The following is a 1,153,433-nucleotide window of genomic DNA, read 5'->3' on the forward strand; positions in this document are numbered from 1 at the left end:
TCTCTCCAACAGGCTCCAGACTCTGCCTTGGCCAGCCGCCCGGCTGGGTGTTCTGTGGGCCGCGGGTCTCGGCTCTGGTCTCTGGCTGTGGAGCCTCCCTCCTCTCAGCCTGCGGGTCTGCTGCCTCTGAGACCTGGGTCAGCTCCTCTCCAGACCTTGCCCTTCCTTCTGGTCTCCAGGAGCTTCCTGTCCTTCCTCCTCAGTCGGTAATTCCAGGTAAATGTTTTCCAACTTATTTGTAGTATTTTCAGTTTGGCCCTGGGATGGGGTACACGACAGGCCTGCTGATTCAGCTGTCATTTTTCGCTCCGAAAAATATTTACTTAAAAAAAGAAAAGAAACGTAGGCTACATGAAACAAAATGGACAAATCTATAAACCTAAAGTTGAATGAATGAAAAACAAAACATAAAAATTGTGATTACTGTATAATGCTATTTACATCAAGTTCAAAAGGAAGCAAAATTAAACTACATTTTTATAGGGATGCCTGCAAGGGTGGTGAAGAAAAAGCAAGGGTGTAATTACCATACAGACGAGAGAACGGTGTGTCTTCGGTGGGATGAGGGCTTTGTAGCCAGGAGGAGCCTTCTGGGAGGCAAATGATGTTCAATTTCTGGTCTTGGTTTATAGTGACTTGGCTCTCTAACCATTTGTTATGTGTTACCCGTAACATTTATGAACATTTACTTATATTTTGCAATAGAAATCTTTAAAAATTAATATAATTAGACTTCCCAAGGAAACAAATTTTCTGACATGGTTGAGAATTAATTAGCTTTCTACTTATTTGTTAAATGCCAAACAGTTATGTATGTTAATGTATGTCATCTTTTTATTTTATTTATTTAAAAATATATTTTATTGATTTTTTACAGAGAGGAAGGGAGAGGGATAGAGAACTAGAAACATCGATGAGAGAGATATATTGACCAGCTGCCTCCTGCACACCCCCCACTGGGGATGTGCCCTCAAACAAGGTACATGCCCTTGACCAGAATCGAACCTCGGGACCCCTGAGTCCACAGACTGACGCTCTATCCACTGAGCCAAACAGGTTTCGGTGTAGGTCATCTTTTTTTTTTTTTTTTTTTTTTTTTTTTAAATCTTTTTATTGATTTCAGAGACGAAGGGAGAGGGAGAGAGAGATAGGAACATCAATGATGAGAGAGAATCATTAATCAGCTGCCTCCTGCACGCCCCACACTGGGGATCAAGCTTGTAACCCAAGGGATGTGTCCTGATGGGAACTGAATGGTGACCTCCCGGCTCATAGATTGATGTTCAACCACTGAGCAACACTGGCTGGGCTGTATGTTATCTTTCACAATAAAAATATATAATTGTATAATTAGACTAGCAATGAAAACCAGCAATCACCAGACCATCTTACTTCCTAGAGACAGATTTTTTGTTTGCTCTGCATTTAGCCATTCATACATGTCCAAACCAAGATGGCCATTTTTCCTGTTTTTGTGTGTGTGTACTTCACTATTTCTAAATAAGCTTAAAGTATTGTGTCTTTATTTTTCACTTTCATATATTATGAACTACTAGAGGCCCAGTGCAAGAAATTCATGCAGAGAGGGAGGGGGAGGGAGGAGAGAGGCTGTCCCTCAGCCCAACCTGCACCCTCTCCAATCTGGGACCCCTCAAGGGATGTCCGACTGCCCGTTTAGGCTGATCCTGATGGGAACGGGCCTAAACGAGCAGTTGGACATCCCTCTGACAATCTAGGACTGCTGGCTCCCAACTGCTCTCCTACGTGCCTTCCTGATTACCCCTAACCACTTCTGCCTTCCAGCCTGATCAACCCCTAACCACTCCCCTGCTAACCTGATTGCCCCCAACTGCCCTCCCTTGCAGGCCTGGTCCCTCCCAACTGCCCCTGTTGGCCATCTTGTGGTGACCATCTTGTGTCCATTGGGGGCAGCCATCTTTGACCACATGGGGACAGCCATCTTGTGTGTTCGAGTGATGGTCAATTTGCATATTACTCTTTTATTATATAGGATTATGGACTGTCTAAATCCATAAGAGGGGACACGGCTTTCTTATCTACCTTGTTTTCTCTAGGCTCACATGCACTATTTTCCTATTCTCTTCCTCCCTAACTATATTGCTTTTCGCTTGTGTTGATTTAAAACATTATTTGGCATCTACATTATTATGACTATGTAAATATTATTTATAACCAAAATAATTCAACCTAAACTCCTATCAATGTGTTCTATTAGCTTTCCTTTGTTTTTCTTTTTCCCCTAAAGATATCCCTCCAGAATTCCTCATTCTTTTTCCCCAGTTTGGGCCAGAGTTTACATTAGCATGCTTATAAAATATTTTTCAAAGACTTCTACCAGCCATGACTCAGTTAAGTGATACCAGATTTGCTGTCCACTGAAAAAAACTACAAAATTGGACAATATATGAAACAACCCTTTTCAGGCATTGAAAAATGAGCATCACAGAAGAGAATCTCATGAGCCCAGTGTTGCCCCATCATTGTTCTGGCTTTCAGCCTGGAGGTGCTCTTTCTGCTCTGAGCAGGAAGAGACTGAAGTTCAGGCTTTTGAAGTGGTTGGAATTTGTTGTCAGGGTGTCTGAGGAGGGGGAGTTGCCCGGAGAGCAGTACCAAGAAGTCTGCACTCTACTCGCTGTGGGGCTAAGACCAGGCTGCACGGTGTGTGTGTGTGTGTGTGTGTGTGTGTGTGTGTGTGTGTGTGTGTGAGAAACTCCATAACTGAATAGCGATCACCTGCTGAAGTCTGAAAGCCCAATGCTGACACCATGCAGTGCCAGGTGACATTGGGGTTTTAGCCTAAGCAGCGGAGAGGCCACACTGAAAAATTTGGAATGTAATAGAGATTCCAGAAAGGCCGAACCTAAGAGGAAAGTCAACACTCCACAGTGAGGGACATAGCCTAAAAAGAGACCCATTCCAACACAGAATAAAACCAAGGCTGACAAGACCAAAAGTAATTGCCAATAGTTTCCATTTCTGAACAAGTTCAGCACTTGTGTATGAGGAAGGTGCGATTTTCTCTTTCTACCACATGCCATTCACAGTGTTCAGCATATAATAAAACAATCACTAGATACAAAAAGAAATGGGAAAACGTGAGTCATAGTCAATAGAAAAACACAGTTTTTGAAAACTGGTTCCTGGTTACCCAGATGTTGGGATTAATAAGCAATAACTCTCAAGTGACTATTACAATTATACATGTTTATAAATGAGCAAATGAGGACCCTCAACAGAAAAAAAGATCATTTATAAAAAACAAAAACAAACTCTCTCCCCCCCACCCCATTGCCTCCCTCCATCCTGCTCCCACCTTTTCCCTAGCCCTTTGCCACATTGTCTGGTCATGCATTATGCATGTCCTATATAATAAAAGCCCAGTGATCAAAATAGCAGAACGACCAGGATAACCAGAGACCAGAATGACTGTGGCCCCTCACCCCTGCTGGTCCCACCCTTCACCAGGGCCCCCCACCCTGACCCGGGGCCCCCATCAGGGCAGGCCAGGTAGTCCCCACCTGTGTACTGGGCCTCTATCCTATATAATCCTATATAATGAAGAGATAATATGCAAATTGACCATCACTCCAACACACAAGATGGTCGTCCCCACGTGGACACAAGATGGATGCCAGCAAGGGAGGGCAGTTGTGGGTGATCAGGCCTGCAGGGGAAGGCAGTTAAGGACAACAAGACCTGCAGGGGAAGGCAGTTAGGGGTGACCAAACTGGCAGGGAAGGGCAGTTAGGGGCTATCAGGCTGGCAGGGGAGCAGTTAGGTGTCAGAAGTGGTTAGGGGCAATCAGGAAGGCATGCAGGTGAGCAGTTGGGAGCCAGCAGTCCTAGATTGTCAGAGGGATGTCCAACTGTACATTTAGGTCTTTCTTTGAGGAGTTCCAGATTGGAGAGGGTGGGCTGAGGGACACACCAACATGCACGAAATTCGTGCACTGGATGTCTAGTCCTTTATAATAAAAAGGTAATATGCAAATTGACCCTAACAACAGAATGACCAGAACTGCCACTCGACCAGTCACTATGAGGTGCACTGACCACCTCCCAGTCACTTTCCCTGTCCCTTTCCCAAGCCCGATGGGTTGGGGGAGTCAGGGTTGGGTGGCAGGGGACACAGTGGCACCAGGCCAAGGTCCCTGCTCCCCCAGTCACCCCACACACAGAGGGCAACCTGCAGCAAGGGTGGTGCCAGCCAGGGAACAGGAACAACCAAACTCTTGATCCCTTCCCTCAGCCATCAGGCTCCGATTGCCTGATGGCAAACGGGGAACTGGGGTAGGTGGCAGTGGGGGGTGGGGTCGGCTGTGGACAGCCAGGGAAGATGGTCCTGATCGCAAACCAGGCCTAGGGACTGTACCATGCACGAATTTCGTGTGCCAGGCCTCTAGTGTGCATATAAGTTCATTGGTTAATCTCTTCCTGCTTCCCCCACCCCTTCCCTCTGAAATATGCCAGTTTGTCACATGCTTCAAGGTCTATGGATATATTTTGTTTGTTTATTTTGTTCATTAGATTCCACATATAAGTGAGATCATGTGATATTTGTCTTTCTCTGACTGGCTTATTTCACTTAGCATAATGCTCTCCAGGTCCCTTCATGCTGTCTCAAAGGGTAAGAGATCTTTCTTTTTTACAGCTGTACAGTATTCCATTGTGTACATGTAATACTGTAACAGTATTGGTTGTTTTTATCCATTCATTTACTGATGGGCACTTGGGCTATTTCTAGGTCTTCACTTTGCACAATTGCTTTGTGAAAACTACATGAAAATTCTTCGTGAGCCCACGCAAAGCAAGCAAAGTAATTCTCTTTCTAAATTCTCACCCGAGGAGGACATGCTTATTGATTTGAGAGAGGAAGGAAAGAAGAGCTGGAGAGAGAGAGAGAGACAGAGAGAGAGAGAGATAGAGAGAGAGAGAAAGAGAGAGAGAGAGAAAGAGAGAGAGAGATGAGACAGAAACATTGATCATTTTCCTTCTGTAGGGTCTTGACCAGGAATTGAACCCACAACCTTTCAGTGTATGGGATGATGCTCCAACCAATTGAGTCACGTGGCCAGGGCACAATTAAAGTAATTTTGAACAATTATTTGGCTTACTATAAGATGAAAATAGAAAACAAAAAATAATATTCGTGTACAAAATAAACCCAAACACTCAATCACCTAAGCCCTGACATGGTAGGTTCCTGATCTTCAATCGGGTCTAGTAATAATTAATGTCGTTTTTAAACATTCATTTAAAATCTTGCTTGGCGTTGACTTGTATTGACATAACCTTCAAACACATGGTATCTACAGAACGTGTGAAGTGCAATTAGCAAGTTTTGCTTGAAAAAGTTTGTGTTTGGTTTGGTTTTTGTTGCAAAACTAGGGCTAAGAAGATGGCGGATGAAGAGCATATTCGGCACTGCATGCTTTACGAGTTCCAATTAGGAAGAAAAGCAAGTGAGGCTGCAAAAAACATCTGTAGTGCTCTTGGTCAAGATGCAGTTAGCGCCAGAAAATGCCAGCGTTGGTTTGAGAAATTTTGCGAGGGAAATTTTTCGTTAGATGACAAGGTGGTCGAGGCCATGTGTCCAATTTTGATCAAGAAGCTCTTCAAGCTCTTTTGGTGCAAAATCCTCAAATTACCCAACAAGAGCTTGCGACAACTTTAAATTGTTCACAGAAAACAATTTCCAATTAATTGCGTGCACTTGGCAAAGTCCAAAAGTTTGGAAAATGGGTTCCTCATGAGTTGACCAACAACAACCGTAATCAAAGAGTCACAATTTGCAGTTCGCTCCTCTCTTGTCAAAACCGTTTGCCGTTTTTAGAGCAAATTGTTACCGGAGATGAAGAATGGGTGCTGTATGTTAATTTGAAAAGGCGGCCTCAATGGTTGGACAAAAATGAGGCTCCGCAGCCCACGCCAAAACCTGACTTGCATGCGAAAAAAGTGATGTTGTGTGTTTGGTGGAATTTTAAAGGAATTCTTCATTATGAACTTTTACCATCTACCCAAACCATTACAAGTGCAGTGTATAGTGCCCAATTGGAAAGGTTAGCCCAAGCTTTAAGAGAAAAAGAACCCGCGCTGATTAATTGGAAGGGCGTAATTCTTCACCACGATAACGCACGACCGCATACTGCAAGAATCACTGCTAAAAAACTGCGCCAGTTGGAATGGGAAGTTCTCCCTAAACCTGCATATTCTCCTGATATTGCCCCTTCCGATTACCATTTGTTTCGTTCTTTGCAAAACTTTCTTCTTGGAAAAAAATTTAATAATGAATAATGCCTCAAAAATGCATTGACTGAATTTTTTGCATCAAAATCACAAGAATTTTACATCAGAGGGATTAAAATGCTTCCTGAGCGTTGGGCACAAGTAGTAGAAAACAACGGCAACTATAATGTTGATTAAATTTTGTTGTATTGTTTAAATAAATTCGATTTTAAAAAAGTATTAGAAAACGACATTAATTATTACTAGACCTAATATTAATATGATCTTCCATACAAACCAGCTTCATGGTGGCTTCCTGGTGGATGTGAGCGCCTATGGCCACATGAGGGCTGAGCCATGTTTTTGCTCCGCTGACACGCAGAGCCCGGCGGGAGCCCTTTACAGGCGGTGCTCCACCCCTTAGCGGCTAGTGTCGGTGCTAACGGACCACAGGGACCCACTTTCCTCTCGGGATCGACGGGTAGTGGCCCCCCGTGGCAGGTCAACAACTGAGCAACACAGCGTTACAAAGGTTGGCTGTGCCCCATCCATCTGCGGACTGTGGAGTGCTTCTTCCCTCCTCCCCCGATGTGTTCACTCCCTACAGGTTCTTTTGTATAAGAGCCTGCCTGAACCTCACCTGGGAGCCACCTTAGCTCTCCTCAGTCCATGTGCAGGACCATGAGCATGGTCTGAAGTTGAGGCGCCAGAAATGACTTCGGAAAGGCTTCCACCGCAACCAGGATGTGGATGTCTCTGATGGGCCATCCTCGCCTGTTCCTGCCCAGTCCCATTCTCAAAGCATTAACTCTTAAAGCTCCTGATTCTTGAGGGTGATGGCTGGGCAGCCAAGGCCCTGGAGTCCCTGGGTCTCTCTGAGACCACTATGGTCACCTTCGGACAGTGCAAACTTCACAACCTTTGTTTTTATTTACTTTCATCCAGTGTGGGTGAGCTAGGACAGATGGACTCGAAAACGCTGCTTTTAATTATCTTCACAATAATGAGATTCTGCATTTTACACAATTAAATTTTTTAGACTCCACTCATGAACATGATGGTGGAGTTTTACTTGGCATAGCAGAAGCCATTTAGGAATGCACTTGACTCCGTGTGTGTGTGTGTGTGCGCGTGTGTGTGTGTGTGTGTGTTTCCTCTATTTTGAAGAGATGAGTCTAGATTAAAAGTTTTCTTGGATGATTCTGTTCCACTCTTTGGATTTTGGATGGTGAAATTTTAGTCCTCAACCACTCCTTTCTCTTCTGCTTTAAAAACTCCTGTTTTAAACGCTCAATAAAGCCTTGTATTTTAAAACACTTTGTAAAATTTGAAGAAAAAAAAGCGTATGTATCATTTGTTTCAGCCACTTAATTGATATGAGTTCTGGGAATGACAATTCATTTTAACATTAGCTTAATTATGCCAGACATTAGTCAATCATAATTGGCAAAGAAAATATATCATAAAAACATGATGCAGCCTAAGACCAAACAGGATTAATTGTTGGATGAGAATTTGTTCTGTGCTAATAAAAGTTCACAAAAACTATCATAAATAATTACATTATTGGTAATTGCATATGGACTTATAATAATATTTACAAGAAAATACCCAGGCTGTTTGTCCAGGACAAACCCACACACTGTGTTTCCATTGAGACGTCTTTGCCTCACAGCACTGCCAGGAGAGGTATGGGTACTGTATTAACTAACATGCTGTGGGACTCCTTCCTGCTTCTCTTTTGCTGATAGACAGGTCTTGGTTAGCTAAATAGGTCGGAAAGTTCTTTACTTCCAGAGGATAGTAACGTAGCAGCAAGGCAGGTGCACACATGTTCACTGGACGTGGTCACGTTCACACTCATTCTATATTAATGCTAAAAACGTTACAGAAACGTTAACCATCTCCTGCAGGCACAGAGCAGTTTCAGTCAAAGGTTCAAGCTGCTATCTAAGTTATAAGTAACTGAACCCAAACTTTCTGTGTCAGATTATTCACTTCTAAACATGCTTTAAAACCAGCACTCTACCCAACCTGCATTCCTGATAATCTGGGGAGACCAAAATGAAACATAACCAAAAGCATAAATTGCCAGGCATAGTTCTGTAGGGAGACTGCAGCTTACGAAGATGGTGTCAGGCCCTGGGCGGTGGTTCAGTTGGTTGGAGCATTGTCCCATGCACCAAAAGGTTGCAGGTTCAATTCCCGGTCAGGGCACTTACTTAGGTTTTGGGTTTGATCCCCAGTTGGATCTTGTAGGAAAAGGCAACCAAAAGATGTTTCTCTCTCCCTTCCTCTCTCTTTAGAATGGATAAAAATATATCCTTGGGTGAGAATTAAAAAAGAAAAGAAAATAGAAGACAGTGTCATAATAGGGTTGTATGCACCTTTCCCTCCAGGACTTAGGATATAAGAACTTAACTCTCACTATAGAATTTTGCAACAACTCTTCCTGGTGACTTTGGAAAAGCTTAAAATTTTTCACAAAACTGGAATGCACGGGAGAGATCACAGCATGAATAAATTCTGCATAAATCTGATGGGGAGTGAAATAATCAACTCTTCACAGCAGTGAGGCTCCGGAAGTGAAGGTGTGCCTGGGAGATACTATCTGAGGGCGAGGGCGCTCAGCTGAGGAGCATCGTGTTTCCCTCCCCTTGGCTCATGAATGAATCAGCCGGGCGACGAGGATGCCTTCAGAGTCCACTGGTTGAATCCGGTCCTTTACTATTCTCTTCCGTCCTAACCAGGTTTCTGAAATCTAGGGCCCAGTTAATGTGAGTTACTAAGTTTCACTCAGAACTGGCTTGGAATTCAGTGAAACAGGAAAGATAGAGGTGAGATCCCGTAGGTAGGTTCATAATGGTGACAGGTTACCCAGAGAAGACAGTAAAGCAAGATACAGACAGAGGTCCCCAATCCTAATTTGCATGATGATTGGTTGATTAATTAGCTTTAGGTAGCTGCCCCTCTGTGGAACTCAAAACAATTGATTTCAGAGCTTGTCTGGGTGAAAGGATAGAGGGCCAGAGATAGCTTTCAAGGTCTCATGTTGGCATTTCTCCCATCCACTGGCCTCGGGCCGGCCTCGCCCTGGTGGGCCAGGATCCTCACCGGGTGGCCTTTGTCTGCTGGACACCTGCATGTTTGTACTGTCTCAGGCCCTCTGGGTTTTGTTATGCAAAGCTGGTTTATCTGACAGATTAAACTGTGCTCCAGTGTTAACAAATGCAAAGGATGTGTGACCCCCTCCCAAGCAACAGCCCTGAGATTCTACTGCAGCTTTCTGAAGACAACTGACCACACTTCACAGATGTAACTGTGGCCCTAGACGGTTTGCTCAGTGGATAGAGCACTGCCCTGTGGACCAATGGGTCCCCAGTTAGATTGCGGTCAAGGGCACGCACTTTGGTTGCAGGTTCCTCCCCAGCCTGGGCCCTGGTCCATGCTCGTGCAGGAGACAACCAATTGATGTGTTTCTCTCACGTCTATATTTCTCTCTGACTTTCCCTCTCTCTTCCACTTTCCCTAAAAGGCTATGGAAAAATATCATCATATGAGGATTAAAAAAAGAAGAAAAAGATGTAATTGCGATGATGGAGTGTCCAAGGCAGTGGTCAGCAAACTGAGGCTCTAGAGCCACACTCGACTCTGGCCTCTTGATGTGGCTCTCCCACAAAATGCCACGTGCAGGCACGTACATACAGGCAATTGAAACTTCGTGGCCCATGTGCAGGAGTTGGTTTTCAGCCCTCAAAAGAAATTTCAATCATTGTACTGTTGGTATTTGGCTCTGTTGACTAATGAGTTTGCAGAACACTGGTCTAGGGCTTTGGTGAGATTTTGAGTCAAATAGCCCTTAGCACCCATTGACTCCATTCTAATAAACTTCTCCTGGGTATTATGCCCAACCTAGTCACACATTAGAACCAGGTTTTTATACAAATAGACATACACGACTATAAGTCAGGGATTTCACTAAGCCCTAAGTTCCTTGAGGCTGCCGGACTGCAGCAGAAGAGAGGAGGGCCACGGTCTTCCTCTTGTTCCAGTGCTGGACTGCACTTTGAGAAACAAGATGCTGTTTACGAGAATTGGTCCCTCAACACTGCGGAAGAATTGTAGATAAACCAGCTGCCACATGAGATGCACTGATGACTTACGAATCTGAGTACATCAGTCAGCAAAGAGGTGTGTGATCCCAGAGGTGGGAGAGCATCTTTCCAACCAGATCAGGAAGGAAGGCTTCATGGGAGAAGCAGCATTTGAGCTGAAACTTGAAGGTGTAACATTTAGCATGTGGCCATGTCTCGGGCTGGGGAATAAGGGAGACAGGATGACAAGAAGAAAGAACATGTCTACCAACAGCAGACACAAGAAGTGGCGGACTCTCCACGGAAAACCCAGAATTCTTGAGAACGCAGGTGCATGGCAGGGGGTTGCAAAACGGAAAGTAGAGCGGAAAGCTCTGTGCCAGGGCCCATAAAGCCTTCAGGGTCAAAGCAAGGAGTCTTCGGGTTTGTAGGCAGCGGACCACTGTATAATGCAGAGCCCGACTGTCCCCTACTCAAAGCGACACTTTAGAACACGTGATCCGGTAGCCATGCAGGAAAGATTACAAGGACAAAAACTTAGGGGTGGGGGTGGGGGTGGGGAATGGGGGTGTGTGCTCTGAAGATCCAAATTAGGCAGTGGCCATGGGCAGAAGGAAGGAGAGAGACCATCAGAGAACAGTTGTAGGTAGAAGTTATTGAAGCTTGCTGAAACCGGTTTGGCCCAGTGGATAGAGCGTTGGCCTGTGAACTCAAGGGTCCTGGGTTCGATTCCGGTCAAGGGCATGTACCTTGGTTACAGGAACATCCCCGGTAGGGGGTGTGCAAGAGGTGGCTGATTGATGTTTCTTTCTCATTGATGTTTCTGACTTTCTATCCCTCTCCCTTCCTCTCTGTAAAAAAACAATAAAATATATTGTATACATGCATAGAAGTACAACTAATGGACACAAAACTCTGGGGAGGGAGGGTATGTATGGGAGGGGGGACAGTGTTAAAATATGTACACAGATAATAATTTAATAATTTTAAAAAATAAGTTACTGAAGCTTGATAACAAGCATGGATCAAACATGGGTAACAAGGAGCAAGGGAGAATGAGCAGAGACTGGTGATTGGTGAGTATGAAGATTCTGATTTCTGATTTGGACATGTTTTGAGGACATGGCAGACTTTCCAGATAAAGACATCCATCAGGCCATTGGAAATTCCACGTGTGCACTATCCAATCTACACTCTGCAGTTACCCAAAGACCTGTTAAAATGAACCGGCAGCTCAGAATCTCAGCCTGCTATCGATGTGCTCTTCAATGCAAAATAGTAGTCTTCTTTGGAACCAACCTCAATTATAGCATCTTCTGTAGACGATCGAGGCCCATCTGTGCATTGAAAAGGGAATGTGTTTTCATTCTGGCATCATCCCGCCCCACAGCGGCTTGATCTGCTTGCTGAGTGGAGGGTGCAGTCCCAATTTGATGTAAGGAACCCCGCGCTTTGCTCTGCAGACTGGGGTTTTGAATCCTGGTTCTGCTGCATTTTATTTCTCTAAGGCTTTTCCACTGTAGCACGAGGGGCTGGACTAGAGCCCCTTGAAGGCTCTCTTTGCCAGCGGCCTGCTTATCGTGAAAAGGAGAGAGACAGTGGTGGGGCCAGCAGCGCCCATTGAGTCCATGTTCACCTTTTTCAAGCTTGTCACTGTCAGTTGGCCACTCCTCTCACATGTCCCCACTGAAAAGTCAGATCGATATGAGAAATGCCCACAACTCTCTTAAGTTGCCACAATGGTCAAGTCAGTGGGAAGTACAGCGATGAAGTCTTCCAGGAGCTTACACTGAGGCTGATGAGGGCAATAAAAAATGGCCAGGCAGGACAAGGGCAGCAAGCAGTGGGAACACAGCAGGCAGGAGAAGAACGTTTTCTGGAGTTAACTCTAGGGGTGGATGTAAGGGGTGCGGGCAGGTGGGCGCCCTGGATGAGGGCGCACCCTGAAAGAAAGTGAGAAAGACCTCCAGGAGGTCTTTGGGAGCTCACGGGAGATGCAGTGGGACTGCAGGTGGATGCCAGAAAGAAACACCGATTGGTTGCCTTCCTGTACGCCACTGACTGGGGATCGAAGCTGCAGGGTGACACTCCAGTCAGCTGAGCCACCCGCCGGGCACAAATGCCTACTTTTGAAAGGGGAAAGAATGCCACGGAGCTTCTGGACGCTGACTCTGCTGCAGGGTCGAGTAACCGGTGCAGTGGCTTACGCGGGAAGAGTGGTTACAGGAATGAAAATGAGGTCAGATGCCCAAGACTTTGTCCAGAGAGGAAGACTGAGGAAGACAAAAGTCTCCGAGGACTCTCTGGCCGGGAGAATTAGGACACTGGTGCAGATGGTTAAAAGAAGGCGCTGGCTATAGCGGTGTCTGGGCATCTCAGTGAGGTGATTCAGCTGGGCAGCTGGGGGCATGAGATTGCCTGCCCCAAATGATCACACCCAGAGGCACAGATCTGGTAAACGGAGGGAGGAAGCACAGGAATGGAAGAGAAAAGGGATGGAATCCAGGGCAGTGATGGAGGAGCCCAGGGAAGAGGACCTGCTGAGGACGACAGGAGCCCCCAGCCGGCAAAAGGTGGGTGTTGGGACTGTGCCATTGGGTTGACTGTGCCTTTGGACTGTGCCTTTCAGTTTGACCTGGATGTGGACAGTAGACTTCTCTCTCCTCCAGCCTCCTTTTCGCAGGTGGGGAACAAGGCCCGGCAGATGCTCTGATGAACCAGGCCAGCGGGCTCTAGGAACTTTCTGCTGGCTACTCGCTTCATGGCCCACACTGTTACGTCCAACCCGCCCCAAACAAACTATTCATACAAAAAAAAAAAAAATTCAGCCCATGGAGACCCAGAATACTTGAAGTTTCAACCTGGGAGGCTGGAGGGGACGCAGCAGGTATTTTTTGCCTTCAGCCAGAGGGAAGCCAGGTCCTGGGCGGGGCGGGGAGGGCCCGCGGGACCCGCGGGTGTGCTCCGGGAGCGCGCGCTGAGTTGGCCCGCCCATCCCCGCCCTGGTGCGCGTCCCCATCCCAGTGCGCGTCCCCACCCCGATGCGCGCCCCCGCACCGCACACCACCCGCACGTCCCCGCTCCCACATCTCCCGGCGCCCTCCGCAAGCCCCCGCCCGCAGCCTCCGTCCTGATTGCGCGTCCCCGGCCCCGCGCTCCCGCCCTCCCGGTACCCCGCCTCCGGGGCGCGCCCCAGCCGGTAGCCCCCGCCTTGTTTGCGCCCTTGTGCCACGGCGGCGCGCACCGGGGAGCACCGGGCGGCGGAGCAGCCGAGCCGCTGCGGGACCGCGCCGGGCCGGGGGCGCGCGCGCGGGGGCCGCGGGGGCGCGGGCGCGAGGCCGCCCCGCGGGGCCGCGCGGAGGAGGCGCCGGAGGAGGAGCGCTGCCCGCCGGTGCCGCCGCCGCCGCGCTGTGCGGGTCCGGGATCGCTGGAGCGGCCGAGCCGCGGCCTGAGACAAAGAGGCGGGCGCGGCGCGATGGCGGACCGCAGCCTGGAGGGCATGGCGCTGCCGCTGGAGGTGCGGGCGCGGCTGGCGGAGCTGGAGCTGGAGCTGTCGGAAGGTAACAGGCCCAGCCGGGCCCGCCGCGCTGCCGCCGGGAGGCCGCTGCGGGGCGGGCGGGGAGGCGGGCGGGCGCGTGGTCTCGGGGCGCTGGGTCCCCGCGGTGCGGGTCGCGGCCCCCAGCCGGGCCGCTGCTTGTGGCCGCGGGGCTGGCGCTGCGGCGGGGCCCGGGGCGCGGGCTGGAGGGCCGGCCTGGCGGCCCGTGTCCTTGTGCGCGTCCGCGCGCTGCCCCCGCGGCCCAGGCTGGGGACGCCTCGCGCCGCCCGGCCTGCGGTGGGTGCCCCGGCCTGGTTCTGATGCGAAACTTGCCGCTGGTCTTGGGGGTTTGAACCCCGAGATGTGCCAGCCATCCATCCCGGTTTTACTACGGCCCGGCCCGGGGAAGGCTGCGCTACTATTGTTCGTGTTGGGTGTTGTGATGCGAAAAGGGTGGGAGACTCGCTAACCTCCTACCTCTCAGGCCAGGTTCCCCGCCCGGCGCGGCGCGCCTCCCTCGGGTTTGGAATCGGTGACAGATCCGCTGCCGTGATTTCACGGGGTGTTATGGACGGCTTCGTATGTGCTCTTAATGACGGGATCATGTGCTCAACTGTCATAAGTTTAGATCGGGCTTTGCTATGCCTTAAAAAAAAAAGCCACTGAAGTTCCAGAATGATCATGTTTAAATATCTGTTGGGTATTCACCCTGGGAAGGCCACTAACGTGCCGGGGTGGGGTGGGGAGGGGCCGGCTGTCTCGGATTTATATTTGGAGCAGTGCAGCGTGGTGAACTTTGTGTGTGTGTGTGTGTGTGTGTGTGTGTGTGTGTAACGGTTTTGTGAGGGCCGGCAGCCAGAAAGTAAATCCATTCGTGCCAATTTCATCAGCAGGGAGGAGCCGATGTTGACTTTATGCTTTCCTCCTTAACACTTGCAGGGTGCAGGAGGGAATAAAGGAGGGGGTTGTGGCATATAGTGTTAGCCGCCTTCCCGGTTGCCCATGGACTATGTCTCTGTGTCACATCTGGGGTTCTGCAGGGCATCCCAGGGATCTGTCATGTTAAACAGCCCCGTAGCAGAAGGAGGCTGCTTCCTGGACTCAGTGCTGAGCAGACACGGTTGGAAATGTGAAGGCGTCGCTAGTACCCCAGAGGGCCCGGAGGTAGGCCACACAGAGTGGGCCCACAGGGGAACACGGTTGAGATGTACAGCGATGGGTAAAGTGTGTGCCGGGGACGGGGCTCGAGGGGCTGAAGTCTGTGTCAGAGAACATTTGCCGGAGTTATTTGGTTGTGTCGATGCTCACTCACATGGGTTTTCTCCTTCACTCGTCAGCCCCTCGGAGCTCTGGTCTCTCGTCCTCACCGCTGTTGTGTGATTCACAGCACCCATCACTCATGCATCATCCCCAAAATAGCAGTTCTGCTCTGTCTGCATCCTGGGAAGGTCAAGGGTCAGCACCCTATCTCTGTTAGCAAAGGGGAGCGAGCCCCTGAACTCCACAGCACGGCTCCCCTCCCGCTGTCCGCCTGGAGATAAGCTCATACTTGCCTCTCTGAATCTGGGACAGCACTCCGAATGGGCGTCCTGGCCCCCTCCTGGTGCCGGGAGCGCTCCCTTACTGTCCCTTACGAACGTGTCCATGGGGCGCACTCACCTGCTAGAATGACACTCACCTGCCACCAGCTGTCGCTCTGGGAGATGGAGGAATATCTTCCTGCCGCCCAGAGGACGGCAAAGCCACTTTAGAGCAACGTGCGCGCTCAGCCCTGTTCTCTGAACAGATTTTATGAAAGGGCTTAATGAATTTCTTATTGAGTGTCTGGGCAGAGAAAGGGATGTGTGTGTCTGCATTCAGGAAGCGCATTATTGTTTTTCTTTCTGTGTAAACCTTGCTAGGCCTGGCCTGAAGCATGAAAGAATCAGGGGTCTGTGGCATCGGCTGTTACTCAGCTCATGCTCTGCTTTGCTCATGTAGCCTCGGCCCCTCTGTGCCACCCCCGCCCCCTTGTCTTGCTTTGTCCCCGCTGAGATGATCGCTGAGATGATAGAGTTGCTCTTTAAGGTCATTGGGAATTTCAGGTCTTAGAAGCGCATAAGTGGTTTTACGGGACTAAATGAGATGAACCAATTTGTTTCCCAGTGTTGCTTAGGAGAAACCAACGAGTGGAAGGATCGGAAATCTGTATCACTTTACGTTTTGGAACTTAACAGGTGCCCCAGCATACCCACGTCCAAAGTGAAAAGTTAGAACAAGCCTTAATGCTGAATTACTTAAATCTATTGCTTTCACATTTTCTCCTCAACCAGGACTCATGGGGGGAGGATTCTTTAAATTAGGTTTCATGGAAATCTCGGAAAATACTGTGGAAACATGTGGAATTTTCAGCACTTGGTTCCTACGGAGGAGGATGGAAAAAACAGTTCCGTTTCAAGCACATCACCTCGGTTGAAAAAGCAGAGTGGACTGTATTCTCTCAAAGTTCTTAAGTGGCCTGCGGGCGGTGAATGGCTGCTCATTTTGGGTTGTCCTGTCTGCTGGGGGTTGTTATAGATGCTAATACTATTTTATCTTTGGGGGCCGGTGCCTGCAGAACTCAGGGTTTTGCTCTCCTGCTCTGCTGGCTGCCTCCTTGTTCAGCTCCGCTGTTACCGCCCAGTGCCCCCCTCACTGGGGGAAGCCAGCTCCTCTCCCTTCGAACCGCCTCGTCAGCAGCGAACTGCAGCTTTCCAGGGAGATGTGGCCGCAGCCCCTCCCGTGGGCGTTGCTGCGGGGTCAGGGATTGCGGGTCTGCTCAAATACTCGGGACTGAATGTGAGACGGAGAGGAAGCCGGCCAGTGCAGGGTGCCAGGTGGAGTGGCCGACACCCCTTTTCCTAGATCATTCTTTCTTTCCTTCTTTTGGCGTTTGGGATCTTACATTTTCCTTCTTGGCTTTAAGAGGGCCCTCCCCCCATAAGTTCATTAATAAGTGAATAAACATTTGGCTTAAGGGATAACTTTAAATGGGAATACCAAAGTAGAGAGGAAACAGAACTTCTCAGAGACAGACTTGTCTTTAAAACACTCTTTGCTGGTTGACATTGAGCAGTCAGCGTCTCTGTGGACTGAGGATGCTGGTGTCTGGGGCTCTGCGTGCCCGGGCTGGCAGCCGCAGGAGGCCCTCGCCCCAGGAGCGGCTGGGTGCCTCTGCCGGGGGACCCAGGGACGTGGCCTGTGACACACACAGCCTGCGAAAAACTTGTTGTTTGCACAAGAGACGCCTTTACAAAAATACATGGCACGTCAAACCCTTTGTGGCTTTTTAGTTGTTAGGATAACTACTTACCTCCTACCTTCTGCTTATGGGCGTTACTCAGCTCATGCTCTGCTTTGCTGATTAATATGCCACATTACTTTAACTGTTCATTTTATTCCACCAGAGAGTCCAACTTGAACATTTTCTTAGTACGAATCTGCTTGAGGAAGGAGGTGAATTCTAACTTAAATGTCAGCCTTTGGTCAAGGAACCAATAATTAAAAAAAGAAAAAGAAAGAAAGAAAAAGCAGATGAGCAGCGCACAAGCAGCATGCACATTCCTGTCACCAAAGCGTAAGATCTTCAGGAGATGGCATTTGGAAGGCATGGGGACTCAGGGCAGGGGTGGGGGACGTGGAAGACTTGGGAAGTTGTCTGGTTTGGCCCTGCCAAGGCATTAGGGCTGAGTTCATTTAACGTTTGACCAAATACAGGAGGCTAATTTTTAAGTTGACGATTTTGTATGGCCCTCAAATGATGTTATAAATATCCAAATGGCCCTTGGATAAAAAATCCCCTGATGGAGGGGGAGGCATTTTCAGAGCTATCGGGCCCCAGATAACAGACACACTTAGCTCTAAACTCGAGTTCTGCCTCCCCCCCCCCCCCCCCCCCCCACTTTCCAGCCCCTGTTCTTTCCTTGGGGGTCCCTGGAAGTTAACAGCTCTGTGGAAGCTTAAGGCGTAGGACCACCTTCCGAGATCAGTAAGCAAAGACCCAGCTGTCTCTAATGCCACCCAAACTTTGTGTATATTCTCCTCCTTGAAAGGAAACAGTTGATTCTGGAAAACAAGTGTGTAAAAAAATTTTCCCCCCCACAGAGCCTCATTGATAATTTGTTGTAAGTGGGCGAGGAAGAAGGGAAGGGGTCAGCAGAGGGAGGGGAATAGAAGCTGTGGGGCACCCTGAGCCACTCCAGCTGGAACCAGATCTCAGGATAGATACAAAACGTGTGTACTCCGTTTCACCCACCTCACCCATAGCCACAGGTATCAGGGTGAATGTGGCGGAGTACCCGGCCTGATGCATGTAAAATATTGCTACCTGCCTTAAAAGTATTTATAAAACGAAAGCATTGATATGTGTGGGATTTGAAGTGGGTGGACTTGAATTCTACGAGTTTTTCAGAGTTATGGAAATCGTTCCATTTGAAAGTTCTTTTCTCTAAGAATTAATATAGGTGTCAGATTTAGCCAGGAAGCCAAGGAAAGTAAACACACACACACACACACACACACACACACACACACGTTAAGGCATAGATCTGTAACATTGCTCCCAATGCTTGTAGGATATTTGCAGTGCTGTGCTCAAGCTTAGATCTGAACTTTATATGAGGTTAAAGCCTTAACAACAACTCTATTTTGTTTTAGACCGGGCCCACGGGTTTTATATTCTTGTTATGGTTTGAGGCTACAAGCTGTTGGATGCTATGAGTCACTTCTTGTCTTCCTCCTCCCAGCCTTCTTCAAACGGCTTGCCTCTTTTTTTAGAGCTGATTTTTTAAAAAGCAGTGATTTAGGGGATGAGTAGTATAGCATTCTTCTGAATTGCGAAGAGAATGTACCGGATCATCTCGGTTTTGATGTCATGTATGTGGCCTGACTCACCAGTCCAGCTCCTAGTCATATCAACAAGATCATTTCTAATTCTCCTGATAATTACTCAGGCACCTTAAAAAAAGAAAGAAAAAAGCCGGTTCTTGGTGCAGTGACTCGATTTAGTTTTGCTCATCAGTATTTATCCTGAGAATCAGGGACATGTCATCAGCTGTATCTCGGACAGTGTCTCGTGTGACGTGATTGGTTTCCGGCCACTTTTCATTGAGTCGGTGCTCTCCTGGCCCTCCAGCTTCTCTCTCCTACACCTCTCCTTTCACGGTTGCTGACTGTATCTTTCTTTTGTGATTTTTTTGGTGTCCCGGACAAAGGTTGCCTACTCATGTTGCCAGTGCTCTGTCCTTTCTGCTAAGAGCGTCACAAACTGGTCACGTCTCAAAAGAAGTAGTAATTGCACCAGTTTGTTCCTGATGATAATAAATAGGGATCTCAGAGAGGCGAGGCAACCTGGGGTTCCCAGCTGGGTAGGGGCTGGGGCGCAGGAGCCAGTGTGACAAGGAATGGGGTTTCTCACTTCTGAGCATATGGACACTGTCCTTCTGTCTTGTGGTCCCAATTGGGGTATTCATTTTTTAAAATATATTTTTATTGATTCCAGAGAGGAAGGGAGAGGGGGAAGAGAGAGAGAGAGAAACATCAGTGATGAGAAGGAATCATTGATTGGCTACCTCCTGCACACCCCTTACTGGGGATTGAGCCCACAACCCAGGCATATGCTCTGATCGGGAATTGAACTGAGCCCTCCTCGTTCATAGGTTGACGCTCAGCCACTGAGGCACACCAGCCGGGCTGGGTATTCATTCTAATAAGCCTTTGAGACAAATGGAGTGGGAGAATACCGAGATACTGAGTTGTAAAAGTCAAAATTACAACAAGCAGACTTTTCTTTTGGGTGGGGGGAAGGGAGGGTTTGCTATTTAGTTTTTTTGTTTTTGCAATTCTATTGAATTCTGTCTTTTGAATATTCTCTTGATGCCCTTGCCTAGTACCATGGACTCTCAGTGCTGTGTGCACTACCAGTTGAGAGAGTTCTTTACTAACGTGCTATGCACAGTAGGTATGGAAAACGGGAAAAGCTATGCAAGCCTGTGAGGGTGGAGAGTCTCTGATTTATAGTAGGTAAAATAGGCCTTTCTCTCCTGGGCTGCTGGTTTTAAATCTGTTTTCTTTTTGCTTCTTAGGATGGAACTGTTTCTGTGCCCAGTGAAGAGATTGAAGGCCGTGGGCAGATCTAGCTAGTTGTGTCCGCACCAGAGCCAGGGATTCCTTGCACACCCGTCCACAATCATGCACAATTACTGTTATATTTTTACCGAGTTATTGAGTCAAGTCATATACTTTTCTATTTATTAGAAAAAAATTCATCACATGTAAAATTATAAAATAAGCCGAGACTGGTTTGGCTCAGTGGATAGAGCATCAGCCTTCGGACTCATGGGTCCCGGGTTCAATTCCGGTCAAGGGCATGTACCTTGGTTGCAGGCACATCCCCAGTAGGGGGTGTGCAGGAGGCAGCTGGTCGATGTTTTTCTCTCATCGATGTTTCTGACTTTCTATCCCTCTCTCTTCCTCTCTGTAAAAAATCAATAAAATATATTAAAAAAATAAAATTATAAAATAAAAAACCGCCTGTGAACACCTCCCCTCTTCCATACAGGCCATGTCCGGTGCGCAGCCCCAGGCCCCGCCCTGTGCCCCGGGAAGGAGGAGGCAGGCCTCCGCTGTCTGACTCGCTTCTGGACACTTGGTCTTGCCCAGAGGGAACTTTATTCTAAAGTCTCAGGAGTGATTCTGCTTGTGGCCTGACCAAACGTCTTGTAAATGTTGCTTGCCATATTTTAAGAGTTCATCAAACAAACAGAGCTTTAGGGAGTGAAGAAGCCCTTAGTGAACGATCTTCACTATCCCAGGCGTGCCTGGGGATTCACTTAAACAAGAAATCCCGTTTCTTGGCCTGAGCGCTCTCAGGGAAACATGAGCACCTACTTTGAGTCCTGGTTCTATGCCCCGTTCCCCTTTCTCCCCACGCTGAGATTCACTTCCCCCTAAAGATGAAGGTGGCATGGATCCACCCGGACTGCCCGCCGAGGAAGGACCGAGAGACACTTCCCGGGCAGATAGATGTTGTAGGTCAGTTTCCGGAAATGAAAACGGAAATGGGAACGGTTACTAATGCCCCTTACTGGACGTTTCTGGGCCTTGCGAGTAAGGGACTAGAGCATGTGCAGTGTTTCGGGTACCCGTATGTTGACAGAGATTTGGCTTGTAAGTCATCCTTTACGGATGTCAAGAGTATCTCAGAGCAGTTGCAAAGCCTGATACTGTCACGGGACGGGAACAGACGAAACCTCTTGGTTAGCCAAATGCTTAGGAAGGACGGGCTCACTCAGGAGCCGTCGGTTGGAGGGGCTGGGTTCGATGACACTAGGAATGTAAGCTCCAAAACACGCTTTTCACTTGTGGGTGACCCTCTTCTATGCTGCTGGCGTCTCTGAGCCTCCCTGCTTCTTATTTGAGGGGTGTGTGGAGGATACTGAGATTTCTCTGGGCTGGAGGTCTGATCTGCTGAGAAGTCTTCCTGCTTGGCATGCACCAGAGGGTGTGTCTAGGGCCCTGTTGGCCGCACCACCTACAGCATGGTCTTGGTAAGGGAGCTCGTCCCTCCCTGCCTCACTTTCCTGAGTTTTCAGGTGGGCTGTCCCGAGGTCCCGAGAGGCAGTGACTGTCACAGTGCCTGCCTGGGGAATCCCACGTCTGCTCTGAGTCTCCTCCCAGGTGCTGGGATGAGCTTTTTGTACTTCCCACTCCTTGTGTTCCCCCGAACTCCCCACCCCACAGCGTTATTCACAGGATTTGGGGTTACAGTGACTGTAAGAGTGGCCTCAGGAGAAAGGAAGTGGGAAGGTGCCTGCAGGGTGTGGGAAGGAAGCACTTTTACTTCTGAGAGGACTCACTGCACTTAATAACAATTGCCTGGCCACTTACCCTGCTCTGGGGTAATTTCAGAGCTGCCATACCTTTTTAAAGATAAAACGTGCTGCTTCCTGATGGCCTTTTTTGAGCCAATAGGCCTGTTAACCCCCCAACCACATTTTTAGCTCCTTTGCTTTTCAAGAGAAAAGTAGGGGATGTCCTAGCTCAGCTTCTAGTCCAGGTGCATCTTGGAAGGGTGTCCTATTAGGGTCTATTTCAGGTGCATCTGGGAAGGTGTTCTGTTAGGGTCTGCTCCAGGTGCATCTGGGAAGGGTGTCCTATTAGGTTCGGCTGCAGACCACCTTGGATCTCCAGGGAGAGTTGCTGGAGGAGCTGCCTGGGTAGCTTCTGCTGCAGTCCCCCTCCTCCCTCTGCTGACTGACGAGGAAGCACAGAACACCACCAGCTGTGACGCTGACACATCTCCCCCTAGACGTGCGTGACATGTGGCATCAGTGTGTGTGGAGGGAGGCTAGGCTGCCACCTCTTCTCATCATGTCTGATGACGCCTGCCGGTGGGTATGAGCTGCCAGCCACCGGTGGGATGACTGGAGCCTGCAGCAGTTCTCAGAGGCCAGGCTACTTCCTTCCGGAGTGGGGACAGGGGCAGGGGCAGGGGTGTGACCTGGCAGCGTGGCCAGAGGCTCTGACCCCAGCTTGCCAAACACCTCGGATGTCCTGGGGCTTTTATCCTTACCATCCGTCCCTCTGGCAGTCTTCTGCCTTAAGCATCTTTGGGTTTATGACTGGGAGTGGGATCAACTCTTACAAGCTGCTTCTTTTAAAATAAAAACCAGAGATAGAGTTTTAAACCTGCCTCCATGTGAACTTAATGGTATTGCAGAAATTATGGCTTCAATTATCGTATATAATAATGGTATAATATGTGAATTGACCAAATGGTAGAACCACTGGTCGCTATGACACACACTGACCACCAGGGCAGACGCTCAACGAAGGAGCTGCCCCGTGGTGGTCAGTGTGCTCCCACAGGAGGAGCGCCACTTAGCCAGAAGCTGGGCTTATGACTGGCTGGAGCTTTTCCCGCCTCTGCTGCAGGCCGGCATTAAGGAGTGAGGGGCCCCGGACTGCGAGAGGACGCAGGCTGGGCTGAGGGATACCTCCCCTCCCACCCAGTGCACGGATCTCGTGCACCGGGCCTCTAGTGTATAATAACTGACAATGTAAGAGTAACATGAAGTGATAAAGTGGAGCTGGACTTTTATGCTAGATTCTTAAGTGAGCATTATCAGGCTTCAGAAACATATTTTGTTCTTATTTGGGCAAATATAAATGGATGCTTAAAAACTGTTGAGATTTAGTGATATACAGTAATCTTTAAGGATCTATTTAAGCAAGGGTGTGATTCCATTAAGCTTAAGTCATTGACATGTACCCATTTAAAGCCAAGGAAATAACTACCAACTTGCCAGGGTTGAGACTGTTGCTGGTAATACTAATGGGCACTGTAATGGTTCTCCCTGCCCACAAGTTCCCGTGGCAGGGCTGTGGCAGTGCTGTAAAAGTAAGACAGGTGGTGGGTGGGTCTTTTTATTTCATTTTGCTCAGTTCCAGTGAACATAATCTTACTGCAGAGGCCGGGCTTTCTCCACCCACCCCCAGGTTGATGTTAACGGGGCCACATGGGGACCGGCTCCGGGGGCTGGTCTCCCTCTGATACCAGAGTCCAGACTTGGATCATCCTCCTCTCTCAGCTGCTTGAAAAGGAAGTAGAATGCGTTTTTCTTTCCCCCTCCCTCTGTAGATGGTGACAGTTGTTGTTGAGATCTCATGCTGGAGAGGGATTTGTAATGCCTGCTGGTATTTCGGGATTCCCTGTTACTAGGAAGGTCTGGCCCTGGACCCAGGGCAGGAAGCAGCCTTGATTTTGTTTGTTTCCTGGATGGACTTGTTTAGGGTTTGACACCCAAAGGATTCTGGATGAAACGCGCTCTTGTTTAAGGAAAGTGTGTAAGTAACACGGGGGCTTTCCGAAAGTGTTCTGTGTCCTGTGACTGTAGGAGAGCGAGGCCTTGGGGAAGGAAGGTGGGCGGAGGGTGGCAGGGGTGGGGGCCCCTTGGTGCCCCTGCCATTTGGGGCTGATGGAGGCTTCTGGTTGAGAACACTCAGCAGGGACGGGAAGCTCGCACACAGGGCTGCCTGCATCCGTGGGACCGCAGGGCGGTTTTGGTACCCGTGGTTTATTCTTGAGAAATGTGGGATGGAGAGTGACATCTGGAACACGGGCATTCCGTGACAATGAGATGTGAGCTGAACCTTAACAATTGCAGGGCCCCCTGTAGCTTTCCTGTTGATCTTTTTTTCAGTCCTGTAAGAGTATTTTCTCAGGAAATGATGTTCTCTTCTCTGTGCCGACGAGGGGGCTGCGTTTCACATGGCTGGAAAGCCATCCTGGGCATTACAACTGTGGTTTCCTGACACAGTGTCCGTGTCCGGGGTGCGCTGGCCAGCCTTAGGGCTTGGGAGAGGCCTGTTTTCTTTGGATCAAGGATTGGGGGCTCCAGGCTTCTCCTCTGAGACCAGCCCACGGAGCTCTGAGCCAGTCGTGGGCACCTGGGAAAGGGAAGCAGTGGCAGGCTCTCTCCCTCGGCAGTCTGTCCCCAGGTCGAGCAGCAAGTCCGGGAGGAACATGCTGGCTTTTTCTTTCTACTTGGTTGTAAGGGGATGGAGTCTTCTGCGGCACATTTTCTTTTTTTTTTTTTAAAACAAACATATATTTTATTGAATTTTTACAGAGAGAGAGGGAGAGGGATAGAGAGTCAGAAACATCGATGAGAGAGAAACATCAATCAGCTGTCTCCTGCACACTCCCTACTGGGTATGTGCCCACAACCACGCTACATGCCCTTGACCGGAATCCAGCCTGGGGCTTTTGAGTCCGCAGGCCGGTGCTCTATCCACTGAGCCAAACCGGTCAGGGCTGCCGCACATGGTCTTAGCTGGCTGCCTCTAGGACTTTGCCTTTAAAACCCAGTCTGTCCTCTCGGGAGGGTCCGTGGAGCTCACTGTGCCACTCTTCACGTTTTTCTCCTGAATGCTTGAACATTTCCTGTGCTTCTCCTGGAAGATAAGACATAAGAAACGCAACCCCTTGAGCTAACATTTCTTTCTGGATGGCAATCTTTAGAATCAGGAAGCTGGATATGGTACGGGTTTTATCAGACATCTCGATCCTTTTGGTCAAGAGACAGTGCTGTTAATTCTTGGTTGTGTTGTTTCTGGGGAAAATACTCTAGGTGAGTTTCCAGGAATAACCCCTTCAGCGACTCTCCCAGGAAAGAGTGGCTTTTCTCCAGGCTTCCCTGTCACGCTAACCCGGATGGTGGTGACCACCTTCAAGCAGCCGCTCGCCACTCACAGGCAGTCGGTGTTTGATGTGGGCGTGGAGCGCTTTTATGAGCGAAGTGCCCGTTCCGGTCTTCTCTAGCTCCTGCGGGGATGGGCCCACATCTGATCGGTGCACGTGAACCATGCTCGTCTCTGGTCCCCAGAGAACTGGCCTGGTGTCTGTAGGAATGCATGGCGCCTAACTTGGACTTCGGAATCGGACGCTGCAAGTAGACATCTGTGAACAGAGTCTGTCCTCTCTATGGTGGTGGAGGACGCTTACGTATTCTCGTAGCCACCACTCACCGATGGCATTAAGTGTATGACATACATTACCGTTTAGCCCTGATAGCCTGCGTGAAATTACCTTGGTCTCACAATGAAGGGAAGTGTTCAGAGAGCTTGCCCGGTCATCTGCTTTGCCAGTGGAACTCTTCCTGGCGCTGTTGTCACCTGCTTGTCCCATGATTGCCCCCCCCCCTCCCCCCGGAGGCCCACACTCCTGCAGTAAGTTAGGCAGGTCTCAAGTAGGAAACACAATTTTCATTTTTCTTTTTTTAAAAATCCTCATGTGAGGATATTTTTCCATTGATTTTTAGGGAGAATGGGAGAGAGAGAGGGAAAGACAGAGAGAAGCATTGATGTGAGAGAAACACATCAATTGGTTGCCTCCTACACCAGTCCCAACCAGGGCCTGGGCTGGGAAGGAGCCTGCAAGCAAGGTATGTATCCTTGACTGGAATCAAACCTGGGACTCTTTGGTCTTCAGGCCAATGCTCTAGCCTAGGGGTGTCGAACTCAATCAGAGAAGGGGCCAAAATCTAAAATCCAGCCTAAATTGCGGACCGAATGGTTTATTGAACAGTCATAAACTGTCATTGTGATGGAAACGCAGCGGAGTGCAGTGATGACAGCGCGGTGCGGGCCACATTGCAAGGCCTGGCGGGACGGATTTGGCCCGCGGGCCTTGTGTTTGACACATGTGCTCTAGCCACTGAGCCAAACCGGCTAGGGTGGAAATACAATTTTTAAAAGACCAGAGGCCTTGCGCATGAAATTTGTGCATGGGGTGGGGGGGCTCCCTCTCCAATCCGGGACCCCTCGGGGGATGTCTGACTGCCGGTTTAGGCCTAATCCCAGAGATCGGGCCTAGGACATCCCTATCACAATCCTGGACCACTGGCTCCTAATCCTTCATCTGCCTGCTGTCTGGTCACCCCTAACTTCCCCCCTCCTGCTGGCCTAGTTGTCCCTCACTGACCCTTTCTTCCCCCACCAGTTCAATTGCTCCCAACTGCTCCCCCTTACCAGCCTGGTCGCGCCATGCAGCCTGCTTGTTCAGTCATTTAGTCGTCTCTCACTAACCCCCCTGCCGGCCTGGACATGACGGTCAATTTGCACATTACCTCTTTATTATATAGGATGGCATGTTTCATGGTATTTGTGATTTTGTGTGTGTGTGTATTTACATTCCATATACCCTAAATCAGGGGTCCTCAAACTTTTTAAAGTGGGGGCCAGATCACGGTCCCTCAGAGAGCTGGAGTGCCGGACTATATGAACTACTAATTCCTACTGTAACACCTCGGCTGCGCTCACTGCCCAAAAAACCTGGCGGGCCAGATCAGACTCCTCTGCGGGCCGCATGTGGCCCGCGGGCCGTAGTTTGAAGATGCCTGCAATGGTAGAGGTTTCCCACCTGATAGAGCAGTTCCCTGTTTACGAGCCATTACTGGCCAAGCACTCCTTATTTTATCACGCTTCATAGACGCTGATTTTTTTTGCAAATTGAAGGCAAGACCCTCCACCAGCAAAAAGGTGACTCACTATCTCGACGCTCGCTTTATCAGGGTGGTCTGAAACCGGACCCGCGATGGTCCCAAGGTCTGCCTTACAGAATTCTGTGAAGGACACTTTGGGAACCTGTAGTCTCAGAAGAGACCCTCTGTTTTTATAACCATCATCTGCTTAATAAAGTGGCTGGGATTGTGGCTGTCTTTTGTCATCCTGTTTTTTTTTTTTATTTTTAGATCCTCGAGAGGAAGCAATTTCGTGATTACTCAGAATCGTGAAGATAATCTAGTGATTAGAGAACCTAATTGGATAAATCTGATAGTTTTCTTTCCTTTAAGTAAATAAAAAATATCTCAATCCAGGTCAATGTTAGCAGGAATAACTTGTTTTTAAAACAGATAAAGCTTTTTGTGTGACATGTGGCCATCCTGGGACAGGGTCTCTAGAATATTCTAGAACATCCGCCTTTACAAGTGTGTACCCTCCCTATTCCCTGATTATTCATGTTTGCACCCGATTTTTTAACCCACGTTCCCAAGATGGTGGTCACACACATGCGTGTGTGCCGTCTTTTCCTACAACAGGGGCCTTTTGGATATTGTTTTTGGACGGTACGATTTCCCATGTGCTCATCCAGAAAGCATGTAGCTCCTCCCGGTAAAGACAGATGTTCCGGCATCAGGAACCCGAGGACTCTTCCTGTTATATCAAGTAAATAGATCCCAGAACAAAGCCGGTTTTGTGTACTCTGCCTTTACCGTGAACTTGGTTGCAGAAGTGGAGCCAGAGCTTCCCTACCTACATCCTGGAAACCACGTGACCCGCTTCAGCAGAAAACATGGAGCTTCGCTTCTGTAACCGGGTCGTTTTGCATATTTGCGACTGCACCTGCTCTGCAAGCTACAGAAGCCACTCCCTCTGGGCCTCGCCAGGGCCATGGTTGTCCCCATTCATGGAAACAAGATCGTTTGCCAATTTAAGCATTTTAAATCGCAGGCTGCCCCTGGTCTGCATCGTAACCCAATTTTAAAGGAAGGTACAATTTGACGTTCAGTGGATGGTATGAATTTGGTTATCCGTGGCTGGGCCATTACACTGCGCTGTGAATTAGTTTTATTTTTGGATTTGCCCTCATACCATAGAGTGTTCCAGAGGAAGGCGTTAACACTGCTACGTGTAACTTGGACTAACTCTTGGCTTTTCTGAGCTGATAGCCATCATGGTGCATTTAATTTCCATTTCTCACGTGGGCCCTTCGTGGATCACCGTTTCTCCCGTGTTCTTTCCTTCCGATCTCTCCACCCTTTCTTCTATTTTGTCTTCTTTCAGACTCGGAGACCCTCAGCCTGTGATGTGTGGTGGGTCCTGATTGCTCTGAATCTTTCATAACCGTGGGGAGGACTTCTCCTCCACACACACGTCAGTTGCCCGAGGATCACCTGTCTTGGGGACGGTCTGTGGGCGGTTCGAACCCTTTGTCGGTGGGGTTTTGGCTGACCTTGCCTTGCCCTCCTCGGGACTCCACCTGCCCGCGTGTGCCTGTGCCCCGAGCACCTGCTTCATCGCGTAGCGTGCTTAAATAAGTCACACGTCGCCGCACAAGCACCCTCCCCTGGCGTCTGCGTGTGGGCTGTGTGTGGTTGCCGTGGGTGACCCTGAGGAGCCTGGCCTCTGGGAATGCCTCCCAGTGAAGTGGTATAAAACGGGATACCGATTCGAGTGTGATTGTAACTCACGGAGCAGGTGGCCACGATGCTTCCATCTGAACAGCAGCCGGCCTGGGGACACATCAGGTTTGGAGGTGTTTTCTTTTTTTTTTTTTTAATCCTCACGTGAGAATATTTTTCCATTGATTTTTAGGGAGAGTGAGAGAGAGAGGGAAAGACAGAGAGAAACATTGATGTGAGAGAAACACATCAACTGGTTGCCTCCTACACCAGGTTTTGATGGTTCACATGCAGTCAGATGTGGGCCCATCCCTGCAGGAGCAGAGAAGATCGGAACGGGCACTTCGCTTATAAAAGCGCTCCATGTCCACGTAAACACATCTTGTGATACCTTGAGAGCTGTGCTTGCCCCTATTTGTGTTGTATACTCAGAATCTCTACCGCTCCTAAAGGGAGGTATTTGCTAGGGGTAAATACCTGAAGGGGGTCAACTACATTAGCAATAAAAAATGCTCCCTGGAGGTTTACATTGAGTCAGTTTGCCATCTAGTTTGTCCTTTACTATTCATACTAAGTAGCGTCGATGTGTACATGGCTGCACGGCCCCTCCTGGGAGGCAGAGGCTGCTTTTGCCCTCTGAGAGCTTTCGAACGGTCTTTTCTTCCTTAAGCAGGTGTTTCACGTGCCGTTTTTGAGTGAGGCCCCGTGTCCCACGCTGTGGGAGCGGTGACCGTCGCTTCTGCAATTGGAGGAAGACAGGACCTGCGCCGCCGTGGGGAATTCAGCACAGATGGGAGAGACAACTTACGGCGAGGACTCACCACAGCTCCATGTGGGACTGAATGCCAGAGGCGTGACCTCAGCTCGGAGAGCTCCGAGTTTAGAAGAAGGAGTGGCTGGGGGACCGCAGGGCTCCGGGCCTGGGGGCTGGGAGCCGGGCCTGGGGCCTGTGCAGAGGGGCAGAGGCCAGCTGCGCTGGGTGTGGCCTGTCACTCAGTGAGGCCCGGCACTGCTGTCCAGGGCTCTTGTGTTCTGGGTGAGAGTTCTGACCCTTGTCTGGCTGGCTGGCTGGCTGGCTTTGGGCTGAGGCCTGGGGCCTGGGGTCTCGGGCACTGAGTTGAGTGGGACGATGGCATCCGGGCCTTTCCTAGTTTCCAGAGGTGCGCGTGATTGGGGCTTTTCCTTGTGTTCACCTCTGTGTCCATCCCACCCAGTGGAGCAGCTGCGTGAGGGTTGACAATAAACCTTAACGCTATGCTTTTGAGTGGAAAGTAAAGCCCTGCATATGAGGCTGTAACCTTGGAGATGACCTCGTTGAACCTCTTCGCTTCTGGGCAAGCTTACGGAAGCGGGAGGGGCAGGGACTTGCCAAAGGTCACCAGTCAGAGGTCACCTGCCAGCGGCAGAGCCGGGAACAGTCTCTTCTCGCTGCAGGTCCTCTCCCACAAGACCTGGCTTGCTTGCAGGCGCTACAAGGTGGGCAGCGGGGGGATCATTGGCACAGAGCGTCTGCTCCCCAGGTTTTCAGTGTGTGTGCTGCATGTGTGTTGTGTGTACTAGGTGTGTGTTATGTGTGCCATATGTGTGCAAGTTATGTGTGGTATGAGGGTGTGCACAGTGCCTGTGTCCTGTAATCTGTGTGGTTTAGGTCAGGGAGCAGCAGTGTGGGGGTGTTGGCTGAGTTGGGGTGACATGCACCCTGCGAGGCTCCTGCCCTGAGCTCTGACACCCCCCTCAACACCCCCTCCCGCGGCCCCTCCTCTCCAGATGCCTGTGGAGCTTGCGTTTACCTTCCCTCCCAGTTTCCTCTTCTTGCTGAGAACCTTTTTCCTCTTCCTCGCTGGGGCTCAGCGGACATTTAAGCCTCCTGAGGCTGCATGCCTGCCACCCCTCAGTGACCAGTGGTGGCCTCGTGGTGCAAAGAGCTGGCCGTCTGGCCTCAGGGCTGCTCATCCTCCAGCCTCCCTCTGAGGGAGGTGCCAGGGAGGGCTCTTTCCCCAGGGGGCCAGTCTCCCTCCCAGCACCCCCTCCCCTCCTCCCCCTCCTCACTCCTCAGCCACGGTGCCCCTGGGGTGGCAGGATGTGCTGTGACCCGAGAAGGCGCAAACCTTCCTTTATCCAGGCTGTGAGAGAAAGACCCGTTTTCTGAGGTCAGAGAGCACCTCTGCCTGTCTGCCTTCCGGCGAGGAGGAGCAGGCCGTACGTCGTGAGTTTCCCCTTTTCCGGGAGAGAATGAGTCTTCCTCGTGGCGTGCTGTGGCCTCGCTGTGTGGGTGGCAGAATGGTGCCAGCTTCTCGGGCGAGAAGGCTGGGGGCTCCCCCGTGAGAGTGAGCACCCGGCCGCCGGCCGGCAGGGCTCGTGTGGGCCTGGAGGCGAGGCATTTAGCGTCGTCATAGTTGAATGACAGATATTTTTAAGTCTGTAAACTGAAAAAGGGCAGTCAGTGGCTTAGATCTGTCCTTAGAGCACCACTGACCTGTGGCCATGGTCACAGCCCCCTCCCGCCTCTCCGCCTCCCCTGGGCCCCTCTGCAGCCCCTGTTCTGCCGCAGCCCGGCCCACACGTGGCTCACCTCCCGGGAGCGCTGCCGCTCGGTGCCGGCCTGTCTCCCTGAATGCCTGGGGTTTGTCAGCAAATATCAGTCGCTGGCCTCCCACCGCAGAGACTCATTTTTTTTTTAAAATATATTTTTATTGATTTTTTATTTTACAGAGAGGAAGAGAGAGGGACAGAGAGTTAGAAACATTGATGAGAGAGAAATAGCCATCAGCTGCCTCCTACACACCCCCCATCAAGGATGTGCCCGCAACCAAGGTATAATACATGCCCTTGACCGGAATCGAACCTGGGACCCTTGAGTCCGCAGGCCTATGCTCCATCCACTGAGCCAAACTGGTTTCGGCTGAGGAGACTCATTTTGTCACATGTATCACTCTGAGAACGGGACACGTTCTGTGTGAGAAACCTGCTCATTACAGAACACGGTGCCCTATAGTCCCACGTCTGTCAGCAGAAGGCCGTCTGTGCGTGGAGGGCGGACGGAGCCTTCGCGGAGTCCTCCACCCTCCCCTTCCCTGGACACGTTTCCACGGGTGTTTTCAAATAGAGAGCTTTGGCGTTCCGGTAGAACGGAAATTATGACCGACGGCATACAATCCTCTGAAATAATAGTGAGAATGCTGGCAGAGCACACCAAGACAATAATTGGTCATTACAAACAAATTATTTTTATTCATACTGAAATGTTTTCTTGTTCTCTTCCCAGGCCCGGGGAAGGCAGTGTGTGCTCCTTCCCACGTGTTTTTTTTTTTCTTTCCTCTCCCGGGCTCTTCCCTGGGGGCCGAGCTCTCTGTCTGCTCCAGTGTGGGGGTGCAGTGCTCCTCAGGGCTCCGTGTCTGCAGGCACCTGTGGTGGTTGGGGGGGGTTTACCTTTTCTTGGGGAGCAAGATAGCTCTGACTGCACACTTTACAGAAAGCACTGCCCCCGGCCCCGCCCCCTGGCCTCTCCCCTGTGTGGACCCAGCGGAGGGGCACTGAGGCTCGGGCGACCTGGAGCCGCCTGCAGAAGGCCAGGTCTGTCGTCACTGACGTTGCTCTAGAAACTTCCAACAGGTGCGGGCAGGTACTCGGGCCACCACCCTGACCTTAGCTCTGTTTTACCTCCGGACATACGCGTAGAACCAGGGCCAGGTATTGCAATCACCTGGAAGGGTTCTCTGTCCCCAAGGCTGCCTTCGGAATCACAGCCTGCCTGTGGGGGCAGGGGCTGTCCCTGGGCGATGCCAGCGCTGCGCTGCGGGCCAGCCTCTGGGAGCCAGCGGCTCCTCCCCCTCCTTTGAAGTTAATCATTCATTCCTGGTGTCAGTGGAAGAGCAGCAGGAGGCAGGGAAATCTGGCTTAGCCCTGACTCAGGGCTCCCTGCGCATGGCTGTTTGTTACCAGCATTTGGGGGTGGGTAATGGTGTCCTGTGCTGTATTTTCAACTTTCCCTGTTAGCCAGGTGCTAAAGGAATGATGGTTCCTGGAAGGCCAGTTTGAAGAAAACTGAAATTCACAATTACGTTATGTGAACTCCTGTTATTTCAAGTACACACCTGCCCACCCATGACCGCAGAGGAGTGGGGCTGCCCGGAGCTGACCGGCTCGGCCAGGCGGTGCGTCCTGCAGTCTCGGTCCCCTTTCCCGCGGTCTGCCTCCCGTAGTGGCTGCGAGTCCCTGGACAGGTGCTCTGTGAAGACGTGGGAGGAAAAGGTCCCGGTGAGCGACTCCCACCTGGTGGATTACCTGTGCGCAGAGGGTGCTCAAGGTTGTGTGAGTCCCATATCCTGGTAAGATTCACGGCATGTTCCTGGCTTTGGGTTCTGCAAGAGGGAAGCTCAGTTCTTGTTTTTGGTTCAATTGCCTGCCTGTTGCCTGGTTTGGTGAAAGCTGCAGTAGAGGGGAGCACGTCCGGCCGCTGCTGGGGCCGTGGTGTCGACCAGGCCGCGTTTCCCAGGCAGGAAGAGCACACTCTGTAGGACTTCTGTCAGGGGGACTCTGCGTCTCCCCAGCAACTGTGTATGCGGGGTGTGTGTGTGTGTGTGTGTGTGTGTGTGTGTGTGTTTTGAAAAGCTGACTCATATATTAGAGTTTATTTCGTGTTTCTATATGAAGTCTGGAATTGGTAAAAATATTTTCCTAAATAGAAGGTATCATTATTGGACTTGCATATTTACAAATCTTGTTTTAGATTGCATTGTTATTTATTTACCCCGTTCCCTTTTTTTGTTTTGTTTTGTTAAAAAAGGTACGTTTTAGTTATAGAATAAAGCTAGAAATGAAACCAAGGCAAAAATATATAACGTTTATACAGTTAAAATATGTATGTATATGTTACAAATCATCCAGAGTGATAGGAGATAAAAATAAAAATTGAGAGGAACTAGTGGTTCAGAAACGTTGTGTTTATTTCTCTTGTGTCCAGGAAACCTGCATCTTCGAAGCTCTGGTCCCCCCCCCCCCCAGGTCAGCATCCAACCCGCTGGCCACCAGTGGCTGGGGGAGGGGAGATGTTGGTCAAAGGGCACAGGCTTGCAGTTACAAGATGGTAACTACTGGGGATGTACAGTGCGGTCACTACAGTTCTAATTCAGTATTACATGTACTTAAAGTTACTCCGAGTAAATACATTTTTAACATGTATTGTTATGGGAAAACGCATTTCACATAACGAACTTTTCGCATAACAAACTTGCTCCTGGAACGAATTAAGTTCGTTGTGTGAGGCACCACTGTATTAGGCATTCTCAACTCAGGGAGTTAATTAACATGCCCATTGTCCCACATATTTATCTTGATCTTGGGGATCATTTCACAATGTTAATGTATAAAAGGAATCATCAGGGCATGCAATGTAAACATATACAACTAGAGGCCCAGTGTATAAAATTCGTGTGTGTATGGGGGTCCCCCTCAGCCCAGCCTGCACCTTCTCCAGTCCGGGACTGCTGGCTCCTAACGGCTCACCTGTCTGCCAGCCTGATCACCCCTCACTGCCCCCACGGCCGGCCTGATCGCCATTCACCGCCCTTCCTCCCCCCACCAGCCTGGTCACCCCATGCAGCCTCTGTTCAGTCATTTGGTCGTCCCTCGCTATTCCCCCCTCCCTCCCCCCCCCGGTCACCCCATGCAGCCTGCTGTTTGGTCATCAGTCAATGAAGCTGGGGAAAAGCCACTTAGTCCTTTAGGTCTGGTTTCTCCAGACTTAGGCTCCGGGACCCTCTGTGCGTGTGTGGGGGTGGAGAGAGGAGAAGGGGGTGGGAGGAGCTGTCCTATGCATCCTAAGACCTTGAGTGGCATCGTGCTTCCATCTGTTAGGTGCCACTGGTGTCCTCACGCCCTCAGAATCACCCCTGGCGGAGAACTGCTGCCTTCTATGGTGGCACGGTGGGATGTGCAGGTTGGCATCCCCTGATTAATAGCTGTTGCTAATTTTCGCAGATCTAGTCGTGTGATTGAAACATGCCTGAGGGTCGATGTTTGGGTGAGCAGCTCTCCCCTGGGCATCTGCATTCAACCTATCCAGGTGGAAATTGGTGCAATCTTGGTTTTACAAACATGACACCCTTTGGATGCACACGCCCTGAAGTGTGTGTGTAGCTGTGCGGCACGCGGGCCACCAGGCATCTGCAGGCTGCGTGTCCGAGGGCCCTCTGGCTGTCTCGGGGGAGCGGGGCTGTGTCCCACAAAGAATACTCCGGGGAAGGAGACTCTGCAGTCCCTTTATAAAGACTCTTGTGACCTCCCCACCCCTCAAAAAACCCTTTTCCTCAGGGAGCTGTTTTCACACCCTTTTGCTCTCTGTCTGTTGGAGCGGAGGGTGACTCACCGTCACCTGAGTTTAGAGTCTTAGATTTGAAACGTGTATTATTATCGCCCGTACCGTTTTCATGGTTCTGCCCACACCTAATTTGAAAAGCAAAATTAGGCTTAATTAAAAATTTAATTTTTTGGGAGGGGGAGGCAATGGTAAAATATGTACACAGATAATAATTTAATAAAAATTTTTTAAATTTTTAAATTTTTTCCCTACATCAACTTGCTGCAAAACATCCTACTTTATTTTCATGGGATCAGTGACTCTTTTTGGAGTCACATTCATTTGGCTTCCATAGTTTGTTGCAGGCACACCTGGCACCAACAGGCTTCGGAGCAAACACCCTGTTTCCTGATCAGACAGGGCTTGGCTGCCGGGACAGAGCAGCGCCCGGAGGAGGGTGTGCAGGAGGACTCGGCGGCGGCCTGGCTGAGCCTGCCGGGAGGGCTGGGCGCTGCCTGGGGGAGGCGGCTGCCCACCCTGTGGACGCTGCACACTCACGAGCTCTCCTTTCTCAGGAGTTCGCTTTTGTGGCAATGCCACGGCTATCAGGAAAGTTTGTTTTAAAGAATGTGCATTCACTTAATTTAAAAGTATATGGATACTCCATGCAGCTTCTGCAGGAGGAACTGGAGGCCTAGGAAGAATGCAGGTGTGTCACGTATAAGCTCTGTGGGTGACAAAATGTGTGTGAACGTAACGGAGGCCTGGGCGCTGATGTCTTCAGCTGACGGTTGTTGGGGAGCCATGCGAGTTCTTGGAGGGGATCGTGAGCTGATCCGGGCTGTGCTTCTGAGGAGTAGTATGCTAGGGGTCGAGGGGCCGGGGGCGGGTCTAGGAGAGACCAGAACTAGCCCAGAGTGGCACCCGGGGCTGGTGAATGTCCTAGCGCAGGTGGGAGGGGGAAAGAGAGGAGGTGTGTGTGTGTGTGTGTGTGTGTGGTGTGTGTGTGAGTGGTGTGGTGTGTGGTGTGTGTGTGTGTGGGGTGTGTGTGTGTGGTGTGTGTGTGTGTGTGTGAGTGTGAGTGTGTGTATGGTGTGTGTGTGTGTGTGTGTGTGGTGTGTGTGTGAGTGGTGTGGAGTGTGGTGTGTGTGTGTGTGGTGTGTGTGGGGTGTGTGTGTGTGTGAGTGTGTGTGGTGTGTGTGTGTGTGTGTGTGTGGTGTGTGTGTGTGTGTGTGTGTGGGGTGTGTGTGTGTGTGTGTGTGTGTGTGTGAGTGGTGTGGAGTGTGTATGTGTGTGTGTGTGTGTGTGTGTGTGTGTGTGGTGTGTGTGTGTGTGTATGTGTGTGTGTGGCGCGGAGGTGGGCATCCCTGCAGACCAGGATAGAGCTGGTGGAGGGAGAGGCCGGAACGCATGAAGAGTGGGGGCCGGCGGAGCCAGGTCCCCTCGGATGGGATGCACTTGCCCATCGTATCCACGAACGGCTGGTGTGCTAAGTCCGTTCAGAACAAAGGAGCGTTCTGAAGGGCCCTTAACGCTGGAATGTGCCCTGTGCGTCTCGGAACGCCGTGTGCTCTGATGCTGGCTCATTACGGGTGACTCACCCCCAGCGTGTCTCCTGTGGACGCCTGCAGAGCAGCCCGCCAGCGCCAGGGTCCCCACGGTGTCCCCCTGTGCCCAGCGCTGGGCAGGGGGCACCTGCCGCGGAGATTCTGGGTTCCGCTCCGAGTGTGGTTCCTGAGCTGCCTGAGGCCTCAGGGGAGTGGTGATCCACGCCTGAGGGTCTGAGCCGGCAGCCTCCAACGGGGAACGACATGCACCTTGCGTCCGCGCGCTGTGTGCCTGCATTTAGCCCTGGCCTTTCTTCAGTTCTTCACGTGTCCTTTCATCTCCGCTAATAAAGAACAGATATGTGAGCCGTCAGCCCTACAAAGCAGGCTTGGCCTCACGCTCAGTGCTCCAGGTGAAAAAGAGCGAGGGTGAGCCAGGGAGGGGAGGGGAGCCGCTCGGAGGGGGCACTTGACCCCTGTGGTCGCGGGCAAGCCCTTGCTGGGTGGCGGGGCTAAGGGAGAGAGATGTAGAATTTTTACAAACGAGCAGTGGTATGTCCTCATGGAAAATGAAGTCTAGGAATCGTCATGAAATCATTGAATTATTATGCCCACATCATCGTCATTATCATCATGGTACGGGAGTCGGGGGTGAATGGAGCTGCAGAAAGAAAAGAGAAAGGCTGGAAGAACTTGGGGACTGTGGCTTGTGTACTCTGATCCTGGGTGATGTTTTCTCCTTCTGGTTAGGTGCTTCTCAGTGCGTGGGCTGCGCATTTGCAACCTCGTGTTCTTGGGATAGGTTAGCTGTGAAGACGCTGCAATTAGATTCCTGGAAGTTAGTGGCGGGACCTCCTGGTCTCGCTGCACAGGTGATGACTGAGCACCTGCTAGTGACACTTGGCCCTGGGGCTGTTCCTGGTGTGTGGGGAACACCTGGCTTGTGAGGCTGTCAGGTGTGCATTTCTTTTTTTAAAAAATATATATTTTATTGATTTTTTTTTTTTTTACAGAGAGGAAGGGAGAGGGATAGAGAGTTAGAAACATTGATGAGAGAGAAACATCAATCAGCTGCTTCCTGCACACCCCCTACTGGGGATGTGCCTGCAACCAAGGCACATGCCCTTGACTGGAATAGAATCTGGGACCTTTCAGTCCGCAGGCAGATGCTCTATCCACTGAGCCAAACCGGTTAGGGCAGCTGTGCGTTTCTTGAAAGTCTGAAGATGGTTTAGAGGCATCCTCATGGCTCTCTCATGAGTGTTCATGCCCTCATGTCCTTAGCAAAGCAGGCACACACTTAAAAACGTTGTCCTTTCTTTCTCTTGTTTACAGCGCCGTGTCTTTCATTTTCCTTCACGGCAACTTCTGTGAAAATAGGGACGAAGGAAACACAACCTTGGTTTTGGACACGGAGGATGGGCCGGCTCACTGACGTGCCTGGCATCGGTGTGTTTCTGGCTTGGGAGGGACCTCCTGGCGTTCAGTTCTGGGCATCCCCCCGCAGAGCCCTCGGCCCCTCTGGTTCACTCTGCGGTGGGGTTACTTCTGAGGGCTCTTTCTCTTCCTTCAGTGTTGAACAGCTGTGGTTTAGTTTCTGGGGCGATGAAAGGACAGTGAAAGGGCATGGAAAGAACAGGCAGGAAGGGAAAGGATTATCTCATGATTTTAGTCAGGAGGAAATTTCTCCGACGGGGAAAACATTCTCGGACCCCAGGAAGTGAACATTGAATAAGTAGCCCCATGTCACACGGCCGGCTTTTGCATGATTGTTGTTACTGGGGTAGCGGAGAGAATGAGAGCATTCAGTCTGAGTTCAGACCACACATCTGCAGTGACATGGACTGTAACGAGCAGAATTAGTTGAAGAAGTTGGGGTAAGCGGGTCTGGAGGAGGCCTCGTTATTTGAAATGGAGAGATGAGCCCAGCAGAGTGGGCTCACTGATTTCAAGAAGGTTCATTTGGGGGTGTGTGTGTCCCTTTTTATAGAATTGCATGATTGGGCTCCTCTGAGTGTGTGTGCCTACGTGAGTGTGTGCATACGTCTGTGGATGTGATTGTGTGCGCGCACAATGTGTCTGCGTTTCTGGGTATATGTGTGCGGCTGTGTGTGCAAGTGTGCATTCCATTTGTGAAGTCCTCTGTGGAAGGCACACCGCTGAACAGCCTCTGCCTGAATCTACCAGTCTTCTTTCTCTCGGGGAGGGCGTTGTAAGCAGCCCACCGTGGGGTAGAGGTGCCCAAAAGTATAACATACATCTGCCTGCACCGTGGGTGTTAATGTTTTAAGTGGGTGTGGAGGCGTCACAGACATCGTAATGAAAATGACACCATTGCCGAAACCGGTTTGGCTCAGTGGATAGAGCTTAAAGGTCCCAGGTTCGATTCTGGTCAAGGGCATGCACATTGGTTGCGGGCACATCCTGGATTGCGAGAGGGATGTTCGACTGCTGGTAACTGGCAGTCGGACAACCCCTGAGAAGTCCCAGATTGGAAAGGCTGCAGGCCGGGCTGAGGGACAACCTCCCCCCATGCACGAATTTCGTGCACCTGGCCACTAGTAGTATGTAAGAGACTATGATAGCATAATACAGACAGTGTTGCGTACAATAGCTAGTGCAGTGTAGTACAGCTCTGTATAGTGTAGCATAGCGCTGTACAGTACAGCAGAGTGCAATGTGGTACAGTTCTGTGTAGTATAGCATAGTGCATTTCTGAATTGGGAAATTTTAGTCATAGAATCATGACTCTTATTTTTATTTTTTGTTAATCCTCAGTAAGAGGACATTTTTCCCAGAGAGAGAGTGGAAGGGAGGGAGGAAGAGGAAGAGAGAGAGAGAGAGAAAAACATTGATGTGAGAGAAACACATCGATTGATTGTCTCTTACACAAGCCCCAACCGTGGGCAGGGAGGGAACCTGCAACCGAGGTACATGCCCTTGACTGGGAATTGAACCCGTGACCCTTCAGATTGCGGGCCGACGCCCCAACCGTTGAGCAGCACCAGCCAGGGCTCTTATTTTAGTTTGTACCAGATGATGGCTCTGGCAGACTCCTGTCAGATCAGTTGTAAGGACGTAAGGTGCTTAGCCCCGTGCATGATTCCAAGGACTGGGGAATGGACATACGTTTCCTTAAACCCCACCTGTCCATTAAAGGCCCACCTGGCTCAAAAGGTCCTCTCGGATCCCCACGCTCTAATTGTCGTCACGCAGGTTAGATCTTGATGCTCGAAGATGTGGAACCCCCAGAAGTCAGGAATTTGCCTCTTCCTGTTGCCTCCTGCCTGGTGTCCTGGGCAGTTGTAGGCTCTCAGAATACGCTTGCTGACGTTGGGATTTCTGTAGGGTTCTGGGGACGACTCTTCCCCTGTCCCAGTGCAGCTGTCTCTGTGGGAAGCCCGCTGCTGCGATCTGCAGGGCCTGGAATGACCAAGGAATCCGGGAGGGAGCGGCCGGGCACTTGGAATTTCTCAGAGGTCTTAGGCTTCAGGGATGCTCCTCAGTTAAGAGCTCAGCATCCCCAAATGGGTCTGCCCTCCCCGCCCCCCACCCGCATGAAATGTTTAATGCAATTTCCTTCCTCTCTCACTTTGATTAGCTGGCACTTACACATTTTACTCGTCACCTGGCGTTTCTGTTGGCTCAGGACTTGGTTGACTAGTTAGTAGGGAGACTCAGGCATAAGGCTTTTGAGATGGTCAGATAACATGATTCTCAAGCTTATTCTTGCAAAACTTTAGAGCCAAAATAGTGCATCTGAAAAAGCCTGTTTTTCTAGGAGCGGCTCTCAGCGTTGTGGAAACACAGTCCTTGGTGCAAAGGGAGGCTGGGCCTGGGCCGGCTGCTCTTAGGACGTCGAGGTTTATTAATGAACTTTTAAAGGGATTATGTATTTGCCAAGCACGTTGGGGCTTTTTTTCCTCCATCAGGGCTTTGTGGGGTGTGATTACTCCCAGAAAGCAGGCCCCGTCAGCACCCTGTGTACGGCTGAGGGCAGTGGTCGTTTGGCACAAACACCACCTGCTGTCTGCTTCCTCATCGGCTCTGCCTTCCCCCTCGAGGCTCTGCCAGGTCCCTGCTCAGCCAGACCGCTCTCTGAGACGTTGGTTCTGTGGGAAAAGGCACCGCATTCCAAGGGCTCGCAGGGTGAGCGTCTGGACTGGGGGCCGCAGCGCAGCTGCCACCGGGGCTGGGGGGCAGTCAGGGCTGCATCCAGAGTGGAGGGACAGTCCCCTGGGCTCCTAGAGCTGGGTCACCTTGGGCCTCCCATTGGACGTGGGAAGAGGGATGAGGGATGGGCGGGGGAGAAAGGGCTTGCCAAGGGAAGTCGTCATCCAAGGACTAAGGCCTTACCATCTCGTAATTAACTTCCGTACGTCCCCTCCACCCTCCCTCCCTCCCTCCCTCCCTCCCTCCCTCCTTCCTTCCTTTCCTTCCTTTCCTTCTTTTCCTTCCTTTCCTTCCTTTCCTTCCTTTCCTTTCTTTCTTTCTTTTCATAAAACGAGGTCCAGCCCTGACCAGTTTGGCTCAATAGATAGAGCGTCAGCCTGCAGACTCAAGGTTCGATTCCGGTCAAGGGCATGTACCTTGTTGGTTGCAGGCACATCCCCAGTAGGAGGTGTGCAGGAGGCAGCTGATTGATGTTTCTCTCTCAGCAATGTTTCTAACTCTCTATCCCTCTCTGTAAAAAATCAATAAAATATATTAAACAAACAAACAAACAAACAAACAAACAAAATGAGGTCCAGAGGCACAGCGGCTCTATATTCTGTGTCCTCTCCGAGTTGGAGGGGAACTCGGGCTGTGATTTGCATCGACACGGGGGCGCCCCCGCCCTGCCCGGCAGCACTCTGTCCCCATGTCACTCTCACTTTTCATGTCCTGGCCTCCCAGCCATCAGGAGACCGATGCCCTTAAGGGGCCAGCGCCGTCCTGGCCGAGCCATCTGGGCCACAACCGGAGACACTGCCTCATGGAACACTTATCGATATGCGGTGTCCGTTCAGCGGCTCCGTCCCAAAGTGACAAGGGTGTGCGCCCTGCCTCGTAGACAGCGGCTGTGGCATTTTGGACCTTCCCATTTTTGTTGGAAAATGTTAGTCTCCAGACATCCAGATGTTGTCTTCTAACCATAAGTGAGTGGTTTCAATATGAGGAAACATGAAGGATGGTTCTCAGTGACATGCAACCAAATACATCACGGATCTGGACATGTTAGCTTCGAAGGGAGATAGATGCCAGGGGGGGTCCCGCCCACCCTGGGGACACCGCTGCGGCTGGAACGGAAGGCAGGAGGGCACAGGGTTGGAAAGTCAGCTCGCCCCTCGCAGGAGGGCACGGTTCGCCGTTTGTATCAGGAGGGAAGAACTGCGTGGCGACAGCGTGTGCGTGACTGATGGTCAGTGCTGCTGGCAAAGCTTCCACCCCAGGCGTTTTTGTTTAAAAAAAAAAAAAATTGATTTTTTACAGAGAGGAAGGGAGAGAGATAGAGAGTTAGAAACATCGATGAGAGAGAAACATCGATGAGCTGCCTCTTGCACACCCCGTTTCTGGGGATGTGCCCGCAACCAAGGTACATGCCCTTGACCGGAATCGAACCCGGGACCCTTTAGTCCGAAGGCCAACATTCTATCCACTGAGCCAAACCGGTTTCGGCACCACCCAGGGTTTTGATGGGTCCCTATATTCGTCTTTTTGTGGGTTTTACCGTTTGTGGTGAAGGAGTACATTTTTTTTTTCCCACAGCCCCAGGCCAGCATAGCAGACATTGAGCTCCCCCTCAGCGCTCCAGGCCGCCAGCGGCCTGCGGTCCACAGGTGTCAGTGAGGGACAAAGGCACTGTCTCGGGCAGAGGAGGAGGAGGAGGCCCGGAAGCTGGAGGCCTGGGGCAACTTTGACCTGGGCCCGCATCTCCCTTGGGGATGAGCTGTCTTGACTTGTCAGGAAAGGTGACTACCCAACAAGGAGCGCTCTGGTTCTCTCAAGGTCATCCTTTGCCATGAACGTTGTTAATAGGACCTGGACTGTCTGCCTTTTTATTTTCCTTCTAAGAAAAGACCAGCAGCATGCCCCACACTAACGCTCCCCCTGCTCGGGCGTACAGGGTGCGATGGGCGTCAGGATTGCCCGGCCTGGCCGAGGGAGGCGGGGCTGCCGTGGCCTGTCGCAGGGGCTCCCACGGCCCTCGTTCTGCTGGGCACTGAGCATGGGGAGTCGTCCCACACGGCGGCCACCCCCTCTGTCACCTCATCCAGGATGTGAGGCACCTAGAGAATCGTGTGCAGACGTTATGGTGTAGTGTGCAATGAAGAAAGAGCAGAATCTGTGTTTGCATAGCAGAAAAGTGCCCAAGAAAGTAAAGAAACAGGAAAAAAAAAAAGAAAAAAAAAAAGGATCACATCCTTCTGGTACAAATTTTATTAAAAAGAAAGAGGTGAAGTTGGTGAGGGTTCTGTGCTTGTGTGAGTGAAGGCAGGATGCACAGGATTGCAGAGATTTTGCGGTGTTCACACCGGGCAGTGGGATGGCATTGGGAGTGGGTGGGAAGGGGAGTTCATTTTTCTTTTTCTCTTCCTGTTTTAATAAAAATAAAAATGTATTTAATGATTTCAGAGAGGAAGGGACAGGGAGAGAGAGATAGAAACATCAACGATGAGGGAGAATTATAGATCTGCTGCCTCCTGCACGCCCCCTTCTGGGGATGGAGCCTGCAACCCAGACATGTGCCCTTGGCAGGAATCGAACCTGGGACCTTTTCGTCGGCAGACTGACGCTCTATCCACTGAGCCAAGTCTGCTAGGGCCATGAGTTCATTTTTCAAAGTAAATGATAAAGTTCAGTTGGAGCGGTAGGTCGGCCTGGCTGTGGTGACGAGTGGATGCAAACATGTAATGGCTTCCAACGACATCGGTTTGTTTCTTGATCGCAAAGAATTCGGGGGTTCTGGGTCTTGGGCTGGGAGTGGCTGAGGCTCCCCATGTCTGCATCCTGCACCACCCTGGCATGGCAGCCCGGCCATCTCCAGCTGTGACCTCAGCTGAGGAGGCAGGTGCTTGGGAGGGTCGAGGGCCAGAGCTCAGCTGTGCCCGGGAGGAGGCGGCTGGCTGTGCGGTGTGGTCTGGGGTGGAGGAGGAAGTGGGTTTAGACCAGCAGCCAGCTGCCCAGCTGAGGTCTTCGCCATGGGGACCTTTGCTAGCTCTGGACATCCACACTGACCCAGGATTTGAATTTTGTTTATTTTACTTCGTGTGCCAGCTCTTAGAATTCCTAATGGGCATGAGTGCTAACTGCACGTTTCAGTGCTGCTACTATAGTATTCCTCACGAATGTATCGCTCTCTTTTATTCCTCACCCCAAGGGTCCTAAAGGGAGCTTCCTGTAGGCTGTCTTCTTCCTTTGTTAGTCTCCACTCACGCTCTCTCTCCCTGGGGACCAGTCGCCGGGCGTAGGGGTGGCGCCTGGCTTGTCTGGTGCTGCGTGCCCAGGGCTGCTTCTACGGGGAGGCTTGTTCTGTGCCAAGGGTGGTATTTGGAAAACCCCCAGGTTTTAGGATAAGGCAAGTTTTAAGGCCGCGATTTTGTTTAAATCAACTTTTAACTTTTTCCCCCCAGTGGTTTATGTTCTTAGAGTTTACAAGATATACTTTTCCGAGGAAAAAGTTTGCTAAAAACATATCTGATTAGGAAAGCATCGGAACAGAGTTACAGGAAAACGTTTTTTTTTTTTTTTTTTTTTTTTTTTTTTGCGTAAGAGCTTTCGCACAGATACTGACTGTTGTATAGTTTTACCTGCTTCACAGACGTTCTGTGGACTCTTCGACATTTTTACTAATTCCGTCTGTCATTCGGTCCCTTCAGGACTGGTCCGTGCCTCAGGCCCCGGTTCTGGGCCAAGATGCCGGGGCACAGAGAAGAAAGGAGAGACAGACACCGTCTGTGTCTAGGGGGGAGGCTGACTCGTGCGTAATGACACGGTGCTGGTGGTGAGAGGGGCTGGTGGTGAGAGGGGCTGGTGGTGAGAGGGGCTGAGGCTCAGAACCTGGCCGGGCAGCGGGCGGACCCGGACAAGTGGCAGGTGTGGGAAGGGTGAGTTGACTGGCAGGAGGGGCAGGGAGAGGAGGTGGGGGGAGGTGGGGGCTAGCCTGGGAGGGGCCTTCCCTCCAGCTGACCCTGAGCAAGGGGGCTTGTGCCTCCACCCCCAGGGCAGAGAGACAGAGCCAAGAGCAGCAGAGAGTGGCCCGCTGTCTGTTCTCTGCAGGTAAACTGGGATGAGACACCTGACCTCCGGTTTGACCCCAAGTGGGCCCAGAGCGTGGGGGGTTTGCATGGTCTTGCATGAGCCGGCGGGAGCACCTGGGAGCCTGAACTGGGACTGAGCGGAGTCCGGTCTGCAGGTGGACAGCCCCAGCGAGTCCCTGCGCGGCTCCCAGCACATTTCCAGGGACAGGCCTCTCAGGAGCCCCCTGAGTCAGTTCCCACCCTGGGAGGCACGCCCAGAACTGGCTGCGGGGACAGCCGAGCCCAGTGCGTGCACAGAGGCTGCAGCGGTGCGTTGTCGCTGTTCTGTAATTGTGGCCCCAGCCCGGCCCCCGAAGCCACTGCAGGCGCTGTCCAAAGCCAGGCTCCTGCCGCCCCTGAGAGAAGGCGGGCACAGAGGGCCTCCAGGCTGTGTGGGGTGTTCTGAGAGCACTTCTCTCCTGGGGCCGGGGGGAGTGGCACCAAGGGAGAGGGTCTCTGAGCAGCACCTGGAGGCCGGCCCTCCCCTCTCCTCTTCCTCTGCCCCCTGGAAGTGCCCTCCCTGATGGGGAATGCCCCTCGCCAGACAGCTGGAGTTGATGGGAACTGGGACAGTAAATTCTGTCTGGGTTTCCGCTTCCCTCTTGAGGTGCTGGACGTGTGTTAAAGCAACGAAACACTTGCATATCGGTGACGCCGGACGGTCACCTGCCAGGGCACCGTGAGCCCGTGTGCCACCTCACGTCAGATGGCAAGCTGAACGCCGCTCTGCCAGGAAGAGCCTATCCTTTACTTAAAGCAAGTAGAGGACCGTTTGGCAAGGGACTTGGGATTTTTTGGTTTAAACTAAAAATACATTCACTTCCTCTTATAGCACCGCCAGCGTGATACCAGAGTGAGTTATTCATTGAGAAATCGAATTACATCGTGCTGTGTTCCGACTCTGATTTCCCTCTCATTCACGGCATTTGCCAAGACACGACAAACTCTAAATCTGAGGGTTTCTGGGCCACGTGGGAAAACGGAACGTGGGCTCTGTTTTTCTTTAAAGGAGTTGACTCATTTTACATTTATTTATTTATTTTTAAATACGAAGAATTGTTTCCTTCTCTTATCTGAAACTTAATAAAGATAAAAGTGACACACCTGGAGATGCATCTATTGTAATGGACGAGCATTAAGTTACCATGTTCAGTATTTTCTTTCTCCTCTGTCCTTCCCCACCCCCGCCACCATCGTTCATATTCCAGTTTGCTTATTAAAAAAAAATATTATTATGTTCTTAGAGTTTAAAAGATATACTTTTCTGAGGAAATATTTTCTGCTCCCACCTGCTCATGCAAGACGATGCAAACCCCCAATCCTCTGGGCTCAGTTGGGGTCGAACCTGAGGTCAGTTGTCCCATCCCAGTTTACCTGCAGAGGACGGACACTGGGCGGCTCCCTGCTGCTCTTGGCTCTAATATTTAAAAATAAATATTCATAAACTTTCAATACAGTGGTTTTCAACCTAAGGAATAGGATGTCCTTTCAGCAATGGAAAATTCTCAACTGAGTGGGTCTGTGCAAAGTTTGGAAGCAAAAATATTTTAAACTCCCCCTTCTCTGAGTTCTTTGAGAATAGGATTTAGTTAGCTTAATTTCCAATTTAAAATAATTTGACAGTTTAACAAACTCTTACAACCCTATAAAATTCTCTTATGTGTTTGTTTTGTATTTTTCAGCTGCTTGGCTCATGATAAATGCATCATGAATTATTTTAGTAACTAGAGGCCTGGTGCACAAATTTGTGCACAGGTGGGGTTCTTCGGCCTGGCCGGAGATTGGGGCTGATTGGGGCTGTCTTCGCCCAGTCCCAATAGAGGCCAGTGGGGACCGGCCAGCTGTGGGGAGGGACTAGCCACAGGAGGTTGGCTGTAGGAGCACACTGACCACCAGGGAGCATTGAACATCTGCCCCCTGGTGGTCAGTGTGCATCATAGCAGCTGGTCAACCTGTCGTTCAGTTGTTTGGTCATTCGGTCGCTTAGGCTTTTATGTATATAGATTGCTATAAAAATTAATGTGTCTTAACCATGTATCACAAAAGTAACAGCCAAGTAAAAATAAAATTGCACATATTTCTTTTATAACATGGCCTGCCTTTTCTTAGAACATCTAGTGGTACTTTGAGTAGATTCTCCACCCTTCCCGCTGGGTCATGGGTGGCATTGTATTCCCACCCCTACTTGGGCACAGAGACAGGTGGGAAGAGATCTGATGCCCTCACACTTACTAAGAGATACAAGGAAGTGAGTGGGAGTGGCTGGTTGCAAGGACTCTGGGGTGTCCTCAGTGGTATTCCCGGGTTCCAGCTGGGACCGGGGGAGGATAGGAGGTGGTGGTAGCTGGTTTCTCCTGATGAACGTTGAACCCACATACAGCACACGTTTCCTGGAGAAGGAAATGAATATCACTTAAAACTCAACATGTCTCCTTCCACGGTGTATCTGAGTCAGCATGAATGTTAATTCACTTTAATCCGAAACGTAATTATACTATGTGCTACGTTCTAGGAAAAAACCCAGTTGATTTAAAAAAATAAAATCAGAGTGATGGATAGTCTTATGTGCTAGTGACTGGCAGTGTTTCCTAAACTATGGCATTTGTTTTCACCTGTCAGAAACAAAACATTTATGAAACATAGGAAAATAGACGGGAAGACAGTCCTCAACGCCCCCTTGCGAGAGAACCCCGATTGATCTGCAGGAGCCCTTCCTGTTGGTGTTTTCACAGCTCGGTTTTTAATGTGTGACGATCGGGTCACAGACATGTAGCTGCTGACCAGGCCTGGAAGGGCACTTCCCCTGTTAAAAGTAGTTTGTCCATTACGGACAGCTGAGACCGCTTTTTTTTTGTTTACAAATGACTCATCATCCCACCAGGTCACTCATACGTTTTCTAAAATTTCTTGGTCTTATGTACTTAAAACATGTATTTACAAATGGTGAGGACATCATTTCTCGGTGTTGGGGATGGAGAGACAGAGGAGCAGGGCTTGCAGGGAAGCCACGCTGCTCTGAACGCAGTTCTCTGCTGATCCTGAGTCTGGGGTTCCCCCCGCTTCGCTCCCCCCCACACACCTCGTCCCCTCCCCCAGGAAATCACTGCCGTGCCCCCCTCAGGCAGCCCTCAGCTCTGATTAGAGAGGGAACGGGGAGGTGCCAGCCCCCAGGCACGGAGGCTCTGTCCGCTGCTCTCACAGAGGACCGGGTGCCAGGGTTCCCTCCAGAACCACCGCGCGGGCCGCTTCAGCGCCTCTTGGAATCCGGTGTGCGGAGGAGACACTGAGGCCGGCTAGGGTTTGTTTCGTGGGAGGAAACGTGTATCTTCCTCCTGCACGTGTTTAGGATTTCCTCCCTGTTATCATCATCTTCTTCTTCTCCCCCTCCTCTCCCTCCTCCTCCTTTTTAAAAGAGAAAGGATAGTCTTAAAAATATATATTTTATTGATTTTTTACAGAGAGGAAGTGAGAGGGATAGAAAGTTAGAAACATCGATGAGAGAGAAACATCCATCAGCCGCCTCCTGCACACCTCCTACCGGGGATGTGCCAGCAACCAAGTACATGCCCTTGACCGGAATCGAACCTGTGTCTGCTGAGGTGCACCGAGGCTTCCTCCAGACCGCCTCCTTTCTCCTTACATGACGAGGAAGCTTAGAACGTAAGCAGCTGTGTCCTGTAAGACACAGCTCCCCGAGCTGTCTTGCCTGTACGCGGTGTGAGTTGCTACCCTTGTTTGCCCGGCGTCGAGCGGGGACCGTGGGGGGAGCCGTGGCAGTGAGGAGGCAGGCGCGGCCATTCCCATGGTCCGTCTCTCCCTGCTGCTTTCCCGCGAGGCCACCGCCGGGCTGCTTCTCCCTCTCCCAGTTCTGTGACCTCGTTCCAGCTGCAGGGAACCTTCTCCTGTGAATGTCCCCCCCCCCCTCACTCAGAAGCGTGCACACTGAGGTTTAATAAAGCACACGCACCCAGGGAACGTTCTTTTAGCAGTGGAGGTATCGCCACGTGTGACATGACAAACCAGCCAGAATTCAGTCCCCACCGCTGTACTCAGCGGATAGCAGTGGGGGCTGGCAGGCACCCTCACTGCCTCAGGCATATTTATGGGGTGAACTAGGCTTAATGGAAGGCTAGCGAACAAGGCAGACCTTGGAATGGCTTTGGTGATTTAGGGTAAAGATCGCCCACGTCCGCACGTTGCTGTGTGACGTGCAGGGCAGCGTGTAGGGCGGGGCTGTATTTATCCCGGAGGCTCCCACACGGGGCTGTGAAATCCTCTTTACATCCTCTTTAAGTCTCTCCTCCCACTGAGAACCGCGAGGGGATGGAGAGAGCGGAGCGCACACGTGTTTGTGCCGTGTTCCTTTGCTAAACTGGCCTCCCTTGAGCTTACCGAGGAGGGAGGCCTGGCAGGAGGGCCGTGTCTCAGGGCAGGAGCACGGAGGCTTTCTGCGTGACGTGGTGCAGGCGTGCACGCCCCGTGGGCATCGGTGGGTGTGGGTCTGGGAGGGGCCCGGTGCTGCGACACGGGAAGCCATGCTTCCGGATAGAGTTAGAGCCAGCAGAAGGTCCGAAGTAAGAACGGCATTACAGCTGACGGTGTTGGCCAGCCTGTCACCGGGAACATAAATCTGTTCCGTGGAACCTGCGTAGTTATTATTGTGTTTATGGGGTTTGGAGCTTGCCCTGTGGATGTGCGTCGTTTACTGCATGGTTCAGGGTTCTCATCAGAAGTGAAAACTCCTTCTCCCCCTTCCCCGCCATGGCCTGTGAGCCTTTCACCGCCTCCAGGGGGGTCTCATGAGGCCCAGGTTCCAGATCTGCTGGTGCCCTGGCTCCCGGGAGCTGCGCCTGCTGACTCTCCCCCCCAGAGGCCAGGGTCTGAGGTGCCTGGTTACCACACCGGGCCGCAGAAGAACAGAAGTCTTTTCTTAAGATGGGCACGGTGATGCCCTAACCCAGTGGTCGGCAAACGCATTAGTTAACAGAGCCAGATATCAACAGGACAACGATTGAAATTTCTTTTGAGAGCCAAATTTTTAAAATTTAAACTTCTTCTAACACCATTCTTCAAAATAGACTCGCCCAGGCCGTGGTATTTTGTGGAAGAGCCACACTCAAGGGGCCAAAGAGCCGCACGTGGCTCACGAGCTGCTGTTTGCTGACCACGGATCTTGGTAGTTGACCTGCTTCTCTTCGTCGTTACTTGCTCTCCCCTCTCTGTCGTTACGGGCTTTCATGTGCATGGCGGCCCGGTTCGAAGGTGCTGGGATTTCAGTGTCAAAGGTGTTCTCTCGCTGGGAGCTCGTGTGCTGAGGTGTGGTGGGGTGGGTCTCAGAGGCTTCGGGGCAAGACTGCACCCTTGATGTCTCTTCACCAAGCAAGTTCTCCGCGTTTCCTGGGTGCCCCTGACTGCCGGGTGGTCAGGGGCCTGGCCCTTGGGGGAGGGGAGGCTGCCAGAGCCGTGTGCCCACGCCAGGCAGGGCCATGTTCCCGGTGCGCACCTCGATGCCCGCCTGGGACAGCTTCCTGCCATTGCCCCGGGTGAATTCCTGCGATGCTGCTTCTTTGCAAGTGACCTTGGACAAGTGTCTGCACTTACTAGGCCTCGACCTAGTCCGAAAAACAGGCACAATGTGGCTATTTCGAAGGACGTTGGATGAGAAAGCACGCGGCCAGCTGTTTAGCGCCTTGATGACGTCCAGTTGTCATTAACGAGCGAGCCCCCGAGGCGGGTGGCAGTGGACGTGAGTGACACAGACTTGCCAGGAAGCCTTCCCACCACCTCCTGCCCTGGTTTCCATAGCGACCACTCCTGTGCTCTTAACATCCTGGGGGCATCTTTGCTGTTGGGTCAAATTCCATTGTGTTTGTTATGATCCTGGGTACACGTTGGACTTGCAACATAATTATGACTTGGAGAAGTAAGAAGGAGGTTAGGCTGAATTTCTCATACTGTGTGTTGCAATGGAGAGCAGAGCAGCCACAGCCCAGCATGTGATTGCCTGTGGCATCTCTCTGTTGTCGTCACGGTCTCCCAGCAGAGTGAAGCTGGAGGAAGCAAGAGCATTTCTACATAGTGGAAGCCAAACCATGTTAGATCCCCTCAAACCATGTTAGATGCCCTTGTAACTTGAGTGGCATGAGAAGAGTTGCTTATTTATTTATTTAATTTTAAAATCCTCACCCAAGGACATACTTCCATTGATTTTAGAGAGAGGGAGGGGGGGGGAGAGAGAGAGAGAGAGAGAGAGAGAGACAGAGAGAGACAAAAAACTGATGCCAGAGAAACTGATTGGTTGCCTCCTGCCCCTGCCCCGACAGGGATTGCATCTAAAACCTGGGTGTGTGCCCTGACTGGGAATTGAACCTGCCAACATTCAGTGTCCGGACGGTGCTCCAACCATGGCGCCACTCTGGCCAGGGCGAGAAGAACTTTATTTTACAGCAGCAATGAGATGGGTGCTGTGTCTTCCTCCTCATATTTCTGGGGACATGGGAGTCTTCTCACTTAGGCGTTTCCATGGACTCAGGGAGGAGAGCTCAGAATTAGACACGGGCATCACAGGGTAACTTCCAGACAGCCCAAGAAGCCCGGAGAGCACGGGATGCCTGTTCCCTTCCAGTGGCCGGGTCTGTACTGGGGACATTTTGCAGAATTACCCCAAGATTGAGCCAGAATCTGCACAGTAAGCGGCAATGCAGTGCTTCCCACCCGTGTGCTCAGTTGACATTCACTGTGTGTACCCTGGACACTTCCGGCTTCCTGGTTACCTGGGTGAATAAATGCTGGAAACACCAAATGCCCTTACACCCGAAACTCTAATCTCACTGTGTCCATTTTATTACCAAAATGGCATGTAAGGGGAGAGAGGAAATAATTCCTCCCCCTGGAATGTCCCTTTCTTGTGACTTGCAGTCAATGTGCCTTCCCTCCTAGGAGAGGGAGTCTTTAATGCTTTGCCTCAGGTGATCTGTTTATTCCCGTGATGTCTTGTTTTGCAAGTGTTGTGCTTTGGGTTTTAAATATTTAGGCCAAACGGTGGTGCGCGATTGAATTGGCACTATAATGTTACTCGTTGTAAAGCCTTTTGCCTTCCCATTAGGATTATTTATTTCCCTTCTCTCAGGCTCACTGCTGTCGGTGTGAAGAAGCCGTTGTATAGTTAGGATGTCAAATTATGCAGCATTCTCCTACGTGGCGCACGCTCCCTCATACATTTTTGAAATTCGTTTGTTCATCCAGCGTGGATTGAATGCTCCTGTCCTGGTTCCCTAGTCACCCAGTGTTCCCATATGTTTTTAAAGAGTTTTCTTCTGTTGGCTCTGAAATGGGAATGCGTTTAGAATTTGGCGTAGGGATAATTACCCACGATGCATTTACACATCAGCTGTGCTTTCACTTTTACCTTGTGTCCTCAGCCTGGGCACACAGGTGAGTGTGGCGGATGCACACCAGGTCTGCCCCCTGGCCTCAGGGCTGCGTCCCCGCAGTGCCCAGAGTGAAGGGAAGGTCACGTGCTGTCTGCCTTTTCACGTTTCCCTTGTGGAGGGAGGCCTCCTTGGGCAAGAGTGGGTTGTCTCCTGTTAGATTGGTTTCCTCTTGCAGTTAAAGCTCCCTTGTTCAGCCTTGGAGCAGAGAGATAAAGTGAGTGGGACAGCAATTCTGTCCTGAGCAGTGAAAGCAGAGAACGCAGGCATTTCTAATGGGCTGTCTGAGCAGCAACCTGCAGCAAGCCTCGTGGTGGTCGGGGCGGTGAGTGTGGCCAGTGCCCCTGGGGGAACAGGGCTTACCTCTCCAGGGCCGCTTTCTTCCCTGGACTCCGGGCCCTCTGAGAAGCACAGGCAGCAAGTCTTTGGTGAAATGATGGCCTTTTGAACCAGTGCTGACCTTTTCTTACCAAGTCTGGTTGCCTCAAGCATCCAGGAGGGATCTGCATGCCTTCTGGTGATACTGGGATTTATAGGAAATATCCATTGAGTGGCCAGATCATTATGATCTCTGAACGCCACTCAGTGTGTGTGTGTGGTGTGTGTGTGTGTGTGTGAGAGTGAGAGAGAGAGACCCGGTGCATGAATTCGTGCATGGGTGGGGTCCGGCCAACCTGGCCAGGGGGAGGGAACATGGGCAGTTGGCTGGCCTGTCTGCTGGTCAAACTCCTGGTTAAGGGGCAATTTGAATATTAACCTTTTATTATATAGGGCAGTGGTTGGCAAACTCACTAGTCAGCAGAGCCAAATATCAACAGTACGCTGATTGAAATTTCTTTTGAGAGCCAAAATTTTTAAACTTAGACTTCTTCTAATGCCACGTCTTCAAAATAAGACTCGTCCAGGCCGTGGTATTTTGTGGAAGAGCCACACTCAAGGGGCCAAAGAGCCGCATGTGGCTCAAGAGCCGAAGTGTGCTGACCACGGATTTAGGATATACACTGCGTGGCCAGATTATTATGCCTTCAGAGATCATAATAATTTGGCCACTCAGTGTATATTTTCTCTTCATCCACATTCCTGGCTTAAGGTCCCAGAACTCTTGGAATTTCCTGTGTTACGAGTGGGAAAGGTGGTGTTGTTATGTGGATGAGGTGATTTATGAGCAGGCCCCGGGAGAGGGGTGGGCTGGAGGTTGAATCAGTTGCCAGTGGCTAATGGCTTCATCAATCCTGCCTGTGTGATGCAGCCTCCATAGGAACCTAACCGAGGGGGTGTGGAGAGCTTCGGGGAGCATGGCATCCTCAGAGAGGGGTGGGAGACTGGGGGTGGGGGTGTGGGGGAGTAGATGGTTGACAGAGGAAGTAAAGATGACTAAAGGTTAACCATTGTAGATCTATGCGGAGAGAGTTTCCGTACTTTCATTGTAGCATTGTTTCCCCTTGTGAGTATGTTTGAATATTTTCATGATAAAAATGGGGGAATTAAAAGAATTTAATATCAACCTGCACTTTTTTTTTTTTTTTTAGATTAAGGCAGAGTTGAAGTGTTCATGAAGTTTTTTTTTTGTAAATTGTCAGGGTTTTATCTCCTGGGGTCTCCCACACAGTTTTCCTTCTAATCACGTTGTTACTTCATACTTGGTTAAGGGTGTAGGTCATACACAAAAAATACCAGCGGTGGACTGCCTTACAAAAGTGGACACTGGGTTTCAGTGTCACAAAAACTCAAGGTAAACCTGCCTGTTGTGTTTCTGTAACAACAGTCCCCGGGTGCAGACACTGAGAGCTGGGGTTGAGGGTGGGCATCGCTGGAAACTCTGAGCTGCTGAATACCACCCCCCCCCCCCCGCCCCCCCGTCCCCCTTCACATTCCCCTCCCTCCCCCCGCAACTGGGACCAACAACGCAGGCCCTTGTTGCTCTTTCTTAGAACATCTTTTTTTAATCGCATCCGGTGGCATCTGTGCCCCACGTCCTCCACAGACTGTATGTCCAGCTGGAGTGCTGGACACGGCGGGTGTCCCCTGACTGTGCCCTGTGCCGTGACTGAAAGACCCGTCTGGTCGCTGCCCTGCTCCGGCCCCTGTGAGGACTGTGCCTCGCAGGGCCTCTCAGTTTGGGCAGCTCCCACGCTGGCCTTGACGTCGGACTCCAGTGAGGCAGAGGCTGGCCCGTCCAGCTCCTGACACGGCGCTGCCATTCTCCTGACGGCGGCAGGCCCGTGTTGTGGGCCCCCCTCCCACCTCGGAGGGAGGACAGCAGATGCACAGGACGGACACCTCCGTGCCAGCTCAGCTCCTGAGTGCCACGGGCCCCCTGGAGACTAGCCTGGCCAGCTTTGCGATGCAGCTTGAGGACGGGCTGCTTGGCTCTGGCCTGTTTTGTCTGGGGAGGGGGGACCCCCAGCCCCTCAGCCTCTGCGAGGGCCCTGGTCTCTGTTCCTTGTCCCACATGGACATCTGTCCGACCGTCCTTGACGCTGTCCGGTGGTTTCTGTCTGTCGGGGAAGAGCAGAGTTCGTGTAGCAGCCTGGGTGGTAGGTACACTGAGACGAGCTTCTGGGACCTACAGAAACAGGTCTGACGGCTAGGATTCCTTTGCTTTAACGGCCTGTGGAGACCGCTGGGAGAGCAGCGGGTCCTCTGTATTCCAGATGTGTGCATACACTCTTTCTTTTTTTTTGGGCTAACCTTAAGTCAGGAGGGGCCAGCCGGTGTCTGTTCCTTCAGCCTTAGTGGCGATGGCGAGCTGTGATTGCTGTGACTGCCCCGCGTGGCTGAGGCCGGGAGGTGGGTGCCTGCCATGGTCTCCGTACGGCGTGTGCCAAGCCCTGCTACCAGAGAGAATTCCTGGGCAGCCGGAGACGCCGCCCGGGGCCTCCGTCACATGGGCGCGGGCTGTTCCTGGAAAACGGCCTCCGCCTGCCGCCCTCCTCAGGAAGCTGGTGCCCGCCTGACACGGAGGCTTCCGGAGGTGGGTCGCCGAGGACGGACGGTGGATAGGATTTGTCTTCATTGTGAGCAGTGCTGTCAGGCTGCCCTCCGGAAGAACCGGCAGGTGGAGGTGTCCTGAGAATCTCTTTCTAAGGACGTCCAGTGTTCTGTCCCGTCTTCACGGCCGCTGAGCCGTGGTCCCCACGGGAACCGACGCTCGCGTGGTCCCCGCGTCCTCACGGCTGCAGGAAACGGGGAAGGGGAGCGTTTCCACCGAAAGCCTTATCTCCAGGGTCACTCTGAACTTCCTCCAGCTGCTCTCTCTGCGCGCAGAGCCTGCCAGGGCACATGGCACCGCGCAGCGATTGCATAAGGCGGGTTAAAAATAACACACCGGGTAAATCTCAGACTGATACAGTGTCAGGCGAGGCGAGGGGAAGAGGGAGAGGAGGCGCTTCTGTGACTTGCTGTGTGAAGCGGGACTATCTGAAAGGCTGATGGTAGATCCTGATCTTTTCAGTAGCATTTCCTGTGGCCAGCAGCAGCAAGGCCGCCCGGGTCGGAGGCCTCCTGCTCTGTGGAGCTCCGGGGTTCGCCGAGGGACCCGCGGTGGGAAGACTTTCTAGGGGGCTCCCTGGAAGGAGGCCTGGCCACTGGGCCTGTATGGTCGTCCACTCCCTCAGTAGATGAAGCCAGGAGAGAGCACCTTTCACTTAAAAGCAAATGTGAGGGCAAGAGCTGTTTCTGCCTCTGCTTCCCAAGTCCCCGTGCTGGGCACACCACCCCCTGCTCGGAAGGCGAGAATTGTAACTCACCCCGTCCATTGCCAGTTCTTCATTTGCATCGTCATCTCACGTCAGACCGGGCAGAAGCGTTCCGCTGCTACGTGTTTTTAATTACCCACCCCCGCCTTCCCTGAAAACTGTTTCCGTGCTGCTTTATAGCGTGACTTTGTCTCTCTAATGAGTTGTTACTCTTGAAATCCTGTGCTTTTATATACCTCACTCTCTATTCCGATCCATGATGCAGGTTCTTCCCAACTCAAAACTTACATAATCTTTGGTCACACATAACAGTTTCTAAAAGGATTCAAAGTATTGGAATATTGGTTATTGACTATTGGTGGTTTGCTTCCTGGAAAACTACATTTTAAATAGGACATTGAAGTGGGAATGATGCTTTGATTTTGTAAGGATCCATATAAAAATTAAAATGTCTGTATATGATTCTAATTACTAGGCTGTTCACCTGAAACGAATACAAAAAATGATATTGAGTGTAAAAAATCGTATTGTAAAAAATGAAAGTGAAAGTAAAATTAAAAAAAAAAAAAGGAAAGGGAAGTGTAGACGTCCCAAGCTCCTTTGTGGACACTGCCCAGAAGAACACATTTGAAGGCGAAACTCCTTCCCTAAGTGTTAGGTATCGCTTAAGGCCGGGGTCGGCAAACTGCGGCTTGCGAGCCACATGCTGCTCGCGAAACGTGGTTTGCCGCTCTGCTGACCCATGAGTTTGCCGGCCCCTGTCTTAAGGGGTGGGCTGGAGAGTGGGCTTTGTGTGGCGTGAGTGTTTGATGAAGACTTCTCTCAGTGTAAAATTCGTTTTAAAGAGTCTTCAGAGTCCCTGTAAAGGTCTGCTTGTTAACCAGCACTCCAGTAAAAACGTTTTAAGAGCTTTAACACCTCGAGGTGCTAAGTGCCGACTGTCCTGCTCCTAGCAGTTATTACGGTAATTGTTACAACGTGACACATTGAGGCAGTATTAATAACTGTGTGTCACATGTGACCTCAAGTGCCACTCCTTTCTTGTTGTGTTTTGTTCATCCTCACAGACGATATTTCCCCCCCCCCCGTTGCTTTTCCAAGAGTGGGAGGGAGGGAGTGGGAGAGAGAGAAAGAGAAACTTGGATGTGAGAGAGACACATTGACCCGTGGGGAGTGAATCTGCAACCCAGGTATGGGCCCTTGACCGGGAATTGAACCCATGACCCTTTGGTGCATGGGCCCCCTGTGCTCTAACCACCAACCAAGGCTCCAGTTTCACTCTTTTGAAGCAAAATTGAGTCCCTACAGATGATATATTCTTATGTAGACTTAATTAACATGGAGATTGCTACGAAACTATAAACATCCCAGAAGACAGTTAAAAGCCTGGGAAAATACAAGTCCAGGATACTCTCCACGCTCCTTCTAAAAAAGGGGAGAAACAGGCCTGGCCAGCATGGCTCAGTGGTGACTGTCTGACCTATGAACCAGGAGGTCATCTTTCAGTTCCCAGTCAGGGCACATGACCGGGTTTCAGGCTCCACCCCCAGAGTGGAGGCAGCCAACCAGTAATTCTCTTTCATCACTGATGGTCCTCTCTCCCTCTCCCTTCCTCTCTGAAATCAATAAAAATATATTTTGCCGAAACCAGTTTGGCTCAGTGGATAGAGCGTCGGCTTGTGGACTGAAAAGTCCCGGGTTCGATTCTGGTCAAGGGCATGTACCTTGATTGCGGGCATATCCCCAGTAGGGGGTGTACAAGGGGCAGCTGACCGATGACTCTCTCTCATCGATGTTTCTAACTCTATCGCTCTCTCTTCCTCTCTGTAAAAAAATCAATAAATACCGTATTTTTCGGACCATAAGACGCACCAGTTTTTAGAGAAGGGAAATGAAGAAAAAAAGATTCTGAAACAAATAGTGTCCTAAAATATTTTATGTGCATTAAAACCCAACATCACAGTCATAAACACATGTAATCAACCCTGAAAAGTAAATAGCAGCATTTAGAACCATTTTAGAGCCGGGCAAGCACACAGAGACCACACAGAGCCGGGCAAGTAAAAAAACTTTTTTTTTTAAAGTATATGTGTAGGCTATATTTGGACCATAAGACGCAGGGACTTTTTCCCCCCACTTCTGGGGGGAAAAAAGTGCGTCTTATGGTCCGAAAAATACGGTATATTAAAAAAATAAAAAAATAAAAAAATATTAAAAAAAAGGGGGGAGCAATAAATAGAAAGTATCTAAGATATGGCACTTTAAGAACTTATTTGTCATTTTAATACATTAATTAACATAATGTAAACACTTTATTTGCATTAATTTTAATTATTTTGATTAATTTTGTCATACTTGAAATTTAATTATGTGAATTGAAGTAATTCATTTTAATTAGTAATATATCGAGTAAATTTAATTGTTGGTCTGAATTCTTTGAATGAATTACTTTGCCCCCTTAAGAAGACTGAGCATTCTTTGAGGCCAGGAGCCCCTCCTGGTACTTCTGCATTCTCCGCGGCGCCTTTTCCGGAAGGTTTCCGTGGGCTGCGGTGACCCTGCAGCACAGTCCCGCAGGAGGTGGAACATCTGGAACCTTTGCCACAAAACCATCATCTCCACCCTGAGCTCCAAGGCAGCTGACCCACCGTGCCTTGCTTTCTGGGTGTATGTTTATGCATGAAATGAATGGGAACATCTCACCTTATTCTTTTTTTTTTTTTTTTTAAAAATATATTTTATTGATTTTGCACAGAGAGGAAGGGAGAGAGATAGAGAGTTAGAAACATCGATGAGAGAGAGTCATCGATCAGCCGCCTCTTGCACACCCCCTACTGGGGATATGCCCGCAGCCAAGGTACATGCCCTTGAGCGGAATCGAACCCGGGACCTTTCAGTCCAAAAGCCGACGCTCTATCCACTGAGCAAAACTGGTTTCGGCTCACCTTATTCTTAAGGCAGGGTTAAATGCTTATTGTGAACTTCTGCTTTTGATATCAGATATTACATTTTTTCCCAGTCAGATCATCCCCATACGAGGGAGAAATAGCCTGTCAGCTCACTGTGTTCTGGGTCTGGAGCAGATCAAAGAGGTCTTATTAATTATTCATTATGACATTTTACATGTTATTTTACTTTTTATAATTACCAGAGTCTGTATAATTAACCTTTTATTGAGTTGAAGTACTTAACGTTAAGTGGGGCTATAATTACAACTATTAAAAAAAAAGCATATGGAAGAATTTAAAAAAATCTTTAATTAGAAAGAAAATGGTCCCCCCGCCCCCCAGCAGGCCCATAGTGAGATCTTTTTTCTTGTCTGCTAGTGTCTTATAATATTATTTTAACAAGAAAGGCAAACAAGGCAGAAGAGCAGAGCGGCCGGTAATGCTCCGATTGGTGAGTTGTGCAGTGTCATTAGCCGCATGTTTTACCTCTCAGTTAGCGGTTAGCGATGTGGTCGGCGTCGGGGAGCGTCTTTGGTTTGGTAACAGGTTCCTGGAGTGCAGCGATGGTCCCAGCCAGCCTCGTTTTGTGGATGAGGAGGCAGATGGGCATTCGCGAGGCCCCCTGGGGCTGCTGTGAGGAGCCTACGTGCCAGGGATCAGCTCCAGAGGGCAGCTCAGCTGGCACAGGCGCGGTCTCCTCCTCTCTGCTCAGCTCTCTTCCCGTTACGCCGTACATTGGGGAGAATTTAGTCCAAATCTAGTTCAGAGTGGACTGGCCTGGAAATAGCGTCGGAGAATAGAGAGGTGGCTAGCTTTCCGTCAGGTATTCTGTCTTAGCGAATGGCTCGTGACCAGTAGACAGTCCCCTTCCTGTGGGTCTTACACAGGAGCCCTGGGGACGCATGTACCCCCCCTCCTTTTCCCCCCCCTCCTCCTCCTCCTCTTCCTCCTCCTCCCCCTCCTCCTCCTCCTCCTCCTCCTTTTCCTCCTCCTCCTCCAGTGGCGAGGCTAAGCCTGCAGGGCAGTGTGGTACCCGTGCAGTGGGGCTGATGTCACAGGAAGGGGAGCCTGTTTTCCATGGTCAGGCTTCATCCCTCAGGCACAGGTTCCTGCGGGGCCTGTCCTGCAGGTTTCTATGCAGGGCAGCCCCCTCCGCCCGAGCAAAAGGGCAAGGAGGCTGCTCTCAGTGCCCCTGTCTTGGGCTACACTCTCCATTCTTGCAGCCCTGAAGGTGGCTCAGTGCCTTCGAGGCTCTGATCCAGACAGGGACCTAGGCTTTGCTGCTGCCCGTGGAGAAGGGGACAGTCTCAGCCGCCTCGTAGGGTCATTGTGAGAATCCAGCTTCAGGGGCCTGCTGGGAGAGCACCCAGCATGCCGCGGACCGGAGCGCCTTGGCCCCGCGGGTCTCTGCGGTACCGCCGGGCGTCTCCTACAGCCCATTTCCTCCCCATCGTCCTACTGCCCCGCATGCCAAACCTCTCTGTCCCTTCCAGCGATGAGCATCTGGTGCGTCTCTTCAGCCTCGTATCTCATCTGTGCTGCATGGTGGGTGTCCCGTCAGGCCTCCCAAGGAAAGCCCCAGCACCCACAGGCACAGACACAGATTTCTCCTTAAGCCGTCCACAGCCCTCCGAGCCCACGTCCCATGGGTCCGCCTTGCCTGCCTGCCCGTGGCTCCGCGGTTCCAGCTGCAGCAGTCTTGATGCCAGGGCTGGGGGCATGGAGCCATGTCTGAGGACATCTCTCCGCTGTGAGAGAGAATTGCAAGTGGCTTGGAGAACTCCTGGTTCAAGGAGAGGCGTAATTACGTCTGCCTTTACGACAGGAGGACAGAGCCAGAGGAAGGACGGGAGTTTGCTATTGATCTTATTTCCTCTGCATACCTCAGAGGTGAATGGTATCTTGTAACTACAGCATAAGCACGAAAGGGTAATTAACAGATTTGTTCAGGAATGGCCCCAAATGAGAGTTCTGGTGAAAGAACTAAAATGGGGGCTTTGATCCCGACCCACTGTCTTATGTGACCTTGGGCTGCCCTGTCCTTTGTGGGGTTCAGCGTCCCCCGTCTGGCTGGCTCAGCTAGCCTTTCTGAGCGCTCCTGTTTGCTGTGGCACTTGCTCCATCTCTTGTATCCTGTCCTGAACAGGCCAGGGCACAGCACTGAGACTTTGGGGGCAGTGCTGAGCCTGGTTAAGCTGGTGGAGCCACGTGATGGGTTCCAGGTAAAAGGGGAAGTGTGGGATCCCTTAACATGACCCTCATGGTTCAGGGCCCACTCAGGGTCCGGTTTCTGGAGGAAACTAAAATGAAGAGAGAGACTAGAAAAAGAGTTTAATTTGGGATAAATGGGGGGCCAGGTGGGAGTTAACCTTTAGGGGGAGGACTACCACCAAGCTCTGGCCTTCCTATCCCTTTTATTGAGGCTATGGGATACGTCCATCACCCTTAAACAGCTTTGGGAAACACCCGTAGCCCTTAGGCAGGTAATAAGCAGATTATCATTTCAGTAAGGATTTACATGATTACAAGATGGTCCTCAGTTACCATTGTCTCAATTAGATGGGGAGTGGTTGGCTCTGACCTTTCAGAGCTTCAAGGTTGACCAGCCTCTTTCTATTAGTGAGAAAATGATTGGTTTCCAGCAGGGAAGGGAAAATCAAATGTGTGGGAAGGAAAAAGGAACCCAGAGACGGAGCTGAGAAGAGGAGACAGGAAGATGAGCAGTAACCGCTTCTCCAGGTGCTGCAGAACGGGATGGGTGCCCCTCTCCTGCGCTGTCCCCATTCTGTGGGTGGCACCTGCTGTGGGTGCACTTAAGAGAGTTCCATCAGGAGGGCCGGTTCCAGGTGACGCCGGCGTTCTGGGCTGATGGCCCGGCCGTAGGTCCTGGCGGGATTCTGGCACCAGCTGCTCTTCACCAGCTTTGTGGCCTTGGGGGGATTCCTTGGCCTTTCCCTGCCTCCGTTTTCTCATCTGCAAAATGGGGATCCTAGTCAGTATGTCAGTCACAGGGTGGTTATGAAGGCCACAGGTTACTTCAAACAGTGCTTATTAGCACACCACGGGTATTCATAACGTGTTAGCAGTTATGAATGTTTAGTGGATGTGATTGAGGATTGATAGCAGGCTTGTCAAATGGGCCTTGAGTTTGACCTGCTTGGTTAACAGAATGGGAATTTGTGGTTCCTAATTTGTTTTATTGTTTCACTTATCCACAGTTTACTAGCCTTTTGAAAATAATTTTTAAGTAATGCTTTGTTTTGAAATATTTTATTAGATGCATTTTTTCCAGTTTTCCAGACATCTCTTTTGACATGTCTTCACTTGACCCTTTTCAAAGAACTTCGGGGGTATTCTTCACTGTTTTATTTTATTACTGTGTCATGCGGTATTCTTCAATAGTTAATTCTTTTAAATGGAAAGTTTGTCATTAAATATTTTATTATTACATACAATTTCAGGTTAATTTCCTTTTAAAAAGATTTTAGGCACCTGTTTCCCATTTATAGGTAATTAAAGAGATTCAGTACAATTTTGTCGGTGTTGCTTGTATTTCCTCGGACCTCTTAAGAGCTTGTGGTTGTGGGCAGCCTAATGGAAATAGCAGTGTGCATGGCAGGGGTGCATGAGGCCTTGGCTGGCTTAAAACCTTTTGCAGATTTAGGAGTCGTTTTTTTCCTGTTCTTCCCCAAGCCTCCTCATCCTGTTCATTCCTCCTCTGTCCTTTCCCAGCCTTTGGAAACTGTGCCAAACATGTTTGACAAAGCTGGGCTGTCTTATCTGGTGCTGGCAGCTGAGGCCACACAACGGGCTCATGTAGCTTCGCCCACAGGTCCAGGCAGAGCCCAGCCTCAAAACTGCCTTCCCAGCGGAGCGGTGATCACAAACCCTCCTTTTCCCCCTATGAGAGCCAGGCCAGCGAAGAAAGCCCTCGGAGCAGTGTTTAATCTAGGAACCGGCTACTACCAAGTGCCCGTTTTTAGGAGGTATTTAAATTTTGACACACTTTTTCCTCTGTGCTGAAGCTAGTGTGTGGCCGCGGTTCTTAGTCATCGTCATGGGACTTACTGTCAGTTTGACTGGAACTGGCAGATGTGGGAATGCCGCCCTGAGTCCTCGCCAAGCAATTCCACCGGCTGCGTGGCGTGGGGACAAAGGAGGGCTTGTTGTCTGCGGGGTGCAGTGGCGTTCGCGTTGTTTTGTCATTGTTCGTGTAAATAGTGACCAGCTAAGAAGCGGCTGTAATTTAGGTGGACGTATTTTTTATTTTCATAGTTGGCCTCAGGAACCTGGCTCTTAAACCCACGAGACTGACCGAGCAACAGCACCCCCTGCGGCCGCCCTCCCTGGGTGTGTGCCTGGGGGTGGAGCTGGGCTTTTCCGGCTGCTGGTTGTGCTCCCAGAAACCTCGAGTGGGCAAAGGCGGGTGGCTGGCCGGGCCTCGGGGACGCAGGCCTGCCGCGTGCACTGCAGAGAAATTTCCAGGGTGCTGGCGGGGCCTTCGGACTGTGCTGGCTCACTAGAGGCCCAGAGTGTGAAATCGCACGAGATCCAGACCTGCCGTGCTGGTGGGACCCCAGGCCCCGCCTCCGAGCCGCACGGCTCTGACGGGTTGTTTGGCTGTGACCGTTAGGGCATCGCGACCACAGGCCTTTTATAATGTAGGATGGGGACCCAGTGCTCCTGCCCAAATAATGTTGTTTCTGGCTCTGTATTGTCATGGCAACCCACGTGCACCTCCATCTCAGCTCCGTTAGCATTGCCTGTCCTTTCTTTTTGATGCCCACTGAAGGGAATGCTTGCTAAGGGTCTGGTCAGTAAATTCTTTTTAAATAAGTTACTTAGTTACGTATCTTTATGTTTAAAGTATTTATAAATGGGCTTTATATATGTATCTATATCTATCTATCTATCTATCTATCAATCTATCAATCTATCTGTCATCTATCTAAATGGTCTGCGGTGAACGCTGGAGGCCCTATAACACTGTGTGCAGAGCAGGGAAGATGTGCTGGGTGGGTGTTCCTGTCTTCTGCTGGCAGGACAGGCTTCAGCGGGAGTGGATTCGATTCCAACGCACTCAGGGATGCTCGCCTTTTGCCTCCGTGCGCTGCGAAAATGCAATCATGTTAAAATTTAATACAGCGTTCTTTGTGCCCACTAAGTGGAAAGAGCCGTTTTCAAATGGAGCTGAGTAGCCCCATCGATCCCTCCGCTTCTGCCTCGTGTGAGAGCTCTGAGGCTCCCAGGAGCTCCTTCGCGCTGACGATCTCATCTCTCCGCACGCCCCTTTGGAGGAGATGGGCAGGCGCGTTCTCCACTTTGCAGATGTGCAGGCACGACGAGGTTCTTGGGCTCTGGAGAACCTGCTGCTTCACAGTGACGCTGGGATAAAGGAGGGCCGACTGCTCACTCGGAGTGGCTGTTCTTGCTGCAGGTCCCTGAGCCCTCACCTGGGAACTTGTCAGAGTGCAGGTGATTGCTGAAACTATAATAGTTTGGCTCAGTGGATAGAGCACATGTGTCAAACACAAGGCCCGCGGGCCAAATCCGTCCCGCCAGGCCTTGCAATGTGGCCCGCACCGCGCTGTCATCACTGCACTCCACTGCGTTTCCATCACAATGACAGTTTATGACTGTTCAGTAAACCATTCGGCCCGCGATTTAGGCTGGATTTTAGATTTTGGCCCCTTCTCTGATTGAGTTCGACACCCCTAGGATAGAGCATCGGCCTTCGGACTGAAAGGACTCAGGTTCCATTCCGGTCAAGGGCATGTATCCTGGCTGCGTTCACATCCGCAGTGGGGGGGGGGGGGATATGTGTGTAGGAGGCAGCTGATCGATGTTTATCTCTCATCGGTGTTTCTAACTCTCTTTCTCCCTTCCTCTCTGTAAAAAAGTTAATAAAATATATTTAAAAAAAAAAAGAAAAAAAGAAGTGCAGGTGATTGGGCCCCACCCAGCCCTACAGACTCAGAAACTGGGAGGGGACCCTAGAAACCTGTGCTTCACCAGGGGCTCTGCTGCAGGGTAGCATTTGAGAACCACTGTTGTGGGATGGGCCAGTCAGGTTCAGGCCCTCCTGAGAATGGGGTCAGAGGTGGTAGGAACCTGCTGTATCTGCTCTAGCCGTGTGGCTGTGGAAGTTGGAAAGGTAGGGCATAAACCCAGGCAGGGAGAACTATACAGAGCAGCAAGGCCAGACGGTCAGCAAGAGGACGTAGGGGCTCTGGGTCCAGATCCATCCATCTGTCTGTCTGTCCGTCCATCCATCCATCCAAGCAACCCATGATTTAATTACTAACTGCTAGGAGGCAGGCACTATGGTAGAGTTTTGGATTAAAATAATTTAATGAGTGGGTTATTTAAGGGTTTAATACTTAAAAAGGAATGTGTAAGGTTGAGCTATTTCCTGGAGAGAAGCTACTTCACCAAACGTTTTGTGATTAAACGTGATGTCAGCTGTCAAATGAGAGATTTGCCCTTTTATGGAGTGGCTACGTCTTTTTTAATATATTGTATTGATTTTTCACAGAGAGGAAGGGAAAGGGATAGAGAGTTAGAAATATCGATGAAAGAGAAACATTGATCAGCTGCCTCCTGCACACTTCCTACTGGGGATGTGCTTGCAACCAAGGTACATGCCCTTGACCGGAATTGAACCTGGGAGGGACCCTTCAGTCCGCTGGCTGATGTTCTATCCACTGAGCCAGACCAGTTAGGGCAATGGCTGCGTCCTTTTACTCATTCAGTGTGGCAGCCAAATATGATTCCTGGGCTTCACACCTGGAGTTAGTCCTGGGTTCTGTGGGATCAGCAAAGGATTTAAAAGTCTCTGAATATACTGTAGAAAGAGCTCATACAGCTCAGTATCAAACAAACAGTCCAATTAAAAAATGGGTAGAACACTTCAAAGAAAACATACAGATGGCCAATAGATTATTTTTATTTTTATTTTTTAAAAATATATTTTATTGATTTTTCACAGAGGGGAAGAGAGAGAGGGATAGAGAGTTAGAAACATCGATGAGAGAGCACATCGATCAGCTGCCTCTTGCACACGCCTTACTGAGGATGTGCCCACAACCAAGGTACATGCCCTTGACCGGAATCAAACCCGGGACCTTTCAGCCCGCAGGCTGATGCTCTTATCTACTGAGCCAAACCGGTTTTGGCCAATGGACTTATTAAAAGATGCTCAGAAGTCACTAATCATCAGAGAAATGCAAATTAAAACCACAATTAATTATCACCTCACACCTGTCAGAATGGCTATCATCAATAAATCAACAAACAGCAAGTGTTGGTGGGGATGTGGAGAAAAGGGAACCCTAGTGCGCTGTTGGTGGGAATGTAAAACGGTGCAGGCACTATGGAAAATAGTATGGAGGTTGCTCAAAAAAATTAAAATGGAGCTACCAAATGCTCTAGCAATACCACTTCTGAATCTATATCTAAAGGAAATGTAATCAGTACCTTGAAGAGATAGCTGCACCCCATGTTCATTGCAGCACCACTCACAAAGCCATGCTGTGGAAACCACCCAGGTGTCCACTGATAAAGATGATGTGTTATGTTTCTATGATGGAATATTACTCAGCCATAAAAAGAAGGAAATCTTGCTGAAACTGGTTTGGCTCCGTGGAGAGAACGTCGGTCTGCGGACTGAGAGGTCCCAGGTTCAATTTTGGTCAAGGGCATGTACGTTGGTTACGGGCACATACCCAGTGGGCAGTTGGGGGTGACCAGGCTGGCAAGGGAGGGCAGTTACGGACAATCGGGCCAGTGGGGGAACAGTTAGGCATCGATCAGGCTGGCAGGGGAGTGGTTAGGGGTTGATCAGGCTTGCAGGCAGGTGAGTGGTTGGGAGCCAGCAGTCCTGGATTGTGAGGGGGATGTCCCACTGCCTATTTAGACCCAATCCCTCAAGGAGTCCCAGATTGGAGAGGATGCAGGCTGGCTGAGGGACCCTCCCCCTCAAACTCCTGCATGAATTTCATGCACCAGGCCTCTTGTTGGTGTATAAAATCAAAACATCATATACCTTAACAGTACACAGTATTATATGTCAATTACGTCTCAGTAATTGTCTCAATAAATGTCTCCATATAGCTGGAAAAAACCCTTTTGAATTGTTTTGAGGATGGCTCCGGATTCCAGGTTCCCAGCCACAGCCTCTCCTGTCTGCCCACCTGCAGCTCCTGAGGCACCTGGGTTTGACATGTGGCGTAAACTGCTGGGCCCCGACTCACAGGGGCTGCAGGTCCAGGACTCTGGCTGCTGTGCAGGAAGCAGAGCTGTCTTGTCATTGGTCTCATCACCTGCTTAGTTTATAGCGTTTCTTTGGTGATCTGTGGCAGGGAGGAAGCGAGAGCTTCAGATATGATTCTGAGGCCCGGATTCACGCCGACACAGATAATCCCATCTATTTGTTACATTGTGACTTCCAGGCAGTTCACATCCTGAGGCAGCACCGGCCTCACCGGGGAGCTGGAGAGCCCTGGGAAGGGTGTGTGACGTCTCCCTCACCCAGCCAGGGCCACGTGTGCAACGCCACACGAGCAGCGAGTCAGGTGGCAGACTGGGGGTTTGAGCACTGTTTTGGCTTGGTCTTCTAGATTTTTTCTTTGGATATTGTGCAAGAGTAAACAAAAACGAAAGCACAGGGAGAATTTTTAATGATTTTCTCATCTATTAATTTAAAACACACCCTGGAAGCACAGCCTGAGCCCATCAGTGTTGTGTACTTGAACTTTCTTCTCTGGAAGTTGATTGTGGTGTGGGGGGGAAGGGGTGGGCAGGAGCAGGATCCCCCTGCTGCCCTGTGCATCTGGCATCCTCTCCAGTGTCTGCAGCCATCTCTCCCCTGTCCCTTATCTCCAGCCTTAGAGTATCGCAGCAGGTATGGTTTGACATTACCTTAATTGGAATGGGAGCCACTGCACTTCCTTTGACATATAACACTGTGTAAGGTTCAGGTGTGTGGATCTGCCGTTAGGCCTCCCCAGCCGAGGGCCAGTCACCCAACAAACTACACTTAGGACTTGAGTTTTGTCTTGATACAGTAAGGCATTGTAATTCCAAGTCAATATTGGCTGTTTCTTCAGATGGACCTCAAATCCAGAGCTGCTGTTTGAGCAGTCTTTTTGGCTGGTGGGAGGGCATTTTTTTCTTTTCTTGGGCAGTGAGGAGTGAGGAAGAGGGGTGGGTGATGGTAGGAGAAGGAGGGGGAGACACTCCAGGAGTCTGTGTTCGGTAGGCTCATCCAAGAGCCAGAAGTGCAGCTGCTTTTCCTGTCCTGGCAGGTGTCTCAGGAAAGCATTGCGGACAGAAACCCTAAAACAGTGTCTTTTTAAAGAGCATGAACTGAAACGGGATATTGACACTTATGAAGTTCTTTTTTTTTTTTTTTTGTATATTCATTGGACCTTTTTTGATCAAAAGAAGAAACACATACTAAATTATGCTAAGGGAATAGATAATTTTTTAAAAGCAACCAGACTATGGTATTTTTATATATTTTTAAACAACACATTTTGTTTGTGCTGAGACCTGCACTTTCTGAGCAGGAGCCCGGGTCCTGTTGTGGGCTAATGACTTCCTTTCTGGGGCGGGTCAGCCGGTCACTGTGTGTGAGGCCACAGGTGCTCTTTGCCGAGCGGCTTGGGCTGAGCTTCAGTGAGGAGCTAACAATGCTGCGAAGCTAGTGCCATCATCATTCACATTTTACGCAAAGAAAATTGAGGCCAATGGAGCATAGGTAATGTGCCCAAGTGGACCAGGCTCGCCCTGTGGGAGCGTGGAGCTGGGACCTGCATGGCGCCAATGCCAACCCCATGTCTGATTTACTCGCCCACCCTTTTCTCATTTGCTACGGTGCATGGCCTGAGGGGTATCCTGGGGTGTGCAGGGGCATGTGTGTGAGCATGTGTGTGTATGTGCATGTGTACAGGCTGGTGCGCGCACGGGCATGGGTGCCGGGGTGTGCACTGTTGTGTGTGCATGTGTGCCCCGTTTCATAAACCGTTCACAGAGGATGTTTCGTCAGGATGGCTGCTCTCTGGCATTGGATCCATCGATGGCCCTCAGGTCTGTGTGTGCCCATCTACCCGAACCTGATTCTTTATCTCCTTGGCCTCGGCTCCTCAGGGCTGAACACCGGGAGCAGCTACCTGCAATTACAGGAATGTTCACGTGTGTCCCACGTGGGGAAAGAACAAACACAAAAACTGAGACAGTTTGCCAACATGACTGAAGAATTAGCCACTAGATAACCAGTCAGCAAATTATTAGATAAGCCGGAGCATACAAATCAACACAAAACACATTCATTTCCAAACTCAAACAAACTGGAATTGTTTTGAGAGTCGCAGTAGTTTATTGCTAAACTTGGCCATGACTGACACTTTCTACTCTTTTTGCTTAAACGTCAGGGTTGAGGTCGCTACCAGTCAAAAATAGTGAAGCCTCTAAATTTGCTTCTATGCTGTGAGACTCATCATAAGAGTAAAATGTAATAGGTAATTTTTCCCCCTCCATATGTTCACATTTTTCCCCCCCTTCTTTTCGTATTCTGCTCATCACTTCCAGTTATTTATTCAGACTGAAGAGATTTCAGTCTTGTTTTGGAGAAACCGGTTAGTGGTTTTTCTTTTAATAGTTCAGCTCATTTTTAAGTCTAGGGCCCAAATTTACCTAACATGGTCTTTTCTTAAAGTGAAAGGATGCTGTAGACCCAGTGCTCCTTTCTCTATATATTGTGGTCCACTCAATAGGACCCTTGTACACAATTTTGGAAATTGAGACATTCTGTATGCTTTTTTTTGGTGTTTTTTTTTAAAGTTTATTATAGGTTTGCTATAGGAGAAAATGGACCACTTCTTTGCCTATTTACTGTTTTCTTGTGATGTATTTAATGATGAAATGTACTTACAAACTAATTTTATAAATGCATGCTTATAATAAAAATATCATTATAGTTTAAAAGTTAGAAATGCTCTCAAAAAGAAGATGGTAGAAAAAAAGCTAAACAAATTTAATAAGACACAAATAAAATATTTGATGTTATAAAAATATACTGTGGAGAATACATTCGGCCCAGAGTCCAGGTCGAGTTAGAATTCCTATGTAAATAACACTTAGCCATGCGTGACCCTGGTAATAAAGATTGTTGATATAATGGGCTGCATCAGGCTAAAACATTTTTGCACAACAAAGGAAACCATCAACAAAATGGAAAGACAGAACATAATGGGAGAACATAATCTCCAATGAAATATCTGAAAGGGGTTAATATCCAAAATTTGTAGAGAACTCATACAGGTCAACACACACCCACACAAAAAACAAACAGTCCAGTTAAAAAATGGCCAGAAGACCTGAATAGACACTTCTCCAAAGAGGACATATACTAGTAGATGGCCAAAAAAATGAAAAATACGTTCAGCATCAGTAATCGTCAGAGAAATGTAAATAAAAACCACAATGAGATATCACCTAACACCTGTTAAAATGGCTATCAATAAATCAACATACAACAAGTGTGAAAATGTACGATATAGATGATTGGATAAGAATAGGTGTACAGAATCTATACTAATAAAAGGGTAATATGCAAATTTATCCTGATGCCCTCACACTAACAACCGAACAGCAGGCTATGTGGGGTGACCAGGCTTGTAGGAGGGTTAGTGAGGGACAACCAAATGACTGAATAGCCGACAGGGGTGGGGTGAGGCATTTAGAGGTGATCAGGCTGGCAGGCAGATGAGCAGTTAGGAGCTATTGGTCCTGGATTATGAGAGGGATCGGGCCTACACTGGCAGTTGGACATCTCCCAAAGGGTCCCAGATTTTGAGAGGGTACAGGCTGGGCTGTGGGATATTACCCCCTCCTGTCCTCTATGCACAGAATTCGTGCACTGGGCCTCTAATATAAAATAATATTAAATATAAACTATAATTGAGAAAAATAAAATAAAAAATTTTAAAAAAAGTACCTGGGCTGTCTGGAAGGAGCCACACTGCAAACGCAAGGGCAGATGATCATTTTCAGCGATGTCCTTGGTGCCACTCATCCCCGCCCTGGTGAAAGCACAGTGATCTGTCGGGGAGGGGCTGGCCGGGGAGGGGCTGGCCGCTGATCCTGAAGGTGCCCCTTTTCATCCAGTGTCGGCTGCTGCCGAGCCCGCCGCCCCACGGAGCCCTTCACGCAGCAGTGGCGAGCCCTCCCCCTGCAGGGGCGGTGGCTCAGGGTTCACGCCGGGTCTCAGAGTAGGTGGCGTGTGAGTATCCGAGGCTTCCTGCTGGGCACATGCCATGGCCTTTGTTTGCTGTTCCTGAGAGTCATGGAGGATCCCCAGCCTCCTTGTCTTGTGGGGCCAAGGCACGGGCACTGGCTGCCCCAGGGAAGACCTTTTGGTCTCCTCCAGGAACCTGGTGAGCATCCGTCCGATCCACGGACTGCCGATGCCGTCACTGCTGGCTGTCCTTCCCCCCTCAGCTCTGACGTGGCCCTCGCTGCTGGGCCACACACGCAGTGTCCTCCCATGGCGAGAGTCTCCGGGGCGTGCCCATGCGAGGGGTCCTCCGAAGGGCCTGCTGTGCGGTGTCGGGTTGTGTTGCCTGTAGAGATGGAGGCCGTCCTGAATGCTGCTGTCAGACAGAGGTGTGTCTATCGAGTGCCCTTTGGATGTGATACGTGATGGCCCGGGCTCCTGGGCAGAGTGTGGCTTCTGTGGGTGTGCCCCCCTGCAGGCCGTGAGCCCAGGAAAGGCCTCTGGGGCGTGTCTCCGGATGGGCACCGATGGAGTGTGTTTTGTACTCAGGGAAACTGTTGGGCCGTGTGCTCTAGGGGCTGGTAGTTCTCCAAACTGTTCTGTTCCTGAATCATGAGTTATTCCATGAGTTGTTCCAGTGGTAAAACTATTCGATAGTATCCTGTAACAAAGTGGGAGTCTTTTAACTTCGCTGGGAAAACCCTCAAATAAAGGGAACCTGTAATGATGGTTTAAAAATTATTATTCAGTAGTCATGGCTATAAATACATATAATTTATGGCTCTGGCTGTAGAATCAGCTGCATTGTAGCTTAAACTCATTTGGCCTGTGACACAGAGCGCTGGCTGACGGTATTTTTAATGCTGGGTGGGAGTCGCACATCCCTGGGTCTGTTTGAAATGGGAGCAGCAGCTGTGCACAGGGCATCTGAGAAATGTGGGCCGTCAGCTACCCAGCCGGCCGACGTGCCTAGGCGAGGGGCCTGGGAGGAAGCCACGCCAGTGGCAAGGAGTTGGCTCAGCACATGTACCATCTGACTTCACGAACCCACATGTCAGCCAGAGCTCAGCTCAGAGGTCCTCCTTTCCTCGTTCTCACTTCTTAAAGAGTCCTTGTAATTTATAGAAATGAAACATTCAAATACTCAGAACATACACTGAGTGGCCAGATTATTATGATCTCTGAATGCATAATAATCTGGCCATTCAGTGTGTGTGTGTGTGTGTGTGTGTGTGTGCGCGCACACACACACACATATGTACACACACACACACATGTGCATGAATTTGTGCATGGGTGGAGTCCGGCCAGCCTGGCCAGGGGAAGGGGACATGGGCAGTTGGCCGACCTGCTTGCTGGTTGAACTCCTGGTCAAGGGGACAATTTGCATATTAGCCTTATATACAATAATATATGGGATATACACTGAGGGGCCAGATTAGTAAGCCTTCAGAGATCATAATAATCTGGCCACTTAGTGTATATAAGAAAATATTACCAATTAAAAAAAAAAGACATAAAAACTTGACTATTTGGCAAATTTGTAATTTATACATTGAGATTAAATAGTTGAGGGCTTTTGCCGAAACCGATTTGGCTCAGTGGATAGAGCATTGGTCTGCGGACTGAAAGGTCCCAGGTTCAATTCTGGTCAAGGGCATGTACCTTGGTTGTGGGCACATCCCCAGTACGGGGTGTGCAAGAGACAGCTGATCGGTGATTCTCTCTCATCGATGTTTCTAACTCTCTATCCCTCTCTCTTCCTCTCTGTAAAAAATCAATAAAATATAAAATGAAAAAAAAATAGTTGAGGGCTTTGTTTTATTGATGATTTTATTTTATTTTTTTAGCATTTATGAACAAAGTAGATGTCGACAGCATTTTGAAGTAAAGTATTTTGGATTTTTGAAAGCACTTAGACTCGCTGATGTGACGTGGTGCTGGCCTGGATGAGTGCTGGGGAGGGAGGCGCAGTCCCTGGTCCCAAAGCTGGCAAACGGGACCCGCTGCTCTGACCCTATAAGGAGCGCTGTGCTTGAAAGCAAAGGGAATGTCTTCAAAAGTGGGGTTACTACCACTGCACACCCACTAGAAAGGCTGAAATCCACAACCCTGACACCACCAAATGCTGACGAGGATGTGTAGCATTAGGAACTCTCGTCCAAAATGGATCAGCCACTTTGGAAGATGGTGTGTGGTTTCTTACAAAACTAAACTGCTCTAAAAAAGTATTTGAAAAAGTGGGATTAGTGCCGTAGGATGAGCAGGCAAGCCTCCTTGGGAAGGCAGGGCTTCCGGGAAAGGCTGTTTCCTTTGGAAGGCTTGCGTTGCAGAGTGTCCCGCAGAGGAAGGGAGCGTGCTTTATGCAGCAGAGCGGAGGGTGACCGAGCGTGGTCCACGGAGCTGACCACTGCGTGGCCATGAGTCAGTGTGTGGGCTGTTGGGAGTCGGGTGGGGGGGTTGTGGTAGGTGGTGGTGGTGGTGGGTCTGTGTAGAAGGCGGGGATCATGGAGAACATTTGTCAGTAAACCTCGTAGTTCAGATTGCGTTTTGAACAACGTGTATTTTGATGGTGTTCAGGAGTCAACGGGAGGATTTCCATCAGGGAAGCGGCAGATGTGCAGTGGAGTTCCAGCATGTGCTAGGGCTGCGCCTGATCTCTTTCTGTCTTTCCTAAACCCTCTGAGGTAGGCTCAAGTGTTGTCCCCATTTGAGAAACCCTCCTGAGGAGAGTTTACAGCAGGTCTTTAAGGTCTTGTAGCTGGTTAGTGATAGGACTGGTATCTCAGGTGAGGTGATGATCCCAGAGCCTATGGCCTGGTTTGCTGTTGGAGTTACTCTGTCTGGGCATGGACACACAGTGAGGAGGGTCCTTAGGCACGTCAGAGAATAGGCAAGTGACTGAAAGAGCCAGGAGTAGTGAGGATGCATGAAACAAAACACGGAGGAGGCATTAGGAAGGCAAAATGGACCACACTTGATGGCGTCATGGAGAGAGAAATGAGGACAGTCAGGGAGTCTAGGACGAAATACAGATTTTTGGTTTGGACAAGAGGGAACAAGAGCATGGAGGGAGGGGTGATGGGTGTGCTCTTTTGTGGATGTGCTGAGTTTGGGGAACCAGGACTCTCTCAGCAAAGATGGCTCGCTGGTGGCCAGTACACGACAGAAGTCGTTCAGGGGAGAAATGGAGTTACAGGTAACGCATTGTCTCTCCATGGCCCCCACCCACCCAGCCCCCCAGTAGATGCCCCTCCCCCCAGTTGTTTGCTGTTTGGTGCTTCTTGCTAGTGGTCATGGGGGGAGGAGAGGCTGTCCCACCTGTCCTGGCTCACCCTCTGCCCTAGGGTGTAGGGTGAAGTGTGGCTTCTGGGTGATTTGGCCAATTCCTCATGGCAGCCAGCCTCCTCCTGGTATCATGGGCAGGAGACATTTCCCTGGGCAGAAGTGTTTTTCTTTCTCTTTCTCGGGGAGGCAGTGGGTCTTGCCAGTTCCCTCCTGAGATGGTTCTGTGAGGCCAGGAGAGAGGTGCCAAGGGTCTGAGGACGCACATCCCAGCCTTCAGCACTTTGTCACTTAGTGTAGGTGAGATCACACTTTTGTATCCATAGAAACACAGTGAAATGCAGATGCCTAGGCAGCCCCACAGCCTCTCTATGCCTGGGCCTGCGTGTTCCAAAGAATGCCGGGAAGTGATTGTGACCGATGATGAGTGATGAGCCACGTCACTGAGGGGGATCCCCATTTGTAGAATGTCGACTCTGTGGCAGACACAGCGCTATTCCCTTAATGGAGGGTCCGTCAGTCTGACAGTGACAGTGAGGAGCCCCGCATTAGTGGGGAGAGCAGGCTGGATTGCAGGCCCATCGCTGGTCCAGTGTGTGGTCTGCTGTGCTGCTTTGTTCTGCCCAGTGGCCCCCCCCTTCCCCCAAGCAGGACACTTAGGGGAGTCTCCCTGTGCTTGCCAACAACAAGAGGGTAGAGAGACAGGTGTACTCAGGAGAAATATAGATTTATGAGATTTTCCCCGCTAAGACCATAGATTTAAAAATTAATACTAGGAAAGAAAAAAAAATATCTTGTAAGAGAAGGAAATTAATTTGCATTTGACTGAAGACACTCATTGCTTGGATAGTCAGTTTGTTTAGCACATGGGTCCCGCGAACAATATATACAGTTGAGCTGAAGTTTTCATCCGTGCTCATCTGTAATGTAAACAGTAACCCAAAATATCTGCGAAGTTTGCATCAGATTGTGGTCCAGATGACAAACTACTGCTTGATAATTTAATTGATGAAATTGGTACCTGTTTTGGAGCCTAAAGTAGAGAGAACTGAATTCCCCACCCCAAAGTGTCTATAACCTTAGGGGTCAGCTGGTTGGTGGTGGGGGTGTGTGTCACAAGCCCAGGTATTGTTCGGGAACAGAAGTCCCTGTGCTGTTTCTCAGCGGTGTCCTGGAGGACACGGACAGACGGGTGCTGCATGAGGAAGAATCCCTCCGTGAGCTTCTTTCCCTGCACCCTGAGCTCTCACGTGGCCACAGAACATGACTGAGCGGACTCAGTGCAGCCTATCTGCAGGCAAAAAGCAATGAACTTAGACATAAAGCAGCGGTGGCCTTTGGCCCCCAGGTAGCATTCCTTCCAAGAGCCCTCTTGGATAACAGGATGTGAGTCATGGTTCTTGCATAGAGGGTGCTGGAACCTGACGTGTAAGATGCGAATTTTTGACATCAATGCCCGGAACGCTTCAGCGTGGATTGTGGGCTGTGCCTGGATGTTTCCTCCATTGGTAAAATCCGTTGGTGACAGTTTTCCAGCCGAATCAAAAGTTCTGTTGAAGAAAGGACAAAGGAAACCCGGTTCTTGGCTCCACCTGGCCTAGCATCCCAAGTACACTGACATTTTATAAACGTTTATGAATTTGCTGGGGGTGTCCTGTTGAACTTACTGTGGTACTGTGGTATTCCCGCTCCTCCGTCATTGTGGTAAGATGCCGCTGGGGTAGGTTCGATGAGTTAAATGTTTCTGAGGAGACAACACTCTTAGCACAGCCGCCTGTTTCTCTGTTGTGTACAGCGTGGCCTCTGCGGCAGCGTCTGCCAAGTCTCAGGTTTTGCAGAAGTAGCCACGGTGGTGCTTGGTGATTCGACTGAAGACATAAACCACTTGATAACATCTTTTTAACACCACGCAAATGATTTCTCTTGGAAGAAGGCAAATGGCGCACATATACTGAGTGGCCAGATTATTATGATCTCTGAACGCATAATAAGCTGGCCACCCGGTGTAGATTCCTCTTTCGTCACTTGAACATTGGCAGGGGCAGGGGCAGGAAGGAGCCCACCTAGGGGCTGCTCAAATCCTGCACCATGTCACTGTGAAACTCCTACTTATAGCTCACCGAGAAGCACGAGATGTCGTAAAAATCATCTCCTTAATTGTTCGTCTTTGTGAGAGCCTGGAACAGCGTTACCTGCCTATTTTGCAGAGGGTGACAGCTGACTGTCAGTGGGCCAGGCAGGCACCCTGTGTCTTGGTTCTGTCACCCCTGTCCTGCCTGCTACCTGCCCAGGTGGGTGTTATCGCCACTCTGCTGGGACACGGAGCCACTGGAGGCCACATGTATTAGGGCTGGAGACAGAGCTAGGTCTGGCTGGGCTCTTCTCATGGCCCCTGTCGCCTGGCACTGAGGTAACGTTCTCTGTGATCGTGTGCTGACTGACTTTGAAGAACAGAAGAGCTTCTGAGCTTCACGACTTCTCACGTGTAGCCTTTCAAGCTACGATGTCCACGGTGTAGCCTGTAGTCATGGCTATTTTAAATTCAATTGAAATTAAAATTTAATTACATGAATTAAATACAGTCGCCCTTGAAAACATGGGTGCGAACTGTGTGGGTCCACTTATATGTGGATTTTTTTTCAAGTAATACTCTAAATGTACTTTTCCTTATGATCTTCTTAATTACATTTTATTTTCTCTATCCTACTTTGTTGTAAGAATAGACAAAATATGTGGTTAGCAGTAGGCTGTTACTGGTAGTTACATATAAAGTTATAGACAGATTTCCAACTGCACAAGGGGTTGGGGCTCCTAATTACCACATTATTCAAGGGTCAACTATAATTTGAAAAGTAAGTTTATTAATGAAAAGTTTAGTCCTTCAGTCACACTAGCCATCGTTCATGTCTTTGGCTTCTGGGGACCATTGGCTTCTGTCTGGAGAGGGCGGATGTGGGGCGTGCCCATCTTGGGAAGTTCTCGAGGGGCGGAGGAGCTGAGTGGGGCACCCTCCGCTCACTGTTGGCCGTGAAAAGGCCTGGACATGGTGGTGTCTGCAGCTCTGCCGCCTGGGTCTGCACCTGGCACCGAAGGCACGTGCCGGTCGAGACGGCTTCCTGCTGCCCCCACGTGCTTTCTTGGAGTTGGGCCCGCGTGTTGATATCAGGGCGACGTGCGGGCCAGGTGGGGGACTCAGGCAGCTCCTGTGCTTCCCTGGCCAGGCCAGTCTCTGCGAGTCTCCAGTACTGCGTTGGCAGGGAACCCTGGCCCCACCACTGAAAGGGCAGGTCCTTGTTGTGCTGAGCTCAAACTGTGAACACAGGTGGGACTCAACTTTTTGTTTGTTTGTTTGTTTTGTTGATCCTCTCTCAAGGATATTTTCCCATTGATTTTCAGAGAGAGTGGAAGAGAGGGAAAGACAGAGAATATTGATGTGAAAGAAGCACATTGATTGGTTGCCTCCTGCATGTGCTCTGACCAGGGAGGAGCCTGCAACCGAGATACTATATGTTCTCGAACCCAGGACTCTTCAGTCTGCAGGCCAAAGCTCTATCAAATATATATACGTAAATAAAAATGTATTTATTTATGTATATATGTATATATGTATATATATGTATGTGTATATATGTATATGTGTGTATATATATGTATGTGTATATATACATGTATGTGTATATGTGTGTGTGTGTGTGTGTGTGTGTGTGTGTATATATATGTCTTTATTAACTTCAGAGAGTAAGAGAGAGGGAGACAGAGATAGAAACATCATTGATGAGAAAGAGTCATTGATGGGCTGCCTCTTTCACGCCCCCTATTGGAGATTGAGCCTGCGATAGGACGTGTGCCCTGACTGGGAATTGATCCATGACCTCCTGGTTCATGGGGTGATGACACACCAGTGGGCCTCAGCTTTGATTCCTGGCCAAGTGCAGAACATAAATAGTCATCTCTGTTGTTTGTACGACAAAAAGAAGGTGTTGTCACTATTTTTGTTGTTGTTGTTTGTTTTTTAATCAGAATCTTTGTTACAAGTATTCCTTCCCATGACAAGGGAAAAAAATTATTGCACACCATATTCTCCTCCGAGGAGTTCATCGTTCTTGTCTGACGGCACTGGTAGTAAGAGACTTTGAAGAATGTCCAATAGGCAAACAAGGCATAAGTTTTCTGTAAACATATGCGTGAATCTAAACAAATCTGACCTGTTATTCATGTTATGAAATGAAACCTCTCCCAACTTATAGTCCAGGAAAGTGCCAGTCTCACAACTTACACTGTCAGGCACGTGCCACACGTTCTGGCACGCTGGTGGCATCGCCAGCATCAGTGTGAGGTAATGTGTAAAAAGGGTATTTCTGGGGAACAATTTCTCACACACACACCCCCCTCACCTGTGCCTCTTCAAACTGTCAGTGTCAGGCCCCCGGGAGCTCAGGACAGGTGGCCCAGAAGTAAATGCCTGCGACTATGAAGACAGTTTTAGTGTCATTGTCCTGAATAGCACAGGTTTTCTGTTTTGAGGTGATATGATGATTCAGTGGGCAGTTTCAGGATCTCATGGTCAGCCTGCCTGAAGTGTGCTGGTCGTTTCCGAGGGCCAAAGTCCCGTGGCAGAAGCCTGCAGCTCTTCATTTAATCCCGTGGTCGGCAAACCGCGGCTCACGAGCCACATGCGGCTCTTTGGCTTCTTGAGTGTGTGGCTCTTCCATAAAATACCACGGCCTGGGCGAGTCTGTTTGGAAGAAGTGGCGTTAGAAGAAGTTTACGTTTAAAAAATTTGGCTCTCAAAAGAAATTTCAATCGTTGTGCTGTTGTGAGTTTGCCGACCACTGATTTAATCCACATGAAGAGACCCCCAGCTTTTCAGGTGTTCGTGACTGCTGGGGAAACTTTCGGTACCTGTCGGTACATCCAGGTCTGTCGGCACGTCCGCCTCTGCTGTCTTACGCAGCAGAGTTTTAGTGGACACCTGGCCTGTAGTTTGTCTTCCTCAGCATCCCTCTCTTCCAGAGGAAATCTGGAGTGACGTGCAGTCTGCTTTATTCTCAAGGAGCATCCATGGTCTCCACGTTCATAGTGTAATCGGTCTTCCGGCTCTCCATCCTTCTCCTCACTTGCGAAGTTTTCAAAACTTGGTTTTCATACCCTGTTTCAGCATCTTCGGCCTGCGCCCTCGGGGGCCCAGCGTCACGGGGGTGCTTCCTCCTGCAGCGGCTCAGGGGGCATCGGGGTGATCCTGGTTGTCCAAGGAGACACCCTGCACTGGGGACACGAGAGCTCCAGGTTCCTCTCTCAGAACAGGGTCGGAACACACAGGGTGTCTCTTCCTGCCATTTCTGGTGGCTTCTCGTGAGGGAGAGCCGCTGAACGGAATCAGCCATGTGACCTGCCTGAGCGTTCCTCCTGAAGTTCCCGTGTGCGGTGGTGGTGGTGGCGGCGGCAGACAGACCGGGGCAGATGTCCCATCGCTCTTCCCAGCGCTGTGGGAGGCAGGAGTGATAGGAGTGCCCGCAGTCAGGGCTCACGGGGCCCCTCGGGCAGTCCAGGGGCGCTGGCCTCTGCATGGAGCTCAGCCCTGGAGGCTGCAGAGCCTGTTGTCTGAGGAGACGTGTCAGTCAGGGTGACCCTGGGACAATGAGCAGCGGTGTCTCTTCAGCCCTCGCTCTCCTCTGCGGAAGGCAGCCCCCAGCTGATATCCACTCTTCCCGTCACCCTCTCCTTCTGCCTGTCCCACTGAAGGTCAGCGTGGAGTCCTCATGGCTATAAATAAATTACAATATGCAGGTTGTAGATGGTGTCAGTGGCCTGCGAGGAGCTCACCTGTGGAAGCTCTGCTCAGGTGGCCTTGGCTCTGTGCTGGGTGTGTGTGTGTGTGTGTGTGTGTGTGTGCGCGCGCGTGTGTGTGTGTGTGTGCGTGCGTGTGTGTGTGTGTGTGTGTGTGTGTGCGCTTGCGCGAGCTGTGTGGGCTGTTATGCCCAGACTTCGTGATCCCCAAGGACCACCAGGGAGCCGAGTCCGATGTAATAAACAAAAGAGCCTTTTCCATGCTAGCATGGGCTCTGTCCCACTCACGCCGGCAGCATGGCAGAAGAGAGAACGAATTTCGCCCAGTCCAGGGGTTTTACTAGGTCGGTGGTGATGTCACTGCCTCGGCTCACCCTGATTGGGCTGAGTCCAGTTAACTCCGCCCTGCCCCACAGTGGAGTCAGGAGTTCATCCTCGCCCCGCCCTGCCCTCTCCTGGGCACTGCCAGCCTCCTTCAGGGCCTGTGGGCTCCTCGCTGCTTGCAGAGCAGATGGTCTTCCTCCCTCCAGCTTACAGGACACAGCCCAGCCCAGGTCTCTGTTCACAGAGATGGTGCAGCGCTGAGTTGAATTCCTGTGTTGTGCGTTGAGAGGTGGGAGATCCTGGGACCATTGCTGAGCTAGCTTTCCTCAGTAATGTTGGAGTGGCAGAGGATGGTGACTGGGAATGCAATCGTTGGTTTCGGTTACAACCCAGGCTTTCAGGCCATTTCTATGGAGGGCGAGGGAGGAGGGTCTCTGCATAGCGTAGGCCAGAGGGAGGCGGGGTTGGGGGACAGTGTAGGTCATGTGTTTGGTTTGGGATGGGTGAAGGTCAGGTGCACAGGCCTCCCTGGGCCAGTGCTGGGGCCCAAAGGGCTGGTCGCCAGGAGGAGCCTGCTGGTCCCATTTCCAGGGAACAGTTCCTGGGGTGAAGTCCACGCTTCCTGGGAATGCGTGCCGTTGTAATTCAGGAGCACATGGTGCAATGGCTGTAATCGCCTGCTGTGAAGTTCCCATTTCAATCACGTGCTAGAAACTGTGCAGATTATTAGAAGCGGGAAGGACAGAGCCAGCCAGGGGTGGGAACTGACGCAGTTGTTTGCGTGGTCCATGCTTGCCAAGAATCTGAAGCCAGTGGAACCAGTTTGAGGGCTTGGCCTGCTGGCGTCCGCAGCTGTGCCAGCCCCTCCCGGGCCGGCGGGCGCATTCCAGCCGCTCACACTCGGCCCGGATGCCAGGGCGGGCTGGCTATTTATAGGAGTAACACCGCTTTATGTCACCTGTTTGTTGTGGTGTTTTGGTGGGGACACTGAGGCTGGGGGAAGTTACACCGTTCAGTTGTTTTTAACCTCACTTTAGTGGTAAATGGCTTCCCTAGGAGAGGCAGGCACAGATGTAGATGGCAGAGTCAGTGGGACGAGCCACGGGCTGTCCTGGGGCCTAGCCGGGAGAAGAGGTGAATAGGGAGCTTACATATCCCCACTGTTCATGCAAGATATGCCTGACCTATAGAGACTTAAAATTTTTTTTTTATTAAAGCTTTTTTTTTTTTTTTTAAATTGATTTTTTACAGAGAGGAAGAGAGAGGGATAGCGAGTTAGAAACATCGATGAGAAAGAATCATCGATCAGCTGCCTCTTGCACACACCCTCCTGGGGATGTGCCTGCAATCAAGATACATGCCCTTGACCGGAATCGAACCCGGGACCTTTCAGCCCGCAGGCTGGCGCTCTATCCACTGAGCCAAACCGGTTTCGGCCTATAGAGAATTTTTAAGAGTTTATTTGGGCTAAACGGATGGCAGTTTCCAGGAAGCAAGATTTAACTGACCTGAGAAAATGTTCTGGAGTAGGAGTCTTTAGCAGCTTATTTTATACATTATATTTCCAAAGGAGGAACTATAAGGAGGGCTATATGAATCCACTGGTGGTAGATTAGGAAGGTGGGAGAAAGCAAAGCCTCTGGTAGATGGTAAAAAGTAATACAGAGAGAAATATACACTGAGTGGGCAGATTATTATGATCTCTGAATGCATAATAATCTGGCCACTCAGTGTATATTCTATATAATAAAAGGCTAATATGCAACTTGTCCCCTCAATCAGGAGTTCTACCAGCAGGCAGGCCAACTGCCCATGTCCCCTTCCCCTGGCCAGGCTGGCCAGACCCCACCCATGCATGAATGCATGCACTGGGCCTCTAATACACATACACACACACACACACACACACACACACACACACTGAGTGGCCAGATTATTATTCATTCAGAGATCAAAATAAACTGGCCACTCAGTGTATTTTACCTTGGTAGGTACACAATAGTTAATATTGAACCCTTTGAGCACTCAGAGATGGTATTCGGGGAACAAGGTAACATATTCTGGTGTGGTGGCTTTGCCTTTGAGGGGTCTGGAAAAGAAGATTATTTGGACATTCTAAAAATTAAATTTTTTTTAAAAGAAACATTTTATTGATTTTTTTAGAGAGAGAGGAAGGGTTAGGGATAGAGAAACAGCAATGTGAGAGTGAAACATCGATCGGTTGCCTCCTGCATGCTTCCTACCGGGGATCAAGCCCACAGCCTGCCCGGGAATCGCACTGGAAACCTGTTAGTGCAGGAGAATGATGCCCAACCAACCGGGCCCAGCGGCCAGGGCTCTGACATTTTGAAGGAATGTTATCTTAGGTGCACAGAAGGCCGTAGACAGGCTCCTTTAGGTAAAGGTTGACCTTTGCCAGAGAAGCTCCAGGCCTAGGATGTGACTACCTGCCATGCCCCGCTGTTATGAGGGATCTATGTTCACACCACCCTGTGTGCTTACTTTTAATCTCTGAGTGTGTAAGGCCCACCCCGCAGGCCTCCCCTGAGCTGGTCAGGTTTCGCCCACACCGCTGATGCTTTTGCCTGGTGTGGTTTCTTTTACTGGAGGCGGGTGCCAGCTCTGGAGGCATGGGCGATCTGGGGGACCAGTAGCATCCTTTCCAGGAGTCATTTCATAAGCGTACTTGGTAGGTGAGCTGACATTTCTGGATGTTTTTCCCAGCAGGCCCCACTGAGACCTGCCCTGCTCAGGAACAGGGCGTTACAGAATTGGGGGTGCATTGCTGGCTAAGTAGGAGCAGAAATGGCAATGTGTGTTTTCTCTCGTTAGCTTCTGGGACCCCACAGACCCCATGTTTGTCAGCCCTAAACTGTACTGGGGTTGAGAAGCCCCCAAAGGTTCTAGGTCCCTGGGTGTGAGCGGCTGCCAATTTAACCGCCGATGCCCCGCCCTCCTTCCTCAGCCCTGCCCAGACCCGTCCCTCACCTCTTGCCAGGAGCAGGTGTGCTTAGTTTTCTGCACCTGTTCTTTAAAAGTTCCTATGGAATGGATTCAGGACTCTTGTGAACTTTTGTGAAGCTCCTTTGCCATATTTTTTTTTACACCCGTTTCTGTGTAAAGCAAGAGTTCATATTCTTTTATAGATGAGACAGCGCACAACTCATTTTCACTGTCCTAAGCCCAACACGCCTGCCCTTTGTCCCATTACACAGGTGTGTTTCCCTCCAACAAGACCAGGGAGAACATGTGGCTAAAGCATCACTACTGCTGCCCACTAAATGTGCACATCTTCTGGGAAGGGTCAGGCAGTTGCTTGAAATTCTGAATTTAAAGTTTTAAACCAGCAAGTAAGCAGGTAACTTTCAGTAACTGAATTGCGTGTCTCATGTGAGACCTGACTCTTTCTGACTTGGAAGTAGCGTGCACTTTGCTTGTGGGACATTCATTCTTTGCATTTCTGGTTTCGCCTGTGCTCAAAGTGAGGAGCAGATATATATATATGTAAATTGTGATCCTTTCGCCCTAGCTGGTTTGGCTCAGTGGACAGAGTGCCAGCCTGTAGACTGAAGGGTCCAGGGTTCAACTCCAGTCAAGGGCACGTGCCTGGGTTGTGGGCTCGGTCCCCAGCAAGGGGCCTGCAGGAGGCAGCCGATCAATGATTCTCTCATCATTGATATTTCTCTCTCTCCCTCTTCCTTCCTCTCTGAAACAATAAAAATATATATATTTTTAAAAATTGTGATCTTTTCTATTGGGGAGGGATGGAGGGGGTGGGGATCTCTCTCTATAGGGTCACTGATGTGAATAAATAAGGCATAGAAAGACATCATTGTCTCAAGGTTTTTCATGGGACATAGAGCATATAGGGTATGAATGGAACAGTTCACAATTTAGATCTGATTTTTGCAATCAGAAGTCTAAGAAAAGATTTTCCTAGGGGTCTTTCCTCATTTTGGCTTTCCTTGAGTCTCCCACTGACACCCGCCCCCCTCACCCCCCTCAAATCCTTGGAGGATTTTCCATCTTTATATCTTCATTTAAAGATATAGCTAAGCCCAATGCATTGGCTTTAAAAATACCTTCCATTTTATTTTTCATCTGCTTTGAACTGATATATTTGACAATTTACTTGTAAAAAATTAATTGGGTGAATTGATTTATTCTTGGTTGTAACTGATATAATAGATTCCTTAAAATACAAAATAATAACATTCTTTTCCCCTCACCTTCAAAGGAAAAGCTGCTGAAAAGTCCTGAAATTAAAAGAATCATTTGGGTGCCAGTCTAAAGTGACCCCAGTACAAATTCCAGTCACGTGCATCCGAGGTGCTTGGGAAGTCATAGAGAAGTCTGTGGTTCCTCCTCAGGACATAATATTAATAATATTAATTCAACCCAGACTTGTTGAGTGCCAATGGCCACACCTGTTCTAGGAAGTGGGGATCAGCTGTGAATAAGAAACAGCCCTTTGACGGATGACTGGATAAAGATGTGGTTCAGCCCAGCCATCGTGGCTCAGTGGTTGAGCATTGACCTATGAAACAGGAGGTCACCATTAAATTCCTGGTCAGAGCACATGCCTGGTTTGTGAGCTCGATTCCCAGTGTGGGGTGTGCAGGAGGTAGCTGATCAGTGATTCTCTCTCATCATTGATGTTTCTGTCTCTCTTGCTCCCTCTCCCTTCCTCTCTGAAATCAATAAAAAATATATTAAAAAAGATGTGGTGAATGAATACAATGGAATACTACTCAGTCATAAGAAGGCTGAAATAACTGCCACTATTGACAGCATGGGTGGATCTTGAGAATATCATGTTAAGTGAAATAAGTCGGAAAAGGACAAAAAGCATTTAGTTTCACTCATCCCATCTAATAAAAGCCCAGAGACCCAACAGCAGAATGACCAGAACGACCGGTCGATCAGTCGCTATGATGCACAAGGACCACCAGGGGGAAGAGGCTCAATGCAGGAGCTGCCCCCTGGTGGTCAGTGCACTCCCACAGCAGGCCAATCCCTGAAGGTCATGCTCCCCACCAGTGCATGAATCCCATGCACCCGGCCTCTAGTGTGGAATACAAAACTGAAAGCAACAAATACACAAAGAAAACAAATAAACAGAAAAACTCATAGACACAGACAGCAGGATGGTGGTTACCAGAGGGAAAAGGGGTGGGGAAGGATTCAGAGGGTAAAGGAGGTCAAATCCATGGTGATGGGAGGAGACTAGAGAATGGGTGGAGAGCACACAATGCAATAGACACATGATGCACTATAGAAAGGTACACTTGAAACCTATTATTTACCCATGTCACCCCAATAAATTGACAAAAAACACATACAAAAAGGAATAGTCTTGCCTGTATTGGGCTTACTTCTTACCCCGTTGTTGTTTTTTAATGTTAACAGGAAGCGTAAAATGTTTTCCTGTTCAGAAAAAGTAAGGTGAAAGGAAATGTCCAGCTTTCCTATTGCTAAATCCCACCAGGCTCACGGAGGGAATGGTAGGAACTGCTGGTGAGAGGGAGGGCTTGCCAGGGCGGGTGCAGACGCGCAGGGCTTCTTTGGGGACAGTTGCCTGAAGTGAGCAAGGCAGACAGACGCAGTTTGCCCGAGGTGGGAAAAGTAGATAGGACAGCCTTGGGAAGTCTGGCAAAAGGCTTCTCACAATAGGTGAATCCTAGTGACTTGATGTTGGCTGGACGGAAGAAAAGCATTGCCAGTCCTGGGACCTTTGTCTCACCAGTACCTCCATGTCAGCTGGTTCTATCAGTTTTCTGTCCAGGAAGTGTTAGCCGCTTTAATATTAGCTCAAGTTAGAGCCCCCCAGGGAACGCTGGGTTTCTCTCTGCAGATTTGCACTTGTAGGAGTGCCGAGGGAGCAGCTGCCGGACGAGCAGTCTGGGTTCTGCCTGTAATTCGTGCACCAGCAGGATTCGACCAGGTGGCAGCTGAGGTGAGAATTGCACGGGGCTTCAGGTGAGACCCACACCTGCAGTTGGATTTCTCCTCTTATTATGCTCTTAAACCCGTCTGTATCCTATGGGAGTATCAGCATTTCTTATATTTAAGGGGCAGTATGTTTTATTTTTCTAAACGTCAAGGAACATAGAGAGTATCCTGTTAAGTATTTACTCTCAACCGTAAAATGAAAATGGAACGAAATCATTTGAAAGAAAGAAAAGCTATTTTTAGGGGGAATTTAACTTATTGTAAAGATAAAAACGGGTGACATTTTTCTGAACCGAGTTAATTATTACACGGGTGAAGTTTTGAAACGACACAATGGGTGCTATAAAGTCTTTTTGTCTCGATCTAGAAAATTGGCCTTGATGCAGTGTGTTGCCCAGTGTTCACAGTCAGCCTCACTGCTGCCTGCTGGAGCGTATGTGAATGTAAAGATGCCTGGGTCCTCCCCTCTCTGCGTTGCTCTGTAAAAATTCCCACGGCTGAGCGAACAACCTCCCACCAGCTTCCTCCCGATTCCATCGCCAGAAAAACGCTGTCCCCTTGCTAATTCTGGCGTTTGCTTCTGGAGAGTTCATGTGAGGAGAGAAAAGGACACGGTGCTTGAGTAGTGGCTTTCCTTTAGGTGGAAAATGCTAAATATGTTCTAATCGTATTTATCTCCTGGTATTTTTAGCCGTTTCCTACTAAATTTAGAGCCATGAGTCATCGCAGCTCAATGTGTCCTTACCGTTCCCTTTTCGAAGCAACTTTACTTTTGTTTATAGGAGTCTTAACGGCAAAGAGAGATGGTGGAGGAATGATGTTCATGATACGAGGTTAGTTTTCGATTTTGAATGTGTTAAGGTTTTTAGGGGAAGACATTAATCATGAACAAATATAGTGCTGCATATTAATTGTGCCACTGTAACGATAACCATATGAAAGTATTATGTTTTTATATAAGATCGTACGTATGTTGGACATATTTGTGTTGTTATAAAAACGAGAGGCCTGGTGCACGAAATTCGTGCAGGAGTAGGCCTTCCTTCCCCCAGCAGCCGGCACCGGCTTCCCTCTCGCACCCAGGACCCAGGCTTTCCTCGCATCCCGGCTTCATTTAGAAGGACAGGAAGGACATCCGGTCTAATTAGCATATTATGCTTTTATTATTAGTATAGATATGCAGTGTGTTTATTTCTAGAAAGTCTGTTCTGACACCCAGAATTGAAAGCACTAGTATGTTTTTGAGGGGTGTGTATGTGGTGGCTCCTTTTTTAGGTCATGGGGAGGAGACTCACATTTGCTGGTGAGTGAGCATGTGTGTATGTTCTGGTCACACCCTGAGGACGTGGGGTTCGTCACCACAGTGTCCGTCAGCTGTGAGCCCAGCATCCTTCTCCGGACTCACCCTACGGGGCTGCAGTGAGAGTGGTCATCACCACCGAAGAGCCGCATCTTAGTGAGAATGGCCCCCAAAAAAAACAATTTTGGCTTTGTCAGACCTGTAGAATGCTGAGGATCTTAAGATTTTAGGTTTTTCCTTATGCGTTTTGTGGATTATAAGTTGTGATTCTCATCGGAGAGGAGGTCCCGGAGTCTCTGTTGATAAAGTCGTGGCCATGGTGTTACTCCATGACAGTGGAGACGTTGTTACATGGTGTCAGAGGGGTATGCAATTGTGAAGGTCATTTTCACATCTGAACGGGACCCTGGCTGGGGCTTGGTGTGGCCAGCTCCTGGGACACCTGCACGTGCTGCTGACTCTTCGATGTGTCTGGCCGGAGTCCCACCTCTGTCTTCCTCGTAGCTCAGTGAATTATCAGGCCCTCTCTGAAGGCCCAGCCGGTCAGAGGAGAAACCTTCCTGGGTTTGAGTTGTGCAGGACGATCCTGACTATGCCGCCTTCAAGGCCTCCAGGAAGGAACAGAGGTGAGGACGTTCCGGAGCTCCATAAACCGCAAGGACAGACTCGAGTGCCTCTTCCCCCCGACGGAAGAGCCCAGGGGGAGTAAATGGCATGCTCTGTGCTCAGTCAGCCCTCACCAAGCCCGGCGACAGTCTCATAAAGCACATCTGTCATAAATGGTCACCTCTTGGTGCAGCTTTCGTGTGTGTGGGAGAGTGTGGGAGTAGTTCTGGCTGGTTGACAACATAGGAACGTGGTAGTGTTTTTTAAAAAAAGTATTTAAAAGTATGTTTCTATTGATTTTTAGAGATAGAGGAAGGGAGAGGGAAAGAGAGGTAGAGAAACGTCAATGAGAGAGGATCATTGGTCCGCTACCTCCTGCACACCATCTCCTGGGAATTGAGCCCACAACCCTGGCATGTGCCCTGACCAGGAATCAAACTGTGATCTCTGGTTTATGGATTGATGTTCAACCACTGAGCCACACCCACCAGGCAGGTTTTTTTTAAAATGTGTTCTGGTGGCCTGTCAAATAACTGCTCGAAAAACTTCTTGGGTCTCCAGTCTGATTCACTGTGATACAGCTCTCAGCTTTATGCACCCAGATGGAGGCAAACCCAAGGATTCCACAAGCCAGTGATCCAGGGATGTGCATGTGTCTCCCCTGTATTAGGGCGGGCCTGGCTTCTGAGGTTACAGAAACACTGTTCAAGAGCAGTTTTGGGGCTTTGTTATTTTGGGGTGGGGAATAACAAGGAGCCCCCGATTGGTGGGACACTGGTCCGAATGAATGAGAATTTAAAATCCCAGAGTAGAAGCATGGCGGGCAGTGGTGTGATCCCTGCCTAAGGGCCCCGGCAGAGCCTGCTGTTCTCAGGGCCCCGCTGAGTGATGGAGCTCGCCAGCTGATCAATGGCCCTTTGTTGGCTGATAGTCTTCCTCCAGCTGATCTGCAATAGGAGGGTCTGACCACACTTCCTTCCTTATTTACACAGAACTCATTCTGCAGGGACAGCTTAGATGTCGGTTTATATATATATCCACTCGACATTTATTGATGCTTCCCATTGCCAACCACTGCAGCAGGCTCCGGGGTCCCCTGTGAGAGGTGGTCCTGTCTAACACAGCAGAGATGGGGACTCTGAGGAGAGCTGTGGGGTCGGGAAGCGGAGTGATTAGCTTTTCATGGGGGCTTTACAAGGGGCTTATAAAAGGGGCAGTCTTGTGTGAATAACACTTTATGTATTGAGACCAATGCTAAAGGCAGGGCATCTATCGATCTTGTTATCTGTGTTGATGTTCTGTGATTTTTGGTGAGGAATTTGGACTTGAGGAGATTTGCCAGGGAAATCCTGAGTAGCAAACTGAAAGAATGGGAATTCTGGGATCTGGTGAAATTAGATTTGGAGTCATGATTTTTCTCAGATTCCCTCCAAAGCCAGTAGTTGAGAGAGTTTAGAAAACCAATTGTGCTGCCCCTTTTCCATTTTAAGGGAAAAACTTGGCTTGGATGTAAGATGCCCGTGTTTCAGTCCTGATGACTGCTGACACGAGTTCTCACCCTCTGCACCAAGGAAAGGAGGGTGTGGTTCTCAGGTAACATCAGCGCTGGGAGGGCATCCTGTGAGAAGAGAGAACTCACCCCCTCCACACACACACACACACACACACACGGGCACACACGCCAGGTGTCCCCCGTTCTCCCCATTTCTAGACGCCTCAGTGTGCAGTGGTCTGTGGCTTCTGACTTACCTGGGCTTTGTAGTTCTTTTAGATACTGATGATCTAAACCACCCTGATCAGCATCTTTAAACTCTGGCTTTTGTAAGACATTGGCATGAGAATGTATAAGGAAAGTAGCAAGCCAACAGTATGATTGAGAAAACTCAGAGTATATGGCCTGGTCATAAGTGCAAATTTATGTTTTTCTTCCCCCCAGATTTTGGTATTGCTGGTCCCTAACAGGCCAGGAGTAGATCATGCTTGGCCAAGTCATAGTTCTTGCCTTTTTTTTAATTAAAAAAAACACACAAACCAAACAGTATTTTTGTTTATATGGGACAAAAGAATTGAGAAAAATGTGAAGGAAATTCATCTCTGTAATTATGGGGAAATAGTTTTTTATGAATAGTTACTTTAAAAAGGAAAAAGAAACCCCAAATGATAAGATTTTATGTGATAAAGTGGCTGTTTGATTGTATGTGAAGCTTGTTTAGAGTATTAAAATTGGAAGCTCTTTATATTTGATTTAAAATTTTGGAGGTTGTGTATTTGCAAGTGTGCCCACGTGCGGGTGTTGCTTCTACACAGATGTCTGTGTGCATGTATCTCTGTGTGTTGATGTGTACCCATGTACGTGCATATGTGTCAGTGTATGTGCATGTACATGCATGTATGGGCACATGCAGGTTCTTCAAAACACCACACAGCTCTGGAAATATGTTGTGCACTCAGTACTTATTGATTGGCTTATTTTTTTTTTTAATCCTCCCCAAGAATATTTTTGTATTAGTTTTTAGAGAGAGTGGAAGGGAAGGGGAGAGACAGAGAAAAACATCGATCTGAGACATACACATCGATGGGTTGCCTTCCACACACACCCTGATCAGGGCCGGGAATTGAGCCTGCTACCCAGGTATGTGCCCTTGACCGGAATTGAACCCGGGACCCTTCAATCTGACACTCTATCCACTGAGCCAAACAGGCTAGGGCTGGTTGGCTGATTTTTTAAAGTCTTATTGGTTGACATTTTCATGACTGCTTTGTTAGTGATTAATATAGTAGTCATGTGATATGATATTTGGGTTCTGAATTTAAATAGAAATTTACCACAGACATACTTTTTTACTTAGCGTTAGTTGTCAGTAGAATAATGCCCCCCAAAAGATGTCTATGCCCTAATCCCCAGAACCTGTAAATGTCACTGTACGTGGGAGAAGGGACTTTGCAGCTGTGACTAAATTAAGGATCTTGAGAAGGGGAGGCCAAGGGATTATTCTGTGGCCCAGTGTTCATCACGGGGCCCTGAGGAGAGGGGGGAGGGGGAGGGTCAGAGTCAGAGAAGGAGACGTGACATGCGCAGAGGGCCTGGGATGCAGGCACCTTGAGAAGCTGGAAAGGAAAAGGGGGCGGGGCTCCCGGGAGCCTCTGCTCAAGCCTGAGCTGAGCCCAGGGAGACTTCTGAGCTCCAGAGTGAAAAGAGAATAAATGTGTGGGGTGGGAAGCCACCAGATTGGCAATGTGTCACAGCAGCACTGGATACAGCATTTGCAGTGGTTTCCTCTGAGTCTTTTAAAAATGGTTATGTTGTACCAGTCTTTCAAGTGCCCTAAGATATAATGAGCGGGCTGGCAGGAGAGGCTTGTACACTGTGGTGGAAAAGAGAATTGGGCAGAAATAATGAGTCGTCTTTGGATGTTTTATTTGGGCCTTTCAAAAATGACATCTCAGTTCCACAGTCTGATCATGTTAATAGCCTATTGGAATCATGTGTTCTGATCTCTCCAGGAGGCTAGGCTGTTGTGCATTGTGTGTTAAAATAAAAAAATCAAAACTTAGCAGAGATCTAAGCCCCGAATCTGTGTGAACTCATGCTTGAGGATTGGGATACAGAATTCACCTACTTTACTGCTAGGAATGTTACTGTTTCCTAATTTGCTGAACGTTCTTATTTTCCTATGTATTGTACTTTTGTAATAAATAGCGTTCAGGTAGATTTCACACGGTGCTTGACCTGTCACAGCTTAAGTGTGGCCAACAGACATTTTGCCAAGCAAACTGGTGGGGCCAGGCTTTCCCGGGCAGGCTTTGTTTTGTTCTGGGGCAGTGCGGAGGGCAGCTTGTTGGCTGGTTGCTGCTGAGCTAACGGCCTCTAAACATCAGGACTGTCCCCTCTCGCACAGCCTGTGTGGTGCGTCTCATCACCACTGCAGGCAACCCAGTTTGGACAGATGGCTCGGTGCGCCACGCCCAGCTGCCCCCTTGCAGGAGAGGTCCGGCTGAGGCCCTGGGGGGAGCTGTCTTTCCTGAGCCCTGGTTCTGAGTCTTCCTTGTGCTTCCCTGCAGGGCGCTGGCCCACTGGGAAACGGTGGTTCCTGGGGACTGGGTCCCGTGCTGCAGGGCTTGGGGTGCTGTGGTGCCGCAGTGGCAGAAACCGCAGTGGCAGAAACCGGAGATGTGAAGTTAGTGTAAGATGCAGAATCCTGGCGGGAACGTTTGCAGAAGCAGGAATGTGACGTGGGGCCTTGAGAGCTTGGACAGCTCTGGGAGCCGTGGGGATGTGTCCAGACCGCACAAACCTGACCCCCAACACCAGGGCGCTCCCCCGAGCTTGTGTCCTGCCGGACCGGATGACCGAGAAGCCCCCCACACCTTCGCTTGTCACAAAGAACTCGCCTTCCCATAGGACCCAGATCGGATGCCCAGTGCCTGGTGCGCCCGGGACAAGCCCAGACAGACCCTCCGAATTCCCGTCTCTGCCTCGTAAGGGAGTGACGAGCTGCTTTTCCGCTGATCAGTGGAAGCAAAATGCTTGGTGAGCGAATGGGTCCAGCATGTCTCTTCCCCAGACCCTGAAGTCTGAGCCTGCAAGCAGCCCTTGTCAGGGCCCTCCCAGAACTGGCTGCCCCCTCGGTAAACCTCTGACCTGCATCTGGCCAGGCCGCCTCGCCCCCACGCCCCACATCAGGCCCCGCCAGGCTTGCTGTGCATGTGTGCGGTTGTATGAGTGCTGGCCCCACCTTCCCCATCCCTGTCTCCACTGCCACAGGTCCCCACCCACCAGATGGGGAAATTTAGACAAGCTTGTACCTATTAGAAGAGGAAATAGTTAAAGGAAACAACTTGCCAGTCTTTGTGACATGACCTTGTGTGTGTGTGTGTGTGTTTTTTTACATCTAAAGCAGGAATGGTGGTGTTTGAAGCCCGGTTGTAGTTTAAAACTAAAGGCTGAGTGTTCTAAACCTTAGTGCGGCTTCCTTTTCAACGTTTGCCTGATGAGCTGGCAGTTTACTGAGTCTTTGCAGTGGTGATGATGACACTGGTTTGCATTTGCATGGCTGTTTTCTGGGAAGCGACCAAAGCATTGCCATTTAAAACCCGTGTTGTGGACACTCAGGTTGGGATGCGACCATTGGGCTCACGCCCAGCTGGTACACAGACGGGCACTGAAGATGCTCCCGGAGCTCTAGGCCCTTTCCCCTTCCCTGCGCCCACGTCATCTCATGTCATCTTACTGCCTTGCCAGACGGGGGACCAGCACTGCTGCCATGTTTCAGGTGAGGAGAGGAAGGCCAACGAGACGAAGTGTCTAAAGCAAGGCCCCACAGCCACTAACCAGCGGAATCGTGGCGCCTCGGGTGGGGTTCCAGCTGGGCTCTGTGTGTGTGTGGGAGGTTCGCAGAGGAGGGTGGGTCTGCAGCTTTCCTGTTACTGATACAGTGATGGTTCCTTCCCTTCCCGAGGAAGCCCATTCAGGCTTTGGACTGTGCAATTAGTTCCCTTCGTTTCTGCAGCCTGCCTCCAGTTCTGCACCCTGCGTGCTCTGAGATTCTCTGTAGCCCCAAAACACCCCTTTGTTAGCCAAGAGGCCGTGCGCCCTTTATAGCCCCATGCAGGGGACATCTCTCTCCCCGGGAGAGGAGCACAGACCGGATTGTGGCCATTCTTGGCTGCCCCTTAGCCCAAATGCATATGGCGGCACCCTTGTAGCATCCTTCAGCAGGTCTTAGGGGAGTACCTCCACTGAGAAAGTGTTTCCGCCGATGGGCAGTGACCTGGAGCTTCCCACCATGTCCCCGACTGAGCCGGGAGGGGGTGGCACGGCTGGTGAGGCAAATCGTGGTGCAGTCTCCTTGTATGAAGTGTTTTTGCATGAAAAATGTTTAATCACGCTTAAAAACACCAGCCCCTCTTTCATCTCAAAGACCAGGCAACAGCCATCCTCACAATGGCTTCTTAACGGAAGGCTCATCTCTGGGCGAGGAGAACTTGGCCAAGCATGTGATTAGCGTTCGGGGTGCCCTTCTGCCCAGTCTCAGGGCTCCACGAACATGAGTGAAGATTTATGGTTAGAACTAACGGACAGAAAGTGTATGGACTTTTCTCCTTAAAAAATTGTGAGAAGTTTAGAGTTCTTAGAGTAACAAAAGTTTATTTTTATTAGAGTCCCACATTTGGATTCTAAAGATAGGCACGTCATTCTGTGTCGTAAACGCCTCAGCCTGATTCCAGTGGGATGAAAAACTAAAAATACGGAAATTATCTCACAGATCTGTTTGGTGACAGTGATAAAAGGGGCATGGTTAGAAATAACCTCTTGTCTGAAGAGTACTTTTTCTTGTTTTGGGTGGACACTGGGCATTTTCTTGGCTTTTTTCCTGGGTGAAGCCCAAGACAGATGTTCCAGTGACCCAGCCTCTGGTGTCTTTTCCGTTGGCTGTAAAACATGTGTTCTCTGGGTTCTGAAAGCTCAGACCAAGTGCTTCTGGATGATCTCTTGTCTGTTCTCATAAATGCTACTTAACAAGAACTGCACTGTCGATGCTTGAAGCTGAATACCCCTTTTATTATCCAGCAGAAGAAATGGATAACAAGTGTTTTGTGGTAGGGACTTTAAAAATGATCTTAGCCTTTTCCCTGAAATGAAATAGGTAATTATTTGTTGGACTATTCATGTGTTCTAAGGGGAAAAGGAACTAGATCACTCTCTATATACAAGTGAAAAATAAAAAAAAATATGGTTGAGGCTGAATTCATCTGATGTTCTTTTGGAAGATTAGTTTTCGGTAAACTATATTTAGGTTAGTTTCCTAGAGGTTTTTTATTTTTTTTATTTTTTTAAGATATGCTTTTATTGATTTCAGAGAGAGAGAGAGAGAGAGAGAGAGAGAGAGAGAGAGAGAGAGAGAGAGAGAGAGAGAGAGAGGGAGGGAGAAACATCAATGATGAGAGAGAAGCATTGATTGGCTGCCTCCTGCACACCCCCTACTGGGGATGGAGCCCACAACCTGGGCATGTTTCCTGACCAGGAATCAAACAGTGACCTCTTGGTTCATGGGTTGATGCTCAAACACTGAGCCACAGCGCTAGGCCATTTCTTTTATTACAATTTTCACTTGCATTTGATGCTCAGAATCTAAATGTGTTGTTTTGGAACTAGTGACTTATTTTTCTTTAGTATTTGTAAACTCATGTGATTCAAGAAGACAGATGGGAGGTGGGTGGTGATGGGGGCAGGGCACTTGGGTTATAGTCCTTGGTTTACCCTTAGTTGACATTGAATTTTGGGTGCGTGACTTAGGGCACATAGCTGTCAAATGAGGGCCTGGAGCAGATGACTTGGGAGGTTCCTGCAACCCCTTTAGGACCACACTTCACTTTGCCCTTGATGCTCAATTTTAATTAATAACCTACTGGTTCACAGCCCGCTGGGCAGGTGGTTGGTGATGACTGACCAGCAGGTGCCTGGTTCCTCTCTTTACTGTAAAGCCATTGATGTGACTTGGTCTATTCTTGACCTGTTACTGTTCCCTGTAGTTTCACCCTGATCTTAATAATTCTGCAGTTTAATAAAATATATATATTTTATTGATTTTCCACGGAGAGGAAGGAAGAGGGATAGAGAGCCAGAAACATCAATGAGAGAGAAACATCGACCAGCTGCCTCTTGCACACGCCCTGCCGGGGATGTGCCCGCAACCAAGGTACATGCCCTTGACCGGAATCGAACCTGGGACCTTTCAGTCCGCAGGCCAACGCTCTATCCACTGAGCCAAACCGGTTTTTGCCATTCTGCAGTTTTGAATTTGACTTATGAGTAGGAAGAGGTGGCTCGCCAGATAATAAGATAATTGCACTTGGATGAGTTGATGTGTCTTTGAATTCCTTTAACTTCTGATTTTGCTGGGTATTGTGTTCAAATGGGAGGCCTTAGTAAGCCCTTCCCCCATCGCATGTGCGTGGCTGGCTGATCCAGTTCTTTGGGCTCCGAGGAAAGGAGAGGATGTTGGCTCCCCCACACCAGGGGGCGATAGCATGTACCCTGTCCTCCCATGGAGACAAGTCAGGGATGCTGGCTCTCGGTACTCAGTTCACAACCACGAGAGCTTGTGGTTTGCGGAGCCCATTAGGGCTCGTTTGTTCCTTCTTCGCTTGTTTTATTTCTGGGTCCTGGTGTCACAGGGCGTGGGTCTCTTCAGCTTGGGAAGCGAAGGTGAGGGACCCACGTTTGATGCAGGAACTCCATGGCATTGAGAGGTGCCCCGCGGCGGCCCGTCGTGGGGTTTTCTCTATTTTTGATGGAAAGGCGAGTACTCACTGGCTTTGATTTTCCCAGCGGTGGTTTAAATTACTGTGAGTTCACTCAGGAAGTTGAAGATGCCTACAGCCCAACCTGGCATGGCATCAGACATTTGCTCAGCTTCAATGCCGCCACGTGGAGACATCAAGTGAAGATTCTTACACTGGTGTTCTCGCGCTGGAGAGAATGAAAAACGCAAGCAAGCCGTAGCATGGGCTTCCTTTTTGAGCCCCGTACCCATTATTGCTTTGGGTTTGAGAAATAAGTGTGGCTTTACCAGGGAGGATGTGTGACCCCCGTGGGCCCGGGGGTGCTGGACACCAGGGGTCTCCCAGCCTGGAGAATGGGGGCGGGAGGGGGCCGGGGACCCCGGGGCTGCTGTTCTACCGCCCCTGGCTCCCCTGGAAATCCACTCGAGGGATTTCGAGTCGTTTCTCACAAGAAATGTGTCTACTGTGTGAGGGTGGTGGCCATTTGGATTCTGGGAGATAAAGTCCACAGTGTGGTCCTCTATTGATATAAAATTTGAACCCAAAGGTTAGTGCTTGGTTTTGGGGTCTTGTGCTCAGTTTAGGGGTCTGGAGGGAAGGGAGGCTTCAGCTGCCCTGGGGGTGTGGGGGTGAGGGAAGACGTGGGGCAGAGGCTGGTACCAGCATGGGCCTCCTGGAGTAACGCTGCTTTGATGTCTCCCCCCACTTTTTATTTTTTAATGTAAGAACTAAACTCTTCACTCTTTGTTGTTGTTGTTGTTTGTTTGTTAATCCTCACCTGAGGATATTTTTCCATTGATTTTTAGAGAGACTGTAAGAGAGGAAAGGAGGAAGCGAGCGAGCGAGCGAGAGAGAGAGAGAGAGAGAGAGAGAGAGAGAAACATCAACAACGTGAGAGAGACACGTCCATTGGTTGCCTCCTTCACGGGAGGGGAATCGAACTTGCAGCCCAGGCGACCTTGACCAGGAATCAAACCCTCGACCCTTCGGTGTTCGGCTGATGCTCTAACTGCTGAGCAACACTGGCCAGGGCAAAACTCTTTACTCTTTTAAGTTGATTCACGGGGCCTTGTCTGGAAGGTGGCAGTGGAGCTTTCCTCAGGGGTGACTGGCCATCAGACCAGCTTCATTTAGCCTGGCCTTGACAGTGGGTGGGGACAGTGTCCAGAGGAGGACGCCCCCGGCCTGAGTGGGGAAGCATTAATCGTGGGGCTTCGGTGAGAGAGGGAGCTCTGCGGACTCTCTGCCGAGGTGGAGCTGGAGGGAGGGCACCCTGCAGATGGTTGTGTGGGGGAGGGAGCAGTCCCCCTACAGGACACGGGGTGGGTCTGCATCAGTCCTAACTCCTCGTTTCTTCCCTGTGTTTATATATAGAAAGGGGAGGAATTGGGGTCAGTACGTACCTTATGGGTGTAAGGCCTGCCCTCATGTCATCCCAGCTGTTGTCAGTCATTTTATTTATACTCTTCTAACCTTAGGCTTATTTGTTATAAAAATACAGAGAGACATAAATAGTTCAAGGGCATTTAAAGCCTTACATAATTGTGAATAGGCCTAATTTTATGCTGTCTCACGTATTAAGAACACATCAGGAAACAAGTTCACATAACTAGTTTAAAATACCTTTGCTCTTCTCACTTGTGGCAAACATTGATTATTGGTCGATACCTGGTGAGAACGTGTGGCTGATGCAGTTTGCCTCTGTGCCTCCCGCTCACTGGGTGCCTCCTGCCTGAGTGCTGTGCGTAGCCCGGGAGGGAGAGCACCCTGGACCGCAAGGCCACAAGGAAACCTGCAGGTCCCTTCAGAGAAATAGCCACGTGTTTTTGCTTGTATGTGCTGTCTGCACGTTTGTCTGCACACACTGCTCATGTCCTCTGTCACTTTGTGACCTTGTCCTGGGTGGTTCCTTTGTTTCTTCATCAGATGCTGGTGGTGATGGAGCCTGCATTGAGGGGCCTGGGCAAGAGCTGGCACCCATGCAGGTGGAGGCGACCGACACGGCCCTCTGAGGTGCCACTCACACCTCTGTGGAGTCCCTTGTGTCGAGTCAGTTCAGAGTGAGATTTTTTAATTTATTAATCAATTTTAATTTATTAATCAATAATATATATATATTATTGATTTTTTTTACAGAGAGGAAGAGAGAGGGATAGAGAGTTAGAAACACCGATGAGAGAATCATTGATCAGCTGCCTCTTGCACACCCCCCACTGGGATGTGCCTGCAACCAAGATACATGCCCTTGACCAGAATCGATCCTGGGACCTTTTAGTCCGCAGGCCGACGCTCTATCCACTGAGCCAAACCGGTTTCGGCCAGAGTGAGATTTTTTTTTCCACCCAGGGTTTAATCTTCTCCCAAGGAGAAACTGTCTCATTCACCTTTGTATCGCCTAGAGGGAAGTAGTTGTGATAGTTGACTAAATATCTATAGCATAAATGGGTGAGTAAATAGGGGCAGGTGAGAGAGACACATTGAGTGGCTGCCTCCCACACAGCACCCGACAGGAGCACTGGGATAGAACCTGCATCCTAGGAATGTGCCCTTTGACTGAGAATCGAACCCGAGACCACTGAGCAACTGGCCAGGGTAGGGCAGGTAACCTTTAATGTTTCTCAGGTCAGACTTGAATTGCCAGGGCACATTCCTTCCAACCAGGTGGCCTCAGGCCTTCGAAGCTCCGGGTGCCATGAAGCTGTAGTCTGCGATTGCAGGGCTCCGAGCGCTCAGCCTGCCTCAGTTCCACAGAACTTAATTGGAGCTCTTTCTCCATCGCGTTTATTCTGAAGCTCGTCCAGGCAGCAGTTGGTGAAAAAGGCTGAAAAACTTAGGAATTTTCATTGTAATAGTTAGAACTTATGAAGAAACTTTGAATTACATGCAGTCATTGTTTTGCTTTTTTTCCAGCTGTGTTCCTAACAGTGCTGCTAATTATGATTTTTAAGTTGCTGGATTAACAGTCCCCTTTTCAAGCAAACATCTGTGATAGATGAATTCTGTCTAGTGAGTTTCCTTAATGAATGTGAAATATGATTGGCTCTGACCCAGTTGATACCAGTAGCTCTGGTTTGTTTGTTTGTTTGTTTATTTATTTATTTATTTATTTATTTTACTGCTGTAGAGTATTCCACATATGAACATAGCATAATTCATCTGTTTTTATATTGATGGGATTAGAATTATTTGGGGTGTGTGTGTGTGTGTGTGTGTGTGTGTGTGTGTATTCAAGACTTCAGTTTTTCAGGATTTCCTTTTAGAAGATAAGCATGTTGTAATATGATAACCTTACTTGCCATTGAACTCTGATTATGGCCATATAGAAAGACATGTGTTAGTAATAAAATACATAGAACCATTTTCTTGTATTTGGATACCCACAAATATAGAACCTAAAATTATCCAAATGCTCCTTCAGATCTTAAATTTGTAATGTATTTTGTTACTGTTTCTGCCAATTCAGTAAGTTATACAGAAATATGAGAATTTGAAGATACACATTTAGAACAGAAAGAAACAGCATTTTATTAATGACCCCAAATATATGGCTATGGTTGCTTTCTTCTTCTTATATGACCACTATGTATATAACTTCAAATGTGACATTATTTCAATAAAGAAATTTTAAAAATATATTAATTTCTTTATTGATTAAGGTATTGCATATGTGTCCTTATTCCTCCATTTCCCCCTTATACCTTTGTTGTCTGTGTCCATTGATTAGGCTTATATGCATGTATATAAGCCCTTTGGTTGATCTCTGCCCCTTATCCCCACCTTCTCCTAACTCCCCTAGGTTTGATGTTTTGATCGATGCTTCTCTGTCTCTGGATCTATTTTTGTTCATCAGTTTATGTTGTTCATTATATTCCACAAATGAGTGAGATCATTTATTATCTTTCTCTGCCTGGCTTATTTCACTTAGCATTATACTCTCCAGTTCCATTCATGTTGTTGCAAATGGTAAGACCTCCTTTTTTACCACAGCGTAGTATTCCATTGTGTAGATGTAACACCATTTTTTAATCCGCTCATCTGCTGATGAGCACTTAGGCTGTTTCCAAATCTTAGCTATGGTGAATTGTGCTGATATGAACATAGGGGTGCATATATCCTTTCTGATTGGTGTTTCTACTTTCTTGGGATATATTCCTTGAAGTGGGATTACTGGATCAAATGGGAGTTCCATTTTCAGTTTTTTGAGGAAACTCTATACTGTTCTCCACAGTGGTTGTACCAGTCTGCATTCCCACCAGCAGCGCATGAAGGTTCCTTTTTCTCCGCATGGTTGCCATCACTTGTCACTTGTTGAGTTGTTGACGACAGCCATTCTGACAGGTGTGAGATGGTACCGCATTGTTGTTTTGATTTGCATCTCTGATGATTAGTGACTTTGAGCAGGTTTTCATATGTTTCTTGGCTTTCTTTCTGTCTTCTTTTGAAAAGTATCTATTTAGGTCTATTGCCTATTTTTTGATTGGGTTGTTTATCTTCTTTTTGTTAAGTTGTATGAATTCCCTGTAAATGTTGGAGATTAAACCATTATCATTGATAACATTGGCAAATATGTTCTCCCATGCAGTGGGCTTTCTTGTTGTTTTATTGATGGTTTCCTTTGCTGTGCAAAAGCTTTTTATTTTGATGTAGTCCCATTTGTTTATTTTCTCTTTAGCTTCCATTGACCTAGGAGCAGTATCAGTGAAGAAATTGCTTTGGCATATGTCTGAGATTTCTCTGCCAGTGGATTCTTCTAGTATTTTTTATGGTTTTCTGTTGTATGTTTAAGTCCTTGATCCATTTTGAGTTTATTTTTGTGTATGGTGTAAGTTGATGGTCTAGTTTCATTTTTTTGCATTATCTGTCCCATTTTCCCAACACCATTTATTGAAGAGACTATCTTGACTCCATTGTATGTTCATGCCTCCTTTGTCAAATATTAATTGAGCATAGTGGTTTAGGTCAATTTCTGGGTTCTCTATTCTATTCCATTGATCTATATTTCTGTTCTTGTACCAGTATCAGGCAGTTTTGAGAACAGCTTTGTAATACAGCTTGATAACTGGTATTGAGATCCCACCGACTTTGTTCTTCTTTCTCAGGATTGCTGCAGCTATTCATGGTATTTTTTTATTCTAGATGAATTTTTGGAAAGTTCTTTCTAGGTCTGTGAAATATGCCATTGGCATTTTAATGGGAAGTGCTTTGAATTTATAGATTGCTTTGGGTAGTATGGACATTTTGATGATGTCGATTCTACCAGTCCATGAACATGGTATGTTCTTTCATCTTTTTATGTCTTTCTCTATCTCTTTTTTCAGTGTCCTGTAGTTTTTCAAGTATAGGACTTTTACCTCCGTAGTTAAGTTTATTCCTAGGTATCTTAATTGTTTTGGTGCAGTGGTAAATGGGATTGCACCGAGGAGGCATTCTAAGGTGACTAAGGTGTCACTGACCCGCAGTGAAGAAGGGAGAAGGTCGATGGTCCTGGCAGATCCAGAAGGTCCAGAGCTGTTTCCTTCAAGCTCCCCCGGTTCTGCCTGGGCGTTGTGACCATAGAATCTGACTTGACTTTCCTCAGGTGCTTGAGGGTGAACAGGGGTGGGCTGGCCTGCAGGGCAGAAAGCGAGGTTCAGTTCTGGTCCCTGACCTCCTTGCATGGAACTGTGGAGGGCTGGGAATGGGGAGTTTCTGGAAGATTGCTCTGTCCAGACAAGGTTGGGCAGGAGGAAGGGAAAGCTGGCCTGTTTCTCCCTACCCCCTCCTCCTCCAGGATCCAGGAAGGTGAGGAGCCCCTGCTGGCTCAGAGGTGGTCCCTTGGGCACCAGCTCTGAGAAGGACTCCGGAGCAGTGCTGACCAAGTCCTGCCCCTTCTGTGACAGTGAAGCTTTTCTCCATTAAAAAAAAAAAATTATATATATATATATATATATATATATATATATATATATATATATATATATAAACTGACTTCAGAGAGTAAGGGAGAGGGACAGAGAAATAGATACATCAATGAGAGAATCATTGATTGGCTGCCTCCTGCTTGCCCCTAACTGGGGATCAGGCCGGCAACCCAGGCATGTGCCCTGACTGGGAATCAAGTCATGACCTCCAGGTTTATAGGTCTACACCCAACCCCTGAGCCACACCAGCCAGGTGCTTTTCTCTATTTTTAAGTTCATCCTCCTTTAGGGGTCAGATTCTTGAATTTTGTAAGGTTGTCATCCCTTTGGTCAGTTTATCAACCACATGTGAAAAGTCAGGCACAATCTTTGTATTCATACCTGATGTTGATCGCACCAGAAATAGTTTGTTCGTTCTCTCTCTCTCTCTCTCTCTCTCTCTCTCTCTCTCTCTCTCAACTATTTGCAAAGTTAATTCTTTATACAATGAGGATGTGTCATATTGGGCACAAGATACAGCCTGTGGAAATACCATTGGTTTGGGAACCATGTTATTTGGACCTGAGCTGTAAAGATTTATGGTTAAATAAGGAGATAGCTGAAGTCTTTCCCAGCTCAAAGAATTTTATGAATTTTATTGTATTTAGGCCACTTGAGCAGGAAGGAAAAGCTTGCTTAAGGAACATTTCCAGAAATGGGGAATGCCGTGCCAAATTGGGATGAATGTATGACTTTCGCTGGTGGTCCTTTCGAAAGGGATGACACTCTGAATATGTCCATTCTGGCATGATTGTTACTAAAATGTGGCCACACCGTACGGGTTTTGTACAGAGTGGTCGGCAGGTGAGTATGCGAAATTCTCTTCATCTCACCGTCATAAAACGGTGCAGAATGATAGTGTTGGTTGGTGCGTGCTGGTGTGCATCTATATTCCTGTCCTAAGATGGGACTATTTTCTCTCTAATAAATGCTGCCAGATTTTATTCTCATCTGTCAGTAGAATTTCCAGGTTCCTTCTGTTTTTAATTTGATTACTAATACAATCTTTAAAGGCAAGGATGTGGAAGATAACCCGTCGAACTCAGTGGGGCTGAATTTTGCAATAGAAATAGACGATGAGCTCTTTCTGGCTCTGTGTTTGTTTCAAGACAGTAGTGAACTCTCCTCTTGGTTGGTCAGGGTGAGCTCTCTTGTTTAATCTAAATGTGAGTGAATCAAAGCTGGCAAGTGTATTGTTTGATGCACCCCAGGCCGCAAAGTCAGCATAAAAGCTCCTCTGGACAGTCCTAGTTAAAAGGAACGGCAGGGCCTCTGGTCACCTGGGGGTCACCATCAAGGGAAGCTCAGTGTGGGGGCGTTCATGGCTCCAGCCTTTGCAGTTGTCGCTCACAGATCTGTGTGCTTCTAAGAATCTTGTATTTTGAGTTAAAGTTGATTCCACTTGAGGCCATGTACTGTTTAGGACTCTCTTTTTGTACCGTGCGCTAGTTTTATGGACACCCCTATTTAGCACCTTCTTTTGTTCTTGTCCCAATATTCGCGTTTTCTTGTTGCTGGGCTCGCGAGGCCATCCGGGTGAGGGCCACCTGTCCAGGTTAGCGTCTCTCAGTGTGGCTTACGAAGGCATCCTCAGGACCTACCCTTCAGGGAGGGTCTGCTTTTTCTGAAGATCAGATAGCTCATCAGGGTCATTCCCAGTAGGGAAAACACCCTCACTCACTTTTTTTTTTTTTTAATTTAACTTGGTATAAGTTGAATTCTTTTTTTTTTTAATATATATTTTTTATTGATTTTTTACAGAGAGGAAGAGAGAGGAATAGAGAGTTAGAAACATTGATGAGAGAGAATCATCGATCAGCTGCCTCTTGCACATCCCCTACTGGAGATGTGCCCGCAACCAAGACACCACTGAGCCAAATCGGTTTCAGCCTCACTTGCTTTTTTTAAACAAATTCTTTGCCGAAACCGGTTTGGCTCAGCGGTAGAGCATCGGTCTGCGGACTGAAAGGACCCGGGTTCGATTCCGGTCAAGGGCATGTACCTTGGTTGCGGGCACATCCCTGGTAGGCCTGGTAGGGGGTGTGCAGGAGGCAGCTGGTCGATGTTTCTCTCTCATCGACGTTTCTAGCTCTCTATCTCTCTCCCTTCCTCTCTGTAAAAAAATCAATAAAATATATTAAAAAATTCTTTATTGTTAAAGTATTGCATATGTCTCCCCCTCCCCCCCCCCCCCCCCCCCCCCCGTTGACCTCTTCCGGCTATTCCCACCCCCTAGCACATGCCCTCACTCGCCTAGTGTCTGTGTCCATTGGTTATGCTTAGATGTGTGCGTACAAGTCCTTTGGTTGAATTGCACCTTCAAAATATTTATCTTTTAGTTAGTGTTAGTCCAACTCTCTTAATCTGAGGATAGTTTATGTTATAATTTTAATCCAACGGTTTTCGGGAGTTCTTAAGGAATTTGATTCTGTTGTCAAATTGTTGGAGTTTGCTTTGAGATGTGCTGCTTTCCCTCTAAATGTGTTCAGGTGTCCCGGGTGCATTTGCCCGGGAGCCATTACGGCATTTCCCTGCTTTAGGGCTGCGCTGCTCACACCTCCTTCCAAGAAGCGTAGTATCATATAGAGCATTACTAGTTTGCTTTTGCTTCCAGATGGAATCATTTCTTTTTCCCACGAAGAGACATTTACTAAAGTGAGTAGTAAATTATACTCTGCTCAGGATAGAACATGGATCAATAGACAGAATAGAGAGTCCAGAAATAGGTCCACACCAATATGGCCATCGATTTTTGACGAGGTGAAAAGCAATTCAGTGGAAAATGGATAGTCTTTCCAACAAATGGCGCTGGAAGGATTGTGCACCCATATGCAAAAAAGAAAAAGAATGCCTTATACAAAAGTTAACTCTAACTGGATCATATATTAAGTGTAAAATGTAAAACTATTAAACTCTTGGAAGAAAACCTAGAAGAAACTCTTCTGGACAGGAAGTTAGGCAAGCTTTTCTTAGATATGACACCTCGATTCATAAAAGAAAAAAATAAGTGGAGTTCATCTAAATTAAAAACGTCTGCTTTGGAAAATGTCTTTAAGAAAAATGCAGACTTAGTACACCCTGGGGGGGAAAAATTATGAGCCACATCTCCTAGAAAGGAGTTGTATCTGGAATCTATCAGTGTATCAAGTGATCGATTGATTGATTCATCGATTTTGGAATACCTATCAATTCTGGAATATCTATCTATCTATCTATCTATCTATCTATCTATCTATCTATCTATCATCTACCGTATCTATCTCCAAAATCCAATACTAAGGAAACAAACAACCTAATTTAAAAGTGGGCAAAATATTTCAACATACACTTTATTGAAAAGAGTATAAGGGTGGCAAATAAATACATGAAATATTCAACATGACCAGTCCTCCTGAAATGCAAGTTTCAATCATGATGAGATGCTTTTAACATCGATTGGAATGGTTGACAGAAAAAACACCGACGATACCACGTGCTGGCGAGGATGGGAGCGACTGGAACATCACTGGTGGGAAATCAGAAACCAGCAGCCGCTCTGGGAAGCAGCCCGGCAGTTTCTTAAAGTCAGCGCACACTTAGCGTTTGACTCTGCAGTTGGGCTCTGGGTGTTAGCTCTGGGGCAGGGAGAGCTGCTGATGTTCAACCGAAATCTGTACTCAGTGTTTACAGCCGCTCTGTTCAAAGGTGCCCCAAACAGGCAAAGAAACGAGCAAGTGGTGGTACATCCGTACCATGGAATATTGCTCAGCAGTGAGAACAAACGAATTTCCGTGGGCTATCCACCGCAGCCTAGATGCTCCTCAGAGGCATTATGCCGAGTAAAAGAAGCCGGTCTCAAACATTCCGTTCCATAAAATTCCACTTATGGGACATTCTGGAAAAGAAAACCATAGGAATGGAGGACAGATCAGTGGCGGCAGGAGGCACCTCTACTCTCTATTTCTGTGAGCTTAGCTTTTTTTAGATTCTCCATATAAGTGAGAACATAAAATTTTTGCCTTTCTCTGTCTGACTTATTTCACTTTGTATAATACCCTCAAGGTTGGTCCATCCCTGCTGTCACAAGTGGCAGGATTTCTTTCTTTTTCCTGGCTAATAATATTCGTGTGTGTGTGTGTGTGTGTGTGTGTGTGTGGTGTGTTGCAGTGGGGGGGGGGGGGCAATGGACTGAGGAGTTGGATCCGGCCCTCTGAAGCCGGGCCTTCTTTTTAAGGACGGACGGACACACACACACACACACACACACACACACTGTAGCAGTAAATTCGGAGGCGGCTGCAGTTTCCGATTCCTGCTGTTTAGCGAAGGGAGGGAGGGAGGGAGGGAGAGAGAGAGAGAGAGAGGGAGAGAGAGAAATCAGAGTGGATGGAGAGATGAGTTCGCCTGTGATTATCCTGTGAGCGAGAGTAGACATTTCTTTCCCGGCTTCTCCCCTGGCGCAGCGGGTACCGCTGGGTGTGGGTAAGGACAGCCTAGGCCTCATCTCTCCTGTGCCCAGGCTGGAGGCCGGGTGGCATCTGTCCTCCCACCTCCCTTCATGTCAGCCCGCCGCTCCGGGCCAGGCCGGCTGCCGGGCCCAGGCCTCCTCCGGCCACGGGGCGGTGTGGCTGGCGGCCGACGGGGCAGTTACGGAAACAGCCTTCACGCGGGGCCCTCTCCCACCAGAGGCTGCCTGCTTTTAAAGGGCTGGAAATGTCACTTAACTCATTTCAATGTAAAGTGGGTCATTAAATTTTAATGTTTAAATTGATGGCTGTGTTTTATGACCTTTATTTGATTTCCTTCCCCATTGATTTTTCCTTTTCCCATTCAAGAGGCAGCGTTTTGAGGGAGAGAGCGGGATGCAGGCCCCTTCTGAGGATCTGCGGTGAATTCGAGAGCCTTTCACACAGGCAGGGAGACCACCAGGGAGCCTGGGGTGTGTGCGCCGAACAGGAAAACCCTGCCCGGGGCCCTCGTGCTGTCTCTCCCTCCTCTCCTCCGGGAACTGGACGTGAGGGATGACCGGCCTGCCCAGCCCCCCAGCCCCGCTGCCCCCTCCCCTGAGTTCAGTGCCCAGTGGGCATGTCTTTCTGTCCGGGAATGTCGTCACTGACCTGTGTTCCCAGAGCCAGCTGTGCCGGGGACAGGAAGTGTCCTGAAGGGCCTTCCGGCTGGAGGTCAGTCATGCGCTGATTCAGGTGGAAATAGACTAGGGGAGTGTTGTTTTTTTAAATGTATTTTTATTTTTTATTGATTTCAGAGAGGAAGGGAGAGGCAGAGACAGATAGAAACACCAGCGATGAGAGAATCATTGATTGGCTGCCTCCTGCACGCCCCTCACGGGGGATGGAGCCCGCAACCTGGGCATGTGCCCTGACTGGGAATTGAATCATGGCCTCCTGGTTCATAGGTTGACATTCAACCACTAAGCCACACCAGTCGGGCAAGGGGAGTGGTTTTGTGTGTTGCAGTGTGTGGGCTGGGCTGTGTACAGAAGAGGGTGTACGTGTGCTGTGTGGTCTGGGATGTGTACATAAGAGGGTGTACGTGTGCTGTGTGGTCTGGGATGTGTACAGAAGAGGGTGTGCACGTGTGGTGTGTGGTCTGGGATGTGTACATAAGAGGGTGTACGTGTGCTGTGTGGTCTGGGATGTGTACATAAGAGGGTGTACGTGTGCTGTGTGGTCTGGGATGTGTACATAAGAGGGTGTACGTGTGCTGTGTGGTCTGGGATGTGTACATAAGAGGGTGTACGTGTGCTGTGTGGTCTGGGATGTGTACATAAGAGGGTGTACGTGTGCTGTGTGGTCTGGGATGTGTACATAAGAGGATGTGCACGTGTGAGGTGTTGTGTGTGATGTGTACATAAGAGGGTGTGCACGTGTGGTGTGTGGTCTGGGATGTGTACGTAAGAAGGTGTGGTATGTGGTCTGGGACTCGTACATATGAGGGCATGTGCACATGTGAGGTGTGTGTGTGCATGTGTGTGCAGGAGCCCCCCAGATATCTTTCTGAAATACACACATGACTGCCCATGGTGGCTCTGACCAGGCACCTTGGCACCTTGCTGTCCTTAGGGGCAGGTGACAGCTTTCTTCCCTCACTCGGCCTGTCTCTTGCATTCTCCCTGCTCTTGCCATCCTGGCTTCTTGATGGTTGGGTATTCTCAATTTTGAAAAGCTAGAATCAGAGCTCTGTAGCAGTCACTGCAGACCTGCAGGCCTGGAATGAGACCTGTCTGTGTCCTATGGAGAGACCCGCAAAGAGCCAGGCCGGTGGAGGCAGCGGCTGGTGGTGCCTGGCTGTCCCGCAGGATGGCCACGATGGCTGCTCCCCGGCGGCTCCTCTCTGGCCTGTCTACGCAGGCTGGTCAGTGGATGCTGAATTCCAGGCGGGTCATCTCCTATCCCCACTTTCCTTCCCTGGGAAGGCTCTGAGACGCAGAGCCCAGGACAGGGCTCCACCCCAGCTTCCTGTTGGCGCACACGCTCTTGTCCCCATGCACACACATGGCTGGCCCAGGGCACGCCCCTCCCTTGGGCCGGGGGAGGAAGGAGGTTTGAGAGGTGCTGGGGTCTGAACCCAGGGCAGAATGGTTTCTTCCCCGACCTGCTGTTTTCCTGAACATGCTTTTATATTCTAGTCCTGACACTTTTTTTTTTAAATTAGGAAAATCAGGAGTTGAGTTTCTCTTTAAGGAAACATATCCTTTTATACTTGTCTGTTTGCCACCTGAGGGTTCTGTAAGCCCTCAGGCCGCACACAGCCGGCTCTCCGGGACGGATTTGGTGGACAGTTAGGGGGCAACGTGTGGGCTTTGCCGTCCACTCTGAGCCCACAGATTTTGGGGAGCTGACTACTGTAGCAAGTGCAGGACAGTGAAGTGCGCAGTAGCACAGAATGGTACGTTTGTTTATTTTCACAAAATCAGTGGGAAATGTAAAACGCAAACCTGTGTTTCGGGTTTAGGAGGGGCACCTGTTTGTATCGTGAAAAGACATCCAGTCCCCGAATAGAGTTCCAGACTCATGTCCCCAGAAACGGCGTGACTGAGCAAGGGTCAGGGAGCAGGACATGAGGGGGAACCCGTCCACCGATTTCCTAAAACACATGCCCCGTGGAGACTTTCCTGATGAGCCAAAACATTTCCAAAGGACACGTTAAGCCGTGGTTGCTGTTGTTTTAAAGGCTATGGTATGTTTCCTGTTGCTTTAGGAGTAAGTGGCCTGGGGAGGAGGGCGAGGTTCATCCACTTTTCCCTTTTCCTGTCTGAATATTGGACTTCGTTGTTGTTGTTGCTGATAGCTACATGGGCGTGGAGTTGAGAGGAGGCGTTGATAGCCGTGTCCCCTGGAAGCTCCTGTGGAGCGGGCCCCGCTGCTCCGCTCTGCGCACCTGCGTCAGCCAGGCCGGGGCTGCGGTGTGACAAGGTCACCGATGAAGACGGCAGCCAGCCCAGCGCCCCGGTTCCGTGGCTTACTTCCTGGGGCCTATCGGAAAGTGTCCTCTGGAAGGAGCGTCTGGCTGCGGCCATCGGCGTGGGCCCTTGAGATTTCAGTTTTTGGTCCATGACAAAATTGTCAGTGATTTTTTTTTTTTTTTTCCAATTTGATAAATAGGGTGGAATTGGGCTTTTTTAACCTTCATGTTGTGCATTTAGTATGTTTCTACATTAGATGCTTCTCTGTTAATTACAATCATGATGATAATAGTCATAGAAGTTCCTTCCATTAATTGAGAGCTCAATGGGAGCTAAGCATTTGCATACCGTTAACGCGAAGAGAAAGCAGGGAAGGAGGCACTGCTGTCCCCGTGCTACTCTTGTGGAAGGTGGGGCTGAGGTGAATAAGTGTGTCCGGGACCAGGCGGCCCAGCTGAGGGGAGCGGGCCTTCCCTGTCTCTGCTTGCTGCTCTGCAGCACAGCCTCCCCGTCCAGCTGTTCCTTTTCGAACTTCTTACAACACTGTGTATATACTGAAATACGAATATGCAAAACGCTCTAGGGCCGTAGTGGGCAAACTGTGGCTCGCGAGCCGCATGCGGCTCTTTGGCCCCTTGAGTGTGGCTCTTCCACAAAATACCACGGCCTGGCCGAGTCTATTTTGAAGAAGTGGCGTTAGAAGAAGTTTAAGTTTAAAACATTTGGCACTCAAAAGAAATTTCAATCGTTGTCCTGTTGATATTAGGCTCTGTTGACTAATGAGTTTGCCGACCACTGCTCTAGGGGGTTTGCTTATTTAAAAGAATCTTAGTGTAAAAGTTTGGTAATGAGTCCATGTGTAGAATAATGGTCTTTTATCCTCTGTGTAGGTCCTAAGCAATCATTTATCCCACCCAAACTCTTCCTGAATCTTATTCCCAGAGAGAGAGCCTGTAAGTACTAAGGAGAGCGCGGGCTGCCATGCCCCGTGTGCTGTTAGGGGCATGCCAGCCAGGCGACCGTGCCGATGCAGACGCTGTGGAAAGCAAGCTGCCTTACGGGGTATCTAAGCTAATGCTTGTGATTACGTTCCAGAGGAGTGATTTGAACACTTGTAATAAAAATAGGAAAGCATTCATTGCATCTCATACGAAGATTAAATAATTTCCTGGAGTTCCCTCCTTTCTCCGAAGTTCAGGTCTCCCACATGGTTTATGGAAGGACATGGTTTTTTCTTGCCCACCTCCCTCCGGCACATAAATAACACCACCTCCCGAAGCTGCAGCGGACACTTTGCTTATGTTAACCACCGGCAATAAAACAGGCATTCCCTCTATATTGTTTATTTCTTTATGACAAAAATGAGTGAATAATTACTGGCCAGGAAAGTGTGCAGATTTTCAGGTCTTTTTTTAAAAAAAGTATTTAATTTAATTTATTTATTTTTATTAATTTCTCTATTGATTAAGGTATTTTTGTCCTCAACCCCTCATTCCAACCCCCCGCACACTCATGGCCCACCCCCCTATTGTCCTTGACAACTGGTTAGGCTCATATGTGTGCACATAAGTCCTTTGGTTGATTTTTATGTTTTTAATATATTTTGTTGATTTTCTTTTATAGAGATGAAGGGAGAGGGATAGAGAGTTAGAAACATCAGTGAAAGAGGAACATAGACGAGCTGCCTCCTGTGCATCCCCTACCGGGGATGTGCCCGCAACCAAGGTACATGCCCTTGACCAGAATTGAGCTTGGGACCCTCCAGTCTGCAGGCCGATGCTCTTTCCACTGAGCCAAACCAGTTAGGGTAATTGTCAAGTCTGTTGGTATAAACACTGACTTTCTCCCCTGAGCAGGAGGTGCGTGCATTTTCACTCCGCGCCTCGGGCTCCAGTGTTCCTAGCGGGGGCGTGTGGCCCGTGGTGTCTCCGCTGGGTGTGAACAGCCTCTGTAAGGCTGCGGAAGGTTTGCGGAGGAAGGGTTTGCTCTGCACACACGGGTTTTCAGGAATAAAGGATACACTGTTAATACAATGGCACTTTTTCTTTTTTTACTTTCTGGTTCTAAATTTTATTTTTCCAATGGACTTGACTCGTCACTGCACAAGGAAAGGAAACCCACCAAACCTTTTAACTCACAAGACTGTTTCTACACTTGCTTGCATTTTTGCTTTAATGTCTTCTACAGAACTAGGTCCTTCCGGTGTCTCCCCCCCCCCCCCCCCCCCCTGTTTTTTATTTTTATTTTTTAAGGATTCTTGACCTTTTGATCTTGGTGTTGACGATTTTGAGCCTTTAATTTTCTGGTTCAATTTTTGTGCATTTTTGGCTGGAGTATCTCTTATGGATTTATTTACTGGAGCTTTTCAGCTTCCTCATCTTCTTACTCATCATCTTCATCTTCATCATCATCATCCTGCAATCCTCATTCTCTTCATCAGCAAGGTTTACTTTTTCCTCTGGAGCCTTGCCTACCACCTGCCGGGGCAGAACGCTTTCCAGACATACTCAGGAGTTTCACACCCTCCTCCTTGTCATCTTCTGCCTCCGCCCCTTCCTCTACAGCTAGCTATTCAGTGCTGCCCACTGGCACGCACAGGCCCCGGACCACTCGTCAACCCTAAGACCACAGTGGTGTGATCTCAAAGCCACCAGGGAAAACAGTTGCTGAACAGACGTTTTCCAAGTTGCCAGTGTTCCTTTAACTGGACTGCTTTCCTCATTCATGGCCTCTGCCTCAACAATGTGAAGTTCGTCCTTTGCACCAGCCCCTAGACCACATGTGTCAAACACAAGGCCCGCGGGCCAAATCCGTCCCGCCAGGCCTTGCACTGTGGCCCGCACCGCGCTGTCATCACTGCACTCCGCTGCGTTTCCATCACAATGACAGTTTATGACTGTTCAGTAAACCATTCGGCCCGTGATTTAGGCTGGATTTTAGATTTTGGCCCCTTCTCTGATTGAGTTCGACGCCCCTACCCTAGACTGACGGTTTGTAAAGATAATTGGTGCTCATTTTCATCATTATCCCCGTTAAAGGGGTCATCTTTGCCGGCCTTTAGGTCACAACCGAAAAGGCAGTTCTGGGGCCTCAGAGGGCTCATGCCCATGTCCATAGAATCTTCCATGGGGGTGGGGAGGGCGCACTTATGTGAGGGAGAAGGCGGGCGGAGATACATGGCTTCTGTGCTGCAGCACAGGTGCACAGGACGGCACCACATCAGCAACAATGGCACTTTTTCTAACACTTACTTGACAGTATATGTGCCTTTGAAGGAAATACCATGCATTTCTGTGTATGCCATGCTTTGTGGGGGTAAAAGTGGTTACACAGTTTTGTAAATAACAAGATCTAACACAATTACAAGTTGCCTGTGGTAATGTCTGTGAGAATATTATGATTGATAAAACATTGTGTCTTTTTTTAATATGTGGCAAAATGATTTTAAATCCATATTATTTTGTTTACAAAGAAAAACCATACTTTTTTTCTGAAAATAGTAGCTGTGATGTACATCCGAAGTTTTCTCATCTGGAAATGGAAATTTGCTCTCATTCCTTTGCTACTAAATTGTAAGAACTCCTATATACAACGATTTCTTCTTTCTATGGAAATTCTGAGCTCCCAAAAGGATTTTTTTCTTTTTAAAAATATTTTTATTTATTTCAGAGATGAACAGAGGGAGAGAGGGATGGAAGGAGGGAAGAAGGGAGGGAGGGAGGGAGGGAGGGAGACAAAGAAACATCAACGATGAGAAAGAATCATTGATTGGCTGCCTCCTGCATACCTCCTACTGGGGATCGAGCCCACAAGCCAGGCATGTACTCTGACTGGAATCAAACCTGGGACCCTTCAGTCTGCAGGCTGACGCTCCATCCACTGAGCCAAAATAGCTAGGGTCTACAAAGACCTTTCTCATAGCTCTGTTGTATCATTGCAGTGTTTGGTTCCATTTTATTAAACACAAGAACAGGTGAAACATGTGTCCTAGTGAGTCTAAGGACAGACACGTTCACTCAGTTTGGAAACATTGTTCTTCCTAATATAAATTATATAACTGTTGGTTTGCCTCCCATCCCGAGTCACCAGGTTTCCGTGTTGGTAGCGAATGAACTGGCTTTTTACAGAGAGAATGTTCTGTATTGTTTGCATGGGAGCACTTCCAAACAGAATCACCAGGACAGGGACTCTTCCTCAGATTTCCTCCTGGGATGCGGCCTCGTGGGAGCTGGGCTGGGTTTGGTTGGCTCGTTTCTTTCTCCTCAGAAAGTCAAGTCTGCATGCCCCTCCAGGTTGTCCTGTAACCATGGGCACTCTAATAACCAAGTGCCTGCTACACACAATGAATACCTAAGATGTTATGAGATTTTGGGTTTAGGCTGCACTTGGAGCAGCTGAGTTGGAGAGGATTGAATAGGGCAGGTGGGAGGTGAGGGCTTCTGAAGACAGGTTCCATCTCTCCTGCAGTGTGTGTGTTGGGGGGAGGGTGGAGATGGGAGGGAGTTGGGGGCTGGGGCAGCGCTGGCCCAGAGCTCAATACCACAGCCTCAGCCACTGCTCACCGCGCACAGCCTGTCTGCATGGCCTCACTGTTTGTTCACGTGCTCCCTCTCCGTGCTCATTCCACCTACAGGTCCAAATAAAGAACAGAGGACGCCACTACTTGAGTGATAACGTTTTATTTAACTTTATAAAATAAAGACATTAGAATTGTTTTTGTGTGATTCTTCCAGACAGCTATATTCCCATTGTACATGTTTGTATTTACACCATATGTGTACAATCTGTTTTTCCTCATGGTTATCTAAGTATTGCAATTAAGATATCTTTTTTAATCAGCTTAACAATAACCCACAACCGTCAGACCAACTTAGAAATCTTTTTAAAAATAATCTGAAAGTACATTTTTGAAGTACAGCTTTAACGGTTCATGGACAGTTTTCCTTAGGTAACTTTCCTTGTTTGTTTTTTTTGTTTTTGTATTTCCGGAAGCTTGTTTTTATTTATTTGGAGAAGAGTTCATGCCTTTATTTTTCTCTACAATGGCTGCTGTTTTAGTGACTATGGCGTTTATATATTCTGTTGACATACAGCAGTCTCACGTTTAGAAAGTTGTGCTTTACTGTTTAAAAAAAATATAAATGTATGGGCTATTTATCTCTTTACTAGCTTATTTCAATAAAAGAAAAAACGTAAGTGGAGCAGCGCCAGTATTGCATCAGAAAGGCCAGATCTGGTGCGTGGCGGGGCAGCAGGTGCATTCCAGCGGCAGTGGGTGGGCTGTGCCCGCTGACGCAGCCGCTGGGGCGGCAGACGGACGGGCTGCCCTGTGTCTCTTCCCCGGATGCTTGTCTGCGTCTCCGGGAAGTGAAGAATCATCCCACTCAAGAAGTTCATTAGTGACTTGGTTAAATCAGAGGCTTTGTCTCAAAGGCGGAGACATGAGGACAAGTTTCTTCTCTGGAGTCTCAGAAGAACACTGCCTTCTTCGCTGATGAGCCCGCGTGCACCTTCCGGAGGAGGAAAGAGCTGCACTTCTGCCAAGCCAGGCCTCCGCGGAACGCCGGTGCTCACTGTGTTTGTGTCACTAGCCGTGTTCGTCGGAATTCGTTTTTAAAACTCCTGTCTGAATATGTGTGTGTGTATCAGGTGGTACCAGGAATAGGGCTCTGGCAGGCTCTGGTGCAGTACCGTCTGTCTTGCATGAGCAGAGAATAGGGTGAAAACGGTTGTTCTTTGCTGTGTAGTACATGACATTTGGCACCTTGTTGGACCTTTCCGACAGTGAAGGAGCCAGTGCCTTCGCTGGCATTGTGCACGTTCATTTAATCATCACACTCGCTCTATGTAGTCCGTTTTTCTCTAGAGGAGAACACTGGAAAAAAATTTTTTTTAATGTATTTTATTGATTTTTTATAGAGAGGAAGAGAAAGAGATAGAGAGCTAGAAACATCAATGAGAGAGAAACATCGACCAGCTACTGGGGATGTGCCCGCAACCCAGGTACATGCCCTTGACCAGAATCGAACCTGGGACCTTTCAGTCCGCAGACCGACGCTCTATCCATTGAGCCAAACCGGTTTCGGCAGAACACTGAAATTTAATAGTATCTGGGTGACTTGTATAAGCAAAAGAAACTTTACAGTTTATTAGTGTCGTATCAACTATTTCGTTTTCCTTTACTTATCACACCCGTTGTTTATTACCACTTCACGAAATAAATGGGAAGTTGTCACCAATCAGGAAATATCCATCCTCCTACTATTTAATTTTACTCAGAGTCCTGACTACAGTGCGTTCTTCATCATGCCGTAGCAGAATCCTTCCAACGTTGCCAGTACAAACAGTTCAAGATAAACACAGCATCCTCTATGTCAAAATTGAATGTGATACATAAGTTCTATTATGGAAGGATAAGAAAGACATCTAGGATGGAAGGAGAATAGAGAATGTTTACATAAACAGGGAAAATAAGAACTTTGTGCACTTCTCCAAATTTGGGACTTGAGGGGTAGGATGACTCAAACCTGAGCTTATTTGTCTAGTTTTGGATTTTCAAATAAGTGCTTTGAGTTAGCCGTTTATTTGGGAATTTCCCTTTTGACGGACTGCCGCTAGAATAGTCTGATTTGTTGTTTTTGTTTCTCAGGACAAAAGGGCAGGCTGTCTCAGAGGCAAACTTCAGGTTCTGCTTTTGGAGAAACAAGTTGTTTTAAACGATACTTTTTCAGGTCTTCCCTCTTCAAAAATTAAAAAAAAAAATAAATCTTTGGGCTTAGTCTCATCCAAGTTTACTGTGTTATTTTACCACGAACTTACCACTGTTTTAGACTTTTATCATTCATGGTTACTTAATTTTCATATAAGGAAATCTTGTACCAGTTAGAGTTAAGTTTCTCGAAGGCTGAGAGTTATTTTATATTTTCACAAACCACCGGGCCATTTACATATGCCTTGGAAAGACAGCATGGAGTCCTTCCTCTGTGCCAGGAACGGTGCTAGCTGCTTAGTGCAAAGGTGAAGCCACGGTTCATTTGGGAAGCTCTTGCCACAATCAGCGAGTGAGCACATGGACGACTTAGTGTGACCGTGTGTGAAAAATGTGTACAGACTGTTATGGGGACGTAGAAAATGGGATTGACTTGAAATTTACTTTTGCCTTTATTAATTCCTACTTAAAGTCCTGATGCTTTTTTTCCTCTCTTTAAAAAAAGTCATTGCTGATCACTGGTGAATTGGTGATAAACTACATTTATGTCTTTTAAATAATTTCTTCGTTCAGCTTGAGGCCATTCCCCTGTTAAGTGCCAGTAATGGGTCAAAAGATGGGTCAGTTTTACTGTGTCAAAGGATTATTAAACACCACAGGGTGCAGCCGAGCTGGATTTTGCTCATTCATGAAGTGTAAGCTTTTTATCTCCTGCTGGTGGGCACACTCAAGGTGCAGGTGTGATTAGTTCAAACTTAACCTTTTTTCTTTTTTAATCCTCACCCGAGGATATGTTCCTATAGATTTTGAGAGAGAGAAAGGGAAGGGAAAGGAAGGGAAAGGAAAGGGGAGGGAAGAGGAGGGGAGGGGAGGGAAACATCAATCTGTTGCCTCCCATATGGACCCCGACCAAGGACTGAACCCATACGTAGGCATGTGCCCTGACTGGCAATCAAACCCAGAACCTTTTGGGTATGGGACGATGCTCCAACCAACCGATCCACCTGGTGGGGGCCAATTTTAAACATTCTGAGCAATGTCGGAAACGCAAAGATCATAATAAATGAAAATATACGTATACCCCAGTTAGTGAATTAAATATCTTAAATGGAATGTGACGGTCAGTCTCTGTTTGTGACATTCTACACTATCTGTCATCATTTAGTTTCCATATAAGTATTTAGTTTTGCTAAACTGGGGAGAAAAGAGCAAACTGAAATGCACATGTGTGCAGTGGTTTCCGGGGGCTGGCGTTGTGCTGGGTAATTTTCGTGCCAGCTTATTTAATTCTCACACAGCCTTGTGAGGGAGGCTTGTTACTGAAGAAACTGTGCACGAAAAGACTGAGGCTGGAGAGGATAGGGATTCGTGGACAGTCCCAGCCAAACCCGTCCTTACCATTGCTTTCCAACACGCAAACAATTGCCAAAAGACAATTATGATGAAATACAGTTAATACAAAGGTGTGACTTAATCTGTGGTGAATCAGCAATTACTTCACAGCACGGTCATCAGACCGTAATTATGGATAAAAGCCACCTTCTTTGTGTCGTGCATGGAAGTGTCAGGAGGGAGTCCATTCACAGACACTTATAGGCTGTAATGAGGTGCTGGCACATTTGGATTACAATAGCCGAGTTGGGTGGAATCTTTGCCAACAAATGTGTGTAGTAATTTAAAAAATCTCCGTTCATTTTTGTATTAAAAAATTTGAGTTCTCAAGTCATCACAGCCGATGGCAGCAGGGCACACGGCTTGAGAGCGGTGCTGGGAATGGCACCCCTCTTCCAGAAATAGCAACTGAGCTCGGGGAGGGGAATGCTCGACCTGAGGAAAATGCAAAATCATTAAAATTCTAAAGCGTGGCTGGTAAAAATGCTAACTTGGCTCTTCCTGCAGTGGAGCAGTCATGGGTAAGAGAAGATTGCATTTCATTGTTGCATGTTCTGAAAATGGCGCCAGAAGCCGGTGCCCTAAATTGAGTTCTCCCTGCTCTGGAGACCTGCTGGCGCCAAGACCCTGCCTCTGTAGTCAGGTTCGAGGGAAATGCGCCCCGCGGGTCTCCCCGAGCCTCCCCTGAGTCTGGAAGGTGTGACCTCCAGTGCAGTGCTTACAGGTCTGAAATGATAAGTGTGCGTGTACTCAGTGCCGTGACAGCTGCTTTTACCTGCACACACCACCCCGTTGACTGTCTTGTGTGCATCATTCCTCGGGGACTATTTGCTGTTCAAGCCTAGACCCTCCTTCCTTCTCATCTCATGTCCGGTCTGTGAGGCATGTGCTGTTTCCTCATTTTTGATGAGTGCTTGTGCCCATAGGAAGGAGCCTTAACCTACTGAGATCCTTCACTATTGGAAAACCTGGGTCTCTCTGCAGTGGAGCTTGCTGCTTAAACTGCCATAATCAATCAGTCAATCAATTTTCCCCTTAAACTGCCATAATCAATCAATCAACCAACCAACCAACCAACCAACCAACCAATCTCTTTCTCTCTCTGATAGACCTACTTTCAGCCCTAGAAGGCTCCTAAGCACAGTTGGTTACATGTCTTAGTCCCTGGCTCACCCCTTTTGGAGGGGTGGGGCAAAGAAGATATATCGCAAAATTTATCATTCTCTTCTCTTTTTCAAACAAAGCTGCCTTGACCAGCCAAAATTTTCTGCAGTTATATTTAGTGGTTTGGTATTTGCAAACATCAGTTAATATATGACCCTTAAGTCAGAATTTTATTTATTTTATAAAAGCATCACAGCCGAAACCAGTTTGGCTCAGTGGATAGAGCATTGGTCTGCAGACTGAAGGGTCCCAGGTTCGATTCCAGTTAAGGGCATGTACATTGGTTGCAGGCACATCCCCAGTGTGTGTGGGGCTGCAGGAGGCAGCTCATCGATGTTTCTCTCACATCAATGTTTCTAGCTCTCTTTATCCCTCTCCCTTCCTCTCTGTAAAAAAAAAAAAAAAAAAAAAATCAATAAAATATATTTTTTTAAAAAGCATCACAAAGGTCTTGTTAATTAAGTGTTTTACATGTAATTAATAAATTATACTTGTAATACACTTAGGTCATCTTCCAAGTAATTCTCCAAGTTTTAAATTAGTGTTTACAACATTGTGCTCTACAATTTTTCAAGGTAAAGTTGAAAAGGTTACAGTATTGGAGTGAGTCCCTTTAGACCACTCATTTCTATTTTTAAAAAAATGAGATATAATTGACATACAATATTATATTAGTTTTAGGTATACAACATACTGATTTGATATTTGTATATATTATGAGGTGATCACCACAAAAAGCCTAGTTAACATCCATTACCATTCAAAATTAAAGAATATTTATTTTTGCTTTTGATGAGAACTTTTAAGATTTACTCTATTAGCAACTTTCAATCTGCAAATAGTTCACTATACCCATCATGCTGTGATGATATATTTTATAGATGGAAGATTGTACCTTTTGACCCCTTCACCTGTTTCAATCCCTCCACCCACCCCCCTTCACCCCACCCCAGCGTACCAATCTGTTCTCTGTATCTACTATTATATGAGTTTGGTGATTTTGTTTTGATTCCACATATAAGTGAGATCATACAGTATTGGTCTTTGTCTGTCTGACTTATTTCACTTAGCTTAGCACAATACCCTCTAGATCCATCCACGTTGTTGCAAATGGCAAGATTTATTCTTTTTATTATGACTGAGTAATATTCCATTGATGGAATATACACCACATTTTCTTTATTCATCCATTGATGGATGCTTAGCTTGTTACCATGTCTTAGCTATTGCAAATCATGCTGCAATGAACATGGGAGCTGTATCTTTGACATAGTGATGTTATTTTCTTTGGAGCAGTGGTTCTCAACCTTTCTAATGCCGTGACCCTTTAATACAGTTCCTCATGTTGTGGTGATCCCCAACCATAAAATTATTTTCGTTGCTACTTCATAACTGTAATTTTGCTACTGTTATGAATTGTAATGTAATTATCTGTGTTTTCCTATAGTCTTAGGTTCCACAGCAGCGGTTCTCAACCTGAGAACCACTAGCAGGGTCACCTAAGACCATCAGAAAACACAGATATTGCCAAGTTCGATGTCAAAGACCATATCACCAGTACTTTCTTCAAGGAGCTTGATGTATTGGGTTTACAGTTAAGTATTCAATTCAGTTCATTTTGAGTTAATTTTTGTGATAGTGTAAGATAGTTATCCAGTTTCATTCTTGTGATTGTGGCTGTCCAGTTTGTTTCCTCAACATTATTTATGGAGACTATCCTTTCTCCGTTGTATAGTCTTGGATCCTTTGTGGTAAATTAGTTAACCATATAAAAGTGGGTTTATTTTTCAGCTCTCTATTATGTTCCACTGATCAATGAGTCTGTTTTTAAGCCAGCACCATACTGTTTTGATTAGTACAGTTTTACTGTATAGTTTGAAATCAGAAAGCGTGATGCCTCAGCTTTGTTCTTCTTTCTCAACATTGCTTTGACTATTTGGGATCTTTTGTGGTTCCATACAAATTTTAGAATTGTTTGTTCTACGTCTGGGAAGAATTCTCATAGATATTGCATTGAATCTGTAGATTTGTTTATGCAGTATGGATATTTTAGCAATATTAATTCTTGTAATCTATGAGCACAAACACCTTCCATTTTTTTTTTTTATCTCTTTAGTTTTTTCTACCAATGTCCTATAGTTTTCAGAGTACTAGTTCAGTTCTTTTATCTCCTTGGTTAAATTTATTCCTCTTGATGCAACTGTAAATGGGATTTTCTTAATTTCTCTTTCTGATAGTTTATTATTAGTGTATAGAAAAGCAACTGATTTCTGAATATTAATTTTGTGACTTTATTGAATTAATTTGTTAGTTCTAAGTTTTTTTGGTGGCATCTTTATTATTTTCTATATATAAATATCAACTGTAAATAGTGATAGTTTTACTTCTTCTGTTCAAACTTTGATGCCTTTTATTTCTCTTCATGCCTAATTGCTATGGTTAGGACTGTCTGCTCTGCTGAATACAAGTTGTGAACATGGACACCTTGTCCTGTTTCTGATTTTAGAAGGAAAACTTTCAGCTTTTCACCATTGAGTACGGTGTTAGCTGTGGGCTTGTCATGTTCTCTCTATGCCCACTTTGATGATAGGTTTTAACATAAAAGGATATTTCTCTATAAGCCAGGCAAACAGATAGATAATATTAGCTTTTTAGCAGCTAGCATCTTGAACCTTTCTCCTTTGTTTCATGTGTGGAAGCCATTCCCGCCATGATGTGGAAAACAAACAGTTGGCATGTTGAATTTAGTCTTTTCTGTGACAAATAGGATCATATTAAACCAAATAAATTTTTTAAAAAAATATATTTTATTGAGTTTTTACAGAGAGGAAGAGAGAGAGGGATAGAGAGTTAGAAACATCAATGAGAGAGAAACATCAATCAGCTGCCTCTTGGACACCCCCTTCTGGGGATGTGCCCAAAATCAAGGTACATGGTTAAAGCTCTTAACCTGAATCGAACCCCGGGACCCTTCAGACCGCAGGCCAACGCTCTATCCACTGAGCCAAACCGTTTCGGCACCAAATAAGTTTTAATGGCAGACCTGGCACATGTAAAGCATTGGCTGCAGAGAAAGGTAATTGAGCAACGAGGCTTCTACTTTGCTTGCATGAAACCTTTGATCATTGTTGGGATTTCAGCGTATCTGGCTTTGAATGCTTGAAACAATGGTGGGTATACCACTTTCTGTGACTTTTGAGCGCTTGTGTAAACATCTCTGTGGTTAAGCCATGTTTGTGTGTGTGTTTGTTAATAGAGCTTAATAATATTTATATTGAGGCAGATTCTGTCTTTTTAGTTTTAGCATTTTTGAAAAAGAATATGTGTTGCCTTTTCTGTCAGTAGATTAACCAAGCCCTGCATTTGTGGCTCAGTTGGTTGGAGTGTCGTCCTCTACACCAAAAGGTGGCATGTTTGATTCCCATCAGGGTGCATGTGTTAGGCAACCGATTCATGTTTCTCTCTCACATTGATGTTTCTCCCCCCCCCCCGCCCCCCAAATAAAAATTTAAAGAAGAAGATGAAATAAATGCCTGCTGTTCTTTCTTGGACTACAGCCTTTGGAATGGCCCACCGTGGTGCCCAGGCCTGTTTTTCCTGTTCCCCGGGATCAGGCTTGGGTGTGGGATGGGTACTTTAGTTTGCCACATGTCATGTGAGGCTGGCACCTCAGGAATTGTTTTTGTTTCACTGTTACATTATCTGATTTACCCCCCCCCCAACGTACTCTACTGTATTTTCCATTTTAATTTATGTGTCCATAAAACAACAGAATAGTTATTGTCAACAAACAATATGTAGTTTCCTATTTATTCTTGGTTATTTAGTTGAAAAAAGATAGTAGTGGTGTTTATTTTATTAAAATCTGTGATAGGAATTGTGCAGATCTTTATGTAAAATGATCAGTTTATTAGCTATGGTAATAGATATTAATACGTAAAACAGAATGTCTTATGGCTAAAAGGAGTAATTCTCTTTTTTGATGTGAATAAAGACTAAAACTTGTTATTGACCCATGTAGTCAGTAGAAGGTATTATATGACAGAATAAGAAGATTACTTTTTTGTTTATCTGCTGTGAAATTTTCATACATCTCTGCAAGATGTATGAACAACAGAATAAATGTCTCCATGGAGGTAAATTGTCTACCAGGACAGCTGTGCATTTGACTTAAAAAATCCAGAGCATGGCTGCAACCAGTTTGGCTCAGTGGATAGAGCGTCAGCCTGCGGATTGAAAGGTCCCAGGTTCAATTCCAGTCAAGAGCATGTACCTTGGTTGCAGGCACATTCTCAGTAGGGGGTGTGGAGGAGGCAGCTGATTGATGTTTCTCTCTCATTGATGTTTCTAGCTCTCTATCTCTCTCCCTTCCTCTCTATAAAAAATCAATAAAATATATATTTTTAAAAATCCAGGGCATGGGCCAGTTTTCCAGAAAAGGAGTCCAGTTACTTTTGAGTTTTTGATAACAACAGGTCCACAGCATTACTTTGGTAGGAACTTCAGAGAGATATTTTCATGAATAAAATACAATATTTTATCCCTATTCTCGTTGTGACTTTGGTGATGGGTGAAAAGTCTGTCAACGGTGTCTGTCTCTTATAGATTTACTTTGCTTTGTTCAGAAAAAAAGTATTTGAATGCCTACAAGACAGAAGCACTTGGTCATAAACACAATAGTCACATGTGGATGAACTGATCAATCTCATGCTCTACCAATCTAAACGAGAACTGTGTAAATCTAATTATGTTTTAGCTTCTTATTAATATTAAACTTTCCTTATTAGTTATTCCAGCTCCTTCCATACATTGCTGCTCGAAGTCTGCAACGACGGACTCCTGAGCAGGGTTCTGATGTGACGGCTAAAGGCTGGAACCATTTCCCATCTCCCTGGGTGTACGTTCTGGGACTCTGACTTTTGAAAGGATGTGCTCATTTGATAAACACGGGCGTTCTCTGCTATTAAAATGTATGTGCATTTTCCTCGTAGAATGAAAGTGGTACCTTTGTGGCTTGACGACATGGTCCTCTGAAAATATTGTAATCTTCCCGCCTTATTCAGTATGTGAGTGGGATGCCCTGGGTATTGGTGGGAGATCCGACGGGATTTGTGCGCTGAGAGGCGTGTCATGGCTCCTTACGTGGGGTGGGGTAGGTGCTGACTGCGGACCCTCAGGGAGCTGTTTGCTCACCTGGATCGACACCTACAGTAAGGTGACCAGACGTCCCGCTTTTGGCGGGACAGTCCGATTTTTGGAAAGATTTAAAAAATTTTTTTGGACTTTTTTAAAACGCCGAGGGACGCGGGACAAATTGTTAAAAATTGGGACTGTCCCGCCAAAAGCGGGACGTCTGGTCACCTTACCTTAGGTAGGGGTGTCGAACTCAATCAGAGAAGGGGCCAAAATCTAAAATCCAGCCTAAATCGCGGGCCGAATGGTTTACTGAACAGTCATAAACTGTCATTGTAATGGAAACGCAGCGGAGTGCAGTGATGACAGCGCGGTGCGGGCCACATTGCAAGGCCTGTCGGGACGGATTTGGCCTGCGGGCCTTGTGTTTGACACATGTGCCTTAGAGCTTCGGTGTGTTGGGGCTCCTGCTCCCTGTAAAGCCAGAGTCCCCGTTATTGCCACTGGAGTGACCCTGATCGGAAGCTCGTAGGGGCTCCTTTGAAGAGGAGAACCTTAGAGCCTCAGGGTTGACTTCAGGGATTTTAATGATAACGTTGCTGATAGATTGTAAACTGGGAACCAGATGTATACTCCACAATGCTTGCAGCTCTTCTGTAACTTGAACTCCGAGGCAATTTACAGGTTCAATAACAAAACCGTGTAAGCTGTGAAACTGAAATGAGTGTTAGTTTAAATAGTCTTTGGTGAAAACAAAAGCTGCTTCATCTTGCCCCTGGTGGTGGGATGCATGACCGGTTTGTGTTGTTCTCCCCCCCCCCCCCTCCCCCCATCCCCCTTGCCGCCAGCCTTAGCGGGCAAGGCCGTGCTGCTGTGCAGACAGATGTGCACACGCAGCGTGGACATCCTAGGGCACACGTGGTTTCGAGGTGGCTGTCAGGTGGGCTGGAACTTAGTGAGACTAGCTGTAAGAATAATTTACTGCATTGCAAGTAGGATGAAAAAAATTCCTCAGTGAACCTGAAAATAAGCGGGCTAATTGGGACTGAGGAACCAACCCCAGACCAGTGAGAAAGAGGAAGACCGAAATTGGGAAGGCAAAGCAAACGAGGATGGGGAGTGTGTGTGGAAAGTGGGGGGGTTTTCTTCTGTTGGAGCGACCAGTGCTGATGGCTGCGATGCCTGCAGTGCCCTCGGCTCCACCACAGCAGCCTTTGGTGCCCAGCGCCCTCAGGGACTACCGCCTCGGAGGCGGAGGCAGGATTCCTGGTTATACTCCCGCCTTTGTCAGTGGGAGCCGATGAGGGATTGTCAGCGAGGATAAATCTGCTCCATCAGACAGATGCTTGTCGGCACAGTGGTCATTTGTTATGTCCAGCCGGAGAGAAAAGCGCTCCTCCCTTTCCGTCTTTTTATTCTATGATACTCATCGTGGCTGGGTCTAGTGGTTTTTCCATGAGAATGTGAGGGATGGTGACGTCTCTGTTACTCTCCAGAGAGACCGCCTGGCTGCAGATTCTTTGTTTTAAAAATATGTTTTTATTGATTTCAGAGGGAAAGGAGGGGGAGAGAGAGAAATAGAAACATCAGTGATGAGAGAGAATCACTGATTGGCTACCTCCTGCATGCTACCTACTGGGGATCAAACCTACAACCCGGACATGTGCCCTGACTGGTAATTGGGAATGAAATGGTGGCCTCCTGATTCATAGGTCGATGCTCAGTCACTGAGCCAGGCCGGCCAGGCCAGCTTCAGATTCTTGACTTGGTGGAGAAAGTCCTCCGTGTTTGTTGGATTAAGGCAGATCCATTGTGGACAAACTGAGGTGACGTGTGAGGCCTTTTGTCATGCAGGAGTTTTCAGAAACGTCTTATACTGAAAACACAATAGCCTTTATCAAATAAAGCTAAATAGGGGATAATATGTCTTTATTAGAATGCAGTCAACATAATTTTAATCGAATAACGAAACAAATTATTTGTCACTACTGAATTCCTTGTGATCTTCTTTCTTTGAGTGGAAGTATTTTGCTGATGTTACATCAACAATGAGTTGGCTGCTTAGCTTGTGAGGGTGGGTGGGAGATGGATTTATCGAGACAGGTCCCAGCCTCCACAGACTGGAGGCAGCGGGAGGGTGCCTTCTGGGTGAAGTGGTGAATACCGTTAGACGGAAGGGGGTTGCTTTTCGGTTTGGAGAGCCTTCTGCATGAAGTGGTGTTTCATCCGCGTTGACAGATGGTGATGTTTGCGGACGTGGGCTGTGGGAGATGCAGGGTGTGTCTGGGAGTGGCAGTGATTCAGAGTGGCGTGAGGACTGACCCAGCCTGGAGAGCAGTGGACTTACCACTGGGGAGGGTCCCAGGCGTGGGACCAGAAAGGCATCAGCTGGACTTAAGTGTGTGTCACTCGGGACAGAGTACTTTAGATGCTTCAAAACTCAGTTTTGTGTTTTTTTTTTTTTAATCTACAAAATGGGCATAAATAAAACACACCTTAAGAGCAGGAAGATTAATTCAGATGATAAATGGAACTGTTTTCCCTCCCTGGCACATACACACAGAAAAAGCACCAGCCATTGGTGGCAGCCACAGGCTGGATTGGCCATGGAGCCGTGCAGACTGGAGGGGCTTTACCTGGTATGGGGTCTCTGTTCATTGGAGGGACAGCCTCACAGGGGCACTCGGTACCCCCTGGTCTGGGGTGTGCATGGTCAGTTGGAGCTCCTGAAATAACACAGGGACTAGTTGATCACATGTGAAAACAGGTTAAGGTGGAGGATATGCAGAGAAGGTCTGAATCTAGGAAACATTGGGACTTCTGGCTGCCAAGATTATTGATCTGTATATATATGGGCAGATGGTGATGGAGAAACAGCTCAGATTGCTCCATAATGGTAAGTGCAGAAGATTGTGCTGTGATGACATCATTAACTCTAGGTCACCTAGTCAGTGCTTTCTGGGAGTCTTCTCCCCTGCCCAGGCCTGCTGGGCCCCAGGGCGAGGCTTGTGGACTCACCTCCTGTCCTTCCTGTTGGCGTGTGGCTGGCCACTTGGAGACGGCGGCTTACTTAGTCTCTTACAGCCTTCAATGACAAGTCAGCATGTTGCAGCGATACCCAGATTTGAGGAGTGAGTACCAAGTATTCCACCCTGGGTCTGCCATGGAGCTGATGAACGGGTCCCTGGGAGAGCCTACACCATCCTCGGGTGGTGGTTGTTTTGAACTTGACCTTCGAGCCAGTTTATTTTCACACGGGAATGCCAGGGAGCTATTCGCCCGTCACACCTCATTATGTATCTCAAATTGTGTTAACTTCTCCTCTGAATTGCTTCCCTTGTTTTGGCTTTCACAAAGATGACGTCTGTTCTAAGCGCATGACAGTGTGTCTCCACTGAGGGTGTTCAAAAGCATCTCCCCCAAGCCCCGACTGTGTCGGTGACGTTACTGTGTGGACCTGCTCTGTGGCTGGAGCTGGGGCTGGGCCGGCAACTCCCTGTAGAGGGCCAGAGAGCACATGTGTTTTATCTTTGCCAGTGTAGTGGCCTCCCGTACGTACATGTTCTTCCTTGTTGTGGATTTTAAACCCTTTATTTATTTATTTATTTAAAAAAATATTTTATTGATTTTTTTACAGAGAGGAAGGGAGAGGGATAGAGAGCTAGAAACGTCGATGAGAGAGAAACATCGACCAGCTGCCTCTTGCACATTCCCTACTGGGGATGTGCCTGCAACCAAGGTACATGCCCTCGACCGGAATCGAACCCGGGACCTTTCAGTGGGCAGACCGACGCTCTACCACTGAGCCAAACCGGTTTCGGCGGATTTTAAACCCTTTAAAAATGTAAAAATACCTCCTCGCTCACTGAATTTTGTTCAGGGGCCATGGTTTGCAGACCTTCGACGCACTGTCCTCCTGAATCTGTCGTGGATTGCCCCCCCCCCCCCCCCCCCACACACACACACACACACAGGAGCCCTCATCACGACTTCAGCACTCCAGCGAAGAGGCTCTCCCTTTGATGCCGATTACGTTACAGGTCTTTTTTAAAGCTCTCTCTTCCCAGTGTCTCTCAGGAGATGCAGCTGCCAACTCCGCGCTGTCGCAGGTCCAGGGAAACGCAGAAGGCTCCGGGTATTTGTTTCATCACTTCCTGGAGAACAGCTCGGGGACATTTGCAGGAACTCCTGGTAGATCCAGAATCGATGTCGAGAATTTTTTCCTGAACGCGTGTCGCCAGGATGTCATTTCTCATCCCTCTCCACCCCCTAATCCTGTGCGATGGGCTTATCTTCCTGCTGCCGTGTGGATCTGCGAGAGGCTGAAAAATACGCTTTCCCCTCCTAATTTAGAATTCCAGCCCTGATTTCACAAGCGGGTGACTATTCTTACTCTTCTTGAGAGAGCTAAAAAAAGGCCCCCATCAGCACTAAGAAAACAAAGCAATGCCAACAGGCCCTCTGGGTCTCCTCCCCCTCCTCTGTGGCATGCCGCTGACCTGCGCGGGGCTGACCGTGCCCTCCCTCCTGGGCCCTGAGAGTCTTGTTTCCTACACGCTTCCTCTCCCCTCAGCTCGGAGGGCACAGGGTAGCGATGGGGCGTCCCAGCTCACATAAAGAGAGAGAGAGCACTGTCAATACTGATATCTCTGTCCTCAGTAATCCCTGAAGCGCAGGGAGGTGACCCACCGCCCCGGGGCCCTGGGAGTGGTGCGGAGCTGGCCCCAGCCCCACGCCTGAGCCCCCCCCCCCCCCCCCCCCCCCCCATCACGTTGATGCACAAGGCCTGTTAGCCCAGCTGCAGTCTTCCCAGAAATATTCAGATGAGGTAGGAAGAAGCACTTGGGGAGAAAAAACAACCTGCTAATTGTCTGCTGACAACCTGGTAACTGTCCCTGGACGGCTGGCCAGAACGTGGGCCAGCGTTTTGAGTGTCTGCTTTGGTGGGCCTGGGATGGGCCCGTGTATGTGCATTCCCAGCAGGCTCCCAGGCCTCCCTTAGAAACACTGTTCTGGGCTCCGTGCAGCCTGGCATGGGTTAGAGTTGAGCAGAAATTCCACTTAGAATTGTCTTGAATTAGGGCAGTTATCTCACATAGAGATTTAAACCACTGGAAGACCAGATAGCACGTCATGGTTTACGGATTAGGGTTTCTCTAATCTGAGTCTTTTTTTCCCTCCTTTTTTTTGGCAGAGAAGAAAGAATTTATTGGCTGAGCAAAAATATAGGTAGGATAGGGCAGTGGTCGGCAAACTCATTAGTCAACAGAGCCAAATATCAGCAGTACAACGATTGAAATTTCTTTTGAGAGTCAATTTTTTTTTTTTTTTTTAAACTTACACTTCTTCCAATGCCACTTCTTCAAAATAGACTCGCCCAGGCCGTGGTATTTTGTGGAAGAACCATACTCAAGGAGTCAAAGAGCCGAAGTTTGCCAACCACGGGGATAGGGCATAGAAGAAGCAACAGGACAGCCCAGGCTGGGCTGCTATGGCTCACAGGGATGTCAGAGAAAAGGGAGCCTTGGGGACAGGCTCAGGGGGTAAGCCCAGGACAAGCTTCCACTGCCTGTTGCTCCCCTGGTTGGAAGTCTTTTGGGGTCCCTTACAGAGGGGAGAAGGGGGATGAGAATGGCAATAGTGTTTGTCCTGGGTCCTTCATCCTGAGCATATTTCTCTCTCTTGCAAGTGGAAATCTTAGGGGAGGTTTTGGGGAAGGGCTTAATAGTATATGCATCAGCTTTCCAGGTGTGCTCTTTCAGCGTTGTGTGTTCATTGATGGATTGGAGCCAGGGCTGTGGTCATTAGTCACTGCAGCTGGTCCTGAGGCGGCCAAGGTGTCACTTGTCTGGTTTTGCTGCTTTTCTGGGCCTGGAGCTGAAATACAAGGGAGGCCTAGATGTTATCTTCAGGGAGATGTTATCTTCAGGTCTGGGCTGTTTAAACTGAATGACTAGCAATATGAACACCACACCCCATGAGGAGCAATAAGCTAGCGGAGGAAAGGTTACCCTGGGAGTGAGGTTCTTGTTTTCCCAGTTTTGCCCCTGGCTAGGCATCCAGGCTTTCTTTCCTGGTGAGTTTCTGTGCCTGGCCCATCGTCAGTGCTCTGCTCTTTTCTGTCTGACTGCCTATAACACTTCTAGGTTGCTTCGTCTTTTCTAATAATTAATTGACATGAGACAAATTAGTAAGAGAATATAACCAGATTTAATTGCATGTGTATATACAGGATCCCCACATGTATGAAAAGTTCAGAGACAGAAAAGTAAAACGAGGTAGGCAAGACGTCCTGAGCCAAGGAATGAGGCCGGAGGCCCAGAGGCTCGGAGGAGAAGAGTGTCATTTCCCAGGAAGACAGGAAGAGCAGATGCTGAGTCATTGTGTGCGCTCCCTCTTAGGTCGGTGATAGCTCTTATCAGGGGCAAGGCCCCGAGGTAGAAGTTGCTTGTGAGCCTGCAGGGTCTCGATTGCCTTTAGCCCCAAATAATCCACATGTCAAAGGGGCACACCTCAGGCAGGCCTGCTCTGAACCCCTTCAGTCTGTATAGGACACGTCATATGATTATGCAACAAACAGGGTCATTTACCACAAAGTCAGCAACACTAAGAACTTCAGGCTTTTTTTTAATTAAAAAAAATTTTTTTTAAATCATGTTAGTCCCATGCCTTTCTACCAAGACCCAATTCAGTAAATGCCATTTTATAAGTAGACTAGCATGCTTTCTGATGGCCTTGCTTACTTCAGGAGTATATTATTTACTGTGTAAAACAATAAATGAACCTGGCTGGTTGTTCAGTGGTTAGGGCACATGTGTCAAACACAAGGCCCGCGGGCCAAATCCGTCCCGCCAGGCCTTGCAATGTGGCCCGCACTGCGCTGTCATCACTGCACTCCGCTGCGTTTCCATCACAATGACAGTTTATGACTGTTCAGTAAACCATTCGGCCCTTGATTTAGGCTGGATTTTAGATTTTGGCCCCTTCTCTGATTGAGTTCGACACCCCTAGGTTAGGGCATTGGCCCCCGGACCAAAGGGTCTTGGGTTTGAGTCCCCATTAAGGGCACATGCCTCAATTGTAGGTTCCCCAACCCTGGTAGGGACCAGTGCAGGAGGCAACCAATTGATGTCTCTCTCGCGTGCGCGTGCTCTCTCTCTTTCTCTCTCTTTCCCTCTTTCTTTCTCTCTCTCTCTCTCTCTCACCCCTCCTCCTCCCTCTGTCCCACTCTCTCTAGAAATCAATGGAAAAAATATCCTCAGGTGATAATTAAAAAAAAAGTACATCATATAGCTTTCAAATGATCTCACACTAATATTTCTTGAAGTTGAGCTTTGTTAGACGTTGGCAAGAACCAGATGTTAGACTGGTGGGTTAGGACTGGTCTTGGGCTCAGCAGCCTCATTCCTTGAGTTCTGTCTGGGAAAGAATTCAGAGTCCTCTGAGCTGAGTCTCCATTCAGAAACATCATCTGATGGGGCCCTGCCATATGCAGATGGGAGGAGTCCTCTTCCCCACTGGATGCTGTTTGGGTGGAATTCTGACGATATCCCGAGAAAAAGAATTTTCTGAAACTCACCTGGGAAGATGAGAGTGATTTATATTTGCATGGCTTTTTACATCCTTGGGTTTCCAAAGTCCCGTTTCCCTTAGGCCAGTCATAGAAGAAGTGCAACTGGGGTTTCAGTAACGCTAAAAGCAAGCCAGTGTCTACATTTTCTTGGTCCCGTTCAGCATCAGGCTTGTTGTGGTCCATCAGTCTATTGTGTGGGGATCCACATGGCTGGGCAAATGCAGGGGAGCTGGTGCGAAAGAGCCCCACAAGCCCCGAATCAAGCGCAGCATGCCCAGAGAGCCAAGAGCACACCAGAGCAAGCTTCTTTGTTCGGGAATTCTGTGTCCCCAATTGTCATGCGCTTGCTGTGGCCACACCCATTCTGGCCAGTGACCTCTGTGCCCAGGTCTGGCTGACAGAAAGCACCTTCCCTGGTCATGCCCGCTTCACTGGGCCTGTGTCTGTCTTTCCTTGGTCCAGTCCCCCTCCCCCAGGGTTTTGCAGGGAACATGCCTTTAAGTGCCTGGCTTTCCTTTTGCTCCTTTCCTGCTATTAATAACTAGTTAATGACAACAGCATCACAGAGACCCACCGAGCTTTCTCATCTAGGCAGCACACTAATTGTGGTGTCACTATCATCCTGGGTTGTCTGGCGAATCAGTGTTTCTTCAGAGGAGAGATGGAAAGTCATAGGCCACGGCTATATTCCTGTTTGAGCTGTGTGGTATCGTATTAGAGGCATTGTATCTTTAAAGGCAATGCCTCTGAGGAGAGAGAGATAATCAGGGGTCTGAGTTGCAACAAAGAAAGGGTCGCATTGTCTGCTGGCGCTGGCCTGGGAGCCTGGCCGTGGACACGGGCAGGAGAGGTCCCTGCCGTCCTGACCCCTCCACGCTGGCTCCGTTCTTGCTTTTTCTGAATGTGTAAGCTTCGAAATCTAGGTGAATTCAAAAAATAGCAGCTGTGTGTGCTAGCACTGTTTATTTTTAGAATGCTTTTTCAAAGAAAAAGGCAAGCAGGGAAGTTGAAGGACCTAGTTGTATGGCCTGTTGGCTAGTAGTATGTGTATCACAAGAAGAGATTAATAATAGTGCAGCCTTCTAAAGAAAATTGTACGCATTTAAACCACAAATGCGTAAAAAAGTGTATCTGTAAGATTCCTGACAAAGTAAGCTGTTAGTGAATGGTAGTCATTCTTATAGCTTTAAAATGGGCAAAAATTGCTTGATAGTTTTTTAGGTGAGTCCTTCTTTGGACTGAGGATTTTAATATAAAAAAATTCCCCTAAAAGATACTAAGTTTAAAACTTAAAAAAAATATATATATTTTATTGATTTTTTTACAAAGAGGAAGAGAGAGGGATAGAGAGAGAGAAACATCGATGAGAGAGAAAGATCGATCAGCTGCCTCCTGCACACCCTCTCCTGGGGATGTACCTGCAACCAAGGTACATGCTCTTGACCGGAATTGAACCTGGGACCTTTCAGTCCGCAGGCTGACTCTCTATCTACTGAGCCAAACCGGTTTTGGCTAAGTTTAAAACTTTTTATTCCTTAAAATGTGTTTCAATTTTTTTTTTTTTTCCCCCCTGATGTGGTTCAGAATCTTCTTTTCTTCCTTGTAAAATTGCAAAGGCCTCAGGAAGCAGGTCTTCCCGTGCAGGAGTGAGAGGCCAGCCCCCCGGTAGGAGACGAGGTAAGTGCAGGAACGTGCAGCTACAGTATCTCAGAGACAGGCTCTGCTGAATGAGTGTCCATTTCCCGAGTATAAATACGAATCAATAGTTTCTTTCTTCATTCAGATTCAGCAATGTTTTTATTAAGTCATTACACTGGCAAGTACTTCTGAGCAGCGCGCCGAGGTGAAGTGCGTGTCATTCACGTGTTTATTTGCTGTGATGTCCTCCGGTTACACCCCTTTGTTTGTCGCCGTGCCTCAGTCTCAGGTTTAGAATGACTCCATGAGCCTGAAATGTACAAGTGCATTTGATGAGATGCTGTTAGAAACGGGACTTGCATGGAGCAAGTTGAAGAAAACACACAGTTTTTTACTTTATTACTTTACTTTAGCACATGTGGATTCTGTGGTTTTCAGTTCTAGGTGTAATTGGGGTGTAGTCTGTGGAAAATGCCTTCTTTTAAAACTGGAAAAATTTTAACCCTCATAAGCATTGTTTCAAAAGCAGAACCAAGATGGAAAAGAAACCTTCTGGGCTGATTCTAGTTGGAGACGGTTTCACTTCATGTGAAATGTATGTTTCTGGAGAGTCCAAATAGTGACTTGAACAGGTTACTGCTTTGTAGTTTTAGGAGTGATGTTTCCTCCTAAGTGAATTAAAACTGTTGGAGGACAGGGCTCTTTGTATACTACAGAAGTGTACATGCCCTGGCACAGTCAGCACATGACTGTCAAAAAATGGAATTTTATCTATTAGGTAGAGATACAAACACACACACATTTTTATTGATTTCAGAGAGGAAGGAGAGAGAGAGGGATCGAGCCCACAACCTGGGCATGTGCCCTGATCAGGAATCGAACCATTAATAGTACCTCCTGATTCATAGATTGACACTCAACCACTTAGCCATGTTGGCTGGGCTGGTAGAGATTTTATAAGTTACCAGGTAGTCTCCTCACTAGTCTCCTAATGTTTCAGATATATGAAACTGAAATGATAAAAGAGACAAATCACATTTCTTTCTTTCTTTAAAAAGTGAGCCTTTGTTCTTAAAATAACGATTCACTTACAACAATATTTCTTTGCAACTTCGTCAAGAGCACATTCGTCGCATGAGTTCTCAAGTGAGCTCAGTTTTCTGGACAGGGAAATTATTAATTTTGAAGTTTATCTTGATGTCGGTGAAGGGAAATTCTTTCATGTGGATGCCTCTGTATACATGTTTTAACATGTGGAAGTAGTCTTTTTGTGCTTGAGGACCATATCTGTTAGAATCATTATTGAAAACCTCGGGAAAGCAAAAAAGGCTTTTGCCTAACAAAAGATGAAGCCGATTTCCTACGGTACAACCTAATGCTTTTGATGAAAGAGATGTCCTTTTGAACCATACTTCCAGCTTATTGACTATTTTAGAATAATAGCAACCTTGATGATCGGGTTCCTCGGTCTGCAGTCCATTAAAAGCAGCTGTGAGCCGAAACTGGTTTGGCTCAGTGGTAGAGCGTTGGTCTGCAGACTGAAGGGTCCCAGGTTCGATTCCGGTCAAGGGCATGTACGTTGGTTGCGGGCACATCCCCGGTAGGGGTGTGCAAGAGGCAGCTGGTCGATGTTTCTCTCTCCTTGATGTTTCTAACTCTCTATCTCTCTCTATTCCTCTCTGTAAAAAAAAATAAATCAATAAAATATATTTAAAAAAATAAAATAAATAAAAGCAGCTGTGAGAAACAGCACAGACCTGCAGCTGAGCAGTCGGCACCTGGCAGCCAGGGGCACCGCCGAGGCCCCTGTCATGGTGGCTACTGAGCCGGAAGCAGCTCCCACGTGGGGGATGTTGTGCCAAAAGTCCTGGCAGTCTAGATGGGAACAAAGGAGAGCGTCTCTGAGGAGGAGGAGTGTTTATTCACTTCAGAGGTTCCTGCTTCCACAGTGGCTAGGAGCCTGTCTGAGGGGGAACCTCTTCTTATCACACGTCCCACTTCCCAGCAGATGGTCTGTGGGAGGGACCAAAGGCAGGTGTGTGGTCACAGGACTGGGGAGGTGGCCTTCCAGTCTGGCATGAGTCCAAGGACTCAGGAGCTGAGCTGCGGCGTGGGGGCCTGGAAGCAGAAGCCAGACCACCAACTCATCTTCCCTGTGTCAGAGACTCCCGTTGCGATTGCTGGAGGAATCACCTGCAGGAGCAAAGGGAAAAAGAACAAAAGACACCTGGACAAATATGCTGTCATGTTGAATGCGTTTGGGAGCTGTTTTCCTGAGATTTTGGAAAGAGAAGCCTTACCAGGTGCAGGTCTACCAGTAGATGTGTGTATGTGTATGTGTGTGTGTGTGTGTGTGTGTGTGTGTGTGTGCGTGTACACACACTTGTGAGCATATGTGAGAACATCTTGTTGGGGGTATCCCCCACCAGAGCTGACTGCTGGTTCTGTTCCATGAGGCTTTGTTCAGTGGGATCACTGAGTCCCCCTATCCAGTTCGAGGCCCCCGCACCTGCTAGAAAAAGAACAGGCACGAGAAAGCAATAGGAAGTGATTTGTTGTTGACAGTACCATGTGGTAATTAATATTTTCTTAAAATAGCTGCTCACTTTGGAAGTCAGCGGGTTTTCAAGCATGTCAGTTTCGGAGTCTGCAGCCAGGGGGGAAAGTGTACGTTGAAGCCAGCCGGCGGCATTTCAGAGACGGCTTCAGGAAGACGGGCTCACGGGTGTGCTGCCAGGGAGCGGGACACCTGAGAAGCCTGCGTGCTGATCTCTGAAGTGGCTCGAGAGCTTCCATCTTGATTGACTCTTAATTAACAGTGCGGTATTCTCCTTTAAAGATCAGTGTTTACAGGGCTCGCATGTCCCTGGGGGTGTTTTGTTTCTGTTTGTTGCCAGTTTCTGGCACTGAAGGCTGTGTCCTCTAGTCATCCCTGCCTCCCCTGAATGCCGCTCTGTCCTGGCTCCCTCTGTGGCCATGCTCCCTGTGCCCCGGGTCCTTTCCCCACCATTGTTGAGTCTTTTTATTTTTTTATTTTTTTATTAATATATAATATATTTTATTGATTTTTTACAGAGAGGAAGGGAGAGAGAGTTAGAAACATCGGTGAGAGAGAAACATTGACCAGCTGCCTCCTCTACATCCCCCACAGGGGATGTGCCTGCAGCCAAGGTACAAGCCCTTGACCAGAATCGAACCCGGGACCCTTAAGTCCAAAGGCTTACGCTCTGTGCACTGAGCCAAACCGGTTTAGGCTGTTGTGAGTCTTAAGGAAGCCCTTGCTGGTGCCAGGGATGGTAGGAGCTCCCCAACCACATGGTTTGTATGGCTCCTAGTGTGGTAACTGCCAGCTTCTAAAATCAGAGTTTCCCAGGGAAACTTTGCATCAGGCTCAGGGGCAGCCCTGCATGCTGGGTGGGGCCAGGAGAGAACGGGGAGGAGGATTTGGCCAAAGGCAGAGAGGACAGCCTCCAGTTTTCCGTGACTCAGGGTCACGGACTCCTTGGTTGGAGGAGGGGTTATTTCCCCTGGTATGGGCAGGTTTCCCTGCGGCCCGCCTGGCTCCTACCTGCGCAGGGACCGCGGCCACACTCTCCTGTAGAAGGCCTGAGCTGAGCGCAGGCACGCAGGAGGCGCAGGGATGTGGGAGGAGGCCGGTGAGCCTCCTCCGGGCAGTCCTGACTCACCTTGGCTTTCCCAGTCGGAACTGTCCCCAAACTGCCCGGAGGAGGCAGTTTCCCGGCCGCTGGAACCTGCGCAGGAGCCGGTGTGGGGTTGGTAGTCTTTGCTGTTCACACAAAGAATGACGCCAGTTCCCCCGGCCTGTCGGCCTTTCAGAGGGCTAAAGAATTTGGGGCTGTGGGCAGTAGCACTTGCTTTGGTCTAACACGTTCCAGTTAAAAATATAAAAATTCTTGTGGCTGACTCTGTAATTTTACATCAACCCTGCTGAGCACTTAGCTGAGACCCCTGTAATAAAAGACAGATTCAACGAGAGAAAAACAAACAGAAGTTTATTAACATGTGTGCCTCCCGTGCACATGGGAGAGATCTGGGGAAAGCTGACTGACTGAATTCTGGCGGGGCTGAGCACTCAGGCTGCAATACCGGCCTGCAGGAGAAGGGGCGGGGGTGGGGGGGGTGGGTTCTGAGGGGAGTCCGTGGTGTAGCAGAGATGACTGGGTCCTCAGAAGAGCAGACGGGAGGTATGATCAATCAATCGATTGGTTGGTCAGTTGATCGTTTGTGACAAGCTGTCTGGATGTGGTGTCCATGCTGAGCCTCCTCCCAGGTCCTGGGTGGTGAGACTGCTGGGAGGGAATCCACACCTGAGTTGCTTTGGCTGTGTCTGTGTTTAGGCAGATGAGGGGCGTTCAGAGAAAGCCTTCCTTTGGGTCTGCTGTTTTCCACATGCCTTCAGCTCAAAATAATGACTACACCAAAGTGGTCTAAGTACACATTTTGGGATGACTTGTCCTGAACCCCTGAAGTTGTGTTTTGGGGTGGCATGCTCTTCTGCACTCCAATGCCGACTACCTTCAATCAGGAGATGCAGCACTTGCTCTGGGTTTACTCCTCCTGTTGGAAATGCTCTCCAGCGTTGCAGGAATGAGACACTTGGAACTGGGTCGGCAAGGCAAACTTACTTCTGCCCAGAAGGGTGCTCCTGCCAGCTGGAAATCATGGGCAAAAGCACACGGAACAGGAAGTCTGTCCGGGTTTTATTTCCTGACGTGTGGTCTGCCCTGCCCCTCACTCTGAACTCTGACCTGATTGGCCAGGGTTCAGAGCCCGGATTCCCATTATTGCGCGATTGGCTAAGTCAGAGGAAGGGGAAGGTAAGGCAGAACCTAAGATGGCAGTCCTCCTGAGAGCCTGAAGGTCATACCAAGATCGCAGAACCTACGATGGTGATCCCCTGACGAATCTGAAGGTCCTGCCAAAATGGCGGGACCTAAGACGGTGGCAAGCTCCTTTCTTTGGCAGAAAAGATTGCTGGTTCAATCTCACACTGCTTTTCCCTGTCCTTTTCTCCAAGGTTCTCCATCAAGACTAGACTTTCTAGGTCCGGCTTTTTTTTCTGAGTTACACATCATCCCAGTGTTTTTCTTGGTCCAAGACCTCAGACACTTTTCTCATGATTAAAATCATTCACCTAAGACACACGCCTGCCTCAGAACTTCTGATCATCATGGAAAGTATCCAGTGTTACTACACCAAGTCGATACAGTTCTAAAGAAAGGAGACATTTCACCATTTATGAGCTGTGTGGTCGCATAGATGCAAATCCACAGTTCCATTACCTGTCAAGATCTTGAGAGTCTCTTTCAGACTTTGTTGTAAATCACCGGTCTTGTCCCACTGCGTGTGGCTCTCCTTCTTGCAAGGAGATTAAAGACAGGCAAGTGGCTGTGTCAGGGTCACAGACCCGGGCCTCTGTCTCCTTAGAGCCTTCCCTGTACGTCATTGACAAGAGCCTCAACTGCTCACTGGCTGAGTGGACTCTGAGATTTTTCATTATTTTGTTCCAGTGTTGCCTCAATTAACTTAGAAAATATTTACAGAAACAGATAGATTTAGGGCCCTATATCTTTGCATTCCAATGGAATTCTTTATTCGGGAATGCGCTCTGTGGAAGACACCCTGGTCAGTAGAGAGATATTTCATAGTTTCAGAGCTGGAAATGGTGTGACAGTATTCTTGTCATACAAATAGGGATCTGATGATACACCGACGTCGGAAACATGAGTTTTTTCCCGCCTTATCGGGACCACACTTTCGGGTATTAGATTCACGCTGCAGGGACGTGACCTTTCCTTACCCGGCGACGGAGAGTCCGAGGTCGTCTGGTGACAGGTGAACAGCAGCGTGCTGGCCTCACGCCCAGGCCGGACTGGTGCCAGCCTCACCTTGGCTCCAGCATCGCCTCTGCCCCGCATGTGAATCTCGGGGCGCTTTTCATGAACATTTCTGCAACTCTGAGTGTCCTTGCACTACTTGTTCTAAGGGGGTCCCTCCTGGGGCGCCACTTACATTAATTCCTAGCAGATGTCAGTGTTGATCTCTTATTGTCTGCTGTATCTTCTCCCTCTTCCGCATCTTTCCTTCCACCTGGGGAGCTTGCCTCTCTGCTTTGTAAACATTACCCGACTCATGGCGATGTCAATAAATATCGACAAAGGAATTAGTGACCTGGTTATTTTAAGAAAAGAAGAAATTGTGTGTTTTTTGGGAACTCTGTGTACACTCAGGCTGTGTTTTATTAGGCTGTCCTGTTTTGTTTTGTTTTTTAAAATATATATTTTATTGATTTTTTTTTTTAAGAGAGGAAGGGAGAGAGATAGAGAGTTAGAAACATTGATGAGAGAGAAACATCAATCAGCTGCCTCCTGCACACCCCCTACTGGGGATGTGCCCGCAACCAACGTACATGCCCTTGACTGGAATCGAACCCGGGACCCTTTAATCTGCAGGCCAATGCTCTGTCCACTGAGCCAAACCAGTTAGGGCTAGGCTGTCCTGTTTTTGTGGGCTTGCAATCATGGCTGATTATGAATTGAAGATTTCTAAATGCACGTGTGTGTCTTAGTGTGCTTTACGTACGTTGTGTTGTGAGTGAGGAACACTCACTTTCGGAATACTGTAATTAATAGAAGGATGGGGGAAAACGATGTTTCATGGGAAAATACTGCCTTGGAGACCCTCTGTAGAGGGTATCTAAAGAAACACTCCATACATGTTTTTGTAAAAAGCCAAACTAACTCCTGAGAACTTTGAAATTAAGTATAAATAAAAAGTTCCCATAAGAGACATTTCACAAAACATTGTTTACCCCAATGTTCTAAGTAGTTGGAGAATGAGATTCTCTCGAAGGTCACACTGAAGAACTAACTTATCTCAGGATATTAGCACTTGCCACTTCCCATCGTCATCCAGTGCTGGGTGTGATTTGCACACAGACGTTTGATATCTTCAGATCTTACTGTAAGTCTGAACGTGCCAAGAGTCGTCCCACGTCAGTCAGGCAGGTCCAGTCCACACTTTATACTTGAGTGACCACCTTCGTGATTTGTGGTGGGAACTGTTGTGGTGGTGGTCTGGCCCTGGGTGGATGCAGACAGATGGCTGATGGATCCGTGATGATGGAGGCTTGCTTTGAGAGAGCAAAAAAGATTTCTTTGTCTGGTTTGTAGCATCCGATGAAATTCCTCTCTTCCCGGTACCTTGTGACAGATGTTATTGGCCTGAGGATGTGGATCGGTGTTCCCTCCATTCTTACTGTCACGTTGCCGCATGGTCCCGGTCCTGAGCCCTCTGTCGACCCAGGTGCTGCCACCCTTCACCGCCCACCCGGGCAGCGTGGCCCTGGGCAGAGGGCCCAAGGACTCCTTGGACAAAAATGGGATTTCTTGTAAGAAGGCTGCCACAGTTCAGGTCCTTGAAATTATAGACACCTGAAATAGTAAAAAACAAACAAACAAAACATCCTCATGCAAATCAGTATAGCATTTAGTTTGGTAGTTTATGGTCATGTAATTATATCTTCCTTTGCATGTATTTCTGGATAGTCAGATTTTTAGATTTGGAGTTGACTTATCTAAAATTCGGGGAGGGTAAGTGGTTAAATTACTTACGCAGATGGCTGAGGTCTCTTTGCAAGAGAAGAGTAAGTGGAGGGTGCTACTTTTAGGAACTTCTCTGGACCCGCTTCTCTCCTGAGGTGATGAGGGACGGGAATTTCCACCTGAGGTGAGCTCAGTGACTGCGCTGGCCCCCGCCGAGTTCTCACGTGCAGTCTCATGTCTGTTCCATGTGGTATTTTGGTGGCTGTGCCTGGCAACACAGTGCACGACCTTTACAAATTATAGAAACAACACGAGGAAACCACCCTAGTCTGCACACCTTCGGCACTTCACCTCCTCCCTTTAGGCATTTTTATTGCTTTGCTCTGTCACATGTCAGCACAGAAATACAGCTGTGCTGGGATGTCCCCTGTCAGTCACCGCAGTGTCACTGGGGAGGGTTCCACTGTACTCCACCCCTAGGACTTAACCTGTCTCTGTTTCTCTTCTCTTTATCTGTATGCCTCCATCTCTCTGTCTCGCTCCGTGTCTTTCCCCCACCCTGTGTATCCGTCCCCCTTTCTCTCTCTCCCTCTCTCTCTCCCTCTCTGTCTCGCTCTGTGTCTCTCCCTCACCCTGTGAATCTATCCCCCCTTCTCTCTCTCTCTCTCTCTTTCTCTCTCTCTCTCTCTCTCTCTCTCTCTCTCTCTCTCTCTCTCTCTCTGTCTCATTCTGTCTCTCCCCATCCCTCACACTGCAGCAGGGGCCCAGCTTTGGCAGTTTCCACCTGGCCCTTCCCAGCACTTGGATGGGAAACCAGCGGGAAAGGGCCTGGTTACTACAGAAATGCAGGGAATTGAAATAGAACGTGAGCTACTCTGGCATGCTGCTTGGTGTTTCAGTCTGGAGTTTGAAATACTCCTCGTCTGGAGTTTGGTGCCTCCTGTCAGAGCTCCAGTGGTTTCACGAATCTTGGCCTGAACCCACTGGGAACGCTGGCGATTTTCCCACCGAACACTGAGAAGTACTGCAGGATGGACAAAGGACCCACTTAACCATGGCTCTCTGGTAAAAATGCCAGAATCATGCTGAGTAAGTTTTTCAAATCTAAGCACTAGCAGGGCGTGGTTTAAAGAATCTTTATCACTATTTTCTGTTGGGTGCGGGAAACATGACGGGGAGAAGGCACAGCCTCTGTGATGATTGTTACTCTTCACTTAGGGCCTGTGGGTTCCGGGGGGTGGTTTGTTTGGACAGGAATTGCAGCTTATTTTGGGGAAGCTTGAGTCCACATATGACACGAATCAGACGTGAGAAAGCGAGGGGCCAGCTCCCCGCTTTCATTCGTGCTGCCCTCCGGATCCCCCGTTTTATTTTCATTAGTAAAGAAGCTTGGTCGTGCAAGACAGCGTTAGGGGAGGACATACACCACACAGAGGCAGTGGGCTTGCTTACATTTGAGAACGTAACATGCGATGCGTTCAGGAAAGGGCAGGCTTGTGGCTCCAGGTTCTCGCTGGGTGAAGCCAGCATGGGGAGGCCTCCGGAGCCGGCAGAGGGCAGGCAGAGCTGGGAGCCTGGTCCTTTCGGCCACAGGAACAGGGGAGGGTGAGGGTGTCTGAGCAGAGCTGGAGTTGTGAGCCACGTCCTCCTTCCGTGCCCTCCGACTGGGGACAAGCCCTGGGTGTTCCTCCAGCCTTCGCCCCTCATAAGACGTGTCACATGCATCCCCCTGGCAGGTTTCCTCGGCTGGAAGTGGGTTCGCAGGCCTGGAAGCTTCAGAGTTTGTAAAACTGCAGTGAATCCACAGATGTGACACCTTACGCTGTGGAGCTGGAGCAAAAAGAGTGTTTGCACACTGCCTGGGGGCGACCTCCAACCCCATTCCCCATCCCCCTGGGCCCATGTGGCCTCGCCTGTGGCCTCCCCGCAGGCTGCACTGTTCCTTCTCCCTGAAGCAAGACCCCTCCTCTGTGAGCTGATGTCCCTGTCCGCCCTCCCTGCTCTGCTTCCTGCACTGACTGCGTCACGCATCCGCCTGCTTCTCGTTTGTGACCCTATAGACGGAGTATATCCCCTGTTCCAGCAGAGCAGGCTTTCCAGAGCGAGCCGAGCAGGTCTCCTCCTGGCGTGCCCCGAGCCCAAGGCATGTGAGACCCAGGCAGGGGGGTGAGACTGAGCGGGGACCGCCCGGGGAACTTCACCTTTGGAGGTGCCACCTGAGCCCCACACTCCGGATCCAGGCGCACAAGGGGCCGTGCGGAGGGTGGTGTTTTCCATCATCTCTCGAGTGCTGCTCCAAGTGGAGTCTGACCTTTGCAACCTGCTGTGGTCCTCAAGACCGAGCAGGGAATATCTGGGGTGATGAGGACATGCAGGGACTCCATCAGGCATGTAATTACTTCAGCCCCAGGATTTCACACTCCTTTCTCCTGGGGAGTGAGCGCCCCCGTCTTGCCTCCCCGCACCTGTCTCGCTGTCCTGGGGGCGACCTGAGAAGCCCTGGGCAGGACAGAGGCACCAGCCTGTGAAAGGCGCGGCGCCCCCTCCAGGACGGCAGGGAGGGCCGCTGCCTGCTAGCCGCCGGGCTCGGGGGAGCCGCGGGTCTGGGCTCTTCTGGCATCTGCAAGGTGTGGTGTCCCTGCCGTTTCCGGGAAGGTGGGATGGTGGAGGGACAGAGCCAGAATTGAAAGAAAGAGACAGCAACCGGAATAATAACAGAATTGGTTGAGACGATCATCAAGCAGTGTTCTCAGCTCTTGCTGGCCCGGGTGACTTCCAAGGCTGACACTGTGTAGAACCTTGGAATAAGAGTAACTAAGAAAAGAGTGAGTGACAAGAATGTTCCAGAAATGGAAACTCTCCGAAATGGTGTAAACGCCATCGTATAGCTCCGTGCTGCCGGGCACTCCCTTCCTGTGAACCGGACCTGGGGCTGCACCTAGGTGAGGCCAGGGTCCTGGCTCCATCGAGGTCCCCTCAGGACAGTTTCTATCTCTCCCTCTCTGAAATCGGTTTAAAATTATTTAGAAAATACAGCTCTGGCCGAAACCTGAGCTCAGTGGATAGAGAGTCGGCCTGCCGACTGAAAGGTCCCAGGTTCGATTCCGGTCAAGGGCATGTAGCTTGGTTGCGGGCACATCCCCAGTGGGGGTGGGTGGGTGGTGGTGCAGGAGGCAGCTAATCGATGTCTCTCTCTCATTGTTGTTTCTAGCTCTCTATCCCTCTCCCTTCCTCTCTGTGAAAAAGCAATAAAATATATTAAAAAAAGAAAATACAGCTCAAGAGCAGCATTCATTATGAAAGATAACAGAGGATTCATTGACCTCCAGCCCTGCGAAACCACATCTGAGGATGAGGAAGGCACAGGGGTTTCAGCCTGAGTTCCCGCGCTCGCTGTCTGTTCCAGTCCCCTGGGAAAGCTGTCTTCTCCTCTCCCAGGGATCCCCACGGTGAGGCTGTCTGGGGCCAGAGCTGTGCCCACCGGGTGGCCGCCTCCAGGCCCCTAGTGTTGCCGTCTTGGCTTCCCTCTGAGTCAGGGTGGGAGGAGCCTGTGCAGGGTCCTGCTGGCCCTCGGGGCTCCTTCCTGTCTTACAAGGCGTGCGTCTCAGAGTTCTGCCTCCCAGGCCACCTCACCCTGCTCCCTGGACGCCTCTGCTTTTCCTGCTGAGCGGCTCAGAGCACATCTGCTCTTCCCTCCCGGTGGCACGTCAGGGAATGGGACATCTCTCCCGCCTTCCTTCCCTCTCCACACCGAGACTGTCCTCAGCCATTTAGTGTGCAACACGGGTCCCCACACTTCTCCGCCTCAGTCCCTCTTCAGGCACGGCTCCTGCAAGACATGATGACTGAACATTAAGATATTGATACTAGTAAGATACCTCATGTTCAACATCCATTTTCTTTTTTGTTAGAAGGCCGTTGATGGCCCGATGGAGAGCAGCAAAGAGCGTGGACTTCTGAGCCAACTGCAGGCCACGAACCTACGTCACCTGTGTGTGCCCTGGGCCCGTGTCCTTGTCCGTGCAGGGGTCACTGACGGCGCCTGCCTCACAGGGCCGCTGGGAGGAGGCAGGGGCCTGCGTAGATGCCTGGCACATGCTGGACTTCAGGAAAGGCCGCGTGCAGGCAGCGCCAAACCCATCGTCTCCAAAGCCAGGGTCCTCCGAGTTCACGCCTGTTAAGCGCAGAACAAAGTTCCTCCTCGTTTGTCTTTCTTTTTTTTTCTTCACTGTGAACATTTTCCGATTGCCGGTGTGAGTGTGGGAGATCCTTCCCCCATCGGGCTGCGGCCCAGCAGCGAAGATCAGATCACTGGACTGTTTGTAAGGACCGAGCTCACAGCAGCACCGGGAGAAACCCTAGGACAGGACAGAAACCTGCCGTGGAAAAGCCAGCTCCATTGTTGGTCAGTTTTGAGCTTTTCAAAAAGCTGGATGTGGCCAGATAAGCCCAGTTCCGTAACATTTGCTTAGCATTCCTGAGGATTTGTTTGTGTTGCTTTGCCACCCAGCTGTTACTGAGAACTCAGAGGATCAAGACATTTAAAAAAAATAGGCAGAACCATAGTGGCCACCCTTAAACAGTAGACGGTGCCGACCGCAGGGAGCTACAGGGCATGGGATGAGGCTGGACAACTGCAAATGCCCAGTCTGTTCGTGCTCACTGACCTACAAGGCGGGAGTCTCAGAGTTCTGCCTCCCAGGCCACCTCACCCTGCTCCCTGGACCTCTTCGCTTTTCCTGCTGAGCGGCTCCCAGCACGCCTGCTCTTCCCTCCCGGTGGTACGTCAGGGAATGGGACATCTCTCCCGCCTTCCTTCCCTCTCCACACCGAGACTGTCCTCAGCCATTTAGTCCAGGAGAGTGCTTTGCGCACACCTAGTTCTGGGAAAAGGCCGTCAGGCCAGATCAGTTTACTTCCCTCAGTGACCCAGCGGCCGAGCCTCTGCACAGGAGAGGTCGGTCCGGCCAAGCTTCAGCTCGGTGTGTCCGGCAAGACACGCTCGTCGCCAGCACTGCGGGCCGGTGCCTCTGTCCCCTCCTCCCTGGTGACGAGAGTTGAGGGAGGGATCTGCAGGGCTGGCACCGAGCCACCCATGTTCAAACCCTGTGCGTCCAGTCACACGTCCTCGCCTCCTTGGAAGGCATTCTTAGTCCTTTAGAGACGTGTGTGGGCGACGCTCCTCTTACCGGTTCCGCAGCGGTGGATCCCGCGTTGCGCCCCGGGGTGGGATTAAGTCTCTGTGAGTGACAGCCTGGTAAATCAGATCTGTCATGCGTCGTGTAAACACAGTGACCTGCCCATAGGTCCTTGTCACCACATGCCCTTGGGGTCACGAGGCCCCGGCCGTGACCGGTTCATCTCCGTGAGGCAGCGAAGTGCTATAGTCGCTGGATCTCATTGGCAATATGATGAGATTTGTTACTCAAGTAAAGCTCATGAGCTCGGCCGGTGTGGCTCAGTGATTGAGTGTCAGCCTATGAACCAGGAGGTCACAGGTCGATTCCTGGTCAGGGCACATGCCTGGGTTGCAAGCTCAGCCTCCAGTGCAGGAGGCAGCCAGCCAATTGATGATTCTCTCTCCTCATTGATGTTTCTACTGCTCTCTCCCTCTCCCTTGTTCTCTGAAATCAGTTAAAAAATGTATATTAAAAAAAAAATACAGCTCAGGAGCAGCATTCATTGTGACAGATAACAGAGGATTCACTGACCTCCAGCCCTGGGCTGGGAGGAAGGCGAAACCACATCTGAGGACGAGGAGGCCAGGGGGTTTCAGGCTGAGTTCCTGGCCCGTGGGCCCTTCCCGTCGCATGGGAAGGCTGTCCTCTCCTTACCCAGCGGCTGACGACTCAGTGTGAGGGACCCGCTCCGAGCACTCGGGCCAGTGCCTGTGCGGTGGCCTGTTCAAAGAGGACGAGGGATTTCTGTGGAGCTCAGGGCCCCGCTCCAGACACGAGGACTTGGCAGGTCTGAGCAGGTCCAGGGGTCTGCGACCTCACCCGTGTCCGGCTGGTCTTTGCTCAGGAGATCCACAGCCTTTGAGTAAGGTGACCAGACATCCCGCTTTTGGACGTTTTCCCAAATATCAGAACTTTTGGAATCTTTCAAAAAATTGGGACTTTTTTTTAAAACACCGTGGGACGCAGGACAAATTGTTAAAAATCGGGACTGTCCCGCCAAAAGCGGGACGTCTGGTCGCCTTACCTTTGAGTCGCCTGCATCTCCTGAGTCTGCCTCCTCCACCCTCTCTGTCTTCTTGCTCCTGTCACTGCCCCAGCCAGCTCCGCCCGTCTGCGAGACCCTTTCTCCAGGGCGAGGCTTGTCCAGACCCCCCCCCCCCCGGCAGCAGGGGGACGGGCAGGAGGACGGGCGTTGGGGCATTTGTCTGTGCCGTGTGCGTCTCAGGCTGTGGGTAAATCCTGCCCATCACTTGCACCGCAGTCAGTGCGCGTGGTCAGGAGGCGCTCGTTTAGGGACCCTGTGAGCAGCGGAAGTGGCGGCCTGAACCCTCCCGGAGGGACACCGTGGGTGCCGCGCTTTGAACGTTGGCCGTCCTCCGGATAAACGCTGCCTCCGCACAGGGCGGTTGGGTAATTGACTGCAGGACCGCAGCGGGCGGTTTTGTGGTTTGGGGCTCACTCAGCAATTCCTGGAGGAAGCCAAGCAGCAGAACCTGCGTGGTGCGATCTCTGGGAGCGCCCCAGCCCGGCCAGGAACACCAGCGCTGCTTTGTACACGGCTCCGGGCCGGGGCCTCGCAGGGCCGGGTGTCCAGCTGGCCTGGCAGGCCCCCTGAGGAGCCAGAGCAGGACGAGGGGAGAAGAGAGACAGCGGCTGCCAGCGCCCGGTCCCCAGCCCACGGTCCTCAGAGGGACTCTGCGAGCCCTGGACGTGCCTGTGAGGGAGGCCCCTGGCCAGGCCTTCCCGGGCGCCCGGCGCCAGGGCTTGGGGCCAAGGACACATGGTGAGAAGGTTCGTTGAGTAGCGCCGAGCCCGCTGCTGGGAAACGGCCCTCGCTCTGTGTCGGAGGCAAACGCCACCCGAGGAGCTGCAAACGCGGGCTCCCCCTGTGATGGCTGTGCGCCTGGCTTCTCGCCTGGGCCCAGGCCAGCCCTGCGGACGGTTCTGCACAACCTCCCCATGACCTCTGTCCCCAGAACCAGCGGGAGCCCGGCCGACTCGGGATGTCTTGTCACCTCTTCCAAAGTCTCATTTTGAGGAGTGAAGCAGACCACCTGCCGTAATTTATTTTTCGAACACTTACTGTCAGTATATCCAGTTACTTCATGGGCATCAGAATAAGGAAGGACTTTCCCCTCCTGTTTCAAAAGCAAAAGCATAAACAACCCTTTCACTTGGCAGGGTCTTTACTATGTTTCTGAAAAGCCAGCAAGCGCTGTCCCTAAAAAAAAAAATAATAAAGAAAAAAAAAATAGCCCATCTGTTCCGCTGCACAGATCTTATTAAAGTCCCAGCGAAATTTCTGCTCCCTCCATGTGACAGATTGTAGAAAAAAAATTTTTTTTCCAACTAGAACTTCACAGTGCTTTCTTTCTAAATGCCGAATAGGAAGTACGGGTAGCATATTGAAGTTAGCTATCCTTGGTCTTAGTTCTTGGTCTTTCCAGAGCTGCCGTTTGTCCTTGATACAGAATGTGTATCTCCATAGCAACGGGGCGGGGCCACCCAGACGCCAGCACTGCTCCCCAGGTGGTAGGCGTGGCCGTTCTCCAAGGAGAGGAGAGGCCCTCTCCGCATTCCCACCTGCGGCTGTGGGCCTGGAGGGGACACCCTTCGGGGGGTGGGAGGAGGGGGTTCCTGTGCATCACCCTCGTGTCTGGCTGAAGGGGCAGAGGTGCGGAGGCCTGGGCATCGTCGGGTGGTCTGTGAGGGGAGCCCGAACCCCGGGCTGGAGAAACTGGGGTTGACCCTCTGTTGCTCCGCTGAAGAGCGCTTTGGGCTTGATTCTGCCCCTGCACGAACGTGGCTCCGTGTTGATATTGACTCTGTGGCGGGTCGGACAGACGGGTGGAGAGGGGACGTTTCTGTCGCCCACACAAGACAGGCCCGCGCACGTTTCCCAGGGGATGCGCCTGATCCCTGGGGACCAAACTCGTCGGTAACGTGTGTAATGTCCTGGAAGAGATGGAAGTCGGCCCTCGCTCTGTGTCGGCAGGGGCTCCATTCCCCTTGGAAGGGGCTGTGGGCTCAGCAGATACTGTGGGTGTATGTCAGGGCTGATCCTTTGTGACCTGAGAGTGTCTCTCTGGGAGGCAGGAGGATTTCCTTAAAGGGAACCTGCGCTGGGGCAAGACCCTACAGGAGGCGGAGCGCTGGGGCTGGGGCTGGGAACCAAGGTCCCTTCCCTTGAAGAACTCCTTACATTAGGGGTGTCGAACTCAATCAGAGAAGGGGCCAAAATCTAAAATCCAGCCTAAATCGCGGGCCGAATGGTTTACTGAACAGTCATAAACTGTCATTGTGATGGAAACGCAGCGGAGTGCAGTGATGACAGCGCGGTGCGGGCCACATTGCAAGGCCTGGCGGGACGGATTTGGCCCGCGGGCCTTGTGTTTGACACATGTGCCTTACATAATGCAAGCCCTGACTCCTGGCGGGAGGCCCCCCCCCCCCCCCCCCCGTGGCATTGGTGCTGGTGGCCTTGCTGGTGCTGGTGGCAGTGCTGGTGGTGGCGGCGGGGTTTTGAGAAGGTGGGCAGGGTGTCCATGGGGCAGAGGGAAGAGGGCCCCTGAGCCATGACTGTCACCAGGGACGGGAGAAGCCAGGGGTGAGTTGAAGGCCAGGACCTGGGTTGTCTTCCTTTCCTGTCACCAGATGCCCTGTGGGCGTCTATAGCTACTCTGGCGATTCCCCTGAATTTCAAGGGGACCTGTAACTTGTAGGGGAAAGGACTGGGGTTTCATCCCTCTGCGTGTTGTAAGCTAAGAGCAAAGACTTCCAGGAGACAAAGCCGATACAGATCTCATTGTCTTAAAGAGCCTGATTATTTAAAATGGAAAGAAGGTAACATCGACAGGAAACAAAGTATCAGTAGCTTCACTATTAGAAGGTCCAGGACTGCCCTGTTCCCTAGAACTTTCCCCCGCTGTAACTGGGCTATCCCCAGGTGGCTCCTGAGCAGTTGAAATGGGATGAGGAACCAGACTATTTTTTAATTTTAATTTTTAAAATTTTAACTTTATTTCTTTATTAAGGTGTTACATATGTGTCCTCGTTCTTCAGTCCCCCCCCTCCCCCCACACACGCTCATGTCCTCACCCCCCTGTGTCTGTGTCTGTTGGTTAGGCTCATATGCATGCATACAGTCCTTTGGTTGATCTCTCCCCCTTCCCCCCACCCTCCCGTACCTTCCCTAGCAATTTAGACCTTTGTGTACACTAAAGCACAGGACAAATATAGCACTTCCAGGACCAGGGAACAGCAAGCTGGCGGGAGAAAAGGAGGAACCAGACTTTTAATCTTACTTAGTTCCAGTGAACATTAAGTGGCCCCTTGTTGTTCGTGGCTATGGAATGGGACAGCACGGTTCTGGGAGACAAGCCTTTTGTGTGGATAATGCCACAGTAGTAGTCTTGACAGCGGGGGACCCCCCCCCCCCTTTTTTAATTTTAATATATTTTATTGATTTTTTACAGAGAGGAAGGGAGAGAGATAGAGAGCTAGAAACGTCGATGAGAGAGAAACATTGACCAGCTGCCTCTTGCACCCCCACCACCGGGGATGTGCCCACAACCAAGGTACATGCCCTTGACCGGAATCGAACCCGGGACCTTTCAGTGGGCAGACCGACGCTCTACCACTGAGCCAAACCTGTTTCGGCGGGACCCCCTTTTTAAGCAGCATGTTCCCCCACCCAGCGCATGTATCCGTGATGTGTCACTCACAGATGTTCGCTTTTCTGGGTGAATGTCTGCCTGGCTGTGAGCCTCGGGGCTGGGGAGAGGGACAGAGTGAATGGCGATGCCCGGGAGCGCGGGCAGGGCAGCCTCCGTGGGCTCTGGGACAGGCCCTGGAGGGATCACAGGGCACACACTGCCTTTCCTTTGGTGCTGGGTATCTTTTACTACTCTTTCCTTTTCCTTTTCATGTGCCACATCTTGCCTGCCTACAAGCAGAGATAGTTCCTGTGTTAGGCAGGGTTTTTCTCCATATGTGGGTACCATGCATTCTCAACAGGGGCCTTTGCCTGGGGCATCTGAGATCGGCACTGGTTTGTGCCCCTCCAAACGGCCCCGGGAGCTGACTGATCCACAGCTTAGGTGGTGTCCACATTCCCAGGGGATGGGGCTATTAGGAAGTCTAGGAAGGCTCTTAGGGAGTGGGGGCAATCCTGAAAAAGTAACAATCTTACATAGTGATTTTATTGGATGAAGATGGGCTTCTGATGTGGGGGTTGCTAAAGCCATGGCTTGAAGGGTCCTTGATGAGTGCCTTGTCTTCTGTCTTAATAGAAGGGCATTGCGAACAGTTTTTGTTGTTAACTCTGATGAAGTAGAACATACACTCCTTTGTTCCCCATTCACAGCCGAGTGGGGATTGGACCAATGAACCGTGAGGACCTCTCTTTCTAATTTTAAATGATTTTTTCTTGCTCACATTCTGGGGGATGAGAGGAGCTGTGTTTTCTCCCGCCAGCTTGCTGTTCCCTGGTCCCGGAAATGCTATATTTGTCCTGTGCTTTAGTGTACACAAAGGTCTAAATTGCTACATTTCTTTTCACATCGGATATAACATTTTAATTAAGGTGTCACCCGTAAGTCATGCTCAGAGTCCCGGGGTCTGTGCAGCCAGCGGGGGGCAGGGACTCACACGTGTGCCCTGGAGTGAAAGCTGCTCGGGGAATCATGGAAGCAGGTGGGGTGCAGCGGGGAGAAGGGACCCCCTCACCACCACTGTTCCTCATGGGTGGGCCCTGGGCATGGTCGCAGAAGCAGGTGTGATAGCACTTTGTAACTTACAGTCACCAAGCATTCTGCAGATGCTGGCGATGTGTGGACCGTTCTGATGGAGAGATGCTTCCCACCAGGGCGGCTTGGAGCCGAGTTGAAGGGAGAGCAGGTATCTATCTGCAGGTGGAAATGAAAGGCAGGGCTGTGCCAGGTCTGGGGAAGCTGCCGCAGCAAAGCAGGCAGGTACAAGGTGTGGGGTGCTTTAGGGAGTGGGGGTGTGGTTCAGTTGGGGAAGGAGAGGAACAAGGGGATGGAGAGAGAAAAGGGGAGGAACCGGGCGGGGTATGGACATCCCTGCAGAACACACTGGCCTGTGTAAATACTACGTATATTTTACATGGGTCGTATATACATATTTTAGGTGTCATGTAAATGTGAGATTTTTATAGTGTTGAAAGTATTTCTCAGCTCTGGCTAGGTAGGTCAGTTGGTTAGAGCGTCGCCCCGAGATTCCAAAGTTTTATCCCCAGTCAGGGCGTTGTATTGCAAATCGGCGAGCTGGACAAGACACCTAATGAGCCAGTTAGTCAGGAGTCATCTTTATTGCGCGCAGGTTCAGAGCAGATTACTTCTGTCAAATTCTGAACAAACACAGGAGGGAGTGCCTTGTTTTTATACTTTTCGAGCCTCTTTGTTTACAGATATTACAAAGGGCTCTGTGAGTTATTGTTCCCGACAGTTGTAAAAACTTTAAATACATAATGAGTTTGTACTTGGCATAATTATTCTCAGTACTAGTCTATTACAGTGGTCGGCAAACTCATTAGTCAACAGAGCGGCAAACCGCGGCTTCCAAGTTGCATATGACTCACAAGCCGCAGTTTACCGACCACTGGTCTATTACATTGGATGTCTAGCTTACAAGGTCAGACAGTTAAAATTATCTTTTTCTATTATTTAAACTAAAAAACAAAGTTATTTTACAGAACAACAGACTGTCTTAAAGTGACAGAGTTTACAGAACAAGGGATTATCTAACAATAGCAGAGAATTTTAAATAGCAGTTTTCTATACAAGATGGAAGTTACTATGCTTCAAGGGCACATAGAAGAATCTACCAATACATAAATAAGTGGAACAACAAATTAATGTCTCTCTCTTTCTGCCCGCTCTCAAACACCCCTCCCCCCCTCCGCCCCCGGCTTTTCCCCTCTCTCTCAAATCAATCAACAAATAAAAAACAAAGTTTTTCTGGGATACTGCTGGTAGAACATATGTTCATTTTCTATTCTCTGGATCTCAGTTTCCATATATTTGAAATGGTGAAAATAATAATGCCTCAGGTTACTTCGTGAGATAGTAAGAGGCTCAGATTGGATAATCTGCGTGGAAGTGCTTGGTGGCAGGTTGTGGGTCAAGACCACTCTCTGCTTTCAACACCCTCTCTTCCTTAGTGACAAGAACTCTGGTATTTGTTGGGATCTGCAGTCCAGTCACAAAATAGCTGTTTCCCTGTCCCACCTACTTAGACCATATGACAGAGATTTGGCTGATGAGGAAGAAGTGCCGTTTGCCTGTTTTGGGAGTGTGGGCCTCTGTTCTCCCTGTTGGCTGGAGCTCAAGTAGCCGGCTTGGACCGAAGACTAAGGACCTGGCTGGGGAGGGTGGACGGCGAGGAACTCAGGCCCCACAGGGGCTGGTGGGGCCTCCCTAGTGTTACTGCGTGAGCAAGAAACAGACAGGAGTAGTCATATGACCTAGTATCATGAATTTGAAGTCAATACTGGTCTCATTTAATTAAAGCTTGTTAATAAAGTGGAAAATAATTTCGAGAATGGAATTTGAAAATGAAGCTAATGAGTGGTGGTGGAATAAGCGGTAGGAATGGCAAATGGGTTTGATATATTTGTAACTACTTCAGTGTCCCTGGTGCTTCAGTCTGCGCTACAAGTATATAATTCTCTTTGAATTCTTGATTGTAGTAATTTTACTTACATATTATTTCTTATGGATAAGTTACAAATCATTCTCAATTATCTCAATGGCCACAAATGGGATGAGACTGCATTAAGACTTCCCTCTGTTTAATTGATTCTTGGGTTCTTGGCAGTTTGCAATTTTAAACAAGTCTAAATATTAAAATAAAAAATAGTTCTTAATTTTGTAAACTCTTTCTTACCCCCCACATATCACTGAGCTGAAAGATGCAATGCCGGAATGTTCAGGGCCCGTAGTTGTGCTGTGTGTACTTCCCTGGCCTACTTACTTCCTTGGGTCAATTAGCAGTTGTTCAAGTGTGGTCTGTGGGTGCCCCAGATTCTTTCAGAGGACCCTTGACATCATAAAATTACAATAATTCCAAGAAATTACTTGTCTTTCTCACTTTGTGGATATTTACACTGATGGTACATAAGGAATGGTGGTCGAGCAGCGAGCATCTTGGCCTGAATCAAGGTGGTGGCACTGCCCTCTGATGGTTGTTAATGCATTCTTTATCTTCACATACCCATGGGGGTGGGGTGCGGGGAGGTGGTGGAGAGGGAGGCCAGTTTCACTTGGAAATGTACCTGATGAATCAGTAAGCGTTTTTGTTTTACTAAATCTTAGCATCCAGGTAACTTCTCTTTAGTATTCTGAGCTGTGAAGTGGGAAGTATGTGTAAGGTGTGCTGACACACACTGAGGTGTGAGGGTGTCTCACACAAAAGCATCTGAGGAGCTCCACTAACCACTTTTCCCAGGGAGCAGCCTACTTTTATGTAAAGGGGTGACTATTCAGACTAAGGTATTTGTAGATGTTTGCTCAAAATCGAAATGACTTTGATTTAAAAAAAAAAAATCAATTTATATTACTTTCCACAGTGATAAAATTTGAGCTTTCAAATGAGTATTAAAAATTTGGCAATCTTACATCTATTACCATTTCTATTGTGATCAGTGCTGTTTCTGCTACATGTGATTTTTTTTGGATGTTATGTGATGAACTATGCCAGCTTAGTGAGTCAGCATTTTCTAAATGACCCAAGTATATGTTGATCAGAGCCACTCAAAGTTGGAAGAATACCAACGAATTTAAAAGGAATTTAACAGGAAAGGTTGACTGATAAGATTGCAAATTCCAAACAACCTTTAAGGAAGTACCAGTTACTAAATCTGGCAAAAGATCAAAGGAGAATACCAAACATTATCTGAAAACAAAACAAAACCCAAAAACCCAAAACTTAAATACTTCTTCCTTTTCCAATTCTGTATCAGTTGAGGCTAGACTTTCTTCACATATTTCAACCAAATCTACTCAGTCATCAGACTAATACAGAAGCAGATATGAGAATCCTGCTATGTTTTATTAACCCAGATGCTAGAAATGTGCAAAAAATTAGCTCATTGAGAGTATACTGAAAACCACTGAAATGTGCACTTTAAAAGGAGGGACATTGTGTTTTGTCAGTTGAATCAATTAAAAAATACATGAATGAACTTCTTTTAATGTTGATATTTTAGAATGTGGAAGATATTGCATCTAAAACTTGTTTACCATGTCACTTACGTCCAAAAAAATCATGAAAGTCGCTCTGTCCTCATAGCAGCTTACACTGTACTAGAATATTTCAGCCTCTTAGATGCAGCAAGTTACACTGTGGCTCGGCATTAGAACCACTTCTTCAAAATAGACTCGTCCAGGTTGAAAACCGACTTCTGCGCATGGGCCACGAAGTTTCAATCGCACTGTATGTGTGCGTCCGCACGTGGTATTCAAAGAGCCACACTCAAGGGGCCAAAGAGCCGCATGTGGCTCGAGAGCCGCGGTTTGCCGACCACTGTTACAGCCCATATCGTTAATTTCTGCTTAGGTGCAGCTTACTGCTATTCTTCATGCAGAGGGAAAGGACACGTAAACATGAGCTGACTTCCATGCGAAAGAAAATGTCTCTTTCCCAAATGGTCTTTCGCAGAGCGGCAGGACCTGCAGCCATATAGCGCGTTCGTTTCCTCTGCACGGCAGCGTGGGTTGCACTTTGATTTAAGCCTTGTTCTCTCCTGAAAAGTTACCACCGGGGATGCCCATCTCCCAGCACTCGGTATCCACTTCCCCACGGAAATAAGCGAGCACACCTGCACAGTATTCATTACGGAAGGAGCGCGGACCTGGTGAAGGCAGATGTGCTGACAGCCCGGGCACGTGGGAAACGTGACCCCCGAGAAGCTGGGGGGTAGGTTTTCATTTGTAGCAGCTTGTGCGTGCGCGTGCGCAGAAGCCTGGCCAGGGCGCTCTGGAACCTGGGCACGTGTTACCCGTGCACGTGTCGTTAGTTACTGTGGCCGCTGGGGCGTGCGTAAAGCGTGCGTAGGGCGTGCGTGGAGGCCGTGCGTGGGGCGTGCGTAAGGTGTGCTTCCCGCCCTTCATGGTGGTTCGTGAGCTGTCGAGGGCGCACGTGTGGACTGGGCTGCAGGCCCTGCGGCACCTGGTGCTGGGGGCGCGGCTTTGGGCAGCTGCGCGCTCCCGGCGGGCGCGGCCCCAGGTGTCTGTGAGCGCCCTTCGGACCCCCGCTTAGTTTGTCAGGACCCGCAGGTCTTCAGAGAAGTGCAGGCCTCGGGATCCCCGCGCCCGCCCGCTTCAGCGGGGAATGCAGGGCGGTGGCCTGTGTGTGTCATGGAGCGGGGGCTCGCGTTCAGAGCTCTCCCACCCTGGCTGCCGCCGGAACTGTCTTCACGGCCTTTCCACAACCTCATCCCCTGGGACAGCTGTGCTTTTCACCGGCCGACTTCCTGGCCCTCCTGACAGTACGGACGTGCTCTGACCCGCAGGGCCAGTGAGCTCGCTGGTGGGGCTTGAAGAAAAACAAACACCACGCAGGGCTGAGAACCCAAGTGGGAGTGGCCCTGGCCACCGGAGGACAACGACTCCTTTTTTTTTTCTTTCTTTTTCTTAAAAATGACGTATTCTTCCCATTTGGTCCAATGCATGGGAGAGGTTTCCAGGCTGGAGGTTTGGGCGAGAAGCTCAGGCAAAAGCCAGAAACCAGGAGAATGCAGAGGAGCCAGCCCCTCAAAGGCCTCTGGGCTCCAAAGCTCCCAGTCGGGGTTGGGGTTGAGCCTTTCAAAGATACGCAATCCCCCCTTGTGGCCCGCCAGCCTGTGGAGGTGAGTCAGGTGTTGCCCATCTTTGTGATGCATTTCACCTCCTCATTCAGGAAATGGTTCTCTAGGAAGTCACAGAGATGAGGGTCTGGGTAGAACCCAGGCCATGCAGCTCCAAAAGGGCCTGGTTCCGGTTCCTCTCCAACCAAGGCTACGGCAGCTTCCGTCTGAGTTTTGCTCCACTCACCTTGGGAAGGCTTCAGCATGTCCTGGAAGAGACGGTGGCCACCTTGCTGGTTTTGCATCTTAGGAGATGCTCAGAGTCCTTGTGCTTCTCCGTGGCCAACTTGTGGACTGTCCGGCCCACGCCCTCGAGAGCCACATCATTGTGGTCGAAATAGAAGCCAAGAGAGAGGTAGGTGTAGGCGGCCGGCAGATGCAGGTTGGGCCAGGCGGTTGATGGCAGCCTCCATCTCGGTGGAATAATTCTGATGAATTTGGGAGCTCATAGTTGTTCAGCAATAAAGAGTTAAGGTAAAAAACAAAACAAAACACAAACAGTGTTGGCTGGTCCTGGAGGCTGAGGATGGCTGAGGTGGTTCCGAAGGTGGTGACTGGAAAAGCGGTTGGAGGTGGTGGGAGGCTGGAAGAGCAGCCGTCCCTGGGTCTGTTCCACGCTAACACTGTTGAGGCAGGAGACAGACCCGGGCTTTTTCAGGGAAACCGTGTCCACTGGTTTCCTTCCTGTCGCCTGGAAAGATCGTCTCTCCTGTGGGTGAGGAAGCAGCGGTGGTTTTATGAAAACTCACGATTTGGTATGAACTCCCTTTTTGATTTCTTCCTCCTTGCCTGTCCCTTCAAATCTGTCCCCGCTGCTTTTCAGATAAATTAGGATGAAAGTGGATTATGTTAAGCTGTAGTTTAATTATAGCTTAATTGTGCATATTTGTGGGGAAGCCTTGCCGAAATAACCAGCCTCTTCCTGCAGACTCTGTCAGCACAGGTTTTCTTTTCTTTTGGGGCATTTTGTGGCACAGAAATTTTGTTTTGTTTTTAGGAATAAGGACACGTCCTAGTAATTGTAATATAGTTAACCTTGAAACTCACAATGGTTTTTAAATGGTTTGCAGAAAATTTTCAGTTTTAAAAATAAGCAGCTATTTGGTTATCTGTGCGATTGAGAGAGACAGGATTTAACACCCCACATAGATTGTTTTAAAATGTTCTTTGGTGTTTTCACTACTTTTTTTTTAATTGCTTTTAATTAAAATATTAGAATTGTCTTGCATTTTCCGAGCCTGGTTGTTGGCAGTGGGTGGTTTGGGAATTACCGAAATGTTGAGGTGACTTTGGCGGCTGATGGTGGATGAGCTGCTCCTGATGATGCTGTTGATTTGGGGGTTTGCTTTTCCAGTATTAGAGGTAGAACCTGAGGAATTGGCTGCTGTCCATGCTGTGCTCCCAGGAGGAGAAAGGGAGAAAGATCCGTTGTTGAGAGATGGGGAGCCTCTGAGGGAGCACTGGTAGAAGCAGAGAGAGTGGAGGTGTAGTCTTTAGGGAAGCGTTCCCTTCTCTGGGAGCAGATGCAGTGGGGCAGTGGGGCAGGCGCTGCTCACACAGATGGAAGAACGTGTGCGTCCTTCAGGAACGTAGCTCCCTGCCTGGGTTGTCTGCCAGTGTCTTTCCATGTGCGCTGTCCCGAGGTCACAGACCCAGGAGCACAGACTAGACTCACTGCATCAGTCTCACAATTTATAATCAATGTGGAGCACCCATCGAGAAAGCAAGGCCAGAGGTGGGTTAGGTTCACACACCTTGGGTGGTACAGTCAGAGTCCTGCTCTGCTTGGATCCTGGGGTGTGCATTGTTTTGCTGTCCTTCTGAGCAGTTGGGGTTCAGGGCCACAGTTGTTGTCGCCAATTAGCCTAATGAACAGCCTTAGGTGTCGGCAATGGTGGCCGCATGCGTATTAGGTGATTGTTTGTGTTCTGTGTATATCCAGGTGCCTGGTGAATGTTGGTACCTTCTGGTCTTCCCACCTACCCGTCACATTCTACTCACTACATCTATTGGTCCTGTGCCTTCTGTCCGTGTCTAACAGACCTGTGCTCTTTAGCTATTTGTATCTAAAACACCTTCAGAGGTTTTACTGGCGTTTTTCAAGCCACAAGCATATCCATTTATCATAATAGAAGCAAATATTTTCAGATGCCTTACAGAAGGCAAGAAATTGGAAACAGTAGTTATACTTTTTTAAACTTATTTTTTTTATTGTGGTAAAATTTACAGCACATAAAATTTATAGTTATAGCCATTTTTACGTGTACAGCTTAGCAACACTAAGCACATTCATGTTGTTGGGCTACTACCATCACCATCCATCCCCAGCACTTTCTCAACTTCCCAGACCGAAGCTCTGTCTCCATTAAACATGAACTCCATGCCCACCACAGCCTCTTCGCACCTGCCAGGGTATTAATAAGCTTTTCAGGGAGAGAAGGCAGAGGAGGGAGGACTCGGGAGACGTTAGGTCTGAGGAAGCACTTTAGGTTTTCTCCTGTTTCCAGGAGGAGGTGGAGGGAACAGGTGAGCATGTGATGGCAGATCCCTGGGCCTCAGGGCTTGTTTTCCTGAGGGAACCACGTGTCCTGCACCCATGCTCATTGTATGGGGGTGAGGCCGAAGCTTCTGGACTTGCTCTCCATGTAAGTTCCCTTTCCTAGTCCGTGTGGTTTGGCGATGAATTTCTGAGAATCTGAATATACATTTGGTGATTTTAAAAACACACACATCATTTTTATCACTCTCTACTTGTCCTAAACATGAAATGTTTCCTCCTCTGTTTTATTCAAGTTCTGTTTGCAGTGGCTGCTGCTTCTGTTTGACTCGTGGTTATTTCTAAAACTCAAGCTCCCAAAACACTGAAAAATGACAGGGAAGGGATATTCTGAAATATCTGTTGTTAAGCATTTTAAGGTTCATGGTTTTTGTAATACATTTTACATTGTGATTAGCTTTGAAATGATATTTTTGCATATTGCTGGTTTGATTTATCCTATTAATCTATGATATTGCTATATTTAAAAACGATTGGTTATTTCATTTTAAAAACAAAATAGTAGCTGTCTTAGAGCATAATATAATTTCTGTAAGAATTTAGTTTAAAAATTGATGTGTATTAAGTAAGTACAGTGGCAAGATTAGTGCAGTATTTGGACAGTTAAAATGCTCACATTATAGTTTACTTCAAAATAAACGCGTAACACTTATAGGAAAGCAAGCACCTACTGAGTGTCTAGCAGGGGAAGAGCTTCCAAATAGTGTAAGTGATGGAAAGTATTTGTTAATAAAGAATAGCTAGGTTTGTTACACAGAAAGTTTTTGAAAACCTCTATAGTTCCATATCTAAACAAAATTTTTAAAAGTCAAATACAAAGAGAGATTAAAATATGAATATGATTGATTACTGAAAGGTTTGTTCCAATTGGCAAGAAATGCTATAAAACTCTAATAGATGCTCAGAGATGCCATGAAGAAACACTCCACAACTGAGGTAAATATAGATGATTGACAGGAGAACTTTTCTTATTAGCAATCACATAGACTTAAGTGAACAGCAACTTGCTACTTTCTGCACCTGTAAATACAAAAATTTCAAAATATTATCCAGTGCTGTATTGATATAGCTGTTGGTAAAAGTATTGGTACACATACCTTTTGTAAATTTTTTTTTTTTTTTTTTTGTAAATCAGAATTTTATGTGTTTCCTGGGGTTCCTAGACTTACATTTGAGGTTCTTAAGTTAGGGGTGTGTGTGTGTGTGTGTTTCAGGTGATCAAGGTCCCTCCTCACTCCCTGAACCCTCATCGGGGTCAGTCAGACTGAAATAAGGGGCTGAGCTCTTCCAGGTCACCTGGCCGGTGTTTAATAAAGGCTGACTAAGTCTGTTATGCTTGGTGCCCAGGATGAAAGGCTGAATAAGATTCCATGTTGATATCTAGATACTGAAAATTATCTCCTCTTATTACAAAATGAGTGGTTTAATAATGGCATGTGTAATACATCCTGGGAAAAACAAAGAATGAAAAATTGATATGCGTTAACTAAAGATTTTTAAATGGGGCCTTTGAAATACTTGAGAATTGAAAATAGGACCCTGGTCACTCAAGAAGAAGATAGTAGTTTCAAATCTTCACCTTCCTGCTTCAAATTTCACACTCTTTCCCTTTTCTCTCCCTGTAGTAGCTGCATGCTGGGGGGCTGGTTAATTAGTAAAACCTGAGTCATGGATTAGACCTCCACAAATAGTGCATGGCTGCCTCTGCCCCAGCGCCTCTCATAGGGCTTTCACAGCTCCCCAGGGTTAGAATTACAGAATTTGTCACCCATGAGCTCTGTCAGCATCTGTCAGGGTTAAATTGTGTCCTCCCAAAACATGAATTCAGGTCTTGGTACCTGTGAATGTTACCTTACTGAGAAGTAGGGTCTTTGCAGATGATCATCCTAGATTTAGGGTGGGTCCTCAATCCATTTTTTGGTGTCCTTAATTAAAGAAAGAAGAGGGCCTCTTTGACCTTGGTCACAGAAGCAAAATGACTAAGGGTATTACATCTTTCAGAAAGTGCCATAACAAACGAAATGCTGCCATTGTGGCCTGAAAGCCTCCCACCTTCAGAAATCCTCCTGTGGCAAATGTGTCTACCCCCCAAGCTGGAGGGGAAGTGTGACTGGAGGCTGCCACAGCTAATTGACAAAACACCACTTGGATTGGTTGGAAGAGGCAGCAAAAAATGGTGTACCACTGACTCAGGCATGGATTCCACCAAGAAACAATACCTACACCCAAGAGGGCAGTTGATGCAGCATCCCAGTTCATCTTAAGGATTTCAGTGGTTATTCATGCAATGAATGTTCTGGTTTAAAAAAAATAAGAAAGAAAAGGGAAATTTGAGACACAGAAACACAGAGAAAAAGGCCGTAGGAAGATGAGTGATGCAGCTACAAGCCAAGGAATGCCAGATGTTGGAATAAGGAAGAAGGACAGTGCCCATGCCTCTGAAGGGAATATGGCCTTGCCAACATCTTGCTTTTTGTTGTTTTTTAAAAAATATATATATTTTACTGATTTTTTACAGAGAGGAAGGGAGAGGAATAGAGAGTTAGAAATATTAGTGAGAGGGAAACATCGATCAGCTGCCTCCTGCAACACTCCCTACTGGGGATGTGCCCGCAACAAGGTGCATGCCCTTGACTGGAATCGAACATGGGCACAGGTGGACATTCTATCCACTAAGCCAAACAGGTTAGGGCAACATCTTGGTTTTTGACTTCTGGCCTCCAGAGCTATGAGAAACTACGTTTCTGTTACTTAAGTCACTCAGTTTGTGGTAATTTTCATTATGACCCTAGGAAACTAATAATAGCATTCATCTGAAAATATTCTTAGAGGAATGGGAGATAAATGTTAAAAATATGGTACAAACAAAAAATACATATTCACATAGTTTGTATTTTAAGTAAAGAATTTAATTCTAAGAACATACCACCGTAGCAAGTGTGACACAAGATGTCACACTTCCTGAGTGAGCACCAGTGATTCCTTGAGCCAAGACAGGTGCTCTGGTCAGCAGCTAACTTAGTAGGTGAGAGTGAGGTATGAGTCATGTGACCAGAGCCCGCACTGGCCACCAGTGTCTCTGTTATCAGACTAAACGGTTTTACCTTGTAGTTAAAAATTCTAATAAGTTAACAGGAATAAAAGCATTATGAGAATTGTGATCAGCTGTAAAGTCCTGTGGTGGGGTTATTTTGTAAGCACTTGTGTTTGGATGTCCCTTGTCCCTCAAAGCATTAACTCAAGGTAAAATACATAAGAGAACCCATGGGGCATGCAAGGAGGTGCCTGTCATTACAGTGCTGTCACTAAGTGCTGGCCTCATGGTGAGTTTCTTCTATTCTATGAGGAACCCCACACACAGACTCAGTGTTTATTAACTTAATGACCCTCCAGGAATTTAGGTTCAATGATGGCTATAAACTTGGGTTTGGCAGTGCCCATCATGCATGGGACGGTGCCCATCACATCGGATCTCCTCAGCTCATTTGTCATGGCCTTGCTTGCTTTCTCTTCAGTCCTGGCTCCAGCCAAGGGTGGGGTGGTTCTGGGGCAAAATGCTTTACCAGGGGCCAGGCTGCTCATGGTGTGCTGACCTCAGGCAGCGGATTGTGTTCTCAGGAACCCACTACGACAGAAGGAAGGTTTGAGTGATGAGTTGCCTGCCTCCAGTTTGAAGTGGCAGTGAAGGTATGTTGGTAGTCACTTGTAGAATCACTATATTGCTGGGTAATCCCTTGTGTAGACTCTGAGGGGCTTCAGGTGGGATTGTGGGCATGGCTTCCACCTCCCCACCACCAGGAATGGGTTTCTTACTTGTTTTGTAAGAAAGATTATAACTTAAAATTTAGCCAGTGAGAAACCCTGTGACATGAAGTAACTCTGCAGCCACATGGTGCTTTGGTGGAAGATTGGGCCAGGAGTCAAATAGTTGAGATGCTGTCAATCAGCAAAAACACCCGTGTCATATTTCTCTCTCAAGCTTTTCAGAAGCAATGAATGGAAGCTTTCTTTGTTGTTTTGTTTTGTAATTGAGACCCTAAGTAGGGGTCTCTCTCTGAACATGAAGGTCAGTAGGTGTGAGGTTGGCTGGTCAGCGTCACCAGGGTGTCCCGGGGTCCAGGTTCCCCTCACTGCTGCCTCCAGCCACAAGCCCAGCCATAGGAAAGAGGAAGGGGTGGGACGTGCCTGTCCCCAAGAGGGGTCGACATCAGAGCTATGCCTGCAGTTCTCACGTTCCCATGGTTCATTCCTGATCAGGGGCCTCACTGGATCGTTTGAATGTCTATGGGAGTGTGTGCCCAATGAAATTGTGAGGTTTTGTTACTCCCAAGAGAGGAGAATGGTACTGGAGAGGAGTGACTACCATCTCTCCTGCAACATGTCAGTGTTATAGGTCCCTTCCTTCATATTGATCACTAAAGAAGTGGGTGGGGCCCTGGCTGGTGTGGCTCAGGTGGTTGGGCATTCTCTTGTGCACTGAAAGGCTGCTGGTTTGATTCCCAGTAGAGGCACATGCCCGGGTTGCTGGCTAGATCCCCAGAAGGGGAGTGTGCAGGAGGCAGCCAATTGATGTTTTACTCTCACATCCATATTTCTCTTTCTCTCCTTCTCCCTTCCACTCTCTCTAAAAATCATTAAAAAAAAAACAAAACAAAAAAAACACACAAAAAACAACAACAAGTGAGTTTGTACTTCATGGTATATTATTGTTAGAAATGATTTAAAGTGTTTAGTGTAACAAGGCTGAAGTTTCTCTGGGCTTCTCCAGTGTGGCATTTTGTAATTCCACGTGGTTGCATCTCAGGTCTGGTGCAGAAGGGAAGGTATGTTGAACACAGTAGCATAAACAGTGTTTTAAGAGCCTGTCTAACCTGTGGGAAAGTGTATTTTGAAGGACTTGAATACTTCCTTTATTTAATATTAACTCTGTGGCTCAGTAAAGTTGCCTGCGGCCAATTGCAGTATCAACTCACTGGAGGCCTCTAGAGTCTGGTGAAGGGAGCAGGATTGGCCTGTGGAATCTGGTAACTTCACCTGCAATTGATGCAGTGGCTAGATGTTCAGGGAAGCAACTATATTGCTGCTTAAAATTTTCAATGATATGACTTAAACATCAGAATTTCACTACATTTTTTTATTTCACCACCCTTTCAAACCTCTCCCTGTCTTCAGCTGCCACGGATTGTACTGCATTTACCACTAGCATATATGAGGGAGATGGTCAGTTCTGACTCTTTCTTAGCTATTGACATGGAAGCCACAGAGCTAATCAGAAAGATCTCTTTGAGCTATTGGAGCCCATGGAGATCTATATGGTGAAGTCTACATGGCACATTCGGCCATCTTAGTTAAGAAATATCAGTGCTGAAATATCAGTTAAGAAATATAAATGGGCAAAGATGGGGAGGTCTTTTAAGTAGGAAAAAACTGACTGTATTGGTTGCTCTATGTAATTTAGTGACTTTTGACTTGTTAGCCAGTTAGAGTGTTCAGTGGGGGGTCACCCGAGCAGAAGTGAAGTGTCTAGTCTGGATGATCGGGTCTGAGGAGGGGGGTGCCTGCGGCTTCCTCTGAGAAGGGGTGGAGATGCTGTGTCCACCAAAAAAGGACTGCCATGACCCATGAAGGTGCCAGCAGGCAGTGTCTGTCCAGCAGTGGGATCCCAGGCTCTTGATATGAGAGCAGGTAGGGAACTGGCCCTTGGACAAGAATGTTTCAAAAGAGACTCTATTTCTACAAGTAGATGCACTAGATGGCCTCAGGTTACCTTCTGCTTTAAAAAGTGCATTTCATCCTTTAGCCCTGAAATTTCAACACTAAGAGTGATTGATGATTATCTGCATTCCATCCTGTTGGGTTCTAGGCTGCTCCTTTGGAGTCTTGGGGAACCTTGCATTCACCCAATTAGTCTATAAAATAAGTTACAGAATTATAAATAGTTACAGCCCATTCTTTAAATCCTGTCACAGCGTTTGGCACTTGGTGGTTGAGCATAGACTTGTGGTTGAACCCACAAACTTGGATGACCTCTCATAGTTATCAGGGACGGTCACATAATGGGCTGCTTTTTCCCAAACACTCTGTTTTGACATTGGAGGGTAGCCAAGGCTTCGCCACCGAGACCTCCGGATCCTTGGGTCCTGTAGTACCTTCTGTATCCCTGAAGTTCACAGACCTGTGGTCCTCACAGAGGCTGTAACCTGGTTACATCCTGATCTCTCAGAAACCACTCATCAGATCAGGACTTCCTTCCCACAATGCATGGCTTCCTTTGGGCCAGGCCTGCTGTGGGAGCAGCCTCTCTGCTGTCAGCTGGCATCGATCCACCACCTGATCCGAGACATGCTCTTGGGATGGTAGCTTCCTGGGCTGGGGCTCCAGAACATGGGGCCATTGCTCAGTTTCCAGTACGTACAGTGCTCCGTTTCTGTGCAATTATAGTAAAAGCCACTCATTTTATTAATTTACTTATATTTATTACCATGATTTTGAACCCACAGGGACTCTCTACCTCTCCCATTCCTCAAGCACAATGGTTAGCCCCCCTCCAACTGCACAGTCACGTCTCTGCCACCCTGTTCTTCCCCTCTTCCCCCCTTTTCTTTGGCCTCAGGTTATGGTAAGAACAACCATTGTAAAATGGGCACTTTGTGATTCTTCTATAAATAAAGCCAGAATCGCTAGGTGTTTGTCCCTAGGAGTCCGACAGCTATTTTGAATCCGTCCTATAGCAATAGCCAAGGACCTAATAAGCTCATCTCACACCCTACTTGATATCTGAGAAATGCATTCATTTCCAACACCTTCTAATCCATTGTGACAAGTCGTATCTAATCACAGGCAGCAGAGTTTCACCGTGGAATGAAAAACCACAGGAGCAGGTCAGGAATTTCTGGGCTCTCATTTATATGTGGCTATCACTTGGCCTGGCGGATATACCAGCCTCGGCCACAGGGGTCTCTGAAGGTAAGAACCAAATGGCCTGGCATCGTTTGCAAAGCTTTCGCAATAGTGAAGTGTCACACGTATCACAGAGAATGAATAGTTGGTGAGGGCAGGGTGTCAGCATAATGACTGGCCAGCCCTGCAGTGAGTGCTAAATTAGAACTTCTTAGCAAGGAAATGTGGCGACCCCTTCTCTCCCTCTCAGCGAGAACTTCCAGTTTAAAAGAAGAGCAACAAAAGTCTTAAAAGATTTAACTGAAGAGACTAAAGTTATGTGCCCTGGGCTACACGGCTAGGTAATGGAAGAAATTAAGTGGCCAGTAGTTGTCTCTTGAATGCTCTTCCCCACCTACACACTTGTCAACATTTCTTCTTTTGTCAGTGTTTACATTTCTCATATTTCCCCCCTCTTTTTCTATTGGAGTATGTAGTCAGCTACTTGATACCTAAGCATGAGTAAAGTACAGTGTAATCATAGTCTGTGTTGAGAAATAACTTTTGCGTCTTTTAAAGAAAACAAAACAAGTGGTCAGACACCGAAACAATGGGAACACTGATTGTTGTGACAGTGACTGGTCTTTGGACCACCTCTAAGCATTGGCAGGATTTCCTTTTCTCCCCTCTCCTTCATTTCTGCCTCCTTCTGGGATAAAATCGTCCTCCTGCTCTGTAAGTTGGAATTAAAAATTAAGGTTAGTAAGAAAAGAAGTTTTAGTTAAGCAGCATTGTATGTAGACACTGAGGGTGCTTAGCAGAACTGACAGTACGCTGTGGAGGACAGGGAGCAGAGGTGGGGCGTCGGGGGGCCTGGGCCTGGGCAATGGGGCAGTGCCTTTCTGTGATGACAGAAGAGAGGTTGCAGCCACAGAAAACGTGCATTGAGTCTTCCTGCCCCCGCTGCTAGGGAGCTTAGACTCTGATCTCACCGGCCTCAGGGCAGTGCGACTCCTTCCTGTTGGTCTTTCTAAAAGTGTCCCATGACAGGTGTGCACACCTCGGAAGCTGTGAACCACATTTGTGACTGGGTTTCCAGTATTTTAATCGGGTTCCCTGTTCATTTTGAAACATAGGGTGTGCGGCAAGCGGACCACAGCTGAGTAGCATCTGTGCAGGACGTGGTGCAGACTGTGTGGGAGGACCACATCGGGTCGTGTGGCAGTGTCACATATGAGACCCCCAGTGACATTTTTGCAGCTGAGCATTGTTTCTCACCCAGCCCCACCATGGGAAAGTGTCAGCGTTGTGCTTCCCAACCTGGGATATTCATGAAGCCTTGTTGTGGGTCCATAAGCAGGGAGTGGAGTCACATGCGTGGACAGGAGAGGACTCTGGGAGGCTGAAGTTGGGTGTCAGCTGGGTGAGGAATGAGGCATGTGACAGAACCGTCCTGCACCTGGAAATGGTGGCTGTGCCTTAGCTGTGATATGCCGTTAGTATCCAGTCCCACCCCCAGCTCACAGTGTGTATTTACAACAACTCCTGAATCTAAAATGTGAACCACAGTGGGTTTTGATATGAGTAAAATTAAGGTCCACAGTGGATTTCTTATATTTTTATTGTGGTATATATACCTAACATCAAATGTGCAGTTCAGTGATATTGAATGCATTCACACTGTGTGCAACCATGTCTATCATCCATCCCCATATAACTTATTTAATCTTTAAAACTGAAGCTCAATCCCATTAAACAATAAATCCTCATTTCCCACCTTTCAGCCCCTGGCATCCACCACCCTATTTTCTGTCTCTGATTTTTACTGCTCTGTATAACTTATACAAGTAGAATCATATTCTGTGTTTCCCTGAAAATAAGACATCCTCCGAAAATAAGACCTAGCGCATGGAAAGGTAAGACATCCCCTGAAAATAAGACTTAGCGCAACTTTGGGAGAAAAAATTAATATAAGACACTGTCTTATTTTCGGGGAAACGGTAGTATTTGTCTTTTTGTGACTGTCTAATTTCTCTCAGTGTAGTCACCTCAAGGTTCATCCACATTGTAGCATGTGTCAGAATTTCCTTCCTTTCTAAGGCTGAATGATAGTGCACTGCTTGTACATACCAAATTCTGTTATCCATCCATCCATTGATGGACACTTAGATTACTTCCACATATTTGCTACTGTGAATAATGCTGCTATAAACGTGGGTATATACAAATATCTCTTTGGGACCCTGCTCTCAATTCTTTTGGGTATATACCCACAAGTAGAATTGCTGGATCACATATGATGGATTTTATATGGATAAATTCATAGTATGCATGAATTCCATTGTGTTCTTATTTAATGATGGCACTGCTAAGTAAAGGTGTAGATAGCTGGTATGTTAAGGTAAAGTAAGGTGTTGTTACAGAGAAGCTTTGTGATATAGCAGCTTACAGAATAAAGAAGTTCTCTCTTACATAGGGCTGGTGACTGCTCCACGGTTATCCAGGGACCCAGGTTCCAAATCCCTGCTCTGCATGTCCTAAGGCCCCTCCTCCTCTGTGTGATTGAAGGTGGGGGGCTGGCACACCCATTGTCCTGGGATTTGGACCAGAGTAGGACACAGCACTTATACACTCTCATCCCACTCCCTGCAAGAGCGCGTTCCTGTGGCATCTCCTGCTTAACTTGCTCAGTGGGTGAGGAGTGTGATGCAGCCATAGCTCTGCAGGAGCAGCCTCACAGCTGGCAGAGTGAGAAGAAAAAGATCGAGTACACTCTTACACTTCACCTTTTTCTTTAAAAGTGGACATAATTTTCTTACTGACTTGCTTCTGTAAACATGAGAGAACCTGTGGTTCCAGGCTGACTGTTCATTGTATTGAACTGATAACATTTCCTATCCCTCAGCCAACACTCCTGCCGATTTCAGAAATGCCACCGGTTGGCACGCATTACTCATTCTGGTTTAGCCTTTTATACTGGTGTCTACATCAGTATTTACATTCATGTAGTTGTTTGCTATTTTGTGGAAGGTTTGTCATAGAATTCTGTCCTGTAGAAGTTACTGCCAACACATCCTTGTTGTGAATAGAAAGAAGAGGATAAACACCAAGTATTTTTATTCTTTTATTTATTTATTATTACTTGCCCTCAAAAGTCACACTAGAAGTGAAAACATTGATTTGGGGGACAGGTGTGGGATGGATCCACCTCAGAGCAGTAACTCAAAAGGTGCTCCCACAGAATGGAGAGGAAGAGGCACAAAACTTTGGAGAGTAAAAGTTTGCTTTTAGAGTGTAGATTTTGGTGGTCTGATGTGTCTTTTGGAAGCCATCCATGTAGAAATAGTTAAAGCCATGAGTGTAGGTGCATTATTGAAAGCAGAGAATTGAGAGAGGCCTGGCCAGTGTGACACAGTGGTTGAGCATCGACCTATGAACCAGGATGTCATGGTTTGATTTTAGGTCAGGGCACATGCCCAGGTTGCAGGCTTGATCTCCAGTGTGGGGCGTGTAGGAGGCAGCTGGTCAATGATTCTCATCAATTGATGTTTCTATCTCTCTTTCTTTTCCCTTCCTCTCTAAAATCAATAGAGATATTCTTAAAAAAAAAATAGAGAGATAGAATGTGCTTTTATTGTGAAATGCATTATATTTAATAAACTTTTGGGGGGGCAATTTTCTCTCTAAAAATGTCCCAAAACTAATTTTATTAAACTTAATTTTGAATTAAGAAATGGCTTTTTAGTTTCTCAGTGAGTGGAACTGGGTTTATAATGAAGAATATTGTGTAGTTTAACATAGGTGTCACATGTTGGTCCTGAGCTGTAGATGGGCAGGTGCAATTGTATGAAATGTGTTTCACAGTGGTGTAAATAGAAACATCTGGATTATGCATTTAGCAGTGAAGTGTGGCACAGCACCTCCATCTCTTCAAACAACTTTATAAGTAGAAGCTGCTTTGGGTTGTTGGGGACCACGAGGGCTATTTGCACCTTCCATAATAGGAGTTTACCTTGTTCCATGTTCTCCTGAATTTTCTTTATGTTTAACAAGTCACACCACAGATCATTCCTTTCAGGGAAATTCCTTCTCTCATAGGCTTTCCTAAGCTCTACAGTTTCCTCTCTGTCATTTGTCTTTCACTTAATCTCTAAGTTAAAAAAAAATGTAAGATGCCTGGTGTCAGCAATTAAGGAAATTCAGAGCTCCAGGTGTTACAGAGAAATGAGGTGTGGAGCAGGCACATTTCCCTTTGGCCACAGTGACTGCCACAGTGACTGGGCAGTGGCTCACCCGGACCTTCTTGAAAGTGCAGGTTCCTGGGCCCAGCCCTGCTGAATCAGAATCGGGGTCCATCCAGCCTGAGTTCGAGAACCACTGATCTGCACAAGTCGTGTTAGCCCTTGAGTCTGGATTCCTGGAATAAATACTTGACATTCGATAGTTGTGAGAATTAAATATGAGTCGCCTAGTTTATAACAGGTGTTAAGGGTTCACTCCATTTTCCTTTTTCAACTTCTGAAGCCCTTTTAAGGCCTCTTCTACTTTTTTTTTTTTAAATATATTTTATTGAATTTTTACAGAGAGGAAGAGAGAGGGATAGAGAGTTAGAAACATCGATGAGAGAGAATCATCGATCAGCTGCCTCTTGCACACCCCCCACTGGGGATGTGCCTGCAACCAAGGTACATGCCCTTGACCGGAATCAAACCCAGGACCTTTCAGTCTGCAGACTGATGCTCTATCTACTGAGCCAAACCAGTTTTGGCCTCTTCTCCTACGTTTACTTACATCTCCTAGGTAGGCAAGCAAGGTGTCCACTTTCCTGTACAGGTGGAGAAACGCCGTCGGAAGGCCTGTGTGTCGGCCATGGCCCCCTTTACAGTGTCCTGTCTCATTCTGTCAACTCATCTTCCTGTAGTTGGAAAGACCTCTCATATGTCATTTTCTTCAGTAATTGGTATCTCACCTGCACTGTTTCTACTGTTCATCAGAAACCACTTATTTTTATTGATGAGATACACACACACACACACACACACAGTGGTTCAATGTTCCACTTATATATGCATTCATTGGCTGTCTCTTGTATGTGCTCTGACCAGATATCCAACCCACAACCTTGGCATATTGGGATGACAGTCTAACCAATAACATGGCCAGGTCTAGAGCCACTTATTTTCCATCTATTATAGGCTACATAAGCTTTTGTAGTCCCCGGGGAATTCTGTCTCCATTTCCATCAAAAACTGCATCTGAACAGTTGCATGTGTCTCAGTCAAACTCATTTTCTGTTTGAGATTTTAGGAGCTTTAGAAATTGAAAATATAAAAAATGTAATATCATAATATCTTAAATTTGATATAAAATGATCTTTTATCAGAAATACTTTGCATTGGTTTTAAGGCTCATGATTCATTAAGAATGGTTTTATGTATTTTAGACTATCATCTTTCATGAGGATGTCTTGTTTATGACACCAAATCACAGGTTTGTGAAATACTTTTAATATGTTAGTGCCAAGTGATTTTATTCACAATATCCCAGATTTATTCTTGTGCTGCTGAAATGTGATTGTCTTAAATTTTCTATGTGAATTACCTGAATTGCTTCAAACTAATTTGCAAGTCCACCTTCTTATTATTTAAAAATTATTTTTATTGAGACAAATTGACATATATTAGTTTCAGGTGTCCAATATAATTCACTGTATGTGTACCGTATGTTGCAGAATGGTCACCACAATCAGTCTTGTTAACATCTTTCTCTGTACTTAGTTATTTTTTTGTCTTGTGATGAGAACTTTTAAGATCTACTTTCTAGGCATTTTTCAAATATACAACACAGTATTAACTAGTCACAGGGCTACACATTAAATTCCAGGACTTACTTATTTTATAACTGGAAATTTGTCCTTTAATCCCCTTCACCCATTTCACCCATCCCATGCCTCTGGCAACGACCAGTTCTGTTTCTGAATTTGGATTTTTTTTAGATCCCACACATAAGTTAGATCATATGGTTCTTGTCTTTCTCTGTCTGACTTATTTCACTTAGCATGGTAATGCCCTCAAAGGTCTATTTATATTGTTGCAAATAGCAGGATTTTCTTCTTTTTGTGGCTGAGTAATATTTGTGTGTGTGTGTGTGTGTGTGTGTGTGTACGCTTATGTGTACATATTCCTACAATATATATTACATTTCACTTATCATTTATCCATTGATGGACACTTCATTTATTTCTGTCTTGGCTATTATAAATAATGCTACATTGAACATGGGGTTTCAGGTATCTCTTCAATATACCAATTTTATTTCTTTCATATATAAACTCAGAAATGGAATTGCTGGATCCTATGATAGTTCTATTTTTTAATCTTTGTTGTAAGTATTACATATATTCCCTTCTCCCCCCCCTTCCCCCTATTGACCCCTTCTAGCTTATACCCACCCCCTACACCAGGCCTTCACCATACTATTGTCTGTGTCCATTGGTTATGCAGGTATGCATACAAGTTCTTTGATTAATACCTTCCAAGTCACTCATCCTCCCCTGCTTCCCTCTGAGATTTGACAGTCTGTTCCATGCTTCTGTGTCTCTGGATCTATATTGTTCATCGGTTTATTTTGTTCATTGGATTCCACATTTGAGTGAGATTGTGTAATATTTAATTTTCCTCTGACTGGCTTATTTTCCTTAGCATAATACTATCAGGTTCCCCATGCTGTCTCAAAGGGCAAGCGATCCTTCTTTATTCTGCTGCTTAGTATTCCATGGTATAAATGTACCACAGCTTTTTTATCCACTGACCTATTGATGGGCACTTGGGCTGTTTCCAGGTTTGAGCCATTGTAAATTGTGCTGCTATGAACATAGGGGTGCAGATATTCTTTCTGATGGGTGTTTTGCATTTCATAGAATATATTCCTAGAAGTGGGATCACTATGTCAAATGGCAGTTCCATATTTAATTTTTTGAGGAAACTCCATATTGTTTTCCATAATGGCCGCACCAGTCTGCATTCCCGCCAGCAGTGTACTAGGGTTCCTTTTCTGCACATCTTCACCTGCAATTGCTTCTGTTTAGCAATAGGAACTATCAACAAAATGAAATGGGAGCACGCTGTGTAGGAGAACATATTTGCCAATGATACATCTGATAAAGGGTTAATATCCAAAATATATAAGGAATTCACAACTCAACAAAAGGAAGATAATCCAAATTAAAATGGACAAAGATGTAAATAGACACTTCTCCAAGTGGACATACAGATGGCCAAGAGACATGAAAAAAAATGTTACAAATCACTAATCATCAGAGAGATGGAAATTAACATTGAGGCATCACCTCACATCTGTCAGAATGGTTACAGGCAACAGGTAGTTCTATTTTTTATTTTTTTAGCAACCTCTATAGTGTTTACCATAGTGGCTGCATTAGTTTACATTCCTACTAACAGTGCACAGAGTTTTCTTTTCTCCACATTGTTATTTCTTGTCTTTTTTATAATAGTCATTCTAACAGGTGTGAGGTAGCCTCATTGTGTGTTTAGTAATGTTGAGCATCATGTACCTGTTGGCCATTTATATGCCTTTTTTTGGAATAATGTCTATTCAGATCCTTTGCCACTATTGTAATTGGATTGTTTCGTTTTGCTGCTTAGTTGTATGATTTCCTTATATATTTCGGATATTAACCACTTATCAGATATATGATTTATAAATCTTTTCTTCCACTCTGTAGGTCGTCTTTTTATTTTGTTGATGGTTTCCTTTGCTGTGCAGAGAAGCCTTTTGGTTTAATTTAGTCCTACTTGTTTATTTTTGCTTTTGTTACCTTTGCTCTTGGTATCAAATTAAAAAAAAAAATCGTCACCACGACTAATGTCCCCAAGCTCACCCCCCCCCTCCATGTTTCCTTCTAGGGTTTCTATACTTTCAGGTCTTAGTATAAATCTTTAATCATTTTTAGTTAATTTTTGTTTCCGGTGCAAGATAGGCGTCTAGCTTTATTCTTTTGCATGTGGCTGTCCAGTTCTCTTAACATATTCATTGATGGGCCTTTCCTTTCTCCATTGTATAGTTTTAGTTCCTTTGTCGTAAGTTAATTAACCATATTAGGCAAGTTTATTTCTGGGCTTTCTGTTCTGTTCCATTGATCTGTGTGTCTGTTTTTTGCCAATACCAGATGTTCGATTGCTATAGCCTTGTAACATAGCTTCAGATCAGATAGCTTGATGCCTTTGGTTTTGCTCTTTTTTCTCAAAATTGCTTTGTTTATTATTCAGGGTCTTTGTGATTTTATACAAATTTTCTGATTGTTCTGTTTCTTTAAAAAATGCCATTGGAATTTTTATTGGGGCTGCATTGAGTCTGTAGATTGCTTTGTGTGGTAGGGACATTTTAATAATATTGTTCTTGTAATCCATGAACACAGCGTATCTTTCACTTATTTGTGTCTTCTTCAATTTCTTCAGTGTCAATGGTTTTCAGTGTACAGGTCTTTCATCTCATTGGTTAAATTTATTCCTGGGCATTTTATTATTTTTGATATAGTGTAAATGGGATTGTTTTCATAATTTTTGTGATAGGTTCTTATTAGTATGTAAAATATGTTATTTTTCTATATTTTATATTTTGCAATTTACTGGATTCATTTATTCTAGCAATTTTTTGTTGGGTTGTTAGGATTTCTCTATAAAATATCACATCTGCAAATAGAAATAATTAATGTTGAATATCAAATTGGCAGCTTCTAGAATTTCTGAGTAAAAGTAATTGTTTTAATAGACATTTAGAAGGAAAGAGGTAATGCAGTCTGAGTTTTAAAAATAAAACGTTGACACTTCAGAGAATTGTGTTCATTAGAACTTAAATTTTAATCTTCATGTAGAATTGGAGAATAGTAATCTCCTTCGGAGATCTGTTGTCAGCGAGATTAATGTGACTGTCAGATTTTAAAAATGTACGTACTTGTTATGGTTTATTTTCTATGTTATTTGTTTTTATAACATTTCTTCTACATCAAGTCAGATATACATACGAGTTACATTGATTTTACTTTATAATGATGAGAGTAATTGCGAGATTTTCTGTGGTCCCATACTGACTTTTTAGCCTCTCTTTCAAATCTGATTCTGGACTCTGCATTGCCTCGTCCCACATTCTTGGTTTTATACAGCACATTTTAAGTTTTTGGAAACAGAAATTCATCTCCAGCCACTTCTGGTAGCAGTTGGTGGCTCAGAATAGCACCAGATGGGTCCCAGGGGTGTCTGCGGTCCAGCCTCCCTGGGGTACTAGCTACTCCTTCAAGAGCCTCAACCTGGAAATTAAAGACTGGAGAGAGGGTGAGGCTTCCAGTGTCCCAGAGTCACATCTGGGTGAAGGACCAGGAGAGGAGAAGAGAGGAGAGGGAGAGGGAGGGGGAGGGGGAGGGGAAGGGGAAAGGGGAGGGGGAGGGGGAGGGGGAAGGGGAGGGGACCAGTCCCAGGCCTTTGTATCTGGGTGCAGGCAGAGAAAGAGTGTTAAACCCAGTAAGAGACCATTTGGTCCTCTCTGCACTCACAGTCCTGGGAAGGTTAGATTTCTTTGGGTGATGTCTTGATTGAGACTGGCTTTGACAGTGAAGGTGATGTAATGGGCCCCTGAGAGGCCCTGTCACCGTCCTGTGATGTACGTAGTGGTCTGAGTGGCTTGTCCGTCTTCCCACCGAGTGTGGCTCTGGACGGGAGGGACACACCTATTTTGTTAATTGGCACAGCCAGTCCCTGTTGCAGGGGCTGCACTCAGGAGTCACTCACAGGGTGTATCTGTGATTGAATGTTCAGAAGTGGTTCAGATTTTGGGTCTGATTCTATTAAATGGCTCAGTGCTACCTAATTCAGCCCCAGCTCTTTCTCTGGTTTGCCATCCATGCTGCTGCCCCTCCCCCTCCATGTCATCACACAGCTGCAGCAGCCCTGGAACATCCTTCTGAATGTCCTTCGGACAGCTGGCTGTGGGGAAGGCAGAGTGACACCTCAGGATGGCCACGAGTGTGTCCAGTGCTGGTCACTGCAGGCCTAGGTTACCTGGGCCAGAGACCATGGCAGGGGCTGGATCAGAGGATGGGGCTGCAGAGGAGAATGGCTGACAAGGAAATATCTGCCTGTTATTAACAAAGCAGACAAGGAAGTGGTGCTGGTTAGGCAGCTTGAAAAGTCCACAGCTAGCTCTGTGTGCAGAACCTGGGCTCACAGATCCATGTGGATTTTCTGGGGAAAAGATTTGACATGGGAAAAAAAATGAAATAGGTTTTAGACAAACTTAGAGTGGGCCCATCTAAAACGAACTTTTTAAAAAACAGTAATAACTGCTTGCTTGAAGGGCAAGGGAGGATGAGGGAGGGACAGGTTGTTGGAATCAGGCCTTTTTTTTTAATCATCAAAGGAGAGAACAGGGATTTTAGACCACCTTGGGAGGCCTCTCCTGGACAAGAGAAGTAGTCATCATTGTCTCTAGGACAGTTTATAGATCCCTAACTTATTGGATATTTAGTTTCCCACCAAATTCAGTCCTCGAGGGGACAGACTGCTTCTGGACAAAGTGTCACCGAACACTTGAAAAGGTGGGAGCTGCAGACGCAGGCACCTTGCCTAGGCATGGAGAGAGCACCCTCATGCTCCAGACACTGGGCTTCAGGGTCAGACGGAAGTGCTGTTGGGGCACATACAGTTGTCAGTTCTCTGACACCATCACTGGTCTGGGGTGGTCACAGAATTGCTGGGAGCTTGGCCCTGGGGGTGAAAGGAGGACCATTGTTTACGGTCACCTAGAGCTCCAGCCTGTCCCAGTGCTGCCCCTTAGGATCACCTTGAGTTGTATGGGTGGCCTGCTTTGGGAGTCAGTGGACATGCATAATTTCCTTGACCGGTAAAATTCCCTTCCTCTACCCCCAAACTTGGCAGAGATCATGGAGGTCTTGGTGTTGGGTTTGAATTTCTTACAGGATACAGGAGCAGCACAACTTCACTCATGTCATGATGTTATATTTCTTTTCAGTAAAATTGCACTGATGAGGTTTCTAGGTTTCCTTTTGACTTTTAGACGTCATGCAGGTTTATTGTCGAAAAGCATCTGTGAGATGGCTACTGGTTATTAATAAGGTGACCTTTTATATCAGCACAAATGGGGTGCCTTGAGATAAATCCAGTGTAATATAGGTGTATTTGTAAGCTGTCAATCAGAGAAACAGCTGCCTCTCCATTAGTGACAAATTTGTTGGAGTACTGACTCTTTACCAACTCTAATGGACAGTGATGATGGGCATTCGTTGGCACCTTTCAAAAGGCTATAGTTGATTTGTCTGTTTTTGTCCCTCGCAGTCTGGGTATAAGCAGGAATTTTTTTGTCAACATCATCAAACAAGAAGCTTATATTGACTACCTGTTCTCTTGGGCGTGTGCTATAAACAGGCAGAAGTGACCTCTCTGCCCTCGGGCTCAGATCAGGTGTGAAGAGGATGTGGTCTGAGAGTGGAGGGCCATGGAGGAGGAGCGCAGGGTTGTGGTGGGAAGAAATCTTTGCAGAGAAAAACCCAGAGATCCTAGGCCTGCTCAGCCTCTCTTCCTTTTTAATTAATTAATTAACTATTTTTTATTTAGCATCTATGACATGGGAAACATTATATCACTGAGGGATATCCCAGGTTAAGAGGTGTGTTTTTGGTCTTGGAGGTAAAATAATGGTACAGTTGCCTTGGTTGGTGACGTTAGACTTAATACAGCAGATAATGGAGACAAAGGGAGAGGTATTCCAGGGAAAGAGAATGGGCCAGCAAGGTGGGGACATGGCCATGGGAGCGAGAAAGGAACTAAATCCAAGCTGTCGCTGAGAGAGCCATATGGACAGTGGGATGGCAGAATTCAGCATTAGAATGTGTCAGTGGAATCAATCTGCCCAGGCATTTGAATGCCCCACCTCACCTGGATTCTGCATTCTTCTTCTTCTTTTTTTTTTTTTTAAATATATTTTATTGATTTTGTACAGAGAGGAAGGGAGATAGAGAGTTAGAAACATCGATGAGAGAGAGTCATCGATCAGCTGCCTCTTGCACACCCCCTACTGGAGATATGCCCGCAACCAAGATACATGCCCTTGACCGGAATCGAACTCAGTCCCCAAGCCGACGCTCTATCCATTGAGCCAAACCGGTTTCGGCCTGCATTCTTCTTTTAAGATCCCCCAGGTGAGGAAATACACTGGTGGGGGTGAATTACTCCATTTCTGACAAGGGTGTGGACAGCTCATTTCTACCGTTTTCCCGAAAATAAGACAGTGTCTTATATTAATTTTTTCTCCCAAAGTTGCGCTAGGTCTTATTTTCAGGGGATGTCTTATCTTTCCATGCTCTAGGTCTTATTTTCAGAGGAAACACGGTAGGTTGGTGATAGTGCTTTGCAGAGCAGGAATTTGTATGTTTGAATAGAGGGTTCGGGAGCTCAGTGTAGATGACCTGGGATCCAAACCTTGTCAAGGACAGACTGGGTGTGGCCTTGTCCTGTGGTGCCCTCCAGAGGCCCTGTGTGTGTTGTCCTCACCGATTCTAACTGAAACGTGAGAGTCACAGGGTGGTTTGTGCCATGCATGGGGCACATTGAAAACTCCATGCACTTGCTTATTGGAGACCCATGGTGCTTCCTCCTGGGGTTATTTCCTAGAAAAGCGTGTCCTTGTGGGCCAGTGGGCATACTTTCTATTGGCAGAAAATAGCTGGTGGCTTATGTGTCCTTTGTGTCTTGAGTTGCCAAGAAAACCTCTAACACCATAGTCACTGCCCAGTGGGAGGAATTGCCTGTCTCTGGGTGCGCCTCTTCCTCTGATTCCTGTTTCTCTTCTGTTGAGCCCCTGAATTAATGTAATCTGTATTAACTTCAAATATAAATTTGTCCCTGATTTGGGGGGAAATAGGTACATTGATAAGCTTGTATTGCTGTTTAACCTGAAAGGTGAGGGGGTGCTGATAGATTTGGCAGAAAGTAATATATTCAGAGGCATGCATGCAGAGTGACCAAGGCCAGCGTCCCCCGTGTCACTCCGAGTGCACGTGTTTCCCAAATCTGTTTTTCCCTTCCACATTCGAGAGGAGGGTGGCACCTTTGTTCTGTGCTTGAAGGTGTACTTTAAGCCCAAGCCTGACTCATGACCAGCTTGGGGATCTGTAGCTGATTTTAAGTAGGGATAAATGACAGCTTTGAGTTCTGCCTGGCACGTCCAAACACAGAAAATAGAGTCTGACGTTCAAAAATTCCTCCATCTGCTGTGTTGTTGCTAAACTGGGCAGAGTAAATGATGTCTTCACTGGTTTCCAAGGAAAGTGGGTCAGATTATTAAGCTCCCTCTCCTATCCATCAGCAGGTCCTGACATCACTGGGAGGTCTGGGGAGCCCACCTTCACCCTATGGCAACTGCTGCTCACCCCACCGTAAGTGGGCAAGCCCTGGCAGCAGGAGGAACAGACCCACTTCCACAGAGATTTAAGAAAATCGCCCAGTTTTGTCTGAGTTCAGAAGTGGAGCTATTCTGTGGGGTTAGCTTTTTTCCTCCCCGCCCCCCAATTAAAGGAATTAAAATCGTATGTTTTTTTTCTTTTCTTTTTAAAAAAATATATTTTATTGACTTTTTAAAGAGAGGAAGGAAGAGAGAGAGAGTTAGAAACATCGATGAGAGTCATTGGTCAGCTGCCTCTTGCACGCCCCCTGCTGGGGATGTGCCCGCAACCAAGGTACTTGCCCTTGATCGGAATCAAACCCTGGACCCTTCAGTCCGCAGGCTGACGCTTTATCCATTGAGCCAAACCGGTTTCAGCCATCGTATGTTCTTAATGCCATAGCTTTTGTGGCTGAGCTCTGCATGTGAGCCCATCAGTCAGGGCTGTGCTAGTGCAGTGTAGTAGACAGGAGTTTCCTGTATTGATGGTCAGGATTTGTCACCCTATGTAGAGGTGGCGGGAACCTCTATCTGCTGTGCTGAAACCAGAGGAGAAAATTGCTGTATGATCCCTGGGAGGGCGCTTACAGCTTTTTTGAGAGCTAAGTTCTTATTTTTAGATATTTCGACATATTTGAAGCTGCCTCCACTTACCAGGAATCAACGGATGTTTGAAAATCAATCTTGGCATAGAGAGGGATGTGCTTCAGGGGTGTAAATAACTATGCATATGTTAAAATTATCACTCTGAATTACTCTGAGTGTTAACTCTTCTGTTTAGCATTTTTATATCCATTTATGGTTATTCTTTCAGTATCAAAAATTTTAAAGGTTTTGTGATAACTTTAATTATAGACAAATTACTGTTAAAACCCAGCTGCATTTATAACACTTTAAAGAACTAATTGGATTACATCATTTAACTTTTCTTGAGGCATTTTTGCATAGTCACATAATTAATGTTTATCTCATTGCTAGAAATCAGTTCATTTCTTCCTCCCAGATCAGAAACCTGAAATGAAACATTTCTTTGCATTAGATAATATTTAACTATGTGGCAATCAATTTGTGAATGTGAGAATAAGACTGTCTTGTATTTTGGGGGACAATTCTTGCTTAACAGTGATATTACTGAATGTTGAAATCATGGAACAACTAGGGTTGTGTGTTTGGTTTTTTGTTTTTGTTTTTGTTTTTTCATTTTTGGAAATTAGTATTTGCATGCTCACCAGGTGGGAACTGTTGAAAATGTGGACATGAAAAAATTAAATTGCATTCAGTTTGTAGAGAAAGAAGATGTTTAAAAAATTGCTTTTCCGCCACCACAGTGGTTGCTTAGCTACAGAAATGAGGTCATTGCAGGCACTTAGAATCTTATCTCTTTCACTTCCACAGTTGGAAGGCATTCTCTTATGCAAGCACAGCCGTCTGAAATTCCGATGTTTAGGCTCCCAAATATCAGGTCCAGTGGAATAGATGCTAATGTCTGAGAGCATTGGCCTTTATTATGTGGGAGTCTTTACCTAGATGCGGCTGCTAGGAATAGGGGGACTTTGAGCTAAGAGCTCCTGGAACTCAGTTGCTCAGAAAGCGCTGGCGACAAAGCAGCAGCAGTGCCCCTGGGGGTGGGAATCCCAGACTCTTGAGACAAAAGGGAGAGCTGGCACCTTTGAGTTAGTTCCTGGAAGAAGCCACAGTTGGTAGGTCCAGGACAGGGAGTGTGTGGCCCTCGGGCACTCTGGCTTGACCCCCCAGAGCTTGCGCATTTGGTCAGTGATCAGATGTTAGCAGAAACTGCCCCTCAGGGAGATTTTGAAGCTTCAATAGTCGGAGATAGGAAAGAAGCATAGAACTGTGCTGGCTGCGACTTCTTGAGCACCAGCATGTGGGGATCCTTGGCCACTCAGTGTCCTTACCTGGGACAGGGCCTGTTGCATTGGACACATCCAATGAAAACTCGATTTCGTGAGCCTGTCGAGGGAATAATTTGGTGAAGGGAATAAAGTGTGTATTCCTGGTTGGAATATCTGAAAATGATAAAATGTAACAAGCTGTAGTTCTCAGCCTGAGCAGGTTTATTTGGTGGAGGACTCAAGTGTGCATAATTAAAGGGAATGAGACTAACCGAACCATTGCTCTTGCTAATGTGGCCAATATTCATATTATTCCTGCCCACATGAGCAAAGACAAGGTGTCGCTGTGTTCTGACCCTGTTTGTTGTGGCACAAAGGTCAGAACCAGCAATTTAAAATAAATATATATATATATATATATATATATATATATATATATATATATATATATATATATATATATATATTATTGATTTCAGAATGGAAAGGAGAGGTAGATAGAAATATCAGTGATAGAGAATAATTGATTGGCTGCCTCCTGCACGCCCACTACTGGGGACTGAGCCTGCAACCCAGGTTTATCCCTTACTGGGAATCAAACAGTGACCTCTTGGTTCATAGGTCAAGCTAAACCATTGAGCCATGCCGATGGGGCAGAACCAGTTTTAATTGTCCTTATAGTGAATGACTTATGTCTTTGTGCTACATTTGATAATTTTTAGAGCAAGTGTGTGTGTGTGTGTGTGTGTGTGTGTGTGTATGTGTATGTGTATGCTCTGTGCAGGGAGGTGTAAATGGTAGTGTCATAAATGCTTTTTTTCTTCATACTTTTCCGTATGGAGTGTGCAGTAGTAGCACATTAGCTTGTCAAGAGTGTTAATTATTTTATGTTGAATCTAAGATTAGGGTTGTTTGGTAAAAGAAGTTTTCCTTAAAAACAAACAAAAAAAAGCAACAGCACAGAATTTTTCTCACATGTTACTGTTCAGTCTGCCCGCCCCACTTTAGCAGAGCCATTGAAAATTCATTGTGCAGCAGCTGAAGAAGTCACAGGTTTGCCTGTAAGTGCTTGCAGGCAGTAAGGCTCCCTGGGGAATCCCTCACACTGTCATGGTTGCTCCTAAGGATGGCCTGTGGCTAAGGCTCCCTGTGGCTCTCACTGCCCCCTCGTGGCAGGTGGAGCTAAGAGCACATGCTGTTCTGAAGACATTGGGCTTCTGGAACAGCTGTGCATGTGAGAGTAGCAATACAGACTTAAGTGCATCTTAAACTTCTTAGGTGAGCAAGTTGTTGTACATGTGTCTTGGAGGACAGTAGATTTAACTATGCTATGCTTAATATCCAGGAGAAAATACTGGTTTTGATGAAGAAGGCAGGGATGGAAAGAGGGGTTTGTGTTTCGTGCCTCTGTAGGACCAAGGACATCCTGTCTTTCTATGCCACCATCGCTCTTGACAAAGGTTTACTCAGGCAGCCTCAGAGAAAACAGATAATAAGGCTGAATTTAAACCCACTGGCACGCAGAGGTATCTGAAACCTTTCAGCTATTTTTATATCGTATTAAGGTGTGATTGTTTGCTTTCTCATTGGTGTTTTCTCCTTTTCCTTCTAGACTTTTGTCTGTATTTAGTAGAAAAGAATTTGTTCAGTTTACCTTTATTGCTCAAGTGGCTCTAATGTTTAAAATACTAGCCACTTCTTATCTTTGCTGTATCCCCAGGCCTGCCTCAGGGTCCCAGAGCGGAGCAGAGTATTACAGAAAACAGATCTGAGAGGGAAACAGCATTGCTGATGGGCACATGGCTGTACACCTGTGGTTAGAAGTACATGTGTATTCAGGGAAGATAGGAAGTCTAGGAAAGAAGAAAATTGAGTCCAAAAAGCAAGCAAAGCCAGTCAGAGTAGGTTAGAGGTGTTGGAGATGAGGGATATGGGACTCAAGTCTGGTTTATCACTTGGCCTTTCCAAAGCCCGTTTTCCTCATCCCTAGCTTGGTGATACTCACAGGAAGCTTCCCTAATGGATTTTGCTGTTGTCATTGGAGCCTAGTTAAGAATTCAGCAAATATTAGTTACCACTAATGTTTTAAAGATCTTGGAAAATGATTGCTGAAGATGAATCTGTTAGGTAGTTATGCTACTGAATGTTAGAGTGGTCATTTGGCTTCTGATTTGTTCCACACGTTTGCTCACTCATCCTCAGTCTCTCCGCTCCTCAGTACTGGATTAACACGGATGCTTTGCATTGGCTCTTTCTTCTCTTCCTGTTTGCTGTGAATTGAGATTTTTGCCCCAGGAAACATCTTTCCTGTAGATTTGCTGGTGAGGAACATGAGATGCCAGGCCCGCTGAGCCCTGGGCTGGGAGAGAGCCTCCATCCAAGACCACTCTAAATTGGGAATATTGTGGAGTTTGCTGGAATCCAGTCACATCACTCTGCCAATCTTCAGAGCCTCCTCCTAAAAACCTGGCTCCATCCCCTTCCCTATCCTTATCCCCTTTCCCATCCCTATCCCCATCCCCATTCCCATCCCCATCCCCCCAGTTTATCCTTGTGCTGGGTACTGCTTTCTCCTCATAGGTCTGCTCTCCTGTCTTAAACCACTGATTACTAATAAGCTTGATGGACTATGATAACATGCTAATGGCCACTCAAAGGTTAACCTGACTCCCTCCGCCAGTAATAAATTGTCTGAGTTTTACTGTTTTGGGCTTATATCTTCACTCAGAGAAGGAATTACGCTTCTCCTCAGGGTTGTAGGTGATGATCTCTTCTGGTTCATAATCAGCCCATCACTCTACCTCCGCCATCGAATAAAGATGAAACAAGCTCTGGGAGTGTTTGCCTGCAGGGCAGAGTGGTTCTCTTTGAGCCACAACCTTGTCAGACTTTGGGTGGGAGGCATGTGGACAGTGGGGCCACCAGACCTGGGGACCCAAGGGACCCTGGTCATCAAGTTCTGGAGCCTAAACCCAGGAGGGCACTTCTGTGGGGTAATCGTCATGTCAGGACAGTGGAGCAGGTGCCCTGAGAGGAAGGTAGTAAATGGTGGTGCTGCTTCAACCAATCTGTTTCTGGGCTTCGTAGAGCAGACTCTGTAAACTACATTTCTTGCTTTTTGTTACCCTTACAGCTAAATCTAGGGTCAATCTTTAGTTCAGAAGCATAAATAATTCATGGGAATATTTTTCAAATGAATGCATTTCTATATTTAAACTTTTAATTTTACAACAGTTTAGAAAAGTTGTGACAATGGTACAGGTTCCCACAGGGCCCCGCCTGCTGCTCTTGTTAACATCTCACATCATCCTGGCACATTTGTCACAAATGATAAACGCAAACAGGTGCTTATTATTAAGGAAGGACCATACTGTTTCTGAGCTCATTCCCCTAATGACCTTTTTCTGTCTGAAGTGGTCATGTCCTGCAGACTTTTCTTTTTGGTGACTTTGACAGTTTTGAGGATAACTGGTCAGTGTGTTCTAGAACATTCCACAATTGGGATTTGTCTGAAGTTTCTCTCATGACTCGACAGGGTTGTGGGTGTGGGAGGAAGATCGTGGGTGAAGTCCTATTGGGGACATCATGTCAGAGGTGTGGCTGGAGCCGATGGCTCCTGACTTGTGATGTTGGCCCTGATCAGCGGAGGTCGTGCTTGCTGATTTATCCAGGTAGTTCCTCCTCCTTACAAAGTTGAGAGCAGTTTTATTGTAAGATCCAGCAGGTGAGCCTTGAGGTGTCTCCCTAGCTGACCTGCAGACTGTTGTCCACATGCTGACTGCCACGAATGTTTACAACAGCTATATTTGTGAACAGCAGACACAGTTGTATTCATGAAGAGCAAACACTAGCCGAGGATCCTCCACGAATGAGTGAGCCACCCACAGGGAACATGGGACTATTAAGAGAGGCAGAGTGAGCGTCATAACCACACAGAAGCAGGATGGTGGGTCAGTGCATGCTGCTAAATGAAGGAAGCCAGTCTGAAAAGGCCACTTGCTGTGTGTTCACAATGATGTGACATTCAAGGAAGGGTACAACTATAGGGGATATAAATAGATCAGTGCATCTCTGTTCTTTAAAAATGGTCTTTGAAAAAAATAAATGAATGGGGCTAGATCAAACTAAAACGCTTTTAAAAATATATTTTTTATTGATTTTTTTACAGAGAGGAAGTGAGAGGGATAGAGAGCTAGAAACGTCGATGAGAGAGAAACATCGACCAGCTGCCTCTTGCACACCCCCTACCGGGGATGTGCCCACAACCAACGTACATGCCCCTGACCAGAATCGAACCTGGGACCTTTCAGTCCACAGACCGATGCTCTGCCACTGAGCCAAACCGATGTCGGCACTAAAACGCTTTTGCACAGGAAAGGAAACTGACAACCAAAGAGGCAACCAACACGGTGGCAGATGATATTTGCAAACAGTGGTTCCAACAACGGTTTAATTTCCAAAATATGTAAAGAACTCATAAAACTCAACATCAAACAAACAACCCAATCAAAAAAGTAGGCAGAGGACCCAAAAATACACCTCTCTCAAGACATACTAGTACAAATAGCCAATAGGAGTATGAAAAGATGTTCACCCTCACTGGCAATTAGGGAAATGTAAATCAAACTATAATAAGATACCACCTCATACCCATTAGAGTGGCCATTTTCAACAAGACAAACAATAACAAGTGTTGGAGAGGTTGTGGAGAAAAGGGAACCCTCATTCACTGCTGGTGGGAATGTAGACTTGTATAGCCAGGTACTCTGGCAATTCCTCAAAAAATTGAGAATAGATCTACCATACAACCTGGCAATCCCTCTCCTGAGTATATACTAGAAAACTTCGAAATCTTGTATTTGCAAAGATTCATGCACTCCTATGTCCAATGCAACATTATTCACTGTGGCCAAGACAAGGAAACAACCAGAGTAACATGCAATTGAAGACTGGATAAAGAAGGTGTGGTACATATACACAATGGAATATTACTTAGCCATAAGAAAGGATTAAATAGTGCCATTTGCAACAACGTGGGTGGACCTTGAGAATGTTATGCTAAGTGAAATAAGTCAGAAAAGGCTGAGACCATATAATTTCACTCATAATATGTGATATAAAACTGAAACTCGTGAACACAGATAGCAGTGTGGTGATTGCCACAGGGAATGGGAGAAGGGGGTCCTAATATGAGGTGACAGAAAATTTGACTTTGGGTGGTGGGCACATGGTGCAATAGACAGGTCTTGTAACATAGAAACCCACACCTGAAACCTATATGTTTATGTTGACCAGTGTCTCCTCAATAAATTAAAAAAAACAAAAAATAAAAAAAATTAAAGTGGCCTTTTATGTCACTGTTTTATGAGCTTTACCTATGTTTGAGCATGAGGACAGCTGTCAAGGATGGAAGACACTTGAGTTACATTAACAGTGATAACAAGTTAATGGCAGTTTTGTATGTCATGTGGCTTTGGAATATGAGTTAATATTAAGCTCTGAGTAAAATAATAGTCTTTCATTATCTGTTTCCCAAAGACCCTTATTGTCCCAGGAAAGGGCCATGGGCTATTCTGATAATCCCTGGCAACTCTATCTTGTCTCACTCCTATAAGCCTTTATCTTTACTTGGACATTACAATAGCTTACATTATATTTAAAAAATTAAACTCATTATCTCTTCAACTGTCACTTCTTTAAAACAAGGATTGGTCCTATTCCTCATTTGATGCAGCTTGTTTCAGTGCAGCTGCTTTGGTGAAAGCATGGTGCACGGGAGCCTAATCTTCCTCACCCGTTCCCGGGCCAGTGTCCCACACACTTGCGTCTGAGTGTGTGGTTGTGGGACAGCAGGACGCCAAGTACTGCTGAGGAAGAGCATGGTGGATGTGTGTCTGTTCACTCAGGCGGCCGTGTGTAGGGCCAGCAGGAGGAAGTTTGTTTTTTTCTGTAAACAGGAATTTGGGATTCATGAAAACACAGCCCAGGAATCACAGTTTTCCTGGTGGATGGAGTGGCAGAATGTGCATGAGTGTGTTATCCAGCTGTACCAGGGCTGGCGAGGGCAGTGCTCTAGACGCAGGCCTGGCTGCGGTGGTGGAGTCACAGTTGATATCAGCACAGTTGATGCTGGAGAGGTCCCCCAACCTGGGGATGGAGTTTGGTGACCAGCCTGTGGGCGAGGAGAAGGGACAGAGCAGATCATAGTCACTGAGCAGGGCCAGCCCTGGATGCAGGCTCAGTTCCAGTTCCCGCTGCCCTTCCTTCTCACTCGGCCCTGTCGATCTCGGAGCTGCAAAGTGGTCAGACCAGATCTACACTCTGATTCTCATTATTCCATGAGTTGGGGCAGCAACTCTGACCAGGCAGGGTATTGTTGGGTCAGTGGGAGCAGGTGTGGGGTGCCTGCCTCTCAGTCCGGGGCTGTAATGATTACCACCAAAATGCTCAGCAAATGTTGAGGTTAACTGTTGCCCAGGTCCAGCACTCATTCGTTTATTCAGTTGTGACTTCATCACTCACGTAGCCTGCTTCTCATTCACAGAATGGCTTGAGAATCAAAGGAAATTATGGGTGTGAATTCAATAGGATCTTCCAAGCGCTCTTTTTTGGGGACATTGGGAGTGAGGGAGGCTCACCGAGGTCTGGGTGGGGGTGGGGCTTTGCACGTAATGGGGCTGCAGGCACCATGAGGATGGTGTTCATCTGGAGAATAATAGAGAAGTAATGTACTGCTGGTGTTTTACGAAGATGGTTTATTTCAGTGTATCACCCTGCTGTCTTAGGGACCACTTCATGTTGAGTGTAGCTCGGAGCAGATGCATAAATAGCCAAGTCAGGTCTCCCCACACCTGCAGGGAGCTGAGCTGTGGAGGGAGACCCTCACTGGTCATTAGACTAGATCTGACTCTTGAGTCTCAGTGTCCCATGAGTTGAGGCAGCAACTCTGACCAGGCAGGGTATTGTTGGGTCAGTGGGAGCAGGTGTGGGGTGCCTGCCTCTCAGTCTGGGCTGTAGTGATTACCACTAAAATGTTCAACAAATGTTGAGGCTAACTGTTGCCCAGGTCCAGCACTCATTCGTTTATTCAGCATTTATCTAGTGTTCATTGTGGGAACACGCTGGCGAATGAGTCCTGTCCTCACCCTCACTGGCTCTAGTTTTCCTGTCTATAAAATGAGGATAGTAGTGGTACTTTTCATGCAGAGCTTCTGGGAATATAGGTGTGTGCTAATGACTTCATCACTGATGTAGGGTGCAGTGTGTTAAAAGCTTGGTAACACACAGACACTTTTTAAAGTTAATGTTTATATTTCCCTGACATAGGGTGCCTTTCCTTTGCAAATGATTAAAACAAAACTGAGTTTCATCAGGCACTTCAGGGAAAAGCTTTCCTTCCTCGAGGCTGAGTTTGGGGTCGACCAATGGGATCTGACCCTCTGTCCCCCACTCATTATGTTACCTTCCTCTCTCTCTGTCCTGTGAAGTAAAAATACTAACAATTATTGGGATTGTTGTGAGGGTCAGTGAAAACGGCACAGTAAGCGCTCTCAGATTGCTGTCTTTATATTTCGTGTGTATAGAATCTGTCAGGGAAGGAGCATGGTGGAGGGTTCTGGCTTGTGGCTATAAGGCGCTCAGTCAGCTGTGTTTTGATCTGAAATCCCAGGAAATCTAAAATAATCAGTCCTGGATGGTGGTGTTCAATGGTTAGAGCGCCAGCCTGCACATCCAAGAGTCCCGGCCGGATTCCATTCCCAGACCTGGTCAGGAAGCGTACGGGAGGCAACCAATTGATGTCTCTCTATCACCTCAATGTTTCTCTCTCCCGTCCCTCTCTCCCTTCTATTCTCTCTTAAAAAAAAAAAAAAAAAAAAAAAAAAAAAAATCAATGGAAAAAATATCCTCAGGTGAGGATTAAAAAATAAATAAATAAAAAGTAAAATAATCTCAGATGATCGAGATTTAAAGACCGTCGCTTTTGGATAGATTTTTATAACGCTAGCTGTTGGGACAAATCCCAAGATTTTAATGAGCTAACTTAAACTCCTGTGGAACTCCTAGACAGCAGTGGCCTTAGGCGTGTTTGAGGAGCAGGTGCTGGAGGCCTGTGTTTCATCCTCTATCCTCCTGGGTTCAGCCAGCTCCAGAGGGACAGGATGCTCACTTGAAGGATCACCTGTTCCTCGATGCTCTCTTGTCTCACAGCCACACCTGAAGCTGTTTGGCCGGTCACCAGGGAGATTTGATGGCTCTGTAAATGGTCCATAGTACAGAAGATGGAGAGGATACTTCCTGGCGCTCTCACTGTCACTGGTGACTGTTAGGGTTGCAGAAGGAGCCGAGATTCCTTCCCTTTCCAAGGATTCTGCATTTGTGCCCTCAGGGGGCGCTGACTCTCGGGGGTCTGTTTTCTACACACTAGGTGCCTTTCTGGAGTTGAAGCTGTATTTCCCTCCTCTTGTTTCTTTCATGCTCTGCTGTCCACTTCTCAGGAGAACTCTATGACAAAGAAAAAAAACACCTCTATGACGAAGTTTTCCTAAAACCGGCAGCAAGCAGTCACCTGAGATTCACAACCACCCTTCCTTGTTTAATGTTACTTCTCCGTTTCTGCATCTCTGTGGTATCTTCTCGATTGCTGTCTTTTGCCTCTTCATTGCTTATTTATTTTTTGGACATTTAAAATATTTTCACAGACAGTTCTTTGCTATGGGCACTTTTCTCTCCATTTATTTTCCTTTTCTGGGTCTCGCCACTTACAATTTCTCATCATCCATTGATTGCATGGGCATCTTGCTTTCCTCTCAGAAGCACAAATGACTCCAATTGAAGTTTGACCCTAAGAGACGTGATGAGAGGTCCTTGTGCTGAGCACTGCTGAACTCGTGAGTGCATTTCATGACTAGCCATCCAGAATTTAGTGTCACCATGTTCTTCTTGAACTTGTGAAGAATTTACTTCTTCACATCATGCCTGCGGAGGTGTTTTTAGAGGGATGCCTGTAGTTCATGAGTTCCGCCAGGGGCTTGGTGAGCTGAGCCTCTGCAGACGCCCCCAGGGCCTTGGTGGCTAAGCTCAGGTAGTGGGTGTGAGGACGACCACCCTGGTGTCAGGAGAGCTTTTCTTTCTCATGTCCTGAAGCACCATTTTTCTGTGGTATACAGGGCAGTCATCCTGGGCTGGGTTAATGAGGTATTTTAATGCTTTTAGAGTGGGAGTTAAGATTGTCACTGTCTTCTCCCTTTTCTCATGGAGTCACTGGCTCCTGGCACTGCGGCCAACGTGGGGAAGTGTCAGCTGGTTTTCCCGTGAAACTGAGTTTGTAATAGATGTTTTATTAGCAGATTTTAAAAAATTCCTGTATTCCATTAGTATCTTTTCCTTTAAGATGCCAAGAAGTTAGTAAATATACACAATCAAAAGAGAATCACTTTTTAGAATGGGTTTTTAATGTAATTGTTTGTGTGTGCGCGCGCGCGCACACACACACACACACACACACACAGAGGCAGGCAGGCATAGACATACATGCACATACATGAATAATGTAGAGACACACAAACATGCACAGACACACTCATGCACAGACAGGCACACACACTCCCCCATCCCCCCACCCTCGGATTTTAAATGCCTTTTAATTTTAATAGCAAACTTTATAAGACTCCATTGTACCTGAAGGTGGGTCAGCAGAACAGTTTCTGCTGTGGTTTCCTTGAGCTCGGCCTGTGTCCCAGGGAGTCATGGCATTTCATGACTTCATACAACTGTATCTTCCTAAGGTGGTTTGTGTGGCTGTGCACTGAGACCTGTGAGTGTTAGCTCTAGGAATAGGAGTAATAACCCAGGTGTGCTCACCTCAGTAACGATGTTGTGCTGCCACGGCCCCTTTTCGAGATTTCTCACCGATGTTCTCAATTTCCTCGCGCCCACACACTCACTGTTGCAGGTGCTACTTCAAACCTCTGGGATTTTTCTCAGCTTCTTCGATTTTCCTTGAAATAAGTGCCCGTCAGCCCTTGTTACTCTTTATAGTGGTTCCCACAGCTGTGTGTGTGGCGGGCAGAGAGGACAGGCCTAGGTCATCAGTGGGCCGGGCGTCACAAGAGCGAGTGTATGGGGCACAGTTACCGCTGTCCCGGTGCCCAGCACACACAGGGAAGTGTGACACGTGTATTCTGGGCTGAGGATGTGCTGCAGAGTGGTCGGGGGGGAGCAGGAGCAGGGCCCTGATCACCCCCGTGGGACAGAGCTGCGCACCCCAGATGTTCGGGTTTTGTTCCTCTCTCGAGTCCCTAGACGGCTCCTGTGTGTGTGGCGCTATACTCCTCAGAAGGGACGGAGCATTGATGGTGTGTCACTAACACCTTAGTTACGAGGTGCCAACTATTAGTCATTTCTTTTAAAATGTTTCTAATTGGAATCGCTCCTTAAAACACTCCTAACCCCTTCACGGGTCCTCTGTTCAGCACAGTCTCTTCTTTCTCCAGGATCAACACAGATTCAGGGAGGCCCTGGTGCCTGTCCCACCAGAACCCTTCTTCTGAGGCACAAAGGACCATGTTAATCCTCAGGGCCTCTCAGATCACTCATTAAATGATGGATGGATGAGCGAATGAAACCTAGCACCAGTCATTCACGGATCTCACTAACGCATGTACAGTAGGTCCTTGAGTAATGTCATTTCGTTCAACATCTCGTTTTAATGTTGATGAAAAAAAATTTTTTCATCAGGGCCACTGTGTGTGTGTGGTGTGTGCAGGTTCTTCGCACGAGGGTTTTTCTAGGGACCCCGACTTCCTCTCACGTCCCAAAGATGCGCACGTGAGGTGAATGTTGTGTCCACAGTGTCCCCATCTGAGTGTGGGTGTGAGTGGCCCTGCCTTGCAGGGTGTCCTGAGAGGGTGGGCCCCACTTTGTGCCCTGAGTTGCCAGGAGAGGCTCCAGCCTCCCTGAGCCTGAGCTGGGGTAAACAGGCTGGAAAATCGTTACCCTACTTGTTCTTAAATGAATATATAGCTCACATTCATTCCAGTGTTTAATAGTGGCAGTGTTTTGGGTCTTCAGAAGATGGATAATGTTTCTGTGACCAGAAATTTGCAGTAGGAGCTTCACTCGTATTTCTCCAGGATAAACACAGGATTATAGCAGTTCTCCTAGGGGTTCCTTATATAAGATTGCAGTGTCCAAGAACCTGTCAACGACATTAAGCGAGAACTTACTGTGTAAAAGTGGCTCTGAGTGTTAAGAATGCAATAAATAAATATACAAATAAAAGGGACGATGCAAATATAAGCTGTGATACTGTAGTAATTTTGATTTGTTAGATACTTTTACTATGAAGCTGAAAAGAACCAGGTTAGCTGTCACTTTCTGTTACTCAGTCCTTACATAAGCACTCTCCTAAAAAAGAAACATGTATTAAATTATTTAGCTGCAGAATGAAAGGACACAAAATGCCAGGGAAGAAAAATCTCACTCCCATTATCCATAATTCAGATCTCAGAATTTTCAGGGTGTTTTCCTCTGAATCTTTTACTAACTCATCTCTGCAGTAAGTGCTGGTGATGGGATGTCCAGGTCTGATGCAGGGTCATGTTCTGTATTCTTAACAGACCCTCAAGGAGGCTCATTCCTGCAACTGCTTGGCCATAACAAGATGCTGCTCTGCGTCTGGGGGCATTTGAAAGCAGCTCTGACCTCAGAGAACAGGTCACATTGTTTACGGGAGCAAAGATCTCCTGAGGATTGCTTTCCCCTACCCTGTTTGAGTGGGTGGCTCTGTTTTTCCTTGGAGCTTTTGAACCGATTTCTGCTCATCAGTGACTTGATGATGATTTATGCCTGTGCGCCTGGGGTCAGTGTTCTCTGTTGCTCTTTCTTATTCTGCTTAGGCCGGCTGTGGGTGGGTGGAGGCTGGTTTTGGGTGGAGGCTGGGGTGGGTTGTTTGCACACTTCAGCAGGTGAGGGGACCCTAGGGTGACTGTCCTGTTCACACAGTTAAACCAGTTTTATCTGTTAACAGAAAATTGACCTGAGTTGACTTTCTCAGTTAAGTTCAATCAGGAAGCTGGAGTTTTAATTCCTGGATGAAGGAACCATAATGAGAATGTGCCTTTTGACTTGGAATTGAAGTCAGAGTGATGGGGAGCCAGGGAAAGTCCCATATGAGTTTAGACAGAGTTTGTGACAGGCTGCAGGGTTCCTCAGATATGTGAGAATCTGTATAAAAACCACTAGAGGTCTGGCACACAAAATTCAGGCACAGGTGCAGTCCCTAGGCCTGGCCGATGATCAAAGCATGAGGGTCTAGCATGGAAGGCAGGTCCCAGCTGACTTCTGGGCAGCACCTCGGCCCCTGAGCCCCCAAGTGCCCCTCTCCGCCTGAATCACAGCGCCCGGGCACCTATGCGGAGATGTGGTGAGCACGACTGGATACCGTGGACCTGGCTGCAGCATGGGCCTCTGGCCGCCCAGCAGGGACACACGGGAGCCAGGCAGACAGTGCGCTCTCTCTCAGCTGGCCTCACAGACCGCCGCCTGCTCAAACCCATGGGGAGCCCCACCAGCCCCTGCAGACTAGGCACCTGCAGCCCAGCTCACTTGGAAGAGGCTGCGCAAGTGCGGGGTGGGTTCCCAGGGGGCGCCCAGTGCCTGATCATGGGGCTTTTCTGGGGCGCGTGTCCTGGCATCCTGGGGAAGGGTAGCAGGGGAAGTGAGAGTGAGGTTGGCAAACACCTCATTGCACCTTCATCCCCATCACCACCGCCCCCAGGTAGCTGGCAAGAGGTCACAGCCTCCCGCCTGGGCACTGCGAGAGGTGGTCGCTGCCACCCACCCCCATTTCCCCATTCCAGCCTGGGGCCCAGCCCCAATAAGGCTCTCAGGGCCTGCCGGCTGCTGGTCGCTGTCTGCGGGGCAGTGGGTCAGGGCCGTGGGTCAGGGCTGGGCCCCCTGACAAGCTCTCTCAGTGTCTGGCCGTCTGGGGAGCAATCAGTGGGACAATCAGGCACTTGTTTGCACCCACTTTGGGCTAGCACCGCTCACCTGCTCCACCGTCCCCCCAGGGTCCCACTCTCGTCAGGACCCATAAGGGCCGGCAGTGCTCCACTGCCACCCTCTGCCAGAGCTGCGTTGCCAATGCCTGCTATGTTCCACGCCGCCCCTGGTGGTCAGCGCACGTCATAGCCTGCCATTGAACTTCATCCAGGTTGACTGACAGCCTGAGGGGGCAATTTGCATATTAGGCTTTTATATATATATATATATATATATATATATATATATATATATATATATATATATATATATATATATATATATTAGGCTTTTATATATATATATAGGATAGGGGTAAGAACAGACAGACTCTTTTTTGAAATAGAAAGTGTGTTAGAAATGCAACCTAACTTTTCTGTGTAGCGGTCCTTCAAAAGGTAACCCAATTTTCAGTTTAAGAGTAGAGTCAGAGCTGGAGAACTGAATTTCATTGAAGTTGTTTTCCCCGTTATATATCTGAACCATTGTTTCTCTAGGCACTGGCCACGGGCACTGTCTCCTGCTGAGAACATAGGTGGTGCTGTGAGTGAAGAGGACCCGATCCTTCCATGGTTTTTGCCAACTTGTTAAATATGTGACTTTGTCACCCGTGATGCCACTTCTGTTTCTCCATGATAGTAGTTTCATTTTATTTTTAAAATTAACACCTAGTGAAATTGACTTTCTTTTTGGTGTTGGTTCTGTGAATTTTATTATACTTCTTTGCAAGCTGTGTATCCACTTTGTTGCAGTGTCTGTTCAGGTGTTGGCCAATCTTTTAATTGGGATGCTGTCTGTCCTTTGTTAAATAAGGGTTTGAAAATATTTTTCCCAGTGATTAGCTTAGTTTTTTAAGAGTGCCTTTTTCAGAATAGATTTTTAAATTTTGAAAAGTCTATTTTATTATAATTTTTAGTGCCTTATGTTTGTAGTGCCGTGTCTAAGAATTCCTTATCTAACCCAAGTCTTGAGGATTTTACCCCGTGTTTTATTTTCTTCTAAAAGTTGTATAGTTTTATGTTGAGGTCTTTTTCCCCCCAAAAGAGATGTTTAGTTATTCTAGCACCTTATTGAAAAGACTGTCCTTTTCTCTATTGAATTCATTTTGTACCTTTGTGAAAACAATTAGGCCTATTAATATATAGGTCTATTTCTGGACTCTATTCAACTGTACCTTCACCAGTACCACATTGTTTTGATTATTATTGTAATTTAGTGATAAACCTTAGTCAGTCAGTGTGCCCTGATAGGTGACTCATTTGATTGGAGCATAGTCCCATACACCAAAAGGTGGTTTGTTCAATTCCCAGTCAGGGCACATTCCTAGGTTTTGGGTTCATTCCCAGTTGTGGAGCCTCCAGGAGGCAACAGATTGATGTTTCTCTCTCACATTGGTTTCTCTCTGTGTGTCTCTTTCTTTTTCCTCCCCTCATCTCTCCTCTCCTCATTCACATTTCTCCAAAATCAATGAAAACATATTCTTGGGTGAGGATTAAATAAATAAATAAATAAAGTCATTTTACTCCTCCAAGTTTGTTTTATTTATTTATTTTTTAAAGAGAGAAAGAAGGGAGGGAAGGAGGGAGGGAGGAAGGGAAGGAGGGAGGGAGGGAGGGATGGAGAGAGAGAGAGACAGAGAGAGAGAGAGAGAGAGACAGACAGACAGACAGACATTGACAAGAGAGAGAAATATCCTGTTACTTCCTACACATACTCCATACCCGAACTGAACCCACAACATAGGTATGTACCCTGACTGGAAATGGAAACTGCAGTCTTTGGTGTACCAGACAATGCTCCAACTTTATTCTTCTTTGTCAGATTTCTGTAGCTATTCTGGTTCCTTTGACTTTTCACATAACTTTTAGAATTAGCTTATCTCTACAAAAAAAACCTGCTATCATTTTAATTGGAGTTGTTGTGCTAGATCTCTAATTTGCAGAGACTTGACATCTTATGCTGTTTTTCATTTCATGTAAATGACATCTCTTAATTTATATGGATCTTTGATTTTTTTTCATCAAATTTTGTGGTTTTTCAGCATGCAGATTCTACATGATTCAACATGTTTACATGTCTTGTTAGATTTATGCTCAAGTTATTTCTTTTCTCAAATAACTACTTTAAATGATATAGCTTTAAAAATTTTAGTTCCAAATATTCATTGCTAGAATATGTTAATGTGATTTGACTTTGTATGTTATAACCTACCTATATACCATATTTTTCGGACCATAAGACGCTCCGGACCATAAGACGCACCAGTTTTTAGAGAAGGGAAATGAAGAAAAAAAGATTCTGAAACAAATAGTGTCCTAAAATATTTTATGTGCATTAAAACCCAACATCACAGTCATAAACACATGTAATCAACCCTGTAAAGTAAACAGCAGCATTTAGAACCATTTTAGAGCCGGGCAAGCACACAGAGACCACACAGAGCCGGGCAAGTAAAAAAACTTTTTTTTTAAAGTATATGTGTAGGCTATATTTGGACCATAAGACTCAGGGACTTTTTCCCCCCACTTCTGGGGGGAAAAAAGTGCGTCTTATGGTCCGAAAAATACGGTAGTCAGTTATTAGATCTAGGAGTTAATTTTATATTTATTTCCCTTGGGATTTTCTATATAGTTTTTTCTGAATTGGCTGGTTTTTTCCTGTTTTCATTTTCTTTGCTGTTTGTCTCCCCCACCCCCACCCCCTTTCATTTGGTATGGATTTAGTTTACTTTCTCTATTTTCTCAAAGTTAAAGCTTTGATTATTGGCTTGAGAACTTTCTTTTTCAGATATAAACCTTTAATGCCTCATTTTTGTTCAGTTGACAATACTTTTTACTTTGAGAACTCAGTTGTTTTGTGTAGTTCATACAAACCTTGTTTTAGCTAATGATCAAGATGAAAATTCCTGCAGGTTCATAATCCTGCATTTGCTTCATAATATTTTCATGCTGTGTGCCTAGACTGGTGGTTGGCAAACTGCGGCTCGCGAGCCACATGCAGCTCTTTGGCCCCTTGAGTGTGGCTCTTCCACAAAATACCATGGCCTGGGCGAGTCTATTTTGAAGAAGTGGCGTTAGAAGAAGTTTAAGTTTAAAAAATTTGGCTCTCAAAAGAAATTTCAATCTTTGTACTGTTGATATTCGGCTCTGTTGACTAATGAGTTTGCCGACCACTGGCCTATACCTTAAACCACAGTAGATGAACTTGCCAGAGAGATGGTTTGTTGATGATATAAAAATTATTAAGCTGGTAATTCGAATTTAAGTGCCCTGAGGACAGGGCTTTAGGGTTTGTATTGTGCTGTAGCCAAATCCCTAGAGCAGTGCTTGGTATGCAGGAGGCGAGAAGATCTGTTGAATGATGCGTGCTCTGCGTGCTGAATTAAGGATAGGTTCACTCTCATTTGTGCTTTTGCACCCTGGTCTCTTGGCCTATCTGAACTGCTTTGCTCTGCAAGCTGGTCTACAACATGACCATGTTTTTTTTTTTTTCTTTTCACAGTGATTTAGGCTTTGCTTACTCATTTTTTCTTATTTTAAAATGGAAGTGGTTTTTTTGTTTTTGTTTTTGTTTTTTGTTTTTTGTTTTGTTTTGTTTTTTCCTATTTCTGTTTGTATGCGCTCAACTCCCCTCTGGGATACAGTTCCAATACATTGCTACCTTGTAGAAATTAGGAATTACCTGTAAATGCATGTGTCCTTGAGCATCCAGCAGTAATCCATTAATTTCAACCATAAAGCCAAGGTTTTTGTTTCTGGTTCCTTTCTTCTCTAAGTGCGAATCAATGGGTGTAGGATTGTATATGTTATGATTGTATATGTTATGCTTTATTTTTTTTGCCTCTAGAATAGAGTGTATTATTAATAATTGCCACTTGATCATAGTTGAGCAAAAATGTTTAGAAAGCATGTTTCCATAAGTTATAAGTTTGACTGCACTGTTGAGGTTTTTATTCTTTAATTGTGTGGATTCATCAAAATTTCATCACACAGACATGAGGTGCCAGGTTGTCCAGCTGCTTCATTCCTGGCAGTTCAGGGTTGTTTAACCCTCACCAGTGAGTTTGTGCATAGAAGCTTCAGAGTGTTCACCGGAGGAATGTCTGCAGCTCATCGATCTCACAGAAAGAAGTACCAATTATAGAAACGTACCCAGAAAGACCTTTTGCACACGTCTTCTGCAATTTGCTCCTCTTTTTCCCCCTCCTTTAAATTAACTGCAAGCCTTTTCAGGACTGAGTTGTTGTTTTAGAAAGCAGGATTTGTGTGTGTGTGTAATTTGAAGAATAAAAGATTAAAAATTTTAGCATCTATATCTTTTTTAATAAGGATTTTGTCTTTAGAGAGAATCTTTTATTTTTAAATTTTTTATTTTTCAATTGCAGTTTACATTCCATATTATTTTGTATTAGTGTCAGGAGCACAACATAGTGGCTAGACTATCATATACTTTACAGAGTATTTCTGGCACTCACCTGGCACCATACATAGTTATTACAATATTATTGACTGTATTCCCTAGGCTATACTTACATCCCTGTGACTCTTTTTTAATTACCAATTGTAATTATTAATCCCTTCACCCTTTTTACTCAGGCACCCTATCTCCTTTCCCTCTGGCAACAACCATCAGTTTGTTCTCTGTACCTGTGAGTCTGGCTTTATATGTTTGTTCGTTTATTTTCCTCTTTAGATTCCACATATCAGTGAAATCATATAGTATTTGTCTTTCTCTGACTGACTTATTTCACTGAGCATGATACCCTCTAGGTCCATCTATGCTTTTACAAATGGTAACATTTCATTCTTTTTTATGGTCGAGTAATATTCCATTGTATATATGTAGCACATCTTCTTTGCCCAGTCATCTTTATTTATATATATCTCAATTATATATATATTTGATTTTTTTTTTTTTTTTTTTTTTTTTTTTTTTTTTTTTTTTTTACAGAGAGGAAGGGAGAGGGATTAAAAAGTTAGAAACATCAATCAGCTGCCTCCTGCACACCTCCTACTGGGGATGTGCCAGCAACCAAGGTACATGTCCTTGACCGGAATCAAACCTGGGATCCTTGAGTCAACCCGGTCTAATTAGCATATTACCCTTTTATTTGTATAGATTAGAGAAAAATAAATTTTAAAAAACCATTTTGAAATATCACTTCTCACCTATTGGACTGGCTAAAGTAAAAAATAGAAATAACATTAGGTACTGGTGGGAATGTAGGGAAAATGTCCATCCTCGGAATGTCTGTTCCTGCAAAGCCCTGGGATTCCCAGGCATAGATGGCCCATGGGCCATAGAGTCTCTCTGAGCTTCCCTCACCCAAACAAAGGGCCATAGCTGCTGACTTTGAAAGTGTATTTCCAGCTGATAGGATTCAACTAGGTGACTCTGAAGACACTTAAACTCTTAGTGAGAGAGAATGTGCTTCTGACACAGAAAGCTCGTACTTGTAGAAAATCGGGGCTTTCTTGGATTGGGTGTTTGCAGGTTAGCCCCTCCCTAAAGATGATGTGTCTGCGGTCACTCTCCAGCTCTGTTTACAGACAGATTTTCTTGTGTGTAGGTGTTTGCACCGGAGGGAACTCCTGCTTACTCTGCTGCCCACTTCCTCTGATGTCAGAGTGGTTAAGCCATTGATAAACTCTGCCAGTTTCTCCTTCCTCCCTCCGCTTCCCCTCGCAGCCCTGCTCAGAAGAGAAGTGGCTTCGTAATCGTCACACGTGGCTCGCTTTCACACCTTTCCTCTCCCTGCGCCAGTGGAGACATCCTGTCTGCTTGCCATAGGCTGCTCCATAAGACCGTCCGGATACCAGGAATGGCATGGACATCTTTTGTGTGCAGTTTGTCCTTCTTCCTCTTCCACAAATGGCTGTGACCTTCCCGCATGTCCCATTGTGGGATAGAAGGAAAGCCACAGGGCTGGTACCAGCAGGTCTGAGGGACGCCTTTATGGGCCTGCGGGCAAGTGTTGTCTTGCTAGGACTGTCACCTGCTCTGGAAAATGAGGGAGGTGATGATGAGGGAATCTCTAAAACTTAAATGACGTATTTATGTGTAAGGAGCCCAGGAGACCCTGGCTCACTGTAGGTCATTGGTGCTCCTTCCTTTCCCCTCTTACATTTTGTGCTCTTGGCCCCTCCCAGGGCAGAGTACAAAGTCTGATGGTCGCTCCCTATCTATCTGCACATGGGTGCTTTCAGGGAGGGGGGTGAGCCCGCTGGGACCCTTGTCCCATCTCAGCCTTTGGATTTCTAGCTAGAAATAATGCAAGATTCTGTCTATCACCCCTTCCCACTGAGGGATAGACACACATCCAGTAACACCCACTCACTCGCATGGTAGATCTGCTCAGTGGAGAAACACATCACAGAAGTAGCTTTGTTTCATATTTACTAGCGTGTGGACTTCTCAAAAATTATCTTCCTAAAATTGTTTCTTTATTCTTTTTCTTTCTCTTTCTCTTTTTCTTTTTCTTTTTCTTTTTGATAAAAGGAGGGATATCTGAATACCAGGAAATAGTTATACTTGCTTGTTGAAGAGTTTAAATGATGATAGCAGTTTTGCCTGAAACTTGTTTAAATTTTCTAGACTGGTGAGCAAGGCTGACTGCTGGGAGGGTCTCTAGGTGGCTGTTGGGGGGCAGCCTGGGTGGGCACTGCCTGCTGGGTCTGATCATGTAGGACCCCTGGGCGGGGAGGGCGGCATCAGGAGAACTTTCAGACCCCTCTCTCCACCAACAGCACACTCTCCAGCATTTTGAAATTTCAGAAGCTCTATTGGATGCTCCTTTTTAAGCTCTTCAGGCAGTTCGGGCCCCAGGACTCCTGTGCTGGGCGTGTCTTCCCTTTCACAGCAGCAGCTTGTTTTCAAGTCTGCTGTGGGCGGACAGTGTTGGCTCTTTCTCTCCCGTGGTTTAGAATAGAACGACTCCAGACAGGCTGTTTTCTTTAATGCCTTCCACAATGGGAGTTCTTGATACACCAAAGTGAAAAGCTACAGGGGACATTAAAATTTTTTTTTTTTTTTAAGATAAAGCATTAAGTGATAGTATCCAGGAATTTACTGGCTAGAATTACAGTTTTAACCTGTTGGTGAATTTAAATTATTTTTTTTTCCTTCTGGTGATGCCATTAACTAAATGTTTCAAGGAACTTTTTGGTCATTCACAGAAACATAAAAATCCCATTCATGTGAATACGTAGTTGTTAAGAAAATTTCTCCTTCATACCAAGTATTGGAACAAGCCTTGGCGATTTTATAATCAAAGGTTACATGTTTATCCTGGTCACCTTACTTAATATATCCTTATAGGACATAAATTTCTAAGTTTTACTTTAGAAATAGGACGTAAACTCATGCGCGATGAGTACAGCCGTGCAGATAGCGGCAAAGGAAAGCGTCGTCCCTGTGAGTGATGTGAACACTGGCAGGAGAGGGCCTGGCTCCGGAGGGACTCGTGTCCCTGCGGGTGAGTTTGCGCTCAGTCTTCAAAGCACTGAGCAGCCTCTGACAGCTCCGGGCAGGAGGCCAGCTGTCCTCAGTGAGGGCTCAGAGGGCGCGTGTGGGAGAGGTCAGGGGCTGAGACCGGGGCGCTGGGCTGGAGCAGCTGTTTGGATCACGCAAGGAGAGCTGTTGGCCTCTGGCATCAGTGACAGGATGAAAGAGAAGCAGATGGAGGACTTCTCAGGATTAGTGACACTTCTGTAACCTGCCTCTGGCCTCTCCTCTCTAAGGGGCCTTCGCCGTCCTCCCTTCTGGCTTCTAGCTGCACACAACTTGCTGCACACAAGCAAGGCTGCTTTCGTGTGTCTTCCCACAAGCTCGGGGGCCCGAGCCACCCTGAGTGCCTCTTAGTGTCCATCACACTTGAACATATAGTCGATGCTGGCAGGTACTTGGGTTGTTCTACCTGTTCTATGGCTCCTGAGACATTTCATTTTCTCTGTGTGTGATTTTTTTCAATTCTAGTAGAAGGTTTTAGGTGTGTTGTTAATATTTTATCGAGAAATGTGAGCCCCTGAGAAGTCAGCTGTCCTTGTGGGTTTGCCCAGCCTGTGCTTGGGGAGAAAGGTGCCTGGTCTGCCTGCTCTGACTCCCCTGGACAGACTGCCTGCATAGCAGTCTCCTTTCTGCACCAAAGAAATGCTTGTGCAGAGCTGAGGATTGTGCCGCCAGCAGGGGGAGGGACCACGCCTCCAAGGGTATCCCTACACCTTATAAAGCCATTGGCCTTAGGAAAGAAATGCCATGGAGGTTCCCGACGGCCATAAAATTCCAAACATGGAAATGGTTGCTTTGTTATATGAAACATTTGTTCCAGCATTAAATAATTATAAAATAAACTCCTGACACCAGAATGGAAACCATCACCGTTAAGCTGGTCTGTTTACTCTGAACTGATCCTGGCATGGCTGGGGCTCACACGTTATTGGGGGTGGTGATGGGGATGGGGGTGAGGATAGGGGGGCACTCTTCATTGCCTGGAGACACAGGGCTCTGTGTGTTCCTGTCCTGCCAGATCTGTGCAGCCTGTGGCCCTGCACAAACCCCATGGGGCTGAATTGCCAGAAGGCGGCTGAGATGGAAAAACGGGGAGCGTGGTGTCACCTTCACTCTTGTATTCATTGGGCCGGCTTTCCTTTCACTTTTCTCTGACTCAGGCTTTACGCTGAAACTCTGGACTACAATATAAGTAAGAAAAATAATTCTATATGGGGAGGGAAATAAGAATGATCTTTTCTGTCTCAGAGTATGACTTAACCATCTATCTACTGATGGTTTCCCTTTATTGCATTTTCATTTCATTTTATTATTTTTAATCCTCACCCAAGGATATTTTCCTACTGATTTTTAGAGAGAGTGGAAAAGACAGAAATATCCATGTGAGAGAAACACATCGATTGACTGGTTGCCTCTTGCATGAGTCTCAACCAGGGCCCAGGCCGGGGAGGGGCCTGCAACCAAGGTATGTGCCCTTGACTGGAATCGAACCCAAGACCCTTCTATACACTGGCTGATGCTTTGTCCACTGAGCCACGCCAGCTAGCACTGCATTTTAATTTTAATTTTATGATTTGTCTGTAACTCTGTCTTATCTTTGTAACAGGACACATGGTAACTCTTATTTCCACTGATGGAATGGAACTTCTTTGAGGATAACATAAGTTACACTTTTCATAAAGTGGAAAGAAAGTGCTTCAAAAGATTTTATTTTCTCACTGAGGTTACCAACAATTTTTAAATTTAATTTCTGTTATACATCCTTATTTCTAAAATGAAAAGAGTTAAATAAATGGGTGTCTTGAGATTTAAGCATGGAAAATATGCTCTTTGGAATTTTATATGTAAAATAATGGTGTGTGGATCCTGTGATCCATGCCTTCAAACATTAGCAGCTACTTTTCAAGGTGCAAAATTCTGTAGCTGTGGCATGGGGGTGGGGGAGGGTTACCTCTCATTGACAGTGATCTTTTAGCTCAGATTGAGAGAACACTAATTAACCTACTATAAACCCTGGACTTTTCCTTGTAGGATGATAGATGTCAAATGCTTAGAGATGTGGCACGGAGCTGTGGGTCCTCTTTCATAGCCTTTCTTCCTCCTCTTTCCAATTTTACTCTGAAGGCGGTGCTTGCTACAGATCCAAGGTGAGGAGGAGAGAGAAGGTGTAGCCAAAGGATGCTTCTGCCTGAAGTGATGCAAAGTGGAGGGGAACCATGGTGATGCCATGGCATTGGTTGTAGGTCATCCTCACACAGAAACCGGGGATGCATTCTGGGTGGACGGAATTGCGTGTTAAGCCAGCTGACATCTGTTGGTCTGTGTATCTCTATCCATTATCTGTTTTTATCGTATCTATCTTACTTACCTATCTATATCTATCTGTTGTTTACCTATCACTATATTCATCTATCAATCATCTATTCTTTGCATCAGTCAGTCATCTATTATTTACCTATTATCTGACTAGAGCTGTCATCTACATATTAATATATATTTATTGTTTTAGCACAAAAACTTTATCGGTTGCCTCAGAACAATGAGCAATAAGCGCCCCCACTAGAAAGTTTGCTTCTAGAATTTGCAGTGAGTTTGTCAGAGAATCTGTTGACTCTTTTGCTACCAGATGCAAATGTGAACGGTTCTATAGTTAAACAATAACTGGGCGCTTTTTTTTTTTTTTTAAGGCAATGTGTAGTAAGGGCATGTTTAACCCTGATGCTCAAGGCACCTAGTGAACCTGCCCTTAGGGACTGGATCCTTTTGGAAAACACACAGCAAGCTGTTGTAATTTATACTTTAACTAGAGGCCCCGTTTGTTCACCAGTGAGGTCCCTCAGCCTGGCCTGTGGGAATCAGGTCAAAACCAGCTCTCCGGCATCCCCCAAGGGGTCCCAGATTATAAGAGGGCAATTCTTGGGTGAGGCACCCCGGAATTGGCTCCCTCCTCTTTGGTTCTGGGTGTTTCACCTGAGAACCGCAACTGCCAAGTCACCGCAGCTCAGCAGCTCCTGCGTTGAGTGTCTGCCCCTGGTGGTCATTGTGCATCATAGCTACCAGTCAAACGGTTGGACGGTCGCTTAGGTTTTTATATATATAGATAATATAATTGTTACCCATTTCCCCTTCTGCCCTTTCTCAGGTGATCATTAAGCAGTGAGATAATCACCCTGTATTTGTTGTGATTTCGAATGCAGCTTCTGTCCAGTTATTTTCTTGGAAGTCACTGTGTGACACTTGTGTCTGATACTCACTGTGTGACTGCACCATCATCACGTGGTCCTCGTGTGTGAAACAGCAGGGTTTGGTCTGGAGGACACTGACCTATGAAGGTGGCACAACGTGGTTTTAAGGATGAACTATGCATGTTACAAAAATAAGCCATTGGCAGCCATTGAGGCCTCCCGGGGAAAGCAGCACTGGGTCTTGTGCAGAATTCTGTGCCACTGGAGCCTAGATGCTGGGGTGTCGCTGGGCGGAGCCAGATGGGAGGGGGTGACAGCAGGCAGTGGGTGTAAGGTTGTCCCTGAGAGCAGGACGTACTGGCGGCTGGAGCTGGGCAGGACATCCAGAGAAGGCTGACCACATAGTGTTGTCTGGAGTGACAGATTTTGAGTGTGGTTTCAATGGGGACAGTTTTGGATTTGGACAAGCTTTGTTTTCTTTTTCAGATCTAGGCCTCTGAGTGAGAAACATAAGTGCTATTTGTGCCTCAGTTTCTCACCTGTTAAATCAGTTGTTGTAAGAATGAAAAGAGATGATTTAGGAATGGGATATGTAGGACGGGGCCACACTGACATCTTCTCCTTTGAAAGGGATCATGGTTTCTTGGGGAGAGCATTTATTTTCCTATATGCCAAAGGTTTCAACAATTGGAGTTTTCCAAAGTGTGTTTCCTGTGAAGTTGCCATACTCTGAAAATTAAGGGGGGAACCCCCTCATGCTTAAATTTTCATCTGAGAGATTTTTAAAATTTGAGCTGAGTTTTGGGCGTAGAATGAATTGAAATGGGGCTAGTTTGCCAGGGCTCAGATTTGCTGGTGGAATTGTGCACAGATGCTGTGTGATGACAAATCCTGAATGGCCAGTGGGATTGGCTGGGAATGGGTAAATAGTAGTGTGCAGAGAGCCTCTTAGGAGGCTAGTATGAACTAGTTGATGTCCCACTGACATACTCTCACTCACATGTTCCATTACCTGGTCCCTGATTGGTTTTGTCCAGGTGTCCCTCAGATGCAGGGAGCACACTGGTTTTGAATTTGTAAAATGCTGAGCGTGAGCCAAAGTTAGTTAATTTGGAGTACAATTCACATGGAAACTAGCTTCCTGATAGTTTTATTATTTCCAAAGACTGGTCAGGGAAGAACATGGCGGTGAAGGACAGTGAATCTACTGGGGAGATGGGGCAGCTGCCTTTCCAGGAGCCCCTGGGGGCTGGGAGCACAGACCCCGGACTTGGGAGGTTGTTCTAGAGCAGAAAGTTCCTCCTTCTGCAGGTTATTTTATCAGGTTTTTCCTCAAAGCCAGGTGTTTGCCTCTTATTAGCGATGCTACACGATGAGCAGTCAGCTAAAGCAACGATTTTCAACCTTTTTCATCTCATGACACACATAAACTAATTACTACAATTCTGTGGCACACTGAAAAATATATATTTTTTCCTGCTCTGACAAAAAGGTATAATTTAGATTCATTCACACTGTACAGCTATTGTGTTGGATGTTGTCCTTTTTTTATTTGACAATCTAAGGAAAAACAGGTCAGTATCCCTGACCAACTAGTCAGGTATTGGCATGTTTTAAAAATTCGTGTGGCACACTGGTTGAAAGTCGCTAGGCTAGTGAGAAGCCTGTGGTGGGGGTAGGGAGCAAGATGTGAGAGCCATTCCTCAGCCAGCATCTCCATGTGTTCACTGACTGCCTTGTCTTATTTGAAAAGCTAGTACAGTGTGCACATTCATGTCGATATTTGGGTGTTGATATTTTGGACATTTTAAACGAATAAGTTTGATGGGGTCTTTCCAGAAGAACTGAACAGTCCAAGTGCTGATTGGCAAAGGGGTCAGGTGCAGAGTATGGTAGACCCGTGATGGGGGCCCTGCTTCACTTTAGCCTGATCAGCCCACTGACAGCCACTGAGGTGCTCATCATCCGAGAGCAGGATGCGTTTTCTGTATCTCTGTTGTTTATGGTTTGTATTTTAAAAGGAGCCAAATGTTTTTGTGGAGTGGATAAGGCTCTACAATGGGCTGTGAGTTACCTATCAGACATTAAACACTGAGGGGCTTTATGGTCTGATCAAGTTTAGTGAGCATACCTCACTCGAAAAAGCAAATGTGCCAATTTAAGGCTGAGCCATAATAACTTTTTATTTGCTTGCTCTATTTTTATTAAAACGAAGGTTTTTTGTTCTTTTGGGAATGATGGTTTGAAAAGGCTGTTAGGGAAAAATTAGCAGATTCTAAAATGTTCAAGGGGAACATCAGTGTTTTGTGTGCTTTACACTAATATTTGGAAAGGCTGCTGAGAAACATAAAGGTTGTTTTGTCCCATGTGCTCAGCACTGAGGAAGAATGTCAGCATGGTTATCATGGCGCCTGCTCTTCTGCATGGGAAACTCTGGCTTTAACATTTTAATTCTTATTTTACCGATAAGCCAATAAGCACCTTTCTCTCATATTTGGATTTCCATAGGTTCCGTGTTTGTTTGTTGTTGTTGTTTTGTTTTGTTTTTTAACTTAATGTTCCATTTGGTCTAAGTCACTTACTTTCAAAAATAACCTAGCAGTTTTAAGTCCTTGGAACTGACACTTCTGATTAGAAAAAACCTCACTAATGGAGGAAGGTGCTAATCAGTAATGGTTTTAGGCAGCTGTCACTGGCATGGGCCTGCACAAGTCATGGCTGACTAGGTTAATGAGAGCCATGGGGCTGGGGAGGTTCCTGCTCCGGCAATGTGAATACGGTGTGGAGAATCTACTTCTGGGCCCCGTCAGAGCCGAAACCTTGAGAGCAGGGCCTGGGCAAGCATTTTTGTTAGAGGGCAAGGAGAATGACTAAAGTGCTTTCTTTTTAAGTTATAATTATAAGGCAATCAGAAAACGCAGTTGTGACTGTTTGTCTTCTTAGACTCTTTTGCGGGACCAGCCCTACTTATGGAGACCATTCTGAATCTTTCTTTCCTTGTCTTATAGGTGACATCACACAGAAAGGATATGAAAAGAAGAGGTCGAAATTAATTGGCGCCTATCTGCCCCAGCCTCCGAGTACGTACACTTTGATGATATGTCATCTACAATAGTTTAGAGAGTTAACTACAACATGCAAGAGAGAATAGCACGAATCCTTTCTTAGTCCCTGATTTGCATGAAGACTGCGCTCCTGACATGGCACTAGTCACATCTAAGTCCTTTGTATGACTATTGCATGTATATTTTGTGAATATAGGATATGCACATGATATTCTATAAGTGTGCTTAATAATGTTTAGTAAGTATTTCATCTATAGAGAGAAGTTCTATGGTTGATTACTTCAAAATGATAAGATAAGAGAAGTTATGATTTGACCATGATTTTTAGTTTGGGAAGTTAAAAATGATTGCTATTGGTTATAGTTTAATTAATCAAAGGTTTTGTTGAAGTAGTTGGGCCAAATCTAGAAACCTAGAAAATGATATAATATCCTGCCTGGGATTATGAAATCGTGAAGGTTTGTTTTGCTTAGAAATGTGATTGTAAAACATTATGGATTCTTCCCCAAAGCACAAAGTCTGTTTCCCTCTATGTCCATATTTATAGAATCTTTGCATTTGAGCTAGGTTCCGTCCATTTCAAGAAACAGAAAATGATGCCAGGCTGGAGTTCCCACAGCTCAGTTCGGTTTGAGGGTGACCTTGAGATGGCTAGGCTTTGGGAATGGCTTAAAGCTGATGCAGTTAATGCTGTACTAAAGGAGAAATGAAAGCAATATAAATTTTGAAGGTGGTGCCTGAACTCTACATTTTTCACTATTAAAACAATTTTTAAAGCTGCTCTAATGATTCTGCTAGAAAAGGGTTAAGTCTGTGGGGGCACATAGCTCACAGATCGCTGTGCCCTCCTGATCTCCAGGCTGTGACAAACCCAGGCATGGCCTGTTAGCATGGTTAACAGGGTTGCATTCCAGGAAGCTTAATTTGTGTGTTGAGCTTCTGCTGTGTTTGTAGCTTTGTTTTGATTTTGTGTGCTTGCTTTCTTTCCTTGATTCTTAAGAGAGTTAATATAAAGATGGACCTGTTGTATAGCCTGAAGGAGTGAGTGAAAAATAAACCAGTTCTTTGGTTGGCTGATGCCCACATGTGAAAGGCTTTAGGAGTAGGTGTGGGCAGACGAGAAGCTGGTGGTCTCCCCCTTTCCCCTTCTCTCCTCCTCTAGCAGTACTGCGTGGTGATGGCCATCTTCATGGCCTTGATGGTGAGTCCCTTTCAGCAAGTGGCCCCTCCACATCTTGGAGGAAGGCTGGTTGGCTGACTCTGGGCTTTTAACATTGCTGGGTTCTTATTTCTGTGCCTTACCAAACAAGAGTGAAACAGAAGCAGTGCCCAGACGATGGTTCTCCAGCCCCCATGCCAAGAGCTTGGCTGGTTTTGTGGGCTGGGCGCTTAGGGTGGCACCCGTGTTGCATAGTCCCTTTGGTGTTCTTTGTGCTCTTCTGCATGGGGTCGGCAGCTCTGCTCAGCGCTGTAACAAATTTAAAAAAAACTAAAGTTTGAATTAATTAGTTTTTTTTCGACTTGTTACAGCAGCGAACGGAGCTGCGGTGGCCCGGTGTAGACTGCAGCACAGTGAAGGCGCCCCGAGGAGAACGCCACACTCCGGCCACATCGGGGTGTGTGACATCAGAGAAGCCGCTGGCAGGGAGCGGGTGGCCAGCACCGCGGGAAACCGGCCTCTGTTTTACTTTCGTTTCGGTGAGCGCACTTTTCTGAGAGAGAGAGAGAGAGAGAGAGACCCCACGTTTGAAAGACTATCACTCAGCACCATTCTAAACAGAAGTGCAAGGCCTAGTGTCGGGGGAATCCTAGCATTGGGAGTCCTGTGTGTGAGCCCTCATTCTGCAGACGAGGTCACACAAGTTTTCAGGGGGCCATAGTACCTTTGGTTGTAAAGTCACAGAACCTGGGACTACGACTGTTCCACTGACCCAGGGCCAATTAGAATAGAATACGCTGTTTCAACAACTCTATTTTTACAGTTGGGACACTGCTTACAAAATACTTGAGAAAGAGGACTGTACGACAAATTCTAGAAGTCATCTTAAAATTATTGGTCTGCTGCTGACCTTCGTCTCCCAGCCATACACCTCAGCAGAGGGAGAACTAGTGCTCCTGGCCCTGAGACCTGCTGAGGGGAGTGAGAGCTACAGGCCTTCACACTCCTTTGCCCGAAGGGCAGTGTACAGGGTTTGATAGACAAATGAAACCGATTACTGACAGAATGTATTCTTCGAGGTAATGATCCTCAGACGTCAAAACTGTGTTCGTAGTTGATAGTTTGAATACGAGAAGCCCAAAAAGGTGAGTTCAGTGCAACTTTTAGTAGAGTAAGAAGATAAGAATTTGCAAGTTTTAGGCTTGTCTTCGGGGTTTTGCCTCTGAATAAAAGGCATTGTTTGAAAATCATGCACACATAATAAAGAGAAAGCTTAATGTTACAATTGGCCTCAAGGCCTGATCACCCCACTGCGGCTCCTGTTGTTCCCCTCTGAGCTGCTTGCTGACAGATATGAGTGTCCTTGCAGGAGGAATGGAGGCTTTGGTGAGTGGTTGGTGGAGTCAGGCATTAGCTGTGAGGTCCTTCTCACAGTGACAGGAGTCTCACATGCCTGAGTGAAATGTGAGGAAGAGAGAGCCTGCATGGAGACGCTGCTCCATGGACCTCGTGCCCATCCATTCCCACTGGGTACAGTTCAGGGTTTCGTGAATGTACAGTACTTAGACCCGTGCAGCCAAGTGCTAGCAGTTCTTCTCGGTTCTGTGTGAAGATGGTAAACCGAGGCCCCATGGACACAGATAGTGACAGGAGCCAGCTGGGACACCCATCTCCAGAGCATGATGTTGTCACTGGTGCCTTTCCCCGCAGTCCATGTGGGATCTGAAGCTAGGTCAGTGCCTGGCACCTAGAGCTCAGGGGATTTTTATCACGTTATCATCTGAGGGGAACTAATTTTTGTCTCCATGGCTTACCATGATTTTGGACAGTTATCCCACCTCCTTTGGGACACCTCCCCTCCCAGAGACCTCTCTTGATCTGTGTCTGTTGTAGACAATGGGCAGCCTGCAGCTTTCCTGAGAAGTGGTTCTCAAATATGGTATGAATGTGAGATTCTGTGATAGGGAATGAGAGGGACCCCTTCATTACTGCCCCTGGGAGGGGAGTAATTCTGCTTTGGAGCTGTATTTTAAAAATATATATATTTTTGTTGATTTCAGAGAGGAAGGGAGAGGGAGAGAGAGAGACATCACTGATGAGAATCATTGATTGGCTGCCTCCTGCATGCCCTATATTGGGTATCAAGCCCACAGCCTGGGCATGTTCTCTGATGTGGAATCTGTCTGTGGCCTTCTGGTTCATAGGTCAGTATCCAACTACTGAGCCACACTTGCTGGGCTGGAGTTGCATATTTGACTTTTTCTTGTTAGAATGTACCTTTTTAGTCATCTCAGATTTCATTCACTATGAAGTCGGATAAAAATTAATGAAATATCCACACTAATACTTTAGTTTTTTTTTTTTAATATCCTGTTGCTAGTGACCAAAACAAGTTAAAGCTATTCTTGTTTTGTCAAATTTATTTGCTCTTAAAACTTGTGTTTTTAAGCCTGTGTTTCAGCCTATGAAAATAAATGTTGACAGTGTTTGTTGGATATTAGCTTTCTGAGGACAGACATGTAGGGTCCGTGCACAGGCAAGCACTGACCTACCAGTTTGCATAGTGGGGACAAGTGTGAGTGTTAGGACTGTGCACATCTCAGAGGAAGTTCACGACCACCTAGGGACCCAGAAGGGGTCAAGGTTGAAAGTAGTTCCAGGAAGCATGTTTGAATGATCTAGAAAGGTAGCAGTACTGAAAATGAAAGCGAAACATTAAGTGTATGTATGAATCGGTCACTGGGTAATCTGGACCACTCCAAACTGTCCATTTAGGTGTTCTCTCAGAACTTTATTAAGGTGTCAGTAAACTGGTAAAGTGTAAAGCCACCAGACAGGGGAAGGGAAGAAACAGGGACACCTTTCTGTGGTTTGTAAGGTGCCTCCCTAAGCTTGGGAGATGGGGCTCAGACAGAAGACGAAGGTGATGAAATCTCAGGGTGCGGGGAGGCATGGCATCCAATGGGTATCCATGCCCTCCCCACTCCAGTTCTCTGGAGAAGTGGACTAAGAGCCTCTGGATTCAGGGACACCAAGCGATACTGACCCCAGAGGCGCTAAACGAGAACGCACAAGCTGGGGGGAGAGAAGGGCTCCAGCCGTGGATGATGGGTGCTCCTGTGACAGGAGGCCAGAAGTCTAATCTTTGGGCAAATGGAACAGCCAGATAAAAGAATCTACTTGGAATAGATCTGGTGATGCTTCCACCAAAGGAAATAAGCACTGCTTGCAGCTCCTGTAATGGGAATAAAGAAGAAATGGCAAACGTTGACAGAGGAGAAGAGAGAATATAGTGATGACCACAGTGGTGTAAGGGAGAAGTCCATATACTGTTTAGCATGGTCAATTGAGTAGGATTATAAATCCATATTTATAAGTATGAATGTAAATTCAAATAATTATATTTTATCATAAGACTTAATACCATTCTTTGATTTCTGTACATCTATTTGATAAAAATACAAAGTAATTTTTTAAAAGATCATTTAAAAAAAGATTCTTTGTAGATAAGTGGAAGAATTTTGGTGGCTGTAAATGCAGTCATTAAGAACTGTTAATTAATTATGTTAAATGTGCTTGGTAGATGAAAAGTTTACAGCATAGGTATCTTTTTCACAATTCTAGTAACCTGTTTATGTAGGACCCATAACCATGCCATAAAAAATTGAGGTGCAGTTCTGGCCGGATGGCTCAGTTGGTTGGAGAATCATCTGTATACCAAAAGGTTGTTGATTTGATTCCTGGCCAGGCACATACCGTGTTTCCCCGAAAATAAGACATCCTCCGAAAATAAGACCTAGCGCATAGAAAGATAAGACATCCCCTGAAAATAAGACCTAGTGCAACTTTGGGAGAAAAAATTAATATAAGACACTGTCTTATTTTTGGGGAAACAGGGTAGCTAGGTTGCTGCCACCCTTGTTGGGTGTGTACTAGAGGCAACTGATTGATGTTCTCTCTCACACTGTCATGTTTCTCTTTTTCTTTCACTCTCTCTCCCTCCCTCTTTCCCTTCTTTTCTCGGTAAAATCAATAAAAAAGTCTCAGGTGAGCATAAAAAAAGTGAGGTGCAGAAATCGCCTTAAGAGGGATATTAAATACCAGGAACAGATAGCATCACAGGAAACCAGGGACTAAACTCTGTTTTGGTAAATTGCTGTCTCTGGTTTCCTTTCTCTCAAGTATTACGGGTCCTTTTCTGATTAGCAATTAATGTTTAGTGGGTAGTGCTTGGAATTTCTTCATTTCTGAGCTGTAATGATTAATCTTTCCCGTATTTAACATTTATCTATTATATTGTACATTGTGCCTTTACCACTCTACTTCTGAAGTGTGATAGGCATGATGATTGCCAGATTTAGGTCAGCATTTGACCAGTAGCCTTGGAATCATTTTTATCTAACCATGTTAACATTTTTGCTAATTCATCAAAGCTGTAGTGAAATATAATTTGTTCAATTGTTTAGCTTCAAATGGGACAAGATTCCAGAGTTAGAAATTTGGAATGAACAAAGATGGAAGCTTATTCTCAATCCTAGTTATCTGAATTATATTGTTAAGATATCCTATAAGATTTATTTTAAAATTATCTTTAATGATAAATGTAATTTTCTCAAATATTTCCTTACCACTTTTTATATGTTTATTATATAAAGATCATTACTTGATTCTGTGCTTTGGATTTCATTTTCTTTTTTAATCTAAACCCTAAATATTGCAGATGTTACTTGTGGCTTAGTTTGCATTTTTCTCCATGACATTTTAGACGTTTGTGATGTACAGGAGCCTGTGCTGTTTCTAAAGGCTGTTGTGTTGAGTGTGAGTCTTGCCCTGCCCTGGATGCTTCTCCCTTTCCTGGTCACCGTCCATGACATCCTGGCCGGTGCCCACTCTCCTGTGAGCTCTAATTCCGCTGTGGGAATGCAGAGTCAGGGGCTATACTCTACCAAAGTGATTTGCTCCACAAAGTAAATATGCTCCAGCTGCCAAGGCAAGCCTCACCCTACTTTGCTATTTCCCTTAATCCAGGGGTGGATCAAGCTTTGCCGCCAGAGCGCCGGGCTCCCGTTACTCCTTCCTCCTCCTCTCGCTATCACCGCCGAAGGTCCTCAGGGTCAAGAGATGAGCGCTATCGGTCAGGTAAGGCACCAGTGCGGTCTGCAGCAGCCGTGTGTAGATGAGGCAGAAGTATGTGTCTTTGAATGTTCCTGTGATTGGTTGTGGCCCACAGATGGCTGCATCCTTCCTCATACGCAGATATTCTCTCCAGGGTACAAGTTAACATCCAGTAAATGATAATGATTTTTACATTTTAAAAGACAGTGTTTGATAGAATTTGATGAAAATAAAAATAGTAACTTCTCATGAACCAAATTTTATTTTTTAGGATCAGTTTGGTTTTAATTTTTATAATGTTGGTTGCTAGTATGATTTTTATTCTCTTTTAACCTCAATAGTTTTTCAAGTGCAATTTTCAAAAAAGAAATAAATCCTTGAACTTTTGTATGAAGCATCCATTAGATCGTCAAACTTCAGAGGGAATGTGGGGGGATGGGCGGTAAGGGGGAGAGATCAACCAAAGGACTTGTATGCGTGCATATAAGCCTAACCAATGGACACAGACACCAGGGGGGTGAGGGTATGAGTAGGAGGGATGGGGGGATAAGGACACATATGTTATAACTTAATCAATAAAGAAATTAAAAAATTACAGGGTCTTGTGCATGAGTTGGGATAAGAACCTCATAAATACTTACATTGTAAGATGACATGTAAAAGTGAATACCTCTGACTAAAAAAAAATTTTTTTTGTGTACATTCTCTATTGTTTCTTTTGTGTTTTGTGGTGCTGTCTATAAGAGTGCTATCTTGGTAATTCCATTTCATTATAATCATCACCTGAACTTGGCTGGCTTGAATTTATTTCATTTATTTAGCATCAGAAAATTTACAATTAATATTTTAATTACTTTTGAGACATTTTTTCCCCCAACATCTAGATTAAAGTTGCTTTTACCCACTTCCCTATGTATAATTTTTAAAAGAAAATTCGTGGTAAGTGTTGTTGCTGGACACCAGTGTAGGGCACATGTGGATTGTTGAAGATACTGATCCGAATTGGCAAGGTAGTTTCACAGACATCATCTCTCTTAGTTTTATAACAAACAGGTGAAATGCTTATTACTATTCCATGTTACAGAAGAGGAAGCTGAGGCTGTGGCAAATGTGGTAGCTCAGCTAGTTAGTACCAGGGTTGGGTGGGTCTATGTTTCTTGAATCTTTGTGTTAATGGGGGCTCATAAGATAAACCACCACCATTTCCTCTAAGGAGCTGTCTGACTGACTTCCTGGATGAAGGGGTAAGACAGCTTTGATGGTGTCAGGAGTAGCCATCTATACAAGCAAGAAGAATGGGCTGAAAAATGTGGAAATGCCAAGCGCAGCCTCACTGCTGCTCTCCCTGCTTTCTCAGTCCCTCCCAGCCTGGTCAGTACTTGGGGATGGAATGAAGGCAGGAGTTTGTTCCCAAATCCACCTTCTGTTTCTCAGAGGTATTTAACACCCAGCACACATCAAGAACCCATCTTAGCCATTCCAGCATCTCAGAGGCCCTTTCAGATAATTAGGAGAGTAGAGGCATGCACTTGTACGCTGTCAGCTTACTGTGAAATTTTTCCCTTAATTCCTTTGTCTTGATACTGCTGCTAGTTTTATACATGCACATACACACGTAGACACCTACGTAGACACACACGTAGTCTTGCATACAGTAGCCACACCTGTAGACCACATATGATGATGTGTTTACAATCTTTAGTATCTTAAGTTCTTACAGAAGCCAGTCCCCTGCTCTTATTTCCATCCTATAGGTAAGAAATTGGAATTTTAGTCAGGAATGTGATTACTAACGCTACTGCAGTGAGTAACTCATCAAAAGAGGTCACAAATCTAGCTTTGCTTTCCCTGTCAGATGACTTCTTGCCACAAAAATTTTATCTCATGTCCATTTCTAATCTTTAACACTCTGTTAATTTTTATAATTTACAAGGAAATTAAATCCCAACAAGTCTGTCTTTCCTGATGATGGAGGGTGGGGCTTATAGACCCCAATGTTTACACAGCCTTTGATAAGGTGCACTGTGTTTTGCAGGTCCTCCTAGTTACTTAGAGGGTAGATAGGATGGGTAGTCAGATAGTAAAAGTCTGAGAGAGGTTAGCACAGCAGGGATGGTAATTCCTTAGCCTCAGGTATCTGTCAGCTCACCTTTGCACATTACTTCCATCTTTGAGGATGGAAGAGGGGATTTGGAGAGCAGCGCACTGGGAGACGGTGGGGCTACGTAGGAGAATCAAGGGCAACTTCAGGAGTTATTTTTACTAGTCATTAGAAACATGGCCAGCATACCAGTAGTCCTCTGCAAAGGAAGTGGACCCATCTGGGTTCAGCCCACCTCAAGCCCTACATACTTTAGAATTACTCTTAACTCCTCACCCACATCCCTGTGAGCGGGAGGAGCTGTGAGCAAAAGCTGGTAGTGTTAGTTCTTTCTGGTTAGAGCTCCAGACGTGGATGTGAGCATTTGGTACTACTCCCGACCCCCCATCTCTGGCCTACAGATTCTGACAGGCTCCTGACCTTGCAGCTTTGTCTCCTATAGGTGTCTCTCAAGGCACCTGTTTCCCATATGTTCTATATAGTTCTAATTTTCTCCCTTAGTTGCTCTTTCTGCCCAGTCATTGGGAATTTGGGGCTCTAGGCCTAAGGTCAAAGTCTAGCACGACCCCTCCAATGGCCAGTGCGGTCCTGGAGCTCCGTCTCAGCACCCCACACACAAGGAGTGTGAGAAAGTGTCCTTCCTGATCTGCTTAGTGCTAGAGAACAACAGAGAATAAGCCACAGCCTCCCCCTCCTTAGGAGTTCACAGTCTGGGGGGAACCAGACCAGTGGACTGAAGGTTATAATGTGGTAAATGTTCCTGTGCAGTGTGGTCTCTGAGAGGGCTGTTCCCCTCATGCTTAGCTTCTAAATACACAGCTGATGACACACCTGCTCAAGCACCCCAGCAGCTCCCATTGCTCTCAGAGGAAGAATCATGTCCCCATAATGACCCACCGTGTGCGTGGTTTCACTTTCGTTTCTCCATGATCTTTCACGTTATCGCTGCTCTGCAACCTCACTGGTGTCCTGGGTGGTTTTGAGCACACAGACACCTAACTGCTGCAGGGCTACTACACTGTCTGTTGTTCTGCCCCGAATGTTCTTTGCTCATACATACACACTGGTGGTTTCCTTACCTTCATTAGGTTTATGCTCAGGTGCGATTGCTTTTGTGAGGCATTCTCTGACACGATTTCATAGCACCTCACACACGATCCCTATGCTTCCCCATTCTATTCACTTGTATCCATTGCTGCCATCATCCTAACACTTTATCGGTTATCATTTATCAGCCCACCTCCATGTCTATCAAACATCTCTGTCAATAATCTGTCACCCATCTATCTTCTACCTACTTACCTATTTCAGTCATCTGTATGCTTGTATTAATCATCTGCCTACTTGTCAATTAATTTTATTTATCTGATCTATGAACCATCTACCTGCCTACCATAAGAATGTAAGATCTACAAAGACAAGATCTTTGTTCTTTTAATTCATGTATGCCAGTCACATAAAATGTTGCCTAGGTAACAGTTTTGGAAGGGAGGGAGATGAGGGACCATAGCACATTTGGGAGAAAGTAAGAAATTACATACAGAGATTCCTGATGTTAAGGTATCTTGTATACCATGCTTGGGAATTTGAACTTCATCCTGAAGATGGTAGGGAGCCACTTGAAGATTTTAGGCAAAGACATGACAGGAGCAGTCTCGGCATTTAAACATTATTTGGGTAGCCCTGTGGAATATGGATTAGAAGTGGAGGAATTGCAAAGACCCTGAATGCCTGATATTAATGCATGTCTAGGAGGTGAGTCAGTGCTAGTAAGATTTGAGATATGTTTAGAAGATAATAGCAATAGGACCCTAAGGCTGAATTAATGTGAGAGTGTGTGAGGGAGGGAACAAAGGGTGACTCTAGGTGTCCACGTGATACACCTGCATAGATGGTCTCTGGGTCTGTCTTTAGAGAATTAATCCTTTTATTCATAGATTAGAGATGGTGGAATTTGCCTCAGCTATTTACTTATAATACAGTTGTAGAGAATACCTTGAAAAATTGTGTAGACATTTCTTAAAGTGTCATGCAAGACATGGAAAATATTATTACATATATACTATTTTAATTGTAAACATTTTTGAATATTAACTGCTTAATTTATATATGGGATAGGCCTATCCAGAGAATCTTTCCATGTGCTTGTGAATCTCAGCTGGGGATCTCATATTCTCTAATCAATACCAAGCTCCCCCAGGCCACTCAGTATCATGACAACCACCCTAAAGAAAAGCTAAGGAGGACCCATGGATCATTATGCCGACTCACTTGATAGTTTCACTTACCATTTTATTCTCTTCTATCTCCTGTTGTTAAATAATTAAGTCATGAGTGTTCTTATTTTAGACATTTCACTGATACGTTACTTTCTCTTACAGTATGAGCTCTTACATAATCTAAAAAATTGCAGTATAAAATCTTAGCTGATTTCAGTCTGTTGCCAGTGTACATGTTTCAGGACTTTCCAGTTTATTTTCTCCTGAGCCAGCGTGGAAGATTTAAGACATTCAAAAGGGAAAGTTTTGTGGCCCTCAGGAGATTTTTGCTCTTTGAATTTCTTTGACTACTTAACTTGCAGTAGCGTTCCTTTGGTTGCTTCAATAACCAAATTATATCAGCCAAGAAGTGATTCTATTATCTCTTAGTTAATTGACTTAATTAACAGTCAGTTTAGTCAACCGTATAGCCTCAAATTTAATCTCTCCTGGCAACATTTTTCCATTTCACTTCTAAACCTATGGCCTTACATCACGATGAACTCCTACTAGAATTCTTGATAAATTACTTTTTTTGGAAAATTAATTTGATTTGGAAAGTGAATGATGAACCAGTATCTATATATTAGGCACTTTCTTACTTTCACTTGATAAAGTCTAAATTAGAGCTTTAAAAATTCTAGGAATTTTAAAAAATCCCTTTTCTCCCCACCACACACCCTAGAAAAGAAAGCTTTGAGGTTTGTGTTGTGCCTATTCCAACCAAGACCAACTATGATACGGAAGAAAATTAGAACTAAAATTTAGCATACAATCTCCTAATATGTTAAAAAAGATTCTTTTGTCCTTTTATGAACTAAGAAATGGTTTAAAAACCACACCTTATATTTTGCGTGCACACATGGTCAAGGCAGCTGCCTCTCAGTGGTCAGCCACCCTGACCCATCCTCACGCTCATTCCTGGGAGAATTTCATGGAGCCCTGTCTTAGGCTAAGATGGTAAACTGAAGTAGTTCCAGGAATCTCATTACCTTTTAATAATGTCTGTGAGGTCAAACTATTCAGAATAACACTAACACATTGTTTGCCTTTTTTACTCTCATTTTTTCATGAACACACACTGGATTTTTCCAGAGGCTGCATGACATATGGTGATGTTATGATTCTAACAGTTAGTGGAATCTGTGATTGTGAAGTCCTGTGTTTTAAAAGTTTTAAAGTTTACTTTCTAATATAGTAACTGTGCAAATATTAATCCTCCAAGCAAATGCTTTTAAGGGCTTTTGGCATTAGAAGTTTAAAGCATTCTTTGAGTCAAAAAGTTTGAGAACCATTGCTGTGAGGCTTGTAAAAAATGTAATTTATTCTTTAAAAATTGAGAGATAATATGAACTAGAAACTTCTACATCTGAATCCACCCCAAGACTGGTTTTATGCCGCCATGAGTTTAAAATCTGATTCGTGGCAATGCCCAGTTTCTGGGAATAAGGATCTGTGTCCTCATATTCACTCATTCAACAAATGTGCAAATAATTTTGTGTACTGAGTCCAAGTGATATAAAACACATTGTGTTTGCTTTCAAAGAGCTTATTTATCCTATAGTAATTTATTTCTTAATACTATAATTCATTTTCTAGATTGAGGTTTTTCTTTCTCTAATCAACTTGAACTTACTGATTTTAATGTAGTTCCTAACTCTGTAACTTGTGTTCTCTTTGAACAACTCAGTTTTCATAAATTTATTTATTCTAGTGTAAATTAGTAAATAACATTTTCTTACATTAGCATATGAGAGAAGGAAGTACTAAATCAGACTACACACTCAACTAAAGATTCACTGTGAAGGATAGACTCCTGACTACATTGTTTAACATGATGACCAAATCCACATGTAACTTTTCAAAATTTAAACTAATTAAAATTAGATGAAATTTATGGTTTCTTTTGCTTCATTAACCACTTTTTGGGCAAGTGGCTACTAGACTGGGCAGGGCAGATATGGGAGTCACCAGCAAAACAGAAAGCTCTCCTTCACTGTGCTGTTCTAGGGCCGAAGTTGTGTAAGGTAGTGGTGATGGCAGGGGATGCACTTAAGATCAAAAGACATGTTTGTCCAGAACTAATAAAACAAACTAAATCTTGATATCTGTATTTACTCATTTAAAAAGAAATGGCACAGATTTGCATTTTAGAAATGTCAGTGTAGCAGAGCAGAAATATATAGGCTAGATTGGTTGAGTTGGGATGCGTTCCTGGCTGAAATCAGGGGCATGTTAAAGGGGCTGTTATTATATTTTATTTTTAATTATTTTTAGAGAGCCAGGAAGGGAGAGGGAGAGAAACATCAATGTGAGAGAGAAGCACTGATTGGCTGTGTCCTGCATGCTCTGTCCCCCTCCCTCCCAAGGGATTGAGACCTCAACCCAGGCATGTGCCTGACTGGGAATTGAATCAGCAGTATTTCAGTGCACAGGACGAAGTCCAACCAACTGAGACACACTGGCCAGGGTGAGGTTGTTGTATTTTAGGTGAAAAAAATATTCATCAAAATTTGTGTGATGTACCAAAATGGTACTTAGAAGTTGATAGCCTAAAATATTTATATTAAGTAAGCAGAGATCTTGGACATTAAAAAAAAAAAAAAAGGATTTAAATTAAAAGGTAGAAAAGGAAAATCAGTAAATTCTTAGAAGAAAAATTAATAAAGAAAATAAAATGGAGTAGAGGATACAGACTTTTTTTCTATTCCAGCATGTAGTGGAAGCATGGAAGTCATCACAAGAGAAACTCTTAACAAATGGGAAGTTAATAACCTTTTGATTTATTAAAGAACTGAGGTCATTGTGAAAACTGCCACCCCAAAATGGGGATGGGTAATGTAAGCAGAGGTGAAATCTCTAAGAAAAAAATCTAAAGGCAGTGCTGGAAATCAAAAACATCATGATAGAAATGAAGAATAGCTCATCAGTAGACAGAAGGTGGGTAGGTCAGATACTCAGATCTACATAAAGAATACTTGGAGATTAAACAATATACTTTAAAGAACACATGAATTAAGTCATAGAAAATTTTAAAACATCTTGGAAAGGAAATATTTTTTAAAAGGAAAAATATAAGTGATCAAAATGTGAGATGCAGCAAAAGCAATGCTTAAAGGCAAATGTATAACATCGAATGCATATGTTAGAAAAGAAGGAAGTTCTAAAATCTGTAATCAAAGCTTCAACCTCAGGAAACTAGGAAAGTAAGAAGAAATTAAATCCAAAGAAGAAAAGAAAGAAAAGTGGGAGGAGAACGAATGAAATTGAAAATGCAAAATTAATAGTAAAAATGGAAGAAACCAAATGCTGGTTCTTTGAAAAGGTCAATATAATTAATAAACTTCTAACCAGGTTAAGTAATAAAACAATAGAGATGACAGAAATTACTAATATCAGAAATTAAAGCAACCATTACTACTGGTTTATTAGACCATAAAAGGATAACAAAGGAATATTACAAATAACTGTATGCCCACAAATTTGATAACCTAGATGAAATGGACCCCATTCTTTGAAAGACACAATCAACCAAAACACACAAGAAATAGACATCCTTAATAGGCCTATGTCTATTTTGAAAAAAACACTAAAAATTAATAAACAATAAGCTTCCAGAACGACACACAAGACCTAGATGGGTTCACTTGCAAATTCTATCAAACAGCAAAGTAAGATATTATACCCATTCTTTATGAATTCTTCCTACAGATAAAAGCAAAGGGAATACTTCTAATTGATTCTGTGAGGCTAGCATTAACCTAAAACCAAAACTAGAAAAAGACATTACAATAAAGGAAAACTACAGACTAGTATCTCTCATGACAATAATATTTATATATAGATATAAAATTCCTCAACAAAGTATTAGTAAATGAGATCCAATATTGTATACAAGTAATTATGTACTACTACCAAATGGGATTTATTCTAAGTATGCAAGGCTAGTTTCACATTTAAAAATTAATATCCATCACATCAACAAACTAAAAAGAAAAACCACATAATCCCATAAAAATATACCAGAAAACAAACCCCCAAAACATTTGACAAAATCTAACATCCATTGTGATAAAAATCTCTCAGAAAATTAGTAATAAAAGGGAAATTCCTCAATTTGATAAGAAGTGTCTACAAAAAAAAAACCTATGGTTAACATTATACTTACTGGTGAGAAACTAAATTATTTCCCACTAAGATCAGGAACATGGCAAGAATGTTCTCTCTCCTTACTACTCTTCAGCATTACTAGTATACTAGAAGTTCTAGCTAATGTAATAGGACAAGAAGAGAAAAGGAAAAAAGTGTATACAGATTGGGAAGGAAGAAATAAAATTGTCTTTATTCACAGATAACATAATTGGCTTTGTAGAAAATGCCAAAGAATCAAGAAAACTGAAACTAATAAGCAGGTATGGCAAGCTTGTAAGATATAAAGTTAATATATGAAAACCATTCACTTTCTTACATACCAGTAACAAACCATTGGAACTTGAAATTAAGAACACGGTGTCATTTACATTACCATCAAAGAATGAAATACTTAAGTAGAGCTCTTAAAACTATAAAAATAATGAAAGAAATTATAGTTCTAAATAAATGGAGAAAAATTCTGTATGTGTGGCTAGGAAGCCTCAATAAGGCCAACATGTCAGTTCTTCCCAATTTGATCTATAGATTCAATGCAATCCCAGCCAAAATCCCAGCAAGTTATTTTGTAAATATCAACAAACTAAAGTTCATATGGAAAGGTAAAAGAACCAAAATAGGCAATACAATATAGAACAATAAAATTGTAAGACTGACATTACTTGAAGACCTACTAAAAACTAGAAGTAGACAAGACAGTGAGGTATTGGTGAAATATCGGGTCTAGTAATAATTAATGTCGTTTTTAAACATTCGTTTAAAATCTTGCGTGGCGTTGACTTGTATTGACATAACCTTCAAACACGTGGTATCTACAGAACGTGTGAAGTGCAATTAATAAGTTTTGCTTGAAAAAGTTTGTGTTTGGTTTGGTTTTTGTTGCAAAACTAGGGCTAAGAAGATGGCGGATGAAGAGCATATTCGGCACTGCATGCTTTACGAGTTCCAATTAGGAAGAAAAGCAAGTGAGGCTGCAAAAAACATCTGTAGTGCTCTTGGTCAAGATGCAGTTAGTGCCAGAAAATGCCAGCGTTGGTTTGAGAAATTTCGCGAGGGAAATTTTTCGTTAGATGACAAGAGTGGTCGAAGCCGTGTGTCCAGTTTTGATCAAGAAGCTCTTCAAGCTCTTTTGGTGCAAAATCCTCAAATTACCCAACAAGAGCTTGCGACAACTTTAAATTGTTCACAAAAAACAATTTCCAATCAATTGCGTGCACTTGGCAAAGTCCAAAAGTTTGGAAAATGAGTTGACCGACAACAACTGTAATCAAAGAGTCACAATTTGCAGTTCGCGCCTCTCTCGTCAAAACTGTTTGCCGTTTTTAGAGCAAATTATTACCAGAGATGAACAATGGGTGCTGTATGTTAATTTGAAAAGGTGGCCTCAATGGTTGGACAAAAATGAGGCTCTGCAGCCCACGCCAAAACCTGACTTGCATGCGAAAAAAGTGATGTTGTGTGTTTGGTGGAATTTTAAAGGAATTCTTCATTATGAACTTTTACCATTTACCCAAACCATTACAAGTGCAGTGTATAGTGCCCAATTGGAAAGGTTAGCCCAAGCTTTAAGAGAAAAAGAACCCTCGCTGAATAATCGGAAGGGCGTAATTCTTCACCACGATAACGCACGACCGCATACTGCAAGAATCACTGCTGAAAAACTGCGCCAGTTGGAATGGGAAGTTCTCCCTCAACCTGCATATTCTCCTGATATTGCCCCTTCCGATTACCATTTGTTCCGTTCTTTGCAAAACTTTCTTCTTGGAAAAAAATTTAATAATGAAGAATGCCTCAAAAATGCATTGACCGAATTTTTTGCATCAAAATCACAAGAATTTTACAACAGAGGGATTAAAATGCTTCCTGAGCGTTGGGCACAAGTAGTAGAAAACAACGGCAACTATATTGTTGATTAAATTTTGTTGTATTGTTTAAATAAATTCGATTTTAAAAAGGTATTAGAAAACGACATTAATTATTACTAGACCTAATAATAGACTAATCATTGGATCATATTAGCCCAGAAATGGACCCACATAGATATTATAGTCAACTGTTACTTGACAAAGAAACAAAGCAATTCAATGGAGAAATGATCATCTGGATCATAGAACTGGAACAACTGGACATCCACATGTTAAAAAATGAATATACCCTTAGCTAGTTTGGCTCAGTGGATAGAGTATTGGCCTGCAGACTGACAGGTGCCAGGTTTGGTTCCAGTTAAGGGGCATATACCTCAGTCTCTCTTACATCGATGCTTCTCTCTCTCTCCCCTCCCGCCACCCTTTTACACTCTAAAAATCAATGGAAAAATAGCCTGGAGTGAGGATTAATTTTTTTTTAAAAAAAGGATCTAGAACAGATCTTACAGCTTTTATGAAAATTAACCGACAATGGATCATAGACCTAAATGTAAAACAAAAAATTGTAAACATTTTAGAAGATAATATAGGAGAATATCTGTGTGAACTTGGTTTTGGTGATGACTTGTTAATACAACACCAAAAGCCATTAAAGAAAAAATTGGTAAGTTAGACTTCATTAAAATTAGAAACTTCTGTTCTATGAAAGACACAGTAAAGAGAATGGAAAGACAAAGCATAGATTGGGAGAACAATCTTTGTAACACTCATTTTTTTTATTAAGGACTGGCATCCAAAATACACAAAGAACTCTTAAAACTCAGAGTAAGGAAACAAGTAATCCAGTTAAGAAGTGAGCAGAAGAACTGAACAGATAGCTCACCAGAAAAGACCATAAATGGCAAGTAAGCACAGGAGAGATGCTCCACATCATACGTCGTTAGAGAACTGCAAGTTAAAACTACAGTGAGATACCACTGTCAGAATGGCAGAAATCCAGAACACTTAACACCACATGTTTGCAGGGACAGCAACTTAAAAAGGCAGTTTAGTGGTTTCTTATAAAATTAAACATACTCTGATGTACTTGAGGATCCACTCTGTGGAGTATATAATTGTCAGGCCTCTATGCTATGCACCTGAAACTAGTACAGAATAATTTTAATGTAAACTGTAATTGAAAAATTAAAGCCTGGTTGGTATTGCTCAGTGGTTGAGTGTTAACACATGAACCAGAAGGTCACAGTTCAATTCCCAATTAGGGCACATGCATGGGTTGGGAGCTTAATCCCACTATGGGTCATACAGGAGGCAACCACTCATTGACTCTCTTTCATCATTGTTGTCTCTCTCTCTCTCTCTCTCTCTCTCTCTCTCTCTCTCTCTCTCTCTCCCTCCCTCCCTCCCTCCCTCCCTCCCTCCCTCTCTCTCTCCCTCCCTCCCTCTCTCTTAAATCAATTTTAAAAGCTTTTTAAAACTAAATGTGGAACGCATTATAAAACAATAATAATAATAATAGCAGGCAATTAGGACTCACTGATACCTTCAAGAGTATTTACTCTTTGCACTCTGATTTTGGTGTGAAATCCTATCTCATCCTGTATTATTACTGAGACATTTACTGTGATTCTTATTTCTTTGATAGAGGGAGCTAGATTCTTAGAAAGCAATATTTTTCCTTAAAGTTTCTTCTTGTTGTGGTATTCAGCATTGTTTAAAACATAATGTATGTTCAATAAACATATAATGTATGAATGGCAAACAAAACAAAACCATAGACTAGACATACTCTTACGGAAGGATCCAGCAGCTGTACTCCTTGGTATTTACTCAAATGAACATCTAAAAATGTTCACACAAATGTTTAAGCAGCTTTGCCCATAATTGCTAGAATTTGGAAGCAACTAAGATGTCCTTCAAGGTGGATGGATAAATAAACTGGTTCATTAGACAATGGAATATTGTTGAATTATAAAAAGAAATGAGCTACCAAGCCATGAAAAGACATAGACGATCCTAAAATACATATTACTCAGTGAAAGAATCCAGTCTGAAAAGGCTACCTATTATATAATTTCAATTCTATAACATTCTAGAAAAGGTAAAACTGTGGAGACAGTGAGAAGATTGATGGTTGCCAAATGCTCCAGGGAAATGAGGGATAAATAGGTGGAGCCCAGAAGATTTTTAGGACAGTGAACCTATTCAGTATGATCGTGTAATCATGGATATAGCTCATTGTACATTTATTAAAACCACAGAATGTACAACCCCAAGACTGACTCCTAATGTAAACTATAGGCTTTATTTAAGAATGTATTGATATTACTCCTGTTAATTGTTACAAATGTACCACACTAGTGTAAGATGTTAATTATGGACACAACTGTGCATGTGTGAAGACTGGGATGGGGTATATGGGAACACACTATAGTTTCCACTCGATTTTTCTGTAAACCTAAAATTGCCCTAAAAAATAAAGTATATTAATATAAAAATGAAATAAAGGACAATGATCAAATGTAGAGTATCAACAAAAATAAAAGTGATTCTTGGGAAATAGTAAAAATATTGAAAAACCTCCAGTGAGAATAGTGAAGCAAGAAGACAGAAATTAATCATCTGACAGGCATCTTCAAACTACGGCCCGCGGGCCACATGCAGCCCGCAGAGGAGTCTGATCCGGCCCGCCAGGTTCTTTGGGCAGTGAGCGCAGCCGAGGTGTTACAGTAGGAATTAGTAGTTCATATAGTCCGGCCCTCCAGCTCTCTGAGGGACCGTGATCTGGCCCCCACTTTAAAAAGTTTGAGGACCCCTGATAAATATTGAAAAACCTCCAGTGAGAATAGTGAAACAAGAAGACAGAAATGAATCATCTAGGAATGGAACATGACCACAGATACACCAGAGGGAAGGAAAATAATCAGAATCCTGTGAATAACCATATGATAGTAATTTAAAATTTTAAGTAAATGGAGAAATTTCTAATTTAAAAACTTAAAAAATGGAAAGTTTGAGTAATCCTGTGGCCATTAAATAAATGGAAACAATAGCCCTAGCTGGTTTTGCTTAGTAGATAGAGCGTCAGCTGCAGACTGAAAAGTCTGGGTTCGATTCCTGTCACGGACACATGCCTGGGTTGCAGGCTCAGTCCCCAGTAGGGGACGTGCAGGAGGCAGCCAATCAATGATTCTCATCACTGATGTTTCTCTCTCTCCCTCTCCCTTCCTCTCTGAAATCAATAAAATATATTTAAAAACAATAGTTGAAACAAACTTTCTCGTAAAGAATATAAAAGACTCAGAAGGTTTTATACGTAAACTTTCAAGAAATTAACCAGTCTGATTCTATATGAACAATTTCAGATTATGGAAAGAAAGAAGCGAATCTTCCCCAATTCATCCTAGGACAGAGGCCTGTGTTAATAAAAGATAGGAAGTACAGAGAAAGGAAAAGTCCCAGATATTATTTGCATAGGAACCCCCAAACAATCTACAGATTTATGAGAAATGAGGATTTAGTATAATGGCTTGATATAATCTGAACAAAAATTAATCACATTTCTGTACATGAGCAACAAATGAAAATTATAAAAGTTTACATGAAAGAAGACCACAAAAAAAATGGATTCGTTGTAGTAATGGACTGGGAATAATCCTGTCTAGATATCACTCTCCTAATGTACATTTAGTTATAATGAAAACCTCCACCTCATTCTCCGGGAAACTGAAACCGATTATAGAATTGATGTGAAAAACAGAGGCTGAGGATGGGCAAGATGCATTAAAGAGAAAGAAGCTCGTGCAGATGTCATATGTACGATGGCTGAAACTGAAAGCATTAGAAAGAAGCAGACTGACAGACGAATCTTACACAGTTCCATTCGTGTGAAATTCTAGAAAATGTGGAGCAGTAGCAACAGGTGACACGTTAGCACTTCATATGACCTCCAAACATTCAGCAAAACCTGATGCTTGTTCTAAGTAGTCATAATCCTAACATATATAAGCATTATTCATGTCACTATTACATTGCCATAATGTGAGCCAATGCTTATTGAGCATTTACTTTGCACAGGCATGTTCTAAATGCTTTTTATCTAATTTATGTAATATCTCTGTCCCAGGATTCAAGAGTGTCTCACTACTTCATTTCATAGGGGAACAAAATCATTGGCCTTTGTTTTGTAATCAGCTTCTGTTGTCTTTTCTACGTACTTAGTTTATAGCTGTTATAAAATTTTATACCCATTATAGTTCATTAAGGACAAGATTATGAGTTGAAAGTGTTAGTTAAACATAGGATGAGTTTATGGTAAAAAAGAAAGTAGAGATAATTTATGCCTGGAGCAGAGCCTGGCACAGAGGACATTGGATACATATTCATTTACTGGTTGAATAGTGACATTATTCTTCTTCATGGCAACAGCTCTAAAGGCCAGAGACCAAGCAGTGACCCTGAGAGAGGTGGCATGTCTGTGCAGCTACCAGTGATATGAGAGAGAGAGAGAGAGAGAGAGAGAGAGAGAGAGAGAGAGAGAGAGAGAGAGGGAGAAAAGGAGGAAGAGTAGGGGAAGAAGAAGGAAAAGGAGGAGGAAGAGAGGAGGAGAAGGAGGGGAAGGAAGAGAAGAAGTTATTAGAAAGTGGAAAATGTGTGTGCGTGTCTAGAAGTTCATTCTTGGTATCCGATGTCAGCTACACATCACTTCTTGTCAAGGCCTCTTCTGATGGCCCTTCCACAGACTTGCCCATCAGTGTCCTCACAGGTCACAAACTCCTCACATGTAACACTCATCACATCTTATTATCTTGTTGGTTTTCTGGTCTGTGTCCCAAACAGTTCTGTGCACGGGGCGGACTGGGCAAGCAGTAGGTGCTCAGTGGATGAGTGCAGTTGTGCTAGAGCCCCTTTCCATGCACTGCCCCTCCCAGATCTTGCACATCCATGTCACTGCACACTTTTCCTGGAGATTGAGAGGTGGAAGGAATTGAACTAAAGCAACAGAAAGTGAAAAATAAGCGACTGGCATGGCTCCTGATGCCCCATTGCTGATAAGAGTGCTCCTGGAAAACACACCTGGCCTTCTCTTTTTTTTCTCTGTCCTCACTGTTGGACACAGCTCCCCACACCTGTGCTTCTGTGTGCATACTCTGCCCGAACAAAAAAGTGGAGTAACCACAGGAGAAGCCCTGGTGGAAGGAAGGGAGCCTGGGGTGGGAGAGGGCACAGTGCCACCGTCAGGACACAGGAAGCAGGTTCCCACCTAGCTCTTCCTCAGTTTTGTCCATACTTGGCTTTCTTCTCTTGTCTTCTCTGTCAGGCTTGTGGCGATGTTAACAATGCGCAACAGCATAGTAGGGTCCCACAGCACAGTACACAGTGTCTAGGCTGCCGTGTCCCGGCTCTGTCCAGAGCCCAGGAGCACATGGACCCATTGAACCTTTGTAGCCCCCCAGGGGTGAATACTGTCACTGTTCCTCTTTGTGCACATAAGGAAACAGGTGCATGTTGGTTAAGCGATGTGCAGAAAAGCACGGGGAAGAACTGGGATTTGAACCCGGGCAGTCTGGCTCCAGCGCCATAGCCTTAACTGCTCTGCTGCAATGACACAAGGAAAGCTTCCTCAGGGAAAAAGTCTCTTTTATTGACCCACAGCTGTATTTGAAGTTGGACTGTCAGCATACATGTTATTAATTTATGACGTTGTGAGCTCTAGGAAATGGATTGTGGTTTTTGACATCAGAAGGGAGAAGCGAAGGGGCAAGCATCAGTTTTTCTTAAATTTGAACATGTAGTTAGTTATACAAAGATACGCACTTTCTCTTTGGAGCTAACTGTGTCCTGATTATTTTTAATTTTCTTTTCCAAATATACATAGCTTATTGTATGGCAGGATACTGGTTTCTTTCAGAATGGATGAAAGAGCTACATATTTAAAAACACCAAAAAGAAGTTGGAGTTTTCTATTGAGTATTTAAGAACTTATACCTGTTCAAGGAGCTTATGGAGACTTTTTGACACAGGAACCAAAAACGAGGGTCTTGGGAAGAGAAAGGACTGATGTCCCAGTGACTGACCTTTGGGATTTATTTTCAAGGTGCAGACCAGAGACTGCTTCTGGATGTCCTGTTCCATGCACAGGGTCATCAGCATGAGGTCTGCCTTCCAAGTACAGAGCCCCATTCACAGGCTAAACTGTGGTCTGTGCTGTGTGTCTTGTAGGAAGTGTCACTCCCAGAACTCAGGCTGTGGTGCATGAGGATGAGGTGGAAACCACCCAGCAGTCTGATTCCTTCACCACCAAACCCACTGTTGCAGAATAGTCCCAAAGCCGCTGTCTTTAATGAGTGCCTACTGAGGCAGGAAGCTACAGCCTTGCTTGTATATTTTATATCATTCCCTTAGTGACTGATTTTGTTCCCATTTTACAGATGATCAAAATGAGACTTAGATGGATTAAAATATTTCTCCCGTGTCTACAGTTAATAAATGGCAGACCCAGGATTCCAATTTTAAGCCTCGACTCTTCAGGAATATATAGTTACCCCAGAACTATGGGAACATCTTATGTTTCTATGTTAGCTTCCTGACAGAAAGATAATCTCAGCTCACAGAACTAAATGGGTATAAAAACTCTGCACGTTTCTTGGAGGGAACAGTAGGTGGAGAAATTTTCACAATTCCTTTTGGCATCATTCATTCAGTTTTTGTTTTGTTTTTTAAATAAAATTAACACAAGCATCCTATATAATAAGTAGGTAATATGCAAATTGACCATCATGCCCTCACAAGATCGCTGCCTACGACCAGGCCAGCAGGGGATTAGCGAGAGACGACCAAACAACTGAACAGCAGGCTGTGTAGGGTGACCAGGCTGGCAGTGGGGCAGTTGGGGGCGATTAGCCTGGCAGGGGTGGCAGTAAAGGCTGACCAGGCTGGCAGGGGGGCACAGTTGGGAGCAACCAGGCTGGCAGGGAGGGGGCAGTTGGGGGCAACCTGGCTGGCAGCGGGGGTCAATTAGGGGCAACCAGGCTGGTTGTGGGGGGGGCAGTTAGAGGTGATCAGGCTGGCACTGAAGAGGCAGTGAGGGGCGATCAGGCCAGCAGGGGTGGGGTGAGCAGTTAAGGGTGACCAGGCAGGCAGGCAGGTGAGCTATTAGGAGCCACTGGTCTAGGATCGTGAGAGGGATGTCCGACTGCTGATTTAGGGCCCGATCCCAAGGGGTCCCAGATTGGAGAGGGTGCTCTACACGAACTTCATGTACCAGGCCCCTAGTTTTAATTATAAGGACCAAATCATGATCATTAGGAAATAAGGAAAAGAGAATACCAAGTTTGAAGCAAAAGAAGAAAAACTATATAAAGAGGATGCACAACTTCTTAAAATTTTATTTAAGAAAGAGGGGGTATCATTTGCAGTGGTCATATTTATTTTGTTTTAAGCAGGAGAGGTCAAATTACTGTTCTAGGCACTGAGGATAAAGGAGAATGTGTGCGGTGGTGTGTCCCTGCTCCTAACATGATGGGGAGGACAAGGAGAGTGGCAGCCAGTGACTTTCATTTGCCACCATGGAGGAGGGAGCAGGCACGGATGCCTCTCAGTGCTGCAAAGAGGGGAACGAGACCCCTCCCAGGACTGAGCAGGTCATTGGCTCTGTTTAGAAGTTGCCCTTTGTTTTTGCTGTAGAAATCTGATTGCATTTCCCTGGAATTTTTGGAACCCTGTAGAATTTTTACAAAATCCCTGCAGTGATTAAAATAGAACAGAGAGTTGCCTTTTAAAAATAATAATAATAATAATAATAATTAGTTTGGTCATTAAATATAACTTCTTTATATTATGGGTGTTTCTCCAGAAGTTTAATGATTTGCCTAAGATTAGTGTGTATGCTGACTTTGTTTTTCCAAACAGAAATTGCTAGTAGTGCCAAAGCTGTCTAAAAGTAAAAATAATGAGGCTGCATCTTACCTCTCTCTTCTCATCACTGGTTCTTCGTTTTATTTGTAACTCAGATGAACCCATCCCAGAACCATGGGAGATCAGCTGAGTAGTTGCTGGCTGATTTGCATCTCATTGGCTATTAACTAACCAGAGGAAGAAATTTTGTGTAAAAACTGGATCAATCAAATATAATATTATATTAATTATTTCCCTTAAGAAAACTTATAACTGAAAATATTATCTTAAAGCAACTGAGCTGAGACTTGTAGTCATAGTGAATGTCTGTAGGGAAACTTCAGTTTTAACAACTTCTTAAACAGTTTAACTTAAAACAGTTTAATAAAGCACAATGGCAACATAATCCTTAAATTTGTGACATTTACTCCAAATTTTGGAAGTGAGTTTTAAATAATTTTCTTTTGGGGGGAATGGTCAAGTGATGGTATGAACTATTCTTCTCTATTAGCTTTAGATGTTCCCTATCTTGTTTTTTACTGATGTCACAAATTTAAATTTTCGTTTTATTTAATTTAGGTGAGACTCTTCCATTAAGATGATTATAAGTCACGTTAAAGTGGGTTTAGAATTTATATTTTACTTGACTTGAATAATCTTATTAAATTCTGTAATTAAAAAAACTGATATAAGGTTGTAGGATCTGGTTCTGAAGTTGATTTCAAACCAACCCTCCCACATAGTATGATGATAACCCCAAGACACAGTGTTAACAATAATGAGGTGAATGCACTGGAGAGCAACTCCTAAATATAGATAGAAGTGGAAGGACCATGTGAAGGCAAGGCAGAGCAGAAGGAGGATTATATTTATTTGGCTTTTTGCTAGGAAGGTACTCTCCAAATGCCTCCATATGGAACTTTTCAAACCCAAGCTGCAAGCCGTGGTGTTACTGGCTTACTGTGTCAGAAGCAAGACTTTGGGGCTGTCAGAACAGCTGGGCATTAAAAGGGGGATCTGGGTAAGAGTGAGCCACGATGCAGGGAGCCCCATATCTGTGTATAAATTCCATTCAGATTATTAGGGAACCCTGGAACTGTGTGTACCTCCAGGAGACCAATAGACAAAACTGTGGAGGCAGTTCCTGGGACCATTGACACCATTTGAGCATGGACTTTAGATTAGATAATAGTACTATATGTAGTACTATATTTGTTCAGTCTCTTGATTTTGAGAATTTTAAAGAGAATGTCTTTGTCCTTAGGAAGTACATTAAAATATTTAGGTATGTCCTGACCGGTTTGGCTCAATGGATAGAGCGTTGGCCTGTGGACTCAAGAGTCCCAGGTTTGATCCTGGTCACGGGCATATATCTTGATTGCGGGCACATCCCCAGTAGGGGGTGTGCAGGAGGCAGCTGATTGATGTTTCTAACTCTCCCTCTCCCTTCCTCTCTGTAAAAAAAAATCAATAAAATATATTTTAAAAATAGGTATGGGGAGAATGGTATCTAATTTATTTTCAACATAATTAGCAAAAACAACACATAGAAAGTGATGAGGTAAATGTAAACTATTGTGAATGTGGGTAAAACTTTAGGGGAGTTCTCTGTACTGTCCTTGCATATTTTTTGTAATTTTTTTTTTCTGTTCTGCCATTTCATATAGGAGGAGGGCACAAATAAATTCTCCCTCTTCAGATCTTGGCAATTTTAATCTATCCCAAAAGCATATGTAAATTTTTAATTATATCCAAAAAAATTTATAAGTGGGGTCATATGAAACTGAAAATGTTTGATGTGTGAAGAATTCAAGTATTCTCTCCTCCTCATAGATGAGCTCTTTAGTTTTAGGTCATGAATCCAAGTAATCCATTCATCAGTTTTTAGTCTGAGAGTTTAAGAAAGAGTGATTTGAAACTCAGTTTTTTGCCTCCAAGTACTTGGAGTCTGGTTGAGGAGAAAAGAGTGGTGCACACACAAGCTGAACAAAGTATAGCAGAACATGTTCATTGTGTTTGGTACTTGATGTGCTCCATTCGGGGCTGGCGAATGGTTTCGGTAAAGGGCCAGATAACAGGTATTTTCAGCTTTCTGGGCCATCATGTCTCCTATCACATACAGTGGGGAAGCAGACAGTGTGTGTATGTACAGGAAGGGTGTGCTTGTTCCAATAAAACATTATTTACACAAAGAGGAGGCAGGCTGCATGTCCCACAGGTGGTGGTTGGCTGACCCCTACTCTATCTAGCATGTTTACAGGGTGGACTTTTCATAAGAACTGCAGGAATACAATGTGGTCCCTGGTGAAGGGCCTGGGCCCCAGGGGTACTCATACACCTGGGTTCAAATCCTGGCAATGTCACTCACCAGTTTGATAATCTGTTAGAGCTGCTCACTTCCACTTGCTCCTCTGTGACATGGAAATACTGAGAGCCTCTCCTTTGTACGATCGTGTATGTTGTGATTGTGGTTGTGTCTTACCAGACTGCTGCCTTCTTGTCACTCTCCTTCTGCAGCCTTCTTCACAGCAGCCAGAATGATCCCATCAAAATGGAACCAGATCATCTCATTTCTCAGGATCCCCCAGTGCTCCCTGTCTGATTTAGGATTGGAGCCCTGACCCTACTGTGAACCCCTCTCCCAGGGTCCTGTTTGTTCTGCCAGCACTACCCTCACTCTCCGGGGTTAGGGCTTTTCAGTGGGTTTCCCTTCTTCCTGGACCTTCTCTCCTCATCCTGACAGAGTGGCTGGTTCGTTCTTACTGTTCAGATTTCAATGAGAACACTTCCCTGGCCTCACAGTGAAGTAGCCATTCAGTCAATTTGTTTTCCCTGTTTTAATTCTCTGACCTCTTGTCAATGGTCTGTTTCACCCGATGGAAAGTAAGCTAGCATGGCTCAGTTGGTTGGAGTGTCGTTCTCTACAACAAATGGTTGTGGGTTCGATCTTGGTCAGGACACGTACGGAAGACAACCAATCAGCGTTTCTCTCATTGATGTTTCTCTGTCTCTCCCTCTGTCTCTCCCCCTTTCTCTCTCTTTAAAATCAATAAAAAACATATACAGGGTGAGGATTTTTTTAAAAACAAAACAAAGCTGTAAGCTGCGTGATTCATAGCACCTCATCAACCTGATTCTTCACCACTCCTGCCCCGAGGACATGACCTTATAAAGCAGGCAGCCAGTAAATATTTGTGGAGTTAATATAGTAAGTTAACATACACAAAACACCTGACACAGTTCTGAGTTCTTGGTACGTGTAAGCTAAATCATTACTGACTACCATTAGGGTGTACATACCTCCCTTTAACAGTGAAATAAATTATGAGGCTTGAAAATGTGAAGAAATATCTGAAGGTCAAGTCCACTCACCCTAAGAAAATAAAAATCACATAAATTTGCAGCCAGCACTTGTTTATTTATACAGAATCCAGGGTAATAAAATGAATAATTAAAAGTCTACAGCCGAAACCGGTTTGGCTCAGTGGCAGAGCGTTGGTCTGCGGACTGAAAGGTCCCGGGTTCGATTCCGGTCAAGGGCATTTACCTTGGTTGTGGGCACATCCCCGGTAGGGGGTGTGCAGGAGGCAGAAAGTCTATGTTTCTCTCTCATCAACGTTTCTAGCTCTCTATCTCCCTTCCTCTCTGTAAAAAATCAATAAAATATATTTAAAAAAGTCTACAAATGAATTTGCATGTCTTCTTACTGGAGCTTTTAAGCTGGCAAGTTCACATTTTCCCTTTCTTCCCCACCCATCCAGAAACTACTCCACAGGACCAGAGAGAGAGGAGAAAAAGCATGGGCTTTCAGGACATCCCCGAACAATGGAGTAATTGAGCTCTCTTTTTGTTTTAGACGTCCACACAGAAGCTGTTCAGGCAGCGCTTGCGAAACACAAAGAAAGGAAGATGGCAGTGCCTATGCCTTCCAAACGCAGGTCCTTGGTTGTGCAGACCTCGATGGATGCCTACACACCTCCAGGTGAGCGGCAGTCCCACGGCTTAGAATGGCGAGCATGCCTTAGAATTAATTCACTGCCAGCCTTGCAATCACAGTCTTTCTAGCTTTCAAAATAATGGTGCTCTAATTCAGATTTTGTGACCACCAGGTCTAGAAACAGCATATATGTTCTAAATGAAATTTAGAGGGAAATTTACCATACTTTTGTGTGTATCTATATAAATATGTATTTTACACTTTTCATCAAGACTTATAAAAGTATGAAAAACTTAGTCTTATAAGATTTTATTTAATACTTGATATATCGATAGCAAAAGTGTCTAACTGAACATGCACTTTTCTTGTTTAGACAGGTATGTACATATTCTCAAGTCTTTAAAACATAAGTATGTTGTAATTTTGTATTAAGAAACCAAATGAATTGAAAAATTTAGGCTCTTGAATTTTTCTTGGCGGTCATCAAACTTTTCCTTAAACTGCAGACAGTATTTTGGTCTTTGTGGGCCCTCATGAATGGGTATGGTTGTATACCAATAAAACTTTATTTATAAAAATGAGTAGAGGGCCGGTTTGGTTCATAGTCTCCTGATCTATAGTTGAAGGTTATATCCCATTTACATTTATGATTTTAATACTGTTTTTACTTAGTCTTGAGTTTTATGTAACTACTTAAGTTCTGTGTTTCACTCTACTCAAATAATTACAGTCTATAGCTCATAAACTACAAAACCAAAATGAGTCACAGTTAAATCATCCAGGTTATCTATTATAAGCATGAAGAATTGAGCCTCATCTACTTGATGTTTGTTTTTCTGTGATTTTGGTTCTAGCATTATTCATGTCATTGTTGCCAAACCTAAGTTTCTTTTCTACACACCTAAGTTACCTTGCACACTACTTCATACAGTTTTGAATGCCACTATCTTTGTTCACAAGAGAAACTTAAAGTGCAATAAGAATAGCTGAACATATACAACATTTTTGGGGGGGTCTTTGAGGTTTAATCCTTCATTACCCAACCAGTGAGGGTAATGAAGCTCCCACTTTAACTCAGAGATGTGATCAAGTATCTTCAGTCATTCTCCAAACAGCTCTTAAGTATTCAACTTTGCATGCAGTTAAAGGTGAAAGTCTTGGGCTTTATAAGACAAAACATATAAATAATGTATTCCTTAGTCATTGTTTTAAAAATAGTCCAATAAATGTTCTTCATCTCAACAATACAGTATCCTTGGCAAAAATGTATAGGCCAATTTACTTACTTTCCTTTGTTTTTTTATGCTGAGCCTCAATGTAATTTGGGACTATTTATAAATCAGCATAATTAACATGTTCAATTCTGTTTATTTAGTTCATTATAATTTGCCAAAAATTTACAATGGAGTGGAAATGTTTAGTTTTATATGTTATTTGTACAACAAACAGAATGGGTTTACCAACAAAACAACTTAAAATATAATTTTTCTAGCTTAAAATATTTTTTTACCAAATGTTTGGAACTAGGCAGTATTCTGGGAAATGGACATATTTCTGAACTACTTTTTATGAGAAATATTGAGTTTAAAAATGCAAGAAGTTATGTGATTATTCATGTATGTGCTTTTCTTTGTGTTAAATGCATCTTCAGAAATGTTAGTGTCATACATGATGAAAGCCAGAACTTTCAGAAAACAAATCTTGTAGAAATGCCTTTGCAAAATATAAAGGACATTATCAGTCATGTTGTTTTGGGTGTAACATTCGTATTTAATTATTTGACTAGGATTTTCATGTACACCGTATAATATATTTTGTAAACTGTCATTCAGGAGTTCCAGTGATAATGTCACATGAAATAATTGTGTACAGTCATACATGCCTATTTATAACCATACTTGTTTGAACAGAATCTTGGCTCATTTTTCCTCTTTTTGGTAGCTGGTAACTGGTTAGAACTCATTTCATGACAACTGCTCTGAAAGGAATAGTCCTGAAGTTTATATTCTCTGCATGAAATGAGTGGTTGCTGACCAATGACATAGTGTCTGGAAAAGATCTTATTAGGATTATTACACTTTGTGGATCTCAAGCAGCATAGGCCTGAACTGAGAGCAGAGAAACCCATGAGGTGAGCCCCACGAGTCCCAGTTCTCTGCCTGGGGAAAATTTTTAGGCTGTGGCACAGAGATTGGAGCCTGAGCAATCTCTATGGCCATCTTGCTAAGTTGAGGAGAGCTGAGATCCAAGTTCATGGGATATCAAGGAGCTGAAGCTTTCCACAGATCCATCTTAGCAAAAAATAGCTCCATGTCTGTTCAAGGTCAAGAGAATAAACCAATAATCGAAGTAAATGCTAAAGTAAAAGTCAAGGCTTCAGAGTAAGGTAGAATTCAGAGTCTCCTCAACATACCACCCATAGTATCTAGTATTCAATAAATAATCAGTAGGTATGCAAAGAAATAGGAGGTGTAAGCTATGGTCATGGAAAAAGGAATCAATAGAAAACCAACATGAGATGGCTCAGTTTGCTCTCTGTAGCCACTAACCCACTGTCAAGAACACAGTATTGATGGTCTCAATTGTATTTGCTATAAGCATGAAATACAGATTTTGAAGAGTTTATATTGAAAATATGACTGGAATATATTTCATTAACTTCTATATTTATTACATGTTGAAACAATATTTTGAATCTTTTATGTTAAATATATATTTAAGTTAGTTGTATCTGTTCATGTATTTTAAAATGTGGCTGCTAGAAGTTTTAAAATTATGTCTGAGGCTCCCATTACATTTCTGTTGAAAAATACTTGGGTATTTTTGGTATAGAGGAAGATGGGGTTTTCAAATATGATTATAAAAGATTTATTCAGGGAATCAAGTGAAAATATTTCAAAAAAGTAAAGAAAAATATTCTTATTACTTAAGTTGAGCAGAGAAAGGGAAATATTTTTTTTAATTAATGGAAACTCTAAAACTGAAAAAGTATAATACTGAAATGGAATTGCACTGGATTAGTTTAACATCAGATGGATAAAAAGCTAGTCTTTGAACTTTGAAGTCAAGAGAAGTGAACCAAACTTATGAACAGAAAAACAGAAGATTAAAGTTAACAGAACCTCAAGTATTTGTGGAACAGTGTTAACATTAATGTAATTGGAATCCAAGAAGGAAGAAAGTGTGAGAAAAGGGCAGAAAAACTGAAGAAACGAGAGTCAAAAACTTCTTAGTTTGATGTAATAACCACATACAGATTCAGAAATTCAATGAACCCCAAACTAGATAAGTCTAAAAAGAATTAAAACTAAAATTCACAGAAGTCAGGGTGCTGTGAAATCCAAAGATGAAGAGGAAGTCTTAAAAAGTTATCAGAAGAAAACAGATACATTATAGTCTGGAGAATAATTATGATTAATTGCTCATATCTTCATATGAGATATATGATTATGAGTTATCTATATACATAAAAGCCTAAGCGACTGAACGACTGGTCGACCTGTTGCTATCATGTGCACTGGCCACCAAGGGGCAGACACTCAATACAGGAGCTGCCCCCTGATGGTCAGTGTGCTCCCACAGTGGGAGTGCTGCTCAGGTGACTTACCTTTCCAGTGGCTCACCAGCCAGCGGCAGCAACTCACTCTCTCAGTAGCCCTGCAGGTCCAATCTTCAGAGAACAGGCCAGGCACTGATGAACTGACACTCCCAGCATGATCCTGACAGCGCCACCAGCTTCCTGGAAGTTGGGCACTACAGCTGCTTCTCCTTCATAAACTTTCTGCAAGGAAGAAATGATATAAAAGCGGCCAACAGATGACTCCTCACAACCAGCGTGAACGTCAGCGGGACTGACCTGGATCCCACTGCCTACCAGGAGGGTCAGTTGCATCTCAGCTGCCCCATCCCTCTCGGGACAGGTGCCAGATGCAGGGTTCATGGCTGGCGAGTGCCACTATGGCAACACGAGCCTCTCCCCATCAGGACTGACTGGGTGCGAGCCCGTGGCAGGCGCAGTGGGGCTGGGATAAGCAGGAGCAGCAGGCAGGAGTGGCATGCTGTGTTGGACTGCCAATTTCAGTCCAATCCCACAGGCCACGCTGAGGGACCCCCATCTGTGCACAAATTCGTGCGCCAGGTCTCTAGTATGAGAAAAGATTATGAAGACACAAGAAGCCATAAAACAATGGAAAAACATCTTTAATGTCCTAAAAGAAAGGGGAAAAACTGTCAACTCATATCCAGTGAAAATAACCTTTGTAAGCAAGAATGTTAAAGGAAATAAAGTCATAATGAGACCTTGAAAACTGAGAGAACATGGTGCCAGCAGAACTGTTCTACGAACATGCCAGCAATGGCACATTAGCTGATGGGGAAGGATATGAGATGAAAACTTACATCTGCAAAGCGGAAACAATGAATAGCTGAACAAACATGAAATACTATCTTTCCCCCTTATAATTTGCTTAAAAACAATAGTTACACAAAAGACAAGGGCAGGTAAATCTAATTACACTATTGTATGGTTATGACATTTCTGAAGTAGGAAGAAGTTTGTAGTGTCAGGTATAATGAGTAGTTACAATATTGACCCAATGTAGAGCCATCGAGGATGCATATTTTTATGCAACCACTAAAGCATGGGAAGAGATACATATGAGAATATAGGGCATAAAATGAAACTCTTTAAAAGTTGTTAACAGAAAAAAAGTCAGGGGAAATCAACAGAGATAAGAAATAAAAGGAATAAATAGGAAAACAAGTAGTAAAATGTTACTTTAAACACATTTATACCAATGATTATAATAGACTAGAGGCCTGATGCATGAAATTCGAGCACTTGGGGTAGGAGGTTCCTCAGCCCAGACTGTGCCTTCTCACAGTCTGGGAGCCCTGCGATGGATTGCCCTTGCAGAGGGAGACCCTGCCCAGCCGCCACAGCCTGCCAGCCAGTGGCCTGGGCCTCCCTCTGCAGGGTGATCATGTAGATAATTGAGCGCACCCTGCAGAGGGAGGCCTTGCCCACCTGTTACGGCCCACCAGTCTGTGGCCTGGGCCTCCCTCTTAGGGGCAATCATGGTGTCCCTCCCCCTCCCCCCCCAATAGATCAATCGCCCCACTGGCTAGTGGCCTGGACCTCCCTCTGCAGGGTGATGGCCAGACCCCCTACCAATTGCATCACACCCTCCTTGGCTGGCCTGGCACCAGTGGGAATTATAGCATGGTTGTCAAGACTGTCATTCTGCCATTCAGTAGTTCAGTGATTTGCATATTATGCTTTTATTATTATAGATTATTATAGATGTAAATGGACCAAACACCCAAGTAAAAGATAGAGATTGTCAAACTAGGTAAAAAGGAAAAATAAATATTTCTTCTTGTTTTCTAATTGCAATGGCTAATATTTCCAGTATTATGTTGAATAGGAGTGGTGCGAGTGGGCATCCCTTTCTTGTGCCTGTTCTTAGGGAAAATGGTTTCAGTGTTTGCACATTGAGGATGATGTTAGCATGGGTTTATCATATATGGCTTTTTTAATATTGAGGTATGATCCTTCTATTCCCACTTGTTGAGAGTTTTTATCAGGATAGGGTGTTGGATTTTGTCAAACACTTTTTCTGCATCAATTGATATGACTGTGATTTTTATCTCTCAGTTTGTTTATGTGATTTATCCTGTTTATTGATTTGTGGATTTTGTACCATCCTTGCATCCTTGGGATAAATCCTACTTGGTCATGGTATATGATCTTTCAGATGTACTGCTGGATCCAATTTGCTAGAATTTTGTTGAGGATTTTGGCATCTATATTTGTGAGGGATATTAGCCTGTAATTCTCTTTCATTGTGTTGTCTTGATCTGGTTTTGGTATTAGGGTAATGCTGGCTTCATAGAAGGAACTTGGGCATGTTCCTTCCTCTTCAATATTTTGGAATAGTATGAGGAGGATAAATTTTAGTTCTACCTTGAATGTTTGGTAAAACTCCCCTGTGAAGCTGTCTGGCTCTGGGCTTTTGTTTGCTGGAAGTTGTTTTTGTTTTTGTTTTTTATGACTGCTTCAATTTCTTCCATAGTTATTGGCCTAATGAGCTGTTTAGATCCTTCCTGATTGAGTTTTGGAAGGTTATATTTTTCTAGGAATATGTCCATTTCCTCCAGGTTGTTCAGTTTGTTGGAATAGAGTTATTCATAGTATTTTTTAACAATTCTTTGTATTTCGGCAGGGTCTGTTGTTATTTCACCTCTTTCATTTCTGATTTTGTTTATTTGGATCCTCTCTCTCTGCTTCTTGGTGAGCCTGGCCAGAAGTTCACCAATCTTATTTATTCTTTCAGAAAACCCACTCTTGGTTTTGTTGATCTTTTATATTGTTTCTTTGGTCTCTATGTCATTTATCTCCACTCTGATCTTTATTATTTCCTTCCTTCTGCTTACACTGGGCTTTTCTTGTTGCTCTCTTTGTAACTCTTTGAGTTGTAGGGTTAGGTAATTTATTACCATTGTTTTTCTTGTTTTTCTTCTTTTTTTCTTTTTCTTTTTTTTTTCTTTTTTTTTTGCAGTAGGCTTGTAGAGCTGTGAACTTTCCTCTCAAGACTGCTTTCACTGTGTCCCATAGATTTTGGATTGTTGTGTTCTCATTGTCATTCATTGCCATGATGTTTTTTATTTCTCCTTTGAGCTCTCTGGTAACTCAGTCATTGTTTAACAGCATGCTGTTTAGTCTCCATGTGTTTAATTTCTTTGGATTGTTTTTATTGTAGTTGATTTCCAGTTTTATGCCCCTGTGATCTGAGAAGATGCTTGATGTGATTTCTCTCTTCTTGAATTTGAAGAGACTTTGCCTATGACCCACCATATGGTCTATCTTTGAAAATGACCCATGAGAAGAATGCATTCTGTGGCCTTGGAGTTAAATGTTCTGAATATGTCAATTAATTCCATCTGGTCTAGTGAGTCATTTAGGATTGATGTTTCTTTGCTGATTTTTGTTTAGAGGATTGGTCCAATGGTGATAGTGGGGTATTAAAGTCTCCTACTATGATTGTGTTGCTGTCAATCTCCCCCTTGGTATCCTCCAGGAGTGAGTGAGTGAGTGAGTGAGTGTGTGTGTGTGTGTGTGTGTGTGTGTGTGTTTGTGTGTTTTAATGTATTTGGGTGCTCCTGTATTGGGTGCATATATGTTTACCAGGGTTATCTCTTCTTGTTGGATTGCTCCCTTTAGTATTATGAAGTGGCCTTCCTTATCTTTTGTTATGTCCTTCACTTTGAGATCTAATTTGTCAGATATAAGTATTGCTACCCCAGCTTTTTTTTTTTTCTTTCCATTTCCATTCGCCTGAAAAACCTTTTTCCATCCCTTCACCCTCAGTCTCTGTGTGTTTTTTTTTTTCTGAAATGGATTTCTTGTAGACAGCAGATATATGGGTTGTGTTTTCTTTTCTTATCCAGTCTGTTACCCTATATCTTTTGATTGAGGCATTTAATCCATTTACATTTAAAGTTATTATTGACAGGTGTTTATTTGTTGCCATTTTTATTCTTTACCCCTGTGTTCCTTCTTTGCTTCTATTTCTTTCTTTTTTTTCTTTTTTGATGCTTTAGTGAATGGAATTTTAAAAATCTAATTCCCATATTGTTCAGTGCTAGTATATGTATATATAAAGATATCTTGTATCCTGTGACCCTCCTAAAATCATTTCTTAACTCAAGAAGTTTTTGGTATGTTCCTTGGGATTTTCTACATACAGAGATCATATAATCTGTGAATAAAGGTAGTTTTACTGCTAGCTTTCCAATCTGGATGCCTTTAATTTACTTGTTTTGCTTTATCTCACTGTCTAGAACCTTCCAGAGAACATTGAATAGAAGGGGCAAGAAGGGACATCTTTGCCTGACTTTTGAACTTAAGAGAATATATTTAGTCTTTTACCATTAAATTCGGTGCTAGCTGTTGGTTTTCATGGATGCTTTAAATCAGGTTGAGGAAAATGCCTTTTATTTTTTGCTTTGCTGAGAGGTTTTCTCATGAGTAGGTGTTAGCTTTTGTGAAGTACTTTTTCTATGATGTTCAAGTTAACTTGGGATTTTTCTCCTTTTATTAAACTAATATGTATATAACAATACTTCACTTTTGAATGTATAATCCTGGTCACCACTTGGTCATAATGTACTATCCATTTTATATATTGCTTGTGTCTGTTTGCTAATATTTTTTGAGGATTTTTGTGTCTATATCATGTGGAATATCCTGTAGGTTTCTGTATAAAAAGATAGGATGTGGAATGAAAAACTGTCTGTCAAAGGGCATAAAAACCTCTCCGGGGAGATGATAATGTCTGCTGTGGATACATTTCTCCAAAGTCTTAAAAAAAAGTTCTGAGGTTCTGTTATGATGATAATAAAATATTAGCGTATACTCCTTTACAAATATTGTTGTGTTAAAAAAAAAAAAAAGTCTTATGTCTTGATTTAAGATAAACTCTCACTTCTCTTATTCTCATTAAATGATCTAAATCAACTCAGCCATTTTTCCCTCCTGGCACCTCACCTTACTCACCTTATCATTAGGATTCTAGATGTCATGATTACATGGAAGTTTAATAAGCTCACCAGTATATCATTCTTGAAAACCTTGCTACTAAGTGAAAGTTATTAAATAACAAATGTTTTTAATTTTAATGAAAACGTGATTTTTATGTCAATCTAATATATACAATTTTCACAGATAGAAAAATAAATTATTAAAATATTATAAGAAATGAATGTAGACTTCTGATCAAGATGGTGGTGTAGGTAAATGTGGTGCTTGCCTCCTCCCAGAACCACATCAAAATTATGGCTAAGCTACATAACAACCATCACCTGAAATCTGGCTGAATGGAAGTCCTACAACTAGGAAAATAAAGAAGAAGCCACATCAAAACTGTAGGAGGGACAGACATGGAAAGCTGGTTCACACCCATGAATGGTGGATAAAAATTGGGAAGATATCTCGGCTATAGAGGTTCCTCCTTGGGAGCAAGGGTTTGAAGCCCCACACCAGATGTCCCAGCCCAGGATTCTAGTGCCAGGAAGAGAATTCTTCATAACTTCTGGCTGTAAAAACCAATGAGGATTGAGGCTGAGGAAGACAGAGGGCTGCTGAAGTCCCAGGCAGTTCCTCTTAAAAGGTCTGGGCACAGATTTATTTGGAATCACTACCTTTGAGCTCCACCACTGGGCCAGTAGCTTAAAAGGCACTAGAGACATACAGGGAGGAACTGAATTGCCTGGCATCAGGGTGAGAGATAGGGGGTTAATTTTCTGCCAGACAAAAGTGCTGGCAGAGGCCATTGTCTTTTGATGAGCCCTCCACCCACAGAGCAGGCAGGCAGGCAGGCAGGCAAGGCACCATATCTGAGAATTGTCAACCTGGCTCATACTGTTTGACCTGTCTGGTGATTCTCTGAGACTTCATCCCACCCAACTTTTAGGGCCACCCAAGTAGTTTCCAGTGGCTTAGGAATGGCCTGTCGTGGCTCATACTCAGATTTTTCTAAAAACTCTCAAATAAGCAGCATCTGGCCTCAGCATCTCCCTTTCCTCTCACTAAGTGATTTTTAGCACAGTATTAGCAATAGTCTCCCTTGATTCTCAGCTTGGCTGCTCCTGGGCACCTGTAAGCCCAGCACAAATAGCAGCCACCTGCAGGTTACTTTACAAAGCATGCTGGGTGGCCCCCGGGTAGAACACAGTTGGTGGCTGATCTTGCCTGCAACCCCTAGTAGGCCTTAGGACCAATACACCCAGCGAACAGCTAAAGACTATATTGAAGTCTCACCATCCAACCACTTCCATAGGCAACACACTCAAAGAAAGGACTCAGTGGGCACCAGAACTCCATTGAAGTAAGTCCTGCTCTGTGGGATGGGCCCTGCACAGATGATCCTCCACATTCGTTAGAGGTCAGTGGTTACAGTCGGTCCTTTCAGTTGATCAGCCTGCAGGTAAATACCTTCTATTTATGTGCTAACAGCAGTCAAGGCTAAACTACAGTAGGAAGGTGCACACAGAAGGCCCAGCTCCGGTGATCAGAGAGGCTGCCCCACTGGCCCTACAGAACACCTACTAAATAAGGCCCCTCTACCATGACTGGGGCATGAAGTAGCTCTATTTAATACATGGAAACAAACACAAGGAGGCTGCTAAAATGAGGAGACAAAGAAAGATGCCCCAAATAAAAAAACAGAACAAACTTACAGAAAAAGAACTAAACAAAAGGAAGACAAGTAATCTGGACATTATGCAGATTTCAAAATACTGGTTAGAAGGATACTCAGTGAACTTAATGAGACCTTCAACAGCATAAAAAAGGACTGGTCAGAAATGAAGGATACACTAACAAAGAATAATTTACAAGGAATCAACAGAGTAAATGAAGTCAGAATCAAATTAGTGAGTTGAAATATAAGGAAGCAAAAAACACCCCATTAGAACAGCAAAAAGAAAAAAAGAATCCCAGAAATGAGGATAATATAAAGAATCTCTGGGACAGCTTCAAGCATGTGAAAAATAAATAAGTTTACTCACCTGTCGCACAGATACCTCCTCTGGTTCGGAAGATGAAGGCTCCATGCAGGGTGACTCCCAAGGGACAAGCATACAAACATTTGGTGCTGGAAGAAGAGAGAGAGCAAAAAATTGAAAAGCTATTTGAAAAAAAAAAAAGAAAAAAAGGAAAAGAAAACTTCCCTAACTTGGTGAAGGAAATGGATATACAAGTCTAGGAAGTGCAGAGAATACCAAACATGGTGAACACCAAGACACATTATAATTAAAATGCAAAAGATTAAGGACGAAGAGAGAATCTTAAAAGCAGCAAAAGAAAAGCAGTTATTGATATCTATAAGGGAGCTCCCATAAGACTTCACCTGATTTCTCAACAGAAACTTTTGGAATTGGCATGAAATATTCAAAGTGATGAAAAGCAAGGACCTACAATCAAGATTGTATTGGAATTGGCATGAAATATTCAAAGTGATGAAAAGCAAGGACCTACAATCAAGATTACCCAGCAAAAGTATCATTTGGAATTGAAGAACAGGTAAAGAGCTTTCCAGACAAGAACAAGCTAAGAGTTTATCACCATCAAACTAGAATTACATGAAATGTTAAAGGGTATTCTCTAAGAAGAAGAAAAAAGATAAGAATATGAACATTAAAATGGCAATAAATACATATCTATCAACAGCTGAATCTAAACAAAATAAATGAACATGTAGAGCTAAAAGGGACTCATAGATAAAGAGAACATTTTGACCAAGTGGTAGGGAGGTTGGGGGATGTGTGAAAAAAGTGAAAGGACTAAGAAGTACAGATTGGTTACAGGGTAGTCATGAGGATATAAAGTTCAGCATAGGGAATATAGTCAGGTTTATTCTAATAACTATGGGGTCAGATGGGTACGAGATTTATCGGGATGATCACTTAGTAAGTTATATAATGTCCAATGCCAGTAACACCCGGAATTAAGGTAATATGTCAACTGTAATCGAAAAATTAAAATGATTTAAAAAATGAGTGTAAAAATAAGTTTAGTTTGATCATAAAGTGTAATGTGATGATTTATTGTTCTCCCCGAAGGGTCAAGGTTTTGAGCATATAGGTTGTTGGAGAAGGCAGGAGGCATGCTTTGTGAGGTGTGTTCTTCCTCCTCCATCATTTTCTTCACTGACATCTCACCCTTAGTCTTGCACTCAGGCTAAACTTAAAGGCAAATTATATCTCAGAGAACAACATCAGGACTAGAGGGCCACATACATCTCACTTGGAATCCATAAAGGTTCAACATCTCGAAGAAAATGCTGCCCTTGGCTACCTCACTTGATGACTGTATGCAAATATGTTTGACTTCATCCAAGAAGTGGTATTAGTTCAAGAGTGTTCAAAGAAAAAGTCTTTAAACTGTTCATGTGTGCGGTAGGTCTGTTAGTGGTGTTTGGTTGGGATGTGTTTCTTTAATTCTCTGCATATTTACTCATCTGTCACACAGATACCTCCTCTGGTTCGGAAGATGAAGGCTCTGTGCAGGGTGACTCCCAAGGGACACCCACCTCCAGCCAGGGCAGCATCAACATGGAGCACTGGATCAGCCAGGCCATCCATGGCTCCACCACCTCCACAACCTCTTCCTCATCCACCCAAAGTGGGGGCAGCGGTGCCGCCCACAGGCTAGCCGATGTCATGGCCCAGACGCACATAGGTGAGTGCCTGTCACTGTGTGATTCTCATTGTTGTGTGTAAGTGGCCCAGAGTCAGAGTTTGTCTATCTGGGCATCACGACATTAGAATCCCTGCCCTGGAATTCCACAGACTCACTCTGGCTCCTGGTCTGCTTTGTGCTCTGGCTTTACTGTTTTGTGAAACCTTTGTTTTTATTACCATATTTTTTCCATGTATAAGACACTATTTTTTCTCTAAAATAGACTGAAAATCGAGGGGTATCTTATACATGGAAATCAGCCAAGGAGGGAGCCGTGCAGGTGTGTAGCTGCCCATACCTTGTCAGACAGGCTTCCTCCAATCATGAGACTTGTTGTTACTAATATCAGCTGATGCCATAATTGAAGGTGGAGGTGGTGAGTGCACAGATGCAACAGAGACCTGAGCGTTCTGAGCCCATAAAGATATCAAAAAATAAAAAGATAAATACTGGTAAGCTCTTTTCTTACTCTGCAGAATTCAAACTAAATGTAATCAACTATGCAAAAGAGCATAGAAATAGAAATAGAGCTGCAGAGAAGCAATTTGGACCTCCTCCCGCTGAGTATATGATCAGACAGTGGATAAAACAGGAAGAACAACTCCTTAAGATGCCAAAAAAGAAGAAGACCTTAAGAGGAAAACCAGCAAAATGTTTAAATTATTGATTTCTTAATTTTGTGTTGAAAAAAGTTGGGAGGTGTCTTATACACGGAAAAATACGGTATTTCTTACCATCTCAGATGTTTCCTACAGCTAGAATTCAAGAACTTGTTGCTCATAAAGGAGTGCACTCGTTCATTAGGGAAAACCTGCAGCCATATCTGTTTACATGTTTTCTTCTCATTTATGCTAAAATATGCTTCTAAATGAAAAAATTTTTTAAACTTCATGTCATATTTAAAAAAAATGTTTTATTGACTTTTTACAGAGTAAGAGAGAGGTATAGTTAGAAATATCAATGAGAGAGAGTCATTGATCAGCTTCGTCTTGCACACCCCCCACTGGGGATATGCCAGAACCAATATACATGCCCTTGACTGGAATCGAACCTGGGACCTTTCAGTCTGCAGGCCGATGTTCTATCTACTGAGCCAAACTGATTTGGACTAAATAAAAATTTTAATAGTGCTTATAAATAGGGAATATTAAAGTGTGTTTGTCATGACTTTGGAAACCATTTAAGGAATCCTAGGGCTTTAATCACTATGGTTTTCTTCTGTATGTATTTAGATTTTTCTGGTGGTTCATGTCACTTTTTTTTTGTTGTTGTTAATAATCACTCAAGGATACCTTTTCCATTGATTTTTAGAGAAAGTGGAAGGGAGAGAGGGATGGTGGGAGGAGGAGGAGAGAAAGAGAAACATCGATGTGAGACACATTGATCAGTTGCTTCCCACATGTGCTTCTACAGAGGACAGGGACAACTCAAAACCCAGGAATGTGCCCCTGTTTGGGAATTGAACCTGCGATCCTTCAATGTGTGGCCGATACTCTATCCACTGAGCCACACCGGCCAGGGCCATGTCATTTAGCATGTAGGTTCTATGGTGAGTAAGATCCTCTATATTGGAAAAAGCACAGAGTTAGGAAGCATTGACAGATGTTTGGAAATAGTGTGGGAAAGGAGATTAAATAAGAATTATTAGAGTAAAAGAGAGGGATTGTCTGAGCAGTGTGGCTTTCAATTGTGGGTGAGTGAGGTACACGTTTTATTGTCCCCCGCTCCCCCCCCCCCCCTAATGTGTGCATGTCACTCATTTGCCGGGGGAATGAGTCCTTGTCTAATGTAGAAGGGACAAGTATGATGCCCAGATCTGTTCTGATCCATTTTCAGCTGTGGATTATGATTTTTAAACATTTTAGTGGTATCAGAAACGAGACCATGTGCCTACAGGCAGGACACAGGCAACTGCCAGGAGAGTGGGTCTGGCCTGGCCTGGCCTCTCAGGTGAACGGGCTGTCATCTTCAGAAGTCATTTTCCCTGGCTTAGTTTTGTAGTGGGGGTGGCGGGGGGGGAAGAATAGCACTTTCTTTGCTTTGTACCTCTCAGAACTGTTGTGAATAAAAAGGAGAAAATAGAAAAGTTCTTCCAATATTTTAAAGTAACACTCAAATGCAAAGTGGTGTTATTCGATTTCAGTGTTGGATATTTGCAGTAACATGGCCACTGGTTAATGTGCATTATAAATCTCTATTTGAAGTCAATTTAAAAATTAAACAGAAATGTGTGACCATTAAATATTTATAGATAATGAAATGGCTTCCCGTGTGTTTTCGAACGAGAGATGGCCGAGGTCCTGCCTTGGAGTGCATTGGCACCTGCATGGGGTCAGATGTGGAATTCCCGCACCTCTGCCCCTCAGTGCAATCCTGCAGATGTGTGTTGCTCTGACCCAGTTCTCCAGTGAGGTGTCAGAATCTTACCAAGAGAAACATACACTTTTGAACAAATTAATCACTGTATTTCGTTTCCCTTTGTGAATCTGCATGTGAAATGCTGGAGGAAATAATAGTGTGGAGAATTAGTTACCCAGATTGTAAAAGGGTGCATGATTCATCTACATAAGTTCAATGTAACCTAAATATAGCTTGTGAGTGGATGACATTTAAGTAATTTTTATATTGGCACAAGGTAAGTTCCTAGAATATCTGGGATTTTCTGAAAATATAAAAAACATTTTAGAAAGCCGTAGCAAAATAATAAAATAATTTTTTTTTATTCCTGGGGCAAAACAGAAGAAGGTAAAAGTCAGAGAATTGGCAGCATCAAAAGCCTACAAATAAGAAAATATTGTGGGCGTGTGTTTTAAGGAATTTAAGGTAAAATAAACTACCACCTTGTACTTCTAAAACCCCATATGGTGAGGGGCTGGGACAGTGTCTGCAGACACCCCTTTGCCCCTAGTAGGAGAAAAACAAGGAGTTAGGAAGCATCTGTTTCCATATCTTTCTCCTTTTTAATTTTTTTTTTTTTTTTCTGGGACAGAAGGCTCCTTTCCGAAGTTTACCCTTTCACCTTCATTCTGGATTCCAGTTCCTCCCAAACCTGCTAGCTCAATGCTGTGCTCTTTTGCATCTTCGCTCACCCGTGGGTCAGCCTAGCTTTGGATGTTAGTGACCAGCCATCTCCGCCTTTCCAACCTGGCCCACACCTGGTTCTCCTTCCTCCTCTGGCCGGCTCCTCTTCCTACCTTGTCTCTACATTTCATCCTCTCCCAGTTTTCAAGGCTCCCTGCTCCTCCCTAACTCAACACACCTGCAGTTTCTCTGTGAAGTCCTTCACCAGTCCACATCCAAGAGTGCCTCCCAATACTGCCCATCAGTCCTACCCTGTACTCAGGAGCGGACTCACAACCTCCGCTGTGCTTGGCTCCTCTCCTGCCCACCCCCCCATGCCATCTCTGTCCACCTCATGGGTGCCTGGCTCCTCATAGCGTTGCGAGCCTTATTTCCTCCCCCCCCCTCCCCCCACCTCACACACCCCTGTTTCCAGGCCCCTAGGTCCAGGTGCCTGCAGTCCTGTCTGGACCACTTCGGCCCCATGTCCCTCGTTTTGCACTGTTCTGTGTCTTGCAGCCCTGTTGATGGTGTTAGAGCACAGTTCTGATCCTGTCTCTTTTTCCAAAAAGTTGCTTTAGGGATTTTCATCTCTCAAAATTGATTTTGTTTATATGGATTTTGTATTAAAAATCCAAGTAATGACTTTGGACCCACAAATACCCTAACCCTTCACCCACTGTGTGCCCCATTTTGCAGGAATGTCTCACTGACCTACCTGCTCTCACCCTGGTATATATGGGAAGACCCATCTGCTTAGCTCTGCTTTTCCACTGTTTAAATCACATGTGTCAAACACAAGGCCCGCGGGCCAAATCCGTCCCGCCAGGCCTTGCAATGTAGCCCGCACTGCGCTGTCATCACTGCACTCTGCTGCGTTTCCATCACAATGACAGTTTATGACTGTTCAGTAAACCATTCGGCCCGCGATTTAGGCTGGATTTTAGATTTTGGCCCCTTCTCTGATTGAGTTCGACACCCCTAGTTTAAATGCATTTAACTCAGAAAGTGGTAACACGGCCATTTACACTTTTCTGCATGTGAGTTTCAAAGATTCTTTCTTGAGAGGTAAGAGTCCCTCCACAAGAGGAGAAACCACAGAGAAAAAGCCTTTTGGTCTGGGACCAGGGCCTGACCGTCACTGTGTTGCCTTGTCTGTTACTCAGCTCCCTCAGCCACATTGAGGAGTAGCGTTCTCGTTTTGCACTCATTGGTTGATTCATTGGAAGATTGAGGCTTAGACAGTTGATAGGATGCCCAGCAACCAGCTGAGGAGTCAAACTCAAATCTGCCACGTGGCAGAGACAGGGTGACACTCTGCAGCGTTACTCTCTCCTCAACTCTTTGTTCCATTGCTTGTTACAAATGAAAGTGGAGTTCTGCTCAGATAAAATGCAATGAAACTTTGCATATACAATAAAGATTTTGGTGTCCCCATCACAACCCCTCTGCGGGTTTTGTGACAGTTGGAGCATTTTGTCATGAATTTGAGTTTTTGGACAAAAGTCAGGAAGCTGTTGTCTGAAGTTGAAAATTTCTATTCTGACATTAGAACATATATCCTGCAATTCTAAAATGTGTCTCTGTTGCATTCATATATCTTTGAGATTTTCATGGCATAAATGTGGGAGGCAGGCAATTCAAGGTGTGAGAACCTCTGTAATCCCGAGCTCAACTCTGACTCTTAGGACACTGCTGAAAGGGAAATTTCAACACAGAACATCTTAAGCCCTTCTCATTTATTGATGAGATAGAGATAGAGGTAGAGGTAGAGATAGAGATAGATTTGTTGTTCCACTTATTTACGCATTCATTGGTTGATTCTCTTATGTGCCCTGACCAGAGATGGAACCTGCAACCCTAGTATGTCAGGCAAACCTCTGACTACCTGAGTTGCTGGCCCAGGGCCTCTGAGTCCTTTCCTAACCATCTGCAGATTTAGTCTGAGGGTGATTTGTCTGAACATTTGTAAGCAGCTGTGAATCTCCATTATCAGTATCACACTCACATGCTCACACATACACTCAAACTGATACACACTCACATGCGCACTCACACACACATGCTCACAAGGTTACACACCATCACATGCTCACACACACCCTCATGAGTTCACACTCACAAACATCATGCATGCATTCGCACATATGCTCACACATGTAGGAAAAATGAATCAAGGTAAACAGTATATTGTTCTGTCCTGGAGTGGTAGTCCTATATGATAAAAGGCTAATATGTAAATCAACTGAACTGCGGAATGACTTGTCAGTATGAGGCACACTGACCACTAGGGAGCACATGCTCAACTCAGGAGCTGCCCCCTGGTGGTCAGTGTGCTCTGCTCAATCAGAGCACTGCTCAGTCAGAAGCCAGGTTCATAGCTGGCGAGTGTAGCAGCATGGCGGGAGCTTTTCCTGCATCCACAGCCGCACTAAGGATGTCTGGCAGAGGGCCCCTGAGGGCTCCCAGTCTGTGAGAGGGTGCAGGCCGGGCTGAAGGCCGCCCCCCTCCCCTCTCAGGTGCGCAAATTTCATTCATCGGGCCTCTAGTTGAAGGAATATGATAAATCCTCACATGCTGTAATGTCATGTGCCACTTTTGGTCAAGACACTAGTTAGAGTTTCCCTGTGAGGTGCCTTCCATGAGACGCAGTGAAAGTGGAAGTTACTGGTGAAACTGAGGAGGAATGCTTCTCTCCTGATTGGTTGCAGTTGAGAGATGGGTCGTAGCAGCGAACAGTCCAGCCTGATCCCCAGCAGCAGGGCTGATGCTCAACTCCCACCAGGGCTGGCTCTTCCCATCATCCTCTCTGTGTGTTCCTTTTATCATGTGTTGTATTTTGTCAGAATCATGGCTGATGGTTAAACTTTGTTCACCTTCACGTTTTCATCTAGGGAGCTGGTTTTCCACCACCATGTGGAGGGCATAGTCATGTCATCTTAGGAAGCTGGGGCAGCTGGGCAGGCCAGGTGGTATGAGGGCCTGGGTCACAGGTACCTTCTCAGTGACAGCAGTGGTCGAGTTGAGGAAACCTGGGATAGGGCATTCTTAGTGTACAGAAACTTGGGTTCCTTTGAACATGTTACTATGCATCACCAATTAGTGAACCATGAGCATGTTGCTTTTTACATATAAAAACCTATTTTTCTACTTTTCTTCTCTTTATTTGGGGGCTGAAGTTATTTGGGGACATAAAAATAATTAAACATGCCTTAAAAGTGGGGTTTATCACCATGACCCTAAGATTTCAGTTCAAACAGTTAGAATTAAAGAACAATTCTTTCCAGCAGGTATTAGAACTGGAGGCATTTTATCAAGTTGTCAAGTGCTCTTTAATTCATTCTTTGAACTATTCCTGCAGCATTTGCTGAGCAGACAGCGTGGGCTGGGTGTAGGTAACGTCAGACCCTGCGTAGGACACAGGGTGTGACAGTCATTAGAAGTGGAGGAAGCAGCGATTTCCAAGGTCGGTTCAGCAGGGAGACCAGCCAGGACCCTGAAATGGTCATGGCCAAAAACGGCTGTGCAACGGGGTGGATTGCTGGCAAGAGTAACAGACTACAACCCTGTGTGGGGTGGAGGTGGGTGTCAAGGACCGAGGTGGAAACCCTGGTACAGATGGCGCCAGAGTAGCATGCAGATCCTGCCATGAAAGATGGTGGAATTGCACTGCCCTCCTGCCTCCTCGTGTGCCCAGCCTGAACTCCTGGTTCACAGGGAACCATGCCACTGCTGACAACAAACACCACGCAAGGGCAGGTGAAGCCAAACCCATCCCATGGCGGGCAGAGGAGAAGGTGTCACGGATAGTTCTCTGGGCGCTCACAGTGGAGGTGACACTTGATAAGTGGCAGGAAGGATGGCTGCCATTCTCGATTTAAAGTACTGTGAAACTGATCACAGGAACAGTGGGCCTTCTTGCTCAAAAGATACAACCTGCTCTAATGAGGGTTCTTAATCTACTTAGCACTTCTGACACGTGGACTCCACTGGCCTCGTGCCTGGAGCTGGCGAGCATCTTAGACATTCAAACCTGCAGCATCCACCCAGCTCCACTTTTGCTTACCCACTGACAAGTGTTTCCTGAGCATCTTATGTACTGGGCTTTTCTAATACTCCCCCAAAGATAGGTAGCCTCGGTAAAAACTCACTTCCTGATCTTTATGAAAATAAAGCAGGGTACGGTGTGTCACGGCAACATCAGCACGTCCTCTGGCTCCTCACAGGAGCAGCTGCTTGGCTGGTGATCCCAGGGTGACAGCACCCCCTAGGAATGGGGTAGGGGGCAGGAGGGGAGGTGACAACTAAGTAAGTTTGGAAAGCACTTTGAAGTCACCCGGCTGTCACTGTTCCTGCTTTATTATCGTCAGCTATATCGGAATCATTATTTTTCCCAACTTCAGAGTGGAACGTGACAGTATTCCTGCCACCCAGCACAACGACAGATTGGCCGTCCATCATCAGTGATGAAGCTACAGTGTCACTTAAGCACCAGTGAATCTGGATAAAATCGCAATGCAGTGAATGCATGTTATAGCTACTTCCGTTTTAGGTGCTAATTTGAAAGTCTGCTCAGCATAACTCAGCATCTATTGTATTTTCATCTGAAATATGAGGCCCCAGTGAGTGTATTACTTGGCTATGGAGAGTTAGAGCATTTTGCAACATGAAATAAGGTCTATTGGGCAAAAGCATGGGAAGGGGTGATGAGAGGATGAATAGTCTCTGAATCATTGAAGAGGCAATTTGAATGATCCTCTTTTCTCCCTCCTACTTCCCCTTAGTGATCCACCTACTTGTTAAAATTATTTGTAACCCCAAAGCAGTATGCGCGGCCTCCTCGAGGTCATATGTAAAAGCTAGCAGAGCAGCAAAACTTTGAGTCCCTGACAGGCATGTTCCCAGCAGAAGGGACGTTCTGCCTTCTTGTTCCAGCCCTCAGACTGTGAGCAGTGCCCTTTACAGAGGCTGATTGGTGTCCTGTGTTTCCTCTTGTGCTTTTTGTTGGTAATATCACTGTTTATGCAGCCCTCACTTGTGGTGCTGAAGAGGGAGTACCTGAAGGAGGAGGCTTTCCAATGCTGGCTCCCCTTTTTACATACGGCACTAGGAAATAGCTCCCATCATATGGAACCTAATAAGGTTTAACGACTCAAAATTAATACCCTAATATCCATTATTAGGACCCAGGATATAGAAAATGTCCTTGATAGTCTCATTTGACGTGTTTCCCTGAATGCCTTATATAACAAATATTGGGGGAATCTTTTGTAAAGTATATGATGGTCTAACCCTATGCTGTGTACCTGAAACTTAATACAAAATAATACTGAATGTAAAGCACAATTAAAAAATAAACACAAGAACTGTGCTTTCCCCACTGAACATTTAAGTGCTTTATGACACCATTGATGAATGCTGTGGGGAAGGCCTGCTGCACAGCTCACTGCATAACCATCACCAATGCACGTGAGATTGTAAACACATGATTTTTTTTTTTAATCCTCACTTAGGATATGTTTTCATTGATTGATTGTGTGTGTGTGTGTGTGTGTGTGTGTGTGTGTGTGTGTGAGAGAGAGAGAGAGAGAGAGAGAGAGAGAGAGAGAGAGAGAGAGAGAGAGAGAAACATCAATGGGAGAGAGAAACATCAATCTGTTGCCTCCTGTATTCCCCCCAATCGGGGATCAAGCCTACAACCTGTGTATGTGCCCTGACTGCGAATTGCACCTGCAACCTTTCGGTGTACCAGATAATGCTCCAACCAACTGAGCCACCCAGCCAGGGTTTTTGAATGACTGTCCAGTATTATTCATGCTGAAACAAACAAAATTGCTAATATTTTTTGAGTGCTCAGCCTCTATCAAGAAATGTCCTAAGAACTTTACATCTATTAACTCATCTCCCCTGCAAGGAAATCAGAATTATTATTATTTTTTTTTAATCCTCATCCGAGGATATTTTTCCATTTTTTTTTTTTTAGAGAGAGTGGAAGAAAGAAGAAAAGACAGAAATATCAGTGTGAGAGAAACCCATCGATTGGTTGCCTCCTGCACAAGCCCCAACCAGGGCCTGGGCCGGGGAGGAGCCTGCAACCGAGGTATGTGCCCTTGACAAGAATCGAACCCGGAACCCTTTGGTCTGCAAGCTGGCGCTCTATCTACTGAGCCATACCAGCTAGGCTAGAAGTCAGCATTATTATTCCCATTTGATAGGTGAGGAGACTGAGGCACAGAGAAGTTAAGACACTTCCAAGATCTGGAGGAATAGGCAGAGCTGGGATTCAAACCGCAGGCTCTCTGCCTCCAAAGCTTGAGCTCTTAACTGCCACTACCATGACAGACAAGAAAATTACTCTTTGTGAAAAAACATGTAACTTTCAATAACTCTTTTCCTACCTTCTGCTTAAGAACATTATTCTTAACACATTGCAGACGGATCATGAGAATTCTTGTGTTTTCTGTTCTAAGGCTTGTGGCCAACCACGAGAATTCTTTAAAAAGCTATGAGCTTGTAAAAACATGTAATAAATAACTTCAAAATGCAAGGGGTATTTAATTTTAAAGTGTGCCTTTAACATTTATGTAAAACGTTTTTTGTACTTGTTCAATAGAAACTTATTGGCCACTGGATAAAGCTAGCAATTAAACTACTGGTCTGCAATGTGGTAAAATGCTATAGTGATTCATTGACGTGGCTCCTGTTATGACATGTCTGAAATTTTACCTAACTTTGTTTCATTTTGAGCAATACAAATTTTTGTAGTAGACTTTGATTCAGAATTATGGTCTCTTCTCAGGATGTGGCCTTTTTTGAAACCCTGTTGCTTACTTAGCCTTCAGAATAACTCTATCATGATCATCCAAGAACTTATCATTTGCTTCTTTACAGAAAATCACTCTGCACCTCCTGATGTAACCACGTACACCTCAGAGCACTCAATACAAATAGAAAGGCCACAAGGCTCAACGACATCACGGACTGCACCAAAGTATGGCAATGCTGAGCTCATGGAGACTGGCGATGGTAGGTCTCCAGCATTTTCTTCCCTCCTTTGTAAACTCTATTTTTACTAACTTACCTTTGAAACCATAAGGTCAACTCACTGAATCTAATTTATGAAGTTCTTTACACACCACCCAGAGATGGTGGTATAGTCACAGAAAATGCAAACTATCTCCAAGTTGGCAAGAATTACTCCTTGTAGGAAAAAAAAATTATGTTGTTGTAAAAATTTAGTCACGAGAAGGAAAGGAAATTTTATAAGATTCCAGTGTATTTGTTAACGAATAACTAAAGTAGGCTCAGCAATTTACAAATTAGTGTGCAAGTGTTAAGACTATGAATGGTTACTTAGAAGGGCAGGATAAAGTTACGTGTAAACAAATTAATTGACAGCTCTGGGCCAATGGAATGTGTTGGAATTTGGAAGAAAGAGTGGCTTTTTTTTCTTCGTATTGGGAAAATATATTAGTGATTTGATAAACTTCAGCAATGGGGTTCTTCTTTATTCCTCATATCATGGATCTTATATATAGAGCGACCGTTTCTATGACCCTGTCTGAAGCAGCATAGTGAACATGCACTGCATGCATGATTCTGCTTTCCTGCAGCCCCAGTCCTTCCCAGGCTCACAAAGGTTAGCATGGAACCCAGTGGGGACATGAAATGGTGTTTCTGTGGAAGATGGCCAAAGTAGCGTCGATGTGCCATCCATCCAGCTGTGCTATGGCCTGTGCCGCTGTGTGATGCAGAGGTGATGAGGAAGGCCTGGACCCAGTCCCTGATGGGCAGCATGCCTCTCAGCATGGCCAGAGCCCCAAGTCAGTGTGGTTCAGGAGCTCCCAGTAGTGCCTTAGAAGTCACTCCAGTTCGCATGCGATTGACTTCCCTGGGAAACTTTCAGTCTCAATGTTTGCCTTAGTTCTCTGCTAAATTCACGCTATATTAAATGGGTCATTGCTGTTGTTCTAGTCGTTATCAATTTAATAACTATTGTTTTTGATGTCCATAATCCTTACCTGCTCTCCCAGGTAAGTTCGTTCGTATGTTGTCCATTTGAGTCACATATTGTCCAGCCCAGAGTTTTTCAGTGTGATGACCTCTCTTCTCAGAATCATTTGGGGCACTTGTTAAAAAGCAAGTTCTGGGCCATCCCCAAAACCTATGACATCAGAAACTCTGGGCGAGACAAGTCCTAGGTTGATTCTTACACATTCTAAACTGAGCTGGAGAACCAGTGGCCTTGTGAAATGATTTCTGGTTCATCTGAACCAAATTAAGAGAAAATATTTAATGAGAAATATCCTGTTTAGAGACTGAGAAATCTGGGTTGCGTATTTTTACATATTTTCAAAACTATAAAATATAAAATGTCTCAATTCTGAAGGTGTCCATAGAGTAGTTTGAGATTACCAATGAAAATGTTTCTGATTTGATAGAAAAGTTTCCTTGAATTCTATCATATTCATGTCAAAAGCTGAGGTCTGTTTTTATGATACCTGCAATGGAGAAGGAGGGCTCTGCCTCAGTCATTATGGGGAGACCCCCTTCAACTGTGGTTCTTAGACCATGAGAGCAGTGAGCTTCCACACCCATGGCTACCCGGTGCGGTTTCCAAGCACCCCTAAGCGGGAATGAGACTTGCCTGCAGGGAGTGCATTTGAACAGTTAAGAATGCCAACATCTTGGCACTCCTTTTATTCAGAATTTGGGTTATTTATTTTAAATTTTAAAACTTCTTGTCTTTTTCATTAACCATTTCACTTACTCCGTTTTCAAAATGTCATTCATGGTAAGAAATATGTTATTATAACTTGGCATAAATGTTTCTCAGTACATGTGGGTAAATATATGATAGTGTTTTGCATTACACAGAAATTGAATTAGAGACTAATTTCTGTGCTTCTAGAATGTATTGCCTGAATGTTTACTCAGGAGAGAGTGACTGGAACCCTCTGGAGGAACTCGGTGGTAACCTGCGTGGACAGGGCCTGCCAACGCACTTGTAGAAAGCAATCCCCTTGCTTTGGTTAGGAGGTCGGTGTGGGGGCTGACCATGCAGATGCTGCAGTTCACCCAAATTCACTGTCTCCAGCAAAACGTTCTCTTCACCCAGTGAGGCCAGGGATCTCAGGAGAGTCGAGGACTCAGGGAGGGTCTCTCTGCTTCATCAGGTCTCTCACCCCCTTAGAAAGAGGGGGCCAGAGACAGTGTTAGTGAGAAGGTGACAAGCCCTGTTAGGAATTAGAGGTGGGACCAAGCGCAGCCTGTGGTTGGAGCTCTTCCTCACATCGCCAAATCAGGATGGCTCATGGAGCTGTAAATGAGAATTGTTTCTGCTGAGTCTCTATCCTCTTGCGGGTTCCCAGCAGGGTCAGTGTGCTGTGACTGTCCACCCGGTAGAATGTCTCCTCTCTGCACATCGCCGAGGTGACACTTTGAGGGACACTGAGTCTCAAGCCCATCCCTGCTTCTCTCAGCCCTGAGATGGGACCGTAGGTGTGGGTGTCTTGGCCATTTCACTGTGGTGCTTGGATTAAAGCCTGTGGTTCTGTTTTTCAGGAGTGCCGGTAAGTAGCCGGGTATCAGCAAAAATTCAACAGCTTGTCAATACCCTCAAACGACCAAAACGACCACCATTACGAGAATTCTTTGTTGACGACTTTGAAGAATTGTTAGAAGGTAAAAGAACCCTTTTCCACCTTCATTTATTCCAATGTCCTTGTGATCCCATAAACTATAATGGTATTTTTTCTACCACGGCTATTTTCCTTTTTAAGAACAAGACGGAATCTTATCTAGAGACCGTAGGTACTGTTCCTGCGGGGTCCTGTAAAGTACTCAAGTACATCCCACAAGCCAGGCTTCTTTCTAAGGACTCCGTTGTCTTCTAGGAATGTAAGCAAATCATAGAAAACCTTGCCAACAGTGACACAGTGCCCTCTGAATAAGTTTAAGAGGAATGCAGTGAGTGTGCAGCAAGTCCCATTCACTATTGCTCCATAGAAACCCAGGAGTCAGTATCTTAACCCCCAAGTGCTTACAAGCCTTTTAACACAAACCACTTAAAGACAAAGCAAAATACTTACATCAAATGCAAACTCTGTGTGTTCTTGTTCTTTACATCACAAGTAAGATATAGCTGATTTTCTGCCCAGCAGGTGAAAACTGTCAGTCATACACTGGGAGAGAAAAACCTCTTCCAGAAGTGAGAAAAAAGAAACTCAACTTCTCACCTTTCCAAACAGTTAGACAAGTTGTATTTTATTGGGAAGCATTTATTTTTGTTTTACTCAAGAAAATATGGTCTGTGCTCATTGTTGTAGTTGTAGCAAATTTAAATTTACACCTCAGTATTTAAGGGCAAAATATAATTCAGCTCAAAAGATTTGAACTATTTTTTTTTTTTGAGTCCAGAATTACTAGTCTGTGTTGATAATTAATTTAAAAAAAATTTTTATTGATTTCAGAGAGGAAGGGAGAGGGGGAGAGAGAGAAAAACATCAGTGATGAGAGCAAATCATTGATTGGCTGCCTCCCTCAGGCCTTGACAAGGGATTAAGCTTGCAATACAGAAATGAGCCCTGACCAGGAATGAAAGGAACCATGACCTCCTGGATCACAGGTTGACACTCAATCACTGAGCCACACCAGCAGGGCAATAATTGATATTTTTAACATAGTAGTTGTTGCAGTCCTACACTCTAGGCATGTTTAGATACACAGCTTTACTTGCCGTCAGTTTAGAAATGCACCTCACCCAAATTGCCTAGGAAATTGTAAGAAGTATCTTTTTTACATTCATGAGACTAATATGTAGGTCATAGCCCTGATTCTAGGAAAACATGTTTTCTGTGCATTAATAAGTTTAGACCTTAAGTATAAGCCTTCTAGCTCCTTTAAAATGAATAAAATCATGATTGTGCCAATATGAGTGTATTTTTTTTAAAACTTTTTGTGTCCACATGTGTTTAGTTCAACAACCAGATCCGAACCAGCCAAAGCCGGAAGGAGCACAGATGTTAGCTATGCGAGGGGAGCAGCTAGGTGTGGTTACGAATTGGCCCCCGTCTTTAGAAGCTGCATTACAGCGATGGGGAACCATCTCACCAAAGGCCCCGTGCTTGACTACGATGGACACAAATGGGAAACCCTTGTACATCCTCACCTACGGTAATCTTATAAGGCTTGTCTTCCTTCTGTTTGCTTACATACACACCTGCCCCTTTCAGAGTGGCTAGTTTATGTTTGTACTGCTTTTATTTCTGGTCCTGAAATAAATGGAATCTGAAAGGAGATATTTTAGGAAAATTTTTTGGTTTAAATATGAAAATTATTTATTAAATTTTTTTTTTTAGTAAAATCCAGAAATGGTTCCAAAAACTTAGTGATCATCATTCTAACAAGATGTTGGAATGTGTGTGAAATTCTTGATATTTATGGTTTTAGAGGAGATTGATAGTTATTGTGAATCTAAGCTCTTTGACATATACTTCAGAAGAAACAAAATCTGTTTGCAAAATGCTTTTGCAGAAAACAAGAGAAACAAGCTATTCCTTAATTCTTCATTCAGTACAATTAACGCAGTCTATAAATATTTGGAAACAAGTGTACCAGGGGGACCCCCCTCTCTGTGTTCCATAGTTAAGGGGCTGTGGCAAAGCAGGTTGTCATGTTATTTACACACTGTCCGCTGCAGCTTTGAAAAGAAACCAGCTTCATAACTAAAAGACCAAATGACTCTTATTGCATTTGCATGCATAAGGTTAGAGTATCTTTTATTTTTTTAACTTTGAGTTTTATTTGCCCAGCAGTCACTACTGTTCTGTGCATCTTAGGGCCAGATATGGGTGGGCAATTTAGGACAGATGTTTCATAGCCTCCTTTTAATGACTTTGTTGGATAATTCTAAGTGGAAAAAGAGCATTTCACCCATGATGAGACATAAGCTTGATTTTTTTTTTTTTTTAATTATGCTCTTGGTTTCATCCAGGGAAAAAGATAGACTATTCTCCTGTGTGAGCCTCGCCTCTGGCCGGCTTCACCTGTGAAACCGACCGTGTCCTTAGACACTGTTCCTTAGCTGGCTCTTCTGGGCTTACCTGCATACATACTGGGGACTGTATGCCTGCATGAGCGCAGCACTCACTCGTCAGCCACAGGCACTGCTTACGGTGTCTGAAACACTGACTGCACTGGCACAGCCCTAGGTCTTGGGGGCCATGGATGAGTGAGACTAGGTTCTGGGGTGGTAGTCAGCCTTGGAAGCATGGCCCACTTCCTGATGACAGGGAGAATAGAGTAGGGCTGACTTTCCTCATGGATTTGAGGTGTCAGATACAGACCCATGTTATCTGTGAAAATGTGGAGTGCATACATCAACACCTGCTTTTCAATCACGTATACTTTGTCATATTTTAATCATCTATATGAGACATATGTTATGAGTCAATCTTTGTTTTTACTTTGGTAAAAAAGTAAAACACCACATTATAAAAGCAATTTATTTCCAAATGTAAGATTGTAATTTATCAAGATATAAAATGAAAGTGTTTTCCTTTAGAAAAGAAAGGCTTTATCCTATATAATCACATATAATAAAGAGGTAATATGCAAATTGACCATCACTCCAACACACAACTTGGCTGGCCCCAAGAGGGCCCCACAAGATGGCCAGCAGGGGAGGGCAGTTGTGTGTGATCAGGACAGCAGTAGAGGGCAGTTGGGAAGGATCAAGCCTGAAAGTGAGGGCAGTTGGGACAATAGGGCCTACAGGGGAGGGTAATTGGGTTGACCAGGCTGGCAGAGGAGGGCAGTAGGGGGTGACCAGGCCTGCAGGCGAAGGCAGTTGGTGGGGACCAGGCCTGCAGGAGAGGACTGTTTGGGGGGACCAGGCCTACAAAGGAGGGAAGTTGGGAGAGACCAGGCCTGCAAGGGAGGGCAGTTGTGGGGACCAGGCCTGCAGGGGAGGGAAGTTGGGGGCAATCAGGCCTTCTGGGGAGGGAAGTTAGGGGCGACCATGCCTGCAGGGGAGGACAGTTAGGGGTGACCAGGTTGGCAGGGGAGGGCAGTCAGGGTCAACCAGGACAGCAGGGGAAGGCAGTTAGGGGCAATCGGGCCAGCAAGGTCACAGTTAGGCATTGATCAAGCTGTCAGGAGAGTGGTTAGGGGGTGATCAGGCTGGTAGGTGGAAGTGATTAGGAGCAATAAGGCAGGCAAGTGGTTGGGAGCCAGCAGTCCAGGATTGTGAGAAAGATGTCTGGCTGCCCATTTAGGGATCGGGAATCCCTCTCAGAGTCCCAGATTGGATAAGGAGCAGGCTGGGCTGAGGGACACACATACCTGTGCATGAATTTTGTGCACCAGGCCTCTAGTTTAAAATAATTTATTTATTTTGAGACTACAAAATGCTGACATTCAAAACACTCATTCAATAGAAGTAATGTATTTTCTCAAACTTGTTTTTCATTTGTTTATAAACTAAATATTTTTTCTTTTAAATCTTTATTGTTGAAAGTATTATAAAAAACTAAAAAGAAAGATGAAAACTGGAAAATGGGTAGAAACACTAACTAGATTAACATTAAAGATTGATGTTGTTGAAAAGATGCTGAAAAAAGTTTCTTGAATAGAATTGTTCTAATACCAAGTAACTTGGTATAATCGAAGGGCTAGGTCATTTACTGTATGTAGTTTACATTCAGCTCTAAAATGTAGCTTTCTCACAGCCCTCTGGTAGCAGAATTCCCAGGTGAGAAATAGGATCTTCAATAGAAAATATAGATGGTGGGTGAAGGTTGTAAGCAAACTTTAAAAAATCTTATGCTTTCCATTTACCAATATAAATAAAAGAGCATATGAAGAGAACACATGGCGTTCTATCATGCTAAATTAATAAAAGTAAATCATGCTAGGCAATTAACTTCCTTCTATCATGCCTCACTTTGAAAACTTCTCCATTTTCTTCTTTACTTTCTCCCTGGTCTTAGTGAGAGCTCTGCTCATTCATTTTGCTTTGGTCCAGAGTTAGTGTGTCTGTCTCTCTCTCTTCAGGTTATGACTTGACCTTTGTCCCAAATATTTCAAGGGATTTAGATGCTTGAGCTATAAAATCAGTGAGCAACCTTCCTATATGTTTTTGATGTTTTGCATTGTTGGTGTTGTGCTTTTCAAGCTCCCACCTGTTTCTACGTTAAATAGCCACTGTGCTCCTCATGACCTTTGATTGCCCTTTTTCACTTACCTGCCCCCCCATCAGAGTTACACTCTCTGCACAGTGCTTAGTCCTCCCTCAAATCAAAGTAAGGTTAAAATCTATATGTAATAAGAAAGTTTAACATCATTTCAACATCTCTTTTCTACCCAATCATGCACATTGCTGTTTTAGAGCCTCAATATCTGTTTCCCCAGTTAAAACATCTATTTAACTTGCCTTAAATCTGGGGAAATTTCATGTTTTAACTCCCAATTCTTAAATATGCAATAAAGTATTATTAACCGTAGTTGCCATTCTGTACATTACATCCCTGTGACTTATTTATTTTACAATTGGAAGTGTGTGCCTTTTGTCTGCCTCCATTCATTTCGCTTACCTGCCACCCCCATCTCCAGCAAACAAAAGTTTTCTGACTCTATAAGCTTAAGGTTTGTTTGTTTTTTAGATTCCACATATAAGTGAAAACATATGCTATTTGTATATCTCTCTTTGACTTATTTCACCTAGCACAGTGGTCAGCAAATTCATTAGTCAACAGAGCCAAATATCACCATACAACAATTGAAATTTCCTTTGAGAGTCGAAAACCGACTTCTGTGCCTGGGCCACGAAGTTTCAATCGCACTGTAGGTGCGCGCCCACACATGGTATTTTGTGGAATAGCCACACTCAAGGGGCCAAAGAGCCCTGTGTGGCTTTTGAGCTGCAGTTTGCCAACCACTGACCTAGCATAATACCTTCTAGGTCCATCCATGTTGTTGCAAATGGCAAGATTCCATTCTTTTTTATGGCTGAGTAATATTTCAGTGTTTGTATGTACCACATTTTCTTTATCCATTCATTTGTCAATGGATATTTAGATTGTTTCCATACCTTGGCTATTATAAATAATGCTGCAGTGAACATGTGGGTGCATATGTCTCTTTGAGTTAGTGTTTTCCTTTTTTTTGGATAAATTCCCAGAGTGGAATTGCTAGACCATGTGGTAGTTCTATTTTTAACTTTTTAGAAACTTCCATACTGTTTCCCAATGTGGTTGCACCAAATACATCCCTACCAACAATGCACAAGAGTTCTCTTGCATCCACATCCTTGCCATCAATTGTTACCTCCTGTCTAGTAATAGCCATTCTAACAGGTGTGAGGTGATAATTATGTGGTTTTGATTTGCATTACCCTGATGATTAGTGATATTGAGTTCTGTGTGTGTGTGTTTTTAATTCTTTATTGTTTAAAGTATTACATATGTCTCCTTCTTCCCTCTCCCCCGCCCCCATTGACCTATCCCCAACCATTCCCATCTCCCAACATATGCCCTCATCTCCTTATCTGTGTCCGTGAGTTATGTTTATATGCATGCATACAAGTCCTTTGATTGATCTTTCCTCCACTTCCAAGGTTGGACAGTCCATTCGATGCTTCTATGTCTCTGGATCTATTTTTGTTCATCAGTTTATGTTCATTATATTCCACAAATGAGTGAGATCATGTGATATTTACCTTTCTCTGACTGTCTTATTTTGCTTAGCATAATGCTCTCCAGGTCCATCCATGCTGTTGCAAATGGTAAGAGCTCCTTCTTCTTTATAGCAACGTAGTATTCCATTGTGTAGATGTACCACCATTATTCAATCATCTGCTAATGGGCACTTAGGCTGTTTCCAGTTCTTAGCTGCTGTAAATTGTGCTGCTTTGAACATATGGGATGCATATATTCTTTCTGATTGGTGTTTCTGATTTCTTGGGATATATTCCTAGAAGTGGGAGTTCTATTTTTAATTTTTTGAGGAAACTCAGATACCGTTTTTCACAGTGGCTGCACCAGTCTGCATTCCCACCAGCAATGGGTTCCTTTTTCTCCACATCCTTGCCAGCACTTGTCATTTGTTGATTTGTTGATGATAGCCAACAAATAGGTGTGAGATGGTACCTCATTGTCGTTTTGATTTGCATCTCTCGAATGACTAGTGACTTTGAGCATGTTTTCATATGTCTCTTGGCCTTCTGTATGTCTTTTGAAAAGTGTTTATTTAGGTCCTTTGCCCATTTTTTTATTAGATTGTTTTTTTATGGAGTCTTTAGGGATTTCTATGTACAATATCATGTCATCTGCAAATAATGACAGTTTACTTCTTCTTTTCCAATTTGGATGCCTTTTATTTCTTCTTCTTATCTGATTGATATGGATAGCACTTCCAGTACTGTGTTGAACAGGAGTCATGAGAGTGGGCATCCCTGTCTTGTTCCTCTTCTTAGGGGAAATGGTTTTAGTTTTTGCCCATTGAGTATGATGTTGGCTGTAGATTTGTCATAAAAGGCTTTTATTATGTTGAGGTATGATTCCTCTATTCCCAATTTGCTGCGAGTTTTTATCAAGAAAGGGATTTGGATTTTGTCGAATGCTTTTTCTGCATCAGTTGATATGATTATGTGATTTTTGTCTCTCAATTTGTTTATGTGATGTATCACATTTATTGATTTGTAGATATTGTACCATCCTTGGATCCCTGGAATAAATCCAACTTGGTTATAATGTATGTCTTTCTAATGTAATGCTGGATCTGATTTGCTAGAATTTGTTGAGGATTTTAGTATCTATATTGATTAGGGTTATTGGCCTATAATTCTCTTTCTTTGTGATGTCTTTATCTGGTTTGGGGATTAGGGTAATGCTGGCTTTATAGAAAAAGCTTGGAAGTGTTCCTTCCTCTTGAATTTTTTAGAATAGTCTGAGGAGGGTAGGTTTTAATTCTTCTTTGAATGTTTGATAAAACTGCCCTGTGAAGCCATCTGGATCAGAGGAGTTGTTCTATTTCTATGAAAAAATGCTACTGGATTTTGGATAGGGAGTACACTGAATTTGTAGATTGATTTGGATAGCATGGGCATTTTAACAATACAAACAATCTTGGAGATATTGTATCGATAGGTTTAATCCCAAACCACTGCAATAGAGTGACTATTGAAATAAAGTGAGTCACATGAATTTTTTATTTTTCCAGTGTAAGTTATGTTTACACTATACTATAGTCTAGTAAATGTGACATAATATTGTTTAAATAAAAACAATGTGCATACCTTAAATATACATACTTTATTTCTAAAAAGTGCTAACCATCATCTGAACCTTCAGCAAGTCATAATATTTTGCTGGTAGAGGTTAATGCTGATAGAGGGTCAATGCTGATGAAATCTGGGAAGTGCCTGTATTCTTACAATCCATGAGTATAGAATGCATTTTAATTTATTTGTATCCTCAATCTTTTCCACCATTGTCTATGGTTTTCAGTGTTTAGGTCTTTCACTTCTTTGGTTAATAGCACCTTTTTGATGCTATTTTAAGTGGGATTCTTTCTTGATTTCTATTTTTGATAGTTCATTATTAATATATAGAAACACAACAGATTTCTGTGTATTGACTTTGTATTGAGCAGCTTTCTGAACTCATTCTAAAAGGGTTTTTGGTGGAATCTTTAGAGTTTTCTACATATATTAGTAGTCTCTTGTCATCTGCAATTAGTGACAATTTTACTCTTCCTTACCAATTTTATTTATTTTTCTTGCCTAAATGATTCTAGCTAGGTCTTCTAATTCTGGTTGGAGTGGGCATTGTCTTGTTCTTAATCTTAGAGGAAAAGCTTTTAACTTTTCACCATTGAATATGTTAGCTTGTCATATGTGGCCTTTATTATATTGAGTTATATTCTCATATCCATTTTGTTGAGAGTTTTTATCATAAATGGATATTGAATTTTGTCATATTTTTTATGCATGCATTGAGATGATCATATATTTTTTTTATCATTTATTTTGTTAATATGATGAATCACACTGATTAATTTATGAATGTTGAACCATCCTTAGAATAAATGCATTGGTTATAGTGTATGATCCTTTTAATGTATTGTTGAATTTGGTTTGTTAATATTTTGTAAAGGATTTTTATTGCTATGTTCACCAGGGACATTGCCCTAAAATTTTATTTTCTTGTTTCATCCTTGACTGATTTTGGTTCAGGGTAATGTAGCCTCATAAAATAAATTTGAAAGTGTGTTCTCTTCTTCTGGAAGAGTGTGAGAAAGGATTGTGATTATTTGTCTTTGGATATTTGATAGAATTCACCAGTGAAACTGCCTTGTCCTGGACTTTGTTATTTGGGAGATTTTTGATTACTGATTCATTCTCCTTACTAGTAATTGGTCTGTTTAGATTTTGTATTTCTTCATGATTTAGACTTAGAAGGTTGTATGTATCTAGGAATTTTTCCATTTCTTTTTTTTTAAAATATATTTTATTGATTTTCCACAGAGAGGAAGGGAGAGGAATAGAGAGCTAGAAATGTCGATGAGAGAGAAACATCGACCAGCTGCCTCCTACACAACCCCTACTGGAGATGTGCCCACAACCAATATACATGCCCTTGACCAGAATCGAACCCGGGACCCTTCAGTCCGCAGACCGACGCTCTATCCACTGAGCCAAACCGGTTTCAGCAGTTTTTCCATTTCTTATCTATAGTAATAAAAGGGTAATATGCCAATGAGACCAGGAGACTAGACATCTTCCTATCGTCCAACTTCCTTCTGGACAAAGCCACAATGGTGGGGGCTGAGGCAGAGGTGGTTAGGGGCGATCAGGCCAGCAGGGAGGGCAGTTGGGGGCTATGAGGCCGGCAGGGGAGTGGTTAGGTGGCAATCAAGCTGGTAGACAGGCAGGTGATCAGGAGCCAGTGGTCCCAGATTGCGAGAGAATGCAGGCCAGGCTGAAGGACAACCCCCCACCCCAGTGCACAAATTTCGTGCACTGGGCCTTTAGTAGGTTTATAATTAGTTGGCTTATTATTGTTCATTATGGTAGTCTCTTATGATCTTTTGTGTTTCTGTGGGATCAATTTTAATGTCTCCTCTTTCATTTCTGATTTTATTTATTTGAATCCTCTCTTTTTTCTGATGGTGTTTATATTTTTGATAAACCAAATTTTGGTTTTGTTGATATATTCAATTGTCTTTTTAGTCTGTATTTCATTTATTTCTACTCTGCCATTTCCTTCCTTCTACTAACTTTGAGCTTCATTTGATCTTTTTCTTGTTCCTTGATAGGTTGTTTATTTGAAATTTTATTTTTTAAAATAAACAATAGAGATTTATTCAAGGGTCTTAGAGTTTTCAAATAGGAAACACAGCTAGGAAAACAACCAAAAGTGTTCCAACGAAGAAAATTAAAAGTTCTCAGTAAAAAGCACATTTTTTTGAATTATCAGTCCTGCATCCTTAGCCCCCAGATAGTTATCAGCTAGATGTCAGGCAGTCAGGATGATGGATGCCAGGAGGTTGGGTCAGGTCTGGTCTGGTCTGGGTGTGAGTGAGTGAGTGAGTCCTTCAGGAGGTTTCAGGTGACCTGAGTACGAAAGTCCTTCAGTGGGAATCAGAGGGCTATGTGGAGATCCAGATCTATGCACAGGCATTGATGCAGGACGGGAAAGTTCAAAGTTTAAGTCCCTAGGCGAGTAAGAATAAGAACTCCGACTTTCCTCCTACCTCAACCTTCATAATGTTAGTAATTTTAGCAGCTTGTTTAAAAGTAACTCCATTGTATGTATTCCCTATCACCACTCCTTTATCTCCAGATTAGTGTAGTACTGATACTTTCTATTTGAGTGACTTTTACTAAGTCATTTAACTTCCCTGAGACTTAGTTCCTTTTATCTGTACCACCTGGGTTGTCAGACAAACCTTAGAAGTCTGCTGAGGACAAAATGAATACGATAGAGTTCTGTGTAACCTATCTTCATTCTTTCCTCAGTGTATATCAGGGTACATTTTAGTATTTGTTTTTTCCCTTTAAAAAGTTATTATTAAACTGATGTTGCATCTTAAAATTCATATTGTATTAGAATTAGAGAAATACAATAATTCCATAACATAAATTCAGAATAAGGGTTTACTGAGTCAAAGCAGCTTTATGATACTTGATATGTGTATCAAAATGTCTTCTAAAAAGTTTTGCCAGTAACATCAAGAATATGTTGGTGTTATTATTTTCCTACAATTTTGTCAGCGTGTGAGATTTGACTTTTCTCTTGATTTTAAATAGTCTTAATAGGTTCAGATTATTTCTTCATTATATATACATAGTGTTCTTCCCTTCATCCCGGTAATAACATCACGTCCAGCTTCCTCTCCCTAGCAACAATTAGCCTCCTTGCAGTTCCTTCAGCCCAGGAATACTTTAGCCAGGTGGAAACACTTTACACTATAACCAAATGTCTGTGAAGCATTTTCCCATGCCTCATAGAAGTCCTGGAGTAGGTAGATAGGAGACTCAGTGGAATCCTATTTTCTTTTCATTGGCCAGGAAACAGAGGTAACCCAGGAACAGTCAGATGGGAGAGGTGTGGAGTGCAAGATATGAGGAAAGGTCATTGTGGAGCTTCCATGCCCTCTCTTAACATATCACTTCAAATCTCCACGTGTTCACCAACCTGGAAGCTCCTGAAATTTTTCTTATTTCTTAAAGGAGCGGGGCATTTATTGAAAGTAGGCATTTATTGCTATTAATTTTCCTCTTATCACTGCTTTTGCTGCATCCCTAAGTTTTAGATGTTTTATTTCCATTTTCATTAGTCTCAAGGTATTTTTTTTTAATTTCTTTGTTGACCCATTGGTTGATCAGTAGCATATTGTTTAATCTCCACTTATATACCATTGTGATCAGAAAAGATACTTGATATGATATCAGTCTTCTTAAATTTGTTAAGTTTTGTTTTGTGGGCTAAGATGTGGTCTACCCTGGAGAATGTGCCATGTGTACTTGAGAAAATTCTGAGTGCTATTTTTTTAAATGAAATGTTCTATATATATCTTGAGTTCATCTTTACTAATATCTCCTTCAATGTCTGAATGATCTATTCATTGATATCAATGGAGTATTAAAGTTTCCTAATATTAATATATTGCTGTGTATTTCTCCCTTTAGGTCTATTAACATTTTCTTTATATATTTAGATACTCCTATGTTGTGTACATAAATTTTGCAAATGTATTCTCTTGTTGGCTTGACCCCTTTATCATGATGTAACACTCCTCGTCTCTTATTGCAGTCTTTTTTTAATAATCAATTTTGTCTGATATAGGTATTGCTACTCCAACTTTCTTTTAGTTTCTATTTGCATGAAATATTTCTTTTCTATCCCTTTACTTTCAATAGTGTATGCCCTTATATCTATCTGAAGTAACTCTCTTGTAGGAAGCATATAGATGTGTCTTGTTTATTTTTATCCATTCAGCCACTCTGTCTTTTTATTGGAGGATTTAGTCCATTTCATTTTAGGGAATTATTGATGGGCATGTACTTATTGCCATTTGTTCATTGTTTTCTGGCTATTTTGTAGTTCTATTCTTTTCTTCTCTTGCTCTCTTCCTTTGTGATTTGGTAACTTTCTTTATTGGTATGCTTAGATTCCTTTCTCATTATCTTTTACTTATCTCCTGTGGGTTTTTGCTTGCTGGTTACTATAAGGCTTACATGTAACACCTTATATTTATGACACTCTATTTTATAGTTAGGTTGCTTTAGGTTGATAATAACTTAAGTTTGAATGCATTCTGAAGCTCTACATTTTTATTCCCCCATTCCCACATTTTATAATTTTGATGCCACACTTTACATCTTTTCTTTTATATCCCTTAACTTATTATTATAGTAACAGTTATTTTTACTACTTTTGTCTTTTAACCTTCACACTAGCTTTGTAAATGATTAATGTACAACCTTTACTATATATTTACCTTTACCTGTGAGATTTATAGTTTCATAGATTTTGATGTTACTAATGAGTTACCCCCCTTTTGTTTTTAGCTTAAAGCGGTCCCATTAACATTTTTTTGTAAAGATGGTTTAACGCTGATAAACTCTTTTAGCTTTTACTTGTTTGGTAAACTCTATGAGTTCTTCAATTCTAAATGATAAGTTTACTAGATAGAGCATTCTTGATTGGAAGTTTGTTTTCTTCTTTATAAACAAGTCAAGAACTGTTATCTTCTTTAACTGAAATCAGCAACTTTTTCTTTTTAATATGTTTTTATTGATTTTTAGAGGAAGAGGCATAAAGAGATAGAAACATCAATGAGAGAAACTTCATCAATCAGCTGCCTCCTATACACTCCTTATTGGGATTGAGCCAGCAACCCAGGCATATGCCCTGATGGGGAATTGAACCAGTGACCTCTTGGTTCCTGCATTGATGCTCAACCACATGGCGGGACAGCAACTTTTTCTTTTTCTCTTTGAAATATATCAAGTATATTTCTTAAATTTTGCCAAAAGTGTGTTGCCCTTTTCAAACTCTCTATTATAATCTGGCCTTAAATGAATTTATGGTGATATCAACTTCAATGTTCCAAGTTGAGGATGAAGTTGGTGCTGATTGTAATAGATTTGTTCATTTACAACACAACATTTTTCCATTACAAAAAAACCTGATTATAATTATTGTTTATTCAGTTATAATCACTATTATTGTGCACTTTAAAGAGAATTGAGGCACAAAATAATTGTGTTTCCTTAAGAGAAAAAATATTTCCTATGTGATTTACCTTCCTTTTTCTTTCTCTTCCTTCCTCTTCCTTCCTTCCTTCCTTCCTTCCTTTCCTTTCCTTTCCTTTCCTTTCCTTTCCTTTCCTTTCCTTTCCTTTCCTTTCCTTTCCTTTCCTTTCCTTTCCTTTCCTTTCTTTCTTCTTTTTTTGTTTAATCCTCGCCTGAGAATATTTTTTCCATTGATTTTTTAGAGAGAATGGAGGAAGGGAGGAGAGAGAGAGAGAGAGAGAGAGAGAGCGCGCGAGCGTGCGCGCATGCGCGCGCACGCAGGCATATGTGAGAGAGACTGATATATCAGTTGCCTCCCGCATGTGCTCTAACTGGGGCCTGGGATTTCCCGGGTACATGCCCTTGACTAGGAATCAAACCCACAACCCTCCAGTGGAAGGGCCAGTACTCTACCACTGAGCCACACTAGCCAGGGCCCATGAGTGATTTCTAATGGCTAGTATATATATATTTGGGGGGGGGGAGATATAATAACCAAAGAAAATACAAAATAATTGTGAAGTAGCCAGTCTTGACAGAAAGGATTTAGGGAAGGTGGAGCTCGGGGCATGAATAAAACATCATACCGAGTAATTATTTCAAGTGCTCAAGAAGCATGCTAAAATGTATAGCTTCCTCATGACATTAATAAAACAAAGAAACATTTGTTGAGCACATACTGTAAACCAGAAGTGTTCTAGGAAGTAGAAGAATCAAAGATAATGAAACCATTCTCTTTGTCTCACTCACTAGGGTGAGACAATCTGCTAAATCCTGTGGCAGATAAACAGTTTAATATCCTTAATTAAGTTGTTGCAAAATCCAATGTGAAATAAAATAAATTCAGATTTTTAATTCAAAATATATATTGTAAAAAAAACTTTTTAATTTAGCTTTTACATATAAAATAGAAAAAAGATTAAAACAGCTATTTCATTTATAGAAAACAGTTGAAATTGCCCTTAACTTTATTATACTGTTTTTGAATTAATAGAACGTATAACACTTTACTTCTGAAAGTTCCTAGATGCTAAAGTTGTAAAAGATTAAAAAAAAAAAAATGTTTTTTTAATTGAGAGAGAGAGAGAGAGAGAGAGAGAGAGAGAGAGAGAGAGAGAGAGAGAGAGAGAGAGAGAAACATCAATGTGAGATAGAAATGTCGATCAGCTGCCTCCCACACGGGCCCCAACTGGGGACCAAACCTGCAACCTGGGTATGTGAACCCACCATTGTCCAGTGTATGGGAAAATGCTAAAACCAACTGAGCCTCATCAGCCAGGGTTTTAAAAGACCTTTATATGTCCAAGAGCTCATATTAGATTTTTAAAGTCATATTTATTACATCTCAGACCATTTACTATTGCCTGGAGGATGCTGCAGGAAAGTCTGGCACTGGGATGAAGGGATTTAAAATCTGTAAGTTCTTTAAAGCTGGTCATTCTTTTAGAAGTGTTTTATTAATCCTTTGTGTTCATTTTTTTTGGAGTTCAAATCTTTAAAATACTACAAAATATTTACCAGTATCTGTATCTAAGTTCAATGATTACTCTCCTAAAACCCAGAAGCTAAAAATATTTGAAGTTGAGAAACACAGGACTTTGAGGAGAGAGAGGGGTCAGACCTTGTCTTACATACCCTTTACATTCATTACAATCACACAAGACATGACTCATTAACAGAGGAAATGTGTATCATTTTTGCACAACATAAATTAGCAGTAACATGCTGTTACCATGGTCTTTGTCCTGCTTTGCTCCCCAGATATGTTCCCCACAACTTCTGTGATAATTAAAATTCTCAATGGCTTTGCTGTTGGCACTTTACACTCTAAGAGTATTTGTATTTGCAGTGTATTCCAGTGTTCAGGCTTTTCAGCTTTGCTGGTCAGGGTTACTAGCTTTTATTTCCCATTTTGATCTCAGGGACTCTATATAACTTACTGGAAGACTTAACATGAAAAGTAATATTTTCCATATAATTTATGTGCACATTGTACACAGCTGAAAAATCATTTCTCCAATTATTTGTGGCTTTATAATTTGTTTTGATAGGCAAACTCTGGACAAGAAGTATGAAGGTTGCTTACAACATTCTGCATAAATTAGGTACAAAGCAAGAACCAATGGTGCGACCTGGAGATAGGGTAAGTGCAATTTAATTTATTACATCTCCAAAACACATTGTTTTATGTGGAAAAGATGCCCACTGTAATAAAGTTGGAGAGTCCAATGTCACCTAAAACTGGCACTACTAAATAAGACTCTCTTTGAAAAAACAAAACACGCGCAACATATTTTTGTTGATTTTAGAGAGGAAGGGAGTGGAAGATAGAGATAGAAACATCAATAATGAGAGAGAATCACTGATTGACTGTTTCCTGCATGCCCCACACTGGGGATGGAGCCCACAAATCATACATGTTCCTTGACTGGGAATCGAACCCTGACCTCCCAGGTCACAGGTTGATGCTCAATCACTGATCCATGCCGGCCGACCAATAAGACTTTCTTAACATTATGTAACAAATAATTTAATCTTGAACAACTCAATGGGCTTAACTAGAGTACTTCTCACTTTCTATCCATGAGTTTACATGGACTTGAGAAGTTAAGTCTCAAAATCAGATGCAGGCAGAGTACTAGTAAGTGGCATAGTCAGCACTCCTATCCATTTCCGTCTGACCCCAAAGCTGTGTCATATATTGTCTCCTATTTTGAAAAACACTGTACATCTACTTGAGCATACAGGACATTTGTATTTATTATTATTTTTTTTACTTTAGTGAAATCAACAATCTTGGCAGCAAACTCCTAGTACCATTCCTTCCTCACTGTTAAATTTCTTGATATTTGCTGTGTTTCACCGAAAAGCAAATTTTTATTCGTACTGCAATCTGATAAGTTATGGAGGACAGATATTGGTATTTCCATTTCAGGGCTATACTCACAGCAGGTAAAAAAGGATAGTTATTATATGCTTCTACATATATGAAGTACTTTGAGTAGTTAAATTTAGAGATAGAAGAATGATGGTTACCAGGGGCTAGGGGAAGAGCATTGGGAATTATTATTTAATGGGGATAGAGAAGAGCAAAAAGTTCAGCAGATGGATGATGGTAATGGATACACAACAATGTGAATGTATTTAAATCTACAGAATTGTACACTTGAAAGTAGTAGAGATGAACTATGTTATATATAGGGTGTCGTCCCCCCCCCCCAAAAAAAACCCTACCCATACACACGCTTTAAATAATTATAAAGGCAGTGTTTATTAAAATACATTTAATTTTCAAAATTGAGCTATCAGCTGTTACAGTGTATATATTTTACCACAATAAAAATGTTAGTTGTGGGTGGGTATGTATGGGGGGGGAGGGGGGGCAATGGTAAAATATGTACACAGATAATAATTTAATAAAAAATAAAAGATTTAGATATTTTTTAAAAAGTTAGTTATAATATGTCTCCCTTATCTATAACTTGGTTATACTAATACCCTTAGTATTTTAAAAAACTTTTTTTGTAGTATTGCCTGCAGATTCTTGAAGTTCCCTTATAATTAAAAAAATAAATCACGTCTGTTCAGCTAAGAAGTTTATAGCAATATGGGGGGAGGAGAGCACAGTTGATAGAATAAAATATGTAAATGAATTTTTTTGTTGTTAGTGACTGGTTTGTGTTCTATGAGGGGGACTACGTTTCTAAGTTATTCTTTGAAAATTATTTATGTGATGGTGATGTGGCCAAGATGTTGGAGGGGGAGATGGCTGCCCCATCAGGCTGGCAGGGGGTGGAGGCCGGATGCCCCCCAATTACCATTGCCCCCCCCCTCCCATACATACCCACCCACAACTAACATTTTTATTGTGGTAAAATATATACACTGTAACAGCTGATAGCTCAATTTTGAAAATTAAATGTATTTTAATAAACACTGCCTTTATAATTATTTAAAATTATTTAAAATTGAAGAATTTTTTTGTTTCAAAAAATTGTTCCCAATACCACTGGGGTCAAAGTATCTCTTAGGAGCTTAGCTGGCCCCGCCGCCTCCACAGGGTCACCATGGAAACGTGGCTAGGGGAGATGCCTGCATTCCACACTCCACATTCCATATTGCCAGCTGTGAAAGAGGAAGGTTCCAGCTCTATCTGCTGGAGAAGGGAAGGGATGAAGCAGGAGCATCCGGTGCTACGCTGGCAAGGAAGCCTACCAGAATCGGTGGTGAGGATCTGGCTTCGCCGGGGACGGGGCTCCTGACCAAAGGAGGACGACTTCAATCTAATGGAAATGAACAAGGGGACACAGAGGCCCCGAATCCTGAAACTGCCTGAAATACTGAGATCCCGGGAGGTGAAGCTTAGCTCCAATGGCAAGAGAAAAACCATTCAGTTTTCCCTGGTCGCTAATGAAGAGGAAGCCACTGCCCCCAGAAACCAGGATGGCAGTGCCTGCTCCAGGGCCGCAATGCTGCTGAGAGCCAAAGCGCCAGGTAGGCCAGGTAGGGCCTTGATGACTCAGGGAGAGACCATCAGGACCGCCCTGCGGAGGAGGTCGGCCACGCCCACTTGGGCTGAGGCGCCAGTGCCGCCCAAGACCGACCCAGTCAGTATCCAAGTGAGCTGGGACCCACGGGGGTTCTGGACAATGGACACTAGTACTAAACTCAGACCCCAGGAACCAGGAATACTTCCCACAAGGGAGGACTCCAGTAGTCCCCCTCCATCATATTTTCGTTTAGTAAATGATTTTTTGAAGCCAGAGAAACCAACAAAGGCAGCAGTGAGGCTTATAAAAAAGACAGTGGAAGTGATGAAGTTTGATCACCAAATAAGAGAAACTAAAATCCAGCAAAAAATGGTGACGGAGGAAGCTGCATTCCTACTCAATGAAAAGTTACCTGTCCAGGCTGGCACTACAGTCATGCTAGCAAACCTAACTAACAAAGCCAAGGAGTACAGAAGGGAAATTGAAAATCAGTGGCACAACTATGCACAAGAAAGTGGTGAGATCTTATCAACAAAACAAGTATTAGCCTCCAGATATGCAAAACCAACTTCAGAGCTCTGGGGGAAGGAAAAGTTGGAATACAATTTGAAGCGGCAGTTGAAGGCAATGAGGGACATGTGGCAGGTAAGGGAGAAACAGCAGAAAGAATTGCAGACATTACAGGAGAAGCTAAAGAAAGCTCGAGCTAAGACAGCTGCAATGGCCCAAGCCCGATACCTCCAGGAAAAAGCATTTCTGGAGAAGCAACTGGATGAACCAGCCATGGACATGTTGGGAAAGAGAGAAGAAAAGGAACTAAAAAGGAAGGTCCAGGCTTTAGAAGTGGCAGCAGAGAGGCGTGCTTCTGAGTTGCACCGCCTCCAAAAAGAGGAGGAGGAATCACACCAGGAATTAAAACAGCAGCCCCAGAAGTCCTGGGTGGAAAAGACCCCCCAGAGCTGGTTAAAGCTTCAGAAGCAGCATCTGCAAAAGCATTGGTGTGTGAAGCGCATGCCAGAGAATCAAGAACCGCACCCTGTGGCCTCAGGACCACCACAGGTTTCTCCAGAACCACCACAGGTTTCTCCAGAACCACCACAGGTTGCTCTAAAGACCAGAAGAAGAAGCTCTTTCTTAACCACCGAAAGACTCAGTCCACGTTAGTTTCGAAACTGTCACAGGTTCAGTAAGGACTGGAGCAAGTATTCCTAGGTTCTGCATAAACCTGGTTAAGGTTTTTAGACCTCATTACCTCTGAAAATTATCCATCATGATGTGTTAATATGAAGGACTAATAGGTGCATTTTTACATCTGAACTGCTAGATAGTTGTGCTATCAGCTTCCCTTAATTAGGATTTTCTTTAATTAGCTCCAGTTAGTAAACAGGATGTTCCTCAGGTCTTCAGATAACCTAATACTATTTGCCAAACACTCATACATGAAAAGAAGTTGAGGAAACCACCTTGAGAAAGTGAAAGGAAAACAGTTGTGTGATTTATGTCATCTAGCTGAAGCAGATTTCTTTATAAAGCACGTTTAAGGATAGCATCTCAGATTGACTTTATATTGTGCTTTCTGCTCTTCAACCAACCAACATCAGTTTACACTCATTTCCTTTTGGCCAATTCAACACAAAGGCAAAATGTTTTTAAATATTTTTAAAAGAAATTTGTGCTAGTGACCAGGTAGCCCCTTCTATAGTTTGCTTATGAGTGAAAAGGTATTCTTACAACATCAAGATCAATAAATACTAGGCAGAATGACCTTTTATCTGAGGCAGCCCTTACCATTTTAACTTTCAGTGAATTGAGAAGGAAGACAGAGGGGGTGTATATTACCTCAACTCTTTTGAAATATTTTTCTATGAAGAAATACATTTACAATTAATAAGGTGGCTGAATGCCTCTGCTTGTTTTGTCAGTTTGTTTTTAAAGTATCAAAAGAAACATTTTAAATATTTGGATGACTTTTTAGTCTTGTGCCATCTCTTTCTGTAGCAACACCCTAAATTCTAGGATGACAATGTTACTTAATGTTAACTATAGTAAACACTCTAGTTTCAGGTCCCTTATTACATTTTTATACTGTGTGCACTTAATAGTGTATGAAATTACCTTTTGTAGTTAACATGTGTCATATATTTATGCTTATTTAATAGAACTGGGAACAGTATTTTAAATTAGTATAGACTTTATTTTTTTTCATTTATGACATATTGATGGTTAGACCAATGATTTGTTTGAATGCTGAGTTCTAGTACAGAAATATAATCCTATATGTCAACATTGCTTCTCTATGGGGAAATATCAACTATATGTTTTCTGGAAATTATCAGTTATGAAAAACTTCAAAATAACTTTCTTGAACTTTATTTTACTTATGTGTAAAATGAATTCTTTTAAATTGCATTACAAAAAGGACTCTCCCTCAATGTGCCTTTAACTTCTACCTTTAACAATTTTTCTGTTAAATATTATATAATAAAAAAATATTTTGTTATTAAAAAAATAAAGCCTACTTGGATTTCAAATTGTATTTATGTGGCTAGTATCTGGCATGTGTGTGTAAATATTTATTAAATAAGCATATGGGAGCAAAGCATTCAATAATAACTTTCTGTTGCAATAAACAGGATTCTTGGGAAATCATTTTTTGATGAACATTCAGTCCTTAGCATAAAAATTATAGGTACTTTTCATGTGGATGATCCTATTAATGAGGTTTGGGGAATACCTTCTTGGGCTTTGAAAGGGGCATTGAAGTACCTAAGCTGAGTAGGTTTCAGGATGTTGGAGGAGGAGCTGTGGAAGATATAAGACTTATCACATAAGAAGCCTGTCTTTAAGGAACTGGCAGTCTTAACAAAAACAAAATCCAGACATATTGATCATTAGCTTTTCTATAAATTGGAAAGGGATTCAGGTCTCCAAAAGAGATAGTGATTGATACACCTGTGAACTGTTTGGGAAGGAGAGAAAGATCTCTTTCATTTGGGATCTGAGAAGTTTTTTCAGTGAAAAAAAGTAAGGCCGTGAGCTCCAAGGAAGAGCATGTGAAAGAGCTGGGGGTGGGGGAACAATGTGTTGTGCTGAAGAAGACAATCCAGGCACACACACTAGGGTTGAGTGTGGGAACAAGATGGAATCAGCTTAACAAAATTTAAATCTTAGCAAACACTAGGATGGGCTACTGCATCTTGCTTTATTAATGTCTATTCTGAGTCTGTGGATAATTAGGTTCAATGAAATCTCAAAGGAATACATAGAGAATCAAATTAATGGAAACTGTGTGGGTTTATGATATCTTTGGAATCACTGTGAAGAGACCACAAAACAGGGCTTGCAACTGATCAGGTATTGGAGGGAAAAAATGAGAATGATTAAAGTACAAACTTCCCTTCCTTAAAAAATTTTTGAAAAAATATATATATCATTTTTTATTCTAAAAGAGCCTTTGGGTATTTGACCATTTTCTACCCATTATTTTAATATGATTGAGAGCTTATAATGTACAGTTTTATATTCTTTTATTTTACATTAATACATTTCTTCCTATCTTAACACAACTCTGCAAGGTTATATAAATGTCATTATCAGCATAACTTTTAGTGATAGAACAGGGGACTTTAAATCCTAGATCAAGTTGACCTTTCTTTAAGCAGAGCTGGGATGGCAGCTAAACTCAAATCTCGGAAACATAATTGCTGCACAGTCCAGCTCAGAAGGGTGGCACCTTCTTTCTCTGTTCTCTGCTCGTGATGATGACTCCCACCTGCAGAACAGGTAGATTTTAGGGAGAACAGTGTGTAACGGGTCCCTTATGAATGGGTGAGACCATTCGTTTCAGATGGAACTTCAGTGTGTTCTGCTTTTTTATTGCAGTTTGATCAGCTTCCTTAAACATTTTAATCTGCATCTGGGAAAGAAGTCATGCAGCAATGGTAGCCTGGAAGATTTGCAAATATTTAATAGAATATTCTTGCTTCGCCAGATCCAGATCTAAAGACAGATCAACTCTCAGCCTACCAGCTGAGGGCAGAACACCAGAGGCTGATGCACACCTCAGATAGGTTTTAAAAATAATTGGTTGTGCTTTGTGTGCGTAGACATACATTCCTCCTTGAAAATCCTATCGCTGGTAGCCTGCTAAGACAAAGGATTACTATTTAATTAATTCTTTCATAGGATTTCTCAAAATTCTATTAGTAGTACAGATGGCTTTTATTGGCCTTTTAGCTTTTGCCTCTCATTTAGATGATTTTAGTAAACTTCAGGAATTTCATAGAGAAAGAAAATATTCCCAAACTTAATTTTGTTCCCACTGGCCATCCTGTATTACTAAATTGCGAACATGGTCAAATTTAAGATACAGCTTTATCGGTTTGCAGCTGCATCTGAATCCTTTTATGTGACTCTGTCTCTAGATATTAAAATAGAGTGTTTTATACAGCTGTTTATGACAAAACTACTAACTCCTAGTTAGGCCATTTTTTAAAGAAAAAATTGTTTAAGTTTTGGAGTATGCCAGTGCAAAGATGATGCTAGTGCAAAGATGATATGCATGTGCTCAGTCCTGGGATGTATGTGCTTTGAAAACATACCAGACTTATAAGGAAGAATATCGCCGATGCTACGGCAGCATGTGAGAGGGACTCATGTTTAAAACAAAGCAAAGTCCTGGAGAGCATAGTGGAGAATCCAGAAATAGGATTTGATCTGTTACAACTTGGGATCCTAAAGCAGGCTTCTAATGCAAGAGACTAGGACAGGCTACTCCAGAAGGAGCATTGGGGTGGCTGGAGGGCAAGTTAAGTTCAATTAGCTACTCTGCAGACACTAGGATGAGCTCCAGATGAATTTAAGTCAGATGAAATATTTTTTAAATGATAGGTGGTAAAGGAAAAGTTTGACAAATTTACATAACATTAAATGCACCAATAAAAATAAAACTATTATCTCAAGAAGTCTTTGTACCAAATATAAGAGTTAATACTATCAAATATGTTTAGGGCAGTGGTCGACAAACGTATTAGTCAACAGAGCCAAATATCAACAGTACAACGATTGAAATTTCTTTTGAGAGCCAAATTTTTTAAACTTAAACTTCTTCTAACGCCACTTCTTCAAAATAGACTCGCCCAGGCTACGGTATTTTGTGAAGAGCCACACTCAAGGGGCGAAAGAACTGCATGTGGCTCAAGGGCCACAGTTTGCCGACCACGGGTGTAGGGGTATTATCAAAACACTAACAGATAAGTAGGCAAGGGAAATGAAAAGCAGTTCGTATGAGGACATGAACTTATAAGCTATCCCATGGAAAATGGCTCATCACTAAGATACTCTAAGGACTATAAGAAAACATATTGTCATACTATCCATTATTTGGTTATTTGGATGGTAATTTAAATTAACCTGGCTTTTAGAACATTTACCACAAAGCTAAGATGTAGGTTCTAGTGTTCTCGTTTTTCAAATGAGACAACTAGGGCTTAAAGGAGCTAAAATTGTGCCCAAGAGCCCAGAGCTAAACCTGACCCTGGTCTGAATAGAGTCCCATGAGGGTCCAGCTGCCAGCCCAGCACACTGGTGAGGAAGCACCCGCATTCAGCCGTGATTGTGAAGACTCCGAGGAATTTTTCATAACATCAGTGGAAAACAGAACAGTGTGTGCACTATAGTTTCTTCTACCTAAAAATATGTCAACATGGAAGATAACATTAAAAAATGATAGTTGTATTCTGGTACAGTATTATAGAAAACTTGGTAATATGAGTTTCACATGAATTAAAGGAAAGGAATATAATACTTAGTAAAATGTGTCTGCCTAAAATGCATTTTTAAGTATGGCACCTAGTTTTTGTTCCAGCATTTGTTCTTAATGTGAATGTGAACCACATTATCTGTGACGGGTTGCATCCTTTCATGATATCTTCAAAGCCATGTTAACAGTAAGTCCTTCTTCCCTCCCGCTTCCCCCCTCCTCCCTTCCCGCCCTTCAGGTGGCATTGGTGTTCCCCAACAACGACCCTGCTGCATCCATGGTGGCCTTCTACGGCTGCCTGCTGGCTGAGGTCGTTCCTGTGCCCATAGAAGTACCACTCACGAGAAAGGTAAGGCACGCGTTGTTTCATTAAAGCCTGCTAATGGGAATGGCAGGCTCGGCTACGCTGGAACATTCTCTCATGAGGTCAGAAAGTGCTTTTCATCTCAGCAGGGTGTGGATCAAAAGACACGAGAGGTTTTCCTTGTTTCTGAGGCTGTCAGGTTTTCAGCAGTTAGCTCAGTGAAGGGGACAGTAACCTCACACTCAGCTCAGCTGCACTGGTTAGAAGGAGCAGTGTCTCTGAGGCAGAGCTTCTATGCATTGTAACACCACTGAGCCAAGTAATTTGTTAGTAAAGCAAGTTTCTGTGTGTCTTGTTCCTCAGCATCATTACACTGGAAATAGGGTAAGTGACAGATTTTTTATTTTTTATTTTGAGGGTTGGCAGTTGTTGCTTTCATTCAGATGTTTGGACATTATCAAATCCCAGGTTCAGATATAGCTTATGAGATCTTATTCCATAATTAGAATAAGTAGCTAATCTCACTCTTATAATGATAGTGTCCAGTATAAGAAGGAACGTTGTGCTGTCCTGCACACTGGAGTATGTTTTTTCCTCCACGTGAATGACTTGCTCTTCATACTCCAGAGCAATGGTAACTGGAGGGAGAAAGATAGAGGGAGGAAACCCTACAGGGTTGACAGATGGTCTGATGTTGTCCAAGGAGTCACAGCTGCCAGCCATGGAGTGGTCCCCTCTGACACTCAGGCTCTGTGACTTCAGAACATGACGTTGGCTGTCTTAGAGAACTTCTCTTCATTTTAAATAAAAGAAGCATTGGCTCAGGTACAGCTGAGAAGAGGGTAGGACATACATATGAGCATAGGTGATGACATGTTCTGTTCCCACTGGACTTGTCTTAAAATAATGGGCCTAATGTGAACCAAATTTTCTGAATCCTGAATGTTGCTTATTGAACCTGACTTAACAATTAGTCCCATGTACCTTATTTATCCTCTGTTCTAATTCTTGGGGTCAGTGTTCCTGCGATGTTTGACATGGAGAGGAGTGTCCACATGTCTGTGCCAGGACAGGCCTTGAGTGGTCACAGCAAATCTGGAAAAGCCTGCCACTAGTACCCTCTCCAGGTGGCTGAGCTGATCTGGTAAGGCCAGCCATCAGCACAAATCTGTCAGCTGGTGACTCCTTGGACACAATTTCTCCTTCGTGGACACAGGCTCTGCCACGGGCATGCGAATTTGACAGGAAAATAGCAAGACCTTCAGGATGGGGGTCAAATGTGAATATTCTAAGTAGGATAGGCTCTGTGGGCCGCAGGAGTCAACTGACGAGGGCCCACTCAGCATTCACTTCCTCCCCTTGGAATTCTAACACACCGGCCTTTTGTTTGCCTTAGTAAAGGTTTTCAAATACCCCATTAAAATGAATTATCTGTGGAAGGGGTAACATCAATGATAAGTCACATTTTTACAACCTCCTATGATTAGTCCCAGAATCTCTTTCTCAGGAAATCAGAAGTAGTAAGGAGATCATGAGAACCAGGACTTGTTGGGAGGGACATGGGCTGCCCAGGGCAACCATCAGCCAGCCAAAGTGTAAGTGCATGAATGGATGTCACCCACATGGGAGTTTGAGCGCGCGCGTGTGCGTGCGTGTTTCGGGTGAGACTGGATTTGCCAAATGTTGATAGTTATCGGAGCTGGATGAATAGGTTCATGGGCTTTCTTTTTCCTTTTCTCTATATTTGTATGTGTGCTTGGAAGTTTTCATTATAAATAAAAAGTTAGAAACTAATTGGAAAAAATATACATATATATTATTGACAAGTTCATCTTAGTTTTGATAAGTAAAATGTCTTGTGTCCAATTTTTTTGCTCTGCATGGTTCCATGGCCATGAGTCATCTTAAAACACGTGGGTCTGCAGCATTTTGTGTTGACTCGGCCTTCTGTCCATCTCTCCATCATGTCTTTTATTGTTATCTTTTTCACTTCCTGAGAACTAACCAGCCATTAGTTGATGATTTGGGTGGGCAAGAATGGAATTGGATAAATTAACTGTAACTAGTGTTGTGGGGCCACAAATAAAAATGAATTCAAGAGAGAGGCTTACCATGAACTTACCTCTTCTTTATTAAAGAGAGAATCCTTTTTATGGTGTGATTGATGGTTGCTGGTGAGGAGATGGAGATGGGACTGGGGTAGAGGATGGTCAAGTGACATGTCCACATGGCCTGTCCGATGCTTGGGAAGTTACTTGTCAAGCAGTGGTGAGGTGAGACTTCTAGGAAGTGACTTAGTCAACTCTCTACATATTGGAGAAAAATTGAAAGTAGAGAAAGGTATGAATTCGGGTGAGGTCCATTTTTTTTCTTGGCAACTAAAGAATCATAACTGAGGTTTTGTGATGGGAGAGCTGACCATCCTTGATAGCATGGCTCTTCAGAGGAAAGGCCCTAGCCAAGTGGTCGCCCACAGACCAGAGTAACTTCACTCCCAGGAAAAAGGCGCAGAGAACATGTCATGGCAGGAGGGCACACTGGGAAGGGTGTCGTCACATTATCCTGAGTCTGCTGATGGAACATCAGGCCAGGAGGCAGATTGACAAGGCCTGGTCTGAGAGCACCATGTGGCGGCTGTGCAAGGCATGTCCAACCTTCTTGTCCTTGTCCTCAGAGTCCAGGAAGAGACACAGCTTTGACATTGTGTGTTGAGTGTCTCTACATGTGAGGCTCTGCTCTAGGCTCTAAGTTCAAGAGTGTGTTTTTCAGGGGTCTTGGTGCATGAGGAAGATGCCCAGGCTGCCCTGAGAGCCGGTGATGGGGGTCTCATGTCAGTACACTGGGGTGCAGCTGGCAGAGCTGTTCTGTGAAGTTGACATTTGATCGGAGCTCTCAGTAGGAATTGCTCAGATGACAAGGACAAGAAGGTCCTTCCAACAAAGAGGGAGCAGACATGAAATCTGAATTTTGTGCTGAACTGTGGCATCCTGATCCCAGTTACTCCTTCCCATGTGGTCTCTTGTCTCTTCTTCGGTATTTTAGGTGTCTTTTCATGTTTGTGAATCCATTATATTTTAAATCAAATCATGAGCAGATGTTGGAAAGACAGGGTTCAGCGGACATCATGCCTCCTCTGGGAGTGCCAGGATCAGCATGTATGCCCTCGGTATGGGCACCAGCCCTTGGCAGGTCAGGCCAGGTACCTGCTGGCATGCTCGCTCCCAGTCCCTCTTGCTGTAGACAGAGTAAGCAAACTCACACAAAAGAATGCCTTCCTACCACTGATTCTGATCTTGGAATCTGCCTCTCCTCCCTGCTGTGAGATCATGGTGTTTGGCAATGGGATATCCAAATTCACATTGAAGTGACTGGTTATAGTAATTGTGCGTGAAATAGCATTGCTTAAAGGAAACATACTGTGAGCACCCCCGAAAGGGACCATCACTGTTCCCGGGTGCCAAGCCAGTCCCCTCTCTGGTGTTGGGGGTTATGTGTGTACAATCCCATGAAGAGACAGATGTGCTTTTCCCCGGGGGGTTATAGCTACAATAAGAAAAGTAGAAACTGTTCACTTGAAAGACTACAGTTTTAAGATGTCAACTCTGTTGATATTACTCATGAGAAAGCACCACATGGTCTCACGTTTTTCTTAGCGAGGCGCAGACAGGCAGTGTGACAGGTACCCAGGCATCTGGCCCACTGACAGGCTTGCTCGTTGTCCGGGGGTTCAGGCAGAGTCCAGTGGGAATGAACAGAGGTGATGGCTCATCACAGTCATGCAGTTTTGGCTCTAGCAGTGCAGCTCTTACACGGTGTGAGTCACAGCTGGTGTGGCAGGTGGGAGGAAAGAACTCGAAGTGACCTGACTTCTCACAGGGCAGCTGACACAGTAAGCAACAAAACCTACACAGCTGGCGGTTCCTTTGGCCGCCCCACCGGCAGCAGCTGCTCAGACGCCATGTTCCTCCGTCAGAGCTGGTCATTCCGAGGCTCCCAGTGTGCTCAGTGTCACCGGAGTCCATGTCATACTTGTCTAATGCATGTTCTTATTTCTTGAGACAGTGGTGCTCACGGTAGGGAAAGCTGACCAGGTCTCCATTTCTTTGGTAGATGTAATCAAATGTGGCAGAGCCCTTTGCTCTGAGAGTTTAAAATCGGGCAGTCGGTAATTATTCAGTATAAGACATTTTCTTGGACGCTTTCTGTTTCCCCCAATACTTATGCCCTACAGTCGTGGTCCACAGAATTGAGGGTCATTAGTGCCAGCCCCACATTAAGTACTTCCCTGTGCTCTCCTAGTTTTTCGCTCGCAGTAGATGTGTGAGATGGCTCTGCCTTTCGCCCCACGGTGCAGATGAGGGAAGTGAGGCCATGCAGGCTAGCTACCCCATTCAAAGCCACGCAGCTAGCAAGCAGCTGCTTGGGCTCTAACCCCAGTTCTGCAGAGTCTCTAGTCTTTGCCGAAACCATGGGTTGTCCAGGGAGGTTCGTACCATCCCAGAACCCAGGGTGAGGCCTTGTTTTGCCAGGAGTGCCACTGTCATCTCGTCTCCATGCCTCTTCTGTCGCCCTCTCCCAGGACGCAGGAAGCCAGCAGATCGGCTTCCTGCTTGGCAGCTGTGGAGTTACTGTTGCCTTGACCAGCGACGCCTGCCACAAAGGACTGCCGAAGAGCCCGACGGGGGAGATCCCGCAGTTCAAAGGTAAGACAGTGCTGAGTGCCGTGTTGGGAGGCAAGCTCTTCACTGGGAAAAGTGGTACAACATGGAATCAGTTCCAGAGTATACCATTTCCACATGCACATGTCTCAGGCAACACAACACATATTCTCAGCCTCCCCTGTGGCCTGATTTGACTGGCAGAGGCTTTTGCACTGTGGCTGTGGTCCTTGACTTAACAGAAACACCAGAGGTTCCCCCTAGCATGTGGTGGTGTGAAGCATAACCACGAATGGGGAGGTGATGCCACACTCTTTTCTGGGAAATGGTCACCTAAAAAGAATTTGTCCTTTATTTCCAAGGTTGGCCAAAGCTATTATGGTTTGTCACCGAGTCAAAACATCTCTCTAAACCTCCTCGAGACTGGTTTCCACACATCAAAGATGCAAATAATGATACCGCATATATCGAGGTAAGTCTCTGGGCATGGGGCTTTGGGACTGAGTCCCCACGGTTCCCATAGTTACATAGCTCCAGGATCAGGACCTGCAGCCTCTTTCTTACCCAGAAGCGCTGATGGATGTGGATCCTGCTTTGTTCTTTGGTCCCACTCATCCTCACATGGTCATCTCGTTTCAGTATAAGACGTGCAAGGATGGAAGCGTGCTCGGGGTGACCGTGACAAGGATTGCACTGCTGACCCATTGCCAGGCTCTGACACAGGCGTGTGGCTACACAGAAGGTATTTTTTTGGGGGGGCCCCTCTGGGACCCTCCCTACAGGACCCTGACTCCAGACCTTGGCCTGTGAGATGCGTGCTGACCAGCCAAGGGACTGTGTTGTTCCCACAGTAACTATAAGAGACACGTTAAGTTTGCGCCTAACACAAGTGCAAGTTAACTTGAGTTAGGTAGTGTCTCAGCTCTGGCTGCCATTCCAAATCCCACATCCCGGGGCTGGAACAGCAGATGTTTGTTTGTCACAGTGTTGGCTGGAAGTCTGAGATGAGGGCGTCGTCAAGGTTGGTTCCTGATGGTGAGCACCTCTTTCTGGCTTGCAGGCAACACCATCTCTGTGTCCTCACATGGCCTTTCCTTTGTGCACGTGGAGAGAGTGAGAGAGGTGGTGTCTCTTCCTCTTCTCACAAGCCCTGTTGGATCAGGTTCTACCCTTTGACCCTTAGAGGTCCCATCGCCAAATTCAGTCACTCTGGGGTTAGGGCTTCCACCTATGAACTTGAGGGGACCCTACTAAGGCCGTAACAGATCATTAATACCAAATGTATTCATCTCTGGCTGCACTTCAGAAACTCTCTGAAAGCATTAAAAACGTCCCATGTTCGGCTCACCCCTACCAACTGAGTCAAGTTTCTGGGCGTGGGTTCAGTGAGCTCCAGGGGTGGGCTATGCCGTTGAGACCAGTTGTTTTTATGATGTACCAGATGGGGTGGTTATGGAGGCAAGAGCTAGGGTGACCAGAGGAAACTGGTATCAGTCCTGACCTGGGATCCTAGAAGGTCAGACCAGATACCAGTTAACGCTCTGGAGCCTCTGTGACAGGGCCCTGTGGTGGGGATGTGCCCAAGGAGGCTGGTGGCATTGTTGCTCCACTCTAACCTGAAAATGCTTTACTTTTTTCTGTTTTTCTTGTTCCGTTTCTCTCCCCGCACACACCCCCTTTCCTTTTGGTAGTCTCACTAAAAAAAAAAAAAAAAAAAAAAAAAAAAATCACTTAGCTTGTGAGATGTTCTGCTAATTTTTGTCCCTGAACAAGTTTCCAGGACATTTTCACACATTGTCTCTAAATATTACCAGCCTACTCGCCAGTGTTTTCCATTTTAATTTCAACATTCCTTACAAGTCCTGACCCGTTCCCTTGCCCTAAACAGAGGTTCAAGGTTGTCACTCTTGTGGGGTTGGAGAGAGGAAATAATTTATTAATATGTTTTCTCCTTATTTCGATATAAAAATACTTCTTTAACATGGAATAGAGACTGTTTCCTTTGAGCATGTTTATTTTGAAAGCCCCTGGGCCCATCCTTTCTGAAATGGGGTCAGACAGAGTGATGAAACTTTGGCAAGCATCTCCAGAGCAAATACGTAGAAATGGAAGACGGGGCATCAGTTAATGCCTGGGGCTCAGCTCTAGGTGGCCTTGGTCAGAGGTGTAGGCAGCTGGGCCTCCTGCCCTGGCCAAAAGACAGATGTGACTTCAAGAGGAATGTTCATGGTGTCGCAGGCAGCTGGCTCTCCAGCCTGGCTTCCATGTTCCATGTCGTAGTTCCAACCATGTTTTTTTAGCTCCTTTTTCTTACTTCCGCCTTTAAAAAGCCCCTCCCCTCAACTCCTGATTGCTCCCCCATCCTCCCATCCTCCCCTTCCAAAGCCCCTGCCTCCTTTATCACCCAGCCCCACCCCTGAGACTTCTTTGGTGCAGCATACGGTGTTTGCTGGAAACTGCCTGGTCCTCTGGATTTCCTGGGAGAACACGTGACAGAAATGAAAAGAATCCTTTTTAAAAAAGGAAAAAGGCAGGGAAGGGGAAAATCTGTATATAAAAAGGGAAGGAATAAGGTGCTTTAAGTGATAGTGTGAGGAGCTATTGCTGTAAATGTGCATGTTAGAATACTGTCTAGAAACTGAGATTATTAGGAGGAAACCCTCATGTTTCTGGCAGGCTAGCAAGCTGCAGACTTTCTGCAAAGACACTGTGAAATGATCGTATTCCAACATCCGTTGCTACCCCTGATGGGACGCTGGGTTTTCTTTGCCCTTTGTTCTGTACATGTTTTTAGTAAGTAAGAATCTTTTATTCTTTTTATTTGCACAGCTGAAACAATTGTGAATGTGTTGGATTTCAAGAAAGATGTTGGGCTCTGGCATGGAATCCTCACGGTAAGTGTGAAGCTGGGCCCTGCTGTGTCCTCGTTACATATGCATGTCCTCATGTCAGAATTAGAGTTGCAATCTTTATACTTATCATCTATAAGGAAATGTTCTTCCCAGTTATAAGGAAAAGTTGCCATTGTTAGGTGTCTTGAGTTAAAGTAACTTCCAAGAGCCTGGCAAACCCACTGGGTCTCTGCAGCCGCTTGCTTGAGTCACTGAGTCTTCAGTCTCTCTTAGGATCTCCCTCCCCATGGTCAGCACTTACAATTACTCAGCATTGTTATCGGGTGACTTTTGTTGGGGCCACTTGCCCGTACATCTGATTTGGCTATGACATTCTAGTTATTTTTCTTTCTATGAGTCTGTTTATAACTCTTGAGGTGAGCTCCTGTTTCATTATGCTGTGAGGAAACTCCTTTACAGACCTCCCCTTGAGGAAAATTCAGCACACATCACAGAGAACACATTTCTTTATTGCTGCTGCTTCTTGATAAGTGATGGCATTTCAAAGCTGTTGGCACATTTATAGAAACATAAAGCTTATTATTTAACTAAAGGCCTGGTGCACGAATTCCCTCGGCCTGGCTGGTGATCGGGGATGATCAGGTCTGTCTCCCACCCCATCAGGGCCCAGGGCCAATTGGGGCAGCCAGTGGGGGCAGGGGTTGAGGGAGATTGGTGGCTGGCTGAGGGGAGGGGCCGCGGAAAGTTGGTTGGCCAGCTGCAGTAGTGCACTGACCACCAGGAGGCAGCTCCTGTGTTAAGCGTCTGCCCCCTGGTGGTCAGTGCACATCATACAACCAGTCGATCAGTCATTTGGTCCCTTAGGCTTTTATATATAGAAATATATGTTTGGCACTTAAAGTGTGCAGCATAACTGCTTAGACCCTCACTGTGTCTGTTTTATATGTGGTCATTTTTAATCACTCATTTTTTCTTCTTAAGTTTCTTATGCTGAAACTTTGTAACTTTTCTTAAGTAGAAAAATCTAGTTCTTTTTGCACATTTGGTAAAAACATCAGAAAGGAGAATTTGTAGTTTCTTCATAAATCAGAATTTATTAGAACAAAAGCATTTAAGTATCATATAAGACAAAGTTTACAGCTCCAGATCAGCAGCGTCTTTCTGCCATCAAGACAGTTTATTGCGTGACTCCCCAGGTGCCTCACTACCCTGCTGCCCTTCCTTTTATAGCTTTGTGTCTGCAGGACAGTCACCTGAGACGAAGAATCTTTTGTTGCCTGAGTCACTGGAACCTCTGTTTTCCTATTTGTCCAATGGGAATGATGGTTCTGTGTGGGAATAGTAGGCCTGATATTGAGTGAGCACCTGTTTGATAATGTGACAGAGCTGCTGTCCTAGGAATTGTGCTGTCGGCCATGGTCAGCATCCACAGAGGAGAGATTATTGTGCCATCAGAGTTTCTCCTAACAATCTCAGTTTCGAGAGCCCTGCAACAGGTTTGGAGTAGGTCTTATTGATAGTCTTCCACCTACTTACTGTTGTTCTTACTGCTCAGGAATCAGTGGTTTCTACAACTCTGGCTGAGCTTCCAGAATTAGGCCAGCACTTTCCAGAGCTCCTATACCCTCTCTCTCCCCCTCCACCTGCAGGAGCAGAGAGAACCCTCATATGGCAGAGCCTGCAGGGGGTTCTGGCTGGTGTTCCCCTTTGCAGACCCTTAGATGCCAGCTTCTGAGTGCATTAGACTGAATGGTGTCCAGCAGGTGTGTGAGGCCTACAAGTGTAAAGCATGTAGGGACTAATTTTTATTTTTAATTTGCTTTTCCTTTTATTTTTTCAGTTACAGTTGACGTTAAATACTATTTTATGTTAGTTTTAAGTATACGTATAATGGTTAGACATTTATATATTATACAAAGTGATTCCCCCCTCCCAATAAGTCTGGTATTTTAAAAGTTAGTTTTGGTTACTTGTTTTAAAGAAATGAATCCTTTAGGGCTCCCGATTACGTTAGCAAAGCTACATGGCAGACTGAGGGTGATGCAGACATGTTCCTCCTCCTCAACATTTCAGGGTAACATTTAATAAAGGAAATGCATTTTTTGAAAGAAAAGTTAGTATAATACACTAGAAAAAAATCAAGCTTCCAGACTCTAAGAGGACCTTTAAAAATTATCATCCAACTAAAGGTTTTCTAAGACAAGTATTTAGACTTAGATTCTTTAACTGTATCAGGAAAAGCAGGAGCAAAGAGGACTAGATAGCCTTTGAGATACTCACTTCTCGGATTATTCTAAGATGCACTGGCATCAGCTGCTTGCTCACGCTTAGCAGCCCTGGCATTGGGATGAGCCGCAGCCTGTCCTGTCGTGCCCCCCTCTGGAGCCTGGTGTCCATGGGTGGGCCTCTCTGTCTCACCTGGGTCCTTGCCTTCAGAGCGTCATGAACATGATGCACGTGATCAGCATCCCATACTCACTGATGAAGGTGAACCCGCTCTCCTGGATTCAGAAGGTCTGCCAGTACAAAGGTACGTCCCAGGGTGACCCCGTGGGGGGGCCCCCCCTAATTATCATGAGTCCTCCTTTTAACATTTCATGCTCTGGGTGCACATAGTAACTCCCTTTTCTTCTGCTTTTACTTCAGCAAAAGTGGCCTGTGTTAAGTCCAGGGACATGCACTGGGCGCTGGTAGCACACAGGGATCAAAGAGACATCAACCTCTCCTCTCTGCGGATGCTGATCGTGGCCGATGGCGCAAACCCCTGTAAGCACCGGATGCTGCTCAGGCGAGGAAAGGCAGGCAGCAGGATCCTCTTCGCCAGGGTTCATTCTTTGCACTTTGATTTCTTTTCCCAGTCTCTCCCTTAATTAAGGAGTTGTCTCAAAATAATAAACAACACATCTATGCACTGACTACAGGCACATGATGTGCCAGTGGAGAGCATGGAACTTTCAGACGTGGCCCTGTGGCCTCCACTTCTCACTTCTGTAGAGAACGTTGCTTTTTACCTAAAAATCCTTCTCTTTCTTTAGCTTGAAAATGTTACATAAGTCATAAGATTTTCTGAGGATTAAATGAAGTAATCCCTTTATACAATTCCTTGGAATAAAATAAATTCTCAAATGTTAACTACTATTGTTTTATGGTCCATAGTAGTTTTATTGATCAGGAAATTAATTAGTCATTTTTAATGAAATTTCATTATCAAATCCTATAGCAAAAAGTATCTAGGTAAAGTTATAAGCAGTTTCACAGGATACTATTAATATACCTTCAGAAATATTTCAGTCAGTAGCAATAAACCCCAGCTAGCTTGTTGTTTTGTTTGTTTGTTTGTTTGTTTTTTTGTGAGAGGAATATGTAAGCCAGAACAAAGTCAGGGAAAATGAATTGAATGTAAGAAAGTTCTACCTTTGTAAACCATGCAGCGTATATGTCTGTAAATTAAAGCAGCATATATTTTCTTAAAGAATATCTGGTATGCAAAAGTGAACTGGCAAACAATTTTTAGTACTAATTTTACAAATGATTCTTCCATTTACAAAATAACTCCATAAATTGTGAGCTATTTGTCTTTATTGTTGAAAGTGTTACAGTTGTCCCCTCTTTTCCCCCATTGATCCTCTCTACCCCATACTTATTTTCAATTCCCTTTCCCTCCCCCAGATCTTCACCAAACTATTGTCTGTGCCCATGGGTTATGCATATATGTATATAAGTTATTTGGTTAATGTCTCCCCTCCCACTCACTTACCTCCACCTTCCCTCTGAACACACAGTTGAATTTACCTGTTATTCTACAGAGCAACATGTCTTACACAGAGCAAGGTAAACTTGTTCAAGGAAATTATTTAGCTGATAGGTCCCTAGTAATTATACTCGGGTCTCATGATTCAAGTCAATTTGAAGTTTTCTTCTGTTAGTTATGGCAGAGATTTTCAACTGGTGTGCCACAAGAATTTTAAAAATATGTTAACCTGACTGTTTAGTCATGGGCACTGACCTCTTTTCCCATAGATTGTAAATCGAAAAATGACAGTAGCCAACACAACAATAGCCAACCAGTGTAAATAAACCAAAAATGATACTTTTTTCGTCAGATGGGTAAAAAATATATTTTTTGATGTGCCACAGAATTTTAGTAATTAGTTTATATGTACCATGAGATGAAAAAGGTTGGAAATTGCTGAATTAAGATTAGATTTATCCACCCTTTATAACATGCATATTGAAAATGGTAGAGCAAGTCTCAAGAAAGTTCTTGAGAAGGCAAATGCTTTGATACAGCACAGAAGTTGTGTAAATTACTGAGTTCCATAAGTGTGAGAAGTTGTAGTAAGTGTCTTTGCCATGCTGTGAGCCTAACCCCTAACTTCAAAAGCATTTTCTAGGATGGGATATTTTCAATCAATGGCATAGCTGCCGCAGCCTGATTGCCATTCCCTCTTTCACTCCAGGGTCTATTTCTTCCTGCGATGCATTTCTCAATGTCTTCCAAAGCAAAGGCCTGCGCCAGGAGGTCATCTGTCCCTGCGCCAGCTCGCCAGAGGCACTCACTGTGGCCATCCGGAGGTACTGCACACACTTCACATGGCCAGCCTGGGGAAGGTCAGACCACACCACTCCGAAGGGAGACCTGGGATCATAGCAGTTAATCTTAGTGAGGATGCTGGGATGGATTCTTTAAAATGTTTAGGTTCAGTAGCCAGGGAAATAGCCCTCCTTCTGGCAAGTGTCATTCCCGTATGAGTGGAAATCCACTGGGGGCACACTGGCCTCTTGTTCTTGCAGGTTGCTCACTTTTTCATTTGCTCACACTAGACCCAGGTTTACTTTGGGGTGGAACAGAGTCAGTGTTGGGTGAAGTGGAATTTTTGTCACCTGTGCTGTTTTGGGTTTTTTGTTTGTTTGTTTGTTTGTTTGTTTAATATATATATTTTTTTATTTCAGAGAGAAATGGAGAAGAGAGAGATAGAAATAGCAATGAAAAGAGATAATCATTGATCAGCTGTCTCCTCAAGCCCCCCACTGGGGATCGAGCCCACAATCCGAGCCTGTGCCTTTGACCAGAATCAAACCTGGGATCTTTCAGTTCGTAGGCCAAAACTCTATCCACTGAGCCAAACCGGCCAAGGCTGACCTGCAGTTTCTGTGTCATCTTCATTTTTCTTCTCTCTACAATATTACACATACTGCATTTTTAAAACACTGGTTTTCTGAGGTTTGAAGCCACTTGGCGGTACATCTAAGCTATTGAGTCTGTGGTGGGTGTGGGTGGTGGGTGCTCCTGCCCAGCCTCATTGCTCTGTGCCCTGGCTCATGGGTATAGGTCACTGCAGCAGCACCACTGCCTTGAGCGGGGGTAGGGGAACTGGTGAAAACTTGTCCTTCCCATGAGACTACCAGAAAGGCACATGATGGTTGTCAGCCCTCTATTATCCACACTAACAGGAAAAAGGACAGGGAGAGCATCCTCTAGGTATTGGCAGATTGTACCATGCCTGACTTTTCAGTGTCTTTGGGTTCTGTCTCAAGTTAGGTTTCATTTCTTGTCACATAGATGTGCTGCCTTGTAAGAAGGGATGACAGAACTCTCAGGGCACAAAGCACATAAGTCTGCCCTTGATTACTGAAAGGTTGACTTCCCAAAAATACTCACTGGGAGAGTATCCTTAAATGAGAAACCAGGTGCTTTTAGGTATTTGTTAATGTAAAATTAACCAGACCACCTGACAATTGGGATAAGAAATCTAAAATCTTTAAAGTATCAGAAGCATCTAACATTTAAATTGATGAGAAAACATTGCACCATGAGCAGACTCCAATATTCTTTTTTAAAGGATGACTCTATTGCCCTAATCACAGGAGTATCTCCACAAACAACTCATTTCTGTCTGACCTTGGAGTACAGAAAACTTCAGGATTGTCATAGTAAATTTACCTCCACAATGTTCTTCACATGTTGTCCACATATTAGAATGTCTATCACATTTGAACCTAAGATGGGTTACAGGAAGACTTTTGGGCGAGTCCCAGCCGAGGCCCAGCCCTGTGATCAGAGACCTCATTTTCTTTCACCAAAAAATGGGGGCATTGAGCTCAGTAACCTCTTAATTTCCTTTCACCCATAAACTTTTAGGGTTCTATCTACAGTTCTGTGACTTAGCACCATTGCCACAGATAACTCACTAAATGAATGGTTCACACCTGTAGAAAAATCCTATCTAATAAAAGAGTAATATGCAAATTAACCATGACTCCACTATACCAACAAGCCATGCCCACCAGCCAATCAGGAGCTACTATGCAAATTAACACCAACCAAGATGGCCACAGTCACAGAGCCAGCAGGAGGCTTGGATTTCCCCAGCAATGGAAGAACCCAAACTTTCCACACACCCTGGTGGATCCAGGCCTCCACTCAAGGCTACAAAGTTTCAGTTATAAAAGATAAACAAATCCCAACAAAAATGGTGGCAGACATGGAGCTGGAGAGAGCAGGAGGCTTGAGTTACCCCCGGCAATGGAGGAAGCCAAGCTTTCCACACACTCTGGCAGGCCCAACCCTCCACTCAAGGCTTTAAAGTTTCAATTATTGAAGATAAATCTCAACAAAAATGCTGCTGCCACAGAGCTAGCAGAAGGCTTGACTCCACTCAAGGCTACAAAGTTTCAATTATAGAAGTTAATAAATCCCAGATAGAGTCTTCGCTTGGGTCGCCAGGGGAGTGGCCAGCCTGCAAACCACCACAGGCCCCTCTCCCAGGCTGCCCCATGCCCCAAGGGAACCCCCACCCTGATTCAGGACACCCTTCATGGCAAATCAGCCCCCACCCATGCACCAGGCCTCTATCCTGTATAATAAAAAAGTAATATGCAAATCGATTGTCACTTCAACACACAAGATGGCTGCCCCTATATGGTCAAAGATCCTGTCCCCATGTGGACACAAGATGGTCGCCACAAGATGGCCAGCAGGGAAGGGCAGTTGGAAGGGATCAGACCTGCAAAGGAGGACAGTTGGGAGTGATCAAGCCTGCAGGGGAGGGCAGTTAGGGGTGACCAGGCCGGCAGGGAAGGGCAGTTGGCAGGGAACTCAGGTCTGCAGGGGAGAGCAGTTGGGGGAGAAGAGGGGAACCAGGCTTGCAGGGGAGGGCAGTTAGGGTCAAATAGGCTGGCAGGGGAGTAGTTAGGCATCAATCATTCTGGCATGGGAGTGGTTAGGGGTTGATCAGGCTGGCAGGCAGAGGTGGTTAGGGGCAATCAGGAAGTCAGGAAGGCGAGCACTTGGGTGCCAGCAGTCCTGGATTGTGTGAGGGATGTCCCACTGCTCGTTTAGGTCTGATCCTACCAGGATCAAGCCTAAAAGGGCAGTTGGACATCCCTCAAGGGGTTTCACATTGGAGAAGGTGCAGGCTGGGCTGAGGGACACCCCCACTCCCAATGCACAAGTTTCGTGCACTGAGCCTCTAGTCTTAGTAATAAAAGGCTAATATTCAAATGGTCGTTATGCATGATTAGCTTCATCCTCTGCTCACCCGGGCTTGATGGGATGTGAGGCTGTGTTGTGTGTCCCCTGCCCGGTGCGGCTTGATGGGGGTAGGGCCAGCTGGGTCTGGGTTTCATGCGATTTTGAGGCATGAGTGAGTGGGCAGGGACTTGACTCTGGGTCCCAAGGCACACCCAAGACTGACAGGAGGGAGATTTTTTTTTATACATTTTACTAATTTTCTTTCATCTCTGACACCTTTATTATAGAGAAAGGGCAAATAGCAATATTAAAATATTTTCTCTAATTAATTCCCTTTTAATGTGCATGAGTTTCATGAACCAGGCCACTAGTGCAGTTATAATGAAATGATTTACCTATTAGCCTTTTCCTAAAAAATGTATTCTCTGTGACATTAAGATAAGCAGCTTGGATTATGCCAGTTAATTGGCAATGGGAGAAGGGGTAAGCAAATGATTTTAAATCATTTCTCTGTAAATCTTTAGCATTTAAAAAGTATTTCTAAAAATTATTTATTTAAGAAGATGAAAAAATTCAGTACCAAAAGTAGGCAAAGTAAGTAGGTGCTATTGACTGAGTGTACCTCGTGTGGCCCAGGAAGTATTTTCCCGACTGCCAAGAGGGCTCAGAAAGATGTGGTTTGTGTCGGAGTGCTTTTGCATGGGTCCCCTCATCCAAGCCACACCCTCATCTGTGGTTTAGACACCTCCTTTAGTCACCTGCCCTTTGCAGGCTCTGTTCCCCTGGCATGTGGTGACAGTGACTGCACTTACAGAGACAGTGACTTGACACGTGTCTGTGGTGGTCTTGCTCTGAGCTGACCTGAGTGCACATTTGCATCAGCTTTTCACCCCCTGACCACAACCCTGGTGTCATCACACTTCTGCGCTCTGGTCTATTGTTTCCCAAGTGGCTGGTGGGAAAAGTCCAAATGGGGACAGGGCAGTGGATGCAATGACCACAACTCCTTGGGAGCCATCCCGCACGTGGCGCCCTCAGCCGGGATCTTTCCACTAACTTGTTTCACTACTGGCTGAGGACTCTCTAGATTAGGGGTGTCGAACTCAATCAGAGAAGGGGCCAAAATCTAAAATCCAGCCTAAATCGCGGGCCAAATGGTTTACTGAACAGTCATCAACTGTCATTGTGATGGAAACGCAGCGGAGTGCAGTGATGACAGCGCGGTGCGGGCCACATTGCAAGGCCTGGCAGGACGGATTTGGCCTGCGGGCCTTGTGTTTGACACATGTGCTCTAGATGGTTCCTCTGGGGAATAGTTGGTGACATGTGACCCCTTTCAAGTACAACAAGCAGGGGCCATAAAATGTACAGGATACAGGCTGAAAAGGTACAATTTTAGTATGCTAAGGAGAATTAGGATTATAACAATCAAACTAAACCTAAAAATAGGCCCCTGGTCACATCTTACTTTACATTTGTTCCCTTGCCTTGATCTCGTGCCTCAGCCTTCCCAAGACAGTCGTCATATTATTATGCAGGTGATGCGTGTTGGAACCACTGAATGCTGGTGATGCTATGAAAGAGTAATCTTTATAATTAGCTGTTATTTTTCAACTCTGTGGAGGTTCATTTAGGTGACAGGGACTGAAGTTCAGTGACAAATATCTTTAGGAGGGAAATTAATGCTAGGCTCTCATTTAGAATCATTGTCCTTGTTTCTTATGTGTTTATATTTAAGTTATTTCAAGCACATTTGATGAAAATAGCATTCACAATTGATTTTTATCAACATATACCTGTCCAGGCTCTTTCTATAACATGTGAATTTAGGTTTAAATTCCCCATCTCTGAAAGGTTTGGGGCAGAATCAAGCATTTAAACTCATGCAGTACTTTGTGCTAAGGGCTTATTACTTTCTTCCCTGAAACACAGAAGAATTAAAGGGAATTTTCCACATAAAGAGGGCAGACACCAGGCCATTAAGGAAACATAGTTTTGATTCATTGCTTTCATACCGTGTTAAGTGGCGACCAGGAAGCCTCGTCATTCATTGCTCCTCGAGGATTTTGATGTGAGGACTAAATTGACACTTTCTGAAATATCACCATAAAGTCTCATGCTGGAAGCATTGCAATCTCACATTTTGTTTACTACCCATAGGATAATTTTTTTTTTTAAAAGCACACTATTTGGCTATGTTGTTTTATTTTGTTGCAAAGAAAGGCCTGTCAGGGAATAATTACCCCTCGTTAAAGTGAGTCTGCAGAGGGACATTTTAAAGCGAGTCTGCAAAGGGACATTTTCCTTCACGCAGTTGTGTGAGCGTTTATATCCTTGTGTCCTGTGCTTGCCTATCTTCCCGGGGTGGCCTATTCTATGCTGATGGTGAACTTCCCGTAAAGGGCCAGGAGCAGCTGGTTGCTTGCTTTTTGTGCTCTTAATTAGAAAATGATACTCAGTTCATGTCTGTGGTCATCGGTGAAGATAAAACCGCTAATGCATTTCTATTGTTTATGACTTGTGGGACTTTTGGCCTTTTCTGGAATATGTATTACTCAATGATTCTTTTCTGTAAATAAACAAACAAACATATATATGTAAATCAAGTTGATTGGTTACAGGAAAGCTGCTCAGGCAGCCTGACGGCTGTGTGGAGACAGTCATATGCATCAGTCTGTCTTCTCGCGGTGCTTGGGTTTCTTCCAGAGCAGATGGGTTGGTGCCCATGGTTACAGCCACTTGATGCCACTCCTCTTATAAGAATGTCTCTCGCTTACACCGCAGGGAGCATATTGGAAGGTTATGGGGACACAGAGTCAATGGGCACTTCAGGTGTCCTCCCTGGAAAGCGGGCAGGATGCCCAGGTGCTCTGGAGAGTTGGCAGCAGGAACCTGGACACAATCTGGGGAGCAGTCAGCTGGCACCCAGGCTTCCAGGACAATGTGCTCCTCAGATGTGCTGCCAAGGCTGCGTCTGACTGCCAGGCCTGGCCCCTGTCAACATCCCCCTCACGAAGTCTGCCTTCCAGGGAGAAGTGAGGTCAGGCCAGAGAGTAAGTGCTGTTCGTTGTAGGATGGTTGAGGAATTTTAAGAACATGAGGTGGAGAACTTGAAGAAATAAAGGCAGGAGACATGCCTGTTTTCATACCTGTCCTCTTCATAGGTGTCTACATGAGTGTCAGCCAGGCGGTGGCAGGAAACCACATTGTTCCCCAGGTGTTTAATCTGCTTTCTTCTTTCTAACCCTGTTCACAGCCAGGCCAGTGTTTTGTATTTCCTTTTTCCTCTGAAGACTTGTTGTAGAACAACAAATATTGGAGAAATTTTTGGATCCTCCAATGGTGCCTAACTTCTTCAGTAGAATCCCTCCCCCCCCAAAAAAAGGGCAGGGGGGCAAATTTAAAAATGAACATCAGCAAAGTATTTTTTTGGGCTCTAGTTATCTCCTAGATTGCTGTCTGGTTCTGTTTCAGTCTGTAAATAGAGATGATAGAGTCAATTTGTGGTTTACCTACAAGGTATTATTTCAATACCTTAATGCTTTAGCAATGAATAGGTAATAATTATATAAAACATGTACATTTTAATATGTAATTAAAACAATAACTCCAAAAAATAATAAAGATGTATCCCTTTTTACCATTTTCCATTTTGAAACGTCTAGCTTAGTATTTAGAAAGTGGAAGAAAACCCTGAGAAAGGACACCCCAAGGGCAGTTCTATGCCACGTAATCCTGTGCAACACTGGAACTTGACAGTTTCTGCCAGGGGCACAGAAACCAGTGGTCCAGAATAAGAAAAAGTTTACACAAGCCACAGACTTGAAGTGGAATTTTCAAGAATGTTTTTGATCTCTCAAAAAGTCAGACTTTGAGACTTATAACCTTATTTTTTAAAACACAGGAAGATAAAATATATTGTTCGTAATTTTATCTAAAACTTTTGATAAAAGTTGAAAACTCTAACCTCAGAACAGTTTGGAGATGATAATCCTATAAATAAAAATATGACTCAATTAAGTAGCATTAATGAGCAAAGTAACTGTGTTACCCTGTTTAAATGAAGTTCTCCTGTCTGCTTGTATTTAAGGGTTAGTTCTGCTTTGTTTTGTGTTTGAATTGTGTACGGAAGTAATTGGTGGAGAAGGGAGCTGCACCGAGAGCAGACAGCGGGGGAAGTAGCCCTGACTGCTGGCTGGCTGTTCCCAGCCAGTTCCGCCCAGAGCTTCTTCTTGGAAATGGACGAGTAGCCAGGGCAAATGGAAGCACAATTGCAAACAACTTGTATGATAGGATCCCTTTTCTGGCTGGAAAAAAAAATTAAGTATTTCTAAATGGTATATTATGTAAGAAAAAAAATCTAAAAGCTACATACTCAACTGGACAGTGAGAACAGGATGCAGGGCTAATGTTCTTTTTCTGTTCATCTCTTTTTTCTTAAAAGGCATGAATTGCTCTCAACAGAGGAAATTACATGAAAATTAGCTCAAAAGTTGGAGATATGCTGTTTTTGACTTGTGTCTTTCCCTGATCTTAGCTCTCTGTTGCATTTTGAAAGTCTCTGTCACACTAAACATTGAATAGAGTATTAGATCTGCCTCTGCTATTTGTGGTTGCGGAACACCTGAATGACAGCTGCTCTCAGTCTCAATGAACAGACCTCCAGTGTGCTGCTGCTGACAGCAAACACCTGGCCGGGCTAAACACACATTAAGGGCACATAAACAGTCAAGGGAATAACAGGCAGTTGTCAAGATTTCCATTCCTGGACTAATCCAGTAACTGCAGCCACATCTGCAAATGCCAATGACACCGCCATTCACTGAGCTCCCTGCCAGCAGGAAAATAAAAATTCTCTTCCTCTCATCTTACATAGGCAACCTCTGCTTTAGGAGTTCCCATCCGAGGAACATGTGGAGAGCAAAGGAGCTCAGTCTCGGGGAACTGCACGTTCCTCCTCCTCTAACAACAGTATTTATCTTTTAGAGCATTGCTGTAGCATTACAGAATAATACACACAGCTGGGTGTATACACGTGTATACAAATACATATATACGTAATATTCCCACAGAAATACTACTAGCATTGATAACACCGTTAATGCCTGCTGAATTCTGTGTGCCAAGCATACCTCGGGGCTCTGTATTCTGACACTATCAATGCTCACGTGACCCTGTGGCACAGGCACTGCTATTCCCTCCTTTTATGGATGAAACTCTGAGGCCTGAAGGTTAAGGCTGTGCCAAGTTACCAAGCCAGCAAGTGGCCAAGCAAAGCAAGTGGAGGGCCAGACACAGTCCAGGTCACCAGACCCATGACTTGCTGGGCCAGCCTCCGGGACACGGAGGACAGGAGGGGGACATGCGTCTGGAGTCCAGGAGTTCTTCCCATGGCACCCAAGTGCCTGCTTCTCTGGGAAATACATCTGAGCTCCAAACAAACCACTGAAAAGCGGCAGGACCATCAATCTACTTGAGGGAAGAGTCCTCCTTTCTGCCTTTAGCAGCCTGGTCTTCCCTTCTGAACTCAGGGTGCGTCTTACAGGAGATGCCCTGCCACTCCTGTCTGGAGAGTCCTTATAAACAAATGTTAATAGCCTCCGGAAGGAGTCTGGGTGATCAATCGCATGATCATGGACTGGAGCCTATCTCGGCTTGTTTCCTTCCACAGCCTTTTCCACTGTGGCAGGACAGCCGCTAATGACGAGTGCTGATAAAAGTGCCCTTTAGCCCTGGCTGGTGACACTCAGTTGGTTGAGCATCGTCCCATGCACCCAAAGGTTGTGGTTTGATACCCAGTAAGCAAACGATCTATGTTTCACTCTCACATTAATGTTTCTCTCTTCACCCCTCTCCCTTCCTCTCTAAGAAAAAATCAATGAAAATATAAAATAGTGGCCTTTAAAAGATGGGGAGCAGCTGAAGCTGTGTCCTTGTTTTAACAGAAAATTTATTTCAGTGAACACTCCTAAACACAAATTTCAGGAGAAATCCACTCAAATCCAACCAACCGAGCCACTTGGCCAGCGCAGCTCTGCCCTTTTTGGTTGCTACAGAAAAATTCTGTTTCCAGGGTCTTTTATGCTTCTCTTTTTATTGAGATTCTAGAGGCCTAGAGCACGAAATTAATACAGGGGGGAAAAGGGTGGCCCTCAGCTCAGCCTGCACCCTCTCCAAAATGAGATCCCTCCAGGGATGTCCAACTACCAGTTTAGGCCCAATCCCTGCAACTGCTCACAATCTGGGACTGCTGGATCTTGCCTGCCCCTAACCACTCTGCCTGCCAGCCTGATAGCCCCCTAACCGCTCTCCTGCCGGCCTGATTGACACCTAACTGCTCTCCTGCCAGCATGATCATCCCCAACTGCCCTCCCCTGCCAGCCCGATCGCCCCAAACTGCCTTCCCCTGCAGGGCTGAGGGGACTGGAAGGTCTGAGGCTGGATGAGTCTGGATGCTGCAAGGACTGGGTGAGGCTGTGTTGAAGGGATTGGGGGACTCCAGCTGGATGAGGCGCATGGTGCCTGCCACCCCCTGGCGGGCCGGAGGGACTCTGACTGGATGAAGTGGGGCTGAGGGGACTGGGCACCACTATCTTGTGAGGGCATGGCAGTCAATTAACATATTTCCTCTTTATTGGCTGTGGGCTGCCATCTTATGAGGACACGATGATCAAATAGCACATTCCCTCTGTATTAGATAGGATAATTGACATATAACATATACTCCTTTTAAAAATATACTAGTTACTTGATTCAAATGAGATCTCCTTTTGAGAATTTAACTTCACATTTCCTCATTCATACTTTTATGTTTGTGATATTTGGAAGCTAAATAGCAAACTTCTATTTTTATAGTCCAGTCTTTAGATCCTAAAACTATATTAAATATTTGTAGATGGAAAATTACAAAAATACTAATGTGATGTTTATGGAATAATCTTTAGTTTGCAGGGATAAAGCCCATGATCTTGAAAAAAAAATTCATTTGTTTGCCAGTTCAGTTAGACTAACTGCTAGACACTACTGCAGGGGCAGGGAACAGCAGTGACCAGGAGGTGCAGACTGGAGGAGGCAACACAAGAGAATCAGAGGATACCCTCTGGGGTGCTGGGAGCTGGGAGCAGGTGCATATTTAAGCCACCACAGAAGTCAGGGAAGGGGACAGTCATGAAGCCATCTGCGGGAACTTCAGGAAGAGGCCAGGAGGAGTGCAGAAGCCCCCAGGTGGGGCGGGGTGGACTGGGCACTGGAGGAGAGTGAGAGTGGAAATGAGTCCAGGAGGGGCGGGGGCAACCATGGAGCCCAGGGCCCTGGCAAGATGGACCGTGGATGCAGAGAAACCGTACTTTATCCAAACCCCATATCCTGTGACCATAAAGCATATCACAGCATGTCTCTCATCTGAACAGTGTGCCTAAGAACCTGCTGTCCAGAATGGCATAGCATCAACCTCATTTTATATTCTCACACATCGAATTGCATTTGAGCGTACACCGGGCACGCTGAGCTTGGGCTGGATAAGCAGAATCCTCTCACTTACATTCATTGTTATCACCGTGTTCTTAGAATTGTTGCTCTCCCTTTTTAACCATGTCCAAAACCGGAACATGTAATCTTGCAGAGACAGGGTTGGAGAGAGAGAACTGAGCTAGTCAGTATGTGGTGGGTGTATACGGGAGGGGCAGATGCAAACGCCGTGGCGTCTTCACGCTTCTGAGATCCTTTTAAAATTTCTAGAAACCCAGAAGTAGGATTAATGGACACTAACATATCAATAACAGGGCCCTTACAAACTAGGAACCCTGGAAATGTGGCAGCCAGTCCTGCGGGGCCCGGAGTGGCTGCCTGCGGTGTGCATGGATCCTCCTGTGCTTATGATGATGTCATTGCTTCTGCTCTTTCAGGCCCACAGATGACAGCAACCAGCCCCCCGGCCGGGGCGTCCTCTCCATGCACGGGCTGACGTTCGGGGTCATCCGGGTGGACTCGGAAGAAAAGCTGTCTGTACTCACCGTGCAGGACGTGGGCCTCGTGATGCCCGGAGGTGAGGGGGGCCCTGGGCCACAGACACTGCGGGGGTGCAGTCAGCACCCCAGATGTGGAGGGATCATTGGCATCCCCCGCCCCTCTGGCAGGAGTGCTCACAACGATGCTTAATGCCAGTCTCCTCCTGTTTGTTAAGCTTCACTGTTGGTGGTAATGCTGCTCCTCCTGGAAACCCAAAATGTTCAAGAAGCTGACAAAAGGCTTCTATGCTGCCTTGTGCACTCCAACCGGGGTTTCCTCCCCCTGGGGGGCGGGGCTGCTCTGTACCCCCAAGGCCCTGCCGGCTTCTCTGAGGGTCAGACTCTCGTGGGTCACCCTGTCCGACACTATGCAGAACTAGCTAGGTTTGTAGCAGCTGCGTGAAGACTGAGGGATGGGGGCCTGGTTATTTAGTGAAACTTGTTTTAGCAGTAGAGCCCCTTTGAAAAGTCGCAGAAACCCTTTCCACAGTTGAGCAGAGAGGCCCCGGGTGGAAGAGCCCACCGGCTGCACTGGGCTGCTCCTGTGACCCTGTGGGGAAGCACAGGGAGACTGGTTGCTGGCAGGAGAGGGGAGCCCACCCTCTGATCTGCAGAATGCCCTCACCTAGTCCTGCTTCTCACATGCGTCCCTCTCTCAGGACCCTCGCAGTGGAACGGGCTCTTTTTTCAGGTGCAGGTCCCCCTTGCATTTGGACCTCCTCACGAGCCCTCCGTACACAGGAGTGCAGTCTCACCACATAGGGGGATGGTCACATCCAGGGACAGCACGGCCCCTCAGACACATGCGTGCATGGCACTGGAAATGCGGACATAGCTTCCTCACAACCAGCGCACGCTGTAAGCCAGAGGCGCACGCACCCCTGCACTGTCCATGTGGGGCCTGTGTGGACCCTCGCAGGAGCACCCCTAGGGCTCCTCTGCACGGGGCTTCCTGGAGGTCCTTGCCTGAACTTAAAGTCTCCTTCTCCTGGGGCCCTGGTGTCACAGAAGCCTTGCTTACACCTCCAACCATCCACATGCTGTATGTCTGAGGCCCGCTACACACTTCCAGCCTTAGCCAGGCCTCCTGGCTCCTTTCCTTTCTTCCTTTAAAAAAATTACTTTTGAAATATAGATCCCCGTGGTTTAGCTTCAAAAGATTGAGGTTGTACGATGATAAAACTTCCTTTCCAGCAATAATGCTTCCTTTCAGAAATACTCTGGGGCTGTGAGTACACTACCCCCCCTCCCCCCACACACACACACTGATGGACATACATATTTGTTTTTTCTGTTTTTTTTTTCTATTTCACATAAAGACAGAACTATGTGGGTTTTTCCTCTGTCAGTGGCACCTGGTTTACGGCACCCCATCTTGTATTTTAGAGCGTCTTTGTCAGTACGTGAGGAGCTCTCCTTCCTTCCCAGGCAGGCAGGGCACAGTGTTGGAATACATGTAATTTATTCAATATCCCCATCCCCCGTGATTGCCTCTCTTGTGCTGCTGAACCTTGTGCCCTGGATGGCTCGTCAGTGCTTCATCTGCACAGATGTGAGGATGGTCACATGGGAAAGTCCTAGAAACTGAATTTGTTCCCAGGGCTGATGCCCGCATAACTGATAATAGTGGGTCCTCTGGGAAATCCGTGAAGATTAGCATTCTGCCACTCAGGAGGAGTGGGGAAGGGTGGGGAGAGGTGGGACAAGATGTCCCTCTGCCTCCACTTCCTCCTCCCTACTGTGTTACCACACTTTTTTTTTATCTAAGGGTGAAGAATCTTGGGTATAATGTTCTGAAATTTTCTCCCCATGAGTGAGCTATATATCTCCTGCATTTTGTTGACTCCGTTTCTTAGACATGGTACTCCCTGTCACCTTAACTCCAGTACAGGGTGGCGGGGTCAGCCCAGCCATCCTGACACGCGCCCACCTCGCTGAGCCGCCAGCTCCCTAATCAGACCCACTGTGGTGGCCAATCATGGTGTGAGTGTCATGGCAGCGCCGGGCATGCATGCCACAGATGAGAAAGCTAGCATCACTGAATTTCGTGCTGAAATGGTCCGTTTGGAAGTTCTCAACCAATGTTCTGTGAAGGGCCCCGGCTTGACAGGGAATCTGAGGTCAAAGATTACAGTCTTCACAGGAAGCATGCAGCCTCCACCCAGAAGAGCTCGAAAGACTTGGACAAGTGTTTTGTGCTCCTCAGCTGGTGAAGTTGAGGTTGTGTCCTGGAGGCTGCGTGTGTTTTGCTGGTGGTGTGGCTGTGGCTTGTCTGAGTGTCGTCCTCATGTCTGTGCAGAAAAGGCTACTCCCCTTTCATTCGATTTACACATTAAAATTAAAGCAATAGGAATGATCTGCTGACGCCACAATTTTGAAACTTGACATTTTGCTGCAACGTGAAAAATCATGACTCACTTTAGGGAAAACTATCACCTCCCTGTCATGTCAGAGTTGTAACTTTATTCCTATTTATTTGTGTTTCCATTCATATTCATCTCTCTGACTCCATGTATCTCTCTGTAACTCTCTCACTGCCCCCTCCCCCCCTAATGTTTCCTGCACTCCCTGTTCTGCGTCCAGCCATCATGTGCTCCGTGAAGCCGGACGGGATCCCGCAGCTGTGCAGAACGGACGAGATCGGGGAGCTCTGTGTGTGCGCGATTGCTACGGGCACGTCCTACTATGGCCTCTCGGGCATGACCAAGAACACCTTCGAGGTAGGTCTGGAGTGCCATTGCCAGGTGCACAGATGTGAAAGATAAGATGGTAATTAAAAAAAAAAAAACATTTTTAGAGACATTAAAATGGTTGCACTTTCTCCTGCCAGTATCAAAAAAGGGCAAATACAGTTTCTTAAAAATGGGCCTTTTTAATATATTACTGTTTTTATCTTTGCCTGTTTAACAAGAGCACCAGGGACGGTGGTTGTGTGGAGGGACGAGAGCATATGGGGCACAGCCTCGCTGGCAGGGGAGTTAAGGTCCTCCTTCATGGCCTGTCATCCCAGGCCACACTTGGCCAGGTGTGAACAAGTGTACAAGCTAAATAACTATCTCCGCAGCATGAGCAGGCAGGCGTATGTTAGGTGTGTGCGTGTGTGTGTGTGTGTGGTGAGTATATTATGCTGTGAGTGCACATGTGTGTGGGGAGTGCAGCATATACATGGGTGGTGTGTGCACACAGGTGATATGTGAGTTCTGTGCACACACGTGTATCTTTAGCACAGGCACACACACATGTTGGCCTTGTGAGTGAGAGGTTGGGTGCACTCAGCTGCACCTCTATGTCGTCAGAGTTTCTACCATTGCCCAGTGATGCCGACCAGGAGGAGCACACCTGTGATAAGCCTGAGTTGTTTGGGGATAAGTTTCTTAATGTTTAGAACTGTGGTTGTCGAATGAATGCAGATTCACATTTTCAAGACACATCTAAATAAAATCCCCATCTCCTTTTCCGTGCAATTCACCTGCCAGATTTGTAGACAGGTATAGAATCTGAACACATGATTTACTTTCTTTATATTTTTTAAGTGTAGTTCCAATAAGGAAAACTATTTTAATGAATTGGCACATTTCACAACTAAAAGATGCTACATAAAATGCCCCTTGATTCTTTGTTTTTTAAAATATATGTTTTTATTGATTTCAAAGAGGAAGAGAGAGAGAGAGAGAGAGAGAGAGAGAGAGAGAAAAAGAGAGAGATAGAAACATAAATGATGAGAGAGACTCGTTGATAGGCTGCCTCCTGCATGCCTCACACTGGGGATCGAGCCCACAACTGGGCATGTGCCCTGACTGGAAATCAAACCATGACCTCCTGGTTCATGGGTCTACACTCTACCACTGAGCCACACCAGCAGGCCCCATTTATCACTTTTATGCTCTGACTTTGAAAGCAGAATTAGTGTTTATTAGACTATTATTTGTGACCTCTACATGTCACCTCTTAAGAGGCTCAGAAGCCGTGGTAAGGAACCTGCCAAAGGCCCTGCATGTGGACCAGCAGGACCAAATTGTAGGGTGCTGGGTGGGCAGGGGAGGTGCCTTCCAGGTTTGTGCTGTCTGCTGGCAGCAGCTGCCAGGCCTGGATTTCCCAGCCAGGGCCCAGATCAGGAGACACAGCTGAAGAGAAGCAGCCCCATGGGCTCCGAGGAGGAGGGAGGAGGCAGGCACGGCTTGGCACTCACAGCACATGCTTCCCCAGGTGTTCCCTGTGACGAGCTCGGGGGCCCCGGTCAGCGAGTATCCCTTCGTGAGGACAGGCCTGCTGGGCTTCGTCGGTCCCGGGGGACTCGTCTTTGTGGTGGGCAAGATGGATGGGCTCATGGTGGTCAGTGGGCGCAGACACAACGCCGATGACATCGTAGCCACAGCCCTGGCCGTGGAGCCCATGAAGTTTGTCTACAGGGGAAGGTGAGTACACTGTCTGCAGTGAGCACAGTTACACTTTTTATATAAGATTGTATAAATTCCTTAAACTGATGGGACTCTGTGTACTCTTATGTAAAAGGAAGCAACTGGACTTGATGACCTTTGAGATGCCATTGAGTTCTGAAATGTCCAGTTTTATAGAAATTTTCTGAGCCCCATAAATAGATTTTCATTAACTTCTCCAAGTTAAATAAAAATATCCATTTGAGAAACATTATTTTTAGTAAAACAAAAAACAAAAAAACGCAACAGCAAAAAACAGTAACAAAAAAACTATTCAGAGAGTCAAATATTCATCTTGGTGCAGGTCCTTCAAAAAGACCCAATGATGATAGATGAGGGACCAGTTTACACAGAACACTGGCTCCCACGACTCCCCTCCCCCTGACTGTGCCCCTGCCTTGCTGGGCACAGGGTCAGTATTGGTGACTACAGTCCTGTGCTTTGCTAATTTGAAGAAAGTCATCAACTGCGTTAGAACTTTCAGTGCTGCAAGCTAAGGGAATCGGAGCAATGGATATGGATGAGGCATCGCCACTTTTGGGTTATTCTAAACCTCTGTGACAAGTGGTGCTGGTGCTCGTGTCGCCAGTCTCCCATGCTTACGCGGGAGCCTGCACTTCTAGCAGAAAACTTGTTTCATAGACGCAAAATTTCTCCTCATTTGGAGACTATTGCTTCGCAGGTGCAAACACAAGCTGTGAATTGAATGGTTTTCTAAACTTCAGCAGTTCCGATAAATGCACCGAACTCCTTCTGCCGGTGCTGAGAGGCTTGTCACCAAACCTGAGGAATGGCCTTGGGGAATGCAGGCACTTCTAGCTCAAGCTTGGTCAGGCTCCTCCGCCCAGAGCTGCACTCTCGGTAGTGAGTGCCCACGACTCTGCCCTTCTGATGACTTTTCTTAAGCAGCCCTATGTGCCAGGAGCCCCCTCGGCCTCTTTCAGTGGCTGTCAAGCTCCTGACTGCAGACCAGTCCTCCTACGAGCATCTCCGGCCTGTGCTCACTGTGCCTCCCCTCTGTCCCTGCAGAATAGCTGTGTTCTCGGTGACCGTGCTGCATGACGAGAGGATAGTGATCGTGGCCGAGCAGCGGCCCGACTCCACGGAGGAGGACAGCTTCCAGTGGATGAGCCGCGTGCTCCAGGTAGCCCTTCTCCTGCCCTCTCCCAGGCTCAGGGCAGCCTTTGTAGAATTTGTTAGGATATGGCCAACCCTCGTCCACTGTGCTTCTGTCCCTGACTGTCACTCCATTTGGTCAGAAATTGCATCAACCCTGACACATTTGTGGGAGAGTAGGTGTTAGACCAAGATTAGTAATCAGGGTTTGCAAAACTGGCTCCTGCTGTTCACGTGGGGAGGTGAAGAGTGTATATTTTGGAAGTATATTTTTTTTCTCCAGACTTCCTCTCTCAGTGTGTGTGGTATCCCACAATCCCTCCGTAATGATGCAGCTCGGCGAGATTAGGCCCAGCAGCCCCTCTCTGGCCTCCACGCCTCCCACGGGCCCCACCACGGACCGCGCCACAGCGCTGCACGTGCTCCTGGGGCTGTGCACAGTGTTTTGCACAGTCTGCACGGGTGCCTGATGTCTGTTCACGGTACCTGTTCGAACACGGTCTCCTCTTGTGACTTCCAGGCGATCGACAGCATCCATCAGGTCGGGGTTTATTGCTTGGCCTTGGTTCCTGCAAACACCCTCCCCAAGACCCCGCTTGGTGGGATCCATTTGTCAGAAACAAAGCAGCTTTTCCTGGAGGGCTCGCTTCACCCCTGCAATGTCCTGATGTGCCCCCACACTTGTGTCACAAACCTGCCTAAACCTCGACAAAAGCAGCCAGGTATGCCCAGGGGCTGGGAGGGCTCGTGTGGGAGGGCTGGGGGGGTCTCAGGTGGGACTCTGCAGCCCGTAGTGGTGGTGCCACGCCCACTGGGCCTCGTGAACGGAGGCGATTCTCAGCTCTGGAGGAGTGAGCTTGTTCTCCACCAGCAGTGTTTTCTGCAGGCGGGTGGCGGAGTACAGGGCTCTGCTGGGCTGCAGAACCCCTTAGGGCGGGCCAGGGGTGCAGGACATCTGGAGTGAGGGGGTGCCCGTGTCCTGGGCCTCCTTTCTGGGGCATCAGACCTCCATCTGCCATGGCCTCGGGGATGCACAGAATTTCTAGTCACGGTTTCCTCACACACAAATGAGAATAATGCTTCCTTCCGTGTTTCATGGATTCTTTTAAGGATCAGAACAGCTAACAGGTGGGAAAGCATTTGGTATTCTGTGAAGAATTCTGCAAACCGGTTTGTGACATTGTCGTGCGAGTGAGCGTTTGCCTAGTGCTTTGCGGTGTAGGGGACACATAGTTATTTGTCATCTGACTTGCTCCTCCTGGCAATGGAATTGGTCACACTCTTCCAGGTCACACAGGTATCAGTGGAAGGGAATTTATCTCAAGATGGTGCCTCGTGAGGAAGAAGGTCCCGGCATCTGGCTGGGATGTGCAGACAGATGTCAGAGGATGTTGGAGTGATGGAGTGTGTAGCCTGTTTCACATACTAACTCCATCTTGGGGATCACTAGGAGGGGGCGCTCTCTTCTCCTTTCACAAATGAGGAAAATGCCTCACCCACAGCTGTGGGACCAGAGTGCAGTGGAGACAGACCTCGACCCAATGGCCGTTTGCCCACCTGTGGAGTGGCAGTCGGGGCAGACTATGGTGAGGCCCATTGGGTCTTCGCAAGCCGCATGCCCATGTTAGCTACAGGGACCAACTGGACTCAATGTTCATACCTCAAGAGTGAGATTGGGTGAGGCAGGTGGACCCTCGGTTAATGTAAGCAGAGGGGTCTTCCCACAAGGAGAGGGGTCAGGACTTGAGTCCAGGTCTGTGACTGCCCGGGGTCCCTGCAGCAGACGTCTGTGGAGCAGTCAGAAGGCAGCTTCTTCCCTTGGTATTTTGGCCTCTCCTAGGGTAAGGGAATTCTCTCACACAGCCTAGAAAGTCAGTTTGCAGGCACCACTACTTTCTTGTTTTTGTCCTACTTCTGTCTTGTTATTTTCTCATATTCCAGATTTCCTGAACTGATATTCCTCCCTATTTTTCCCCCTCACCTTCATTTCTCCTCTCAGTCCCTGATGTATGTGATTGCTGCAACCAAGCGCAGAGTTGCGCTGACTGAAGTCTTTCTACTTTAAATTCTGTGGGTGCTCTGGCTTCATGTGGGGTGAGCACAGCTCCTCTTTGTCTCCTGTTGTCTCAGGCATGGCCTGCCCTGGGGACGCACTGTCTGGGCGAGGTTGTTTGGGTGTTGAGGATGTTGGGCTCTCCGGGTCCTTGCACACTCCAAGGTGACTGGCACATCTCTGTGGTGCTCACCTTTACTCATCCTCAGACACCCTCGACCCAGTGTCTCCAGGCATGCAAGTGTGGAGGAGGTGGTGGAGCCCCCAGGTCAGCCGTGTGGCAGGAGAATTCAGGACAGATGTCTATGGACGGGGATCACTTGCAAGTGCATGTGATTTCGGAAATAACGGGTTGCAGCTCACCTGCCAGATGTCAAGAAACCTGAAAGGAGAGACGGCCCAGGGGGAAGGCAGCCTTTCCTCAGGAGGGAGGGGGGAAAGGTGACTGAGAGATTTGGGGTGCTCTAACACTACAGCATGGTGAATAGAGCTTATGGGCACTGATAAATGCAGGGAAAGAATTCTGTATTGATATTTGGTATCCCACCTGTTCTTGTTAAATATTTAGAGGTTAGGTAAGTCTGTCTCTTTAAAAAAGCAGTTTTTTAGCAAACATTAAACGGCAGCTGTGAGTTGCCATTCTTTGCTCAGTGGATGATCTGTGGTGTCCCTTAGACAGGTGACATTTCCCCGAGGCCTCCATTTCCATGAATTCAGGAAGGGAAATGGACCCTGATTTCCACAGCACCCTTGGAATAAACATCTATGACTCCAAACGAGCACTCAGCAGCCAACGTGCACATTTAGTGAGGCCCTTTATGGATGAGGGTTATACTAGATGCTTGAAACAGAGCCCCTAAGATGTTGATCATTTGTAGACAGCTTAATTGCCCTTTAACTCAGCCAACAACACTGTTGCTGCAACAGTATCTTAATTGAGTACAAAACTGTTAAAAGACCTTTCACCCATCAGTTAGGCTAGCAACAAAATGATAAAAGCAGCTCCCAGCTCTAAAGTTCCCTGGATGTTTTTTATCAGGACAATGGTGAAACTGGGAGGAATGGCCAGGGGGGAAAACGCTGTCCTCGCACACACCTGCCCTGTCCCCTGCACAAACAGGCCAGGCAGGAATTCAACAGCACAGAGCTGGAGTTACTGGCTTGTAGATTTGTAAATCTGTAAGTGGAAGCGTGGGAAGAGAGCAGGTTTGAGTTCATCTCAATCTTATATGTTTGCATTCTGAGGAGTGAGGTAAGGATGTAGGAGTGTTTTGCACATGCCCCCTCCAGTCAACAAGGGAGAGAGCCTCCGTTCTCCATAAAGGATGAATTTTGCAAATAAAGCAGCAGGAGAACTACTTGTCTCCCTGCAACATTAGGAACATATTGGGTCGGCAGCTAAGTAATTGCGGATTTTTTAAAGAAAATCAAAGACAATTTTTTCATGGAACTAAATAACTTTATTCTGTAATGTATTGCCCATTTTGATCAATGACCTTTTGCCATCTTTCAGGCAGCATCATAATCCCACGTTCAAAAAACTTCTGGTTTTTATTAGCAAAAAACTGAATCAGGTACGATTTGACATCATCATCATTATTGAAATTTTTACCATTCAAGGAGTTTTGTAAAGATCGAAACAAAAAGTAATCAGATGGTGCAAGGTCAGGACTATATGGTGGATGTGGCAAAACATCCCAACCAAGCTCCATTAATTTTTGCCGAGTGACCAAAGATGTGTGTGGCCTTGCATTGTCATGATGGAATACAACACCTTTTCGATTTGTCAATTCGGGCGGCTTTTCTTCAACTGCATTGTTTAATTTCGTTAGTTGTTCAATGTAGACATCAGAATTGATCGTTCGGTTGGGTGGTAAGAGTTCAAAGTAGACAATTCCTTTGTAATCCCACCAAACTGATAACAAAACCTTCTTTTGATGAATATCAGCTTTTGATGTTGTTTGAGTTGGTTCACCTGGCCTGCTCCACGATCTTTTCTGCTTGATATTGTTGTAAACAACCCATTTTTTCATTGCCAGTTATCAGTCGTTTTAAAAATGGATCATTTTCATTACGTTTCTTTAGCAAATCGCAGCTGCTAATGTGTTGCGTTAACTGTGATTCTTTCAGTTCGTGAGGAACCCATGTATCGAGTTTTTGAACATAGCCAAGTTGTTTTAAGTGATTTTCAATGCATGTATGTGATACATGAAGCTTCTCTGCAATCTCACGTGTTGTACTGTGACAGTCCGAATTGATTATTGCTTTGATTAGGGCGTCATCAACTTCAACTGGACGACCAGAGCATTTTTCATCTTTGAGTGAAAAATCACCAGAACGAAATTTGGCAAACCAATTTTGACACTGCCGTTCTTTTAAGGCTTCGTCACCATAAACAGCACATAACTTTTTATGAGCTTGCGATGCGTTTTTCCCTTTGCGGAAATAAAAAAGCAAAATATGACGAAAATGTTCCTTTTGATTTTCCATTTTTCAACGAACGCCAAACGAAAACTACAAAACAGATCAAAAAACTTTTTTTACTGATTAACAGCTGAATAGCCAACTATCAAATAACAAAATGTGTTTTACATTTGTACTACGTCTGCAAACCTAAAAATTCAACTGAAGCCATATATGTGTGGAACCCGCAATTACTTATTTGCCGACCCAATAGAAACTTGTAAGTCTGTGTGCAGAATGAGACACATAAAGTCAGCCGGAGAAGTAAATTCTCAGCGAGGCAAGACTGGACTCAGAAACAGAGAAGCCCTAAATAGGCACTTTGGAATCGTGCTATCCCCGCAGAGCAGTGCTTTTCCAACCGTAGTTTGGATTCTTCAAAAATTATGGAGAAGCCTTCAGTTTAGGCCAGTTTCCAAGTTGGCTTCTTAGGAGAACTGTCCTGCCCAGTCTCCACAGCCAGGAAGAATGCTGGCACTTTGCCGCAGATTCTAAAGCTGGGAAACTGATGACAGCTTTAGAACAGCAAGGCTGTGGACCAGGCGCTTTTTCTGCACAGCAGCTACCTCACTCCAACCACACAGCAGTACCCTCCTTCCAATTCGCACCACACTGCCTGACGTTCTTCTTCATAGTTTCTTTATTGAACGTATTGGAGTACAATTCTGTAATGCATCATCTGGGTACTGTTTTATGTGCTCACCACCCAGTGTCAGGTCTCCTTCCATCACCATTTAGCCCCTTTACCTTCTCCTACATCCCCCACCCCCTTCCCTCTGGCAATCATGTTTTCTGTGTCTATGAGGTGCTTATGTGTTTTGTTTTGCTTAATCCCTTTACCTTTTTCACCTTCCCTCTGACAGCTGTCTGTTCTGTTTCTGTGCATCTTTTTCTATTTTGTTTGTTAGTTTATTTTGTTTGTTAGATTCCACGTATAAGTGACATCATTGGTACTTGTCTTTCTCTGACTAGCTTATTTCACTTAGCAAATACTTTCCAAGTCTATCCACACTATCACAAAGGGTAAGATTTCCTTCCTTTTTTACAGATGAGTAGTATTTCATTAAAAGCTAAGAAATGTAGTTGGTTCCAAACTACCACACATAAAAATGCAAACATATTTAGCTGAATATGTAAGTCATGCTCTATGATTACATGGGAACCAGCACCAAGGCTCTTACAAATTGCAGAAATCTGTGTCATAGGCTGTTCCCCACAGTTCAGTCCTGCCTTGTAGCATCCTGACATCTACCACACAGCTGTGGGAATGTAACTGTTTCATGACAGACCAAATTCTGGACAGCCACGCATCTGCAGAGTGTGTTCAGTTGTTAGAGTGTTCCACTTGGACAGTCATCTAAAGCAGCAGTCGCCAACCTTTCGGACCTCATGGACCACTGGTTGGCGACCACTGATCTACAGGATAGTAGTTACTCACCCCCTGCATTCCTCATCACTCCAGTGAACGCCAGGATGACTGCTGGGGTGGTTGCCATGGAAACAGTGCATGTTATAGACCATGGTTAGTATGGTCACACCCCTCAGCCTAAATTTTAAAACTTGTGTCTTAGCTTCAAGCTAACAGCTGTTTATGTGCAACAAGTGATGCAACATATATCCAGATTTCTAAGCCTGTAGCTTGGCCTTCATCAAAAGTTTAGCAAGATTAGGACTGAGTAGTGGCCTTCAACCTGAATTTTATCAAATCACGGATTAAATGCTAATGCCATCTTTGTTACTTAAAACTCCTTTACCAAACTTATGATAAATATCTCTCACCTTTTCTTTCTCACTTCCCTCTCCTCCTTTCTCTTTCCTCACACACTTGTGTGCTCATACTCATGCACTGTCACACTTGCTCATACACAGCCACATACTGGTACACTCTCACTCACACTGGCATGTTCTCCTGGAACTCTTTAACATTTTCCTAATAAGTGTATGTGTCTTGATTTATATGCACGTGTTTAAGGAAAAGAAACCGTTATGAACAGTATCATTTTCAGAAGACGGAGGTCATTGAGGGTTTCTTGAAGTCAGAAAATGTGGAAGCGGTACTCCAGCTCTTTAAGAAACCTTTTTTCTTTTTTTCTTTTTTTCATTAAGAAATAAAAGGAAAGCTGCCAGAATAGATTTCTGCATTTCTTATCTGAAATCTGTCATAGCCGTGAGAAGCCTGGTGATGGCATTGGTAATGGGCTTGAAGGGAACTGGGACTGCACGGGAGCCTTTGGTTTACTCCACGTGTCTGTGGGCCTGACAGAACTTAACCCTTTCTGTAGATGAAATGCATGGACAAGTGACTGTGTCACATCCTTCAACAGGATTACACCCCGGGTCTATCCCAAGAGGCATTTATTAAAAACAAGGTTTGTTCATTCAGCTCTCCGGGTGTGTAATCGCACCTGGAACCAGACCCACAAGCCAGGAGTCTCACTCTTCAGCAGTGAAATGTGCCATGCTTCATATTCTGTATTTGTCTTGGGTAATGTTTTATCATCACTAATGTGAGGAGACTTGACAAGGAAGCATCCCCTTAACTGGAAAGTAAAGGCCATGGGCTGGGCAGCACTGGGGGAATTTGTGATCATGGCATTTCTTTTTTTTTCTTTTTTCTTTTTTAATATATTTTATTGAATTTTTACAGAGAGGAAGGGAGAGAGATAGAGAGCTAGAAACGTCAATGAGAGAGAAACATCTACCAGCTGCCTCTTGCACACCCCCTAACGGGGATATGCCCGCAACCAATGTACATGCCCTTGACTGGAATCGAATCCGGGACCTTTCAGTCCGCAGACCGACGCTCTACCACTGAGCCAAACCGGTTTCAGCGATCATGGCATTTCTGTCAACCCTTCATTGAGGTTAGACTTGCCATTATCATCACCATCATCATCATCATCATCATCATGACCTTTCTGAACCCCTACTGTAATAAAGTTGTTTTTGAAAGCCACATCTTTGAAAGGATTTCCCTGGAGTAAGCTCTTTACCAAGGTAGGCAGTCATGTTTGGGAGAATTTCACATGTGTTTTTCTCACGCATGTTTCTTTCCAGAAATCGGCCCTGCCTCTGTGATGGTGGGGAACCTGGTCTCTGGGAAGAGGATTGCACAGGCCAGCGGAAGAGACCTGGGTCAGATAGAGGACAATGACCAGGCCCGGAAGGTGAGAGCAGAGGGCCTGCCTTTGCTGGCTCCCCGCCTGTCACCCTGATGCTGAATTACAGGAGCACTGGCTCTGCTTCCTACCTACCTACCTCCGCTTCCTCTTCACCTTGATTCTGCGAGAAAGACCCATATCCTATCTAATAAAAGAATAATATGCAAATTACCCATCACTCTGCCACACCCACCAGCCAGTCAGGATTGAGTATGCAAATTAACTCAACCAAGATGGCTGCGGCCACGGAGTGAACAGGAGGCTTGGGTTTCCCTGGCAATGGAGGAAGCCAAGCTTCCACAGCCTGGCCTGCCTTGGCCTTCGCTCAAGGCTACAGAGTTTCAATTATAGAAGATAAATAAATCCCAACAAAAATGACTGTGGCCATGGAGCAAGCAGGAGGCTTGGCTCCACTCAAGGCTACAAAGTTTCACTTGTAGAAGATAAATAAACCCCAGATACCAGAGTCTACACTTGGGTCGCTGGGGGGAGTGGCCAGCCTACAAACCACCATATGCTCCTCGCTCAGGCGGCCCTACACCTTAAGGGAACCCTACCCTGATCCAGGATACCCTTCAGGGAAAACCAGCTGGCCCCCACCTGTGCACAGACCTCTATCCTATCTAATAAAAGAGTCATATGCAAATTAACCATCACTCCAACACACAAGATGGCTGCCCCCATGTGGATACAAGATGGCCACCACAAGATGGCCAGCAGAGAAGGGCAGTTGGGAGGGACCAGGCCTGCAAAGGAGAGCAGTTGTGGGCAATCAGGCCAGCAGGGGAGGGCAGTTGGGAGGGTCCAGGCCTGAAAGAGAGGACAGTTTAGGGTGAACAAGCCTGCAGGGGAGGGCAGTTAGGGGTGACCAGTCCAGCAGAGGAGGGAAGTTGGGGGCAACCGGGCCTGCAGGGAAGGGCAGTTAGGGGTGACCAGTCCAGCAGAGGAGGGAAGTTGGGGGCAACCGGGCCTGTAGGGAAGGGCAGTTTGGGGGGATGCAGGCCTGCAGGGGAGAACAGTTGGGGAGGACCAGGCCTGTAGGGGAGGGCAGTTAGGGGCAGTCTTCATAACTCTTAAGAGTCACCAAAAGGTGGTCCCACTCTGTATAGCTACCAGGAAGTGTGCCAAAATCAACCATTTGAAATACTGGGACTTTGGAACATATAGAGTGATATTGAAAGCAGTGGCCATCGTGTTTCTCCTTCCGGTACACCTGTTAGTGACGTGGACTGACTGCAGGCCTGGTGCTTCCTGAACCCTGACCTGAGATCTGAGTCAGCACGATGCGCACTGTCTGGGATTTGTGGTGCCTTTGGATGACATAGGCATGGCCATTCTAAACAACACATTTAAGAGAGCTCATGATACCACAAGACAGAGCTGACCGCCCTGCAACCCAGAAACCACATGGCATCTTCAGGATACCCCAGGAGAGGTGTCAGTGTCAGCTGCTCCATCTGTAGGGACGAGGGCGCAGTTCTCCCGTTTTGGGCCCATGTCAAAAACATTCCCATGTCTGAACCCAGTCACAGCAGAGCACTGAGCTTTATGTCCTGCATTTTATGTCCACCATACCTGTCAGCGTCTTCATTCCTCTGTGGAGACACCCCAAAAGTACTCAGACAGACTAGGCCCATTTAAATGTTGAGATGAACCCCCAGTCTAGGGGACCAGTCCTAACGTCCGTGCTTTGTTCCAGTTCCTGTTCCTGTCAGAGGTCCTGCAGTGGAGGGCCCAGACCACGCCCGACCACGTCCTGTACACGCTGCTCAACTGCAGGGTGAGCTGCTGCCGCTGCTCCCTCGGGGCCGCGCCCTCTGCTCTTTCTCATCGTGCTGACCCCATCCCGTCCCTTCAGTCTTATATGAATTCCTCTTAGTTATTTGTTGCAGTTTTGACTGAGACTTTTTCAATTAAGAAGGATTTCTTTTTTGTTTGTTTTTCTGATTTATTTATTTTTTTGCAGGGGGTGAAGGATTGCTTTTAAATATAAGTGTTTATGCATCTCTCTCTCTCTTTCTCTCTCTCTCTCTATATATACACACATATATATGTATGTATATGTATATTTTAGCAATTTTTTGTAATATTTCTCCCCAAAACGAGTTAAATGAGTAATGAATGATTTCTGCAACCAAGAACAATTACAGATCTGTGGGTTATTTACATCTTTATTTTATTATTGAGCTACTTTTTTGTAAGTAAGTTGTGTTTTAATTATATAGATTTTCATTCTTAGGAATGAAACCCATTTCTATTTTATAATGAAAATACTTTAATTAAAGATTTAGTTTTATTTTAACTTTTAAAGTAAAATTAAAATTTACCTTAACTTACTTTAAATTTTGTGACAAGTCTTCCCATCCCCTGACCCCATGTTTAATCACTTGCTGAAGCTAGACACTGGGTCTTTTGGGAAAATGCGTTCACTGGGAATGCCTCAGACCCTAACAGGAGCTTCATTAGAAATAACAGAAAGTCAGATGGGTGAGCTGAAGGTCAAAGCCATGAGCGTGGAGAAAGGGTGGGCCTCTGGCAGAGTTCCTTGAGACGCAGCCCGCTGTTTGCTGAGGCTCTGATGTGGACACACTACATCCTGACCATTCAGGGTGGCATTGGCTCAAGCATCTGCATCCCACCCTCCCCTACACATAGGCACACTTACCATGGCACTCAACCTGCCCAATCATTGCTACCATTACCACTGTAATTTCCACTTACAGCAACCTCCTAGTTGAACATTGTCCAATAGAAATATAATGCAAGCCACACATATAATTTTATATTTTCTAAAGGTAACACTTAAAAAAGGATAAAAGAAACTGATAAAATTTATTTTAAGAATTTTGCTTAATATATCCGAAACATTGTCATTCCAACCCATGACCTACTTCATCGCCAGCACTTGCCTCCTTCTCCCACCCTCTCCCCACCACCCATGGCATTGTAGTTTGTTAACTGAGAACTCTGCTCCTTGATCACAGCTCATTTGAGATGGGGAACCATTAGTTTCTGCCTGAGTAAGGCTTCCTGTTGGCTGCATCTCTGTGCTACACGACAGTGCTCTGGACAGGATTGAGTTGTTTACAAGATTTATAGTTAGGAAGTGAGGATGCAGTTCATTGCAAATCACAGAAAACTTACATTCACATTCTTGGACATTGTTTACATGCAAAAGACCATCTGTTATTTTTTTTAATTTTTTTTTTCATCTTCATTGAAGGAGGAGGATATTTTTTTTATTGATCTTCAGAAAGAGTGTGGGTGGGGAGAGACCATCCATGTGAGAGAGACACATTGATTGGTTGCCTCCCACACTGCCCCAACCAGGCCTGGGGATCGAACCTGCTACCAAGCAAGACATGTGCCCCTGACCAGAATCAAACCCACAGCTCTTTGGTCTGCAGGCCGACTCTCTAACCACTGAGAAAAACTGGCCAACGCTGTTTATTTTTTTAATGGAAACATAAGCCAACTCTTTTTAAAAATATATATTTTATTGATTTCTTTTACAGAGAGGAAGAGAGAGGGATAGAGAGTCAGAAACATCAATGAGAGAGAAACATCCATCAGCTGCCTCCTGAACACCTCCCACTGGAGATGTGCCCACAACCAAGATACATCCCCAAAGAATTGAGTCTGCAGGCCAACGCTCAATCCACTGAGCCAAACTGGTCAGGGCCATAAGCCAACTCTTAATTTTTCTTTTTACTTGTAGCAGCTTCTTTAAAATTTTAAACTATAAATCCTATTTAACTGTTTCTTTAATATTTTTAGTGTAATTTAATTTAATGTAAGACATTAAAATAGTGGCAGATATGCCATCATTGACACTGAGATGTATTGTCTATTAATCTTACTGCCCATAGCAGTTATACTTAAGACCCAGAATCAATAAGTTAATTTTTTTTTTTTAATGTTTACCTATGTTAGGTCAACTGATTATTTTTTTTAAATGTTTCTTGTGAGTACAAGTATATCCAGATGCTGCTTAGGTGCTGTACTCCCTGGCTAGTAGGCAGGGAGGAGGGTCATTGCTGCTGGTTCTGGGACTTGAGGGGGTGATGAATACATTCTAAAACTGACTGTGGTGGTGACACAATGGTGAATGTACTAACAAATACTTAATTGTACATTTTAAATAAATGAGTTGTATGGCATATAAGCTGTATCTCACTAAAGCTTCCCCACTCAGGGTACAATAGCAAACTCGCTGACATGTGTCCAGCTGCATAAGCGAGCGGAGAAGATAGCCGTGATGCTGATGGAGAGAGGGCGCCTGCAAGATGGGGACCACGTGGCTCTCGTCTACCCACCAGGTAAAAAGGCCGGACCAGCAGCTGCATGAAACAGCTTGTGGCACCTGTGGGGGCTTGATGTCTGGAGTTGTATTATCACCGAGAATTGCTTACTTGTCTAGTTCCTGCCACTTGCGGGGGCTACACTGCATGCTGTAGGGCTTTTAGGGGCATAAATGTAGCAATATTTCACAAAGACTCTCATATCTCAACTTGTTTATTAGATATCTGCGGCATTTATTTAATCAATAGTAGTTAAGTTGAGAAATTACAGGAATTAAACTTACAGGCTGCTAAAAGAATAGGCCAAGTGGAAGTTAGTGCTGACACTTAACATAACCCCCAGGAAGAAGAAATACTGTGTCTAAGGTATTTAACCTTTCGACTTTTCCAGGCTAGTATTTCTGCTGATTGGGTTGACAGCCATTAAATGGTTTAGTTTGTTTCAAGCAAAAACTTCTTATTTTCTTCTTGTGTAGGAATAGACCTTATCGCAGCATTTTACGGTTGCCTGTACGCAGGCTGTGTGCCAATTACCGTCCGCCCCCCACACCCACAGAACATAGCAACAACGCTGCCCACCGTGAAGATGATTGTGGAGGTAACACCACCTGGAGTGTCTGGGCGCTTCCTCCTGCCCTGGACCTGAGAGTCCGGCTCTCCCCCAGAGCTGGGCCTTCGGGGGAGGGGCTGGCTGTGGGGTTATGTGGGAGTCTTCAACCCACGTGATGGGGCAGCATGTGGCCTTTGCCCTCAGGGATCTACCGAGTGCTGGAAGCAAGAGCCCAACTTTGCATGGAATTAGGGGCTAGAGGGCAGCCTTGCCTGATACCTAGAGAAAGCAGCTCCCCAGAGTGGGCGTCCCTACAGGCCCACTAGATCTGGTGAAAAACACCCATTTTGTATCATTCTTTTGTCATGTTTATAAATGTCCTATTTGAAAGCATAGGTTTATTTTATTTTTTTTGTGTGTGTCAGGGGGAGTCTAAGAGGGCTAGGAAAGTATTTTCTGTTTGGAGGAGGAACCACAGGAGACATTAGTTTGGAGACCCCACAAATACTTTTTTGTTGTTATGTTGGAGTGCTTTCATGGTCATTATTCCAGTTAGAAAATATGTGGTTTTTGTGGACATATGTGGCATTTCCAGTAGAACAGCCAATGGTGTCAGTAGTGAGGTTAGAAGCTTCTTTCTGAGTCTGATCTTAACACTGGATCCCACTCAGCTATAGACATTTTCAGGGACCTCAGTGCCCACGAGCTCTGTGTGGCGCTTTGTGGTCTGATTCCCGGCTCTCTCGTACCTATGCTGGCCAATGCTCCTCGCAAGGAGCTGTGTCCCTGGTAGTGCAACCTGCTCTGAAAGCCACACAGCCGCAGCATACAGAGCAGACACGTGTGCAGTGAGGATTCACCTGTGGCTTACCTTCCTTCATCCTTTCTATTCTCTGACTCTCAGGTGAGTCGATCGGCCTGTTTAATGACAACACAACTGATCTGTAAATTGTTACGGTCCAGGGAGGCAGCTGCAGCCGTCGATGTCAGGGCATGGCCCCCAATACTGGACACAGGTCAGTCCTCGAACTAGCTAGGTGCAATTCCTTCTCTGCTTTCCCATTACATCAGATGTGCTAATAGCTTTGCTCTGCTCTCCAGATGATTTGCCAAAGAAGCGGCCAGCCCAGATCTACAAACCCTCCAACCCGGACACACTGGCGTACCTGGATTTCAGTGTGTCCACGACTGGAATGCTAGCTGGAGTGAAGGTGAGGGTGCGGTCTGCCCAGTGTGCAGTGAGCTATATAATGTGTGGACACTTCAGTAGTAACCTAAGCTGACTGATTCTTTCCAAATGTTCCAACTTTTTTAAAAATGTAAACACAGCCTGACTAGTCCCTACTGAAAAGCTGCATAGGTTTTTCTTTCCTGCTGATTCTCAAATCCAAATATTATTTGTTATAAAACTGCACAAGAGCTTCTTGATTTTTAAGGGATCAGTTATCACTTGCCAGAGGGCTGCTCACTGCAGCTGCTGGGACCCCTTTGCCTATGTTGTGCCCTCTGAATTAGGGCCCTCCAGGCTCAGGAAGCCCTTTCTCTCTTAGCGCCTCTGGGGTCTGACTGCTGAGTTTGCACAATTTACACCCCAGTTTTTCTTATTGTAGTAAAATACACATAACATAAGTTTACCATCTTAGGCAATTTAAGTGCATAGTCCAGTGGTATTAAATACATTCAAAAGCTGTGTTGCCATCACCCCTGCACATCCCCCTAACTCTTCTTGTAAAACTGAAATTCTCTCCTCACTTAACACTAACTCCCCACCGTGCTCTCTCAAACCCCAGAAAGCACCATTCTTCTTTCTCTCTCTCTGATTTTTATATTCTACACTAGAGGTCTGGTGCACTAATTTATGCACCCATGGGGTCCCTTGGCCTGACCAGCGGTTGGTCCCATTCGGGGCCAGCAGGCTGCAGGGAGGGACCTTGGGAGATTGGCCAGCTGCAGGAGTTGGCTATGGGAGCACACCAGGGGGCAGCTCCTGCCTTGAGCTTCTGCCTGCTGATGGTCAGTGTGTGTCAAAGCTACTGGCCGATAGTCTGGTCATAACAGTTGCTCAGTCTTTTATTTATAGACAGACAGACAGACAGACAGACAGAAAGAGAAAGAAAGAGAGAGGGGGGGGAGGGAGGGAGGGAGGGAGGGAGAGAGAAAGAGAGAGGGAGAGAAAGAAAGAAGAAAGAGAGAGAGAGAGAGAGAGAGAGAGAGAGAGAGAGAGAGAGAGAGAGAGAGAGAGAGAGAGAGAGAAAGAAAGACCTCATATAAGTGGAAGCATATAGTATGTGTCTGGCTTATTTCACTCAACATATTGTCCTCATCCTTGTAATAGCATGTGTCAGAATTCCAATTTTTTTTTTTCAATCCTCACTCAAGGACATGTTTTTTCATTCATTATAGAGAAAAGGAAGGGAGAAAGAGAGAGAAAGGAACATTGATCGGTTGCCGACCAGGGATCGAACCCACAACCTGAGTATGTGCCCTGACTGGGAATTGACCCCATGATCCTTTGATGCATGAGATGACACTCCAACCACTGAGACATACCAGTCAGGGCTGTCAGAATTCCACTTTAAGGCTGAATATTATTCCATTGCATGTTTATACAACATTTTGCTTATCCACTCATAACATCGGTAGACAGTTGCCATGCTTGCATATTTTAGCTGGTGTAACTAATGCTGCTGTGGATATAAATGTGTATATATCTGTTTGAGACACTATTTTCAGTTCATTTGGTATGTATTCAGAAGTAAGAATTGCTGGATCATATGATAATTCTATTTGTAATTATTTGAGGAACAATCATGCTGTTTTCCACAATGTCTGTACCATTTTACCTTCTCACCAGCAGTGCACAAAGGTTCAGCATCCTCACAAACACTTGTTTATTTTAAAAGTGGGCATCTTAATGGGTGAGGTTATATCTGATTATATTTTTTATTTGTATTTTCGTAATGATTATTGGACAGTGAGCATCTTTTTATGCAATTATTGGCCATTTGTGTATCTTCTTTGCAGAGATGTCTAGTCAAGTCTGTTGCCCATTTAAATAAGTTGTTTTGTGGTTGAGTTTTAGAAGTTCTCTATATATTTTGGATATTAATCCCTTACCAGATAAGAAATTTTTAAATATTTTCTCCTGGTCTTTGGGTTGACTTTTTTTTTTTTTTTTAACTCTATAGACAGTGTCTTTTGATGCACAAGATTTTAAATTTTTACTGAGTTCAACGTTGTCTATTTTTTTTGTTGGTGGTAGTGCTTGTGTCTTTGTTGTAATATCAAATAAAATATTGCCAAATCCAATGTCAGAAAGATTTTGTCCCATTCTTTTGTCTAAGAATTTTATTGTTTTAGGTCTTACATTTATGTCTTTGATGCATTTTGTGTTAATTTTATATCCAGTGATAGGTAAGAATCCAGTTTTATTCTTTTACATGAGAATATCCAGTTGTCCCAGAACCATCTGTTAAAAGAAATTGTCCTTTACCCAATGAATGGTCTTGGCACACTTGTGGAAATTTTTGACCATATATAAAAGGGTCTGTTTGGGGACTGTTTTATTCCATTGCGTTATGTGTCTGTCTTTATGCCAGTACCACACTGTTTTGATTATTGTAGCTTTGTGGAAAGTTTTGAAATCAGGAAGTATGGAACTTCCAGCTATGTTCTTTTTCAAGATTGTTTTGGCTATTCAAATTTTACTGCGATTCTATATAAATTTTACAATGAGCTTTTTTTATTTCTGCAAAAAATATTATTGAGATTTTTTTTTTTATAGAAATTGCATTGAATCGCTATTGTTTTAAGGAAGTACTGAGTTGTAATAGGATATGTTTCCATTTATGTCTTCTTTAATTTGTTTCAGGAATGGGCTATAGTGTGCATTGTATAAGTCTTTCACCTCATTGATTAATTAATTCTTAAGTATTTTATTCTTTATGCTATTGTAATGAGAACTGTTTTAATTAACTTTTCAGATTTTTCATTTAGTGTATAGAAATGCAACTGACTTTTTTCCTGGTAATTTGCTGAATTCATTTATTATTTGTGACAATTATTTAGTGACATCTTTAGGGCTTTTTACATATAAGATCATTTCATCTGTGAACAGAGGTATTTTTATTTCCTCCTTTCCAATTTGGATGCCTTTTATTTATTTTTTTCTTACCTAATTGCTTGGCTAAAACTTCTAGTGCTATGTTGAATGTAAAGGGTAAAAGTGGACATCTTTGTCCTGTTTCTCATCTTATAGAGAAAATTCAGTCTTCCACAGTTGGGTATGATATTTGCTGTAGGTTTTCATATATTGCATTTATTATATTGAGGTACTTTCCTTCTATTCCTAGTCTATTGAGTGTTTTTATCATGAAAAGAAGTTTCTTCAGATACTTTCCTGCATCAAATGAGATGATCATGTGTGTTTTATCTCCTTCATACTCTTAATATGAAGTATTAGATTCATTGACTGTCATATGTTGAGCCATCCTTGGCATTCTAGGAATAAAGCCTACTTGGTTATAATGTATAAGCTTTTTATTGTGCTTCTGAATTCCATTTGCTACTATACTCAATTATATGTTGAGGATTTTATCCCAGTGTTCATAAGGCATTTTGATCTATAGTTTTCTAGAAGTGTCTTTGTCTGGTTTTGGTACCAGAGTAATGTTAACCTCATAGAATGATTTAGGAAATGTTCCCTTCTCTTCAATATTTTTGGAAAAGTTTGGGAAAATTTGGTATTAGTTTTTCTTTAATGTTTGGTAGGATCACCTGTGAAGCCATCAGATACAGGGTATTTCTTTGTTGGAATTTTTTTTTTCTTTCTGATTTGATCTTTTTACAAGTTAGAAGTTCATTCAGATTTCACATTACTCGTGATTTAGTCTTAATAAGTTTGATGGTCCTTTTTAAAAATATATATTTTATTGATTTTTCACAGAGAGGAAGAGAGAGAGATAGACAGCTAGAAACATCGCTGAGAGAATCATCAATCAGCTGCCTCTTGCACACTCCCTACTGAGGGTGTGCCCGCAATGAAGGTACATGCCCTTGACCGGAATCAAACCTGGGACCTTTCAGTCCACAGACTGATGTTCTATGCATTGAACCAAACCGGTTTCGGCTGGTCCTTCTTTTTTAAAAAGAAAATATGTTTTGTTATTTCAGAGAGAAGAAAGGAGAGGGAGAGAGAAATAGAAACATTGATTGGCTGCCTCCTGCATGCTCTCTATTGGGGATCGAGCCTGCAAACTGAGCACTGCCCTGACCAGGAATCAAACCTGCAACCTTCTGGTACAAGGGACAATGCTTAACCAACTGAGCCACACTAGCTGGGTTTATATTCCCTCTTGATAGTTTGTGTTTCAAATTTCATGAAATGGAATTTTTTTTATTTCATGTATGTTGTACAGTTTGTTGGTGTATGATTATCTATAGTACTCTCATAATTCTTTTTATTTCTATAGAATCAGTAGTAAATGTCTCAAATTTCATTCCCGATGTTAGCAATGTGGATCTTCTCTCTTTTTTTCTTAGCCCATCTAGCTAGACACTTATCAATTTTGTTGAGTTTTTCAAAGAATCAACTTTTAGTTTTATTGATTATCTCTATTTTTTTATTTTTTATTTGTTTATCCTGCTCTGATTTTTATTATTTCTTCACTCTGCTAGCTTTGAGTTCTTCTTTTCCTTATTTCTAAAGTTGTAAAGTTAGGTTGTTGATGTGAGGTCTTTGTGTGTGTGTGTGTGTGTGTGTGTGTGTGTGTGTGTGTGTGTTTTAATGTAACTGTGTATAGCTATAAGTTTATGTCTGAACATTGCTTTTCCAATGTCCCATAAGTTTTAGTATTGTGTTTTCATTTTTACTTGTGTTTAATTATTTCCTGATTTTCCTTGTGATTTCTTGTTAGATCCATTGGTTGTTTTCTGACTGCATTGTTTGAGTTCCACAAATTTGTGGGCAGTTTTCCTCCTGTTATCCATTCCTAACTTTATCCTGTAGTGAATAGAGAAGATACTTTGTGTATCTATTTTTTTAAAGCTATTGTGACTTAATTTATGGCCTAACATATGGTTTATCTTAGGAAATAATCCAAAGACTCTGGAGAAGAATGTGTATGCTGTTGTAGTTGATTGGGGTTTTCGGTGTGTTCAAGTTTTTTTCCTTTTTTTAAAAAAAAATTATTATGGTGACACTGGTTAACAAAATTATACAGGTTTCAGGTGTACAATTCCACAACACATCTGTACACTATATTGTGTGTTCACCACCCCAAGTCAAGTACCATTTATAGCCCCTATACCTTCCTCCACCTCCCCCACCTCACCTCTCCCTGACAGTCCCCACACCATTGTCTGTGTCCATGAGTTTTTTTCCTCTCACCTTTCACATCCCACAACTCCCTACCCCCAACAGCTGTCAGCCTGCTCGCCAGCTATGGGTCTGTTTGCATTTTACTTGATAGTTCATTTTGCTCATTAGATTCCCCAATATGAGTAAAATCATATGGCACTTGTCTTTCTCTGACTGGCTTGTTTCACTTAGAATAATGCGAGCCAGATCCATTCATGCTGTTGTAAGGGACAAGGTTTTCTTATTTTTTACGGCCAAGTAGTATTCCATTCTGTACATGTACCACAACTTTTTTATATCCTCATCTACTGATGGACACTTGATCTGCTTCCAAATTAACTATTGTAAATAACGCTGCAATGAACATAGAGGTACATATAGTCTTTCAAATTAGTATTCTGGGTTTCTTTGAATATATTTCCAGAAGTGGAATTATAAAGTCATAAGGTAGTTCCATTTTTAATTTTTTCAGATGACTTCATACTGCTTTCCACAGTGGTCGCACCAACCTGCATTCTCACCAAAAGTGCACGAGGATTCCTTCTTACCCACATCCTTGCCAACACTGTTTGTTAATTTATTGATGATAGCCATTCTGACAGGTGTAAGGTGTTACCTCATTTCTCATTGTGGTTTTAATTTACATTTCTCTGGTGATTAATGACTTTAAGCATCTTTTCATATATCTATTGGCTATCTGTATGTCATCTTTGGAAAAGTGTCTGTTCAGGCCCTGTGCCCATTTTTAAATTGGATTGTTTGGTGTTTTGGTGGGGTTTTTTTTTTTTTTAGCATTTTATAAATTTTGGATATTAGTCCCTTATTAGATGTATCGGCAAATATGTTCTGCCATATTGTGGATTATCTTTTTGTTTTGTTGATGGTTTCCTTTGCTGTGCAAAAACTTTTTAGTTTGATATAGTCTCATTTGTTTATTTTGTTTGTTTCCCTTGTCTGAAGAGATGTATCGAAAAAAATATTGCTATGAGAAGTATCTGAGATTTTACTGCTCATATTTTTTTGGTTTTAAGTCTAACATTTTAATTCTTCAATCCATTTTGAGTTTGTACTTGTGAATGGTGCAAGAAAGTTGTCTAGTTTTATTTTTTTGCATGTGTCTGTCTGATATGTCCAAACATGTATATTGAATAGACTATCTTTAGGCTATTGCATGTTTTTGCCTCCTTCATCAAATATTAATCCTATCTAATAAAGAGGGAATATGCTAATTGACCCTCATGCCTCTGCAAAGATGGCGGCACCCACAATCAATAAGAGAGGAATATTCTAATTGACTGACCCACCCTCAAAGATAGTGGCTCCCACAACCAATAAGGAGGGAATGTGCTAATTGACTGTCACACACTCAAAGTTAGCAGTGCCCACAGCCACAAGATGGAGGCATCCAGTCCACTCAGTCCCTCCAGGTTGGCAGGCACGCCCACAGGTGGGTCTGGCCACTCTGTGCGCCTGCCTCTGGAGTCCCTCAGTCCCTTTAACCCCCCAGCTGCCCAGGGCCGGCCTGAGGCACAGGCAAGCCCTGGAGGATGGCTGCCCATCCACCCAGGGCCACCCAAAGCTCAGGTAACCAGGGCCGGCCGAGGCTTGTGCTGCTGGCAGTGGTAGCAGAGGTGTTACTGGGATATCACCTTCCCCTGATCACCGGGTCGCCTCCCACTCCTGAAGGCTCCTGGAGTGTGAGAGGGGGCAGGCTGGGCTGAGGGACTCCTCACCAGTGCATGAATTTTCCTGCACCGGGCTTCTAGTTCATTATAAAGGCATGGGTTTACTTCTGGGCCCTCCATTCTGTTCTCCATTTATCTATATTCTGGTTTTATGTCAGTATCATGCTGTTTTGATTACTATGGCCTTGTAGTATAGCTTGGTATCAGGTAGTGTAATTCCTCTACCTTTGCTCTTTCTCAAATCATTGTAACTATTCTAGGTCTTTTGTGGTTCTATTACTGGAGCATTTGTTCTATAAAATACATCATCGGTACCTTGATAGGAATTGTGTTGAATGTATAGATTGTTTTAGGTAGTATGGGCATTGTAATTATGTTAATTCTTCCTATTCATGAATACAGTATATGCTTCCATTTATCTATATCATCTTCAGTTTTTTTCTTCAGTGCCTTATAATTTTCTGAGTAAAGGTCTTTTACATCTTTGATTAAATTTATTCCTAGGTATTTTATTCTTTTGAAGCAATTGTGAGTGGGATTGTTTTCTTAGTATTCCTTTCTCATATTTTATTATCTATCTATATAAAACCCTAACATGCAAATCAAGCAAACGGCAGAAAGACCAGTTGATATGCCATGCACTGACCACCAGGGAACAGACGCTTAAAGCAGGAGCTGCCCCCAGCCTGCAGGCCCCAACTGGTGAGGGTGGCGGGGCTGGCGAGCAGGTGGCACCAGGCCAGCCCAGGTGGGTGTGAGTGGGGGCCCCAATCACCCCTCTAGTTGCCCCACAGATCAGCCCTAATTGCCAGACAGGCCTAGGGATTCTACCCATGCATGAATTTCATGCACCGGGCCTCTAGTTGATATATTAAAATGCAACTGATATTTGGATATTTATTTTGTATTCTGCTACTTTACTGAATTCATTTATATACAGTATCATGTCACCTGCAAATAATGGCAGTTTTACTTATTCCTTTCAAGTTTGAATGCCCTTTATTTCCTCTTCTTGCCTGATTGCTGTAACTTAGACTTCCAGCTCACTATGTTGAATAAGAATGGTGAAAGCAAACATCCCTGTCATGTGCCCTATCTTAAAGGAAACATTGGTAGTTTTTGCCCAGTAAGTATGATATTGGCTGTAGATTTTTCATAATGGCCATTATTATATTTTCTTTGTATTCCCACTTTCTGGGAGTTTATATTGTAAATGAGTGCAGGATTTTATCACACGCTTTTTTTGCATCTGTTGATAAGATCATGGTGTTTTTCTCCTTTATTTTGTTTATGTGGTGTATCATGTTTATTAATTGCAGATATTGTACCAACCTTACATTCCTGGATTAAATCCCATTTGATTATTATGTATAATCTTTTCATTGTAATACTAGATCCAGTTTGATAATATTGTGTTGAGGATTTCACTATCTATGTTCATAATTTTCTTTCTTATGGTATCTTTATCTGATTTTGGAATTGAGATAAATTCTGGCCTCTTGATTTTTTTGGAATAATTTGAGAAGGATAGGTGTAGTTCTTTGAATGTTTGGTAAGATTTAGCTGTGAAGCTATCTAGTTCTCTAAGAATTTATCTATTTCACTCAGGTTGTCCAATTTGTTTATGAATTTCCCTCTCAAGACTGCTTTTGCTGTGTCCCATAGATTTTGGGTTGTTGTGTTCTCATTTTCATTAGTTTAAAGATATCTTTTGATTTCTTCCTTGATCTCATTTTTGACCCATTCATTATTTTGTAATATGTTATTTACCCTCCATGTCTTTATGTTTTGGTGTTGTACTATGGTACTGTGTTAAGTTCTCTATTTCTTTACTTACCTTATGTCTAATTGGTCTGTCCATTATTGATAGTGGTGTATTAAAGTCTCTTATTATTGTAAAGTTGTCTATTTTCCCCTTCAGTTCTATCTATTTTTGTTTTATATATTTTAATGGTTTTTTTAACCAGGTATATAGATGTTTATAATTGTAATATCTTCTTACTGTATTAAACCTTTTATTAATATATAATGCCCTTTTTTGTCTCTTGTAACCTTTTTTATTTAAAGCCTATTTTTCTGTGTAGCTACCTTTGTTCTCTTTTGGTTACTATTTGCATGAAATATCTTTATCCATCCTTTTACTTTCTATTTGTGTCTTTTACTCTATAATGGATTTCTTGTAGACAGCATATGGTTGGATCATAGTTTTTATCCATTCTGCCAATTTCTGTCTAGATAGTTAATCCATTTACATTTAAAGTAACTACTGATAAGAAGAAACTTCTTTTCATCTTGCAATTTTCCATATGTCTTAATAGTTTTTCTGTTCCTCATTCCCCGAATTTCTTTCTTATTTTGTATTAATTTTTTTCTAGTGAAACATTTGAATTCCTTTCTCATTTCCTTTTGTGTATATTCTATAGCTACTTTTTTTGAGGTTACCCTGGGACTTCCATTTAACATCCTAAAGTTATAACATCCCATTTTGAATTTATAGCAGCTTAACTTCAGTGACATACAAAATTGTTACTGTACAGCTTTATTCCTACCTTCTTCAGTTGTCAATGTCACAATCTTATATCTACAATTTCCTTTAGATGAATCACCCCTAGCCTCTGCACAGGACAGGTCCGCACTCATGGTACTCCTTCCATGGAGTGTGCTCTCCCACACTTTCCTGGTCACTTTCAGTTGGTGTGTGCCCAGGGCGTGGACACTTATTGTAACTTCAGTCAGTCCTGCCTGAGATCAGTCACAGATACATCCTGACAGTAAGCACATGTGGCCTCATCCCGATTCCTTCATGTTCATTAATCCACGCTCAGTGTGTCTTTGAGAGGAGAGCATTAGAGTTTGTTGTTCTTGGCATTGGGAAGGCTAATTCTTTATCCAAGTACAAGCACACCTTCATAAGAATTAGGAATTTTTCTTAAGAGGAGGTCCTAAAGAAGCATTTCATCTTGGGCTCTTGGTTTGTGATGTTGGCAGGTCCAAGATTGGAATGAGTTTCGAGATTGAGCATTCAACTTTTCTAACTGTATTTTCTTAATTTGTGTGTGTTTCTGTCACTCCGTTGAAATCTGTCAATGCTCACTCATCCTTAATATCACAAAGCCCCGGCGTGATGGAGGACCCTTTCTTTGTTCTCTGTGCATCTGTGTACTCACAGATCCTGCTCTCAAGTCTCATCTTTAAATTTCCCACTAGAATGCAAGCTCCTGAAGCATGTTGTATTCTTTTTTTACATCCCAAGTACCTAATACAATGCCTGATACAGAATAAGTGCTCAGTTAACATGTTGGTATTTGCTGTGCTGAACTGAAGAACTTGGTTCTCCAGCTACAGATGGTGCCTGAACAGGAGGGGTTCTGCAAAGGTTTGTTTCAGTTGGCAATTTGAGAATGGGAGGAAGTTTGCTAGACAGGATTTCACTAACTCCTGATCCAGGAGGCAGGAGGTTGAGGAATTTTCATAAATTCGTTTTTTCTTAAATATTGTGGCTTTGAAAGCATGCTAAAAAGAACTACAATACTTCTGTGTTAGGTTCTATAGTAATCTGTGTTACTTGTATGAATTCAGTAAAATGCCCACAGTGAAACCTTCCGGGCAGGGCTTCTCCCCTTAAGGTCGCAGTGGAAGGAGCCTGGCTTTTGTCAACGCATTTCCCTGGAGTTCCTGCCTGATTGTGATGCTCTCACAGTCCCACTCTGGGGAACACAGCAATTCCCATCATCTTGAGGCCTCTTTGGTTAGTGAGAAAGCTTCTGTGAAGACAGTCGATTTATTAGATATATTTTACAATGTTTTAAAATAATTCACATTCTATACTGACCGTAGTGAGACTGCTCCCGGGATTGGAGAAGCTTGTTCCTGTCCCTCGACAGTGGGCTGAGAGTGAATGTTGGCTGCTGTCACATGGTACAGCAGCCGTGTCTCACTGCACAGGTCTGTGCCCTTCAGCAAATGCACCTTCTCTGAGCCTCCCTGAATTGGGGCTTGTTTACCCAGGTGCTCTGCTGGCCCATGCCCCCGGGCAGTGCTCTGATGGGCCTGAAGTGGATGTGAATAAGGTGTAGTCCCTACCCAGAGAAGGGAGTGAGTGGTGACCTCTCCCTACCAAGTTCACAGGCCCATATAGGGTTGCTGAGGGAACCCTTTGTTGGACTAACCTGCTATTCAAATGTAAGACATGGGAATTTAAATTGCTAGAGTTATTGGGCTGAGGACAAGAAAGTCATGTGTGTGTGATTTTCTCATTAAAAATGGGAAGCTAATGAGAAGATAGAAGCCCACTCCCTCCTAACAAAGCCAAAGCGTGGTCACCATTGTCCCTTGCCCTGAGTCACTCTGGGCACTGGTGTCGGGCTCCGTGCACTCAGTGGGCCCTGCTGTCTTGCAGATGTGTCACGCAGCCACCAGTGCCTTCTGCCGATCCATTAAGCTACAGTGTGAGCTCTACCCCTCTAGAGAAGTGGCCATCTGCTTGGACCCTTACTGTGGACTTGGGTTTGTCCTGTGGTGCCTCTGCAGGTGAGTGTCCCTTTAATCTCTTTAAAATAATAAATAAATCATACACCTTCTCTTGCACTCGGTCCCTGTTCTGCCCCTGCTCAGCCAGGCTGTCATGGTGTCATTCTGAGGTATCTGAACCAGTCAGTCTCCATGAAGTTTGCAGAACCAGAGATGGTGGCCTCTGGGGACATTCTGAGAGCTATTTGTCAGGGGCCCATGGTTTCCTAAGCAGAGCACTCCAGGCCTCAGGCTTGCTTCTTTTGCTCTTAAATTCTAGCAAAAATCCCTGGCCTGGAATTTGGATTAAATGAGCTGGTGTGGCAGTTGCTCTCCTCCTTCAACTCCTCCCTGATGCAGGTGGGGGGGAGGGGTCGTGGGAGCGGCGGGGGGCGGGGGAGCTGCCCCTGAGGGATATAGCCCAACCCAAAGCTTGTGCCAGGTATTTATAGATTATACATTATATGTTCCTTGTAGAAATCTGAAAAAATACAAAATACTATGAAGAAGAAAATAAAGCTACCAATAATCATACCACCTACTGATATCAAGAAAAAGTTACAATTAGCACTTGGCATGTAGCCTCTCAGAGCTCATTTTCTAATGCAACATAGCACCTTTTATTATTAACATCCATGAATATATAAAGAACACTACAGTAAATGCCAGTGCCCACCATCCAGCTGCCATCCATGTTACTTCATCCATCTTTCCTTTCTACTGTCCCTTTTCCACGTAGGATATTTTATTTTAATTTTTTAAATATATTTTATTGATTTTTAACAGAGAGAAAGGGAGGGAGATAGAGAGCTAGAAACGTCGATGAGAGAGAGACATCGACCAGCTGCCTCTTGCACACCCCCTACCGGGGTTGTGCCCACAACCAAGGTACATGCCCTTGACCGGAATCGAACCTGGGACCTTTCAGTTTGCAGACTGACGCTCTATCCATGTGGGATATTTTAAAGCAAACACCAAACACCACCTGATTTCGACCATAACCCTTTAAGTTACATGTACAATTTTATAAATGTACATCAACATAGTTATAAAACTGAGATGCTACTATATGAAACTAGTCACAATTTTTGTTTTTTTTTCTTAATAGTCTATAGTAGTCATTTTTTCATGTTTTTAAACACTCTTCTAAAAAAATACTCTTATTCCTTCATAATATTTAATAGTAATAGGTTGGATTAAAATCCAATCCTGTGTTTTTTAAAAACACTGGCATTCTAATTAAAACAATTAAACTTTTTTGAGGGAGCATATAGAATCAAACAATAAAAAATATGTTAATGATTTTTGCTGCCATCTCAAATGCAGTAGCATTGTGGGTAATTTTTTTCTTGGTAAATAGTTCAGAATACACCATACCATCCCAATAGGAGGGCCAAGGTGACCTTAGACATATTAGGCCAACATATTAGGACATATGAGGAAGCTTGTTCTACTACCTTGTAGGACAGCTATCCATTCGCCACTTGGCAAAGGGTAAGCTGAAGCCTGTGAGTGGAGTGCTTCTTGGTCTGGCAGGGTCACCAAGCCTAAATCCCATTCAAGCAACAGAGAAGATGCCTTTGAAGGGAAAGTTTTTGATGGGCATCACAAATAGCATGGGTGGGAGTGTCTTTAAAGGAATTGTGCATAGAGGGTTGCAATAAACTTTTTTTTAACATCTTCCCTGCAAATTCACTCAGAAGTCATGAAATCAGTGTTCTGTTGATTGCCTCTGCAACATGAGAAATAAATGCATAACAACTATGAACCTCTTCATTCTAATATCCTCTGTGGAAACAGATCCCAGTGGGTTTGCTTTAAAAACTGGACCTGGGAGCAGCCACTGAACAGCAGTGAGAATGCACAACATCCATAAATATTGTATGTACATTTTCCTCTGAAGGAAGTTAGGGCTCCTTTGAGAAAGGGCTGATTTCAAGACTGGGACAGGAAGTGCTCACAGAATGAGGGGAAAATGCCAAAAGGACCAAGGAGCCAGCTTAAAGGGGTTCTCACTAGCCAAACTGGGCAGTCTGAGCAACCAAGTAAAGATTGTAATAAATTATAATACTTCAAATAAAACGGAAAATTATCTGACCATCTATACTAGGGGTGTCGAACTCAATCAGAGGAGGGGCCAAAATCTAAAATCCAGCCTAAATCTCGGGCCGAATGGTTTACTGAACAGTCATAAACTGTCATTGTGATGGAAACGCAGCGGAGTGCAGTGATGACAGCTTGGTGCGGGCCACATTGCAAGGCCTGGTGGGACGGATTTGGCCCGCGGGCCTTGTGTTTGACACATGTGATCTATACTAATAAAAGGGTAATATGCTAATTAGACCAAGAGACCTTCTGGACAAAACCATGGTGGCAGGGCCAGTGCACAGGTGGCTAGGGGTGATCAGGCCAGGAGGGAAGGGCAATTGGGGACGAGCAGGCCAACAGGCAGAGTGGTTAGGGGAGATCAGGCAGGCAGGCAGGTGAGCAGTTAGGAGCCAGCAGTCCTGGATTGTGAGAGGGTTGTCTAACCGCCGGATATCCCCTGAGGGGTTCCAGATTGGAGAGGGTGCAGGCTAGGATGAGAGACAGTTCCTCCCGCCCCCTCTGCCCCCTGTGCATGAATTTCATGCACTGGGCCACTAGTTCATGTATAAATAAACAGATTAAAGCTCAATGAGGAATAAGGATTTACATGGTAGCTGTCCATCAGACAGCTATTCTATCTAATAAAAGAGTAATAGGCAAATTAACTGTACCTCCTCTACACCCATAAGGCATGCCCACCAGCCAATCAGGTGCAAGTATGCAAATTAACCCAACCAAGATGGCTGCAGCCACAGAGCAAGCAGGAGGCTTGGTTTCCCCTGCAATGGAGGAAGCTAAGCTTCCTGGCCAGCTGTGGACTCCACTCAAGGCTACAAAGTTTCAATCATAGAAGATAATTCCAACAATAATGGCTGTGGCCACTGAGTGAACAGGAGGCTTGGGTTTCCCCGGTGATGGAGGAAGCCAAGCTTTCCACCTGCCCTAGCCTCCGTTCAAGGTTACAAAGTTTCATTTATAGAAGATAAATCCCAGATACCAGGGCCTCCCGCTTGGGTCACCAGGAGTGTGGCCAGCCTACAAACCACCTCAGGCCCCTCTCCCAGGCCACCCCATGCCCCAAGAGAACCCCCACCCTGATCCAGGACACCTTTCAGGGCAAACCAGCCAACCTCCACCTGTGCACCAAGCCTCTATCCTATCTAATAAAAGAGTAACATGCAAGTCTAACACACAAGATGGCTGCCCCCATGTGGACACAAGATGGCCAACAGGGGAGGGACCAGGTCTGCAAGGAAGGGCAGTTATGGATGATCAGGCTAGCAGGGGAGGGCAGTTGGGAGGGACCAAGCCTTCAAGGGAGGGCAGTTGGGTGCGATCAAGGCTGCAGGGGAGAGGGCAGTTAGAGGTGACCAGGCCAGCAGATGAGGGAAGTTGGGGGCCTGCAGGGAAGGGCATTTGGGGGGGACTCAGGCCTGCAGGGGAGGGCAGTTGGGGGTGACCAGGCCTGCAGGGGAGGGCAGTTAGGGACAATCAGGCTGGCAGGGGAGCAGTTAGGCATCAATCAGGCTGGCAGGGGAGTGGTTAGGGGGTGATCAGGCTGGCAAGCAGAAGTGGTTAGGGGCAATCAGGAAGACAGGCAGGTGAGCAGTTGGGAGCCAGCAGTCCTGGATTGTGAGAGGAATGTCCAACTGCTGGACATCCCTCGAGGGGTCCCAGATTGGAGAGGGTGCAGGCTGAACTGACACACACACACACCGTGCATGAATTTCATGCACCGAGCCTTTAGTCAATTATAAAGGAGAGGAGAGAACTTCACAGTGAAGAAGCCTGAACCAAGAGAACGAGGTGAACTTCGTCCGCAGTGGGACCAGCACCTTTGGTCACTTGGAGACTTGCAGTGAGGAAAACTGCATCAGAGGTGCTTCACCTGAAGCTAATCTTGGAGACATCAGGCACTCAAACTGAGGGACACACAGCAGCTTCATGAATGCCTCTGTTACAGGGTCGGGGAAACACCAAAGGGTCCATCTGGGCAGGGCCTCTTCGTTGTCAGAAATCAGTGGGACAACAGGCAGAATGGGAATAGGGTCTGAGGCTTAGGTGGAAGAAATGTATCAATTAGATTTTTGATGTCTTAATTGGCTAATGAAGGAAAATACACTCATTTATTGGAAATACTCCGTAAAGTATTTGGGGCATGGGGGGGGGGGGGAGGGCATCAGGTCAGTGGCTCATTCTCAAATGATTCAAGGGAGAAGAAATTATTTTACTTGGAACTTTTAATGTTGTGATTGTTTCAGAATTATAATTTGCTATAAATAGTTTTTGTATATCTTTACGCAAAAGTTTCCTTCAGCTAGAAGGTTGTTTATCTGAAAATCGCTGACATAATAGACTTGTTTGAAAAATGTTTTATAAGATCATACATGTTTTAAAAAGCATGTCAGATATTTGATATTCACTGATTAGAAGATTCAATATTGTTAAACTGAAAATTTGCCCCAAATTGGTCAAAAATTCAGTGTAAAATCTGTCAAAAATCTTATTAGGTTTTTGTAGTTGTTGTTGTTATTGGCGGGGGGTGCCAAAAATGACATGATCTTAAAATATAAATAAAGGACCCAAAACAATTTTGGAATAGAATAAAAAAGTTGGAAAAATCAAACTTCTCAATTTCAACACTTACTGGTATAACCATGACAGTGTGGTACTGGCATAAAAAAAATAGATGTATATATATAAAATAATAAATGAAATAGAATTGGGAGTTCAGGAAGTAAGTGTGGTCATTTGATTTTCCAACGAAGGAGCCAGGGTAACTCAATGGGGAAAGGATCATCTTTTCAACAATTGATGCTGGGAAAAGTGGACATCTACATGCAAAAAGATTAAACTTACACCTAACATCATATACATAAAACAGCTCCAAGGGGATCATAGACCTTAATGCTGGGGCAAACCCATAAAACTTTAAGAAAAAAGCATGTAAGTAAATATTTATAATACTAAGTTAGGCAAAGGATTCTTAGGTTTGATATCAAAGGTACAACACATTTCAAAATATTGCTGAATTAGACTCCAACTACAGGACTCTCTTTCACGGCCCGAGTAGAAAGAGTTCCAATTCAAGGTTCAGGTTCTGGAGAAGGGCCACACACACATTAAAAGAGACTTGAAGAAATTCAACTTGGTGATATGGGGGGCCAGGTGGTAGTCCAACTCTAGTGGGAGAACTACTCCCTGCTCTGGCCCTGCCATCCCCTTTTATTGAGGCTTTGGGGAAAACATCTTAGGCAACATAAACAGAAGTTTACATGTAGCCCTTAGGCAGGAAATAACAGAAACTTTCACTGGACAAGGTAGATTCTGCTTCAGCTAACAATATCTCAACTAAAGGTTAGAGCATTTAAGGTTGACCAGCCTTCCTGGCTTCCTGTCAATATCTCTTTTTTAGTGAAACTGATTTGGTTTCCAGCATCCAACAAAATTTAAAACCTTCGCACATTGAAAGACACCATTGGGAAAATGAAAAAGCCCTGGCTGTTGTGGCTTAATTGGCTAGAGCCTTGTCCCATACACCGTAGGACACGTACCCAGGTTGTGGAGTCCATCCCCGGAGCCGATCAGTGTGTTCGTGTGTGTGTGTGTCTGTCTCTCTCTCTCTCTCTCTCTCTCTCTCTCTCTCTATATATATATATATATATATATATGTATGTATATATATATGTGTGTGTGTGTGTGTGTATATATATATATATATATATATCCTCTCCCCTCTCCCTCTGTCTAAAATCAGTAATAAATTTAAAAAAAAAGTTAAAAACCTTTAAAAAAGAGAGAGAAAGAAAGTGAAAAGACAAGCTACAGACTGGGGGGAAATATTTGCAAATCATCTATCTGATCAAGTCCTTCTAACCAGATAAATACAAATTACTAAAACTCATTAATATCCTAAAACTCAATAATATGCAACATGATGTAAAAAATGAGTAACAGATTTGAAGAGACATTTCACCAATATACATAAATGACCAATAAGCACATGAAAATATGTTTCACTATATCTGGAAAATTCAAATGAAAAATTTTGAGATCTTGCTTCGCCCTCATTCGAAGAGCTATAATCTGAAAGACAAAAAATAAGTTGGAGACTTATGTTTCCTGATTTCAAAACTATATTGTAAAAGAAAGGTAACCAAGGATGTCCAGAAATGGGATTCTCCTACATCATTGATGGGAATATAAAATGATGAAACCACAGTTTGCATAGTCTTAGAAATTAAGCATAAATGTACCATATGACCCAGCAGTTTGGCTCCTGGGAATCTACAAGAGAGAAAGGAACCCATGTCCACACAAAGACTTGATAGTTGAAGCGTTCACAGCAGGCTTTTTTTAAAGTGAAAGAGGCCAACAATCCAAATGTCCACTGGTGAGTTTGTAAGCAGTATTTGTCACAGTCATACAATGCAGTACAGCTGCCACATGGATAAACTTCACACACACTGCTGAGTGAAGACAGCCAGACCCCAACGGCCACATGTGATATGATTGTGTCATTATTCCAGTCACATGAAGTGTTCAGAAAAGGCAAATCTATAGAGACAGAAAGGAGAACGATGATTGACTGTGGCGAGGGTTTGAAACAGGATTGACTACCAATGGACACAAGCCAACCTTTAAGGTGATGGAATGTCCTAGAACTGCATCGTAGTGATAATTATGCAACTCTGCAATTTACTACACTTCATTCAAGGCTATGCTTAAAATGGGTGGATTTCATGGTATGCAAATTATAGCTAAACAAGAGTGTCTTATTTTTATTTTAAATACTTTTTATGCATTTCAGAGGAGAGAGAGAGAGAGAGAGAGAGAGAGAGAGAGAGAGAAAGAGAGAGAGAGAGAGAGAGAGGGAGGGAGGGAGGGAGGGAGGGAGAGAGAGAGAGAGAGAGAAACATGAATGATGAGAGAGAATCATTGATCAGCTGCCCCCTACATGCCCTCTACTGGGAATCAAGCCCACAACCCAGGCATGTGCCCTAACCAGGAACCAAATCATGATCTCCTGATTCATAGGTCGATGCTCAATCACTGGGCCACAATGGCCTGGCACAGAGCTATCTTTAAAAAACAAGCAAACAGAAAACAGCCACCTATTGGATTGACTGGCATGTATAGGACAGACACCAGCCTGTCAGTAAGGAGGTTCGCCATGTGACCCAAAGGTGATGCGGGTCCCAGTGAGCAGAGTGGTTGCCTTGCTCATAGTGCCCAAGTCATGATAGTTTTCAATTGTTTATATGTCTTTTCAGGTTAATAATCTGAGACCATTTAATTACAAATTTATATTAGTTACCAAAATGTCTTCTTTTCTCCCCTGGTCAGCCATGTTTTTATTTATATTTTCTTAAATACACTTTATTAGGTAGGTTCACAGCAAAATTGAGTGTAAGGTACAGAGAGAGTCCCTCTATTCCCTAGCCCACATGTGCACAGCTTCCTTCATTATCAATATCTCCCACCAGGTGGTACATTTTTTGCAACCTAGGAACCTATGTTGACACATCACCACCACCCAGAGCCCAACATTTACCTTAGGGTTCACGCTTGGTGGTGTGGAGAACCCAGAAATAGGCCCATATAAATATCATCAATCTTGAACACAGGAGCAAGGCAACACAGTGGAGCAAACAGTCTTTTCCCCAAATGGTGCAAGAACAACTGGACATCCACATGTAAAAACCTGGACCTAGACACAGAACTCATGGCCTTCACAAAAATTAGCTCAAAGTGGATCAGACACCTAAATGTGAAAGATGAAATCATGAAGCTCCTAGAGAAACCCTAGGTGGTCTGGGGTTTGGTGATGAATTTTTAGATATGATACCAAAGATAAAATCATGAAAGAAAGAATCGATAGGCTGGGATTCGTTAAAATTAATAGTATCTGTTCTGCAAAAACAAAACAGGAGAAGGAAAAGATGAGCCACAGACAGGGAGAAATAGCCCCACACTGTCTTTTTAATCATTTTGTTCTTCCTGAAGTTAAGATCTAAACTAAAATAGTTCAGGTTCCAGAAATTCTCAGAAAATACTCATTATAAGCAATTTGCTGTTAAGTAGGTTTGTTTTTCCCCACAGAGGTATTTATAGCCAGTGCCAAGAAATCAGCATTGGTTAATAAATGAAACAATCAACATTTTTTGGACTGGGCAAGGAAAGGGCAAGTAGAATATTCATGAATCAAGTTTTCTGCTTGTCCTCTGTTTTCTTCTTAGTGTTAACTTCTATCCTATTAATATACTTGACATTCTCTAGTCAAGCATAATACCACACACTACACTGATCACCCTTTCATATGCTAATGCTTCTGATCAAGCCAATCATTTCTCCTGAAATTCTTGAGAAAGGTAGTAGGGGATTTGTATTTAATTTTCTTCATTTTGGATCTCCTTATGCCCTAGAATTTATGAAATAAGATGCTGGGAACAATAGGAATATCATCCTAAGATTTTCCTTACATCTTACTTCCTTAAGACATGAGGCTCAAGTGCCATCAAACATGTTTAGTGCCAGCACTGAAGATGAAAAAGTCCTAGGTGTGAAGCAGCAGCTGCCATAAAATCACACAGGGTAATCTAAGGTGGTGGTGGGTTGAACAACATTTGGTGTTAACAAAAATTTACCACATCATTTCTCAGAGAGGTAAGATGCGTGCTTCCTGGTGGGTAATTATGATTCAGGAGATTCATAATGTGCAGGCTTGTTAGATTCAGGCCTGCACATTAGATCTTACACGTTAGATCTTTGACCTGGTATATGATCCCACTTTGGGCCCTGAGAGTGTTCTTTTAATATCCATTCAGCAGAGGTAATTTTTCCGTTATTTTTATTTCTTCCTGCTTCATGCTTCCTTGAGGCTTCTAACTGGAGTTGACACAGCAGCTACTAAGAACGGCTCTAATTCAGTCACACCAGCTGTTAGGGTGCAGGCTGATTCTGCAACCCTGTGTGGCAGGTGACAGAGGAGTGAATGACAGTGCCCACCCACAGGGGAAGAACAAAATAGCAGCTTCCAACAGTCAGTAGTGGGAATTCCCTTCTAGAAGCTTATAGTCAGTGTTCTCAGAGGCGTCCCGCCTCTGGGAACAGGGTCTTATTGGGAGAGAGGAGAATGTTGCTGTGTCTCTTAGCTCTTACAGCCCCTTAGAAAAAAAACTAAGTCTTCAAAGATTGAGACCTCTGTGAGTGGGGGAGGGGGAGCAACATCTGTTGCCCTTGGAGATAAGGAAATGTTTATCTTCAGACTCAAGTATAAAATTCTTGGAAGATTATTTTAAGAATAATACGGTATCCACCAAAAGTAAGAAACAAGACTTGCTGGCGTATGTCAGAATTTTGTGATGTCAATGTATTTGTTGGAATGTTATTTGATCTCTTAAATGCCCTTAATATAAAGTGATCTTGAATGAACTAAATTAATTTCCTAAGGACAACTCTCAGATTATTAAATCCTTTGAAAAGATCACAGGAAAGGTCATTTGCTGTCTTTCCTTTTGACAAAAGTAAATGAAGCTTTGGAATAGAGGAACAAAGAAAGAAAAGAAACTTGCCCCCAACTGTCCTGAAGAATAGCTTTTCTTCTAAGGGCCCTGTTTAAAGTAGATTTTCAAGCCAACTTAATTTCCTTACTTATTTTTAACTACTTTGATTCTATTGTAAACAATTTTGAAATTTTTAATGTCAGATTGACTTCATTCAAGAAGAATTGGCTTTAGATCATGACATAGCAGTTGAGGCTTAATGTGCTCTTTTATCTATCAGAATTTTGTACCTACAAAATCCCTTTTACTTAAATCTTAGAAGATGATTTATCTACAACATTTTATTATAGTACATGACATCTATTCACGTTGATTTATAGTCATAAACCAAAAAAGTAAAACCATTAAAAATGTTGTTTTGGCAAATACCTCAGTATTTTAAAGCCACGCTTGCCCCACCAATTAATGACAGATCAAAATATGTAATTGAACATTTCCCTCATTTCTCTAAATATACTCTCTAATCTAAAGGTAAAATTCAAGAAGACATGTTTTTTCTTTGTTCTATTTGGTGATTTGTTTGGTTTATTCTGAAGCAAAATTTCAAACCTTAAAAATTGAGTGACATACTTTGTCCATTGTGTTGATTTCCTTTCATTTACTCTAGATATCAGTTTCCTAAACCAGCCATAGGCGTGCTTTTTCTCAGCGGCCCTTCAGTAAGTACCTGGGCCGGTTGGTACAAAGCCGAGTCCCAGTACGACTTCACATACAAAAACGGGCAGCACTTGTGATTTGCTAACTCCTGTCCTAAACTTCCAGGCCTTTTACCAAAATCCAGTTCTGTGCTTCCTGCCATGAAAGAGACCCTCACTTGTCTTTGTACCAGGTTTGAGAAACTTCTCAGCATCACGGCTTGTGTGTTTCCAATGCGTGCTCAACATGGCAGTAACTCCGGATCATAACTCTCAGGTTCTTTGTGCTTTTCACAGTGCTTTCATGAGCAGGCTTTCATTTTATGCTTAAATGAGTGGCTGTGACTGTCCCTCTCTGGCACGTGGACGAGGGCCTTTCTCAGGCCCAGGTTGGCCCCTCTTCTGCGTCCTCGCTGACCTCCCCATTTCTCTCTGCAGCGTGTACTCTGGGCACCAGTCCATCCTCATCCCGCCTTCAGAGCTGGAAACCAACCCCGCCTTGTGGCTTCTTGCTGTCAGTCAATACAAAGTCCGAGATACGTTTTGCTCCTATTCAGTGATGGAACTCTGTACCAAGGGGCTGGGCTCACAGACAGAATCCCTCAAGGTAAGCAGCCCTCACCGACCTTTCGGGGCCTGGAGAGCATGTCCCGTGTCCTAGGAAATCGGTGTCCAAGGGCGTGAAGGGCGTTAGGGAAGTTAACCCTTCACAAAAGTCAAGGCTCACAAATTTGTTTTCACATGCAAACCTTGTTTTATAACATGCCTATTTTGGCACTGACACAAAGAGTGCAAGTGTGTCTTACTGACATCATTAATTTCATTAGGTCTTCTTGAAGGTCCTGAATTGCTTTCTTATTTGTTGGTGAATTCAGTTCTTGAGTCCAGGTCATTTTATTCTGACCCTGGTATTCAAGACAAAGATTTGAATTGCGCCACTAGTTTTGTTCCCTTGAAAACCCGGATTTATAGATCTCAATTAATCCTAACCAAAATCTATTTTCACAATTAAGTGAACAGTGGTGTGTGTGTGTGTGTGTGTGTGTGTGTGTGTGTGTGTGTGAGAGAGAGAGAAAGAGAGAGAGAGAGAGAGAGAGAGAGAGAGAGAGAGAGAGAGAGAGAGAGAGAGAATAATAGTATTAGGTCTAGTAATAATGTCGTTTTCTAATACTTTTTAAAATTGAATTTATTTAAACAATACAACAAAATTTAATCAACAATATAGTTGCCGTTGTTTTCTACTACTACTTGTGCCCAACGCTCAGGAAGCATTTTAATCCCTCTGTTATAAAATTCTTGTGATTTCGATGCAAAAAATTCGGTCAATGTCTTTTTGAGGCATTCTTCATTATTAAATTTTTTTCCAAGAAGAAAGTTTTGCAAAGAACGAAACAAATGGTAATTGGAAGGGGCAATATCAGGAGAATATGCAGGTTGAGGGAGAACTTCCCATTCCAACTGGCGCAGTTTTTCAGCAGTGATTCTTGCAGTATGCGGTCGTGCGTTATCGTGGTGAAGAATTACGCCCTTCCAATTAATCAGCGCGGGTTCTTTTTCTCTTAAAGCTTGGGCTAACCTTTCCCAATTGGGCACTATACACTGCACTTGTAATGGTTTGGTTAGATGGTAAAAGTTCATAATGAAGAATTCCTTTAAAATTCCACCAAACACACAACATCACTTTTTTCGCATGCAAGTCAGGTTTTGGCGTGGGCTGCGGAGCCTCATTTTTGTCCAACCATTGAGGCTGCCTTTTCAAATTAATATACAGCACCCATTGTTCATCTCCGGTAACAATTTGCTCTAAAAACGGCAAACGGTTTTGACGAGAGAGGAGCGAACTGCAAATTGTGACTCTTTGATTACTGTTGTTGTCGGTCAACTCATGAGGAACCCATTTTCCAAACTTTTGGACTTTGCCAAGTGCACGCAATTGATTGGAAATTGTTTTCTGTGAACAATTTAAAGTTGTTGCAAGCTCTTGTTGGGTAATTTGAGGATTTTGCACCAAAAGAGCTTGAAGAGCTTCTTGATCAAAATTGGACACACGGCCTCGCCACTCTTGTCATCTAACGAAAAATTTCCCTCGCGAAATTTCTCAAACCAACGCTGGCATTTTCTGGCGCTAACTGCATCTTGACCAAGAGCACTACAGATGTTTGTTTCAGCCTCACTTGCTTTTCTTCCTAATTGGAACTCGTAAAGCATGCAGTGCCGAATATGCTCTTCATCCACCATCTTCTTAGCCCTAGTTTTGCAACAAAAACCAAACCAAACACAAACTTTTTCAAGCAAAACTTGTTAATTGCACTTTACACGTTCTGTAGATACCATGTGTTTGAAGGTTATGTCAATACAAGTCAACGCCAAGCAAGATTTTAAACGAATGTTTAAAAACGACATTAATTATTACTAGACCCGATATTTCCCTCTATTTAAACTAAGGACATTTCAAGAAACATATTTCATAGTAAATTAAGTAGCCTTTATCCAAGTAACTAGTTTTAACTTATATTCCTTCCAACTACTATTTACTGCTGATATGCCCAGGTGTGTGGGTTGCTATGTATAAATCCAGATTATCCTTTGTGCATGTGTGTGTGTGTGTGTGTGTGCAATACAAATAGTAAAGCAATACAATTGTTTTTCCTGAATTTTGTTTTCTTTTTTAGATTTAATGTATTAGAATTGAATAGGAAAATAAAATGCAAGGTAATTTTGATATTAAGTTACATAAATAAATATATAATTACTTGAAGTTATATGTTTATGCAGGAAAATAAATTTATAAAACATAATTATTACTCATGTCCACCTGTATTACATTATGAAATTAATGAGTGCACTTCATCAAATTTCTCTGTAGGTGCATAAATAACCAAAGTGAAATAATACCATAATTGAAGATTTCTGAGTATTCTACATATTGATTCATTTAACCTTTATAATAGCTCTCGGAAATAAAACCCATTCTTGACTTCATTTTTAAAATGAAGAAACTTAAGTGACAGATCAATTAAGCACCCTTTCCAATTTCTTGCATTTAATAAAATTTGGAGCTAAATTTTGAATCTGTGACTCTTAAGTCCACTATTTCAAACCCCTGGCTGCATTGTCTCCCAATCAATACACAAGTAAATCACTTGTATTGCTGAGATTTTAATGTTTCCTGTGTAACTGTATGTGTATAAAATCATGTCTGTATACTAAATGTCAGTGTCCGCGCTACCTTGTGTGTTTCCCTCTTCGGAGTCATGTCAGCACGCGCTCTCGCTCGCTCGCTCGCTCTCTCCCTCTCTCACTCGCACTTTTCCTGTAATTACATCCTTGCAGATGCTTGAAGGGCCGATGGGTGTGCTTATGGCGATTGTTCTTCAGACACACCACTCACCTCATGGCAAGCACAGCCCCTGACTCTCACGAGGCCCCAGTGTATACTGACTCACTAGATTCCTCCTCCTTTGAGCATTGCTGTTTTGCTCAGCTGGCTGAATTTGGTCCAGAATGGAGGTGTACGGACCTTAGAACAGAGATGCCCTTGATGTGAGAATTTATTTGTAACCTTTGAAGTCTCATGGAACACAAAATGTCTTTTGCCCAAACATTTTAGCTTTTCACTCCTGTGTTAAAATAGGTCTTCTCACGCTGGCCAGTGTGGCTCAGTTGGTTGGAGCGTCAATCTGTGCACCTAAGGGTCAAGGGTTCAGTTCTCTATCAGGGCACATACCCAGGTTTTGGGTTTGATCCCCAATCAGGAAGCAAACAGGAGGCAGCCAATTGATGTTTCTCTCTCTCATCCATGTTTCTCTCTCCCTCCCTCCCTCCCTACTTCCCCTTCTTCTCTATCTAAAGCCAATTTTTAGAAAAAGTTTACTCATTTCTCTCCAGTTCCTGTGCATCCATGTCTATAGAAACTTTACAAATGCTTCCTTTATTCCCCAAACCCTGCCCTTTATTTTGTCCAGGACTTTGCTTCTCCTCAGCCTTTCTCCTCCCATTCTTGCTGTTGCTTCTTGCTGTTATTCAAAGCATCTTTGTAACTATATCCTTGATAATCTGTTATCTGTTATCTGTGTGATTTATTTTTCTTTATACATCCTAGACTGTTTCAGTTAATAGCGTGGATCCTTTCGACCCTGGAAATGGACATCTACTGTGTGGATGGGCCTGGTTCCAGAGGTCACGCACCTAAGTACTTGGAAGGCTGACCTCTTACTGCTGCTGCTGTTTCTAGGCACGAGGACTGGACCTCTCCCGCGTGCGGACGTGTGTGGTGGTGGCAGAAGAACGGCCTCGAATAGCACTCACCCAGTCCTTCTCAAAACTGTTCAAAGACCTGGGCCTCCACCCGCGGGCGGTGAGCACCTCGTTTGGCTGTAGAGTGAACCTGGCCATTTGCTTGCAGGTGAGTCTTGTTGATACCAACAGTGCTGAGTGACAGTGTCACTATTGATGACAGGTGTGCAGCTCACCCTGCTTTCCTTGGCCGACGCTTAGCTATGTTTAGAAGATATGACTGGTGCACAGTGTTTCTTCCTTCTTATTTTTTTTTTTATTCTGTATTTGTCACTAACCATTGTTCATAATTAGCATCCCTGGGGCATTTTAACTTTTGTAACAGGCGCACTGTTTGCTTTTTTTTTAGTAAAGTTTCTAAAGGTTTAGCTTTCTAAAGGTTAGGCACTAGACAAATATTTTATTGTGGCAAGAATCCTTGTCTTCTGAAGTACTTAGTCTTGTGTATGTAGACAGTGATTCTGCAGGAATAATTCCAAACATGAAGCAGGTTTGCCAGTTTGCTGCTGTGGTGGCAGTTTAGAACTAACAATTACAGCAGCATTTCTGTGGTATAGTGTGAGGCCGCCTTCCTAAGATAGCCTTGCATTAACCACTGCTAAAAAAAATAGGTGCTTATTTTCTTTCTGTTTTAGTCTGCTACCGAGTATTTTCACTCCTCCTTTCTCTTTCTGAACTGACATGAGGTCCAGTCCGTGGCGTGACTGTGCCGGGTCGGGTGGCCTGAAAGAAAGAAAGAAAAGGGGAAAGGAGTGTAGGAATGTTCTCCCCGGGCCCTTCCCACAACTTCACCCAGGACAAGCTCAGTTTTAGAGTTTGTTCGTCAAACATATTAAAACAATAAAAGCTTGACTCACAGCAGGTACTGGAATGAAGACCAGTTGACACAAGTCACCCTGGTCTCTACACTCCGCCCGCCCACTCTCTCTAAATCCCCAGAGGTGATTGCTCACAACCACGTTGTTGTCCTCATTGAACATTTCCCTGTAATCAGCGAGAAGGGCAGTAAAAACACAGATAATTTTTTTTTGAGTAAGTAAAGAAAATACCTTTAGTCAAAATAAACAGTGAGAAGGTATAGAATGATTGGGACACACAGGAGGCAGTTTTAGGAAGGGCGGCCACGGAGGCTTCTCCAGGAGGTGACGTGGCAGCCGAGTGCCCTGTGACTGAACCAAGTCCAGAATTCAGGCTCAGGTGGCAGCGCGTACAAAGCCACGAGGCTGGTCAGTGAAACGTCCACTTTCTATTCCGATCTTTCAGAAGGTAGAAATGTGTGATTATGGCACCACACACACAGAGCCAGCTGTTCTTTTGATTTTCCCCTGTGGATGGCACCGTCATTCACTCCTACTCTGTCACCTGCCACACAGGGTTGCAGAATCAGCCTGCACCCTACGACTGGTGTGACTGAATTAGAGCCGTTCTCAGTAGCTACTGGGTCAACTCCAGTTAGAAGCCTCAAGGAAGCATGAAGCAGGAAGAAATAAAAAATAAAAATTAATGAAAATTTAAAAAAAAAACAAAAACGGAAAAACTACCTCTGCTGAATGGATATTAAGAGAACACTCTCAGGCATAGCCCAGGTCTGAGGGCAGAAATCCCATGTCTCCTGCTCACTCTGTACTTCTATGGGGCCTGGTGCATAATAAATGTTTTAGAAAGCAATGCCAAAAATACAGGTTAGCCAATCAACAAATAATGCCCATAATTTCATCTACCCAGAGATCATCATTAATCCCTTTATGTAAAATAATAATATTAAAAGGCTAAAATATTCTAAATCTGTACCTAAATATTTAAAGCCATTGAAAAATTTCTCCGTTGTAGCACCAGCTACTAATCCTAGGTGTACCAGTTAATAATGGCAGATTTTATAATAAAAAAACCACACAATAATTTCAAGAGAAATATCAGAAGAGCTTTGTCCATTGCTAGCTACACATTCCCCCATCCGTCAGGTAATTTGTGGATACTGTCCCAATAGAACTTTTCTTGTTTTGAGGCAAACCATTCAGAGAACCAATTTTCCACTTCTTCATATGTTTTGAAGTGCTACTCAGATAGTGTGTGTGCCATCGATCGGAATAAGTGGTAATCTGAAGGAGCAAGGTCTGGTGAATATGGTGGATAGGTTAATATTTCCCAGGCAAGATCTTTTAATGTGTTTTTAACTGGTTTTAAAGTGTGTGGTGGTGCGTTATTATGAAGCAAAATGATTTTGTTGTGTCTTATGGCACATTCTGGTTGTTTCACAATCAAAGCATGGCTGAAATTGATTATTTGTTGTCTGTAGCGATCAGTATTAACGGTTTCACCTGGTTTTAGAAGCTTATGATACACCACACCTTCCTGATCCCACCAAATGCAGAGCATTGTCTTCTTTGCGGTGATTTGGCATTGCAGTTGATGTTGATGGTTGATCTTGATCAACCCATGATTTTGTGTGTGTGGGATTCTCAAAGTAAATCCACTTTTCATCGCCAGTCACAATTCAATGCAAAAAAGACTTTCTTTCGTGCCATCGAAGCAACATTTTACTGATGACTTTTCAGTTTTCCATTTGTCTTTTGTTCAGTTGATGTGGCACCCATTTTACTGATGACTTTTCAGTTTTCCATTTGTCATTTGTTCAGTTAATGTGGCACCCATTTTCCTTCCTTTAAAATATTTCCCATTGCTTGTAAACGATTGGACATTGTTTGCTAAGCAACATTTAATCTTTCTGCAAGTTGTTTTTGAGTTTGGCACGCATCTTCATCTAATAATGCTTGTAATTGTTGGTTTTCAAGTTTTTTTGGTTGACCTAGACATTCTTTGTCTTTCATCTTTGTCATCGAAATCATCACTTTTAAAGCATTTAAACCAGCATTCACAAGTATCTTGAGATGGAGCATGTTCACCATAAACTTCCTGAAGTATATAACTTTCAGAAGCACTTTTCTTCAAAATAAAGTAATGAATTAAAACTTCCCGCAAATGCTCTTTTTTTGGCATGAAATTTGACATTTTTAAGCATAAAAATATCTATAACGTTAACACCTTCAGCAAATTTGATATATGAAGTTTTGAAGCTTGCTGTCAATACAACAAAATAGCATACATATCAGATCACATATATATCAACATATGTGTAACTCCATCTATTGAAAAAAATTCTCATTAACTGGTACACCTAGTATATGTGAAATTGGTGAATGGATGTATTTGTTTTCTGTGGATTTGTTGTTTTATGACCATATTGTTTTCTCAGTCAGATTGTTTGTCATCCTTACTCAGTGGGCCTGCATTTGGCTCCAGGTGTTTTAGCAGCAGCCGCCCTGTTAAAAGGGAGGGGTCTGGACCTCTGTCCAAATAAGGAAGGAAGCTGCATCAGGCGATTCGGAGTTTACAGGTTGTGGTCTCTGGCGGTGTTTTGTGAGGTTGAGGGTACCACCTTCCAGAGGTTGGGAAAGGCTGAGGGAAACCACTGACATGTTTTCATGACTGAGAATGAAACTCATCTGACACATGAGAATGTAAAGCTATACAGAGATAAATTAGGGTGATTTTTTTTTTGCTTTGAAGAATAGTATTCATTGATGGCAGCTGAACCTCTCATGATCCAATCTCAAGCTTCTCTTCCTCCCCCTTTACAATTTGATATGAAACGACAGTGTCTACTATAGAGTCATTCATCTTTCACTTCCTGACACCCCGGCCCCGCTGTTCTGGGCCTGAAATGGGCTGCCGCCATCGTCACGTGGCAGGCACAGCTTCTTTTCCAGCTCTCCTTTCTGATCCCTGCAGCTGGAAGTATTTTCTCCTTCGACTTCCTGTGGCCCTTTGTCTCTCTCACTTTATACTTTCTAGCACGTTTTATAAATGCTTCTATAACTGACTTCCAGCCCTGTGCTCTGTGAAAAGCTGTGAGAGAACTCAGTGTCTCCCAGAGCCAGTCTCTTCTTGAAATGAATCCATTTCTCAGAAGTCCTGAGTGCAGTCCCTGCACCTGCAAATGTGACTCACAGGAGGGAATACCCCTTCCGACAGGCCTCCTGTGTGAAGGGCGCTCATGGCAGCACTGAATTTTCTCAGGAATGAAGCATAGTGAGAATCTCAGCAAATGGAAGTCCACAGTGTCATTTGTCACACTTCCTTGTGAGCAGAAATCAGGGTGTAGTGGTCTTCAAGCTTCCCTCAGCATTGGCATCTCAGACAGCAGGTCTGTGCTGCTCCATAAAAAAGAAAAAAGACATTCACGCTCAGAAAAAAAAAAAAACTGTGTTCTTTAACAAGTGTACTGGACCCTTCAGTTCTAGGCAGCATCCAGCATCTATCCCCACAGCTCATGGCGGGGGAGTTCAGTCATTTCATTGTACAATGAGAGAAACAGGCTCTGAGAAGCGAAGTGAACTTTCCTGATGGACAAAGCAGGAGCTGAGCAGCATAGGACACAGTCTCCCTGCTTGCAGACTATGGGATCCAGGCAGCACAGTGCTTTCAACAAATCCAGCATTTTGCAATTTTGTTTGGTGCCAGTTCTACATGAGTGTCCGATAAAATAACAGCTTTATAAACAAGTTTTTGCAAAATTGAACTGTGTAGCCAGTCTTCTGTATTTAACTGTTTCCTTCCTCTAACATTTTGATTCAAAACTGCTGTTTCTGTGTGAGCTAAATGGAATAATTGAAGAGACACACATCTCTGTGCGGAATGTGCTGTGAAAGGCGGGCTTCCCTCTGCTGGCACTGTTGGCGTGGAGTGGGCGTGTGGGTGCAGGGGCACCCCCAGGAACGGCTTTGTGCCCAAGCCCAGAGCAATGCGGCCATGACTTCATGGCCCCTGCTCTCGTGCTGTTATGTGAAACCCTGGTGTGTGTTTCAAATAAGCAAAATTCATGAAAAATGACAAATACATCATTGCCAGGTACACAAGTGGGCAAATACAGAAATTTAAATTAGACACTCTTAAAGGTAGAAAAATGGAAAGTGGTAGCAGTGTTCGCACAGCTGTTTTTTCAGCCCTTGAGTCCTGGAAACTGGGTGACTTGTTTGCCCATTTATCATTTTGAGACAGGAATGACACATCAATTATTTTGACATGGAGTTCCATGTCAGAGCTTTAGGAATGGACTCCTAAAACAGTGTTGATGCCTTTGACTTTGCATGAACTATTGGTATATTGTAGACTCTGCAGAAGGAAAATGTAAAGTGTGAGCCATTTGTTAAACGTAGGAATGACATTTCCCAGAATCTTTAGCTGTTAAAAATGGCTTTAATTTAAAACAATTTTGATTGGTTGGATTTATGGCAAAAGTGAACATTAGAAAGATCAAATTAATAACTTCTTTTTTTAATATATTTTATTGATTTTGTACAGAGAGGAAGGGAGAGAGATAGAGAGTTAGAAACATCGATGAGAGAGAGTCATCGATCAGCTGCCTCTTGCACACCCCCTACTGGGGATATGCCCGCAACCAAGGTACATGCCCTTGACTGGAATCGAACCCGGGACCTTTCAGTCCCCAAGCCGACGCTCTATCCATTGAGCCAAACCGGTTTCGGCCAAATTAATAACTTCTGAGTTTAATTGGCTTTAACATAAATTTCTCTTAGTACTCTTAAGAAGTGTCACTTGTTTATTAACCTCTGCCTATAGCCACAATTACTCTTCTCAGAGTATAAGCTGAAAGGTCTTTGGTTCTATTAGATTTAGAAATTTACTTCATTGTAACCAAAAAATTAGCATCCTGCTCACCAGCGAAGGGAGAGGGGAATGAGGTCTATTTTCCAAAACAGATTGCATTTTTTGCTTTATTAGGAAAAACCTTTAAGCCAATTGACACAGAAACTTCGTTATTTTGTAGAAAAATAATGATTCGTTTATCTGGAAGGAAAGTTTTATTGTGAAAAGCTGTGTAGAAATAAATCAGTAGTAACAGTAAACCTTAAATCTTGAAACTCATACAATGAAAGAGAAGTACAGCCATTCTGATGAGGCAAGGTAGACTCGTTGATTGTTGAAAAAATTGGAGGCTCAGAGGGCGATGTAAATCTTTAGTAATTCTCAAAATAAAATGAATAGTCTTAATAAGACTTCCATTAATTTGAGTTCTCAATTCATTTTCCCTCCGCTGCTTTCAGAAGAGGGAAGTGAAGGTAAACCAGGTGTTGCTGCGTGTTTATGCTCTAGGCACATGTGTCAAACACAAGGCCCGCGGGCCAAATCCGTCCTGCCAGGCCTTGCAATGTGGCCCGCACCGCGCTGTCATCACTGCACTCCGCTGCGTTTCCATCACAATGACAGTTTATGACTGTTCAGTAAACCATTCGGCCAGCGATTTAGGCTGGATTTTAGATTTTGGCCCCTTCTCTAATTGAGTTCGACACCCCTACTAGGGGATTGGGCACATTCAGCTGAAACTTTCACATCTTCTCCCCCTGGTATATGTTGTCCCAGATCATGAAAATGGACACTGGAGACCAAGGGCCCCCTCTTCTCAATTACCCAGAGTGTCAGTCATTCTACCTGGTAGGCAGCAAGAACCTTTCTGGCAACTTAAATGAGCAGAATCTGTTAGGATGTCATTGGTGTGCCTCAGAAGCACTAGGGCGCTAAGGACCAGATTTAGGGCTGTGCAGCTGGGGATTTGTACCACCAACAGCTGGCCAACCTCCACCATGAGAACATCTGCAGCCTGGTCCGTGTCACGGACACCTCCACTGCCAAGGGCGAGCGTGCTCCCTTGTGCCATGAGTGGATGCAACTAATCAGCAGGCTTGGTTACCTATCCACATGCTGGCTTCCTGGAAACGCGGGACGGAGAGCACTGGATGTTTGTAGTTGCTATAGAGGGACAGAGGCTCTCGTATGCAGCCAGGTTCCAAAAGTGGTAGAGTTCCTCAAATACAGAAAGAGGGTTCAGATGCTTGGTGACCAGAAATGAATGACCATTGGTTACTTCAGCTCATCCTGTTGGCTGCCCAACATTAACACATACTCTTTATGCCATTCTTTTTTTTTTTTTTTTAATATGTTTTTATTGATTTCAGAGAGAGAGGGAAAGAGATAGAAATATCAATGATGTGAAAGAATCATTGATTGGTTGCCTCCTGCACACACCCTACTAAGGATTAAGCCTGCAACCCAGACATATACCCTGACTGGGAATCAAACTATGACCTCCAGGTTCATAGGTCAACAACCACCAAGCCACACTGGCTGGGCTCCTCATCCCATTCTTAACCATCATTGCCCACCAAGAAAAAGACCATGCTAATCTAACTTTTACTAACGAATAATACTAGTACATCCACCCTCTGTTCAAAGAGAACAGCTGAAGCCTCAGCAATTACTGAGACCAGTTTCCAGGTCCAGGGTTCCAGGTAATGACCATTTTACCACAGGTATTGTGTAAGCTGTAGACTTGATTGAAAGTTCTCCACCATGGACAGAAGGGAGAGAAAGAAGGGGCGTATTCCTCATTCCCCCGTATGTTTTGGTTGTCTAATGTGTGCTGGGCACTGGCCATTACCACTTGCAAGCACTTGGCTGGCTCGGCCAGGTGCTAAGTATGCCTGTCCATCTGAATATTGGAAATAGCCCAGGAACAGTTTAGGGTGCTAGTAGGCTATCATCAGATGTCCAGCGCATGTGGAACTCACAAGCTTTACAACCACATGTTCACTTTGGTTTGGGTTATCTCTTGTCACATGACCAAGTGATTCCTTATCAGTCATAGAAAGTTTTCAGCCATGAACCAAGAACAGAAGTGTCCAAGCTTCTCCTTTGTTCCTTTACCTCAGCAGCATCCACAGAAACAGCCGTGATATGTCGTTCTATGGACCAGCAGTCCCTGAAAGGGCAGAGAGTAAAGAGCTTGGGCCTGCAACCACAGGGTCTTTTTACAAAGACCCGGCTCTGCAGAAACATGAAATGTGAATGAATTGGCGGGGCTGTGTTCCTGGAAGATTGCAGCAACAAGAGGGCCTTTACTTTTATTTTTATTTTTTGCTCTGGATTTACTGGCCCTTGTGAAAGTGATTTCTTTAGCCAGTTTGCCAATTCATGGCATGGGCCACCACAGTCCAGCCCAGCAAACAAGTCCAAGTGTTCACTACCCTTGAAGAAAATATAAAAATGTATGAATGAGTGAAATAGAAAGTAGATGAATGGGGGAAATCAAGAAGGTTAAAAGTTGAGTCTTCATCAAAATTAGTAAGTTTGATAAACTTCTAGTGATACTGACCGTTAGGAAGAGAAGAGACATACTAATGATGTCAAGTGTTGGTGAGGATGGGGGCAGTTGGGGGAGCCTTGGACTCCGCTGTTGGATTGGCACAGCTGCTTTGGAGAGCAGCGTGTCAGTTCCTTGTGCATTTGAACATGGACTCACTCTGTAACTTAGCAATTCATTCCAGGATGTTTACCCACGAGATGAAAAGTGTGTTCTCCCAGCAGCCTACACAGGTTTATAGCAGCCTTGTTCATAATCACCAAGAGTTAGGAACAACTTGGAGTCCACTAACTGCGACTGGAAGGGCAGGAGTAGTCTGCCCGTGCAATGAAATGCTATTTAGTCATGGCAAGGAGTAGACTGCTCCTACAGGGAGCAGCATGGAAACCTCTCAGGAACAGTTTGCTGAGTGAAGGAAGCCAGACACAGAAGTCTGCATACCATATAAGTTTTCTAAGGCAACACTGTAGGCACAAGGGTCAGATTACTGCAAAGTGGCAGTACAGGACTTTTGGAGTGATGAAAATTTTCTGTCTTGACTGTCATACTGTATACACTTGTCAAAATCAACTTGTACACTCAAGTGTAAATCTTATTGCATGCAAATTGTGCCTAGAGATATCTGACAGATAAGGAGAGAGGGAACAAGTTACAAGTATTAGAAATAGAGATTCTTGATTAGACAAGATGAAGCAGCAGGGACCAGATTTGCTCTCTCTTCTGAAACAAGCAAAGAGTAGACAAATATATAAAGAAGACACTGGACCCCTAGCAGCACAAAACAGATCCTTGAGAGACAAGCTTAACCTGTGATTTCCTCAGATTGCTGCCATGAGAGAGTGAACTACAGTGCAGGGAGTTGAACTAAGGCAGAGCCCAGTGTGCTCCTTGAGTGGAGGAGATGGAACTGAGGGCTTTACAGCTCACAGAACAGGGTCCCAGAGAGATCTTCCCCAAGTGTCCACAGAGGACCCTCCCCACATACATATCCAGGTAAACACCAGTCAGCATACCCAGATTAAAGCATCATCCTATCTAATAAAAGAGAAACATGCAAATTGACCATCACTCCACTATGCCCAGCCAATTAGAGCAAATATACAAATTAACCCAATTAAGAATGCAGCAGCCACAGAGCTGGAACAAGCAAGAGGCTTGGGTTACCCCTGGTGGTGGAGGAAACCAAGTTTCCTGCCAGCCTTGGCCTCCACTCAAGGCTACAAAGTTTCAATTATAGAAGATAAATAATTCCCAGATACCTGCTTTCAGCCAGCCCTGGTCTCCACTTCCAGCTGACTGGCCTGCAAACCACCACAGGCTCCTTGCCCAGGCTGCCCCACACCCCAAGGGAACTCCCACCCTGACCTGGGACACCCTTCAGGACAAACCAGCCGGCCCCATCCATGCCCCAGGCCTCTATCCTATCTAATAAGAGTAATATGCAGACTGACTGTCACTCCAACACACAAGTTGGCTGCCCCCATGTGGACATGAGATGGGCACCACAAGATGGCAGCAGGAGAGAGCAGTTGAGAGGGACCAGGCCTACAAAGGAGGGGCGATCAAGCCTGTAGGAGAGGGCAGTTAAGGGTGACCAGGCTGATAGAGGAGGGAAGTTGGGGGCAACTGGACCTGCAGGGAAGGGCAGTTGGGGGGTGGGGGGACCCAAGCCTGAAGGGGAGAGCAGTTGGGGGGGACCAGGCCTGCAAGGGAGAGCAGTTGGGGGGGAACCAGGCCTACAAGGGAGAGCAGTTGGGGGTGGGGGGACCAGGCCTACAAGGGAGAGCAGTTGGTGGGGACCAGGCCTGCAGGGGAGGGCAGTTAGGGGTGACCAGGCCTGTAGAGAAGGGCAGTTAGGGGTGACCAGGCCTGTAGGGGAGGGCAGTTAGGGGTGACCAGACCCACAGAGGAGGGAAGCTGGTGGCAACCAGGGCTGCAGGGAAGGGCAACTGAGATTCTGCTTCTCAGCAATTGTCAACAATTTGATTTAAATAAACTCACAAAAATTCTTGAAAGGGAGGGAGGGAGGGAGGAAGGGGGTCGGTTTGGAGGGACTCAGGCCTGCAGGGAAGGGCAGTTGTCGGGGGGACCAGACCAACAGGGGAGAGCAGTTAAGATCAATGAGGCTAGAAGGGGAGGGCAGTTATGAGTGACTGAATCACAGGGGAGGGCATACCAAGAAGCCGGTACATGCCAATCAAAATTGAACAAAACTGACACAGATATGAATTTTAGGTCCAAGGACAATTAAAAGAGTTATTATAACCATATTTCAAATATTCAAAAGTTAAGAAATCTAGAATGTTGAAAAAGCTGAAATTGAACTTCTAGAAGTGAAAACTATAATATGTGAGATGAAAAATAAAATGGATGGAATCAACAGAAGAAAAGATTAGTGAACTTGAACGTAGAAACTTTCTAAAATAAAAACATAGAAAAATAGTTTTAAGAAATGGAAAACTACAAGGGAATTAATATACATATAATTGGAGTCCCCTTTCCCAATAAAAAAAGGAACAAGGGAATTTCAGAAAAAGTACATGAAGAAATATTTAAAGTTGATCAAACTATAAACCTACACATTCCAGAGCTCAGCTACCTCTAACATAACATGAAGAAAACTGATCAGTTAAGTTGTTCAAAACAAATGATACAAGGAAAATCTTAAAAACTGCCAGAAAAAAAAAATTAAGTTATACAGGAACAAAGATAAAGATGACTTAAAATTCTTTATCACAAAATATGTAAGAAAGAAGAAAGCAGAGAACTCTCTTTATATACTGAGAGAAAAATATTGGCAACCTAAAATTTTATATTTAGAGGAAATATTTTTGAAGAGCAAAGGCTAAATAAAAACTTTTTAGCCTCACAAATGCTGTGAATTTACTGCCAGCAGACCCACACAGTGAGAAATCTGAACAGAAATCCTTTAGGCAAAAGGGCAATGAGACTAAATTGAAATCTAGGTCTGCACAAGTAGTGCTGGAAATGGCAACTGCATAGGTCAATTTGGCAATATTTTTTTCTTGCTATTTAAATCTCTTTAGAAGGTAGTTGACTACTTTCATAAAATCTGGAATATATTGTGGGATTTATAAACATGTAAAAGTCAACTATATGAAAACTTCCCAGAGGCAGAGAGGGGAGAAGTAGAAGTATACTATTACTATATACTATTGTAAGGTTCTTATACCATATAGACTGTGATAAATTGATGTATGTCATAATAACCACTAAACTTAAACTTTTTAAAAAATTAAACCTAACACATCTACAGAGGATGTAAAATGGACCTATTAAAATATATTCAGTACAAAAGAAGACTGAAAAAAAGGAGGAAAAATAGGTGGAATGAATTTTAAAAATTACAAAAGATACATCAGTAATCTACTCCATGGGGTTGGATTTTTAAAAAGCAATGCCCAACTATACATAATCTACAACAAACTGAATTTATCTTTTTTTTTTTCTTTTCAACAGACTGAACTTAAAAATAAAGACACAGCTCTGGCTCCGTTGGTTGGAGGGTTGTCCTATTCAGTATTTCAAGAAGGTTGTGGGTTTGATTTCTGATCAGGGCACATATCTGGGTTGTGGGTTCAGTCCCTGGTGGAGATGCATTCAGGAGGCATCTGGTCGATGTCTCTCTTTCTCCCTCTTTCCCTCCTTCTCTCTCCATTCTTTCCTCCTCCTCACTTCCATTCTCTCTCTTTAAAAAAAAAAAAAATTTAATGTATTTATTGACTATTCGTTTTCCTTCCATGGGCTGTTACTCATTTTCTTTGTTTTTACTTTCCTTCCAATCCTTTCTTCAATTATTTGATGATCTTTAAGTTCTTGGGAGCAGTTCTATGCATTAGGGGTTTCCTCATTTAAAGAAAACCTGTTTGCGTTCTTTATTAAAAATTTTGTTAAATAAGCACTCCTAATATGTATCTTGCAATCTCAGATTATTGTACCTTAGGGTTTTTGAAATTTGGAAACACCTACCCCGTATATTCCGGCATATAAGACGACTTTTGAAATGAAAAAAAGTCAACCGAAAATCGGGGGCAAAAGACCAAAATTGCACAAAAATTACCTGCAGATCTTGAAGGCAAAGTAAGTCTTTTCTTTGAAGTGGGGGCTAGTCTTATACAGCGAATATAGGCCTAAACCTATGTTTTAACTGTAAAATTAGGGCATCGTTTTATACGCTGGAAAATACGGTACTTGTTAACTCCTTGTCTTCGTCTCGCATGTGCCCTTGACGATGGAGTGGATGATCTTGCGCCGGTGGCAGTGTGCGTGTCCTCCACACATCTGGAAGTTAGAAAATTAGTTCCTAAACATGCGTATTTTTTCAAGAAACAGCCTTGAGCCATTATAACAAAAATTATGAATTAGCTACTACAGAGAGAATATTGTCTTTTGTTCCAGTTAATAAAGTTCGAGGAATCACAGAGGACACTATTTAAACCACTGCATTTATCATGAGGAGATCCAGTAAAAGCCCTCCTTGCCTTCCAAGTGCATGCACCTTCGCTGGCCCTGTTCTCCGTCCTTGAGGCCTGCCTGTGTCCTAAGCATAAAGCTGCTGAGGGAAAGCAGTCGCTGTAGTTACCACCGAAGGGAGGAACCGAGAGAGGGGGTCCGGTCCAATCATCATTTTACCTCTGGAACCATTGGTTTTTATAGACTCACCTCCAAGTTGAGTGGTGGAAGTTTCTCCATCTGGCTGTGTTTATCACCAAGTTAAGACACCTGTTGTATTGCTGCTTTTGTCACCTCTGGAGTCCCCTGGTCCTGTGACTGTAGGGAGAGGGCTCGGTGGGGCCGTACAAGCACAGCAGCTGAGTCAGTCCAGGGGCCATGGGATGACTTGCGCCCCTCCTGCATTTCTGGGAAAAACAGATGGTATCAAAGGACTTTGCCTGAATTGTTGCCTTCTGGAGTAGGGGTAGAGATGGGTACCAAAATCACAGAAGGTGAAAAGAAAACGGAAGGAGGTGTCTTTGGGGTCAGCAGCCAGGAAGGCTGGACAGGATGCTGAGTAGATCACCTGTGAGCCTGATGTCCTGGTGGTTGGTCCCTTCATGCTGCAGAAGTCCTTTGGCCTCTTTCTTGTACCTGATCTTGCAGGTGAGAAGTTTAGATGTAAAAGCTTCCAGGTTCCCTTCATTACTGTGATAGGAAACTTAGAACTATTTCAGTGAGGAACACTCACCTTTATAATTCATACTCCTTCCTTCTCTCTGAAAAGAAATGAAACTTTAAAAAGGTACCAGGAAATCTAACTACCCAGTCATACCACTCAACTTTATGTGGAAAGAAAGAGAGAAAGAGAAAGTTGCCATGAAAAACAAAAGCATAAGTCCTACGTGGCCAGTGTGTCTCGGGGGCTGAGGGTTGTCTACCTGTGAGCCAGAAGGCCACGGTTCAGAGAAAGCACTTACGTCTGTGTGTCCGTGGCCAGTCATCCATCACTTTATTCTGTTGCTTTGTGGATATGTTGACATCTTTTTAAGATTTTTTTTTTTTTAGTCTTTAATGGTATAGTGATTGATTTTAACAATTTCCATATTTGACATTGATTTTGATCTCCTTTTTTACTTTGTTCCCTGCTTACTGCATTCTCCTCCCTACCCGTTCCTCTTCTTTATCCCACTTTTATTGCTGGGTTGTTTTGTTTCTGTCTGCTGTGTGTCCTTTGTTTTTGGTTTCTGTTGGCCTGGTGTTCTCTCCTTTCTCTTGTTCCCCACCTTCTGCTGCTGCAGCCCCACAGGCTGTGGAAGCTGGCCGAGCAGGTAGGGATTTCCTCTTCATCCACGCCAGCGCTGCCACCCACACCGACCTGTCAGCTTCCCGCAGTGGGACAGACTGGGAGTCGAGTGCATAGTCTGACTGGGGTTTACAGACCACCTGGCAAGAAGACTGCTGCTCAGGGCAGCGTCATTCCTCAGATCTGTCCAAACGTTGTGTGATGAGTACCGTACTTTCATTCATTGTACACCGTTAGTGATTGCCATTTGGAGGCATCTCCATTTTACTTCACATTCTGCTTTTAGTGACCTGTTTTCTGATGTGTTCACTTATTAGATGGCCCTCTATGGTTACGTGTTTTGCATTACTTAGAGCACATGTGTCAAACACAAGGCCCACGGGCCAAATCCGTCCCGCCAGGCCTTGCAATGTGGCCCGCACCGCGCTGTCATCACTGCACTCCGCTGCGTTTCCATCACAATGACAGTTTATGACTGTTCAGTATACCATTCGGCCCGCGATTTAGGCTGGATTTTAGATTTTGGCCCCTTCTCTGATTGAGTTCGACACCCCTAACTTAGAGCATCAAACCACTTCCCCACTCAGCACTGGTCTGGGACACTGCTCCTCTGAATAGTCACAGGTTAGAAAAGATGCTGTTGGCTTGCACTGTAGTAAGCTTCCAGCGAGAGCTCTCTGTCCGGGTGAGATCGCAATGAACCAGGACTGTTCGGTAGGACAGTGTGTCTTTATGAGGGTGTCTTTATTTTTATCTTTTCAAAAACATGCCTTTGGTACAAGATTTACATTCTCTCCTGAAGAATGTTAGTTCTTCAAATAAATTCTGAGGGTGCTCTCATTTCTTGGCAAATTTGTTTTAGGTTCCATTTTTTTCTACCCAGGGTGTTGCGTAGATGTTTGGCTTGTCATGTAGTTTTAGTGATATTGCTCTTACATGGACAGAGCTCACTGGTTAGAGGTCAACTCAGCATATGTTTTGAAGGGAGTTGTAGTGCAAGGTAAGATTCCTGGACCCCTGCGTTAGATAAGTCCGAGTGCTGAGCAGCGGTAAACACACACCTCCTTGGCCTACGTCACAGAGGAAAGTAATCTCCCACAGCTGGAGGGAAACCCAAGACACAAGTAGGACTAAAAGGAAAATATAATTATCTCTGTCTCTTCCTTACTCTGCCCATTCCTGTACATGTTCTCCTTCGGCATCTTGAGCCGTAGGATTTTGGGGTACACCTGGTCAAGTATCCCAGCACATGAAGCTTCATGTCCTGACGGCCTGCTTTGGCAGGCAGATGCCTCAGCAGTTTCAGGCGTCTTTTCTTTGGAAAGATGTGGCGTGCCTCTTTTCTTATCGTGATAAATGCGATTGGCAGTCAAACCGTGTGAACACCCGGTGTTATTCTATTACGTTCCTTTCGGAACTGAGGTTACCAAGCTGAAAGTGAACAGGTATCTTAGAGAGTGGTGGTTCCACTGCTTTTAGATTTTGTTCAGTTTCAGATGTCACCGAAAATATGCTTACTAGCTTGTAGGACACAGACCCAGGCTCCGCCCACACACACACGTGTTGACCTCACTGTGTCCTTGCTTGCAGGGGACGTCAGGACCTGACCCAACCACCGTCTACGTTGACATGCGAGCGCTGAGGCACGACAGGTACGATGCCCTTGTGACGTTTTCCTGGTTTCTAGACGTGCCAGCCCCCGTCTAGAGAGGGAGGGGCAGCAGTGTTTATCTGCCCCAACTATTGTACAAGCGTCTTATAAATACAGCAGCAGAGGTGGGCAAGTCGGCTTGAAGTCAGACCCTCTTCACACTCTGCTTTGTTAACATACCCAGTGACTTTTTGTCTTAGAATGCACATGGAACCCTGGCTGGTGCTTCTCAATGGTTAGTGTGTCGGCCCAAGGACCGAGGGTCACGGGTTCGATTCCCAGTCAAGGACATGTACCTGGGTTGCAGTTTCCATCCCGGCCCCTGTTGGGCACGTTCAGGAGGCAACCAATCAATGTGTCTCTCTCACATAGATGTTTCTCTCTCTCTCTCCCCATTTTCTCTTTCCCTTCTACTCTCTTTAAAAATGATTGGAAAAAATGTCTTCAGGTGAGGATTAAGTAAAACACACACACACACACACACACACACACACACACAAACACACACAGAAATTGGTGCACCATAGCCAGATGTGATCAGAGTTGCTTTTTCTAAGTTTAACCAGAGCACTTGATTCTTTTCTTCAACCATTTCAGTCAGGCACCATTTTGCACCTCATAAAATAACATTTATTTACATGAAGTTTTTTGTGATGAAGTTGCCATGAAAAACAAAAGTATAAGTCAGACGCGGCCAGTGTATCTCAGTGGTTGAGGGTCGACTACCTATGAACCAGGAGGTCAATTCCTAGTCAGGGCACATGCCTGGGTTTTGGGCTCAATCCCCAGTAGGGAGCATGCAGGAGGAAGTTAATCAATTATTCTCTCTCATCATTGATGTTTCTATCTCTCCCTCTCCCTTCCTCTCTGAAATCAATTTAAAAAAATATATGTGTGTGTGTATGTATGCACTTTAAAAATAACACAAGTCAAGTTACCATTCTGTGCAGCTTCCTAGGCAGCCTTGAGCAAGAATGAAGGGTGGTGGAAGATGTAAGTGACCCTCAAGGAACTTGATAGTGCCCAGGGAAATACCAGTTGCCTGCCTGGGCCTGTAGCCCTGTTTTAGGTCCTACTGTGTGAAGGGAATCAAAGAGGTTGGAGGCCATCTGTGGGAGCCCCCTGGGGGGCTGAGGGCCACTCAGAGGCACCTGCTGCACTGCAGCCAAATCCCATCTGAGACATTTTCAAAATTCAGAAACGTAGCTGGGACTAGATCAAGTATCTAATGCCAAATGTAACATCTAGGCTTTAAAACAAACCTACTTTACTCCTTATAAAAACCATTTGAAAATAACTTGGTAACTTCATACGGTGAGCAGTAGCTCCTGAAAGCCCATGTGTGGGTGACATTCTGGCAGTTGTGTGTGGCTGGCCCTCAGTACACAGGCACAAACATGGTAAGACCATGGAGATGAGACTGCTCACCTTCAGGACTTGGAGAGCAGACTGCAGGTTCAAATCCATTTATCTACGAGAATGGTTATCATGAGGGCAGGTGTTTCATTCTGAATTATGACTGACTGTCCTGGAGTATCAGGATGGTCTAGAGCAGGGACTTTGGGAGTTTCTCTTTCCTGGAAAAGGACAGAGCTGCAAAGGACTCCTTCCTAATGATGTTTGGAGCCAGCCTTTGGGCTATTTCAGTGTGGCAAGACTTCCTGTTGAGAAAAGTGAAATAAAATTGGAAACCAGTACAGTGTATAGCGGTGATGTAATAAAATGTCAATATCGGACCAGTATCTGCTCTAGAAAGAGCCAGGGGACATGCGTCCTAGGGCAAGCGTCTTGGTGATTCAAAATTCTTAGGGCCTGGCAAGTCCTAATCCTCTGAAGTGACAGTTCTTTTCTAATCTGTAAATAATTTCCTAAGGCATGTCTCCCTAACGAGGTCACCCTAAATAGGAGTGACAGTCCTTGTGGACGGGGAGTTGCTGTGCAGCTGTGTGTTATAAAAGATAACCATTAGTAACAGCAGCGGTCATTGCAGTTAGTGGTAGTGCTGATTCAACAAGCAGCTCAGCTCCAGCCAGGTCAGACGGCCCCTCCGCAGTCCAGGCCACTCCCCAGACAGCCTTCTGGCCTGCTCCTGTGTCCTCAGAAGCTCAGGCATCTTCCACCAGCACCCCTCCCCCAGCCTTCTGTCACTTAGCAGAGAGCAAGTGGCGGGGAGCTGAGGAGCTGTCAGACACCAAAAATGTTTGCAGTGGGCTCTGATCTTCATCTTCTTCAGTGCTTGGCTCAGAGAAACCAAAGCACCCCAATCCCTGGAGCAGATGTGATGACAACTTCTGTGCTTCCCGTCCCAGAGCACATTCCCCAGGGCACCCAGAGGCACAGTTTCCTCCACTGCCTTCCTTCCTGTGCCTGCACGGGCCCAGCGCCGCCTATCGGTGCTGCCTCTCGCCCTCGCCCTCTTCCTTTCACTCTTTTCCCCACAGCCTGCGATTGGAGGTTCGGATTTGGGCCTACTGACTAGGTGTTTCTGTCTCAGGCGCTGGCCCTGGTGTTGCTCTGGGCGCCAGGGCTGTGCTCAGCGTCCTGCCCTGTCCTGCTGGGCCCTTCTTCTGAAGGCAGCGGGAAACCTCAGAATGGCGCTTTCCCTCTCCGTTAGGCACCACGGCCCAGGCTTCCCGTGTCGGGAGCCTTGCCCACGCCTCTCCTGTTTCTGCACCTGCCTCCACTCTGTTGAAATTCTTGTTCTTTCAAGTACAGCTCACATACTCCTATGATGTTCCCCGGAAAGTACCATCCTGCTTCACATCTCCAGCATCACTTTTGACCAAGTGAACATGCATCAGGCGCGCCTTATGCCGCAGGCTCCGGGACTGATCACTCAGAGTTCAGCTCTCCCCTCCCCTGCAGTCCTTGGCCAAGCTCTGTAACCTCCGTGTCGTCGTGCTCAGAGTGGCCCAGTAAGACCAGGCACCCAGGAGGTGTCAGCAGGGATGGGAGCTGTCCCGGGAGCCCAGGCGGGAGGCTGTGCTCCCCACAATATGTCTTCCCCCTGGAGAACTTGCCTCTCTAACCAAACCAGGTTTCCAGGGGAACAAAAGGGAGCTGGCCCTCTCTCAGGCCCCAGCGGGGTGAGGTAAACCAGGAGAGCCTTTTAAGATAGGGATCCAACTCTCTCGCGTCACTATTCCCATTAAAAAACGGGGCTTTTGTCTTTGTAAGTTGAGCTGTCCAGGCATGCCTCCTTTTATTGCACTTCACAGATGTTGTGTGTTTTTACACATCGAAGGCAAGACCCTCCACCAACAAAAACATTGGGATTCTCTTCACTGTGACACTTACCTTATGTGGGGATTTGGACCCCTGGCCCCACGTCTCCAGTGTCTGCCTGTACTAACCTTCAGTCGCAGGGTTAATTCCTTTCCTGTTGCTTTAGTCCATCCACCTGGGAGCCCAGGGCACGTGCCCAATTACCACTTAATGTAGACACGGTTAGCTTGTCAATACGTGTGCCGTTTCCCTGAGAGGAAAAGATTGTGAGAGACAGACAGTAGGAGGGGACAGGGGACTACTCTTGTCAATGCTTGTGTCAAATTGGTTTTTCAAATTGGTTTGATTTCTACCTGACTTTCTGCTTTGTTTTTAATACTTTTTTTTTTTTGAATCAGTGGGTTTGGTTTTCCCAGTTATCTGCAGGTTGCCATGAAGGACATTTCTGCCTCACATATGAGGACACTTGCTCTGCTTCTGGGCTAAATTTAGTTCCTTTGGACACCAGGGGAAAACGATGAAACTGTTTTGAGACTATTTAGAGGTGACCGTTTTTTAAAGTATTCTCTTTTTAAAATACATTTTTATTAATTTCAGAAGAAGGAAGAGGGGGAGAAAGAGAGAGAAACATCATTGATTGGCTGTCTTATGCATGCCCCCTACTGGGGATTGAGCCTGCAACTGGGCCTGTGCCCTGACCAGGAACTGAACCACTGACCTCTTGGTTCATGGGTCAACGCTCAACCACTGAGCCACACCAGCCAGTTGATTTTGATTTTAAGTGATATCTTTATAAGGCAGGGACTGCATTCCTCAAAAATGTCAATATCATAAAGGCCAAAGGCTTTGGGAATGCTCCTCTTTAATGGAAGATAAGTAGACATGACAACCAAATGCAAAACCTGATGCTCAGCTGGGTCCTGTACTCGAGGGGAAATGCTGTGAAGGCCACTGTTGGACTGATGGACACAGTTGGAATGTAGTCTGCAGGTTAAAGCTTTGGATCAATGCTGAGTCAGTGAAGTTGATAACTTCTGTGTTTATGTAAGAAAATGTCCCTCCTCTTAGGAAAGGAACACATGCCACACCCCTAGTACACACACCCCTTTCTCCTCCCCCATAAACCGGCATCCCCTGCACTCTAAGGGTCCCCATGGGACTTACAAGCAGGGAGCAGGGGGCAGCTGCCAACCCCGATCCTGTCTCTAAGGTCCTTTGCTCTGACGTCTCTCCAAGTAAAACTTAAAAGAAAAGGAGCACTTCGGAGTGAAGAGCCACCATGTATTCCGCTTACCTTCACATGCTCCCCCAGTGTGTGTGTGTAAGAGAGCAAAAGCCAACAGTAAGGCAAATGGAGTAAAATATTAACAATAGGTGAATGTGAGTAAGGACTATTACAGGTGTTCTTTGGATTGTAAGTGTTCTATAATTTTAAAATCACTTTAAAGTAGAATATTTCTTTTAAAAACAATGCACATAAACATATCACATCTGGAAATTATTTTCAGATCTTCTATTCTCAGAAAGGGAAGGAGGTCCCCTCAGTTAGACCTTGGGGGGGGGGGGGGGTAAACAGGAACGAGTTAGAACTGCTGTGGCAGACACAGGTTGGTGTAGACAGAAGAGCTGTGTCTGGTGGGACCTAAGGGGAGAAAAGAGTGCGGGGTCAGGAAGGGACTAGAAGCAAAGCCAGATGTTGAGGAACTCTCCATGTTACCCCTGCACTCTGTGCACGCTCCGTGCCAGAGCTCTCCGTAGAGGAATTCAGGCCACAGCCCTGCACTCTTCCACCTCTGTTAGAAGGGCAGCCCACACGGGACTAGTGTCTCCTTGTGGCAGGTCCACGTTGCTGGGTCGTGCGCTTCACCGTCCAGCAGGAGACTTGACCCACCATGAGGCCCTCACAGGTGAGCACAGCGACCTCCTTCCCAAGAAGACAGTGTGGGCGGGAGGGGTGGAGTGACAGACAGAGGGCCGCCACGCAGAGCAAGGTCAGCATGGGCAGTCATGGGTCACATTGAGTATGTACCCTGGTTAAGATGTGGTCTTCCTTCCAAAACCGAAAATGCAAATCTAACCACAGGAAAAGCATCACATAATCTCACCTGAGGGACATCCCACAAAACACCTCGCCAGATCCCAATCAGACAGGTCGTGAGAAGTAGGGAAAGGCAGAAACGGGCGCAGCCCAGAGGAGCTAAGGAGACACGAAGACCGAACGTCATGTGTGACCCGGAAGAAGGTCTTTAGGCGAGAGCTGGGGAAGTGAGAGTTAGCAATTTAGCATCAGTTTGACTCACTGATTACGACAAACACAGTGTCCTAATGTAAGGTGTGTGTGTGTCATGAAGTAGTGGCTATAGCTGGAGACATGGGAAGCATGTCCATCCAGGTTTTTATGAGTTTACAACTTCTCTAAAGATAAAGATCATTAAGAAAAAGCCAAGGAGGCCTGAAAAAGGTTATTTCTGTAAGAGGTGCTTCTTTTCTTTGTGCCATTTCTCTTCCTGTGGGCGAAGGGCAGTCCACCGTGTGCTGCCAGGGTCTATGGCTCTTCCATTCAGGACCAGCCCTGAGTGATTCCAGCACCCGTCCCAACACCGCTTTCTCACTGACCAGAGAAGTTCCTAATCTGGTCCTCTTGCCCACATTTCAGCTTAGACCCCTCCTCTCTTCCTTTCTTGGAGGCTGAAGGTCTCACAGGGAAGGACAGGAGCCGAGATAAACTCCGAAGGCAGAAAGAAGGCAGAGGAGGCCTGCTGGTCAGAGGCAGACGTGCATTGGGGCGATGCCAGGAGCCCACTCGCTGAAGGGGAACCTGCCTTTGCCTTATTCCCCAGGATTGGCCGGGCCAGGCCCGGGCCAGGCAGAGCCTGCGGGAGGGAGAGAAGGAACAGCTGTGGGCGTCCAGGGCACCAATCCCGGGGTCCATGGACGTTTGTCTCCAGCAGCCTCATTGCATCAGGGGCCCTCTCTGAAGGCATCCCAGTCATAATGCCGCTGCTGGAGCTGATGGCATGCCCCCGTGCCTGACGTGGACAGCAGCAGAGGAGAAGCTTGTCCAGAACAGCCCTCATTTCGAGCTAAGAGTTTGCTCCCCAGCCTGATCACCTGGACTTTGTAGGACATCCAGCCCAACCTCTGGCCAGCTGCCCCCACCTCCCCCCCATGGCAGCAGCCTACACAGAGGCCAGGCTGTTCTCTGGCCCTCTCCCATCCCTTCTGTCCCGCTTTCCTCACCCTTGCCCCCACCCACACATGGTTCTCCCAGCCAGGACAGGCCTCCTGTCCCGTCGCCTTCTCCATCTGCAGCAAATCGCCTACACCCAGAACTCACAGCTGGCCGGCCAGCCACTAGGCAGGCCCGTTCACAGAGCCTGCATGGCCTGGGCCGCAGGCTTCAGTGGTCACCGGCGGTGCTACTTCCTGCAGGCCTCACGTGTAGCTCAAAGTGCTGCTTCTGCGTGTCTGCTGCCGGCTGAAGTTCCACAGTTCTCAGTGTGCTCTGGTGGTAACCCCAGCTCCTCCCCCACTTCCCTGATTCCCACACTTATTACTCAGGAGAAGGAGCTATGTTCATGCAAAGAATAGGGTGTGCTGCTGAATTTCACATCTCGCCTTCCCACATCCCTGTGCACCACCTCCTGCCGACAGCATTTCTCTGTAGTTTCCAAGGACTCAAGCACCTTCTCCTTCACTTCATCTTCTCTAAGGATTGTCTTCTAGGGAGTGGACAGCATCTCAGCCTGGCCGTCCTGTGAAGGAATGTGAAGCCAGTCACAGACGGCTCTGGCTGTGGCAGCACCTGTGTCCTCCGCAGAGCTTACAGCTAAATTACCACCAAACAGCCTTTACGTTGAAAAGAGTTTCTTCCCTGAAGGGAGGTTTGGCTGCTGACCTGGCCGGTCCTCTCTGGCTCAGATGCCCCTGTGCGCGCTGTGCTCTGTGCCGCTGCCCCGGGGCCCGGGGGGCCTGGCGCGGGCAGAGCGGCTCTCAGGGACGCAGGGAGTCCTCGTTCTTTCCGTTCTCTGCAAGTGCCGGTTTACACTTGGTTTCATGCAGGAGCATCTTCCCAGTCATCCTACAGGTTTGGGAAATGGGCTTTACCTGCCTTCTCTGTGGCCTGGATGGGAGGCTTGTACCCTGTCCCGAGGCGCACAGTGGCGCTCTGCCCTCGGACCACTTTTCTGTGACTTCTAACCTCCCTTTGCACTGGACGGTGCGCACACAGTGACCCCCTGCCAGCCAGGCACCGGCTGCCTGAGGCCCAAGGGAGCCGGGGTCCGGGAAAGACTCAGTAACCCCCCCGTTTCTCTTTGTAGAGTCCGCTTAGTAGAGCGAGGATCCCCGCACAGCTTGCCGCTTATGGAGTCAGGGAAAGTAAGTATTCACGGAAGAAATATGCATTTCTGTGTAAGTATGAGCCTCTGTGGATAGGCTTTGAAATTTTAATGTTATTTTATAGAATATTGTTTCCAAAATGTTTTCTTTAATGTAGTATATCAGGGCTAGGTTTGGCCATGAGTACAGAAACTCAAAATAACAGTGTTTTCAAGGAGCTAGAGTTTTTCTCCTCTCACATAAAAGAAACCCTGAAGCCACCAGGGTCTGGCACTTTTGTTCGGCTCTGCAGGGGCTGCAGTGGCTGCTGCACCACCAGCCACGGTCTCCACAGTTCATGAGAAGGAGACACAGGACAAGGAGGAAACCAGTGTGCAGGCCTGAGGGAAGCTCCCGGGCCGCCTCGCTCTTAGATGCCAGTGGCGGGCACGGGGTCACACAGGCACACCGGCTGAAGGAAGGCCGGGAGCACTGTCCTGGCTCTCAATGTCTCTGGCCTGGCTAACAATTGGGGGGCTGGTTACTATGGACGCAGACAAAGAATAGTTATCAGGAGACATCTAGTAGTTCCTGCCACCGTGGTTATGTTTCTTACAGAAATAAAGACAAGGAACATATGTAAACTGAAATGGAGATCTTTTTGGCTGCAATTGTCAGATCTCTTCACCTAATTCTAAAGGCATCTTATTTTGCTTCTGTGCTTTTTGTAAGTCATTTCTAACCACAGGAAGCAGTGCCCCTCCTCCCCGCTCCCCGCAGCCCGGTGGGCCATTACAGACCTGAGCCAGTGTCACCGTGGAGACTCCAGGTGCAGGACAGCTGTTCCGAGAGCTTTTTACCCAGAGCTGCCCGGGTCCAGCCACATGACGTTAAGCAGCTGAACCGAGGCCTGCTGTGTTCTAAATCTGCAGAACCAGTTTTTGCTTCCTCACTTGTGTGGTTTCAGTGAAATTCAAAGCATTTCTAAGCTAAACTTCTATTAAGAAGGAGATGCTTAATATTGACGTTTGATAAAAGATGCTGCCTGCAGGAGGAAACGGGAGGCATATGGAGCAGAGATGGGAGCCACACCGTGTTCTCGTCACTCTGCCCCAGCCTGCTCAGGCCGAGACACGCCCCTCACGCCCGGCCGCCCCAGGGTGGCTTTCCACTCAGTCCTCTGGCAGTGGCTGCCGAATTTCTGAAAACTTCATCCCTGACTCCCTTAATTCTGTGTCTGCTGCAAGCGTTGCCCTCATGTTCACGTGCCACAATGTGAAGTTTAATATTAAGTATGTTTGAAAAAAATAATTAAAATAAATAAATCTTCCTATTTCATGTCCACGGAAAAAGCATCCAAACTTGTAGAGAGTTTTTGTAAGCTATTATTTGAGCCAAAACTGATGACAGTTTCTGGAAAGCAAAATCTCAAATGCTCTAGAGCAGTGGTCAGCAAACTCATTAGTCAACACAGCCAAATATCGACAGTACAAAGATTGAAATTTATTTTTAGAGCCAAATTTTTTAAACTTCTTCTAACACCACTTCTTCAAAATAGACTCGCCCAGGCTGTGGTATTTTGTGGAATAGCCACACTCAAGGGGCAAAAGAGCTGCATGTGGCTGGAAAGCCACAGTTTGCTGACCATGGCTCCAAAGAATGGCAGCTCGCAGCTGCTTTTAGCTGTTTGGGACTCAGGAGGGAACGAAGAAGCATCACGGGTGAGAGAAAGCAAGATGGGGCTGGGCTGCAGGGTGGTTGTAGCTGATGTGCTCCGTGAGGTGGTTACACTACCTCACAGGTGTGCTCACCAGATGCCCAAGAGCAATGAGCGGGCTTGCTCAGGCAAAGACAGGCCTTTTACTGAAGAGCATACGGTGACCACCTGCCCCAGTGGGAGTTTATGATCAGATCACCTGTGAGGTTCCATCTCTAGAAGCACGCTTTGGTCCACATTTTCAAGCATCGGGTTGTGTTAAATTATATTCTTTACCATGTTTCTGTTTTTACGATCACTTTTACACAGGATCTGACATTGTAGTAACAATTACAATGAAATGCAACTACCACGTTTCCCCGAAAATAAGACATCCTCCGAAAATAAGACCTAACACATAGAAAGATAAGACATCCCCTGAAAATAAGACCTAGCGCAACTTTGGGAGAAAAAATTAATATAAGACATTGTCTTATTTTTGGGGAAACGGTATTATGCTGTAATTACATACTGCCGGGGTACATAATTCTTATTTAAAGCCATAGCACTTTCCAGATTCTTTTAGAAAGGAAAGCAGGCAGATGGAATGAAGGCAAGATCAGGTTGGTTGCAGTGTAGGATCTGCCTGTTTTCTGACAGGGATGTTCTTCCCGCATAGATACTTCCGGGTGTTCGGATCATAATCGCCAACCCAGAAACGAAAGGCCCGCTGGGAGACTCACACCTGGGTGAGGTGAGTGCGTGGCTTCCTCTAAGAGACATAGCCTCTGAGACCAGACGGGTCCTGCTGCTGCCCACGGCCTGTCCCCCAGAAAGCCGCTCTCCCACCCCCGCCCTCAGTGCCCGCCCGGTCGCCCTGGGGAAGGCACCCTGACCGACCGGGAGATACGGTGAGCGGAGCTTTAGTGCTTGAAGGAGGCCGGGACAGTCCAGGGTTACAGAGTGGGACTTCCCTAAGGAAGTGGGCTAGTTTCTCTTCAAAGCATGTAGAAAACCCTGTGGGCCCTGTTTCCTCATTTCTCAGCTCGTGCGCTGGTTTCCCACGGGCCCCCTGCGTCAGGGAGTGGCCAGGGCAGCATACCGGGGGCCCCTCTTCAACCTCGGGCGTGGCAGCACCCGCAGGTGCCTGCGAGCGGGGGCCAGCGGCTTCTTCCCCCCGGGGGTCCGTGTGACGCTGGTCTTCGATTGCATAGCCAGCTTCCTCCAGGGAGGACGTGGGGGCATCAGGAAAGGGCCTCCCTGCATCGCACAGATGCACTCCTGGGGTTCCTGCTGTGAGGCGAGCCTGCTCCCCACTTGGTCAGCTCCCTCCTGCCCAGCTGACAGCCCGCTGCAGTGCCACCTGCATGCCCGGCGCTCCCCAGCTGCCACTGTAGCTGATGGTCCCTAGGAGCTCCACCGTCAGCACTGTCCCTGGCGGGCACAGCGACACTTACACGTTGCAGATGAGCAAACAGATCCCTCCCCCATCTCCTCTTCCTGGGCTGCTCTGCGGCCCTCACTCGAGCCCCTGAATCATGCAAAGATTAGAACTGAGAAGACAGTTCTACGCCTTTTACTCCATTCGCCGGGAGAAGATTGGGTTGTGGAGGCTGTTGCCCGTGCTGTTCCCGGGGAGCCCCCGGCAGTCTGGCTGGCTCAGTGCCACGTGTCTGGGGAGGAGCCTTGTCAGAAGCGGGGCAGTTTCCATTCCCGCCTTAGAGGCCGCCTCCTCCTCCGTTCGGCAGCAGCCGCTCCCGGGCCTGCTGTGGGGGCCTGTCCTGGATCGGGGTACCATGTGCTCAGGGCAGTGCTTCTGGCTCCCAGGAACCTGGCTGTTTTTCAGTGTAAATGAGATAACAGAGGCCCAGAACGCACCTGGCTGCCCCGATTCGGGCCGTGTGCACACCTCACGGCACACCGCTGTGTGAGCGTCCAGGAACCTCAGCGACGGAGGGTTTGCTCCAGTGGTTTCCACGGCTCCGCGTCCCCCCACGGTCTCCACTGAGCCAACGCCCCCTTTTCCGTTTTCCCAAATGGCACGCACTCCGGTGTTTTTCTTTCCTGTTCCCACAAGTTAGAGTTTTTCTTAGAGTTTGTCTTGTTCTGTGTTGCTTCCTGCAATATATTTCCAGCAGTATGCAAAACGGATGAAAGGGGAAAAATAAATCATAAAGCTTTTTAATATTTCTCCAGGTTGCTTTTTGTAAACCATCATTAAATTTGAATATGCGTGAGGAAACTGGTACAACTTTGCTCCCTGGTTGTATTTATTTAAAAATCCCTCCGTCAACCTGCTTTGGTGGAAGTCTCGATGGGCGGGGGGTGTGGTTCGCGTAGGCCCAAGCTTGCTGCGCGGCCTCTGTGTCAGTGAACTGCGAGCATCTGTGTCTCCCCAGAACCGAGGGAGGTCCCCGTCGCCTTGTCTTTGCCGTCCAGGGATCCCTCCTCAGGTGACTTACCCAGGCCCGCTCTCCCCTCACAGATCTGGGTCCACAGCGCCCACAACGCCAGCGGCTACTTCACCATCTACGGAGACGAGTCGCTCCAGTCCGATCACTTCAGCTCCAGATTGAGTTTTGGAGACACCCAGACCATCTGGGCCCGGACAGGCTACTTGGGCTTCCTGCGGAGAACTGAGCTCACAGACGCAAACGGAGGTGAGAGTCCAGACGGGTGGGTGAGGGGCCAGGCCCCCCAAACCCTGAGGAATGCCCAAACCCAGAGCAGGAGTTTCCCGGGGTCACTGAGGCTTCCTGAAACCCCTGCCCCACACCCGGGAGCTGTGCTCACGCAGCCAGACTGGCAAGCTTTGGGGGAAAGCCCTGAGACGTTTTGGCATCGCGTTTGGTTGTGAGAAACAGAGGCTGTTTCCCTGAGGATGCTCTGTGGGAAGAGCTCGGCTCGGAGCTCTGAGCTGTGAGCTGGGGGGTGAGCCGACCTCCCTGGAGGCACAGGCACCGCCCGGCCCCCACAGTCATGTCAGAGGCCACGGGAGTGTCGCGTCCATCGGACCTAAATCGGAAAGATCTCTGCACGGACCACTTCTTCAGATTCGCCCTGATGTACTGACTGCCCCGAAGGCGAAGGGGCGTCTCCTGTTTGTGAGGCCGGAGGGGCACCTGCGTGTTGTCCTTCGGGGGGTGCAGGGCTGACGAGGACGCGGCCGTCACAGGCTGAGGCACTCTGTCCTGCACACGGTCAGAAACTCGGGTCCAGAACAGCGGCAGCACCGAGACCCCTGAGACGGCACCAGAGGGAACAGGTACCCGCTGGGCGGGTCCTCACCAGGCCCCGGGCTCGGCACCGGGAGGAGGTGCCGCCCACGGACCGGCTGCAGCGAGGCAGCCGCATCCCACGCGTGGCAGCGGGCCGGAGCTGCCCAGGCAGAGCAGAAGCAGTGCACCTGCCCCTGCGCCTTCCGAGGCCCCGGCGCCACCACGCCTTTCCTGCAGCTCTTGCTCATTCGGGAGTCGTTTCAGTCTTTCTGAGTGGCTTGAGCGGCTTCCGGGGACGCTCACACATCCTTGGTTCCCTGCACAGAGCGCCACGATGCCCTGTACGTGGTGGGAGCCCTGGACGAGGCCATGGAGCTGCGCGGCATGAGGTACCACCCCATCGACATCGAGACCTCCGTCATCCGAGCCCACAAGAGCGTCACGGAGTGGTGAGTGCCCAGCGTCTGCGCACCAGAGCGGGCCGAGTGTCCGCATTGGGAACACGGGTCCTGTCTGAGCTTTGGGACCTAACCCTCTACCGTTCGGGCTGATACCATGGCAGGTCACGCTGGCGTCACACGTTCCCTGGGAATGACCTGCGGGCGGGTTCACATGGGGCTTCGTGCTGGCAGCCTCAGGCCCCGGGGACCGCTCGGCAACCGCCCGTCGTGTCCCGCCCCCGTCCCTTTCCTGCTGCTCCTCCTGTTCACCCCGGGCCTGAGGAGGAGGATGTGACGCCCACGTCACACTGTGTGTCCGGCCACCAGGTCTCTCCCTTCCTCAGCGGCTGGGCCCCTAGCCAGTGACAGCCCAGCCCCTGGTAGACCTCACCTCCGCTGAGTCACCAGTTCCAAATGCCACAGTGACACGACACCAGGGGACACGTAACAGTGTCACCACCGCGGGGGGCTCCCGGCGTGCAGAGCAGCGTTTCGTCACAGGTCAGACGGGCCCGCACCACATGCCTCTGGGGTCACCACTGTCCGTGCAGACCAGGAGGGCGCGGTGCTGTCCCTCTCACTGTTGCCGTACGCTGGTCGTTCTAAACAAAACACGCATTTTTCCTAACAGACGTGCTTTCACTGTTAATGAAACAGCAAATTTCCCCAGATACTTCCTGCCTCCTGGCTGAGTTAGAGCCTTCAGTGTGTCTGGCATGAAAAAGCAGTTACCAGCTGCCCACTGCAGGGCCCTGGCCTGGTGCTGCCCCCGTGCACCCCACCCTGGTGCCCTCCTGGGCCTGGTGCTGCCCCCCGTGTACTCCCTCCCTGGGGCCCTTCTGGCCTCTGTAACCAAGCAGACCATGGGCACAGGGGCAATGACTTTTATTTAAGGTTTGTAAAAGCCCAACCATGTAAGGTTAATTAATGTGCCTTAAAGTGTAAATCACAGACTTGACTCCCACAAACTGGGAGACTGACTGCTCCGGGTGACCCCTTTGGAAGATCCCAGATAAAGCGCTTCTGAGTGAATCTTGACATTGTTGAGGAATTACCCCCCAATCGGTCGGCTCCTGCTGCGTGCAGTCACATAAACGCTGCTAAGTTAGTGTGCCCCCACGTCTGCAGTTGTGACCTCTGAAGTATTCGACCTGAGCTGGGGCCTGCGGGTCGGCTGGTGCAGATGTTCCTCTCTGCCACGCAGAGGCAGGGCAGCACCAGTCAGCCTCGGCTACATCTCACTGTCCAGATTAATGTGGGTCAAGGGCAGGACACAGACCCTGCCCTTAGGGCCACAGTGTGCCCACGGAGGGAGGACCCACGGCTGCACCGGCTCCCCTCAGCACAGTGGGGGGCGGGAGGAGCTGCCGGGCACAGGGATGACAGGGATGGCCTTGGGGCTCAGGCAGGTCGGAGCCGGTGGAGAGGACCTTGGAGGAAACGCCCTGTGCAGCAATGGCCCCTCTCTTCCAGCGCCGTGTTCACCTGGACAAACTTGCTGGTGGTGGTGGTGGAGCTGGACGGGTCGGAGCAGGAGGCCCTGGACCTGGTGCCCCTGGTGACGAACGTGGTGCTGGAGGAGCACTACCTGGTGGTGGGCGTGGTGGTGGTCGTGGACATCGGCGTCATCCCCATCAACTCGCGGGGGGAGAAGCAGCGCATGCACCTGCGCGACGGGTTCCTGGCCGACCAGCTGGACCCCATCTACGTGGCCTACAACATGTAGCCCGCCTCCGGCCCACGTTTCTGGAGAGGGACATTGGTCCTCGGCGCCCCGGGCGGGCGGAGCGGCGGCGGCGTGCGCGGAGGCCGGGCCGGCGGCGGTGGGCGGAGACGCCGGCGCCCGGGCGGCGTGGGCGGATGGACACGTGAGTTACCACCGAGGTTTGCTCAGAAGGACCTCGCATTATGCCTTCAGTTTGTTGGAAAAGCCCATTTCAAAACATTTTTTCTTCTTTTTCTTTCGTTATTGGATAAGTGCTTTTTTCGTAAATGTGGTATTTCGTTAAGCCAAAATAGCAATTAAAAAAATACTCTGCCCTCCAGATGGGTTCTTCTAAACAACCTATGTAGTGTGACAAAGCATTGTTTTCTCTGTTTTAATGTGTCATGAAATCTTAATGACATGGACCTGTTACTAATTTAAGCCATTGCTAGCTCTCATCCTTTAGGACGGTCTGTTGAGGTACGAGAAGACCTTCCCGATAGCACCTTCCGATCAGAGTGTAGCAGCTTTCTCTGTCAGAGTGCGCTGAGACACGGAGGCTGACCACGGCCTTTGGCGTTGGCATAGAAGGAGAAGAAATTATAAATAAGGTGTATTTCAGCAATTATCTTGCAGATATCTTTGTACTAAACTAAAAAGATAAAATAAGTTAACTTCTTCAGATGTAATTATGTACAAACGTTTAATTTATTTTGATCTCTTTAGAAGTATAAAAGAGAAAAAAACATTCAAGAATATTAAAGTCTTGTAATGTTTGCTAATATAAAAAAAGTGTTGTATTATCTTGCGTGGATAGTATCACAACAAATATATATATATATGAGATATAAATTCACTAATGAGCAGAGGAGATTTTAAAGTTTAAAACGCAGAACCTGCCGTTGCATGGTATCCGCTCCCCGGTGCGTAGAGAGGAGAGCTGCTCACCCCCGCGCCGCCCACGGGAGCGGCCAGGCTGCCGGCCCGCCGCGCTCCTTCCTGAGCCAGAGGCCGCAGGCGACGCGGAGAGACCTCCGAGGCGGGAGGGCGGGGCGGCCGGCCGGGCCTGCTCCCTTCGCTGCTGCGAGCGCAGCACGGGTCAGGCGCGGGAGGCGGACGGCCACAGCACTGCTCCCTGAGCTGCAGGAATTCGTTGCACAACGTTTTTCATCATTTTTGTTAGTGTCACCCTTTTCCGGTCCTTGGTACGAACAGGAACGATGCCCTGCGGTCGCTGGCGCCGGCCGCGTTGATTGCCCGCAGACCATGTGGGGAGCGGACAGGGCGCTGAGAACAGCACAGCCAGCTCTCCCGGGCGCCCCGGCCCGCGTGAGCAGAGCCCACAGGGACCCCGCACAGACTGCCCGCCGCTCCCCCCACTCCCCCGGCTGGAGCAGAAGCCGCACAGCTGCCTTCACGCTGCCACCTGTGGATCCCACGTTTCTGATTCCTTCTCGCTGCTGCCTCCCAGGTCTTCTCATTCCCAGGCTCATCTCACCTCCCCACTGCCGGCCCGCCTGTCAGCGGGAGGAGGTGTCAGCTGCCGAGCCTGCCTGCCTTGGTCCTTGGCCCCGGATGGCCCTGCGGTGGCTCTCGTTGCTAGATGTGCATGACTAAGATTGTTGCTGGGCAAAATCTAGATTCTCTTTTCATTTAATCGTAGGCAGTGTCTTTTCTGCCCTTGCTGTTCGCGCCAGCGTCAGCCCTTAGCTAAAAGACAGTTTCGTTTGACTTCTGAGACCCAAGGCTAATTGTTTTTTTAAAAAATTTAAGTGGCATATTTTTTTAAATTTGTCTGCATGTGGGATGCATCCTTCCATCGCCACAAATCGTTTGGCTTTTACGATATTGTTTGACTTCATTGCTGTGTGTGAATATCCCTCCACATGCTTCAGATACACATTCCTACGGTCTCTGCTTCCTACAGGGAGAGCTAACTCATCACCCCCAGAAACAAGACATTTCATACACTCACCCACCTGGTCAGGAAGGGGCTCTAAGGTTCCGGGAGACACACTGAGGACACACAGCCGCAGGATAACCTGTGAGGCCCGGCGGAGGCCAGACACGACCCCCGCCTGCCCCGTCAGCTTCCGGCGACCTCCTGTCGCCTCCGCACGGGAGTTGAGGTCCAGAGGGTGGGGGTTGGGTGGCAGCTCTGTTGTGCAAGAAAAAGGGGACACCGGGCACCACCGCCTCAGCAATAACAAAGGTCGTTCTGCATTAGCAATTGTCCTGTAGATACGCCACTCGTGGGAACCTTACCGGTGTTTGTCTCGTGACCTTGTGCTTTCGAAGTCAGACAGAACCGTGTGATGAGCTTGCACAAAGGAGGGTACACAGTGAACACTGACACACAGACCTGACCCACCAGGGCGGCTTCCTCATGGTGCTTGTTTATTATATATATTTAACCCTGCTTGACACTTTACCCCGGGAAACCGTCCCTTTATCAGTTGAATGTTAGCAGCGTTATTTCATGGAGTGTGATGACTGGTTAGAGAAGTTCATGTACTCAGCCAATCACGGTTTCAAACGGAATTTTTATGTGCGAAGGACGGTGACCTTCTCGTATGTTAAACCACCAGTAAGCTTTGTACATCTGTGATAACGCCTGTTTTATATTCAAATGAACAAATAAAAGCTTTTATTTTTGTTGCTCTGAAAATAGCAGTTTCTTAATGGGTCCCCTGGAAAACTGCCCGGACACCCTCGTGCAGGAAGGAAGTGGCTCCTGCGGGGATGGGAACTGTATCTGACTCTGTTTACATGATGTGTTGCATTACTTCTTAGTACAGATAATCACACTTTGAACAATGTTTAAATTTTGATGTGGGCATTTATTGCTAAAAAAAAAAATTCCTATGGCATACAAATGTTTTGTGAAATGTTTTTTAAAATTCTTTTAAATATATCTAAATATATTTGTTCACATTTTGCTGCAAGTGTACAGATTATTGGTTAATTTCTGGGATAAAGAGCAAGCGTGAGTCCCGAGTGCAGACACTTCCATCAGCTGAATCACAGGGACCTGTGCGTGTCAGGAGGAAGGGCTGGCTGGCTAGTTCGACCCAAATTATCTCTGTCCATTTGACAAGTGAAAGCCCTATCTTCTGCCCAAGATCTGAGAATTCTTAAGGCTTTGTCTTCTGGAAAGCAGTAGTAGGTTAACTGTCTTTCCATCTGCAGGTTATCAAAGGTAAGTTTTACACACATACAAATCAGTACAACTCAAATTTGCACACCGATCACAGGCTTAACCCCTCATATCAGAAATCCACTTGTCCCCCCAACCCACAGCCTTTGTTTAAACGTTTATGTGCTAGTTGGGGTGATGTTTGGGTGTATGGGAGTGAGGGGCTGGCAGACCATCCGGCTGCAGAGTTACATAGACTGTCACCAGGAAGGTCCCAGTGTCTCAGGTGGTGGCCAAACAGTGTTGAGTCAAATACAGACAAGATGACCAAGAGGGGCCCTGCACAGCCCTTCCTGTGCACGCGTGTGTGTGTGTGTGTGTGTGTGAGAGAGCACACGTGCATGTGCCTGGGGGGTGTGAGAGTGCTCTTTGTGGTGCCGTGCTCTGCACCCCCAGCTCGGTGCCGAGTTCTCGGGGCGCAGCCGGCAGCGGTGTGGTTGGCTGGCCGGTGGTCACTCAGTGTCTTAGCCATCCTCCCAGTGTCTCCTCGTTTTGCTTTGTTCCCTCACCTTTACTCGTGTATTAACTGCCTCTTCACCCGTTAGGCTTCCTGCAGGAGAACAGGTGTGTTTTCCGAAAGCCGCCTGCGGGCACCTGGCACGGGGCAGGCACTCGTGACACTGGCCGGACGGAGGGCCGCCTCATGGGTAAGTGGCACCTGGGCTCGCAGCCCCGAGAGGAGGAGGAGGAGGAGAGAACGGACCGATGATGGGAGCTTCTGGGAACGGGAAGAACATGCTTTTCTTCATAATCCAGAAGGTGCCAGTGCTTCCCGGTAGTCATTGCCAGAGGTACTGATTCTACAATAGTAGCTCACGCTGGGGCCCAGCTCTCCATGCCATTTGACAAATGACTGGAAATGCCATCAAGAGGGTCAGGACTGACCGAGGGAGGAACTGGCAGTGACTGATGTGGTTAGCGAACAGAGATGGGAGCCCAGGACAGGTCAGGGTGGAGGGCCACCCAGGCCCCGCTGCCCAGCTCATCCTCAGGAGGGCGCCGTGGGCGCCAGCACTACGTGGCCCCGGGACTGCCCTGGGCCTTGCCGGGCTGCCGAGCTGCTGAAGACAGAAGGAGCGTGTGATGCGGGGGCGAAGGGCCGGTGCCCTCACTCACCTTGCTGAGCCATCGGGGAGTCCCTGACCCAAGTCTGGGCTGCTTTTCCTCAGACCCTCCCCCTGCAGGGGCCGGTGAACCCACCCCCACCGTCCTCAGACCAGCCCTCCTGCTGAGGCTCAGGCCCCGGTGGGGGTAGGTAGCTCAGAAGGTTCTGAAACAGAACCTGAAGTGCCAGCTGAGTGAAAAACAAATTTTTTTTAAATATATATTTTATTGATTTTTTTACAGAGAGGAAGAGAGAGGGATAGAGAGTTAGAAACATTGATGAGAGAGAAACGTTGATCAGCTGCCTCCCACACACCTACTGGGGATGTGCCCGCAACCAAGGTACAGGCCCTTGACCGGAATCGAACCCGGGACCTTTCAGTCCGCAGGCCGACGCTCTATCTACTGAGCCAAACCGGTGAGGACCAAACATGAATTCTGAGGACAAATGTCCTCAACGTCCAGAGCAGCTCCCAGCTGCTGAGGGTGTATGAGGAGCGACGTGAGGTCAGCCCAACCCAGGCCATCGCGTGCAGGTTCACAGACGGGGGCAGGAGCAGGTGCGCGCTGGGCCTGCAGGAGGGGGCGGGGGCCCTGGTCCTCGGCAGCCTGAATAGGCACACCTCACGTGGTCTGTTCAGACATCAAGTCGATGTCCAGGTGTTACCATGACAAATCCTTTGTTTGATCGTGTACAGGGGTGACCTGTGGGACTACTTTTCTGTGGCAAGCTCCTCCCCGCTGCCCCCAATTGTGTAAATGCGCCTCCAGCCCGACCGGGGCCTGGCGGCTCCGATGCTCAGATGAGTCTCTGGGAGCTTAAGGACGTCGGCACTGACAGCACTGAGCTGGGGACGGGCAGGTGCCAGGGCTGCAGGTGGTGGGGGACAAGCTCTTGGCTAAGGAGGGGAAGCTGGCAGCCGGAAGGGGGCGGGCACGTGGGGTGGGCAGGCAGCGGAGTCAGCCGGGGGAAGGAGCTCCCCTGTTCAGCACCTGCCCTTCTGGGACACCCAGCTCACCGTTGTTTTAACAGGGAGGTTTGGGGTAGGTAATCCAGTCGCGGGGTCCGAATGGGGAAACTGTAAAGGTGTGTCCGCTGTGAAGGCGGGTTCCAGTCTTGGCCCGTCCGGATCCCCCGAGCCCATGGCAGTGACCATCCATCCGCACCAGTTCCCGCCGGGCCTGTCCGGGCTTCTGTAAAGGCTCCTGCCTCCGTTCTCCCCCACGAGAACGTGCGTGGAAACGCTGCACTCCGAGTTCTCCAAGCTCACCGCGGCTTCTCCGTGCGCTCGCAGCACGGCCGCCTGCCTGGGGTCACTGTCCGCTCCCGTCCTCGGACACGGCCTTCCCAGCCGCACTGTGGTCAGCCCCCAGCTCCTGTCCTGACCAAAGCCGGTCACTTCATCGAGGGCAGGTGTCTCCATGGGTGGGTTTCTGGCCGGGAGGAGCGGGTTTCCGGGGGGCGGGGGGGGGATGATGAGTCGGGGTGAGGGCTGTGACGTGGACAGATGCTTCAGGGGGTCTCACTGCCGCTTTTCACTGTAACAGCAGCCGCTCACCCACAGGAGTGATGGCTTTAATTTGATTTCTGTTATCACTGAGGCCCGGGGTACGCATGTGCGCTGGCAGGGCCCTCACGGCTGCGGCTGGGCCGCCCCCTCGGCTGGAACAGCTCCCGTTCGAGGGTACAATTTGCTTACTATGCTTTCATGGGAAAGGAAAGGAGGATCGAGTATTTTAACAGCATTTTAGGAAGCATTTGTATTGCTCTTTCTGCAAACTGTTCATGTCTCTTCAACTACTTACTGGGTTGTTCACCTTGTCAGGAAGAGCTGTGAAAGGTTTTAAATGGGGTGTGTGTGTGTGTGTGTGTGTGTGTGTGTGTGTGTGTTAGTGTCTGTTCTGCCCAGCTCACCTGCCCAGGCTCTCTGCCTTTTATTGTCTTTGAGCTACTCTACAGTCTTTAAATTATAGAAAACGGACAATACTCCTTACTTTAGTCCCAGGAACACAGTTTGTTATTGCCCTGTGAATAGACCTGATTCACATCAGTTTGTGAGTTCATTTCAGAATCCCCGTTTTCCGTCCAGGTGCTGTTCTTAGACCCTCCGGTTGAACCTGTCGGAACCTCCTCCTGCTTCCTCATTAGTGAACTTCCTCCGAGGCTGCCACCCACAGCTCCTTTCAAACCACCCCCTCGCTGCTGAGAGCTCTGTCCATTGGAGACATCAGCCCTTCCTCTGGGATGAGCTGAAAATGCTTTCTTCCCGCCCAGGCCCAGCGGCTCCGCTCTGAGCATCAGCCCGTGCACCAAGGGGTCATGGGTTTGACTCCCCATCGGGCACACACCCAGTACCCAGTTCAACCCCTGGTCAGACGCCTATGGGAAACAACCGATTGATGTTTCTCTCTTTCTCTCTCTTTCCTCTCTTTTCTTTTCTTCTCTTGTGTTCTCTTTCTCTCTCTCTCCCCCTGCCTCTCAAAGTCAATTAAAAAAGAATTGTTTGAGAATATACTGTGAGAGTTGAGGGTTTTGTTTTTTTAGGGGAAAGAAGGTGGAGGAAAGAAAGGGGGTGTGTCTCAGATCGAGACCCTTGGAACATGGCTCCTGAACTAAAGGAACTAGCAAATGTCTGAGGAACCAAGCAAGAATGTGTATGAAGGAACCAGTCCTAATTGCTACATCAGTCCGGGGAAAAGATGGATTTGCAAAGAAAAGTTCAATATGGATCTGAGTTGGATGTTTCTAAAAAGCTGGTTTGGTCCGATAGGGCTGGGAGGCAGCTGCCACCCCTAGCTGCACTGTGGGTCTCAGAGCCGCTGGCTTTGGTCTCTGTTGTTTCGAGAGAGAGGAATGAAAGGTGCAAACAGACTCGAGGGAAAAGATCGTTTCCAGGTAGGGACCTGCTGGAGCCCAGGAGCACTGACCGTGCTGATGCCAGGCGCCGGGAGACTCCTTACAGGGCACTGTCTTCCTTCAGTTCCAACAGGAAGGTTTCTGCCACCTTCCTGCTCCTTCCCTCACCCTGTCTTTGAACTCGAATTTTCTATTTCCTGTTCAGGCCCAGGCTCAGGGCAGCCAGGGATCAGGACAAGCAGCGAATGCCTGCGTCTCTCAGGCCCGGGTGAGGCGCTCTCCAGGAGGCAGCTGTGCAGGGCCCTCCGGACACTGCCAGAGACCATTCTTTGTGCCTCTGACCGACTCCCTTCTAAACCCTTGAAAGATCCAAATTGAAATGTCAGAGTGATTTATTTGTTAGCAGAGCCCCCACATTTGGCTTGAGGATCAAGAGCAGGAAGACACTGAAAACAAATCACAAGGTTTATACTGGAGACAAACTAAAAGCGTGTGGTCCACAGTCCCACCTGTCTGGCCCTCCCATTAGTAGGTACTCAGTTTCCGGAATTACTAAAAGGTTATAAGATGATTAATCTTTTCAAATCTTGATGATTCTCTTTAAATGAGCTAGAAAAGACTGGATTCCCATTCTTTTATAAACAGAGAAGATACATTTTATTCGTTTTGTCCAAACCTAATCGGGCCTACTACCAAGGCACTTTTGCCCACAAATGGATGTCTAATTTGTTGTTTAAAAAAGAGGACCAGGAGGAATATCTTTTGCTGCCAAGATCCTGTCACTCCTATTTTCTTCTTGTCCTAAATATAATTTCCCTCAGTCTGTTTTTCTTCTCCTGATCAATAACAAACTTCTCAAGAGTGGTCTTCCCACTCACTCACTCCTTTCTTCTTTCCCTCTGTAGTCCCTTGAGCCTTTTATCACCGTGGCATCACCCTCAACCCCTCTTCCAGTCTGCTGGCTCCTTAACCTTCTCAGCTCTCCCATTACTTGGGAAAAAATTACTTTCCTGTAACCTTTAGCCCTGTTGATTTCTCTAGAGAAGACTTTTATCTTTTTCCCTTTTTAATCCTCCCTGATGCTTTTATTGTAGAGAGGAAGGAGGAGATCAGTGTGAGAGAGGAACATTGATCGATTGCTTCCTGTACGTGTCCTGACCAGGAATCTAACCCAGACCCTTTTTGGTGTCCTGGACAATGCCCCAACCCCACTGAGTCACCTGTCCAGGGCAAGACTTATTTTTCTCATTTTAATTTTAAAATGTTCAGAATACAAATGTGGGGGAAATGGTTCACCCCAAATCAACAATAGGTCCTCAAATGACATTCTCTAGCTAACATCTATTCAAGACTCAGCTTACATATAATTTTTTAAGCCTTTCCTTATTCTTTCCTCTCTTGTGCTATGCTTTCTCAGTATCCTGTAGTCTTGTATGTATTCTTGCTCCCACCTAACTCTGATATATGGGAAGAATGTGGCTTTTAATTAATGCCCTCACTAGAATGTAAACTCTAAAGGGACAGCAAGTATGTCTATTTTGCTCATTATCATATGATCAGCATTGAACACAGATGATATAGCTCAAGTATTTGTGTGTGCGTGCTTTAATGTATTGATTTCAGAGAGGAAGAGGAAGAGAAGCATCAATAATGAGAGAAAAATCATTGATCAGCTGCCTCCTGCACGGAATTGAGCCTGCAGCCTGGGCATCTCTCCTTGACCAGAATCGAACCTGGGACCCTTTACTTTAGTCCACAGACTCGATCCTGTTAGCCAAATCAGATAGGGCTCAAGTACTTGTTACATGAATGAACTGAAAATGTCTATACCGTCTCCTAAATTTCCTTAGCATTCTCCACCTTCAGTTATACTCTGCCTTATTTCTAAATAGGAGCTATTTTTTTGTCTTTGCAAGTCGTTATAAAGCCGCCTGCAGTCTTTAAGGGGCTGTGAGAAGAGCCATGTTAGGAGCATGGACATTGACTTTGAGCAGCTCTGGGTCTCAGCTTCCTTTCCAGCATAAGGTTGAAAAATTGGACGAGATACAGGTTTTCAAATTGAGCCAAACGGAATCTTAGGAAGCTTTTTCAGGGCTGCCTAATTGAAATGCCAACTTAGAACTTGACTGGATTGCTATCCTCTCAAATCCGACTCTGAAACAGACCAGGCTTGAGCCTACCCTCAAAGCTCAAATTCTAATGAAGACCGATTTTTTATTGGCTCCACATATCAAGGTCCTCTAATACACATTTGCTGGTTGAGTATTAACTACAAGGAAGGTGCTGATGAGGACACACACCTGGGGGGGAGGGAGGGGAAGGCTGCTGTCCAATGTGGGGTGGTCACCAGCCGCCTATGTTGGAATATGGCTGGTCCAAGGAGAGGTGTGCTGAGCATGACACACACTGGATTTTGAAGACTTAGTACAAAACAAGAATGTAAACTATTCATTCTATATTAACGTTTTCACCCTTTATTAGAAAATTTAGAATTGCACAGGTGTCCCATATTACATATTTTCACCTGACAGCACTTTTGTGCAGTTTGTTTTGTGACTGTACATACCCTCTAACACCTGGCCTCTGGGGCGTTCCGTGGCCAGCAGAACCAGACATGGAAGCTTATGAGAAAGAGCAGAATTACCCACTCCACTGACCCCAGACCTACGGAGTCAGATTCTGCACTTTAAGGAGATCCCCCAAGTGATCATGTGGGCGTGAATTTGAGGTCTGATAGCACAGTACAGGATGCCATTGTCTCCTTATTCCTCACATTTTTGCTTCTCCAGTTCCATTGGGTCAGGGATTAACCTGAGGGACCAGAGTCCTGGGGGTGGGGAGTCTACAGAGACCTAGGAATCTGTAAAAAAAAAATAAAAAAAAAAATTGTGCAACCCATTTTGTGTGTGTGTGTGTGTGTGTACATGAATTTTTCACGAAATGGTGTATTGATTCTCCTGGCATTTCAATTAGGCAGCCCTGTCATTGTGAAAGGGTGGGCCCGTCAGCAACATTGGGAACTAGTTAGAATGCAAAAGCATGCATCAGGCCAGCAATGTCTGAGCAGCTCTCCTGTGATCCTGCTTCCGCAGTTTGAGAACCACTGCGTTAGATACTGGAGGCAAAAGAGAGGGTCACGCCAGTTCTTGCCCGAGGAGGAGGGTGAAGGAGGGTGATGCTGACGTGAGCGGAGACTGGTCACGTAAACTGGTGGGAGAAGTGGAGTGACGGTGGATTAGATTCTAGATGTATTGAAACTGATGCTACTGGCAAACTTGGTGTTTATGGAATAATTTTCTGCTAAGGATTAAGGAAACAGGCTTTGCAATTAACAACCTGAATGTTTTGAGAACTGGTTGAAGTATTTTGAGTCTTTCTGAAAGCTGAAAAATGTTAAGTTCAACTTAAATGTTTACGTGAATGAATGATTTTCCATACACTGTTTTCATATAAACAGTCACCCATGCACAGCCCACTGTGCATGACCTTCATGTGACAACAGTATTTGGTTTGGTAAAGCGAATTGGACTAAATCACCAATGTATCAAAACCAGCTTTTTTAAATACATTTATTAACCAATGTTAACACATTAAATGAATCTATATATTGCTAGTCAGAGCAGCTTACAAAATGCCAGAATGCATCATAGAACTGGACAGCCACAATGAATAATTACAATGTGCATAGTGGCTAAGCTCAACATCTTGATATAGCTTTATGATTTGCAGAAATATTTTAATAATGATTCCTAAAACAATCCATTGTAATTTTACCTAAAACGTTTACAAAACCAGGCCACAACCTCTTTTTAAATTTTTTTTTACACACAGTTTTCACGCTGTAGTAACTTGGAAATGTGCAACCGTGTCAACGGAGACAAAAAAAAGCCAAAGTAACACAAACCTTACGTCCATGCAGCTATCAGTAAATAGTACACACTCTGGAATGGTTTTACATTGAAAGTATTTCCACAATAACTTGCTCTCATAGGGGTGGATCGAAGTTTTAAAACTTGAAAAACGATCAAGAGAAGGTAAGTGTTCTTGGTTACGATGTCTCAACCAGAGCACAGCACGTGGCAACACTAATCACAGCAACAAGGAAGGACGAGATGCAACCACTGCGCAGGTCGGGGCGGTGTGGAGACGGTGCCAGGCAGTTCCTACGAGCCATTGGGCACCACGGGGCAGCAGCTTGTCAATTAATCTGTGTCACTGCCATTTGCAGCAGCACCAGGACTGGGTGAATGATTATTTCACAAAAGACTTGGTTACATTTTTAACTTTAGAGTGACCCTGACAAACCTAGAGAAAACTTTTTAAAAGGTTTTTCTCCTGATTCTTTCACTTCCATTGTGTGTAATTGCTTTAATAAATATCAAAGGTCTAAATAAATATTTACAAATTATTTCTCTAACCTTAAAAAATAACTAAATGATAAATGGGAATTTGACTTGGTCTAAGCTCAGACTTTGAAAAAACATAAATTGTGATATTTTTTTTCTTAAAAAAAAAAGTAATTTCAGTTTTTCTGGCTGTATTTTATATATCTATGTATAAAAAAAATCATTATTCAACTATCGATCCATTCCTATTGGTAATGCTTCTTCATCCAGACATTCCGCAAAATACAGACTTTTTACAAACCACAGCATCTTTAATACAAGAAAATTAACATGCATTATTCTTCATTCTGTGTACAGTGATGGGGTTCATTAGTAGGCAATGACCCATTACCACAAACATAACGGCTTCTGTGAAACTTAAGTGCTTTCTTTCCTTTTAGCATTAACTTATAATATATGAGGTGACACCAGATAATAGGCAATCGATATTTGGGGAGGGAAGGGAAGCAGTAAATAAATTTGTATGCCCCATCTATAATTTCATGTATGGATTAAGGTAGTTTTTGGCTTATTTTTGTTGTTTATTTTGTTACAAGCACTCATGTTAGGATAAAGATGAAATGTGCAAACTTTAAAATTTAAATATTCATTTTCTCTAAGATCCAGCTCAGTAAAAGATTACCCAGTTCCCTGCAATTTTAAACTACGAGATCAAAGCTAATAATTTGTTATAAAAGTTATATATTGAAAAGAAAATGAAAAACACAATTGGGAAATATTTAAGAAAAAATATGCAGGACTAGCACCTGCTGTGTCAACCCTGTTCCCTAAATTCAATCATATACCCACTGGCATAACCAATAGATAATGCCTTTAAACAGTAAATTAAGCTGAACAAAACCAGCTCAACAAGGTTAAGAAATAAATTTCACATCAAGGTAGTATGTTTTATTTCTGAAACAGTCCTGTAGTTCTTACATTCAGATCTATTTTAAAGGTTTGTTAAACTCAGTGTTCACCAGTTGTTTTTTTTTAAAGATCTGTTGTTTAAAGGTTAAAATCTCTGTAAAACCTAAAAATGTTTTAAAATTTGCTGTAAATGCAACAAATTCTCAATTAAATTTTATTTAAAATAATACCCTCCACTGATGTTACTTTTACCCCCGAAAAATTTCAGAGGGACATTAACAAAAGATTTAAACTGTGCAAAACCTCTTCACGGAAAGTGTTTAAAGGCTGGTGCAAACGGGAAGCAAATTCTAAACAAGTTTGGCTTCTGGGAAACAAAAACCGTTGTGTCTGAGAAGAGCAGGCGGCGCCTCGCGGGCCTCCTCATCTTTTCCGGCGGCAGGTGCGCTTGTGCTCGGCGTGCCAGTGCTCCTGCTGGCACTTGATGGAGCAGTAGGAGGTGTTCCAGCAGCAGTGGTACATGGCCTCCTCCTCGCAGTTGTAGCACTGCAGGAGAAACCATGGCCAGAGTTTACACTGGAGGTTCAACACACAGGACACTGGTGAACATTATAGACTTTTGACATCATGATTTTAAAAATCTTTTTGGCTCAACCTGAAACTCACATCACTGCCAAGAATATCGGAATATGTTTTATGTACCGAGCAGAATGGCAGGAAACAATGGAATGACTGTTAACAAATTCAAGCTTACCTGCACAACAGCTTGTTTTCTCTCTACTGGGTCATTACCATCAGCACACACACACATTTCCTCACAAAGGGCTGGAGAGGACTCTGAGCAGATGGAAGAACAGGAATCTGTCTCCCCACCTGGACGACAACTGCACTGGCAGAATCTGCCGGAAGGTGACTACCGTGGAGCTCTGGAATTTATTGAAGGCTTGCCAACTTCCAGGGGAGACTTGGACAGCACGCTGTGGTTAATTTTGATCAATGTCTGCTCCTAGCAGAGGAGCAGCCGCCCACCATGACGCAGGCAGCTGTGTCCGTGCTCCTGGAGCAGCTGTGAGACCGGATAAAGAGGGCCTGTCCTCCCAAGAGCGGAGACCTATGCTGACTGTCACTTCTGATCACAGAGGGACAGACCGAGGGGAGGTGGATGATGTTTCTCTCATTGTCACGAGCCCCCTCTCTCCAACTGAAGTAACTCCCAGGAAAGTTAAAGGTCCAGGACCTTTTAATTTCCCCTTTTGGGCAGCCAGAAATTAAAGATTAGGACATTCAAAACCAACTGCACAGACAGTGAATTTAATGATGTGCGTGCCCTAAGAGAGGCTCAGAAAAGATACTTAGTTTACACATCAGGCTGATTCTTGGCATAGCCAACAACAGACCCTGAAAAGAGGGAGAAAAAGAATTACAGAGTTACCATATTATTAGATTCAAATGCCCAGTGTTCAATAATCACAAGGAGTACAAACGGAGATGTATGACCATTCAAAGGAAAAAATCAACAGAAACTGTCCATAAAAAAGGCCTAATGGCAGATATACTAGTCAAATACTTTATTAAAGATGCTCCCAGAACTAAAGGAACGTGGAAAAAGTCAAGAAGTGTGAACAAAATTGAACTATCAATTAAAAAAATGTGGAGCTGAATAGTTTATGTACTGAAGTGGAAAAATTCACTAGAGAAATTCAAAAGCAGATTCTAGCAGGCACAAGACAGGACAATGGAAATTAAAAAGTAGAAGGAAGGCCCACCTAGAGTGGCTCAGATGTTTGAACATCAACTGTGTACTGAAAGGTTTGATTCCTGGTCAGGGCACACACCTGGATTGCAGGTTTGATTCCCAGTTGGGGAGTGTAGGGAAGGTAACCAATCCATGTTTCCCTCTCTCCCACTCCCTCAAACACTAACAATAAAATTAAGAAATAAAGCCGAAACCAGTTTGGCTCAGTGGATATAGCGTCTGTCTGCGATCTGAAAGGTCCCAGGTTCGATTCTGGTCAAGGGCATGTACATTGGTTGCGGGCACATCCCTGGTGTGGGGTGTGCAGGAGGCAGCTGGTCGATGTCTCTCTCATCGATGTTTCTAGCTCTCTATCTCCTCTCCCTACCTCTCTGTGAAAAATCAATAAAATGTATTTTTTTTTGAATTAAGTAATAAAAAAAAAAGTAAGAAAGCCCAGTGGTTGAGCATCAACCCAAGAACCAGGAGGTCCTCAGCTGAATTCCCAGTGAGGGCACATGCTTGGGTTGTGGGTTCAATCCCCAGTAGGGGGGCATGCAGAAGACAGCCAATTGATGTCTCGCTCTCTCATTAATGTTTCTCTCTCTCTATGCTTCTGCCTTCTCTCTAAAATAAAAATTAATTTACAAACAAGTATAAGAAAAAGATTGAAGAAATCAAATAGAGCCTATGGAATCCGTTGGGTACCAAGATACGCATTTTGGGGTTCCCGGAAGAAGAAAGAGAAAAGGGCAGGGAGAATATGTGAGGAAATAATGGCCGAGAGCTCCCAGTGTAATTTATTAACAAACATTCAAAAAGCTCAATGGCCCCCAAGAGACCCATACCAATACACATCATCACAACACTTTCAAAGGCCAAAGTTAAAAGAGAATCATGAACTTCCCTAGCTGGGTAGTCATCCTGATAAGCCAAGGTTATGGGTTCAATCCCCGGTCAGGGCACATACAAGAACCAACCAATGAATGCATAAATAAGTGAAGCAACAAATCAATGTTTCTTCTAAAATCAAATAAAAATTAAACAAAAAAAGAGCATCATGAAAGCAGCTAGAGAAGAAAACTGGCACATGTCAAGGATCATCAATATATGATCAGAATTCTCACTAGAAACTTTGGAGGCCAGAAGAAAAAATGGACTGATAGAATCAGGATGCTAAAAGATAAAACTGTAAACAGAGAATCATATATTCAGAAAAATTGTCCTTCAAAGTTAAATTTAAAATTCCCAGATAAACAACAGCTGAGGGAGTTCCAAAGATCTCAGTGAGGGTTACTCCTGGACAAGTGTAAAAGCTAGTGCTGCCGAAACCGGTTTGGCTCAGTGGTAGAGCGTCGGTCTGCAGATTGAAAGATCCTGGGTTCGATTCCGGTCAAGGGCACGTACCTTGGTTGCGGGCACATCCCCGGTAGGGGGTGTGCAGGAGGCAGCTGGTTGATGTTTCTCTCTCATCCATGTTTCTAGCTCTTTATCTCTCTCCTTTCCTCTCTGTAAAAAATCAATTAAAAAAAATAAAATAAAGCTAGTGCTATTGCAACAATGGCTTGTAACTGTACATTTTGTTTTCTAGATGATTAAAAGACTAATACATTTTTAAAAGTGTATTACTGTACATTTTGTAACTCTAAATATTGTTTTCTACATAGTTCAGGAGATTAATGCAGTTAAAAGAGCTGTGTTTTGGGGACACAATGTACAGAGATTTCTGTAATTCTGTGACATTAACAACCTGAAGGGTGGGAACAGAGCTATATAGGAGCAGTTTTTATGTGTGATTGAAGTGAAGCTGAATAAATTCATATTAAGAGTTATAACTTGAGGATGTTATGTGTAATCCCCATAGTGATATAACCACAAAGAGCTATAGAATATACACAAAGGAAAGAAATTTAAACATTTCACTATAAAAACAAAAACAAAACAAAAAACGAAAGACAGGAAATCAAGGATAAAAAGGTATGGGAGTATTGAAAATAAACACAACAATAGACATTCCCCTATCAGTAATCACTTTGAGTTACATGGATTCAACTCTCCAATCAAAAGGCACATATTGGCAGAATGGATAAAAACACAGGACCCAGCTATATGCCGTCTAAGGGAGTCTCACTTGAGACAGGAAGATACAAACAGGCTGAAAAAGGAGGGGAAAAGATGTTCCATGCAAATAGTAATCAAAAGAGAGCAGGTGGCTATACTAATATCAAGCAAAATAGACTTTAAATATTTAAAAAGCTTACAAAAGAGATATAATATATAATTGTATTGTTTTTTATTTGCTGTATTGAATCTTTTATTAATATAAACATTTATGTACCTAATCAAAGACCATCAAGATATATAAAGCAAAAACTGACAGAACTGAAGGGAGAAACAGTTCGGCCATAATAAATAGCTGAGACTTCAACACCCCCCTCACAATAATGGATGAAACAACCGGACAGAAAATAAGGAAGGGACTTAACACAATAAACCAGGCCTAAAAGACTTTCACAGAAGCCTCCCAGCTAGAGCACACATTCTCCTAAGCGCACAGTGGACACTCTCCAGGATGGACCATATGTCAGCTTACCAATTAAGTCTCATATCATGCAGGGTATCTTCTCGGACCATAATAGATCAAGTAAGCAATCAAAAGCAAAACTTGAAAAGTCACAAAACTATGCAAATTAAATATACATTTTTAAACAACGAATGTATCAAAGAAATCACAAAGAAAATTAGAAAACACAATATATAATACTAAAATTTAAGAGACGCAACAAGACAATGCTCAGAAGGAAATTATTAGTTGCAGATACCTACCTTACAAAAAGATCTTAAATCAATAACCTAAAAGTCCACCTTAAAGAACTGGGAAAAACAAACTAAACACAAAGCTAGCAGAAGGAAGGAAATAATAAAGATTAGAGCAGACCTACGGTAAATGGGGGAGAAAAAAAAATCAAACTGAAAGTTGATTCTTCAAAAAAGGTCAAAGAAATTGACAAATCTGGAGCTAGCTGGACTAATAAGAAAGAGGACTCAAATTTAAAAAATCAGAAATGAAAGTGGGGAGCTTACTGATTCCATAGGGGAAAAAGTTAACAATGCACTATTAACAATTATCCAAACCAATTGGATAACCTAGAAAAAATACACAAATTCCTAGAAACAAAACCTACCAAGACTAAATCACAAGCAGAAAATCTGAGAAGACCTGTAACTAGTAAGGGGATAGAATTATTAATTTAAAAAAAAAAAAAAAGTCTCCCAATACAAAAGAATTCTGTACTTGATGTCTTCTAATTCACCAAATTCTTAGTTGGAGAATATCAATTTTCCTCAAATTTTAATCACTGATGGTTGAAATAAAAATCGATTAATGTAATATACCACATCAACATAATGAAGGGAAAAAACAGCACATAATCATTTCAACTGATGATCAAAAGAAAAAGCATCTGACAAAATTCAACATCTTTCCTGAAAAAAACATTCAACAAAACAGGAACAGAAAGAAATTACCTCCACAAAAAAGCCACATGTGAAAAACCCACTGCGAACATCATACTCAGTGGTACAAGTTTTTCCTCTAGATCAGGAACAAGACAAGGAGGAATGCTTTTCACTTCTGTTCAACAGAGTACTGAACATTCTAGCCAGAGCAATGCAGCAAACAAGACATAAAAGCCATACATATTTAAAAAGAAAAAGTAGTTCTATCTTTACATATGATCTAGGATGTAGAAAATCCCAAAGATTTCAGAACAAAGTATCAGATCTAATAAATGAATTCAGCAAAGTAGCAGGATACTAAGTCAATTTACTAAAGTCAGTGATGTTTCTAAAGGAAACCAGAGGCCCAGTGCACGGATTCATGCATGAGTGGAGTCTGGCCAGCCCGGCCTGATGGGGGCCCATCGGGCTGGGCCGGGGGGGGGGAGGGGGCTGTGGGAGGTTGGCTAGGTGGGTGGGGGGCACGATCAGGGCCCAGATCAGGCCAGTTGGCCATCACAGTGCGTGTCATAACTCATTTGGCTTTTATATATATAATGAAAATAATTCTATTTAAAATTGCTCAAAGTAAGAATAAAATACTTAATTTGAATAAAATACTTTGAAATTAACAAGGAGGTGAAAGACTTGTACGATGAAAACTAAAAAATATTGCTGAAATTAAAGACACAAATGGAAACACAGCCCATGTTCACAGATTAAAAGACAACATTTTTAAGATGTCAGTACTGAGAGTGATCTATGTATTCATTGCCAATTCCTATCAAAATCACAATGATATATATATTTTTAAATATATTTTATTGATTTTTTACAGAGAGGAAGGGAGAGGGAGAGCGAGCTAGAAACACCAATGAGAGAGAAACACTGACCAGCTGCCTCCTGCACACCCTGCACCGGGGATGTGCCTGCAACCAAGACGAACCTGGGACCCTTCAGTCCACAGACCTACGTTCTATCCACTGAGCCACACTGGTTTCGGCCCCAATGATATTTTAAAAAAATGTATTTTAATTAATTTCAGAGAAGAAGGGAGGGGGAGAGATAGAAACATTAATGATGAGAATCACTCTAAACTGCCTCCTGCACATCCCACACTGGAGATTGAGTCCTCAACCTAGGCATCTGCCCAGACTAGGAATCAAACTGCCACCTCCTGATTCATAGGACAATGCTCAGCCACTGAGCCATGCTAGCTGGGCACAATGACATTTTTAGTAGAAATAGAAAAGCCCATTCTAATTTTCATGTGGAATCTCAAGAGACCTTGAGAAGCCAAAACAATCATGAAAAAAAAAAAAAAAAAAAAAAAACCAATCTGGAAGACTACCACTTCCTAATTTCAATACTTATTACAAAGTTACATTAATCAAAACTATGTGGTACTGGCCCAAAGACAGACACAGACCAGTGAAATGGAATAGAGAGTCCAGAAATAAACCCCTACATTTTTGATCAAGTGATTTTCGATGAGGGTGCCAAGACCATTTAATGGGGATAAGTCTTTTAACAAATGGTGCTGGAAAGAAACTGAATCTTTATCTAACACATAAAAAATTTAACTTAAAATGTATCAAGAATGAAAATATAAGACCTAAGACAACAAAACTCTTAGAATAAAATATAGCAGCTTCACAACCCCAGATTTAGCAATGATTTCTTGGATATGACACCAAAGGCACATATAACCAAAGGGAAAATAGACAATTAGGACTTCATGAAAATGACCTATAGACTGGAATAAAATGTTTGTGAATCGTATATCTGGTAAGAAATTAATACTAAGAATATTTAGAGAGCTCCAAAACTCAACAACTAAAACCTCAATTCAGAAAGGACAAGGGACCTGAATAGACATTTATCAAAAAAGATTCAGGAATGTCAGTAAGTACATGAAAAGATGCTCAACATATCATCAGGGAAATGCAAATCAAAACTACAATGAGATACCACTTTCTATCCATTTGGATGGCGACCATCCAAGTAAAAAAAAAAAAAAATTGGTGATGTAAAATGGTGCAGCTCCTGTGGAAACAGTATGGAGTTGCCTCAAAAAATTAAAGACAGAATTACTATATGACCCAATAATCACACCCAAAAGAATTAAAAGCAGTGTCTCAAAGAGATATGTATATACCCATGTTTATAGCAGCATTGTTCACAATAGTGAACATGAACATGTGAATAAATAAGCTGAATGTGGTATATATATTTTTCAGCTTAAAAAAAAAAAAAAAAAGGAAAATTCTGCAATATGCTACAACATGGATGAACCTTAAGGACCTTACATGAAAAAGGACAAGTATTATATGCTTTACCACTGAATATGCTATTATTATTAAGGTTATTTATGACCCCAAACCAGTGGTCAGTTCTCAGCCCTCATCTTACTTGGCACTGTTGGGAGATGTTTTGATCGTCACAACTTTGGGGGACAAAGAAGAGGAGGTGGCCTCCAATGGGTTCAGGCAGTTAAACATCCTGTATACACAGGATAGGTCTCTCTTCCATCAATTTTTGGTCCAAATGTTAATAGTACTTCAGTTGAAAATCTGATCTAACCAAAGGGGAGGAAGGAATCTATGCAATTAAGACTGTTTGGATCTGGGAGAAGAAAATGATGCAAGAGTAAAAATTAAGATTTCAAGCTGAGTTGATGAGACTGAGTTTTGGAAATAGATACTTGAAAATACATCCATATAGATATGTAAATTCTATGAAAAGACAGCTGGATAGATATACAGACTGATATAGACAGATGACAGATAGATAGACCTACAGATATATAGATTTGCAGTTGATAGTAAGAGTCTTAGGGCAGGACCCAGGGAGAAGAGCCTGCTATTAGAAAAATACGGACAGCCGTTTTAATTTTTGGAAATAGTTGTAATGAGTCAGATCTGTGTTTTAATCTTGGGCCTGTGTTAGTCATGTAAGTTTGGAGCCAAGTTTATTTAACTTGTATCTTAGTTTCACGATCTTTAAATAACATTTTAAGCAGCACCATCCATTCTCCTAAGTACCCTATTACCTTATGTACTCATTTTATATCTCTCTCTGTCTTTGTGGATATATTGATATCTCTTGTATCTCCTTTTAACATCCATTTTTGGGCATCTGACATACCTACGTTTTGTTCTACAACACTGTAGTCTTTCTGACAATAATGTAAGATTTAATTATAATATAGTAACAATTCTAAATATTTTACCAGTCTACTTGAAATGACATGAGCTGAAGCAGCTTAGAAGGTGAGTCCAGCTCTACCAACCAAGTTTTTACTGTTCAAGCTCATAAGCCTCAATTTCCTCACCTATAAAAACAGGTATAAATCAAAGCTATGTGGTACTGGCATAAAAACAGACCCACAGATCAGTGGAACAGACTGAGAATCCAGAAATAAACCCATGCACATATGATTAACTAATTTAACACAAAGAAGCCAAGAATATAGCTTCTTCAATAAACAGTATTAGGAGACTGGGCAGCCACATGAAAAAAACAAACACACACAAAAAAACCCTGAACCACTATCTTATACCATATACAAAAATCAACTCAAAATAGATTAAAGACTAAAATAAAATGTAAGACCTGAAAAGCATAAACTAGGAAGAGCTCCTAGTTATCAGTCTTGATGATCTTAAAAAATTTTTATTTCACACCAAAGCAAACAAAAATAAACAAATTGGGCCTATTAAACTAAAAACCTCCTGTACAGTGAACAAAACCATCAACAAAATGAAAAGGTAACCTGTGGAATGGAAAAAAATATTTGCAAATCATATATCTGATAAAAGGTTAATATCCAAAATAAGCCATACAACTCAACAGAAAACAAATAATTCAATTAAAACATGGGGAAAGGATTTGAATAAACATTTCTCCAAAGACATACTGATGGCCAACAGATCCAGGAACATGTGCTCCACATCTCTAATAATCAGGGAAATCCTAATCAAAACCACAATGAGATTATCACTTTGCAACTTTTAGAAGGGCTAGTACCAAAAAGAGGTAAGTGCTGGTAAGAATGTGGGGAAAAAGGAACACTTGATGCACTGTTGGTAGGAATGTAAAACGGTGCAAACAGTATGGAGGCTCCTCAAATATTTTAAAACTAGAGGCCCAGTGCACAAATTCTTACACATGTGGGGCCTATCTGGGACAGGCCTTCCGGGAGGAGGAGACAGAGTAGATTGGCCAGCTGGAGGGAGGGGCCGTGGGCGATTGGCTGGTGGGTCCCGCCCCTAATTAGGGTGGGAAGGCCAATTGGGGGGTTCGGTCAGCCATGGGGAGGGTCTGTGGGCAGTAAGCCGGATGGACCTGCCCATGAATGGAGTCGAGGGGACCAAACTGGGGGGGTGTGGGGGGGTTCAGTGGCCCAGGGAGGTTGGCTGGCCAGCCCCACCCGATTGGTGTTGGGGGGTGGGGGGGGGAGAGCAATCAGGGGTGGACCTGGCAGGAGGGTCTGAGGGCTAATTGGGGTGATAGGCACTGATCAAGGGTGGGGCCAACTATGGAGAGGGGCTGTGGGCCAATCGTGGCGGGGTGGGGCCAGCCGGGGGCAGGGACTTTGGGAGGTTAGCCAGGCAGCCCCATCCCCCAATCGGGCAGGATCACTAGCTGCATTGGGTGTCATTGGAACCGGTCGTAATAGCATTCTGGTTACTGGCTTTTTATATATATAGATAGAACTGCCATATGGATATAGAATCCAAAAGGGCAGGTGGAGAAGAAACTGGACCACTATCTTATACTGGTATAGTGTTCGTTGTGGCATATTCACTATAAACATTTTGACAAAACTTGAAAGTGTCTGTCAATGGATGAATAAATAGAAGATAATACACATACCTACACACCACACACACACACACACACACACACAATCGAGTATTATTCAAAGAAAGAAGGAATTCCTGTCATTTGTGACAACGTGGATGGAGCTAGAGAACAGTGTTATGCTAAGTAAAACAAGTCAGACAGAAAAAGGCAAATATGCATGGTATCTATCACTTACATATGGAATCAAATGAATAGGTATAATAGGACCAAATTCACAAATATAAGTGCTATAAATGGCAGTATTGTAATTCTTTATTATAGCGTCCTCTTCCCATTTCCTTGATTGTTTGGTAAACATATGGGGATTTCTTCTCTTAAATCTAGTGTCCACTTTCTGGCTTTCTCTTGTCTTTCCATGAAGGTAAAATTAGACACGGTGTAAGGGTATTGTCCTTGAGCCCACCTTAATTTCCATATAATGGCATTATTCCATTACTCATCTCTTTTTCCTACCAACTTATTTACAAAGACTTTTCTTTATTATATGCTAATTTTCCCTTTTCCTTCTTGCCCAATTTTTGTAATAATCTTTGTTTACTTCCCTCAAGGTAAACATATTAGTACTCATACTTTAAGTCTTTACATGTACTTAAAGACTCTTCAGAACACAGTCTGGATCAAATGAAGAATCACTGAACTTCCTACAGTAATTCATTAAATTTAAAACCAAGTTACAAATGTTTTGGGGGAAGGGGGGGAATCCTCCCCCCCAATTACCTGAGATCTGTGGAGAATTTGTGTGCTCAGAAGTTTCTAATGTACGGTAAGTGGGAGACGAGTCACAAACAGGATGCAATGAAAAATGAACTACTTCTCAGATTCTAACTGGAGTTAGAGACCAGTGAGATGTTACGTAAAAGTAATCAATTTCTTTAATATAACCTAATATATAAATGTTAAGTACTAAATTCTGAAAATCCTTTATTTGCTATTTACATTTCTAATTTCACAATTTAGGTATTACCTATCAGGAGCTAACAGACAAAAGTCAGGGCCAGCCAATTTATCCCAGTAAAATACTTGCACACATAAAAAGGTTATATAAATTAATTGTACTAAATATGTTATAATCTAAATTTAGCAAAATAATCCTAAACAAAACTGTGGGGTCTGAAGTTGAGAAATTATAGGACTTTAAATTTAAAAATTAATTAGCCCTGATTGGGTGGCTCAGCTGGTTGGAGCGACACTGCATACACCAAAAGGTGGTAGGTTCCACTCCTGGTCAGGGCACATACCTAGGTTGTGGGTTTGATCCCTGCTCGAGATGGAAATGGGAGGCAACCAATGTTTCTCTCTTTCTAAAAAATCAATTAAAAAATAACATATCCTTGAGTAAGGATTAGAAAATTAATTAAAGCTGACAATTTCACAGATAATATCTGCATATGCCACATATATCATTCTGAATTGATTTTCATCATACCTGTGGTATATTTTCAACAATCAGATGCTTAAAAAATATATTGATATTTACCCACTGCTTCTTCTTGGTCTGAGAAATTAGTTGTTTGTGCTGTGTTGCTAGCTTCTTGATTTCCTCTACAAACTCTTCTTTACACTTTTCCTTTACTTGTTTACATTTTCTGTCCATCTCACCCTGCATATTGGCAACAGCCTTGTTTACAGCTTGTCTTTTTTCTTCTTCCATTTCAGAACGCAGCTGAAATGAAAAACAAGTTAACCCACACTATGTCAGGTCATAATGTTTTTTTTAAATATATTTTATTGATTTTGTACAGAGAGGAAGGGAGAGAGATAGAGAATTACAAACATCGATGAGAGAGTCATCGATCAGCTGCCTCTTGCACAACCCCTACTGGCGATGTGCCCGCAACCAACGTACATGCCCTTGACCAGTATTGAATCCGGGACCCTTCAGTCCCCAAGCCGACGCTCTATCCATTGAGCCAAACCGGTTTCAGCCAACCCACAATATGTCAGGTCATAATTTACGAAGACCTTAATATATAGTTTCTACTTAAATGATGTACCTCTTCCCTTTATTTCACAAAGAGCTGTGAATATTTAGGTGAGAAATATCTAGGTATTGTTGATTGAAATAGCATAAAAGATATTATATTCCTATTTTTAGTGTCATTTTTAGTTTTAAAAAGCAGCTGTCTGGCTGAGACACTAGTGAAAGCAGCTAAACTGCTACGGGGAAAGACTCCCTCACTATGCCCAGGGGGAAGAGGACAGACACGCTGTGTGGGCTCCTGACCTTTTCCAGAGCTTCTCGTACAACTCTTTCAGTTTCTCGCTTGTGATCAGACTTCATTCGGTCTTTAAAGTCATTGAAAATTTTGGTGTATTTGTCGTGGCACATGCTTTGACACACTCCATCACTGGTGGTCTGGGTGCTTCGATGCAGCATTCTTGGTGAAGAGGCACTTAACTTCTTGGTCTGAGTTGACACTGAAACTTTTTCGATTGGCTGAGGCAATGCGGGGATTTCCTGGCTGGAACTGACTGCTTCAGTTTCAGGCTCTGGTTCCTAAAGGTAAGGAAAGTCCCTCAATGCAAAACTAAACCTTTAGCTCACAGTTCAAAAATAAGCTCTATCAGGATAAAACAGTGATACACATCAACAGCCGTATAAGAAGCTGTCTTTAAAAAACACATGTAATTAACAGAAAGTACACGCTATCAGTTATACTTCGACACACAAATGGGAAAAAATGGGAAAAAACTAAAAACTCATGCAATTAGAGCTACAATGGTTCTAACAATAACTTCATCTACAGTTTCATTACATGTTAATGCTCATTTGATTTTAAAAGACTAAATAAAAATATTTATCATTTTAAATCACTATCAACTTATAGTCACTTTTTGGACTAAATTTATTAACAAATTTCTTAAAATCCTAAACTACTTTTCAATGAACATGTGTTTGGCCTATACCTAAATATACACCTGGATTTAAAACATGCATGAATTACCTACTTTAACAGGTTGAGCTTAACCACAGTTTCCTCCAGTTTTAAAATGCTGGCCTAACTGATGTACTAGACACAATCCTATAAAGATGTAATATGCAAATTGACTATCACTCCAACTCACAAGATGGCCACCCCTATGTGGACATAAGATGGCCAGCAGGGAAGGGCAGTTGGGAGGGACCAGGCCAGCAGGGTAGAGCAGTTAGGGGCAACCAGGCCTGCAGGGGAGGGCAATTGGGAGGGGTGACCAGGCCGGCAGGAGAAGGAAGTTAGGGGCAATCGGGCCGGCAGAGGACAGTTAGGTATCAATCAGGCTGTCAGGGGAGTGGTTAGGGAGCGATCAGGCTGGCAGACAGAAACGGTTAGGGGCAATCAGGAAAGCAGGTAGGCAGGCGAGATGTTGAGAGCCAGCAGTCCTGGATTGTGAGAGGGCAGTCGGACATTCCTCGAGGGGTCCCAGATTAGAGAGGATGCAGGCTGGGCTGAGGGAGGGACACACACACACACACACACACACACACACACACACACACACACCCATGCACAAATTTCATGCACCAGGCCTCTAGTTTATTTAATAATTCTATGATAACATATTAAGAGTTCCAGGAAATGCCAAAACGTGCACACCCACTTAGCCAGATTTGGTCAGTAGTTGCTTAATTGAGGCGGGGGCTTGGCATATGTGTGTTTTTCCAATGACAGTACATGACAGAAAGGTCAGAAGACTGGGTTCAAACTTGTTTGATATTATCTGACTGATGGCAATGCCATTCACAAGTACACATCACAAGCAATTGTCTTGACTGTAACTTTGAAAACGCTTTCTGTGCCAATGCCACCAGGAAACTGCAAGGGGCACAACTTACTTCTTTTTTGGGTTCCACACTTTGATTACGTCGCCCTTTCTTTGCTCTTGGTTCCTGAGTGACCTTTAGCTGTGGGCATCATAAAAGTAACAGAATATTATTCCAGACACTGAAACGCTTCTCTGCTGAAAATACTAGCTATGGACCCACAGGTAGGAAGTAACTCATTCCATTTCACAAAGTCACATTTTACTCATTGCTGCTCTGATATGCAGGGCTTGAAAGAGCTCATGTGCCTTTGGAAGAGCAGCAGTGCACTTAACTCTTCAAACAGGTAGGGTCTGATCAGGGTGTGGTGGCTTAGCTATTTGAAATGGGTTCAATTTCTTTCACAGAGCGAGCACTTTACAAACATTTACACACAAAAAAGGAGAAATGTCAGAGCAGTCTTTACAGTAAGGAGTGTGCATTAACAATGTTCACATTAAAAATAATAACTGATGTGCAGTTTCTATGTGGACACCACTCACTTGCTCATTGCTGGTAGAGGAGATACTAGATTCTGCCTCCTCCTCTCCACGGTCCTCATTCTTAGACTTCCAAAATCTTCCTTCACGAAGGAAACGCTGATGCAGTTCCAGCTCATCACAAGCCTTTTTCCAACCCATACTGCGTTTAACATGCAGCCGATGGACATTGACTGTGATGTCCTGTATGTTTTCAGAAGGAATCCAAGCCCTAGCAATATTTAAAGGTATAGTTAGAAAATTCCAAAATGGTGGTGGACTCCATCCATTGTAAGGTATGGTTTGTGGAAATTCCAATTTACTGACTTGTTAGCTATGGTTTGAATAAAAACTCTTAGCAATCACTGAAGTGTCTCAAATATCTCGGAACTATTTTCTTTAACCAGCTTAACACTGTCAGGGTTTATATATAAATTCTGCATAAGTCCTTTTTAAAATATTCTCTCTTATTGATCTAAATACTGTAAGTTACTTAAAATCTAGCTATTTGCAGATTAAAACAGAATCATTTGAAAATGCCGATATTTTCATGAGATTCATACATATGAGAGCTTCTAAAAAATGTTATTCAGTGAGTTACATTTATATCACGTCCCTACTCATTAGCTGAACCATATTTAGTGAATAGAGAAGTATCTGACTCATTCAGCGATGGAAGTACAGAGCTATGAACACAGCTTCACGTGTCTCTGAATTATGTGTAATATTGATCTAAAACTACAGAATGAAAAATGTATTTGGTTCCATTGGGAAAAAATGATGACAATTTTCCTGGGCACTATCATTAGATTGGACTGAAATAATATTGAGAATGCTCTTTACTGTGTGCTGGCGAAGGCACCACAAAGCATACAATAGTGAGTGAGGCCTATTTGATCTTGAATATTACTGACACCAACAAAGGTATTTTGGTTCACTTTTAAAAGCTGTGGGTTTTTATAGAGATTTCTGTTATAAACAATGCTGACTACCTGTAACAAACTACTGAACTGTGAGAGTATTTTCCCCTTAAATTATCTACTTGTGTCCTGGATATAATAAAATTAATTAATATCTATTCTTAACATGCGACTTAATTCTCAATGTTGTTCATAATACATTCTTTTTAAAATATATTTTTATTGTTGATAATATTACAGATATCTCATTCCCCCTCCCACTTTAATCTCCCTCTTCCCAGCCCCTACACACACCCCCAGGTCTTCACTATCCTATTGCCCGTGTCCATGGGCTATGCATATAAATGTCCTCTTTAATCAACTTCATTAATGTAGGTAATCAGATTTCACTTTTAAAGGTATCAGTGGGTATGTGATCTGATCTACAAAAAAATAACTGAAATGGCAAACAAACACTCCACAATTTAAAGTGTTAATAAACAGACGTACAATCTAATTTGGCTTTATCTATACATCTGTCAAACCTGATTCTTTGAATATATGCAGAATAAAATGGCTCAGGGATTTCATTCTATTTTTTCTTATAGGACCCAATTTTCTGGCTGTGCCACCCCAACCTTCAACTACATGCAGCAGAGTTAGCCTTGACAAGACCTTATCAGCTACTTTCTTATCCTTTTGCAGGCAAAATCTTACAAATCCCACCTACACTCTAAGGCAGTGGTCGAGAAACTGCAGCTCACGAGCCACATGCGGCTCTTTGGCCCCTTGAGTGTGGCTCTTCCACAAAATACCATATGCGCACGCACAGTACAATTGAAACTTCGTGGCCCATGCACAGAAATCGGTTTTCGGCTCTCAAAAGAAATTTCAATCGTTGTACTGTTGATATTTGGCTCTGTTGACTAATGAGTTTGCCGACCACTGGTCTAAGGGATCACAGTCACCTTTCTTTCATAGAACATTACAGCTTACCAAGGTCAAGGAACAAAGTAGCATATTCTGTGTGTACAGAAGGGACTAGTCTGCAACCATTTATTTATTAAAATTTATTTTTCCTACCTACCTACATGTGAAGATATGATGAACTGACAGAAGAATATTTATTGGATCATTACATAACAATGAGAATGTATTTAAATACCATTAAACTTATACACATTTATTAATGAAAACTTGCAGCTGGTAACCCTAATTAGCCATCTGTTCTTGTTGTATAACATGTTGCTTAAATAATTAAAACTAATGATCGTATTTATAAAACTTGATTTCTAATAAAACAAATATTCTAATAATGATAGAGAATCATTTTCAAGGTGTTCCTTCATCAATCCTTCACTTCAAATATTTGTATTGATCACACTATAACTAGGAAAGGAAAAAGACTATATTAATAGTAAAATTGTAGATTTTTTATTTTCTAAAATAAAAGCTTTCGAATCCCATTTGCCCAGAATCATTAGATAAAAATCTTAGAGAAAGTTTTTTTTGGGGGAAAAACTTCTGAAAATAAATTTTATATATAATGAGGTCTTTATGTATAAAAATTTCTTTAAACATTATAAACTCCTATAAGATAGGTAGTACTGAGGCCCCGATTTTACAGTGAGAAAACAAGGCTGAGAGAGACTAAATAACTTGTCTAAGACTAGAGTAGAAAATGATGGTGCAAGGATACAAATCTAACCACTGGACCTTCCCTGGTATCAATTTAGAGATTTCTACAGATCAGTGTTTCTACATAAAGGCTGCCCTAACTCACTGGTTTTGATGGAAAGCTGAAACAAACTGAATATGAGCATGTAACATTGAAAATTACCATTTAATAATCATACAATTCAAACATTCATTTTGTACTGAATTATGGTATTATTTTTTAATGTTTCCTGCCATTAAAGAAGTGTTAGCTAAGTGTGCATCTATCTATGAAAGAACAAAACTTTTTTGGAAATTTACACTATTCACAGGTTTCCTAGAATAAATTTCTACTTAAATTAAATGGAGACTAGGTAAAAATTCACTACGGAAGGAATAAAGTCTCTCATTCTGTAGCTTCTCTTACAGTAATAACAACTACAGAACACTTACCCTCCAGGCATAATAGGAGGAGGACACTTCATGAAATGTAAATTTAAATCCTTGGACAGTAACTTAGATCATGTAGCTGACTTTTGGCACTTTCTCTCTTTAATTTAGTATCTCTGTTAAGTGAACCCCCTACAAATTTCATGTGAATTACTTTTCCTATTGTGGCTTGTTTAGACTCATTAATTAGAGTCATATGACAGTTCACAGTACCTGAATTCACTTTTAGAGTCAATGCTTTTATGACACATTATTTAGGACACTATCTTAGACTTTCTGTGTTCAATGTGCAGTAAAATTTAAGGCCTTAATATCATAATAAAGGAGATAGCTATGGTTTAGCATTTTTGTGTGTCAAATAACTATAACTATACAAAAATAATTTTATAGTAATAAAGAGTTTTTACCCTTAGGATATATATACATATATTATTGTATTATGAAAATGCAAATTTTATGCATTGCTATATACATATCCCTAGGAACAGAAACTTTAAAATCTAGATCGGAAACTGTCTGATAATTCTATGCATATAATTCTTATATATACTTAGACCACAAGATTGAAATTCTATTCTACCACCGAGTTGCTTACTTTTGTCTATGGCTTTTGAAAGATGGTTGAAAGAACCATAAAGTCATTGGAATACTATGAAATGGACACATCTTGAGAACCCTTCCCCTCTCCACTGCCATCAGGAATTCAGTCCCAGCACTAACATGCATCTGAGTTCAACAGTGTCAGTTACTGAATCTATCTTGCTTAGTAAACAATATCTGAAATATACATAAAGACACAATTTACAGAAATCATTGTTAGCTGCCTAGTCAAGTTATGTGCTGATTGTTTCTTAAGAAACTTCATGCTGTTTCTGATAAAGCCACGAAACACTGATAATGGCCAGAATGAATCTTGAGAACTGAGAGCTCAGCTACTACGGTTGCATGTGGGTCGTGATTACCTTTGATGGTGGTGACCGAAGAAGCGGACGTCAACCTGATTGTCCTCCTTCTGCATGACCTTGGCTGGCCAGAATCCAAAACCTTTCATCTTAGCCCAAACCAGTTCATGATTAGGTATCTGCAAATAAAATATTCTACCTTGTCATATTACTTTTGTAAAGTATTAAGTATGTCATTAATACTGAATTAGTTAAGTATAACTTACTATTTTGAAAACATTATAAATACATAGAATTGTTTTCTTTTTTCTGGGATTGACTGACTTTGCCTCCAAGAAAGACACAAAAAACTAAAATGTGCATTCAAGTAGAAATATGGACCTTCATTTCTGAGAAGAGACAAGAACAGTACTCACTATCCTGTAGCACTATGAATGAGGCAGTGGGGGCAAACAGAAGGCCCTCACTGTGTTTCATGAACCTGTTTGAAATGGGAGGATTTTAGGCCCCGATTCAAATCTAACTAATCAGACATTCAAATTTTAAAAACTTCAAATAACTTCTGGAAGACTGAGTGCTCTCAGATGGCCTTTTACATCATATTTTTGGGGCTCCCAGAACACTCACAGGTTTACACATCATCACCCTTCCTGAAATCATCTCAGTTTAGGGGGAATTACACAGCTATTGACATATATAAAGCCTTCCGTTTCTTTTGAAAGAATGAGAAGAAAAGCAAAAATCTATTACATATATTAAGGGACTCAATGTCTTAAGTCCCTTGTTTTAAAGTCAAAATTGGATAACAATCCCAAGTTGTTTGTCCCATCTCTCAATTTTTACACTCATTAAAACCATGTCACATGATATAAACAAACATATTTAGGAAGGATTATAAACTTTAAGCAAACTGGAAATAAGCTTCCTTAGACCATCATACACTTAAGAGGTAGAACACAAAAATCACAAAATGTTACATACGCAAGGATAGCAGAACCAATTGTCAGGACGAGCATTTGACAAATAGAAGCAGTTCTTGCAAAGTTGTAACTCATCCAGCTGAAAAAGAAAAACATCAATTTTAGCCTACAAAAAATAAAGAGCTGCATTAAACTATATAAAATTGATCCACATAAATTAACATTCTTGTTCGTGTACACAAATAGCCTTGAGTTTTGTTCCTAAGCTTAAATTTTAAGTTTTCAGTAATATTGGAAAAGTCTGCCACTTCCCTGTTCAAACTACCCCCACGGTCGCCCACTGCATTTAAAAGAGAAGACAAATTCCTTACAAGGCCCGGCATGTCGGACCTCTGCGTTCCAGCCCCACCGGTACCTTTGGCTCCCTAGCACTTGGATTAAGCAACTTCCTCAGTAAGGTCTTCCTCATCTACCCATATAAAACATCCACTACCAGTAATAGCAGTCCTTACTTTGCTCACTCTCCATTTTAGTCTTTGTTTTCTTTCATAACATTCTTATACAACTTAAACATATTTTGTCTGTTTCTTATTTAAGTATTCCTCTTCAGCATACAGACCCATGAGCAGAAAGCCAGCACCTTGATCACCATTCCATTCCTCCTAACACACTGCCCAGCACACAATAGACACTTAGTAAATATATATTGAATGAATTTTAAAAAGTCAAATTTCAAATGAATGTAAGAAACAAAACTTTTATATTACTGAGACACTTTTGCAAAAACAATATGGTTACAGGTGTTTCAAATAAGTAAGACCATATACACAAAAAACCTTCCCAAAATAATATTTCATTTACTATATAAATATGAACTGTATTGTTTGGTGGTGGTTGTTGTTTTGCCTGTGTAGTATCCTTCGCCCAAAGAAGGTAGCATTTGTTGAGTGTCTCTGCCCCATACAAAACATGTAATAATAGGTGATAATAGGTAATAATAACCTAAGGGTTAATTAAAAAAGAACACCAAAATTTCTTTGTAGAAATTACTTAATAACTAAATCTCCTAGGATGTCTCTGAAAATAGTATGCCAGAATTTTCTGCCTCTATTTGAATTATTTCCCGTGGATATAAAAAATGAAAATAAATTGATATTTAAAGGAAACTGCAAAATTAAAATATGTAAGACCAGTGGAATTGTGAAATAAATTAATTTGGAATATAGAAAGAGTTTAATTATTAGGTATAGAAAGTACCTCATGACAGGTATCTTTATACAGCATCCTTGCTATGTCAGCTTGCTCACTGTCTGCTGTAATTGAAGACAGATATCCATTACCAATAATCTAAAATACAGACTACCAAAATTAACACACATTAAAATTTTCTTTCGACAAAAGTGGATATATACCATTTAAAACAAAATGTGTATTTTTTTAAAAGTTCTGACAGCGAAATTAAATTCTACAGGCAGCTTTAATTTCACATCCAGCACTAATTCTCTAGGTAAAGAGAATTAGTTTTGTTTACCTTCAAATGACAGAATATCAGTGGGAATCAACCAGAATCAATCACAGTGCTTATAAAAAAAACCTTTCAAAACCAAGTTTATAACTAAAACTATAAAAAGTAATACTTTGGTCGAAACCGGTTTGGCTCAGTGGATAGAGCGTTGGCCTGTGAACTAAAAGGATCTGAGTTCTATTCTGGTCAGGGGCATGTACCTTGGTTGTGGGCACATCCCCAGTGGGGGGTGTGCAAGAGGCAGCTGATTGATGATTCTCTCTCATCAATGTTTCTGACTCTCTATCCCTCTCTCTTCCTCTCTGTAAAAAAAAAAAATCAATAAAATATATTTTAAAAAAATGGTTTAAAAAAAAAAAAGTAAGACTGATCATTTAATGTACTAGTGTTTTGCTTTTGGACAGTTAACTCTATAAGCTATAACTACATTACCAAATACTTCTTAAGATTAAACCATAACATTACGTACTGATCATTAAATATTAATTTTAAAATAGTATTTTATTAAAGCTATTTCTCAACATAGAATATAAACGGTATGAAAAAAATGCAAAAGAAAAAGCAAAAAATATTCAACCTCCATAGAAAATCACTGTGTTGTGGAGAAGTAGCTGAGCATCAGCTTTGAACTCTTCATAACTTCGGTATTTCCCTTCATTCACTTTCTGCAGTGATTAAAAAACAAAATGGCAAGAGTTACTAGTAAAAATAATTTTTGCAATATGCTAACATGGTTAGAGTATGGGATGCAGCAGAATTTTTCAGAATAACATCATGGCTACTCCTGTGTCCCACAATGTTGACACACCATATATCAGAGAAACCCACAACTCCAATGCAATTAGAATGTGACAGTATGGTGTGTGTGGCAGATCTGCTGTCTTATAGACACCACTGTCCTTACTACTGATGTACTAGAGTCAACTTGGCATCCTGAACAGCTCCTTCTTTAACGATGATAAAAGGTACTGCTAAGCTTTGTAAACAATTAAAGCTTTGGCCAGTCAGTATCACTGATAAGAACTTAACTATATATTATAACATGGGAGAATAAAAACTGAAGAAAAAAAACAACTGTTAGCCTGTGACATAACTAAAGAAGACACATTTAGAATTCTGAATTGGAACTAAGCACTAATTTACAATCAATCTTCCTAATAAAAGCCTAGGTCCGTGGTTGGCAAACTGTGGCTTGGGAGGCCCCTTGAGTGTGGCTCTTCCACAAAATATCAAGGCCTGGCCGAGACTATTTTGAAGAAGTGGCGTTAAAAGAAGTTTAAAAAATTTGGTTCTCAACAGAAATTTCAATTGTACTGTTGATATTTGGCTGCTGGCTAATGAGTTTGTCGACCATAGGCCTAGGTGATCTTCACGCCTTCATGGCCTCATGCCATCACATGTTGGCTGCACACACAATGGACACGCACAGGTGGGCAGGGAAGGGCTTGACGCTGCATGTGCAGCATGGAGCCTGCTGGGAGTCCTGCCTCCTCTCACTCCACGTGTGGCCAGACCTGTGGGTTTGGCCTTCTCTGCACTGTGCAGGGAAGGTGAGGCCAGCAGGTCCCATGCAGCATGGAGGCCTGGGGATCCATGGCTCCAGGCTACCTCTTTGGGGCAATCCATCGAGGAGCCCCAGATGGGTGGGTGGATGGGGCCTACCTTTTTGGGGCGCTCAATCACAGGGCTCCAGCACTATGACAGGGTACAGGCCAGGCTGGGGTCCCCACCTCCACGCCCCAGTGCACAAATTTCATGCACCGAGCAACTAGTTCTAAATAATAAAAAGGTAATATGCAAATTGACCAACTCACAAGATGGCCAACCCCATGTGGACACAGATAGCTGGCAGGGGAGGGCAGTTGTGGGTGATCAGGCCAGAAGGTGAGGGCAGTTGGGAAGGACCAGGCCTGAAAGGGAAGGCAGTTGGGAGTGATCAAGCCTACAGGGGAGGACAATTAGGGATGTTCAGTCCTGCAGGGGAGGGCAGCTGGAGGCGATCAGGCCTATAGGGGAGGACACTTGGGAGGAACCAGGCCTATAGGGGAGGACAGTTGTGGGGGACCCAGGCCTGCAGGGTAGGGTAGTTGGGGGTGTGACCAGGCCTGCAGGGGAGAGCAGTTGGGGGGGTGACCAGGCCTGCAGGGGAGGGCAGTTGAGAGTGACCAGGCAAGCAGGGAGGGTAGTTGGGGGTGATCAGGCCAGCAGGGAGGGTAGTTGGGGGTGACCAGGCCAGCAGGGAGGGCCGTTGGAGGTGATCAGGCCTACAGGGGAGTGGTAAGGGGGTGATTAGGCTGGCAGGCAGAAGTGGTTAGGGCAATCAGGCAGGTTAGCGGTTGGGGTCAGAGTTCAGTCCAGGATTGTGAGAGGGATCCCAGATTGGAGAGGGTGCAGGCTGAGCTGAGGGACACCCCCACGCCTATGCATAAATTTCATGCACCAGGCCTCTAGTTAAAAAATAAAGGCCCAGGTGTTTCTTTAGGCACCAAAGCAGTATCAGGAATTTTCCTACATTAGAGTGCTATATGTCAAGGATTTCCATAACTGAATTCTCTACAGTTTTGCCTTTAGCTGCCAATGAGAAAGGTTAGGTGGGAAATCTGAGGGGTTTCTGGGATAAGACAAAATTTTTAAAAGGGAGTATGACAAATTAACTCAACAACAAGGAAGCATTTTCTTATCCTGGTGATATTTTTAGGAAATAGGTTTGAAAATTGCTTGGTTTCTAAATACTAAAATGTTAAAGCCTCTAAAGAATAATTAAGATCTGCCCTAACAGGTGTGACTGAGTTGGTTGGGCATAGTCCAGTGCACTGAAAGGTTGCAGTGTTCGATTCCAGCTCAAGGCACATGCACAGGTTCTGGGCTTGATCAGCTTGATCCCCAGGAGGAGGTGTGCAGAAGGCAATGTTTCATTCTCTCTCCCTAAAAATCAATTTAAAAAATTGAGATTGTGAAAAAAAAAATAAAAAAAATGTTATGAACCGACCTTTTTGTTGAAATCCTCCAAAACCCAATTCAATTGCCTTTTTTCAGAAGGCTTCCCCCCAGATCTCCCAGCTGAAGGTAGTTGCCTCCTGTCATGTGCCTCAGGGTTTACTATATTGCGTTCCGGATGCTCATACCCCCTTTGTGATTTGTGAGATATGCACCGAGGCTTGCATTTTGATCTGGGTTGTAGTGAAGCTCCTAGAAGCATAAAAATTCTGTCTTTCTTTCCTTTTCTTACAGTGCTTTTGCTCATGACCAGCACTTGCCAAGCACAGAACCAAGACAACAACCATCTATCTAGTGCCTTCTATGGAGCCATCAGGATCAAACTGGGGATCTGGGACAGTGCCATGCAGGAAAGGGAAGCTGCAGAAGCACCGGCAGGGGCAGGAAGGGCAACTAGTCAACATTCTTTCAGAGGCCTCAGTGTTTAGAAAAAGAGTATGTCTGAGGCTATGAAATCTGCCAATAGTAGGTAAAATTTAAATTGTTTTCATTCTAAGATTTGCCAGAACTCCAAGGTAACAAGCATTATTTACCCTTTCCTTCCCTAGAAATAATACATCTTTAGTCTTTCTCAGGTTCTAAGGGATTAGGAAACCTGTAAGATAATTCCAAATAATTCCTTCCGTCTTCCTATAAGCTTATAGCCAACCATAAGATTTTGAAATTTCAAAATTACACATAAATTACAAAATTAGTAATTCAGCAACCCTAACTAAAAATATATCCTAAGTTCTAGGAAATTTTGTTGCAATTAGTAATGAAATATTAACAAACCCAACAATCCTCAGCAAACATTGATAACATTAAGAATTTTGAGAATAATTATTTGGTTCAAGTTCATTTCATTGTTTCCCAAGACTCTAGATTAGCTCTATGCTCTAATTTTTCCTTGAGAGAAACCCCCAAGTGCTACTGCTAAAACTAGGGACCTGTGTCCAGATGTAAATTCTCTACATCTGTAATATTACATTGACCAGGATTCCATCCATTTGCTTTAACAAACAAGTATCAAGAATTTACAGGTTGCTTAAAACCAGCGGTGTTAAAAGGTCTGGTTGTACCAGAGTGATCACACGAAATTTAAAACAACAGGCACGCGTATGTGGTGGCCACACCTAGCTGGTTTTAGTAAGACACCAAGCAGGCACATCATCCTCAAGAAGGAATGGCACCCACGACCATGCTTGCCTGTGATCTCTCATTCATCTGGGAGCCACAAGGTAAATGGAAAGCAGTATGGAAGGCCTGGCTTTACCTCTTGTATGGTGGGGACGTCGACCGCTGAATGCACCAGCCTCCGGTACATCGGGTGTTTGCTGTCCTTTCCCTTTTTATTAAGGTCTATAGCCTGAAAGGTCATTAAATACAGCAGTTTAAATGCAGCTAGAGAGAGACAGGTAAAGCATCAGTTTCTAAAGAAGTGTACTTTAGAACTTAATAGAGAAATGTACATGCATTATATAGTTAAACATGGCATTCCTTAAGGTTTTGACAGAACAGTTATTTTGGAACATTCCATTTCATTTTAAACACTAGTTATCAATGAAAATGTTCTGATAAACAAATTTTTAAATGTAAATGTTTCTAATCCAATGCAGTTACAGAAATGTCAGTTCTAAAACAAAGACAAAAAAAAAAAAGCTAAAATCCTATTACAGAACTATTTACTGTACAAAAGAATTATGACAAAACTGCTCTATACACATTTCCTTGCCAGTCATTAACTTCCAAAGAGTGAAACAGAGTGAAGTCTAATTGGGAAGACCCCAGGGGCAGGACTCACCCTCTCCTTCATGCGGGAGACAATGAACCTCAGGTATGTGCTCATCTCTTGTTTGTTTGTATTTTTCTTCTTGATGCTCTGTTAAAAAACAGAAGAGGCCAGATATAAAATCTGATCATTTATATGTTATATTCATGTAAAAGACTTATATACATAAAAGATTATAGTCTGTTAGATTTCATTTAAAAAATGCACTATTTCCAATATTTGAAATTTGTATAGCAAAAATAACATGTACTGTAATAAGAATTGGAAAATATCACGATGTACTTGAAATACCTTAGAGAATTATGCATTTGTTTCTTGATATTTTGAAACTTAAACCAATTTTCAGATTAAAAGAAATGACAACAATAATGATAACATAATAATGACATAATATAGAATCACTGATTTTGATATATATTCATATATATTAATGACCAATGGCTGAAGTCCTTTAGGGTGCATTTTAAATTAGCATACATGCATGCTAACTTTCAAAATAACATTATTAAAAATCTCTGTCACTTATGAAATATGTGCAGTAGTGCAGTGGCACACACCTACATATCTGTTTTAAAGTGCTATTGATCTAGTCTATATAAATCCAATTTCTGTTAGTCTGGCCTAAAAGCTAATGAAGTTCTTCAATTTATCACTCAGAAAACCTAACTTCAAATGAAGAAGAAAAAATCCAGGATTCTATTTCTCTAATGTCCTTTCTAGACACCAAAGAAACAAAAACAAACATTCCCATTTCTTTAGCTAAGGTTAAGAAACCACAGCAGACACTGGGTCATAAGCATATGGCACAGCAGAGGACCAAGTAGGTCTGGGCTAACTACTAACAGATGCTTTAACTTTTTCAGGCCACTAGATTATAACTCCCAAAGAAACGTAAATGCAGGAAGTCACCTTTATATGCTTAGTACAGTTAAATTTCACACGTAACTGAGAAGTCTTAGCCAGAGCTTAAGCGAACTGATTATACACACAATGTTAAAATCCTATCCTATATAATAAAGGGGTAATATGCAAACCAATCGAAAGGCGGAACAAACGATCGCTATGACGCGCACTGACCACCAAGGGGCAGACACTCAATGCAGGAACTGTCCCTGGTGGTCAATATGCTCCCACAGGGGGAGCGTTGCTCAGCCACAAGCCAAGCTCGGGCTCATGGCTGGCAAGACCAAAGGTGGTAGTAAGAGCCTCTCCCTCCTCCATGGCAGCGCTAAGGATGTCTGTCAGTCAGACATCCCCCAAGGGCTCCCAGACTGCTAAAGGGCGCATGCCAGGCTGAGGGACACCCCCCCTCAAGTGCACAAATGTCATGCACCAGGCCTCCAGCATATTCTAAAAGCCCAGCGACTGAATGGCGGAACCACCACAAAAAAAAAACGGTCAACCAGTCGCTATGACGCACACTGACCACCAGGGGGATGCAGGGCTGACCAGGATGAGTGGCTGCTCCCGCAGCAGATAGATCCCTGCAGGCCAAGCCCCTCATCAGTGCACGATCCTGTGCACTAGGCCTCTAGTATATAAATAAAACATAGAAAAACATTTTCTTAGCTGGAGACTGTTTCATGGGCTTCACATTTAAAAATCACATTTAGCTGGGACCGGTTTGGCTCAGTGGATAGAGTGTCGGCCTGCGGACTGAAAGGTCCTGGGTTCGATTCCGGTCAAGGGCATGTACCTTGGCTGCGGGCACATCCCCAATAGGGGGTGTGCAAGAGGCAGCTGATTCTTTCTCATCGATGTTTCTAACTCTCTATCCCTCTGTCTTCCTCTCTGTGAAAAATCAATAAAATATATTTTTTAAAAATAAATAAATAAAATAAAATCACATTTAAAGTGACTTGCTCCCTCCACTTTTTGCCTGAATTCTTTGGCAAAATGCACACAGTCAATGGTTCCTTCCTTACCCAGCTTTATGATATGACTCGTGCACACATCTTCTAAATGGAGCTTCTTAAAATGCAGTTGGGCTTTACCTCTGAGCATCTGAGCTAGAATTTCTGGAGGAAAGTCCTATGCTCTCTGTATCTGCTTATTCACTCTGCCATTTGTTAATTCCTAAGGTGTTTGTGACATGACCAAGACCATGCACCAAGGGTGTAGATGTGGAGTTTAAAAGCTAATGACTTTTCTTGGACCCCAAGTTTATAATTTTGGGGGGAGAAGGGCTTTGATGTAGCTTGTGAAGTCTCATTTTTCACAAGATCCCCAGTGATTCTCACACACACAAACATGTGAGAACTATTAATTAGCCCCTACCATAAGCCAGACACAACAGAGAACTAAGCTCAGTTCCTGCATTCTGCAAGTCTCATAGTAGTGTAGAGGGAGTTCTCAGTGGGTCTGATGCACAATCAGCTATTAGCACTTTGGACAAATGATTTTTAGCATGGACACCTTCCCACAAACTGCTTTTTATACTAAATAGTTTGTTAAGCTTTTGGATATAGGAAAGAGAAAAAATAAGAAGGCCAAGAAAGCTGCTTTTTTTCTTACCTCTTAGAAAACCTATTCCCTTTAAAAGAAAGAGTAAAAACAATGCTTCTAGCTACATGCTCTATCACATCAAATATTTTGGGTACAGTACTAAAACTGTTGATCTCAAATATCAATCTGGTCATTAAATCATAAATTTGTATAAGTTCTGATGTAATAGCAATGTACATAGAAGTCTTGCAATATCTGTGGGGCTATGGTTCTTTTGGTAGATAACATATTCTTTAGGGGAAATATACGGCCACCACTTTATATAATGCTAAAGAGTAATGTTCCCTAAATATTGTCTACAGTCACCTGAGCAGTGATTATAATGATGAGTTCCACACTGTATCAACCACAACACAACCCTGGGTCATGGGTTGCTGTATATTTCACATGTACACAGAAATATGTTTTTCTCATACCTGTGCTCTAAACACCAATCTATGAAAATTTACTGTTAGTAGGAGGCTAACCTCTTTTGTTTTTGGAACCTTAAAAAAAAAAAAAAACACCAACTCAATATTTCCCTATGAGCAAAACTGATGCAGGACTAGAATCAGAACATAACTATAGCCAAAAAATCCTAACTACATTGGTCTATCTTTGTAACAAAAACACTGAAAGCACTTTGAATTGGTATGGAAAACCTTATTCTAATTTGCTTAACTTTAGGTAACTTGTGCACTAAATTGTTCTTGTTTAAATAAAGGTCCATTTTCAATTCCTACTTGCTTCCCACAGATAATTTACACAAAATATGGGTGCCATTATCTCACAATGCTTTGGTTTCACCTGTTTAAACACTCTTAAATGAACTGCTAAATTACTGCAACCATGTGCAAGCAGTATTTTTTCTTGTTGGGAAGAACGCAAATGCAGTGTTCAGACTGAGGGCCTTAATTTCACAAATCTAAATGATAAATGTAGGATGATAATCTGTTTTTTTTTTTGTCATGTTTAAGTTTGCTTAAAGTAGCTGGAGTATCTCTTTTCTACTATGTGAATTAAAAGTGGTGATATGAACTTGGAAAAAGGACTATTTCATACAAAATGTTAAAGGAAACACAAGGGATACAAGTAACTTCCATGGCTGAATAGATATGATCTACCCCATCCAATTCCTTCAAAATATTACTTCAGGAGGTCTTCTACCCCACTTAATAAAGTGCTATCCAGATTTATCTATCCCACTCAATGTTGATCAACTATGGCTATTGAATCACTGGGAAAAACAACAATATCCACTTATATAAAGTTGTGGAACAGGCACAATATCTGTGATGGAAAGTAATGAGGCCTTAGCCAGTTTCGCTTAGGGAATAAAGTGTTGGCTCACAGACTGAAGGGTTCCAGCTTCAATTCTGGTTAAGAGCATGTACCTTGGTTGCAGGGAGGTAACGAATCAATGTGTCTCTCTCCCATGGATGTTTCTCTCTCTCTCTCTCAAAACCAATGGAACAAATATCCTCGGCAGAGGATTAACAAACAAAAAAAAAGTAATGAGAACAATAGCTGTGAGGAGGATACAATGATCATGTTCTCTGCCTTGGTGGGACCTGGGTTTACAAGTGTGTGTGCATTAGAAAAAGCCCCACAATGTCAAGGTGCCACCCTAAAGTCAGCTAACACTGCTTAGGGAGGGGCGTGGGCACTCACTGTGCCAGTACCCCAGGTGTTCCTAACAAGTGGCCCTGACTGAGAAGCACCGCCTGGGGTTATTAAAGAGGCTATGTATTTACACAGACAGGTGCAGTGGTTCCAACTGTGAATTTGGCTGCTACACTGAGAAGTGTCCTTCAAAAGTCCTTTTAAAGGGATGCCAGACCTAGTAACTTTCTCTGTCTACTTGCTAAAACAGACAGAAATGCTTCATTCCTATATTTGTTCACTTTGCAGATACTGTACTAAAAACTTTATTGATTTGGGTTGGATAGAAGGATTCACCAAAATGAGTTTCACATCCAAAAAATTAATTCTGTTGAAAACCTCTCCCACTTGTTTATTTTGAACTGCTACCCAATCCATTTTTCTGGTGACAAATGTGGGATTCTATTGCAGACATAGGACAAGAACTGAAATGCACAGAAGCGCTCCGCTGGTGAATGAACAGCTGCCCTGGGGCACAGAGCGCTCTGCCCAGAAGCCTGCTTCCCAGACCACGGGCCAGGGAGCTTCCTCAGCAAACTGAAGCAAACCGAAGAGAGACCCTGAACAGATGCAAAACCTCTCCCATCTATGTGTAGGGATAAAACATTTGCTTAAGATGCTTTCACATTTGCTAAACTTGTATGGGCTTTCTTTCTAGAATTTCCAGTTACAATTCACAGATTTAGTATTTCACACAAGAAATCAACAAAGCATTGCAGCTTCTGCCCCAGAGCTGCATTATAAGACTTCTGGGGATTTCTTAGGTAATCTATAGGAGCTGCCTTACGTGACATTCACAACAGTGTCTCAGGTAGTGTCTGTCAGCCAAACCACGCCCCTTACAGTAGCCTAAGAAAAAGCTATGCTAACAGAAAGTAAAGGGTTCACTTCTAAGGTTAAATGCTGTCTATAACATAACTAAGCAGGCAGCTCTTCACAAGTTTGCCAAACATAGAAGTAATGCTGTACCTACTGTCTACTTACTACAGACTTCAGGACTCATCAGTGTAACAGCGTGCAGTTCAGACCCAGTAAAAGCCCAATAAAGTTCTGGTAACTGCTCATAACACCTAGCAGCACATAGGAGTGATTTGGGCAATATCTGCAAATTATCAAGAAACAAACTTTCCATTTCATGACCAAAATTGTTGCAACCATTTTAAAGGGACAATAATCACGTTGCTGAAGCTGTGTTACAAAGCTGTGTCACATCCACTAATGTGAGATGCTCGTAAGTATATTACAGACAACTGAGGGGCTGCTTTCCTTTACTTTGAGGGGAAAAAATAACAGAAAATCTTGAGCATCTTTCTGAGTAAGGGATTCTTAGGCCAGTTATAAACAACTGCTGGGATACAGCAAATCCAGCGTCTAGTAAGATACCTCAGACAAACCATGAATAAAATGTCACACTCCGTGACTTATGATGTTTCTGGCTGGAAGAAGATATAAGCAACTTTTGATCCACAATGCTTAAGCATCACTAATCAAAGGGATACTCAGGATTAAATGGTCTAGAATTTTTAATATTTTCTAGAGACCCTGCTTTAAATTGTAAAAACATATTTTAGCAGAGGATGAAGTTGTGGAAGTATTATTTCAGTACATCAAATATCCAAAAGGAAAAAAGTGTGAAATTAGAAATCAAGGTATCTTCTCCTTAGATAAATATATTTGTGCTGCTTGAGTTCAATTCAAATCCAAGTGCCCAAGTCTGTAACTAAAGAAAGACAAGCGCCTCACACTTTGGGGGATTCCCAATATCCAGAGTGTCCTTTGGCAGCGGGCTCAACAGGGTTGGCAAACTTCCTCTGTGGAGGGCCAGACAGAAAATATTTTAAGCTTTGAGGACACAAAAGTGTGTCTGTCTCAGTTACTCAATTGCCACAGTGGAGAAGCAGTCATAAATAATGGTACATTCATTCTAATAAAACTTGTGGAAACTAAAATTGGAACTTCTTATAATTTTCACATCACAAAATATTATCCCTCTTTTGATTTTTCTTCAACCATTTAAAAATGTAAGCCCCATTATTAGCTCATGAGCAATTCTAGTACAAAACAGGTGGAGGGCTTGATTTGGCCCATGGACTGTGGTTTGCCAGCTCTTGGCTAGTCTCTTAAGTTCTGGAAAACAGAATCCATAATAATCTACCTAGTTCAATGTTCGTTAGCCAGGGGCCTGTACATTATATAGCACATGGTAAGTGCTAAGTGAACTGAAGGAATGATAGTCATTAGTAACTAATTTCACTGCTTACTACAAAAATATCCCATGCCATTGAACTGACAAGGCCCATCCAAAATGTGAAAGAGTTAATCACACACGCAAGCTCTGTTTGCATATTTTGGCACTCTAAACCATTTTATTTATTTCTGATGTGTCAACCAAATATCACCGTTGGCTCTAACAACCAAAGGCTCATTTAAATGTTAATAAATTCACAAATCTGGAGCACTTGCTGAAAAAACAGATTCCTGAGCCTCAGTCCAGAGGCTGTGTTCTAAACCAGAACACCAGGTGATTCTGGTATAGGTGGCCCTGTAAGTTGGTGGAGAAACACAAATATGCATTTAAATTACCTACATTGTTTGAAGAATTAAAAAACTCCAAGCTCTCCTCTATCTGTACTCACAGAAAAGAATCACAATAAATTTTATCTGCACATAAATTACACATTATTACTGAAATTAGAGGCTCTGAAGTATCTCCATTTGTAATGATTGAATACAAAGAATGCAAACAAACCTCAATGTTTGAGACTTTAAGGGTAGAGCTGGTCTGATGAAGTATCCCAAAGGCCTACCATTTCTCCTCTAATATCACTGTGACCCCAGCAGCCCCATCAATGTCAATCATATTCTAGGACAGTTTTCGAAAAATATACCTACATTCAGTCTTTTTTACTCCCAGCACTGACATTAAAATTAACTCTCCAACATAAGACCTAAAGTTCAGAACACCACACCTACTGCCAGTTTTAATGGTGGAAAACTTGGCTTACTCGCTTCTGCATGGGGTGCACCACACATTTAACCACAGGGAGTCCCTTTAGCTCCATCCCAAATCTCCCACAACCAATCCAGCAACAGCCATTTGCTCTCGGGTTTCTGGCAGTAGTTTTTATTTTGTTTTGCTTTTTTTAAGTTAAAGGATGTAAATTGTTAAACCTCCCTTAACCTGTCATAAATATGTCTCCTTATAGCTAAAAGTTGGAACTCTGAGGATTTCGCAAACTACTATGAGTGTCCTGAGGTGGACACTTGGAGCATCTAGCAAATGCAGCTCCAATAATAAGGTGTTTCCAGACTTGTTTGTTCAGATTTACAAATAGCACTGAATACTACTCCAGCTCTACATATATTTATTGATTTTTACAAAGTCAACTCTTAGCTCTGACTGAACTAAGTTATGACTAAGTTCATATGATAAAATCAGCTTTCAGCTTTATAGCAGCAGTCTAGAGTGACTTACAAAATTAAAGCATCTTTAATTGTACAGGCAACAAAACCAACTGGTATTGTAAAAATATGTATTATTTCTAGATATACTATATTCACATATCCACAAAAAAATTGCTATATACGTGTCATTATGCATGTCAGAAATTTTACCATTCATTATTAAATAGATTTTGGGGATAATTTTAAGTTCCTTTGTAGCATATTACAGGGACTAGAGAAAAGGGACATTCAGGAAAACTTTATGGAATCAAGTTCTTATCTACTTGCTCCTTCCCTTCTACACAATACTAATCTTTAAAGAAAGAGTAAGATTTAAAAAGCAGAGACAGAGTGGCATCCTCAGTGGAATAAGATTTCTACCAGCTAATGGGAATACTTCCTGCCTACCTGTCCACACCTTCCCCTACCACCTAATGGATTTGCAGACAGTAAAAGGAAATTGCGCCCTTTGTTTTATTTTCAGTTCATCAATACTGGAAACACTCAATAAGCTTTCTATTTATCTGATTAAGTTGTAACCATCCTGATATAGAAACTATTCTTTCCTTAATCCCTTAGAGCAGTGGTTCTCAACCTTTCTAATGCCTCAACCCTTTCAGTTCCTCATGTTGTGGTGACCCCCAACCATAAAATTATTTTTGTTGCTAATTTTCCTACTGTTAATGAATCATAATGTAAATATCTGTGTTTTCCGATGATCTTAGGCGACCCTGATAGCGGTTTCTCAACCTGTGATTGAAAACCATTGCTGTAGACTAGGGGTGTCGAACTCAATCAGAGAAGGGGCCAAAATCTAAAATCCAGCCTAAATCGCGGGCCGAATGGTTTACTGAACGGTCATAAACTGTCATTGTGATGGAAATGCAACGGAGTGCAGTGATGACAGCGCGGTGCGGGCCACATTGCAAGGCCTGGCGGGACGGATTTGGTCCGCGGGCCTTGTGTTTGACACATGTGCTGTAGACCATCAGGAAAAAAGATATTTACATTATGATTCATTAAAAGTAGGAAAATTAGCAATTAAAATGATTTTATGGTTGGGGGGTCACCACACCATGAGGAACTAAATTAAAGGATTGCAGCATTAAAAAGGTTGAGAACCACTGCCTTAGAGTTAAAAACAAAATTCTATTAAGATTCTAAACAATCCACCAAATACACATATCACAAAGACCAAACACACCACCACCTAAAACATTTCACACTCATACCCAAGTCTTTCTGACCATAACTTTGCTAAATCATCACAGGAAGGCAATGTACACGATACGGACATTTTTTTCTTGCTTGCTTGGACCCAAGTAGTTTTATAAAGAGACTAGAAAACAATACATAAGATTTTACAGTTTTATAACCCAGATTATTTTTTAAAACCTTTTGCATTTATCAATGTTTCCATTACTTTTTCCTCTAGTCAAGGTAGTGATAAATAGTAAAACTGCTTTATAAATTACTTGATTTAGACAAAGATCTTAAAATTTTCTATTTTGCTAGTACAAAGATGATTATTCAATTGGCTCTAAAAATTATAAAAATATTTATTGTTCATTCCTTTTCAATACTATGATTCCCCACCAATTAAAAAAAAAAAAAAAAAAGGTACACATACCTCAAACATGGCTTCTACTTCTATTTTATTTAAAAATCAAATCTCCATTCCTGATTTGTTAACATGTATTTCGAAGGTAAAGGTACTTATTTTCAAGGTGAAAAAATATGAATAAATTTCACACATTAACAAAGGAAGACTGACCAGAAAGTAAGAACAGTTACAGTCTCAAAATAAATACATAATAAGGAATTTATGTTCAAAATAGTTTCATTTAGCACTTTATCATATTTCATTCTGAACATTAAATGGACATTCTCCTGATTTTGGAATTTTAAAAGAACTATATTGCCAACCTACTCAACAGAATGATAAATGGATTCAGAAGTAAATTTCTATCACCAGTTTCAAGAAATAGTTTTCTTCATGACTTTTTATTTAGCTATCTGAACAAAAGTCATGGTGCAAATGACTCAAAATAGAACTTTACCCAGAACTAAGTCAACATTAGCAAATCAGTAACATTGATAAGTACCCACTTGATAACACTCTAGGTGGCTTTCTAATGGTGATTTAGTCTTGGTTTGGTTTTAGGAGACCAGTTAAATTCCTTTATTTTCAGTTGCCTAATGAGTATACTATATCCCATGTGAAAAAAATACAGTATCTGGGTCTTAACATCAAATTTAAAAGCTAATTTGAAGTGCTTTCTATAGACTTCCTTCTGCATATACTTTTTTAAAAAATTTTATTAAGGTATTATATGTGTACATATTTATTAAATTTCCTGTAAAATATATAGCTTTATTTCAAATATTTTAAAGAGAAAATGTAGTAGAAAATGCTTGGAATAGTTCCAATTAATGTGAAAGTAGCACAATGAGGCACTCTTCCTCAAATCTCTGCAGATGCCTGATAAGAGAATCAGGTGGTACAAGTTGGGAGACCTTTTTGGATTAAATGTAGGATCAACATATACATTTTTAAATTATTAATAAAATTTTTTTCCACATAGATTCTTCTTCATTTCCTTATCTACATTTTCTTGTTCCTCCATTTTATTAATGGGCTAGGCTGATTCACAATACAATTTGTATATTAACACAAGTTAAAAATTTGGGATTCTTAAACACACAAAAAAAATGCCATCTGAAATGTGCGTGTGGGGGTGGGGAAGAGGAATATGACTTACGCTGACTCATTCATATAAGAGTCACAATAAATGGGATGTAAAGTAAACCAAAGGTTGCTACAGGATATAAAAAATTATCATATAAAAATATTATGCTATAAGAGCCTAAGATAAAAACTTCTGGATGGATTTCACTGGAGCAATATTCCACTTTAGATACCCAAATATGTAAGTCGCTGTGGCCTTCCCATTCTAGCCCTTTCTATGTGCTCCAGTAAAGACACACAATATACAAAATCTTGCTCCCTAATGACATATTTTAGTCCACATATAAAATTTTCATATATCTGAACCTAAAGGAGCAGTAATATAAGTCAAAGTTATGAAAACAAAAATCATTTATGTAAGAAACATGAACATGTTAACATGTTAAAAGAGGATAGAAGAAATAGGGGCCCAGGTTCTAAATACTTCTCAAAATTATTAAGCAGGCAAGTGCCAATTATTTTTTGTTTGACTATATATACAATTTATTTTCTCTAAAGTTAACTTTTGACTTTTTATGAGGTATCATAGATTCAGACGTATGCAGCACTACCCGATATTACAGCCATCAACCTATGCACTACACAGTCTTTTTATAGGCATAACGCTGTGTTTGCTGTACAATCTGCTGTGTACATGAGGGAAAGGAGGGGCAGTGCTGATCTATATTCCTCCCTTAGAGTTCCTCCAAATCCTAACTATGGCTTCATAGGGAGGACGAATGCCAGGCCAGTCATGAAGCAGACATTCAGTACCAAAGTACTGAATGCTTCTCTGGGAGTACAAGCATTTAGAACATGCAGTTCTGAAGCACTGTATGATACAATAGGTAGCCACAGCCACATTTGCCAAGTTGAATTCCAATTTCTGGGTCTCGCAATAAACATACATAACTGATAGTTCTTACTGGACAACACAGATAGAGCATTTCCATCCCCACAAAAAGGTCTCCCAGAAAGTGCTGGTCTAAAAAGCAACTTGGTGCTCCAGTCTCAGAGATGGTCCTAGGGTTTCTTTGTAACACATGAACCTGCTTGTATATTTTTAAAAATTTCAAGTAGTCATAACTCAAACAGTATCATAATGTTCACCAGCAAGATTGGAGGCCAGCAAAAATGCAAAACATGCACACACATCCACACATGAATACGTGTATGTATACATGCACATGTACACTTGAATGCACAACAGACATGCATACACAATATGTACACAGGTGCCCCCACCTTCCACACACACACCATGCTTGCAGACATGCACCACAAAGGTATACACACACACACAACAGCTATATGCATGCATATGTGTGTTCATACAGAAATAACACACACACACACACACACACACACACACACCACACACACAAGTGCACATAGGCTTGTGTACACTCCTAGGCCTATCTTCTATAACCACAGCATCAAAGGATAAAATGACTTTGTAGGTTGGAAAATACATTTATGAAAGGAAGCAACATTAAAATAATACAGACACTTGTACTATATCAAATTAGTTTTAAAAAAATAGAAAATACTTTCATGTTGGAATAGATGGGTATAATTTTCTGCAGAACAATTTAGTGATTTTTATCACAAATTTACATTTGCCTATCCCTTAATTTAAGATTTTCACTTCAATGAATTTGTCCTCTGAAGAATAAATTTACTTCTATCCTATGAAATAGATCAGACAGAATTACATAGGTAGAAGTGAATTTATTTTACCTCTTTTTAAAAAATACAATTGATTGCACTGTGTTTTAAAGATATATTCTTTTTTTTTAAATATATTTTATTGATTTTTTTACAGAGAGGAAGGGAGAGAGATAGAGAGCTAGAAACATCGGTGAGAGAGAAACATCGACCAGCTGCCTCTTGCACACCCACTACTGGGGATGTACCGGCAACCAACGTACATGCCCTTGACCAGAATCGAACCTGGGACCTTTCAGTACGCAGACCGACGCTCTACCGCAGAGCCAAACCAGTTTTGGCTAAAGATATATTCTTTAGGCAAATAAAATCTTAAAAGCAATTTTGACTTAAAAATTATTAAGGTTTTTTATTTCCCCCCCCTAGAAAATTCATGGCTGATTCAGTAATATAAAATTCAAATACATCCAAATATAATGAGAAGACTGCTCTTTAGAGTGGAAAGTGAGGGATGACTGAACATAGCAACATGAATGTCCCCTTTGACAGCTAAGTTTCAGTGTGATGTTACTGATCGGACAGGCCAATGGAAGCAATGTAATAAGCACCAGTAGGGCACTGGTTAAATAAATTATGGCACATTATGATACATAAAAGATTGGGACATGGCTTAATAGAAACAAACTGATTCCATCTAGCAATATACATAAAATTATATAGATAAGATACAATGTCTCATAGATATCTGTCCTGCCCTTCCCTCCGAGGATGAGCTCGGAGGGAAGGGCAGGACATATATCTATGAGACATTCACCTATTATGTGACAACATTTCCAGAAATTTTTTTTTTTTAGTCTCTAAATTACTTGAATTTTTTACAACCAAATTAAAATAAATATTTTAAGTCCTTCTCTTCCCCCCGCCCCCCCCCTTTTTTTAAACTAATGACAGTTTTCAGTAACAAGAATGTGAACCAGTGTGGCTCTGAGTGTCAACCCATGAACCTGGAAGTGACAGTTCAAGATCCGGCAAATGCCCAGGTTTCCAGCTCAATTCCTAGTAGGTGGTGTACAGGAGGCAGCAGCTAATCAATGATCCTCTCTCATCAATTGTGTTTCTGTCTCTCCCTCTCCTTCCTTTCTCTGAAATCAATAAAAACATTTTTGAAAAGTGTGAAAAAGAACATGACTCAAATTTTCTTCAAAGCAAAATGCTAATCTGATATTCATAGGCTATTTTTCAATAACAATCTACTACATCTATAAAATAACAGCTTAATTTTTTTTAGAAAGGCAAACATTCCAAAGAAATATCCTGAATTCTGATATTCTTAAGATTAAGAAAACTAATAAAATTATGTAAGTTGAGAAAAATTCCAACCATTACCTTCTTAAAATATTTCAGAAATAGTCAGATATTTGAGATAAAGCTGCTTGAGCTGAAGTAACAATAGCTGATGGCTAAGGAGAGAGAACCTATTCTAAGTGACTTTTGAAAATGAATCCTTACGTGTTCTCTTATTATTTTTTAAATTTTATTTTTAATTAGAATTGACATGTTCAGTGACTTTTTCAATACTGAGGGGCAGAAGTTATGTAAAAAATAAAATAACCTTCTGATTGCCATAAAATATTAGAAATGTTTTAAATTTGAATTTTAGATAACAATGGCTGAAGTTCTATCTATTTGCTAAGCCTTCACTAAAATTTTGTTCTGGGCATCTATTTCAAAATTCCTCATTAGCATATCTAATTAGTCTATATTTTCCCCAAACATTAATTAAAAAGAAAAAAGAAAAGACGTTTTTCTGGTTTGGAACCATAGTCCTTAAATTGCAGTCTCTCAGTTCTCTTAGTCCATGAATATTTAAATCTGGTCAGTCACACGCATGTTAGATTATTTTACAAAATGGCTTTACTTGAAGTTTTGACACTTTGTTAAACAACAACAAAAATCAAGCAAGAAAATTTACCTTAAAGATATTTAAAATTCCATTCAAATTTCAAGATTATTACCTCTTCTCCCAAAAAGAGAAGATAATACTAATCTTTTTCTTGAAAGTAACAATTAAAGTACAATAATTCTAACATAGAAAGCACTACTTCTTTGTAAAGTTTAAAACTCAAGTTAAAACTCACCACCCCATCCCAGAAAAAGGCCTTTTGAGCCTAACCAAAGAGTAGCTCACAGAATATGAAACAAAAGTATTAATAATTTTTAGTTGACTTGCAGCTTCCTTTTCAGTAAATGTAATTATGTTACAATATGAGAATATCTAGACTGACAAAGACAAGTAGAAACCCAGAGGGAAGAAAAGAAAATGAGGATGGAGTAAGCTTAATTCCATTTTGGTTATCATGTTTCTGTGTGAGCCAGTAAAACTCTCTGAAAAAAAATTTTTTTTAAATCATCTGATCAGTAAAGAGTACAGCAAACACATAGAAAATGGAATCTGACAACTAGATGGTAAATTCTAATGGAAGAAATATTTCACATTTTCTTCAGAAGTATACTATTCAATTTCCATTCTTCATGTAAAGAATATGAAACACCAGCAATAAAGTTTAACCCATGCTTAAAAATCCTAGTGTTACTGTTTAAATTCTTCACTATGATAATAAGAACCAAATATTAAATATTAAAAAACTATAGCTATAAAGACACAGGTATATTCAACATTGTACTTCCTAAATTCCTAAGTATTTGGTCAGTGGCCCCATCTCTTTTATATTTTTATACTGTAATTCTTTTTGTTCTTAAGATCTCATTGTTCTTCACTTACTTTAAATTGTTACCAGAAAACAGGAAATATATTTGTTTATAAAATGCACAAATCAAAATAAAATATGAATATTAAATGCAGTTCCTATCCCCCAATTACAATAATTTTTTGTAGATAGATAAATTCTTGGAAGACCTTAAAAAGAAGGTGGTCTATAACTTGAGGCTTGATACTGATATATTCAGTTCTAGGGATTTATCACTACTTATGTAGCATTTAGGCATTTTATTACATCATCATCATCACATTATTTTTTAATACTATCTCAATGGTCTTTTATCTGCCTATGAAATACGTACAGTATGCTGGTAGGATGTGGTACACTTAAAGTAATACAAAACTATAGGTACTAAGAAAAGACTAGAATGTACACTATCTTTTGCTCATCATACTGGCAGAACATGTTTGGCTAAAAACAAAGAAAAATTATGAAGACAAGTATTTTTTTTGAATAACAAATGAATATCTAAGTTATTCCAATATTATAAAATATATTCACAAACAACTCAGTAATCTAGGTTATCTGCATAGTTTCAAATAAGTATCTTAATAATTTTAAGTACAAAATAATAGAGGTTACTACAATCAAGTAAGTCACTGCTAATCACCATCACTGCCACATGTAATGCAGTATTTAGGTATCGCACATCACTCATATACACACACACCACATCCTGCAACCAACAAGCACAGCATGTATAATTTTCAATGGGGATATAATATGAATGAAAATAATTGTGGAAAGTACCTATTTTACCTACCAGCCTATTTCATTTTGCTTTAAATTAGAATTCTTTATATACATACAACTGTCCCATCCATCCACCCTCCAAATGAGTTATAAGCAAGAAAAAAAGTAACCCATGATGTGACAAAAAATAAGGGGGGGGGGGCAATGTTACATGAATAGAAATGGGAAGCAGATACAGAATGTCTCCAACAATGTGCCTTTTGGCTTTGTTTTCTGAGTAGCGAAGAGGAAACAAGTGAACAGACCTTGGTATGGAAGAGTGTTTCTTAATTCCCAAAGACTATTCATTGAAGGAGTCATACAATCCAGAGGCAAGTGTAAAGTAAGGGAAGAGAGTATATTTTTATATGATTATAACTTTCTAAAATCCGAACCCTGAATATGTCATGTGTTCTGTGGTATCCATTTATAAATGATCTATGTTTATATATCATCATTTCAGCAGATAACCCCCACCCTCCAGCACTTTATCCATCAACCTGGCACGACCACCTGGGGTATCTGTGCAGCTATTGTCAATGAACTCCAACCCTCTGACCAGCACATTAAAGCTCATATAGGTACTCACCCTGCAAACTGGGCACTGCCAGTGACTACTGCTGTCTCTAAGCCTGTACTCATCAGACAAACACTTGGAATGATACACACGAAAACACAGGTCACATATCAACACCTCTCCAGGCAAATGGCATTCAAAACAATACCAGTCATGATTTTCTGTTTCCCAGTCCTACAAAAAATACAAAATAATTTCGTATGACATTTTGTCAATATCTGCAATGACTAAGAACAAAATTGAAACTAAAGTCCATCAGAAGTTAGGCATCATAAACAATTTTAGACATTTTAAAACAAGAGGGGAAAATATCTACAAATTTGCTTCTTTAAATTTTAAATCCTTTCCTAAACAATATTAATATTCAAAATATTGATAACAAAACCAGTTCAAAAATAAGTCCAAAGCCAATCGCAGTCTAACATTATCTTCAATTTTAAAAACATAATCTATGGAATGGTTTCTTCAGTAAACTGAATATCCCGGACAAATATCTATACCTTAGTATTTCAAATAAACAAACCTCTGTCTTGTTCTGCTTTTTTAGAAAGATATAGTAAGTACTTAATTAGCTCACTGTGGGAACAGAGAAAATAGTAATAAATGGTGATGCTCACTATTCTTATCTTCTCATCCATGGTATTGGATGCTTTATTGAAAATAACCATTAATCAGAATGTCCATGTTCTGATAGGTTGCCAAAATTTCAGGGTCTGTTGAATTTGGAAAAATAAATTGAAAATGTGAAACTAAAGGTTTAATCACATTCTCCAAAGGACATTGCCATAAAAAAACTTAAAAGGAAGTAGGTTTATTTTCTTACTTGGACTATTCCTGGAAATAAAAGAATATAACTGCAGTAGGTTTTCTTCAACATTTTCTTTTTGTTACACTCTTTTTTGTACAGCCAATACAATTTAAACATAAACAGGAAAATGTTATAAGTTCTCTTAATTTAGAATTTATTATTCATAAATGCCACTCTTAGCTTCTGTCAAAAAATACCTGTTAAGGGTGATGGATTCATTCTTAGCTTTCTTTTGTAGATGTGGTAACTAAGTGAACAATGGTTTAACCCACAACAGTGTAATCAAGGCCACTGCCAATGAGGGTCCTGAATTCCAAACTTGGGTTCTGCTATCATTTGTCTTTTTTATAAATCACTGTTGTTTCTGAAACTGAACTGTTTTCTTATGTCAATTACTCCCCCAATAAATGGGCTTCAAATATAGCACTTGGTTAGCAGGCAGTAACTCCTTTAGCACCTAAGGCTGAAATGTATTAATTACTGCCTAAACATATGACAGGGTTACTATCAACACCTTCAAAAGGGAAGAGAGTTACTAATGTTCCAAAATTCACTTTCAAAGTCATGGCTACAGCACATTAATTAACTTAGCAAAAATGTAAACTTTTTAGTTTACGTTTTGTTCAGAAATCATGGCCTTGACTGACCAAAGCAATAAAGAAAAACATAACCATTTCTAGTTATTTGCTGCAGATGGATATACTCTGTAAACTTACACTGGAGTAATTTTAATCAATCTGCTAAAAAAAAAAAATCATAAGATACTGACTGATGAGACATAAAGCCCTGATGAATGCATGGTAGGGAAAAAAACTTATCTCAGCAAGTTTGACGTAGAGGCACTGCAGAGACACAATATATGTAGTGCTTGGCTGTACTAAACAATAGTCATTGTGTACCCATTTCACAATGTTCATATGTAAGCTGCATTTAATTTTAATATTTATATGAAAATCATTGATAAATTAGGTTTGAATGGAGATAAGATACTCTGCTCTATTTTGAACTAACAGAACTCTGCCAAGTTTAAAACAAAATATTTCAGGGTGTTTTTTTTCATAGTTGTTCAGAAATATCTTAAAGAATTTTGGGGGCTATGTTTAACTCATTATTAACAAAAGAAAGTGGCAACCTTCATCATTTGAAATTTTTTACATTAATTCATCTCCTGCAATTCTTAAAATAGTGGTTACAACGTAAATTAAGAGAAGAAAGCAAGAGTTTAACTTTGGTGCGCAGCTCTAAAGCTCTAGCCTCCCCACTTTACCTCTACCCCTTTTCTATTCCAGTTCTCACCCATCCACCCATAAAATGAGATGAAAATGGATCTTTCCTCATTGGGGTGTTGAGTAGCAGACCAAGTTTTCATAACAATTAAAGAAATAAAATATAATTCAAATGAAGTAAAAGTAGAGAAACATTTGTATATACTATTTACATAATGGCATATGACTAACTCCATTATTGGATATCAAAGGTATGGTCTGGGGACATACGTGCTGTTCATTCTTTTAATCATAGCAATAGCTGTTTAGAATATACAAAACACGCAGAGGTCAAGTTCAAAAGTTATTACATTCTAAACCCAGGGCACACTTTTCTGAGGTATAAATTATATAAGCATGTTTAAGATAGGCAGAGTTGCCTACAATTTCTCTTTTAGTAAATAGAGTTAATTTACATAGTACTCTAATAAAAATGTATGCCCAAAAGCTAAGCCTGTATTTCCTGGACTGTACCAGAGTCAGCAACTATTCTCATACAGCCTGATTAGCAGCATAGTATGTGTAAAGCCACTTCAATACTTGAAGAAAATTTTTAAAAAGCAAACCTATTAGCAAAAAAATCCCCAACTAGAAGCAAAGTAAAGACAATATGGTGTTAATGAACAATTCTAACACGAGTTAACTAAGCTAGCCTAAAGAAAGATAGAAATGTAGTATTTTTTTAAAGCAGATTTAAAGTAAAATAACAGTGCAAAATTAGTTCACCTTGTTTGGGGTTGCTGTCCTGGAGAAAGGCTGCATACTGTAGGCCTTTCAAAATAAAAACAAAATAATCTTGGTCTCTCTACTATAACTTTGCTCAATATCAGGCAATACACAGAGCTAAAGGGATTTCATAGAGGGTCAAACTGTTTTATTTGCTATATGACTTACATTATTTTGCAGATGATATCAACTGATAATCTATGAATGTACTAATCATGAATAAAGACAGTAGCATGCAAATTCAAGAGTCATTACTAGCTTAAAAAGAAACTTTGGATACTAACACAAAAGCTACAAATGGACAGAGAAAATCTTTCTATTTAGAAAGTCATATGCCAGGAAAGCTATCATAATGTTATAAAACATTTTAGTAACAAATAAACTCGGTGCCACTATAAATTTCATTAAGATCATGAATGTGTGTCTTTTTTTATCTAAAACTGATCAACTTTTTTAAGTTGGGAGTGATGAATGTAAACATGGTAAACTCCATACTTAACCATGGTGTGAAACAGACACAGGATGTCTTCAGAACCTACTAGAAAACATTCCAACAGCTAGAAGCAGCCTGCTGCCCTACATCTGTCACCAATTATAGCATTTTATTACTCTGGAGTAAAGACTGGCTCAAATCCTGGCTCTAGCATTCACAGGTTGTGTCATCTAGTGCAGAATACTTAGCTTCTCTGTATATTATTTTCTATCTGTAAAATGAACAAAATAATAGTGCCTGGTATACAGATGTTTTGTAAGGATCAATTAAGTTACTATACTCAGTGAGTTATTAAGATGATCTGCTTGCTATAGTGTACAAAAAAGGAATCGAATCAACAAGTCATAAATGATGTGTAATTGATTATATATGTGTGACTTCTTTAGTACCGTAAGCCCATTATGACAGCTGACTCTCACAATACTTCTATAAGCTAGATGGACCAAGAAATATTAAGTCAGTTTAGAGAAAACACTAAAGCAAGAGAGTTCCTGTGAGAACTGTCTGTAACAAGGGCCTCCTAAACTATAATCCATGCTCATCATATTCTAGAGGTTCTAATTTTTAAAGTGATTCCCTACTTATATGCAATGAGCAAATAACTCTTAAATTATCAAATATTTCTTTGATGTGTTTTAACATAAATATGACATAAAATTTATTCTCTACAATTCAAGGTTTAGTTTAATGCTGTTAATTTAGTTAATCACTGAGAGGTAAGAATGTAATGATTAAGTATTTGCAATAATTTTAAATAAAAATATTACAACACTGCTAGAGAAAAAGAATTTAGACAGGAGGAAAAAAGCTCTCTCTCAATCACACACACGCACGCGCACACACATACACAATCACTAAGCTGAAAAGAATAAAACAGAACAGCATAACCCAAAATATTCTACTGAATAAAATAGACATTCTTTACCACAGCACAATAATAATTTCTAGATGTAAGTACATTGAAGTTTGTACATTGAACCACATCATAACTGGTTTTTCATTAATTAAAAATCACCAAATACTTAATACTTTACTTAGTAAATAAACAATAATTTATGTTTGTCTGAGATAGGTAATGGACCTTTGGAAGAAATGTATAGTTCTGTACATAATTAACATTAAATATAACAAAACATATTTTACTTAAAAAAAAAAAATCAAAGGTACCTCAAGGGGCATCCAGCTTTTTATACTTAGGGTATTAAAAAACATGATTAATTTATGACAACTATAATTTATAACAAGGAAAATGAAAAAAACTAATTTTTTAAAAAAATCTTACTTTACTATATTTATGAAGTGGACTGAGTCAAACTGTTTTGAATTCAGCAGGCTCACAATATTTTTTCAAGAACAAAGCAAGGGGCACTTACTCCCTGCCATGACTGTTTAATGGTGTGATTTTTGAAGAGTAAGACATAACTCCATCCTACCTCTTATCTAAAAGATGAGAGCTTAGCTAAGTTTCAATAGGTACACAAGCCACAGCTTCTTTTACATTGGTGATTCTGAATTAAGATAAGCAGATGATAACAGAGGAAAAAAGTATCTATCTTGCCCCTGAGTAAGTTAAGCTAAATCCATTTATGCCCAATAAAGATGTTAATCTCTTCAAGAAACCATAAAATATGTATTTTTATGAATTATGCTTCTTAAACGGTGTCAAAACCTTAAATTAATATAAAAAGCAAAAATATAGATTGAAATCTACCTTTTCTTTTAGGCTTACTTTAAAAGTAGTCTGAGGTCCTGCTTACTGGTGGGACAAGCTTGATTATATGAAAAGTACTCAAACTGAAGCAGGGCATAATAGTCAAGACTACTATGAGCTCATGTTTACAGCTGCTCTTGCATCTTGCAAAATGAAACTGGTAGAAGGCTTCTAACTGAAAATGCAAGCTGTGGTTCCTACAATGACACATTGTTTTTGAAGTAGTATTAAGTATGAGAAAAGAAATGAGGCCATGAGTTGGAATTTGACAGGTTAAATAAAGGGAGAAGTAGTTTCATAGCAAACATCATTTTTTTAGACTTTTAAATAATCCTCTATTCTGATGATCAAATTGTTTAATGTCAGATCAAAAGTATTTGTCAAGTAATAAGGTAGAGTCATAGCTTTGTGCCAGGAACCGTGAATACATTTGGAAATCATCGAATTAGTATTAACTTCCTCTAATTCAAAATACATTATTTGACAAATAACATTAAATACCTTTGAAAGACCGTTCTACCTTTAGTGAGCCCTTAACTCATAAGAATTAAATTTATTACTAAATGCCAAACTTAATTTAGCCCAAGTAAATGGTAAAATTCTGCCCAAGAAATGTATTTCTTAAGTTGTTAGACTAAAGGACACTTAATACTGTGATCAAATGTGGATTAAATATAGCCATTCATATATATTTATTTCTTTAGAGAAAGCAGATAGTAAACCAATCTATCAGAACTTGTAATTCTTTATTAAAAATCAAAAGAAAAAAAAACTTGATATAACAAAATATTAAATGGTCAGATATCAGAAAGTTTCCTTCTGTGCCCTAGTATACTGGCCTTTTACTAATATAATTTCAAACATTATGAAAACCATCTCTGAAATCATTATTTGGATCTGATTAATGAATATTAATAATACAAATCTGGAAGTCCACAGAAAATTTACAAGAGGCCCCAGGTTCAGCAAGTTTGTAATTTTAAAAATTAGTTGGTACGTATACTTTTCCTTGTTTATTGACTAATGTTTAAGCAAACTATTTAAATTGAGAGTGCCTTCATTTTTAATATTTACATTTTTATTATACTATCTCCAACAAACATTCAAAATATCACCATAAAGATGCTTATCTCTTGCCTAATTTTATCAGTTTTTACAAAAGAATTATCACTTCAATAGGGCTACAAATGGTAGTAGAGACTAACAACTCAACTTGTCTAAAAAGCATTCCAGTCTAAAAGGAATCTCAGTACAATTAAAGCCACCATCCTTGACTTATACAGGTGTCTTCCTCTTGAACAGATTATATATAATTATAACCTATTATTAGAATTAAACTTATAACATTGCTGGATTTAATAAAAATAATTTTGATTAAGCCATAGATATTTTTTCAATTGAACCAAGTTTTAAAAATCAGCATTATGGCAGGGGAGGTAGCAGAGGTGAAATAAAAATGTGACACCAATGAACTCTTTGCTCAACTATAGTTGAGTGACATAAAGAAACTGCACTCTTGCCTACCTAGTCTTTCTTACCATAACGGTGAAAAGAAAGGACAAGGAGAATGTAGCCTCTTTGCTAATACAAGTATCTCTTGAGGATGTAACTTATGGGACTTACCAAGAGAAATCAACTTTTCCACATCTCTGAGATACTATTTTTAGAGGCTATTATAGAAGGAAAAGAAGTGCTTTATACCCACTTTTCAAATAACAGAATTTCCCTGGGTGAAGAATATTTGCAACTTTGAATTAAAAATAACCAAAACATTCTCACATATATACAGATATATAAAGATATATGTAAGTACTACTTGACTTTTTTCTTTTGATATTGAGTCAGTTGACAAGATGAATAATACTATAAACCTTTCAAATTAAAAAGTCAAGTTTTCAGAGGCCACATATTATATATAAGGTAGAGAAACTATAAAGGAAGGTCCTAGACTCAAATGCCAGCCTACAGGGCTATCACTAGCCCAGAGTTCCTTTGTGCAAATCAGAAAAGGTGACCCTTCCCTAAGACAGGTTTTGCTAGAATGAGACACTTACCTGCCATAAATTAGAAAACTGCTGAATAAACATACAAGCATATGATGTCTGAGAACTGAGTGTGACTTCCTAAGTTGTGTAGTTGGCAATTGGCCCCATACAGTAGCTCAGACGCATGGGCCCCACAGCCCATAAACAAAGAGCTGGCAAGTGTGAGATGACTGTGTTGTGCCAAGTGTGACACAGTAATGTGTCCTTCTAGAGTATACTAGGGCATGACAACTGCAGCACATGACAGCCCCTGGGGTAGCCAGGTGATATACCAGCCACAGTTATGAGATACAAATATAATTAATCACTTTATAGTTAAGCCTTAAATACAGATCCAGTGACTGTCTATTATACTAGTACATATAAGACCTTACCTCTTTCTGCTACCTCTGAATTTTTAATATTTGCATATTTTTATAAACTAGGCACAACTTTTATATACTCATTTATACTTACATCATACATGCATAATCAGTATAAAAATGTGAATAAGAACCAACATGAATTAATAAAATCTGTATACTGGTTGGTTGATTTACATATAAGATTTCATCTAGAAAAAAAGAAAAGGATGGTGCTATAAATATATGCAGTAAAGTACATGTAAAAATTAAAAAAAAGAATACATAACCTAATGCAGTGGTAAGCATAACTCATTAACTGCTCATTTAAGTAAATTGAACATGGAAACTTCAAACTGAAGAGGAAGAATGCATGTGGGAAAAGCACAAATCTAAAAAGTAAGAATAACTAAAATCACTTTTTCATTTTTATGGGGGGGGGAAGATCCACAAACCAAAATCCTGTGGATTAAGGTGTACTTACTACTGGTTAATTACTATATAAATCTCAGAAATTATCAGGATAGCATTCTATATTAAATATGTACATTTCCAAATATTTGGGGATTAGAAATTTTATATTAACTGGGTTATTCTGAGTATATAATAAGCTATCAATTATCAATGGCCCTCCTGTTAACCCAGGATATAAACAAATATTATTATGACTTGGCATCTGGAGTTTCTTTACTGGAAACAAAACTGTACTTTTTTATATGGAAGTCAACAGAAAAATTATTCTGATATAAACATTCTTTACTTAAGTTTATAAGAACACTTCTAGTGTGCAAATTAAATGATACCAGAGAAAATAAACACTTTTTTCTTCTAAGTTTTATTTGTAGAAAATGTGAATTTTATTTTCTGAAACTTTGAAGGCATAAATTAAAATGACAAAAACAATGTTAAAACTGAACAAGTTTGTAACTCATAGCTGCCTCTGCGGCCAGCCCTCCACAGGGGATGTGCTATGAGTCTACCGCACAGAGCTGACTACTGAGAAATGTGTTCCTGGCTCACCTGATGTAGAGCCAGAAAGGAAAATACAACTCAAAGGTTTTGGGAAATGTTTCCACAAAGAACCAATTTTAAGATCTTGTGTCATTTTTTATAACATTAAATTTTAGAGAATTCATGATATAAACACTCTCAAAATACTTAATTATGAAATCCATTCCTTTCAGAAATTAAAATAACTCACTCCTATTAAATTTGAAACATATTTTCTTAAATGATATTGTTGCAAAAAGTAGACCTTTAAAATCAAGGTGTTAGAAATATCAAAAACAAATGAGGTAGGAAGATGGAAATTTTACACCAAATCAGTCTTTACATAAGAAAAATATTGTACTTCTTACATGACCCTGAATATAAAATTATATATTACAAAGAAAAATATTAAAGTGTAACTTAATAACTAAGTACAATAGAAATATTAAAAAATTAACTATCTTTACTATGATTTCTGTCAAATGCCACAAAACACACTCAAGTCACAGAAATCAATAAAGACACTAGCCAGAGGCGTCTAACATTTGGAACCTTGTCACCTGCAAACCCTCCTGAAGCATGGCTCTGGGCTCTGCCATCAACCAACCTGAGTAAGGTATGTCCCTGAAAAGCCAGACTATTCCTTCCAAGCTGTCAATACGGCATCAACATTATCCTCCACTGAAACATTTTTTACTAATATTTATTAAAATACTTAGAAGTACCGTGAATTGTGTGTACAATAAAAGGGTTTTGCTTGTTTTGTTTAAATGTTTTAGATTCAAGGTAAACTACACAGAAAAGGCAGGCTCCTTATAAAAGTGAGTTTTCTCCTACTAAAGAAACACAGAGGAAAATATCCACCCTACCAATGTAGGTCCTTAATGTTAGTAAAAAATGTTAAAGAGAAACATTACTAAACTGCTGAAAATGAGTTTCTAAAGGTTGTAGTTAAATACTGTTCAAAAGTTAAAAGTCAGCTTATCCAAATTTATCAAATAAAACATACTTACAATTTCATCTCCTGGCAACCAATATCCTTCTTGTTCAATACCAGCTTTTGAACCTTTGCAGCCCACAGTGAGAGTTTCAACAATAAGACCATCTTTCACAGCCAAGCTCAGCTGACGGGTGGTCTCTTTTGGATGCATACCGTGGACTCGAGACATGTACCTGAACACAGAGAAAAAACAAACTTAAAAATCTTTTAGTATAAAACATAAAAATGCATAGCAGTAAGAAAATAGAGATAATTTACTTCTCTTTCATTATTACTTGTACTTCTCAGAGCCCTGTTGAAAGGACAGGAGTCCTGAATACTTTTTCAATTATCATGGTTATTTTAAACCTCAATCTTATTTTTGTATAGTTAGAGGAATATCTGTTTAAAATAATACCAAACCATCAATACAAATCACTTAACAGGTTTTAGTCTTACATCCCATGTACTTTTAGTCTCTGGAGCAATTACCACTAACATCCACTGTACAGAGTCTAAATTTAGAATTTTATAATCTCCAGCCATAAAACTTTAGAATATAAAATGCTTTTATACAAAACTTAGGAAATGCCAAACAAAACATAGAAATCACATGAGTGGTTCTCAACATCTAAAGAAAACAACAATGCATGTTGTGATTAATAAAGCAAAAACTAATTTTCAATAAATTATAGTCTGGACTGGATCACAAAAGTATACAAGCTCTCCCTGATTTAAGTTATGTGGCATTTTTTTAAATGTAAAAAAATGTAATATTTCAAATATACTTCAGACCATAGAGAATAATACTAAAGATTCCCATGTATTCACCAATAATATCAAACTCATGTTAATATTTTGACATATTTGCTTCATATCTTTCCTTTTTTGTATTTTGTAAGGAAATAAAATGTTATAGATACTGGTGAAATTTGTACCATATTCCATTCCCCGGCAATCAAACCCTTTACCAGTAAACTACTGGAATCAGAGTCTGTTGGGGATCCAAAAACAAAAACACCATGACACAAATCAGGCCAGAGAAACATTCTAAGTTGGAAGAACCAAGGCTAATGCCTACACATCTCAAGAAAATTAAGTAAAACAAGATTTGTATCAACTAATCTGTCATTTAAACATTAGCATTCCAAACAAATCATCACTGAAGAACTCTATAAACTCAATAAGAGGACAAATTTCAACAACAAAAAAGCAGTAAGCCCCATCAATGCTAAGCATTCTGTGTTTGCAGTTTATAGAAGCCTAGAGGCCCAGTGCATGAAATTTGTGCATGGGGTAGGGTCTCTAGGCCTGGCCTGCCATCAGAGATGATCGGGGCCTTCGGACTGCCAGCCGGGGCCTTCCTTTGTTCCATGCCTACCCCTGGTGGTCAGGGCATGTCACAGTTAGCAATCAAACTCCCGGTCTCCTGGTCAAACTCCCAAGAGGCACTTTGCATATTAGCCTTTTATATGAAATAGATAACAAAGTATCTGGTTTCTCTACAAATGCAGTTAACTGAGGGCTGAGAAGAAAGAGACACGAAATTGCGGTGAACCCTACAGGGGCCCTGACAAATCAGATTTGCAGTAATAACCAATGGGATCACAAGATGATGGTGAAGTTAATCTACAAATACTGATTGTCACCTTTGCTGACTAATAATCAAAGGTGATAAATCACATGTATATTTTGATAAACATCAACACTAACAAAAATAATCAACTGTAGTTTTAAATGAGAAAAAAATTAAGCCAAAATGAAAATGTGCTAATGTCCTCCCTGTTCATTGTAGGGAGCTATTAGACATTATCATAGGAATTAAGTATACTATACGAACTTATAAAGACAGCCTTTAGAACGAAAATTCAAAACTTCCAAATTATCTGAAGAACCCCATAAAAAAACACATTATGCAGTAAAATTAAAACAAAAAAAGAAACAATAAAAATAAGCAGCATATTAAATAGGAGAGGACCAAAACCAAGTAAATTTGTCCTTTTAATAAATACAAATTAACCAAACTCAATAATTAAAAACATACTAAATCACAAAACAAAAATTTCACTGTCTACAAGAGACACACTTATAGTGACAGAAATATTTAAAAAGAATAGGCAAAGGTATATCATAAAAATACAACCCAGCCGAAACCGGTTTGGCTCAATGGATAGAACATCGTCAGCTTGGGGACTGAAAGGTCCCGGGTCCAATTCCGGTCAAGGGCATGTACCTTGGTTGCGGGCATATCCCCAGTAGGGGGTGTGCAAGAGGCAGCTGATCAATGACTCTCTCTCATGAATGTTTCTAACTCTGTATCTCTCTCCCTTCCTCTCTGTACAAAATCAATAAAAATATATTTTAAAAAATACAACCCAAATAAATCAGGGATCAACACAGTAACTGGGCAAAAATTGTATATAAAAAAGGCACATAGGGCACAGACAGTTTTAAAGCAAAACCTGTAATAAATAGAGAATGCTAACAGGAATAAAGGATTATGATAGTTTAATTCATTCTCTCTGTTCATAAAAACATTAAGTGAACAAAATTAAGTATGGATATAGGAGACCTTTAATTAAGTTTATTAATTAACAAAACAGATCTAGTTGAATTTATTCTAAAATCCCAAAAGTATCTTCAATAAATCCAAGAAACAGTCATTAAAACGGGGCATAAAATCAGCCCAAAATGACCTTAATAGATTTCAAAATAGACATTTGCTAGTCACTATGAAATAAAACCAGGTATTAATAGCAAAAATTGAAAACTTACATAAACCATTGAATCAGAGAGATTTTAATTACAAAAACAATAATTAAAAAACTAAAGCAGTACTAGTTGAAGAGCAAAAATTATAGAACAATATTAATCCAAGAGGTTCTTCTTAGGAAAGATTTAGAGATTATCATTAGCTAATCTAATCAACGATGAAGAAACAAAGCACAAAAACATACAAACTAAGAAATGTATTAACACCCATATGTAAAAAGGAAATTAAAATACTAGTCATAAGCAACTACTATGTTCAATTCTGTGCAGAAATAGAATTTCTAGTAAAAAATAAATGACCAAACCTTGTCCACAGAAAAAAAATGGAATACTTAAAAAAGACAATTTACAAAGAAACAGAGGATGTTGACTAAGAGCTTTGCCAGAAAAACTCAAGGTAGAAACATATTCACAAGGTAATTCTATCAAACTTTTAATGACCAGACAACTCCAATGTGATTTAAACTCTTCCAAAACATAGTAAAGAAGGAAAGCAAGAAATCTAACATGATAGTGGTAAGAAAACCCCACAAAAAGGCACAGAAAAAGAAAACTAGTGTCCCATAGGAATACTGGTATAAAAAATATCAAATGAAGAATTTAAATTTATAGTACAATGTTAAGTATTAACATAAATTAATAAATGTTAATACATTCAAATATCAAAAGAATGTACTATAACCGAATGTTTAGTTTCAGGGTTTCTAGGAATACTTATTTTAAAAAACCTAGAAATATAATTCATCTCATGTTTTTACTAAATACCTTCTCCACATGTATAGAAATCTTAATGATCTCATTAAGATTTCTATACATGTGGAGAAGGTATTTAGTAAAATTCAACATCCAGCCTCTAATAAATAGGAATGAGTAAACAATACTTAACCAATCAAGAATATTCCAAGATATCTTTTAACATTCTGCCAAAGGTAACCAACATAGGTAAAATAAAGAAATATGGCATAAAATTTGTTTAGAAGTTAAAATTATTTTTGCAGATCACATATCAAGAAAATCAGCTGATGTGCTATTTTAAATAATCAAATAATTTAGTCAATTATTTGTTTGGGTACAAGTTAACATAATAAAAATTAACAACATGCATTATACAAATAAAAAAACTAGTTAGGAGGTTTAAAATAAGACCCAATCATTTACAAAAGTAGTAAGAAAAATAAAATACCCAGTAAAAAATAGAAGAAATGACACAATTTGTGTGAAGAAAAATCTAAAATTTTGACACAAAAGAAGATAAACAAATGGAAAGACATGCCTGTATTTAGATGAAAAACGACAAAATTCAATTGCCTGTAAGATTAAATAAATACCACCACAAAGTAGGCAAGTTGATTCTAAAGTTCTATAGAGATTTAACAAGAACTTTCCAAGACAATTCTTTATGAGTAATATCATATTGAAAAACATTATAGTATCAAAGTAATTAAAATATTGTGGAATTAATTAGTGCATGGAGAACTGACCAATGGAACAAAACAAAAAATTCAGGAGAAGACCCAATTATACATTTCTATTATAATAAAAGTGGAATTTCAAATTATAGGTGAAAAGACTTATCAACTCATGGGAATTGAGACATCGAGCTCACTAACTTGAAAAAAAAAAAGATGGAATCCTACCCTAGTCTGTACCCACAAATAAATGTCAGATTTACTGGAGGATTGGGCTTGACTGGAACTACATCACTGGTGAGATGAATTTAGTAGTACCCCTAGAGAGGCAAGTGTGGTAGTATCACAATTCCTCTCCTAGATATTCATCCTATAGATATACTTAGATATGTCTGAAATAATAGACAAAGTAGGAAATTCATTTTAACATCGTTACTAGCAAGAAAAGATTAGAAACAATCTAAATATGTATCTTAGGGGACTGGCTAATTTATAATATAACCATACCAAGGATTACATAATCATTCATGAAATGGAGCAGTATTATCAATGTTATAGTGACAAAAGTCCAAGGTAGATTATGGTGAAAAAATCATGGTACTAGGGCTAATATTCAAAACTAGAGGTCTGGTACTTGAAATACATGTAGAAGGGGGGGCGGGGAGGTCAGGCAGGGGGAGATGGGTATGTCCCTCAGCCCAGCCTGAACCCTCTCGTAATCAGGGACCCTTTGGGAGATGTCCGACTGTTGGTTTAGGCCCAATCCCACAGGATCATCCATCTTGCAATCCAGGACCACTGGCTCACCTGCCTGCCTGCCTGCCTGATCGCCCCTAACCCTTCTGCCTGCCTACCTGATGACCCCTAACTGCTTGCCTGCCTGCCTGATTGCCCCTAACCACCTCTGTCTCAGCCCCTGCCATAGTGGCTTCATCTGGAAGGATGTCTGGAATGACTTCCAGAAGGTTGTTCAACTGTCCGGTCTAATTAGCATATTACACTTTTACTATTATAGATTATATATAAAGAGAATTCATACAACTTGATAGAAAAACAATAATCTGATTTTAGAAAGGACAGAAGAATAGTTATTTTCCCAAACATGACACAGATGGCTAATAAGTACATGAAAAAATTTTCAACATCACAAATAATCAGGAAAATGCAAATTAAAACCACAATATTACCTCATACCTATTCAAACATCTATCATAAAAAAGACAAGACATTAAGTCTTGTAAAGAATGTGCAGAAAAGGGAGCTCTTCTTCACTGTTATATGGGAATGCAAACTGGTACAGCCACTATGGAAACAATATGAAGGATCCTCAAAAAATTAAAAATAGAACTACCATATGATGCAGCAATTCCACTTCCAGGAGAGAGAGAGAGAGAGAGAGAGAGAAAACTAATTTAAAAAGAGACATGCACCCCATGTTCATTGTGACATTACTTACAAAAGCCAACGTAAGAAAACAACAGAAGTGTCCACTGATTGATAAATGAATAAAGAAAATGTAGTGTCTGTATAATGGAACATTACTCATCCATAAAAATGAAGGAAATCTTGCCATTTGCAACATCATGGATGACCTAGAGGGAATTATAATAAGTTAGAGAAAGATAAATACTACGTTCTCACTTACACATATGTGGAATCTTGAGGAAGGGAGTGGAAAAGGAAGAAAAGAAAAAAACTGAAGCTCAAAGACATAGAGAAAAGATTGGTGGTTGCCAGAGGTAGGGAGGGTAGAAGTGGTGAAACAATTGAAGAGTGTCAAAAGATACAAATTTCCGGCTATAAAGTAACTCATAGGGATGTAAGGTACAGCATGGTGACTACAGCTAATAATCCACTATTGCATATTTCAAAGTTGGTAAGAGAATAGATTAATACAAAAGATCAGAATATCTAGAAGTAGGTCTAAATATACCAGGATCTAAATGCAAAAGGTAAGCATTATAAAAAAAAAAAAAAGGGAAAATATAGATGTAGGTGGCTCCAGGGCAGGCAGCAACATGGTATATGGCAGGAAGCTTGGGGGCCATGGCTGACTGACCTCTGAGTGCCCTCACACCATGTTCTGGGAGCTACGCAAGTGCCAGGGATATTTGAAGTTTGGAAGAGTTTAGTAAAAGGGGAGGCCAGGAAAGACAATAAAAATGTATATAGAAATTTTCTTAAAAAAAGGAAAATGTAACAATATTTAGCAGGTGATAGTGGAATAATTAAATGTCAATCTGGATAAAAATAATTCATATCTACATCACTTAAATTTTGAATGATTAAATATTTAAATGTAACAGAAAGAATTAGGACAAAATATTTATTAGCTATTTGGGGGGAAAATTATAAATTATAACAATGGAAGAAACAAGTAAAAGACAGATTTAAACACAAAATTAAGATTACAAATTCTAAGAATAAGAAAATTAAAACAGGGAATAATTAGCCAAAACCGGTTTAGCTCAATGGATAGAGTGTCGGCTTGGGGACTGAAGGGACCCGGGTTCGATTCTGGTCAAGGGCATGTACCTTGGTTGCGGGCATATCCCCAGTAGGGGGTGTGCAAGAGGCAGCTGATTAATGACACTCTCTCATCGATGTTTCTAACTCTCTCTCTCCCTTCCTCTCTGTACAAAATCAATAAAATATATTAAAAATAAAATAAAATAAAACAGGGAATAATTAGCAAAAAGACATATCAAAAGATAAAAAACATACTATCAACACAGCTGATCTGTCAGAGGTTCATGTGCATGATCTATGATATGAATTCAAACCTTATATGAGCAATGTAAGATGTTTGGTTTAATATTTATTGTGACAGAAATGACCAATCGTGTCAAGTAGTGACTAAATTTGAGGAATTCCTGTTTTTCCCCTACTCTTCTATTCTTTTGGAAAATATATTGATTTTCACCTATTTTTTTAAAAAAGAAGAACTGAGCTGGAGTGCTCTAGATGTTAATGAAGAGTAATTAATGTTCTCTTCCTGAGCACTGCAGGCTAAATATGTCTTAGTGATCACAAATAAATTCTAAAGAACTAAGTGATTTATGTGATAAACCTTGAACATAGCGAAAGATGCCAATCCATTATTTCTCTTCTAAGATCATCAAGTACTCAGCATGTTTACTTCAAGTGAAAATACTTTTATGCTAATAAATCAGGTTATTGTCACTCCATAGTTCGTTCATTCTCTCTCTCTCTCTCTCTTCTTTTTCTTTTCTTTTTTTTTTTTTTTTTTAAACAGGCTGCTTATCCATCAAATAAAGAGGCAAAAATAGCAATTCGTATTTGAGATGCATTTACAGTGACCATCTAATCTATTTTAATTTCACTTAGCATAAATGATGAATAGTATGCAAATGTCTAATACTGAAATGTTACACTGAATGTCTCTGAACTTTTTCAGTAACATTTAATTTTCTCTCATTCCATCCATTTCCTTTTCTGTAATTCTCTTCCCCACATTTCCCCCAGGACACCACTTCCCAACTGCTGCTGAGCACTGAAGTGTATCCAAGCAACAGACTGCAAAATCCTAATTTGTTTAATCTCTCCTGAGATAACTGAGCATGTTCCAAGACCAAAAATATAGAGCTAATAGTGACAACCATTACAGATTTAACATTTTTACAAAAGTAAGAAATCTCATGAGCCATAATTTCCTAAAAGTAATTATCTACCATTAACCCTTATAATAATGATTCATTCTCAGAATTATTTATTACCATTGTTTGAAGAACATTCTGGGAGGTGAGCAAATCAACGAGACACTGTTAAGTATGAGCATGTCCTAGGGGAGAAGAAACCAACACAAAATGTACTGATGTTTTCTACTAACTAGAAAACATACGGACACTGTACTGTCCTCTTGTCAATACAAGTAGCTTCACACTATCATGAAGTCCAGAGGCATTCATTGTGATGGAAATACAACAAACTTAAGTGTGTTTTGAATGATTTGGATAAGGTTAGTACTGCCCCATAATTTCAGAGTATACTTCAAGTTTCATGTTTCAATTTCCTTTATGATTTGGGGCGGTGGGGGGGGGGGGGGGCAGACAAACAATGGCAGAGTAGCATTTTGGCATACTTTTCTTATGTAACTGTAATGTTCTCACTAAAACTGCCTGAAACCTCAGCCTAACTACTCAGACACAGAAGTAGACAGACACTGCCATCTAACATGAGCTTGAAACAAATATCAAGTGGTTAACTTTATTAAAATCCTAGGAATAAATTTCTTTCTGGTTTTAGAACTATTACAAATAGCTATATTTTAACTCAGCAATTAATTCCTTTGTACATTATTATGCAAGTGAGGCTTCCCTTTGTTATTACCTACTAGAAAACGGAAAGCCAGATTTGTAGCATCCTTAGCAAGAATGCTGCTAAGAACTTTATTCCTGACTCGATTTTATGTCCTATACTTTCTTTTCTCTTTTCCCCTACTTCTCATCCCCTTCTAAGATATATTACCTTACTCTACTTACTTACATTTTTTTCTAATTGTCCTTAAAATATTTTTGGAACAAATGAAGGTCTAATAAAATATACTGTGTCTATTTGATAAACATATATGAATACAATGTACCATACATATAAACAATTAAATCCCGTCCACCTTTCACCTTTCCTGAACTGTCTGTTCTACATGTTGTACCAGTATAATTATTGGTAGTGCCCCTTCACTCTTATCCCAGTTACAGGTATTCTTATATTGTATATTTATCTGAATATACATCACCTACATGTGTACATGAAAACACAGTGTAGCTTTTATCCTTAACAGTCCCAAGTGGAAACATTCCAAATGTCCCTTGGCAGATAAATGAATTTTAAAAACTGTTGTATATCCATATGATGCAATACTACCTAGCAATGAAAAGGAATAAACTATAATATATGCAACAAATGAATCTTAAGACATGACGACGAAGAAAAGCTAATCATTAAAAAGATATATGATTCCATTTATATAAAATTCTAAACAAGCAGAATTAATCATTGTGACAGAAAGCAAATTAGTGATTTCCTACTTTATAGATGATTTAATATATACAAATCAATAAATGTGATACACCATAAAATTCATGTTCAATCTCAATAGATGCAAAAAAAAGCCTTCAACAAGATTCAACACCCTTTCAGGATAAAAAATAAAATCAATAAATTGGATATCACCACAAACTCACAGTGAAAAACATAATTAAAGATAATAAGCTCAGAAAAAAAGGCAACTTTTGCCGTAACCGGTGTGGCTCAGTGGCTAGAGCGTCGGCCTAGGGACTTAAGGGTTCCGGGTTTGATCCTGGTCAAGAGCATGTACCTTGGTTGCAAGCACATCCCCAGTAGGGAGTGTGCAGGGGACAGCTAATCGATGCTTCTCTCTCATTGATGTTTCAAACTCTCTTTCCCTTCCTCTCTGTAAAAAAATATCTGTTAGAAAAGAAAAGAAAAGAAGAAAAAGAAAAGAAAAGAAAAGAAAAGAAAAGAAAAGAAAAGAAAAGAAAAGAAAAGAAAAGAAAAGTAAAGAGAAAAGAAAAGAGAAAAGAAAAGAAAAAAGGCAGCTTTCACCACCCGTATTAAGCCAGAGCAATTAGGCAAGAAAATGATATAAAAGGCATCCCAATTGGAGAAGTAGTAAAATTGTCTTTGCAAATGATATTATCATATATGTGGAAAACTGTAAAGACTTCACACAAAAAACTATAGTAACTAATAAGTGGAGCCATCAAAGTAGTACGATACAGTCAATACACAAAAATCAGTTCCATTTTTATAGATGAACAGCCAACAATCTAAAAAGAAATTAAAATAATTTCATTTGCAATAGCATCAAAGAATACAAAACACTTGAATTAAAATGAAAATGTATAAAATCAAAACTATAGAACGTAAAAACAATCTTGAAAAAAGAAAAAGAAAACTTGGAGGATGCCACTTCCTAACTTCAAAACTTACTACAAAGCCACAGTAATCAAAACTAAGTGGTAATGGCCTCAAGATTTTTGTAGAAGAATGGAATAGAGATCCCAGAAATAAAACCTCACATATACATACATTGAAATGATTTTTGACAAGGGGGCCAAGACCACTCAATGGGGAACAGTCTTTTCAACAAATGGTGCTGAGTGCCTGGCCAGTATGGATCAATGGTTGCACCAAGAGGTCACAGCTGGATTCCCAGTAAGAGCACACATGCGGGTTGCAGGCTCCATCCCCAATAGGAGGCAACTGATAAATGATTCTCTCTTATCATTAATGTTTCTATCTCTCTCTCCCTTCTCTGAAATTAGTAATAATATATTTTTTAAAAATAAAGCAAACTTAGAATTTATTTTTTAAAATGGTGCAGGGAAAACTGGATATCTAAGAGCAGTGGAATAGTTAGACCCTGACCTAATATAATATATAAAAATAACGCAAAATTGATTAAAAAAAAAATTTAAAAAATAAAAATAAATGTCAGACCTAACACAATTAAACTCTTAGAAAAGACTAAAGCTCACAACATAGGATTTAGCAATGGTTTCTTGGATATGACATCAAAAGCACAGGCAAAAGAAAAACAGACAAATAGGACTTTGGAAATTAAAATTTTTGTATAGGAGACACTAGTCACGTAGTCAAAAAGCAATTTTTAAGTGGGAAAAAATATTTGCAAATCATCTATTTGATAAGGGATTATTGTCCAGAATATATAGAGAACTCCCAAAACTCAACAATGAACAACCCAATTATGCAAAGGACTTGTATAGACATTTCTCCAAAGAAGATACATAAAAGGCAAATAAACACATGAAAATATACTCACCATCACTATTAAGGTAATGCAAATCAAAACTAAAGTGAGATACCACCTCCCACCCACTAGGATGGCTGCTATCAAAGTAACAGAAAACAGTGTTGATGAGGATAATGAGCAATTGGAACCTCTGTGCAATGTTGAAAAGGTAAAATGGCACAGTGTGGAAAATAATATGGTGACTCCTGAACAAATTAAAAATAGAACTGCCATATGATCCAGGAATTCCACTTCTGGGGATTGACCCAAAAGGATTGAAAATAGGGTCTCCAAGAGATACTTGTACACCATGTTCATAGCAGCATTATTCACAATAGCTAAAAATGGGGAGTAACTGAAGTGTCTACTGACAGATAAATTGGTAAGCAAAATGTGGTACATATGCGAAGCAAAGAAAATTCTGGAATATGCCATAATTTTTAATTACGCCTCAATGGATAAACCTTGAGGACATTATGCTAAGTGAAATAAGCTAGTCACAAGAAGACTAATAATGTACAATTCCACTTCTATGTGGTGCTTAGTCAATAAAGACAAAAAGTAGAATGGTGGTTGTGGTTGCCAGGGGCAGAGTGGGCGGTTATTGTTTAATAGGTAATGAGTTTCAGTTTTACAAGACTAAAAAAGCCCTGGAGATGAATGGTGGTCATGGCTGCACAATTAAATTAATTTAGCATCAATGAGGCTGTGCACTTAATCCATGTTAAAATGTTAAGTTTCATGCTGTGCATTTTACTATTAAAAAAAATGAAAGTAATAATGATCTGCCACTAGGTGCTTTACAGATGGATAGGTATACAACAACTATTTTATTTTTAAATTGTGTTGAACACAAATTAATAAACTTCAAAACCTAAATAGCATCTCTGTGAACACCTCATCAATGAATTTATTTAAAAATTTACAATATACTCTGAAGAACTAGGTTCTTCCTAATTCTAATACTTGTTAGACACATTATTTACTGGGACAAATAATTTACTCAAACAGCCTCAAATTCTTCACTTATAAAATGGTGGTAATTTTAATGTTAGAGAGTTGCTGCTACAATGAAATGAGATAATATGGAAGTACCATGTAAAAAACAAGAGTCAAAGTGTGCAAGGATACAAATTCATTAAATATCAAAAGAAAACATTGAATGGTTAAAAGCTTGAACTAACAAATCAGACAGCTCTATATTCTGTGTGGCCTTAGGTTATTTATTTCACCTGTCCAAGCTTTATCATCTTGGATCAGGAAAATGAAGATGATAACAATAGACCTGAGAGAGTTGCTGTGAAAATTAAATGAGTTAAGTCATGTAAAGCACAGTGCTTGTCACAAAATAACTACTCAGTGTTCTCAAACAGCTCCTTCAGTTAATGCAACTGATTATTAAGAAACCTTTTCTCCATGCCTTGTCCCAGTTTCACGCTAAGATCCAAAGATAGGAAAGATGAATGCCCTGCCCTTGAGAAGTTTATAACCAGCAAAGGAAGCAGAAATTTTTATAATTTGCAAGAGACTGTGATGAATAATAAAATTGAATTTTATACATAGTAATATATGGGCAGAAAACAACGGTACTGAGATTGATTGTAGTGAGAAATGAATCAGTATATCAAAGGAGATATTTGAGTTGGATCTTAAAAGGGTATGTTTATTATGTCCATTAATAAAGGAAGAATACAAAATAAATCATAGAGCACTCAGGTAAATGGGCAGACAAGGGGCATGAAAAGGAAAAAAGAAAATGTGAGGATCTAATAGTGAAGGGCTCTACACAAATGCCCTGTTCAGGTATGTACACTTTATGCTCAATGGGGAAATCAAGAGGATTTTAAGAACACAAAACTAAAATCTAGAAAAATAGCTGATAAAATGTGAGGCTTCAGTTGATTTAAAGGTGTCAGGAACAACTTCCAAGGAGATTTGAATTAAAAGAGGAGCCTGCCTGACAGATGGGTCCAGGAGGACAGGCATCCCAGGCAGTGTGGAAACAGAAGAGCCCAGTGCATGCAGAGTGCAGCACCTTGAGTGGGAAGCAGCAGGAGAATCCATAAGAGAAAGGCAAGTCAATGACACCTGGACAGGAATCTGGCCTTCATGGGCAATAGAAAAAGGCTTTTATAGTGGAACAGTTGATAAGATGGTGTTTTGAAAAATATCTCTGACCCGAATGACAGGGCGAAAAACAGACTAGCAAGACCAGGAAGCTGGAAGTCCAATTAGAAACCTGCAGCCACTGAAGAGGCAGGAAAACCCAGACCAAGAGAGGGAAGAGTAGGCAAACTCAAGAGTCATGTAAGAGGATTATTCAATGTACCTGGGGAGGAAAAATTAGTCCGTTTTACTTTCACCATTTCAAACACATTCCCTTCTTGCTACAGATAAAAAGTAAAGCTGGTACACAGCCTCTCCTAGTCTGGCAATTGCACTTTCATGCCCTTTTCCGTAAAATCCTACAGTCTTTTGCTTCGACTCTCTGCCTCACCAAACCCCATCCAACTTCCAAGGACTAATTCCCACAATGATCCCATTCAAATCTATGCCTTGTCTGTATGTTTCCTTCATAAATCTGCAGAGAAATGTCAAACATAAAAATAGTTACACAACAAACTAAACGAAAAGGAGTGTCACAAGAATATGGGATACTGAAAACACACACACACACACACACAAAAAAAAAAAAAAAATTCACTGTGGAATTGTGAATTATGGTCATTCAGAATCAGTTCTTCTACATAAGGCTATTATGTAAAATAAAATAGTAATGGTAACAACGGTAGTGTACCTGCCAATCAATCAGCAACCATAAAAAGATATGTATAAAATCCATGCAGACTGAAGGGAGAATGTACTTCATAATGCTGTGAAGAATTCTTAGGATTATATATATAGCATATTAACTGGTACTTTTTAAAAACTAATTTATTCCCGAAGAAGTAATTTAGACAATGGCCATTTTCTTCCTCTGGAGTAAATAAAATCTAATGAAGGAACAGAAACTGACAGAGACAAAGCAAAATTATAACTTTAGTAAACAGCTCCTAGAAACTGTGGGTTTCATAAGATTAAATCATAATAAATAAATAATGGGTACCTGGTTGGAACCTACACAGAGGACTTACAGTTTGGGCTTATGTCTGTCTGTAGCGACAGGAAGAACTCCAGGAGAACTCAGAAATCTCAATGCCAAACATGTCACAAGAGGTCAGAGGTCACATTTTCTAATTGGGTTTTGACCCTAAAGTAAGCAATACATGAAATTAATAGATGCCCTAATCTGAACCATTAACTTGAACGGGGCTAGTCTACTGATCCAATGTTAGTCTAATCATACTAGTCACAAATGTGATCACCTCTAGAAGTAAAATCAAAGTTACTCGAGACAGAAAAAAAAAAAACACCAAGGTTCAATTGCTTTTTGCAACCACTGACAAAATAATGAAATGACCTCTTCCAATGACAAAAAATGAGCCAATAATGCTGGTAGAGATAATATAAAATCCATTCTTATTTCAATGTCTGTCTTTAAATAACCTTATAACTAGTCCAAATACTTATGAAACTCAAATACCATATTATAATTATCCAAATTAGATTTTAATAGTTTGTTTGAATTAAAGAGAAAAGTAAATGATGTATGTAACTTATTTTTTTTGTATATTAAAATATAGGTAATGTTTAGAAAAGTAACATGACAATGAGTTAAAAATCATATTGGGAATCTTAGGGATCGAAAGTAAATTACATTTTTGTTTCTGATTTTGTTATATGATGCTTATCTTTTTGCTCCTTGGTTTAAAAACTGTAAAACAAAGGCTAATATCATGATTTTAAGTATAAAAATGTGCTATGAATATTTGCTTTATATAAATGCTAAGTAATCAAATATTTCAAAACTTTAATTTCACAATGCCTATCAAAACATCATAAAATTGATGAATTCCTATCTGCTAATTATAACTTAGCATTTACAGACTTTTAAATTGCTCTTACAAAAAATAAGCCTATGCTTATCTTCACCTAAACTATTATACAGGGTCTTTCTTATGATAAAATGACTCGTTTGTTTCCATTTTGATAATTAAACACCACAGAACATCCTTCAGTTTCTAAGAATGTAAAATTTTTTTACTGAGATGGAAATTTTCACTTATTTAGCTCCAAAACGAAGACATTTAATTTTATACTAATGAAGACATCTATGTAATTTTATATTATCAGTAAATCAACTTACAAAAACAAGCCTTTAGGCCATGGCTGGGTGGCTCAGTTGGTTGTGGGTTTGATTCCCATCAGGGCACATACCCAAGTTAAGGGTTTGATTCCTAGTGTCAGGTTATGTACCAGAGGCAACTGACTGATGTTTCTCTCTCCCTTGCTCTCTTTAGATAAAAAAAAAAGCATATCTTTAGGTGAGAGTTAAAAAGAAGTTTTTAAATCAAAGGGACAACATACCCATAACTAAATGTCAAACTTAATCCCATATATGTATTTTGATTTCAGACCAACTCTTCTGTAAAATTTTCCATTCCCAAAGAGAAGTTGTTAAAGAAGTTTCTCTTAGTTATAATTTAAATACTGTATTTTCCAGCATATAAGACGACCCTCTAATTTTATAGTTAAAACATAGGTTTAGGCCTATATTTGCTGTATACTACCCCCCACTTCCGAGGCAACACCAGTTCTTTTTTTAATTAAATTTTTAAAGACAACCCCCGATTTTCGGTTGACTTTTTTTCGTTTCAAAAGTCGTCTTATACGCCGGAAAATACGGTATTTGAAATATTCAAATCTCAAAAGTAATTCTCTAATTTATAGTACTTTTCTATCATTTTTTAACAAAACACCAGCAGGATTTTTAAAAGAAAATGGTAAAAAGGACTCAAAACTTTTTATTAAAGAGGTGTTATACCCTGGCCAGTGCTTCTCAATAGTCAGAGCATCCACCCAAGCACCAAAGGATTGAGGGTTGGATTCCCAGTAAAGGGCCAGTACTTGTACTGCAGGCTCAATCCCAGGCCCCAGTTGGGGTTTACGTGGGAGGTAACCATTGATGTGTCTCTCTCACATCAGTGTTTCCCTTTCTCTCCCTTCTCCCTTTCTCTCCCTCCCTCCCTAAAAAATTCCAATGAAAAAAAATACATTCAAGTGAGGATTAACACACACAAACAACAAAAAGAGATATAATGAAGCCCAATGGGAGACTACAGCTCTAAGCCCTAAAGTTAGATATTATTTGATTAGGTGGAGGAAACATTTGCAACAGAAAAATTATATTTTGTTACGAAGATAAGGAAATTATTATCAGTCCCCAACTGTTCAAATAATTTTGAGGATCTGAGGCTTTAACTCATGGAATTTCTTTGTAAATGACTATTTCTTGTTAATCCTCACCAGAGGCTATTTTTTCCATTGAATTTTAGAAAAACTGGAAGGGAGGGGGAAAGACAGAGAAAAAAAAGAGAGAGGAAAACATCACACCAGTGCAAGCCTGAAATCAAGGTACAGTCCCTTGACTAGAAAATAACTGGAGACCCTTCAAGTCCTTGGGTCAACGCTCTAAGCACTGAGTCAAACCGGCTAGGGCTCTTTGTAAATTTCAACATGAATCTTAGTATTTTAACTGTCCTGTGTTTGAAGATAATATTGCTATAGACTCTGATGTGTTTAGTGTTATATACAAACATGAAGAATGTTTCTTGGATTTGCTTTTGCCAGAAGTAACTTTTATGGTTTTTAGCTCTGCTTTTAGTGCCTTTACCAACCATCTTACCATTTCTTTTAAGAAAAATCACAAGACTGATGTGAACTGGGAAGACAGTGAAGGTAGGTAGCATAGTTTTTAATCTCTCCCAAATCTGTAAATAAAAGTGGTTGTTTTGTTAAAAATAAGCAAAAACCCTATCCTTAGATAACATAAACAACAGAATTAAGAGGTGAAAAATCCTCTCATGAATCCCAAAACTTGAGCTAGTGAGGGTAAATCTCCAAGAACTATAACCCCAATTAGTATTGACACCTATATTGGGGCACAACAAGAGTATTTAATGAAAGAGTATAACGAATAAAAAAAGCAACAGATAGTCATTAGAAAGTACAGTGGGCCAAATTTGAGAATAGCAGTTAAAACCAGATAGGGTTTTATACACTCCCATTTGCAGGGGAATCATGGTAATTCATGAATTCATGTTAGTGTCTAAGGGGCTGGAGCATAATGGGCCCCATGAATATTCAAACATAATCAGCCAAAGCTGCCTTCCAAGCAAGAATGGGGGCCCATATTATAAAGTAATTGTGAGCAATAATGGTAAAAATATCAAACACTACTAGCTCAGGTAAAAAAAGATCTTCAGGAGGAGGATCCAACATGGCTGCTCGGGTAGACATCTAACCGCAGCAGCACACAATAATTTCAATGGAATACAACTAAAATGTAGAGTGGACATTGCCCAGAGCTACAGGTAGCCGACTGACTGAAAACTCTACAATAGGAAGGAGGGAGAAAACCAGAAGGAAAATCAGAGGAGCTGAAAAAAAGCCTAAGGTACGGAGAAATGCTGCGCGCCCGCACGCACGAGCGCGCTGAGAGGTCGCAGCCAGAGAGGAGGAGAGGGCTGAGTGCTGCCTGGCGTTCCCTAGCAGGAAGGAAATAGAACCCCCAGCCTGGGCTGAACCCCCGAACCGGCAGCGCTGAGCCCCCGTTATGGGCCAGACCCTGGGGACCCAGGCTCTGGCAGGGGGAGACCGGGCTGTGAGGCGGAATCCCGGGGAAACAGCGAAAGGCGGGGCCCCCAGAGACGCGCGCACATTGTGCGCAGAGAAGTGAATGTTGACTCTGATGCTGGATTACCCTAGCCGGAAGAAACAAAGCCTCCGGTGACGCTGAGCCTCAGTCCGGACTGCCCCGAACTCCAGGTCTGGGCCAGCCCCTGGGGACCCAAGCTCAGGCAGAGGGAGACGGGGTGGAGAGGTGCAGTCCTGGGAGAGCAGCGAAAGGCCAAGCCCCTGGAGTCGCCCACACTGTGCGCAGAGGACAGTCTGTTGGCTCTGATCCTGGACTCCCCTAACAGGAGGAAGAAAGCAAGCTCCAGACTGGAAGAACGCGACGAGGAGCAGGAGCTCCTGCTGGAAGCCGGCCAGCCAGGCGCCAGCAAGGAGCGGGCGATGGGGCCCCCAGGGGGGGGGTGCCCCTGAGCCTTCGACCGCTGAGCGCGGGCAACGGAGCCAAGGACAGGGGCTGCTTCCTGGGCGGCGCCGACCCCGGCAACAGGCTGAAGCAGTGCAGGAGCCCGCGGAGAACAAAGGGGTGCCACAGGCCAACCTGCTGAGCTCCCAGGACAAGGAAGAAGAAACCAAAGTTCTCAATGTGAAGAAATCAAGTGAGAGCAAAAGATAGTAAAATTACTTAAGAAAGAATACAAAGAAGATCTTGAAAAATCAAAGACTAAGTCAGAACTCAACTCACCAGCCAACATTGTAACATAAATGCAATTTTTTAAAAAAAGAAAAGAAAAAAAAAGAAAAGGGACAGAATGTTGGAACAGCGGCGGCCAGGCCTAGAGTGGTCAGGCACAAGGCAGTGGCAGCCGGGCCCGGAGCAGCAGCGCCCAGGCCCCAGAACAGCAGCAGCCAGAACCAGAGCATCAACAGTCTGGAGCAGCCAGACCTGGGGCAGTGGCAGCCAGGCCTGAGGCGGAGGCAGCCAAGCCCAGGGTGGCCAGTGCAGGAACACCCAGACCCGGAGTGGCCGGGCTTGGAGAAGCCGGGCCCAGAGCAGCCGGGTTGGGAGCAGCCAGGCCCAGAACAGCAGTAGCCAAGCCCAGAGCATCCAGGCCAGGAGCGGCCAGACTCGGAGCAGCCGGGCCCGGAGCAGCGGTTGCCAGGCTGGGAGCAGCCAGGCCAGAGCAGCCGGGTCTGGTGTGGCCAGGCCCGGAGCAGCGGCTGCCAGGCTGAGAGCAGCCAGGCCCGGAGCAGTGGCTGCCAGGCTGGGTGCGGCCAGGCCCGGAGCAGCCGGGTCTGGTGCGGCCAGGCCTGGAACAGCAACAGCCAAGTCCAGAGCAACTAGGTCGGGAGCGGCAGTGACCAGACCCGGAGCAGCTGGTTGTGGAACGAATCAGAGCAACAGAGGCCAGGCCCAGAGCAGCCTGGCCCGGAGCAGCTCGCTCCTCGTCTGCCCCTGCCCCACGGCTGCCTCTCAGACATGGCTGGAAACTTTTGCGGGAACTTGAGGGTCTGCTAAATCAAGTGATGAAGGCTTAGATCTGGATGTGTTGAGTTAGTATAGGGCTGGGGTTTTAATCTGTGAGTGCCTTGGGTGGGGCCTGGATGAGGCTGGTTGACCTATTTGGAAATGTCTTTTGTGTGAAGTGTATCACTGGGCATGTGGAGGTATTATTGATATAAGAAAATGCTAAGTAACAGATTTACTATCTGAAAAGGGATTTACTATCGGGGAAAGGGAGGGAGGAAGAGACTGAACATAAACTGTGCACCTATGGATGAAGACAATGGGGGAGGGGGAAAGGGAGGGGGCGGAGGGTGGGGTGGGAACCTGGTGGAGGGGGGAAGAAATGAGGAACCTTTGTAATAATATGAACAATAAAGATTAAAAAAAAAAAAAGATCTTCAAAGTAAGGATAATGGGAACAAAATAAAAGCATAGTTCCAGAAAAACAGCAGTGGAAAAGAAAGTGAAGAAGAAGCAGGAAATCATTTGATTGACCATAAAAATTAAAGAAAAGAGAACTTTATAGCCATAAATCTCAAAAAACTATTCTAACCACCTTTCACTGATACAAGTTCAGAAAAATTTATTTCACATCAAAATGACCAGCATGAAAACTGACTAAAGGAGCAGAATAACATCCCTACAATGAAAGCAGGTCTGAGAGATGTGCCAGCAAGACAGATGAAAACTATAACTACTATTTTAATCATGAAAAAAGACACAAAAATTATGCAAGATATAGAGGAAATATGCATTAAAATTAGAAAAACTCAGAAATGAGTTAAACATTAAAAGTAAATTTTAAAAATTACTTCAGCTGTGAAATCTAAATTAGAAGATATACAAGATTGAGCCGAAACCGGTTTGGCTCAGTGGATACGTTGGCCTGCAGACTAAAAGGTCCCAGGCTCGATTCTGGTCAAGGGCAGGTACCTTGGTTGTGGGCACATCCCCATTAGGGGGTGTGCAGGAAGCAGCTGATCGATGTTTCTCTCTCATCGATGTTTCTAACTATCTATCCCTCTCTCTTCCTCTCTGTTAAAAATCAATAAAATATATTTTTTACAAAAGAAGATACACAAGATTGAATATACAGCAGAAAAATGTCATAACTAGAAGTTGCAAAGGAAGAAAATATTGTTAATTGTAAAATGTTAATTGCAGCTTTACCCATAATTATCAGAACTTGGAAGGAACCATGATATACTTCAAGGTAGAAGGATAAATAAACTGAAGTCCATCTATACAATTGAATATTATTCAGCACTGAAAAGAAATGAGTGATCAAGCCATAAAAAAAATAGAGAAAACCCTAAATGCACATCCTATGTAATAAAAGGCTAATATGCAAATCGACCGAACGGCGGAACTATAAAGTCACTATGACGTGCTCTGACCACCAGGGGCAGACGCTCAATGCAGAAGCTGCCCCTGGTGGTCAGTTCACTCTCAAAGGGGGAGCGCCATTCAGTCAGAAGCCAGGCTCATGGCAGACGAGCACAATGGCGGTGACGGGAGCATCTCCCGTTCCAAGGCAGTGCTAAAGATATCCGACGCACTGCTTAGGCCCGCTCCAGGGACCAGGCCTAAGCCATCAGTCGGACATTCCCCGAGGGCTCCCAGGCTATGAGTGGGCGCAGGCTGGGCTAAGGGACTCCCCCTGAGTACACAAATCTCATGCACCAGACCTCTAGTTACTAAGTAAAAAAAAAAAAATCTGAAAAGGCTACAACCTATATGACTTCTACTCTATAATATTCTGGAAAGGAAAAACAATGGAAATAGTAAAATATCAAAGGATGCTAGAGATTGGGAGTAGAAGATGAATAGATGTAACACAGGATTTTTAGGATAATGATTATTCCCTGTGATACTATAATGGTGGGTACATGTTGTTATACATTTGTCCAAACCCACAGAATGTACACAACCAAGAGTAAACCTTAACTTAAAACTATGGACTTTGGGTGATGATGTGTCAATATAGTTCATCCTTTGTAAAAAAAAAAAAAAGTACTGTCTGGTGAGGATGCTAGTAGTAAGGGAAGCTATGTATGTGTGGAGGTAGGGAATATATGGGAAACCTCTATATTTTCTCAATTTTGTTGTAAGCCTAAAACTGCTCTTTAACAAATAGTCTAAAAGCTGAGAAAAAAAAAACTCAATAGAAAATTACAAATATAAAAGATGAAAAAAGAAGATCCAATGCAGTGTAAGAGAAAGTCCCAATTAAAAAATACTAAATAAGTGTGTAATAAAATTTTATGATATATACATAATTTTTAAGTACAGTTTTTCAAGATTTCAAAGTATACATTAATGGGACACTTTGTACCCAAGAAAAACAACCTAGAATATCAACATTGAGGCATATAAATAAAATTATGAGACTTCAAAAAAAAAGAAAAAAACATCTTTGGCAGGGAAGGTAGGAGGGGGGAAGGAGGAGAAGGGGGAGAAGAGATCAGGCAAATGACTTGCATGCATGTATATAAGCATAACTAAAGGATTCAAACAGTAGGGGGGATGGAACATGTGCTGGGGGAGGAGGAGGGCCGGGGAGAGGTCAACGGGGGAGGGGGGAGGGAAGGACACATAAGTAATATTTTCAACTATAAAGTATTTAAGTTTTAAAATGTAGATACCATGCTAATGATATAAGAGATGAAACTAGAAATTGATTTGGGAATATATAAGAAAAGTGAAAACTGAGATTGAAGGCTACTCTGAGGGAAAGGGATCAGAGTACATCAAGTGGAAGGATAAAATGGAGCCCTGGAAGGAGACACTAAAAGAAGAATCATTGCAACTGGAAATAACTCAGAACATTAGCACAAATAGAATCAAAAACAGCCAAGCAAGATTATTTACTAGAAGTGAAGTTTGAGGAAAGAATACTGCATTTACCTACCTTATAGAAATGTCTATAGATTTATAAGGACAAGATATTAAGGAAAAAGCAATGTTGTACTTAAAATGACATTAGATGATTTCCAAATTGTTAAGTCTAAGGAGTCACTAAGAAATGTGTGATGTCATGTTGCTTATATTTATATCAATCTCATGTATCAGGGAGGGAAATTCCTTTTTTCCCCCCTTTTTACAATTCTTCAATAATTAATTACTTCCAATGCTTTCTTTCCTTCTCCATGAAGTGACACCTACTTTAATCATCCAGAAGATCTTCCTTTTAAACCTCAGGCATGCCCTTATGCCTATATTTGGAATTCAACAAGTCGGTTTGTTCAGGAAAGAACCCCAACCTCATAGAACATGGCAAGAACAAGACTCCAAAAGAGATTATTAAAGAAGATTAGTTTGTCACGGGCGCCAGAAATAGGCAATAAGATTCAGCAGCTCAGAGCAAGAAAATTTATTGCTCACAGTACATCAAACATCAGAGGCAATAGCATGGCACTACTGGCTCCCCTAAATCCACGTTTCCTGGGGTAATGCAGTGGACCAAATGTCAGCTACATGTGCAATGGGTTTTACTACAGTGAGAACCTAGGGTAAAGGCTCTGCACTTTTACAGTACGCAGTAAACTAACCACTCTCTTGCCTCCACAGAATAATTACAGTAGTCGCAATGTGTCTCCCTAATCTGCGTAACTGCCTATAAGACTAGCTATAGAAGCTATTCATGGTCAGAGCACAGATAGGCATTGAACAAAGTCACTATAACCAAAATGTGCAAGTACTTAGGGTCCATAGCAGACTGCCTCTGCCAACAAACTGAAATTCAGTATACTTATTAAGCATTTATAAACTATATCGATTTTGTTTAAAAGAAAAAGAAGAAGAGGAGGAGGAGGAGGAGGAAAAATAATCTACAACTAGCCCTGCTGGTGTGTCTCAATGGTTACAGCATTGACCCATACACCAAAAGGTTGCAGGTTTGTTCTGGTCAAGTGCACATAGTTGGGTTGCAGGTTCAATCCTGGGCCCAGTCTGGGCATATGCTGGAGGCAACAATTGATGGGTCTCTCTCACATTAGTATTTTTCTCCCTCCCCCATTCCATTCTCTTAAAAATTTTTTTGAAAAATATTCTTGGGTGAGTATTAACAACAAAAAAGTTAATATTAGATAGTCTGCCAATATGGAAAACAGTATGGAGGCTCCTCAAAAAATCAAAATAGAATTAGCATATGATCCAACAATTTCAATTTTGCATATTTATCCAAGGGAAATAAAATCACTATATCAAAAAGATATCTGCTCCCCTTATTCATAGCACTATTATTAATAACAGAAACATGGAAACAACCTGAGTGTCCAAAGTCTAGATAAAAAGGATATATGGAATTATTATTCAGCCATTTAAAAAAAGAAAATTCTATTATTTTGTGACAATGTAAATGGATCTCGAGGGCAGTATGCTAAGCGAAATAAATTGAGGGGAGAGAGGAGATAAATACTGTGCAACCTCATATGTGGAATCTATAAAAACCAAACTCATAGAGATATATAGAGAACAGATTAGTGGTTGTCAGAGGCAGGGTTTGGGGGCGAACAAAAGGCACAAACTTCTAGCATAAGATAATTTCTGTGGAGTAATAAACAGCATAGTAACTATCTATCTATATAAAAGCCTAAGTGACTGGCTGACCAGCCAACTGGCCATTAGCTATGACGCGCACTAACCACCAGGGGGAAGATGCTCAACACAGGAGCTACCAAGCTGCTGTGACTTGGAAGCTGCAGTTCTCCAGAACCAGAGAGGTGGGAGCCTTATTCCAGGGTGCGTCAACCGAGAACCACCCTCGCACAATCTGGGAACCCTCAAGAAATGTTGGAGCGCTACTTTTGGCCCTATCCCCACAGGCCAGCTGAAGGGCCCCACCAGTGTACGGATCTGTGCACCAGGCCTCTAGTTATTAATAATACTGTACTGTATATTTCAAAAATTGCTATGAGAATAAGTTAAAACAAAGAAAAAATATAACTATATGAAATGATGCATGATAACTGAACTTATTGAGGTGATGATTTTGCAATATAAACATATAACAAATCATTATGTTGTACAATTTAACACAGTGTGGATTATATCTCAATGAAATTGGGGGAAAAGAATGTACTAGAGAAATGAACTTTAAGCCGATACTGGTTTGGCTCAATGGATAGAGCGTCGGCTTGGGGACTGAAAGGTCCCGGGTTCGATTCCGGTCAAGGGCATGTAACTTGGTTGCGGGCATATCCCCAGTGGGGGGTGTGCAAGAGGCAGCTGATCAATGACTCTCTCTCATTGATGTTTCTAACTCTCTATCTCTCTCCCTTCCTCTCTGTACAAAATCAATAAAATATATATATATATAAAAAGAAAAAAAAGGAAATGAACTTTAAATATCAACATAGGGCTAGTGATAAGCATAAAATAGATACTTATAGAAAACTAAATGATGGTTATTAGGAAGAAAGTATATTATGTAATTGCTATATTCTCTGATAGTTTAGAATCAGTACAACTGATTCTAAGAAGCAATTCATATGGTTTCCATGAAACTATTATTTGTTATACTGTTGTTATAATCAAAAGCTTAGTATATAATGTTGGATAAAACAAGTGAGTGATTATTACATGATATTTCAAAATGTTATTATTCATGTCCTTAAGAATATGACTCTTACTGTGTAAGAAAGGACATACAGATTTTAGTTAAAAGAGTTAAGTAAAACCCAACAGACATAAAATCAAGTGGAAAATAACAATATGAATTCATGAAGATAGTTCATGAGATTTTTTTCTTTTATAATTATACTTATTTCCAAAACTCTGTCCATTAGATTCCTAAAGAGACTGACTTAGCATTAATGAGCACAATGAGGGCCAGAAAGTGCTCTTGAAATAAGCTCCAACTGGTCAAAGATGGAAAATTTTGAGCATCAATAAAGATTACATCAGAAATGGACTGAAATATATCAAATGCATAAATTTCAAATAACTCTTTAAAAAAACTAATTGGTTACCATTAGAGAATACGATGTTGAAAACTGGTAAAGAAAGGAAGACAACCCATTATTCTATTTTTTTTTTAAATATATTTTATTGATTTTTTACAGAGGAAGGGAGAGAGATAGAGAGCTAGAAACGTCGATGAGAGAAACATCGACCAGCTGCCTCCTGCACGCCCCCCACCAGGGATGTGCCCGCAACCAACGTACATGCCCTTGACCGGAATTGAACCCGGGACCCTTCAGTCCACAGACCGACACTCTACTGCTGAGCCAAACTGGTTTCAGCCCATTATAATATGTAATTGTATATTCTCTGATAGTTTTTACAATATGAATCAAAAAGTAAGTAATGGGACACTTACGTCCTTAAGTAGAAGTATTCCATTTAAAAAATAAGAAGAATAAAATTAGACTACCATCATTTTTCAATCCTTAATTCTTGTATCAAAGCTACTAACTTCACATATGAGAAACAACAGGCATTAAGGCCTCTTGAGAGGAAAGTAAAATTCCCTCCCTCAGTTTTTTAGATAAATATCAATTTCCATGTAATTCAGAGGAATGAGAAAATCCACCCCAGAGATGCAATAAGCAAAAGTCAGACTATAGGAAACCAAATAGCAAATGAATCAGTTTCTTCAATAAATAAATTACAAAGAAAAACAACAAAAAAGATGAGCAGGAAACCAATAGATTAAAAGTGGCTTAAAAGACATACGAAACCTAAACAAAACAAGAACTAAAAAATAAAAATAAATAAAAAATAAATAAAACACCATATATATGTAAATTACAGTGTTTCAGGTATGCCAAGCTTCCATATATTATGAAGAGCCATGACCTCAAAGCCTAAAACTTTTGAAGTTATGCAGCTTTTATTTTTATAATGGAATCACTCACTAATCATAATACAGAATGAAACATAATAACTACATATGCATTCTATTACTTTACTATAGCCTTCAGTAATTTAAGATTATTTGTAAAGATTAAGATACCTATGTGTTCAGAATTTGCTATAAAGCAGAGCAACTTAATTTAAAATTAGTCTAATGTTGGAAAAGTACCTAAATTTAGCATACAGAATAGGAATATTAGGCTTCAAATCAAAAGACTTGACTTCCTGTCATGGTCCAATGTTTCTTCCTAACTTACCTTGGCAAGTATAATGATAATGAGCAAGCCAAGGCATTAGGCTAGGCCAGTGGTAGGCAAACTGCTGCTCACAAGCCACATGTAGCTCTTTGGCCCCTTGAGTGTGTCTCTTCCACAAAATATCACATGCGAGTGTGCAGTATAGTGTGATTGAAACTTTGTGGCCCATGCGCATAAGTTGCTTTTTGGCTCTCAAAAGAAATTTCAATCGTTGTACTGTTGATATTTGGCTCTGTTAACTAATGAGTTTGCTGACCACTGGGCTAGCCAGTTAGCTAGATAGTTCCTTCCTGGGGCTGATGGTCTGACAGGGAGGTAATTTCACAAGTGATTAATGTTATAAAAAAGAAAAAAGTACAGCATGCTATGAAGCATGCCCCCCTAATAAAAAGAAAAACAGCATACTCTCAAATGAAATGAAGCAGAAAAACACTGGGAACCACTGTTAAACACTTACCCTCTGGTTTATTTAAGTACTTTTCACCTTTGGATAAGTGTAATAAAACAATGACTATATGGTAGGTAAATTAACCCTACCTAATAGAGGGAATATGCTAATTGACCATCACGCTCTCACAAAGATGTGGCACCACAGCCAATAAGGAGGGAATATGCTAATTGACTGCCCCACCCTCAAAGATGGCAGCACCCACAGCCACAAAATGACAGCGCCCAAGTGGCAGGCGTGTGGCAAGGCCAGGTCCACCCCCAGTCTGGTCCAGCCGCTCGCTCTGTATACCTGCTCCAGAATCCCCCAGTCCCCTCAGCCCCCTAGCTTACCAGGATCGGCCTGAGGTACAGGCAAGCCTCGGATGGTGGCTGCACAGCCACCCAGGCTGCCCAAGGCTCAGGTAACCAGGGTCTGCCGAGGCTTGCGCTGCTGGCAGTGGCAGCAGCAGAGGTGTGATGGGGGCATCGCCTTCCCAATTGCTGGGTCATCTCCCATCCCTGAGGGCTCCTGGACTGTGAGAGGGGCAGGCTGGGATGAGGGGGCTGGGGATTTTCATGCACCGGGCCACTAGTTTACTTGTATTTATCTTAAGATCTATGGACCTTAAGATATGAGAAAAAATAAGCCTTGTCATCCCTAACGCTGTACCGATGAAGGAGCAAAGAAAATGTTTATCAACAATCCATAATGCAAAATGAGACGAGGTGTACAATTCTGTTAACAACCCTTATATCTTTTTTATTATAATTTAACATGTGTACATATGTATGGACACACAGATTTTATGATCATCCAAAGACACCTGCATCCACTTCAGTAGGATTAGTTCTCTGACTTCCAGATCAGCAGGTTGGTATAGCCCAGTGGTTGGCAAACTCATTAGTCAACAGAGCCAAATATCAACAGTACAACAACTGAAATTTATTTTGAGAGCCGAAAACCGACTTCTGTGCATGGGCTATGGAATTTCAATTGCACTGTACGTGCGGTATTTTGTGGAAGAGCCACACTCAAGGGGCCAAAGAGCCGCATGTGGCTCATGGCCACAGTTTGCCGACCACTAGTATAGCCTAATAGCAATGTTGAAGGCCAAACTGTGTACATCTCACACTGGGAGATTCCCACAGATTCCTAGAGGCCGTCTTTCTAAAGCTTTTAGAGAAAGATGGCATGGCTTAAAAAGAATAGCATGAAAAAACAGTTCAGTCAGCCTTAAATGACTTCAATTTTAAAAATTAAATCCAAAGAATAGTATTTCATTTCTACTTTCTTCTATAAACAATCTTGATATACATAAACTACATGTTTGTTTTTTTAATAAAAAATTCCCAATTATGGGAAAATACTTTCAGCTTTTAATTCTTTGAGATGTTTTTAAAAATGTTTTTATACCAATATTATTTCACTGTAACTTGCATTTAGTTTCCATGCCTCAAATTAGTTGCTTTATTTAAAAATATAAAGTACTGTAAATTTAATTATTATATGCTACTTATTTTTATTTTTATTTTCCACATAGGTGTTACCCACCTTTTTTCTTCCATTAGCCTACAGGAGTTAAGACTTGTACATAGTAAACTTTAAAATATTCAAAGTGTGAATACAGATAGAGAACAATATATAACATCACCTTCTCCTGTTGCTTCTCTTTCAGCTAACCTTTATAATCTTCTCCACCAGAATGTAGGTAAGAGACAAAAATATATGGTACTCACTTTTGTTGCTTATTAATAAAGGCCAACATAATTAATTAAATGAGCTTTTATTGTTTTCCCTTTTTTACAGATAACATCTAAAAATGTGTGGGAGGAATAAGTATGAAGAAATTCTAACTTACCAAAAACATATTTAAACATTTAAAAAAAAATTTTAGCTTCGTTCCTTTAAAAATACCCAGGAAAACAAATATAATAAAATCAAGTTCTATTTGAAAACTCATAACTAATATTTAACATGAAAATTGAATATTCATAAAGCAGTCTGATTTTTTTCTATACTGAATGTTGGTCTATCAAGATAAATAATAGCATTGGAAACTAGAGGGAAAAGAACTTTCCTTTTATAACTAAGATCTATTTACTATATTTTTAAACTATAGAATAATATCGTTAGACATTCAAATGAAATATTAAATATTCTTGGTTAGTGGGCTATAAACTAAAAAGATGTTATTTACTATAGGTACCATGCTTATCCTTTATGAAAATCAATAATGAACAGTTTTTAGATAGTTTAAATAAAAGTGATTTATTAAAAGCCCTTTAAAAAAAAACATATATAAAGACTTGTTTCAAGAGTTAAATTTTTGATAACTAAAGTAATATTACAAACAGTGAATAATAACATTTATAAAACCTCTAAACACAAGTTGCTTGGGTATGTTTCTGTATTTGTTTTTCTAACAACTATATACTCCTGTAAGGCAAAAAGTGACTAGTACTTTGTAATATATGTTATCATAGTAAACAAGTATTTTTGGATTTTTTATCCCGAAGTCTTATATGAAATTTTACAGAGATATTTTTGTTTAAATTTACTTACTTTGTAATACGGTCAATGTTGGCAATTTGCTTCTGGTTCCGTATAATCTCAATGGCTGCCCAAAGATGCTGGATAGCTTTTGTATCCGCCTGTCGTCTTTTTGTTAAACGTGCCATGACCTGTTAACTGCTTTAGCTGTAGGAATATACAAAAATATAAGGACAAAAAGCATGGATTACAAAATGAATTATAATTAACACTATCAACACCTCTTGAATACTGCTGATTATACTAACATAATATGTAATATGACCAACTTTTTATTTTCTACAATACACATCATCAATTACTTTCATAAAAATTATTATTCACTTCATTACTTAACAATGAAATTTTAAGACCCAAAAATTAAAAATCATCCTAATGACAAATGGTCACCTTATTCCAATATATCAAAATATGCATATTTAAATTTTATTTTAAAATATTAATATTACAACATAAAATTTCATTTTTTGACATTACATTGTGCCTCATCTTACAGATTGATACAAAATGAACTTTAAATACCCTAATTCTTTGGTTCTACAGTTTATTATACTCATGGTTTAAGTTTTCAATTTTATATAGTCTTATTGATAAATGAAAACAACATTCTCTTTCTTTAAAGTAAAACCATAAACAGAGAATATAAGGTAGCTATTTCTGGCAGAGGTGTGAAAGGCTGGGGCAGATACACAAATGTTCATATGTTTGGATTAGTGTTGGTTGTTCATTACATTATTTGGAAACAACATTGCTATTTTACTCAAATTTTAGTATTCTGAGAGAACTAAGGAAAATGGCCACTAATGTATCCTGGAAAGATTTGGGGGGGAGGGGGGAAGGGGGGAAGAGAATGGGGTTGCAGCCTGAATGCCTGTGCTATTACCACAAAAGAGGCATCCCTAGACTCTCAGCAGGGCATAAAGGGACCTGTTTACCTTTGCTTTTAAAAAATGATTGGCTGTTTAAAAGCAAAGATAAAAATAACTGTTATGATTAGATTTATAATGTATCAATATTTAGACATAAAACAGGTTACAATACCATCACAAACGGGAAAGAGACAATAATTACCATCATGTAAATTCTTACACTTTATGTAAAGTGGTTTTATAGTAATTCAAAGGGGACTATGGTAAATTGAGGACACATATTATAATTCCTAGAGCAAGTACTAAAGAATACAAACAGGGCGAAACTGGTTTGGCTCAGTGGATAGAGCATGGGTCTGAGGACTGAAGGGTCCCAGGTTCAATTCTGGACAAGGGCATGTACATTGGTTAAGGGCACATCCCCGGTAGGGGGTGTGCAGGAGGCATCTGGTCGATGTTTCTAGCTCTCTATCCCTCTCCCTTCCTTCCATAAAAAATCAGTAAGATACATATATTTTTTTTAAATAATACAAACAGGAACAATGAACTTTAATTCAACTTATAAAATTTTTTTTTCAAAATATGTGTAAAATTAAGAATAACTTATTTGAAACTACAGGAAATGTGTAACAGCAAAGTTAACACTGAAGAAATAGTATCTAAATAAATAATTTTATATAACATAATCTAACAACCAAAAGAATACAATGAAGGAAAGTAGTAGAAACTCTAAAAGTGATGTCAATTCCTACAAATAGTTAAAATCAAGACTAAAGAATTAAGCAATGCTAAGCTTCAGGAAAACAGATATAAAGTGAAAACCAAAGAATTCTGGGATCTACCTGAACTAACTTACACAGATGAATACATGAGGCCTATTAATGAAGATACATCATAAGGAAGATGCTCATAGTTTTAGGAGCCCAAGAGAACCTTGCAAACCAAATAAGGTGAAAACAATTAATACCTGAACCATATAATAGTACCAAAAACAATATGACCAAGTAGAGCAAGGTTCCTTTAACATACAATTGCTGAAATACTCCTTTTTTAATGAAATCTAAAATAATTCATTCATTTAACTCATCTGTATGCTCTGGGAATACAGCAATAGCAAAACAGACAAATCTTTCTATCATATATAAATATAATTTGAAATTCAGGTGTACATCAATAAAAAGAAAACCTCAGAAAATGAGTTCCTTATATCCTATGTACACAGTCATTTTGTTTCATTAATGTGGCAAACCAAACTTTCAGTCCATCTTTCCTTAATGTATATTACATTACTACAAAACTGAACTCAAAATTCCTAAATATGTCCAAAAACTTCACAGCTTTATCCCTTTGCTTAATAGTTCTACCTAGAATGTTTAACCCTGCCTCTTTATTAAAATTTTCCTTCTTTTTAGAAGTTACTCTAATGCAATTGTTCCTGATCAACTGAATCAAACTCAATTCTCGTATGTATTATAGTGTAATTTGTTTATGCATCTCTTCAAATTTATTGAATGTACAAAATTATAAATTCCTCCCCAAAGAATCCATTAAAGTAAGAAAGACTATATATACTGTTTATTTTTTCATCTGTCTTTAAAGGTGCCTAGCATAATTATAAACATGATAAACTTTTAGTATGAAATTAAATTTTTCCAACTATGCTATACAAATAACAAAGTCCCAGAGTAAGCCTTCATTTACCGTATTTTTCGGACCATAAGACGCACTCCCCCCCCCCCCAGAAGTGGGGGGGAAAAGTCCCTGCGTCTTATGGTCCAAATATAGCCTACACATATACTTTTAAAAAAAAGTTTTTTTACTTGCCCGGCTCTGTGTGGTCTGTGTGTGCTTGCCCGGCTCTAAAATGGTTCTAAATGCTGCTGTTTACTTTACAGGGTTGATTACATGTGTTTATGACTGTGATGTTGGGTTTTAATGCACATAAAATATTTTAGGACACTATTTGTTTCAGAATCTTTTTTTCTTCATTTCCCTTCTCTAAAAACTGGTGCATCTTATGGTCCGGAGCGTCTTATGGTCCGAAAAATACGGTAAGTTAGATCAAAGATTAAAACACCAAAAATAAAGATGAGAAGACTTGTAGAGGTATTTAATACAGTCCTCAATGACAGTGTCCCCTCAGGAGGAGTACTTCCTTCGGGCAATAATTCTCAAGAGGCCTACATTTCAAAAAATAAATACAAAACTCAAAACTTCCAGTAAAGTTTTTCCATTTTCTTTTATTGTAGTAAAATACAACAAATGTAAAACTCCCATCATAACTATTTATTCAATCCTCGCCTGAGGATATGTTTACCAATTTTAGAGAGAGAGGTAGGGAGAGAGAGAAGGGAGAAACATGGCTTGGTTGCCTCCCATATGTGCCATGTCTAGGAAGCAAACCTGTAATTTTGGTGCACAGGACAATACTCCAACTGAGACCCGCAGCTGAAGTGCCATCATAACCATTTTTAAATGTATAATTCAGTGGTATTAAATATTTCACACTGTTGTACAACCATCACCATCCATCCCCATATAACTCATTTCCTCTTGTAAATTTGAAACTTTATTCTGTGATACAATGAATAACTACTGGTTCTCCCCTCCCTTCTTCCCTTGGCAACCACCATTCTTTCTGAATCTATGACTTTTCTACTATAAGTACCTCACAGAAGTGGGTTAGTACAGTGGTTGGCAAACTCATTAGTCAACAGAGCCAATATCAACAGTACAATGATTGAAATTTCTTTTGAGAGCCAAATATTTTCAACTTAAACTTCTAACACCACTTCTTCAAAGTAGACTCACCCAGGCCATGGTATTTTGTGGAAGAGCCACACTCAAGGGGCCAAAGAGCCACATGTGGCTCACAAGCCACAGTTTGCTGACTACGGTCCTAGGGCAATGGAAACTAAGAAGAAAATAAACAAATGGAACTGCATCAAAATTAAAAGCTTCTGCACAACAAAAGAAACCATCAAGGAGACAACAAGAAAGTCCACTGCACGGGAGAATATATTTGCCAATGTTATTTCTGATAGGGGTTTAATCTCCAAAATGTATAGGGAACTCATACAACTTAACAAATAAAAGATAAACAAGCCAATCAAAAAATGGGCAAAGGACCTAGATACCTTTTGAAAGAGAACACACAGAAGGCCAAGATACATATGAAAATATGCTCAAATTCACTAATCATCCGAGAGATGCAAATCAAAACAACAATGAGGTACCATCTCACACCTATCAGAATGGCAACCATCAACAAATCAGGAGAAACCAAGATGGCGGCACAAATATACACCTAAACTGCTGCCTCGCAATTTCAAAACTACAACTAAAGGCAGAATGGACATCACCCAGAATCGCAGAAATGCTGGCAAAGTGGGAATTCTACAACTAGAAGGAAAGAAAAAAGCTCACGAAGAATCAGAGGAGTTGCAAAGGACTGAGGTATGGAAACATGCACCCAGAGAGGAAGGGCGAGAGTGCCTGGCTGGCATTCTCTGACAGGAGGGGAAAGGTAGCCCCAAATGCACTGAAACCCAGTCCGATTAAACTGAACTCAGATTCCAGGAGAAACCCTGTGGACCCATATGGGGGGAGGGAGTCTGGACTGTCAGGAAAGGCACACAGAGACTCGAAGACTCGGGGAAACCACAGCGGGCAGGGGTCTAGAGGCGTGCATGCGGAAAGAAGACTGACTGCTGAGTTTGCCGCTAGCTCTCCCTAGCAGTAGAGAGTTGGAAGCTCCTGACTGCACTGAACCCATTTCCAACTGCACTGAACCCGAGTTCCGGACAAGCCTGGGGGAAACTGGACTGTTAGGCAGAAGCTCAGGGGAGCCGCGGAAGGCAGAGGTCTGGAGGTACACACAAAAGGGCAGGGCTGACGGGAAGCCAAGACTGTCTCCTCAGCCCTGAGACTCCGCCCCATCCAAGCTAAGCATAGAGGCTTTTGCAATGTTGTAAGTCTGGTCCTATAAGGCTACCTCCAGCAGAGGTCTCCTTTCGTAGACACTGCTGATACATATAGCCAATTGACCTGGAGATCAATTCCTCCCAGTGATACCAATATTTAACTACAACAAAGCTGTACACACAGACCACAAAAAGGTGCACCAATAGTGTCTACCTCAGGTGACTGAAGGCTGAGCCACTGGGCTATATAGGAAACCTAGCACACAAAGCTACCCTCTACCAACTCAGGGAAGCCGTGAAAATGCGGAGACAAAGTAACAGATCACAAACTAAAGAAATGGAGGAAAAAAACCACGACTGTATCTAGAATTCAAAACCATGGTTATAAAGTTTTTCAAAAATTTCCTAGAAAAGGCCGATAAATTTAGCCAGACCCTTAAAAATATAAAGGATCAACTAGAAATTAAACATACACTGACTGGGGGGGAGGGGGAGGGGATTATACAGAGACCCAACAGCGGACTAGAGGATCGCAAGAATCAAGTCAAAAATTTGAAATACAAAGAAGCAAAAAACACTCAACCAGGAAAGCAAAAAGGAAAAAGAACCCAAAAAGTTGAAGATAGTGTAAAAAGCCTCTGGGACAACTTCAAGCATACCAACATCAGAATAATGGGGTGCCAGAAGATGAGAGAGAGCAAGATACTGAAAACCTATTTGAAGAAATAATGACTGAAATCTTTCCCCACCTGGTAAAAGAAAAATACTTTCAAGTCCAGGAAGCACGCAGAAACCCAAACAAAAGGAATTCAAAGAGGACCACACCAAGACACATCATAATTAAAATGCCAAGAGCAAAAGACAAAGAGAGAATAAAAGCAGCAAGAGAAAAACAGTTAACTACCTACAAGGGAGCACCCATACAACTGTCAGTTGATTTCTCAACAAAAACTATGCAGGCCAGACAAGAGTGGCAAGAAATATTCAAAGTGATGAATAGCAAGAACCATAAGGAAGATTACCCAGCAAAGCTATCATTCAGAATTGAAGGTCAGAGAAGAGCTTCACAGATAAGTAAAAGCTAAAGGAGTTCATCCCTGCCAAACCAGTATTATATGAAAAGCTGAAAGGTATTCTTTAAGAAGAGGGGGAAAAGAAGAAAGTAAAGATAAAAATTATGAACAGCAAATACATATCAATAAGTGAACCTAAAAATCAAGTGACTTAAAAATCTGAGGAACAGAATAAACTGAATATAATAGAATCAGGGGCATATAAAGGAAGTGGACTGATAATTACCAGTGGAAAGGGGTGGAGGGGGGAAGCAGGAAGAGACTGGACAAAAATCATACACCTATGGATAAGTACAGTGGTGGGGGAAGGTAAGGGCAGAGGGTGGGGTGGGAACCAGGTAGAGGGGAGCTATGGGCAGGAAAAGAAGAAATTACTGTAATAATCTGATCAATAAACATTTATTAAATTTTATAAAAATCAACAAAAGACAAAAGCTGGAGAGGATGCAGAGAAAAAGGAACTTTCTTACACTGCTGTAGGAATGCAGACTGGTGCAGCCACTGTGGAAACCAGTATGGTGTTCCCTCAAAAAATTAAAAATAGAACTTCCATTTGACCCAGTAATCCCACTTCTAGGAATATATCCCAAGAAAACAAAAACACCAGTCAAAAAGGACATATGCACCATGTTCACAGCAGCACAATTTACAATAGCTAAAATCTGGAAAGAGCCTAAGTGCCCATCAGCAGATGAGTGGATTAGAAAACTACTCACATCTATATAATGGAATACTAGCTGCTGTAAAAAAGGAATTCTTACCATTTGCAAAAACATGGATGGAACTGGAGAGCATTATGCTAAGTGAAATAACTCAGAGAAGGATAAATATCACATGATCTCACTTATTAATGGAATATAATGAACAACATAAACTGGGGAGAGATCACAGGAAAAAGGAGACTTATGTAATATTTTAAACAATAAATAATTTTTTTAAAGTTACATTGCAAAAAATATTAACTCTAGTAACCACTGGGGAAAACATCTATTCAAATGGCTTCAACACGCAGCTGTATATACCTCATTTATCAAAACTTCTACCCTGACCTCCTGCCCAATAAACAGTCTAGTGATTCTTATTATCTACAGAGCATTGCTATTTCATTGTTAGTCCAACAAGCTTGTCTATATCAGAGCCCCAAAATCCATATTTTCACTATGTTCAATTAACAAAAATAGTTGGGGTGTTTAATCCATGAGCTCAGTGGAGAGTTGCTGATGTGATTAGAGTGTATATTGAAATTTTGGCCATGGAAATGGTGGATCCTAGAGATGCTCTATAAGAGTAAGTTTAGACCTGGGAAATAGAACATCTTCGCTCAAGGACAGTGGCTTGTTTGCCTCTGTGGAATTTATATGCTGGCGCCATCCCTAAAGTCCAACCTGAGAAGTGCACTCAAGTTTTCCACACTGCTGGTTTCTGATGGTATAAGCACCAGTCTGAGGTTAGAAGATGGAATGAGATGTCCCAGCCCAGTAGTGAGGGGGGGGAAATCAGGGCAAATTCCTCCTCCCATGTTTATACCATCAGCTCCTCTGACTTTCAAGTCTTCAGACTTGAACAAGAACTTCACCACTAGCTCTCCCAAGTCTCCAGCTTGCAAATTATGGGACCTCTTAGCCTCTATAACCACATAGCAAATGTGTGTGTGTCCCCTACTGGTTCTAAGTCTCTAAAGAACCCTAACTAATACAGCTATCGATACTTTACACTAAGTTGATCAAAGTTGCTATGGTAGTCAGTGTTTTTCGCCAAGTATTTCTAATTCTTGTTCCAGGCACTGGCAGGACTGCACTTTCCCCTAATGCTCTAAAATTAGATTTGGCCATGTGACTAGACCTGGCATATGAAATCTGAGTAAAAGGGATTTATATTACTCTATTTTAGAAGATTTAGAAACTCTATAATTTGGTCTGCTTTCTTTTTATTTATGCCATAGGTAATGGGGATGCTGCAGATGGTGGCTGTCATTGTAGGTCCCAGTCATGTATGAGGGATATACCAATGAGCAAGAGTCACTGTTCCTTTTAGCCACTGAGACATGGAGTTCACATGTCATCCCAGCAAAATCTAACTGATCCTATCATAGAAAGTTAAGAAGATCCTATTGGGTTAAGACTTGAACAATGAAAAAGACCTACCCATGCAAAAGGCCACAGTAAAAATTTGATTTAGAGGCAGACAGGACACTGGCTGGAATGTAGAGAGCAAGGACAACCATAGTGTGACAAGAGGCAGAGAGGTAAATTATGATCAGGCCAGGCAGGATCCAAAGGCCAGAGTAACTGGCTTATATTCCCTCATAACTTCAAGCAAGTGAGAGAATTTTAAACTTCAGTGGGGTAGGAGGAGTAACATAATCTGATTGAAGGTTATCCTTAGATTATAGATTTTAAGATGACAGTGCTACCCCCTACTCTAAAAGTAACAAAAACATCTTTGATAAAAAAAAATATTCTACAAAAAATGAAGATAATAGATGGATATAGGAATTTTAAATGTTTTGACCAAACAGAGGAAAATTAAATTTACATACAGAAAAGGTTATAAGAAGCAAGCCACATGCACAGAATTTGAGAAAGATTTGCAAACAGGATGCACCAGATATGGAAGTAATTATATATGTTGAATAAAGGTTATAATTTAATAGCCTCAATAAGCAATTAGGAGTCCTGGATCTGCAGTGCCATCAGATTCAGTCAGACAGCTATCCATTCTTAGCCCTGAGGGAACAGGAGATACAGCTATGAACAAGCTAAGCCAGAGAGACTAGACTGGACCCACCAACAGAGAAGTGGTGATAAACAGACTAGAACAGGGGGTTAGGGAAAGCTACAACATAAACTGTAAATAGCTGGTAATACCTTTGTACTGACAAATTCCAGGGGCCTAACCTTAGGCTCAGGCAAGAGACCAAATAAAACATTCCTAGAGAAATTAAATTAGCCCAGAAAAAGGACTTTTAGACACTGACATTTGAGGGAACCTAAAATCAAACAAACAACAACAACAAAAAAACAAAAAACAAAAAAACAGCCAAATGGCCTCCTGAAATCCCTACAGTAAAGCCCATCTACAGAATTTTCAATTAGTTTTTCAAGGTGCACAAACAGACAAGGTGCACCAGACATTTGAAAACAGCTTCTCAATGAAAAAGAGGTCATATCAAGCAAAAAAAACTAAAAAAAGGGGGTGGGGTGGGGGGGAGGAGTACTCAAATAAAATAAAAACAGTAAAGATATAAACATGTAAGAAAAAATATTGCAACTATGAAATCATAAATAGGATACTATTCACAGGAATAGTCAGAAAAAATTTAAATATAATTGTTAAGGCAATCTCCCCTAGAGAAAAATAAAAAATACAAGAAACACACTATCAGAGACCAGAGAAGAAAACGTCATGTGATAAAATATCTGAATAATAAAAGCTTTAGAAAAAAATTTGGAGGGGAGAGTATTATTCAAGAAAAATTCAAGAAAAGTAACTTGCACTGAATATAGGCAGTTACAGAGAGAAAGGGCCTGTCAAGGGCCCAGCTTGTGAATGAAGAAGGCATAAAGCACACCAACTTAGAATGTCAAAACACCAATTGAAAAAGATGAGTTCCCAGGCTTCTGCAGCGGTGGGAAGAGGTCATAAACCAAGATGTATTGGATTTCTCAACAGCAACGTGGAAGCCAGAAGATGAGTAAATGCCTTGTAAATTATTTCAACCTAAATTTCTGTAACTATTCAAGTTATCAACTAGTGAACACTGAATAAAGAGATTTTCAGTCACATATTAATAGATAACACCAAAATTTATGCCCTTTGCATTCTTTCTCAGGAGAAAATGAATATGAGATCCTGTGTAGTCCAGGAAACACTGAACCCAAGGAAGGAGGCAAATGGAATTCCTGAACCAGGAGCTCAACAGCTGAATCACAGAAAAAGCACTAATGTTCCACCAGACAGGCTATCTATCCTCTAGAAAGTATCTGCTTTTGTTATTAACTTTTTAAAACATTATGAAAAAAGTCAAACATATACAAAAGTAGAATTATATGAACCTTTCATGTTTCAAATAATTAACATTTTGCAACACATTTTAAGGCTAAATTATTTTCCTAAAAATCCCCAAGACCTAGCTAGCAAATGTTCACTATTACACACAGCAATTTATCATTAATATTGGATAGAAAATGACTAAATTATAAAATCAAAAGCTTCATTTTTTAATAATTTATTTTTCAATTACAGTTAACATACATTAATTTCAGGTATACACCTCACTGATTAGGAATTATACAGCTTACTAAGTGATCATCCCAATAGATCTTTTTTTAAATATATTTTATTGATTTTTTTACAGAGAAGGGAGAGGGATAGAGTTAGAAACATCGATGAGAGAGAAATATTAATCAGCTGCTTCCTGCACACTCCCCACTGGGTATGTGCCCGCAACCAAGGTACATGCCCTTGACCAGAATCGAGCCTGGGATCCTTGAGTCCACAGGTTGACGCTCTATCTACTGAGCCAAACCTGTCAGGACAATACCCAGGACAATGTTTTTTAAGTCAGAAATTATGGGGCCTTCTCTTCCTGGTACTGGAACACTGGGTTGGGCGGCCTAGGATCCCTCACTCCTCAGGTGGGACCTCTGCAGCCGAGATATCCCTCCCCATTTTTATCCCATTCTCTAACCCTCCTACCAGTCTCAAAATGGCTTCTTTAAATCCCTAGCTGTAGAAATTCTTTTCAGCTAAATTTCAGGCGGTTCTGTAGTTGTTGTAATTGTGATGTGATTGTCAGAGGATGCAAGCACCCCATTTACCTACACTGCCATCTTGACCAAAAGCCTCAAACAACTCTTTATAATATCCTTCCCTCCCATCTATTACCAAAGCACTGGTATATAATATCAAAGGAATTATTTTTTTTTTTTTTTTAGTTTAGAACCCAAAGTGTCCAAACTTTATTTTCCTTTGCTCTAGTAGGTTTCTTTTTTTTTTTTTTTTCATTTGTAAACAGTCTGTTGCTTTATTTTTTTTTTAATAAGTTTTTATTGTTCATATTATTACAAATGTTCCTTTCCCCCCACCCACCATTGCTCTCCTCCACCAGGTTCCCATCCCACCCTCTGCCCTTTCCCCTCTCCCCATTGTCCTCATCCATAGGTGCACAGTTTATGTTCAGTCTCTTCCCACGCCCCCCTCTCCCCTTTACCCCAAGAATCGTCAGTTCACTCCCCTTCCATACCTCTGATTCTATTATATTCAACAGTTAATATTGTTCATCAGATTTTTTTAATTTCCTTGGTTTTTAGATTCACTTGTTGATAGTTATGTATTTGTTGTTCATAATTTTTATCTTTGTTTACTTTCTCTTCTGAAAGAACCCCCTTCAGCAATTCATATAATTCTGGTTTGGTGGTGATGAACTCCTTTAGCTTTTTTTTATTAGTGAAGCTCTTTATCTGGCCTTCGAGTCTGAGTGATAGCTTTGCTGGGTAGATTATTTTTGGCTGTAGGTTCTTGCTATTCATCACCTTGAATATTTCTTGCCATTCCCTTCTGGCCTGCATGGTTTCTGTTGAGAAGTCAGCTGACAATCGTATAGGTGCTCCTTTGTAGGTTACTACCTTCTTTGCTCTTGCTTCTTTTAATATTCTCTCTTTGTCTTTTGCTCTTGGAATTTTAATAATGATGTGTCTCGGTGTGGTCCTCTTTGGATTCCTTTTGTTTGGAGTTCTGTGCGCTTCCTGGACTTGTAAGTCTAATTCTTTCACCAGGTAGGGGAAGTTTTCTGTCACTATTTCTTTCAGTATGTTTTCCATATCTTGCTCTCTCTCATCTTCTGGGACCCCTATAATTCTGATGTTGGTTTGCTTGAAGTTGTCCCAGAGGTTTCTTACATTATCTTCAATTTTCTGGATTCTCTTGCCTTCTAGCTTCTGTGGAGGAGTGTCTTCTGGCTCTTTATGTTCCAAATCTTTGACTTGATTCTTGCGATCTTCCCTTCTGTTTTTAGGACTCAGTAAAATATTTTTTATTTCAGACAATGTATTCTTTATTTCTTGTTGATCCCTTATCATTTCTTGTTGACTCCTTATTAATTCTAGTTGATCTCTTTTCATATCCTCATAGCCCTTATCCATCTTTTCTAAGAAATTCTTGAAAAAACTTATAAGCGTAGATTTGAACTCTATATCCAGACGCTTTTTGTCCTCCATTTCTTTCGTTTGTGATCTATTTTGTTGTCGCATTTCGCAATTACAGATGGGACGGGGTTTCAGGGTGGAGCCTGCAGCTTTGGCTTCTGTCAAAGGAATTATTATATACTAAATGATATATTATAAACTCTCAAATATCAATGCAAAAATCTGCCCCTACATAACCTAAATATTAAGTATTATTACAGTATTTTTTATGTTTGTTTTAATCCTTACCAGAGGATGTTTTTCATTAATTTTAGAGGGAAAGCAAAGGAGAGGGAGATGGACAAAAAGCGAAGGAGAATCATTAATGTGAGAAACATCAATTGGTTGTCTCCAACCAGGAATCTAAACTGTAACTTGCGTATGTTTCCTAAATGGGAATCAAATCCAAGACCCTTCAGTATACAGGATGACGTTCTAACCAACTGAACCACACTGGCCAGGGATATGTTTGTATTTTTTATTTTACTTTAATCATCTGTGCTTTTAATAAGTAATCATATCCTGGATATTTATGAAAACTCAAGACAAAATAATCACAAATATTCCGTTCAAGTGTAATCTACCAGTCTACTTCCAAATGTATGGTTTACACATTACCTAAAGATTCATGTGAACTAGTTGTTTTGTTTAACCTACATAAGGGCCTTTAAACTAAAGTGTGTATATTTGTGATTATCATAAGAAATTTGTGATTAGTATTAATCACATGAAAAGGTAAAAACATTTTCTAATTAAGTTACATGACTCATGTAAATAAAAAAATAAAAAACAGTAATGCCTAGATTATCCTTTTCAAAAATAGGATGTATAAAATTTTCCAAATAAGTGATTGCTTTAAGCATTAAAAATGTCTTTTAGTAATGTTATTGGAAATCTAACATATAGTAGGCACACCCATACCTGCTTAATATATAGCAAACACATTTTCTTAATAATTCTGGGTCATTATCATATGCAGTGGTACATCAACTCTTCAGTAAGATACACAGGAGCTGTCAGCCCCTACACCAAGATTCTCAACCTCTGGGGTCTTATGAGCCAGATAACTTTGCTATGGGTGGTCCTGTGCACTGTAGGCTGCTAACAGCATTCCTGGCCTCTGACTACCAGGTGCCAATAGTATTCCCCAAGCATGACAATAAAAAATGGCTGAAGACATTGCCAAATGTCCCTTGGGAGAAAGGGGGTCAAACTCACTGGCTGCAAACCAAATGGTCATGCTTTTTATGTGTATTTGATTTTTGTAAATTTCTTTCTCCTCCCTCAGTGTTCACCTCTCAATGGCACAGTAACCTCTTTTAAGTATGCATATTTCTCCAAGAATTCTCTTTTCTTTTAAAATTATTTTAAACAAAATATCAGAATACCTCTTTGGTCATAGTTGAAGAGAGTGGAACTTTTATCTGAATATAGGATATGAGTTTTTGGGTCATGATTATTACAGATATTTAACCAATTCACCAATGCAAATGTCATCCAGAACAGTATGCATTTAGACTACCATTCCACATTTGAGAAGGATTTGGTTATTTTAAATATGTTTACTGATGAGGGAGGGAGGGAGGGAAGGAAAGAGAGAGGGAAGGAGGGAGGGAGGGAGGGAAGCACCAATTGGCTGGATCCTACTTGCCCCCTACTGGGGATCGAACCCACAACATGGTCAAATAGCTCTGACCCAGAATGGACCTCTCAGTGCATGGGACAAAGCTTAACTGAACCACACTGGCCAGGGCAGAATTTGGTTATTTTATTCTCCATGCTATAGTATTGAATTGATATACAGCTCAAAGTTTATGATATCTTTGAAAAGGTATAAATATTTTATTAAATATGTAAAAAAAAAAAACAAAAAACCCTGAAATCTTACAATTATCTTACACATGTAAAGTGTATGGCAACAGTAGACACAAGCAACAGCAAACACTAACAATACCTGCCAGTAAATCTGGCACTTTCTACAACCAAATTGTCAAATACTTGTTATTTTAATAAAATGTCAGTTTCTAAAGTACTTTAGAGTTTTAATTTGGGTAAAATGTTTCCCATAATCTCAGAAAGAGGTGTCAAAAAGTTTAGTTTCACTTCACATTCCTAATCAGTTTGTACTAACAACTTAGGGCAATGTGTTAAGAATTTTAAGATCAGCCCTAAACAATTTGGTTCAATGGATAGAGCATCCCAGGTTCGATTCCGGCCAAGGGCATGTACTTTGGTTGCAGGCACATCCCCAGTGGAGTGTGTGCAGGAGGCAGCTAATCGATGTTTCTCTTTCATGGATGTTTCTCTCTATCCTTCTCCCTTTCTCTCTGTAAAAAAATCAATGAAAAACAATTTTTAAAGAATTTTAAGTAAAGGAGTAAACTTCAGGTAATTGGGAAAGAGGGAAGAGACTGAGTCTCCAGAAAAACTTTAAAAAAAAACAAAAAAAAACTATTAACAATGATTAATAAAGGCATATTGTTTTCTAAAATAATCCCATGTCATCAACATTTAAAATGGCACAGCCTAAGACATGGCTCAACCCTGAAAAGTTGCCAGAATAGCACCGAGAGAGCTCAATTCATCATGCCTCTGGTTAACCTTTATGCAGCTGGCAAATAACTTCCTTCACTTATGACTATATTTCTCAACTTTCTCCCTGTTTTTGAAGGTGGGTGGTCAGAATAATACATGTTACTCTCTAGTCTGAGTAGCAGGTTTCCATAAAAAGGGAGAAAAGAGCGAAAATAATTCACTTGATTAGATTCTGCTTCAGCCTTTTTCCTCTTACAGAATAACTGCCCTCCTCCTAAGTAATATAATATATACAGTATAATACTTGAAGTATAAAATTCTTCTCTAAATATATCAAAACATAACTTTCATATAGAAATATTAACAATGCTAAGCTATCAATACATTTATACTTTATTGTGTGTTCTTAAACTCTATATTTATATTTAAAAAATAGTAACCTAACAAGCTAATACAAATGCTATTTAAGCACATGCAACACTAGTTTTAATCATAATTAAGAGACAGTAAAAGGTATTTCATAGCTCCCAACCCATCAATTCTTTCATTATTCTATGCTGTACTACCCAGGCCATTTAATCAGTCAGCATTTATTTATTGGGTCGGCAACTAGGTAATTGCGGGTTTCACACATATATAGCTTCAGTTGAATTTTTAGGTTTGCAGACGTAGTACAAATGTAAAACACATTTTGTTATTTGATAGTTGGCTATTCAGCTGTTAATCAGTAAAAAAAGTTTTTTGATCTGTTTTGTAGTTTTCGTTTGGCGTTCGTTGAAAAATGGAAAATCAAAAGGAACATTTTCGTCATATTTTGCTTTTTTATTTCCGCAAAGGAAAAACGCATCGCAAGCTCATAAAAAGTTATGTGCTGTTTATGGTGACGAAGCCTTAAAAGAACGGCAGTGTCAAAATTGGTTTGCCAAATTTCGTTCTGGTGATTTTTCACTCAAAGATGAAAAACGCTCTGGTCGTCCAGTTGAAGTTGATGGCGCCCTAATCAAAGCAATAATCAATTCGGACTGTCACAGTACAACACGTGAGATTGCAGAGAAGCTTCATGTATCACATACATGCATTGAAAATCACTTAAAACAACTTGGCTATGTTCAAAAACTCGATACATGGGTTCCTCACGAACTGAAAGAATCACAGTTAACGCAACGCATTAGCAGCTGCGATTTGCTAAAGAAACGTAATGAAAATGATCCATTTTTAAAACGACTGATAACTGGCGTTGAAAAATGGGTTGTTTACAACAATATCAAGCGGAAAAGATCGTGGAGCAGGCCAGGTGAACCAACTCAAACAATATCAAAAGCTGATATTCATCAAAAGAAGGTTTTGTTATCAGTTTGGTGGGATTACAAAGGAATTGTCTACTTTGAACTCTTACCACCCAACCGAACAATCAATTCTGATGTCTACATTGAACAACTAACGAAATTAAACAATGCAGTTGAAGAAAAGCGGCCCGAATTGACAAATCGAAAAGGTGTTGTATTCCATCATGACAATGCAAGGCCACACACATGTTTGGTCACTCGGCAAAAATTAATGGAGCTTGGTTGGGATGTTTTGCCACATCCACCATATAGTCCTGACCTTGCACCATCTGATTACTTTTTGTTTCGATCTTTACAAAACTCCTTGAATGGTAAAAATTTCAATAATGATGATGATGTCAAATCGTACCTGATTCAGTTTTTTGCTAATAAAAACCAGAAGTTTTTTGAACGTGGGATTATGATGCTGCCTGAAAGATGGCAAAAGGTAATTGATCAAAATGGGCAATACATTACAGAATAAAGTTATTTAGTTCCATGAAAAAAATTTTAAAAATCCGCAATTACTTAGTTGCCGACCCAATACATTAAACAATTTTGGTTGCTAGGTGTACATATGCTGGTGGGAGTGCAGAAAGGTACAGAAAAGGTTGTATTCCTTTACCTCAACTTGTAGGATTGTTATAATTTCCCTGAAGAACTGACATTTAACCTGAGGCCTCTAGTATATATAGAATTAGCAAAGTAGAAGTAAAAAAAGATTAAAGGTAGTACAGGAAACAGAAATCAGTTTATGTGAAGTTTCACACACCATTATAAAGGACTTGAGATTTAACCTAATGGCAATGGGAAGTCACTGAAGAATTCAGCAGGTCAGAGGGATTAGACTCCCAACAGCCATTTAGAAGTTTAGTCTGTACCACCCAAGGTAATTCCATCTTTCTAATCACCTGATATCAGGCTCAGCACCTGCTGTATGCCTCAATGAGGGGAAAAAAGTGATAGAGGTACTTTTAGGACAGATGTCCTCAGTGGCCAGCAAACTCATTCATTGGTCAACAGAGCCAATATCAACAGTACGATTAAAATTTATTTTGAGAGCCAAAAACCAACTTCTGCGCATGAGCCACGACATTCAATTGCACTGTATGTGCGCGCCCACATGTGATATTTTGTGGAAGAGCCACACTCAAGGGGCCAAAGAGCCACATGTGGCTCGTAAGCCGCAGTTTGACAACCACTGTCTTAGCTCCTATGAAATGAGTGGTATACAGTATGTATAGCACTGTACACATTAGGTATTATAAAGATACTAGACGCCCGATGCACAAAGATTCATTCAAGAATGGGCCTTCCTTCCCCTGGTTGCTGGCACCACTTTTGCTCCACCTGGAGCCGCATTTCCGCTCCAGCCCAGAGCAGCCTTTCTGCCTTCCCACTCTGCCCAGAGGCCCAGAGCGGATGGGGTGTTGCGGAACACCTGCATCGTCACCATGGTGACAATGCAAACATCCTCCCCCACCTCAGAGCCTGTGTATGCAAATTAACCCTCCAACTTTGTTGGGTTAATTTGCATAGTCACTCCTGATTGGCTGTAGGTATCACAAAGGTACAGTCAATTAGCATGTTACTTTTTTATTCATGTAGATTTAAAAAGTCATTGTTGCCAAGCCGGTTTGGCTCAGTGGTAGAGCGTCGGTCTGCGGACTGAGCGGTCCCGGGTTCAATTTTGGTCAAGGGCATGTGCATTGGTTGCGGGCACATCCCCAGTAGGGGGTGTGCAGGAGGCAGCTGGTCGATGTTTCTCTCTCGTCGACATTTCTAGCTCTCTCTCTCCCTTCCTCCCTGTAAAAAAATCAATAAAATATATTTTAAAAAATAAAAATAAAAATAAATAAAAAAATATATATTTTAAAAAATAAAAATAAAAAAATAAAAAGTCATTGTCAAGGAATTGGGATGATAATTATTGGGGTAAAGTTTAAATAATAAAAGGCAATAGAATAAGAACTAGTTGAGGCAAACTTTTAAATGCTGTACAAGTTTAACCGTGGGCTAAGATGAAAACTGACGGAGATCTCAAATGCCAACTAATTTTAAATTAAATTTAAAGCTGACTTCAGCATTGGGTATGAAATAAGGAGGGGGGAAAAGGATACTTCAACAAAAGTTATATGCCCAGCTACATGGCTCAGTGATTGAGCATTGACCTATGAACCAGGTCACTATTTGATTCCTGGTCAGGGCACATGCCTAGATTGTGGGCTTAATTCCCAGTGCGGGATGTGCAGGAGGCAGTCGATCAATGATTCTCTCTCATCATTGATGTTTCTATCTTCTCCCTCTCCCTTCCCATCTGAAATCAATAAAAATACATACTTAAAAACTTATAATATTTATACAACCAGTACTATTTATGTATTTTAAAAGCCACTTATTAGAAGAATAAACAGAATGACTGGCTAAAACAAAATTTTTACCTAGGGAAATAGGAAATAAGACTAAAAAGTTAGACTGAATCATTCAAAATATTATGAGACCTAGCTGGTGTGACTTAGCTGGCTGGGCACTGTCCTGTGCACAGGAAGGTTGCTGGTCTAATTCCCAGTCAGAGAAAATGCCCAGGTTGGGGGCTCAACCCCCCATAGAGGGTGTGCAGGAGACAGCTAACTGATGTTCCACTCACATTAATGTTTCTCTCTCTCTCTCAAAATCAATTTTTAAAATATATACCAGTATATCACGAATGACAGAATTAAAAATCCATTGGGAGGGAAGGGGGAGAGTGCATGAAGAGAGGTTTACAATTACATCTTACTACCTAGTAGCAACTTCCAGGCCGCAGTGCAGGAAGAGCCTGACAAAGCCTGTAGCCTCCTGAATTGAGGAGACTAAGAGCAGAGACTAGTGGCCAGTTCTGTAGACCCTAAACTTAAATTCTATGAATCAGACTTCAGATCCTCTTCCCTCCCTATTATGATATTCAGGATTATTCTATGAAATTGTACCTCTAGTTAAGAACAAATACTGACTCATCATTGGTACATGTACAAAAATAATAATTTAATAAAAAATATATATTATTAAAAAAAATACTGACTCATAATAGCAAACCTTTTAACATTTCCACTCTATTCCTCAAGGTAAAAATTTAAAAAATATTCTATTTAAAATGCAACCCTAACAGCACTAATTAATGTAATTCTTGAATATATCTGGTAACTTAAAACTGAGAAAATTATGTATATTTCAGAAAAAAATCTGACTTAACACAATTTAAAAACAGATAAAACTTTGTTTTAATCACCTGAGTATAACTAGGAAGAACAGTATAAAGACTGACATCAACTGGAAATCAGCTGTGGATGGCCTGTGCCATATGCTCAGAAAAGCAAATAAAATACGGCTGAGACCTTGTTAGAGATTCCAGCTGAGGCCTCCAAGTCTCTCCCTCCTCCTTGACATCCCATCTGCTATATAAAACTGATGGACACTGCATCAGAGATGAAGAGAAACCAGGTCATTATCAGGCACTTCACAGGAGCCACTCTGATGGCTCAGCATGGGAAGGTGTAGACATTGGTCATCAAAGTGACAGGGCTTCTTCCCTCAAACTCTTCTGGTACTCAGCTCAGACACTGAATCTGTCCCTGCAATACTCATGTCTCTGGGGAACAACCTGAAAGTGGAAATGACACCCTCAATCTGGAGGAATACCAAGGATCACCTGAAATCCAGACGAAGGCCAGGGTTAGCCAGACTGGTAAGGGCCTGAAAAAACTTTGCATGTGGTCTCAACCCTGCCTGCAGACACAACCCACGATGGTTGGCATGACTGTCTAGGGCAGTGGTTAGCAAATTGTGGCTCACAAGCCACATGCGGCTCTTTGGCCCTTGAGTGTGGCTCTTCCACAAAAATACTACATGCGGGCGCACACATACAGGCGCACACGTACAGTGCAATTGAAACTTCGTGGCCCATGCGCAGAAGTTGGTTTTCGGCTCTAAAAAGAAATTTCAATCGTTGTACTGTTGATATTTGGCTCTGTTGACTAATGAATTCGCTGACCACTGGTATTGGGAAAGACATCCAAGTTCTGATACCTGTCAGCATCGAAAGCTTACTCCAACACCAGCAGGAACTTTAGGCCACTGCTCAAATTACAGAAAAGCCCAGAGACAATGGAACTGAGTGGCAGTTTATCTCCTGAATATCATTCTCTTCAGACCTGATGTAGGACTATCAGGAAACCCCAACCAACCTTACCTTTGATATCTACGTTCCAAGACCAGTAGAACTACAATAAAGTAGCATTTTAGAGAAACTAAAAAAGACTCAAGGTTTTCCCCTAGGAAGCATTTATTTTTCAGATCAGCCTGCAGACTAAAGGGTCATGGGTTCGATTCCAGTCAAGGGCAAATGTCTGGGTTATGGGCTCCATCCTCAGTATGGGGTGTGCAGAGGCAGCCGACCAATGATTCTCATCATTGATGTTTCCTCTCTATCCCCCCCTCTCTCTGAAATCAATAAAAATATATCTATAAAAGTAATAAGAAAAAAAAAAAAAACTTCATCGATATTTTTTAAAATATATTTTATTTATTTTTTTACAGAGAGAGAGAGAGAGGAATAGAGTTAGAAACATTGATGAAAGAGAATCATTGATCAGCTGCCTCTTGCATACCCCCTACTGAGGATGTGCCCACAACAAATGTACATGCCCTTGACCAGAATCGAACCTGGGACCTTTCTGTCCGCAGGCCAACGCTCTATTCACTGAGCCAAACTCATTTCTGCAATATTATTCTTAAAAGACAATTTCTGAGACATAGAACAAAAGATCAGAGGGTACATCATTTTCTATAAGTCAAAGGAATATTTTAAAGAAGGCATACATACCACAATATACCTTAAAAAATAAAATTTTGGAAAAAAAAATTTGAAACTCACAAGTTGAAAAAAACTTTTGTGATTTTAAAAAAGAGCCCACACCCATCTCCAGAGATTCTGATTTAATGTTTTTATTAAGGGAAAAATAGTAATTCAGAAGCTCAGTCATGATTGAGAGAGTTGTACTAATGGCACATCAGGTCACTCTTGTTTTCTAATGTATAAGCTAGAACACCAAAGTATTTATTTAAAAGAATAAGATCCAGCCGGGACTGGTTTGGCTCAGTGGATAGAGCATCGGCCTGTGGACTGAAAGGTCCCGAGTTCGATTCCGGTCAAGGGCAGGTACCTTGGTTGCGGGCACATCCCCAGTAGGGGGTGTGCAAGAGGCAGCTGGTCAATGTTACTCTCTCATTGATGTTTCTAACTCTCTGTCCCTCTCAATTCCTCTCTGTGTAAAATCAATAAAATATATATTTAAGTAAATTAATTAATTAATTAGTTAATTAAATAAATAAATAAAATAAAATAAAATAAGATCCAGAATTAAATAAAATAAAATAATAAGATCCAGCCCAGCCGATGTGGCTCAGTGGTTGAGCATCGTTGCCTATAAGCCAGGAAATCACAGTTAGACTCCAGGTCAGGGCATATGCGGGGTTGTGGGTTCGATCCCTGATGTGGGGCATGCAGGAGGCAGCTGATCAATGATTCTCTCTCATCACTGATGTTTCTCTTTCTCCCTCTCCCTTCCTCTCGGAAAAAAAATAAATCCAAATACTACTGCAACTAAGGCTTACAACAGTGTATTTTTCATTAGAATTTGTTTAAAACAGCCGAAACCAGTTTGGCTCAGTGGATAGAGCGTCGGCCTGTGGACTGGAAGGTCCCGGGTTCGATTCCAGACAAGGGCATGTACCTTGGTTGTGGGCACATCCCCAGTGGGGGGTGTGCAAGAAGCAGCTGATCAATGATTCTCTCTCATCAATGTTTCTAGCTCTCATCACTCTCCCTTCCTCTCTGTAAAAAATCAATAAAATATATTAAAAATAAATAACTGTTTAATAAATGAATAAGATCTTAAATCATATTCTACCCATTGTAAAAATATAACATTTTAATGTGATCTTATGAATTGGATCAATTATGAAGTAACTTGAACTATAAAAGTATTTAAAACGGCCGAAACCGGTTTGGCTCAATGGATAGAGCGTCGGCTTGGGGACTGAAAGGTCCCGAGTTCTATTCCGGTCAAGGGCATGAACCTTGATTGTAGGCATATCCCCAGTAGGGGATGTGCAAGAGGCAGCTGATTGATGACTCTCTCTCATCGATGTTTCTAACTATCCCTCTCCCTTCCTCTCTACACAAAATCAATAAAATATATTTACAAGTATTTAAAACAAAACTAGTTTACCTATTATCCTATATATTGATAATAAAAGGGAATATGCAAACTGACTAAATAGCAGAATGACCGGTCGCTATGACGCACACTAACCACCAGGGGTTAGACGCAGGAGCTTCCCCCTAGTGGTCAGTGCACTCCCACAGGGGGGGTGCCACTCAGCCAGAAGCCTCTCCTGCCTCTGTGGCAGCACTAAGGATGTCCAACTGAGGGACCAGCCCCTGCCAAGTGCACAAGTTTCATGCACTGGGCCTCTAGTATTTAAACATTACTTAGTTCACACACAAAAATTAAAAAACTGTACACATTTTCAGGAAAAGACATTTTCCAACTAATGTTTACCAGCACATAATGGGAACTTCTCATCACTGAATAGACAGACATGAATCAATATGATCCCTTATAAATGCTCATATAACAGTATTCCATTGCCGATGTCGTTTTTCTTTAATTTCACATAAAGTCAGGCAAACATTTAGCCATTTATTGAACAGAAAACATACCCAAAAAAATAGAATGAAGATCAACTAACTGTATAGTTACCAGATCCATATAAGTCATATTGTTTATAAAACTGATTTAGAAATTTCCCTACTAAACACATAATGGATACACAAATATTTTTTATTTTACAGACTATTTATATTTCTAAGTAATTTTGATATTAAACACTGTACTGCAATTTCACAATAGAAACTAAATAAATTAGGAGTTTCTAAGTGGAAAAAAATCAACAATAGCAAGCACACACGCACGCGTGCGTGCAAAAAGATCTTTCTTTTAGGCAGTAGATATGTTTAAAACATTAGTTAAGACTTTATCATTCAGACTATACTTCTGGATATCTTCATTTTTATCATTTTACTTCTTGTTACAGGGATTTTGTTATATGAATCACATTCTCTCACAGAACTCCTAGTTCATTCACTTCTCATTAGAGTATGTGTGTGCTAGAAGGGGGTGTTTTATGAGGAGGTGGAACCTTCCATAATTAAAAAAAAGACTGCCATGTTTTAAGATGATCATGTGGGACAGGGTTTGTAAAGAAATTTGCACAGTGACTAAGACATGGTAAACATGTGATGAATATTATCATATACTTATTTTATATAATAAACCTGTGAATAACAAAACATTTCTAAAATCAAGGCCAAAGAAGGACATGTGAAGAACCTTCAGATCACTAGTGATCTTTACAGAATCACTGCACCAAAGCAGATTTAAACTGTTTTGAAAAGTTGACAACACTAGTGCAAGGAAGTAAAGTTATCTAAGTCCTGGCCCGTGCTGCTCAGTGGAAAGACCATCAGCCCATGCGCTGAAGGTTTTCCAGTTCGATTCCTGGTCAACAACATATACACCTGGCTTGTGGTTCACTCCTGCCCCCCGTAAGGGGGTGTGCTGGAAGCAACCAGTGGATGTTTCTCCCTCTCTCTCTTTTCTCCTCCTCGGTCACTCCCTCCTACACTCTCTGAAAGGCAAAGGAAAAAATATCCTCAGGTGAGGATTAACAAAAACAACAAAAAAGTTATCATGCAAAAGATACAGGCAAAAATTCAACTCATATCAGTTATTTTTTTACTTCTCAAAATTCCTAGTACTAGTAAAAATGTTGGTGATGGATTAGTTCCACAATGATCAAATGAAGAGGTGCCAAGCAGTGTTTGTTTAGAAAGTCCATCTGCTTCAAGCAAATATTAAAACATACAACCTGAAGCAGTTACAGATAGGGTGACAGAAGTGTGAAAAGACAAAAATATTTCTTTAAAACCAATGGTGAAAATAAGAATGTTCACACTATGTAGTTCAATTACATATATTCTTCATCAAATATTAATAAGTAATGCTAGGCAGTTGCCAGGGGCTGGAGAGAGGACATGGGGAGTTAAGTGTTTAATGGATATGGAGTTTCTGTTTTATAAGATGAACAGAGTTATGGAGATGAATGGTGGTTATGGCTGCACAGTAATGTTAATGTATTTAATTATCGCTGAACTGTCCACCTGAATAATGTTAAGTTGGCAAATTTTATGTTACGCACATTTTACCAATTTTAAAAAGTTAAAGTAATCATAGAAAGATCCTTAAAATTGCTTCAAGTAAATGAGACCCAAGAAATATAACAAATGTTTATTTTCTAACCTGAGATAACTAAAAAGGAAAAAGAGATTCAGAGGTTTGCTACGACAGTCAAACTCAAACTATTAAGACAATAATTTCAGAGCTTCACACCTTTCCACATTAAAGTCTAAGTAACACTGAATTTGTCTCAAATGAATTTATTCCATAGTCATTTGAGTCGATAACCCTATAGTATTATTACTATTATTTTCCAGACAAGGAAACTGACACCAGGCATGACAAGTTTAAGTAATTTGTCCAAGATCACTTTGCTAATATAAAAGAGGTGAGATTCAAACCCAAGCCATCTAGCCTCCACTTATGCTACTTCTCTAATGGGGGGGAGGGGGGGAATCTACAACGTGAAGTCCAAATTAAGGTTTTCAAACAGTAAAAAGTTTTTAACTATCATTAAGTCTGACTATCCATTTTCTCCTTAATGTTTTTTTCTAGATATACTCTGCTTGTTTTTCCATGTGTAATTCAACTGAAAAATACAGTAAGTAAAAAAATCTGAAGCCAGAGGTTTAGGGCTCTAAGTAGTGTTAGACTGCATTTGATACTTCCATTGGAAATGTTAAAATTCTTAATTAGCTTCATTTAGTTGTCTCAGGTAAGGTATGCATGCCAAAGGTAGAAAGATTTCTATTATAGACTATCTGAACAACCCTTAAAGGAAAAGGGGATAGGGTTACAAAAGGGTGAGAGTTCAAACACACACATGTCAATTCATAGAAACATGCAAGATGACATCCACTTAAAGTACCAAGGTAATGATATCCTAGGAATATTTAATATGAACTAAGGAGCTGAATTTTAACATTTAAATTTATATTGACTTTTCTTTGGAAAGCTGAAGGCACTTATATGCATTTTTTAAACACCGTGTAACAGGTAACTGCAAAAATAAGTCACCCAAGTACAGAATGTAAAAGGGACATTCAGTTTTCATATGAAAAACAACTAGGACAAAAAAAGTACAAGCAAAAAATAAAAATCCTGTTAATCACCAGTAGAGTTAAGAAAAAATTTTATTGACTGTCATAATCACATCCCCTATCTTCTAATCCTTTATTCTCTAACCTGACCATCTTATAAAGAAGAGTCCAACAAAATAATGACTGTACCCAGCACTAATTAGCCAAAGACAAGAAAAGTTACACACCTGTACAAAACTCGTATTTCTTTTTAATCCTTATCCGAAAATGTTTATTATTTTGAGAGAGAGAGAGAGAGAGAGAAACATCAATTGGTTGCCTCCCATAAGCATCTGGACTGGGGTCAAACCCAGAACTTAGATATGTGCCCTGAACTGGGAACCCAAACTAAAACCTTTTGGTTTATGGAAGGACACTCCAACCAACTGAGCCACTCTGCCAGGGCCAAAACTCATATTTTATCTCCTGTTTTGTGTACAAATTAGAATTCCAAATAATCAAAGGTGACTTTGCTAACCAGAAAGCATTGAAATTCCTCAAGTACAACCAAGACTACCTGATACCCTGGTTAACTTCTGACCATTAATTAATAAATGACCCCAAACCCCCAAAAGGTTATGTATGCATCCCATAATCACTATGCTACAACTATTATATCTTTTCAGTTTAAAAGAAAATAAGTAAATGTTGTACTCTGTGCCTTTCAACGGGCAGATTAAATTATTTTCAAGCAAGCTCTTGCCTCCATGGATAGGGCCTACTATAGGATGCAGAACGCCTGGGTGAGGCAGACCAGAGGGCCCAGAACTGACACCTCAGAGTCAGGTGGCCCTCTCCAACCATCAGGCACTGGTCCTTGCACAGGCTACCTGGGTACCCGCTTTAAGCTCACAGACACACTAGAAAGAGATATAGAAACATCAACGAGGAGAGAGAATCATTGATTGGCTACCACCTGCATGTGCCCCACTGGGGATGAAGCGCTCAACCCACACTGAGCCACTCCTGCCAGTTCTCTTCTCCATATTTATGAGTATTTGTTTTGTTTGTTCATTTATTTTGTTCGTTAAATTTCACACCTAAGTGAAAAGTATGGTATTTATTTTTTTCTCTGCTAACTTATTTCACTTAGTATAATACCTTCTAGGCCCGTGTGTGTGTGTGTGTGTGTGTGTGTGTGTGTGTATACACACACACACACACACACACACACGGACATACCATATGTAACACAGGGTATCACATGCCCACACTAGGTACTATTCGGACACCAAACACAACACAGGGCACCATGGTACCACGTGCACACTGGGCACCATGTCCACACTGAGTATCACGAACACGGCATACAACACAGCGGGCACCCTGGACACACCGGGCATGACGAGCAAGACGTGTTAACACCACCAGGTGCCATGCACAATCGGGGACTCTGCGTTCGTGCCCACACTCATTACCACCAGGCACACCCCCGGGGCCAGGCCCACACGGCAAAGCGCCTTCACAGCTGGTCCAGGAGAGGCGTGGGGGGCAGTCCACGCGCAACCTGGGTCCCCGCGACGCTCCAGGAGCCCCCCGCCCGGCACAGGCTCTCTGGACGCCCCTAGAAGCGGTGAACCCCCTCTTTCCCCCTCCACCCCCCCGCAAGCAGTCCCGGGGCCTGAAGGGCCTGCAGAGGCGGCGAACGCAGCGCTGACCCCAACCGCGGGGGACGCGGACTCAGCCTCGCCTGGATCTCGGGGGACCACCAGCCCGGCCTCGGACGTGGCTCCCAAAACACGAACGGCGCCTGCAAACGCCCCCTCCCGCCCTCCTCGCCCTCACAGGGCCGCGTCCTGAGGACCTCAAAGCGCGGCCGCGGGCCCCAAGGCCTGGCCGCTCGAGGAGGGAGGACCAGGAGGGCGACGCTCAGCCGACATCCCGGCTTCCCCGCCCGACTAGGCCCCGCGCCGTCTCCTCGCTCCGGGCCTTCCCCCCGGGCCTTCCCTCCCGGCCCCCCGCAGGCGGAGGGGCGCCGGCGGGACCCCCGCAGGCCCGGGCCCGCCGCACACAAAGCTGCGCGAGCGACTCGGGCCCATTGGCGAGAGGGCGAGCGGCGCTCACACCCGCCCGGAGCGCGGAGAGGCTGCAGCCCGGCCCGGGCTCCACAAAGCTCGGCGCCGACGCCACGGCCGCCCCCGCCCGCCCGCCCGCGCCCCGATCCCCGCGCCCCGGCCCCCGTGCCAGCCGCACAGCCTTCCTACCATTATGCTCCGGCCCAGGCCTCCGCCGCGGCGCCCGCCGCCCTCCCCTCCGCACCGGCCCCGCCGCCGCCGCCGCCTCCCCGCGGGTCTGGGCCGCGGGCGCGGGGGGGCGGGAAAGGGGGGCCGCCGGCCTCCGCCTCCGCCTCCGCCCCCGCGGACTCGCCCTCCCGGCTCTCCCCCGCCCTCCGCCCCGGCTCCGCGGGCCCAGCCTCCGGCCGGCACTCCCCGCCGCCCTCCTTCCGCGCGCCCGGCCTTCCCCTCCCCACGGCGTCTCCCCGGCTCCGCGGGCCGGGCCTCCCCGGCGTCGCCCCGCCGCCGCCCTCCTCCCCGGTTCCCAGGGCCAGGCCGGGCCGCGCGCGCTCCCCGGCGCCTCCCGCCGCCGCCGCCGGCCGCCCGGCGCTTCAGGGCGCCATGTTTACAGCCCGCACCGCGGCGAGCGCGAGCCGGGCCCGGGAGGCGCGGCGGCCGGGGGGTGCCGGCAGGGCCAGGGTTGGGGGGACGCGGAGGCCCCGCCGCCGCACTTACGGGGTCTCCTTGCCGAGCGGCGGGCCCGGGCGGGGCGGGAAGTTGGGGCGCCGCCGCCGCCGGGAAAGTTTCCGTCCTGCGAGGACGCGGCGCTGCTCACATGGCGGCGTGTGCGCGGGCGGGCGGCCGCTCCGGGCCGCCTCCTCCGCCTCCGCCCGCCCCCGGGCTTTATTGTGCGGCGCGGGCCGCGCGGCGCGCTGGGCTCGGGCTCCCTCCCCGGGGCGGCCGGCGGCGCGGTGCACGCCCACACCCACCTTCCCTGCGTCCGGTCCGCCGCGCCGCCGCCGGGGTCGGCTCCAGCATATTCTCCGGCGCCGCACGGGCGCTCGGCGGCCCCACACGTGGAGGCGACGTACGTGCCGGCGCGCGGGCGCGGAGCGGGCGGCGCACAAAGGTCCCGGCCGCATTGTTCCCGCGGCCGCCCCGGCCCGGGGCTTGTTTCACCGCGTGCAGCGAGCCGGACTGCGGAGCCTTTGCGCGAGGCATTCATTTTTTTTGTGGTGGTGGTGGTTGTTGCGTTAACCACATTGGGAAAGTGGTTTTAGGATCTTTGCAATTCTGTCCTCAAAGAGGATGGCGGGGCTAAGTCCCCGTTCTGTACACACACGCACATAGGACTTCGAAAGAGAACAGGGACCACCCATTGTCCGTGAGACAAAAACACTGCAAATGTGCGCCGAAAGGACGAGGCTGGCTTTCTTAGTTTGTCCTTGGAGATTTAACCAGAGGGGATCCCCCAATATATGGTTTAAGAAAGTCTCAGAGATAAGCCTACTTTTGCAGGTTCTACACATTTCCACCACCTCCCTCTCAACAAAACAAAACAAAAACACCTTTCTTTCTCCACTAGGAGTTGGGATGGAAAGCCGATTATCAGCCAAAATTTCTTGCTCTGATTCTCACGGGGCATAGGTACCTGAAAATCACTGGGAAGAGTCTGTCCACGTAATGTTGGGATTATAATCCAATTTATCGATCTTTATTTTTTTTTTCATAGCTGGTCTCTAAGACTCAGAATTTAGAAATAATGGGTGATGTTTGAATAGGTGTTCCATGGTGTACACCAGTCAAAAAAAAAAAAAAGCAGTTATTCAGCCATCGATAGCCCTAGTTCTGATACATCACAAAGAGTTTTTGGTTATCTCAAGGAACATCACAAAATTATTTTATTTTTTCAGATAAATAAAATACAGCAGATGGATTAAAGGGTTTCAGATAAAATCAAGCTAGATAGGTCTGATTTGAGTGCTGGACCAGGAATTCTAACAATAAACAGCTTTAAGCACATCACCCTTTTTTAAAGTCGTCTATAAAACAAGACTGTCTGGCTCCACATGATTTCACTGTGGCAACATCGTCTATGCATAAAAGAAAGCTTACCTTTTAGGGGAAAAGTGACTGCATAACTCTATCTCAGGAAGATGCAAAGTTTGTCCCCTGCTTCCAGCACATACTTCCCCTACTCATTCTTCAGTTTCTGTTCACGTGTTACTCTTTTCCAAAAAGGACCTTTGTGAGCCCCCATTGTAAATTGGCCCTGTCTGTTTTTCTCCATAACACAAAATTGTTTGTAATGATATGTTTACTTTAGCGTTTAGAAACTGATGGGAGAGTTTGTTCTGCATAGCATGTCCAGGCTTCCAATAAACGTGTTAAATGGAGAAATGCCACAGATAAAATTGGTGGTCTCATTGTACTTGACAGAGCACTGTCTAGATATTAGTGTTTTGCCCTTAAATAACCCAATACCCGTAGCTCTGTCACTCAAGCATTGTAGTCCTTCTAAATGCATATTAATTAAAACCACATGTTAATTAGATGATGCTATACTTAGGCTAATAGTTCAAGGCTGTGGAGTAAAGATCTTAGAAATGGCAGTTCCCCAAGCCCTGGGAGAAGCCATGTAATGTTCTTCCTGCTCGCTGGGTGCGTGTGTGTGGGTGTGTTCATAAAACAGAAGAGGTATACATACCTGAGTGTTTTTGAAGCACATTAGTGCACTTTCCTCCTTTGCACATCCATGCATGAAGTCCCTAGGGCATTCATGTACCTTGGAGGGCATTAGGATGGTCAGCGCAAGAATGTACATAGAAGGAAAATTAATATTAAGGTGCTGACACTCCAAATAGGAAATTTTAATCTGCAAGACAATTGGATTGCAAACATAGCTTTGTTGAGAGATAACACAATTCTCTAAATTATTTTCTTTTTCATTTTCAACGTATTTAGAAACAGGTCTGGTGTAGCAGACCACTGACCTTCAGCACTCAGGATCGGACTGAGGATAAAGTTAAAGAAGAAAGGAGACAGAAAGCTGGTAGTGAGGTGTGTAACTACCCATGGTTAGGCACTTTTGCCAAATACTTGGAACTCAGAAATATTTGGCATTCAGAACTAGTTGATGAATTAACGGATGCTGCTCATCACAATGTTATGTAATATCAACAAAATCAAATGGAAATAAGATAAAAATCCAACATTAGAGACTGACAGTCGAAAAGGAATATTAAATTACATATGCATATGATTTCCATTTTGTTAAATATTATTAGGAAGAAAATGACAACAATGTATATTTCTTTGGGTTACAGGCATTTTTTAAAAAAAATCTTTGTTCATAATCAGGTAAAAGATTACTTACTAGTAATTAGCCTACAAGACTGGTTGTTTCCTGTATACAGAACGGTACCATGTAGGTATCCCTTTCTTGAAGGAATATATAACTATAAAATTAAGTCATATAGAATCTTATTTTCCAAAGACTTCTTGATTTGGTATATAGAGAGATTTATGGCTGCAATCTATACATAGTTCACATCCCAAAATTTATATAAAAAGCCCCAAAATATAACTTTTGGGCAATCAAAGCTAATAAAAATAAATGTAAGCTATATGTAGGTAGTTGTCATAGTAGCAGCTCACCACACACATACACACACACACACTCGCACTCACACACTCGCACAAATGTTTACAAATGTATTACTTATCAATGAGGATAAACTGTCCTGTAAAGTGAATTTAAGTAATTATTACCTTCCATTCACTATATTGTCACAAAAACAAGCAATGAAATCTTATCTGTATACTCCTTGTACAAAACAGATAAAGATCAAGGGAGTGTCCTTCAGAGACAGCGCCTGTGACCTCGGAGAAACCCACGGCTCCGTAGCACCCACTCTGGAATCCACCATTCCAAAACAGGAGAATCAGGAAGTAAAGCTGTGTCTGTGTGCCATACTATAAAACGCATAGTTTTGCGCTGTAAGATATTACCACAAATGGCTGTCGGTGAGTGTGAATCCAAAGGTGCCCCCGTGGACTTACACTCACATGCAGGGGCATCCTCTTCCCTCATTCACTTTCAAATGTGTTTCCTGATGTGGGAGAGCAGGAGGGATTCAAACTCATATCCATGGGGATGTGCGGCCCAGTATGAATGTCCTCTCTTATGTGACAGCCCCCCCCCCTTCACTCACTCTTTCTCTCCCCCCCCCTCTCTCTCTCTCACACACACACACACACACACACACACACACACACAGAATAAAAAACCCTGTTTAATAAAAGAAAGAGATTGAAGTGAGCAGTCACTACAGAGTGCATAGTGATAATGCCTCAGAGGTGGATAAAATGTTTCCTAGGACTGCACTTCTGCTTTACAGATTTCTTTTGATTTTATTCCATATCTTTTTTACTTCTGATTAGATTTCCCATAATCTTTTGTATTAGATATTGGTATTTTTAGGTATGAATATAGTTTCCCCCTATTTTCCCTAAAGATAAATTGCTATTCTGGTCTTAAATTGCCATTAATTAGTTTAGCTAGTGTGGCTTAGCTTCCAAGTGTCCAGTCCCCTGTGGATGATGAAAAATCATGTTTTGAAGAACGTTGTGGACCAAACCTTGTAAGGTCAATGGCCCGTTCACCAAAGCTGCCATCCTTTGTGGCTAAGCCTGAAGCACGCACTGTGGCACATTTTAGTTTTAAAAATGCTCCCAGTATAAAGTAAGAGCTCTCTTTTAAGGGAGTGCTGGAGGAAGGCCTGGGCCTGGGCAGGAGGCGCAGGAGGAGCAGGCGCGACTCCCCCACTGCCTGCGTGTCTCCCTCGGACAGTGCTCCTCAGGCAGGCCCGGTCCTCCTGCCCAGACCAGGCATTTCTCCAGCACTCCCTGCCCGGGACTCCTTCAACTCGCCCCTGGTTTTGTCTGTGAATGTACAGTGCCTATGGGAAGGATGACCTACCACACCTGGTAATATGTTCAGAACACTTATTTTATTTTATTTTCCTTTAAAATAAGCCTTCACTGAATATATCAACAAGGTACTGTATTGTGAAGAGTGAATTTGTAGTTAACAAAGTGTGTGATAGGTCTCTTGCAGTCCCTTGTCGGCAAGAACGCATGAGAACAGAAGCAAATCAACATATGATTCAAACAATAAGTCATCATCAGGGGCTTCAGAACGTTTAAAGGAAAGCAACTCATCGTACCAGACAAAAAGGGTGTTTCGAGAGTGTGTCTTTTTCCCTCCACCATGGGATCCCGCCCTTTCCCTGTCTCTCTTCTCTAGCGCTGCACAGCAGAAGAGCAGGGGCTTTGGCATAGACGGAGCATCTGAGTTCAGACTCCAGCTCACTATGAGACCTTGAGTAAGAAGCGATTGCACCTTATGAGCCTCAACTTCCCCAGTTGTTAAGAGCATGGATTTTTGACATCAGACTGCTTGGATTAGAAATCCAACTCCAACATTCTCTGGCTTGATCTTGAATAAGTTATTTACCAATTTGTCTCAGTTTCTTCATCTTTTGTAGAGGGCTCCCTGAGAAGGCACATGGACATCCTTTAAATTGTCAGCTGAGCCGGAGGCAATGGCAGAGCCTGTGTCCCGGTTACACCCTCCCTTTCCCCCCCCCTCCCCCCCCAGGGCTTGGGGGTGTTATGGTACTTACCTTTGTTGGGGTGTCAGCAGGGGCGGGTGTAGATATGTAAATCCAGTAATGCCAGGGCTTAGTTAAGAATGTAAATAAGCTCCTTTGACCCTATAAAATAAACCTGCTGCAGCTCAGCTTCTTGCTTCCCCTCCATCAGAGAGAATGGCGCCCACCTAGCTCCCAGCTTGATGAATCTATTTCTGCCTTTTTGTCTCTTTCTTTCTTTAATTTCTTAACCACCAGCTCCTCCACTCAGGAACCTGACTGTTTCCTTTTCCGTGATGGAGATGGGCACAGAAAACAGAGAAACAGTCCCCCACAGTCTTTAACATAGGAATGACCTATTTCATAGTCGTTGTGAAGATTAAATGACAAAATGCATGTGTAATTCTCATAATAATGCCTGACTGAAATAGTTGTTCAATAATGAACAGCTCCAGTTGCTGTTATCATCTGTAAAATGGGGACAATAGTACCATTGTTGAACACAAATATTAAGTGAGCTAAAGGCTGTAAAATGTGCTCCCCTTTCACCCCAACCTCAAGCCCAGCACACAAGGCAATAAAAGCAGGAAACCTGAAGACAAAAGGATGTGTAGGTGAGTCACTCACCTTCACAGGCCTCTTCAATCCTTTCAGGTCCAACAGCCAAGCCCCAGGACAGATCCAGGGGTTACAGCTGTTTCTCATCCAACTCTGACCTAATTACCACCATCTGGACAGAAGAAATTTAAATATCCGTCTGCGTGGACCACTTTCCCAAACACTGCTTCTGACGAGTCACACAACTTTTGGCAAAAGGCCACCTCTGCAGGCTTCCGTTTTCTCTTTTGCAGGTGAGGGAGGTTTGCTAACTGTGCTTTCCGATTCCCTGAAAGAAGCTCAGAATGTTTGCCGCAGGTTCTCATTTGTTACTACACTAGGTGGCTCAAGTAGTAGGAACTCCAGGGCTGTCCTCACACCCGATCCTGGAATCCTGTTGTCTCTGCCTGTTCTGACTTAACCTGTCCTAAGGTCCTCTGTGAAAACTCCTTTACCAGGTATTCTTCCTGCTTTATGCCCCTTATTTATCTGAACCCCTAGTTTTTCTTCTTCCTTTTTCCTTTCTGGTGGTTTGTTTGCTTGGGTTTAAATGACTCCTGGCCTCTGCGAAAGCATCATCAGACTGATTGGCTGCGGGTAGATTTCTCTCTTCCTCTTCTTCATTTAAAGATTCAAAACACCAGAAAATGCACATTTTCCTTTTTTTTTTTTTATAAAATATATATGTTTTATTGATTTTTTACAAAAAGGGAGAGGGATAGAGAGTTAGAAACATCTATCAGCTGCCTCCTGCACACTCCCTACTGGGGATGTGCCCGCAACCAAGATACATGCCCTTGACAGGAATCAAACCTGGGACCGTTGAGTCCACAGGCCGACGCTCTATCCACTGAGCCAAACCGGTTAGGGCACGTTTTCTTTTTTATATACATTCCCCAACCTCTCATCTGGGATACCTTTCCAACATATTGTCACTTTTTAGGGAGGACAAAACTTAGTCACGTTCTACACACAGGACAATCTTCTGAAGGATTTCATGTAGGAAGTTTACATCAAAAGAGGAGACACCAGCATCACCACTGGTTACTAAGGTTTACTCTCTCAGTGGTGGCAATGAACACGTCTGATCGCATGCCACTGTGAACAGAGAGAGGCCTTCTCCACACCACGGTTTACACAAATTTTTTTTTTTAATATATTTTTATTGATTTTGTACAGAGAAGGGAGAGAGAGATAGTTAGAAACACCGATGAGAGAGAGTCATCGATCAGCTGCCTCTTGCACACCCCCCACTGAGGACATGCCCGCAACCAAGGTACATGCCCCTGACCGGAATCGAACCCGGGACCCCTCAGTCCCCAAGCCGACACTCCATCCATTGAGCCAAACCGGTTTCGGCTACACAAATTCTTTTCTCTCGTTGCCACCTACTGTAGTAACAAATGAAAACCTGCGGTAAACATTCTGAGCTTCTTTCAAATCCAGTACTGTGGAATATGTTATTTAAGATTTTTTTTTTATTCTCCTCCTTCAGCTTCATGATTGGTTATGTTCCTTCCTGCACAAGTTTATATTTACAAAAACATCAATTTTCTACCAGTGACCTTGGAATTGATTCTTGTCCTGAAAGATCCTCTATCTTCTGCCCTAGCTGGTTTGGCTCAGCAGATACAAAATACAGTGCCCCAGGTTCGATTCCAGTCAAGGGCTCATGCCGGGGTTTCAAGCTCCATCCCCAGTAGGGTGTGTGCAGGAGGCAGCCGATCAATGATTCTCTCTCTTCATTGATTTTTTTTTTCTCTCTCTCTTCCTCTCTGAAATCAATAAAAAATATATATTTTTTTAAAAGATCCTCTATTTTCTAATATTTAGAGAAGATTTCTTCCAGATGTGGATAATTGACATAAAATTAAAAGTGACATTCTTTATGTGAGTTTCAGGTTTGTAATACCAATAGAGTTGAGAGAAATTTTAAAAAGCCTTAGGGGACAGAAACATTACAGGTAACAGTTCTAAATAAATAGTTTGTGAGAAAATTGCCTTCCAGAAGTAAATATAAAATATCTTTTTGTATTCTTACTTTCTCTCTGTTAGAATTGCCCAGTGAAATAGCTTAAACAAAGATATAAAACATTTTATTTTATTATTTTATTCATCTTTATTGTTGAGATGTCCTCTTTTTCTCCCCATTGTTTCCCTCCACCTGGTTCCCACCCTGACCCAGGCCTTCACCCTACTGTCTGTCCATAGGTAAAACATATATGCATGTAAGATCTTTGGCTTTCTTCCCTCTGAGATTCATCAGTCTGTTCCATGATCCTATGCCTCTGGTTCTATTTTATACACCAGTTTATTTTGTTCGCTAGATTTCTTGTTCATTTGATTTATATCGATAGATTCAATTGTTGATAGATATGTATTTATTGCCATTTTAATGTTCATATTTTTTATCTTTTTTTCCTTCTTCTTCTTCTTAAAGAATAACCTTTGACATTCCATGTAAAACTGGTTTGGTGGTGATAAACTCGTTTGTCTATTTCTAAATGATAGAATTGAAGGGCAGATAAAGACCTTTGCTGGGTAGAGTAATCATAATTGAAGGTCCTTGCTATTCATCACTTTGAATATGTCTTGCCACTCTCTTCTGGTCTGCAAAGTTTTCTGTTGAGAAATCAGATGACAGTCATATAGGTGCTTTCTTGTAGGTAACTAACTGCTTTTCTCTTTTTAAAAAAAAATTTTTTTTAAAAAAATATTTTATCGATTTTTTTACAGAGAGGAAGGGAGAGAGTTAGAAACATCGATGAGTCATTGATCAGCTGCCTCTTGCACGACCCCTACTGGGGATGTGCCTGCAACCAAGGTACATGCCCTTGACTGGAATTGAACCTGGGACCCTTCAGTCCGCAGGCCGACACTCTATCCACTGAGCCAAACTGGTTTTGGCTAACTGCTTTTCTCTTACTGCTTTTAATATTCTTTCTTTGTCTTTAACCCTTGGCATTTTAATTATGATGTGTCTTGGTATCGACTTCTTTGGGTTCCTCTTGTTTGGGACTCTCTGTACTTCCTGAACTTGTAAGTCTATTTCTTTCACCAGGGAGGGGAACTTTTCTGTCATTATTTCTTCAAATAGGTTGTGAATATCTTGCTCTCTTTCTTTTTCTTCTGGCACCTCCATAATGTGAATGTTGATATGCTTAAAGTTGTCCCAGAGGCTCCTTCCATTTTTGGATTCTTTTTCCTTTTGCTCTTCTGATTGTTTTGTGTGTGTGTGTGGGGGGGGAGGGTATTTTTTGTTGTTTGTTTTTGTTTTTGCTTCCTCATATTGCAAATCACTAATTTGATTTTTGGAATTCTCTACTCTACTGTTCAATCCCTGTAAATGATTTTTTATTTCATTTATGGATGCTTAATTTTTGACTGGTCCTTTTTCATGTCTTTGACATTTTCAGTAAGATCCTTGAAAGTCTCACTAAGTTCCTTGAAGCTCTTTCTTAGTCCATTTAACTTCTCATCAAGATCTTTGAGTAACCTTATACCCATTGTCTTGAACTCTGTATCCTGTAGTTTGCTTGCTTCATTTGTAGCATGTTTCTTTGTCTCTGCATTTTGGCTGCTTCCCTTTGTTTGTTTCTCTGTATTAGGTAGAGCTGCTATTGGAATTGGTAGAGTGGCCTTGTGTAGGAGGTGTCCTGTAGGGCCCAGTTGCTCAGCCTCCCCAGTCACCTGAGCTGGGCACTCTAGGCTGAAAGCATAATTTCCTCTTTCTTTTTAAGTGTACTACAAGTTTCAAACAGGAAGTTCTGCTTCCTCAACAGCTATATATAAAAAGCAATGAATGCATTTTTTTTTTGTTTCTGACCATGGTTGGTTTGCTGCCTCTTGTAGTCAAGACTTTTTCTGCCTCCCTCCTCATTGGGTAAGCCAGTTAGCTTTCACTCACAGTGCCATTCAGGTTGAATGTCCTTTCTTGTTTCATTCATTTCTCATTTTGTTATTTTTATTTTGAAAATTATTCCAGAACCGGGGCAAGGGAGGTAAAAGAAAAAGTGAACCTTCGGACACTTAAAAAAAATAAATATATGTATTTTTAAGGACTGTCAATGAAAGAGAAGGTAGTTGAATCTATAGATTATAAGATTTAGGAGTAAGTATAGAATTTCTTATATATTTACTAATATACCAAATGCTAATAAAACTGTTTTAGTCTGTGCCTCCATTCTAGGTAAATTTATAACTAAAATAAACTCTTGCTATTTATTTTAAATGCATATGTATTTGTTTCTATTTACTATTTAACCAAGAGTTTCTATTAGAGGTACTTAGTTGTTATATGTTAAACACATTTTGGAATCCTTTATATAAACTTGCCGTTATGTCAGCAAGTTCTTACACTCATAACTCCTCCTCCCCCCGCCCCCACTCATACACACAATAGCAACATGGCTAAGTAAGTTATGATTTATGTGTCCTATCTGGTTTGGCTCAGTGGATAGAGCATTGGCTTGTGGACCGAAGGGTCGCAGGTTCGATTCCAGGCAAGGGTGCACACATGCCTTGGTTGTAAACTTAATCCCCAATAGGAGTCATGCAGGAAGCAGCAATCAATGATACTCTCTCATCATTGATGTTTTGTCTGTCTCTCCTTTTCTCTTCCTCTCTGAAATCAATAAAAATATATTTTTTAAAATTATGATTTATGTAACAATTAAGTTGTTGATAAAGGTTATTTTTCTGTTAAGTAAAAAACTAAGATATGCATTACAGAAATGATCATATATAAAAATAACCATACATATTAATAGAAATAAGACAAAAAGAAGGTATGATAAAATGTTAAATATATTTATGTCTGGCAAATAAAACCATATGTGATTTATTTTTCCTTTTTTATATTATTTTTTGACCCTATATTCATTTTATGATTATAAAAGTTATTCTGAAAATAAAATATTTGATAAAAGATTTGCTATATAGTTTTAAATGGTATGCAATAGTAATGATACTATACCTCAAAAGCAGTATACAATACAGTTTTAGAAATTTTATTTTCAATTAAAATATCTATGAAAACATTTATGTAGTCTGTTAAATGGCAAACAAATCTACTGTTCATAGTAGTATTTAAAGCCAGTTTTTAAATCAAATAAATTGAATATTGATACTTTCATATTGTTCAACTTACCAGTATTGATCTTCAGATTCCACTAGTGGGATTTTTTTTTTTTATCACAAATCCTTTTAACATATATTTTTTAACTGATTTAAAAGAGGAAGAAAGAAGGAGAGAGAGAAACATCAATGATGAGAGAGAATCCTTGGCTGTTTCCTATATGCCCCCTCTACTGGGGATCAAATCTGCAACCCAGGCACGTCCCTTAACAGGAATTGAACTGTGGCCTCCGGATTCATAGCGACGCTCAACCACTGAGTCACATTGGCTGGGGTTAATATGTTTTGTTTTGTTTTTTTTAATTCATTTTAGAGAGAGGAAAGGAGAGGAAGAGACATAGATTGAATTGATTGCCTCCAACACACCTCCTACTGGGGATTGAGCCTACAGCCCAGGCAAGTGCCCTGATCCTGAATGAAATTTTGCTCGACCTTTTGGTGCATGGAACCAACCAAGTCACATTGGCTAGGGCTGAGTGGGATGTTTTGAAAAATAAAAGTAAAAGTGAAGCCAGACATTTTTGTTTGTTCTTTAGGAAAATGATAATCCAATAGAATAAGCTGGATTCCAATGAAAAGAAAGTGCTCATAACATTTCATGTAAGTTTCCCCTCAAATTTATCTTCTAGAAATCAGTTCAATAGTTCACTTAATTGAAAATCATAGTGATGTTGAACTGATCCAGCTCATGAAGGTAAAGAATTCTCTGAAGGATGTAGTGAGGAGTTGTAGGTAGAAAGTTCATTTTTTTTTTCTATAGATATACTTTCAATCATTAACCTCTTTCACAATAAAGACCTCTATTCCTAATAAAATGTTTGGAGCTCCCTGTGGTAGGGAGGGAGCTGCTCTCCATGGCAGGAGTTCATTTTATCCTTAACAACTGAGAACTTCTTTACTCATATTTTACTCAAAAGGAAACAGATTTAGAAAGAGGAAATATCTTGCCTAGGTTCTGAGATGGCAAGTGACTGAACTCAGACTTAAATCCAAGATTACCTACTGACAGAATCTGAAGTCTGGGCTATTCCTGATAACTAAGATAACTCACATATATTCACACACACACACACACACACACACACACACACACACACGAAACCTCCCTGTCTTATACTAACATTTCTATTCTTTTAATTAGAACAAATAATGACATTTTAAAATAAAAGCTGCACATTGACTAAACAAAGCCTATGTGAAAAACTCTAAAACAAACAAAGCAAAAGAAACCCAAAATATTGAATTTAAGTGAGTCACCCAAAGTAGAAAATATCTTTCCCTCTAATCACTTACAGTTAGAATTTGCCATTGGGTCCATCTTGGTTATTTTATTTATTTCCTTTAAGACATTTAACATGCTCAGATTCTCCTCTGGCAAGATTAGGTTGATGATAACAGATAAAGAGAAGGGATTCCAAAGTTAAGGTCAGGTATGAGAATTATGGTTATTATATTCTTTTAATGATAATACTTTTTATCAAAACAGTAAAAATTTAGCCTGGATGAAAAGTTTTAAATTGAAATTTAAATTGAATAATTTATTATTGTACTTTTATAAAATCACATTCACCTTTGTGTGTGACTGTGGCAATCTCATTTACATGCTAGACAATTTGGTTCAGATTTAATTTTACAGTTTGCCAATTGCTTTCACTATGCTATAAATAATGAAAAGATTTGTTAAATTTGAGAGTAAAAGTACCCAGCGGGTGTGCTTTAGTGGTTGAGTATCAGCCCATGAATCAAGAGGTTAATGGTTTAATTCCTGGTCAGGGCTCATTCTTGGGCTGCAGGCTCAATCCTCAATAAGGGATATGCAGGAGGCAATCGATCAATATTTCTCTCTCATCATTAATGTTTCTATCCCTCTCCCTTCCTCTCTTTCTAAAATCAGTAACAAAAAAGCAATAAAAGAAGCTAATTTTAAAATTAAATGTGAAGTTAGAAACAACTTAGTACACATCATACATAACCTAACTAAGGAAATTCATCAATATCACATTTTCTTCATCTTTTAAACTTTATCTTATGGTACTAGATTCTTACAAGAAGCTTGCAGTATTCTTACAAGTTGTATAAGTGTACTGCTCCTGCTCTTGTAGTAAAATATGAAGGGTGATCCCACTTGATATATGGGTTTTACAAAATATGCTAAAACTATATAGATTTGTCTACTCTATTTCCTTTTCTTCTTCCCTCCCTCTTTCTCTTTCTTTTACCTCATGTGAATATATTCCTTCTTCCTGTCTGTGGAGTTCATGCTCCTTTTAAACTAGCTAGACCATTGTGATCTTCCCAAAAATAAGTATTTCTAAAATACAAGTCAGAAACATACAATCTAGCAATTAACATCATGCACAATAGAGGTAAACATCTATTGGTCCAGAACTCAGTCCTTTGACCCCTGGAAGGATTGAAGAAATTAGAGTCTTTGATGGCATCACAGACTCTGAAATACCCCTCCCTGGACTTGCTCCGAAGCTGGAGCAGGATGGGAATCAACTGTTTTGAAATATATTTACAAGGTTGAACTGACAAACTTTCTTATTGTCTAGAATTGAGGCAATAAGGGAAGAGAAAGATGCCCAAATGAAAGTCCCATTAGAGCGATAGGAAGAGTCACCAAAGGAAACGAAGAAGTTGGTTCGTGTAGGAGGAAACAGTTCTGTGTGGTGTGATAGGAACAAAAGAAAATGCTTTGATCATAGAGCATGATGTCTTGTGCTAAAAGTTGGTGAGAAGCAGATGGGACATTTAGAGTTTACTGGTGACCTTCATACAAACATTTTCACTATTGAAGTGAGTGAAGTCAATTTGGTGTGGGTTCAGTAATTATTATTACGCTCCTTACTTCAGAAATGAAATTTGAGAGAAAAAGGTCAATATATTTGTGAGTAATCTGCCGAAACCGGTTTGGCTCAGTGGTAGAACGTCGGTCTGCGGACTGAAAGGTCCCGAGTTCGATTCCGGTCAGGGGCATGTACGTTGGCTGCGGCCACATCCCCAGTAGGGGGTGTGCAAGAGGCAGCTGGTCGATGTTTCTCTCTCATCGACATTTCTAGCTCTCTATCTCTCTCCCATCCTCTATGTAAAAAATCAATAAAATATATATATATATATACACACACACACACACACACACACACACACACACACACACACACACATATATATATATATATATATATATATATATATATATATATATATATATTTGTGAGTAATCTATTGTCAAAAGGGCGACTATTGTAAATTATAGAGAAATGTTTTTGTTCAGGGGACTCAGGACTCTGTTCCTGAGATGTTTCAAGTTAATATTTTTATATTCTTCAAATAAAACCACAGTTGAAAGAAAGTAACATTCCATTTGTTTTACCATTACTTCTAATATCCAATTTTGTTTTATTCATATGTCTGCTCTCCTCCATTATTGAAAACAATAGAAAATAATATCTCTTGCCATTCACTAAAGTATAATTGAGATAGCAATTATATAAAAATATCCTATTTAATAAAAGCCTAATGTGCTACGTGTCCGGTTGTTTGGTCATCTGTTCAACCAATCAAAGCATAATATGCTAATGATATGCTAAGGCTGCTCAACCGCTCACTATGGTGTGCACTGACCACCAGGGGGTAGATGCTTCGACTGTTATGTTAGCTTGCTTCTGGGGTCCAGCTGATGAGGACTGAGTGAAATGGGCTGGGCATACCCTGGAGCCCTCCCGTGGCCCCTCTCTTGCTGGCCAACCTCTCGCATCCCCCCGCCCCAGCCCAATTGTGCACCAGTGGAGTCCCTTGGCCTGGCCTACACCCGCTCACAATTCAGGACCCCTCAGGGGATGTCAGAGAACCAGTTTCAGCCTGATCCCACAGGCCAGGTTGAGGGATGCCACTAGTGCACGAATTCGTGCACTGGGCCACTACTATTTAATATATATCAATAATATATTTATAGATAAGTATATATTATTTCTTCACATGAACTGTATATATAACACTTAGATCTCAAAACTAACATAAAAATTGTGTTTTTGTATTTATGAGTTTTAATTTCCTAGGGTAAAAACTTAGATGATTGCTTTTAGAGCATCTTTTATAATTTATGTACCCAACACTATAAATTTCCCTTTAAGCTCTGCTTTTGCTGCAATCCACAAATTTTGATAAGCTGTCTTTTTATTCTCATCTATTTCAAAATATTTTAAAAATATTTCCTGACATTTCTTTTTGAAATGCCAATTTGAGCTTGTACAGACTTTGAGAAATCAATATCCAAGTTCGATATAGGCACTAATCTGGAGAAGTGTCATTCAAATTATAATCCAATACATACCATGTCATATTATTATGTATGCGGGAGTAAAGTACACACTCCGGGTATGACATAACTGTATGGATAACTTGAATATATAACTTGTATTTGGTGTATGTACTGACACAAACTACCCAATAAACAGAAACTTTTGGGATTACTGGGTAAATAATAAGTGCTAAATAAAAATTTATTCATTTAAACATGATAGACAAATGATATTTCATTATTAATATCTGTAAATTTCTGAAATAACGAAGTCTTTAGCTGCAAACTTTTATGGGACATGGGGAAAGACTGGGAGGAAAGGGAATTTCTTTGCATTAAATTCCATGTCATTCTAATACAGAGGCAAACCTCTTAGAGAAAAGTTTAGGTTAAACAATAGCATACCAGACACAGCAAAATGCAATTTTCACCTTGCTTAAATTAATTCAAAATACAACATAAGTGATTTTTTCCCCCCATCCTTGTTTTCCTCCTGTGCAAAAAGAGCACTCAGCAGGGATTGCTAGTGGTTTAACTTGTTGAAAATGAGAGAGCATGAGGAAGGAGTTTTCAGTGTTTAATGCCTCTTCCCTGGAGGAGCATCAGCCCCAAGGTGCTTTCGCCCTCATGTTAAAAAACAAAAACAAAAAACCCCCACAAAAGTGCTTCATAAGACACAGGAGCCACATTTCTGCTAAATTAAACAAAATGCCTGGGGGTGTCATTTTCCAGCTGCTCTAAGCCTGGCATTTTCCTTTCCGGATTTCTGATTAAAATTCTTAACATAGTTGGTTAATGCCTCCTATGTCTCAATAAAACTAAAACTAAAACGCATAAAATGGATGTGCCTAGTACCACAACTGCAGAGAGATAATTACCTAATCGTTTAGTAACACTAAACTCACAAGGACTTCATTCAAATTATGTGGGAGAATAAACTTTAGAGGTTCATTTCAGTGTGTTAAATTGACCTAAAAAATAAAAACAATGATTTTGGAAACTTTACCAGTAGAGAGGGTTGCGTGTGGACTATTCTATCCTCCAAGCATTAAGAGAAATGCTAAAAATGTGCTCACTCATATCCACTCAGTTTATACTGCAGGTGGTGGTGGTGGTGCATTGGTCATGATGTTTGATGAAGTGTTGTTTTCTAGTGTCCCATTACTTCTGATACTTGTTTTAGAGATTTTATTCTGATAATGCTGCATTTCATTATTGGAGTCAGTTATTAATACAGGGAACTCCTCTCTAATTTTAAGGCTTATTTTCATATGGAATTACTCTTTCATTTCTTTGCATTTCAAATTAGTAACATGTCATCTTTCAATGACTGACCTCATGGAATTTAGTTGCCTTTTATATACTTCATATTCTTAAGTGCCTATTATTAATTACTTCAAAAAATTTTTTTTAAATATATTGTATTGATTTTGTACAGAGAGGAAGGGAGAGAGACAGAAAGCCAGAAACATTGATGAGAGGGTCACTGATCAGCTGCCTCTTGCACACCCCCCACTGGGGATATGCCCACAACCAAGGTACATGCCCTTGACCGGAATCGAACCCGGGACCCTTTAGTCCACAGGCCGACGCTCTATCCACTGAGCCAAACCGGTTTCGGCAATTACTTCAAAAATTTCTACCACTTTGTGCGTCAACCTACAAGGTATGCTTTGGTTTTGGTGAGAACACCAACAAGAAACTAGCATGTCTTTGTAGAATTTGTGTAATGTAGTTAAATTTTTGAAGTTTACAGAGGTATTAAAGTTTCTAAAAGATAAATTGTTTAGAATATGTGCGTAGTAATTTGTAATTTTTAAAAAAGAAATTTAAACATTTTTGAAGTTTAATAGACAATTTATTCTTGTGTTCAATTCTATTCCATGGCTGTTCGCCTTCAGCACAAGATCTGGGATGCTGGGGACCGGGGGACCTGTGAAGGGCTCGTCTAATGAGGGTGAGCAGGGTGTGCAGAGAGGGTGTGTGGATGTCCGGGGAGATTTACTGGGTCACAAGAGATGTGCCCATGATTCCATGCTGGGCACAGCACACAGCCACGGGCAGCGTCCCTGGACAGTACTTCCAGGGATTCTCGCTCAGAGCGCCCCATTCACTTATCGAGTTTCCCCAGCCTCGATCTTAGGAAGTACACAAAGTGCCTATTAAAATCTAAGAAAATGAATAAAAGTCCATATTGCATCCTTCATGTAAAATGAGAGGAGAAAATATATATTTTTTTCCTTAAAACTGTCTTTCGGTTTGTTTTTCCCTCACTGGAACTGAAACTGCTCACACCTATAATCCCACTTTCATCAGACATTGCACTTTCTTGAAGGCCTAGGAATTATGCTGTGGATGTAAAAATTACAGAATCTGACCAGGAGTGAGACAGTTATTTGGTCCCATGGTCATTAATGCACCCTCTGCATTTATCCTCAGAAGGACTGGGTTTTATAAAATGTTCACCCCGCTTTTAGTCCTTCCTTCACACCGAGTTTCCCATGGAATGAGACTGAGGACCACACCCCCATGGATGAAGAGACAGTCCCCGGAGAAAGAAGTTGCTACTCCCAGCAAGGGTGGGCTTTCTTCACAGTGTCAGCGATCCTGTCCTCATTTGGATGGGAAGACATCTCACAAAACAGAACCCATATTCAGACATGAAGTTAATGTCTATTAATTTTTACCAAGGCAATTTACTGGTAATTTAAAATGTTAAGTACCACCGAAATGGATTTGGCTCAGTGGATAGACCATTGGCTTGCGGACTGAAAGGTCCCAGGTTCGATTCCGGCCAAGGGCATGTACCTGGGTTGTGGGCACATTCCTGGTGGGGGGAGTGCAGGAGGCAGCTGATCGATGATTCTCTCTCATCGATGTTTCTAACTCTCTATCCCTCTCCTTTCCTCTCTGTAAAAAAATCAATAAAAAATATAGTTAAAAAAATGTTAAGTACCAGTATTCACATCTGTATGACAAGGTCATAGGAAGTATTTAAAAAGTACGTTAGTGGTTGACCTGTGAGCCAGGAGATAATGGTTAGATTCACGGTCAGGGCACGTGTCTGGGTGAAAGGGTCTGTTCGCAGTGTGGGACATGCAGAAAACGGCTAATCAGTGATTCCCTCTCACCATTGATGTTTCTATCCCTCTCTCCCTCTCCCTTCCTCTCTGAAATCAATAAAAAAATATATTTTTAAAAATACTTTAAGAACAGTATAATCCCTAAGTCTGCACGATCACTAAAGTCAGTGAAATATGGTAGTGCTTGTTTCTTCCACAATGTAGAATTTTAATTATTTTCATTGGAATAAGAATAGCAAACATGGCATTAGTGGACATTATCATAAATTTTTTTTTAATCTGATGTATAAAGTTACATAATTCTCTATAGGTTTAAAAATAAAATAACATTATTCTATAAAGTAATAGTTCTAATAACTGAACTTAGATTACTTAGAAACAGGTTAGCATAGCATGACTGACGAAGTATCAAGACTAACGTAAGGTTATGCAGCATAGTTTACTAATTTCAGAAGGGAAAAGCACTTCCCCCATCCAACACTCACCCACAAACCTATTTCAATTGAGGAACATTTCACTTGTGCCATTTCTCTAGAGGAAGTGCTGGCGCTTAAAGTCCAGTGCTAATGAAACACAGGGACAGTCTTTGTTCTAGTCTAGGGACTATTTTCTAAGAATTTGACAATGTTAACGACATGAACTAGAAAGAGATCCCCGTGTTTAAATGAACTCTATCCTGATAAAGAAGTTTTTTCTTATTCTTTTGACAGAAGAGATCAAATAAGAAGCTGCCCGTGATTGTTCTTTGTCCACTTCATCCCGTGTTTTCCTTCGCACCTTCTGTAAGGTTTTGATAGATTACTGTCCTTTATCAGTGTATGGCTCCGTTCCAGGCCTTTGGGGCCAGCGAGACCCCTCCCCCACAGCTCCTGGACGGGGAAGCAGAGTGCAATGCATGCCAAAGAGAACTGGGAAGCGTTTCTCTACTGAAACATATTCTTGTCAATAGATGTGTTTTTAAGAAAGAAGTAAATGTGCTTATCATGTCTGCTGATCTACTTGGGTAAAGTTACATTTTAAGTCCTCCTCAAAAAAGCGTTTAGCCGATCTGCTTAACCCTGGAGACGAACTCAGTAGTAAAATCTCTGCATCTATGGACAGCACATTAGGAGTTTTCTCTCCCAGAAGGCACTATCTCCACATGCCATAAAGAATTCCCTCTTTTGATTCTCTGTGGGTCTTGGTTACGTGGGCTCCAATTGTGACCATTAAACAAACCTCCTTGTGTACTCAGCCTGTATTTTTATGCCTGGCTGGAGGGTATAATGGCCCCATAGTCACTGTGGCCCTGCTGTGTGGTTGCTGGGAGAGTGGATTAGCTATGCCTGTTTTGCTTTTGAATGAATATACCCCTTGGCAAGCCATGTGGCCAAAATAGTTTCTTAGGTGTCAGATGGACAGAACTGGTAGCTCACCCTTACAAACACCCTGTATTCCTATGGGGCCGAGCTTCGGTTTTCACAAATGCACAGTTACAGGGACTGCACTCACAGCAGCTTTGCCTGCTTGCCTTTCTTACTTCCTTTCCTCCTTCTATCTTTTTTATTTTTATTTTTCATTTTTAATCCTTACTCCAGGATATGTTTCCATTGATTTTTAGAGAGAGTGGAAGGGAGGGGAAAAGACAGAGAAGAAACAAGGATGGGTTGACTCCCACACACGCCTTCCACAGATATTCTGAGAAATGCACCCTTAACTGGAATCTAACCCAGTACTGTGCAGTCTGCAGGCTGACGCTCTATCCACTGAACAAAACCGGTTTGGGCTCTTCCTATCTTTTGAAAGAAGAGAAGAATACAGGGACATGTCCACAAAGCTTTATGTTGTTCTATTCCTATCATGTTTCCAGGAAAGTCAAACCAACCAGTTTACATGAATCAGTGAGACCTGACTCTGAATTTTGTGCTGAAATATTATTCCTGAGGCAAGTATTTGCCTGAAGCCTCTTTGCCCCCCTGACTGCCCTACAGTTCTCTCCAGTAGGAATGAGCACATTGAACAAATCTGGGGCCTTTGGAAGCAAAAGGATAATGTGCAGGGGAAGGGCACATGGGAGAGATGGAGTCAGTACCACTCAGACGTGGGCCCACATAACATGTGGGAAAGGAGCCTTCAACATCTGGTCAGTCTAGTCCTTGAAGAAGAAAATACACTTGAATCAGCTCTTTCTCAAGACAATACCCTTCTGGTAAATTAGAGAGAAGGAGAGTTAAAAATTATCAAGGGAAATTAATAGTCAACATCCTTAAAGTGCCCACAGTACCAATTCCAGTAAAGAAGTACTCTAATCAGTGCCCTTGCTGCTGGATGCTGATTTTCAGAGATGTTGATGGGTAGTGGGGGTAGATTCCTTTTCTTTAGCTAAAGGAGGGTATATATTTAATTCAATATATACTATACTGGTTATATCAAATAAGCAAGAAAACTAATTATATATTTATATACAAGAACTATTTCATTTCCCAGTGGGCATGGAAAGGATCAGGTTTTATTTATTTATTAGAGGCCCAGTGCACGAAATTCATGCACTGAGGTTGGGGGGGTGTCTCTCAGCCCAGCCTGCACCCTCTCCAATCTGGGATATCCCTCTCATAATCCGGGACTGCTGGCTTCTAACCATTCACCTGCCTGCCTGCCTGATGCCCCTAACTGCTTCCCTGCAGCCCCAATTGCCCCCAATTACCTTCCCTTGCTGGCTTGATGGCTCCCAGCTTCCCTCCTCTGCCAGCCTATGGCCCCCAACTTCCCTCCCCTACAGACCTGATGGCCTCCAACTGTCCTCCCCTGCCGGCCATCTTATGATGGCCAACTAGTGGTGGCCATTTTGTGGCAGCCATCTTGTGGCAACATGGGGGGTGGCCATCTTATGATGATGTGATGGCATCACGTGAGGCTTTCATTAGTATAGATTGTTATTAAAAGGAAAAGGGGTGGAAATTTAATTTCATCTTTATTTTTCTTTTCTACCTTGAAATATTATTTTTACTTCTTTCTTGCTATATGTATCTGTTCTTTTCTTGACTTCACTCCAGTTTTATGCAGTTGCTTTCTGTTTTTAAAATTTTGTTATTATGTTCTCTCACTCCTTAAAGCCAGTCAGCACTGTGGCTCTCTGATTTTTTGCTTTGCTGTTGAATCTCTTCAAGAGATGAGGTGATGCAGGGTGGAGCATTTATTAAAAAATCTGCAAATTCCCACTGACATTTGCCTTGTCCTGGCACTATCATTCACATATAAAAATGTACCCATCCATCTATACAAACACAAGCTCTCAAGGGAATTTTATACTTCACTAAATGATTAAGTAACTTTTAAAAAATTCAAGCAGGAGAAACCAAGGTGGTGGCATAAGGTAATCACCTAGACTGCAACCTCACACAACAATTTTAAAACCACAACTGGAAGACAGAGTGGACATCATCCAGAACCACTGGAAAGCTGGCTGAGTGGAAATTCTACAACTAGAAGGGAAGAGAAAAGGACACAGACCCAGAGGAACTGTGGAGGTTCGGAGACCCATGCGTATGAAAAGGGCAGGTGGCTGAATATGCGGGTGGCTTACTCACAGTGCACCAAGAGGGTGGGCAGCTAATGCGTGGCTAGCTTTCTCATTCAGGAGTAAAACAAAATCTCCCGATTGCACTGAAATCCAACTCCAGCTGAAACTTTGGGTACCAGGCTCATTCGGGGAGAAACTGCACTTTCTGGCAGCAGGCGAAACTCGAGAGCAGCCTTCTCTCAGAGGTGTGTGCAGCCACTGCTGTGGAACACGGAGACACAGGGCCCTTGTAGGGCTGGACTGACAGGAAACCAAGGCTGTCTGCTGCACCCTGAGACTCTGCCCCATCCAAGCTGAGCACAGAAGCCCTCCCAACGGAGACACTGCTGATTCCCACAGCCAATTGGCCTGGAGGTCAACTCCACTCAGTGATACCAACAACAATCAAGACTTAACTACAACAAGACTGCACACACAGCCCACAAAGGGCTGCACCAAGAGTGTCCACCTCAGATAACTGGGGAGGCTGAGCTACTGGGCCCTGCTGGGACACTTAGCACACAAAGCAACTCCATCAAGTCAGGGAAGCAGCTAAAATGCAGAGACAAAAAGGCAGGTCACAAATGAAGGAAATGGAGGAAAGCAAAAGACTAGATGTATAGTTCAAAACCATGGTTATGCCTAAACTGGTTTGGCTCAGTGGATAGAGCATCGGCCTGTGGACTGAAAGGTCCCAGGTTCGATTCCGGTCAAGGGCATGAACCTTGGTTGTGGGCACATCCCCAGTGGGAGGTGTGCAGGAGGCAGTTGATCAATGTTTCTCTCTCATCGATGTTTCTAACTTTCTATCCCTCTCTCTTCCTCTCTGTAAAAAAAATCAATAAAATATATTAAAATAAACAAACAAGAAAACACCATGGTTATAAGGTTTTTCAAGAATTTCCTAGAAAAGGCTGATAAACTTAAGACCTTTAAGGATATGAAAAAGGACCAACTAGAAATTAAGCATATACTGACTGAAATAAAAAATATTATACCGAGACCTAAAAGCAGACCAGAGGATTGCAAGAATCAAGTTAAAGATTTGGAATACCAAGAAGCAAAAACAAACAAACAAACAAACAAACAAAACAAAACAAAACAAAACAAAAAACACTCCTCCAGAAAAGCAAAAAGAAAAAGAATCCAAAAATTTGAAGATAGTGTAAGAAGCCTCTGGGACAACTTCAAGCATACCAACATCAGAATTATGAGGGTCCCAGAAGATGAGAGAGAGCAAGATACTGAAAATTTATCTGAAGAAATAGTGACAGAAAACTTCCCCCACCTGGTGAAAGAAATACACTTACAAGTCCAGGAAGCGCACAGAACCCCAAACAGAAGGAACCCAAAGAGGACCACACCAAGACACATCATAATTAAAATGCCAAGAGCAAAAGACAAAGAGAGAATATTAAAAGCAGTAAGAAAAAAACAGTTAGTTACCTACAAGGGAGCACCCCTACAATTGTCAGCTGATTTCTCAACAGAAAATGGCAAGAAATATTCAAAGTGACGAACAGCAAGAAACTACAACCAAGATTACTCTACCCAGCAAAGCGATCATTCAGAATTGAAGGTCAGATAAAGAGCTTCACAGATAAGAAAAAGCTAAAGGAGTTCATCGCTGATAAACCAAAATTATATGAAATGCTGAACAGTATTCTTTAAGAAGAGGAAAAAAGAAGAAAAAGATAAAGATAAAAATTATGAACAACAAATACGTATCTATCATCAAGTGAATCTAAAAATCAAGGTAATAAAAAATCTGATGAACAGTATTAACTGGTGAATAAAATAGAATCAGGGGCATAGAAAGGGAGTGGACTGAGAATTCTCAGGGAGAAAGTGAAGTGGGGGGTGTGGGAAGAGACTGAACAAAAAGCATACACACCTATGGATGTGTATAGTGGGGAGGATAAGGACAGAGGGTAGGATAGGAACCTGGTGGAGGGGAGACATGGGGTGGAAAAAGAGAGACAATTGTAATAATCTGAAGAATAAATATTTATTAAATTAAAAAATAATTTAAAAAACTGAAGCAAAGTGCTTTTGTGATGAAAACACACACCCATATTTATCTAGTAGTCGTTGAAAAATAAAAGCAATCTTCTCGCCAAAGTACAAATCCTTCTGCATAAAAATAATTACTAACAACTGAAACAACCCTCCCCCCCTCTTTTTCAAAATTGTTGTGCTTATTTGAACTTGCAGAGCAGCAGTTTAAAAACATCCACATCTGTCATGCAGAGGTCTTAGAAGGCTCATAGAGTTCATGGATGCTTTTTGTTAGAAGGGTCATAGATATTTAAGAGACCACTAAAATGTTAAATTAAACTTCTCCCAGGTTGTCAAGCACATAGTTTTCTCTTACAACCAGATTCCTTTTACCCTTGTTAGTTTAGAATCAGTTATTTGAGATAACGGAAAACTGTATCTGTTTGAGGCTTATGGGACTACATCTGGAATGTGGGAGTCAGGCAGCATAATCCAATTTTCTGGATTGAGCTCAGCACAGGGCAAGCAACACTTCTTTCAAACTCTGAAAGAGAGAAAACCATTCATCTAGTTCTTCCCCAATAATGCCATAAAACTGGTTTTAAATTTACCCATTTTCCTCTATGCTTGGAGGCTTCTCCTCACAGCAGCAAAGGCAAAAAAAAACTCTGCAGTGAAGGAAATGTCCTATGTCTGTGCCATTTGGTGTGGTAGCTACCAGCCATAGATGGCTATTAAGCACTCGACATATAGCCAAGTGCAATTGATGGACTGAATCTTTATTTAATTTAATTTAAAGGATTTGTGGTTGCTATTTGGATAATATACTCTTACAGTTGTTTACTTTTGGTCAGTTAAGAAAATATTGTTCTCCTCAGAAACAGTTTTGTTTTTGTTTTTGGTTTTTTTTTGAGAAATTATAATTCTTATCCCAAAATGAAGAAGGGTAATCTAAGCAGTTATTAAAATGTAACAAATTTTTCTTTAATCTCTATATAGTTTAACTAGAGGCCTGGTGAATGAAATTCGTGCATGGGTGGTGGGGGGAGAATCCCTCAGCCTGGCCTGCAACCACTCCAATCCGGGACCCCTCAGGGGATATCTGACTGCCTTTCGCAATCCAGGATTGCTGGCTCCTAACTGCTCACCTGCCTGCCTGATCGCCCCTAACTGCTCCCCTACTGGCTTGATCGCCCCTAACTGCCTCTGCCTCGTCCTGCACCAAGGACCCAGGATTCCCTCCTCTGGCCGGTAGCAGGCACCCAGGACCCAGGCCAGCTTCACCCAGGCTGGCTGCAGCCCCAGGGGACCATGGGCGGGTGGCTTTGCCTGGACCACAGCTGCAGGAACTGGCACCTGGGATTGCTGGGCGGGTTGCTTGTCCCTCTTCTGGGCCAGGCCACAGGCATAGGCACAGCCACTGGGGCCTGGGACCACAGGGTTTGAGGCTTGTCCCTCTCCCAGCCTGCAGCTTAGCTGGTCCCCATTCCTCTCTCTTGAGCTCATTGTGCTTGGCAGTTCCCATTGTTCTCTCTCTGAGTGTCTGAGCTGTTATCATGTGATGGTGTGAGATTGTGATGACCATTTGCAAATTAGCTCTTTATTATATAGGACTAGAGGCCTGGTGCATGAAATTTGTGCACTGGTGTTGGGGGTCCCTCAGCCTAGCCTGCCCCCTCTCACAGTCTGGGAGCCGTTAGGGGATGTCAGGGGAGAGTGGGTCTAAGCCACAGTCTGGCCTCCCTCTCTGGTGTTGTCTCTGCTCCAGCCCCTCCCCAGACTTGGCCTCTCTGTGGCTACTAGGGCTGGGAGAGGCACACAGTCCCCTCTTGCCCATCTATGTGCACAGCTCCTCCTGAGCTAATCATGATGCAGCCTCCTCCTGAGCCGGTCGTGATGTCTTAGCACATGTGTCAAACACAAGGCCTGCGGACCAAATCTGTCCCGCAATGTGGCCCGCACCGCGCTGTCATCACTGCACTCCGCTGCGTTTCCATCACAATGACAGTTTATGATTGTTCATTGTCTGTTCAGTAAACCATTCAATTTGCATATTACCTCCATATATATATGTAAACTTAAAAACTTCTTATATATAAGTATGATCATAGGAATAGAAAAAATTTAAGCAAACATATACTCCATAGAATATACCTTGTGATACAAGTGATTTAATCATTATTATGTTATAATGCACATGTGTCAAACAAAAGGCCCGCGGGCCAAATCCGTCCCGCCAGGCCTTGCAATGTGGCCCACACCGCGCTGTCATCACTGCACTCCGCTGTGTTTCCATCACAATGACAGTTTATGACTGTTCAGTAAACCATTCGGCCCGTGATTTAGGCTGGATTTTAGATTTTGGCCCCTTCTCTGATTGAGTTCGACACCCCTATACTCCATAGAATATACCTTGTGATACAAGTGATTTAATCATTATTATGTTATAATGGAATGATGTATCTTTATATTCCTGATATTTATTATAAATAAAAAGTAATCTGTCTAGCTAACCTGCTGTTACTTATTTTATCCTAGGGGTCTGGTGCATGAAATTCATGCTTGGGGGTGTGTGTCCCTCAGCCCAGCCTGCACCCTCTTCAATCTGGACATACATCCCTCTCACATCCAGGACTGCTAGCTCCCAACTGCTCGCCTGCCTGCCTTCCTGATTGCCCCTAACTGCTTCTGCCTGCCTCCCTCTCTGGTGTTGCCTAACTGCTCCCCTGCCAACCTGTTTGCCCCTAACTGCCCTCCCCTGTAGGCCTGGGTTCCCCCAACTGCCCTTTCCTGCAGGTCCAGTCACCCTCACCTTCTCTCCTCTGCCGGCCTGGTCACCCCTAACTACCCTCTCTACAGGATTGATCACCCCCAACTGTCCTCCCCTGCAGGCCTGGTCCCTCTCAACTGCCCTTCCCTGCTGGTCATCTTGTGGCGGCCATCTTGTGTCCACATGAGGGCAGTCATCTTTGACCACATGAGGGCAGCCATCTTGTGTGTTGGGGTGATGGTCCTTCTGCATATTACTCTTTTATTAGATATGATAGAAGCCTGGTGCACGGATGGGGGCCAGCTGGTTTGCCCTGAAGGGTGTCTAGGATCAGGGTGTGGGTTCCCTTGGGGTGTGGAGTGGCCTGGGTGAGGAGCCTATAGTGGTTTGCAGCCCAGCCATGCCTTCCAGTGATTCAAGCGAAGGCCCTGGTATCTGGGATTTATTTATCTTCTATAATTGAAAATTTGTAGCGTGGAGTGGAGTCCAGGGCTGGTCAGGGTGTGCAGCAAGCTTAGCTTCCTCCATTGCCAGGGAAACCCAAGCCTCCTGCTCACTTCGTGGCCACAGACATCTTGTTTGGGTTGATTTGCATATTCTCTCCTGATTGGCTGGTGGAAGAGGCTTGTGTGTGTAGTGGAGGTATGGCCAATTTGCATATTACTCTTCTATTAGATAGGATACAACTTTTAGAAGTTGCTAGCTTAGCAGTTTGGTAAGACATGCATATATTTCATATTCCATCAATTCTTCATGAGTTAAGATATTTTTCCTACTATTGCTCTTATCATTTGAAATGAGTTTCTTTTTTTAGTGACCTACTAGGCATTATCAATCTCACTAATTATATTCAGCTGTTGTCCTATAGAGAAATCATTTATTACATTGGAAAAGCTACAGTCTTTCTCCACTGAGTGTAATGTTCATGTTGTTGATGTTTCATACATGATTTTATCATATGCAACTAATTTTCTTTAATATTTTATTGAGTGTTTTCATCATGAAAGGCTTTGAATTTTGTCAAAGTTCTTTCTGCATCAATTGAGATGATCATGGTTTTTTTCCCCACTTTATTCTGTTGAGGTGGTATATTACGTCGATCAATTTTGCATTGATGTTCATAAGGGATGTTGGTCTATAGTTTTCTTTGCTTTTTTTCATTAAAAAAATTTAAAGTATTGTATAATTGGCATACAACATTATATTAGTTTAGGTGTAAAACAAAGTGGTGTGACCTTTATATACCTTATGATATGATCACCTCAATAATCTAGTTAACATAATAGGTAAAAATCTCCATTTATAAAATAAGCTGCAGGGATGAAGTGTGCAGCACAGGAATATAGTAAATCATATGGTTTTCTTTGGTATGAAGGTTACACTGGTCTTATTGAATTAGATAGGAAGTATTTCCTCCTCTTCAATATTTTGGAAAGGTTTGAGAAGATTTGGTATCAGTTCTTTCAAACTTCGGTAGAATTTACCCATGAAGCCATCATGTCCAGGGCTTTTTGTTGTTGGGAGATTTTGATTATTGATTCAATCTCCTGACTAGTTATAGGTTGATTCATTTTTCTTTTTTATTTCATGGTGTTTTTAATATATACATATATATATATATGTATATATATATGTATATATATATCTTTATTTAATATATATATATATATATATCTTTTTATTGATTTCAAAGAGGAAGGGAGAGAGAGCGAGAGATAGAAACATCAATGATGAGAAAAAAATGTTGATTGGCTGCTTCCTGCATGCCCCATACTGGGAATGAAGCTCATATGTGCCCTAATCAGGAATCAGACCATGACCTTCTGTTTCACAGGTTGAAGCTCAACCACTTAGCCACACTGGCCAGGCATGACTTTTCTTCATAGATTTTGGGATTCTAGGGATTTGTTCATTTCATCTAGGTTATCCAATTTCTTGGCATACAATCTTATAATCCTTTTTATTTCTGTAGAATCCATTGTAAATGTCTCTATTCTCATGTAAGATTTTAGCAATTTGAGTCTTCTTTTTTTTTTTTTAGTCCATTGAGCTACGTAGTTTTGTCATTTAAAAAAAAATTTTTTTTTTTAGCTTTTCTAAGAACCACCCTTTGGTTTCATTTATTTTCTCTATTGTCTTTTCTATATTCTATTTTATCTTTATCTTTTGTGGTCTTTATTGTTTCCTTCCTTTTGGAAGCTTTAGGTTTAGTTCTTTTTTGAGTTTCTTAGGTTGTGAAGTTAGATTGTCTGAGATTTTTTTCTTGTTTCTTAATGTAAATGTTTATAGCTAAACATTTTTCCCAGCACCATTTTCACTGTGTCTCATTAGTTGTTTTTTGCTTCACTATTCTCTAAATATTTTCCCTTGTGCCTTTTTTTTATCCATTAAAAGTATATTGCATAATTTCTACAAAATATCTTTTTTTAAACTTTTGTTTTTTATTTCTACTTTATCTCTTTATGGACAAAAAAGATACTTTGCATCATATCTATATTTTTAAACCTATTGAAACTTATTTTGTGGCATAATATATGGTCTATACCTCCAAATATAGTATGTGATATTTATGTTATAATACTACATTATAAACTATCCATTAACAATTCTCTTGAGAAATCAAAAGAATTTTGGATCCACATTTCTCCTTATGTTGCCACATTCTTTTCTGGGGGGAAAAAAAGTTCTGATTCCTCAGACAGGTTTGTTTCTGCAAATATAGCAAGATGAGTTATGGAGTATTTAATATGACAGAATAATACTGAGAAATTCAATGTTGTCTCTTGCTTCCTTGGCTATAGAACACCTGGAAGAAAAGAAAATGGTGCAGTTGGTCTGTCCTTGGAGCATGTTGGATAGCATTTGTTATGAGAAGTTTATGGTGACTAATCAAATACTGTATTATTCAAAACTCCCTAACCCAAGGAACTTATAGATACCATCTATGTAACATGTTTGTTAAATTAATCTGTCAATTAATGGGTTCTTTTTGTAATACAACACAATTGAATGAGATGTTTGAGAAAGATGGAGGACAAGAAACACCTGTGAAATCACAACACAGTGAGCTGACTCAATCAGTCCAGGTAGAAGATACATTTTATGAGCCCAGGACACAACTTTAATTATTGTTTTAAGATTATTCATTTATATGCCTGTCTCTGTGTTGAGTCTGTGATCTCAAGACACAGACGTTATCCTATTCTTCTCTTTTTCGTCTGGCAAACAGTAAATACCAAATTTACAGTATGTCTCCACGAATAACTGAGTGAAAAGATGGATGTTTAGTATATAGTGTGTACAGACTTTCTCATTTAGATAGAGCACCTAGACATAGCAAACATGTTTTGAGTAAGGCCATCAGGTCATGAAACAGTGATGGTCTTTGTAAATGATGTGGGGACTGAAGCTCCAGGAAAACAGCTACTGATGTACTGCATCAGGACTTGCTGTGGGATGTGCACGCAATTCAAAGAGCAGCGGTATGGAAGGACCAGCTCTTTGAGCATCGCACATCGAGCGATCCCTTTGAGGTATCAATCACTTAATGCGAAGCCACTGTCACTGTTTATGTCTTCACGTAAACCTTAGTTTAAAATGGCCACTCTCTCCTAAGTGTGTGGTTCAAGGTAAAGTGCTTCTTCAGGTTCAATTTTTCAAGGCGTAAGAAGGAAAATATGTCCACAGACAAAATAAGGAATCCCTTACCCACTTGTTGAAGTTTTATGGAGAGACTGTGTACAGTAGACACATGATTGCCAAGTTTAGGAAAGACGGCAGAGACCAGAGATAAGATTTCATCCGCTACCATGTGTCTCGAAGGGCCATGCTTAGAAACTTGGGGGACCCGGAATGAGAGAGTTAAGGGTTGAGTGGCCATGGATGCTTAGAAATACTGTGCGAACAGAAGACATGTTTGTGCTATGAGACATTAACCTCAAAAGCAGGCTTCTAAAAAATTAACATTTTCCTGAAAGTTTGGGAAGGTAGGTAGTGTAGATAACTGATGACAACGGAAAATATCATTCCACAACATTAAATAAATAATTAGAACAATTTCCTCTCCTTTTTAATTCCTTTAATTCCCTGGAGTTGTGTGCAATAATTTTTTTCTTTTCCTTCTTAAAATATATGTTTTATTGTTGATAGTATTACAAATAGCTCTTATTTCCCCCCAATAATTTCTTTTCCATCCTCCTGTGACCCCACCTCCCAGGCACACTGAGGCCTGTGTACCTCCCAAGGGACGTGAGGACCCTGATGTCCAAGAGAGGAGCCTGAAGTAGAAATGATTTATTTTTTAAGTAATTGCTTCCTGCCATGGTGGGAAGACAGCAAGAGCACTGGAGGGTGGCTGCAGCCCTGGGCCCTAGGTGGAACCCTCCCACAGCTGTGCAATGGGCTGTCAGTAGCGTGGAATCTGCCTCTCTCCCCACCCAGAATCCGTTCTCCTGCCAAAGTCCAGCACCTCAGCGTTGGGAACTCATCCTGCCTGCTTCCAGTCCAAACAGTCCTGAGGGCTGACCCCACGTCTAACGAAATCTATGTCCCAACTTCTGGGTGCTCTGATGGGATCAATAATGAGGAAGTGACTTAATCCAGGTCAAGGCATTTAAACCTGTGACTTTTCATAAGGGAAGAAGAAACTTTCCCTATTAAAATGGATGGTGAGCCTGGCCAGTGTGGCTCAGTGGTTGAGTGTCGACCTATGAACCAGGAGGTCATGGTTCGATTCCCCGTCAGGGCACATGCCCTGGTTGTGGGCTTGATCCGCAGTAGGGGTCTTGTAGGAGGCAGCCAATCAATAATTCTCTCTCAACATTGATATTTCTATCACTTTCTTCCTCTCCCTTTCTCTCTGAAATCTATAATATATATATATTAGAGGCCCAGTGCATGAAATTTGTGCATTGGGGGTGAGGGGGTATGTCCCTCAGCCTAGCCTGCACCCTCTTCAATCTGGAACCCCTCAAGGAATGTTCGACTGCCCCTTTAGGCCTGATCCTAGTGGGATTCTGCCTAAATGGACAGTCGGACATCCTTCTCACAATCTAGGACTGCTGGCTCCCAACTACTTGCCTGCCTGCCTTCCTGATTACCCCTAACTGCTTCTTCCTGCCAGCCTGATCACCCCCTAATCATTCCCCTGTCAGACTGATCAATGCCTAACTGCTCTCCTGCTGTCCCGATTGTCCCTAACTGTCCTCCCCTACCAGCCTGGTCATCCCAGACTGCCTTTCCCTACAGGCCTGGTACCCCCAACTGCCCTCCCCTTCTGACCTGGTCCTCCCCAACAGCCCTCCCCTGCAGGCCTGGTCCCCTGCAACTGCCCTCCTCTGTCAGCCTGGTCACCCCTAACTGCCTTCCCCTGCAGGCCTAATTGCCCCCAACTGCCCTCCCTTGAAGGCCTGGTCCCTCCAACTTCCCTCCCCTGAAGGCCTGGGTTCCTCCCAACTGCCCTTCCCTTCAGGCCTGATCACCCACAATTGCCCTCCCCTGCTGCCATCTTGTGGCAGCCATTTGTGTCCACATGGGGACAGCCATCATGTGTGTTGGAGTGACGGTCAATTTGCATATATATATAGTATATATACTGAGTGTCCAGATTATTATGCATTCAGAGAGTGTATGTGTGTGTGTGTGTGTGTGTGTATTTTAAAGAAACTTATTTAAATAAATAAATAAATGAATGAATAAATAAATAAATAAATAAATAAATAAAATGAATGGTGAGGGGGGCCAGCCTGGCACTGTTGGCATCTGATAAAGGAGTGAGATTGTGTCGATGAATGGAGCAGCCCAAAGACACTTCGCAGGACCAAAGGTTGGAGAGGGACCAGGTCCCACTGCAAGTGTGAGAATCTGGGCCTGCCAGGTCCAAACCCATCCTTTATAAGTATTAATTTATCCCCACCATTTAACCATTTTATTTTACTTTCGTGTGTCCAGTCTCCTGCAGTCGAATAAGTCCTGGCTGACACATCAGAATCAATAATCCCGAAGACTCCCTCTGCATGGAGTCCTTGCTGGGCAGGACGTGGCTGGGGAGATGAAGACTCAGGGTGGGGTCAGATCTTAGGGCAGCTGCAAATCAGCTATGTCCCCGTTCCTTGTCTGCTCTGGGGAAAAAGCAAAACAGCCCAGAACAAAGAGAGGAGAACCAGCAAGGGGGAGAGGCCCCTGGATGGGTAATTTATCTGTTTGCATTTTCCTTATGTTTAGAGTCTATTTTGACTCTGGCTCCTTAGACCACTCGGCCATCCTGACACATTAGGGTCTATTTTATTAATGCTTATTTTTTAGTAGGAGATTACCCATTTCCTCTAGGCTTCGATTTTGATGCAATAGGCTTCTGTTGCTTTACTTTAATTTTTTCTCTCTTTTAAATTAATTATAACTTGCTATAATTAATGAGTAAATATTGATTCATTATTATGAAATAAAGTCTCTATTTTATTCGGGTTCCCACCACAGTCAAGGTTCAGTTTTAGTTCCGGTGCCTCGATCTGCTAAAGCCCTCACAGATCATCCAATCAGAGAGGTTAGTGCTGACAACTGGGGTGCCTGGCAGCTGGATTGGAGTGGCATGATAGGAAATGAGATCAGGTGAAGAAACTGGGGCCTGATACAGTGTCAAGGCTTGCGGTAAAGGTGGCAGCATAGCTAAATGTGATACATCAAAATTACAATTAAACTCTAAAACAACCATCATTGAGAATGACCCAGTTTAGCTGAACAGAAGTCCTATAACTAAGATATACAGAAACCATCAAGACTGGTAGGAAGGGCGGAGAGGTGGCTCACGTGTGGCAGGTAACTTTGGGAGGGCTATCTCGGCTGCAGAGGTCCCCCGCTGGAGGAGAGAGGGGTCCCAGCACTCCCTCAAGCACTGCAGCCCAGGTGTCCAGCACAGGGAAGAGAAGTCCCTGTAACTTCTGGCTGTGAAACCAGCAGAGATTTCTGCTGAGACAAAGCGCTGCTAGAGACCCAGGCATTCCTCTTAAAGGGCCCACACACAGACTTACTCGGACTCACTCACTCTGAGTTCCAGTGCTGGAGCAGCAGTTTGAAAGGCACCAGAGGCCTCTGGGAAGAACTGGGTTGTCTGGCTTCAGAGTGAGGGCTGGAGGGACAGCTTTCTCCCAGACAAAAGTGCTGGCACAGGCCATTGTTTCTTTGCTGAGTCCTCCCTCACAGAGCCAGCAGATGATTGCCTTATCTGAGTCTCCTTCAACCTAGCTAACACTATTTGCCTTGCCCTGGTCTGGATTCTCATTTTATTTTTTAAAAAAATCTTTATTGTTGAAAGTCTTACTAATGCTCCCCACAACCTCCCTCTTCACCCCCCACCAACCCCCACCCTTGACCCCTGTCAGCTTGCCCCTGCCCTGGGTTCTCATTTTAATGCAGAATGGGCAGAGCACCCTAAAGCAAGAAAATGCTCTTCTCTGCTGCCATCTTGTGTGCATCTTGGGAATAACACCGGAGTGGAAATCACCAGGAAGAGATCTTCTCTATTGTCATCTAGTGGTCATTTTGGGAATAACATCAGAAGTCACTGCTGCCATCTAGTGTGCATCTTATGAACAACAACTGAGTGAGGAAAAGCTCTTTCCAAAGGCTTCTGAGCCCATTGAGGAAGGAATGCGACTTAGGGCCGCGCCACAGATATGATCAGCTGCGCCCTGGAAGGTGCCCACTGGAACGTGGAGTTCTCACGGTGAACCCTGATGCAGAGCTTGGCCCACCACCAACTCCCGTCTTGCCTGGCTTTTACCTATGCATGCCTGCGCCACCCTTCCCTCTTGGCAGAGGTGGTCCTGGGAAAAGGTGGGCGAGGTGAGTCCTGGAGATGGTTTCTGGCTCCAGCCAGCTTGTGAGGGGCAGAGGGGTTCCTGAGGAAAGGCGGAGTAGAGACCTGGGGTGAAATATCCCCGGCGGATCCATGCCCAGGTTGCGCGCTCCATCCCCAGTAAGGGGTCATGTAAAAAGCAGCCGACCAATGATCTCTCACATCACTGTTTCTCTCTCTCCCTTTCCCTTCCTCTCTCTCTAAAACCAATTAAAAAATATTTTTTTAAAAAGAAAAAGATGTTTCTAATAAACTACTTGCAAATTACATTCAGCACAGTATTCTTTCCTTGAATGGAACTGATGTCCATTCTGCAATGTTTAGTGACATCGTTCACAACTCTGTGATAACAATGTTTCTTTATCACAATATGCTTTTAATATGTTTTCATAGATCTTGAATGTATTATGAATCCTATATAATAAAGAGATAATGTGCAGATTGACCCTCATGCCCTCGTACAAGACAGCTGCCCCATGTGGTCAAAGATGGCCACTACAAGACAACCAGCAGGGAGGACAGTTGGGGGTGATTGGGCCTGTAGGAGAAGGCAGTTGGGAGCAACGAGGCTGGCAGAGGAGGGCAGTTGGGGGTGACCAGACCAGTAAGGGAGGACAATTGGGGGCAACCAGGTCAGCAGAGGAGGGCAGTTGGGGGTGATTAGGCTAGCAGGGGAGGGCAGTTGGGGGCAATTGGGCTAACAGGGGGGCAGTTAGGCGTCGATCAGGCTGGCAGGGAAGTGGTTAGGGAATGATCCTGCTGGCAGCTAGGCGAACAGGTGGGAGCCAGCAGTTGCAGATTGTGAGAGGGATATCTGACTGCCACAGGGATTGGGCCTAAACCGGCAGTTGGACATCCCCTGAGGGGTCCCAGATTGGAGAAGATTCAGGCTGGGCTGAGGGACAACCCTCTCCCCCAGTGCACAGATTTCATGCACCGGGCCTCTAGTGTATCAATAATACTCTTTAAACACTAAACACAACAAATTAACAATCTCTATTAGCTTATACTAGCTACCTGTTTACAGAAAGGATCCAATGTACTGGCATGTACTGGATATTTTTTTGTGTGTGAGAGTAAGAGTGTACTATTACATTTATGTTGTTATATATTCAAAATGTAATATACATAGACCAACAGATTAGTCTGAAATTTCACTTTGAAATCAGAGACAGTAATTCTATAAATATAATATAATACTCTTGGTTAATTCAGTGGATTGAAACTTAAGAGAATTTTTTCATTGTTGATTTTATGTAGTAAATTGTTCAAACCCATAGCAGAATTGTATATACAGTGGTATTATAATTCTGCACCTAAATGTACTAAGCCAAAGTGTTACTGGGGAGACAATGCAACCTTGATTCATGTCTTCTAGAAGGACAGATTTCACAAGAGACAAAGTACGGCAAAGATAAGTAAGAATTCATTGGCCACAGCAAGAATATACTCAGGTCGAAACCGGTTTGGCTCAGTGGTAGAGTGTTGGTCTGCGGACTGAAGGGTCCCGGGTTCGATTCCGGTCAAGGGCATGTACCTTGGTTGTGGGCACATCCCCAGTAGGGGGTGTGCAGGAGGCAGCTGGTTGATGTTTCTCTCTCATCGACGTTTCTAGCTCTCTATCTCTCTCCCTTCCTCTCTGTAAAAAATTAATAAAATATATTTTAAAAAATATACTCAGGACAGTGACACAAGGAAGGGCATGGAAGAAGCAACAGGAGGGCCCAGGTGGGGCTGCTTTAGTTCACTAAGTCAGAGAAAAGGGGGCCTTGGAGACAGGTTTGGGGGATGAGCCCAGGACAGGTTGCCGCTGCCCACTGCTCCCCTGGTTGTGAGTCTCCTGGGAGGAAGGGAATGGTGTGGGCATGCTCCTCCGGGGGAGGGCGTACCTAGGTCCTTCATCCTGAGTGTATTTCTCTCTCTCTTGCCGGTGGAAGTCATAGGAAAGGTCTCAGGAGAATGTCTCAATAGAATATGCATCATCTGTTCAGGTGTGCTCTTTCAGGGTCGAGGTCTCCGCTGACTGGTTGGTGCCAGAGCTGGAGTCATTAGTCACTGCAGCTGGTCCTGAGGCAGCCATGGCGTCCCTTGTCTGGTTTTGTTGCTCTTCTGTGCCTGGAGCTGAAATATAACTGGGTCCTAGATGTTACCTTTAGGGAGGGAAAGGTCAGGGGGAGTCTAAGCCATATGACTAGCCACATAAAACGTCAGGGGGTCCAAACTGCATGACTAGCGATGTTAAGGAAGGATAGGTTACCCTGGGGTGAGGTTCTTCATTTTCCCAGTGTGGCCCCTTGCTAGGCATCTGGGGCTTTCCGCCCTGGGAAGTTTCTGTACCAGCCAATCGTCTACTGAATTATCAAATCCGGCCTGTAAGATCTTTTGTGCTAAAAAAAAATTGTTTTGGACAGAAAGGGGCCACATCCTAAACTTGACAAGTTCAGGGAGGCCTATGGGCGGCCTTACAAGCTCAGAGACCAAATAAACACGTAGGACGGTCTGAAATTAAAACTTCTTTAAAAAGATGGTCCCTGGTGATTGTCATGTCCTAAGGCAGTTATTTTTCCCTAACAAATTAAGGTCCATCTTTACCTTAATTAATCCTGTCTGTTATCTTTTTGCATCTAGGGTAACATACTTGCCTTTGTAAAAAAAAAAAAAAAAAAAGTAAATAAATTAAAAAAATCCCCTTTTCCGACACCTCAAACAGCAGAGACAACCAATCCCCTCGTTAACACTGTTATCATGTTACTTGCTGACTGTTAACTATCCTACGCCTACTTCTGTAAAAGAGATATGGGGCCATCGTTTTACTTACTATGCAATCCCAGAGAAACCCTCACATTGCTCTCTCCCACCTCCCTAATCTATCACCAACAGGTTTCATGTAAACAGCTCATGTCTTCCCTTTTGAGTGTAATGTATGAAGCAGGGTGCAGAACTGCCATTTTCTTTTTTCTTTTTGTTATTTTTGTAATGATTTGTTTTATTTATTTAATTATTTAAAGTATTACAAATAGTGGTACATATGTCTCCTTTTCCCCCCCTATTGACTTCACCCCTGCCTCCGCCACCTTTCCCCGCCGCCCCCCCCCCACACACACCCTCACCCCCTCTCCAGTGTCTTGTGTCCATTGTTTATGCTTATATGCATGCAAACAAGTCCTTTGGTTGGTCTCTTACTCTCCCTCCCTCACCCCCCAACTCTGGTGCCTTCCGGCTGTAGTTTGACAGTCTGTTCCATGCTTCTTTGCCTCTGAATCTATTTTTAAGAACTGCCATTTTCTTGAGCATTTTCTCTGTTTGTTAAGGTTTTGCTTCCCGGCAATTATTGTCAAGTTTGGCTCACATAGACTCACAAAAATTCTCCACAGGTTTAAACATTTCTTACATTAACAATGGGAAAGTCACAATTAGGGCCAAATCTCCAAATCCTAAATCAGTTGCAATTGTCCAAGTGAATTCAGCTCTCCCATTAAACATTTTATTTTAAACACTCTCCAAAAGTTTGAGGACCCCAGCTGCTTTGGAACCTGGGAAAGGGGCAAGAGAGCAGGAAGCAGACTTACCTACAGCTCGCTACTCAGCTTCCCAGACACACCCTGACTATGGTTTGCCCTGGTGCCCTTTGGGGTGCTATTTGAGGGACTTATTAGTTTAAAACCATTTGAACGGCTTAAGTGTCTATAAACACAACTGGAGGACCTTTTTCAATTAAATTCAAAATATCGTGGCAGTTAACTGGTTAAATGTTGGACTAAGCAGTTTATATACCGTGTTTCCCCAAAAATAAGACATCCTCCGAAAATAAGAGCTACTTACAGGTTTCCTTCTGAGTGAAATATAAGGCATCCCCCCGAAAATAAGGCCCCCCCAGGCTTTGTCTCAGAATGCTATTGCTAAACATGAGAGATTTGGTTCACTGATTCTAAAAGAAATGGAGTCACAAGAAATTCACCAGGAAATTCAGGAATTGGATTGTTATGATGATGTTTCAGAAGATGACGACATGATTGTCATTGAATAAATGAGTAAATTCTTGATAGTGTAGGATTCACAGTTTGTCTGATTTGTGTTGACAACTACTGTACTACCATACCGTATACAGGTAATAAATTTCCTTTATTTTCATTTAACAATAAATGTGTACCATATTCTTCTTCATGGAAAAATAAGACATCCCCTGAAAATAAGACCTACCACATCTTTGGGAGCAAAAATTAATATAAGACACTGTCTTATTTTCAGGGAAACAGGATAGGTCTCATGAATTTCCTACTCATTTTACTTAAAAAATATATATTTTATTGACTTTTTACAGAGAGGAAGGGAGCTAGAGAGCCAGAAATATCAATGAGAGAGAAATATTGATCAGCTGCCTCCTGCACACCCCCCACAGGGAATGTGTCCACAACCAAGGTACATGCTCTTGACCAGAATTGAACCTGGGACCACTAAGTTCACAGGCTGACGCTCTATCCGCTGAGCCTATCGGTTAGGGCCCTACTCCTCATTTTAAATGATGGTATTTTCTGTCACCTGTTCCTAATACCTCCAAGCCTTTGTTAAACCCTGGGCATACTGTTTAGTCAACTAAAGCATTATCATAATTGAAGACCCATAATAGAAGCAGGCAACATGACTAAATGCTGTACCCCTAATTTTTTAACAAATGAGTTTATGATTTAAATCATCTTCATGCTGTACTTTGAAGTGGATTTTATGGAGGTGACTCAGGTGAAAAAAAGAATAGGGAATAGAGCTGATGCTGTGTTGTGCGCTCAGGTCCCCAGAGAACTAAAGGGTTTATTCAGAGTGCTGCCAGAGGCTATCCCCAGCTGTCAGTCCTCTTGGGAACTTATGGCGGGAGAGCATCCTTGTCCCACTATGGGTCCCCTATGAGCTTGGAATAGTCACCGAGGCCTTCCTGTGACTGTTTGCATAACTCCCAATGCCCAATCTTGCTCCTTTTACTTTCTTCACAGGTGCTGATCCCAGAGCACTCCTTAATGAACTTCATGCATGCTAACACTTTCTCAGATTCAGTAAAAGGGAACTGGACCTACAGCAAAATCATAGCTGCTCTGCTTTTACCTTTTATTCTATCATCTGTCTCTATCTATCTATCTATCTATCTATCTATCTATCTATCTATCTATCTATCATCTATCTATCTATCATCTATCATCTATTTATCATCTATCTATTTTTGGTTAATCCTCACCTGAGAATATTTTCCCATTGATCTTTAAGAGAGAGTGGAAGAGAGAGGGGAACTCAGAGAGAAACATTGAGGTGAGAGAAACACATCGATTGGTAGCCTCCTGCACACAACCCCTTCAGGGCTCAGACTGGGGAGGAGCCTGCAACCTTGGTACGTGCCCTTGATCAGAATCGAACCTGGGACCTTTGGTCTGAAGGTTGACACTATCCACTGAGCCAAACCAGCTAGGGCTGCTTTTATCTTTTATATATAGTGGACAGTCATGTAAGATTACACTTAAAGCAAACTAAACTAAAAACTTTGAAAGTCACTGGTCTCACAATATGAAAAATTATCAGTATGGTTTTGTGCATGGCCAATTTATCCAATTTATTTAATTGTTCCAAATCAACATCTAAGGAGTGTGTTTTTTTCTATGCAATCGTTTCTTCTTAGCCTTTTTGTTTGTGTTTACACATATACTCATGTGATTTTTAAAGATGAAATCCATTAAATAATAAACTCAAGAGTATGTTTAAAAATATTTTTATTGATTTCAGAGAAGGGAGAGGGAGAGATAGAAACATCAATGATAAGAAAGAATCATTGATTGGCTGTCTCCTGCATGCCTCACAATGGGAATCGAGCCCACAACCTGGGTATGTGCCCTGACTGGGAATCAAATGATGACCTCCTGGTTCATAGGCAGATGCTCAACTATGGAGCCACACCAGCCAGTCACGAGTATTTTTGATATTACATAAGTGAAACCAGTAACATATATGACAGAAGCAATCATGACAGACCAGAAAAAGGCCTTCAATAAATTTCACATATTCTCAAATATTTCACCCAATCCTACCTGATCTGCACCCCCAAATTCTTCTCAAGAGTTTGTCTTAAACTAATTTGGAAGTAAATAAATTAATGAATATATAGAATTTTCATTCCTCTGTTGTAAAAGTTCTCACATTAAAAATAGAGCATCACAAGCAAGAATATAATGTAAATTAATGCTCTAAGAAACAACAACAATGCCTAGGAGTGATGGAGTGTTAATTTTAAAAATACATTTATCATGTTTTATTTGTTGTGTTTTTTCAGTATTTTTCATTTGCCATGTAATATTTCTTAAAACTTCCTTAAATTAATCTCAATTAAAAGTTAGTATGGTGGAACTTTGGCAGAAGTATATTCAAAGTCACAGCTAGTAACCTTCCTAGTTTCTGTTGTTGATGTAATGACATTCTGTAGCCAAATCTACACAGAATTCTGGTATTCAGACCAGTCTGAGAACTTCTTGGTTTTGATGCTAAATTTTAGGCCACTTAATTTTCTATTTCTATAAATATTACATAGTAATAATCTTTAATATCTTTTGGGAATGTTGCTATATTAGAAGCATCACAATTATGTCAAAGGAAATGTATTACGTTACCAGCAATTATAATAAAATTTATCTAATTATGAAAAAAAAATAGAGCATCAATTAACTAGCCTCTTGTAATACAAAGGCAAACCAATAACAAAAAAGGTTAATGGTCTTATGATAAAAGCTACTGTATTCTGTACTAGCAAGGAAATTTCCAACTCACTAAGCTGGGAATAGGTTAAATGATAAGATTTAGCTCCTGCTCTGGGTTTTAGCAGGCTCCTGAAGCGCTCACTTAATAATTCTAACTCACACAGCAGTCAGGAAGAAATGCCGCTGGATCCAGAGTTTGATCTCAGTTTGGGTGTTCCTACTACATTACTGCCTGGGAAGCCGCCCACCCCTCAGCCTCGGCTTTCTGCTCCAGCAGGACGGAGGAGGAAAATAAATGAGCTCTGTTCACTCTCAAGGTGTGTTGCTGCTCTGGCAATTTCCAAATTTGACGTGGCAGCAATGAACTGTTAAGTAGAATATGATCTATGCAGTCAGAAGAGAGACTCAGAAGGCAGAGTCTGACAAAATATTACTTATTAGAATAACAAAATACTTTATGTACATGTTATTTAGCATATATTATCTGGGCTACTAACACATTGTAGTAGTGAGATTATTTTGCATACTAAAATAGCAAACTTACTTGAGAATTCTTGCTCACAACGTCTAAGTTTTTTAAAATATTAAAATTTAGTAGATAAAGGTCTATTAAAAATACTGGGAAAAAATATGAAATTTAGGTAGCATCAGTGACCATAAGCATTTTAAATGATCCTTTCTAGAGAAATAGTGATTCCATCAAGTACAACATTGAAAATACATTTTATCAAGGAGAAGGGATTAAGAAGCACAAACTAGCAGCTATAAAAATAGTCACGGGGATATAAAGTCAATTATATTGTAATAACTATGTGTGGTGCCAAATGGGTACCAGATTATCAAGGTGATAACTCCATAAGTATGTGAATGTCTAATCCCTATTTTGAACACCTGAAACTAATATAATATTGTACATTAATGATAATTGGAAAATTAGAAAAAAAAATTCAAAAGAGAATACATTTTCTCCTAAAAAATGTAAGTATATGGTAGCAAATCACATGTGTCAAACACAAGGCCCGCGGGCCAAATCCATCCCGCCAGGCCTTGCAATGTGGCCCGCACCGCGCTGTCATCACTGCACTCCGCTGCGTTTCCATCACAATGACAGTTTATGACTGTTCAGTAAACCATTCGGCCCGCGATTTAGGCTGGATTTTAGATTTTGGCCCCTTCTCTGATTGAGTTCGACACCCCTAATCAAAATGAATAAACATTATAAATGGTAACATGTATTTATTTTCTTTATGTACAATATATACATATATATTTTTGGAGTCAAAGATCTCTACTGTACAACCAGCTCTAGATCTTCTTTGTTGATGCACTATAGGGAGAGCAAGAATACACAAAGTTGATTTGTTCACTTGACAGATAATTTGAACACATATTCTATGCTAGCCATTGAGTTAGGATGCCATTATGAACCAGACAGACATGCCCTTGTGAAGCCGACTGTTTAATAGTCTTATTATTATTATTATTATTTTTACAGAGAGGAAGAGAGAGGAATAAAGAGTTAGAAACATGAATAAGAGAGAATCATCGATCAGCTGCCTCTTACACACCCCCTACTGGGGATGTGCCTGCAACCAAGGTACATGACCTTGACTGGAATCAAACCTGGGACCTTTCAGTCCGCAGGCCGAAGCTCTATCCACTGAGCCAAACCGGTTTCGGCCGACTGTCTAATAATCTTAAGAAGCTGCCACATAAGCTACGGCAACATAGGATGACAAATGCTGATGGGGAAGTACAGGGCTCTCTGGATCTGAAGGAGTCAGAGACATTCTCCTGGAGGACATGCAGTCTTGTGGAGACATTAAAGCTGTGGACCTGCTGCTGGGGAGGGGTTAGCATTCATTCCATACAGGTAAAGCATGTATAGGATTCTGAGTGAGAAAGCATTTCTCTCCCATGGAACTGAAAGATAACTTCAGTATTGCTGAGTCTTGGAAAGGGAAGGTGGTAATGGGAGGAGAGGAAGTATGAAAGAGCCAGTTCAAGAAGGGCCTTGTAAAACATATTAAGGAATAAGGACTTCATCATACGGCAACAGGAAGCCATTGAAAAGATTTAGGCCACGGAGATGAAAGTTATTGTTTGAAAGATTATTCTGACTATAAACTGAAAAAAATGAAGGCAGAGAGACCATTGAGAATTCTGAGACAGCAATGTAGGTGATATGATAATGATGGTATAGTGGGAATGGACAGAAATGAAGAGTACCATTTTAGGAAGTAAAATAGGCAGGACTTGGTGACTGATTTTAATAATGGGCAGGGTGGGAGGGGATTCTGCCATTTGCTGAGATGGAAACAAAAAGAAGGGTTTAGGAGAAGGATACTAATCTCCTTTTTTGAACATACTGAGTTTGAGGTATTAAGGGAAAAGCAAGTACAAATGTTGGGCAAGCAAGAGAATATTTAGATCTGATACTCTGCAGTGCTCTCTGCTGGAGAAGCACACTGGAGAGTTCTCAGTAAGAAGTAGGAACTAAAGCCGTGGGAGCGGTGATGCTGTCCAAGGCAATAGAGTGATGAGAGAATAGGCTGGTGGAAGAAACCCTAAGGAACCCCAAAGTTAAGGAGAGAAATAGGAACTCTCAGTCCAGCAATAATTTTGAAGCCATCATTTGTACATTATTTTATATTCTCCTTGGCCAATTCTATCACCAGAAGTACTAACAGCTATGAAAGTTTTGATTTTTGCCCTTCTTTTACCTGGCAAAGCCATACATTGGCAATGAAAACATTTAAAATTAATCTACAAGCCAAACAAACATCCCTTGGTTGCTCGATACCTAGCGTTGGCTATGCTGAACCTTCTCCTTTACAACAAACCTTTACTCATGCAGCAATCTGCCCTCCGTCCGTTCTGTGACCGTTTCTTAGTTCCTGAGAATCTTTAATGGATTTGCAGCTCAGTGACAGCTAGGAGAGATTTTTCTCTGTTCAAAACATCTGGTCAAACATGTCTGTCAAGAGATGACCCAGGTCCACAATTTCCACATGGAAAAGATCCAAATACATCTTTGGATGGGCCCAGGGAATTTGCCTCAATATAGTTCCTTTTATATTTGTGGGAGTAGAAATGGGAATGTGGCCTCCAGAGTAGCTAATCACTGGTGTGCAGATATATGTTTAACAATTGGCTAGCCAGGAAAAAAGAGCCCTGGTTTGTTGTGTTTGCCAATTTTTCAAGTATAAACTCCACCACCACCACCACCGGCAATCAATGTCACTGAAAACAGAGTAGGGGGAAATGGACACAGTTAACTTTTGCAAGCCAGTGTGAGCTAGCTCAGCACATTACTGGACCCAGAATGATCTGACTGGTGGCCAGGAATGGAAAATTACCTTGTATATACTAGGTATACCAGTTAATAATGTGGATTTTTTTTTAATAGATGGAGTTACACATATGTATGTATGTATGTATGTATGTATGTATATATATATATATATATATATATATGTGTGTGTGTGTGATTTGATATATGTGCTATTTTGTTGTATTGATAGCTTCAAAACTTCAAATTTTCTGAAGGTGTTAACATAGATATTTTTACACTTAAAAAATGTTGAATTTCGTGCCAAAAGGAAGTTTTAATTCATTATTTTGAGGAAAAAGTTATCATATACTTCGGGAAGCTTATGGTGAATGTGTTTCATTTCAAGATACTTGGGAAAGCTGGTTTAAATGCTTTGGAAGTGATGATTTCAATGTGAAAGACAAAAAACGTCCAGCTCAACTGAAAAAGTTTGAAGACCAACAATTACAAGCATTATTGGATGAAGATGCAATGGACTCAAAAACTCAAACTCAAAAACAACTTGCAGAAAGATTAAACATTGTCAGCAAACAATTTCCAATAGTTTTCAAGCAATTGGAAGATTTTAAAGGAAGGAAAATGGGTGCCACATCAATTGAATAAAAGACAAATGAAAAACTGAAGTCATCAGTAAAACACTGGTTCAACGGCACGAAAGAAAGTCTTCTTTGCATCGAATTGTGACTGGTGATGAAAAATGGATTTATTTTGAGAATCCCAAATGCACAAAATCATGGGTTGATCCAAGTCAACCATCAACATCGACTGCAAGGCCAAATTGCTTTGGAAAGAAGATAATGCTCTGCGTTTGGTGGGATCAGGAAGGTGTGGGTGTATTATGAGCTTCTCAATCAGGTGAAACAATTAATACTGATCATTACCAACAACAAATAATCAATTTGAACCACACTTCTGAAATGACCAGAATGTGCCAGAAGACATGGCAAAGTAATTTTGCTTCATGATGATGCACCATTACACACTTCAAAACCCGTTGAAGACACGTTAAAAGATCTTGCCTGGGAAGTATTAACCCACCCGCCATATTCACCAGACCTTGCTCCTTCAGATTACCACTTGTGGACCGATGGCACACCCGTTTTCTGAGCAGCACTTGAAAATATACGAAGAAGTGGAAAATTTGGTCTCTGAATGGTTTGTCTCAAAACAAGAAAAGTTCTATTGGGATGGTATCCACAAATTACCTGACAGATGGGGGAAATGTGTAGCTAGCAATGGACAATACTTTGAATGAAGCACTTCTGATGTTTCTCTTGAAATTATCGTGTTTTCTTTGATTACAAAAATCTGTATTAACTGATACACCTAGTAACAGTTTAAAACATGAAAGGAATAATTCTAATACTGAACTTTTATTCTAATGAAAATTGATTCATTCACTTATATTCAGTTTATTTGTAGATCTTTTGCCTTTGAATTGAAAGCTGGTGGTATGAGTAATGAATCAATAACTTAGCATTTGTCAACTTATATATATATTTTATAAGTTTCTAAAATTGATTTGTATATGAAATAGAAACTGTTGAGAATCATTGTCAATCTACTTCTTTATACCATGAATCAAAGAAATGACTGGTTTCTTTTCATTTTGGAGTATCAGAATACTTTGCATTCTAATATATTTCATAAAAGAAAATATTTTATTTCCATCAAATAAGCAAAGTTTGCCTTTTCCCTATCAAAGCAAACACTTTAATGGTATACTGATGTAACGAATAATATATGCAGAAAAAATAGCAGCAAAATATCTAGTTTCTTTATATAATTTAATATATACACTATTAACACATTGTGCAGAAACAGTATTATTAGTATATTAAATAATTACTATTAAAACTTAACTTTTAAAATAGTTTCAACATGAGGCACTGGTGGAACCAGAGTTGTTATTATGTATACTATGTCTTTTTCACATTCCAAAGGGAAATTAAAATTCCTGGTAGCATAGAGAAGAACGCACTTTTTAATATTTAATGCAGGTATAAAAAATTTCATGGCTTCTATTAATAACTTCACAATTCCACTGTGCACAAATGAAGACAGCTTTTCAAATAATTTACACTTTGCTGAGTTTATAAAAGTGATCATAAAAATATTGCAAGCCCAATAAAAACACAATGGTATAGTATAAAGTCTTTTTTCAAAGTCAAACTTTAAAAGGCCTATATTTATACAAATGTACAATATGTTTTAGTACCTTATGACTGGTATTTTTGTTCAGGATTATCTGATTTTAAAAATCTAACTTGAATATTTTTCATTAATTTTCTGCTTCAGAATAGAAAACACCGAAAACTTATAGAATAAATTAAAAAAACAGGATTGGGCAAAAACTTCACCAAGTGGACTAGTAAACACTTTACATGCTTTAGTTATTGCCCTGCCAAAGATAAAAATGCCCAAATGTTCCATTTTTCTCTTATTTAACTTGAATTTTTAGATAATCATCTTAACTACCTTTTCTTTGTATATATAGAAACTCTTTGAGACAAAAGTGTACAAATTTTAGGTTCTCTGACAAAAATCCAAAATGTTACTAAGCCATTTTTCATTTTCAAAGTGTATTTAAATAAATGCTTATTTCAATACAAAAATCTCAAAATGCTGAATGAAGACCCATTAATAATTCTACTTTAACCTTAGAGGAATATTATTACAATTGGCTGTTAAATTCCATTGAAGCATTTGTTTTTTATTCTGTAATATTGTAATTTCCAATACATATATCAAAGAAATGAACTTACCTCCCTCTCAAAACAATAGTTAAGTATTTCAGCTTTAATACAAATCAAATTTTTTTGGGAAAAAAGTAATTCATTCCAAGATAAATTGATTTTTAAAGTCTTAGAGTAATTTTTATAAAAGAACTATAAAATACAAACTTTGAAAAACAACACTGCAAATGTCTCTCGTAGGAAAAAAATATACAACATGTTAGAAAATATAGCATTACTATGGGGTACAACTAACTATGGATCTGGCTTATGAGACTTTAAAAACTCACAAAAGGTAATTAGCACCAAAATTATCTAAAACTCCAAATGATATACTGAAGTGATTCTAGGCCCACATGTTTCCTTATAAAAAAGTTATATTTAACTTGGGAAGTTTCCCAAGCAATAATAAATATATTATTGTCAATCTGTGGAAGATGTGCTAACTTTACTGATTTTCCTCAAAAACGTTAAGGTAGTGTATAGTAATTATCATATACAATGGTTTGGGCTGAGCAGGGATAATAAAAGTCCAAATTATTTCCCAAATAATATGGGGTTATTTGGTGGGAGTGGGTGGGGAGAAATTGCCCAGGTACAACTTATTTTTAGCGTATTGTTTCATCATTTTTCTCCTAAAACATTTTACTGGAGTTCTTTATAAGATTTATATTGCCCAATTTGAACTGCATATCCTGTTATTTTTCCCTTCTTACTTGGTGGTATTATTTAAGATTTGGCATGGGAATAGAGATATTTAAAAATGGGCACAGATTATAGTATTAACACAAGAATTTTGAATAAGCTACAAGATGTATATTGAACCCTGTTATAATCAAAAGTTGAATTTTATTTTAAACAATATCCACTTATAATTATAAAACAGCACACAATTTGAAAGAAGGCAAGCTTTTTGGCTTTCATGTAGTGAAATATATAACTTCACTAATTATATATATATGGCTACCAAATGTCAATCAACAGCTCATTTGGCCATATTTTAATGTTGTACATAAATAATGACAAGGCAAAGAACAGCAACTAGTCCAAAGGCTTGCAGGCCAAGGAACCACAGCATAGCCCAGAAGAAAATGATGATCACTGGTTCCACAATCCGTTCTCCAAGGTACATCCTCGTAAAGCCCATGTTGATGAGGTTTTTGTTCAGCTCACCAAAAAGTGTTCCCATCTTTTTGTAGTCATCTCCAACAGGATCGCCAGCGTGGTTCTGTGATTCTTCACAATCCTTTAAAGACAAGCAGACAAAACAAAACATAAACATGAAAATGAGAAATAGGTGAAGGTTTTTAAGAATAAAGGCTACCTCATAATTCTTCCAAAGTACTGGAAGTAAGAATTATACTTCTGATGATGATTCAATAAATACTTGGAATGTTCCTTTTGATTGACATATAGAACTGTGTCTGTGTTCACCTTTCGAGAATGTAGAAAGCACTGATTTATTTTCTGTGAAAATCAGTATTGACTGGACTTTCAACTACCAGAACACTGATTCACAAGATGAAGGAAGGACCTGATTAATTTCCATTCATTCTCTAGTTTCCTGGAATTGCACAAAGACAGCTAGCTGCTTACATGAAGAGCCACGTTTGTACTGTTCTTATCAGTGGCCATGATTTCAGAACAACCCTTTCCCAGCAATCTTCTTTTTTGAGACAGGGCCCTGGATTTGCAAGTACCGTATTTTCCGGCGTATAAGACAACCCCCTAATTTTACAGTTAAAACATAGGTTTAGGCCTATATTCGCTGTATAAGACTACCCCCACTTCCGAGGCAATACCAGTTCTTTTTTTAATAAACTGCCTCTCTGACTCTGGCCAATCTGAGCAGGCTTTTTTTCGTTTCAAAAGTCGTTTTATACGCCGGAAAAAGCTTTTTTTTAGTGTGTTTCTTTGACACTGATACTTTAAGGAACCTAGCCTCAGATAATTGGAGCATGTCTTGCTGCTACTATAGAGCAATCCTTAGTCATTACTGCTATGATCTTTCAGCCTTTGCCTCAGCTAAGGAAACTTCGGCATAGGACCTTGCATAGTTCCCTGTCTTAATTCTACAAATGTCTTAAACGCCTCTTATTAATCTCATAGAGAGAAATACATAGTTTACAAACTGAAATAATTATGTACAGTAAGCCCAAAAGTTCACTTAGAAGTCAAGTCTGTTCCCAGAAAATGTCCATTTGTACCCAATTATACATGACAAGAGAAAAATTCTGAGATACCCAGAAATTAACAAGCTGCCTTCTTATCGACACTTGCAGATTTACCTTTCACATGAATAATGATTCTTGAATTGTGTAAATCACCCAGAGCTAGTAAAAATTCAACGTTGTAGTAGGTCTGTGATTGCCAGGGGACTGAGTGGGATAGCTTCTATGTTTGCCCTTCAATCCATGTCATTAAAAGTTTCTCTCTGCTTGACTTTTTGTTAGTCTCTTGTCTTCAAAGAAGCTGATACTTTAACAGCTTAAACCACTTAATTCTTGTTCTTTAAGATCACAGTTGTGGTGAAAGGAACATGCCTGACTTGTGAGCAATAATCATTATGGATTTTCTACCATCCTAGTCTATAGTCACTTTTAATTTAGTTTCCAGGTCAATCACTGGACATGGCTTCTTACTGGCAACATTAGCAGTGGACTTTGTAGGATTAGGCCCCATGATGAACAAAACAGCATGAGATTATATCAAGCACAAGAGAAAATGATGCATGCAAGAGATATAGCAAACACAAGATCTATAAGCTGCTGCTGGTGTAACACAGGCATACTATTTTTTTTTTAATAAGTATAAAGAATACACTCTAAATGATTAAAAAAAAAGTATAGTATAATCCTATATAATAAAGAGGCAATATGCAAATTGACCATCACTCCAACACACAAGATGGCTGCCCCTGTGTGGACACAAGATGGCCAGCATGTGAGGGCAGTTGGGGGTGATCAGGCCTGCAGGGGAGGGCAATTGTAGGTGGTCAAGCCTACAGGGGAGGGCATTTGGAGGAAACCAGGCCTGTAGGAGAGGGCAGTTAAAAGCAATCAGGCTGGCAGGGGAGCAGTTAGGTGTCAATCAGGCTGGTAGGGGAGTGGTTAGGAGGTGTTCAGGCTGGCAGAAGCAGTTAGGGGCAATCAGATAGGTGAGCAGTTGGGAGCCAACAGTCCTGGATTGTGAGAGGAATGTCCAACTGCCTGTTTGGGTTCGGGCCTAAATGGGCAGTCAGACATCCCTTGAGGGGTCCCAGATTGGAGAGGGTGCAGGCTGGGCTGAGGGACGCCCCTCCCCCCCGCACGAATTTTGTACACTGGGCCTCTAGTAAATATATAAACCTGTAACAGAAGTCTTTTATCATTATCAAGTATTATATACTATACCTAGTTGTATGTGCTTTACTGTTATACAACAGGCAGCGCAGTGAGTATATTTACACCAGCACTGCACCACTACATTGTTATGTCCATGATGCAAGTAAATAGGAATTTTCAGCTTCATTATAATCCTACCAGAGGCCCAGGACATGAAATTCATGCAGGGGGGCAGGGTGTCCCTTAGCCCGGCCTGCACACTCTCCTATCAGGAACTCCTCGGACATCTCTCTCATAATCCGGGATCGCTGGCTCTTAACCACTCTTCTGCCTGCCTGCCTGATCGGCCCCTAACTGCCCCCCCTGCCGGCTTGGTTGCCCCCAACTGCACCCTTGCCGTCTAGTTGTTCTCCAAATGCTTTCCCCTGCTGGCCTGATTTTGCCCCCAACTGCCCTCTCCTGCTGACCTGATCTCACCCCCAACTGCCCTCCCACTGCAGGCCTGGTCACCTCTAACTGCCCTCCCCTGCTACCCTATTCGCCTCCAACTGCCCTCCCTGCTGGCCTGTTTGCCTCCAACTGCCCTCCCCTGCCAGCCTTATTGTCCACACTGCCCTCCCCTGCCGGCCACCTTATGATGACGTGGGACGTCCATCTTGTGATGACGTGGGTGGCATCTTGTGATGACATGGCGCAGCGCCACCTAGGCTTTTATTATACAGGATGGGACCACTACTGTATATGTGGTATCTCGTTGGCTGAGACTTTGATATGTGGTACATGACTATAGAATGTGCTCCAGTGATCATAGAAAGGTTGCTTTTATAAATACTATTTTTTGACTATGATTATGGAGAGACAAACATTAAGGAGGAAGGACAATGACAGAAAAAATTTTAATCAGTTTCAGAGGGCTTTTAGACTGAAAAGTCTTCTCCCAAAAAATACTGGAACTTAATCCACTCTACCATCTCACTCAACCTCTCAAAAGAAAGACATTTCTTGAAAAAGATCTTGTTACTTTCATTTAAAAGGGCAGGAGTCTCACATTTGCAAAACACCAACAAGAGAGTTTCATTCTGTAATAGACAAATACATGGAATATATATTAAGAAAGAGATAAAATATTTTAAAAATTTCTTATTTCTTATATATTTAGCCCTTTGGGCTTTCAATTTCTCCTTGCAGTTCAGAGCTCACAGTCTACCATTTTCACTATAACTTTATAGTCACATGATCTCCCCTACTCCCTGACTTACAGTAGCCTCCAATTTCCCTCTTTCTTCTGCTGGGCTAAAAACTGTGCTCAGATGCATTATCCTGGTGTTCTTAGTACTTCTTCCATGATATCAATCCTTTCAGTCCCCTTTTGATAACTGTTCATCCAATTCCTCATATTTATTACTCCAAATCTTTGTCACTTTTTTCTTTTCTACCTCCTAGAGGTATTGCTTTTTCCTTTTAAGGTTAACAACGAATCATAATTCCAAATGCTTCCACCCATACATCTAAGTACAAAAATGTATTTTATACTGTAACACACCTTTTCATTCCTAAAGCAAAAGAAGCAAAATAGAAATCCTGATTAGAACTGGAACACTTGTCTATCAGGCACACTTCCTCTTAAGACAAAGAAAGGCAAAATTATTATAGAATCAGAGATAATAGTCAGAATCTGAAGCACTAAATAAATGAATGATTCTTAAATCACTGGGTCTATCATTGATGCTGCTGTTATGGTTTTTTTCACCATAATCTATTGAAAGAGTCACCCCAACATTTATGACTTTGTGAATATTTTTCTTTTAAGTCAGATTTTAGAATAGAAGTTTTAAGTATGTATCTGGGCCAGTGATTTCCAACTGATGTGCAGCAAGAATTTTTAAAACATACAATAACACAATGGTTGAAAACTGCTGATCTAGGCTAACACTACATAGCTTTATGAAAATTTGAAAATAGCATAAGTTTGCTTATCCTATCTAATAAAAAGGGAATATGCTAATTGACCCTCACAAAGATGGTGGTGCCCACAGCCAATAAGGATGGAATATGCTAATTGCTGCTACACCCTCAAAGATGGCAGTGCCCACAACCACAAGATGGCAGTGTCCCGTCCCCTCAGCCCCACCTGCCTCCGGAGTCCCCCAGTCCCCTCAGCCCCACATCTGCCCAGGGCCAGCGCCAGGGATAACCAAACGATTGAACAAGCAGGCTGCGTGGGGCGACCAGGTCGGCGGGGAGGGTGGGGGGAGCAGTTGGAGATGATCAGGCTGGCAGGGGAGGCATTTGGGGGTGACCAGGTCATTGGGGGGGGGCAGTTGGAGGCAACCAGGTCAGTAGGGGTGGCAGTTGGGGGGTGGTTAGGCTGGCGGGGGGGGGGGGGAACTAGGCTGGCAGAGGGGGATAGTTGGGAATGACCAGGCCGGAGGGGGAATGACCAGATCAGTTAGGAGCAACCAGGCTGGCAGGGAGGGGGCAGTTGGGGACAATCTGGCCGGCAGCGGGGGAAAGTTAGGGGTGACCAGGCCAGAAGAGGGGGGGCAGTTTGGGACGATCAGGCCAGCACACAGAGGCAATGAGGGACAATCAGGTCGGCAGGGAGGGGACAGTTAGGGACGACTAGACAGGCAGGCAAGCAATTAGGAGCCAGTAGTTCAGGATTGTGAGGGTACAGGCTGGGCTGAGGGGACTCCTCCCCCATGCATGAATTTCATGCACCAGGCCTCTAGTGCTATTATATATCTTTCCCCTATCATATTTGAAGAGTTAAAGATTAACATGACTGGTATGTTTAATAGAGCTCTGTAAATATATGAGCCATCCTTGTTAGAATTATGCTGCCTTTAAGGTCTATAGTGGGAATTTTGTCTCAGAGCCAAGTTAACAATACTTAAGAATCTGACAACACGTCAAATAGCTATAAAAACGCCACTCATATAACAATGTTTGGGAGCTGTCTGTTGTGTTCTGCATATTAACAACTTCTTGCTTTATAAATACTGCACTTTTTGTTAAATCTAATGACTTGGCTAATTATTTTCTTTGCAGTTCTGAAATAACCACCATGGTGCAATTCTTATAAAATAAAATGCCTATCAAATTATCAATCTACCATTTGGACAAAGTGGGAGAAAAGTTTAATTGGTTTTCATTATGACACTAAAGAATCTGTAGGAATTTAGTCTTAAAGATAAACAGAACATGTAGGTTTATGATATTTCTTATGGAAAAATGCTTTGAAAAACAATGTATCTATATAAACCTACCTTGTTTTATAATGAAGTATATTAGCTTTTTTTTTTTTTTTAATTTTAGGTAAATGATACAGTGAGAATGACAAGTTTTCTGCCTATTGTAATAGTCGGCAGTACATTATTCTCTCCTCTCAGCATGTTTGCACCTGCATTTTATCTAAGATACGTTGTGCGCTCCCTGAGGCAAACCTGCTCAGTCCTGACTGGCTTGCCAGGCTGACAGCTGCTTACTTCCAGGAAACCGCCCCCTGGTTCTTAGTATGTGTTTCGTCCTCTCAGAGAACCACTGATCTTTGATTACTGAAAGCTCCAACTCTAAGAATTCAGTTCTTGTCTCACATAACAGTCTGGCTTGCAAAGTAAACCCTTTAGTTAACTTAGTTCAATTCAATAAATAATAATTGAATGCATACCATGAGCAAGGTAAGTGCTGTGGGGAATGCAAAATAAATAACTCATACTCCCTGAGTTGCTTAATATAATATATAGGAAAATATACTAGTATGTACTCAAATCACTATATTAAAACATGGCTGCACACTCCGTTACTAGTAAAAATCATCTGTACTTTTATACAAGATTTATAGTTTTATCTTCCTGAGCATTATTTCTCAGCTCAGGAAACCTTTCAGATTTCTACGGTCAACTGTCTGTTCAGCATTTCCTCAGAGCTGTCTTACAGCAGTGGTTCTCAACCTTTTTAATGCTGCGACTCTTTAATACAGTTATATCATAATGTAAATATCTGTGTTTTCCGATGGTCTTAGGTGACCTTACTAGCGGTTTTCAACTTGTGGGTCATGACCCACAGTTTGAGAACCACTGCTGTGGTTGAGCGTCAACCCATGAACCACATGTGCAGGGCTAGACTTTCATTTTTTAAATCCAACTCTGGCCAAGAAAAACATTACTGGTGAAATATATTTAATCTCCTTAGAAAAAATATCCCTATAGTTTAAATTTGACCCCCCCCCCCCCCGTTTTTAAGTGAAATCCCCCAGACTGTTCCATTTATTCAAATAAACTTATTAAACACACACATTCCAAGCATCTGCTCATCACAAAAATGCCATAAGGCAGATGTTATTATACTCTGGGGGTGAAGCAATTTCCCCAAATCAGTCATCCAGCCAGGATTTGAACTCAGGAATCTTCTGACTATAAATTCTGAGCTCTTTCCAATAAACTGCTCTTCAAACCCGTAAATCTCTTAGTGCAAAGGAAATGAACCAGATATTAAAAAGAAAGCAATGTATTTAAACAAATTCCTTATGAGGTGTGATACATAATAGATACTCCTTAAGAAATGTAAATGATGAAATTTGCTAACGGAAATAAGTCCATAATTCATTTTATTTTTCTCTCTCATCTTTCCACAAAGGTTTTGAATTTCCTTGCAGTAGGAACAAATAAATAAAATAGTAATAAAAAATAAACAACTGGAAGAGGGGATAGGTGAGAGAGAATTGAAAAACTTGACTGGGGAAAGATATGCTGTTAACAAAATTGCTAAGACGGAGCCTTCCATTTGGCTCTCCCTTCCTAGGGAGTCAAAGCAGAAGGAGAACACAGGCAAGCAAGCACTTCTCATTTCCTTTAGGCCTGTGCGGTTTCAGCTCAGCGAGCCTTTCATGACTGCCTTGTTTAAAATAACAATCCTACCCCATACCATACTCCCTATCCACCTTCCCTACTTTTATTTTCCCCCTCCCCCCAAAAAAATAACCCATGGATGTTTTGCTCATTTATTCACTGTTTCTCTCTCTCCCTAGTACAGTGCAAGATTAATGAAAGGAGAAATTTGTGGCTGTTTCTGTTTGTGTCTTTGTGTTCCCGCTGCCTAGAGCAGTGCCTGGAAAACAGTATGAGCTCAATAATTTTTTTTTATAAATTAAAGTTATTGGGGTGGCACTGTTTAGTAACATAAGATTTAAGTATACAATTATATAATCACCTACATATTGCATTCTGTGCTCACCACCCAAAGTCTAGTCTCTCTCCATCACAGATATATTTGACTCCCTTTACTCTCTTCATCCTCCCCCAATCCTCTTATCCCTCAATAACATTTTTCAGTGCATGAATGAGAAGCTATCAAGGGCATATGCATATGCTATACAAAAAGTAAGGAACAAATAATAAATACAGAAAATGTCTATAATACAATGACTATAATTAGTTGTTAAAGCAATTCAGATTCAATATAATACAAATGGAGAAAGAAAATACTTCAGCGTATGGCCAGATGGTTAGCACAAATGAATTCTAAAATTTATAACCAAGGATAGAACACACAAATACTGATTTCTAAATAGTTAATAATTCATACTCTGGGAAAATATTATCATCCAAATATGGCTGGATCATTATAGCCTTTTCATTATATTACTATTAAACTATGTATGCATCCATACTGAATAATGAAGAAATACTGTATTTTCTTTAAATTTTCTTCATGTATTTATTATCAATTGTTTTACACAGTTGGTCATGCTAAAATAGTTAATTCTCTCTGAAGAAATCACTTCATTCTCGACCTACTTTAAATTTAAAAGCTTAAACTAAATGTGCTTCTTCACTCCTGTGAAACTCTTGAATAGACGAAGTTGTCTCTGAAACCAATAACCATTCAACATATGAATAAAATATGCTAGAATGATATGAACAAGAAACTGGGATTTGTGTGCTAATGAAAAGTAGACATAGCTATGGAATCTTTGGAGCAGCAATACTTTGTTTTTTGGTAGTTCTTTTAGTATCAGGTTAATTTTAGTCTATAACTCATCAGAAAGAACTTCAATAGAAATCAATCCTTGTTTTTCACATACATATAAATCACATACACATTGAAAGTATATATACAATATTACCCTGAAAGGAGATTAGAATAGAGTTAATATTTTCTAGTAGCATGAGACATTATAAAGTAAGAAATGGAGTACCCTCTAGCCACAAATTAATCTACTCTGTGTGATGATTTTTATAAATTACCTTCTTCATTACTATAAAGAAATTAAGAATAAGCAAAAAATAAAAAATATGGGGTGTCTCATGAACAACAATGCATTGTTTAGAATATTATATATAGCCTTCGTGGCTTTTGAGCTATTTTGCAGGTCTGTAGAAAACTGACAGCAATGCAAAGTAATTCTTATCTATCCACATGTAAACAAATTCTGTTCCAGGAAAGGTTCCCTCCCCTGCCTATGGAAATAGCCAGTAAGTTTCATGTCCATGTGTTAAGTTCATTTCAACATATATTATCTCCATATGCTTTTTTGTTTGTTTGTTTCTTTGATTTTTTTCTTTGAATCAGATGTAACACTTGCTGGGTCCTTCATTAATAATGAGTTAAATAAAATACTTAATGCATGTTCATTTTACATGTAATAAGAGCTATATAACATTACCTCTTTTTGCAAATAATCCTTTATAATCGCCATTATTAAAAATGGCTAATCTGCATTTTAACTTATGTTAATTTCTGGGTTTCATTTATTATCTTCCTATAATATATTCACTTCAAGTACAGTTAAAAACAAAACTGCAAATTTAGAGTAATTACATAGATTAGTAACAGTATTCCACGTCCTATGTCCATTAGCATTCCACCTTCTTGATATTATGGTAGTTTCTAAATACAACATATCAAAGAACACAAACCTCGCCTAAATTCTTACAAATGTCTCACAGGGCTCATCAGTTCAATGGCAACTAAAACCACTAGTTTCTTTGTTGTCGATTCTGATAATATCAATAGAATACACTCCTGTTATATACAAAGTCAACTCTCTAATTTCTGTCATGATAATTTTTTGCCACATTGCTTCAGCAAAAACATCAATTGAGTTTTTACCAACAGTATCACTTTGGATAGATATTCTTACAGGCTCTGTACTACCTCAAAGATACCAGATTAATTGTCTGGAGCATAATGTGATCTCTACTTTCATGAAGATTGTGGTTTAGTGTGAACCTGTGTGAAGGGGTGAATGAGAAGTGGCGGAGAATAAACACATTAACAAACAAATAATTTCAAATAGTGTGAGAGCTATAAGGAAGATAAAACAGAGTAGTGGAAGAGAGGAAGCTGGTGATCTGATGCGCTGCATAGGAAAAATATGGGGAAGAAGTCCTGAGACAGAACTGAGTTGGCTTGCCTTGCGCAGTGATTGTGACTGTGATCCACAATTAGATATATTTTATTTCTGGACCCATATAAACTAAAGTTCCATGGCACGACACTCATACCATCTGTGATACATTCAAACAATTTCTATTCTCTTATGCTATCCACAATCTACTAAGTTGATTTCATGTCCCAACACTAGCTTGGTGATTAAGAACTCAGGCTTTCAGCATGGGTTTAAATCTGAGCTCCACAATTTACTAGCTGTGATACTTTGAGTTATTTAACCTTGCTGTGCTAGATATTAGTATTTACATTGTTAAAGTAGGGCAATACAGTATCTACTCATGAGGTTTGATATCTGATTTCCCTTCAGAAAGACTAAACCAATTTATACTTCTAACTTTAGTTTACTGTTTCTCTAAACCCCACACTATTCATCTTTTTAATCTTTAACAACTTCATAGGTGAAAAATCATTCCTAATAGTTTTAATTTGCTTTTCTTTTCTTTTCTAGTGAGACTGACATGTTTTTCTGCTTATTGGACACTAAATGTAGTTAGTTTCATTTATAATAACACAATGTGCAAAAATATGCTAAATAAAAACTTATAATTATATAAATCTTCACCTAACAACAGCATTATATATTATATAATTTATAACATGTTTACTATTAATTTAAAACTTGTTTGTCAATGCAAAGTTATGGTACCCATTTATACTATTTTCCATTAAACTACATAGAACCAATAAAGAAAAAGAACTTTTTGAGGAAATGGATAAAAAATTAATGAGAATAGCTGAGACCAGTTTGGCTCAATGGATAGAGCGTCGGCTTGGGGACTGAAGGGTCCGGGGTTCGATTCTAGTCAAGGGCATGTACCTTGGTTGCGGGCATATCCCCAGTAGGGGGTGTGCAAGAGGCAGCTGATCGATGACTCTCTCTCATAGATGTTTCTAGCTCTCTATCTCTCTCCCTTTCTCTCTGTATAAAAATCAATAAAATGCATATTTAAAAAATTAATGAGAATATCAGCTAGTTCTTAAATTAGTCTTTGAAATTAGTATAAACCAAACAATATTAAAATTTGTATTTATTTCATTTTAACTAAAAGGATTTAATACTTTAAATCTTAGTTGCAAATATAGACAAATGAAATAACCAAGTTTTCAAAAAGATACATATAACATCAGCCGTATCTATTAAAAGAGCTGCCTAGTGTAGTGGAAGAGTATACCATCTATTTATATGAAAGCCTAAGTGACTGTCGGTTCGCCTGGCAGCTATGAGGCACAATGATCACCAGGGGGCAGACGCTTCCAACAGTAGAGGAGGGAGCCCAATTCCTCGTGGAATTGGCTGTGGGTTGGGTTGCTGCTGGGGCACTGTCGGCCCGAATCTGCTTCACCTGCACTTGGACCCAGAAAGGAGGGAAGAGGGAGCCCCATTCCTTGTGGAATTGTCTGTGGGTTAGGTTGCTGCTGGGGGAAGAGCAGGAAGAGATTAAGTTGTGTGAATATGATCTGTCTCTCAAAGTATCTTATTGTACTATACTCACTCCTTTTTCTGTGATGGGACATGATCCAATGCCTATGTGTTGAGATGAACTGAGGTGAATGACTTGGGCGCCGTGACAAAGTGTTAAGACTACGTAAAGGGAAACTTGAACACAAGCACTGTGATACCTTGACAGTGGATCTGATGTCCCAGATAGCTACTACATGCCTAATGGCAGGTAGTTTGTACAGTGTGGAGACACTGGTCAAAGGGATGATTTATGTCCTGGGCAGAATCTTAGAGATATTTCATACTTCTCACAACAGTGTGCAACTTAAAACCTATGAATTGTTTATTTCTGAACTTTTCCATTTAATATTTTTGGACTGCACTTGACTGAAGATAACTGAAACCATGGATAAGGGGGAACTACTGTATGCTACCTAAAGATGGAATAGCTTATCTACTGAAAGTAGCCAAATCAAACATCTTTCCTGAAAAACAACTTTTCTCAATTCTCAACTTCTAGCAGTGACAAGAGCCTCTTTTGTATGTAATTACCTCTGAAAATCATGGGATAGGGAACTCTGATTGCAATCAGCCTGATGAAATTTGCCAGTCACGAAAAATCTAAGTTAAATTCCCTGCCTCTGTAGATGATCTGCATGTATCTAAGTAAAATTTTGATCAAGAGAATAAAAAACAAAAATAAATTTATTTCTCATTAACTAGAAAAGGGAAAAATATGAAACACAGATGTTAAGAGAAAAAATTATATCAAAGGTAGTATAGTAAAAAAAATCACAAATGAAATTTAATTTTCTTAACATGTGTTCACATATTAAGTATTAATAATTTTATCCTTCATTTTCCAAAAAGTTCAAAACATATTCACCATTTCTCTTTCCTCAAAATTTTGATAAACTATAGTTGTTGCCGTAAGAGACTAGCAACAACAAATAAAGCCAATCACTTCTTTCTATGCCAAGATAAGGCAAAGCTACCAATGAGGTTAAGTGGAAAAAAACACTGGATATGGGGAAAGATTAGATCAGAGGAGAGAAAGTATCTTTTGTTTCAAGTTTATTAGAAATTCAATTTCTCTGCTCAAATAAAACTAATCCTAGATTGTCTTATCAATTCCCTTAAACACACACACACACACACACACACACACACACACACACACAATGAACCAAAACATGACTAGTTGGGACTCAATGTTTTTGCAGATATGTGGCTGCTACTGTAAGATAAGATTGTAACTACAGAGAAGACAGAAACTAAAGACACTGTGGCAAAGGCTTAAAGAAGACTTGAATAAGGATATAGAGTTTCTACTTGGGCCTCTTACGGCAAAGCTAATGTCATGGTACATTGAGCTTTCCCTTTAACATTGCTTTCACACTTACTTTGAATAAGAAATTAAAAATAAATTGGACAGAGGGTGGGTATTCTTTTTCCTAGCCAGGATCAGCGACTTACAAAAAAAAAAAATCAACTGAAATTTTACAAAATGTTGTAATTTTACATTACAAAAAGCAATGTAATGTAGGTTAGCAGGTTAATTTTTAATTTTTTAAAATCCCCACTTGAGGACATGTTTTTATTTTTTAAATTGATTTTGAGAGAGAGAAACATTGATTGGTTGCCTCCTATATGAGCTCCAACCAGGATCAAACCTGCAACCTATATATGTGCCCTGACTGGGTGTTGAACCCATAACCTGTTAGTGTCTGGGGTGATGCTCCAACCAACTGAGCCACCTGGCCAAGGCAGGTTCAATTTTTTTAGATAAATATAAAATACCATATAATTTTTAGATTAGGAAATCTTAATGTGTTTTTCAGTAAATAAATATTCATTCTTGAAATCTGAAAATTACATATATTAAAATTATGGACAAAAAAGGGGCTCAATGGAAAACAATCTCACAGGGTGATCTCATCAAAAATTCCTACCTGGGAAGGTCATGGTGGGTAGTCATGCCCCAGACATATAACTTCTTTATTTTTGCCTATAGCAAGCCCTGTCCAGTTTTTGTGCATCTAGGTTATCACACCTTTGGAATACCCACTTTCAGACCCCTCCTTCTAATACAGGACCACCTTTTTAGACCCTTCCTTCTAAAGCAATGGCCACCCAAAGAGAGAAACTGCAATCCAATCCATGTGTGAACACACTCAAGAGTGTAGCTAGTCTGTAATTTAATCCCCTCTTTTCTTCCACCATCATGTTTTACATTTCCTCTTTAATCTCAAATTTATAAAAAAAATACCGCAAACTTTTTCTCAGAAGCATTTTTTTTTTTCTTTCTGTTAAGATCTTGCTTCTAGGTATATTCTGTTTGGCTCAAATAAGTTACTATAAAAATTCTCTGCCAGTTTAGATAGTCTTACATTACAAAACTCAGTACTATCATGTTTTTGGTTGACAGGAATAAGAAGGGAACCAGGGGATAAGATGAGGTGAAATACCATACTTTTCTGTGTATAAGACGCCCCCCTACTTTTTCAACCCCAAATTAAGAAATCAATATTTTAAACATTTTTCTGGTTTTCCTCTTAAGGCCTTCTTCTTTTTGGCATTGTAAGGAGTTGTTCTTTCTGTTTTCTCCTGATCATATACTAAGGGGGAGGAGGTCCAAATTGTCTCTCCGCAGCTCTACTTCCATGCTCTTTTGCATAGCTGATTACATTCTGTTTGAATTTTGCAGAGTAAGACATTTGTTATCAGTATTTAGCTTTTTATTTTTTGACAGCTTTATGGCTCAGAACACTTGGATCCCTGTTGCATCTGCGCACTCTCCACCTCCACCTCCACCTCCACCTCCAATTACGGCATCAGATGAAGTCAGTAACAATAAGGCTCATGAATGGAGGAAGCCTGTTTGACAAGGTATGGGCAGCTACACACCAGCACTGCTCCTTCGTCAGCTCACTTCTGTGTATAAGATGCTCCTTGATTTTCAGTCTAATGATTTTAGCGTCTTATAAATGGGAAAATATGGCAGGTCTCTAATATTCATTGCTGGCATTTTGTATACAAAATGTCACTGAATTTGCATAAGAACTTTAAGAAGTGAGGAGCATTATACCTATTACAATGATAACATTGAGTCAATAAGGCAATGATTTTCAACTGGTATGACACAAGAATTTTTAAAATATGCAATACCTGACTATTTAGCCAGGGGCACTAATCTCTTTTCCCTTTGATTGTCAAATAAAAAAAAAAATGACAGAAGCCAACACAATAGCTGTCTGGTGTGAATGAATCAAATTCATACCTTTTTTTTTTTGACAGATGGGCTCAAAAAAACCTTTTTTTGGTTGCAAAATTTTAGTAATTAGTTTACATGTGCCATGAGATGGAAAAGATTGAAAATTACTGCTCAAAGGGATTAAGTAATTAGTATGACAAAGCTAATAAAATAGTCAAGTCAGGATTCAAACTTGAAATTGTCATACTCTATAACCTTTTTCATTGTCCCATAATTTCCAGTTTTTCAGAGGAGAGGATGTAGTGGGAAGAAGATGATGTATGGAGGAAAAGAGAAAGTGGCTGAGAAGAAAAAAAGACAGAGAGAATGAGACATTCAATAGAGAGAGATAAAAAGGAGATGAGCAGCAAAAAAGGGACAGAAAATGATCTGAGACAGAGAGCAAAATAGAGAAAGTTGCATGTGAGGAGCTGCTAGAAGAAGGAATGCGAAAAAAGATCAGTTGGTAGACTACCTCTTTGGAATGTAGGCTTCAAGAAAGTACACAATTTTTACATATGCACTGGAATATCTATTAGAGTAATTAGTCTTGACAAGTGAAAGCACTATAACCCTAGTACACTTTGAACAGGGTTCTCAACTTTGGCATTATTATCATTTTGAGCTAGATAATGCTTTGTTGAAGGGAATGTTGTGTGCATTATAGGATGTTTAGCAGTATCCCTAAACCCTACCTATTAGATGCCAGTGCCACCCCAGCAGTCTTAACAATTAAAACCGCTTCAGACATTGCCAAATGTCCCCTATGAGCTACACTGCCCCAGTTAAGAACCATGGATATAATGATTAAAAAATGAACAAAAAATGCCTACCATATGCAAAATTACTCTAGTGACTGGACATCCTTGAGAACAATATGAGATTAAGTTTAGGGCCAAATTCATCTAAACTCATAGCTCTTGTTACACTATTGCTTGCAAGCTGCATTAAAAGGAAGTGTGAACTACAATTTTAAGGAAGAGCAGGAGATTTGTCAGTGACTGTTTACCCATGATGTAGGAGGGCTCTTTCGATATATGAAAAAACACTGTCTTTGGAAATTGGAGACCTTCATTCTGGTCTGCTTTAGTACTACTTAGTTGTAGAACCTAGAACAAGTCTATAATATATCTCTACCTCTATCTCTACTACCTCTATCTCTGCCTCTACCTCTGTCTCTGTATCTGTATCACTTATATCTATATATATCTTCACTGATAGTACAATGAACACAGTGGATTGTCTTGCGTGTCCTTTACTCCCTTGCATGTCCTTTACTCACTAAATGTGGTCCATGGGCATATAGAGCATCACCATCACTTTGGAGCTTGTTAGGTGCTGCTGTAAGCATTTTACATATATTATTATCCCATGTAATTCTCCCAACAATCCTAATGTTCATACAACTATGAGTCCCTTCATATAGACGAAGAAATTGAAGTCTGAAAAGTTAACTTGCTTAAATATCTATGAGCCAGCATTGATCTGAGAGTTCCAGGCATTGTAAAAAGCAAAAAAGAAAAACAAAAACAAAAAACAAAAACAAAACAACAACAAAAAAAGCAATCCCCCCCCAAAAAAAGAACAACCAGAAATGAAGCATTACTATTTGAAAGGAAGCAAAATCAACCTTGTTTATACACTAGATGATTATATACCTAGAAGATGCAAAAATTAAAATTAATAAAATAATTCAGAAAGGTAGCTAATTAAAAATTATATGAGAACCAATAGCTAGAAACCAGGAGCAAAATCATCATGTGGGGGGAAAAAATCCCTTTCATAATACCAACAAAAATGTAAACATTTAATACAGACTTTGTTATTCATAATTAAAGGATTAGAAAACCAGGGAGAAAGTGGATTATTCAATGATTGGGAGAAAAAATAGACTATTAGCTCCATACCTCACTTTATACATTTATCATTCTAAAATGATTATATGCATAGGGTAAAAAAAAATACCCCACATAAACACACACACCAGAGAAAGAGAGAGAGAAAATTAGTGGATATTTAACTAACTGTAGAATTAAAAAGAATGCTCTAAACAAATATATATGTAGACTAGAGGCCTGGTGCATAAAATTCATGCACACGGGGGGAGGGTGTCCCTCAGCCTGGCCTGCACCCTCTCCAATCTGGGACCCCTCCAGGGATGTCCGACTGCTGGTTTAGGCCTGATACCTGCGGGCCTGGTCCCCCCAACTATCCTCCTCTGCCGGCTTGATATCACCTCCAACTGCCCTCCCCTGTTGGACTGATCACCTCTAACCCTCTGCCAGCCTGTTCTCGCCCAAAACTGCCTTTGCCTCAGCCCCCAAAACCATGGCTCTGTCCAGAAGGAAGTTGGACGTCTAGAACAGTGTTTTCCAACCTTTTTTGGGCAAAGGCACACTTGTTTCATGAAAAAAATCACGAGGCACACCACCATTAGAAAATGTTAAAAAATTTAACTCTGTGCCTATATTGACTATATATAAAGTAATTCTCTTGAATAGGAATCAAATAAACACAAAGAAAGTACTTTATAATTACTTTATTATGAAATATTAAGTAAACAAAATAGTGAAAAATTATAAAATTCTTGTCTTGTCTGCACCTACGGCACACCAGGCAACATGTGCCGCGGAACAGCGGTTGAAAAACGCTGGTCTAGAAGATGGCCAGTTGACCAGGTCTAATTAACATATTACCCTTTTATTAGTATAGATACCTTGTATATATATGGAGAGTATTGTGTTTATATGTGAATGTGGGTGATTTGTATGAAATTACCAAAAAAATTCCTTTAGCCTATAAAAGTGTATAGGATTTCTAAATCCAAAACATCATAAACAAAGTTATCAAGTAAACAGCAAGCAGGAAAAATATTTATAATCAACGTGAGATAAGGGATAAATATAATGCTAAAAGGAAAATGGTCAAAGAATATTATCGGTGTGGCTCAGTGGTTGAGCACTGACCTATATAACAAGAGTTCACTGGTTTGACTCCGGATCAGCACACACGCCCAGGCTGTGCGCTCTGTCCTGGGGAGGTGGGGGAGGTGGGAGATGGGAGCCGGGGAACTGGGAGGAGAGCATGTGGGAGGGTGTGTGAGAGGGCATGTGGGAGGCGGATGATCAGGGTTTTTATCAGTGCTTTGCTCTCTCTCTCTTCCTCTGTCTCAAAAATCAATAAAAAACATATTAAAAAGGAAATACAAATGTGTGTATACACACACAGGGATGGGCAAAAGTAGGTTTACAGTTGTGAGTTGTCTTATTATTTATTACTATATTATTGGTTTTGTATTTGTTCTTTCTGTATAAACTGTAATTGTACTTATGCCCATCCCTGTACATGGTTTAGAAAATCTCTGCAGCAATGTCTTACAACAGTAAAATAATTTTAGTAAATTGGCAAAGATTAATTTATTAATTATCCTGTTCTTTGCTGGCATGCATGGCTTTCAATCAGCACTCAAATATGGCAATGATAGAAGTATACATTGCTGTAACCTTTCTTAAATGCAGTGTTTTAGGATGTTCTGAGTGGAGTTTGACTCATTGACCTAGTCCTTTCACTTCTAAGAATCTATTCCGAAGAATAACTGTGAAGATTTACATGCAGACTTTCATGAAAGCAAGCTATCTAATAAAGAGGGAATATGCTAATTGATCATCACTCTGTCACAAAGATGGCTACACCCACAGGTGAGGCCAAGTTCCCATAAAGAGCCTTAAAGAGCAATCAGCAGGGACCTGAGGCCACACCCTCCTTTGCTGACATGGAACCTCAGGGTGCACCCCCCACCCAGCTGGGCTTGACAGGGGACCTCAGATTGTGTCCCCCCACTCAGCTGGGCTTGATGGGGGACCTCAAGGTGCACCCTCAATGCTGGGCTGGGATAACTCAGGCCATGCCCCTACCCAGTGGAGCTTGACAGGAGATCTCAGGCCATGTCCCCCACAAGGCTCACCCCTTACCCCTGTCTGGGCTGGGGGACCTCAGGCCACGCCCCCCATCCTGGCACTGGGCCAGGGGACCTGAGGCTAATTCCCCCCACCCAGCAGGGCTTAACCAGGGTGGGACTGACGGGGTCTGGTTCTAGCCCAATTGGGGGGGGGGGTGGAGGCTGGGTTTGGGTCCCACATGATTTTGAGGTGCATGTGGGTGGGCGGGGACTTGACTCTGAGTCCCGTGGTACATCCCAGACTCTGACAGAAGAAAGATTTTCATATACATTTTACTAATTTTATTTCATCTCTAACACTTCTATTATAGAGAAAGAGCAAATAGCAATATAAAATTATTTCCTCTAATTAATCCTCTTTTAATGTGCACAAATTTTGAGCACTGGTCACTAGTTATTTATAAAAGGAAATTTAAAGCAACTTCAGTGTGCAGTATTGGAGGAATAAACTATTAGGCCACCCTAGATATAATTTTTAAAAAGAATTTTTGATAACATGGAAAAAATGACAAAATATGTAAGTAGATAAAACAAAATACCAAATTCCAATGCTACATTAAAAAAAGTTAAAAAATATATCTCTGTGTATATATACACATGTGCACATACATAAAGATATATTAATGTAGTAGTACCAAACTTTTATATTTTACAACAAAATTCCTCAGTGTGGGATTTCAAATGCTTTTTTCTTCTTTAGATCTTTCTACATTTCTACATTTTCTGAAGTACACATTACTTTTCGAATCATAAAGACCTTAAAGCTGAAGATCTATCTAAGGATAACGGGACCTCTCTATGCTCTAGGTAAGCAAGGCTGTTTTGGGTTTTCAGGCTGTGAACTGCTGCAGCTAAGTGGATGCCACTCACATCACAGACATATAAGAAATGGACCAGAGAAGGTTAGCCTTCCAGCTATGCAACAGGGCAGAGACTCCTGTACAACACGGCCCTCACAGTTATAAACATACTCTCTCATGCACACAATTACCAACACACATGTAGGATAACTGTGCCCTTTCCCTTCAGTTCCTTGGGCATTTGCCTCTCTCCGTAGCTTACTTCTCTGAGAGACCTGACTCCTACTTCTTCTAGAGACTTGGTCCATTCTTTAAAATCCTTCTTCCCTAGAATACCTGATTTTAATCAGGCTTCTTTTGTCAATCATCTTACCTGGAAAAACCTAGGCCAAAAGGGCAGAAAAACCTTAGTTTTTTCTCAGATGGAGTGGCATCTTATGACAAAATGTAAAAAAACCGAGGCTGACAATATCTCAGTTATCAAAGCACCTATATTAATAACAACATTTCAGTATTACATGAAGTAAACACCAAAATACATAGGCACTTTGATCTGGTGTCATAACAACAATGAGCGGAAGATGGACTGTGTAATCAAACCTGATGCAAGAGCCTTCCAGGTTGAGGGAAGGATATGAGCCTTTCAGAAAAAAGAGGAAAGAAAAATCAGCGAGGGAAAGGATGTATGTAGAGGAGCCTTCAGCCTGGGGAAGAAGTCCACTTCATCAACTTATCAGATAAGAGCAAAATTCTGTGAAGGGGCTGACAAAAACCACTGAAGAGCTGGCGGAGCAAAAGGCAGGTGCCTTCCGGAGCCTTTGTGGCACCGCGCGCCCTCGCACAACCCTGACCCAGATAGAAAGAAGCTGCCGCCGCTGCTGTTCCTGCTGCTGCTCCTGCTGCTGCCACCACTGCAGTCAGAGCTCTCCCAATGTCCCCGGGGCCACAAAGACTCTGGGATGCCAAGTGATTGAGTTAAGCAGAAAGGACAGGAAGAAAACAGTCTCTGCCTCATTTCCAGCTAATTAGTTGTGGTTCTGTTTCTGTTTCTATCATTGTTGCTATGGAAAAGTTCACTTAAGTTCGAAAGAACTAGTTTACAAACCAAGTTTTCAAAGATATTCCATTTGTAATGTAAAGTCAGTGTGTCCTTAAAACAAACACACACATATCATCTCCCTAAGGAGAAGCTAAATAAAACACAACTCCCTAGAGTATGTTTTATAGTTGTTAATTTCATTTCTCTTTCCCTCAAATATCTTCATATCTGTAGCTACCTCTATCATTAATGCAGGGCAGTGCATACAAAATTTTAAATTTCATTTACAGGAGCTAACATAAAGCTAGAAAATAAGCTTTTGTAATAATATTACCAAAAAATGATTTATCACAAAAGCTTGCTCCTTGCACCAATGGGTTGGGTTAAACCAAGTTTGTTTATTTTTGACTTCTTGGTAAGGAATTCTTCTTTGGTGCTGATAGAGAAGGAAATGCATATCTCGGGCATTATTTTCAATTACTATGTATGTAGGCTTAGAGTACATAAATCAATCCTGTGATAAAAATAAAAATAACATTTTCAAAGGAGTACAGGAAAATGAATTTCCATGACATGCAACAAAAGAAGCAGGTATGCAAAGTGATATATGTTTTCTAGAAAACGTTTCATTCTTTCGTTTCATTCTTTTTCTTTGTACCATAAGCAGCTCTGGCAAGAGCAGAGCAACTGATAATGTGATATCCACAAAAGCTTACATCAAGTATTTTATTTTTTATTGATTTCAGAGAGAGGAAGGGAGAGGGAGAGAAAGATAGAAACATCAATGATGAGAGATAATCACTGATCGGCTACCCCTTACTGGGGATCAAGCCAGCCACCCAGGCATGGGCCTGACCCAGGATCAAACAGTGACCTCCTGGTTCACTCTCAATCACCGAGCCACACCGGCTGGCCTACATGAGGTATTTTACAATACATGCTCTCTTACAACCATTTGAAAATTTACTTGGGGGACCTCAGCTCAAATGCACCACAAACCCCTACTTCCCCTACTCCCCCTCCTCTGCCTTCCTGTGGCCCTTTTCTTCACTTCTCCAGTTCAACAACTAAGGTAAGGGGAAACTAAGCCCTTTAGCTACTGAGTTACGGTGCAAGTAATGGGGAAAACTATCGGGTCTAGTAATAATTAATGTCGTTTCCAACATTCGTTTAAAATCTTGCTTGGCGTTGACTTGTATTGACATAACCTTCAAACACGTGGTATCTACAGAACGTGTGAAGTGCAATTAACAAGTTTTGCTTGAAAAAGTTTGTGTTTGGTTTGGTTTTTGTTGCAAAACTAGGGCTAAGAAGTTGGCGAATGAAGAGCATATTCGGCACTGCATGCTTTACGAGTTCCAATTAGGAAGAAAAGCAAGTGAGGCTGCAAAAAACATCTGTAGTGCTCTTGGTCAAGATGCAGTTAGTGCCAGAAAATGCCAGCGTTGGTTTGAGAAATTTCGCGAGGGAAATTTTTCGTTAGATGACAAGAGTGGTCGAGGCTGTGTGTCCAATTTTGATCAAGAAGCTCTTCAAGCTCTTTTGGTGCAAAATCCTCAAATTACCCAACAAGAGCTTGCGACAACTTTAAATTGTTCACAAAAAACAATTTCCAATCAATTGCGTGCACTTGGCAAAGTCCAAAAGTTTGGAAAATGGGTTCCTCATGAGTTGACCGACAACAACCGTAATCAAAGAGTCACAATTTGCAGTTTGCTCCTCTCTCGTCAAAACCGTTTGCCGTTTTTAGAGCAAATTGTTACCGGAGATGAAAAATGGGTGCTGTATGTTAATTTGAAAAGGCAGCCTCAATGGTTGGACAAAAATGAGGCTCCGCAGCCCACGCCAAAACCTGATTTGCATGCGAAAAAAGTGATGTGTGTTTGGTGGAATTTTAAAGGAATTCTTCATTATGAACTTTTACCATCTAACCAAACCATTACAAGTGCAGTGTATAGTGCCCAATTGGAAAGGTTAGCCCAAGCTTTAAGAGAAAAAGAACCCGCGCTGATTAATAGGAAGGGCGTAATTCTTCACCAGGATAACGCAGGACCGCATACTGCAAGAATCACTGCTGAAAAACTGCGCCAGTTGGAATGGGAAGTTCTCCCTCAACCTGCATATTCTCCTGATATTGCCCCTTCCGATTACCATTTGTTTCGTTCTTTGCAAAACTTTCTTCTTGGAAAAAAATTTAATAATGAAGAATGCCTCAAAAATGCATGGACCGAATTTTTTGCATCAAAATCACAAGAATTTTACAATAGAGGGATTAAAATGCTTCCTGAGCGTTGGGCACAAATAGTAGAAAACAACGGCAACTATATTGTTGGTTAAATTTTGTTGTATTGTTTAAATAAATTCGATTTTAAAAAGTATTAGGAAACGACATTAATTATTACTAGACCTAATACCAGGGAGAGACTCAGGACGATCTGGCTACCAATGTTTTGCTTTAGTCACCATCTCTTATCTATATATATAAAAGCCTACCGTATTTTCCGGCATATAAGACCGGGCGTATAAGACGACCCCCCAATTTTACAGTTAAAACATAGGTTTAGGCCTATATTCGCTGTATAAGACTACCCCCCACTTCCGAGGCAACACCAGTTCTTTTTTTAGTAGACCGCCTCTCTGACTCTGGCCAATCTGAGCAGGCTTTTTTTCTTTTTGGTATTTAAAATATCAATATTTTAATTAATTCATATATTTTTTAGATGATATTCTTTGGAAAGTCACAATACAGACCAGTGAGTGACATACTCCTTCCAAAACACAAAGTGCTATAGAGCTCAGGAAGAAAGAGTCCATTTCAGGCCAAGTTATTTAAGGAGGCTTCTTGGGTGAGGTGGTATTTGAGCAAAGCTATGAAGGTATGCATGATGTTGTTAAGTAGAGGGTATCAGAGTGTGCTCTGAGGGCAGCAGACAATACCAGTGATCTGCCAAATGTGCAACGTGTCCAGTTTTAGTGGGAGAGAGCCTGGAAAAGTGGGTGATACACTGAAATATCCTTGAGCAGGCTTTTTTTCATTTCAAAAGTCGTCTTATATGCCGGAAAATACGGTAAGTGACCGTTAGGACCAGACAACGGAACTGGCCAGTAGCTATGACACACACTAACCACCAGGGGGGAAGACAATGCACAAGCTGCTCCCACAGCCAACCTCCTGGGGCTGGCCGACTTCCCAATCAGGGCAGCAAGCTGACTGGCCCCAATCAGCCCCATCGCTGGCCAGGCCGAGGGACCCCACCCGTGCACGAATTCATGCACCGGGCCTCTAGTATTGTCCTAAAGATGAAAACTTACCCTTCCACATGGCGAGCAAGCCTAAACGCTAAGACACATTCTGTGTGTGCCACGCACTGTTATGTCTGTTTCCTAAGTAAAATATTGACGCACTAGAAGTCATACGTAATCTCTTAAGTGTATTTAATGATACTGGAGTTGGCGAAACGTTAGGAAAAGCGCAGGTGGAGAAGGAAAATGAGGGGAGACAGGTGCGGATTCTCCCAGCAGTGCAGGCTGCAGGAAAGGCAAATGATGATTTGGATTCCCGTTCCTTAATGCGATTCTGAAGGCTGGCTTATTTCTCATGTTTTTGGACGTCTAATTGTATTTGCTGGTGACAATTCACCCCGCATATGTAATTCAATTTCTTTGATGAAGTTCCTGGCCTAATGTTGAACATATCCCATGTGCTATATAATGCCTTTGGGAAGCAAATTTCCCAATTCTTTTACTTTTAAGGCGAAGTTTAGCTCTTGTGTTCAGGTGAAGGTCTTGCTCTGGGAAAGTCCCCGCCAAGAACGTGAGTGATACCGCTCCTGCGGCCTCTGACAGCGGCGGAGGGAGCCCGCCCACACCTCCCGGCCAGGTGTCGCCCCGCGCCGGATGGGGTCGGGGTCGGGGGGCGGGGGGGGTGCGGCCCTGGAACCCGCGCCGGGCCGCCCGCACCAGGTCGGAAAAGCAGGGTTTCCGAGGCGGCTTCCGGGCAGTGAGCGCCGAGGACACCCCCACGGAGCCCGCAGCCCAGGGCCCTGCGGACCTGCCCCACCAGGCCTGGCCCCCGGCCCCGCGCCGGTCCGTCCAACCGCCCTTCCGGGCCACGCCCTCCGGGGGGGGCGCTCGGAACCGGCCCGCCCGCTCACCTGCCCGCGCTCCTCCTGCGGCCGCCGCCCGCCCCGCCGCGGGCTCGCCCCGGGCTCCGCCTGGGTCCCCGCCGCCGCCGCCACCGCCGCCGGCCCCGCCGGCGCGTCTCCGTCCTCGCCGCGCGCCCCGCCGCCGCCGCCGCAGTCGCTGCCGCCCCCGCCTCCGAGGAGCTGCCGGGCCGAGCACATCCCGCCGCCGCCGGGGCGGCCGCCCGAGGGGCCAGGCGGCCAAGCGCGAGGCGGCGCCACCACCACCACCACCGGAGGGGACCCGCCGGCACCCGGAGCGCTCGCCGCTGACAGCCGTCTCCCCCCTGAGCCGCCGGCCGAGCGGGGAGCTGCAGCTCTGTCCCCGCCCCTCCCCGCCTTCCCGGCCCGGCCCTGCTTTCCCCGCCCCTCCCGGCCCGCCCCGCCCCGCCCCGCTCCTCTCCTCCCGGCCCGCCCCGCCCTTCCCGCCCCGCCCCTCCCTCCCCGCCTCGCTCTACCACTCCCTCCCCGTCACGCCACGCCCCTGCTTCACCGCCCGCCCCGCCCCCGGCCGCCAGGCGGAGCTCCGGGGGCGTGGCCACACGGGGCGGGGTCCATCGGGCTAGTGAGAGAGCAGAGCGAGGGTGCACGTTTTGGCACGAGAGCGGCTGTCTACGTTAGAAGACTGTGAGAGTGTGTGTAAGAGACTGAGATCGTGTGTGTGTGTGTGTGTGTGTGTGTGTGTGTGAGAGAGAGAGAGGAGAGAGAGAGAGAGAGAGAGAGAGAGAGAGAGAGAGAGAGAGAGAGAGAGAGAGAGAGAGAGGGAGACAAGGTTACAATCCAGTGGGGTTCCCTGTTCTTGCCTGACTCCAGGCCTGGGGATGAGGGGTCCTAGAGGGGGATGTGCTGCTGGCTGCCAGGCAGAGTAGCTGTCCATCCTTTCCAAGTGATACTTCTCCCTGTTTGGTTCCCTTTGTCTCCTCTCCGGCATCTTTTTGTTTCTCTTTTGAGTGCTTCCCTGGTGTTTGCTGGTTGTTGGAGCCTTGGGAGCATTTGGTGGTGTAGCTGTCTGCCTTTGTGTGTATTTTAAAAAATATATATTTTATTGATTTTCTACAGAGAAAAAGGGAGAGGGATAGAAAACCAGAAACATTGATCAGAGAGAAACATCAATTAGCTGCCTCCTGCACTCCTCCTACTGGGGATGTGCCCGCAACCAATGCACATGCCCCCGACCGGAATCGAACCTTGAACCTTTTAGTCCACAGGCCGACACTCTATCCACTGAGCCAAACTGGTTTCGGCCTTTGTGTGTATTTTTATAAAAGGGTAAGACTATGTATCGCTCAGTGGGTGATAGGGGGGCCCCAACCAATTTTCAATTCCTTTTCCTTATTACCTGTGACATTGTGACTTATATTAAGTATATATTTGCTCTTCATCCCCATTTCTGGCACAGAACCCTTAAAACCTTGGAATTTCCTAAGGGAGGAGGTTGATAAAGGCACTTTTTGTTATATTAATGAGGTGACTTTTGAAAAGCCCCTAGGCAATATAAGGATGGGAGAACCAACCATGTGATTAGAGGGTTGAAACTTTCAGTCCCATCTCCTGACCTCTGGAGAGTGGGAAAGAGAGGCTGGTTCAGTCACCTGGAGACGGTCGGTCGGGCCTGCATCAACACCATTTGTCCACCAACCAGATGTGAAATACCATGGCTGACATGTACACATAAGGAACTGTTTGACATTGAAATGGGGACTCAAAGAACTGTTGGCCCAGAAAGGAACTCACTACGGACTGATTCATTTGCCTCTCAGCATAACCATTATGGCTTGTCTCAGTTTCGGTCCTTATAAGGGAATTCCTTGTATCACATGATCTAACACATCTAGGGGGAATAATGAACAACATAAATTGATTAACAGAAACAGACCTGGAGACAGAGAAGCAGCGATCAGACTATCAGACCTTAGAGGGAAGGTAAGGGAGGATGGGGGCAAAGGGGAGATCAACCAAAGGACTTGTGTGCATGCATATAAGCCTAACCAGTGGACACAGACAACAGGCGGGGACATACTTGGGGAAGGGTTTGGGATAAAAATGGGGGATGAGGACAATTATGTGATACCATAATCAATAAAGAAAATTTTTTAAAAATCACCTATAGGCAATGATTCAATCAATCATGCCTGTGTCATGAAAGTCAAAGGACCTGGGTTTGGAGAACTCATGGGTTGGTGAACACGTGGAGATGTGGGGAGACTGGCACTCCCAGAGACACCCAAGGAGCTGTGCCCCATTCCACATACTTTACCCGCTACCTCTTCATCTGGCTGTTCATCTGCATTATTTATCATAGCCTTTAGAATAAACTGGTCAAAGTAAGTAAATGTTTCCCTGAGTTTATTACATTTTGAGAACAGACCAAGGACACTCTTTGATCTGATTGCTGTGTCCAGACCCTGACCCCCTCTGGGAGTTTTTCTCAGGAATGCTGACCATTTTCTGGTCCCAGGAATGGACTGAGCTGTTTGTAACATCACAGAAGATTAGCCACCTTGTTAGGGGACTTAGAGCTCCTGAAGCCAGACTGCCGACCCTCCCCTCCCCTTTCCATGTTACACTTGAAGCTCACAGCTGCATGTAGTTATCTCCTCCCTTGCCATATATAATCAGCCAGTTGGCTAGGGCAGTGGTCTGCAAACTGCCGCTCTGTTGACTAATGAGTTTGCCGACCACTGGAGCAGAGCAGGCTTTCCAAGGTGACTGCCTGCTCTCCACATTCTGCTGGCATGATTGGAATAAAGACTCATATATGTTTCAACCTTACCTCTGCATAATTTGGCTCAAGGAGTGACAGCAACCTCAGACTGTTGTGTACAGTATCAAGAGCTCTCCCCTTTCCCCCATATCTTCACCAATACATGTTGTTTGTGGATTTATTGATGGTAGGCATTCTGACAGGTGTGAGGTGATAGCTCACTGTGGTTTTAATTTGCATGTCTCAAATGGTTAGTGACATTGAGCATCTTTTAGTTTGTCTATTGGGCATTTGTCTATTGGCCTCTTTGGAGAAGTGTGTATTCATGTCCTTTGCCTATTTTCTTTAAGATGTGTAGGTTCTTTATACATTTTGGATATTAACCCCTTATAGGATGTATCATTAGGAAATATCATCTTCCGTTTTGTAGACTATTTTTTCGTTTTTTTATTTTTATTTTATTTTATATATTTTATTGATTTTATACAGAGAGGAAGGGAGAGAGATAGAGAGTTAGAAACATCGATGAGAGAGAGTCATCGATCAGCTGCCTCTTGCTCACCCCCTACTGGGGATATGTGTTTTCCCAGGAATAATAAGGTACATGCCCTTGACCGGAATCGAACCAGGGACCCTTCAGTCCCCAAGCCGACGCTCTATCCATTGAGCCAAACCGGTCTCGGCTATTTTTTTTGTTTTGCTGATGGTTTCCTTTGCTGTGCAAAAACTTTTAAGTTTGATGTAGTCACATTCAAAAAAAATTTTTTTTAAGGCACATTAGAAGTTCTCCCTCTTTTGGCATGTGTGTGATAATTTGGTAATCAAGAAGCTGTGCACTCTTCAATCAGGCTAGATAGTGAACAGAAACTCCTTGTGTACATGAGAACTCAAAAGGCACAGAATATATATGAGCGAGCAGGTAGAAGGAGTATATAGACCTTAGCTGTCTTCAACTTAGGGGACAAGTCTTACAGAAGTTCTTAGTTTACACCATTTGGCCTTTTGGCAATTCAGCCTTCCTCCTGATAGTGTAGAAGTGTATTTATTCAGTTACTTAGCAGGTACATAATTATTGAAGAGCAGTAGGCATCTGGCCTAGATCTAGATCCCTAGTCTCTTGAAGCTTCCATTTCATTCTCTATGGAATTCTATCTTGCTTCTCTGGCAAAAACCAAAATCTTTCACCCAAGGGTGATCAGAATCCTTTGATCCCACCCTAGGACAAATGTCAAAGCCTTTGCATTTTCTTAGTATTATCAACCTTTTATTTCGTGAATAAGTTTGTCTTTGAACTGTTATTCTTTTGTTCACAGAACTTTGGTCTTACTTGGAGATTTAGGGAATCACCTCTTTAAAAAAAAAAAATCTAACCGCAGCACTCTGCACAAAAATCCCATTATTTAATTATATGACAGGTTACACAATTTCAGGCACACCTTAAGAGAGGAGAGGGCTGTTTTCACTCTGCTGCACAATATGACTAATATACACATAAAACTATTATTGCCAGTTTCCTATGGGAAATATAGGATTGTTATTATCTAGGCAATTATAACACATTGGTATCAAACTGTTTGTACTTTAGTTGTAGTTTTATTAGTATATTTGCCTTGTGTTTTCCCAGGAATAATAAGTGGCAAGAAACAGATGGAAGTACAAGGAGTGAGTGGTCTTTGTAATGCAAATAGCTCATTTGCAGTAGCTGTGAGAACAGACTTTTAATCTTTTAATTTTACACTTTTAATATCTTATTTTAAATCTTCGACCACTTTTATTTGTACACTGGGGGCCCAGTGCACCAATTCGTGCAACTTGAACTGTGGCGTGTGAGGCTGTAGTGGGCACAGCCCATCCTCTGCACCCTGGCCCAGCCCCTCCCACAGTAGCCCCCAGTCCTCTGTCTGCCGGCAGCCCCACTCCTGCTGCCACTGCTCCCATGTGCTGACAACAGTGTCCCTGCTGACTGTGAGGAGTGATTGGGGCTTGTGCCCGCATCGGGTGCAAGCTGGGCTGGCACCATCAGTGGGATGTGAGTGGTGGCTGCTGCCCTAATTGCCCCTTAGGAGCAGAAGGAGGTGGAGAAGCCCTGAGGGGCAAGCAGAGCTGGCACTGGGTGCCAGTAGCAGGTGCAAGTGGGGCTGGCACGGACAGCAGGTGTGAGCTCTGAGTGGAACCACGGCATGAGGGAACAAAAAATTTTCAGTAACCACCAGAGGCTCTCTCCAATGACAGCGACAGGCGCCCTGCTTTGGTCTGGCGCCCCCGCTCACCTGCTCCACCATCCCACCGCAGCCGATGCCCACCATGTTTTGCGCTCTGCAGCCTGCTGCTGATGCCCGTCATGTTCTGCATGAATCCACTAGTGGTCAGCGCACATCATAGCAACTGGTTGTTTGGTTGTTCCACAGTGTGGTCTACTTGCATTTTAGCCTTTATTATATAAGATCTTCCCAGAGGAAACAAATGAACAAATCAGAGTGATCTGTATTTATTTATTAACATAATCTTAGAAAAACAAATGCAGTTATTTGTGTAAACTATGTCAAACTTCATTTTTCAGTTTGCTTTTTGACATACTATGATGTTATTTTATTATATGATTGCTTTAATTTTTGCTTTTTATGGTGAAATAGGAATTTTTTTAAAATAAATTTTTATTGTTCATATTATTACAAATGTTCCTTCCCCCTCTTCCCACCCCAACCTCTGCCCTTTCCCCACTCCCCATTGTCCTCATCCATAGGTGCACAGTTTATGTTCAGTCTCTTCCCACATCCCCCTCTCCCCTTTTCCTCAAGAATCATCAGTTCACTCCCCTTCCATACCTCTGATTCTATTATATTCACCAGTTAATATTGTTCATCAGATTTTTTTTTAATTTCCTTGGTTTTTAGATTCACTTGTTGATAGTTACATATTTGTTGTTCATAATTTTTATCTTTATTTACTTTCTCTTCTGAAAGAACCCCCTTCAGCAATTCATATAATTCTGGTTTGGTGGTGATGAACTCCTTTAGCTTTTTTTTATTAGTGAAGCTCTTTATCTGGCCTTCGATTCTGAGTGATAGCTTTGCTGGGCAGATTATTTTTGGCTGTAGGTTCTTGCTATTCATCACCTTGAATATTTCTTGCCATTCCCATCTGGCCTGCATGGTTTCGGCTGAGAAATCAGCTGACAATCATATAGGTGCTCCTTTATAGGTAACTACCTGCTTAGCTCTTGCTGCTTTTAATATTCTCTCTTTGTCTTTTGCTCTTGGAATCTTAATTATGATTTGTCTTGGTGTGGTCTTCTTTGGATTCCTTTTGTTTGGAGTTCTGTGTGCTTCCTGGACTTGTAAGTCCAATTCTTTCACCAGGTAGGGGAAGTTTTCTGTCACTATTTCTTTCAGTATGTTTTTGATATCTTGCTCTTTCTCATCTTCTGGGACCCCCATAATTCTGATGTTGGATCGTTTGAAGTTGTCCCAGAGGTTTCTTACATCATCTTCAATTTTCTGAATTCTCTTGCCTTCTAGCTTCTGCAGAGGAGTGTCTTCTGGCTCTTTATGTTCCAAATCTTTTACTTGATTCTTGCGATCTTCTATTCTGTTTTTAGGACTCTGTATAATATTTTTTATTTCAGACAATGTATTCTTTATTTCTTGTTGATCCCTTTTCATATCCTCATAGGTCTCATTTATTTTATCAGCCTTTTCTAGGAAACTCTTGAAAAACCTTATAAGTGTGGTTTTGAACTCTATATCCAGTCGCTTTTTGTCCTCCATTTCTTTCGTTTGTGATCTGTTTGGTTTAGGCATTTTTGCAGGCAGCTTTCCTGATGGGGCGGGGTTTCAGGGTGGAGCCTACAGCCTTGGCTTCCATCCGCCCCGCCCTATGCGGGTCCTTCAGTGCTCGCTGCCGGCGCCTTTGAGAGAAAGGTGCCCTCGATTTTCACCTGCTACCAAACAGTCTAGTCTCGTCTCTCCCCCAATGGGCCCGAAACTGGGGTTCAGTTCAGTTGGAAGTGGAGTTGGAGGTGGTGTTCAGAGCAGTCTGGAGCCCCTGTCTCCTTCCCACCGGGGCAATCCCGCAGCACAGCCGACCGTCCCTTCTCTGCGCGCAATGTGCGTGCCTCCGGGACCACCTTTCGCTGCTCCCCCGGGTTCCGCCTTACAACCCAGCTCCCCCTGTGTGAGCCTGGGTCCCCGGGGTCTGGCCTAGGACTGGGGTTCAGAGCGGTTGGAGCTGGGCCCAGCACAGTCGGAGCGTTTATCTCCTTCCTGGAGGGAACGCCAGCCAGGCACTCAGCCGCCCTCCTCTTTGGCTCCAACCTCTCCATGCACCGCATGTCTCGGTACCTTAGGCTTTTCCAGCTCCTCTGCTCTTCCTTCTGGTTTTCTCCTTGCTTCTTGTTGTAGAATTTCCAGTCAGTCGACTTTCCTGTAGTTCTGGGTAATGTCCATTTTATATTTTAGTTGTATTTTATTGAAATTGTTGCGTGTGGCTGCGGCTAGGTGCCTACCCGAGCAGCCATCTTGGATTCTCGAGATTTATTTCTGAAATAGGAATTTTTAGGAATGAAAAAGGCAGGCTTAGGAAATTTTTAAAATTAAGGAGGTCCATGAAAAAAACAACAAAAAAAAAAAAACAACACAGGGCTATAGAGTTGCAAAAGGTTACATTTCCATAAGATGGGGAGCAGGGAGCCAGCAGAAGTTATATTTCCATAATACAAGAAAGTTGGGGGAGGCAGCAGTTACATTTCCATAAGACAAGGAAGTTGGAAGCCACAGAAATTACATTTCTATTAGACAAGGGGAAGACAGAAGTTATATTTCCATATGATAAGGGAACTGGGAATAGCCAAAGGTCTGTATTTACAAAATAAAGGAGGGCCTCCTGTGTCCCCTGTGAGATTTGACCTTAGAGCTCATGAGTTGCTATAGTGACCAAATCAAAGGGAAATAGTGGCCAATCAGAGGGGATATCGAGGCACAAAAACTGAAGCCTTTATAAAGGAACTTGGCGGGACTCTTCCTTCCAACCCACACGTGGTGTCTGTACTTGTTCTTCAGTAAATTTCCACTTTTGCTATCCCACCTTTCATCCCTGTATTTATTTTTCTATTCAGAGGGACAAAGAGCCGGGGCACAATCCTGCTGAGGGGAATACTGCGTATTCCAGTCCAAAGTTCTCATATCAATGGGTTTTTGAAAAATCTTCTTTGTCTTATCTGTTTAGCAGAGCTGTTGGTGTGAAACATTATTATTATTATTATTATTATTATTATTATTATTATTTTGAGATATTTAGAATCTTAATAAAAATCCCAGGAAAAAGTATGGTTTCTGAATAACATGTGAATCCTAAAGGAAAAGGAACTTATTAAAAGAACCTTTACTTCCTTTAGCATTCCATCTGTTTCAAGAAGCTATATCAGAGAGATGCTGAACCAATACTTGCTCAGTGTTCTCTAGCCTTTCCGGGGAGTCCATTCTGATTCAGAGAAGGAGAAATTTGCTTGTCTTCTTGGAGTTCATTTCTATCCTCTCTGTGAGTAAATTATAAGGATCTTACTGGCTTTAGCAATTCATGAAGTGAGCAGGATGCAATCTAACAGAAAGGAGCGCCAAAGAATTATACAATTCCAAATGGTTTTTTTTTGTGTTTTTTTTTTTAGGCCAAAGTCAGCAGGAAGAAGTTTTACGGGCTATTTGCTGATTGGTTAAAGCAGGGTTACATTTTTTATATGGAGCAAAGGGAAGTCTTGGAGCCGGGTAACTTGTGTTCATTTAGGCAAGCACTGATTGGTTGACTCGGGCCATCCTTTTTTGGAAGAGCTAGCATAGAAACTTTGTTAAGTTTTGAGTTGATAATGTAGGATTTACCACAAGTGACTCCATTTTGAGTATCGTCCATACACTTTAACACTGCTTTATACCCTTTGTCTCTGGTGTGACTTTCTTGTCTCCTTATGCACTGCTGAGTTCTCTCCCTCTGGTAGGAATGCAGATTGAGTTGTGTTTTAGTATAAAAAAAAAAAAAAAAAAAAAAAAAAGTTGCACAGATGATTCTAACTCACTTGGAGAGGGGGAGGGAGGAAGAGAGAGAGAGAGAATGTGGAAATGTAAACAATTATAAAGTACTACTTAATATATATTAGCAATTTTTAAAATGTTGAATAAAACCTAACTTGGACAATGCCTTAGAGAAATGGTTAAACTCAGTTATTGCCAGTAGCGCAGCAAACTGATGACATTCTTCTGTCAGTACATATTTAGAAAATCATACCCAAAATATTCATACCCTTTGGCCCAGTAACCCCAGACCTAGGAGGAAAAGCTGTTTGTATAAAGATGTTCAAGGCAAAACTATGGTGAAAAGTTGAAAGATGCTTAAATGCCCTCCAGGAGGAAATGGCTGGGTAAACTATGGTATACCAATGCAATTAAATGTGTAAGTCTTTAAATGGTAATGATAGAAACATCAACAATGAGAAAGAATCATTGATGGCTGCCTTCTGCATTCCTTCTTCAGTCCACAGGCTGATGCTCTATCCACTGAGCCAAACTGGCTAGGGCAGGATTTGTATCTTTTATCCATGCTGTTCAAAATAATTTAAAATCTGAGAGTCAGTTTAAAGCAACCTTCCAACCATTGTAGGGATCTTTTGTATGACATTCCTGACAGATGATCACCCTCTTTCTGCTTGAAGGCTTCCAACTCTGGGAAACTCATTACTTCATGATGCCACCCGTTCAATGACTGGATATTTCTAATGGTTAGAAAGTTCTTTACATCTATTGGATTGAATCTTTATCCGTATCTCCTCTGCCTATTGGTCCTAATTCTTTTCTGAAGTACAAGAAAACAGATTAATCTTTTCCCCCCTCAAGACAGTTTTTTTTTTAATATTTTTTACAAAGCAATTTTTGTCTTTTATTAGCTTTTATTCTTTCAACTGTTATTTATGGGTAGATTTGTAGAATTTGTGGATTCTGCCATTTGCTATCTGTATCAACATCTTGTGTTAACAGTATCCCAGCTTTTTGTTATTGATCCAACTCTCTCTCACTCTTAGTCTGTGATTTCAGTGAAGATAACTATTCCTGAGTCCAGGAGGAAAGGATATGACCTTTATTAAGTAAGTCAAATGCATTTTACCTTTCCTACCTCTCACAGTGGGCCATAGTGATTGATTCAAGGATGGGCACATGACCCAGGTCAGGCCAATCAGGGCCAATACTCAGTTGTGTGACTTTTGTTTGTATTGTAGGAAAAGCAAAGTCTTGTCTATGGCAGTGTTTCCCAACCTTCTCTCATGATGAGAATCACCTGGTGGAGTTGTTAAAATACAGATTCCCGAATCCCAACTAAGAAGTGCTAAACTAGAATTTTTGAGAACATATAGGTAAAATTGCATACCTAACTTAGTGCTCTGTATATAAAATCTGTCTTAGAGCACTAGTTAAGTATACAATTTTACCTATATGTTCCCCAAAATTCTAGTTTAGCACTTCTTAGTTGGGATCCGGGAATCTGTGTTTTAACAACTCCACCAGGTGATTCTCATCATGAGAGAAGGTTTGGAAACACTGATATGGGATTGGTGGTGTGTGATATGAGCTTAGAACTAACTACAGGAGAACCACCTTATAGGGCCCAAGAATGAAGTCAACCCAGAAGAATACATGACAGATAGATGAGCTTTTTTAGCCAACTACCCCAAAAGTTAAGCTACCCTGTGTGTCCTTTTTCAGTATATCATCATAATCCTGTCTCTTCTCCACCCCACTCCTCTTTTTCTCCTTATAAGCCACCTTGGGTTGGTTTTTAATCACTTACAGTTATAATGGGACAATTTATAAGTTCATTTATAGCTGATTGGGCTATATCTAAGAAGTTAGAATGGCATAAGTTCTAAATTGGTATACAGAAGAAATGAGTAATTCTGCTAGTGTTAGAATGAAGAAATTTGAGGTCATTAAAGTCTTTGGTATTGAATTTCATCATTACTAAAAAGAGCAGGGTGAGTTAGACAATTACAGAAACCTGTTCCTGCTCTAAAATTCTATTATTTCTATATGACTTTTCCTTCAGTTCTGTCCTGTCTTGACTGCTGTCCTTTCCTTTCATTCCTATTGGCCAAGTTGTTCTTATTGGATAGTTTAATTCCCCAAAGCAAAAGGATGGAAGCAATTTTTCTATGCTTCATTTTTCCTTTATCACCCCTCCAATCTTTTAAAAAGATTCTAGTGAACATATAAACTGTCCTATTATAATTATAAGGAATCTATAATTTTAAGACTATGGAATGAAATAACCCATTTTACTCAGTGAAAATTAGGTCTTTTACTCTTTTGTCTCCATCTTTTTTCTTCTTCTTCTTTTTTTTAAATCCTCACCCAGGGATATTTATTTTTCCATTGAGAGAGAGTGTGCAGGGTGTGTGTGTGTGTGTGGGGGGGTACAGGAGGCGGGGAGAAACATTGATGTGAGAGAGACACACAGACTGGTTGCCTCCTGCTGTACCCTGATTAGGGTCAGGGAGTGAACTCACAATCTATGACCCTTTGGTTTGCAGTTTGACACTCCAACCACTTAGCAAAACCCTCCAGGCTCCAGCTTTTTATTTGAAAGATTTGAAACTTTTAGAAAGGTTTCAGAAATAATACACCAACAGAGCTTTCACCTAGATTGTCCAGTTGTTAATATTTTGTTGTAGTTGCTTTCCTATGTATCTTTTCCTGAGTAAGTCTATTACTCTCAATGATTTGAAAGAGTTTATATTAAGAAAACTAAAGACTGCTCAGAGGAGGCTACCCTTACCTGGGAATATTTAGAAGGACCTAGAGAAATGGAGATAGTACAGGGTAGGGATTAACAATCTAGAGCACAAGTGTCAAACACAAGGCCCGCGGGCCAAATCCGTCCCGCCAGGCCTTGCAATGTGGCCCGCACCGCGCTGTCATCACTGCACTCCGCTGCGTTTCCATCACAATGACAGTTTATGACTGTTCAGTAAACCATTCGGCCCGCGATTTAGGCTGGATTTTAGATTTTGGCCCCTTCTCTGATTGAGTTCGACACCCCTAATCTAGAGTGTTAACTTCCCCTGAAGTTAACACTGACTCACTTTTATCTTTAGTTTTCATATTTTCAAAATATGGGTATTATTGGAACCTAATTTCAGACTCAAAACATGCTACATAGTGTTAATATTATGTGAGTAGAGCTCACATGAAATGTGCATGATTTGTCATTGCATATGGGAAGCTTTAGTTATCTCTGCTCTACAAATGAGCTTGGATCTTGAGTTTTCTCACATAGGAAACAAATTAGTGCTTGGCCCAAAAGACAATGCAGAAATCTGAAGAGAAATTTAAAAATATGTGTTTTTGGCTGGGCAAGAGATCAGAGCCCATGCTGAAAGTTTCCAATAGCATCTGCCACTATGGTGCCACTGCCACGAAACCTAGGTGAGAGAAGCAGATGGCTTCATCTCATGCGCCAGTTACTCTTAGTAGCTGCCTGGTACACTGTATGAAATACCTTGTGAGAACTTTGGGGGAAGAATGGCTGCTGCTGTGGCCAAAACTGGTTTGGCTCAGTAGATAGAGCACCAGCCTGCAGACTGAAGGGTCCCCGCTTCGATTCCGGTCAAGGGCATGCACATTGGTTGCGGGCACATCCCAGCAAGGGATGTGCAGTAGGCAGCTGATGGATATTTCTCTCTCATCCATGTTTCTAACTCTCTATCCTTCTCCCTTCCTTTCTGTAAAAAATCAATAAAATATATTAAAAAAAAAGAAAAAGAAAAAAAAAAGAATGGCTGCTGTGTCTGGGAGAGCTGAGCAACAGCACAGATGTCACGTTTGTTATTTTTGATTTAGGTGTGACAGACCAAGAAAGCACATTTCAGGGACGGGGAGTGAACTTGATAACTGGCTAGTAAATACTGGTAAGACTGAGCAGAGAAAAGAAGAAATTGTAGATGGAAATGAAGTATTTCATCAGACCTGTTAGTAAACCAATAATGTGTCTCTATCTGTCCCCACATTTACCACATTGTAGTAACTTCTCTGTTTATGTGTTCCTCTCTCCAATGGGGCCTGTAAGTTTCCAGAGGGAAGATCCACTATTATCCTTTGTGCTTTACACAGTGCCAGGTATGTAGGAGGTGCATAATCAATGTTTGAGCTGATTGAGCTATATCTAAATGTTGACGAGGTTTGAGTTGAAAGTCCTTATTTTATGAAACTCACCACATTTTTATGCTTATTTTGAGGTCTCTGCTTAGTTTTCTATTAAAATATCTTTTATAAGTTATCATCTTGTATTAAGTAAATTTCCGGTAAGAGCAAAAATATGTTTGCCAAACTTAAATTATTGTAGAAAAGTAGCAATAAACCCCTGGTTGCAAAACCTTTCCGAAGAGTTTACTTAGGATAGAATTCAGGTAGCAAATGGAGTCTTGGGAGACCCTAGAGAAGCAAATTTTAGGCCTTCTGTGAATACTAACCAATCCTTTCTGCTTCTGGAACTCATTAAAGTATTTATTAAGACCTCAAGAACAAAATAAAAATTCTATGATTCCTTATTCTTGTAAACATTTAAGTTAAAGGCTGTCCTTAATCATAATTCTGAAGATTTTGTCCAACTTGCAGTTTGCACATTAACTGACTCTCATAAACAAAATGTTTCCTGTTGGATTCAGAGGCTGGAGAGTGATTATTCTGAGCCATGAGAGGAAGAGGGTCAAGAGCTCAGTTTTGACCCCACAGCCTTCTTTTTCTGAACAGAAGTGACCATTCAGCTACTCAATTGAATTTTGACATTACATTTTTATAGTTATAAGAGACAGTGTGCTTGAAAAAGAAAAGTTCTGCTGAAATTTTAAACTTAATTGCAGTGAACAAAGGTCAAAACTATTAGGCATACCCCTAAAGGAATAATTTTGGCATAACAAATACACTATTTAGATTTAACTTGTTCAGTTCATCTGTGAAATATAATTGTCAGGGAAAATAAAATAGAGTCCTACAAATTGCTAGACATATACCTTCAAATAGTTTATATCTTCATATAGCTTCAAATCCTTTAAAGGATTTTCAAATAGTTTTTAACCTTCTGAAAAGGTTAAATATTCAGCCCTCACATAGATTTTCAGAAATCCATTCTATGCACAAGTAGGGGACAGACTCTATTTATTTTCTCCAATAGTTGCCCCTCTTCTCTAATTGTACCTGAATATCTTAAGTTTTTTTTTTCTGGTTTAATGATGTCTTGCTATTTTGTGTCTCTGCCTTTTAATAACCATATCTATCTAGAACATAAATAAGAACAAGAAACTGAGCAAAAAGCCTTCTGAAAAACTGTGAAACCAGCCGAGCCTTATAGTTCTTCCACTCAGAAAAAACAAATGCTGTTTGAGTCCTCATTCAGAGTCTATTTATTCATACTCTATTCACAATTCTAACAATCTTGGTGCAAAAAAGATACCAATGTATTGTTTAAGTTCTATATGCAAGATGATTGTGTATGGGGAGATTAATGTCAAGAAACACAAAGAATATTGAGGTCCTTCTTTGCTGGAAACCAAATCAGTTTCACTAAAAAAGAGTTGTTGACAGGAAGCCAGGAAGGCTGGTCAACAACCTTAATTGCTCTAACCTTTAATAGAGATTTTGTTAGCTGAAGCAGAATCTACCTTGTCCGTGAAAGTTTCTGTTATTTCCTGCCTAAGGGCTACATGTAAATGTTGCTTAAGATGTCTTCCCCAAAGCCTCAATAAAAGGGATGGCAGGGCCAGAGCAGTGGTAGTTCTCCCACTAGAGTTGGACTACCGCCTGGACCCCCAAATCGCCAAATTGAATTTCTTCAAGTCTCTTTTCATTTGTGTGCGGCCCTTCTCCAGAACCTGAACCTTGAATTGGAACTCTTTCTATGCGGGCCATGAAAGAGAGTCCTATACTTCTTATTCTCAGGCACTTAAACCTTAATAAGGCACTATAAGGCATGTTCAGTTGGCCAGTTGGCCATTCAACCAAAGTGTAATATGCTAATGATATGCTAAGAGTGAGTGCCGCTCAGCCAGAAGTTGAGCTTGTGGCTGACAAATGCTGTGGCAGTGGCAGGAGCCTCTCCCACCACTGTGACAGTGCTAAGGATGTCCAACTGACAGCTTAGCCCCACTTCCTGTGGGGACTGAGCCTAAGCTTGCCGTCGGACATCCCCTGAGGGGTCCTGGACTGTGAGGGTGCAGGCCAGGCTGAGTAATGCCCCCTCGCCCCCAGTGCAATAATTTCGTGCATCAGGCCTCTAGTAGGAAATAAAGCTACCTGAATACTAATGGTCAGGCAAGTGTTCTTCCTCTTATACTCCTGGTTCATGAAACTGGCCATGAATGAACATCACCTGGGAAATTTTTTAAAAGCACAGATTTCTGGGCTTCACTTCTGCTCTAGTAAATCAGAATCTGTTCTCTATATTTTTGTGAGGTTTCCCATGTAATTATTTTTTTTTAAAATATGTTTTTATTGATTTCAGAGAGGAAGGGAGAGGGAGGGAGAAAGAGAGAAACATCAATGATGAGAGAGACTCATTGATGGGCTGCCTCCTGCATGTCCCACGCCTTAGCCCAAAACCCAGGCATGTGCCCTGACCGGGAATCAAGCTGTAACCTCCTGGTTCATAGGTGGATGCTCAATCACTGAGCCATGCCAGCCAGGCCCCAGGTGATTCTTATGCATCAACCTAGCACCTAACCTCAGACTAGGGCTAGTAAATCATTATACAATGTGTCTTATCATGAGCCTTAAAAAATATCACATTTAAGAATCAAAGTAAAAAAAAAAAAGAATCAAAATAATGTATCATATTTTCAGAAAGATTTGCAATCAAGAAGGCTAAGTTTGTTTTAAATATATATTAGGTAAAATTCCCAGCTCCCCAGAAAACTCTGCATACCACAATTCATTCACTAATGTTTCTACAGAGACAAGGTTTTAATTTTTATTTACATTCAAGCAATTTATTTTCTTCCTTTCATAACCCCTTTGAAATGGGTTTAATTTCTCAGATCAGTTTCCTTGGTGTGACTGTTTTTAAATATATTTTGCTCCCTTCTCCAGGAGAGGAACTGATATTGGTGGGCATTTGGCTCCACAGCTTTCCACATGCACGAGTGCTCCCCATGCTGGAGCAGGAAGCTGGTCATCATGGGCAGATTTGGGAGCAGAAAAACAGCTACTGTGTGGGTAGTTTGGAAGAAACCTCCCTCTGTTTTTACCCAGCTGGCTTTAAGTTCCTGGATAACAGAGCAAAAACAATCTGCAAGTATTGCCTTTGATTTAATAGGGTTTCTGGCCTGTATTTAAAGATTGTCCTACGTTTTGCACCTATGTTTTGATATGTTTTATGAGATGGTGTATTTCCGGTTTTGGTTTTCTATTAGATACACTTTGTGCAAATAGTTACTATTTTCAGTTTTAATTATTTAATTTGGTACAAATCTAGTGTTCTCTTAAGGGAAGTTTATATTATTTTCAGCTTAATGGCATAACAAATTGGTTATAATTCAGGTGAGTATTTAAGACTTATGTGAACTTAAGTTACACGCTAGGTGAAAGGCACAAAATACGTGTGTGTATTTTTCTAAAATATTTCCTAAAATGTATAGCTTTCAGGTCACCAAGAAAACAGACTAATTTAACATGGACATCTGATGTTGTTATTATTTTTGTTGCTTTGGTAGATAGCAGCACATATTTGCTTAAGAGATTCTCCGTATTGTTGAGTGCTTAAAACCTAATAGGGAATAGAGAGCATTTACACAACTAAGAATACATGTTCTGGATTGAGAAAATGTCAAAATAAGTCAATGGAGCCTGGCCGTGGTGGCTCAGTGGTTGAGGCATAGTTCAGTGGCTCCAGGAGGTCATGGTTTGATTCCCAGTCAGGGTACATGCCCAGGTTGCTGGCTCTATCCCCAGTTGGGGATGTGTGTGTGCAGGAGGCAGCCATCAATGATTCTCTCATCATTGATGTTTCTATCTCTCCATCTCCCTTCCTCTCTCTGAAATCATTAACAGATACATTTTTTAAACAAGCCAATGGAACATTTGTAGGGTCTCCAAAGATTTCGATTCTGTGAAAAAAACAAAACGAAAAACCCACAAACAACCAACAACATCACCAAAAACTTCATTCTGCCTTTTCTTACACCACAATTAGTTGATTCATGTAAGGACAGGAAGGCAACTACAGGTGGATACCCTATGATTGTTTACATTTGTTAATTGCAAATTTTCCTTGACTTTTCATTATATCTCCAGGAAAATGTGCCTTGTAATCGTGCATGTTAACTTACAATATTAGGTTTCAAGATTAAGACAATTAAACCTATAAGGTTGTGTCTTTTAAAGTGGTAGTAGTTGTATGTTTTAAATTAGTAGTAGTATATATATATCGTGCTGATGTATTTTCTCAATTCTGAAGGAAATGGAAAATTTTATAGATATACGAATTATATATATATTTAAATCATATATTAAGATTAAAAAACTTTATGGAAGTTAATTTTAAGTACCACATGTAACAAATGCAGCATAGTTTTTGGTTTGTCTTTTAAAAATTCTTTCAGGTGGGGTCATATCCCTCACAACTGCAGGGATATTTCATATTCATGGACATAGTCCATTATGAAGTATTCCTTAGATAATTGGTCCCAAAGGCGATGAGAGTGACTATTACCACTTATTGTGATGATAAGCAATTAAGTGGTTAAGCAAAAGATGTCTGTTATGACATCTAGAAAATGTGGTATTTTTTATGTCAGGGCTATAAGTAGAATGACAGCTAAGTTCAAAGCAGGGACATTATTTGGTAAATTCATTAGCTGAATTCAGCAGTGAGGAGCTTAGGCTCAGCAATCAGACCATGTTTTAACCTTGATTCTCTCATTCACTAGCAGTGCAATCTCAGTTAAGCATCTAGCTTCTGTTTTCTTTGTCGAGTGGGACTAAGGTACCTACCTCATTGTGATAATTATGTGAGAAAATACATGATGTGCTTAGTTAGTGATGCCAGCACATAATAAATATAAAAGTTAGTTACACGGAGAAAAAGGAACCCTTATGCACTGCTGATGGGAATGCAGACTGGTGCAGCCACTGTGGAGGACAGTATGGAATTTCCTCAAAAAACTAAAAATGGAACTCCCATTTGACCCAGTGATCCCACTTCTAGGAATATATCCCAAGAAACTAGAAACACCAATTGGAAAGGATATATGCACCCCTATATTCATAGCAGCACAACTTACAATAGGTAAGACTTGGAAACAGCCTAGGTGTCAAGCTGTCTGCATCTGCAGTGCCCACGGCAGGCACATTTGGGGGGGAAATGTGCTTCAGCACTTGGGGAAGTTGGGTCTAAGTCTTGCTCCCTGTCTGGGACACCCGCTGTTTGTGGTGTCTCTTCCTTAACCAGGGAGTCACTTTGGGAAATCCGAAGACTCTGGGTCCTCCTCCAGTCTTGTGCCGGCCCAATGCACACTAGGTTCTGGAGACTCAAGGATGTTTGCAGGGCATCTGGGGCCCGGTGGGCCAGCTGGGCCGAGGCCTTCTTGGGCTCCTGTCTGTGCCCTGCATCAGCTTCATCTTCTTGCTGGTTCTCTCCCCAGACGCTGCCGTGGCCTTGGAGGCAGCTCACTTGATGGAGGCCAGATCTACGTCCTGCTGTTCAGTTGATGCTGCACCGCTAGCTACGGGCCATCCGCAGGGAGGGAGACCTGACTTTGGGATTCCACTGCAGGGCTGTTTGAAGACCTGCCGACACTGTGCGTGGGGATGCCTGCCTCTCCCTAGGGGGCAGTGGTCATCTAGGCCTCCTGTTACTTGTGCTGCTAGAGGGAGTAGTGATGGCCCTGCTGGGCTGAGATGTCCAGGTGATGAGATCACAGGGGCTGAGAGTATCCGACAATGTCACCAGCAGAGCAAAGGTAACTCCTTTTAGTGGACTCTGTCCCCAGGACTGTTTATAGCCAAGTCATTTGAAGCAGCAAAGATTGTCATTTCCCCCCCCAGAGTCTACACCAATGAGCAGAGAGCTATAAACCAATGTGGTCAATTGGCTCCCCAGTCTTTGGCTGGCTGCTCCTCAGGATGCTCCATCCCAGCTCTGGGCTCACAGGGCAGCCTCTCTGCATATCAGCTCTGTAAGAGGGTCTCCAGTTTCTCCATCTTCCCAGAACTCCCACCTCCTGCCGGGTTGCTTGTAGGCAAGCAGAGAGTGGAGAGGTGGTAGGGGTGGCTGAGCAGGGATGCAATCCAAGTGGAAGACACCAGGGAAGTGAAGCAGAATTTTTGGATTGGAACCCAGATTCTTGGTCCGCCAAAGTCGAAGAATGAATCCAATGGACAGAGGATAGTATAGTAAAGGGGAAGATTTATTGAAGAACAAGTATAGACTTCCACGTGGGGAGAGGGAAAGAGTCCCACAGAATGGACTCGGGGAAAGGATCCCTATTAGAGACTTTTAATCAATTAAGTTTATTCATCATTTTACAAATATACTTTGATTTTAAAAGTCTCTTTTTTTTTCTAAGCAGGAGGCTTAGGAAATTTTTGCTTAGAAGAATTTCTGATAAAAATCATGTTTAAATTGGATTTGTAGGCTGAAACCGGTTTGGCTCTGTGAATAGAGTGTCGGCCTGTGGACTGAAAGGTCCCAGGTTCGATTCATGTCAGGAGCACGTGCCTTGGTTGCGGGCACATCCCGGTAGGGGGTGTGCAGGAGGCGGCTGGTCGATGTTTCTCTCTTGTCGATGTTTCTAGCTCTCTATCCCTCTCCCTTCCTCTCTGTAAAATATCAATGAAATATATATATATAAAAAAATTGGATTTGTAGGATGATGGAGCTTGAAACTTTTTAAAACCATAAGAAAGCTTATATTCCACCTATGAATTTACTGGTGAGGAGACCGAGTCCTATAGAATTTAACAGTCTTATTCTAATTGAAATGTAAGAGGAAGAAAAAGCTGTAAGTTTGGTTGTTGGTTTTTTTATGGTGGTGGACATTAGTCCCTTATGGAAAGCAGAGAAATTGGATGGTCATCTGGACAATAGAAGTCTGATACATTTAAAAAAATAAATGCTACAAATATTCATGAAGATATTTTCTTTTTAATAGATCTGTTGTCTTTAATAGGTTCTGTTGTCTTTGTGTAATTACTAATGCTCCTTTCACCCTCAAAAGTGTCTCAGTTTAGACAATATATTTTTATGCTTTTTCCAGTTTAATTGCTTTAACACAGGCAGAGGAGTGTGGACTATGAAAAGAATATACCTGCCAAAAAGGACTCCTCATGGTTAATTGGGCTCAAATTCATAACCAGAGTCTCACAGCCACTGTTTACAGAGGTCCCTAATGCACACTGCATTTCAGTGAAAGACCACAGAATGGGCTGTCAAGCCTCCAGCGCTGTGTTCCTGTCAGCTGAGTGGAGCCTTATAAGAGAGCTCCCAGGATCAAAATTTGACCAGTAGGACTGAGACTTTCCCTGTCCAATCATAGCTTCACAGCTATATCCTCATTTACATCTTTACCAACCAATCCTAGCAGGACAGTGCTTTTTAGACCAATCAAACATGACGATTTGGAGCCCTTATTTACATGAGAATGGACCAATCAGGGAACTTCACTTCTGTCTCAGTAAAACTCACTTTCAGTTTCCATTGAAGACTGCATTTCCTGGGCTGTAAAGTCAAGACTTCCTCAGGAGGCTGCCTCTCCTGAGTCACTTCAGAACTGTGCTGTTTCAGGAAAGAGCTGGAAGCCATGTTTTTCCACAACTGAGCTATATCACAATTGAGATGTTTTCAGTGAGTAAAATTTCTCCCCACCACCACACCTGAAATTGGGGCCTCCTATTGTCGTTGAATTGGTAATGGTGATCTATTGGTGATAGTACAACCATCTGGTAATTTGTGAACTGTATAGATAAAAAAATAGACAATATTTTTTTGTTCAAACATTGGAAAATGGCTGAAATTATTGGACAACGCTTTCTTCATCTTCTGAGTATAATTCTTTGGAAGAGGAGTTAATGGCTTAGTAGGAATAAAAAGATCTATTGCCTTGATGGAACTATATGCAAAATGGTGTGTGTGTGTTTACACACACATTTTTCTAGGAAGGATGTCCATATTTTCTGTCAGATTCTCAAAATGTCTATAATACTCAAAAGAATAAGAATCATTACTCCATCATTTCACTCACAAGTTACTGGCCCTTGATGCTCTGTTATAGTTTTTAAACATAAAATCTGTAACAGATAGGAGGGAAATAAGTTCAGATAATGCTCTTATAATTAATATACTTCCATAAATTAAGAATTCTTTAGTGAAAATTATTAAATTGAACCATATGAAATGTTGACATTTCATATGGTTCAATTTCATACTATTCAATTTTCATGAATGTGAAGTGCCTGATATGAGAGCCCATTTACGGGGAGGGAAGAACACAAAAGTGGATTTCTGAAATTCATCTGAGCTAGAGTGATGGAATTCTTATCAACCTTTGACCTGAGAAAATGGCCATTTCATATGTTTTAACTAAAATGATATCACAAGTAAATTCAATTCAATGAACTGTTTTAAGAACCCACTTTTTAAGGAGCTAGTCAAGGAATATAAATATCAATTAGGCATCCTCCATTTTAAAAGAATTTGGAGTAACTTAAATTGGGAAATGACTAGGTTTTTATCCAATGTGACTTAGTAATATTCTGACACAATACTAAAAAAATATGATTCTGATGGGGGAGGCATATTTAATATAATGCACAACAGAATAAAATAAGCAGTAAGCACAGTCTAAAGTAACACTCTGTGAGTACACAGAGGAAAGGCAGGGAAAATTGTGACTTCAGGCACCAAAAAGAGTTGGTAAGCACGTAGTGATCTCTGTGGGTGGACATAGCCTTGAGGAAGTTTATTTGCCCTAGTTTTTTCTTACTGGTTACTCTCCCTTCAGCTCTTGATCAAATTATTTTTCTCCCCAGCCTCATACTTTTTTTTTTTTCTAAGTAGGAAGGGGAAAAGTGGTTTCTTAAGATCAGCACATGCTTTCACTAGGATAGAGTCTAATTATATTTTTAAGTCCAAATATAGTTAAAAGAGTATCGCTGTGTGTCAAGGGAACACTGGTCAGTTGAAGAAGGTTTGCTTTATTCTTGGTTGTTGTTGTGTTTTGTTTTGTTTTTAAATGCCATGATTTTTAAAAATGATAACCACTAGAGAAACAGAAAGTACACTTGCTCAGTTTTAAATAGCTGCCTATCTTGGGAACAGAGTCCCTGGAGAGGGTTGGCAGAAATAGTTTATGCTTCTTATTAGCTGCCTGTATTTTAATTTTGCAGAGAGAAAAACAAAATCTATGTAGCCAATTGGAAGGCCTACGTTGTTAAGTGGATAGACTCCTTCAAAAAATACATAAAAATTTAAATAGTATTATATACACACACACAGAGGGTTAGAATTATATATATTTTTAGCCTTGTGATAAAAAGACACAAGAGAAAAAGGAAAGCATATACTTTTACCCACATTTAATAAATATTCTTGTTAGAAAATAATTATTACTATTTAATTTATTAAACATTAAAGGCATTTGAAAACTTGATTCTAAAGCTAATATCTAGGGCAAATGATGGCAGCATGCAGATGTGGGAGGTCGCCGATCCCAGCTTTCCTATTGCACAGTTGAGGAATTTGGGTCCCAAGAGAGACTAGGTGGCTTGCTACAAGTCTTCTCTTCCATTGGTTATTTAACCCCATGGCCCTTCCACCATCACACTTGTTTTCAAAATTCATGGCAACCAATAATTGTAGTTAGACAGTTTTATAAGAATGTATGAAGCTTGAAATCATTGATTATTACATTCCAAATTTCCATATATCTTAATTATTCCAAGAAAAGGGAGAGAAATTTTTTTTTTTTTCAATACAGGTTCTTTGGATGAATCTCTGTACATGGTAATGAAAGAAGAAGATGGGAGTAAATATTAAAATCTTAGTTTTCAAAATAAATATTGAGATATGGTTTACACAGCATAAAGTTCATTCTATAATGTACAGTTTAATGGTTTTCATTATGTGCACTATATTGTGCACATATTATTGCTGTCTAATTCTAGAACATTTTCATCTCTCCCCACCAAAATCTCATTCATACCCATTAGCAGTCATTCCCTTTTCTCCCTCCCTGCCCAGTCCCTGACATCCACTAATCTACTCTCTGTCACTGTAGATAAAATCACACATAACCTTTTGGTTGTGGCTTCTTTCATTTAGGATAATGTTTTCAAGATTTATCCAGGTTTTAGCACGTATCAATACTTTATTCCTTTTAATGGCAGCATAAGTATTACATTGGATAATTATAGCACATTATTTTAGCTAGTCATTTAATGGACATTTGAATTGTTTCCATTTCTTGGCTATTGTGAATAATGCTACTTATAAACATTTGTGTACAGTTTTTTCATGTGGGGATATACGCTTTCATTTTTTCTTGGTGTAGGAATGAAACTGATGGTCATATGGTGCTCTATGTATAATATGTTGAGAAACTATCAGACTACTTTCCAATGTGACTGCACTATTTTACATTCCTATCAGTGATTCATGACCATTCCAAGTTCTTCATATCTTCCCCAGCACTTGCCATTTTTATTATTACCATCCTAGTAAGTAATTGTTATTTTGATATGCATTTCTTTAATGACTAATGATATTGAACCTTTTTCTTATGCTTGTTGGACATTTGTATATCTCTTTTGGAGAAATGTCTATTTGAATCCTTTGTCTAGTTTTAATATTGCATTATTTTGTTATTGCTGTTGATTTATAAAAGTTTTTTTTTATATAATCTGGATACAAGTCCGTTATCATATATATGAGTTGCAAAATATTCTCCCATTTTGTGGGCTGTCTTTTACTTTCTTAATGATGTCCTTTGAAGTACAAAGGTTTTAGATTTTGATGAGATCCAATTTGTCTATTTTTTATTTTGTCATGTGCTTTTGTTGTCATCTCTAAGAAATCATCACCTAATCCAAAATCATAAAGATTTACCCCTATCTTTTCTTCTAAAAGTTTTACATTTAGATCTATTATTTATTTAGAGTGAATTTTTGTATATTACATAGGATTTCAAATTTATTCTTTTGCCTGTAAATATTCAGTTGCTCCCATAAAATTTATTGAAAAGAGGGAGAGGTCGCAGCCGGAGAGGAGAAGAGGGCTGAGTGCTGCCTGGCGTTCCCTAGCAGGAAGGAAATAAAACCCCCAGCCTGGGCTGAACCCCCGAACCGGCGGCGCTGACCCCCAGTTATGAGCCAGACCCTGGGGACCCAGGCTCCGGTGGGGGAGACGGGGCTGTGAGGCGGAACCCCAAGCGAGCAGCGAAAAGCAGGGCCCCCGGAGTCGCACGCACATTGTGCACAGAGGACTGAATGTTGACTCTGATGCTGGATTACCCTAGCGGGAAGAAACAAAGCCTCCGGCGGCACTGAGCCTCAGTCCGGACTGCTCTGAACCCCAGCCCTGGACCAGACCCTGGGGACCCAGGCTCGGGCAGGGGAAGATGGGGCTGTGAGGCGGAATCCCAGGGGAGTGGTGAAAAGCAGAGCCCCCAGAGTTGCGCGCACTGCGCGCAGAGGACAGTCTGTTGACTGTGATCCTAGACTCCCCTAGCGGGAAGGAGAAAAAAAAAAGCTCCAGACTGGAGGAACGCGATAGGGAGCAGGAGCCCCTGCCGGACACCAGCCAGCCGGGCAACGGAGCCAAGGCCGGGGGCTGCTTCCTGGGAGGCGCTGACCCCGGCAACAGGCTGAAGCAGTGCAGGAGCCCGCGGAGAACAAAGTGGTGCCACAGGCCAACCTGCTGAGCTCCCAGGACAAGGAGGAAGAAACCAAAGTTCTCAATGTGAAGAAATCAAGTGAGAGCAAAAGATAGTAAAATTACTTAAGAAAGAATACAAAGAAGATCTTGAAAAATCAAAGACTAAGTCAGAACTCAACTCACCAGCCAACATTGCAACATAAATGCGTTTAAAAAGAAAAAGAAAAAGAAAAAGGACAGAATGTTGGAACAGCGGTGGCCAGGCCTAGAGTGCCCAGGCACAAAGCAGTGGCAACCGGAGCAGCAACGGCCAGGCTCCAGAGCAGCAGCAGCCAGAACCAGAGCAACAACAGCCAGCACTGGAGCAGCCAGACCTGAGGCGGAGGCAGCCAAGCCCAGGGTGGCCAGTCCAGGAACACCAAGACCCGGAGTGGCCGGACCCGGAGAAGCCGGGCCCAGAGCAGCCGGGTTGGGAGCAGCCAGGCCCAGAACAGCAGTAGCCAAGCCTGGAGCATCCAGGCTGGGAGCTGCCAGGCTGGGAGCAGCCAGGACCAGGGCAGCTGGGCCCAGAGCAGCCGGGTCTGGTGCGGCCAGGCCTGGAGCAGCGGCTGCCAGGCTGGGAGCGGCCAGGCCCGGAGCAGCCAGGTCTTGTGTGGCCAGGCCCGGAGCAGCGGCTGCCAGGCTGGGAGTGGCCAGGCCCGGAGCAGCCGGGTCTAGTGCAGCCAGGCCCAGAGCAACAGCTGCCAGGCTGGGAGCGGCCAGTCCCGGAGTGGCCGGGCCCAGAGCAGCCGGGTCAGGTGCGGCCAGGCCCGAAGCAGCAGCAGCCAGGTCCAGAGCAACTAAGTCGGGAGCGGCGGTGACCAGACCCGGAGCAGCTGGTTGTGGAACGAACCAGAGCAACAGAGTCCAGGCCCGGAGCAGCCAGGCCCGGAACAGCTTGCTTCTCGCCTGCCCCTGCCCCACGGCTGCCCCTTAGACATGGCTGGAAACTTTTGTGGGAACTTGAGGGTCTGCTGAATCAAGTGATGAAGGCTTAGATCTGGATGTGTTGAGTTAGTTTAGGGCTGGGGTGTTGATCTGTCTTTTGTGTGAAATGTCTTTTGTGTGAAATGTCTTTTGTGAAATGTCTTTTGTGTGAAATGTATCATTGGGCATGTGGTGGTATTATTGATATGAGAAAATGCTAAGTAACTGATTTACTATCTGAAAAGGGATTTACTATCGGGGAAAGGGAGGGAGGAAGAGACTGAACATAAACTGCACCTATGGATGAGGACAATGGGGGATGGGGAGGGGGTGGAGGGTGGGGTGGGAACCTGGTGGAGGGAGGAAGAAATGAGGAACCTTTGTAACAATATGAACAATAAAGATTGATTAAAAAATAAATAAATAAAATAAAAATAAATAAAAATAATGTATTTAGCCCCCCCCCCAAAAAAAAAAATTATTGAAAAGATATTCTTCTCAATTGAATAGTCTTAGCACCTATATAAAAAATCAATTGACCATAAATTTCATGGTTTATTTCTGGACTCTCAATTTTTTCCATTACGTAGTTTATATTTCTATTCTTATGGTAATACCACATCATATTGATTACTATAGCTTTATAGTAAATTTTGAAATCAGGAATTGTGAGTCCTCCAATTTTTTGTTTTCAAGAGTGTTTGGTCTATTATTGGGTCCTTTATATTTCCATATGAGTTTTTAAATATATTTTTATTGCCCAGCTGGTGTAGCTCAGTGGTTGAGCATTGACCTATGAACCAGGAAGTCATGGTTTGATTCCCAGTCAGGGCATATACACAGGCTACGGGTTCAATCCCCAGTGTGGGGTGTGCAGGAGGCAGACAATCAATGATTCTCTCTCATCATTGATGTTTCTATCTCTTCCTCCCTCTCTGAAATCAATAAACATACGTTTTAAAAATAAATAAATATATTTTTAATTGATTTCACAGAGTAAAGGAGGGAGGGAGGGGGAGAGAGAGAGAGAGAGAGAGAGAGAGAGAGAGAGAGAGAGAGAGAGAGACATCAATGATGAGAGAGAATCATTGATTGGCTGCCTCCTGCATGACGCCTACTGGGGGGGAGGGAGGGAGGATCAAGCTTGCAATCCAGGCATGTGCCCTTGGCCAGAATCAGACCTGGGACTCTTTAGTCTGCAGGCCAACACTATCTACTGAGCCAAACTGGCTAGGGCTTCATATAAATTTTAAGATCAGCCTCTCAGCTTCTGAAAAAAGAAAAAGACAGCTGGAAATTCTCAATATTTATTGAAGCATAATTTGTTATAAAAACTAACACCACAGTGCAGCTATCATGGCTCAGTCGTTGATCATGGACCTATGAACCAGTAAGTCACAGTTAATTCCCAGTCAGGGGATGCGCAGGGTGGTAGGCTCAATACCCAATAAGGGGCATGCAGGAGGTAGGCACTTGATGATTCTCATCATTGATGTTTCTATCGCTCTCTCCCTCTCTATTCCTCTCTGTTTTGATTATATATAAAACAAAACAAAAACAAAACAAAACAACAATTAGACACCACAGAGACTACAAAGATAAAGCCCACTCCTTAATCTTCAAAGAAAACAGTCTAGGAATAACACAAATGTGTCAATTATCAACTTATTGCCTCTTAGTCCAAATTTGATCTTCAAGTATGCTCTTTGATAATGGACAGAATTCTTTTAAGTACCTCCTCTTGACAGTAAGGATGATGCCAAATTCTCTCAGTAGAGGCTGTTGGAAGGGTAGCTCCTGCTATTTCCAGCTGGTGGAGTGGGTGTCAGAACATTTGCTGGAGCTCTGCTTCAGCCACATGCCCAAAACGTGTGGTCACTAGGTGACCTTGCAGCCTCAGCCTCGCCTGGCAGTAAACTTCCCATGCAACCCCTCCTCCACACAGCAACTGGTGTCCTGAAGGCTTACTGTCCACGTCATTGCCCTCATTCCCTGTGCAGGCTGCCAGAAGCCTGGAGGGTTTTCAAGAGCCATTATTTCCTCTTCCAGCCTCCGTGGCCTGCCTGCTCCCAAGAGCCCCAGCCCTTATGCACACCCAAACCTCTGGTTGCTAATCAGTTATCCTTATGCTACATCCTAGAGGGGAAACCCTTGCTCTCCCAGAAACTCCAATCAGCTCTCACAAGAACAAACCAGTGAGCTATTTTGTTCTCCAGGGATCTGAACTATATTCTTTTCTGAGGTCTGAACCCCAGCCATAGGGAAGGGACCCCTTTGAAACTTCGTTCTCCCTTGGCTACTCTCCCTCATCCAGAGGGTACCATGTAGTTTCCTTATACTTGTTTCTAGATACTCAGTTATCGTAATGTAATAATTATTTATATTACACTAGTGGCCCTGAGCATGAAATTCATGCACGGTGTGTGTGTGTGTGTGTGTGTGTGTGTGTGTGTGTTTGTGTGCGTGTCCCTCAGCCCTGCCTGCACCCTCTCCAATCTGGGACTTCTCAAGGGATGTCCTATTGCTGGTTTAGGTCTTCTTGCAAGCTGGGACTGTTGGCTCCTAACCACTCACCTGCCTGCCTGATTGCCCCTAACCACTCTGCCTACTGGCCTGCTTGCTCCCAATTGCCCCACCTGCCAGCCTGATCACCTACAATTGCCCTCCCCTTTTGGCCCCTATTCACCTCTACCTCAGCCCCACCACCATGACTGTGTCCAGAAGAATGTCTGGAAGGTCTCCCAGTCTAATTAGCATATTATCCTTTTATTAGTATAGATAGAGACGTGGTGCACAGGTGGGGGCCAGCTGGTTTTCCCTGAAGGGTATCCTGGATCAGGGTGGAGGTTCCTCGGGGGGGAGAGTAGACTGGGCAAGGGGTCTGTGGTGGTTTGCAGGCTGGCCACGCCCCCATTGGGGTGGGGGTCTCTACTGGGGATGGTGCTGGCTTGGGTGAGGGGCTGGGGCAGTTTGCAGACGAGCCACACCCTCATGGGGTGATTCCCACTGGGGGTGCATGGCCAGCCTGGGTGAGGGATTGAGGGTTGTTTTTAAGCTGGTCACACCCCCTTCAGGGTGGGGGTCCACACTGGGGTGCCTAGCCAGCCTGGGTGAGGGGCTGATGGCTGTTGGTAGGCTGGCCACACCCCCTTCAGGGAGGGGGTCCTCACTGGGGTGCCTGGCCAGCCTAGGTGAGGGGTTGATGGATGTTTGCAAGCTGACCACACCTCACAGTGGGGACCCTCATCCATGGGGGTATGGCCAGCCTGGATAAGGGGCTGAGGGCCTTTGCAGGTCCCTCCCTTGGTAGCTGGCCCAGGTGACAGCGACCCAAGCCGCCAGTGTGCCTGGGCTGGCTTTGTGTCCTCTGCTCACAGGCCCCTCCTTTAGTGGCTGGCCCGGGTGGCTTCCTCCATCGCCAGGGGCAGCCCAAGCCTCCCACTCACTCTGGCTGGCTCTGTGGCTGCTGCCATCTTAGTCCCACTAATTTGCATACTCACTCCTGATTGGCTGGTGGGTGTCGCGAAGGTACAATCAATTTGCATCTTTCGCCAAAACCTGTTTGGCTCAGTGGGTAGAGCGTCGGCCTGCGGACTGAAAGGTCCCGGGTTCGATTCCGGTCAAGGGCATGTACATTGGTTGGGGGCACATCCCCTGTTGGGGGTGGGCAAGAGGCAGCTAGTCGATGTTTCTCTCTCATCAACGTTTCTAACTCGCTATCCCTCTCAATTCCTCTCTGTGTAAAATCAATAAAAAATATATTTAAAAAAATTTTTGCATCTTTCTCTTTTATTAGTGTAGATGCTCTCTGTTTAACCTACTTATGATTGGGCCTATAGTAATACAACAGATAACATTTGCAAGACAAAATATAGTAAGTATGGAGTGTCTTAAGAGATTTGAACATGATATAAGGATTTGGAACTCAGTCTGTAGATGCGGTCTGGGAAGACTTAATGAGGGAGTGCAATTTTAGATGAACTTTGAAGAATAAGAATTTTATTTGAATTTGCCATTGGAGAGCTTGCATTTTTAAAATGATGACTGCAGATCTGCATTTTAAGGGTAAAGACACTTACAGACTAAATTTTGCTATTTGTCCCAAACAGTTGTTCTTTACTTTTCACCTGCAAGCTCCTCCCCAGTTTTATTACTCATCTGGGTGGAGTTGCTAAAGGTGTTTTAGATGAGCAGAAGAGATGCCTGGGCCTGAATGGATACCTCACCTCAAATGGGAAGTTATTAAATGGCATTGTCTCATTAGAATTACTTAATCAGATGTTTAAAAGAAAGGCTCTGATGGAACATTTAGTATTGTTAGAAAGAAATACCCACAGTCATATGTACCAATTAATTTCCACTCTAGATGTCTTTATACTATTGGATAAATATGGCCTATTTTTTCAAAGGATTCTTCTCTTTGAAGTTGTCATTACAGTGTTTTATTTCCTATGTGAATTCTAAGTCCATAGTAATTTTTATTTCCTTTTTTTTTTTGCTTGCTAAAGGCTTTTAATTTTCTTTCATCTTCTCATAAATATCTAACAAAAATTATAATTTGCAGAGCTCTTCAAAGCATGGTCTGTGGACTAGCAAAACCAGAATCATTTAGGAGCTTATTAGAAAAGCAAATGCTTGGGCCTTGCCTCAGACGTAGTGAATCAAGATCTCTGGGGCTGGGGTGGGGCTGGGTGGAGCTCTGACACAGTATATGTTTTAGCTAGATCTCCAGGTGATTCTCATTCATACTGAAGTTTGCAGAGCAAATATTAACATTACACTTATTGTATTTCAATGGAGACACATTATAAAATTTAAAAAGGTTCTGAAGTCTTAAAAGCCATCTGACCAATTCAGACCAAGAGTGTGTGTCTCCCACATAAGTCCAGGAAGTGCAGAGCCCCAAACAAGAAGAATTCACACCAAGATACATCTTAATTAAAATGGCAAAGGTTAAAGACAGAGAGAAAACAGTTAGTTACCTACAAGTGTACCCTTATAATACTGTTAGCTGATTTCAACAGAAACAGGGAGCACCAAAATATATAAAGCAACTACTAACAGTATTAAAGGGAGACACAGAACAAAACACAACCATAATTGGGGACCTTAATTGACAGCTGTAGGCAGATCATCCAAACAGAAAATCAACAAAGAAATCGGCCTCGCCTTAGCGGGTCTGGCTCAGTGGATAGGGCGTTGGCCTGCGGACTGAAGGGTCCCAGGTTCGATTCTGGCCAAAGGCACATGCCTGGGTTTCGGGCTTAATCCCCCAGTATGGGGCATGCAGGAGGCAGCCAATCAATGATTCTCTCTCATCATTGATGTTTCTATCACTCCCTCTTCCTTCCTCTCTATAACTCAATAATATATATATATATATATATATATATATATATATATATATATATATATATATTTTTTTTTTAAAGAAAAGAAATATTGGCCTCATGATATTTTAGACTAAGTGGATAGAATTTGCAAGAATTTGCATTTACACAGCCTTTCTTCCCAGAGCATCAGATTATGTATTTTTCTCCAGGGCACATGGAACATTCTCAAGGATAGACAATATGTTGGGTCACAAAACTAGCCTCAATAAATTCAAGAAGATTGAAATTATACCAAGTATAATCTCTAACCATATGGTTTGGAATTAGAAATAAACTGCAAAAAGGAAGTAAAAAAAATCCACAAATGTGTGTAGATGAATTAATATACTACTAACAATGATTGGGTCAAAGAATAAATAAAAGGTGAGATCAGGAGAGACATAGAGACAAATGAAAATGACAATGCAATATATCACAACTTCTGGGATGCAGCAAAAGCAGTAGTAAGAGGAAAGTTTATGTCATTATAGCCCTAACTCAAGAAACAAGAGAAACAATCAACTATTATCTCAAAGCAGTGGTTCTCAACCTTTCTAATGCTGTTGTGACCCACAGGTTGAGAAACACTGCTGTAGAGCCTAAGACCATCAGAAAACACAGATATTTACATTATGATTCATAACAGTAGCAAAATTATAGTTATGAAGTAGCAACAAAAATAATTTTATGGTTGGGGTCACCACAACATGAGGAACTGTATTAAAGGATTGAGACATTAGAAAGATTGAAAACCACTGTCTTTTAAATATATATATTTTATTGATTTTTACAGACAGGAAGGGAGAGAGAGAGAAAGTTAGAAACATCGATCAGCTGCCTCCTGCACACCCCCTACTGGGGATGTACCCACAACCAAGGTACATGCCCTTGACTGGAATCGAACCTGAGACCCTTCAGTCCGCAGGCCAACGCTCTATCCACTGAGCCAAACCAGCTAGAGCGAGAACCACTGAATTAAAGAATTAGAAAAAGAAGAGCAAAAGCAATCCCAAGTCAGCAGAAGAGATAATAAAAATTAGAGCAGAACTGAATGAAATAGAGAACAAAAAGATTATACAAAAAATTAATTCAATAAAGAGCTGATTCTTTGAAAAGATTAATGAAATTGACAAACCCCTAACTAGACTCACTAAGGAAAAAAAGAGAAAAGACCCATATAAACAAAATCAGAAATAAAACAGAAGTTACAAAGATATCAAAGATATACAAAAGATCATACTAGAATACTATGAAAGACTATATGCCACCAAATTCAATAATCTAGAAGAAATGGGTAAGTTCCTAGGAATATATAATTGTTCTAGAATGAATCATAAAGGAATGAAAAATCTAAATAGACCAATAAATAGTGAGGAAATTATAACAACCACCAAAAACAACCCCAAAAATAAAAGTTCAGGAGGGACCAGATGGCTTCAATAGTGACTTTATATCTGACAAAATAGAATTCAAGATAACAAAGGTTATAAGAAACAAAGATGGACATTTTATAATGATAAAAGGAAAATTAAATATCAAGAAGATATTCAAAAAAGATTCCATATCTATCCTTTTCAAACTTTTCCAAAAAATTGAAATAGAGGCAATGCTACCTGACATTTTTATGAGGCCTACATAACCCTGACACCAAAACTTGGTAAGGATAATACTAAAAAGAAAACTATAGACCAATATCTCTGATTAGTATGGATGCTAAAAATCTTAACAAAATACTAACAAGTTGAATACAACAACACATTAAAAAATAATATATCATAATCAAGTGGGGTTTATTCCAGGTGCACAAGAATGGTTCAACATATACAAATTGATCAATGTAATACATAACATCAACAAAACACAGTATAAAAATCATATGACCTTATCAATAGATAAAGAGAAAGCATTTGATAAGATACAATACCCATTTATGATCAAAACTCTTGATAAAATGGGCATAGAAGGAAAGAACCTCAATATAATAAAGGGAATATATGATAAACTCTCAGTTAATATTATAGTCAATGGTGAAAAACTGAAATATTTTCCTCTAAAATCAGGAACAAGGCAAGGCAAGGATCCCACTCTTACCACTCTTTTTTTTTTTTTTTTTAAATATATTTTATTGATTTTGTACAGAGAGGAAGGGAGAGTAATAGAGAGTTAGAAACATCGATGAGAGTTATCCATCAGCTGCCTCTTGCACAGCCCCTACTGGGGATGTGCCTGCAACCAAGATACATGCCCTTGGCCAGAATTGAACCTGGGACCCTTCAGTCCCCAAGCCGACGCTCTATCCATTGAGCCAAACCGGTTTTGGCTGTGTGTTTTTTTTTTTTTTTTTTACAGAATTAGAACAAAAAATCCAAACATTTATATAGAACCAAGAAAGACTCTGAATTTTGACAAAACCCAGGAGGACAAAATTCTAAAAAGGGATTGGTAGTGTCAAATAATACAGAGAAGTTTAACAAAACAAAATCAATGCTGAAGAAATGCAGAAGGCTTTTGTTGCAAGAAGCAGAAAATTGAATTTAAACCAGCTTAAAAAAACACACAACTCTGTTTACACACCATTTTCATGAATGGCTTTTCAGGGCTCAGTGTCTTTCTCTGAGATGTTCCAGGCTTTCCCCTCTCCTTGTGGTAGGTTTCCCTTCAGACTGATTTTTCTCATGGCTGCTTACAACCAGTGGGTCCCACTTCTTGGTAAAGAGAGCATTTAGCTTCCCTAACCACTGTTTCAAAGTCTTGACCTTTGCCTCCATTAGATCACTTCTAGACCAGAACTGTAAGGAGAGGGAATGCCTTGGCTTGTAGAAAGAAAGATGGGGAAAATTGATTTTTTAAAAACTCCTCCCAAATTCCATGACTAAATGGTGGGAGAGGAGTTGTGTACCATTTGAGGAAACTACAGTTCCAGGCTTCCATTGTCTTCATGCCTGGCGGCCCACCCCAGCAAAAAGGAATATGCTTCTTTCTTGCTCCTTCCAGGGAAAGTTCCCGGGAAGACTCTCCCTGGGTTCCTCTGCCTTTCCCAAGCAAACCTCAGAGGTAAGGGGGCGGGGCTCTCTGATTGCAAGGCCAGGTTTGTGTGTGGGAGATGGAAAGAGCCAGCACCACCCAAAGCACGTGGAATGCTTTCTCCATAGTTCATTCCAGTTGGCTTGCCTGGTTAATGGAGTGGTACCGCTGTTCTCAAATAGCCTCCATTTTCTGTTCTAGAGAATACTTTTCTTTTTTTTCTTTTTTTTGTATAACACATAAATTTTTATATAATCTGTAGGCTTGGATTTTTTTTTTTTAACCTGATTTCCTTTTATTTTTATGTGAAGGATCAGTGACTTCTTTCTTGGTCACCTGCAAATTCCTCCAGAGCAGACTAACAACATGAAGTGTTTGTGAAGATGTGTGGCATTTGGAACTTACATGCATTGCTGGTGGGAATACAAAAACGGTGTGACTGCTTTGAAGACAGTTTTGGCAATTCCTCAGGCAACAAAAATGTTTTAAAAATTGGGTTGTGAAGGTCATTGCACAACTGTACATTTACTAAAAATCATTACATACTTACAATGGGTGAATTTTATGATATGTAAATTGTAGCTCAATTAAGCTGCTATAAAAAGCTTAAAAATAACACATTCACATCTATATTTCTTATTTTTAAATAAAAGTAATAAGTAAATATTCAGGGGACTTAATCTTTTAGTTTTTAGCTTCTTTCACCTTCTGGCTTTAATTTTTGTTTTTAAGTCCTCACCTGAGGATATTTTTCCATTGATTTTTAGAAAGAGTAGAAGAGAGGGTAAGAGAGAGAAATACAGTAGTGATGTGAGATGAGAGAAACACATCCGATTGGTTGCCTCCTGCACACGGTAGTTCGAGCCTGCAACAGAGGTATGTGCCCCTGATTGCAATTTTCGGTACACAGACTGACGCTCTATCCACTGAGCCAACCTGGCTAGGGCTGGCTTCCATCTTTAGTGAGGAAAAGAAACATTAAATAAGTGTTTCTTTTCTAAAGAAAAAATATATTTATCGGTCTGCAGTTTTAGAAACTATCTACCGAATAAAAATGTTTTCAAGTTATGTTGTAATCCAATGACTGCTTATGAGGAAATTAAATATCACCAAAATATTGATATTGATTCTGGCATGTTTGCCAAAGCAGAAAACATTTTAGTGATATAAAGACATAATTAAGTTAAAACAATTAAACACAAACAGGATTTTCTTTTCTTTTTTATTTATTTATTTTTAAAATATATATTTTATTGACTTTTTACAGAGAGGAAGAGAGAGGGATAGAGAGTTAGAAACACCGATGAGAGAGAATCATCGATTAGCTGCCTCTTGCACACCCCCCCACTGAGTTTGTTCCCGCAACCAAGGTACATGCCCTTGACTGGAATCGAACCCGGGACCTTTCAGTCCACAAGCCGACACTCTATCCATTGAGCCAAACCGGTTTCGGCAAGGATTTTATTTTCAAGGATAACTTTGAAGGTCTTTACCTAATCATTTTTTATGTACTCCTGAGAGGCAATGGGTGAAGATTTATCCCACAACTACAAAAAGATAATAAAAAACTAACATAAACCTACTCCTCCCCATGCAATCACCACATTGTTGTCCAGTGTTCATGAGTTTTCTCTCCCTTTTTTTTTCTTAATCCCTTTCTGTTTTATTTCCCCACCTCCCCCTCTCCCCCCAGCTCCCCCAACACACACACACACACACACACCTCAGTGCTGTCTGCCTGCTCTCTATGGGTCTGATCCTAAGATATGTACGGTGAGACATATTGTGAATTGCTTTTTCTTCCTTTGGCTGTATGAATACTATAAACTTGACACACACACACACAAAAAAAAAAACTTGAGAGAAGAAAATTGGCATATATGTACATGTTTAAAACTACTCTACAGTAATACTATCTTTAATCTTGGAACAATAATATTAGCTAAATGAGGCCAGATCCAGTTCCTATTCCTAGGACATCTGAGTATAATTTACAAATTACACTCACTTCTATGTATCCCCCCTCCTGCTTTCCAAGGCTACGCACTCTCACTCTGATACGACTTTCATGGTGAGAAATTCTAGATTTCTAAATAATGTGCTTATGCTGCTGTTTCTCAATTTGTTCTTTTGCACTTGTTTTTCTTGGCAACCGTCCTAGGGATTCAGAGCAGGGAATGAGGTGATTACCAAATTGTGGGAGTGGAGAAGGCAACAAGAGGGTGAGAGGCAAGGACTGCAGGACAATTGGATCCTGTGGCAACCCATGCCCAGTAAACGGCACACCCCTGAGGCCTGAATAGACAGTGGAATGTGAAAGCTGCCCACTGTAAACACTCTTATCTGCCCAACCTGGTCCCTGGCAGCCACAGCCATAAGGAAATGGCCTTTGTCTCACTTCTGCTTTTCATAAGTCACTGAATCTTATGACATAACTTAAAGTGTATCCAGAGCTGTAACTTCAAGACCTTTTGGGAAATATGGCCATTTTTTAGCTTCCCAGCACTGGTGGTTAAGGAGTATATAGAACGGGTAAGACTCAACCATCATGTCTAGCACACTCTCCTTCTCCCATCCCCCAATGTAGCCACATGACTATTTGAGGCTAAATCACTACTCAGTGTTTACATTATTATGCCTGTTCCCAGCAAGCCACACAGTGTGCCTCATCCCACCTTTTTCTCCTGTACTTTTTTCTGCAGTTAATAATTCCCTCATCTTTTCATTTGCTGGGTTTGCTAAGATTCTCTTCCTATTTTTTAACAAATATTATGTCTCTGCCACACGCCTGACAATAGTATTTTGACTATACTTAATGCACCATGAATGGGGAGAGGAGTGAGTGACAGGTTGGGGTGAATGTCTGGCTGCTGTTCTGAAAATAGGGTAGAAGAAAGAGACAGGAAGTCTCAGCTTTCCGTATTCAGATGTTCACTTAATCCTATTTCCATTTCCCACCCCCACGCCCCAAGTGCAAGAATTTCATGCACCAGGCCTCTAGTAACTAACATTTTGATGGGTTATCAAAATATTAGTTATTTCAAAGGAGAGAATTTAAGATAAAGAAATGGTGGATTAGACATTTGAGGACTGAAAATACAAAAGGGGACATTAAGGTGATAGAAAGATAAGTGCAGACGTCAATGGAAAGAAGGGGACATATGTATTAGTTTCAGATTTCAGAGAGAAAGGAAGAGAGAGAGAGAGAGAGAGATAGAAACATCAATGATGAGAATTATCCATAGGATGCCTCCTACTGGGGATAAAGTCCTAAATCTGGGCTTGTGCCCTGACTGGGAATGACCTTCTAGTTCATAGGTTGACCCTCAACCACTGAGCCACACCTGTCAGCCCTATATGTACAATTTAAAAAGGCTGAACTCATAGAACCAGAGAATAGAATAGTGATTGCTAGAGTGGTGGAGGAAATGGAGAATGTTGGTCAAATTTTAAGATATAAGATAAATGTGCGTTGGGGACTGAATGCACAGCGTGGTGACTATAGTTATTAATTTTGTGTTGTATATATAAACTTTGCTAAAAGATTACATCTTAAGCACATCAAAAATTGATAACTATGTTAGGTGATGGATATGTTAATAACTTGATTGTGGTAATCAGTTCACAGTTAAATCATTATGTTGTACAGCTTCAAAAAATCATGTTGTACAACTTAAACACATATAACTTTCACTTGTCAATCATACCTCAAAAAAGCTGGGAGAAAAAGTTTACAAAGATATTCTCCCATGTTTTTCTGTAACAATCCTCTCTCCCCCTTACTAATTCAATATTCAAATTGGCAATCCATCTTGAATTTATTTTGTATATGGTATGACATAGTGATCAATACATATTAAAAAAAAAAAAAAAAGAAAAGAAAAGAAAAGAAAAAGAAATCAGCCCTAGCTGATTTGGTTCAGTAAGTAGAGTGTTGGCCTGCAGACAGAAGGGTCCCAGGTTTGATTCTGGTCCAGGGAACATGCCCAGGTTGTGGACTCCATCCCCAGTGGAGGGTGTGCAGGAGGCAGCCAATCAAACATTCTCTCTCATCATTGATGTTTCTACCTCTCTATTCCTCTCTGAAATCAATTTTTTAAAAATTAATTAAAAAAAAAATCAAATGGACCCAGTACCAATTGTTGAGAGGAATATCCTTTTCTCACTGCACTTCAGGGTCACTTTTGTGCCCATTTATAGACCTTTTTTCCTTGGTCAGTGTGTTACTTTTGTATTTCTGCCATTAAAAATTACTGTGAGAAGAGAAACCAAGATGGCGTCAGAGGTAAACAACTACACTGCCGCCTCGCACAACAATTTCAAAATTACAACTAAAAGACAAAATGTCTATCACCCAGAGCCATGGGAAAGCTGGTTGAGTGGAAGTTTTACAACAAGATGGAAAGAGAAAGGAGCACAAACGCTGAAAAGCTGAGATATGGAGGCACATGAATTGGGCCGGTGGCGGTAGACTGGGCGTGCGGCTTTTTTTCAACCAGAAGGGAGACAAGTTCCTGTTAACTCTGAAATAAAGTTTCTGGGGACATGCGGGGGACCCAGACGCCTACAGGGAGAAGCTGAACTGTTGGCCATTGGGTCGGAAAGTGAGGGCGACTTTTTTGCAGATGTGTGCCCAGCAATCATTGTTTACTGTGCTGGAGTGTGGGACTTGAAAATGCAGAAAGGCAGAGAAGGCTGGCTGGCAGCCATAACAGTTTGCCACACCAAAGCCTAGTGATGCCCTGAGACCCCATCCAGCCCTGAGACCCCACCCCACACATTCTACAAACCTGCCCAGGCTCCACACAGCGGCTTTTGCATAGAAATGGCCTGCTCTGTGGCAGCTTAACCAAATAAACTGCAGCTCCAGTCAGACTGCTCCAAAACCGCCAAATCCTAAGCAAAGAGTGCCCTGGCCAGCGGGACAGCAACGTGGGAGCAAGGAGACACCTGGAAGGGAATGAGGGAGGACAGGAGACGCGGAGAAATGGAGGCAAGACAGGGTTCTGATCAAGCCTCAAATTTTATTTGTTGCAGCCGCAGTATATGTACACAGGTTATAGGGGGAAGTTGCCGCGGAGACATTGCAGGGCGGGGAGGGTTGTGTATCAGCAGGATGTGTCTGCAGGGGAGGATACAGCAGAGATTCTCCGGGGCGGGGCGAGTTATCACAATAGGTGTGCCTTGCTCAATGGCCAGATATGCTGCTAGGCATTTAGATTGTTTCTAGTTAACTGCCACACCGCAGCTTGTCACATGAGTTCTGGTAAGTCAGAAACTCGGTGTCTAAGATGGAAGTGTCTTTTAAGATGTAGTCACTAATTCTTTTTCGGCTCCCGACAAAAGAGGAGAAAACTGTAGTTCTTGCTGTAGCTTCTGCTGGGTGGCCTCAGACAATAGCTGACCTGCACCTTATTGGAGATCCAGAAACTAGTGTATCTAGTGGTCTGTCTGAGATGACACCAGATTTCAACTACTCTCATAAGGGACACATTCAAGAGGCAAACTAAGCGAGCATCAAAGCCGCACTGGAACAAGTCCTGTCCCATAAACGTGTCTCCAGCACAGCAATTTATTCCATTATAGACATAGCTGGTCCTCACAGCCAATTGGCTTGGAGGTCAATTCCCCTCAGTGACACCAACAACAATCAAGACTTAACTATAACAAGGCTGTTCACACAGTCCACAAAGGGGTGCACCAAGAGTGTCCACCTCAGGTAACTGGGAGGCTGACCCATTGAACCATGACACACCTAACACACAAAGCTACCCTACCAACTCAGGGAAGCAGTGAAAATGAGGAGACAAGGAAACAGATCACAAACGAAAGAAATAGAGGAGAACAAACGACTGGACATAGAGTCAAAACCACAGTTATAAGCTTTTCCAAGATTCTCTCTTTGTCTTTTGCCTTTGGCATTTTAATTATGATGTGTCTTGGTGTGGTCCTCTTTGGATTCCTTTTGTTTGGGATTCTGTGTGCTTCCTGGATTTGTAAGACTATTTCTTTCACCAGGTGGGGGAAGTTTTCAGTCATTATTTCTTCAAATAGGTTTTCAGTGTCTTGCTCTCTCTCTTCTTCTGGCACCCCCATAATTCTGATGTTGGTATGCTTGAAGTTGTCCCAGAGGCTTCTTACCCAGGTCTTACAAACTGTGTGCTCCCAGAAATAATTGGTAACTTTGTAGGGCTGATATGGTTGCCAAATAAAATAAAGGATGCCCAGTTAAATGTGAACTTCAGGCAAACAATGCATTTTTCTTTTCGTATAAATATGTCCCATGCAATAATTGGTACATAATTATACTAAAAAATGTTACTGTTTAATGGGACATCTTTATACTCAAAAATTTTTAAAAGTAAAAAACAACAACATTTAAAGAGTTATTTGTTGTTTATCTGAAATTCAAATCCTACTGGCATCCCATTTATATTTGCCGGATCTGGCAGCCCTGGAATGGCAGGCAAGAACAAAAATCCAGTGAGGTGTGCATGTACTGTTATTGAATCAACAGGCTGTTGAGGATTAGGAATCAGGTCTTGCAGTGAACCTGCTGAGGACCTCCGAGCATCCTTCGCAGGGCACTGCAGAAAATTAAAGTTTTGAGTTAAAGACTTCATGAGATTTGTATTTAGCTGTATTAAGGAGGACAGCAGATGTCAAAGGACGAATATCTCAGACTTCAGTGAGCCGGATATAACTACCTACCTACCGAAGACACTAGAAATGATACATTCTTATTTTTAAGGCCACATTGGATATTCTGCTTCCAGTCCTTTTGGAAAGCAGTTGGGTTTGGATAAGGACAGGTTTACTTCTTGACTGTTTATAGTGAACAGAAATGAAATCTAGAGGGTGTTTTTATTGATCTAGTTTGTAGCACATAATGAATGATTGAGCTTTACAGGCTGAAATACTTCTCTTTTCAATTACCCTAGATGAATGGGAACTACATTATTGTCTTAATGTCATAACTGTACCTACAGAATTACAAATTAGAGTGATCTAGTTAAATTTGAAAAACTTCTCCACCCTAAATTGGGTAATTTCAGGATAAACATCATGTTGGGGGTTGCATTTTCAGTCTGTTCTCTTATTGATCATGCAAACTAGAAAATATCCAGATACCCACAGTATTTATGGGCTCCATATATTACTTTAATTCTTTAAGTAAAATTACCGTATTTTTCGGACCATAAGATGCACTGTTTTTCCCCCAGAAGTGGGGGGAAAAAGTCCCTGCGTCTTATGGTCCAAATATAGCCTACACATATACTTTAAAAAAAAAAGTTTTTTTACTTGCCCGGCTCTGTGTGGTCTCTGTGTGCTTGCCCAGCTCTAAAATGGTTCTAAATGCTGCTGTTTACTTTACAGGGTTGATTACATGTGTTTATGACTGTGATGTTGGGTTTTAATGCACATAAAATATTTTAGGACACTATTTGTTTCAGAATCTTTTTTTCTTCATTTCCCTTCTCTAAAAACTGGTGCATCTTATGGTCCGGAGCGTCTTATGGTCTGAAAAATACGGTACATATTAGAATAATTATCTACTAATACATACCCTATTACATTTAAAAGAAAGGTTTGCGATGATATCTACATATTTTATGAATCGTCACGTAGCGTCAGGCAGAGTTGGTTGCGGAGTGGGTGAGCCGGCTGAAACTTTCTCCTGAAGACCCTGCTCATTGCTGGAGTCCGTCCAAGTTTCTGTTTCCATTATTTTCTTTATTGGGAATTGGGGTCCCACCTGGGCTCTTCTCGGCATTGACTTTTCTAAGCAGTTTTTTCAGGTCTATTTGCCTTTTTCCAGGAGGAATGAAGGCATTGGCAACTCGAGTTGACAACACTTTGGGCTCCAAAACAACCTGTTGTAGGTCAGAGAGGCAACTAATGAATTCCATACCTTTGATGATGGAACAAGCTTTATTCTTCCCTCAAAATTGTATTTTTAAAATTTTACAGTCAGTAGATCTTTAACTGTTTTCTGCATGAGCATTTTTTTTTTTTTAAACAATTCAGACTAAGTGCTTTAGTGAAGTTGGGTTCTGAGCAGCAAAGGTGCTATGGGTGGTGGAGATGAGGCAGAGGAGAAGGTGGAGAGGGTGGGGCTGGCTGGCTGCGGCTGCGTGGGAGGAAGTGCAGCTCAGGATTCTCCAGGGGTGGTTAGAGCACAGGAAGGCACACTTGTAAGTCTACCAGTGGTGTAACAGGTTTGACCACAGGTTGCACAGGAAGAATTTTCTGAGTAGGTCTTCAGCACTTCCTGGAGCTTGCATAATCCATTTTATAAATGCAAACCGTTTTTTTGTTTTTGTTTTAAAGACTATAAAGTGCTTGGTGGCAGAAATGGGATGGAAAGATGGTATCTTTCAATATTTCCAAACTCTGGGCTATGCAGTGCTGGCACCAGTTGCAGGTAGACCATGTTCTGTCTAAAGTTTTACTGTACCTTTCGCCCTCCCCCAAATTATGAGAAAGTTTATTGTAAAAGTTACAGAGAAAGAAGTGAGCCTGGGCTGCATAGGCTCATGAAAGAAGTTACAGAAGCAGAAGAAGGGCCCTCGGAGCCTGGGAGTGGGAAAGGCGAGGCAAAGTGCCTGGGCGGAGAGGAGGGCGAAGGGAAAGAGGTTGCTGGGGAGAGCTAGAGCCTTACTGCACCCTTGATGCTGGGACATTTGCAGTTCCAGGATGACCTTAGCCGGCGTCTGCCAAGTGGTGTATCTATTGAAGAAATAACTACTCTTTCTTCTGAGGGTGGTGCATGGGGAGGTGGGATTAGCTTGGACTGAAAGTGAGAGGTTTTCTTTTTTCTTTTATTTTAAAGATTTTTTCTTTTTCTTTTAGCTTTTTTTTTCTTTGAGGATTCAATGAAGGCATTCTTTTAGTCTAAGATCCTGGGGATTAAATGGAGTCCAGGCAGTGAGTGGCCTCACTCTTGCCAATTAAAAAAAGTTAAAACCTAGCGAAGGGGCCAATCTAGCCATGGCCTCTCCACAATGAAGCCTTAAAAATTTTGTGCCCTGGCTGCATAGCTCAGTTGTAGGTTCAATCTCTGGTTAAGGCACACACAAGGATTAACCAATGAATGCATAAATAAATGGAACAGCAAATTTCTCTCTCTCTCTTTCTCTCTTCCTCTTTCTCTCTCCCTCTGTCCCTGCCTCTTTCTTCCTCTAAAAAGTCATTTTTAAAAGTTTTAGCAACTGACTCTTTCGTTTACTGTGTATGAGAAGGCCTATTTTCTTCCACTCATGCTTGGTTTTATTTTTTTAAAGGAATGCTAATCTGATAGGTAAAATATGTAGTTTCCTCACTTTGATTTCCATTTTTAATTTTTGAAGGAAATTAAGCATTTTTTTATGTTTGTTGTTCATATTTATTTCTGTTGTCATTGGTTTTGTTTTGTTTGTTTATTTTTTTAACACCACTAAGAGAGTTTAACATTTTATGAAGTTAAACTTAGTTCACTTTTATAGCTTTCGTGTTTGAGGTTATGTTTATAACAGCTGTTCTCCTTTCATGATTAAACAATAATCCCTCTTTTTTTTTTCCTGGATATTTTTCGGGTTTTGGTTTGTTATTTTATTTAAATCTTTGGTCTTAAACCTAAATTTATCTTGGCGTAAAGGGTAAAATCATTTTTTGGGGAGAATTCAACAAGGATACTAAAGTCCCCTTTGCTGCCCTTAGGCAACCCCGCTCTTCTCTGTAGTATTTCAAAGAGGGAAGATCTTATACATTAGAAAGCGCCCCTATCTCCACAGGAAGGATAAGACCATGACTGAAGAAATTTCTGTCTCCTGAGGGTTTGATATTCTATATTTGCTATTTTATCACAAGTGTCATAGTTGAAACTCCTTGTAAGTCTATGAGTAGAATAAGACGGAATTTTCAGTCTGTAGATAAGTTCTCTTCGTCAGCATCTCAGTTACAGAAACTAGCCGGAAGCTGCACAGCTTAAAAATACAACCCCACTGTGCATTGGGTCAGGGTCAAAAAATTTCCTTTTAACTTTTTAATTATTTATTCAAAGATGAAAGTTTTGGTCAAATATGTTTTACTAAAAGGAACCATATTTCAGAGATTGATCGTTAGATAAATTTGTAGGAAATGCCATAGGGCTAACCACATGAAGAAATCTTCTTCTTAGCCTTTTTACTTCAATGCAGATTTAAAAAATCATGCAATTAGATTGAGTTCCATAAGACTTGCTTTTGCGAAAATGTTCCTGTGAGCATCTGTGGTAGGAGGATTAAAACCCTAGTTTATCCAAAGGGAAGGTAAATGAGATACAATGACAAGTAACTAGTTTGTTGTTTATTACTCAAAAGGCTCTTTTCTTTTTTGCAATTTTCTTCCTTTGTGAAGACTTACTAAAGTACACTGATACGGGACTTTTGGATTGCGATATGTGGTTTCCTGGGAAGGATGGTTCTCCGGATTCTTTGACCCTAGGCGTTTCTGGATGGAGGAAGATGGGATAGCAAAGGTGGAAATTTATTGAAGAACAAGTACAGACTCCCACGTGGGGAGGGGAGAGTCCCACCCCGTCCCACCCCGTCCCTTCTTCCACTGTTTATAAAGGCTGCAAGTCCCTGTGTCCTGATATCCCCTCTGATTGGCCACTATTCCCCTTTTGATTTGGTCACTATAGCAACTCCTGAGCTCAAAGGTCAAATCTCACTTATGAAGTGTGAGACCCTCCTTCCTCATTGTTTTCCTATTCCCTCTACGCTTTCTTCCTCCTTCTTTATTTTGCAAATATAGACCTTTGGTTACTCCCAGTTTCCTTATCTTAAGGAAATGTAATTTCTCTCAGTTTGTAACCTAGTGTTTTTTCCATGGATCTCTTTCATTTTTATTTATTTTTTAATTTCCTAAACCTGCCTATATCCCCTTAAATTTCCTATTTCAATACTATCATCAGAATTTTTATTATGTGCCCCCTCTGTATTTCATTCACTACTCAGTTCATGAGAGACTATAAACAGAATATGAGGTCCCAAATATGTTGTAAAATCTAAAATAAAAAAGTTTCCTTGAGGACAGACAGTCTGGTATTTTCTCTTGTTACTGGTCCAAAGTCCATGTTCCTGATTCTTTAAAAGCCAAAGCTCAACACGTCTGAGTTTGGAGTGAGGAAAGGTTTACTGATGGAGAAGGCACCAAAGGAGAAGACGGGAGCCCTGGTGGTGCCTGAAATCCATGTTAAGAGAACAGAGTTCAGGGTTCTTTTAGGTCAGGGGTATGGGGAATGGGAAGGGGCTGTTTTTGTAAAACTCAAGCCAAATTCCACCCACGATTAGCATGTCTATGTGCAAGACCCAACTATTTGCCTGAAGGTTATGGGAACAAAGCAGCCTTGAACAAGATTGAGTCAAAGAGAGACTGAGCATTTCATTCTGTTACACTCTGATTTAGTAATCTCTCTACAACAACCCTGAGTGAGTCTTTAAAGCTGGTCTCTCAGTGACAGTAAACTCACTGCCTTACAAGATAGTCTGTGGCATTATTGAATAGTTTTTATTATGGGAAATTTCTTGTTTGAGCATAAATGGACTCAAATTCATGGAAGTGACGGGACATGGAATCACTGTGACTTAGAAGAAATATGTTTAGTCTTAGTACACAATTCCTGGCTTCCAGCTCCCAGGCTCTTGACATTTCCTAAGTGAAGAGTGTGAAAATGGTATATTTTATCATGTTAACGAGGTGACTTTTGGAAAGCACCTCGTTGGGAACTGATTGCCTTGGAACTTTTTGTCTCACTCCAAAACATTCATTCCCAGGGAGGGGAGAGGGTTTGGAGATTGAAATCAATTGTCAATGTCCAGTGATTTAATCAATTATGCCTATGAAATGAATTTTCCATAAAGACCCAAGAGGTGCAGAGAACTTCTGGGTTGGGGAATGCATGCAGGATCTGGTAGCCTGGCTTGCCTGGGGAGGGATGGCAGTGTCATTCCCCTTTCCACATAGCTCACTCTATGCAGCTCTTCCCCATCCTGGCTGTTCCTGAGTATAATAAGCCAATAAACATTTCACAATAAATCAGTGATCTAGTAAGTAGCATGTTTCTCTGATTTCTGTGAGCCATTCTGGCAAATTAATTGAACCCAAGGAGGAGGTTGGGGAAACTTCTGATTTACAGCCAGTCAGTTAGAAGTATAGGTAGCAAAATGGCATTCTGAGTTGAAGGAAGTTGTTGGAATGTCCAATTTGTAGTCAGTTGATCAGAAGCATAGTCTGGGTTTGTGGCTGGCATTTGAAGAGTTTATGTGTTGACAGAAGGAAATCTTATATAGGGCTGAACTCAACCTTTGGAATCTGATGTTATCTGTGCAACAAATTCGCCCAAAATTGGTGTTTTAAAATAATCATTTATTATGCTCAAAGATTCTGTGAACCAGGGATTTGGATAAGGCATAGTTCAAATGGCTTGTCTCTGCTCATAGTCAGGGTCCTCAATTGGGAGGACATAATGGCTGGGTTAACGCAAGGATTAGAGGCAGGCCTCTCCCCTCATTTGTCAGTTAAGTCAATAGTGGTTGTTCCAACTCACCCTCAGGTGGGAATGTATGCACAGGTGACTAGGGTCCCTCAGCCAGAAACTGGACTTATACGGGTTGCCCACAGTTCTTACTAAGTTTGACTGAGCATAAACTAAAAACAAGAGACAAATATTTAAGATGCAAAATGACACTCCTGTTTGAACTACTGTTACTTTTAATAGTCTCTTATTCTATAAAATATAACTTAGTTTTTTAGCTTGAATAATAGAAAAGATAAAGTTAACTGTCTGACCTTGCACGCTAGTCATCTAAAGGGGCTGATATACTATAATAATCCACATATTCTACCAAGTGTTTGTTCATCCAAGGTTACAGATATTTGATTACGATACCAAATTTTAGGACTAGAATCTGGATTCTTTGCCGAAATCAAAGAATGAATCCACGGACAGAAAGTGGTATAGCAAAGATGGAGATGTATTGAAGAATAAGTACAGACTCCCACTTGGGGAGAGGGAAGAGTGTCACAGCGGACTCCCACTGGGTTATTTTCCCCCATGGCTTAAAAAGGCTGCAGATCCTGGTGCCTGATATCCCCTCTGGTCAATATTCACCTTTAAGTTGGTTACTATATTAACTTCTGGGTTCAAAGTTCAAACCTCACATGGGTCATGTGAAATTCTCCCCCATCCCCACTCCTTCCTTTTTGTTTTTCTATTCCCTTTGGGCTTCCTTCCTCTCCTTCTGAATGAAGGGCTTCCTTCTCTTTTAGTAAATATGGACCTTTCTTGGCCACTTCCAGTTTCCTTGTCTTATGGAAATATACCTGTTGCTGCCTCCTTGTCTTATGGAAATGTAACTGTTTCCTTGTGTTATGGAAATGTACCTTCTCCCAGTCTGTGGCTCTGTGTTTTGTCCATGGACCCTAATTCTAAAAAACCTCTAAGCCTGCCTATGTCCCTCTAAAATTTCTGCTTCAGTCCCCCCTCCGATTAGGAAACCCCAACTGCCTTTGGGGACAATGGACGTCGCATCTTTCTGGTTGCTTCCTGCTGACAAAGGGGTCGTAGTTTGGGGCGGCAGTCAGAGTCCCATCGGAAGTGGGTGGTCTAAGGGCCCACGGAAGATGGATGTTGTTAACGAAAAAAAAAAAAAAAAACACCATTGAAACTTGTAAGGAATTTTTGTGTGAGTTTATTTGAGCCTTACTGTCGACACATGCCGGGAAGCAGAACCTCAATGGATTGAGACAATGCTCTGGAGAATGGCTGGTTACATTTCTATATTTATACATTGCAATCAAAGGAAAGGGACGTAGGTGAGTTACATGAAATTCATTGGTGATAGATAGGGAGGTGGGACAGAGCGAAGTGGGGAGGGAACCTCTGGGATAGGGTAAAAGGTTAAATGATGGACATGAGCTTCTTTCACAGAGATGGATACAGGATACTCTAATGTAATTAACAGTTGACAATTAACTTGATAATAATAACAATGAGGAATGTCTCGAGGCCATTTGTTGTGCCCTGAGGGGTCCGGGGTAAAAAGGAAGTTACAAGTTACCCAGACATCTCGCAGATGTGTTATCTTAGATGCGGGAAGGTGGAGGGGATCAGTAAAAGATCAAAGTTGATCTTTGTCAGGTGAAATATCTGGGACATGACTACCTACTATAACCTGTTAGATATTTAATTTTCAGACCATCTTTTGTGGTTATCTTAGGTCTCTAGGTTTGCAAGACTGCCACACAGGCCTTCCCTGAGCTTGTCAGGTTAGCATGTGGCTCTTTTCTTTCACCATGTAGTGGCCTCCATTTGCTGTTCCATGCAGAGGACCAGATGCAGCTTTAGGGCTTCTAAATGGGAGAATATGAAACATAACAAGCAATGTTTAAAGATGTGTAATAATAAGACAGTATAAACCAATGCCTGAGGAAGTGGTTTTGGTTGGTGGTAGTGGTAGAATAGGTTGTCCTATAGACCAAGATTTAACACATCTGAATTGGGCTGCTTGTTTGAGTAAAAGGTCTTTTTTTTTCTTCCTTCTTTTTTTCCTTTTCCTGCTTCGCCCCAGGTGGGGAAGACAATCATACAACTTTAGCTCGTGGTCTTTATGTAAACTTCCCTAGGTTAACATACATGCAACTTTCACAAATTTACACTTTAAAATTAGCTTCAGAATCTTAACATTTTAACCTAGCAGAGCAACCTTTGGATCTGAGTGACACACAAAGCCTACACAGGACAGACAGAGGGCTTTCTATCTTCACAAAGATGATGAGGAGCAAACCAAGCTAGCAATCAGTAACCTAGGGACTATCACAGAGACTCACGATTCAAACCACATGTTCCTCCTGTTCACAAGCAGCTGAGTCCCGGCAAGTTGGAACATTCCTTATCTCCAAACAGACTTAATCATACGTCAACATGAAACATTAACAGAAACATTCCCAGACACAATATTTACAAGTATGCACAATCCACAGGCACTTCACAAGGCACCCCATCAAAAGCAACGTCTCTTGTCCTGGTTTGGGACTGTCCCTCCCCAGAACCTTAGCATTTTCCAATGGACCATTTTGGCCATGTGGCTCTCCCGATTGTCTTACATTCTCCTTGTGTTATTTTTGCTATTTTTTAAAGAAAAACCATCTCAGGGCTACTCTACAGCATCCATGGAGAGGTGGGCTTAGGCCAAGGGCCACCTAAAGTCAGGTGGGGCACCTCCCGTTGGACTAGCCTTTCCTTTACATGGATATAGAAAAGTCCCAGAAACATCCTGTATTTCTGAGGAATGCATCATCTTTCCAAATTTCAAATGGACTGGGAAATAAAACCTGGCTAAAATCTACCACAAGAATGCTCCTGAGAGTGTGTGACTGTTATGCCCAGACTTGGTGATCCCCAAGGACCACCAGGGAGCAGAGTCCGATGCAATAAACAAAAGAGCCTTTTCCATGCTAGCATGGGCTCTGTCCCACTCACGCCAGCAGCATGGCGGAAGAGAGAGCGAATTTCGCCCAGTCCAGGGGTTTTACTCCAGTCGGTGGTGATGTCACTGCCTCGGCTAACCCTGATTGGGCTGGGTTTACAAAATGGAGGATAACTCCGCCCTGCCCCACAGTGGAGTCAGGAGCTCATTCTCGCCCTGCCCTGCCCTCTCATGACCATTTTACAGAATCACAACGAAGGCGAGAGGCGAATTACACAGTAATTAATGAGATAGCTGAACAGCTGTGTCTGGCTCTAATGCTGAATTCTCTGAAAGGCTAAAACTTCTACAGGGATGAAAAACAGTTAGCTGGATCATCCTTTCTCAACTCTTGCCTAGAAAATTTTTCCCAGGACCTTAACCATAAAGGCCTGCACTTAAGATCTTAAGCTTAGTGGGTCTTGGACTGATGAGGCAGTGGTCTTGGCTGGGTACTTTTTGACCTGAGAAAGAAAGCAAGCAGAAAAGGCAGATGATTCTCCAAATAAAACCTGCATGGGATCTGGGCCAGGGGAGTGGACATATGTAATGGGTCAGATATGTGCTGTTCTTGGAACCGTGTCTCAGTTTCTCTCCCTGTTACAGAGTTCCCAAACAATTAAACAATGCAGGAGGAGAGTTTGGAGAGACTCACTTTATTCATCGTGTGATGGGCTTAGAGAAAATGAATTCAAATTCCAAGCAAGGCTACAAGCAGAACTTCCCTTTTTATTAAAGAGTCAGCCCTATGTGCATTTAGTGGTTATCTCGATGCTGGCCTTGAAAACAATACAGTTCTAGCCAATTAAAAAATGCACCTGGCATGGCATTGAGATTATGAGCATATCTAGTCTCTGGCCCACAAGGTCATACAGCTAAGTTTATCTTCCTCATTATTGAAACAGGCTAAAGCAGACTAGAAAGCAAACATTTTAGAATAAGAGGCCATCTAAAAAAAAAAAAGCAGAAAATTTCTAACAGCAGTTTTTTCCAAAATAGGGGTTTTCCTTCTCATCCCAACTGTTTAAGACAGCTGCGAGGACCCAGGATGCTGGGTGACCAACTCTTGTATGCATTTCTTGGATGGGTCAGAATTTAATTACATGTGTTGTTAAAACTCTATTGAGACCATAGAGAGATTCTCTCCCAGCACCACTGCTGTGGATCTTACTCACGTAAGAACATCCAAGAATCCCAGACCGAAGGGAGAATTGTTTCTTGGGTCTTCAGAGCTGGGCAGGGACCCATGCACTCATTTAGTCGATGGCTGGGCTTTGACTTGCAACTGGCCGGAGCCTAATGCTCTAATCCAACCCAGCACCAGTTTATCCTTCCATGGGAGACTTTCTTCTAGCAGCATTCGCCCTAGTGGCTTTTACTTGATTGATCCATGCCTGCTTTGGTTTTGGCCCTGGAGAATACATGTAGAAAGGAGCAGTGAGAGAGAGAGAGAGAGAGAGAGAGAGAGAGAGAGAGAGAGAGAGAGAGATGATACCCACTTTTTTAGACGGCAGTCAAGTTTAAGTGACTGACGGATAGCCATCAGCCTCCAAAATTATACAAGAGACAGAAAAGAGACAGAATCCGTGGTGACTCACCATTCGATGTGAAGAGGGTTGACTAATTTAAAGAGAATTTTCCCGGCCGACGCACCACCTGATACCTAATTTTTGGACTGGAATCCGGATTCTTTGTCCGCAGGAATAGAAGAAAGAATCCACGGACAGAAGGTGTATAGCAAAGATGGAGATTTATTGAGTACAGACTCCCACATGGGAAAAGGGAAGACGGCCACAGAACTGACTCCCAGTGGGGAGCGGGAAAAGTGTCCCACTGGGTTATTTTCCCCCTAAGGCTTATAAAGGCTACAGATCCTGGTGCCTGATATCCTCTCTGATTGGTCAATAGCCCCCTTCAAGTTGGTTACTATAGTAACTCCTGGGCTCAAAGGTTGAACCTCACATGGGACATGTTAGGGCCCTTCCCCCTTTCTTATTGTTTTCCTATTCCCTTTGGGCTTTCTTCCTCTCTACTTCCAGTTTTCTTGTCTTATGTAAATGTAACTGCACCTGGCTTCCTTGTGTTATGGAGATGTACCTTCTCCCAGTCTGCAGCCCTGTGTTTTTCCCTTGGACCCCAATTCTAAAAAATCCCTAAGCCTGCCTATGTCCCCCTAAAATTCCTGCTTCAATTAGATATTATATGTTCTCAAATTTACAAGTTGTATTGATATTACAGGTGTTTGATTAGATATAATATGAATTCAAGGTTACAAGCTATCTTACACAAAGAACTAGAAAGATATAAAAAAGAAAATACTCCCTCCTATATGAGTTCAGAATTTGATAGAGATAATCTGTTCTGAACATGCGCATAATAAAGATGGCTCCTAACTAATTGGCTCATTAGGCATCTTGTCCAGCTGGCCGATTTGCGATACAACAGCATCACTGGTGAGCACAGCAATGGTGGCAAGAGTCTCTCCTGCCTCCATGGCAGCACGAAAGAGCAGCTAGCCAAGTGGTAAGCAGCAGTGAGCAGGCAGTAAGGAGTGAGGGCTCCCAAACTGCAAGAGGAATGTCCGACAGCCTGCTTAGGCTTGGTCCCCCTCCCCCTCCAGTGCATGAATTTTGTGCACTGGGACTCTAGTTTACTATAAAAATTTAGGATTGTAATCTAATTTAAGGTTCTATAGTCCTTCAGCTTAGGCCTGCCTAGGAATGCTTTGCCTTTTCATGATTTCCTAATTCCACCTCCTCTTCCACTTCTCAGTATAATTTCCTGTTTCTCCAAAGAAGAATGGTAAGACACAAGAAAGATTTTATTTGACTGATTTAGTTGTATCTGTCAACAAAGTGAGAGCTACAGTACATTGCGTTTTCTGACTTAGCCTCAAAGTCTTGCAATGTCACTTCTTCCTTGTTTTACTGATTAAAAGAGACTCACACCCCTATTGGTCAAAGGCAGGGGGCAAAGATAAGTGTCTGAAAGATGACATGTATACTATTATTGGCTCTTTTTTCCTCTGGTGGTGTTTTTTCCCCCTGGGAGATCTTTCTGCAAGTAATGCTCACTTATCTCGCTGCTTTTGAGTCCCCCTTTAGCCATAAGTTTCTGACAATATACTTCTCATTCTGGGTATTTGACTTCTTCTGGTTGACCGCTCACATCCCCCTAGGAGACAAGCACCTTTGCACACCATCGCTGGAAGTGTAGATCTTGTCCAGTGCAACCAACCCTCTGCTGTTTATAGTCAGGCTAATCTACTCACAGCTCTGGACTTCTTGCGGCATAGGTAGAGAGCCCAAGCCCGGCCTCCCAATCTTCAGAGGCTGTAGGCCAAGTTCTTTGAGAAGCTCACAGAAGCCCTTCTCTCCCGGATTAAGGTGTGGAAAATATTTTTCCTTCCTCACCCGGTCCCATCCCTTCTATAGTTCCCAGAACTCTTTCCAAAGACATCCCTCAGTTTCAACGTTCATGGAAATGGAGGTAGGAGACTGAGCCGTGTTGATAGAATCAGTTTCACAGTCCTTAGGATGTATTGCTTCAGTGGGCTAGCCACTCAGTTTAGACATTGTCCTCAGACTTTGGGGTCACTGGTGAAACTCCAAGACAAAAAGTCTTATTTAATATGTTGCTACTCTTCAGCCAAGATTAGTCAAGCAGAAATGCCACTTCCCCCATAGCTGTGTTTTGGCTTACCTAAAGTTTAGAGGAAGGATTTTCAGAAGTATTTCAAAGCCAGTGGAGGTTGCATGACATTTTGAGAGAAGTTTGTAAGAAGAAACTGTGAGAGGGGTGGTGGGTGATCTTTATAATCCAAAAGCTCACCTTGCATCCTCTAATTTACTCTGGGTGGTGGGTGATCTTTATAATCCAAAAGGGGTGGTGGTGATCTTTATAATCCAAAAGCTCACCTCGCATCCTCTAATTTACTCTGCCGTGTGGCGAAGGAGCCATTCTAAAGTGAAAACCTATTTGTATAATTCTCCTTTCTATAACTTTATCTTCTTTAAAAGATAAAGCCCAAGTCGTCATGAGAAGTCATTTGAAACATTTTTTTGTGTGCAATATTTGAATATAATCTTAAAATAATGCATACAGGTTCCAAGGAATTTTACGTTTGCCATGGACAACTTGGGCTACAGTCTTCTTCATCCTCATTCTCTCTCTAGTTTTATTTCCTATTCATGTTTTATTTCTTAGGATAACTTAAAGTAGCCAGGATGGACTTGTCTATTAAGCATAATAGGCTCAGTGTAGAGGGCCCATGATACTTTTAGGGTGCCACAGAATTATTTTAAATTAAAAGGAAAAACTGAATATAACAATAATGTTTTAATCAAGTCTGGAGTATATTTGTTGTTATGCTAAAGCAGTAATAAAAACAATTTATATATATATTCAGCATTTTATGAAGGAAGGAGCTTTATGAAAATAAAAGTGCCCAAAGCCCACAAAAGTTATAACACATTGAAAGTAGTTAGCTTTACAGGAAAAAAAAACAACACTTAACTGAATACCATATTAGAAATTCTTCAGAGTTTTATGTTTGTGGGTTTGGTGATCCGTTTCATTCCTGGCTGGGTTATGCAATTTATTCGTCATAAGTTAAAACTAATGTAGAGCATAAAATTCTGAGTAATATTGCTTGGACAATGAATAAATCTTCAGATATGGGTCTAGTGTCTTAATTTGACTTAGAATTTCCTTAATATAAGTTTTTCTTTTATTTAAAAAAATTTTTAAATTTATTTTTCTTATTGTCTAAAGTTTTACATATGTCTCTTTCTCCCCCCGCCCCCCTCCCCCACTGACCCTCCCTCACCCAGCAGGCAAGCCCCCACTGCCCCTGTGTCTATGTCCATTGGTTATGCTAATATGCATGAATATAAGTCCTTTGGTTGCTCTCTAACTCCTCCCCCTCTCCCCCCCTGTAATTTGTCTCTGGATCTATTTTTGTTCATCAACTTCTTTTCTTTTCTTTTTATAAAATTAATATATTATTTTTATTTTGCCCATCAGATTTTTAAAAAAATCTTTATTGTTCATATTATTACAGATGTTCCTCTCCCCCGCCCTCCGTTGCTCCCCTCCACCAGGTTCCCACCCCACCCTCTGCCCTTTCCCCACCCCTCATTGTCCTCATCCATAGGTGCACAGTTTATGTTCAGTCTCTTTCCACATCCCCTTCTCCCCTTTTTCCCAAGGATTGTCAGTTTACTCCCCTTCCATACCTCTGATTCTATTATATTCACCAGTTAATATTGTTCATCAGATTTTTTTTTTAAAAAATTATTTTTGGTTTTTAGATTCACTTGTTGATAGTTACATATTTGTTGTTCATAGTTTTTATCTTTATTTACTTTCTCTTCCAAAAGAACTCCCTTCCGCAATTCATATAATTCTGGTTTGGTGGTGATGAACTCCTTTAGCTTTTTTTTATTGGTGAAGCTCTTTATCTGGCCTTCGATTCTGAGTGATAGCTTTGCTGGGTAGAGTATTTTTGGCTGTAGGTTCTTACTATTCATCACCTTGAATATTTCTTGCCATTCCCATCTGGCCTGCATGGTTTCTGTTGAGAAATCAGCTGACAATCGTATAGGTGCTCCTTTATAGGTAACTACTTGCTTTGCTCTTGCTACTTTTAATATTCTCTCTTTGTCTTTTGCTCTTGGAATTTTAATTATGATTTATCTTGGTGTGGTCTTCTTTGGATTCCTTTTGTTTGGAGTTCTGTGTGCTTCCTGGACTTGTAAGTCTAATTCTTTCACCAGGTGGGGGAAGTTTTCTGTCACTATTTCTTTCAGTATGTTTTTGATATCTTGCTCTTTCTCATCTCCTGGGACCCCCATAATTCTGATGTTGGTTTGCTTGAAGTTGTCCCAGAGTTTTCTTACATTATCTTCAACTTTCTGGATTCTCTTGCCTTCTCGCTTCTGCGGGGGAGTGTCTTCTGGCTCATTATGTTCCAAATCTTTGACTTGATTCTTTCGATCTTCCATTCTGTTTTTAGGACTCTGTATAATATTTTTTATTTCAGACAATGTATTCTTTATTTCTTGTTGATCCCTTATTATTTTTTGTTGAGCCCTTATTATTTCTTGTTGATCCCTTATTATTTCTAGTTGATCCCTTTTCATATCCTCATAGGTCTCGTTTATTTTATCAGCCTTTTCTAGGAGATTCTTGAACAAGCTTATACATGTGGTTTTGAACTCTATATCCAGTTGCTTTTTGTCCTTCATTTTTTTCGTTTGTGATCTATTTCCTTGTCTTGGCATTTTCACAGCTTCCCTGATGGGGCTGAGTTTCAGGGAGCCTATAGCCTTGGCTTCCATCAGCCACTCCCTATGCGGCTCCTGAGTCTCAGTATTCCTCAGGGTCCTTCAGTACTCGCTGCAAGCACCTCTGAGAGAAAGGTGCCCTCGAGTTTTGCCTGCTACCAAACAGTCTAGTCTCTCCCCCAATGGGCCTGGAACTGGGGTTCAGTTCAGTTGGAAGTGGGATTGGAGGTGGCGTTCAGAGCAGTCTGGAGCCCCTGTCTCCTACCTGCCAGGGCAATCCCGTGGCACAGCGAACCGTCCCTTCTCTGTGCGCAATGTACGCACCTCCGGGGGCTCTGTCTTTCCCTGCTCCCCTGGGGTTCTGCCTTACAGCCCAGCTCCCTCTGGATGAGCCTGGGTCCCCAGAATCTGGCCTAGAACTGGGGTTCAGAGCAGTCGGAACTGGAGCTCAGCACAGTCTGGAGCTTTTATCTCCTTCCCGCTAGGGAACACCAGTCAGGCATTCAGCCTCCCCCTCCTCTCTGGCTCCGCCCTCTCTGTGCACGCTGAGTGTCTCCGTACCTTAGGCTTTTACAGCTCCTCTGCTTTTCCTTCTGGTTTTCTTCTTGCTTCTCATTGTAGAATTTCCAGTCAGTCGACTTTCCTGTAGTTCTGGGTAAAGTCCATTTTATATTTTAGTTGTATTTTATTAAAATTGTTGTGTGCGGCTATGGCTAGGTGTTTACCTGTGTAGCCATCTTGGATCCTCTCTTGGCTACCAACTTCTTTTCTTTTTAAAAGGAGTTATTTCATTTGCTATCATTGGCTTTACCTTTATTTTTTAACCAAAACCATGGCACTATCTACTGGTAGTTTAAAGAACAATTCTACTAGGAAACTATGAGTTTATCCTACTAGAATGCAATTTACAAAATGAAGAGACAACATACTACCCTCTTGAGAATTAGTGTCTGTTTTCTTGACTGAGTCCCTTTAAAGTTAGTTTTCTATTGAATCATGATTTCCAAACTCCAGTCCTGTTTTGTTCTTAGATTTGTCTTTTTTAAAAAAAATATATTTTATTGATTTTGTACAGAGAGGAAGGGAGAGAGATAGAGAGTTAGAAACATCAATGAGAGAGAGTCATTGATCAGCTGCCTCTTGCACACCCCCCACTGGGGATATGCCCACAACCAAGGTACATGCCCTTGACTGGAATCGAACCCGGGACCTTTCAGTCCCCAAGCCAACGCTCTATCCATTGAGCCAAACCGGTTTCGGCAGATTTGTCTTTTCAACTGCTAATTGAAAAGGATATCTTTTCAGCCCCAGGTGAAAATCACCAGCTAGATTAAGGATACCTTGTAGAGCTCAGGATGCTCACCTCTGCCTGATCTCTATAGGATGCTTTTCTGTTTCACTTTGTCTTTATTTCTACAAACTGCTTTCTGTGGTCACACCTTATGCTTTTTCTAGTCCAACTCATTTGCCTAATTCTCATATCTATACCTATCTCTTTTTCCATGAAATTTTCTGACCCATTTCTGGCTTTGGACCTTCTTCTTGACTATATGTTGCTCCCCTGGCTGAATGTTTCCTGCCATCAACTCTCAGATGCTGTGTCCTCTTAAGGACCCAGACTGTCAGGATGGACAACCGTCAGTCTACCAGCAGTTCCCACTTATCAGAATCCCTGGGACCCTTGTTAATTAAGAGTCCAGATACCCAGGCCTCTCCCCATGGACTTTGATTCAGTTCAATGTGATGGAGGGCTTGGGAATCTGCATTTTAATAAGTAGCTCAGGAGATTTCTGGTGCAGCTGTTGTGTTTGGAAACAACCAATCCACGGATAAACTACTGTATGCTCTTCTGAGGATACAAAGCTTTGCATCAGGTAGCCCTTGCTAGAAAATTCCTTCTCATCTTTAAAATCCCAGATTAAATATCACCTATTCTTTGGGAATCTCTTTCACTCTCTCTGCCTTCTCTTTTCATTGAGCAAAATTAGTTTCTCATCTGTGCCACTGTACATCAGCAAGAGCCCATTATCACATTGTTAGATTCACAGCCTGAATCCAGATATTTATGACAGAGGAAACTTAGGTGGCAAATGGTATTTAAAACATGGTCCATTGGTCCTGCCTCAGAATCATCTTCGGTGTGTGATCAATGAAAGATTTCTTTCCCAGATCTATTAAATCATAAACTGGGGATACAGTTTGTAATTATGAAACAATGTGAGTCTCTTCTGTCCATGAAAGTTTGAGAATCCTTGCTCTATCAATAGCAGAAATTCAAGACATCGCCTGAAGTGGCCGTCTCTCCATGAACTACATTAATCAGTAAGACAGATGCCAGGAGGTCAGAGTATTCACAACTTTAACAGCACCCAGACCTAGGAGTTGGCTTCAGTTATGTGTGGCAATTAATAGTAGTGGTACTAGTGCTTACCTTTTTTTTTTTTTTTTTTTTTTTGTAACATGGATTTATTCTTAATCAGATTTCCCAATGAAAAAAATTAGATAAAAGAAAATAAGCTGTGACCAACATCTTATTTACTTATTAAACCACAGATCTCCTTAAAAAACCTGAAAATTCCCCAGCCTTTGGAAATGTCAGAATACTAAGTTTAGGAAGGGTTTTTCATAAAACTCTTAGAAGAAAGGATAGGCAGTAAACTCTCTGACATTGCTCTTATTAGTGTTGCTTTTTTCATGATATATCTTCTCTGGCAAGAGACACAAAAGAATAAATAAACAAATGGGACTACATTTAAATAAAAATTTTTTTGCATTGCAAAGGAAACTATCAATAAAACACTGCCTATTGAATGGAAGAAGATATTCATCAATGATATATCCCATAAGGGGTTAATATTCAAAATTTATAAAGAACTTATACATCTTAGCACCAAGAAACACCAAACCATCCAATTAAGATGTGCGTAAAGGATCTGAATAAACATTTTTCCAAAGAGGACATTCAGATGGCCAATAGATATCTGAAAAGATGCTCAACGTCACTAATCATCTGAGAATTGCAAATTGAAACCACAGTGAGATGTCACCTCTCACTCTCAGGATGGCTATCATCAATAAATCCACAAATAAGACAAGTGTGGGTGAGAATGTGGAGCAAAGGGAGTCTTTGTGCACTGTTGATGAATATGCAGATTGGTGCAGCCATTACTGAACACACTATGAAGGGAAAAATTTAAAACACAACTGCTTTATGACCCAGTGATTACATTCTGGGTATTTATCCAAAGAAATCCAAAACACTAATTCTATAGAATACACAAGGTGGGCAAAAGTAAGTCCCAATACTAGTTGAGGTTAGTGCCTTTATTAGTAGCTTAGTGGTGTATAGCTACCCATGAAAAGTGTTTGCTCCAACACTCTGAGCTTATTTTGATGTTGGCCTCACCACAAAAAACGTTCTTTGATTCTATTATATTCACCAGTTAATATTGTTCATCAGATTTTTTTTTTTTTTATATAATAGAATCAGAGGTATGGTAGGGGAGTGGACTGACGATTCTCAGGGGAAAAGGGGATAGGGGGGCGTGGGAAGAGACTGAACATAAACTGTGCACCTATGGATGAGGACAATGGGGGTGGGGAAAGGGCAGAGGGTGGGGTGGGAACCTGGTGGAGGAGAGCAATGGAGGGTGGGAAGGGGGGAATGAGGAACATTTATAAAAATATGAACAATAAAGATTCATTTAAAGAAAAAATAAATAAAATAAATAAAAAAATATAAAAAAAATAAACAAAATAGCAAAAAACAAACAAAAAACAAACAAACAACAACAAAACTGCACACCTACTACTGGGGATTGGGCTCAGAACCCAGGCATGTGCCCTGACCAGGAACCGAACTATGACCTCGATGCTCAACCACTGACCCATAGCAGCCAGGTTCCCTGAAGGGGTTTTAAAGGCTGGGTGTTTAGGGGAGGTCTTAGGGGCAGATCAGTATAATATTTATCAGCTTTATGCAGATGTACCGAAATGAGATTTATTCTCTTAATTTGCCTGTCCTTTGGTGTGGTTGGCAAATGCTACTTAATTGGATTTCTATTATCTGTCTTCCCAAGTAGGGTGACTTAAACTATTTACCCTCTTGTTAGGGAGAAGTGCAAACTATCGATATTTGCTCTTAAGTGTCCTTGGTTTATGGAAGACAGGATTTACTGGATGCTAACTATCTGTTTCAGTTTCTCTATTCCACTTGTCCTGGAATTTTCCTAGCCTTTACTATGCTATAACACTGTTATGCTTGTAAATAGAAACACAAATTCAGATGTTGAAATTGATGAAAACATGTGGTCATAAAGTGGTCATCAATTTAATAAAATTCTAAAGATTGCAAAAAAAACCACAAAAAAACACACACGCTCTTTGGCATATACAGGGTGTCCCCCTAAAATGTATATACACTTTATATACCAAAGTATGTATATAACAGCTGATAGCTCAATTTTGAAAATGAAATTATTTTAATAAACACTGCCTTTATAATTATTCAAAACGTATATATACATTTTTTTTAGGACGCCCTATATACTTTGAAAAACATCAACAGCTCCTGTTTTATTTTCTATTTCCTTAGCTATGCATCTCTTTATCTTAACAACCATTTATAATCTATTTAATTCCCTAAACATTTACAATCTAAACAGTTTGCTGAGTGAGGTATGTCTCTTTTCTTATAGTCAGCATCCTTGCTAAATGTCATTAGGAAGCCTTATCAGTCTGGCCATGAGACCTGACAGTTTCTTGAAAGAAGAAGACTTGAAAGAGGGCTCTGTCTTTTTTGCTTAGTAGCATTACTTTCATAAAACACAATTCAACGCTTTGTCAAAAGTCCAGTTACAAATGTTCAACTAAATGTTTTCCTTCAGTTTTACATTATTATCAGTTTAGAGCATCTTTCCAACTAGTGGCATTTTTAGAAATGAGAATAGCAGATGAATTTAACTGAATCTTAGGAATTTAATTTAAATTTGTTCTATGGTAGAATTATTGGAGGGCCAACCAGGCCTACAACTTAGTACTCATATAAGAAAAAAGTAAGTTCTCATATAAGAAAAAAGGTGCATAATAGAATTAGAAGAGTATTGAAAGAGACAAATATTTAAATTTCTGTGGGAGGAAACAAAAACCATATCTCCTGGGAAAAATGCATGGAAAATTGATTATTAATGGATTTTTAAAATTCCCCACTAGAAATGGGCACTATCATCATATTTTTACACCATATTTATCATCCTTTTATCAGAGAGATTAAATTAAATTATTGAAGCCTGCATTTTAATGTGCAATTGAAATTGGGCTGGCTAAACTTTCTTCTGGTAAAGAAATTTTTTTCTGCCGAAACCGGTTTGGCTCAGTGGATAGAGCGTCGGCCTGCAGACCGAAGGGTTCTGGGTTTGATTCCAGTCAAGGGTAGGTACCTTGGTTGTGGGCACATCCCCAGTAGGGAGTGTGCAAGAGGCAGCTGATTGATGATTCTCTCTCATCTATGTTTCTAACTCTCTATCCCTCTCTATTCCTCTCTGTAAAAAATCAATAAAATATATTAAAAAAAAAAAGAAAGAAAACTTTTTCTGTGACATAGATTAAGAAATTATATTCAGGAATAAAGGTCACTGTGGACGTATAATCTATTTATTACATATTACACTATATAATGTACATAGATGGAAAGGGAAAGGAGATGAGGCAAAGGAAACAAAACAATTGTTTCCGCTCCTTTCTAAGGTGTATTTAATTGAGAAGGGAAAGCTGAGCATCCTCTTTAATGATTGCTTTAATATTTGTTACTTGGCGATCTTCAGAACTTTGGCTACTATGATTTGATAATAAAACATGCTTTGTAACAAGTCTGGTCACCAATTATAACGTGTGGCAGTTCTCTGACATCAGCTGGTGTCCTCCAATTCAACACAACGCTATCTACCTGGAGATAATGTCAGATTCCACAGGGTAAGGGTTTAGTGCAACAAGGCTATCCTCTACCTCAGATGCCAATGAAAATCCCAGGTTGTTAACTGTATTTCTGACCAACCAGCTATACATGAGAGGTTTCCACTATTTTATTAAATAGTAAATAAAAAAAACAAAACCATCTTGACATGTTTAGAGAGAGGGACCATAAAAAAAGGAAAAGTTTCATATTGTAGTATTGTCACTGACACTTCTTTTTTAATAAGAGATCCCACATTTTCATTTTGTACTGGGCTTTGCAAATGATATGGTTTGCCTTGTCTGTAGAACCTGTTACTGGGTGGTTGGGGGTCAATGAATCTTTGGAAGGAGAGGTCCCAGAAACCTCTCTAATGAACACAAGTGGCCTTGATTAAGGTTTTATGGTAGGTGAGGACCCCTGGCTCCACATAGGAAAGTTTGTGAAAAAAGACAGATTCTGGATTCTTTTTTTTTTTTTTTTTTTTTTAACATATTATTATTGATTTCAGAGAGGAAGGAGGAGGGAGACAGAGAGAGACATCAATGATGAGAGAGACATCACTGATTGGCTGCCTCCTGCATGCCCCCACGAGGGATTGAGCCAGAAATCCAGGCATGTGCCCTTGACCAGAATCAAACCCAGGACCCTTCAGTCCATAGGCCAATGTTCTATCCACTAAGCCAAATCAGCTAGGGCCAGACTCTGGATTCTTGACTTTGGATAACCATTAGGTTCTAGAATGAACATACACTCAATTACTTAAAGCCAAGTAGCAGCCAACGTTAACGTGTGAGGAGTGGAAGAACACTCACTATAGAGAAGTGCCCGCCTGTGTGATCTGATGTAGGAGGCAGAAGGAAGCGCCTGCAACTCAGGTCCAGAAGGTGGTTGCTGCGGTCAGACATAAGTTTGGTATTGCAACATTATTCCAGAGAAACTGAAAATTCAGCTCTTTTCTGTAAAAAACTTTAGGTGACTTTTAAGAGTGTGGATCAACAAAACATATCAAAGAGAGATTTTTAAACCAGGGGCTCCTGATTTGCAAGTTCTGGCACAGTATGAAGCAGGCTGTAAACTCCTGTGGACTCAGCCACTCTGGCCTAAGTGTGATGCTTTAGAAAAAGAGATAAAAATAAAAGAATGAGTATCTGTGTATAAAATTAAAGAGCATCCATGTAGAAAACAACAACAACAACAACAACTTACATTCAAGGGTGGAGTTTTGCAGGGACTGGGATTAGAAAGGATTTTGCTGCAGATTAGAGATGACATGTATGTGTCCGTTAGATTTCGAAGGCTGGTTTTTAGCAGTGACATCTTGTGACAGTGAAAGAAACAACAGCTGTGTGAGGCAAGGAACCCTTCTTGTTTTCATCATCAGCCAGGCATTCTACATGAATAAGCCTTTGGGCTCAGAAAGGGAAAAGGTAGGTCAGAAGAGAGAGATAATCAACCTCCTATTAATAAAGCCAGGTAGGTGGAAAGAGATACACAGTGGAAAATACAAGATGAGATCAAATATATACTCCAACCCAGTAATATGGGCTATACAGATTTATGTTTTAATTAAATGCCACAGATATTAAAACAGAGAACTTACATTTAAGTTTCCCTTTTATTTATGGAAATTTAATAGGAAAATTTCAGGAGAGATTAAGAATCGTATCATATAAATTTATAGTAAATGTCTGACTTTATGGCCTAGTATTAACTCATAATAATGTTCAATATTTATTAAACAATACGTTTTAATGGAGTATGGCACTGTCCTAGGCTAAGTATATATATATATCATGTGTCTTATTTGATATTTAAATTCATCATAATTTTTTTTTAAAATATATTTTTATTGATTTTGTACAGAGAGGAAGGGAGAGAGATAGAGAGTTAGAAACATCAATGAGAGAGAGTCATCGATCAGCTGCCTCTTGCACACCCCCTACTGGGGATATGCCCGCAACCAAGGTACATGCCCTTGACCGGAATCGAACCCGGGACCCTTCAGTCCCCAAGCCGACGCTCTATCCATTGAGCCAAACTGGTCTTGGCTCATCATAATTTTTTTTTGAAATTTAACTTAAGGGAATTCAAAGGAATTCTATCTAATAAAAGAGTAATATGCAAATTGACCATCACCCCAACACACAAGATGGCCGCCCCCATGTGGTCAAAGGTGGCCACCACAAGATGGCCAGCAGGGAGGGCAGTTGGGAGGGACCAGGCCTGCAAAGGAGGGAAGTTGAGAGGGACTAGGCCTGCAAGGGAGGGCAGTTGGAGGTGATCAACCCTGCAGGGGAGGATAGTTGGGGAGGACCCAGGCCTGCAGGGGAGAGCAGTTGCGGGGGGAATAGGCCTAAAGGAGAGGGCAGTTGGGGGTGACCAGGCCAGTAGGGGAGGGAAGTTAGGGGTGACTAGGCTGGCAGGGTAGGGAAATTAAGGGCAATCAGGCTGGCAGGGGAGCAGTTAGGCATCAATCAGGCTGGCAGCGGAGTGATTAGGGGGTGATCAAGCTGTCAGACAGAAGTGCTTGGGGGCAATCAGGAAGGCAGGCAGGCAAGCAGTTGGGAGCCAGCAGTCCTGATAGGACTGGGCCTAAATGGGCAGTTGGACATCCCTCAAGGGTCCCACATTGAAGAGGGTGTAGGCTGGGCTGAGGGACAATCCGTCATGCATGAATTTTGTGCATCAGGCCTCTAGTAAAAATATAAAATTCCTATTTATTTACTTATTGCTAGTATATACCAGGTTAGATGCCTGGATATAATAGCAACTCAGATATTTATGCTTTCTATTTTCATGGGCCTTACAATCTACTGGGTGTAAAAAGTATCAAACAAACACTGTACAAATCATTTTTTGTACCACCTGTTATGAAGGAGAAGAATAAAAACTATGAGGCAATAATGTGAAGCTGTAACTTATTCCCCGAGGAAGAGATATTGAAATTGAGATTTGAAGGGTGATAAGTAGGAGGGATACAAAAGAGTTAAGTGTAGAAGTGAGGAGGGAGAAAGAACGCTCTTGTTATCATTCAGGAGTAAAAGGAGTAATTTCCTCTTCCTTTTTTTTGCAGTTCTATCAATGTCAGTAGCTGACAGATAAAATATGTTGTTATGCATGGACAAAGCCTGGAATATTTATAGCTTCCAATACCCCGAGTGGCCAGATTATTATGATCTCTGAATGCATAATAATCTGGCCATTCAGTGTATATTCTATATAATAAAAGGCTAATATGCAAATTGTCCCCTTGACCAAGAGTTTGACCAGCAAGCAGACAGGCCAACCGCACATATACCCTCCCTTTGCCCAGGCTGGTCAGACCCCACCCATGCACAAATTCATGCACCAGGCCTCTAATTACACACACACACACACACACACACACACACACACACACACACAAGAATGTGTGTGTGTGTGTGTGTGGCCAGGTAATCATGTGTTCAGAGATCATGATAATCTGGCCACTCAGTGTATATTGGTACAGCAAAACCTAAGTAAATGGGTTTGTATTTAAATGACTTTTTTTTTCTTGGTTTGCTTTTTTTGTTGGAAAGAGGATCTTAGGTAGAAAGAATTTTTTAAAAATACATTTGTAGAAATGGTAGACTTCCTAGAGAAAGATTTATAATATATCAATTAATATATATTATTACTTCTACTTAGCATGTGCTGAAATTTTATTATGTAAAACTCTCTCTGCAGAGAGGGAGACACATCATTTAAAAAATATATATTTTCATTGTTTTTAGAGAAGAAGAGAGAGAGGGAGAGAGAAACATCATCGATGAGGGGGAATCATTGATTGGATGCCTCCTGCACACTCCCCACTGGGGACTGAGTCACAACACAGGAATGTGCCCTTAACCAGAATGGAACCTGGGACTCTTCAGTCCGCAGGTCGACACTCTATTCACTGAACCAAATTGGCTAGGGCGACATATCATTTTAAAATACGTCTTTATGTGGTTACTTTTCCAAAATATTTAAAAGTTATTTGATTTACAAGAGTTTTCTTTATTCAATATTATTTTGCTTCTCTTTTTACATCCATTTAGTATGAAATGGTGAAAGGAAAAGGAGGAAGAGGAAGTAAAAGAAGAGAAGGAGGAGGAAAAAGAGGAGGAAAGAAGAGAGGTGAATGAGGAAAGAACACAAGTTGCATATATTACAGGTAATTTCTAAGTGTTTATTTATTTATTTTTTTAAAGTATCTAGATTTCTGAATTTTTCACAGTTCACCAAACTTGTTTTAGTTATAATTTGCCATTGACTTTTTATGGAAAAATATAATTACCTTTTTATCATTTGTAAATTTTTAAAGTCAGTGTTTCCTATTTGTATATGATCTTTATTTTTCTGATTTTGTTTCAGTTTTAAATACAGTAATTCTTCCCTCCCCCCAAATGCACATCTTTTAAAATGCTAATTTGAGATATAAGAATATGTAATGTTACCAACACATATGATATGTAAAAATTTTATTGTCTTAAATGTATATTCATTTGTCTCATCCAAAAAATTGAGATTCCTTGTTAATTGTGTTACGCTAGTTTCTTTTTGGAAACAATACTATATAGATACTAATGTACTATTTCACACCTTCTTTCTCTTAAAAAACATACATTCAGAAGTGTGCATAAAACATAAATATATGGCTTAATAAGTTAAAGCAAACACTTATGTAACTACCAACCAAATTAAGAAATAAAATGCTATTTAGCTCCCCCAAAGTCCTTGTGTGCCCTTCTTAATTACTATCCTTTCCAGAAATATGGACTCTCTTGACTTTTTAAAATAGTATTTTTTTGTTGCTGCGATATGTTTCACTCAGCCTAATAGTCACCACTTTAAAGTGTACACTCCAGTTCTTTTTATGTTTACTATGTTGTGTAACCATCATTACTATCTAATTCCAAAACTTTTCCATCTCCTTGCACCAAAAAAATTTTTTGTATATATTAGCAGTTAATCTCAATTCCTACAATCCCACACTATTTTTGGCAACAACTACTCTACTTTCTGTCTCTGTGGAATTGCCCATTCTGAACATTTCATATAAATATTATCAAACATTATGTGGTCCTCTGTGTTTTGCTCCTTTCACTTAGCATGCTTTTAAGATTCAATTGTGTTGTAGCATGCGTCACTACTTTCATTCTTTTGATGACATAATAAGTATTGCATTGTATAAATATAACACGTTTTATTTATTTTTTATTTTATTTTTTTTAAAAAAAATATTTTATTGATTTTTCACAGAGAGGAAGAGAGAGGGATAGAGAGTTAGAAACATCGATGAGAGAGAATCATTGATCAGCTGCCTCTTGCACATCCCCTACTGGGGATGCGCCCGCAACCAAGGTACATGCCCTTGACCGGAATCAAACCCGGGACCTTTCAGTCCCCAGGCCGACGCTCTATCCACTGAGCCAAACCGGTCCCGGCATAACACGTTTTATTTAGCTTGTCATCACCTGATGACCATCTCTGGGTTGTTTCTACTTTTTGGGTATTTTGAATAATACTGCTATGGACAACTTTTGTATAAGCATATGTTTTTAATTCTCTCAGGAACATTCATAGGAGCGGAATTGCTGTTTTTGTTTTTTTCCATCCCCACAATGTTTGGTAGAGAGTCTGGGACGTAGGAATTATCACTAAATAATAGTTCAATTAAATTAAAGTAGATGGCTGTCATGGGTATGGCCAATTGTTGGAGGAAGTCATTAAGAGGATCTGACTACCTTGCCGGGACCGGTTTAGCTCAATGGATAGAGCATCGGCTTGGGGACTGAAGGGACCCGGGTTCGATTCCGGTCAAGGGCATGTACCTTGGTTGCGGGCATATCCCCAGTAGGGGGTGTGCAAGAGGCAACTGATCGATGACTCTCTCTCATTGATGTTTCTAGCTCTCTATCTCTCTCCCTTCCTCTCTGTACAAAATCAATAAAATATATTAAAAAAAAAAAAAAGAGGATCTGACTACCTGTTGACTTGAGAGCTGACCCTGGGCAAACAGAGGCTCCTCCCATTTCCCCTGGCCTTGGAATGCAGGCTCTGCCTACTATTCTCACCCGGACAGTCACTTCAAGGATGCAGCCTTGAGAGAGCACTGTGTTGTTGAAACCATCTGGACTGTAGTCATGCAAAATATTAAAAAATAAGGCCGCTACATAAACTTTTAAGATTCTGGTGCAGAGATACTGTCTTATGGCTGCCCAAGCTAAGTTTCAGATATATTACATTTTCTTGCTTATTAAACCTATAACCTACCGATCTGGAATAGTTTGCCTCTTTCCTTAGTATCACCCTGCCTTTCTCGTATGGGGCCAGTGCCAAATTACACCTGGAGAACTCCCGAGGTTGCCAACCAAGAAATTGCAAACCAGCACCAGATGTGACGATAGAAATGTTCTTGGAGAGAACAATTGAAAAATTCTTAAGTTCTACCTTAAAGATGCAGGCAAGGAAAGGTTGCAAAACCTAAAACATAGAAAAGGGAGGTTGTACAACTATTGGTGCAACAAGGATTTCAGAGCCCAGAGCTAGGACACTATCATAGTGTCAAATTATTTTGAGCAATAGGCTTATTGCCTTGTGTCAAATTCCTTTTGAGCAATAGATTGACTCATGGGGAAATTTCTGGGCACTGGCTTGGCCCTTATTGCAGAATAGGGGTAAAACCCCAGGCGTGCCTTCTTTGGGGCATTTGGACCTGGTGAATCTCATTCTTCTCTGACTGCTGATCACTATGACCACTCTGGGCACAACCTGTGAAGAAGAGAAAGGGAATAATAGTAGACTGAGTGTTTGGTGTTCTCAGATTGATCTTTTTTGTGTGTTCTTATCATATATATATATATATATATATATATATATATATATATATATATGTAAATATAATATTTTTCATGATTTTTAAATATAACTGATTTTCCCACCTTTAGTTTTCATTTACTGTCAGGCCATGATTTGAGATAATAACAGCTGAAGCAAGGTGGGCAAAAATAATGTATGCAATTAATCATCTCTATTTCCTAATATTGAAGTTTGGTCTTAATGTTATTTTTAGAGTAGAACTTCTTATCTTTGGTCCATAAACATGAGTGATTGAGTCCAAGGAAACTGTATGCATAATTATACATGTATATCTTGGGAGAAAGGATTGATAGCTTTTTTCAGAAAAGGAATTTGAGAATAAAAGACTACATATCTCAAGTATCAAAGGAGAAATTATATTTCTTCACTAAATCAATACATTTGTATTGAGAACATAATATGGGACAGGCATTGTTTTAAGTTGGGCTACAGCTGTGAATCAGACAGATTGTTCGTAGAGTCAAATACCTGGCCAATTGACCTAATTTTCCACTTTTCATCCCCCCCACCTCCCCATATTGTAGGCATAATTGAAGTGTCGAATGATTTAGTTTCCTCATTCTAAATAGTCTTGCAGCTTTGAGACTCTGAATGCTTTGAAATAATGGATGTGGTTTGTACAAGGCAGTTCTAATGTTGTTGGAATTTGGCCTTTTGCAGAAGCTCTTGACAGCTGTGAGCATCTTTGTTCTTTTCTTTGCCCGTATCCGGCTGGAGTCCTCCTAGTCCAGTTAGCATTAACTGCCACTGGGTGGAGGTATAGCATAAGGCAAGTAATGTTCCCACAGATTTGAGTAATTTCTCTGCCTTTTACTGTCATTTTGCTTAGCTTATGAGATAAAGACTGTTGATTTCCTGCAGCTTTGAAGTGAAATATTTTATTACCTACCTGGTTATATTCATTGAGTTCTTTTTCAGAGTCTTAAGACATATTTTTAAAAATTAAGAATATTAATTTTGTTTTGATAATTTTATACTATTCTTCAAGATAAGTAGAGAATCCTAGAGTGTCATAAACCAATACCGTTAATTACTGGTGTAGGTGACATGTGCTTTATATAACCTTAATAAATAATGACATGACTTAAGCTCTCCTAAAACTGGGGACCATTCAGTGGTTTCCTGTTGCCTTGAGTGAATTTGCAAAATTGTATATTGAAATATGTCTCAACTTTAACTAGTGTTTATATTCTGATAATTACATCCAGGAAAATTAATGTTATTTTCAATACCATATCAGAAAGTTTTCAATTTATCTGAATATTACATATCAGCTTTCTATCTATCTATCTATCTATCTATCTATCATCTATCTATGTCTATATCTATCATCTATCTCTTTCTATCCACAATATATCTAACTTCTGTAATCACTTTCTACCAAGAAAAAAAATCTCTAAAATCACCTACTAAATAATTAATCCCTTAATTACCAATATTGAACCTAGAATCAGGCTCTTAACCAAAGGATAATATAAGAATAATAGGACCTATAAATAGTGAATTATAATTATATTTATGCCATAATTAATGTAAGATATAGCTCACCAAACATAAGCTTTCCCTCTTAGTATTCTTTCCCTCTGTAGCTTCATTGTTCTCTTCTATTTGCAAGAATGGTGTCTCAGGTCAGATGTACACTGAAGGACTAACCAGCCAATAACAATGTATATTTTTATATTCACCTGATTGAATTAAACTGTGGTTTTGAATTCTGTGGTTTTTGGTTAGAAATAATACCACTCTCAAGGATCCAAGATGGCTGCACAGGTAAACACTTAACCACAGCTGCACACAACAATTTCAATAAAATACAACTAAAATATAAAATGGACATTACCCAGAACTACAGGAAAGTCAACTGACTGGAAATTCTACAACGAGAAGCAAGGAGAAAACCAGAAGAAAGAGCAGAGGAGCTGTACAAGCCTAAGGTATGGAGACACGATAAGGCTGGAGAGGAGGGGGAGGCTGAGTGCCTGGCTGGCGTTTTCTAGCAGGAAGGAGATAAAAGCTCCAGACCGTGCTGAACCCCAGACCCGACAGTGCTGGACCCCAGTTCTAGGCCAGACCCTGGGAACCCAGGCTCAAACAGAAGGAGCCTGGGCTGTGAGGCAGAATATCAGGGAGCGGTGAAAGGCAGAGCCCCCAGAGGCAAACACATTGCGTGCAGAGAAGGGATGGTTGGCTGTGCCACGGTATTGTCCTGGCAAGAAGGAGACAGGGGCTCCAGACTGCTCTGAATGCCACGTCCAACTCCACTTCCAACTGAACTGAACCCCAGTTCCAGGCCCATTGGGGGAGAGACTAGACTGTTTGGTAGCAGGCGAAACTCGAGGGCACCTCACTCTCAGAGGTGCTTGGAGTGAGTATTAAAGGACCCTGAGGAATACTGAGACTCAGGAGCCGCATAGGGTGTGGCTGACGGAAGCCAAGGCTGTAGGCTCCACCCTGAAACTCAGCCCCATCAGGGAAGCTGCGAAAATGCCAAGACAAGGAAATAGATCACAAACGAAAAAAATGAAGGACAAAAAGCGACTGGATATAGAGTTCAAAACCACACGTATAAGCTTGTTCAAGAATCTCCTAGAAAAGGCCGATAAAATAAACAAGACCTATGAGGATATGAAAAGGGATCAACTAGAAATAATAAGGGATCAACAAGAAATAAAGAATACATTGTCTGAAATAAAAAATATTATACAGAGTCCTAAAAACAGAATGGAAGATCGAAAGAATCAAGTCAAAGATTTGGAACATAAAGAGCCAGAAGACACTCCTCCACAGAAGCAAGAAGGCAAGAGAATCCAGAAAGTTGAAGATAATGTAAGAAAACTCTGGGACAACTTCAAGCAAACCAACATCAGAATTATGGGGGTCCCAGAAAATGAGAGAGAGCAAGATATCAAAAACGTACTGAAAGAAATAGTGACAGAAAACTTCCCCACCTGGTGAAAGAATTAGACTTACAAGTCCAGGAAGCACACAGAACTCCAAACAAAAGGAATCCAAAGAAGACCACACCAAGATAAATCATAATTAAAATTCCAAGAGCAAAAGACAAAGAGAGAATATTAAAAGCAGCAAGAGCAAAGCAAGTAGTTACCTATAAAGGAGCATCTATATGATTGTCAGCTGATTTCTCAACAGAAACCATGCAGGCCAGACGGGAATGGCAAGAAATATTCAAGGTGATGAATAGTAAGAACTTACAGCCAAAAATACTCTACCCAGCAAAGCTATCACTCAGAATCGAAGGCCAGATAAAGAGCTTCACCAATAAAAAAAAAGCTAAAGGAGTTCATCACCACCAAACCAGTATTATATGAATTGCAGAAGGGGGTTCTTTTGGAAGAGAAAGTAAATAAAGATAAAAACTATGAACAACAAATACGTAACTATCAATAAGTGAATCTAAAAACCAAAAAGAATTAAAAAAAAATCTGATGACCAATATTAACTGGTGAATATAATAAAATCAGAGGTATGGAAGGAGAGTGAACTGACGATTCTCGGGAAAAGGGGAGATGGGGATATGGGAAGAGACTGAACATAAACTGTGCACCTATGGATGAGGACAATGAGGGGTGGGGAAAGGGCAGAGGGTGGGGTGGGAACCTGGTGGGGGGAAGTAACGGAGGGAGGGAAAATAAAGAGGAACATCTGTAATAATATGAACAATAAAGATTAAAAAAAGAAAAAGAAATAATACCACTCTCTAAAAATTCTTTTAAATCCTGATTTTAGGCTTTCTTTCTGCTCCTTTAATGAATTAGTGATGAGTTTTCAAGAAAACAGTTCAAATAAAACATTTGACACTTATATATACTCTTTACTACTTTGTGATTTGAAGACTTTGATAAAAACCAAAATCAATTTCATGAAACAGCTTAGACAAGTACACAACTTCTTTATTGCAGTTGATTTTTTTAGTTGCTTTCTTTGTAAGAGAGAAAAAGAAATAGCTTCTTAATGTTAAAAGTGGCCATGCGTCCTTCACAATGAATGAGAATAAATTCTCATTTGAAAGGAATGTTTGGAAAATTTAAGAGTTACATATTCTAACTGTAAAATCAGTTCTGTGATTTGTGAGGTAAAATAAAAACACATCTGCCCAACTCACTAATTCTTTTTTGACTGATTCATTCATTTGATGCTAGAAGTAACATTTGGAAAGATAGTACATGTTGTTTTCTGTTTTGTTTTGTTATTGGACAGACCTGATCTTGAACTCTAATTCTAGCTCTTAATTAATCTAATGGCACACAAGAAGGACCTGGAAATCTGTAAATCAGCCCAAGAAATTTATACTTAACTGGAAATACTTGAAACAGCATCACTGATGTATTCTTAAGACAAGAAGTGATATAATAGGAACATAATTCTGTTTGCACTCCTCCAGTGTTCAAAGTGGAGCATTTGATTAGCAGGATATAGGTCATATGCTCATGTCTTGGCTGCCATTGGGCAGAGAAATAGATGATTTCTACCTTTTGCTCTTATAATAAAAGATGGGGATTGTGCATCCTGACAATAATATATATCTTTGGGAATTGCACTCAAAGATGCTGAGTATTAAAAAGATGAATTAATTTCTATGTCCTTGGGTAGCTGATTCATTTTGCATCAGTCATATTGTTCAACATACAGTGGTCATTCATGTGTATGTCTTTATTTCTTAATAAATGAGTGCCCACTCTGTACTAGTCACAGTCCAATGCTCTCAGGCAGCTTAATTCTACTTGGGGAAGTAGATGATGAGCGATGAACATAAAAAATGAACATACTAATTTTAGAGAAATATAACTGCTGAGAAAATAACGAAACAGATAGAGCTAGAAAGGAAGCAGAAGGTAGAAAATACTTTTGTGATGTGTAACTCCAATGGAAAAAAAAATTAAAAACTATTTATGGAACCAATACACGGAACCATAGAAGGGAGAGAACAGTTAGGTAATTACTAAGTCCAGGTGAGATATTCTGAGCTTTGAGCTTCCCGAGGAGAGTGCGCTGTTCTTTCTTTGTCCCTGGAGGTCTAGTCTCTGCCCTTATGAGCCTTGTGGACTAGTCACCGGGGCTCCTTTGCATCTGGCTTTTAACTAGGCTTGGCCAATTGGAGAAGAAAAATCCGGAGATTGGGATGTTGAAGGAGAAAGAGGCTGGAGTATTTATTCCTTATTGCAAATTCCCTACAGCTCTGGGTCATGATGTTGCCTTCCTTTTCCTTGAAGCCACATTCTCTATCAGGTGGCCTCTCTCTCAAAAGTACAACTCTTCTTGGGTTTCAGTAGCACAACTTCCTCATCTTGCTCCTTCAGGACTCCAGCTGTTGTAAGTCCCTGAGAGCTTCACCACATTTTACACCTCTGTAAATAGTTCCTTTATTCAATGTTCTTCAGTCAATCCTTTAAGTGTGCATGAGATTTTTTTTTTATTTTTTATTATTATTATTTTTTTTTTGTGGGCAAGGGACTAGGATTAATATGGTTCGTATGGATGGGAAAGAAGGGATGGATGTGAGAGACATTGGTGGTTAACTAGAAGGTTTGGCAACTGGCTGGGTACGGTGAGGGAGACGGAAAAAGAATGACATAATACATAAAGCATGATATGACTCTACAATAATGTTTGAACCTTCAACTAAGAATTCATTGTAAACCCTGAAAAGTGCAGCTTCAATAATAGAGTAGGGAGAATAGAAGTCAAATTTCCTCTTTCCAAAATTCCTTTTTAGACTACTGCTGTTCAAACAGATTCTTACCTTTTGAGCATCTGTAATTTAAAGTCAGGCAGGGTTGGGAACGTTGGAAAGGAAACAAACATATAGACTTCACAGTTGCTAGACTGAAATATTAGTTGGATTTACATCTTGCTAGAGCTGTGTTCAGTGTGTTTTGTATATTAGTTTGTATATTAGTTTTCTTGCCTGAGCTAGAAAGGTAACCACTTGAGTCTGAGGACATTGTAAGGATCTCATGCTGCTTTGGTGCTCCCACTGTGTTCAGGCAATGCTCAGGACACTGCTCTAAACAGTTCTTGTCTGGGTGTAGGGTCTTATAGCCACTGCAATGCAAACCTCCTAGTGGTGTGATGGTCTGTATAGTGACAGCAGCTATTTATTTGTATAAATTCCTGTCTCTTAACTGGGCTAGGAAGTCTGCGAGGGCAAGAAAGGTGTCTTATTCATCCTTGGATATACAGTGACTTACATTCAGTGTCTGCCACATTTAACTGCATTTGCCTGTTCTGTCCATGTCATGCTTCCTGTCTTCCTGAGCTAATGTTCTTGGCAGAGATTTTCTTCAGCCATGGATGTTGGGGCAGTGAACCCTGGGCTTCTGTTTTCTGTCTGGGTTCATTTGTTATCAACATATCCAGGGGACTCACTAGTGTTTAGTAAATAAAGAGATAATAATGGAAAGGCCACACTGCAATTATTTCCTTTTCCCTTTGGCTATGAATATTGTGGAACAGCCACTAAACTGAAGGTGAACCCAGAAAGAGGATATATTTTTTTCCTCCACTGACTATTAATTTGATAATTAAGAAATGAATTTTGAAAAATTTGTTCAGAAAAAGGATTTTGAAGTGGCCATACATAATGGATGCTATACTTTCATCTTAAAGAGGCCATTTAGAAGTTAGGTATGGGATGCTTTCCATTTAAGAGCTTGCCTCCATAAAGATTCAAAGGATTAAGATTTAAAGATTTAGAACTCCTAGCTAAATTACACATGACTCATAGTCTGAAATGTTTTTCATTAAGAAAAACATTGATCTCATGGGACTAGAACTTCTTTTCTAAGTTGTGTTTTATGCTTTCAAAAACCACCAGGACCCCATTTTATTTTTTCATGTGTAACTTTGTGGTAACAAACTTAAAAACATATCCACACTATTCAAAAATGGCTAATAATCAATAAAAGGACACCTTTAAACCAAGAAAGATGAGGAATAATTGCTTCTCAGTTCTTCCTGGTCCCAAAGAGTACAAATGAATTAGATATGAGTGAGGGAAAAGGCTAAGCCAAAAAACAATACAGCATCAACAAAATCAAAAGAAACACAGAAAAGAAGGCAGATACCTTCATCTAGAAGGAATTGTAGCCTGTACCCTCTAGTGCTCGTCAATGCTGTCAACCAGTTAAATGCTGTCTTGAAGCCAAACCTTGGGAAAATGCGGTTGAATTAGACCGACTATGTTAATTGTCTGCAAGCTTCATGCCTTAGTTCAAGAGAATGGAAATGGTTTAGTCAACTTGGTGTGGTCATTGGGCTCTTAACTGATTTTTAAAAATTTGTCTATTTTTAACTGAACATTTGTTGTCCCAGTCTACAAAACCCAAGAAGCTATAAGTGGAGTTCTTAAATATGTGGACAAAAAGGGGGTTCCATGGAAAGTAACCTCACAAGGTAATCTAATACTAAGTTCCTAACTGGGTAGGTCGTGGTGAAAAGTCATGTCCGAGGCATATAACTTCTTTAGTAAAAAGCTTATCTTTGCCTTTAGCAAGCCTTATCCATTGTTTCAGCACATCTATATTAAGACACCCTTGAAATGCCTCATTTCAGACCCCTCCTTCCAAAGCAAGATGGCACATGATCTTAACTATCCTATAATTAGGTCTGCCTTACTTTCTCCCACCTTCATGTAATTTCCCTTATGTTTCCTCCTTAATTTTAAATGCATAAAAGAAACTGAAAAATTGTCCTCCAGAGCAATTATTTTCAACTTTTTTTTTCATCTCATGGCACACATGAACTAATTACAAAAATTCTGCAGCACACACACACACAAATATATTTTTTTGCTGATCTGACCAAAAATAGGTATAATGTTGATTCATTCAAACCAGATGGCTATTGTTGTAATTTTATTTTATTTGACAATCTAAGGGAAAAGAGGTCAGTGCCCCTGACTAAATAGTCAGGTATTGCATATGTTAAAAATTCTTGCGGCACGCTGGTTGAAAATCTCTGTTCTAAGAGCATTTGAGATCTTGCCTCCTGGCAATTGTTGTCGGTTTGGCTCAAATAAACTTTTATGAAAATTCTCTATAGTTTTTGATGTTTCTTACATCAACAAATATGTGAAAAATTGTTATTTTCTCCCTCCATTTTGTAAAAATAACTCTCATTGAGATTAATGTAATTTTGCACTGGGGAAATCTAGGTTGTCTTTTGGAAATGAATTTTCCCCTCAATGTTTCTATATTTAATCTTTACATAGCATACCATTTATCTTTAACTTTGCTTATAGGAAGTCACTTATATTTTTCTTAAGATACTGAGACTTACCAGATCATAAAGATTCATAGAAAACCATTTGTCAGCTTTTAAAATCCTGGTTTTGATTTGGGAAACTGTTTTCTTTTCCTCGTCTCCATTTTTCATTAAGAGACCAATAAGGCAGCTATCTTATGATTACCATGGTAGGAAGTTTTTTGTTTGTTTGTTTGTTTGTTTTTTAGTTATTTGAAGTTGCACAACCCATAATCCTTTAAAAAAATTTTAATTATCTTAGCGCCATCTTGTGGACTTATTGTGTATATCTGTAAAAAAGCAAACCTATTAAATGTCATAAACAGCACAATGTTTTTGGGTCAAGTTTGTTATGAAAAAAAACTTTAAAGTCCTCTCAATAAAACAGCAAAATTAATTCCTGTATTCTACCACATTACTCAAAAAATTCTAAATATTCCATAGTTATTTTTAAGAGGCAATCCAAAGGTTAACTTGATAAATCTGAGATTATTGTAATAAATAATTCAAACCAAGACCAGCCGTAGAAACAGATGGTGCTTCTGGAAAAACTTAAACATTTTCCACTCTTCAATGAACATAAACCTTCTGCCTGGAGCTGTGCAACTACATGGACTTATGAGCATGCCTGTAAATCTATGTGGTTTCTCTCTCTCTCTCTCTCTCTCTCTCTCTCTCTCTCTCTCTCTCTCTCTCTCTCAAGTCACATTCTTTTAATTTGATGTTTTTCAAGGTATGGAAAGCAGAGGCTAACTGAAAACACAAGAGAACATGTTCTGGTTATTCTCAGTCTGTAGTGCTATCTTTCCTCTTCCTGTGATCGCTTCCTGCTTCTCTGTTTTTCATGTGAGACTGTGTATTCCAATAAAAGGACAAAAGGCATTTTAGCAAGCTTTTATTATACCTAAGCCTGGGTTTAACTCCCTGAACAACTGAATAGGTATATAATCCTGTGGATTTCTTGAGCTGGTGAGTTGAGTCTAGATGGATTATGACTTTGTTTTCTGAGTCTCTTCAAATGATTAGCAACACTTCTGTGGACAATTGTGTTTGAGAGGTAACAATTGGCTTAGATAAATAATATGAAGAAAGGGGAATGTAAATATGAAAAAAAGAAATAGAAAATGAAAGAAGAGAAAATGAAGTGAATACATGTGATAATACTCGGTTTTTAGGTAATTTATTTATGCTGATAAGTTATTTATTTATTTATTTTTTTTACTGAATTTTGACCAAGAAAACTCTCCAAACACAACAAATAGTTGGTAAAGCTGTAAACTTAAGATGTGATTGGTAAAGTTGAGCTTGTCAAGAGCTTATTCTTTTTATTTATTTATTTTTTAAATATATTTATTGATTTTTTTTACAGAGAGGAAGACAGAGGGATAGAGAGTTAGAAACACCGATGAGAGAGAAACATCGATCAGCTGCCTCCTGCACGCCTCCTACTGGGGATATGCCTGCAACCAAGGTACATGCCCTCGACCGGAATCCAACCTGGGACCCCCCAGTCCACAGGCTGACGCTCTATCCACTGAGTCAAACTGGTTAGGGCTCAAGAGCTTATTCTTATGGAGGATAAGTCATTGGCTTATAAAAATTATATTAGAGAAACTTATGAAGTAAAATAAAATATGTAGTTGTTGCCTAATTTATTGGTTTCAACTTTTATTCTTAATTCTATTTAACTGGCCATCTTTCATTTACATGTAATTGAACAAATCATTTCACAAGAAAATGGAAATACACAAATACATTGTCTTAATATTTATATCCCAGGAATATGCTGACATAAAACATTACAGTAGAATTGCCCTGGCCAAGTAGCTCAGTTGGTTAGAGCCGTGGTGGGCGCACTGCATCTTGAGAACCACATACGGCTCTCGAGTCACAGTTTGCCGCTCTGTTGACTAATGAGTTTGCTGACCATTGACCCAATAGCCAAGATTATGGCTTCAATTCCAACTAATAAATACATTAATAAGTGAAACAACAACTCGATCTTTCTCTCTCTCTTTTTCTCTTTCTAAAATCAATCAATAAAAAAATTATAGAAGGGTTCACCAAATGCTGGTCAGGATGTAAAAAAAACTGGAGCACTCACACATTGCTGGCAGTAATGTGAAAATGGGACAGTTACTTTGGAAAACAGCTTAAAAAAACCCACCCAGCTACAATATGACCCAGTATTTGCACTTCCGGCATTTATTTCAGAGAAATAAAGACTTACGTTTGCTCTGGCCTGTGTGGCTCGGCCGGTTGGAGTGTTGTCTATGTGTATGTGGGTTTGATTCTCAGCCAGAGCACCAAATACATTGGTCAATAAAAAAAGGAAAAAACAAAAGAAGTATGTTCCCACAAAAACTGTACGAAATGTTTATAGCAGCTTTGTGCATAATAGCCCCAAATAGTGACAAATCAGACGTCCTTCGACAGGTGAATGCTTAAAAAAACCACGGTACACCCATACCACACTACTCAACAATAAGAACAAACTACTGTTACAGCCAACAACTTTGATGAATCTTCAGAGAATTATGTTGAGTAATAATAATAAAAATCCCATCCTAAAATGTTATGTACTACAATTATACATATTCTGATTGACAAAATGATAGAGATGGATATACTAATTGTCACTGATGTGGGCTAAAGGAAGATCAGAGGAGAGGTGGGTATGGCTATACAAGGGCAACTCAAGAAATACCTGTGGTGACAGAGATTGCTTGTATTTTCACTATATTAATGTCACTATCCTAGTTGTGATATTTGCAAGATATTTCCATTGGGGGAAGGTATGTAAGTGTTATATGAGATCTCTCCCTATGATTAGTATTATTTTTAAGTAGGCGGAGGTTTAATAAGCAGAGGAACTTATTAATAAGACTTGTCTTGAGCAGTCACAAGGTGAGTTAAATATCCGCCCTCTCTATATTATTTCTTACAACTGCATGCGATCTATAATTATTTTGAGATAAAATAAAAGATTAATAAAAAATATAATAAGGGTTACAAAAGGTATCTCAGTGCTAAATTAATGAATGGACACTCAGGATTGTATACTAAACTTTCCTATTTAAATTAAGTCTAATTAATATATGGTGATCAAAGATTTGACTTTGGGTGGCAGGCACATGGTGAAATATACAGTTCTTGTATCATATAAATCTATATTATGAAACCAATATGATTCTATTGACTAATGTCACTCCAATAAATTTAATTTAAAAAATTACGTCTATTATTACTAAAAATCTGCATCATATTTTACAGCATCCTGATTGTGAAAGAGATACAGTTTTATACCTTGGTATCCTTAAAAAATAGTTTTTACTGTATCTTTGTAATAGTTATTTTGTGAAATGGTTTTATTACTATATTTTATATTTGCGTAGTCGAACATTCTTTATTTTTATTGATTGCCTCTTATATGCATCCCAACTGGGGACTGAGCCCGCACCCTGGGTATGTGCCCTGACCAGGAATTGTACTGCCATGTTTGGCATGGGTCGATGCTCCAACCAATCAAGCCACATCGCCCAGCACAAACATTCTTTTAAAAAAATTAAATTTATAGGGGTGACTATTTGTAAAGAGAAAAACAATAGAAAGCAAATTAGTACTTCCTAAGGTAAATTAAAAACAAACTAACAACCCACAAGATTTTATCTTGTATGTATGTTCATCATTACGGCTTGATAATATTGCTTCAATGTTTCCGTAAGTCCAGGTAAAACAGACTGTTCTCCACTGAACTTTTAAAGCTAGTAGTATAGCCTTTTCATATATTGATAGCTATCCACAGTGTCATCACCTTGCGAAAGGCCCACACTGATAATTTTTTTTAATCAAAGTTATAGGAAGAATGATTTTTTTTTTTTTTTTTACTTCGGCAGCTATTTTAAAAGTATATTTGTTTGATTTTTTTTACAGAGAGGAAGAGAGAGGGATAGAGAGTTAGAAACATCAATGAGAGAGAATCATCATCAGCTGCCCCTTGCACATCCCTTACAGGGGATGTGCCCACAACCAAGGTACATGCCCTTGACCGGAATTGAATCTGGGTCCTTTCAGTCCGCAGGCTGATGCTCTATCCACTGAGCCAAACCGATTTTGGCATCTAGCTATTTTATGTAAAATTAAGCTGACTTTACAAGGTAGTAATGAGAGAGCAAAGGAGGTCAAACAATCAGTGTATCTATACCAAATATAAACAGAGAACTAAATGTAAGATATCCAACCAATTCAAGTTACTTGGCCATGCCACTCTGTGTATCTAAAGAAACTGATTTTATTTTATCAAATAATAGCCTGACTAAGTTTTCATAAGCTAAAACACAATCCTCAGTGAGCTTTTAATCTCAGAACTGAAAAAGGATCAAAATATGCTCATAACACCTCAAAGATACTGTAGTGTTTACATATTTATCTGTGTTCTAGTTGGTCGAATATATCCTTCCAACCACGATGCATTTGGTGGCTGTAAGGTCAGCTTAATTTTATTTGGGAAATTAGCTGGTATAAGAAAAGGTTATTTCAACATTATATTTGGATATTAAACAATAAACAGAGAAATATTTATTATTATAGTCTTCTATTGAGGAGGATTTGAAGGCAAGAGAAGAGGTGTCCAAAAATGGCTGAATTAGTTAGACAACTTGGATTTAAAAAATCTTCGGCTAAATTCACTCATTTATTTACAACTAGAGTCCCAATGCATGAAACCTGTGCCAGCACCTTGGCCCCAGCCCCCGCCTGCCACTGCTGCCGCCGGGGCCTCTGTCACCTCTGCTCTGACCCGCGCCTGCTGTGGCTTTGTCTGGAAGGAAGGACGTCCAGAAGGATGTCCTGTCTAATTAGCATATTATACTTTTATTATTATAGATACTTCCCAATTGGCTCCACCCATAGCTAGTGGACAGACTTGATCTTCTTAAAAGTATCTACTCTCTTTTTTTAAAAATTATTTTTTAATGAAAGTTGACATTCAGTCAACTTTATATTTTATATTAGCTTCAGGTGTACAGCACAGTGGTTGGACAATTACATAATTTACAAAGTAATCCCCCTGATATTTTAAGTACCGTGTTTCCCCTAAAATAAAACATCCTCCGAAAATAAGACCTACTTACAGGTTTCCTTCTGAGTGAAATATAAGGCATCCCCCCGAAAATAAGGCCCCCCCAGGCTCTGTCTCAGAATGAAAATTAACTTACCGTAAACTGGTTGCTAGGGCTGCCCTGACTGATCAGATAATGATTCCCACAGGAATAACGACCTATCTCCAGACTCTTGATATTGCAATAAGCAAGCCATTTAAAGACAATTTGCGCATGTTAATTAACGACTACATCGAAAATAGAATGGAGAGTAATCAGCGTGGAAACTTTGTGAAACCTAACCTTCAAGAAGTTGTGACTTGGGTGAAGAATTCATAGGAGAAAATCACTGACAGTTGCACTGCAAGCAGGCTACCTTGACAAGAAGTACTCATTAAAGACAGTACTATTGCTAAACATGAGAGATTTGGCCCACTGATTCTGAAAGAAATGGAGTCACAAGAAATTCACCAGGAAATTCAGGAATTGGATTGTTATGATGAGGTTCCAGAAGATAATGACATGATTGTCATTGAATAAATGAGTAAATTCTTGATACTGTAGGATTCACAGTTTGTCTGGTTTGTGTTGACAACTACCGTACTATCATACCATATACAGGTAATAAATTTCCTTTATTTTCATTTAACAATAAATGTGTACCATATTCTTCTTCATGGAAAAATAAGACATCCCCTGAAAATAAGACCTAGCGCATCTTTGGGAGCAAAAATTAATATAAGACACTGTCTTATTTTCGGGGAAACAGGGTACCTACCTGGTACCATACATAGCTATTACAGTACTAGAGGCTTGATGCATGAAAATTCATGCAAGGGTAGGCCTTCCTTCCCCTGGCTGCTGGCACCAGCTTCCCTCTGGCACCTGGGACCCGGGCTTTGCTCCGGCTGCCACCAGTAGCACCCAGGACCTGGGTTTCTTCCTTTTGGCCGCCACAGCTAGGCACTGGGACCCAGGCTTTGCCACACCCTGGCTTCTTCCGGAAGGATGTCCGGAATGATGCCCATAAGGACGTTCCATCTAATTATCATATTACCTTTTTATTATTATAGATTATTGACTATATTCCCTATGCTGTACTTTTTATCCCTGTGCCTGTTTTGTAACTACCAATTTGTACTTCTTTATTCCTTCACCTTGTTCAGCCAGCCCTCTAACTCCCTCCCCTCTGGCAATTATCAGTTTGTTTTCTAAATCCATGGGTTTATTTCTGTTTGGTTTGTTCATTTTTTTGTTTGTCTTTTAGATTTCACATATAAGTGAAATCAGGTGGTATTTGTCTTTCACTGTCTAACTTATTTCATAACTCTCTAGGTACATATATATTTTTGAATTAGTGTTTTGGGTTTCAGATAGATAGCCAGAAGTGGAATTGCTGGGTCATAGGCAATCCCATTATTTATTTTTTAAAAATTTTTTGAGGAACCTCTAAATTATTTTCCATTGTGATTGCACCAATTTTCATTTTCACCACCAGTGTCCAAGGGTTCACTTTTCTCCACATCCTTGCCAACACTTATTTGTTTTTGATGTATTGATGATAGTTATTCTGACAGGTGTGAGGTACAATTTGGATATTACTTATATACTTATCAGATGTATCATTGGCAAATATTTTCTTCCCTTCATTAGATTTTCTTTTCATTTTGTTGATGCTTTCTTTTGCTGTCCTGAAACTTTTTAGTTTGATGTAGTCCCATTTATTTATTTTTCCTTCTGTTTCCTTTGCCTAGGGGGAAAAATATTGCTAAAAGAAATGTCAGAGAGTTTAATGCTTATGTTTTCTTCTAGGAGTTTTAATGGTTTCAAGTCTTACACTTAAGTCTTTAATCCACTTGAGCTTATTCTTGTATACGGTGCAAGAACGTGGTTCTAATCTCTTGACTACTGACATAAACTCCTTGACAAGTGATTTTGTTTGCTGTGACCTGTGCCTTTGGAAAAGAATACACTGTGGGAACAGTGGTGGCTATAACACTCAGAGCTGTTTTCCTTGTGCTGTGTATTTCTTCACAAATAGTATTACTATACTTCAGATTAGAAAGGAGGACATATATTCAGACATGTCTGTTCTATATGTTTTATCGTGCTCGCCAGATCAAATGATTTAATAATCGTAAGTGCTTAGAATAGTGCCTGTCACATACTAAGTGCTGTATTTCTCAGCCATTATTAATATTAAATTTGTTGTTATTTCTATTATTAGCTTGATTCAATCATTGGTGAATATCTTTCTGCAATGTCAGTATATTTTACTCATTTTCAAGTATATCATTATAATATCAGATAGATATCAAAATAACATTTGAATTTTAATTTCAGTCCTGATGTAGAAGGTAATTAAGACATTTAAAAATATATAGTTTCATTGATTTTAGAGAGAGAGAAATAGAGAGGGAGAGAGTAACAGTAATTGGCTGCCTCCCACATCCTCATTGGGGATTGAGTCTGCAACCAGGGCATGTGTCCTGACTGGGAATCAAACTGATGACCTTTTGGTGCCTGGGACAATGCTCAACCAACTGAGTCATACCAGCCAGGGCCAGGAGGTAATTAAAAAATACTTTTAGCTGAAGCCGGTTTGGCTCAGTGGTAGAGCGTCGGTCTGTGGATTGAAAGGTCCCAGGTTTGATTCCGGGCAAGGGCATGTACATTGGTTGCGGGCACATCCCCTGTAGGGGGAGTGCAAGAGGCAGCTGGTCGATGTTTCTCTCTCATTGACGTTTCTAGTTCTCTATCTCTCTCCCTTTCTCTCTGTAAAAAAATCAATAAAATATATTAAAAAATACTTTTAAATTGTGACAAATAAGACACATACGGAATACTATGCAAAATAAAAATACAGCTTAATGACTTATTGCAAAGTGAATACCTATATACTAGTAACTCATTCAGATCAAGACACAGTACAGGGACTGGTCCGGTTCCGATGGCATGTGGGGCTTGAGATGAGAGCTTCTCTCGCCACCACCAACATGGAGAGTTTGTACCAAGTCCCATTCTTAGTGCTGGAATGCCCCAACCTGAAGCTGAAGAAGCCGCCCTGGGTGCACATGCCCTTGGCCATGATGTTGTACGCTCTGGTGGTGGTGTCTTACTTCCTCATTATAATATCAGATAGATATCAAAATAATTGATTAATCATTTATGATGTTATTGTTGAAACTCCAAGTGTTGACTCCATGACCGATGAACATGGGCACCAAAGACCAGTAGCTTTCTTGGCATACAGAGAAAATGGGCAATATCTAATGGAAGGACTTTCATCCAGCCTCCTGTTTACAATGAGAGATTTCGGTTTCATAATCCTAGACCCATCCAATGCTCCAAACATTCCAAAACTCAATAGATTTCTTCTTCTATTCTTCAGATTCCTCTGTGTCCTATTGAGTTTTTTCATGGCTAGAGTATTCATGAGAATGAAACTGATGGGCCATCTGATACGTTAGTGTGCCTTTTGAGAAGAAATCTGTGGATACTGGATTTATTCTTGTTAATAATGTTTTAAAGGTGGTACCAAATCTCTGCTATGAAATAAAGAATAAAAAGCAGCAGAATAGAAACGTCTAGTAGGAAACATATTAAAACTCGGTCTAGAATATCTTCTTGGTATCAAAAAGACAAGCCTATACAGTGTTTTTTCCTGCTGACCTACACTGATATATTAAGGTTAAGGGGGATTTTTTTTCTCGGTTTTTAATTTAAAGAAAATATATTTCATTTCTACACTAAATAAATAAATAAAGACGTGTTAGATTGTCATCTCCACAGAAGCTCCCTTCCACACTCCTTCCCAATCATTATTCCCTCTATTTCTCTTAAAGTTAGTTAATATCTTGACTAAAATTATAATCATTTCTTTGCTTTTCTTTATAGATGTATTCAAGCATATATTCATAATCCCTGTAGTTTAGTTTTGTCTATTTAAAAAACTTTATGTAGCCGAAACCGGTTTGGCTCAATGGATAGAGCGTCGGCTTGGGGACTGTAAGGTCCCGGGTTCGATTCTGGTCAAGGACATGTACCTTGGTTGCGGGCATATCCCCAGTAGGAGGTGTGCAAGAGGCAGATGATTGATGACTCTCTCTCATTGATGTTTCTAACTCTCTATCTCTCTCCTTTCCTCTCTGTACAAAATCAATAAAATATATTAAAAAAATTAATAAAATAAAAAACTTTATGTAAATTAAACTGACATACATTCTTCTGTATCTGACTTTATCTCAATAGATTTGTTCAAAGAATCATCCATGCTGTTGTCTATGTCTATGTGTAGTTCATTCATTTTCATTGTTGCATAGAGTTCCATTACATAAATATACCATAATTTATCATATCCATTGATTGGCCTTTGCACTTTCCAACTTTTTGATATTATAAATGATACTAGATGACTGGTGCGTGAATTTGTGCACAGGTGGGTTCCCTCGGCCTGGTTGGTGATTGAGGCCAATCAGGGCTGGCTGGCTGAGGGGAAGCACTGCAGGAGGTTGGCCGGCCACAGGAGGTTAGCTGTGGGAGCGTACTGATCACTTGGAAGCAGCTCCTGCATTGAGCGTCTGCCTCCGGGTGGTCAGTGCATGTCATAGCTACTGGCCGATTGTCTGGTCATCCTGGAGTAATGATCATTTAGGCTTTTATATATAAATATATATAGATAGATTGCCATGAACATTCTTGATCATGTCTCTTGAAGCACAAGCACACATATGTATTGCTAATTACATACAAAGAATAAAAATGTTAGATCATATTTATCTTTAAATTTAAAAGATAGTTCTAAACTGTTTTTCCATAGTATTGTTAATGTTACTCCTGCCATAAGTATTAGAATTCCCACTGTTCCACACATTTTCAAATACTAATATTATCAGATATTTTTATTCTGGCCATTCTGGTGGGATATTGTGCTATATCATGGTGGCTTTAATTTTCATTCCCCTTATTTACTAGAGGCCTGGTGCAAGAATTTGTGCACAGGTGAGGTCCTGAGGAGGGAGCAGGCAGGACGTGATCGGCCCTCTGGGCTGGCGGTGGGATGCCTTTGCCAGCCTGGGATCTGGATCCATTCCACTGACATTCACATCGATTGTTGGGAGCCATCTGGTGGCCACTTTTATATTGTTTCTTCCTTGTGGAGCATCTAGGGAGGGGCAACAGTCACAGTGCCCGAGGAGGCTGGTGTTGCTGTTGGAATTGTGCTGGCAGTGCTGGCCCATTGGTGCCTGACCCATTCTCTGGAGATTGGACCTGCAGGATTACTGTGGGAATTAGTGGTTGCCACCAGGCTGGGCCACTAGGATGGGTCAGTCAGCTGAGTGGTGCTCCCGCTGTGAGAGTGCACTGACCATCAGGGCCAGCTCCTGCATTGAGCATTTGCCCCATGATGGTTAGTGCATATCATAGTGACTGGTTGTTCTGGTTGTTTGGTAACTTAGGCATATATATATATATATATATATATATATATATATATATATATATATATATATATGATGTTAAATACTGTTCACATTTATGGGCCATTTAGATATTTTTTTTGTAAAGCACTTCTTTAAGTTTCTTTCTGATATTATGATTATATTGACTTTTTCTCACTAATTTGTTGAGGATCTGAGTCTGCTGCTTGTTTTAATATTATAGTTAACTAGAGGCCCAGTGCATGAAAATTCATGCAGTGGAGGGGAGAGGTCCCTCAGCCCAGCCTGCCCTCTCTCACTGTCTGGGAGCCCTCAGGGGTCAGAGGTGACCCTGCAATCAGGGGAAGGCAATGCCCCCATTACACTTTTGCTGCTGCCAGTGTTGGTAGTGCAAGCCTTGGCAGGCCCTGGTTACCTGACCCTCGGGCCAGCCGTGGGCAGCTGGGGGGCTGAGGGCAGGTCTGGCTGCACCGTGTTCCTGTCGCCCCAGGCTGGGCTGAAAGAACTGGGGGACTCTGGCACTGAAGGGACTGGGTGCCGCCATTTTGTGGCTATGGGTGCAGCCATCTTTGTGGCAGTGTGATGGTCAATTTGCATATGTCTCTTTATTAGATAGGATTATCTTCTCCAGTTTGTGGTTTGATTTTAACTCTCTTCATGATGACTTTTGAGAAACAGAAGTTTTGAACTTTAATGTAGTCCAATTTTGAACACTTTTTTTTTTTCATAACCTTCTATGATTAGACGGGATTTAATGTAGTCCACTTAATCCACCTTTTTAAAAGTGACTTTCTGTTCTTTTAAAGAAGTCTTTCCCTATCCCAAGGTCATAAATATATTCTCTAATATTACCTTCTAAAAGCTATCATAACTTGCCTTTCATATTTTTTTCCATGGCAAGAGGTAAAGGTCAATTTTTACTTTGTCCCCACATAGGCATCCAATTGTCTTAGCACAAATTGTGGAAGAGTTCATCCTTTCCTTGCTCTTCTGCAGTGCCTTATTTGTCAACTGCCCACAGGTTGGTGAATGATTCTTGAATATATGCTTCAATCCATAGGTCTATTTGTCCATCCTTGTGACAATGCCATATTGTTTTAATTACTGTGGTTTTATATAGATCTTGATGTCAGGATAATTTTGGCCTTCATTATTTTCATATACATGTAAAATCATGTTGTCAAATTCAATAAAACAAAATATCTGCTAAGATTTTTTATTGGGATTGTATAAAATCTATAAATGGTTTGGGACTGTACAAATTAACTTCCAATGTAGGATGTTTATCTAAAAAATTAGTATTTATTGTAACTTAATTGGTCAGAAAACAAATTGCAGATTTCAGTCTGTTAAAGTTTATTGAAGTTTGCTTTATGATTTAAAAGAAGGTCAATTTTTATAAATAAGTTATATGTGCTTAGAAAGGATGAATATTCTACAATTGTTTAGTGCAGTGTTCTGTGCCTGTAAATGAGTTCAAGCTTGTTAATTATACTGTTCAAATTTTTTAAATTATCATTGATAGTTTGTCTGTTTATTGTAATAATTACTGAAAGAGATATGTTAGAATCTTCCATTATGATTATAGATTTGTCTAGTTCTTGTAGTAATGCCAACTTTTGTTTTATATATTTGACACTATGCTTTAAATTGAATACAAATTTATTATTATATCTTGCTGAATTGAACTTTTATCATTACAAAATATGATTTTGCCTTGAAATCTACTATGTTTTATCTTTCTATTTATTTATTTTTATTTTAAATTTTTACTGTTGAGAGTATTACTGATATTCCCTTTTTTTATCCATTGCCCACCTCCAACTGGTTCCCACTGTGCCTCCGGCCTTCATCACCCTATTGTCTGTGTTTTATATTAATATAGTCACACTATGCTTCTTTTGTTAGAGTTAAATGACATAATATTTATCATTCTTTTACTTTCAACTTTCTGTATCATTTCTTTAGGTGTGTCTATTATAGAATATAATATTTAAAAATACATTTTTATTGATTTCAGATAGAGGAAGAGAAAAGAAGAGAGAGCTAGAACATTGATGAGAGAGGAACATCAGTGGCTGTCTCCTGCATGCCCCCTGATGGGGATCAAGTCTAAAACCTGGGCATATGCCCTGACTAGGAATGGAACCTGTGATCACCTGGTACACGGGATAATGCATAATCAACTGAGCCACACCTGCCAGGCAATATAATGTTTAAAAAAAATCCATGCTGACAAGTTTTTTCTTTTAACTAGAATTGAGTTTGTTTTTCACTTAATGTAAATACTAGTTAATTTGGGGTTAAACCCAGTTATGTCATACCCACACTAACCTAAAGAAAACTGATACCCATGGATTCCAACTCCTTTCCTTATAGCTCAGTGATACTGTCAGCAGCACTATGCAGCTTTTTAGCCAGAGTCGCCCCTTCTGTGTTTGTCAAATCCCCCAAGAGAGTAAGTAGTTTCAAACGCCAGGCCCATCTCCTCAGTCCTCTACCTCCCCAGATTTTAGTCTAATTTTTTACTATCTTTTGGCCTTCTGATGCTTTGGAGAATATGTTTTTAATATTTTGTTAAACTTTTCTAGCTGAGTGTTTGTCCAAATTGCCTCCTACAATAATGTTTTTAGAATGTGCTCGATATAGTCGTTAGATGCTACCTGAAAATCAGGAGAAATGATATAAAATTGAAATTGTTTTCAGAATTACGGTAATAATAAACCGCTTTTTTCGGTCATGATCCTTTTGCAATCTTAGTGATACAATAGCCCTACTCAAAGACTTGAGGGAGTCTATCCTAGCTCAGAAATACATTTTAAGGTTTCAATATGATGACAGATACAGAAATCAATGTCATAATGTAATCTCAGCAGCCTAAGGAAAATCTGGAGTGCATTGTGCTTATTTTCAGGACAGAAACAACTAATCCCTTATAAATAAAACGTACACTGTGATGTCATATATTTCACTGCTTGAATTATTGCAAGTGGCTCTTTTGTGAGAACCAGTTCTTTACTTTGAAGCCATCTGTCTTTCCTGATTATTTTTAAAAAATTTCCATTATAAAAATTTTCCAAACATTTCATTTGTGTGCATGTGTAACATTATTTGAATAAGAGACCAATAAGTGCTTTGAATTGGATTTACCAATCACTCTTGCCCCAACCCTCTGGTATTTAGCAAAATTTAAATAAAAGTTTTTCTGTTTTTTTTTTTTTAATTCTTTTTAATTAATACATTTTTTCTTCGTCTTCTAGGACACATATTTATTAATGCATAGTTTTAAAATAAGTGTTAACATACCTTACTCTGAAAAAAGGTCAAGTTATGCCTGAGGACTTCCAAAGAAGTTGAATTATATGGAGCAGGGGTGGGGAAGATCTGGCCAGTGGGCTGTATAGGCCTGCAAAATAGTTTGGTCTGGCTTCACCAAGGAGACCGCAGGTGGATGAGTAGTTCAATAAATCTAAAAGCTTTTTTCATGGCAAGATAAATTTATATTAGGTAAATTACATTAAACAAATGATGTTATAAATATTCAAATGGTCCTTGGCAGAAAAAAGGCCCCCCACCCCTGATATAGAGTAACAAAAATATAGGTTGAGTATATATAGTCTACATTTTCTTGAAATGCCCAGCAGTAACTATTAGAGTTATGATACTATTATAGAATGTTTATCAAGATCCCCCAGTGTGAACGACTACTCTGCTGCAATAACCCTGCTTTCCCCTGCAACTGGTTCTTATGCTGTCAGTGTCCCTCATGGGCTCTGGTGAAGTCCACTTTTCCATGATGGAAATGTCGGTTCTTTTCATCAAGGGCTTTGGCGTCAGACAATCTGGATTTCAATGCAGGTTCTGTCATTTGCCATCTTGACTTTGGATTTCTTAAAATTTTAGTTTGTTTTGTTGATATAAGAATGTCCAAATCCATTTTTTTTTGGTAGAGATTTTTTTTTTGCCCCCCTCCCTTCCTCCCACACATCCCCTCCCTCCCCAGAGTTTTGTGTCCATTGGTTGTACTTATATGCATGTATACAAGTCCTTCGGTTGATCTATTATCTCCCCCAGATCCTCCTCCCCTCCCCACTGTAATTTGACAAACTGCTTGTTGCTTTACTATAGAGACAGTAAAGCAACAAGCAGTTTGGTAGAGATTTTTAATAAAAAATTATTTGAGTCAAACAGAGGATACACCTGGAAGCAAAATCTCAGTGGACTAAGATAAATGCTTTGGGAAATAAAAATTTGCAGTTTCTTTTATCCATTTGAGATTAAGGAGGGAGCATAAGATAACATGAGGCAAGGCAGAGGGAATCAGATTATAAGATAGTTAAGGCTATGTACTTTTTTATTGATTTTTTGCAGAGAGAAAGGAAGAGGAATAGAGAGTTAAAACCATCGACGAGTGAGACATATTGATCAACTGGCTCCTGCACACCCCCTACTGGGGATGTGCCTGCAACCAAGGTACGTGCCCTTGACCGGAATCGAACCTGGGACCCTTCAGTCCTCAGGCTGACGCTCTATCTACTGAGCCAAACCAGTTAGGTCAAGGCTACATACTCTTTTTAAAAAATTAAAATTTTATTTACTTATTTATTTATTTTAGAAAGAGAGGAAGAGAGAGGGAGAAAGAGAAAAAAAATCACTTTTGTTGTTCCACTTATTTATGCACTCATTGGTTGATTCTTGCATGTTCCCTGACCAGGAATCAAACCCACAAACCTGGGGTATCAGCACAATGCTTTCTCTAACCAATTGAGCTACCTACCTGGGGCACTATGTGCTCTCTTGAGGGTGGATTATTCAGGGATCAAATTATAGGATAGTTAAGATTATGTGTTTTCTTGCCCAGTTAGACATTGATGATCAGGTCACCCTATGAGGTTGAAACAGTGAACCAACATTGTAGACACAGGCAAGTGTCTGAGACGAAGTAGATGTTCATTTGTGGATAGGTGCCTTTTTTAGATGAGAAATGTTAATCCATGAGTTAAATTTTTTATGTTTAACTGCACATGGATTAGTTAGTAATGCCTGCTAAGGTTCCTTCTGATGAGGTTGGAGAGATCCTTTTATTTTATGTCTTTTTTGATAGACAAAATCTCCATGTAAACCATGGTTTTTGAAGTCTCATCTCCTGGGAATGCACTATGAAATGAATCAATAGTTTATCACTTTCTTTAAGCTGGTTAATAAATCCTTGACAATAATGCAACATGACTCCTCTTCATAAAGTTGATTCAATTGTCCTTCATCCAGATTTATAGAGTGACCAGTAATCCTACATAATAAAAGGCTAATATGCAAATTGACTGAACAGTGGAACGACTGGTCACTATGATGAGCACTGACCAACAGGGGTCAGATGCTCAATGCAGGAGCTGCCCCCTGGTGGTCAGTGTGCTTCCATAGGGGGAGTGCTGCTCAGCCAGAAGCCAGACTCATGGCTGGTGAGCACAGGATGTTGGTGGGAGCTTCTCCTGCCTCCGCGGCAGTGACCCCTTTTCCATTGGGTTTCTTTACTGTGAGAGTAGGAGAATTGCAGGGGCTTATACGTGGAATCATAAACCCCTTTTCAAAGTAATCCTATATAATAAAAGCCTAATATGCTAAGTGTCTGGTCGTCCATTCGACTAATCAAAGCATAATATGCTAATGATATGCTTAGGCTGCTCAACCGCTCACTGACAGCCAAGGGGCAGATAGTTGACTGGTTGACCAGTCACTATGATGTGCACTAACCACCAGGGAGCAGAGAGTTGACTGGTTGGCCAGTCACTATGATGTGCACTGACCACCAGGGGGCAGGTGATCTGATCAGTAGGTTAGCTTGCTACTGAGGCCTGGCCGATCAGGACTGAGCAAGACGGGCTGGACATGCCCTGGAGCCCTCCCACTAGCCAATCTCCTTGGCTGACCAACCTCCTATGTCCCTCCTTGGCCTCGATCGTGCACCACTGGGGTCCCTTGGTCTGGCCTGTGCCTTCTTGCAATCCAGGACCTCTTGGGGAATGTTGGAGAGCCAGTTTCAGCCTGATCCTGTTGGCCAGGCCAAGGGACCCCACTGGTGAATTTGTGCACCAGACCTATAGTCTTATATAACAGGCTTTAATTCTAGCTAGTGCATCAGGTTTTAAAGGATATTGGTGAATATTAGGCAGAGGTAAAGTATCATCAATGATGATTTTGGGAAGAGTGGCTGACTTGATTTTTCCATATCTGTACTGAAAAGATCCCAGAGTTCCATAGGAACATCCTGCAGCAAACATTTCTTCTCAAGATTCGTTTTCTCTTGTCAAGGTTCCATTAAAATTATGATTTGCTCCATTGGTTCAGCAACTATTTCATTTAGTTCTGAAATACATTTTTCCCTTCTTAGAAAAAAACATGTGTGCATCCTGGGTTTCAAGAAAGACCACCTTATCAAATGAACTGTGGCAGATTTGACTAGCAAAAATGTAAATATTGTAACATTCCCTAGCTGAAAGGGATTAAGTTATATATATTTTTTAAAATTAGTAATAATTGCACCTCAAATAAACCTCATTGGCTACGAGATTGCTACTGTGCATAATAATATGTTAATAATAAGTTCTGATTTAAAAACACACATTGTTTGATTGGATATTTCTACTATTTGTAGAGAAGTTTTACTCTGAGGGAGAGGACAACCTCATTAGGCAGGGTCAGGAACAGATAAAGTAGTCCCAGTATTTATGAGGGCCTTAATAGTTTCCTCCTTTTATGGTAATTTCAATTTCTCAGAAAGCTTTGGAAAGGAGAAGGGGAAATCCCTCTTGCAATCCTTGGAGCAGCCCAATGCTTACTTCTGTCTCCTTTCTTTTTTATTTTTTAATTAAAAAAATATATTTTATTGATTTTTCACAGAGAGGAATGTAGAGGGACAGAGAGCTAGAAACATCTATGAGAGAGAAACATCAACCAGCTGCCTCCTGCACTCCCCCCACTGGGGATGTGCCAACAACCAATGTACATGCCCTTGACTGGAATCGAACCCAGGACCCTTCAGTCTACAGGCCGATGCTCTATCCACCGAGCCAAACCGGTTTTGGCTTTGTTTCCTTTCTTATTCTAAATCGCATTTCAATTTTCTACAATCTGTTTTAAGATGACCTGGTTTTTTCACAGTAAAAGCAGACTCTACTTTCCTCTCACTGAAAAGGCCTTTGAAGAGGTCTGACCTGATTTCGTCCATAGTTTTCTTATTTGTTAAAATGGGGAAATCTCTGTGGAGAGTACAGAACAAGAAAACTCAGACAGAATAATTTATACAAATTCCAGAAAACCAATATGAGGCAACCTGGGGCCTGTGTGTTCTCTCAGTTACAGGGTTTATATTGTTGATGAAAAAGGGGTTCTGTGGAAAGTAACTTCTCAGGGTGACCTGAACATAAATTCCTAACAGGGCAGGACATAGTAGGTAGTCATGCCTCAGGCATACAACTTCTTTAGTAAAAGGTTTATCTTTGCCATAAGCAAGCCTTGTTGATTTTTTCCTGTGCACCCAAGTTTACAAAATTTTGAAATGTTCCTCTTAGACCCTTCCTTGTAATACAAGACCACTTTTTCAAACCCCTCCTAAAGGCTGACCACTGTGAAGAGCACATAATCTCAACTAATCTGTAATCCAATGCCCACCTTGCTCTCTTCCACCTTCAGGCAATCTTGGTTATATTTCCTCCTTAATCTCAAATGCATAAAAGCAACTGCAAACTGTTATTCCCTGAAGCATCTTTCTCAGGTTGTTGAGATCTTGCCTTCTAGCATAAAATAAATTGTTATAAAAGTTCTCTACAGGTTTGGCTGGGACCACTTTGGCTCAGTGGATAGAGCATTGGCCTGTGGACTTAGGGGTCCCGAGTTCGATTCCACCAAAGGGCATGTACCTTGGTTGCGGGCACATCCCCAGCGGGGGGGTGTGCAAGAGACAGCTGGTCGATGTTTCTCTCTCATCGACATTTCTAACTCTCTGTCCCTTTCAATTCCTCTCTGTGTAAAATCAATAAAATATATTTTTTAAAAAAGTTCTCTACAGGTTTGGGTGTTCTTACGTCAGCATTAGATAAATATATATAACGGAGCTTTGGGTTTACTTTGCATTTTACTTGGACTAAAAGTTTAAACATGTGATGTATTTGTTTACTCTTTTTTTCTTAAATACTTTTCCTCTTTTCTAAAAAATATATTTTTATTGATTTTTTACAGAGAGGAAGGGAGAGAGACAGAGAGCTAGAAACGTCGATGAGAGAGAAACACCGACCATCTGCGTCTTGCACACCCCCTACCGGAGCTGTGCCCATAACCAACGTATATGCCCCTGACCGGAATCGAACCTGGGACCTTTCAGTCCGCAGACCGACGCTTTACCACTGAGCCAAACTGGTTTCGGCTCTTAACTACTTTTTTCATAAGTTTTATTACTAATGATTACTAATTATATTTATTGTGGGGCAATATGGCAAGGGTTTTATCAGAAAACTCAAGTGGCTACTGGTCTAGAGCAGGGGACCTACATCTTGAGGCCAAATCTGGACCCAAGACTGTATTTGCAAATAGAGTTCTGTCAGAGCACAGACCACTCTCATTTGTTTAAGTACAATATTATCTGGTGCTGCTTTTGTGCTTTAGTTGAGTAGTTGTGATAGAGAATGTAAAGCCTGCAGAGCTTAAAATGTTTAATCTCTGACCCTTAACAGAAAAAGTTCACCATGCAGGGCAGAGGATATGAAATGAAGAAAATCAAGCTAGTTTTATGCTCTTTTAGTGGATCCCTGACAGGTTTTATTCTTTTCCATGTCTGTCTGTCCTTTCTTCCTCTCCCAAGAAGAATACTTAAGATTGAACTCTTCTTCCATGTGCTTCTTCATTTTTCTAGGAAAGAGAATCTGATAGATCATATACCTGAATAAATTTACTATGTGTGACTAATACCTCTTAGGAGCAATTTTGTTAAAAAAAAAAAAAAAAAAGAGGAAAGTTTATTCAATAAAGTGAGCCATTTAATTAGCAGGACTTCAGATTTTTTGGCATCTGGGCCAGAACAATTTTTAAAGCATCAATATCTTGTGTGCCCTGGTTGGGTAGCTCAGATGGTTAGAGCATCGTCCCGATACATGAGGTTGCGATTTCCATACCCAGTCAGGGAACATCCAAGAATCAACCAACGAATGCCTAAATAAATGGAACAGCAAATCTATGTTCCTCTCTCTCTTTCTCTCTCTCTCAAATCAATAATAACGATAAAAATCTTTACATGTTAAGGTAAGTAAATTGTCATTTTGCTTCACTGATCAAGTTTGTTTCTATATGATTTTTATATTTGAGTGTGTGTGTACCTATTGTATATATCTTTATCTCTGTAAGTATATAATATCTATCTATCTATCTATCTATCTATTGTCATCTATCTATATATTTTAGTTCATAGTCCTACTTACTCAATAACTCTTTCCCATGCATCTGAGAACTAGCTTAACAGTATTTTCAGTTGTAGAGATTTTGCTTATAACTAAAGTACTATACACTATAGAGGTCAATAATGTAGTTAATATAGTTATGGTAATTTTATATCATCATCATCATCATCATCATCATCATCATCATCATCATATTGATTTAGATCCCAAATAATCAGCAATTTGTAACAGCTCCAAGTACTTAATACATATTTTATTTAACTCAGAAAATAACTCTTGAGGAGGAAATTATTTTTACAAGCCCCCTATTTTCCAAAGGATAAAGTTGAGATGCTAAGAAGTTAAGTAACTTGCTCAAGGCTACAGGGCTGTTAAGTGGAAGAGTTAGAATTAAATACTGGGGAAATCTGGCTCTCAAGTCCCTCCTGATAGGCATTGTGCTGTGTTATTTACAGACAAATATGTTCAAGATTAATGTTTGTTTACAAAATTTACATTAAAGTGTTCTTTTGAGTAATTATTTCCTTCAAGAAACTTAAAAAAAATTTAATTTACATAAATTAAATAAAAAGAGTTAGAGATAATCTGTTTTATAAAGAGTATCATACTTATAAAATAAATACTGGTCTTCTTTATACACTGGATTATTTTTCTTTTACCATTTTTTTTTATCCTTTTATATTTGATTTACACATGCACCATCTTAATGAAATCCAGAAAAAGAAAATAACATAAAAGTCAGTGTACCTTTGCCAAGGTTAAAATGAATGGCTCTGGGTGTTATCTGTTGAAAGACACAGGAATTTATTGCTGTTCTTCTGGCTGCTTCCTTATCTCTCGGAGAACCTCATAAGTTGGAAATCTGCACAGGTACCTCATATGTTGAGTCATATGCTGAGCTTTTTTCAGTATTGTCCTTCAGCCAAAAAGAATATTGAGTGCTGTGTAAGGATGCAACATAGCCGAGTGAAAAAAAGATTGGATTTGCTCTCTCAAATCTTGGGTTCAAAATCAGATTCCATCACTTACTAGCTTTATAGCCGAGCACAAATCACCCAACATCTGAGTTTCAGTCAACCCACTGGAGAATAAGGGTAATAATACCTATATCAGATAATTATTTCTGAGGATTAGATTATAGAGCAAATGAAACTGTGTTAATTTAATAAACTTTAAATTGCATTTTATTCTCCTTTTAGGGTCTTGATGGGAAGAGCACATATATTTCAAATGAATTTGGGCTTGTAAAATACAAACTATATAGCTCATGATTTTTCTTGTATTATGTTACTTAAATATACACTGAGTGGCCAGATTATTATGATCTCTGAATGCATAATAATCTGGCCACTCACTGTATTTGTATCTCAACTGGGTACCTAAAGTATTCTAGAGTTTTGCTGGAGATCAACCACCTATTTGTCCTGAGCTTTCTATCAGCCAGTGCAAAGGGGAAAACTGATCAAGTGCACAATTTATAGTATCTTTGATATCAAATAAATGAGGTACTCAAGAGAAGTACACTGAATGGCCAGATTATTATGTGTTCAGAAATCATAATAATCTGGCCACTCAGTGTATGTTCTTTCTTTACTTCACTTAAATATATATTTTAGCAGTATCATGCCACATCTGAAAGTGAAAGCGATGAGAAAAATCTTATTGCTTCCATGAGAAGTTTTGTTTCCTTGGACCCCTGAAGCTTCACAGAGTTTCTACTGTTGTTAATTCCTACTGAGTTTATCATAGAAAAAAAAAGTCTAGTTGTTGATTCAGCAGTCCAACTTTATAGTTCAGGAAATCTTTGTTGTTGGACAGAAGCAGGATATTTTGTTGCTAATAATTTTCCTAATAGCTAACTGTGCCAGTTGTGAGGCATTACAAAGCTAAACTGGATATAGTTTCTTTCAGGGAGGGCAATGATTGTGTCTACAGCTAAAGTCTCAACAACAGGTATATTCCAGAGATGCTAAAATATTAACCTTATGTTTTGTGTGTGTGTGTGTGTGTGTGTGTGTGTGTGTGTGTGTGTGTGTGTGTGTGTATGTGTGTGTGTGTTTTCCCCGCTGGAAGCTATAGTAATTTGTAACCATATATTTTTCAGGAATTTGTTTGCATCCAAAAATGGGGAACTCCCAATCAGTTATTACATTTCTTATAATCAGGAGATGAGGAAGTCTGAAATGTTTCCTCTTAGAATTAGCCAAAATACTGAAAGCATACTAGACAAAATTTAGGACTGTAATCTCTGTCTTAAGGATGGCTCCACATAAAATGAGATCATTTTGGCTCATGTTAGACTTAGTAACTCAATTCCTAGTCTTGGATATTTCAGATATTCCTTGTGTCCTGTCTATTTTTATAGTATAAAAGTGATTTTTTAGAAAGATGTATATTGCCTTTTGCAAATATTCCTGCCAGGCAATTCTTTGCCTTTCCATAAATTTAAAGGGACTATAAAAACAGCTTCACACATTTAATAAACAGACTTTACATGGAAATAATTTTATGATTTGTAGTGAGTTAAAGTTTACCTTAAAAAGGTCTATTTTAGGCCGAAACCAGTTTGGCTCAGTGGATAGAGTGTCTACCTGAGGACTGAAAGTTCCCTGGTTCGATTCCGGTCAAGGGCACGTACCTTGGTTGCAGGCATATCCCCAGTAGGTGTGTGCAAGAGGCAGCTGATCGATGATTCTCTCTCATCGATGTTTCTAACTCTCTCTCTCTCTTCCTCTCTGTGAAAAATCAATAATATATATATATATATATATATATATATATATATATATATATATATATATATTAGGTTTGCAAAGAAAACTAATCATTGGGTAATTTAATAGCCCATGGTATGATAATTTAAATAAAAACTATATAATAAAAACAGACATGTAGATTAATGGAACAGACTAGAGAGACCAGAAATAAACTCATGCTTTTAGGTTAATTAATATGTGACAAAGGAGGCAAGATCATACAATGGGATAAAGATAGTCTATCAATAAACAGTGTTGGAAAAATTGGAAAGATGTATGCGGAGAAAACCAAGATTGCGGCAGCACAGGTAAATACCTAAACTGCTGCCTTGCACAACAATTTCAAAACTACAACTAAAAAACAAAACATCTATCACCCAGAAACATGGGAAAGCAGACTGAGTGGAAGTTCTAAACTAGAAGGAAAGAAAAGAGCATTGAGATGTGCACAAGCACTGAAAAGCTGAGGTATAGAGGCACGTGAATCAGGCTGGTGGTGGGTGACTGGGTGCCCTGCTTTTTTCAACCTGAAGGGAGACAAGCTCCTGGTTACTTTGAACTCCAGTTTCTGGGAAGACTGTGGGGATCCAAACTCCTATGGGGAGAAGCTGGACTGTCTGCCATCGGGTCGGAAAGTGAGGGTGACTTTCTTGCAGAGGTGTGCACAGCAAGCATTGTTTACTGCACTGGGGCTTGGAACACAGGGACTTGGAAATGTGGAGATTCAGAGATAGCTGACTGGCAGCCATTGCTGTTTGTCACGTCCTAGCCTAGTGACTCCCTGAGACCCTGCCCCGCACAATCTACAAACTCACCCAAGTTCCACACAGCAGCTTTTGCATATAAATGGCCTGCCCTATTGCAGCTTAACCTAACAAACTGCAGCTCTGGTCAGACAGCTCCAAAACCCCCAAACCGCAAGCAAAGAGGAGAAAACTGTAGTTCTCGCTATAGCTCCTGTTAGGTGGCCTCAGACAATAGCTGACTTGCACCTCATTGATGGTCCAAAAGCTAGTGTATCTAGTGGTCAGTGTGAGACAACACCAGATTTCAACTCCTCACATCCATAAATGACACACACAAGAGGCAGACTTGTGAGCACCAAAGCCCCACTGAAACAAGTCCTGCCCCATAGGTGTGTCTCCAGAACAGCAGTTCTTCCATTATAGACACAGCGGGTCCTCACAGCCAATTGGCTTGGAGGTCAATTCCTCCAAGTGACATCAACAACAATCAAGACTTAACTAAAACAATGCTGTACATACAGTCCACAAAGGGGTGCACCAAGAGTGTTCACCTCAGGTAACTGGGAGGCTGACCCACTGGGCCATATAGGACACCTAGAACACAAAGCCACTCTAGCAACTCAGTGAAAATGTGGAGACAAAGAAACAGATCACAAATGAAAGAAATGGAGGAAAACAAATGACTGGATATAGAGTTCAAAACCATGGTTATAAGGTTTTTTAAGAATTTCCTAGAAAAGCCAATAAATTTAATGAGACCCTCAAGAATATAAAAAAGGACCAACTAGAAATTAAACATATACTGACTGAAAAAAAATTATACAGGGACCCAACAGCAGACTAGAGGAAAGCAAGAATCAAGTCAAAGATTTGAATTACAAGAAAACAAAAAACACTCAACCGGGAAAGCAAAAAGTAAAAAGAATCCAAAAAGTTGAAGATAGTGTAAGAAGTCTCTGGGACAACTTCAAGCATACCAACATCAGAATTATGGGAGTGCCAGAAAAAGAGATCAAGATACTGAAAATCTACTTGAAGAAATAATGTCCAAAAACTTCCCCCACTTGGTGAAAGAAATAGGCTTACAAGTCTAGGAAGTGCACAGAACACCAAACAAAAGGAATCCAAAGAGGACCACACCAAGACACATCATAATTAAAATGCCAAGGGCAAAAGCCAAAGAGAGAATAAAAGCAGCAAGAGAAAAACAGTTAGTTACCTACAAATCAGTTGATTTCTCAACAGAAACTATGCAGGCCAGATGGGAGTGGCAAGAAATATTCAAAGAGATGAATAGCAAGAACCTACCAAGATTATTCTACCCAGTAAAGTTATCACTCAGAATTGAAGGTCAGATAAAGAGCTTCACAGATAAGAAAAAACAAAGGAGTTCATCACCACCAAACCCATATTATATGAGGTATTCTTTAAGAATAGGAAGAAGAAAAAAGTAAAGATAAAAATTATGAACAAGAAATACATATCTATCAACAAATGAATCTAAAAATCAAGTGAATTAAAAATCTGAGAACAGAATAAACTGGTGAATATAACAGAATCAGGGACATAGAAAGGGCATGGATTGATAATTCTCTGGGGGGTACAGGAAGAGACTGGACAAAAATCGTACACCTATGGATGAGGACAGTGGGGGGGAGGAAAGGGCAGAGGGTGGGGTGAGAACTGGGTGGAGAGAAGCTATGGGAGGAAAGAATAGGGACAATTGTAATAATCTGAACAAAAAAGGTTTATTAAATTAAAAAAAAAAAGATACATGCAACTAGATATATGAAACTAGACCACCTCCTTACACCATACATAAGAGTGAACTCAAATCGAATGAAAGACTCACATGTTAGGCTTAAAACCATAAAAATCCTAGAAGAAAACATAGGCAGCAAAATTTCAGACATTTCTCATAGCAATATTTTTTTCTGCTAATCTTGAGCAAGGGAAACAAAAGAAAAAAATCAAACTAAAAAGTTTTTACACAGCAAAGGAAACTATCAACAAAATGAAAAGACAATTCATTAAATGGGAGAAGATACTCATCAAAGATGCATCAGATAAAGAATTACTATACAAAATTTATAAAGATCTTATAAAACTCAAAAGACAAATAATCTAAGTAAGAAATGGGCAAAGGACTTGAATAGACACTTCTTCAAAGATAAGATATAGATGGTCAATAGACATATGAAAAGATGTTCAATGTCACTAATAATCAGAGAAATGTGAATTAACATCACTATGAGATATCACCTCACACCTACGAACCCTCATGCACTGTTGGTGGGAATGCAGATTGGTGCAGCCACTGTGGAAAGCAGTATGGAGTTACCTCAAAAATTTAAAAATGGAACTTCCCTGTGACTCAGTGATTCCACTGCTGGGAATATATCTGAAGAAACCTGAAATATTAATTTGAAAGAATATATGCACCTTTTGTTAATTGCAACATTATTTATGATAGCCTAGGTTTGTAAGCAGTCCAAATGCCTATTAGTAGCTGAGTGGATACAAAAGCTGTGATACATTTTATAATAAAAACCCAGTGGTCATAACGCTGTAATGACCAATGATCAGACTCTCCAGGAGGTGCATTGAGGGGTCCTGCAGTGGCTGAAGAGGGCGGGACTTCTGGGTCCCGTGGTGGCCGCAGTGGGAGGGAGTTAGGGGTCCTGAGGCTTGGGTTTCGAGTGATTTTACTCACTGGATTTCTAGTATTTACATAATAGAATACTACTAGGCCTTAAAAATGAAGGAAATTTTAAATATATTTTATTGATTTTTTACAGAGAGGAAGGGAGAGAGATAGAGAGCTAGAAATGTCAATGAGAGAAACATCGACCAGTTGCCTCTTGCACACCCCCTACCAGGGATGTTCCCGCAACCAAGGTACATGCCCTTGACCAGAATCAAACCCGGGATCTTTCTGTCCGCAGACCGATGCTCTACCACTGAGCCAAACAGGTTTTGGCAAAATGAAGGAAATTTTACACTTTGTAACAGCATGGATAGATCTGGAGAATATTGTGCTGAGTGAAATAAGCCAGTAGGAGAAAGACAGTGCCATATGATTTCGCATATATGTGCAATCTAATAAACAAAATAAACTAACACATAGAAACAGAGTCATAGATACAGAGAATAGACTGATAGCTTTCAGAGGAGAAGGGAATTGGGGTGGCTGCATGAAAAAGGTGAAGAGACTAAGCAAAAAAAACAAACAAACACCCAACAACCCCTCATAGACACAAACAACAGTATGGTGATTACCAGAGAAAAAGGGATTGGGTGGAGGTAGAAGAGGATAAAAAAGGAATAAATAGGGATGAAAGGAGACTTGACTTGGGGTGATGAATACACAATGTAATATACAGATGACATATTATAGAATTGTACACCTGAAACCTATATAATTTTATTCACCAAGGTCACCCCAATAAATTCAATAAAAAATTTTTAAAAAAATGACACCACATGATTGTCTTGCAACTTGCCCAATATTAGAAAGAAAAGAAAAGAAAAGAGAAAAGAACTCTAAAATACACCTTCTGCTCCAATATTCACTCACTTTTCCTTCAAGCTAAGAGGGAAATCTAAACCATGTATCGGAGGCAGTGTTTAATAAGTTTTTAAAAAAAGTCAGTTGGGGTTTAAAAAAAAGACACATGTCTTTATAAAATTATTTTGCTTACATTTGTAAAAGTGACAGCTTAAGGGGATGCTCCTATAACAGATAAAAAAGCAGAGGAGCCACAGGTCAGATGGCCTTTGACAGTCCTTGCCATCCTGAGTTTGCATTGGTAAGCTACAGGTTCACATTTGTTTGGACCCAAGTTTTTTATGTAACTTCTTCTTAAGTTTATTTATATAGTTTGTTCCTACCAGTGCCCTGGGTCATTTATTACTGCTATTAACTTCTCTCTTTGAAGAGATTCTGCCAGAATTCCTTAACAGCCATCTCTGAGTCTGTTTCTTCTCTCCTTAAATTTAAGATCAACGATTTGCTGGCTCTGCGTGCTTTGAGCCTGTTTTGCTGCTGGCCTGATGATGATTATCTCTTTCTGTGGATAAATAGAAGTACATGTAATTCATCTCACTGGTCTGTTTTGCGTGTAAAAACACCTTTCAGAAATATAAAACTAAAAAAATAAAAAAATCTTACATTTAGTGATAATTGAAGTAGATTCTTAGTATTATATTCAGGTACTTCATTGACCTCAAAAGATTGTTTTCCATTTTATGTACTTGGTATTTGCTCATGGGTTGAGACAGACATTCTTTTACTATCATATGTTTGCTTTTCTAGAGAAAAAAACTGGGAAACCTTCACTCTAACCTATCTTTGGCTCTGAGTACCTGCAGCTTAATTATTAGAATCCCTGTTTGTTCAAATTTGTTTCTTTATCTAACATAACCTCAAAATTATTTAATCACTTTGATTAGAATTATTTCATTAAAATGTAATTTTAATGTTTCTGTAATTAACTTGTTGAAAAGGAAACCCTTTAATGTTAAGCAATAATTTAAAATTATTTTAATAAATTTATTTAAATGATGTCAAATTTAAGTATTAAAAATGTAAAACTTTAAGCATCAAAATTCCAATTTGTGGGCCATTAACAGGATCTATAAATATTTATTTTTCTATGATATACTGTACACATAATTTATTTGAATGACTTTAACAATATCCTAATGGTTGAATTTAGTAATGCAGCTACATGCCAGATTTACTAAAACTTTTTCAACCAGATATTCTGTATAATTAGGGAGTCTTTGAGTCTCTTTCTTATAAAAAATAAAGCCCAGTTATCAAGATAATCTGTGCTTTTAATGTGTTCCCACAGGTTTTTATAGATACATAAAAGCTAATTACTAAAGATAAGAAACTTAAAAGATACACGGCAGCAATATGTTTTATGTTAAGGTTTAGATTCTGTTACGTGAGGGGTGCTTCTTGCTGTTCTGGGCATTGGTTCAGACACTTCATCCAAATAGTATCTTATGGATTTCTTCTAACTTGGAATTTTATAAATATAACAAAGCAATTTATTGAGGGAAAAATGAACTTGCACTGTGGATTATATAGTGCCTACATAAAGATTGCAGGAATGATAAACATACATATAAAGAATTACACCCCTTTCTAAACGTCTAGCTTTCTGGAGGGAGGGGTACAATCAATGACAAGTGAATAAAAATTAAGATAGAGGATAGATTACTATTGATTGGTAAAGAGTGTTGGTTGTTCACAAACATTTGTTCTCTCCCTCCATAATTATAGAATTGTAGCTAACATAAGTTAAAGACTATATACAACACTGGATCAGTTAAAGACGCCATGTCCCAGTCTTTCTTAGAACTAGGAGTTTCCACGTGCCTAAATTCTTACCAAATATATATGAGAAATTATTAATAGGTGTAACATTTCTGGATCTGGGTCTTAAAACATGTCTAATGAGCTGACATGTGTCTGTGGGCCTGCTGCACCCAAGGCAGAAGAGGAAAGTGCCCTAGGGGACAGTGAAGTAGCAGGGTGGGTGGGAGAAACATGGTTCCTGGACCATGTAGACTACAGACACATGTCAACCTGGAGTGCTGTGATTTTAGTCCTGGTTCTTACATCACAGAACCTTCACTCTAAGCTTTGGCTATGAGTACCAGAAGCTTAGTTATTAGACTTCTTATTTGTTCAAGTCGCGCTCTCTCCTCAGCAGATTTTAGGCAGCTCACAGCTCTTCTCAGTTGCAGGGGCCTGAGCCAGTCTTTTTGCTCTGGCTCTCGTTCTGGTGTTCTTCCATGTCTTCCACTTACAGGACCTGATGTCGCCCCGAGGCCTGTGGATATTGCAGTATCTCTCCTACAAGCCTGCATGATCCTCATTTCTTTTCCAAGCATCGTTCTTTGTGTTTGCTGAGTAGGCTTTTTTTCCCACCAACCTTCCAATGATTTTATTTTAGTATTTTATTTCCCCCACCCCAATAATTTTAATAGACAGATCACACTCCCCTGTCCCTTAAAAGGCAGACTTATATTTGACTCACAGGTTCACTCTATCTTTAGTTAACTTGGAACCAGTTCCTTGAGGTAAGATTGGTAGTTCTGTGCCATTCTATTTTTTTTTTAAAAAAATATATATTTTCATTGATTTCAGAGAGGAAGCGAGAGGGAAAGAGAGATAAAAACATCAATGATGAGAGAGAATCATTGATTGCCTCCTGTATGCCCTCTACTGGGAATTGAGCCCATAATCCGGGCCTGTGCCCTTGAACGAAATCAAACCCGGGACCCTTCAATCCACAAGCTGACTCTATCCATTGAGCCAAACCAGCTAGGGCCTGTGCCATTCTTCATCTTCAGCTAATGCTCTAATTGGGAACCCGAGCCAGGTAGCTGCTTTGCTATCCTCAGGATTTATGTAATGAATCAACTCATAATTGCTTTAGTAATTAAACTCATTCAAAGGGCATCAACAACATCCTGTTAATGAAATATATTCCCAACCTACTCATATTATTTTTCTCTTAAATAAATTATACATTGTGTTTTTATACATTTTTAAGTTAAAAGAATAAGTGACTCTTTCTCAGCTACCCTGTAAAATAAATTTCTTTTTGTAATGTCAAGGAGGAAGCATGATGCAGAAAAAACACATATTTTGGACTTACAAGTTAAGATCTAGGTACTATCCCAGTCCTTCCATTTATATACTAGTACTATTTGACTCTGAGCAACAGAATTAATATTTATTGGCCTTAATTTCTTTATCTACAAAATTGCTATGAATAATACGTGTTACCCAGAATAGTTGTACATCATGAAGTCACACCTAAAATCTAACCTGGAATTAAAATGAAATCTCTTCAGTCACACTTATTTCTAAATCATTCATTTTAAAGACTAAATTGAAAAAAAAAGACTAAATGATATCTTTATGTGTAAAGTATAAGTATGTTTAATAAATAGGTATATTGCAATTGAACTTTTGTCTACGTGAGGATAAATTATTTTTATTAACATTTCTATCCTTACTAAACTCTGTTGAATTATGTATAGCTTTCTGTTTTTTTTTTAAACCCCAACTCACTTTTTTAAAAAAAAATTATATTTTTAAGGATTTCAGAGAGGAAAGGAGAGGAAGAGAGAGATGGAAACATCAATGATGGGAGAGAATCACTGATTGGCTGCCTCCTGCATGCCCCACATTGGGGATTGAGCCCTGATAGGGAATCAAACCGTGACCTTCTGGTGCATAAGTTGACATTCAACCACTGAACAACACTGGCTGTGTTATGTATAGCTTTCTGAAAAGGAGATTGTCCTTAATTTTAGAAGTATTTTACTTTCACATTTATTTGCCATTGTTATTTTATCCATTCATTTTTGTGTGTGTGTGTGTAAACTGCATATTTTTAAGAGAAAAACTAGATGATTTTTAAGAATAATCTGCTTTGGATTTTCATTGAATTTATTATAGTGTGGAGTATATTTCTATGGTATATGATTACTACTTCCTAATCCAACATCAGGAGCTTTGAAGTTTCTGTTAGGCTCAGTAGGAAGCAGTGAATGGTTCAAGGTACAGGATTTCCCATTTTGTAACAGACTTTTTTTCAGTAGCAATATAACTAAGCTACTGGCCAAGATGAGTTGATTTAGCTTTCTTAGCTTGAATCTACCCTGCTGTTCTCTTGGGAGGATATGGCCTAAGAACAAACTATTCTAAGAGGTTTAGCAGGGAGGGAGCTGGCATTAAATACTTCTGTTAAGATCATGTTGGAATCAATGATCTAATCCTGGTAGAGGTGAGTTATTGACTTCTTAATGTGTAAGGGAGGCATCGGCTCCTGAAGTTTGGTGCGCTCTGCCTCTCCCCCAGGGAGCACGGATCTGCTAAAGCCTTACGGAATGTGAGGAGGTTCCTCTTGTGGGAGGAGGAAGTGGGCTCTTTGAAATTCACAAAGCAGGTCAACATTTCTTCCCCCTATCTTAATATTTAAGAGTGTCATCTATAAAGAAAGCCTGGGCTTTATGTTTATTGTCCTTGTTTAATGGTCCACAAACATGACAGTAACATAGCAGATGAAATAAATGAAATCTGGTCGTAGGTGTTCACAACTTACATGACCTGCAAGGAAAGAGAGAAGGGTTGTTTTTATCAGCTTAAGAATAACATATCAAAGGCATTCATTCTTTTTCCAGATAAAAATAGCCTTATTTTATTTTCTAGTTTGATAGGCAATATATAACGATATGGAAAATTCAAATAAAATAGAAAACACAAAGAGGGAACTTTAAGTAGTTCTCAGTACTATTATTCAGGCCAATGTTAATTATTCAAGCTTTTGTGGAGATGCATTTAGATATCTTTGGCAAATATGCACACATATACACATACATATGTATCCAGGGTGAGACAAGGGTTTATGGTTGTGAGTATGTGAACCAAAGAGGTTATTTTTGTATTATTAATTATTGTATTTTTTTCCATATCAGCAACTTTAACCTACTTTTGCCCCACCCTGTATATGTATGTATGCACACATGCACACACACACACACACACACACACGTGTGTGTGTGTGTGTGTGTGTGTGTGTGTATTTTTATGTATGTATATCTTTATGTATGTCTTTATATCCTATATCAATGGTTCATAATTGGGAACCATGCTTTCCCTCACCTATCAAATTGAGAATCAGTGACTCACTGAGCCACATTTATTATGGTCTATATAAAGCTTCTCATGATCTATGACAGCAAAAAGTTGAAAAGCATTGTCCATATTCTATTTTGTAATTAGCAGTCTGCAATTTCTACCATATTAGGATATCATATAGAGATAATTGGTTTTAAATGTTGACTTTTTACAACAGTGAATATTTCCACATAATTTCTACTGTGAAGATTATTTGGACTAATGCTGACAAAATAATTACCATTCAAGATGAATGAATTTCACTGCTGATTCAAAGTCTCTTTTGAATTTTGACCTCTATTATGTATTGAACAGAGTGATGATTACATCAATCAATCAATATATTTAGTAATTTCCATTTAATATAAAAGTACCCCTATTAATGAACTTGAATGACCTATTTATTATGAAGATAACACAGGTAATAACACAGGTGCTGGACATCTCTTTTACCACTGTAGATCCACTTGGCCTCATTTTCTCTCTCATCACATGTAGACCTGTTTTGTATAAGTGCAAGCAGAATGGCCTTGCCTCAGCCCATCTGAGCCTTCTTTGACATCTGCAGCCTGGGATGCTTGAACACACATGGAAATGTGGGAGAATTTGTGACCCATGTGACAAATCTTGACCAATGGGAATGTGAGCTGACAGATAAATGCTCTATACTTTCATCCTTCCAAGGGATGATTTGGAGGTATAGTACATCCAATAAGTCTTTTTAGAAGGTCCCTCAGATCTAGCACCTACTTGTACCCAAGAGTAGCCAATTCCATATCCTACTTTTATATCAGCTCTTCCTCCCTCTGCATCTACTCTTATCCCTCCTGTCTGTCCTGTCCCTCACTCTTGCTCTTGCAATTGGAATTTTAAATAAATAACTTATGCATCAGACATTCTCTCAGACTCAGCTTTTGGAGTTACATCAGAAAAAAAACCCCAAACATTTAAAAACTTTTTCCTGGTCATTTGCATAGGGTGGTTTCTTTTAGCTTAAATTTCAGAAAATTTAATTACTAGAGAATAGACTTTTAAAATTAGAAATCTACTGAAAATGATCCCAAGCTGTTAATTTTTAATTATTGGTTTTGATTTTTAAAAACTGATTTCTGGTAATATATTACTTCCTCTAAAAGCATTAAATGTTATTTATTTATTTAAAAAATTTTTTTTAAAGAAAACTTATTTTAATTTGTAAAATAAGTGACTGGAGGAAGGGGGAGAGTCTAGCATTTTGCTGTGTAGAATGACTGAGAGCATCATTAAGAGCATTACATGTCTTTAATTTAGTCTAAATTCCCCCTCCCCAGAAATTCCTTTAGTTTCTTTTTTTTTCTTAACAGATTTTTTAAAATTGATTATGGTCTCACATAATTGTCCTTATTCCCCCATTCCCATCCCAAACCCCTTCCTAGATATGCCCACCCAACCCCCGTTGTCCATGGCCACTGGCTAGGCCCATATATATGCACACAAGTCCTTTGGTTGATCTTGTTTTTTAAAAACTTAGAAAAGTCACCATTCAATTAACTTAGCAAAAGACATAGAAAATTTACATGTATATTAATTATTATTTAACTGTAATTTAATTGAGTTAATACAAACTCATTACTTCTTACATTCTTAGACTGTTAAGAATGTAAGTTTGGTCATCTGCATTTCATGCAAAGATTTGTTACTCTTATAGAAGTAAAACACAAAGAATCAAATCCTACATTTTGCTCTTTTTTTTAGAGTGTGGAAGGGAGGGAGAGAGACAAAAAGAGAGAAACATAGATGTGAGAAAAGAGAAACACAATGATTGATTGTCTTCTGCATGTGCTGGGGACTGAGACTGCAACTGAGGGGTGTACCCTAGATGGGAATAGAATATGGGACCCTTCAGTCCAAGGGCTGACAACTCTAACCACTGAGCAGGATTGGATACAGCCTACATTTCATTCTTGTAGAATAAACTCAGAATAAACCATTACTTTGGTGTAACAATGATAATAAATATTTAAAAAATATGAACAAAATAGGAAAGATATTGCCTTCAAGTCCACAAATCAATAATTGTTACAAAAGTGAGTTATAAATGATAAAGCACTGTGTAAATTTCAAATTTCATTAGCTACATAAGCTTGTAAATATACTTCTAAATCTGAACTGCATGCTTTGTGGATCAAGAATGTCTTCCCTAACCTTTGGCCACTAGATGTCATGGCAGCTCCATACGAGAAGCCCAGGGTGAAGGGTCGCCGCTGAATTGCCCATTGTGAGACCATGCTCTGTTGCAGAGATGTGTCACCCTATGTCTTATAAAAACAGTCATTTTACGAAATGCAGAATCATCTTCAGCCAACATAAAAATGCAGCCAGTTCTGGGTCTTTTTTATGTGTTTTTTATAATAAGTGTGCTGATAGAAAAGAAAATGGTTGAAACCATTTTAAACAAATTCTGCTTTTGGATAATGTCATTGTTTTGCATTCACTCTAACACACAATCCTGTGAGCATTGACAATGGGAAGCAAAAAGGAAGTTTCTAAAAACTAACTGATTACAGCAAGACATAGTGGCTATTGGAAAGATGTGGGGTAAAACAGCATAGTTCTTGGGCAATCTATGTCCTAGAGCAAAGACAATATAGCATGAGTTAGTAGTTACAAACATGGGTTTTGAAGTCTCCAAAGCCTGGGATTTGATGTGGATCTTGCCTTTAATAGTTATGTGATGTTTTATATCCTCATGTGTAAGGAAGAGTTGATAATACAACAAAAGATTGTTTTAAGGTTCAGATAGGATTTTGATGAAAAGCTCTGAGCACATTGCAAGCATTCAGAAATTCATTATGAAGATGGAATTTCATAGCTAAAATTTTAAAACGAAAAGCTCAATGTTTTAAATGTAAAAAGAGAGTAGGCCTTTGTCAGTTTTTAAGGCAAGAAATAGCCTTATAATCAGAATACAATATAAACAACCCTTCCTAAAGTAAAGCTGTCATGGATGTTGAAATAGAATTTACTTGTGACTGTGGTCACAGAAAGGAATTTCTTGCCGAAGTGATCCTCATCAATATCTGCAGCGGCATGTCCCCCCTTTCATTATTACATTTTCTTATGGTGATGACAGTCTCCAAAAGACTTTTCCATCTCCTTACATTTCACTTGGGCTTTGGTAGTCCGAGTCAGATGGCCTTCCTTCTGCTGGCCAGCCTACTTCCACTGATTCTGACAGGGGAGTACTTAATGTGGACAGAGCAACAGGCCGTAATCCCCAAACTAAATATTCCAAGCATCTAAACCAGAGATCATCCAATGACACCTTCTTCATATGCACAACATAATATGATATTGGAGGTACGAGGGCAGCAGCCATCTGTCTTTACATGTGGCTCTTCTAAAATGATGATGTGTATATAATATATGATACCTAAAAAACAACTTATATTTATTTGTGTGTATTTGGATAGTGGCCAGAAATAAAGACTTTGATATTTTAAAAGTGTTTTAGCACATAATATGAACATACACGCATTCCAGAGGGATGAAAGGGGAAAATAATAGGACAGGTGTGGTGTGGCTCTGTTAAGAAAGGCAAGATCAAGGGATAGTCTTGGTGAGAGAGGCTTCGCCATCCATTTGTATGGCTTTGCTGGCTTCAGCGGGATTTCACAGTTTGTCCTTTCCATACTTGCTACAGCTTTCAGAAAACTTTGGTATAAAATATGAACAAAAGACTGAAGATGAGATAAAAAAAAAAGTCTAGTGAATAAAAGGATTTACTTCAATAACTCCCCAAATCCTACCACAAGTGAAACGATCATTTCAAATACTATAAAGCAGAAAATGAATCAGCCACAGCACTAACAACTACAGCATGAGACAATGATTCATATAAAGGGCAGTATAATTACTGTGAATATCAGATTGGGTTTCAAAATGAGGAAAGAACATTTTAGTACATTCCTGGCTAAGGATAAACATAATTGATTTATGGATACTATGAGGGTCTAGCTTATCTGGCACACATATTGTATTTCATGTAGAATTGGCTGAAAGGCATTTTCCGCATTTCTATGTAAAACCCAACAGCCACATGCCAGGGCCGTGAGAGGAACAGCGGCCGGAGCTGTGATGCGGAAGCTCAGCGTCAGGCATGCCAGTGCTTAGCCCATGGCAGCGGGGCGGTGGTGAGATCACCGGTGCACCCAGCCTGAGAAAGGACAGGCAATGGTTTATCTATTCATTTACCTAATTATTTAAAAATTAGAAATAGCCTCCTTCTCCAAGCTATTCTGAAAACATTTCTTCAGTCCTTATTCCCAGGGAAACTGCATCCACCTAGCCCACAGTACAGCACAGCGCAGGTGCCTTTCCAAAGTTAAGGGGAGTTAATTGACTGCTCTGTTTATTGAGGTGAAGGTCAGAGACCCAGTCAGACTTCCTAGGTTTGAATCCAGGTTCTGCCAAGTATAACCTGTGTGACTTAGGCAAATTATTTAACCTCTTTACACCTCAGTTTTCTTATTTGTAAAATGGATGACACCTACCTCATAGGTCTTTCTGATGGTTAAATTAATAAGTGCCTGGCTCAGTGTTACGTGTTTTTGCTAACTAATAGTTCTAGATTTGATCTTTTCAATACCCATGTGATGAAAACAAAACATACAGGATAAGAGAAGATTTTGCAGTTGAAAGAGACCTTAGAGATCATTTAGTTCAAATCCTTTATTTTAAGATATAAAAAAGTCCCTGAAGTTCTAGTACTTCATAAAGTGTTATAACTGGCATCTGAAAACAGGTTTGTTAATTTAATGGCTGTTCCCTCCCTGCAGAATTTTGGTTGGGTGTTGTCCTGTGCACCAAAAGGTTGCTGATCTGATTCCTGGTCAGGGCACATGCCCAGGTTGCTGGCAAGGGGTGTGCTATAAGTAAAGTGATGTTTCTTTCACTCCCATTCGTTCCCTCTCTAAAGCTCAATAAAAAATATCTTTAAAAAAGGTAAGAAAGAAGAGTTCCTAAATATTTTTTAAATCTAAGAAATATATGATAAATGTAGTAGTAATATTAGGAACTTAGGTTGTAATAAATATTACAAAGGCATATTGATATTAAAAAGTATCTGCTACAATTAGGTTTAGCTTCATATGCCAGCAAATCCTTATTAAATGTCTTAACTAAGTTAAAAGTTTATTTCTCTTCCAGGTGAAAGGAACAAAGAAGAGAGTACAGACTCCCATGGAGGCTCTATGGTCATCAGAAACTCAGGTTCCTCTGCCATCTGATTCCATCATCCTGTGGATAGCTGTCCTTCTCAGGGTCACCTCTTGGTCCAAGATGTACGCTGGCACTCCTGCCCTCATGCCAGCTGTCCAGAACGCTGGAGGGGGGAAGGGAGAAAGGACAACCAGATATTTTTTAAATGAGTTAGTGTGTTTTTTTTTCACCCAGTAGTCTTCTAGGAAGTTTCATATCATTTTCCACTTACATCTCATCCAGAATTTTGTCACATGTCATGCCTGGCTATAAGGGAGATTCCAAAGTGCTTTTAACCAATTATCAATTAAAGTGTGGTTTCTCTTATGGAGGAAAGAGGGTAATGTATATGGATGGTAACTAACCATCTCTGCTAGAGATAGAGTTACTTTTTCCTACTCTCTTTCCTCCTCAGATTTCCTCTTCTTTTGCCTTGAATCCAAAAGGTCAGCCTTGAACTAAAAAAAAAACCCCCCACACATTCCAATTTGGAGAGGAAACATCCTTCTAAAAGGATGTTTCATCTGCATATTAGGACTTTACTCTTGTAAGAAACAAATCAATTTACTCTGGACTAGAGAAAAATAAGGAAAACTATTATAAATTACGATGGCGTTTTATGGAATTCAAAGGTAGGAAGGAAGAATTCCAAAGAGATCAGAAATCATGGAAATATAGGCAGCATTTTCTTTTAATTTCCTGTCCTTGCTTCTTTCTGTACCTGGTTTTTCTTTATCTTTGAAGATCTGTTTCTTTTGTGCCCAGGGTCAATAAGAGACAGGTCTGGGATTTGCATCCATCTTTTAATTTACATTCTATTGTAGTAGTTATTTTAAAGTTCTACACCTCCTGTTCTACTGAAAGCAACAGAATCCCTTCTCCTTATTGGTTCCCTTGTCAGCTCTCAATTACAGTGACTTTTGATGTATTTGAATACAACAACTGCCTAAGTCAGTGGTCAGCAAAATGCAGCTCATGAGCCAGATGCTTCTCTTTGGCCTCTTAAGTGTGGCTCTTCCATAAAATGTCACGTGTGGGTGCGCACGTTTCAATGCGATTGAAACTTCCTGGCCCATGTGCGGAAGTCGGTTTTCGGCCTGGCTGTGTCTATTTTGAAGTGGTGTTAGAACACTCAAGGGGCCAAATACTCTTGAGCCGCAGTTTGCCGACCACTGGCTTAAGTGAATCAGAACTTTGAAATTGGACTTTATATTTGGAAGTCTGTGATACTACTTGGCACTGCATGCTAAGCAATGTTCCATTCTCAGATGTCTTCTCTTCTCAAGCAATATATTTTCAGTGATTAATGTCAAATGGTTTAACTATCACATTACACACTGATGACTTCCAAATATACATTTCCATTTTAGACCTACTCTTGAATCCTTATTTTATGTGAATATTGGTCACTTTCACTGTGTTCCTTAGTGTCTCTCATACTACTCAGGTATTCAGTAATCCTTCATTTTTACTGTCAATTAATTCCAAGTCCTGCAGAATCTGTCACCTGAAGCTCTATTTCTTATGGGTATTGTTATAAGCAAGAGCCTTGTAATCCTGTTTTTGTAAATTGCAGTAGCCTCCTAAGTCTTATCCGTCTTCATGCTCATTTATTCTCTGAATACAGTTATGTCACTTTCCTACTTAAAATTAATCAGCCATTTCCTTTTTACTGAAGAACAATGATCAAATTTCTAGCTGGCCACAGAAGGCTGTTTATGATCTGCTTTTTTTTTTTTTTTTCCCCTATCTAGCCAATTTCATCTCTATCGATTCTTCCATGTGCTTTGGCTTCACAGAACCATTTGCAATTCCCTGACTGCAACAGCCAAGCTTACACTTCCATGAAGCTGAACATGCTTCATTTTCTTCACCCCAAATGCCTTTGAGGAGCTCAGTCATCTTCATGAACTTTTGTTTACCGCATGAGCTTCAGTTCTCCTCTGAAGGCCTCCTTGATCAGTTGATCAGCATGCTGTTTCTTCCCTTCGTACTTTTCTCTCTTTCAGAGTTGAAGTACATATTGTGCATGTTTGAGAAAGCAGAGGAGCAGTCTAAAGCAGATGCTGCAGTTTCTGGTGTGTCCTTAGGCATTAAAATGATGTAATCAGACATGGCTGCTCAAATGAGAACTTCAACACTAGAGGCCCAGTGCACAAAATTGTGCATGGATAGAGTCCTTAGGCCTGCCCGCTCGCCAGTCCCAGTCTTGCCCCACTGCCACTCCCAGTTTGGTGTGGTTCCCAGATGTGGTTCACAGCATGGCTCTAGTTCCCTAGAGCCTGCAGGCTGGCAGAGGGACCAAGAGGATGGCCATTCCGCCCACTCACCAGTCCTGCCCCACCGCCACTCACCTGGGTTCCCTGTGTTTCACCTTCACCATGTTGGGATTGATAGGAGCCTGCAGGCTGGGGGTTGGGCGTGGTCAATGCATCTCATGGTGACTGGTCGCAGTCATTGCCGTTGTTACACTTATGTTCGCTGGCCTTTTATTATATAGGATAAGCTTACTCAAGTCCCCATTTTTGTTGATGAGGGATGTTGACCCCAAAATGAAAGTGCCTGTGAAGATGGACTTCTGATGGCTAACTGGGCTTAAATTTATAAACAGAGTCTAGTAATCATTGCTGATTAGAGGCCTCTCCTGCTCTTTGTGCTCAGAGAAAAGCTGCACTCAGCTGCCTGCCTCCTGCACTGTGCTCCTGCTGTTGACCCATATTTGAGAGCTCCTTGGACTGACATTGGACCAGTAGGATTGAGACTTTCCTTGTTTCATTGGGGAAATTTGTGCAGCTACATCCTCATTTGCATTAAAAAAATATATTTTATTGATTTTGTACAGAGAGGAAGGGAGAGAGATAGAGTTAGAAACATCGATGAGAGAGAGTCATCGATCAGCTGCCTCTTGCACACCCCCTACTGGGGATATGCCCGCAACCAAGGTATTATACATGCCTTGACTGGAATCGAACCTGGGACCCTTCAGTCCCCAAGCCGACACTCTATCCATCGAGCCAAACCGGTTTGGCTCGTTTGCATTTTTACTGACCAATCAGAGCAACTCCATTTTAACCAGCCAGGGTAGTGTGTTTTGGATGAATCAAACTGAGTTTTGGAGTCCTCATTTACATGAGAATGGACCAATCAGGGATCAGGGTAAGAGCTCTTCTCTATATAAGCCAGCTTCACAGTGAAGTGAACTTTCAGTTTCCATTAAAAATTGCATTTCCCCAGCTGGAGCTGTCACGTCAAAGCTGAGCTGTAACACTGGGATCTCTCTGGACAGGATGCCTCACCTGGGCTGCCTCATAGCCGTGTTGTCCCACAGCTGCACTCTTTCATGATTGAGCTGACTTACAGCCAAGCTGTTCCACACTAAATAGTTTTCTCTCACTGCACTCCAAAGTGAGGACTCCTGTTGATGTTGAATTGGTGATGTTGACATTTGGATGACAAGTCATTTGTTATTGCCAATTTAAAGTAATTAGTGCCCTGACTGACTTGGTTCAGTGAATAGAGCGTCCGCCTGCAGACTGAAGGGTCCCAAGTTCGATTCCCATCAAGGGCACATGCTTGGGTTGCAGGCTCAATCCCCAGTAGAGGGTATGCAGGAGACAGCCAATCAATTATTCTCTCTCATCAATAATGTTTATCTCTCTCTCCCTTTCTCTTCTTCTTTGAAATCAATAAAATATATATTTTTAAAAAGTAATTATCTCTTTCAGTTAAATTTTAAGTCTCTTCTGGGTAACAACTTAATTATGATTCTGTAATCTGGCCCTTTTGGGGGGTGGTGATGGTGGTAATCTTATGTTTCTTTCTGGCATTAGGAGCCAGCCAACTGGTCTGCTGGACATCCTGTATTCCCTATGGCCCCCAATAAGGTGTCATTCTTTTATCCTGGTTTTGGGTGTTGCCTCTGATGCTGAAATCACACCTCAAGCAGGTCCCATAGTGTAATGGTTAGCACTCTGGACTTTGAAATCACACCTCATTGCAAGGCCTTATTTGGACTATGGACTTTTAATCTTGTCTATACTCTGCTACGTTCACTAGGGAACTCTTGGCTGCTGCATCCACATTGTTATGGAGTGTGAAGACTTTAATGGGGAAGCTCTCGGGCCCATCCTCCTGGGTATCCCCCCTCAGTCACTGCTATTTCAGATCCAGTTGCCTAGGTTACATGCCCAATTTGCATGGAGGATTACATGGAGGATTTTTCTATGTGGCTCCTGGTTATACACTATTAGCCAGGCAATGATCCTTCTGTTCTGGGATCTCTTAAAACTTATCTCAGATAGATAAGTATATTCAGAAATGCCTCCTTCCCTTCTGTCCTTCTTACCAACCAGTATCTAGCCTAAGGAGATGGAACACTAGACATTTTCTCAAGTAGCTACCAGCATTTAAACCACAGTAAGTCACTTTTAATTTCTCCTTTCCCACCCACTGGCTGGTATATAATTTCCTTTTGAGATGGGGAAACTTCTGTGCCTTCATGATTAAATTTTCCCCATTCTAAGGTTTATGGCACAAACTCCATGATATTAGTCCTCCAGGGTGTGACTCTTTATGTGCAAAACCAACCTCTTTGTAATTCAAGATACCCTTTTCTCTTGGTTCTCAAGACAACTAATTCTGAGACAAATTGAAAAGTAGGATTTAAAACTTCTATTGATTTCTTCATTCTGATCTTCTCTTTTCTTTTTTAAAAACAATATTTTTATTGTTTTTAGATAGGAAAGGAAAGGGAGAGAAAGATGGAAACATCAATAATGAGAGAGAATCACCGATCTGCTGCCTCTTGCATAATCTACATTGGAGATCGAGCCCACAACCCGGGCATGTACCCTGACTGGGAATCGAACCATGATCTGTGACCTACTGGTTTATAGGTCAACACTCAACCACTGAGCCTCACCAGCCAGGCATGATCTTCTCTTTTCTTATGACAAAGAATGTTGTTAACAAAAAAAGTGTTAAGGAAATCTCCTGTTATCTCAAAATGCCCTCCATCCCCATTATATGGTTGTAGCTGAACCATGAATATAAAGAATCTGGTTTCATTCAGAAAAAAAAAGCCATATATATATATATATATATATATATATATATATATATATATATATGTTGCTTTTTTCATATATATGTATGGCTTTTCCTATATATATATATATATATATATATATATATATATATATGAAAAAAAAGCCATAAGACATATGTATATACACAAACAACCACTTTCTATCCTTTGCCTCCCTATCTTCCATAATGGCCTGAAGCAAAAGAAAACCAAAGACAATATTACGAGTTTACCAGACAGTTTATTTTTCTCCTGGGTACAAAGGCAGCTAGATATTTCTCTGCAGCCCCTTGTGTCTAGGTTGACCACGTCCCTGAGTTCTATGAATGGAATGTGAATGGAAGTGACGCATGCCTGTTCCAGAAGAGAAATAGAAGGATGGACTCTGAATTTCTTATACAGAATGCCCGTGTGATCTGTTTTGCTCTTCCCTCCCAACCACACAGCACAAAGGAAAGGACTCTGAGATGAGGAACACACAATGGAAAGAGCCTGACTCCTGAGTGACCACTTGGAAGAGCTTCCCGGGAGTGTCCCAGCTGGCAGCGTCAGCGCTGGTATTTACGTGACCAAGAATCTGTATTATTATGTTAAGCCACTGTGATATTGGTGTTGGGGTTGCTTATTAGAAATTCATGCTGAATAAAACAGTTAGAAAAGTCAGGATCAGGAATCCAAGGACCAAGAGCTGCAATTAGAAGAAAGTCATGGAGAGGAGGGAGGGAGGGAGGACGGAGTTGGAGACCAGTGGTCTTCGAATGAGCACCATAGGATGAATGATCAGGAGAGGTTCCAGGAGGTGCTGTGAGCTGTCAGAATTGAGGTGGCTAACACTTATTTAAAATGTCTTTAAAATGCAGTACTAGATACATATGACAGAATATACAGTGCTTTTTAATTTTTGGAGCATCACAATGAAACAAATACTTGGGCACTCACCACCCAGCCAGAGAAGCAGAACGTTCATATTGTTGAAACCGCATTTTAGAAACACCCATAAAACGTGTGGGTGCATTTTAGAAACACGAAGAAAAGCAAATTTCAGAGGATTACATACTAAATGATAGCATTTTTATAAAGCTCAACAAAACCTCAAATAATAAGGTTTTTAATGTTCAGTTTTTAATGTTGCTGTGCTGTATTCATTTGCCCTAAACCTTCAATAAAGCCTTGTTTGAATTTTGTTGATACCGGGGCATTTGGACGAGGGTATGTTTCGAAAGGGCAAAAATTAGGGAAAACTTGCATGTATTAAAGTTAGAGAATTATGACAAAGCAGTAACTGAGAACCAGAGGTGATTAGAATCAACATAATACACTCCCTCAGCCTGAAGAGAAATAGAAGGATGGACTCTGAATTTCTTATTCTAAGTGGAAGAAACATTCGAAGAAAGAGCAGGCTGCCCTAGCTGGTTTGGCTCAGTGGATAGAGCATTAGCCTGCAGACTGAAGGGTCCTGGGTTTGATTCTGGTCAAGGTAACATGCCCCAGTTTCTGGGTTGTGGGCTCAGTCCCCACCAGGGGTGTGTGCCGGAGACAACTAATCAATGACTATCTCTCATCATTGAAGTTTCTGTCTCTCTCTCCTTATCCCTTTCTCTCTGAAAGCAATACAAATATATTAAAAAAGAGAGAAAGAATGAGCAGGCTGACATAAGAATTGTGAGAACTTGAGGCATCCTGGGTTACATTTGAACGAATCTTAGTTCTTTTTAGTTTCAAGCTATTGCCCCAGTTTAAAAAGAAGTTTGTTTTTCCTCCCTTTGATCCGTGTTCCAAAAAACCCACCTAAATTTATGATAAAGGTGAAAGAATAATTCTATTAGTAAAATTAGCCTTTGAAAAAACCTATTGTTGGCAAAGTTGACAATTATTTAACTAATTCATTAAGATAACATTGTTTACTATCTTGCAGTCACTGTGAAAATCCTTTAACTCTTTCTTCATTCTTACCTTAGGTTTGAGGTCTTGACATAAGCAGTGCTTAGCAAACAACTACAGTCTTTCTTCTTTAGAACGACAATGTGCTAATTGGAAGCTGGGATAAAGTGGGCTCTCACAGTGAGGAATTCCCAGAATCTTCATTAATGGAGGGCAGGCACTCTTGCCAATACTGAGTGGTTGCCGGGGAGCACTGACAGAAGACAGCTTTTCCAGAAAATTTGTGGCTCTGATGTTGCTCACTGTTTCTTGGCTCACCCTGCTTTTACCTGTAAAGGGGAAATTTTATAAAAATCCAAGATAAGAGGATTCAGGCTGACATGAAATGGGTATAGGTGATCTTTATCATACGGGTACTTAAAAATGATGCCAAGCACATAAAATTGCAATGAATGGAACAAACTAACAAGTAACTCCACTTCTGTTTATGTCCTTTTGACATCCACCTTTACTTTTTTGAGTCTGTTTTTCTATTTGTTAAGTGATGGCTACTAATGCTGATCATACAGCATTTTGTCAAAGATGAAATAAAATAATAGACACTAATAAACTTTGTCTCCTTCAGGATTACTGACATGTGAGCAGGACCTGGGACTTGCTTCCAGCCATGTCTAGTGTGGCAAAGGTGACAGGATGTTCATGATTACGTATATGTGATTATGTCACATGATATTATAATGTCTTGCAAGGAGACTCTCCCTTGCTGGTTTTGATGAAGCAAACTGCCATGAAGAGGACATGTGGCAGGAAGCTAGTGTGGCCTCTGACTCAGAGGCTGCATGAAATGAGGGCTCTGGGTCCAACAACTGAAAACAACCATGTGAGTTGGAAGCAGATTCTTTGTCAGCCAAGCTTCAGATGAGACCAGAGCCAATGCCGTATAGCAGCCGTGTGAGACCCTGAGTAGAGGACTGAGCTAAGTTGATGTATAGAAATTGTGAAATAATAAGCATGTGCTGTTTTCAGCTGCTAGGTTTGTGGTAAATCATTGCATAGCAATAGACACTAAGGGACTAAGACATAGCTATTGGTAATGGTTGACCAATCTTCACAGGAAATCTGGATTGTAAGGATGCTCTCTCTAGGTCCACCCATGCTGTTGCAAATTGTAAGAGTTCCTTCTTTTTTATAGCAGCAAAATATTCCTTTGTGTAGGTGTACCACTGTTTTTTAATCCACTCATCTGCTGATGGGCACTTAGGGTATTTCCAAATCTTAGCTATTGTAAATTGTACTGCTTTGAACATAGGGGTGCATATATCCTTTCTTATTGGTGTTTCTGATTGTTTTTTAAATTTAATAAATCTTTATTGTTCAGATTATTACAATTATTTCTCCTTTTTAAATTTAATAAATCTTTATTGTTCAGATTATTACAATTGGGTGTTTCTGATTTCTTGGGATAAATTCTTAGGAGTGGGATTACTGGGTCAAATCGGAGTTCCATTTTTAATTTTTAAAAGAAACTCCATATTGTTTTTCACAGTGGCTGTACCAGTCTGCATTCCCACCAGCAGTGCATGAGGGTTCCTTTTTCTCTACATCTTTGCCAGCACTTGTTGTTTGTTGATTTGCTGATGGTAGCCATTCTGACAGGTGTGAGATGATATCTCATTGTCATTTTGATTTGCATCTCTTGGGCTGATTAATGACTTTGAGCAGAGACATTTTTAAAAATCACAATGCAGTAATCATTTTCTTAATGTCTAAGATGGAGGTTGACGTTTTTTCTAGAAAGGGCCAGATAATAAATATTTTAGGTTTGTAGGTCTTGTGGTTTCTATTGCAAGTACTCAACTGTGCTGTGGTGATAGGAAAGTAGCCATGGATACTATGCAAAGAAATGGGTGTGTTCATATTTTAATAAAACTTTATAGAAGCAGGCAGTGTGCTGTGGTTTGCTGACCCTTGCTTTCATCTTATGCTTTACCTCATTACCATCTACCAACATCTATTTCATATCTGTTCATAAATCCATTTGAATTACGTACCCATGTCCTTGAGTTATTCACTCTTATTCATAAACATTTGATTCCTAATCTCTTACCACTGAAACTTTTCTTGATGATGCTAAGAAATTCGTGCCGGGTAGGGTCCCTGGGTCTGGCTGGTGATCAGGGCCAATCGGGGCCTTCCGGCTCCCGGCTGTCGGCCTAGGCCTGTCTTCCCTGACTGCTGGCTGCCGGTGGAGGCCTTCTTTCTTTCTATGTCTCCCCCTTGTGGTCAGCACATGTCATAGCGAGCGATTGAACTCTGGTTTTCCGGGTAGAACTTCCGAGGGGATAATTTGCATATTTGGCTTTTATAGATATAGATTATTTACTGGTCAACTCTAGTGACATATTTTGGGTTTAGAATCTTAGCTTGCCTTGATATCCTACCTATTTTAACAGGAGATGTTATTAGGGTTAGAGTCAAGACTTGGATGGGCCACTTGTCACACATGTTGGCCTATTTATGAGAGAATACTGTATTAGATAAGTTGATGGATATATTCAGTACCGCAAGCAGCTGGTTTGATTATTATGTCACAATGTTCTCTATTCTCCTAGGGTCAACTAGAAGAATATTCATATTCCCTGGTAACCCTAGCTAATGGGGCACAGGGGATAGTCAGGTAACTCAGAGAATCCCAGAAAATATGAACAGTGATATTGAATGGAAAGATGAAACTCTCCTTAGAAGTAGGAGGGAAGATGGTAATCTGAGTAGGGCAACACAACACTTTCCTTAGAGGTAGAGAGTGAGGAGGTGGAAAAGGTGACAAAATTGTGAAGTATAAACATGTTAATAAACCTCATCCCAATCCCACAGTGAAATGTAGCTTACTTAAATGAAGCATTACCTTAATTTCTAAGTAAAATTTGACTACTGATTTAACATAATTTAAAAGATTAAATGCAGTGTAGGTGTGACAATCTCTTGAAATATTCAAAAGATAATTAAGCTAGAACTCTCAACACTAAATATAATTTTGCTAACTTTATTTATTTATTTTTTTGGATGTAAAATTATACAGCTTAGCATAATCTGAATAGCTTATTTAAATTTTAAAGGAAAATAATATATATTTTTTGGTTTCTCTTTTCCACTGGAATAGTTTTGCATATCCACTGCCCATCTTTAATGTGCATAATGCATGATGTGGTAAAGGAACTGTCAAGAACAATTCAATCAAATTAAAAACATCTAGCAGAGGGTATCTATCACATGGTTTGCAAAGTTTGTGGCTTTACTTGAAGTAGGTGTAAAACTAAAACAGAAGTCCTTGTTTTTTTACTAGTTGTGTGCCTACCACATGACTTACACAGATTTCTAAAGCTGATTGGTGTTCTATCTTCCATCATATTGAATTCATTTTCTTGGCGTTTTGCTGATTGTTCCACTGTCTTTTCACTTGAAATAGAAACTCATAAATTGTCATTTGCTTTCTTTTTATAATAAATTTTAGCATTTCTTCCATTTTGGGCTCAAACAGCATAACCACTCTTTTCTTTTTTAAATATTGTTCAAGATTATTTATTAACTCAAATTTATATTGGCCTAAGGTCTAAAAAGTAACTAAAGATCTAAAAATTATAATTTGAGTTGACACAGTAAGCCATTTATTACATCATAAAAGTTAATTTTTCTATAATAACATTACATATCATCAAAGTAATTTCATTGAACACATAATTTTGCAATTTTATAAACTTAAAGTCATGTTAATTTATTTGACCAACAAACTGGTAGATGAAATTTAAGAATTTCAAATTAAACTTTTCTTGAGAAAAAAAATCTCAAGACTTTTATAACCTGGAATGTTGTGCAAACTTTTTAACATGGTGGAAGTCAGAGAGAAGATATAAAGATGCTTTTTAAAAAATATATATTTTATTGACTTTTTACAGAGAGGAAGGGAGAGAGATAGAGAGATAGAAATGTTGATGAGAGAGAAACATCGACCAGCTGCCACCAACGTACATGCCCCTGACCGGAATCGAACCTGGGACCTTTCAGTACGCAGACCGACACTTTACCACTGAGCCAAACCAGTTTCGGCGAGATGCTTTTTTTGAAAATTAAATTTATTGGGCTGATAGTCATTAATAAGATTACATATTCAAAGTGTACATTTCTGTAATGTATCATCGTATTATATGCTCACCACCCCAAATCTAGTCTCCTTTCATCACTATAGATTTGAAACTCTTTACCTTCTTTAACCTGCCCTCACCCCTTTAACGTCTGGTCACCATTATACTGTTGTCTGTGTCTACAAGCGTTTTTTTGTTTTTTGTTTTGTTTTGTTAGTTTGTTTGATTTGTTTGTTCATCTATTACTTCTTGTTTTATATCACACATATGAATGAAATTGTATGGTTCTTGTTCTTTTTCATCTTACTTATTTTATTTAGCATAATATTCTCAAGATTTATTCAATATTTTATCTTTGCTTATGGGTGAGTCATATTCCATTGTAGATATGTATCACATCTTTGTTAGTTAATCATCCATTGAAGGACATATAGTTTGTTTCCATGTTTTGGCTATTGAAAATAATGCTGCAATGAACAAGTGGTACACCTATTCTTAGGAATAACTGTTTTCAAGTGTTTTTTTTGGTAGATACCTAGAAAATGGGTTTCTGGGTCATTTGGTAGCTCTATTTTAAAAAATTTGAGGCGAAAAATAATAATTTTGAGGAACTTCCATACTGTTATACATAATTGCTATAGCAGTTTTATTCCTACCAGCAGTTAATGAGGGTTTCTCTTTTCTCCACATCCTCTCTAGCACTGTTATCTCTTGTCTTATTAATAACTAGAGGCCCAGTGCACGAATTTGCGCACAGATTGGGTCCAGGGTTGGGGCGTTCCGATTGAGGTGGGGCCAGCTAGGGGAGGGGCTACAGGCAGTTGACTGGCTGGCCCCATCCCTGATCAGGGTTGGGGGAACAATCAGGGGCAGGGCTGGCTAGGGGGAAGGATTGCAGGAGGTTGAGGGAGGGGAGATTGGGGTCCTAATTGGGCTGGTTGGCTGCTGCAGAGCACATTATAACAACCTGTCGTTCTGGTCATTCTGGTTGTTCCAGTTGTTCCAGTTGTTATGCTGTTCCAGTTGCTTGGCTTATATATAATAGTCATTCTAACAGGTAAGAGGTGGTATGTCCTTATGATTTTGATTTGCATTTTCCCTTTAGCTAGTGAAGTTGAGAAACTTTTCATATATCTGTTGGTCATTTGTATGTCCTCTTGGGAAAAGTGTGTGTTCTGGTCCTCTGTCCATTTAAAAAAATATATTTTCATTGATCTCAGGGAGAAAGGGACAGGAAGAGAGACATAGAAACACCAATGATGAGAGAGAATCATATCTCTTGCATTGGGGATTGAGCCTGCAACCCGGGCATGTGCTCTTGACCAAAATTGAACCTGGGACCCTTCAGTTCACAGGCTGACATTCTATCCACTGAGCCAAGACAGTTAGAGCTCTGTCAATTTTTAATAGGATTGTTTGTTGTTTTTATATTGAGTTCATTAGTTCTTTATATATTTTGGCTGTTAGCCACTTAAGGGAGATATTGTTTACAAAAATCTTCTCCCATTCATTGGCTGTCTTTTTTTTTGTTTTGTTTTGTTTTGTTATTGTTGCTGATAATTTCTTTTGCTGTGCAGAAGCTCTTTAGTTTGAAATAGTCCCATTCATTTATTTTTGCTTTCATTCCCTTGTGTTTGGGGTCAAATTAGTACAATTCTCTCTATAAGTTTAGTACCTGTTTTCTTGCATGTATTTCATTGTTTCAGGTTTTATATTTAGATATTTGATTCATTTAGAGTTAATTTTTGTGTATGGTGTCAGATAGCATGTGGCTTTCCAATTTTCTCAGCACTATTTATTGCAAAGGCATTCTTTTCTCCATTGTATGTTTTGATTCCTATATAAAAAATGAGTTGGCCGTATATATGTAGGTTTATTTTGGGACTATCAGTTTATGTGTCTGTTTTTATGCCAATACCATATTGTTTTGATTATTGTAGCTTTGTAGTGCAATTTGAAGTCAGGAAGTATAATATTTCTAGCTTTGTTCTTTTTTCTCAGGATTATTTTGGCAATTTGGTGTCTTTTGTGGTTCCATACAAATCTGTTGGTATTGGATCTATTTCTGTGAAAAATGTCATTGGATTGCATTAAATATGTATATTGCTTTAGGTAATATGACCATTTTAACAATGTTAATTCTTCCAACCCATGAACACCAAATATCTATTTCCTTCAACGGTGTCTTATAATGTTCATTGTACTGATTCTTTACTTTCTTTGTTAAGTTTATTTCTACATATTTTTATCCTTTTTGTTGCAATTGTAAATAGTGTTACTTTCTTCATTTCTTTCTCATTGTTAGCATATAGGAACACAATAGGTTTTTGTGTATTGATTTTGCATCCTACAGATTTATTGTATTTATTTTTCTATTTTCAATACGTAGAATAATATCACCTACAAATAGTGACTATTTTACTGCTTAATTACCAATTTGGATGCCTTTATATCTTTTTCTTGTCTGATGGCTCTGGTAAGGACTTCCAGTGCTATGTTGAATAGCAGTGGTGAGAGTGTGCACCCTGGACTTGCACCTGATTTTAGAAGAAAAACTTTTATTATTTATTTATTTATTTATTTATTTATTTATTTATTTATACCATGTCTGGCCTTTATTATATCAAGATATTTTTTCTGTGCCCATTTTATTGAATGTTTTAATTGCAAATGCATGTTGTAACTTGTGAAATGCTTTTCCTGCATCTATTGATATGTTCATATGATTTTTACCCTTTACTTGTTAATGTGATGTATCACATTGGTCAATTTGTGTTTGTAAAACCATCTGTGTGCTCCTGGAATGAACTCAACTTGATTGTCATCCATTATCTCTTTAATATAGTGTTGTATTTGACTTGCTAATATTTTGTTTAAAATTTTTGCATCTACATTTATCAGAGATATAGGTGTGTTACTTCTTTTGTGTGTGTTGTCATTGTACTTGCCAGGTTATGGTGTCAAGGTAATGTTGGCCTCATAAATTAAGTTAGAGATTAGGAATTTTCTTCATTTTTTTTGGAAGAGTTTGAGAAGGATAGATATTAAAATTTTTAAAAATGTTTGGTGGAATTCATTAGTGAAGTCATCTGTCCTGAACTTTTACTTTTTGAGAGGTTTTTTAAAAGACTGTTTCAAGTTCCTTAATGTTGATTTGTCTATTTAGATTTTTCAGTTCTCTATGATTCAGTCTAGAAAAGTTATATATTTCTAAGAACTTGTCTTGTTTTCTAGGTTATAAACTTGGATAGTATAGAGCTGTTCATAGTATTCTTGAACAGCCCTTTTTATTTCTGTGATGTTCCTTTTAGCCTCTTCTCTTTAAAAAAAAATTTTTTTTAATTGATTTCAGAGAGGAAGAGAGAGGGAGAGAAAGATAGAAACATCAATGATGAGAGAGAATAATTGATCTGCTGCCTCCTGCAGGCCCCCTGCTGGGGATCAAGCCTTCAACCAAGGCACATGCCCTCTGACCAGAATTGAACCTGGGATCCTGCAGGCCGAAGCTCTATCCACTGAGCCAAACCAGCTAGGACAGCTTCTCTTCTTTTATTTCTGATTTTATTTGAGTCTTTTCTGCTTTTTTCTTTAGTGATATCAGCCAGAGGATTGCTAATTTCATTAAGCTTTTCAAAGAACCATCTCTTTGTTGCATTAATTATTTCTATTGTCTTTCTGATCTCTATTTTGTTTCATTCTGCTCTTATTTTTTTATTATTTCCTTTTTTTTCTAACAACTTTGGGCTTTATTTATTCTCCTCTTTCTAGTTATTTAAGATGAAATGTAAGGTTGTTTATTTGAAAAATTTTTTCTTTTCTTTCTTTTTTGAGGTAGGCCTGTAATGCTATAAACTTCCCTTTTATTATCCCTTTTGCTGCATCTCCAAAATTTTGATATGTTGTATTATTGTTCTCATTTGTATCTACATATATTTTGATCTTGTCTTTTATTTCTTTTGCTGCCCACTTGTTGTTTATTAGCATGTTGCTTAATCTCCACATATTTGTGGTTTTTCAAATTTCAAAGCATTGCAGTTGGAGAATATGCTTGGTATTATTTAAATTTTTCTAAATTTGTTGACACTAATTTGTGTCCCAAAATATAGTCTATTCTTGAGAATGTTCCATTGCACTAGAAAAGAATGGGTATTCTAATGTTCTGAAATGAAAAGCTGTGTAAATATTATGTCCATTGTTAGTCTATTGTGTTATTTAACACCAGTATTTCCTTATTAGGTTTTTGTTTGAGTAATCCATCCATTGCTGTCAGCGGAGTATTTTTGTGACTTTCACACTTTAGGTCTATTACTAGTTTATATATTGTGATCTTCCTGGTTGGATGCACAAGTGTTAATAAGTATTATGTCTTCTTGATGTGTTGTTCCTTTTGTTATTATAAAATGTCAGTCTTTCTCTCTTGTTACCTTTGTTATCTTGAAATCTGTTTTGTCAGATATAAATATGGCTACATCCACTTTTTTCTGGATGCCATTTGCTTGGAGTATCATTTTCTACTCCTTCACTTTGAGTCTGTTTGTTCTTGAAGCTTAGCTGTGTCTCCAGAAGGCAGCATATAATTGTTTTGTTTTTTTGTCGCAACCTTCTAGTTCTGTGCCTTTTAATTGGTGAATTCAGTCCATTTACACTTAGAATTATTATTGATATAACAGGATTCTCTATATTCATTCTGGAATTCTTTCTTTTTTTTTTTTTTTAAAATTATAGTTCTGTATCTCTATTGTTTCTTTTCCTTTGTGTTTTGTAAACGATCCCCTCCCCTCCATTTCCTATTTATTTTTAATATATATTATGTGTCTTTTGTGTGTTTCTGGCGCCAACTTCCCATAGCCAGAAGCTGCTGGCACAGCTGCTCTGTCTGGGTTGACCCAGCTGTCTCTACCAGGCTGTGCTATAATGGATGGGGGAGTGATGGGCAGGAGGAAGAGGGTTTGTGGGTGTGCGGTTTTGCCTTTCCTTGTGGGTTTAGCCATAATAAGCACAGACCACTTAGGGTGGAAAGTTTTTTTTTAAGCCCTTTTGAGGTTTGCTAAGTGAAGATTTTACTGCCTGGCAGGACACAGGGGGAAGGGGTGGGAGGATTCCTGCATCTGTCGAATTCTTTGTCTGGTGCTGGCAGGCTATGGAGTGCTGTGATTTTTTATGTGCTACTCCTCTGCCCCTGCCCCAGGCCCATTACCAATGTGTGCCAGCCACACAGGCCCCATTGCTGTCTCTTCCCGATTGGTCCACCCCGTGAGGATTGCAACTCAACCCTTCAGTGCTATCACCTATGCAGGGTCTTGGGGCAGTGCAGGACTGCCCTGGGCTTTGTCTCTGTCCTTCCCCTCCCCATCCTGTCTCTGCTCTTGGGTCAGATACGCCCACCAGGGCCTCAATGCCTGATGTCTCTGATTTGTGTGTTGAGAAGGGAACCGGTGGAACTATGGCTGCCCAGCTTGCAGTGACTTGCAGGTTTTCTCACGCTGCCATTGCTGCTGCACTCACTCTAGAGTCCTCTCTTCTCATGAGATGACCCTGCAGATGTTTCCAGGGATGAGTTATGGTTGTCTTATGTGCTTGCTTTTGAATTGAAGAGTAGAAGACTTGCACTGCTCTAGATAATTCCTTGATCATTACACATGGTACTTAAGTGTAAAACAAAGTTTATGTGTTCATTTGTCTCTTCACTGACAAATATTATCCAATATTTAGTATAAGGAAAGTATTATGTTGAAATGGAGTGAGAAAGAGATGCAAAGATACATATGATACTATCGTTGTCATCCGAAAACGATAGAATTTTAAAACCTAAATGCATGATCTCAATATGAATGCATATTTCAATTTTGATGGACAATACCAGGTGTTTTTGTTTTCTGTTTTTCTCTTCCACTTCAATAGTTTTCCCTATCCACTGCTGCCCATCTTTAATGCACAAAATATATGATGTGGTAAAAGGAAATAGTTCAACTGGAAACCTACTTCAGCTTTTTCATTGGACATGTGAGTAATGATAGCTCAAAGCTCTTTTAGGGCAAGCTTGTCACATAACTTCAGTGGATGAATCTAGAAAATAACATTCTAATAGAGAAATTTTAAATTATTTTAAAAAAACTTCACAATAACTACAATTTAAGATTAAATATTACATTAAATTGCTGAGTAGGCTCTGAGCATCAGATTAAGGAAATTTTGAATTTCATTATTCTTTTCCAAAGACATTGATGAAATGCATTGTTCTTTGCACAGAGAGGTAAAGAATATCAACATTGATTTGATCTTTGGTAGTTCTTTCAGGCCCATTTAGTTTTAGAAGCAATAAGTAGGGACTTGCAAACAATCTCCAAAATGTGTAAATAGAAATTATTTGTATGTGATAAAGGTAGCCAGGCTAATTTAAATCTATCTCTCTCTCTCTCTCTCTCTCTCTCTCTCTCTCTCTCTCTCTCTCTCTCTCTCTCATCAATCTCTGTTGATACAGAATGGTTTTATGGTAATTCAGGGTGAATAGAAAGTTTAATTAATAGTGATCAATTACTAAATGTGTCAAGTGCTTTATAAGTGTTATACACACATTATTTTTTAATTATAATAAGAGAAGGCATTATTATCCATTTTAAAAAAACAGATAAGAACATTGTGGTTCTAAGAGACTAAGTAACTTATTCAATGTCATTCACCTAATACTAAATGTCAAAGGTGGTATTCAATGCCAAGGACTGTCTGATTATAAAACTTAAACATTTTATACTATTCATCCAACCATTAATTTATTTCTTATTTTTTTCAAGAAATAATTTGAAGCAGTTTGACAAGGAGCATCTCACAAAACATGCTGCTAGTAGGGGAGAATGATAAATGATAAAAAGACCCTTGGAAACCTCAGTATTAGTAGCTCCAGAATATTTCACAGGAACCTCTACTCTCCAAATGCTTCCACGTCAACAGAGCTTGCCGACAAGTTTAGTTTGATGTCAATTCTTGCCAGGTGGACAGGAAAGAATGTTAATTTCCCTTGTTCCGTGTGGCAGTTTCTTTTGTCTCCGAGTGGCATTCGGACTGATAATCTTTGTGGGCTGTTTTATTTTTGTATTCTTTACAACCTTGCTCTTGAGCATACTCAAAACATGGAAATAGGCAGACAGCTGATCTGAAATAGGAAGGACCAAGATAAAGGGTCAACTGCATAAAGATAGGACTCCTTTAAAGTCAGTGATGTTATAAAAAATGTGCACACCTCTATGACCATAAGGGAATGACAAGGTATTGTAGTTCCTTGATTAAGCATAAAGCTGGGAGAAGTTGAGGTTTAATCCAGTGCAGTAACTGACTTGCTCTGTTGTCTCGTCTCTCTTAATACCGTCAACAGTAGTCTCTTAACTGTGAAGGACAATCTAACCTGTCTTTTGTTGACTCAGTTTCCTGGAAATCATATTAGTAGCTCAACTCAAAAGAATGTGTGTAATGTTCAGAACTATGAAATGTTTTATTAAAAAGTGGTATAATATAAACATTTTAAAGAATGTCTTGATGATAAGATTAAAATATATACTCCTGTATAGTAGTCTCTTGTTCATAATACACACACACACACACACACACACACACACACACACAAAAGTGGGTAATAATTTGGACAATAAAAACTTTGAAAACAAATCAGTCAAATATGCCTGATCTTTCTAATATGTCCCATCAGGTGAAATTTGATCATGACTGATATTGGGCAGATTAGCCAATTATTGGTTCTCAAAAAGCAAAGTTTTTCCTAGAAAGTTACCTAGGATGTCAGATAAGTAAATACATCCTCTGACAGTGGGTGCTGCTGAGTTCCTACTTCTGTGTGGCTTCATTCAGGGGTCATGCACTGGACAGTGCACTTTGTTGGGACAGAGAGTGAGAAACCTGCCAGGATGAAGAGAGGAATAACATAACTATTATCATTCATGTGAAGAGTTTTATAATTTCTCTATCTTAAAATATGTGTCCCTTGTTTACAATTTTTTTTGTCATTGAAAACACATTGAATATATAATAACCAACTGTAGAGGTAGTTGGAGAGAACAGAAATAAAATTATAACTATTTACTTTCTTTGCATTCCCCTTTTGGAGAGAAAAAAAAAAAAGGGTATTTGGATAATTTCTTGCCAGAGACACTAATTACAGAAATTGAATCTCACTATTTATCCCCGAAGGATGTCTTCTTTGTCTAGACCAGCTGAGTTAGCCTCACAATGTTGCTATTGCTATTCAGAGAAACAATAGGCCTTCTGAGGGGTTAAGGATGGGAGTGGGCTGGGCAGGGAGCGATAGGGCGTCTCCCTCCCAGCTTCCTTAATCTCCAAGGTGGGCTGGAGCATGACTTCTTCACAGCTGAGACCCTTGCTGTCTCCTTCATAATCCTCTGCAGAAGTAGCTGTATCTCCTTGTTCCTTGAGTTGGGATGGGTTCGGAGCTGGGTGACACATAGCATCTTAAAGATGGCAGCGGCCCAGTTCAGAACAAGGGCTTGTGAGCTTCTCCCTTGAATTCTTACTGCCTTGCTGGCTGAGTTTAGACTTAGGTCCATTCTTCTACCTCAATTTGCTTTTCTGTTTTCTGAAAAGGAGCATAATAAAACCTCATACTCGCAAAGCACTTAAACATATTGAGTAAGAGTTGTTAGTGAAATGCAAAGTACTAAATTCTATATCTAGGTTTCAGTTAACGTTCCCCCCTGTTCTTCCTCTTAGATTTGAGTTGCTGTAGTGCCTGGGACCAAGGCGTATCTGCAGGGGAATGTGAGTTTTTCATATGGTCAAGAGGAAGAGTGTGGGCAGATGGAAGCCAGTGTTTCCTTAAGATGAGGTCTTCTGGGATGTACTTACGTTTTTCTGTGATTTTTTTCTTCTGGGAAGAGTTGCCTGCATCTCTCATTTTATTATAAGACTCATATTCTTGGTAGAATTATATCTGTGTACTCTCCAGCCAAACTGGAGGAATCTGCTTGTGATGCATTCCTTCCTTGTCTTTAATCCTATATTTGAGAAATGAGCTGAGAAGAATAAGTCTCTTGTGATTTTAGGACCCAGGTTGTTTTCTGTTCCTTAATATTCTATTCAAGGTCATGATACTAGTCTAAGTTTTCTTTTCTTTTCTTTTTTCCTTTTAAACATATTTTTATTGATTTCAGAGAGGAAGAGAGAGATAGAAACATCATTGATGAGAGAGAATCATTGGTCAGCTGCTTCCTGTTCACCCCACACAGGGGATTGAACCTGAAATCCAGGCAGGTGCCCTTCACTGGAATCAAACCTGGGACACTTCAGTCTGCAGGTAGATGCTCAATCCACTGGGCCAAACCAGTTAGGGTTCTTTTTTTTTAAAAAAAATTTAAATTACTTGAAAGAAACAATTATATTTTTCTGGTGACACAATACCGAGAAAGATAAAGATGTAGTGGGGAGAAAGAAAAAGAAATGGAAAGGGGAATTGAATGAAGGTTCAACACCTGCAGCTGTGTGGATTTGTGTTTGCTCTGTATTGGATTTAAATGAGGAGGTTCATGATGAGGATGAGATATGCAACCTGTTACAGACTTCTTGACCCCAATGAGTACTGTGGCAATGGTTGGAGTCTGTGATTAGCAGAGCAATCAAGTCTGTAGGATTAGACCTTCCACTTTAAAAAAGAAGGGAGCTGGTTTCATTTACCACAGGCTCAGCTTGCAGAGATGATCATTTTGCTGTGGGTCTGCGGGTGGGGCCGCAGGACTTTGGCTGGAGTGGCTGCTGGAGAAGATCACCTTGGAAGGAAGCCATGTCAATCACATTTCACTGCTGGTTAAACAAATCAGTGTAAGTTGCAGGGGCAAACCGGATCTTCTGTTACTGTGTTAGAAAGAGTGCTCTCTAACAGAGGGATTTGACAAACTAGACCTGTGGTTGGCAAACTGCGGCTCTCGAGCCACATGCAGCTCTTTGGCCCCTTGAGTGTGGCTCTTCCACAAAATACCATGGCCTGGGCAAGTCTATTTTGAAGAAGTGCCGTTAGAAGAAGTTTAAGTTTAAAAAATTTGGCTCTCAAAAGAAATTTCAATCATTGTCCTGTTGATATTTGGCTCTGTTGACCAATGAGTTTGCCGACCACTGGACCAGACACAAGGCCTGGTTAAGTAATCAAATGCTCATGCAGGTGCTTTAGTTTTCCTGCAGCACTGGTCCTACCAGATGAACTACAATTGGGCCTAATGGTCTCCTTGAGTTAAGATCTCTGCATGTACATTTTTCATTGGTGACATATTTTATACAGGTATTTTCTCCATAGACTGCAAACATATGTTTAATTTGGAGGATGCGCAGTTCCTTTCCTATGTGATCCAGCAGGCAATGAGCATTCCTTATGACCTCACATCCTCATGGAGGCTTATCTGTGGGTTTGCTGAGTGCCACTGGCAACTGCACTGTTTGACTTAATGGCAGGGCTAGGGAGCAAGGGATGCTCCCTTGAATCTTTGCCTGTTCCTCTTCTTAGGCACCTGCTGCCTGTACTGGCACTGGGCACTGTGTGCCCTGCCCCGGCCCAAGGCCCGGCTTTAATGCACTCTCTTTATTATTATACAAGGACCAAGAACCTATTCAAACCACCTTAACTAATAAAAAGTCTTGGTTTTATTAGTATTTTCTGACAGAAAATAATGGCTTCTCTTAGAAATAAAATATAGGAACTACATTCCCCGCTCAGGGGAACCACAGGATTGTCATTTAGTCACGTTTGGCTCACCTCCATGGGGGTGTTATCTCTATGTGAACAGACACACAGTTTATTCTGATTTTCTCTGCAGATTGTCTTTCTATATGTACTCATTAGCATACACAGGACCATTCCTGATGCCATGCTATCAGCTGAGCACCTAGTGCCATATAATTATTATTTATTTTAGATCAAATAGAAAATAGTGAGAAGGAAGGAGTAAGAAGGATGGAGCAAGTGGGTGAAAGACACAGAGAGATTGAATCTGATAGGTTGCTAGTTTAAAAACTATTTCCTTTACTTACCATTTAGAGAAGCTAAAAGATCTACAGCAAGTTTTATTTCTTGGTGACACTACATGTCAATTACGGGTCAGAGGGAGGCTCTGTACAATGTAGTCACTCAGGGTCCTGGGCTGAGAGAGGCTGCTGCTTTGAGCATTGATGGTCACCAGGCCAGGTGGAAAAGAGAGCTTTGGACCATCTTTCTTTGCAATTAAATACTTGGCCCAGATGATTCACTCAATTTCCTACTTACAACACATGGTCCAAAAATAATTTAAAGCCCTCTCTCCCAACAATATGCTTAAAAGGGGCAAAAAATGGGTAATAACTGGTAAGTAGCACCAATTGCTACCATACCTGAGGACAAGGGTCCTATTCTTGTCTAATTCTTGGCATTAATGTAGCCATAAAATATTTAGCATTTCTTCTCCTCCACTATTGTTCCTTATCTGTGAAATGGCTTGATAGAAATTGTGTATGCAACATCTGAGTAAAATCTAAGCTATTTTAGGGGTAATGATAATAAAAACATTATGTATCTATTACTTGCTGGATTGTTCACATAAATTATCTCTAATTATTAAGAATTCTTTGAGACTTATAATATTAGCACAATATTAAAAATATTCAGGTTAAAAAGTATATTTTTATTGTCTTCTGAGAAGAAGGGAGAGATAGAAACATCCATGATGAGAGAGAATCATTGATTGGCTGCCTCCTGCATGTCCCTCATTGAGTCCACAACCCAGGCATGTGCCTTTACCGAGAATCTAACCATGACCTCCTAGTTCATAGGTCAATGGCTCAACCACTGAGCCACACATGCTGGGCCAAATTTTATGTTTTTTTTGTTAATAACTAGTTAGGAAAATAAAGGGTCTCTGAACTTGTTGCAGAAATGTCCCTTTATTTTGCTTTAGAGGTTTATCAGAATATAAACGAAACAAGTGCCAATACTTAAAAAATATTAGAAAAGGCTGCTGATAATTCTAACACTCCATGAAGCTTAAGTAAACATAGATCTGTTTTTGTCTTGAGTACTTTTCAACATTCTTTATTTTGTTAACTAAAGTTGGCAAAACTATTTGCAACTAGGAAAGAAATGTGCATGGTTTAAAATACATTCTTGGACATTTCTGATATGTAGCAAAAGAATAGGAAAATTTATATTATTTTTCTAGTCTTCCCATCTGGATACTGGATGGGGCAGCTCTGTTCCATGCTTTTGCTGTGACTAGCTGTGACTCTACCTCCAATCCCTCTGACTCTGCCCTCGCTAGCTGGCTTATACCTATGGGAGCACATTAAAAACCCTATACCCTCAATGTACACCACATCTTCAAAGAGCTATGGAGACTTCATTGATTTTGCATTCCATTTTCTGTGCAAATGATAAATCAACAGTATTTAACCCTTCTCACGCATAAGGAAGGGCTAAAGTCTTATGTGACAGTTGATTGATTGAAACTATAAGTATTCCAGAGTGTATCTGATTTGAGGCACAGTTAAGCACTCCAGCCAGAGATGGAAACTCTCACTGGTATTACATTGTTTTTATACCTGACATTGTTTCTAGAAGTGATCTCTGGGGATTTCCTTTCCTTTGTGGGTTAAATGGTCTTCTATTAGACTCACATGTGGAGTTCTGACTATTCTGCATTGTTCAACTGGTCTCTTTACTCTTGTATAATAAAGTGTAAACGTGTACTTACTGCTGTTCTTTTAATTGTTAACTTAAATTTCAATCTCTCTTTAAGCTATATAACCTATCTAATAAAGAGGGAATATGCTAATTGACCCACACACTGTCACAAAAATGGCAGCGCTCACAGCCAATAAGGAGGGAATATGCTAATTGACCACCCCGCCCTCAAAGATGGTGGCAACCACAGCCACATGATGGCAGCGCCCAGTTCCCTCAGCGCCCCAGCCATTCAAGGCTGGCCTGAGGCTCAGGCAAGCCTCAGATGGTGGCTGCCCTGCCTCCTAGGGCCAGCCAAGGCTCAGGTAACCAGGGCTGGCCAAGGCTTGTGCTCCCCACAGTGGCAGCAGCAGAGGTGTGATGGAGTGTTGCCTTTCCCTGATCGTCAGGTTGCCTTCTGACCCTGAGGGCTCCCAGACTGTGAAAGGGGGCAGGCTAGGCTGAGGGACCCCCTTGCAATGCATGAATTTTCATGCACCAGACCTCTAGAATATACTATATAATTATATACTATATTATTATATATTACATATGATTATATATAATATCATTATATATATATAGTTTGATTTGAAATAATACCATCAAGCTTATAATAACAAAAATTTTTGACCAGTCCCTGCCCCAACTATTCCCAATTCCCTCTCTTCAAAGATATTACTTCTAGTTCTTTTAGCTAATTGTTCTCCTATTTACCTTTATATTTGAAAACAACATTCTTAGAATCCTATTCCTTGCAGTTTTAGATTAACTATTGCAGAAGATGAGGATTTAGCTTTTAACCTGAAACATTCACATTCCCTGTCCACCTAACTCCCACCCTCACCCATCTCCCAGTATAGGTTTTGGTTAAATTAATGTTTAGTGTTACAACTAAGTAATTATGTTATTTACTCTAATTACATTGTTTTTTTTTGTGTTTTTTTTTTGAGTTAATAACTGCCTCTCACTTGCTTATGACTTTTAGAGACTTTTACTAATTTATTTTCCAATTTTCTGAGAATCATAAATTTCCTTTCAATTTAGTCAAATATATCTTTCCTTTCTGTTTTGATCCCTCTTCCTCCTTTTCCCCCTTCTTTCCTTCCTTCCTGTATGTCTTTCTGTTTTCCTTCCCCCCCCCCCCCCCCCCCCCCATGGCTACATCCTTTATGGAGCCTTCTGTCCTTTTGCTTGACTCTTGACTAATTGCTTTCTAGGGTCAAATTTCCCTTTATCAATACCATTAGAGAGGCCTTATCTTTCTTCTATGTTGGGGCTCCTGTTTTTCTGAATCATGTCTTTTTCTTGATTTCTACTCTCATTTGCTTTTTTTCTCTGAAAAGTTTTACCTTATTAGTCCTTACTTCTGTGATCATGCTTTTATATTCAACAGCTCCTTTTGGTCTTAGAATTTTTCTTTTGTAGTAGCATCCCTTTCTTGTTTCACAGACTCAATGTCTTTAAAAAATACATTTTTATTGATTTCAGAAAGGAAGGGATAGGGAGAGAGACATAGAAACATCAATGACAAGAATCATGGATTGGCTACCTCCTGCACGCTCCCTACTGGAGATCCTGGCATATGTCCTGACCAGGAATCGAACTGTAAACTCCTGGTTCATATGTCAACACTAACCCACCCAGCCATGTGGGTTGGGTAACTCAATATCTTTTTATGTTTCTTTGAGACATTCATCACAGTTTAATTGTTTATATATTAGAATGTCCATGTGTAAATGTTTATGCTTTTATTATTTGTAATAGACAATACATGCACATGGCAAACCATTCAAACAATAAAAAGATACTCAGTGAAAAGTGAGCCTTGCTTCCTCACTTGACACCTGCCATCCAATTTCTCAGCACCAAGGTCTTCTCTTTTGGGCAGGTAAGCATCCTCTAGAAGTCTAGTCTCCTGCTGGGAGGTGTATAAATCTGGTTGCCAGAGTCTGGGACCCAGGTGGGCAAAGGGGCTAAAGGTTTCCAGTGTTAGGTAGGCCAACAGTTATTTAATTCCTTCTGTTCACTATGATACCTCACTCCCACTCGTAGTTTGCTATCTTAAAAGCCTCTCTATGAGGGCTGTTACTCATTCTTCTCCTGGGATCATGGAGAAGTCACTGACTGGGACAGAATATGTAAAGAAAATCTAGAGATCTGATTTTTTTTCAAAATAATATTTTATTAATTTTTTTTTTTACAGAGAGGAAGAGAGAGGGATAGAGAGTTAGAAACATCGATGAGAGAGAATCATCAATCAGCTGCCTCTTGCACACCCCCTACTGGGGATGTGCCCACAACCAAGGTACATGCCCTTGACCAGAATTGAACCTGGGACCTTTCAGTCCGCAGGCTGATGCTCTATCCACTGAGCCAAACCGGTCTCAGCCTGACTTTTTCTTATAGAGACTTTCAATATTACTGTTCTCATTCCTAAATGTCACCTTACAATATAGAGGAACCTGATTTCTCCAATTTCTGCATCTTTCTGAGATCCTGCTGCCTTCTGTGTAGTCATTTTCAGGTGCACGGTTCCAGTCTTTTAGGTATTCAATGTCCCAGTATAATACAAAGGAAAATGCTTCTCACTCTCTCATCCAGAACAAAGCTTCTCCTCTTTCCCTTTCCAGTGGCTCAGTGGCCAGCAGTGGGCTAGCAGGATCTGGTGAAATGTTGTCCTATTCTTCTTGCTCCTGCCTCTGGTCTTGCTTCAGGTTTGTTTAAGGTGAAGGATAAAGGAGAGAGGAATAAAGGATGAGAGGAAAGGCCCTTTTAATTTAACATGGACTGTGAGTTCTATCTTTGCTGTCCTGCACTTGCCCTGGCAGGAGTCCAAGTGTTTGCTCTGTCTTAGGAGCCAATTTTATGGGTGCTTTGGAGCCCCCATTACAGAGACTTTGACACTACACCACCCCTCTTTGGTGCCCGCCTCCTCGGCTCCCCAAAGAGCCTCTATGTGCTGGTATCCCATGGTCCTGGAAACTAGCCATCTTGGGCAATGCTTTCCTACTTGCTTCATGCTCATTTATCTTCCTCAGTGTCATCCTAATCCATGAGAACTTGGCATGATCCCATCAATTTTCTCTCTCTTTTACCGGCTACTGTGGATGTTCTGAAACCAGCAGCCTGTCTTCATTTCTTCAAATGATGTCAGATTATCAGGATCTATGCCCTCAAACACTTGAGGACAAAGACTCACACTTTAACATAGAGTTGGCCTATGAGCTTTTGGTCCTTTAGCAAGAATATTGCCAGAGAGTCTGCCCTTCTGGAGAGCATCTCTTTAATCTTTCTGAGTAGTTTTCTTGAGGGTCCTTTATTTAGCTTGAGAAGAAATAAGGAGGCGGGGAATGACGCAGTACTTTTTACACACAAAGCCTTCCCCTGGAGAACTCTCAGCATTTCCCTTATTCAGACCACTAGGAGGCAAACATGGCTGGACTAGTTTGATAACTTGTCAACAAGTTCCACCTGGATGTGTTTATACTTTTTTCTTTATATATTCTTTTAATCTAAGATCTATTCTTTGTCTTTCTCTATTCTGTGTTGTATTTACACGAGGCTCTTCCCAAAAGATTCTGTCTCCTGGATTCTCCTATGGCTAATTTCTAACCTCCAGTTGGATATTGGCAATAGGAGATCAATGGGAGGATGAGAGGAGAGGCAGGCCAGAGTGTTTACTTTATCTTCCTTCCATTATGTTTCCTAGGGCTGTAGCTTCTACCACAAGGTCTCTCCTCCTCAGTGTCCAATCTCTCTGCGCTCCTGGCACACTTTTCTTATCTTAATTTATCTCCTTTCCCTTCAACACCCCTGGTGGTAATGGCATCTCACTGTTGAAGTCTTTGGATGGCTTTATTGGAGTTTCTTCATTAGATGATTCGGAGTGAATCTGTTTTCTACCAGGATACTGAAGGATACAGTAGGAGGTTTTAGGATTATGGAAAATAATATCATAGTCTCAGAATTTGAAATAAGACTTTGTCACTAATCAAGAATGAACTGCATTGCAGGAAGGAAGGATGGCAATACTCAATAGCTGGATGGGAACCCCGTCACCCTAGTCCCTTAAACACATCAAAACAAAAGTTTTCCTTATACACATAAACCGCTTAAGTGCCACTGCAGCATTGTGTGTGTGTGTGTGTGTGTGTGTGTGTGTGTGTTTTGAGAGGAAGCAAATGTGTAAGAACAAATCAAGATATCAGTGTTTTTCTAATAAACACTTTAGTAGACATTTTTTGAGATGATTTTTTTTTCTTTATTGACCTATCATATTATAGAAGGACTCACACTTTACACTTATCATCTATTTTTTTCAGGTTTGAGGAAAGGAAAAAACCCACCCACCTCTTGTTTCACAAGCAAAGCTGTTGTTCCAGGCAGGTTCTTGAAATTAATCTGAGTGAAATTGTTTGCTCTTGAGAATGTCCCTACTTTGGATATTTGCATTAAGGGGAAAGAAAAGAAAAAATAATTGAGTTTATCATTCTTGGGGTGAGGATGGTGGGGAGGAGAAGCAGGCCCAGCCACCTGTTAAAGGGTTTGTGCTGCAGCAAGTCTATGAAGTGAATCTTGAGAAACATGGAGTGTGTGAGGGAGCTGCTTTCCTATTGCTCCCAAAGGACAGGGCAGTAATGACTTCAACAGGTGTTCAGAAGCTTTCGCCAAAAGGAGAAATAATTAGATGCTGTGGGTAAAATTTCAGAAGCTATATACAAATCATCTTGTCTATTTGATGGATGTTATGAACATGTGCTCTTGGAGAAATCAGTTTATTTTCAAAAGACTGAATTAATCATAAAGTTGTGATAGCACTGGGCATGTTTAATTTATCTCAAAAATACCAATTCATATCATTTGCATAGGAAATAAAAGTACATATCTATGTTTAATAATGATCTTTATTAGATTAAAAATGAAACATATATAGAATCTACAAATAAATGTAATTTACAAATAAATTTGGTGGGAGAAAAATTCTCTATTATTTAAAAAAATATATTTTTATTAATTTTAGAGAAAGGAAGGGACAGGGAGAGAGATAGAAACATTGATGAGAGAGAAACATTGATCAGCTGCGTCCTGCACCCACTCATCCCGCGCTGGGGATTGAGCTGATGCCTAACCACTGAGCAACACTGGTTGGGGGAAAATTCTGTTATTATTATTATTTTTTTGTTAATCCTCACCTAAGGATATTTTTCCTTTGATTTTTAGGGAGAGTGGAAGAGAGAGGGAAAGACAGAGAGAAACATTAATGTGAGAAAACCACATTGATTGGTTGCCTCCTGCATGAGCCCTGACCAAGGCCCAGACCAGGCAGGAGTCTGCAACCAAGCTACATGCCCTTGCACCAAAATTGAATCCGGGATTCTTTGGTCTGCAGGCTGACGCTCTATTCACTAAGCCAAACTGGCCAGGACAAAAATTATTCCCTGTTATTGATGTCACTTAGACTTCCAACTTATTGAAAGGGAAGGAGGTATTAATAAATATTTACTATTGATAGTTACATTTTTTATGCATTCTGATAGCAATTTTTTTTTATCACTCTTCACATAAATATAATTTCTATTCAAGGAGCTACTAAAATAGATGGGCAATTTTGTAAAACCTTGCTTGAGGGCATATTATTTGAATTGTTTTCTTTAGCTGACTATTTTAAAGATCTATACAGATGTATCGAGGTACTTTATTTATTGTCAAGTTACTTTAGTTAGAAGACTCTTGGCAAGTTAGTAGTTCAGTAGTTATGGGATGCTTTTGGTTAGTAGATAGTTTATGATTCAGCCTAACACATGGTGTTTGTAAAACTTCTTAATATCTATTTTCTTAGTGTCTTTTATTTACTAAAAAAGTACATTTATTAGGAACTTAGTATGTGGAAAGCATACTTTGACTATGTGTTTGGGTTAGAAATGAAGGCAACCAGATAGATTTATATATTTTCATGGAGCTTAATATTGTGTGTATGTGCGTGTGTAAAATGTGAGGGGAAACACAGATCAATAAAATAAACATTGAATTACAGTGTGATGTGATGAAAGGAGCAGAGTAGGAAAGCAGGTTTCTAGCTACCAACTCCATCCTCTAGTGTCAGAGAAGGGCAACTTCAAGGAGAGGCTATGTTTCAGTGGAGAGTCAGGAGAGTGGGAGTAGCCAGTCAAGGAGGGCATGGAGGAGGCAGGGATGGTGGACGAGACAGGGACTATGGTCCAGGCAGAGGAAATCATACACACAAGATCAGGGACCTCAAGAGGTCTGACATAGAGTACACAACTAAGTCAGAAATGCTGTTTTCTCTCCTAATAAAATCTCCATTCTCATTTACAACAATATTGGCAATAATATTGACAATGAAATTGACAACAATTACGGTGATTTTTAGCACAGACAGCATTTTCTGAATATGTATTACACGCCAGGTGCTGTGCTAAGTACATCATATGTATTATTTTATCCTCCAAATAACCATATGAGGCAGGTACTGATATTGCCATCTAAAAGACAAGGAGATTCAGAATCAGAGAGCTGGGAAACTGGTTTAACATGTTGACAAATTGTAGATCCTGGACCCATTTGGTCTCTCTCACTCTAAAGCTCATTTAGTTAGGCACCATTTATTTAACGTCTGTCTGGGTCTGAAAATTAAAAAAAAAAAAAAAATATATATATATATATTTTATTGATTTTTTTACAGAGTGGAAGGGAGAGAGATAGAGAGCTAGAAACGTCGATGAGAGAGAAACATTGACCAGCAGCCTCTTGCACACCCCCTACCGGGGATGTGTCCACAACCAATGTACATACCCTTGACCAGAATCGAACCTGGGACCTTTCAGTCCGCAGATCGACGCTCTACCACTGAGCCAAACTGGTTTCGGCTGGGTCTGAAAATTAATAAGACAACTCAAGCACAAAATTCTTTCTCAGTTAACAGTTTATGCTTAAAGAAGTTTAATTTAAAAAATCAGAAAATATAAATTATTTTAATGTCCTTTTCTTTCAGTGTGACAATTCTATCACATTATAACTAATAAATAATGATTTGATCTCAAATACTAAACACAAGCTTCTATAATAATAAAAGCATAATTAGACTGGACATCCTTCTGGATGACCTTCTGAATGAAGCCAGGGCTGTGAGCGAAGCCCAGGGTCCCGGGTGCCAGCAGCCAGGAAAGGAAGGCCTACTCTTGCACGAATTTTGTGCATCAGGCCTCTAGTGTTACATAATACAAAATATGGCACAGATATAATACATAGTTTTCAGGTCTGAGGAAAAACTAACCAGCTATATAAATTGAGTAAAAGTGATTATTGCTGTATCTTACAGCTAAAGAAAAGCTAATATATTGTCTTGGGTTTTCCAGAGAAGTCTCTCTGAGCCGCAGTTATTTGAAAGGGACCCGATACTGAAAGGCCACACGTGGTGTCAGTCTCAACACTGCAGGCAAACCTTGGCTTCTGTGTGTTTGACATCTCAAATCCCCTGTAAGTTCCTCGCTGTGATCCAGCTTGGTCTGTTTACCAAATCCAAATCTCTGGAAAATTTGTTCTGCAGAAGATCTAGAAAGATGATTTATTTTGATGCTCAACATTTGTCATTCAACCCCACCTTCCCTTCCAGGGTCTCGCCGGAATCTCCACCATCAGGGTCTGACACCGCTGGGACTATCCTTTCGCCTTTGGTTGCCTGTTCACTTTCTCTCTGTCTTTTCTATTAACTCCTGTATCTTTCCACAATTCTGCATTTATTGTATATCCTTCTGTACACATATGTCTGGCTTCTATCTTTCCAATTCTATCTCCTTTCCCCTTATCTTTCTCATGCCTCCTTTTCATTTAAACTTTTTACTCTGAGCTTCACTTTTGGAAAGTAATGATGTGTACAGATTTCAGTCTGGTGTTATCTAGTCCCTGGCCTTCCTCCCTGTTTCCCCCTGTGCAGAATCTGACTAAGCTGAAATGATTCACAACTCTCGCCTCCCTTCCTTCGGCTCCTCCCCAGCTACACTATTTCTTGAATGGTGTTACTGTTTTGGAGGAGTGACCCAAAAGATCTGGCTGGTGGTCTTTTGGTTCTTAACACCTAAGAGAAAGTATTTAAATTTTATGTAGTGTGAGGTCTTACTTTGGATACTATGCCTCTCCTTTGACCTAGAAAACCTCTTTGGGAAAGTGGACACTGTGATCATCAAGCCATGCAAATCTAAATGTACCCTTCGTAACCTTCTTTTATTTTCTTAAAAAAAAAATGTTTTTATTGATTTTAGAGAGAGGGAGAAAGAGGGAAAGAGAGATGGAAACATCAATGATGAGAGGGAACTATCGATTGGCTGCCTCCTGCACACCCCCTTCTGGGGATCCAGCTGGCACCCCGAGCACATGCCCTGACCTGAAATCCCAACCTCCTAGTTCATGGACCGACACTCAACCACTGAGCCATGCTGGCCGGGCCCCTTCATAACTTCCTTAACTTTGTGTGGCTCAAATAAATGTGTCAATTTAGAGATGAGGTTAATGAAAATTATATATGCTAATGTTCCCATGTTAAAACATTACAAATTTCCTTTATGACATAATCTGTACTTATTAAAAATAGTAAAAAAAAAAAAAAAGTAAAATTTTCTATAGTCTCCAGTAAAACCATTGTTAATATAGTTTTGGTGTTTATTTTGTTTATATTTTTCATTTGTTTCAGATTAAAAAAAAATTCTGTTATTTTTCCCCCTTTTGATTTGTGATTATTATGTAGTTGCACATATTTTGAATATAATTTAGTATCTTTTTTACTACTTAGGATAATAGCTAAGTTTTTCCATAGTTTCTAAAATCATAATTAAAAAAAACACAAACCCCTGCACAACTGCCTATTTCTTCGTGTGCCTCGAGTATAATTTATTCATTCATTTGCCAATTGTTGGATACTCCCTATTTTTTAATATGTGAGATTTCCCTGCTCTAAATGCTCAACTTGTCCAATTTTATTTCATCCTTCAGTGACTTTCTGTGTGAACCTCAGTCATGGCCCGAGAGTCTGATGTGAGTGATGACTCAGGGAGCACAGGAATGAAACACTCAAAACAATCTCCAGGTTGTTATGCACTGCCTCCTACCAATCTCTGTTATAACATGATACCCAGGAAGAAGCTGTGAGAAAGCCTGGGGTGAACTATGATGAAAAATAATGAAGCAAGGCAGTTAATATTTCTGCAAATGAAAAATACAGACTGACAGCCACAAATCGCAGAGAAAAGTAATAGATGTCCCACGCCACATGAATAAGGAATGTCATATATGTATCAAGAGAGTCTGTTTTTTTGTGCAGGTGTTTGTTGAAGGGACAATGAAGAATAGATCACTGGAGGGAGTCTGATGTTATGTATAGGTGACAGGAAACAAAATTAAACTAGCCTGAGCAAACAAATAAGTGTTACCTCCTATGCTCAAAAGAGAGGAGGCAAGCTGCAGCCTGGCTTGGGCCAGCGGCCCTGGCTGGTTCTCTGTTTGCTCAGCTGTCCCTCCTCTTTGTGTTAGTTTCATTTTTAGACTGACTTATTCATGGAGGCAAAGTGACTGATTATTTTAGGCTTTACAGTCCTGTTTCATGACTTTCAAAAGAAATAAGATTTTTTTCTTCTGGTGAATTTTTTATTGAGAGTGAGAAAATTATTTCCCAGGAGTTCTATGTAAATCTTTCTTTACATTTTATTGGCTTAAATTAGGTCACATGTCCATTCTTGATTTAATCCTTGTAATGCCCTGTGCTGATTGGCTTATGCCTGTATTCCTGACCCAATCATGATGGCATGCATGTTGGGATTTCCTTTAAACCAATCAGGTTTGCCTGATGTGACTCATGCCCCTTTATGAATATGGGCTGTGGGGAGGATGAGATGTATGCGTGAAGGAAAATTGGAGCAACATTAGGAAAAGGAAAAATGGCAATGAATGCTACACAAATTTAATCTGTGATAGCTGACAGTCTGGAGCTTGTGTTTGGTTTAAGGCTTACTCACTTGAAAAATGCTAAAGATTTAGAAAATGTTCACATAAAGGGAATAGATAATAAATCTGGTATAAAATATAATATGATAAAAAGTTGCATTATTAAAATTTAGAGATATATTATGGTAGGTGGTTCTGGAACCATGTTTCCTGGGTTTTCAAATCTCACCTCTCCCAAGTACCAGCTTTGTGATCTGGAGCAAATTACTTAAATCTTCTCATGCTTTAGTTTCCTTTTCTGTAAAATAAGATAATGAAATACCTAACTACATAGGATTATTTGAGTGCTACAGAACTTATTCCATATAAAACTGTTATAGCTGAGCCCAGCTCACAATCCTATCTAATAAAAGAGTAATATGCAAATTGGCCATCACTCCAACACACAAGATGGCTGCTCCCATGTGGAGACAAAGGTGGCTGCCACAAGATGGCCAGCAGTGGAGGGCAGTTGGGAGGGACCAGACCTGCAAGGGAGGGCAGTTGTGGGTGATCAGAGCAGGGGAGGGCAGAAGGGAGGGACCAGGCCTGCAAGAGAGGGCAATTGGGGGTGATCAAGCCTGCAGGGGATAGCAGTTAGGGGTGACCAGGCTAGCAGAGGAGGGAAGTTGGGAGCGACTGGTCCTGCAGGAAAGGGCAGTTGAGGGAGACCCAGGCCTGCAGGGGAGGGCAGTTGGGGGTCACAAGCCAGCAGGGGAGGGCAGTTAGGGGCAAACAGGCTGGCAGGGGAGTGGTTGGGGGTGATCAGGCTGGCAGGCAGAAGTGGTTAGGGGCAATCAGGAAGGCAGACAGGCAAGCAGTTGGGAGCCAGCAGACCTGGATTGTGAGAGGGATGTTCCACTGCCCATTTAGGCACGATCCAACTGGGTTTGGGCCTAAACAGGCTGTCAGACATCCCTTGAGGGATCACAGGTGCAGAGGGTGCAGGCTGGACTGAGGGCTCCCTCCCCCGCCCCTCGTGCATGCATCAGTTGGCTGCCTCTTGCATGTACCCAGATAGGCACTCTGACCAGAGATCAAAACTGCAACGTGGGTATGTGCCATGACTGGGAATTAAACCCGTGACCTTTTGGTATATAGGAAGATGCTCCAACCAAATTGAGTCACACTGGCCAAGCCTCTTGTTTCTTATATAATAAAGACTATGTTACATTCCCTGCATTTTGAAGCTCTCAACAGTCTCTCCTTTAACCTTTCTTTTCAATAAGCCCTGTGCACTCCATCAGCTATTCCTTGAACATAATTTACGCTTCCCAGCTTTCCTTCCTCCACTCTTACTGCATAATAATATTAGAAACTAATACTTATTGAATACTATGTAACAGGCACAGTGAAATACTTTAGGTGAATTATCTTGTTTAATACTCATAGCATCTCTATGATGTACTCTTATTAGACCCACTCACAAATGAGAAACTTTTGTTATTCACTCGTAGTTTTGCAGTTAGTAAGAGAGAGAGCCAGAATTCTGGCCATCGTTTTGTATTGTCAGTCAACTGTTGCACTCTTCTGCCCTCAGCCAACACGACTGATAAGATCCATTCATTCTTCGTGGCATTCTTGAAACTTCAACTTGTGCAGGTATGTTCTCCAGCTGTCCTGCTATAGTTAGCCTTTTGATCCCACATGCACCTAGAGCTAAGTTTAAACCTCTATGCACCATCTACCTTATTCTGCTTTCTATTCTTAAAAAAAATTAATTCTCACCTTAGGATATTTTTTCCAGTGATTTTTTTTCTTAGAGAAAGGTAAGGGGAATGGGGGAAGAAGCATCCATTTGAGAGAGACACATTGATCAGTTAGCTCCCATTCACACCCCGACCAGGGCTGAAGATCAAGTTTGCACCTGAGGTACATGCCCTTGACTGGTAATTGAACCCATGACCCTTTGGTCCCAGGACCAATGCTCTAACCCCTGAGAAAAACTGGCCAGAACTCTGCTTCTATTCTTGTTCTTCTGTGAATATCTCTTTAAAAAAATATATTTTATTGATTTTTCTACAGAGAGGAAGAGAGAGGAATAGAGAGCTAGAAACATCGATGAGAGAGAATCATTGATCAGGTGCCTCTTGCAACCCCCCCACTGGGGATATGCCCCCAACCAAGGTACATGCCCTTGACCGGAATCGAACCTGGTACCTTCCAGTCCACAGACCGACGCTCTATCCACTGAGCCAAACTGGTGTCGGATGTAAATATCTCTTGAATGTAATTACAAACAACCCAAGAGTGGGTGCTATGTCTTCATCAGCTTTGGGGAACAACAAGATGAGCTTAACACGCCAAAAACAATCAGGTTATCAGGTTAAATTGACTTGAAGTTAACTGTTCATCTGAGCTCTTAAAATACTTTATTATTTGTGTTATAGTGTCTTTGGAGAATGTGGACTCAGACAGCAGAAGTAAACTTGTTAAAATAGAAAGAAGGGTGCGGTAACTTTTGTATTAAAGTGAAACACCTCCACCCAATAAATAGTGTTTACAAGGTGGTTGATGATGCAATGGCCATACAGGTCTGAATACTACTATTCTATATAGTTTCAATAGTCTGTTCTCCATGTTACACTGGAGAATGGTGTTAGATAGTAAGGTCAAGAAGTAGAGGCATACTTGTTTTGATTACTCTGAATCCCTGATTCCCAGAACTGTGCCTGAATTCATATTTATGTGGTTGACAGTAGTTAAATGTTGAGCTGCCTCAAATCATTTGAGAAGCAGACAGTCTTATCAGTAATTCAAATGATGAGTCAAAGGAGGATAGAATTCCAAACCCTCCATTGCTTAAAATACTCCATTGAACTAGTAGCTTTCCTTCCTTTTTATAATGTTCATTCCAAGCTAGCATATTCAATTATTACCATCCACAAGGTATATATTCAGCCTTGTTCCCATGCTATTGTTGAACGTGCAGCAGACTAAAATGGAATATAATCCTTTATCTTCACGATTGCAATAACTCTGACTTTATGACTGTGCCTTTCCCTTGCCTGGCTCCTGCCCATAATCTTTTGCGTTGTCTCTGGAGCTGGCCTCTCAGTGAAAATCCTTATCTGCAGCCTACACGTCACCACCACCTTCCTTTGGAGTGACCGTGGCAGCAGCATTTCCAGTTGTGAAACTGACAGAACGCTGAGAGATAACCAGGCGCATCAGTGACTTCCCACCGTTTATAAAAATAAGCTTTTGAGCAAAACTTTGCCAGGAGCCCAAAATGACAGAGTCAAGGTACAAGAGCGACAGGCCATTCTAATGCTTTTTTTTTTTTTTCTCATGAAAATGAGGATTTCCATTCTAAAGGAAATATGTATGCTGGGAACACCTTTGTGGGCTTTATGAGTGGCACACTTTTCTCTCTGATAAAGCAGTCATAACGTGGTTGAAGATTACATGCTCCTGATGGGGTAGCCAGTTACCTGCTGGCTGGGGTAGGTCTCTCTGCCCTGTCTCCAGTGAAAGTGGGAGGAGAAACACCAGGAGGAGAGTGAATAAAAAGAAGCGAAGAGATGGATTTCTGGTGTAAGAACCTCTGCTCTCTTTTTCCTTGTTATCTTGAGGGTTTTGCGAATGTTCATAAATAAGCTCATTTACTAGAACATTTCACAAAGGAGACAAATGCAATGAGTTCATTGGAAACCCCAAGAGACATGAAGTAGCCAAAGGATTTCTCTCCTTGCCCTTTAAATGTGGAATGTGCTTCCCTGGCCGGCGGCCACATGCTGCCTGGAGCACGGACTCTTTGAAAGTGTCTTGTGGGAGCTTGTGGGCCTTCATTTATCAGCTGCACGGAGTCAGAAGAAGTGAACTTAGAACTCCTTCCAAGTTCATGGAAGCTCCCAGGAGTCCCTGGTAACAAATGGGAAACAGCAATGCTAGAAAATGGATTTTTTTTTTTTTTTAAAAGGCAAACACTCTAGGAGTCATGATAAGTTTCCATTTCTAAGCTCTGTCATAAAGTAACGTTTCCCCCCACCTCAGAATATATATGAGCTACCCATACTGTCATCAGGTGTAGGAAGGTTAAGTTAGATGCTCACATTCTGTCAAGCTTAGAAAAGTCAGTTCTTTTACTAAATGCTTTGCAAGCAAAAAGCTTTTTCCCCATGCCAGAGAGCGTGTGATGGAAAGCTGCCCTTTAAGGTTTTAAAATTTAATTGTTTAATTAAGAAGACCGACATAGCCTATATAAGCTGGAGTTACTACTACGTAGTAGATTCAGACTTTAAAGATTTCCTGGTAATATTTTTAATCTTTTTGTTTGTTTAGCTCATTTCAGATTCTCTTCCCTTTTTCTCTGTGTTCAGAGTACTAGTGGCAACTTCCTTGAGAAAATAGTTCTGAACATCAAACTATGCAGAATCTTTGTTTAAGCATGAGCCTTAAAGATTTTAGTTCTCTTTCCTTTGTTTTCTTTTAAAAAATATTTTTAGCGTTGTGTTGCTGTTAACAGAGAAATGCCCCACTGTCCTTGGCTTATATGCCTCCACCCCCACTCCATCCTTCATCACCTCCTTCTCCCGCCCCCTCCCAAACCTGCCTCTATCATCTTTCTGTGGTGCTGAATGTATATAGCTTCTGAAACACTTCGGGATGGAAGGTGCTATGAAATTGTAAAGTGTTTTTATCACAGAGTTCTGCCATTATGTCTCGATCCTGACGGGCAACACCTCTGCTATTTCAGTGTTGTGACGGGACACAGCCGGCCCTGAGAGGGCACCGCACTCAGACAAGCATGCGAGATTGCGTCTGTCCCGAGGCTTTAGAAAACCGAGGCGACCCTGCTAGCAGTTCTCAACTCACAGGTTGAGAACCGCTGCTGTAGAGCCTAAGACCATTGGAAAACACAGATATTTACATTATGATTCATACACAGTAGCAAAATTACAGTTATGAAGTAGCAATGAAAATAATTTTATGGTTGGGGGTCACCACAACATGAGGAGCTGTATTAAAGGGTCGCGGCATTAGAAAGGTTGAGAACCACTGCTTTAGAGCATCGACCACGTTAGATAGCTGTGGGCAATGCATGGAAAGGTTAGTGCCTTGCTACCTAGCGCAGGGGCTGTGGCATTGGAAAGCAAATGTTTAGATGTATAAGACCTTGGGACCTGCCCCAGGCCTTCTGAACCACAATCCACATTTTAACAAGCTCAATTATTTGCACACTGCATTGGTGTAGTGGACACCTGCTATTTTGTCTGCTCTGTATTCCTTAATCCACTAACAACCTTCCCACCCCATCTTAAAATAACTGCCCCTTTCTGCCTTTAGTGGTGTTTCTGGTGGGGCTGCTATTGCAGAGACCGGCTTTTGGCTGTAGAGATGAGTCATTAATTCAGGTTTGGACATTCAAGCCACCACCATAGGCCAGGGGGCCACATGGCATCTACCTGGGCCTTCCCCTGTGCTTCTTTCCTCTGACGTTGGAAGAAGTCGTTTTTGCCTCTGAAGTCATGAACCTGGAAAGAGGACAATGTGCAATCATCGATGGCTATTTTCCCACTGCGTGGCGAACACTGCACCGGATGAGGAGAAAAGCCATTTGCGCTCAAAGAGGAGGAAAGGCAAGAGAGAGATCCAGTGCCTGAACCTGCATGTGGTTCTGGTGAAAGGAGCTCTTAACATGTCCTTTCTGCTTCTTTCTGCTTCTCTAGGTTTGAGGTAAGGGCCCTCACCAAGGAAGTGAAGATCCCCCAGGACACCAGCGGATGCAAGTAAAGGAGGGCTGCTTATAATTCAAATACTAGCTTATCACGTCAGAAAATCAGAGTAAATTCTGTCATTTTCCTGTTACCATAAAAACATTCAAGCCTGTAAAGAAGCTTTGTCAGTTTTTTTGAGCCAAACCATTGACAATTGCCTTGGAAGCAGAATCTCAGTAGGTTGGGACAATGCCCTGGAGAGTGGCAGTTCTTCACCTTGTTTGACACATTATAGTCAAGAAGGAGACGAAAGTGGAAATCTACTGATGAATAGACTAGGGAGGCGGGAAAAGCAAAGCTGGGCACACTCTTGGATAAAAAGTAAAATGATAGATACACGCTTCTTTTACTTAGGTGGGGGCGGTTAGTAACCAATCAACATAACAATAACAATGAAGGAATTTATGGTCTCTGCCCTGGTGCCCAGGCACATTTGGTTGTATCCCAAGGTCCGGGAAATGGGAAGTTACGTTACCTGCCATTTCACAAGGATGTTATCTTAGATGAAAAAAGACAATAGGCTCAGTCAAAGGAAAGATTGCCTTTATCAGGGCAGATACTGGTCTAGAACATAACTACCCACTATAAACTGCTTTAGTTAAAGTTTAAGTTCAGACCATCCTTTGTGGTTACTTTAGGTCTTTGAGTTTGCAAAACTGTCATGCAGACCTTCCCTGAGCTTGTCAGGTTAACATGTGGCCTTTTTTTTTTTTTTTTCCTGTCCCATTCCATTCTACTCACCCAAACTCGCTAGCTTTCTTTGAATACTAGTATAAGAAAAAAATTCTCGTAAGATCTTTGAAAGTTTCATATGACAGAATGAATATGAAACACCTAACATGGTGACTGACATGTAGCATATGTTCAATAAATGTTATCATTGTTGCTATATCATCATCATCATTATTATTATTACTGCATTAGACAGGTTCTTTGTTGGCAGACTCCCTCTAGGTCAGTAATCTAGATACCAATTTATCCTTCTTCTTCTTCTTCTTCTGCAAAAACTTTAAAAAAATATATTTTATTGATTTTTTACAGAGAGGAAGGGAGAGGGATAGAGAGTTAGAAACATCGATGAGAGAGAAACATCGATCAGCTTGCCTCTTGCACACCTCCCACTGGGGATGTGCCCTTGACCGAACTCAAACCTGGGACCTTTCAGTCCGCAGGCTGATGCTCTATCCACTGAGCCAAACCAGTTTCGGTGCTGCAAAATTTTTATTGTTTCATTTAGTCCATTGCAGCAGAGAGGGCTCTAGGGTGGTGAAAAAAATGGCTAGTAGTTTCGGGAAGAGGCTCAGGTAAAAACCAGAGACACCAGGGGGATGCAGAGGGGCCGCTGGGCTCCAAAGGCTCCTGGTTGTGTTTGAGGGTGAGCCTTTGGAAGAGACACTTGCCCAGCCCAGCCTGGGGGCCGGCCAGCCTGCGGATGTTAGTCAGGTGGTCACCCATCTTCTTGATCAGTTTCACCTCCTCATCCAGGAAGTGGTTCTCCAGGAAGTCACAGAGATGAGGGTCTGTGCGTGTCAAACCTGGGGCACACAATTTCAACAGGGTCTGGTTCAGGTTCCTCTCCAAGGCCAGGGCGGCTTCCACGGCATCCTGAGTTTTGTCCACTCATCTTGGGAAGGCTTCAGCAGGTCCTGGAAGAGAATGCAGCCACCACACTTGTTTTAACAACTTTAAGAGATGCTCAGCATCCTTGTGCTTCTTTTCTGCCAACTCTTGGAAGAAGTGGCCCACACCCTCGAGAACCACATTATTGTGGTTGAAATAACCCAGAGAGAGGTAGGTGTAGGAGGCCCGCAGATGCAGGCTGGCGAGGTGGTTGACAGCAGCCTCCACCCCGGTGGAATAATTCTGACGAATTTGGAAGCTCATGGTTGTTCAGCAATAAGGAGTTAAGGTAGGAAACAAGCAAAACAGTATGTTCCTGGAGGTGTTTCTGAAGGTGGTGACTGGATAGTGGTCGGAGAGTGGTCGGAGCTGGAAGAAGGGACATTCAGGAGAGTGGTCGGAGAGTGGTCGGGAGGGACACACAGGAGAGTGGTCGGAGCTGGAAGAAGGGACATCCCTGGGTCTGTTCTGTTCAAATCCTGTTGAAGCAAGAGGCAGATCTGGGACCACAGAGGGCATTGTCCACTCTACCTTCGGAGTCTCAATAACGGACATGAGTTCTGCAATGCAAACTGAACTAGTTTTTTCTTTTTTTCTTTTCTTCTTTTTTCTGGTGGTCCTAAATTTCTCCTCAGCGAGAAGAACAAAAGGAACTTAGTTGGGGCAGATACTCTAGGTGCATGGAAAAGTTAGAGAAAGCAGAAAGTAGCCGAGTCCTCCACACAATGATGTTTCTTCCCCATAGACACTATTGCAGCTCCCTGGAAAGCAGTCACCTTCCAGAGTGGCAGCTCCTCTTGGATGCTCTTCTTCTAGGTCATCTCTTTCTCTCTCTGTGGAGCTCACTGGCCTGCATATGGGTAGCAATGCCCAGCACAGCTTTCAGTGACTCCTCTCTTGGTGTCATTGGCCCTCAGGAACATTTTCAATGACTTGTACAGTAGCTAGAAACCTCAGGTTTTTGTTTTCTTTTTCTGGAATGCTGCTCACAATAGAATTCTTGTTTGTTGGATTGTCAAACTTTTCAAAGCAACAACTTTTTTGAGGAAATTGTTTAAAACCCTCTAGTCTTGCCTTGGGCACATGCACTTTGTGACACTATGTTTGTGATGATCACTTCAGTTTGTTTCTAGGTTTTCCTGTGGCCCTTTCAGGCTGCTGTGGGGTGGGCTTTATCACTGCCTTCAGCCCAGGTCTGAGCTCAGGCATTTGAACACTTGTTAGTAATTCAAATGCCTCTTTATGTGTTCCTTCAGAGGACAGTGGTAGTATTTTGGTAAATCAAATGAGCAGTTTTCTAGGGAAGACATTAGGTTGCAGTTGATGCTTATATTTTGTGCTGTACTTTCCTCTGTCATAGAATAAAAACTGTTTAAAACATTCTAAAAATAGAAAAACATCTTTTGAATCAATGACTAATTAAAATGTGCACAGAATTATATTATTATTGTGTGTATTTGATTATGCAAATGATGACCTCTATATAGTAATGAAAATTCTGTTTGTTTGATTTTTAATTTTTATTTCGCACACATTTATTGACTGCCTAGGTGATAGGAGGCCCAGTGCTGTAAAAGATTAAAAGTTGAATGACTTGATTCTTGTCCCCAGATGTTTAAAACTTTGAGATATTTTGACATATAACTTTGTCAGATCACTGAAAGCTTGCTCTAGTATTTACTTAAGTTGGAGGAGGTTATTGAGAGACATGACCCCCAGCTGACCCATGGAGCTGGGCCCAGGCAATTGGAGGCTCCTCTCCCTTTCTTTGTTCTTGGAATGCGCGGTCCACCTGCCTTCCCTAAACTACAAGTTGCCTCAAAGACACAGCCTTGAGGTAGTAATGTGTTCCTGAGACCATCCGGACATTACACATGTCTAAACCTCGTTAAGGCCTCTATGTAAACTTTTAAGATCTAGCAGGTGAGTGTGGAGACATGGTGCCTAAGACAAGCCTCCCATGTATGATAAGCCCCTTTGCTTTATTAAACCACCACTGGCACGCTATGCTTCTTCCTCTGCTCTATGCTTGTTGTCTGTGTATGGGGCCAGCATTATAGAGCTCCTGGGAAGCTTCTGAGTTGGTGAACCTACCTCCTGCTATGATGCTTTAGTAGCAATATAGTAGACATTCATAAACACATCTTGTTAATACTCTTTGGCCTTACTACTTCTCCCATCATTAGAATTCTCAAGACCTTTGGCATAAGGAGTTGTATCTACACTGTAATTATTTACAACTCTAAGTAAAACTTGGGAATTATAAAATTGAGAAGAGAACCGTTTTCTGTGCATGTATTCTGCATAACAGATAATATGTATATGGTGTGTAAGTAGTACGTACCATATTTTCCGGTGTATAAGACAACTTTTGAAACGAAAAAAAGTCAACCGAAAATCGGGGGCAAAAGACCAAAATTGCACAAAAATTACCTGCAGATCTTGACGGCAAAATAAGTCTTTTCTTTGAAGTGGGGGGTAGTCTTATACAGCAAATATAGGCCTAAACCTATGTTTTAAATGTAAAATTAGGGGGTCGTCTTATACGCTGGAAAATATGATATGTTCATTCATTATTAACCAAGTAGATAGAAACAGAACATGATATAATGCAGTGTTCTCAAACTGTTTTTATTGTTTTCCTAAGTAGAAAAATAAAATTAAACTTAGATTTTTCTCCAATGAGATAAATTAAATATTTAAAGAATGATTTTGTCAGCAGGGTTGAACTTTTGAGGCCACAAACCATTGTAATAGATGATAATTTTTAGATCTTCCAGAACTAATTTTCACTTGGAGGTGATATGGCCCCCACTGAAAATGTATGACAGAGAGATCCAAGATGGCGGGGAAGTAGTTGGATGTTACACATACCTCCTTGCAGGACCAAATTAAAGTATAGAACAATCACCATGAATAACCATCTGAAGACTAGCTGAAGAGAAATCTTATAACTGAGGATTTACGAAGAAGCCACATTGAGACTGGCAGGAAGGGCAGAGATGTGAAAAGGGTTGGCTCCACTCCCATGGGCAGTAGCTGAGATTCTGGAGGGATATCTTAGCTCCAAACAGTCCCTTTGAGAAGAGTGGGGTCTCAACCACAAGCCAGGCTCCCCAGCTTAGACTGCCAGAGCCAGCAAGAGGAGCCCAAGTACTATCTGGCTGTGAAGATAAGCAGGGATTTTTTTCTGCCAGGGCAGACAGACAAGAGTCTGTTACAAAACAGTCACCTTCTTAAAGGGTAAACACACAAAATTTCATTCACAGTGAAACAGTGAAAGGGTGGAGCAAACTAAGGTCACAGAAGGGGAGACTGAGGGTTGTGACTCTGAGAAGAGAACTGAAGGGAGCGCTGCCAGGATTCCTGTGCTGAGTCATTCTGCCACTCCACAGACACCATCTTTCTCAGGTGGAGCACTCTCCTCTGTGCAGTATCAGCCTGGGGAAATCCAAAAGCACCACCTGATGATTTCCCTGTCACCCCACCCTGTAGAGCTTTCTGTCCGTTGAGGAGTCAGCTGCCTGGGTTGGGGTGTACAGATCTGTACAGACTCATGAAGTGTCAGTGACTGAGTTGTGTAGCTGTGGGTGGGGGCCATTCCACCACTATCCTGTAAACCTGACTGGTGCCTTTCCCTCACTGGAGATAAATTTCTGGGGCCATTAGTCAGACATCCTTAGCGCTGCCACAGAGGCGGGAGAGGCTCCCACCGTGGTTGTACTCATCATCTGTGAGCCTGTTTCTGGCTTGGTGACACTTCCCCTATGGGAGCGCACTGACCCCCAGGGGGCAGCTCCTGCATTGAGCGTCTGCCCCCTGGTGGTCAGTGTGCATCATAGCGACCAGTCATTTCATTGTTTGGTCGATTTGCATATTAGCCTTTTATTTTACAGGATGAGGTTAGGAAGAAACACTGCCTATTACTATTTAATTTTATTTAAAAGGTTATAGAGCTTGCTCGTTAATTGTTCATTCATTTCATATTCTTCTGGAGCAGCTATCATTATTTGTCAGCTCTAGATCGGAAGTGTTCAGTAAATGTCTTATGTCATTCCTTTGGAATAGAGAAAACACACAAACTCATATCCATACACAAATTCACACATTCATTCATACACATTCACACACACATGCACACACATTTTTTAAATCCTCACCTGAGGGTATTTTTCCATTGATTTTTAGAGAGCATAGAAGAGAAAGGGAAAGACAGAGAGAAACAACAGTGTGAGAGGGACACTGGTTGGTTGCCTCCTGCATGAGCCGTGTCCTGGGCCCCAGCCAGGGAGGAGCTTGCAATCTAGTACATGCCCTTCACCAGAATCGAACCCAGACCCTGCGGTTGGCAGGCTGAGGCGCTATCCACGGAGCCAAACTGGCTAGAACAGAATATGACATTTCTCAGCCCCTCCAGCAGCAGACCTTCGTTTTTTCCTTCAGGAGTGAGGTGGAAAAACCCTAAATCACCTTCTTGGGTTCTTATTACTCAAGTTACCAAAAACCCTGCAAGTGGCTCACCAGAAGCTTAGCCAATGAGCCGTCAGAAAAGGTGTTTCCTCTGCAGCTCATGCTCAGAGGCAGGTCAGCTGGTGTGCCTCAGTTGGCAGGCCCTGTCCTCTGTGCGCCTGCTCCCTGCTCTCTGCGGGCCCTTCTCTGCCCTGCTCTCTGTGGGCATGCTCACCACCCAGCAGGCCCCTCCCGCCCACCGACATGCGTAGCCTCCTCCTCGGTGGTTGTGACTGTTATGGTGTCCCGGCTAATTTGCATATCACCTCTCTCTCTCTCTCTCTCTCTCTCTCTCTCTCTCTATATATATATATATATATATATAAAATTATTTCTCTCTCTCTCTCCATATATAATTATTTCTTTCTCTCTCTCTCCATATATAATTATTTCAATTATATATATATATATATATTTATTTGAAGTTGTTTTATTTTTCTGTTGTCCCTACAAATTGTGAGCTCCTAGAGGGCCAGGGCTTTTTGCCTGTTCATCTTTACCCTGAGAGCTACGCCTGGCAAAGAGCAGGATCTTATTACTTATTGGTTGACTGAAATGCGGTGGAAGTCTGTAATTGTGGTCTTTAGACTAGGCCAGTGGTTCTCATCATGTGAGCTTCATATATTGAGAAGGAATGAACTGCTGAATAAACTGATGAGTGTCTTGGTCAGCTCAGAGTGTAAGCCTGGGAAGTATAACAACATATGTCATGAACACAAATCAACCTTAAAAATGCAGTTCTCTGCCAGCAAAATAGAGACAGACTCATAGATAGAGAGCAGGAAGAGAGCTCAGGGGGAATTGGTGTATGTGTGTGTGTATGTCTGTGTGTGTAAGGATTGAACTAAAAAGAAAAAAAAATGAGATAACTCATGGACCTGAACAGCAGTATTGTGATTTGGGGGGGATGCAGTTGGATGTGGGGAGGTAGAGGAAAGCATAGAGGGGATAAAAGGTGATGGGAAAAATAAAGTAAAATAATTATAAACAAAATACTCCACCTTTATCAAAGTAACCTTGGGAGTGGTTTTAGGTATTTTTAATAGTGTTGTTGCCATAGTCATTATTAAATGGACTTGTATACTTTGGGGAAATTTTGTTCTTGGGAAGTGGCATGAAACTGTACTGCTCAATCAAAGTGTTGTGACTCAGATTGGAAATGAGGCTGTTGTGTTTGTTACCAAACACAGTTAAAGTACTGATGCTTGCAAATAATCATCATTTAAAAATATATTAGGCCCTAGCTGATTTGGCTCAGTGGATAGAGCGTAGGCCTGCAGACTAAAGGGCCTGAATTCAATTTAGGTCAAGGGCACATGCCGAGGTTGTGAGATTGATCCCCAGTAGGGGGTGTGCAGGACCCAGCCGATTTATGATTCTCTCTCATCATTGATGCTTCTATCTCTCTCTGCCTCTTACTCCCTCTCTGAAATCAATAAGGATATATTTTAAAAATAATAAAAATATATTTGGAATAGTCTCAAGGATATCTCTATGATAACATCACTTTCACTTTCCCACGTTGATATGACTTTTAGGAGTGAAGTGCAGTACATCTAGTGTTAGAAGTCGTGTTTGGGAATGTGTCTTATATATGAGGTTCACATGTTCAGAAGCACTGCCTAGGGCCATGGCCACAGATATAGCCATTTGATGGATCTTTTAAAATTTGCCCTAACTTGGTATACTTCCTTTTTTTTCCAGGCCTTAAAAACAAGGGCCTGCTAACTTAAACCTGTGGGCCTAAGTAGAAAATACTGGGAAGAACTGGGCTAAAGGGGCCATGGTTGCAGCTTCCCCCCTTGGCTCCTCTGAGGATTTGGGGGATTAGATAGCAGTATGAACATAGCTCTTTCTTTTCTCATTTCTCCTCATAGTTTCAGCAACACATACTCAGGCCCTTCCTATTGGACATAATCCTTCTGGCAGTGTGGAGTATTTAATTTCTACCAAGACGATCACATGGGTATCAAGTAGACAATCCAAAATTCACTTACCTTGGAAAGAGCTTTTTGGTCAGGATATATATCTTCAGCTTACCCTAGTTTTAATGATGAAATCTTTGCTTAAATCCACGTGAAGTCTGTTTTCCACTCAAGTTCACTTCTTGGTGAGTGATTAAGAACTGCCTGGTCCCCATTTTTACCTTTTCACTTCTCCCTCTCTTTTCTGGCCTTCGGAGAATCATATCCTCTTAGAAACTTGATACCTGTTTGTCCTTTAAAAGCAATCTCTTAACTCTTACTTCCTAACCCTCATAAGGCCCCCATTTAAGTAACTCAAGCTGTGATGGGTGGAGAAAGGATTCACACTCAGTTCTGTGGGGGTCCAGAGCCCACACTCTTCATCATTTTGCTGATTCTCAGCTTGCTTCCTACTTCTCTTTCTTTTTTTCTTTTTAAAAAAAATATATATTTTATTGATTTTTTTTTACAGAGAGGAGGAGAGAGGGATAGAGAGCTAGAAATGTCGATGAGAGAGAAACATCGACCAGCTGCCTCTTGCACACCCCCTACCAGGGATGTGCCCGCAACTAAGGTACATGCCCTTGACCAGAATCGAACCTGGGACCTTTCAGTCCACAGACCGACGCTCTACCACTGAGCCAAACCAGTTTCGGCCCTACTTCTCTTTCTAATACGTATAATGATAAACAATATCAGGAGTGCTCGAGTGGGAAGAGTGGTCTAAAGGGGAAAAAGGTTACCTGTGTTTCATCTTCAGTAAGTGAAAGAATACAAAGGAAATCCTATATAATAAAGAATATGCAAATTAATCCTCACACCCTCATAAAATGGCTGCCTACAAGTAGGCTGGCAGGGGGCTTAGTGAGGGATGACCAAACAACTGAATAGCAGGCTTCGTGAGGCGACCAGGCCAGTGTGTGTGTGGGGGGGTTTCCAGAGGGGAAACCAGGCTGGTTGGGCGGGGGGGGGGGGGCAAATGAGGGTGACCAGGCTGGAAGGGGGGGCAGTTAGGGGCAGCCAGGCTGGTGGTGGGGGCAGTTGGGAGTGACCAGTCTGGCGGGGGGGGGGGCAGTAAGAGGTGACTAGGCTGATGGGGGGCAGTTAGGGGTGACCAGACTGGCAGGGGCAGTGCAGTTGGGGGCAACCAGGCTGGCGGGGGAGGGGGCAGTGAGAGGTGACTAGGCTGGTGGGGGGGGCAGTTGGCAGTGACCAGGCTGGCGAGGGGGCAGTTAGGAGCAACCAGGCCAGAAGGGAGGGACAGTTGGGGGTGACCTGGCCAGCAGTAGGAAGTAGTGAGGGGCGACCAGGCCGGCAGGAAGAGCAGTTAGGGGTGACCAGGTAAGCAGTCAGGTGAGCGATTAGGAGCCAGCAGTCCAGGATTGTGAGAGGGATTCCCCTGACATCCCCCAAAGGGTCTTGGATTGGAGAGGGTGCAGGCTGGGGTGAGGGGAATCCTTCCCATACACAAATTTCATGCACCAGGTCCCTAGTATTCTGTAACAAGGTATTTTTTTTTTCTTTCTATAAAGGGCCATACAATAGGTATTTAAACTTTACAGCTAAGTGTCTGTTGAAATTATTCAGATGTTGTAGCACGACATAGACCACATGTGTCAAACACAAGGCCCGCGGGCCAAATCCGTCCCGCCAGGCCTTGCAATGTGGCCCGCACCGCGCTGTCATCACTGCACTCCGCTGCGTTTCCATCACAATGACAGTTTATGACTGTTCAGTAAACCATTCGGCCCGAGATTTAGGCTGGATTTTAGATTTTGGCCCCTTCTCTGATTGAGTTTGACACCCCTAACATAGACAGAGGTAAACAAATGTGTTCCAATAACACATTATTTACTGACACTGAAATTTCAATCTCATATAAATTTCTCCTGTTATAAATACTTTTTTTTCTCATTTTTTTCTGCAATCACTTAAAGATGAAAAAAAAATTCTTTGCTTGTGCACTGTACAAAAACAGGTCAGATTTCAGGTTTCCAATATTTTGTATTTAGGACATATTTATACTAAAAATTATTTGTTGTTTATCTGAAATTAAAATTTAACTGGACACTCTGTATTTGATCTGGCAACACAGCTGGCTTTGGTCTCCAGGCCATGGTTTGCAGCCCCCTATTCCATAATCATTTAGTTCTTGTGAAATATTATCTGGCTGCACTTGGTGGAGGGGTAAGGGTGTTTAAACAGACACATGCTTTGTCTATCGAGTTTTAAATAGTAATGTGATCATTAGCTCTAATGGGGTTCTCAGATGTGAAAAAATACTGAGATATTGACAAACCAGTGTTTCCAGAAAAAGAGTCATGACAGTAGAGCTTAGATTTGCTGCAAAGATTCATAAAGCCAGAGTGCAAATGACCTAAAGCATTCCACTATATGATAAAGAGTGTTCAAAGGAGGAATGAGCAATACTATGTTGAGATTTCTTTCTATCACCGAGGATAGTGACCAGTTACTGAAATATTGGTCATAAAATATTTTATAGGATTGTTTTTCCAATTTTTTAATATTCTTACTTTCAATGAGTATATATTGAGAAGCTTTTGCCCTCAGGAAGTTTCCATTCTACTGGAAAGATTAAAAAAAACAAACCCCAAACAGATAAAGTATTTACACAGTTAGTTGCAAAGGGCAACTAGGAAAATTGAAGCAAATAAGAATAGTATCGCAGGACAGGGGAGGGTTTGTGCTTTCGATACATGGGAGTTCCCGGGAAGGTTACAGAAGGTTACCTAAAGGAAGTAAGGCAATGAGCCAACTATCCAACGAGGTAAAGAGTGTTCCAGAAAGTGGATGGGCTAGTGCCGAGGCCTTAATGTTTGAGGATAAATAAAGAAGCCAGAGTGACTTAAGTAGAGTGAATAATGGGGAGAATAGCAGAAAATGAATGAGAGAGGTGACAAGGTAGAGAAGGTAGAGAGTATGGCATAAACATTATGTAGAACCTTGAAGAATTGTCTTTTAGTTTGATGAAGTGAGGTAAAATTTTAGGGTTTTAAAAACAGAGAGGGCCGGGACCGGTTTGGCTCAGTGGATAGAGCGTCGGCCTGTGGACTGAAAGGTCCCGGGTTTGATTCCGGTCAAGGGCATGTACCTTGGATGCAGGCGCCTCCCCAGTAAGGCGTGTGCAAGAGGCAGCTGATCCATGATTCTCTCTCATCGATGTTTCTAGCTCTCTATCCCTCTCTCTTCCTCTCTGTGAAAAATCAATAAAATATATTTAAAAAAAATGTTTTAAAAAAATAAAAAAAATAAAAACAGAGAGGACATGCTTTACTTAATTACCATGAATGCTGTGTCTCTGCTAGGCTATGAGGAGTGGGACCGAGGCAGAGGACCAGTTAGGAGACTAATGAATAATCCAGGTGAAAATGACGATGCCTTGGATTAACACAATTGCGGTGGAGACAGTGTGAAGTCAGATTCTGGGTGATGTGGAAAGAGAAATTGAAAGGATATTCAGATGAATTTGATGTCAGGCATGAAAGAAAGAGAGGAGCCAAGGGTGATTCCCAGATTTTGACCTGAGCAACTGGTAGGATGAGGCTACTAATTACGGAGAAAGGGAGAACTGTGGAAGGAGTTTTGGGAAAGAATATCCAAAGTTTGGTTTAGATAAGATAAATATGAAATACAGACAAGATAAATATGAAATGTGTTAGTCTTGTAAATGAAGCTCTCAAATATGCAGCTGGATATATGAGTCTGGAGTTCAGAGGACCTGTCTGGGGTCTAGATATAAATTTGGGAATTGGTGTATAGATGATGTTTAAAGCCAAGAAACTAGATGAGATCATCAAGGGAGTAAGTGTAACTAGAGGAGAGATGACGTTCTAAGAACATATTTTATGCAAGTTAGTAGAAAGGGCTTGATGGCTTCTGTATTAATCATAGCCACAAATATAATTAACATTAGGAATATTAAAATGATAGGAAACAGCCCTAACCAGTTTAGTTCAGTGGATAGAGTATTGGCCTGCGGACTCAAGGGTCCCAGGTTTGAATCTGCTCAAGGACATATACCTTGGTTGCTGGCACATACCCAGTAGGGAGTTTGCAGGAGGCAGCTGATCGATGTTTCTCTTTCATCGATGTTTCCATCTCTCTATCCCTCTCCCTTCATCTCTGTAAAAAGTCAATAAAATATATTTTAAAAATGATATGCAACAGTAAATGGTTTATAGTGGTAAAGTCTACTGAATATTCAGATTTGTCTTTTCTGTAAACAAAATATACATGTTTAAAACTGTCTAGACTTTTCTATCAGAACATAAGACTTGACCATATTCATTGTTTGATTCTTTGTAAAGCCTAGAATTGTGGTTGGCAAACTGCAGCTTGCGAACCACATGCAGCGTTTTGGCCCCTTGAGTGTGGCTCTTCGACAAAATACCACAGCCTAGGTGAGTCTATTTTGAAAAAGTGGAATTAGAAGAAGTTTAAGTTTTTAAAATTTGGCTCTCAAAAAAAAATTCAATTGTTGTACTGTTGATATTTGGCTCTGTTGACTAATGAGTTTGCCGACCACTGGCCTAGAAGAATATGTATCTTACAGGGGTCCTCAAACTTTTTAAAGTGGGGGCCAGATCACGGTCCCTCAGAGAGCTAGAGGGCTGGACTATATGAACTACTAATTCCTACTGTAACACCTCGGCTGCACTCACTGCCCAAAAAACCTGGCGGGCCGGATCAGACTCCTTTGCGGACCGCATGTGGCCCGCAGGCCGTAGTTTGAAGACGCCTGAAAGTGCTGGTGTGTGGACAAGTTTAAAAGAAATAGAAACATTTTTTGATTAGTTGATACTTTTCTACTTATGTTTTGCATATCTATTTATCAGTTGATCAATGGATAGAAGATTCTCTCAAGTGTCTTGATATGGTTTCCTGAGGGCAATGTCTCCTGGCCCAGAGCTATTCAAGCAAAACAAACAAACAACCTAAGAAAAAAACACTCTGTGAGACGTTTCCTCCTCTGATCATCAAACTATTTTCTGAAGTTAAAGCCTATGGGCCTTAGACGTAAAAATAGCTGAGGAGTTCTTCATCAAACAGGAGTTTGAATCTTCAAATATGAAAGTATCATTGACATTTTCTTTTTTTTAAAAAAATATATGTTATTGATTTTTTACAGAGAGGAAGGGAGAGGCATAGAGAGCTAGAAACATCATTGAGAGAGAAACATTGACCAGCTGCCTCCTGTATACCCCCTACCGGGGATGTGCCCGCAACCAATGTACATGGCCTTGACAGAATCGAACCTGGGACCTTTCAGTCCTCAGACCGATGCTCTATCCACTGAGTCAAACCGGTTTTGGCATCATTGACATTTTCATTTGTGATTTTAAAGGGCATGATGGGTTATTTTTTTAAATATATATTTTTAAATATAGTTTTATTGATTTCAGAGAGGAAGGGAAAGGGTGAGGGAGATAGAAACATCAATGATGAGAGAGAATCATTGATTGGCTGCCTCCTGCACGCGCCCTCCCCATCCCCCCCCCCCTCCCCCAGGGGATCAAGCTCTCGAAACCTGGGCATATGCCCTGACCGGGAATCAAACCAGTGACCTCTTGGCTCCAGGGTCGACACTCAACTGCTGAGCTACACGTGGCTGGGCATGATGGGTTATTTTTAATGTGGGAGTCCAGGCCCTGAATGTCTGGCCATGTGTTATGAGTGAGCAGCCTGATCCCTAAACACCTGTACTCTCAGTGTGATGAAATTGCCTGTTCTGGTTTTCATGGCCACTCCAATAAGAATTTGTAGAAGTGGGGGCCCCCCCTGATCACCCCACCAGTTACCCCACAGATCGGCTCTGATTGCTGGTCAGGCCTATGGACCCTACCCATGTACAAATTCCATGCACCAGGCCTCCAGTATATAAATATAGATGTAACCTGTCATTCTCCAGAGCATTATCTCAGTTTGTTGAGGTTCTGCTTCCCAGCAATTGTAGACAGTTTGGCTCAAATAAACTCACAAAAATTCTTTACAGGTTTTAAAGTTTTTATGTTAACAAGGGCTATATGTGGAGAAACCCCTGATGTATTTGAGATTAAATCCTTCCTAGTTGGATTCAGGTATTGCCACTGGTCTGATTTATAAGTAAACCAGAACTATTAGGAATAGAAATGGGGAGGTAAATGAGTGTTTATTGTCTTTAACTCTTATTAATCTTAGCTTTGGTGTTTGTACCAAAGAAAGAAATTACTTGTATTTATTCTTACGGCTAAATTGCTAGCAATAAATTAGGAAAAGAAAAAAAAAAAAGGCACATGGGATAATTGACTGAAAAACAAATGTCAGTAAAAGTAAACAGAATGGATTCCACTAAATCTACTTGCAAAAATGTCAGAGGAGTTGAGTTGTTTTCCCTCACAATATTTGTGCTGGTCTAAAGTTTAATTAAATTTCTCCATAGAGACTGGGTATTTCACTAGATGTCACTTTGAGATTTTTCTCAATGAAAGACTGCATTCTGATTAAATGGTGCAGTATTTGTCCTCAGTAGTAGAGCTATGATAATTGACACCTCTCTTCCCCAACTCTCGCAGGCTTACTAAACTGCAGGAAAGAAGGAGCACTTGCCACTGAACCAGTGCTTCTGAGGCTGGGCCAGTCCTGCTTTGGTCACTAAGGAGCTGTGTGACCTTGAGCAAGTCTCTTAAGACCTCCAGCATATTAAGTATTAGAGACATCGATTTGCCTGACACATACGTTCAATGATCAGTTCTGAAACCCTTCCTGCTCCAGCAGCCTCTGGCTCTGTTGTATTACAATGTTACACAAACACACAGCCAGTGAAATTTAGCAAAATAAATAGGACTTTGGGGATTTTTAAAAACGAATAAACTATTCACTGGGCTGGAGTCATCAGGTAACTGCATATTATTTTAGAATGAGAAATTAAAGAGTAATAGGGTTGCCTACATTTTTAAGTCTGAGGCTTTCTTTACCTTAATATTTCATTTATTAGACTTATCATGTAAATGTTGCTGATCTTTCTTGATTTTAGCCGTATTTCCAAGCTATTGGAGAATGACAAAGGGTAACTGTTTCTGCAGGTATCATTATTTTCTTCTTTTTTGGGGGGTATCTTATAAGCTGCTGGGGAAAATGTTAGATATAATAACTATTTAAAAAAAATAAGGACATCTAGGTTGTACATCTAGGTTAACACACCTTTGAAATTCCACAGTCATCCTCTGTTTAGACTCCGAGGCATAACCATCTCAAGGGAGCATGCAATCTTGTTAACTATCCTATAATCCAAGCATGCCAAACTGAAAGGCTAACATGGGCCAAATATACAAGGTTTAAGTTTATGTGGGCCACAAAAAAATAAAAGCTTCAATCTTCATAGAAACATAGGTTTATTTAGATAGATACATGCTGAATACAAAGGGCTGAAATAAATGCGTAATCATTAACATAAAATAATTGAACATGTTAATAAAAATCAATATTTCTCCTTGCACATTAATTTACCAGACACAAATTAATAAGCACAATGCAAATAAAATTATCTTTCTTGTTCTCTGAATTCAAAATATTTCCTGTTGCACACACCAAAAAGTCAGTCCAAGACTTATGAAGTGGTGATTGGCTGCTAAAATATTTGCTGCTAGTATTGGTGGAAAGAAATGCTGCACCTGTGCATGAGGCACCTAAGGGAAGTGAATGCAACACGATTACAGTAATCAGTCATTAGTGAATGTTGTAGTTCGTTATCAATAACTAGAGGCCCCGGTGCATGAAAATTTGTGCAAGACTAGGCCTTCCTTCCTCCAGCTGCCAGCACCGGCTTCCCTCTGGCACCCGGGACTGGGGCTTCCCTCCTCCCACTGCCGGCAGGTACCTGAGACATCAGCTTGCTTCTCTTGGGCTGCCCACAGTCACCCAGGGCCTGGCTGGCTTTCCTCTGGCCCTGGCTTCGTCAGGAAGGCCGTCTAGTCTAATTAGCTTATTACCCTTTTATTATTATAGATTAGAGACCCAGTGCACCATTTCATGCACCGGTGGGGTTTGGCCGGCCCGACCCCAATGGGGGCGGATTGGGTCTCAGCCTGTAGGGTGGGGGATTCAATCAGGGGCAGGGCCAGCAGAGGGGAGGGCCTGTGGGTCTATTGTGGTGGGATGGGCTAATTGGAGGCAGAGCTGGCCCAAGGGTGTAGGGGTGGGGCATTTGGCTGGCCTGCTCCACCCTTTATGGAGTGGGAGAGTCTGATCAGGAGCAGGTCAGCTGGGGGAAGGGGCGTCCCTCAGCCTGGCCTGCACCCTCTCACAGTTTGGGAGCCCGCGGGAGATGTCTGACTGATGGCTTAGGCCCGCTTCCCACAGTTGGACATCCTTGGCACTGCTGTGGAGGCAGGAGAGGCTTCCACCACTGCCGCTGCACACGTCAGCTGTGAGCTGGGCTTCTGGCTGAGCGGCACTCCCCTGTGGGAGCACACTGACCACCAGGGGCAGCTCCTGTGTTGAGTTTCTGCTCCCTGGTGGTCAGTGTGTGTCATAGTGACTGGTCCTTCTGCTGTTCAATTGATTTGCAAATTACCCCTTTATTATATATTAGAGGCCCGGTGCAGGAAATTCGTGCACTGGGGGGTGGGTGTCCCTCTGCCCAGCCTGCACCCTCTCTAATCTGAGATCCCTCTCACAATCCAGGACTGCTGGCTCCCAAACGCTTGCCTGTCTGCCTGCCTAATTGTCCCTAACCACTCCCCTGCCAGCCTGATGGATGCTTAACTGCTCCCCTGCCAGCCTGGTCACCCCTAACTGTCCTCCCCTGTAGGCCTTGTCCCTCCTAACTGCCTTCCCCTGCAGACTTGGTTGCCCCCAACTTTCCTTTCCTGCTGGCCTGATTGCCCACAACTATCCTCCCCTGCTGACCATCTTGTGGTGGCCATCTTTGACCACATGGGGTGACCATCTTGTGGGAATGTGTGAGGGTCAATTTGAATATTACCTTTTTATTATATAGTATGATTATGTATAATAGGATATTATAAAATTTAAGTTATGAAAATTTTAAAATATATATATTTTATTGATTTTTACAGAGAGGAAGGGAGAGAGATAGAGAGCCAGAAACGTCAATGAGAGAGAAACATCCACCAGCCACCTCCTGCACACCCCCCACCGGGGATGTGCTCGCAACCAACGTACATGCCCTTGACCAGAATCAAACCCGGAACCTTTCAGTCCGCAGACCGACGCTCTACCACTGAGCCAAACCAGCTTTGGCTAAGTTATGAAATTTTTATTAAAACGTTTCTTACATACCATTATATCGGCTGGGCCACAAAAATATTTGTTGTGGGCCTCATGTGGCCCGTGGGCTGCGAGTTTGACATGCTTGATGTAATCACAGAAATCCCTCTCTCCTTCCTGTTCCCTGCTGTGCTTTCTCTCATCTTTTTGTAATCTTCCTTACTTCTCTCCTTAATTCCAAAAGCATAAAAGGAAACTGTAAAACACTCTTTCTCTGGAGCATTTGAAATCTTGCTTCCAGGCATGTCATCTATCGTATTTGGCTCAAATAGACTCAAGTAAATGCTTAAAAAATTCTCCTCAGGTTTGGAAGTTATCATATCAACATTTTCAACTTTAGTAATGCCTCAAAAATAAATGTAGGTGTCTTTTTTCCCCTTGTGATATACCTTTTAAGTGGGAGAAAGATCAAAATAGACTTGTGCATGAAAAGAGAATTGTAGCCTACTTTTGTCAATAAAATACTAAAGAATTCCTTCAGTAATCAAAAGTGGTGGTCTTTTTTAGGCAAGGGTGAAATTGCCTTTTGTTTTAGTGGAGAAATAAATAGAAACGAGAAAGAATCTCTTTTTAATAAAAACTTTTATGGTATGTCCATTCAGCTGCCATGTCACATGAGCTAAGTAGCTGGATTTGTGACATTCAGAAAGCGAAGAAATCATGAACAAAAGTGTAAAGAAAAGAATATGTCTGAAAACTAAACTCTTGAGCTTTCAGTCTTGCCAGTGGATCTTCTAAAACTGCAAGCTGCCTGTATTTGTGTTGTAAACAATCACGCTGTTTGTACCTATCCTCATTTTTAAACTAAACACAACGATGGAGCTCAATTAAAAGCAGATTAACTACATAGCTGTGTATAATTGATTATGGCAGATTTGGCTTGGCTAAATCCACTTAGAGCCTCCCTAAGGAGACATACCATTTTGGCTTCCTCTTGGTGGATAAAAAAAAAAGGGGGCCTCTATAGTATGTCTAGCAGAATTTATGATCTGATCCTAAATTCCTAACTGAGCAGATTATGGTGGGTGGGTAGTCACGTCCCAGGCCTATAACTGGCTTAGTAAAAGGTTTACTTCGGAGTCTCCACCGCCTAGGCTCACAGCAGTGCAGCCGCTTGGAGTAGAACTACTTGGACAAGCGTGGAGGAGCGCGGAGGGACCCAAATTGAACGCATGGCTCCCACCCATGCCCACGCCCACACCGAGGCCGCACAAGCGCAGCGGGTCCCTGCGGCCACCTACACCGACCCCAGGATGCTGAACGCTGATGAAGACTCGCCTTCCTCTCCAGAGGACATCTCTTACGATGATTCCGAGATATTCAATGCCGCAGCCGCTGACGAGGTCACAGCCCATCTGGCCGCTGCAGGTCCTGCAGGGATGGCTGCCGCCGCTGCCGTGGCCACAGGGAGGAGACGGAAAGGGCCTCACGTGTTCGAGCCGAATCCATCCATCCGGAAGAGACAGCGGACCCGCATGCTTCGGAAACTTCGAGCTACCTTGGAGGAGTATACTACTCGGGTGGGACAGCAAGCCGTGGTCCTCTGCGTCTCGCCCTCCCAGCCCAGCCCGGTCTTCAAAGTGTTTGGCGCCGCGCCCTTGGAGCGCGTGGTGCGCAGGTACCAGAGCGCGATCCTGGGGGACCTGGAGTGCGCCCTGGCCCAGCGCGCCCCGGGGCCGCCCGAGGGGACCCTGGAGCTGCCGCCTCTCACCGTGGACGGAATCCCAGTGTCCGTGGATAAAATGACCCAAGCCCAGCTCCGGGCATTCATCCCAGAGATGCTCAAGTCCTCCACGGGCCGGGGGAAACCAGGTTGGGGCAAAGAAAGCTGCAAGCCCGTCTGGTGGCCTGAGGATATCCCGTGGGCGAGTGTCCGGAGGGATGTCCGCACGGAGGAGCAGAAGCAGAGGGTTTCTTGGACCCAAGCGCTCCGCACCATAGTTAAAAACTGTTATACACAGCACGGGCGGGAGGACTTTCTGCACGCTTTTGGAGATCAGCAACCACAGGCACAGGCCACGAGCACACACGGGATAGCCCATCTTGTTCCATCCCAGACGGCCGTCCAGACCTTTCAGAACCCTGACGGCACTGTCTCCCTTATCCAGGTTGGCACAGGGGCAACGGTAGCCACATTGGCTGATGCTTCGGAATTGCCAGCCACGGTCACTGTTGCCCAGATGAATGATGCTGCTGCGGCAGATGGAGAGGTGGGACAAAACTGGGCCACGTTACAAGGAGGTGAGATGGCCATCCGGGCGACGCAAGCTTCAGAGGCCACACAGGCAGCGGCACCCTTGGCAGCTGCCGCAGCTGCAGCTTCTCAGGAGATGCAACAGGGAGCTACCGTCACCATGGCGCACAACAGTGAAGCAACCGCCCATGCCATAGCCGCATCAGCCGAACCCACCCTGCGAAGGGGGGGACACATCGTCCTGTCTGTGGAAACCGCAGCAGCCGTTGCAGGACTCACTGGAGCCCAAAACACTAATGGACTGGTCCAGATCCCCGAGAGCATGTACCAAACTCTGGTAACCAGCCTCACCCAAGGCAACTGGCCGGTGCAGGTGGTCATGGCCCCTGGGACCGCAGTCAGCATGGACGGCCAGGCGGTGGAAGTGATGACGTTGGAACAGTGACATGACATGCAGCCATACCATAGCATTGTTTTCTAGGCTACTTCAGACATTGTTACACATTGCAGAGGTGCCGTCAAACGAAGTTAAGTCCCTCAACTTTGGAAGAAAAGGATTGCTAATCCTTTTTTAAAAGAGGAAGAAAGGCAGAGAATTTTGGAATTGCATTTTTTAAAGCATCACTCTTGATTTTCTGGGATTCGTGGGATAAGATACTGCGTTGTTAGTTTCACTGCCCCTAAAGAGCCAAATTGTGGCAGGACTTCTTTCTGCGAAAATGTGTGTATACTTGTGTGTATATGCAAATGTGAATATATGTATATGTGTACAGATGGATATAAACATTTATATATCTTTATAGTATATATGTGTACATATCTACACTAATAAAAGTGAAAGATGCAAATTGACCTGACGGTACCTTCATGACACCACCAGCCAATCGGGAATGAATATGCAAATTAACCAAAAGATGGTGGGTTAATTTGCATACACAAGCTCCCAGTGGGGGTGGGGTGGGGAGTGGGAGTGGGATGCTTGTGTCGTTGCCATGGTGATAATGCAGGCATTTTGCACTGCCCCAGCTGCTCCGGACCTCTAGGCAGCATGGGAAGGCAGATAGGTGGCCCTAGAACAAAGGCTGTGCCAACAGCCAGTGTAAGGAAGGCCCATTCTGCATGAATCTTTATGCATCAGGTGTCTAGTATATACAATATATATGAAACCTGAATGGAATTATCTGTATGAAGTTAAGGTGGGCTGTGGAAAAAAAAATAATTCACCCAGTTTAGTGGGTGTAGAGCAGTGTTTTTCAACCTTTTTTGGGCAAAGGCACACTTGTTTCATGAAAAAAATCACGAGACACACCACCATTAGAAAATGTGAAAAAATTTAACTCTGTGCCTATATTGACTATATATAAAGTAATTCTCTTGAATAGGAATCAAATAAACACAAAGAAAGTATTTTATAATTACTTTATTATGAAATATTAAGTAAACAAAATAGTGAAAAATTATAAAATTCTTGTTTTGTCTGCACCTACGACACACCAGGCAACATCTCGCGGAACACTAGTGTGCCGCGGAACAGCGGTTGAAAAACGCTGGTGTAGGGTATGTGGCCAGACACAGTAACTGATTTTTATTGATACCATGGTCATGGATTGAGCTACTGACAAATAGGTGGAGGTGACTGTGGTCTACACCAAAGCTGCCTCCTGGTGGCCACCCAGACCTCTGCCTGCTGGACTCCTCTGAGAAAGGAAGTTCCAGAACTGGTGGGGTACAGAAATTGTGCTTGCAAGGTCCAGGGGCCCCATGGTCTGGCAGCTGAGACGCTCCTCGGGCTGGCCCAGGTGCTGACCTTGCCACAGGCAGGTGAATGTCCTTAAAGCTCCAGGCAGGGACAAGAAGCTTTTCCTCAACCTCCCATCACCCCTTCCCAGGAAACCTCTTGATTTTATGAGTGCTAAATATGGCTTTGGTTTTAAGGTCAGTCCTAAATTGGTCATGTATGTGAACTGAAGGTAACAGAAATATTAAGGGTTTGAGGAGTATGGGCATGGTGAGTTTGTGGTGTGTGTGTAGGGGGAGAGAATGGGAGAGGGAGTGGGAGAAGTTTGGAAGGGAAAGGAAGTAGGGAGAGGAAAACTCAAAAGACCAGGGTTCACCAGTGAAAGCAATTTTCTACTTCCTCTAACTCTGTAGCTTCACAGAGAGGAGATTGGAGCTGACAGGGCACCTGCTCAGGCCATCACACTGGGCTGGGGGCATAAGAAGAGAAAAAGGATTGGGGTGTTTCCTGAGCTCTGAGGTCAGGCCCTCTCAGAAGGGACCTCGCATCCTAGTGGGCCCAGGCCCCGCACAGCTGCCTCCTCATGAGTGACCCTGGGTCTGGGCTTCTCTGTAACTCTTCAAGTCTGGGATTTCTCAGCTGCAAGTCCTGGGTATCCAGTGGCTAAATTCATCTGACTTTTCCACAGGCCAAATCTCCGCTGCTTGAGCACAGGGACAACTCTTCCCCTTTCCTCTGGGCCTCCCATGTGTGATAAAGTATTTAATGTTTGTTTTTTTTTTTTTTTTTTTTTTTTTTTAATGCAACAGTAACAGATTATTCATGTCTTGCTCAGCCTTTAAGGAAAGTTTAAGATTCTTATACAGTATTTGCTTGTTTTATATAAAACTAGATGCCTGATGCAGATTCATGCACCGATGGGATCTCTCGGCCTGGCCTGTGGGATCGGACTGAAAGCGGCTCTCCAACATTCCCCGGATTACAAGAGGGTGCAGGCCAGGCCAAGGGACCCCACCAGTGCATGATCAGGGCCCAGGAGGGATGGTGGGATGGCTCCAGGATGTATCTGGCTTGTCTTGCCCAGTCCTGATCTGCCAGACCCCAGCAGCAAGCTAACCCACCAGAGCATCTGTCCCCTCAGGGTCTGTGTACATCATAGGGACTGGTTGAATGAATGGTCCCACACTTAGCATATTAGGCTTTTATTATATAGGACGAGAGCCTTGATGCATGAAAATTCTTGAACTGGAAGGGGGTCCCTCTGCCAGGACTACTCCTTCTCACAGTCTGGGGCAGGAGGCGACCTGGTGATCAGGGTAAGGCGTTGCCCTATCATACTTCTGCTGCTGCCACTGCCAGCAGCACAAGCCTTGGCCAGACCTGGTTACCTGAGCCTCTGGAGGCTCTGGGTGGCTGGGAAGCCACCATCTGAGGCTTGTCTGTGTCTTGGGCCGGCTCTGGGTGGCTGGAGGACTGGAGGACTCTGGAGGCAGGCACGTGGAGCTGAGGGGACTGGGTGCCACCATCTTGTGCTGTGGGCACCATCATCTTTGAAGGCGTGACAGTCAATTAGCATATTCCCTCCTTATTGGCTGTGGGCACCTCCATCTTTGAGGGTGGGGCAGTCAATTACCATATTCCCTCTTTATTAGATAGGATTATCCCAGGTTAAAACAAATAAAAGGTTTATCTTTGCCTTAAGCAAGCCCTGTCCATTGTTTTTTGTGCATCTAGGTTAGCACGCCTTTAAAATGCCTCCTTTTAAGACCCCTGGGAAGTATAACCACTCTCAACAGAGCACATAATCTTGTTAAATGTTCTGTTATTTAATCCCCACCTTGCCTTGCTTTCTACTATCTTCATGTAACCTTTGAAACATTCCTCTCTCCCCCCTCCTTAATTCCAAATGTATTAAAAAAACTACAAAACTGTCCTCATCTGGAGCATTTGAGATCTTGCTTCTTGGTATTGTCATCATTTGGCTCAACTAAATTTTATCAAAACTCTCTACAGGTTTGGACATTTCTTACATCAACATACTGCTCTAAGATATAGTGGGTCATAGATTTTAGGCAGAGTACTAATTAATCATGTAATAAATGAAACATTTCAATTCTTTAAATATGGTGCATGTGAGCAGATGAGATGGTAAATGACTTTGCCCTTAAATCCAAAGCCAACTCATTTCCCCACTTGTGCTCCCTTGTGTATTTGTCTATTGTTTTTCTTTTATTCCCGATATCAGGAGGCTTCACCTGATATCAGAATCACACTTTCCGGACATGTAGCTCTTACTTAAGGTGGACGCTTCTTAGAAAATACCTAAGGGTGCTTCAATTCCTGATTTTGATTGATTATGATGAAGGTGGTAGGCATACCAGGAAGTTTGGTAAACGTATTTAGTGGTATTTTATTAACTGGCTGCTTTGCTATGACTCTTGCACTAAGCACTTGGTAAATATTTTCTGTTTTTTGGTCTGTTTTTATTTTACTGATGATTTGTAAATATAGGAACATATTTTGACTTGTGAAAATTCAGCAAAGAAGTTGACCAAGTGGGTAATGCCACTGAAGAAACTTTGTGAGAAACATTGTAATAAGAGGAGGAAACCTTTCTTTATAGGTGTCACTGAATTCAGAGAAAATACTTTAAAAACTCACAGATTCAAAAGAGTTAAATTTATTTTTATTTTAAAGAGGAAAACTTTCTACAAAATCATCTTTTGGAACCAGAGTAGGAAAGAGAGAAAGTTGGGAATTATATAGGAGGACAAGGTGAGGAGACATCGGGAGGATCAGAGCTGACATTACCCATACCCATTGCTCTTTGCTCAGAATCCTTCTTCCTTGTTGATTAATGTGGATTCTTATTCTAATTGTTCTGTAGAAGATAAAAAGAATTCCCCTAAACCAGTGGTCAGCAAACTCATTGGTCAACAGAGCCAAATATCAACAGGACAAAGATTGAAATTTCTTTGGAGAGCCAAATTTTTTAAGCTAAACTTCTTCTAACACCACTTCTTCAAAATAGACTCACCCAGGCCATGGTATTCTGTGGAAGAGCCACACTCAAGGGGCCCAAGAGCTGCATGTGGCTCACGGAAACTTTCACGGTCTTAACCGATTCTGAAAGTTTCTCCTATTAATAATAAAGTTGGTGAAGTTTAAATTTTTTATTTTTGAATGAAAGTGACTGTTCTTTTCTATCCTTATAATTTATTCATTCTTTTAGTACACACTTATGGGGCTGGTCACCAGACAAAGAAATAAGGCTATAACGATGAAGTAGGCCCATAATTTGCCTTTACAAAGCTTAAAGCAATAGGTGGTGCAGCAATAGTCTGAGGATGTTTTTGATATATCCCAATATATACTTGATAGAGGATGAGAAACCCTGGCTTAAATAAACTTTATATATATATTTAAGCCAGGGTTTCTCATCCTCTATCAAATCTTGATAATGTTTCAGTGCATGTGGGGATAATCTTTATGAAATTTACGATGAAAATAGTAAAATACAGAGTAGTATGGGAGAAAAATCAAGATTTAATTTGGATAAAATTCAATACTTAATTTCATTAAGATATACAAAATCATTTGAAAAAATTTTGGTAAGACTTTAAAATTATGACATTGATGACAAATTATCTGCAAAGGTATCAGACAATGCTTTTAAAAAGTATTTTTCCATTTAAAAATTTATGCCAGTTAAAATTATTATCTAAAAGTCTAAAATCTTTTAATTTTATTTCAGTGACAGATATAATTTTAAAATATCTTGTAATAATATAAATATATATAGAATATAACCAGACGTTTTAATATCAAGTATTTAAAATAATAAAGTTGTAATTGATAGAAATGCCTAGGTAGTTAGAGTGGTCACCCTGTAACTCACTTATACACAACTACAAGGTAAGTAATACCAAAGAGAAGCAAGAGAGTTAGGGATTGGGCTACTACTTGGAAGTGTGCTTGCCAGCCTCTCTCTTAATTTATCAGCCTACCCTTTGCCATTGTACAGTGGGTTCCATGTATATTCCATGGAACGTTAACTCCATGGATGCATTAGCCTGGAATGTGACCTCTTTCAATAGCTCCTTGGGACGAATGTCCATAATGGGCAGCAGTGTGCCACTGGCTAGCAAAGTAGATGTTTATGTAATACTAAAAGCCTGGTGCATGAAATTCATGTATGGTGGGAGGGGCGTCCCTCAGCCTGCCTGCACCCTCTTCAATCCGGGACATTTGGGACATCCCTCTCGCAATCTGGGACCGCTGACTCCTAACCACTTGCCTCCCTGCCTGTCTAATTGCCCCTAATCTCTCTGTTTGCCTGATTACCCCTAACCAACTCTGCCTGCCTGCCTGATCACCCCTAACTGCTCCCCTGCCAGCCTGATCACCCCTAACTGCTCCCCTGCTTGCCTTATCAACCCTAACTGCTCTCTTTCTGGCTTGATTGCCCCTAAATGCCTCTGCCTCAGTCCCTGCACCTGGGACCCTGGCCTCCCTCCTCTGCAACCTACAGGTGCCCAGAACTGGGGGAGGCTTTGCCTGGGCTGGCCATGGGTGCCTGGGGCTGGGGGCGGCTTCGCCCAGGCCTGGCTTCATCAGGAAGGATGTCTGGAAGGTCATCTGGAAGACGTCTGGTCTAATTAGCTTATTGTTTTATTTTTTATTTTTATTAGTATAGATAGCATACTTGGGTTGTGTGTAGCATTTCATGATAGAACAATTAATGGCTGGATGTTACTCTGGTTTTTGCTATCCATGGGGATCATGGAGCATACCATCCACTCTATTGAAGCAAACTTTGGCAGCTTCTCTAGAGCACAGATGAATCAAAATATAATGGAATTACATCCTTTAACTCAGCAGCTAGAAAGGAACAGTTTAACACTGTCACCACAATTTAATGACAGCTTCTGGGGGACATTAAATAGTGACTTAATCTTGGTGGATTAAGCTGTATAATATCTCAAAACTGGTGAACTAATGCATAAAGTTGGAATTTGGTCATAATACAGGGAACAAGCTACAGTAGGAATCCATTGATAGTAATTATACTGGAAATTCTATTGATCCACTTCATAAGCAGAGAGTTAGTTGATGGTTCTAATATAAAAAATAATCACTTTTTTTTGAGTGTTTTCTAATGATATGAAAGAACTGAAGTACAGAGAAGAGGTCAAGGAACATGGGCAGTGCAAGGAGACAAGAAAGATAGGATACCCCAGAACACTTTTGGTCAATTTTGTTAAGATTTTCATCAATTCTTTCTTCAGGAGACAATTGGAAATTTATGTTGGAGCCTCACCCTAACTGAAGTTTCATTTTAGCATGTACATATAATTATGTTCAAGTTATCAATTAATTAGAATTAATTCAATCCTATAGCCTTAGTGATTATTCATAATTCCCTTTATTTTCTTCATGAAGCTGAATGAAAGGTACTTTGATTATTGTGCCTCGAGCTTCCAATCTGGACTAGGCAAACCCTACCTTGAGTATGTGCTTCATAATTCTGATGGTAATTGTGGCCGATCTGCCAAGTTTTGTCCCTTTTCATGGATGTGCTAGCTGAAGTCTGTGTTTGGCACAGAAATTCACAACGATTGGCTTCCCTCAGACAAATACTGTAAGTAACCCACCACAGTGACTAGTTCCTGGATACAGTGCCTTAACTTTGTTTGGGTAGAAATATAAATTTGAGTGCACTTGAGTAAACCACTGATATTTGAAGTATGAGTAGGGCCAATTAGAACAAGGAACAACAGCAAGAGCTGTTGAGCTGTTCAGATACGTTGGCAGAAAAGATTAAAAAAGGAAAGCTTATCTACAAAACTTGATTGTGTGGATAGCCTTCAGAACCATCTCGAGGCTTTGGAGTGATCAGACCGTCACGAGCTTGGCTGTGGTTATAAGATGCTCACTCTTTTTCTTTTATATTCCTGGCTGAGGTTCAGTATTCAGAGAGGTGGTAGGTTAATGTTCCATGCAGCTGTCAGCATCTCTGTGGGCATCTGAGAGAGCACAGGACCTGCATATGGCAGTGAGTCTGACATGGACCCTCCTTTCCACACTAGGGCTTTGGGTGAAATGTTGGCAAGGGCCAGTCTTGGGCCTGTAGCAAGGGCCTGGCTTCGGGAGTGCCTTGACTTCCACCTAGTGGCAATTGCAAGCTGGTCAGCCACCCTTTCCTGGGGAGAGACATTTCAGACTAAAAGCCTTTCCAAATATAGGGCTCAAGATCTTTCTAACTGCTTCATTGAGGGCCAGGCCAATTCTGATTGCTACCAAAAAAGTTTAAGCTCATTGAGAGCAATTTCAGGGAGAAAAAAAAAATGTTAATTTCACAGCAAGTATCATTTTGTATAAGATGTGTGTTTATATATACACACAAAAGTATGAGGTAATTGTTAAATGTTCTCAACAGAGGGAAAATAAAACTTTACTTTTAAAGTTTACTTAAATTAATCTTAAAAAACACTGTTTTTCAATAACTATAAAAAGACAAATATATAGCTAAATGCATTTCTGCTCTCTAGATTAGCTTTATTTAACATTAGAGCATAATAATGCTTTGCCCTGGATTAATTTATGCCATTTTGAATTACTTGCATTCATGTATTTATTATTACTTCACTTGGAAAGTGAGAAAACTACAATATTGATTAATAGGAACTCCTCCTTATCTTTCATTGTGTTTTATTCCCTAAATATAGAGTATATTCTTAAAAAATAATGAATGATAATTCAGTATATTTTTACTTCTGAGAAATTGTTTCAACATTTTTTAAACTTAAAAAAATCCCCAATACTTTCTTTCTTCTTTTGCTTATTACTTAGTAACTACTTAACTGTCCTTAAAGTTTGTCTGCTATTCTATAAGTTAATTCTCCATTTTGACTATAATGATGTATAATAGCATTAAAATATACTAAAACTATTTATGTTTGATTAAATTTTATATCATTAAATTTCATTCAGTATTGCTCATATCAATAAAATGTTATTCTATAAAAATAGCATGATGTGTTTCTAGCTTTAAATTGTGCACTATAAGTGAAGAATATAGAATTGTAAAAATTAAATTCAATTCTTAAGACAACATATATCAAGATGATGGTTAGAACACAGAGTATGGCTTTTAAAAACTGGTGTTTTAAAGTCAGGGCAGCAAGAGTGAGCATCAGTTTTGTGTCAGACAGATTTGCTGCTTTGGGCAGAGAATGTAGCATCTGAGCTTAGTTTTCTCATCTGAAAAAGTGCTTAATAAAATATACACAGCCTCACTTGTGTTGCTACACTTATCTGTTTGTAAAGCACCTCGTAAAATCTTGAGAACATAATCAGCACTAAAAACGGATGATAGCTTCTGTTATGATGATAATGATACATAATAATAGAATTATAGTCTCTAAATAGCTCCTCTCAGATAACCAATAACTGAGTTTAACATTGAAGAAGAACATATTGTTTTAAGTGGCAGTGGCACTTTTAATATTTAAAAATAAATTTATTTAAAATTGTAATTAAAATGAATATTTCTCTGTTTTGTCTTAAAAAATGTGACTAAATGGACACATATATGTGTTTATATTTTTGTAGCAAAAAACCTACTACTTTAAAAATTTATTTTATACTTTCCTCTTTTGCTTTTAGATATTAATTTGTGCACATAAAAATGTGATTTTTTTCAGGAGTAATAAAGAAATATCTATAATATACAAGGACTAAATGACATCATTTTACTGTAGTCAAATATAGAAAATTTTAATTAAATATGGATGCCAAATTAAGTAGCTGAAAATGTCACAATTGGTTAAATTATTAGTCTCAGTAGTATACAAAAATCATTGTTTTATCATTAACTTATGAAAAATTATTTCCCTCCCATGATTTAAAATTCAGTTTTTAAATTAAATTTAATGAAGGGAGGGTGGGAGTAAGGGAGAGAGATCAACCAAAGGACTTGTATTCATGCATATAAGTCTAACCAATGGACACAGACACCAAAGGGGTGAGGGCATGAGTGGGGGAAGATGGGGGAAGAGGAGGATAAGGACACAGATGTAATACCTTAATCAATAAAGAAAAAAAAATAAACTAAAATAAATTTAATTTAATGAAATACGTTCAATCCTAGTTATTCATTGAGAAAAGGCCATTTAGATATGTAAAATTACAAATTATGCCATCATTTCCACTGAGAAGTCTTGTTTTTGCCCTCATTTTATAGTCTTGTGCTTTTTAAAATGTCTCAAATTACTGACATTCCACATAGGTCTCAGCTTTGGCTTGAGCAGGTCTCATGAATTTGAGCTGGAGTCTGGTTACTGATGAAGTAATTCCACACACTCACTGCAGAAATCACAGCAACTTGGTTCTACTTGTTTAAAAACATGTATTTATAAGCTGTCCTCAGACTAGAAAACATGGTGTTTGTTCATTCTCTATTTCAGTCCTTACCCACCTGATGGCCAGCAGAGCCCCCATTTCCGAGGCAGAGTTGGTTATTCAGGGAGCTCTGCCCCTCAGAGGGTGTGCTGTGGTGCTGTTCCCTTCACTCCCTGCCTTTCTCCTTCGTTATGACTATGCAGTACTGTCCATGTAGTCCCTGCATTGCCAGGGGTGGAGGCCCAGAAATCTGTTTACTTCACAGATGTCAGAGAGCAATGGAATCCTTTTTGCTATTGAACTCTTGATCAAATCCAGCTTCACCAATGCTCTCATAGTCAGATATTGAATTTTCAAGCACATATAGAAAAGACCATAATAATAGTAAATCTATGATATAAATGCAATAAAGAAAAATACTCTGGAATTCTAGAATGTGAAGTATTTAGAGAGAAAAAAAGATGCAAGTGGACCATGTCTTTCATTTTATACTAGAGGCCCGGTGCAGAAAGTTTGTGCTCTTGGGAGAGTCCCTCAGCCTGGCCAACACCTTCTTGCAGTACAGGGGCCCTCAGAGGATGTCGGACTGCCCGTTTAGGCCCGCTGCCCCCAGAATATATGCATATATATTATGATTTGTATGTATTCAATCACCATATTTATGTAATCATATTATCTATTTCTATCTATATCTATATGCACATATAATGAATTTTATTGACTTTATAGGCTTAAAATAAGACTCTGCTTGTGCTAAATTTATACTGTCATCAATAAATAAGACACAAAATGAATAGTTTGGTTGGTTTTGATCTTTTAAAATCATAAATCAGAGATATTCTAAGTTATCTTCCAGCTTAGTTTAATGGTAATGATATAGTCATAAATCTGTCTAACTCCTTCCATTTCATGAATTATATTTTACATGTAAATATTTAGCAAACATTGACTTTTTCTATACAAAAGAAATGAGAAAGTTTTATTATATTTTCCTTATGTAATACATCAAATCCTATAAAAACTCCTTGTAAAGCTTAATAGCTCAGCATAAGAAAAATATATTTATCTTTCTAAGTGACATATTTATTTATTGATACATTCAGATTTCTAGGGAGTCTATTTCTAATAGCAGTTTTCTTTGCAGGAATAGCACATATGGAGAAAAGAACAGAAGAATAGAAAACTTGCACATCTTGTTAGCAAGCAATGAGCTTCTGGTGTCCTTTTCACTTCCCCAGTGCTAATTAGAATGAATCTAATTAAACTAAGTTAAGTTAATAAAAAAATCTATCATTTACTACGTAAGAGGTATTAGATGGCTCCACCCAGCTCTGTCAAGGACCCTTCTCGAGGACTCTGCTCAGTCCTGGAATCACACTTTGAAGAATATGTCAGCCTGGCCTGTGTGGCTCAGCTGGTTGGGCGTCATCCTGTGGATCAAAGGTTGCCACTGGTTGGATTCCTGATGAGGGCACATGCCCTGTTTGCAGGCTTGATTCCCAGTAGGGGCCATGTAGGAGGTAGTTGATAGATGTCTCTCTCTCTCTCTCTCTCTCTCTCTCTCTCTCTCCCCTTCCTCTCTCTAAAAACCAATAAAAATCTTACAAAAAAGAATAGGTCAAATTATACTTCTTGAGGAATGAACCAGGAAGACAAGGGTTTTAAAATCATTCCATATAGAAAGAGTGAACAGACCTGTGAAGACTTAAGAGAAAGAAAAGCTCAGGGCAATGGCTGGGAATAATCTGCAAGTATCTCAGAGCTTTCCTGGAAGGAAGTTTATTCCATATCCCCCAGAAAATGGACATATCCCCTAGATGAGACTATACTGGAAGGATTTTTGTCTAAACATAAAGATGAATTTCCTATGGTCCGATAGCAATAGCGAGGGGTTTGTGCAATGCCTGGACAACCCCTTGATAAGGGTGGCTCTGTCATTAGAGGTGGTTGGATTTAATTCTCTCTAATGCTCTTTCCAAACCCAAGGTTCTATGATTCTTTTCAACCTTGTGTCGATTTGTTTTTGAAGAGCTGAGGCTGGGAGCAGCTGTAGTTTTCATATTTTTAAAAAGAGTTACACACTTAGACTATAGCAATTCCAATCTGTGGACATGAGGAGAATATTTAAGATTTCACATTAGATGTGATTCCTGTTGTTGAATGAATGTTTTACTTATGTAATTTTGATATTGAAATGTCTTCATGGAGGCCATTAGAATGTGTTCATAAAATTTTATTTGAAATTTTAATGATAAAATTTATGGCCAGTGATGGATTTGTATTCTTAACTGTGTAAATATTTGTGATTGGTTGTCTAAACCATTCTATATTTCTGTCCTGGGTGTGAAGAGTAGTTCTTTGGCGGGTTCTCTGTTTTTCTTTTGTACCTCCATCCAGGATTTGCTTGGCTTTAATGAGAAACACGTTTAATGAGTAAATGAGAGATCTGAAAGCTAGTTTATCTGGGGATGTGTCTCATTCCTTGAGATAAGAAGCCAATGCCTTGTATAGGAGTTTAAAGATTAAAAAGTCAGGATTTAAAGATATAGTGGATTAGTTGCACCATCTAACTTAGGGGTGTCGAACTCAATCAGAGAAGGGGCCAAAATCTAAAATCCAGCCTAAATCGCGGGCCGAATGGTTTACTGAACAGTCATAAGCTGTCATGGTGATGGAAACGCAGCGGAGTGCAGTGATGACAGCGCGGTGCGGGCCACATTGCAAGGCCTGGCGGGACGGATTTGGCCCGCGGGCCTTGTGTTTGACACATGTGATCTAACTCCTTCTGGGTTTGTGGTATGTTCACTTTCCCTGACTTTAGTGATGCGTGTGGGAAGGAGAAATGGAGAAAGAAATGAATGCTATTTACCAGAGAGAAAAGGGTATATCTTGCTTAAGTCGTCTCTGTTTTGCAAATCAAACTTGTAGCATAACCTTGCAAATGTTGTGTTTAAGAACTTAATTCTAATGAGAGATTTGAGAAATTGGAAGATGAGAAAAATGTACTGTACAGCAGTTGCTTCCAAAATTAGAAATGAACTATAGAAGTCCTTTCTCCCTTAGCCTTCCTTCTTAAGAATTAACCTCAGGGAATAGCTATGGAGCTAATGTTCTCTCGTTGCATAGATGTGTTTGAGCAATAATCTGATCTGTAAAGAAGTATAGTGCATGAGGGGAAATTGTGAAATATTGTGTCATATTCAATAAATGTGCTCAATCTAACATTTTTCATCCTAATGCAGAATGAATGAGAAGAAGACAATCAGCAGTGGAGGAACTCGGGAACGTGAGAATAGACGCCTTTATAACTGAGCTCCACATTCTATGAAAGGCCTGAAGATGGTGCTCTTTGCAAAGTTTTCATGCAGAGTATGAAGCCAGCATCTGGCTACTGGGGCTTGTTTACAGACTTTTAAAATTTACAATGTCCCCTAGATGTTGTTTTATAATCCCTTAAAATGTCAACTTAGGACTGTGTTTTTGGTTTTTTTTAATTAAAAAAATATATATGTTATTGATTTTGTACAGAGAGGAAGGGAGAGAGATAGAGAGTTAGAAACATCGATGAGAGAGCCATTGATCAGCTGCCTCTTGCACACCCCCTACTGGGGATGTGCCTGCAACCAAGGTACATGCCCTTGACTGGAATCGAACCTGGGATCTTTCAGTCCCCCAGCCGACACTCTATCCATTGAGCCAAGCTGGTTTCGGCAGGACTGTGTTTTAAAATGCCAAAGAAATAAGGAAACAATACATAAAAGCTATGATTTTTGGGGTCATATTTCTGAAAATAGGAACCCACAACAGTTCTGATTTTGTTTTCCTCTAAGACTTCCATGACCTCAATTTTAGTCAGAGTGGTCATAGTTCATTATGAAACACCCATGGTGGACACCTTCCATTAATTGTGCTTGATACATTCTTTTCCATGGCTATCATGTTCCTCTGACCTATTTATTTCCTTTTAGATGGGAGACACCTCATACAGGAACACACACATTTATCTTTTAGATATACCTTAGCAACATTTTAGAGCTGTTTTGTGACCCCCAAAAATATTTTCTGTGGCAATCTGTTATCTAGTTTTACTTTTTAAAACAATGAGTGTCCAGATCTCATGCTTTCCCCATCAAATATTTTTTGAAAAGAATTTACTGTGACTCACTTTTCTTAATCCACGCTTTAAATCTTTTATATTTTCTTATTTTTTCACATTTACATATGCATGTTCTATTAACCTAGAATCATTACACAAATGGAGCTTAGTATTTATATAGGATTTTAGAATGGATGGGAATATATTCACTTTTTAAAAAAAAAATCTTGCTTAGTATTTAGGATTCAGGGGAACTCTGTTTAAAAGACAGTTGTTTTCAATATTTTGTTTCCTTTGTGTTTTAGTAAAACTGCATGCTGAGAATTGCTTGATATAACTTAATTAATTATAATCATATCTGATGAATAAAGGCAATATTTTTTAATTCTAAAGTTTTAGATTACCAATTTTAAAATCATTCTACTAAACCATAGGTGAGTTAGTATCTTAAGTGAGTAAAACATTCTGTTATATCTATTCCTTAATTCATTGTTATGTGAATTAATTAAGATATTTAATCAAGCCTCACAGATGAAATGCTAAGAATATATCTTGCTAACCTTTCTGGTTTTGAGCAAGCTACTTGCTCATTTCTTTTAAAAAATGTAAATTATAAGGGCACTGTACAAATACTAGAAAATATCATCTATACTCCATTTAATTACTTAACTGAAATCCTAGAGCTTTACTGTCTGAAAACAAAAACTAAAATGGATACAGATCTCTGGAGGCATATTTTGACGTTGTGATAACCATCACTTTGCTATATTTGCTTATATGTTTTTAACTAAATATATACACATCACATACATACAATACATATGTACTAGGATGACATTCTTAAAAAATTTAAGAACAATTAATATCTCATTATAGTTTAGTGAAAAAAAAATGTTAAAAATACTCCATTACTGGCAGTGACTAATAAACATACAACAAATGTTTGCATATTGTAAGGTGCCTATTTTTAAATATGAAATTTTTAGATTGATGGTGTTATTGGAGGAAGACCGGGACCAGGGTGGGTCTGCCCAACATAGTCTTGAAATGGGATTCTTCTGCAGTACTGCAGGAAAGGAACTTTAAAGTCCCATGTAGGAAGATTTTAAGCCGCAGGGGCAATATTTATTAGAGTGAAAGGAGATAGTATGCCCTCGGAGAGGCGGAGGGGGGGCAGGCTATGGTAGCAGCTCCGTGGACAGAAGCAACGGAGTGTCCTCTGCTGCTGCTTGCTGTTGCCCTGGTTGCAAGTTTGGTGGGAAACCTTAGAATTTAGGAGAAAAAAGGCAAAAAAGTACGTGCCGAGAGAAGGGCATGGGCATGCTCAAGGAGGGCACGTGCTGGGTTCTTTGTTTAGCGTCCATATATTCCCTTGGATTTGGAAAGAGCAGACTTTCATTCAAACAACCCAGTCTCTTTCTTAGCTCTATCAGGGCTGTGCCTGGGTCCTTCCTCCAGCCAGTCTCTTTCCAATCTGATACTTTCCCAGGCCAGTGCCCTCCTCCTTTTATGGTCAGCATTTGGCTCCTTCTGTGCATGCCTTATGCTTCTGCTGTGTCATTCAGCTTCTACTGAGCATGTGCTCAATAAAAGGAATCCCTCTGCACTGTCTTGGCTTCTACCATGCATGTGCTCAGTGAAAGAAATTTCCCTTGGCCATTTCCTCCCTCCCCACCCCATTAATCTGGTAGAACAGTGCAGGCTGTTCCCTGGGGTGACCGAAAAGTGTCTTTCCTGCTCTTTGGATGCCCCTAGTGACTGTGAAACTGTTCTTTCCTTGTTAATCCGGAATAACCAGATGTCTGGTTTCAGTTGCTCCCTTTTTGTGAATGTCTCGCTAACTGCCTACTGTAATAACAGTTTTAAACGGCCATTTAGGAATATTACAATTATTGGTATTTTGTGATATAGAAATTCACTAGATTAATAGTTTTCTTTCTGTTGAGCTGAATCTTTAGGAAAGATCATCAATTCAGCAACTTTTTCTGGAGAAAGATGCAGACATATCAAACATTGATATAGCCCTCGTTGTACTAGTGCTTTCACATAATGAGTCAATCTGGAATTAACATTTTAAGTCCAAATTAAGTCCATTTGTTTTAATTTGACAGGCAGGAAATGTGGACCTCTCTGTAAGATATCCTTCTCTTCCTACTAGCAGGAAGCTTCATAGAAAACTTTGCTGAACTTTCAATCTTTCCCCATCCCCAACCATTCTTGGCTAGGCATCCCTCAATTGCTCCCATGGTACCCTGTACTTAACTATTCCATACAGATTACAACACTGCTGAATTGTTATTGCCTGTTTATTGCTCTCCTCCCTTTCCCCCCAGTAGTTGAAGAGCAAGAATATGTTATGTTAATCCAAAGATGAACCCATAGAATAACACACATTGGCACCCAGTATTGTTAAAAAATACATCAGAATTCTATATCTGGCTGCATATACATAGTTTCAAAACAAGGCCGCAAGTGAGATGATTAGTTTTACAACTACTGTCTCTATGTACTTTCATTTATGTACTTAGATTTAGAAACTTGAATCTTAATTTCTCCTGAAACTAGCAATAGTGTCAGTTTGAAGCTCATTTTATTGGTAATTTGGCTTTTGATAATTTAAAATGCATAGTTGTTTTCTTCTATAACAGCATATTTTTACATTTCCTTGATAGTCTACTTGCAACCTGATGTTTATATTCCTTAAAAGGTAAGTAGCTTGTTGTATTATCAATTTGTCAACATAATATTGTCACGAATAATTATTTTTATAGGAGATTAAAAGAGATACAACGAGTGGCATTGCCATAGTTTATGAATGAGTAGAAATATATTGTAAAACTGCCCATGCTTTCAGTAGTGTGGGTTGGTTTCTCAGCACTGTAATGAAATCATCTGAAATCCATTAAAATCCAGTTGGAACCCATGAAATTCAAAAGACAGAGAAACCATTTAATCCGCATGTGGCATGACAGAGAACAAGAGAATCTTACATGGTGCCAGTGATTAGAATCCCAGCCCAGTAGTCTTCTCAGGTTTGTGGTCTCTTCATCTACTCCTTCCTTTGTAGAAGAGACCCTTGAGATTTAGGTTTAATTCTCACCAGTTTTAACATAATCCCCAAATGCCACGGAAATATGCCCCATCATTGCTAAATTGGTTTCCTCTAACTTAGTCACTTATTTGCATGTTTAAGAGATTATCCAAGGAACCTACAAAGGTGTATCCACCCCCTCTTTCAAAATCTGTTATTCAAGAGCCCTAAAAACATTTACTTCCTTTACCACCTTGCCACATCCTTTTTCAAACCTTTTTTTTTTTTTTTTTTTTGTCTTGGGTTCTGAAGTCAATTATCCTGTTTGAGGCTGGTGAATAAGAACTATTCACAGAGCTTTCACTAACCCAGCAGATTAAGAGTCTCTCTGAGTATTTCCAGTGCTGAAAAACTAGGTTGAATAGAATAATACTTAAGTGAAATTTTTTGAATAAAAATTATATTTTTGTATGCATACCCAGATAACTGTGACCTTAAGTACTATAATATTTTCTCTTTTTAAGATGTTAAACACAAAGTTTTATTATTTTGATGTGATTAGGTAACATAGTTGGAAGCATTAAGAGCAAAGCATGAACCACAAAGACACAAAATGAAAAAGAATAATTTAGGCATTGATTTGAAGAAAAAATGGACTTGCAGAGAATAGGGGGATATAATTAGAATTTTAGTGAGCACTTGTTACTAAATTGAACTATATACCGTTTTACATGAAAAACAAGTCTGGGATTTTAGAGTAATCCAAATCAGAGTTGATTAACAGTGGACTGTTGTCAGCCAAGGAAAAACAGCACAACTAATTAAACAAAACAGAAAGACAAAGAAATCATACAACTCTTTGGGTTCTTTATTTTGCATGTCAGGATGTGAGGAGAAGCAGCCTGTAAGAGGAAATGATGTTGATGGCAACTTGAGGCAATTTGAGCATTTTAGATTGCTGCAGAATTTACCAAGCGACGGGAAGACACACCACAGGCACTCATAATGTCAGGACAACACTTTATTTCAGGAAGCACCGGTGCTGAATGGCCCAGGGGAATTGGATTCCAAATCTGAGCTCCAAATGCGAGGGGGCTTTCCCTTTTATCCCCTTAATTTCTTTGTCTCCCGAATACGGACCAGGCTTCTGGACTTTTCACAGGCTTTGCAGCCCCTGTGGGTTGGAATGGGGGAAGTGAGACTACACCCAAAGGTCTGGCCTGGCTGGCTCCAGTGCCACCAACCCCTTCTGAGTTTTTATGTTTACAACAAAACTGCAAGAAAGGAACAGTGGTTTCTCATACACTCCCCATTCCTACACATGTACAACATCCCCTATCATAATTCTCCACAGAGTGGTACATTTGTCATAACTGATAAACCTACATTCACACATCATCATCACCCAAAGTCCATGCTTTACATTAGGGTTCACTCTTGGTGTTGTACATTCTATGTGTTTGGACAAATGTAAGATGATATGTACCCACCATTATCATGTCATAGCAGAGTATTTTCATTATCCTGAGATTCTTCTGTGCTCCACCTATTTATGTGCCAAGAGCTTCAAAAGTACTGGTATCATTTATACCATTAACAATGAATAAGCATTTCCAGTTGTCAGCACTTGGTGTCAGTGCTCTGGATTTTGGCCATTCTAGTAAGTGTGCAGTGGTCTCTCATTGTTGTTTTATTTGCATTTCCCTGATAACATATGATGTGGAGTGCATTTTTGTACGCTTATATAAATTTTTAACTGCCTCAATTAAATAGAAATAAACTTGGACAAGTACTTCAGATAACTTATTCCAATTGGTTATTTATTTACTAATTTCTTACAGAAGTTAACAACTAACGTGCAATAAGCATTTTAAAAAATAAAGATATCTTTTTGAAGTGAGTCACAGATTTTTTTAGTTGGTATATGTCCCGGGAAATAATAATGAAAATAATTAAAACTTTTCATTCGATATCCAAATATTATTTTACCTATTCTAAGGCTATTAGCACAAATCAATATTTAGCATTCAATTTTATATTTCACACATATAGATATATGATGAAATAACAATTTTCAAATTCTATGGGTTTAACCTATCTTTATAGACTAAGTCATTATCAACCCAGATAATGAGCATAGCACCTCAAAGAAAAATTACCTAATTTCATTCTTCCTCAGCTATAATTACTAAAACAATTATTGTAATATTGAGTCATATTTGATCTTAACATATTTTATATGCCCTGGGTTACATGGAATAATCCAATTCATCTTTTATAACATTAGGTCCCATATTTGAAGAATGATCATATCTCACTTTGATGTTCCTTACTTACTTTAATGATGTATGAATGATTAATTTCAGTACTAAATTTTTTCCTTCTAATTGACTCCACAATGTCAAAATTTCTTATAACATATGATCTGATGAGTACATAACAAAGCAGGATTACTAGTTCCTGATTTGGTCTTCATCTGTACCAATATAATCAAAGTTTGCATTAGACTTTGAAACTACTTTACACTTCTGGAACTTAGTGAACCTACTGTTAATTTATGTTCTTACAATTTCTGTTGTTGTTGTTGATTGTTCTTATCCTGGGTTTTAATTACTTAAGTGTGGAACCTAAATAATGGGATTCACATTCACCAGTCAATAAATGTTTATTGAGCACCTATAAAAATATCACGTTCTGTATAATGTTCTGAAAATACAGTAGTGAATAAATAGTCTCTGCTCTCATGGTGCTTAGAATATCAGAGAAGAGAAACATTACAAGCCTTGAGCATGGAATTATGTTATTTAGTTCAAAGATTAGAAGTGAAGTGGGGAAAGACACTCATGGTTTATTAGAATAATTCTACATTAATTCTTTTCTTGCTACATTTTTTTTCTCCTTAAAATATCATTTTCCTCCCTTTCCTTCAGAAATCCCCTATCAATTAAGTTCTACTGACACAAAATAAAATCTCATTCAATTGGGACATTAATCTATTATTATTATTACTGATATTCTGCATAAACACACTCTTCTAAATATGAATTATACAAAACTATGTAATTCATATTTAAGATAACACCTTTTATTTTAAGGGCAATGTGATAAAGTGCCTAATATTTTAGAAAGAATATTTTTTATTTTTTCTAACAATGTCCACCAGAAGAGTAGACATTATGATTTGCTCTATGCCTTTTATTTTATGGGCAGTGTGAATTTTGTTTCTAATGTATGTGTTTGTTTGTTTTTTAATTTGGTTCCCAGAACATCAGAAACAAATTTATTACTCAATTTTAGAATTAGACAAGGTTTTCAATGCACATTTTTGTGCTGACATCAACTATGGTTTCATTTTCTTTCTTATTTCCTTACTGACAAAGGCATAGATATAGAGTCAGACCACCTGGGTTCAAATCCCAATACTAACTGCTCCTCAATTTTGGAGCTTTGGGCATGTTCATTAGCTTCTCTTAGCCTGTTTCTTATCTGTAATATATGAGGATAACATTGGATTGACCATATATGTTTGTTATGAGTAATCAATGAGATAAAGCAATCAAATACTTAGAACACTACCTGATATATTATTTGTTTGTATATCACTATATTATTACATCATTCAAGTATTTATAAATCTACTCAAATTCTTTTTATATTGGAGTTTAATAAATAAATGTTAAAATGTTGTGACTTTCTTTATATGTAGCATTGAACATAAACTTACACTTCTGCCAAATTGATTTCCCAAAGTATATGTTAGATAGAGTCTACAAATCACTACATATAATATAGATTTATTTTATTTTATTTTTCATAAAATATTTAGAGAATTTAGTAAAAAACAAGAGAACCTGTGTTGATGAATAGCTTTGAATGATATGTAGTTGATACTCAGCAAACTTAGAGAAACTGCTTAAATAAATGTAAACTTCAAGATTTGCTAGAATTGAAATGGAATCTATTAAATAGGTAAATATGTCTTACAAAAATAAAAAATATCAATAAATGTGTAATTTTATAGATACTTAATCTTTTCAAGGAAATTAAGGTACTTTTTGTTCTATTGTGTGAGGAAGAATTTGAGTTTCAACCACAGAAGCAAGCATGTCCAGGCAACTGAGCATATGCGGAGGTGGTTGGCCAGGCCTCATTTCTGCAACATACTTCTCAAAGATGGATTAATCAGATTAACACTCTGGCTATGGAAAACCATTTAGGGCTATTAGGTCTTGTGGGGGATGTTGCATTTGACATTCCCTTTTATTTCTTCAAAGTTGGACCAATTATAGTACTGTAAGGAAAACATTTCTGTTGAAGCCTGGAACTAATGTTAAATTAGCGGTAACAAAAATTATTTTTATTTTCAATTTCTCTAAGCTTTATTATTTAAGAACCTTTGTATTATGCTTAGAGATAGTTTTGCTTGGTTTTAAATTGTCAAGGTTTATCCTTGACATTATGTTCGTTTGGCTGCCCATAAATACCAAAATTCTAGTGATGAGACTTGCTGTGTTTTTTTATTTTTTTAGCCTTGATATTTTGGATACCTTCTAGGTCCCAGCATAGACTGTAGGACATGTCAATGGGAAGATCCAGGGGAAGGAATTTTAAGAGAAGGAACCTTCCAAGTGAGGTCTTTAATTTACTGAAATATAGAAAGAGAAGACCAAGTTATCTGGTCTTTATTTTCTGAATGCCTCCTCATTCTTCTCAGGCATCCTTACCTATAGAAGCTCGTTAGCCTACATTGTCAGCCATGCTCTCTCTCTTTCCATGTTCTTCCTGAGCAAATTCAGACATAACTGCAACTTTCATTATTGCATAGTGCCCTTGTTTCTAATGATTGTCTATTTGGATATTGGAAACAACTCCCATGCCCAAGTCCCTACTAGTCAGTCATGAAAATCCAGCATACCTACTCACAAACCCACGCTGTCCCACCACAGCTCCCTCCCTCACCATTCATGGCGCCATCTCAGTCCCCTGGGCTTGAAACCATTCAGTCATCTTTGACTCATCATTCATCTGCTTCAGTCTTTGCATCTAATCAGTCATAAAATTATGTTGATTCTTCTTTCGAATTGTTATTTTACATCCTTTTCTTCTGATTCACGATCACATTGTCCCTCTGGATTAAACCTTCTTGATTTCATACTCAAATCATTAGATTAGTTTCATAACTGCCCCCTTCATCCTTTACTCCCTCTCAATCTTTCTGTACTAAGATAAACATGCTTTGAATAATTCCCTTTATCATCTTCATTCCTATTAAAAAAGAAGTGCCATTACTTTACTACATCAAACTCTAGCGTTGAATTTTCAGGCACTCTATAACTTGGTCCTTGTCTGTTTATCCAATTTTATTTTCTTTCCCTCTCAGCATGGTTCTCCTCTAGTCAGGCTATTTTTACATGTTCTTCTCCCACTCATGTCTTTATTCTGGATGTAGCAGGGAATAAAGGTTAAGAGCTTAGGTTTGGGAGCCAAACAGACCTGGCCAGGAACCCAGCTCCTGCTTCTGTCCTTTCCCAGCTCTGTGGTCTAAGAGCAAACTATTTTGTTTCCTAAACGGAAGCATTTAACTTATTGAGTATTAAACTAGATAATGTAGCTCAGTGCAGTATTTTATAACATGTGCTTAATAAATGTTATTGCAACTATATTTTTATTAGCTCCTCTCCTTCTGATACATGTTTCTTCTATCCCTTCACCAACTCCACTTGTCCCACATTTTTTTCTAAATTCTCACCCAAAGGTATGTTTTGTAAAATTATTTTTTATTTTATAGAAAGGGGGAGGGAGAGAGAGAAAAATCAATATGAGAGAACATTGATTGGCTGCCTCCCATATATGCCCTGGCCAGAATAGACACTGACATTTTTCGGTATATGGAAGGATGCTCCATCCAACAGCCACTCAGCCAAGGCCCAACTGGTCCCACTTTTAAGGCTCTGCTCAAAGTTCTTGGTCCCTCTGAAGCCTTAATAAACTTGTTTGTTTTTCCCCTCTATGTTACTAAAGAATCTACATAAAAATTTGGGGACTGAATTGCATATTGAGAGGATAAATATGAAGTGATATTTTGGAATCCAGAAGGCCTGGAATGTAACCGATTCTTCTAATAATGAGCTGAGGCCATAGTCCTAATCATTCTCAATCTTAATTTTCTTTTTTAAATTAAAATGGGAAAACTACTAACTTTTTCTGTTTAGAAGGTTGTTAGAGCATCAAATAAATTTATCTCAGAAACTTCCTGAATATTACATGTATAGTTTTCACTGCATATTGATTGTTAGGATTTTTTTTTTTCAGTTTTCTTGAGGTATAACTGACAGATAAAATTCTAAGACATTTAATGTATACATTGTGATGATTTGATACACATAAGCATTATGAAATGGTTTCCCCCATCTAATTAAACAACATATCTACCACATCACATCTCGCTCTCGCCCTCTATTGCTCTCTCTCTCTCTCTCTCTCTCTCTCTCTCTGTCTCTCTTTTTGGAGAACACTTAAGTTCCATTCTTAGAAAATTTCTATTATACAATATAAGGTTATCAAATATAGTCACAATATTGCACATTATATCCTGAGACCTTATTTATATTATAGCTGAAAGTTTGTACCCTGTACCAATCTCTCCTTATTTCTCTCATCCCTGCTCCTGGCAACCACTTTTCTATGAGTTTGATTTTTCTTTTTAGTTTCCACATGTAAGTGATGTCATTGCAGCATTTGTCTTTCTCTGTCTGCCTTATTTCACTTGGCACAATATCCTCAAATTTCATCTATTTGTTGTAAATGGCAGAAGTTCCTTCTTTCTTTTCTTCTTCTTCTTGTTCTTCTTCTTCTTCTTGTTCTTCTTCTTCTTCTTGTTCTTCTTCTTCTTCTTGTTCTTGTTCTTCTTCTTGTTCTTGTTCTTCTTCTTCTTCTTCTTCTTCTTCTTCTTCTTCTTCTTCTTCTTCTTCTTCTTCTTCTTCTTCTTCTTTTAAATACATTTTATTGATTCTCTACAGAGAGGAAGGGAGAGAGACAGACAGTTAGAAAGATGGATCAGAAAGAAATATCAATCAGCTGCCTCCTGCACACTTCCCACTGAGGATGTGCCCACAAACAAGATACATGCCCTTGACCAGAATCAAACCTGGGACCCTTCAGTCCACAGGCCGACACTCCATCCACTGAGCTAAACCAGAGAGGGCAGAAGTTCCTTCTTTCTTATGGCTGAATGATATTACTGATTATTAGGCATTGATTTTGGGTAATGCTTATAGCTTTGGGGGAAAATAAGCCTATATAAAAATTATAGTTATTACAGGTGCTATTTAACAAATATGTTTCTTTCAGACAATACTAAAATGACTCATTATGACAAAATTCAGTCTTCTAAATTCCTTTTGCATCCATCATTTTGTTTTGTTTTGTTTCTGTCCTTGAGAACTATACTTCTAGAAAACATGGAGTTTAAAAGAAACAAACTTTGGGCATTCTTAGTGTTTAGAGATAATTTCAGAGAAGATTATTATGTTTTCTTGAGTTATTTTAAAGTTACCAAAAGAAATAAAGATGACATTAAGGATAAACACTAATTAGTAAAGTTAATTTTTTTTCTAACTTTAAAGTCTAACTTTCCTTATCTTAAACTGTGTAATTTATTGTTAGTTTGCCTGAAGCCCACGGACTCCTTTCCAAAGAAAAAAATATGAAAATGGTGCAGTATGTAAGATTACATCCATGTTGGTCCCACCCAGGCTAATTGGCATTAGTAAAGGTGGGTGGAAGGAATGCTGGCCATAGGGAGTTGCCCATTTTCCGTGATTCATATTTTTCAGCCACTGGGGTAAAATTTAGAGGGAATCCACCCCTAGGTAAATGCCAGGTTCTCACTCCTAGACGATTATTTTTAAGTACACAAGTTTTTAAAAATCTGGACACACCTCTTGGGAAAACAGAAAACACATCAAGCCATCATAGGTTGCATCCTCAGTCTTATTCATTCACAGTTCTGTTAACCGCAGACACAATGAAGACATAAGATGTAGTAACTCTAGGTGGTTGTTAGCTGGGTTCTTTGGTTTAGCCTCAGCTCTGGGAATTTTGTAAATAAAGCTGCATGCAGTAGAGGTGAAGATAATTTTTTTTCAAATAAAACAATTTGGAATTTCTAGGAGTTCATCCTTCCCCTGTCCCTGTTCCACTCTGGTGCGTTCATGCTTTGGGAAGAAAAAATATTCTGGAGTTAATATAATCTGTAAAGGAACCTTTGGGGACCATAAAGCTTTCTAAACTGAGCACTGAAAGCACATATACTACGTTAGCTTCTTTGGTGACTAGAAGAACCACTTACAAGAACAAAAGTGATACGCCAAGCTTTCCAGTAGCATCTCTGATTAGAATCCTTGGACAAAGAAGTAAAAGCAGTAAGCATAAAGCAGAAAATAACTAAACTTAACAGTTGTAGCTTACATAGAATTAGCACTTTGGTTTTCATCCTGATATAGGAACTTCTTTTGTTTTGTTTTTCTGAACTTTGCCGCTAAGAAAGTCTTCAAATTATTGCTATTTTCCATGAAAACTTAGAATTGAGTGGAATTTGAAGTGAAAATTACCTAAAGTAATATATTTATAGTCTTTCATTAGGATAAACATTTAAAGTTTACCAATGTAAGAATCTTTAAAAAGTAAGGCTTTCATTTTCAAAAGTTTTACTTTTTCTGGATTAATTCTTTCTCAATGGAGTTCCAGACCTGTGTTCCAATAACAGGTTGATGATTATGTCATTTTCTATTTTGGTTTGTTTATTAATTAGTCTTTTGCCCTCTGATTTTTCATTAGGTTATTTCAAAGTCATATGTTCAAATGAGGATCTTTGACTTAAGGAATTGTACTGGAAGTAATTATATTTAACAGCCAAAATCCATTAATCCAACTGAATTTAGTAATTTACTAGGAGACATAGCTGTGATTTTTTATTTAATTGGCAATACTCCCTTGTGAATTGTGGCAAGTCAAGCAGAAAAAGAATAAGCAAGACACTTTTTAAGTAGATGCCATTATTGAACTACTGATACAACCATCTTCCCTTCTTTTTTATTTTTTTGCCTCAACTTAAAATTCATAAGTAAATCTTTCTTTTGTTTGGCAATCAAAAGATAATATAGGTATTTAGATGGATGGAAAGTAAAAGGAGTGGAGTAACTTAGCAGTGAATGTAGGTTGTAATGTTAACATGGGTCACAAAAGCTATATTTTTAAACATATCATTTGGAGTGAAGACTGGTAACTTTTTGCGATGAAGGAGGAAAGAATGAGATTCTAGAGATTGCATGAATCAAGGCCCAGGCGTATAAATGAGTTTGCAAATTTTAGTCAACTCTTAAAGAACATTTAAAAAAAAAGTATTTCTACAAATGACCCATTGCAGAAAAAAATACCAGCATGGTTGATTGAGGTCATTACTATTTTACAAATTGTCTAATTTTCATATGGTTCCAAATAAAGTTACATGAATAAAAGTGATTTAACATTTTGTGTTGTAGTGGCTTATTCTCTTTTCTAATGATATATATGTTGTCCCTCCCCACTTGAGTCCCACTAATTCCACCCCCCGCAAATGTCTACAATTCAGAGCCAAGGAAAAAATGGGGGACAACCCCAATATGAAGGGTAAAAGAGATTAAAACAGAAATGAAGGATATAAATTTCTTTCGGTCTCTGCTGCAAATCTAGATTGTATTTCATAGGAAAGGAGAAGGAGTTGCAGGAAGGTTTTCCCTTGTTGCTGTGACAGGTCACCATTTCTAATCTGAGGGTCACACTCAAGTCCGCCGTTTAGTAATTGCTTGATTTGACATCTATCTTGACCTTTATATACTTTGGCCTTTCTGGCTAGAGGTCACAAAAGCAAAAGAAGATAGAAGTATTATAAATGCCTTGATGATGAAAAATGAGAATGGAATCTCTTTGGCTGTATGAATATATGTATAATGTGTTGATGTGTTTTAACCTTTTGGTGCAATCTGCAATGGAAACTCCTAACATTTTTAAAAAATCTGTTTCTAGAGATGTATTTTATAATGACTTTGGGGTGAAGATACTTGATATTAAAAATGGCAAAATCTTAACCATGGGAAGTAGAGGCAGATTGTCCTTGATTTTTAAAAAATCTGATCAGAACTCAAAGCACAATTGTGATGTCATAAATAGAAATTGTTACTTTCCCAATCCTCTAAAACAGGACAGACTGAGCATTCGATATGGACTTTTAACTGAATATTCAGCATGGGTAGGAATACACATAGGAATGCAATGATATGAATAGTTGTTAAACTTCCTATGCGATACCATGAGTAGATGTTAAATTCATTATTCATATATTTCTAGATATAGATCATACATAAGACACAACCTTTTCAAAGAACAAATACGATTTCCCTCCCCAAAATAATATAAGTAAATAGAATTCAGATAATTTCTCTCATATAATCAGCCCAGGAATATGAATTTGAAGGAGACATGGCCCGATTTTGTTTTTTGTTTTTTGCCAAATATTTTGTCCTAACCAGAGAATTCTACTGATAATCTTTGAGTCAGTCATTTAGAAAAATGGAATTCTGTATTTGATAATCTACGTTAATGTAATTTCAAACTTCTCCTTTGAGATATTCTTTACAATGTCAATAACAGGGGCTTAAGAAGGAAAATTTTGATTTTTGATACTATTCAAATCTTTCTCTGTCTATATCTTTGTAATGATACAGCAGACAAATGTACTGATGTAGTAATGAAAAAAGAAAGGTGATTGATTGGCAAGATATGTGTGGACATTTTGGGAGAAAAAACAATATTCAGCTGGGTTTTTAATAATAATAAGATAGAATTTCTTATAAATGGTTATAATTGGCTTTCTATGGAATTGTATAGAATTACTATAATTCAGTGTCCTATAACACTGATATTTCATTTTATACTACTTAAGTGATATTAGGTTAAGTAATTAAATATATTATTTATCTTTTACTCCCTATCTTTTCTTCATAGTATTAGTCACCACATATTATTATACATTTATTACATGACTTAATATTTGTATCTTAACTATAAAATTTAAGAGCAGAACTAACTCTGTCTATTAAATTAAGTCTGTCATTAGTTCTTGGCACATAGTATGCCTTCAGGACATATTTTTGAATATATGTGAAAAAAGTTTATTTGTAATGAAATTATTCTTTGAGATTACAGTAATGCAATTTACCAAGGTCAAAGTGAAATTAGTGGAAGAAGTAGGAAATGGAAAAGGGAAGAGTCTCTACTTCTCTCAGTATAAAGAGATGAGGCTTACTGGTCAACAACCTTATTTTGAACAGGTTTTAAAGGAAGGAAATTCTTATCTTATGCTTATGCTTATGGAAGCGTAACTCCTATTTTCACATAGCATTCTCCCTATGTGTCTCAAAATTCCCCCATTTAAAAAGAAACTAATCATATTAGGTTAGGTCAACTCTTCTGCAGTATGGTCTCATCTTAACTAATTATATCTGCACTGACTGTATGAGGTCACTTTCTCAGGCACTAGGGGTTAGGACATCAATTGGGGCACAAAATTCAAATTGTGACACATACAATTCGACACATAATAGAATTCAATATAATTTATGGCCAGTTTTAATGAGATACCACCTGTTGTAGCCTGGTGCTATAATTTTGCCTCCAAAATTCTGTTGATTCAAAGAGGAGATGCATTCATTGAATTCTAACAAATTAGCATTAATTTTTTTTCATTGACTCTCTTATGTGGGAAAATTTTCTAAGAAGCTATGCTGAACACTTGACATAAGAAAATATTTAGTGCACTTAGTAGCCTATAATATGTAGTGTCTGGTCAAATATCATCAGTGTCATAGGCAATGTGTTTTGTACTACAAATGATTTTTCTTTCTGTGTAATTTGTTGTAACACTAGTTTGGTGTTCAAATTTCCTATTACTACTATTATTTCTTTGAATATTTTTATCTAGGTAATAGTATTTTTTATAGTGTTTCCAGAGTTAAGCTGCTTTCCTGTGAGAAGCAGTATGAAGCAATGTTTAGAATGTGACCTAGATGCCAGGAGACTTGGCTTGTCCTATGTCACTTGATGCTTTTCATGGTTTTCATGGCATCAGTTTCCGTGTTTGTCAGATAAGATTTTGGAGAAGGTTAGAGTTTGTATAATATGCTGTTCAGAGCCTTTTCTCCAGATGTCCTAGGAGAGGAGCATGAAGAAGAATATCAAGGTCCTCAACACTCTGGCAGTTATCATGCCCCTAATCCAGGAATATCTCTAGGACAAATTGTTTATGTGCTAGAAATTTGAGTACAGTTTTGATCTTACATAAATAATGGATTGAAAATCACTAGACTGCAGATTTTCATGTTTTCTGCCTGTTCTTAAATTTTATGATTCTATAATTTGAATATAGAATTATAAATAAAGGCTGCTTTATTTATTTATTACTAGAGGCCTGGTGCATAAAATTAGTGCACAGGGGTATGTTTCTCAGCCCAGCCTGCACCCTCTCCAATCTTGGACCCCTCCAGGACAGTTGGATATCCCTCTCACAATCCAAAACGGCTGGCTCCCAACTGCTCGCCTGCCAGCCTTTCTGCTTGCTCCTACCCACTTCTGCCTGCCAGCCTGATCACCCCCTTAACCAGTCCCCTACCAGCTTGATTGATGTCTAACTGCTCTCATGCCAGCCCTATTGCTCCTAACTGCCCTTCCCTGAGGACCTGGTCACCCCTAACTGCCATCCCCTTCAGGCTTGATCATCCCCAACTGCCCTCCCTTGCAGGCCTAGTTCCTCCCAACTGCCCTCCCTTGTTGGCCTGATGTTGGAATATGAAATAATTAAAAAAACTTAGGTGAGCACACATACTTGGCACTCAAATAAATAATAGTTATTATACAAGATCACAAGACAAATGAGAATGAGAAACTCTTGAAAAGCCAGTGTATTTACATAGATTTGAAGCAATTAAGTTTTTTATCCCAAAGGAAATGGCGTAGGCCAGTGGTTGGCAAACTGCAGCTTGTGAGCCACATGCGGCTCTTTGGCCCTTTGAGTGTGGCTCTTCCACAAAATACCACATGCGGGTGTGCATGTACAGTGCGATTGAAACTTGGTGGCCCAGGCGCAGAAGTCCGTTTTTGGCTCTTAAAGGAAATTTTAATCGTTTTACCTTTGATATTTGGCTCTGTTGACTAATGAGCTTGCCGACCACTGGTGTAGGCAATCTTGGGTATGCTTATCATATTCATGTTCTAAATCCTAGAATCCTTGCAACTCAGATGTGCTATTTATTTTTTTAATGTTTATTTTTTATTCTTGTTCAAAATATTATTGGTTATTTGGTATAATAATAATGATTACTCAAAATATACTGTACTGTCATTCACTTTTGAAGTCAAAATTTTAATCACGGAAGAGGCAGCAGATTCCAAAGATGATGCAAAATGTACAAATAAATAAGTAAAAACTGAATTTGGATGATATTCTTGAGACATGAAACTTGCTTCCAAACATAATTTCATGTTTCTCTGAAATAGTATGCAACTCAGATTTACTCTCTGAAGTAGAACTTGGCACAGAGAATGAAAATCTGGATGCTGTTCAACCCCTTCATGGGGTATTTTTCCATCTTTGCTGTGTCATCTTTTAATTTTACTGTCACATGAAATTAAACAATTTTAGTAATAATACTGCCTTTCTGTGCTTTCTTCTTCTTCTTCTTTTTTTTTTTTTTATCACATCATATAATTAAGAGCCATTAACTACTGTTAGGGGATTTGGTTAAGTCATCTTTAAGTTCATGAAAACAAAATGAATGGCCTTCCATAATCTTAAAAAAGAGTCATGGACTTTGGCAGTCAGAGAGAAGCTACTGTCGACAATTCTCTTTGGGTATTACCACACTGTGTGATCTTCATCTCAGATGTTTTTAAGACCTTATCAGAGTTTTGTGTAAACTTGCTAAAAGGTTTTGGGTTTAAAAAGCAACATTAGCTAGTTATAACAAGCTATTCATTGTTAAAAATCACTTTGCAGGGAGATGCAGTATTTTTACTAGTGAGGATTTGTATATTTAAGAATGGATGCACTGCTAAATAAGCAGAAATGAAAATCTAAACAAACCTTTAATGACAGTATTTAGAACTATGCTTGGTTTTGCTTTTATCTTTTTTTTTTTATATATATATATATATAAGAGTTATAAATGGGACCTTGTTGTTCATGATGCCTGACAGACCTTTTTCCTGCAATTGCAAAATATACTTTCTAAAGCTTTCTTCTGCTTGTATGGTACAACTTCCCTAACCACAGTATCTCTTCAACTCTTTTGAAGAGAATTTTCTTTTCATTATGCCACATCTTGTGATAATATGCTTAATTTCACGTTGTTGAAAATAGTAATTATTGAGATAATATATTTTGTTTTAGCATGACTCAATGGAAGAAGAATTGGTTAAATGTTGAAATGGACTCAGAGAAATATCTATGATGTCAGACCACTGGGCAAAATTTTGAGAACACCCAATCATTGTTGTCTCCTGTACTGGTCATTAAAAATACAAACCAGGCTAGGTTACTTCATAGGTCATGGGCAAGTCTGATCTTGGTGGGAAGCATAAGTACAGAAGAGACACATGCTCTCAGTGGGAGGAGTCAGATGTCAAATCATACGCAAAATATTGTGTGTTTTTTTGCCATATAAAAGGGGAGAAGATCATGACCTGGCATAGGAACCATGCACGGTTCAGGGAATAAGAGATTTGTGGCAATTTTCCTCAACGAAGGAAATTCTGTATACAAGCATCCAAACAGCTTCCAGGTAACATCTATAAGAAGGCATCTTATAAGAAGACTAGAAGCCCGATGCACACCACACAGATTCGTGCTAGAATGGACTTTCCTTTTCCTGGCTGCCGGCACAGCCTTTCCACTCTGTGCCAGCCCCTTTCTGCTCAGGCCCTGGAGCCACCTCTTTCTGCTCCAGCCCTGCCTGAGGCCCTGAGAGACTCAGTATTTGTGTATGCAAATTAACCACCATCTTTGTTGGATTAGTTTGCATATCACTCCCGATTGGCTGGTGGAGTAGCAGAGGTGGGGTCAATTTACATGTTTGTCTATTATTAGGTAAGACAGGGAAATGGGATGATTCCTTTCAAAGAATCTACTAGGGAGAAATAAACTAAAACAGAGAAGTTTTGAATCCTGAAAAATGCCATCTTCTCTCCAATAGTTTAGATGTCCGATATACCTCTTATGAGTAACAAACCCCAAACTGGATTCATTGTTTTTCTTTCCATCCTCCTAGACTCGTGTCTCTTCCAGTCAGCTTTGACATTCCTGTGAAATCTCCATATCCACTAACTATACCCTGCCATTTCTATGCGTTGTGTCCAGCTCTCTTTGCACTCGCTAATCCTGCCTTTGTTGAGATCTTTTAAAAGAATCCCTCTCTCCCCTGGATTTTAAAAATAGTCTCCTGCCCCAGGCCTTCACAGCGCTATTGTCTGTATCCATGGGTTATGCATATATGCATATACATTTTTTGGTTATACGCATATACATGCTTTGGTTAATCTATGAGAGGTGGATGGAAGTGGGGAGGGGACCAGAGAGGGGATTAAAGGGGACATCTGCAATACTTTTAACAATAAAGATAAAATTTTTAAAAAGTCTCCTGATATTTTTCTTTCAGTTCAATTTCCTCAACACAGCCTCCACATTCCCTAAATACTCAATTATTTCCTGTCTCATTTCATTACACCCTTCACTGATGCTCCATGGCCCACAGGATAATTGAACAAACTTAACAAGTCAATGAGACTCTCCCAGAATTGGCCTCAGCTCATCCATCAACAACCTTATCTCCCACAACCCATGCCCTAGCAACATGCCTCTATGCTGTACTAATTGCAGCCTCAAGAATTTATTGTTGTTTTATGCATCTGTGATTTTGGATTGATATTTGTTCTGCCTAAAATGCTTTCTCTTTTTCCACCTGCCTTTTCTCATGGGAGTCCTCATTGCTTACCTGTCAAAATCCTATTGATTTAAAATTTTATTTTCTGAATTTCAAAATTCTTTGGGAAGTTTCCCCTGAATTCCCCACCCCTCTCCACTATGTTAATCATTGCATCATCAGCACCTACCACAATACCTAGCACATAATGCTTAGTCACTGTTGGGTAGTAATGATGGTAATGTACACACTTAGAGCACATAGTTCTCTCACCTTAGTTTGGTTGTTTGATTTTTCTGTTGATTAAGAAGAGTGTAGGGGCTGTTTTAGTCCTTGTTGTGTAATTTTTTGACATTACTATAAATGTCCCCATTTCACCCACCACTGCCCAGACCCTACTTCACCCCAGGCTTTCACCACTATTGTCTGAATCTAAGGTCTATACATATAAATTCTTTGGTTAATTTCTTCCCTTCCCCTTCCCTCTGAGATTTGTCAATCTGTTCCATGCTTCTGGATTTACTTTGTTGGTGAATTTATTTTGTTCATTAGATTCCAAAAATAAGTGAGATAATGTAATATTTGTGTGTGTGTGTTTTTTTTTTACTTGCTTATTTCACTTAGCACAATAATCTCAGGTCCATCTGTTCTGTCTCAGGGTAAGTGATCCATCTTTTACAAAGCTACACAGTATTCCCTGGGGTAAATGTTCAATAGTTTTTTTTTTTGTTTTGTTTTTTTGTTTTTTTGTTTTTAAATCTGTTCATATACTGATAGGCACTTGGACTATTTTCAGATCTTAGCTATTATAAATAACACTGCTATGAACACAGGGGTGCACATAGTCTTTCTGATTGGTATTCCAGGGTTGCTAGAATATATTTCTAGAAGTGGGGTCACTGGCTCAAATGGCAGTTCCATTTTTAATTTTTTTGAGGAAACACTATACAGTTTTCCACAGTGGTTGCACCAGTCTGCATTTCTACCAGCAGGGCACTAGGATTCCCTTTTCTCCACAACCTTGCCAGCACTGGTCATTTGTTGATTTGTTGACGGTAGCCATTTTGCCACATGTGAGGTGATACCTCATTATAGTTTAAATTTGCATTTCTCTGGTGATCAATGACTTAGTTCATTTAAAAAATATATTTTAGAAATTAACCTCTTATCAGAAGTATCCTTGAGAAATATGTTCTCCCACACAGTAAGTTCCCTTTTTATTTTGATCATAGTTTCTTTTGCTGAGCAAAAGTTTTTTAGTTTGACATAATCACATTTATTTTTTCCTTTGCTTTTCTTACTCTAGAAAATATATGGGTGAAAATTCTGCTATGTGAGATGTCTAAGATTTTGATGCCTATGTTTTATTCTAGGATTTTTATGGTTTTATGACTCACATTTAAGTGCTATCTATTTTGAGTTTATTCTTGTGTATGGTGTACATTACTTGTACACACTTGGATCACATAATTCTCTCACCTTGATTTGGTTGTTTGATTTATCTGTTGATTGAGAAGATTTTAGAGGCTGTTTTACTCCTTCTTGTTGCTTTTGAATCAAAATTTAAAAATTCCTTTCTGGCTATTCCCAAAGAAGGTGAGATCTATGTAACATGTATTTAACTGAGCCAGATGTTAAATCCCTAGGTAATCTTAGCATAGGGGCATTAAAAAACTTTGACCCTTGAAAGTCATATTGATTGATTGAGATGTTGAAATTTACAGAGAGATGCAGGAGGACTGAGGATACTATATTATGATATTATTTTATTAAGTTAATGAAACACACCCTGTTACTCTGAAATAGTCAATTTTTGCTGAGTAAGTATAATTTACTACTACATGTTTGTCAATATACATATTTCATGGAAAATAATTTTTTTGAGAATGACAATTACCATTAACATAGAAATGGAAGGTTAAAATATACATAAGTATTTTGGGCTTTTAAAATAAAATAATGGGTAATGTTCTTTATTTTATTTTTAAATAGATCTGCTTTAAGTAAATTATGGTTCTTGAGTTGTGATTGATTTTTTTCTATGTTAATTTGTTTCACATAAATTACTTTATGTTAAAATTATTTATAATGGTGTCTATTTGCATAAACCTAAATATGCAACAGTTCATTGTAATAGCTACTAATTATGTACTCAATTGTTATAGGATAATCAAAATAACTTTTTCAGTAGGCCATTTAGATTTGCATAAGTTTGTTAAGTTTTTATTTACACTTAGGTTGAAGTCTTTGAAAAACTGTCTTTTTAGTGGTCAGGTTTCTAAAGATGTTGTAAAGAGACACTGGACTATATTATATGTCTGTATATAACTCTACTCTTGTTATAAGTTTTAGTGAAACAAAGTAAAATTGGTCATAAGAAATAAAAATAAAAATAAAGAAAATAGCAAAATCTAAAGATGAACAGTAGTTCAGATCATATATTCCTTATTTTTAAAGGTAAAAATTATTTACTACACCACAATTTTTATTTAAAAATAATTATACTAAAAGTATAATCATATGAATAATAACCACAACATTGATGGTGTTTTTCTTAATTTTTTTATTTAAGTGTAGTTAGTATGCAATATTATATTGGTTATATTAGTTTCAGGTGTAAAATATAGTGATTCAACATTTCTGTACCATATGATCACCTCACTAATTCTAGTAATCATCACTCACTATAAACCCTTGTGCATTGTTGGTAGGACTGCAAATGGGTATAGCCACTATGAAAAACAGTATGAAGATTGCTAACAAAAACTAAAAATAGATATACCACATAACCAGCAATTCTAATTATAGCTATTTAGCAAAAAACAAAACAAAACAAAAAAACTCCCACAAAAACCCAAAACGCAAATTCAAAAACATATATGTACCCCTATGTTCATTACAGAATTATTTATCAAAGCAATGTTGTGGAAGTAACCTCATTGTTGATAAATAAATGAATAAAGAAGATCTTGTATGTATACCCAATAGAATATTTCACAGCAATAAAAATACATTCTTGCCATTTGTGACAACATAGATAGATCTATAGAGTATTATGCTAAGTGAAGTAAATCAGGCAGAGGAAGATAAATATAGTATGGTGTCACTTATAGAAGTAGTGCAATTTCTTTAATTACTAGAGGCTTGGTGTTTGAATTCAGCACAGGTGGGGTCCCTTGGCCTGGCTGGTGATTGGGGCTATTCAGGAGCGAGGGGTGGGGGAAGAGGGAGGAGGGGGGCAGCCAGCCAGGGGAAGGTTGACTGTGGGAGTACACTGACAATGGGGGGCGGGAAGCTCCTGTATTGAGCATCTGCTCCTTGGTGGTCAGTGCATGTCATAGCCACTGGTTGACCAGTCAGTTGGTTGCTTAGGCTTTTATATATATAGATTGCGTGCTTTCCCCCGGATTTCTTACTTTGCATGATTGGGGTGCCTTGATTTTTTTCTACTCGGACCTTAGTCTCTTTAGCATTAAAATTTGTTAGTACATTTTAGAGATGATTTTGGGTTGTTATGCTAAAGTTTCTTCTAAATTACTGATTCTTAGTAGTGTTATATCATTCTCCTTTTTTTCTGGTCTTCATGCATGTTTCTTTTTCAGTCATAATAGTACACACAAGCACAATAAACTAATTACTCATTGTGACCTGCAGAGTTTTAATACCCACTTCTGGCACTCATTTTGAGGACATAATTTTTAAAAAATATATATTTTATTGATTTTGTACAGAGAGGAAGGGAGAGAGAGATAGAGAGTTAGAAACATCGATGAGAGAGAGTCATCGATCAGCTGCCTCTTGCACACCCCCTACTGGGGATATGCCCACAACCAAGGTACATGCCCTTAACCAGAATCGAACCCCGGACCTTCAGTCCCCAAGCCGATGCTCTATCAATTGAGCCAAACTGGTTTCGGCATTTTTTGAGGACATAATTTTGTCTTTAGGTCATTGGTTGCTGGCCAGGCACTCAGGACTATGAGCTCTATTTAAAAAACAATAACACTTTATTGTTGAAAGTATTACAATGGCCCTCCTATCCCCCTATTAACCTCTTCCAACCCACTCCCATCTTCCCCTGACCCCCCAGACCACCCCATTGTCTGTGTCCCTGGGTTATGCATATATGCATATAATTTCATTGGTTGATCTCTTTCCACCCACTCTCCCCTGCCTTCCCTCTGAGGTTTATTAGCTCAATTTTGGATCCAATCCGGTTTTTTTTTTTCCAGACAGAGTCAGTGGTCTTGATGTCCTGCCCCTTTGAATGTAGGGTTTTGCAACGACTATGCGTTTTAATACTTAAGTAGTCACCTATGCGAAATATTGATTATTCAACATAAACCACCTGCAATAAAATCCCATGACATAAATTTGATACTCTTTTACAAAAGCAGTACATAAGTTTGAACAACATTTAATTTTAATAAAGCTCTATTGTTTGTTTAAAATGGTAGGTTCAGTAGACTAAAGGAATTTAAAGAAATACATTTGTTGTATAGGAATTTGCCAGTACCTTTGTGCACTCTATCATGCCATTTGGCCAGGTTACCAAGCTAGTCATTTGTGGATGGCAAACCACAAGTGAATACTGCAGAGGAGACCTTTTGACCCACCAGTCCTGGAGTTATCTTGGATTACTTCTAAAATTTGGCAATATTCTGAGATGACACTTTGACCTTGAGATTCCTGGGGTCTCCAAGAGCTGATTTTTAACCACTGGCCACCTGGCTTTTACACAATTTGTCTTCTCCCTTACCCCCCCCCCCCCCAAAAACAAACAAACAAACAAACACACACACACACACAAATAACTTTTTTTTTTTATGATACCATCCAGTAGAAAGGAATCTTTTAAAATTATATATTTTGTCATGATTATTATCATTCAGAATTTTGGACAGCTCTTTCTCACTAGTCCATCTAAAAATGCAATGAATCCATTATTTTTCTTCACAATTGCACATAAAACATTAATATATATAACTTGAACATATTAGTATTCCAACTCTAATACTAATATGTTCAAGTTATATATATATTAATCACACACCTAGTTATTTTCCTCTCAGAATTATAGAAATCTTCCTGATTACTATTATTTTCTTGTGCTCAACACAGATATATTTTTAATGAAAATATAATCGTGAGGGAAGATTTTATTTTCACAAAACCAATTGTCCCAATTTAGTGACCCTTAGTTTAAGTAAGAAATGAAGTTAAAGTAAATGACTATTGATTGATATTGGAATTTAGTTTCTAAGCTTTAAAGTAAAAGAAGAGGCTGGAAAAAAAATCATTACACACTAACACATTTATCCCAAATGGATTTATAAATTAGTGTCTAAATATTTATGGGAAAATAGTAGATAGTAAATGGTTGGGTTGTATGAGTATTGGGCATCAAGTTATGTTCCCTCCTTCTCTATTTCAATTCAGCTTAAAATCTCTTCACTTAAAAAAGTGATTGCCTAGAGACCTTTGAAGCCAGGGAGGATGATGCAGGGGCAAGAGGTTTATTCCCAGGGTCACACTTCATTTGCATAAGCTAGCAACTATAGGGCACTGTGGAATGTCTGTAAATAGATTTCATTACAGAAGTTCAGCTTAAAGGGACTAAAATAAATCCTCAAGCAAACATTTTATATTGCTTCAGGTTCTGCTGTAATAAAAATATTTTAGTAACACAACATTCTATGAAGGCAGGAAATGAAACAGGAGGGTATCCAAATCTTTCTTTTGGGGCACTGTTATGAAATGTTTTAAAGAACACAAACACAATATTCTTATTATTTTAACAAAATAGTCCTACAAAAACAGGATTATCTCATTCTATATGTCTGTCATGAGGGAAAAAGATCAACCCAAATCTCTCCCCCTCTTTTCCCTGTCCCTCTTTCCTTCCCTTTCTTCCTCTCCCTTCTCCTTTCTTCCCTCTGTTCCCTCTATTTCTCTTTCCTCTCTATCTTGGCATTCAGACCTTGTCTCTTCTGAACTCCCACTCTTCCATCCTTCTAATCTTTCAAGCTTATTCCTGCCATATTTGTCCAACAACAACATGCCTGGTAATAGTGAATAACACATTCTGTTATCCAAAGGAGTTTTGGTCAGAAAACGACTTAAAACCCAAATGTCAGATTCAAACATCGGCATTTTTGAAAAAGGGATGAATGTGAAACGCATTGTTTTAATTCTGACAGAAAAAAGGAGAATACTTCATTAATAAATCACAATTAAGCTCGAACTTGAGTGAAAACAGTGGACTACATAAATATGCCAAACTTACCAGATTAACTAATATATAGTTAAGTGTGATTTTTAGTGAATTTTATACCACGGATTCACACACCGGTGGGGTCCCTCGGCATGGCCTGCAGGGATCAGGCTGAAACCAGCAGTCCAACACTGCCTGCCACTCCTGCCTGCTGCTTCTGCCTGCCGCCTGCTCATCCGCCCCGCTGCGCCTGCTAAGGGCTAGCGCCCAGTCAGTCCCAATTAGGAGAGGCTTGCGTTGCTGTAGCGGTGTTCACCAGCCCTGAGCCCTGCGTCTGGTGCCTGTTGGTCAGTCGAGTGACACTCCTGCTGTGGGAGAGCACTGACCGCCAGGGGGCAGCTCCTGCGTTGAGTGCCTACCCCCTGTGGTTAGTGCACATCATAGCAACCTATCAACTGGTTATTCAGTTATTCGGTTGCTTAGGTTTTTATATAGAGACTAGAGGCCCAGTACACGAAATTCATGCACTGGATGGGAGGGGGGGGTGTCCCTCAGCACACCCTGTGCCCTGTAGCAGTATGGGACCCTTTAGGGCACATGTGTCAAACACAAGGCCCGCGGGCCAAATCCGTCCCGCCAGGCCTTGCAATGTGGCCCGCACCGCGTTGTCATCACTGCACTCCGCTGCGTTTCCATCACAATGACAGTTTATGACTGTTCAGTAAACCATTCGGCCCGCGATTTAGGCTGGATTTTAGATTTTGGTCCCTTCTCTGATTGAGTTCGACACCCCTACTTTAGGGGATGTCACCTGTCAGCTTAGGCCTGATCCCCAAGGGGATCGGGCCTAAACCGGCAGATGGACATCCTTCTCACAATCTGAGATTCCTTGCTCCTTACTGCCTGCCTGCTTGCTCCTTACTCCTCGACTTGCTGCTCTTTAGCACTGCCAGGGGCGGGAGAGGCTCCTGCCATTGTCTATGTGCTTGCCAGCCGTGAGCCCGGCTTCTGGCTGAGTGGTGCTCCCCCTGTGGGAGCACGCTGACTACCAGGGAGAGCTCCTGCATTGAGCATCTGCCCCCTAGTGGACAGTGCACATCATAGCAACTGGTCATTTTGCTGTAACAGTTGCTTAAGCTTTTATTATATAGATGATTTTGCATGCTAGCTTTAAGAAATTGTGATAGTCAGTGTATTTCAAGCTTGTGAGTCACATTTGTCCTTTACCATACCTAATATGTTGTTTATTCATTCATTCATCCATTGAACTTTGGTTAAGCACCCACTGATATTAGACAATTTGCTAGGTTTGAGCAGGGATAATGCTTGGGTTCAAGTCTAAGAGTGTGAGAGGCTAAGTGGACTGATTATACATTTTATTTTTAGCTTTTTAAATACGTTTTTATTGGTTTCAGAGAGAAAGGGAGAGGGCAAGAATAGAAACATCTCATCCATGATGAGAGAGTGGTTTGGGGTATGACACTTCATATCTGTGAGTCTTATCTATTTATCTATTTATTTATTTATTTATTTTTAAAAATATATTTTATGGATTTTCTACAGAGAGGAAGGGAGAGATATATAAAGCTAGAAACATCTATGAGAGAGAGTCATCGATCAGCTGCCTCTTGCACACCCCCTACCGGGGATGTGCCCGCAACCAAGGTACATGCCCTTGACCGGAATCAAACCTGGGACCTTTCAGTCCGCAGACTGACGCTCTACCACTGAGCCAAACCGGTTTCGACACGTCTGTGAGTCTTAGTTTCCTTCTCTGGGAAAGGGGTCAACATCCCTATCTTGCAGAATGGTTGTGAGGTTGAGAGAAAACCTAGATAAAATGATTGGTATGGCATACAGGTACTAAAAATATCATAATTGTATTATGATTATTGATAATAATTTATTCAACTTTAAAGAAAATTATGAATTTTAATTAAGCACTTAAAATATTAATTTATCAACAATATGGGAACACCTTTTTAACGGTTTCAAAATGAGTGGAATAAGTCTCAAAGGAGCTTTCATTTGAATTTATATAAGCTCTTCCCAATCAAAATAAATTTAATGGAACTAGCTATATTACCAGAATATAAGGACTAGTACATTTGTACACGTTGGAATTGGTGTCCAGGAAGAACATGTATGAAAACAGTAAGACATTAGTTAGCCGAGGAACTGGCACATCAGGCTCTCAACATACAATGCCATAGTATATCTAGGAGGGTTAAGGGAAAATATGAACAATATTTAATTGCCTGTGTCCCAAATTTCCATTTCTGTTTAAAATATTCCACATACTTGATAATGAGAAGATGCAAGCTATAATGTACACAAAATAGGAGAGGTAAAATATAAAGCACATAGATACCTATTTTTTCTGTGGAAAAAATACTAGTTTTTTGCAGTAATTTAATCAGATAATTTCAGTTTATGTTCCTTTGTGCTTCATGATGTTTACTTTTCTAATAACTGCAATTATTCTCAGGATGACATTACATTTTCCCGTAGAATAGATGTGCTTCAATTGAAAAATCCAATTGAATAACAGCATGTAACGAGAATATGTAATCCATCATTATTAAAAAAGGCAGCTTACCTTTATCTGGGTGTTAAATAGTACAAATCCGTGAGAGCCAGTGAATGTTTTGAAGTCAAAACGAAGGGCATTACCAAGGCTGAAGTGGATTTGTCTCAGAATTATATGTATTACCTCAGAAATAGGTTATATCTAGGAGGGGTAAGGGGAAATATGAACTTGATTAAATGAGAGGTGAAGACTAAATGATTTTACATGTCTTTACTTGAGCGAAATCCTTCTGATTTAGATTTTTATGCAAAATTTATTTACGATAAATAAATTCCTAAGCAGTTTGAAAGAACTTTATATCTAATTATCAAATAGGATATATTTTCCAGAAGAAAGCTGTAAATGATGATATCTGATTAATAAGAGCTTGTACAAAAGCATTGTAAAGAATACCAGCATAGAGACCAGGCATTATGGCAGGTGGCATATGTTTTGACTGGAAACCCATACACTTAGCCCACATGATTTATATTTGATTCATTGTTTTAAGTATGTTTTTAAAGTATTTATGAACCATTCTTTTCCTGTTAAAAGATGTGACCACCTGCCTGGCTGGTATGGCTCAGTTGGTTGAGTGTCATCCTGTGCACCAAAAGGTTACTAGTTTGATTCTCAACTAGGGCATAAGCCCTGGTTGTGGCTCCATCTTGGGTAGGGCACATGGAGGAGGCACCTGATCAATGTTTCACTCTCACATCAATATTTCTCTTTCTCCCTCTCCCTCTCCCTCTATCTTCCTCTCACTTTAAAAACTCAAGAATAAAAAATATCTTAAGAAAAAAAATGTGAGCACTTACATAGGTTTTAAAAATTTTACAGTGCTAGCAACAGAGTCAATATTGCTTTAAACACAGATTTTAAAATAAAGCATTAAAACGTGCTGATTGAGATGAGGTTATAATGCTCTTGGATTACATTGAAAATAACTAGAAGCAGTGCAAAACAGCACTTCCCTGGACAATAGCACTTTCATATATTATAGTAAGTATAGCATGGTTTGGAGTAAAATCATCGTATTACTTGAAAGAATTCCATCATAAAATGGTGTCACTTATATGTGAGGCTCTATAGCATGAATTTTATGGATCCAATCAGAGCATTGTGCCAAAGTTTAAATTGCATGATTTACAGAATCAAATTCAAATGTGTTCCTGTATGTCATTAGAACTATCATGGAAAGTGGTGACCATACATGTACTGCAGTTGTAGGTAAATAGTCTTTCAGTAAGAAGAATTGTGTATGCCTTCATACGAAGTGAGCCCTAGAAAGCTCAATTCATCTTAGTAATTCTTTTCTTAATATTTATCCACTCTTTACTATCATTTCTTCTTTTATGCTCATAAAAAAGAGGTTTTATTTCCCTCCCTGCTCACTCATCTTCATGTCTCTCTCCTGCTTCTCAGGACATGCTTATGATCCAATGTTACTTTGACTATAAGGAACTATTACTCCATCTTTGAGATTCTGGGACACACATATATAATGATTCTGCTACTAGAGAACTTGAGCAGTGAAGATTGAGGAATGCAGTCTCTTTAGAAAGCATCTGTCATTGTTTCCCAGCGATGGAGGTTGGCATCCACAGTGTTTCTAAAGAATAGTACAAAATGCTCAGGAGCTTTGGAATTGGCAGGTCCTGGGTCCCTGAACCAGGGAAGGAGATAATAGTAAATATTATTTATAAAGGTCTAAGTGAAGCCCACATGCAGTAATTTCACAGTTAATGGAACTGGACAAAATAGAATTGTAGTGACGGGCCAAATGCCACAGAAGTAGCTGCAGAGATTCAAATGCAGCTTGACAAATCCAACTCATAGAGGCAGACAACAAATCTCTGGTCACCAGGGGGGAAGTGGGGTGGAAGGAGGGTCACATGTGTAAAGGGGGACAATTGTACGGTGACGAGTGGAACCCAGACTTTTGATGCTAAATGCGCTGTAGTGTTTATAGGTGTCAAACTACAATGTTGCACACTTGAAACTTATATAGTGTTATAAACCAATGTTATAAATCAATTAAAAAAATGCAGACATAGGAAAAAAACAGCAGCAACAACAAAAACAAATCCTGGTGTGACTCCAAGGTACAAACAGAGATGGAAGAAGGTACAGGTGGAAGAGTAAGTTAACTGTTCAGGCTGAGGGTAGTGGAGGGGGCTCAAGGCTAATGACAGGATATCAGGCATCTCACATTTTTTGGTGCCCAAGGGTTTGCTGATGCATCTGTGTGGGCAGAGCACAGATGGGCTGGATTGCCACATGGGTAAGCCAAGATCACAGGATTTCAGGGCACCACCTATGTGTAAATAGGCTGATTGGACCTGAGGGTTATTTTGTTTTTCAGGAATATTCAGAGATATACATGTCTCACATGAGTGACATATGAATACAGTTTCATTCTATGAAATTAAACAAAGAGCCACATAGACTAAAAAGCGAGTCTTTCTTATTTGCCCCCTTAATCTCTTCTAAGAGGTAATCATTTTAAATAATTTCATGTGTGTGTATAATTTTTTATACACATATGTCATGTATAATCACTGCCTTTGATTAATATTATGAGGGGAATGTTCTAAACAATGGTTGCAGCTTGAGTTTTCACTTGGCAGTATGTCTTTTAGTTATTGACAAGGAGATATCTACTAAGTGGATTCCAGCATTTATTGAAATTGTTCCCTTATTGGTGGATGCTTAGAGTGTTTTCACAGTTTTACCACTGCACTTAACCAAGAGAATGTTATCATAGAAGACTCTTTGCATATGTATAAATATTTCTCCAGTATCCTATATAATCCTATATAATCCATATAAGGAGCTAATATGCAAATGGTCGTCATGCTGTCATGCCATCACGCTGGAGCTGAGGGACCTGAGGCAGGACCAGGGCACCTAAGGCCACACCTCCCTCCTCTCCCCGGTGCTGGGGCTGGGGAACCTGAGGCTGTGGCCCCCACTCCGATGCTGGCCTGGGGACCTGAGGCCATGCCCTTGCCTGGCACTAGGCTGGGGACCTGAGGCTGTGCCCCTGCCTGGCGGGGCTTGACGGGGATGGGGCCGGCTGGGTCTGGGTTTCACGCAATTTCAAGGCACACGTGGGTGGGCAGGAATTTGACTCTGGGTCTCACGGTGGGCCCCAGACTCTGACAGGAGGAAAGTTTTCATATACATTTTACTAATCTTCTTTCACCTCTGACACTTCTATTATAGAGAAAGGGCAACTAGCAATATTAAAATATTTCCTCTAATTAATCCCCTTTTAATGTGCACCAGGCCACTAGTATACACATAAAAGGAATTAGTGAGTTAAAGTATAGTTGTATTTAAAATTTTGATAAGTCTCCTTTTTCCTCCATTGACCTTTCCCCTGGCCACCTCCACCCCCCGCACATGCCTTGACCTGCCCCTCCCAATCGGTGTCCATTGGTTATACTCATAAACATCCATACAAGTCCTTTGGTTGATCTCTTATCTTCTCACCTCATAGGTTGGACAGTCTGTCCAATGCTTCTATGACTCTGGTTCTATTTTTCTGCATCTATTGATATGATCAAATGATTTTTATTTTGTTTATATGCCGTGTCACATTAATTGACTTGTGAATAATGGACCAATCTTGCACTCTAGGAATAAATCCCACTTGACTGTGGAGTGTATTTTTAATGTAGTGCTGAATTCAGTTTGTTAATATTTTTGTATCTATATTTATCATGGATATTAGTCTATAATTTTCTTTAAAATATCTTTGTCAGGTTTTGTAATCAAAATAATGCTGGCCTCATTTATTTTGCTGTTCTGATTGTGTATTTTCTGCTACCTTTTCATCCATATCACTGATTTGATCTTTGCTTTATCTAATCTACTGTTCATTCCCTCCAATAAATTTTTTATTTCAGCAGTTACTGTATTCTGCATTCCTGACTGTTTTTTTTTTTTAATCTCCATTTTTATATTTCCTATCTCTGTGTTGGAGTTATCATTGAGTTCATCTACTCTTCCCCTAGGTTCACTGAATATACTTATTACTAGTATTTTGACCTCTGCATCTGGTAAATTCCTTATCTCCATTTCATTTAGTTCTTTTTTCTGGAGTTTTGTCAGGTTCCTACATTTGTGACATGCTTCTTTGTCTCCTCATTACATCTACTGCATAAATCTACTATGTCCACTAATCTTGCCAGAATGGCCTTATGTAGTAAGTGTTCTGTGGAACAGTCTCCCCGGTCACTTGAGCTTTATGCTCTAGAAGTGTCGCTTGTGTGAAATGTATGCCCCCATTTGTAGTTCAGCCTTGATTGCTGTCTCAATATTAGTGGTAGGATTGACCCTCTCTGATATTTGTGCCTGGCTATGATCAATGGTGGAGACTACAGCTGATAAGCTGTTGTGTAGGGGCTGACCTCACCCGACAGAATTTGCTTTAGTAGGGCTGTGGTGCCCGCCAAATCTACCTTTTGGGCTTGACATTTGTGGAGCTAGTTGGGTGGGTCTCTGGTGTTCTCAGCCTCCTCCCTCCCTGCCTTCTCCTTCCCTCACTCCCTCAGAGCCCTGCTGCAGCTGCTGGTACCCCACCATGTTCTGCGCTGTCCTCTGGTGGTCAGTGCACATTATAGTGAGCGCTCGAACTCCTTGTCTCCTGGTAAAACTCTGAGGGGACAATTTGCATATTAGCCTTTTATTATATAGGATAATAAGATAATATTATTGTAGATATTAATGACATTAAAATATAATAAGAGGCCATTTACACTAACTTTCACAACTTGATGAAATTGATTATTCCTCTAAAAACAACAAAAATTGATAGGTGAAAGAATAAAACATAAAATGTTTGAAAGTTTAGAGTCAATTGCCTTCAGTATAATAGGCCAGGTTACTCTATTTATTATTGGCTTATTTTTTTTCTTATTTCATAGTCCTTTGCTAATCCTCAAGCATTTATTTCCCTTTCCTATTTCTTCTCATTCATCATTGGTTTAAGCTTTCCATGTTTAGATTATTGCAGTGACTTCTTTATTTCCATATTTTTCTGCTTTATATCCCTTCTGGACTCCAAATATTTTCTGAATATTTATGGCCATTTTTAAAGCAATATTTTCATAATGAACTATTTATAGCTATATTTTCATAATGGACTATTTATAGTCCCTAATGAATTTTTGAACTTCTAAGCCTATGTACTTGCTTAAATAATTTTCTATTTCTTCTACAAAATAGTTTTTCATTTTTGGTCTTGAGGTTAACAGCATCAAAATCACCTATAAACTTGCTAAGGCAACTTTTCAAGCCCTATCCCAGAATCAGAAATTCAGAAAGAAATTCAGATTGTGACATTTTTAATAAGATCCCCGGGAAATTCCAGGTGATCCTGATATATGTTATAATTAAAAAATAAAACAAAAACATTGCCCTATTAGAGAATCCTTCCTTTTAAGCCTTCCCTAAATGATCTAGATAGGCATTGCTTCTTTTTTGATACTTGCATGCACATATTATTTATCACATCATTTACTACTACTTTGACATCCTTTAGCTTAGGTATTTTACCTTCCTAACCAGGCTATCTGCCTTACACGAAAGGAGAATATTTACTTTGACCTTTTACATATGGAATGTTCTTAATTGATTAAATCAACAAGAGTACCATTTGTATTTTATTTTTCTCATTGCTGCTGTAATGAGTTATCACACACCTAGTGGCTTTAAGTGACATGAAGCTATTATTTCTCAGTATCTGTAAGATGGGAAGTCCTGTAGACTTAGCTGGGTCCTCCTGGAGAATAATCTGTTTCTGGGCTCATTCAGGTTTTTGGCTGAATTCAGTTCCTTGTGATGGTAGAACTGAAGTCCCATTTTCTTATCAGCTATCGGCTAGTGCCAGTCTTCACGCACTGCCTGCTATTTCCCACGTCAGCTGTAACAACGGTGAGGTGAGCTGTTTTTTTTTTTTTTTTTAATTCTTTATTGTTTAAAGAATTATATGAGTCTCCTCCCCTCCACCATTAACCTCTCCCCCACCACTCACATGAGCTGGTTTTAAATTATGTTTTGAATCTCTCTGATTTCTCCTTTTGCAGCATCTCCCTGACAATAGCCAGAGAAAGTTCTCTGCTCAGGAGGTTAGTTCTGGTCTACCTGAAAAATTCATAATAATGTCCCTATTTTGAGACCTATGATTTTAATTACATCTGCAAAGTAGAAAATTAGAGTATTTAAAGGTTCAAGAAATTAGGGTATAGACATTTTTTGGAGGTGAGTAGCATTCTGGCAATTGATTTAATGTCCAAATGAAAGCAATGTAGTTCAACTGAACACAATAAATTCTTTATTTCATTTGTATCACAGACAAAGTAAAACAGAAAGAAAATTACAGCACTATGAATTTTACTAGTAGTCAAAATATTTATTCATACTAGAGGCCAAGTGCACAAAATTCATGCACTGGTGGTGGTAGGGGACACTGTCCCTCAGCCCAGCCTGCACCCTTTCCAATCTGGGACCCCTTAGAGAACATCCCTCTCACAATCTGGGACTGCTGGCTCCTAACCACCCACCTGCCTGCCTGCCTGATTGGCACTAACCACTTCTGCCTGCCAGTCTGCTCATCCCCTAACTGCCCCCTTGCCAGCCTGATTGATGCCTAACTGCTCCCCTGCTGGCCTGATAGCCAACAACTGCCCTCCCCTGCCAGCCTGGTCACCCCTAACTGCCCTCCCCTGCCAGCCTGGTTGTGCCCAACTGTCCCCTCCTGCTAGCCATCTTGTGGTGGCTATCTTCTGATGACATGGGGGTGACCATCTTGTGAGGATGTGAGGATGCAAGGGCCCCCTAGGCTTTTATTAGTATAGATGAGCAGTAATGAGTGATATAGGCACCAGAAAAAATTAATTTCAAGAGCCTTTAACATTCTCTACATTGAAAAAAGCCATAACTTGTACTATTGATAGTAAAATAAGCAGAGATGATATCTTTCTATTTCAGATGACACTGCCTAGTGTAACTTCAAACACTGTTGGCATCATTATCATTTCTGGATAATGCTGTCTTCTCCTCTTGAGAGCTCCCTCTTAGGCTCCTCCCAATGGACACGTTCAGCAATTATTACTTTCTATCTAAGTCAGCTCATCACAACATACATGACATATTTGGTGAAAATCTATCTAACTCTTTTAAAGTGATGCTGTAGCAGCTAGTAGATGGAAACTTTATTTATATAGATTAGGGCATAAATGCTTTATATGCCAAGTATGATGCAACAATCATGATTGAAAAGCTTTAAAATCTCTGAAACATAAAGTATTATCAATAACAATAATTATGTTTTGTGATTTTCATTGTAAGCACTGTTATTTTATTTATGTTTATAAATAAGGGGGAATCAAATATACTATCAAATATCTTCTTAATAGGGATTAATTATTTATTATGAGACTTTATAGTGTATTTAATAAAACTAATGAGATTCTGACTACTTGAGCCTGCCACTCTCTTTGGATGGAAGCTCTTTTTGATAAGAAGTAAAGTAAGATTGCCAGTTTTCTTATGAGAATTATAGGGTTCGAGGATTATCCAACTGAGAATTGGTGAGGTCCTTCTCTAATTAATGTCTTCCCGCTGATGCTTGTCCTAATCTCCCCTTTTATTACATTTATTACAATGCTTTAGCAGGATGTCTGTGTGGCAAGAAAGCTCTATTAAATAAGGTTTCTGTTCAGTGAGTGAAATAACAATCAAGATCCTAATTCTGTATTTGCTACTTTGTAAATTCATTTTAATTTCAAGAGTCACCTTGAGGGAAGCACACATTTATATGGGAAGGAACAGTTGGCCTGGAAGTGAGAAGAAGCCACATCCAACCTTGGCTTTGCACTTTTAGGCAGATCATTGACTCTCTTCAGCATTCACTTTCCTAAACCATAAAACATAAGGTTTGTACAAAAAAAATCTATAAAATCACGTTAGCTTCCAAACTAAACAATTTACTGATATAAAGGAAACACCTTTCAGAAATTGATGAGCAGAAACCTTTTTAAAGTTTTATTTACTTCCCACTTAGATTTATGCAATTGTCTCTACAAAGTTCTTCTTCCTAACTGCAAGTTTCAACCAGTGTGCTTGCTATAACGGAATATGTTCATATTTTATCCTCCACATCTTATGTTCTCTGTCTGATGCACTTCCCTTCTGCTCTCCACCTCCTGCTCCCAAGCACTCAAGCACACATTTTTAACTCCAGCTACTGAAATTCTGTTTCTTCAAGGTCAGCTCAAGAGCCATTTCATTTACACAGTCTTCTATAATCACTCCAACCGAAAGCAATGTATCCTCCTGTGATAGCCTACAGGACTTAATGTATGTACAACTAAATGATAAATATTTAGCACATACTGTGCACACTATCTAGGCACTGTCTTTGAAACTGGGGTAAAATAAAGAAAAAAAAAAAGACAGTATCTCCTTCCTAATGAACCTTAGAGTTTTATAGGTGAAACAGTCATTAATCATAATTATACAAATTGAGATACGCTGTATGAAAGAAAAAATTTTATTTCACTTCATTTACCTTTTTACTATTTGAATCTCAGCCTCTATACTAAAGTATAAACTTAAAAATTTTTTAAAAATAAATCTCTGACATTAGTAATTCATTTTAAAATAAATATCCTAATATATAAAAACCCTGGGTCATAACAACCTGCCATGACCAAGGCTTGACCAACCAGAAGTCAGCCCTGCAGTCAGCTGACTGCTGAGGAGGCTGCGAATCAGGGCCAGAGAGAGGCCTGAAAAGAGAAGCAGGGACTCATCTGTTGCCTCTGTGGCAGCTTTTGATCAGCACTTGCCTCTCTTGATCTCTCCCAGTCTGGCCAGCAGTCACACCTCCATTTCTCTCCAGGCCTCCACCCAGCTGCTGATCAGCCCTGCCTTTCTGATCAGGCCCTGTTGATAGGCCCAGAGACGTTGACAGGCATAGGAACTGACAAATCAGAACCAAATGTGGGTGCTGTGAAGAACCAATGGCTGTCTAGGAGGCAAAGCTTTTGATGCTGACTGGCATAGGAACCAATCAATCAGAACCAAGTTGGCCAGCAGAGGAGAACAGTTGGGTGTGAGATCAGGCCTGCAGGGGAGGGCCATTGAAGGCAAGATCAGAGTGGTTGGGGGCAACCAGGCTGGCAGGGGAGGACAGTTGGGGGTGCGATCAGTCCAGCAGGGAGGGCAGTTGGGTGCAAAATCATGCCAGCAGGGGAGGAAAGTGGGGGAAAGCCCAGGTCGGCAAGAGAGGGATGTTGGGGGTGAGATCAGGCTGGCAGGGGAGGGCAGTTGGGGGCAACCAGGCTGTCAGGGAAGGGCAGTTGCTGGCAGGAGAAGGCATTTAGGGGCTATCAGGCAGTCAGGCAGAGGCAGTAGGTGTGACCAGGCAGGATGAGCAGTTAGGAGCCGGTGGTTCCACATTGTAAGAGGGATGTCCAATTGGAGAGGGTGCAGGCTGGGCTGAAGGGAGCCTTTCCTCTGTGCATGAATTTTGTGCACTGGGCCACTAGTCTATAAGAATAAAAGAGTAATATGCTAATTAGACCAGATGTCTTCCAGACCTCATTCTGGACGTCTTTCCCGACCAAGCCAGGGCCGGAGGGAAGCCAGCCTGGGTCCTAGGTGCTTGCTGGCAATTGGAGGAGGGAAGCCCGGGTCCTGGGTGCTGGCAGTTGGGGGAAGGAAGGCCTACTCTTGCATGAATTTTCATTTTACAGTCATATTTTGAGAAAGTTATTCATCTTCATTTTATAAAAAGGTCATCATTTTTTCTGATATATTTTTATTGGATAACATTGACATATATAGAACTGTGACTGCTACAAAAAGTATGAGTTATTTCAATAAATATTTGGTGAATGCAAACTGACACAATTTACACAAGCTGTGGTTTGGGAAAGGAAAGCAGAAATAAATATTGATAATATAAAAGTTTGGATCCATGAATGGATATTTTGTGTAGTGAATATAAGTTCATATAAATTTCAATAGTCATGTCCTTAAGAAGACAGATTTAAGGGCCAGATAATGTGAAGATAATTAAAATTCTAAGGAATGCTATGGCCAGATAAATTTGATTAATTCCATTACTGTGTCAAGTCCTGTTTCTAATATAATCCTTCCTTCCTTCCTTCCTTCCTTCCTTCCTTCCTCCCTCTTTTCCTCCCTTCCTTTTCCCTTTCCTCCCTCCCTTCCTCCCCACTCCCTTTTTTCCTTCCTTCTTTCCTAGAGGGAATTAAAATATTTTAGTGAAATACTTTTAGTTACTATGAATATTTTCAACTTAATTTTTGAATAAAACTCATTCTAAATGCAGGCCCCTAGAAGTCTGGTCCTGTAGATGGACAACTGGTTTCTATTACCAGAGAGGAAATTTATCATAATAGTTAAGCTCTCAATTCTATTGGGTCGGCAACTAAGTAATTGCGGGTTTCACACATATATGGCTTCAGTTGAATTTTTAGGTTTGCAGACGTAGTACAAATGTAAAACACATTTTGTTATTTGGTAGTTGGCTATTCAGCTGTTAATCAGTAAAAAAAGTTTTTTGATCTGTTTTGTAGTTTTCATTTGGCGTTCGTTGAAAAACGGAAAATCAAAAGGAACATTTTCGTCATATTTTGCTTTTTTATTTCCGCAAAGGGAAAAACGCATCACAAGCTCATAAAAAGTTATGTGCTGTTTATGGTGACGAAGCCTTAAAAGAATGGCAGTGTCAAAATTGGCTTGCCAAATTTCGTTCTGGTGATTTTTCACTCAAAGATGAAAAACGCTCTGGTCGTCCAGTTGAAGTTGATGACGCCCTAATCAAAGCAATAATCAATTCGGACTGTCACAGTACAACACGTGAGATTGCAGAGAAGCTTCATGTATCACATACATGCATTGAAAATCACTTAAAACAACTTGGCTATGTTCAAAAACTCGATACATGGGTTCCTCACGAACTGAAAGAATCACAGTTAACGCAACGCATTAGCAGCTGCGATTTGCTAAAGAAACGTAATGAAAATGATCCATTTTTAAAACAACTGATAACTGGTGATGAAAAATGGGTTGTTTACAACAATATCAAGCGGAAAAGATCGTGGAGCAGGCCAGGTGAACCAACTCAAACAACATCAAAAGCTGATATTCATCAAAAGAAGGTTTTGTTATCAGTTTGGTGGGATTACAAAGGAATTGTCTACTTTGAACTCTTACCACCCAACCGAACGATCAATTCTGATGTCTACATTGAACAACTAACGAAATTAAACAATGCAGTTGAAGAAAAGCGGCCCGAATTGACAAATCGAAAAGGTGTTGTATTCCATCATGACAATGCAAGGCCACACACATCTTTGGTCATTCGGCAAAAATTAATGGAGCTTGGTTGGGATGTTTTGCCACATCCACCATATAGTCCTAACCTTGCACCATCTGATTACTTTTTGTTTCGATCTTTACAAAACTCCTTGAATGGTAAAAATTTCAATAATGATGATGATGTCAAATCGTTCCTGATTCAGTTTTTTGCTAATAAAAACCAGAAGTTTTTTGAACGTGGGATTATGATGTTGCCTGAAAGATGGCAAAAGGCCATTGATCAAAATGGGCAATACATTACAGAATAAAGTTATTTAGTTCCATGAAAAAATTGTCTTTGATTTTTTTTTTAAATCCGCAATTACTTAGCTGCCGACCCAATAGATTAAGATAGGCCTGTGCTAGTATCAAAATCAAGGCTTCACTTCTTCCTAAGCATGTGACACTAAAAAAACAAAACAAAACAAAACAAAACACCCATCTCTCTCTAAATTTCAATGTTTTTATCTAAAAAATGGAAACAATACCAGACCTATAGTAAGTACGAAGGAAATGTAGCTATTCTTTTCTTTTTTTCAACCAAAATTATTTGAAAATGAAGGAATTTTATTGTATTTGTAAAACACTTTCCATCTGATGATAAAATAAGGAGACATTGATTTGGTAAAGCAGACATAATTAAAGTAGAGCTTAGAATAGGAGATAGTATTTGACCAAAGAAATAAAGCTAAAGGCACTGTATGAGATTACACATGCATGGACAAGTTACACCAAATTGTACTGCTCAAAGGAGCATGCATTTATTTTTTCATGGTATCTCTTTTATTTTACATGACTGTTGTAAAAATATCCCCACTTCCCTTGAGAAATAGTATATCTAAAACACACATGGATGAACACTGAATATTACATGACATCATATAAATGGGTTGAATAGAAGTCAACAAAAATACACAGTTCTTCAACCTTTTGGAAAGGATCATGCATTTTAAAGAAGTTGGTGGTCCCTTTCATGATTTTTTAAAAAAATTATTTACAGAATCATCATATGATGCTTCTTGAAATGGTAGGAGAGGCCTATACAGCATACCTTAAAGGAAAATAGGCATAAAAGCACCATAGTTCCAGAATTACAAAGGCAAACAGAGGCTTTTAAATTATCAATATAGAAAAATAGACTTAGGAAGCCCATTGGGCAAGAGAAAAAAAAGAGGAGAAGTAGGTAGAAGAAAAAAAGTAGCCCTTAACCCAATACATTTTGTTAATTTTTCCTTTATAATTTGAATTTAGGGGAACATTTCACAACTAAGTGGGAATAATATACTGTTTCGACTATAATACTTGCTAGAATATTAAAATTATAATATAAATTTTTGCTAATGGGTTCAGAAATCTATAAATTAAGTTTATATAAGTTCATTGTTAAGGTAAAGTTATACACATTATAGAAATAAAATTATTTTTTAATAAAAACTATTTTTATAAAGCTAAATTTACTCATTTAGGGTATCTTCCCCCCCTCCCCCCAATGAAGGACATTGGGTATTAAAATGAACTTGTAAAAATAAAAATATTTTATCATTAGTTCTTAACTCAGCAATTTTAACTAATTATCTAAAAATGTAACCCGTAGTGTTCACAATGCCATCATATACCCCCAGCTGTTATTGTGTTCTTCACCTATGTTTGTGATGACAAATGACTGTGGGCAAATTCAGAAGGAAACAAATGCCAAGTGGGAGGAAGCAGTGGGGGGAGAGAGAGAGATGAAAGAGATGAGAGAGATGAGAGAGAGATGAGAGAGAGAGAAAGGGAGAGAAAGAGAGAGAGAGAGAGAGAGAGAGAGAGAGAGAGAGCCCTAATAACCCAATCAGGAGGATATAATCAGATCTGCAGTAGCTTAACTACCATCTTGAGAAAAACTGTTTCCTAGAAGATCAAGAAGAGATATCTTACAACCAGTTTCTTATTTTGTGGGGACATGGTTTCTTTTTAAAGTGAAAACTTAGGTAAATCTCCAAGAGACCTTTAATAATATGAGATTTTTTTCTCATATCCTGAAATACTTGCACAGTTTTATTTATATGGGTTCTTCAGATGCATGTTAATATTCAGTTAAATAAGATAATTTTTTTTTATTGACAGAACCTACAATAATATTATAGCTAGGTTTGTAATTATTCACTTGCTAGGGAACAAATGCAGCAACATGGATTTGTCTTGATCATTTTAGCTGGGACTTACTTAAGCTATGTGTAAGCAATATCCTTTGATTAAATAATGTGGTTTGATTTAGCACAATTAATAAACATTGAAAAAAGTCTAGGATGTGAAAAGACTTTGGTTCTCCTGTGTGATCAGTTTTCCCTTCAATGTAGACTGTGGAAATGGGAAAGTGGGTTTCTGGGTGAAGTTTCCAGGCTTCTAAATGAAGAGACGATAGAGTAACTTTTGTGAAAACAGACAGTCAGGAAGCAGCTTGTTTTGTACTGTACTCCCAAGCTTCCGGTTTCTAGGATGGCCAGATTTATGAACGATGTACAATTTAATACTTATAACACATTTTGAAAGTCTAAATCACGTTGTTGCAACTAGGCAACTGTTGAAAAGTAAGTGCCAGATTTATTAGCAGTCATTTTACAAAGATTTCATTTAGTAATGTTGGCGTACCCTTAGTAATTTATTTGATTAATAATATTTGATTTGAACCCAAATGATGACTTCTCACATATAGGACAGAACTAATGAACTGTGAAAGAAGAACCGTTCAGTTCAGATGGTCACCCAAACCACTGCTTAGTTAATCCTTTAAATAAACTGGAGCTCACAATGTGTCCCTTTGAAGTCATAAATAATGTATATTTTTCTTTTGACTTTTAATAAGCCAGTAGGGTTCATCTCACAGTCTCCAAACACATATATTTTATTATGGGCCTCTGCAGTTTACTTTAATTAGTGTGTCTGAGTGCTTAGGGAGCCTTAGCCCTACTGAAAACAAACAGAGTCTTACCATCTATAAAACATTAGCTCCCTTTGGTTTATCCTGACACCGCGGGGGAGGCTCAGTGAGAAACACATGGTATAAGTAAACACTCATAATTGCATTAGCATTCTCTGGTGGATTGGTAATTCAAGCCCTGCTCCATGGTATCGTAAGAGCAGTAAGAACAGGTTTACCCATCTTGCGGTCTGCTAGGGATTTCATCAAATTCCATGTGAACAGAACTCTGGAAACAGAGGAGGAGAGAAGAAGGCATGCCGTAAAACGAAAGCTTATGAGGCCGTGTAACTTCGTTTTATGTCTGATATGGCTGTGATATTTTTCAGTTTGAGTTACCATTTCTTTCCCCAGGTTATTTAATATCGAAGTCAGTTTCAGTCTGTTCTTCGGATAGGCCTACTCTATTGACTATGATTGTATAATACTATGTAAGACAGTTGGTTGATTAAAATTTTCAGCTTTCAAATATCTATTTTAATATAACTATACTCAAACATATGTGCCAATAAAAAAACAAAACATGCCACTGATTGTTGATGGAATGAATGTATTATTCTAAAACTAATTTGTAGTTGAAATTCCTGGTTTTGATATTTTGTATGTATAAGCCTGGTGTACATGAGCACTCTTATGCATTTGAATTTATTACTCCAGAAATTGCTTAGAATAATATATGACCAATATATGTGGAAGGGTAACAGGAATGTCAGATATTGTCTAATTGGATGGATCTGTTTGAACTGGATAAAAAATTGAAGCTGCATCAATAACTATAAGTGGTTTGGTTATTTGAAAGGCTTGCCCAATGGAAACTGTTCAATTTACCTATTTTTATGTAACTTTCTATTTCTGATGTTTGGCACTACTTTTGCATTTACTTGACTTTGGTATTTCTTTTGTTTTATCTTGATCAAGTTGGTTAGAAAAGGCAAACTAATTGCTGAGGGTATCTTTTAGCCACTTCAGGAAAAAAAAAAAGTTACATCAAAATTTGATTGAAGTTGCTGATTATTTAGTGTCATGTATATGCAATCTACAGGAGTGCTGTCCATTGGAAATACAACTTTACAACTTTGAGTGGCTTGATAAAAAAGTAAAATGAAACAGGTGAAATAAATTCTACTAATATATTTTATTTAATGCAATATATGCAAAATATTATAATTTTAGCATGTAATTACCCCCATTTGCCCAAAATATTTGTTCCACATATTGTATTATAATTTTTACATAATTCTTATTACTTGAGAAAAAAATTCTTCAAAGAATCATTTTGTATTTAAGGGGGGAAAAAATCTAAGACTGAGTTTTACTGATAGCCAAAAAATAAGTAAAAGTAAAGAAAACTTACAAGTTTCTGAACCATAAGTTGCAGTATATGTAAAGATATTTTCACCTGGCTCTTCTTATTCAATCCTACATCTCTTCATATTATAGGTGAGTTCAGCTAAAGAGCCCAGGTGTTTTCAATATTTATAATGCTAATGTAAAGTCACACAATACTTGTGTTTTCAGGATTAACTTTAAAAATGATCAAAAATACAATTTTAAAAATGTTTAAAATTACATGCAAGTTGCTAGTTCAAATTATTCTATTATTTAATATGCTGAGCCAGTGTTTAGTCAAAATGGATCTTTTTAACAGGTTTTGTTGACCACATTTCCCTTGCATATAACTGATGCCACTTTTAAAAATATTTGAGTGTTGTTTAATTTTTCACGCAATGGAAATAAAAATGCATATTTAAAAATTTAATGTATAACTGAACCCTATAGATTATGTAACTATATTTTGTACATTATGTAGACTCCAAACATGTAAATAAAATATTAATGGGTTATTTATGAAGTAAAATTAAAGATTAAACTTGCTTACCCACAGATAAGCTTAAACTATATATTTTTCAGGTCAGTGAAATATTTTGAAAAATTTTATTTATTTATTTATTATTTTTTAAATCAGTCTTTATTGTTCATATTATTACAAAGGTTCCTCATTTCTTCCCCCCTCCACCAGGTTCCCACCCCACCCTCCGCCCCTTCCCCACTCCCCACCCTATTTTGAAAAAATTTTACATAAAATCTGACATGAGATTTATTAGTAAAATATGTGATGGTCATTATACATAGTAATATTATAATGACTCCTGGACATTTCTTTTGAGTTACCATATTTAAAAATACATTTATATCTAATTTTATTACATAGGATTCATTTTCTTAGAATCAAAAGGTTGGCAATATAGCTAATTTAATAGAATAAGGTAATAAACATCTAAACTCCTGGGACATAATTATGGGATTATTTAAACTGAAATTTTCTCATATTATGTGGCATCCTAAAAGACGTATGTAAAAGAAACCTAACATTTAAAAAAAAAAAAAAAAACTCCCTTAGTTTTGAAAAGTTATTTTCCAGTGAAGATTTAATTTGGAGGACAACCTACTTCATGGTTTTCTATAATTTACACAGGCTCTTTGTTTAATGTATTATGATGATTAAAGTCTCGTGAAGGAAATCAACCTGTCAAAACCTTCCAGATTTTATTTGGTAATGAAATGAACAATGCTAAATAACCCTTTGAATTACCTCTGTAAACTTGTTCCCAGTGATCTTCGTTAGGAGTAGCAACTAGGTTTGCTTTGAAATTGCTCAATGTTTGCCTCCTGCCAAGGCTGAGTTGCCCGCTATGCACACCCACTGGCTTAAGCAAGGTGCCTGACTGACTAGCATGGTTGGTGAGGCATCAAAAATAGGCTTTAATCCAGTGTTCATTTTCATATCACAAAAGGTGCTACCGAATGATTGCCATTCTCAAAAGAAAAAGACAAGCACAATTAAAGCCAGCTTTCTAATCCCCCTTGCCTGGGTTTAGAACCAGAGCCAAAAGAAATGTTGTTTTAACAGGTACCTATGCCCTCTGGGGAGAGCACAACCCCACCACCTCACTGGGGAGATGACACGATACAAGAATTCAGTTGTATCAGTGGCCAACAAATTGTACGCCAACTGCTGTGGCTGACAAGAGACCACAGAACTAGTGGGTGGGCAGTGAAGGCCTCTCAGTGACAGTGGTCAGACAAGCGTAGCAGCCAAGACATATAGTATCATCAGTTCATGAGAAAATCTCAGAGAAAGTGCCCTGCATTTGTGGAGAGCTATTTCTAAGTGACGGAAGGGCAGTCTGAACTGTTAACCACTAATTAGCCTAATTGATACCAAATTGAAAGGGATGACTCAGCTGTTGAAGAAACACTGCCTAATGGTAGTGTTGGGTCTCAGCCGCTTGAGTGAGAAATAATTATTAATTGTACCCTGTGGAAAGAGAAACTGCTGCATTTTATTAATATTGGGGAAGTAGAGGATTAAACTTCTTACTTTGACTATAAGGTAGCCCCACCCTATGGCACTCATATCATCAGGAATAGCTGACACAGTTGGGTAAAGTGACTTAAGCTCAACTTTTGCTCTCCTGGGGATTTCACACACAGGCTGAACTGCAAGCCAAGCCATTTTATGAGAGCACCGATACCGCTAAAACAAATCTAACACTGAAGACAAAAATAAAAGAAAAACTAAATAGTGGGTACTGAATAAGTTGTTTGCAATTGAAGAACACATGTTTTTGTGGTTAGTTTTATTTATTTTTAACACAACAAAACAATATATTAAATTAAGAAGTATAGTCTATCCTAAGTATATATTTTCTGTTGCTGGTTATGATAGTTGGTTAGTAACTCTACTAAAGAAAGGAAGGGATCTTGAAGACAGTACAAATTGTAGACTCCTATATGACCAGATGCTTGAAAAGTAGATTGACTCCAGTTGCATTTGTCTTTTTATATGGAGAAACACATTTCTGGAACCAACAGGAAGGAAGACTATGGAAATGCAACTCCTATTAGCTCCAAGGGCTATAGTTTCCCCTTTCCCTGTAAATTTGCTAAGGATTCCATTGTTTCTAAATAAAAATGAAATGTTCCTCATGTTCACAGTTGTAGGACTTCAAGGACCCCTACAGGTTATTTATGATTTTGTCAAACTTAACACAGTCATAGCAACGTTGTATTCCCTAATATGTTTGAAACTTTTAAGCCAGAAGGAAGTTATTGAATTTAAATAAGGCACACCGATGAAAACAGATCAAAATAAGACTTAACATGTATGTGGGAAAGTTAATCAGGGAAGACATTCGATCTTACTATAACAACAACTATCCCTACAAAGTTTACAAAGATTTAATTTGGCATTTGAGAAATAGCAGATCATCCCTAGCAAGATGCAAAGTTGAATGGAATTATATCAAAGATAGTCTTCTTTCAAGTTAACAATAAAATGTATTCTAAGGGAGCATTTTTCAACTAGTATATTGAACATCAAAGTGCATTTAGATGCACCAATAGATGTGGTAACATGTGAGTATAGTGCCAGTGAGAAGAAAACAGCAGGGGAAGTATTGGGAGAGCAGAAAGTTTAAAAAAACGTATTTGTTGAGCGTAATTCTGATCCAGGAGGTTGACTTTACTGTTATATTTCAGACGTTCACCTGGCCTTCTGGAGTGTAGGCAGGTTCTCCCCAGTGAATCTAGATCCGGAAGTTTGGAGCATCAGTGACATTACAGACAGCAATGGCTTTGCACAATTTCAGGGATATATTGTTTTCCCTTACCTGCAGTTTAGCCACTTGATAAATTCAGAAATACTTCCATAGTAGTCCCTTCCATCGTATTATTTATATTATAAAATAGCTGAGGATACATTATCAAAGGGCAACTATATTATGGATACTTCCTTCCAAGGGACTATCCATAAACAGGTAATCACAAGATTGAGAGAGGAGATGAGTATTCACTTACTTATTCAACAAACACATATCCATCCCTTCCCTGTGCCAGGCACTTGGCTTTGTACTTCCATGTGGAACCATTCATGGTCACCCCACAGGCCAGCGAGTGGGAAAGAACTTTGGTAGGAGGCTCTACAGTCAGCACCACCTGGCATATTGACATGTACCTTAGGGAACAATTATAGTTACCTTCCTCTCGACTCTCTTTCCGGTGCTAGGAAATAATGGCAGGTGCCACTCTGGGCCTAAAGGACCACCGTGGAAGTTGCCTTTTCCTTTTATTGTAGACCATGGCATTATAAAGATGTGCAACGTGGAGAGGGAGGACTTGGGTCTTTAATCTCATGGGTCCAGGGGAAGAAGTTTAAGACCAAAAGCTTATCTGAGCATCAGACTCAGTTTGCCTGAGAAGAGAGAGTTATAATGGCAAGGGGAAAAAGAAGGGTGATGATTGGGCGGCCTTCCCGGTAATCATGAGAATGGCCCTTTAAAGGGAGACACTGGGATGCTGGGAACTTGTTTTATAGTTTCAGGACTGCTACGGAGTGGTGTGGTATGTTGGAGGTGGCTCTGAAGGGCTCTCAGGAGTTGGTTGTGCACCATCTTTATAATCAATGCCCTCTTTCAGTATCTTGAAATTGGCCATGGTGGGAATATTTCCTCCATGGCAAATGGCAAGTGCTTTACAAATCAGGGCTGGGCTTGTCCCCACCTCGGAGAACTTGGCTGTTAGCCATTTACCGGCACACCACTGGCTGTAAGAGATTTAGGATGTGAGTGGATCATTCAACCAACTACCACCACACGATGACGAGTTTCAGAAATTAGCACCTAGCTACTGATATATTATAATTCCAAGCTAACTGACTCAAAGACACTGGGAAATCCCACTATTGCGGGTGTCACCTCATTGTACGTAGACAAGTAATACGGTAATTGTTAATTGTCACACTCAGGTTTTTGTTATAAATTAAAAACACATACAAGTAGTTTAGAACTTCAACATTAGACAAAACACTTGTTCATAGTAGTATCAATATTCAAGGAATGTGTTTCAAATTAAAGCATTGCTAAGATCTTAAAACAGAGATTTAAAAAATAAGAAACAAAAATAATCAGCAAAAGGTATGCTGGAGTTGATAATATTCTTTAATTATAAGCTGCAAATAGGGGTATTTCTGACCTGGTTTCTAAAAAAATTACAATATGAGCTTATATGAGTCATTAATGTACTTTATTTTCCTTGATTGGCTGATTTATTTTAAAATATTTTTTTTCTGACTCTTTGCTTCCATGGTTCTTACTATGATAGTTTTTACTGGGCAAAGTGTTCTGATTTTATTGTCATAAATATTTCCTAGAAAAAGGTAGAACTGTATACGTCCTTTGTATACAGCTGTATACCTTGTATATCTTCTGTAAACCTTGGAACTAGGAAATATTTATTTATTTGGGACCCAAAACCACTTAGTCTCTGTGGTGTTGTGGTTTTCTTACAGTCTCTTGAATAATTTTAAAAATACTTGAAAGGATATACTAGTATATATAGATATCAAGTCATTATCTTTGTACCTTTTAATAAGATGAAAGTAGCTTTTTAACTCAGGCAGTCAAAAATAGTTTGAGGTGTGGTTACCACATCACCTCAGCTTTTTTCAGTCAAGAGCTATGTCAGATGTCTTTACAGTATGTTTGGCAATACACTTAAAAAGATTACTATTTAAGCTACTAATGATCTAGCTTCAAGCAATTGTCTGTCTGTCCATTCAGCTGCCTATTCTTTCTTTGGTTTTTAAAAAAACCCAAAATGAATAGCATGAAACACAACAACAGAAAAGGAAGAACCATAATCCTGCTCAGTTCCTCCTAGCTTTCAGACAGTTGTATTATTACTAGAAGACTAATGTACTCTGGACTCTATTTCAACATTCATTTTTAAGCTTGTTTTGGAGATGTGGTGGGATGGGGCAGGGGATAGGAGTGTGGTATAGAATAGTTTTAAAGTTTCCATGACCTCTTCTGTGTTTTAATCTGTCCCTTTCAGTGTTTTAATTAGGGAAAGCAAATCTCTTTGGAGTTTTGAAGTTTGTTTTTTTGTAGGTTAATTTAATAGAATATTGGTTTCACAAGTCCAGCCAAAGACAAAACTAATTTGGTTTGTTGTAAGGACAGAGACAACATACAGAATAGTAAACAACTTGTTGCCTTTGACTTCCTCATTGCAAAAGTCCAGATTTTATCTCTCATATTTCTGAGGACTCATACACACAAACACACACACACACACACACACACACACACACACACACACACACACGGTCTAGTTAACATTTATTTAAAATATTTAAATTTTAGAAAGAAGTATAACATTTATTTAAAATTTAAAAGATATAAAATATGAACAAAGAATAGATTGTTTGATTCCATAATCTAAATTTTGTTTGCTTGCATAGGCACTCATCAAACTATTTTTTACTTTTCCTATTAATGATAATGTTAAGAATTATCAAGTACATCAATATCTTAGAATTATCTGATCATTATAAATTATTCTTATATGATATTTACTGGTTTTGTCATTTATATTTTTATAGCACTTTTATTTCATTGTTCTGAAGTAACTACACATTATATATATATATACAGTACATAATACTAAATATATATGTGTGCATATCTATACTAATAAAAGCCTAGGTGGTCTTTGTACCTTTGTGTGACACTCTCACATCATCACTAGATGGCCACCATAAGATGGCCACTCTTATGTTGTCATAAGATGGCCCCCACTAGATGGCCACCACAGGATGGCAGGCAGGGAAGGGCAGTTGAGGGCAACCAGGCCTGCAGGGGAAGGCAGTTGGGGGTACCAGGCCTGCAGGGGAGGGCAGTTGGGAATGACCAAGCCTGCAGGGGAAGGCAATTATGGGCCACCAGGCTAGCATAGGAGGGCAGTTGGGGGTTGACCAGGCCTGTAAGAGAGGGCATTTGGTGGTGATCAGGCCAGCAGGGGATCTGTTAGGCATCAATCAGGCTGGCAGGGGAGTGGTTAGGGGTGATCAGGCTGGCAGGCAGAAGTGGTTAGGGGCAATCAGTCAGGTGAGCAGTTAGGAACCAGCGGTCCCTGATTGTGAGAGGGATGTCTGACTGCTTGCAGGATTTGGTCTAAAACAGCAGTTGGACATTCCCCGAGGGGTCTCAGATTGGAGATGGTGCAGACCTGGCTGAGGGAGACCTCCCCCATGTACGAATTTTGTGCACCAAGCCCCTAGTATATTATATATTTGGGAATGCATATATATGTTATATTTGTATACACACATGTATATCTAGCGTTAATATATTACTTGTAGCCCTAAATATTATATTTTAAGTTTAAATGTTAAAGATATAAAGTTGATTCTTCAGATTTTTTCTTCTTTCAATGCTTTAAACACAAGACGTTGTTCAATAATATTTGATCATTTGATTGATTGATTGAAATTTTGTTTCTAATGAACTCTGTAGTTTCCTGTTTGTAAAATGAAGGTAGGTCTGTAGGATTCCTAAAATTCCTCCTTTTTTACTTTTATTTTTTACTTTGGATAGGGAAAATTTAAATTTATTATTATTATTATTTTAAATAGCCATCGGGTTGTAAAGTACAGCATAGGAAATATAGTCAATAATATTGTAATAACTAAGATTCCTTCTTATTTTTTGATTCTCTGTGATCAGCTTTAAATTAAATATTCAAGATCATCTAAACCAGTTTCTTTTTAAAAAAATATATATATTTTATTGATTTTTTCAGAGAGGAAGGGAGAGAGATAGAGAGCTAGAAACGTCAATGAGAGAGAAACATCGACCATCTGCCTCTTGCACACCCCCCACTGGGGAAGTGCCTGCAACCAATGTACATGCCCTTGACCAGAATCGAACCTGCAGTCCGAAGACCGACGATCTACCACTGAGCCAAACCGGCTTCGGCTAAACCAGTTTCTTGGAATATAAGTGAAATATTTCACCAAGTAAAGATGAAGTACTTAGGGTCTCTAGAACATGACCCAACTAGCAGATACCATGGAATATAGATGGCATAGGAGATAAAGCCTTTGCAGTGTGGTTTTTGTACTTTATCACTCCCCTGTTCTATCCTCTGATAGGTGCTCCATCCAAGGTGATTTCTTCCCTCTGGCTCTTCTCTGGCTTAAGGGAATCACTCATTTCCAGCTCCTCTCAGGCCTGCAGTCTCGGAGGAGGGCATTTTTCTGGGCCACCCTCTGGGCTATTTTACCACAGACCTATTCATAAGTCCAGGTTTGGTGGGATTAAAAGTTTATACAACTGGCGGTGGGGGGGGGGGGGGCATGACTGTATTTTAGAAAAAGAATACAAAATTTGATACAAAGGGAAACATGTATTTAAAATGAGCAAAACTCTAACAAATTTCAAAATTTCATAAGATCTCACCAAACCATGGCCTTTATGGTTCCTCTTCTTTCTATTACCCCTGGAATCCTCCATAGGTTTTGATGGTCTTCAGGTCACTCCTTGTAGGTAGACACCTAATCCATACTCTTTTTGTTTGTTCTAAATACATTTTAATCTATAAATATCTCAGTTTGGTACATTCCACTTGTTACTAGTCAATTATAAAAAGAAAACCATTCAGTTATGTTATAAAGATTTAAAAATAATAATCTACATAATTTTTATTACTAAACAGCTATACTCAGATATAGAAGGTAAAGGAGATAGAGCTAATAGGAGCCAAGATTGAGTTTATAACCCAACCTGAATTAAAAAAAATCATTCACATTAGCTTGTTTATTTTTCATTTATCTTTTCATCTGTCAGAGAAAGGGGCCAGTTTAACTGTATTTTTATATATCTCTTTGGATTTTGGAGAAAATTGGATCACATCTTTATTTCATAATTAATTTTGTTATTTTAGGTACTGGAGAAGACATTAAGAAATCCAGGTACATGGAGAATATGACTATCCCTCTCTCTTTCTTTAAAAACAAACACACAAAACCCCCACCTGAGGATATGTTTCTATTGAGAGAGAGAGAGAGAGAGAGAGAGAGAGAGAGAGAGAGAGAGAGATTGATCAGTTGCCTCCCTGCCCCAACCAGGCATTGAACTCAAAACTTAGGTATGTGCCTTGACTGGGAATCGAATTCACAGTGTTGTGGTGTATGGCCACCAACTGGGCAACCCAGCTAGGGCTGTCCTAGCTCTTTATTCCCACTGGGCAGTCCTTCTCTGCATCTTTGAGGGTTTCAACTCATCCCATAACCTCTAAATATTGAGTGTCTTTACATCCTCTCTTTTCTATATTTTCAAACTCAGTGGTAAAATCTTACAATACCAGTTTTGCTGACAAAGTCCAGCCTCATATCTATGTCTATGCTCTCTACTCTGAAGTCCAATTTCTATATTCAGCTGCTTACTCTACAAATCAATGTCAAAGTTTTTTAAGTATTTCAAATTTAACCTGAACTCTTAATTTCTCACCTCCACTCTCCCATGCCTAATTCCTAACATTTCTCAGTTTCTGCAAATGACAGCTCCCTCTTTTCAATTGCTTAGGCCCCAAATCACCTTCTAATCCTCTTTTTCTTTTGTAGTTCAAATCCAGTTTACTTCATATCCTGTTCTGTCACTTCTGACACGGGTCACCATCTCCACACTAGTCCATTGACCAACATCTTGTGTTGAGATTATTATTGCAATAGTCTCTTTTTTTGAAGTATAAATCAGGTGATACCTCTCTTCTCGAAACCCTCCTGTGACCCCACCACGTCTCTCCATCTCTTATTGGCTCCAACAATGCTGGCTCCTCAAAGTTGCTTACATCCTTACTATGGTATTTCCTCTGTCTAGAACTGTCCTGTAGATAACATGATGTACTTTCTCTCTTCATGCCTCTGTTCAAATGTCATTTTATTAAGAAAGCCTCCCTTAATCGCCATAAATAAAAGAGGACTCTCCCCTCCTCCTCCTTCTGGGACTTTCTATTGCCCTTTTCTGCTTTAGTGTTCTCCAAGTCATTCATCCGCATCTCACATATAATATGTTTTAACTATTTATTTGTTTAATATGTGGCTAACTTGAGGAGAATATAAACAGCATAAGAACATAGGTTTTATCCATTTCTTTAGTTAATAAACTCAGTATCAAACAGTACCAGCCATAGAGTTGCTACTCAAAAACATTTGATGAATAATGATATCTCATGGAATGAAAGAGTAGTAGGCAGCCTTAAATTGTGTACCCATGTTAGTATGTATAAGAGTTTTATATATTAGATTCATATAGGATCCCAAAATTACAATTAGACTTTAAAATTAAAGTGAAATTAATAATATTAAAAATAAAAATGCTATACTCTTCCACAAATCATTGGATGAAGGTTTAATTATTAAAATTAAAATTATTTTATTACCATTAATTCAGAGTTTTCTTTAAGTATTTCTATACCTATTTCTCCCTTCCAGGTTGGTTAAATTGAAATTGTAACTTCCTTTTTATTTATAATGAACTAGAGGCCCAGTGCATGAATTTGTGCTCTGGTTGGGTCCAGCTGGCCTGCCCTGATTAGGGTGGGTCAGGCTGGGTTGTTCAGGGGGACGGACTTCAGGTGATTGGTCAGCCAGCCCCACCCCATGATCAAACTCCCATTTGAACTCCCAGTCGAACTCCCAGTTGAGGGGGACAATATAAGCCTTTTATTATATAAGATAGTGACTGGATAGTTTTGCTAATCAAATATCTTGTTAGTATAAGAATTGTATTCAATTAGTTCACAGAATACCACTTTTTAAAAAAGTATAATGCACATCACAATTACATCAAATGTAAATTTACTTTGATAACTTAGAAAACAACTCAGGCCCTCTTATTTTTTACTATATTCATCATGAACATCTCATTGAAAATTGGCTACAGAAATACATAGTATAAGACAGTGGCTATGTTAAATTTTAATAAGAAACATTAATATTTAAAAATTTTAACATAAATATTTAAAAATATTTAAATTTTGAATGTTTTTTTCTAAGTTTGTAGTGTTACACTTCTGATGTCATTAAAATTAAAAACTAGATAAAGACTTTTGGAACACCCCATGTACCTAAGTCTTTATCTATGCACTAGAGGCGCAGTGCACAAATTTGTGCACCAGTGAGATCCCTTGGCTTGGCCTGAGGGATTGGGCTGAAACTGGCTCTCCAACATCCCCTGAGGGGTCCCAGATTGTGAGAGGGCACAGGCCAGGCCGAGGGTCCCCACAAGTACACGACTGGGGCTAGGGAGGAATGTGGGAGGTTGGCCAGTCAGGAAGGGACCATGGGAGGGCCTGTCTCGCTCACTTCTGATCAGTCAGATCCCAGCTACCAGTTGGAGCATCTGCCCCCTGGTGGTCAGTGCATATCATTGTGAGTGGTTGAGCTGCCTTAGCATATCATTAGCATATTACCCTTTGATTGGTTGAATGGATGACCAGATGACCAGGCACTTAGCATATTAGGCTTTTATTATATAGGCTAATTCAAATTGGTTTAATTAACAAAATTAACTAGAGAGTTTATTAAAAATATACATTTCTGGGCTTCCTATGTTGTCCTAACCTTCATCAGAAATTCTGAGACTGTTAGTATGGATGGTACTAAGAACCTATATCCATATCTCTATCTCCATATCTCTCTCTATCTCTATCTCTATTATATCTCTACCTATATCTATCTATATCTATTATCTATATCTATATCTAAATCTATATCATCTATATCTATATCTATCTATATCTATATCTATATCTATATCTATATCTATATCTATATCTATATCTATATCTATATCTATATCTATATCTATATCTATATCTATATCTATTGTATATCTATATCTATATCTATATCTATATCTATATCTATATCTATATCTATATCTATATCTATATCTATATCTATATCTATATCTATATCTATATCTATCTATATCTGCCGGGAACCTGGAACCAGGAACCAGGAACAGGGAACCAAAACCTAGCATTGTCATTGGAGATAAAATGTAAAAAGAGCTATGCGACCTTGATGGCTCTGAATGGTCAGAGGCATTAACTCTTTGTATAGTTGAGATAGTGGTGCTTGAGGCAACTTTAATCTGTTAATCATATGTAAATGTAAGTTGATTTTCTGCTGTTAGAACTTCCTCCTTAAGAGATATCTTTGTTTCAGAATCTCAATAAAAGGAATGGTAAAAGGCCAAAGAGCGGTTAGTCTTCCCACTAGAGGTAGACTTCCCGCCTGGCCCCCATTTTCCCAAATTAACTCTTTTCCAGTCTCTCTCTTCATTTTAGTGTGCGGCCTTCTCCAGAAACCGGACCCTGAGTGGGCCCTGAACCACGCGGGTCGTGTTAAGGGATCCCACATCTGGCGCCTTCAACGCGGGACTTCTGGAGGAGAAGGTATTTTTCGCCTAGAGCGAAGAAGGAAAAATACACCGAGAAAAGGTGTGGAAAATTCACCGAGGAAAGGTGAGGGAAATTCACCAGAAAAAGGTGAGGGAAATTCACCGCACTCAAAAGCCCACGGCCAGCTGCAGAGTCGCGAACTGTAAGTAGGGTGGGAACGTCCTTTTTAACCAGGCTAATGGGGAAGAATTAGGTTATAAATTTAAAGTAAGTTTTATTATAAAATTTTGATTTGTATGCTTAAAGAATTAAAAGTTTCAGAAGGTATTCTTTTATAGTTTTTGTTTTAGAATATAACCCTTTGTTTGCTGAAGAAGGTACATTAGATCTTGAGTGTTTAGCAAAAGGTGGTAAAAAAAAATTGAAGAAAAGGGGCTTAGCAGCAGGAAAAAAGGCACCTCAGAAAAACTGTTTTTCCATGGGGAACGCAGTATCTAGATTATTAGAGCTTTTTAGAGAGGCTGAGGAGGAAGCTCCTCGCCTGCTTCCCTCTGCTCCTCCTAGAGAGGAGAAGGAAGAAAACTTGAAGGAATGGCCTTTACGGCCCCCTTCACCTCCATGTCCTAATCCTGGAACATTTAATTCACCACCAATAGAATCATCTATACAGAGAGCCATCAGAAAAGGAATGAAGGACATGTCTGTGGAAGAAAGGCTTGCTTTTCCTGTTGTACAAGTAGCTGACCCACAGGTCCAAAATCAGATAATAAGATACCATGAAAAAATTGACTTTAAAATGATAAAGGCTTTGCGAGAAAGTGTTGTTCAAAATGGTCCAACGGCTCCTTTTACAAGAGAAATTGTGAATAGTATTTCTGAAGCATTCTTAGCTCCTTATGATTGGTATTCTCTGGCTCGTGCAACTCTGGATGGAGGAGATTATTTACTATGGAAAGGAGAATTTTTGGAACAATGTCAAGAGCAAGCCCGCGCAAACGGAGGGCCAAATGCTCAAATAACTCATGAAATGCTGGCAGGACTGGGACAGTATATGGATATACAAAATCAGCTACATTATGTGCAACAGGCGTATGAGCAAATTAGACTTTGTGGTAGAAAAGCCTGGTATGCTTTACCAACAAAAGGAGATCCACAGGGATCTTTTACTAAATGTATGCAAGGACCTTTAGAGCCATTTTCTGATTTTGTGGCTCGTCTCACTCTAGCAGTGAAACGACAGATTCAACATGAGGCTGCAGGAGATATTTTAATTCAACAATTAGCTTATGAAAATGCCAATGCTGATTGTAAAAAATGCCTGATGCCTTTGAGAAAAAATAGTACCATTACAGAAATGATCCAAGCATGTCAGAATGTAGGATCAAGCACTTTTCAAGCGAATTTACTTGCTGCTGCAGTAACAAGTGGAAATAAGAGGTGTTATAAATGTGGAAAAGGAGGACATCTTCAGAAGGAATGTAGGCAGCCGAGAAGGCTTGGGAGAGGCATAAACACTCAGCCTCCAGATTCAGTCTCTCGGTGTCCTAGATGTCAGAAAGGGAACCACTGGGCCAGTCAGTGTAGATCAAAATTTCATCGAAACGGGCAGCCTCTAGATCAAGATAGAGGGCATGGTCAATTACCGGGAAACGGCCAGAGGGGCGACCCCCAGCCCCGTCATCAATAGGGGAAATCTGCCCTGCAAGGCCCACAGTGGATTCCCTCATCCGAGCAACCCCAGGAAGCCCAAGCCTGGATCTTAACAGCACTATAGCAGTCACTTTGACCCCTGACATGGCTCGGCAAGCTATTCCTACAGGAATTTGGGGACCTGTACCACTGGGAACTTTAGGATTAATCTTAGGGAGGAGTGGAAACACTCTAAAAGGACTAACTGTCCTGCCTGGAGTCATTGATTCAGACTATAAAGGAGAAGTTAAAGTTATATTAGAATGTAATCATGTTGTGCAAATTACTGTAGGACAAAGAATTGCTCAGATATTACTTCTACCTTATGTTCAGCAAGGTGAGGCTTTAAATAGAAAAAGAGGAATGCAAGGATTGGCAAGTTCAGATCTACAGGAGAAATGACAAATTTATTTAGTTTACTCAGAGGTGATTCTAATCTTTCTTCTCCCCGAACTTTAACTGATGAAGCTAGGAATGAATTGCTAAGGGTTGAGCAGGCAATTTCCTCAGCTCAAGTAGCACGGGTACAGCCCGAATTGCCTTTATTGGGACAAATTAACCCCACTGCAAATAGTCCCACTGGAGTCATCTTTCAAAATAAAAATTCTCCTGCCATTATTGAATGGGTCCACCTAGGACATCAATCCTCTAAAACTGCAGTTACATATGTAGAATTATTGTCCCAATTATTATTTCAAATTAGGAAACGTTGTAAACAGCTTAGAGGAGATGAGCCCCAGTGTATCTACCTCCCCCTCTCTGGGAAGCAATTAGAAATGTTATTTCAGACTGATATAAATTGGCAAATTGGGTTAAGTGGATATTCAGGGGAACTTAGTTGTCATCTATTAAAAGATAAATTATTACAATTTTTATATAATACCTCCATCATTATACCAAAAAATACTAGGCAGGAACCTATTCCTGGAGCTTTAACTGTTTTTACTGATGGATCATCAAATGGGAAAGCTGCCTATCATACAATAGATTCAGACCGAGTCATACTGACCAGTCATACTTCTGTACAAAGAATTGAACTAGAAGCTATTAAGGCTGCATTGCAGGATTTCCAAGAACCTCTTAATATTGTCTCTGATTCCTTTTATGCTGCAAACTTAGTGAATAGAATTGAAACTGCCAGATTGAAATGGCTTAGTAACCAAAGTTTATTTTTACTATTCAAACAAGTTCAGCAGATTGTACAACAGAGACAATATCCTTTTTATATCACTCATATCAGGGCTCATAGTGTCTTACCTGGTCCTTTAACAAAAGGAAATGCACAGGCTGATCAACTGGTTGCTTTATTGAAAGAAGCTTTAGAATCTCATCAGCTTTTACATCAGCCTGCCAAAATGTTGTCTAAACAATTCTCAATCACTCGACAACAGGCAAAACAGATTATTAAGGAGTGTCCAACTTGCATGTTACATCTACCTCAAGGACCTAACACAGGAGTCAACCCCAGAGGTTTGCTAAAAGACCATATCTGGCAAATGGATGTAACACATTATAATTCCTTTGGACGCCTTGGGGCATTACATGTCTCCGTAGATACCTTTTCAAAAGTCCTATGGGCTACTGCAGCTACAGGAGAAACGGCAAAACAGGTTATTAATCATTGCCTAGCTGCTTTTGCCGTCATGGGAATTCCAAAAATTATTAAAACTGATAATGGGCCTGCTTACACAAGCTGTCAATTCCAGGAATTTTGTAAAAGGTGGAAAATTCAGCATATTACAGGAATACCATATAATTCCCAAGGACAGGCCATTATTGAACGACAGCATCAGCGGCTAAAATCCCAACTTGAAAAACAAAAAGGTGGGATGATGGAGAAATCACCTGCAGGTAGGCTGCACCAAGCCTTAATTACTTTAAACTTTTTCACTTGTGATGATGAAGGAAGGACGCCTATGGAAATACATTGGCATCAGAGTAAAACAAAAGAAAATGGTCTAGTTAAATGGAAGGATCCCGAATCTGGTTTATGGAAGGGACCTGATCCATTGTTAACGTTTGGCAGAGGGTATGCTTGTATATTCCCAGAAAATTTTTCCAAACCAGTGTGGATTCCTGCTAGAAATATTAAACTGCAACAGGGATCCAGGAGAGAAACTAGCCAGACTAATAAGGACCTTGCGTCTGGAGCCACACCATGCAGCTGCAGACAATCAACTACTCCAGCTACAGAGGGCAGTGACTCCAAGCAGTCCACTGAAGATGAGCAGGAGGACGAGCCGGACAGCAAACAGCCCGGAGAACACCTGGGGCATGGTAAAGAAGACGGTATAGATGCCTGATCCCTGAGAATGTCTTTCTTGCCATGTTAGCGGTAATCATCTGTACAGTAATATTACCTGGGACAAATGTGGAAGTGTTTAGGACTTATGTTCCTGATCCTTCATGGGTAAAAGCCCTTATGTGGGCTGATCCCTTGCCAATGTAGTCACCAATAATACTAAGCACGTTGGTCATCCAGGAAGAAAATGGGTGGGGCAAGGAAGTATAATTACACAGGTGTTGCCACCCAGCTTCTCTTTTTGTATGACACAAAATCAAACCAATGCTCCTTTGTGTGTAAAATTAAAGAGAGGTTTCTGGCTTGCACCAAAGTAGAGGAATATCAGTACTTGCTCCTGGGAGAGGTGCAGAGAATGTAACTAAGACCTTGTCTATACAAAAAGAAATTGACAGCCAGTTTGAATTTGAATTGCCATTGGCTTCGAGCAAAGAATATCCTTGCATGGTATTATTCTACAATGTCATTTATAATTTTTGATATTTTACAACAGCATATTGTACAATTATTCCAAACAAAATTAAAAATCTAATTTTTGAATGTTTGGCAGCAATTTAAAAGGACATGAAAAGATTTAATCCCTTCCACTGTGTGGAAAGCCTCACTGGGAAGGCACTTGAGGATTCTATATTGGCCTTTCTTGCCTTATTTGCAAGGAGGGACCCTCTTGTCACAATCCAGTCGCCCACAGCTGTTGCTTGAGTTTTTCAGTTCATGCTGAGGTTAAAGCCTCGTGGTGGCTGGTACCATGGATCCGTCTCTCGCACAATGGCGTGAGCTGGGACCTCCCTGGAGAAGAAACCTGGGTTCCCCAAGATATGTGATCAATGCCGGGGCCCCGCCAGCAGGTGAGGGGATCCCAAGGCAGGTACTGGGCATGGAGGCCATAAGGGCATAGGCTACCAAGGAGACAGAATTGAACCTCACATCACCCTGCTTGGCCCCGGAGGATGGGTGGTTAGCCAATGACGGGTAAGATTCCTCAAGGGAGGGACAACCTAAGACAGGCACAGCCGCAGAGGGCCATCAGGAGAGGACTTGGGGGCCAACAGAGGTGGGGCACAGATCCTCACCCCCCCAACGCTGAACACTTGCCCTTTTGAGGGATGTCTCCTGCCCCATGGCTGCTTCACGCTTCCCATACCCAGCTCAGATTGGAACCCAGGCAACAAACAGATTTGGCCCAGCTCAGATTGAGACCCAGCTACAAACAAGAGACTTGGCACAGCTCATATCGAGACCCAAGCAACAGAGAAGTGGCTGATGGCGACTGTCCTACATCTAAATCCAGCCTAAATCTATGAGTGCTCAGGGCTTCCTCAAGGATGCATATAATCTTTTCCATTAATATTTACAGAGTAATTACTAAAATTGTTGTTACAGTAAAATAGTCAAGTTTTCAGATTAATTTAAATTGGTTAAATGAAATGAGTTAATATTCAAGAAAATTTAATTGTACAACAGGCTGTTCCTAAAGTATTAACCAAAATTTCTATTGGTAGTCCATTTCATGGTAAAATTGTTTAACATACAATAAACCCTAAAGCAGTCATAGTTTTTGTACAAAGAATTAAAATTTAAAAGTTATCAAAACAGCATTGTAAAAATTTTTTCAAAAGCCTCCTAACAATTAAATAGAAAAAAGGGGGATAGTGGAAAATACCATGTAAGAAAAAATGTCCTGTAAGTAAATTACATCTAGAAAAATTTTTCTTCTTTTGAAAACCAATTTTCATTTGTAATGATAACAGTAAGACAGCCATGAAAAATACACATAGTATCAAAATAAGTCAAAGAAAAATTGTTTGGGCAAAAAATTAAAAGGATCCCAAGTAAAATTTATAGAAAAGATTCCTTTATTAATTTTGGTCGAGATATGTTTGTATATTTTCAGAAAACTCCAAGACCATGTGGATTCCTGCAACAGAGTAATTAGCAGGAATGCTCCAGCCATGAAGACAGGAGGAGAAACAGTCCAGACATGGAAGATGCTGACTACACCTTGCCATGCCAGCAGTCAGCAGCTGTGTGTCCTGCAGGATGTCCAGGACCAAACTAGAGAGGATCAGACCTGTATCACCACCATTTGTCCACCATGCAGATACCATTGGTGACATGTACACGTGAAGAACTTTTGGACTCAAAACTTTTAGACATTGAAACTTAGACTTAGAACTCTTGAACTTTGAAATTGGGACTCATAAACATTTTTTGTTCTTATATGTTTTATTCCTGGTACATAAATGCAAGATTTTTTTAAAGGAAGGAATTGGGGGGAGATGCCGGGAACCTGGAACCAGGAACCAGGAACAGGGAACCAAAACCTAGCATTGTCATTGGAGATAAAATGTAAAAAGAGCTATGCGACCTTGATGGCTCTGAATGGTCAGAGGCATTAACTCTTTGTATAGTTGAGATAGTGGTGCTTGAGGCAACTTTAATCTGTTAATCATATGTAAATGTAAGTTGATTTTCTGCTGTTAGAACTTCCTCCTTAAGAGATATCTTTGTTTCAGAATCTCAATAAAAGGAATGGTAAAAGGCCAAAGAGCGGTTAGTCTTCCCACTAGAGGTAGACTTCCCGCCTGGCCCCCATTTTCCCAAATTAACTCTTTTCCAGTCTCTCTCTTCATTTTAGTGTGCGGCCTTCTCCAGAAACCGGACCCTGAGTGGGCCCTGAACCACGCGGGTCGTGTTAAGGGATCCCACAATATCTATATCTATATATACCAGGAGATGTCTGTATGTCCAGATGACTTTGATGATGAATTGAATATAGAGTAGCATTTCTTGAGATAGAAATGAAAGAACACTAGTCTCCCAAAATTCTTGGTAATAAATGGTGTGCATAGATGAGACCAGGAAATGCTGGGTCCTATACTAGTACTTCTGGAATATTCACAGTGCACATTGATATAGTATAGGCTTCAACAAATCCTATAGTTTATGAAACACAAAGCTGTGTTTAGCCCACAGTTTATCAAATTATTTGATCATGAAATCAAATTTCTCCCACAGCAGCTGTTAATACCCCTTCACCCCATGAAAGAGTTGGTATGCTACTTTTAAATTTCTGTCTTTGCTGGACAACTGACATTCATTATGTTATTCTTTAATAAAAAGGACAGATTACTTGTTTTAAAATATTTTTTTATAGATTTCAGAGAGTTGGGAGAGGGAAGAGAGAAAGAAACATCAATGCTGATAGAGGATCATTGATTGATCAGCTGCCTCCTACACGCCCCACACTGGGGACTGAGCCCACAACCTGGGCATGTGCCCTGATTAGAAATGGAACTGTGACCTCCTGGTTCATAGGTCAATGCTCAATCACTGAGCCATGCCAGCCAGTTGGGACAGATTATTCTTTATAGAACCCAGAAGTTTTAAAATATTTATTTTTCTTCCAAGCTCAAGTTCATCTAAACACTCTCTAAAGTAAAATTCAATCATTATTTTTCTTAAAGATTTACAGAGATTGTTTCTACTTCTTAAAATCAATAGGCAAGGGTAAGTTTTTATATTTCAAAATACAGAGAACTGGCATGTGGTTAAGATATTGGGGTGGGGGTACTATTCTTTCATAGGAATAACATGGGTATATTGTGTTTATCATGTGTTCTAGGCTGTTTGTTTGCTCATAGTAGCCTACTGGCCAATGAAAGTGTCTTGGTTTGGCCCAAATGTTGAGTAGAGTGGGGTTTTTAAATGTCACCAGGGAGGGGCCAAAGGTGTTAGCAAAATTGATGGAGACTCAGATATGGCACTTGCCTGTGCCTGCAGCAAAAAAACAATGGCTTCTGCCTGACTTCTGTTTGGGAGGAAGCTGATTCCCCAGCCCTCGCCCTGAAGCTGAAAATTCAGTTCCTCCAGTTATCCCTGGTGCCTTTTGCGCTGTTGCCCAGCAATAGAACTCAGAGAGAGTGAGTTTGAATAAGTCTGTGTGCAGGCCCTTTAAGAGGAATGCCTGGGACCTCAGCAGCTTTCTCTCATCCAGCCACAATCTCCACTAGTTTTCATAGACAAGTTTATGGGGACTTCTCTCCCCAGCACTGGAACCCTAGGCTGGGATCTCTGAATAGGGCCTGGACTCCTTGACATCCCTCTCAATTTTTAACTGCCTTATGTGGGTGTGTGACCTGCTTGTTCCTCATCATCTTGGCCCCTCCTACCAGAGTCCATGTGACTTCTTCTTTATAGACGTAGTTACAGGACTTCTGTTCAGCTAGATTTCAGGTGATCTGAACGATTGCTGTTCTGTAGTTTAGCTGTAATTTTGATGTGGTTGTAGGTAGATGCAAGTTCTGTATTTACCTATTCCACCATCTGAACTGGAAGCCTATCATTCTTTTTTGCACATCAACCCTCCCCCCACATTGTTCTATCTGGTGTATTCTTTCTAACTACTACATAGTGCTTCTTAATGTTCAGCACATTGCACCTATCCATTCAATCAAGGAAGGAAATTCAAATTGCCTTTACTTCCTGTCACCACCAGCAACATGAAGTGAACATCCTCATACTTTCCCACCTATAGATCTGTTGGAATTTCAATGAGACACATACCCTGAAAAAAACTGACTCAGTTGGATATTTCCAGTGAACTCTTTGCAAGGGTGGTGAACAACTCCCACCAGTAGTTTCCGTGTCTCCCTATATCACCACATTCTACCAATACTTGGTTTCTTTTGCTTTATAATTTTTGCTACTCTATAGGATATAGACTGAAATTTTGATGAGGTTTAATTTGCATTTCTCTGATTAATGATGAGCTTGAGCATCTCTTCATTTTCTTGTTAACCATTTGGGTTTCTTCTTCTCTAAATTGCCTATGAACTGATAGCCCTTTATTCTTTTTCTGTGAGGTGAAGTTGACTAAATTTGAAGACTTGTATGTAGCAAAAATTAATTACTATATGTTGATTAATTTTGATGCTATAATTGCATCTTGTCCATTTTTATTTTCATTTATTTTTATTGCACAATTGAATTTTATTTTAAATCTTATTTTTAGGTATCTATTTTTTTGTTGTTGATTACTTTATATAGAAATTGGAATAAGTTAGGCATTTCTTTTTTTCCCTAAACTAATATCTATGGTCTAATAAAAATTCTTTGCTAACACAACAATGGAAGTGAAAATATCAAGGAAGATAGAGTTAAGATCTTTTCTTTTTACTATAATGCCAACCAATGGTGCTAGCATGTTTGCACTAAGGAAAAATGACATTACAGAAAACCAAGGTGATTCTTGCTTGCTGCTGCTTTGTCCATAGTGGGCCTTCCATATGCCTTTGCTAAAACAGAGACCCTATGGTAATCTTTCCCCTAGAAAGATTTGACAGTGAAAGCCATGTCTTTGGAACTTATTCAATTAGGATAAGAATTCAGCAAAAACTCGTTAAAGTAGTAAACTCTACAACAAATGGAAAATTATAAAGGTGTGATTTTTATATTATCCAGTCATTTTTAACTTCCTTAAGATTCCATTTCTGTCTCCACAAAAGTACGCAGTACCACATAAAAGAGCTTCACCTTACACTCACTGTTCAGTCTGTTAGGAAATTTTTCCTTGACCAGTTTTTAAAGGCTGATTCTTTCCTGACCTTTCTGACCACAAACTATGTTGTCTCTTATTTCCTGCTTCAGCTTTGTTTTGGATTCATTTATCAATATTTTCTGTGTTCTTTTGGGGGTTCTTTATCCCACTGTGTTGCTTCAGGTACCTCAGGTATAACATTTTAGTTAAATATAGTTGAGGAGATTCTTAGTCTGGAACCACCATTAATGGAGATAATTTCATGGGTTTTGTCCCAGATACTCAGAATAAATCATATAATTTATTAAGGGTTTAAAAGATTGACAAACATTTTAATAGACACTTTAACAAAAAAGATATATAAATGGCTAAGAACACACATGAAAAGATGTTCAAAATCATTAGTCAACATGAAAATACAAACTTAAAACCACAATGAAATACCACTCTTACCTCTATAAGAATGGCTAAGTAGAGATTGGCAACACCAAGTGTGAGCAAGGATAAAAAGCAAAAGCAAACAGAACTCTTATAAATTACTGGCAGAAAAATAACATGACACCACCATTTGGAAAACAGTTTGACAGTTTTATATAAAGTTAATTATATACTATTACAGGACCCACAATTCCACTGCTAGTACTTTATTCAAGCAAAAGAAAAACACACGACTACAGAGACTTCTGGTCAAGATGGCACAGAAGGTAAACTCCATGGTCATCTTCTCCCACAACCACATTAAAATTAGAACTAAATTATAGAACAGCCGTAACTGAGAACCAGCTGAAGACTAAGCTGAACAGTCTTCAAACAACCAAGGCTCTAAAGCAGAAGCCAAAGTGAGTCTTCCCGGAGCGGTGGAGACGTGGAATGGAAGACTCCCTTTGTGGGTCTTCACAAACACAATGTGGCAGCCAAGACTCAGGAGGAAGATCTTGGCCCTGGAGGCTCCCCGTGATGGCTGAGAAGTCCATCCGCACCCTCCGCTCCCCAGCATGGGTCCCCAGTCCTGGGAACAGGAGCCCACATACCACCTGGCAGTGAAAACCAGCGGGGATGACACCTGAGAGAGAAACGGAGCTGATCCTCTTATGAGGCCTGTGCACAGATTCACTAAATCACGGATTCACTTGCTCTGAGATTCAGCGCATGGGCAGCAGTTCAGAATGTGCCAGGGACACAGGAAGGGGTACCAAATGAACTACAGGGTGAGGGCTGGACAGGCAGGGTCAGTGCAACTCTCTCTCCTGACAGAAGCGATGTCAGGCGCCACTATTTCTTTGTAGAACTCTCGTTATACCCAGCTAATTTTGTACAGGCGAGCACAAAGTCTGAGCTTTGTTTCCTTGGCTAACATCGTTTGCCCCACCCTGATAATTTCCTAAGACCCTGCCCCACCCAACTCCGCTGCTCAGGCTGAGCCTCTCTCTGTGGCTCCTCTACATAGTGGCCTTGGTTCATGCTGCAGACGTCCCCCAAATCTCTTAAAGGCACAAACCCAAAACAAGCAACCAAGAACCTTGACATGCCTCGTAGCTTTTTAAAACCTATTTTATGCCATAAGCGTTTGTAGATGCAAGCGATGGACCTTCTCCACTCGCTGTGCGCATCTATTTAAAAAAAAAAAAATGTTTTCCCTAAGTGGCAGTCCTGGCCAACTTTAAAATCATTTTTCGTGAGAATTTTCAGCTGGAAATATTCAAGAATACCAAAATTGTGAGCAATATATTTTCTTTAATATTAATTGCAAGTTTATTTTTTAAATTAAATTCAAAACATCGTGGTGTGTGAGCATGGTTTTCGTTTTGGACGCATGATGGTCCCAAGCCCAGGACAAGTGGTAATTGGTCTTAACCTGCATGGTAACTCCCACCAGGTGGCCACAAACCTATAATAACTGGCCAGAAACAAAGCCTCAACTAAGTAGCCTCAAGACCTGCACAAGTGGTGGCTTGGCGTCAGCTCACTTTGTGGTGCCCAATAAAGAGCCCCAAGCCGAGCACAGATGGCAGTTGATCTTGGTTTGAAGCACAGCTTCTTCTGAGCACATCTACGCCCAACACAAGCACCAACCAACCACAGGTTACTTTGTAGCTCCCTCCAAGAGGCTCCAGGCCTGGCACCAGAGGCAGCTGCACAGGAGTCACTGCCAAGAGTCTCAGTAACCAAAAAAACCAGCGGCTGGCTTCAGGAAGCACCAGAGCACCACCCAAATGGCTCCACAAATCACACTTGAAGGATAGACTCGACGAGCACTGAAGTCCTGCTAAAAGTTTCCCAAAAGGAGCAGAATATACATGCTTTTCAAGTCCACATGGAACATTTTTCAGGATAGACAACATGCCACTCTACAAAACAAGTATTAAAAATTAAAGAAGATTGAAACCTTAACAAGCATCTTCTCTAATCATAATGATGTGCGACGAAGAATTAATGACAAGAACAAAAACCCTGCAAAACACAGAAACACAAGGAGGCTAAATATCATGCTACTAAACAATGAATAGGTGAATAATGAGGTTAAGGAAGAAACCAAAGGTACCCTGAGAGAAATGAAGAAGGAGACAAAATGACTCCAAATACAGGGATTCAGCAAAAGCAGCTGTAAAAGGAAAATTTATAGCAATACAAAAAAGCACACAAACAAACAAGAAAAATCACACAAACACACACACACACCCCACAGAAAAACTTCAACAATCTAAACTTACACCTAAAGGAACTAGAAAAAAAAGTTTAAAAAAGAACAAAGTCTAAAGTGAGTAGAAGGAATCCTATATAATAAAATGCTAATATGCAAATGACTGAATGGTAGAATGACCGGTCACTATGATGCGCACTGATCACTAGGGGGCAGACACTCAATGCAGGAGTTGCCCCCCTGGTGGTCAGTGAGCTCATGGCTGGCCAGAGCAGGGGCAGTGGTGGCAGCCTCCCCGCCTCCATGGCAGTCCATCAGTCAGACATCCCCCCAGGGCTCCCGGACTGCAAGAGGGCACAGGCCAGGCTGAGGGACCCCCTACCAAGTGCACCAGTTCTGTGCACTGGGCCTCTAGTGAAATAATAAATATCAGAGTGGAAATAAATTAGAGTTTAAAAATAATATTAAAAAATCAATGAAATCAAAAGCTGGGTCTTTGAAAAAGAAGAAGAAGAAAAAAACACAACAAAACACAAGAAAACCTTGACCCAAATAAATAAAAGCAGACATGAAGCCGAGACCGGTTTGGCTCAGTGGATAGAGCGTCGGCCTGCAGACTGAAAGGTCCCGGGTTCGATTCTGGTCAAGGGTATGTACCTTGGTTGCAGGCACATCCCCAGTAGGGGGTGTGCAAGAGGCAGCTGGTCAATGTTTCTCTCTCATCGACTTTTCTAACTCTCTATCCCTCTCAATTCCTCTCTGCGTAAAATCAATGAAATATATATTAAAAAAAAGAAAGAAAATTATTTTTTAAAAAAGCAGACATGAAAGAGTGAAAGTAGCAATTGACACCACAGAAATACAAATGATCATAAAAATATACTTTGAATAGCTATGTGGCATTAAATTGGACAATTGGGAAGAAATGGATATCCTAGAAATAATACTCTTCCAAGGCTGAATCAGGAAGAAACAAAAAATTGGAACAGACTGATCACTAATAACAAAATCGAATCAGTTATAAAAAAAAAAACCAACACTCAACACAAAATTCCTGGACCAGATGGCTTTTCAGGTGAATTTTATCAACAATTCAAAGAAGAATTAACACCTATCCTTCTCAACCTATTACAAAAGCTGAAGAAGTTTCCAAACTCATTTGTTGAGGCCAGCATTACCCTATTATCAAAACCAGACAAAGACACTACAAAAAAAGAAAATTGTAAGCCCATATCCCTGATAAATGTAAATGCAAAAATCCTCAACAAACTTTAGCAAACCAAATTCAGCAATACATTAAAAATATTATATATCATGTCCAAGTGGGACTTATTCCTAAGATGTAGGGTTGGTTAAATATCTACAAATCCATTAATGTGATGCACCATATAAACAAAATGAAGAATATAAATTATATGATCATATTAGTTGATGTAGAAAAATGACAAAATCTAACATCTATATGTAATAAAAGTCTCAGCAATGTGGGGTTAGAAAAAACATACCTCAACTTAATAAAGCCATTTATGACAAAACCATAGCTAACATTATACTCAACAATAAAAAGTTGAATGCTATTTCTTTAAGATCAGGAACAAGACAAAGCATCCACTTTTACCATTTTTATTTAGCAAAATATTGGAAGTCTTGGCCATAGCAATCAGATAAAAAAGGAAATAAAAAGATATCTAAATTGGAAAGGAAGAGGCAGCACTGTCATGATTTGCAGATGACGTGATATTGTATATATCGCCAAAAGACTATTAGAACTAGTAAGGGAATTCAGTAAAATAGCAGGATACAAAGTTAACATTTGGAAATTGGTTGCATTTTTATACAACAATAACAAACTATCAGAAAAGGAAATTAAGAAAACAATCTTATTTATAATTGCATCAAAGAACATAAAATCTCTGGGAATAAATTTAACCAAGGATGGGAAACACCTATACTCTGAAAACTATGACACTGACTAATGAAATTGAAGATGAAACAAATAAATGGAAGGCTACACCGTGTTTAAGGATTAAGAAATTCTGACCTTTTAGAAAAAAGGTAAAATTGTACAAAATTGTTACTCTTTTATCAGACCGTTGAAGACCTTAGGACCTCTTAGATTAGAAATATCATCTTAGCGCAAATTTATCTGCATTTTTGAGCCTAAGTTAACAGATTTTATTTGCCTTTCTATTTTTGAATTCTTGTCACATGTTTATTAAGGAAGAGTTGATTATGACTAATTTAATAGATAATTTAAGAAGCAGCAAATAAGAAGAAACTGCGAACTCCCAAGACTCCAATAACGCAATATTTCGAATGCTGTTCCTTCCTCTTGGGGCAGCTGAAGACATGGGGGATGTCTCATCCATTTCCGACCCGCAGCCTATGGTCTCATCATGAGCCCAGTGGTCTACTTTTCTGGGCTGTATACATAGTGGTCATCCCTTTGGGGAATCATTTGTAACTGTACTGTCCCCGTATAATCCCTGTTTCTTTTTCTTCTCATTGTTGCTGCTGTTTTGCTTAGCTTTTACATCATTCTGATCTTGTCAACTTAAAAGAGGGAAAGAGGAAAGCTAATTTTTCTCTAACTTTTGAGGTTTATTCCCCCCCCCGCCCAATTCAATGTGTCAATTTCTAAATCCTGTTATTAAAGGGAATTAAACTTATCTTCAGTTTATTCGCTCTTTTAAAAGCTCCCCTCATCTACCTGCATACAAATTTCTCCCTTATTTTTTAATTTCCACAAACTTGAGTAAAAATAAAACTTGGTCCAGTCACTTGACCACCAACTGAGAGATAGTTTAAAATAGCTAGGTATAAAAATAAGTCCTAATTTTAGTTGAATGTTAATTATTTTTCTAATTTACCTACAGGTCTTCATTTATCACAGGAGCAGGATTGAAAAGGGTAGGATGAAAATTCAATATTTCATAAAATATGTGCTAGTGATTTGGGTCTCCTCTTGAGAAAGGATGAGCTATGGCCTTTTCGTAGCTGGAGCTCAGTTCATAGAACTCCACCGCTTAGCATTTTATTCTATCCCTAAGTTAGCTGCTTTCTTGGGTGGATGAGATGGACTGCTTTCTTACCACAGGACATGAGAGACATAAATGAAGACATTCTAGAAATGTTTTCAGTCAGAGTTTCTTTATGGAGGATTTAGAAGAGAATGTAATTTCCTTATTCCTATAGTTTGAAACCTTGCTTATCAACATCTAGGACTTGAGTGAATAGATTTTTCTTTTCTGAAAAAGCATGGATTATAAGAGTTTTTATTATATTTAGTGTAGCTAAAGTAACTAATGCATCTTATAATTAAACCAGAGTTGTTTTCCAGGTCAGGTTCAGTTTAGGGCAGTGTTCGGCAAACCGTGGCTCGCGAGCCACATGCGGCTCTTTGGCCGCTTGAGTGTGGCTCTTCCACAAAATACCATGGCCTGGGTGACTCTATTTTGAAGAAGTGGTGTTAGAAGAAGTTTAAGTTGAAAAAATTTGGCTCTCAAAAGAAATTTCAATCATTGTACTGTTGATATTTGGCTTTGTTGACTAATGAGTTTGCTGACCACTGGCTTGGTCATCCTTGTAGGTAAGCAGAATCTGACAGCTGAATTCCAGGATTCCTGCTGCTTACAAGTTTTCCATTAGGTATATACTCTAATAACCTGATTTTGATGTTTCATAATCTCCCTTGTAAAAGCACTTATGCATAATCTTAGTAGCTAATACTTTTCTAGTGATTTGTTGTCTCTGTTTATAAGTTTGTGACTTTAAAGTTAAGGGTCAAGAAAAAATACATGTTTTTTTCTAAAATTACAAAAGAATTGATGATTATACTATTGGGGACAAAATATATGACTATATTAATATGCATTCATGTGGAAAATGACTGGAAATTTAAAGACAAAATGAAAAAGAGTTTGTTAGGTTGTTAAGATGTCAATGTTGAAAGATTCTTTAATTTTATTGTTATAGCAGAGGCCCAGTGCATGAAATTTGTGCATGGGTGGGGTCCTTAGGCCTGGTCAGTGATCAGGGTCAATCAGTGCCTTCTTGGCTGCCGGGAGGGGCCTCCCTTTATTCCTCACTACCCCCTGGTGGTCAGTGCACATTATAGTGAGCGACTAAACTTCCAATCTCCCAGTCAAACTCCCGAGGGGACACACACACACACACACCCACACACCCACATATATATATATAAGAAAATATACATATATATATATATATATATATATATATATATATATATGTATATTTTCTTCCCATAGTGAGGTCTGTGAGGCCAGACTTGCCAGTGAGATCACTTTTGTGTTTAGAAATTACAAATTGAGTTGATATTTGTTACCCACAATGAACAAGGGCAAGCAGCTGTTTTAACTATTCATTGTTTAGCCATAAGAACAATAGAGGTCACTGTAGCTGGTATTTGTGATGCTATTTCAATTATTTTGTTAAATTACTAGCTATTTTCTGTTTACCTCAGTAGCTGAATGTTTTAAAGGTCTTGTAATTTTCCTGACTTATCATTCATTTACCTCTACCTGTTTTTGGATGGAAGATTTTTTTTAGATAACTACATCTATATTTTCATATGTTAGAAAGCAAAGAATTAAAAAAAAGGAAATATAAAAGACAGGTGTGATATACATATTTCTGCCTAAACTGGGAAGCATATGCAGTTTTTATTTTGACTTGGATGCTCTTTGCCTTACATTCAAATTCCCGTTTCAATTTTGCAAATTATTAGCCTATGACAAAATAACGTGAGCTGACAGATTCACATGTCATGTATACTCTTACTGGGTTAGCTAGGGCCCGATGTAATTGCAAACCCTTAAAAGCAGCTGTTTTTAGAAGGCAGCAAGCAGGGGTTCTGCTCACCAGCACCTCCGCTTTGTCATCTCCATCAGGAAGAAGGACTTGTGATCCGAAAGCCATCTTGGAAGCAGGTCCCTGAGCCGGCCTGTTCAGGGGCTCCAGAAGAGTCCAGTCTCCCCGAAATCAAAAGCTGGCCTTGCCATCCTAACTGGTGAAGGCACTGGGAGCAGAGGGTCTGGGTCTAATTGGTATTTATTGCTGCCATTGTTTTGCATTCCAGACCTTTGATAAACCTTTCTCAGCACAGCAAACCCATGGTTAACTCTACAGCAGTGAGGAAGCTATGGAAGCAGAACTGCAATTAAGCTTCCCAGGCAAAACAATTCATAAAAAAACACACACAAAACAACTAGAAGGCTCGTTTTCCTCAGATGCCATGTTAATGACAGCGGGCAGGTGAAAACACCATCCCTTCAAATGAGAACACCATTTGCTTTCATTAACCAAGGAAGAAATATTTGTCAAGAAAGGACTAATTATTCCTATTGTATTGTAGAAAAGACAAGAAGAATGTGAGGGCAAAATAGTGGTGATTAAAAAGCAGGTTGTTTCTAACACTGGAATTGAAGCGTAGGTGCTGTCAGCTGGCTATGTCTGTAAGTGACGGAGCTCAAAGGGTATGAAAACCTAATCATGTCCTCAACACTTCCTTTGTGTTTCTATGTTGTTTGTAAATACCAGCCCTTCCTTACACACGGGTATAAGAAGCTGCAAATTCCAGTTAATTGTCTTAAGAAGCTGCAAATTCCAGGTAATTGCCAGGCAGCAAGAACTTAACGGGCTCTGCGCCTTCATTTCTTCATTTCGGTATCTGAACAATTCAAAGAGGCACCTTCACAGCCTGTAAGCGGGAGGCTCGGTCACATTATAGTTGGAGGCCCTTGGCGGTGCTAAGCTTCATGACTCCATAATGCTTTGTCCTAGAGCCTCCTCAGGACTTTATCCCTTCACAGTCTGCTTCACACGCTTGTCGTAACAGGAGGCCGGGGAAAGTTCATTAGAAGAAGATCAAGGGAAATAAAAGTCCAGAGAAAGGAGTCAAGCTCTGAACCTAGAACAGAACAGAATCTGGGGGCAGGGAATAGTGACCTGGTAGAGGTAACAAGGACAGGTGAAGGCAAAACAAAGCAAAACAGACAAAAAAACAGAGGAAGAAAAGAATCAGAAAAGGACAAAGGTAATGAGGGCTTTAATGCACTCAGGAGACTTGTTGCAGAGGTGGGATGAAGTATCAGAATTGAGTCAGGCCTGTCTGTAGGAAGGGGTTAGCCCAGTCTCCCTCTCAGCTGTTGCCTATACCCCTCAAGTGGTGAGTTGTTTGTGCATAGTGCTTGTGAGCTGACTGGCACTGGTGAATACAAAGATTTATAAAATTGAAAAGCAGATATACCATTCCATCTTTGTTCAAAGTGTTTCCCTTCTCAAGGGCCGTGCTTTGAAATTAGAGGCTGTTCTGAAGGTTCAACCCTCATGAGAACAAAGGCGATGTTGACTGTGGGACCTGGTGGAAATCTGGGCCCAGGCCCAGGAATCCTGAAGCTGTGAATCTCCGAGTGCCTGCCCGGGGCCTTGGGGAGTCGCTGACATTGAAGACTCTCGGCTGAAATACATTCTGTACATTATTTTTTTTTCACTGTGTCAATTTCCGTTTAAAATTAATTGTCAGCTTGGGAATATTCTGGTATTAGTCTGGTGCTACAGTTTTTCTTCTCCATTTCTAAATGTGAAACTTAATAAAATGTTATGTGGACTGAAGCCTTGCTCCTATCTTCTCCTTTGCCATCTCTTTTTTGTAAAGATTAGCCATGTTTTTCAAGCTTCAGAAGTTCTTGGAAATTTTATCTTGGTACTTTTGTTACTTTAAATTGATTTTCTATACAAGGGAAGTCCTCCTGGATTTGACCTCTATTCGTTTTTCATCTCATCTTTACATGCACACACACCAGCTGTTCCCAGGTGGTGAAGAAGATTGGACAATGGGCCTTTGCTGGCAATAATTCAAAGCAGCAATTCCCCCCCTTTATCGCTGAGCTGTGCTGACATTCTCAGTGGCCACTGGGGGGAACCACATACCCGTTTTCTCTCAGCCTCTGCGGTGTCCCTTTTTAAGGAAGCTGGAATTAGCTCGTGGGCAATAGGAAAAATAAATTGTTTTAAATGCCGTTGGAAAGAAAGCAGCAATTCAAATAGGCAAATTTATGGGTTTAGATTTGAACCAAAATTTTTATTTTATTTGACTTCCTCCTCCATTGTCTAAAAAACTTCCTCCTCCATTCTTTATTAAACAACAACAACAAAAAAAGAGACTGCTTCCTTAAGGAGAAGCGCATACTTTCCAAGCACTGCTCTCCTGTCTTTCTTCTGCATTCACTTCTGAGGTTGGTAGCTGTGAGGCAGTTAAAACTCCAGCTCTATCCTCAGCACATGTCATAGATGTCAGAGCTCCCAGGAAGATGAGACATACAGTGTTACAGGGAATACTTTACATTTCATTTTGCATCTCTCATCTGTCTCCAATTTGAATTTATTTTTAATTCCATCATGTAAGAACAATCTTAAACCATAGATTCAAGAGATTAACGATACTATGAGAAGCAGAAAGCCCCAGAGGGGAGAGATACTAGGGCCACTGCTCCTACATCAGTTTATAATAGTGGTTGTTTTGGTTATTGTTTGAAGTCAGTGTTTTAAAAAACACTGAGAAAGAGTGCTGAAATAAAAAAAATAATACCACCTTAGGGCCTGGAATTTAGTCTAAGAGTCGTTTTTGAAGAATAGAGTCCAATCTATATTGAGACATATTGGATGTGGGATTAAAAAAAAAGGTCACATCCTAACTGGTTTGTCTCAGTGGATAGAGCGTCAGCCTGGGGACTGAAGGGTCCCGGGTTCGATTCTGGTCAAGGGCATGTACCTTGGTTGTGGCCACATCCCCAGTAGGGGGTGTGCAAGAGGCAGCTGATCGATGTTTCTCTCTCATCGATGTTTCTAACTCTCTGTCCCTCTTCCTTCCTCTCTGTACAAAAATCAATAAAATATATTTAAAGAAAAAAAAAGGTCACAAACCTAGTGACTTGAGACTTTGATTAATGGGATGAAGCACAAGGACCAGGGGGGCCTCCGAGGACCTTTTGCTTGGCTTACCTGTAAGGAGGCACTCCAGTTTGGTTAGACCCTGGAGGTAATCTCTCTATTCTTCCACAATGAACTTTACCAAGTTTCACAATCTTGCTCTTGTTTCCGTTAAATTGTGATATAAACAGTTATTTGAACAATAATCATTTTAAAACCCTGAAAGTTTAATCAGATGAATTCTGAAAGTAAACTATGTGTTAATGCTCTTTATAGATAAAAAGACAATCTTGTTTAGAAAAAAAGTAAACTATTAGAATTCTATGACCTAAAAGATCATCTTAATCAAAATCTCTTGATTTTTCTTGAAAAACAACCCACCAAACAAAAAGAGCCAGCCATGTTTGTGACCAGGCTTAATTTTGGAAGTCAACTTTAATTATAGATGTGATTAGAAAAGTGATAGGGCACTTTCCCAGGTTGTGGGTTTGATCCCAGCTTGGGGCACATATGGAAGGCAACAGATGGACCTCTCTCTCTCTACCTCTCTCTCTCTACCTCTCTCTCTCCAATCATAAACATGTCCTTGGGTGAGTATTAAAAAAATCAAAACAAAAGAAAGATACAGCTCTGTACCAAACATTTTATATATTTTTGTCCTTTTATTCTTTCCAATAACACAATGGAATGTATACATTTTATAGATTAGGGAACTCAAGTGCAGGTGTTAAAAAACCTGTACAAGTTTAAACAGTTAGTGTAAAAAACATGGTCAAAATAGGTGTCTGTAATACCACCATATTCTCTAGCTTAAGAAAAATTTTAATTTTGTACCATTTTACTTGTTAAAATTGATTTTAGAAAGAGACAGGAAGGGGGAGAGAAAGAGAGAGAGACATCAATTTTGATTGTTCCACTTACTATGTGTTCATTGGCTGATTCTTGTATGTTTTACGTGCCCTGACTGGGGATTGAACCCACAATCTTAGCATTATCAGGATAATGCTCTGACTGAGCTACCAGCCAGGGCCTAATTTTGCACCATTTAATTAAAGTTGTTATATATGTTAATTTATAAAATTTATTTTGTTAGTTTTAGAGTGCTATATCAAAATAGTCTAAACAAACCCATGTTGCCTCCCCGTGTCAGCTGACATGAGAAGCTAACACTGTGATTCTCTGAAGGCTATGTATGCTGATTAACAGTTTAACTATTTCCCTTTTCCCAGCTCTCAGATTTTCAGATTTATTAAAATTCTCACTGTGAAGAAATAAATGTAGGCATCTTACTCTGGCATCTAATACCACCGTAATGAATTTCACATATATAATTAAAGTTGTTTCTGGGACTATCTTACTTTTTTAGAGGTAAATGGGGATCCCACACTAATATTGGAGAAAGAATGAGAGGAAAATGTGATTATTTTTTCAGTAGCTATAATATTCAATTGAAGCCAATGTTTATTGGGCAATAGGGAGAAGAAGGTGATGGTGGGGAACTTAGATAGGACAATAAAACCTGTTTTAATCATAGGTTCTAAATGAACATGCATGGAAACCCAGAGAGCAATGACTGAGGCATTCTTTTAGTCCCTTAATCTGTTACGTGGATGAGTATCTTACACTTTTTAACAAAAAGGCTTAGTTTAACAAACGATGGCTATGCAAAAAGTAGAAAGTAGAAGATGCTTTATGAAAGGAATAAACAATATTACAGTTTAAAGAAATACTTTAAGTGACAGCAGATTTTTGCCTCAGATTTTGTTGGGTCAGCATCACAATCCTGACAACCCAATAGCCAGTGTGCGGATTATGTGTAATGGGTAAATTTTAAGTGCAAAAGAACAAGAGATTCACGATGACCTAGATACAATTTTCTCACGAGCCCATTGTTCGCCATGCCCTCATTTCAGCGTTCTGGGCACAGACTTGTCCTGAATAACTTAATCTGGTTTCCAAAGGTCACTTACTTGCAGCCAGCAATCTAGCTTCTGCGTCTCTGTTATTAATTTCTTAATTTAGAAAAGAACTAGAAAGCATGTGTTTCTACTGTTTGTAAATTTACTTATAATTTTCTAGAGAGTTCAGAACCCCTCATGCCTCTCAACTTTTCATTCTGAGGATTTTATAACTCCAGAGAAGTTTAAACAAAAAGCACAATGAAGACTCCCATGCCCTTCACCTGGAATCTGAGATGCTAACCTTTTGTCATATTTTATTTCTCTGTCTCTTTCTGCACACACCTACTTTAAAAAAAATATTGAGTTTTTACAGAAAGGAAGAGAGAGGGATAGAAAGCTAGAAACATCGACTAGCTGCCTCTTGCACAACCCCCGCTGGGGATGTGCCCGCAACCAAGGTACATGCCCTTGACAGGAATCGAACCCGGGACCTTTCAGTCTGCAGGCCAACGCTCTATCCAATGAGCCAAACCGGTTTCGGCCACACCTACTTTCTTAAAAAACCTAATTAAAAATAATTAGCAGACACAATGCCATTTACCTCGGCATACTTTGGCATCCACCTCCTGAGTGGGAAGGATTTTCTCATACTTACCTACAAAACCATTATCATACTTAAGAAACGTTGCAGGAATTCAACAATTTTGTTTAATACTCATCTCATTTAAACATTTCTCAGATTGTGTCCCGATGAGACCTGCCCTCTGCTCTTGGAGTACCTTTTCAGTAGCTCAGCAGAAAATGTCTCAGCAAATCAGAGTCTGTTCATTGGCAAATGGGGCGGATTCCAGGCGCTGGGCTCTGGAGGCTCCATGTTGCTGAGGAGACCGTTTCCCCTCCCTGGGGGCCTGCAGTGTGGTGTGGCTGCACAGGTCAGGCCCGCCCCGCCTGCACCTATAAACACGTAGCGCTCACCAGAAGGGAAGGGCCTCCCTCCACTGGAACACTGGCAGGGCACTTAAGAGGTCATCTGCGCACAACCCAAACTGTGAGATTGTGAGTTATGGGGAATGCACGTGCTCTGCTGTTTCTCCTCTTTAAACCTTTCACTGCATAAACCCTATTTTATAGCGGAGCACTGAGTATCCTCTTTTGGGTAGCATTTCCCAGAGACTTAAACAAGTTGATTTTTCCTATACACAATTCAATCAGGGCTCACACACTGCATTTGGTTTTGATCTCTCTTTAGTTTTATCTAGAATAAAGCTCCATTATTATTTATTATCTTTTTTTATTTTATTTTACCCTATGCAGGGACTTTTGAGGAGTCTAGGGTAATTTCCTCCTATATGTCACACATCAGATTTGTCTGATTGGGTTGCTTCCTCTTGGTATCGTTCAATTTGTTCTTCTCACTATTGTATTGACTGTAATTTGGATGTTTAATATAAATGCTTGACTCGATTTTAAAACCATTTATGGCAAGAAGATTTCATAGGTGGTGATCCATACTTTATATCACATTATATCAGGAGGGATATAATACATGATTGTCCCATATTAGTGATTTGTTCAGGTGTTGGCCACGAATATTGGTATTAAAAGGGGCACTTGTTTTGCTCTAATTAATATTTAATCTAGTGGTGATATTTTGGCACTATGTGACTATCCTGTTATACAACTACATTTCACCCAATGGTTTTAGCTCCTTTTAATAATATTTGCCTGAATAATGTATTACCATGAGAGGTTATAAAATGGTGATTTTCTAATTCTATCATTTCTCCCATATTAATTAGCTGGCATTCTTTTATAAATAAGAGTGCTCTTTTCCTCTACTTCCTATATTTTCTAATAGCTATGAACAAATTTAATTTTTTTCATCATAATCAATTTTCATAGTTATTTTTATTAATGATTAAGTTGTCCTAACTGGCCAATTCGATTGGAGCCCATTCAGGCTTGTTCCCTTGACCTTTGACCCAATCTGTGCAATTGGCACCCACTAGAACTGCTCCCAATACTCTCTGCATCCTCCTATTCATGTCCTTATATAACCCTTCCCTTGAATGTGGGCTGGATGCAGTGACACACTTCTAACAACCAGGATAGAGCAGAGTGATGGTATGTCATGTCTGAGATTAGGTTATGAAAATCCCGTTGCTCTGTCCTGCTTATCCTCTCTTATTCTATTGCTGGCTAATGCTAATGGAAGCCAGACACAATGTTGTCAGCTTCCCTATAAGGAAGCCCACATGGCTAGAAATTGAGTGACCCCTTTGATCAGCAGCCAGTAAAGAACTTAAGATTTCAGTATAACAGCCCATGAGGAAACAAATGTTGTCAACAGCCACATGAAGTGAGTTTGGAAGTGGCTCCTCTCCCAGACGAGCCCGAAAGGACTGCAGCCAGGATGACAATGCCATTGCAGCCTCTGCAGCCTCCTGAGAGAGAGACCCAGGAGGACCCAGCCATCCTCACATTTCTACCCCAGAGAACTGGGATATACCGTATTTTCTGGTGTATAAGACGACACTGTGTTCTATAATAGTAAAAAGCCTGCTCAGATTGGCCAGAGTCAGAGAGGTGGTCTATTAAAAAAGAACTGGTGTTGCCTCGGAAGTGGGGGTAGTCTTATACAGCGAATATAGGCCTAAACCTATGTTTTAACTGTAAAATTAGGGGGTCGTCTTATACACCTGAAAATATGGTAATAAATGTTTATTGTTTTAAGTTCTTAAATCTGGGAGTCACTTGTTTTGTAGCAACAGGAAACTAATTCAACACCACTGTTTTCTGAGCACTTATACCTCTTTCTGGTGCAACAAGATTTCTCAAATTCACTTTGTATTTTCCCTGACTGGTACCTGGACTAGCATTTCTCCCAGTGTCTCTGGTTTCTTCCAGTGGAAAATGGTGTGTAGAACACAAGATCTGGGAACAAAATGTGCTCATGGCTACAGAGATGTAATTGTTTCTATGGCTATTTAGTGACTAGAGGTACAAAACATTAAAAAAAAATATCTTAAGGTCATACTTACATTTCCAATTCACATTTAGTATTCCATGATTCTTATCTACCTCCTTTTCTCTTATAGTGAAAACCCTGATATCTTATCTCAACAGCAGAGAAAGTAGAGTGGTGAGTGCCACAATTTTAGCAGTTACGTTCAATTCTCTGGCTTTCTGAAATATCTTTCCTTATTTGCCTTCATTTCTACCACTTGAGATTTATTCATTTGGCTCAAGAGCATTTTGAATTCTAGCATTTGCTTATTGAAATTTGTTTAGAATTACTTTCTAACCTAAAAAATTGACCCAGAAGCAATAGAATAAAAATTGGAAAGAATTATAGAAAATATATTAAAATAAATAACTATTGGTGTGGACTTACAGATATTTTTCTTTGGTTATTTTAATAAGAAATACAGGTTGAGCCTCAAATATGTGCTTTTGATAGTTTAAGGCACTGAAGTCTCAAAGCTTCTGTTTCTGGTGGGAAGAACTTATATTCAGGAGAGTGAGTCATATAAATGTGTTAGTGTAATTGATAAATGACATAAAGAGATACAGAGAACTTTCCTGTGTTAAATGCTATATAAAGGACATGTATTTCCTGACATGTACAGCCAGTGCGGGGTGTGCCAGAGGTAGCAAATCAATGATTCTCTCTCATCATTGATGTTTCTATCTCTCTCTCCCTCTCCCTTCCTTTTTGAAATAAATAAAAACATATTAAAGGATTTGTACTATTTTAGTACTAAAAAGTATTATTTTATTTTTAAAATGTTTTTTATTGTTTTAGAGAGAGAGAGAAAAGGAGAGGAGGAGAGAGGTAGAAACATCAATATCAATTGGCTGCCTCCTGCACAGCCTGCAACATGGGCATATTTCCTGACTGAGAATTAGATTGGTGACCTCTTGGCTATGAGTCAATGCTCAACTACTGAGCCACACAGCCTGGTCCCATATAATTTATTTTAAAGGGAGAAAAAGATAGATCAAAGAGGGATGCAAATAGGAGAAGGAAATTACTTCTTTGGCTGGGGAAAATGTCAAAAGCAAAATAGTTTATTTAACAATTTTTATTCAATTCTGATTCATTAAACCAGAGGTTTTCTCAAATAAACCTTGCCTATTACCTTCTATGTTTCACATTAAACTAGGGTTTCACCTGCATTTGTCAATGGTAGAATACATATCTATAGTCAGCTGTCATATTAATTAAAGAATATGGAGGAACATATTAAACATTTTGCAAAATTTATGATTTCCTTAGGTAGTTAAGCTCTTTATTTGTTATTGTTCTACTTTTTTGTTTGCATCTCTACTTTAGCTACACTCTTAGGTAAAGCCTTGTAAGAATCTGCACAAATTTATGCTCCTGAGGAGCAAGAGTCAGGGCACCAGTGCATGAGTCTGTTTGGTATAATTCGTGGAAATTCTCTGGAGAACAGAGAGGACAGTGTGGAGAAACAAAATCAAAGACAACTCAGGTGGCATTTACATATTTTTGTATTACTTACATAAAATCTTTATTGTTGAAAGTATTACATATGTCCCCCTTTTCACCCATTGATCCCTTCTAGCCCACCTCCACCACCACCACCACCCACCATACCTTTACCACCCTATTGTCTAGGTCCATGGGTTATGCACATATGCATACAAGTTCTTTTGTTGATCTCTTCCCACCCACCCTCCCCTGCCTTCCTTTGGCAGTTTTATGTAAGCTTATCCACATTTGTTTTATTTTTTTACTTTTTGTTATTCATTATAATTGAAATCATTATCTTGATGGAGAAAAAAACCCACAACAACCCACAAACATGCTATAAATTATTTTACTAAAAAATTAATCAAGACTGACCTTTTAACTCTATGATAATAAACATACTCAACTGAAAACTTCCATTAGTATCAGAGATATTAGCTATTTCTGGGGAAGAGCAGCATCTTTACAGATGATAACTACCCTGTTTCCCCGAAAATAAGACAGTGTCTTATATTAATTTTTGCTCCCAAAGATGCGCTAGGTCTTATTTTCAGGGGATGTCTTATTTTTCCATGAAGAAGAATACGGTACACATTTATTGTTAAATGAAAATAAAGGAAATTTATTACCTGTATATGGTATGGTAGTACGGTAGTTGTCAACACAAACCAGACAAACTGTGAATCCTACAGTATCAAGAATTTACTCATTTATTCAATGACAATCATGTCATCATCTTCTGGAACATCATCATAACAATCCAATTCCTGAATTTCCTGGTGAATTTCTTGTGATTCCATTTCTTTCAGAATCAGTGGACCAAATCTCTCATGTTTAGCAATAGCATTCTGAGACAGAGCCTGGGGGAGAGGGGCTTATTTTAGGGGGGATGCCTTATATTTCACTCAGAAGGAAACCTGTAGGTAGGTCTTCTTTTTGGAGGATGTCTTATTTTTGGTGAAACACGGTACTGTACTTTATGAAGTTCATGCTGGGCCAGTGGCTCATTAAGCTTACTGGAGGTTAACCATGCTTGACTGAATGAGAGAAAGCCCCTGAAGATCTTAAGGATCATTTAATTCATAAAAAACTTTACTTAAAATTATAACTCCCTAAGTTCTTGAATTTTTTTCCCTTCCCAGTTCCATTTCTAGATCATGAGGATAGTCATTGGAATAATGCATATTATTCCACTTTCAGAGAAGATACTTCTGAGTTGCAAAGCTGAAACACATCAGAAATTGCTACCTACTGACTTCCTTAGCACTACAGATATAAGCAATGATAAGACAGTCCTGCTTTCAAGCAATTCTCAGATTAAGCCTATCTAAATCATTACCATGGATATAGGCCTGTTTTCGGAATGTTTTATAGTTCACTGTCAGCTAGCGGGTGAGGGCCACGGGATAACGGTGAAAAATACCCATTTAAGAGAATACCTTGTAGACTATGTGAGCTCTTCTGTCTTTTGGTAACACTTGAAATAAGATTAAGTTATGTACTTACTGTCTTAAAACCATTAGGAACTAGTCTAGTTTCAAGGCCTTTTAAAACAACAATCTATTTGATATCAGTGTTTATGCAAAGTGGTTGTGAGTCATGGTTAAGTGATTGTAATACCTTTCTTTTTCTTCTTTTTGTCAGATTCATTCATTTATTTTACTTGTAAAATAAGTTTTTCCAAGGAAAAGTGCATTTTGAAATATTCCTAATTCTTAAAGGATCTGTACATCTTTAATAGTGATGAGATTTCATTGGGATTGGAGAAGTGTTCCATAGACAATGGTTTAATCTTTACCAGGTTAGGAGATAACAAACTCCTATGAAAAGAGAATGTATAACTTTAGGTGAACAGTTTCATATCACAAATACTTTAACAAATGTAGTTTTTTTCTATAGCAAACAATAATAGACTCATTTATTAGATGGCTCTCTGATTAGATGGTTACATATAGTTTTGTAAAATCATCTGGAAACTTTGATTTGGGAGAGACCGTATCACAGAAAAATTCTGAGGGCACACTGGTGATGAAAAACTTTAAACACATATCTGAACTAAATTTTATATGTGCTCAAATTGCCACCTGTTTTGTGATCATCTGTGTGCCTATCAAACATTTTTCCAGATTCAGTGTAAGTGGTTATTTTAGAAGTCCTTGGAATGCGTATACATCTTCTATGATATTTGATTTTAAGTATATTTCTAATATTCACTGAAAATATGATAATATAAAAAATTTCATTCAGGGTTTTCATGTTGTAATTCCATTTCTCTCTATAAGACTACAGAATAATGGAGGTAAAAAAGAAGGACCTAAGGAAAATTGCTTATTTATTTGACAGTATGTGGCACTCCAAGGTTTAGCTCCTAACTTTCCGCTCTGAATTCATCCTAATAAACATTTTTTCTTCTTCTTTATTCAACCAAATCAACTAATTCCTCTCAATTGCTGCATATGCTGTCTTTTTGTGTGCTTTTTATCCATGCTTGCAACAGCCTACAGGACATTACCAGAAAGAAAATTACATTACTATTGGCCAAGTTCATTTCATGAGAAGCCAAGTTTACTTTTCCTCTGGCTCTGTTCCTTTCCTTTACCCACAGTTCTCCAGGCCTTTTTGCCTCATTTCCCACAGTTTCTGATTTAATCAAGAGGTATTTTCCTCCTTTATGTATTAGGAAGGGGCCTTAGATTTCATATTTAAGATAGTAAAAATAAACAACCCTTCCTCCAGTTGATTTCAGGAACCCCCTATAACATGACTGTGTTGCCAAATTTAAAGGCTCTATCCCTCTACCATGTCTCCTCTGTTGGAAAATTTCCCAACACTTTCCTCTAGGCTGAATTTACTGGATTTTCATTTGTATTTGCACCATTTGCTGTGAATTTCTTAGCATGTTTATTCTCCTAGTTGACTTGCTTGTCTGTTTCTTCATTAGACTGGATACTTTTTAAAAACAAGAAAATTCCTTGTTTGTCTGACTGTGTCAAAACCTTAGGTTTATAATAGATGCTTTGAATTTTAACTCAATTCTGTGACAGCAGTGCCAAACTCACTGTGATATAAAGCTATGTTTTAAGTGTTTTCATTTGAGATTCCCAAACTATTAAAAAAATATTCTCAATACTCAATCACTACTTTTAAAAATATTTATAAAATTTAGAAATTACTGAACAGTTTCTAGGAGAAAAGAAAAATTTCCTAAATAAATCCTTTGTGATTTTTAATATGATTTAGAATTTTTATGAATTGGTGTATGTGAATACCTATATATTTACAATTCTTTCAATTTCATTTGTTTAATTATTATTCTATTATGTGAAGTTAGTTTTTTTTCTAATATTTGCTTTTATGTATATCCTGCTATTAACTTCCTTCAATATATATCTTTATTCTCATTTCTATTTCTTTTAGGTTAAATAGCAATACATTTATTTATCTTTGTTCACTTTGTCTAATTATTTTCCAGAGAGTTTATACCAGTTTTTCCCATCAGCTGTGTGTGAAATCCTTCTCACTACACTCTTGGGGCACTGTTATCTTAAAATGAGGACAATTAGCTATCAATCAATGCTTCTCTCTTTAAACTGGCATCTCTTGATATCAATAACTTGAATATTTAATTTTACATTTTATTAACTATTTGTATGTCATCTTCTATACATTTTCTATTTATATTCTTTCTCCATTTTCAACTAAAGTATTTTATGAGTTTTTAATGTGGTAAATATTATTAAACATCTGTAATTGTTCATATACTTTTTTCATTTTGAATTTTCTTACAATTTTATGAGGCTTTGTCCTTCAGATTGCTTCATATTCTACATAGTAAATTTTACAGGATTTCCTAATGATGTATTCCATTTGTTTCTATGTACAGGAAGTGCTTATCTACTCAGAGATAAGTTAAATAATCACATCTACATCAGTTTTCTGCTTTTATTTTTAAATAAATTTTATTTTAATAGGCGATAGCTCTGGTCCAACTTAATTTATCCGTCAAAAGTGCAATTTACCCAAAACCATTGGGTAATTCATCCACATGTGTTGGTTTGCAATGCTTCTTCACTCATTGTGATTTTGGCAGTTTTATGATTTTAAGACAGTCTCTAATGTTCTGTTGATTTGTTTGCCTATCCTGAAACAATATTTACAAATGTTTTATAGATGCACATTCCCCGTCAGTGAAAAACAGATAGTCATGCAGCCACATATTCAACATTTGTTTCAAGTCAATCCAAATACCTTCAGAAAGTGATGTCCATGAGCTCAGCAGCCAGCTGTAGCTAATGAGGGAACAGTGCCAATGAGGGGGCAGGGAGAGCACATACCTGGCCTAAAGACACAAATGCAAACATTAAAAAAAAAAAAAAAAAAAAAAAAAAAAAAAAAAAAAAAAAAAAAAAAAAAAAAAAAAAAAAAAGATTGCACTGGCAGTTTCTCAGGTATGTTTATAGAGTGAATTTGGACTATTCTCTCTCTTATTTTTTGCTGCAGAAAATATTTTACTTTATTGTTGAGAGTATTACAGATGTCCTCTGTTTGTCCTCCATTGTCCCCCTTCACCTGGTTTCCACCCTGCCCCACCCCAGGCCTTCACCACCTATTGTCTGTGTCCACAGGTAAGATCTGGGTTTAATCTCTTCTCATTCCTCCTTCCCAGTTCCCTCTGAAATTCTTCTCTCTATTTCCAATTCTAATATGTCTAATTATGGACAGAGGGATTTTATTTGAAACACAGCAAAACAATTGGAACTGTTTTTGTTTTCTGAGCAGGCAAGAATGATGTATGGATTTTATTGGGAAAAGAGATTGGAGTGGGAGGAGAAAGGAAAGACTGAAGTTTCAAAACTTCCTTCAACTCATCCATGTTCCACTCAGGGTGGTGTGTCATTTACTTCTCAGAGCCTATAATCTAATCTTTAAACATTTGGAAAGCTAAATTACTGTGCAAATAAATAGTACTGATGCTTAGGGGTGGCACTTCGGTGAAAGAAGAGATTAGCAACCCTGTCCTTGTTGAGAAGTTAAACGATGAGGAATAAAGTTTGCCACAATATGCATTTAAGCTTAAATAATATTGTAAAAAATAAGCACACTACAATCTGAGGGTGAAAATACTTGCATTAAAATAAACAAAACCTTACAGCACTCTAAGTATAAGGAAAGTGATATCAGATGAATCAGGTAGCAACACTTATATTTACCTTAGAAAATAAGTATTTTGTCCTTTGCAATGTTTCCTTCAGCATTATAAAAGATCCTTTGCACAGACTTGGAAGCAAATTAAAGTTCTCATCAAGGATTAACTGCATTTTTGCCAGATGAAACTGCCTAGGGACACCAAACCACTTACCAACATATAAAGACGTGCCAAAGAATGAACCTAGAAGTAAATAAAAGCTTGCTCTTCCATGCCAGAGAACACCCATCGGAGGGGGTGAAGAACTCACACCTGCCACTCCATGAGATATCTACTCTTTCAATGTCTTTCACACAAAGAGGCCACTATCAGCCACATTAGCCAAATGAGTAGCATAAACCAGCATAAACCAACAGGCAGTCCTGTCACAGGGAGGAAACACTGAAGGGGAGTTTGATGGAAAGAGAAAAGGAAATAAAGGACGGTTTTGTTTTAGTTTGTTTCTGTTTGTGCACATCTAAATAAGCACCGCTTATTAAGACACGGATCTCAGCTGGTGGAGAATAAACATGAGAAGTTTTATTTTTGCTCTACCAGTGCATTCTGAGAGAATTAGAGAATTTATCAAATTCTCTATCTGACTTCTTAAGACTGTTGTAGACAGATTCCATAAACTTTGGACACTCTCAGATTTAAAAACTCAGCCCATCAAGTTAAAAATTCTCTCATAGATGGTCTAAAGTTTTTTCATGTCCAATTACCTCTTAAAATCACAATTCAAGAGTCTTTAAGTGGGAGGTTAAGATGGTCTGCACTTCCTGACCTTCACTGCTCCGGTTGGGAACAACAGGAAGGAAAGGTGGAAATCAATCTGTTTTAACTGGTTGTAGTTGTACTTCTTCATTTGTTGGTTTCTGCTGCTCCTCTGGCTAATTCTGACAGGCTGCTGATGGTGGGCGCTTTGTGTAAAAAGCCTTGGTAGAGATGCTGTCTTCTGGAGGGGTACATGTGAGGTGTGTGTACTGTGCCCTGCCCCATGAGATCTCCATATGGCTCACTTCTCTGGCATGGGGCATCTTTTCTGGCACAAGCACTTCTAATTTCTTCTATTCAGTTCTCTCCACTGTGGTATATGCCACAGCCTCCCATGCTGTACTCCATACACCAGGAGGATTGCTAGCAAAGTGATCTCAACATTAGCTCCTTTTCTGGTATTCCTGGACCTGTGAGAAATTCACACACTCTTAGCACCAATGGTAAGAGTCTTGTCTGTTCTATTGCCACCTTCTGTCTTAGCCTACCATAATTTTTCTTTAATTCACAGGAAAAGGTCAGCAGATCTTATCAGTTAGCCATTGCTCAAATATAAAGCCAGGTGCTCATCTAGGAGGACCAAAAATTTCTATTCAACAATCTATGAAAGATTCCCTTTTTTAATTTTGACTTGAGACCTGGGGAAGTACCTTTTTCCATGAACACTACATTCCATATAAGCCCAATGATCTTCTCTTCTCTACCTTCAGTTATCTTATGTAAGTGGTTGAGGGGTGGGGTCTGGCTTGGGGTTGTAGGCTTTACATTAAATCTTGTAAGAGATATTGAACCCCAGAAGCTTTTATAAAGAATGTAGTATAATAGCATCCTTTTTGTCTCAAGTTTGACTCAATTAATTAACAAATTTAATTAATAAATTATACATTTGCATATCCATGATGCTGAATTATTCCATTAAATATTGTTTCACGGTAAAAACGATGGACTAAAATAAGGCAGATTATTATGTTCCTATGATCTGTGTGGAATTCAAGCAATGGAATCATCTTGTTGCTTAGTATTCTCTGCCTGTCCTTTTTCTTTTAAATTGATTTTAGAGAGAGAGGAAAGGAGAGTAAGAATGTGAGAGAGAGAACACACACATGCAAGAGAGAAACATGAATATGAAAGAGAAACATTGATCAGTTGCCTCCTGTGTGCATCCTGACTGGGTCTGTGCCACCTGGGTCTGTGGCCTGACTGGAATTGAACAGACAGCCTTTTGGTGCATGGGACAATGCCCAAGCAACTGAGCTACACCAGCCAGGGCTCTCCCTGTTATTATTGTCCTGAGGGTTAAGCTGTCCTGTGGGAGAGAGTCAAAAGACTTGAATATTTGCACATTAAACACAGAGTGTGTGTGTGAAGTATTATGTTGATAAACTGGCCCTTGAAAGAAATGAACAATCTAGTATATATATATCAGAAAACTACAAAAACTCCAACCCCAAACCAAACAAAAACATAAAACACTGGCATTTGAATTATTTGCCAAGTTACAAGGTATAAATCCTTTCACTGTGTGATTTCAACCTGCTAGGAAGTCAGTGAATGGGGCGTAGCAAAGAGAGCCACATCACCGGCTATTCTGAGCCACACAAGCTGTCTGCAGTGCATCATCGAGTAAATGTGTATGTGGCATGTCTCCACAGAGTCTGATGGGAATTATGGCAATATTGTAACCCTTATGATATATTCCATCCAAGCTACCCGTGAAGCTATCTCTACATTAAAAAAGTTAAGGACAAGTTATTTTCTGAGACAAGGCAAAATGGAGTGGACCTGAAAACAGAGCCACAGGGGCATGGTGGGGCATTCTTCCTAAGGGAAGTAGAGCTAGGTAACAAGGTGAGCAGTTAGGTTTACCAGAAAAATTAGTGAAATTTATGGAGATGGGTACCCAAACACTAATGGTTTTTAAGAACAGCCTGCCACTTTTGTGTAAATAGTTTGCTTGTCAAGGCTGTAATTCTACTCCCCTGGCCCAAACTTTCAGTTAAGTTGATTAAAAGCAAAAAAGGCCTATGTGACTTTTTCACAATGGGTTTGTAACCAGAACATGGATGCTGTGAAAATGCCACTAAATTAAAGCCAAAACAGGAAAGAAAAAGATTCAGATCAACATTGTTGTCACCGGACACATAAATCCTGGCAAGTCATTGGCCATCTGATCTATAAATGTGGTGGGATCTACAAAAGAACCAGTGAAAAATTTGAGAAGGAGGCTGCTGAGGTCAGGAAAGGCTCCTTCAGGTATGCCTGGGGTTTTGGAGGAACTGAAAACTGGATGTGAGCGTGGTAGCTCCACGGATATCTCCCTGTGGAAATTCAAGACCAGCAAGTATTATGTGACCCTCATTGATGCCCCAGGGCACAGAAACGGTATCAAAAGCGTGATTCCAGGCACATCTCAGGCTGATCATGCTGTCCTGATTGTCGTTGCTGGTGTTGGTGAATTGGAAGCAGGCATCTCCAAGAATGGCAGAGCTGTGAGCATGCCGTCTGGCTTACACACTACTGGGTGTGAAACAACCAATTGACATTAACAAAATGGGTTCCACTGAGCCACCCTATAGCCAGAAGTGATCTGAGGAAATCGTTAAAGAAGTCAGCACCTACATTAAGAAATTTGGCTACAACCCTGACACAGTAGCATTTGTACCAATTTCTGGTTGGAATGGCGACAACATACTGAGACCAAATGCTAGCATGCCTTGGTCCAAGGGATGGAAAGTCACCCATAAAGATGGAAATGCAAGGGAGCCACACTCCTTGAAGCTTGGAGCACATCCTGTCACCAACTCGTCCAACTGACAAGCCCCTTGTCACTAAAAAACTGGTGGTACTCACCCTGTGGGCCGAGTGGAGACCGGTATTCTCAAACTCAGCCTGGTGTTCACCTTTGCTCCAGGCAATGTTACAGCTGAAGGAAAGTCTGATGAAATGTACTATGAAGCTTGGAGTGAAGCTCCTCCTGTGGATTATGTAGGCTTCCATGTTAAGAACGTATCTGTCAAAGATGTTCATTATGGCAATGTGGCTGGTGACAGCAAAAATGACCCACCAATGGAAGCAGCTGGCTTCACAGCTTAGGTGATTATCCTGAACCTCCCAGGCCAGACCAATGCTGGATATGCACCTGTGCTGGATGGTCAGTCACACAACTCACATGGCTTGCAGATTTGCTGAGTTGAAGGAGAAGATTGATCATCATTTTGGGAAGAAGCTAGAAGATGGCCCTTAGTTTGTGAAATCTGGTAATGCCACCTGCCTTCGTTGATATGGTTCCTGGCAAGCCCATGTGTGTTGAGAGCTTCTCTATCTTCCTCTGTATCTTTTTGCTGTTTATGACATGAGACAGACTGCTGCTTTGAGTGTCATCAAGCAGTGGACAACAAGGCAGCTGGAGCTGGTAAAGTCACCAAGTCTGCCCAGAAAGCAAAATGATTATTATTCCAAACACCTGCCACACCAATCTTAGTGGTAGCATTGCAACTGCCCATTCACATTCAATAGTAAAAGATGGGTAATGCAGAGTAAAACCTTCCTCTTTAAGAAGAAAAGGAGAATGTTTTGTAGACCATTTTTTTTTTTTTTGGTATGTGTGCCAGTTTTTAAGTTGTTAGTTTTTAAAATCAGTACTTTTCAATGGAAACAATTTAACCAAAAATCTATTACAGAATTTTGACATCCGTTCAAACAAAGTTTAAGTGCTCACTTCGGCAGCACATGTACTAAAATTGGAAGGATACAGAGAAGATTAGCATGGCCCCTGCACAAGGATGACATGCACATTCGTGAAGCGTTCCATATTTAAAAAAAATACAAAAGGAAACAAAGTTTAATAGGGAAAAATATAGGCCTCTGTGAGCTAATGTTAGAGAAATAAAGAAGTGGGTCTGTGTTCCTATGCACACTGGATAAAGCAGAGAAAAATAGAAGGCAAGAATTGCATGAGGTTCAGAGGGCAGGGATAAGGCTTCAGAAGGAAAGACATGGGAGTTGCCAAAGTCTTGGAGAAGCATTCAACCTTTGCTTGATGTACTGGTATGTATAAATTTAGTTTTGATGAAAACATGACCTAAGATGACATCTGGATGTTATTTATTCAATTGTTAAAAATAATTATAACCTTTTTTTATTTATTTGACCTGACAAATATTGTGACTTATTACTATAATTGTTTCTGCTTTTACAAACATATTTAATAGTCTTATTTTATACACATATTTAAATACTATTTGATACATTAAAATTCATGGCTATTACAATTTATTAGTAAATTATCAAGGTAAAATTTCTCTTTGCTCACCCAAGAACATAGTGTATGTTATCATTTGTTCAGATCTACTTTTTTTTTTGTATTGTTTAGAGCACATGTGTCAAACACAAGGCCCTCGGGCCAAATCCGTCCCGCCAGGCCTTGCAATGTGGCCCGCACCGCGCTGTCATCACTGCACTCCGCTGCGTTTCCATCACAATGACAGTTTATGACTGTTCAGTAAACCATTCGGCCCTCGATTTAGGCTGGATTTTAGATTTTGGCCCCTTCTCTGATTGAGTTCGACACCCCTAGTTTAGAGTGTTACATGTTTCCTTTATTCCCTGATTAACCCCGCCCCCTCCAGCCACTCCCACTGCCCTAGTGTCTGTGCCCATTGGTCATGCTAATATGCATGCATACAAGTCCTTTGGGTGATCTCTAATCCCCCTTTCCCTGCCTTCTCCTTGAGGTTGGACAGTCTGCTCAGTGCCACCTTGTCTTTGGATCCATTTTTGTTCAACAGATCATCTTGATCATTGTATCTCACAAATGAGTGAGATCATGTGACATTTATCTTTCTCTGAATGGCTTATTTCACTTAGCATAATGCTCCCCAGTTCCGTCCATGCTGTTGCAAATGATAAGAACTCTTTCTTTTTTACCGCAGAGTAGTATCCCATTGTGTAGATGTACCACAATTTTTTAATCCACTCATCTGCTGATGGGCACTTAGGCTGTTTCCAAACCTTAACTATTGTAAATTGTGCTGCTATGAACGTAGGGTTGTATATAGATATGATTTGTGTTTCTGGCTTCTTGGGCTATAGTCCTAGAAGTGGGATCACTGGGTCAAATGGGAGTTCCATTTTTAACTTTTTGAGAAAACTCCATACTGTCTTCCACAGTGGCTGCACCAGAATGCATTCCCACCAGCAGTGCATGATGGTTCAGATCTGTCTTTGTATCTCTCAAGCGTTTTAAAAGTATTTCTTAGTAGATCTTCCCTATTTCTTCTTAAACATTACTATGTGTGACAGAGACTGCTACTTGTACCCTAATATCGTTTCTCCCCTTCTTTCTCTGCAGTGGAAGCCCTGAATTTCAGTTGGGATGTGGCCACCCAGAATAAAACTTCATGTACAGTGCCTTGCAGGCAAATCTGGCAATGTAACTAAGTTTTGACAATGGGAGGTAGAGCAAATGGTGACAAGGACTGGAGTACCAACCCAGTTGTGGGTATCTGAGATGGAAGTGAAGATTATTTGGAACAAGTACTACAGTAGGCCAGGGAACTGAAGTGCTAGGTTTTGACGGAATGCTGATTCCTTGATGCAGATGGCAAGGTTTCTCTCACATGGAGAGGGAGACTGAGCCAACTAACAAAGGCATTCATTTCATTTGGTTAAAAAGAAGGAAAAGGGCAGTGAGTATAATAAACTGCAAGAGTCTGAGAACGAGTTTTATTTGACAGGAGTGGAAGTAGTAATGATCTAGAAGCAAAAGTACAATCCTTAGAGTTCTGGGTCCACAGGAAGACAATGGGAAAGAAAATACAGAGGTTGGCAGGTGTGGTTTTACAGTTCTGAGTACAAGAAACACTTTATTTATTGTATTTTAATTAATTATTGTATTATTTACGATATTATGAACAACTGTAAACTTACTTTTACTCACCTCTGTATTTTCTTCCTGTCTTTGTATAGGAAAATATTTTTCTCTACATCCAGTTAGATCAATATGATTACAGCAATTCCTCCAAATATCCAATAATATAGTTTCTGTCAGTGTGAATACAGTTTAAATGGGAAGTTGTGAGAAGTCAAATTCATGGGGCTGCCAACCCACTGCCATTTCACATGAAAGTTGAAGTAAACTCTTTATTATATATGTCAGCATATTATATATATTTGTCAGTGGGAAGCAATTTTCAGTTTACATAAATTTGAAGAATTTATAATTTTTCAGCTCTTAATGGCTTGTGGCAAAGCGATGTTAATGTAACAAGACAATTTAATTAAAAAAATTCATAACCAGTTTCTAAAAACAAACCTTATTATTCAAAATGACTAATCTGTTAATTTTAATACGAATTTAAAAGCAAATTTTTATGCCTTTCATTGTTATCCATGACAACTGTTTTGTGCCTAATTTTACTTATTACTCCAGAGAAAACAATAAACAGGAAATTCTAAAACAGGTGGTTACTATTGTATTTTGTAGTTTATTTTAAAACTATGCGACCCAATCAAGGTACATGCTTTTGACCGGAACTGAACCTGGGACCCTTGAGTCTGCAGGCTGACTGACACTCTATCCACTGAGCTAAACCAGTTTCAGCTCCTTGTACCTTTTTAGAGCACATAGTAGAATGTTTATGTCCTGTATTTGAACTGCCCTCAAGTTCATCTTTTTACTCTTGCTAATTCCAAACTCTACTTTCTGGCAAAGAACAATCACCTTTAGCTTTCTTTACTTCTTAAATTAGCATTAGCCATTGGTTTTTGGTGAGATATTTTTCCCTAAGAAATAAGTAGGTCTTGTAATCATGTAAACAAAAAGGGAGAACAACATGACTTCCTCTTACTGAGCCCACTAGGCTGCTAGTCACCACTTCCTTCATGATGCTTATAAACCACCCCTGTGGGGCTGTTTCATACACCTGCCCACTGTCAACACAAAGCCTGCCAGTCTTAAATTCATATTTTCTCTTTCCTCCTCCTCCCCCTCCTCCCCCTCCTCCTCCTCCTCCTCCCCCTCCTCCCCCTCCTCCTCCTCCTCCTCCTCCTCCTCCTCCTCCTCCTCCTCCTCCTCCTCCTTCTTCTTCTTCTTCTTCTTCTTCTTCTTCTTCTTCTTCTTCTTCTTCTTCTTCAAACTGAAACAAGGCATTTCTCAATTTCTAGTATTAAACATTACACATATTGCAATCTTCTTTGCAAGTTATTTCAGTTTCCTGGACTATTATATATTGGAGTCAAAATTCTAGAAAAACAGTTACTCCAGTAAAGTATTCCTTGTCTAAAGTGGACAAATTCCAGAGAAGAGGAACATCTTTATATTTTGAGAATTAGAGTTTTCCCCAAGGTAAATGATTGATCACTATCTTTGACCTACATCCCTTACAATAACTCTATCTGGCAAGGGGTGGCGGTGTGTGAGTATGATAGTATTTGAGCCATTACTTGTGTCATGATCTTTGAGGGCTCCCAAGACCACAAAACTAATACAGAGATGCTATCTACTAATTCTATATTCATGAAGCTTTATTTGCTCACTTTCCAGTGTGTATTCCAAAATTATAAATGAAAGACAGTTTTGAGAGGAGGCAGTTCTGAATCATAAATATGCTCTCTGAGGAACCTCCCATAGCCCCATTCTGCCATAACTTCATGGTCTACTTGAATTTCTGCATGATCAGTACAGTCCACAAAGTCATTAATCCCCTGCTTTGAAAGGTATTAGCGAGGGAAATTTGGTGTAAACATTCTGTTTGTTGATTTTTTGTATTATCATCTAAGATAGAATATATTTGCTTATGTTCTTTCTTTCTGAAGGGTTAAAATTTCTCCAGCTTTTTTGTAAAGTTGAGTCAATGCTGACACCCTAATAAAAACAAATCACTTATCTTCCAATCACCAACGGAATGCTTTAACAAATTATTTATGATTAAAAAAAGCATCACTAAAGTTGTCATTTCTCATTTTACCAGAATGCTTTGTTTCAATCCTCTTTTTGAGGTAATGCAGTGACTTTTTGCAGTGATTGATATGGGCCATTAATGACAAGTCCAAGTAGGTTTTAGTTCATCCATCTTCCCTGAGTCCAGACAAAAAGGCTACTGCAAATAAACATCATGTCTGAGTGATTTTTGACAGAAAGAACTCCAAAGAGCCTCCTGGCCTATTGTATACTTGTCCCTTCATCTACCTGCCAGGAATGACAGGGCACCTAGTGGGGTCCTGGAACCTTGGATTTATCATGTCCAGGAACCTAACTGTAAGATAACCTTTATGGGGCACTAACTTGACACCTTGTAATTTTGGTTCAGTTTTAGGGGTCTTTAAGACTATCTGGGTGTTGGTAGAGAATGACACATGGAAACACAAATCCTTATTATAATACCACACACAAATGTTTGCCATTGTGTGTTTCTGCATATCTCTGCATCCTGACTTGCAAAATGACAAAAGGGATAGGGGAAATTGTGCTGATGGGACACTGCTTTTTTTAATTTTTTTAAATGAAAATACTGTTTTCAAGTTTTTATTTACTTGGCTGTGACAAACGTGTTTTTTAAAAAAACTTTCTATTTCAAAGACCATGTGGGCAGCTGAGCTGGCATCACATTGACAGGCAGATTCTTCAGTTCACATTTCATTGAATACTCACTGTTCCTGTTTTTGATAGATTCCCTGGATGATTCTGTTCTAATCTCTGCAGGAAGGTGTTAATTATCCTCTCCTAGTACCTCAAGAGCTTCTAAAAGTAAAAATATGTAAAACAAGATATTGAGTAATTTGAGAAACTTCTTCATATAGTGGAAAGCCAGTGACTTTCTAAAATTAGAACAGTTCTGTATATCTGCTGTTTTTATTTTTATTTTTCCAATATAGTTGACATTTAATATTATCCTATATTAGTTTCCGGTGTGAAGAATGGTGGTTAGACATTTATATAATTTACAAAGTAATCCCTCTGATAAGTCTAGTTCCCACCTGGCACCATACATAGTTATTATAATATTATTGACTATATATTCCCTAGACTGTACTTTAATCTCTGTGACTATTGTTTAACTACCAATTTGTACTTCTTAATCCCTTCACTTCTTTCACCTATCCTCCCAAACCCCTTTTATCTGGCAGCCATTAGTTTTCTATGAGTCTGTTTTTATTTTGATTTTTTTTCATTAATTTTTTTCTTTAGATATCACATATAAGTGAAATCATATGGTATTTGTCCTTCTCTGTTTGATCTATTTCACTTAGTATAATATCCTCTAGGTCCATCTATGTTGTTGCAAATGCTAAGATTTTAATTTTTTCTATGGCCAAGTAATATTCCACCGTATATATGTACCACCTCTTCTTTATCTGGTCAACTATTGATGGACACTTAGGGTGCTTCCATATCTTCGCTATTGTAAATAATTCTACAATGACCATATATCTTTTAGAATGAGTGTTTTAGATTTTTTTTTTTTTTTCATGAGTACTCAGAAGTGGAATTGATGGGTCATAGGTAGTTTTTTCATTTTTAAATTTTTTGAGGAAGCTCCATACTGTTTTACATAGTGGCTGCAGCAATTGGCAGTCCCACCAATAATGTACAAGTTTACCTTTACTCCACATCCTTGCCAACACTTGTTTGTTGATTTATTGATAATAGTCATTCTGACAGGTGTGAAGTGTTATCTCATTGTGTTTTTGATTTGCATTTCTTTAATGATTAGTGACATTGATCATCTTTTCATTTGCCTATTGGCCATCTGTATGTCTTCTTTGGAGAAATCTCTTTTCAGGTCCTCTGTCCATATTTTAATTAGATTTTTTTTTTTCTGTTAAGTTGTATGAGTTCTTTATAAATTAGTGAAAATCTCTTATTCAATATGTTGTCATTTTGTTTTGTTGATGGTTTCCTTTGCTATGCAAAAATCTTTTAATTTGAAGTAGTTCCTTGTCCATGGAGATATATAAAAAAAATATATTGCTAAAGGCAATTTTAGTTTACTGCCTATGTTTTCTTCTAGGAATTTTATGGTTTTGGGTCTTACATTTGGGTGTTTAATTCATTTTGAATTTATCCTATATAATAAAGCGTAATATGCAAATTGACCATCTCTCCAACACATATGATGGCTGCCCTCATGTGGTCAAAGATGGCTGCCACCATGTGGACACAACATGGCTGCCACAAGATGGCTGTCAGAGGAGAGCAGTTGGGGGCAATCAGGCCTACAAGGGAGGGCAGTTAGGGGTGACTGGGCCAACAAAGGAGGGCAGTTGGGATAGACCAAGTTGGCAGGGGAGGGCAATTAGGAGCGACCAGGCTGCCAAGGGAGGGCAGTTGGGGGTGACTGGGCAGGCATGGGAAGACAGGGGTGACCAGGCTGGCAGGAGGGGTAGTTAGGGGTGACCAGGATGACAGGGGAGGGCAATTAGGGGTAATGGGGTCAGCAGGGGAGAAGTTAGGCATTGATCAAGCTGGCAGGGGAGTGGTTAGGGGGTGATCAGGCTGGCAGGCAGACGAGCAGTTGGGAGTCAGCAGTCCTGGATTGTGAGAGGGATGTCTGACTGCCTGTTTATTTGGACATCCCTTGAGGGTCCCAGATTGGAAAGGGTGCAGGCTGGGCTGAGGGACACCTTTCCCCCCCATGAACAGATTTCATACACTGGGCCTCTAGTTTTTATATAAACTTAAGATGTAAGAAGGTGGTCTAGTTTTATTTTATTTTCCTTTGCAGGTATCTGTCCAGTTTTCTCAACATGATTTATTAAACAGATTCTCTTTACCCCATTGTATATTTTTGCCTCTTTTGTCAGAGATTAATTGATCATATAGGTGTGGGTTTATTTCTGGGCTCTCTATTCTGTTCCATTTATCAATATATCTTTTTTTTTCATGCTAGTACTATGCTTCTATGATTACTGTAGCCTTTTAGTATAATTTTATATCAAAAAGCATGATACCTCTAAGTTTGTTATTCTTTCTCAAGATTGCTATGACTATTAAGGGTCTTTGTGGTTTCCTATAAATTTTAGAATTATTTGTTCTAGTTATGTGAAAAATCCTATTGGTTTTTGATAGAGATTGCATTAAATCTATAGATTTGGTTAGTATGGACATTTTAACAATGCTCATTCTATGTATCCATAAATAGAGTATATGCTTCCATTTATTTGTATTTGTTTTCCATTTCTTCCTTCAGTGTCTTATAATTTTCCAAGTACTGGTCTTTTACCTAGAAATGTATTCCTAGGTATTTTATTTTTTAGTGCAATTATAAATCAAATTGCTCTAATTTTTTGTTTCTGCTGGTTGAGAGAAAAAATTGGTGTTTAAAAATTCAGCTGATTTCCAAATATTAATTTTGTATCCTGCTATGTTACTAAATTCATTTATTAGTTCTAATGGGGTTGTATGTCAAATATTTAGGATTCTCTATAGTATCATTTCATCTGCAAATGATGACAGTTTTACTTCCTTGTTTCCAATTTGGATGCCTTTTATTTCTTTTCTTTTTCTTGTTTGACTACTGTAGCTAGGACTTCCAATGCTATGCAGAATAAAAGTAGTGAAAGTAGACATCGCTGTCCTGCTCCTATTCCTAAGGAAGATGCTTTTAGCTTCACCTTGTTATGTATGATGTTAGCTGTGGATTTGTCATATATGGACTTTATGTTGAGAAATGTCCCCTCTATTCTCACTTTGCTGAGAGTTTTCATCATTAATGGATGTTGTATTTTGTCAAATGCTTTTTATGCATCTATTGATATGGTCATATCATTTTAATTCTTTATTTTGTTTATGTAGTGTATTGCATCTATTGATTTCTGTTTTTAGGAATCAGGTTTGGTAAGGTTATTAAAAATAAACTGAAGTGATTTGAAAAACATATTTTAATCTTACTCTCATAAGAAGAGCAGAGAGAGAAAATGTACCATAAAAAAAAACAACATATGAAAATAAGAATGACTAAGTTAAAAGAATACAGGTGTTTTCATAAGATAAAGTTGTGATTCTCAAAGATGGAAGAGATAGAAAAGAAGGGAAAATTGGATATTAAAATCTAGTATAAAGTGAAAAAGAAGGATAAAAATTATGTTCTCTAAATGAGAGGCCTTGAGAAGTCATGCCTTTTATGTAGATTTGAGTTGTTACTGATGAGAAACTATGATTTTGTCCCAGAGAATATCAACAGAAGAATAGGATTAATGTCATGAAGAGCAGACTGGTATGACTAATGTAAGGTGGCCTCTTAAATCTGCACACGTGCTTTAGACTCTGTGTTCCACAGAAAAGTAGGTGTATGTTAAACTAGAGAGATTGCTACAATATATTATATGGCTATAGATTTGGGAGAAGGTAACTAGAAGGATCAATGTAAAATTCTCAAAGAATATCCAGGCAAGTTTCAAGAAAATAGTTACAGAAGGTGACTATGAAGGTATTGGCTGTACCCTGTGAAACATGCCTGAAAACTGTGAAGGCATGACAATGACAAGTTTTATCTGCCAGCAGCCTGTTAGGATAAAAACAGTTTGAGTTTAGTTAGACCTTGGTTGGATGGGAGAATATGCCTGAGTGGAATTATCTGACCCCAAAGTGATGAAAGATAAAAATTACATGACATAATGCAGAGACCTCACTGATTACATAACTTTCAGAAGATGAGTGTCCACAAGATGAAATCTAAAGTATTATATTAGAAAAACAACAACAACATATTAACCAGAATGCAAAGGGAAGTAGGAGAGAATGCTCTCAAAAATCAACAAACAAAACTGGTTTCACTTATGAAAGAACTAGAAAAACTCTTAGTGAAGAAGATGGAACTGTTACAAACTTAACATAAAAGTGTTAAACTTAACATAACATAACACAACATTACATAACATAATACAAACTTAACATAACATAAACATAACAGCATAACATAACATAACATAACATAACACAACATTACATAACATAACACAAACTTAACATAAAAGTGCAGTGGTTTTCAGTGGTGGTTGCACATTGGAATCGCTGAGGGAATGAATAGATAAGTAGGTCTGGGCCTCATCTCATACCAGTTTAACCAGAGCACCTGATGGTGGGGTCCTGGCAATGACATGTGCAGCATGTGGAGAAACACTAGAACCGGAGATCAGGAGAGGATAATGCTTATTTGAGACTCTTCTTAGGGCCAAATAGGAAATATTTTGCTTCACACTAGGCACTAGGAGTCATGAACTTCAGAGGCATCAGTTGAAGCTTCAAATAAGCATTCCACTGAATGGTTATTTTCCAGCTGGACAAAAAAGGAGTATGTGAGAGAAACTTTCCCCAGGAAGTAGGTCTCACCAGCTTAAGCCATTCAATATCAAGAGGTAGTGACAACAGCACAGAACAGCACATGAAAGCTCTCTCAGGAGACACATGTCATGCTCAGTTGCACTAGGAAGATGACAATACAGGCTCAGAGAGAAATTAGGAAGTTTTAAATAAGCTAGATGTGGGAGAAGGGTGGAAAGCTCTTCAAATAAGGCTTGCTGCCTGGTTACACTAACAGTGCAAAATTCTATGTAATAAGATAAGAGTTTCTCAAATCCCACAACCTGAGAGGTGACCATATGTGTAGGTAGACTTTCTTTTGCAAATTAATGTACCTAGCCTCTTAAAGGGCCTTTTCTTTCCATTGAAGTTTACAGGTCATGGATTTTGATGATGGCAGCATAGGATGACTGATATCTGGGTGAGGTTTAAGCTAAGGGGCTTGGGTTTAGGAGCTACGGAAGCTTCCACTTGAGACTAGCCGAGTTTCTCTTAGAGCAAGTAGTTTAAATGAAGAGTCAGAGATTAGGTTGAGGATAGAGAAGTTGTTGCTGATGAAAGATAGGAGTTTTAGGGGATACTTATGAAAATTTACTGTTTCTCTAAAATAAACTATTGGGCATTCACATGAGGTAATTCTTATAGTACAGAAATTGTCCATGAATGGCGTGACTTTTAACATCTCTGGCCCCTTCACCAAAAGCCACCAGCACCTCAGCTGAGACCTAGAGGAAGAATCAGCTAGGACTAGGAAGGGCTTGATCAGATTAAGGGGTCTATACAGGTGTAAGGGGGCTCAGAGCCTGGGAATGAAGACTGTCTAAGCAGGGGTCTTCAAACTACGGCCCGCGGGCCACATGCGGCCCGCAGAGGAGTCTGATCCGGCCCGCCAGGTTTTTTGGGCAGTGAGTGCAGCCGAGGTGTTACAGTAGGAATTAGTAGTTCATATAGTCCGGCCCTCCAGCTCTCTGAGGGACCGTGATCTGGCCCCCACTTTAAAAAGTTTGAGGACGCCTGGAAGAGTGTGGAGTTGCCAAAACCAGTTTGGCTCAGTGGATAGAGCATCGGCCTGTGGACTGAAGGGTACCAGGTTCGATTCCGGTCAAGGGCATGTACCTTGGTTGTGGGCACATCCCCAATAGGGGATGTGCAGGAGGCAGCTGATCGTTGATTCTCTCTCATCTATGTTTCTCTCTATCCCTCTCTCTTCCTCTCTGTAAAAAAATCAATAAAATATATTTAAAAAAATAAAGAGTGTGGAGTGGCTTGGGATTTCAGTGATGGGCGTAGACTAACTAGGGATCTAGATCATGATGGCATTAGTCTTAAAGGTCTTTCAGGAAGAGGTAGTTATCTACAATTATATTATAATTTAAGAAACCATCTTTGGGGGATGGTTTCTTAAACAATTTGCATTGGTGACACAGGGAGTTTTATGGGGAAGGGAAGTATTGGTCTCATTGGGACAATGTGGAGTTCTGAGTCTCCTACAGTTGTGTTGGTAGTTCTGAGGCACAGGAGCAATGAACACTCAGAGCTCTGTAGGTTCTTCTGCCAATTAAGTCTTATGTAGACAATTTCAAGGTTAGGAATATGCCTTAGATTCCATGAAAGGAAGCTGTGGCTAATGAGGCTTACTGTTTCTAAAACCCAGCAATTATTTCTTACCTAAAATTCTAAGTAAAAGGAAGAGGACAAGTTAATGTAACAGTAAATGATAAAATAAATTGTGTATTACGTTATATCCATAAAAGTCACACACAAAAGTCTGTGATATCTACTTTCATGCCTATGCAAACATTTTAGAGGCTTCAGTTAATGTAATAAGAAGTGAATCAATGGAAATATTAGATTTAGATCTATTTCAGATGACAAAAACCCAAAGAATTTTTTTTAAAAAAATGATTAAAATTAAGAAAATGTAAAATAGTGGTAAAATAAATTTAACAAGTAAGGCATTTCCTATATGAAAAAATATAAAACATTTATTGAAGGACATTATGTAAAGCTGAACAAATATAGAGCTATAATCTGTTTCCCAAGATAAAAAGTTAATCTTATAAAAGTATTAAATTTCATAAATATATAATTTCAATCAGAATTCTAGTGGAGTGGAATTTTCATTTACTAGAATGAGATAAATCAAATTTTACATGAACATATTATTTCTTGAGAATAACTATGTCAATTTGAAAAAATGATTCTAGAGCACTTGATTTACCAGATATTAACTACTACTATACTTTTGTAATTTGACTGTTTGCTCAGGTAGTTTAATTGCTATAACTAGCAAGCTCCAAGTTTTAGAGGCTAAAAACAATTAGTTTTATACTCTTATAACCAGTAGGAGGGACAAAAAGCTCTTTTTTCAGCAGTTAGTCAGGGATATGCTGTGTCAATCAAGAGACAGGAAATATGCTAGTAATTTGAGTGGGGAAAATTTAATATGGAGGTTTATTAACTAGGAGGATTAACTACTAACATATAGAGAGAACTGGAAAGAAGAGAAGAATAGAATATAGGGGAGCAGTGACCACCTCTAGGGCTAAGGCAGAGTACCAGGGAAGGAATAAACGTGGAAGAGCCTCTTCCAAACCCCCAAGGTGAGAGTCAGAGCTTCTGTGGCCCATTGCAAGGTGAAATGTTTTGCTAAGGGACCACAGTCTGGAGCTGGCAAGCTGAAAATTGCTCACTGTGGTGGGGATTCACTGAGACACAGATAACCAAATAATGGTTGCAAGATGGGTATGGAGTTGTGATGTACAGCATAAGGGATATAGTCAATAACATTGTAATAATTGTATATGATGTCAGATGGGTACCATATTTATTGAAGCGATCACTTTGCAAATTATATAAATGTCTAATCACTATGTTTTAAGCCTGAAACTAATGTAATATTATATATCAACTAAAAAATAAAATAAATGCACTTACTGGTTCTTTGAAAATCTAGTTGTTTATTAAAAAATAAGAGCTCCATTATAAAAATATATATATATTTCAGATTTTTTTGTAATGGTTTACAAACACAAATATAAGCAAAGAAGCCCACTAGTGTCCACGTTGAATCAATTATGGTATACTATAGGCCCTATGCACAAAATTCATGCATGAGGAGGCCTCCTTTTCCCTGGCTGCCGGCACCGGCTTCCCTCTGGCTCCTGGGATCAGGGCTTCTTTCACAGCCCTGGCTTCAGCCAGTAGGTAGTCCAGAAGAACATCTGGTCTAATTAGCATATTATACTTTTATTACTATAAATAATATTAGGGAGCCGAAACTGGTTTGGCTCAGTAGATAGAGCTTCAGCCTGCAGACTTAAGGGTCCCGGGTTCGATTCCAGTCAAGGGCATGTACCTTGGTTTCGGGCACTCCTCAGTAGGGGGTGTGCAAGAGGCAGCCTGTCGATGACTCTCTCTCATCAATGTTTCTAACTCTCTATCCCTCTCTCTTCCTCTCTGTAAAAAATCAATAAAATATATTAAAAAATAATAGTAGGGAATATTCTATGATTTAAAATGAATGAGATCCACATTTATTAACTGGGATAGTTTTCGTAATATATGAAGTGAGAAGTGCAATGTGTTTGGTACAATTCCATTTTTGTAAAAAGAAACATTTAAAAATTCTAAGTAGTTATATGTATTTGTGTCATCTAGGAAAAACATGTTTTTCCAGGTAGGTGCTAGATTGAGCAGGAGTGAAATTATTAACTCTTTCTTTGTGCATATTAGCTTGCTTAATTAGATACCATTACCATGCATTTGGTATCTAGTAAAATAATATTACATATTAAAATGTGAAGTGAAAGAGTTAAACTTGGTCATAAATTCAAATAAACACATGTCTTAGGCCTAGCAATCCAGTCAACAGCAAGTCACCTCTTCTGAAATGTTGACAGACACAAATTTGAAGGAGTTACTTGGGTTGGCTATACTTTGTCTTACAACACCTCTCCACCTGCCTATCTTTGAACACTTGCGAGAGAGAACTGCTCTTAACAGTTGGATGGCAACACAGACATAGTGCCATTTGGGTGATAACCATTTTTAGCTGAAGGAATGTTGGTATATTTATACTGAAGGTGTGGGAAAGCATTTAGTGTTTAATTAAGTGTAAGTTTTCATGTAGCTGGTGTGTAATGTTCAGATTGTTAATATTTAATAATCATATATACATATAACAAAATATTTGACACAAAAACGTGGAAAGATTCAGTTAAATAATTAAAGACAATGAAAGTAATATGTTCACCTTGAATGAGCCAGTGTTTCTGATATCTTTTCCCCAAAATAATCCTAAAGCAATATGAACACATTCACATTCTCAGCACAATAGTCCTTCCCCTTTTTACATGAAATTTCAAAGACATTTCGGGTTTTCCCATTTAGAAGTTCATGTGAATTTTGTATTTTACGCCACATGTTACACAAGTTTATTTTATAAATTTTAAATTTTAAATTATGTACAAGTTAAATCACTTAACTCATCTTCAACCTGACCCCACTCCCCCAGCCAATTAAACCATTCCAGGAAAATACATAAGTGTTTGTTGTGTTGTGTGGTTTTAAACAGTCCAGAGAGCAATTAAGTATCCCTGAGAGCAAATGAATCTGACCTACAAAGAGAGAAATAGCTGACACCAGGAGCCATCCAATGGTCAAAGAAGAAATGAGGTGGTTTGTTTCCTCACTCTCACTCTCACTATACTCTTGGAGATATTCCTTAAGAGACAACAATTTTCTCCTAGGTCACAGTTGTGGCAAAGACAGGTTAGAAGTTCTCCAATCTCATCCTTTGTTGGGCAAACAGTGCTATGTTTAGCAGCTTCCCTTGCAGAAAGATTGGAACCATAGTATCAAGTTCTTGCCAGTTAAACATTCATGGAAGTGTTGAACTCCATTTACAGGCTTAGACACAAATACACTGCAAGATTTTCCTCACTTTCAATATTTTTGCTATTTAAATACAGAGGAGCAAGTGGATAGTGATTTGATGAAAGAAAAAGGAATCAGGATTCTGAAGAACCATGCAAAACGAAGCCAAGTGAACACCTTGTCTTGTAAGACACTGAGCTTACCCTGACTAATACACTCATATCTATATATATAAAAGCCTAAGTGACCAGCTGACCAGCTGACTGACTGGTAGCTATAATGCACACTGACCACCAGGGGGCAGATGTTCTGCACAGGAGCAGAAACCACAGGAATGGAAACATGGAACAGAATGATGAATCTCAAAGGAAAGGGGAGAGAGGTAAGGTGGGAAGAGACTAACTAAAATCTTATATGCATCGCTTCTCGGCCTTTTGGCTAAGATCAAGTGTAAAATCTTATATGCATACTGGAGGCCTGGTACATGCATTAGTGCACTGGTGGGGTCCCTCGGCTTGGCCTGAGCCCTCTCACAATCTGGAACCCCTTGGGAGGATATAGGACTGCCAGTTTTGGTCCAATCCCTAAAGGCCAGGCTGAAGGACCCCACTGGTGCATGAATCCATGCACTGGGCCACTAGTATATTATATTTGCAAAGTTTATAGCAGCCCTAAAAGGATAAAGTTTTTTAAAAAAATAAACTGAGTTAAGTACTTATTCAATTTTCCATAGCTAAGTGGTAGAATCACTTCTTTCTGATTCTTAAGTAACTGCCATGTTAAAATGGATTACCTATAGCATTTCAAGTGCCTGCACACAAAACATGACCAATAAATGTGAGTTGTTGTCACTGCTACTCCTAAATACCATTAGTAATCTGCTTTTTAAAAATAGGCCCCTGTCTTACTGCCAACGATAATGATTTCTAATAGATAGGAGCTGGCATGCCTTCCCTAACATGTTAGGGTTAAGGAGCCAGATATTCATACTTTACTCTCTCCTTAAAAGACTTATATTAATCACTTATGAAATGTAATTTGCATCTTAAATTGGTTTCTTGTGCTGTGTAACAAGTTATTTCAAGTTCAGTACTTAAGCAAACACACACATTATCTCACCCTTTCTGTGGGCAAGGAATCGGGTTAGGAGCCTGGGTCCTCTGCTCAGGGCCTTACAAGGCTCTGCAAACAGTGTTTTGGCCAGACTGTATTCTCCCCCGAAGGTTGAGGTGCTTTTCAAGTCCATGTGGTTGTTGCTAGAATCCAGTTCCTTAAGATTGTAGGTTGAGGTTTCCATTTTATTATGTCAGCAGAAGGCTGGTCTCAGCTCCTACAAGGCGGCAATCCCCTTTCCCAAAGTCCTTTCCCAACATGGTGGTTACTCCTTCCAGCTCAAGAATAGCAGCAGCATCTCCTTCACTCCATTTGCCAAGACAGAGTTTTGCCTAATGTAACACTCCAAGGATGTCTATTCTATAGGCTTGCTCGTAAGACAACCTAGTGAAGGTAGCGATCATTTCATCATATTAACAGAGTCTGACTACCCTGAGGGGGTTTTACAGGGTATGCACACCAGGAAGAAGGAATCTTGGGAGGATCTTTAAGTTCCCTTGTTCACCACACTTGATTTAAGCGTATGAAATGAAATAACATCAGCTCATACCAATAAATGAATTTAAATAATTAAAAGAAACAGTGCTAAAATAATTTTTTTAAAAAAGGTCATACCATGATTAACAGGGAATTTAAAACAACACATGTACATTGATCATGTAAAAAAAGAAATGTTTTTAAATTCTAATACTTAATGCCTGGTGAGGAAATAAAAACTAATATACATCCCCCCCCCCCCCCCCCCGACCACATGTCGTATTCCAGATATTTTTATATACTGTCTCATTTAATCCTCATAAACCTACGTACAAGTGACCAAGACAGAGCTTGACCCCGGGTTTGACTCCAAACTTTTGATTTAGCATGGGAGCAATTTTTAAAAATATATGTTTATATTGAGAAAACAAATCACTACACTTATTTTAAATATGAGCTGCATGTCTGAAATACTACAAATCAGCTCACTTTGGGGAAAGTTATGTTATTAGTTGAGAGGTTTGGGGATTCCTATGTTAAAGTCATCTTTTCCAAATGGCTGCGCTATTTAGAATGCAGTCTTGTCTCTCCCCCCCCCCCCCCCAACCCTTTTTTTTCCCCCTCTCTTTCCCTCTCAGATTACTTTGTGACTTTCTGTTTCAATCCATCACTGACGATAGCACTGAACTGGAACTAATGGCCGCCAGAGAAGCTGAAACTGCAGCATCCAAGTTGAAGGTGGATCAACCCAGGTCTCCCACTTGAAGTTGATGGAGCTTCAGCGCAGTCTCCGACCCCTCTCAGCACATCACGCCGTTTATCTTCCGCTCCTCAGGCACGAGGCAGTATTTACGAGCAAACCAAAACAAAAATGAGTGTCCTTGATTTCTCAAGTATGGATACATTTAGACGATTCTTTGAAATGTGTTCTTATCGGGCTCTATTGATAAAATATTTCAGGAGAAAAAGCAACTCGAGCAAAGATGTTGGTATCAGTCTTCCCCCCCCCCCCCCCCCCACCCTCACCCCTGAGTGTGGCGTTTATGTTAATCGAAAGGGAGAAAAAAAAAATTGTTCAGTGGCTTGTCTTAAAAGCTCGATAGGAGCCCTGTGCCATGTGGTGCGAGGCCCCGCTGACAGATTTACTGCCTGCCCGGGGCTGCCCCTGCAGCCGGACGGAGCTGGCAGGTGAGGCTCAGAGCAGAGCGTTCCCATGCTCCGTGCACGTGTGCACCTGGCAGCGGCCGGGGTCACGGAGGGGCAGGCCTGTGTTTATAGTCCGTTTTTTTTTGGGGGGAGGATGAGGGGGAAATGTTACTTTTCTCTGATCCATCATGGTAGAAAATTCATCTCACTGTCTGGTGAGGAGACATTCCCAAAGGCCCAAACCAGAGACCAACATTGGCGCTTTAGAAATAATGCCTCATGGAAGTTCAGTAGCATAAGAAATAAATCACAAACGCCAAGAGATTAAACCAACTTGCTTGCCCACCGTGCGAAATAAAAAAGCCCTGGATGTACACTCATGACAATTAGGGCATGGACATGATGGGGATTTGCGAGTGCTTTCTGTAAGGAGTACTGATCAGAACCTATCCTAGGCAGAATCTCAAACATACTCAGTTCCTAATGTATTAACCTCCAATGTAAAACCAACGCCGGGTAATTGTTGCGGAACCACTGCTGAATGCTATAAGGCCACCTAAATGTATTAGAAGTGGTAGCTACATGAAGTCTAGAGGAAAAAGGAGCTATTTTGGCAAGTGGAGCTATAGATTCAAGGCACCAGGTGACAGAGGGATTGTGGGAGAAAGAGAACGAAGTTGGAGCTCATGGTCAGCAGGGAGAATTCCGCACGGCGGGGCGGGAGCGCTTCCTTCAGGCTGTGCTATGTACCAGAGGATAGCCTGTGATGGTCGACACGTGACTGACTTTCCTTCAGAAAGAAAGTTTTAACCCAGTTAATTAGGGCGCATCTCCACCCCACCCACTGTTAAAACGATTGATAATTAAATTGGTAGTTGATTTTTGGGAGTTGAAAATATCAACCAACGGACTTGTATGCATGCATATCAGCATAACCCGTGGACACAGACAGTGGGGGGTGAGGGCATGTGCTCAGGGGATGGGGGTGGGAACGACCAGGGAGAGGTCAATGGGGGGAGGGGAGGAGAAATATGTAATACTTAAAACAACAACAACAACAAAACACACCTTCAATAGTTTAAATTAGTAGCTAGCTAATGAGGTAGCACATTTTGAGAGGAATATATTCGGTAGTCAAATTTGCTGGTAACTATTCTGTTACAAATACAGGATGTCTTAATCTGTTTCTTTGTTTTAATATTAATGATTAGATTGTGTGATCCTTACAGCAGATCCTCACATTCCTTTCTGAACCAGCACAGCCTGGAGCCCTCTAAGAGGTACTCACTGAATGCGTGTTGAGTTGGTATTTAGAGGGAAACTGCTCAGACGTGAAATTCATGCCAACACTTTTGTCCTCTTGCTTCCCGGACTCCTAATGCCATTCTCACGTTGCGACCCACTTCAGATATTTCTCTCTGCTTTGCTGTGCCCAGAACCGCCTGCTCAGGTGGGCGCTGGTGGCGGGGACAGTTCTGCAATCACCTGATAATAGCAAGGAGCTGCTGCCAGGGATGGGAGTTTGCAGATCAGCTGTGTTAAGCTCCAAGTGACTTTCATATTTAGCACTCGGAGTGTGTGGGATGTGAGGTAGACAAGGAGGGTGTGACAAGTTGATGAGTTATGAGGAACTCTAGGACACAGAGGAAAAGGACCCAGACACAGGGCTTTTAGCAGAACTCAACTGACCTACTTCTTGTTTAATGTCTTAGCAAAATGCAACCTGACCCAAACCACAACCAAAGCATACCAATTTAGCCCTTTTCACACTATATTGTAATTATCTGTTATAACTCTGTCTCTTTTTAAAAACAAATTTAAAGTAAATTTTATTTCCTATATGCATTTTTATGTTTTATTAATGTATGAGGTTTACTAAGTCTGGTAATGTGTTCTAATTTATCTTTATCTAGTATTTAGTGCCTGACATAACCAGATCTTCAATAATTATTAGTTAAGCCAATAAAACAAATGAGTGCAGACAGAACCTTCTCTTATTGTGCATTGGAAAACAGTGTGTGTGTGTGTGTGTGTGTGTGGCTTTATTTGTAGATTAAATATAATTGTTTATAAATATATATTTTATATAATCCACATATATGATATTTGTGGGTTATTTTGGCTTTAGTGCATAATAGAATAATGTTCAATGGGATGTGATGGTTGAAAATTAAATTCAGATAAATTCAAGATTAACTGTCCAAGAGCTTTGAGGGTTTGGTTGTAAGACTGATATCCAATAATGTGCTGTAGAGGCCTGTATCCTACTGTTTTTAGTGTGTTTTTTTAATGTTCTCTATGGACTTATAGTTGCTCCCATATTTTTAGAAAAAAATAAAAAATGGAAACATTTTTTTATTGAGAATGACTTCACTATTTATGAAGGGAGAATGGGATTTAAAGCCATTTATATCCTTAATGTGAGAAGAAAGCTTAAACCATCTTACATTTTGTTTTTTCATGGACGTTAGCATGACATGGCATCACTGTTAGCCCCCACACTCTACCCCCCAACATACATGCAAAAGAACTCAAAGTTTAGGACATAGTAAGAGAGTGTAGGGAACATCTGTCCTTAATAGGCTGCCTGTTCTTAAATAAAAGTTGATCTCATTTGAGCATCTTTCAGATCCTGAGACAATAGGATGGAAAAAGTCCAGTGAACTTGTCTTTTCTCACCCATAGGGACATGAAGGACATAGAGCTCCCTGCTCTTTATTGCACTGAGTCTGTTATTCATTATTCAGCCTCAATTCTTTATCCCTTTGTCCTGAGAAAACTTTTTACACATTCCCTAAGATAGATTTTACTTGTCACATCACATTAGGCCATTTAAAATTATCAAATCATTTATTTGAGCCTTCATCAGAGTTACAAGTTGCCTGTTTGGCCCATGTTAGAGATAAGTTGAATCGAATGCTCATATTGTATACAATTGAAATCACAACATACACTTTTTTTGCTGGCATTTTAAATAATGTCTATATTTGAGCAATAAAAGGTAAATATTTTATAATAAGCATGAGTGCACGTTAAGTTCCAGAAATCAGTATGATAGCTACCAGTAATTTATAATATTAATTGTTATTACAGACTACATGTAGCACTAACTATAATCATACTGCATAGAAGGGAGTCCTGTGTGGATTTTGGAAATGAGAATTTAAAAATTCCCTATGTTCACAGATATTCACAGCTTCCCCCTCCCCATGGAAAAACTAGTTCTGAAGTCTATTGACTATGGTTAGTGGTCAATACCAATTTTCCAGTAAAACATTAAACACAGGTAAATGAGAACTCATCTCTGTGTCTGTTTATTAGAAAATTTTTGGGGGAGTTATTGAAGAGTTTGTTGGGAAAGGCCTTCATGAATTCAGCCTGTAATTTAAGACATTTCTTCTGGCAAATGTATATGCATCGATATTGTCATCATGGTGAGAGATAGCATCACTTTCACTTTCCATTATGTTAGCTGGTGATGTAAAAAAGAGGGCTGTCTAGTTCTAGAAACTATCTGGCTTATATTTTACTATGCACAAACCTCCAATAGCATTTTTTCTAAGAAGTCAGAAGATGAATAAAAAAGCTGACTCAGGAGCTGATAGCAGGTTCTGGGCGAGAGCCTGTCCTGACCACTGGGCTTTTACAAGTAAGATCTGCATTAGAAATATATTGATGCAGTAGAGTCTTAATGTAGAAAAAAATAACTGCTAACAAAATGCTTTATCCTATATATTTTGCAAGGTAATAATTTCAAGGTCAAACTGAGCAAAGGAGAACAATTCTTTCTGATGCAAAGAAGCCCCCGGGCTTCTCTCTGGAGACATGGGACATAGCTGTGAGTAGATCACTTTCACAGAACTTCTTCATCCAGGATCCAATTAGGAGGCAAAATACATCATTTTGACGGGCACTTGAAGAAATGGGAACTTCACCAGAATCACGAAAGACTGTGTGTAAACACTGCAAATAATAATTCTGTTTTTTTAAAATATATATTTTATTGAGTTGTTTTTTTTTAAAGAGAGGAAGAGAGAGGGATAGAGAGTTAGAAACATCAATGAGAGAGAATCATCAATCAGCTGCCTCCATCACACCCCCTACTGGGGATGTGCTCACAACCAAGGTACATGGCCTTGACCAGAATCAAACCCAGGACCTTTGAGTCCTCGGGCAGAGGCTCTATCCACTGAGCCAAACCGGTTTCAGCTAATAATTCTGTTTTTAAAAGCACTTTATTTCCTGGCTTTTAGTAAATATGTTTATTTCACAGAGATACATTTTCACAGAATTCCTGAAAGTTTTTAAAAAAATATATTTTATTGATTTTTTTACAGAGAGGAAGAGAGAGGGATAGAGAGTTAGAAACATTGATGAGAGAGAATCATCCATCAGCTGCCTCTTGCACACCCCCTACTGGGATGTGCCTGCAACCAAGGTACATGCCCTTGACCGGAATCGAATCTGGGACATTTCAGTCTGCAGGCTGATTCTCTAGCCACTGAGCCAAACCGGTTTCAGCTGAAAGTTTTAAATGAAGTATTTTTTCTTGACTCACAATATTCCCAATTTGTTATAAAGACCTATAAGGGTACAAAATCAACAGGCAGATGGAGAGATATCTAGGGTGAAGGCCTGAACAAAGGAGCGCCTGCCCTTTTGGAGGGAGGGCCTGGCATTGTGGCACAAGAAAGCTTTCTGGTTCCCCAATAGGGAAGCTTTCTGCAAAAGACTTAAATTACATTTTAAAAATATATTTTATTAATTTTTTTACAGAGAGGAAGGGAGAGAGATAGTTAGAAACATCGATGAGAGAGAAACATGACCTTGACTGGAATCGAACCTGGGACCTTTCAGTCCGCAGGCTCTATCCACTGAGCCAAACCCGGTTTCAGCTTAAATTACATTTTTGAATTTTGTCCCAAGAGCAGCCTTGAGACCATTTGTATTGAATATCAGTGAACCAGAGGCTAGGGAATGGAGTTACTATCTGCCACCATGCCTGAAGCTCAATGTCCCTCAATTTGTTTTGTGTAAAGTGATAACACCATTACCAAATATTGCTATTAAATACTGAGTCCAGATTGTTATTGGTCAAACCTTCACTGAAGTTTGAACAAGTCTGAACACAGAGGAATTGGTCTCTACTAGCAAGGCAGACTTCGGGAGTTTTAAAGAGAATTGGGTGGCTGAGGCCTTTCCGTTTTCCAGTTTGCTGAGAAAAATCTCACCATGACAATACATGCTTCGTGTGGTAGTACCTGCAGAAATTTGAAAAGTTTCTGCTTCCTGTGTGGCACACGGTGTTCAGCCCTGACACAGCCTTATACAATGGGTTCTATTTCATCTCGGAAGTCTTGTTTCCCCAATAAATGGTTTATAGCTACCTGGCATCTACTACTGAAGTGATTTAAAAAACACACACACATATTTTATTGATTTTTTACAGAGAGGAAGGGAGAGAGATAGAGAGCCAGAAACATCGATGAGAGAGAAACATCGACCAGCTGCCTCCTACACACCCCCCACTGGGGATGTGCCTGCAACCAAGGTACATGCCCTTGACTGGAATCGAACCTGGGACCTTTTAGTCCGCAGACCGATGCTCTATCCACTGAGCCAAACCGGTTTTGGCATACTGAAGTGATGTTATTTATGTATTATATATTTGTATAGGATTTTGGAGGAACGGTCCTCAAAGTGTGACCCCTGGCAGCAGCATCACCTGGGACCTTGTTAGAAATACAAACTCCCAGGCCCCACCCAAGACCTGCTGAGTCAGATACCCAGGAGTGGGGCCCAACCACCTGAGCTTCAACAAGCCCTCAGGGTGATACTGAGGCACATTAGAGCTTGACAGCCACTGACGTAGAGATTTCATTTTGGTATTGGGTAGCAGGACCCTGATTTTGTTTTCCAGAGGAATCTAAGGCTTAGGTAAATGGACAGATGTGTTCAAGTTAACTCAAATCTAAGTGACAGGATTTGGACTTGAATCATCTTTTTGCTTCAAGTCTCACTGTTCTTTCCGCCCCGTGCTTGTCATCCCTGCTTGTCAAAGTGACTTGAGCTACGAGAACTGGGGGCCAGGAAACCGACCCAGGCTCTCTCTCACCACACAGCTTTGTGATGGCGAACACCGTCTGGATTTTAGGAGCAACCGGCTTAAAAGGGCAAGATTATTATTTTTTTTTTGTTGCCCTTCAGTGGACAGGCAGGAAATGTGAAACTTGGTATAGGCTTGACCCCTGTCAAGTTCAAGGAACCAAAGGTATGGTCCTGGAGACACAGACTGGGATGCGGTTCTCTAGTGAGATGCCCACCACCCTGGCTGTGTTATTTACGACCGCGTCCGCAGTTTACCCATTGCAGTGACAGTAGGGTGCAAGGGGCACATATGGCTCTCTACTGAAAATGTGACCTCAAACTGGACAATAGGACACGCAGAGCAGAGTAGTTAAAATGAGCTGACTTAATTCACGACGTACAACGTTTAGCATTTGGAAAAATTAATCACAGTTTGCTTTCTGTGCTGATGCCACTTCAAAACCAGTCACAAGAAGCTCTAGATGTAGCTAAGTTTCCCCAACTCATCCTTATTTATTTATTTATTTATTTTTTAGGATTAGGAGAAAGATCATCAGGTTCCTCTCCTTGTATAATATCAGTTAGCATATAAATACGTTTTAAAAATCTACTTTATATTCACACACTGCTGCCTCAGTTTATCATAGTGAATCGAAGGACAGTTAGAAAAAGTTGAAAACTTTAATATTTCTCATTTTTAATATTTTTGACATTCTGGCTTGTGTTTCTCATAAAACTGGCAAAGAAAAAGAAATACCACTGTTTGACCAGAGAGATTTACAGCTATCTAAGTCTATAAGCCACCTCATATTGGTACAATCTTTGATTACTGAGTTTTAATAAAAGTCTTAAAATTCATCAAAGGGATGCCTGGCTTATGAAGAAAAACTTGTGAAACCATATGAGATGATTTTACATTTTATTGACAGCAGCAAATCCTTGATCTGATGCTAGGGTCTGTTATTAAAACAGTTTTGAAAATTATCTTCAGAAAAAAATATGTTATCAGTTTAATAAGCTACTGTTTAGTCAAGCTGTGTCTCTGGAAGCTGCTGCTCCTGGCATACCTAACTATTGAAATTGGCAAGTCAGATATTGACAGTATCAGTTTAGTTTGATGTCTTGTGTCTTTTAATAGTTCAGTTTGTTCATTAAATTCCACTTGTGAGTAAAATCATATGGTGTTTGTCTTTCTCTGACTGGACTATACAGACTCATAGATAGAGAGCCGATAGGCAGCTCTGGTATGGGGTGGATGCTTGGGGTGGTGGAGGGATTGAGCAAAAAAAGGAGAGAGAGAGAGAGAGAGAGAGAGAGAGAGAGAGAGAGAGAGAGAGAGATAACTCATGGACATGGATAACAGTGGGATGATGGCGGGGGAGTGGGGGAGGGTAGAGATAGAAGAGGGCATAAATTGTGCTAAAAAATAAAACATGAAAAGAAATCTCTTGAGTGCTGTGGAAGGATGCCTTTCCATAATACAAAGAAGAACCACTGTTTTTCTTAAGGAGTTAATAATTATTACATAAATCATTATTCCATGAAATGTTATTTCATAAAATATTACCATTAGTCAGAATGGGAAGGACTCATTCCCTGTACACTGGCCTGATTCTTTCAAGACTAAAATACATAAGTGCTTTGTTCTTATTCAGGCCTTGAGTTTGACTACCACCTGGATAATAGGAGAACCAAGAATATAAAAACGTGGCAGCTGTAATTTGAAATTATGTGTGTGTATGCCAGCCACACTGTCTGTGAAATAGGATGAAAGTATGATGTCAGTGTTTCTTTGTTCCTCATAGAAAAACAAACACAGGCAGTGTTTTCCTTTCTCCTAGGGCAGTGGTCGGCCAACTCATTAGTTAACAGAGCCAAATATCAACAGTACAACGATTGAAATTTCTTTTGAGAGCCGAAGACTGACTTCTGCGCATGGGCCACGAAGTTTCAACTGCACTGTATGTGCTCGCTCACACTGGTATTTTGTGGAAGAGCCACATCCAAGGGGCCAAAGAGTCGCATGTGGCTTGCGAGCCGCAGTTTGCTGACCACGGTCCTAGGGAATCACAATGGTGGATGATGTTGTCCAATAATAGCATAAGCATTATTGTTGATATCACATGCTCTCCCACAACCTCACCATCCCCATCTAGAAGTGAGGTTATTTTCCCAGGTAGCGGTGGGACGCTGTCCTCTCTGATGGAGAGCTAGCGACAGCGCCACAGCCTGGAAGCCGAGAACACTTTACCACTTCTATTTCCAGTGTCCTTCGTCTACCAAACCCCTTTGGGTTTTCTATAAGTCTTTTTTTTTTTTTTTTTTTTTTTTTTTTCCTAACCAGGAGAAAAAACAGTAGTTGCAAAGCTACAACCGATCCATAATGAGTGATGCTGTTTTTGGAAGATCAGTACAAAAAATCCTGTATGCAGACCTGAGAGAGAATGTGCTGAGAAGAAAGCCTACCTGAAATAAAGTGGCCTTGTCAAATGCCACAGAAGTATGGATTTAATTTTTCTTTTTAATTGTCAAATGTGTATCAGTGGGTCACTATTATCACAATAGGGGCTAACGGTTTTGAGGATTGAGAATTAATTTATTTAAAGTGCTGAATTCCTTAACAGAGTGAACACTATTTGAGTATCTATTATAATTATGATTGTCAACTTTGTTATTATTTATTGAAATATCAAAGTAATGCTCCATTGTGATCTACTTTGGATAAAAAAAAGGGGGGGATTAAAAGAAGGGGATTAAAAAACAAAGTAATACATCTATTGCTCAACAGACAACTAGAAAATGGACCATGGAAGCTTTCAAAATAAAGAAAAGTAGTCTAGAGAGAAGGCTTTTCTAAAGTTTTAGCTGCCCCTGGACACACTGATGACTGAATTAGAATTTCCAGCTCAGCTCAGGACAGGACACACAGTAGCCTAATTTTGGGCTGTTTTGTTGCTCATTGCTCATTTATTTATTTATTTATTTTAGCATTTAAATGTTCTTCTCTTAAGAAATAAATTTACAATTAATATTAATGTTGGCTACAAATTAAAACTAAGCATCCTGTATTTGGTGTCACAGATTTTGACAGAGCTTGTATGTGGTTCTACTGCTTGGATGAAACAGCTAATTCTAAGTTAGCTGAGGAAACAAAAACTACTGACAAAGCCGTTCACTTTCAGTAATCTAGCTTTTCCCAAAGCGGGACACCAGAGCCAGTCTTGTTGCATCGGACAGTTGGAGTTCCTCTTCAGGAAGCTGTGATGTAGGCTAGGGCTTCGCTGACATTTCCATTTGCCTCAGAGCTGAGAAGCTGCAGGGACCACTGACAGGCAGGCGGTGGGGAAAAAAGATGTGACGTGGGCCTGGCTCTGAAGTGGAATTATGTGCCTCAAACAGACCTTCAAAAAAGGTGCAGCCAGAACCGGTTTGGCTCAGTGGATAGAGCATCGGCCTGTGGACTGAAGGGTCCCAGGTTCGATTCCAGTCAAGGGCATGTACCTTGGTTGCAGGCACATCCCCAATAAGGGATATGCAAAAGGAGCTGGTCAATGATTCTCTCTCATCAATGTTTCTGATTTTCTGTCCCTCTCCCTTCCTCTCTGTAGAAAAATCAATAATATATATATATTTTTTTCTTTTTTTTTTTTTTAAAGGTGTAGCCTCTCATTTAATTTTTATGTTGCAGTGACCTGAGAGGGTGCGACCCTCAGAAAGGAAAATCTCCGTGTAAACTTAGAAAAGAGTCCACAAGACCATTACCTCCTGACACCACCAGCAGAGTCTGGGGTTCCAAAGTCCATCCCTCAGGCTTGCTGGTTCATCATGAGGATTCACAAAACTCACGGAAAGTAGTTACACTCACAGTTATTTTTAGAGAGAGTGGAAAGGAAGGGAGAGAGAGAAATGTCGATGTGAGAGGGACACATAGATTGATTGCTTCCTGCATGCACCCACCAGGGCTGGAAATCGAGCCTGCAACTGAGGTAGGAGCCCTTGACCAGAATCAAACCTGGAACCTTTCCTCAGGCTGATGCTCTACCCACTGAGCCAAACTGGCTAGGGCTATACTCAGTTACAGATAAAAAAAAAAAAAAAAATCAACCAGGGGAAGAGATTCATGGGGAAGAATCCAAGGAAGACCCAAACCAAGAGCTTCCAGTTATCCCTCCTATGGCGTCTCGGGCAGTATTACTTTATGGAGAAAATGATGTGTGACAACACACATGGAGAACTGTCAACCTGGGGAGCTCACCTGAGGCTTGTGTTCATAGTTACTATGGGGTTTGATTACGGTGTCGGCTGCCCAAATGTCTGCTCTTTACCTCCAGCCTGCCTGGAGGTAGGGCTGATCCCTTTGGTCTCCAGCCCTCCCTGAGGTAGTAGATACCGCATGGCCCAAACCCCCATCGTAAGTCTCAGTGTTAGAATGTCTGGTGTGGGTCAGTGGGCAACAAAGACACACTTCCTAGAGATATCTCCTGGGAGATGACAAAGGCTGGTCCTCTCCTTGAGTAAGAATAATTCTTTTCTACATACTACGGACTGAACTAGCTTAAGTGCCTGAATATTGTGTCCCTTTCTTTGTCTTACTCCCTTATAAGGAGAGGAGCTGGTCCTGATCACCCAAGAGGTATAACAGAACATGCATTTTATTGCCTCCTCTAAAATAGTTATCACATTTCAGTTAACCCTAACTTTTCATGTTTTATCAGCAGGGATGATGGAAATGTGTGGCAGATTGGGCTCAGCTTTCTCAGCACCCTTTCCAAACTAAATGTTCTGGTTCTCACGAAGAGGCCTGGGGTACAACACAGCCACACACGTAGAGCTCCTCTTTATAGTCCCTCTGTTACACTAGCCTGGCTCTTAGGCATTAGTGATGCCTCTTTTCCTCCCCTACACATCATTCCTTTCTTTTCTGTTCTCCACTGGTCTAAAGGGCACAAACATTAATTGGAAAATAATACACTGAAACAAATTTTCCCTCCAACACAAACTTAGTGGATTACTCGACTGAAAATTATTAGCATTGAATTATTTGAACTGAAAGTTTTTTTGAAAAATATATATTTTATTGAGTTTTTACAGAGAGGAAGAGAGAGGGATAGAAAGCTAGAAACATCTATGAGAGAGAAACATCAATCAGCTGCCTCTTGCACACCCCCTACTGGGGATGTGCCCTCAACTAAGGTACACGTCCTAGACCAGAATCGAACCTGGGACCTTTCAGTCCGCAGGCCGATGCTCTATCCACTGATCCAAACCGGTTTCGGCTGAACTGAAAGTTTTTTTGCTTTACCTTTTCCCCACTCATTTATTGAGAGTTAATCACTCTCTTGTGATGTGCCAGGTAGTGATATGCACGCAAATAGGAATGCAATGCGTCTTCTTCCTACCATGGGGAGCTTCGTAACAATACACAGGAACTCTCCTTTTGTTTCTCTACTTCTGGCTTTCCTGGGCCTGATAGCCTTTAGGACGGGGTAGGGAGCGCGGGGAAAGTGAGTGCATATGTACAAAGAGGCCCCTAAGTGACCCACTCACCCGCACCTTTCAGGACTGCTGTTAGAGGCTGACAGTATGAAGGGGGAGATGAGATAAATGAATATTACAACCCTCCAGGTGCAATACTCATAGGAGTATATCCAAAATGTTACTAAATACATTCAAGTGTTTGCCTAACATTGTTGGAATGGAGAAGGAAAGTAGAGAAATGGATTCTCTATCGGATTTCCTAGTAGATGACATTTTTCCGGACAAAAAATTTAATTGAAAAAATTAAAAACTGTATTCAGTTACTTTTAAAATTCACTTCTTTTTCTTTTTTCTTTTTGTTCAATGTGTTGATGTTCATCAGGCACTTGGCATGGGTCATTTTCCTGATTAAACTGAGTGGTGATTTATTAATAATTATGTTCTAACCATGGACTAACGTATAGTTTCAGAGGAGAATGAAATAGTTTTTTAATAGTAGAAACTTTAAAAACACAATTGTTAATTGTTTGACACCATTCGTAGGCATTTCACTGCAAGCAGAAAAAATAAGCCTCTTTTTTTCTTCTTCTTTTTCATTAAAAATAAATCTATATAGACGTAGCCTGGAGAGGATGAAAGTGTCGGTTTTTACATTTAAGGATTTGTGCTTCATGAGCCTTGATACATTAATGCTTCCTCTGGGGCCGTTCTGGATGAGCACATTGCACAGGTGGCCATTGAATTTATAGACACAATAACCGGGCGGCAGGAATGCGAGGCCGGAGCATTTGTGGCACATGGGATACAGCTGGCTTGGCCACTTAACAGCCAACATAAATTTTATGTGACACAGCCACTTACCGAGACACAGGAGACACTCTTTTTCCTGGGACCCCAACCTACTGCTTTTTTTTTTTTTTTTTTACTCTTCCCTTCTTCCAGCACAGAGAGGGGAAGGCTCTGAGAGCGGCTTTGTCAAACTCTGAAATGAGCAAATTAATTTACAATAATTTATAACATTCTGGAGCTCCTTGAAATGAACATCTGTTAGCTGCAACTTCACTTTACAACACTGCAAAACTCGGATAAGTTAAACAGTTTAAGGGGCTTGGGAATCTGAAAAAAGTTAAGTGCCCGTGTCTGAAGAAAGTTTGAAAAAGCCAGCGAACTAACTTTTGAAAATTGAAGTGATTATTTTATCATCTAAATTATAAACACGACTTGCAGATGGAGGGTAGGGTGCTTTGACCAGAATATCCTCAAGACATTGAGGTATCTATGGTTAAACATTGTTGAGAATAAAAAGAAAAGTGGACACACACACACACACTGTCTAAAAGTCATAGAACTATTTATTGGAAAATAGTTCTAAAGACACCCTTGCCAGTTTAATCTAAGCTAGTGCCATACTCTACCCAGAAGCACTTTCAGGCGCCCCTATTTCCTGTAAGGGATATCTTGTAAGTCAAACAATTGACTACTTCAAATTGATATTTCTCTAGATCTACAGTGAAGAATGAGATGTCCCATCCCCTTTCCCTTTGGTAACCACCATACTGTTGTCTGTATCTATGAACTTCTTTTTTATTATTTTTAGAGAGAGACAGAAACATCAATGATGAGAGAGAATCATTGATCAGTTGCCTCCTGCATCGCCTCCCTCCCTCCCTCCCTCTCGCCGTCCCTGCTCTCCTCCGTCCCCTGCATGTGCCCTGACTGGGAATCAGACCATGATCCTGGTTCATAGCTCGCTGCTTACCTCCTGGGCTCCGTGAATTATTTTTAACACCAATGAAAAACAGTGGATAAATCATCCAGACAGAAAATCAATAAGGAAACACTGTCTTCAAATGATACATTATACCATTTATTTAATATCTTTAGATCATGACACACAAAAACAGCGAAATATATATTCTTTTTAAGTGCATAGTACATTTCCCAGGATAGAGCACATGTGAGGTCACAAGACAAGCCTCAATAAATTTAAGAAGATTGAAATCATATCAAGTATCTTCTATGATCATAATGATATAAAACCAGCAATTAATTACAAAAAGAAAACTGAAAAAGACACAAACACGTGGAGACTAAATTACATGCTGCTAAATGATAGATGTGTTAACAATGAGATCTAGGAGAAAATTCAAAAGATGCTTTGAGACAAATAAAAATGAAAACACAAATGACCTAAAATTGATGGGACACAGCCAAATCAAATTTAAGAGGAAAATTGATAGCATTAAATGTCTACTACAAAAAGAAAAATATCAAATAAATAATCTAACTGTTTTAATAAAGAAATTAGAAAAACCAAATCCCAAAGTGAATAGAAAACTATAACAAAGATCAGAAAAGAAATAAACAAAAGAGTCGTAAAAAAACAATAGGAAAAATCAATGAAAACAAGAACTTTCTTTGAAAAGATAAATAAAATAAATAAACCTTTAGCCAGACTTATAAAGAAAAGAAAAGAGGGGGCCCAAATAAATAAAATCAGAAATGAAAAGGGAAAATGACAACCCACCTCGCCAAAATACAAAAGATTATAAGAAAAGACTACAATATGAATCACTATGCTTGTACACCAGCAACTGATACAAAATAATTTGAATGTAACCTGTAACTGAAAAAAACACACACTATGAATAATTATATGCAAACAAATTGTACAATCTGGAAGAAATGGATAAATTCCTAGAAATATAAAATCTTCTAAGGCTTAATCAGGAAGAAACAAAAAATTTGAATAGACTGATAACCTCTAAAAAAATTAAATAGTAATTAAAAAACCTCCAATAAATATAAGTCCTAGACCCAAGTACTTCACAAGTAAATTCTGCCAAACACTGAGAGAAGAATTAATACCTATACTTTTCAAACTATTAAAAAAAGTAAAGAGAAAGTAGGTTTCCCAAACTCATTTTATAAGACCAGCATTGCCCTGAAAACAAAATCAGATAAAGATACTACCAATAAAAGGGAAAATTGTAGCCCAATATTCTTGATAAACAGATATAAAAATCCACAACAAAGTGTTAGCAAACCAAATTAAGTGACATTAAAAAGAATATATACCGTGTTCAAGTTGCATTTATCCCTGAGATGCAAGGTTGGTTTAACATCTACAAGTCAATTAACAAGATATACCACATAAACAAAATGAAGGAAAAAAACATATGATCATATCAATAGATTCAGAAAAATCATTTGGAAAAATGCAACATCCATATATGATTAAAAACAGTACAAAACAAAACAAAAACAACTCTCAGCAAAGTGGGAATAAAGGGAACATACCTAAACATAATAAAGGCCGTACATGGCCAACCCACACCTAACAATATACACAGTGTTGAAAAGCTGGCCTTGCTGGTGTGGATCAGTGGTTGAACATCAACCCACGAACTGAGAGGTATACAGACTGATTCCTGGTCAGGCCCCATGCCTGTGTTGCTGGCTTGATCGCAAGCAGAGGTCATGCAGGAGGCAGCCAATCAATGTTTCTCTCATGGATGTTTCTATCTATCCCCCTCCCCCTCTCTCTAAAATGAATAAAAAATATTAAAAAAAGAAAAGTTCAAAGCTTTTCTTTAAGATTAGAAACAAGACAAGGTTGTCCACTTTCACGATTTATTCTAACATTGGGAGTCATAGCTGCAGTAATCAGATAAAAAAAAAGAAATTTAAAAAAATCTGAATTGGAAATAAATAAATAAAACTGTCATTATTTTAGATGACATAGTACTATTTAGAAAGAACCCTAAAGAATCCACTGAAAAAGTATTAGTACTAATAAATGAATTCAATAAAGTGGCAGAATACAAATTTAAAATTCAGAAATTGGTTGCATTTGCACACACCAGTAACACACTATCAGAGAAATTAAGTAAACAATCTCATTTACAATTGCATTAAAAAGAACAAAATACCAAGAAATAAAATTTAAACAAAAAGGCAAAGATCTGTACTTAAAAAAATATAAGATTTTAAGAAAGAAATTCATGACATAAATAAGTGGAAAGCTCTAATGTGTTCATGGATAAGAAGAATTAACCTTGTTAAAAATCTATACAACCCAAAGCATGCTATGCCTATTAAACTACTGACACTTTTTTTTTTTTTTACAGAACTAGAACAAATTCTAAGTAACCACAAATAGTTATGAAAATCTGAGAAAGAAAAACAATATTGGAGGTATTATGCTAACTCATATCAAACTATATTAAAAGGCTGCGGTAATTAAAACAGTGTGGTATTAGCATAAAAACAGGCACATAGATTAATGGAACACGATGGAAGGCCCAGAAATAAACCCATGTCTATATGGTCACTTAATCTACAACAAGAGAGCAAGAATGTACAATGGGGTAAAGACAGTCTGTTCAATAAATGGTGTTGTGAAAACTGGATCAACACATGCAAAAAATAAAATTATATAATTTTTATACCTTATACACAAATAAGCTAAATATACATTAGAGACTTAAATGGGACTAAATGAAAGTGAAAAGCTTATGCACCACAGAGAAATCTATCAATAAAACAAAAAGGCAACCATTGAATGGGAGAAGGTAATAATATATCTTGGGAGAAGGTAATAATATCCAAATATATATTATTTGGAAATAATATATCTATCAATAATAAAGGATTCATAATCAAAATACATAAAATACTCAGACATCTCAACATAAAAACCCTGAAAACAATCTGAATAAAAATGGGCAGCGGACCTGAGTGAGCATTTCTCCAAAGAGGACATACAGATGGTCAGCAGACATTCAAAAAGATGCTTAACATCACTAGTCATCAGAGAGATGCAAATTAAAACTATAATAAGAGATCACTTCAAACTTGTCAGAATAGTCTACCATCAATAAATCAACAAACAACAAATGTTGGTGAGGATGTAAACAAAATGGAACCCTTATGCCCTGTTTGTTTGTAGAATTGTAAATTGGTGCAGCCACTATGGAAAACAGTATGAATGTCCCCCTCCCCCCAAAAAAAATTAAAAAAAAAAAATAGAACTGCCATATGACCTAGCAATTCCACTTCTTGGTATTTATCCAAAGAAATTTAAACATGTATTCAAAATGATATATTACCCCTATGTTTATTTCAGCATTATTTACAACTAGAGGCCTGATGCACGAAATTCATGCAAGAGTAGGCCTTCCTTCCTTGGGTTGCTGGCACCAGCTTCCCTCCAGCAGCTGGCAGGCACCCAGAACCCAGGCTTCCCTCACAACCCAGCTTCATCCAGAAAGTCATCCGGGAGGATGTCCAGTCTAAAAAGCATATTATGCTTTTATTATGATAGCCAGGGCATGGAAATAATCTAAGTGGAAAAAGAAGAGGTGATATTGTTGTGGCCGGCAAGGTCCGGTCGAGGCAGGACTCCAGATGGTCAGCAAGACCCTATCGAGGCAGGACTCCAGGCCAGGGAAGGAACGAACAACCAGACCCACAACAAAGAATGTAGCATAACTGTTAGTCATAAAATAGTTCTGTTGGCTCAACCCCCAGGTAGGCACGTCCTGTTTCCAGTGGCCACAAGGCAGGACAAACAGACCAAACCAGGTCAAACAGGGACTGCTTAAGCTGAAAATAAACCCCCACCCAGGTGTTGTATAAACTTTAAATCTTACTGTACTAGTGGAATTTTTCTATAACTTCTAACTGACGTTTCTTTGTTAAAATTTTTAGCCAATCATAATCTGCCAGGCATCCCTAAAACGGGGATAAAAGTAGCATGCTTAGAGTGGGTTGGGGCTCTCGTTGCTCGCTGCTGTGTCAGTTGAGACGGGAACCCGGACTCGAGTTCGTAATAAAGGCTTCCTAAATTCCAATGTGGCTGACGGGTGGTCATCATTCCCGGTCGCCCATAACAATATATATATATATATATATATATATATATATATATATATATATATATATATATTCATAAAAATAATCAAGTCTTGCCATGGATGGACTTAGAGGGTATTATTCTAAGTAAAATAAGCCAGACAGCTACAGACAAATACCATATATATATATATATATATATAACTTATATGTGGAATCTAAAAAACAAACTCACACATACAAGGGACAAATTGATAGGAGAGGGGGTGGGGGAATGGGTGAACCAAGGGAGAATGAATTAAGATGTACAGTTTGCAATTATGAAAGTCATCACAGAGATGGAAAGTGCAGCATAAGAAATATAGTCAATAATATTGTAGAAACTATGTGTGGTGTCAGATGGATAATAGATTTTTAGGTATGATTACAGTATATAAATCTCTAATCACTATATTGTATACCTGAAATTAACATACCATTGTATTTCATCTATAATGTAAAAATACTTAAAAAAAAAAAAAAAAAAAAGAAAGAAAGAAAAGATGGTTCTTCTCCCCAATGATGGCTGCAACGCTTGGTCAGATGGGACAGACAATAAAGGCTCTTGACTGTTCTATATTGGATGGTTTGTTTTGTTACTTAAGAATTGAACATGGATTGTGAAGAAATCTGCGTTTTCTCCTGAAAATGCTCAAAATTCTGTCTTTAAAGTTCTCTCTTTCCTTCCTTCTATTTTCCAGATCTAAGCAAAGCCTGGATCATAAGATTTGCTCTGATGACTCATGTGTCTGTGAAACATCTTCTGTTTAACCCGAGAAATAATGACTCCTCTTTGAGCTGCAGTTTTTCTGTCTTCTGGAGTTCATGGTACAGGTGGGAGGACTGCAGCAGGTTCTAGGTCAAGTGTTTACTGAAAAAGACTTTAAACTTTTCTTGAAAAAGTCATGCAGAGAAGAAAAAGGAATGGAATGTAAGGTCAAGTAAATTGTTTCAACTGCAAACATTGCTTCAGATTTTTATTTAAGGTTCAAGAGGAGAATTAGTTTGTGGCAGCAAATGAATGACTCAAAAAAGTTAATATCTAGTAGATTTTTTTTATAGACACTAATCTAGGCATTCTGCTATACTATTAGTGGAAATACCTGATTACAAAAAATGATTCATTGACTAGCTCTGCTTAAAAAAAGGAAGTTTAGTTATTGAGCAGTCAAATAATAGGTTTTTCTGACTTCTAGGAATTTGTCCCAAAACAGTTGGATATATGCACTAACTTGACCATGTCACCTTGAGTATTGTAACTTTATATTATGTTTACTAACTGACAGAACAAATTTACCAATATCATTCCTAAAAAATGTTAATTATTATGTATTTATTCATTCAGAAAATTAATAACTCTTTGTCATATTTCATCTTAACCATAAACTATTTTTATTTAAGTAGTATTAAATGTACAAATAATTAAAGGAGAATGCAATCTGTACAATTCTGAGTTTTTCATCTAAGAATATTGAATTATTTTTAACTTGAAGGAAGTATTTTATATGTAGTTATGTGTAATTTAATATTTGTATCGTAATAGTTTGAGCTATTTTTATGCCTATTAAGATAATTTTTAATCTTGCCTTAAATATTCACCTAATATATATTAGGTATAAAACCTAATCTTTTTAGTTTAAAAATTTTTGCTGAGGATGTCTTTATATGTTCAGCAAAATAATTGCTAAAAAATGTTAGCAGGACAGCCGAAACCGGTTTGGCTCAGTGGAGAGAGCATCGGCCTGCGGACTAAAGGGTCCCGGGTTCAATTCCGGTCAAGGGCATGTACCTTGGTTGCGGGCACATCCTCAGTAGGGGGTGTGCAAGAGGCAGCTGGTTGATGTCTCTCTCTCATCGATGTTCCTAACTCTCTATCCCTTTCTCTTCTTCTCTGTAAAAAATCAATTAAATATATTTAAAAAAAATGTTAGCAGGACAAAGCTATGTACACCAAGTCATGTGATGTATTAACTTAGTGGCATAGATAAGATCAATTTAAGAAGTTTAAGTAATCTCTAACTTTTTTTTACATTAAAACTATATGTTTTAAATTTATTGGGTGACACTGATTAATAAAATTATATAGATTTAAAAAAACTATATGTTTAACATAAAATTTAATTTAAAAATATTTAAACTCACTCAAGAATTATTGAAGATATTTATTGTTTCCAAATAGTCATTTTATATGCTAATGACTTTTATATTATCCTATACTGGTATAATAAAAGGCTAATATGCAAATTGACCAAACAGCAGAACTACCTGTTGCTATGATGTGCACTGACCACCAGGGGGCAGATGCTCAATGCAGGAGCTGTCCACTGGTGATTAGTTCGCTCATACAGGGGAAGTGCTTCTCAGCCAGAAGTCGAGCTCAAGGCTGGTGAGCACATTGGCAGTGGTGGGAACCTCTCTCACCTCCATGGCAGAGCTAAGCCCCTCAGGGGGATGTCAGACTGCCTGTGGGGAGCGGGTCTAAGATGGCAGTCAGACATCCCTTGAGGGGTCCTGGACTGCTAGAGGGCACAGGCTGGGCTGAGGGATCCTCCCCCTTCCAGTGCAGGAATGTTGTGCACCGGGCCTCTAGTTTACATATAAAAGTATTGATTATCTAGGTTAACAGTTGGCAGAATGCCCAATAAACTGACTTTCTTCCTAAATACAGCATGAAAAATTACTCTTCCCCACAAACAAACCCCATGTATCTCTACTCCCTTTTCGAAATCTCATCCTCCCTCAAAGACTCTAATCAAATCTCTTCTCCGTGTTTCTTCCTGCTTGTCCAGTTTACCCACTGTTTGGCACAGTTGCCGAGGCAGTAAAAATCAGCTTTGACTACTTAATAAGGACCACTCAGTCTGGCTATGAACAAAGAGTAAGATTCACCCTTGCCCTCAACTTTGAGTCCGGTGTCCAGTAGCTGAGCCTTGATAGTGTACCAGCTTGCTTTTTCCCCAGCTGACTCCATGTGGACCTCATGATCATAGTTTATGATCCAAGTGTTATCTAAAATGAAATCTTGCCCAGAACATCATGCTGATTTAAGTCCTACCCTCACTAACCCTTTATTGCTGAGAAATTGAATTCTCTAGTTAATCGCAGCCATGTTGACTGAGACATCCCCCCATTCTTTCTTCTACTTTCACTTCAGGTCCAAGATACTACTTGCCTACAGACAGGTATTGCAACTTCCCAGATTCACATCATTATGGCCCCACCTTCTACAATGCATTTTGTGTATTGTCATCTTGAGTGGAATCTCAGTTTGTGACCCCCCGCTTACGCATATAATTTGGATGTTGGTAATTCTCCTTGGATCCAGAGTCATTTTACTTTTCACAGACCCAGAATTCCCTTAGTTCCAAATATTTGCTTCTGTCTGCAGCCTACTATTGAGGTAGCTTCAGACTTTATATCTGTGACTTGAAGATCATGAAATTATCATGTCTTCCTGAACAATTTTAATTATTAATTATTTTAAAGTATTAAATTATTTTTCATACAGTTTGCAATTCAATTCCAAACCTCTAAAGGGCAGGAATTATGCCTTATAATATGGCCCATTATTGTGCTAATCATATTTTTTTAAAAAAATTTAGATACATGATTTGATAAATTCTACTATACTTGCAGGGTTGGGGCACAGATTATTTAAAACAGGACTTGGCATTATAACTTGACTGTGGTTGCCTTATTTCTAGTATAGCTTCTTGATTATGCTATTTAAATGTATTTCTTGGTTGATTATATGAATGACATAAGAAATGCATTGTTAGAAAAAGCATTTTTTTTAGATTGCTTAAAATCATAATTATTCTCAAAATCGTAATTTTGCTCTGTTGAAGATTTTCTGAAAATTATTAGCACTCATATAAAGTATCTGGGGGACCTTTCCCACTTTGCACCAAAAAGTCTTTTCAACACAGTCCCTGAAGGGGTCACTCATGCACAGAACAAATATGCTATCAGTAGAGTAGACTCTTGGTTTGAATGTAACATGTCTGAGTGGTGGTAGAAACATTTTATGTTACTTCTGAGAGATGAAGCAGTTGAATTTTTTTCTGAAAATAAAAAGTTATTTACCTAATGAGTGTTTACCAACTTAGGAATTTAAGTGGTATTCTTATCAATTCTGAAAAGTTTTATTTCCTTGACATTTTCCTAGAAACTTGTTTTAAGGATAGAATTGAAACCCAGAGCATGTAAGCATTAGAGAGGTTAGTCTTGCAAAGATTTGGAAGGAGATAAAAGCAAAGACTTTTCAGATTTTATCCTCTATTTTTCATGAAGGAAGGATTTTTAGGAGCAGGGGTAGGAGACTTGTAAGTACATAGCATATCTTTTTTTAAACTTAAATTTAATTGTATTTTTGTTATCTGAAATATAGCTCAAGAAAGTATCCTTGTGCATCATACTTTATTACTGATTTTACTCTAGGCAAGAAATATATGAATATTAACTAGGGCATTTAGATGCATTTATGCAGGGCCCATGGACACAGACAATAGTGTGGTGAAGACCTTAGAGGGGTGGAAGGGTTAGAGAGGGTCAATGGGGGGGGGGGCCGCGGGGGAGAGGGGGAAGAAGACATCTATAATACTTTCAACAAGATAAATTTAAAACAAACAAAAAAACAAAATAAAAATAAATCTATGACTACAAGCAACTCTTGGTAATTAAATATTGTTTTGATAAAATCTTTTCTATTATGAGATTTTTTTCATTAAAAATAGGATTGATTAATTTCACACAAAAGGAGATTACCTTCCGAATACTGTCACTTCTATGATTGTTGTATATTTAATTTATTCTCTTTAAAAAAATACTTGTGTGCCTAAAACTCCTAGCATAATGACTATATAATAAAAGTTTGTATTGCTTTTGAAATACTTAGTCCATCTGTGATAGAAAATTAGGTAGGATATTCAATTTTTTTCACATCTCACTTTCTCTAGGTTATTTTTATTTCTAAATTTAAATTAGGGTTAACATCTTAAAGTAGTTTTATAGAGAAAAGTATGGTCACAAGTGTCCCTCATGTTTGACACTTGCATTTTTAAGCCAGGAATACTCATTGATTACTTAGAAAGTTTTTTTTATGCTTTGTTAATTTGATAGACCAGGCAATTTATTAGGTGTTTCCTGTTTTTAGCTGTAGTCTGATTTTGAAGGAAATGAGCAGTGTCTGTGGCATAGCAGATGAGTCTGTGTCTGATGAGAGCCATGTGGGCCAAACTCTCATTTTTCATAAGTGCTGTCATTTTACAGATGTATGACCTTTTTCTTCTTTCTTTCTTCGGAGGAGGGGCTGGCGGGGGGGGGGGGGGAGGAGAAGATAATGCACAGGGTTCATTTGAGAAACTCTTGTAGGCAGATACACAAATCATGTCATGGAAACCAGAACAGGCTAAGAAAACCTCACATCTCTTTTCCGAAGACAATAACAGATAGGACAGAGAAAGATGGAGTCAAAGATGATTAGGAAAACAGGAATGGTTAATGGATAACAGCGACGTGGCGCCAAGCTGTTCACTCCATGTCATAAAGATATGAAGCCACACAAAGAGGCCAGGTGAAAGGTCTCCGGAGGCATAGCCAATCAATGCAGATGTAGATTTGTGCTTTGAGACCATTTGATGGAGAATAAGAAGAAGCATGGAGAGGTTACTTGTAGCAAATTAAGTTATTCCTCACTTACAAGTAACAGCACACCCAGGACTGGCTTCATGGACCTGTGGTGTGGCCTGTGCAGTCACACAGGACTCGGCATGTATTCAGTGCTTGGCTGTTGCCCCTCACTGTTATTTTGCCCTGGGTCCTGAAAATACTGTAGCCAATCCTGAGCATAGCTAATACATTTTTAGACCCGTCTTTCTTGTGTTTTAGTACATGACACTTTTATTTTCAAATTCTGAAACTACAGGTGCTCATGGTCCTTGGAACCAAAGGTGGTTTAAATGGCCATCGAGGTGGTCAGCAGGGAGAGATAGCTAGACTCTGTTCATACCTAATATTACACCTAACACCTTTATTTGCTGTAAGTCCAGGGGGGTTATTTGAGCAAGACCAAAATATGGTGGAAAGTTGAGCTCATATCTGGAATACTTTCACATCATAACTCATGTCTGAGATAGAATGAAAAAAAAATATTCTTAGACCGTGTTCTTAAATAGAAACTCTATGTTCTCTAAACTTGATCAACTAACATATGCATACAGATCTAGGAATAAATTTAGTGATTAAAAACTACAAATTATTTTACAATATGAAAACAATCAGACCAAGTCTAAAATTTTCATACGCATGGAAAGATATAATTTCATAGTATCTCCTTATGAAAAGAAATCTTTACCATATCAAGTCTTTATTTGTAATAAGCCACCATACCAATAAAAAGTGTTTGTTGAAAAACTGTTAGTTTTTACTTCAGTCTTGCTAAACTATTTTCTAATATTGAGCTATGTTCTTTTTTTGTAAGCATTTAAATGAGGTTTGACCGTGATCCTACATTAAAAAATCAGCTTCTCATTTTATTTTGAAAACCTTGTTTGTCCAATGTCTTACTTAGTCCTGTGATAAAAAATCTCATGAGATGTGGGTGTTAACTGAGGAAAGCCCAGTGAATGATCTCATTTGACTTCATTATTAAAGGGAATTCTCTAATCTGAGCTTCTCAGAGCAGCCTCCACCTCATGTACAAGAAAACCTTACCTGGGAGCCTTCCCCCAATCTCTGATGCAGGAGTTGATGTTTCTTTTGAGGGGAACTGCAAAGGGAGAATCTCTTTCACTTTAGTTGACCTTTATCCGAAAAGATCATATGCTTTGCATCTATACAGATTGTATCTAATGATGAATAGGAAGAGTGACTCTAATATCAATTAAATCAACCTTACACATTTATCTTAAAAAACACTCAACTTACATGCTTTCCAGCAGTGTCCAAGTGGACCATTAAATGACAGTTGCCTGGCAATTTCTATTTTACAAATCAATTCCATATTAAGTTGAGGTAGATGGTAAAAACATCTAATCTATTACATAGTTTTAAAAAAAAATACCCTTCTCCCAACCCAACCTGTTAATTATTGCACAAAGTTGCAATTAAAGGCTGGAGAGATTTGTCTAGAGAGATAACAGAGAGGGGAAAACAAGGACATGATCTCTCCATGGGGCATTACATCACACTTGATAACTCTCTCGTGGATGCTATTGTGTTTGTTCCTTAGCAGAATGTCCTAGTCAATAGATATGTAGAAATAAAGAGCAACTGAGGTGTACATCTGCCTGATAACGAAAGGAATACTCTCTATGAAAGGCCTGAAAGATTGTCTCTATCCAAACATATCAAGCTCAACTCCCCTTTTTTTGTTTGTTTTTAGTTAAGTTCTCATGAAAATGTTATTAATTGGAATATAACTATCCAATCACTATTTATTCTAAGTTAAGGGAGGGTAAATTCAAGATAGACTTAGCAATTCTTTTAGGAAATAACTGAGATACCTTATAAGACTTAATTTGTCTAATAGAATAGAGCTAAGACAAATCAAATTTGAAGTGTCTTGTACAATATTCTTTATTTGTTTCCATTAAAAAAGTTAAAGGTTCTAAACTTGGGTTTTAAGGTGACTATGGTTTGTTTTAGACATTGTTTTGAAATCTTTTCCATTGCTTATAAAATAATTGTTCTTTTTTCTTCTTCTCTAACTTTAATTTTAAAAGTTATCTATTTCTGAAAGTAATTTTCCTTCTCTTTACTTTGTCTTTTTAAGTGATAGTTAACTCGTCATAAACTTCTGAAACCAAGACATTTGAAACTAGAGATAATTAATTCTCTAATTTTTACTTTTTTTTAATTGTCCCTCATTTACCTAATTTTTTTTCAGAGTCTTCTTGTGTATTTAGCTATATGTGCATGCACATATATCTTTCAGCAACATAATCTGTCTTCATACCAGAGACAGATAAAAATCTACCTAGTAATTAAGTTATTTTTCCTATTCTTAGCTATTACATTATAATGTAGTTTCTTACTTGACATTAGAAATAATATACTTTCATCTACTGGTTGAAATCTACATGCAATATATGAAGAACTACAATGATAGGTATATCATTGAGTCTCAAGTTAGGTCAAAAAGATATTTAAAATCTTTTTTGATAAATATAACTATAATAACTACATACTTACATAGTCTTACAACTTCAGGGAAACATTTTTTTTCTTGCCATAAAGTTTGAAGATGGCCTAGGAAAAATATAAACTAGCCACAAAATAAAGTGTTCAGCAGTGATTGGGAGAGGTTGGTGCTTATGCTTAACTTTCTGCTTGTGTTATTTTACTATAATTTAGTTATGTTGAAACTCTAATGATGTTTTCCCTTTTACTAGTTAGTAATAAATACAAATACTTTTTAAAAACCAGCCATAGAATTTTAATGAAAAAATTTAATGTGAATTAGAAAACACAGTGAGGATTACAGAATTGATTTTTCCTAAGACTCACCTTTTCAAATAGATCTGATATAAATAAGATATCCTCAAAAATGTGTACATACACTTTTAATAATTATAGAGGCAGTGGTTATGAAAATACATTTAATTTTCAAAGTTGAGCTATTAGCTGTTAAAGTGTGTATACATTTTTTGGGGACACGGTATATGGATGAAATCTGAAAACACTGGGTTCTTCTAGTGGGAAATCTTCTTGAGCCATTTTTGTATAACCCACTTAATCTTCCATTTATATGAAATCTTCAGAAACACTAAAGATTCTAATTTATGGCTTAAATTGCAATGCACAGATTCTAAGTAGTATTAGGAATCTCAATATTATCATCCTGATAAAGCATATTCCAGTTTTTTTTTTTAAATATTTTTATCGATTTTAGAGAGGAAGGGAGAGTGATAGAAATGTAGAAACATCGATGAGAGACAAACATGATGGATTGGTTGCCTCCTGTATGCCCCCACTAGGGCTCAAGCCCTGACTTGGAATTGAATCATGACCTCCTGGTTCATAGGTTGATGCTCAACCACTGAGCAACATTGGCTGGGCCAGCTCTTCTTTCTTAAACGCAATGACATGATCTAATATTGAAACAGGATTGTTCCCCCGGGCAAGATGGCTCCCCCAGGCTTTTTGTCTGTCAGAGTCAAAGAATAAAACCATGGATGGAAGATGGGATAGCAAAGGTGAAAATTTATTGAGGAACAAGCACAGACCCCCATGTGGGGAGGGGGAAAGAGTCCCATCAAGTTCCTTTTTCCCAGGTTTATAGAGGCTGCAGATCTTTGTGTCTTGATATCCCCTCTGGTCACTATCCTTATGATCTGGTCACTGAAGCTACTCCTGAGCTCAAAGGTCAAATCATACGTGGGAGCTGTGAGGCCCTCCTCTCTAATTTGTTCTCCTATTTCCTCTGGGCTTTATTCCTCCTTCTTTATCTTTGTAAATATAGATCTTTTGCTACTCCCAGATCCCTTATCCTATGGAAATGTTACTTCTGCCTTTCCCTTGTCTTATGGAAATGTACCCTTTTGCAACTCTGAAGCCCTTGTTTTTTCCATGGACCCCCTTAATTAAAAAAATTCCCTAAACCTGCCTATTTCACCCCTAAAAATTCCTATTTCAATATAATTTTGAGAGTTAAGACCCTATTTTGTGTAATGTCTACTAGACAGAAATCTCTGTTGAAATAATGTAGCAAACTTTATGCATTGAACAGTAATATGTAAAAACTGTAATTTTTAGTCTCTTTTGCAGGAAATTGAAAACAAAATACAAAATAGTATGTTTGCTTTTCTTAACCACAGCATTGTAAGATTTAATATTCAAGAAACATGCAAATTAGAAAATAACATCCTAGGAAATGGCCAATCAAAAAAAACCAAAAACCAAAAAACAAAAACAAAAAAAACAACCTTCTGATTAAACAACTTGTTTGGTAAGCATTCAAAGAGATCCTCATTTTCTTTCTCTTTTTTGGCACACTTGTTTTCCTTCTTATCCTCTCAGGCCTAAGGGGTTTCATTTGCATTTTATTTGCATTTTGTTCCTTATGGTGGAGCAGAGGGGAAGAGAAAGAAAGCAGATAAGAGAAAGAGAAAGCAGTTCTAGATATCTAGCAGTAACCAATTCCTTGGTGTTAGCTGTGCTTTTGAATATTTTATAATTTATAAACTGAAAACACATTATGCTCTGCTTTTCAAATAGGCTTTGTCACATGCCTGGCCTAAACCTTTTAAGACATAAGGCTGTGACTGGGATAAAATATATGCATCCTTTATTTCCATATATCTCCTGAGATGCTACACTGTGGATCCGTAAAAAAGAGGAGACTAGGAGGCTGTCTGAAGTGCCCCCTAATCATTTACAGAGGCACAACGGACTTTTAACTTTTAACTTTTAACTTACATGAAAAAAAATACATGTTAATACTTTTAAAATATCAAGAGCGTGTATGTTAGTGAAAGAAGTCCTATTCCTGACTTTTTAATCATCCATCCCCTGGACACATATTTTGAGAGTGCTGCTGAGAGATTTATTGAACCTCATTGAATTAAGGTGAACTCATCAATTCTTAACAAGAATAGAGTTGAAGTTGATTCCTAATAGCTTCTGGAATGTAAAGAAACGCTGACCTTTAGTCTAGATGTCAATGGAAGCAAAGTCAAGAGCAAGAGTTTTGGTAAGAAATTTATACATTGCTGATAAGAGGTGGAAAGAGTCTCTGCTTCATATACTGGAATCCAGAGGCGGTGTTCCTACTTCTGCTTTTGTAAGATGGAGACCGGTCACTTAACCTCCCTATCTTTTATTTGCTTTGCTTGCATGAGAATTTATGTTGGCAAAATTGCTTTTCTGGAGACAAAATGAAAGCTATATGAATGCAGCCTATTAGCCAATTGCTGCAGACGATATAAATGACTTCTAAGTTTGCTAAGAGAAACATCCCGAACTAGCTGAAGACCGGGTCTGGAAACAGAGGGAACATTGGGGAGAAGGGCAGAGCTTGGCTGCTCTTTGCAAAGGTGGCCTTGTGCCATGCGGCCTCAGACAACTGCCCAAGAGCCAGGCAGTGCAGGGATCCTGTAAAACTTCAGCCCTTCAGTCCTGCCGTGATAAGGCTGGCACCCGGGATTAACAGCCCTGTCAAGGGTAACCCTCTGAAGTGCTTATTTGTTTAGAAGAAGAACCTCATTCATCATCAGGGAGTGATAGAAATGGGGGCTCTCTGACACTCTATGTGTAGGCTACCTGGATGGATGGGCTCCGCTGGCACCATAAAAAGCAGGAGGAGAAGAGACTCTGTTGCTGTTCAGATTCAACAGAGTATTACTATGAGATGTGTTACATGTGTTCAAAGATGCCATGCTTTGTGTGATGCCAGTTTTATTTTATATATTTTATCGATAAATCCTTTTTGAGAAAAATTTACCTTAAATAAAAATCAGAGGTGATAAGTGTAGTTATGCTGTTAACTAATATAAAGCCACTAAATAATAATAATAATAATAATGCTTTCATAAGATCTGAAATTAGAATTGCAGTTTCCTTTAATTACTTCATTACAATAGTTTTTGAAATCCGTTTTATCAATCAATGTTTTCTAGTCAAGCATGTGGATCTGGCATTTATCTGCTATAATAAATAGGTTATAAACCCAAATAAGTTTTCCTTTTAAAAATGCTATAGCTGAAATAGTAATTAAAAATAGATTTTAGAATAATTCAGGATTTTTTATAGTCTAGAATTTATAATGTTATGAAAATTAAAAAGCTGAAAAGCAAATATTATCTGTGGAAATGAATGATAATAATGTAAAAATTGAATGCCTTGAATAAAAATAAGCATAGATTTACTTGCTAGGTAGGTGAAATTTAGGTACTAGAATGAATCAGTTATGATTTAAATTAAAATTAAATTCTGTGATTTTGAATGTACATATCTATAATAATAAAAGCATAATATGCTAATCAGTCCTGGCATTCTTTCAAACATCCTTCCGGATGCCCTTCCAGATGAAGCCGGGCTGTAAGGGAAGCACAGGTCCCGGCGCCAGAGCTGGGAGAAGAAAGGCCTTCTCATGCATGAATTTTGTGCATCTGGCCTCTAGTAATTAATAAGAGAATTTCAGTTTTATTTAAAACAAAAATGGTATATATATTTAAATTATGGATTTGTACTTACATAGTGCATAATTCACAACTAGTACATAGTGAAATACTCATAAGCAAGAGTGCATGTGTGGATATGATCCCCATATTATATGAGAGGAGGGAACTTGTGCCCAAAGAGGTGATAAATAGTTTGCTCAGATGACAACTTCTTAAGTGGCATTCTACACTGCCTCTTGTAGTATGTCACCACCAAAGACATGCTTCTTCAGGAGTCTCTGCAGTAATGACCGTTAAAGAGTAGCTTGTGAAACTGTGATAGAAAACTGAGGGAGACAATTGTTAACTGGGTCCAAGCTTCAAAGCAGACTAGGATCTATCATTGTCCACAGGTGGTCCCAGCCTTGCATGTGAGTCAGGTTGAAGGAACTTAGCATGGCATATCCGTTGAAGTAGGAAGGTTGTTGTACTACGTGTCTCAGTGTGACATGATTAGCATGCATAACAGTCCACAAGACATGGTTTCCCATATCAACTCTGTTCACAATTGCAGAAGATTCTCCGATGCTCACTTTCGAGAGGAGTTACTTCTGGGAAGAGGACTAAAGACACAGAAGAAAGAAGCTACAGATGTAAAAGCTCAGGTCTTCATACTTTTGATTTATATATCACACCCACAGCTGTAATAATAAACAACCATAATGCTGCATTAATAGGATGACAGCTGGGGTAAATATTATCCCGATAGTGAATTCTCTATCAATAAACCTCCAGGTAAATGGCACTAATTACATTCCTCTACCACTACCTCTCTCTTACACACTGTTCTCTGACAGCAGAAGCATCCCTGGCTATCCGGACTCATCAAGTTTCTGAATTTGGGTATGATTCTTAGTTCCCTCTCTCCAACAAAGATATTTCTAACCTTTCCATCTTGCTCCTTGCTTTCATGATGCTATCACAAGTTTGCATTTAGGTTCCTTTAGGTGCTGACTAGGTTGACGTGTTTTGTGATCAGCATCTAGGAAGAGAGCCTCTGTTGAATTGCTATTTAGTGAAAATGTTTCCCAGGAATAACACTCCTACAATCATTTAGCTTTCTGGAAAGTAGGAGCAAGGAGTCCTGATACGCTATATGAATTAATATAAAAGAAAATAACAGATACTGTATGAAAACACCTAAGTAAATAATTTATCCTAAGTGGCTGTCAAGTGAACTCTCTCAATAGGATCCTAATTGCTTTTATGTTGTATATATGCATATATATATCTCTAAATTCTAATACAAAATAGCATATTGCTCTTCCTAAAAGAACTCCCGGCTCAAGCTCTTTCCTTACATGTAACTAAAATCTGAAATAGGTTCTAGAGCTCATGGCCCACATCTCAGTTTATCATGTTCTCCTGCTATCGCTTTCCAGAGCAGAGCACATCAAACATGAACTTCATGTGAACCACCTGGGGATCTAGTTAAAATACAGTCTGATCCCTGAGGTCTAAGGTGAAGCCCAAGACACTGCAAGTCTGGTGGCACTCAGGTGATGCTGATGATGCTGATGGCTGAGGTCGAGCAAGAAGCCTCTATCACATGTGTCAAACACAAGGCCCGCGGGCCAAATCCGTCCCGCCAGGCCTTGCAATGTGGCCCGCACCGCGCTGTCATCACTGCACTCCGCTGCGTTTCCATCACCATGACAGTTTATGACTGTTCAGTAAACCATTCGGCCCGCGATTTAGGCTGGATTTTAGATCTTGGCCCCTTCTCTGATTGAGTTCGACACCCCTACTCTAAATTCCAGAGTCTTGTTACATCAGCAAACAGCCATTTGCTCTACTCATTAGCCCTTTGAACCGTCTTCACCTTTGCAGCCCACTTGTCTTGGTCCATGCTCTTTCACATATACCTCTCTTCTCCCAGATTTGTTTTATATACAGAAATGAAAGTGAATGTGCTAATTTTATAGGAATGTGGTTGTGCACTTTCAAAACCACATCTCCGTGCCCATGAGAAAAGAAAAAGAAAAATCCCTCGCTCTCCAGTTTCCTGAGCAAACGCATTTCTTTGAACTACCGCCTTGCACTGTCAAGAATTCCCAGGACATGGAAAGACTCCATGCCTTTCTGAAGATGGTCACATGATGCAGTGACACAGTGAAAGCCACCGAAGGGATAGGCACAGATTGGTAAAGTCTTTGACTAAAATAACACTTCCTATAAAAACATAGAGAAAAGGTATCACACAAATTTTGTGCACTAGGCTTCTAGTTTTATATAATGCTACATAATTTAAAATCAGGTAATAAAACAAATACCCTTTCTATTAATTTTACTTCTTTTTAAAGTTTACTGTTGACATATTATTATGTTGCACTTAACATTTTAATATCTATTGGCTATTCTTGCTTCTCATCTATTCATTCAGCAATACACATTTTTGAAATACAGTTTGCCCTTGAACAACAGGATTTGGATTCCACTGCTCCACTTACACATATTCCCCCCCCCCAATAATATGTACAGTACTTCAAGTGTATTTTATCTTCCTTATAATCTCATATTTATTTTTAGCTTATTTTATTCTCAGAATATAATACATAATACATATAACTACAAAATATGTAAATTGACTATGTTTTCTCTAAGGCTTTTGGTCAGCAGTCGACTATTTTCAGTTAACTTTTTGGAGGGGTCAAAGTTATATGTAGATTTTTGAGTGTGTAGGGCTGGGCTCTCCTAACCCCTGTCACTTTAAAATGAGTATTTTCCTCACTTTTATGACAGCAAAATATTATTGCCCCTATAAGAATTTCTCAGATCTAGAATGCAAACCCCTACACACTCATCAAGGTTCTGATCCAGTAGTTTTACAATGAAGGCAGAAATCTGTATTTTTATCAAGCCCCCTGGGTCATTTTGATGCAAACTTAAACCATTCTCTATATTTCTTATTAAATAAAGTTTTCTTTTTATTTAAAAATCTCTCATCCAAAATTAAAAGAGTGAAAGGTAAACTCAGTGTTTGGGAGGACATTGGGGCGATGCCTCAGTGATGAGAGGAGTCACCCAGATGGTGGGTAACCGTCACCTCCGTGGTCCCACCAGCGCAGGGCTGGGGCTTGGCGGGAGCAGGTCAGTGCGGGAAGATTCAAGGGAGAGGGAAATGGGGAGTTCTGATGAGTGATTTTGAAAGGAAGGAATGATTTGAGTAGAGGCCACATGGTTTAACTTACAATGAACCTGCAGGATTTTAAAATTGCATGCTGGATTTCCTCATAAACATCCATCAATCTCAGGGAGCAGGAGGCTCTGCTCTTTGGTATGCAATCTTTTGGGAGTGTTTTTTTTCTTTTTTTCTTTTTTTCTCATTCACTACAAATACATAGAAAATATACACTGGAGCTGAGAATTTGAAAATGCAGAGAAAAAACAACTTTCAATAATTTAATAAGAAGCACATGGGCAAACGTGAACTCTAGTCACTTTCTATTTAAATTATGAAACCATTGCATTTGCTTGGTTAATTAGCCTCTCTCTCTCTCTCTCTCTCTCTCTCTCTCTCTCTCTCTCTCTCTCTCTCTCAAAAATACAAATGTTAAATGTCATTTAAAAATCAAGGGATAGCAATTATTCTTGGGGACCCAGGCAAACAGGAGCACTTATAGGGAGAATGACGCATGGGACAGAGTGAAACTGGGATTGTCACCTGAAGCTCATTCTGACTTAAGGGCTTGTCTTTTCCTATACACAGTTACACAGGGGAAAAAGAAATATGAACACAAAGAGATATAATAGTATTATTTTGCTGCTTTTTTTGTTGGAATTAATAAAATACACAAAATCTCTGGTTTGTCTTGTTGGGAAGCTTAGCAAATTTTGTAGGATTAAGTGGCTTTCCTTTCCTGTGAAGGGTCTGATGTAAACCCTTGTACCCAGGCTTAAAGTCTTAGGGCTGTTGGAAGTTTCCATCAGTCAGTCTGTATGTCAGTGGATAAAGTCAGTTGCTGATCTAACCTATTCATTGCTCTTTGGAAAAATGCATCAAACTACCGAAGTATTTTTTAATGATGAAGGAGGGCTGAGGAAATGAAGGCCTGTCAGATGATAAAAAGCGTTTTCTAACTGGCAATATTTTGGAACAACATATTACCACAATGTTTTCCAAGTAATTTTAAGTGTCATGTTTGATGAATTGGTGGAAAAAAAAAAAAGAGATCAGTTGTCTGTGGCCATCTATCTTTAGTTACATCCATGAACTGAAAGTGTCTCTCATTTTCATGTTAGAAAAGTTGGTGTTCTATGTACAAATATGCTTCTCAAAAGAATTGATTTTGCACATTCAATACCAGAAAATTAAGTGAAAAGACACACTCTTTTCCTCACTTTTCCCCCTTGCACTCCTTGATCTTAATTTGATGTACATTTTTAATACTTGAAATAATTGCATGCTACTAATATTGTGTATACTTGAACATGCGCACTGTTAATAGTTATTTGACACTGCCTGCTGAACTGCATACTGCACTCGGTGAAATGCTAGCAAAGGGGCAGACAAGGGTGGAATATAGATAAAATACCACATCTGGCCTTGGCCTTGGCCATCTGGGGGTTTAGGTAGTATATTTGAAAACATATGATTGTAGATCTTAATAAGCCTGGTTGAAGTCATGTGAGTATACATATGCTTTGCATGCTGGACAATTCCTAATAGGCTGCTCTTAGAGTTCATGTCACCAAGTTCACCAAAGGAATTTACTAATGATTTAACAATGTTGTTAGAATTACTGGGTTAATATTCAGTCTAGTCAGATGGGCAAACTTTCTATGAAGCAGTTTACCCAACATTAACATGTTCGGTTTCAATAATGGGATTCCCAAAAGACTGGTCACAGCTTCCATTTTTTGCCTTGCTTTTGCTATTGTTTGTAAAGTTATAGTATATTACATTTAGCAGGTATTCTCAAGGGGTAATTATGACTATAGAGAATTAGTTGATTAATAGGTATCTAAGGAGAATTTTGACATTTTCCTTTAGTTTGAGCAACTGCATCCCAGAACTGATTTAGTCTCTGTCTGCGTGGCCAGAAAGATAAATGCTAATATTATTCACATTTCCAACGGTCATAACTATTTTTGACATGAAAGCATATTGAAATAAAGTCTTGTTGTGGGCTTAGAATAATACAAGTTTTACATATGAGCAAAAGTTAATAATAGAAAATGACAAACTTGGCTTTGAAAGTAAAACGCGTTGATTAGAAGAAATTCCATCACTTTGACAAACACAAAACAGAAAAGTGGTGGTTTTTGCAAGTCTAAATTTTTTTAAGACAAATTCAGAGAATAAGTCAGTTACTATGAGTTTCAGCCTGAAACTTTAAGAAAGGTATCAACTCTGACTGGATATTGTAAAAGTGGCTAGCGCTTATTAGGAGAGATGTTCATTCACACATAGCATATAGCTCAATGTTTGCTTCATTTTATTAGCATTTTTTCTTTTAAAATCTGGTATTAATTTTCTGCTGCTACTTTCTATCTCAATTTATGTGACTTTTGGAGTTTGGATATTGTAACTGCTTTCTTTCTTTCCTCCTCTCAAATCCCCAACCCAGACATTGAAAAATTTTTTATTTGAATACAGAAAATCTCATTTTACTTTTTTAAAAAAGTATCTTTATTGTTGAAAGTATTACCAGTGTCCCCTTTTTACCCTTTCTTGATCTCCTCTACCTCACCCTCTCCCCACCTTCATCACTCTATTTTGCTTTATTTTTATTTTTAATAATATATTTTTATTTATTTCAGAGAGGAAGGTACAGGGAGACAGAAATAGAAACATCAATGATAAGAGAGAATCATTGATTGGCTGCCTCCTGCACACCCCACACTGGAAATCAACCCTGCAACCTGGGCATGTCCCCTGACCAGGAATCAAACTGTGACCTTCTGGTTCTTAGGTCAAAACTCAATGGCTGAGCCACAACTGCTTGGTGCACACTATTTTGCTTTAAAAAGAACTTTGTTAAATGTAAAGTACAGGAAAAAAGGGAAACAAAACCTTATTCAAACTTATAAAAAGTTTTAAATGTTAGATGACTATAAAAAAATATTGTTAACAAAACCTTAAACAAAATAAACACTAAATGTTAGCCCAGATTCTAAGCAATAGAATGACTCACTATCCTATCATAGTAGGTATGAGATATTTTCTCACTTAGTTTTCAAACAATGCTTTGATAATAGGTTGCCAATCATTATAGTTGTATGACTTGACTTCATGGTCTAGGTAGGGGTTAAAGGTGCTCCTCATCTCATCACGTTTATAGTCAAAAAACGACCACAAGCCAATAAACCCTATCTGGGTTAATTTTTGTAGCTGACTCTTTTATGCAGAGTTTATCATTTGGGAGGAAGGCAAAATCATGATAGAAAACAAGCATTAAACTCACATAAGCACAAAAACAAGCAAAACAAAACATTGGTCAATCCCACTAGAAAATAACTACCTGAAATAGCCCCGAGAAAGGATAAATGTGCTTTGCTCTGGAAAAGGTTGGACCGTCCTGCTTATGGAAGAATATTCTTATTCACTTTCTTTAAACTTACACTTTTTCCCCAAGCATTTTTCATTTTAATCTGTAATATCTTTTTCGTTTAGAATAACTACTAAAGGTTTAAATATATTTAGTTTATGCTTAACTCCATAAAACATGTGGGAGGGCAAGGGATCTTTACTAACCTCAAAATCTAAATGCCTTATAATTGAGATTATTTCTAATATTCTATTATTAACCAACAGATATTTTTTAGACCAAACTAGAATTTCATCTGTTTATTGTTACTTACCATAAAATTGGCTTTTGCTTAAAGCATCTGAGTTATTACAAAAGAAAAAAATTTAAAATATATGAACAATTACTAAAAATATTCTTGCGTGCTTCAGCTATCTGCATAAATAAAGATGTCTTGACTTTGAAATTTCATTCATCTTTTTTCACAATAAAGTTTTTTAAAATTAAAATGCTAAGTAAAAGCAATAGTGTTAACATTTTTAAGTTTGCTACCTAAATGCTATTGATATAAATTTAGTAATTATAACCTTCCAATAATAAAATGTTTTATGGATGGTTTTAAATTTTCCTCCAAAATATATAAATTTAGGAGGGAATTAGGATCTGACCTCACATGATACAGCTTTAGTGAATAAAGTACCCGGTTTTCAACCACAATCTAAAAAACTTTAAACAGGGGTCTAATAATAATGTGTAATAAACATTAACTGTTTATTCTTTACCAAATATGATTTTAAGCTCTTTATTGACTTTTCACAACAATACAATAAACTTAACATTTTATTCTCATTTTACAGATGAAGAAGCTGAGGCAAGAAAAGAAAAGTAGCTTGTCTAAGTTCATACAATTAATAAATGGCAGCATCAGGGTTTGAACCCAGGAAATACTACTTCCATAAGTGTATTTTTAGTCATTAGAGTTATTCTGAGCATGAAGTAATGATTAGGATAAATGTTCCCATAAGTAATAGGTGCTTAATATTTAGCTATAGTTTTAGAAAAATACCTGCTGCCACAATTTTCTTTAGCACTTTAGACTTAGGTTAAAAGTAATGACATATAATACTAATCTTAGTGAATTTTAAAAATGTATAACAGCTGATGTAATTCCAAATAAACTAAAATTTAAATTGATTTTCAGTTGGTATATTTATTTTATCTTTTCAGATTCTGGACCTCCATTGATATGTATGGAAATAGTCAACCAAAAAAAGAGATGTTGTAAAAAAAAAAAAAAGAATTTTGTTGTGAATTGTATATAAGGATATTAACATTTAATTGATGTCAGTCATTCTTGGGTTTATATAAAACCAGGTAAATGTCAACAGTAGGCATGCATGGTGGCCAATTAAGTGCCAGATATTAAGATGTTGGTTAAATAGTTTTTTATTGAGCACAACATATGTGCAATTTTTCATTTCTGACATAGATGCTTTATAATATTTTGTATTTTTATAGTTACTCTTATAAGAAATGCCATCACATTTTTACCTTAAATTATTAATTCCTCTAATGGAAAATTATTTTTGGAAGAGATTGCTTGATACACATGGATCTTAGTATTAATTTCCTAAGATGATATTGAGAATACAAAAATTCTTAATAGTCCATCCTCTCATTTTTTAAAGCATGTGCATTGACACTCACACATGAATAAGAGAGAATCTGTATCTCTCTTATTGAGGAAATAAGAAATTGAGAAAACAACAAGATAAAGCCCTAACACTTCCTTTTAGTGAGCCTTGTTTTCTCACATGTGATATTTTAAGGTAGTTAACTAGTGTTACAGCCTTCAAATAAATACCTTAAAATATAACTTTCTATACTAATAAAAGGGTAATATGCAAATTGGTCACAATGCCCATACAGTAATAACCAAGTAGCAGGCTGCATGGGGTGACCAGGCTGGCAGGGGGGTTAGGGAGAGATGACCAAATGACTCACCAGCAGGCTGTGTCAGGTGACCAGGCTGGCAGGAAAGTTAGTGAGGGACAACTAGGCTGATAGAAGGGAGCAGTGAGGGGTGACCAGGCTAGCAGAGGGAGGCAGTGAGAGGCAACCAGGCCGGCAGGGGTGGCAGTTGGGGGCAATCAGGCTGGCAGAGGGGGACAGTTGGAGGCAACCAGGCTGGCAGGGGGACACTAATGGGTGACCAGGCCAGTGGGGTAGGGGAAGTTAGGGGAAACCAGGCTGGCAGCTGGGAGCAGTTAGGGTGACCAAGTTGGTGGGAGGGCAGTTAAAGGCGATCAGGCTGGCAGGCAGAGGTGGTTAGGGATGATCAGGCTGGCAAGGAGGGCAATTAGGGGCAATCAGGCAGGCAAACAGGTGAGCAGTTAGAAGCCAGCGGTCCCGGATTGTGAGAGGGAAATCTGACTGCCTGTTTTGGCTTGATCCCTGTGGGCGGTCAGACATCTCCCAAGGGGTCCCAGATTGGAGAGGGTGCAGGCTGGGCTGAGGGACATCCTCCACCCCCCATGCACCAATTTTGTGTACTGAGCCACTAGTCTATACATAAAAGCCTAAGAAACTGGCCTACTGGCTGGTAGCTATGATATACACTGACCACCAGGGAACAGATGCTCAATGCGGGAGTGGAAACCACAGGCATGGCAACATGGAACAGTCTGATGAATCTCAGAGGGAAGGGGGTAAGGGGGAGGGCAGGAAGAGATTAACCAAAGATCTTATATGCATACTAGAGGCCCTGTGCATAGATCCGTGCACTGGTGGGGGTCCCTCGGCCTGGCCTGAGGGGATTGGGTCAGAACTGTCTCTCCGACATCCCCAGTGGGTTCCCAGATTAGAGAGGGTGCAGGTCCAGGCTGAGGGATCCCACCAGCACACAAATCCATGTACTGGACCTCTAGTTTTTTAAATAAGAATTTGATTGTTTCCCGGTAATCAAGATATTGTATACACAAATACCAATTACTAGAAATGCTTTGAGGTATATCTAAGTGAATTGATTTGGGGATGCCATCTCAATATGAACATTCAATCTTAGAAAGTAAATTTGTTTAAATATCTGCACATGTAATATAAGCTCCCCTGCAGTTATATCACACAACCTTAGAAAAATTATCTTTAAAGATTCCTGCTTAGCTGAAACCGGTTTGGCTCAGTGGTAGAGTGTCGATCTGCGGACTGAAGGATCCCAGGTTCGATTCCGGTCAAGGGCATGTACATTGGTTGCGGGCACATCCCCAGTAGGGGGTGTGCAAGAGGCAGCTGGTCGATGTTTCTCATTGACATTTCTAGCTCTCTATGCCTTCTCTCCTCCTCTCTGTAAAAAATCAATAAAATATATTTTAAAAAAAATTCCTGCTTAAAATTTAAAAATTAACAAGGAAATACCTTGATAGGTTCCCTCTTATACAAAATTAACAATATAACCATTAATCTTATGTTAAATGCATTCTTAATGGCTCCTTTTAATGCTATGCTAATTTTTTCCATGGGATGATCTCATGGAAAATTTCCACATTCTCTGAGGCTTTTTATTTTTGTTTGAATTATATTTAGGAAATTACATTTGTCAGTATGTTCTTTTGTCTCTCTCTCTAGATGGCAGCATTTGCATTGTAGAACCCTTTTCCTTTCTAGACCACCTCTTTTTTTTTTTTTTTAAGTAAATATGTACCAATTTTAGAATAATTTTAATATTTTAACATCTATATTTTATATTGGATAAAAATTTTATTGATAACTACTTACTTAGTTTTAGAGTACATCAAACACTATTGCAGAATATATAGTTTTTAAAAATATATACATTATTTTTATTTTTTTATTGTTTAAAGTATTACAAATAGTACATATGTCTCCTTTTCCCCCCATTGACCAGCCCCTGGTCTCCCCCAGCCCCCAGGACATGCCCTCACACCCCCTCCCCGCCCGTGTCCATGTTCATTGGCTATGTTCATATGCATGCATACAAGACCTTTGGTTGGTCTCTTACCACTCCCTCAACCCTCCCCTGACTTCCTGCTGAACTTTGACAGTCTGTTCAATGTTTCTTTGTCTCTGGATCTGTTTTTGTTCATCAGTTTATGATGTTCTTTATATTCCTCAAATGAGTGAGATCATGTGATATTTATCTTTCTCTGACTGGCTTATTTCACTTAGCATAATGCTCTCCAGCTCCATCCCTGAGGATCAAGGGGTACTAATTCCACATCAAGATCCCCAGGCACCAGTGCTGGGAAGAGGAGTCATTACAATATCTGGCAGAGGAAACCAGCAGAGATTGCATCCAGGAAAGAAAAAAGGCTGCAGAAGATTGAAACACACCGCTCTTAAAGGGCCCATGCACAGACTCACTTGCTCATAACTCATTCATTCTAGGTTCCAGTGCAGAGGTGGCTGCTCAGAAAATTCCAGGGACAGAGGGAGAGGAATTAAATTGGCTAAATTCATGGGAAGAACTGGAGGGGCAGAGGTCAGGGCAACATTCTCCAGGATTGGAAGCACAAGAAGATAACATTGTCCCTTTGCGGAACTCTCCTCCCATTTATCTGGCCTGGCACAAATGGGCACCAAATCTGTGCTATCCATTAACCTGGCCAACACTAGTGATTACTTGAGACCTCATTTCATTCAACTTACTTGCCTGGTCCCAGTCTCTTTCTATAATTCCTCTTCACAAGCAGCCTATCTTAAATTATATTGAGGACTTTTCTAAAATCTCTCATAAGACTACAAACCTCAAACAAGCAGTGTCATGCCTTGGCATTCTTATAACTTTTGATAAATGGCCTCAAGCCCCACATAAATGGTGAATGGTCTCAACTTGCATTATAATTCCTATCAGGTTATCTTGAGTTGTGGCTTAACACGTAACTTCAGCTAAGTGGCCACAAGCTTGGTGAAAGTGGTGACTGGCCTCAGCTCACACTGTGGTGTCCAACAAATGGCCCAACACTTGGAACAAGTAACAGGCAGCATCAGTTCAGAGCATAGCCTATACCAAGCACCTTCTGAGCCCAGCACAAGTGGCAACAAACTTAGCTAATTTTGTAATTTCTACCAAATAACCCCAAGCCCAGCACAAGTGGAAGCTGACCTTGGCCTGCACCAGAGATCCTACCAAGAAGCTCTAGACTAGGGGTGTCAAACTCAATCAGAGAAGGGGCGAAAATCTAAAATCCAACCTAAATCGCGGTCCGAATGGTTTACTGAACAGTCATAAACTGTCATTGTGATGGAAACGCAGCAGAGTGCAGTGATGACAGCGCGGTGCGGGGCCACATTGCAAGGCCTGGCGGGACGGATTTGGCCCGCGGGCCTTGTGTTTGACACATGTGCTCTAGACACAACATACCTGGCGACTGGCTTCAGACCACACCAGAGTACAACCCAACTAGCTCTACAAATGACATACTAAAAGGCAGACTTGGCTGGAACCTGAGCTCATATAGCTCAACATAAAAAATCAAATAATCTGACTAAAAATTGAGGAGAGAACATGGACATTTCTCGAAAGACAACTAACAAATGGCCATCAGAATACGCGAAAAAATGCTCAGCATTACTAATCAGCAAAACAATGCAAATTAAAAGTACAGTGAGATGTCACCTCCCATTTGTCAGAATGGCTATAAATGAAAACAACAACAATAAATCAACAAGTCAACAGACAACACGTGTTGGAGATGATGTAGAAAAAAAGGAACTCTCATGCCCAATATGTGGGATTGCAAATTGGTGCAACCTTTATGGTAACAGTATAAGGTTCCTCAAAAAATGTAAAATGCAACTACTATATGATCCAGAATTTCTGCTCTGGTTATCTATTCAAAGAAATCCAAAACACCAATTTGAAAATGTACATGTACTCCTATGTTCATTGCAGCACTATTATCAATAGTCAAGATATGAAAATTATCTAAGTGTCCATTGATAGACAAATCCTATATAACAAAAGCCTAATATGCTAAGTGTCCAGTTGTCCAGTCATCCATTCAACCAATCAAAGCATAATATGCTAATGATATGCTAAGTCCACTCAACTTCTTACTATTTCATGCACTGACCACCCGGGCGCAGACACTCTGACCAGTAGGTTAGCTTGCTACTGGAGTCCAGCCAATCAGGACTGAGCAAGATAGGTCAGACATGCCCTGGATCCCTCCTGTGATCCCTCCCTGGCTGGCCAACTTCTCCTGTCCCTCCCCAGCACTGATTTTGCCCTGGTGGGGTCCTTTGGCCTGGCCCGCTCCCTCTTGCTGTCCTGGACTCCTTGGGGGATGTCAGAGAGCCCGTTTTGGCTTGAACCCATAGGCCAGGCTGAGGGACTCCTCTAGTGCATGAATTCGTGTACTGGGCCTCTAGCAGATAAAGAATTGGGATATATATATATATATATATATATATATATATATATATATATATATAATGTAATATTACTAAGCCATAAAAGGATAAATCTTGCTGTTATTGACAGTGTTCATGAACCTAGAGGCTATCGTGCTAAGTGAAATAAGTCAGCCAGAGAATGATAAATGCCAATGATTTCACTTACATGTGGAATCTGAAAAACAAAATAAATAAATGAACAAACAAAATAGAAACAAACTCATAGATACAGAGAACAAGTGATGGTTGCCAGATGGGATGAGTTGGTGGGTAGATGGGTAAAAATGTGAAAGGATTAAGAAGTAGAAATTGCCAGTTACAAAAATAGTCATGAGAATGTAAAGTAACAGCATAGGAAATACAGTCAATAATATCAAAGTAATAACTATGTATATTATCAAATGGGTACTAAACTTATTAGGGTGATCATTTCATGAGGTATGTATAAAACAAGTCTAGTACTATATTGTATATCTGAAACTAATATAATATTGTATGTGAACTTTAATTAGAAATAAATTAGAAAAAAAAACACTAACTCAAAAAGATTTTTAAAAAAGTAAATAAAAGAAGGGTAGTTAGAACTGAATGTAATTAATTTTATGTTCTTATTTTATTAATCATCGTATAAACTGTTAATACAGTTAGAGAAATGCAGTGAGGATATGATGCTACTATGATAAGACTAACCATTGATCAGTTTTAATTGTGAGGGACAGTAGAAAAGCAAGATATCAGGAGATTAAGACTATTTTTCTCCATTAGCTTTTTTATTTATTTTGTTTTAAAAACTTTAAAAGATCTTTCAATTTTTTATTGATTTTGAGAGAGAGAGAGAGAGAGATAGAGAGAGAGAGAGAGAGAGAGAGAGAGACATTAATGTGAGAGAGACATCTATTGGTTGGCATACTCCATACTGTGGATTGAGCCTACAACCTGGGCAACTTTGGCCTGTGCACTAACTGGGAATCAAACCAGCAACCCTTCGCTGTTCAGGGTGTTCAGAATGGTATTCAACCAACTGAGCCACACCAGCTAGGGCCCTTTAGCTTCTTAAGAAAAAAACCACATTAATTTACTTCTGGAAGAATAATCCTATACTCATTTTCATCTTGAAGTTGCATTGTAACACAGAACATGTATTGACATATTACTGCTGGGACAAATAATTATCTCAACTATTATACCTGTGAGAATTCAATTTAAGATATTGACATGTAATTCAATACATCTTTTAATAGTGGCTGACTTTTTGATGTTATATGAGTAAAGTGCATGCAAGCAACCCAACAATCCCCATCAATCTAGGCAGAATGCAAGTAATATGCAGCTTCCTCTTTATCATATTAATATGTTCCTGGAAACTAAGGCATAAACCAGAATGGTCCTAGGAAGTCATGAGATGTTGAAAGATGCTTATCTACAGAAGAACTTAAAAATTAGAAGAAAAGCATGAGGGCAGTAATGATGGGAGGGAAGGAAAGAAATGTAAATTTTTGATGTGTACATAAGCTATGTATTAGTAGGAATAAGAGAGAATTAGATTGACAGAATTAGTAAATGAATTTTAAAATTTTACTCCTAATTACTGGAGCTGTGTGGTTAAAAATGAATACTGGGCATGTTCCATACAAATATTGCTGAGAGGGGAAAAGAGATTCATGCAGTTTTCTAAAAGACAGTCTAAAGACAGTCTCAATCCTCTGTCAGGGACTAGGATACAATATTTCCATTTTTTGTTGTTGTTGTTGTTGTTGAATGACTTTGGAACTGTTTTTAAGGGTAAAAGTTTCATTCAACAAGTCAATAACAAACCATGGACTTATACCTAAAAATAAGGAGCAATAAGAATGTTTATCATATGTAGTTATGGATATATGACTTATTTATTAAAAACAATATTATGCTCCAAGGCTTATAAATACTCTAAATATGAAGTCACTATAAAATTAGGAGTTTGAAATGAAGATGCCAACAGAGAAAATAGTATTTTGTGCTAAGTTAACAAGAAAATCATACTTTTATAAGAATGTTTTCTGACTACATGTTTATTTTTATTATTTTTAAAATATATTTTATTGATTTTTTATAGAGAGGAAGGGAGAGAGATAGAGAGCCAGAAACATTAATGAGAGAGAAACATCGACCAGCTGCCTCCTGCACACCCCCCATTGGGGATGTGCCCGCAACCAATGTACATGCCCTTGAGTACATGCCCTTGACTGGATCGAACCTGGGACCTTTCAGTCTGCAGATCGACGCTCTACCACTGAGCCAAACCGGTTTAGGCCTGACTACATGTTTAGATAGAGGTAAGAGAGTGGTGCAAGTCTCTGTTATATTGCAATAACTCAAGGAGATAAACAGAAGTTATCTAAATAAACAAATTATAATTCTATTTCATGATAGCATATATAGGAATTGTCATTTCCCCCCAAGATAATAGAGCATCAAACAGTACATGAAGACTGAAATAAATTGCATTTTCTAGATATACATGAAAAGGAAAGGCATGGTAGCATAATCAGGAACATATGCATCACACATAGGTTTTTGTTTTTTTTTCCTTTTTTTCTGAGCCCTGTCTCTTTTTCCCCCCAGTTGGGAAGATACATCTGTTTCTGCTCCCTTATTTGATACGATCCAGTAAAATCCAAGCTTTGGAGAGCCTTGCTTGAAACATCAATGATTACCTGATTTCTCAGGGCATAAGTCTAACTTCAATCCTTCCTGGGCAGATATTAGTAATGAGGTTACTCAGCCTATGACATCATCTGCTCTCTGCTTCTCTCCACCAGGAGACTCCGTAACTTGCCACTCAAAGACTGTCAGGACTGATGTCAACTGTTATCGGGATCAACGTGGGAAGAAATAGACACTGCTGAAAGAAAAATATAGAAATGCCTGTGGAGGTTTGTAGTATTTCTGAATATCAGGATTATAAACACTAAATTCTAAACTCAAAATTAATATCCAAAACATGATGCCATAAAAGATACAATTGGAATCTGAAAACCAATCTCTGGCAGATTTCCTCCATTAATACCTAAGTTGGGTAATTAATACCATTTTGGACCCCCCCCCCCCACACACACTTTTTTTTGTCTTTACTTACCACGTCTTTTTAAAAATGTTTTACATATTCATTAACTTCTCTTCAGCAGACTAAATCACATGCATAATAATATTTTAAGATAATATTTTTTAATAATTTTTTAATTGATTTTTTACAGGGAGGACATAATAATATTTTAAACATCTAGTTTTTGAACATTTACTATCCTTGTCAATGGGGTCTAAGCACCAGTTATATAAGGATAAATTATCTTGTTATAAGATACTGTTTTTTGGTTGGTGCAGAGGGAGTGAAGATATTTTTGTTTTGCTGAATTGACTAGGACGGACTGAATTAACAGGCTACCTGTATACATAAAAAACTACCCATGGAATAGTGCTATTGAACATATAGACTATTTGATTGTATTTCACATATCTTGTTTTCGACTTCCAGCTGGGATAACTTCATTGGCATTACACTTAGGCAGTTTCATAGGACTTGAATTCAGTGGGTCATCCCATTATGCCCTGCTGTTGTTACCTTGGAATTTTTAGTAGTTCTTGATAATTTTTGAAGAAGGGACCTGGGATTTTCATTTTGTCCTGGTGCCCACCAATTAAATAGCTGATCTGGACTTTTCGTAATAATTTCTTTCAGATTCTAGGCTACTAGGTACATTGGTAGGGAGAGCTGGTTTATTTTCTATGAGAACTTATTAGAGACTCAGTAGAGACCCCAGTATGTCTGAAAGAAGAGAGTGAAAGAATACAGATGTCCAATGATTGCAAATAATGTTTATAAAGAATGACCATATACTTTGTTTTAAAACAAAGGCTTTAAGAAGAGACAAAGAAATGCCTAGAAACTCCACATAGTATTAATCTGTAGAAACACAAAACACCAAAAAAGACATATACGGTATATCAACATGTTTATTGTAGCATTATTTGCAATGGTCAAGGTATGGAAGCAGCCTGGGTGTCTATCAATAGATGAATGAATAAACAAGAAGTGGTACATATATACAATGGAAAATGATTCAGCCATAAAAAGGAATTAAATCTTGCCATTTACATCAACATGGGTGGACTTAGAGGGTATTATGCTAAATGAAATGTCAGAGAAAAACATGTCAGATGATTTTGCTTATATGTGGACCATGAAAACAAAATATACGAACAAGCAGAACAGAATAAATGTATAGATACAGAGAACATTATTATGGTTGCCAGATAGGAGGGGTGTTGGGGGGATGGGAGAAAAACATGAAGGGATTTAGAAGTATAAATTGATAGTTACAGAATAGTGATGGGGATGCAAAGTACAGCATAGGGAATACAGTTAATAATATTATAATAACTATTTATGGTATCCAATGAGTACTACATTTATTGAGATGATCACTTCCTAAATTATATAAATGTTAATCAATGGGTTGTACCTTTGAAACTAATACAATATTGTATATGAGCTGTAACATAACTTAAAAATAAAAATAATAAAATAAAAAATTCAAAATAAAATAACCATACAGATTTCCACTGATTTTTAAAAAAATTAATTTTAATTTTTAAAAATTTATTTTTAAAATAACTTTATTGTTGAAAGTATTACCTTTTAAAAATATATTTTTTATTGACTTCAGAGAGAGAGAGAGAGAGAGAGAGAGAGAGAAAGAGAAAGAGAGAGAATCATTGATCAATTGCTTCCTTCATGCCCCCTACTGGGGGATTGAGCCTTCAACCTGGGCATGTGTCCTTGGCTGGAATCAAACCTGAGACCCTTAGTCCACAGGCAGATGCTCTATCCACTGAGCCAAACCAGCTTGGGCAAAAGTATTACCTTTTATTGTAAAAACAAAGATGTGTTTTTATAGACCATTTTTAGTGGACAAACTGAAATTCTTTTGTAGGGAAGAGTATAAATTTAGGAGTTGGCCTTGTTCTTCATTGATGCTCTGGGATATACTTGTAGTTTCCCTCACATATTGTCTTCATAAAATTAAAAATTAAACCTAGATTTGAAACCCCAGCTGCCTTCCCTTCTGGCAATTTAAGATTGTGTTAAAAACATGAGCACTGAAATTTTTAAAATGTAACCTCATTCTATGTAACACACAGTTTCCAGTTGAGGTCTTCTCCTACCTGTGTTTTTACAATGGACTTTTATTCAATACTAGAAGCCTGGTGCACAAAATTCATGCATGGGTGGGATCTCTAGGCCTGGCCAGTGATCAGGGCTGATCGGGGACAGGCTGATCAGGGCCCAGCCAGAGGGGAGGTGATGGTTGCCAGGCTGGGCACAGAAGGAATGGACACCAGATGCCGACGCTGCCATTGTTGGTGCCCTGCCTCTGCGTGGTTCCCCACCTCACCCCTCACCTCTCTCCTTTCCTGGCTGCTGCGCTGTCACAGTGGCGGGTGGGTGGTGGGCCAATTGGGGCCTGCCTGCTGGGGTGAAAGATGGGGCATGGGAAGTTGGCCACTGGCCCGAGGAAGGAGCTGGCCCTCAGTTCCCTGGGAAAGGGGCTGCATCTGCCTCCACCCACCCTCAGTTCCCTGTCCCAGCCTGGGGCCTGGCCCCAATCAGGCCATTGGGGCCTGCCAGCTGTGGGAAGGGACTGGGGGAGGTTGTCTAGCTGGGGGAGGTTGGCTGTGGGAGTGCATTGACCACAAGGGGGGCAGCTCCAGCCTTGAACCTCTGTCCCCTGGTGGTCAGTGCATATCACAGCGACCTGTCATTCTGGTTGTTCAGGTCATTTAGGCTTTTATATATAGATATTAGGGAACTTTTTCTGCACTTTCTTCCATCGCCTCTTCTGACTAGCAGTGCATCTTGTTGTTAATCATCCATTTGTCATGATGTGGCCTGGGGTAGTGTAGCAAGGGCTAGTCATGAGAAGGCCTGGGAAAGAACTCAGACACACCGGGTCAGACTGCGAGGATCTGAATATGGGAATGGGAGAATGTCAGTTCTTTTCAGGCTGGCATTGCTGGTCTAGCTTTGTAAACTCCTCATCTACATATTAAAGGTGATCAACAAGAGAACGGAAAAGGTGAAATGTGAGTACCACTGGCAAAATAGTCGAATTTAGGCTGAGACTTATGATGTCTATTCAAGAAAGTTAAAGATAGATAATTGATGGAATTCTGAGTAGTTTTTAAGACCAACTCATGGAAAGACAGATTTAGGGGCAAGAAATTTAGTTTCAGCATGGATTCAGGGAATTCTACTGTAAGAGACAGAGAAGGCAAAGCAGAACCCAATTATTGAGGAAAAGACAAAAGGTAAGACGGTGCTGTGGCCCCACCTGGACTCTCTCAGTACTGAGATATGAAGTTACTAATGTGGGGGTTATGACAAGGGAAAATTTTCTATACGTTGTAAAGAGTGGCTGGTGCTTGTAAAGCTTCTCTGGAAGCCCTTGAGCAGATGTGGAAACTGGAGGAGCATCAGCTGGAGCGACAGAATTTTATCATGTAGTTGGTATGACCAACCATTTGCTTTTGGGTAAAATGTAGTCCTGCGTTAAAAAAAAAAAAAAGATGATAAGCTATTCAGAGAAGCGGATGCATTTACATAACAATGGTTTTATCATGGGAGAAGTAATATTTATTGTTATAATGGTCCTGTGAGTAAGCACTGTAAGGTCTTTTAGAACAACAGAGATCATATTTAAACCCTGGCCCTGGGCGCAGTGATGGGTTTACACTCAATAAAGCCAGGCATTGGACATCTTAATTGTAGAGAAGTGTTTGGCTTCGTGTTCTGCAGAGTGGCATTGTGCCATTGCTTTATATCCCCCTGAAATAACACTTCTAACGGCTGTGCCGCCCGGCCGTGCTCTTGCGCTGGTTCAGGACTGAGAAGCAGTGGCCCCGTGCCAGCCCTCATTAAGTAAGAAGACACTCCAGGCAGTGCATTTCTGAGGATTACTGCGTGTCTGCCTTAAGTGTGTCACTACTCAAGAAGGGCAATCAGCCTTCATCATATGCATTCTCGGAATGACTTATTGCCTTTCGGAAGGGAAACTTTTATTAGCTAGTGAAAAAGAAAGGAGGAGAGGCATTTCTCATGCACCGGATGGCAACGTAGGTGTGGCTTTCTTACTCCTTTGAAAGGGGAAAGCAGTTTTCAACTGATGACATCATAGTCAGCAATGAGACATTCTTTCTGGGCCAGGCCCACGGACACAAACTTGTCCAATTGTCTTTCCCCTACAGGTCAGTACCACAATGGGGATGATTTTAATCCGAGGTAATTTTCCTTGTTGTTGCAACAAATTTTAAGTTGGAAAACAGAGTTAAAAAAATGAGTTATGTTCAATTGAAGGCAGTCAAATGTAATGGCGTATGTCTTAGAGGCATGTGGGATGGAGTATTGGTGATAAAGCCAGCCTCTCAAGCCAGCGTGCTTTGTTTGAGTGCCAACTTTGACACTTGAGTGGTTTGTCTGACCCTGAGAAGGTTACAGTAGTTCTGCAGTCCTCACTTTTCTCACCTGTGAAATGTACATCATAAGCATATCTTATGGAGCTGTTTCATGGATTAATGAAATGACATATGTAAAGCAATTAAAACAGTGTCTGGTCCACAGCAACACCAGAAATGTATCTCTTGACATTTTGAAAATAATTATCATATTTATAGTGATCTTCAAAAAGATGCTGAGTAGGGAATCAGAACTACTGTATCTTACTTTTAATTTTGTAAATTGGGGAAAGTGGACATCTCTAGATTTAAACTTCTACATCTATAGAATGGTCCAAGATATAGGCTGTTGAGGAAAAGACATCTCAGACATCCCTCTCTCTGGCATTTACACCTGTGCAATCCCCTTCCCTGAAACGTGGGCTGAACTCAATGTTACTTCTGAGACTAAGGTCATTGTGTCCTGGAAGCCCTTTCCAGCTCCCTTTCTCAGTACCAGCCACCACGTCATAAGGACACACTCAGGCTGCTATGGAGAAGCCCAATGGTGAAGACCCAAGACTAGCCAGGAATAAACCTGACAGGAGATGCCAGCCCCTGACAAGCCTGAGATGACTGGAGACCTGGCCAACAACTTGACTGCCACCTCAGGAGAGATGCGGACCAGAGGCACCAGCAAAGCTGCGCTCCATTCCTCATTACAGGGACTGAGGTGATAGACCTTTCCTGTCTTAGCCACTAACTTTTGCAACCTTTTGTTATGCAGCAATAGATCATTAAAATAGTCAATAAGCTAACAGATATGGAAGGTACTGGAAAAGCACAAAATGCTTGTGAAATTGAACCATTGATATTGTTAGTAGCTGCCTTAAAGAAGCTATGTGACACATACAAAGATAATTATATTGTTTTCTGCATATAGCCTATCTAATAAAAGAGTAATATGTAAATTAACTATCACTCTGCGACAAAAATGGCGGTGCCCGTAGCAGACGCTGGCGGCATGACCCTGGCAACGGGTGTCCAGCGTCTGCTCCTTTGCCACAAAGGGAGGGAAGGGGCCTCTGACCAGAGGACTGGGAGCAGAATGCTGAGCTCATGTCACCAGCAGCGGTGTGAGTTCAGAGTCCACGCCATGGCTGTGTGGAAGGAGGGAAGGGGCCTGTGGGGCCTTGAGCCCAGCGTCCTGTGCTGGCCAGCCATGTGGAGGGAGGGGAGAAACTAGAAAAATGGATCTTTCCAGTTCCTGATGCTGATGGAGCCATATGGGAGCAGGGGTCACTTGCAGCCCACAGTCACAGCCCAGATGTGATCAGCGTGGTGCTGCAGCAGAGGGGGCGGGGGCAGGGGTATGTGATCACATGCAGTGATCATGAAACCCATGGGCAGCGAGAAGTTAATCCTCTCAAACATTACTCACATGTGCCCTGTTGGGCCCACCTCATGACTCATGTTTAGGAAGCTTTCCCAGATATCTCCAGTTTATACAGTACAGTTTACAGCAAGCATATCAAACTCATGGCCCATGGCCTGCATGTGGCCCACAATGAATATTTTTGTGGCCCAGCCAATATAACAGCATGTAAGAAACATTTTAATAAAAATTTCATAACTTAAGTTTTACAATATCCTATTATACATAATCCTATATAATAAAACCCTAATATGCAAACTGATCAGACATCTGAACAACCGGTTGCTATGACATGCACTGGCCACCAGGGGGCATACACTTAATGAAGGATCTGACCCCTCGTAATCAGTGTGCTCCCACAGGGGGAGTGCCGCTCAGCCAGAGGCCAAGCTCAGGGCTGGCAAATGCAGCAATGGTGGCAGGAACCTCTCCCGCCTCTATGGCAGCATTAAGGACGCCTTGGGGGATGTCTGACTGGGGAGTGGGCCTAAGCTGGCAGACAGACATCCCCTGAGGGTTCCTGGACTATGAGATGGTGCAGGCCAGGCTGAGGGACCACTCCCATACATGAATGTCATATACATGGGCTGTAGTTATTAATAACGAGCTACAATGTTTGCTAATGACTGATTATTATAATCGTGTTGCATTCATTTCCCTTATGTGCCTTACTCACAGGCGCACCATTTCTCACCACTAATAGTAGCAGTGAATATTTTAGAAGCCGATTGCCATGTCCTTAGTCTTGGACTGACTCGTTTGGTGTGAGCAACAGGAAATATTTCGCTTTCAGAGAACAAGAAAAAAAAAGTTTATTTGCATTACACTTATTAATTTGTGCAGTTATTCAGTGTCTGGTAAGTTAATGTTCAAGAAAAATATTTTATTAAAGTTTTCTATTATTTTATGTTAATGACTACTCATTTATTTCAGCCCTTTGTATTCAGCATGTCTCTATCAAAATAAACCTATGTTTCTATGAAAATTGAAGCTTTTTTTTTTTTTTTTGGCCCACATAAATTTAAACCTTGTTTATTTGTCCCGTGTTAGCCTTTGAGTTTGAAATGCTTGGTTTACAGCCTTGAAGTTCTCACCTTTACCTCACAACTTTGCTCTTTTTTATGGATCATCTAAATATGGTGACAATAATAATAGCCAAAATTTATCAAACACTTATCAAGCATCTGGCCAACCATTAAGTGTTTTGTTTTCCTTATCTCATTTATTTATTAAAAAAAACTTTATTGATAAGGAAACTGAGGAATAAAGAAAATAAGAAAATTTCCAGACATTACTTTGCTAGTAGATAATGGAGTCCCAGTTCCTAACAAGATCTGCCCAACTTCTGAATTATTTTCTTTGCCACCAGAGTACATCATTGGTGATGATGTTATTTCTGTTCTGTTTGTCCCTTTGTCCTTTTGTAAATTAGGTTAACATATATTCTCAGGACCTCTATCTTGCACTTTTTGTTGAGTATAGCACAACTTGGTATGTGACAGGTACACATGAGTTTTCAGTAAGAAATCAGTGATTGGTTTGATAGAGATTAGGCAGCATTTTTCACAGGATTGGGCAGTTTCCAATTGGTTTGTTAAAAATGTATTAGCTCTAGCCCGGACTGGTTTGGCTCAGTGGATAGAATGTTGGCCTGTGGACTGAAAGGTCCCAGGTTTGATTCCAGTCAAGGGCATGTACCTTGGTTGTGGGCACATCTCCAGTAGGGATTGTGCAAGAGGCAGCTAATCTATGTTTCTTTCTCATCAATGTTTCTAACTCCCTATTCCTCCCCCTTACTTTCTGTAAAAAAACAATAAAATGTATTTAAAAAAAATATTAGGTCTATATCTTTCTATGAGCACAGAAACTTATAAAATAATTAAAGTGTAGAATATTGGGATAAAACATGCTATACTTTCATATTTTTAATACTTGAATATAATCTGTTTTCATATTTGTATATTTTAAAATTAGAAATTAAAATAAGCCTACAATCAATGTGTATATATTAAAAAAATATATTGCAATTAACATGGAAAGAAGTGAGGACACTATCCACTATTGGATGCTTTTGATGGATGAGATTAAAGGAAAGAAAAAAAAAAACTTAACTTTTCTTGATATTTCCCTATGGCCATGAGGAAGTATAAAAATTTAAAAATCTGAGAAGTAGGGATAAAAAACAATTGAGCCTTATATTATTTTGTGTATCATTTTTTTAAATAGTACCCTTTCCTGAAGATACTTATTTTTATTTTATGTTTATAATACACTTGGCTGATTTTTAGCAAATTGAATGTGCCTTTTCCTTAATATTCATTATGAGAAGAATATTATATTGCTTTTTGTGGGAAAACAGAGAGTTCTTTGGCATATTTCTTCAATACAGCCTGTCTGAACTTCATGCTAATTGTAAGATTGTCATTCAGGGCTGTGAACTTTACTTCCAAATTGAGTCAGACATTCTGACTCAGAAGTGTCTGATACTGAGGTTGTTGTAGATTTGTTCATCACATGAAAGATTTTATATTAATCAATTAATTAATTCAAATGCTAATTATATTAAAATATTCCTAGATTCTGTTACCTATCATTTTTCACTAACAAAAATGCCAGTAAACAGTATTTGAAGACAAGAGCTAAAATTTTGAGATGCGATATTCTCAAACATTGGCTGTAAAATTCCCATAATTGGCGTGAACCTTAGAGAATGTCATTGGATATTTGATGAAACAGGGCATGAACTCTGTCCTGCCGTCTGGGGGGCCTGTAATATACTACCCTGAATGACGCCTGGGAATTTTAAACTACCAGATACTTCTTATCTAACAAACTCAGGGAGAAAGGCATTTGTCCACTTTAAGGACTTCTGTTAGCAGATTTATGTCACTTAGATCAATATATTTCCACCTTCTTACCCCTTAAGCTCTACTTCTTATTTTAAAAAAAATAAAAGAAAAAAAGGAAGATGTACCTGATTCCAATTTTTATATAATAACTGAAAGTAACAAAATGATATTATAATAATCTTCTGGAAAACCACTGTGGTTCATATTCTTTGCTACAATATTTTAAAACATTCCTAGCAACACAAAGATGGGAACATGTAGAAAACTAGAATTTCTTTGCAGAACTAATCACACATTTTAAGATAACAATTTAATTTAAAATTAAATTGAAATAAGAAGCCAAAGTATGAGATACTTTATTAAAAGCACTTCAATCAGAAGTCATTTCATTATAAACAGCTTTCTTAAATAGTCATTGTTTTAGTAATTATAAGACCATTACCTTTTCTCCTATATCAGTCTTGACAAAAGATCAATGAAAAGAATAAATGTCTTTTTTATAAAGATAAATACTGCTGGAGAAAGAATGATTTTTAAAAATTGTCTTTTGTAACCAAAGGTTTGTTCTTTGATTAAACGTATCACTAAAACAAATAATCTGCATGCACCTATGTGTGTAACTAGTGCAATTAATCTTCATGCTGGATTAACTTGATAAAATATTGACCTAATTTGGTATTAAAAGATTACAGGTAACATTTTGCCTTGAAGCCTGCAACATGCCTCATGTCAACGCAATAATGACAGCGTTAACCTCCAGAGCGCTCCTCAGTGGAGGAGTTTCTGGGCAGTGTTTGGATGACCTACAGTGACTGGGCTGCAGAAGACCCGCTGATGCTGTTTTCTCAGCTAGCTGAACTGACTCCACGGTTCAGAGCTGTGCAAAGGGAAAACGTATTCAAAAGACATTCTAGAAATGGCCAGCTTCTGGTTGTCAAATAAAATGTTTCAACTTTCTAGTGAAACAAGTTGTCTGGAAGTACCTAAAACATTTTTATTTTAAGGACACAAATGCCATCTATTAAAATGCCATTGTATAATTGCTAGACATTTTGTTTTTAAAAATATTTAATTATTTTTCCCCCCATTACCTTTTATCCCCCCTATGCCCACTATCATCTCTATCCATCTCCCTCCACCCCTGCAATCACCACACTGAGACATTTTGCTTGCAAATGTAAAGAATTGAAAGTAGGAAATTTTTTTTGTTGTTGCTTAATTTTCTTCTTGTGAGTTTGGTTACAGTTTTCTGGTAATTAATAAAGAACTCTTACTCACTGGTTAATGGGCAGATATAATAGTGTATGACTTCTTTTTCTCATTGGGCTAATGGTATGATACATAAAATTCCAGTCCATGGTTAACCCTCAATTACCTTAGAATTAGGGATGAAGTTGCATAACAAATAAAATGCATAAATAATTAAAAGGGCTTTCTTAAAATAAAAAAGCAATTGTGAGAGAGAAATAAAAGCAGCATTAGAGTAACCTGTAATTATTAGGTAGAATAGAATAAAACTGGCTTTAATTGAGTTTCTAATTATCTTGATTCTGATTTTCCTATTCTATATAAGTGCACCGAATGTTTGCATGGAATAGGCATAGAGCACATGTGTCAAACACAAGGCCCACGGGCCAAATCTGTCCCGCCAGGCCTTGCAATGTGGCCCGCACTGCGCTGTCATCACTGCACTCCGCTGCGTTTCCATCACAATGACAGTTTATGACTGTTCAGTAAACCATTCGGCCCGCGATTTAGGCTGGATTTTAGATTTTGGCTCCTTTTCTGATTGAGTTCAACACCCCTAGCATAGAGAAACACCATCTGTTTATTTATAAATTAGTAGAAACTCCATATATCTGAGTATGTGAGAGAAGACTATCTCAGGCTGGACCAGCCTTACATGGAGGCATAATAGTGATGTTTTAGAAGGGGTTTTGAAGGGTTACAGGTAAAAATTTAATGATATCAAATGTGAACCAGTCTTTAAAATCTCTACCACTAGAGCTTCAGCAAATAAAAATCTTTATGTGGAACCCACATATGGAATGATTTCCCCCCAAATCCTGTTAATGGCTTCCAGGAAACAACTTTGACTCTTGTTATATGACCAAGATAAGAAAATCATTATCAATATTGTTTAAATGAAATACATTAAAAAAATGAATTTCCTAATATATTTTGTGGGAAGCTACTGCTTTCCAATAATATCATGAGAGTGCACCAGGGAACTCGGAAAGCTGATGGACCTTGGGCATTAGCAGGGCTGACACTAAGCACTGATTGTTGAGATAGTGGTGGCTTAAGGCAATCTCCTAACCTGATAATCCTATTACTGTTTACCAAACTTTACATTTGATATGCCTGTATGCATTGCTAAAGGGAAAATGTGTATTCAAGTATATAAAAAGTGGACTGCCAGAGGTCAGTGTGCTCTTCATGAAAGAGACACCACCTGGCCCCCTTAATAATTCATATTTCTTGTCTAGTGTTTTCATTTGGGGGTCGGCCCCTCCTTCAGATCCTGAACCCAGTTGTGCAGGTTGCAGCAATATTTGATGAGCTTTCTATGGAAAGCATAACGTTACTTTAAAATATGACAAATAGTCAAATATATAAGGCGATTCCTATGCTCATTCTTTATGGCTTTTTCCTAAAAGTAGAAAATTTCTATCATCAATTGAACCTATATATATTAGACAATAGATATCAAGGTTTGCATGGGCTGTTCAATATACAGGATGAGTCAAAAAGTAGGGCTACAGTTGTGAGTACACAAAACAGTTTATTATTGAATTCTTATTTATTAATTATTGTATTATTTTTCATGTGAACAACTGTAACCCTACTTTTGCCCTACTCTGTATGTGTGTAAATACACGTAAAATACTTCAATAATATTTATTACTTGGGGTTCTGATTTGCTGTGGATAGGGAGCCGCAGAGACTACTCTTTCAGCAATTTCTTGACTTCTATTCTTTCTGCTTCATTGCTCATTTCCTTTCCTTGTTCCCTGGTGTTTTCATTTATGGGTAATTCAAAACCTTTTGGAGTTTACTTGGCTCTGCTATTTTATCTCTGCAAATATTTAGCACACTGACCAACCTTCATTGTTTTTCTTAAATAGAAACTCAGAAAGAAAAGAAAAATAACAGAAAAAAATCACTCTTGTGAGTCTTATTCCATTATTAGTTCAATCCATTGAATGTAGTGTATATGGCAGGTTATACTTCAGATGTTTTTGTAGATAAAGACTTAGCTATTCTTGCCTTTCAGCAGGCCAAAACAAATTAAAGGATACAAAAGATTGTAATCTTTCTGTCAAACATGTAATTGTATCCACAAAATGATTAGCGTTGATAGAAAAAAAAAAAAAGAGCAGACAATCACAAAGTTGTAATTTGTACTTGTACAAAGTTCTACTTTTGTACAGAGCATAAAATTACTAGTGTGCTAAAGAACAGTCTTTTTCTGACAGAACTTGCCTCCTATATACTATTAATATTATTAAATTTAGCAGCACTTATTGGATACATGTTTCAAACATTTGTACTAGTTACAATAAAGACCAATAATTGTGATAAAAGCAAGTTGACTTTTTCTGTCCGTATCTCCTTGGTCTGTTTGTGAATTTAAGATTCTAGACTTGTGGTTCTTTTTTAAAACTTTCTTCCTTCACTTTCTTGGTGCATTATTATTCCAATTCTCTTCATATTTTGGTGATACTTCCTGCTTTCTTTTCTTTCCTGGGTCCTCTTTGTTTATATTCCCCTTCTTATTCTGTTTTTCATGACCTTGCATCTCTCTCTTGGTGAGTGCCTTTCTTCTCTTGATGTCAACTATAAAATTTTGGCCAGTCGAATCACTAATTAACTCTGGGGTCTTCCCACCATTTCATTTCTACATTTTCAACTGCTTTCAGTCATTTCTGCTGGGCTCAGGAAAACTGGTTAGTGAAGACATGGGTGGACCCAGGCTCAGGGCTCTTCCTCTACCACATCTCTCTGTTCCCAAGGCAATGTCTACCTGTGAGCAGACAGGAATTTTTTTAATAGGGAAATTTGATAGATAATAGGATTCATAGTTTTTATAGGACAGCATGTGAGCCAATCACATTTCTGTGCTTATTGTTATCCTCAACAAACAATCAAAGCCAAGATTTACACCTTTCTGCTAGACCAAGAAATTTTTATTCTTGATCTTCATGGGTATGAAGTAAATCATAAAGTATTCATAGAGGAGGAAGTGACTTCAAGTACATATAATTTTTTTTGTTATAAACACTTAAAGTGAAAATGTCTTCAAACTCTAGGTAATTACATATTGAAATGTTTGATAAGATATATGCCAAGGGTAAATAACACAAAATATTAACAAATAAGTGTTCTATGCCTATAAGTGAAAAGATAAATTAAAGAACCATGTTTTTACATAGATTTTTTTTGTTCCCAGTTTCTGGTTCTGTGCCTGCCCTAATAGCTAGGTGTTGAGTAAAGGTTTAATGGATTGGATATTTTGAATGGAAAGGACTTAGTGAACTTTGCCCTATGGTACTTTTCAGATGCAATTTTAGACATCTTCATAGGACTCTCTATAAAGCAGTCCATAGTGAATGGACAAATGAAACAATTTATTTTAATATTTATTTTAATTAATTTTTTTTATTGTTTAATGTTTCATGTAAGTCTCCCTTTCCCCCCAATTGACACCCTCACAAATGAAAAAATTTTAAATGCGATAAGAATTTTCTACTTTTAGTATGAAGCAATAAAGAATGAGTGCTTGATTTAGCCCATATAAATTATTATTTTTCAGATTCCAAATACATTGACATATTGCTTTCTATAGAAAACTCCACCAAATGTATTAGAATATTTGTTTCTTTTTTTATTCTAAGAAATATTGGCAATGTTTTTCTTTGCTTGGTTGTAATATGAGCCAAAACTCTCATCTAAAATTTACTCCTATAAAAAGAATCCACAGTGTCTTACAGAACTTGAAAAAATTATAATGTATGTGGTTCCATATGAAGGTTTTTGATTGTTGAAACCCAGTGGTTATTTCTAAGGAATGGAATTACAATGTGCTTTTTCTAATCTCTAAAGTATTTGATTTTTTTTTGGGGGGGGGGATGGTATTTATTACTTTTAAAGTTAAAACTACTGATGACAGAGGTAAATCAGGGCATGGTGCTAGGGTTTGTGTAGTCTTATTGAGATGGATAATGATAGAAAGAGTTGAAAGAAGAATCATGATTATGATCGTATGCTCCATATTACTTCTATAGATCCCGATCATGATGGTCATTAACCTTAAAATCCAATCAGCACTACATTACTACAGGGAAACACACACACACACACACACACACACAGACACGGACACGGACACATGCACACACATGCAGATACACAGTATCTTTCCTTTACTTGGGTCTTTGAAAACATGGCTTTGGTCATCTGCCTTAGAAAAAGTGGTAAAATTTACACATCAATTCATATATAAGCATTGCGTTATTTCAATGTCCCACACCTGTTATTGTGTTGCTTTGCAAAGTCTCCTTTAGAAATAGTGACAAGAAGGAAAATAATATTTTCGGGCAGTGTGTGTGTATGTTTTCCTAAGTAGGTCCTTTTCTTTTATGATTCACTCCCTGAAATATTTATTGCCTTTTATTCATTAAAGCATGACATTGTGGTTAGAGTACATCCCTTTTTAGACAACTGTGTATGCCTCCCAACACTTTCTTCAGTCTCTAAGATACAGTGCTTCCTTAGGAACTATTTCTCAAATTGAATTGAATCCATGATTCAAAGGCTTTGTTTTACATGGTAGGGACGGTCAAAATTTCATGATTGTGTTATTATGCTAAGAGATCTTAATAATTTTTTCCTTTCCTAAGAGATCTTGGAATTGTTATAATTATACATGGTAGTGCTTTCAGGGTGTGCGAGCCTAGAAAAGTTTAGGAGTTAACAGACGTGTCCCATGGAAAGCCTGTTTACTTCCTTCTCATTTATCATTGTCAGTGAATAGAGTTGTCTCCTGGGCTTGCAAGTGTCTGAAGTGGCCATGCTCTCTCCGGAGTTTCGCAGACTTTATATTCTGCCTTGGTGGATGTTTGGTGCTCACATTTATATTTCTTGTATTTTGGGAAAGCTCTGAAAATACTTCTGGTCAAATAATAAATCACTTTACCTACACTGCATGTTTTCTCTATGTTATTTTATTTTATTATTTTATTTTTTCCATTGTCATCCCCCCTTCATTCCCTCTTCCACCTCTACCCACTCCTTCCCTCCCTCAATCATCACATTGTTGACTTTTGCTTGCAGGTGACCTCTTAAAGGCATATTCTGGAACTGAATAGTTTTAATTACAGAATTGGACAAGAAACCATTTTAAGATCACTCAGATTCTTCCATGTAATCATTCCAAAATTTCTATTGCAAATTTTTTGGAAGGTATATCTAGATGTATTCATCAGACTTTATATTACATAACTATTTTGGAAATTTAAAACTTTCCTCTAATATTATAAATTAGAACAAAAAATGTTCTTGCCTATTTCATGAATGCCATTATTTCCAGCATTTTATTCCTAAGTATGCTTAACCATTGGCCATCTCATTACTACTTAACTTAAAAAGTTCCTACTTTTTGTGCTTAAGGGCCCATTTTCTTGATCCCTGTGACCTTGCTCAGTCCTTGGATCCACCCTCTTCTCTCTTTCTTTTCACCAGGCTGAATTCTGTGACTTTCCAGAATTACTTTTGCATCGACAGCCTTGATTCCTGTGCATGCCCATTCCTCCTCTACTTACAAAATCCCAGTCCTGTACTATGGCCACAATCTGCTTTATCTGCTCCCAAATCCAGGCAGGGGAACCTTCCAAGAATAACCACATAAACTTGGACATGACCATTACAAAAATATGGTCCCCAAATTGATCAATCATTGTAACTTTTTAAACATCTTTTTAACATCATTTTTTAACATATTTCCCCAACATTTCCAATGAGTGATTAAACATTTGTTATGTGTCTCACCTGACCTGTTCAACTTTTCCTCCTAACAGCTAATGACCTCTTGATTTATTGAAAAACTGCCTTCACAGCTCTGTTGCAAACTCTTTTATAATGTTTCCTTCTACCTGTAGGCTATCTATAGCCAGACCATTCTTAAAAACATACTCATTGAAGTCAGAAGATGAATTCATCCCCCTGATCTTTGATTTTATAATCTCCCCATTTTGCTGGACTTCAATCCACATTTCAGGGCTATATCCACCTTCTACTCACCCTTTCTAATGGCTCCTTCTGATTAGTGTATAGTGATGCTCTAATCTCTCCCATTCTAATAAAACGTTCCTTCACTTGGGGTCTCTCTAGTAGTATTAACTTCTCTTCTTGGTTTTCTCTTTCAAACTTTATGAAAGAGTAATTTTCAGTTTGCTTCTTCAATTCTCTGCAATGTAATTTTACCTTTACAGTATTAAAACTTCTTTTACTAAGGAAACATATATATTTTAATTTTCCAAACTCGATTAGTTTTCATCCTTGTATTACTAGAGTGGGTTCCGGACATAAAGAGACATTATGTAAATCTTAAATTGCTTTGACTTACAGTGAGATTTTATTTTATGCTAGAAAATTCACAACCATTTATATATATTTGTCTATAATTTGGTGTTCTGATTTATAGTTGCATAGATACAAAATAACAAAATAATCTACAATGAAAATTACAAAACTAATCAATCCAGGAAACCGGCCATTTTTGAAAGGAAGAGTAACGAAGAAATGTAATGCCTTTATTCCATTCGGCAATAGTGATTTGGTTAGTTCAGAGACTCTTTAAATGCATCAAGGTTTTTATTTCTCTTCCCACCCCTTATCTTTTCTCCTTGGATATTTGTAGTTCACCTACTCCTATGTCATATATGAATTATCATTGTTATGGACAAGTTAATTCTTTGGTCTGAAATACTTGGTAGTGTTCTTATCTTTCATAAAATGAGAAATGCTAGTTACCTAGGCAAAATTGTATACTGTAGGTGGCTTCATAAGAATGATAATACTTGTCACTCATATAATACCTATAAAATCTCTCCTTATCCTGCTAATCTTAAAATATATTTAAAATTACAAATATTTTGAGTTTTTATTTAACACCATTTTATTTGTTTTTTTTTTTTACTGTCTCCTCTATGTATGTAACATGAATGGCAGTTAAATAATGTTCCCTTATTGTATAAACATCCTTTGAGGATGATGTTTTCATAAGCTTTTTCTTTTAATTTAAAAATGTTTTCTAAGTATTTATATTATTCATGGATTTATTTTCATTATTTCACTGTTTAAAATAAAGTTTTTAAGCTTCTATTATTGCTTATATGTCTTCAGAAACAAGGACAAAATAAAGTCTCTCTACTTTCACACTAAATTCATGACTGACATGTTTGTCCTGAGATTAAAAAAATAAGTCCAGCCCCATGCAACTTTCTACCCGACATTGCACCACAGCGCAGGGGCCTGGTGCCCTGATTTCAGGTGGAGGAAAGATTGGTGTCTTCACCCCTGGGAGCAGGGTGTGCTGCCAGCAAAGGGCAGCTCGCTCTGTTAAACTGCTGTGTAAAGAAAGTCATTGCCTTTGCACACTACAACCTGAAAATAATCAGGAAGCACCACTTTACAGTACAGCAGAATTTATTTTAAGGATATTTATGGAGAAAAATATAAATGTAGCTATTTATATTACCGAAGGACAATGTAATAAATAAAGGTCATTTTTATTAAAAACTGAGATCAAAATTGTTTTTAATATCCATTAACTGGTAATAAAAAGTTGTGTATGTACATGTGCAAGTAGTTTGATGTTCATATGAAAAGTGAAAGTAAGTACATCAGTGATTGCTTTTCTGCAGTGGTCCATCGTCTAATGATGGTCTACGATTGAACTGGCTTAAAAGTAAACACAGGTTTGAATGTGTATTAATACACATAGACTGGCTTAATTAACTCTAGTTCAAAACAATCACATTGCTTCAGGCCAACAAAGAGCTTTTTTAATTTATTATAATGTACAATCATTAGTCTGAGTCTATGGTTTTAGTCATTATTATTCTCTTATGCTTCATGCATTAACATTGTCCAATAGAGCAATATTATGAAAAGTAAATTTACTAATAGATATTTTTTTGCTTCTTACAGATCAAAGTGAATTCAGTATTTTTTGCATTAAATGTGATTTAATGATTTACTTATCTATTTATTAAATAGTTATTGACTGCCTATTCTGGGAGAGATTCAATGAGATGTCAGAGCAATAGAAATTCAAGATAGAATTCTTCTCAAAATAAAAAATGTTAATTTGGGACCGTGGACTCCTTTCTTTCTTTCTCTTTCTTCTTCTTCTTCTTCTTTTTTTTTTTTTTTTTTTTTTTTTTTTTTTCAATGGTACACACATCTAGACAGCCTGAGTTTATTGGGGCTTAATTTATACTCCTTCCAGTGAAGAAACCAAACTTTCCTACTTAGAAAAGAAAGAATTTGTTATTGAAATGATAGAAGACAGTATAAAAAAAAATCCAGTTATGTTGTAATAATGTTTATGAATTTTATCTGTTGAGCCCACAAAACTCTATTTTTGAAGTTATTGTAAAGTTATAATAATAATTCAGCTATAAGCCTAAATATCTAAATATTCTATTATTTATATTTTATAAACATTTAAAATATTTCTTAGTTTCAAGAGGGTTTAAACAGAGAGCTTTTGTCTGATGATAAAGTAATTTAATTTTAAATAGATGTTAAAGTAGCTTATGAAACTTATAAAAAAAAACCAAACCCCTAAATTATTTTAGAATGTTAGTTTTGTTTGTCAAGGGAAATTGTGTCACCTCCACTATTTCACAACTATTTTTTAAAAAGAATTTTAGTATCTCCTTAATTGGAAAAAATGTAAATTTTACCTACAGAGACTGTTTTTGAAATATGTGAACATTTATATCTACTAACTACTTCTGAGCTGATACTCAAGTTTTTCTGTGAAAAAGAAAAACAAAACAAAAACCCCACATCACATTTTTTCATAATAAAGGTATTAATGCTATCATGATTATGTACTTCTTTTTTGACTTTAAATATCATCAAGTAATATCATTGTCTTAAAATGTATTACAGAGGCTAACACATGTTATTTGGCTATCTCACCGATGCCAGCTTCCTTCCATCCTGGGAGTGGGTGGGGAAGAGCGAGGAGACAAGGCAGTGCGAGGAGAACCCAGGCTCCCTCTTTCTTAGAAGTGGGGGTATTATTTTATGAATCCAATTTCATATCTCTCTTGCCATCTGTCACTAGATAGAAGAGATATAGGACAGTGGCGAACTCATGTTAAAAAGGCTGTCTTGGGATAACAAAGAGAAAAGTTAATGGACGTGGATTTATAAATTATTAATGATTTTTCTTGTCATTTCTTGAAAAATGAAAGCTATGCACGCTTGCCTCACTCCCCAAACAGATTGCGTTTTATTCCTTTGCAGTTTGTCCATCAGCCTTCACTCTGACAACATAATCCAGAACTAATCCGGAGCATTCAGTTTTCCTTGTTGGCTCTCAGGCAGCCTGCTTAGACAAATCCTGCTACCTGTCAGGCCTCCGGTGGGTGCCAAACGGCTGCCAGGTTAACCTCTGGGGAAGCAGGAAGACCTGCTGATTTAACCCCAACTTCCCTTCCCGTAATCCACAGTAAACAGGGAAGATGTGAACAGGCTAACTGGTTTAATCAGGCCTGCGTCCCTTAAAATCTGTTTCATACTCAGCTTTAAGAACTCAGGTTATACACATCCCTATGCAAAACCACATGGCAGTTCCTCCAAAATGTGAGTCTAAAGAAGCAGATGGATCAGATACACTGGAAGGTATTAATCTTCTAAGGTAGCCTGTGAAAATAGATACCCCACTGCACTGAGCCACATCATTGCATATAACACTTCCTCATTGTCAGGATGAGGTCAAAAAGGATATAGGGGCAAAAAAGGGTGGTTATAAAGAGTCACACTTTGCTACTTTCTAATATGCTTGCTGTGATATATCTTCTCTTTATCCTTACCTCCCCCAATGCATGTATATGCACACATGTTAATTCTCGCTGCATGCCAGTGAATTTGAATATTGTTTAAGATTGGTCTCAAATGACTCAGAATGAGCAAATAACTAGACAAAGTTTTCAAATGAGTAAATATAAATTAATGCTGCATGGCATTTAAATGACTCACATGAAGTTGATCAATGGAGCACACTGAAGTAAAAAGTGCTCTTTATTCAAAAAGAGCAATAACACATCACCTTCTTCTTGTTGGAATTCAAGGCACAACAAGTGCTCCTGCAGCATCAGCCATCCACAGCAGAAAACAAACCAAAACTTCATAAACACAGCTTCCAAGGCATCTTAAAAGTTCCATGAGTTTAGCCTTCTGAGAAATGTAATAACACGTGACTCAGCTCTTTGAACAGCAGGAAGGGAAGTATCCAGGTGAATAGAGGAAGGAAGCATAGACCAGTCCCTGAGGAGCGAGGTAGAACTCTACCCCAAACAAGTGGTTGGAATCTGTAATCTAATGAAGTAATTCAGCTTTCCTCCATGTAATTGCAGGCATTTCTTGAAGAGCAAGGATCACGGGGTTTGCCCCCGCCCTATTTATTCCCTCCCACAGCACAGAAGATGACAGATGAGGAAGGTTCATTATGCAAAATAAACAGCCAGATAATGGTTTAATGAAGTGTGAGTGCACATGTGCACATACAAACAGGCTCACATGCACTCACACACACCACTTGGTTTCTGACCTAACCAATTTTGAAATTAAAATTTTTATTCCTAGCTAATCATTGTAACAATAGATGGTGTATTTTTAGTATAAATAGTGATTTTCTAAATTTTTGAAAATAGAAATGAACACCCACATTTAGTTTTTGAACACCTAATAGTGTATATATATATATATATATATATATATATATATACTTTTTATTCTAGTCAACAGGTAATATTTGTATTTAGTTGAAAATGGACTTTTAGATTGTTTTTAAATCAAATGTTTTTTGCTTCATTTTTGTTAGCCTCTTTTTCAGTCAGAAGCATCAGTCTGCTCCTGCAGCATCCATCTTCCCATGGTCCATGTTTTTATTTTATTTTATTTTTCTTCTTTATATTTCTATTTGTTTTCTTGGTGGTAAAGTTTATGAGTGTGTCAGACAGTAATTTATCATGAAGCAGCTGACTTTACTAGTTAAGGTGTGAATAGGGATTAATTGTCAAACAATGCTAAGGTATATGAGATAAAGCTTGTTTTGAAAGCAGACCAAACCTTGTGTGTTCTGTTTGATAATGAGGCAGTTATTGAACTGAAATTTGGAAATAAAATTTGAAATCAGAAAGACAAGATACATTGAAAAATGTGGCCATGAGTAAAAATCTTCAGTCTTCCATAAAAGTTCATTAATCACTATTTAAAATGTCTTTGAAAGACAACTTTATTACATCACTGACTCTATATTTTATGATAAAATACACTGGGGCCATGTTCATTGGGTTGAGGAATGATGCCAACTGTGTCCTTCCCTAAGAGCCAGAGTCCAGGGGATAAAGACTTGGGTAGAGGTGGGTGAGTGGACAGGGTAGGGTTGTAGGAAAGCTGGCTAATCTGGGATGCAGCTCTGAGGAGTAGAGAAAGTGACATAAGTCGTGGTCGGCAAACTGCGCATGTGAGCCACCTGCGGCTCTTTGGCCCCTTGAGTGTGGCTCTTCCACAAAATACCACTGCTTGGGAGAGTCTGTTTTGAAGAAATGGTGTTAGAAGAAGTTTAAGTTTAAAAATTTTGGCTCTCAAAAGAAATTTCAATTGTTTTACTGTTGATATTTGGCTCTGTTGACTAATGAGTTTGCCCACCACTGAGATAGAGGATGGAGCCAACCTTTTGGGAGAAAAGGAACTTAAAGAATAAATAAACAAGAAGGAAAACAGACAACAAAAAAGAGCCAAGAAAGAAGTCTGTGGCAAGAAGTTTATAGAGGGACATACCATATATGAACGGAAATAATCATAGAACTTTTAGAAAATAACGTTACTTGGTAATGCAAACATTGTGCCACATTTAAATCATTAAACAGCATGTGTCATTCAGATTTTAAAGACACATACATGCAGTACTCAGGAAATGTTCTTGAAGAGTCCAAGGCACAAAGATTAAGAGCATGAACTACAGAGCTGGGCTGGCCAGGTGGAATTCAGCATCACTACCACTAGCTGGGTCAGCAGGGAGACACTAATTTTCTGTGCCTCATTCTTCTCTTCCCTAAAATGGGGATTAATGTTAATATTGCTGTTCAGATTTATTTAAAATAATATATGTGTAGTGCTTCAATTGGGGTTTGGCATAGGGAAGGCGCTCGAGGCAGTTTAGCCATTTCTCCTGGGTACAAATGTACTTAAACTTCCGGTGTGACACACGTATTAGTCAGGAATCATAGACTGGTATTTTGTTAATGAAATATTGAGTTGTTTAAGATTCATATTAGATGGAATGTGCAGAATCTCTATATAAGGATCTTATCCAGAGCTTTAGAGCTTTAGAAAAGATCTCTGATCCTTTGAGGTACTGAGTAAATTGATTTAAAAACACTCACACACTACTTTGACCTGAGATTTTTCAGGGCTTAAGTTGACCTACTTTTTGTTTGTATTTGACTTATTTACTCAGTGAAAAGCACACTATTTTCAGGATGGTTGTAAGAAAAGTGCCAGGATGTATTGTTAAAGCTATATATTAAATAGGAATATAAAAAAAATCTATAGTCAACACTGAGAGATGCAGCTTTACGGATTTCCGTCTGGTTTTTATGATATAAGGCAACTTCAGCTTGAGCAGTCATGCTGTTTAGGATACACTGACTGCCATACCATTGATCAATATATTGTAAACAGATGCTGAAAATGTTTGTTCATATTTGATCATCTTCCTCTCTAAAGTACCAGCTGTAAGACGCTATCTCGTTATTGATCATTGTCTTATCAGCTCTGCACATTATGGTATGTTTGTAGTTGGAACATAATCTAAACAGCACTGGCCTAATTCATTGACCTTTGAAATCTGGGTCTAAATGGCAGTAACACAAGAAGACTGATCACACTTACAGAGGTCTTTGCGTGGTCTTGCTGTCTAGTGAAATTTGAAAGGACCACAGCCTAGAAAGTAAACTAGATAGTACAATTTACCTGAGGGAAAAAAAGAATGTTGAAATTGATGGATGATAATAGAATTTTAACTTCAATATTTTTTTTCAGAAAAGAATTATATTTATTTATTTGAACTAATATGAGGAGACCAAACTCAGAATTTTGCCTCCCTTTTTAGCCCAGAGTACAATGGGGTGGCCCTAGAAGGATCTGAATAAAGTATAGTTGATTTTAATTTGGGATAAAATATTTCAGAAAATTGAACTTTTTGTGGTGTGAGGCTCTTAAAAAATTTGTCTCAATTCTTGGAATATAATAGTGCACCTACATAAATCATTTTGCTAAATGAATTCTACATTCATATTTTAAAATATAAAAATAATCACAAATTAAAAACCAAAGGAAAGTCTCAGTCCTAAGTAGAACTAATGAACTAATGGTAACTTAATGAACAGATTTCTATCCTATATCAACCCCCAGCAGGCGTTCACATATTTTTTTAAGGTAATTCTTAGGAATGCAATGAATAGGTTAGAATAGTATCTACTTTGGAACTTCAATATATATAAACTTTTAAATAGAGTGTGTTCATTTAAATTTTAAATACATGTAATATATTTATATATACTTATTCTTTACATGTAATTTATAGTTTCCATATCTATTACATTAATTATTTTCATTATTTTTGTTGTTTTTAATCTGATGAAGAGATATATCTTATTTTAATTTGCACTTTTTTTTCACTATGAGAGTAAATGACTTTTCAAGTTTATTACTTTTTCTGACTCCTATATTCATTTGTCATGCCTCCTTTTCTAATGACTTGTAAAACCTTTTCTTATTTATTTATGACAGCTCTTTATAGAGTTAATAATTTCAAGTTCACTTATGTAAAATTATATATTTAGATACTAAACATAGTTTCACTATATATTGCAAGCTTTTTCCTTTTTGCATTTCAATTTCTACTGCATTTTTAAATTTAGGCTTATTGCATTATAATTCAAGAACATATGATCAGAGAGCCATATTTGTATTACATATTTTGATACTGATATTAATTTCTAAAAGTTTGTCCTTGTTTTGCTTTTATTTAGAAAAAATCTTATGCTTTTATCTTAAAATAACCCTTTGAGACTAATGTAATATTTAAAAAATATTCTTTTATTAATATTGTTTGCTGGATCATCTCATGGCATATATAAACTTATAACATTCTGTAGCACACCAAAAATATGCTATATATTTGGCTGATATGTCAAAAAATAAGTATACTTTTGATTTATTTACAAAATCCTATGTAATAAAGAGGAAATACGCAAATTGACCATCATTCCAACACATAAGATGGCCATTGCCATGTGGTCAAAGATGGCTACCACAAGATGGCCGCAGGGGAGGGCAGTTGGGGGTGACCAGGCCTGCAGGGGAGAGCAGTTAGGGATGACCAGGCCAGCAGGGGAGAGCAGTTAGGGGTGACCAGGCCTGCAGGGGAGGGCAGTTGGGGGTGACCAGGCCTGTAGGAGAGGGCAGTTGGGGGCGACCAGGCCAGCAGGGGAGGGATGTTGGGGACAAACAGGCTGGCAAGGATCAGTTAGGCATCAATAAGGCTGGCAGGAGAGTGGTTAGTGGGTGATCAGGCAGAAGCAGTGAGGGGCAATCAGGCAGACATGCAGGAGCCAGCAGTCCTGCATTGTGAGAGGGCAGTCAGACAGACCTTGAGGGATCCCAAATTAGAGAGAATGCCGTCTGGGTTGAGGGACACCCCTCTCCCTGCATGAATTTCATGTAATGGGCCTCTAGTAATAATAATAATTACCTAGCCTTTTTGGTCCAAAGTGACTTTTTATAAAATCAGATGCTTGTACTTGTATATAAGGATTTCTTATACCAAGAATTAACCAATCAGACACAATCCTAATAATAAGACCACTTGACCAATAAGATGCTACACTTCTTTATGACATATATATTTATGATTCAAGACAGGGCATTCGCACCAGATGGCTATTGTTATGGAGGCTGTTGTTATTTTGTTATCTGCAAACCTAAAGGAAAAGGGGATCAGGGCACCTGATTAAATAGTCAGGTATTGCATGTTTTATAAATTCTTGCTGGCACACTGGTTGAAAATTACTGTGCTAGATCTTTGAAAGTTTTGTTTTACCTTAACTCTCCTAATACAATTTATTAAGGAGTACTTTTTTTTTTTTGGCTCAGTATTTCTATATATATCTTCTTAAGTAAGGCAGAGTTTTAGTGGTTTATAAGTGGCTCTCTCAGTCAGGTTTTGACTGATGTGTGAATTAGAGTGCTGAAGGTGGTTGAAGATAAATAGAACAGTGATTTTGCATTCATAGAATTTGTCATATTGTGGGGAGAGAACACAGTTACTGTTAAGTAAATACAGATATGGAACATTTTTTATTTTCTTAGCAGCTGGCGTAAGACTATTTTGTGAAGAGATTCACATCACCATGTTGGCCAATGATGTTTTTGATAATTTGGTGAGCTCACATCTGGACACAGACTGAGCCTCCAAAGTCTGGCTATCCGCTGAGTCCCGGGCTTCCTAAGGAAAAGAAAGCTCTGTGTTTAGTGGAGGGATGTTCAGCCAGTGCAGGGACCTCTGTCTGGCTGAGTGCTCGCTGTGCAGGGGGAGTAGAAGGTTTCTGGGACAGATCTGCTGGGATGAGGACTGGAGGAAGGAAATAGCTAATAGGAATTTGAAAAGGATTTTTAAATTAGTGAGAGTTTTTAATGTCAAATACCCGTTCCACAAGTAATAACATTTTCTGTAAAAAATATATTTGTTTCTTATCAATTAATTTGTTAAATGGACTTTTGGGGAAGTGTTAGGAAGTGTAGTTTTGCTTACATGTTGATGCCAGGTGAAAGCAGAAACTATTGCACAGATTTTTTGGAAACCAAAGAAAAAAAGGAAAGCTGACATTTGGGTAACAGCAATACTTTTGATGTGGCATAACTTATCCACAAAATTATACCTCCCTCCATAAGAGTTTAGAAAATTGAAAGATTATTTCTCACTGTATCATTAGAAGATCCACTGATCCTAAGTAGAACTAAGACATTGGCATTTTGAAATAGCTTTCTTTGGAAAGGGAAGCTTATTTTCTTGAATGTTATTTTGCTTAGCAAATAATATAATAAAATAATATCAATAGTAGTATGCTCCTTGTCAAACTGCCAGATATATTAAGGTAATCATGATAAAAACTTAGGATTTGTTTTAATAAGCAAAAGCATTATAAAAGTATTCTAGAATAATAAATATATGAGCAAATATCCAGAAACATCCAGTGATAAAACACAAAATACAAGTGAATAACTTAGACATTTCTTTAAAAAAACAAACAAACACGTTTCAGTAGTGAGGTTGAGAACAGGCAGACCAATGCTATTAAATTCCTTGAAATATAAAATTTTGGCTAAAGAAGACATCAGAATTGAATTGTGAAGGGATAGACTATTTGATAAATAGTATTTTTAATGCTTACTATATACCATTTTGGAAAAAAATACACTCACAATCTAAATTGTAACATTTCACATCTTATATAAAAAAATCATGTCAATTTATCAAATAATTGGAAAATATAGGGACACCTAAAGTAAATAAAGTGTAATAACTGTTACATTTTTATTTTGAGGAGAAATTTTAGAAGCAACAGAAGTCATCTAATTCTTGAGTGCCTATACTTTCTATAAACAGGATTTAATAAAATAATAATTTGAAGGAAAAAAGAGTCCACTTTGGATTGCAGCAGTCGAGGGAAACACCGTAGAACTAAAATTGGTATTTAAGGGAAGGAAATGGTTTGTTCAGAGTAGGGACAATGGATAGGAGGGTGAGTGCGAAGTGTGTTGGCATTATGCGGGGTGGAATGATCCGACTGGGAAGAACTAAGAGGTCAGATTAGGAAAGGCCTTGGGAATCAACCTCAAGAGTGTGCCCCGATGCAATGAAATCATTTAGAAGGCGTCATTGGAAATTTGGTATGACATAAAGATGGAGAGAAACTTGATTTATTTTTGTTTTCAATTATTTTCTTTCTATTTGCTCACCTGGTGTTTTGCCTTTTCCATATAAATCTCCGGAAAGAAAAAGCCAACTTTCTTTGCATGAAAATTTCCTTGTGAGGCTTGTTCTACGTGGGGAAGGCGGGTTCTGCTCACAGAGGTTAAAACAACGTTACAGCCAAGAGACAGGCGGTGAGCAAACACTTGGCAAAATTGTTTTGTGCCAGTCAGCACTACCTATTTCTGATTGAGTACATTTCCAATTAATGATCTGGCACCGTACAAGATAAGGTTTGTCTTGCCACAGCTTGCCATTTCTGAAATAGTCGACATTCTGCAATGCAATGAAATTACATTGCTTTAGCTCCTTGTTGATTACAGTGCTCCATCCCTCTCCTTTGCCCTTTCATTGGTGATTGTAGCTCTGGGTCTGGTAACTCAATTCATTCATTACCGTGGCACTGCAACAGAACAGTGGGGATGGTGAGATCTTGGATCGATTTTCATAGAAGGATTTGCTAAATTCTAGAAATGGTCAATAAAAGTGGCTAATGCTTATAGCTACCGTGTTTCCCTGAAAATAAGACATCCTCCGAAAATAAGACCTACTTACAGGTTTCCTTCTGAGTGGAATATAAGGCATCCCCCTGGAAATAAGGCCCCCCCATAGGCTAAGCATGAGAGATTTGGTTCACTGATTCTGAAAGAAATGGAGTCACAAGAAATTCACCAGGAAATTCAGGAATTGGATTATTATGATGATGTTCCAGAAGATGATGACATGATTGTCATTGAATAAATGAGTAAACTCTTGATACTGTAGGATTCACAGTTTGTCTGGCTTGTGTTGACAACTACCGTACTACCATACCGTATACAGGTAATAAATTTCCTTTATTTTCATTTAACAATAAATGTGTACCATATTCTTCTTCATAGAAAAATAAGACAAACCTGAAAATAAGACCTAGGGTATCTTTGGGAGCAAAAATTAATATGACACTGTCTTATATTCGGGGAAGCGGGTATGTATTGTATATAAATATAATAGCTACACTAGTAAATTATATGTGTCTTATCATTTAATTTTTAAAACAAATCACTGAGGAAGTGTTCATGTTACCTTAGAGGAAAATGAGGCTACAGAGGTGAACTTGCCAGGATCACGGGAATGGCCCAGGGCAGAGCCAGCATTTGAACCCAGACAGTGTAGCTCTCAATCCCTGACTCTTCGCCGCTACATCATATTGTACCCACCACTCACTCTGGGTAGAATTTTCCTTATTTGTTAAGATTCAATTAAATTTTACCCATCTCATGAATTCTCCAGTCACTCACCTGATTTACTCACTAGGCTCTTCGTAATTTTATTTGTGCTTTTACTCTGTAGGTGTTTTATCCCTGTATAATCTGTTTTATAGGTTTGAAATCAGGATTGTAAATTGCAGATTGAATTGGGCCAATAGACGATTTTGATAAACTGGCACAACATTTAAAAAATAATTTAATTTGAATTCCTCTGCTCGGAGCATGCCTTCTACAGTTTTTCAGAGTTCCTATCACTCTCTAATGTCCCACACTTAGCTCGTGCATGTGGCATTTCCTGCTTCTCAAAGGCTTTTGCAGCTGAGTTTTGTAGCTTGTGTATTTGACCATCTGCCTATTCTCCCTTCTATTCTTCCTCCTTCATCCCTCCCCAAACTCACCACTAGATTAAAAGCTCTCTGAAGTCAGAACTAGGTTTTATTCATCTTTAATGTCCATCATCATGTTCCCCAGAGCCTGACATATAGTAAGCAATAAATAAAAAATGAATTTATAACTATCTTGGCTTGTTTTTTTCTCTCTCCCCAATAACTAGGATTATATAAAACTTTTATAAAAATAGAAGAGTTCTTAAAGTTTTCAAAAAAATTTCTGAGAGGACATTGTTATTATTAACCTTGACATAAATAACTTTAAAATGGCTTAAATGGCACTTGTTGGTTATTCCATTAGAACTAGCTTTAGTTTAAAAAGACATATATGTTTAAAGAAAACCTTGCCCCTCAGAAAAATGTTTAAATTTAGTCAAATGTCTATTTGATGAGCAGTATCATTTTCAGAGCACTTTATGAGTCTAGATATAGTCAAGATGGCTGCCTGATAGCATTTTATTTTCTACATGATAGCATTTTATTTTCCTACTCTATTGTAACATTCAACTTGGAAAACAACTTACAACTTACAACTTTTGTTGCTCCATGAAATTCATTTGCAGTGTGGATGGTATAAGTTTAATTTAGACCTATTTATTGTACTATGGATATAAGTGAATAACAATGTATCTTTAATTCCTGGACCAATCATTTAATATATATGAAATTAAAGTTACACAGTGATTGTCATGCATGGCTGGAAGCAGTAACCACTTCAGCCTTTGAAATACACCTTAATTGGTGTTCTTATGGACTACATTTTAATATTATGCTGGATGCTTAATTATAAAGGACTAGAGGCCCAATGCACAAAATTCGTGCAAGAGGCTTGGCCTTCACAGCCCGGCTTCATCCGGAAAGTTGTCCTGATCATTCTGCTGTTTGGGCTAATTAGCATATTAGTTTTTTATTATATAGGATTATTAGTAGAGAGTAAAGGGCTACAATTAAAATAGGGTCATGCAGAGTGGAATATTATTAGCTATCTAATCTTCAAGTCAAAGTTTCCTCTCAGGTTGACCTCTTTCTTCAGTGTGAACTGTGTAGAGTGGGTTTATAGGACTACCAGTTTTCATCTCTGACATATTTAGCAAAAAGGGTCTCTCTATATTGCTCTCATTTTTGTTGTGCTTGTTTGTTTTCTGGTTATCTGCCTGGTTAGATTTCTCCTAGTAGTGATCTATGATCTTCAGAATAATGTGAACTCTCAAAAGCTGCTTGTATTGACTAACAAGTGTGGGTGATAAAAGATAAGCAGGATTCAAGATAAGCAGATCATTATTTTATTTCTTTGGCAAAGAAAAAAACAAAAACAAAATAAATGTATTTTTAAAAGGACTTGGGATGCCCGTTTAAAATCTTGCAAATTTCACAGTAAAACTGCAATTAGGCAAAGAATCAGTGCTGTCTGTTACACTTTTCAACAGATGATAGGAGTAGTCAGGCATAAGCAAGTCTGTCTTTTATAATGTGGGTGCAACATTGTCTTAAAATAGCATGTATGTTGACTTTTGTCATGTTAACTGTGGGAACTTGGGGGGAAATACATTTAGGTACTTGAAGACTATAAGTTAAAAGATAAGGCCAACTGATATTGTGAACAGTGTGCCTGAGAGGTAAATTGCATAGAGAAACTAAACATGACAGGCTTAGATAAAACACTTATTATGATTAATACCAGAAGTAGTAACAAGCTCATTTTTTTCTGTAGTTCCAGGAAACCTCATTTTACCTGATAATGTTTATGGCTCCAGCTCACTCATCCAATGTCCCACACTTCCTTAATGGCAGGCTACTAATCTGTGAAACATCGAGACTTAGGAATTCTTGCTCCTCTGATTTTCACCTTTCTTTAGAAGATTTACAAATCATTACTGTCTAATTCCCACATCAAGAGCTTAAAGGAAGTAGGCCAGAGTTCCAATACTCACTGAAGCAAACCAAGATTTAATACCATTTGTTTCCTTTAATATAGTTAGATGTCATCTGCTGTTGGTTCTTGGAATAAAGTGAAGCCATTTCACCTGAGTTATTGACAAGGGGAGCAGATGAAGAAGACTAATCAAATCAGTATTTGGGAACTTATTTTGGGCATATATGAAAGGTAGCAGGATATGCACAATCACAGGACTTCTTAAAACCATAGAATTCGAAAGTTGGGAGAAAATATAAAGGTCTTATCTGACCCACTACAAATCTATTGCATTCCTGACATTTTTACTCCTGAGGAGCTCATTATTACTTGAGGAAGCACTTTGATTTTCTAAATAGCTTTATTCTTATTCAATTCTAACTGGGATTGACCTGACATCTCTCTATGTTGCTCTTTAACTTTGGCCTGCTTGTTCTAGTTTGGCATCTTGGCGCTCTCCAAAAAAGGCAATTATTCAAAAACCCATCAATTTCTCACTACCCTGCTTAACATACAGCAAAATGCAGTGGAGAGTGCACTTTACCTAATGAACTCTATATTTTTTGTAAGTAGTAATTTCTTAGTTGATTGATATACAATCAAGTAGAGAGTCACCAAAGAAGCCCTAAGGCTTAAAAAATCACACACACACACACACACACACACACACACACACACACACACATTAAGATCTGTTGCTGTTAAAATAGGTCTCCATTTGAGTTGCTGAATTAAAAGAATATGTCTAGGACTTAAAATTAATCTCATTATTATAGTCCAACTAATGGTTCAAATGTTCCAAACTAATGGGTCTTATTTAAAGTCTTACCTCCAAATTCATATTAATGTATACATGAACAGCATTTGTAACTATATACCTAGATAGCTTAACCAAGTACATATTATACTCTTTGGCACAAATATAGCTGGCATTCAGTAAACACTGCATGCAAACTACATGAGAATGAGGAAAACTTATGGGTTCTTATGTATTTTTAGTTCTTAGGAAAGTGCTGGTGTGCTAGCACATAGTAAGCACTCAAGAATTTCTTGTTGAATAAATGAATAATAAACAGATGCATGAAAAACTGTGAGGCCATTAGTGGCTGAATGTGGGAATAGGAACTCATAAATGATGTTACAGCTAGAAAGAGGCAAGACCTACAAAATAGATGGGCCCATCTTGATAGGTGTGATTTCTCCTATTTCCAAAAAGTTGGGAGCCCGCAGAGACAGCTAACAGAAAGTCAAGGGCAAGGTGTTGGCATTTTTCTCTGTTTATTTCCTTTCTCCCAATCGTGGCATGGAAGAGGCCAAATGTCTTAACTCTCTTCATAATTTCCCTTGGTTAATAGCAGTAGGAAAATTCTCATATAACTAGCATGGAATGGAAGTTTCAGGAAAAGCTGGCAGACATTAGGCCATTTTATTTGGATTTCACCAGCTTTCCATTTATACTCTCTTTTTGTTCCAGGATCCAATCCAAATATCACACTGCATTTAGTCATTATGGCTTAGTTTCTGGCCAGTGAGTTTCTCATTTCCTTATTTTCATGATTCTGACATACCTGAAGAGTACTGGTCAAGTATTTTGTAAAATGTCCTTCAGTATGCATTTGTCTGAAGTTTTCTTTATGATTACACTGGGATTTTATTCTATTTTAATATAAACATTTTACTGTTTGGGGAAAATTTTATCCCTTCCTTCCTATATACATTTTGTTTTCTTAGTTAAAATACAGCAGTAATGGCTAGTCAGTTAACCAACCAAAATAACCTAACAACAAAACAACCTACAACTTCATACTCCACATTCTACAATTATGTTTTGTTTTAAAATAACATTTTGCAAATGACTCAGTTCTGTTTGTATTTCCACTGTTATGGTCTTTGATATACAAGAGTCTCAGGTGATGAGGTAGACTAATCAAATCAATATTTGGGAAATTATTTTGGGCAAAGGAGAGTGCCTTTCCAACTTCTATTTATAATACCACCACTATATGCAGATTGATTTCTTTAGCTGTCTCCGGTGTAGTTTGCTTTTATGCCTATGTATAATTTTTATGGATTTCCATATTCATTAGTTACTTACTGTTTTAGAATTTCTTATTTTATTTACCCTTTAGTCAATATAAGAATATTCATTTTTAGAGAACAGGACACATATACTATAACCAGCATTTTATTTTTTCAATTAGATGAGTTCTGAGATGAGAAGTCCTTTTTGCCAAAATTCTTATTCATTTCATTTTATTCTTCTGGTCTTCCTTATATTAATTTCTTCATTCACCAATTAACTATTGGGTGGCAGCTGTGAGTATAGTATACACTAAGAGTTATCAGGATACCAAAATGAATCAACTATGTATTAAACTAAAAAAAAGTTGCAATCTATAAAGGGGGATTAGATATATACAAAAAGAAATGTGATAAAGTTTACAATATGATGAATACTTTTATTATTAGTGTATATGAAGCATTGTAAAACTTGTAATGGGCATAAATATCATTGAAGACTGTGATAAAGATCATGTTTGAGGTGGTCTGTGAATGCCTGGACACAGAAGAAGGAAACTGCATTCCAGATCAAAGTAGCAGCAAAAAATAATAATAGGAGTGTAAAAAATCTTTCCTTTATTCTGAGACGAACAAAATGTTCCTTTAGGCTGGATAGTAGGGTGAATAAAAATAAGTAGCAACAATATCACTAGTGATTAGGAACGTCAAATTTAAATCACAATGAACTATCACCTTATATCTGTTAGAATGGTTCATCATAAAAAAGACAAGCTATAACAAATGCTGGCATGAATTTACTGAAAAGGGAAGCCTTGTGAACTCCTGGTGGGATTATAAATTGGTGCATCCACTATGGAAAACAGTATGGAGGAGCTTCAAAAATTAAGACTAGAACTATCATATAAACTATCATTACCAGTTCTGGGAATCTACCCAAAGAAAACAAAATAGTAACTAGAAAAGATATCTGCACCCCCATGTTCACAGTGGTATTATTTTAGTAAGATGTGGAAGCAACCTGTTGCTCATTGTTGGCTGACTGGATTAAGAAGTTGTGATATATATGTATGTATATGAATATTATTTAGCCATAAGAAATAAGAAAATTTTACAATCTGCTTGTTGCTTTACTGTCTCTACACACACAACAACAACAACAAAAAATAAAAAATAAAAAAAAATAAAAAAAAGAAAATTTTACCATTTGCAACAAAGTGGATAGACTTTCAAAACGTTATGCTAAGGAAAATGTCAGACAAAGAAAGCAAAATACAATATGCTCTCACTTATATGTGGCATTTAAAAATAACAACAATATTAAAACACAACAACAAAAAAATCCCCAAAAATCTTAGAAAAAAGAGATCAGACCTGTGATTACCAGAGGAAGAGTGTATATGTGTATGTGTGTGTGTGTGGGGGGGTGGTGGTGGAGAAGAGGGATTGAAGGAAACTGTCAAAAGGTACAAACTTCTAGTTGTAAGATAAATAAGTACTAGGGATATAATGTACAATATAATGACTATAGTTAACTGTTAGGGGATATATAAGAGAGTGGATCCTAAGAGTTCTCATCACAAAGATGTTTTCCCTTCTAAAAGATGAATGTTAGTTGAACCTCTTATGGTAGTCATTTCACATTATATATAAATCAAACCATCATGTTTGTATATCTTAAATGTATGCAGTGATGTATGTCAATTATTTCTCAATAAAACTGGAAAAAAGTAGCAGAAAAATAGTTGGTAAAATTATTTTTGGATGAGATGAAAGATATATCCTAATGTTTAGGGTAAGAACTCTGGGTTTTGAATTGATGATAGAAAGTAGAAAAACATTGGAGATTTGGACCTGGATAGTGTCACAATCAGAAACTGAGATGGGTTAGAAAATGGAGACTCTGGATCCTGAAAGGTGTTGAGTTGAAATGTTTTTGGGGAAACATAAACCATCAGCTTTGGCTTAAGTTAGGTTGTGTAGGTTAGGTAGCAGTGAGGCTCAAAAACACAGAGGTGTTTATGAGTTGTACAGTAGGGGAGAGATTCAAGAGATGATGTGATAGAATTAAAATACTGGTTGATAAATACCATTTCTCTGAGACCCTGGGCCATGCCCCAATCCACTGGGTGCTGGTTCCTCTGTCCAAGTCCAAGACACCCTCAACCAACAGCTGAAGAAGTAACATCTGGAGCATGAAGGCCACTGCTCTGGTTGTGCGATCCAATACTGCTTATGAAATACTGTGACTATCATGCTCAACATGTGGAGTTTAATAAAATTAAGTTCAAAATACCATTTCTCCATTCGTGTCTCCTTAGCTTTCTGAGATAAAATGATCAGTAAGTCAAAGCAAGGCAAATCAAGGCAAGGATATATATAGCACATGCTCTGTTTTTGGCAGAATGAGATTTCTAGGTGACATTAAGAGATTGACATTTTCAATTATAAATATACCATGCCAAATATCAGCATTGTAATTGTGGTTAGGAAAATATCAATTATATCTTCAATCCAGTCAAATCTACCAATAAATGTCACAGTTTAGTCATCATAATATTTAATTGTTTTGTTATAGCCATGATATCCTTTTGTTTTTAAATAAAAAATTTAGAAAAAAACAGTATAAATCAAAATTTTTATAATACATAGATTTAAAAATCCAACTAGCTACATTATTTGTTGCTAGTTTAGTTGTTATGATTCTCAGGAGATAATTTAGACTAGATGACTAAAAACTAAACACTGATTCCCCTCCCTGCTTTTTAAATAATCTTAAAATATATTTGTTATTTTGAGGGGTCTCAGTTATTCTTGTGAATGGTTATTACCTGTTAGACCAATGTGAAAAGTGCCACTTGAACAATAGAGGAAAGTAGAAAGTGGTAATGATTCAATAGGCTCTGCTTGATTCTTCTGCTTCAATCCTTTGGGAAGTCTCTGTATTCTAAAATAGTGTGTGTTAAATTTGTGTATCCATGATTGATTAAGTGTCAGATTCTAGTTCACTCTTCCATCAAGCTTAAATACAACACATATGAAAGTGGTAAACACAATATAACACCTACTTTTGAAATGATGAATACAAGAGCAGTTCATAGTTGTTGAATGAATTTATCATAACTATGTTTTAAAGGCTCTTAATGTAAAGTTATTTGTTTTCAAGAGGCAATTGAAATTCTTATTTTTAATTTTCAAGTCCAGATATAGACAAATGAGTGTGTCCTGTTTTAGTTTAATTCAATTTAAAAATATATGTTAAGTTCCTTCCATGTTCAAGGCACAGTTCAGGGCACTTTAATGAAGATAAATATGAAGATGTATTACCCTATGTGAGGGTAATACAGGAAAAAGAGGAATACATAAAAAGCTTCAGTACTAGAAATATAAATTTGTCTTGAGATGCACACACAAAATTACATTGATAACTCAAAAAGGAAGAACTTCCAAACATTTGGAAGAGTGATACAGACAACATGTAATGTGTTTTGAGCAATTATGCCCCAGGCACTATGCTAAATACATCTCAGGGATTGTGCCTTTTACTACTGATTATACTTTCATGAGATAAGTACAACCATATCTCTATTTTAAAAATGAGTAAAGTGAATCTTGAAGAAATTAGGTAACTTGCCTAAAGTTGCCAATATAGTAAGCAGAAAAATTTAAAATCAAAGGTAGATATTATGATTTCAAAGCCCAAGCTGTTTACCAGTTTATCCTCTTACCTTGATTCAAGTTTAAGAAGAAGCTATAGTTGAGAAAAGTTAGGGTCCATGACTCTATTTGTATTAAGGTTCTTCAAATCCCAGGCTGGTCACTTATGCAAACCATCTGAATAAGATAAAGTATATTAGAGAAATAAAATAGTTGCTTGTTTATTTATTTTGTATCAGAAATAAGCTATAGAGATATCGCCAATTGACTGGTAGAGTTAGAATAAAAACAAGATTTCCTAGCACTTATCTTGAATAAACTAAATATCTAGAAATCTGGAGACAGAATGAAATCTGAAGACAGAAAGACAGAATGGCTCTGAAATCTATGTTCATGAGATTGGGCTGGACAGTAGAGTGCAGTACTTTATGTGTCTCCAAAAATGGTGCTATTGATAAGTGCCACATGTAAAAACTATTAAAAAAAGGAAGCATGGGGTGGTTTTAACTTTAGTTTCCTCCATAGAAGCATTATAATTGTAAATTATATTATGGCTTAAAACAATTTATATGAAAGAAGCATACATATAGCAACTTATCAAATCCTTTGTGAGTTGATTTACAATAAAAATAAATGGGAAATAATTTAATTAGAAAAATAAATACTGTTTAAAATAATTTAAAAACACTAATATAAAAACTCCTTTAGACTCTATTAATTAGAGAGAAGAAAAATAGTTTAATTCCCAGTATTAAACTGTTAATAATTTATGCAATGATTATTAGTTGAGTATTGTCTATATGCCTGGAACTATTTTAGGCACTGGAGAGATATTAGCAAATGATACAAAGTGTCTGTCCTCTTAAAGTTTTATGAAAAACTAAATATTCATGAGCATAAGTGAATATTTAGTAGTCATGCTAGGTAGTAATAAGTGCTATAGCAAAAACTATGCAGAGGTCAATGGAATGCAGAGTGACTTTTTAAAAATATTTGGGGGTAGGGATCTTGAAATTCTAAGATGACACGTGACTGTGCTATTTATTGCTTCCATGTCTTCACACATTCCATGATAAGATATTTGACTAAGCCCTTTGCATTCAGGGCATGGGATTGTGTGATTTCACAATTATTATGTCACTAACACTGTCAGATTGGTTGTATCTAGATCAAATGAGCTACAGTGCATTAAAACCTTCCATTTTCTGGTGGGGAAGATATTTATAAATTTATTAGTCCATTAGTTCTTCGGGGAAGGACTAAAATGTTACTATCCAGAGAAAGCACTTTAAGTGACAGCAGGAGGAAGTGAGATTAATATGTAGAGTCATAATAAGAGAGAAACTTGGGGAAAAAGTAAGCAGAAGCATAGGATAAATATTAGTAAATGTTAGAAATAATTTAGTTAATGTTTTTATCTACGTAGGACTTAACTCATTTTTCTGGTGACAAGAAATTTCCTGTAATCATTGTCAATTTGAAGAGATTGACTAGAATCCTTGAAATCTATAAAATATAAAAAATATAGATGCATAAATAATAATATAATTTATCCAGTGGAAATATTGAAGGAAGAAAGAACAAAAGAGAAAGACCAGAATTTATAAGTAAAATGAAATTCTTAATGGGAGTGGGCATAAAATCAACTGGATAGAATAGCTGAAAATTTTCTCTGGCAGGAATATGTTAAAAGTCACTATTTATTTAAGGAATGAAATAAATACAGTTGTAAATTTATACAGCCACTATGAAGTATAATGTGAAGATTCCTCAAAAAATTAAAAATAAAGCAGCCATATGACCCAGCAATTCTACTTCTGGATATTATAAAAAACAAACAAACAAAAACAATAATTAAACATAACAATGTTTATATTCATTGCAGCATTATTTACAGTAGCCAAAATATGGACACAATATAACTATCTCTCCTATATAATAAAAGCCTAGTATACTAGGTGTCTGGTCATCCAGTTGGCTTTCAACCAATCAAAATATAATATGCTAAATGATATGCTAGCTATGATGAGCACTGACACTAGGGCCCAGACAGCTGACCAGCCCACCAGTTGCTTTTTCATGGACTGACCACCAGGGGCAGGTACTCTGACTGATAGGTGAGTTTACTGCTGGGGTCTGGCTGATCAGGACCGAGTGAGACAGGCCAGATATAACCTGGAGCCCTCCCAGGGCCCCTTCCTGGCTGTCCAACCTCCTGCATCCCTCCCTGTCCCTAATCGTGTACCAGTGGGGCCCCTTGTCCTGGCCTGCATCCTCTCGCAATACAGGACGTCTCAGGGCATGTCTGAGAGCTGGTTTCAACCTGAAGGTGGAACAATCAGTTAGTATGATGTGCACTGACCACCAGGGGGCAGACGCTCAATGCAGGAGCTTCCCCTGGTGGTCAGTGCACTTCCAGAGGCCGTGCTGCTCAGCCAGAAGCAGGGCTCACAGCTGGCAAGCACAGTGGCAGTTGTGGGAGCCTCTCCCGCCTCTGTGGCAGTGCTAAGGATATCTGACTGATGGCTTAGGGACTAGGCCTAAGCTGTCAGTTGGGTATCCCCCAAGGGCTCCTGGACTGTGTGAGGGCACAGGCTGGGCTGAGTGATGCCCTCCCCCAGTGCACAAATTTCATGCACCAGGCCTTTAGTAGATATATAAATGGATAAAGAAGATGTGGATACATATAGGATATCCTCCAAAACATATGCACACACTTTGAATAACTTAAAGGCAGTGTTTATTAAGATACATTTCATTTTCAAATTTGAGGTATCAGTTATTAAAGTGTATATACATTTTGGGGGGACATTTTGTGTATATATGCACAATGGAATATTGCTCAGCAATAAAAAAGGATGAAATCTTACAATTTGCAACAATATGGTTAGATCTAGTTGGTATTATGCTAGGTGACATAAGTCAGACAAAGATAAACACTATATTATTTACTTATATGTGAAATCTAAAAAAAACCTCACACAAATGAATACAGAACAAAACATAAACAGACTCATAGATATAGAGAACAGGCTGACGTTTGCCAGAGGGGAGGGGCTAGGAGTATAGGTGAAAAAAAAAAATATATATATATATATTGATATATATCGAGATACACACACACACACACACACACACACACACACACACACATATATATATATATATATATATATATATATATATATATATATATATATAACATTTTACCAGGAAAATGGATTATACAATTTCTGACCTCATGATTGTTCCTCAGAGTATGTAAATTAAAAAAATAATTTCAAAAAGTAGAATTATGAAGGGGTAGTATGTCATAGCAAGACGTTGATCAGATGCTAGGCATCTATGTGAGCACTATTGGTGATCATCTTAGTGATACAAAGCCTAACAGGAGTCTGGGTTATTTCCTCATGAGTTACTATGGCATGAGTTCTTAGATGATTTTTGGGCAACTTACAAGAGCCAATGTCGAAAAAAGAAGCAATTGTAGGTTGAGTTTTATATAAATTAAAACTTTAAATAATAAATAATACCTGCAACTACACACAAGTTTTGTTTTATTATTAATAGCTTAGTATGTTTAAATAAAATTTCAGAAACATATCATATGATAATAACCTGGAAGCACCAAAAGAAATCAAGCAACTACTTACAGAACTAACGGGAGAAACTGACAAAAATAGAATTATACTAGGGGATATAAATTCTCCATTGACAGCAATTTATAGAGCATCCAAACATAAAACCAATAAGAAAATGTCAGCCTTAAATGACACATTAGATCAAATGGACATAATTGATATTTACAGAGCTTTTCATTCCAGAACACCAGAATATACATTTTTCTGTAATGCACACAACATTCTTAAGAATAGAGCACATGTTGAGGCAAAAAATATGTTATTATCATATGATATTTTGTGTTTCTGAAATTAAAAATATTTTGCAGGTATTATTTGGTTTTGTAACCTATTTGCCTGCAAAAATATTATTATTTTTGGCATAAAACTGGAATAAATAAAATTAAGAAAATTGAAATGATAGCAAACATATTCTCCAATCACACTACTTTGAAATTGATAAATCATCTGCAAAAAGAAGCAGGAAAAAACACAAATATGTTGAGATTAAATAACATTTTCCTAAACAATGACTGGATTAAAAAAAATAAGTAAAAGAAAACATGAAAAGATACAGACTAAAGAGATTGGAAATATGACATCAAAATTTTTGTGATGCAGCAAAAGCAGTAATAAGGGAATGTTATACCATTTTTATAGAATTTTATATGAAGAAAATCACAATCAGCCTAACATTTCACTTACATATCTAGACAAAGAAGAACCAATGAAACCCAGTTAGTAGAAGAAAGGAAATAATAAAGAAATTTGCAGATGACATGATTCTTTGTATATATATATATATATATAAAACAAACAAACAAAAAAACTTACCAGTAATGACACTACCAAAAATCTATTGGAAATAATACCAAGTAAAATTGAAGGATACAAAACCAATATATAAAGTCTTTTGCACTCCTGTACTGTCTACTAACAATGTAATATCAGAAAAAAAAATGGAAAAAAGAAATCCAATCCAATTCCATTCGCAATTGCAACAAAGAGAATAAAATACCTTGGAATAAACTTAACAGAGGATGTGAAGGACCTATATACTGAAAACTAGAAGACATTGTCTAAAGAAATTGAAAAAAGACAAAAAGAAATGGAAAGTTATTGTATGTCCATGGGAAGAATCAACGTAGTTAAAATGGCCATGGTGGCTTAGTAGTTGAGCATCAACCTATGAACTAGGAGGTCACAGTTAGATTCCTGATCAGGGCACATGCCTGGGTTGTGGGCTGGATCTCCAGTAGATGGTGTGCAGGAGGTAGCTGATCAGTTATTCTCTTTCATCATTGATGTTTCTATCTCTCTCCCTCTCCCTCTCCCTTCCTCACTGAAATAAATAATGTATTAAAAATTGCCATATAACCTAAAACAATATACATATTCAATGCAATCTCCATCAAAACCCCAACAGCATTTTTCAAAGAAACAAAACAAAAATAATTTCCCTCTCTCTCTCTCTCTCTCTCTCTCTCTCTCTCTCTCTCTCTCTCCCCCCCCCCTTTTTTTTATTGATTGAAGTATTGTAAATAGTAGTACATATGTCTCCTTTTCCCCGCCTTGGCCTTCCTCCTAGCCTCCCCTACTCCCCTGCATATGCCTTCACCTGCCCCGTCCCCAGTGTCTTGTATCCATTGATTATGTTTATATCCATGCATACAAGTTCTTCAGTTGATCTCTTACAGCACTGCCCCCGCCCCCAACCCCCCCTTCCTTCCTGCTGTACTTTGGCAGTCTGTTCAATGGTTCTTTACCTCTATATCTATTTTTCTTCTATTTATTTTCTTTAAAAAATCTTCTCTCCCCCTCTCTTTAGCACACTATGGACTAACAGCAATTATAATAATCCTAGAGGCCCAGTGCACAAAATTCATGCACTCAGGGGGGAACCCTCAGCCTGGCCTGCACCCTCTCACAGTTTGGTGAACCTCGGCCTTATGTCATCAGTCGGACATTCTTAGCACTGCTGCCGAGGAGGGAGAGGCTCCTGCCACCGCTGCTGCACTTGCCAGCCAGCCATGAGCCTGGCTTCTGGTTGAGCGGTGCTCTCCCTGTGGGAGCACACTGACCACCAGTGGGCAGCTCCTGCATTGAGTGTCTGCCCCCTGGTGGTCAGTGCATGCCATAGCGAGCAGTTGAGCAGCCTTAGCATAGGTATCATTAGCATATTATGCTTTGGTTGAATGGAGGACAGGACGACTGGACACTTAGCAGATTAGGTTTTTCTTATGTAGGATAGATAGGTTACCTTGTGTAGAGCACACAATGCATTATTTACAAACAATCATTTCTTATGTAAGTCTCATTAGAACTCTGAGTAGTTAGGCATTATAAATCTCTCTTTTATAAAATAGAGATCTGAAGCTAATCGAGGCTAACAAATTCACCTAACGTGTCCATCAGTAGATGAGTGGATAAAAAAGCTGCGGTGTATTTACACAATGGAATATTATGTGGCTATAAAAAGGAAGGATCTCTTACTCTTTGTGTCAACATGGATGACCCAGTGATTATTATATTAAGCAAAATAAGCCAGTCAGAGAAAGACAAATATCACATGATCTCACTCACATGTAGAATCTAATGAACAAAATAAGCTGACAAACAAAATAGGTCAAGGGGTATGGAGGCATGAAACTGACTGACAGATCTCCGAAAAGAGGGCGTAGAGGGGGGATGGGAAGAGATTAAGTAAAGAATTCATATGCATAGCCCATGGGCACAGACGATAGTGTGTGAGAGGCCTGGGTGGGGGGGGGGGGGGACGTGGGTGGGGGGAGAGGGGGAATGGGGCACATCTGTAATACTGTGAACAATTTTAAAGAAAGAATACATTGAAAGAGCTTAGATTATAACCTAATTTCATCTGATGCCAACATAATTGCTATACCCATTGTACTGTTGCTGGAGAGAAAAATTGCTTTCATTGTTCTTCTCAATGTCTGATCTAAACACTGTACCTAGCAACTCTCCGGCCTTGGCTTGATTTAGTTGGATTACACATAGGACACTGCTGATTTATAAAACATCACTAGCCCCACAAATAGGAGATTCTTTTCTAAATACCTTTAATACCAATGCCTACGATGATTTCAGGGAACCTTAGGCCAGTGTTTTTCAACCTTTTTTGGGCAAAGGCACACTTGTTTCATGAAAAAAATCACGAGGCACACCACCATTAGAAAATGTTAAAAAATTTAACTCTGTGCCTATATTGACTATATATAAAGTAATTCTCTTGAATAGGAATCAAATAAACACAAAGAAAGTATTTTATAATTACTTTATTATGAAATATTAAGTAAACAAAATAGTGAAAAATTATAAAATTCTTGTCTTGTCTGCACCTACGGCACACCAGGCAACATCGTGTGCCGCGGAACAGCGGTTGAAAAACGCTGCCTTAGGAGACCCAGTCTCTCTGCCCTCCTTCTCCCCTGAGACAGGTCGGTGAGGATTTGTTTATTGCTTTTCATTGAAACCCATACTTCTGTAAGACTGTACATTTACCTCTGGTCCAGAAAAACAGAGTTGTTTTAAGCTAGCAAATCCCAGGAGCCTAACCCCAAACCCCAGGACTAATCATTTAGTGTTATGCAAGAGCCAAGTTCTTATTACATAACCATTCAACATTTCCCACACTGCATTCAATCAAAGAATTTACAAAGATCAGGAAACCCTACGGGGAGCTACAGAAATACAAATTGAAGGGAAGAACAGTAAAACCCTGCTGCAAAGTCATCTTGATCAAGAAAGGTGTCAAAAGCAGTGAGACTACCACAGACTCAGGCTTTAGAATTCTGAGCTCCAAGTTTTAATATTATGGCTACGTAGAATAAGTGTACATTGTTAGCACAAATGCACCATGCACACTGTTTGTGAGCAGTAAGAAGACAACTTGTCTTTAGGAATGTTGTAAATCAGGGAGTGGGCTCCCAGCACAACTGAATTTACTTATCAAGTCATTGTTGTAATTTAACCATTTAACCTTCTGGCTCTTTTCTCCTATTGAATGTGAGTTTCTGAAAACAAAGACCACTTATTATTTGTCTTGTCATCTCTGATGCCAAGCACCTCTTTGGCAGATAGGAAATAGTAAAATAAGAAGAAATAATAGATTTTAAAAAAACAAGATAAAATTATTCCTAAAGCAAAGAAAATTTTATGCATATTATGATAAACTAGGAATTCTTTAAATTTTGTTTTATTTACATTTCTCCAGGGGGGGAAAATAGCATGGTTAGTGCTAATTTGAAACCTTCAAATACACATTTCACCTTCATGTTTCTTTTTAAAAAATATATATTTTATTGATTTTTTGCAGAGAGGAAGACAGAGAGATAGTTAGAAACATTGATGAGAGAAAAACATCGATTGGCTGCCTCTTGCACACCCCCTTCTGGGGATGTGCCCGCAACCAAGGTACATGCCTTTGACGGGAATCGAACCTGTGACCTGTCAGTCCACAGGCTGATGCTCTATCCACTGAGCCATGCCAGTTTTGGCCACCTTCATGTTTCTATGTGTCTACAAGACAATGTTTTAAATGTAATGTTTCTTTGGAATACAATAATATGTCGGTAGGAGAGGCTGCTTGTTTCTTACATGATTCTATAGTACAAATGAAGTAGAAACAATATAATTATTATGAACCCAAAGTAACTCAGTTTAGTTAGAGATTCAAGACTATGGGTTCTTGGTCAAACTGCCTAGGTTCAATATCTTGACTCCACTGCCTAGTTGAAAAAAAATTTAATACAAATTATACTTTTATAAAAAATATTTTTATTGATTTCAGAGAGGAAGGGAGATGGAGAGAGAAATAGAAGCATCAATAATGAGAGACAATCATTGATCAGCTGCCTCCTTCACTCCCCATACTGGGGATCAAGCCTACAGTCCACAACCAGGACATGTGCCCTGACCAGGAATCAAATCAAATAATGACCTCCTGGTTCATAGGCCAATGCTCAACCACTGAGCCATGCCGGCCAGGTGGAATTTTTAAAAACTTTACGTAACTGGTTCAGTTTTCTCTTCTATAACATGTAAATTAGAATAACACATTTATTGTGCATCAGTAAGGATGAATGTAAAGCACTTAGCCTAGTTTCTGGCAAAGTGTTAACACTAATATATGTTCCCTGCCATTATTTGTAGTAGAATTCTGTCATCATTAGGGAGTGTCCACTATCTATAATTTGCTAACAACCCTGATATTTAATAGTTAAATTAATCCTGTGCAAATCTTCCTAAAATGCATCCTATTCTTCTCTGTATTTTTTAGATAAAGACTACTTTGTCTTGGTGACCAGGTTCATTTTTATAGACATTAATTATTACTGATTTATGATACCATTAGCAGATAGGAAAATGTTTGTTTTTGTTCAGTTCTTTATTAAATGCCTAAAAGAGAGCAAAATTACTCTATAACCAAGAACGTATTAGATGTCAATTCTAAAGACACTTCCAGGTGCTCTGTGAATTACAAGTGCCATGGAGTGCTATGGATCTGTATGACTAGAGAAGGATTCATAGGTACAATTTCGGCTAGACCTAGAAAAATGAACGTGTTTCTTAATCCTCAGATGAAGTGAATCCATATACACTGTCAGATCACACAGTTTCAGTTGAATACTCCCCAACGGTCACCTGGGGACAAACCTATCATGCCAAAGGAATGAGGCTAGGAGAGTTTCTAACAACACCGAGCACAGATTGTGCTTTTGAATGAAGTATTTTAGCTCCCATGTCCTAGCACCAAACTCCCCCTCCAAGGAAAGTAAATATTTTCCTTTTTCTCCCATCTTTAAGGGCAGCACTAAGATGTGTTAGGAAAGGAAGAGAGGAAGTAACACAAGATACATTAACTTATGTTTCAAGCATGTCAAACAAGCCATAGGATTATTCACTCATAGGATGTCTCAGTTCTCTGCTTTGTCTGTGTATGTTTTAAATGGATCCAGTGTTTAAGGGTTAGAGGCTGTTAAGATGACTGCGTTGTTAAATATTTCTGTTTGGCAAGGAGCAGAAACAGAGGAGTTAAGCTAAAAATCCAAACATGAAATGAGTTTCACAAATATTTCAAAGACTGTTGTTGAAGTACAGAGTCTAAATTGAGAGAGAGAGAGAGAGAGAGAGAGAGAGAGAGAGAGAGAGAGAGAGAGAGAGAGAGAGAGAGAGAGAGAGAGAGAGAGAGAAGAGAGCGAGCGATAGAAGAGTAAAGCAGAAGGGGAAGCAGAGTAAGAAGAGCAAACAAAGAAACAAAGCCTGCCCCTTCAATGGCAAACACCTGTGGCCAAACAGCTTTGTTCCTTGGTGTAATTATGGAAAATTATAAAATTCCTATGGCATTTTTAAAGAAACTCTAAAAATCATTTTTCTAAATTCAGATTAGGTTGACTGTACATGGATTTAACATGTCTATATCAAAAAGGTTTTCAGGGATATGAGGAATCTAAAGCACTTGAAATAATTCCTGCAAAGCAGCAAGAAAATATCTTTAGTATATCTTAAGTGAAAGAGATAACCAAGCAATAGATATAGCTTAATTTATTACCTTTATACTAAAATTATTTGCTTAGCAAACTTAAGCAATACTCATGAAGACAAACATCAATTTTTTTCACGTATTTAATGTACTGTCAGTCTCAATATATCAGTTGCTTACATTGTTTAAATGTCATTTTACATTTTAAGTCATTTTCTCTTTCTCCCTTCCTTTCTCTCTCTCATCCTCCCCTGCCCCCAACACACACACACCTGTGTAGAAACGTACAGTAATGTAAGAATTACAGAGTCTGGTTGTAGAGTAAAGTAGAACCAAATTCACATTTAACCTTGGCATTCTTATTCCATGTGTGTTTTTTGACAAGTCACTTAGCTTCACTGAATCTCAGTTTCCTGATTATTAAGCTGAGGATAATAATGCATAACTCATTGTTTTGGTGAAAATTCAATATGTATACACACACACACACACACACACACACACACACACACACGAGGCCCGGTGCATGAAAATTCATGTACTGGAGAAGGGGTCCCTCAGCCTGGCTTGCTCCCTCTCACAGTCAAGGAGCCCTTAGGAGCCGGAGGCGACCCAGTGATCAGGGGAAGGCACTCCATCACACCTCTGCTGCTGCCACTGCCAGCAGTGCAAGCCTTGGTCGGCCCTGGTTACCTGAGCCTTGGGCAGCTCTGGGCAGCTAGGGGGCTGAGGGGACTGGGGGACTCTGGAGGCAGGTGCATGGAGCAGCTGGACCCACCTGGGTGTGGACCTAGCCATGCTGCATGCCTGTCACCTAGGCAGGGCTGAGGGGACTTGGCGCTGCCATCTTGTGGCTGTGGGTGCCGCCATATTTGAGGGTGTGGTAGTCAATTAGCATATTCCCTCTTTATTAGATAGGATATATATATGTGTGTGCGTGTGTATATATATATATATATATATATATATATATATATATATACACTGCTTAGCACAGTGCATAGCACATAGATATTGTAGAATATGTAAAGTTTAGTACTTTTTAATTCTACAAGTGAGATTCTATAGTTATGTTGATGGTTATACCACATATTTGTTATATAAGCAATTTTATCTTTTTATTTTTTTTTATTTTCAGTATTACAGGGTGGTAATGATGACGACAATGATGACTTTCTGTATACATATGGAAAAATTGAGCCTTAGAGATTTTGTTAGCTACTAAAGAGAAGAATGAGATGTAAAATTATGTTATCCAATCCTAGTAACTGAGACTATTTCTCTCAGTGGTGCATATTGTAATCAGAATGGGAAAGGAGAAAGAAGAGAATGCTTTTTAAAAAAAAAAAAGTAAAATAATTTTGTTTGAGCTAATTTTGTTTTCCTGTGGTTAAAACATCTTGCTCTCATCACAGAGGGCCACAGACAGTGTGGCAGGAATAAATATTCACATGTTGAGTGTGTAGGAAGGAGCACAATTGGAAATGAGCAGGCATCTTCATTGTACCACTTTAAGGAATGAGACGTTTTACTACTGCCCAGAGAGTTCTTAAAACACAGGGATATACCATATAAAATCTAATTTAAAGGAACTATCCAGTCCCCCTGAGATAAGCAAATGGCTATAGGGATTTTAGCAAGCTTAGACAGCGAAGCCAGGACACTTTCAGCATCATTTATATCCTTGAAGGGAACTTTGCAATAGGGTATTTATTTGGCTTTATTTTTGCTGGCAGAAAAAAAGAAAAAAGAAACATTATCAGCTCAAAAGGATTTCTCAGGTTTGAAGAATTAACCACTGAAAAGAAAGACAATTTTATTAAAACTTTTTCACTTTAACCATCTGTAAGGAATTGATCTGAACAATACACTTCAAGAGGTTTTAAATTAGGTAGGAGAATCATTCATCTTTACAAAAATCAACCGGTTAGGCCCGGGCATCAAACACTAAACTCCTTGAGAAAAATAATTATATATTACTTTTGCCTGAGTATTTCTATACTGAGAACAAGAGTAAAAGTTATGTCATCAATTTGAAAAAAATAAAATGCCTTAAAATTTTCAAATATATAATACCATCTATTCTTTATTTTTTTCTTCATCTGCCTTGAGTAATTTTAGTTTATTATTTTTTAGGAAAGGAAGAATAAATATTTCATTATTTTGTTTTATTTACCAGTTTTCAAATGAATTAGTTGTCTAGAATCTTCCAAAAATGACCAATGCTAATGCATTTAAACAGGCAATCTTTTGAAGTTATTATGCTACTAGAGACCCAGAGCATAAAATTTGTGCATGGTGGGGGGTCCTTAGCCTGACCTGCACCCTCTCCAATCTGAGATGTCCCTCTAGCAATCTGGAACCTCTGGCTCCTAAACATTTACTTTCCTGCCTGCCTGATGGCCCCGAACCATTTCTGCCTGCCAGCCTGATCGTCCCTAACGACCCTCCTCTGCCAGCCTGATGGCCCCTAACCGCCTCTGCCTTGGCCCCCGCCACCATGGCTTTGTCCAGAAGGAGGACTGGATGACTGGAAGATGTCTGGTTGACCCAGTCTAATTAGCATATTACCCTTTTATTAGTATAGATGGGTATTATTCATATTGTCAAATTTTTTGTGAGTGAAAGCCCCCTTTGGCTCCTGAATCATTTAGACATGCCCTCAGTAGTTTTTTATAGCTTTTTTATTCTCATACCAGTCTCATTTTTTAAATTTTCTACTCCAGGAGTGGAATTAGCTATTTCTTCAAGGAGCCCTGCTTCATGTTGGTGGGCAATGGTTTTACATGCCAGAATAGAGGAATCAAACTTTCTATAAGATCTATTATTATAACTTATTTCAACATTTTTTATATCATTGCAATTAATTATTTCATTATCAAATCAGACTAATTTACACCAATAGTTTTGTTTGTTTGTTTGTGGTTTCTTTTTTTTTGGTTCTGTGCATCTCTAAGTAATATATTCTCATGATATGCTCATCACAGGTACATTTATTCATTTATTAACTATGTACAAATTTATATATATATATATATATATATATATATATATATAAAAGCCTAAGTGACTGGCTGACCATCTGACCATTTAACCGTCTGGTAGCTATGATGTGCAATGACCACCACTGGGCAGATGCTCAATGCACAGGCAGGAAAGATCTTATATGCATACTACAGGTCTGGTGCACGGATCTGTGCACCGATAGGGTCCCTCAGCCTGGCCTGAGGGGATTGGGCCGAAAGTGGCTCTCTGACGTCCCTGAGGGGTTCCAGATTGCAAGAAGACATAATATTATTATATTAATGCATATCATAAAATATAGTCAAATATGAAAATATGGCTTTTATTACATTTTTTTCTCATACTATAATGTGCTGTAGGGAAGGTGTGAGATATCCTCCAGTACAGAGAACACTGATCAAACATTACAAATTATAGTTTATGTAATAATTTATTCATTGTGGACAGTTCCCTCTTGTTAGTTTTGAAAATTAAATCAATATATAGTGATAGTTCATTATTTGCTTAATAAAATTATTAAGGGCTTGAAATTTAGAAAAAGCAAATTCTGAGCATGTCCTTTCAGCATTCTCTTTTTGACTCACAGATTCATCAAGACTTCTTAGTCCAGCTGGCACTTTACCGGTTTTGCTCAAGTACTTTTTGGTAAATAATAAATAAGAAGACCTTATTGGTTAATCTATTCTTTTTTTTTTTTAATATATTTTATTGATTTTTTACAGAGAGGAAGGCAGAGGGATAGAGAGCTAGAAACATCAATGAGAGAGAAACATTGACCAGCTGCCTCTTGCACACCCCCTACTGGGGATGTGCCCACAACCAATGTATTGATACATGCCCTTGACCGGAATCGAACCAGGGACCTTTCAGTCCGCAGACCGACGCTCTATCTACTGAGCCAAACCGGTTTCGGTTGGTTAATCTCTTCTTAATTAGCACTGCTAAATGTATAAATAGATTACTCTTACCCCTTTAAATACTAGTGCTTCCCTTCAGTGGAAATCAATGGTTTTTAGAGTCCTGGGAGTATGATACAATGCAGCTCGATCAAAATTAAATGCTGAATTTTTACTTATGAAGATAAATGGAAGGTCTATGGGAGATAATGTTTGGGGCTTTATTTTAAGTTGGTATATATTCTATTATGGTAATAGTATCAAATATCATTGCCTGAGTTTGTGCTATACACTATTAGGTGAATAAAACTATTAGTTTTTCTTTACAAGGTTTTGAAACACAACACCATGTCACTCTTCAGAAATGAGTTATATAGTTTATGTTGTAAGATGCATACTGTGTATATCAAATGTAAAATATATTTGTTATGGTTAAGAATCATTCTTGCTATATTTTAAAATAACTGTATTGATTTAATTATGCAGCTAATAGGCATTATTCATATATTTTCCTGAGTTTCTTTTTGGTGTGTGGTTCAGAGTTGTGAAACTGTACAGAACCAAATAATAATATTTAATTTTTACCTTTATAGGCCATATGGTCTTTAATACACCTAATAAACCCTGTTATAATATGAAAGCATCTACAGACAATAAATTAATGAATAAACTGCACCAGTGATTTTTAACCTTTTTCATTTCATGGCACAGATAAATTAATTACTAAAATTCTGTGGCACACCAAAAAGTACAATATATTTTGACCACCTGACAAACAATAGATATAATTTTATACCAGACAGCTGTTATGCTGGCTGTTGTTATTCTTTTTATCTGACAATTAAGGAAAAAGAGGTTAGTGTCCCTGACTTAAATAGTCAGGTATTGCATGTTTTAGAAGTTTTTGTGGTGCATCAGTGTGCCACAGCACATCAGTTGAAAATCTCTGACCTATAATATTCAAATTAAACTTTATTTGTGAACACTGAATTTGAATTACATAAAATTTTCACTTTCACAAAATATTTTAAAAAATATTTTAAATAGATAATTTTGTTTTTAAAAAATTTAAATAGATAATGGGCTGGATTTGACCTGTGGGCCATAGTTTGCTTATGCCTGCTAGAACCTACAGAACACTTAATATCCTACATGGTTATTAATTTAAAGGAGCCAAGAGAAGCTGAAATTTTAAGTACTTCAGGGTATAGTCACAATCACTTAATGTTTATTGTGTTTGGTGTAATATTATTTCAAATCTATTTGCTTTTGACTTAAGTGAGGTTGTTTGGATTCACTTATTATTGACAAAGACAAAAAAGTTTTTCAAATTAAAGTTTTTTTTTTAAATTTTTTTAACTTTATTTTTATTGTTGGCACTATTACAGATGTTTGTATCCCCCCCCCTCCTTTTCCCATCTCCACCCAGCCCCCACTCCATTCCTCCTTCTGCCATCACCACCATGAACCAAGTAAGTTGTGTTGGGTGTCATTATATCTGTGGTCACTGATAAGCCCCAGCAACCCAGCTGCTAAAGGGCTCTGCTGGGGGCTTATTCATAATAAGATTGGCTAAGCAGCCATGACAAGGGGACTTCTAGACTATAAGTACTGAGTGTTTGTGAGAGTTTCTGTCTGGGAAAAGCACTCTTTGCTGACCTAACAGCTCTCTGAAGATTTCGACACGTTTGTTCCTGCTGTGGGCAAGGTGGTGCTAAACCTTACAATGCTTTCTGGAGTGATAACGCTTGGAGCAGTCTAGCCTGTCCATCAGCACAGGCTCCTTTGGTTCCCTGGCAATGTGCTCTAGCAACAAGGGACTGTGTGTGTGTGTGTGTGTGTGTGTGTGCGTGCTGGCAGTTAGAAGTGATCTTGCAATTGATCAAGCTGTCTTTCCCAAGAAAACAAAGTCAGTCAAAAAAAACCCCAAAAAACCTCTGTTAAATTTGGACTTTATTCTTTTTTATCTACCCTTGCTTGGAACAATAGTGTGATTAATCTGTAATCTTTTGAGTATATTATTTCCTTATTGGCCTACTAAGAGATATTATTCTGTATGCTATTGGCTTGTGAAATTATTATAATCCCCACACCAAGCCTGTGTTAAAAAAAAAAAAAAATAGCTGGCAAAGAGAAAATCAGTCTCTGAGTATAACTTCGCCACCCCTTCCAAAATGAAAGCAAAACAACAGGTTGCTGGTGGAAATGGGGTTCTTGCAGTGTTGAGAGAAAAGCTTTTGGAGGACCATGCATGGAAAGATGAGGTGTAATGGTAAGATTTATAGGAGCGAAAATAAAAGAACATCCCCTTGTCCCCGGATTCCAGTGTCTCATCCACAGCAGATGGCTCAGCTCCATCCTGCTGTGGAAGAAGTCCAGCCTTGCCTTCATCAAGCCCAGAAGAAGGGCCAAGGGCCAAAAATTCTGTGCCATCAGTTCAGTCCATTCCAAAGCTTAATGCAGTTCAGTCCCTGCCCCCACCTGGCTAACTTAGCCTTTGTTACTGGCTACACTCCCATCTGCACTGCTGCATCCAGGCCCGTGCTTAGCGCCATGCTTAGAACACATGCTTGCACCCATGTGCTACCTGGTCCACTGGACGCCAGGCCCACGTGGCTCCTACAGAGAGAGAATGGGCAAACCAACAAATGCTACCCAGACAGAGGCTTTCATTGAGGCTTGATTATATTTTCTCAGGCTTTCAAACTGACAAGTCCCTTCCTGGGCTTGTGCTGAGCCTTCCTCCTAAACAATCCATTTCCTAGATCTGCTGGAGTTCTATGTTCTTTATCCAATCAATCCTACTGCCATATTCGACACCTCCCCCTTAGGGTTGCCATCTTGGCTCATACTGTGCATGCCTCAAAGTAGAAACCCTTTCCCTATGCCATCTTGACTTCTCCTGGCATGTGCCCAGCAGAGGAATTTGCCCTGTTTTCCCCAGCCCCCATAATCCCAATACCAGGCTGGAAGAGATTAAGTCCTTTTTTTTCTGGAGGATGCTGTGGTCCGCTGGAGAGCCTATGAATGTGGTTGTTTCCTAGTGAATAAGGCTAAAGGTCTAATTCAGATCCCTAATTCAGTGGTTGGCAAACTCATTAGTCAATAGAGCCAAATATCAACAGTACAACAATTGAAATTTTTTTTTAGAGTCGAAAACCGACTTCTGTGCATGGGTTACGAAGTTTTAGTCACACTGTCCATGTGGTATTTTGTGGAAGAGCCACACTCAAGAGGCCAAAGAGCCACATGTGGCTCAAGCAGCAGTTTGCCGATCATTGACTGACCCAGTTTATTAGGCTTAATGATTCCCTTTGTCCCTTCCTTTATTTATAACTAGCTGTCTACAGTAACAAATGGTCAAGTTAAAATGTCTAAAGATTTTAGGAAATACAGTATTTTCTGTTCTTCTGACCTCAACTATATTATTAATACTTTTCCTATAACTTCCTTGACGTGAAGAGGCTCCCCCCCACCCTTTACTTACATGCATTAAGTAAATTATAAGATTAGAGTCATGCATGGAAATGCATTGAAGTGGTTAGTGAAGCAAATAAAATATGATTTATTTAAATAGGTCATACCCTGAAATATATAGTAATAATGAACAATCTAATAACACTTTATTTTTATTTACTTTACTAAATTTGTCTCTGACAACAGCTTGGAAAGCAGGTGTGATTATTTTTCCATTTACAGAGAAGAGAATTTTAGAAGAAATTCTAAATAGCACACAGTTGAAAGAGTTTGAACCAGGCCTTGAACTGCTTCTCTTTGTAATTCCAAACATACTTCTCCTTGCCATACTAACTATGTGTTTGTCTACACACACACACACACACACACACACACACGTATACGTTCTAAAGAATAATATAAATGGAACCCACTTTAAAATGGAGCCAGAATTTCCATGCCATTGAAATGGCCTTACATGCCTTATGCTTCAAATATTCAGAATATTAAAAAAAAAAAAAAAGAGCAAAATAACCTTTGGATTTGGCCTAATCAACCTTGTGCCCCACCAAAAAACTGTGTGCAAAGAAAAGAAAGCAGATATTATGACTACTGAACTGATGACTATGGAACTGAAAATTAAAAACCCTTTAGAATCACCAACACTATGTTATGATATCTGTACCAGTGCCTCCCTCTGTTGATGGAATTGTTTCCCTTTCCCTTCTCTTGTATAACCGTTCTTTGTCTCCTACTTGGAAGATTATTTGGGCTTCTGTTCAAATAAATGATTCTTGAATAGCTATTCTTTTTAAAAAATGTATATATATTTTACTGATTTTTTTACAGAGAGGAAGAGAGAGGGATAGAGAGTTAGAAACATCAATGAGAGAGAATCATTGATCAGCTGCCTCTTGCACACCCCCTACTGGGGTTCTGCCCACAACCAAGGTACATGCCCTTGACTGGAATTGAACCTGGGACCTTTCAGTCTGCAGGCCGATGCTCTATCCACTGAGCCAAACTGGTTTTGGCTGAATAGCTATTCTTACTGATCTCAAATGAATGCTTGTTTTCCTCTCACTTTGAAAGGCCTTTTTATTCTGGGGTTAACAACATAACCAACGTATTTACCAATTTAAATTTTTATATACCTTCTATTTAAAAAGAAATATTACTGATAATTTAGTATACAAACTTGAAATTGACAATTTAAGATAACTGTTGTGTTTCAGAAAGCTTAAGAACATCTGCTGAGAAGTTCATACATAGGATTCAGAATTTCAAGTCAATGCTTGAGTCATCGTTGTTAGGTCTGATCAGATAATTGAATTGATACCCCCTCCCCTGGGAACTGACCTTTAGGCAGGTTCACAAGGGACATTCCACTTGTCTAGACCACAGTCAACTTGCTAAGACCATTGTCTCTCCCCTCCGGACTTCCCAGAATCCGGACCTAAAAAGAGAAAATTCTCCACCCAGGAAAATCCCACCAAAAGTCCTTTAAAAGCCACTGACTCCCGTCACTGGGTGCTTGGTGTGCGGACGATCAAATAAACTCATAATCCCTTACTATTTTGGCCTCGTGCATTCCTCCCTCGGTGACCTATAAGTCATCAATGCTAAAATTGGGACCCTCAAAGTTTACCTGTAAAATAACAACAACAACCTTTTGTTTATCTTTCCTCTCCTATTCTTTTTCCAGTTCAGAAAAAATTTATCTGAAGAAAAGTCAAGCAGTGTTGATGTAAAGCCAAACAGATCACATACAAAGAAAATTGAGAATGTGAGATACAAATATTTGTTTCTTTCCTTCAGGAATTCAAAGGCAGCGCACTCGAAAATGATTTGATAAGGCTAAGTTTCTAATTTTATATTGATTTAGGGGAAATTAATTATTTTGGACTTTTATTGCTGAGAAATTCAATAACAACCTTATGATGTATGCTTTATGGCAACAATTTTCAAACCGTGAGCCATGACCCTTTAGTGGGTCATGAAATCAATATGACAGATATGGTCAGCTTAAAAAATGACAAAATAAAAAATGTGTGAGTGCATTGCATGAAATAAGGGTAAGACTTTCAGTTGTGGATGTTTTGATGTGTCTCTATGAATGCGTTTTCTGGGTTCTACTGTGAAATGAATTCTTTTCTGTGCATGGTGGTCCCAGATCCTGTATCCCTGTTTTATGGTGAGGGTGACTCACTTCCACTTGGGCCTCAGACACTTTGTTTTCCCAGGCCAAATTCACATTTCAGCTCTACTCACCAAGCTATTGAGAACTTGATTTAACATGTATTTGAATTAAATGTGTTTGACTTTGTTTGTCATCAATACATTTAGCTATGCTAAGCAAGAAATTTCCTGATTCAGAGTTCTGGCTAACGTTGTTTTAGTGGTAGTGTATGGGCAGATGCTGGGAGGAGTCATGGGAATAAAAAGGGGGAAAGAAATAAACAGACGAAAACACACATGGATGCAGAGTCAGAAACCACCACACAAAAAACACAATTTAGAGCTTTTAAATTACTAGAAGGATATAAGCTAACAGAAAAAAAAGTGATATTTGCTAAAAAGAGAATATAAGTTAAATATATTTTCAACAGGCAACACATTTATTTCCATGTGAAACTCTGAACTGGTTGTTTGAATACTTTTGCTTTTTAGAGTCTAGCACAAATAAAATAAAATTCAAGCAGCATTGTTTTGGCATACTTATTTTTATCAAGGTAAGGAACAAAATTAAATAGCTACTACCCTTTATTGACATCTTTTGAATATATAAAGGACATTTAACAATGGAAGAGTCCAAATTACATTTTTTTTCATTTTATTAAGAATTCACTACTTTATTCTCATTTCACTAAACACTGAAGAAAACTCGAGTTTCATTCATAAAGACTTTTAAATTTCTTTCCAATACTATGAAAAGGAAGTATCTGCCAGTCTGCTAGTCTATCTATGGTTCTATTCAAAAGAAAATAAGACTTTGAAAATGTGTGGAAATGCTAAGTGAAAGGTATACATTCACTGGCTTTGTAGCATCTGAGAGACAGGGTAGTACCCAAGTAGATTAGTATTTAGAGAGAGAGGGAGAAAGGGAAAGAGAGAGAGAGAGAGAGAGAGAGAGAGAGAGAGAGAGAGAGAGAACGAGAGCGAGAGAGAGAGGGAACAGAAAAAACAGAGTGATGGCTGACATTGATTTTCTTTGGCTATGGTGCTCTATTCTATTTTTAACTGAGTGCTAAGGCATTTCCTTGTATTTCTCTGATTTTTTTTTTTTACCAGTTTCATTAAAATGATAGACTGTTAAATGATTTATATCACAGAAGGCAGATAAAAAATCTCATTCATAAGATATATTGTCCCATTAACTCACTTATAAATTTGCCTGTCATCATCTCAAGATAACGGACATAATTAAGATTGCTGTCTCAACACTTTGAAAACTATTTTTTTTCTAAAATAATGTTGTGATAGTTTTGAATAGCACCCTCACATACACTGAAGAAAATATTAGAATTTGGTATTCTAGATTATTATTTGCTTTGGTATATTTAATAATTCAAAGCGTTTGCTCTGGTCTGCCTTTTTTCTTCACCTAATTCTTTGTGGAATTAATATCTATCACAGAGTTTTACATTTTTTCTTTCACCTTTTAATTTGGAAGAATATCTATATATATAAGAGCCCAGCAATCAGAACAGCAGGACCACCAGAACAACCAGAATGACCAGTGGTTATGATGCACACTGTGGCAGCCAACCAGCCTGATCTGGTCCTTGATTGAGCCCCCCAACCCCTGCTGGCTCAGTCCTCAATAAGCCCCCAACACCACAATCAAGTGGGGCCAGCTGGCCAACTGCCCATGGCCTCCCCACCCCCCTGCTGGCCTGGCCTAATGGTCCCCCAACGGGACAGGCCAGCTGGACCCCACTCATGCATGAATTCGTGCACCAGGCCTCTAGTTATTCTGTAAAAAACTAATAAAAATGCATTTCACATTCAATGATTTTTATTAGAAACAGTATATAAAACATTCAGCAACATGTTAGCAGCAGCGCTGTGATTTTTCAAAACCTTTCCTTAAGTCATTGGCTTCTCTGGAAAATCAATGAGGGGGATTATTTCACTACTAGTATTATCCTGGTTTTCAGCAACATCACATCTATATTCTCTCTGAAGATCGCACGCCCCACCACATGAATTCCAAAAACGGTGCAACTGCCCAAGTAGTGTGGCATGGTCCTTGCCAATCTTACTCTGATGTTGATGGTCCCACCCTGAATTCTGATATGTCCTTGTCCCAGTACTCACTGTCTCTGAGACCACGAGTGGATGAGCATCTTTTCCTAAATCTTTCAAAGACACGTGTCTATCTTCTTTCAGTCACCGAAGGAGTTGAAGGTGGAAAACTTGGCGCTGCAGATGTTTCAATGTAACTGTCATCCTAAGAACAAATGACCCTAGATGTTGAGCAGTTGTTCAACACTCAGCTCAGTTATTGGCAATTGCCACTGTCACACTGTTCTTACACTGTCAGTGATAAATTGGAAAGCAAGCCCTGGGAGGCTAAGCACAAGTCCATTTGTGCATTAAGCTTTAGAAGTGACTTTTCCCCCCACTGCTGGTGGAAAGGTAGACTGGTATAGCCACTGTGGAAAACAGTATGGTGGTTCCTCATATACTGAAAATGGAGTTACCATGTGACCTATGTATCTACCTGAAAATCTCTCTGAGAAGCTCTCTTCATTACTTTCGTCAGATTGATTGTTTATAACTAAATATTTTTTTAATTTAGCAATATTAATAATAAAAATACTTTGTTAATTTATCTACCAAAAATAATGAGGGCCTGTATTCGCCAGACTTTAAGATCATCTGGGAGATACACATATGAAAAAGAAGTAGACCCTTATTCAAGGCTAGTAAAGTTAGTGATAGAGATGAATATTAGACTTTTAGAAGCATTGGTATGACAACATAAACTAAGTAAGGAGGTTCAAATATCAGGGAAGTTTAATTTACTTTTGGAATTTTCTGAAATTGCTTCCCTTTGCTAATTGTTAGTCTTTAATCTTACTGGGGTTTTTTTTTTCAAAGTAGATCAAAGTGTTTACATTAAATGTGATGAGGTACTGATCTCAACAGCAGGAAAATCTCATCCTGTGGAAAATGTAGTGGAAATAATGCTGGCTTAGGAGCCAGTCACCCTCACCTTTCTATGCCAAGTTACTCTCTTAAAAGACAGAAATAATATTTCCTAATTCATGAAGTTCTTATGATATCAAATGAGATATTATGTAAAAATGCTACATACTATACAGAAAAGGTCTTAATTTAAGACTATTAAACAAGATTGTAAAATCTGAGAAAATAGAGAATTTAGCTTGTGAAATTTTATCACTGAAGGAAATAGTTTTGACTGCTGTAATTTTCCTTTTACATGAAAAATAGTGGTGTTTGAATTTTAAGATTTCAGCATGAATGTCACCTGTTCAAAAATTTCTGTCCTATCCATTTTACCATTTTATCCAATATGGAAAAATTTAGTTTATATGTGAGTGAAAGGACTATTCTTTCAGTATATCAAGTATATCATTTCAAAAGCTTTATGACATTGTGGACAAATGAATAGATTGGTGTTATTTTGCCAGATTTTTGGTTTAGTCTTCTGGAAAAAATAAGAATAACAATTACCATTCTATTCACTTTATTAATTATGTGAACAATGAGAAGAAATATATCTGCCAACAATATGTTCTGGGCCCGAATTCATAACCAGAGTTTAGCAGCAGCTTTTTAGAGAGGCTTCTCATACACACTGTGTATTAGGGGAAAGTTGCGGGCTGTGCTGCCAAGTCTATTGCATGGTGTTCTTGTCCACTGAGCTGACCCTGATAAAGAAGTTCTCAGAGCTGCCTTTAGACCAATGGACTGAGACCTGCCACATCCAATTGGAGCTACGCAGCTATACCCTCATTTGCATATTTACCAACCAATCAGAGTGGCTCCATAATGACCAATCAGGATACACCGTTCTCACCAATCAGGACAACATTACTTAGACCAGTCAAATTGTAAAAATTGGATTCCTTGTTAGCATCCAAATGGACCCATAAGAGACTATGATGGGCACTTTATAAACAGGCCTCTTAAGGAGCCTACCTGAGGTTTCCACCCGAGGCTGTGTATTCCCAGTTTGCAAACTATTTACCTGAATAAAGATTCTCCTTTTATTGCACCCCCGGATTGGCATTGAGTTGGTGGCAGTGACATTTTGCTGACACTAATTGGGAAAAATTACTGAGCAAAGCCTGAAATGCCAAACAGAGGTAAGACATTGTGTTTGGACTTGGACTGAAAGGGCATACTGTATGTTGCACCGAGAGTTAAAATTGTGCTAAGTGCAACTTTTGTGAAATGTGGAATGACTTTTAATAGAAGTTGCACCGGCATTTCCTTTATGTGAGTTATTTGTGCAGGAATAATAGCTGGGGTTTTCATTGCCTTTTCATGAGTCTTAAGAGATAAGAGCCTTTGTGGGAAGCTTGAGTACAGAACTGCTGCCAAAGACGCTACAATGTAGCCATCTACCAGCCAGTGCTTACTCCATTTTTTTAAAAGGCCGTTTGTTTTAAGTGAATTAAATGAGAGCATGGCATGTGCACATGCTCTGGTCAGAAACAAAAGGACATTTTCTATAGTGTCAGAAATTGTAGAACTTAGATATCCAGGGTAATATTTAAACAAAACTATTTTATGTGGAATCAGAAAATGATGAAAATAAAAATGATCACATATAGAGCTATGTAGCTGTATTTCTTTTTAAAAAATTTTATATGTATTGTTTAAAGAATTACAGATGTCCCATTCCCTTCCCTTCCCCCACATTGACCTCCCTCCCTACTCCTGTCCCTACCTCATTACTGTCTGTGTCCATGGATTTCTTAATATAAAACAACTAGAAACCCAATTCATGCTAGAATGGGCTTTCCTTTCCCTGGCTGCTGGCACTGCCTTTCTCCTTCGTCCCCTTCTTCCCATGCTGACCAGAAGCCCTGAGAGACCAGGGTGGGGTGGAACACCTGCGTCCTTCCCACCCCTGGTCACTCAGAGCCATATATGCAAATTAACTGCCATCTTTGTTGGGTTAATTTGCATATCACTCCTGATTGGCTGGTGGGCATAGTTGAGGTATGGTCAATTTACATGTTTGTCTATTATTAGGTAAGATTGCATGATGTATGTTAAGAGAAGCACAGTAGTCTATATGATAATGCCATGAATGTGATCTCGCAGAATAAATAAGGCATTGAATGGCTGAGCCCTTCGAAATGTAAACCAAATAATTTCTCTTCTCAAAGCAGGTGGTGGATCCTCATTACATATTAGTTTCATAGAGTTCCATAATAGAATACTAAACTAGCTTCTAATCCTACCTTACTAGAACCTTGCTTTAAATTATTAATTGCTTTTTGAAATAATTATGTGAAATTATTAATTTGTTCATTCTTGATCTTATTCTTACTATCCATCATGCCCAGGATAGTGTCAGGTACTTAGGAAGAATATTTGTATTACCTGTTGAGTGACTGAATGAAAAAATGAACTCATAACTCAGAATCTCACCTATAGCAGGTTTAACAGTCTTTGTGTCACAGCATTTACTGTGCATACAGATCTCCTATTTCTTATGTTTTTGAGAAAAGAGGTGGTAATCTATTCATCCTGTATTTCTGTGCTGCTCTTAGCATTGTGTTTTGAGCTTGGTAAAAACCCTAATAAATGGTTGTTGAACACAGAAATATAAACACATTTTTTGAGGGGCCTAGTAGTAATTTGGGCCTTCCTCTTGGCATATAAACATATAAAAAGTGATAAAATATTAATTAAATACATTTAATCATTATTTCTTTAAAAAAATTCCTCTAAGCAAAATTTAAGTAAAAATGGATTGTATTATTATTATTACTTTGAACATTAGGTATAATTTTAATAAATTTAATGCTTTTTATAAATACTTCAGTTCTAAACACTCTAGTTTAAAATCACTTATTAAGTTTATTACAATATACAGCTTATTAATTTTTAAGCAAAAAAACAGAATTCAGAATTTAGAAATGGGTAATTTACAAACAAGCTATCTACAGAGAATGAAATGATAATCTAAGACTTAAATTATCTTGGAAGTTGTGCATAGCTTGTTTTGGTTTTCTATATCTCTTCTTAGCTTTCTCCAACAGTCTTATTTCAGTTTCACATGTTCCCATACTGTCATTTGGAACTTATTGAGCATGACATACTTTGTTGAAAGGAATGATAATAAAGAACAATCAAACATTTATTTCACTCTATGTAACTATCAGCTTACATACAAATAGTTTTCTTTCTACAAGTATATTATTCAATGGACAGTTTAATGATCACATTTTTTTCAATGGTACATATTTTCAGTTGATAATATAAGTTAAAGAGCATATGTAATTCTTAGTGATGTCAATGTCTTTTTCATCATGACATTATAGCATAGAATACTTAAAGAAAAGATCAACAATCCAAAATTATGTTAAATGACTACATGGTGGAAGAAGCTACATTTTACTTTTCAAGGTCTCCATAAAGCATTGTGGCATATCAGGAAGTAAGGATAATAGCTCTAATGAGTAACAAGGAAGCTTTATGTAGATGACAAGAGGGAAAAGTACTTTTTATAATGAGAAAAATTTTAAAAACAACAACACAACACTGTAGTGTTTGAATGTGAGTATACACTGAGTGGCCAGATTATTATGATCTTTGAATGCATAATAATCTGGTCACTCAGTGTATATCCTATATACTGAAAGACTAATATGCAAATTGTCCCCTCTACCAGGAGTTCCACCAGCAGGCAGGCCAGCCAACCACCCATGTCCCGTCCCCCTGGCCAGGCTGGCCAGACCCCATCCATGCACGAATTCATGCACCTCTAATATATATATATACTGAGTGGCCAAATTATTGTGCGTTCAGAGATCATAATAATCTGGCCACTCAGTGCATATGCTCTTATGGGGGACAAAGAAGAAACAAACAAAAAAAGGTGGTTATAAAATGTTCTTAATTGCTTCACAATTAACAAATTGTGCTGTAATCTAAACTAAGAGATTATAAATTTAGCCCATATTCAACTTCTTACAAGGAAAGGAAATAAGTTGGATTCCAGGTTTTAAAGTTAGAAGATTGCGGTTAAATAGGTCCAAGTCCTTTAGTTGAGCAAACTTAAAGTCCTGTCCCAGTCTTTCATATAAAGCCCAGTAGTTAAGCAAAGAGTGTTTTCTCTCTTCCTGACCCTCCTTTGGCTGCTTCCTTACCCTTTAACTTTTTTTTCTGGAATATGGTAGATTTCAGTGTATTCTTTGGAGAACTTTGAATATCAGCATTTTACATGGTAAAAAAATGATAAATTACCTTGTTAAGTGATCTCCTTTTTGATAAATTAACTCCTGTTGGTAAGTAAACAGTGAGTCATTATTTTCTTTTAAAGCCATTGTGATAGCCAAGAACCCAAGGAGCCTAATGTCATCTAGCTGTCAATTTCAAAGGTTGTGAAAGGGTGGTGAGAGGAAATCCCAGGCAATCTGACTTATCAGATAGCCACAGCACTGTGGATTCTTAGCTTTATTTCAACTCTCAATTTTGTTTTTCTTAAAACTAGAAAACAGTTCTGAAAACCTAAATATATTTCATTCCTATTTATGCATTAACTCTAGAAAAGTTGTATTTCTATGTAATGGATATTTCTATGTAATTTCTATGAAGTGAGATTTCAATTATGATTACTTTTCCACTCTTTTGTTACACTAATTTTATTTCTGGGTCCCTTAACCTTCCATTCATCAAGACATCTGGTTTCTTTCCTTTTTCTTTGACCATCCTTCAATCCTACGAATTTTTTTTTCTTCAACACAGCAGCCTCATGATCCTTAAAACATAAGGAAGATCATAGCACTCCTCTACTAAAATCCCAAAGTCTTCCCTTAAGAGGGTTTACAAGGCCCTGTTATTTTCAATATTATTTTGATATGGATATTTAGAATTAATTTAGGCTTCTTTTTCTGACTGTTACATGACCAATTTCTGAAATAGTTTATGTGCTTAAAAGAATGTGTATTCTGTATCTTTTGGATGCATAATTCTACATATACATGTTAGATTAAGGTTATTGTGTTGTTTAAATCTACATCCTTGCTAATATTTTATATGTTTGATAGATAAATTTCAGAGAGAAGCATGTGAAAATCTAAGGTGTTGTGGATTTTTAAAGATGATGCTTTCATATTTATGATTGTTATATATTTTTAGATCACTCTTCTTTTATCAATGAATAAGGCCACCTTTTCTCCCTATTAATATTTTTGTCTTTTATTAATATCTCTGTAAAAACATTATCTTGATAAATATTTGACTGGTCTTCACCTCCCCCATCATTTTCCATGAACATATCTATATCATTGTGTGTGTATGTGTTTTTTTAATATGTTTATTGATATTTAGAGAGAAAGGAAGGGAGAGGGATAGAGAGATAGAAACATCAATGAAAGAGGAACATTATTATTATTTTTTTAATATATTTTCTTGAATTTTTACAGAGAGGAAGAGAGAGGGATAGAGAGTTAGAAACATCCATGAGAGAGAATCATCGATCAGCTGCCTCCCGTACACCCCCTACTGGGGATGTGCCTGCAACCAAGGTACATGCCCTTGACTGGAATCGAACCTGGGATCTTTCAGTCTGCAGGCCAACGCTTTATCCACTGAGCCAAACCGGTTCCGGCTGAAAGAGGAACATTATTGATTGGCTGCCTCCTGCATGCCGCCTTTTGGAGATGGAGCCCACAATTCAGGCATGTGCCTTGACCAGGGATTGAACCAGCAACTTCTTGGTTCTTGTGTACTGCTCAACTGCTAACCCACACCAGCCAGCCTCATTGTGTTTTAAACTGTCTTTGGTAAGTATAGTGATATTACAGGTATTCCAATCTCAGAATTCCAATCTCTAATAATTAAGTTGAATTGATTTTTATTGAATTTAATTGTTAATGTGTTTAATTATAACTCCATCATTTTACAATATGTTTTTTTCTAAAATTTTATTGGTTGATGTTGTTTCATATCTCTTGCTTTTTGTGAATTGGTCTCCTTTCACTCCATGCATATGATTTTGAAGTTTAAACAAACTATATTTATGCAGTCTGCTATCTACTTATAAATTTAATTGAACAATATATAAATTTAGTCAATATCTCAATCTTCCTACTGATTTTATTTGTTTATTTACTTAAACATGTTAATAACACTTACTTTAATCTCATTTTCAGGTTACCCTACTATTATGAGTGTTTGTGTTTTGAAACTACAGACTTTGTCATAGTACATTTCTCCCTCTTGTTATTTAAAAATTGTAATTGCATATTCTTCAGTGAATGCTGTCAACCTGTGGAAGTCCTGTGACTCAGGTGGTAGAGGTAGTGATTCCCCCAAGTTATTTCTGTAACACCCCCACAAGTTTTAATGGTTCTTGACCGTTTTTTTCTTCTGGGCACAGGTTTTTCTACCTTATGAGTAAGCATCAATCTGGGTTCTACATTTTTGTGCAATGTATTAGTAGATATTCTTTTTCAATTCATAGTCCATAATATGTGACATCTGTGTTACTTTTCCATGACAATGTATATATTTTTTCTAGTACACTAACTCTAGTTCTCTTTTCACAGAAGATACCACTTCTTTCTGATTCCTGAATTTGTGCATAAATTCTGGCTTCTATGCACTATCTTTTTAACCTTATACATGATCTGTAGTATTGGCTCTCATCATTTCTTTCTTTCTTTCTTTCTTTTTTTTTTTTTTTTTTTTTTTCTTTCTTTTTTTTTTTTTTTCTTTCTTTTTTAAAAATATATTTTGGTGGTTTTTTTTGTTTTTTTTTTTTACAGAGAGGATGGGAGAGGTATAGACTTAGAAACATCCATGAGAGAGAAACATTGATCATCTGCCTCCTGCCTACCCACTACTGGGGATCTGCCCACAACCAAGTTACATGCCCTTGTGGACCCTTCAGTCCACAAGCTGATGATCTATCCACTGAGCCAAATCCTTTCTTATTCGTGAAAACCTCAGCCTCTATTTTAAAAATAAAAAAAAAATCCTTTATTGATTGAGGTGTTATATATGTGTCCTTATTCCCTCATTATCCCCCTATCTCCTCCACTCATGCCCTCACCCCCCTGTTGTCTGTGTCCATTGGTTAGGCTTATATGCATGCATACAAGTCCTTTGGTTGATCTCTCCCCCCTTACCTCCACCCTCCCCTACCTCAGCCTTTACTTGTAATGTGGCACTGAAATCCTGTACATAAGGTTATACCTTATGTAGTTTGGGATGCATATGTGTTTGTCTGTATCTCTATTATCACCTATCTATCCATCTATCATCATCATCTATCATGTATCTATCAAATATGGATATTGATAATTGTTAGAATTTTGTCCTTATATGTACTTACGTATATATTTTGTAAGCACAACTACAAACCCTGACTTCCTTATATTTGCCTCAAATAATTTTGTTTTATTTTTAAATATACATTTAAATTTTTTTGTTATCTTTATTTCATTCAGTGTTTTGGAGGCAACATATTTTAATTTTTGTTTCTGAATTGTATTTAAAGATTCTTATTCTTATTTACAGAGGATATTGTTGCCTGTGAATGTGGCTGGTTTTTAAATTTATGGCCATGAGAATTCCTGATTGATTAGGAAGAGTCACAGGCACATGTGTGTGTACACACACACACACACACACACACACACACAGTAAGATTAAATGAAGTTCAAATTTAATTAGATAAAGATGTAAATCTTTATTGAAATCAGTGAGTTTACAGTGAGCAGGAACTCATGGGACAAACTCAGGTGAGCTTCCCTGATTCACAGAGCAGTGACAGTGAGTTAAAACTGCCAGATCTGAGGTGATCAGTTCTTATCCCTTTTTATGATCCATTTAGAATGCTGTACACTAACAAAAAAGGCATGTCTATTTCAGGGGATATTTACATGCATTGGATTTTCCTGGTTCTTGAGCCAAGCTTAGTGTTGGCATGGCCACATGTTCCCATATTAGAATCAGTGCAGAGGTGTTCTGAATAATTTCTCAACCTTCAGCTTGCCACTGTCTTGCAAAACCTGTGTTTCCACAGATCATTGCTAATTCTGATTTGATTATGATTTTATCTGGATAGTTCTGACAGTGAGTTTGGTCCAAATCCATTATCCTATAGTACAATTTAATCAGCAAATATTACTGAGCATTGACTGTCCAGCCAGAATGTAGGTGGTAGAGAAGTAGTGGAAGAGGTGTCATTCTGTTTTGGGAATTCATGAGTGCCCATGATTATATGTTTTTCTCAATTTTGTTTATTTTTGTTGGTATTATTATTGTTGTTAGTGTCCTACAAACATTTACTAGGATATCTGCATGGATAAACAATTAAATCTAGATGATGGCTGGTATTAGACCTACTACTTTGCAATCATCATATGCTCAACTCATGCTGCTCAACATGGAACATTACACCTTAAGGGAGACATGGACTGCTGTTTATTTGAAAGTGACCAGGGAGTTGGGGATATTTGAAAACATGTTATGTGAAAAATTATAGAAAGGATCGGAGAAATAGAATTTCTCATAATGAAGTTGGGAAGACTTGTATTCCGCAGTCCCTTCATTCCTTTTTCATATAACAGAATGGCATCCAGGGTAAAAGGTCTGACATTCCGTATTCCTATCATTGTGACTATCATAGTAACTATTTTACCAGAGCCACGCACATGGCTCCAGTACAGTTACTGGAGTGTCACAGGCTCTCCATACCTATAGGAGGAATCAGGCCCCTCCACTGTTTATTATTTACCAAATACCAGTGTCAAAGGCTGGCTCCAGTCTTGTTTACACAGAAGGATGCTGAGGCTCCCTTTGTAAGGGAGAGAAGGCACTTCACATTTGTTTCTGGTCAAATCTAAATGTGAATAGTCTTTAATTTATTTACTTACCAAGGAATAAATTACCGCTTTTTGCAATGAAAAGAAACTCTTTCCATTTGTCTGTTCTGAAAATTGTGTTATGCCATGCATGGGCTTTTGTGAGCCCACATATAGAGTCACATTTCTTTCTACTAACTGAAACAAGCTTGTAGAAAGTTAACCATCAGAAAGTTAAATATGTATTATGGGTTCTACAAATGGAAAATATGAATGTAAATTAGGTTTTCATTTTCTTGAAAATATGGTCTATCTGTAAAATGGTAGAACACCAATATAAAAATGATTTTGGTGCATGATAAATTCACAGCTCTCTACAATTTGGGGAAAGAAGGGATAAAAAAAAATTGGAACTCTGGCCTGTTATCAAATTTAAATCGTTACCAGACAAGATCAGGCTAAAGCCCAAATACTGTGGTTTTGAACTATCTGAATCTATTCCAAATTACTCTTGGACAACATCAGACAGGTTTAAATTCATTGATCTTATATAAGAAATGACTCGTTGCTTGTACTGGTTCCATCTGTTCTAAGCTGTAAGTGAACATGTCCCACTTGTGTCTGCGGCCCCAGGAAAGGTGATTCACAGGTACACATGGCATCACTTGCTGGTAAAGGGTCACTGAAATTCTGTTCCAGGTTTAGTCTTTGATTTAACCCCTTTCTTAGAGAATTGAAGAAAGAAGCACAGGGGAAAGGAAAGAATGCTTTATTCCTCCAAGTTAAAAAAAAATATTCAAATTCTTTCCTCCTCTTTTTCCCTGAAGTATTTAAACTTTCATACACCATTTTATACTCTACTTTAAGGTTGACTTCAAAACATCTCTGGACACATCTTGTTTTATGTCCTCTAGGGTATGTCATTTCAGGAGAATAATGGGTTTGCCAGTTGTAGTGGAGAAGATGAAGACAGGGTTTTGCTGTAAGATGTAAAATCCGAGACACTGAAGCACTTTCTGGAACCATCTCTTTTCAGTGAAAACTATTCAGTCTCATTTTTTTCCCCCACTCTTTCCTGCCCTTCTCCTCTTTCCACCAGCACTTTCCAAGAAAAATTTACCCAGTTGACTGCAGAAATACACATTCAGAAGTCCTTGATTTACAAATAGTACCTGGAATGTATTGAACACGTAGGCCACAATATGATCAACATATTGGAAACAACAAAAAATGTGCACTCCTCCCCGAAGAATCACCATATCCTACTTTGCAAATGCATTTTTACCAAACAATTAAAAATGCCTTAATTTTTTTTTCTTATGAAGCGATACACAGATACATGTTTCTGTTACTGGGGCATTTGATTATGTCACACAAAAGTTTTAATTTCTTATAGCCCTTTATATTGATTGATAGTGTGAGCATAATAGGACAAAACTTTGCCATTTTTGAAATCTCATTTCCTTTGTTTTCCCCCTCACAAGAGCAACTTTGACTCATTTTTATTTCTTCATTTGCTCCCATTTCTCACTCCTCCAGTGACCCAGGGCTTGCCAGGACACAGGATGCAGTTCTAGCTCTCCTTCCAGATGTGTGTGTGATATGGAAGTCATATGCTCGAGCCAATGGGCTGCATGCAGACATGTGCTGTGGAAGCTTCTGCACATGTGTCAAACACAAGGCCCGCGGGCCAAATCCGTCCCGCCAAGCCTTGCAATGTGGCCCGCACCACGCTGTCATCACTGCACTCCGCTGCGTTTCCATCACAATGACAGTTTATGACTGTTCAGTAAACCATTCGGCCCGCGATTTAGGCTGGATTTTAGATTTTGGTCCCTTCTCTGATTGAGTTCGACACCCCTATTTGTTGTTTTTTGTTGTTGTTGTTTGTTTGTTTTAAGAGAGATGATTATAGTCTTTGTCTCTCTCCCTCTCTCTTTCTCTTCCCCCACCCCTCTTCCCCAACTTTTATTTTGTTGCTGAAAGTATGGGTAGAGGCCATCTTGGACCACAAGGAAGAGGCCACCTTAGGAGCATTAGAGCAGTAGCTGGAGACACCCCTGAGGGCTGCATTGTTGCACAACCTCAGTGAGCATCAATTCACGTTATAGCCTCTGTGAACATGCCTCTAGGAGATGGGTAATATGGCAGCTTTAGGAGCTGGGGACCTGGAGACTTTGTGGGGCAGAGTTATTATACTAGTTCCTTTACCCCAGAATTCATATGTGTGAGAAACAAACGTTTTGCTATGGTCATTGTGAATTTAGATAATAGTATTAATATTAGCTGACTCTAATACTATTTTATATACTCTATTGAAAATAAGTTTACCTGGTAGTTGGAAAATGATATGCATACATAAGATGACATACAACAATTATCAGGTTATGTGACAAAACATGTAAATATAAAATTAAGTGATCACATATTAGTGGAAGCTATCACACCATAAAAAATATACACAAGGTGAGAATTTCCTAACAAATGACTTAAGGGCTAAAAATAAGATATGTTGGTGTTGGAAAGCAGATGAAGTCACTAAAATAAAGCAATAGAATTGAAGCAATAGAATTGAACAATAATGAGACATGAAGTGGGTGATGCATAAGAAATTGAGATCCAGATCCAGATCCAGATGATTGTAATGAGAACATGTGTAAGACTGGTATTTTGCAATGCTAAATCATGAGTTGATTTTTTACTTATATTCAAGAGTCATTAATGTGTAGGTGTCCTCTCATTAGATAAGTTAATATCACCGGCTTAAAGATGATAATGATTTGTTCTTTGAATAAAATGTAATTTCCCAAAGTGGCCTTGTAATATATTTTTTCTTTATTGATTAAGGTATTACATATATGTCCTTATCCCTCCATTATATGTGAATACCTTTAAATTAAGTCTTTATCTTTTTTAGTACAATATCAGACTCATTTAGATTATGAAAAATATGAACCATTTACTTGAGTCATTAAAGAGATTTAATTGAAAGAGATTATTATGATGACCTGATAATTTTCCATATTAGTTCATGGCCACTTTTAAATTTTATTATCGTTGGGAAAGTCTTCCATATACTTAAGTTAAATGATGTGGTTTAGGCCAGTTTTCCTTGATTTTCCTTAATATAGATGAGTTCCATATTCTGTAAAACCAAGAACAATCATCATTTTAAAAGGAAATTCAATTACACAATAGTAAAAGTAACATCTTAAATTATAGAACTTTACACATCACAATATGTTATTTTATTTAATTTTTACAACAATCTGTGACAGAGGTATTCTTAGCATCCTAAGTAGCTTAATATCACCTCTCCCCAAAATTGCTGAATTTAGAATTAAATTCAGCTCTTATAATGCCAAATCCAAGGGCTCTGGGTGTGAATCTAAGCTTTATGGTGTGTGATACCTAAATTACACAAGGAGGATCCCTCTTCATGGAAAAATATAAAACATTAAAAATCCAAAATTAGATTTAGAAGTTAGTGACTATTTAGAATACATAAAAAAACATAATAAGAAGTAAGAATTCTAAAAAGCTAAGAAACAAACTTTTCAAAATCCATAATAATACTTTTATTAATTGCTTGACACATCCCTATAATACTTATTATTCTAACTTTTGTTGTTGTTGTGGGAATTACTCTGCATACTCTTTGATTGGATCTTTATATTACAATGATTCTGTAATTATTTTACATAGAACAAGAAGCCAATCCATCTTCTGGAATAGTTAATAAAACTATTTTTTTATTGCTGTATCTGAAAACTTTCAGCTTCACAAGTCACATTTTGGTAATGTCAGATAAATTTTTAGGATTATTCTCAAATTTGGCTAAGCTATCAACTTTCTTTTTTGAACTATAAGATTTCATGGCATTTCAAGGTTACATATGCATTAACAGTTTTTAAGTCCTTGTTGTAAAGGCTTATTGTGAATTTCATTATTTTATTCATGTCAGCATTCTGTGTAAATGAGAAAAATGTTAAGTCTTTACCAAAATATTTATAAGAGTTACTCTTCTCTAATTAAAATTTTAAATAATCTGTCTATCCATTACTTCTCTTCAAAATTTGTCTCTTTCTTTCAACGAATTGTGCTTTTAGCATGGTCCAATTTTTTGTCATAATTTACTTCTAAATGTCAGAGTAAATTATACTGCTTTTTTTTCTTGCTCACTTAAGAAATATATATTTTTATTGATTTCAGAGAGGGAGACAGAGAGAGAGAGAGAGAAAAAATGATAGAAACATCAATGATGTGAGAGAATCATTGATTGGTTGCTTCCTGCCCACCCCCCATTGGAGATCGAGCCTAAAATCTGGACATGTGCCCTTGAGTGGAATTGAATCTGAGACTCTTCAGTCCACAGGCTGACACTTTATCCACTGAGCCAAACCAACTAGGGCCATTTTTGTTTTGTGTTATGTCTACTAATTTTTAATCAGAATTTGCATTGTTGTTTTCATAAATAAGTTTAAAGATGACTAAAACAGTTACCCTTCATTTGCATCCAAATCAGGAATCTCTAGCTGCTTAATAATACAACCAAAAACTAATACTATCTGCATAGCTTGATCAATAAAAATGTAAAGAATTTTGTCACTTAACATTTGTTTCTTCACATTAGCTTACTGTATCTGTAGACATTTTGTATGCCTTTTCATCTGGAAACTTCAGACTTCATCACGCCATGATGAGTCAGATATATTTAGACATGATTCAGTATGTTGGCATGTAGAAAATGGGTGATTTTACTCACAAGCATATCATTGAAATAGTATTGCTGGGCTTGTGTTTTATAATGACAAGGTTTCTGACAAAATTCTAGTATAATTTCCACACAGAAATAAAGTATTTGGTATAAATACATTATTTGATATGCTGCACTATTCGGTGTATTATTTTCCTGATGTGGAGAGTTTACATTTTGTCTAGGCTTTGATGAGAATGAAATCCTTCACTTGTAACTTTTTATGTTCAGTGATTGGAAACCTGTTCAAAGGATAGTTTTTAGCTCCATTCCTTCCTTCTTTCTCTCTCTCCCTCCGTCCCTCTCTTCTCTCCTTCCTTCCTTTTTTCTGCTGTGCACATACTTCCAGTCATAGGCCTTCAAAGACATGCTCATGTATGGTATTGCCTCCGTCTGTCAATGAGGGGTAGGAGAACTTGTGGGAGATAGTCTATGATTAACAATAACTTAACTACACACAGAAATCATTGCAAATCCCAAAACCATACTCCAGTCAGTCTAAACTAAATGTTTCTTAAAATAATTTCTATTTAGGTGATTCTCAAAAATATCCTTGGCTACTCTACTGTCACCTGAAACGAGAGAATAAAAATGAAGTTGGAGTAGAAGGAGGCAGATTTTTTTTTAGAAAAATCAGCTAGAATATTTTCATTAGAACATTTTTCAAACCAACATAATGTTCAGGGTTCTGGAAAGGACTGGTAAAATGAGGGATTCTGAAGTTTCACTAGCTTTGCAGCAAACCTGCCTCTATCTAGTGATGCCATTTTAAAGATGTAGATTTTATATCTGAAGTTGTAGTACTTGCCTTTCCCTTGGCAGAAAAAGGAAAATCATAAAATCAGGCTTATGTCTGAGGTTATTTTTAAATCCAGATTTCATCTGTAATTTGTCAGTTGGTTGGCCATTCTTTATGGGTCTTATTTATGTGCTCAGTTCTGTTTTGTTTTATCATGGTCTGCATGACAGCCACAGTTTGCTATGTATTGAAATGATTTGCTGTTCACTAATACTTTCCAATAGTTAATGGCCATGCCCTGCTACTTTACCTTACTTAAAGCTTTAGTAACTTCCTCTTGCTTACTTTATTAAGTGTGCTGAGAAGGAACCCTATGATTATTTGCTTTTCTTTTCTCAGTTCTAAGTTTGAATGATTTTGCAGTGAGCAGGCAAAAATGTTGGTGAATGGCCTGACTGCCAGACAGTTTTCTTTTGGTGAGTCTGTAGTATAGAAATCATCATATTTTTATATTACAGTTTACTAAGTTGAATGCTGCAAGTCCATACATGTTTTCACTATATTCATGTTTCCTTTGTCTAAAACCATGGTATACATTTTGTTAGCTAAATTCCAAAAGAATGAACGTCCTGTTCTTAAACTACTGGCCTCTGTTTGTGCTTATTGGAGATACTAGCTGCTTTACTTTTCTTAGTGTAGCATATGAATAAAAATATATTTTCTTGATTGCAAATTTTAATTTTAATATTTGTTGCAAGCTGTGCTTGGCAAGAAGAGTACCACCAAGTTAAGAATTCTCCACATGAGGCTGGTACTGTGACCCCAAATTTTACACATTTTTTTATCCAAAAAAAAAACAACACCTCATGATTCAGTTTATAATACTTGGTGATGATTTAAGATAAGAGCTGGGTGTTTATATTACCTTTGTCAAGGTTCTCTTAAGTCAATAATTAACATGTTTGCCAAATGCTATAGAATTCTCAGATGAATGTACTCAGTCTTTTAACTGAGGTGACCCAAGGAAATGTTTTTGTTTTTTTTAAATCTCCACATGACTGCTCATTCACTTTTTCCAAACATTTTATTTGTCATTTATCACATCCAGTATTCTCCCATTCTTTTCATCCTTCTTGTTTTATTGATGAGTAATGAGTATGTTAGCACTGCTTATCTTGGCTTGAGCAAATGAAGAGTGACTTGCTTAAGAGCCTCTAGCCTGAATCAACTGGGTGATTTCTGTGTGTTTGCTTCCAGTTTTAAGCTATAATTGCTTATACCTAACAGTAGCTATAAAATACACATTTATGGGAAGGCTTTAATCTCACAGTACACGAAAGTAATCTTATTCTGTGATATGACTATGAATGAAATCACAGTTTACAATGGCTAGTCTGATGTAAAACCAAATGGCTTTGAGACACAGAAAGTTCAGAAGCAATCACCCAGTAAATATCTCAGCTTAGAAGTCATTATTCCCAATTCAGTTATTGCTATGGTGAATATTTTAAAAATATATCAACTTCCACAATTTTAACAGATTAGCCACCTTTGTGAAAAATATTTTCTTAGAGAAATGGATTATATCTTGGAGTAAATATCAAACTTATAATGATGTGATTAACTATATAAGCATAAGAAAAAGGAGAGTTAAGGAATAACCTCCAAATGAGATTGAGGAGGCTGAAGGTTGGGTAAATAGGTGTCTCATATAGTTACATAAAGATTTATGATCAATCAATATCTTTATCATTTATATATTCATTAATATATATACACACACATCTATAATAATAAAAGTGTAATATGCTAACTAGACCGAAGAGCCAAACCACCTTCTGGATGTCATTCTGGGCATCCTTCCAGATGAAGCTGTGGTGGCAGGGGCCAAGGCAGAGGCAGATGGGGGTGATCAGGCAGGCAGACAGAGTGGTTAGAGGCAATCAGGCAGGCAGGCAGGCAAGGCAGCAGTTAGGAGTCAGCAATCTCAGATTGTGAGAGGCATGTCCCGGATTGAAAGAGGGTGCAGACTGAGCTGAGAAACCCTCCACCACTGTGCTCAAATTTTGTGCACTGGGCCTTTAGTATACTTATACATGCACTTACACATATGCGTATATGATATGATATGATATGTGCACACACACACACACACACACACCCCAATAGTCTTTCTTCATCAGCAAAAGTCAATTTTTTATGAGATATTTGTCTGACCAAGCTTTAGCTTTGGCTATTTCAACACTTTTTAATTCCAGCATATTCCTGAAATGTTAATTAATCTCTCATAAGAAAATAAGATTATTGTTGCATCTTGTTTTCTGAATCTTTATACTGCATTGAATTTTTCTAAATATGTCTTCAAGTAAGAGATTTTTTTTTTTAAAGTTTTATCTTCTGTTAATAATCTGAAGACTCTTTCAGTCTGCTTAGTCACACTGGATTGATGTTTCCTTATCACCAAAGATATTTCTAAAGCAGGTTCAGCCACATGTTCTTTTATTTTCCCTTATTTTTCATATCACTGTTTACAGAAAGAAAGTGCTAATTGAAATGAGAATGCATTTTAATGGATTATTAGCTTCTTCTTATCTTTAATATTATGTGTTTAATTATAAATAGTTTATGTAGCTTTTGTTGTTAAACATTGTAATTTAACTTCCTCTGTCAGACACAATAAAATGCATATAAATATATAAAGTGAAAAAACATATACATTATTAAGAAGTGAGAGAATGTTTCACCTTTACTAAGAGACAATAAATAGTTCTGCTTATGGTATGTCTTTTTAAAATGATATTTGTCCTTTGCACAATCTTTTTTTTTTAAATATATTTTATTGATTTTGTACAGTGAGGAAGGGAGAGAGATAGAGAGTTAGAAACATCAATGAGAGAGTCATCGATCAGCTGCCTCTTGCACACCCCCTACTGGGGATATGCCTGCAACCAAGGTACTTGCCCTTGACCAGAATCGAACCCGGGACCTTTCAGTCGCCAAGCCGACGCTCTATCCATTGAGCCAAACCGGTTTCAGCCTTTGCACAATCTTGAGATTTTTTTTTTTTTCTCCCCCAAGAGATGCTATTAAAAGTAAGTAGGAGTGAACACCACATGACTTGAGAACTAATTGTATTAGGAAAGTGGTGTGATAAGTTTGGAGGGGAAATCAGTCCTCCTCCATAAATTAAAATGCTCTTATTATCTCTGTAAGTTCTGGCCCTAAACTCTGAGATCAAATCTCCTCAAATGGTCTGTGCCATATTTGTACTTACAGGAGATATCAGTAAGAGTATAAGTCCTTCTTCAAAATGCAAATTCTCAAAGTACTTCTTGCTTTTAGGTCCAGTAAAAAAAAAGTTTTGAGTTTAAAACAGTAGAAATAATTTCCTAACACTGTTGTGACTCCTTAAATTTTTTTTTTTTTTTTTTAGTTTTCCTAAATGCCATTTCAATTCATTGTTTTTGCAAATGTACAGAAATGTTGGTTATTTTGCTGAGGCAATTGAAATACCATTTATCACATGAATCCCTCAAACTGATACGTTTTAAAGTTTTCACATGCATGGTCTGATTCACTGGGTTAATGTTGTAAACTGAGTTTGGGCTGAGGATTAGCGTATTTTATGGTGAAAATATGTGCAATCAAAGGGTCTGGGTGCTTTACCACTTCTAAGTTGTTTGACTTGACACTGGTAGCTTAGACCCACTGAATTCCAGTTTTCTCACTTCAAAAATAAATATAGTAGTGCCTAATTCACAGGATGGTTGTGAGAGTAAAATAATACATTACATTGTTTTATGTGGGGGGCTGATGTGGCAGGGATCTCCCTTTTCTGCGTCCTGCACGGAAAGAGAGATGAAGGAACTGGTCTAAGTGGAGGCGGCCACATGCATATAAGTACAACCAATGGACACAAAACTCTGGGGAGGGAGGGTATGTATGGGGGGGTGCAATGTTAAAATATGTACACAGATAATAATTTAATAAAAAAAAGAAAAGAAAAGAAATAATAGAAATAGAGAAGACACAAAGATAGATTTTAAGCTGGGAGCTGGGTGGCCTGCCATCCTGTCTGCTGGAGAGGCAGGAAGAAAATGATGACGGCCCCTCCCAGCGCATTTATTTTATACCTCCAATACCAGGGAGTAACACCAACTTATTTGCATTCTTAAGTAGGCCCTAGCATGCCTTGATTTACATATCTAGTCCCGCCCCTGCCGACACCGACAGACACCTGGGCTAATATGAAGGCCAAGCTGACAACATGTCACCCATCTTGGGGAAACATGTTCCCAAGGCATGGCTCTGCCTACACCCTTAGTTCAGCTGACGATAATTAAATGAAATTGCCCATGTGCCTTCCCAGGTGGCCCTCTACAATTTTTTATATGTACATTTAAAATTTGTATATGGTAATAAATTTTAGTTATCATTGTTTATTATTGCCAATAACTAGGTAATAACCCAATTCTGGCTTCCCTCTCACGTCTATAAAATAGTGAATGTAAGGAATTGTGTGAGCAAGCCTTCAGCAGGAGACTCTTCAGGAAGGACTGAGAAAACAGTGAGGGGGTATGATTTCTATATTCAAAGGAGCACCTCACATATATTAGTACTCACAGCTGGTGAAGATGCAATAATGATAGACGCTGATAGCTCTTTTTTTTTTTTTTTTTTTTTTTTTTTTTTTTAAGGGATTTAACTGGAAAGGAGAGAATATGTATTCCTATAAGAAAATGCACCCCTGCTGAAGAAGTACTGACCACAAACTGGTTTTATTTGATCAATTCATGATGAAAATTATGATTAGTGCTAATAGTTTTATAAAAACTGTTTAAATATTTTGAGAACAAGTACAATTTGTTTGGCACACCATAGGTATTGATAATACACGTTTGAGAGTTTCCAGTAAAAAGAGCAGTGAGCTTAAGCAGCCCTATTTAGTTGTATTTCAAAGCTATAAATCTTTCTTGAGAGTCATGTTTTGTGACATTCAATGAAACCAAACACTAGCAATTTTAAAAAGAAACAAACTTAAAGGGTAAGTAGATTACCTTTTATCATTTTCCAATCTCTCAGCTTAGAGCTTGGTGGATAATTTAAAATATGGAGAGACACTTTGGCAGAGTCTTTAAAATCAATTTGTAATTTCAGCACTATATTATTCAATTAATCCTAAAAGCAGCACAACCACTTGAATGACTTTGAAATATCTTTAACTGCACAAAAAAGAAGAGAAAAATATAAGAAGAAAAAAATAACAAAAGAAAAACAACAGAGGAAAGAATTGATTTTTTGTTTACATAATTATGTGTGAGATGATAAAATATTTCAATGAATGTTCTTATTTGGCAGAGGTGAAATATATAGGCTTAGTATATGAAACTATTCCTAAGGTGTGTCTGTAAAACTGTTTTAAAATGTCTGTTTATGAATTTGCAAAATTCTCTGTTATCTTTGCTTCTTGCTTTTGATGCCCTTTACAGATAATATTCCCTACGATACCTGCTTGACATCTGCTATTGGATGCTGATTAGGAATTTCTAATTTATGTGTAAAATGAAAGGCTCACCCTAACACTTTTCACTTTAGGGTAAGCAGTACCAGGATCTTCGTAGTTGTCAAAGTCCCAAACTGTGGTGGTATCATTTTTCTTATTCTTTCCCACATCCCCTACTCCAATATTACCCATCCAATCTAGGACAGTTCTCCTCACACTGCTACCACTCCAACCATAACAAACATCATCTCAGTTCCAGAAATCAAACAGCCATTCTCCTGCTTAAGGCTTGTAATGGCTTCCCTTTTCTTTCAGAATGCCCTTGTTTGGGCCATTTGCACAGAGAGTCTCTCCTTATCCTTCAGATTTCAGCAAAGACTCTGTCTGACCAGAGAAGTCTCTTCCCCAGTTGCACTCTTTCTCTCTCTCTCTTACCCTCTTCTATGTTTCTATGTACAACAGTGCCTGAATTCTGTACTTTTCCTTACATGACTCATCTAGTCTGATACCTGTGTTGGGAAGGAAGGACCAAGGGGTAGGAAGGGTCTCAAATTGTCCCAGCAAATTAAGAGAACTTGAGCCAAAAATACTCTTTGGAAGAGTCTTGACTTTCACAGGAACAGCCCTGCTTTGATATCCTAACCATCCTCAGTCATTGCTAGGAGTAATCAGTCAAATCCAAAGAAAAAGCCGTGAGGACCTCTGCTGTATAGCTGGTTGGTCAGAGTATGAGAGACAACTTGGGCTAACATTCTGGTATCTGAACTTTGTGTGTGTGTGTGTGTGTGTGTGTGTGTGTGTGTGTGTGTGTGTATATGTATGTAGGGGGGGGTGGCTGTCCCAAGTAGATCCTGGGAAAGGATCTGGGGGGTTCATCTTAGGCGTCCCTTGAGATAAACTTCAACCTTGCAGGAATTGGGACATTCATAGTTGCTGATGGAGAGACTGCTCTGCATCAGCAGGACCAAAGGGCAGGCTTAGGACCAAACAGACCAAAGGCTTTAATTTTAAGCATACACAAATTACTTCAATTAACTGCCAGAGGAATTACGCCACATGAAACATATGCAGTTGTAAATCACACAGCTTTTAATTACTCACACAAATTCCTAAGCGGATGCGGTATAAGCTTAGTTAGGGATCCCCATGGTGTTGTCCTCTGTGGTCCAGCAGCTGGTCTGGGTGCAGGGGGGCCAACGTTCTTATCCCAAGAGCTCAGTTGCATCTCAATTTGGGATGGCTGGCTGTTCATCAGGAAAAGGAGCGTGGAGCAGCATCGCTTCTCTGACTGACAAAGGGACCGGCCTTTGCAATGTCTTGACAAGAGAGCATCATTGGCTGGTAGAGGTCTATATTTAAAACTTGTTTGTACCTGTAGCAGCTTAGGTGGCTATCAATGGTTTATGTCAATGCTCATATGTTAATCTTAAACATGGTGAGGGGTCTAAGGAGAGTACGTCACTCACGCAAGTGTTTTTCTTGACACAAATCACTCTGTGTCAGTTCAAATACTTATCTCTGGGGTACACATGCTTTAGGGCAGTGGGGAATATGTCTTTAATATCACACTTTAAGTTTTAAGGGAAGTTAACTCAAACATTTTTTAACTTTTCTAACATTCTTTAAGCATTTTTATTTTTCATTTTTATTTTTTAAATACATTTTATTGATTTTACACAGAGAGGAATTGAGAGTTAGAAATGTCGATGGGAGAGAAACACCAACCAGCTGCCTCTTGCACACCCGCCACTGGGGATGTGCCCGCAACCAAGGTACATGCTTTTGAGCAGAATCGAACCCCGGACCTTTTAGTCCACAGGCTGACGCTCTATCCACTGAGCCAAACCGGTCCCGGCTCTTTAAGCATTTTTAAACGTTTTTATATTTTACTACAACAGTGGCACTCATGTAGAACTGAGCCCATAACCTGTCAGAAGTGAGTTGAATGACAGGTCATCCAACTGATATCCAAGAATTGTGTGGTGGAATAGGAAAATCTGGAATTGATGTAGCCAGAACCCTTACCCTTCATCAAATGCCACCATCTATGTTGGATATGTTCTGTTAATGAATATAAAAAACAGATGTATTTCTGAAAAGTTGGGATTGTTGCTACAGTATAACCTATATAATATAAACAAATATAAACTCAGTATTACTTTATAATAATATTTAAGTAAAGGTCCAATATGGATTAAAAATATATCATTATGTTGTAAGTAGCAAAAGTTATGGATTTTGCATCTATTGATCTTAAGTGACTATAGGTAGATGGAGTAAACTTCATTGGCCCAATATCCAAAAATACCGGGAAAGGAGCCCACTTGCCCATTTCAATAGAGGAATCTACTCTCTTTTATCAACTACTAGAGACCTGGTGCACAAAATTTGTGAGAGGGGGGTTCCCACAGCCTGGCTTGTACCCTCTTGCAACCTGAGACCACTGGCTCCTAACTGCTCACCTGCCTGCCTGATTGCCCCAAGCACTCTGCCTGCCTGCTTACCTGGTCACCCCTAACCACTCGTCTACCTGCCTGATCACCCCTAACCACTCCCTGGGGGAAGGGGCTGGGCTAGTGTGGGGCTATGGTTATTCTGGTCTCTGGTTGTTCTAGTCATTTCACTGTTTTGGCCACTAGGCTTTTATTATATAGAATAGATTTTGAATTGACTTTCCCCATAAGTTTTGATGTTCTTGGTTATCCACTTATGTTTAAAAATAAAAGATTTCTGTCTAGTATTGGTAAGTGATTATAATGTTAGCTCATGCACTAAAGGGTTGAGGGTTCCATTCATAGTCAAGGGTACATACCTGGGTTGCAGATTCCATACTGGCTCCTTGTTGGCCAACATGCAGAAGGCAACCAATCCATGTGATGTTTCTCTCTCTCTCTTTTCCTCTCTCCCCTCCACTCTCTAAGAATCAGTGGGGGGAAAAATTCCTCATGTGTGGACTAACTAAACAAATAAATGAAAAAGATGATTATTTTAGAAAGATTGATTAAGTTTTCTCTTTTGTGTAAGTAAATATATTATTTGTGGACTCTCCCATTACATGAGAAGCTTGCCTGGGAATTCTGGGTTTTATGGTCAAACTAGAGGCCCAGTGCATGAAATTTGTTTGCTGGAGGGGTGTCCCTCAGCCCAGCCTGCACCCTCTCCAATCTGGGACCCCTCAGGGGATGTCTGACTGGAGAACTCCAATGGGGCACCTGCTCATGCTGCCCACTCTCAGTGGCTACCTCCCTGGGACTGGAGGACTCTGGCAGGGCTAAGAGGACTGGGCACCCCTATCTTGTGGTTATGGGTGCTTCCATGTTTGTGATGGAGTGACAGTTAATTTGCATATTACCCTTTTATTATATAGGATTGGCAGTCTGGCAGGCTTTATTTTGTGATATGAAGTGGAAGAACAGCATAGTTGAATGAGGGTTACATATAAAAAGCAGAATTATCAAGGTTTTCTTGAGGCACTAATATCCACACTTAGATCTTCCCAGGCAGAGGGTGCCATTTTTCAACTTAGAAGACAACTGTTTTTTATTTGTCAGTAAAAGCTACATAGGCAGGAGTGGGTACAAAGAAGATAACTGTTACAATTTTTTTTATATAAATAGAACTACATTTAAGCCCTATGGTTCAGTCCCAATTCTTACACATTTTTCTTTCATTATTATTTTTGTTTTGTTGCAAAGATAAAACTTGGTTCTCTCCAAGGTTCTTCTTGAAAGAATAACTTAAACTTTTCCTGTAAGCCCCCTCATTCAAATGATCTAAGTGGAAGTTCCCTTTAGTCTATTGTATCCTTCAACACAATTCCATATACTTTTCATTTTTTAGAGCAGTGTTAATAACTTAACTCATATCTACTGAACAGGAATTTAATCTAGAGTTCATATTCAAAATACTTAAATCCATATGCATAGGGAATATGAGAAAAGGAACTGATACCAGTGTTAAACAGCTGTGACAAAGAACTGAATGACAGTCTCAGCTTACTTCTTTTTGTACTAAATTGTTATTATTGTGAAGGGGGCTTCAGAGAAAGGATGTATGGTAAAGGCATTGGATTTAGCTTTAGGATACGTGACATATTATTTTTCAGTCACCTGCTTCATATTTGCATTGTGTGAGGAAGAAAAAAACACACAAAAAGAACAACAGCAGTACAAAGTTAGAGACCAGATTATAAAATTAAGCTTCTGACCCTTGATCCTATTTTCAAATTAGTCTTTTTTAAACTTTTCAATCTTATATAAAAATATAATGTATTAAAGTGGCTTTAATGAAATTACAATGTAGACATGGCTAAAACTAAGGGAGGATAATTATATCATAAACTATAAGTTGTGAAGCTCATTCATTTCATTAATATACATTCAAAGAAGGAAATAAGTGTGTTTCAGATTCATTTATATTTAAATCATTAAGTTATTCTCATTCAGAAATTTTTAAATGCTGCACACATATTCATTTCCATTCTTTCATTTTGTTCTTCATAAGAACTAGCAAATGTCTTATGAAAGTTTCACATTTAGAAAACATTTTCAAACATACATATTTGGGTTAAGAAATAAATGAAAGTATTGTCCTTCCATCTCCATATTGTATTTTATCAAAAATAGAATCAGTTAATACTTTGCATTTTATTGACTTTTCTTCTTTCAATTTATATTCTTAGTTAGTATAAGGTTATATTCTCAAAATATCAGATAATGAGGGTCACAAATTATGTAATAAATTTTTAATAGATTTGGTTTTAGAATAAATTGATACTGTGTTGACTGGCCCAAAGAAGTCCATACAAGATTATAAACTAAATTAAAGATAGTAAATCATTTTACCTTTGAAACTGTATTTAATTGATGTTGATTATTCCTTTTGCTACTGAGGTAGCAAAGAAACTAGTGTAATCTGTCAGAAATTAGTTTTATTAAACTGTCTTTAGCTTTTATGCACTTAACATTCTGTTTTACCCTCATTGTTTTACTTATTCTAAGGTTATTTTTGGAAACTTTGCTTACCTTATTACACAGTGTTATTTAAATGAAGATGTAGAAGTTTCTTTTTTTAAGCTTTATTTATGGATATTTGGGTTTTCTGGGAAATACTTTTTTAAAACTTTATGGCAACTGAATAATTAAATTGATTAGGTTCCCACTTTGAAATGACTATGAACAAACTGAGAGCTAAATTCCCCAGTAGGTATTTTATTCCCCAGTGGGCATTTTCTATATTAATATTATTTCTGGCTTCATCTTAGTTATCTTTAACATGTTTTCCCTTTGCTCACATTTTCTCACTTACTTTTATTTATAGTACAATAGTCAGTAGGTTTTAATATCTTCAAGTTGCATAGAATCTTTTCTGGGCAAAGTAATCTAAATTCTACTTTTATTAAAGGCTACTAGAATAATAATTTCTCTTGCTATTCATCATTATAAAAATGAACTGGTTGGGAGCTACTATCTTAGCAGTTATAACAGCACTTTTCCTTGCTACTTGTGGAGAGAAATGTTTTTATTTCAGGAAAGACACCCAGTAGTTTGCCTGGGTAGATGACAATCTCAGGGACAACATGAATGTTTTCATGCAGCAAAACATCAGAACACAAGAATCAACTAAATATAAGTTACAGAGAAGACTTGCTTTGCTTTTAAGAGAAAGAAAGAATGAGGATAAAGGAGAAGGAGAAAGAAAAGAAAAGAACCAGAAAATCAGTGGAAGGCTGCATGCCTTGTGTTAGAACTTGACCATGTGCCCCTCTAAAATTTTCTGTAATATAAAAATAGATTGTTTTCTGGTGCCCACTAATAGGAGGGCTGACTTCCATGGCAAAGTTCATGTGATGACAGACCAAAACAGCTGGTAGAAATCAATAAGGCCAAAGGCAGGTGGAACAGAGTACAATGGACCTCAATTAGCTGAAATCTGGAGAATGACTTAGAACTTCCATAGGTCCAAACAAAACAAACCACAAAACTGGCAAGGGGCTAGGGAAAACTCCTGTCTTGTATAAAAGCTACATTTGTGTATTAAATAATTAAATGGAAATACTTTTGCAGTGTACTGTGCAAGTATATTTTAGCCTTTAAGATCAGGTTATATTGGTGGTGGATCAATATAATACATTTTTAGTTTTTTTTAAGAGAAAATTTTTTTATTGATTGTGGTATCACATAATTGTCCTCATCCCCCCATTCTCACCCCAAACCCCTCCCCACGTATGCCCCCACCCCCCTGTTGTTCATGACCACTGGTTAGGCTTATATGCATGCACATAAGTTCTTTGGTTGATGTCTCCCCTTTTCCCCACCCTCCCCTACCTTCCCTCTGAGGTTTGACAGTCTGATTGATACTTCCCTGTCTCCGGGTCTGTTTTTGTTCATCAGTTTATGCTGTTCCTTATTTCCCCTAGATGCGTGAGATCATGTGATACAAGAAATACACTTATAAGAACTGAAAATGAGACCAGCCATAATGGTTATGCTGAGAGGCAAATGAATCAGTCTGTAGTGAGTTTCTTTCTGGGCCAACAGTTCTTTTGAGTTTCAATTTCAATGTCAAGCAGTTCCTTATGTGTACATGTAAGCCATGGTATTTCACATCTGGTTGGTAGACAAATAGTGGTGATGCAAGTCCGACCATTTCTGGTTTGGTCCTGGGCATCCTTCAGTGACACACAGCTGCTGTCTGCTAGTATGGCAAGGCATTGTCAGTGTCTTCCATCTTTGGACTGTTTCTCTTCTGTCTTCATGGCTGGTTCCACATGATCTTGGAGTTGTATGTCAATCCCATCCTGTATTCAAAACTTTCCAAATGTGTTCCTTCCCAAGGAAAAAAACCCACACACAACTAAGTCCATTATAATAGTCAATGGGGCTATGCAAAAGCTGGCCACCATCTTCTACTGTTCTCTACCCTCCCAGTCCATCCCAGCAACATAGGCTGTTTGCTGCTTCTCCAGCACAGTGGCCAAACTCCTCTTCAGGGCACTTGCACTTCGTGTTTGCTAGTATTTTGAATGTCTCCCCTTTGCCTCCTCTAGGTCTCAACTTAAATGTTACCTTTTCTGTGAATATTAAAAAAGAGAATAAAACATACATAATAAATAAATTGAAACAACTAAAGAATATTAAAAATGTATTTTTCATTTTTAGTATCCTTTAGTTGTTTCAATTTATTTAGTATGTATATTGAGTTGTTAACATTTTTTTTTTGGATACCTGAGATTTTACAACATTTTATTAAACAAGAATACAAGTAACATCTGGGAATATTTAACCTATTTTGGATTATTTTATCTAACAGTTATTAAGGAAATTAATACAATAGCTTACAAAAGAGTAGATTCTTTATTTTCTTTAACAAAATCATTAGATAATAATTTTTTAAAATTGATTTCAGAGAGGAAGGGAGAGGGAGATAGAAAGATCAATGATGAGAGAGAATTACTGACAGGCTGCCTCATACACATCCCTCTCCCCTGGGGATCGAGTCTGTAACCTGGGCATGTACCCTTGACTGGAATTGAACCTGGTACCTTTCAGACTGTAGGCCGACACTCTATCTACTGAGACAAACCAGCTAGGGCAATATATTTTAATTATTTTAATAGAGGTTAAATTAATGAATGAAATCATGTTTTACTTATTCTAAATTTTTATTCTAATATTAATAATTCTAGTCAACCCTTTGTCTCCCAAAATATCATGCCAACAAACCAGACACAGATGACACATTAAATGATGTGTGATAGACACAGAGACATGTAAATATTCCACAAATATGTATTAGATGTCTCTTTGTTCCAGGTGCTTTCTAAGCACTGAGTATAAAGCAGCAAATAAACCTACTAGTACATGCCTGTCCTTATGGAATTTATATTCTAGCGAGGGGAGATAGGCAATAAACACAGTAAATAACAGAATGTACACAGATTGTGAAAAGTTCTTAGAAGAAAAATGAAAATGGAAAAAGGAGATACAGAGGGATGTGAGGCTTAAACATTTAAATATATGAGCAGAGAAGGCATCACAGAAAAGGAAACATTTGAGTTGAGACCTAAAGGGGGCGAAGGGGTGATGACACAAGTAGACATCGAAATACCAGCAAACACGAAGTGCAAGTGCCCTGAAGAGGAGTTTGGCCACTGTGCTGGAGAAACAGCAAACAACCTATGTTGCTGGGATGGATTGGGAGGGGTGGAGAGCAGTAGAAGATGGTGGTCAGCTGTCACATAGCCCCATTGACCATTATACCGGATTTAGTTGTGTGTGAGATTTTCTTTGGGAAAGAACACATTTGGAAAGTTTTGAATATAGGATGGGGTTGCCATAATCAGAAGTGCTTTAAAAAGAATCACTCTGGTTGCTCTGCTAAGAAAAAATATAAAAGAGGGAGAGCAAATGGCTAAAGAGTAATTGAGATGCTAATACACAAATTCACATAAGAACATAGAATGGCTTAGACCAAGAAGTCGTGGTGAGGAGTGGTTTGAGGTTTGAGGCCACACAATCTCTTGAATGATTGGATATACAGTAGAGTGAAAAGAAACGCTGCCAAAAGAATGGATTTGCGGGGAAGATTCAGCTTACTTTTGCCCATTATTAAGCTTGAGATGCTTCACACTGTGTCTCCACTTAGATATCCAAGAGGAGAGATGCCAAGCAGAATTAACATTGCCCCGTGGTTTTTGTTGATGTTGTTTTGTTTTTGGTGTATGTAATTGTATACTTATAAAAACTCCAATTATTCAGAAAACTTGGAAAGTTCTCTCTGCAGCAAACAAGATGTTTTCCCATCAGCTATGCCTAGCTATGTCTGCTACTTTTATTATCTGCGATAGTAAGGGTGTGGGCTTCTACTTGATCATCTAAAGTGCTCATTTCATATTCATACTGATGCACGTAAGTAATCTTTTACAGAAAAAAAATGCCATAAATAAAAACAAATAGCTCCTCATATATTTCAGGAGGTCAATAAGAAATCCAGGCAGAAAGGAGACAAAAATGTAAAGCTATCATTGCGCAAAAAAAAAAAAAAAAAAAAAAAAAAAAAGAAAAGAAAAAAGAAACCCACCCCAAACTCAAAGGAGACTAATCATTCTACTATCAAAAGTGATTGAAAGCAAACAATGTTTTTGACTATTAAGAACCTTTGATATTAAGGGTGAGAAGGCTAAAAAGGGCTAATTCCAATGTAACCCTAATATTTGGGGGATAGTGATCTGAATCCATGCCAGCAAGTTCAGTGTACATCCTTGATAACCTATAATTAAGTCCTTATCTCCTTCCCAGATACTGGTCTTGCAGAACCTGTTTCTGTGAACAGTACACTGCCCCGGAGGGAGGGTTATTAATACTGGCACCAGGCAAGACCATCAGATATGGCCTTGAGACTCCCAACACTTGGGGACTTCTTGCAAGGCCCTCGAAAAGGACCAGAAGCATAATCCATGCTTGTGGGACAAGGACCACAGGGAAATATAGGGGAGGGCCCCATGCATGTTCCTTCACTCAGATTTGGAAGGCTGTTCCCTGAGTCCGCTGGTGTATTAAACAGTGTCCCTCCATTTCTTTGAAGTGTCCTTGGCTTTCTTTGGTCTTTTGCAACAGCGGGATGAAAACAAGCAAGTTGTACCTGATGGTATTATTTAGCAGGACACTTCTTTGATAGTCTTGCTAGTTAAAGCTGCAAAAGAGCAACAGATACGGAACGGTGCTCACAACTTAGCAACAGCTTGGAAAGTATTGTCAATAAATGTTCCAGTTTGAAAGAGGGCCAAGTGATATGATGTGATATGTACAACTGAAGCAATGTTTCAATATCTAATCTTGGGATTAGAGAAGATCTGAGAGTCATACCACTAAAGTCTGGTCCGGATGGATTTATAGCTCTTCTCCATTGGTACTAATAGCAGCCACAGACTGGAGGAGATAAACTTTGATACAGATTATGTCTAAAATAAAGCATGGAGACTTGCTCTTTATATCAGGAAAAAAAGAAAAGGCTCACCTCACAATAGCAATGTAATAGAAATTAAAGCATCTGGTTTCCCCTATCACTATGTTTTGCATTCATGTTTCCAAAAGCCTAGTTCTTTGATTATGGCCTTTAGCAAATTCATTTAAGAAAAATTTGGCCTCACACCAGCATTTCCCTACAAACAATGACTGCATATATGAATTATCCACTAATCCAGCCTTTCATAGTTAGCATAATGTTGAGACAATTTGCATGTAGTTCATAATAGGCAGACAGAAAAACCCATGAAAGTATGTTACCATTTCACAAATAGCTGGCCAAGAAACCAGGAGAGTAGGTGAGGAGGTGACCAAGGGAGGAAGAGGATGAATGAAAAAGAGAGTGAGGAGAGGAATGGAGTATGAGAAAGTATGCAGATTGGAAACAGAAGCTTGAATAAGAAAATGCCATTTTAGAAAGTAATCTTTTGAATTCTTTTTTTTTTTTTAAAGTCATGCCTAGAAGCTGTCCAAACTACAGCCAAATAATAAGATTATGTCTGATTTCTGACCGTAGCACTGTCAGGCTCGGTTAGTGTGATGTCTGTAATATATTTGTGTGGTTCCTTTTTGTTTTGTAGCAGCAGCAAGAATCTTCTGCATTTAACATAAATTGTTTATAGGTTTTATTATTTCTCATTGCTGAATTTGTATGGAATTTCAAAGTGAACATTTTTACTTTATAATATGCTTTTCAAAAAATCCCAGTTGATAGATACAACTACTCTAACAGAAATGTAAACAACTACATACAACCAATAATAATCTTTCATGAGAATTACAAAATATTTCATATTTTCTGTTAATTTTACATTAGCATGAGAGAAACTATATTTTTCTATTAAGAGTATATTATCACTACATTATTGTAATAATATTGATAATAATAATAATAATAATAATAATAATAAAGCTAGCATTAAGAAGAGAATAAGGTTACACTTGGAAAGCTTAATTTGATGCCTTCCTTATTTCTAAGACTATTTCTTATTCTTTATTTTATCTCAGTAAATGTTTATTCATAGATTTGAAACACATAGTTACTAAAAGAAGAAAACAGGTTTGGGATAAGACAGATTATATTGACACTAGAGGCCTGATGCACAAAGATTCATGCAAGAATGAGCCTTCCTTCCCCTGGCTGCTGGCACTGCCTTCGCTCCAACCTATAGTCACCTTTTTCCCTTCCCATGCTGCTCAGAAGCTGGGAGTGGCTGAGCAGTGCAGAATGCCTGTGTCATCCTGCCCCTGGGCTGCTTGGCACCTGCATATGCAAATTAACCCACCATCTTTGTTGAGTTAATTTGCATATCCGCTCCTGATTGGCTGGTGGGCTTCACAAATGTATGGTCAATTTGCATCTTTCTCTTTTATTAGTGTAAATTAATTTGCAAACTAAAGATTTCACTAACTTCCTTTTATTCTTTTCTATTGTGGAAAATAATTTTTATTTTCTAAGAATGTTTATAGACCTTGTTAGTAAATGTCTACATAGTTTACACTTCAATAGGTTGCTGTTATTAATCGTTCTAGAAGTTATTGGTTTGATATATCCATAAAAGAATGAACATCTCATTGTATGGGTCTATTCTTAGGAATGGCAATTAAGGTTATGTCCTACGTTGAATAAAATTGGAGAATAGAAAGTTCACCTTCCTGATGGAAATTAAGTTTTAGGATGTACGCTTTGACTTATATTCTAAGTGACTTTAAAACACTCTCCAGAAATTACACTTTCATTTGGGTGTATGTATACTCACAATATGAGTTTGTTTGCACTGCCTAACATCTGATGAAGTGCCAAGAAATAACAATGTCAGTTATTTTTGTTATTTGTTATTCTTATTGTTGTACAGAACTCATTTTGATAAAAAGCAATGAGAAAAATAAAGGAACCCAGGGATAAAGTCTTCCTGGGATTATACTTTGTCACTGTCTTCAGTGCAAAGTCTAATAATCATCTAGTGTGTTCTGGAAGGATTTTGTAATGAATTAGCTTCCACCATTTCACTTTTCTCAAACACAGACTCTTGGAACTGTGATCTTCTAATCTTCTAGCTTGTAAATCTGCAGTCTCTCTCTCTCTCTTTCTCTCTCTCTCTCTCTCTCTCTCTCTCTCTCTCTCTCTCTCTTTCTCTCTCTCTCTCTCTCTCTCCCTTTCTCTCTCTCTCCTCCTGGTGTCAATAAACATGAGGAAAGCCTTAAAGAAACACATTTCTTTCATTTGTGAGAAATTAAATCCAGATTTAAAGCTCCCCTCTCACACACTGCTGTTGGCTCTCTTTAGAATGATTCTGTGGTGGTGCTGGGCCCAGGAAGCATTGTACCATGTGTTGACAATCTTGCAAACCAAATTTAGAGTCCCTAAGATTCAATATCAGGGTATTTATTAAGAGTAATGCTTGCCTTGAGCGCTTTCTGTGGGTTGATGGTAAACCACTGGCAGTGCTTCTAGGATGAGTCTTTTGTTTATTCCTGATGATGTTTAATGCAAAGCTAATCCACTTCCTAGGCCATCCCACTAAGAACAAGTCACTATTAAAAACTAGCAGTGTTAACTATGCTCTCCAATTCAGCTATTGAATTAGGCTCCATCTTTTCTTGGTAGTTTTCATTTATACAAATGAAAATAATCTTGAAACAGTAGGAAAACGATGAAACGGAAGAGTAGTTTGCTCTTGTTATTTATGACATCTCTTTGCACTCTGTTTTAAATGTACATAAATTGTTCTGAGTGACTCTCTGAGACAATGCCTACTATTTTTAGCCTGGAGTCAATCATAATTCAAAATCTGCAAACACAGTGGATCTTTGTTGTCTAACAATATTGATTTACTATTTTCACTTAATGTGTTTAATGTGCTGACAAATGTTTAACAACTGCTCTCCAGAAAAGAAAACAAAAAAAAACAACAACACACACACACACACACCCCAAACATATTTTGGATTATTTGCAAATGTGCGGGCTATAAATTCTTCCACCATGATCAATTCCAACCTACCAGCCTGATGTCAACTGGCTTTAATATTTCTAAAAATTTAACAATAGGTTCTAGCAAAGGCTGGCTTCCATACACCACTGGAAAAATACCATGTTACATATAAACGTATTCTTTTTTAAGCACAATCTGTCCCTAATTAAAGGCCTGAAAATCATGTTAACCATCAAGAAAACATAACAATGTTCTCTATAAGAATAGACTGTTAGAAATGATCAAATATTTGAGTTATATCATACACTCTTTGCATTTGGAAGCTGGAAGGACTTTTGAGAACCTCTGAGTGCATGTACTTGTGCTGAAGAAACTGAAACTTGGAAGAGATAGATTAATTTTTTTGCAAGGATACTATGGCAGCAATAGGACTTAAACTACATCTACTGGGTCTCAGCTCAGCTTTCTTTCCATTAGCTTACCTAGTTTTTTAATTAATGTCTCATAGAGATAATTTTGAGTTGTCAGGGTTTTCCTTGGTCTTGATAAAGGTAGTTTGCTGCTTAGTTGTTATAATCAACTCTTAATTCTCAGGAGAGCTAAGCCATGGGTCAGTAATACTTTCTCACTTCTTTAGCAAATACAAATAGTGATTGTGCAATCTAAAGTAAATCCTGCAGAAGGAACATGTGCCCTTATAATTAGTATGATGTTCCTATTTTACCACTTCAGATCTCAGCCAGACATGCAATTGAAAGGCATTTCTTTTAATCCAGTTTTTACCTTTTATACGTTTTATCTGGAAACTAATTTTAATATTTCTGCTATAAAGCCCCTATCTGGTATTTGCCTTTAGGTGTTGTATAAATCTTATGCTACAAGACAACTAGACTATTTACTTCCAAGTTAGTTTTCACCACAGTATTTCTCTGTTTAAAATGAACAACATAAAAATTATTGCTTTTCATCCAACCCAATAAATCCAAAGTCCTTACTCTAAACCACTGATGACAAGAGTCAACTGTGTTTTGCTCACCTCTAACCTTAGAGCCACCACAGTGCCTGGCCCAGGCCTATATTTATAATCACTTTACGTGTGTTGTCTTATGTACTCAAGCATGCTCAGTATGTGGGAATTACTAGGATCTTCACTTTACACCTGAAGGAATAAATGCAGGTGATTTTCCCAAAGACTCACAGCCAGTTAGCAGCAATGCCTATATTTGCACTCAGTTTCTGAGGTTGTACTTGATAGTTCTTCCCTTCCCCCAGCTGATGGAAGGAGTATGAGGTAACCTGCACCTGATGCCTGGACATTCTAACCAGGCACCTTCCTTACCAGGTACCTTATATGTATACATTAAACCACCAATCAGCACCTGCCAAATACCCTAAACCCTTGATTCCTAAGTACCTAAGAGCCGAAATGAAACCACCAATCAGTGCATGCCGAGTACCCTAAGCTCCATCTCTTCCCATTCCTCCTCTCAAAAGGCGTGCTCACCTCTGCACGTATTGCCATTCTCCCTTTGTGAGACATTCCGGCAGGGTCCTTCTCCTCCAATAAAGCCTGTAGTCCTGGTTGTTCTGGCCTCTCTCTCATTCTTTCAATACTTTAACCACTGCACCATACAACCTTGTTAAATATGTTTGACAGCTTGACTTAACATGCAATGTTCTCCTTAGTTTGGTACAAGTCCAATTCCTTAGGTTTTCGCTCGCTAAGCCTCTAGGTAAAGTTTTGATTTCAGGCACCCTTGTCCTCTCATTATGATTCAAACTGGCTTCAGAAATCCTCTCTGCTTTCACTACAACTGTTTTCCTTGCCCTTGTCACTGGAATTCCCCTTATGAGAAAGTAAATTATACTTGGTCAGCATCTTTAACAGCATCCAAATCTTCCTTCAAGGCTACTCATGAGCTACCTCAGCCTCTCCTCAGTGTTCTCCTCTCCTGAACTCCAGAACTGCCTTAGATTTCTGACTCTTTTTTTTTTTCTTTTCTTTTTTTTCAGGATGTCAGGCCTCCTCAGGCAGTTTAGATCACTTTGATTGCGGCTGATGCATTATGTGTCTCTGTATTACCCACTGTAATCTGCGCAATGCCTTAACACTTCAGTATAAGTTGATGATAATTTGTCAGTATAAGTTGATGATAATTTGTCAAATATGCAGATCTTTGCAGGCATTTCACTGTCCCTGGAAAGTATTAATAAGATACTGGAAAAAGGCATCATTGTACTTCAAAATGCCTTCAACAAGTTGGATGATGTCCGGGAGAGACTATAAAGAACAATTCACCTATGAAGAGAAAACTATTTTAAGGTCACAGACTAAACATTTCAGAGTGAAGCAGCAGTAGCAGAAACATAATGGGATTAGCGTGGATAACAAGCTAAATGGGAATCAGCAGTCCGCCTCTAGGAACCCTGCATAAATAACAACACAGTGGGAGAGAAGTCTGGGCTAATCCTCTTACTAGATTTTGCATAGGCCAGGCTTTCTTAGGAATAATTCCCTGGATTCTGAATTGTTTTCTTTCCACTGAAGTGATGAGGATGGGACTGTTACAGTAGGGATTTAGGTGATATATTTGAAAGATAATAGAAAAGAAAGGAGCATAAACTTATTCAGCTTTCTGCCCTTTGAAAATCATTTAACCCATAGCCTTAATTTTGCGGGGAACTGCTCTCCAACAGTTCTCATTACCCTTATCTACAGTTTTTTTTTTTTTCACAGCTCAGACAAAGAGTGGGGAGGAAGGGGATACTTACAATAGCGTCAACATTAAAACTTCTTTGTCAGCAATGTTGGCTATACAAACCTATACAAACCGGATGGGCAGGAACTCCCAGACAAGACTCAAGGCTCCACCTCTTACCACTGCCATACTCCACTCCCTGTCCAAAGGATGAGGCACTAAGACATCAAGAGGCAACAGGAAGGCCTAGGGAGGTCCTCTCTGAAGACCAGATTTATCTAGTGCCTTAAGGGAATTCTTGTCCTTCCCTTTTGAATTGCCAATGAAACTATTTTTAGCCTGCACCTCCTCTCCTCCCTTCCCCTCTCCGCCCTGCCCCATCCTCCTGAGGTCCCAACTTTGAGTGCACTTAATGAAAAAGATTTACTGTGGAATTGGACCCATTTTGCCCTTGGGTTGCATGCTGCTGATAATTAATATTAACTATTTTGAATGCTTAGGAATTTCTTCAATTTCATTTTTTCTAGTATGACTTGTTATTTCATATACAGTGGTGCCTCGCATAAAGAACGCCTCGCACAGCGAACGCTGCACACAACGAACTTCATTTCATGATTCATACAACGAACTTCGTTTCACACAACGAAGTCGCCCGAGCTTGCACGTATCGCGGCAGTCGTCCTTTTAAGTTAAACTCAATATTTTTTTTATATCATGGCTTCTAAAAAAAACAGGAAGGTGATTTCTGTTGAAATGAAACAGGACAATGCTCAAAGGGAAGCATCATCTGATAACGAGGAGCAACAATCAAACAATCAACCAATCCCAACTGCTGACATCAAGAACATCCTGGTCAAATGGAAAGCAGTTCAGGAGTTTACCAATGCCCACTATCCAGATTCAGCGGAAGCAAACAGGATCAACGATCTTTACTCCAATACTCTTGTCCGTTATTTCCGGCAGATGTTGGAGAAAAGAGAAAAACAAACGACTTTGGACAGGTTTTTCATGAAACCATCGGCCAAAAAGCAGAAAATGGATGAAGATGTGCAAGATTCGGTAGACTCTACTTTGTCTTAAAATTAAAAAAATGTGTTTTTTTTTTAAATTATGTTTTTAGATGTATCTAAATAAAAATAATAACAAAAAATTTATCTTTTTTTATGTCATCTTAGCATATTTTATGCTACAGAACGAATTATTTTTTTTAACATGTATTGCTATGGGAAAACGCGTTTCACATAACGAACTTTTCGCATAACAAACTTGCTCCTGGAACGAATTAAATTCGTTGTGTGAGGCACCACTGTAGTTCTATAATAAACATATAACTAACCTTTATGAATTTGGCAACATTAGAGACATTTCACACTCATTTCATCTTATAACAACCTTTCAAAGTGGTGTTTTTATACTCAGTAGATGAGGAAACAGAAGTTAAGTATCTATCCAAAGATAAACAGCTAATAAATGCCTGGCTTTATGCTCTTTCTACCGACTGACTACTTCACTACCTAAAATAAGTTACTGAGCTCATATAACCTTCTCTTTGACTAGTAGGTCAAAGAATTGGATCATAAATGCTCTTTTTTTTTTTTTTCCTTTCTTCTCCCCCCACAAGGTAAGACTTGTAGTAACAACTTACATGTGCTTGCATTGGTAAATGGAAAGAGTCTAAATAGGACAAAAATAAAAACAGCTATAGTCAAAGAAAGACAAATAGCATATAATATCACTAATATGTGGAATCTAATGAACAAAATAAACTATGAGCAAGTGGAGCCAGAAGCATGGATTCATGGAACTGGTGGGTGCTGGAGGGGAGAAGGGGGGGGGGATTAACTGGATAAAGAAAGTGAAGGGATGAGTTAAAGAACCCAATATGCATACCCCATGGACATAGATTGTAGGGTGGTGAAGGTCAAGGAGGGGAAGACGAGTGTGTGTGGAGGGGGGCAAACGGAGTGGGGTGGGGTTGGGAAACATTTGCAATAGTGTCAACATTAAAATTTTAAATTAAAAATATTAAAAAGTCAGCTATAATGTGTCTTGTACTTTTCTAAAATAGAAAATGGGAAATGCTTATTAAAATATGCAGTTAAAGTATTTCTATTACAGAGGTAAGTACTTATTAAGACAAAGCAGTATAAAGTTAGGAATCTTTCTAGAAATCACATCAACTAATTCAAATTTATAAGCATTTGAATTCCATAAGCATGATTATCACCTATTATCACCATTATTAAACTATTATATTATCATTAGTTTTATGTACCATTTTCCTCGTTATCATCATTTCCTTTTTCCATTAGTGCTCTGGAACTTCCTTGAAGTGCTCATCATTTCACTCCTGTAGGCCTAATGGTAGAGTAACTTTATATTAACTCTCCTTAAATGGCTATCCCTTGACACACCAATTTTTCACAGGCTAAGACTGAAGCCTGTTAAAAGCAAATGCATTCCTTCCAGGCTCCAATGCTGGACTCAAGCTCAGATGACCCTGTGACATTTTACAGGCATTGATGAGGTGCTGTCCCCTCTCTGCAAATAATCTAAATGTGATCCCAATGAATGGAGAGGAACCCTAGATAAGCAGAGAAAATGTGTTCATAGACATTTCAGGTCATTCAAGTGGTATTACTGAAGGTTAAATACTTTTACTTTTAGAGAGTAGGAATCAGGGAGGAAATATAGTTAAGTAGTTAAATATATATTTTTAAACATCTCACATATAAGTAATTTGGATCACTTATTAGGTTAATTTTTAAATGTCTCACCTATAAGTGATCCTTTGGATCACTTAGGTTAATAAAATTCAAAGCACATCTGTTTCCTGTTAGGTGATCATGAAACTCATATTAACAGAGGAGGGGTAACATTAGATTGTACCAAATAAGATTCTCCTTTCACTTTCTAGCTATTTTGGATTGATTTAAAAATTCTAAGGCATTTTTGAAATGAAGGGCTATAATGGTTTTTATGTTAATACAAGGAATTAGTGCTTTATAATTCATGCACTAAGAGGTATGGCTTAACTCTTTACCAGTATACATCTTGGAAATTGTAGTTCTTCATTGCAGCAAAGGCAAAGTACTTGCTCATTCTGATGGTTATACAGGTTTAAAATTTCAGGTAAAATGTAACTTTTCTAAAGTAGATAAACAATAGCAATATATATGTAAACATGATTTTTTTTTGGTTGTTTTATTTTTAATCCTTTTTTTCAGTTTTATTTCAAGAAAAACTATTTTAAATACAATAATGTTACATGCAATAAACATTAATATCTCAAGAAAAACGATTGTAAAGATGATAGTGTTACATGCAATAAATACCAGTTATTCAAGAGAAATTATCTTAAATATAATATTACGTGCAATAAACATTAATATTTCAAGAATAAAAGGATTTAAGTATAATAATATTACCAAAACTGTACTAACATAGTATGATATCACAAAAGTTATAGGAAATATTAAAAATCTGCAAATAACAGGATTATTTATATTATATTCTAGCTCTATTTTTGTGCATTAGTTTATGTTGTTCATTATATTCCACAAATGAGTGAGATCATATGATATTTATCTTTCTCCAACTTCCTTATTTTGCTTAGCATGATGCTTTTAAAGTCTATTTTGTTAGATATGAGTATTGCTACTCCAGCTTTTTTTTTTTCTTTTCCATTTGCATGGAAACTTTTTCCCATCCCTTCTCTTTCATCCTGTTGGTGTCTTTTGTTTTGAGGTGGGTCTCTTGTAGACAGCAATTAGTTGGGTCATGCTTTTGTATCCAATCAGCTACTCTACACCTTTTGATTGGAACATTTAATCTATTTACATTTAGGGTTATTATTGAGAGGTACTTATTTATAGCCATTTTAATTCTGTATGGGTAGATTCCTAGTCTGGGAAGCTCTTTATTTTACTATTTTGCATGATAGCCTTGCTGGATATAATATTCTTGGTCTCAGATCCTTGCTTTCCATTACCTTGAGTGCTTCATGCCATTCCCTTCTGACCTGTGGAGTTTCTGATGAAAAATCAGGTGCCAGCCTTATGGGAACTCCTTTGTAGGCAACAGTTTTCTTTCCTCTTGCTGCCTTTAAGATTCTCTCTTTGTCTTTAAATTTTGGCATTTTAATTATGATGTGCCTGGGCATGTATCTTTTTGGATTCTTGTTTGGGATTCTCTGTGCCTCCTGAACTTAGGTAACTTTTTTCTTTACCAGGTTAGAGAAGTTTTCTACCATTATTTCTTCAATTCCTTTCTTCCTTTTCTAACACATCTATTCTAATATTGTTTAGTTTCACATTGTCCCACAGCTCCCTTAAGCTGTCCTCCTGTTTTTTAAAAATTGTTTTTCTTCTTCTTCTTTTTGGTTCTCTAATTGAGTGATATTTTCAACTCTATCTTTTAATTCCTAATTTGATCCTCAACTTCCCCTAATCTGCTGTGTATTCCTTCCAATGTGTTCTTTATTTGTGTTATGTCATTCTTTATTGCAGACAGTTCTTTTTTCATAGTTACTATATATATATATATATTTTTACTGTTGAGCATTTTTAACAACATTAATCTGAACTCTGTTTCAGTTAAATTTCTTATCTTTGCTTCATTTATCTCTTAGAGATAAATGAAGCAAAGATAAGAATTTGCTAGTTCTTTCATTTGGAGGTTGTTTCTTTGTTTCCTTCTTTTGGTTGTCTGTTGGTTTTGTGACAGGTTTCAGGTAGATCCTCCTTACCTCTCAATCTCTAGTGCAGAACAGTATTAAAGGCTGTTTCTGACTAATTGGATCAGGCAAAGACTCTAAGTCCCCAGAGACCACCTCCGTCTACAGACTATACTTAAATTGCCCCTAAGCAATAGTCCTCAGGAGTGACAGGAGTTTTCCCAACAGGGTGGGGCAGTTGCTTCTGCCTTGAGGCTAATTGTTACTTTTAATCTCTTAAGTATCTTCAAGGCAAAGTGTTTTCCAATAGGGTGTGTTGACTGTTTTCCCCCTAGGCAAGGCAGATGTCTGTGGGAAATATGTCCTCTGCTCTGTGAGAGAATGACTCAGCCCAGGAAACTTGGGGTGTCAGCCTTCTGAGCTCTATTCTAGGGGTGTCGAACTCAATCAGAGAAGGGGCCAAAATCTAAAATCCAGCCTAAATCGCGGGCCGAATGGTTTACTGAACAGTCATAAACTGTCATTGTGATGGAAACGCAGCGAAGTGCAGTGATGACAGCGCAGTGCGGGCCGCATTGCAAGGCTTGGAGGGACGGATTTGGCCCGCGGGCCTTGTGTTTGACACATGTGCTCTATTCCATCAGTCCCCATTCCTGGGTTTTGCTTTCACAGCTCTAGTCCACTTCACCTTCCCTCTGCCAGAGCACAAGGTGGGTGGCTCTACAGGGAATTTTTGTGTGTTGGCCCTTTAAGAGGGTGCCCAAACTTTCAGCTGCCACTCCCTGGCAGACAGCACCCTACTGCTTTTCACAGTTAGATGTTATGTGGGTAGCCTCCTCAGTTTGGTGCTCTCTGTTGGGGAACCCAGCTTTGGGATTAGATCCCAGAATTTTCATTGAGCTGAGATATGTTTCTGGGACTTCAGTTGCTGTCTGTGGATGTCAGGCCAGCCCTTTCATGCCTCAGCCCCTCCTACCAGTCTCTATATGGTCTCCACCTTTGGTCCTTGACTATCCGGGTTCTATCCTGTGAGTTTTCCACTTTTGATTATGATTATTATTTTTTAAAATATATTTTATTGAGTTTTTACAGAGAGCAAGAGAGGGATAGAAATCTAGAAATATCAACGCGAGAGAAGCATTGATCAGCTGCCTCTTGCACACCCCCTACTGGGGATGTGCCAGCAACCAAGGTACACACCCTTGACTGGAATAGAACCCGGGACCTTTCAGTCTGGAGGCTGACGCTCTATCCACTGAGCCAAACTGGTTTCGGCTATAATTATTTTTTAATAATTTATTTTAGGTAGCTCAGTGTAGTCAGCCAAAAACTTTTCCTAAAATATAACTTCCACTAGGATGAAGATTTTTGTTGCTTTAGGTCAGTGGTTGGCAAACTCATTAGTCAACAGAGCCAAATATCAATAGTACAATGACTGAAATTTCTTTTGAGAGCCAAATTTTTTAAACTTAAACTTCTTCTAATGCCACTCTTCAAAATAAACTCGCCCAGATGGTGGTATTTTATGGAAGAGCCACACTCAAGGGGCCAAAGAGCCACATGTGGCTCATGAGCCGCAGTTTGCCCACCATGGCTTTAGGTCATTGCTTTATTAAATAGCCTAACATATGGTTGATGCTTAGTCAATACTTTTAAATGAATAAAATTCAGTTGAGGAGCATTTATTCAACATATTCTAGGAAAGAGTATACCTGGTTGGAGGATTTTCTCAGCTAGGCAATGGGTAAAATCTCCTTGTGCATATTGATACATGAGACTCTTAATAAATGCCATTCAAGTCATAGATGTAACACCCATTAAACCAACTTTTTATTATGATTTGACTTACCATGTTGATTACATATATCATAGGTTAAAACGTACCATAATGTGAAAAAACCCTTGTCTAGTGTTCAGTTACCTTGGAAATCACTATTCTTTTTTTATTTTATTATTGTTTTTTAATATATTTTATTGATTTTTTACAGAGAGGAAGAGAGAGAGATAGAGAGCTAGAAACGTCCATGAGAGAGAAACATCGACCAGCTGCCTCTTGCACACTCCCTACTGGGGATGTGCCCGCAACCAACGTACATGCCCTTGCCCGGAATCGAACCTGGGACCTTTCAGTCTGCAGATCGACGCTCTACCACTAAGCCAAACCGGCTTCAATGGAAATCACTATTCTTTTATATACATTAAAGAATTACCCGTAGAATTATAGTCAGCTATTTCTAGAGCTTGGTAGTATTAGTCTGTCCCTGGAACAGAATCCATGTGCCAAGCAATGCAATATACTAAAAATTGGATAGGGGTGGAAAGCAATTGATATTAAAAGAGAAAGTTGGATTGAGTTGCACATAAGACTTCATTCTAAATAAATCATAATCTATAAATACATATCAGTGCATTTGTGTGGTACAAAGTGTGTACATAGGAGCCAAGGAATAATAGAAATAAAGCTAAGGAAGGCTTCCTAGAAAAAGAAAATAGATCAGCTTTTAAGAAAGAAGGGAATATTATAGGTAGTGAAAATACTATGGATACAAGATGCAGAAATGAAAGAGAGGCTCTCTGAAGGATAAGTCAAGTAGATTTGCTTAAATATAGTTAGAGTCTACGTTGGAAAAAATTAGGTATGAGGTAAATGTGACAGATATAATAAACTATCAAAGTAGAAGCTAAATAACAACTATGATTACAATGATTTTGAAGATTAATAGGTAGTTTTGCAATTAATACCAGGTGTTTTAGTTATTTGTAGACGCATAGTACACCATCTAACCACAAGTAGTTAAAAATAAGAACATTTATTATTTCTCATGTTTCTGTTGATTGACTAAGGCTTAGCTAGATCTAGGATTTCCTGCTGGTCTCAGCTGGGATATCTCATGTGGATGTGGTCCAATAGGAGCCAGGGCAAGAACATCTAAGATAGCTTCCAGTGCCTTGGGAGGGATGACTGGAAAGTTGGGATTAATTTAAGGTGACCAGATCATCCTGCTTTTGGTGGGACAGTCCTGATTTCTAACAATTTTTCCCCGCATCCCATGGTGTTTTAAAAAAAAGTTCCGATTTTTGGAAAGAATCTGACTGGGATGGTAAGATGACTAGGCCTTTTAATTTTTTATATATAATTTCTAAGGCCTCAGTCTCTATGGTTTTTCCACATCGTTTCTCTACATGGTCTTAACCTATCAAATTAGATAGACTTCTTACATGATGGCTAAAGGGCTCCAAAAAAATGTTTGAAAAAAAAAGCTGTCAGGTCTTTTTAAGGCTTGAGCTCAAAATTATAATAGTGTTACTTTTATCACATTTTATTGGTTGAAGCGTTACAAAATCAGCCCAGTAGCCAGTGTGGAAGCAGATTATACAAAGACATGAATGGTGGAGGCTCATTGCTCATTGGGGGCCGTCTTTGGAAACCAATCATCAAGTTTTAATTTGCTGAAGTTGAAAGGCCTGTGACGTTGCCCTGTTTCAGAAAGTGATGCACACTGTGGTTGGTGTGAGTGAAACCCCCTGGAGATGGGAAGTCTGTGGCCATCCACACTGACCACAAAATGAATATGCTTCCCAGCGTTATGCAACATGACCAATGGGTAAGGCCAAATTTACAATTGATTACTCAGACCTGGCATTTTAGCCAACATTTTACAAATTCAGCATCTGGCATCCATCTTTTTTCTCTTACTTTGTTATTTTTGTCTTTTTTATATTAATACTAGAGGTCCAGCATGCACAAAATCATGCGCCGATAGGGTCCCTAGGCCTAGCCTGGCCCATGTTGCACTGCCTCTGCTGCCCTGCAGTGCTATGTGAAGCTCTCCATCTCAGGATGCTCCACAATGCTCACAGCCCCTCTACTGAGCCACGAGACTCCCTACCTCCCCAGTCCCTCTACTACTACACAAAGCTTGCTGCCACCTCAAGAAGCTCTCCATTGTATACGACATTAAACTACATCCTCCCCCACCCTGCCACTGCTCTGCGAGGCTCCCCCGACTCTGCAACTGATCCTCAATCCCCCCCCCCCCTCCCTCACCCCATGTCTGCTCCACCAAGCTTGCTGCTACCCTGCAAAGCTCACCGCTGGACGCTCCATGAAACTCTCTTGCCCAGCGACTGCTTCAAGAAACTTGCTGCCACTTGGGTAACTGCTCTGTCAAGCTCATGGCCACCCTTGTGAAGCAGCCCGCCACAGCCGCTCAACAGCCCCGCATCCTGCCCCAAGGCCAGCCCTGCCTCATGGTGAGCAGCTGGAGGGCTGGGGAAGAGGGGGGACCTGGAGGTGCTCTATGCACTTCATGGGTGACCAGTCACCTGTTCGGTCGTGACACCACCTAGCTCTTTACATATATTAGGATATGATATAGGAACTTTAAAGATCTTTTTTTTCATCTAAGTATATTCCTTCTATTTTGATTAATTGATCTGCCAAGAAATTATACATAGTTTGGCTCAAGAGCTCTGTACTTTAAGCCAGAAGAGTAGGGCTTAATCCCTGGACACAAACTGTTATTAATAGTGCTACTGTAAACAATCACTTCATTCATCTAAATTTGAAAAAAGCTATGTAACCTCAAAAAGTTATTTGGTACCATCAACGCTTCCTTTTCTATACAACAGGGATAATCATCCTATTCTCAGAGTTCAGTGACTGAAATGGATACACAAATTTGTATATGCCAAGTAGTTCCATGTAATAAATTTACACAAATACAAGTTACAGTTAATGATAATTGAGAAAACCTATAGCTGAATTGATGTTTTATAGTTAATGTTAGAAACCACTTCAATTATATAAACTGATCAGTGTAATGATCTTTTTGGCATAGTGTACATATTGAGATATCCTGAAAAGTTGAACACTGACTGAGGCAACACTTTGAACAAGTAAATAGCAAAAAAAGAAAATTCATTTTCTTTGAAAACTTTACTCAATCTTAATTACTGAAATTATCTTTACTAGTTTATTTATCACTCTTTTAAAACATTTTCTTTATCATCTATTGCATTCCAGACATTATACTGGGCCAGCAAAGTTTATTAGAGCTTTTTTGTGAAAATGAAAATGTTTTATACCTGCACTGTGCAGTAGAGCAGTCCTCTGCCATATATAGCTATTGAGCACTTGAGATGTGGCTCCTGCAACTGATGAACTAAATTTAGTATTTTAAATTTAAATTAATTTAAATTTAGGTAACCATATGTGGCTGGCAGCTGCAGATAGTTCTAGACACTATCATTGTATTGCACCATCCTTCAGATGTTGATTTTCTTTTGGGAAGCAGTGTGCTCAGAGTCATTCATCTTTTGATGACAATTCCTTGGTCCAGGGCACACAGTTTGAAGGCTACTGCTAAATGTTAGAGAGACCACTTTACCTAAAGGAGTGATGGTAATAACTGCTCTCTCTGAGCATGTGGAAAACATGAGTTTGACTCTGATTTTTTTCAAACACCAGCCAATTTAAAAACAGGCTAACCAACGAACTGAATGCTCAATGAGCTACTCATAGTTTAAGACAGAGAAATAGCATGATGGGTAGCAAAGGAGATATTCTAAGTGAGAAGAGCTTAGTGGCTTCTTACATCCATAGAGCATCTTACATGATGTAATTTTTAGCTTTGGCAAAATTCAAAATTAATTTTGTAATGTTTTTTAACTTAATTTGTACACCTTTGGAAAATTCAATACATATGTTTCTTATCAGTGTAGACATAACTCATCAAAATGTGTTTGGTAAGAGTTGTTTTAAAGTAGTCCCAGAAATCCTTGGACACTTGAATGAGGGAAAAGACTTCTTCAGTTTCACATAAAACTTCTATCTGTCCAGAGGTGCATTAACAGAAATTCAGGCCATCCACCAGGCCTGTTGAATGCTAAGGCCATTCCCCCTTCCAAAGCTAATATCCTAATACATTATTACTTAGGAAGATGTTATCTTAGTACAATAAAAAACTCTCAAAGGGGCCTAAAGTTGCCTACTTCTTTGCCTGTCAGTGTTAAAAATTAGGAAACTATACCTCAGAGCAAAAGCAACCTGTGCAAAGTCTTTAGCCTGGTTTATGACAGATCTAAAACTCAAAGTCAGGCCACCTGGTTGTTAGTTATGGATAATTTTCAACGTGTTACACAGTTCCATCCTCTGTCCTCATTCTTTAGATGTCAATGTTGTGATAAGTCAGAATACAATTTTGATATTATTAAGAGCATATGAAGACACCTGCAATTTTATATAACCTTTCCTCTAAGGATGCATGATTTATTAACATTTCAATTAAATATGTGTCCAATTATTGTCAAGGGAAAAAACTATATTTTAATTGACATAAAAATAAAGAAAGTTATGCCAAACATCTAATGAGGAACTTCTCTTGGTAGCTAAATGAAAAGTCGATAACAATTTTTACTTAATCACCTTCCAGAGGAAAGGAAGTGGAGCCATATTCTATACGATTTGCTAACATAGAGGCTTATAGGGTTATGTGACATAATCCAAGGGATGAATTATGTTAAGTTCACATCTGATACTATGAGAGCCAATGGCTTTTTTTGTGTTTTTGTTCTAGGGATTTTAGAGAAGAGGTGTCACTTAAACTCTTAAGTGCTATCAGTTTGTCTGGGGAATGTCTGTCTGAAGGAATCTTCCTGTCTCTAAATTCTTGTCTGTTGCTGTCATCAGTTCAATAGCATTTTAGCTCCCCTCTAAAAATTTATAAGCTAGCAAAAGCCTGAAGCTGGGAAGATAAAAAATGTCCATTGTGTTATCTATCATTTGCTGGTTTCAGAGATATTTACACATGCAGTCTTTTTGTACAGCGGCAATGCAAGCTCCTGACAATTTATAAATGCCTTCCCAGATAGATTTAACAATTAACCCTAAGGAGACGGAGAGTTTGGGGAATGGAGGTGGGGGGTTTTGGGTACAGCCCTCTCTGTGTATTGATATTTGATTCATGCAGTGAGACTCTGAGTGTCAGGATCTTGGTTCCAGCATTAGTCATTAAAGATCAGATGTCATTACAAGGAAAAGTTTGAATTTAAACTTATTCAGGAAGTTTAGTTATCAAAAATTTAAAGACAAGGCTTCTAAATATTTTTTTTAAAATAAAAATAGAAGGAACCAAAGATGCTACGGATACAATTAACATAAAAAATAATCTTACAAAGGAGAGATAGAATAGGAAAGGCTACCATAGGGGAAAAATCTTCAAATTATAATAAAAGTAGGCACACTTCCTTTAACTTTAATTAAAAAGATGTGATGTTTAAGGAAAGATCAGTATAACCAAAATATTATATTCAGAATAGTATAAATTATCATCAGTGTTCTGTTCTAACTAAAATTTCTCTGTGATGATTATGAGATGTAAAACTCTTAAAATAAATTTACTATATTCACCAATACTACTGATATAATAAAATATATATAGATTGTACATGTCATTTTGTGGTTATAATAAAACATATGTTAAAATCAATCAATTTATAGATTATTTCAGGGTTGTAAACTTTTCATTATAGATGTGGCCTAGCAGGGTAGCTTTAATTCAAATATATATATATATATATATATATATATATATATATATATATATGTTTATATATATGTTTATGCATGTTGCTGAATATTTATATATTTTTAAAAACTAGAGAACTGCTTCTTTTATCTCTTATAATTTTATTATTATGATTGGATTTTCTATAACCTCAACTCTAAGAAAGAAAAGACTTCAATATATGCATTGTCCATGGACACAGACAACAGTATGGTGAGAGCTAGAGGAAGGTGGGGTCAGGGTGGAGGTGGGCAAAGGGAGGGGAGAAATTGGGGTACATCTGTAATAATGTCAACTATATATATATATATATATATATATATATATATATATATATAAACTTCAATAATGTTAAATAAAATAGTATACATTTGTAAATGGCCTGATAATGTAATATTTTTATTTCATAGTCACATTTTGCAAAAGTTATTCTTTGGAGAATTTTTCATTATGTGCTTTCTGTCAAGCTACATGTGATTTAGTGACAATGGCTTTCTTCATAGTGATTACAGATTTAAAGGATTACTAAATCTTTCAGATCTAAAACAACAGAATATCCTAGAGGATTTTATTTTCAACCTCTTATTTACTTCCTAAATCATGCATTAATGTGTTTTAAAAATGAATCAAATATTCCAGTACTGAGCCAGAGCAATCTAGAATGTGAATTAGAAAGTGGAAACAAATTGCCAATATATCCTAGAAATGATGTATTATATACAAATGTAAATGTAAATAGGCACATTTAAAGTGGAAGTGTGATGTGGAGTTACTTCATAGTCTCTCTCAAATAAGGAATCTTGTTTCCTTAACTTTTGTAGCTTAAACTCTCTCACATTTTTATATATAATAAATATATAGTATCTCCATCTTACATACATTACATATAGTTATAATATAATCATAAATTTATGATGGAAGTCTATGAAGGCTAGCCATCTGCCTATCAATGGTCCATCATCTCTCCATTGTCTATCATTATTTCTAGTCTGTTTTCTCATGAATTACAGACACATTTTAAAATATTTACTAGCAATATGCTCTGAATATTTTTAAAGACCTCTCTTTTATCCACTAAATCCTATCAATTTTATTTCAAAGGTCCTCTATGTCCACCCCTTTTAAATCTATTCATATTACCAGTTTAACAGTTCAAACTTCTTTCATCTTTTATTTGAGCAATCTCTGTGTATTTAATGTACTTATTTTGTTAATGAACAGACTGTAATATCGATACATAATTAACAAAATACTTTAACTTAAGTATTTTTCTAAAAATTCAAATATGATTATAATTTCTTTGCTTAAAACCTAACCTATTTTTTTACTCTTGAATTAAAACACTTAACCATTATATTACATTAGCACAATTATGGGTGAATTCTCCTGTTTACTGTATATCTATTGGTTGATTATAAATAAAAATATTAGGGAGCTGAGAATGGGTATTTTGCAGGACTGGAAATACAGATCCAGAGATATTAAATATAAATTTCAGAATATATGGTTGATGGTAGGATTTAAGAGATAATTGGATGAGGATATAAAATTAATAAAGATTTGGGCCAGCACAGTAGTACATGAAAAAGCAAGGAAAACTTCTCCAATTACCTATATATGCACTATTCAATCAATTCAATGGAATCTCTTCTCATTTGGCCTATGAAGAAGGTAGAAGTCAACTGAGTCATTTACCACTGTATATCTATATAATTTGATTCTGGTCCATTTGGTAGACAACCATGTATTATGACTCCAATTTATAAGAAATGTGTGCTTTGGTATTATGCTGTAGGAAGACTGATATAATGTTCCCTTTCTTAACTTTATTTAAGTGCAATTTATTTTTTAAATATGTTTTTATTGAGTGTTTAGAGAGAGAGGAAGGGAGAGGGATAGAGAGATTAAAACATTGGCTACAGAGGCACATCACTGATTGGCTGCCTCCTGCATTTCCGCCCCCCCACTCACCCCCAGGGGGGATCGAACCCACAACCCAGGCAATCTCCTGGTTCCTGGGTCAAAGCTCAACTACTGGCCTGGCTACTTAAGTATAATTTAAGTGATTCCTGATATTAGTGACAGAATATTCTTATTGCTAACAAAAATTAAATTTCAGAATATCAAAAGTTATTAGAAGAAAGTTAAGCATTACTTGGGAATATACAAATAATTCTTTGCTGTGTCCAAAACCATGAGATTTCAGAAACAATTTTTTCTTTTCATGTAAACTATTTACAATGATGAGTACATGAGCAATTTTGTAAAAGAAAGTGTGCATTAAAACAATTTCCACTCAGTTAAATTCTTCATTGCTGTGTAATTTTCTCCTAAATGAGATTTAAACTTAGTCTACCTATAGCAGGGGTGTCGAACTCAATCAGAGAAGGGGCCAAAATCTAAAATCCAGCCTAAATCGCGGGCCGAATGGTTTACTGAACAGTCATAAACTGACAATGTTAACCAGAAATGTGAATTTAAAATGAGTGGAACAATCTTTTCCTTAACAGTGCTGTTAACCAACTCACATGCTATCAAGCAAAACAGTAATATTGGTATCAAGCAAAACAGTAATATTGGAATGTACCTAAAATGCTCATTGTTTTGTTTTCTGGCTAGATGTCTGACACCGTTTTCCCCGGATCAATGAGTCAATGTTCGGTTTCATTTCTTGGGCTGTAGCAACCCGCAAAACAGCATGGAGGTTGTCATCGGTAATGCGTGATCTGTGCTTGTTTTTGTTCAGATTCATTATTGAAAACATCTGTTCACAAAGATAGGTGCTCCCGAACATGGGTAGAATACGGGCAGCATGAAGTCGGAGCTCTGGCATTGAGTCAGGGGCCAGTAGAGGGTAGAAGTCCTCAATTTCAACATCCTGAAACCTTGATTTCAGGCCACTGTCAGACTGAAGCTCGATTATCTCCATCTGAAGGTGATGGGGCACATTGTTGACATCAACTGTAAAAGGATTGGCAAAGATGTCAAAGCCTGAGTGCTGTGTTCTAAAGTCAGAGAAGCGCCACTCAAATTCACTTAGTAAACGGCTAACTTTGGTAGCCAGCCGATTGCAAGGAAAAGTACCAGAAATAGTGGTTGAGATACTCAAACAAATGGGAAAGTGGGCAAGATTGTCCTGTTCCAGTTGGGACTTCCATAGTTGAAGTTTACGCTGGAATGCTGTGATCATGTCAGACATCTTCGTGATAACTTGTTTGTGTCCCTGCAGCTTCAGATTCAGTTGGGCGAGATGCTCGCATATGTCACACATCATAGCAAAATCACATAGCCAGGTGGGATCTGACAGTTCAGGCAAGGGCTTTCCTTTACTTTCCATGAAAAGAGCAATTTGTTCTCTGAGCTCAAAAAATCTTTTGAGGACTGCGCTCTTGCTCAGCCATCTTACTTCTGTGTGGTATGGCACGTCTCCATGCTCTGCACCCACCTCCTGTAAAAACTGCTGGAACTGGCGATGATTCAGGCCACGTGCCCGTATAAAGTTAATAGTTTTAATGACTGTGGTCATTATGTCATTCATGTCCAGAACTTTTCCACACATAGCCTCTTGGTGGATAATGCAATGATAAGTAATCAAGGGTGTGTGGCAGTGACTTTTTTGCATTCTTTCCTTCATTAGTCCAACCAAGCCTTTCTTTTCTCCGCACATTGAAGGTGCGCCATCGGTAGTTAGCCCCACCAACTTTTCCCAGGGTAATTTAAAATTATTTATAGATTTCTCCACAGCCTCAAATATATCTCTACCAGTCGTCGTCCCATGCATGGCAGCTATATCCAAAAGTTCCTCAGTGACAGAGAGGTCGGTCTTCGTAGCACGTATAAAGATGGACAGCTGCGCTGTATCAGTGTTGTCTGTGCTTTCATCGATAGCAAGTGAAAAAGCGAGATAACTGCATGCTTGTTCGGCCAGCTGTGATGATAGATTTCCTGAGAGTTCTTGAACTCTATCTGCAATGGTGTTTCTTGACAAACTGACATTTTGAAAACTCTGTATCTGGTCTGGGCATACTTGCTCACACACTTTTAGCATGCATTGCTTCAAAAAGGCACCCTCTGAAAAACACCTTGAAGTACGGGCAATTTCTTCAGCCACTATAAAGCTTGCTTTCACTGCAGCATCATTTTTCGCTGTAGCCTTTGTAAACATTTGCTGCTGTAATTGTAGTTTGCCTTTTAGTTCTTTAACAATTTTATGCTTTTCTTCCAAAGTATATTTGCCATACTTAACATTATGTTTGGTGTCAAAATGATGACGTATATTGTACTCTTTCATCACCGACACTGTCTCATAACACAATATACACACTGGTTTGCCCTCTCTAAGACAAACATGTATTCATTTTCCCATTTGTCATTAAATTGTCTGCCTTCACCGTCAACTTTTCTTGTCCTGGACATTTTGGGATCAATATTGGCAGTAAAAGATGTAGTTTATTGGAAATCTGCGTTAGAAGGAAAAAGTTGAAAACTGCACAGGGATAGCTTGATTTGGCAGATGGAGTGGAGAAAAAAAAAGTCAGTCAATAAATGCCTGGCTGGGTACAGATAGCAGATTCTGTTGCGATTTTTATGCCTGCACTTTATGCCAGGAACTGGCAGCTTCTGCTGTGTATTTTTTATGCCCGCACATTCACTCTCTCCTCTGCTCTGCCACCCGCACAACCACATTGGATGCCGGACTATAGGTCACGCCTCCTGAATCTAGCGTGACTTGTTATCTATGCGCATGCGTAATAGATAGCAAGTTCGGGGGCCGGCGAGGCGGCCGGTGAGATCACAAGCCTCCTATGTCACTGCTCATCATTGTGATGGAACGCAGCGGAGTGCAGTGATGACAGCGCGGTGAGGGCCACGTTGCAAGGCCTGGCGGGCCGGATTTGGCCCGCGGGCCTTGTGTTTGACATGTGTGACCTATAGAGTAGGTCATTCATGCTCAAAAGCCCATCTCTAGATATCAAAGTGGAATTCTTATTGAACTACTACAAACACAGCTCATGGAGGATAATAGGGCAAAAAGAAGATTATGAGAGCTTTAAATATTTTTAGGAAGAAAATAGAGATCAAAGTTCATCTGAAAATTTGAGAAAACCCAAATATGCTATTATATTAAGGGTGTTTTTCTTGCCTTTGATATGATTAATTTTGGATTTTAAGCATTACTGGAACTTTAGGATCTTTTAGTGTACTTTTCTTAAATAACATTTTAAAAAACATTTTTTTTAACTTGATTTCAGAGAGGAAGGGAGAGGGAGAGAGAGATAGAAACCTCAATGATGAGAGAGAATCATGAGTCAGCTGCCACCTGCATGCCCCACAATGAGGATCAAGCCTGTAATCAGGGCATGTGTCCCTGACCGGGTACAGAACCAGGACTTCCTCATTCATATGGCAACAGGCAACCTCAGAGCCATACTGGCTGGGCTTAAATAACATTTTTCTATCTGTCCTTTGTAACTATAGATTACCACCTCTAACTGAGTTGTAGACCCCAATTATTTTTCAGGTTATTTTTCTCTTTAACAAAGAGATTGTTAGTGATTAAGTGCTCTTATAATACATGCTAACTTGACTTTTTTTCAGAGATAAATTAAGTTATATGTGAAATTTTACATTGTCTAGCATATATCTACTATCTGAAAAAGAGGAATATGTGAAAGTTTACATTGTCTAGCATATATCTACTATCTAAAAAAGAGTATGAGCTGGTGTTTCACCAGATGGAAACAGACTTATGATGATAATCATGTTATATTAGAGAAATTAGAAAGAGGCATGATCACCTATCAAGAAATCTATGTGACAAATGTCATTCTTCACTTTCTCTATCATAAACTTTTCCCATTTGGAGAAAGGTGCTTTTAATATTATGAGGCTCTTTTAAACTAGAGGGACATATAGTTTGAGTTTTATTTAAAAATTTGTGACCAACTTAGCTTCAGTTTGTGATGTGTATGGAGTGAGGACACACTTCCATACCAACATTTGTATGGATGCTGTGGCTACTACATTGATATCTAAAGACACCCCAGATGTTTTGAGCACAAGGGGATAAAAGTGCCCAGGGGATTTAATGTTTCTGATCTATATCTCCAAAAGATGGAGTAATTGAATATAGAATACTTTTATATAATAGTATTGGTCTTATTTCCAGACTATACTGTCCTTGAACAAACTCTACTTTGAAAGAGCCACCCAGTAATTAGCAATCTGTTCTGTTAGGTGCTTATGGAGGGAAATTATATATATATATATATATATATATATATATATATATCCTCTATAATAAAAAGGTAATAAAGGGGGGGGTGGACCAAGCCTTCAGGGGAGGGCAGTTTGCAAGGACCAGACCTGTGGAGGAGGACAGTTGGGCGAGGACCAGGCCTTCAGGAGTGTGCAGTTAGGGGCAATCAGGCTGGCAGGGGAGCAGTTAGGTGTTGGTCAGGCTGGCATGGGATTGCATAGGGGGTGATCAGGCTGGCAGGCAGAAGTGGTTAGGGGCAATCAGGAAGGGAGGCAGGTGAGCGGTTGGAAGCCAGCAATCCTGGATTGTGAGAGAGATGTCCAACTGTCCGTTTAGGTCTGATCCTGGTAGAGCAGTCAGGCATCCCTCGAGGGGTCCCAGATTGGAGAGGGTGCAGGCTGGGCTGAGGGACACCTCTCCTCTCCCCTCACACCATGCACTAATTTCATGTACCAGACCTCTAGTCCTATCTAATAAAAGAGTAATATGCAAATTGACAATCACTCCAACATACAAGATGGCCACCCCCATGTAGACACAAGATGGCTGCCACAAGGTGGCTGGCAGGAGAAGGCAGTGCGGGCAATCAGGAGGACAGTTGGGGGCGTGGGGGAGACCCAGACCTTCAGAGGAGGGCAGTTGGGGAGACTAGGCCTACAGGGAAGGGCAGTTGGGGTGAAACAGGCTGCAGGGTAGGGCAGTTGGGGGTTACCAGGTTTGCAAGGGGAGGCCAGTTGGGATGGACAAAGACTGCAAGGGAAGCCAATTAGGGGGGACCAGGTCTTTAGGGGAGGGTAGTTAGGGGAGACCAGGCCAGCAGGGGAGGTAAGTTATAGGGAACCAGGCCTACAGGGGAGGTTATTTGGGAGGGACAAGGTCTTCAGGGGAGGGCAGTTGGAGGTTACCAGGATTGCAGGGGAGGGTAGTTGGGGGGGAACCAGACCTGCAGGGAAGGGCAGTTGGGGATTACCATGCTTGCAGGGGAGGGCAGTTAGGGGTACCAGGCCAGCAGAGGAGGGAAGTTAGGGACAATCAGGCCAACAGGGAGCAGTTAGGTGTCAATTAGGCTGGCAGGGGAGCAGTTAGGTGTCAATCAGGCTGGCAGGGGAAATGGTTAGGAGGTTATCAGGCTGGCAGGCAGAAGCAGTTAGGGGCCAGACAGGCAGGCAAGCATTTGGGAGCCAGCGGTCCTGGGTTGTAAGAGTGATGTCCGACTCGAGGGGTTCCAATTGGACAGGGTGCAGGCTAGGCTGAGGGGCAACCCCCCACCCCATCACCACCATGCATGATTTTCATGCACCGGGCCCTAGTATATATATATTTCAATAGTATCAGTTGGGAAATATTGGTGTATGGAAAAAAATTATAGAACTAATTTTAAACTGATAGTTGATTTAGGTTTTCTAACCTGCATGAGGAAAGGCATACGTTCATTCCAATCTCTTGAAAAGTGAGGGTCTCATTTAAAGTTCAAAATGATTAAAATGCTGTAAATTTGGAATTAAGAAAGATAAGAATTTTCCGGATTTTCTTTAAACACTGTCTGCTGTTTTCTGTATCTTTGTAGGAAAACTCTGTAGGAAGATATTGCACTATGGGGATGCCCCAGACAGGACAGTGAGGCCTCTTAACAGATAGCCAGATAGCCTACTTTGGCCTCATAACCTTCTGCAACATGAGAAACACAGGCAGCATTCTCCTTGTTTGGAGTTTGTGTGGTCATATTACTAAAAATGGGTCCTTGCTGTTTTTCACTAAGCAAATTACAGTTAATAGACTTTAACAATAACATTTTGACAAAAACTAAACAGTAGAAAATATTTGACCATATATAGTACAATTTAGTACATGTTTTTGTGAAACTTTATTGACATCTTTTTACCAGCAAAGGAAGTAGTAATTCGTTAACTATTATTTTCCTAGTCACTCAATCTTACTCCTTTGTGTGTCAAACAATTTATATATTTTTTTATTATTTGGGATTAAATTTTTGTAAAATATATGTACATTTCCATGTTTTTTTAACACACAGGCTATCACACTATATTTAACCTTTTCTTAATTACTCATGTTCAACATTCTAAATGAACATCCATTTCTATGTAGTAATGGATTTCAAAGTGTTCCCTCTTCTGTCACTATCAGATTGTCAATTGTCACTTCATTGCTGTCAGGACAATTGCCTCTAAATTTCTGTTCTCACTTCCCAACCCTTCACTCTGTTTGTTACAATTTTGAGTGCTTGGAAGCCATGTAACAAACCTGAAGAGACTTCTGATTATAAAATAAATACATGTTTATAATAGAAATAGAAATAATAGTGGTAGAAATAGGAAATAGCAATAGTTTTATGATTAACATTTGCTTTAATATCACTTGACATTTTTGCTATGCATACAAAATTTGCTTTAAAATCACCAAGTTAAATCTCTGAATAAAGGCTGGAAGAACACAGTGTGGTGGCATTGTCCTTTTGATCTGTATTTGTATCCTGAGGGGTCTAGAATGAGCAGGGCCAACCCAAGAAAACCTTCAGTTCCATTTATGGGCAAGAGTGTTTTTGAACATCAGTCAGAAATCAGTAGGAACAAGAGCAGGGAGAGTAAAAGAACTATTGCTAATGAGGTGGTCAGTCAGATTAGACTGGTGAGTTGGTTCTTCAGAGCTGGAGCAAAAAATAAATATACCATAAATTCTGCATAAAGGCATTTTTTTTTCCCCTTGATTTTTAATCCGTTGGTTTTGAGAGAAAAAAAAGTTGGGTTCTTTACCCAGTGTGCAAAGGATCAAAAGTATTTTTTCAGGATTATTGAGATACTAGAGGCCTGGTGCACAAAATTTGTGTATGGGGGGAGGGGGTCCACTTAGCCCAGCCTGCACCCTCTCCAATCCAGTACCCCTTGGGGGATGTTCAACTGCCGGTTTAGGCCCGATCCCCAGGACCCCTGGCTCCTAACTGCTTACCTGTCTGTCTGTCTGATTGCCCCTAATTTCCCCTCCTGTTGGCCTGGTCACCCCCAACAGCCCTCTCCCCCACTGGCCTGGTTGCCCCTTATTGCCACCCCTGCCGGCCTGGTCATCCACTCTGCCCACCTCCCACAAGCTTAGCCGCCATTCAATGTCCCCCTCTGCTGGCCTTGTTGCCCCATACAGTCCGTTTGGTCAGCCATTTGGTTGTGATGGTCGCTTAGGCTTTTATTATTATAGACTAGAGGCCCGGTGTACGAATTCATGCACGGGTGAGGTCCTGAGGGGTGGCTGGGGGAAGGATGCAATGGACCCTCCCGGCAGCAGTGGGACATTCTTGCCAGCCCTGAATCTGGATCCATCCCGCTGACATTCGTGTTGGTTGTTGGGAGCCACCTGGAAGCCGCTTTTATATTGTTTCTTCCTTGCAGAGCGTCTAGGGAGGGGAAGTGGCCAAGGTGCCCAAAGCTGACTTCCAGGAGGTAGCAGGTGCCTGGCCTATTTTTTGAAGATTGGATATACTGGATGACTGAGGGAGTGAGTAGCTCCTGCTGGACTGGTGGGCCACCGGTACAGGTCAGTCAGCAGAGCAGCACTCCCCCTGTAGGAGAGTACTGACCAACAGAGAGCAGCTCCTGTGCTGAGTGCCTGTACCCTGGTGGTCACTACGTGTCATAGCGACTGGTTGTTCTGGTCACTCTGGTCATTCAGTTGTTTAGGCTTTTATATATGTAGATAATTGACATTTGGCATTGTGTAAGTTTAAGTTGATGGTTTAATTTTAACATGCTAAATTTAACCTGATGATTTGATATATTTATATATTGTGACACGACTACCACAATAAGGTTGGTTAACACATCTATCACCTTACATAATACAAATCTTTTATTTGACAGAAATGAGCTTCAAATTTTTAAGAATGTAATTTATTTGAAGAACTATATTAATATGTCATTTTTGACAATTTAGAATACCAGGGATAAATATGGATCAGGAATAGTTTGAAATAATAAATGTACATTTATGGATTTAAAGATGACATTTAATGATGATGTTAGCATTTCTGTATCATCATTAATGTTAAATAAATTTTCAGGAATCAGATTATGTGTCTGATGGATCCATAAAATTCTGTAGTTGAAAGATTCATTAGAAATCTTCTAGACTAGTACTTTTTATAGTTCCATGGGATGGGACACACACACACACACACACAATGTTCTTTTTCAAATAACTTAGAAAACATTGCAAAATGTATCACCAATCTTGGGGAGTCATGATAAATTCTGCAGTAAAGAAAATCTGTTTAACAGTGTTTTAAACAAACATTTCCAAAGTGTAGTTGAACAGTGGACTCTTTATTTTGTTTAGGACTTAAAATCTTATGTGGAACTTCTTCTGGGTAAGACTGATCTCATCTTAATCCCTTATTTCACATGCTAAAAATTTCATTCAGGAAAGGTTTGTAAAAACATAGTAATAGTAGACCCAGAATAAAAATCTCAACTGTATTTACTACACTGGTGGTCTTCCCACCCCATGCTACCCTCTCCTTTTGAGTTTCTCTTCTTTTGATTTGTCAACTTTTGCACTCTCAATTTCCTTGCATCTGTAATTCATTTTTCCTCTCTTATTCTGGTATCCCTACCTTTTGAAACTCCCTCTTTACCCACTCACAGCTTCATATATCACCTCTACATTTTGTCTCCTCTATGTCTTGCTTTACCTCTATCTTCCCACTAAAGCAGTGGTCGGCAAACTGTGGCTTGTGAGCCACATGTGGCTCTTTGACCCCTTGAGTGTGGCTCTTCCACAAAATACCATGGCCTGAGTGAGTCTATTTAGAAAAAGTGGCATTAGAAGAAGTTTAAGTTTAAAAAATCTGGCTCTCAAAAGAAATTTCAATCATTGTACTGTTGATATTTGGATCTGTTGACCAATGAGTTTTCTGACCACTTCACTGAAGTGTCACTTCAGAATCATCAGGCACCTGTTGTATTTACTTATATATATTGCCTTTGCTTCAAACTGAACATGTCTAAAACCAAAGTCATCTTCCTAGCAAACTGAGTGTCCATCTTGGGATATTTTATCATCTTTTTATGTCTTTTGTTATTTAGGTCCAATTATTGTAGATCTTAATTTCTCAACATATATTTCTCTTAAAGATTATCTTTTTAAAAAGTATGTTTTTATTGATTTTTTTTTTTTTTAGAGAGAAAGGAAGAGAGAGGAATAGAGAGATAGAAACTTTGATCGGCTGCCTCCTGGATGGCCTCTACTGGGGACAGAGCCTGCACCTGGGCCTGTGCCCTGACCGGGAATTGAACCCATGACCTCTTGGTTCATGGGTTGACACTCAACCACTGAGCCACACCAGCCAGGCTAAATATTATCTCAATTAACTCTCTTTTCTCTATTTAAGACTTTCATCTATACCTGCAATACCATAAATTTCATAGTTTTTATCTCATACCAATCTTCTTTCATTTTACCATAATTTATGTCTGACTCCCAGGCTATTCACTCCAAAGCAAGTCTTACCTTGTTACTTTCATGCCCAACAGCTTTTAGTGAGTTAATATTTCTGTCTATTTCCAAGGCTCCATAACGTGGCCTCATGCCATTTGGCCAATAGACATAACTTTGGGCTTCAGGAATGCTATGTTGTTAGTAGGTCCATTGCCCAGTCTGGTGATAGAGTATGAACTATGAACAGGAATGGGGCTGGTGAGATCCTGGACACCTGGACTTGATTCAAGCAGGAGATTGCACTACAGGAGTTTCATCTGATATGCTGTCATCATCGTTTCTGAGCAAGGAAAACCAGGGAAATTAATGGAGTGTGCTTTATTCCCTTTCCCTCGTAGCCCTACTCTTCAAATGCAGCAACATTGATGGATGAGAGGCTACTGAGTTACTGAATAGCCTGTTGAAGGCCAGATAGAAGGAGGGGGAAAAGTAAAGGGAGGACATATTATATTTATTATTTCTTTAGATAAAGCATGCGATGACTGACAAACAGAAGAGTTTGAAGTCAGGATATGGTGAGGACGAAAGCCATGTCTGCATCTCCTTTGGAGTGTGATCTCTCATGGTGTTCTTTACAAGCCCACTTCTTCTCCAAATGACATTGTAGTCATTCCCTTATGTTAGCTCATTACATCTTATCAGTCCAAAAGATAGGTACGTCCATTGTCCAAGACTAAGAGATACATAAAACATTGAATTCATGTCTTTTGCTGAAGTGGGTCCTGCTGCCTGAGGAGCCTGTTACCTCCCACAGCTTCCCTAGGATTTCTCTCACTGACTGGGCTCCTCTCCATGCCTGCTGGGAACCCTGGGGCCTTTGTTCCAGATGCCCTTCCCATTTGAATTGTCATAATAGGAATTCAAAAAATTGATGTATAAATTTAAAATTTAAAATTTAAAGTGGTTTTGCATACTAATTCGCCAAAGTACCAAATGATAATAAAAGTAATGTGCACAACGTGGTGTGGATATATGGACCGATGAACTTTCAATATGTAAAGGAGGCATAGGAAATAACACAAACTCCTTTTGTTGGCTCAGAAATTCAAGGGACTCTTAGAGATCCCATTCTAAAATGTCAGTCCTGTTAGTTCTTCTGAGTTGTGAGAACAGGTGATTATATACTTTCAGCCTCTTTGATTTAGTGCTTAGGTTCAGTCTGGAAAGATGATTAATTTTCCTATGTAAAGATGATTTTTTTTCCATTTAAAAAGTTATCTCGGTTTATATATTTTGATGCTTTAGACTATGACATTTTCAAAAAAGTCAGTGAGTGCTTGATAAAAAACAGGTTTCTTCTTAACATAGTCAAGACAGAAAAAAAAGCATAAACATCACTCCCTTGCTGGAACAGATAACAAGAATTGATGGCAAGAGTAGAGAAGAGACCATTTGACTCAATTTTGTGGATTTTTTTTGAAAGAAGCACTTTTAAATAAATCACTTTATAGGGATTTGAGAAAAATTGTCAGTATCTAGGCTTTAAGAATAAGAAAAGAACACTATGAAGTTATTTACTAACAGAATTATAGGTGGAAGCAACCGAGCTCTCAGCATTTTATCTTAAATGCTGCCTTTTTCTTGTTCTCTTTTCCCTTCTTTCAGACTTCACTTCCTTTCTCCCTCCTCATCCTTATTTTCCTCCAATTCCTCTTCCTCACATGTATATTTAATACATATTAGCTTTTGTTTTTTATTTTCAGTGTTTCATGTTTGTAGAACTACTTAGGGAAAACATAGAACTATTCTTTTACAGATTCCCTCCTACACAGTAGTGTACACTCCCTGGACCAGCATCCCGGCCATGCTCCCCAAAAAACAAAGAGAAGTAAACACCAGCTGCTTATTCCTATTGTTGGGAGTTGACAACCAAATCTACAGTTTCATTAAATAAAAAAGTAATCAGTCCTTTGACAATGATAGTAAAAGAAAGTTGGATACTGGTGAAAACTTTATATGTATATTTATAACGCAGAACCTGTGTATAAAATACATACAGAAGGCTGAGCTATTGTATACCACCTGAAATCTAATTAGGACAAAAGCAAATTGCCCATAAAAGGTGCCAGTGCTGTAAGAATGGGAGGAGCTATTTGCTCCCTGTGCCAGAATATGAGATTTTCTACCCTGATAATTGCTTACATTTTTGGTCTCCTAAAACAGCTAAGAAAAAAGCGCCTTATATTGCCCTGTGTGCATTTAGGTAGTCAGTGATACCAAACCCAATTATCCTCAGCTGTGTGACCAAGGAAGCTGTTTTCATCTGTGAGTGGTTCCTCCCTGCCAGAAGAGGAGCAACACTAAAACTCTTTCCTAAAAGGCAGGAGCAGGAGGGAGCTGGAGGAACCTGAAGGAGAGAGCATAACAAGAGGACTTACACATTAGAGCCAAACAGGACAGAATAGGAGGGAAGAGAACAGGCTGGTGCTGAGCTAACATTGAATGAGATGATTTCGAAGCTGGCATCAATTACGAACAGCCTTCACACAAGGCCATGCCACAGCAGGCTGGGCTGATAAAAAATGATCTAGTTATAAGTTAAACATTTTCATCGGTCTCAAAATGGACTCCACAAAAATTTTCACATTTGTGATTCTCAGCCCAACACCATTGAAGTCATCTGAGAATGTTTTGCAATGCTGATGCTCTGGCTCTGCCCAAATGAATGGCCAGACTCACTTTGCATGTAAAAAGATTCCCAGGCGGTTTTAATGTTCAGCCAGAGTTGAGGACCATGTAGTGAGGAGAATTTTTCAGGCATTTACATTTGTAATATTAGGGCTAAAATAACCTCTATTAAGGTGATTTATTACCTGTGAACTCCATTTTGCCCTGCATTTTGTTCCCAGCTATAAATGAGATATCATTGAAAATAAAATTGTAAGATATTTAAAGTGTATATCATAGTGATATGATATGCATATACATAGTGAAAGAATTCCCTATCTAGTTAATTGACACACCCATCACTTCACTTGTATATGTATATATGTATATATGTATGTGTACATGCATGTGTATATTTATTTATTTTGGTGAGAACATGTAAGTTCTACTCTGTTAGCACATTTCAATGATATAATGCAGTGCTATCAACTATAGTAACCATGGTTCACATGAGATCCTCAGATCTTATTTATCTTATAACTGGAAGTTTGTACTCTTTTCTGAATTTTTTTAAATATATATTTTTATTGATTTCAGACAGGAAGGGAGAAGGAGAGAGAGATAGAAACATCAATAATGAGAGAGAATCATTGATTGGCTGCCTCCTGCATGCAACCCACTGGGGATTGAGCCTGCAACCTGGGCATGTATTCTTGGCTGGAATCAAATCAGGGGCCCTTCTGTCCGCAGGTCAATGCTCTATCCACTGAGCCAAATTGTCTAGGGCTCTTTTCTGCATTTTGTTTACATACATAATATCTTATGGGGTTCCCACCGATCAAACTGCATTCTTCAACAGCAATGTTTCTAAATATGCAATGAAATCAGTGGACAGAAATGTTTGGAAAATGCTATGCTCTTCAGAATTTTCAAAACCTTTACTATGTGTGTACTTACTACATGCTAATGTGACTTTTATATAATTTTAATATCTTTTTTAACTTTTTTAATATCTAAGAAGGTTATTAAAATTATATACACACACACACACACACACACACACATATATATTGCTTTCTAAACATATTTTGTCAAAGAAATATTTTGCAAGGAGAGAGTCTATTTAGTTTTGCATTCCATAAAATGTACTTTGGAAAAAATTTGTTTAATCTCCACCACTGCACCCACAACAGCTTTCCTCCCATAGCTTCTGATACTGACTGGCAAAAGTTAAGCTTATAATTCTGAATATGAATAAAATATTGCCCCTATAGGAAGTTCTATAAATTTGTATCTTTCATAGTTCCTAAATGGGCATGGTCTTTGCCCAGTGAGTTATTGATAGCTCTCTAAAGCCATAGAGTATACAATCTTAAAAAAAAGTGTTAAGTCCTGGAAACTCAAAAGATTTTACCAAGTTAGCTCTTTAGTGAGAGTCAATATTCCTATTTAAAATAAAGTTTTTGGATGTCAAACATTTCCTATCAGTATACTACTGTAGCCTAGTTTCTGTTGAGAAAGTCTGTAATGCATTGCACCCATCCCAGATGTCAACATTGAGACCCGAGACCAGGTAAAATATGTGGGTTCTCAGACCATTACCCACTCACTCTTCTCTCAGGTGGAGTAAACCACATCAAGGAGAGTGTTCAGTTATGTACGGGGAGATCAAAATTGCAAAAGAGCTTAAATTCCACGATGACAAATACCTATGGAAAAGAGTTCACTTAGGCTATTTCTTGGTCAATCTCTGCCTTCTTTCTTTCCTGCAATCTTTATTAACTATTTCCCAATTTCTTTTTTCTTTAACCACTTTCTTTCACCCTTCTTGTTGTCCGCCCTGCCCCTATAGTAGCCATGACATTTTTTCTTGTATTTATCTTTATGGTATAGTTCCATTTCATGAGTTAACAAATTCTATAGGCCTTAGTGGTCATATAGATGTATACTAATTTATCAGCCCTACTTATTGAGAAAGGTTTTCTATAACAAAACTGTAGGTATTTAAATTAATTAATCACAAATATAAAAACTTTTGTTTTTGCAAAGCGACTTAGTAACTTTAGTACATTGCAGTTATATTTTAATTACTTTAGAATTGTTTTTGGTTATTTTAATTCAGAAGAAGTTCCAAAAATAATGACTTCATAGTTCTAAGTGGATTTTTCTCAAATAAAGCAATAGAGATATAATAAAATAAAATAAAAGTAAAGTTTTGAAAATCTATTTAGAAAATTTCCTTGTACACTATTTAGGTTTTCTTTACAAATACTTTTAGATATTACAAATACTTTTCCAACTACCAAGCTCAATAAGACAGACTCTTGAGGTCCAAAAATATGGGTTAAGTTTTATTACTCTTTGGGGTCGTTTCATCCTTTCATCTTCATAAGGTGAATAAATTGTTTTTTATATGGCATTCAATCAGTAGATCTTTTCTCCAGAGACTCAAATCTCCTTTTGCTCTTTGTAGCCATATTTTTAAAATACTATAATATTTTCCAGAAGGGTGAGATTTTAATATGGCTTCAATGGATTCAAATGTTAGGAATATATATGAAAATCAGAAAAGCCAAGATTCTTGCTTATCTCATTGGTGAATTGTTGTTTGGGGATATATTTTCTTAATGTACTTTCTTGAATTTATAAAGTCCTTTATAGCCTTAAAAGAAACTTTAGATCAATCATCTCATGAGAATCTCTCCTGTGGCCAGAACATAGTACTTCTGGAAGCTATTATTTAAAAGAAGGAAAATGTGTGTTTATGAGGATTTTCTCCATTAACACAAAGTATCATGAGAGAATCGCAATTAGAATTCATATCTTGAATATTAGTTTTTTATATTAAGACTTATAGTCACTCTTATGAATAGCCAAAGGAACAGTAATATAAAAAAAAAACAAGGAAGGATTAATAGAAATAAAGAATGAAAGGAGAGAGGCAAAGCATTTTTATGTCTTAGCCTTAGGGTGAATAAAATGGTTTTGAAAAATGGAAATATCTTGATAATGAGTAAAAGGAATATTTCAAGATAAGAATAAAAATAATATAAAGATGTACATAATTAAATGTTCCATGATATGTCCTATCATTAACAAGTTTCTTCAGATCCGAAATATCAATAATATTGTTTTCTTTGCCTCTCTTTTTTAATCTTCCTTTTACTACTCTTCCCTTCTATTCTCTTTTTTTCCTTTTTACTTTTTCATAATGTTTATGATATGAAGTTGGTCAAGGCTGAAAATTAAAATTGCTATGTCTATTTTAAAGCTAAAAGTTGAACTTTTGGATTGTTATCAACTTAATGCTGTTCTTGTCAATAAAGAGATCAGGAAAGACCTTCCTCTTCTTGTATCATTCCACAATGTCAGCAATTAGTCCATTTAGCATCAGCTATGATCAGAAATTGACTAGTGCCTACTTTTTTTCTTGAATAGAAAATCCCATCTTTCTAGTGTGCCCTCTGGGCTAAAATACAACATTTTTTAAGTTCCAGGGCCATCGGTAGAAAATGCCTACATTTTATTCTGATGAGCTGTAGTGTGGTCTCTGGCCCTCTAAGTATGATTATGTTTCATAAAGTACTTTGAATCAAAGATGTACCCTCATCAGCTCTTAGATATTTTAAATACTAGAGGTCCAGTGCACAAAATTTGTGCATGGGGGTGTGTGTCCCTCAGCTCAGCCTGCACCCTCTCCAATCTGGGAACCCTCAAGGAATGTTGGACTGCCCATTTAGGCCCAATCCTGGTAGGCTCCCTGCTGGCTCCCAAATGCTTGCCTGCCTGCATTCATGATTGCCTCTAACCACTTCTACCTGCCAGCCTGATCACCCCTTAACCACTCCCTGCTAGCCTGATTGATGCCTAACTATTCCCCTGCCAGCCTGTTTGCCCCTACCTGCCCTCCCCTGCAGGCCTGGTCACCCCTAACTGCCTTCCTCTGCAGGCTTGATCACCCCCAACTGCCCTCCCTTGAGGCCTGGTCCCTTCCATGTTACCTCTCCTGCTGGCCATCTTGTGGCGGCATTCTTGTGTTCACATGAGGGCAGTCATCTTTGACCACATGGGGTCAGCCATCTTGTGTATTGGGGTGACAATTTGCATATTATTCTTTTATTAGCTAGGATTATGAGATGAGTCATAGGGGGTTTCCCTCCAATCTAACATACTATCTTTCCTTCCTATTCTGGCTCAATTTATTAATCAGGAAGGCTGTATAAATTATGAATGTACATTTTCCATGATAGCTGAAAGTCCTCAGATTAATTGGATTATTATGTTAGAAGTGGTACTTTTATATAGAGAGTTGTTTTGTTGCTATTTTTGTGTCTGCTGATTTTCACATCAGCGATGAAACAGGCTTGGGTATTAGCAGGCATAGATTTAATAAGGTGATGAGCACAATTTTTGGCAGTGAGAGGTATCTGGAATACCTCTTTACTCTTTCAGCAGAAAGTACTGATTTTTCATAATTTACTGACCGCAGCTGGATGATTCTATTTATCATGTGTAGGGTAGGGATTTTGAATTACACAGGGTAAGCATGCATTTTGTGTTTAAAGAGAAAGCTATATGTCAGAATCTGAAGATTCATAGGCTTAAGGAATCTCATGTTTGGGATATTTAAAGGCCCCTCTTTCAACCTGCTATTTAATGCTTAAATCAACTCAAATTCCAATAGCTACCATCTGCAGAGCTGTGTAACAAGTGCTTTAGACACATGTTTACATGTAATCTTTCTATCAAGTATGGGCTGTTGAAAAACAATTTCAGCTCAAGAAACTTGAATGATTTGTCCAAAGACACACATAGGTAGCTCTTAAGTGGTGGATTCAGGATTTGAACACACACACACACACACACACACACACATACATACATACACACACATTCATTATGTTCTTTACATCAGTGTTTTTCAACCTTTTTTGGGCAAAGGCACACTTGTTTCATGAAAAAAATCACGAGGCACACCACCATTAGAAAATGTTAAAAAATTTAACTCTGTGCCTATATTGACTATATATAAAGTAATTCTCTTGAATAGGAATCAAATAAACACAAAGAAAGTATTTTATAATTACTTTATTATGAAATATTAAGTAATCAAAATAGTGAAAAATTATAAAATTCTTGTCTTGTCTGCACCTACGGCACACCAGGCAACATCTCGCGGCACACTAGTGTGCTGCGGAACAGCGGTTGAAAAACGCTGCTTTACATTGCCAGCAGATTATTTGAGCCTGTAACACAACTTACATTGAAGAATCTGAGAAGACTATGCTTTTCAGACTTAGATACTGCACAAATCTGTTCCCTGATTAGCTGGGAGCAGTGTCTCTATAAAAAATGTGAAGCCCATGCCTCTATAAATATTCTTTTCTATAGCTAGATGGCAATGATGTTGTTAGGATTTATATTTGCAAATCCAAATTAATTTTTCTTTTCTGTCATTAAAGAGGGAAAACTGTCTCTACAAGAGATCATATTATATGAATGAGGAGAAATATCAAATTATCTTCAAAATAATGAAAAGCTTCAGATACACCATTTTTTTCAGTAAAGGAAAAAAATTTATACTTTACAAGAAAATAACAATTGGACTGTGCCAATCCTTAGTAGTTTATGGAGCCTTACATTCATATTGTCTGAAATGCTGTGTCCTGACAATTAATTGCTCTAACTTCAGTTTCTTCACTACTACAATAGAATGGGAAAATATCCCACATATCTGAAAAGGTGCTTTTAAAATTTTAGCATTAATCTACAATGATTTATTAATTAACTGGAAATCCATTTCTGACTCTTTCAATTTTAAAATGTACATCTAACATTTATTGAGCAAGCACTTGTTAAATGCTAGAAATTGTTCTATGCACCATACATGCCTTATCTCATTTGACCATTATAATAACCTAACCAGGCCTGTTCTTTTTATATAACTTTTATTTTATAGTATTTTAACCTATATTTTATAGGATTGTGTTGCAGAGATAAATTAAATAGTTTGTTCCTGCTCACAGGGTGGCTAAGTGGAAGAGCCAGGATTCAAATCTGCGTGAAACAGAAGAGGTAAAAAGAAAATAGAATGTTTCTTGGTAGAGGAGAGTCATTTGCATAGCTATTGACAGTGCCAAGTGGTCCTTCCATACACTCACAATAGTTTTGGAAAGAGTTAAAGTGAAGGCACTCATCTAAGCCTTTCTCCTAAGTAATGTCTGTCCCAAGTAGATTGTGGAATTTTCCACTTTGTCCTACTGCCAACTCCCAACCAAAAAAAAAAAAAAAAAAAAAAAATCTATGTGACTAATGACAGTGCAAGAGGCAAAGAGCAGCTTTATTTTCAGATTCCAGATGGAGTTTATGATGTTGTCAGATAGAAAGTCATTTGACTTAGAGCCTCAGTAGACTCAATATGGTTGCTTTTTGGAGACATGATGTATGTAAACTGTAGTGGCATAATTTAGGTTTTGAATTTAGCAGAATGTTTGAAATGGAAAACTTCAATAATACACTGCTCTTACTTTCAATGCTGATGATAAAATCATAATAATAAAAACAAGAGAGCTGGAGTCAGACTTGAGCTTAAATCATGGTGTAGGCTATTAGAAATGAACATTCATTGGAACGTTAGAAACCATTTCATACCACAGTTGCCTTATATAGAAAAGGAGGATAATAACCTTCAGGTACTTTGGGATTAAAATTTAATTAAAACAAAGCATTTAAAACAGTGCTCAGTAATAAGAAGTAGTTCAATTAAGTTAGGTCTTAAAAATTCCTTTGGCCCTGGCAGGTAAGTTCAATTGGTTGTAGTGCCAGGGCACAGGCCTAGTTGCAGACTCAATCCTCTGATTGGGGTGCATGCAGGGGGCAACTGATTAATGTTACACTTTCATATGGATGATTATCTCTCCCTCCCTCTCTCTAAAATCAATGCAAGCATGATCTTGGGTGAGGATAAATTTAAAAAATACCTTTGGATGATGTTAGATTGAATGAAAAGAAATACGTTGGCTTCTCCCCCTCCCCCTTTTTCCCCTCTAATTTATTGGTGACGATGGTTAAGTTTTTTCCATTAATTCATCTAAAGCTGTTATATTTAGTTATTGGTGTGTACTCTTTCGGCTACTTCTTCATGCTTACTATCAGTTTCTTTTAAGAGATGGTTCTTTTTAAAAAATATATATTTTATTGATTTTTTTTTACAGAGAGGAGGGAGAGAGATAGAGAGTTAGAAACATCGATGAGAGAGAGTCATCGATCAACTGCCTCTTGCACGCCCCATACTGGGGATGTGCCCGCAACCAAGGCACAGGCCCTTGACCGGAATCGAACCGGGGACCCTTCAGTCCACAGGCCGACACTCTATCCACTGAGCCAAACTGGTTTCGGCAAGAGATGGTTCTTTTTGTTGCATAAAACAATACTTCTTTCAAGGGATAGAATTTTTCTAAAAATAATATATTCAAAACACCAAATTGAGTTAGCAGGGTTAACTTTAATGGACATTTTTCTGTTAAATAAATCCTTTCCCCCATCCATTCAATAGCCATGTTTGGATGTGGAAAGCTTAGAAGGCAAACTCTACTGTCAGAATGACTGATTTTTATCCTTTTTCACTCACAATTACTTTGTTCTTGAGACAATTACATAATCTTGGTTACCAAATTGCAATTCTCCATCTTTATAATCTGTACTTACCTTATATGCTTTATATATACATAAAAAGATACAACTTTAATTATATCAATTATTATAATTATTATATAATTTCATGTGTTTTTTATTGTTCCTTGATTGATTGGCATTTTAACAGTTAGAAAGAGCTAAGACTAATAATAAAAGCCTAGTAATGCATTTATGGTCTATAATTTACAATGGAATAAGAACCATAAACTTTGAAAATTTTATGTAATACACATAATTTTTCATATAAATTTCTAAAAGCATAGTCCCAAGTGCTTAGACAGGCACAGATGAGTATCTCTTATTTTTACCTTCATAAACAAGGAAAATATAGGTAGTTTGTCTCAAATATTATGAAATTATTATGGTTAATATGGACTTCAGATACAATATTATATCATTGGCTCTCAGGAAGAGATGAAGACAGATGGCTGTGCACAACTCATGGAATCTGTTAAACGTAAGTAACATTTTTATAGCCTTCTGCTCATCTCCCCGTCCCCCAAATTCAAACCTTGAGATTTCTTTTGATGAAGTGCTATTATTTCAAAGAAGAAATCATATAACAAAGCCAAGATTAGTTAAGAGCAAGGGCTTTGGTGACAGAAGAGAGTCTGGGCCTCTAGAGTCAGTCCTTTTGAAATATAGTGGCAACCATACTTTGGTAAAAACTGCTGTTTGAATTTTAACTCGGCTAAGTCTGGCACCTGCATCTGATTAAAACACAGGGTACTTACCTCAGCTTCCAGGTAGAGACCTGGAAGCTAAGGCAATTTTCCCTTGCCTGGGACCAGGACCACAGGAGATTGATTCCCACTGACTCAGTAGCTTCAGGGATAGAAACTGTAGATAACCTTTAGAGACTAACCGCTGAGCAATGCTTCTGTGTTATTGGCTATTGCAAGATAGGGCCACATTCCAATGTCCAGCAGGATGTGACTGGGAACCAACCCTGCAGGCTGACCCCAGTCTTTAGAATGTAGTCTTTAGGATTTAGAATTTAGAAAAAAGGAAATTTCCTGTGGTTTGAAGCTTTAAAAGGGACTGCCTACCCCTGAAACGGTGCAGTCGTGTGGAGACCACCTGAGTGTGGTGCTCTCGCGGCTGTCCTGGCCAGATATTTCAATAAATCCTTGCCTGCTTTTTAAATTAATCATCAGCCTCCGGTGGTCTTATTTTGAACCCAGGGTTCGACCCCACAACACTTTCACTGACCAGCTATGTCCTTAATTTGTTAACTTCCTTTGTACTTCTCTAAGCCTCAAATTTTTTCACCTATAAATCAGGATCACTAATAGTATTCATTTCTTTGGCTTATTGTGAGGAGCACATGAGACAATGTACTTAAAAGCATGTAACACGTGACATTTATGAAGCACATATAATTCTTCAGTATTATAATGATTTGAATCATTGTCTATTAAAAACAACAACAACAACAACTGTTGTGTATAAGACACAAATAGAATATTCTGCACAATGTGTGGTTTATCCAATAGGATTAGGCTGGTCTGAGGCATGTTTTTTTAAGGCACTGAAAACAACTCAAAGAATTAGGGCCATGGAGAGTCTGTTTAGGGCCCAATTTTCCACCATGGTCTTGCAGCTTAAAATAGGAACATAATATCTGAAATGATGAGAGAGAAACATGATTGGCTGCCTCTTGCATGCCCCCTACTGGGGAGTGAGTCTGCAACCCAGGCATTTGCGTTGAAACAAAAGGAAAAAAAGAAAAAAGAAAAAAAGTCTTTTCAGATGCAATGGTCTCCAACGAGGTTAACTAGAGCAGGGACTTCTGAGGGGAAGCTGGTGGTTGGGCGATGGACAGGATAGAGCTCCCTCTAGGTAGAGGCTTGTAGGCATATGCGAGAAAGGTAATGAGAATTGCCATAGGCTAGAACTTCTGGTTATTAGGACTCTCCCAAGGTTTTTCTGAGCATACAGAAGGCTCTTCCTGGGAAATGGTAGAATGGATTTCAATCAGATACAGAATATGCTTTATTTTATCTCACTCAAATAAAGAAGTGATTCCATAACCCCTGGGACAGGGTAGCTCAGGTGGGGTCACCTCTTTTCTTTATATTTTCAAGATAATGCCTGGTACTACTAGGAGATTTTCTGACAGAATATTCAGAAATGGTTGCATTGTTTGGAATGGAGTAACTTTTCCCCAGTTCTGCTGCTACTAGCTGTATAGAATAAGAGGTTCCTCTCTTTCTAGACTTTATTGGTGTGACACTGGTTAACAAAATTATATAGGTTTCAAGTGCACAATTGTACAACACACCATCTATACACTGTATTGTGTGTTTGCCACCTCAAGTCAATCTCCATCCATCACGGCTTATTCTGCCTATACCTTTCCCCACCTCCCTCCATACTTCCCCACCCCTGACAATCACCACACTGTTGTCCCTGCCCATGAGTTTTCTTTTTGGTTCATTCCCTTCACTGGTCCCCGCTACCCAGCTTCTCCCCACTCTACCCTATCCAGCCCTTCCATTTCTCCCCATTCCACACCCTGACAAGAATGGCTTTAACTTTTAGTTGCCTTCTTGCCAAAAGGGATTGACAATAGTACTATGTTTCCCCGAAAATAAGACATCCTCTGAAAATAAGACCTACTTACAGGTTTCCTTCTGAGTGAAATATAAGGCATCCCCCCAAAAATAAGGACCCCCCTAGGCTAAACATGAGAGATTTGGTCCACTGATTCTGAAAGAAATGGAGTCACAAGAAATTCACCAGGAAATTCAGGAATTGGATTGTTATGATGATGTTCCAGAAGATGATGACATGATTGTCATTGAATAAATGAGTAAATTCTTGATACTGTAGGATTCACAGTTTGTCTGGTTTGTGTTGATAACTACCGTACTACCGTACCATATACAGGTAATAAATTTCCTTTATTTTCATTTAAGAATAAATGTGTACCATATTCTTCTTCATGGAAAAATAAGACATCCCCTGAAAATAAGACCTAGGGTATCTTTGGGAGCAAAAATTAATATAAGACACTGTCTTATTTTCGGGGAAACAGGGTATCTACCTTAAAATTTTCCTTTGATGATATAATGAAATAATACATGTGAATTCTCTTTGTGAACTCTAAGTTGCTATCAGGTATTAAAATGAAAGACAAGAGATATTTCCATGTTATTTCTCAAGTAATTCTAGGCACTACGATTTTAATGTTGATCTCCATTGTCTCAATGACATTTTCTTAATAAATGTAATGTAACAGTTAAGGGTAAGCCTTTTCTCCATGTATTTCAGTAAACATAATTTCATTGTGAAAAAAATGTGGCTCATGAACATTTTTATTCTTACTGACTTGTATCATTTACCAAAGTGCTCTGCTTCTTGGACGGTCTAATCCAGTTTTATAAGTTGAATTATTTAATACACATTTCTATATGGGCTACATCTGCAGGTCACAAAGAAGATAGTGTGACTTACTAATGTGTCTATGATAGAGTTGGCCAATGCTATAACAAATAATACCAAAATGTTAGTGGTTTCACATAATGAAACATTTTCTCTCCATTAACAGTCTAGCATGGATGGTTCAACAAGTTTTCCTGGTGGCCATGTCCAGGGACTAAGGCTCCTGCCATAATGTAGCTCTCCTCTCCTCTAAGGCCTTGAAGTTATCTTGAAGAAAATAGAGAGAGCATGGGATTTTGTTGGTGAGAGGTTTATGGGCTAAGCCTGAGGTGGCATATATGGCTTCCATCCATGTTCCAGTGGTTAAAACTTGTCATGTGACCCTACCGAACATGGACATGAAGCTAAAAAGTGGTCTAGCTGCATGTTGAAGAAAAAAGTCAAAAGGGACATATTTATCTTTGCAACAGTGCTATTTCTAAATGTTCATATGTATATTTTATGAATACTATGATTACATCACTATGTAATATTAATAAAAAAGTAAATGATTACGTATTCTGAATCTGAATTTCATGTGTATGTGTGACATAAAAATCTGGCCAAACTATATGTTAAGTATATAAAAATTAATTTCAGAAAAACTTTTCTTAACAACACTTCCTTTTAGTGTAGTATTCATTACATACATATTTGTATTCATTTTTATCTATTATTTTCCCATTGAGATAGCTTTAGGGGATGTGAAAATATATATTTCTCTTTCACATACTTAAAAAAACCTAAATAATTTTCCTTCAAATTTTCTAAGATTTATTTTCCCAATGTAAAACATAATCTTGAAAATTGTCACTCCTTGAAAAATGATTTGCAATTGATACTCTTTAATTTCAATTAAAGTGTTAAGTCTAAATACCATAATCCATCATTTGATAAACTTAACTTTACAGCATCTTAGAAGCCAAAATAGCCTGAAGGTTGGGATATTATGTACAGTAGGCCTCAGGGGATATTCTTACTAAGAAGTAATTTTAATGAAAATAAATAGGTTATAAATTATGATTATTTGTGAAAATTTTGTTTACAAAATAACATGTTCAGCATGCTTTGCACAGCCAGAGATGTACTGATCCTCAAAAAGGTTACTTTTAGAGTACCTAGAACAGTGGTTGGCAATCAGGCGTCTTCAAACTATGGCCCATGGGCCACATGCGGCCCGCAGAGGAGTCTGATCCGGCCCACCAGGTTTTTTGGGCAGTGAGCGCAGCCGAGGTGTTACAGTAGGAATTAGTAGTTCATATAGTGCGGCCCTCCAGCTCTCTGAGGGACCGTGATCTGGCCCCCACTTTAAAAAGTTTGAGGACCCCTGTATGTAGTTCGTGAGCCACATGCAGCTCTTTGGCCCCTTGAGTGTGGCTCTTCCACAAAATACCATGTGCAGGCACACATGTTCAGTGCGATTGAAACTTTGTGGCCAATGCGCAGAAGTCCATTTTCGGCCTGGACAAATCTATTTTGAAGAAGTGGTTGTAATGCCTAGCCACACAGTATTGGTGAGACTGATAAAATTATTAGCAAAATCAATGTAGAGTTAATTCACTTATAAAAGGTGTTGCAGTTCTACACACACACACACACACACACACATACACACACACACACACACAAAATTAGGAAAGAAGGAGAGCTGAGCTAGAAATAGATAATGACAGAGAGATCAAAGAAGTTATATGCATATATGCATAACCCATGGACACAGATAATAGGATGATGAAGGTCTGGGGTGGGGGGTGTGATAGGCAAGAAGGGATCAATGGGGGAAAAAGGAGACATAAGTAATAATTTCAACAATAAATATTTTTAAAAAGTAAAAATAAAATGAAATCAGCTGAAGCCAGTTTGGCTCAGTGGTAGAGCGTCGGTCTGCGGACTGAAAGGTCCCAGGTTCGATTCCGGGCAAGGGCATGTATGTTGGTTGCGGGCACATCCCTGGTAGGAGGTGTGCAAGAGGCAGCTGGTCGATGTTTCTCTCGCATCGATGTTTCTATCTCTCTATCTCTCTCCCTTCCTCTCTGTAAAAAAATCAATAAAATATATTTTTAAAAAATGAAATCAAATAAAAATACCCAGAGATAGAGTTAGAGATAGAGATTTAGAGATAGAGATAGGTAGAGGGAGAGGTAGAAGAGACAGACACAGAGACAGAAAGACAGAGACCATAAGTACACCTTCATACTGAGTTTGTACTTTCTAGTGTTCACCAAAATTTCATCCATATTGTCAATATTGTGAAAATCTTGTTCCCTTAGACTTTGAAGTTAATGGGTCCTACCATATATAGCTCTACTCTTAAAAAAAAAAAAAAAAAAAAAAAAAAAAAAGCAAGAAATTATTTATTTCAAAATTTGACCAATACAGCAATCCGAAATTTAGGAAATAAGGAAACCTTCAGAATGCTTTGATAATAATAATTAAAAAAATTGAATGAGGTTTTAGAATCCTTAAACCTTTAAAAGTGAGTTATTCACAATAAACAATTTCAACACTTTCTATAAAATCATGTCCTGCTGAGGATAGATGAACTGTGTTTTAGCTCTATGGGTATTACATTAGCATTTTAGGAGGGAATATGATACATGGCTTACCAATGTTAGTTACTGTGAAATGAAAGCATACTTTATTCCCAGATTTGATTGTGCCTAATTCATATGAGCTACCAAATATTTGTTTGTCTGAAGAACAAATGAAATTTTAGTCTGAATCAAAAGTACATCTAGTTTAATTCCTATTCAGTTTTCTAGAAATGTGAATAAATATTTTTGACAATAAATTTTCTGAACATTTGGAGTTTCAATGTTACCCTTCTTGTATTATTGAAAACTTTTAAAAGATAGAAATTACAGGTTTCGCTCTAAAATTTTGGATTTCCTGGCTGCTTTTCTTTACTTGCCATTATTCCTTAAAATGGTACTGGCTTCAAAAGAAGCAAACATACATAAGAAACAGGATGCCTGAAAGGTCAACACTAACAAACAACTAATGAGTACTCATGCATCATCAGCCCACATTTACCCCAAGCTCCAAACACAGACATATAGTACTAATTTTCAAAATTAGGTTGATGTTCATTTTTTCTTAATAATCTATATAAACACAAACATAAGGGAACAACTCAGGAAACTTTCCTCTTTTTTATTATTATTAATTTTTTTATTGATTAAGGTATCACATATTGGTCCTCAACCCCCTTTCCAGCCTCCCCCCCCCCCCCCCCACACACACACACTCATCTATTGTCCTTGACCACTGGTTAGGCTCATATGTATTCACATAAGTCCTTTGGTTGATCTCTCCCTTTTATCCCCACCCACTCTTTGAGGTCCAACAGTCTGACCCATGGCTCCTTATCTGTAGGTCTGTTCTTGTTCATCTTTTATGTGGTATCATTCCTGATGGGCTTGTTCAAGCTAAATGTTCATGTTGTAGAGCAAGTGAGAAAAACAAAAAATTGCTTATTTTTCAATAGGTTGAATAGTAGGTTTTTCTTTCTTGCTGTGAAGAAATATCCTAACTTCTTGAGTAAAAAGTATAATTTTTGCAAGTTAGTGCTACATTGCAGGCATACAGCATTTATGTTTCAGCATTATAGTTCCCATCTAAGTATCTTTTAAGTACAATTTGAAAGTAATGTCATACGTATAGACCAAAAATACTTTTAATATAAAAATGAGTCTATTCATTCTAAACTGGAGCAGAACAGCAAAAAATCTCTTTGCTGTTAAATAACTGGTTTATTTTATATAGATAGGTCCTTTCAATATTTGTAAGATCATGACAAACTATTTAGAAAGGAAGTATTGCCCAGCCTTGTTACACTTTTTAATCAAAGTACAGTAGTGTTTTATTACATGGCATTTAAATATTTTGGCTAAGTTAAATGACAAGCTGTTTGCAAAATGGACTTCATAAACATCTTGTTTGCAAGTGATTAAGTCTAATACAGTATGATATGAGATCTCTAGAGATTTTTTGGTTCCCATTGGAAATCGTAACAAATAACTTTTTATGATTAATATGTATTTACAATAAAATTGAAAGTAATTCCATTTCCAATCACTCTGAATTTAAATACATCATGTTTGAAAGGGTTCCTCAAAGAAATTGAGAAGCCTGAAAAAAATTGAAATGGTCTTCAGTAATTGGAATAACTGCTGAGCTATCACAAGGAAAACACACTTACCATTCAGTCAGTATAAGCACTATCCAAAACCCTCTTAAATAGATTTCTCCCCACCTATTCTAAAATGATTTTATGTTAAAATGAAATACCTGCATTATTGCATGTGAAAGTCATAATTTAATCATTGCATATTAAGATTCTAGAAAATGTAGCGTTATGGAGAGTGTTAGATAAATGTGATTCTTCACAGAAATGTGATTAATCAACCTCACACTTCATGAAAAAGATAAGGTACCTATTTAGTTTTTAATTCAAAGACATCAAAGTTAGTTTTATTTTATCTACTATGCCCTTCATGATGACTGGTAAAAAAAAAAAAAAAGCACAGGTTATGATTGAGTTTGGAATTCAGTTCTTACAAATTTCTTTTTGAAATCTGCACTTTTATCACTGAGTCCAGCAGAGGGCACCAAGCCTAATTTCAAATCCAGAAGTCTTTTTTCCTCCAGCTTGCCTTTGTTTTTGTTAAGTCATGCAGGGGCTCCCTCTGCTGTCCTTTCACATCAGAGAACAGAAAGATTGCATTGACCTCAAACCTCACAAATTTTGTGCAATTATATTCTAAAGATTATTGCATGCTGTTGTAGTTGCAGATCTATTCAATTTCATTATCCACAGGATTGCAAGAAAAGACAGTGAACAAGTTGAGTAAGGCTTAGTTAAATACCTCTGTAAATAAATGCTGACAAATGTTATTTCTTCTAAGATGACTAGTTAGGCAAATAAAAAAAATGGTACTTGCTTATTATATAGTAAAAAGCAAGGAATGACATGGAATTTTGATTAACTGTGATGACATGGAACTTTGATTAACTGTGATGAATGAAATCATCAAAATAGCTGTGTAAATGTCTCTAGGTGAGTACACAAATATGGATGTGTTTATATGTGCATGTGTATATGTGTGGACACGTGTGCATGTGTGCATGCGTGTGTGTGTGTGTGTGTGTGTGTGTGTGTGTGTGTGTGTATTTGATGGGAAAGAGAGGGGAAGGAAAGAGACACTACCTACTTGACCCTGCAACTACTTTTGATCTAAGTTATTTCTCGTTATAGACTTTTGTTAGTATTTTCATTTTAAAGAAAGCCAAAGAATAAGTTTTGGCAAACTCTTAATTTGTCCATATATCTAACAGAATAAAAAGCAATGAGATCATTATTTCTGCACATACAAATATATATATATTTGAGGCAATTGTCTTGATAATTGTTTTAATTTTTCTAAAATCACTTTTACACTAAATAGATGGGTAATTGACAAAGAAGTCTTTCTTAGCTTGCTCTGTAACTTGCTACATACTAAATACTGTCCAACTTCTATAGCAAAACAACTAACAGTGAAATAAGTACTCTAGTTCTTTACTTTCCTAACTGAATTTGCTTTAATTTTATGTATTAATAAATGAAATTGTGTCAATTTATTGTACATCTATTATACATCAAGAAAAACACAGCCACAATTTTAAACAAAATTGTGATGATTCTTGGAATTTTAAAATCTATCAACTCCTTTTTAGTAATGATTCTTACTAAATGGAATATTCAAACTTTAATATCACAACAGTGATAAAACTTTCTACTAATTGACCAAGTGAGTATTCTAATTGTTAATAAATAATCATTATCTGTGGTATATTAGCTGGATGGATAAACGGTGAGAAAGAAAAGTTAAATGATCTTTTGCAATATAATAAGAAACAGATACGTGAGTTCTGATGGGCTACTTCAATCTCTACCAACAGTGAGGTTCTTGTGTTTTAAGAATTTTATGTAATGTATCTCTTGTGGGGTTTGGAATAGCATATGCAATGTTGCCTGGCTCTATCAAGTTGCTATATTAAGTATAGGCATTCTTTGTACCAGTGATGCTACTATATTTGTGCAGTGGTTTTCAGATAAAAGTTTTGGGGGAAATTATAATTTAGCGAGTTAAATTTTTACTTAAATTAGTCCATTTGCTTCATGATTGTTTCAGATTTTGGGGACTGGTTGAAGTGCAGCAGGTAAAAGGCTAAACTTTAATGAGTGAGGCAATTTTAGGTGTAGCAGAAAAGTGTCCTTAATGATATTTTAAAATATTAGTAGATCTTTAAATGTGGTATATTTAAAAGGATATGGTGTATGTTTTTCCCCTGCCAATTTTGAAAATTTTTTTTTTCCTATTCCACAGTATAGTTCTAAAGCAATGTGGAAAATGTAGATCACTGTCTCACTTTGTACATCATCCTAGTTGTTCTTAGATTTAATGGGGAGCCTTTCTCACCTTGATTACTTAAATCCTTTTATTCTTGCAATTGCTGGTCTCTAAAAGCAATTGAGGATGCCATATTGAGGAGGCACGAAGCTGATGCCAAACTAAGTATTTTATTTAATGTTATGACTAAAACCACATTTTTTTTCTTCAGAAATGAAAAAACCCCATTAGTTTATTTAAAGTCCAATAAAACACCACTATAGAGAAGAACATTCCAATGGGTGTAAATGACTTCTAGGTGATTTTTATATCAAAATGTTTGATCAGATATATTTATCATAACTAGGGACCCTACCCCCATGCACGAATTTCATGCACTGGGCCTCTAGTCTTTATCATAAAGGTAGGATTTGCCATGTCTACATGCATGTGAATTTTATTTTTCTTTAGAATTGCTACTATTAAAAGAAATGACTCAGAATCACAGGATGGCCTTCTTTGCTGTAACTAATCCTTCCAAAGCTGGCTGAGCTGTTGAGGCTGCGCTTCCTGCCTGAACCCGCCTCTGTGAAAGGAAGACAGAACAAAAACAAAATAAAAATTCGGCAAAGATCCTTTTCATTATTTTTTTTAGAAATTCCAAAACTTTGTGTCAAATTATTTGAACTTCAAAGTGGCTCTCTTGTCTCTCTGTCATTGTCTGTGTGTAAAGTCCTGTCCATTCATTGTCTTCATAAATGAGGGCCCAGGGAGCTTTTCATGTAAGCCCTGCATATATCCCAGCAACAAGAAGGCACTGCAGGTTTGTAAAACTCGAGCCTTCCCCTTGGAAGAAGAGTGACTTACAAAAATTCCATGAAATCTCAAGGGATGTTTTTAAAGGAATGCCTATGAAATAATCTGCTTAAAATATGACGGTTTTTTTTCCTTCCCTATTTTTTAAAGATAACAGGAATGAGGACTATAGATAATTCATATGGATCAAAGTGGGTTGGTTTAGTTATCAGTTGTAAGGTTTTAGTTGAACCTTTTACAAAAAGATTTTCAGTTAAGACTTGTTGGGTCTCTGTTTTGCAACCCTAAGCTCTATGTTATTTATAATATTTTAACAGGGATTAGTGGAAGAGGGGTAAAGTAATAAACTTCCACATTTAAATAGCTTTTCTGGCAAATTTTAGTTAAAATATCACAGACTCTATTTGCAGAGACGGAATGCACTGATAGAGTGAGTGTCAACCTGCCAGGGACTCAATAGTCCTGTCTCTTTTGAACATTTATCCATGGGAGACATTTCACAATATGGAACCTTCTAGACTCTGGGCCCCTCTGGCCTAACTTAATGTTTTTAGTTCTTACATAGACCACTATGGTATAATTAATTTTTTTAAAAAATTTGGGCTAAAAAAAAATGTTCAAGTATTTTTTTTTTTAAATACCTTTTTTATTTTATATATATATATTTTTTAATTGATATTTTACAGAGAGGAGGAAGGGAGAGATAGAGAGCTAGAAACGTCGATGAGAGAGAAACATCGATCAGCTGCCTCTTACACCCCCCCCACCGGGGATGTGCCCTCAACCAATGTACATGCCCTTGACTGGAATCAAACCTGGAACCCTTCAGTCTGCAGACTGACGCTCTACCACTGAGCCAAACCGGTTTCGGCAAAATGTTCAAGTATTAAGTGACTCCACCATTTTGTCATACTAAATCCCCTGGATGTTATTAGCCAGTATCTTCTTTGGGGTGATACATTACTTTTGCAGACTCTCAGAGAGGAGGATTGTAGAACTTCCCTCCTTATTGCAACATGATTTTTAGTTCTATAATATACGTACTTATTTTAACAAATAAATTTATTCTACATACTCTTTCTCCTTCTAAAATGATCCTTTTAATATGTTTCTAAGTCATTGTGTTTTTCCTTTAATTTTTACTCTAGCTGTATTTTTGCAGTGCCTAATTAGCTAAGTTTCTAGCAGAAATTTGTCTTAATTTTTCCTAAGTTAGTAAGAGCCTGTAGGAACTCTTTTTGTGAATAGTGATCTGGGTGGTTTGTTTTTCATAGAGGGATGTAATCTGTTGCTGAACTGATAGACTTTAATTTTTTATTGTTATTTCTGATCTATGAGAATAACGTAGTTCTGTAGTTTATAAGTATAACCAGGATCACATAATCACATAGTACTGCACATACTATCCACTGGATATCTATGTATCTACATACCTGTCTATTTATATACACTCCATTTAGAATATCTATCAACTGTGGTCCTTCCAGACACCAACTTAGCCATCTTCATATTATTTATACTCAATTTTGCTCCGTACATAACTTTGTATACTTGACAACAAATGTGGACATCTCCAAAATATATTTGAATATACATAAATTCAGGAAATAAAACAACGAAAAGTGAGAGTGTAACCTGGAGATGAAGGGTTATGCCTTGGCTTAGCACACAGAATGTGCTCAATAATTACTTGTGGAAGAAATGAATGAAGAGGAAAATTATAAATGTAAGAGCAAGATTCAAAGGCAAAAAAAGCAGCACCTGTCTTGGTTTCTGAGTAGCCAATACACATACAAAATGGGAAAACTGATAAAATCAAACTTTCATTTTTCAAAGTTTTTTCCTCTCTAGATGAGAAGTGTGGTAACTGAGGGGGGAATAGGAAGTGAGCTGTTCTGCATTATGCCTGGGGCACATTTTCTCTTCATTTCTGAGAAGCTCTCCAGTACTCTCTAGAATCCAAATGAGAGAATATAGCTATTATAGGAAATGGAAAAAAGTACCATTTCTTGTCAGTTTTCTAATGGCCCAATTTTTTAAAAATAATGTGCCAGTTGTGAAATTCTTAATAACTGTTTAAAATTAAAATGCAGAACCTGGAAAACATTTATTTTCTGGATAGAACAAAGAAATAGAAAACATCAGACTGACATACATGTCACTTGAAATTCATGCAAGAACTGTCCTAGTAAGTTTACTAGCCCAACACTCTCCCAGTGACAGGTGTTCTGTGTAGAGAAAAGGCTGTTTATCTTCTTTGATATAAATCTCAACATTTAGAGCTAGAAGAAAGACACTCTCGTTCCTGTAAAAGTTTTCATTTTTAGGAAAGGTATTTTCAAATACATTAGTCTTTTTCAAGACCTAGAATATGATTAAGATATTCCCACTTATGACTCTGTACTCCTACTGAATACACACATCACAATATAGATGGAGGGTGGGTCTGGGTGTTTATATATTCATGTATTATTATGCATTTTTGCATAAATAAGGTAACTGGACATAATTCTACAGGCATGCGCATGCGTTCACAGGTGTATACTATTGCAGACACACCCACACACTTACCCAATTGTCATCTTCAACCTTGCACAGCGCTATTTTCCAACTTGCATGGCCTCCACATAAACATGACTTTCCTCCTGTGTTTACTAATTTACCATTTACCAGGTAAACACAATCCTGTGACCATGACCTGCCATTTTCTCCTGTCTTCCTTGGCCAATCAAAGGAGAGGTGACTGCCTGAGATTCCTATCAGGGTTACATATTTATCGGTGGTAAAGTTCAGGACTTGCATGACTGGAGCTGACCTAGCACTTCTGAGCCATCCAGTGACTATCTGAAGCCAGGAGATGCTACTCTGCATGTTGAAGCTTCATGACCTCTCCCTCCATGTAAAGATTATAATGTTTCCTTTCTCAGTAAACCTAAATGAAAACCTACTATTTGAGAAAGAATATCATTTCTCCTGGGAAAACAGGTCAATCCTGGTTCTCTAGTTTCTATACTTAACCGTAAGTGCATTTTTTCTTATGCTTTATTTAAAGGGCATTGCTTTACACAAATAAGTTTACATGCTTGGTAAAATTTAACAGGGCAGCCCGAGACTGCAAGAATGTCAGCAAGTGAAGGTTTTCACACAGAGATCATGTGCATAACTCTTCATGCATTATATTAAATTCATAATTGAGAAAAATGGTTGAAAGTATATACATATATAGACATGTATATCATTGGCAACCACAATGTCTACGCTACAGATTATGCAGCCAGGCTGATAGCTATTGCATGCGAAGAATGCCCAGCACCAACTTGCTTTGCCAAACACCATGACAGGATGAATTATCATATATTTCAGCAAAAATGAGACTTAAGCCTAAAGGGAAAACTTAGCCTTTGCAGTAGAAGAAAGATGTGACGTATGGCTTTCTACACTGCTGGCTAGAAAAAAAAAATGCCAGAACTATTGGCATTAACCATGTCTGAAGCCTTGCTCACTAGCAAGATGTCTTTTTTCAGGACACTGCTCTCTACTCCTTTCTTTGAGTCTCCAGTATGAAAACCCCACCGCTCCCCAAAGTTTATGGATTTTGTGCTAAAATGTTTTTTCTAGTACAGTTATTGCTAATGACAACAATCAGCATAGGGAAAATATGGCAATGCCCATTTCTTTGGTCAGAGTCTCACAACGGGTTAGGTGCTTCATTTTTGTGCACAGTGCCACAGAGAGGGGCAAACCCGGGGATTTCCCTTAAATAGAAGACCCATTTGGTGTCCACATTGTCAGTGTTTAGTATTATATAGGGAAGCACCCCACTCAGATTCTAAATGTGCAGCAGATTTATTCAAACTTATGATGCTTTTTTTCCAGGCTGGGCTACCACTTCTTTCCTTCCTTGCCTGACAATATGTTGCCATGCTCTAAAAGCCCCAATGCCCATTTTCAACGATTAGCTGTACATCAGCATTACCACCACAAATCCACAAGTTTCACATCGAGCATTAAATGGGATGAATATTGATCTGCTAAAGAGGATTTATTTATTTCTAACTCTATCCAAAGATCAACTGCTAGCAGCTTTTGGGGGATCTGCGGAGCTCTCACAGCACAAAGCTACTGCATACATGACACTGGACTTGACATTTCAGTTCTGGAAGAAAACCAAACAGTAAATTCAGTGCAATAATCCTAGATAAATGAGATGATCACTGGAAAAGCTGAGATAGTTAAGTGGTCTATCAGAGAAGTCCAATGGATGGTATTGAACAGTTGCTACATAGAATCCTCACTCATGTCAATATGGTCCCAAACACCATCATATAAAATGCCAATGTAATCACATTAAAACAAACTCTACCTCCTGCTTTGATTTCTCTGCCTGTGTGTTTTGCTGGGTTTACAAGTGATTGTAAATGATGCACAAAATGTGACAAAAGCTGTAGCCTACAGGGTATGCGCAGTAATTATTTTTGATATGTGTAAGCTGCATTATAATGTAGCATGACATATATGAAATGCATGAAATTGAATTGTGCTAGATAGCATGCAGGAAGCAGCACCATGTTCTTACTGGTAGCACAAGGGATGAAGGAACGGATCTGTAGCACTTAAAGGAAGTCAGCTTAAAAATAAAAAAACAAGAAAGATCAAATTCTATCATAAATTTTCTGGGACAAGTGAAGTCTCTTCCTCTCCCCCTCTCAATATGTAATATCTGTTTCCTTATACACCAACCCAGTACTATGCTCACCTTAAACTCACAACTGAACACTGGCTGAACCAAATAAATATTTGGCTTTTGCATTTAGGTATTGCTGAAAGATGTGTCCTTAACTTGAACACAACCATAGATTTACTTCTCCCCATAGTAGTATTTTAAAATGTATTTCCCTCCCTAAAGCTTAGATTACCAGAAAATGTAAAAATTTGCATTCTTGCAGTTTATTTGACTGAGTAAATGGCATTTGGCTGAACAATGTTATTTCATTTCTTCTCCTCATCAAAGATGCAAAAAGTAAAATAATTAAAACAAGCTATTTTTAAAATTAAATTTACTAGGGTGACATTGGTTAATAAGATCATATAGGTTTCCAGTGTACATTCCTATGATTCTAGATCTGTATATTGCATTGTGTACCCACAACCCAAAGTATGTCTCTAAATATGAAAAGTCTTTACATTCATGAATTAATATAATTGGCCTTTAGCAAGCTCAGTGTTATACATAGAAAACTAAATTATAATTTAAACTGATGTAGTAAAATGCTCATTTATGTGTTGTTTTAAATCACTTTATTCATATTAAAACACATCAACTTGGAAATAGTTCATTTTACTTGGCATATAGGGACATTATCTTAAAGGAAATTTCTTAACTCCACAGAGGTCGAGGGGAGACGGAAATCTTAGCTTTTAATCTACCCTTTATTGCATTATAATGGTTGCTGTTTAATTCTTTACATTTGTTTTAATTATTAAACTTGTCAAACTGTAGAGTGAGAGAATCTAGATACCTGCAGAAATAAAAAGTAAAGAAATACAATACGAGGAATAAGCCATGGCTTTGCGTTTCTAAGATACCGGAAGCAGTATCTCATTTTGTAACTTGACCCTTTTGGAAAGAAAAATACTTTTATATTAATCACAATGTTTCTGGAAGCTAAAAAAATTATGCTTTGTTGTGGATATTTGAAACTTGTGGTAGCAGATGTCCCTGGGAAAGGTAGCACTTAGCTTAATTAGGGTTTGCCTACAGACTGAGGGACTAGATTGCCAAGGCCCAACGATGTTTATCAGTTTCAACAGTGTCATCGAAAAAAAGCAGAAACTGGAATAAACATTGCACTCTTATTTTCTCCACTTTCTGACTGTGCAGTTCATTATAATTCATCTTATTCACCCAGAAAACAGGGATCATATACAATGATTTGCAAAAAGATTTTTTTTTTAAAGACACAAACTGCATGAAAGAGTAATTTGGGGTTAGTGTCTCAGATTCCCCCCCCCCCCCAATTACTCAGTTTGAAGATCTTTTAAACCTGGGAATTTTCTGCTTTTAGTTTTTTGTTTGTTTGTTTGTTGTTGTTGTTTTTATATGTGTGGGTGTTTTTAAAGAAAAACTAAGCATTTAGTAACAATATTCTATACCAGTTAATAGTTCTTGTGTATGTTTTTTTCAGAAAGTGAAATTTCTGTATTTCTGAATCATTTACATTTGGGGGGGAAACAATATGCTCCTTAAAAGAAAATCTGGGGGAGGGGTCATGACACAAATTGTGATTCTATATGTAGGGCATGTCTCAAACTTTGATCCTAGAAACTGAAAAAGTCTTGAGAGAAGCAAGGCAACCATGAATTCAGAGTATGGATCTGTATTTTTAATACAAACTGTAATAGATTCTTTTTAGAGTTTTCTGTGTATGAACTTGTTCTCTTAAATCATCTTACTGATCCTCCTCAACGTATCATCTCCCTTCTGAGCATCTCTTCTTCAGCAGTTTTTGTGCTAAAATACCCCATATACATTAAAATATTTATAAAAATCAGATACTTGATAAGAATAAGAATCTCTAATGCCAACTAATTGTCCCCTTATCTTTGTTGTGCTTAAAACTTACCAGTCGACACATAGTGGACTTTTCAATAAATGCTTTTTCTATTAAACTAAATTGCAACCTCCCTTTTCACCCAGATTTTCTTAAACATAACTTCACCTGACTTACAATTATTATAAATCAATTAAGAGGAAATACAAGCTATTCAAAAATTAGTAAAAGCATTTTTTAATAGCTTCAACAACAAAAACCAGATACGCTGAATCATCCACATACTTAAAATTCTAAAATCCTTTCCATGTGTCTTAGTAGGTATGTTGTAGTATACCTGGAACAGTCCTACCGGAGCTAAGACAGCAGGATATCTGCCTCATTCTTCTTGGACATAACGCTGTTCCTGAACAATCACTCCTTTCTTCAGAAACACGTCATAACATATGCCACACTGAAAGGGACCGCGGTGCTTGTGGTTAGAGGAACATGGCAAGATTTCAGATAGGAAGGAAAGCGTCTCTCCCTCTCCACACGTTTAAAAAATACGATCAGTCACACCTTTTCCATTTCTGCTGGATACTGAAGACCATATCCGTTCTCTCTGTTGTTGTTGCTGCAGGTACACCAAGGCCATTTAGCTAATGCTGCTTTTGTCCTGATTGTTTATGTCAGCCAGGAGCAAACGCGATTTAAAGGTGCTGAAGGCAAGTTTTCAAGTCATTGTGCAGAGAGCTGATCTGGAAATTCAAGTTGAATTACTTAATCAAATGTCTCAACGAAAGAGCAGTGTGGAAGCACCGCTTTGTCGTACCTCATTTCAGAGACAGATCTGCTTAGATCTCTGCTACCGTTTTTTCCAATTTCCTAACAAGAGTAAATTGGTTTTGCTCACATTATGGCTTTTTCTCACGTTTCAGTCGGTCTTACCAGAGAAAATGCTTCAGTGCTGTAGCAATGATTTGGAGAATACCAATCCCTTGGTTTAGACAACAGGTTTTTATTTCTTCTCATCTATTGTTCTGGAGGCTTTTTCCTTCTTTTCATAAGCAGACTAGAACAAAGGACTATTGTTCTTAACATGCCCTGCATTTGCTAGTAATATACATGGGAAAATATAACAGGAAGGGTTTTCTTTTCCAGTTACATATTACACTACTGCCTAATAAAAGTGCTAGCAGCATAACGTGATGCAATAAACCTCTCTAACAGTAGCTGATTTGTATGCAACAATGACCATAAGGGTAACTCTTCAGCAAACCTGCATCTCATATATAATGCATAGCAGTTAATAAATCATAGTAAAATCAGATGGCTGAGAGCCAGCAATACCTAGCTAGTAATGGAAAGGGTGGAGAGATTTATGGAGAGACAGATTCTGTCTGGATTTTGCTTTTAAGATGCTCACCAACTGCAGTAGAGTATCTTACACGGCTTCTAACTAAATGTGTATGTGGGTCCTTTTGATTCATTCCATCTTTTCTCTGAGGGTCTTTTACAGAAAGCAGCCGCCCCTTTTTCTTCTACCACCAGGTGGAGTGTTTTGTACTACACATTTAAGATTTTACACTTCAAAACTAAGAAAAGCCTTATGGGGAGAAAATGTTCCTTCTGAACCTCTATTTACTGAAATAACAAGTTTTTAACAAGGTATTTCCTTCAAACAGGTACGTGCAGATTGATGAAATATACCTTGAAACCTTTGCTCAAAAACCCAACGTTTTCTATAAATGGCATTTTACATCTCTTGACAGAGAAGCAGGGTTAGGTTTTTGCTTTATACTTGTAGAACAAAGTGTCTTTAGATGCGCTCATTGTATCTCCTTGCTGGCTATACCACGTGAAACTTAAAAACACAGAATTTGTGAATTTGTCACATGTCAAGAGAAAGAATATTGAAGACAACATATGCTCTACAGATCTGAGAGAATCATTCGCTTCAAATCTGTTTTTGGTTATTAGCAGGTCTTGGCCAATTTCCGGTGCTGACATGGGCTATTGAGATGTGTGGCAAACATGTCACCTCAGAGTTAGAAATATTTGAACCTACTGAATTATGACCTTTTACAAATTCTTAACATTAAAAAAAAATGAAGATAAATTGCTGAAGTAGGTAGTAGAAAGTATTAGTGCCTTTGTTTAGTTGCCTACCTAATTTTCCATCCAGTGCAGAGTTAAGTCTTTATTTTAGATTGATTTATATTTACTGCTGGATTTTGATAAAGTGGGAAAAGAGCTCATTTTCCTGAATTTTATGTTACTCTTGTGCATATTTTCACTAAAAGAGACCTCCAATGTGCATTTTAGTGTCTCTTTAATGATTCTCATTAGAGGTACAGTAGATAGAGCAGATAACGCCCTCCCCCCCACCCCCCACCTTGTCCAGTGCTTTGGGCTGATTTGCCTCAATTATGACAGCCACAAGATGGCAGTAATTCCTTATTAAATGGTCAATCACCTCTGCTCTGGATAACAAGGCAGTGACCGACTCCTGATTAGAGAGAAGTAGGAAAATTAAGAGAAGGACCTACTAGGATTAAGGGTGAAAATAACATGTTGCACGGGTTAGAGATAATAGGAGTGATCTAAAGTAGAGTGAAATTAGTTTTATCCTGATGTCTTTTAGTTTTCAGGTGGCAGAAATTTCAGGTGAAATGGTGTCCTCAATTTGAATGATTGTTTAGAAAGCATAATTATAAAATGACTACTTTGGAATAACCTGGGCTGTCACTAGTCTTATTTCTCTACATAGTAATTAATTTCCCAATGGCTATACTTAGGATTGTTTTGGCAGCTTTAATTCTTGGCTCTCATGTGATGTACTGCAGTAATGCACGAAGATTCTAGGCAAGAGTTAAATAGAAATATTTCACTGGAAAAACATTCACAGGTCCCTGAAATAAAATATCAATTCAAAACAAAGTAACTAGAGACAAAAATGCATAATCAAGTGCCCCAAAAGTATGCTTCCAATAGAATCCTCTGACCTTGGAAGGATGCAGAATAGGCCATATTTCAAGATAGTAGTGGTGTAAGCAGGAGTGTAGATAGCAAAGCGAGTCTGAAAATAGTACATTTTTTTTCTGTTTATTCTATAAAAATGGTTCCAATTGATAAAGAATGAGCTTAATTTCTGTAAATTTGGCCAACATGGATAAGATACTTAGAAACTGGATATTCAGAATTAAACCTTGTCCATAAAAATATTATTTAATTATTGTAAATCAAATATAACGCTAGAGGAACCAATGGGTCAGAAAATTATTTGTCACAGGGATCTAAAAGGCTAAATATGGTTAAGGTCTGAATAATGCCACATACAATTAGTGTTTTAGTATCAAATGAATTGGATTAAGTTTTGCACATTTGATGGAAAGGAACTTTATTCATTTTTTGTCAATATGTGCAAAGCATATTTGAACTCTATTTTGTATGAATAATCTCTAATTACCTGCTCTATATAATTCTGGTTATAGCAGTTCAAGATTGTGATGAATTTTCATCGTGTCTATGCATTAAAAGTGAAGAGTCAAGAGTGTTATGTAAATATTCAACCTTAAAATGTTATTACTGATAACATAAATAATTAGAACAAAAGCATGTTTGTAAAAGAATGCCTAATATTTTGATTCTGTTTGTCTTATATATTTTACTTGCACAGAACCAGGGACTGAAAAAATATTTATTTTTATTCTCCTCTAGTCTGAATGATCTGAAATGGACATTTATTCAAGAGAAGTTTAATAAATTTAATTGAATTTCTCTTTTTAAATATATAAGCAGAAGCTAAATTTCATTCTTATAAAGACATAATACGTAACTTATATTTACAAATGTCTCCATGCATATTAAACACCTAAAATATGGACTAATTTTAAGCCAGAACTAAAGCAGCCATGTAGTTATCATAGCAAGAGGACTAGGGATTTAGGTCATGTTTTCTTTAGGCAGATAAACCTTGTTTGAAAAGAGAGAGAAAAATACTTAGAAAGAGAGGAAGAGGTTGGTTGAGCAAATCTGTTTCTTTGATCTGTTTGTTTATAAGCATTGATTTATTCATGACATAAGAGTACTAGAAACCCAATGCATGAAATTCATGCACTGGGGGGTGGAGGTATTCCTCGCCCAGCCAGCACCCTCTCCAATCTGGGATCCCTAGGGGGATGTCTGACTGCCTGTTGAGGCCCTTAGGGTCAGACCTAAACCTGCAGTCAGACATCCCTCTTACAATCTGGGATTGCTGGTTCCTAATCACTTGCCTGCCTGTCTGCTTGATTGCCCCTAACCGTTTCTGCCTGCCAGCCTGATCACCCCCTAATCACTCCCCTGCTGGCCTGATTAACACCTGACTGCCCTCCCCTGCTGGCCTGGTTGCCACCAACTGCCTTCCCCTGCTGATCTGATTACTCCCAACTGCCCTCCCCTGCAAGCCTGGTCCCCCCAAAATGCTTCTCCCCCCACCCCCCCAGCTGCCTGATCACCCCTAACTGCCCTCCCCTGCTGGCCTGACAACCCCTAACTGTCTCTGCCTCGGCCCCACCACCATGGCTTTTTCCAGAAGGACATCTGGAAGGTCTCCCATTTTAATTAGCATATTACCCTTTTATTAGTATATTATAGGAACTTTGAAATTATGGAGTACAAAGGAAAATATTTTAAAAGAGTAAAATAAGTCCACTTAAGGGATACAAAAAAAAAACCCCATTTGCAAACTATTGGAGTTTCAGAAGAAGATAGGAGGGAGATGTGGTCATAACATTTATTTGAGAAAATAATGGTTGAAAATTCACAAATCTGGGGAGAGATTTGGACATCTAAGTTATGAAGCTCATAGATAATGAAACAAACTTAAGATATTGTCTCAAAAACATAATAAAATGATCAAAAGTCAAAGAGAAGGAGAGAATCTGAAGAACAGCAAGAAAAAAAAAATTGTAACCCCATTAGGCTATTAGGGTATTTGTCAATAGAAACCTTATGGGCCTGGAGACAGTGGGCTGATATATTAGTATAGGGTGGAGCAAAAGTAGGTTCACAGCTGTTGGTACGGAAACTAATACAATAATTAATAAATAATAATCCTATCTAATAAAAGAGTAATATACAAATTAACCATCACTCCCCCAAACCCACAAGCCATGTTCACAAGCCACATCCACCAGCCAATCAGGAGCGAATATTCAAATAAACCCAACCAAGATGACTACAGACACAGATAGCAGGAGGGAGGCATGGGTCTCCCCAGCAATGGAAGAAGCCAAGCTTTCCACGCACCCCGGCCGGCCCTAGCCTTCTCTTAAGGCTACTAAGTTTCAATTATAGAAGATACATAAATCCCAACAGAAATAACTGTACCAAGGAGCAAGCAGAAGGCTAGGCTGCACTCCAGGCTACAAAGTTTCAGTTGTAGAAGGTAAGTAAACCCCAGACACCAGGGCCTCCTTTTGAGTCATCAGGAGGTGTGGCCAGCCTGAAAACTTCCACAGGCCCCTCTGGCCTTGCAATCCCTTTTATAGAGACTATGGGATCACCCATAACCCTTAGGCAAGTTTTGGATACACCCATAGCCCTTAGGCAGGTAATAGGCAGACTATCATATCAGTGAGGATTTACATGATTATTTGATGGGGAAGTTGCCTCAGTTACCATTGTCTCAATTAGATAGGGAGTGGTTGGCTCTGACCTTTCAGAACTTCAAGGTTGACAAGCCTTCCACATCTTTCTATTAGTGAGATAATAATCGGTTTCCAGCAATCTTCATTTCTGGCAACCAGGGAAACAATAAAAAATCCAGTCCCAGTATACTCCACTGAGGACGTGCCAGCCTAGTAAAGGAGGAGTGGAACTATAGCCAAAGGAGCTGCAATGTGTGGCTAACATGTTGCATCAGGAACCTAAGTTACATGAATAAGACTTGATCCTGAGGGTGCTGGGTCAAGGGGGTAAGACATAACATCAAATAGGAGAGAGTTTACCTACATGGAAACAATCTTCAGTGGAATAGAATTCAACACTTAATCATAAACCTTGAGTACCTAAGATGGCTCTTGAAAGTTTTTGGGGAAATGAACAAACAATGATCCACTCTAACTGAAGTAGAAATGCTATCACTACTTTAGCAGATGGTGGAGAATAGGATCAATATAAGAGTAGGCATGGTACAGTGGGTCTACACATGCAAGTTGGAAGCATACTACCACCAAGCTGGGTATGTTTTATAAAATTTCCCAGACCCCCACAGGCATGATAAGGAATGTGCTGGTGAGACTGGTACCAACATCACTGGTAAGCTCAGTGGATAGACAAGGCTGATGGTAGGAAATGCCTGTTATAGAAATGAGTTCCTTGATCGTAATGGGGATGATGATATCCTGAAATCAGAGAGTCCATGGAAGCTGGTGATGTCGTGGTGCTTAACCATCAGAAACAAGATAGGTGGTATCATGTCAATGAGTGATGAGATAGGGTGGTTGTAGAGATGGTTAATAGAGCACACTATTCTTAGAGTCAAGTTTTATGGGCAGCCAAAAAAATAGATTGGCTTAATTTGTTCACTCAAAAGAGATCACAAATGGATGATCAGGGAGCTGAAGGCAGCCACCTCAACAAAAAGTACAATGCTGCATTTCTCTACTTGAGTCAGTTCTCAGACTCAGAACCACTGACAAAAGAAAATTTCCGATGAAGAGGGCCCAGCACGAGGTATAGCAAAGGTGGAAGCGAAGGAAAAAATAGACATAGTTGTCCAAGATCAAAAGTAAAAAACAATACTATGTCCTGTGAGAGAGGCAAGATAAATGCTACCTCAAAAATTAAACAATCTCAAACTTAAACAGGATGGTGATGTCTGTTACATCTCTAGCTAATCTGTCAGTCTGATACCAGTTTATCAGTGGGATCATGATGGATGACAGCAGACAAACTCAATCAAGTAGTTTCCTTATTTTCGGGGAAACAGGGTAGCTGCAAGTATTCCTGTTGTGACTAAAGAGGACATTTTTCAAAATGGATTAACAAAGTTTCTGGCATGCATGGAGCAATTTATTTGGCAAATGCTTCCTTTTTATTTAGAGAAATACCAAAAGGAATTTGTTCTCACGTGAGGTGAACAAAAGTATACATTATGATCTTATCATCATCGGGCTCATTAACTGTTTTTCTGTCATGATATAGTGGAAATGGTATTGGATCATCTGGGAATTCTGAAGAATCAAACATTGGTCCCTAATGTTGGTGACACTTTACTAATTTGACCAAATCAAGAAATGGCAAGTGTGTTGGAGGTCTTGGTAAGAAACAAGATCTTAAAAGGTTGAGGGGTAATTTCACAAATATTCAGGGGCCCGCATGGATGAAGTTTTAACTGCCCAAAAGTCTTGGACAAGCTATTCTCTCTAAACAAAAGGACAGATTATTATACCTTGTTCCTTCCAAGTATCATACATTACTTAAAGCTCTTTTTGGGTTCAAGGCATCATATTGCACACTGTGCCAATAAACCTTGTTAGCTTTGGAGGGTCTGAGCATAGCAGAGTGTCTGTAGCCGGTTCTGACTGTAATGTAAGCAGCCCCGCAATTTGGGCTTTAAGACTGATAAGACCTCGTGATCTTAATGTATCAGTAGAGAGGGAAAAACATGTAGAACTTATGGCAAGCCTCAATATGAGAATCCCAAGGTAGACTCATATATTCTAGGGTGAGGTCATGCTGAAGGGGTACAGAGCGACTGTATAGTTAGAACTGCTCATTGTAAGCTGGTTTTGTTCAGACTTAACAAGTTACTAGCAATTCATTTTAAGGTCCTACATCCAGGACCAGGCATGAGCCTGGTCAGCAACACACATAATTTGCACAAGCAGGTGACTCCAATGAACACACCATTCTCCACTGTTAACCAGCATCTCTCTTAGCCTTTACCTATGGGCATATGGTTCTTTATGATCAGTTGCTGTAGGAAGAAAATAGCTGAATATGCTTTACCGTTGGTTACACTTAAAAAGTCAGCAAATTAGTGGTACAATGCAACCCACTCAGAGGTACTTACAAAAAGAGTATAGTGGGCGGCATTTGGTCATCTACTCAATCGAGAAGTGGCCTGAGGTAAATATATACATGGACTTACAGGCATGGCTAACTAATAAGTCTGAATGGAGAAAGATTCTGATAACTTGAATTCTTTCCTCTCCCTCTGATTATGTACAAAATGGACAAGAATTATATTAATTTCTTGTGCATTGTCTATAAAACTAGCCACTTTGCTAGTTAGCCACTTTTTACCATATTATACCATGAGCCGAAATTATTTGTATTTATTAGCATTTTCCAGTCATCTTATTAAAATACCAAGAGACTGCTCCTAGACACCATTCAGCTCTAGGTAACTTTCCTTGTTCTCCGTTTTTATTCTCTTACTAGAAGCCCAGTGCACGAAATTTGTGCATGGGGTGGGGGGTGTCCCTCAGCCCAGCCTGCACCCTCTCCAATCTGGGACCTTACAATCCAGGACTCCTGGCTCCCAACTGCTTGCTTGCTTGCCTGCCTGCCTGATTGCCCCTAATCGCTTCTGCCTGCCAGCCTTGATCACCCCCTAACCACTCACCTGCCAGCCTAATTGATGCCTAAATGCTCCCCTGCTGGCCCAATTCCCCCTAACTTCCCTCCACTGCCGGTCTGGTTGCCCCCAACTGCCCTAACTTGCAGGCCTGGTCACCCTTAACTGCCCCCTCCTGCAGGCCAGGTCTCCCCTAACTACACTCCGTGCAGGCCTAGTTGCCCCTAACTACCCTCCCTGCTGGCTTTGTAGCCCCCAACTGCCCTCCTCTGCATGCTTGGTCACCCACAACTTCCTTCCCCTGCCGGCCATCTTGTGGTGGCCATCTTTGACCGCATGGAGACAGCCATCTTGTGTGTTGGAGTGACGGTCAATTTGCATATTACCTCTTTATTATGTAGGATGTTGGCAACTAACCACTGATAATCATTGCATGAAAATTATATTTCAGCAAGCTTAATTAGTTTATTTTATTTAAAAATATTTTTATTGATTTCAGAGAGGAAAGGAGAGGGAGAGAGAGAAACATCAATAATGAGAGGGAATCACTGATTGACTGCCTCCTGCACACCCCACACTGGGTACTGAGCCTGTAATCAGTCATGTGTCCAGAACTGGAATTGACCATGACCTCCTGTTTCATAGGTCAATTGCTCAACCACTGAGCCATGCCGATTGGGCTTAAATAAATTAGTATATCACAAAAGGCCCTTAAAATAAAGTCATAAATATTTCTAAGTCTGTAGTTATGCTATAATGCTGAGTTGAATAGTATTACAAATATTGTTTCTCTATACTTTTATACTCAGTATTCCTACATAGATATAAATTAAATTTAGTTAACATAACTTGTTTTTTATATTGGTGCTTCATTTATCATATATATTTATTCTTTATTCATTTGCATTTTTCATTTGGTTAGTTTGTTCCAGTGTTTCTGGATTTCAAAAGTTGACTAACACATAATATCATTCACTGCCCTATTTAAAAATAGAAAGTGGCCCTCACCAGGTGGCTAGGTTAGTTGGAGCACTGATGTTTCTCTCTCACACTGATATTTCTCTCTTTCTTTCTTCCCATCCCCCTCTCTCTAAAATACAAAACAAACAAAAAATTAAAAAAAAAACCAACAACCCAAAACATATCCTTGGGTGAGAATTTAAAAATAAAAATGAAATAAAATAAAATAGAGAGTGATATAAACATATTTTGTGTCTAGTAGAGTGACTTCCACATCCCTATTTAGTGTCAGTAATATTTAAATTATTTGAATAATTCTTATATCCTTGAGAAGAGAGCAACTGATGATTACTGCAATTCCTATGTATATTACTATTCTAAATACGCTTGGAGAGTTTGTGAAGGAGACTATGTTCACTGTCTATCTACTTCTATAGTCTATCTTCACATTAGAACTACTACAAAATGTCTTTCCCATCTTTGCAACATCTGACCACTTCTTTATTCCCATGTTATAAAACATGGCCCCTAATCCTGACTCATTCTCTACATCATTTGCATCTCTCCAAAAACTTAATTGCAAGGTACACCTGCATCACATTAAATCATTTCAATTACATGTGAATGGTCTTTAATGAATAATATTACGTGATTTGTATATTGATTTATGTTGAAATGATTAATTCATGTTGAAACATGATTAATATTCTTAGTTAAGCAAAGTGACAAAGCCAATTACGTTATATTATTAAATACTTATCTTGCATTTTAGAGTCAAATAATTGTATGTTTATACTCTCACTTGATCAATAAATATATATTCATTCCTGACTGTAAATTAGAAACCTGCACTAGGTACTGGCAAGCAAGAAAAATAGTTTCTGTGCACATAAAGCTTATCAATTAGGTCTAGAACACAGACAATTAAGTAAGCAGCTAGAATGAAATCTGCCATGTGCTTGATAGGATGATATGATGACTATTCTTCATATCTTTCTGTAGTTTGAAATCATTCTACAATAAATGGTTGGCTTTTCTAAATTGCTAGTTGGCCAAATTCCAGTGGAATAATATTTCAGGTTTTAACTTATTTCTCAACTGATAGATAACTTTAACTAATTTTGGAAATTCAATCTCCTAAATTTATTTCTTTCCTGAATAACATCAATTTCTCCTAATGGTAAAAAGCTTCAGGATCATCGTTTATTTTATATTTTATGGCTTGGCATGTATCTTTAAAATGAGCTTTTTCATAAGGCTATCATACTGTGTAACTAACTACTAAATTATTCATTCAAGACCTAATTCAAAAGATGTCTCTTTCAGAACTTTCTCTTTGTCATCCAAAGCGCATTTTTAATTCTATAAGCTCACCTCTGTGTAAATGTCATTTGTATAATCTATGATTTATTGTGCCCTATGTATACATTTGTCATAACTATCACTTTATTTTTTAACCTTCAAAAGCAAAAACTGAATTTCTTGCCTAGCTTTTGGATATTTCTTAAATTCAGATTAAGTGCTGAAATATATGATTACAGTACAGTAACTGCTTGATGATGAAAAATTTGCACAAGGTCTAGAATTGCTCCCAGATCATTTGACCAGTTAATGACATTGCTGACATTTGTTGATGATGTTCTATATTACAGATTTGGGGACTGTGAGCCTTTCCCATCTTTCTAATATTCTCCACTTCTTTCTTTGTAAATTTCTTGAAGGTAGAGATAGTATATCATTCAGCTTCACAACATCTAGCATAGTACTTATCACATAGAAGACACTCAATACATATTTGTCAAATTAATAAAATATCATTGTATTAATCAGCTAGCTGCATGTGCTATAACAAAATAGTGTAGACTGTGTGGCCTAAACAACAGAAATTTCTTTCTCACAGTTCTGGGGCTGGAATTCTGAGGTTAGGGTGCCAGCATCGCTGGTTTTGGGAAAGTGCTATCTCCCTGGCTTGCAGATGGCTGTCTTCTTGCTTTTTCCTCACATGGCGGAGAATAAGAGCTCTGGTGGCTCTTCTTTTTCATATAAGGGCACAAGTCCTATGGGATTACAACCCTGCACCTGTGACTCATTTAACCTGATCCCTTCTTCACAGGCCCTAACTGCAAAGATAGTCACATTGAGGACTAGAGCTATAATGTATGAGATTTTTTTTGGCGGGGAGGGACACAAAAATTCAGTCCATTACAATTTTTAATATAATCATTAAATTTTTAATAGTTAGCTATATATATATCACAAATCAATTGCAAAATAGGTACCAATCTTATTTCTTTCTTGAGTTAATGGCATTTTTTGGGGAAAACACACAACTACATTGTTATATATGTGCATGTGTAAAAGAGCCTTATTTTCTTTCTCTAATTAGTAATATTTTTTTTCCAAAATTTCTCTTGTGTCCTTATTTAGACATCTTTAAGTGATCCAAAATTTATAAAAAAAGGAGCACCCTAAATGTGTCCTTTGTCTAACCCTCATAGCTAACTAGTCACCACACCCAGTCAAACACTCATTACATGCCACTTGAATCTCCTTTTCCTGTTTATTTCCATGGTCATTGCATCAGTGCAGGTACTTAATTTATATTTGATTTAGAGACTAATGCAAATGACTACACCCTGGCTTGAAGGAGGTGATGAGCTTTGTGGGAGAATGTTGACTGGAGTGGGCTGACTGGATTCAATGCCCAGTCCTGCCTTCCATTGGCTGTGATGCCATTTTAAATACAGAATACAATTATTTTCTCCAATAATTTATAATAATTACTAAATATACCTTAGCAATTATTAAATAAAGTAATGCTCTCATTTAGTAAGTTCTTAATATATTTTTAATTCTTTCTTTCCTTCTTCTAATCTCTGTCTTCTACTCTATTCTCCTCAATGTTTAAATCCCTTTAAAGTCCTATTTGTACATGTTGTTCTCCTGCCACAAATTATATCTTCATAAGTTATATATCATGGATGGTAAGATAATAAGGCACACTAGTGAGAAAAGATGATATCTGGTAGATTATAAATATAAAAAGTATTCTATTAGTACTTGGAAGGAAATAGTAAAAAGTTACATATATGTCACAATTCTTATTAATTTGAAGAAAAAAATAATGTATGCTTACATTTATTAATCAATTCAGCAGACATTTATTTAGTATCTATCATGTGCCACATACTCTCCTTATTAATAAGAAAAGACGTGTTTCTATTCTAAATAAATAGACTAGTAAACATAGAACCATGGTGCAATGAGTTGGATGACCAAATAAGTTCATCAACGTGGTGCTACGGAAGTAAAAAAGACACGTTCTCAGAGAAGTTGCCATAGAATCTTTAGAAAAAATGACTAGGTGTCCAACATGTGAAAAGGATATATCAATAAGTTAGTAAAAAAAAAAATCAATAAGTTAGTAAAAATATATTTATTAGTTTACATGGACTACTGTGTGCCAGGATATGGTGGCATAATCATCTTCATTATATAATAATAAGATAATTTATTATATAACTAGGGGCCCAGTGCACGAATTCGTGCATCTTGAAAGGAACTGTGGGTTGTGAAGCTTCAGTAGGCACAGGGGTGAGTCTTGGCCCATCCTCTTCACCCCCACCCAGGCCTTCCCACTGTGGTCCCCAGTACCCTGTCTGCCAGCAGTCCTACTACCACTGCCACTGCTCCCACATGCTGATAGCACCAGCCCTGCTCTCACTCGCTGCCAGCACCAGCAGTGGGTTTTAGTGGGGCCAGCTCTGGCAGCGGGTGAGAGAGATGGCTGCTGGCCCCGATCACTCCTCAGGAGCAGGGGAGGTGGAGAAACCCTGAGGGGATATTGGGGCCAGCAGCTGGTGTGAGTTGCAGCTCCAGTGCTGGCAGAAGGTGGGACCACAGTGCTTGGGAACAAGGAATTTTCAGTAACCACCAGAGGTTCGCCCTGATGACAGTAACTGGTGCCCCAGCTTGGTCTGGCACTCTACTCACCTGCTTCACCATCTCGTGGCAGCTGACACCTGCCATGTTCTGCGCATGACTCCTGGTGGTCAACATACATCATAGCAACCAATTGTTTGGTTGTTCCACTGTTTGGTCTATTTTTATATTAGGGTTTTATATATATACTAGAGGCCTGGTGCACAAAATTTGTGCACAGGAATGGGGTTCCCTCAACTTGGCCTGCACTTTCTCCAATCTGGGTCCCCTCAGGACCTCTGGCTCCTAAATACTCACCTGCCTACTAGCCCAATCCCCTAACTGCTCTCCCCTGCCTGCCTGATCACCTCTAACTTCTCTGCCTTGGCCCCGCCAGAATGGCTTTGTCAGAAAGGACATCAGGAAGGACATCTGGAAGGTTGTCTGGAAGATGTTCAGTCTAATTAGCATAGTCTAATTAGCATATTACCTTTTTATTAGTATAGATGCCACCTTGTCCTAAAAATGCAGGTTGTTCTCTGGTTTTCCTATCATGGAAGGGGAGCCCACAGATAATCCTGGGTTCTGACCAGGGTTTATGCGCTTTATTTCAGCTGATGTGTTTCCTAGAAGAAGTCTCTTGGATGTACCTTGAACATTTCTATCGAATTTGCCAAATCATCCTCCAAAAATGTTGAACCACTTTAAACTCCCACCAGCAACCCTGCGTGTGCCCTCTGTCCCATTTTGATGCCAATATCATTGATTTCTCCCTAGAACCTTCTCTCCCATCAGCTGGGACTGCTTGGTACTTGAGCCAACCTCATTGTTCAGCTAGGGACTTGCTTTTCCAAGATAGAATTATGTAGGAGAAAAAATAGTTTTCCTCTATCTTTCTGGGTTCTTAGTGGAGGCCCATGTAATGAAAGATAGATTACCAAGAGAAAAACTAAAGTTTAACAAAAGATCCTGGGATCTCCTCATGTATATGTGGGACATCCCAAGGAAAAAATTACTAACTCCCCAAGGTGGCTTAGAATGCAGATTTAAATACCTTTTTCCTAGGAAAAGGGAATGGGATATGTAGGCCTATTAGAGTAGAGTAAATTATTTTTAGGAAGGATGAATGGGGGTTGGGGAAATAGTTTGTAACAAAGTTTGGGTGTGATGTCAACTTCTACTCTCCTGTCCTGTGATAGGAGTCAGTCTTCTCTGCCTGATGACACTTCTCCCATCAAGGGGACCTATGACATTTAAGCTCCTTTTGGGGAATCTGATTTTAGGCAGATCAGTGAAAGCGTCTGCATATAATTGCTTTCTTTCAAGCATCTGCAGCTCAAGATCATCAATATAACAACACAGCATATGTTGGGATGGCATGTTCTCTGACTTTCAGAATAAACCCAGCAAAAGCTTGTTTCCTTTCTTAGATGATTTGCCACATTAGCATTATTCCCTGGAGATGGTATTCTGACCAGACCTTCCTGGGAGTTTGTCATAACATACCCTGTGTTTGTAGAAAGGTGTGGGCCACATCACTAAGTAAGCCTGGGGAAGTTTTCTCATCCCGTGGAAAAGGAGACAGAATGATGATAGTTTATCTCCCTTTCCACAGGTTTCATGGGGGTTTGTGTCTCTGCTGCTCCTCTCACCCCCCAGGAGCCTCAGTGCCTAGGCTACTGGCCTTGGTGCTGCTGGATGAAAGGCCTACGGGTTTGCATCTTGGATCTGGCCACCCCAGCCCCAGGTCCGCAGTGGCTGGGATTGGGGCTATGGGGTACCGACCTCCCTGCTGGTTTGTGTCTCTGATCTGGCCCCCACACAACCCCAGCACCACCATGGCAGGGCTTGGTACTGTGGGGTGCTGGCCTCCCTACAGGTTTGTGTCTGCCATCCACCCTGGCAGCCCCAGCGCCACCTGGCCTCTATGAGCCTTGCCGTCTTGGTTGGGTTATTTTGCATATTCACTCCTATTGGCTGGTAGCATAGTGGAGTTACAGTCAATTTGCATGTTTCTCTTTTATTAGATAGGACTAGTAGCCTTGCTCACAATTAAATCATGTGGGTTTCCTAGGCCTAACTGCAATCATGGCATGTCCACTGCCCAACATCACTCCTCCACTTCTGTGGCTCCTGCCCTGTGAACCTCCATGCTAACAGCCCCCGCCCCACGAGGCTCCTCAGTCTCTGCTGCCCACACCCCACGATGCTCTTCTGCCTTAGGAGCCCCACGAGCTCCAGGCTCACAGCCCCTGCCCCTCCTCTGCCACCTTGTGAAGCTCCATACTAACAGCCCCTGCCCACGAAGCTCCATGCTCACTGCCCTGCCACGTGACACTCCTCCTCAGCAGCCCCTTGAAGCTCCACAATAACAGCCCCCACCCCACTCCTCTGCCTTGCCTCTGCTGTCCCCACCCACCTCACTCCTCCACTGCCCTGCAACTCTCCCCCACCTCACCACGAGGCTCCTCAGCCTCTGCAGCCCTACCCTGCCACTCTGTGAGAGCAGAACCAGTTTTTTGGTCATTTGGGCTCACAGTTCTCTCCTCTCAGCCACTGCCACTGTGGGCGGCCAAGGGCCCACAGCTCCAGCTCCCTCAGCTCCCTAGCCTAGTGCCGGATTGAGCCTCTGGTCATTGTTAGTTGTTACAGACCCAGGGTTTTTATATATTAGAATAGATGAATATATTACAGTAATTTTGTATGTTTTCTTTTCTTTATATTTTTGGGCTGTGTTTGAATAAGGCTTGCAAGTTTCATAATTATTATTTAGAAACTTTGTCTTTTTTAACTTAAAAATTATTACTAGAATTTTATATTATTCTATATAATTATGCCTATAATTTGCTTGTTTTGATAATTCATTTATATGTAAAACTCTGAGCTAAGGACTTTTCAGAATATTAGAGCTATATTATAGAACTTCAATAATCAGAATCAAAACTATAGTTAAACACAAGTGCATAGAAAATTAAGGGTGAAATTAGTATCAGGCTCAATGAAATAAAAATGCTAAAAATATATATATAAAAACTGGACTAGTAGATGAGAATGATTTAAAAATGGCAGTTTAAAACACTGATAATAAAACCCATGGATCAACAGTAATAAAGGCACAGACAAAATAATTGCTAAGCTGTTCCACAGTATAAAAATGTTACAAATAAACATAACAAACATATGTCAAATAAATGATAAGCAAATGTTAGAATATTTTATTGTAAAGATAATTTCATTCTAATGTTTGTAACTCAGACAATTTATTTTTAATCAATTTGTAACCAATTTGTATGAACTATATGTCTATCTGTATTGAAAATAAGATTAGACTGGTTTGGTAATATAAAAAGTTAAATGTCATGTTACGAAAAAGGTCTTATTCCCAATCTGGAAGGAATGAAGATTTCCAGGGATAATAAATAACCAAAGCATTTTATGCTGCTTTTAACGAACCCAGAAATTCCAGGAGATGATTTAATTTCAATGAACTTCAATTACAAAACTCACAATACACTATCAAAGTTTTTCTGAGTGATGTTACCTATATTTTAATTAAATCCTCACAGCTGTTTAAAGAAGATAGGGTTTCAATTCATTTCTTTATTTCATAGATGAAAATATTGAGACACAAAGGTTGTTTAGTAAAAATCACCTCAAATACCAGTCTCTGGTGCTTCTCTTACTAGTCTGTGTATAATTATGTCTGTATCTTACTTGTCTTAAGAATTAGCTCTTCAGTGAAAATACCTTATGTTAAGAACTTTTTACTATAATATATTATAATTAGATCACGTTGGATATCTTCTAAGATTGCCTGCTCTATACTGGATTTCACTACAATTGTGAGGAATATTATATTTTAATTTAAAAAGTTGTAATGCTATTGTTCCAAATTAAGTGTCAAAAGTATATTTAAACCTTCACTGGATTTCTATTGCAAATGACAAATATTTATGCCCAGTTTTAATAATAGATAAAGCTAGAAAACAATTAAAACGAGAACATTTTATAAAAAATGTTGTGTGCTTATATGTAATTGCTTATAAAAACTAATAAATTACAGTGTATGTTTGGGGGTTAATGTATTATATTCATTACATAAACAAATTTCAAAAACAAACAAAAAAAGAATCATATCTATAAATCACAACGTTAGTAAAAGAAATGCTATTCAATTTAAGAATTTGTGTATAGGCAGTCTATAGTGTCAGTAAGGTTGTGTTAATTATTTGTTTATCATCTTTAATTTTTCAACTTTTGAAAATATCAAATAATGTTTCAATATACCTTAATTATATTTTTTGTTTTTGTTGCTTGTAGAACTTTATGTAAGCATTAGTTACATTTTTTTTATGACTTGTCAGTTTCCCATTCCAAAATTTAAAATAAGAAAAAGGACAGGAAGACAAAGGAAAGGTAAGGTAACAGGTGTACTCAGGGCATTTAGACATAGTGGGCAGTATTTAAAAGCCCACACATAGAGCAATTTGCTGTTGGTTCAAAGAATAAGTAAGTAAATGACTAGCAGTTTGGGACCTTTTATGGTAGAACAATGTATGGATGAGCTAAGGGCATTATCTCTGAAAGAAAGCTGGCCCATTACTAGTAATTATAGTTAATCAGCAACACTTGTCCTGACCAAGATACAGATCAATGTGAGCACTAACCTAACAGGACTAATGAGGGTAATGGAGGATGAAGAAAGCCTGATGGAACTCGGGAAGGCATTGAATAACCTGAGCGGATGATTCCACCCTGGGTCACCCTCCACCTGTTGCTTTAATCCAGAAGGCACTAAGATTTCTGTAAATCAGGGGACACAGATGCAATTCTTAGCATAGACATTGGAAAGTGCTTACTGTTTAGCACAAGGAGCAATATTTCTTTACATAGCCGGTACCACATCAGCATGGTGGCATGTCTTTTAATCTTTGTAAGCAACACGTGGTGTGGGGACCAACCAAATTGGCACCCCCTGGCATCTTGCTAGTATGCAGTCTCTCAGGCCCCATCCAAGACCTACTGCTCAACTCTGCATGTTGACAAGATCCCCAGGGGATTCCTGTCCGCTTTAAAGTCTGAGAACCACTGGTTCTCTAAGGTGAGGAATGCCTTAGCCTTAATGGTCACGTTGTCTCATATTAGCTCTCCATGTACAGTTTCTTAGAGATGAGCAAACTTTAATAATTTTCTCTAGAGTCTACAGGAAGAGTTTAGTATTTGAGAAGAAAAAACTATTTTTATAGTGTTTCTCTAATCTGAGGCAGCACTCAGGCTCACAAAAGGAAAGGTGAAAGGTCTCTTCTGGGAAGGAAGAGCCGGGCCTACCTGAATAAACAGCGCATGCAACATAAAGCCTTCCATTAAATTAAAAACACTTTTGTTTGTGCTGCCACACTGTCAAGAAGCCAGTGCACTTCACACAGATAATTCACTTTTACAGCTCCCAGCAAACAACCAGCCTCACCTTTCCTCTTTCACCCAACGTGGAGAGGACACCTGAATCTGAGAAAGTTAAGTGATTTAGGCCAGTGGTCGGCAAACTTATTAGTCAGCAGAGCCAAATACCAACAGTACAACGATTGAAATTTCTTTTGAGAGCCAAATTTTTTTAACTTAAACTTCTTCTAACGCCACTTCTTTAATAGACTAGCCCAGGCCATGATATTTTGTGGAAGAGCCACACTTAAGGGGCCAAGGAGCCTCATGTGGCTCGTGAGCTGCACAGTTTGCCAACCACTGATTTAGGCAACCCATTTAGTGGAAGTTTTGAGAATAAAAATAAAATTCATAATTTCTGACCATTTCATGTAATGTATAATAAGTATAATATGAATGCAAAGGTCTAATGTATTAGACATTCACATTCGCTGGATGAATTTGATACCACATTCTTGAATTTGTTTATATTTTAGCTTTGGCCTTGTGGATCCCAGGTATTTCTCTTCTACACTTAAATTAATTAAAAAAAAAATGTTTTTATTGCCTTAGCTCCGTGGTCGGCAAACTGTGGCTCACAAGCCACATGTAGCTCTTTGGCCCTCTGAGTGTGGATCTTCCACAAAATACCACGCCTGGGTGAGTCCATTTTGAAGAAGTGGCATTAGAAGTTTAAGTTTAAAAAATTTGGCTCTCAAAAGAAATGTCAATCGTTGTACTGTTGATATTTGGCTCTGTTGACTAATGAGTTTGCCAACTACTGCCCTAGCTGGTTTGGCTCAGTGGATAGAGCATCAGACTGCAAACTACAGAGTCCTGGATTCAATTCTGCTCAAGGGCACATGCCTGGGTTGCAGGCCAGGTCCCCAGTAGGGGGCGTGCAAAAGGCAGCTGAGCAATGATTCTCTCTTATCATTGATGTTTCTCACTCTCTCACCCTCTCCCTTCCTTTCTGAAACCAAGGGCCACTTAAATTACATTTGATGAACTTTCTTAACAAGTACAAGATATTTATGTACTTATTCAGATAACTCCAAAGGAAGTGAGGACGTGAGTTCACACACATTAGGACTCTACTATATTCTGGTTACTTTACAATTGTTACCTCGTTGGTTTCTGACAACACTACAAAAAACATTTTTTTCCCCCCACATGGAAACGAAGGGTAAGAAAGGCTAACTAAATACTGTAATTAAAGTAGTAAGTGGAAGAGGCTGAATGTAAATCATACCCGTTTGACAGAAAAACCATCTCTCTGTTTACCATACCAAATGTGTTTACTCATATGGTTTGATGAGAATTTCTGAAATATTATATGCCTTTGGAATGTGATTATTTGATATCTGAGCAGAACAAACAAAGTACTTTATTGCTTATTGCTCCTGAGGATAATAATCACCTTGTTAATCTAATTTGTTTACTAGTAGTAGTTGCATTGCCCTTCATGCTATTGTCAAGCTGGATAATTTTCTGTCAAGTTCTGGTGCAGAGTTTATAATCCCAGGGCCTCCCTCCCTGCAGTGCCAGATTCCCTGTTTTCTGGATCTTGTGTTTCTCTCCTTCATGGCTGACCCATCATGTTGCTAAAATACAACCTATAATAGTTTCCTAAGAAATGATTTTTGGGAGACTCATATTTTGAATCTAAGTATGTCTGAACTGTCAATATTCAATGTGGTGTTCTAGTTTTTGTATAACATATCATCCTGAAATTTAGTGGCATAACATAACAACCATTTTAATATGCCCAGAAATGTTGTGGGTCAGGGATTTGGGCAAGGCACAGTGGGGATGACATATCTCAGCTCCACAGTGTCTTGAGCTTGAGCTGGGAAGACTTAAAAGAACAAAACCTTTATTAAGAGAAGACATTTAAAAAATTATTCTTGCTCATGATTTAATTTTAAATTATGGTTTGTGGTATACAAACCTTGGACTGGGTTACCTGGATGGCTAGTTCATCTGCCATTTCACCTATAACTGGTTCTTCAGCTTTCCTTGATTTTAAGTTTTGATGTCAGGAACTATAATTAATTTTTTTTCTAGAAAAGTGGGTGTGGCTACCTGTGTATCTTGGTGAGCAGTTCATTCTGTAAACATTAAGGATTCATTCTATAAAACCCATGTCCATACCTGTCTGGCTATAGAAGTTTTGTCTTATGTAACCAAAGTTAGTACTATCTCTTCATATGAACAACATTGTAAATGACATTCTTTTCTTGTACATAATAAACAGACTTCCACTTAGTGCCAATATCTCTCTGTGACAGTAGGTTGGATGTTTACATGGACAATAACTCCCCCCCCTCCCCAATATGGCAGTTCTCAAATTGTTCCAAGAAAGACAGCCAAAAGGCATATCATTATTTTCTCTTGAAACCGGCTGCTCGTTTTGTTTTCTGCATGTAGTATGTAAATCATACTATATGACTCAAATCCCCAATATTCTTTTATTCCCAAAACTACTTATACCTTAATATCCTACTAATCAAAAACCTTTCTTCCTTCTTCATTATCACAAACTTCTTAGCTTAACATTTAAAGCACCTTTGAATCTGATTCCAACACATATTTTTCTATATTAGTCATCTGTTATAGGTTTTTGGTCTGCCCAAGGATCATCTGGAACTTTAATTCACCTGGATTCCACAAACAGTTACTTAACATCAGATTGAGAGCCTATGAGTCTCTACTATAAGCCCAATACTGTGCTTGTTCTGCAAGTGCTATGTCACCCCGTCTACCTCCCCTCGCCTTTGGACATTTCTCCCTTCCCAACACGGGGGTACAATTTAATAGTGATTGTGACTCACTCATTTATCTCCCTATTACTGAGAATTAATATTTGGTCAATTTACTGGAAATACAGAGTAAATAAAAGCTACTAGTAGGAGAGGAAGACAAATAAAAAGAAAACAAAAGCATATTTTAGGCATTCATACATATTACGAAAAAATATACTAGAGGATAACAGCAGGAGAGAAGAGCATGATAAGCTGAGACATGAAGTCTGAGAACCGTCTTGGGAAGACCTAGAGGAAGAGAGTTGTTGGCAGAGGGAATAATTGCGAAGTTCCGGAGGCATGGTAGAACTTGAATGTTTATACTGAGGCAATAAGTGAAAGAAAGAAAATTTTCCTAAATTCTGGGGCAGAGTTCATCTAACCTTCCTAATCCAATACACCCCCAAGGCAGGGGTGGGAGTGGGCGGAGAGGAAAATGTGGAATGGACCCATTTCCAGAGGAAGGCAGCATAGGTTCTTTTATTGCATTAGTCACAGATCATATTCAAAGAAGAAATTATCCAAAGAACAAAGGAAGTGAAATAAAACCATGAAGACAGAGGCGATGCTAATCACTTATGCGTGGCTCACCTAGTACTGCTGTCCTCTGCTGCAGGGCTTATCTTTTACCTGAACCCCAGTGGAGTGCATGGTCAACCAATCGTGAGGCTGTAGAATAGAGTTTAGTGTCTCAGATACAAGCATTGCTCCTCAAATATAGCATAAAATAACTTCTAATGCTCAAGAGTGGTACAATCTGGGTTGAACCTGGCTCCTTCCCTCACGAGTTAGGGATGCTGGGCTGGCTATGATTCACTGCATACTGGGGATGCTAATTGATGCCGATTGTGAGCATTGTCTGAAAATAGGGCCTACTGTACAGTGAGTGCACAACAAATTATTTGCTGGTATTATTATTATACAGTGCTCTTTGAATACAAAATAAAATATATCACGTAATTATATAATTTAATATTTATCCCTCAAGCACTAAAAACAACAGCTTTAGTGTGTGGTTTGAATATCCTGAATTTGTAGAGATAATTGCACTTATTTTGAAGTTGCTTGGATATTTTCTTAAATGGCAAAGGCCCCTCTGATTCCTGCAGCATGGATTGGAAAAACATGATATAAAACCTAGACTTATAATGCAATACAAAAGTTAGCCAATATTTACTCCTATATAATTCAATAAGATGGTATTGTATGACCTTTATTACCAGAAATAATTAATTATAGGAGTAATTAAAATACATCTTTAAAAAGAGATGTTCCTGAAACATAAGTGCCAATGCGGCTGTACTCATTATTTAGTCCAGAAAATCTTAGTGTTCCCATTTCAAATATCAGCTAAAAGGGGCTTATCTTGAAAAATAAACCCAACTAAGATTGAAAAACATCAATTAATTTAGTTTATCACTTTAAGAATACTAAAAAGGATTGATAATCCTAATACTTTTTTTGGTGAGGATTTATTTACTTCTCATTCTTAATATCTCTAAGGCTGTTGCTTTTTTTTTTTTTTTTTTTTTTTTTTTTTTTACCTTCAATGCTGTTGCCTTTTTAACCTCTTAAGTAATTTCAAACTCAAGGAAAGATCTAACACATAAAACCTGATTCAAGACTTACGGAGATACTAGTGACATACAGACAAGTTACATAACCTATTTGTTTGTAATTATATATTATGAAATCGATAAAATCCAAATTTAAAAAGCATATAATTCATGGAGAATTATTTCCTTTGTAAAGATTTTCACATTTTGGAAATAATAATTTGAGGGTTTTTAGATGCTAATCTCATCTTCTGCTTTTAAAACATTATTTAAGTTAGACATATTAATTTTATACAAGTATTTTTAAAACACAGCCACTGTGAAAAGTGAGAAAAGGAAGTATATGAATCTTTGATCATTTACATATTTGTCTCTTAACAAATAGGAAAAATGATTTCTACTATTTATATTTTTTCTTTTAACTGTATCTTGGGTTTCTTCATGGGCATATGAGTTCTTTAGTCAAATGTTAAATTTTTATGAATAAAAAGTACATTTTATTTTATATTTTCAACAAAGCATATCATTCATTAAGATAATGCAGGTACAAATTAATGATATTAATTTATTCTACTGTAAAGAAACGTGTTTTTTTTTTTTTAATTGTGCCCTATTTTTATGATGATTATTTGGAGATATTTTGATATTCTGAAATCCAAAAGCATTTGGATAATATCTCTTTAATCATAAGGCTCTGTAAAACTCCTCTACTGCTAAGTTTTGTAAAAATTATTATAAAAGGTATATTTCAAATGTAGTAATTTTGTTTTTGCTTTACTTCTATTCACTTAAAACAGAGACAAAAAAAAAATATCTATAATTCAACATTGAATCTAGGGTTTTTTTTTTAACACAATCTCTGTAAGTTTCTTTTTTTTTTTTCTTCCACCTTTTTTTTTTCTTAAAGGAGTAATTGAAGATACTTTAATAAATTCTTATGTGTTCATACATGCCAAATACTTCTCTCTTTTACAATATGTCCTGTAATCCTTCAAATGAATTGTGGGATTAAGCTGCCTTTGTTTTTACCTGAACTTTCCTTGGCAGCCACAGAGACAAATTTTCATGACTCCAGACAAATTAGGATGCCACAAGGTATCCTATATAATAAAGAGCTAATATGCTAGTGAGCAGAGAGCAGGGAGGGGTGCGCAGTGAGGGCTAAGGTAGCCATGGCTACAAGGGCCTGCTTTTGCACAGACTTCATGCACTGGGCCTCTAGTAGTTAATATAATAATTACTGGTTATCCCCTCTCTCTCTCTCTCTCTCTCTCTCTCTCTCTCTCTCTCTCTCTCTCTCTCTCTCCCTCCATCCATCCCTTTCTCTCTCTGCCATCTCTCCCTCCTTTCCCCTTCCCTCCCTATACCTGTCCTTCCCTTCCCTCAATACCATACTCTTCGCTGGATCTATTTTTTAATCGAATAATGGATATACATACTACTTTCCAGGATAAATATTTTAAATATCTTAATACCATAGGACATTAAATTAAATCCTATTATGTTGATCTCCAAAATAGGGGAAAACATGTATGAGTATATTTAAGGGTAGAAGAAGGAATAGATATTAGGGGGGATGTGGTGGAACTTTTGGGATGTCAAGATCGATAATAAAAATGTAAACCACTTAAAGTTATAGTTTGGAAAATGGAACTAATATTTTAAAGCTGGGTAGAGTCAATGAAGAGTCATAGTTGAAAGCCAACTCCTAATTAAATAGAATTATTGCAAAGGTAAAAAACTTTTAGAGTATACACCTTTTATCCTATTTTTAAAAACATGCTTGCAAAATATTAAATACCTCTCCCCAAAGATTTTCAGTTTGTTTAAATTTAAAAATTAAATTTAAAAATTAAAAACAACAGTGATGCTTTCACTGATATAATGTTCTAACTCAAGACTAAGATGCTGAAACCAGTTTGGCTCAGTGGATAGAGCGTCAGCCTGCGGACTGAAAGGTCCCAGGTTCGATTCCGGTTAAAGGCATGTACCTTGGTTGCAGGCACATCCCCAGTAGGGGGCATGCAAGAAGCAGCTGATCGATGATTCTCTCATCGATGTTTCTAACTCTCAATCCCTCTCTCTTCCTCTTTGTAAAAAAATCAATAAAATATATTTAATAATAATAAAAAAAACTAAGACATTTTGAAGACATTTAGCTAAAACTAAAAGGGTAGAGATATGTTCCCTCATATTTTCCCTAATGTAATCTTATAGTTCAGAAGCTTATTTAAAATAAATATTTCCTTACTCATAAAAATTTATAATTTAGAAATTCTGTTTGTTGCAGCATTTTTCATGGTGGCCAAGACAAGGAAACAACTGAAGCGTCTTTAAAAAAAAAATTGTATTTATTTCAGAGAGAAATGGAGAGGGAGAGAAAGATAGAAACATCAATGATGAGAGAGAATCACCAATTGGCTGCCTCCCTCACACCCCCCACTGGGGATTGAATCCACAACCCTGCATGAGCCCTTGACTGGAATTGAAGCCAGGACCCTTCAGTCTGTAGGCTGATGCTAAGCCAAACCGGCTACAACAACCAAAGTGTCTTTTGATAGATGATTGAATTAAAAAGATGTGGTCCACATATACAATGGAATACTGCTCAGCCTAAGAATAGATAAAATACTGCCATTTAAACAAGGGAAAAAACAAACAGAAACTCATAGAGCAGACAACAGTATGGTGGTTACCAGATAGAAGGGGGACTGAGGGTCAAGTAAAGGGTAAAAGGGTTCAAACACATGGTAATAGAAGATTGATTTGAAGTTGTAGGCATACAACACAATGTACAGGTGATGTATCATAGAACTGTGCACTTAAAATCTACATAATCTTATTAACCAATGTTGCCTCAATAAGTTTAATTTTAAAAAGTTTACATATTTCATTTTGAAATCTAGCTACATGGAATCTTTTCTGGAAAAGTTTATTAAAAAATAAAAACATTTATAATTTCATGTAGAAGTCAAAATTTAAAGTTTGTTTTTCATGATTATATATCCAAATTAGCATAAAATATTGAATATAACTTTTTTGAGTAATAAATTTGTATTTCTACATTGTGACAATATCCAGTATACATAAAGAGATTATGTTTTTCTCTATAAAAAATATGTGTGTCTGAGATAACCAGTATTTAATTACAATATTAGTAAATAAATCTCTGCATAAAGTTTGAACTATACCTAAAGGTATTTTATATCTAAAGAAAAATTTGAGAATTCTAAGGTTGAATCATCAGAAAGAATCCTTGAATGAGATACTAATAGAAAATAACTACTTAACACAAACGTATTTCAAAAAATGGGGAAAAAATGCATTTTAATTGACATTTATATTATTTAATTATGATGCTGAAGTTATGTATTTGGGGGATTCTTTAGAATGCTTATTGCTTAAAAAAGCTTGTAACTAAATAACTAATGATAGGAGGCACTAAACTGGGAATTGGTAATACCTAAGAGATAATCTTTTTGAAAACTGTCCACTTCTTTAAATGTTCCCAATAGGAAATTTTCCTTCTGATAAAAAAATGTATCATTGGAGCCTGGCAGGTGTGGGCCAGTGGTTGAGCACTGACCCATGAACCAGGAGATTCTGTTTAGATTCCTGGTTGATCAAACCAAATTTGGGTTTGATCCACAGTAGGGGGTGTACAAGAGGCAACCAGCTGATCTATGATTCTCTCTCATCATTGATGTTTTTATCTCTCCCTTCCTCTCTCTAAAATCACTAAAAACATATTTAAAAAATATGTACCATTGGATGCCCTAGCCAGTTTTGGCTCAGTGGATAGTGTTAGCCCACAGGCTGAAGGGTCCAGGATTCAATTCCAGTCAAGGGCATGTACCATGGTTATAGGCCAGATCCATAGCCCTGGTCAAGTGTGTGTGGGAGGCAACTAATCAATGTGTCTCTCTCACATCAATGTTTCTCTCACATCAATATTTCTCTCTCTCTGTCTCCCCCTCCCTTCCATTCTCTCTGAAAATCAATGAAAAACATCCTTCGGTGAGGATTTACAACAACAAAAATGTACCATTGAATATGTCAGGTAGGTGAGAAAAATTTAATGAATAACATTTAACAGATATTTAATTGTGAAAAAAATATGTACAGTATTTACTAAGGTTTTATGATATATTTTCTCTTATTTTTAATATTTGTGAAAATCTCGTTTACCTGCAAAATGTGAGAAAAAAACTTTAATCTTAGAATTTCTATTTTGCTACTTTGCTCTTCCCAATAATATATTTTACTTGAGTAGTTTTATACTTGGGAATTATTTTAGAAAGCATTGATTTAATCTGTGTTTTTATTTTTCTATTTCTTAAATTAAATTAATTGGGTGGTATCTACACTAATAAAAGAGAAATATGCAAATTGACTGCACCTCCCTGACACACAAATGACAACCAGGAGTGAGTATACAAATTAACCCAACAAAGATGGCAGGTTAATTTGCATATGCAGCTGCGGGTTGGTGAGCGGGGTGGGACACCTGCTATGAGGGGGAGGGCTTGTGGTGGGGGGAGCTACAGGAGCGGCGCTCCTCCAGGAGCAAGGACTTACAGGCTCCAGGTGGTTGTGAGCGAAGCCAGGGGAAGGAAGGCCTATTCTTGCACGAAGCTTCATGCAATGGGCCTCTAGTTGATTAATAAGATCATATAGGTTTCACGTGTACAGTTCTACGATACATCATCTATATTTTGCATTATATGCAAATCACCCAAAGTCAGATCTTCTTCCATCTAAATAAATTGTACAAAAAGAAGTGGGAAAAACTTTACAAGTCAACTATAATTCCATTGCATTTAGTTGTTCTAAATTTTCAGAATTACACATTTGAAATTAAGGTAAAAACATTTTCTAAATGATTTATTTCAGATAACCATTGAATTTGATTTGCATGTAAATGTAACCTTATTGTTTCCTCCTGCTATCAGAGAAAAAGTCTTCTTTCCCATGAAGTTTTACTTAGTTCTCATCATGAAAACTTCCATTTTGATTTTATTCTGTCGCAAGTTCTTGGTATACTCTGAATCACAATTTCTATAGGACTTGTAATGTGAAACAGATTTAGAAACAATGTTTATCACACAATATATCAATGTTACATAACGACTTAATATATTTAATTTTTGGATTTTTATAGATATATATATAGTATACTCTGATTTTATTTTCTTATATTTGTGTATAGAAACTTAAAGCATTTGAGGGAGTAGCAAGAGTAGAGAGAGACATGAGATCACTAGATGAATTTAATCCCTCTGTTTAAGAAATTTGTTGATGAATGCTTTATTTATGTCACACATTGATTTCATCACAGGAAACAAACAAAATATTGTTAAGTTAAAGATTTTATATAACTGAGTTTCAAGACTTAATATATATGCTCTGGCTAATTTTCCATTTTTGGAGACCTGCATTTTGGAAATCTGCATGACCTACAGATTTCAACATCCCTTGGGTGGGGACAAGTACAGGATGAAGAAAATAAAAGGGTATGTTTTGGTTTGCATTCTGTACAGTACCTGGATTTTTCTACACATTGAGACAAGTTTTCCAAACCATTTTACATTCCTGTATTAACTCACTATCACATATTTTCTCTCATTAAAGCTCTGCAGATAAGTCCTGAACATCCTAGGCAAGAAGGTTTCTCAGCAGTGTGATACATTTTATGTTTTTAACTCTTGAAAACTAAGAACTGTTTTATGTGCTATGTTTCAGAATTAATAACATCTTTCAAAAGTTATCATGATACATGTTTTATTCCAGATGTGTTACCCAAGTGATCATATAGCATAATACTATTAACTCAGCAAATTAATCTAGAAAAGACCAAGATAATGTTAGCTTCACTTTAACTGTTAAAAGGGAATATTCATTTTAAATTAACCTCAGGCTCAAAATAAAAATTAAAAAAATCCTAGAAGAAAACAGAGGCAGTAAGATCTTGGACATTTCCTGGAGCAATATTTTTTTTCTGATAAATCTCCTTGGGCAAGGGAAACAGAAGGAAGAATTCCAGCCCTGGTCAAATGGGACTACATAAAAATAAGAAGTTTTTGTACAGCAAGGGAAATCATCAACAAAATGAAAAGATAAATCACTGAATGGAAGAACATTTTCGCTAACGATACATATGATAAGGGGTTCATTTCCAAAATATATAAAGCACTCATACAACTTAACAAAAAGAAGATAAACCATCCAATAAAAAAATGGGCAAAGGACCTAAATAGACACCTCCAAAGAGGACATATATAATAGTTGGCCAAATAGACATATGAGAAGATGCTCAACATCACTAATCATCAGAGAAATGAACATTAAAAGCACAATAAGATATCACCTCACACCTGTCAGAATGGCTATCATCAACAAATCTATAAACAACATGTGCTGGCAAGGATGTGGGGAAAGGAAACTCTCATGCACTGTTGGTGGGAATGCGATTGGTGCAGCCAGTGTGGAAAACAGTAAGAGTTACCTTAAAATATTAAAAATGGAACTGTCTTATGACTCAATGATTCTTCTTCTGGGAATTTATCTGAAGAAATTAGAAACATTAATTTGAAAGAATATATGTACCCCTGTGTTCATTCAGTGTCATTTACAATAGCCAGGATTTGCAAAACAGCTCAAGTGTCCACCAATAGATGTGTGAATAAAAAATCTGTAGTACATTTAAACAATGGAATACTACTCTGCCATAAAAAGTAATAAAATTTTATCCTTTATGATGGCATGATGGACCTAGAGAACATTAGGCTAAGTGAAATAAGCCAATCAGAGAACGACAAGTACCACTATTTGATTTCATTCATATGTGGAATTTAATGTACAAACTGAACTACCAAGCAAAATAGAGACAGATTCAAAGATAGAGAGCAGCCAAAACCAGTTTGGCTCAGTGGATAGAGCACCGGCCTGCGGACTGAAGGGTCCCGGGTTTGATTCCGGTCAAGGGCTTGGCTGCGGGACATCCCCAGTAGGGGGTGTGCAAGAGGCAGCTGGTTGATGTTTCTCTCTCATCGACATTTCCAGCTTTCTATCCCTCTTCCTTCCTCTCTGTAAAAATCAATAAAATATATTAAAAAACAAACAAAGACAGAGAGCAGGCAGGCAGCTCTAGTTTGGGGTAATATTGGTTGGGGGAGTGAAGGGATTGAGCAAAAACAAAAAGAAAGAGGAGAGGGAGAACTTATGGGCAGGGACAACAGTGGCAATGTAGGGTTGAAAGGGGTGGATGAAGATGGAAGAGGGCATAAAGGAGATCCATGGTGATGAGGGGAAAAAAGAATAATTAAATTTCATGAAAAGCTATTCAGGCATGACTTGACCTGTTCAGTACAACAGTAGTAAACTGAGAAAGTGATCACTACATCAGCTCCTGAAATCTGTATAATGAATTCCCTTTTAACCTGGTGATTCAAACAACTCCACACCATGATTCAGATGTCAGGCAACATTCACTTTAATACGCCTAACTATAGGTTTGGAGAGCAGTCTGTAATTAAGGAGCAGGTGACTAGGAATCATTGATAAATCCAAACAACTCCCTCATTCAGAACTTAGTGGTATGGAAGCCATTTACACAAATAACATCTAACTGCTCTTAATTGATATGCAAGTGTGTAATTTATACTATTTTCCTCTGGACCTGCTCAACCAAAGCACTCATTTCCTGTTCAGTAGTGGTGTTTGGTGAGAGATTTAAAACATTGGTGAAACATATCCTGCTGTTGATATTGAAAATATTGACTGGTATTTCAAAACCACTCCCATGCAGTGATGAGAAAAAGAAAACAAAACCTGTCTTTGAATACAGTTTTCAATATCCAGCTCTAAGTATGTCTTTCTGAAGTAATTTGTGAAGGAAGGTGGGAAATAAATAAAAAAATAAATAAATGGTTAAATACATAGATGTTTTCCTCTTGATTAATAGTGTTTCTTCCTCTGTCTGTGGAAAAGTTTACCTAACAGTTCTTTATTTGCATAATTTACTTTTATCTGTTTCACCAAAATTCATACCACATGAAAGTGATTATTCCATAGAAATGTGTTTTCTTTTAGTTGCTCCTTTCTTTCATTCCTATTCTTTCTGAATTGTTCCCTTTTATTTTATTTCTTCCTTTGTTATTATTTAATAAGTAGCTTGGTATTTTCTTATTTTTTAAAAATTACAAATATTTTGTGGGAAATTCATAAATTAAAGGTATTAAATACCACAGTGAAGTTTCTTTTTTTCAAGTAGCTAGCCCCATTCTCTCTCAGTATCCTAAATAATGATTCTGTATAATGCTCAAGAGAGCACATTCAGTCTAGAGATATTCTGGGCGCTTAATTTCTCAATTTTTCTCACAAAATTAAAACTAAAACAACAAAAAATGAGTGAACATGTATAAAACTTGGATCTTTTATAACCTCTGTACTGATTTTAAAAAAATTAAAAGAAAAGGAAAACTAAGAGGAAACTAAATGTTAAAGTTTAATAACAGAAAAGTAGAAAGGCAATAGCAGTGTTAAAATTGCCTGTTTTCTCACTTTTAAGCTTGTTTCACTATTGAGGAGCATTGGCCCCCTGCTTGCCGAAGAGCCCTAGATTTAAAACAGATGTTTTTCTTTTTTTTTAATTAGCGTAAAGCTTCACAGCTTGCCACACCCTGGGAAGGAAAAGCAGCCCCTAGACTTCCCATCCACCTGAAAGAATTAGGGTGATGGCATTATTGTGGTAGAAATATCACGTGGCAGTTTAAATACACATTTTGGTAAACCACTCCCAGGAGTGTGGATTTAACTAGTCAATCAACAAATGAAATCACACTGTTTGCATTAGTTTAATGTCGTTTCACCAGAAATTCCACCGGTGCTGGGTTAATTAGTATTTTCTTCCTATTTTGGTTTTCCAAGTATGGGGTATTGCTGGCTATAACAATACTTACATTTCTGAGTAAATAGTTAAGTATAGACATATAAATAAGAAAAACTCAATAAAAACATCTGGGAGCAAAAGCATAAGACAATTAAGATTTCCAATATGTAATTATTGTAAGTGGACATTGTAAAAACATATTCTGCACTATATACTAAAATTACATAAAGGCTGAGTAAATAATTTCCATTCCTGAGGTTCTTTTATTTCTTTTCCACCTCATCAAACACACATTCACCTATTATTGTCATAAAATATTTTTATCCAGATGTCAGTACTTAATTTAATAAATAAAAAGTTTAAACGTAATTGGTACATCATTTGTTTCTACTTACCTAGATACATCAGAAGGAACATTCTCCAATTTTATGGCAGAAGAAAAAAAGAAACTATTCCTAGCATCCATTATTTGAGATAGTACTATTTCCGTAGCTTTCAGAGCTCCTGGGAATCAAATCTGAATGTCATGTTTACCTACAAGCTGCAGAGTATTTTGAAATAGGTCCACGTCAGGGCAAAGAACAAGACTGTCATGGCCAGGGGTCCGCATGGGCAGCAGCTTGCTGCCTCACCTTTTGCCTCATGGTACCTCAGGTTAAAGTGTGTTTTAAATCAAAGAGGGAATGATTGTCATATCTCAATTTCAAACCAGGTAATATTTGCCCACGTCTTTGAAAACAAGCAATCCCAATATCACACGGTGACTGTGGCTTGTATGAGTTGCAAATTGGAAAGGAAAGGGCTCCCGGGGGCCGGTGCAGGAGGAGAGATTAATCTAGAAGGGTTAACCCTGCAGGGGATGTCCAAGGCTGAGTCAGACACTAGGAACAGCTGGGTTAAGACTCTTGTATTCTAAGGGAATCTAACACTTCTGTCCCACTTTTACTTATGTTAGTTCTATGGATAACACAGCGAAAGTTATTATTAGAAGAAACCTTCCAAATTTAAGAGCGCTGGGCTCACGGAGCAAAAGACAGGATTTCCAATGTTATGAAGACAGAAGCTATCTGTATCATGAACATCACCTGTAAAATGGACCTAAAATATTATATGACTTCAATAATTACTTATATCTGCTGTGTGAGCCAGATGACCTCCTGAGGTTTGTGACAGATCCATACTGTACCATTCCTAAGATTTGGACAAGTTAGTGTTTTATATAAATGGCAAATTGCTTATTGCTTTCTGAAGCATTTAAAAGCTGACTTTCCTTAATTTTAAAATTTTAAATTTATAAACTCTTGAAGTTTACAAAGATTTATTGGGGTTCTAAAACCTAGATACCAAAATATTTCAATTTTTATAAATAACTATACAAATATAATATTGGTTTAAGTAAAAGTCAGACTTTACATCCATTATATATAAATGCTAACATTTTTAATAATTTCAGAAAATAAAAAGCATTCAAAATACTGAATATTTATGGAAACATACTTTACTTTGTCCATAATGAGTAAAATAAAACATAATTTTGTCTTAACTCTTTTTTTTTTAAATGTCAGCTAGTGCTCAAAACATCCCCACTTTTCCTGATTTTAATGAGAGGCCAATTCATTTCATATTAAAAAAGAAATGTTGGGAAATAAATCAGAGAGAAAAATTAGGTGATTTATAATATAATTTTTCTAAATATTATTGCTAGATCTAATTTTCTCAGTTTTCCTTGGGCCTGAGAATAGAGAAAATTTTATTCTTGTCAGATTGTATCTTCATTTCTCCCCTTCAAATGTGTTGAAGGATATCCTAATATATAGGAAGAGCTAGGTGGCATCAGGATCAAATGGAAGACCGGTCACCATGAAGTGCATGGAGCACCTCTTGGTACCCCTCTCCCCTAGCCCTCGAGCCACTCAACATGAGGGGGACTGGCGGGATGGGGGGGGAGCAGGACTGGGGACTGTTGAGTGTAGATGGCGAGCTGCTGTTCGGGGTGGCCTTGAACTTAGCAGAGTAGTCACCCAGGCAACAGCGAGTTTCGCAAAGCAGTTGAGAGGAGTTTTGCAAAGCAGTGGTGGAGCCTTGCAGAGCAGGGGTGGGGTGGGGTGAGTTTCAACGAGTGTCCAGCAGCCAGCTTCATGGAGCTGCAGCAAGCTTCATGGAGCAGTTGAGGGGCAGGGGAAACCTCGTGGAGCAGTTGAGGGGCCGTGAGCATTGTGGAGTGTTCTGGGGTGTAGAGCTTCACGTAGCATCGCTGGGCGGCAGAGGCCATGCGAAGGAGGCCAGGCTAGGCCTAGGGACCCTAACCATGCATGATTTTGTGCACACTGGGCTTCTAGTTTCTTTTATAAACAAATGGATTGAATATATATGTTTACTTTATTCCCTCCTAAAACACTATAAAAAACTGCAAAAAATTCAAGAAAAATAGAATGGCAAAAAATAGCATACATTTAAAAAATTTTGGGAGAATGGAAAGATATTCAAGAGTTCAATTACATGCAAGAAAAGGGAAATATAATCTACTAGGCCTGTTGCAGGAAGATTCCTGCAAAAATAGGACTTCCTGCATCTGTCACTGCCACTCCACCTGCTTCCCTCCCTTCTCTGCCGCCCCACTTACTTCTGCACAGCTTTGATCCCTTCTGCAGTGCTTGGCTTCCTTCTATGGTGTCTTAAGTCTTTGCTCCCTGCCTGTATATGCAAATTAACCTTCATCTTGGTTGGGTTAATTTGCATACTAATACCTGATTGGCTGGTGGGTGTGGCTTGTGGGCGTAGAAGAGGCACAGTCAATTTGCATTTTTCTCTTTTATTAAATAGGAAGTGTTCACAGAAAAGGCTGATGTCTGTGAAATTAGGGTAATTTGGTTGGGAAAACCCTTAAAATACCTGGCAGAGGGAAGAACCAGGGAGCCTTGGGACTAGAGATAGGCAGTCAGGTTAGTCTGTAGATAGCACAGTTCCCTTTCCTCATCAGTGCAGGCAAGCTGCTACTCCCTCACATTGACCTAGTCACAAACCCAGGGACAGCACTAAAATGCTTGAAAATTAGGACTCAAATATAGCTGAAGGCAAGGGCAAGACACCAAGCTAATGCCATAGGGATCAGATAAAGCCTGAATCCTGAGATGTCAGAAATCTACAGTCTGCTTTCTCCCTGTCTTGTGTTCAGGACAGCAACAAGGCATGAATTTTATGAGGCCAGATAGTAAAACATTCCTTTTTTTTTTTTTTAAAGAAATGGGGTGCCTCAGAGATATATCTATAGAGTGTGACATTGAGGGAATCCCAGTGCAGAACTAGACATCAAACATTATTCAGAGAAGGAGATGAATTGACAACTCCCCTTTCTCTACTACAGATAATTTAAGAAGGCTTCACGCTTAAATATAAGTGGAAGCCAAACTATTGAGATACTTAGGAAAGCCTTCTAAAGAAAAAAAAAAAGAGACCTACACAAATGAGAAAGAGAGAGATTAGATAAAAATTATTACAAAATAGGTAAATGTTAAAATAATAAAACAGATAAGAGATAAAGCTTTACCAATATTAGTATTGGAATACGACTAAAATGTAGAGTGGACATCACCCAGAGCTACAGGTAGTCGACTGACTGAAAATTCTACAACAAGAAGGAAAATCAGAGGAGCTGAAAAAAAGCCCAAGGTACGGAGACATGCTGTGCGCTCGCACTCACGCGCGGAGAGGTCGCAGCCGGAGAGGAGGAGAGGGCTGGGTGCTGCCTGGCGTTCCCTAGCAGGAAGGAAATAAAACCCCCAGCCTGGGCTGAACCCCCAAACCGGCAACGCTGAGCCCCAGTTATGGGCCAGACCCTGGGGACCCAGGCTCCGGCAGGGGGAGACTGGGCTGTGAGGTGGAATCCCAGGGGAGCAGCGAAAAGCAGGGCCCCCGGAGCCGTGCGCACATTGTGCACAGAGGACTGAATGTTGACTCTGATGCTGAATTAACCTAGCCGGAAGAAACAAAGCCTGCGGCGGCACTGAGCCTCAGTCTGGACTGCTCTGAACCCCAGTTCTAGGCCAATCCCTGGGGACCCAGGCTCAAGCTGTGAGGTGGAGTCCTGGGAGAGTGGTGAAAGGCTGAGCCCCCGGAGTCATGCACTGCTTGCAAGGGAAGGAATGTTGACTCTGATGCGGGATTGCCCTGGAGGGAAGGAAACAGGAGCCCTGGTCGTGTTGGGCCCCAGTTTCGACTGCTCTGAACCCCAGTCCTAGGCCAGACCCTGGGGACCCAGGCTCAGGCAGGGGGAGATGGGGCTGTGAGGCTGAATCCCAGGGGAGCGGTGAAAAGCGGAGGCCCCAGAGTTGTGCACACTTCGCGCAGAGGACAGTCTGTTGACTCTGATCCTAGACTCCCCTAGTGGGAAGGAGAAAAAAAGCTCCAGACTGGAGGAACGCGATGAGGAGCAGGAGCCCCTGCCGGACACGGGCCAGCCAGGCACCAGCAAGGAGCCGGGCGACAGGGCCCCCTGGGGGGGTGCCCCTGAGCCTTCGAGCGCTGAGCGCGGGCAACAGAACCAAGGCCGGGGGCTGCTTCCTGGGCGGTGCCGACCCCGGCAACAGGCTGAAGCAGCGCAGGAGCCCACGGAGAACAAAGGGGTGCCACAGGCCAACCTGCTGAGCTCCCAGAACAAGGAGGAAGAAACCAAAGAAGTTCTCAATGTGAAGAAATCAAGTGAGAGCAAAAGATAGTAAAATAACTTAAGAAAGAATACAAAGAAGATCTTGAAAAATCAAAGACTAAGTCAGAACTCAACTCACCAGCCAACATTGCAACATAAATGCGTTTTTTAAAAAAAAAAAAAAAAAAAAAAAAAAAAGGACAGAATGTTGGAATGGCGGCGGCCAGGCCTAGAGTGGCCAGGCACAAGGCAGTGGCAGCCAGGCCTGGAGCAGCAACAGCCAGGCCCCAGAGCAGCAGCAGCCAGAACCAGAGCATCAATAGCCAGCACTGGAGCAGCCAGACCTGGGGCAGTGGCAGCCAGGCCTGAGGCGGAGGCAACCAAGCCCAGGGTGGCCAGTCCAGGAATACCCAGACCCAGAGTAGCTGGGCCCGGAGAAGCCGGGCCCAGAGCAGCCGGTTGGGAGCAGCCAGGCCCAGAACAGCAGTAGCCAAGCCTGAAGCATCCAGGCCAGGAGCAGCCAGACTCGAAGTGGCAGGGCCCGGAGCAGCCGGGTCTGGTGCTGCCAGGCCTGGAGTAGCACCTGCCAGGCTGGGAGCGGCCAGGCCCGGAGAAGCCGGGTCAGGTGTAGCCAGGCTCGGAGCAGCAGCTGCCAAGTCCAGAGCAACTAGTTCGGGAGTGGCAGTGACCAGATCCGGAACAGCTGGTTGTGGAATGATCCAGAGCAACAGAGGCCAGGCCCGGAGCAACCAGGCCAGGAACAGCTTGCTCCTCGCCTGCCCCTGCCCCAAGGCTGCCTCTCAGACATGGCTGGAAACTTTTGCGGGAACTTGAGGGTCTGCTGAATCAAGTGATGAAGGCTTAGATCTGGATGTGTTGAGTTAATATAGCACTGGGGTGTTGATCTGTGAGTGCCTTGGGTGGGGCCTGGAGGAGGTTGGTTGACCTATTTGGAAATGTCTTTTGTGTGAAGTGTATCATTGGGCATGTGGAGGTATTATTGATATGATAAAATGCTAAGTAACTGATTTACTATCTGAAAAGGGATTTACTATTGGGGAAAGGGAGGGAGGAAGAGACTGAACATAAACTGTGCACCTATGGATGAGGACAATGGGGGATTGGGAGGGGGCGGAGGATGGGGTGGGAACCTGGTGGAGGGGGGAAGAAATGAGAAACCTTTGTAATAATATGAACAATAAAGATTGATTAAAAAAAATGTCTCCCCCCACCCTCATCAAAATTCTTAGAACTTAAAAAAATAAATAATATAATTGAAATTAAGAAGAAACACATAGAAGGTCCAGAAGATCTGGAGGATTAAATAGCCCAGAAAGTAGAACAAAATGTCACAGATAAAAATTAGAAACAAGATATTAAAGAAAACTTTGAGGATCAATTCATATGGCACAGTGTTTGATTAAGAGAGATCATACACACAGAGATAAAAATTAGAAACAAGATATTAAAGAAAACTTTGAGGATCAATCCATATGGCACAGTGTCTGATTAAAAGGAGATCCACAAAAGAACAGGGTTAAGAAAGAGGAGGGATGCAATCAAGAAATTGGCTAACAGATTCCTCACAGAAGCTTCAGGGCAGTGGGCCTAGAGAGGAAACCATCTAGAATAGAGCAGTAAGAGAGATTGGGGAGTGGAAGGATGGGGGTGTTCCTAGCTTAAAAGCACATGCAAGTTGATACATTATCTAATGTAATTGAACATTGGAGAAATTGATCAAATAATAAAAATATCATGGGTTATTAGAGTATATGAGAAAATTAGTTATCTAACCTACAAAACCAAGTAAATGAAGATAAAATGAACTTTAGAAAAATAATTATAGAATTATAGAAGAAAGGATGTATAATTCATACCATAATACTTGGATAAGCACTATACAATAGCAATATTACAAAATTTAAAGGAGAATTGTGAAATAAGCATATTAGCAAAATAAAGAGAAGAAAAAAAGAAGAGGTGATGATGGGGTATGGCATTTGAAACTTGAAATACCATAATAAGAAGTAAAAGAATCTTGTCTAAAATTATACATGCAAAAATGAAATCAGGATGTCTGTTTTTCAACATAGTAAAAATTCAACTTAGTATTCAACATAGTAATGGAATATTCTACATTCAACATAGTAATGGAAATCCTAGCCACAGCAATTTCACAAAAATCTACACTAATAAAAAAAGAAATATGCAAATTAACTGTAACTTTGTGACACCCACCAGCCAATCAGGAGCGAGTATGCAAATTAACCCAACAAAGATGGTGGGCTAGTTTGTATATGCAGGTGCTGAGCGTTTGGGGGCAGCAATTCTGCATTGCCTCAGCCTCTCAGAGCCTCTGGGCAGCATGGGAAGGTGGGGCCAGAGTGGAAAGGCAGTGCCAGTAGCCAGGGAAAGGAAGGCCCATTCTTGCATGAATCTTCATGCATCAGGCTTCTAGTGAGAAGGAAAAGGCATCCAAATTGGAAAGGAATGAGTAAAACTTTTCATTAGTTACATTTATAGAGAATTCAAAAAAATTACTAGAACTGATAAATGAATTTAGTAAGAAAACAGGAAACAGAATAAATATTCAGAAATTTGTTGCACTTTTATACACACATAATGAACTATCAGAAAAAGATACTAAAAAAAATCTAATTAAAATATAATAAAAACATACACCTAGGAATAAATGTATACAAGGAGGTAAAAGACCTATACTTAGAAAATCATAATCTACTAAAGAAAGAAACTGAAGAAGATATAAATAAATGAAAGTATATATTGAGTTCATAAATAGAAAGAATTAACATTGTTAAAATGTTTGTACTACCCAAAGCTATCAATAGATTTAATGTAATCCCCATCAAAATAACAAGGTGTTTTTACAGACTAGAACAAAAATTTATAGGGAGTCACAAAAGACTTCAAATAACCATGGCAATCTGGAAAGAAAAAATAAAAAAGATTTCTGGTATCACTAAAGAATATCAAACTATACTACTATAAGGCAATAGTAATGAAAACAGCATAGTACTGCATAAAAACAGACACATAGATCAATGGAACAGAATAGAGAGCCTAAAAATAAACCCAACCAACAATGTCAATTAATATATGACAAAGAAAATAAGAACACACAATGGGCTAAAGACTGTTTAGTAAATTGTGTTGGGAAAATTGGGCAGATGAGAGAGAGAGAGAGAGAGAGAGAGAGAGAGAGAGAGAGAGAGAGAGAGAGGAGAGATATTAATTTATTAAAATTGATTAAAGACTTAAATGTAAGACTTGAAACAATAAAAGTCATGGAAGAATATAGGTAGTAACTCTATAATATTTATATTAGCAATATATATATTTTCTGATATATCTCTTCTGGCAATAGAAAGAAAAGAAACAAAATAAATGGGACTATATAGACTAAAATTTTTTACACAGCAAAGGAAACCATTAGCAAAACAAAATGACAACCTACTGAATGAAAGAATATATTCACAAATGATACATCTGTTAAGGGGTTAATATTCCAAATTATAAAGAACTCATACAACTCAACTTTAGAAAAACAAACAGTCCAATAAAAAAAATATTTTATTGATTTTTCACAGAGAGGAAGGGAGAAGGGGAGAGAATTAGAAACATCAGTGAGAGAGAAACATGATCAGCTGCCTCAGGCACACTCCCTACTGGGGATGTAGCTGCAACCAATGTACATGCCCTTGACCAGAATCGAACCTGGGTCCCTTCAGTCTGCAGGCCAACGCTCTATCCACTGAGCCAAATCGGTTAGGGCCAAACAGTCCAATTTTCAAAATGTGCAGAGGACATGAATATACACTTTTCCAAAGATAACACACAGATGGACAATAGATATGAAAAGTAGCTTAATCATCAGAAAAATGCAAATCAAAACCACAAATAAGATACCTCCTTACTCCTGTCAGAATGGTTATCATCAGTAAATTAACAAACAAGTGTTGACTGGAATGTGGAGAAAAGGAAGCCTTTGTTTACTTTTGGTGGGAATGCAAATTTGTAAGAGCTACTATAGAAAAATATCTTTAAAAATTAAAAATAGAACTGCCTTATGCAGACATATCACTTCTGGATATTTATCTGAAGAAAAAAAATTGCAAATATATGTTCATTGCATCATTGCTTAGACTAGCCAAGATATGGAAACAAGTATATCTAATGAGAGGTGAATGGATAAAGAAGTGGCACATAGCATATATAATGGAGTATATTCAGCCATAAAAAGAAGAAAACTTTGCCATTTAGAACATGTATGCATTTAGAGAGTATTGTATCAAGTGAAATTAGTCTGACAGGGAAAGACAAATGCCACATGATTTCACTTATATGTGGAATCTAAAACAAACACATGAAACAAAGCAGAAACAAACTAATAGATACAGAGGGTTTCCAGAGGGAAGGAAGGTGGAGTTTGCGTGGAGAATTGAAGCGGATTAGGAAGTACAAACTTCCAGTTATAAAATAAGTCATGGGGATGTAATGTAAGCATAGGGAATAGAGTCGATAATATCATAACTATGCACAGTGACAGGTGGTTACTCGACACTGTGGGATCACTTTGTATGGCATAAAAATGTTGAATCACTATGTTGTATACCTAAAAACAATATAATGTTGTATCTTGTAGATCAACTCTAATTAAAAATTAATTTTCAAAATATTTATAGGAAGAGTACATTGAAGAATGTGCCTTCGTGTATAATGGTGAACTGGCAAACTCCTTTCTAAGTATATCATCTTCTAATATTTTACCCTTTGCACTTTCCATGATATAAAGTATCTCTGAGACTTCCATTAACGTGGGGCTTTTTGCCAGCAGCACTTCCTCTAGAATGTTGTCATTCCTTTCATTACAACGCTTTTCCTATATGTGTTACTACGTTTTCCCTCACTAGGGTACTCTGTGTACACATCTAGAGTTTCCGGAATGGCATGCTATCATTTTCTATAAGTCCATTTGTATTTGATTCAAATTTCACTTCCAGCATTTTAAGGTTTTGTTTCTTTGCTGTAGCTTTATATTTATTAACTAAATATCTTCATTTTAATTACCCTTTTTTTTTTCTTTCTCCCTTTTGTAAAATGGCACGTGGGTATGTCCCTGGGAGGCAAGGAGACAACATAGCCACACAGTTTCCCGTTTGAAAATGAACTGAATCACAGATGCACGGTGGCCAAGCCCTGGCAGACCTTGAACAAAGTGACATGCGTGGTCACTGAGCTTGATGGACATCTGCTATTACACAGTGATTTGTGTGCTGAAGATCTAGCGGTGAAGTTAATACTTTCTGCAGTGACTCACAGTTAATACGCCACGGTAACTGAAATTTGAACTGCGCTGTAGATGAACGGATACTGTTTAGTTGCACGGTGGTAACAGAAATTGATGCATGTTGGATCCAGAGGAAGCGAGGACTGGATTTTTACTGTACTTACACTCTCTATGTATTTTCTTTGCCACTTTTTGGTAAAAAGATGAAATTTTTATCAGTAAGACATATTTATTTGCTGTTTGGATGATACTCGGTAATAGATTCATTTCTCAAAAGGTTAACATTTTTTTTTTTAAATAATATGAGAAATGAATTGCAAGGTAAATAAAATTTGACTATTTGTAATCTAATTCTGAAATGGTAAAGCACAGTATTTTCCTTTACTATACCAAAATTTGTTTTATTTGGATGACATCTATGCCAATGAAAGGGTAATATGCTAAGTAGACTGGAGGACTTCCGGACAAAGCCGCAGTGGCTGTTAGGGCCGAGGGCAGGCAGCCCTGGCGATGGTTACGAGGGCCCAGGGCAGTGGCAGCGGTGATGGGACGTGCCTTCTCCTGATCAGCCTGGTCACCTCTGCCTCCTGCAGAGGGAGGCCAGAGGCAGCAGTCTTGGCAGGTGATGGGCCTGAGGCAGCAGCAGTGGTGGGGCTGTGCCTTCCCCTTATCTGCTGGTCACCTCCTGCAGAGGGAGGCCAGATTGCAGCTTAGGCCCACTCCCCAAGGCACCTCCCCTGAGGGCTCCCAGACTGTGATGGGGTGCAGGCCAGGCTGAGAGACACCCCCGCCCCCCCCCCCCATCCTGAGTTCCTGTGGCAGGCCAGAGGAAGGAAAGCCCAGGTCCCAGTTACCTTTGGCCAGCCAGAGGAAGGAAGCCTGGGTCCCAGGTTTGGGGGCGGAGGCAGAGGTGGTTCAGGGTGATCAGGTAGGCAGGCAGGTGAGCAGTTAGGAGCCAGCAGACCCAGATTGCCAAAGGGATGCCCAACTGCTGGTTTAGGCCTGATCACACTCTGAAAGACTATGAAAAGAACTCTAATTTATTGTCTTGTCAGTGGGTTATGCACACCTGTAAATACCTTATATAAGAGTATCTGTTGATTGTTGTTTTATGTCTCTGTTGTTTGGTTTCTAGTGAGAGTTCTTGTCTGTAATGTGACTTGGTTACTGATGTTCTTTGCTTGCTTTCTTATATTTGGGGGACTTAGATTGCTCTTCATAGTTTTATGAACATAGCAAATCGTCTGTCTCTGCTGTTTGGGCTTTGTGCCACTCAAAACCCTTTTGCAGTGCTGCGTTAGTGTGAGATAAGATTCTAAGGCTAATGTCCCAGTCCACCCTTTTGTGAGTATTCATTCATTTACTGTAGGGGTTTTCTGTTTCTGTTTTTAAGATCTCTTCTTATATGTAATATTTCATTTTGTTAGTCTACTCAGAAATATATATATATATGAAATAAATATATATATATGAAATAAATATATATATATGAATATATATATATATATATATATATATATATATATATATATGAAATAAAACCTCCTAAACCCTCAGTCTTTTTTCTAGGAGGACCAGATATACAGAAGTTCCCTCCAGAAGGCTGCAGAAATACTGACAGGGTGTGGGATGGGTGGGCGGGGGGGGGGGGGATGAATAAGGGAGGGAGGGCACTCCCATTTTTAAAAATTTTTTTTTAATTTATTAAATTATTATCTGTGTACATATTTTAACATTGCCCCCCCCACACACACACATACCCTCCCTTCCCAGAGTTTTGTGTCCATTAGTTGTACTTATATGCATGTATACAAGTCCTTCGGTTGATCTCTTATCTCCCCCATATCTCCCTACTCTCCCTGGTGTGATTTTACAGTCTGCTTGTTGCTTTACTGTCTTTATATCTATCTTTTGGTTTGTCAGTTTATAATGTTTTTTAATGTCCATAAATGAGTGAGGCCATAGATGAATAAGGGAGGGAGGGCACTCCCATTTTGTAAGGAACAATAAAATAAAATAGTACTTTCACATTGCTAATCTGAGGAATGTTAATTACTAACTTGCTACCTAAAAATTAAGGTTTTTAAGGTTTAAGAATTCTCACTAATTAGAAAGAAATTATGGTTTTGGTGTAATATAAAGCATGAGGCATGGAGATGCATTTTGAAGGGAAAAGAAAGGAAGTTATATAAATGACACAGGCCAGTAAGGCAGGACAAGTAGAATAGGCAAATTGAGATGGTTAAACTGCAATTTGGAGCCATCTAGTAAATCCTATCGTCCCTAAATCAAGGACACTTGAGTAAATGATTTGCATTTTGCCTCCCTCACTGGAGGGTAAATAGCTTATATCAATGTACTTAGGCAGAGAGCAGAAATCCAATTAGTGTCATTTGCTGACCCCACCCAAGGACAAATTAAGTAGGAGAATAAACTTTATTTTGCTTAGTCTTTTTTCTGTCTATTAAAGAGAAAAGAACTTTCTTGTGTGTTTTTTGTTTGTTTGTTTGTTTTTTGTTTTTCGCCTCAGGATGCAAAAGTTCTATAAGTTAGTAAAATGGTTATTTTTCATATTAAGCAGGTATTACAAAAAAAAAAAAAAGCCATCTTTTAATCCTGGGAACTGAAGTTACTAGCCTATGCTTGTGTCTAATACATTTTGATATATGATCTTTTGGTAAAATAAGTTTGACAATCCTTCCAGGGTTTGAAATTTAAGAAATTTTTTCTTGACTAGAATTGGCTTTAGGTCATTCCAATTGGCCCTGGAATGCCTCAATTTGTTTTATCTCTCATAAAGAAAAATTTTCTGCTTAAGAAAAGCTTTGTCAAATAATAACAACTATATTAAGCTTTCAGTTATAGCACTAATTGTTATTCTGGAATATTGTGTTTTGAAGAAAATACAAGATTTCATGTCATTTGCATTACTGTATAAAGTATCTGGATTTCTATAGTACTGGCAGGAAAATCAGGAGAAACAAAAATTTTACTATGAGGCTGAATGAATGGAAAATAATTACATAGCCTTTGTAGCTTTTGTTGAAAATATTGCTGATTGTTAATCTTTTTGTTTTTCAAAAAGGGTTCATTTTAAGGGTGCATTTTAAAGCAATTTGGTAAATTATATGCTTCTCTCCCTACCTGTTCCTCCAGTATTTGGCAATCTTAGTAAATGGAAATATGTTTCTTTACATGAATTCAGTAAGACCTGTTTCTAATTGTAGCTATATTAAACAAGATAAAAACTGATATTGGGCCTGCTTATAGTAGCCATGGCTTCACTGCCTTTTGCAGGACTTGGTCCATCCAGCATTCCACAGGAATCCCTTATAATCCACAAAGGCAAGCCATTGTTGAACGCACCCATGCTGCCCTGAAGGATATGCTAGTAAAACAAAAAAGGGGGACTATGGATTCAAGAACTCAGCTATGATACTATCCAAAGCACTCTTTACCATTAAGTTTTTGAATCTGCATGGTCATTTTCAGTCCTCTGTAGATGGCACTTTACCTCTGTAAACCCACCTCAGAAACTACAAGTCTTGTGGTGATATGTGGACACTAATAACTGGATGAGACCCAATGAATCATTAACATGGGGGAAAGGATACACATGTGCTTCTACCCTCACCAGGCTGCTGTGGATTCCACCCTGCCCATGGCATGGCACAGGATGCCTGGTTGGAAAGTCAGTAAGAAGGATTTGGTTCCCCTCACCCTCAACTACAAGATTTTCCAGATCAGGAAATTTTTAGGACATGTTTTTCATCCACTGAGACAGAGATTATCAAAACAAATCCAATAATTATGACCTTTTCAAAATATCATTTGGATAGTAGCTTGGTGTGTACCACATATCTTTATGTATTTCTCTTGTGCTCCAGATTACAAATTACTTATAATAACTCTTTTCTAGTACAGTAGGAGAAGGGGCCTATATACATCCTGTATTATCAATCAAAATGTCACCTCATTGAACATAAACACCATTATAATATTGAGGAGACAGGCTGAGGTCTTAATACCTGTTAATCTCACAAGGGAGTGGCAAGAATCATCAGCCATTGAAATTTTAGAAAGAGCACTAAGCCAATTGCAGCCTAAAAGATTTTGGGGGATGCTCATTACAGCCATCATCTCGGCTATTGTTATTCTTACTTCTGCCAGTGTTGCCATGGCAGCCCTTTCTGAGTCTGTGCAGACTGCCATGTTTGTAGACAGTATGGCCAAAATGTAACTAAGGAGCTTACTATGCAACAACAGATAGATCAACAAATTTTGGCTAGGTTACAGGCTGTAGAAGCCCCCGTAGAATATTTGGGAGAAAGACAGGATGCCTTAGCATACAGACAAATGCTTAATTGTGACTGGGAACATAAGCATATATGTGTCACCCTGTTAAAATGGAACAGTCACCATCAGTGGATTAAGAAGCATTTGTGGGGCTATTTCATGATAATCTTACTGAAGAAGTGAATGCTTTACAAAAACAAATCAAAGACTCTCTACTTGCTATTAATGAGCACAAATAACAGACTACTGCTTGGAATGTAGTAATGGAGCATTTAAACTGGATAGACCCCACCACATGGTTTCCTAGAATCAATTAGCACTTAATCGAACTAACTATTGCTATCATTGTAATTCTCTTTGTTTTTCTTAATAGAATCTAACATTTGCAGGCCATAAGTTCACTTCAGCCGTCCATCTGGCAAAACAAAAAAGAGGAAATGTGGGGAAGCACAAGACTTGGTTGGAAAGTTTGTAAGGAGGAAATTCCAACCTAGGGGATTTGACTGAAGGCAGCTACCCCTAATTCCTTGAACTTTCCAAACAAGTTTGTGTACTTGCAGATTCTTGGGTGTTTACCATAATCGTTATGTTTAATTTTTAGATGTCCTTGCTTAAAGGACACTGCAGATACATATGCCCTCCCAAGATTACTTACTCTACTGATTGTATCTAAAAGATAAACTTTATTTCAAACAGTTGTTGAAATAAAAGCCTAAAGAGGCAGGCAAACGAAGCTGTTGGGTTCCTATAGTCAGGCAGTCCCTTGTCCCTCTCTTTCACAGCAATCGTATGTATCAGAGTAATCATTCATTTGTTACTCAGAGTCTGCTGGTCTGTCCTTGTAGTTTGTATTCTGAAAAAATGCTTATGTGTTTAGAATTGAAAATTAGAAGAAAATATTTGCTAACATATTTTTATAAATATACTATTTTATAAACAGTCAAAATAAATAACTGGTATGCACCAATGAGATTGTGTAGCAACCAGGAAAGTTAGGAATATAAGAGAAATAATTATTTTGTTGAAAGATAAAATTGACTATTTTTAATTAAAATATTTTTTTTCTTTGAGATTAGTTTTTGTGATAGTATTTTTATTCCCTTTAGATCCGATAAGTGCACGAAACTTCTCAGAATATGAATAAGCTTGGCAACTCCTTTATTGTACCTTTTGGGAAAATTAGTATCTTCACACAAAGGAAGCAGGCATAGTTAATGAATCTACCAGACTATATTTATTTAAAATTAATAGTTACAACAGAATATTAATTTCAAAATTGGGACTTTTGAGCCCAGTACTTACAAAGACTGGCAATTTTCACTTCCTGCCTCTTAAAATGCTTCTGCTTGGAATCAAGCTACCATCCCATGAGAAAGACCAAGAGGTCCTGTGAAGAGGACACAACCAAGAACTAAGACCTTCATCCAATAGCTGTAACTGATCTCTTAAGCATCTGTCAGCCATGTGAATGAGGCCAGTTAAAGATTTGATTCTAGCCATCCAAAGCTCTGGTCAATTCCATGTTGAGTGGGTTAGTCCACTCAAATCCAAGAATTGTGAACATTTATAACTTGTTATTTCAAACCAACATATTTTGGGATGAATTCTTATGCAGCAATGGACAACCAGAGCAAGGATAAAAAACTAAAATGTAAAATACTAGTGATATAAACCAAATTGTCAATATTTGGAGATGATTTTTTTTTGCATGTCCAGATAAATGCAGCATGAAATCTATAATTTAAAAATTTATGTAAAATTATGGATCCTCATGAAGAAATTAAAAGCATCAAATCAGATGTAATAAGTATTTAGATTAACATAAAATACCACTTTCCTCTTAATATTATTAAAATTCAAAGGATTATTTAATGTTAAAATTATATCAGTGCCTTCCGATATCTGTAGTCTCTGAACATCTATATATGTGAGAAATACAGTAGAAAGGATTGGAGTCAAATGGGTTTACATGCTTATAAGTTTTCTACAATATTAATTCTAAATAGAGCCCCCCAAAAATATTAAGGATGCATATTAAAATCTCCAGATCGGCACTAACAAAACAACAACAAAAGTAATGGAAAGAGGTAGTTAAAGAGACTACAGATAAATTAGAAAAGTCTAAAAAGAAAATTAAGTACTCAAAAATGGTTGAAAGGAGAAATAAAAGAACAAAAGACAGAGATAGAGGCAATAAATAGAAAAATACAATACAATTGTAGCTCTAAATTTGATTATGTCAATAATAATAAACATTTTTAATGCAATAAATATGCCAATAAAAATGCAAAGGTTGTCAGAGTGGATGTACAAAGCAAAATCCAACTCCAGGTTGTCTACAAAGATGGACTTTAAATATGAAGTGATAGGTTTATGCCCAAACTGGTTTGGCTCAGTGGTAGAGCGTCGGTCTGCGGACTGAAAGGTCCCAGGTTCGATTCCGGTCAAGGGCATGTACACTGGTTGCGGGCACATCCCCGGCAGGGGGTGTGCAAGAGGCAGCTGCTCGATGTTTCTCTCTCATCGACGTTTCTAGCTCTCTATCTCTCTCCCTTCCTCTCTGTAAAAAATCAATTAAAAAAAAATGAAGTGATAGGTTTAAATAAAATTGATGGAGAAAGTATATAAAGAGTAAACATAAGAAACCTGAAGAAGTTAATCAATATAGACTTCAAAATAAAAATATTGCCAGATATAAATAGGAATATTTCACAATGAAAATTTTGTTAAATCATTAGGAAGAGACAACAATTACAAATGCATATCCATCTTATAATAGAGCCTCAAAAATATATGAGTTAGAAATTGACAGAAGTAAAAGGAAAAATACACAATTCCATAGTCACATTTGATTTTTTAACACCTCTCTCAACAATTAAGAGAACAGTAGGAAATAATCCATTAAACACATAGAAGATCAGAAAAATGCTATCCATCACTGTTTATATTTGTAGATAACTTAACTTAGAATACACATTCTTTTCAATTGAATATGGAACATTCAGCAAGTTAGACCATACCTAGGCCATAAAACAAAATATCAGTAAGTTTTTAATACAACATTGCAGAATATAGTATCTGACCCCAATTAAATAAAATTATAAATTAATAACAATAAGATATCTAAGAAACACTAAATATTTGGAAGTTAAAGAACAAACTTCCAAACATCCAACAATAAAAAGATATCACAAGGTAAATCAGAAACTATTACAAATTGAATAATAAGACAAATTCAGCATATCAAAATTTGTGCTATTTCTGACAAAAGACTGGTATCCAAAAATTAAAATGTCCACATAAACATACACAAAACATTTGAACAGACATTCACAAAATAGATTTATCACTGTTTACAAGGGGCATGAAAATGTATCAGCATCATTAGTCATCAGGAAAATGCGAATTAGTACCACATTAAGATACCATTACATGTTCAACCAGAATGGCTATAAATCAAAATCTAATAATATGAATATTTGTGCAGATGTGGAACAACTGGAAGTTTTATGCATGATTGGTGTGGATGTAAAATGATACAACCAGATAGGACAAAGCTCTGGCTGTCAGTTATAAAAATAAATTTACACCTATATTATAATCCAGAAATTTAACTTTAAGAGAGATAAACCCTACATTCATTAACTGATTTTAAAACTCTACTCACAAAAAATTATAAAAAATGTTAATATTGGCTTTATTTATAACAGTCCAAATTGGAAATGGCCTAGTTGTTCATCTTTGGGAAAAATGATAAACATACTGAAGTAAATTAATGTAATGGACTATTGCTCATCAGTAAAAAAGAACAAACTAACAAATGGAGTAAAATAGATCAAACTCAAAAATAATTATGCAGAATGAAAAAATCTTACAAAAAGTGTACATTAAGATCTCAAACCTGCAAAACTAGTCTGAAGTGGAAATATCAGAGCAGTACTTACCTCAGAGTTAGGGTTCAAGTGGAGATAAGGGTAGATCTGGAAGTAAGTTTTGAGAATGATGACAATTCTTTATATCTTGAGAGGGGTTTTAGTGATCCAAGTATATACATTTGTCAAGGCCACATGATTAAGATTTGTCCATTTCATTTGTAAAATTTATATTAAAATAATGTAGTCAAATATTAAACTCTGAATAATGATATATATGCTGAATTATTTATCAGCAAGTGAACAAAGGTTTGCAATTTATTTAAAATGCATTCAAATAAGATGGGTTAATAGAAGGATACAGTGATGGTCTTAACATGTTCAGTACAATGGAAAATCTGAGTGGTAGATATATGGTGTTCAATGTAAGATTTTCTAACTTTATTTCATGCTTGAAAATTTCATAATAAATTATTGGAGGGGGATACAGTATGTAGGAACTGCTTATATACTACTTGTTAGAATATAAATTTATACAACTTCCTAAAAAACAATCTGTTGATAAATTTTAACTAGAGGCTTGGTGCATGAAATTGGTGTACATGGGGGGTCCCCTCAGCCCAGCCTGCACCCTCTCCAATCCAGGAACCCTCAGGGGATGTCCAATTGCCAGTTTAGGTCCAATCCCAGGGATCGGTCCTAAAACAGCAGTCAGATATCCCTCTCATAATCTTGGACTACCAGCTCCTAAATGCTTACCTGCCTTCCTTGCATGGTCACTCCTAACTGCCCCATCTGCTGGTCTGATTGGCCCTCACTGCCTCTGTGTGCTAGCCTGATTGCCCCTAACTGCCCCCCACCCCTTTAGGCCTGGTTCCCCCCAATTGCCCTCCCCTGCTTGCCTGATCATCCCCAATTGCCCTCCCTTGCAGGTCTGCTCCCTCCTAACTGCCTTCCCCTGCTGGCCAACTTGTGGTGGCCATTTTGTGTCCACATGAGGGAAGCCATCTTGTGTGTTTGAGTGATAGTCAATTTGCATATCACTCTTTTATTAGATAGGATAGAGGCCTGGTGCATGGGTGGTGGCCCGGCTGGTTTGCCCTAAAGTGTGTCCTGGATCAGGGTAGGGTTTCCCTTGGGGAGTGAGACAGCCTGAGCATGGGACCTGTGGTGGTTTGCAGGCTGACCATGTTTCCAGGCAACCCAAGGATAAGCCCTGATATCTGGGGTTTATTTATCTTCTATAATTGAAACTTTGTAGCCTTGAGCAGAGGCCAGGGCTGCAGGATCTTGGCTTCCTCCATTGCTGGGGGAAACTCAAGCCTCCTGCTCTCTCCAGTTCTGTGGCTGCTGCCATTTTTTTATTGGGATTTATTTATCTTCTACAATTAAAACTTTATAGCCTTGAGTGGAGATCAGGGCTGCAGGAGCTTGGCATCCTCCATTGTCAGGGAAACCCAAGCCTCCTGCTTGCTCTGTGGCTGCAGCCATCTTGGTTGGGTTAATTTGCATGCTCACTCCTGATTGGCTGATGGGCATGGCTTGTGGGTGTAGAGGAAGCATGGCCAATTTGCATATTACTCTTTTATTATATAGGATTTTAAAATATAATATGTTAACATTTTTTTCTGTCTTCCACTTCTTGACTCTTCAGCTCCTTCCTCCCCACCTACCTTTCTTCCTTTCTTTTTCTCTTTCTTTCTTCCCTTTTTTATTCTTTCTTTCTTTCTTTCTTTCTTTCTTTCTTTCTTTCTTTCTTTCTTTCTTTCTTTCTTTCTTTCTATTTAAATGTTTGTTGTACAAATATATATTTTCATCTTTTGAATGTGATGGAAAAGTAAAGCTGTAGTTAAATCACATTTATAATATATAAGATTGGGTTTTTAATTGAATTTGAAATATAGATCTTGGCACAAATATCCAAACAATAAGTCACCAATCTATTTCCAAAGAAAATATTTAATGTAAAATAACTGTCATGTGTTTTTGCAACCTAGTTTTACTAATGCAAAATATTGTAATAGACTTCACCTGGTACAAACCCATACAATGTGTTTAACATAAGAAAACTGAATGCAGGCTGACACATAATGACACCCATCAAAATGTTGGAGAAAACTGGAAACAGATACTGTGTTGGGGAGTAGTGGCTGTTCTTATGTTATATGGTGTGATTGAAAAGGTTACCCAAAATAGTATGCGGAGTTCTTTTGCTCCAGGATCATGACTGCCATAGTCATGATTTATATAAACATGTGGCATTCTATAATGCTCCTCCTCCATAAAAACCATCCTTAGCCAGCTGGGTGATGTTAAGTAGGAACTAATCATAAACATCTGGTTAGTTTACATACATGTTGCTTTTATTCCCAGATTTTCACTAAATGAAGTATTTGTCCACTTTCATTCAAATTATTTTAGTTTTTCCCCCCTCAAAATGAAAAAGGAAAAGAAAAAAAAAATTGTAGTATTCTTAGCACCAACACTCTTTTGCCTACTTACATCTTGACTGACTCACAGAGTTTAACAAAAACTTCTTTCTGTTTGAAATACATAGTCTCTTCCTTAACATGATATGAACATTTCTAACATTTTCTATTCAACTTAGCAATATAGTTGTTACTCATGACATAGTATCTACTAGAGAAGCTAACAATAGTTTTCAAATCAGTCTTGTGTAAACTTCTTTTTCCTCCCCAAGAAAACATTTAGGTACTTAATTTATGAATAATAACAAACACTTCCCACCTAATAATTTATTGGCTAGTCTCTCACCTCTTCTTCAGCTTCTTTTCTTTCCTGCTTTCTCTTTTGAATTCATCAGAAGCGTTCTGTTACATATTATACCCTTTATTAAATTTTTCTCATACTAAGCTACTTCCTAAAGTCTGTGAATATCTAATGAAATAATTTATCTCATATATATTTGCACTATACCTTTGTATTAGCATGAAAAGCTGGGGAATCTGAATAACAAAAATATCTTCTCTTCGAAATTCTTAAACTCTGATTTTATTCACACTGTCTAAGACAACCCTAACAGAAAAGTACATACCAGGCAAATAAGTTTGCCTCAGCTCAGGGTGCCGTATCTCCATGATTTACAAATGTTGATGTTCTTCTTTAGAATAAATCTTGACATGGTCTTTTGTGTGATCTTTTTACTCACTTTCATTTTTTCTTGTATATACCTATTAATTATTAAAAACTCATCTAGCAGAGGTTGGTTTGGCTCAGTGGATAGAGTCTCGGCCTGCGGATTGAATGGTACCATTTTCAATTCTGGTCAAGGGCATGTATCTTGGTTGCAGGCCCAACCCCAGTAGGGAGTGTGCAGGAGGCAGCTGATCGATGATTCTCTCTCATCAACTTTTCTAACTCTCTGTCCCTCTATCTTCCTCTCTGTAAAAAATCAATAAAATATATATATATATATATATATATATATATATATATATATAGCTCACCTATACCTTATTCCTAACAAAAGAATCATCTTAACTTCTCTTCAACTTTCCCCTTCATGTATGCCAGGAACCAGATTAACGTCTGTGTTGTTATGTTTGGCTTTTGTGTGTGTTCTGTGTTTTAACTTTTCAGATAGATTTTAAATGAATTGAGAGTACAAGTTGCTTGCTAGTGATAAAATACCCTGCACAAAAACTGCTTCATAAAAACATGGCCCATCTTATAATGTGCTGTACATAGAGATAAAAGCTCTTGTCTTTTCTATCAGGACACTTTTTACTTAAGCTAATTTTATATTATCTAGATTTCGGTAAAATTATGTTATTACTAGAGGCCCAGCACACATGAAATCATGCACATTTAGGGTCCCTAGGTTTAGCCTGGCCTCTGCTGGCCTGCGATGTTACATGAAGCTCACCGCTCTGCGATGTTCATGGCCCCTCGACTGCTCCACAAAGCTCTCCTTGCCCCTCAACTGCTCTGCAAAGCTTACTGCCATTTCACACCCCCACTGGACACTCTGCAAAACTCCTCTCACCCTACCACTGCTCTGTAAAATTCCCCCTGCCTGCTTCGTGAAATTCTCCTGCCCGTGACTGCTTTGCAAAACTTGCTGCTACTTGGAGGACTGCTCCATTGAGCTCATGGCCATTCGCGAAGCAGCCCACCACCACCACTCAACAGTCCCCAGTTTCTCCCCATCACCAGCACCCTGTCTGCTGAGCGGCTCCGAGGTAGGAAGAGGGCGGGGGCGATGAGAGGTGCTCAATGCACTTCACAACCAGTGGCCGGTTTGGTTGTGATGCCACCTAGCTCTTTATATATATTAGGATAGAATCACTAGAGGCCCGGTGCACAAAATTCATGCATGGGGGGATGTCCCTCAGCCCAGCCTGCACCCTTTCCAATCTGGGACTCCTCAGGGGAATGTCCCTCTCACAATCCAGGACTGTTGGCTCTCAATTGTTTCCCTACCTGCCTGCCTGATCACCCCCTAACCACTCCACTGCCGACCTGATCGATGCCTAACTGCTCCCCTGCTAGCCCGATTGTCCTCAACTGCCCTCCCCTACCAATCCGATCTCCCCCAACTGCCCTCCTCTGCTTGCCTTGTCACCCCCAACTGCCCTTCCCTGCAGGCCTGGTCCTCCCCAACTGTCCTCCCTTGCCTGCCTGGTTGCCCCTAACTGCCCTCTCCTGCTGGCCTGGCCACCCTTAACTGCTCTCCTCTGCTGGCCATCTTGTGGCAGCCATCTTGTGACCACATGGGGTGGTCAATTTGCATATTACCTCTTTAGTATATAGAATAACAATAACTATACTCACCAGGCAATCACAGAGCTGACTGATATATCAGAATCAAGTTTAATATTATTGCAAAGCAATGACATAATAATTATATATTAAATTTTATTTGAAAGAATTATTAATTACCTCACCAACATAATATACACCACAGAGATTCTAGAGAATTTGGAACTACATAACTTGTATTTTTTTTTTAAAGGTAAAATTTGATTCATATCATCATTTATGAGGGAATGATTAGCACTAAGTAATATTGCAGTAAGCACTTTGCATATAATATGTTCTATCTTAATATTGGTTGGTATTCCTTATTTTACAGATAAGAAAACTGAAACTCAGGAATTTAATAAATTGTGTAAGTTTATCTGGCAAATAATTGTCTGAGCCATAATTTGAACCTTGACCTGTCTGAATTCAATTCTTGTACCTATGGTGCATAAACAAAAACAAACTTGAAGCTCAAATTCCAAATATCTATATAGTAATTAAAAATGAATTTCCATTCTTCGTTTGTTACTTCTGCTGAGGTTTACTTATATTGACAATGTAGTGTTAGATATCTAGAGTCTTTTTGCCAGCCTATGATTATTTAGAAAATTTCTATGTATATTTTATTAGAATTATTTAAAAATAATCTTAAGACTTTTCCTTAGACACTCAATAATAGGGAAATTGTAAAATTATTTGACAGTTGTAATGCATCCTGCTGTGTTATATAGAATAGGTTTCTAAGAACAATGATAATCTCAGGTTAAATAGAAATTGATGTTCTTTCTGATAAACCTGAGAAAGGCAGCCCTACCTCTAAGTTCATCTAAGACACATCTGAAGCATTCTGAATACACATTTCCAAAGGGAATTCATGAGACCTCTGAAAGTATGAGATAAATTTTGTCTTGTACTATTTTCATAAAGTAGCACTGTATGTTCATGGTGGCTAAATGTTTAGATTGAAGCAACATGGTTAAGAAGTGTATCTTTGTGTTTCTGCAGTGTGTATCACCAAAACTATATTGAAATCGATCTTTAAACCTTCAATTGTACATTATAAATCCCAGGGTTGAGAAACAGAAAAGACGGGGAGTGAGAAACAGAGGCAGACAGTGGATGGGAAAGAGAGCAGTGTCAAAACAGTAAGAAACTTTTCTCAGTTTTTCCAAGATTGGGAAAAATCCTTCTATAGGACATCCAGAGTGCTGTCTTAATCAAATGCAAACTATAGCACTATATTATTGCATTTCAGAAAGATAATAGCTGTACATTGCTTTACAACTGTGATTTCATAAAATTTAATTGGTAGATTTTTCCTCAGAATTTTTGCACCATATGAAATTTCCTCAGGAAATGTGATTTGTTAGAGAAGATCAGACATGGTTACAAATAATCACAAATAAAGGCAGAACGTAGTGAGTAATGCAATCGTTACACAAGTGCTATAGTTGAAATGTTGAGTAAGGTTCATAAGAGATGATTTTTTAGATAAACCTCAAAGAATAGATGGGATTTATCTAAGTACATGTGGAATAGAACATATTTCAGGCATGGGAGATACAATGGGATGATGTCCAAAAACAGATTAACTCTTCGGCATGTTTGGTGATTAGCAAACATTACAATAAGACTGGAATTATTGAGTTCAGTCAAAGTGATGTGTGTCTTGTAGAGCTGCCTCTGAAGAGACTGCCAAAGCCTTGCTTTTGATAACCCACCCCAGGAGAAAACTGTCAAGCTGGCCATGTCACCTGTGTCCTTGTACCCCTACAATGTGTGCACATGTACATAGGTGAGGAAAACGTGAAGTAAAATTCAGTGTCTACCTTCTATCTGAAAAAGTCGAAGCAGTAAGTGGAATAGCAGTTCCTCAGTAGTTCTCTCCTGTGGTGAATACAGGGTGATTTGACTGCTGGCCTCCTGGATCTCCACTGCCGTGAAGGGAGGGACAGCATAGCACACCTCCAGCCCTGATTTGGGACTCTTGGTCTCACAGCGCTGAAGGGTGGCTCTGGTTTTTCTCTGCTTGAGGGTGGGCTAGAAAGGCCTCATCACCTTAAGGAAGCAATAAGGGTCCCGCTGTCCCGGCCTCCTGGCTTTCTCAGCTTCTGTCCAAGGTTCTCACCAAAGAAAAGTAACCAGACAGCAGCCTGAGCACTTGGACTTCTCCAGGATCCGCCTGCCTCCCACCAAGTTGAAATGTTACCATCTCATGGGTATGGTCACATCACCTCTTCCATGTTAACATTCTGCTCCTCACCTGTGTTCTTCAGTTTGAGAGTACATGGAGAGTGGGGAAATGTCTCTCCACTGAATAGTGAGTGCTGTGACCTATGCATGTTGGAAGTACAAAATATTGGCTATTAACTCTGCTGCCTGACCTTGGCAAGCCTCAACATTCTTACGTGTAAGGTGGAGACAATTTATTTATTTATTTTTTATTTTTTTAAAATATATTTTATTGATTTTATACAGAGAGGAAGGGAGAGAGATATTAATAGTTAGAAACATCGATGAGAGAGTCATCGATCAGCTGCCTCTTGCACACCCCCTACTGGGGATATGCCCGCAACCAAGGTACATGCCCTTGACCGGAATCGAACCCGGGACCCTTCAGTCCCCAAGCCGACGCTCTATCCATTGAGCCAAACCGGTCCTGGCAGGTGGAGACAATTTAAATGCTAATTGTATACGGTTGCTATAAATAATAAAGGCACAACCTTGTACAAATTAACAAAAAATTTAAATTTTAGATGGAAGGCAAGGAACATTAGAGTAAGGGTGAGGGAGGGAGGTGGATGTATAGATGATAAGTGTAGATTATGTCTTGCTTTCTAGCTATTGGCTCGACATCAATGGGGATACATTGCAAATATTTTATAAAGTGTAATCGGGACTGAATTTGAGAAAATCTTCATAAAGTGTGATTTTTTTAAAAAAAGGAAATTGATAAAGAGACATGAAAATATCTAGGTGTACATAGGTGAGGAAAATGTGAAGTAAAATTCAGTCAAAATAACAAAAGAGGTGTATGTGCCCACCACCTCCCATGAGCACATCAAAATTACGACTAAATTACAGAACAACCATTATTAAAAACCACATGAAGATGGGCAATTAAATTCCTATAACTAAGGATAGTCCACATAACATCTGGCTGTGAAAACCAACGGGAATTGAATCTGAGTGAGATTGGGGGCTGACCAAGTCCCAGGCTGTCCTCTCGAGAAGACCACACATGGATTCACTTGCACAAATTCACTTGCTTTAAGTCCCAGTTCAGGGGAAGCAGCTTGAGCTCAGGGACATAGAGGGAGAAACCGAATTAATTAGCTTCAGGGTGAGGGATGGAGGGGTAGGGCTCAGGACCTCTCTCTCTGGGGACAGAAAGGTTGGAAGAAGCCATTGCTACTCTGTTAAGTGCTCCTCCCACCCAGCTTGCAGGCACAGGTGGGCATCAAATTGGTGCTCTTATGAACCTGGCTAACACATTTGACTTCTTCTTTTCTTTTTTTTTTTTTTTTAACTTTGATCTATTGCTGGGATTTTCCTGAGACCCCATTCCACACAACTGACATGCCTCCTTGAATCTCTTCAAGTAGCTATTGTACACTAGTGGCTTGCTTTGATTGGTGCTGTAGATTTTTCTAAATGGTCTCAAAGATCTACAACCTTACATAAGAAGCAGGTTAGATGATTGTGCTCTGTATCTCATGCTATGCAGTCCCATGCTTAGTACAATGCCAGCCAGTCCCAACTTGCATTGCAACTTCCATCAAATGGCCCCGTGTCTAGCATATGCTGTGCCCAGAGTTGGTTTGAAATGTATCTGTAACCAAATGGCCACAAACACAGGACCAGTGATATCTGCTTCATCTCACACCATGGTAAACACCAAATTGTTCCAAGCTTGGCACTATGGCTGCTAATCTTAGTTCACAGTATGGCATCACCCAAGCACCTCCAGGCCCAGGATAAGCAACAACCAGCTTCAGATCACTTTGTAGCTCCTATCAGGCAGTCCCAAGCTAGGGCAAATAGCTTGGGACTACCTGATAGGAGCCAACACTCTCAGAAGCCATCTTCAGACTACACCAGAACACCTCCCAACAAGATCCACAAGACACCCCAAAGAGCACATGTGGCTGGCACTGGAGCCCTGGTAAAATGACACCTGCTCTATGGGGTCAACCCCCATCCACAGCCAGGCCTCACAGACAATAAGCCTTATGGTTAATTCTACTTACTAAGAGGCCAAGAGCAATCAAGGTTTAACTACAATTAGAATGCACACACAACCCGCACCAAAGACACCTCTGGAGCACTCAGCTCAGGTGTCCAGGGAGACTGTGCCACTGGGCCTCACAGGATACTTACTACATAAGACCAATCAGCCAAGACTGGGAGACACAACAGAACTAATACATAGAAACACACACAAGGATTTAGCCAAAATGAGAAGACAAGTGTCCCAAATAAAAGAACAGGACAAAACTACAGAATAAGAACTAAAGGAAATGGAAACAAGCAATCTACCAGATACAGAGTTCAACCACTAAGTTATAAAAATAATCATTGAATTTAGTGGAAGAATAGATGAACTCAGTGAGAACTTCAATAAAGATATAGAAAACATAAAAGAACCAGCTAGAATTGAAGACTATAACTGTAATGAGCAACAATAAAGAATTAAAAAAAAACAACACAAAAAACTGCAATGAAGAATACATTATAGGAAATCGATAGTAGATTAAATAAACAGAAGACAGTCTCAATAAAAAGGTAGCAGAAAACACCCAATCAGTAGAGGGAATAAAAGAATTAAAAAGAATGGATACAGGAGGATAGTTTAAGCATCCTCTGGGACAACACCAAGCCTACTATCATTTGCAATCATAGGGGTACTAGAAAGAGAAAAGAGAGAGCAAAGGATTGAAAACCCATTTAAAGAAATAATGACTGAAACCTTCCCTATGCTGCTGAAGGAAATGAACATCCAAGTTCAGGAAGCAGAGTCCCAAAAAGATGAACCCAAGGAGGCCCACATCAAGACACATCATAATTAAAATGCCAAAAGTGAAAGGCAAAGAGAGAACCTTAAAAGTAGTAAGAGAAAAGCAGTTAGTTTACATATAAGAGAGCTCCCACAAAACTTAGCTGATTTCTCAACAGCAACTTTGCAGGCCAGAGGGATTGGAATAATATATTCAAAGTGATAAAGAGCAAAGAACTACAACCAAGATTATTTAACCCAATTAGGCTATCATTTAGAATTAAAAAAAAGAGACAAACTATTATGCAGACAAGAAGAAGGTAAAAGAGTTCATCACCACTAGGCTACAAGTAATGTTAAAGAGAATGCTTTCTTTTATTTTTTTACTAGCGGCCCAGTGCACAGATTTGTGCACTGCTGAAGTCCCTTGGCATGGCCTGCTGCAATCAGTTCAAAATCGGTAGTCCAATGCCAGTGTTGCTCCTGCATTCCATTCCTACTCATCTTGCTATGCCTGCCACTGCTGCTCTGTAGGTTTGCTGCTATTTCGTTGAGGTCTCCAGGCTGTGGTGGCCAGTAGTGAGTCCTGCGTCTGGCACTGGCCTGTCAGCTGAGTGGCACTCCTGCTGTGGGAATGCAGTGACCACCAGGGGACAACTCCTGCATTGAGCCCCCTGGTGTTCAGTGTGCATCATAGCAACTGGTCATTCAGTCATTTGGCCACTTAGACCCTATATATGTAGATTTTTTAAAGTTTATTTAAGCCAAACTGAAAACACATGTTTGTGAACATAATCTTAAATACTCCAGAGAATAACAATTTAGCAGCTTCTTTCATGCATTTGAAATTAAGGAGGGAATGTACATGGAAGGGAAAAATCAATCCAGGGACTGGATTACAGGAAACTTAACAAGGTTATATGCTCTCTAGAGAATAATTACTTATGGGATTTCAAAGGTTTGCTAACCTAGGTACACAAGAACAATGGACGAGGCTAGGATGAAACCTTTCAATAAAGAAGTTATATAAGCACCCTAACTGGTTTGGCTCAGTGGATAGAGCATCGGCCTGCAGACTGAAAGGTCCTAGGTTCAATTCCGGTCAGGGGCATGTACCTTGGTTGTGGGCATATCCCCACTAGGGGGTGTGCAGGAGGCAGCTGATCAATGTTTCTCTTTGATTGATGTTTCTAACTCTCTATCCCTTTCCTCTCTGTAAAAAAAACCAAAAAAACAAACAAACAAACAAAATAATATATATATATCAATATCTATATCTATATATCTCTCTCTCTCTCTCTCTCTCTATATATATATATACATACATATATATATATATATATGAAAGAAGCTATAAGCTAAGGTTGTAACTACCCACCATGACTTACACAATCAAGAATTTTTGATCAGATGACCCTGTGTAGATGTACCACAGTTTTCTAATCCATCTATCTGCTGATGGGCATTTAGGCTCTTTTCAAATCTTAGGTATGGTAAATTGTGCTGCTATGAACATAGGGGTGCATATATCCTTTCTGATTGGTATTTTTGTTTTCTTGGGATACATTCCTAGAAGTGGGATCACTGGGTCAAACGGGAGTTCCATTTTTTATATTTTGAAAAATTTCCATACTGTTTTCACAGTGGCTGCTCCAGTCTGCATTCCCATTTTCATTAAAATGTTCAACCTGGGCCTGTTCCACCAGTGTCTGCAGGTGGCCTGGGGGCAGATAGTGATCCCAGAGATGCTGGTCACCCTTGCTTTCCCAGTCCCCAATTGTAGGTAGCCTGGACCTTGTGGGCAGGGTCTGGCGCTGCCTGCCCCGCCTGCATATGCAAATTTACTCACCATCTTTGTTGGGTTAATTTGCATATCACTCCTGATTGGCTGGTGGGTATAGCGAAGGTATGGTTAATTAACATATTTCTGTTTTATTAGTGTTGACTATTGACATGTCACACTAAATCATGTGTAGACTAGTGACCCATCACACAAAACCTGGGATCCCTACTCCCCATCCTTGCACTGTGGAACCAACCCGAGTCCTGGAGTCCTGTCCCATGTGGTCAGTGTGCCATGAGATGGCCTTGAGTTCTGGAGTGGCCCCTGATGCCCCGCCCCCGGGCTGTGTGGAGTGGGTGCTAATCCCTGCCCTTGTGGCGCACATGCAGGGCCACAGAAACCCCAGCAGAAGTTGTGCGAAGTGGCTGCAGAGACACCAGTGGTGCACGTGCTGTGGGGGCCACGGAAACCCTGGAGGAAACCATGCAGAGCAGCCACCAGCCTCACCCCCGCTGCCCTGCCCTGACTGTGTGTGCTGCCATCTTATAACACACACACACACACACACACACACACACACACACACACATATACACATATATAGTCAATAGGGCTTCATCATAATCTTTTTTTTTTCTTTATTGATTAAGGCATTACATATGTGTTCTTATCCCTCCATTGGTCTCCCTACCTGCCCACTGATGACCTCACCCGCTGGTGTCTGTGTCCATTGGTTAGGCTTATATGCATGCATACAAGTTCTTTGGTTGATCTCTCCCCCTTAACTTCCCCAACCTTTCCTCTGAGGTTTGATGGTCTGATTGATGCTTCTCTGTCTCTGGATCTGTTTTTGTTCATCAGCACTAATTGAGAATCTATGTATTAGACATTTACAATCTTATCAACTTTAGTGTATCTATACACATAGCATTAGAATCGTAAAAGTTGACATCAACTTACTGCATAGCTACAAAGTCTATGAAACTGTGTCTCAGGAAAAATGTAGTTTCTCAGTTCACATACATTTTTTCCCCCTCACTAAAGATAATTGAAAAAGTTAGGGACATAATATTTTCATTTATTTTTACTGGCTTTTACTAGTCGATGAGACAAACCCTATGTGAATATTTTCTAAGTTCAAGCATTTATTAAGAAAGTGTTATAAAATAGCTTAAATCTACTACTAGACAGACATAAATTATCTAGATAAATGTAAGGAAAGATTACATTTGCCTCTAAAGATGGCAAGAAATCAAACAGCAATCTAATAGTACAATAAAAGAAAGCAAACGAGCATTCAATGACTGTTTTGATTTAAACTATATTTGAAGAATTCTAATAACTAGATTAATTTAATCAGGCTGTGAAATTGTAATACAATGGAGAACAATGTCAAATTATGTTATGGAGAAGATGATTAAAAATGAATCTTCCTCAGTAATTTATGAATAATTTGAATATTATCATGTATGATGATAATTTGGCACACATCTGTGGCTCTAAATCTAATGTTTCATAGTGACAGTTTCTTTCAGGAGTGTTGATAATTACTTGAAGCATTTTTTCTTGGCAAAGATTTACATGCTTAGGCCACCAGTACTTTGTGTGTTAACCAATTTGTTTTGCATTACTCTCTTGTATTTTGCAATTTTTGATGACCCTTTCATCATTTAAAGAATGTGTGAAAGGCATTTCCTCTAATAGCAGGGAATTTGCTGTTGCTTGCTTTCATTAGTTATATATTAAGTTGCAGTTTAAACTTTCTAGAAATAATCAGAATCTTCTTAATATCTATACGAATTTTAATATTCAATAGTACAGGGAAAATGAGTCATATTTCAATAGGGTCTTTTCTGTTAATGGTTTGAGTATTTAAAATAAAACTTTCTACTTCTATTTTCTGAAAGTAAAAACCATGCCTGTGGCACACTTTCTCTTATCTATGAGTTTCAATTTGAGAATAGATCAATAAGGGTCTCACCATCTCCCCCCGAACCGCTGTTATTAACCACCAGATGCAGGTAAATACGGGACTTATGAGTAGCACCAAAGTAGAATACTGAGGCAGAGAACAGCAGGCCATAAAGGGAAAAGCTCAGTTCATTGCAGAAATTGAGTTTACCTACCACTGATAGACTCTGCTAACCACAGGGGGATTTAAACCAAATGTCCAAAGGAGTCTCAAAATGTCGAACCTGATACTTACATCTTGAGCCATTCTCTTGTGTTTGTCCAATGTGCTGCTTACACTGACCCCTGGATATTAGAAGGACCCCATGCCCTGGTGGAAGCCTTTCCATACGCTCCCATTATTAAATGAGTTTGTTTAGCTCTGACTTCAATTGTGATAGTAAATAGTATTTCCTACGTTAAAAAGTGAGGGTAAACTCGGGGGAAGGGTACAGTCAGCACTTAGTGTCTCCAGGGGTTTTCTAGTTGGGAATGGACAGTGAGTGTTATAAGAACGTACATATGTGTGGGACATAACACTTTAAAGCTTTCTTGGTCATCATCTCAATAGCACGTTTTATTTTACCAGTGCCCTTTGATTTTAGAAAATTCTCTGGAGTCTATTTCATGGTGCTTTTCATTTGTTTTCACTTTAAAAAACATTTCTTCCAGGAGAAATCCTCAAACATGTGAAAAATTTGTATTCAATTCAAGCTCCAAGCGTTGTGTGGAGCTACACTTGAGAGACCACTCAGAAGCGTAAGGCCTTGAAAATGCTGCGGTCCGCTTGCTTAACTAGATGGGCTGCATGAAGCATGATACACCTGGGCTCTGCCGTCTGTGCTGATTGCCTTTTAGCTTCTGAGTGCAATTCAAGGTGATCATTTTAATCTCAAAGGCCCTGTATGGCATGGGACCTGGTTCTCTGACAAATTGCCTCTTTCCCTGGGATGGCAATTAATATCAGCCAGAGTGTTGCTACTGACAGTTCCCTGTTGTTAAACTGAAGGCAGGAGAGTGACTGGGTGTAGGAGGTACACCTCTCTGTGTGTAAGACCCCTGTCACTGGTACTTCCTAGTACTTTTCAGGTGAGCAGGCATACATACATACATTTTCTTTTGGGTCAAAGTTTATAACTGACTGTCTACGTTTTTATTAATTATTTTTTAAATTACTGTATTTCTAGGACTTCACTTAGACATTTTCTTTTCTAAATGGTTAACATTTTGCTTTGATAATATATCATAAGCTCTTCAGAGAATGGGTGGTAATTTTTATTTTTAAAATATATTTTATTGATTTTGTACAGAGAGGAAGGGAGAGAGAGAGAGAGTCAGAAACATCGATGAGAGAGAGTCATCGATCAGCTGCCTCTTGCACACCCCCTACTGGGGATATGCCTGCAAACAAGGTACATGCCCTTGACCGGAATCGAACCTGGGACCTTTCAGTCCCCAACCGACGCTCTATCCATTGAGCCAAACCGGTCCCGGCTGGGTGGTAATTTTTAAAGTAAAAGTTCCTGCATTACTTTATTCTCAGAAACATAAATCATGATTGGATTCAATGTAAAGGTGAACTATTACTAAAAGAAACACACTGGTTCAATAAGCATTTGTTAAAGTCCACTATGTGGCAAGTACCTTTTTTCAGATATAAAGAAATTTTTAGGATGAAATAAATATTTTAAGAATAACTGGTACTTAAAATCAGTTATTTGCTGATTTATAACATAAAAAATTAGAAATAGTATTTGATGAAATTAGTGGTGTTTTCTACTCATACAATCTTTAGTGAATACAATTCTAAACATAAGTATCAATGGACATTACCTGACATTGAGTATTAAGATTACATGTGAGTCATACTATTTGTTCAAATCTGTCCAACTCTAGTTACTTTCACATAAAAAGGAATGTTTTAAAAGGATATGGATAACTTACAGAATCAGCAAAAGTAAATAATCTATTTTAGAAAGAACATAAATCTGGGAAAATCACAAAATGTAGGGGGAGACCATAGGAAAATATTTCAGGATGGTTTCGCAGAATAAATCTACTTCATTGGTTTCTGTCACTGCATCAGTCCACTCAATATTCAGATATGGGAGATCAAAGCAAAAGGAAAAAACTGAACATTTTTTTACAGAATGCAGAAACAAGATGGATTTGTCCTTTTAAAAACTGGCAGAAGGAAGCATCCTCTAATAGCTTTATTTGTCTACAGGAGTTGGCAACTAGTTCTATTTGTCTCCCACTGGAGGCTGAGCAACAACTAACCTCTAAAATACATTTTGCTTCTAGTTTGGGAAGATATTGAATTTCTTACTCTGCATCCTGACCTTGATGCCATGGTCCCCATAGCTGGATTTCTGTATCATCCTATCTAATAAAGAGGGAATGTGCAAATTGAGTGTCACTCCATCACGAAGATGGCGGTGCCCATAGCCACAAGATGGCAGTGCCCAGTCACCTCAGTCCTGCTGGAGTCCCCCAGTCCTTTTATTGTAGTTGTCACCGCTGAGGCGCAAGCAGGCTCCTGCAAAGAGCAGACACCAGGGTCCCTTCAGAGAGCAGACAGCAGGGCCCTGCTTGCTCCTGGCCACAACGATGAAAGGCAAGCAGGTCCCTGCAGAGAGCAGACACTAGGGCCTGCAGTGTTGAGCAGGCAGGTCCACAGAGAGTGGAGAACCACAGGGAGTGGGCCTAAGCCATCAGTAGGACAGCTCCTGAGGGCTCCCAACTGGAGAGGGTGCAGGTCTGGCTGAGGTACCCACCTACCTCCTGGGCATGAATTTCATGCACTGGGCCTCTAGTATATAATACGTTTTCAGTTGCAGAGCCTTCTGTTCCAGCTCCAAGTTTCTTAGTGACTCAGGATCTGACCATTATTGTTCAACTTCCTCATTCTCACAGCCATCTTGTAGCACTTCTATTAATGATCTCATTTATCCTTGCTAGTTGTTATTACCTTCTGCTTGAAGGACAGCATGGAATGAGCTCTACTTTGACTCTGGTTAACAGTACTCATCACCTTGTCCCCCTAACACCTGCTTGGTCCAAGAGAAACAACCTAATTTGAAATCCTTGGACTCTTATGGGACTATTGTTTCCTTTTTGGTTTGGTTTTGTTGTTCTACATTTAGTTCTTACTGTCATATATGTTTTTTTTGTAAATGCAATCATTTTATTGCTCAAGGTCAAAACTTCATTAGTTCCTTCATGTCTTCCTGGGCTCTTTTCTTCTCTGGGATAACTTTCTCTTTTTCCCCAAGTTCCAGGTATTATACTGCTGAAAGTGATGAACTCATGCTTTATTTTAGAACTCATTAATTAAAGCAATAATCCTTATTAGTCATCTGTACATGAACATACACATTTTAGTAATGAACAGGATGAATTCAAACTTTTTAATTGCTTATATTAATAGTTTAGTGGAATAAATAACATACCCACTGAACATGGAATCTACCAAAACAGTGCATATTTTTACATGATTTAGAATCCAAATAAGAGTTACAGAAAGAAATACCATGGAGGCTCAGAGAAGAGAAGATGTTATATGGACATACACAGAAAGAAAGGGGAGAAATGAGAAAAGACCTTGAAGCAAAAGTGCAGATAGAACCTGGATAAACGTTTCAGAGAGAGTAGGTTGGAGGGTTTCCTGAATAAATAATTATATAAAGAGTTTATCTCATTTGTTCAGAGAATAATCACAAAATTGGCTAGAGCTAAGAGCTAAAATATTGGAAGAACAGTTGGGAAATAAAGTTGCAAACAGAAAGTAGCATCAGATTTTGAAAGCTTTGTTCTTTGAATTTTTTAAAAGATGGTAGTCTTAGCAGATTCCTGAGCAAGGCAAAAATCTAATGTATTATCTAACTCCTTTTCTGAAAAGTTTGGCAGTTGAGAGAAAAAAAAAAAGCTAAGCAAATTTGTTTTATTTTGTTACCTTATGCAAGATTGACGAGATTACATTTTAAGTTTTATTATTATTAAACCAACTAGACCTATATAAAAATATATAAAAGTATAAAGAAAAAAATCTATATATGAATAGTTTTAGATCTTACAGATAAGCCTTGTTAATAAGCACATGTTTCAATTCAGCTTTTTAAATAATCTATAATACTGAGATATTTCTTTATATCAGTGGAGAAACTGCTGCTGTAGAGCCTAAGACCATTGGGAAACACAGACATTTACATTATGATTCATAACAGTAGCAAAATAACAGTTATGAGGTAACAATGAGAATAATTTTATGGTTGGGGATCACCATAACATGAGGAACTGTATTAAAGGGTCGATGCATGAGGAAGGTTGAGAACCACTGCTTTATATCAAGTTGTCTTTACTATTGTACCAAGAGCAGATTTTCATTTTTTTTTTTAGGTCTGGGAGATATGATATTTAACTCCTTTATCTAAAAGAGTCCATTTCTTATAAAAATATAAAACTTATATGAATAACTAGGAAACTCCTTATCTGATATATTCATCATACAGAGTTCTATTTTTTCTTGTTTTTGTTTTAATTGCAGCATTATTAAAGCAGGGAACAAAATTGTAATTTACCAGTAACTAATAAAATACAATAGGACCAATAAGTTGTGTATTTAAACACTGCATTTTATAGGACATAAATTTTATCTCAATAAAACTATTGTAAAATATCTAATGGTTTTTCTTCTTGTTTTAAATCTATTTCTCTTGCAACAATTAATTAATGTAATATAAAATATAAATAAAAGTCTTCCATAAAAAATTCAGTTACATTGGGGCTTTTAAAATTTACACTCTATTCAGACTTAAATATTTTTTCTTGTTGGTATAGATTACTGAATGGTTTCTAAAAACATTTTCTGTTGGGATCATGGCATTTAAATGTGTGTTCTACCATTACATGTACTAAAGGTGGGGTCAAAGGAAAACATCCTAGTTACATGTTGTGTGACTCTGAAAATCATATTATTTTTTAAGATTCAATTCTTTAAACTGCAAAAATTGAGGGCTTTCTTTATAAAACATTCCTTGAATTTCATCAATTCTCTTTTTGATTTTACATTTCTTGATAGGCACCTAAGTGAATCACAATAAATACTTATAAATATGATCAAGCCAATGGTAAAGCCAAAATTGCCCATACAAGTGAAAAGCTAAGTTTATAAATTCTAAAAAACAAAGTGAAATATGTTAAATCTGTATCTTATGAAATAAATTCTTAAAATTGTATGTCATATAATTTATAATTTGAAATAATATTTGAGATTCATTTAATATTAAGATATTCTTTTTTTTCCTAGAGTACAGTTACTTTTAATTCCTTTAATGTCAAAGGGAACAATAACTATATTGAATGATATAGTTATAGTTCTATCTTTGATCTGTAAATAAAACTGAGACCAGATTACACCCCTGATATCTATCTGCCCCCCCCCCCATTCTGTAAAAACAATAGGATGTTTGAATTTTCAACAGATCTGAAAAACTTTCTAGTAAATGCTTTATTTTGGAGTTGAGATTACTGATCTCCAGAAATCATAGAGTACAAAACCGAGGGTTTTCACAGGGTTATTATTATACTTTCCACTATTCTGTGCTATTTAAAATCCAGATTTAGAATTAATTGCCCTGGAATGACTCATGGCATGGATTAATTTCCAAACTTTAATCTTTATAAAAGGAATGTGTGCTTTTGAAAACAGTGCTACTAAAAGAATGTAAGTTTTCTCTAAAAAAAAAAAAAGTTCTGGGTGTACTGAAACTGTATCAGATCCTCTGGCACCTGTTCCTGTCTCACAAAGTGCATGTGAGTTGGGTGGTCCCAGTCACCCACCCTTCTGATACCCAAGACAAATGTGAATGTCGGTGAACAATTGTGTTATAAACTATTGCATTATTTCTATTCATCTCATCTGCAAGCCAACCTACCAAATATCAATTACTGGAAGTTTTTAATTTTTATCATTTTAAAAAGGAGATCTTAATTATATATAAAAAAATGGTTGACAGGCAATATCCTAAAAAGTTTCACATTATAGTTGTTTGCTCTCTCCTATATTTCATTAATATTCAGACTACATGGTATATGTACATATACTATATACACATATATAAATATGCATGTGAATATTTGAATGTAATATTGGTGTTGTTAAATGACATGTAGGATATTTTTAAGTTGAAATTCTTAATGTAACATAGGAGAGCAAATGTCCCTGGAAAATTTATTTGTTTAACAATGGCATAGAACTATGAAAATTCTTCTGGTTAATAAAAATAATTACTAATTTTCATAAATGAAAATAATGTAGGACCATGGAAGTTGGATCTGTTATCAACTTAAATAAATTTTAAGAAAATTTTATTATTTCAGAAATATGAAAACATGGGATTATAACATTAATTTTATTTAATTTAATGACTCTCCTCTACAACTTATTTTTTCTAAAAATAATTATCATTGATTATTTATCATTATCAATAATTTATTATTGTCCCTGCTCTTTATCATCTTTTCTTGTGTCGTTTCTCCTTCCTTCTCTTTGTCATAGCATTTACTTTTTTTGTAATTAGAGCTTATATTATAATTAGAACCACTTTCTTTATTTCAAAAATCTAGAAGATGATTCTGATAATAGAAAATAATCAGTTTAAAATGCACCTGTATAAAAATGTTATTTATATTAAATTAAATTAAATTAAATTAAATTTGTTTAGGCCCACTGAATAAAAATGTAATCTATTGATTGCTTAGTCATATGACATCTTAGTTAGCTTATATTTGGCTCACAATGCTATTACTCTATCTCCCCATTATGTATGTGATTAGTATTTCATTTTATTTCTTATTTTATATTTTAATTAAGTTTATTTTGGTGACATTGGTTTGCAAAATCATACAGATCTCAATTGTTCAACTTAGTAAAACATTGCCTTCACAATGCTTCATGTGCCCATTGCCCCAAGTAAAGTCTTTTTCCGTCCCTATTTCCCCCCTTTACCCAGCTCCACTTGCCCCCACCTTCCTTTCCCTATGTGTTACATACATCACATATAGATACTGTTGTCTGTGTCTATGTGCTATGCATATATGTGGGATTTTAAGGTAATAAATCTACACCTTCTTTTATCCAGTCCCCAACTACCTTCCCCTCTAACAGCTGTCAGTCTGTTCCATATATCCATGCCTCTGTTACTATTTTGTTCATCAGTTTATTTTGTTCATTAGATTTCACATATAGGTGAGGTCATATGGTATTTGTTTTTCTATGACTGGCTAATTTCACTTAGCACAATAATCTCCTGGTCCATCCATGCTGTCAAAAAGAGTATGATTCTCTTTCTTTTACTGGCTGCATAGTAGTCCATTGTGTAAATGTATCACCACTTTTTTATCCACTCCTCTACTGATGGGCACTTGGGTAGTTTTTTCATTCTCATCTAATTTTGTCAATTCAGTATCTGAAAATTATTTATCTTTTCCTCTCCAAAATGAAACCAAATCAACTCCACCCACATACAAGCAAACCATAAAAGTCTAATTTTACACTGGAGAACCATCTGATTTGTTTTCCTAATGCATCAGATGATGACTTCATGTTTCTCTAACCAATAAAAAAATTATGGTGCTATATCCATACTCCGTTTTAAATTTCTAAAAAGAGCAATGTTATTGACCATAATAATTCTATGTAGCAAACTACCACTAGATCTCAGCAATCTAAACTATTTAACATTTATTTAGGTGTTTGTCCAGACAGCTGGGTTCGGCTGATCTAAGTCTAGCACAGTTGTGTGAGTCTAATCTTGAGTTCAGATGATATAGACTGGTTTCTGTGTTAGCAGTGTGTCCTAGATTCTGGAACCCACAATCTAGCCTGACATTGTTTTTAAGTTGATGGCAGGGATCTCAGAGAGAGAAAATATGCAATGGCTCTCAGAGCAAAGAGTTTGGATACAGGGAAGACTGAAGAATCAAGGCCGTTGATGAGAGTATACAAATGCTAAAACATAATTATAAGAATGTTCTACAAAATTTTTCCACGGTATCCATTCTGTTGCTTTTTTGAAATTACAAACTTGAAAATATTTTCAGAAGCACTTGTTTTCCTGGTGGTCCTAAGCATGTGCTAAGTTTGCCTAATGGATTATGCCACCTGAACTGCATCCAGCACAGCCAGCGGTGAACCTGAGGAAGAGCAGAAAGATTAAAGAAAACAGACAAGGAATATAGTTGGGGCCAGGTGGGTCACTGCATCTGGATGAAGACACAGTGACATAGCCTGTAAGCCAAATCTTTATTTTATAGTCAGACCACACAAAGCAAAACAAGGGAGTGGTCAAGATGTTTACAGTTCTTGTGAGTTTCCAATCTGCTTTTTTCCTGTTATTGCAATTCTCTGAACTCTGCCAAGCTTTATTTTGACCGCACTTGCTGCACCTCCTGCAGCCCACATCTCTATGCTATTTAGGATTGCAAGGATGGACTATTAGGTCAAGATTACATACAACCATAGCCTTTGTATATAATTATGCTGCTAGGGCTTTGCCCTCCAAGCTGGGACTTGTATGTGGCTTTGCCACAAGTGGACCGAGCCCTCTCATCAGTCTGAGGCTTGAACCTGTCCAAACACTGTAGCCGCTCTCCACAGCCTCCCTTCCACCATCAGGATATTTTAATTTTAAGTGATTTTACATAGTTAAATGCAACAATAACCATAGAATCTGACTCAAACCTGCCCCCAAAACAAATAAAACGGTAATATTGAGGATCATATCACAGGCATACTGATAAAAGCATTTGCTGACTATGTGGCAGAAGTTTTTTTTGTGGTATGACTTTTTACAAGTCACATAAAATATTATTTTTTTAGTTCATAAAGAAAATGTGATAATACCTGCTAGTGAGTGTGGCACATTAAGTAAACAGTGCATCATTTTTAGTTTAAAATAGCCACTACATTATTTTGGGATATTCATACAAAAAGGAAAAGGAAGACAAAGCAATTCTCAAAAGTTGAACACAAACATAACTAAAAGAGCTAACATTTATATTGATGTTTTAAATACTTTATATATGTACTCATTTAGTCCTCACAACAATTTTGGAGGCATAAATATTGTCATTTATATATGTTTTAGGTTTGGAAACAGAAGCACAAAGAGTTTAAGGAGCTGCCCAAAGTCATACAGCAAATAAGTGGCAGAGCTGGAATTCAAACAGAAATAGTCTGGGAACATTTTGTTTTCTTACTGTATCCACTGTATTTTTTTTTCTAGAGAAACAATATTAGCTGGAAAATTTTATGTAATTTCTTACATATTAATATTACCTTAGTTGTGTCAGGACATATTTATTTTTTCCATTTTATTCTTTTTGTTTCACATATGGCTCATACAATGAACCGTAAATCCCAAGTATAACTTCAACTATGTAAAAGTTGGCACTCCCCAATTATATTCAAATAAAATATTATTTTGAAATTAGATCCTGTGCTGTTATTTCTTAAAATACAAATTTATATTTATCATTCAAATATAAATATTCATGCATTAATTATACAGTTACATAAAATTCTGTACAATTAGACAACAAAACAATTAAATAAAGCCCTATAATAGAATCTTGAATAAAAGTCAACTGCTGATGTTTAATGTTTCTAGATTGCTTTTGAGCAAGTGTTTTAGGTCTTTTCCCATATATATATATTTTTAAATTTCCAGTATGACCTCATCCTATTACACTTATTTCTAATGTTAGCACCTTTCATTACAGAGGAAATAAAAAGTCTAAGAAGATAATTTAATTCAATTTTATATAAGTCCTGCAAGTATAGAAGTCTATTTTGTCTCAGAACAACTACAGTGCACTCTTTACAGAGGCATCTCGGAAATACAAGCACCAAGAAAGAAAGCTCTGTGATCTAAGTGTGGCTGAGCAAGATGGAATGCTTCCATTAAAATCCAGTACTCACAGAAACTAAAAATATTTTGTGTTTTGAACTCATTGCGAAAACTTAGAGGTAGAGGGAAGGTGCTTATTCTTGAATGACAAACTCTGAAAAGTACAGATTTAGGTGTTGTTTTTTTTTTAAGTCTTTCATAATATTAAATAACTCCTACAAACATTGTTTTGATGAGTAAAATGAGAATTATTCAGATCATATACAGTAGATTAAATTTCTTTTGAAAGGCTCAAAGGTTTGAATTATTAGAGGATGTATGACTGGCTCAATCATTTGGGGATTTATGGACCCCAAAACATTCAAAAGTCAAATTGAGCTCTTGGACCACTGGAATGAGGCTACTGGTCCATGGATGACATATATGAAAACTTGAGAAAATATTTCTATTTTTTCTCAATATAATTTTTTTTTGCAACCAGTTAGTATTAGATCAGATAAGAGAAAGTCAAGAAAACATATTCTTCCCTCCATTATTTTCTGATAAAATCTTGTGCAACTTTTGATTATCAACATATAATTTTCTTTTGCATAGATCATTAAATTCTGCTTCTCAATTCAAATTAACTTGCTTTTCTAGAATTTGGTTAGAGCCAAGGGTTATGAGCTTTAAGGGGAAGTGTGTAGGTGGAGTACCAGGAAATTACATGCTTGAGAAGCTCTGAGATCTGACCCTTGATGACAGATAGCAATGTTATGCTACTCACTAGTGACTTGCAGGTAGTGCAACTAGTTCAAATTATAACTTCTTTCTTAAATTAACAACCATATGCTTTATGAATGTATGTGTATCTATAATAATAAAAGTAAAATATGCTAATTAGACTGGATGTCCTTCTAGACATCCTTCTGGAGAAACAGGGCTGAGGGAAGCCCGGGTCCTGAGTGCCAGAGGGAAGCCGGAGCCAGCAGCCAGAGGAAGGCATACTCTTTGCATGAATTTCATGCATCCGGCCTCTAGTGTGAATATAAAATTTAACAAGCTAACAAAACATCCTTTACATGCCATTCATCTAAGATGTTAGGTATGGTTTCCCAAAACATTTTCCTACAACATCGTTTCACCATGCAGATCGAATAAAAAGTTTTGCTCTCTCACCTTCTCAAACTACATAAAAACACACACACATTTTCCCCAATTTTCAGTAATGCTCATTAATATTAGTTTGGTGACTGATACAACTTGTTTTCTATCACATATATTATATATGTGTGTGTGTGTGTGTGTGTGTGTATAATATTAACATATATATGTGTATATATATATATTTGCAATATATATGCTTATATTTTTATATGACTAAGAAAGGATGATATCAGTCAAAAGTAAAACATAATTATGAATCATAAATGACATTTAGTCTGCTATCTTATTATGATTTGTTAGGTGCTTTGTGCACAAAGCTGATGATAGAAAAGATGCAGGCCTGGCAAGCTGAGAAAAGTCAGAGATATTTTTCCCATGTTTTCCCCACACTACGTAATCTATGTTTACATAATTCATTTTCATTTGAGAGGAAAAGTGACTCCCATCCCTCCTTCTCTTTTTCTCATTGGTTTAGAAAATTCTCAATGTCTTTTTAATTAATAAGAAAATGCAGCTCAATTAAATTGAAAATGGTGCTATATTAACAGTGGTTATATAGCAGTGGTATACTACAATATAAATACATAGTTTACTCATAAAATATCATTTTTTCTTCACTATCAAATGTTTCATTTTCTTCATTATAAAATAATGAAGCAAAATATTAACTCTTAATATCAATAAAAGTGAATTAATCTGTCTAAGGGAAATATTTTGAATATAGCTTCTAAATCTTGTAATATATTTGGTCATTAAAAAAAAACTGATAGTTTTTCTAAAAACAAAATTTGGAGGGTTCTTTTAAACTAAGTTAACATGATTATTAAGGAATATAAGGATTGTTCTATTTTTTTCTGGAGTGCATAAGCAGATAGATGGTTATTTCTGGTCATATAAACTATTATATAACACTATATGTAACTTTAATACGTTACTTTGTATTTTAACAATATATGCTCTCTGTAAAATGTACCCATAATATAGACATAACTAATTCAACTAAAATTATTTTCTTTATTATGAAAATTCACATTATGCAAGGAAGTGTTTTAAATAATTCTACTCGTCTATGTTATGTGAATATCCTACATTATAAAAAGCCCTCAGGCCACAATGAACCATCACCAGGAGGCTGAGTGCATGGCAGGCGTGGCGGGTGGACAGGGACTTCACCAGGAGGTGAATCGAGGAGGTCCTGCTCCGCCGGCCATGGGGCGGGGCTTGGGGGAGTCCTGCGCAGCAGCGGCGGGGGTTTGACACTGAGGGTCTGGGTCATGCCTGATTTTGAGGTGTGTGCAGGTGGGCGGACTGCGTGTGTGGTGGGGCTGAGTGCGTGTCAAGGAATGTGCGGGTGGGCAGGGTCTTGTGGCGCCAGCGGGACTTGAAGGGAGGAGGGAGCTGGATACCCGCACCCAGGAGTTGACTTTAAATGGGAGGCCAGTGTTAGATGGGGACAAATAAATTCTTCAATTATAGAGAAAGGGCAAATGGCAATATTAAAATATTTCCTCTAATTAATTTCCTTTTAATGTGCACGAATTTTGTGCACCAGGCCACTAGTACGTTTATATATTAATATGTGTGTGTGTGTGTGTGTGTGTGTGTATGTGTGTGTGTGTGTGTGTACATGTATATATATGTTATACAGGAACAGTCACAGATAAAAGATGTCTAATGAAGATCAGATAAATCTTAATTTTCTACAAATGTAGCTATATTATGAAGATAAAATACAAATTTTATTTATATATTATATACAGGGGTGGAGAAAAGTAGGTTTATAGTAAATAAAATAATTAATACAATAATTGATAAATTATAGTACAAAAACAAAAAATAGTACAAATAACTGTAAACTTACTTTGGCCCACCACTGTATATTACTTATATAGTAAATGTTTAATAATAATATAGACATATAACTATAGAAATATGTCAAGAGCATTTGCAAATTATTCATCTAGGAAATTACCATTTGCAGATATATTTTCAAAGTTGTATTAGTTATACAAATGGATAAAAGCCATTTGGCCACTTTACTTCTCTGTCTTAAATATTTTTAATCAAACTGTTAAATACCCACTGTTTTTCACATATTTGTAAGTATATTGAGATTTTTCATACTCTGTATGTTCTTGAAATTGCTTAGAAAATATATTCCCTGCAATTCATGCTAGAATATGCCACATTTGAGATCTATCTGTTTGCTTATGCTGTCACTCTTTTCTCCCCTGTATTTATTTCTGGATATATATTCATTAGAAATATACCACTTTTATTTTCTTACTTTTACTCTGGTAAGACTCCTTATAGGAGAGTGAGGACGGGAATGCATTGTCCTGCAATGACTGTTTAGCAGTCCTGAGGAGTTAATGGTCCAGACTGACCCACGGTATATAATTTTTTCCTTACTTTCCATTTCTATTTTCGGTCTTTTTCAAAAAAAAGATCTTTAAATGATTGAGAGAGAGAGAAAGAGAGAGAGAGAGAGAGAGAGAGAGAGAGAGAGAGAGAGAGAGAGAGAGAAATATCGATATGAGAATGAAGCACCAATTGTCTGCCTCCTGCACAGCTCATACTGGGGATTGAGACTACAATCTGGGCATGTCCCCTGGCAGGAATTCAACTGGCAACTTTTCTGTGCGAGGAAGGACACCCAACCAAATGAGCCACACTGGTCAGGGTCCACTTCTATTTTCAGTTAACCTGGCACTTTCAAGGCTGTCTATTCTCCAGATAAAATTATCTTGATGTTTGAAAGTTTGAGTATCCTTTGGGTTGTCTCTGAGAACATTGTGCATATACCATATTCTGGTGAGTGATTCCAAAAATACATTTTAATCTAAAGTGTAATACAAATGTTTAGATGGCAGTTATAATAAAACATTGGATTATTTTCTTGGCTTCATTCAGTTTTTTTTTTTAACCCTAATGTCATAAAATCATTGTCTTTAATTCAATTTCTTATGTCTGTCAGTTAACCACATGGCAGGTCTTTGCAAATGCGTGCTAATTTCCCACGGTAAAATTATTTTGTGGGAAGGGAAATCTGTGATATATTCTTTTGCATTTTTAGTGAAAGAGGTCAGATCTGTTGTGTTTAAGTGCAGGAGAAGTAAAGGTAGGACTTCTGGACACCTGCACACTGTGAACCTATAAGAGACTGGTAACTTCTGAGCATTGCCCTAAACCACAAGGTGAATTATATGGTTAAAGAAATGTATGTTGTTAAAGAAATGTATCTTTTAAACAGAGTTGTAGAATTGGACTGCGATTTGAAGTTGCTGATACTTCTCTTTTTGAACAGCAGCTAACTCAGACTCCAGAGCATGAAAGGGCCTCAGTTATAACCAGACCTCTAGGGTATGGGTGAAAGAGATGCAGAATCACAAAATCCGGCGAGTTTCCTGGGAGCTCTAATAATCTAAAATCATCCTCATTTCTCAAACAATCTGGATTGCTTTAAGTTCTTAACTTGGGTCTTTCTGTGTCATAGCAAACCACTGTGAAGGCCAATGACCCAGCATTCGTGGACAATTGCTTTGTTTAGAGCTCCATGTGGTTATAAAATTTTTCTTACTCTTTGGAGAAAGACCAGAACTGTGGATCCAAATTCATGGATTAAGGAGCACAAGTACCTCTTCAGTTACATGGTCTCCATAAGCTGCAACCAATTAATTTTGAGGTGTTTTTTCTTTTTCTTTTTCTTTTGCAATGACCTTGTAACATCACCATATGCCCTCATGAGAAAAGGAGGAGAAATCCCAAGAGAAATTACAGGAAAAAGTATGGAAATCCATGTGAAGAATCATCAGGAGAAAGAAGGAACAGAAAGTTCTGACTTCATATGTTTGAAATCAAGACAGATTACCAGAGGAAACAATTTGGAGAGTGGGTCCAAACAGAGTAACTCAGAATGCCAAGAGATATGTCGAAATATAAAAAAGGGTAATGACAGCATGTGCATCAAGAAAATAAGAACCAGAAGTCTTTGGGACAGTGAAGAAATTTAGCTAAGAAGTTCAAAGAAGGGAAAGTAATAAATTTAGTGTAGTGATAAGTTCTAGTACAGTATTTGCTGTAAATTTAAGAGTGAATTCTGTAAATAATGTTATCTGGGTGTTTAAGGGAAGGAAGCTCAGACATTTCTAGCTCTGGATGATCTATTCAAAAACCTCACTTGGAAGTTATAAAGGGGACTGCTGAGTCTCATAAAGCGATAAAAATTTAAAACTTGGATGGGGAATAGCATGTAGAGTAGGATTTGGGCCAAGTTCTGGCCTTCAGTTTTGCAAAACGAAGCCTGAAGTTTCTCATTCTTAGTCAATCCCTATTACCTAAACTCTAGCATTTGCGTTGTAAATGCTCTTTTGTTTGTCTGTGTCCTCCATCAGAATGTGAAAGGCAGGGACTTTCATTCTTGTATCCCAACAATGGGAAGACTCTCAGAAAACATAAAAAAATATGGCTTTGCAATAGGGCAGACATTTGGTCCACGTACTAGGATTGACCTCCATCTGCACAGGACAGATCTATCCTTGGTGTCCTGATCACTTAAGGGAGTAGTCCTGTGATTTTGAGGATGGCTTGTGAGCCTGTCTTCAGGGTAGAGAGGTTACTATAGTTAAGGAATGACTAGTGGCTTGCCTTTTTCACTTTAAAAATGTTTGTCTAAACTAGGATTGCTCTCACCTGAGAAGGTATCCACCCACCAAATTGGGTGCCACTCAATTCCAAACTGTAACACCCTTCTAAGCTTCTCATGCTTTTATGTTATTTATATTTTCTGAGCTTCCTACTGGATCTACTTCAACCTATGTTTTTTTTTTTTTAAATTGAATTTATTGGGGTTACATTGCTTAATAAAATTATTTAGGTCTCAAATGTACAATCTATAAAACATCATTTTTTTATATTGTATTGTGTGCTTATCACTCAAAAATTAAGTGTTCTTCTATTACCATTTATGCCCCATTTGCCCTCTTATACCTTACCCCCAAACCCCCTTTTCATCTGGTAATTACCATACTGTTGTCTGTGTCTTTGAGGGGTTTTGTTTTGTTTTGTTTTCCTTAATCCCTTCACCTATTTCACCCAATCCCTCAACCTTCCTCTCCTCTGACAGCCATCAGTCTACTCTCTATATCCATGAGTCTGTTTCTATTTTGTTTCTATTGTTCACTAGATTCCATATGTAAGTGAAATAATGAAAAAGAAGGAAATATTACCTTTTGCAACAGAATGGATGAACCTATAGGTGATTATGCTAAGTGAAACAAGCCAGTCAGAGACAAACACCACCTGTGCTTTTTTTCTGACTGCACCTGTAAGCCTGATTTAGTGCTCCAGCCATTAAGCTTTTACTTTTATTAAAAAAAATTGGACTCTATTTCACAGCATACATAGATCAGTGCCAGATGAAATATTGAACTTTTAGAAACAACATTAGAAAATAGTTTTACCTTGAGAGTAGAGAGGACTTTATAAAATTTCATAAACCATAGAAAGAGACTGATAAATTCAACTGTTAAATTTAAGAAATCTCACCCAGCAGGTGTGGCTCAGTGGTTGAGTGTTGACCTATGACCCAGAAGGTCATGGTTCGATTCCCAGTCAGGGTACATGCCAGGGTTGCAGGCTTGATCCTCAGTGTGAGGAGAGCAAGAGGCAGCTGATCAGTGATTCTCATAGTTGATGTTTCTATCTCTTTTTGCCTCTCCCTTTCTCTCTGAAATGAATAAAAGTATTTTAAAAATTAAGATATCTTCATAAAATATATATAAGGAAAGTGGTGGTGATGGTTGAGGTTGGGGAATAGGCAAGATGCAAATTACAAATTGAGAGAAGAGATATGCAACATTCAAATCTATATCTGTGTGTGCTTTCTTTTTTCTTTTTTTATAGGTTCAATTTCTCAGGCAAACTCTCCTATGGAGCAAGATGTACAGCAGCCTAGCCTTCCAATTTCGCTGATCACCAACTTTTTTTTTTTTTTTTTTAAAGAAAAAAGCTCATGTTTTCTCTCCAATCAATTTAGCACAAATCCTGAGCTTGATGCTTGTCGGTGTGAATTGAATTAAATCCATTTCTGACCCCCTTACCCGAGGGAGAAAATCGAAAGCTTGGTGTACACTTAGTTTTGGGGTGTGTGTGTGTGGGGGGGCAGGGTGTGGTATGTGAAGGACTGAATTAATCACACCTGAGACTCATGGATGGAAAGAGGGAGGCACTATTTCCCAAAGGAAAATTGAATTGTTTCTAGAGGGGCATGAATAGATGCTGACACAGAAACACAACAACAACCCTCCAAAAACAACAACAACAATAATAAACACAACAGAACAAAACAAAACAAAACACAGGCACAACAAATATTTACTGTGGAAGAAGATAAGGAAAACATTCTACACAAAGAAATAAGCTCATAAAAACAACGAAAATAAGATACTCTGTAATTTTGGGGAGCGTTAGTAGTTGAAAATATTTGGAGCTAAGATTATAGAATGGTGGCAGAGGTTAGAAGGCTTGTTTGGAATTTGACATTAATTAATTAGTTAATTAATATTATTATTATATTTTTCCTTCTACTACCAAGCTATCAGTTGACATTTAGTGTCGCTTATAACATGCAGCCAGTTCTTTATTTCTTGTGGCCAATATCACCAAGCTTATTAGAATTGAACGTAAAAAGAGAATAAATGTACTTTGCACAGAAGCATATGAGGTTCTTATATGTATAAAATTGTCAATGTAGGGTTTCATTCATCCTTTTGGATTCTTAGCAGAAGTTTTTGCTTACATTTTTTTTTCCAGATGGTTGGCATTCTCAGGTAGTTGAGAAACTAGTATTACTGATCAAATGAAACTTACCCTCAAATGTCTTTTCTCAAATTATTAATGGTTCCTTAACTTGAACAAATGTTTTCACTCTGACTCTGATCTTTATCATTCTGATCTTCATGAATTTTCCCTCAGTAAAACATCATTTCATGTCCCAGAAATGTTTTATATTGCCAACTTCTCTTTTAGTTCTTTGAGTTTGCTTTTACAGATTTTATGTACTCAAAAGATATCTAAGTTCAATTAAAAAACACATAATCTTCTAAGAAAAAGTGATCTGAAACTATGGCACCACGTTTGCAAGTGAATAAGAAAATTGTGGACCTGCCAATGCCTCAAGATCATTTTTTTATTTTATTTAAAAAACAACAACAATATGTTTCCAGATAGATTGATTTACTTAACAGAGCAATGCTTTTCATGAAAAAAATTGTCAAATAGAGAAAATTTTGGGGGAAAAAATCAGAACTGGACTAAGTGACTTTACAGATTAAAATAAGTTCATGAAATCACTCTGTTCTTATTTCTTTTTAAAAGAAGAATAATTTAATTATATAAATTGACATATAACATTAACTTATAATTTATGGAATCCATACTAGTTTTATGAAATAAATTTAAATAAAAATATGTTCAACCTGAAATTTCATTTTAACATGCACATTAAAATATTTATTGTATGTTCAACATCTTTAACATATTGAATTCTAGTTTTGACTTTTATTTCAATAAACATTTATTTAATATCACTGGGTTTTCTTGTCTGATCATGAATGAGTGAATTTGATTCCAATATTTTTTTTCTTTTCTTAAAATTCTGATTCAATTTTGTAAGATAATTCCTGAACACTGAATTTTTATTCCAATTAAGATTGTTCCTTAACAGAGAGGAGGCAAGTTATCATAATGGATACTAACACTTGGATTAACTAGTAGGACAATATGAGAAAAAAATCTTTAAAATAGTTTTTGTGTATTTTAACATAATCTTATCTATATTTAGAGATCACATGAAGACCAATCAAATTAGATTCTCCAGAAAATAATTTAAAAAACTGAAAATCAATTAGATTGCTAAACTGCAGAAGATTTTTTGTGACAAAGTATTTTTCAGAGTTTGTAGAAATCCAATCATGTGTATACAGAAACATAGCCAAGATTACTACTATTAGCTTCTGTAATGCATGTAACAGAATTGAGTATTGTGCTGAGGATCAATGCATTTATTGGTCGTGCATATCTGCCCTGCTGGAGAGAAATCAACCACCAGACCAGTGGCAAGATCACAGTTGCTGAGCAATGATTTTATCACAAATATGCTCTTTGCTTTGATTTGGTGCCAAGACAAGAAGTAGATATATTTTCATACACAATAAAACAAGCCTATCATTGAACAGAAGACTATCAATAGCAATGAATCCCATGGTATAATGTGAAAATTACAATTACTGATCTTTAAAGAAATCTAGCAGTATCAATGTGAAAGGAGATAATATTATTGATACTGTACATTTATAAATGATTGCTCTGTATGCAGAAAGGGACCCAAATTAGACTATTAAAATATTTCCTTAGAGTCTAAATGATTATTTCTTCCCTTTTCTAGCCTGTTCATCTTACTGAGTGCAGAGAAGATCATGCATGTGATAGTTATTGGAATGATTCAAATCATTTTTTAGTTTGAAAACACATTATGGCTTCTGTTAAACAGGAACATGAATAGTTGGGAATGCTTTGGATTTATGTCTAATTTACTCTATTTGCCTTTCTTCTTATAGCTGGACAACTACTTGCAGCCTCATAATTTTTGAATCATCACCCATGAGTTTTAGGTCTTTAGCATGAGCTTTCTGAATGAGCTTATTAGTTAGCAAATTTAAAGAACGAGGTGCATTGGCCAAATCTCCATATACAAACCAAGTGGAAATTAAATAATCTAATGTAACAAAGGAACAAAATGAAATTATTTCTCACAGTATCCTTTGTTTGTCTATTCTTAACCACCATCTTAGAGAAGTGTGAATTAAAAGTTGAACTGATTTATTTCAGAAACTAAATAAATAGAGCACTCTGCTGCTTTTTCATTTCATTGTGTACCTTCGCTTCTGGTATTTTTTCCCTCCCTCTGAAAGCGCTATTTCAACAAGACCATGTAAATGTCTATAATTGTGAGAGAAAATGTTAATATAACATTTACACAGTTCAACAGCTTCAAAGCTGTTTCATTGACTATGCTTAAAAGGAAACTTACACACAGAGGCTCCAAACCCACTAAATGCTAGTTTAGTGGGACATTCTGTGACAGAGCCTTCAAAACAGAAACAAAAGGGAAGGGAAATCAAACAGCCCTATCTTCCAGCCTAATTCAAGCCATTTAGAAGCTCTGTCCTTAAGCCAAGGATTACCAGTGATACTATCTACATCAGCTTTGCTGTTCAGGAAGAAATGTCTCTCTTATTAAAGAAAAAAAAAAAAAAGAGAGAGAGAGAGAGAAAATGGGGAGGGGGAGAATATAGTTTAAAGCAGGTAATTCAGGCTTGCATAAATCTTTAATGGGTTCTGTCTTCATATGATTGGCTCTGTGTTCTTTTCTCTGCCCAGGGGAAACACTGTATGTCTTAGAGGAGAATAATAGTAACTCCATCTTGTGTGTTATATGATATCTTCAAGTAATCCCGAGGATTTTGGCTTTGTCTGCCATAAACAAAAGGCCACCCATACATAATGTGTCTGGGCTATTCCAGACTCCTCACCTTAGCAGGTGACACCCACAAGATGGACGTGGGCGATTAAGCCCATATGTAGCTGGAGGCAGTTTTGCTCCCAAGACAACTCAGAAAATGTAAAAACAAATGGCATATTTTTCTTCTTATAAGAACAAAGTGCAACCAGCACTCTGCGGTTGTGTCAATTTTCTGGGCTTTTCTCAGGAGTAAGAATGAAATGCCAAATGATATGCTTTGCTTTGTGAGCTGATGAAGAAAATGCCATGATGTATATTCATTTGTTGAAAAACTATGGATAATTCCAAGGCTTCTCTGTCAAACACAAAAAACAGAAGAGAAATTAAGGAATAAAAGCATCCACCCTTAACATGTAAAGATTTTTCAATGAAAATTAATAACATTTACATAAAATGTCAATTTTTGTCTATCTTCATTCAATATGTCACAATATGCTTCAAAGCATGGATAATACCTTTTCATTTTTTCCGAGTTAGTTTCTGAACTACATTTCTTGTTGGATTGATTAATTGACTGACAACTTAACTGATTGATTGATTAACTCAACAAATGTGCACCTATTACTTATAAGAGACTCTTCCATGTGGATAATATAAGAAAGCTTGGGCTTTTAGATATACTTCCTATGCAAGCTTTTGTGGTTTTAAAATGTACCAAAAAAAAAAAAAAGTGAAAATTTTAAGATGATTGGATAAAATAAATTATTTAACTTGCTATATCTAGAACAAAACTTCTTTTGAATGTAAGGCCAAAAATGCATGATTTCTGTTCTTCAATAGAATCACAATTGTCTCTGGTTTAATTCAATTTTATGCATGAGTGCATGTTTGTTTTTATTTCAAATTCCTAGGAAAAGTTTGTGTGAGGTAGAAAGGGAATATACTTTATCAAATACCAATTATTGATGAAGAAGTATATTATCATTTTGAGTCTATGAAGTGAATTGATGTATTTTAACAAAAATATTATATTCATCAACAAACATAATAATTCTAATATTGAAAGTTTGCTGCCATCTGCAATATATGTTGGAAAATATAGTAAATAAAAGAATAAGTGGTTGGTAAAAGAGAAAAAGGATCTACAGAGATACTATTAATATTATTTTAACATAGATTTAAAGTATCCATTTCACAATATATTTCTAAGTATGGGTAATATCTTTACACCATGGTTTCTCAGTTACCATAATTATATTGATGATGCTTTCTTAGATTACATATCATGAGCTAACAAAAGGGAGGGTCAGTTCAACAGATCAAGTTATTGCTTGATCTTGCTTAATCTGACACATGTAAATTTCACAAAAACAAATTTTTAAATATCGAAAAGGGGGAAGGGATATCAATATGACCCAATAATATTACAATTCCTTGGCTAACGTGTTAATATATTTTATATTACCCAGAATTAGATGTGAAAATGTATAGAAACTCTAGCATAACAATAAAAATGGATTTATATCTTGTCTTTGGTGTCTTCAAAATGTGCTTTCCAAAGTGAAGAAATAATAAATTCTTAATTGACTGAAATTTTCTTCTTTATTACATACTAGAGGCCCGATGCATAGATTTGTGCAGTGGTGGGATCCCTTGGCCTGACCTGCAGGGTTGTGCCAAAAATGGCTCTCTGATATCCCCTAAGGGGTCTTGGATTGTGAGACCCCTCCTGCAGACCCAGCCCCCAGGACCTGAACACCCACTGGCTCCCTCTTCCCTCCTCTCTGGGTCCAGGGTGCTGATAAAGCAAATTGGGGGCCAACAATGCTCCAGCAGCAACCCAACCCATGGCCAATTCCATGAGGAATCCAGCTTTTTCCTCTATTGGTCGGAGCATCTGCCCCCTGGTGGTTATTGTGTGTCATAGCTACTGGGAGAATGGTCAAATGGTCAATTAGGCTTTTATATCCTATATAATAAAGAGGTAATATGCAAGTTAACCCTCACACTCTCACAAGATGGCTGCCTATGACCAGCTGGCAGGGTAAATGAGGGATGACCAAACAACTGAACAAGCAGGGTGCATGGGGTGGTTGGGGGCAACCAGGCTGGCAGAGGGGGCAGTTGGGGGTGATTAGGCTGGCAGGGGGGAGGCAGTGAGGGGAAACTAGGCTGGTGAGAGGGAAGTTGGGGGTAACCAGGCTGGCAGGGTGTGCAGTTAGGGGTGACCAGTAAGGCAGGCAGGTTAACGATTAGGAGCCAGTGGTCCAGGATTGTGAGAGGAATGTTCAATCGCTGGTTTAGGCCTGATCCTGGGGAATCAGGCTTAAACCAGCAGTTGGACATCCCCTGAGTGGGGGTCCTGGATTGGAGAGGGTACAAGCTGGGCTGAGGGGACACCCCCACCCCGTGCACTAATTTTGTGCACCAGGCCTCTAGTATATAGATAATATTAATTCAGGTTTGCATATTTTATCAATATATAATACATAAGTATGGAAAGTGAGTATTTTGGTTTAAGTATAATCTTATTTATATTAGTGATAAAACCAGAAAAAATCATGCTTAAAATATATTTATAAATTACCCTTAGATAAAGGGGCATCTGTTTTAAGCTGAGTGACATAATGTTATATATAAACTGTATTAAATGGAGTCTTATGATTACACAATCATAGGCAGAAAATATAAATGAATTCAAAGATGATTTGTAGAATGCTATGAATGAGGGAGTCTAGGAGAACATGCATCCTGCTGAAACTTTAAGTTAGCCATCAGGCCATACATAGGCCTTCAAAAAATATCTTTAAGAGGCATGTTTCTTAATAAAAAACTGGTACATACCCTATAGATGTTGAATCTTATCTTATTAGCCTAAAGTAGTTCAAAGTGAATACTGATGGTAATTCATCTTAGTTATGCAAAGTAAAATAACTTTGAATAAGATATTTTAATGTGTTAAACATTAATAAAATCAGATAATATTTATGACATTGTTTTTTAAAATGTTATTGATTAGTTAAAGAAGACCTACATATTATAATTTGAAGAATCTAAGTGTACTCTACTAATTTTTCTACTATGCTACTCTTACAAATTTAGATCTACATGATCAATTACTGTATTTTATATTTATGAACATGGAGGCCATGACAGTTTAGGAGATCAACTTGCCAAAGTACCATGTAGGCGATTTTTATGCAACTTCTCTCCATTGATTCTAGCATTGCCCTTAGAATTACTCAAAACATCTGATTTTTCATTTACATGATACTCTCATATATTTGAAAACACTATCCTGTTTTTTCTTAATTTTTTGTTCTCCAAAATAAACACTTTAGTTTTCTTAATAATATCTAATATAAAACCCTTTCACGTACTGCTAATTTTGGAAAGTTTTTCATTTTTCAATGTCTTACAAATGCTCCCCCTGCAACCCTGGACTCTGTATGGGGTCTGACCAGTACAAGATACAGGGTAAATTATTTCAACTTATTGTTTGCCTTACTGCTTCTGTTAATTAAATGGAAGATTAAATTAGTTTATTTATTTATTTTTGTAGCCACATTATATTATTGACTTACATTGAACTATTCAACTTGCCATCATAAAGCTTTCCAAGTCTTTTTTATTTTTATTTATGTATTTATTTATTTATTTTTAAAATATATTTTATTGATTTTTTACAGAGAGGAAGGGAGAGAGATAGAGAGTTAGAAACATCGATGAGAGAGAAACATGGACCAGCTACTTCCTGCACTCCCCCTACTGGGCATGTGCCTGAAACCAAGGTACATGCCCTTGACTGGAATTGAACCTGGGACCTTTCAGTCCTCAGGAATTTTCTATCCACTGAGCCAAACTG

General features: G+C 40.6%; 4 protein-coding genes, 2 long non-coding RNA genes, 2 other non-coding genes and 5 pseudogenes across 45 annotated transcripts; 6 read left to right on the top strand and 7 right to left on the bottom strand.

Annotated features, from left to right (window-relative positions):
* The first annotated feature begins 13,597 nt into the window (after positions 1–13,597).
* DIP2C (disco interacting protein 2 homolog C) lies at positions 13,598–386,956 on the top strand. Of its 2 annotated transcripts, XM_036408536.2 has the most exons (38): positions 13,598–13,899; positions 208,655–208,726; positions 210,242–210,409; positions 214,899–215,009; positions 237,111–237,236; positions 249,223–249,432; positions 259,384–259,518; positions 262,057–262,176; positions 263,470–263,667; positions 277,345–277,436; positions 285,783–285,893; positions 290,428–290,551; positions 290,869–290,978; positions 291,146–291,248; positions 293,336–293,400; positions 295,795–295,888; positions 296,005–296,124; positions 297,819–297,933; positions 308,737–308,876; positions 311,422–311,558; positions 313,045–313,253; positions 314,304–314,418; positions 314,911–315,112; positions 321,964–322,073; positions 323,767–323,847; positions 326,263–326,386; positions 326,845–326,966; positions 327,823–327,934; positions 328,020–328,129; positions 339,361–339,491; positions 350,197–350,365; positions 353,993–354,163; positions 369,624–369,685; positions 377,232–377,289; positions 379,605–379,679; positions 381,411–381,585; positions 382,469–382,592; positions 384,057–386,956. In XM_036408536.2, exons 1-38 carry the CDS (start codon positions 13,815–13,817, stop codon positions 384,307–384,309), a joined length of 4,839 nt encoding a protein of 1,612 aa, XP_036264429.1. In that variant the 5' UTR covers positions 13,598–13,814; the 3' UTR covers positions 384,310–386,956. The 2 variants fall into 2 exon arrangements, with proteins under 2 accessions (XP_036264429.1, XP_036264446.1); XM_036408553.2 differs by lacking the exon at positions 210,242–210,409 and having other exon boundaries at positions 13,599–13,899.
* On the bottom strand, positions 112,027–113,157 carry LOC118702537 (annotated as a pseudogene).
* LOC118710600 lies at positions 234,895–235,029 on the bottom strand. The gene has a single exon (XR_004985454.1). It is a non-coding gene; the product is annotated as a small nucleolar RNA SNORA29 (small nucleolar RNA).
* A 9,122-nt stretch (positions 386,957–396,078) lies between the features above and the next one.
* On the bottom strand, positions 396,079–505,313 carry ZMYND11 (zinc finger MYND-type containing 11). 36 transcript variants are annotated; one of them, XM_036408588.2, is made up of 17 exons: positions 504,924–505,055; positions 476,939–477,073; positions 447,650–447,809; positions 441,057–441,101; positions 438,270–438,431; positions 422,195–422,272; positions 421,667–421,759; positions 417,992–418,079; positions 417,147–417,199; positions 415,951–416,028; positions 415,030–415,148; positions 411,087–411,294; positions 410,617–410,685; positions 409,027–409,299; positions 408,280–408,465; positions 407,520–407,555; positions 396,079–397,246 (listed from the first exon to the last, which is right to left on the bottom strand). In XM_036408588.2, the coding sequence occupies exons 2-17, from the start codon at positions 477,052–477,054 to the stop codon at positions 397,124–397,126; spliced, it is 1,887 nt and encodes a 628-aa protein (XP_036264481.1). In that variant the 5' UTR covers positions 477,055–477,073; positions 504,924–505,055; the 3' UTR covers positions 396,079–397,123. The 36 variants fall into 36 exon arrangements, with proteins under 36 accessions (XP_036264481.1, XP_036264474.1, XP_036264601.1 ...); XM_036408581.2 differs by having other exon boundaries at positions 417,147–417,202; XM_036408708.2 differs by lacking the exon at positions 504,924–505,055 and adding an exon at positions 461,727–461,842 and having other exon boundaries at positions 417,147–417,202; positions 476,939–477,075.
* Positions 505,314–533,250: 27,937 nt separating this feature from the next.
* LOC123653293 lies at positions 533,251–542,153 on the bottom strand. The gene is made up of 3 exons (XR_006743022.1): positions 541,938–542,153; positions 539,287–539,291; positions 533,251–533,262 (listed from the first exon to the last, which is right to left on the bottom strand). It is a non-coding gene; the product is annotated as an uncharacterized LOC123653293 (long non-coding RNA).
* A 10,719-nt stretch (positions 542,154–552,872) lies between these two features.
* FAM241A (family with sequence similarity 241 member A) lies at positions 552,873–577,718 on the bottom strand. 2 transcript variants are annotated; one of them, XM_036408838.2, is made up of 3 exons: positions 577,340–577,718; positions 573,520–573,621; positions 552,873–553,162 (listed from the first exon to the last, which is right to left on the bottom strand). In XM_036408838.2, exons 1-3 carry the CDS (start codon positions 577,526–577,528, stop codon positions 552,917–552,919), a joined length of 537 nt encoding a protein of 178 aa, XP_036264731.1. In that variant the 5' UTR covers positions 577,529–577,718; the 3' UTR covers positions 552,873–552,916. The 2 variants fall into 2 exon arrangements, with proteins under 2 accessions (XP_036264731.1, XP_036264741.1); XM_036408848.2 differs by lacking the exon at positions 573,520–573,621.
* A 41,219-nt stretch (positions 577,719–618,937) lies between these two features.
* Positions 618,938–630,975, bottom strand: LOC118720431 (annotated as a pseudogene).
* A 31,266-nt stretch (positions 630,976–662,241) lies between these two features.
* On the top strand, positions 662,242–662,860 carry LOC118702660 (annotated as a pseudogene).
* A 69,510-nt stretch (positions 662,861–732,370) lies between these two features.
* LOC118702649 lies at positions 732,371–733,085 on the bottom strand (annotated as a pseudogene).
* Positions 733,086–749,709: 16,624 nt separating this feature from the next.
* On the top strand, positions 749,710–751,176 carry LOC118720486 (nuclear respiratory factor 1-like). Its single transcript, XM_036440486.2, has 2 exons — positions 749,710–750,447; positions 750,646–751,176. The coding sequence occupies exons 1-2, from the start codon at positions 749,710–749,712 to the stop codon at positions 751,174–751,176; spliced, it is 1,269 nt and encodes a 422-aa protein (XP_036296379.2).
* Positions 751,177–752,348: 1,172 nt separating this feature from the next.
* Positions 752,349–769,647, top strand: LOC118702669. Its single transcript, XR_004982808.1, has 3 exons — positions 752,349–752,640; positions 758,264–758,275; positions 769,637–769,647. It is a non-coding gene; the product is annotated as an uncharacterized LOC118702669 (long non-coding RNA).
* Positions 769,648–831,748: 62,101 nt separating this feature from the next.
* LOC123653235 lies at positions 831,749–856,328 on the top strand (annotated as a pseudogene).
* A 263-nt stretch (positions 856,329–856,591) lies between these two features.
* LOC118709812 lies at positions 856,592–856,698 on the top strand. Its single transcript, XR_004985145.1, has one exon. It is a non-coding gene; the product is annotated as a U6 spliceosomal RNA (small nuclear RNA).
* Positions 856,699–1,153,433: the final 296,735 nt, after the last annotated feature.

The sequence above is a fragment of the Pipistrellus kuhlii genome, unplaced genomic scaffold, assembly GCF_014108245.1.
Source record: "Pipistrellus kuhlii isolate mPipKuh1 unplaced genomic scaffold, mPipKuh1.p scaffold_m20_p_1, whole genome shotgun sequence".
NCBI classification, from domain to species: domain Eukaryota; kingdom Metazoa; phylum Chordata; class Mammalia; order Chiroptera; family Vespertilionidae; genus Pipistrellus; species Pipistrellus kuhlii.

Bases quoted from the DNA above. Each gene is read 5' to 3' on its own strand.
- LOC118720486 (XM_036440486.2), top strand. From the start codon at position 749,710: ATGGCTCCCACCCATGCCCACGCCCACACCGAGGCCGCACAAGCGCAG. The intron at 750,448-750,645 runs GTTTCTTGGACC...TCCCTTATCCAG, and splicing joins CGGAGGAGCAGAAGCAGAGG to GTTGGCACAGGGGCAACGGT.
- FAM241A (XM_036408838.2), bottom strand. From the start codon at position 577,528: ATGTGCTCGGCCCGGCAGCTCCTCGGAGGCGGGGGCGGCAGCGACTGC. The intron at 573,622-577,339 runs GTGAGCGGGCGG...CTTCTCTATCAG, and splicing joins CGCAGGAGGAGCGCGGGCAG to CACCAAAGAAGAATTCCTTA. The intron at 553,163-573,519 runs GTAATATTATTA...TTGTCTTTAAAG, and splicing joins TTGTGATAAATCATTTTTTG to GATTGTGAAGAATCACAGAA.
- DIP2C (XM_036408536.2), top strand. From the start codon at position 13,815: ATGGCGGACCGCAGCCTGGAGGGCATGGCGCTGCCGCTGGAGGTGCGG. The intron at 208,727-210,241 runs GTACGTACACTT...GACTTGTTACAG, and splicing joins CTATCTGCCCCAGCCTCCGA to CAGCGAACGGAGCTGCGGTG. The intron at 237,237-249,222 runs GTGAGCGGCAGT...TCTGTCACACAG, and splicing joins GGATGCCTACACACCTCCAG to ATACCTCCTCTGGTTCGGAA.
- ZMYND11 (XM_036408581.2), bottom strand. From the start codon at position 477,054: ATGGCACGTTTAACAAAAAGACGACAGGCGGATACAAAAGCTATCCAG. The intron at 438,432-441,056 runs GTGAACTAATTT...TATTTTTTGTAG, and splicing joins GGACAGCAACCCCAAACAAG to GACTGGGAAACAGAAAATCA. The intron at 397,247-407,519 runs GTAATTGGGGGG...TTTCTCCTGCAG, and splicing joins AAATTCTCCACAGATCTCAG to TGCTACAACTGCGAGGAGGA.